The sequence below is a fragment of the Zootermopsis nevadensis genome, unplaced genomic scaffold (assembly GCF_977971745.1).
Source record: "Zootermopsis nevadensis isolate Lab colony 2312 unplaced genomic scaffold, Znev_1.0 Znev_ptg000009l, whole genome shotgun sequence".
NCBI classification, from domain to species: domain Eukaryota; kingdom Metazoa; phylum Arthropoda; class Insecta; order Blattodea; family Termopsidae; genus Zootermopsis; species Zootermopsis nevadensis.
The window spans coordinates 6,414,249-7,286,193 of NW_028259141.1; the positions used below are offsets into that span (position 1 = coordinate 6,414,249).

An 871,945-nucleotide genomic window follows, 5' to 3' on the forward strand; every position below is an offset into this window, starting at 1 on the left:
TTTAAGGGGGGGCAAGGAGGAAATTCACCTCAATGCAAATCAATATATGAAATATTTTGTGCTCAAGAATTAGAAATGACATAAAGCATGTTACGTATATTAATTTCATTGCAATCATAGAACAGAATTAAGAGTACACTATTTTATAAACATACAGCTTACCAGCTTCAGAATTTTTTCTCCTCTTTGTTCATATCTTAAGGAGGGCCCCACACTGTTGTAGGCATGGCCTTGGGTTTGTTAATAGATCTTAAAAAAATTATTATAATGATTATACAGTAGGGCCCTGCTTTTCGGCGATCCACTAATACAGCGCTTTTCAATTGCGTGCATATGCCCCATGCATTCAACAGCTGAGTCAGAGAAGTGTGTCTGGCGCCATTTTCTCGTCGCTGATAGTCTGTTTACAGCTACTACTGATATTCATTTTACTTTCATATCGTTTTCTTAGGCCTAGCGCTATTGTGCACTTACTATATGATAGTGTAAACATCTTATTAGGCTTTGATATGCATTTGCAATTGAAAAAAGGCAAAGATCCACTTTTCGGCGGGGGTCTGGTCCCTAACTTGCCGTATATGCAGTGCCCTACTGTATCCAGAATGAGAAGGTGGGGGAGATGAAAATTGCTTACATCTTGTATGGAAAGCTTAAAAGAGATCACTCAGAAGATTGAGGGGTAGATGGTAGGATATTAAAATGGATCTTGTGGAAATAAGGTTGAATGCTGTGTATTGAATTCAATATTTGACATTTAATTTGTAGGTTATGTCAAAGGAACGTTACAGTGATAGTGGTGACAAAATGTGGATTTAATGTTACAATTAGTGATTAAATTAAAACATTTTACAGTGTAAGAATCACACATCATGAGATCAGTATTTATATCTGCTGAATCATGTTTTCAGTTTTCTAAATGACCAGATATATACCAATAACTTTTCACATTTAAGGACAAATGCATTACAGTATTTCCTGCACTCCAAAAAAGAGAATTTATACACTATTTAATCAGTGTGAGATCTTGATTTTTCTTGGTTATGGACATACTCATTTCTCAAGAATTTACAGTCATCTATCAGGAATCTGAAACAAATTACATAGGAGTAAAAGCAAAAATTCAAGATAAAGTTATATAAAATATATTGCATCAGCTCAAAACCAGCTATTCTTTCAACATTTTTTGTTTCAGAAAGAGGTTAAACTGAAAATATTTTACAAATTGCTTTCTTTTAAACAGCCCTGTGTTATACATAACCTTGCATACCAACCAACAAACACTTTATGTGGTGCAAAAAATTATTCTCAAATGAAAGAATATTAACCATTCAACCAGAAAATACCTATCAGAACTACTTCATTGAATACACACATGCAAGTAGACCTCCAATTTCGCTTCAGTTAGAGTGAACTTACACTTGTGTTTTGCTTGGTCTAAAAATGTAGGTCACACACTACAATGTTTGGATATTCACTGGACTGTATTCAAGACTGTGTTACTGTAATACTGAAATAGTCAAGTTCTTACAGTTCTGAATCATATTATGAAAGAAAAAAATTATGGTGAATTAGATTATTTATGTTCAAATCAGATGAACTAAACATGAAAATCTGAAACAAGGGATAGAAGAAATATAAACGATGAATTAATATTTCTAAACCGTGATCAGTAATCCAGTGCTTGGTGGCGTAACTAAATGACGTGTGTTGTAATTCTGTGGATTTACTTCATTAGCATTTTGTGGAAGGATAATTTTCTCTAATACTTCCAGAAGACAAGTAAGTATTCTTATTTTTTGCTGTGTTATAACATTGTAAATAGAAAGTAAACTCTGTGTTGTCAATATATGTAGGCGTACATACCGATAAAAGAGGAAAGGCAGTCCCGCTGTTGCAAAGTGCCAGAGTGAATGAGCATCAATTATCCACATCAAGGGTGGGAAGTCCATCACTTCAAATATCATACATACTCCTACTAGTAACACAAAGAGAGCACATTGCCACACATAAAGCTGACTTTTCCAGTAGTAAAAACACCATATTAACCAGCCCATTGCATTTGCAATACCTGAAAGAATGGAAATATATATAAAACAGGGTTTAGTCAGTAACTTATATGGTCTGCTTATCTTATCTTTTATAGCTGAAATTTCATAGCATACCAACAACTATGTTTGCCTTCATATTGTACCCATAGTCAAAATTAATTAATGCCAGGTATGTGATGTGATGAACAAAAAACCCAACACACAGGAAACTCAAAATCACAGTCATGACTCGACTCTGTCCATTCAGTAATCTGGAAAGGAAATTACATTTTAGCATGTTAGAGGAAAATACAAGTATATAATAAACAGTATACATTTTAAAAAATTACATTATTAAAAATGAAAGTGTATAAAAATCACCTAACAACCATTGCATAGAAAGAAAATAATACAGTTGAGAATGCAGAAAAATAATCCATCATCTCAGTAAATGGGGTGTCTCTTATGTGGAACATACTTGACCAAAACCAGCAATTTAAACACACCTGCAAAAACAAAATATAACATTAGAATATATTTATGAATATTAATTTAATCTGCTTATGATATAGAATTGACAAATGGGTTTCATAAACGTACCATTGCATATGCATGCCACAACCAATACATGGGACTCGTCTTTCGAACTTCTCTCCGGAACTTTCTCAACATCATATAGTGGGCTATAAAGTTTAAAATTGAGAATATAACTGATGCAGGTTCCTGGATGCCAAGAATCCTAATAAAGGGCCACTGAAAGAAATTCAGACAGAGAATGGAAATTGATAAGGTTATGACTATGATCGTGGACATAAATGTAAGAATAAAATCTTTACACAATTATTAAAGAAGTGGACAGAGTTGATCAACAGAAGAGTACAAAATGGTTCAAAATTCTATAAAATTATACAATTAATAGTATGGAACAGACAGATCCTAAAGCAGGGCAAAAGAACATTTGACAAAATATATTTTAAACTGATTCTAGTATTTAATGCAGGAAGATGGACTGTTACAAAGATAAACAAAAGTGAAATTCCAGCAACGGATATGATATTTTTGGGAAGTACTGGGCAGAATACAAGAAAGAACAGAATTATAATTTTTTTTTTGGAAATGAAATTGGACTCAACATTTTTTAATCTTTATTAAAAGAAATGAATATAATGGTCAGCCATGTAAATGGAATGGATGGAAGATGGATACTGAGAAGGGCATTAAAATTCATATTTAAGAGAGACTCCTATGGGATGCACAGAACAAGTTGGGTGGTCATGATCTAGAAGATGTGAAGAAGATATAAACAAGCTGGCAAGAAATTGAAAAGGAAAGATTGTGGGAAGATTGAAATTAGAGACTTTTTGTCCACTGACCCATATTAAATGAAAACAATCCTAAAACAAGAATACATTTTTATAGAAGAAATGTCTAAGATGGCAGGTTGCCTGTTGAGTATGTGCATGCAGATGTTTTTAGTTTGTGTGTGTATGTGCATTATTGATGACTAAAATTCTCAGAAAAAATCTTGAATATTTGAAACTGAGAAATGAAATGTGACTTCAGACATTCATGATATAATGTCACATAATTACCTTGCCATGAAACTGGGGGATATCCCAGTTCCTGCTGATGAAAGCCTCAACTGTTTTCCACATACAGTTGTATTGACATTCATCTTGGCATGACCATTTAGTTAGTTGGAGGTACAAAGGCTGAGCCTGAGCACCAACTGATGAACGGAAATTTATACCACCTGAAAATATTTTTTAAATGTGGGGTTCTGTTTTCAGATAAATTTCTTAGTAGCTAAGCAGGCCTTTTATAGTCTAGTACATAATTACAACTAAAAATTAATGTAAATATTTTATTTAACAGTGGCACTGAGGCACATATATTTAACAAATTCATTTATAGCATGACAGTTTTCAAGAAGCACAAAGTAAACTTCAGACACATGGAGCAAGACACACACACCTTCTGTACAGTTGGCGTTTGAACACTTTTCAAGGCATGATCGATAATATGGAGACCTGTCACCAACAGATGCACTTGTGTTTCTTACTATGTTCCCTACAATAAGAAAACATCCCAATACAAGATGTTTATGTAACATTGTTTTAGTTTCTTCAGCTGGCTGATAATAAATTAGGTTATGTTAACTCAGTCCGTGATTAACATATTAAGATCTTGTTTTTAGACCATTTTCAGTTCTAGAACACAGAAAGACAACGAAATATAATATCAACAAATTCGAAGCCCTCCTCAAGTACACAAAAAGAAAATCTACTTTTTGCCATTGCAAAGTTTGGCGGCACTGGGCAGAAATAACACCAACTCTAATACAATAGTTGAATTGTATATATATTACAGTGTGCTCATAATATGAATTCTTACAGTGACACATTGCCCAGCACAGTTTGTTCCCGAGAAACGTATTAATAATTTTGTATGCATTTATGTATAGACGGTTTTAAGATATACTAATGAAAATTATAAGTAAGAAATTTAGATGACAATGTTAATATATCAAGTTGGTCACACGTATTGTGAAGTAATAGGAGTTATTCAATGGACAGTTTAATACATTAAGTTATCTCATAGTTTTTTTAAAGCGATGAGCGTATGATTACAAATTAATACTCTGTCCTTTTATACAGAAACATTAATTTAAATTTTATCGTATTTTGAGATCATACACGTTATTAAAGCACTTTGTGACGTTTATTCCAACAGTGGTAACACTGTACCTATGTTTTTGTCTAGTAGCGCGTGGTTGTGAAGTTTGTTGTGTTTGTCATTTGTGTTTCGTGATAACTTTGTTTAAATAGTCAGGGACAAGGCATGAAAAGCTGTAGTGTATGAAATTTACTACCCGGGAGCTGACAGTTTTACGCAGGTGAGTACTGTTTATTTCTAATTTTTGTGTGTAGTGTGGAATTTAATATATTCAATGTACTCACAGAACTGAAGTGCAGTCGTAACCCTCAAAATCTTATCATAGCTTTGTCACTCATTTGTATTTTCCCAAGCTGAGACAAAGAAATTAGGAGAACGTGAGTTTGACGTAAAATAATAATTTAATAAAATACTATTTTTTCTAGTTACATTGTGCTGGTTGTTACGTTCAGAAATTTTTAGTTCTTTAATTACTTTTATATACACTTTTTTTTGGTGTATATGTATTAAACAAAGATATACAAGAGCAGGTGACTTGCGACCTTTCTTACACTTCATATGCGTTTTATTTTCATTCTGACCATTGATTATGTATTTAGATTAACACTATGGGCATTACAATTTGTAAAAATTATACAGCAGTAATTAATACTGTATCAGGAAAGTTATATAACGAAACTATAGAGGATTGGTGATTATTTTAAAGGAGAGGGCCAGCTCATTTATTAACTTTGTTCTTTGATGGATATTCCCAAAACATTCCAAGTTGTAATTTTCAGTTCTTCCACAATTCCTGTTTGCTTTCCTAAATTCAGTAGAATTCTGTGTCTTATATTGTCAGTTTCCTGTGCAAGGCATTGCCATTTTCTCCCAGAGAAACGTGATAGAGCGACTATCTTCTGATTTCTCATTGAACCTAAATAATATCTGCAAGAGGGGTTTGGCTCAAGTATGTTTTCAAATTAAGGTCTGTTGTTTAATTTTAAAATGATATCCCATAATTACAGTTTTTAAATGTATATGCAGTATGTTTCAATTGACAGCTCCTATATGAGATAAATTTTATATTACTTTTCCCAGTTGTTTTCATGTCAACACACTCCCTGTAAATTACTTATTTAACAATGTGAAGCAGTATAATTTCAATCGAATAGTCAGTAGAAATGAGTGTAGATGCTTGTCTGTTAAACATAGGTTTAGGAAGGTCGCTGTATTGTCAGTATGTTCACATGTACCTATTGATGAATTTAAGAATCATAATTCCTCACAATGATTTTTTATGCCATGCCATGTAATCCATAATGTAAAACCTAACTTAACTTTATCATAGGCTGTGACATAGCAAAGGCAGTTAGTCACTGGCTTCTCACCATGGAGACCCGGGTTTGATCCTATGGCAGTCTTGTGGGATTTTTATTGGGCACTGGGACAAGTTTTTCTGTGAATCTTTCAGGTTTCCTGTCAATAGCATTACATCATTGTTCCATATTCACTTAAGTTCACTTATGCCAAAGCTGATAACAATAAAGCATGTTTTGAAACTTGAATTTGAATACTGATATTGCCATTATATTACCTGTCTTGAACATGTGTGAGTGAAGAGAGTAGGTACAAAGCTTTCCAAGCTTATTTTTCACGTTTCTCAACTGAGTGCAGTTCATGTTAATTTATGGAATTCATGCCACAATCTGTATAGTTTAGTAGGGCACTAGTTCTATTTTTGAGGCATGTAAATCAAATGATATAACAAATTTCATTTTTAAATTTTCTCATTATTTTCTAAAGAGCAAAAATTGTTAACACTTTAAATGCATAATAAGTTTTTCAAACAGTTACTGCCTTATTTTTTCACAACCTTGTTAAATGGATTGAGCAAGTTTTAGATCTATTCTATTCAAATGAGTTTTCAGTTCATCACTGGTATATGAATCTCTATATGCTTGTAGAGCTTTTTTTCTGTTTATATCTTTTCAATGTTAAGCCATATCCCATTCTTAGCTTTGAGGAACATAGAAAATTTATTATATTTAAATGGAACTTCAGTCTTCATTGATGGCTTCAAGTAGAAATCTTTGATGAGATGGACCATTGCTATCTTGGTGCTCATGAGAGCAAAACGTGTACCTGAGAAGAAAAATGAGTTAGCATTTTAATATTAACACTCGACTTTATATCTTGATCTCTTTACTTAGATGTCGAGTGACAAATACCAGCAGGGATGTGTTTTGTCATCACTCTCTGAAGTTGATTCAGCATGACTTGTATTGACGCAAATGTAATATTTATCAACTGGTGTAACTAGTCAAACATTTGCCTATGTCTTACAATAGAAATTTAACTAACTCTCTGATAAAGAAAACCTCAGAGTTCATCACTGATAATACACTCTGATAATAATATGCTTAGAATTATGAACTGACAATACCAAAGCCTGCACAGACTTGATTCTGAGCCAGTTAAATCCATTTCACATCCTCACAACCAACTTTTGTAAGTTCCAGTTTAGTATTATTGTCATACTTCTTTGAATTTTCAAGTAGCTGCTTTCCAGTAGGTGTCACCACCAATATTCTGTGTGTATTTTTTACATTATCCTGAGCTGCATGTTCAATTCATTGTAAGCCCCTTTATTTTACTATCCTAGAAATATTAGCTGCTGAGCAGTATATATTTTGAATTTGCTCATTATGTAAGATCCTGTTTCCATAAATATCATCCTCCTTATTTCTAATTTTTTCCTCGGCACTTTGTTTCGGTATATTTAATTCAGTTTAAGTGAATGTTATCAAAATTTCAATTGTAAAAGTAGTAATTCTCAAGTTATTAGCAATTTCTTTAATAAATGAAACACAAGAAATTGTATGAGTTAACATGTATAACCAGCAGGTTCCGCATGAATGTTTGACTGTTTTGGCATATGCTTTCATCAGTAATCCATACATAAAGGTTCATGTACTGAGTTTCATGAATAATTAGTATGTTTGTGATTTCATCGACATTGCAGTCATCATCATATCAAAGAAACCTGAATTTTTATTCGTAAGTTACTTAATGCTCTCATGAATGAAAAGTATAGTATAACATTTTTGCAAATATTACCTATGCAGTTACGTGGTCCTGATCCAAATGCTAAAAATGCATATGGGGACCTGGTGGTCTTTTCTGTAGGCAAGAATCTGTTGGGGTCAAACACCTCAGGTTGAGGGTAGTATTGAGGATCATGATGTAGCCCCATGATTGGAATACATACAGTCGAATCCTGTTGTAACTGTATGTTTGTGCCAGGAATGGTGTATGACTGCGTACATAACCTGTCAACTCTTGCGAGAGGTGGATGCTTTCTTAGAGTTTCTGCAAACCAGTGACAAATAAATGAAGTGTTTTGTGAAAATGTTACATATAAAGATGAAGTTTAAATTACGTTGTTCAAAACCACAACACTGCATTTTAATTATGTTTGATTTATATAAAAATGTTGCAGTGTTTTCCACTTTCAGAGAATTAACTCTTATATGTAGAAATCTCTTTTTCAAATCACTTGCACTTTCCTTTAAGAACTATGCACTGACCCTAGAGAAGAGAAATAGATTTCAGTGAATTATTGGGTTCATTAGGCTTTCAGTATGAATACTAGAAATTCAACAAACCTAATAGAACCATCTCAAGATAGTTCATATCCAGTAATGCTTCATATGAACAGTAACCTCCAAATTTATCCAGTACCTCTTTTATCTGTTTACGTAAATTATGTTGTATTTCTTGATTAAGAGCCAGTTCATAGGCTGCATATGTCAGAAGTGTACTGGAAGTCTCAAATCCAGCCAATATGAACAACAGTGACTGGGCTATTATGGTTTCTTCGTTCAGAACTGAAACAGAGTTTGATGGAATGTGAGTGAGATATGAGATTTTCACATCAGTGAGGATGTGGCGATTGTGGTCTGCTGGATTGTGATGCTGTGTAGTCTTGTAGTAGGTTACCAGTGACTAAGGACATATATGAAGGTAGAGAAAATGCATTTCTCTAACCTGTTGGTAGCCACCTATAAGACTACGCGGTAGCACAACGAAGGAGACTAAAATCGACACTGAATAAGAGTGCTTTGTGAAATTGGTGAAGTAAATACAGAATGGTTTTTAATTATGTCTCAGATTTTCCTCTTTGTTTATACATCTGGTCATCTTTCATTTTGCATGTCACAATTATTTGAGTAATAATAATGGAACTATAAAATCCAAAAAGTGTAACATTAAGATTGGAAGACTGTATGTTTTATGTGGTTTGTGCCGTTTGATTGGAGGATTCTTTAATTGACACATGTACTTATGTATAAAGAGAGATGATACTGTTCTTGTGAATTTAAAATGGAATTAATTGTGATTACCTGTAGTAGATGTTTTCTTTGTGTTACTTTTTACACCGTCATCTTGTTTCTCGTCACCACCTTCTTCTTTCGCCTCTGCGGAAGCATCAAGCATCAGCTGTAAGAAATCATTCCATTTCTCTTCTTTATGTAGTCTGCGGTGCTCTTTGGTCTTCTTCACAACATCCACTAGAAAGGCCATTGCCTAGAAATCACATTAGGACAGTAAGAATGTTGCACCAAGAGTTGAGAAACTTACGCACACATGTCCACTGTTCTTCTTAATAGAAGGAATTCTGTTCAGAAATTATATATATGGACACTGTGTACTTCTAATACCACACATTACATCAGTATTAAGTAATGTGTATTGTTCAGAAAAGGGAAATGTCCAAGCCACAAGACAAAATATTTGCCCCAATCAAATACTTAGATATATACAGCTTTCTCAGATCAAGACCACTGAACTTTGTGGTCAGGTGGTCAACACTCCTGCTGTGTATTCAGGAGGTCCTGTGTTCAGATCTTGGCTTGGGGCCTTGCTATCCTGACAGATTTTTGTGGTATTCCTCAGTCCCTCTAGACAGATCCTGGGATAGTGTCTTTTTCTACTCAATCCTGATTTTTTTTTCTGCTAGAGCCATGTAGCAAAGAATCAGGAGAGATGTGGGTGAGAAATGGCTGCTGAATTTTGCTTATGACACATCTCGTTCATGCTCGTAAGGTCCTTTTACATGCCGTGAATCAATGACATGGGATCCAGCTTTACTTCCCACCATTGCTAACCACTAGTCCACCGAGGGTGACGACAGTGCCAGAATTAGTGTTTTTCATAAAAATGTTCACAAGTACACTTGACAGATTTTATCTTCATCCACAGATGGTCAAAACACGAGCTTTTAGTGGCTGTCATATTAACTCTGATTAATAATTGCTAGGATTAAAACACTTATTAACTTTAAAAAAATTGGGCTTAAATAAAATATGAACAGTTGTAAAAATTATGCATATTGAATCATGAAAATATTAAGAGCTCATTACAAAAACTCTAAAGCCTACTTGCATTGATTGATGTGGATAAAGAACTGAGTAAATTTATACAGGTACTTGAACATACAAGACATTTTCACTGAAAGTCTTTTAATCGCTTAGAATCATCTCAGTGACAGTCTGTGTACTTAAACTTGCCTGATAATGTTCTTCTTGGTTTTGGCGCTGTTTAAGCTCTACTGATAGATGCCAGCATTTTTTTTGGGAAACATTGACATCTACTGAGATGTCACATCAAAACCAAGCAGAACATCATCCTGACTGCCATGAAAACCTCAAATCTTACTTAAACTTGCCTGCTTATTGAAGAACCTGAGAGGGAAGAAACGAGAAAACTGGGGAACAAAGAAAAGAACAAAGAAAATTAGTATCCGGTTGAAAATAGAGATGTCGTTGAAGGCAGCTGCGATTTTAACAAACTCGGCCTCTGGATCTTTCAGAGAATCACACTGCACTCCAAAAGCACAAGTTGCAATCACGTCCAATGTGAAACGACCAAAGAATTCCTTCATCTCCAGTTCTATGCATTTCTCATTATTGGTGCCATTTTTGTTACCTGATGAACACAAAACAGAAAATTTTAAATTTATAGAGATTTTATAGACAATTGAATGTGCACTGCATACCTTCATGAATTCATTTAACATGTGTCATATGTAGAATGTTTAACAGTATCATTTAGGAAATAACATTCCAATTTCATGAAAATGTCATCCAGTCACTAATAAAATAGCCTGCCTTGTGAATCTTAAAGTATTCTAATAAGAGAAAAAGATGCATTATTTACATTCGTTTTGGAGAAATGTTTCCATTTGCTGTCCACACTGTTCCACCAAGTTCTCCATGGCTTTGAGTTTTCCTGAACTGAATGTGGGTGTCAACAAGGCTCTGACATTCTTCCACTGTTGTCCCTTCATGTTTATTAACATATTCTGGGTGTAAGGAGAGTTCCTCAATGCCACTGTTGGACGATCCACGAAGTGCTCAAAGTCACGTACCATTATAAATTTGATCAGTTCTGGATCACGTACCATTAAAGTTGGTCGACGGCCCTCAAAGAAACCTGTAACGGTATATTGAGGATGATGTATGAGAATCTAAAGTTTGAGATTATGGTGAAGATGTTGATTATGGTCTTACGGGTTATGATGTGTGTGTTTTATGGATATCTTCTCTAAAGATGTGATGCAATCTTCTGAAATTATAGTAACCACCTACAAGACTACACAGCATCGACTTTCCAGAAGACTACGACTGACAAACATGTGAGAATCTTATGTACGATTTGAGGTTTTCACGACGGTGAGTCTGAAGATTGCTGTCTTCTGGGTTCTTGCGTCATGTAGTCTGGTAGATGTTTACCGACGTTTCAGATGTCCTTGCTGCCCTGATGATGGATGCAGCAAGGACGTCTGAAACGTCAGTAAACATGTACCAGACTACAGGACGCAAGAACCCAGAAGACAGCAATCTTCATGTGAGAATCTTAATAAATCGGTTGTTTGTAATTTATATAATGAACTGTTTTTTTTTCTTGCTTCCTCTGTTACTTGGATGAAAGTTTACAAGACGTGTACTTAACTACGTAATCCTTTGTGTTTTCGTAAATGCCATGAAATTTAAATTGTAAATTTACAGCTAATATGTCTTTTCACTAACCTGCATATTTGTGTCCGTCGAAACTCCTGTAAAGGTCTCTATGAAATTCATGAAATGATTTCTGGAAAAGAACTCTCTCCTTTAAGTTACCAAAGAATATTATTGGCTCCTTATAATAAACTCCCTTTTTCTTCCAGTGGTTGAAAGTTCTAGTACTGAACCAGAAAACACCCCATAGAAGTAATGAGAGTATGATAAACAGTACTTCAAAACTGATTCCAAGTGCCATTTTGTATTCAGTTTTCTTTTACTGCTGTCTTGAAGAAAATTTCAAAATTCTGTTGGTCTTGGTGCTGCAAATTAGATTATAATACTGATTACTTATATATTTTGGAACACGTAATTGTTTATTATGACATCCCAAAGGCAAAAAGTCATGGCCCCCAGTAGGGCGAAGAAGCTAGCCTAATTATATATGTATAAATTACTATGAAAAGGTGGCATTAAAGTACAACCACGAAATTTAATATAAAAAGGGACTTAATAGATATCATTAAAGTTTGTAAGATTTGAGATTTTCACAGCAGTGAGTATGAAGATTTCTGTCTTCTGGGTTGTTGCGCTGTGTAGATGAATCGCCCTGATGACGGAGGCAGTAAGACCTCTGAAACGTTGGTTAACATCGACCAGTCTACACAGCGCAACAACCCAGAAGACAGAAATCTACATCATTAAAGTTTGTTTGTAATTATTTTTTAATTCTGTTAATCATATTTTAAGGATTTTTTATAGATTAAGGGACCTCAAAGTTCTTTATTCACATTAAAGGAGTCTCAAAGTGTAGGGGATTCAATATCATGTTCACAATAGCTGGACTAATAAATCCAGCACCCTTCCAACCTATTTCCCTAAAATCCATTTTAATATTGTCCCATAAACATTTAGGTCATGTGCATTCCAATAAAGGTAGGCACTATGGATCACTTTCATGATCTGATTTGACTGGATCAGATCTCAGTTGTGTTTGGGACTAAGACATATGTTCTTCTTAAACATCAAATCCTTTGTCAATTAATAATTTCTATCAAGAACTACGTACATAAAATAATGAGTACATTGAAAATCTAAAGGAAGTAACCTTGTTTTCAAGTGGCTTAAGGAATTACTAAATTATTTCTAAAAATATGAAAGGATGAAAAACTATTTGGAATTAAACAGGTAAAACAAATGAAATACAAGAATTCTGGATGAAATATTTGCTGGTGTTTGAGACACAGTCATGTTTGTGATTCATATCTAATGGATTTCGAAAGTGACACTGGCCATCTCTAAGAAAGCCAATGTGTTGGTATCGACAAACAAGCATGTGGGGTGAAATTCCAATTCTAAGACATTGATGGACATCCTACTGAAAACGCATTTCACTACGGAGTCGACTGCACGATATGAACTGTCCAGATCTGAATCCTGACAACAATGTTTTCAACACGGAATAGCCAAGACATCCACGGCAACCGTTACGAGCCGCTCGTAGCGGTTAAACAATTGTGAGATTGATGTGTGGTAAAGAAATGTTCCCTCCTACGTCCAGGGAATGTTACGATTGAACAAGTAGCGCAATTGGGCGAAACAAGAAATTCATACAGAATTTTGGTGTTGGAATGTGAACCCTTTGAAAGACCGAGGTGACAGGAAGATAATATCTGTGTAAAATACATCTTAGGGACTTTGATGCTACTGGCAGAAGATCGTGGTCATTTATGGGGCTTCTTTTAAACGATGCTGAATCATTAGCAAACAACTAATTAGGCTCAATGTTGGCATGAATCTGTTGCTTCAAATTACAGTGTCAGTACGATACGAACCAGCCTACTTTCTTACAAATGTATAAAATAAAATCTAAGCATATTAAAACTATCACGTATTTAAATATGAGATGTGAGGTTTTTACGGCAGTAAAGTTTACTCTGTCATCATAACGGAAAAAAAAATATTTTTTTAATTGTCAGAAGTTCTACTGGAATGTGTCTAAGAGTCGTTTTTCTCCCCATTTGTAACAGGTGCACCACTCGTAAATAAGTGAAGTACCTAATTTAACATTCTAGTGTTTTTCGACCACAGTAGTGCAGTATTTCCTACTTACCTGGTAGACGGTTATTATCGGTATGAAAACAGCACATTCACAAGAAAGATGAAAATATTAGTGAGTAACTTCACACTCGACTTCGGCCGGTGATACGCGTTTTATAGTTCTCAAGTAATCTTACGACATGTGAGCGAATCCAAGGTCAGTTTCGGAAGAAATAAAAGTTCACTTCATAAAACAATACCGCGTATGTGCGTCACACAGTACTGTAAAGAAACATGATTTGGTACTTAGTGCTTACCGTGTGTAACACGTAGATGTAACACAAAGAGAACTTAAACCTGGTCACGTGATACAGTGGTAGTTTATTTGATCATAAAAAGCGAGTACGTTTGCGCTTGCGCGTTGCAGTGCTATGTTGTACAAAAAAACATGGAGCTGGTTTTTTTTTGCATGATTGTGAAATTTGTTCTCTAAAATTAGGTTAGAATGTGAACAATGAAATCACGGAGTTTGTTGTGACAGCTCGATGAGAAATGTAAGTAGATGGGGAAACAATGACGTAGGCCACCACTCTGTCTTTATTATAGTGGTTCCCGGAAAAATAAGGTGTTGTGCAACAGTTTTGTGAGAAGGCACATTTGGCTACTATCCCGACATACTGAGGAAAACCACCAAAAACGCCAGGAAGGCTGTTCTCCGGGTTGATATTAGGATTATTAACAACTATATTGTGACGTTCGGTGACGTGTTAGCTGTTTGGATTATTAACATAGCTTTGAAATCATGATTGATGCTGCTTCAAGCCGTGAGAACCTGAAATCTCACCAAAGAATGAAAAGGAAGAAGTTGTAAATGACTTGATAAAGTATGAGAACACAGACTTCTTCACACTGTTATTCGAGAAGAGTGACAGAGGACTTGGAATAACATCTTCACATTCTCTCCGCAAAAGGATATAGACCTAGTAGGTCTGCATATGGCAGAGATCTTCAAATAAATTAGAAACCTGAACTCATCATGGCTTTGCTGACGAGTTGGATGTGACAGAGTGCTCAGACGACAAGATGAAAACAGACTTATTCATATCTTTGTCTACAAGAAGTTACAAGGAAGAGGTTTAGGAAGAATACGAGATTTGTTCACAAACTCCCAGCGGGCCGGGTCTCAGTCTCTGGGCTGCGTGATGGAAGGGCCGTGTGGGAGTCCCAAGGCCAAGTAGAACAGATGATGTGTCGTCAGTATGCTTGATATAGCAGTGGAGTTGCAATGACGTTGCTTTTCCCGTGTCTCTGACTTGCATCGAATCCAATCGTGCCCTTGAACTTGTGCAAAATTTTCAGGTGAGAATGAGGGGTGTATTTAGGAACCTTAATGAAACGATAGGAATCCAAACCTTGTAGTAGAGGTGATGAAGATCATCGTCATTTTAAGCTCCTACTTCATTGTACCACATTAAGAGAAAAATTCATTACGACTTGTGTCCCGTACCGCAAAGAAAACACAGCACTTCGACATGACAAAGATCACTTTGTTAACGCTGTCTGCATCGAGATTCGTAGGAGACTCGCAAATAGAAATACAGAATTGTCGATTGATTTATTAAATATTATTTAGACGAGTTTAGTCTTTAGAGGGTTAAACCCCTCTATGACGTGTTACATCCTTGACTCACGTTTGATCAGCTGATCATCTGGGTTGGTTTGGGGGCGGGATTTGTATGTGCAGCCCCGTCTCTGAAGGTCTTTTGTTCATGCAGTGACCCAGTATCGAGAGAAACGCGTTGGCTGATGTCGTACTATCGATTTTCCAATATTATGTGCTATATACATTCGACTTGCTTGCATTTTCCGTTGTGACTGCGCGTATGCGGGGCGCCAGCTGTATCAGACAGATATTTTTTTTGTTTGGAAGAATATTCATTCACCAGATGCACCGAATATCATCTCTTCAATGCGAAGTTTGAAAATAAACTTAAATATTAATATTGTTAGTTGGCTGGTTGTCTCTGTGTGGTGAGAGGCTGAGTTGTGGAAGGTCTTGGGTGATTTGTAAATTAAATCAAACGATATTATGTTTGATATTATTATTGAACAGTCAGAGGATTAAGTTTTGGATTTTTCGTGGTTCTCTGATTTTTAATGTTTCGTGACAATTATTTGCTGAAGGTGTAACTTTAAAAGTGAGAATTGTGAAATTGCTGATTTTCAGAATTATTCGAATTTATATATTAAAGTGCTAACTTCATGATTCGACATTGAACTAACGTTTTATAACTGAACTGTGCAACCCTTATGAGAAAGGGTTTTGAAACTGTCAAATATCTAAATGAGTTGCTGTTCATACCTGTAAGTATTGTGTCGTGTGATTTCTTTGTGTTATCTTTTTGTTATTATTTATTATGTCGAAAGAAACAGAACGGTAGTAGCATTTTGATTTTGGTAGGCCTGTATCTTTAAAATGCAGTGACCAAATTATGCCCATGGCTTCTGCGGTCATATAAATTTTGACGTAGGTGATACTTTCTGTTGATATACTAGCAATTTAAAACTTTTTGGGGCACATGTTTATATTTTGTTTTTATTTAATAAACCCGAATTTGAATATTACTGTGTTTTTGGGATGTTGCACCGTGTAGTCTGGTAGAATTTTTCCGACGTTTCAGAAGTGCTTGTTGCCTCCATCATCGCCCTGATGATGGAGGCTGCGTACTGAAAGATTTTACACAAGTAAACGTAGTGACAAATATCACACTAATGGCTGATTTTGTTTTTAAAAAAAGCTGAATAATATGTGTGCACGTCTTGGTAATAATAAGTTGATCTCAGCAAATTTTTGTAAGGTGTAACGTTGAGGCTCTCGAATGTTGTTCTAATTTAAAATTCCTTTTTAAATCGTCTGTATTGACAGCGATGTTTAAATGCAAGGTGAGACATCTGTTGGTTATTAAATTATCTGAGGTTATGCTGATGACGTGGATTTTCTCGATAAATAGCCGGGGTCAGAGTTCAAATACAACAGCACTTTGTTATAATGATCAGACTTAGCATTGACCGTCTGACGTACAACTGACATGTCGTGTCACAGGGTCTGGTTCGAAATTTGCTAAAAATGTGGTGATATTTAAAACTCTTTGCGAAGCAGTGTTTCCGAACGTTCTGGTTGTTTTTAATCTTCGCTAAATACAGTCTGTTCCATGTGAAAAACTGACCCCTAACTGCCAGACATTGGTCTTCTTGAATATATGTGCCAGTGATTTTTTTAAACCCTAATATTGTATAGAGTCGTCCATTTATAAACTTCTTTATATTTGAGACACACCACAGTAATGACAACTATTACAGAAAAATACTGTTTCCGTCCGTTATCTACTGTCTGAACTCAAAGAAAATTTTATATGATTTGCCATCCGAGAGTCACACTCTGTACCGTCTTACATTATGGCCGACTCACACACGTGCACTACGTGAGATTTCAAGTGTTGCGTCTGTCTCGTCTCTTAAGTGTCACATGATATAATGTGTTAAAATTGAAGGCATGTTTTAATTAGTACATTATTTGTTTTCACAGAAATGATCACGGCAATTTCTTTTATCTGGCTGTTCCCTTGGAACGAACCGTGTATATGTGAACTCGATCACACCGACTTGCACGGACTTTGAAAATTAAGACAAATTTATATTCAGCGCGTTTACTTTTAATTAGATTACCTTAGTGCTTTTTTTGTTGTTGCAAGGTTGCGTTTGTTATCCGGCTTTTTGTTCTGATATACCGTATTTTTCGATTCCAATATGCTATAGATTGTAAGACGCTCACTTGGTTTAGTAATAGGTTTTCTGGAAAAAGAAAGGAGTTATGCTATATCGATTCTTAAACGCCATAAAATGTAAAACGCACCCCGATTTCATGAATTTTAAAATGTGAAAAAAGCGCATCTTAAAATCGAGGAAATATGGTAGTACTTTAATTTTTATTAGGTTAGATTAGTACTTTGCCTACGATTTTAGAATGGTACGGCAATATGCTGTTTATCTGCAACACATTAAGGAACTATAATAAGTATTTCCAACATGCCAATGAAACTCGTATATCGCTTGCAGAACTATCAGTAATCATTGAAATTGTATCATTACCTTTATTTTCCAACGGGCCAGTGAAAACCAATACTCGTGTGACTTGGAGCAGGTTTACATGTAGCCGACGAAAAACTGGTGAAAGGTGTCATAGTTGACACTACAGCAGGCAAGTTAGTAGGAAAAATGACAGTAGGTGGCAACCATGTAAACCAGCTACTTCAGACCTGGTAGTTTTATGAAAGATTATCGGGTTACAAGCCGCGCCCGAGAAAAGCTTCATCTAATACTGGTAGTTTTATGTTGTTATTGGTTTAGTGTAATTCGTTGTTGTTAAGTTTGCTATTCTGGCAAGCAGCGCGGTTGGTGGTCAGCTGTTTGCTAGTAGACAGACGGTCTGTGTGGTTTGCCTACAGAGCATCTCGTATCGAGAACAAGTGATAAAATAGAACGGAACGCACGAATTTTTATTTAATTGTTCGTGAAGGTGTTTAAATGTCGCATTTCTAGCGTATCAGGAGTGTGGATTACCTCTTAATGTTTACAAAGTAATATATATTGAATACAGAAATAGTCCGATTGACGAATCGACATGTGTTTGTTCTGATCTGCTTGCCACAACGTGGCTTCGCCAACTGAGTTTGTGCTTAACGTTAAGTTCGTGATTAACGTTGGACATTTCTCGTTAGTGGCATTGTATTCCTTGTGTTTTAATTTCGCTTAGGAAGAATGGAAGGACTTCGTCTGGCAATCCAGTGAGTACATCTGATGCAAATGGTTGTATGTACTGTAGAGTAATCTTTTGTCGTGTTTTGGAGTTGTTAATTTTCTGCTGAGACGTGTGAATTAATCCTCAGAAATTTAGTTGCCGTAATTAAAACGCAACACTTCGCCATGACAAAATCAGTTGGTCAACACTGATTAGTCAGATAGTAGTTATTTATTCTGAGAATCATTCAAAAAATAAAATAAACTGTGCGCATAGTACAGTGTTACTGATCGTAAAGCTGGTGGTACGTATAGTTACCACAGAGTTTCAGAGGTTTAATCGCTTGCTGTAAAAGCACGCCTGTAGAATTGATTCCTGCGATAAACCAAATAGAAAACATGCAAGTAGCTATGACAACTATATTTAAATTTGTTGTGGATAATGTGACACTGTGACAGGTTTTTCCCCCAAGTTCTTTGCTTTTACCCTGTCACCAGCCCTCCAGCGCTGTCCGTTGTCACTCCTGTATCATCTAGGGGTGAACAAAGGTCTCGTTATAGACCCAGTTCCACAAAGACATATCTCACCCCATTAGAACAGTAACAGTAATTTTAAAATTAAAGGAAATTCCGAACAAGGGTCCCAAAATAATATCGCTAAATTAACGAAAAATGTATGATTTTATTTATAAACAAATTGTTTGCTAAACATTGTGGTATTTTGTAAACAAAGAAAATTGGCACGTGAACTTGCGATGAGGGCATTTATCTTCCTCTACACTTTTGGCAGTGGTACGGATTTAAACGGATTATTATTAGAAGTACAAGCCTCTTTCTAATTCAGATAGCGATGTTGTGGCAAAATTCCATATCGGCTTTTATTTCTCTTCCTGGACACGCGAGAGGAGGTATTTTCGTGCGTGTTTGGATCTGCTCTGTGGACAATTGACGTGGAATTCGATCAGCTGATTGTTATAATGGTATAAGGCGCCTTTTACATCGTTTACTTAACACGTGCTGAATTTTCAGATTGTTAATACTTCGAAATTCAAACGATTGGACTTCGGCCATGTTCCATATTTTTTTTATGAATGTACAAGATGGTGTGACTTGAATGCTTTGCCCGTCTTTTAAGAGTGTAAAGTAAAGCAACTATTTGCTAGTCATTAAATTAATTGCGTACGAGATTCAATAGTCATTTAACGTGTTTTGTACATGAAGTAAGACATTTACAGGAATGCGGAGGTTTGAAGTTGTTTTTGTTTTTTACGCAACGTCACAGAACAGAGAACATCTTCATACTCGACGGCCGTAAGAACCTGAAATCTCAACGAGTTACGTTAATAAGGTGTGCATGCTTCCGTTTCTTGGAAAGAGTATACTCGGGGCAGGATGGGGTACGCAGTTTTGCCCCGAAGAGGATCAAGGTGACGGACGAGTGCCTGTAATGTGGCGATGTCTATTGAAGGGTGGATCCGGTATTCGTCTTGCTTGAAATGGGCCCATAACTCATGTGCAGGTGTTGGTAGTCACGGTGATGAACAGGTGCACGTGTGTGCCGTCTGTGTTAGGCCTAACTAGTTTTCTAATGTGTAAAGTTTCGACATTTTACATCGTGTACTTTATAATTTTTATATCCTGCGTTATAATTGTTATATAATCTGTGTATTCTTACAATTTTTTCAAACATATATCAACCATACCCTGTCAAAATGAGACAAGTTACATTTTTGTAAAGAAATTAATATTTAAAGAAACTGTAACTCTTACAACTAAACTAATAACTCATTATAAATTTCAAATAGACAATAAATCCACACAAGGTCCCCGTTCTGTCCTGGGTTCCCCTACATAATAGTTAATTAGCATTGCGAAAATTTGCTTTCTTACCTGTGACTACGTCTAGGTAATTAACAGTAACATGATGGGTTCATTCAACCCAGTCCTGTTTAACATCTGTTAATGAGACTAATTTATCGACCTGTAAGGCGTTATAACTGTTAAGTTATACCATTTAAAGATAAGTTGTAAAGGTGGATTGTGTTAAAGTGGCTGTAACGTACGGATTCATATGGTACGTTTTAAGAACAGCAGCTTTTTCACTAGCAATTTAGCATGAGGTCGTTTCCACAATGACTCACCTCACAAACTTGAAGGTAAGGTTTGAACGGGGGTTTCTCAATCCGCTGGTCGATAGGTTTTGTGTCGTCCGCGTACGTAAGTTCCCCATTACACTTTTCTTCAAACTTCCCTCCTCATAGGTTAAAATATTCTCTTCAACACCTTGTTCTCAAAACACCCTTAAACCTTTTGAATAGAAGCTCGTCTAAGTAGGCCGTACCTCAAAGAAAACAAGACTTCTACATCACAAAGATCGACTTGTTGAAGCAGTTAAATGAAATAATCGCTGTTTATTCTGGGAACCATACGAATCCATGAATAAAAAATACAGAATTATTTCATGTTAAAGAAGGTGGTACATATAGTTGCCACTTTTTATGTTCTTCAATTATAGGCGGGAACACAATAGATTCTAAATTGAATTGTGGCATAAGTGTGTAATTGTATTCTCGAAAAACTTGCAGACCCCCAGCGGACACACGGCTGGCTAATATAGGATTACTAACTCTGTCCAAGGCCGTTTAAAAATATTCGCAGAGAAATAAATGTTCTCCAGCCAACCCTATGCGTCGTTTCCGTGAAAGTTTGTGGGCCGTGACTGAAATCTTTCTCTTCGCCACGGCGGCAAAATGTGCTCTTTGACCTATCCCTTATGTCCGATGGTAAAGCGGCCAGAGCGTGAAGCTGACTACTAACTTATATGTAGTGTCCAAGTTTAAGAATGCGATGAGCTCTCACTGCATTCACCACACGTCTTTATGGCGTGGTGCCTAAAAAAAGAGTTTTTGGGCGTGATGTTGAAAGGAATCGGTTATTTTAAAATCCACATAAGTCAGTTTTTTTAGAGATTTAGAATTAGATAATTCCGAAACATAAGATCCTTTTAAAATATATAGTAAAACTCCTTTAGTGAGGTATCATTCCACCCTTCCTGCCTAGACAGGAAAATACTGAACAACTTGGCTATATATCGATTATTCGAGATTGGCTATAGATCGATTATTCGAGATGGTTTATAACCTGCGATTCGAGCGGTCGAAATCCGTCTGGGGCATAGCGCGACCAGTATGATCGACTCGTTTTACATTGTTCCACTCGGTTTTATGACATTTACACTGAATCCCTGTGAAACCTATAACATTCAGAGGTTAATGTAAACCGGTAGTGCTAAGACTGTTTATAGTGCAACTTCCTTTGCGTTAATCAGAGTACATTGAGAAACTGTAATGACGAAACAGGAAGAAACACATTGCATGTGTTACCAGTTTTAAAAGTACACTGATTTCACTTACTAACTACGTAAGTGGAAACGTGACCTCAGTGCGTTGTGCGCAAACTCATATTTATGTAATGAAATAGATACTTGACTTATCCTCTGTCGAAGGCTAATTGTTCAAAGACGCTAATTTATTAGGTACATACTATAAATACTTTTAGGATTACATGAGCTGTTTTATTTAATCAGAAGACAGTTCTTCAGTCGTAGAATGGCAACATTATAGTTTTATGATACTATATTTCAGGTAATAATCACGTAACACGAAAATATTTGAGAAGTTTGGTGGAAAACCCTCTTAAAATGTCGGCATTTGGAATACCGAGAAAATGAGAATATTAAAAATGATCTTGGAATAGGCTGTGATGATTAGAAGATGGATGCGACTAGCTTAGAATAGTCTCCATCGATAAGGTTTGATGTCAGTTTCCGTGGACCTGCTACCAGAGATTGTCAGCATTTTGCCGTGCAGACAAAGTTGTGGGATTAGCTCACCGTCACTTTGAACATTGAGATTTAGCTTCGTTCCTCGTTTGAGGAAATGGTTCTGGTATCCATTGGATAAGAGACTGGGTGGGCCCTGGAGCCTGTCTGGACTTTGTGACGAAGAGACAAAGGTTTTTGACGAAGGCGTGTCGTGAAACTGGCACGTATTTGTGGACATTTTATTTCTGTTTTGGAAACTGGTTCCGCTTCGGTCATTCGGTGAAATTAACCAGTTGTGTGTCCACTGGGGAAAAAAAAATTGATGGACCCAACTGATCAAGAAGAATGTTCAATAATATGCGTCTTAAACAGATTAGGCATGAATCAATCTGCGAAAGATTGTGTGACCTCTGAAACGTTGGTTAACATCTACCATACTGCACGGCGCAACAACCCAGAAGACAGAAATCTTCATAATACGAACCACATTTCTTAACGTTTGTTTGGAATTGCAGTAACTAATTTTATATCTACGCATGCGTGGTCACACCGTCTCCCCCTTCCCTTCCCGCACTCTGACTTGCGCAGCTTAATGTGGTCGATGCCCTTTTCGTAAATGCTTGTTCTGTGTCTGGTACAAATGCAGACTTGAAGTTCTGACCGACTGGATGTAGATTTGTCTTTATGTTCGTTGGCTGCAATACGAAGGGAGACGAAAGCAGCTGACGCAAGAAACACGATCCGGGTTCACACGAGTACAGACTGAAAACCACTTTTCGTCTTGTCTTCATAATTAATTCTTCTTTACAGATTTGAAACTTAGGTTAAGAGTATTCTTTGTGCGTGGGCAACGTGGGAGATTATGATGTGAATCGTTTAACTATAACAATAAATGACCTTGAAACGTAAAGTCTCATTCCGTTTTCGTACTTCGTAGAGAGCTAAGCTGTTCATTTGTAGTGTTTTTAAACATGTCTGCGGCTATAACCCTTTTTGAAGTAAACATTCCGCGGTCAGAATACCAGAATCGAGACCACGGCGGCGTCTGAAGTCCAAGACGTGATGCGATTTGTTAATGGGACGATGTTTTATAGTCTTCCTCAAAAAGAGGTCAAGTCGTTAACCGAATCCTCCAGAAACATTGCATTGTCACGTACATTGTTGTTTCGTAATGGTAACTACAATGTATTTTATTAGTGGTTCACTTAATCACGCTGTCAGGAACCCGAATGACAGGATGATTAATTATTGATGAATTGGAGAAGGTAATGGAGGAAAGCGATCGTGGCCTAATTTAAGATATCCTCGCCTTTGCCGAGAGAGAGATTGAGGAAACTACAGAAACTTGTCAGGATACCCGGTCTTCGGATCAAGATTCGAAGTGTGGCCTCCTGAATATGAAGCATGTGTACTAACCACTTCCTTTTGAAGCAAGTCGTCTAAATATTGTGCAAATACGCAGTCCTTACCACAAAGAAAACACCGCGCTTCGAAGAACAGCTGGTGGATGCTGTTCAAGGAAATAAGTAAATAATTCCTGTTTACAGTGAGAATCATGCGAAACCCATAAATATAAAATGAAGAGTCATTTATTGTTGACGCTGGTGGGGAATATACGAGGTGCGATCGGAAAGTTTCTAGACTGCGCCTATAAAAACCCGTACACTTATCTCAGGTATTAAATTCATCCATCACCCTCGAAGTAGTTCCCCTGGGAGTGAACACAACGATCCCAGCGCCGCTGCCAAGCCTGGAAGCATCCCTAGAAATCTTTCTTTGTGAGCCTGTCAAGCACCATCTGCGATTCTGCCTGAATCTCTTCTATCGTCTCAAATCTCCTTCCCTTTAGCTGAATTTTCATCTTTGGGAAGAGGAAGAAGTCACACGGCGAATGAGGAGGGTGCGGGATGACGGCCATGGTGTTTGAGGTCAAAAACTGCCGAACTTTGAGGGCGGTGTGCGCTGGCGCGTTGTCATGATGCGTCGCATGTGGAGTTCTTCCTTTAGAATCAGCTGACAGGTCCCATAGCCTATCCCAACAATGTCGCACAAGTCGTTGATGGTACGACGTCGATCTTCGTGAATGGCCTGCCGAATCTTCGTAACATTTTCGGGCGTTGTGCTCGAAGATGGTCGACCAGAGGTTCGGCCATTTTTAAAACGTGAATGCCACACAAAAGTTTGTGCACGACCCATTGCGGACTCCCCAAATGCTTGCTTTAGCATTTCATAGGTTTCCGTAGCCGTTTTGGCGAGTCTTTGGCAAAATTTGATTTGTTCATGAAAATTCCGAAATCGCAGGAGGGTCGGTGTAATGCACTACCAAAACGCCCGTAACTAAGAAACAAATGCTAATTCGATGATGCCGGCTGGCACACTGATTCACTATGAATGTAGGCCGCATCCCCTAGCGGCAGAAGCTCGTACTACATCCGGTTCGCCCTCTATTGACACAGTCTTGAAACTTTCTGATCGCACCTCGTAGTTACCACTAGGCCTTCAAGGGCCAGTGTGTGGTCATAGGCGTTTGTTCTGTTCTGTTATTTCAGTTTCATAGTTTTCTGTGTGCGTCGCCTAGGAGGTAGGGTGTTTGATTCCCACTCTCGTGGCAAAGGGCACCGGTAATAAACTCTTAGGTGATGTCTGCGTCAAAACGTCTGGAAACATGGTTGCCGTCTCTTAACGGATGACTGTGTTTTTTTTACAAGTGTGAATGACCAACCAGTCTGTAGCGTCACTCGATACCGTGGCTTTCGGTTGGTCACGTATTTTGGTTGTTTGTACTATAATCAGCTTTCTCTGTAGTCTACTGCTCGTTTAGTATTTCGGGAAAGTGTACCACGCTACCAGTAGTGTACAGGCAGAATCTCGTATTCCTCAGGGCAACTAGAGGTGGAACACTGTTAAAACACAAAATTAAAAGTAGTATTCTGTTAAATGAACAGTTCTGGTTCTTAGGGTTTAATATTACAGTCCTTCAGGTGTGTGGACATGGAGACATCTCTTGAATTTCTTCTTGAAAAAGGTAAGAAAGTTAGGTTTTGAGATTTTCACGACGGCGAGTATGAAGATGGCTGTCGTCTGGGTGTAACGCCCTCGAGAACGGAAACCAAAGAACGATTTATAACCTGCGCGGGCGTTAAATATATCAACTAGGTGAAGTGTGAAGTTACCGAACATTCTTCCGCGTTATAAATGACGTTGTTAAGGTTTTTCTCGTCTCTTACTCCGCAGACAAACCTTTCACCGGCTTCAGTGTGCAGCGGATTGCCTCCGTACCACTCTTAATGACCACCCCTGTACTTCTTAGAGCCGTTTCCAGCTGGGCGTGTTTCGATTTTGGTACACGCCTGTCATCCCACATTCTGTCATAAAACGAAGTTGTTTTTGATGGACGATATATCAAGACCGAAATCATGTATCGTAGCTTTAACACGGTTTGAGCGTGCTGCTTATGGTGTTCTGTAAGTTCATTGTTCCGTGTTACTGGGGGATGAGCAGTTCTGCGTGAAATGATTTATTTACACGCTGTGAGGATGAGTTCCTACTGACGTGTGATATAATTTCAACTGCCGCACCTTTTAGTTAGCGTGTTATGGAAAATATGTGCGACAAAATGTGTGTAAACAACGTGGCAGATAAAAGTTTTGTTAAAAACATTAGGAGGAGCTTCAAAATTTGTGATCTTTTCCGTGCTGAATATTGTTAGTGTCATCAAATCAACTCGTGGGAGAGATAATATATTCATAGGACAACATACATTTTCGTCGACAAATCTGAAGGGAAGAAGCCACTTAGGACACCTATACAGAAGAGTGTGGCACTGTAGAACCTCATTCAATGGAGCAGAGTCCTAATTGAGAAGCTGATAGTCACTGAGCTGGTCAAGAAACTCACCGGCTGTTATGAAATTCGAAGAAAGTGCATTGCCGCTATGTCTCATGCGAATCCATCCTGTAGCATCATACTCCATTTTAATATTATCCTCTAGTTTATGATTTCGTCTCTCAAGTGGTCTTTTCCGTTTTCAAGCCATGACAATGCATGCATTTACCATTATCCTTGATATGATTACTCTTTACCGAAATTTAATCAAGTTTCTCGTTATGTAATATTATCTGGTCGTGATACCGTAAGGATTTGTTTATAAGAAGCAGAAATTGAGGCATATTTTAAATTTTATCCCTGAGCTATTTACATTTCTTCTGTTCAGAATCTTTATTAGGCCTATGCATGTACAAACATTCTTGTCTCATCTGTCATGCGTTTTCAGCGCAGTTGTAAATTGAGTTACGTATCAACAGCTGTGCTGTTTCGTAAGCCACTTTTTTATGATTTCTTCGTATTTAATGGCGTTGTAAATTTTCAGAGAGTATGAATAAGATAAATAATATGTAAGTAAAGCAGTCCCGCTACACGCCGTCTAGCGCTTGAGGGGAGAGTTAATATAGCTCCTACTCATTCTTAATTTCAGCACTAGATGGGGTGAGTGGTCAGAGTCACGCCCTGGCCGCGCTTAACACCCGGGAAAGGATCCCGGTACTCAATGGATAGGATGGGCCTCAGAGCTTGTCTGGACTCAGAGGTTAGAGGAAAATCCTCTTTCAGGGATCGAACCCCGGTTAAGTCAGCTGTCAATCACGAACCATCTAAGCTACCTCAGCTCTGACATAATATGAAATTGTCTGTTAATGACTCATTTCAAGAACTATTTGTTAAGTGCGTCATTGGAAATGTCTTTGTGTGCTTGCGTAACCATACAACGTTAACATTTCAATTTATAATTTCGTAACCAGCAAGTTTATAAATATTTGTTCTGTAATTAAAGTAGCATCGTTTATGTCATGATTGTTCAAAGTCTAGTTTATGGCTCACGCTTTGCCTCAGGGTCATATTACTGTCTTGAACTGCATAAAAGTGCTTAGTAGCGAAGTTTAAAAACCATACGCCAGATTTTGATCAATTTTATGCTTTTCTAACCTGCGTAAAAAAATTTATATGGCCAATTTCATGTTCGTCGATTATGTCTTCCGGGATCACTTTTGCACGAAACTTCGAATTTTATCATACTATTTCTCGGAAGTACCTCTGGCATCGTACATAAGTAGGCTTATCTGCAACGTAAATGAAGATTTTGGTAATTTAAATGTGTTTATTAAAAGTATAATTAAGACTGGCGTGATTCATTGCCCGTTTTATATTTGTTGAAGATAAATATTAGGCCTACTTAAGTGTGAATTGTTAATGGTTGATTAATGCTTTACTTGAACCCAGTTCTTTTGCAACACCACAGATAGATAGATTTGTTGGTAATCTCATGAGGACGTGTGGTGGTTATTTCCCCAATTAAAGCCCCCCCCCCCCCACCGATAGTAGTTCAATGAACGCCGTTTCTTTGTACACCCCAACTTGACACACTCTCCGTGTTTTGATTATGTCCCATATCCTGTGTTGTATGAGCCATAACATTCTTGGCGTGTATATTCGGCGCAATAGTTTTTGGCCGGTGGAATTTTCAAGGGGAAGGCTAGGAGCGAGTCACTTGTGCGATAGTATAATGCTGACTGCACCGAGGAGCTTATCGGACCGAACGCCCAAACAAAAGAAATACACTGACCGTGCCACCTCAGGTACAGAGACTAGGCCCGTCCGCCAGCTTCTCCACCGGCCAAAGACTAGTGCGCCGACTATACACGCCATTTAACAGGAAGTCCACATACGTACACGCGCAGTGCTGTTGTTTGTCATAATCTTGTAATATTATGCACGGTTTTACCATAACATAGTAACACGCAACCTTCAATGGTATAGTTTAACGTGAGAATAAATTTACTACCAGAGAAATTGAGTGTAAATGCGCAGTTTCTTAGCCTTTGTTTACTGTTTTATTTATTTGTATTTACTTAGTTTTCAGATGCTTGTATTAAATATCGCGTCGATTCGAAGGATGATTAATGAGTAATTAAATGGTAATTGTGTGGAACGGAGTGCGCTTAACCTAATTTAAAGTACTGTTTGAGTTTTGGCGTCGTGTAGACTCGCCAACGTTTCGGAGAAAACTACTGTCTCCGTCTTAATTTCGTAAATAACGTAATTTTTTGTTAATAGAATTTATAGGTGTATTTAGGTATGCATACATTCGTGTTTAATAGCCGTTATGGCAAGTATTCGCTTCTCATTCGAGCAATTTTTAGTTGAAACTATCGTTAAATAGTCTTCATGTATCAGTTTGGATGTATTAATATCACAGACATGGAAATGTGGGTCTTATTATCCAGTGGTGACTTTGGGTAGGTTTAGCTTCTTGAGTGCATTATTCTCGTTTTACGGTTACTCGTACAAAAGTTTCATGTCGCCCTCGGCCCTGACAATCATTTCCCTCCTTTGTTTCATAGTCCGTAGCTTAAAAGCCAGAGCGGGGATAGATGGATGGATTCTTAGCTATAAACGTGTTCAAAATGTTTATACATGATTACATGAAGTCACGTATAGCCAATGGGCATCGTCTTCTCCCACAACTTGTACATTTGGAGGTCACCGACGTGGGTACGTTATCCTGAATCTGTGCTTTATGGAGGGTAGTCCTTGAAAATCGGTCTTTGTGAGTTTCTCGTTGACCTCGTACACTGGCTCTTTCTTACCTTACGTTCTCCAAGATTCTTTTTTTATTATTATTTCTATAACGACGTATGCATTTTACGAAAACAAAAGGAAGGAATTGACTTGTCTAGGAATGAAAATAGGACTTAGAACAGAGGATAAGAAATCCATGAACTCGAAACTCTTATCTTTTAACACCTTCGATATTGGATTGTGTTTAAATAAGGTTTATTTCTGTGAGATTCCAGGTTCTAATGGTGGCGAGTGTGAAGATGACTGTACTCCTGGGATGTTGCGTCGCGTAGTCTGGTAGAAACGTTTACCGACGTTTCAGAAGTGATTGCTGCCTCCATCATCAGGACGATTATCGCCCTGATGATGGACAAGATTTCGAAGTACGTTCCTTGGGGTCCTGGGTACATCACTGGCCTGTCATGCTTTATCTACTAAATCTGGTTTTGGAAAGTTGGTAACACTACAGATATCACACTAAGTCAAACTTCCTTTTGGATTTCGTTAGAATAGTCACGTAAACAATAATAAAATGATTATAATGGTTCAGATCTTTGGCCTGCTGTAAAATGATTGGCCATTTTCAAACAAGCCGAAAAAATTGGATTTGAGCTTCGTGTAAAATAGAAGTTATATTCACTGATAATAAAGAGATAAAATTATAATTAAATTCGCCAATAAAAATAGGTATTTATGCATTTTTAAGGTAATACACATTTCTAGATGCAGAATCAGAATTTCATACCGTCGCCATGTTTGTGATTTCTGATTTATATAAAAAAAAGTGTGTGTTTGTTTCATTCTTGTACCGCATTCTTGGGGTCTCGGGTTCGATTCCCGGCGGTGCCCGAATTTATAACTTGTGTTGGGCAAGGCCGTGGTCTAGGCAACACGGAGTTTTCCTCCGGGGGCTTCCCCGGTTTCTCCGTGGCATCCCAACAATTACTCCATTCACACACAGAAGAAGGCAATGGCAAACCACTTCTGGATCATCTTCCAAGAACGTATATGAACAGGTCCCAGTCCGAGAAAAGGATGGAAGGATCCTGTTCATATGGACCTGTCGTCAGACAGAACACTAAATAATAAGTAAGCCTATGTGGCTTATTGTTGGGTTGCATTTGAAACGACACGCTCTGTACCTACAGTAATTTAACATCAAGTCCAATTACGTGTGAAAAATAGCAGAGGATGTTCTTGGTGACTGTATCCGTTGGAATACGCCTTCTCACTTTTGTTTGTTTCTACATTATCTAACCTCCATGAACTTGTTGAGACTTACGTACATACAAAGGACAAGGTAACGAAAGTGGATTGCAAGCAGGAAGTCACAGTGTGTGTGTTTTCTGTGCGTGTTAGTTATAGTTAGCAGTTCTGGCTGCTGAAACACGAACAGGACATCGGATAACGGACAAAGGATTAATCATGTTTTTGAGGTTTTTTAACTTATACCCGTTAATCGGTTTCTTGTTCTCAGAGGTTAAGACACTCCGAAGTCGACCAAAAACGTGTCCTGTTTTGAAGGTAAGATGAGAAGTTTTATCAGCTTTCATGCACTTGAAAGAAAGCTGTGATGTTTTACAATCTAATGATCTTTGTGACCCTTCTACATTCCACGCCATTCGACAAGAAATGCAGTCTCGTGAAAGTCACACCAGTATACCCCGATTGTGTATTTACACTTACTTTCCAAAGCGAGCGTGAATTGAAGGTGTGATCTGGAGGTTTGTGTACGTCTGTCAGCTTGCATATTTCATATCCGGAATTACAGAACCGATTCTGCGCAGTGGTTAGCACTTTTTGAGAAATGTTCTCACGGCGACGATTGTGAAATCGCGTGTAGAATTATTTCTTTGCAGTCTTGGTTAGTCTTTTACTGTCGGTTAGTTGGTATAGTCGACGCAGTAGTCTTTGGCCGGTGGAGAAGTTGGCGGAACTGGCGGACGGGCCTAGTCTCTGTACCTGAGGTGGCACGGTCAGTGTATTTCTTTTGTTTGGGCGTTCAGTCCGATAAGCTCCTCGGTGCAGTCAGCATTATACTATCGCACAAGTGACTCGCTCCTAGCCTTCCCCTTGAAAATTCCACCGGCCAAAAACTATTGCGCCGACTATAGTGTGTGTGGAGTATGAGCATTGTTTGGTTTAATTACATTCTCATGGGTTGGAGAGGAAGGGAGGGTGGACATATCTAGCATAATCCCTCCCATAATAGAATGACATCGTACGAAACGCAAGTGGGTGGATTGGTAAGAACTGTCATTTCATTTGAAGCGACTCTACGCAGCGCAGAGTGTCAGTAATATTTTCGTGATTAATGCAGTCTGCATACTATGCGTGTGTTTATCGAAAGATTTTTGGAGATATTTTTCTTTGACATTTATTGACCTGCTACTGTGTTTGGTCGAAATTAATTAATTCATATATTGTCTAGATGAAATCGTATGCCATGTTATGAGTTGTTTGTGAATGAAACTATTATTTCTGTCAAATTTCGCACTGTCCCGTTCAGGCGATAAGACACGGGCGTCCCACCGCGAAGACCCAGTGTGCTGTCAACGGGACACTGTATATTTATGTTGTAGAAAATGGCACCGGATCAGAAGTCCTGACAGGATTTTAAATCGGTCTTGACGCCACTGCTAATCGTTTATGCTCATACCTTATCACATACCGTCTATACCACATTTAATCATAGTTTCTGACAGCTCGACAAACGTATTTAAAGAAAAGTGGCGTTTTTTTCATCGCATTAAAAAATTCTTTGCGTGTTTGTGGAGTAAGTGCCCGAGCTCTTACCCTTTGAGAGGATTAGCTTTCTTGTAGATTAAAGACCTGCATCCGAGGAGCACCAAGGCGCTATACGCGCAGGCTATGTTCAGAGTTGCCATTCGGTCTAACCGGCCGCGTCAGGGTCTCGTTAGCAGGCGTTCTACGGATTGTTAAGAAAACATCGGTACAGTACAACATTATTATTATCTCCCTGTTACTGTGAATTACTTTGTTAAACGTTATTTTACTGGTGTTAGCCATCTCTGACGTGTGTCACTGCACGCAATGCAGTGAACAAATGGACGAAGGATCGGAGCAGAGCAAATGTTTCCTGCCAGACTAGTACTGAAACGCTCCGTTTCTACCCTCCCCCCATTATCCATCATTTGGCTACCATGGTAACCTACCTGTACAGTACTATGACAGCATCTAGGTTGTGCGAGAGGATATTTAAGATAAAATTATTGGGGAGAAAATCAAGACTTTGTGTTAAGATGTCGGTGGTGGAAAGGAGTGATATTGTAGTTATAAAATAGCTGCAAACATTGACTGTAAATTTGTCATGAAATATATTGATGTTGCATGAGCGGGATTTGTACTACCAGTGGACTTTTACAGTGTCTGGGATTTGACTGTGTTTTTCGTCTACATAACTAATTTGCGGGTAGAAGTAAAAGCATGTACTATGCAAACCAAAGACATTATCTACACATGAACTAACATAGCTAGGTACAAAGTACTGCCGTTGGGAAAAAGTGTTTGTGGTATGGACAATAGTATTTGCTTCCTTATGTCTAATGTCCTTGCCCGTTACTTCTTGCGGACATGTAACGCAAATATTCGCCCCGGTTACTTCGATCAATCGATAAGGAACATGAATGATATTTTATTATCTTAATTATAAGAAATTTTAAATAAAATTATATTGTGATCAGACGGATTAAAAATAAATAATTGATATAATATTCACAATATGACGCAATTACACTATCTTATTTAACTTGTAGTTTAATTAGTTCGCATGATCCATATCCCCCCCTTCCACTGATAATGTACATGTTACATGTGCAGCCACGATGCAGTGGCCACCATAATGTAACACGACTGTACATGCATTGAATACTTAATCTTTAAATACAACACATACACGGAAAAATTCGTCACAGACAGCACGAGACCTCACACCCCGCAGAATTCTATTTTGGAATGAACGGATGTTCTTCACCATGACCGTTGAATAAAGGCACACGTGTACACACAGCGATCACAGGGATAAGATCGCTTGCCTGTATCGTATTTGGAGGTTCCTAAGATGGAAGCGTGGATTCTGGTTGCCAACAGCGGTTTTGTGTGTGGTTTCAAACACCCACGTTTCAACATTGTGCCATGAAACCTTTACATACTTTTAAGACTTAAGACGCATTATAGGAGTGTTCATTGGCAGTTTATGGAGGTAAGGCACCACATATGGAATGTAGTGCTGCGTGTGGGGAAAATGAAATGTGACAATGTCCCGTTCATCTTAACGTCCATGATTAAGTAACTGCAATTTTTCGGTGTCTAGTTCATTGCCATAAAGATTATTTTCATGTGTTGTTCTCCATTATGTTGTTTCATATACCTCATATTCAAACTTTTCCTGAACCAAGATAACGTTCTTTAATATCCCAACTTTTCTACATGTGAACATCAAAATTTGTTACTAAATGAAGCTATCCTTTCAACGAAATAATTCATTAAGCATCAACCTACTTTTTCTTGACCGATAGTTTCCTTTGTTTTTATCGGCTGTTGGAACGAAATGTCGTTTATTAAAAGGTCACAATTGCGTTTGTCTACGCCCGTTTCATATCCATCTCTCACGGTCAACTTTATCTCATTCGACGCTAAATAACCAGTCCTATTGATTCGGTGTAGATGTAGCACTGAAGACTTCTCCCAGATATATCGAACACAAGCAGTCATTACCGATAATCGACTTAAGTACCGGTATCTTATCGCAGACAGCTGCTGATAGCAGGCGCAAACATTGTGATGTTTGTTGTGGCCCTCATATGGAAAGAGTAGTCAGTCCATGCTGGCTGGAAGTGACCGTCCTCTGACATAGTGAATACCACTCTTAAGATTGAGTGCTGTCTGCACTTGTTTCATCTTCTTCCAATCCAGTATCACAGTATTTATCGATAGTCGCAACTTTCAGCGTTTGAACATTTATGTGAAAGTTGGATTCTTATGTGTTCTTTGAATAAAATTAACTGTAGGGGACGTGGTGTGTCATTGAAACTAAGGAACTGGTTTCCAGTACGTTATATTTTTTTGTTTTTTATCTTGAAAGCAGTTGCTTTCAAAGAGCCTTCCCCATCAAAATTCTGTCCACATATTCTATTTCCCCATCTTAGCTGACTAAAAACTTGTATTATTGTAGCAATCTGGGGTTATTTGTTTATGAAGTCAGTATATTAAGGTCATTCAGATAAGCAACAATACCATGTACATAGGACATCTCGTAACCTAAGACTGAACATTTAATCCATGCAGTTATCAGAAATGGTGAAACTAGTTGTATGTCAGCAGTAATATTTTCCAATGTATTTTAGAAGAATATCTCTTCAACTGTGTTCCAAGAAAGATTTTGGTTTGCTGATATGGTTCATATACTGAAAAATGTCCTTGCTTCTGGAATGGAGTGTCAATTCCGACACGTAACATTAGCTTACCATGATGTTTGTATCTGAATTAAGTCTTCTCAGGCAACAAGATGCGTCAGATTCTGTGAAATCATCAAGCCTTGCATGTTCGTATCTGTTTTACACAAGTCCCCCATACGTTTTTGTGTTATGGACCTCGGTAAGGCGCCAAAGACGGGTTTACCTGTAGCTGCATTAACTCTTATCTGCATTTTTAAAGATTCAAGTGTTATATTTTCTTTATTTTTTTCCCAGGACACGTCTCGGGGAGAGGATGGTGAGCATGAGCTCCACATTGGTGGAGACTGTTTCCATCAACTACGAAGACTTCAACGAGAGCTTTTTGACCTGTGGCACATGTCTCTGTGAGTATTTATTATAAATTTCTGTACCTTTGATACCTGTTGTGCACGAATGTCATCTCCATTTTATAAATTGGAATTACTTTTTCACCAGTTCTTAAATATATTGTTTTTTTCCACGTTTATCATAAGTTATTTGTCATGTTCATTCATATCTTATAATTATATTAAATTAAAAACAGTAGGCAGTGTTAATTAGTTTAAGCAGAAGTGTTTGTGTTTCTTAATTATTCACATTTCTCTATGCAGGTATGTATGATGGGAGTGAGCACACACCAAAATTACTCCCGTGCTCACATACGGTGTGTTTGCATTGCCTGTCGAGGATCGCAGCCTCTCAGACACGGGAAACTGGATCATTTCGTTGCCCCATCTGTCGGGAGTTGATCACGATCCCGCGGGGAGGAGTGAGTGCCCTTCCACCTTCATTTCTTGTCAATCAGCTGTTGGATCTGATGTCACGACAGCGGAGGGAAGTCATTCCGAAGTGTTCTGTACACATAAATCAGGTAGGGGCTACTGACATGCAGACACGTGCATTTGTATGTGTACAAAACTCAAAGTGTGTAAGAATGATAGAAAAACTCCTAACACACTTATAAGCAGGCCCGCACAAATCAAAAGTGTGAGATAACCATGGCGTCTGGAATGTATGCATGCTGTTTGGGTTAAAAATATTCTCTTCATGTGTAAGCGTGTGTGTGTAAACATGTATAAATCTCACTATTTATTGTAGAACCCCGAATGAACAAAAATAATCTAATTGAATTTTAACTTTGTTAATTTGTTATCTGTACTTTCTGCTACAGAACATTGCCATAAGTTAAAAAAATAAGTTTTACAATCCTTTTTTAAATTTCACTCTTTATATTCCAGATCTCTTAATAAACAAAAGATATGTAACAGTGCATATTAATTTGCCTAAAGTTACTGTTTCTAAAGCGGCCCATCCACGCACGAGTCTGGCTCGGCGAGCTTGACTCGTGAGCCGGGCTCGGATATATTTCACCACACATGCATAGCAGACTCGGCTCGCGACACCCCACCCACAAACAAGTTTGGCTCAATGGAATCCGAGCCGAGCCGGACTTGTACGTGGATGGACCGCTTTAAGTATTTCTTACCAGTGTTTTGTCTACACAGCTCCAAATGTTTTCAGGTATAATTTTCATTCTGCTTGACAATTCTAGGCACTTTGGTAATGTCTTGAACAGACCACGAAGAACAGCGTGACATTTCTTCCTAACATTATATCAGGCAATGTTAGCACAGAATACTAAAATATAAATTAGTAGGTACCAAACACACAGCTTTCTTCTTCAGCTGGTTATTCTTGCAATGGAGATGTAATGTGAGGTTATACACGCATGACAATGCACTTCATTGATCCATGAGGTCAGTAGTCTCCTTTTGCGTCCACAGCCCATTTCTTTAAGGTTAACCAGCAGATAAAATCAGGGTGATCAGTGCTGGAAAATTGAAACCAAGACTTATCATCCTTTTAGTCAGCCTTACTGCACCAGTCAGGATCTGCATAAAGAAATTGTCCCATGATTAATAGCGGCCAATCTGCATTTCTACTGCTGAAACACCCACTTCAAGAAACTCCACACAGATGTAAGCAACGTGATATTTCAGGTTGTAGATTAGTGAACATTTGGATTGTGGTATTCTGAGTTATGACTGTTATCACCAAAGATTCATTTCTTAAACGCTACAGGAACTGCTGTTCTGTGAGACTTGTGACACTGTGTTCTGTACAATCTGCACTGGTGGGAGTCACAGCACAAGCGGAACGAGCTGTGAACACACTATCATTCCTTTCTCCATCGCAATCAAACGCATGTCCGAGATCCTCCTCTACAAGGCTAATGAGTGCATATCTAAGGTATGTATCAATTGTAATGGGAGATTTTTTTGTGGCTGTGCTAGGGTACAACCTTTTCACTACATACTGCGTTGGTTACCATTTTCCTAATCGGTCAGCTGCAGTGATATTGTTTTCAAATTGTTTCTTCATTAAAATTAGGGGCATGTACTCTATTAATATTTGTAGGCTTAAAAAGTACATACAGAGTGTGTGTGTGTGTGTGTGTGTGTGTGTGTGTGTGTGTGTGCGGGCGCATGTGTATATATAGCCCATAAATTTAATGCAGAAATGTGACACAGATTAGTTGTATCAGAAATCTTATAATTAGTGCATTTGTTGGCTCAGAATTCATGGGTATTCAGTGCCACCAGCCATTTACACTTTACATGTATTTTCATGACTTTCGTGGAGTTTTCATGCCTTATAACAATAAAACACTGAAATGATCTGTCTCAACTTCACTGAGGTCCAGTGCTCCCAGAATGCCTCCATGATAGTAACAGTGGACTACAAAAAACCTTTTTCTTTTAAATTTTTGTTTTGAATGTTGTAAATTGTATAATTTAAAAAATAAACTTTACTAAATGTGAGTCTCTGGAGAGATGCTGACACAAGAAGACACAACACTTTTCATCTGTGCTGTATTCTGTACTTGGGAGTTTAGATTTATTAATATACTGAAAACTCACAAATACAACGTGTCATCTTATTATTTCGGAAGCTGAAAGTACATTTTGTGGTTTTCCGACTGTCTGTACTATATTGCATAGTAACTGCTCTTCACATAACAGTAGACCATGTTTTACTTTGAAAAAATGCCCACTTATATGTAACAACTGAATAGGTTTGTCTGTATTTGAATTTGTGACTTGTAAGTGTATATATGGACCGCCACGGTGGTCTTGCGGTTAGAACGCTGGCCTTGTAATCGAGTTCGATTCCCGGCGGTGCCCGAATTTATAACTTGTGTTGGGCAAGGCTGTGATCTAGGCAACACGGAGTTTTCCTCCGGGGCTTCTCCGTGGCATCCCAACGATTACTCCATACTCCATACACACAGACGAAAGCAATGGCAAACCAATTCTGTATCACCCGCCTAAAAAACATATATGAACAGGTCCGAGTCCGAGAAAAGAATGGAAGGATCCTGTTCGTAATATGTCGCCAACCTCCTGTAAAGGAGACGGCGTAATAAAGAAGAAGTGTATATATATGTTTTTCATGGACAGCTATCACAAGCGCAGGATGCTGTGACGCAGGAACTGCACAGGTTGAACTTGGCTACAGAACATTGCTTGGATCAAGTGAACAGAACATTTCAAGATGTTTCTGCACTCCTGGAGCATAGGCAACAAGAAATGGTGGCTGCTGTAGGTACAGCATGCGAGGAAAAGAGAAAAATTCTGGAAGAACAACTAGCTCTTATAGAGGGTGAAAAAAATAAGGTGAGAAAATAAACACGTTAACCATCTGCAAATCAGCGTAGTTTCATGCCACTATTTTATCTTTGTTTTTAGGAAGTAATGTGCATTTTTCAGAACACTAATTTTTAAGCATTGCTTACAAGGCCTTTCTTATCATGTACTGGCACACTGAATTGGGCTTGCATTAATGAAATGCCTCAATTTAATTGGGCCATGAATTCCTTTCGGGGAGATTGAAGCCTTGTATGATAATAATTTGTGCTGCAGAAGAACTGTGATGAGCATTTCTTTATGTGATGTGACATATTTATCATGGTTATAAAAATTTGTTCAAAAGTGTGCATTGAAACTTCTGAATCTGAAGATGCTCATAGCCTAACCTTGAATGACAGAAGAAGAAGATAAATTTGTTATCTACAAGCACAGAAAATTGATGTATTATAGCAGTTTTATAATTCAGATTTACTATTAACTTAAGATTCTGATTGTTTAGGCACAAATTTTACTAATTATAATGTAGATTGTGAGTGATTTTTCACTTCCCTAATATTTAGTCCCGTATTCTGAGGATTTTTTTTAAACTTTCACTTGCCATATACAGGCATACTTCGGAGATATTGCGGGTTCGGTTCCAGACCACCAAAATAAAGCGAGTCACATGAATTTTTTGGTTTCCCGGTGCATATAAAAGTTATGTTTACACTATACTGTAGTCTGTTAAATGTGCATTATGTCTAAAGGAACATTGCGAGAATTACCAAAACGTGACATAGAGACACGAACTGAGCACATGCTGTTGGGAAAATGGCGCTGATAGACTTGCTCGACGCAGGGTTGCCACAAACCTTGAATTTATAAAAAACGCAATATCTGCGAAGTGCAATAAAACGAGGTATGCCTGTATATGGATCTCCAGTGACATTATTATATTGATTAAAACATAACTTACCTGTGTTCAGGTGGAGAGAGAATGTGAAGGTTTGCAGTATCAGGTGGAGGTGCGCAACATCACGCAACGTATTGGAAGCCTAAGTGAAAAGTTAGATGCTGCTGGGACCCTTGGAGAACCTCGAGAAAACGCATTTCTCACATGTGATTTCACTCACAATGATAGCTATGCAACCCTTGAAACTGCTCTTTCTCAGTTGGGTCGTGTTCGTACAAGCACTACGTTTCCCAGCTTGTGCACAGCGCAATTAAACGGTCCAGTTATAGCCCAACTGGAGACCACAGCTTTTCTTCACACAGTAAGTGTCGTGATACAAATATTGTGTTTGGTGTCTTTCTTTTACTGGTTAGGTGTAGAACTATGCAATTATGAGAATCCTTAACCCATTGGATCTGGGGTTTTTTGCCTCCAGGTCACAATGATATTTATTTCTATAAAGCTTGCATGTAAAGCATGTTATTATTTATGTATAAATGGGAACGACTATCATGTACACTGTCTGGGCAAGGCACCTATGTGTTGAAAAATTTCTACATGTTTAACATGTTTAAGACTTTTTCTTGAAATAGTATTAATGAATTCAGACTTTACCACAAAGGAAACAGCACTTCACCATTATACAGATCAATTTGTTAATGCTGTTTAAGGAAATAGTCATTGTTTACACTAATATTCGTGCAAGACTCATATATACAAAATGCACAGTTACTATTTTTTAAATTTGATATATGTAGATCCCACTTGGCTTTAAAAGCTTAATAAAGACTTTGAACTGAACATGAATTTAGTAATTCAATATTTGCACATTTTGAGCGCACACATCCCATGTAAAATTGAATTGTCAACAGAGGCTGAATTTAGTCATTGGGTAAGACATAAAAAGGTTCTACCCTGCAACATTTTCCTGGTGAGGCTCATTTCCATTTGGTTGCAATTGTAAAGAAGCAGCAAGCTCATTTTTGAGCAAATAAACATCAACATCATATTCATGACAGAGACAGTTAGTGTCAAAATATTGCATGTGTGTTAACATATTAAGCCTGAGAATAATAAGGCAGTGTTCTTTGATGACTCAATAAGGCTTGAGTTGTTATGCCACCTAAATTTCAGCCACAGTAGTCCTGCATTATCATACTTCTTTGTCTTCATAACCTTTGGTTAATTTGGTTGCTTTGTGTATAGTTGAATTGCTGCTAAAGGTTCACTGCTGTATCATTAGATTGTTTTCCACAGGTAGATTACCATGGAGATCCTCGTACATCAGGAGGTGATCCTGTAACAGTAGAAGTTCTGCCATTGGATGTCTCTGGCAGTGAATCAGCAGCACTAGATTCTCAGATCGAGGATATCGAAGACGGAACATACAGGATCAAGTTCCGACCTCCTGCCGCAGGACGATATGTGTTAAAATTGTCTGTGTTTGAACGTCCAATTAAAGACTGTCCTCTGTTTTTTGATGTGACTGAACACAATAATCCAACATCAGTGTATGGGTCTCGTGGCTCAGGAAAAGACGAGTTTCTTCAGCCTGTCGCAGTCGCTATTGACGAGGCTGATGGAGGAACCATATATGTTGTGGATACAGGCAATTCCAGAATAAAGGTCAGAAGTTACAGAAATATTTGAAATGTGCTTCTCTTTTACAAAACTTATGTTTCTTGAAGTAATTCAATCTCTTTTATGAAATTTGATAGTGTAAAATAAATGTCTAGTGATAATTATTCTGTGTTTCCAAGCTGTCAGACACTGCATTATAGTATCAGAACATTAGGTAACTATGCAAAAAAGAAGTTTATGCATATTTTTGCAATAAATCTAGTAATCTTCTGCTTGCACTTGCCCCTGTCTGGAGAAATACCACGTCGTATCATCAGTCTTAAGTTGAGGTACAACCAGTATTAATTACTTATCCGTAGTTCCTGTAATGTTTTATTCTTTTTCTGCAGTAGAGTTTCTTTCCCTTTCCAAACAGGCAGAGTTACTGCAGATTTCTATGCATTATCTTGCATGTGTATAATTATAACTATTGCTATTACTTTTACTACAACCTTGTGTGTGTTAGCGGCTGATGTTAACATACAATACAGCAGATTTTTTAGAAATGAAGATGGCTGTGTAGTCTGGTAGAAGTTTACTAACATGTCAGAGGTACCTATTCTTCATATCCGTAATCTTGGAGGTAGCAAGTACCTCTTAAACGTCGGTAAATATCTACCAGACTGCATGGCATTACAACTCAGAAGACAGCCATCTTCATACTCACTGCTATGAGAACCTCAAATCCTTTTCTATTATGCTCTTCTTTCAAATTGTGAAAGTTCACAGGTAAAATAAAGAGCCCTCAGTATCTTCGTACATGAGAGAGTACATTAAAGTAGGCTGTGTCTTAAATCTCTGAGGGCTGCGTTATTGTCATTCTGGTTTACTCTGAATGCTAATGCAATATGTGTGTTTCAGGTGCTAACACCAGACCTGGAGTTTGTTCGTCACATAGAAAATGAGGGTCTGGCAGGGAGGAGTTGCACTGGTATTGCTGTTTCAAACAATGGGCTAGTTATAGTTAACTGGCGTACAAAAACTGTTACCGAGTTGTCTCCTCTCCACGGTGACACACTTTCTAACTTTTCACACAATGCTTTCCAGGTAAAGGCCATAAATTTTAATGTTAACTTAGTATCTTGTTTCAGTAACACACTCCTGACCCAAATAGTTGAATCTTCTCTTCTCTTCTTCTCTTGCACTACAGCCCGTGGTGGGCTCTGGCATCCCGAACAATATGTCCCCATCTCTTCCTATCTTGAGCTACCTTCTTCCAGTTGCACACTTTCATCTTTCTCATATCTTCCTCTATCGCATCAATCCACCTCCCCCTTGGTCTTCCTTTAGGTCTTGTTCCCCACAATTTCTGGTTTAATACCAAATGTGGCAGTCTGTCCTCTCCCATTCTGACCACATATCCCGCCCATCTTAACCATCGTGATTTAATATATCTCACAACGTGCTCATGATGGATCAATTCTTCTAACTCCGCATTATATCTAATTCTATACAATCCATCATTATTCTTTAGGGGGCCAAAGATTTTTCATAGAATTTTCCTTTCAGAGTACAAATAGTTGAATCATCCTAAGTAAATTGTCATTCTCAGCCTTGGCCCTAAAAGTAGTAATGTTTTTGTTTGTTTCCTAGTGGCATCTATTGATGCTTTGTACGTATTGACTCAGTTTCCCAAGTTTTTAGACTTTCTGCATAAAGTAATGTAACATAACTGTCTCAAGTGAAATGCTGTTTTTAGTAGCAAGCAGATGTTAAATCAACATATGATACTCATATGTTCATAAGAACTATTTAAAGGAAGGCTTACTTTAAACTGATGCTGTTTAGACTTTGATACGTATTTGATTATTGTACTTATTCATATATTTTATTTTCTAGGAACCAATAGATGTAGCGGTGGACAGAGGATATGGTCATGTTCTTGTAGCAGACAATGGCCTCAGTTGTGTCTTTGTATTTGATTCTGATGGAAAGATTCTTTTCCAGGTATGTTTCCTGTTTTATTGTTTAGAAATGACAAATGTACTTTATTATTGATTGTCTCGAGAATTTTATGATTTTGGAGTGACAAATTCTTGGGCCCTTATAAAGTCATGGAACTTGGTGTAAATGTGACAGGGATAGTGGATAAAATGCTTAATCGAATGTATCTAAAGCAGAGGACACATCTTTGGTCTGAGCTTAGTATATCCAACAGTTCCGCATCCCCAGAACTACTGTTGCGGAATTGTTTCGGTTATTAGTTTGCATTTGAATGAGTATGAGATTTCAGGTCTTCATGACAGTGAGTTTGAAGATGGCTGTTTTCTACCAGACTACATGGTGCTACAACCCACAAAACAGCCGTCATCATTTGGATAATATTTAGAATGTCCTGAAGCTCCTTCCCTCTTTGCATAGGAACACAGAATTGTATGTTCATATCTGCTGGTGAATGCAGTATCTGAAGGACCAATGGAGTGTGTGCCAGATCAGATGTTCTCACAGAAATTCCTGCATTTGACAGTTCGGTTATGTGATGTCATAGCCATAAAGATGACTTCTGCTTTCATGAAACTGTGGCTGTTAAATCACTTCCCTGCACATTATTTTTACTGTTGTACTAAATGAATATAATTTTTAAGTAAAAATCTGAACTCATTATGGAAGTTAGTGTGTATGTACTGATCTGAACAAGTTATCTTCTTGCCTCGTTATCAAATACTGGATCAGAATCATTTGTCACGTGCTATAGGTTTCGGATTCCTCCATCATGTCGCAAATGTTGCAGTGTGACACAAATGCCCGAGATTATTGGAGTTGCTGGAAAACAAATCACAACCACAGAGGTTCAGCAATTTTTAAAATGAACTGCTTCTAAATATCTGCAATTTTTATTTGCAAATGCAACACCCAAACAAGTCGGTGTATCTCAGTACTGAGACAAGAAGCAGGGGTGAATTTTCTTGTCAGATATCAAATCTTGTTTGTTTCTACAGTGCAAGTTATTTTAATTTTTTTTATTACTAATTTCACAGGTTGGGAAGAAAGGCAGTCAGAGAGGGTACTTCAACTTGATCTCATCAGTAACAGTTGGGCCAAGTGGTGAGATTATTGTTGCTGACTCCCGCATCCAAGTATTCTCTGCAAAAGGGGACTTCCTTGAAGAACTTTATCCAGAAGGAAAAGGTTAAAAAAATTTCATTTAGCTAATTTCTTATTGTTAGGTAACAAATAAGGAAAATCTTAAAACTTTGCATGCCGTGTAGTGTATTAGAATATAGAGTGAACAAACCAACAACTATTAACACTATAATGGACACTATTGCCATATGCGTTTCGACCTCAAGAGGTCATCATCAGTGGCATCAGGGAAATTAATACATACCGTCAAATGGTTCGAGCAAATTTAATAATTAAAATAAAAGGTAATTGACAAGATGACTGCACTAGCTAACATCTAAGTGCGAATTTTACTCCTGTGAATAACAGCATCTAGTGCAGCCATCTTGTCAATTACCTTTTATTTTAATTATGAAATTTGCTCGAACCATTTGACGGTATGTATTAATTTCCCTGATGCCACTGATGATGACCTCTTGAGGTCGAAACACGTATGGCAACAGAGTCCATTACAGTGTTAATAGTTGTTGGTTTGTTCACTCTAAATAAGGAAAATGTTTTAAATGAGTCTTTGAAATATCCCTAACCTTTCCGCTATTGATGAATAGAAATGAATAAATTTGCCTGTGTGTTGACCACTGCTTACCAAAGTGAGCATAATATTCCATTTCTATGACCACCAAGCTCATTTCCTGTACCACCAGGTCACTTTATTAATGAATGCAGCCATTATTTATAAATACATTTCCATACCTTTTGTTCCTTGTGCCATTTTAAAGTTCTGTGATCTAAACTAATAGGTAGTTTGTGCTAATGAGTATTGCCCATTTGCCTGTTCTACTGCCCGATGCCATCTTGACACGATATAGTGTTTTTGAATGAGAAATATTATACTAAGTGCCTTGCACAGATGAAATAGGTGGATAGACTTTACAACCATAACTTGGTGGTTGTGTTAAAATTAAATTTGTATTTTAAGTTATCAATTTTGGGGTCCGCAGTGGCCGCGCGGTCTGAGGCATGGGTCTTGTGCCGCTTGGTCGCGGGAACCGTGGGTTCGAATCCCACTCAAGTCATGGATGTTTTTCTGTGTTGTGTTGTCCTGTGTACAGGTAGAGGCCTTGCGACGGGCCGATCCCTCGTCCAAGGAGTCCTACCGAATGTCCATAGATCAAGCCAACTGAAAAGTTTGGGACCCGTAAACTGTTCCGGAAAATTTACAAACATTGTTAAACCGGAAAAAGAAGAAGAAGAAGAAGTTATCAATTTCTTATATTTCTTCATTCATCATAGAATTTCTCAAAATTAAAAATGTTGTTATAGCACTTTGTATATTTATCCTCTTCTGTAGTAGGCCTTCTATAAATCTAAGCATTTTTGTTCTTTTATGACTTTGTTCTCTGACTTACCAGTTACGAAATAAGTTTCTGATGTGCATGTTTTTGAAGTACTGTGTGACTGATGCTGTAAATTGATCCTTTTTCCATATGTTTTTGGAGCATGCTACTGAAAGTAAACATCCCTCCTGACTTAGCATTTTAGACATGTTTCTCTTCTGCATATATGTTATTTCAAGCAGCCGATGAAAAACGGGAATTGGACAGTTTTCTAGTATTGCCTCCTCTCCCAAACATGTTTGTTCTTTTCCACTTATGTCTTGGATTTAATTTTGAAGATAGACAGTTGAAATTATTCTAAGAATTGTTTCTGATTTTAAACCAAATATACCGTTTAGCAATACATTTTTGTCGTGCATGACGACACAGTGTTAATCTTTAAAATAAATGGCCATCCTTTAAATCAAAGCATGTTTGTGTAAGCTTCTGTCACATATTTGAAATAAAAAGATTACTCTCTTTTACAGTGAAATACAATTACATTTTCCAAAGAGAAAATGTGTGTCTTAAACATGCTCAAATTCTGTCACATAGGTCGAGGGAGGTATGGAGGCGTGGTGGTAGATGGAGAGGATCTCATCATTGCCACCCGCTCAGAGAAGAATCGTAATTATGTTCAAGTCCTTAGGTTTACTGAAGGAACGCTTATCTCAACCATTGACTCTTATGATTCTCGACTCAAACGGCCTAGCGGTATGGCTGTCACTAGTGATCATCATATAATCGTTGTTGACCTTGGAAATGATTGTGTCAAGAAGTATAGGTACTGGTAAAATAATCAATTTGTTGCTGTAGTTCAGTAGGATAGGGGCCACAAGATCATGCTGACCTCTTACCACACCAGTCAAATCTACAGTTTCAAGCTCTGTTGCATGTACCTGCTTCACAAGGCTATATTCTGATGTTGAGAGAGCCGCTAGAAATGAAGGTTTTGTTTTAATTGGTTGTCGTGGGAGTTGAATTTGAATGTCATGCAGTGCAAGGGCATAGGATGATAGGATAAGAGGAGGCATGGATCGTTCTCATTACCCCATTCCTTTGCCAGCATGTAATATGAAGTTTATCTTAGCTAGAACTTGGAGTGTGCACGTTGTTAGTACAAATGAATAACTTAAGCAGATTTTGACATCAGTACATAAAATGAATGTATCTTTATTATTACATTTTTAGAAGATAAACACAACTTTTTTTTCATACGTAATTTATGTGATGTACATTAATTTACAATAGCCATTATATGTAGTTGAGTTGGATTTTTGTAGACAAGTGAGTGATAAAACATCAGTGTAGCCATTTAAATACCAGATGTGAAACCATGGTTCTTTACTATTTTCTAAATGCCCTGATGTTTTTGCTACAACATAGTTAAACCCAAGTATGTCATCAACTATTGAACATAAGTGTGTGACTTTTTAAGTAAGGTATTTGTGGAACGTCATATTTAATTTGACCTCATTTTTGTTCCAAATCCTCTTTCTCCACACCCATTTTTGGTATTTACTTTGAAATTTAGTTTCGTGTGGTAGATTCTGAAACATTCTTCCAGACAGAACCATGCCTGACAGTCTGAGCATCAATATGTTGATTCTTTTAGCTTTTTTTGCCTAGCGCACGCAACACACCACTTTTGATGTTTGGCCTACACAAAATACATGTTACAGCTTATAATTTTATTATATGCATTTTCAGCTCGGCAAATGTAGGAACAATCTTCTTCAGATCAGTATTTTGTCTGTCAGGAAATATGCTGACTGATCACATTATTGACATCACTATGCCACATCCACCGTTTGTATGTGATTCCAAGTGTTGGCAGCATAATACAAAGCCCTGAACATGAACATATATTTATTCTTTCCTTCTGTTTCTTCTATTTTTAGATGCTTATTATCTTTTATTTTATGCTGTTTCTCTTTTCTTTTTTATTCATTTGGTTGCTTGCTGCTGTAGGTGACCACATAGTTTACCTAGTGGTTAAACTGGCTGTGCAACCAACTAAGTTATTTTTATTGAACAATATTTTATTCAAATAATAGCCCTGCATGGTGTTATCAACCAGGGAATGATCAAAGACTGATATTATTACTTATGTTAGGCCTATATGGTTGAATTTGTGTCAGAACATTATTTTATACAGAACAAATTCACATTTAATAAAAATATATCGTAGTAACAATATGTATGCTCATATCATAATACCAACAATGAACAAGTTATAGGTGGAACATGTAAAGCATACTTCCATAGTGCACAGATTTCTAGTCATGCATACCTAATAATAATCTGTTTTTGTATTGAGCAAATGCTAGTTTAAAATGTTGTAGTGAAATGCTGTATAACTCATCAGCATTTTTGGCTAGTTACATGACGGAATACCACTCGGGCCGCATTTTCTTTATTATTGCTTGCAGTTGTAAATATTTTAAGTTAAAGTCTGTCCCGCTATGTGCCATGTAGGCGCTTGGGGTGAGAGGAAGTATAGCTCCTCTCTTTCTTGACCTCGGCACTAGATGGGGGGTGAGTGGTCAGCATCACGCCTCGGCCGGCTTTACCCCCGGGAATGGACCCCGGTACCCATTGTAGAGGAGGCTGGGTGGGCCCCAGAGCCGGTCTGGATGCAGAGGATAGAGGAAAAATCCTCTGCCCCTGTCGGGGATCGAACCCCGGTCGTCCAGCCCGTAGCTAGTCACTATGCTGACTGAGCTATCCCGGCTCATAAATATTTTATGTTACAGAATGTTATTACCATAATTAGGGTCTTTTATTACAGATTCTTTGTTGAATGTGTCCACTATAATTCTTTCAGTTGGCTGCAAAGCAATCATTTCATATGCTAGTCTCTTAGGCAAGTGAGAGCTTGGTGTGAGTCGCTGAAGGACATTTCTCACCCTATTCACGAGGTAAATCTAATTCATTCTTTGTATTTGTTCGAGACTCTCGTGGGCAAGGAGGGATGTGTGTGCTACATCATTCACAGGCAAAACGATGTTCTGACTGAAGAAGACTGAGTCACTCACGGCTGTCATGAATGGCCCATCTCTAGTGCACTAGCAATAAAATTGTCTTCTATGGTATGTTGATGTGCCATGTTGTTTGTGAATTTACCCTTTCATATTTTTATGCATTTCTTGATCACCATTCTTGAATTAACCACCCTAAAATGTAAAACTATGGAACTTCTGGAAGAATGAAGGGGGTTGGGGGCATTTCTGAAATATATAAAATTAATTTGCTTGAAGCAATCAATAAGAACACAAAAATTAAGACTTCTGTTGTGTCTCTGAATGACTCTACAGTCCTTGCAGAACCCTGGTCTTCTCACATATGGGAGGTTTCTTAATCTATTTTAGACATTTGGTAGGACTCCTTGGACAAGTAATCAGCCTGTCACAAGGCCTCTACCTATACAGGACAGCACAAGACAGAAAGACACGGACAAACATCCATGCCTTGATTGGGATTTGAACCCATGGTCCCAGTGTCCGAGCAGTCGAGGCCCACACTTCAGACCATGCACCATTCAGCCACTGTAACCAGCTATTAGACTTTTGCAGAATCATAAATAAATATAGAGAAGGGCTACCAATTCTTGATGGGATTGAACACTGGCTTGTGTGTTTTGAACCATGTGATGTAGCTCAGTCTGGTTTGTCATTGCTGCGATCATTACCACAGATTAATATCAGTGGCAAATCCTGATCTGGACATCAGGTCATACAGAAATGCATTGTCATTAAACCCCTCAATATTTGCATCACAATGCTAAAATATTTTATTATAATAATGATAATAATAGTATGGCACTTACGTTATATAATAGCCAATGTCTGTTATGCGTATCTGGAAGAGTGCATTGTTTGTGGGATGTGAAAAAAGTAGTAAATTAATTTCTAGATATAGATGTAAGTGAATAATTTACTCATTTAAAGATCTCCTATTTCTTTATACTGTACACTGCATTTTAACATGAGAAAGCATACTTATGGCTGTAATGGATGATTTTAGTTCACTATAGTATAATTATTGCTGATATTTAATATGCATGATAACAGAAATCTATAACCAGATATTTATAGCATTTACTTTCCATGTAAGGCAAGTTGACTCAGCATGGTTTACTCATTTACATTTGAAATTCAGGCTTATATTACCGTTTTTTCCAGTGTCTAAGACACACTTTTTTATTGTTAAAATAAGCCTCAAAATTACTGTGCTTCTTATTTGGCAAAGGTTGCCACTCTTGCCAGTGCACATGCTCTCTGAATCGGCCACAGTCGGTTAATTTTGTTTCATATCCTTTTCTTGTAACTTCCCCCCCCGAAGAAGTAATGTTTAATTGTCATCATAATTTTCGTATGGTAACTATTGTTACAGTTGAATGATCTGTTTTTGTAAGGTTAGATATATCAGTTTGTTCGATTTTTAGTTTTGTACCTTAAAATTTTTTTGATTTCGGATGTGCATCTTATACACTGGAAAATATGGTGTGTTAAGCAGTTCATGCTTTGGATACTTTACATTGTACTTAAAATAAATACTTCATCCTAAAGAATTAACTTGTTTTGTGCTCTTCATGTGCACTTTGTTTAATGGCGTGGGACTTTGACACCTATACAGCTTCCCATTATTGCTGAAATGTTTCAAGTTAAGACAGTTCTAATCATGTAAAGTCTTTATTATTGAATATATTCAGATGTTAATTTTTAATGGATATAAGGTATGTCATGGTTTTTCCACACTTTTTTATGGAACTGTAAGGTTCGTTACTGTGTTCACAGACACTTGTAGAAGTGGTAATAATGTTTGAAGTGTCAACCATCGACTTTGAACAATGCTGCCTAACCACTCTTCTCAGTCTAGATTTGATTATCTGATCTCACTGAATATTTTCTAATCTAGACAGGCTGTTTATATAATTAGTTTTATCATCGTGCACACTTGGGGGCCTGCCGGTTTGTAAATGGTTCTGAAATAATACACAGCTTTGAATTGAACTGCTAATACAACAGTTAACAGTCAACAGTCAGTTAACAGTGTCAAAACTTGAATTTAAATTGTGTATAATATATGTATACATAATGTAAGTATCTCTTGTAACAAGAAATTATTTGGGGATTAGTGCGTATTTCTGCTATACCACTGATGGATCTTTCTCTAGTTTCTGTTTGAGACAATTTTAATTGATGTGTAAAAAGCTAATTTATGTTGTTGATAATGACCTTCCCCCTGCTATATAACAAGAAAATCCCTGTTTATATACAAGTAATTGTGTAGGCATACATCTCTGTAATTAACAGCATGCATGTGTTTCAAATGACTGTATTTAATGGTGAACATACTTTAGTGTCTGCCAAGATTTTATATATATAAAGATGGCTTTAGTTACACTTAAGATTAATTTGTATTTAATTTTGTAATGGGTATAATTAACTAAGATAGTGTAAGACATGAATGGGTTATGTATTTAGTTTTAAATTCAAATTTATATTTTATATCTAATAATTAAATTGTTATTGCTTTTTTAATTATTTGTTTTATTAACTTAATAATATACACATTATCTTTGTATTCAATGTCAAAATCATTTTAGACTGTAATTTTCAAACAGTTAATATTCGTTGACAGAACATTTTACCTGGTCGTTAGGAGCAGCTAGTATGATGGTAATGCATTTATCTTAACCACAGGAATGTACAGACGTTCTCTGTTAGGAGAAGTAGGTTTATTCATGAAAAATAGGTTTCCAGTAATATTTTATAGAAAAGAACTGAATGAATTTGAACAACATTCTTCTGTGTATGGAAGTTTCAGTTAACATATTCAGTTGATATGATGAACTAATTATTAATGCTGTGGTGGAGCATCTAGTTCATTTCACTATTCTCGTACAGCCTTGTGTTATAATTTTGTTTTCCGCAATTAAAACTAAGCTATAAATGTGGAAATTAATGCAGTGCAGGGTGCTTGTAATTGCTTTATTTAACATGCAAGAAATTTTCTTTTGGTTGTCCAGAGTTTCCTCCACTTTTTGATAAAGCTAAACTTTAATTTATTGTAGATATGTGGTGAATTACAGAGCGGTTCATTTCTTTTTATGCAGCCATGTTGCCACCTGTTTGTGGGTTAATTTTCTCAGATGATACACTACCACAGCATAATTGGTGGTTTCATCTGCACTCGAAATGTTGCAGCAAAATCACATAACTTACCTGATATCACATAGTTCCTGAAGGTTGTGTTCTCCAATATGCGAGAAGATTTCACATCAATCTAATAAAGTTTGTGTCACACATTGAAGTTTACCGTCCATGATTTATACAATAACATTGATTCTGATCTGTAACACTTGCAAAGTACATGAATAATCATTTTGTGCGCATTCTGTTTCAAGTTTGCCCACAGATATTTAGATTTGGAAACATGAAACTGTAACCCACTACTAATTATTCATTTATTTAAAACAGTCCATAGAGTCTGTACTGAATTTTCTGTGTTGTATTCTGATGAATTATTCTTCTGAAAATATGCATAACTCTTTTGTCTTTTCGCTTCAGTTAATTCTTCAAAAGTCATCAAAATATTGTTTACAAAATCACTGAATTAAGTGTGATAAAGTGACTTTCTGGACTCAGTTTGAGTCATGTTTACTTTTCTTTGGGAGTTTCTAGTATCGTCAAGTGCTTTAGTCGATTCTACTCCATATCAATAAAGGCTTCAGTTAAGTGCCACCTTTTGTACAAGGTACAGTTTGTTGGATAAAGGATATTCTGGATACTGGAGACAAAATTTATAAACATATTTGTCATAAGTGAGATTTCAGGTTCCCATGGCAGTGAGTATGTTGATGGATGTCTTCTGGGTTGTTGGGCTGTTTAGTGTGGAAGAAGTTCATCAGGACTCTGATGATGGAGGCAGCAAGCATCTCTGAAACCTTGGTAAACTTCTGCCAGACTACGGAGCATAGCAACACAGAAAACAGCCGTCTGTATTTGTTATAAAATTTGTTTCTGCTAACGTGGTTGAGTGGTTAGCAGTGTTGCTTTAAATTGGAGAGGCACAGGGTTCAAATCTCAGTTAAATATGAGTGACTTCCATTTTCAGATCTTTACATTGTGTAATTATGCCTCAGGACCAGAAGCAAATAGATTCACTGTCACACAAATGTTATTGCATTATGCGCATTGCATCTCTAACTACCTTTGATTTTAAACCTAAGGTTAAATACTCTTGATATTAAATTGTAATTGCAATTGATAAATGGCAAATGGTGATCAGGTAAAGAACAAAAAGGTTAGACTGATAATCACACTAAATGTATAAAACTTAATTATAGATTTATCTATAAACATATTTGTAGAATTGTTTATTTATAACTGAGTACTTTGGGGGCAAAAAAGTTATGCTTTGATTAAACTCAGCCATTTTTTTAAGTATTGAACTTTTTTTGTCAAAAGAAAAGAATCTTATAAAGCAAAAGCAGAATAGTGTTGCAAAGAAAATATAATTTTGCAGGAATGTGTTACAAGACAATTATTATTCTAGTAAAATGCAAAGTTTCCTCATTTCATAGTATATTATTATGAATACTAATTTCCTTTTTTGAAGCTTATTAATTCAGTTATTTTATCTGAAGGACTCTAGTATAATTTGTAAATTGAACTTCATATTCATTGTAGCGGTCTTGTAGTGTGTATAGCAGTATTGCAGTGTCTAGTCATAAAATGCATTACTGTTCTCTTATTGCATATTTTAGCATTGCTATTATATGTTATTTCTACCAGGCTATTGGGAAATGTATCATATATGTGGGGTCTCTTTATGCTGAGAATCTAAACAATATTTTGTGCTGCTATAATGTGAAGCATGAAAGTATTTTTTGTGGTGCTGCTATAATGTGAAGCATTAAAGAATACTTTGTGTGTGACAGACGTAATAATTCATTATTAGCAAGACTGGTCTTATTGTATAAGGTAACTATACCTCATCATATATGGTGACATGGTATTGAAAAAGCAAAGCTCATACAGTTTTCTCCAACCTCCCATTACTTTATTCTAGGTACAAACATTCTAAGCACCCTGTTCTGAAAGAAAAAAAGGGGTGTTAAAATTATAGTTCATATTTTATCTTATCAAATAGTGCAAAAGAAGGCAGAAGATTCTGAACTGCATGGTACCAAGCATTCCCCAAATTTAGTCTGCATATAATTTCCTTGTGAATTTAATTCTGATTTAACATCATTCCGATCTAACAAATTATCAGCATAGACAGCCAATCAGATCGTCTTGAAATTCATTCCAGACTTTACAGTATAGACCGGAAGCGTATATGCCCCAATTTATTTCCCATCTCTTCTTGACAATATTATAAAGCAAAGTTTGAAATGAATGGTTATAAAATAGTTTCTCCGTATTTATGAATATCATCCGTAGCAGATTCATAGATAATACCACACTATTAAAGGTACGTGCTAATATAGATGGCAGTTTACGACTCAACTGCTCGTGAGCATTAAAATCGAAAGCGGTATGTAATTATACCTATGTTGGTAATCCTTCACTATACCACAGATGAGTTAAATGTGGATGAACTAAATACGCCGACGATATTTCGCGTTATGAGTATTGTGAGTGGTGGTGGTAATGAGTGTTACGTGATACTTTTGTAGTCGTAAGACTGACCGAACTCTTCGTGGTCGGAATTACGCCGGCGTGAAAATAGAATAGGATTAACAACACATCGAAGCGATCGAGAAGGCCTAGTTTTACTGTTGTGTATGCACGTTCTACGTGTTCAGTGTAATACCGTGGAACATACTTTTAGAATATGCTTTGTGAAGGCTCTTAAGGTGTACTTTTATTTTTATTGGGAATTTGTGATGGACGTCAAGGTTGTACAAAAACGATAATTTCAAGTCTGATTATTTTTAACATCTTATAGTCGGGTTATCGTTTGTAGTATGAGAAAATGATTGTACATGCAGGAACTTCCGTCTCATTCAGTGACATGGTACGTGCGGTTATTCAAAAGCATTATCAATGTATTTCAGTCTCTTTCGTCGCTGTAGTACACGAAAATGGCCGACCTAACGGAATTGCGAATGAATGTAGCAGCGTTAAAGAGGGTTGATCCATATGTAAAAGACATTATTGAAACCGCAACTCATGTTGCATTATATACATTTAGTACAGATGATAACGAATGGGAGAAAACCGATGTGGAAGGTGCCTTGTTTGTTTATAGCAGAAATGGGGAGCCATATCACAGTATTCTTATTATGAACAGGCTTAATACAAACAATCTAGTTGAACCCGTTATTCAAGGACTAGATCTACAATTACAAGAGCCATTTCTTTTGTACCGGAATACAAGTTGCCGTATTTTTGGTGTTTGGTTTTACGATAAAGACGAGTGCATTCGTATTGCGTCAGTGCTTGATAAACTCGTTAAAGAGTCTGAAATGAGTAAGAAAATTACAGATAAATCTGCTCTGAACAAGTGTAGTAGTGGTGATGCTAATGTTGACATATTTACGATGCTCAGTAGAGCTCAGGAGGATTACAAATCAAACAAGAACCAAGCAATTAGCAGGCATGCTCCAACAGAAGAATCGAAACCAGAGATGCCACAGGGTGTCATGGATTTTTTTGCAAAAGCTAGCAGTGGTGCTTCTCATTTTTCATCTGATAAGGTATCACAGCCAGTAGGTATATTTGTTGGTCATCACCAGTCAAGAACTTTGGGTGTAGAGCTTCCAAGTGATAGAAGTGATGGTCAGTTGAAACCTCTACTGCAGCGCCTAATGTCAAACCCAGCACACACTGTGGAACACATTGAAAAACAACAGAGATCTGTTACTCCACAAACAGAAGCTACATCAGCTAAGAGAGATAAAGGGAAAATCCAATCTTGTGAAGATGGTAGCGAACAAAACAGCAGTGGAAACTTTAGAGCAAGACCAGTGTCCTCTGGCAGTATGACAGATGTTGTGAAAGCACAACATGCCAGTGTACCTAGTACATCAGCAGAGTTGGTGGAGAATGGAATTAGTTTCCTCCGCATCCCATCTCCTTCGACAACGTGCCCACAACTTGCACCATTTTTTGGGACTGGAGAACAGACAGTTCCATCAAGTGGAATGGTGGTGGATGTTGCAACACCTGATCAGCGGCCATTATCAGCACCGTTGTGCAGTGGAATGGAAACACCACAGAAACCAGCGTTAATGCCCCCTACTATGTTCACTTCGTCAGCTGCGAAAGATGTACCAAACAACATAGATGCCGGTACCACTACAGTTCTGATGCATAGTCCAAGTGTGGCAACAGTAAATCCAAAACCAGAACTTTCTGTGTCTACCCTGGCCACTTGTCCAAGTGGTGCAGTTTTGCTGGATGATAGTGTAACATCAGTGAGACCTGAACCATTAACCAGAAACCAGCTTCTTCAAGCATTCAATTATCTGGTGAAAAATGATCCTGAATTTGTTAACAAACTTCATGAAGCATATGTTAAATCATTTGCAGAAATGGTCATGTAGACAAATGGCAAATCTTTCTTTATGCAGAACAGTGGCATTACTTTTGTTATTATGTTGTGCTGATCAGCAGATGGTATGAATTATCTGACTTTGCAGAGTTTCAGATAGTGGCATAATCTTAAATGAGTCCTAATGAAGTACAATTTAGTTACTGTAAGAAAGACCTACTTGTTGTAGTGTGTGTACTGTCTTGGCATGGAATAATATTGTATGCTGTTACACATTTTGACTTGTGAAGAGTTTAATCAACAAATTGTAAACACTGGATTTAAATTCCTGTATCGAGGTGCTCATCATTACATCTATTTTAAATTACTTAGTGCTGTGTTGTGCATTTGATTCACTTTACAGTGAGCTTTGTTACAGCAAACAAAAAGTCTCCCAATAATTTGCACATAATATAAGAAAATAATATCATAACTTTTTACAATGTTACTTTATTGTGAACAATAGCGATGCATTTTCTTTTTAGGTCTGCATAATTTGAATTTGGTCTATTTTAATTTATAAGTCAAATATGAAAGTGTAATTTTTTCTGATTCTTTTTCATTAAGGATTTATTGTTAGTAATACTACTGCCCTGAAATAGAAATAAAAACAACTTTGGCATTAAACATGTCAGATATTTTTATTCCAGAAATTGGTAGAAATGAGGCCAAGGTGCAAATGTCATACCTCACTTCTTACAAACGGTAAGGAACTTGTAAATTAAGAGCAGTTCCCTGCAATTTCTTGCTATCATTGTATCTTGTTTAGGATTCCTAAGTACATGTTAACAAAATGCAGAGAGACAGATTTCCCAAATTATTAAAAAAGTAGATACAATGTGGACGAAGAACCTCTGGAAGCCTGCAAAAGAGACTTCTAGACTCCGAGGCCAGAACAGGTCAATATGACCTAACTCCTTGACTGTTTGATGTTGATGATGGTGGCGATGAAGTACACGTGAGTCAATTACATACTTCCTAAATGACATGTCAATTGAGTTTTGTTTTATGTTCATTTTATGGAACAAATGTGACTGTGTCTTTTTTAAGAATTGTGTCTGTTATAGTGAGGAGCCAGGACAGGTTAGTCAGTGTGGTGACAAGGTTATTAGCTGCACAATCAAGTTTGGTTAGACATTTTTCTGTTCTTCACGTCCAGACTTGCTTCAGGGCCAAACCAGCCTCCAGCATTTTTCATGATGGGGTATTTTAGGACTGCAGAATCTTTCTTCAGTTCTTTTCTTCATCAATAGATAACACAGTCACTAGATTCTTGTGTTATACTGATGACCATTCATTTAAAATATCATATACTGTTTGTGAGAAAGAAGGGGCCTACAAATAAGTTATTTATTTTCATGACTTTTTTTGATATACAGTAAACATTTGAAACTTTATACCTGATGTCAATCTTGCATATAAAATCCTTTCATTCAATGGTATCCATTATTTTGGGTTTCTAGCTTCTTGTTACATTGTGTTACATTCATCATTTCATAATATTTCACTTGTGTGACATTACATTCCTGAATGCATGGATATCAATAAAGTGTCACAACATTTTTTCAGATCTTCGCATGAAAAATTATATTTGTGGTGTAATTCCATTTTCAGAGTGAAGTTTTGTTTTATAAATGCAATGCAAAACTTATTTAAAGTGGAGAAAGTAAGTCCAGTGGCATTTCAGTTAATACGCAATTTGATTTTATAAAAGATCACTTAGCTGTAAACAAATTCACTTGTAAAGTTTCATAGTCATTCATCAACAAAGTTATATGTTAGGAAATTGCTATGGTTTGATAAGGTTTTTGACAAAACTAACTTCTGGTGCATTTGGAAATGTCAGCACCTATCATACAAGCAAAATATCGAGGGTTTCAATAAAATATTCAAGATAATATTTATTCTGATTGGAATAAATTAAAACATTTAAATCGTCAGGGCTTTATGTGTGGTTCACTTCCTTTGGTCATAGATTAAACAAGTGCAAAAAATATGGGATAGAACTATCAATTAAATCTTTATACCAGATGTTTGAATTTATAATTGGGAAAGAGATGACTACAATGGTTTGGCTATGTCAAGGGAGTGGATAAGACGAGGGTGCCCTTCAGAAGTAAAATTTAAAGGAAAGAATTTGTAGGTTGACTCAGAACAAGATCTTGCAGCCTGGTACCTTGGATCTGAAAAGAAATAAAAAAGGAGAGAGTGTGGGATAGCCTGAAGACTAGACACCTGGACTGGAAATGCCCTTTTTGTACGTGTTCTCTACCATGTAATTAAAATGATGAATTCAAATGTAATTGTAGATTGGAGATCTCGATATACGTAATTAATTTGCTTCGTCCGACTGGTATTATCGATTGCCGTTATACATCGTTCAGGGTAGCCAACATAATAAATACTTACTTGGGTATCTCAGAAAATTATTTTGTTGTAATTCTGTGTTGTTATGATCATTTTTCTAGATATTCTTTCATCGTTGCTAGAACTATAACAACTCGCTAGTGAATTTTTTACCTTTTTCAAAATAATGAATATGTAGAATGTATTGCCCGTCATGTTAATCGACTCGTAATGTTCCTATGTAATCGATATAAAAACGGTTGTAATAGTATATTTGGTGAAAATGGCGGCCGGCCCGATTGCTGAAAGGAATCAAGGTAAAAATGATACATTATATTCTGCACAGATTGTGAAGGGTTGTGAGACGTTAGAAAAAGTGTTTGGAGCTTTTGTAACTATAGTTCCCCATAATTACTAGTGGATGACATGAAACTAAACTGATCATGTTTGTCACTAACTTCTAACCTGCAATAGTGGCGGAAATTCGATTTGTAGCTTATAACATTTGATGATGTTAACTGCAGAAATTAAGAAGCGTCAAATATCATATGATGATTATAAGTATCGGGATAGAGAAGGAAGCTGCCAGTTTTTCGGTTCTCCCCAGCGTTTGCCTTGAAGAAATGAGAATATCGTCAAACATTTTTATTTAATGGAGTAAATGGAATTTAGTTACATTCCATAGATCCTTAATAGAATGTGGAACATGCCATAATACAATACCTGGTGCAGATGTGAGTGTTGTGTTGTTCATTATAGGACCCTCTTTAGAAGCAGTCTTTATTGGGGCCTCTTAGCCGGTTTTCTCTCCCTTTCCCCATTATTTCCATGTTTCCATTGACCATCCTACTATATAAATGCCAGCCTCACATCTTTATCCTTGAAACAAGGGACAAGTTGTCTTATGGTATAATCTGCCACCTCTAACAATATCCCCTCAAAAGGATCTGGCTCACTTCAATCCTGAAGAAGGAAACAGTACATTTCCCCACAATATTTTTAGCTACTAGTGAAACTACATGGCATCACTGCTGTGAGAACCGTAAAAGTGCCTATAAGTTAATGAAGTTGAGCTGTTCAGTCTTGATAAATATCTTGAAAAGAGTGAAGTGGGTGTTGCTTTACATATGTGATTGGAATGGTCTGAACTGATTAAAAAATTAGCACCAGTACTACCACCATCATTAATATTGATGATTAGTGAGTTGTGAAATGGATGTTAATGGTCAGACACAGTTAGAATGCCTTTCTTTGCTTTTCAAATGTAATTCGGATGTAAGGAAAACATGGTAAATTAATTAATTATTTCTTAATAGTCACACTCAACAATGCATGTTTGAAGTACATTTAAGCTGTGGGTGGAGAGGTCCTGTGTGTCTGGAACTAAAATGTGATTTTGGAAAGCAGTGTTCTGTAAAGAAGGTGCATGTGTCTTTCACTGGCACATAGATCCCCTAAAATTTATAGTATTTTTCATATTGTGTGATATACCGAGAAGATTGTTAGTCTGCAATGCCATTTTACTTTATGATCTGAGCAAAATTTCAGTCCATTATCAAGTAATTTAAAATTTATAATTGGACAAAGTAGTATAACATTCTTGTTGCCTTTCAGATGCCACAATTTATGTGGGTGGTTTGGATGAAAAAGTTACAGAAGCTTTGATGTGGGAACTATTTGTTCAGTCGGGTCCAGTTGGTAAGTATTGTTTCTCCATGGTGAATGTTTTGCAGTATGAAATCACTTTAACACTATACTTAATTACATTGCTACTCTGATCATCACTGAACTCCGATATTGGGTGTGTCTGATAGGGCTTTGCAGTTTTTGGAGTTGAAAGTGAGCTGCATAGGATTAAAAACATGCATGCATGGTTTAGTGGTTAAAAAGTACCATTTAATTGTAAATTGTCAGATTATATGTTGCAATTATTATTTGATATATGTATAGAATAATGGAATGTGTTCTTTGTTCTTACCAGTAAATGTCCACATGCCTAAAGATCGTGTAACACAGATGCATCAAGGCTATGGCTTTGTAGAGTTCATGGGGGAAGAAGATGCAGATTATTCGATTAAGATAATGAACATGATAAAATTGTATGGGAAACCGATACGCGTTAACAAGGTATGTGCTTTGATTTTTGTACATTTTATTTTATTTCCTATATTTAATTTAAAATTGAACTCATATTTTGAATGTGAGAAAGATAACCAGAGCAATTGATTGAGATAAACTTTGTTCAGTGTTACGTGGTTCCCTATTTGTATACATTTTGCTAACGTACCTTTTATGAATATGTCTGTGGTTTGGACAAAGGATAGTTGCAGTCATGAAGGAAGTCAGTTCAGGAAATGCTTGTTACAATGCAGTTGTTCAGAATCTTTCAGTTTTACCAAATGCTATAAAAAATGTAAAGATTAAAAATAGAAAACTATGACTTTACCTGTTTCTTTGTATGGGCATGAAACTTGGTTCCTCACATTAGAGGAAAACACAGGTTAAGGCAAACTTCAGTTGCAGCCTTCAAGTTCTGTGGGTATCCAACCTTGTTTGATCACAGTATAATGCAACAGGTGCTTCATCAGCTTATAATGATCTGTTGTTCCCTCTGGCAGTGCAGGTGGATTATTACAGTAATTACTTATAGCAGTGTAATTAGTCCAAGGATTATGCTTTTAACACACTTTAAAGGTCCTCGTTTACAACAAAACACATGCTTATGAGCCTTGACTTTGATACTATGGCACTATTTTTTATTGCTGCAATATGGCGAGACTGTCTCTGTGAGACCATGGCTGCTAATACAATTTATATGGTGAGGAGGTAGCACAGTGAGTTACAACACAGATGAACAAAATTTGTAACACAGCCTCTGATATTGTAACTTGTGATGTTGAACTGCTAGTGTACCCTCAGATTACAGTCACATGTTGGTATGAGCATCTGTTAACTCCATCACCCCCTTCTTGGTCACTTCTTTAAATTAACACACTGGTGCATCTATTTTAGGCATCAGCTCACCAGAAGAATCTGGACGTTGGTGCTAACATTTTTATTGGGAACCTGGATCCAGAGGTGGATGAGAAACTTCTTTATGACACATTTTCTGCATTTGGTGTTATTCTTCAGACACCTAAGGTAAGTGGTTTGATATGATGAGTATTCTTTATTTTTGTGCCCAGTTTGAGGAATTTTTATTGATCTTCCTTTCATATGTACCAGTCAAAAACACTTATGTTTTTATAGCTCTGCTGCAATGTATTCTCTGTCCCCATATTGCAGATCATGCGTGATCCTGAGACAGGGAACTCAAAAGGGTTTGCATTCATCAACTTTGCAAGCTTTGATGCTTCTGATGCCTCCATTGAAGCGATGAACGGACAGTATCTGTGTAACCGTCCCATCTCTGTATCATATGCGTTCAAAAAGGATGCCAGAGGCGAACGCCATGGTTCTGCTGCTGAGAGACTTCTAGCTGCACAGAATCCCCTGTCTCAAGCTGATCGTCCCCATCAGCTGTTTGCCGATGCCCCTCCCCCTGCACCATTACCACAGCCTCCAACATTAGTCCCCCCTCCACCACCTGTGGCCATGCTTGGTATGGTTCCTCCACCACCACCAACTCCTGGTATGCACCCTCCTCCACCTCCGCCAGTTCCACCACCATCCAGTATGCCACCTCCTCCAATGACGATGCCACCGGGCATTCCTCCGCCTCCATTACCTCCACAACCCATGCACCATCCAGGTCACCCACCCCTGCCTCCAGGACCACCAGGGATGCCACCACCACCACTCAACAGGGCTGGACCACCACCATTGCCTCCCATGCCTCCCACATCAACTCAACAGCAACTTTCGCAGCAGCAACCGCCTACACCGCAGCAGCAGCAAAACAGCATGGGACCAGGGATGGGCCAAATGGGGCACATGCCTCCAATGCCACCGCCACCTCAAGGAGGCCCTCCACCACCAAGAATGATGCCACCTCCATGGCAGGGAGGAGGGCAGTTTCCACCACCACCTCCACATCATCAGGGTCCCTATCAAGGCAACTATCCTCCCCCACCACCACCTCATGGTGAGTGTTTCCTACTTGAAGAGTTTTGCTGCATGTAAATTTTAGGCTTCTGCATGGATATTGTTGGTCTGTTTTTGAGTCGAATCAAGAACCTGGTGTATGTAATGGTTGACAATGATGTAAGATATACACAGATGTTCATCTCATTGCTCCAGTCGTCATCCAACGTAAATGTTCTTCATGGTAATGTGGCTGTAACTATATAATTGTGAGAAAAGTTGTCTAGAAGTTAATAAGTGTTGAAGGCAGTTTGACATTCAATGAATAAGTCTTATGTTGATCATCTATTTTAATTTTCTAGGTGGTCCACCACCTGGTTGGCGACCACCCCCACCAGGCCGACCTCCATTTGGACGGCCACCATTTCCGCCTCGTGGTCCCCCTCCACCGCCAAGAGGCATGAGACCACCACCTCCACGTGGCATGAGACCTGGTCAGCCGGGAAGCAGCGACGGTTCATACGACAATTATGACAACTCTTATGATAATAATAACTATGAGAACAACTATGATAATTCATATGATAATTATTAGGCAGAGTGTTTATAATTCAGTTGTAAGAATTATTCAGTGCGTATCCTAATTTGGAGAAAGTTTTTCCACAGATTTAGTAACTTTATTATCATGTTACATGTCGCCAGTGGATCACGTTGAGAATTATACAAATCTGTAGTGTGTATGAGACAAGTGAGATACCGTATATGATCATGGATGTCGCATGCTCATTTTTTCACGTCTCCATCACACTCCTCTCATTACTTTCTAATTTTTCATCGCCATCATAAATTATGAGCCCTCATTAAATTGAAGTTATGACACATTTTATGCCGTGCTGTAGAGATTCTGATATCCATTTTCCTATTGAAAATTAGAAGGTATGCAAAATGGCAGTGTTTTGTCAAATTCAGTTTTCTTTTTGTGTTCATCAGTCATGTTGGAGAATGTTGTGTCATTTTTTCCCATATTTTCCACAGAAAAATTAAGTCAGTCCTGACTGGAAAGCCTGATATTTGAAAAATATGTATTGAAGCTGAAGCCTCATGATGCGCTTGAAATGCAAGCTGCAGGCTGTTCTGTTTTGTAATCCTCGACATGGTATTTGTCATTTCAGAGCATTCAGTTTATTGCACAGAGTTGTAGATTATTTTTCTTGTATTTCACTGTGGAAATGTTTTGAATAAAAATTGTATATCTTAATGAGGTTTGTATTTCACTGGTATGTCATAACCAATTTTCTATTGAGTGAGCCATTTGAAAAGAGTTAAAATGTTGGTTTAAGTTTACTGTAAAGTAGGGGTTTCAATAGACCAGTATGGATTCACGTATCTGTGTGTAATTTTTCACAGTTACAGGGTTATGGATATTGAAATTAAATAGTAATATGAATACAATGTATGATCTGATGCTTTCTGAACCCTTTATATAATTATAAAAGTGGTTTGTTTTGTACGTACCTCGAAGCCAGTAAACACATTTAAGATCAGAATAAAAAAGTGGTTGTTTAATGTCTGATATCCTATTAACTGTACTTGGTTTCATGTTAAAAAATAATGTTTCTGCTGTTCAATATAATAGCATATATGTAAACTTCAAATCTAGCAAGCCCAGAATGTAATAGTACTAACCATGGTCATTAATACTCTTACCATCTCATCCATTTGCATTAATTTTGTCAAATACTGCTCTGAAGGATCAAATTATTTGTTGTTGTGACAGATGTGTGTGCCGTGGAATAGTGCTTTATCTGTTCTGTTCTTTATAAACATGTTCTGCACGTAAGTGCGTAACAGAAGTAACTGTGTAAGTGCTCATTGTTTTCACTGCTTTTCCAAACAAAATGGTTTCCATGGTATCAGTAATGGTTTACTTTTGTGGCCTAATCAAAATCAATAGGATTCAATTGATTACCTCTAGTTCATCATATCTTTCTAGGTGGAAGCACTATCAAATGAATATTTCAACTTATCTATGGAAGTGGTTCCTGTGTGTCTTGTTAAAGATTTCTTGAGCTTGAAACATTTTTCTTACTGTTCAGTTAAGTAAGTATTGTGTGTAACCAGTTTATTTTGTCATCCTTTATTGTTTCACTTGTGAGGCTACATAATGTGTATGCAAAAAACTTTCTATGAGTTGTCTGGATATATTACAGGTTCTTTAGAGAACTTATTTCTATTGAAACTTGAATTCTGAATGAAAAAGTGAAACCTTATATATCTCAATTAACTTAGCAAATCAGCTGTATTAATTTCAGTTCACAATTTTCATATATGGAGCATCTTTTATGAGATATAATCGGCAGAAAGTGTTCCTGGACACTTTTGATGTTTTAGTTGCTAATACCAGTGCTAATAATGATATATATTTTTTTATTAAAGTAATACATATGTGTTTGTTTCAGTAATAAAGCTGTTGGGACAAGGGAGTGAGATATTTGTGATTGATTTACGTATGGTGTTTGAGTTGGTATGACTATATGGACTCTCCTGAACTTGAGGACCTTCTAATCACTGGTAAGCATATACATGGAGGAAGTGACGTGGGATAACTCCATCAACAGAAACCAAAATCAAATACCTGACGATTTTCTTTGTACACCCCGTAATACGAAATTTTAACAGGATATGTTTATTATGAGATATGAAGCATGTATAGGCAAGACATGGTCTTCCTATTTTCTATTTATTTTATATATGTCATGTAAGACACATAACAAGTGAGTTGCATCTGTTTTCTGAGGTATTTGATTTATTGTTATCTGTAGGTTTAAGCGTTTGCACATGACAGATTACAGATGGAATGTAAAACATCATCGGAGACAAACACAAATCAAGTTCTGGAGATTATATTCGGTTTTGCTTCATTTATCAGTGAGTATTTTGTTGTGACTTATACTGGATGTAAATTGATTTAAATTTTAATAAAAAAAATGTTTATTTCAGGAAGTCATTACTACGTTGTAAGTTGGGTCTCATAAGGCTTTACAAAGGTGAAGCCAAAACATGTAAAAACAGAATGTTACATATGACACTTATAACTTACACGCCAGAAATTATTATTGTTCCGATGGGGTGATACTGTTTCTCAGGAACTACGGTCACTCATAGGCCCACCGTCCAGCCCCCAGATGATACATGCTGAGGCTAGTCTGCATGGAATTTGTAGTAGATAAAGTGGCACTTGGACGGGTTTTTCTTCAGGTTGTTTGATTTTCCCTTGTCAGTATCATTCTACCAATGCTCTATAATGACTCTTGAACCTGGGCCTCAACAGTGGGTTGCCAGTGACTAAATGCCTGAGCTGCGGCATGGCCACATCAAAGTGTATTTATATGGGGACTCTGGTCCACCATCTGGACCAATGATGAGCTGTCATTTATCCCACTATTCTATAGGACTCCTTGGACGAGGGATCGGCCTGTCGCAAGGCCTCTACCTGTACATAGGACAGCACAACACAGAAAAACGTGGACAAACATCCATGGCTCGAGTGGGATTCAAACCCACGGTCCCAGGGACCAAGCGTCACAAGGCCCACGCCTCAGAACGCGCGGCCACTGCGGACCCCGTATTCTGTATCGTACACAAGGATAAGGCAAAATTTGGGCAGAAATTCATTGATAAGGTTGGACTTGACATGACATAAGAGTTTCAGCATTCTTGTTTCCTCATTTCATCCGTAATAACTTTGGACCAATCGTAATTATTCATTGATACATCACAGAATTGTAGATTTATGTATTATTAACATATTGAGGAAGGAAATGTCTGCTGTTTCAGGGCTAATAGTGGGTGCTGATTGGTTATGGCCCAGACCATGTATGACTGTAGTAACTACTACTACAACCTCAGCATATCATTACAGTAAGCAATGTTGTGTTAACTTGTTTATATATTTGTAAGCACTGCTAAGTCTTCTAAATTGTTTGCATTATATTTTGATGTTTCAGCATTTCTTTCTCTATATTTTTTTTGTCCATTTAATATGCAGAATTATGTGTAGAATCTGTTCATGAGTGAGGTAACAAAGCAGTAGCATATCTGACTTTAATGCAAGGTTAGGTTAGGTGATCTACTGCACATTGACCATGAAGATGGCAACTGCAGTCATGAAAACATAAAGACAAGAAATTTGTTAAAGTTTATACGCTGTTTTTTGTATGAGTAATTCAGTCACGTTAATTTCGATGAAAATGGAAATACAACGTGATGGCTAGAAGAAGAGAGAGAGAGTGACTTAGCAGTGAGGAAAGAGATTTTTTCCCAAAAAAGCAGGTGTGGATTTGGAATCTTCACTTATAATTAATATATTTTCCAGGGTTTTATATTCATTGACTGTTTTGTTCATATTAAAACTGTTATACCAACTTGCTAATTATATGGGCTTCAGACCTAATCCTGAGTGAAGAAACCAGTGGAAAAGAAAGTTTTCTTTTTTTTCCACTGTGTATTGTGTCATATCCAGTTAGGCATTTGAGGAATTGTGCTCTCAGTTTATCCCATGTTACAGCTGTCTAAACATTTGTTTTAGTCTGTGCTAGAAAAAGTTAAACACGACAATTGAAAGCGTACAAGTTAGTAGTTACAAGCACTCCTGTGCATTGGCGTAGAATCATTTCCTACTGCGGATGAAATAATAGCACATATGATATTGAAGATGAAGATGACTGTCTTCTGGGATGGTGCACCGTGTAGTCTGGTAGAGGTTTACCGATGCTTCAGAGGTGCTTGTTGCGTCCATCATTGCCCTGATGGTGGAGGCACCAAGCGCCTTTGAAATGTTGGTAAACGTCTACCAAACAATATGGCTCAACATCTCAGAAGACATTAATTTCATACTCGCTGTTGTGATTGTCTGATATCTCACTTAGGATATTTATTGTTGGCTGTTCACAGATGCCCCCCAGAGTACGTGTATTGTTGTAATTTACATTGTTGTATCATCAATAGATACCATAAAGAACTTTGGGAGACCTGGTGTTTTTGGTAAGTACGTTTCGTAACATATGCTAAAAGAAAAACTTAGGTTTTCAACGGACATTATCAGGTATATGTTCAGGTAAGTTCTGTGCAGTTGATTTGAACTGCGTCATAGGTGTTTTGGTAACCATCTGTTAAATCTTGGTATAAACATTTCAGAATAAAAACAGAACATATATAATAAAAGCATAAATTCATTGTTAATTTTGTAATAATTGATATAATGTTGTATAATGAGTAATGTGTGCACATTCTTGTAATCAGTTCAAATGCTGTGCAGTTTTTATCATCATGCCTAGTGAAGCTGGCTGTCTTCTGGGTTGTTGTGCCATGTAGTCTGGTAGAAGTTCAGTGACGTTTCAGAGGTCCTTGCTGGTAACACAGAAATATGATGAATGGACTAAGTGCATTCTGAGCAAAATATGTTTTCTTCCCACAAAACTGACATAAGTGTTTTCTTTTTTTCAGGTTTGGAGTAATATTTTTTTTTTTACTTGTTCTTATATTGGCGTTTTCGTACGTCATCGCTTCCTGTAAGCATAAACAACATAATCTCATTCGTATCAGAAATATTTCATCTCCAGCAACAGTCACAGTAATTAGCACTATAAGTGGACCAGGAGGCATCATTCAACCGAAAATTAACTACACAAAGGAGCATCCCACTCCAGTGCAAGATACTGCAATCATTAGCAAGTGAGTGATGAAGTAAATTCAGATACCACTTGTTACATGTAGCAATTTGATAATCGGTATAGTGAGTACAGAATTTACGTTTTAATCACGTTTCTTTCGTGAATTACGTCCATTGCCCACATCAGCTACTTGAAGAGAGTTTGTATCAGTGGGATCCGTAGACATTCTTACAAGAATGGAAATATGTATTTTAATGGAATATGGCGTTCTTATTTTCACATGTATCCTTTGAAATTTTGTATGAAATTTTTTTCATTGTAAATACAATTTTTTTATTGCACATACATTTTGCACTGTTCAGAGTCCTTGAGCAATGAATAATATTCTTAGCTGGTCAAGAAATTCCATAACTGTTACAGAACATGAATGTTCATTACTGTGTTCACAAAAGCCTTTCATTAGCCATTATTTGAGATAAATTCAGTGAAATTTGAGGTTTTCATGGCAGCAAGTATAAAGATGGCTGTCTTCTGGGTTCTTATGCCACATAGTCTGGTAGAAGATTACTGACGTATTAGACATGGCATAACAATGCCAAGACAGCCGTCTTCTCAGTCTACATCTTCCCATTCTTCGTGTTTAAGAACCGTTTTAATATTATCCCCCTACATTTTCTAGCTCCTCCAAGTTGTCTCTTCTCTTCAGGATAACTGAAAAACGTTTTGTGTGCTCTTCTTATCTGCCATTTTTTACTTCAATGTAATATGAATGAAACTTCTAATTTTGTTTCAGCTCTGATTTACATGTGGAGGATTTTGCAGGTCCTCTGGATCCCCCTTATCCAGCAGTTCAACCAGTAACTATAGTAAGGGGGAGCGTCCCTCCGCAAGGATTTCGACAAACCACTAGCTATACCGAACTGGTACTACCTCCAGGATATGTCGACACAGAACATTACAAAAGACCAATTTAAGGTTCTTATTTCCTCAGAATACTATGCAGTACAGGTAGCCCTTGATTTACGCCAGGGACGCGTTCCTGGACGAAGCGGCGTAAACGGAATCGGCGTAAATTGAAACTCTTTTATAATGTAAATCTATGGGAAGTCAATGACATGCGTTCCCAGCACTGAAACGTTGACGAGTAATATAATGGCATTACATTTAAAGATCAGAAATAACACAAATAAAATAAAGTGAATTTAAAAAATATATTTTATACTCTTACAATCGGCGATTCGTTGGTCACTGTGATTCTTTCATGTGATTGATGTGTACAGTCATCTCTGCTGTTCTGCGATAGTTGCATTCATGAAAGACGCCGACCTATAGAAAATCACGTAGTAAAAATAACCCCGGTACCTCCGCAGAGATTAAATTAGTCTTTTGAAAGTTTAAAGCGTCAGGAATGAAATTGCATAAGAGCAAACTCGCATATGCAAAAGTTTGCATTTCAAAACATCTTTTACCGATTCATCGAACTCATTGGAGCAAATTCGTGTTAATGAAACACACGTAATTGCAGAGATGACTGTATTTATAATTTTTATTAAAAATCAGCGATGTAACAATTATGATTTAGTATAAGAAGCAGTACGAGAAACATTGTAAAACGTTATAAATAATAGTAAAATATATTTTTTTCACTTTTTGACTTGCTGGTTTCAAAATCGGCGCAAAAAGAGGGCTACTGGTATTGATATGAAGTCAAAGATCTTGTTTAATTGTTTTCTTACTGTAAATCTACTTAGAGAAAACTTAGTGTTACATAAAATGTTCCTTTAAGACAGGTCATGCATTTAAGTTTGTCTGTTATTGATATTAAATAGCCTTCTTTATGATGGGCTGTAACAAAAGTAATATGTTGACTTCTGAAAATCTTAATGATATAAAAGAAATAATCAAAATACAATAAAATTATCGAACATAACATACTTTTTTCAACAAAATATTGAAAGGGTCTACTCTTTAGAGTATACAAACATTTCAAAGTTGTTCTTTATGACACATCAAAAGTAACAATAGCAGCAATGGAATGAGTGATAAATGCAGCATTGATATAAAAGTCAACAATGTGATTCAAATTTATTATTACGCTGTTAAGTGTGTTGAAAGACGTGGATGGCCCATAAGGTGTTTTTTTTTACTTGCACTAAAGCATGAAGACCTTCTGAAAAGTGATAATATGTGAAGATTTCTGTCTTCTGGGTTGTTGCGCTGTGTAGTCTGGTCGATGTTAACCAACGTTTCAGAGGTCATGCTGCCTCCGTCATCAGGACGCCCTGATGACGGAGGCAGTATGACCTCTGAAACGTTGGTTAACATCGACCAGACTACACAGCGCAACAACCCAGAAGACAGAAATCTTCATACTAAAAATCGCCCTGATGATGGAGGCAGTATGACCTCTGAAACGTTGGTAAACATCGACCAGACTACACAGCGCAACAACCCAGAAGACAGAAATCTTCATACTAAAAATCGCCCTGATGATGGAGGCAGTATGACCTCTGAAACGTTGGTAAACATCGACCAGACTACACAGCGCAACAACCCAGAAGACAGAAATCTTCATACTAAGAATCGCTCTGATGATGGAGGCAGTATGACCTCTGAAACGTTGGTTAACATCGACCAGACTACACAGCACAACAACCCAGAAGACAGAAATCTTCATACTAAGAATCGCCCTGATGACGGAGGCAGTATGACCTCTGAAACGTTGGTTAACATCGACCAGACTACACAGCACAACAACCCAGAAGACAGAAATCTTCATACTCATCGCCCTGATGACGGAGGCAGTATGACCTCTGAAACGTTGGTTAACATCGACCAGACTACACAGCACAACAACCCAGAAGACAGAAATCTTCATACTAAGAATCGCCCTGATGACGGAGGCAGTATGACCTCTGAAACGTTGGTTAACATCGACCAGACTACACAGCACAACAACCCAGAAGACAGAAATCTTCATACTCAATCGCCCTGATGACGGAGGCAGTATGACCTCTGAAACGTTGGTTAACATCGACCAGACTACACAGCGCAACAACCCAGAAGACAGAAATCTTCATACTAAGAATCGCCCTGATGACGGAGGCAGTATGACCTCTGAAACGTTGGTTAACATCGACCAGACTACACAGCACAACAACCCAGAACACAGAAATCTTCATACTCATCGCCCTGATGACGGAGGCAGTATGACCTCTGAAACGTTGGTTAACATCGACCTGACTACACAGCGCAACAACCCAGAAGACAGAAATCTTCATACTCACCGCTGTGAAAACCTCAAATCTTACATAGTAAACCTCTATGGGGAGGCTACTCATCACTTCATCCGGAGATTCGAAGCTCTTCGGATCAAGAAAGCCAAACGTCTCTGCTCCCTCTCCTTCCTACTATGATGCAGGGACCAAGGGACGGTCCCGCATTTCCTGCAGTTTCATCACCATATCCATTCCGAGGCCGCCAAGAGAATCTATCGGAGGACGAGCTTCTGCCTACTACGGGAGCGTATACACCACACGCGGCGCGAGTTGGATGCGATCTCCCGGGACCTGTTGGACATGCACCTCCGCCTCGCTGCAGAGCTGTCCACCGCGGACTGGGCCCTCATCGACCGCATCACCTTTAAGAGGGCTTCACGTGTTGCAGCTGACGACAAAGTCAGGCAGTGCATCAAGTTACAACGACTGCATGGAGCTCAACATGCAGGCCCGCGGACCGACACCAAGAAAACTGTAGTTAACCTGAGCGGCAGGCCACTGGAGGATGCTGCCTACTCAGCCCTGGGCAAGGGCCTGAACTATGCAGTGTCCATCGAGGATTTCCTGAGCGGTGTTGAGAGAGCTGTTCGCTCCCTACCTGTGGAAGCGGCCGCGGAGGTCCGGCAAGAGACCGTTCGGATCCTGAGAGCCTCCAAGAAGCCAAAAGACAATCTGTCCGGAGAGGAGAGCTCTCTGAGCCCTCTCGTTCCACCCGACTGACTAGGGCAGCGCGACAGTTGTCCTTAGCACTGACGATTACAACGGGAAGATCCGAGCCCTTCTGGAAGCCCCGACGTACAGGTTACTGCCCAAGGACCCTACAGAAGCCGTTGAAAGGAAGACCACCCTACTTCTCAAGAAGTCATCATTTCCAGAGGAGGTCATCCAACAGCTACGGCCCCAGGGTTCGAGGCCCCCTAGACTGTATGGGCTACCTAAGATCCACAAGGTAGGAGCTCCTCTCAGGCCCATCGTAAGCACCATCGGCGCTCCAACCTACCGGCTCGCCCAATATCTCGCGGGACTACTCGGTGTATTGGTGGGGCACTCTCCACGTCACATGAAGAACTCCACCGAATTCATCAATACCATCAAGTCGCTCCGTGTGGGTCCTGGGGACATCATGGTCAGTTTCGATGTCGTGTCTCTCTACATCATGGTACCCGTTGGTCTACGTCTCCTGGAACGGCACTTCGATGGAGACGTCTTGAGGCTGTTCCATCTTGTACTAACATCATCCTACTTCAAGTTCGGCGGCCAGTTCTACGAACAGACCGACGGTGTGGCTATGGGTTCCCCACTATCACCTGTCATCGCCAATTTTTTCATGGAGCATTTTGAAGAAATGGACGGGGCGACCTTCAAGCCCCTCTGTTGGTTCCGTTACGTGGACGACATGTTTGTTATCTGGCCCCTCGGCCCTGGCAAGCTCGCGGAGTTCCTCAACCACCTCAACAGTATTCACGAGAGTATCCAGTTCACCATGGAGACAGAAAAGAACGGCCATCTCCCATTCCTCGACATAGATATCCACCGGAAACCTGATGGCTCATTAGTCCACAAGGTTTACCGAAAATCAACCCATACCGACTTTTACCTCAATTCCAATTCCCATCACCACCCGTCCAACAAACAGGCTTTCGACCCTGGTACACAGGGCTAAGGCCCTTTGCGACCACGAGAGCCTACAGGTTGAACTGGAGACACTCACCACCATCTTCAAGAAAAACGGATACAGCAACCGACAGATCCAGAGAGCTCTCAATCCGCCTGCGAGGCTGTCACCGCCTCCTGAAAAACCAACCTCGGTTGCCTTCCTGCCCTACGTCTGGACTACCTTCAACCGCATAAGCAGGCTGCTGGCCAGGCACAACATCAAGTCTGTTGGTCTTCCGCCAAAGAAAATTCCCAGTTTTCTCCGGCGGGTAAAGGACGACCTAGGACTGAAGATGCCTGGCATATACAGCGTTCCCTGTGAGTGCGGTAAAGTCTACATCGGCCAGACAGGCCTGATCCTGGGAGCACGAGCGCCACATCCGGTTCGGGCAGCCTGAAAAATCAGCGATCGCTGAACATCGCTTCAACATGGAACACCGCATACAGCTCGAGGACACTTCTATCCTCTCCTCAAAAACCGGCTACATGGATCGGATAATCAGGGAAGCCATCGAGATCGAATTACATGACGATAACTTCAACAGGGAAGATGGACTTCACCTGAGCCGGTCCTGGAAGCCTCTTATTCACACTCTTCGAGGACTCCGAGAGCGAGCAAGAGTGCACCGCTAGAACCAACCAGACAACTAACATGGCCCTTTTCAGGGCCATGATCCATTCAACCGAACTCACCCTTTCTCTCCCTCTCACACTCGCCTACGCGCTCCTATTGGTCCACTCCCACGCCTGCTCCCATTGGCTCTGGGCAGGCTACACCATTCACATTCCGGCACCTATAAACCTAGCCCCACACACCCTATTGGCACCCGAGAAGGCAGAAGCCCTGGCCGACAACCTTGAGGTCCAGTTCCAACCGGTAGACAACCCATCGGACCCGGCTGCGGACCCGGCGATGCGAGCATACGCGTATGCCCCCGCAAGTGAACCGAAATTAACCAGTCCCTCGGAGGTCATCCAGGCCATCAAGGGACTCAAGGTTGGCAAGGCTCCGGGCCCCAACGGTATACCTAACAGGGTCCTGAGACATCTCCCACGACGCGCGATAACTTTTCTCACGAAAGTGTTCAACGCGGTCCTCCGCAGGCAGCACGCGTGGTGTCCATACTGAAACCGGGGAAGGACCCCACGCTACCTTCTTCCTACAGACCCATCAGTCTTCTTGACACGGTCGGCAAGCTCTGCGAGAAGATCCTACTAACGAGGGTCCTACACGAGGTCAGCAAACGCGGGCTGCTGCGCGACGAGCAGTTTGGGTTTCGACCCAGACACAGCACGTCGATGCAGCTGGCTCGCCTCGTCGAAAGGGTCAACAGAAACCTTGATGAGAGGGCTAACCGGCGCGGTTTTCCTGGACGTGGCCAAAGCTTTCGACACAGTCTGGGTCCAAGGCCTCCTATACAAACTGACCGTCCTCAACTTCCCGTCGTACCTGGTGAAAACCATCTCCTCCTACCTCGCTGACCGGACATTCCAAACGTCCTTCCAGTCGGCCACGTCCACACGTCGTGCCATGCGGGCTGGAGTTGTGCAGGTCGGACTGCTCTTTAGTCAACGACATACCCACACCGTCCTGCCACGTCGAGTTAGCACAGTACGCGGACGACACGGCTCTAGTAGCCACGTCCCGTAGCTCAACGCCAGGTTGCAAGGCGAGGCAAGGTCCGGCGACGCAAAGCGCGGCTAGGCGAGGCCGGGCAAGGCGATGCATTTTGGAGGCTAGGCGACGCAACGCGAGACCAGGCAATGCGATGTAAGGCGAGGCCAGGTGAGACCAGGCGAGGCAAAGCAAGGTGAGGCAGGCCTGGCCGGGCGAGGCAAAGGAGGCATAGCGAGGCAAGGACAGGCGGGGCAAGTCGATGAAAGACGAGGCCAGACAAGGGCTGGTAAGTACAGGCAAAGCGAGGCGAGGGAAGGTGAGGTAAGGCGAAGTAATGCGAGGCAAGGCAGGACAAGTCGATGCAAGACAAGGCCAGGCAAGTGCAGGTGAGACCCGGCGAAGCCAGGCAAGAGAGGCATAGCGAGGCAAGGACAGACAAGGCGAGGCCAGGAAAAGCCAGGCAAGGGCTGGCAAGTGCAGGCGTGGTCCGGCGAGGCGTCGTATGGCGAGGACAGGCAAGGCCAGGAGAGTCCAGGCAATGAGATGTAAGGCGAGGCAAGGTGAAGAAGTGCCAGACAAAGCGAGGGCAGGCGAGGCAAGTAGAGTCAAGGCCAGGCGAAGTAAGCCGTGGCAAGGTGAGGTAAGGGTAGGCAAGGCGAGGTAAGCCGAGGCTAGGCGAGACAATGTAGGGAAAATTGATGGAAGGAGAGGCGAGGTCAGCCGAGGCTAAGCGAGCCAAGGCAAGGTGAGGCAAAGCAGGGCAAGTCGGGGCACGTCGACGCAAGGCGAGGTCTGACGACGCGAGGCCAGGCAAAGCAAGGCGATGCCAGGCGAGGAGAGGCAAGGAGATGCTAGGCGAGGCCGGGCAAGGACAGGCATTGGGAAGCAAGGCGACGCAAGGGCAGTTAAGGACAGGCAAGGCAAGGCAATGCGATGTAAGGCGAGGCAAGAGGAGTGAAGGTGAGGAAAAGCGAGGTAAGGTAAGGCAAAGTCAGGCGAGTCAAGAGGAGGCCAGGCAAGGGAGGCAAAGATAGGGAAGGCAAGGCGAGACAAAGCCAGGCATAGCGAGGCAAGGCCAGGCAAGAAAAGACGAGGCGAGGCAAAGCAAGGCGTGACAAGGCAAGGCGACACAAGGCGAGGCATTGAGAGGCAAGGCAATGCGATGTAAGGCGAGGCAAGAAATGTGAAGGTGAGGAAAAGCGAGGAAAGGCAAGGTAAGGCAGGGCCATGCGATGCAAGGCTAGGCCACGCGAGGCAAGGCCAGACAAGGCGAGGCAAGTAGAGGAAAAGGCGACGGAAGGCTAGGCAAGTCCAGGCAAGGCGATGCAACGCGAGGGAAAGTGAGGCAAGGCTAGGAAAGGCCAGGCCTGGCGAGGGAAGGCTATGCGAGGCGAGGTAACTTCTCGGGACTTGGAACATGTGACTTCTCAAGACTTGGGAAAAGTGACTTTTCAAGACTTGGGACAAGTGACTTCTCAAGACTTGGGACACGCACTTCTCAAGACTTGGGACAAGTGACTTCTCAAGACTTGGGACAAGTGACATCTCAAGACTTGGGACAAGTGATTTCTCAAGACTTGGGACACGCACTTCTCAAGACTTGGGACAAGTGACTTCTCAAGACTTGGGACAAGTGACTTTTCAAGACTTGTGACACGCACTTCTCAAGACTTGGGACAAGTGATTTCTCAGGACTTTGGACAAGTGAATTCTCAACACTTGGGACAAGTGACTTCTCAACATTTGTTACACGCACTACTCAGGACTTGGGACACGAACTTCTCACGACTTGGGACAAGTGACTTCTCAAGACTTGGGACAAGAGACTTCTCAAGACATGGGACAAGTGACTTCTCAAGACTTGGGACACGCACTTCTCAAGACTTGGGACAAGTAACTTCTCAGGACTTGGGACAAGTGACTTATGAATAATTGGGACAAGTGACTTCTCAAGACTTGGGACAAGTAACTTCTCAAGACTTGGGACAAGTGACGTCTCAAGACTTCGGACAAGGGTCTTCTTAAGACTTGGGACAAGTGACCTCTCAAAGACTTGGGACATGTGACTTCTCAAGACTTGGGACAAGTGACTTCTCAAGACTTGGGACAAGTGACTTCTCAACACTTGGGACAAGTGACTTCTGAAGTCTTGGTACAAGCACTTCTCAAGACTTGGAACAAGTGACTTCTCACGACTTGGGACACGCACTTCTCAAGACTTGGGACAAGTGAATTCTCAAGACTTGGGACAAGTGACTTCTCAAGACTTGGGACAAGTGACTTCTCAAGACTTGGTACAAGCACTTATAAAGTCTTGGGACAAGTGACTTCACACGACTTGGGACAAGTGACTTTTGAAGACTTGGGACAAGTGACTTCTCAAGACTTGGGACAAGTGACTCCTCAAGACTTGAAACAAGTGAATTCTCAAGACTTGGGTCAGGCACTTCTCAAGACTTGGGACAAGTGACTTCTCAAGACTTGGGACAAGTGACTTCTCAAGACTTGGGACAAGTGACTTCTCAAGGCTTGGGACAAGTGACTTCTCAAGACTTGGGACAAGTGACTTCTCAACATTTGTTACACGCACTTCTAAAGACTTGGGACAAGTGACTTCACACGACTTGGGACAAGTGACTTCTCAAGCCTTGGAACACGCACTCCTCAAGACTTGGAACAAGTTACTTTTCAAGACTTGGGATAAATGACTTCTCAAGACTTGGGACACGAACTTCTCAAGACTTCGGTCAAGTGACTTCCCAAGACTTGGGACACGCATATCTCAAGATTTGGGACAAGTGACTTCTCAAGACTTGGGACAAGTGTCTTCTCAAGATTTGGGACAAGTGACCTCTAAAAGACTTGGGACATGTGACTTCTCAAGACTTGGGAAAAGTGACTTCTCAAAACTTGGGACAAGTGACTTCTCAAGACTTGGGACAAGTGACTTGTCAAGACTTGGTAAAAGCACTTCTCAAGACCTGGGACAAGTGACTTCTCACCACTTGGGACAAGTGACTTCTCAAGACTTGGGACAAGTGACTTCTCAAGATTTGGGACAAGTGACTTCTCAAGACTTGGGACAAGCGACTTCTCAAGACTTGGAACAAGTGACTTCTCAAGACTTGGATCACGCACTTCTCAAGACCTGGGACAAATGACTTCTCAAGACTTGGGACAAGTGACTTCTCAAGACTTGGGACACGCACTTCTCAGGACTTGGGACAAGTGACTTCTCAAGACTTGGGACAAGTGACTTCTCAAGACTTGGGACACGCACTTCTCAAGACTTGGGACACGCACTTCTCAAGACTTGGGACAAGTGACTTCGCAAGTCTTGGGACACGCACTTCTCAAGACTTGGGACAAGTGACTTCTCAAGACTTGGGACAAGTGACTTCTCAAGACTTGGGACAAGTGAATTCTCAAGGCTTGGGACAAGTGACTTCTCAAAACTTGGGACACGCAATTCTCAAGGCTTGGGACACGAACTTCTCACGATTTGGGACAAGTGACTTCTCAAAACTTGGGACAAGAGACTTCTCAAGACTTGGGACAAGTGACTTCTCAAGACTTGAGACACGCACTTCTCAAGACTTGGGACAAGTGACTTCTCACGACTTGGGACAAGTGACTTCTCAAGACTTGGGACAAGTGACTTCTCAAGGCTTGGGACAAGTGACTTCTCAAGACTTGGGACACGCACTTCTCAAGACTTGGGACACGAACTTCTAACGACTTGGGACAAGTGACTTCTCAAGACTTGGGACAAGAGACTTCTGAAGACTTGGGACAAGTGACTTCTAAAGACTTGGGACACGCACTCCTCAAGACTTGGGACAAGTCACTTCTCAGGACTTGGGACAAGTGAATTCTCAAGACTTGGGACAAGTGACTTCTCAAGACTTGGGACAAGTGACTTCTCAAGACTTGGGACAAGTGACTTCTCAACATTTGTTACACGCACTTCTCAAGACTTGGGACACGAACTTCTCACGACTTGGGACAAGTGACTTGTCAAGACTTCGGACAAGAGACTTCTCAAGACTTGGGACAAGTGACTTCTCAAGACTTGGGACACGCACATCTAAAGACTTGGGACATGTGACTTCTCAAGACTTGGGACACGCACTTCTCAAGACTTAGGACAAGTGACTTCTCAAGACTTGGGAAAAGTGACTTCTCAAGACTTGGGACAAGTGACTTCTCAAGACTTGGGACAAGTGACTTGTCAAGACTTGGTAAAAGCACTTCTCAAGACCTGGGACAAGTGACTTCTCACGACTTGGGACAAGTGACTTCTCAAGACTTGGGACAAGTGACTTCTCAAGATTTGGGACAAGTGACTTCTCAAGACTTGGGACAAGTGACTTCTCAAGACTTGGAACAAGTGACTTCTCAAGACTTGGATCACGCACTTCTCAAGACCTGGGACAAATGACTTCTCAAGACTTGGGACAAGTGACTTCTCAAGACTTAGGACACGCACTTCTCAGGACTAGGGACAAGTGACTTCTCAAGACTTGGGACAAGTGACTTCTCAAGACTTGGGACACGCACTTCTCAAGACTTGGGACACGCACTTCTCAAGACTTGGGACAAGTGACTTCGCAAGTCTTGGGACACGCACTTCTCAAGACTTGGGACAAGTGACTTCTCAAGACTTGGGACAAGTGACTTCTCAAGACTTGGGACAAGTGAATTCTCAAGGCTTGGGACAAGTGACTTCTCAAAACTTGGGACACGCAATTCTGAAGGCTTGGGACACGAACTTCTCACGATTTGGGACAAGTGACTTCTCAAAACTTGGGACAAGAGACTTCTCAAGACTTGGGACAAGTGACTTCTCAATACTTGAGACACGCACTTCTCAAGACTTGGGACAAGTGACTTCTCACGACTTGGGACAAGTGACTTCTCAAGATTTGGGACAAGTGACTTCTCAAGGCTTGGGACAAGTGACTTCTCAAGACTTGGGACACGCACTTCTCAAGACTTGGGACACGAACTTCTCACGACTTGGGACAAGTGACTTCTCAAGACTTGGGACAAGAGACTTCTCAAGACTTGGGACAAGTGACTTCTCAAGACTTGGGACACGCACTTCTCAAGACTTGGGACAAGTGACTCCTCAACATTTGTTACACGCACTTCTCAAGACTTGGAACACGACCTTCTCACGACTTGGGACAAGTGAATTCTCAAGACTTCGGACAAGAGACTTCTCAAGACTTGGGACAAGTGACTTCTCAAGACTTGGGACACTCACTTCTGAAGACTTGCGACTAGTGACTTCTCAAGACTTTGGACAAGTGACTTCTCAAGACTTGGGACACGCACTTCTCAGGACTTGGGACAAGTGACTTCTCAAGACTTGGGACACGCACTTCTCAAGACTTGGAACACGACCTTCTCACGACTTGGGACAAGTGAATTCTCAAGACTTCGGACAAGACACTTCTCAAGACTTGGGACAAGTGACTTCTCAAGACTTGGGACACTCACTTCTGAAGACTTGCGACTAGTGACTTCTCAAGACTTTGGACAAGTGACTTCTCAAGACTTGGGACACGCACTTCTCAGGACTTGGGACAAGTGACTTCTCAAGACTTGGGACACGCACTTCTCAAGACTTGGGAAAAGTGACTTCTCACGACTTGGGACAAGTGACTTCTCAAGACTTGGGACAAGTGACTTCTCAAGGCTTGGGACAAGTGACTTCTCAAGACTTTGAACACGTGACTTCTCAAGAATTGGATCACGCACTTCTCAAGACTTGGGACAAATGACTACTCAAGACTTGGGACAAGTGAGATCTCAAGACTTGGGACACGCACTTCTCAGGACTTGGGACAAGTGACTTCTCAAGACTTGGGACAAGTGACTTCTCAAGGCTTGGGACACGCACTTCTCAAGATTTGGGACACGAACTTCACACGACTTGGGACAAGTGACTTCTCAAGACTTGGGACAAGAGACTTCTCAAGACTTGGGACAAGTGACTTCTCACGACTTGGGACACGCACTTCTCAAGACTTGGGACAAGTGACTTCTCAACATTTGTTACACGCACTACTCAAGACTTGTGACACGAACTTCTCACGACTTGGGACAAGTGACTTCTCAAGACTTCGGACAAGAGACTTTTCAAGACTTGGGACAAGTGACTTCTCAAGACTTGGGACACGCACTTCTCAAGACTTGTGACTAGTGACTTCTCAAGACTTGGGACAAGTGACTTCTCAAGACTTGGGACATGTACTTCTCAGGACTTGGGACAAGTGACTTTTCAAGACTTGGGACATGCACTTCTCAGGACTTGGGACAAGTGACTTTTCAAGACTTGGGACACGCACTTCTCAAGACTTGGGAAAAGTGACTTCTAACGACTTGGGACAAGTGACTTCTCAAGACTTGGGACAAGTGACTTCTCAAGGCTTGGGACAAGTGACTTCTCAAGACTTGGGACACGCACTTCTCAAGACTTGGGACACGCACTTCTCAAGACTTGGGACACGAACTTCTCACGACTTGGGACAAGTGACTTCTCAAGACTTGGGACAAGAGACTTCTCAAGACTTGGGACAAGTGACTTCTCAAGACTTGGGACACGCACTTCTCAAGACTTGGGACAAGTGACTCCTCAACATTTGTTACACGCACTTCTCAAGACTTGGAACACGATCTTCTGAAGACTTGCGACTAGTGACTTCTCAAGACTTTGGACAAGCGACTTCTCAAGACTTGCGACACGCACTTCTGAAGACTTGCGACTAGTGACTTCTCAAGACTTTGGACAAGTGACTTCTCAAGACTTGGGACACGCACTTCTCAAGACTTGGGAAAAGTGACTTCTCACGACTTGGGACAAGTGACTTCTCAAGACTTGGGACAAGTGACTTCTCAAGGCTTGGGACAAGTGCCTTCTCAAGACGTGGGACACGCACTTCTCAAGACTTGGGACACGAACTTCCCACGACTTGAGACAAATGACTTCTCAAGACTTGGGAAAAGTAACTTCTCATGACTTGGGACAAGTGACTTCTCAAGACTTGGGACACGCACTTCTCAAGACTTGGGACAAGTGACTTCTCAAGACTTGGGACAAGTGACTTCTCAAGACCTGGGACACGCACTACTCAAGACTTGGGACAAGTGACTTCTCAAGACTTGGGACAAGTGACTTCTCAGGACTTGGGACAAGTGACTTCTCAAGACTTGGGACAAGTGACTTCTCAACATTTGTTACATGCACTTCTCAAGAATTCGGACAAGAGTCTTCTCAAGACTTGGGACAAGTGACTTCTCAAGATTTGGGACACGCACTTCTCAAGACTTGGGACAAGTGACTTCTCAAGACTTGGGACAAGTGACTTCTCTAGACTTGTGACACGCACTTCTCGTGACTTGGGATAAGTGATTTCTCAGGACTTTGGACAAGTGACTTCTCAAGACTTGGGACAAGCGACTTCTCAACATTTGTTACACGCACTACTCAGGACTTGGGACAAAGACTTCTCATGACTTGGGACAAGTGACTTCTCAAGAATTGAGACACTCACTTCTCAAGACTTGGGAAAGTGACTTCTCACGACTTGGGACAAGTGTCTTCTCAAGACTTAGGACAAGTGACTTCTCAAGGCTTCGGACAAGTGACTTCTCAAGACTTGAGACACGCACTTCTCAAGACTTGGGACACGAACTTCCCAAGACTTGGAACAAGTGACTTCTCAATACTTGGGACAAGAGACTTCTCAAGAATTGGGACAAGTGACTTCTCAAGACTTGGGACAAGTGACTTCTAAAGACTTGGGACACGCACTCCTCAAGACTTGGGACAAGTGACTTCTCAGGACTTGGGACAAGTGACTTCTCAAGACTTGGGACAAGTGACTTCCCAACATTTGTTACACGCCCTTCTCAAGACTTGGGACACGAACTTCTCACGACTTGGGACAATGGACTTCTCAAGACTACGGACAAGAGACTTCTCAAGACTTGGGACAAGTGACTTCTCAAGACTTGGGACACGCACATCTAAAGACTTGGGACAAGTGACTTCTCAAGACTTGGGACACGCACTTCTCAAGACTTGGGACAAGTGACTTCTCAAGACTTCGGACAAGCGACTTCTCAAGACTTGGGACACGCACTTCTCAGGACTTGGGACAAGTGACTTCTCAAGACTTGGGACACGCACATCTAAAGACTTGGGACAAGTGACTTCTCAAGACTTGGGACACGCACTTCTCAAGACTTGGGACAAGTGACTTCTCAAGACTTGGGACAAGTGTCTTCTCAAGACTTGGTACAAGTGACTTCTCAAGACTTTGAACACGTGACTTCTCAAGAATTGGATCACGCACTTCTCAAGACTTGGGACAAATGACTACTCAAGACTTGGGACAAGTGACTTCTCAAGACTTCGGACAAGAGACTTCTCAAGACTTGGGACAAGTGACTTCTCAAGACTTGGGACACGCACTTCTCAAGACTTGGGACTAGTGACTTCTCAAGACTTGGGACAAGTGACTTCTCAAGACTTGGGACATGCACTTCTCAGGACTTGGGACAAGTGACTTTTCAAGACTTGGGACATGCACTTCTCAGGACTTGGGACAAGTGACTTTTCAAGACTTGGGACACGCACTTCTCAAGACTTGGGAAAAGTGACTTCTCAAGACTTGGGACAAGTGACTTCTCAAGGCTTGGGACAAGTGACTTCTCAAGACTTGGGACACGCACTTCTCAAGACTTGGGACACGCACTTCTCAAGACTTGGGACACGAACTTCTCACGACTTGGGACAAGTGACTTCTCAAGACTTGGGACAAGAGACTTCTCAAGACTTTGGACAAGTGACTTCTCAAGACTTGGGACACGCACTTCTCAAGACTTGGGACAAGTGACTCCTCAACATTTGTTACACGCACTTCTCAAGGCTTGGAACACGACCTTCTCACGACTTGGGACAGGTGAATTCTCAAGACTTCGGACAAGAGACTTCTCAAGACTTGGGACAAGTGACTTCTCAAGACTTGGGACACTCACTTCTGAAGACTTGCGACTAGTGACTTCTCAAGACTTTGGACAAGTGACTTCTCAAGACTTGGGACACGCACTTCTCAGGACTTGGGACAAGTGACTTCTCAAGACTTGGGACACGCACTTCTCAAGACTTGGGAAAAGTGACTTCTCACGACTTGGGACAAGTGACTTCTCAAGACTTGGGACAAGTGACTTCTCAAGGCTTGGGACAAGTGACTTCTCAAGACTTTGAACACGTGACTTCTCAAGAATTGGATCACGCACTTCTCAAGACTTGGGACAAATGACTACTCAAGACTTGGGACAAGTGAGATCTCAAGACTTGGGACACGCACTTCTCAGGACTTGGGACAAGTGACTTCTCAAGACTTGGGACAAGTGACTTCTCAAGGCTTGGGACACGCACTTCTCAAGATTTGGGACACGAACTTCACACGACTTGGGACAAGTGACTTCTCAAGACTTGGGACAAGAGACTTCTCAAGACTTGGGACAAGTGACTTCTCACGACTTGGGACACGCACTTCTCAAGACTTGGGACAAGTGACTTCTCAACATTTGTTACACGCACTACTCAAGACTTGTGACACGAACTTCTCACGACTTGGGACAAGTGACTTCTCAAGACTTCGGACAAGAGACTTCTCAAGACTTGGGACAAGTGACTTCTCAAGACTTGGGACACGCACTTCTCAAGACTTGTGACTAGTGACTTCTCAAGACTTGGGACAAGTGACTTCTCAGGACTTGGGACATGTACTTCTCAGGACTTGGGACAAGTGACTTTTCAAGACTTGGGACATGCACTTCTCAGGACTTGGGACAAGTGACTTTTCAAGACTTCGGACACGCACTTCTCAAGACTTGGGAAAAGTGACTTCTAACGACTTGGGACAAGTGACTTCTCAAGACTTGGGACAAGTGACTTCTCAAGGCTTGGGACAAGTGACTTCTCAAGACTTGGGACACGCACTTCTCAAGACTTGGGACACGCACTTCTCAAGACTTGGGACACGAACTTCTCACGACTTGGGACAAGTGACTTCTCAAGACTTGGGACAAGAGACTTCTCAAGACTTGGGACAAGTGACTTCTCAAGACTTGGGACACGCACTTCTCAAGACTTGGGACAAGTGACTCCTCAACATTTGTTACACGCACTTCTCAAGACTTGGAACACGATCTTCTGAAGACTTGCGACTAGTGACTTCTCAAGACTTTGGACAAGCGACTTCTCAAGACTTGCGACACGCACTTCTGAAGACTTGCGACTAGTGACTTCTCAAGACTTTGGACAAGTGACTTCTCAAGACTTGGGACACGCACTTCTCAAGACTTGGGAAAAGTGACTTCTCACGACTTGGGACAAGTGACTTCTCAAGACTTGGGACAAGTGACTTCTCAAGGCTTGGGACAAGTGCCTTCTCAAGACGTGGGACACGCACTTCTCAAGACTTGGGACACGAACTTCCCACGACTTGAGACAAATGACTTCTCAAGACTTGGGAAAAGTAACTTCTCATGACTTGGGACAAGTGACTTCTCAAGACTTGGGACACGCACTTCTCAAGACTTGGGACAAGTGACTTCTCAAGACTTGGGACAAGTGACTTCTCAAGACCTGGGACACGCACTACTCAAGACTTGGGACAAGTGACTTCTCAAGACTTGGGACAAGTGACTTCTCAGGACTTGGGACAAGTGACTTCTCAAGACTTGGGACAAGTGACTTCTCAACATTTGTTACATGCACTTCTCAAGAATTCGGACAAGAGTCTTCTCAAGACTTGGGACAAGTGACTTCTCAAGATTTGGGACACGCACTTCTCAAGACTTGGGACAAGTGACTTCTCAAGACTTGGGACAAGTGACTTCTCTAGACTTGTGACACGCACTTCTCGTGACTTGGGATAAGTGATTTCTCAGGACTTTGGACAAGTGACTTCTCAAGACTTGGGACAAGCGACTTCTCAACATTTGTTACACGCACTACTCAGGACTTGGGACACGAACTTCTCACGACTTCGGACAACTGACTTCTCAAGTCTTGGGACAAGAGACTTCTCAAGACTTGGGACAAGTGATTTCTCAAGACTTGGGACACGCACTTCTCAAGACTTGGGACAAGTGACTTCTCAACATTTGTTACACGCACTTCTCAAGACTTGGGACACGAACTTCTCTTGACTTGGGACAAGTGACTTCTCAAGACTTCGGACAAGAGACTTCTCAAGACTTGGGACAAGTGACATCTCAAGACTTGGGACACGCACTTCTCGAGACTTGGGACTAGTGAATTCTCAAGAATTCGGACAATTGACTTCTCAAGACTTGGGACAAGCACTTCTGAAGACTTGTGAAAAGTGACTTCTCACGACTTGGGACAAGTGACTTCTCAAGTCTTGGAACAAGTGACTTCTCCAGGCTTGGGACAAGTGACTTCTCAAGACTTGGGACACGCACTTCTCAAGACTTGGGACACGAACTTCTCAAGACTTGGGACAAGTGACTTCTCAAGACTTGGGACAAGTGACTTCTCAAGACTTAGGACAAATGACTTCTCAAGGCTTCGGACAAGTGACTTCTCAAGACTTGAGACACGCACTTCTCAAGACTTTGGACACGAACTTCTCACGACTTGGAACAAGTGACTTCTCAATACTTGGGACAAGAGACTTCTCAAGAATTGGGACAAGTGACTTCTCAAGACTTGGGACAAGTGACTTCTAAAGACTTGGGACACGCACTCCTCAAGACTTGGGACAAGTGACTTCTCAGGACTTGATACAAGTGACTTCTCAAGTCTTGGGACAAGTGACTTCCCAACATTTGTTACACGCCCTTCTCAAGACTTGGGACACGAACTTCTCAAGACTTGGGACAATGGACTTCTCAAGACTTCGGACAAGAGACTTCTCAAGACTTGGGACAAGTGACTTCTCAAGACTTGGGACACGCACATCTAAAGACTTGGGACAAGTGACTTCTCAAGGCTTGGGACACGTACTTCTCAAGACTTGGGACAAGTGACTTCTCAAGACTTCGGACAAGCGACTACTCAGGACTTGCTACACGCATATCTCAAGACTTGGGACAAGTGACTTCTCAAGACTTCGGACAAGAGACTTCTCAAGACTTGGGGCAAGTGACTTCTCAAGACTTGGGACACGCACTTCTGAAGACTTGGGACAAGTGACTTCTCAAGACTTGGGACACACACTTCTCAAGACTTGGGACAAGGACTTCTCAAGACTTCGGACAAGCGACTTCTCAAGACTTGGGACACGCATATCTCAAGACTTGGGACAAGTGACTTCTCAAGACTTGGGACAAGTGTCTTCTCAAGACTTGGTACAAGTGAATTCTCAAGACTTTGAACACGTGACTTCTCAAGAATTGGATCACGCACTTCTCAAGACTTGGGACAAATGACTACTCAAGACTTGGGACAAGTGAGATCTCAAGACTTGGGACACGCACTTCTCAGGACTTGGGACAAGTGACTTCTGAAGACTTGGGACACGCACTTCTCAAGACTTGGGAAAAGTGACTTCTCACGACTTGGGACAAGTGACTTCTCAAGACTTGGGACAAGTGACTTCTCAAGGCTTGGGACACGCACTTCTCAAGATTTGGGACACGAACTTCACACGACTTGGGACAAGTGACTTCTCAAGACTTGGGACAAGAGACTGCTCAAGACTTGGGACAAGTGACTTCTCACGACTTGGGACACGCACTTCTCAAGACTTGGGACAAGTGACTTCTCAACATTTGTTACACGCACTTCTCAAGACTTGTGACACGAACTTCTCACGACTTGGGACAAGTGACTTCTCAAGACTTCGGACAAGAGACTTCTCAAGACTTGGGACAAGTGACTTCTCAAGACTTGGGACACGCACTTCTCAAGACTTGGGACATGTACTTCTCAGGACTTGGGACAAGTGACTTTTCAAGACTTGGGACACGCACTTCTCAGGACTTGGGACAAGTGACTTTTGAAGACTTGGGACACGCACTTCTCAAGACTTGGGAAAAGTGACTTCTCACGACTTGGGACAAGTGACTTCTCAAGACTTGGGACAAGTGACTTCTCAAGGCTTGGGACAAGTGACTTCTCAAGACTTGGGACACGCACTTCTCAAGACTTGGGACACGCACTTCTCAAGACTTGGGACACGAACTTCTCACGACTTGGGACAAGTGACTTCTCAAGACTTCGGACAAGAGACTTCTCAAGACTTGGGACAAGTGACTTCTCAAGACTTGGGACACGCACTTCTCAAGACTTGGGACTAGTGACTTCTCAAGACTTGGCACAAGTGACTTCTCAAGACTTGGGACACACACTTCTCAGGACTTGGGACAAGTGACTTTTCAAGACTTGGGACACGCACTTCTCAAGACTTGGGAAAAGTGACTTCTCACGACTTGGGACAAGTGACTTCTCAAGACTTGGGACAGGTGACTTCTCAAGGCTTGGGACAAGTGACTTCTCAAGACTTGGGACACGCACTTCGCAAGACTTGGGACACGCACTTCTCAAGACTTGGGACACGAACTTCTCAAGACTTGGGACAAGTGACTTCTCAAGACTTGGGACAAGAGACTTCTCAAGACTTGGGACAAGTGACTTCTCAAGACTTGGGACACGCACTTCTCAAGACTTGGGACAAGTGACTCCTCAACATTTGTTACACGCACTTCTCAAGACTTGGAACACGAACTTCTCACGACTCGGGACAAGTGAATTCTCAAGACTTCGGACAAGAGACTTCTCAAGACTTGGGGCAAGTGACATCTCAAGACTTGGGACACGCACTTCTGAAGACTTGCGACTAGTGACTTCTCAAGACTTTGGACAAGTGACTTCTCAAGACTTGGGACACGCACATCTCAGGACTTGGGACAAGTGACTTCTCAAGACTTGGGACACGCACTTCTCAAGACTTGGGAAAAGTGACTTCTCACGACTTGGGACAAGTGACTTCTCAAGACTTGGGACAAGTGACTTCTCAAGGCTTGGGACAAGTGACTTCTCAAGACTTGGGACACGCACTTCTCAAGACTTGGGACACGAACTTCCCACGACTTGAGACAAGTGACTTCTCAAGACTTGGGAAAAGTGACTTCTCAAGACTTGGGACAAGTGACTTCTCAAGACTTGGGACACGCACTTCTCAAGACTTGGGACAAGTGACTTCTCAAGACTTGGGACAAGTGACTTCTCAAGACCTGGGACACGCACTTCTCAAGACTTGGGACAAGTGACTTCTCAGGACTTGGGACAAGTGACTTCTCAAGACTTGGGACAAGTGACTTCTCAAGACTTGGGACAAGTGACTTCTCAACATTTGTTACATGCACTTCTCAAGAATTCGGACACGAACTTCTCACGACTTGGGACAAGTGAATTCTCAAGACTTCGGACAAGAGACTTCTCAAGACTTGGGACAAGTGACTTCTCAAGACTTGGGACACGCACTTCTCAAGACTTGAAACAAGTGACTTCTCAAGACTTGGGACAAGTGACTTCTCTAGACTTGTGACACGCACTTCTCAAGACTTGGGACAAGTGATTTCTCAGGACTTTGGACAAGTGACTTCTCAAGACTTGGGACAAGCGACTTCTCAACATTTGTTACACGCACTACTCAGGAATTGGGACACGAACTTCTCACGACTTGAGACAAGTGACTTCTCAAGACTTGGGACAAGAGACTTCTCAAGATATGGGACAAGTGACTTCTCAATACTTGGGACACGCACTTCTCAAGACTTGGGACAATTAACTTCTCAGGACTTGGGACAAGTGACTTTTGAAGAATTGGGACAAGTGACTTCTGAAGACTTGGGACAAGTGACTTCTCACGACTTGGGACAAGTGACGTCTCAAGACTTCGGTCAAGGGTCTTCTTAAGACTTGGGACAAGTGACCTCTCAAAGACTTGGGACATGTGACTTCTCAAGAATTGGGAAAAGTGACTTCTCAAGACTTGGGACAAGTGAATTCTCAAGACTTGGGACAAGTGACTTCTCAAGACTTGGGACAAGTGACTTCTCAAGACAAGTGACTTCTCAAGTCTTGGTACAAGCACTTCTCAAGTCTTGGGACAAGTGACATCTCACGACTTGGGACAAGTGACTTCTCAAGACTTGGGACAAGTGACTTCTCAACACTTGTTACAAGTGACATCTCAAGACTTGGTACAAGTGAATTCTCAAGACTTGGGTCACGCACTTCTCAAGACTTGGGACAAGTGACTTCTCAATACTTGGGACAAGTGACTTCTCAATACTTGGGACACGCACTTCTCAAGACTTGGGACACGAACTTCTCACGACTTGGGACAAGTGACTTCTCAAGACTTGGGACAAGAGACTTCTCAAGACTTGGGACAAGTGACTTCTCAAGACTTGGGACAAGTGACTTCTCAAGACTTGGGACACGAACTTCTCAAGACTTGGGACAAGTGACTTCTCAAGACTTGGGACAAAGACTTCTCATGACTTGGGACAAGTGACTTCTCAAGAATTGAGACACTCACTTCTCAAGACTTGGGAAAGTGACTTCTCACGACTTGGGACAAGTGTCTTCTCAAGACTTAGGACAAGTGACTTCTCAAGGCTTCGGACAAGTGACTTCTCAAGACTTGAGACACGCACTTCTCAAGACTTGGGACACGAACTTCCCAAGACTTGGAACAAGTGACTTCTCAATACTTGGGACAAGAGACTTCTCAAGAATTGGGACAAGTGACTTCTCAAGACTTGGGACAAGTGACTTCTAAAGACTTGGGACACGCACTCCTCAAGACTTGGGACAAGTGACTTCTCAGGACTTGGGACAAGTGACTTCTCAAGACTTGGGACAAGTGACTTCCCAACATTTGTTACACGCCCTTCTCAAGACTTGGGACACGAACTTCTCACGACTTGGGACAATGGACTTCTCAAGACTACGGACAAGAGACTTCTCAAGACTTGGGACAAGTGACTTCTCAAGACTTGGGACACGCACATCTAAAGACTTGGGACAAGTGACTTCTCAAGACTTGGGACACGCACTTCTCAAGACTTGGGAAAAGTGACTTCTCAAGACTTCGGACAAGCGACTTCTCAAGACTTGGGACACGCATATCTCAAGACTTGGGACAAGTGACTTCTCAAGACTTGGGACAAGTGTCTTCTCAAGACTTGGTACAAGTGACTTCTCAAGACTTTGAACACGTGACTTCTCAAGAATTGGATCACGCACTTCTCAAGACTTGGGACAAATGACTACTCAAGACTTGGGACAAGTGACTTCTCAAGACTTCGGACAAGAGACTTCTCAAGACTTGGGACAAGTGACTTCTCAAGACTTGGGACACGCACTTCTCAAGACTTGGGACTAGTGACTTCTCAAGACTTGGGACAAGTGACTTCTCAAGACTTGGGACATGCACTTCTCAGGACTTGGGACAAGTGACTTTTCAAGACTTGGGACATGCACTTCTCAGGACTTGGGACAAGTGACTTTTCAAGACTTGGGACACGCACTTCTCAAGACTTGGGAAAAGTGACTTCTCACGACTTGGGACAAGTGCCTTCTCAAGACTTGGGACAAGTGACTTCTCAAGGCTTGGGACAAGTGACTTCTCAAGACTTGGGACACGCACTTCTCAAGACTTGGGACACGCACTTCTCAAGACTTGGGACACGAACTTCCCAAGACTTGGAACAAGTGACTTCTCAATACTTGGGACAAGAGACTTCTCAAGAATTGGGACAAGTGACTTCTCAAGACTTGGGACAAGTGACTTCTAAAGACTTGGGACACGCACTCCTCAAGACTTGGGACAAGTGACTTCTCAGGACTTGGGACAAGTGACTTCTCAAGACTTGGGACAAGTGACTTCCCAACATTTGTTACACGCCCTTCTCAAGACTTGGGACACGAACTTCTCACGACTTGGGACAATGGACTTCTCAAGACTTCGGACAAGAGACTTCTCAAGACTTGGGACAAGTGACTTCTCAAGACTTGGGACACTCACTTCTGAAGACTTGCGACTAGTGACTTCTCAAGACTTTGGACAAGTGACTTCTCAAGACTTGGGACACGCACTTCTCAGGACTTGGGACATGTGACTTCTCAAGACTTGGGACACGCACTTCTCAAGACTTGGGAAAAGTGACTTCTCACGACTTGGGACAAGTGACTTCTCAAGACTTGGGACAAGTGACTTCTCAAGGCTTGGGACAAGTGACTTCTCAAGACTTTGAACACGTGACTTCTCAAGAATTGGATCACGCACTTCTCAAGACTTGGGACAAATGACTACTCAAGACTTGGGACAAGTGAGATCTCAAGACTTGGGACACGCACTTCTCAGGACTTGGGACAAGTGACTTCTCAAGACTTGGGACAAGTGACTTCTCAAGACTTGGGACAAGTGACTTCTCAAGGCTTGGGGCACGCACTTCTCAAGATTTGGGACACGAACTTCACACGACTTGGGACAAGTGACTTCTCAAGACTTGGGACAAGAGACTTCTCAAGACTTGGGACAAGTGACTTCTCACGACTTGGGACACGCACTTCTCAAGACTTGGGACAAGTGACTTCTCAACATTTGTTACACGCACTACTCAAGACTTGTGACACGAACTTCTCACGACTTGGGACAAGTGACTTCTCAAGACTTCGGACAAGAGACTTCTCAAGACTTGGGACAAGTGACTTCTCAAGACTTGGGACACGCACTTCTCAAGACTTGTGACTAGTGACTTCTCAAGACTTGGGACAAGTGACTTCTCAAGACTTGGGACATGTACTTCTCAGGACTTGGGACAAGTGACTTTTCAAGACTTGGGACATGCACTTCTCAGGACTTGGGACAAGTGACTTTTCAAGACTTGGGACACGCACTTCTCAAGACTTGGGAAAAGTGACTTCTAACGACTTGGGACAAGTGACTTCTCAAGACTTGGGACAAGTGACTTCTCAAGGCTTGGGACAAGTGACTTCTCAAGACTTGGGACACGCACTTCTCAAGACTTGGGACACGCACTTCTCAAGACTTGGGACACGAACTTCTCACGACTTGGGACAAGTGACTTCTCAAGACTTGGGACAAGAGACTTCTCAAGACTTGGGACAAGTGACTTCTCAAGACTTGGGACACGCACTTCTCAAGACTTGGGACAAGTGACTCCTCAACATTTGTTACACGCACTTCTCAAGACTTGGAACACGATCTTCTGAAGACTTGCGACTAGTGACTTCTCAAGACTTTGGACAAGCGACTTCTCAAGACTTGCGACACGCACTTCTGAAGACTTTCGACTAGTGACTTCTCAAGACTTTGGACAAGTGACTTCTCAAGACTTGGGACACGCACTTCTCAAGACTTGGGAAAAGTGACTTCTCACGACTTGGGACAAGTGACTTCTCAAGACTTGGGACAAGTGACTTCTCAAGGCTTGGGACAAGTGCCTTCTCAAGACGTGGGACACGCACTTCTCAAGACTTGGGACACGAACTTCCAACGACTTGAGACAAATGACTTCTCAAGACTTGGGAAAAGTGACTTCTCATGACTTGGGACAAGTGACTTCTCAAGACTTGGGACACGCACTTCTCAAGACTTGGGACAAGTGACTTCTCAAGACTTGGGACAAGTGACTTCTCAAGACCTGGGACACGCACTACTCAAGACTTGGGACAAGTGACTTCTCAAGACTTGGGACAAGTGACTTCTCAGGACTTGGGACAAGTGACTTCTCAAGACTTGGGACAAGTGACTTCTCAACATTTGTTACATGCACTTCTCAAGAATTCGGACAAGAGTCTTCTCAAGACTTGGGACAAGTGACTTCTCAAGATTTGGGACACGCACTTCTCAAGACTTGGGACAAGTGACTTCTCAAGACTTGGGACAAGTGACTTCTCTAGACTTGTGACACGCACTTCTCGTGACTTGGGATAAGTGATTTCTCAGGACTTTGGACAAGTGACTTCTCAAGACTTGGGACAAGCGACTTCTCAACATTTGTTACACGCACTACTCAGGACTTGGGACACGAACTTCTCACGACTTCGGACAAGTGACTTCTCAAGTCTTGGGACAAGAGACTTCTCAAGACTTGGGACAAGTGATTTCTCAAGACTTGGGACACGCACTTCTCAAGACTTGGGACAAGTGACTTCTCAACATTTGTTACACGCACTTCTCAAGACTTGGGACACGAACTTCTCTTGACTTGGGACAAGTGACTTCTCAAGACTTCGGACAAGAGACTTCTCAACACTTGGGACAAGTGACATCTCAAGACTTGGGACACGCACTTCTCGAGACTTGGGACTAGTGAATTCTCAAGAATTCGGACAATTGACTTCTCAAGACTTGGGACAAGCACTTCTGAAGACTTGTGAAAAGTGACTTCTCACGACTTGGGACAAGTGACTTCTCAAGTCTTGGAACAAGTGACTTCTCCAGGCTTGGGACAAGTGACTTCTCAAGACTTGGGACACGCACTTCTCAAGACTTGGGACACGAACTTCTCAAAGACTTGGGACAAGTGACTTCTCAAGACTTGGGACAAGAGACTTCTCAAGACTTGGGACAAGTGACTTCTCAAGACTTGAGGCACTCACTTCTCAAGACTTGGGAAAGTGACTTCTGACGACTTGGGACAAGTGACTTCTCAAGACTTAGGACAAGTGACTTCTCAAGGCTTCGGACAAGTGACTTCTCAAGACTTGAGACACGCACTTCTCAAGACTTTGGACACGAACTTCTCACGACTTGGAACAAGTGACTTCTCAATACTTGGGACAAGAGACTTCTCAAGAATTGGGACAAGTGACTTCTCAAGACTTGGGACAAGTGACTTCTAAAGACTTGGGACACGCACTCCTCAAGACTTGGGACAAGTGACTTCTCAGGACTTGATACAAGTGACTTCTCAAGTCTTGGGACAAGTGACTTCCCAACATTTGTTACACGCCCTTCTCAAGACTTGGGACACGAACTTCTCAAGACTTGGGACAATGGACTTCTCAAGACTTCGGACAAGAGACTTCTCAAGACTTGGGACAAGTGACTTCTCAAGACTTGGGACACGCACATCTAAAGACTTGGGACAAGTGACTTCTCAAGGCTTGGGACACGTACTTCTCAAGACTTGGGACAAGTGACTTCTCAAGACTTCGGCCAAGCGACTATTCAGGACTTGCTACACGCATATCTCAAGACTTGGGACAAGTGACTTCTCAAGACTTCGGACAAGAGACTTCTCAAGACTTGGGGCAAGTGACTTCTCAAGACTTGGGACACGCACTTCTGAAGACTTGGGACAAGTGACTTCTCAAGACTTGGGACACACACTTCTCAAGACTTGGGACAAGGACTTCTCAAGACTTCGGACAAGCGACTTCTCAAGACTTGGGACACGCATATCTCAAGACTTGGGACAAGTGACTTCTCAAGACTTGGGACAAGTGTCTTCTCAAGACTTGGTACAAGTGAATTCTCAAGACTTTGAACACGTGACTTCTCAAGAATTGGATCACGCACTTCTCAAGACTTGGGACAAATGACTACTCAAGACTTGGGACAAGTGAAATCTCAAGACTTGGGACACGCACTTCTCAGGACTTGGGACAAGTGACTTCTGAAGACTTGGGACACGCACTTCTCAAGACTTGGGAAAAGTGACTTCTCACGACTTGGGACAAGTGACTTCTCAAGACTTGGGACAAGTGACTTCTCAAGGCTTGGGACACGCACTTCTCAAGATTTGGGACACGAACTTCACACGACTTGGGACAAGTGACTTCTCAAGACTTGGGACAAGAGACTGCTCAAGACTTGGGACAAGTGACTTCTCACGACTTGGGACACGCACTTCTCAAAACTTGGGACAAGTGACTTCTCAACATTTGTTACACGCACTTCTCAAGACTTGTGACACGAACTTCTCACGACTTGGGACAAGTGACTTCTCAAGACTTCGGACAAGAGACTTCTCAAGACTTGGGACAAGTGACTTCTCAAGACTTGGGACACGCACTTCTCAAGACTTGGGACTAGTGACTTCTCAAGACTTGGGACAAGTGACTTCTCAAGACTTGGGACACGCACTTCTCAGGACTTGGGACAAGTGACTTTTGAAGACTTGGGACACGCACTTCTCAAGACTTGGGAAAAGTGACTTCTCACGACTTGGGACAAGTGACTTCTCAAGACTTGGGACAAGTGACTTCTCAAGGCTTGGGACAAGTGACTTCTCAAGACTTGGGACACGCACTTCTCAAGACTTGGGACACGCACTTCTCAAGACTTGGGACACGAACTTCTCACGACTTGGGACAAGTGACTTCTCAAGACTTCGGACAAGAGACTTCTCAAGACTTGGGACAAGTGACTTCTCAAGACTTGGGACACGCACTTCTCAAGACTTGGGACTAGTGACTTCTCAAGACTTGGCACAAGTGACTTCTCAAGACTTGGGACACGCACTTCTCAGGACTTGGGACAAGTGACTTTTCAAGACTTGGGACACGCACTTCTCAAGACTTGGGAAAAGTGACTTCTCACGACTTGGGACAAGTGACTTCTCAAGACTTGGGACAAGTGACTTCTCAAGGCTTGGGACAAGTGACTTCTCAAGACTTGGGACACGCACTTCGCAAGACTTGGGACACGCACTTCTCAAGACTTGGGACACGAACTTCTCAAGACTTGGGACAAGTGACTTCTCAAGACTTGGGACACGCACTTCTCAGGACTTGGGACAAGTGACTTTTCAAGACTTGGGACACGCACTTCTCAAGACTTGGGAAAAGTGACTTCTCCCGACTTGGGACAAGTGACTTCTCAAGACTTGGGACAAGTGACTTCTCAAGGCTTGGGACAAGTGACTTCTCAAGACTTGGGACACGCACTTCGCAAGACTTGGGACACGCACTTCTCAAGACTTGGGACACGAACTTCTCAAGACTTGGGACAAGTGACTTCTCAAGACTTGGGACAAGAGACTTCTCAAGACTTGGGACAAGTGACTTCTCAAGACTTGGGACACGCACTTCTCAAGACTTGGGACAAGTGACTCCTCAACATTTGTTACACGCACTTCTCAAGACTTGGAACACGAACTTCTCACGACTTGGGACAAGTGAATTCTCAAGACTTCGGACAAGAGACTTCTCAAGACTTGGGGCAAGTGACTTCTCAAGACTTGGGACACGCACTTCTGAAGACTTGCGACTAGTGACTTCTCAAGACTTTAGACAAGTGACTTCTCAAGACTTGGGACACGCACTTCTCAGGACTTGGGACAAGTGACTTCTCAAGACTTGGGACACGCACTTCTCAAGACTTGGGAAAAGTGACTTCTCACGACTTGGGACAAGTGACTTCTCAAGACTTGGGACAAGTGACTTCTCAAGGCTTGGGACAAGTGACTTCTCAAGACTTGGGACACGCACTTCTCAAGACTTGGGACACGAACTTCCCACGACTTGAGACAAGTGACTTCTCAAGACTTGGGAAAAGTGACTTCTCAAGACTTGGGACAAGTGACTTCTCAAGACTTGGGACACGCACTTCTCAAGACTTGGGACAAGTGACTTCTCAAGACTTGGGACAAGTGACTTCTCAAGACCTGGGACACGCACTTCTCAAGACTTGGGACAAGTGACTTCTCAGGACTTGGGACAAGTGACTTCTCAAGACTTGGGACAAGTGACTTCTCAAGACTTGGGACAAGTGACTTCTCAACATTTGTTACATGCACTTCTCAAGAATTCGGACACGAACTTCTCACGACTTGGGACAAGTGAATTCTCAAGACTTCGGACAAGAGACTTCTCAAGACTTGGGACAAGTGACTTCTCAAGACTTGGGTCACGCACTTCTCAAGACTTGAAACAAGTGACTTCTCAAGACTTGGGACAAGTGACTTCTCTAGACTTGTGACACGCACTTCTCAAGACTTGGGACAAGTGATTTCTCAGGACTTTGGACAAGTGACTTCTCAAGACTTGGGACAAGCGACTTCTCAACATTTGTTACACGCACTAGTCAGGAATTGGGACACGAACTTCTCACGACTTGAGACAAGTGACTTCTCAAGACTTGGGACAAGAGACTTCTCAAGATATGGGACAAGTGACTTCTCAATACTTGGGACACGCACTTCTCAAGACTTGGGACAATTAACTTCTCAGGACTTGGGACAAGTGACTTTTGAAGAATTGGGACAAGTGACTTCTGAAGACTTGGGACAAGTGACTTCTCACGACTTGGGACAAGTGACGTCTCAAGACTTCGGTCAAGGGTCTTCTTAAGACTTGGGACAAGTGACCTCTCAAAGACTTGGGACATGTGACTTCTCAAGAATTGGGAAAAGTGACTTCTCAAGACTTGGGACAAGTGAATTCTCAAGACTTGGGACAAGTGACTTCTCAAGACTTGGGACAAGTGACTTCTCAAGACTTCGGACAAGTGACTTCTCAAGTCTTGGTACAAGCACTTCTCAAGTCTTGGGACAAGTGACATCTTACGACTTGGGACAAGTGACTTCTCAAGACTTGGGACAAGTGACTTCTCAACACTTGTTACAAGTGACATCTCAAGACTTGGTACAAGTGAATTCTCAAGACTTGGGTCACGCACTTCTCAAGACTTGGGACAAGTGACTTCTCAATACTTGGGACAAGTGACTTCTCAATACTTGGGACACGCACTTCTCAAGACTTGGGACACGAACTTCTCACGACTTGGGACAAGTGACTTCTCAAGACTTGGGACAAGAGACTTCTCAAGACTTGGGACAAGTGACTTCTCAAGACTTGGGACAAGTGACTTCTCAAGACTTGGGACACGCACTTCTCAAGACTTGGGACAAGTGATTTCTCAAGACTTGGGACACGCACATCTAAAGACTTGGGACAAGTGACTTCTCAAGACTTGGGACACGCATTTCTCAAGACTTGGGACAAGTGACTTCTCAAGACTTCGGAAAAGCGACTATTCAAGACTTGGGACACGCACTTCTCAAGACTTGGGACAAGTGACTTCTCAAGACTTGGGACACCCACATCTAAATACTTGGTACAAGTGACTTCTCAAGACTTGGGACAAGTGACTTCTCAAGACTTGGGACAAGTGACTTCTCAAGACTTGGGAAAAGTGACTTCTCAAGACTTGAGACAAGTGACTTCTCAAGACTTGGGACACGCACATCTAAAGACTTGGGACAAGTGACTTCTCAAGACTTGGGACACGCACTTCTCAAGACTTGGGACAAGTGACTTCTCAAGACTTCGGACAAGCGACTATTCAAGACTTGGGACACGCATATCTCAAGACTTGGGACAAGAGACTTCTCAAGACTTCGGACAAGAGACTTCTCAAGACTTGGGACAAGTGACTTCTCAAGACTTGGGACACGCACTTCTGAAGACTTGGGACAAGTGACTTTTCAAGACTTGGGTCACACACTTCTCAAGACTTGGGACAAGGACTTCTCAAGACTTCGGACAAGCGACTTCTCAAGACTTGGGACACGCATATCTCAAGACTTGGGACAAGCGACTTCTCAAGACTTGGGACAAGTGTCTTCTCAAGACTTTGTACAAGTGACTTCTCAAGACTGAACACGTGACTTCTCAAGAATTGGATCACGCACTTCTCAAGACTTGGGACAAATGACTACTCAAGACTTGGGACAAGTGAGAACTCAAGACTTGGGACACGCACTTCTCAGGACTTGGGAAAGTGACTTCTTAAGACTTGGGACAAGTGACTTCTGAAGACTTGGGACACGAACTTCGCAAGACTTGGGAAAAGTGACTTCTCACGACTTGGGACAAGTGACTTCTCAAGACTTGGGACAAGTGACTTCTCAAGGCTTGGGACAAGTGACTTGTCAAGACTTGGGACACGAACTTCTCAAGACTTTTGACACGAACTTCTCACGACTTGGGACAAGTGACTTCTCAAGACTTGGGACAAGAGACTTCTCAAGACTTGGGACAAGTGATTTCTCAAGACTTGGGACACGCACTTCTCAAGACTTGGGAAAAAGTGACTTCTCAACATTTGTTACACGCACTTCTCAAGACTTGGGACACGAACTTCTCACGACTTGGGACAAGTGACTTCTCAAGACTTCGGACAAGAGACTTCTCAAGACTTGGGACAAGTGACTTCTCAAGACTTGGGACACGCACTTCTCGAGACTTGGGACTAGTGACTTCTCAAGAATTGGGACAAGTGACTCCTCAACATTTGTTACACGCACTTCTCAAGACTTGGAACAAGTGACTTCTCACGACTTGGGACAAGTGAATTCTCAAGACTTCGGACAAGAGACTTCTCAAGACTTGGGACAAGTGACTTCTCAAGACTTGGGACACGCACTTCTCAAGACTTGGGACACGAACTTCTCAAGACTTGGGACAAGTGACTTCTCAAGACTTGGGAAAAGTGACTTCTCAAGACTTGGGACAAGTGACTTCTCAAGACTTGGCACACGCACTTCTCAAGACTTGGGACAAGTGACTTCTCACGACTTGGGACAAGTGACTACTCAAGACTTGGGACACGCAATTCTCAAGACTTGGGACAAGTGACTTCTCAAGACTTGGGACAAGTGACTTCTCAAGACTTGGGACAAGTGACTTCTCAAGACTAGGGACAAGTGACTTCTCAACATTTGTTACAAGCACTTCTAAAGGCTTCGGACACGAACTTTTCACGACTTGGGACAAGTGAATTCTCAAGACTTCGGACAAGAGACTTCTCAAGACTTGGGACAAGTGACTTCTCAAGACTTGGGACACGCACTTCTCAAGACTTGGGACAAGTGACTTCTCAAGACTTGGGACAAGTGACTTTTCAAGACTTGTGACACGCACTTCTCAAGACTTGGGACAAGTGATTTCTTAGGACTTTGGACAAGTGAATTCTCAAGACTTGGGACAAGTGACTTCTCAACATTTGTTACACGCACTACTCAGGACTTGGGACACGAACTTCTCACGACTTGGGACAAGTGACTTCTCAAGACTTGGGACAAGAGACTTCTCAAGACATGGGACAAGTGACTTCTCAAGACTTGGGACACGCACTTCTCAAGACTTGGGACAAGTAACTTCTCAGGACTTGGGACAAGTGACTTATGAATAATTGGGACAAGTGACTTCTCAAGACTTGGGACAAGTAACTTCTCAAGACTTGGGACAAGTGACGTCTCAAGACTTCGGACAAGGGTCTTCTTAAGACTTGGGACAAGTGACCTCTCAAAGACTTGGGACATGTGACTTCTCAAGACTTGGGACAAGTGACTTCTCAAGACTTGGGACAAGTGACTTCTCAACACTTGGGACAAGTGACTTCTGAAGTCTTGGTACAAGCACTTCTCAAGACTTGGAACAAGTGACTTCTCACGACTTGGGACACGCACTTCTCAAGACTTGGGACAAGTGAATTCTCAAGACTTGGGACAAGTGACTTCTCAAGACTTGGGACAAGTGACTTCTCAAGACTTGGTACAAGCACTTATAAAGTCTTGGGACAAGTGACTTCACACGACTTGGGACAAGTGACTTTTGAAGACTTGGGACAAGTGACTTCTCAAGACTTGGGACAAGTGACTCCTCAAGACTTGAAACAAGTGAATTCTCAAGACTTGGGTCAGGCACTTCTCAAGACTTGGGACAAGTGACTTCTCAAGACTTGGGACAAGTGACTTCTCAAGACTTGGGACAAGTGACTTCTCAAGGCTTGGGACAAGTGACTTCTCAAGACTTGGGACAAGTGACTTCTCAACATTTGTTACACGCACTTCTAAAGACTTGGGACAAGTGACTTCACACGACTTGGGACAAGTGACTTCTCAAGCCTTGGAACACGCACTCCTCAAGACTTGGAACAAGTTACTTTTCAAGACTTGGGATAAATGACTTCTCAAGACTTGGGACACGAACTTCTCAAGACTTCGGTCAAGTGACTTCCCAAGACTTGGGACACGCATATCTCAAGATTTGGGACAAGTGACTTCTCAAGACTTGGGACAAGTGTCTTCTCAAGATTTGGGACAAGTGACCTCTAAAAGACTTGGGACATGTGACTTCTCAAGACTTGGGAAAAGTGACTTCTCAAGACTTGGGACAAGTGACTTCTCAAGACTTGGGACAAGTGACTTGTCAAGACTTGGTAAAAGCACTTCTCAAGACCTGGGACAAGTGACTTCTCACCACTTGGGACAAGTGACTTCTCAAGACTTGGGACAAGTGACTTCTCAAGATTTGGGACAAGTGACTTCTCAAGACTTGGGACAAGCGACTTCTCAAGACTTGGAACAAGTGACTTCTCAAGACTTGGATCACGCACTTCTCAAGACCTGGGACAAATGACTTCTCAAGACTTGGGACAAGTGACTTCTCAAGACTTGGGACACGCACTTCTCAGGACTTGGGACAAGTGACTTCTCAAGACTTGGGACAAGTGACTTCTCAAGACTTGGGACACGCACTTCTCAAGACTTGGGACACGCACTTCTCAAGACTTGGGACAAGTGACTTCGCAAGTCTTGGGACACGCACTTCTCAAGACTTGGGACAAGTGACTTCTCAAGACTTGGGACAAGTGACTTCTCAAGACTTGGGACAAGTGAATTCTCAAGGCTTGGGACAAGTGACTTCTCAAAACTTGGGACACGCAATTCTCAAGGCTTGGGACACGAACTTCTCACGATTTGGGACAAGTGACTTCTCAAAACTTGGGACAAGAGACTTCTCAAGACTTGGGACAAGTGACTTCTCAAGACTTGAGACACGCACTTCTCAAGACTTGGGACAAGTGACTTCTCACGACTTGGGACAAGTGACTTCTCAAGACTTGGGACAAGTGACTTCTCAAGGCTTGGGACAAGTGACTTCTCAAGACTTGGGACACGCACTTCTCAAGACTTGGGACACGAACTTCTAACGACTTGGGACAAGTGACTTCTCAAGACTTGGGACAAGAGACTTCTGAAGACTTGGGACAAGTGACTTCTAAAGACTTGGGACACGCACTCCTCAAGACTTGGGACAAGTCACTTCTCAGGACTTGGGACAAGTGAATTCTCAAGACTTGGGACAAGTGACTTCTCAAGACTTGGGACAAGTGACTTCTCAAGACTTGGGACAAGTGACTTCTCAACATTTGTTAAACGCACTTCTCAAGACTTGGGACACGAACTTCTCACGACTTGGGACAAGTGACTTGTCAAGACTTCGGACAAGAGACTTCTCAAGACTTGGGACAAGTGACTTCTCAAGACTTGGGACACGCACATCTAAAGACTTGGGACATGTGACTTCTCAAGACTTGGGACACGCACTTCTCAAGACTTAGGACAAGTGACTTCTCAAGACTTGGGAAAAGTGACTTCTCAAGACTTGGGACAAGTGACTTCTCAAGACTTGGGACAAGTGACTTCTCAAGACTTGGGACAAGTGACTTGTCAAGACTTGGTAAAAGCACTTCTCAAGACCTGGGACAAGTGACTTCTCACGACTTGGGACAAGTGACTTCTCAAGACTTGGGACAAGTGACTTCTCAAGATTTGGGACAAGTGACTTCTCAAGACTTGGGACAAGTGACTTCTCAAGACTTGGAACAAGTGACTTCTCAAGACTTGGATCACGCACTTCTCAAGACCTGGGACAAATGACTTCTCAAGACTTGGGACAAGTGACTTCTCAAGACTTGGGACACGCACTTCTCAGGACTAGGGACAAGTGACTTCTCAAGACTTGGGACAAGTGACTTCTCAAGACTTGGGACACGCACTTCTCAAGACTTGGGACACGCACTTCTCAAGACTTGGGACAAGTGACTTCGCAAGTCTTGGGACACGCACTTCTCAAGACTTGGGACAAGTGACTTCTCAAGACTTGGGACAAGTGACTTCTCAAGACTTGGGACAAGTGAATTCTCAAGGCTTGGGACAAGTGACTTCTCAAAACTTGGGACACGCAATTCTGAAGGCTTGGGACACGAACTTCTCACGATTTGGGACAAGTGACTTCTCAAAACTTGGGACAAGAGACTTCTCAAGACTTGGGACAAGTGACTTCTCAATACTTGAGACACGCACTTCTCAAGACTTGGGACAAGTGACTTCTCACGACTTGGGACAAGTGACTTCTCAAGATTTGGGACAAGTGACTTCTCAAGGCTTGGGACAAGTGACTTCTCAAGACTTGGGACACGCTCTTCTCAAGACTTGGGACACGAACTTCTCACGACTTGGGACAAGTGACTTCTCAAGACTTGGGACAAGAGACTTCTCAAGACTTGGGACAAGTGACTTCTCATGACTTGGGACACGCACTTCTCAACACTTGGGACAAGTGACTTCTGAAGACTTGGGACAAGTGACTTCTAAAGACTTGGGACACGCACTCCTCAAGACTTTTGACAAGTGACTTCTCAGGACTTGGGACAAGTGACTTCTCAAGACTTGGGACAAGTGACTTCTCAAGACTTGGGACAAGTGACTTCTCAACATTTGTTACACGCACTTCTCAAGACTTGGGACACGAACTTCTCACGACTTGGGACAAGTGACTTGTCAAGACTTCGGACAAGAGACTTCTCAAGACTTGGGACAAGTGACTTCTCAAGACTTGGGACACGCACATCTAAAGACTTGGGACATGTGACTTCTCAAGACTTGGGACACGCACTTCTCAAGACTTAGGACAAGTGACTTCTCAAGACTTCGGACAAGCGACTATTCAAGACTTGGGACACGCATATCTCAAGACTTGGGACAAGTGACTTCTCAAGACTTCGGACAAGAAACTTCTCAAGACTTGGGATAAGTGACTTCTCAAGACTTGGGACACGCACTTCTCAAAACTTTTGACAAGTAACTTCTCAAGACTTGGGACACGCACTTCTCAAGACTTGGGATAAGTGACATCTCAAGACTTCGGACAAGCGACTTCTCAAGACTTGGGACAAGTGACTTCTCAAGACTTGGGACAAGTGTCTTCTCAAGACTTGTTACAAGTGACTTCTCAAGACTTTGAACACGTGACTTCTCAAGAATTGGATCACGCACTTCTCAAGACTTGGGACAAATGACTTCTCAACATTTGTTACACGCACTTCTCAAGACTTGGGACACAAACTTCTCACGACTTGGGACAAGTGACTTCTGAAGACTTCGGACAAGAGACTTCTCAATACTTGGGACAAGTGACTTCTCAAGACTTGGGACACGCACTTCTCAAGACTTGGGACAAGTGACTTCTCAACATTTGTTACACGCACTTCTCAAGACTTGGGACACAAACTTCTCACGACTTGGGACAAGTGACTTCTCAAGACTTCGGACAAGAGACTTCTCAAGACTTGGGACAAGTGACTTCTCAAGACTTGGGACACGCACTTCTCAAGACTTGGGACAAGTGACTTCTCAAGACTTGGGACAAGTGACTTCTCAAGACTTGGGACACGCACTTCTCAGGACTTGGGACAAGTGACTTCTCAAGACTTGGGACACGCACTTCTCAAGACTTGGGAAAAGTGACTTCACACGACTTGGGACAAGTGACTTCTCAAGACTTGGGACAAGTGACTTCTCAAGGCTTGGGACAAGTGACTTCTCAAGACTTGGGACACGCACTTCTCAAGACTTGGGACACGAACTTCTCACGACTTGGGACAAGTGACTTAACAAGACTTGGGACAAGAGACTTCTCAAGACTTGGGACAAGTGACTTCTCAAGACTTGGGACACGCACTTCTCAAGACTTGGGACAAGTGACTTCTCAAGTCTTGGGACAAGTGAATTCTCAAGACTTGGGACAAACTTTACTTTTTTATGCTAATACTTGCACATTATTTTATTTTATTTTTTAGGGGCCTGGTTGCTAGACCATTTTATTAGTTATAAAGGGACCATTATAATGACTATATAGGAGCCTTGAACGTAGACCATTATAAAGCCTGTATAGGGACCTCTTTCACAGATCGTTACAATGCTACGTATGGGCCTTTTTCCTACACCGTAACAATCACTTTCTCTGGGTCTCAATCCTTGACCATTATACTGGCTACAAGTAGGCCTCTGTCTCAGACCATTAAATTGGCTATATAGTGGCATGGATCCCAGATCATTATAGGGTCCTGGATTCCAGAAGAATTACAGTGTCTTCTTTGTGGTCGGTATTTACTTATTTATTTACAGTTTATTTAATGGGTCTTTTTCAGTAACTCGGACTACACAGCATAATGAGAGTATGATAATAAACAATAAATTGGAAATGACGTGGAACGAAGTGGCCATGTCCTAATTTAAGGTACTATCCCGGCATTTTCCTGGAGGGACTGAGGAAATCAATGAATAATCTGAGGAGAGCCGGTCTCCAGGTCAAGATATGAACCGAGGTGGGTTAGTCGAAAGAGTTCGACAACTTGCCTCGCCTACAAGGTCCTGTTTTCCGTAGCGTGCAAGAGCAAAGCCAACGAGTTGGACTCGAGCGGTTCGTTGGAACCCGCCACCAGGCGCCCGGGCCATTGTCCGCGCCTCTGCTCGCTCAAGGAACGGCCTGGGCCTCCACCTCCCTTCGCGGGAGGGTTTTTTGAGGGTGCCAATAGTTGGTACACGGGGGGCCCAAAGGTGGCCCCGCGGGGTGAATCAGAACGTGGAGAATGTACGAGGGTGGAATCTCTATGGGGGTGGAATCTGCACGTGGGGAATCCTTACGGTGGGGATCCTGTAGAGGGAATCCTTACGGGGAATCTTCGAATGACGTCGAGAAATTTAAATGCCGCTATTCGCAAAACCCACCGACTGATATTGTCGTGACTATGACATGACGGTGACCTGTACGTGGCCTCCAACTAACATAAATTTTGTCACTCAGATTCAATAACACCGGCAGAAAAATTACATTGAAAAATGACTTTAGAAATACCTTGAAAATTTTAAAGGGCTCTATTCGGAAAAACTTGGTACTTATTTTGACGTGACTATGACATGACGATGACCTTTCCGTGACCTCAAACTAACATGAGTATTGTCACTCAGATTCCTACAGATCGGCAGAAAAATGCGTTTGAAAAAAATGACTTTCGAAATAACTTCAAAAATTTGAAGGCCTCTACTCCGAAAACAGCACTCACTGCAGCCAAATCAACTCACAGCACCTTAAAGTACTCACCTTACGTTAATAAATTCCTGAGAGAAGAAAAATTACAATGCTTGCAATAATAATAAACACTCAAGTCAACCACCCAGACTGCAATGACAAGTCCAGAATGGATCAAACAACCCAAAGAACATTCAAAACAAACCTAATCCCTGAAGACAGGAGACTCCTAACACACATGCAATAATACGGATGGAATTTAAACCCCCCTCAACTATAAGACAAACCCCTGAAGAAAACAAACTGCTGGCACAAACAATCCCCCTCAAAACAATAACATCTCTGGAGTGACCCCACAGACCTGGGAAAAATCGGAACCTATAAATAAATAAGACCAGTCCTGATAATCAAGACTCCTAAAATTCTGAAAAGACCTAGTAACAGACAAAGGGAACAAGAACTTTAAAAATTAGAATGATAAGGTAAACCCTAGCATGATAACCCAGATCCTTATAAGTTCGGAAATTCCTAGATCCTGTACCTCCAGATGTAACTTGAAACTTGAAAACAAAACAACCCCAAGAATTTCGAAGAGAACATCAGGAGCCCATGCACCCCTCCGAGGTCTCAAAAAAACATTAACCCTACTGCCTTGAGAAGGATCCAGAGTCTCCAAAACACAATAAAAAACAAATTACCAACACCACATAATATACACAAAATCCCACTAATAACCCAATAGCTCTTAAAATATCCAAACACACCAAACAGAAAAAAATAAGTGTAAAAACTAATACTACAAATTATAAAAGTTTTAATAAATATTACTACCACTACAAAAGAGAAACTATGAAAAGCCCACAACATGAAGAAACCAATCCCTCTCAACATTGATGTTAAATAAGTACATAAACCCAATTAAAGTTTAAAGCACATCAGAGGAAACCCTATGAAATTTGGAAACACACCATTCCTCTCAAAAACAAATACAGCCCAGAAGACAACCCACCCCTCGAAGGGCATCCACCTTATATTCCAAACTCTCCAAGGTCTCCCTAAAATCTCAAAAGAATGAAAACCTAGAAGGAACCCCAGACCATCATACACCAATCAAAAACCTAGACCTAAAAAGGTCACGAGCCCACCGTAAACCTAAAATAGTGAAAACATGCCTGTAGCAGAAAATTTAAACAAACACCTAAGAAATTAAAACGATAAGGTACGGCGTAGAATGATAACCCCAAGACTTCTTCGGGTAACCAAAAATGCATCAAAAACCAAAGCAATCACAGCTGGTTAACAAACCACATGAGTTTGGATATTCATATACTGTCCCAATAACTCTGAAAGTAGCTTCATACCTGCAAGCATAAAAAACTCTAAAATTTGAAAAAATATCATTGGACTAGATACCCCTCTGAAGTCTCAAAAACTCATTAAACCTACTGCCTTGAGAAGGTTCGAGAGTCTCCAAAACACAATAGAAAACAAATTACCAACACCACATAATATACCCAAAATCCCACTAATAACCCAATAGCTCTTTAAATAACCAAACACACTAAACAGAAAAAAATAAGTGAAAGATCTACTATTACAAATTACAAAAGTTTTAATAAAGATTACTACAACTACAAAAGAGAAACTATGAAAACCCCACCACATATAGAAACCAACCCTTCCCAAGGCAATAACCACACTGAAGTTAAATAAGTATTTCATGGGACATAAACCCAATTAAAGGTTAAGGCACTTCAGAGGAAACCTTATTAGTTTGGAATGACACCATTTCTCTCAAAAACAAATAGATCCCAAAAGACAACCCACCCCTCCAAGGGTACTTGTATTCTAAACTGTATAAGAACCAGGCTTCATGGCATCCAACTAGCAGTGACTCTCACATTAAGCGATAATTAATATTAATGTCCCATTAGGGAGTCAACATACATGATGATTGAAGACGTCCGAGCTCAACACACACACATCAAAACTGAATTTGCACGAAGGTAGACACATTTTTTGATATCTACGAAGTTTCACGGCGCACGCCAGGATAGTCAAAGAAAAACACTCATCTGCAAGCGTGACGGCAGAGGTACTCTGGGACAGAGTCGACGTCTAAAAATATAATCTTAGCTTGGAAGGTGAAGCAGGCCATCCACCTCGCAAATCTGTGCACAATGCGTTGTGTTACTTCGAAATCAACCTGCGAGAACACACGTACCTTAACCTAAGATTCGGTGGCTAATAGCACACCTGACAAGCACTCACTGGCCGGAGTTGCTAAATGTCCTCCTAACCTCACTTTTTTCTGCATTGTATTCTATGGAGTAGCACTGAATCACAAATTTATTACGTCTTAAATGGTACACCCTGCAGATAACTTAGTCAAAGAAAATTTTACTTGGCCAGTGACAAACATCCTCTTTCAGTGTGTTGCACAAATATGTTTTAGACTTCTTAGTAGAAATAAAGATCGTAACGAAGACTGGAATGTATCGATAAATAAGTCCCCAGAGATCTAGTTTAGTAAACATTCATTAGTGTACTAGTGTACCAGCCTGGTGGTAGAATTATCTTTATGACTTCACATATAATATATTGCACATTACCATTTTTTACTATTTGACCAGCATATACACTCAACTTGTTTACAATATGCATTTAAACTGTCAATCCATTATAATGGCCTGGGATAGATGGCAATTTTACTGGTACAGGGATTGAACCCTGGTCATCCAGTCCATAGTCACATATTTCACTAAGCTACCCTGTTCAATAAATATCATATGTAATGATGTTACCCCTTTTCATGCAACTTTAGACTATGAAACTTCACTTATCCTTGTGTAATACTTAAAATAATTTGAATACCTTGGGCATACTTAAAAACTTTGCAATCCCAGTTCAGAAGTCAAAAAAATAATGGCTATTTCATTCCAAAGTACATACCTTATTTAGTAGTTGCTTCTTCAGTCATTCCAACATGACTGGCAATGGTCAGGAGATTCTAAGTTTGGCTGGAATACCAAATAATGTCAAAGTTTTCAACTTTCAAGGCACTTGTGGCATATTACTTTCACACAACCTGTGATCATCTTCTCTTGCCAATCAGTCATGAAACAACTACAGTTGAGAAAGCATAACTAAATAACCACATCAGTTATTAAGAATTTGTACTTACTCAGAGAGAACTAAAATAAAATTACAGTGATGCTTGTAGAAATGAGGACATTTTTTCTTTAACTGAACACAAAACAATCCAAGTAAAAGAACATAAATATTCGGGGATTAATATATCTTAAATTCACATATGTCTAAATGATTATGTGTTCTACGCTATTTCATATCTAAAAAACTTAAAAATATATTTCAATTGATTTTACTCATCAAGACAAGCTCACTAAATCTAGTGCACATACTTCAATAAACAGGAGCCAAGTCTTATAAACTCATTACAAAGTCTCCTGAAGAACCAAATGATAGACTACAATGTTAGGAGAAGTCCCTATGACAACAGGATGGTCAGTAGGAGTGGGGATGGAATAGTGTGCCCTGCAGAATGCAAAATTTTTCAAACAACAATTATGAATTTTAGGTGATATAAATTTGTTAGGTAAGAACCCGAGTACCACACACAAATCTGAAGATGGCTGTCTTCCAGGATGTTGCACCATGCAATCTGATGGATACTGACTGATATTTCATTGAAGCTTACTGCCTGCGTCTTCACGCTACGGCAGAAAATGCCTCTCAAATGTCGGCTAGATCTAGTTTGAGTGTTAAAGATGTGTATCATATATATTATTTGGATTATTTCATATAAAATTGAATAACATAAAAACAAAGATAAAATATAAAGCACTGTTCATATCACAAACATGTCATCAAAGTACTGTACATATATAAAATTAATTTCAATGTTCTAACAGTAAATGGCCCTCCAAATAAAAATAGACTTCTGCAAACAGTTAGTCCACTTACACATTCATCTGGATGCATTATACATGTCTTTGCTTAAACACCCTGTATACACGACACAGTGCTCTGATGAAACACAGCATGTTGTAAAAGAATACAAGTGTTAGGTCTGAATCATGCCTCAAGCACGAACTTGCACATTTTGGTAGAAAACGGTAAACCTGAAATTAATTTCGGTTCTCTGAAGACGTGTAACATGGCTATGGTGCCTCATACCTCGATAAACAGGAGCCAAGTCTTACAAATTCATTATAAAGTCTCTTGAAGAACCAGATGAGAGACCAAAATGTTAGGAGAAGTCTCTATGATAACAGAAAGGTCAGCAGGAGTAAGGATGGAGTGAAAAATTTACACATTTTTTTCCATTCATCTAGGAGAGAGTATAATATCTGACTGAATGCGACAATAATAAATGCTGAGATAGTGCACCTAAAAAAGTTAATGAGTAAAACCAGTTTTAAAATAATTCATTAATCAAAAATATGTAAAGAAACTGCAACACGGTATATATTGTTATAATTTATTATGACCCTTTGAAAGCTGCTGTTTATACATACTTGACCAATGGCTTCTGAACATGAGCGAGAAGAAACACAAGTCCAATTGTAAGAGAAGTGGCTCCAGAATATAATAATAATAATCACAAACCAGAGCTGGCACTATTTTCCCATCACTGTCAGTCAATTACTTGCAAAACTCTACACAACCAATTTAGTTACAAAACACAGAAAATGTCCTGTGGACACATCATCATAGAACTGAAACCAATCAAACATTAACAGAACGCACATTCACGAGTATGACATGCTTACATGAGTGCATACTTCAAAAAGGTTATCAATTTGAATTACCTTTCAACTACAAACAAAAACAAACGTAATGATTTAATCTGTGACATAACCCAAACAGTGGTCAAGGTGAAATTCCTGGCAGCACCAAAACAAAGAATGAGCGCGCCAACTAAAAGTGACAAAATTGTGTGAATGTGATGCAATACCACCAAAGTAAGCCCTTCGCCATTAACACTTGTCTTTTTCAGTATTTGTCAGTCATCTTACAGGCTTCATCATTCAAAACTGCAACCAAGGATTTTCAGTTCTCTCAAGACAGCCACATAAAATATAAGGGCAGCAAAATACAGTGAAAAACAGGATTTTCTTTGACAGCACAAGACAAAACCGCGGAATGTCAACTTTAGTTGTTGGAGTTCTACATGTTCTTCCAAGTATTTATACTATGATACCAAATTTTTGGATCTCACAAGAAGAGACCAGAACTTATAACCCTTTAAAAAAATCCAGCACCTACATTCTTCTAAATTTTAAATTTTCAAGTGAACTTTCTTCAACATATTAAACTGGAATTCATTTACAACATAGCTTTATTAATCCCCCCCCCACTAACCTTCAATAATTCTATTGGAAAATATCTCATCTGAAGAACTTCAGCAACCAAGACATCAGTCTTTCAACCATCGATATATCTATAGTATTTCCGTATTTATATCGTGTAACTGGACACAGAAAACATTAAGAAGAGAACAGATACGAAAATTAATCTTGGTTGATGTATTATAACTATATTATTAACCAGTTTCCACCCACGAAAAAGTCTTACAAGCACAGCTCATGAGAATTACAATAAATTCACCTTCCAGTCATCGTTCGATTAAACCAAGAATTTTCTCCGTTCTTCGATCTGTAAAAATTGCCAGGCATGTAGCTAGTAGAATGCAGCGCATTATATTGGTATTTTCTTCATTCCTTTTTAAAAGGGAGGGACTAAATTGTTGTTGGTCTTGCTTTCTGTTCCAAGTTCTGCTCGCAAACACATCCCACTTCCTTCTTCACCACCCACATAAGTAAACACCAAAGATGCTCACTTTCATAATTTCAAGTCCCATTAAAATGGTTAACAGGTCCAATGCCTTAAGGGGAGAATGCAACCAAATCAAAAACTGTAGTTAACTAATTATGAAACTGTTTTGCATGCACGCTCCATCTGGCAATATTACTGTCTACAGTTTCCCATACACACAAACACACACTAGGCCCCCATTCCAGGCTGTCCCATCAACACAAATGCCACAAAGAAGTATCACAATTCCTATGATCCACGGACAATTTTCATAGCTCGGCTCTTAAACTCTATGCTTTAAGATGAAAGCACCAAAAACACGTAATTAGACATATGTTGTAAAATTGAAACATGGTCTCTCATACCAACATTTAATAATTGTACAGCAAATTAAGATACACGTCCATGAAATTTTAGGAAATGTGGATGTTGTGATAATGATCCGTGGCAAACACGATCAATGTAGCCAGAACATCTTCAAGACCTCTAGCTATAAAATAAATATTCCCAACTCCTGAACGCGAGTTAACAGGAACTTTCTACGAAACCTCCGATCGCACTCTGTGCAGGAAAAGAAAAAGAAATACTTATTTTACCGCTAGAATCTACTTTCAAAACGAACATTTCCGATGTGATTGTGTGTCTCCAACTCTGAAATTTTCTTCCCAAGGCTGTTGCATCGGAGCAGTTGGCTGCTTCATACTCGTGGTGGCGAGACTTAACGATTGGCATTCTTCAGCTGGTTGGACAACCAGTCGAGTCCCTCGTATAAGCCGTCGCCGCTGGTGGCACACGTCGCTTGGATGTACCAATTGCGGTTTCGCAGTGAATGCAAGCCCAGCTTGTCTGTTATTTCTGCTGCATTCATGGCATTTGGCAGATCCTAGCAACACACAACGAACTCATTCCACACAAAACCAGCATACAGAAGTAAGGTGTCACCAGCACTACTTACATCTAAAAAAACTGTCTCAGTCCCGTCTTGAAACAAAGTTCACCATCACAGTAAAATTTATATGGGAACAAGATTATCATCATTAACAGCTCTTTTCAAAATTAAGTTCTTATAAATATCACACTGCCAATAAGACCTCTTCACAACCACACACCTTCATGGACGAGTAAAAAAACACCAAACAGCAAAGCCAACTTGAGAATTATTCATGTAACTCCACATGTACCCTCTGACAAACCATCTACCTTCAACAAAGATTCAAAACCCAACACATTTCTTCCCCCAACAGCTAGCTATCTACATAAGCAAAAAATAAACATGTTTTTATGTTTCAAATAATAGATTTCCTGAGACAAACTAGTTATTCAATACTGCCTTTATTCTTGAAACAACAAAAACTAAAAAAGTAAAATATTAAAAAAGACAAGTGACAAATAATGCCCATATTTATTGAAGTTCTCAAACAAACTGAAACAAGAATTAAACAACATCCAGTAAAATAATTAAATATTGGAAGAGAATACGATGTACAAAATTAAAATTAAGAAACTGTTGACAAAAGAATTAACTGACTGCTCCTGACACATTTACAATCAATTTAATTGCAATTATGATTACTTTATACAAGTGTCAAAAAATTATTTTCGAAAGTTGAAGGAACGTATCCACTGGAGATATTGCAGGTTTCTCACAACAATAACATAAAAGGCATTACTGTAAAACAATCTGGTAGTCAGGTCCAAGAAGACATCAAAAGGAGAAGAAACGGGGTGGCAAGGAATTAAAAATTAAAGCGTGTAATGACTTGTCTATCAACCTGTGTAAAACAATACTAGAATAGAAATAACAAAAGCAATGCAGACAAAGCACAAAATATTCTGTACCTATTCCAAATACAATATTCTATGCTCCGAGCCTTAAGTTTTTCCAAAATACAACACTGAGAATCAACACAGTAACATGTGTAAGAATCGCTGTCAACACTTTTGCTGCGTACTATAGCATGCAGATGAGCCGGGATAGCTCGGTCAGTATAGTGACTAGCTACGGGCTGGATGGCCGGGGTTCGAGCCCCGACAGGGGCAGAGGATTTTTCCTCTAGCCTCTGCGTCCAGACCAGCTCTGGGGCCCACCCAGCCTCCTCTACAATGGGTACCGGGGTCCTTTCCCGGGGGTAAAGCCGGCCGGAGCGTGATGCTGACCACTCACCCCCATCTAGTGCCAAGGTCAAGAAAGAGAGGAGCTATACCTCCTCTCACCCCAAGCGCCTACATGGCGCATAGTGGGACAAACTTAACTTTACTTTACTATAGCATATGGAAGGTTTAAAGAAACACTTCTACAAAATATATTAACTATCCATTGGTAATTAGTCAGAACTACACAACAGCAATAACATCTCCTGCATATCCAGCATTAAAATCATGAAAATCCCATCGCATCAGTAGCTCACAAGAGAGGATGCTTTGGTGATGGAACAAAATGAGCTATCGTTGAAATATTTCAGTACTGAGAAACTTACCTGCTTCTTTCCCTAGTAATGTCATGGGCAACTGATATTTCAGTCAACATACCTGTTTGTTTGCAAATATAAGCAGCACAGCATCTCGCAGTTCATCTTCTGCTAACATTCTCATGAGTTCTTCCCGCGCCTCCCCAATACGCTCCCTGTCGTTGCTGTCAACTACGAAGATCAAGCCCTGCAAGTAATTTTGAATACCATTAGGATGTACACTAAAGGAACTAGTTCACACGATGCAATTAACAAATCCTTGTCAGAAGTAACAGGTTCTCTTAAAACATTCTGGATATTTCACAAAGTAACTGTAAATGTAACCAAACCCATTTTACTCTAAATTCATAAGTAAAAAAGGAATATATAAGAGCAAGCAGTTCAAATTTGACCTGGAATTTTCACTTCATCAACTGTTTCATTGACCATGAACCAATCCCAAAATTCCGTGTTCTGGGATGGATCAACTTTGTACACGCAGAGAGAAATTACTAAAAGACCACCTAAAATGAAACAAGTATGATTTACTGACACACTAAAATCAAAATTTTAACCATCCTCATGCTGAATTCATTAAATAAATATGAAGTCTCAACTGTAAACTTTTACAATTTGGTACCATGTCTGGGTTGCTGACCTGTTCACAACCACATTCTTACTACCTTGTTTAGTTTCTTCTAAGCCAACTTTCTGAGGTAGAAGTCTGAACACATGGACACATTCAGTATCAAGACCAGTCTAGAAGACAGATCAAAAACAGTTTTTCAACAACTGCAACAGGATGTTGACTGCCAAGTATAAGCACGATAAAATACTATAACCTTTACTGCGAGGGAATTGCGGAATTGCAAACTTAAATCCCTATATGAGACTTTAGCTTCCGCGTCTAACAGTTTAGTGGCATGCTACCGAGACACATGACCAGCTAGACTGAGCCGATAAAAGTTCGACGGAATACGGCACTCGCCACATTTGTTACTAGAAATATTGTCATGCAACACCTCTATGCCAAACACTCTCAAACCTTGTACTGGAAGAACACTACACTCCTGAAACACACAATTTTACATGATCTTTCTATAGACACTGAGAGTAATATCCAAATATGTATTATCGAAAATTGTATATAACTGTATGAATGTCCATTACACTTATAAAATTATGTTACTAACTTGTGTGTTCTGGAAGTAATGTCGCCAGAGCGGTCGAATTTTATCCTGACCGCCCACGTCCCACACCGTAAAACTGATGTTCTTGTACTCCACTGTTTCAACATTAAACCCTACAACACAACATGCAACTACATGTAACTCTTCCAAACAATAAATTTCCTCATTACACAACTTCATGACATTATACACATTTCAAACTTATTCATTGAAACCTTTTTATTTCAGCATCTTGAGTGATGTCATCAATACCGAATACATAGTTGTTTCACATTAAACATATACATTAAATAATTTATTATGATTCCCAGATTTTCATATTTTAATACATATGTCATGCATCCACTTACCAATAGTTGGGATTGTAGTAACTATTTCACCTAACTTCAGTTTATATAAAATTGTAGTCTTTCCTGCTGCATCTAAACCCACCATCAATATCCTCATCTCTTTCTTGCCAAATAGGCCCTTGAAGAGATTTGCAAACACATTCCCCATGTTGGCAGTTTATTATATAATAGAATACCTAGAAAGACCGAAATGAATGGTTAAATATTAAGAAGAAAAACTCAATTGTATTGAATATAAGGTCAACAATGATCACGCTCCCTTAAATTGTACACTGTACATAAACTTCTGCATCTACAGGCATACGGTTAAACCCTATTGATTCAGCACTGGCATTGTCTGGAACAGAATCAACTGCCGGTTGACGTTCGTTCTTTGAATATAATAAAGCTTCTTCATACGCCAAACCAGGAAGTAATTCAGAATAATCTTTTCTCGTCAGCTGTAATAAAATCCAATTAAAAGTTCAATAAAACGTTCCCTTTAAACTAAAAATAATGGCAAGCCTTTCCGTTTGTCACCTTGGATCTCCTCCCAACGTAACGGAATGAGTCAAATCTAGGGCCTAAAACTCTAGAACATATTTCAATAAATCATGTAATAATCACTGACACTTATACACCATATATGCCTACTGGAACTTACGTTTCAAGATTAAAAAGGTAGATTTCTTCACAAAACACTAACACATTAACTACGTCCTCAGACTTAATACTACAAGTCAAAATGGCTGACGAGGAAGAGGATTCGTGCTTCATGCCACGTATAGGGGTCCAACAATTGATGCAATTGGTAGAGTAATCGACACGTGATCACGGCACTTCGAAATGGTTACGGCGTCAGTCATGTAAATCACATTGTGTTGTAATAATTAATGACATTAACTTAATAAGCAGTCGCATAGTGCAACTTTAAAACATTCTTCAAGTATATCTATACTGTAAAAATAGTTACTTTTGTCCGCTTTAAAGAGATTGTCATACGTATTTCACGACCAAAAAGATTTTCAATGTATTATGACAGGGCTACTTTAATGCCATCTGCTCGGCTTTGTACGAAACTCGTCACGCACCAACGTACCCTACACTGAGCGGGAATTTGAAGTTGATTTCAAACGTGTAGTGAAATCGTAAAGTTGAAGGTAAAGAGTGATTGATTGCCCTCCCACCTGCACTCATATTCTCACAAAATTCATGAAATTCATACTGTGTAGATTAAACTAAAGAACTGCCAGTAATAATTTCAACACAGCAACGCATCCGGACGTATCAGCTACCTCAATGTTCCTAAGATGACCATACCACAGAGGAAGTACCCTATGCACAACACAATAAATATGAAGTTTTGTATTTGTATCCTGTGAAAATGCCATAACCAATACTTGTTAAAAGTACTGAAGGTATTGTGTTCCTTAATTTGCATTTTTCATCAGATGGTTCATATGTAAAATGAATGGAAAAGAGAAAAATGTACACAGAATTTGTTTGGGAAGCCCAAAGGGTAGACACAAATTGGAAGGCAAAAATGGCAATGAGGTGATAACATTAAAATGGATCTTAAACAGAATATGAGTGTGTACATTGCATTCATCTGCAATACCAAGCTCTTCTGAACATGGTAACGAATCTTCGAGTTGAAAAAGTTAGGGAATTTCTTAATAAGCTGAACAAAGATTAGCTTCTCAAATGGTTAACTGTTTTAAATGTTAAAAAATTGACAGTGTAACCACGGTCCCGGAGAATCTGACGTAAATACGTCTCTGTAATGTAACGAAATGTAATAATTCTTATATAAGATAAGTACTTGTGATATTCTAAAACGTTTTTACCAGCACAAAATTACCTAGTCGACGACGCACTTCTTCTACAAGCGATTCACAGCTCAGCTCTCCGCAATAACGAAAGCGGATTGTTGACGGCAGTAATGTAACACAACAATGCAGAGTAAACAGATGATGCAACAATTAGTTTCTTAGGTAACTAAAGGTGAAAGTAGCCCTGTCTTGTGCTAGGATTACAAAGGTATGATGAAAACAGACATTAGTTGTAATATTCATAAATTTGTATTTAGCATTCAATAATAAATAAGTAATATAATGGAATATTTAATTACAACTGCAATAGTAAAAATATCATCTTACTCCCCAGTGTATGTTTCACAAAAGCTCTAGCAAACATTTCTACATTGACTATTTCTCTACGGTTTCATCACATTCATACAATTATATACAAGATTTCATCATAGAAAATACATAAGACTTCAGTTTGTCTACCTAATAGGAGACCAATATCAGATACATCACTTCTATGACAGATACTTGCAGGAAAACATATTTATTCATTCATTATACAAAAGGTAAGGTTTTGGTAATGTCTCTTATCCAGAAAATTGCAAGCTACATGCAATAAAAGGAAGTATTTTTTATATTTCTTGATATAATACAGGCTTTTCTAAATTAGTCGCAGTATCTGTCACAAGATTACAATTTGTTACTATTTTGGGGCATCGCTGACATATTCTCTTACACACTCAACACAGAAACAATACATAAAAAGGAAATAAACAGAATTGCAACTCAACCACTGCCCTCCTTTCCAGGATTAATTTGCATTAAAAAATTTATCATTCCATGTAAATGAGGTTAGGTGTATTTTATGTTCTAATAATGCTTTCTTTTTTGTTGTGATGTGATGAGGCTACGTCTCTGTGGAATTTATCCATTAACAGGCCAGTACAAGAAGCAACTTATTACTTTGTTTGACTGAAATGTGGGCTTCATCCTTGCCAGCTTTCCTGATCTGTAAGCCACAATGATGAGGAAGTGATATAATAAACCCCTGTAATATTTACGCATGAATTGGCATTCTGAAAGAACACCTTTGGTACGTGGTACAAATTAGTAGTTGCTGAAAAGAACCAAGTATTCCAACATTCATCCAAGTTTTCACCAACACTTGCAGACCTTACTTCGGAATAGTTCTGTCTACTGTACTCAGTAGTACTAGCAGTTCCTAGGTGATTTTTAGTAGGAACTTGTAATGAATTTCAGGGTTTACAATAACATACTTGAAGATTTCTGTTCTCTAGGTTGTTGCGCTGTGTAGTCTGGTCGATGCTAACCAACGTTTCAGAGGTCATACTGCCTCCGTCATCAGGGTGATGACGGAGGCAATATGACGTCTGAAATGTTGGTAAACATCTACCAGACTACACAGAGCATCAACCCAGAAGACAGAAAGCTTCATACTAAGAATCACCCTGATGACGGAGGCAATATGACCTCTGAAACGTTGGTAAACATCTACCAGACTACACAGCGCAACAACCCAGAAGACAGAAATCTTCATACTCACCGCTGTCAAAACCTCAAATCTTACACAGTAACATACTTATTAACACAAGGGCGAAGACACATTCTTCAAATTATAGTTTAATTTCAAAAGTTAAAATAATATGGTCTTTAACATCACATTAATAACCCGATTTATAATGCATACCATAATTTTCTAAATTTTCCAAAAAGTGGCTGATGGATTTTATAATATTCGCAATCAAGATCTATAAGAACTAAATATATAGTTAAGTTAAATTCTTTATGCCTATTAATGATCTGTTGTAAGGTAAAAGCTGCGTCTCTGTGTAACCTTTACGGAAACTAAACTGTTCTTCTATTACAATATATTTACACGCTGCATAATACTTCTATACATACTTCCAAAATCATCACATCCATTTTTTGATATTTAAAAGATAAAGTCAATTGAACCAATCAATAAAGAGAAAAAAGCATTTCAAAAACATTCATCTTGAAATATCCTTTGTATCCAGAGAACAACTATAGATTACGTAAGACAATCTGATTTGAAGGTGTGGGGAATGTGTCCAAAACATTTTCAGCATTTCCTGTAACAAGGCTTTCACTCTACTATATTACCGTAGTCCGACTACTACTGCAGCAGAGTGAATGGGAAAACTGGCAAGCAAAGCAATTATCACACAAAGGCCACGATGTAGCACAGCTGCAAAATAGCTTTTCTATTATTATGAACACACAGGGATAATGAATCACGTAAGCGATTAAAATAAGTAAGGCACACACTGCCTTTTAAATAAACTTTGTACAATGCTGTTACTGAAAGCAATAATTATCTTCAGCATTATTAAATAAAATAATCCTTTACTTTAAGGAAAAAAGAACTTCTGAAGAATAGTTGATAAAACCAACCATTTATAAAAAAACACTGAACAAGAATAAAAAGTTTATGAAGAAATGGAATTATCAATAAATCTACATAAGCAATGTAATTTTTCATTCAAATGTTCAATTATGTTATCTATTGCAGGCAACAGGGCTAAGAAATTTTAAACAGTTTATGAATTTGAACAGCAGAATTTGTACGTACATGTATGTAAAATGGACAGCGTACAAACAAATCCTGAAAATCACACACTCGTGTTTTAAAGCAAGCTATTACATCATCAATAGCATTCTTTCAAATTTGAGCAGTATCAGGAAGCAATCTTATAAATATATGACAGCATGGTTCAAGAAATGAAAATCCATCATAGTATTTTCATATTCCTTAAATCGCAACTGACCGTTGATTAAGTTAATGAAGAATCCACATAAAATAATTTTGTTACTTATTTATACAATATTGAGCAACACTAACATTGGTAGATGGATGTTTATAATAAGGAATAGAAAATCAATTTCAAATTCAATATTGCAATATATAAACTGTATAATTTTCTAAATAAATTACTGAAAATTTCTCAATTTTAATGGACAAATTCTAGAAAGGTATTAGTGTCAATTGTCTGGCAAGTTTCATAAATATAATGTGTTTGGAAGCCATTATCCAAATCAGTACACTATGATAATAATAGACTGACTCATTTGTACAAAAACACTTACGAAAATATTTGGTGTTCGTGCAGTTAAGATCGGCATATTATTTTCTAGAATAAGCTGATCAGGCAGTGTAACAGTCATATTATCACTTTTATTGTCACTGCCTAATATCCTCTTATTAACATGTTCACTGCCACTTGACAAAAGTGAATCACGCGGCTCAAGCCACAGGTGTCGATGACACACAAAGTCTTAGGGCCTTGCCTGCCTGAAATGGTTTGCAAAGTGGTTTAGTTCCTTCTTGCTACCTTGGCATAGATTCAGTTTCTGCGTCCAATAAATGTGCTCATCACTTGGTATAACCTTCAACTGCGTACCAAAAATGCAAATAAATGTCATAGACTGTCAAGTGGGAACAAAAAGTCTTTCTCAACTTAATCTCTACAAGTTACAGCATACATTTTACCCAAGCAATCTTAAAATGGTCCTGGTAATTTACTACGCTGGTAATTATGAAATCATTACCTTAATATTACAACCGACAATTTTGTCAAAGTTTTACTCGTAACACCTGTCTATTTCGAAGAACAAGAAATCAGTTTCCTGTACTTGCATATCTAAGGTCTAATGATTAGAACGGGACACAAACAATACAATATACAATTGTTAACTTTTCTGACAGTGTTACACAGGACTTCGTGCTTTCAAAAGCATTTTTAATAGAATATTTTAAATGTATGTCACATTATGCTGCTTCAGAATCCTCATTAAGTACCTTTTGTACCATAGAATTCAACTTTTTTTGATAACTGAAATTGTTAGAGACTGTACAAAATTCAATAATAGTATTAAATACTCAAGTAACCTGATTAAAATTTAAACTCTTTAAAGTCAAAGCCTTCCTAAATAATATTTAAGAATTCAGTCTGTATTCCAAATAAAACAATGATTTGCCTTTACAAAGACCAATTTCTTTATGCTGTTTACGGAAATAGTCCGTGTTTATGAAGAGAATCATACAAGACACAAAGTTAGAGATTATTAAAGGAGGTGGTATGTATAGTTCCCACTGGCCTCTAAAGTGTTAACATTCATTCTTATTTCATTATCAAGAATAACATTCTTTCAGTTGAGTGTGTAGATATTTTTAGGCATTTTGTATTGTCATAATATTAAGGCCAGTATCACTTATTTCCTGTCCATTCTTCAAATTTTTAATAATAATTACACTCCGGCTGAGCAGAATGTAGACACATAAAAAAGGCGTGTGACATGAGCACATTCAATTGTCTTGTTCGAACAGCTGTTAACATGTCTCTTAACAGTTAATAAATACCATTCATTTTTGTCCTCACGAATGACAAAACGTCATGCACAGGAAATAATGTGAAATGATTATTAAACTCCACATTTAAAAGCAATTGATTATTCTAAAAATAATTAGCTCAACATTATTTTAGAACACAAAGGAAATATAGAATGGTATAACAATGCTTTCATATTAAAGATGCTAAAATATTATCATTTGAAATTTAACGTTAAGAAAGTCCCTTCAATACGTGATATTTATCTACTGATGAAATATCATGCTGGAAATTTTACTATCCACACAAGAAAATATGTACTATAATAAATTTAAGGCAAATCTAAAAAGATTTTGTTATAAAACTTTGCTGAACTAACCATTTGGTATTATTTGTTTGTAAATATATAATTGCACCAGAATAATTTTCTCACTCGAAACAGTCAAATGAGACAAGTTAGAATCAAAGTACGGCACTTCCTGGGCAGTTATATTTGCAGTCTTTAAGTACATAATCCTCACAGGCTAGTCAATGCTACATTCTGGCATGTGAAGCAGACTGATTATGGGACGAGACATTCAATGCAACTCTTTATGTTTCTTTTCCAAAATACATTATAATACGTAATAAAAGTGAGGAACAATAGAACAGAGAATATCGTAACATAAACACCTTCATTCGCTATACGTGGCTCGCTGATCTGGCAGCGTCTCCCCACGTAACCACCGAAGCCAAATGCTGTTTATCATAAAGTTTCCCATTCACGGACAAAGGCGTGTGATTCGACAGGGTTCCTCCTAGTGCAAGATTTACATTCTGATACAGGTTACTATGTGCAGTGTTATTTCTTGGTTTGTGAAGAAGGCTAATGGGAGACGAGAGCAGATCTTGTCTCTGCCGAGATGACTGGACTAGTAACGTGTAATCATTTGGATGATTCTGCAAGCAAGGTTTACCTGCTAAGTTCAGTTTAGCATTCGCTTCATTCTTTTCATACTGCAGTCCCCCAACACATCCCATTTTAGTCTGAGTAAGTGCATTATCGGGGTGCATCAGCATAATACACCGAGACACTGGAGCCACAGTATTACAATTTGTTGACGTAGATTCATTGTGATGTTGCAGAAGAAGTGGCACTTTCTTGGAAGACATGTCATCAAGGTTATGAATATGGTACTGGCTAGGTTTCCTAGATGCTGGAAGAACTAAGGCATGACCAGTTGTTGGCGGGAAGATGCTGCCTCCATGTTTACCACCATGAATAAAGCCTTGCTCGATGCTATCTCTGCGAAGCATCTTAATGGCAAGGGCAATGAGAAAGAAAAGAATTAGAGCTCCGCAGATTGGAACAGCAATAGTAGCAGCTTTAAGCCACACTTCATTGTTATAGTAGCCTGCTGGTGTCTGCGCTGCTCCGCTGGCTCCGCTGAGGTACAGTCGATCCTCACTTGTATTGAGTATGGAACCTGCAACGATAAAAAAAACGGCAGTGAACACACAGGCGTACGCATGAAATGTACACCACTTTGCTCATGAACAGAAAGGCAGAGAAATACAATCTAAACGCATTCCAGACGTTTCATCTTTGAGCATATGATTCATGCCAGCCAAGTTTCCAAATCTGTCCACCTGAAGCACTACACTCACAGTTGTTAAAATGACATCAAGTATAGGAATTCCTAAAGCGTATTTTGAAACGAGAGGACCCCTATGATGTGATGTCCCAAAAATATTGAGCAACTCCATATTTCTACAAGGAAGTTAAATCACAAGTTGCCAGAGAAATGGATTAGCAGGGGGTGGGCCTATCACCCGGCCACCCTGTTCACCGAACCTCACTCCCCTTGGAATTTTTCTCCTGGGGGTACGCCAAATACGTTGTGTACATGCCACCATCGGCTACTACTTTACTAAAACTTACACGGAGGATAAGAGACGCAGTGATTACAGTTACCCTCGACTTCCTTACCAGCGTGCGGGCTGGAACTGTGCGCACGATATATTTGCCAGGACACTCACGCTGGGGTGAGACAGTCTTTATGAAACTGTGTCCATCCCCCAAATGTTACACAAATGAATACGGAGTAGCGGTTCAACGACAGTGTTAGCGGAAAACCTGTCTCATTACCATTTTGTCCATAAAAAAATCACACTTTAGATTACTCTGGGATAGAACCTGAGTCTCTTTTAATATATATAAGGCATTCTGTCTTTGAGAACGTGCGAACGTTTCAAGACTCAAATTCTCTCGGGACCTTTTAGCTGTGTTTTACATGTGTTAAGGTATGCCAGCCCATAATAGACCCCTAAAATTTAGTTGTTAGGTTATGAACAGAGTTGTATGGAGCAATGAAACAAAACACTGAGAATCAGTGATGCCCTAAGGGGCACTCAAAACTGGAACTACACCGTCCGCTTCGGCTACGACCATCAGCACCCGAGACTGCATCTACCGAGATTGGCACATGCAGTTTCCTATTGAAAGGAAACTGTCATATCATACTGTGTTCATTACGCAGATAAATGAGAAACTTCCTTCTTTGGATCATCACATTTACTGATACGGGTCTAACAGATAATCTGGGTTTAATGATTACGTATTTGTGAGAAAGAGTACTTGCAATGACAAACCAAAAAATACTAGGTTTTACTGTACGCACGGCTCTTCTTAAATAGCCATTCTGTTTCAAAGTCTGAACATTCAGACAGAAACGTACGAGTTTATGAAGAAAGCTTCTATTTTCTTTGCCTGATGCCTGTAATTTCAGAAGAGTGCTCTGCCCTGTAGCTGCTAAGGAAGTGTACGTAATGCTATTAAGTAGGAAGACAACGAACCTTTACATAGTGGAACAAGGAGACTCTCAAGAAGAACTTCAAATTCCGAGGAGTGGTTGCACAACTTAAAGATAGGTGATAATGATATCCACAAGCTAGAGCCCACAGAGAGCTCACTGTTAACTAGAATCATATGTAATGAGGTCTTTCTGTTAAGATAAAGACAGAGATTTTACAAAAACCAATGATTCTGTTCAGTTTACGTATTCAAGTTCAAAAAACATTATTTTACGAAAATTTTCTAAAATCTTGAGGGAAAAAAATCTAAAGTTCAAATTTTTCAATTTTTTTTTGTTTTGTGCACGTTTTGGACAATATGCAGCATTTCTTTTAATTTTCGAAAAATTTTATAAATATGAATTTTCTTTAAAAAAAATCTCACCTCTGTAGTAAATGTGAGGAACGTTCATGATATTAACAAACTGCGACTGCATCTAATAACGTTATACATAATTATTAAATCTCGGACCTGATTTTCATGAAGTTACTCTTGGACAAGCATCGTCAACCATTTAAGATAGTTTCTGAATAAAAATTTGCCTCGCCACGTTTGGGCAACAAAATTTAGTACTACATATTTTACGATGCGCTCGTGTCAAAAACAACGAAATGAAAATAGTAAGATGTTAATTAATATTTTTATCGACGTGTCATTACGTAGACCGAACCAGTCAAATAAACAAATTCTATTATTTTACCTATTAGGTCAGAATATATTCTCTGTTCACTATTAGTTTCCTCAAATACCTGGAAAACTGTCGTTGAATCTCAGCTTATTTTCCGGGCTGTCGATGTGATTGCACATGTCTTTGTGGCAGCACCACAACGTCTGGGGCGGACTGCGACTGGAACCTGGTTGAAGACACTGGTCTAGCCGAACCCTGCAATTTATACACCAAACAGTATATAGTCCACAAATTAAGAACTGCGCGCACAGCACAAGGCTACGGGATCTTCACTCTGTTATTGCCGACAGATTTTCAATTTGTGAATGCCTCTAGCATAAGTCAGCTATGGGAAGACTGACGCTGTACCAGAACCTTTGACCCAAGAGACGTCACACTTATCTGGTGTCAATGACCTTTGAATGGGCTGTCTGACTGGGATATGACGACAATATGGGGATTGACCCACTCATTGTGGGGATACCACCGTGTGATTCTGCCAAAAAACGCCGTCTCCTTCACAGGAGGTTGGCGACATATTATGAACAGGATCCTTCCATCCTTTTCTCGGACTGGGACCTGTTCATATACGTTCTTGGCAGATGATCCAGAAGTGGTTTGCCATTGCCTTCTTCTGTGTGTGAATGGAGTAACTGTTGGGATGCCACGGAGAAACCGGGGAAGCCCCGGAGGAAAACTCCGTGTTGCCTAGACCACGGCCTTGCCCAACACAAGTTATAAATTCGGTCACCGCCGGGAATCGAGCCCGGGACCCCAGGATTACAAGGCCAGCGTTCTAACCGCAGTCGTCATCATTTGGACAAAGACCAACATTGAACGTAAGGTCTAAAACATTCACGGCATCCTCTCAGGCTATCGGTCATGTCAAACGGTTAAAACTAACCAATATTTCAGAGACCATCTCTGCCCCATCATCAAGATGTCTAATGATGGGGACAGAGATGGGTCCTCAAACGTCAGCAAAGTTTTAACCATCTGACACAGCTGATAGCCTAAGAGGATTCAATTATATCAACACTGAATATTGACAGCTCGGTGTTTCTTTGTATCTGGTAAGAATTTTGCTGCATCCTACTGCCATCTAATAGAGAATATGACCTTCCAAGTCTTGTAGTATAACTGGTAGCAAATGTGCCAAATGATTTATACTGGTTTAGAACGTATTGTGCTTCGGTATACGATACGTAAATGTGCACCAATTTATAATTCTTCCTAACGGTATGAAAATGACATTAAAATGTCGCTTTCCTAACACAGTGAAGGGAATATCAATGTATGTTCTTACCCATCTAAGATTCCAAGACACCCATGTCTCGCCCTATAGACGTCTGGTAGATCCTCGAGATTAGAGAAACACCCTCCGCCTTCTGACTTGCACATGTATCCAGTGGTAACACACACTGCAAGATTACAGTAGCACCTGATTTCACCTGTAAAAAAATTGGACAGCCTCAATTAAACAACTTATATTTAAAACACACAAATTTCCAACTATAAAACTTGAACAGTCAGAATATAATCAAACGATCCAATAAATTAGACATAATATTGAATACTCATACGCAGACAGTACAGCAGAAACCTTGGTGCAACGTCACTCAGCTGTTCCCCACTGTAAAACGCGTGTATTCATCATTATTATTATTATTTAGTGTTCTATCTGACGACAGGTCCATATGAACAGGATCCTTCCATCCTTTTCTCGGACTGGGACCTGTTCATATACGTTCTTGGCAGATGATCCAGAAGTGGTTTGCCATTGCCTTCTTCTGTGTGTGAATGGAGTAATTGTTGGGATGCCACGGAGAAACCGGGGAAGCCCCCGGAGGAAAACTCCGTGTTGCCTAGACCAAGGCCTTGCCCAACACAAGTTATAAATTCGGGCACCGCCGGGAATCGAACCCGAGACCCCAGGATTACAAGGCCAGCGTTCTAACCGCTAGACCACCTCATCTTATTATTATTTAGTGTTCTGTCTGACGACAGGTCCATATGAACAGGATCCTTCCATCCTTTTCTCGGACTGGGACCTGTTCATATACGTTCTTGGCAGATGATCCAGAAGTGGTTTGCCATTGCCTTCTTCTGTGTGTGAATGGAGTAATTGTTGGGATGCCACGGAGGAAAACTCCGTGTTGCCTAGACCACGGCCTTGCCCAACACAAGTTATAAATTCGGGCACCGCCGGGAATCGAACCCGAGACCCCCAGGATTACAAGGCCAGCGTTCTAACCGCTAGACCACATTAACGGTGGTCAATTTGAACAGCTGTAATAGCTAAACGTATGGCACGACAAATATCGTCTTTCTCTTAATTGTGTAACGTAGAGTTTGCTTTACTAAAATGTGTATACATTTTTTTTTGTTTTTGGACATTCTGAATTATTAACAAGGGTCCACAAGACTACAAGACGTGTTTATTTTACACCTGAGCAAATCAGGAAGGAATTTCCTGACATACTACTGTATGCAGATATGACTTTACTAATTGCAGACGGGTTTTGTATGTTATTAACGTAGAAAACAGAATCAGGAGCTGGCGAACAGCTCTCTCTGCTGGTAAGCAGATGGCTTGGTTCCCCTGTTTCACAAAATGAAGGGTCCATTGTCCTATTCTACTCCCTAATCCATCAGGAAACTGCCAAAAAGTTTGCAACGGTACATTGACCTCAGTGGGAATCATTTCTGAATAACTCTCATATTTTTCATTAAACAATTTCTCTGTGGCCTTTTAATACGACAAGGAAATGGGTATAAGGACACAGGGATATTTTCCCTGGTAGCAAATGTCGTCCCACACTAAATAGAAGCATAAAAGAAATTATTAATATAACTTGTTTACTCTAAATCAGCCAGTTACTGGTCAGAGGTGAAGACCCGTCTGATGACTAGGGAAATGCTGACTAGTCAGGCTTATCACAAATCTCAGAAGTAGAAATCAATCAGAATGAAGCGCTGATGAAAAATTAAGATAAGAAAATTGAAATTAATTTTCTTGACGGACTCCCAAAGCTTTCTAAACCATCCATATACAATGTGATATAGCCACGGTGGTCTAGCGGTTAGAACGCTGGCCTTGTCACCCTGGGGTCCCGGGCTCGATTCCCGGCGGTGCCCGAATTTATAACTTGTGTTGGGCAAGGCCGTGGTCTAGGAACACGGAGTTTTCCTCCGGGGGCTTCCCCGGTTTCTCCGTGGCATCCCAACAATTACTCCATTCACACACAGAAGAAGGCAATGGCAAACCACTTCTGGATCATCTGCCAAGAACGTATATGAACAGGTCCCAGTCCGAGAAAAGGATGGAAGGATCCTGTTCATATGGACCTGTCGTCAGACAGAACACTAAATAATAATAATAATAAATACAATGTGAGTAGGATTCTTCTTTGTGACCGTATGTGTGCTACTACGCATGACTGTTCCATTTTACAAGTGCTTCTACCATTAAACAGCTTTTGGAAACACTTCTAAGGATCCACAAATTAAAGAAATTATTCGGCACTGAATTTTAACTGGACTTTTCCATCGCTATGACGTGCACATGAAAGAGAAAATCTAAAATGCTACGACTTCCTGGACAGCGCCCAACCAATTTTCTAATACAGTACAATTAGAAATATTATCCCAGGATCTGCCAACTGGGACCGAGTAAAACCATTAAAAGCTCAGTGCCCGGGCCGAGATTTGAACTACAGTCTCCCAAACACTATTCAGAAGTTCCAACCATTCGGGAGCGACACTCAGTGTGCAAATCTTAAAATAAAATATATCAGTATATAATTACCATCACATGAAGACGAGTGAAGGGCCAACTCCCGAAACGTCGTGTTTATTAATCATACCGACCAAGAGTGGAGTGTTCGCGTTAACCGTGTTAGCCCGGCTAACACTTTGAAAAATAATTTCTCGCTATTTTAATTACTGTCTTGTGATTTATTTCATACAATTACGATGTAATAAATCAACAAATCGCAAACCTTTTTGTGAATGACTTTCCCGCTCAAATATCTTCTTTAGCATAAATAAACACGCTACTACAGAACTTTGTAGCGTTGTTTATTAATTATGACTCCCCAGACGGGACATACATCTGACCTGCAGCTTATGTTGTTAATTCCTTTCAATTTCTGTCAGGCCTCCAAGGGTGACCTTGAGAAATAAAAAAAATATGAAACATCAGTCGTATGCCACTGACTTACCCGCTGCTCCTTTCATTTGAGACTAGAGTCTTGTGCTCACCTGATTTACGACATTTTGATACAGTCTACGGGTAAGAGGATCATCTGGAATTACGAGCTTCTCTAAACCCCAAGGAAGGAAAAGCCTTTTAGTGAACACAAAAGAGTGAGTTGATGATAATTAGCATTTAGAATGGTGTTAACACTGCCTGAATAAGACTTCTAGGATGAAAGGAATTTCTTAACCGTTTCTTTTAAGAATCCTCCCTCAAAATCCTGTGATACCACGTGCCACTACGTTCAAACGACTTGAAAGCGGTGTGTTTAGTGCAGAAGTGTACCGACGCAGAACATTTTATTTCTGTTGAATGTTCATTCTTAATTGAAGAAAGACGTTTAAAGCTGTGGTATTGAACCTGGGGTACGCGAAGACATCCTAGGGGGTACGTGAAATTTAAAAAAAATATATTATTTTATGATAAACGCTGAATAATCAGTAATGTAATTTATTTAATATATTTTAGATGTAGATTATATACAGTAAAACCCCTCTAGTTGGACACCCCTATATCCTGGACACCCCTTTATATTGGACACTTTTAATTGGAACCGGCGAATATCCTATAATTTTACATGTCCACAATACCCTATATCTTGGACACTCCTTTATCCTGGAACTTGAACACCTCTTTTGTTGTAAGTTGGACAGGTTCATGCACTTAACTTCGATGCTTTTCAGGGAAAGTTTTTCAGTTACATATTTTGTTATTTTGAATTTCTGACTGATGAATGCCTCCTCTCTAGAGGATTGTCTTATGGACATTGAACCCAGCATTGAAATGCATTGCAAGTGTTTAACCATTCTTTTGCTGAACCCTTAACTGGACTACAGTATCGCAGAAGACACAGTTTTAACTCCATCAGTACTGAGCTTGCATTTGAGTTCAGACTGTGTTAACAGAAATGGAATTTTTCTTTTTGTGATGGGGAGGCGAAAATTGGTGGAATTAACTTCAGAAAATGTTATTGAGGCTGGGGTGTAATGTGCAATGCATGGAAGTGGGCTTCAAAAGATTATTATTAATACTATTGTCATTAATTCTTAATTTAAGTAAGCCTACAGCAGTTAGTGTATGTAAGTAATTGTCATTAGACCACAATCTGATATTCTCTTTCCCTCTATCTTGGACACCTCTGTAAGTTGGACACATTTTCGTGGAACCACAAGTGTCCAACCTAGAGAGGTTTTACTGTACTATGTATAACTCGAAATATACACCAACAACTTTGGGGGTACAAAGTTGAAGAGAAATTATATCTGAGGGTACGCGAAGACATCCTAGGGGGTACGTGAAATTTAAAAAAATACATTATTTTATGATAAACACTGAATAATCAGTAATGTAATTTATTTAATATATTTTAGATGTAGATTATATAATATGTATAACTTGAATTATACACCAACAACTTTGGGGGTACAAAGTTGAAGAGAAATTATATCTGGGGGTACGCGAAGACATCCTAGGGGGTACGTGAAATTTAAAAAAAATATATTATTTTATGATAAACACTGAATAATCAGTAATGTAATTTATTTAATTTATTTTAGATGTAGTTATATACTATGTATAACTTGAATTATACACCAACAACTTTGGGGGTACAAAGTTGAAGAGAAATTATATCTGGGGGTACGCGAACAAAAAAAGGTTGTATACCACTGGTTTAAAGTACTGAGTTTATTGATAGTAAAAAAATTAAATCCCACGTTTATAAATGTTTCATTCGTTGTTTATTTAACCACACTGCCATAACTCGCACTATATATTGCCGAATTATAAGATTATAATGAAATAGAACAGAAATATATACATATCGGTTATGTCTTAGGAAACGACATATTTAGTCCGAATTACAGATCCAGTCCTTATCTACGGTGTTACAAAGAGAGAGTTACAACATTGAACATGGACAATTTTGATTACCACAGTTAAATTGGTTACGTGAGGAATCCTCATCTACGAAGGCAACTCTAACGACAGTGATGCCATTAGCAAAAATGAAAGGTCAAATTCTGATGGTCTCTTGCAAATTTGACTTAACCTCTCCCGTAAAATCACAGCCAGGTCGTAAATTTCACAGACGTAACTGTAATATAATCGCAAATTCATGAACGGCGTTTTGTAAAAATATAAATGCAAGAATGCTAGAGTCCAATTAGGGTATTGGCCTTTCTGGTTGGTAATCTTCCACCAGACTACACGGTGTATCAAATCAGATAAAAGCCATCTTCATTTACACACTTTTATATGAAGTACGAAAATAAAAATAAAGTTTGAGACCAGTAGCGGCTTATGAAATCGATATATGAAGTCGAAGAGATGACTTGTCCCTTCTCGTTCCATTAACAGCAGACTACCGCGGTAGTTCCTTCACTGTATGCAACCTCATACAGTCAATGGAAGCTCCTAGGTAGCGAAACCCAAACTGTCATTGTAGGGTCCCTGCAGGGGACCGCGTGGAAAGAGGATTTGGTTCATCTTACCAACAATTCTACCTCTCTACTCAATGCAGGCCCTAAACATACCGGTCGGCTGGTCTTTCTATACCATAACCATACATAATCTGATAGCATCATAACATCTTAATGTTGATAGAGAAACTGGACTCTAAATTATGTGCACATTTTCCATCCGGCCAACACAACAGAATACTGTAAGATAATTAACAACATAAATATTTTTTTAATGTTTCCATGTCTAAACGTAGAAGTGAGAAGCTTAAAATATGCGTGTAATATGAGATGTTGGTACCCGTGGTGGGAAAAGTAAAGTGAGGTTATGTGCGTACATACAGAGCGATCTTCCACCACATCGAGAATCGATAACCGAATTTTAAGTGAATGTAATATTGCAGTTATCGAAATACTGCACAATCGTTTCTGTTTCAATTTTGACAGGGCATTTTCAAAAACTACTAAACACAATATCAAAAAAAACAAGATCAGATTTTTTGTACCTTAACTCAAATACTGGCGAAAATTATTTAATAAACTTATTTTCAGATCTTACTTTATTACACAAGAAAAACAAGTTTCATAAATGAAATTTAACTTACTCTGAAAACAATTCACTTTAGTATCAATTAAGTGAAAGTGGTCATTCAGATCAAAGTTGACGTCATCCGCTGTTCAGTTCAACTTTCGTCTTCCATTTGATAAAATGTTATTTTCCCACAGTGCGTTATGAATCGAAAAGAGTTAATTCCTGTTACTACCGCACGCCGTATGGACTATACGGACCACTGCATCCGTTTTCAATCGCGTGGGCGACTAAAGACAGCTCAGCACTAACAGCGCAGCAACGACGTACCGGTCACGGCCAGTTCCTTCCATATCCTTTCCTATTCATGAATTACCTTCATCATACGCTACGTAACCTGCTTTACTAACGGCGTTGTTAAGTAATTACTAAAAACGTACGCGAATAAAGGGCATACGTCTTCGAAACTCGGTTATGTATGTATATTTCTCTGGAAGAGGAAACACTTGAAATATGAAGTGTCACATAAGTTTGGGGTCACAGGGGAACTCGGTTATTTAACAAAATTTGGAAAAATGTAAAGGGAGAAGAATTTATTGAAAATCATGTTACCTGTCTAAGGTATTTTTATTTATTTAGTGTTCTGTCTGACGACAGGTCCATATGAACAGGATCCTTCCATCCTTTTCTCGGACTGGGACCTGTTCATATACGTTCTTGGCAGATGATCCAGAAGTGGTTTGCCTTTGCCTTCTTCTGTGTGTGAATGGAGTAATTGTTGAGATGCCACGGAGAAACCGGGGAAGCCCCCGGAGGAAAACTCCGTGTTGCCTAGACCACGGCCCTGCCCAACACAAGTTATAAATTCGGGCACCGCCGGGAATCGAACCCGAGACCCCAGGTATTGGGACTTTCTTCCGCCTAGGGATAGCCATTACGTCGCTGCATTATTTACAATGTAATGTTGTAAAGTTTACACCTTCGATTGTAAGTAGGTAAGGCGATGTCGCAAAGCTGGCAGGATAATCATTTATACAAATTATATATTATAAGTTATCGAAACTTCTATTTTTAAATAGCATTTAGTATTAAAGAACAGCTTCGTATTTCTTCGATCTGTGAGAGGGGCTTAAGTCAAATGTAATTTCTATTGACTTAAGCCTTTATCAATATCGATGATTTAATATATCAAAAGAAGACATGTCAGCTTCTGACCCATAACTCCACTCAGCTGAACTACTCGGAAATGATATAAGTGGACAGTGCAAAAAATGTTTTATTTGCTGATGATAAGAATTATGAAATCATTACAGAGAAATAATTAAATTTAAATGAGCATAAACAGATTCATTACGTCGTAGTTTCTATGACTGACTAGCTGGTTCAGGTTTGAAATAAAATAAAACACTGCACAGAGTAAATAAAATTTCGCTGTGGTATATAGTTTCCCAACCAAATTTTTTTGTAGCATTTTTCATTTCCCGTATGTATATCACACGTCTCGATTAATCGGTAAACAACAGAATAAAACTCTCAACAGGAACAAAATCATAATAGATGTATCTGATGATGGAGGCAGCAAGTGCCTCTGAAACTTGGATAAACTTCTACCAGACTGCACGGCGTTACAACCCAGAAGACAGCCATCTTCTACATTTAATTAAATTATTTTAAATTATAATCTTATTCGGTATATACCTTAAAAATTAACAATTCCTGTTAAATATTTTTAAAAAGAGAGACACGTAGAATATTCAATTGTAATATTTCTTTCTTCGGGGGTATGGAAATAGATTTTGGAAATTTGCCTTGTGCGAAAACGTCCTTGTGTACGCTGTTTAGACCAACGAATGGACAGGAATCACACATCAAAAAAGCGTACATACAAAACAATTTCAAAATTAATTCGAACGCTTTAGAAACCCCCACATTGCATTCGTCCTTGATGCAATTTGTTGAAAAATGTGTCCGTATATTGTTCTAACACAATTCTTATGCAATATGCATTAACTAGAAAATTACTCGTCAACAACCAACCAATCAAAACAAAGTCCACACACATCGTAAGCCATACATTGCATTCATTGATCGTCTTGTAATTCCAAGTCATGACCCTCGGAATTTATGTTGTTCTGTCAACAGTTTTCGATAAACAATTGAACGAGTACAGAAAAAATGTATAAAACGCATTTTAATATATTTTGGTAACCACGTGAGAAAAGTTTCCATTACATTCCAATATACTCGATTACCGTGCCGTGGTGGTCTAGCGGTTAGAACGCTGGCCTTGTAATCCTGGGGTCTCGGGTTCGATTCCCGGCGGTACCCGAATTTATAACTTATGTTGGGCAAGGCCGTGGTCTAGGCAACACGGAGTTTTCCTCCGGGGGCTTCCCCGGTTTCTCCGTGGCATCCCAACAATTACTCCATTCACACACAGAAGAAGGCAATGGCAAACCACTTCTGGATCATCTGCCAAGAACGTATATGAACAGGTCCCAGTCCGAGAAAAGGATGAAGGATCCTGTTCATATGGACCTGTCGTCAGACAGAACACTACAAATAAAATAAATACTCGATTGTTTTGTTAAAAAAAATAGATTAATGTGACGTCATGTAGGTAACACTCAAATAAAAAAACCTTATGTTGAAAAGATAATCTTTTGTTTTTACGTTTCATACGATCTAACTGTGATTTTAAAAAAAATAATCACCAATCAACAATTTTCTATTTTCTAAATCAAGTTTGAGCCATTTAATTAAATGAATTGATTTCCCTGATGCCACTGATGATGATCTCTTGAGGTTGAAACGCGTATGACAATAGCGTCTATTTCTAGTTACGCGGTGTAAAATATTTTTATGCGCATAAATCATTTGTTTCTTTGTTACCGAACTGCCACAAGCTTAACATCGGTCGTACTATAGCGGAAGATTGCCATGAGACACGAACTATACCGCTCACGTCGGCCATTACAATTCTAACAGGAAAACGTAAGAGAAAGGCGTATTCAACAAAGCTATAGCCGTGCTTGTTAGTAAACCATCCGGAGCTACAGAGAGGGAAGGGATATAAATACTGGGTGTCTTCCGGAGAAATTCCTACGCACATCCACGACGATCTAGAATTAAAAAAAAAAAGACGGCATAGTTTAGTTGAAATCCTTTCCGTTGTGCTTGAATCAAGTCTCGTCTTGTACATTTTTCAAGAAATATATTCACGAAACAAATTTCTGTAAACCAACCCCCAGTCAATTATAATGTAAAATCCTTAACTCCCTGGTGTTAAACTAAAAAAGATATGTAAACCCTAAATGTTCCGGGAACAAAAAATAATTTAATAAAAATTACCACAGATCTGTAGGATTTGAAGTTCTCACGGTGTTGAGCACGAAGATGGCGTAATCTGGTAGAGGCTTACCGACGTTTCAGAAGTCATTGCTGTCTCCATCATCGCCCTCATCATGGAGGCAGCAACGACCTCTGAAACGTTAATAAACTTGACATTCGGTTAACCAAATCAAGAGTTTATCCTACGATGGAAGGATAATATTAAAATATATCACAAACATGATCCATACGCCTATGCTGGACACTTACAGGCCACAAACCATAAAATAATCCCAAAAACATTTGAGGAATTTCTTGACAGTTTGAGCGATAATTAATCAGAAAGGGCTCTTATCGATGGAGATAATTACTTAACTGAAGAAAACCATGAATATTTCAGAGTAGGATGCCAACCACAAGTTGGAAGGTATGGTACGCGTGTTTGGACGGTGATTGATTACACGTGTGTTTGGGGGTTGGGGGGGGGGGGGGATAAGGCACTGACGGCCTACAGTCTTCTTCCCTCTCGAGTTATTTTGTGGATAAACTTTTTGGAAAGTCTGGGGCTCAGTTAACAAGCGCAGCGCTGTTATTTTAAGGGAATGCGGCATAGTGAAGGGTCAGGGTAGGGCCGAACGCTCTGCCTTGCTATTAAAACTTGCTTCAGACTGCGTGCAAAACTAAACTATGTGACATCACGCCTATGCTATTAACTAAAATAACACGGAACACGGCCTTCAACTAACGACATTTATCTTCCTCAGATCCATCTTAATGTTATCCTCAATTTCATCGGTATTTTAAAAGATTTTTCTCTTTGCCACGCGCAGACAAACCCGGGCTCAGGGTACAGAGGATAAGGCGGCCGAAACGTAAGTCTGACCACTAAACCCCGCGGTCGTCATGGTCCAGTAACTTGGCCGCCAAGATCTCCGGACCCAAGCCTTTTATATTTCTTTTTGTGGTATCTAATAAATTAGATAAACCAGAGCACAATTTTTACGAGAGATGACATCCTGTATCGTATTTTGGACGCTGCTGCTCGCATACAAAACTTCGAAATGATCAAACGTGTAGTAAATTAGTTTCAAACGAGCAAGGTTACGTATTTAAAACCGCGGCGGAAAATTTGGAACAGTTTCAAGAAATACCTCATAAAAATGAAGCATCAATTCAAACGATAAATACCCTTGTTTATTTTCTGTTCCGCTCGTACCTTGAAACCGTTATAGCTCCACAGCGGCTGCAAACTGTACTAAAGTAGTGCAAATATTTTTTAACTCGAAATTACCTCCCGAATCGTCCCCATGACGACTTCACACTTTCGGTTACGACATATTCCTTTTAACGAATTCAAATTTCATTCGTACCTTGTTTTTTAAAGACCTGTAGCAATGTTTCGTAACTTTACACTTCGGTCGCCTACACAAAGCACAACAGGACAGGACATTAAACATATCCTGATTGTCTGTGTAGAGAATGTACACTTGAATCCCTCCCCCTTCCTTGTATTACGTAAGACAGGAGAAATGTTCGTATATAGACCGGCACACAACGAAGCTCGTTCTAAATCATGACTTGGCAAATATAATAATATATAGAAAATAAATCTATCAACAAACACATCGAAACGGCTTGTATTTAATACAGAATGTGGCTATGAACGAACTGCAAAAAAAGACCATCTACTTCTAACTCTGCTCTTACAAGCTTATCGCTATTACTAAACTGCCATATACGACATTAATGGCGTCTAATTGTTATAACGTCGGTCTGAAACTGATCGTAACTTCCGAACCAATGCACAGAAACTACAATTACTAATTGCACTTCTTGCTGGCCGACATATCATTTCATTCAGCTGTGATACAAAGCCATTCTATTTAGAACTGCAAGGGAACTAAATTACCGTTGTATTTCTTCGCGTGTATTCCAATAAGTAAATGATTCCTACTATTAAAACTAAGCTGTAGACTTACCAGGCTTCAGAATCCGTTTAAGAGATCCTACAGTGACACCAGTTTTATACGCGTTCTCAATTAAATTTATCAAAATTTGTTTCCAGATGTAAACGCAGTAAGTATATCTATCAGCATGAAAAGTGAGTGACAGAGGAAAACCCACGCACTGGGAATCCCAGCCGAGGAATCCCTTACCAGCGTCTCAGTCACGTCAGGGAATCCCCTGACTACGTAATCACCCAACCAGACGGACGCCAGGCACCCTCCACACGCAAGAGACGTTGACTTCAGACAAGTCTAACATTACCAGAGAAATTCGCGAAGATCAAAGGACTAATTATGAAGGGAAAAAAATAACTATTACGCTGTGCGTCTATTTCCTCCAGCTCCTCGACTTTCGATATAGGTCGGTGGTCAGCCTTACCATCTGGGATTCTACCTCAAGACTAAACACAGCAGAGCATAAGAGACAATGAAATCGTCGATCAGCTGACGAGAAAAAAAAATCGAGAAGCCTCGGAAAGATCAGATAAGTGGGACATCTGGTACTGGATGAACAGAAAACACCAACACATCTAAAACTGCACACCTGTACAAAAACAAATTACGGCTTAGTAACTTCAGATATGAACAAAAATGGCTGTCTTCTGGGTTGCAGATCCGTTTTAGTCTCGTAGTTTACCAACGTTTCAGAGATCCTTGCTACCTCCATCATCAGGGCGATCCCGATGTATCAGAAACCTCTAAAATGTTCTTCTATGTGACATAATTACAATTTTGCCAGCCGGGATCTCGATTTGTAAAACCAAGTGAGTGTATAATGCACACATTAAGGGATGCTGAACATCCTACATGGTCACAGCGACAGGGCCGTTAATCGTCCACTCCTTTTACATTCATTCTCCCTTTCTTACGTTCATCAATTCAATCTTCCCTTCATCCAGTATGAAAGACGTTAACCAATGCATTAGCTCACTTTAGTTTCATCTTCAGGTACAGGTAATCTTAGCAAAGCAAACAAGACGTTAGGCCGTTGTTACACTCAGGGTATGCGAGCGTCATGATGGTTGAGACCGACTAATGAAGGGGAAGCCAGCAAGAGTAAGGAACCTTCTAACCATCTCGCAGGAAAGCTTTAAAACCTCAGACCCAACCTCTTCCTTTTACGTTCAGAAAAGCCTTCCGGCCTTTCGAGACTCTAATTTTATCGCAAGAACGCTCAGGGCCTTTCGGAAGAATTTTATTTACAGCCTAGTCATCAGTGGATTATAATTCTTTCGTGATTATAGAACACAGGTGAGTCGGTATTAAGTGGACACAGAAGAAAAGTACAGCTCCAGACAAATGACTATCGAATAAGCATAAATTAGTACCAAAGAAGCACCTTGAACTTGTGCCAAGGAATGTGTCATATAACCCCGAACAAACAACAACACGAGTCTAAAATTTATGTCTTTATGGAAATTGTGCTAAACTGTTACAAATTAAGATGGCTGAAAGCTGAGACGTCGCACAGTGTAGTATGGTATATATAATAATCGACGTTTCAGAGGAGCCTGTTGCATCTACCATCTGGACGGCAGTGAAAATGTTGAAGCTCACCTATTACAAATTATTCTGGATGTCTTCGCCGGAGATTGGAATAGTTACATAAGACGTAAATTATAATACCGTTTTTAACAGGAGAGTATGACTTCTACACTGTGTTTCAAGCGGAACAGAACTGGGGGGGGGGGGGGGGTTTCCCTTGCTTCACGTAAATCGATGTGAAACGAAGCGCAAATACACACAGGATATTTCTAATAAATCGAAAATGGAGACTTTTATAAGTTATGTTCTTCTCGTTTTGTTGTTACAGTGGTAAAATTAAAGAGGTTACAAACAGCAGCATGCCGGGTGGAAAACATCCTTTAAAAGAATCCAATGCAACGTAAAAACTGGGGGGGGAAAATTATTAAAACGACCTTCGGGCAACATGTTACGGTAATGTGGATTTCATCAACTTGAGTCCAATGGTGGGCCCACGAAACAATTAAGTTAAGTGGTTAGCATCTTTGTTGACACACTTCCGTTCATTATTTCTTTCAACCTTAACTTGGTTCACGAACACTATATTACCATATTCCCAAAAACCATTTTACACATACAAAGAGTTTTACAATAATTAATAATCAATTAATCGCTTCATCTTTTTACTACATACTTATAATTTTCTATAATTGTAATGTCTTATTATCTAGATCAGTGGTATTCAACGTGGGGTACGCGAAGACATCTTAGGGGGTACGTGAAATTTAAAAAATGCATATATTATTTTATGATAAACGCTGAATAATCAGTAATGTAATTTATTTAATTTATTTTAGATGTAGATTATATACTATGTATAACTTGAATTATACACGAACAACTTTGGGGGTACAAAGTTGAAGAGAAATTATATTTGAGGGTACGCGAAGACATCCTAGGGGGTACGTGAAATTTAAAAAATGCATATATTATTTTATGATAAACACTGAATAATCAGTAATGTAATTTATTTAATTTATTTTACATGTAGATTATATACTATGTATAACTTGAATTATACACCAACAACTTTGGGGGTACAAAGTTGAAGAGAAATTATATTTGAGGGTACGCGAAGACATCCTAGGGGGTACGTGAAATTTAAAAAATGCATATATTATTTTATGATAAACACTGAATAATCAGTAATGTAATTTATTTAATTTATTTTACATGTAGATTATATACTATGTATAACTTGAATTATACACGAACAACTTTGGGGGTACAAAGTTGAAGAGAAATTATATCTGGGGGTACGCGAACAAAAAAGGTTGAATAACACTGGTCTAGAGAACACGTCGTCAAGTCCTGAAGAAAATGACATTCTTATTTAAATTGTAAAAAATTACTATAACAAACTATCAGTTACAAAACCTTTGTGCTCTTATTAATAACGTTCATTATACTAATTCCGGATTAGCTAAGCAACTATCATCTTCTTAGAAAGGAAATAATTCTTTAATAATCGGACATATTGCTTTCCTATTACTAATTTCCCATGAAATTTCAGTTTTGTGTCATTTCACGGCTCATATATGACATACGAGTGACGAGTTTTAGGGCTGAAGGAATTTTTTTTTCAGTCTAAATAAATCAAGGACGTATCAAGAAGACATCTCTTCGTTTATTGTATTTCAGTACCGTTTACATTATATTTCCTGTCAGTCTAAATGCCTGCCGTTTGTGTCTGCTACAGTCACTGTGACTGAAACAATAAAATTCGCTGACAACGACAACCAATTAAAGCACAAAAGCGAGTGGGCGGATTCTTCCGGGGACACGTCCCACTCCAGAGGTTTTTAACCTCACAAGGGCCGGATGAAACAGGAAAAGCACGTCAGCAGTAAATGGTTTCAACCCAACTCTCTCGTCATTCTACAAGAGAAATCACCACACAGGGTACAGACATGTTAGGTGTCTCATGGAGACTTCAATTCTATAGGGCACTAATCGCAGGAGATAATGGGAATATTTCTCCAAAAACAGAATCTAAAATAAGATAATTGCCTTATGAGCGATGAGCCATGAGGATGCAGACAACAGGTACGTCTGTAACGTTTGTAATTTCTACCATACTACACGGCGTAATAACTCAGAAGGCAGACATCTTCATAATCGCCACAGCGGGAATCAGAATTGTCACTCAGATATACAGAAATCTGCGCCCACATCTACAATCCCATATAATATGTAGCCTATCGGAAACTTCAATTCGCGAACAAGCGTGAAACTGGCCGACGTCCGATTCCATCACTCGGTCTCAAAACCAGTGACGGGGTTAAAACGCACGAAAACTTTCCTCGAAATTCCCTAAAAAAATTTCCTTCTTAACATCGCGTTTAATCATTTCAAACCCAGTGGTTCCACCTACTTCAACAACCATTAACTTCGCATTCTGCATTTATTGATTTCGTTGTTAAAACCACTGTACACGCAGATTACTTATTTAATCAGCATTAAGGGAAACAGCCTCTTGTATCCACTGACGACGTAACTGGGCAGATTCCAGAACTGATCTCCACGCAGTGGAAGAAAAATCCGGTTATAAAACATCTGCACAGCGAGACTATTCTGGCGCATTCACTCTGTTGTTGCTTCAACTTTTTTCGTTTGGTGACGAGAAGCGGAACTGCTGATGGGAGGTTTTCTATTCAATCAAAATACGATCTCCGTTCAACCTTTGCATATGGCGCCACTTCGGTTACAGTTGCATGGAAACTATGACCTCTGCGTGGGTGGGATCCATGGGTCCAGCTGGCTGGGGATTCCCCACGACAAAAAACAGACATAATGAGACAGCAATGCCCACCACCGAGAGAACATAAAGACCAACAATGACATCCGAGGTCACTGCGGCATCAATGTGATCAAAGAAGAAACGGAGATCCTTAAAGATTTAGGTAGTAAGCACCTCTGAAACGTCGGTGAAATTCTACATGACATGGTTCAATATCCCATGTAACTTTCTTTACAAGACTCTGAAATCCAAACTACGCGGGGGAAAAAATTTAAAAATCTCGAGCACCGCAACAATACATTGCTAAGTACATTCTTGTTCGCTCTTGAGTGACCTTTCATGCACAGAACGTTTAAAACTATACGACGAAGTGGCATTGACAATTAGCAAGTGCACTTCGATGTTTGTTAACACAAACTTAACAGTCTTAAGTAAATAGTTCAGAACAGGGGAGATATATGACGTAACTACGAAGAGCCATCACGAAATGCTACAGCGCGGATTCCAGAGATTTAGAACAAAGTCAAGGAATGAAAATAATCACAAACAGTTGGTAGCCTACATAAAACATGCCTACGCAAACAGAAGTCCCACACAAAACGAAAATATCCCTTCTTTGGTTCTGTGCATTGTAGATGACAGGAAAAATTCATACAAAGTTTAGTCCGAAAACCAGAAAACCACTTGGGAGAACCAGGGGTAGATGTGAGGATAATATTAAAATTGGTCATGAAACGAGGCGTGAGGATATAGACTGGATTCATCTGGCTCAGGATAAGGCCTAGGGGGCGGAACCTTGTAAACACGGTATGGAACCTTTACATTCCATAAAGGGAAATGATTTGACTACGTAAGCAGAAACCGGATTCTCAAGGACGCTGCTCTATGGAGTCAGATGTGTAAGGACCTCCGGTAGGATTAACCGTCACGGACGTTTTTAAGAGTTTCTGCAGATACGATACGTCATACGAAGAAACACTGACCGGACAGAACATGCAACTCCGACCCTCTCACTTCAACCCTGAAGATGCTCCAACAGTATATTCCTCCGAAGCGATAAGACGTCTCTATCTATAAATGAAGATTAAAAAACATGATGCAAACATGGGGTGCTGGTTGCTGCTCGCGATAAGCCATTAGCTTAAGTTGCATTATGAAGAAGTCATCTGACTGGCATCTTCGTGCGAACAACGGTACTTCAAGCGGTGGTCCATGCTGTTCTTGAGGCAGTGAGTCACAAATTAGGGCTCACTTTTGGCATTGTCATCTTATTCGCGTGTCTTATCGCGCAAGACAGACATGATTCTGTAGTCGTTGCCTTCACGGAGACGAGAAGATGTCAGGAAGTTAAAAAGATCCATCCTTTTCTTCGTATTATCCTTAAAGTCTCATAAGAGTTCCTTTCCACTCTGGTTTCCCGACTAAAACTGAGAACATATTTACTAACTCCCCTACGCGTGTTACATAACGCACACATCTCGTCACCCTTGATTTGATCATCTTAATATCTGATAACGAATACAAACCTATCATGCAATTTCTTCAGTCCCCCGTTCCTTCCTCTCTCTTGGGTCCAAGTATTCTGTTCATCATTCACTTTCTTAATCAGTTATTTCCCGTCTAGACTACGGGCTGGATAACGGGAGTTCGACTTCCGATAGGGACCAACATTTTAACTTTCGCCACCGCTTTTCCTGCGGATGTCAAGATTGGAGCGTGTAGCCGGCCAACACATCTCCATCTACATCCGAGTTAAAGAATGCGTTGGACTAATGGTCCACTCCATACGTCTTCATGGCTACACATAAAAATATTTAGCCTTTTCAAGACATGTTTGTTGGTTCCCAAGAGATTTCTGCAAGGCATAAATTTAGTTCCGTGACCCACCAGTGACCCTTATCCTTACTCTATGACCCGAGACTATCAGAAACCTCGTGTAGCTTTCGAGTCTTAGCTGTGTGTTAGAAATGCATCGTTTCACCCCACCAACAAACCATAAAACAGTGCGACCAACCTGTCTCTCTCACGGCACTGAAATCTGTTCTCAGGTGACAGAACAGTTAAACGAATGGCGGTTTTAGAACGCCAGTTGACAGTAATGTTCGTATGCAGCCTGCCACTTTACCGACTGAAACAGGAATCGCTAACCTTTTTTGACTGACGGGCAATTAGAAGGAATCAAATAACGAAGAATCATATTTTGGCGGGATCTGGCTGAATTTGAGCCCTGTACATTTTTCCTTGGAATGCTGAGGTAACCCAGTATCAGTATTAATCAATCTACGAACATTCACTAATACATGCCTAAAATAATACAAGAATGTTTACGGTTCTTTTGAAAAAAAATTAATCGCCGATAATCGCCAAGTCAGATCTAACCCCGTCCTAAACACGACTATTAGTTACCACTTTTATGCATGTAATTCGTCTTCATTCGTCAAACAAAAAAAAACCAGCACTGATGAGAAGAAATTGAGATGGTATTTTTAACGATTCAGTATCAACATCCCAGAGAAAAATGGGATGTCATATCCTTGGATCGAGAAGTTAAAAGTCCACGACAAACTACCCGGCCATCAGGATTGACTTCATTTGCATTTCAGAATACCTGGTGATCGCGGGCGCGTGGTCGAAGTTTCTCCTAGCGGCTCCAGCTGAGATGTCGATGCGGTACCAGCTACATGCAGGCCTTTAGATGTCTCAGTGATACCAAGACAAATGAGAAAAGAAAGCCACTGTGGGTAACCAACACGTTTGCAATCCAACTTCACCATTTTTACGTCCTTCAATTTTACCCTAGTTATTCACAGAATGTACAAACATCATAACGGTCGCCAACTCTTTTCGGAAGTAATTGTCTACAATAATCCTTCTTATCACTTGAATGTCAGTCTATTCCTTAACACATAATCAGCTGTGAATCGCATCGTATATTATTTTAAGCGTAATGAACACCCACGTATGTTTTAATGTTGAAATATTTCTGTAGGTGCCGCGCTGCGCCAACAAGCATTTCATTTCAGACCGTTTTATACTAAAACAAAAAGATTTTACATTATGTAATTCTATTTAACGAAAACCAAACAGTTTATCTTGCTACACACAGCAACATTTTTTCTTAAAAGAAAACATGAGATTCACAGTGCACACAATTCGATATCAAGTTATTCACAATGCTCGTTACGTTATGTTAACAATAACAGCATTCTCCTTCACAAAAACAAACGAGTATGTGTACAAAAATCAGTTAATAATGTTTTACGCTAAGGAACGTTAAACCGGATCAGAGAGAATTACAAGTCTGCGCACACACGACACTCACGCACAGCAAACACCTCCTATCGCTTCACCGTCCCACTCTCGACTAGTCGAGACAACAGACCGACCGATCGACCGCCCGCCAGCGAGGCAGACTATGTGTGTACAAGAAACAGAAGACTGCTACATAGCGTAAGGCTGGCATCCCTTCCACCCCTTGGCCTACGTGCCCTCAAGCCCCCCTCGTCCCGACACTGTCTCATGATTCAAGTAACCAACCTTTTGCCTTGATTCACATAGTGAACTAATATAACGGAGGCAAGTCCCCCCTTCTCCTAAAAGACTTAAACCCAAATGCTAGAACCGCGAAGGAACGCACATAAAATACAAACTACTCATCTTCAATACAAGCATAATCTTTCTTGTTGGTTTTTACGCTTTGTCTCTCTCATTCTTTCAGCCGCTTTCAGAACTAACGTACAGTCAGATTTTCTGTAAAAAAAAAACCCTACTACGATATCGTGTTTTACATTACTTTCATGTCTCAAAATGTTAAAATTATATTTGCACTACCTCACACCTGCTTTATACTGGACATTACTCACTCTTTTAAATCAGATTGTACACGACGTGTCGAAGTACGTTCTACTTCCATTTACCAGATGATTGGTTTGTTATCGTGGATTAATGACAACGGACTGGACCGAAAACAGGAACTTTTGAGCTCGTTCGATGCTGAGGTAGAATCAGTTCCCAAAACGTCATGTATACTACATACATCTCAGGCAATGGGTAATGTAATATATTGGTATAAAAGAGTAAGCATTATCACAGACCTTAAGATAACTAGTATACTCAACATTATGTTAGTGTCGGATGCAGTATAATTCGACATCCGTTGTTCTACATACATGAAACAAGAAAACTATTAAATTCAGATTTTAGAAAGATCCAAAACGAGTTTTTAGGTCATTATTTCCAGACGAACAGATCTTTCGTACTAAAAATATAATATATTTTTTAACCCATAATTGCCTAATTAATTTTTCACTGTTCAATCAGCAAATATAGCGAGAGTTTCATTTATGGAAATTGTTTCGAAAAAGACTTCCATATACGTTTCATTATTTTACACACATTCATAAATCAACTATATATATATTACTATAAAATAAAAATATAACAAACAATCATATCGCAAAATATAGGTTATTTATCTCTAAAACACAGAAAACGCTGTTTCACCATGTTGTTCGAGTGTCTGGTTGTTAGAGGGGACGGGATATTATACCAGCAAACTTCCCTTCTCTCTAACTACGACTGTGTCTTTTGTGTAGGGATATTATTGACAACTTTTCCCTATAGAACTGAAGGCGCCTACCAGTGACACTTCGCTGTTTACCGCACCAATACAAAAGTGGAAAGGTTCCAAATGCGTTATACGCGAGATTTTTCATCACTTATTGCCCTTGGGGTTAATCTACTGTTGCTAAAGTAATCATACCACGCATACCACAATGTACAGACGAAAAATGTTTCTCGTTGTGTTCCATAACACACAATACCGGCAACGCCAAAATGTATCCAACAAAGTTTTAGATATTAAGAATGAAAATCTGTATCCCTCGTACGTATTTGGCGATACGGATCACAAAATGTCAGAATACTGCATAATATAATTTTATCTAAAAATAACGAGTGTCCTTGTGTTGAACGCGAACCAATCGGAAAAGCAGAAACATGTTCAGATCATTTCGGGCTCCGGTGTAAGCACGTTTTACTGTAATCATTTATTCTTTCGCGATTTTAAACGCCTATAAAAGTTCCTTTCAATTCAACAAACCTTACTTTAGCCAGCTTGGGTATCTTCTCGCAACGAGAACACGTTCAGTGGCTGAACCACATGTGACTTTGTTAGCCAGCTGGTTGAGGCTTACACTCGTCGCTTGGCTCGCTGGTTGGAGTTGGCTAAGGACGCATTTTATCTGATCTGTTTCAACGTACAGTTTGCCACTAAATAAGGAAAGTAAGACAAGGCTATTTTTTTATTTTTTTTTCAAAAATGTTAGCCTAGATAACACGGTTAACATGAACAGGATCTCCACCCCTGCAGTAGACATAAACTCCTCCCAGAACTTCTGTTCATTCAAACACAGAAATTTCTGAAAATTACAAAATATACGCATAAACTTACGATATTCTGTTTATAAATTTTACATTCAATATTCTTGCATGTTACCAGGCTGGCTCTGGGGCCCATACAATGGGTACCGAGGGGCTCTTCCCCGGACGGAGGAACGACAGGGGTAGAAGCTCCATCTAGTACAGATTTTGTAAATGCGTTGAGGTATATTTCCACTCCCCCTACGTACTTTATAACTTTATATTACCTTAGCTTTTATTACTATTTAGATTTATGAGCTTTCTACCCATCTACCTGTCTGGTTCTTCAGGTCAACAAAGGTAACTGATGAGTCATAGCAGCCAGTCATGTAAAATTCGGTACGGTGACAGGTCGAACGCGTCTCGTTCGTTGACGTGCGTTCGACCTGTCACCACACCGAATTTTATATGATTCTATTCCCCTTATGCACGAATGATTACAATGAATATTACAACAAAGCTGAATAAAATACTTTTACGGCACACACATGTGCCAACATCTAATTCTTCTATGTAAATAACTCGATAATGCAGAGACCTTCTTGAAAAGCTAATTCTCTCTCCTATAAGCTGTCAACTGGTCATCAAATTTCCCATCTATTTTAGAAAACAAAAGTTCATTATCTTTATCGCAAAATTTCTCTTTATCCTGAGCGAAAATGTATCCAGTCCACACTTTTCAACCCTGTGTTATAAACCCTTTGAAGATCGAAACTCGTGTAAATAATATTTCAACATTCAGTCTAGTCCGTACCGCAAAGAAAACAGTCCATTTCCATTACAGATATCGGCTGGTCCATGCTGTTTAAAGAAATAGTCGCTGTTTATACTCGTCTCCAAAGGATTAAGAACCATCTTACACAAACGTCCCGTAATAATATTTTAAAAAATACCACCTTAATAACTTTTAACATTCTTAGCCCGACATCCATCTAAATAACATTAAAAATTCATCCCGTACCGCAAAGAAAACACATTGCGTCTTCAGGGCCGAAGATGTACACACTGTTAATAACCTCGGCTTTCGGGGGTTAGCCGCGTCGAAAGTTATTATCCAACTTTTCTGTAATCAATACGGTTGCCATCTTCAGGGAGAATGTGTAATGGTTAGACCAGGCAGCAGATGGAGAGTTGGATATGGTGATTGATGAAGCCCAGAAACTACTACGCATTTAACCTGAAGACACGATCTCCAGTTTTTGACTTAACTGTGGACACTCCTCAACTTCCGACTCGGCTCACCCCCGAAAGCCAAAGTTATACATTAAACACCAGCCGTGAAAATCTACGGGCAAGAATGTAAATGGGTGATATCTACCATCGAGTCCGTACGACGTCACAACGCAGAATGAACATCGACAAACATCGACTAATCTCAAAGCAAACATTCTAAATATATTTCGAGATCCGATTTGATACGAAATTTAGGTGGAAAGGTCATCAGAATTGTGGTTCAAGGTCTGTGTTACGTATCAAGATATTAGATTAAAGAAATAAAAGTATCTTTACCACCTCGAAAGAATGTTTTGATAGAATAACATATTTCCATCGCTGGTCACTATATTAATAGGTGTACACTTTATGCTAATAAAAGGCTAAGAATTTATTAAATAAAAAAAACATCAACTAATAACAAAAGTGACTTACCACCACTCGTTTTTTCCTACTTGGTTTTTTATTCTGGTCTATATTCTCCTTCAGCCTAACTAACAACTTTTCTTGATTGATATTATCTTTCTAAATAAAATAAAAGACGTTATACATATAACTTATAGACCTAAACTCGTGGAGTAGGGCTGCACAGAGTAATATTTGTCACATCAATACGGTCTATAAGTAAAATTCCTAAATGAGGTATCAGTCCATCTCAAAGCCTCTACTTTTCGTCACATTTGAAAACTGTTTTCCCAAACGAAATTGTTTATACGTGACTTTCAAACCGTTTTGAACAATTTCTGTAACCGAAACAAACTGCAAACCTAATTTATGTTATTCTTTATTTATTTAGTGTTCTGTCTGACGACAGGTTCATATGAACAGGATCCTTCCATCCTTTTCTCGGACTGGGACCTGTTCATATACGTTCTTGGCAGATGATCCAGAAGTGGTTTGCCATTGCCTTCTTCTGTGTGTGAATGGAGTAATTGTTGGGATGCCACGGAGAAACCGGGGAAGCCCCCGGAGGAAACCTCCGTGTTGCCTAGACCACGGCCTTGCCCAACACAAGTTATAAATTCGGGCACCGCCGGGAATCGAACCCGAAACCCCAGGATTACAAGGCCAGCGTTCTAACCGCTAGACCACCGTGGCGTCTCTAATTTTTTATCACCAATAAATAGCACCTGATGTTGCTAACGCAATTTCATAAACAAACAAACAAACAGGTACGTTTTAATATTTAAGTACCACGAGTATAAACTGATTTTGTAATTTTTCTAGAGAGACAAAAAGTTTTGAAAATACAGAGCAAACTAATGTAGCTGTACAAAAGCCCTTCTCATATTCTTATTGCCACACGAAGATAATCTGACCTTCAACTGTTCACATCAGAAACAAAACACATTAAGGGCCAAGTATGTCCATAAATATATAATGGCCATGTCCATCCCTAACCTAACCTCTAACCTGTCACGTGATAGGCCTATCCACTAAGTAAACAGGTCCCCTATTGGCTGCCGTGGAAGAGTATAAACTATAAGCATCCGACTGGAAGATTTTTTATTAAAAAAACAAAGAAATACACAAAGAGAAAGATATAGCAACAAAAAACAAAGAAGCATCTTCGACCATGGCCTGACTATGTTGAACGCACATATAAGATTAATTCCTTGTTGGTCCTGTGTTTTTATATTTTATTTACTTCCCGCAGCGCTGCGGGAGGTTCCAGTAAAGGTTTTGGGGGAGGGGGGGGGTTCGGTCGGTTTGAACCAACATCAGCAAGGGGGGGCCCGAGGGGTCTCTTGCTGCAGCCTGTCCATTAGTCTGTTTATTCCTTAGCTACTCAACAAGCCATTTACCCTGCGGCGCTACTCCTCAACTGCCTAATCCCACATCGATCCATTTTCTCCAGGATTCCGTCAAATCGCAATTAAAATACGACAGAAAAAATAATTTGTTTTGGACTACTTGTTTCAGGCTGTTCAATTTAGAATTTAGCCTTCAGGGATACAAACTAGGAGCGTTTCACATTATTTTATACCGATTGCTAACTTTTAGCTGCTCAGAAACCTTGCATACAAGAAGATTTCATAGCGGTGATATTACCAAACATGATATCATCGTCATATTTCATCTAGACAAACGAGATAAATCCAAAACAACACTTAATTTGGCTAACCTTAAACACAGCCAACCTGACAAGAAAGTGTTTTAAATAAAACATTCAATCCGATAATATGCGACAAGGTCTATTATGGCCTATTTAATCCAGTAACCCATTATAACCCTGACATTCGCCTTTTATTCGTGACCAGCTCATGGGATCCCAAAGCTGAATCTAAGAATAACAAGAAAGAGTACATACCTTAAACCGGTGTCCTACGTGAGCGATTAAATGCGAGCGGTGCGAGTTGCGTGGGTGAAGCGGAAATATCAAACTGGCTGTTTGTGTGGCGCTGTCCTATGTTACAGCGAAGCGGTCAGCGGCCAAAGCCCAGATCAAATATTTTGATATTTTCGCGCAGGTCGCTGCGCTGGCCAGTAAGGCGCATGCGCAGAAAGACCGTGTGTTTCTATTGCGGTCTCTCACGTAGGACACAACAAGCGATTCTCTTATGCAGCTCCCACAGCTCGCTTCTTATCGCTTACGTAGGACATTGCCTAAGGCCCTTGTTCTATCGTCCACACCCAGGAATTTCTTCTTACGAAAATCTACGAGCTGGAGTCAAATATCTCATAGGATGGCACTGAATCGCGGTATTATTCAATTATTTCTTCGAGTTAAAGTAACAGACTAGAACGCGGGTGACAGAGAGATGCAGATGGCGTCCGCTTCAAGCAAGCAACCAACAGGGCGGAGTCCTGCGCATGCGCAAGACATCGTCCCTTGCTAGGTAACACCATTTCTGAGTACGGAACGCATTGCTATAAATTGTAAACAGAGACTTACAACTAAATCGGGAATTTGATTACGGTAACGAGGGTTTTGTAGCGGTGAAAGCCTTGATTAGCGTGAAATAACCGAACACTTAACACGCCGACTCTCTGAACCTGATTGGCTGACGAGGGCACGTGACAGTAAACGCGCAGAAGCGCCCAGAATCCAGCCGCCATCGATAATGTCAATCACTTTAGTTGTCTATTATTTACGTCAGTGGCGATTTTCTTAAAATGACGAGACTTTATCTTAACAATGTAAGTAGGAATCAACTCGATTTTCGACTAAGTAACTCTGAGTTACTGTGTGAGACATCTATTCTCTTAGGCTAAATATATTCCCTGTCATTTAATAACACGCCAATGGAAGGAATCAAATGGAAATTCCGCATTTCATAGAAGCAATTACGCTCAGTGCTCCACATTACCAGAATGCTGAAGTATAATTAAACAAAACTCCACTTTCCAGACAATATATAAAATCCATTTCACCAAGCGAAATTATTAGTGTTCGAAAGATGTCGGGATTTGAATTTTCCCCAGTCTCTCAGATAAGTTTTGGAATAAAGTAAAGTAAAGTTTGTCCCGCTATACGCCATGACGGCGTGTGGGGGGAGAGGAGGTATAGCTCCTCTCTTCCTTGACCTCGGTACTAGATGGGGGTGAGTGGTCGGCATCACGCCCCGGCCGGCTTTACCCCCGGGAAAGGACCCCGGTACCCATTGTAGAGGAGGCTGGGTGGGCCCCAGAGCCGGTCTGGACGCAGAGGATAGAGGAAAATCCTCTGCCCCCGTCGGGGATCGAACCCCGGTCGTCCAGCCCGTAGCTAGTCACTACACTGACTGAGCTATCTTAAAATATGGCATGGCATCCAAGTCGGAGGACCACCCCTTGTCGACCGACCGCGATATATCCAACATATTCGCAGCTACCTTACACATTTTTAAGCTTCCCATCAAACTGGATTCCCCAAGAATGGCAATACCGCGGTAACAGGAGCCATTTTAATCTTAAAATAATTTACCTTTTCTTGCTTGGTGATTAGGCAGTTTTGGTGATCAATTCGTCTTCCATTTCTTCAGGTTTTTCGTATGCGCTCCCCGTGGGCCCAATGGAAACAGAAATAGATTCCTCTGTCTTCCCATACTTCACTTTTTTCTTAAGCTTCAATCCTTTTTTATTTGCCGTCTTTTATCTTGTTTGCTCTTTCATTTTTCTTCGTTCTTCCTGATGCAATGTCTCTATTATCCACTGAACGCGCCCTCGTTTTAACAGACCGCCCAATAGTGGAATTGGCTTAGGGTCCCGTTGAACTACTTTACTTCACAATTATTTGAATAACAATTTTGAAAATGAAAATCACTTCCTTTTGAGTCCTAAAGGAGGAAGTCGACTGTGTCAAATCGTACGAAATACATTGTCAAATTGCTCTCCTTTAAAGCCCAGATCTAACTACGCCACCTTCTGTAACAATCAGACAAGCTGCATTTCGTAATTATATCACGTACCTCTCATTGAAATACAAAAATTATTTCCACAAAGGAAAGCTTTGCGTTTTCTGTGAGGTACAGACTTAAATTTTAATATGTATATATTAAATCTTGTCCGTCTAATCACAATAATTCTTATTAAATATTAAAATATTACAATAATTAACATTTAAAATATTTAAAATATTAAATGATGTTCTTTATCGAAATATTCGATTTACATTAGACCATCATTTTTCATGTTTCACGACATGTTTCAGTTCCTAAAAGAACCATCCTCAGGTGTGTATAGGAACTGAAACATGTCGTGAAACATGAAAAATGATGGTCTAATGTAAATCGAATATTTCGATAAAGAACATCATTTAATATTTTAAATATTTTAAATGTTAATTATTGTAATATTTTAATATTTAATAAGAATTATTGTGATTAGACGGACAAGATTTAATATATACTTATTATATCACAATATGACGCAACTTTACCATCTTAAATTTTAATATTCAAACAAATATCGGCTTCAAAGGATTAATCCGTAATCGTGTAGCAGACCTGAAATGAAGTCACAACGGCACACGTCAGAGAAATATTTGGCATTCTTGTAGGGAAACAGTTTGCTGCTTTCGTAAAGATCCCAAAACACGATAATCATCAGAAATGTAGGCCAGTGTCAACAGAAACAGGATAAACACATCTCAGTCCTTGTGCACGATCGCGATACAAAGGAAATACATACACTTTGCGGACAAAACGCAGAATTGGTTAAATTTTAAAGCATTTGGGTACATATAGATACCACTAAACTATAAATTAACAATAAAATCTTCTTACATTTTACGAGCACTGTGGGTGTTGAACCAAAAAAAAAACATAATTTGTAAACAGTCCAGTTACTTGTAAATGGGTAATATATCTATTTAAACTTTTTTTCTGATCGTTTCTGCTGTGTTCCAGTGCATGGTGTACCACTTAACCACAAAAGCAAGGCAGAATATTACTTATTTTTTTATTTTTTTAAAGTGTTAGCCGGGGTAATATGGTTAACATGACGTATATTTTATTTTATTTATTTAGTGTTCTGTCTGAGGACGGGTCCATATGAACAGGATCCTTCCATCCTTTTCTCGGACTGGGACCTGTTCATATACGTTCTTGGCAGATGATCCAGAAGTGGTTTGCCATTGCCTTCTTCTGTGTGTGAATGGAGTAATTGTTGGGATGCCACGGATAAACCGGGGAAGCCCCCTGAGGAAAACTCCGTGTTGCCTAGACCACGGCCTTGCCCAACATAAGTTATAAATTCGGGTACCGCCGGGAATCGTACCCGAGACCCCAGGATTACAAGGCTAGCGTTCTAACCGCTAGACCACCATGGCTAACATGACGTACGAAAATCTAAAGGGAAGACAAGTCTACCATTTGAAAGGCCAACGCTTAGATGGGATGATAATATTAAAATTTATCTTTAAAAAAATCGTGTTTCAAGATGTCGATTTTATCGATCTGGCTATGGATACAGAAGGCGGTGGGCTCTTGTGGCACGGTAATAAAGACCGAAGGTTTCTTGACTACTGTGTATGATTGACTTATCTTCATAAGACCTCCAGTTGCTGGAAATGTATGAAAGATGATGCTGAGTCCCACAGTTTAAAGCTGGCTAGCTTCCACAACCATAAATTGTGTTTACCACTAATGTAAACTAGTGCTTTAATCTTTATCGCGTTTATTTCTGCATGCAGAACCATGATTTAAACCTTTATACTCTATTGGCTTACATTATACAGCTGTTTGTTCTAGCTCTGGAAATATCACAATGTAATGAGACGAGAAGACTTAAAAGCAAATTTCATCACACTGTTTCCCGTAAAACATTTTACTGCCATCGTTGTATCGATTAAAGTCGATTGTTATCACGTGTCAGAAACCAACCTTATGCCATATCATATACAGCGTGTTCAATGTTAGGTTCAATATACAAAATAACTTAATAGAAACGTATCGGGGGGAACGGGGGTAAAAATTTGTGTGCGACTATTTAGGTTTAAACCTGTATTTATCTATTTCAATAATATTATTTTTATATCTCAATGTATAATTGTTAACGTGTTCATTGCTAGAAAACTTTTATAACGCGTACAAGCATGTTTTTAATCAATTTACTTTGTCACACTTAACATCGTTTTGTAACACAATTTTGGTAGTATTCCATATTTTCCTTTTCTTTTTTCGATAAAATTCATGAAAAAATGTGGGAAATACAGAATATTAGACGTCAAGGCCTCTGAGGCGAACATATTCACAAAGTTACCTTATTCTCGCAACTGACTCAGAGTTAGATGTCAAAACGAAAATGGTATCCCATGTTTATCGGTACCCTCTCTTTCTCTATATATATATATATATCAAAGTGCATATGTATCATAATCTAAATAGGTCTATGTAAAGATGGAGAATAGTACTGTTTGAAAAAAAAGTCTACATTATTTTTAAAAATATAAACTGAGATTTAACTAATTTCTATAACCCTCCAACTGAACACGGAATATTTCTATTTTTGCTACTGGGATGAACAGCATATACACAGCTCCCAACATGTTTAATAAATGTAATGCAGCAGAAACCTTAAAGTTGTCTCCGTTCCATAACAGCTTACCACTCAAAGGAAACATTTCACTATATACGGGTTAACTACAGTAGGCGTCACCAAACTGTACGGTTCAAGGTCACGTAAGGACTTCACCCCTACCACCACCCTTTCCTCGTGGCTGCAAGTCAACAGCACAGCGTTGCCAGATTTCCTACCTTACTTTATCTCAGCTGTCTTTTTGCCTACGCTCTGCTGTTCGTGTTGCAACGTTTTAAAATTTTGCTATGACCTTCATGCACGCAATTTGATGAAGGCTAAAAGAATACGCACTACAATATATGGCTATCGAAAGCGATGTTGCTGTAAAAACAGACGTTTAAGATCTATGTGCCATGTTGTCTTGTAAAAAAGTTGTGAGTGGAACCACGGTTCCGGAGAATTAGACGTAAATACGTCTATATGGAAAGGAAGTTTATATATTGGCTTTATTCTAAATATTTCCTTTATACCCGCTTTACAATTGAGATAAGTTTGATTAAGACTTTGCTTATTTAACTTGAATTAGTTACGCTTAAGATGGGTCTGTGGTAGCTGAATGTAATGTAAAGTAATGTAATGAAATGTAATGTAATGTAAGGTAAGGTAAGGTAATGTAAGGTAATATAATGTAATGTAAGGTAAGGTAATGTAAGGTAAGGTAATGTAATGTAAGGTAAGGTAAGGTAATGTAATGTAATGTAAGGTAATGTAATGTAATGTAAGGTAAGGTAAGGTAATGTAATGTAATGTAATGTAAGGTAATGTAAGGTAATGTAATGTAAGGTAATGTAAGGTAATGTAATGTAAGGTAATGTAATGTAAGGTAAGGTAATGTAAGGTAAGGTAATGTAATGTAATGTAAGGTAATGTAAGGTAATGTAATGTAAGGTAAGGTAATGTAATGTAAGGTAATGTAATGTAAGGTAAGGTAAGGTAAGGTAAGGTAATATAATGTAATGTAAGCTAAGGTAATGTAATGTAATGTAATGTAATGTAAGGTAACAGATGACGTTTCCTAGGTAACATAACAATGAAGTTACAATTTTTCGTTTCCCATTTTCGTTTCCCTTCTTCGTAACACATTTTTGCCGAATGACCCTTCCTCATAGACGTATTTACGTCAAAAAGTGTGTGTTTATTGATTTTGTTAAGATGCAGGAAGACACTGTTCATTCCGTTAGCATATGTCCGCACATATAAAGCCATAATTACGTGTCTGAGAATAGCCACGAGAGGCTAGGCGCCTTTGTTGACTGTGTCACTGCAAAAGTACAATGCGACAAAGGACAGGTCATCAGATTATTATATTGCTGTAACATTGTGGCGCCAGAGTAGGCCCGGTGCCAGCGCCTTGAGCCAAAGACATTATTTTGTGCTGCCCACGTCAAATTGTGGTCAGTTCAAGACCCGTACCAGTCGACTAGAAAGTTAGAACACTTCCGCCTACTTCATCTTACAAAATTGAAGCGTGCAGTTTGGTGACGGACTCTTTTATGAGACGATAGCCGAGGGTCAATGGATAAACCTTGTATTTCCTTATCGCTGGGGAGACCTAGACGTAGATGGGAGGATAATCTCAGGCAGGAGGAAGCCTGAGGGGAAGAGACCTCTGGGGAGACCTAGACGTAGATGGGAGGATAATCTCAGGCGGGAGGAAGCCTGAGGGGAAGAGACCTCTGGGGAGACCTAGACGTAGATGGGAGGATAATGTCAGGCGGGATCTATGGGAGATAGGAGTTGAAGGAGACTGGTGGAGGGCTTTGGTTAATTCGGTGATGAACCTTCGTGTTCGGTAAGCCATCTAGTTAGTTAGTTAGATTGTATACATGTAACTGACTTATCCCTTCTGTGGCTTTGAGGCAAACAAGACCTTTGACGCTCGTAATTGACTAGGCTAAGGGATGACCGGAACTTGAAGCTAGCCACTCGTCCAGTACCGAGGTTACAAATGTGTGGATTTGTCTTTGTAACATGGAGTTTAATTAAACAAAGGGACATCTTTACCTTTTACCACCTACAATTCTATTTATACTGTTCTTACTAGCTTCGTGGCACGATTCTATGCTTTTCGCAAGATATCTTCGAGCTTTTGTGGCCTTGCCCTCGTGTCGTAGCCCGGGCTCGCAGATATTTTGCGTCCACTTATACGAAAGCTGGTATACAAACTGGATTGCTTCCCGCCTTCGGGGAGCCATTCATGTTGGAAACCACGTCTTTTGGGGCTAGGGGATAAATGGTTGTCTATTTTGTTACGTGAATGTTGAATTAGGATCAGGTAAGGACTGACAAAGGTACAGCATATTTCAACATAATTCCCGGCAGGAACACGTTCTACGTATTTATTACCTTGTTTGTGATCAAGACTAGTGACTACATAAAACTCAGCATGCCGTATGATTAGAAGGCTGTGGCCAGTAATAACATGAAATTCTAGGAAGAATGTGAATTTACGTACGAGTATACCTTCTTTCAAGTGTTCCAGTCTTCTTGGCGAGACTTGAAAAGAGCTACACAATTTGACGAGACATTTCCGCGAATACTTTTCACAAAAAACGGATATTAAATTTTATCTTACGTAATTTCAAAATTCCTTACTGTCGCCATATTTATAATTGTTGTCTCTACACTTAGAAAATTTAATGAACACAGAAAAATCTGTACAAGTTGGAAATCCGATGTAATATTTTGTTAACAGGCAAATATTCTTAACTACTCCATTAGTTGGAGGTAAGTGGTTAGCTTCACGCCCAGGCCGTTTCGGCCCCTAGGAAAGAGAACTGATATCCTTTAAATACGAAACTGGTTAAACCGCAGTGTTGGTGTGGACGTTGCCGCAAATCGAACCAAGAGTCTGGCTTCAAGAATATCGCCTTTATTTTACCCCGTAAATGAAAATATAAACACTGCATTTCCGCAGAGAAATCCCTTCCTCGCCAGGTTTTAATCCAGGGTCAGTTGATAAGACGTCGATAAAACAACTAGGATGGATAAAATAGTTCTGGCTACATTTCATACAGAGACAAATATTTTTGCTTCGAGGGTACTGGATATCCACAACTTCAAAGCCAGAATGAATAATTAGAATCAGCATTGCATTTTGTGTAGTCAAACAGACAAATACTCGATTGGCTAAGGACAGAGAGTTGGCAAATATCTTGTTACTTTGAGATTCCTTCAAACAACAAACATATCCATCAACAAGATACACATCAACGAAACGAAAGTCATGTTTTGTTAAGTAAAACGAACGTGACTGATTTATAGAGCGATTCGAGAATCGATTATCGTGCTTCAGAAATACGCAGGCCCACTAACCCAGTGATTACTTATTGTTATTTCTGTTATAAACAGGGCTTCTGAGAATTTGTAGTAATAAAATATTACCGACATGTCTAGATTAAGGATCGATGTATTTAAATAATATAAATTCAAAGCTTTCACTCTTTTGAAATCGTCTTTTCTTGCCCAATATCCAACGTCAAGTAAACATCATTCCACGCCTTGTATTTTACTAAATATTATTTTAAAAAAAACAGCGGTTAAGATAAACTACATTTTATGCCATTTAAGTATTAATTCATTTTGTATGGCAGGTCTTTTGAAGAAATTTCTTGAATATGGCTGTCTTCGGAGGTGCGTGCTGCTTCCACCATCAGAGCGACGAGTACGCAACAAGCACCTATGAAACCCAGACGACAGCCATCTTCTGACTCAAATCTCAAATTTATGTTAAGTTCGCTGTGAGCTTCAAAAAAACTATAAGTTATTTTAGACCGAATTAACATACAACTTTCATATTTGTTTAAATCTTGCCAGTCTAATCACAATAAAATTCCTATTAAATATTAAAATATTACTATAATTAACATTTAAATATTTAAAATGATGTTCTCTATCGAAATGTTCGATTTACATTAGATCATCACTTAATGTAAATCGAACATTTCGATAGAGAACATCATTTTAAATATTTAAATGTTAATTATAGTAATATTTTAATATTTAACAGGAATTTTATTGTGATTAGACTGACAAGATTTAAACAAATATATATTTATCACAATATGACGCAACTTTATCATCTCATACAACTTTCAGTCAGACTCAAAAACAAAATGTTATCTAAATATTTACAGTAGTTTGGGTGACGTAACTTTAGACCTGGTGATGGTACGTGTCGGCCTTCTAAGGGCGTGTTCAGTCTAAGAGACGACGAACGATTGTTACCTTATTATAGTCTCCCAGCACTGCTACACACCTCACGTGTAATTCTATGCCTTATTGTTCGGCAACGTCACACACAACAATACATTTGTCACGTGACTTCACGACATACATCGGTATTGGCGCCCGGGTGGCGCTTCGTGCTAGCGGAACCTAATAATGAGTGTTGAAGAAGGCATACATACGAGCTGATAATGCAGGTCTTGTGTTTTCTCTATTTGTACACTGAATTCTAAATGGCTGCCAGACTGGATCAAAATAATGTAAATATTCCATGGTGCACCACACATAGAATTCCTATTGGGTGTTTTCGTAAATCAGAACTCATTTGTTGTCACAGCTCGTGCGTAAGTCAAGGTACGTACTCCGTTGAAGCAATGATGGAGTCGGTAAATCATCGTCGTTGGCCTGAACATCTTTCTAATTACTGCGTATTGTCAACACACAAAGCGAAACCTAACTAAAGAAAGCAATGGATTTACTTAATGATATACCCAACGTACAAGAGTATTCAATTATAATGCTTTAAAGGAACTCATTTGCCTGTATTATTTAAGAAGTTCACACACGTATACATATCCACAAAAAAAGTACGAAACTAATAACCCTATACATAAAATACGAATAGATATAATTAAATCAAGAACTCATTTGTACCTATAAATAAATAATTTTCACAGAAAATCTCAATTATTTACATCAGAACACTCAATTAACGCTTCAAATCCAAGCTGATCGAAATAATATCTATGATTTCAGTCCGTACCGCAAAGAAACCATCACTATTCACCAATAGAAAGATGAAATTGTTTTGAAAATAATCGCTGTTTAGACTGAGAACCATACGAAGCCCATAACAGCACAGAGTTATAGATTATTTACCCAGGTGGTACATGTGGTTAAGCTAGGTTTAAAACAGTTAATGTGGCATCTGATTACAATCTAATCACTTAGAATTCGGCTCTGAACAGAGACTCAGCTCACATAACCGAAATCATCACATGATTCGCGATCATCAGCGACTAATCAATAAATTATTATGAATATTCTAAACATTTAAAACCAGTGACAACTTCGGGCTATGTAGAGACTGATTAAGCATTCAGCAACTGCATTCTTTTGTACACAGCTTCTTAATGGGTCTTGTATGGTTGCAAGAATAAACAGAGATTATTTGCTGAAACAGAATTAACAAACTGATCTTTGTAATGGAAAAAGCGTTCTTTTTCTCTGTTGTTATGATAAGAAATTTTTAAATATAAATTAGACAAATTTGATTTCAAAGAATTAAAACTAAATCCATCATCAACAATAACAGTTTCTTGGGATTTTGTAACTTGTACAGTTCATTATTAATCTATTATTTTAAGTGAGTAAGTAACTCAGACTAAATACTATTTATTTATATAATGACTAACAAATAATTAATTAGATAGAACGAAGAAGAAAATAACTGTGGCCTAATGAAACGTATACTCTCATCAATTGTTTAGAGCAGTGGTATTCAACCTTTTTTGTTCGCGTACCCCCAGATATAATTTCTCTTCAATTTTGTACCCCCAAAGTTGTTGGTGTATAATTCAAGTTATACATGGTATATAATCTACATCTAAAATATATTAAATAAATTACATCCAAAATAATGTATTAAATCTGGCACTGATTATTCAGTGCTTATCTTCTTTTTTTTTTTTTTTTTTTTTTTTTAAATTCACGTACCCCCTAGGATGTCTTCGCGTACCCCCAGATATAATTTCTCCTCAACTTTGTATCCCCAAAGTTGTTGGTGTATAATTCGTGTTATACATAGTATATAATCTACATCTAAAATAAATTAAATAAATTACATTACTGATTATTCAGTGTTTATCGTAAAATAATATATACATTTTTTTAAATTTCACGTACCCCCTAGGATGTCTTCGCGTACCCCAGGTTGATAACCACTGGTCTAGAGGATAAGAGAAAAGTCACGAAAACCGTAGTTCAGCTCAGCCTAGATTCGATCCAAGGGCCTCGCGACTACAATGCATCAGCGCTAACCATTAGGTAGAACGCGCAGAGTAGCGGACATTAGCACCTACAGCGACCGAATAACTGAAGAAAGAAGAAAGCAGAACGAAACCGAGTTCCTTAAAACTAACGACGCACTACAAAACACAATTTGTTGACAAGTCTTAAGAATACAAGAGCGTTAGAAAGCTTGTTTGTTGTTGTGGGGAAGTTATAACAAAGACCTTCAAGTATCCGACTAGACTAACACCATATTCATAAGAAAACAAACATTTCTCTTGTCTTCGTATTCTTTACATCAGCCTCTGTTTGAGCTTTCTTTAGCACGTGTTCGATTTCGTTGGGTAAATTTCTGATCAGCAAGTTCGCGAGTTCGGTTAACGAGCGAAGCTGACAGTTGCAATGAACTAAATTCGTCACTTTGAAAAACATCTAAAAACACGGAATTAACTATATTTAAAGTTCTCACGGCGGTCAGTATTAAGATAAATTCTGATACGTTGCGTCGTGATAGGATGTAGCAAACACTTCCAAAACGTCGGTAAACTTCTTACCAGACTACACGTCGAAACATTCCAGAAGACAGAAGATGGCTGTCTTCTGGGTTGTTGCCGTGTAGAAATTCTACTTATCCCAGAAGACCAAGGTCTTCAGAAAGCCTCAACGTCCATCACCACACCAAAACGTTCCTTAAGACTTTAACGTTAACCTCCATTTATGATTACTGCCTTCAAATTACGTTCATATGTATTTCTGGTACCTTAACAGTAACTTAACATTCCCGACAAAATCGAAAGATAAATTTATGGCAGTATATTTTTCAAAAAAGGCAAACTGCTTCTGTAGGACAAGGGATGGGTGCCCTTATCTACGGACATCTCTTCAGAACGGAAAACAACAGAAGACGCTCTAAGCGCGCCTTATCCACAAAGGAACCCAACGAATTCCAAAAAGTTCTTGTCGATTTCTATTGTTCCACGTCACCGAAAGCTTTTCGTTGTAACTTGTACGATTCTGTGCTCTTGTTGGAAGCAGCCGCCTCGAATTCACTGCACCCACTGGGACCAAAACGTTACAGACGCCCTAGAGATTCATCAACCTCTTCATCTTTTATAATGACATCAAGGAAGATGACAAAGGGCAAGGCATAGCGGAGATAAAATCCCTATAAAATTCTGCTTACAAATAAACAGCTATTGCATTCACAATGAAACTAAGATCACGGCGGTCTTCTGGGCTGTAGTCTGGTAGAAATTTATCAATGTTTCAGAGGTCACTGCTGCCTCCATTATCAAGGCGATGAGTAAAAACAGATTAAATTTGGGAAATGCTTGCTACAAAGCAGTTAGAAATGTTTTGTTTTCGCATTTTGTTATCTATAAAAATAAAGATTAAAATATGCAGAACTATAATTTTACCTGTTATTTGGTATGGGCGTGAAATGTGATCTCTTACATTAAGGGAAGAACACACTTTGAGGGTATTTCAGAACGTGGAGTGTAGGAAGAAAATATGTGAACCTAAGATGGATGAAGTGATTCAAAGGGGGAACAAAAAATCCATCAAGCTTCACAGAAATACATACAAAATTTTGGCTGGGAAACCTCAAGGAAGACAACATTCAGAAGACGAAGACTTCATGGGAGGAAAGTGTTGAAATAAATCTCGGGATTCATCTGGCATGAAATAGGGACCACTAGCTGCCTCCTGTGAAGACAGTAATAAACATTTGAGTTCTGTAAAAATTGGGGAATTTCTTGAGCAGCTGATCGTACTGTTAGCTTCTCAACAAAGGTTCGCCAGGGAATCTGATAGCCTGAAGGAAGGTGCCAAGCTAACCGTAAGCTAACCTAACCGGCTCTCCGCGATATCACCGCTATGAAGGTGGTCCACGGACCGGACACACCAGGACTGACTTGAATTCGGAAGGTGGCAGGTTCGAATACCAGCTGCGACACTCGCTATCCTGACAGTCTTCTGCAGATTTACTCAATCTGTTTGAAATGATTAATCATTTCCTACAGAAGTCAGGGCAAATTTGTGCGTTTCACGTCTGTTAGAATTAAGTCCCAAGGGGATCAGAGGGACGGAAGAGGTAGCAGATAAGATATCATTTTCTGTCCAAACTATAAACATAATTTCTGTCTCATCTTTTATGTCGATAAAGTCCTTGGTTTACATAGTACATGATTTCGAGACGTAGGCGAAACGCAAAATTTGATCCCAAAACTGTACAAGGATTTTCAATTATAAATAAACCCCCGCAGTTAATATAGCGTTGTTTAAGAGTCTGTAAACCATATATCCATGGGAGGATAATCTCAGGCGGGATCTATGGGAGATAGGAGTTGAAGGAGACTGGATTTTGTTGGCGCAGGACAGGGTCCGGTGGAGGGCTTTGGTTAATTCGGTGATGAACCTTCGGGTTCGGTAAGCCATCTAATTAGTTAGTTAGTTAGTGAACCACATATCCTAAATGAACCACGCCAAAATGTTCAGTTGCACGATAAGCATGCTGTTGGTTTTTGAAAAATTCAATCAGCATGATCATTCATGTGCATCAGGAAAAGTCCTCTTTGACAGAACATTTCTTATTGGTTTTATCTTCCGGTACAGTAAACAAAGAACTCTGCTACTGCCTGTTACTTTCCAGACACCCGGCATATGTATTGTTAGTGGGGTAGCCATGACCCCCCCCCCCCAACCCCTGCAACCCCATGGTAACTCCGACAGCCTCTTTCAGATGGCTCTGTGTCTGTCCACATGATATTATCGCTTACATTGATGGCGCCTACCCTTCATACAGTCTGAAGGAGGGTGAGTTTGGTGACGGACTGTCGGGGGACAGAAATGACTCAAACCATCCCCTACTCTGTAGTTTGTTTGGCTTCAGACAACCTTCTGTCGACAGACTCACCACTATATCTTACTCCGGTACAAAAATTACGTTTCGGATTAATGCCGTCACGAACTTCATAGGGTACAGTCCATCTTAAGAAGCAGTCTCTCCAAGATAACCGTCTTTCGGGACGTTGTGCAGTGTAGAAACACAGACATTTACCGACGTTTCAGAGATGGTTAGTGTTTCCATTATCAGTGTGATCTACACGGCGCAACATCACAGATGACAGACGTCATATTGGCCGCCGTGAGAACTTGAAATATCACCAAGCCATCAGCCACTCAGCTATTAAAAAAAATCTGCCGAATTTCATGGAATCCAAATACTCTTTATAATGGTAAAGAAATTTGCTTTCTCCGCTCTCGAAAAAATGTTTCATATTTAGACAAGCTTCGAGATTTAAAAGTTCTATTGTAATAATGCGGTGCGATCCTACATTTAATTTAACCACAAGGGCAATTAACTTCTTACTGCATTTTAGTTACATATCTGTAATTCGTGCCATGGTGGTCTAGCGGTTAGAAAGCTGGCCTTGTAATCCTGGGGTCTCGGGTTCGATTCCCGGCGGTACCCGAATTTATAACATGTGTTGGGCAAAGCCGTGGTCTAGGCTACACGAAGTTTTCCTCCGGGGGCTTCCCCGGTTTCTCCGTGGCATCCCAACAATTACTCCATTCACACACAGAAGAAGGCAATGGCAAACCACTTCTGGATCATCTGCCAAGAACGTATATGAACAGGTCCCAGTCCGAGAAAAGGATGGAAGGATCCTGTTCATATGGACCTGTCGTCAGACAGAACTCTAATATTAAAATAATAATAATCTGTAATTCAATCAAACATTGCAACAGTGAATTTGTACGAATATCCGAAATAACGAATGCGACTAACCAGATATAAAAATAGTAAAAAATAGACGCTGTAAGTTAATCGATTATACTGAGGATGAGGGAAGTTAGACCAGCAAGAAGTTATAAAAAAACATTTTTAAACAGCTCAGTCTACAGTAAATCCCACACAAAGGATCTGGTTTCGAGTCGGTAAAGTACGATGCAAATATAAACACTGGATGAGCCACGGGGGGTGGGGGGTGGGGGAAGAATGAATATATTAATTTGCGTCTCCAGCCCCCACACAGAATGGCTTCCTCCTACACCTGTCTGAACCAACCCATTCGCCCAGAAACACGTCTGCGGTCTGTCTATCTTTGGACATTAGATGCACAGACCAGCACTCAGCACGTTTCGCAATTTTAAAACAGTGACATTCACAGAGAACAAAGATAACTTAAGATGGCTGTCTCATGGGTTATAGAGTAGTGTAGACTGGTAGAATATTAAAATCGTCCTGAGGATGGAGACAGCAAGGACCTCTGAAACGTTGGTAAACTCTGCCAGATTGTATGGCGCTACAGTCCAGAAGACTGCCATCTTCAGAGTCACCGCCGTGAGAACTCGAAATCTTACATAAATAAAAATGTCATCATCATCATTATCACTGGGGAATTTCTCGACCAGCTGACTGTACTATTAGCTTCTCAACAAAGACTCGCTCGTCTAAATATTATTTAAGAATTCGGTCCTTACCGCTAATAAATCACAAAACGTTACCATAACAAAATGCATCGTTACTGATTCTTACAGCAGATGGTACACATAGTTACCGCTTGTCTTGAAAGCGTTAATGTAAATACTTTGAACGCCTTAATGGCACCAGACTATTACAAGATTCTTCCAGTTCAACCGTCCTGTTAGTTAAGGAATATGAGCAGTGTAGGCGAAAACAGGGCTTAATTATTTACTTCCTGAGTTTTTAATGTCGTGTTGTTTCTGTCTTGTGACCTTCGTTAGTGAACTAACTCCTACAAGAAATACAATTTCTTGTACCCCTCCTTCCCTAGAAATATGCAGCGCGATTTATTTTTAAGTTATTTCGTTTTAATATTATTACAAAGTAATTTTGCTGAAATAGCTTGATGCGCATCAATCTCTTTCACTTTTTTTCCGGAGTGGCGTCAGGGAAGTACAATTGGCGCAACATATCTGCGAGTCTGCGTGACGTCATAGCAGAAGACGTAATTTGGGACCGAGAGAGCAGTGAAAATTACTATAAAAACGCTGACGGTTCAACCGAAGCGAATTACTAAACGCAATTGTAATGCGATCCAACTTTATTTTCGTTCTGTGAACAAGACCTCAATGTCTTCAAATTACTCGTAACAGCCTTGCTATTTCTTGCAACGTTAGCGACTTCATTTAAACAATCTCTTTAACAGTCCTTGGCTGTTCTACCTGACTCAACAAGTCTATCAGGAATCTTATATCATTCGCTGTTGGCGTTATTTGAATAGTATTCGTAAGAGGCTATCGTGACATTTCCACGGTCTTTTGCCATAACCATGGGAAGTGTCTGGTGTTAATGATGTAGTTTGGCGCCTGTAATCCTGGTGTCTGCTTGCCACTCACAGCGTTTCCGGTTCCTGTTTTGCAGAGCGTTTCACTGCAGTGGCTTTCAGTGGCGTATCATTAAAACAAATTCATTATGGAAGAATTCACTTTGTATCTTTTTTCCAGCTTTTACAGACGAGGTCAATCCCAATTCAGAATCACTTCCAAGATTATTAATCCTCTGAAGTCGAAACTCTTCTAAAAAAAAAAATTACACAATTCATTTCGTACCGCAAAGAAAACACCACAGTTCACCTTCTCAAGGATAACTGAGGAAATTATCGTTGTTTACAGTGAGAATCAAACAAAACACATCAATAAAAAAGAGTTAGTGACTGTTAAAGCAGGTGATATGTATATTTCCCACCGAGACTTAAAGGGCCAATATTATTAATTCGATGGGACACTTGGATGGGTTACTGTTCTGTCGTAACCATCTACCTACATAGGGCAGTACAGCACAGAAAGAAACCGACGTAAGTCAATGCCTCGAGTGGTATTCGAACTCACGACTCGACCCCCAGCAACCAAGACCCACACTTTAGACCCACGGTCACAAAAATCCGGACATAATAACATTTTATAGATTCGTCTAATGGGCCACGCATAGTAGTTTCTTTCTTCCGAAATATGAAGACAAACGTTTTTAGGTCAACACATCTTATCTAGAAAGACGCGTGTCCAATGACAATTCCGCCATTAAAACACAGACCTCTGTCGCAAACAGAACCACAAGTATCTACCACGATTTTAACCAGTTTCTAATACCTCCAAAAATATTATAACGTTAACTTCATGAAATAATTTAAACGTCTCTGAAGAAAGATCATGGGTTCTAATCCCGCTCAAGGCGTGAATATTTGTCCTCGTGTTTGAGTCGAGCCGTCCTGTGCAGGCAGAGGCCTTGCGACGGGCTGATAACTCGTCCAAGTTGCCATATCAAATGTCTAAATAGCTTAAGAAACTTCCCATGCGTGAAGAGGCCAAGGTTCTTAAAGGACTGTAGACATTATCTTCACCTCCCATTTTACAAAGACCAGTCTCAAACCGTGATAATCCACTTCTCTCTCGACTTCACATGCGTTTATAGTCCTTCTTTTCCATCACTGGGAACTGAAGAATGCGGATATTTCCAGGTGTAAGGACACAGTTATGTTTCGTCAACGCAGACAGCTGTTACCTAACAGATCACAGAGAATCAATACTTTACAGTGGGGTTTACAATACAATCAAGTTTGAAAAACGTACTTCAGTCGCCAGACATAATCCTCTGCCCTTCGCGTACCAGTTTTGTGAAAGTTGTTCAAAGCGGAGAACCGCAGATGACCACGAACAACGGCACGTCGCGGCGTAGCGCGGCAGACATAATTTGAAGGTCCCAGGTACGAATCTTGGGATGAAGTCAAAAAAGAAAAAAAAAGAAAGAAAGAAAGGAAAGAAGAAGAAGGTTGTAACACAGCCATCTAGTCCAGTGGTATTCAAACTTTTTTGTTCGCGTACCCCCAGATATAATTTCTTTTCAACTTTGTACCCCCAAAGTTGTTGGTGTATAATTCAAGTTATACATAGTATATAATCTACATCTAAAATAAATTAAATAAATTACATTACTGATTATTCAGTGTTTATCATAAAATAATATATTTTTTTTAAAATTTCACGTACCCCCTAAGATGTCTTCGCGTACCCCCGGGGGTACGCGTACCCCAGGTTCAACACCACTGATCTAGTCAACCAGACTGTCAGCAAACCAGTTGTTCAGTAAATCTCAGCCCGAAAATCAGTCTCTAGCCCAGATGCTGCTTTACGGAGACTTTCAAACGCGTAGCAGTGAGAAACCATTTGACGGATGGGTGAAATTGTCACACGCATTCTGCACTTTTGAGAATCCTGCAGCCGCAGAAGAAACGTGTTATATATGACACGTGGCTGTTAATATTCAGTTCACGTTCGTTGGGGCCGTGACTCAGGGCTACGAACAAGAATCGAATTACCTGTAAGTATATAGGTAAACATATCGACCGTATCACTTCCAATCATGAATACCAATAAACTAGACTGACCATAATTATAGTTGAAACTTGTAATAATTCACAATATATTTTAATAATAATCAAAGTCACTGTGTACGAGTTACATTAGTATTTATGGGCTAATTTACATTTTTGGTTTGAAGATTAAGTTTTTTTTTGTCTCATTTTAATTCTCGTCTAGGAAGTTCTGCAACAAACCTAAAATTACTAACCTGTTATTGCAGGCAAGAGACCAGTTTCATAAAATGACATTGATTACAGAGGTCAGGTATTTATCGCCTGAAATTGTAAGACGCTTCAGGAATGCAGGTAAAAATTCCACAGAGACTAAAATAAATACAGGTAAGAGTGATCTATGTTAGAAATATTAGCAGCAATGCTACCAGTTTACAAAAGCTATACAAAATCATTGCAGCTTCTCTAAAAGAGTTTTAGCAGTAGTTGATTTATTATACGAATTTAGGCCCTGTGATGTACACTGAGTATTTTTAGATATGTACAACCTCATAAGAATAATTTTTATTCCGACAGATTTGTTATTATTACTGTTATAAATAACGTAAAATAGTCCGGGTGAGGCGAAGGAGGGCAAAATGCTCACAGAAAAGCTTCTACGTCTTCATTTAAAATGTTTGTTACTCTTGACCGATATTAACCAGAACTAAAACGTGTCGATAAATTTTAGTAGAAAGCTTTAGTATCAAATTTAATATAAATATTTTCAACGATTTTCGAGTTTTTATATACAAACAGACATGGCAAAGCTAATGAGCGCTTTTTTGTAAATTTATTTCGCGATTACACCTAAAATATAATAAAATATCTGTCAATATGTCAACAAAATAATTATAAAAAAGGTTTCAACACGACAGTAATACAGTGAAATTTTGAAAATAAACCTTTCATATACAGCGACCGCTCCACTGCGTAGAGTGACATCTGTCAATATTATTTACAAATCAACACTAAAACTGGTGTATCTTCACACATCCAATACATCATTGTATTGCGTTCAGGATTTTAGCCTTAGTATATTGACACTTTTTATGTCCCCAGACGTCTGTATACGGACCAAACAAAGGATAACCGAGGGCGGAGTCCTTAGCACGCGTAAGACATCGTCCCTTGCTACGAGCTGTATGCAGACATTCTTCCTTGTTACTTATACACACTCACTTTGAACATTTGTCTAGAGGCGACATTTAGCCGTAATAAAATACGTTTTACTCTTTCGGAATTTGGATATGCCGGCAAGAGAACTTTCCAGAGTAAAATATCTTCCGCTTATATTCTTCATAAATAACCTACAAACTGCTTGGACAAACTGATGATGTAATTCAGGTCGTGTACGGTAAAACAGAATCGACCATAATGATCGACACAGAAACATATCCTGTGAATTCGATGAACGAATCTCGGGCTACAAAGCATATATTCTGCCAAAGTTTCGAGAACAATCTCTGTTCTCATCCTCAGGGCTGCTGGGTAACAAATCTGGTCATTTATTGCGCGCTAGCTTATGTGAACTGGCGGTGGCCTGGTGTTGCTGGTAGCCCTTGTTGTGTTCCATAAAATATAGTTTCTGGCCAGGACATAAAAGACTATTAGCCATTAGTCACTTTTACTGTTAATGACGTAAAGGTTTTACCCTATGATAGTGAAATGAAGATAAAGCGGTAATCAGTAGACAAATGACATTAAGTTTCCATAGCAGAGACCCTTCTTCTAAAGCTAATAGTTGCTCAGGTAACCAAGAAATTCCCAAAGGTCGCCAGATGGATGCAGTCCATATCCTCATATCCTATTCCTTCAATATCCACTTTAATATTATCATTTCGTCTTCGTCTATATCTACCAACTGGCCCTTTAGTCTCAGATTTTCTAGCTAAATTTTAATACTCATTTCTCACGTGTTATGCGTTCTGCATGACCCTCCCATCTCATCCTCCTTGAATTCATAACCTTAAAATGTCATGAATATTAGAAGTAATTAAGTTCGTCATTGTGAATTTTTCTCCAACACCCTACGTGTATATCTGGCCTACAATATGGGAGACCATGTTTCATACCCATACAAAAAACAGACAATATTTATACTTTTATACAGGCCTGTTTCAATTTTAACGTTTTTAGATTAAAAACAAAGATAAAATATTATAAACTAAATGGTAGCAAGAATCCTTCAAATTTAATCTGCACTTAATTTCTTCGTGAATGCAATTTTTCCAAATATTTGAATTTTACAATATGCAATTTAAATAACAAAGGTCTCTGAATAAACAGACAATATGTAACATTATCTTCAACGAAAACTATGCAGACGCAAAGTTACTTCAGTTCAGAAAACCTAAAATTTAGTTACAAAAATTCTCTGAGTCATTACATGTGCCTCCAGTCACTATGAAAGTCATTATAAACACAGGCAACTGTAATGTGGGCAGCCATTATTATGAAGACCATGTTGAAACAAAGAACATCTCAGGGGTCGGAAGTTTCATCTTCAGAGACGCCAGCTAATAGTCAGCCCTCTGATCGTGAGAACATGTCTTTAATATCTGAATCACGCACTTAAGTTATGCGTTGAATATTAAATAAATTATTTCCCAATTTTTGAAAAAACAACTTTAAAAGAATAAATTAATGCAGGGGCAAAATAGAAACACGCACTTTCTCCACAAAACGCGAAAGAAATAACTTCTGTCCGTTTGAATATTATACTGCCTAACAACTGCAAACCTCAAAATATTCCCATTAAATTTAATATTTTTAACCTTAAAATACACAGAATAAATTAAATTACGATATTCTTAACGTTTTATGAAGCAAAGCTCATCTATAAATTATTTTAGCAATTTTTTAACTCATAGAAAACACATCAAATATCCTTATGAAAATCAACAGAATAATATTTTCTCTGAAATAATCCCTACTGTTATACATATATATTTATTTCGCTGGAAAGTCTAAGACCAGTTCAATCCCAAATACGTTCTTTGAAAATTCTTTCGACTGAAATAGCATCAGAAGCTGATAACATTTCCCTACGACAGCATATTATGGAATAAGTTAAATATGGCAGTCTTCTGGAATGTATCGCCGTGTATTGACCGACGCTTCGGAGGTGTTTACTGCCTCCATCACCATCATCGTATATGAAAGTTATATAAGCTTAAAAAAAGGCACTTGAGACCTGAAACATTTGAATATTTTTCAGACATAAAATAATATATAATCACAACTAAATACATGGGAAAATAACTCGTGATTCTGTGGTCCTTCTAGTTTTTCGCGAGACTACCAGAAATTAATAGCCCAGTAGTTTAGAACTCAACTGTTGACATTAACCTTAATACAGAAAAAAACAAACATGACAGTTTAATGACAAAACTTGGGATAGCAAGACACTTCGAGATACCAGGTTAAAGCAAAGAAGATGCCTGTTGAATTACGTAGTAGTAATGATTTATAAACACAGCAGATTTTAATATACAGGTCATTAACTGTATGCAACATATACCACGCTGCGAGCGAAATAAATTCGAGGCCAGACCTCTCGTGAGAGAATATTTAGCTACGTCATATTTATTACATGCAAGAAATCTTGTAGTGGACTTAATGTTCTAATTCTTCATAAACGTATTTGCACATTTACAAAATCCTAAATAATGTAGGTCTATTTTTTAAATCGGATATTTATTAAAAAGTGGCCACGGTGGTCTAGCGGTTAGAACGCTGGCCTTGTAATCATGGGGTCTCGGGTTTGATTCCCGGCGGTGCCCGAATTTATAACTTGTGTTGGGCAAGGCCGTGGTCTAGGCAACACGGAGTTTTCCTCCGGGGGCTTCCCCGGTTTCTCCGTGGCATCCCGACAATTACTCCATTCACACACAGAAGAAGGCAATGGCAAACCACTTTTGGATCATCTGCCAAGAACGTATATGAACAGGTCCCAGTCCGAGAAAAGGATGGAAGGATCCTGTTCATATGGACCTGTCGTCAGACAGAACACTAATAATAATAAATAATTTATTAAAACCACCTGTTCCATAAACAATATCGCAAAGACGTATTCTTTGGTGTACACTGAAATTACAAAGGTGTTCTTTACGCCCCGATGTAACAACAATAATACCAAAGACAACAATGGTATTACTAACAATATTATCCAATGTAATTGTTGTTACTGTGTGATAAAGGGTTTGACTGACAGACGGACAAACAACGTGATTTTCCTCATGCCAAAGCGTAACTAATACCTTAAAAGCTGCTTTATGTTTGCCTATTTTGATTTAAATTTGGTTGTTACAGAAGACTAGAAGTTCTCAGTAATGACGCTAGACGGCGAAGTGTTTCATTTTACAAGTGTTGCTACCATTAGGCAGCTTGAAGATGGGTCTTCATAATGGATGACGAAAACGTTGAAATAAACTAGCAGGCCTACACAACACAGTGGAATTTTTTAAATGTTTTTCTGACTTAAATAAACACGGGAGAAAGTGAGTAATGGACGAAGACATATAAATAATTTGCGGTCGCATTTGAACGGGCGTTTTCCATAATGCTATTCGTAATAATCATCAACTGCCTTCCTTGCCACCACGGCATGGCGTGTCCCCAGGGACACGGTCTTCGTATATGAAGGGTAACTGCCAGTATATTGAATAAACATTCCCGGACAGCCAAAAAGGGGAGATCCTCCAGCTTGGGAGTTCTGAGGGGGCTAATAATTCCTCGAAATCAATAAACTATAATTTTTTACAAAACATTACACATTGTTTCAGGCTTGTACACTCTTATAAAGACGTTATAAAACTTGGGATTTTTGGCTATCGGTGCGTGATATTAGCTTCTGTAGAGTTAGAAATTACTGAGTCAGAAAATCAGTGAGACCTCTCCTCGTTCTGAGCGACATGTTTCTAACTTTATCCAACCCTGGTTTTAATGAGAGCCGCGGGCAGGCAGTGAGGTTATAATCAAAGTGGGAATGAGCTACAGCAGACAATGGCAGTGCTGAAAATTGGTCGCCTGCTCGAGTCTGAGAGCAGGAATTACAGTAATTGTTTCTTTCTGACAGCTCTAGCCAATAGGAAAGCGGTGTACATCGTCCTGTTATTACCATCAAGACCCCGCTTAAGTCCCACGACATTATAAGGGAATTTTGTGAGAACATACTGAGTTACAAAGAATTCTGTTCATTTATAAGATTTTATATAAAAATACGTAAAAAAATAATTGTAGTATACACAAAAGCGATTTTTATATTTCAAAAGACATTTCAAATGCATGATTTCCGCTCTGTTTTCGTCAAAATGATATTGTCAAAAATGATTGAAAATTTTCTGGCATTGATTACCATCAGAAACTTTATAAACCCAGTCCACTCCCGAGATTTCAGGTTCTCATGGCAGCGAATATGAAGATGTGTATCTTCCGGGTTGTTGTGCCATATTTTCTGGCAGACGTTCACCGACGTTTCAGAGGTTTTTGTGCGGTATATGGAAGAAAGCTATTATGGACATTTTTTAAAATAATTTCATCCAATAATAACAAATCCAGCACGTCTAATTACTGATTGACATATTTCAATCACAAGGCATAAGTTCCTGCCTCAAAAAGGAAAAACCCTACATCTCCGTTAGAAAATCCATGTCAACTAATCATGTTTAGTGGGAAAAAAGTTTCCGTTTAACCTCTTAACAAAATGAAACCCAGAAAAACATCCTAAGGGCGGAATTTCGAGTTATTTATTAATGAAATGAATGGTGGGATGTTTACTTCCACTCTACCTTAGAAAGTGTTAGGTAAACGCGAAAACACTCGGTGTATGATTCTAGTGGATACAAGATGGACGAAGTTAAATTACGCTCCGCTGACGTCTGTTGACTCTTACGTCACTCTCTTCTGTAAAGAAAAGTTTATCCTTTAGGCTTTCCCTGCGGCCATGTTCGATGTTACTGTTAAATTTCACAGGAAAACAGAGAAAAAATTTACTAAAGACGTGTGTTCGTCTGATTATGAAATAGTCGCTTTCACAGAAAATGTTTGATAATTTTTGTATCTATGTAAGAAAGACCCAGATATTAACACACACGAGTGATAGATCAAGCTCAGAGCAACGATTACGATACGACGCCAGGAGACCTCAAACCGGAAGAACAGAAGACACGAACAATTACATTCATTTTATCTGAAATGCGTAAAGCGACAGACATTAATCTAGGAAATAGTTAATTGTAAAAGCGAAAAAAAAAATGCACATCTTAGTTTTTAAAACAAAGAATCCGATGTGTAATCACCGATTACGCTACGATATTTTATAAGCAAAAACAGGGCCCTGAGAATTAGACTTGAAACACGTGAACCATACACAGCTTTAACTTCGCCAGAATGAACGAGAAGTTCACGACTTACAAACACATTTAGATAAAGAACGGTTATGGGTACAAAAAGCAATGCACATTAAATAACAAAATGACGTCAGAACCGAACGTTACAGCTGAATGAATATCACTTACTCCTGCTCTGTACTGGAGAGATCCCTTCTTCAAATCTTGGCCCAAGAGACCGCCTGAAGTGACTGAGGTATTTGGTGGGTTTACTCAGTCCCTCCAGGTAAATGCCGGTATTTTACCTTAAAATAAGTTACTATTTCATCCGTATCCTTTTAAATTCATTAATCGTCTTATCATTGGATGCTATTATAGGCTGTAGTCTGATCTGATAACAGTGTCATTAAATAAACCACAAATAAATCTGGTATAAATAAAATTAAGTCAGAAAGACGTACATAAGTAACCTTAAATAAATGATTTTAAAGGATTCCGTGTCACGGAAATTCTATCAGGACAAGCCGACTCCGCGAAGTTCGATTGCTGTTTGGAAACCGACAAAACCTGGTACTGGAAAATAAGCCCTCTGGCGTTAATATGATGTAAGTCTGCATTTTGTATTTATGGGACCCTTATGATTCTCAAAATAAACAGTCATAATTTCCTTAAACAGCATTAACCAACTGATCTTTATAACGGATACGAAAAATATTATTACATTTAGATTAACCTCATTAACTTGATGGTACAGGCCATGTCTTAAAAGTTGTTAAATACTGAACTGGACAACAAGTCCTCGGCTGTTTTCAAACCCAAATGTTCACTGTGTCCACAAACGTCTTCTATATGACATTATCCTAACCCAGTTAAATCCTTTCTGTGTTCAAATCAACTTTAATTACATTTAAACGTGATCTTGTTTAGGAGACCCGCGAAAATCCTAGAATCATTCTGTGACGTTCGGTTTTTGGGGGTCGAGAAGCCTTTATAAAATCCCGCGGGTACCCTCACAATCCGGGATTTGCCTGACTGCCTGTATCAAACGTCTTTCTGTACACACCGTCATATTCGTCAGACCGGATCTTAAACTACGGAGTCGTATGAGATAATCCGACTATTACTGATGCTTCTCTGTGCTGTCTGCGATTCCATTATCTCATACTTAATTTTGGTCGCTTTAAGCCTCACAGCCGACGGCGTAAACAGTAAACAGTCAGAAAGACGCATACACGTTTCTATTTTGTTTCAAATTAACTTGCTTACTCAATGCTTACGTTCGCTTGGGTCTACTACGACTTTCGGATTGCGGTTATACTAACTTAAAAAGCCGGGCTGTTAACAGAGTTCTGTTTTATATGTTTGTTTGTTTGTCTGGTTACCTACTTTGGACGGTTATTTCAACGGTTTCGAACAAAAGGCTAAGAACTAAGGAAGGGCCTACGACATTTGTAGTCAAAAGGTGGCAAACAACAAGTTCTTGACGCAGCCTGCATAATAACAAGCCCATATTTCTACTCTTTAATATATCTTATTAAGAAAATGAGATTGGTGTAACGTGTAGAATGTATGGAGGATAGATACATGTATTTAAGTTATTATTGATTTGAATCTTTATATAATTATACACACCTGAGGATGGTTCTTTTAGGAACTGAAACATGTCGTAAAAAAAAATGATGGTCTAATGTAAATCGAATATTTCGATAAAGAACATCATTTAATATTTTAAATATTTTAAAATGTTAATTATTGTAATATTTTAATATTTGATAAGAATTTATTGTGATTAGACGGACAAGATTTAAATAATTATATGTATTCAAAAAAATCTTAAAGAAACAGAACATTGGGAAGACCTGAAATAAGATGAAAATATGAAATTAAATTAAATTTAAATATAAGAATCTGCTCAGTGGAGCCAATTAACGAGAAATCTTGAAAGACTGGCTTTGAAGAAATATGCATAACCAATATTGTTTACACCTAACAAATTTATTTCCTTCAGTATACTAATCCCTATTACAACACTGTTGTGTATACAAACAAACAAACAAACAAACTAAAGAGGAAAACAAGAGTGCAGAGATGTACTCTGCAACGTACACAAAGCTTCAAAGACATTATTTACGTCACAACAAATGGCAGTGGTGTCACATAGTAAACAAGGCTATTGATAGATGTCAGCATAAATAATCCAAGTGGTTAATGATAGAGACAGTATGATGTTCGTGGCTGTAAGACGTAAGACGTTCTTTGCTAACTCTAAAGCGTAAAAAAGCCTAAAACGTGTCTGGTAGAATTCTACCATCGTTTCAGAGGTTCCTGCTGCCTCCATCATCAAGGCGATAAACTCTTTGTACTCACCACCGTGAAAACTTCGTTTCCACAACCTCTGATTGCGACTACTAACCATACTGTACAATTTACCTGCAGCAAATGAACATAAATATCTCTGGATGATACAGAATCATAGTGGATGTATAATTCGGACTGTCTGTCACCACTTTACCTCACAGATAACTACTCTACCTGCTCTACCCTAATCCCGAGGTTGGTCGACGGTGAAGTAGCCTACATACTTGTGTAGCCAATGTGGTGGTTATTATTAAAGTTATCGGTCGGTCTCAACTGAACTAAACCATGTTATTACTTTGACCCTTGTGGGAGCCTCCCAAACAGTCCCTCGAGTTAAGTTCCGGTCAATAAAAAGAAGACACCGACAGTCTCCTGCCATTCCTGGGTATCTTGTTGCAATATTCCTCTAACTCCAAAGCTGTGTGCCATGGAACAGCTGACGGAGTTATAATTTAAACAGCACAGCAAACAGTGACTACAGACTGGACGACCAGGGTCGTATCCCAAGAAAAACGGAGACCGTTCTGTGAGGACGACCAGCCTGACAAATTTTTATTATTGTTTATTTAACGACGCTGTCAGTAACTCAGACGTTGCAGCACATAATACAGGGTGATTCTAAAATTACTTTACAACTTTGAAAGTGTATAGAAATTTAATCAGAAAGCTTACAGAATCGGTTGAGGTGTCAATTTGTAGCAAAACAATTCAAGTTTTGACTTACGTTGTGCTGTAGTACCTAATTCCGTCACCGCGAGCGCAAGCGGCAGTGCATTTCAAAATGGCTACTTTCACAGGTGCGGAGATCGCTCGCTGTGTGCTGTGGTTTGAAGAAACGAAATCTGCGACAATGGTTCAACGGAATTTTCGCACCAAGTATGGCAAGGATCCTCCCAGTAGACCTACAATTTACTCTTGGCACAAGAATTTTGTTGAGACTGGTTGTTCTGTTCGCCATGACAAATCTCCAGGTCTCCCGCGTGTTTCTATACACTTTCAAAGTTGTAAAGTCCTTTTAGAATCACCCTGTAGAATGATTAATTAACTACGAAAAGGAATGAATATAAAAGGAAATCACGAAAAATATACTCAGGATAGCCGAATATATATGAAACGTTTTCTAGTTTCTACGGTACTACACGGTTCTACATCCCAGAAGACAGACATCTCCAAATGAGTTCAGACGTAAGTTTAAAAATGCTGTTTTTTGTATGGCGGAATGCTAAGACTCGTTATTAGGCAATAAATAACATGTAGGAAAGAAGAATCCTCTTTAATAATCCTTCAAGAGGTAACTTATACATTGTTTGATAAAAGTCAACTTCATTCTCTTCTGAAACTTTGCGAGGTGAATCCAATTGTAATAACTCCACTCCCTTTGTCTCGCTAGCGGGAATATATACACCTATAATAACGAAAAATACTCCTACAAAGAAAAAGGAAAGAGCTATAAAATTACAGACTATAAATATATTTTCTTTCTTCAAGGATCTTTCTGCCGCTATGTATACACAATCTGCTATTTTTATACGCATGATTCCTCATCCCTCTTATGGTCCAGAAGACAAACATGCACAAGGACTGGTTTGAATAAACTCCGTGCTTTCTAATAATAATATAGAATCTGCCCCATATTAGGTCAAAAAATAAAATTATAATAATTACGTTCAGCTTTGCGTGAACGCTTCACCAAAGATAATCATCGTCTCTGGTGCATCTAAATGCGTCTTGAGGCTATCATATCGAGTCGCGAGGTCTCCGGTTCGAATCACGGTCGGCTTATCGGCTGTCTTGACTGAGATATTCTGTAGTTTTCCTCAGTTATTTTTTCAAGCAAATATATTGATTTATTTTCACAATGTTGACCACGTCAATTTAAATCGATGCGACTATCGGTCGATTAAAAATAATTAATCCTCCAAAGCAGAGTGGTAAGGAAGGATACCATCTAATTTCAAAATCATTAAGGTTGAATTTTGTGTTAAGAGTTCAATTTTATTCTCAATGTAGACAGGGATTATTTCCTAAAACAGCATTAACCAGTGAATCTTTATTTTTGTTAAGCGTTGTGTTTTCTTTGCGGTAGGGACTGAAATATTATTTAGACAAACCTCAGTTTCATAGGGTTAACATTAATTCAGTTATTTAGTAAGGCTTTACTTCCCCCGAAAACTTAGAAATAGGCCCATTCGAGCCCCGAATAACGACAAATGTCCACCCCTGGTGTAGACTGTCCACTGTCATGAAATGGGTTTGATGTATTTAGTACAGAAGACTATCGTTAACAAACAGTACAGCTACTCTTGTTGACAAACATCGGGACTAGACGGACATTAGCTTCACGCCACGGCCGCTTTAACACCAAGTAAGATCCACGGTACCCGTTTGACCTTGCAACTTTTTATGTATCGTTATCACTAACCTGACGAATCAAGTTGCATAACTGAAGATAAATACCGTACACAAACTGTGATAAAGATGAAGGATAAATCTGTACTTTTTGTGACCGAAAAGGTCAAAACATCTGGGAGGCATCGCACTTTAACGGGCAAACTCGCGGCCCTCGACCCTTCCTCAATGTTTTACGCGTCTCGACTCAATTTTCAAATTACACATGATATGTGTTCCAAAATTTCCCAATTTTAATAAACATATTGTCTCAAATGAACATCAAACAGCCTCTTATGTGCCACTGTCTCATATTTCAATTAAATAAAGTGAAAATATATTTAAATTCTTTTCTTCTTTATTACGCCGTCTGCTTCACAGGAGGTTGGCTACATATTACGAACAGGATCCTTCCATCCTTTTCTCGGACTGGGACCTGTTCATATACGTTCTTGGCAGATGATCCAGAAGTGGTTTGCCATTGCCTTCTTCTGTGTGTGAATGGAGTAATTGTTGGGATGCCACGGAGAAACCGGGGAAGCCCCCGGAGGAAAACTCCGTGTTGCCTAGATCACGGCCTTGCCCAACACAAGTTATAAATTCGGGCACCGCCGGGAATCGAACCCCAGGATTACAAGGCCAGCGTTCTAACCGCTAGACCACCGTGGCGGCTTATATTTAAATAAAATTCATATTTGTGATTAAATAGAGGAATGAAAATATATTCTGTGGTGGTCCACTCGACAGTCAATTCTTTTTCAATCGGCCCTTCGTAGGCAGTTGAAACTCCTCCTCTGGAACGTGACAGCATCTTTGCCTTTATGAGAAAAAGTACCCTCCGCTAAAACAACTTGCAAGATGACTCTTCAGATGTTCCCCTACCACATCAAACAAGAAGCTTTGTGGGGGGGGGGACCCACAACAGGTATTAAAGGGGAGAGGACTAATTATAAATCTCAAGATTGAGTAAGGTTACAAGCCATGTTGATGTAACTTGTTCAAACGTTGTGAGATGTTTAAACTCGTTAAATTTCTGCTGAGAGACCACAGCGACTTTAATCTTTGTCGCTACTTAATGAGAAATAAAATCGAAAAAAATTAACAAGACATGTTTTATCTCTCAGAATGGATATGACTAGTTGATGTATCATCCAGACACAGGACCACATGGAATGTACAGGCTGTGGTGTTTGAAGTTCTCACGGTAGTCAAGGATGATGATAATAATGTCTGGGTTTTAACGCCACGTCAACTCATACGCTGGTACAAATGTTTCGGAAAAATATATTGTCTCTTCTTCAGGGCTAAAAAAAACCCAACGAACACCAGGGTTTAATTTTTTTTTGGAGCGTTTACAACTAATTTGCAAAAAAATCTCACTATTAACTTCGCTATGACTTTGTCTATCCGTCTGATGATTTTTAAATAGGTCACTAAAATCTGTTGGCATTAAATTTATTGTTCAAATCATACAATAACAACAGATGTGACCTTCGGAAATCCAAGACAGGCACCACATGGGAAATCTCTTGGATACATCAGTCACACACCCCTCCCACTCCAAAATCATTCACCCCCAGAGATTTTTGACGTCACTGGCTCTATTCGTAAAGGTCAGAGTTCATGTCTTGACGGAACTAACTGTCCCGTCCCATAACTGCTTATGTTATTGACAGCATTAATGGATTAATACTGTGGTAATAACGGAGAGAAAGTGCCAAAAATGTTACGCGATGCATACACTTCCTAACTTGGTTTATATTATGGCTGATAACGTGTTTAGATTTAGAACACATTGAGGTTCTTTTGTGCAGACATACATGGTTGGACAGACTGACTTGTAGCAGATTAATTTCAAGGAAGAAATCCAATTACACATAACGCGGATGGAAAATTATTGTAAAGTTAAAAGAAACTGGTTCTGCGGTAGACAAGCCACTTTCAGATTATCGTAATAGGAAGAAATAGTTTAAGAAAATATCACAGCGAAAAGTTTGTGGTGAAGTCAACGACACGGTGTAGAAGCCTCCAACTCCATTAACGCAGATATGCTAAAAGTAACGCAGAGGGACACCGGAGATTCCAGGTTCTCACGAAAATGAGGACTGTGAACTTCTGAGTTGTTATGCTCTGAAGTCTTATTTTGGAGAAACATATCACCGTCCTCAATATGCTGAAGACCACTGGCAACCACGCACATTCAAGATAATTTTTTGTAGAACAATATCCCAAAAACTTTCTTCAGATGGTGGGAATATGGGGAAAATTATATATATAAAAAATTGACAGTCCCTAGTTCTATTCAACGACGCTGTAAATAGATGAAATAATTTTGCGTCGAATTATAGAAACGCGGGAACGGAAATGTTAGTTGTGTAATTAAAATGAACTCTGAGATTTTCCTGTACTCAGACAACCCACGAAAAACTTTCAGGATAGCCCATCTTCGTGTCGACATTCGAACCTGAGACTTCCAGAACACGAAGCAGCAGTCACCCTCAGAATTGGACCAAGGTCTGAGGCTAACTCAACCGCGGGGCCCACCAGACTTTCTGTACACTTCCCCCCCCCCCCCCCCCCCAACTTGAAGACGGAAGCAGAATCCAGCTTCCAGAAACGCAGTTTTATAATTTTAGAATTTAGAACATGGACGAAGTCCAAAAGAACAATTTTACGTATTGTAACACACCATCATCATAAATCATCAGGCTTCTACTATTTTAACATTGAAGAAAATCTGAGTTATTCCATCCGTTATATCAATTAGGGTCTTTTAAAAACAATAACCGCGCGATTCACAGCGACACTAACTTCGCACTGCCTGTAATAAACATGACGCAATACTTCGGGGAAGGCCTTAGATCACGTGATTACATTCCATCCTGTCAGCACTGCTGATAAGCAGATACTGAGTCTTATTTCCAAGTACAGCGCGTCGTATACTAATTCTTGCTTCTTAAAACAAGGGTCTCCACAAATTGTACGGAGCACAATCCTACAATTCCTCAGCTACTCCCAGCCATTCATATACAGAATGTTCATTACCGTGTTCACAAAATCCCGCTATCGGTCACACCCATCATTCCCATTTCTTTCAGGACAATATTAACGTTGTCCTCCCATGCACGTCCAGGTCTTTTGATATCTGGACTTATGTACTGTACTTACCCTCTTGCATCTTCAAGGAGGACAGTGTCTTTCTTCTAATCTCGTTGTTTGGCCCAGTTCCTTCACATGAAACAAGAAAGTGAATGAAGTTAGCGAATGCAGACAACGTCTTGGTGACAGAACCTGAAATTTCTACCCAGATTTGTCTGCACAGACGTCAACTCTACAAAAAGTCTGTATTCCGATCATAACTAATTATTATGTCCATTCTACGCAGATTCTAAAACATTTCTCTGTGCATTTTAATTATGGCATCGTAGCGATTTTCAAGACGACCTATGTTTACCAACGTTTCAGAGGTCCTTGCTGCTTCCATCAACAGGGCGATGAGTGACAGAAAATTCTTCTGAAACGATGGTTAAATTTCTACCAGACTACGCGGCGCTACATCCCAGAAGACAGACATCTTCGGACTTAGAGCCGTTAAAACTTTAACCCTGACCTAGAGGTAATCCTCCATCTTGGGAGTCCTGAAAGGTTATATAATCCCCTCATAACACAATAAATTAGATAAAATAACTCCTTGAGAAGTCAACAGTACGCTCAGCTGGTCAAAAGAAATCACCAGATTTTACGGAACCTGTAAGTTCATTACCGTGTTTACACGGGGTCACCACAGATCACCATCCAATCTTATTTGCTGTGATCCATTTTATAATGCCCCTCACCTTAACAAGAAACTAACACTTTACTAAATGTAACAGAAGACACGGGACATTGGCAGATTCTCTGTTGCAAAGTAACAAACAAACAAACAAGGACACGAGATCTGATCTCAGATATATACGAAATGAGGCTGTGGACTGGTTTCAAACAATTTTGCGTAAGGTCAAAGTGAGAATACTTTAATGAGATGATAAGGACGAAGGATTGCACTTAGGATATTACATTTGAGTTTATATGGATTATACACCTGAAGATGGTTCATTTAGAACTGAAACATGTAGTGTAAAAGGTGATGCTCTAATGTAAATCGAACATTTCGATAGAGAGCATCATTTTAATATATTTTAAATATTTAAATGTTGATTTGTAATAATATTTTAATATTTAATAATAATATTTTATTGTGATTAGACTGATAAAATTGGGCAAATAAATGCTTTAATATTGACCAAACACACAGGACCAGCCATAATCAAACTGCATGGCTCACAACAACGTTGCAACACAAACGTGCTATTGAAGAAAGACAGCTCGTAACCCGCACCTTAGCAATGCTATACCACTCACTTCGAGCATAAGTAGCCTTGAAGCATGCAATTTTGGTTTGGCTACATATAACTGACATCCACATGTTTGTCAGACCTCGTTTATGAAGTCAGGCGATAAGGAAGCAAGGCTTAAACGAATTTCGGACCACCTTGATGTACGAATCACCACTGTAAAATGCAGCCCCAGCAAGATTCCTGCCCCTAGGAACGTGTTATGAGCATTTGATGGCCGGCGTAATAAATTAAAACTAACCATACGTACATTTTAGCAGCTACTAGACAAACTAATGGCATGGAAACAGGAGACGCCAGGTAAGTGCTTTGAACGGGAAGTGGTGATTGGTGTTTTACGGATTCATTTTTATAATAAATACTTCCCTAAAGATATGGGACAGAGGATGTAGAGTTACTGTTGAAAAATACCTGCGGAAATTCAACAGTGACTTATCCCATGCCTTCATATCAAACTTTCTTTTTCATAAATGTGTTTGTCTCTCGTGTAACTCCCAGCTAATTCCTGTCTTTCTCAAGTATTCATTTCAAACGTCTTCCAACTCAGAACAATGTTGAATGCTTTTCAATGAAATAATCATTAGTTGTAAGTTGATATAATTGCGTCATATTGTGAATTAAAATTTAATTATTCGTGTTTTTTTTCCGTCTAATCACAATTGTATATAAATAAAATTATACGTAAGATATTAAAATATCATTTACATATTTGGTACCAAATATGTAAATGATATTTTAATATCTTACGTATAATTTTATTTATATACAATTGTGATTAGACGGAAAAAAAACACGAATAATTAAATTTTAACACGAAATGATCATTGTTTACTCTGAGAACCATACGAGACCAAAAAACGCACTTCAATAGAAAAATGTAGAGTTACCTATTGTTCAACCAAGTAGTACATGGGCTTCGAAGGGTTTATTTCAAATGCGTAAAAACAACACATGCAGATAAATATTTGCATCGAAGAACAATAAACTAACATAACATAGCAATTTGGGACAGGTTACCATACAACCCAAGACCTAGTGGCTTTTACAGGTAAACTAGTAATCTATTATCACGATAATGAAATGCAGAGGATGACTGATTTGGCACGTGGCGAGTATCAGGAATAAGAAACACTTATGTCACAATACCTCTTGTAAAATGAGAAAAATCTTGGAGAGTGATAAGAATACAGACGTTCGAAAAACTTGCTCAAAATAGTGTCCGTAACGAAATGTACTTCCGATGCTGAATCTTTGTTTTCTGCTACCAGAGTTGGTTAAAACCTGACTTTAAATATAAGTTTACTCCAAAGCATTCCACATTTGAATAAACCTTTCCGATCCTTCCCTTTCAATCCAACGTCCGATTATTTTAACGGTAAATAACACCTCAAATTTTCATGCGTATTTAAATAACTTTAAGTTCATCCAACTAAAACGTATATTCCTATGGAAAGCAGAACTCACACCGGAGCAAGAAACTATAGGCGATACGAGATATATCGATTGTGTATTCACTAAATAACTAAATATTTCACAATTACTGCCTATTACGTAAGATTATTAATTTGATGACACAATAATCATTTACGAAGAACTCTTATCCTTAGCCAAAGGCGATACATATCGATCGACGATTGCTTTCGACCCGCAGATGCCATTGAGTGATAATTATAAAATCGATATCGACGTCCAAGTGTAAATACTACACAACGTAATATCTGTCACAAAATCTTCACGATGTGTAAAGTCTTTACTGCCTGAAGATTTCACGTAACAAGATCCAACAAAAAACCAAATATCTCCGACTCACGTGTAAATTTACCTGTATTTTTCTGAGACAAAGGATGAATTAAAATAAATTCCGATGTTTCTCATACAAATATAGGCTGACAGATGGCGTGATTGACGCAACGTAGCCTGTGATTTCTAGATTGCTTTGGGGGCCATGAAGAAATTGTACAATCGTCCCATAAAAACGGCGCCATGCTATATAAAAATGAGTTCTCGCAATTAAACTGTGTGATTACAACTTTCCAGAAACAAAGAACAGCAACCGATTACCAACATTCGTTCACAAGACACGCCTACCGCCAAAACATTTAACATATTGTATTTAACCCTTTAAAGCCTAAGTTCGTCTAAATAATATTTATGAATTCCGTCCATGCCGTTATTAATATAAAATAGTCACTGCTATTTAAGGAAATAATCCCTGTTTACACTTAAAGCCATAAGAAAAACTAAAAATAAAAAGTTGGTGTCAAACACAGATACCAATGGTCATTCGGGGCTAAATGGTATATCAAATATACAGAAATCTCACAGTACGTCATTTAATTTCAAAGCTAATGCAAATATTTATTAAATATGTTTCTCCTTATTACGTTAACGTCAGTGCATCATTTCGTTATTTCTTTGGTGATTTACATAAAAATTCATCATGCAATTACTTGGTGTTATGCGGACAGATCTATGTATAGAACACGGCTATATAAAATTAAAATATCACGTCGTAAAACAAGTTGACATGACTCTTTTTTGCATTTTAATTTTCCATCAGATGAATGGTGCTTGTATATTATATTATATTTTATTTTATTTTATTTCTAACTTTGAATAAGTTTGAATCGGCGCAATAAATTTCAGTCTCTCTCCTAAAGTTGGAAAATGTCACGCTTCGGTGGAAACGCAAGCAATCAATTTCACAAATATTTCTGGAATAAATATATATATATATTACTTAGCACTCCTTCAATGCAGTGTCCATGTACTTATTTTCCTAGTCAGGGACTGTAATTCAAAGAAACTGCAATTCTCACGCATGGCTGAACACGAGAGCTACAGCAGTAATATATAAAAATTTAGTCCGTACCACAAAGAAAACAACACTTCTCTATTACAAAGCTCGCTTGATTAATTCTGTTTAAATAAATAATCACTGTTTACCCAGAGTCATACGAAACACATAAATACATTAAGTGGTTAAGATACAAAGTAACTGATTATTAAAGATGGTGGGAAATATAGTTACCACTGGGTTACAAAAGGTAAACTGGTGTGTAAAATCTCACAAAGATGATCTAATTTGTAGGTAATACATTACTGGCTTTAAGATGCCCACAAAAGTACCCATGTTATTAGAAAGAAAACCTTTTATCTTACATATTTACAAGGGTGGTGTATCAATTTTAGTAGTCGAATTATTGAACAATATAATATTTATTAAAAATAATTTTTTCATTCTTCCCTAAAATAAAACCCCATAAGTAGATGAAATTATTGGAAATAATCAGTGTAGATTCAGACATAGCAGACGAGTTAAACAAAACAATACACCAGTTACTTATAAATTTCCACATAACACGTGACTCACTAGAGAAGTGTTGAACATTATTATTGAACACGATACGCCTACTGATTTCGATAATTGGCATGCTTTAAAAAAAACCTACAGTAAAGTTTATAAAGGTAAATATTTGCGTTACTAATTTAATATTCAGAACTGTCTCGAACAAGATGTTTACCGCCATTACTTTTAACTTAATTTTAAAATGTTTTGGCATCTTGGATAGCCTTGAACTGAGTAAACATCAATGCTAAGGTTGCTAGTGGTTATAGAGGACGTACCATTTAAAACGCATCCCAATAACAATCATGTACTACGGTGGTGAAATTTTATCAAAAGCAGGTTCACCCTCGCCTAATAGACTCTCCCACGAGTCAAGGTCACCCTAACTGCTAGGCCACTGCTCACGTCAGATGCGCAAAAGCTGTGAAGGTGTTTATTCTCGAATATTACTTCGCATGGAAATCCTTTGATGTTCGTGGAGCATTTAGCATTTAGCATTTGGGCAAGGCCGTGGTCTAGGCAACACGGAGTTTTCCTCCGGGGGCTTCCCCGGTTTCTCCGTGGCATCCCAACAATTACTCCATTCACACACACAAGGAGGCAATGGCAAACCACTTCTGGATCATCTGCCAAGAACGTATATGAACAGGTCCCAGTCCGAGAAAAGGATGGAAGGATCCTGTTCATATGGACCTGTCGTCAGACAGAACACTAAATAAAAATAATAATAAATATCCTGACAAAGAAATATCAAATAAAATAATACACCGAACTGCTGCATTGATGAAGCAACACTTAACAGACAACCCGTTCATCTTGTAGCATCGATGTCGGCAAAAGTGTTGTGTAACTGCGGGGAAAACTGTTTGGCGCGTTGAGCCACGGTTACTAGATGGTCATGAGGACGTGGTGGAAACATTTATCTCGTGTTTCAGTTCACGTCGTGCAATCGAACACATAGTCAAATGCGTTTTGAATTATTAGAAGGACAACTATCAATGTCTTAGAAATACGATGCCATCCACACTCCGAGTCGTTTGCCGATTACATTACTTAGGTTTGCGTTTTAAGTGGAACATTCTGTATAAATCGGAGAATGAAAAAAAAACAGTCATTTATATTGTTGTTGAAAAAAAGATTGATGAAACATTCTTCAAGGGTGTTCATGTAGACCTATAGACCTACTTTCTCCTTTTGTCTACTGCCTTCATCAGGACGTACAGTTGCGCTAAAATTAAATAAACAATGGGATCCGATTATCGGTTTAAATGTTAAATGTGATTCTCAGTGCAAAAATGTACTTCCTTAAACAGCATTAACCAGTTTATCATTATAATAAGGAAATGTGTTTTCTTTGCGGTACAGACTGAATTTTTAAATATAATAAAGTCGAAATTGTGCCTCAAAGGATTCGTTCTGCTGTTTCTAGCCTACTTCCTGTTATAGCCTGCTCTTTAAAAGACAAAAAAATTGAAGAGATAAACAGCGAAAGGAAGAAACGATATGAGACGAAGATATAAAACGATACAGAGCTAAAGAGGAAATAATTTTTTTTACATCTGTTCTACCATTGATACTGTATTCTATATCTGTGTATTTTTGTTTTAAAGATTTTGTTTATTGACATCTATTCAAAATTTCCCATTAAACAATTTATCTTCCACCACGAGTAAAAATATTTAATTTACTACTCACACAAAGTCGACATAACATAACGTATCTGGAGTGAAAATTAAAATGAAGACATAGAATCCCCTCGACAGCCAAGCGATGTTGGAGACAGACGTCACAAAAACACCGCCGCCATCTTAAATATTATTAGTTATAACAGAACGCTAAGTGGATCATATGTGTACAAAGAGAACGAGGTTAAGAAGCGACTACATCCAGTTCTGTCTGAGTATGCACACTTTAACTGTGCTGGAGAGAGAGAGAGAGAGAAACTAGTACCAAGGCGCCAAAACGTCGAACATTCCAATCCTCCGCAAATACTTAAAAGCTGAAAGCTAGCCAGTGTTAAATTTGGCTCCATTTGATCTATAATTCTCTGAATTTTTTCCATCTTTTTACCACTAACCCGACAAACGTCAAATTCCACCACCATGAAAATTCGTACTTTTAACACGTCTTTAATGCCAGCCCAGGGTAAATTTAGAACGGATCTACACATCAAAATCTGCTTATCTCAACTACAGACCACACGATTCGCTATCACGAATGAACATCTACGTGCGTCTTTTGTTTTCCGACTGCAACTTTGTAAAAAAAAAAAATGGTAATAAGTTAGTAAAATTACAAATGTAGATTGTCATAGAAGCCTTTTTTCGACACTAGCTTTCGGTTTTTCATACGCAGACAAGAACAGACAATGAAAATAAAACGGACCTGAACTTATTCTTTCCTTATGTCTGCAGAGTTGTCTCAGAATGAGTAGCAATTACGGTCACACTAAGGGATGTTTCAGTACTGGCTGAGACAAGCAGACGAAAACAGATGGTCTGAGACCCGGACAATCACAAGGCTTCTGAAATCTCCAACCGGACGTGTCATATTTGAATGTAGCGGTATCCATATTAGGATGTGCTGATTACTGATGACAGACAACTTCTTCAGACAGCTGCCATCTTCCCAGTCGACTAACTGCGTTTGTGAATGGCAAATTCCATTGGTCGTCCCGCCTGAAATAATCAGCCCTACCAGAGCGCTCCTAAAGTGTTTTGAAAGTTGTCATGTCATTAAATAACTGTTTATTTTCAAGATGTTCTTGTACCTAAATACAGACATCTTACCATAACTGGAGCTACGATCGAGTATTTTTTTTAGATTATTTAATGACGTGTCAATTATAGGGTCCTGGCCTGTCCGACTGGAGGCTGTAACGTGATATTTAGAGTTGTTTCACAAAATTTCGCGAGGTTTTATTCAATCTCTCTAAGACGATCATGGACCAAGGCGCTGAAATTGATCAAGACGCTTTCCTTTATGATCTATAACTAACCACATTCATGGATGTGCTTACTTTTCCAGCACCTTCGACGGTGCAGTCTGCAATTTCTGTTTTACAAAGAGCGTCTTTAATGTGCCAACAGCTGGCATCCGAGAATTGAAAATCTCCGAGCAATAACACAATAACAGAGCAACAACGTTTTCACTTCCAAACGCATTACCATTAATGTACCTACTTTTATCAAAAGGACGGACGGGCACTGCCTGGGAACCTTCGTAGCCGTAAATTTAATGCATGTGTCTATCATTATCCCTGCTAGCGGTTATTAATATATTCGAAACTACCCTTCATATCTGCATTTCGTCCATTCTTAACTAAAGGACTTGCCTTGCCGCGGTAATAAAGAGAAAACTTAACATGTTTACCTGGTATTGATGATTAAACAAACAAATATTAAACGTATATAATGTGCAGGATCGAAAATAAAAGACACGCATAGAAAATACCGCTGGAAAACTCAATGGAAAATACCAGTTGGGATAACAATTTGATGTGAGGATAATATTAAAACGGATATTTAAAATAATGCGAACAATCAAAATTCTGCCGAATGTCAAGCTTTTGTAATGACGAGTGATAAAATCCTCAATAATTATTTCCTGTTGAGAAATACGAGGAGACAACAAATATGGCCGTCTTCTGGAATGTTGCGCCGCGTAGCCTCGTAGAAATTTACCGACGTTTCATTCGTGCTTACTGCCTCCATCATCAAGGCACAAGCCACGGCCCTGAAGATAGCAGCAGTAAGCAGCTACACAGCGCAAAATCACTCAAGACAGACATCTTCATTCTCGGCTCTACAGCGATCTGAATTCACACCGAAGAAACATCTTTGTCGGTGCTACACAGAGCGACAGTTAGCAGATATCAGCAGCTCTCGAATTGTTTTTCTTTTTATTATGTTGTATCTCTTTCCGTTAAATCGAAGGACAATATTCATCTCCAGAGAGGACATGGCGAGAAAGTGGAAAAACTCATCAACTTCCTGGAACCCACTTTTAGGACTGAGGTTAGAATATACATCTGCCAGGCAATAACTACCAAATAAAAGTAATAAACACATCGTAAGTGTAGTAAAACTGCCGGAATGACCTTATGATATAAAAATGGCAGAGTCGAATTGAGGTCAATGGTCAAATGATGGCGCCATGCCTGACCTATGTTGGCGATAAGCAGCTGAACTTCAGTCTATGAGATCAACAATTTTTTACTAACATCTATGGGTGTCCGATTCCAGCCTTAATGAGAGGTGCAGACAGCGAGTGGATCGGTAAAGTTATTCTGTAGGGATTTGTCACAATTACAATAAAACTACGTAGGTTTTAACAAGTCATTGACCCTCATGAATCGATAGAGTGAAAAAGAATCTGCTGTCCACACTGAAGTTTGTTTGTTTGTTTGTTTGTTTGGACAACAGTCCCACTCACAAGAAAGTATGTAACTTGTGTTTCATTTATTAAATAGGCAAAAGATGATTGGAGGTAAAAGGTAATGTTTAAGACGTCCGTCTTCTGGGATGTAGTACCGTGTAGTCTGATAGAAGCTGACCAACGTCTCAGAGGTACTTGCTGCCTCCATCATCAGGACAACAAGGCGCTAAAACCCAGAAGATAGACACGTTCATACCAACCGCCGTGAGAAACTCAAATCCTACAAAAGGTAAATTTTCAAATTAAGGTACCCAAGGAATCTTAAATTCATGTTTTGGCCGATTTAACCCCGGGAAACGAAACCCCGCCCCCCAGAAAAAATCATTGATCCCATTAGCGGTATGGAAGCGGTGGAGAACGAAATCCTAACCATGGTAAAAATCAGACCCTTGTCATACAATTCAAAAAAATTGTAGCTTAATAACTTCGCTCGTCTACGTGTTTATGACGAATGGAAAATAGATTATATTTTCAATTGAATAAAAATTTTCTTGGATATTATCCATCGTCTAGTAAATATAAAACGTAAAACGACGTTTCGGAGATGGGACTCTATCTCCGTATTCAGGTTCCTACACAGTTGGGCCCACTAGATAGACCTAATCCCTATCTCCGGAGATAGGGATTAGCTCTATCTAGTCCCATCTCCGAAACGTCGTTTTACGTTTTATATTTACTAGACGATGGATAATATCCAAGAAAATTTTTATTCAATTGACTCTTCTACATCGTCAAGAAGTTTTAGATTAGATTATATTTTCATTAATATTTTCTTAGATTTAGCTTCTTTTATTTTACAGAAAATATTCAACAGTAAATTTGTAACCGATGAAACACGACACTATTTGTCCAACTCTTTACATAATGGTAACTAAATATCCAATTTCTTTCAACGATCAGTAGTAACTCTTTATTTTATATTTATGGGTTTCTTATTATTCTCAGTGTAAACAGGGATTATTTCCTTAAACAGCGTTAACAAGTTGATTATTATAATGACAAAGTGTTGTTTTCTTTGCGGTACGAATTGAAGACAAATATTATTTAGATGAGTTTCGACTTCAGGGTCAACGTGTGAATGTAGGAAACAAATGACAGCAAAATATAGTTTATCCATTGTTTTTATTTATCAGTATCGCCTTGTTCCACTTCAACTGTTTCCGACACGTGGAAGATTCTAATCTCTGCCAATTGCATTGATTCGCTCCTTCAGTGTAAAGGTCAATTGCAGTCATTTGTTTGTCGACAACTGTTCATAACGGAGATGTGTCGCGAGTAGAATTTCTTGTGTGGCTGATAAACTGACTATAATTTTGTACTGTGATACTGTAAGAGGAAGAATTGGGGATGAACGATCACTACTTCGATGTATCTGAAACGAATCTCATATTGGTGTTATGAAATTATTAATGCAGTGAGAGAATCATTATATATTTGTCGTAAAACCCTTTGCAAAGAAAGCACAACTACAAAGATTAACTGTTTAATACTGTTTTAAGATATAATCCGTGTTTACAGCGACAATCTTATAAAACCCATAAAAACAGAATGAAGATTTGAGGACTGTTGAAGCAGGTGGGACATAGTTTACCAATGGGCTTTTAAGGGTTTAACTCCAGTTTTAATCTGGCGGCTGATTTATTTAATTACATTTTCCCTACATGATATATCAGGAATCAGATGTTTATATACGACTGAGTTATTAATAACTGAAGATGTATGGGGGAGTGGAGGAATATCTCCACTCTTTCTAGACTTCTGCACTAGTCACTTTCACGCAGACTGGAGTTGGGCCTAAAGAAAACTTCTGAGGAAAGGATGGATGTTTAATTTTAGTGGACAATCCGATGGAACACTACACTAGGTTAGAATGGGGATAAACCTATCTCTTAAACCCAGATGTGGAATAAGTTCGTGATAAAATATTCCCAAGAGGTTATTGACTTTGTAATTTTGGAAATAAAGCAAGAAGATTAAAATAATCGATAATGTAACAAACACTAAATATAATTCTTGTAAAAAGAGGTCTTTGTTGATTTGAGTCTACATATTTTATTACGCAAATGCAAAATTAAAAAAAAACAGAATATTTATTTACAAAACAAATTATAAAAAATTGTTTTCTTATGGAATACTCCGTAATAATCAATCTTTAAGATTCTGTTTATTAGTAAAGCATGACGTTAAATAACAGACATTTATAGAAATGACAGTTCTTGCAAACACACAAGGATTCAGCTGAAATGCTAATGTGCGATTAAAGTTTCGGTTACAACATTACATTCAACTCACATTCAGTTACTACAAAGCCTTACGAAACAGCGGAGTGTACAATACGTTTGCAGGGTAATCAAATCAGGATGGGCGGAAGATGTAGAATGAACGGGACTGAAGACAAATGGATACAAAATTTCAGTCGGAAAAGCCAGACGGTAAGAAGGAACTTTCTCTAAAAAAATTTATAAGTTGCCACAAAACGCAGGACGATAATCAAACCGAGATCATGACGTCATCTACGATTATAATTAATTTCATTAATTACTGCTGTAGTAAATGATAAATAAAGCAAGCTAAAATCAATTTATGCAACTTATTTTTCATGTCTATCCAAACAAGATAAAAAATTAGATTATGTAACAGTTTTGTCAAGTACTGGAGATAAGCTCTATTATGGCTCGACAATGTTCAGCAAAACTCTCAAATAGTGTTCTCTCTATTTTAAGATACCATCGATTGCAAGATGCAATTTTGAAATCGCTGTAGGTTTTCAGGGAAAACAGTCGAAATATCTATTCTTAGACGCCTTCAAATGAATAACGCAATCATTTTCAGAAGATTTAAAATGTGAAAAGTGCGTCTTTCTATCTCCGGAGATAGGGATTAGCTCTATCTAGTGGGCCCAACTGAGTAGGAACCTGAAGACGAAGATAGAGTCCCATCTCCGAAACGTCGTTTTTTACGTTTTATATTTACTAGACGATGTATAATATCCAAAAAAAAAAAATATATTCAATTGACTCTTCACCATCGTCAAGAAGTTTTAGATTTGATATACTCTTATCTAATTGTTTCATGCTTGTTTTGGAATATAAGAACGCTCTATGTCACATCAGATTCGCATTAACGCACATTACTTACTCCCACCAAAGCAGCAATGAACTAGACAAAACAGTGTTACAAGCCAGGAGACTATAATCCATAGAACCAGTCTGTAAGCTATACAAAACACGTTTTACACGGGTACAATACACAGAACCAATCTCCTTCAATCACGTGTTCTTTTTGGTAAGGGATTGTACAGAAGCTATAAGTAATAAAGAATGAATGAGAATGGTGATAGAATGTTGTCATTACTACTTTATTTGCGATTATAAAACAAGTTGGAACATAAAAAGAAAAAGTTAACAGTGACATTGTTCGGAAACATAACTCACTTAAGAGAGATGTAGTTATGGACAGATCGAGATGTCTTGATCGATATTTGTACTTAAACCTGTATCCATATGTCTGACTTCACGATATGTGAATTTGTTATCTACTGTCATGAGACCTCCACGTATAGCAATGACCACTGTTATAAATTTAAACAAGCGATTACTGGCCGAAATTCGCAATTCTATTCTCTTTCACATAACCACTTTCCAGTCACGCACATTTCGTATTGTTTACACTTCAGGGTTGTACTACGTGTAAGTTTCATCTACAAATCCTCTAAACGGATTTACATTAAATTTCGCACTAAATTATTTACACCATATTTCCCAGAAAATTTCATTTTGTGGTGTACTGATACGACATAACCTCACTTTACTAAAATTCAAATCGAATTTCATTGACGGTGGTCTAGCGGTTAGAACGCTGGCCTTGTAATCCTGGGGTCTCGGGTTCGATTCCCGGCGGTGCCCGAATTTATAACTTGTGTTGGGCAAGGCCGTGGTCTAGGCAACACGGAGTTTTCCTCCGGGGGCTTCCCCGGTTTCTCCGTGGCATCCCAACAATTACTCCACTCACACACAGAAGAAGGCAATGGCAAACCACTTCTGGATCATCTGCCAAGAACGTATATGAACAGGTCCCAGTCCGAGAAAAGGATGGAAGGATCCTGTTCATATGGACCTGTCGTCAGACAGAACATTTTTTAAAAAAAACAAAAACAGCATCACGTTGAAGTTTCAAATAATTCTACAGCTCTGAAAAACTTAAATTGTAATGGGGGTATTAATAACGCTTGGAAGGGGATATCAAAATTTCTATCGCAGAGATTATAGGTTAATGCGAGTTCAAAGTAGCATAAACCACGGTTAAATCAAGACTGCTCATAACTGTTAGATCAAATGAAAAACACTAATTTGCGTTGGTTCCAGACAGCAAGCGAAATGACAATAGAACAACGAAATACTTTTCAACAGCAAAAAAACACAGAAAGAATATTCGAAAGACAAAATTAACGAGTCTGAAACAACAAGAACAAAAATGTTGAGACGTGTATAGAGACATCAATGAATTTAAGAAGGGCTGCCAATCTACAACTTGGTAAAAAGAAATTAGAATGGTAACCACTGAACAATTACAAGAATACTTTTAACAGGTGTAAAATTTACTTCAATGAGCTATTGTGAACATAGTCTTTTAGACACATCAAAACGCATAGAATTGAGCTATTACTATATGCTACAAGTTCTATTGTTTTACGTTGAAATTGTTACTGAAAAAATAAACGGTATATATTGGCAGAAAGGATTACGAATCAAATCCCAGAAATTGACGAAAGCAGAAAGTAAAATATTACTTTCTGAGATTCATAAACATACCCATTCTATTTTGAATAAGGGCGATTTGGCACACCAGTGGATTGAATCTATTATGGCATCTAATTATAAACGGGTGATAAAGGATAACTAGTTAATTATCAAGAGATGACCCACTTAAATTGCACGATCTTCTGAAAAAGTCAAAGAAAAATTATACAAAATTATACCCAATATTCTCCAAATTTTAATTCAGTGATTTCACAAAATTATAGAGAATAATCGGTGTAAATTCTGACTTACAGAAAAACTTCTAAGATAGCCTTCTTCTGGGTTGTTGCGCCACGTAATCTGGTGGAGGTTTACCAACGTTTCAGAGGTCCTTGCTGCCTCCATCAACGGTACGAACACATCGCCCTGATGATGGATACAGTTGGCAAACGTCTAACAGACTACACGGCGCTAAAACCCATAAGACATATTCAGATATTCTGCATTCGTCACATACTACAGAAAACGTTGACTAACAGCCTGAGCAATGGAACAACAGACCTGGTATAGAAAATTACATAAAAAAAATCATAACGAACTATAAAATGCCTTTTTGGTTGTCGCTGTCATCAAATCGAAACCTAGCAATGCTCTACTGTTGCGGTAAGGGGAGGTAAGTTCTTCCGTGGCCTTGAAGCATTCAATTCGGTGACCGCTACTGTAGTTAACGTGTGCACGTATACATAAATACGCAAGCATCTTTGCAGTAACGCATTAATGTGTGCCTTACGACGCTGAAATGTATAAAAAAGATTCAGAACAAGACAGTTGCAATTTACGAAGGTCGTCTGTGTGTACGTTTAAGAGGGAGAAAAAGCTGTTCATGGGAACATGTAAACCGTCAGTTGGGGGGTGGGGTGGGGGTCAAAACCGCGCAAATGTACACCAGCATTCTAAAGACTAACAATTCACACACCACTTAGCTGATCTGTGTTACGTTTCTGTGTTGATCTTCGTAGCGTGGGAGACTCAGTTTGAGTTAGTGCCCTAACACTGTACTGCATTTTTGTGTAAAGGTTCGAACCATGACAAATCGATTATGATAATACACAATACCTTGGGGGTGAGTGATGTTAAAAGTCTCAGAAACTCTGCAAAACAAACTACATTCCACTATCTGTTAGAACAGTCACGCAAGCTAACAACGCTAAATACATTTACACGATTTGTCTTATTTCAAGCGCTGTCCTTATGACGTCACACGCTTAAGTGTAACAAAATGTAAAACTTATAAGGGATACTGCGAGGAATTTAGAATTTAGCTTAATTGTTTCATAGTTTACAAATATATAAATGAGAAACGCGGGGTTATTGGATGTTAAAGCAAGTGGGAAAAAAACAGTTATCACCAGGCTTCAAAGGGTTAAAAGTTGTTTGTCGAATCTAATCTGAATGTGTATTTCGGTTCACCGATCCAATACAACGAACTTCTCCCTTCCAGCAAGAAACGAGCATTTGCCTCGTCTAAACCTCGCATGTATTAGCCCTTGTTTCCTGACGAGTTATGACTCAACACAGCCCAACCTTTCGGGTTTAACCAACTCCACGAAGCAGAACATTACATTTTTTATTTTTACCTTTGTTTATTTACTATAGATGCCAGTGGCGCTCAGATAATCTGTCTGTGGACACTTACTGCTATTTGCCATGATGCATTGATAAAATAACACAATTTCTATACTGAAATATTTCGCTGATGTCTGTCTGGATGACACACATGCAAAAGAATATGTGAACTAAAGATGAGTCATGCTTTCAAATGCTTACTTACGCCATTTCAAATCCGCTTGCCTGACTATCGATTGATCGTTGCCAATATGCCAAGGGCAAAGCGTTCAATGGGTGTCATATCAGCTGCAGACATCTGTCTATACAAGATCTTTATTGGGACACATCGATCTTTTCCTCACGAGCAACGGACCAGCTGCTGACAGTCTCTAACGTCTGTTCGAATAAATCTTGGGACTTTGTGGCAGTAATTCGAAATGGCACCTGTTTTTAGCACAGGACAGTAGCATACGCTCGAATTGCAGCCGGGGCCAACACAAGAATTGTAAATAGTGGCATAACTCGACGAATTCTAGCCGGGGCTAACACAAGAACTGTAAATAGTGGCATAACTCGACGAATTCTAGCCTGGGCTAACACAAGAACTGTAAATAGTAGCATAACTCGACGAATTCTAGCCGGGGCTAACACAAGAACTGTAAATAGTAGCATAACTCGACGAATTCTAGCCGGGGTCAACACAAGAACTGTAAATAGTGGCATAACTCGACGAATTCTAGCCGGGGCCAACACAAGAACTGTAAATAGTGGCATAACTCGACGAATTCTAGCCGGGGTCAACACAAGAACTGTAAATAGTGGCATAACTCGACGAATTCTAGCCGGGGCCAACACAAGAACTGTAAATAGTGGCATAACTCGACGAATTCTAGCCGGGGCCAACACAAGAACTGTAAATAGTGGCATAACTCGACGAATTCTAGCCGGGGTCAACACAAGAACTGTAAATAGTGGCATAACTCGACGAATTCTAGCCGGGGTCAACACAAGAACTGTAAATAGTGGCATAACTCGACGAATTCTAGCCGGGGCCAACACAAGAACTGTAAATAGTGGCATAACTCGACGAATTCTAGCCGGGGTCAACACAAGAACTGTAAATAGTGGCATAACTCGACGAATTCTAGCCGGGGTCAACACAAGAACTGTAAATAGTGGCATAACTCGACGAATTCTAGCCGGGGTCAACACAAGAACTGTAAATAGTGGCATAACTCGACGAATTCTAGCCGGGGTCAACACAAGAACTGTAAATAGTGGCATAACTCGACGAATTCTAGCCGGGGTCAACACAAGAACTGTAAATAGTGGCATAACTCGACGAATTCTAGCCGGGGTCAACACAAGAACTGTAAATAGTGGCATAACTCGACGAATTCTAGCCGGGGTCAACACAAGAACTGTAAATAGTGGCATAACTCGACGAATTCTAGCCGGGGTCAACACAAGAACTGTAAATAGTGGCATAACTCGACGAATTCTAGCCGGGGCTAACACAAGAACTGTAACAAGGAACTGGCACAGAAATCGTACAGACCCATGATTATTCGAATACACACGACTCCTTCAGAGTAACCGAAATTTAACTGATTCCTGACTTACTTGACTCTTTGTTAATAACTTATGGACCGCCCTCTTCCTCTAACACACGTTCAGATTATATTGGAGCAAATATTGACTCCATCCATGGATCAAGAAACTTCTTTAGAATCTAATAGTAGCTCAGCTAGTTGAGAAATACCACGATGTTTAATAAACCCGAAAGATCATTAAGAAAATCTACTATTGGTTCCTATTCTGAGCCAAGTGAACCCACGACATTTATTTCAAGATAAATTCTAATATTATATTCGTATCTACACGTACGTTTTCCAAGTGGTCTCTCACATTCAAGTTTTTCAACCAATTCATCGCATTAATTTCTGTTCTTTCCCACGCGAGCTACATGCCCTACCTATCTCACCATCAATCATTTGATCGTCTTGAAATATCTGGTGAAGAATACAAATTATGAAGGTCTTCATCATGCAAGTTAACAATCTTCAAGTTAAGCGCAAAATTTTCTCGTTGTGTGTACGGCAATCGAGCGCGACATTCAGGCCCACACAACGCTCGAGACCCAGAGGACTCTAAATCTCTGACTTTAACCCTTCCAAGAGCTGAGATTAAGCAGCTCCTGTCCCTTCAGCTGACTACGAAACGCACAGGATGACACGAAAGAAAGTTAAAAAGAAGATGGCGTGAAACGTAACAGTTTGTACACTCGATGCTATTTCATACACTAGTCTCATCTTGTCTCACCCGGCGCCTTGCTGGCGGGACGTGAGACGCTTCGTCAAACAACAACTGCATATCTCTCTCTCGCAAATATCCCGAATCCCTCCCATCCTCTCTCACTGCACTCCAGGGGTGACCAAATGCGAGCAGGTACGCCACTTCATACGCGTGACACAGTCCACATTTTTAACCCTTCATTGAAAGCCATATTGCCAACACACTCACCATGTTAATTCGGCTTTCGTGGATCGGCCACGTCTAATATTGGGAAATATCCAACGTTTCGACAAAGAATGCAGTTGCTATCTTCAGGGTGAACCGCTACCTACTGCTTGCCAGCAAAAGGCTTCCAAGAACGCCCAACTACTATAAATTAACACTAAAGATGGTAACTGCAATGTTTGCCGAAACATTAGACCTCAGTCCCGTCAAATCTCATTGCTTACTGGCCAAGAAAGTATAACAATTACTTCTAGCAACAATAATACTGTACAAAGATAACAATAATGCAATTAAATATGGATTAAATGAATTTTGCCTTGCTACATAAGCAGGTTTGAGTTTGTTGGAAAGATCCATAATTAAACATGGAACAAGCAAGAACTTTGAAGCGTCAAATAGGGACATGGACACCCCTGCATATGGATGTTAGTGGTGGTATCGCATACACTTACATTACCATAAGACTACTTGCCACTTGCCAAGAAGCGACACCGATGTCTATGTATAGACGTGCATATTGCATTCTATTGCAACAACGACATAAGATCATTCTTGGAGGATTTTATCAGGGTCGGTCTCTATTATTGATGGGATAAGCCCCACGACATTTTGAATATTCTGTCATGTCTCAAAGCTATATCAAAACTCGATAGTAAGTAATCGATTTAAGTCGACAAATACATGTCTGAACTCTCTGCACTTGATTTATTCCAAACCTTCGATGACAGATACCAAAGACTAATAACCGTGTCCACAAGAAAATAGCTGTCTTCTGGGTTGTTGGACCATGAAGCGTGGCAGATACACTGATGATGGGGGCAGCAAGGACCTCTGAAACGTCGGTAAACTTCAACCAGATTACACGATGCAAAAACCCAGAAGACAGCCATCTTCATCTTCATCCTCATGTTCGCAAGAGATCACCATGGATGAATACAATCCTACTGCTTTAAGATCCATTTTAATATTATTCTCCCGTCTGTATAAATTAGTTCAGGAACAGAATTTTAAAGGCATCGGCCACCGGCTAATTTGCGTGTTAAGTTGGAAAATCCGACGTGTGACGTCACGAGGACACCAGAAGTAGAAAACACTAGAAGGAACTTCGTCTACAAACAGCTTTAGTGTCTGTGTCGAAAACTTCAATGTGTGTGATTAATTGTGTAAACAGAGTACACAAAGAACCTTCCATTATGGAACATCCCTTGAATAAGCCTTTCCTAAATTGTTAAAAATCACGGATAGATTCCCGACAGATCAGGTGTTTTGTCTTTGCCACAGCGTGCAGACCGGCACAAAATCCCACCCAACGTCTTACCCAGTTGGGCTATTTCTGCCTCACTACTGACCCACATCCAATGCCAATCTTCACGGCGTGTTTCTCAACTCGAAAATCATAATGGGCACTATACGTACCACCTGCTTCAGCATTCAACAACTCTCCAATTCGTATTTATGGGTTCCTTAATTATTCTCTCTGTTAACAGTAATTTTTTCTTTAAACAGCATTAACAAGTTGATCTTTGAAACGGTGAAGAGCTGTGTTTTCTTAGCGGTACGGACCGAATCCTTAAATATAATTTAGACTAACTACGGCTTCAAAGGGTTAATTAAGACACGGAAGAGTTTTATGTCAACATTCTTATAACAGGATCTGCAATTTTAGTAAACATACTCGTTTATGACCGTTTTATTTAGTTCTTTTTTAACAAATTTTGTTCTTTCCTGTGCATTTCCGTATCCGCTGTAGACTTATCACTACTTTGAAGTAAACGTCTGGTCTCAAATTAGTGACGTTTCGGATACCGTACATGAAACACTTCCAGCGACCCGCTTTCTTGTGGACAGTCGGCCGATGATTGACGGCTTTAAATCGTCCTTTGAACTGACAGAACGTGTACACACAGATTTAAAGTTTCCGACATAAGCGTAAATCTCCGATACTGGTCTTCAATAATCCGTCAATGTTTCTTCAACCTGTTTCTGACGGCATATAAACTGACTCTAACAAAACAAGTGGATATAGACTTGTGTAAATGTTGAGATTTATCTTACGGTCTACGAGGCGTTATCCTGTTAATTTCATCTGCTATCACCTGTCTATGAACTCAGGTCCACCGGGTCAACCCAAAGTAGTTTACAAAAAAATACATTTCGAAAAAAGGGAAATGTTCAAAATTGTATTAGCGTTGTACAGTATGAACAAACATTTGTTATACGCCTTAATATATTTGTTTTAGACTGGGGGTGGGGTTGAAAACCGAAGTACCATCGCCATGTTACAATATTCCTCATGAGAAGCCTGAACATAGACTTTATTTACGATAGGCGCCACGGTAATGAGAAAAGTTAATCTTTGTAATTGCAACTGACGCGTTCTTATACTAATATTTTCTACTGGTCTCACTTTAAGGCTCCCGATTTACGGTTATACTGAAAACTGTCAGTTCGCTCGCTCCTGTGTAAATGTCCTTCCTTCACAGCTACAAAAATACTTTTAAATGATTTTTGTATCCATATTTTCTGAACAGCAGTTATTTATTGAAGATTATGTAGGTATATTTACGCTGATGTTGGTCTTTTCGAGGCTGAAACGCAATGAATCTGTAGGCAGATATCAAACTTTCGGAGGAACGTACTACCTCCATCTTCAGAGCTGAAATGAGGACCTCAAATCTCATACAGGTATATAAGTACGCATGCGTGTCAGATTTATCAGATTATTTAATTATATGAACGTTTCTACATTGATGTAGACGCACATATAATGAAATTAGCACTTGGTACTGGATTAATTTTCTGAAGTATCCTCTGGAGAGATCTTGCGGCATGGTAACGAACTTTCGGGTTCCAAGAAAGCATAAATTTCTATACTACCTGAACGACTATAAGCTTCTCAGGAACTTTGATCCATGGAGTCAGGAGACATTAGCAACACTTAACACAATGTATACTAAAGTGAGATACGTATATGGAAATCCTAACAGACTTCATGGCGTCACAACCCAGAAGACGGCAATCTTCATAATCGCCGCCATGACAATCTAAAATCCAAACTCAGCGTTATCTGACCAAGCACGTTTGTAGAAATTAATACACCCAGCATAAAAGATTCAAGTTTAATAAGCTATATTTGCATTTGATTGACGACATAATTTTTAATGTATTTTATTTTCAGCACATTTGGACGTAAATAAACCCTTACGTTTAAATGACATTCAAAAATTGAGTCCGTACCTAAAGGAAAGAACAACACTTCATCATTACAGCGATCAACTGGTAAATATTACTATACAAACTGCACAGTTTCTCACTTAACGCATCCGGTACATATAGTTACCACTTGGTTTTAAAGGGTTCAGAAGAGATTTGTATTACCTTTAATACAGGATAATAATCAGACCTATTGCAGACCTAAGGCATTTTAACACAGCAGATTTAGCTGCAAGTATCCGCGTAACAAATTAATAAATGATTTTTATCACACTGGTGCTGAACATTATGAGAATTACGCGCCAACTTATAAAGACTCGTGTAATTTCTTATTTATTTTTTATTAGTGTTCTGTCTGACGACAGGTCCATATGAACAGGATCCTTCCATCCTTTTCTCGGACTGGGACCTGTTCATATACGTTCTTGGCAGATGATCCAGAAGTGGTTTGCCATTGCCTTCTTCTGTGTGTGAATGGAGTAATTGTTGGGATGCCACGGAGAAACCGGGGAAGCCCCCGGAGGAAAACTCCGTGTTGCCTAGACCACGGCCTTGCCCAACACAAGTTATAAATTCGGGCACCGCCGGGAATCGAACCCGAGACCCCAGGACCAGACCACCGTGGCGTGTAATTTCTTATTGGCTACCGATAAATGAACCTTCATGATGGCGACTGTCTTGACTGCTTCTTAAAAAACCCCAAATACATGGGGAAAAAACCGTTTAGGTAAACATTTCACTACTGAAAGCGCAGCGCTTTAAATTAAACTAGAAACTTAAAGGTCCTATCTCTCCACTTCACTGCGGTTTCTGATTCAAATCAGCTGTTTGTCTTTCGAGTTTTCAAAACATTACAGAGAGCCACTCTACAGCACGAAAGAATGTCGAAATCCATTTTAAGAACAACTTCTAAGCGAAAGGAAATGTAAGAGCCAATTGACGGTATCTGACAAGTAAATTGGGAAAATTATGCGATCTAAGTTTACGTTACATAAATCTATGTAAGACCTCTCTCTCTCTTCTCTTCGCAAGAGACTTCTCTATTTTGTGAGTCTCCTCAGATGAATAAATTTACGTTCCAGCAAACACGTCAGAAGAATTGGAACTGGCAAATAAAATCAGACGGAATTCCGACGTCACAAACTAAGTCTTAATCCTTAGTCATTATTAGAAATTATTGTCCAATGAAACATTCAAATTATTTTGTTTTTGACTTTGGCCTCTGGCAAGATCCATGAACTGTCTAGCAATACACAGTGACGTACAATTACGTCTGGATACAGTGTGTTTCGACAAAAACTCACTACGTCTCAACATGTCTTATCTACCTGTACTGTTATCTCCATGACTTAAGCTACTTTAACATGCAATTACTTCAAACTATTTTTTTTGTAGTGTTCTGTCTGACGACAGGTCCATATGAACAGATTCCTTCCATCCTTTTCTCGGACTGGGACCTGTTCATATACGTTCTTGGCAGATGATCCAGAAGTGGTTTGCCATTGCCTTCTTCTGTGTGTGAATGGAGTAATTGTTGGGATGCCACGGAGAAACCGGGGAAGCCCCCGGAGGAAAACTCCGTGTTGCCTAGACCACGGCCTTGCCCAAACACAAGTTATAAATTCGGGCACCGCCGGGAATCGAACCCGAGACCCCAGGATTACAAGGCCAGCGTTACTTCAAACTATGTGACTCTCTAAATAAATTTTGAAGAAACGTGCTAGAAGAGAAGTTCAAAATAATGCTACGGGTATAGAAATTGACACACACAATAAAACTCTATCATGTTTGTATGAAGTCAGATGCCATGAGGACACCATTTAGAGCTCATGTATAGATCAGAAACGCCTTCAAAACTTTGGCTGTAAACTCTGAAGTAAACAGACCACTTGGAAGACCTAGACTTAGATGGAAGAATAATATTAAAACAGGTCTTAGGGAAGAAGGGTTAGAGGGTGTGGATTGGTTTCATCTGGCTCAAAATATGAGTCGGTGGCAGAGTCTTTAGCACATGCTAAATGAACCTTCGAGTTTCACAAAGGGCAGGGAATTTCTTGATTAGCTGATAGTACCATTAATTTATCAAGGATAATTCTGACGTATTTAGTTAGTTACACCACTGTTGCTCTCTCTGCGCTGCCCCCGTTGAACTGCAGTCGAAGAGGGCCTGCCAGTTCATCTTACACACTAATTAAAGATTCTTCATTTCGCAAGAACTGTCACAGGGCGAGAATTCGTATCTCATTACATACCAAGGTCACACTAATTAAGGAGGACCATTCTTAATGTTTTTTATTTGTATTCAAAATATATTTATTTGCCCGTCCATCAACCTCCAGTTGACTGAAATCATTTGATATGAGTCAGTAGAAACACAACATATGTGATAATTTGGCTTACGTAACTATTTGGTTATTCGTCGTCCTCATTTCGAAGATACGTCAGAATATGTAAAGATATGTAAGAAATATTATTAATATAAACAATCAACTGTACTTTCAGATCCTCCAAACGGGGTCTTCCCTTCAGTTATTGATACTAAAACGTTGTATGTAATTTAAATTACACTGCGAGCATACATTAATTAGTTTATTATCCTTTATTTAATATTAATGACACGATGCCAGAAAATGTGTGTCAACAAAATGACTGAATAACAGGAAACTATTTTTTTTACGCTTTTAACATAATCCAAGATCAATTAGTATTAAAAAGCTATCGATTATGTCATATTAAGGGAAGAACACAGATATACGGTGTTTGAGGACAGGGTGTGAGTTCAATATTTGAGCCGAAAGGGGATAATGTAACAGAAAACTAAGTTAGAATTTTAAATATTGGCATTAAACTTAGTATGGCAGTATTTGGCGACATTTTGAACATATTTTAGGGGGAAATTTCGATGTTAATTTTGGGAATGGTGCAAGCTGTGCAAAGTGGAATTCGGGTATCAACTCAACATTTGCTCCAAGACCCAGAAAGACTAGAAACCTCGATCGGACCGCAAAGAGAACAACGCTTCATCATTACAAAGACAATTTGTTAACATCGTTTAAGGAACTAATAGCTATTTATTCTGATAATCATACAAAACTCACAAATTAACTCTGTGGAGAAAGTACAGAGTTACTTAATGTTAAAGTAGATGGTACATATAGTTACCATTCGGCTTTAAGGGGCTAATAAACACAGAGTTCTGATGTTACGTACAGGTGAAACGCTGTGTTGGCTAATGCGCTCACGATTAGGCTTTATGGAAATAACTCGATGAATCAGTCAGCTGTCCATGCCAATCTGTCTAAGTACCCATCCTTCTACTTGTTTATTCCGCTGTTTGGCAAGTCATTCAGATCTGGAGTAGCGTAGCTTTCTTTACCCCGCCTGCTACTGGAATTCCAGAACCTCTTCTGTCTCAGCTAACTGGAATGCACGCTACACAATACTGCTGGACCAGACACAAACCAGATGGGAGACATGAATGCGTGATCTTTGCTTTTCCACAGTCACAAAGTGCCGCGTCTCCGAAGCATGATGCCAGATCAACTACTGGTTATCGTTGCCTTACTACATTCATTAACAACATCGAGAAAGCCCTTCTTGAGAAACAAATAGCACGCTTAGCAAATCAAGAAATTCCCCGTCTTTTATGGAACCAAGATTCATTATTGTTTTTACAGAAGTCTACCATCAGACCACACACCCAAAACGTATTTCCATAAGAGTTGTTTTAGTATCCTCCAGAGTGGTCCTCAGGAGTAAAACACCCATAAAAACTATCTTCGTTGGAAAACTTCTCTTATCGCATTTTCATCGCCCTGATGATGGAGGCAGCGGTAAACTTCTACAGCACTACACAGCGCTACAACCATCTTTTGGCTCAGAATTTAGACTCGTTCTTTACAAGACTTGAAATTTATTTAGGAGGAGAGGTTGGGCAAGACATCTTAAGACGTATCTATCGCACGTATATCGAACATCGATTAAATTTTATACGAAATACCTTTATTAATACTCAGAGAAGAAATGTGCAATTCGGACTACAACCATTTGATCAACTTGTGTTAACATATTTATTTATATAAACATTATTTAAATTATAAAAGTGAGACGTGAATATACGACGAGAGGGAGATTATAACGGAATTATAAACCTGCAAAGCGAAAATTTTGAGGAAAAAAAAAATGGGTCTGTGGAAAGAGAATTTTGAGGCCGATGTAGGTTCTGGGTTTCGTAATATGCAAAATGGAGTACAGAAGACAAATATCTTGTTAGATCGAAATACGCTTCACAGAAAGTCACAGCTTCCAGCGAGGTCATCCACGACACTGAATGACTTCTTGGTGTCTTCGGGGTATAAGAATTTAAAACTTCTTTTAGGTTCTACACTGATACATCAGCTTCGAGGTTGGAGTTTTCTGACATATTTCTTAAATATCCTAGCTATTTATAGTTCGCGACTGTAATCTTGAGACTTACGGGGGTGCATTCCTTGCAAGTCTCAAGATTACAGTCGCGAACTATACTTTAACATTTTCAATATTGTGATTAAATTCTTTATTAATGGTGGACATTCTATCAGTGTTAGCACTCCGACTAAACTTTCAACTTCATAAGTATGGAATGCACAAAGCCACGATAGAGACAAATTGAGGAAGGTATCGATAAGGTGGTCGAGTTCGCTCATCAGCATTTCTCGAGACACTACGTGTGGGTTATCTGGCTCACAAGAAACTGGGCACGCTCAATGTTGTATGCGACAGTTATCGTTTGGCGGAGCCTTTAGGTTGAATTCTAACCGGCGGAGGGGTGGAGGAGGGGAGGGGAGGGGAGGGGAAGCGAACTAGTTCCAACAATACATTAGTGGAATTCTACTGCATCCAGCAAGTGGCACTGTCCATGTTGCCGAACTATTATCTACCCCATCCACTTCTATGCGCCAGAAATAAGAACGCTGAGATAACCAGTCTTCTTTCTTTATTTTCCATTCTAAATTCAAGTATAGAAGAATCAATTAAACGTGATTAATTTTCTTTTTTTGCAATAAAATATCTGAACAATGCAACTACAAGTACTGTTATACAGTAATCATGGAAGCGTCTACAATTTGTGGAACGACAATGGTCCAATTACTGTATTTAGTTTATTACTTTTTCCAGACTTTAACTTATTTCTCTTTATTTATAATAAAAGTTGGATCTACGGAAATCATCAAGTTCATACTCCAATTTACTGATTTCTATAAAAATCATTATGAACGTCGTGTCAACAAGAACCACTTCCCTACCATCAGAAATACTAACATGGCGGCCGTTCGAGCTTCAGAGTTACGAATATAACCAGAGTTTATTAAAATTTAAAATTATATCGTAATATATTCCTCGAAAACGAACATATTTTCAGGAAGTAATTTCTTTGTAGAATGTAAGAAAACATGGCTGCAGGTGAAATCTGTAACTAGCCTTATTAAACTACAAGGCAATCGAAAAGATGTCACGTATGCTTTACCATCAGTCCACGAAGACTGAGAAAACTGATTAACAAGTTTAAACCTGTTTAATTCAACCACTTGTCTTAAAATAACCAGAAGCTAAACTGGAAAATTAAACACACAAGATTCAGACCTGAAGATGGAGGCAGTTTATTTCTCCGAAACAGTGACATACAACCAGAGAAATATGTCACAACGAGCCAAAAGGCCACAATCTGAAATCATGAAGCCGTGGAAACTTCAAACATCACTTAGACGGGTTTCGGCTTCAAAAATTTAACAAGAATACAGGACCTTAGCGTAACTTTATGGCTCAAGGACATTGAATTTCGGCTTTACGCAATGAAAACACAGAAAATAGTTCTTTGTTGCTGTGGAAGACACATCTGAGAAGACATTATTTAAGCTGATCAACCGTGGGTTAAATCCTGCATTAGTTTACACTGCCATAGCACAGTTAAATGTTAACTGTGGGTTTGCATCCAATATTCCGCGATATTTCCACCAGACTTCGAAGCAATAACGTCGTAAGTACACTAATCGTCTTATTCTGAAGCTGATACGTAAAATATAACTATTATGAATGTCAACCCCCATTACCATAGTCGCATTTGACGGTGTTGAGGTTGTACACCCATCCATCGATTTACAAATGTAATTAGTTTGATTAAAACTATTCGTAAAGTGCAAATTCGTAAATCTAAAGTGAAAGTCCCACTAACTTCAACGTAAAATGATGATTTATACCCCATCAAAACACCCAGTATTTTTCCTGCATACTTTGGAATATTACACAATTATAAAAATAAGATTAGTATTTCTTTCTTACAACCCTTATTACCTATTTAACCCTACAAAGCACAAAACTTAAATCATATGTTCACATTATACAGCAGTTAGTGTGTAAACATCTTAAATTGTATCCCTCCGCGTTCTTTACAAACGAAGCCTCCGCCCTCGGACGAAAGGATGGTTTTTCTTTGTAACAAAAATGTCGTTCGTGAATTGAAAAAACAGGTTTTAATTTACACGGTTCATTATAGAGAAAATTTGTAAATCGAGGGATTGTTTGTAATCAGGTCAGTGACGAATTTCGACATGGCGTTTTCTCGTAGATTACGTGGAAACGCCATGTCTGTTACATTGGGTTTGTCATCTACTTTGTGTGTTACCTGCAGGAATCAACATGGAGACGGTAGTAACGGCGCAGAGGAATTCCAGCATTCGACCAACCTACCGGACGGAGCAAAGCCGCTACACTGCCTGCCCTACACACGCATGACTTCGCTCTACAGCAGCGGTTCTCAACCTCAGTCACATGACCCTTTCTTATTGGCTCGCGGGTCAGCGGGATTATAAAATGAGAAATGGGTAAAAGGGTACAAACTCAACTTGAAACCAAACACGATTATTGCTTCTGAGACTATATTTTATATCGTACAAGTCTTAGAGCAAAATAAGTACTTCAAACTTAATTTCATGCCTAAATTATGTAATCATATTGTGAGGTTAGAACGATGGCCTTGTAATCCTGGGGTCTCGGGTTCGATTCCCGGCGGTGCCCGAATTTATAACTTGTGTTGGGCAAGGCCGTGGTCTAGGCAACACGGAGTTTTCCTCCGGGGGCTTCCCCGGTTTCTCCGTGGCATCCCAACAATTACTCCATTCACACACAGAAGAAGGCAATGGCAAACCACTTCTGGATCATCTGCCAAGAACGTATATGAACAGGTCCCAGTCCGTGAAAAGGATGGAAGGATCCTGTTCATATGGACCTGTCGTCAGACAGAACACTAATAATAATAATTGTGAGGACTTTTCATTTGCAACAGGTGGTTTCAAAATCGCATGAGTGGGTTGTTTCGTGCTGTTGAGATTTTAAACCTAACTATACGATCCTTTCATTTAAATTAATTACAGGATTTCCACAAAATAGTCGAAATTTCAAATTTAAATACTTCTCGAATAAATTTAAATAAAATATGACGAGAGCCTTCTACTGGTCCACATCGTCACACGATATTTCTTTCTATGTCTAGGTTTTCTTAAAGGTTTTTTCCTTCCGATGTTTCGACGAAGATGTAAAATTCATTTCTCATTATTATCTTTCCGTTCGTGCTACGTGTTCAGCTCATAGTATTCTACTTGATAGATGAGCGAGATATATCTGTCTGTCATCCGGTGAACATGACTTCTACACTTAACAATATTCCTTAACGCCAAGAATTCAGGTTCTCAAGGCTACAAGTGTGAAGATGTCTGTCTCCTAGGCTGTTTACCTTTCGCAGCAATGCGTTTCGTACGCAGGAATGGTATAACCTAACAAGGGACGATGTCTTGCGCTTGCGCAGGACTACGCCCTTCAGTTGTATTACGCTTTGCACTATTTTTTTGTTTTGTTGGCCATCTTGTAATGAACCTGTTTTTGCATGCATAGCCTTCAGTGTATTAGTACATCTTTTGTGATCATATAAAGTACAGAAACAAGAAATAAAAATATAGAGTCTAGGGTGTGCAACAAAAGAAAGGCTATTTATTGTTGGTCCTGCGAAAGTACTACAATGCACATAAAATAATCTGTGTACGAAGAAAATGCAGAGAGACAAGTTTGAAAATGTTAACAAAGGGCAATATTTCTTGGTTTTTGAACTTTTCAAACATCAAATAAGGAGATCCCCCCAAGTGGCGGCTATCTGGGGATTCCCCAATCAATCACTTCACCAAGGAGATGATAGAAATATGAAACTGTAAACGGAAATAATAATTCTGATGTTAATTAAGCTTTTGTTTTAATACCGAAGCTGGACAAGATGGCTACCAAGTATCGAGAATACCTACGAATATACTGAACGCAGTGACGGACAACCGACAAGGGGTGGCTCTGTAGTCTGCTGTGTTGGACGTGTGGTTAAATCTGTCTCGTATTTTTAAATCTTTATTCTGTAACGGTGTACTTTTATTTAAAAACTTTTCTCCAATTCGTGTTTGTGACGTTATAGTTTGAGGCTCTTATCAAAATGATAATCTATTTCAAAACTAGCCCCCACGTAACAAGATTTCTTCGTTCAAGTACGCCTATGCGAAGCAAATGCCTGAAAATCAAAATTCCTGACATCCAGCCACGTTAATAAACGTGAAAGTGAAAGTAGTTTAGACTTGCTATTGGCAAATTACTGGGTCGTTTTTTCACCACATAGCACACAGTGGTCTTGTTATTATGAAGCACAAACAAGTTATGACTCAGTGCCACCTAGTGACCTTCGAAGAGCTAAAACAAATTCCTGGCTTCAATATCATTCCTGTAAAAGTAAAGTAAAGTTTGTCCCACTATACGCCAAATAGGCGTTTGGGGGGAGTGGAGGTATAGCTCCTCTCTTCCTTGACCTCGGCACTAGATGGGGGTGAGTGGTCAGCATCACGCCCTGGCCGGCTTTACCCCCGGTAAAGGACCCCGGTACCCATTGTAGAGGAGGCTGGGTGGGCCCCAGAGCCGGTCTGGACGCAGAGGCTAGAGGAAAATCCTCTGCCCCCGTCGGGGATCGAACCCCGGTCGTCCAGCCAGTAGCTAGTCACTATACTGACTGAGCTATCCCGGCTCATATATCATTCCTGTAGAAATGCTAAGTATTCTACCGATTTGATCTTGCTGAACGATTTTCGGGGGCGTTGGCGTCCTAACTAGGGATTGTTTTAAAATTAGTAAACTCTATGTGAATCTGCAGTACATAAAGCATTCGTCTCTCAGGCAATACCCGCCCGTCCTCTTGGTAAGGACAGACTGAGAATAAAGCCATTGGAGTGGTAAATATTATAAGCTTCAGACAGAAGAGAAAATTTGTTAAATGAATGACAACAACATATTTTGAAGTGACACCAAGCGTCAACATATTCTGTCTTGGTATGGTTTGAGTTTCTCACGGCGATCATTAGGAAGATGGCTGTCTTCTGGGTTGTAGCGCCGTGTAGTCTACATTTCGAGCATTTGCCTTGGCGATAACTCAAGATAGATTGAGGACGTACACGTCCATACTTGCAAACACTGTATCATACTTGAAAGTATTATTATATAAACTTTTAATAAATAACACAAGCACATGGCTCTGTTACATGGATTTGAACTCAAGTCCCCCACAACCGCAACCATCTCTCGCTTTTCTTGCAGAAGACACAAAGATATACGTAAGTCTGAAGCTACATCACCTGTGGCAAGTCGCGGTAGACATTGAACTGTTGAAACTATAGCTTAACATATGCATCGGCAGTGCAGCCAAAGCAGAGGACCGAGTGGAAGAGGAGAATCGAGGAGGCCATGGACCGAATACGGACCGGGAAGAAGAAGAAGAAGAAGAAGAAGAAGGAGGAGGAGGAGGAGGAGGAGGAGGAGGAGGAGGAGAAGGAGAAGAAGGAGGAGGAGGAGGAGAAGGAGGAGGAGGAGGAGGAGGAGGAGGAGGAGGAGGAGGAGGAGGAGAAGAAGGAGAAGAAGGAGGAGGAGGAGGAGAAGGAGGAGGAGGAGGAGGAGGAGGAGAAGGAGAAGAAGTTCTTCGGTGGAATTGATATTCATACATTTCAAACCGATCTCAGAAAATTTTGTGCAAAATTGAATACCTTTTTTATTGGCCGTGCTATTATTGTAAAACTTTCAATTTTTTCTGAAAACGTGGTACATGTAGGCAACCTTCCCTAAAATATTAGATGTGTGTTGGACCATTTTCGCACTGAGTGACTCAAATTGTCAGCGTCGGCACACATACACCATATTATTCATAATTAATACTTCCAACGGTTAAAACCTTTAGTAATACGCAATATAATTAACAGATACAAATGCGGGGTTAGAATATTTTTTCTATAACATACCAGTAACTATAATATTTGGACCGCAAAACGAAATCGATACTTCAGCCAGCTGGCTGGCTCGTTAGAAACATGGCGTGCAGTAGTTCGATTAACAGCCGCATTAGAACAATGGCGCCATGCGTGTCTTGCTGATAATGGTGGCAGCTGATGTAATTACCCACGCACCTGGCTCCCTTAAACAGAGCGTCTGAAATTATTTCAGTACTGCGCATATTTATTTTGTGAGGCTAATGACGTTGGCGACGGACAGCGTCTACAGATCCCACTCTCATTTACCAAAGCAAATGATTATCTTGTGACACAGATTTAGGTTATTCGATCGAAAAAAGACTTCTTGAGGTGAGGAAGTTATTGTTTTACTCAGACTCACCAGAAGAATTCTGGCCTTATAGTAAGAATATTGCTTTCTTCCACGTCTTTTCAAACTATTTAACGTATTCAATTGAGCTTACTAGCAAATTCCTTACAAAAATGATAATAAAAAGCCTCCTCAGGAAAACGAACACTTGGAAGATCTTGACGTAGATTCATTTCGCTCAGGATGGGTCCCCAACACAGTAATGAAACTTGGAGTTATAGAAAAGGGAATTTCTTCACTAATTAAGCGACTATTAGGTTTTCAAGCACAACTCTGCTTAATTTAGTTAATTAGTAAGTTGTGTTAATTTCAATAAACAATATATTTAAAATTAACAGTGCCAATTAAAATAAACGTGTTGTGCTGTCATGTAAAGGTAGGAGCCACGTGAAGGGCTAATCACTCGTCCAAGGATTTCTACAAAATATTAAAAAATATTAAGATACCTCCCACGTGTCAGTAGACCAAGGTCCTTCTTGATTGTAGAGCCACTGATAATAAAAATTACAATTAAAATAAAAAGTAGAATATTGTCAAAACAGAAGATATTATAGTTACCACAGAGCTTTAAAGTATTAAGAATGTATGACCCAAAGAGATAATTTTATTCTTATAATTTCTCGCGATATTTAAGTTGACATAAGATTACAGTAAAAAGACATTTCAAATGAATCTCGATTGTACCGTCTGAATATGAATTTTAATTGCAAATTAATCTTTTGCGACGTTTATATTAGAAAACTACTTCTTACTTTGTGTAATAAGCAATTTGTAGTCTGTCTCAGTGTTTTTTGGTCACACTGTACTCATAAGCAGATAATTTCAGCTCGCGTGTGAACTGTACTCACTCCACTTTTCCCCTCTTCCCCGCCCCCGGGCTGACTGTAAATAATAGAGCGGATGTCCGGTTTGTATCAAATTTAAATTTTTAGAACACGATCAAATCCCACGATAGAGTCAGCCCAACCAGACAGACACCTGTGTGAACGTCTATCTGTCTGTCTGTCTGTCTGTCTGGACTTACCAACCGGCGAAATAAATTTTTATGACTGTCTTTGTAGCGAAAAACTACAATTATACTGGCGCCAGCATGTAGAACACAAAACATTTACACTGCAGAAACTCCACTACGCAGTTAAATCACCTCCAGTACAATGCAGTTTACTTTAAACTGACTTCTCACAGAAAATGAACCAGTAATAGGAAAAACCTTGTATATTTGCTAAAACACTTTTATAAGCAAGTCGCGACTTCCGAGGTACCCAGTCATATCAGAAACCTGATGATGGGGACAGAGTTCGTTCCCGAAACGTCGGTTTACTACAGTAACCAGTTAACGCGGCTGATTTCCCGAGAAGATTTTATTCATCAAGTTTTGTCTCGTGTCATTTAAGTAGGAAAATGGCGCGGGGACTCGATCGACTGCTTTTAGAAGTTCTACTAAAATATATAAAGATACAAAAAGGAATACAGAAAAATACGAAAGATGCCACTCCCTGTCGGATTTTCAACAAACCTTTCCACTGATGATATTAAACGTTACGTTCTGTTTTCTTTTCTGGGTTACTATTTCGCCCAATAATTTTCTATTACTGAAATAACGCATTTGAAACTTATCGTGTGACAAGACACCGACGCTTGAATTTATTAATAAATACATTGTCTCGTAATATGTTACGAGTTCAGAAGAAGCAAACCGAACTCTTTCTGAATGAGTAGGCTATAACTTTAATCGACCTCTCATACTCTGAAACAGGACATATAAAATATCATCTGATTTTATGAAGGCACTTCTTAAAGATGTCCTTTATAAATGCCTTTAGAGTCTGATGTAAATCTAACACTTACAGTATCACGACTCTAGGTCCAGTGGTTACATGCAACGTGTTTCGTGAAGATTTACGAACCTGTTTGCTGAAGAAGTGTGTGGGTTCATAACACGAAACACACACATAGGTTACATTACGACAAAAAAGGAAAACAAAAGTTTTACCCGTGAGATGATAGTTTTTACCTAACAGGATTGCACTCTGCTCGCATCTGACGGCGCATTTCCTTATGCAGAATTTTTTTAAACTTTTCCACATTAAATATAACACAGCATCTCTGAAGAAGAAGAAAAAGTTATAATGTTTTGCATGTGTGTGTACAAGGAAGAAGGAAAATTAAAAAATACAAGAACAGTACAAGGAAAGATGCGACAAGACAACGTGATCTCTGTTTACTTCTAATATGAACACCATTTTAAGATCATTACTTTCTGACACGTGTCATTTTGTGATCAATAAACCTTAAATACGAACTTTACCATTCAACTTTTAAATAACCAGACATATCAGTCCACTGACTATTCCGTGAAAGTAATGACACTTATAAGAAAAAGCTTTCTAACAGAGTTACAGCTGCAAATAATTAATGTTTTATAGATGGGATGAACGTGATGAAATATTATTGTAAAAAATTCTGGATTTAACCCAGAACTAGAAGACGGAAGTGTATATTCAGAAGACACACGTTTCGATCCAAAATCAGGACCTACCTAACAATTCTAGATGAAATTATCAACGAATTCAACCAACTTCGTGAAATAACTAAAAATAATTTATCATAACAATTGTAGACGATAAACTTATTTTAAACATTTCCATATGATGGAAGTTTAACTCTTTAAATCTCAATGGTAACTATATGTACCATCTGCTTTAACAACCAGTAATTCTCCTTTTTTACCACTGAGTGTATATATGAGTTTCATATGATCTCATAATAAACAGCGATCATTTCAGCATTAACCATTTTATCTTTGAAATGGTGAAGCAAAGTGTTTTATTTGCGGTACGGACTGGGTGACTAAATATTATTTAGATTAACTTCTGACTTAAAGCGTTAATAAGTAGCAAGAAATACTTTAATTTGCGTCGGCCTATCTGCGCTGTTAACGGTTCATTAATTATTAACGTCAAAAAAAATTGTGCCTATGCTGAACATAATCTGCAAATTACCTTCAAAACGCCATGTTTGTGTTCGCAATAAGTGACCGTTAAAACATTGGGGTGAGGGGGAACACATTTGGAAAACACGTGTCATCAATATTAGATCGCAACTTCCCACTCCTATAATGAAACGAAGTTGACAGTCGAGGACAAGTACTGACTCCGTAGTGATAAATCATAAATCCGACACTAACATCTCATAAGCAACATTATCAAGATGAAAACCTGCGAATAAATTTCAATCTTATTTCCTGTCCCAACCTTTATTTAAAAGGAAAAGTCCGCGATTCTGACAAAGGCCACCTGACAATATATTCCATGCAAATCGATGGTAGCGATCGCGGCTTCCTACACTGCCGACATACGTACATTGATACCTACCAATGACGGGATTACACATCTGTCTGCTTCACGCCCACTTATTGCAAACATTTGAGAAACTTTTCTGCGTGCTATTCGAAAGGATCCAGCGGTTATGTTAAATGTGGGCCTAGGTAACGTCATAAGTTGAGAATTTCTACATATGTACCATATATGCATGTGTTTATGTATATACGCACGTATATTTATTTAACTATGTACGCGTATGTAAAAATGTGTAGGCCTATGTGTGTATGTGAATGAATAAATATGTATGTGTACGTTTTTGGAATCAATAGTAGTACATTAAAATAACATTTATGTCGAAATTATGATTAATTCAGTATATGCCAACAGTCACTCGATTCAGAATTTTGTTTTTCATTGACAGAGAGGTTAGAACTTAAAAATAAAATTTCCCCAATGAAATCTTGAGCAGAAACTTGTTCTGGTTCAGCGTTGTTAAACAATCACACATCAGTAGCCTGTCTGGAAATCCAGTAAGTGGTTCGAGATTTAAAATCGGAAAATGTCTGATACTTAGCAAAAATGTCAACCACTATACCACAACGTTAGGTTGGTAACACTGAGACAGACGACTAATCAGGAATGTAAATATCGGACTTCTCAGATAATTCTGGCTCCACAGAGACCCGTTGTGTAATATCGGTGCCGACTGACGCAAGAGCTGCCCTATATATCACTCGCGTGTCGCTCGCTGGTAAGAACAGGTTTGTCAACCTTGTTAATTTTCACAGAAACTTCATGCATGAACCATACGAAATAAACAGAAGGTCTAGTTGTTATACAGATGATATAATGCAATGAATTGGATGTAGAGTCTTTCAGAAAATATTTGTGACCACATCATGACTTGTTTTTCACATAGGTCAAAGAAATGTAGATGCAAAAATATACACATTTAACAAACTCTCTTGAGATAACTATGAAATGATGTTCAAGAATAACGTGTAGTAGGGAAATACGTTTTGTTCGTCAATTTTAACGCACAACTGGTACACAAAAAAAAATATATTACTGTTGATTAACCTCTCTTAACCAGCCAGGGGAGACTGGCCTAAAATGACATAGACTACTACTCTAAATATAAATCTGTTTAATATAATAGCTCTGACCTCTTAATTAAAAACTGCATGCTGTCTGTAATGTTTGGCCTGTGAACAAATGTTTGTTGCATATGCAACTAGACTTCCTATGGATATTTAAAAAAATATAAAAATACACAATTTGTTTTTCGTCAGTGCCTGGGTAAAATGGCAAACTCATGGTCTTCTTTTGAACTACTATTATGTTTACCAATACCAGATTGCCAGATTATTTTTTTCCTGATTAACAACATACTAGGCACAAAGCAGCTAAACAAAAACACAGAGCAGTTATTGTTATATCATTCCTTCCTATTAATAACAAATTATAAAACATTACAATAATCAAGTTAAAAATCTGAAAGCACCAAGTCGTCTGAGAAAGGAAAATATCCTGTGCGATTAGGTCTGTGTACAAAGACTAATGCAAACCTACTATGTTATTTCACTCGAAGTTGGCTGCAGTTAGTTTCCTACCATAACCTAAACACACAAGAAGCAGTGATGCAGATAAAAAGTATTAACTATGACTTACTTTCGAAGTCTTCATTCGGTACGTGTTTCAATAAACTGATCACAAATATTAGGCAGCCAAAGGCGATAAACTATGACTGTAAAACAGTAAGCGAAAAGACCTAAAACACACACTTTCACACACAAACCTTAAACACCGCGTTTTTACAACACGGCATTTTCACTAGAGTTGAGTACCAACATGACGAACCTAACGACGCGAAATTTAAAACTGTGGCATACATTTGACAGAAACACAGGTGTATAGTTCTACCCTGTTATGTAATTTAATACAAAAATCTCCTGACGCAATGGATTAAATCCGTTCTTTCAAAGCCATTCAGCTGGTAAATTCTCCTCCCTTTACGAAACTCAAAGGTTCATTACTGTGTTCGTAGGAACTGGCCACTGGATTCTATCCTGAGCCACATGAATGCTGTCTACAACAGCAAATCCTTTTTCTTTAGAATACATTTTAATATTATCCACCCATCTACTCAAGGTATCTCAAGTGCTGATGCAGGCAAAAGGGTCAGGACTATCTAAAGCGCGTAATTTCGCTTGGTGGTAGCGCTGTATAGAAACCTCACTGGACTAACACGTCTTTACATTACGCGGATTGTGTATAACGCGGTAGAGGATATGACAACTGGTTACAAAGAACTACAGAAGTGTGGGGTAGGGAGAAATAACTTAAATTGTCTTCATGACGCCGTCTTCGAAGAGTGGGATTATTAGAGGCGTAACTTTTCGTGTTATGACAGAAGCTGTTTCATGTCTGCGGCTTTATACCAGACGGGCAGTTGGTATAGCTGCTGCAGTGGAAATGGCTCCGTACGACATGCATGGGCTAGAAGGCAGGCAGGCGGCTGCGTGGAAAAGCAGGGTCATTGGGGAACATGGCGTGCAGCGAACAGATGTGCCCAAATTATATAGTCCCTTCCCCAGACAATGGTAAGTGCGCCTTCTCATTTCCCACAATATCCCTGCACCACACACGTCACTTACTCCTATCAGAAAATAAAAATTCCTTTGAATTTTCGACAACTGGCTTGCAGATAATTCAAAAGATCACGTAAAAAGGACACAAGAAACAACTGCACTATAAAATGACAAAAAATATTTTTTAATAACAGAAGTCCTGTTTATTTCTTGTCTGTCTATAGCAGTGGTATTCAATCTGGGGTACGCGTACCCCCGGGGGTAAGCCAAGACATCTTAGGGGGTACGTGAAATTTAAAAAAAAATATTATTTTATGATAAACACTGAATAATCAGTAATGTAATTTATTTAATTCATTTTACATGTAGATTATATACTATGTATAACCTGAATTATACACCAACAACTTTGGGGGTACAAAGTTGAAAAGAAATTATATCTGAGGGTACGAGAACAAAAAAGGTTGAATACCACTGGTCTATAGCATGAACAGGGAGAAGTGAGAAATACTTACAAACGTTTGGTTGGAATGGCTGAAGGGAAGAGGCGAAGTTTCACACCCATAAAAAGCAACAGATAAAGTATAGGTTTTTATATTTTAATCTTTAGATTTTTGTTCGAAGATAAAAGATACCTACTCAATAACAACTTGTGTGGTTCAAAGTCCTCTCCAGACGGCGGAAATATTACTTTCAAATCTTTCGCAAACCATATTTTACGGTCTGCTTGCCAGGCATGTATATTAATACAGGCATTTTTATGCAGACTGAAGCTGTCTCGCTGGCGACACGAACAAGTTTCGGATTCTGTGATAAAATCTCGAACAAAATCTGGCAATCAACACGGCAAGTATTAACCGGCAGTCTCAGGGCGAGTCGCAAACACGAATGTTGTATTTGAGAGGTGCTGGAATCGAATCTCGGTTCAGGTACCCAACAAACTTGACGTTTCGTGATTTTCCACAATTATTTGGAACTGATTACTTTTTCACACACATCGACCAATTCCTTTCAGATCCTTTCCAGGTTGCCGTGAAACTAATTATTATGCTTAGTGAGCTTTTAAATTTTGTGACGTCGTTAAATAGCTTAAGGAGCCTATTGACAGTCTCAGACGTTTCGGGGTTAATAGCATGGCACATTACATTTTACCTATGATTGCTAATCTGTGACTGTATGCAAAACAGTCATAGACTTTTAGCATAAATCTATAAATGCAGAATAAAATGTATTAAAGGAACGTATAGTATATAACTGGGTTTCAATATATTTATACTGTAGATAAACAAGAAATCTCAAATCGAATTAATATCTGATGTCTATTTTGAGCGCTGTAAAATACGATTTAAAAATAATGTCGAATTAAAAAAAATAACAAGTAATTCTCCGTATATCAAAACACCGGATTTAACCATTTAAAGCGCAGTGGTAAGTACCACCTGCTTCAAAAGTTAATAACTCTGCAAGTTGTATTCATGAGTTTCTTATCCTGGAATACAATACAAAATACTTTTTGCAATTTTAAATTTGTTATAATTTACATTCTGTATTTTCATTTACTATTTCAGATATCTTACATTAAAAAACAAGTACATCATGTCCAGTTGCTAAAATGTAAGACGACGGCAACAATAAAAATATAATAAATGTTAATATTTTACTTATTATTATTTCAAAAAATTAACCTCTGCCAACTTCTACAAAACTAAACAACGGAACGTCTCAGATGACATTCATACAAACATGTGGGTAATCATAACCTTAATTTCATTCGGTATTCCTGCTAATGATCGCATATTCCTGTCTTCATAATGTACACCACAGGCCGGTTTTCCATTAAAGTACGTGGTACAATAGCAACACACCATTAAGTCCCCAGGAAGTTATCTGCAAAGTCTCTTCGAAACATTGCTTAAGTACAAAGGCAGAGCTCATAGTGGAATACAATTTGGGGATCTGTCTTAAGGCATAAATTATTGTGATATCTGCATTTGTTACGCCTTTCGTGTAGTTTATGTTATTTTAAGGTTGTGCAACTGAACACAATAAGTTCACCAGGAAGACTTCGTAACAGTCGTAAAATAAATCTTAATAAATCATCCGTATTATTAATTTTCATCTAATTCTACTTAATATTTTTTGTCTTATTACAATACTTAATAAAGTAGTTTCTCATACTGTGTCCGATTTCATTGTCTCTACTGACTTCAGATTGTTGTTCTGTTCTGAGCTTGTCGATATTACGGTCTTGTGTAAGGAGGGTCCGACAGATGTCACCACTGACTCTCCTTCCGTTGCTCTGATGTAGCCTTTACGTAATTCTGACAGGTAGCTGCTACTAACAGAAGAAAATAATCAGTAACAAAAATTGTACGTTTCGATTGTCAGTCTGAATTCCGGCAATTTTAAAACCTTGGACTGTGTGGAAGACAGACAGGCAATCTGCTTAAGCAACTGCCTACAGCTAAGAGTCAGTTTTATTTTTAAGAGTGAAGAAACAAACCTTTGAGTTTTGAGAATATAGAATCCGAAAGCCAAAATGCTGATGAGAAGAAAGAGTCCCACGAACAGCACGGCAAGAACAGTTGGCTTACTTATCGGCCAGTGGTCCCTTCCTTGGCGCTCTGTGTTTCGTGCCCAGAAAGTGAGTAACTTGGAACCGGCGTCACTAGTGGACACGGGGACGTTTGTGGTGTTCACTGGAAGGGAACAACGAGTTGGTAAGTAGCTCCTACACCTATGTTCATTCCATTATATGATGAACCGGCTTGGATGTAAATATCCAGACAGAAAGTCCTCGACGCTAGATAAAATTGACAGTTCTTCTCGTTCGAACTAGTGATACAAAACATTCATCTTCCATATTAAAACAAGATTGGGCTTATATTATAACAAACTTCAAATTAACAGATTCACTATGTCTTTTTTTTATAATTTCTACGGAAAGGTGTAGGCATAAAATACCACAAAGTCTACTAATTAAGAATTTAAAATCTTACATTACGTATGAACACAACCGTCAGTCGTATTAGAATAACGACACGACCGATATATCGACTCCCTAATATCGATATGTAGAAGGCAAAATATTGATATATCGTGCGTTTCTCTAGCTCCAACTCGACTCTCTAATATCGATATGTAGAAGGCAAAATATTGATATATCGTGCGTTTCTCTAGCTCCAACTCGACTCTCTAATATCGATATGTAGAAGGCAAAATATTGATATATCGTGAGTTTCTCTATCTCCAACTCGACTCCCTAATATCGATATGTAGAAGGCAAAATATTGATATATCGTGCGTTTCTCTAGCTCCAACTCGACTCTCTAATATCGATATGTAGAAGGCAAAATATTGATATATCGTGCGTTTCTCTAGCTCCAACTCGACTCTCTAATATCGATATGTAGAAGGCAAAATATTGATATATCGTGAGTTTCTCTATCTCCAATTCGACTCTCTAATATCGATATGTAGAAGAAAAATATTGATATATCGTGCTCTCTAGCTCCAACTCTTCAATCCAAGGTGCACATACGATGGACCACAGAGCCGTATGGACGTTGTGACCAAGATAAAGACAATGTGTGCCCATGATGGGAATCGAATATCAGCCTTCCAGCTCGTAGTTAACAACTATACTGACTGAGCTCTTCTGGTTCATAACTTGGCATGTGTCATAGCCAAGAAGACGTGGCATAGGACATCACATGACAACACTTACGGTGATTCACTGCACTGTACTCGCTGCTAATGTTGCTGACCCAAGAAGGAGTGGTTAAATCAACGCTGTTGCAGAGGTCGCCGTTGTCGCAGCATTTCAGGTACGGCCATTTTAGCTTCTTTCTCACTTCCGGCCGTCGGTTCTCACACAGGATCGGCGTATTGCCCCTGATGGATTGAAAGATTTTTGTTACCATATTAAAATGTGCATCTGTACCACATGACTGAATTTTGGACGTGACTTCACATCCAGGGCATCACACTGCTGATATATTATATACTATATACACATACATAAACAGGATTATGAATATTCGTGTCATGCATGACAGACTAATTTATAAATAATGGCGCCAGATGGAAAAAAGGTCCATTTTACTTGTAATGCTACTATCAGGTACACATCCCCTACATCCCACTTCTTTTAAGATCCATTCCATCTACGTCTATGTCTTCCAAGTGGTTTCTCACTTTTATGTTTTCAGAGCAAAGCGTTATCTTATCCTGGTTTACACAGGCCTTTGGGCCAGACCACGAAAAGTTCTACTTCCATTCATTTTCTTTCGTTTGTGAAGGAGTTAATGTGTCTAGTTTGAGTTCCGTTTTAAATGAAACACCCTGTATAGCACTCACTGCACACAGCCCCTGGTGACTGGGTGGGAGCCATCTTTCTTGTCCAGGTATTGACTGTAACACTTGTATTGACTATGACACGTAGTTCTGTTGGTACTTTTACAGTGCGTTGTTGTACATTCGCACAGAAGTTGGCGATCTGTAACACACAGAAGACAAAGGCTAGGTACTTTACCACTTCAACACCACAAACGAGATAGCTTCCTTAGAAACACCGCCCCCTTCCCGAGTATTATCGATATTTTATTAAGTCAAACATTCTCCTGCCATCTATTGACATGGCACTCCAAGCTCACTATTTGTGGATTTCGTTAATAAAAATTATAATTATGTTGGTGAAGAAAACAAAACATTTTATTATTAAATTAAAACCGACACGAAAAACGTTCAGGTATTCCCGATAGAAAACAATGACTGAGGAGGATCCATCCAACAAAACCTTTTGATTTGTAAGACAGCTTTAAAAATCTCCTAGCATCAATGAATGAAATCCAAAATAAAGAAATTAAATACAAAGTCCTGAATAAAATACGTTACTTTTACAGGCATTGCTGCCCTGAGTAGATATTGCTGTTAGTCCGTACCGCAAAGAAAACACTTCACCATTACATAAATCAAATGGTTAAAGCTGTTTCAGGAAATAATTCCTGTTTACATTAAAAATCGTTCGATACCTTAAATACAAAACGCAGAGATAATGATTGTTAAAGCAGGTTGGACATTACAGCTAGTTACGAGTGGGCTTTTAAGGGTTAATAACATTAGATGTTTGAATAGACATTAACGCATTCAGCATCGGTTAGTAACATATCCTATTATTTCCAGATTCATTCACTTCTCCTGTTTCATTTTTCCTGTCCATTTCTCTCAGCCGTTTAGCTTTTTACTACCGTCTTGAGATACACTGGCGTCTGCCTTTGATGACATGACGCCTCTACCAACGGAGCCGGGTGACGCCGATACATACAGCTCCAGTCAGTGTGCGGATTATTAATGCCTTCTATTGTGGAGTCTGCCAGGGCGAGAAACCTAACTGTGCATCCTGCATGAGCGACTTAAGTTTCACTATTACGGGGAACCCCCACCTACAAGTTCGTGTGTTCCTATTACCATTCGGTCGCAGTGAAGGGTTCTGCGTGAAACAAGCAAAGCCTTCTTTGTTCGTCTGCCCTTGGAGCATGTGGGATGTGAAATAAAACATGATGTTCCAAGACTTTTAACACAGCGACACAATAATGCATTACAATTTTATGTTTCTTGGCTTTACATCTCAGGTAGGCTTTTGGCTTCTTCTACTCACAGATTTCTTATTTACTGATGATGTAGATCTATCAATTACATGAGAAATGTAGTAACAGGTTGTAATGTGCAACAAATCTAAAACTTATTGACGATGGTGAAGAGTCAATTGAATAAAAATTTCCTTGGATATTATCCATCGTCTAGTAAATATAAAACGTAAAACGACGTTTCGGAGATGGGACTAGATAGAGCTAATCCCTATCTCCGGAGATAGGGATTAGCTCTATCTAGTGGGCCCAACTATGTAGGAACCTGAAGACGGAGATAGAGTCCCATCTCCGAAACGTCGTTTTACGTTTTATATTTACTAGACGATAGATAGGGATTAGCTCTATCTAGTGGGCCCAACTGTGTAGGAACCTGAAGACGGAGATAGAGTCCCATCTCCGAAACGTCGTTTTACGTTTTATATTTACTAGACGATAGATAGGGATTAGCTCTATCTAGTGGGCCCAACTGTGTAGGAACCTGAAGACGGAGATAGAGTCCCATCTCCGAAAAGTCGTTTTACGTTTTATATTTACTAGACGATGGATAATATCCAAGGAAATTTTTATTCAATTGTAATGTGCAACTTTAAAAAACTCTGTACAGCTATTTGGAACATCAGTAGGTGTTCTGAGTATTAAAGCCGGGTGAACTTGTAGGTAGATATCAAAGTTTCGGGGGAACGTACTGTTTCCATCTTCTACCTTCCGAAATATTAGTATCATCGTACAATTTCACACGTTTTTATGGATCAGAGGACCATTATCGATATTTTCACTGTCGAGAGAAACTGATATCTCGTTAGGAAAATAAACGTAAAGGAATCACTGTGGACTGTATTTAAACGACATTCATATGGTGTGACCGAGCAAAACCACGTCCACACGTCATTGCAACCCAGAAGACCAATATCCACACATTTATTTTAAGATTTCTGAAAGTTATGAACAATATTATATTTTATTTCCCATTACTGTTTTTTTATCGAGGCGTGATGAAATTTTTTTTAAATAGTGATTTGCAATAAGCATGTTAATAATTTCCAGTTACTTTACCAAAGCTTTTTTAAACAGTATTCTTAAACAGGGATTATTTCCTTAAACAGCATCAACCAGTTGATCTTCGTAATGATGAAGCGTTGTCTTCTTTGCGGTACGGGCTGAATTCTTAAATATTATTTAGACGAGTTTATGTTTCAGAGGCTTGAAAACCAATTAATAAAACTGAAACAATGTAACAAAAAAAACGCCATATTCAAATGCATGTTGAGAGACTGTCCTACCTCCCTCACACTTGTTAACAGCCCTGTCTCTCTCTCTCTCTCTGGACACTGTTTTTCAGCCACGTGGCATTTCTACCCTGTCCACGCCCCCTTAGGATTAGTCACGTCATATTTCGGTCCCTTAAATGTAGTGTGTCACATATGGCATTCATACTTTGAAGTCTGGGAAGACTTTCGAGCCCGCTGTTGATAGAGGGGACGGACTGCAAGCCGCCTGCAGTGGCGTCCGGACGCCCGCCGTCCGGACGCTTCCAGATGCGGCACTCGGGCGTCCACCAAACGGAAGTAAACATCGCCAGACCGCCAAACATACTTGGCTGTGCTATTGTGCAGCCAGTAACAGAGAGAGATAAAAAGTCTGAAGGAAAGTTTGCCTGCTTGAACCTTGTAATGATTCATAAATGACTTCGGCTCCTGAATTATCGGGGCTTCCACAGTCTGGCGTACAGGACAACGAAGAATAATTTGTTTTCAGACTGAATTTTAATATTTATGCGTTCTTTGCACCAAGCACGTAAAGTTAACTCATAATGAAGATTGAGATTTGAAGTTTCTCACGGCAGTGGAGTTTTTTCTGGGTTGTGACTTCGCCCTCAAAAAGTGACGATTTTTAATATTAAGTAGCGTTAAAATTTATTTAAGATGTAATACAGAAGAAAATAGATTAGTGGATTGCAAGTTATACCCATGTATTATATACGGAATGTCCCATATGTCCGAAGCCATAGGAGAAACCGGGTTTTGTGAACACGGTAATGAACTTCTGTGTTCCATAAAAGACGGTACGTCATACTAGTCGAGAAACTAGTTCGTTTATACACGTTACAAGCCTTTCATAAATATTTAAAATATTTTTTCCACTATTTTTTGTAAGTTATAAGCTGTTTTAATATTTTTTTTTCAGATCCGAGATTCGTGTAAAATGCATGTAATATTGCGCCAAAAATTAATTTCGCCCGAAAACAGTGTAGGCAGTTGGTACAAAATGCAACAGTATCTAATACACTCTAACAGTTTTTGCAGATAAAGCAACATGCGAAACGTACAGACGGAAATATCATCTCTCCATTACGCGTTCACTTCATACAGTCCGCGTAATGAACTCGTAACAAAATCTGTAGACGAATGCCACGCGAGCCATCGGCTGAACGTCCACGGTTAGCATTCCTCTTGTTCTGTCTGAAGTACCAATTGCAGCATAGTTTTTAGGACGTAAATTGACTCAACTGTCAATAGTATGTGGGCTAGAGGAATCATTTTGTGTGTGGGAACTGCTCTCGATGCCACTGAAAATTGTAGTGATGCCCGACAGGCTGGCGACCTTTTCCGACAAGAAGTTAGCTATTTGAAGGGGAGACGTCTCGGTCTTTATACTAGGCGCATCATTTTTCTGTTCCAGGACGGTCGTCTGCGAAGGTCACGGTTGGTCTCATGCGAGTACAAATTCAAGACTTCAACACATGCCGCATAGCCCAAGTTAAATCTTTATACACCAGCGGTAAAACTATATATACCACGTGCTTTATACATTCGTTTTTCCCCCCCCTGAAATGTCACAGAATATTTCAGCCAAAGAGATATTACTGACTATCGGTGCTCTTATGAATGGCATGTTCTGTCATAATTCGAGAAGAGATGAATGGATTTTCGTGAAATTTGGTACGGAGAATATGCCCAGACAAAAATCTTAATTTCCTACAATCTTCAATAACGACGTGAGCTGGAAGGGTGATCATGTATCATAACGCCGTTACCCATAATCCCATAAATATTGTACTTTTAATGTGATGTCATCACTGTCCAATGCTAAAAATTATTGGTACTTGTGGGTTATCGGGACACATCGCTTTAAAAATAGGTTAGGTTAGGTTAGGCTAGGTTAGGTTAGTTTAGGTTAGGTTAGGTTAGGTTAGGTTAGTTTAGGTTTTTGGTTAGTTTAGGTTAGGTTACGTTAGGTTGACTGCCACGGTAATCTAGCGGTTAGAACGCTGGCCTTGTAATCCTGGGGTCTCGGGTTCGATTCCCGGCGGTGCCCGAATTTATAACTTGTGTTGGGGAAGGCCGTGGTCTAGGCAACACGGAGTTTTCCTCGGGGGGCTTCCCCGGTTTCTCCGTGGCATCCCAACAATTACTCCATTCACACACAGAAGAAGGCAATGGCAAACCACTTCTGGATCATCTGCCAAGAACGTATATGAACAGGTCCCAGTCCGAGAAAAGGATGGAAGGATCCTGTTCATATGGACCTGTCGTCAGACAGAACACTGAATAATATAAATAATAATAGGTTAGGTTAGTTTAGGTTAGGTTAGGTTAGTTTAGGTTAGGTTAGGTTAGGTTAGGTTAGTTTAGTTTAGGTTAATGTGTGTGGATAAATGACATATACTTGAAAGTTACTATATTTTATTTCAATAAATGACAAATTATTATATTCGAATCTCCCGTTTTGTGTCCCGATAACCAACAAGTACCAAATTATTATTCCCGTAAAATTCAAGCTGTCATACTGCGTTAGTTGATACGCGTTTCCGTGTAGGCTACATTTGTGCTGTGTCTCACTTGAAGCATTTGTATGGACTGCCACTTCAGCGTTGTTTTTGTCAGTGATTCTATTTTCTGAATCTCATTTTATAATGAGTGATGCCGTGTCATATGAACCAGCTCTGCTGCCATTTATGGAACAAACAGGAGGCTCCTTCATGTCAAACTTCACAACATAATCACTTCTAGTGGAAAGAATTATGCTTCCTTTTCAAATCTCAAGTGCACCATTAACATTCCTTTATGGCAGAAGCGAGAGAGCTATGAGTATACTGAAGCTTTTGAAGCAAAAGGAGGTAAGTTCGGTTGTATTAGTTGAGCAGAAAATGATATATGAGACACTGCTATCACTCTGGACATGTCATTTTGCTACCATGTACCAGGTAGCGTGGTTAGGGAATCAGCTGCCCCAACCGACATATTTTGTGGCTTAATTAGTATCTTTAGACGAATATTGGGTTGGTAACTTGAAATGGAACAATAACTTTTTCCCCACATTCCTCCTTATTTATCATGCGCACCATTTTATAATTTACATTTCAACTTTACAAAATGGCAGCAAATGATATAGTAAATGGAAATCACACTGGCGAACAGCGATTCTATTTGGACAGACATGGTAAATTATTAAGTACTGTTGTGTTTCTGGACCTGAGTCATCATTCAGTATCATAAAATGATACTGCCGAGTTTCGGGACTGACTTTTGCTCACGTCTTCAGGTAAACATGTCTATTCTGCTGGGTCCAATCTAAAAGGCTAATCCGAAACCCATTCGTTCTGAATATAACTGTCTTCTGGGAATGTTGTACCGTTTAGTCTCTAAAAAAACTGCCCGACGTTTCAACTATACTTACTGCCTCCATCATCAGGACACTGACTTCACAGACCAGATGAGAGTTATTCTCTGTCTTAAGTATCTGAAATCGCACACACCATTTTTTATCTTATTTTTTATTTCTTTATTCAGAGCATAAATATTGGACGGTCTCTGGACCCTATGACATCACATCAAACGTAAAACCTCAACAACGTAAACAGCACAGACTAAGAAGTAGGTTTGGTAAATTCTTCATGAAAAATTGTGTAGTCATGTTCTTTGTCCTGTATCATAAAATTTACTGAACTATGTGAAGTGAAATATTTGTGCGAAGGAAATTTGTGAAACACGAATTCCTGAGCAGCTGTTCAAATATTCAAAGTTGTTGACCACTTCAATAAAATTGCCTTAAGACGCGCGTTTATGCTTCTTAATGGTAAGACCAAGTTCTTAGCTCTTTCTGTTGTTCCTGTGTCTTGTGTAGGATTGCAAATTACGTTCGTTTTATTATTGATTTTGTAAGACGACGTCGCCCACACACCAAGGTCACATATTTAAATCCCAGCAAGGGGGGGGGAGAGAGAGAGAAGAAAACACGATTTCTACAAACAACCAGAGAAATTGAGAAGCTGTGAATTATCTACTGGTAAAAATCATAAAAAACACAGATAATATAAAAACTGAAACTGAGAGATACGTATTCGTCGAGACATCATCTCGTTGTGTGCGCCACTGTGGCGACTGCCATTTGTTTTCTCGTTCCCATAGTAACATAAAATGACTGCGTGATCGATTTATTGTATAATATTTCGTGGTCGTGATCTGTCATCCAATACAGTTTCATGTTATTTTTATTTTATTGTTCATTGGAGTTATAATTCGACTTATAAAACACAAAAGATTTATTTTAGATACTGTATATGCCTGTATCGCTTTATACTCAAGAGGAAAGAAACAATTTCTCTTTTGGAAACAGAATCCTGATTAAGATATTTCTACGCCAGCAAAATCCGTTGTTTCCAGAATGGTTGAACTACACTGTGGTACTTTTATTACCATGTCTAATTAAATATGATTCAAAACCTTTATGAAATTGAACAGAGAGATCTGAGGACATCGTACACCTGTTAAAACCGTTTTAAAATGTAAAATTGACCCAAGATATCTCCGAGAGTCACATAAATCCAATACATAAACTTCGAAATGACTTCTTCTGAATTTATTTTAATACTATCGATATTATCCTTACAAAACGCACAGATCTTCGAAGCGACCTCTTCCCTTCAGGTTTTCCATTACAAATTAATCTCACGCATGCTACATATCTCGTAAATCTCATAATCTATTTTATCATACTAATGATAATGGCCAAGAGTATAAATTATAAAGCTTCTCTACAATTTTTTTCAGTCTCCTGTCACTTCTACTTAGTCCAAATATTCTCCTCAGAACGCCGCTGTATCCAGCATTACCAGTTTCTCAAAATATAATGAAATAAAAAAAGATACACGGCATAAAGCAAATATATAATTAATTTACAGCAGGGGTTCTCTAAACTTTCCTAGCTGAATGTTACCCCAGGTCACCTGCGAACCCATTTGGACACACAACCACTGTTTAAAAATGGCCTGACACAATGGCAATTTATTGAAACGTCAAGGCAAGGTATTTACAATACTAAGGTAGTTTTACTAATGCAAATAGATTAACATATTACACATTAATTCTGTTTAACGTAATCAGTCATTAGTAAAATATTTGACACTGCCTTCGCTCGAAGACTTTGTCAATGTCAGGTTTACTTTGTGATTTTGCAACAACTATTCGCCAGTAGGACGTGTCCTAATCCTTGATTCGATGTTCGTTACTAAGCTAAGCAGGTGGTCAGTTGTAGGCACTGCTAGACACTTTCCGACATCAGGTTACAATTTTTCATCACACACAATGACACAGTTACAAATACACATCGGCGACCCACAGGTTGAGAACCCCCGATTTACAACTTTCATTTGAACCATATTTAAAGATAACGAATGTTTTATGAAGTACAAGGGAAAAGCTTTTATTAAGATGTGTTAGTCTTCTGGGTTGTAGCACCGTTTAGTCTGGTAGAAGTTCACAGATGTTTCACAGGTCCTTGCTGCCTTCATAATTAGGGCAATGAGTAGGCAGCAAACATCTCTGAAACGTCGGTAAACTTCTACCAGACTAAACTGCGTAATCATTTCATACTCGGCAAAGTGAGAATTTCAAATTAAGAAAGAAATCAATTTTTAATCTTACGCAGTTTATCTGCGGTATTTCGGCTTTAAACCTGCAATAACCGGAAATGAACGACAATGAAGTATTTGACGTAGGAAATAACGTGTTTGTAAAATGTGTACTCAACTGGACAGCATCTTACTATAGCGTTTTAAAAGAGAAACACACGATTCGTGAAAATATAAACTTTTAATTTTAATTACTCGGAAAACTCCCGTTAGCAAATATTCTTGTGTCTGAAAGGCAACTGTAAGGAGCATGTTCGTAGTAACGAATACTCCAAAAGAATTTTTCTCAGCTTTTGGTGGACCGTGGACCCCCTCCGAAATCCTCATACATTTTGATCAAATAGAACATAGATTAACTAAAACGTAGATAGAACGTATAGTTTTTACGTCATGTTTTCACTCCAATATGAAAGTAAAACTGTGATCAAAAAATCTTAAAACATAGCAACATATTATTACGAAAATAAAAAAAATAGAATCTACTTAAATCACTGAACCCGTGGGGAAAATTTGTGTACACTCAGGGGGTCGTGGACCTCCCGGTTGAGAAACTCTGCCCTAAACCGCACAAGGAAAACGTTTCAATAGCAGATTACTCCGCACGTCATAGAACTATCTTACGCTTCATCATACAGTCTTTATCTGTCTCTTTTTCAATCTGCGTGTGAAACTTTCTTTACCATTAAATTGTAAGTTCTCAATATCAGAGACAAGACATTAGTCTTTTGCTGAACAAGAAAAGTACATTAAGAGAAGGAACCTGACGCGAGCTACAGTACCGGGATACAACTGTGGCAGGTTAAGATGTGTTCATGAGCAGGTTGGCGGTAAACTTGTTTCGCGTACAGTCGTAATTTGTAAAACGTAATAGACAATTACATTTCACACACGATGTCTAAGGACAGGAAGAGACGCCGAGAGACAAAATCGATAAACTTTGTAAGCAAATGAGACGACACGTGCAGTAAATATATTTTTTAAAATTCAAAAACAAATATTTATCATAGTTAACCACCATTTATTGTTGATCAGAATAAAGAGTGTTGTATCGGGCATGTAGCACGAATGGAGAAATACATAGAAGATTTAAGTTGCAAAACTGCATAAAACCGTTTAAGATTTGAGGTTTTCTCAGCGGTGAGTATGAAGATTTCTGTCTTCTGGGTTCTTGCGCTGGTCGATGTTAACCAACGTTTCAGAGGTCATACTGCCTCCGTCATCAGAGTATGAAGATTTCTGTCTTCTGGGTTGTTGCGCTGTGTAGTCTGGTCGATGTTAACCAACGTTTCAGAGGTCATACTGCCTCCGTCATCAGGGCGATGAGTATGAAGATTTCTGTCTTCTGGGTTGTTGCGCTGTGTAGTCTGGTCGATGTTAACCAACGTTTCAGAGGTCATACTGCCTCCGTCATCAGAGTATGAAGATTTCTGTCTTCTGGGTTGTTGCGCTGTGTAGTCTGGTCGATGTTAACCAACGTTTCAGAGGTCATACTGCCTCCGTCATCAGGGCGATGAGTATGAAGATTTCTGTCTTCTGGGTTGTTGCGCTGTGTAGTCTGGTCGATGTTAACCAACGTTTCAGAGGTCATACTGCCTCCGTCATCAGAGTATGAAGATTTCTGTCTTCTGGGTTGTTGCGCTGTGTAGTCTGGTCGATGTTAACCAACGTTTCAGAGGTCATACTGCCTCCGTCATCAGAGTATGAAGATTTCTGTCTTCTGGGTTGTTGCGCTGTGTAGTCTGGTCGATGTTAACCAACGTTTCAGAGGTCATACTGCCTCCGTCATCAGAGTATGAAGATTTCTGTCTTCTGGGTTGTTGCGCTGTGTAGTCTGGTCGATGTTAACCAACGTTTCAGAGGTCATACTGCCTCCGTCATCAGGGCGATGAGTATGAAGATTTCTGTCTTCTGAGTTGTTGCGCTGTGTAGTCTGGTCGATGTTAACCAACGTTTCAGAGGTCATACTGCCTCCGTCATCAGAGTATGAAGATTTCTGTCTTCTGGGTTGTTGCGCTGTGTAGTCTGGTCGATGTTAACCAACGTTTCAGAGGTCATACTGCCTCCATCATCAGGGCGATGAGTATGAAGATTTCTGTCTTCTGGGTTGTTGCGCTGTGTAGTCTGGTCGATGTTAACCAACGTTTCAGAGATGTTTGCTGTCTACTCATTTCCCGATGATGGAGGCAGCAAGAGCCATGAGAACATCACATCCTACTTCCAGTACTTTTACCGCTGTGTTCCAGTTGCTATAGATAGAAGTTATGGCTTAGGTTGAATCAAGCTTACTGGTAGCTCTAGGGCATACACATTCCAGAGCCGGCGAAAACAACGAAACCGAATTTGGGAGACAGCTTGGACCCTCGTGTTCTCTCCTCTCCCCCCGTCCAGAGACCTTTTGCCTTGTTTTAAAAAGGCCATCCATTCTCCGACAAGTAGAGATAAAAGACATGACTCGGTCCATACCTGGCCGATTCTTCAACCTTGCTTGTCGGCAGAGTCAAGACATTCCTTAGCCACAAAGAAATATCTCCTTTAATTGATTTATTGGAGAAATACGTGTCCTTTAGTGCGCTGTTTTATTTACCAGATGAGCTTGCTGAATATAGTCCACATTCGTAATCAACTTCCTAACTCCTCGTTTTACGTAAGAAGATTTTTCGTTTAGACTCCACGGAAAAGCCACAGAGAACTTAGCAGTCACATGTGATCTGTTTATACTAAAGAAAGAAAGAAAGAAAGAAAAACTTGATCTTCCTCACGTACCTCTCAGACTTTCTCTCTTTCGTTTTATTTTACGTGCCTCTTGACGAATCTCAAGACGATTATACGTAAGTGGCACAGAACTGAGAGGTTAGGGGGAATTCGTACAAATGCATTAAGCTCCTTTAACCGAAACGAGCCGAAAGCAGGGGTTTCGTGATAACACGTTTTAAAAGGGAGCGTGGTGTTGGTTAAGTGGAACGCCTGGATGTCTGTTCTCCTTTCAAGTCGCCTTCTTATTTCAAAACCTCTTTCGCCAGCCACACTCCTTCACTCGAGCCACCCCCCAAACTTTATGGTCCATGTTAACCCCCCCAAGGGGTAAAAGCCAGGCCAAGCACACACAAAATCTCAGGGATATTAAAATCAAAGATGAAATTTTACATGCGTCTTCCTTCCACACGCACGAACGTCGTGGTCGAGTGGTTATCACTCCTTTATATTCCCGCATTGAAATCTCGGCCCAGAGACCGGATATCCTGACTGGGAGTTTTGTGGTTTTCCTCAGTCCCTCCAGGCAAATGTCTAATAGCCCACGACCGCTTCCTTCCACATCTTTTAATATTCATTATTCACTATTATCCTCTCATTCGATTGAGCTAATGAAAAAGCGTCGTTAAATAAACACACAGGACATAATTATTTCCGAGAAACTAGTTCTGTGGATGAAACGAAACTTAGAATACCATTAGCATTCGTCCATTGTCATGTCTAACAATTGCTGTAGACTTTTATAATGACGATTATTCCTAATAGATGTTCACCTCGGCATAAAATTATCGTGTAAAACAAGAATATCAAATAACTGTTGTCAAAATGTCGTGAAAAATTATATCGCAGTAATGGCTTAGAATGGATGCTCCTACCAGCCTAAACCTGAAATCACAACCATAATTTTGACTTCGAATTTTCTGTTTGTACCAGTTTTCGAGTTTTAATAAAAATAAAGAGGGATTTCAGGGATATTCACAAAAAAACATTAAAATAAATTTTGATTTTCACAAAACGCTAGAAATGTTATGGCATTGGAGACCCGCCATATTCCATAGAATTTCAGTATTTTCAACTGTTCCAATATCACTCGTGTGTGAATATACGAGTGGAAACGAAAAATTGTGGCAGTAACTGTTGGATTAAAGGAGTAAGATCATTTGAAAACACGAAGATAGTAGAAAAGTTAGTTTTGCATAAAATAAAAATACCATGAATATTTTAAATAAAAAGGGTCGACTTAATGCCAAGAACTTCAGAACCATAACACAAGATCACATCTAACCAAATTATTTTATATGCCTGTCTACAAAACTTGTTTTAAAGGAATATTAAGTTGTTGCTAGGAATTAGAAATATGGAAAAGAAAGAGTTCTAACTTAAACCAAACTGTCTTAAAGTAGTTAAATCAATAATACTTCTTAAATCATATTCAAAGTTAGCTAAACAAGAACTAAACGAATTAAAAAGTAAATATGATATCAATTTGTCTACGGAAACATACGAGCGGCTACTAATTCCACTTTTTAATTCTGTTTCTTAAGCATCCAACAAGAATAAAAATTATTTCACTTCGTTACGGTGAAATGACCACTGAAGAAAACGAATTAAATGCCTGGAACTAACAACGATGTTCCTTCACAAAGACTTTAAATTAAATCTGATTAACAATTACGTGTCTGTGTAATAAATATGTGTGCATTATAGAATTCATAATTGAATTACGAACTAAACATTCCGAGACATGCAATTTCCTTTTAAATATCAAGTTCACAGGCTGTAATTATTTCTATTCTCGCCCATTTCTATCTCTATGCAAATCAGATTGAATTTTTCTAGAGGTTAATACCACAATTCAAATGTGTAACTTAATTATCAAGATTATTCTAATGCTTTAAATAATTGTCCCGCGGGAATTTTTTAACCTGATTTTTCAAAGGCACATGACACACCACAAAATTTCGCCTCAAAGTGGGTAAAAAATTATACAGTCATAAATAAATAAATATATATATATAGATATATTACCCTACATATAAATCCCCATAAAAAACATGAGACATGTTGAGAATAAAATTTCCTATGATGATCCATTGTGTGTGTTACGAATTCTAATTACGAAAGAACTTACATAGTCAATTCCAAACTGCAACGTGTGAAAACAGAATTTATTTTAAAAATTCGCGACAAACCAGAAAACTCGCGGTAGCAGACCTGTTGAATGGCGGAACACTGCTTTAAATGGAATTTCTTAATTGGTTAATTTAACGATACTGCATCAATTCAAAACTATGATACCACAGCCTCTACTCAATCTTTGTGACTTATTTATCTTCCATAAACTTAAAAAATCTTCGAAATGCAAAAGATATAATAACGTGGAAACAAACACACGTACCGAACAGCTGTTGACGATTTCAAAATTGATTATGAGAGGTTCTTTGTTGTCAGAAAAGTGGAAACAAGTGTAAAGATGAAATTTCAGGTTCTCGCAGCGGCCAGTATGAAAAATACAACCAGGAACACTGCATCATATAGTATCACAGAAGTAAACCTACGTTTCAGAGGTGATTACTGTCTCCATCATCAGGGCGACGGAAGTAATATGCATCTCTGAAACGTCGGGAAAATTTCTACGAGACTACGTAGCTCAGAAGACTTTCGTATTCATGCGTGTAGATGACTTAGTTTCTGTATATTCCGTCTCGTTGTTTTATGACCGGTCCTCTCATGGTCTTACACGTTAAAAGCAGTGAACTGACACAACATTCGATACTGTCGTCTTTTGGCACTGTGATTTGTCCGTCCCTGAGTGTGAGAAGAGGCCAAATAACATGAACAGGCCTTTTACTCTGTTACGGTATCTGGTAGAGGCACATGTTCCCGGATCTAATACAGCCACCGGGGTGGAGCGAGTGTTGATCGTATTAGGTCCAGAACACACGACTTTACATTACACGGGTTTTTCAAATTTACGACTAAAGAAGACTGTGTTCTTACTTCAAACTATTTTTAGTAATAAAGTAGCTTATATATATATATAATGTTTTCCTATGGACTGTAAGATGCACAGTACATGCCATGACTGTGGAAAAATTTGGCCAATTTCAATTCATGCATAGTCTTAATTTGTCCCTATTTCAAATACAAATTAATGTTTCCCGTCTTTTGTTTTATCTGTATTGTGCTGCACTCTTATTGCAGAAATTACAACCAGATATTCTTTATTTAGAGCCAATTTCGAACAGATAGATGCATTATTTTGGGGGGGTTTCTTTTATTTGGCTAAATAAATTTCATAACCCTGTTCTAAAACGTATTTATAACGTGCCCACCCTGCGGTAGCTATGGGATAGGACGCTGGGTGGCATCGCTTCTCGTGTCGGGAATCGAATCCCGGTCATCTAGCCCATGGTCTAGTCACTATACTCAGCTATCCTAGCTCATACAAACAGGTTTAGGCGTCGATATGCCGTATAAAACATTTAAACGTGACATAATAATATAGATGTCGTTATGATATACAGCTTCTGTTTGAAACATTTATCGCTGTAACGCACAATTAACTAGATACAATGAAAAATGTTCCGATATAGTCATGTTTGTGATGTTAATTAGTTTTGCAACATTAGGTTTGTGACTATAATGTATTGACATCGAAGCCAATGAAGTACGCACCATTTAGCTTCTTAATGACTCAGATGCGACATTGCCCGCGTCAATATAGACATAAAGGGAACATGATACTCAGACATTCATCGCCAGTGTGGCGACAATGACGCACACCGGGGACAAATATGCCCCGTTTCAACACCAAGCAAGCCGTATATTTACAATAATTTTACATAATTCCTTCTTCTATTATGTTATTTTTAAGTATGTGCATTTGTTTCCTTTTGGAACAATTAAAATTAAAAAATAAAGTGAAAAAGTGACATTTAATTTTAACATATGATATTTATGTTTAGAGCTACTTATTATCTTCATACTTGATATTCTGATTACCGTTTCTAACAAAATCACGAGATATATCACGAATAGGAGAGATGAGAAATGCATACAAAATATTAATCGATAATCCTGAATGCAAGAGACAACTTCTTACACATAATCATAGAATGGGGGATAATATTAAAGTGGATGAAAAAGGAAAAACTTGTTGAAATTGTGGTCTAAACTCATCTAGGTCTGGTGATTAAGGAAATTAATTTTAAAACATAAAAAACAGTTCCTTTTGACTATCAACTATTAGTTTCTCAAAAAGAATTCTGCTACTTGAAGTCTGTTGAACAGCCGAAAATTTGTATGCTGGGGAAGAATCAACATTGGTAAGTTCACGTCGGTTTTCGTACTGAAATGTATTACAGGAGAAATTTATCCATGGAATTCCTGCAAATACCTTCCCAGTGGACCCGTGTGATTTCCGGTAAATGTTTGGAGCCCGTGTTATAGATTACGTTCCTTCACCGACGCCTGCAACCCTCCGTCTAGGCAACACGGAACAGTATAACGTCGGAGAAGTTGCCTGCACATCAGGCTCGCCATGCTCACTACCGCCCTCTGTTTGCAGTGACTGCCATTACAGCAAACGCACAGTCGGGTATGATGAGTGCTATATTATCAACGCTGAAAGTAGCTATAAATGTGTACTTCCATGGTGAAAAGTTTTCCAAATGCGATCTTTGAGATTTTGAAAACTTTGCTCACATTGGTACTAAATTTTGTAGATAACAGGTGTACCATTTAAAACGTAGCCCATCAACAAATACGCACTAAGGTACAGTCCGCAGACCAGGAGAAAATCCCTGCTAGGAATTCGATATACGCGCATGCGCAAGATTTCGCGGTGAGTGACGACCCATCCTAAAAGCATTCGCTCCACAACCACTGAACGAACAACAGACGACAGGCTTTCACGTGTTCTAATGGGTACAACTTTAAGATTACCTCACACCGGCACAGTGATTTAATCTAGAATATTATCGCAACACCCGTAGAACACATTAGAGGTGCTCTCACTACACGCTACTCTTTGCTTGATGTTTTCAGTCTGTGTAGTAGCGTAAGACTCTGACGTATCACACTTCCCACCAATAGCAGCCGTCTAGTCCAGCTGATAAGTAACATTCCCCCCGCACCGCACCACAAACGACTTCCCCCAGCAGGGTTTTTCTCGTGATCTGTGGACAGTACAAAGATGTACGTATTTACCAGGAACTAAGGAAAACCATGAAAATCCTCAAGATAAACGATATAAGGTCTAACCCTGAAAACGCAATGCATATCGGATTTGCAGTACCTCAGACAATTTAGTTCAATGGTAGGGCGTTAATTGTTCAAAAGTATTAGCCAAATCTCGATCCAGGGGTCGAGAAAATCCGGAAATCGAATATCGTATTTCATCTTACGTGAGGCACAATCTCAAGTCACAACATGGCAAGATCGAAAAACAAAGGTTACGTAATTAAATTCGCGATAAATCGTGTTTCAATGTGTTAGCCAGGCCAACACGGTTAACACGAATTACGCAAAATGTCTGAAGTGCTTTCACTTTACGTGGCAGAATAGAGTTCAAAACGGTTGACACACCATTTCTATGTGCTTAACCACAAAACTCCGGAGCTATTAAAAACTGGAAATCACTTCTATGTTCTGAGTACTTAATACATATTCTGGCACTGAGTTATAATGTATAATTAGTCACTAAATTAGACTTTAGTGTCTTGTGATAAAAGGGTTTAAAACGAGTAGGCCAACTAAGCACTTGCTAGAATACACGAAAATTTGTCTTGAAATAATGAGAAATTGCAATAAAGTTAATGTTCCTGAACAATTGTTCTATTTGCTAAGAAACAGTTTCAATCCTTACAAAAGAAAGTAGTTAAGACATCGAACTACATGGTTGCTGCCTTAGTAACATAAAAACGGATCATTAACGCTGCAGTGCTGAATGATCTTTTTGAGAACCTAATATTTGCTCTACCTGTCAAGAAATTGTCTTCCTTTTATTGAACCTAAATGTAGTTACTTACACATTTATATCTGACCACCAATAGATTATATCCTTAGCCATATGAATCCACTCAACATCCTTGTATCCTTTTCCCCTCAAGATACATTTTAATATTATCACCCCATGTACGCCCACGTCACCAAAGCTAAGTTTTCGACTAAAATGTTACATAAATTTGCATATATACTTTTCATATTTCACGTCCCAGATAGCTCTTCCTTCTTGATATAATCACCGGAATAATATTAGGTAAAGAGATTGATTGATCGATAATTGGGATTGTAACTCTCTCTATTCATGTCTCAGAAAAATTCCATCTAAACGTAACAGTAGATATCCCGTTCTGCTAGCGATGTAAGACATTCTGTTGTATCAAATCTAAAACTTCTTGACGATGGTGAAGAGTCAATTGAATAAAAATTTACTTGGATATTATCCATCGTCTAGTAATAAAACGTAAAAAACGTAAAACGACGTTTCGGAGATGGGGCTCTATCTCCGTCTTCAGGTTCCTACTCAGTTGGGCCCACTAGATAGAGCTAATCCCTATCTCCGGAGATAGGGATTAGCTCTATCTAGTCCCATCTCCGAAACGTCGTTTTACGTTTTATATTTACTAGACGATGGATAATATCCAAGAAAATTTTTATTCAATATTCTGTTGTGCTCATCCCAACATTTTCCTTGTGGCGTTCGTCGTGCGATGATTTCCATCGACTTCTTGGCGATGCTGTACGAGGACATGAAAAATAATGAGGAATGCAATTTGGAATACTGCCACATTCAACTAAGTGTTGGTCTGTTAGGTGATTATCGTTCATTTTTCGCAACGGCTGTGTGAAATGGCAATCGAGTGCGAACGTGGAGAGGAAATGGCGACGGAAGAAGTGTCCTGCGATCCAATAAAAATAGCGCGGCTCTCAGTGTCTCAGTGTCTCGTTGACACGACGTACGCATAATTCTCTCCCGTGTAAACAACGTGGCTAATGAATTATCAGACAAGAACAAGACGTTAGAAGCTGCCAAAACCGTGAATGAACTAACAGTGGCGTGCTTGGCTATTCTTGCTTGCTATTTTTTTCAGAATGTTGCTGTTTATTTCTGCAGTTTAACAACTCAAAACTTTAAAATTCTCAATGGTAACTATATGTCCCACTTGCTTCATTTTGTATTCATGGGTTTCGTACGATCCTCACTGTTAAAAGCGATTATTTCCTGAAACGGCATTTCCGAATTGATCTCTGTAATGGAGAAATTTGGTGTTTTCTTTGAGGTACGGAACGAATTCTTAAATATTATTTTGACGAGTTTCGGTTTCAACGGATTAGAGCCTAGTGGGGTAACTACGTCTATCACCCGCTGTAACAATAAATAAATCTGCGCTTTGTCAACAACGTCTATTTTATCGGCTTCACATGATTCTTAGAGTAAACTGTGATTATTTCCTTGAACAGAATTAACCTGATATTTGTAATGGATGTGGATTGTGTTTTCTTCGTTATAAGGACTGAATATTTAATATTAAGTAAAGCTTCAGCTTAGAAGGGTTAGTTAAAATCTTTACGACAAGCATATTTAAATTTATTTTCTACATTGCATTTCTTCTTAGTGATTTCTTCCTTCTTTATTTTAAAATCCTTGATGAATCTTCAATTTTTTAATAATAATTCTTTTGTTTCTCACATTTTTGTTATACCTGCTGCTTGTAATCACTCAGGAAATTCAAACTTGTTTCGTAATTAATAGATTTAGTTGATATTTCTTTTCAACAAAAACATTCTATAGAATCAAGGGGTACAAGTAGAAGGTTCTGTCAAATAGACCAGACATAATTAAAATCAAGAACGATAAATTTTCCTTACTGATAGATGTAGCAATAAAATCGACAGGAATGTAACACGGATGGAGACCTAAAATAAATTAAAATACACTAACCTAAGTATAGAAATTCAGCGAATATGAAATATAAAATGCTTTTTCGAAACGGTAATCGTTGGAGCCACGGGCATTTTAACTAAAAGACCAAAGAATTTGATAGATTTTCTATAAAAAAAACCCAGACATGCTAGGAACATCACACATTTTAAATAAAGTTCAAAACACCAGGAAAAGGAACGACCCATGGGAAGATAAATAATAATATTATTAATAATAATAATAATAATAATAATAACGGGGCGAACAAGACATCAGGGAACTTAAGAAAACTGCCATTTTAGGATCTTCATATACTTCTTCTTTCAAACTTAGTAAACAATTCCTCGCATCTTAAAATCTGCTGAAGACTTAAGCAGCAAAGTGTTCACGAAGGATCATTTAATGCTTCTGTGTTTGTTTTAGGATGAAAGAAAAACACTTTTAACAAAATATTTTGCAGTAGAGTTTTGCCATCGCAACGCTTGAGAGAATACTCGATCAGTACGCGTTGTGTAATTTGGATACTTTGTGCCACTTACGAATAACTGAGAGGCAACTGGCTGAAAAGGAATTTCTAAATACATTATTTAAATTACGTGGGGAAAAGTTTAAAACCACGGCATCTACTTTAGTTCAATAAGCTTTTGGAAATATAAGCAATGTCTTTGTTTATAAACTTCTACCACAAGCCCCAAGAAGAGTGAACTATCGAAATGGAAACTTTCACAGTTAACTAATTTACACATCGTACAGAGTTATTACAAATTAACTACACATTTTAAAAAAAAATCTGTTTAAGGAAATAATCCCTGCAAGATTTGAGGTTTTCACAGCGGTGAGTTAGAAGATTTCTGTCACGGAGGCAGTATGACCTCTGAAACGTTGGTAAACATCGACCAGACTACACAGCGCAACAACCCAGAAGACAGAAATCTTCATACTCATCGCCCTGATGACGGAGGCAGTATGACCTCTGAAACGTTGGTAAACATCGACCAGACTACACAGCGCAACAACCCAGAAGACAGAAATCTTCATACTCATCGCCCTGATGACGGAGGCAGTATGACCTCTGAAACGTTGGTTAACATCGACCAGACTACACAGCGCAACAACCCAGAAGACAGAAATCTTCATACTCATCGCCCTGATGACGGAGGCAGTATGACCTCTGAAACGTTGGTAACAACGACCAGACTACACAGCGCAACAACCCAGAAGACAGAAATCTTCATACTCATCGCCCTGATGACGGAGGCAGTATGACCTCTGAAACGTTGGTTAACATCGACCAGACTACACAGCACAACAACCCAGAAGACAGAAATCTTCATACTCAATCGCCCTGATGACGGAGGCAGTATGACCTCTGAAACGTTGGTTAACATCGACCAGACTACACAGCACAACAACCCAGAAGACAGAAATCTTCATACTCAATCGCCCTGATGACGGAGGCAGTATGACCTCTGAAACGTTGGTTAACATCGACCAGACTACACAGCACAACAACCCAGAAGACAGAAATCTTCATACTCAATCGCCCTGATGACGGAGGCAGTATGACCTCTGAAACGTTGGTAAACATCGACCAGACTACACAGCGCAACAACCCAGAAGACAGAAATCTTCATACTCATCGCCCTGATGACGGAGGCAGTATGACCTCTGAAACGTTGGTAAACATCGACCAGACTACACAGCGCAACAACCCAGAAGACAGAAATCTTCATACTCATCGCCCTGATGACGGAGGCAGTATGACCTCTGAAACGTTGGTAAACATCGACCAGACTACACAGCGCAACAACCCAGAAGACAGAAATCTTCATACTCATCGCCCTGATGACGGAGGCAGTATGACCTCTGAAACGTTGGTTAACATCGACCAGACTGCACAGCGCAACAACCCAGAAGACAGAAATCTTCATACTCATCGCCCTGATGACGGAGGCAGTATGACCTCTGAAACGTTGGTAACAACGACCAGACTACACAGCGCAACAACCCAGAAGACAGAAATCTTCATACTCATCGCCCTGATGACGGAGGCAGTATGACCTCTGAAACGTTGGTTAACATCGACCAGACTACACAGCGCAACGACCCAGAAGACAGATCCCTGATAATACGGCGAGAATCATACGAAACTCATAAATACAAAATAAAGAGTTGTTGATTGTTAATGCAGGACATTTAGTTACAAAAGGGATTTTAACTGGTTAAAAAGGTACCGAGTTTGACCCCAACCGCCGTCACTAATATTCAGAATAAAAATGCTAAAAACAATCAGTATGATAGCATACTGCAAAACCAAAGCCATATCGAATAAGCTTCATACCAAGGACGAAGTCCAACACGATATTTGCACGATGTTGTGAAAACTTTAAGACATTCATTAAGTATCACTGTACCTGCAGACAGATCCAGTAGAATCACAGCACTGATCAGATGCAGGAGAAGCAAACAGTGAAACCAAGTCCTCATCTTGTGACACTGTCGTCGGCTTCCTCCCTCCACTGCAATGAGTGCCCGATTTTAAAAATAATTCCCCTCTTAGCAACTATATATCCAGCTTACTTCACTTAACACAGCGAAAATACGTGAAAACGTCTATTCGAGGGTTAAAACTTAAACTTAATTATAACTTTTACTGACGAGATGTTACTATGTGTTAATTAATTATCATATTATAAGATTTTTAATCTGATAATTTTTTATATAAATTAAATTATTCATAAGGGAAGTACAACAGATGTAAGAGATTAATATATTTAGTTAATATTCGTGAGCTTAGCGATTATCAGTTTCAAAATAATGACTACTCTGTAAATTTAATTTCACTCACAACAACAATAATACGAACATTTTGAAAGTTTAGTGGAATCGTGTACCATCTAAAAGTGCCAGGTTCGACTTTCGACAGAGACACCGGAAATCCTGGATGCAAGTAATTGCAGTTTTCCTTAGTATCTCCCAAGGAAATTCGGATGAAGAAGGCATTGCGAAAGAGGTGAACACATCTAATTCCAAATATTTCCCCGCTTATCTTTCATGACCATCTTTTCATAACATTCGAAATTTTATAAATAAACTGAGTTCGACACAGCATCGTTAAATGCAAAATAATCAAACAGAACTTCGAAGCTCCAAATTAAATATCCCCTTCACCTAATTTACGTAATATCAGTTGCATTATTTACACTGGGGTGAATGTAACAAGTAAACACAGGGTGGCGTCATATACCTACTAATTATAGTTATATTGAACATTGTCAACTGATTAGGATATAGGCCCATTTAATACACACGACGTTTTAGGAGTCAATTCTACTCCAGTATTCTGTCAACATAGTAGCAGCGAATCACGAGAATACGGTGGTAGAATCAGGTTCAGAAAAGTCTTGTATATAAAATACATATCATGCAATGATGCCAACTTTGATGTTTGCATTAAACAGGTAAAATGACTCTAAATACTTCTTGTTTTTAAGTTGAGGTGAACTGACACGTAATACATTTGATATTTGTGAACAGGTATTTTGCTGAGTGACCTCACTCACGGACATGAATGTGGGTTGAACATCAACATCCTTTGCATATATGTGGCTGCACCGGTTCTGTACTGAACGAGGTTAAGAACTGGAGAAGAATTAGAACTGCAAGAATTGAGGTTATTATTGAAGATAACTATGAAAATCCCAGTGAGGTTAGGGTCCTCAGGTCGAGGTTTAAACCTGGGACCTCTCGGAAACGAATCACAAGTAACCACTCGACTGCCACGTTCGATGATAGTACTTTAAAAAAGATCGATCCCTTTTTTTGACTCACATTTGATGCTATAATTAGGTTATGTAAACGAGGACGCGTAGTTAAATAGGTTAAGAAACATTCAAAAACAAAAACAATACATTTTTGTCACTGTACCTTACAAATAACTCACGGTAGAATATGTTTAACTACGTAAATACAAGAATACTGTCTTACCTAAATGGATAACACAATTTCTTGATGATAATAAAGCAAAATTTCCACTGTCAGACAACACAAATTACTGCTTCTTACGAAATTAATCGCATGTTCTGCACACGCTAATGTCGATCAGGCCCCAACAGGTTGTGACTCTCGTTTGTCTCTCGACTTACATCGACGCCTTCTGTATCGATACTGATGTCCTGCTCCTTGTCAGGTCACCTGTTTTGTATAATTCAGACATCTTCGACTATAATACTAACAAATATTGCTGACGCCCCTGTCAAACGATATTGGTCGTACTGTACCCCTACAAACGATAATTCGTTTTTCAGAGTATACAATCACAAGCTCGATAAAATGCAATTATTCTTTCTTAATGATACAGACCTATTTGACGACGCCTGATAATTCAGATCAATAGTCATGGAATTTGCCTGACAATAATAAGACACATCACGAAAACGTCATTACAGATTATTTCCTGACCGAAATTCAAACAAGGGAACTTCTATATACCTCTCTTCTCTGTTTTGCCCTAGTTTATTTATTTAACAACGTTTTATCGATTGAATAGGTTATGACGTCTACTGGTGAGGTGGGATGGAAACGAGAGGATGCTGGCATAACATATTTTAAAATGTTATTTAGGGATTTTTAAAGGAAATACTGAGGAAAATTAAAAAAAAATTCAGTCATTTTCCAATACTAACACGTTGTATAATAAATTATTTTAAAAAATTTCTTATTTAATTCGGTCAATCGGTAATTTCCTTTTTTACAACCTTCAGAATTATTATGTTTACTTTGTGTATGTGCTGTCTTGTTTTTTGTCAGTTGTATTTATTTTATTTTTAGGCTGACTATAGCTACTGAGTTAGCACATTAATATAAAGAATTTATTATTGTTATTTATTCTTTAAGGATGGAAGGATCCTGTTCATAATGTCACCAACCTCCTGTACAGGAGACGGCGTGATAAAGAAGAATATTCATTCTTTTCATATCACCGACTTTTTCGTTTCTAAATACTTGTTTTGAACCAATGGTGAACACATCCTTCAGGCTTGCATTTTCCTTATTGTGTGTGATGCCTGCCTCTCTCCCTCTCTCTCTCTCTCTCTCTCTCTAAGATATAGCGTCAAATGGCAGGGTGATTAAAAATTATAATGGATGTAAAATGAACACATCTTGATCCAGTTGGTATTAGCCTTGAGGAATTAGAGATGTAAACACGAAATCCCAGTGTGGATAATCGATGTTCGGACCGAGACATGAAACCAGGAACTCTCGTATCTGAAAGACTGCAAACCACTCGGCCGCCATGTTGTGTGTACTTACATCACCACGTGTTACGATGTGCGATCGGAAAGTTTCAAGACTGTGTCAATAGAGGGCGAACCGGATGTAGTACGAGATTCTGCCTTTAGGGGGTGCGGCCTACATTCATAGTGAATCAGTGTGCCAGCCGGCATCATCGAATTAGCATTTGTTTCTTAGTTACGGGCGTTTTGGTAGTGCATTACACCGACCCTCCTGCGATTTCGGAATTTTCATGAACAAATCAAATTTTGCCAAATACTCGCCAAAACGGCTACGGAAACCTATGAAATGCTAAAGCAAGCATTAGGGGAGTCCGCAATGGGTCGTGCACAAACTTTTGTGTGGCATTCACGTTTTAAAAATGGCCGAACCTCTGTCGATGATGACGAGCGTTCTGGACGACCATCTTCGAGCACAACGCCCGAAAATGTTACGAAGATTCGGCAGGCCATTCACGAAGATCGACGTCGTACCATCAACGACTTGTGCGACATTGTTGGGATAGGCTATGGGACCTGTCAGCTGATTCTAAAGGAAGAACTCCACATGCGACGCATCATGACAACGCGCCAGCGCACACCGCCCTCAAAGTTCGGCAGTTGTTGGCCTCAAACACCATGGCCGTCATCCCGCACCCTCCTTATTCGCCGTGTGACTTCTTCCTCTTCCCAAAGATGAAAATTCAGCTAAAGGGAAGGAGATTTGAGACGATAGAAGAGATTCAGGCAGAATCGCAGATTTTGCTTGACAGGCTGACAAAGAAAGATTTCCAGGGATGCTTCCAGGCTTGGCAGCGGCGCTGGGATCGTTGTGTTCACTCCCAGGGGAACTACTTCGAGGGTGATGGATGAATTTAATACCTGAGATAAGTGTACGGGTTTTTATAGGCGCAGTCTTGAAACTTTCCGATCGCATCTCATATTTGCAGGAAGGTCGTCTGTGTGTCAGAATATTTTAGCTCCGAAACAACTAAAATATTTCGATGAAATTTGGTTATGGGGAATATACATTTGAATGTATAGTAACTTCAGTTTTAGTTTAAACTGTTTAATACAATCCATAATTTATATAATATTCAAATCTAACTTTCATCAGTTTTTTTAAGATCAAATATTTGGTCTCTGAATACCATTTATTTTGAGAAAAAAGATAGATTGTCACATTATTATGATTTGAATATTTAACATTATTAGAATAAATAATATATGACTGCATAATGTGACATCTGTACAGTACGCGACTGTAATCTTGAGACAGGAGATTTGTAACTTCAATAAATAAACATCAAGGACAATGAGATAAGCATAGAAACATGTATCGAGCTTCGACAACACGTGTCTTGTTTGCCTTTCCACTGGTTTTAAACTGGACTACAAGAATTCCGCAGTCAAAAAACTACAAACAATGACCGATGAAATAAATCCGCTCAAGTATAACTTGTTACCTTGACTAAATACAAAACGAAATGACCGTTAAACCATTGTTTATCTTCTAAAGTTACTTCAGAAGATTTCTGTCTTCTGGGTTGTAGCGTCATGTAGTCTGGTAGAGGTTTACCAACGTTTCTGACGTCCTTTCTGCCTCCATCATCAGGAAGATGAATTCTGCCAGACTACATGGCGCTACAACCCAGAAGACCGCCATGTTCGTATTCACCGTCATAAGAAACTCATATCTTAAAGTTATATTGCTCGTATTTACAGTTTTATTAAACGTACTGCTGTTGAATTATTGAGTAAACAATTACATATTCCAACAAATCATGCATGATAAGTTGTTAATTAATTACGTTGTTGGGCCAAGTTTTGGCGTCGTGTATAGTCGCTGGAAGATACCAATGATTCGGAGAAACATACTGTCTCCATCTTCGAGGCTGATAAGAAAACCCAAAGTATGGAAACCGATCTGCGGGTAGAGATTTGAAACCAGGATCTCACGAATATGTAAGAATGCTAACCACTCGGCTGTCATGTGCTGTTATTATTATTAGTGTTCTGTGTGACGACAGGTCCATATGAACAGGATCCTTCCATCCTTTTCTCGGGCTGGGACCTGTTCATACACGTTCTTGGCAGATGATCCAGAAGTGGTTTGCCATTGCCTTCTTCTGTGTGTGAATGGGGTAGTAGTTGTTGGGATGCCACGGAAAAACCGGGGAAGCCCCCGGAGGAAAACTCCGTGTTGCCTAGACCACGGCCTTGCCCAACACAAGTTAAAAATTCGGGCACCGCCTTGAATCGAACCCGAGACCCCAGGATTACAAGGCCAGCGTTCTAACCGCTAGACCACCGTGGCTGTCCATGTGCTGTGCACTTGGATAAATATATTATCACTTTTAATAGACTCTGTACAATACATTACTGAATAAAATACCAGTTTAGGACTATGAATATACCTGCAAAATTACAGAGTGACGTATCAGTATTTACGATAGGGTGCCAACCAAACTTTGCCAATCTCAACCAAAAGGCTGGGAACCTAAACATTATTCTGTCGCGGAGTGTCATATTCAACTATTGGTCAATCTGAAGGCAAGATGCAACTAGGTTGGACGCGGATAAAGTTGGCAGAAAATAGCTGACGGTGACCTGAATAATCAGCATTTCTCTTAGTCCGCGTAACTGGTAGCTAGCCTGAAAAAAACATGACTGTAATTCATGTATAATTTTGTACAGTCGCAGAAACAACATTTAACTTTAGGGCCAATGGTTTGCGGTAACCACGCAAACCACCATTTCTTTTTAACATAACTTATTTAATTTTTTTTTCAACTAGTAAATTACCTATCAAGAATGACGAGATTATTTCCACTGCGTCTAGACCGTTTATGTAGTCCATCATCTTCTTATACCGCAACAAAATAAGGCTTTTTATTTGTGGTAAAGCAGTTACAGCGTGAAGATGTTCATTGAATTCCACTCATAGTCGAGGTTGAGAATTTATCAGTTGCCAGAGTCAATTCGTTCATTTCGATTCGTGTCTACTCGAGTGCTGAACCGGACTTGAACACTCTGACTGAATAAACCAGCTGACTGCCTTCCGCCATGTTCTTGACTACGTCATAATCCAAGGTGACACAATTTCCTGACTCGTAGACGGCGTTAATATCTTCATACAAGCCTAAAGTGATGTTCCCCATCACTCTCACTTTCTGATCGCCGCTGCTAGAACAAAACTCGACTTCATACTTGTACTTGGAAGCGTCTTCTATGGGTCCAATGTACTGTACCACGACGTAGAACAGTTTTTTGATGGTATGAAGTCTCTGTCGGTAAAGGAACACTTCTCCGAAAGCGAAAATTGCCCTAAACGCAAATAAAATATAAAACAAATGTGAAAAATGAGGTCCTAACGGCGGTGAAGTTGGTATTCTGGGTTGTAACGGAGTTCAGTCCTGAAGATGGTAGTTGTACTTCTTCCGAAACGTTTATATCTATCAAACGTCCGGGCGGCGTTACAACCCATTAGACCAAGTTCGAAAAAGATTTGTTATTCTGTAAATTTCACTGGGCTTTATATTACTGAGGATTAACACCTGCTATAGAAACTTAAAATTACAGATCCTTGTATATTATTAGATACACACCATATCGAAATGTGGCACTATTTCAAATAAAGGTTGTACTTGTAACCGAACTCTAGGTCTGTATTTACCTAAGTGGTTCAAACATGTTCCGAAATATTTATCAAGACGTACCAATAAATCTGTTCTAGTATTGAAAATGTTCCGGGTTCGATTCCATCCGTCATAAAAATAAAATGCAAAACAAATACATTTGTATGACGATCAGTCAAGTGAAGCCAGATGTACATAGATGATGCATATCAAATTGAGGTTACATCAGACAGTGAAACTAATGAATGAATCGCTGTCACAATACTTAGAGAACCATATCATCATTTTCATCTCAGTTTCTTCCATACCTGGTGTCTTTAACAACGAGGGGAAGTTCCCAACGGCAATTATTTCCTCTTCCTTCCAGAATCTTTTCACGATGTGTCTGTGACACGTGCCTCCAGATTTCTCCCCGAAGTCCCGTCCACTGACATTCCAACGGGCAGCCATATCTAGTAAAAACGTAACGATATAATTAGACGGTCTGTGTGTAGAGGCGCAACATGCTAGTAGTAAAGAGTAGCGCTTTTAACGGATATAAACGCAACTACTACGTATTGCTTACTCTGGCTCTGTTGGCTGTGGCAGAGGGTGAGTCCCTGCAATACATAATGGCAGTTCCAGGGAACTAGCCAGGCTCTCGAGGGCGAAATTGCGGATCCCAAGCAGAGGCCTTCGACAGGTAGGACAACCGTGAAGTCGCGGCTTGCAAGCTTGACACACACTATGCCCGCTTGCACACATCGTTATGGGAGGTACCATGTACTCCAGGCAAACTGGGCACTCCAAAACGTTCTGCAAGCTCTCTGTCACTTGCGGTCCCTCGAAGGGAGATGTTTTGTCATCAGACATGAACCTAGTTGCAGACGTTCCGCTGGAAAATAAATATCAGGACATGCATACATGCATACATACATCTTTATTACATTCCATGGATCCATAAGTTAGTCAGATGACAATAGGATGTAGAATAAGTCATAATAATACAATACATGTTATACAAATACAAGTCATACTATTATATAAATGTCACAAAAATACAAACAAAGGGTTCACATGCAGTAGAGATAAGTTACAAATAAATCCACCCATTATATACAATAGATAAATTACGACTTACTTGTAAACATTTGGAATTCATCGACAGAGTAAAAGGAGTGTGTAATTAAGTATCTTTTCAATGCTGGTTTAAATTGTGCCTTTTTATTTACAAGACTTGTGAGATTAGATGGTAGACTGTTGAAAATTTTGATCCCTGCATAATATGCACTCTTCTGAAAACATGAGAGGTTGGCAATTGGTCTATGAAGCTGATTTTTATTGTCGTGCCTGCTGAAGAGGTTGACAAGTCCCACATTTGTGTTGGTAGTCCTCTTTGCAATGAAGTCGACATCCTTTTCTATTGAGTATTTTTATTCCTATCCAGGCTATTACCTGGCCCTCCCACTATAAGAATATGATCTTGCTTGGTAATGCCTTTACCAAGCTTCCCCAGGTCCTCAACGACATTTGCAAGAGGAGCATTTGGCTTAAAAATACTAACTATATCAAACTTATTGCCCAGATTTTCATTAAGCATGAGTCCAATATCCCTCCCATGACTGCTTCCAAGTATTATGATTTTCCTTTTACTTTCAAACTTTCTTGAAAATGATTCTGATTTTACTACCCTACCCTCATGCTTCAATGAAACTGGGCGTTGCTGACCAACGTCCAGTGTGTCTGTTTCCAGAACACTGAATCTGTTGCTCAGTTTAACCTGAGAGGCATCATTAGCAGAGAACCTGCAGCACCTAGATTTTGAGTTTTTTGGTTTAAACCAAGTCTCTAACTTACCCTGCTCCCTACTACTACTACTGCTGACATTTCCAGCTTTTAGTCTACTAATCTCTTCCCTAGCTGCTTTTAACTCCTGCTCGAGGTGCCTGATTATCCCCTCCTGATGCTTTGCATGCTTCTGGAATTTACATGACATACAATTCCAAGGCATGTTTCTGTCTGATAAATTTGGACTGGAGCTTGCACAGTTTATGTGGAAATAGCAGCCATAGTTGTTACAAATTAAACCATTCGTTACCAACCTACGACAGGCTCCACACTTTCCTGAAAGACTAACACTCATCATTATAATATGTATATTAACAATACTTTAACTACTTTTCTATAGCCTTATTTAGTTAAAAGTCAATCCACAAATAGAATTATGTCACTTAATGCCACTCACAGCACACAATACCCCAAATAACCAAAAGTAACCCCAATTCACTTGCACTTCACTCACGTATTTCCACAAAGAAAATGGAAAGGAGATGAATTCACTAAACTATTTAACTTAAAAATTATCACTTAATCAACAAACAGATCTATTTAGTTTAAGGCACAACTCACAATACACACTACTACACTAAAAATATTCAAAACTATAAAATAACCTCAATTTACACGTATTTGAAATTGCACAGCACTACATAAGCCTAAGGTGTTGTACTTATGTTCTATTAAAACACAGAAAGGTTAGCACCTATCTATCTATTTTTGAGAAAAACAAGTTAAACAAAATATTACATAAATTAGGAAATATATAATATAATAGTGTATCGGTCGGTAAGCAAGAAAAAAAATAGTCACGTCAAAATCAGTATGGCGGATTGTTAGGAGTTTAGAATATTAGTAATTATTATATATTGCGTACTTATAAAGTAAAAACAAATTATATAGGGATAAAACTGACTATTTATTTAGTGACACTGACAAATCTAATATTATATAAACTGCTGAAGATTTAAATACGAAGAAAACTACGGAGCTACTTCTACTTGCTTACGAACCCTTAGCCCTCAAGACATTGAATACATTCACATGGAAATATAATTCCATCAATGAGAAATGGAATCCAGGATAAGTTTGTAAGCAAAGTAATAATGCAAATTACACCACTGTAATTCGTAACATAATCACGTTTGAGTTTACAGAGGCAACAATCGGTCCACGATGTGACAAGGGACATACTTTAATGCGTCTTTTCTACGTTGTGCTACTACCACATGTCGTAAGAAGATGCTCAGAGTGGACTATGACGTCAGTGCACCAAACACCACGCTACAATCACAGGAAAGATTAAACAAGCTTACTCACCTTTCACTACTGCTGTAAAATACGTCCGATTCGCGCAGTCACTTTCGTGAAATATCTAATCTGTTTCCCCACTCACACAGTATTTATGTTTGCCGGAAATGAATCAGAGGCAGCGTAAAAATGTCCACGTAGCTTTCGATGTGGCTGGCCGATGTACTTGGCCTCAGAATCATTGCGTAACTTCGCGCAATGGTATCACGAACGTCCAGGAATTCCAACTTCGACATCCTCTTGCAACACGAGAATGCTCATTGGCTATAAGCCGAAACTTATTACTTCATTTAACACTAAATGTATTATTATAGCTGTGTTTAACATCATAGAATCACTTTGTAGTGTGTCATGGAAGTAGTACATATATATAAATAAAAAGTTGTTTTGGATGTTTTCCATCGTCTAATAAAATTATAAAATTGAACGAAGTTTCGGAGATGGGGAGATAGGGATTAGCTCTATCGATTGGTCCCAACAGAGTAGGTTTACCTGAAGATGGAGTCCCATCTCCGAAACGTCGTTCAATTTTATTAGACGATGGAAAACATCCAAAAAACTTATTATTTAAATAATGCATCATCGTCACAAACTTTTATATTTGAAGTACATATATATATATATATATATATATATATATATATATATGTGTGTGTGTGTGTGTGTGTGTGTGTGTGAAAGTCAAATGAAAAAATCATTCATTTTCAAAAGTGCTCAGGTAATCCGTTCTGATGGCATGAACATGCATACAATAATCGCTCTATAAAATACGTTCACTCCTGTGATGGGTCACTTCACTGTTTTACTGTTAAACCTAAATAATCATTCCACTTGATATAACACTGGTGAAAACTTTGTGTAAGCGGGCACGTAATTCGAAACTCGACGTATGGATGTGTTCTCTCATACTGAATTTTGGTTCGATAACATCACTGATTAAGGTCTTAGGTTGTTTCGATTGCAAGGATAAAAACTACCCATGTTTTTCTCGAATATCCGTGACATTCTTTTACTCTTACAATTATAACCGTAAACAAGCTTGGTAATTCGGTTTTCAGTACCCATCTGTAATGTCAAGAAATGCATCACTTATTATTAATATTTTGCAGAATTTAACTAACATAAGTGACGCCTTGAGCGGTAGGTTAGGTTCGTCTCAGGTCTTATATTCTTGTTTAATTTACGCCACAGAGCTGAACACTTTATATGCAGACTCTGTAATGGGTGTGTAAGGAATTGTATGAATTATAACAAACGGAAGAAATGATGACAGCAAAAACTGATCTTGAATTAATAAATCAATTTATACAGTTTAGATAACTTCGATGCTGCAGACGGGGCCAAATATGAGAGGCGCCAGTCTTCTAGACTCCCTAGTCATCAACTATTCATAAAAACACTTCATTCTTTATTCATCGGCTCCACTTTCCCTGTTTCCGGCCATCCCCTCCACGTGTCAAAGTTACTTTATACAATGACGAACTTCATGTTCGGAACAAATAACCGAGCTTGTGCTATATCAACTTTGTTGGGCATTTGTTGTACAGTCTGTACTGCTGACTAGGTCTACACGTGAATTATGCTGTTGTAACAAATTAACATCAAGCCCAATGTAGAATACAAAATACGTATACTCCAAAATGGAATACTATCCAATCTAGTTCTATTACAAACACATGAACAGAACTAAAGACAACTATTTGCAATTCACTTTTCTCATAACAGGGCATTTTGACCTTACAACGAGGAAGTAGAGTACAGAGGCTTAATAATTTGCACTCTTCAACATCAAATAGGATCACTACGCCAAAGACGAAAAATTAGTACAAATTTCTAAGACCTGTTCAATTGAGATAAATACGTATAGTTTGGAAGATAGTATTTATGGTTCATTTAATGACAATAGCTTGGACTATAAAGTGTTGAATGACAGATTAATTAATCAAAAAAGATACAGAAAGCCTGATTTAAGGTACTACCGAAGAATCTGCACAGAGGGACTTAAAAATCATAGAAAGCCTGTCAAGATAGTAGGTCTCTGGACCAAGAATGAATCTAGAACCTCCCGAATATGAAAGAGTGCTAGCATCCGTTTCCTGGAAACATATTACTAAATCTAGGGTGTGTTACAATTGATGGCATCTTAAAATCTGAAATATGGTGTAATTCATTAATAGCGTTAATGGTAACCGTGTTAGTCCAGCCAACTTTGAAAAACAAGAAATAAAAGTCTTCTGCCGTACAGTAGTATAGTCGGCGCAATAGTTTTTGGCCGGTGGAATTTTCAAGGGGAAGGCTAGGAGCGAGTCACTTGTGCGATAGTATAATGCTGACTGCACCGAGGAGCTTATCGGACTGAACGCCCAAACAAAAGAAATACACTGACCGTGCCACCTCAGGTACAGAGACTAGGCCCGTCCGCCAGTTCCGTAAGCTTCTGCACCGGCCAAAGACTACTGCGTCGACTATACTACGCATTCACTGATCAGACAAACTGCAACATCAGATAGATCCAGCTAGCCAAGCATTTTTAGCCCACCACAGATCAAAATGCGATCTAACAACTTTGAATATAGATCCCTAAAACCAAGTTTATTCAAAATCTGTTGTTCGGTTCTGGAGTTGAAACATCTGGACAGACGGACGGATTAACATAATAGCCATTCAATGTGTGCAAAATAGTCATAGAAATGTTCAGAAATATTGCAGCTAAAAGGAGGTTTGAGGTTAGGTGTGCCACATTTCTCTCTTGAGATGACAACACTATTTATCTTTAAATACTATCACTTTATATTTTATATAAAGAAGATAACATAATGCATTGTAATAAATTAATAGATACAACAGTTAAAGAAAATAGTGTACAGTCACAATTCACATAGATTACATTATACAACACTAAAAAAAAGGAGTTGTTCACATCAGCAAGAAGGATACAGACTTGCATTTCGTCTCATGCACACTTAGCTGATGGTTCGCCAACATGGATCTCACTGTAAGGTGGAAGTCAGGTCCACAAATCCACAGAGTTTTGTTTTAATGTTAATAATGGTACTATTTTTATGTAAGCTTATTTAATATCTTTAGTCTCATGTTCATTTAATAAAACATCAAGTGAGATGCTGATCACTGCCGTGCAATTAGATGGCATTAAGTCAGAAGATTCTGAAATGAAGTTTGCTTTTAATATAATCACAGCAATGGAAGATTGCAATCCTTAATGACTCCGTGACTTAAAATTACAATTATTTTTCCTTAAATTAATACAGCAAAGTCGCAACAACACAATGAATGCTCATCATAAGATTTTACGCCTGCATAAAATCTGTGTTTGCAGCAAAATGGTGTTACGATATTTTGGGATCTCACACGAGTGAGTATGCAGATGGCTGTCTTCTGCGATGTTGGACTGTGTAGCCCAGTAGAAGTTAACTGACATTTCAGAGATGATTGCTGCCTCCGTATCAGGGTAATCACCCTAATAATGGAGGCAGCAAGCACATCTGAAATGTCAGTTAACTTCTACCGGACTTCACAGTGCAACAACTCAGAAGACAGCCGTCTGTAAAATGCTATGTTATTCACCGCACACCTGTCAAACCAAACAAGTTTAAGAACTTAGTGTCCTGTAAATCAGCCATTTTGTTAACACTCATCTGCCATGATACTGGGATCAACCCGTTCTTCAAGTGCCCGAGCACTGCGGGTCCCAACTTTTCGTTGGCTCGATCTATAGACATTCGGTAAGACTCCTTGGACGAGGGATCGGCCCGTCGCAAGGCCTCTACCTGTACACAGAAAAGCGCGGACAAACATCCATGGCTTGAGTGGGATTCGAACCCACAGTCCCAGCGACCAAGAGGCACAATGCCCATGCCTCAGACCACGCTGCCACTGCAGACCCCCATCTGCCATGATGCCCTCAATAAAATGTGTTACACTGGTGTGAAATGTGTTCAGATGCTGGAAAATTTCCCTTTCAACATCTACTGTAATATGAGTACCACACTAAGTAAAGCATGCAGAATGTCCATTAGTTTGTCCAGTACCCTGTGTTAACCATATCAGTAATTGCCTACACACAAACACTATCAGAAAACACTCATATATAATACTGAGAAATGCTGGATGTATTGGTTCTCTACTTTGCAATGAGACTGACAGCAGAAAATATTAATAGCAAACTTCCATGCCTCAGTGAAAAACACTTAACCAATTCTTCGTTGATTTATCAAGTGAATTATATTCACTTTGCCGCAGGGATAAAAAAAAAAGATAAAACATGAGAGATGAAAACTTAATGTAAGAATTGAATTTTATACATTGGCAATAAGGAATTACCTTTCTCTGCTATTACTTTGAGCATATGTAAATATACTAGCTTCAAATTTCTATACATGATAATAACCAACAGGGCTTGAAAATTGTAGTCACCCAGTTGCCGGTGACAAACAAAAAATTCTGAATGGCACCTACCTTCCTACTTCGCCTTTCTCACCTAGTTACCAGATTAAAAAAAAAATTCAAGCCCTGATAATCAATATGGCACTGTAACTACAATTACTTTTCAGTATCTTCATATGCTAACATGGCCTTGCTGAAAACATTCACATCATCACAGATCCTTGTTCTAGTAAATAAATATTTTAAACCACAATACAGGATTATATGAACTTCAACGTTTATTTAACTCCTAAATATTAGAAAATTATTAATCTTTTAAAGCAGGGGTGAATATCATGTAATTCGAGACCCTTTACTGAATACTGATCCAGTGAAATCACTAATTTCTACAGTATTTTATATTGAATTAATATAAAATCAAGGAACATATAAAAAGGTTAATTTTGTTTGGTACTGACACAGAATAATTTTGGTGCTGAATGAAGAATTAACAATATGAGATAAAACACACCGAGCTCAAATTTAATACATCTTGAGAACAGCAACCAGGCAAGAAATTTTAATAATAAAGACTGAGAACAATACACCAGCATCAATATGCCTCATTCTCTAAATTAAATTAATTTCAGTCATCCAAAAAGTATAACACCACGAAGGCAGATAAGAGGACACGGAGGTAAAGTAGACAGTATCACATTCTCACAGATTATAATATGACCATTTTAATGAAGGGGACTAGAGTTTCTGAATTTCAATATCAAAGCACAGAAGCAAGCAAACTAAGAAAAGGCTGAGATGTTACAAAATGATTTGAAAACCTGACTTTGACACCATTTGCCTTTCAAAGATACAGCCATTTCAGAAAAGAAAAAAAAATCACTGTCATACCCAAAGCGAACACTGAAATGGCTTCATTTCAGCTATTGTAAACACACTATTGTGGACATGTCCAGTTTCATTACAATTTAGTAAAAAGTGATAAATACATTTTCTGAGAGAATAAAAATAGTTACACAAACAATTTGTCTTCTAACAAGTAAAGAAGGGGAAAATATTAACTCCATTTTAGATTGTGTTTTAAAATTTCACCCCTCCCTCCTTGTTCTGAGTCTCTTGCACAGATTATTATTACCACTGTAATAGAGTATCATTGAATTATATTGCTGCAGCACAGTCTGTTTTCTTAGAAACACATCCAGATTATTGCACTGGAATGCAAAGTAAAACACCTCAAAGTGTTAACATCAGATTGGTGAAATCCTTCAAATGAGTTCGCAACCTTTGTGGTTTTACTTATAGCTATCACCTCAAAGGGGTTAGAAATAAAGTATTATTAATATCTATAATTATTATTATTTGGCATGTACTTTATCAAGTTACAATTAAGTTAACAATCCTTAGAAATTTACTGCACAGTCTTTGGTTCTGTATTCTAAAGAAACCCACTTACAGCCGTATTTACACAGACCTTCAATGATGCACATATTCCACTACCCAGTTGTCCTATTCTATTACCCCGTTACTTTCATTGGGAAAAGTCAACAAAGGTTCACGTAAATTCTGTTCTTCTTAATGTGCCATATATAAAATTCAATAAATTGTGTATTCTCGATGGTTCAAGACTTACTTAAACACCATCACCAAATTTTCACTGTGTTATCCTTGAACAGAACAGATTAACACCTCATGAGACATCCAGTCTCCATGCGTGATATTCATGAGTACCAAACACATTCTGATCGGTCAAGGTGACACTCGAGACATATTCGGTCACATCAGCTGCTTCTCAGCATCACAGACACATTTATTTTGCTTAGCTGCACATCTAGATCTGTTTCTACAATTTGAACATACTGAAATAATTTAAGGCAATCATTAACACTTTAAAGCGCAGTAGTGACTACACATATCACCTGCTTTAATAATCAATAACTCTGCAGTTTGTTCATATGATTCTAAAGTAAACTGAAATTGTTTCCTTAAACAGCATTACCAATTATATTTGAAATCAAGAACTGTTGTGTTTTATTTGAGAAACATATTGAATTTTTAAATATTATTTAGATGGGCTTCAACTTCAAATGGTTAATATCCTATATAGACTGTAATCTTACTGTTTCTTACCACGCATATTTTCTATTTTAACACACATTTTGCAAAACAAGTTTTATATCATTTTCTGCTTTATTGTCTTTGCTAATATGAAACACTGCATATCTGATACCCAATCCTATCTCTGATAAAAACTGTTAGGGTTTCTCCACTCCCCTAAATTCCCCAACAATAAAAGGTACCCGTTACTACATCTACCATGCTAAAATAATTTGTGAGAAAACTACTTTGAGCTGCTTGAGTTCAAGGGCAACATAAGTGTTGTGTACCTAATCAAGATTCACATAAAACCCATTTATAATGTCCTGCCATATACATCAGTTTTACTGCATAAATTCTAATATCCTCAGCACTTCAAAAACCACAACCAAACGCGGGTTAAACATCAAGGACAAAAAATTAAATTCGAGCCACTAAAAAGAATCAATTCATGAGACATACATCCATGTTACGGACATATTCTTGTTTAATTTTCAAAGTTATTTTGCTTTAAAAATTGCAGGAGAAAGTAAATTACATGAAATTGAGCAGTTTAGCAACTGCAGATAATCTGATCGGATTCATTAACATTCTCAAATATTCCCATAAAGATCACAAAAAAAAAAAAAAAAAAAAAAAAAAAAAAAAAAAAAAAACCCTGACCAACACTTACAGAATTGTTGAAAAACTTTGCACTTAAGTTATATTTCTTTTACTAGCAAACTCGGTTTTATGAAGGACATTCAAGGAGCAAGGTTTAAATCTTAATGTCCTATTTATAGACATACATTAATTTTTCTCTGTGTCTAACATCACAAATGGGTCAAAAAGAAGATACGAACAGTTTTAGTCTTACCTCTCAGTCATATTAGTTATCTCCCATGTCTTGATATGCTGTAGCAAACCATGGCATTACAGCTGTTAACAGTGTTCATAAAATGTACGAAGCACTTACATGTACAGCATTCCCTTCTCCAGGGAAGGAAACTGTTACGATGTTATTACAACTTCAACTTTTGGAGTCATGAGTTACAGACAATCCAAGTGAATTTCATACACCTTCAGTGGCTGTTAAATTATTTTTTGATTAATTTTGTATCTTGGAACAACAAGAATCTGTCCATGACTTCTCATATTGTCAGTTAATTGCTGAATTATGCAGCTGGTTTCATACCAAAACAGACTATGCTGTATCTTGGTTGCTTGCAACACTTTTTACTTCCCCATAAGCAACAACTGAGAGTCATCCTTTCATCAGTTTATAGTATAACAAACTTTTGATGTTGGAAGCAAATCTTCAAACTTTCCAAAGCCGAGTACCTTCACAGTACAGGCATCCATACTTCTATACATTCCAGATTCCTTATTGGACAGGATTTATATAATTTATGTTATTGCACAGACTTTATTACAGTGCCTGATTTTTTAAAATTCTCAGTGATGAATGAACAAATTACATTTGTTATACCTTTCCAGAGATCTAACAGTTTATTCTTGTTCCTTCTCATAGAAACAAAAGGAAAACATGCGTGCTTAGCAAATTTGTGTGGCTAAACATCACTGTCTGGGTCTGTCTCACTTCTTGGCTGGCCAAAGTTCCTTGTAATACTCTCTGACATGGAGCGTATATTAGCCAAATTGATATCCGTATCAGTAGCGACAGCTGCAAAATAGTCAATTCTATCAAGATCAGATACACTGTCAGGTAACACATTGATATCATCATCAGTCCTGTAACAATTGTCATATTCAGAGTCATAGAGGGCACTAAGTGAATCTAAACTCATCATTGCATCTGAATCAAATATTCTTGATGACGCACGAGAAGACATGCTGGTGTTATCATCCATATCCCCCTCATGACCTGCGTCGTTGAACACCGAATTCACATCACTCAGAGCACCTAAACAACATCAGAGATTTGATCACTAAAATTAATAAAAATACTTATACTACCACATAAAATCAATACATTGGTAATAATAATGTGGTTCATAACATACCTTGCCATCTACCAGATTCTGTAGAAATTTTTACCACCTCTTTACAATTACACTGAATATAATGAAATATGGTCCAGAGTACCTGATTTATCAGATGATTCCAAATTTGTAAGAATATCAAAATTCTTCAGATGTAATATTCCTGTTCTTTCTTTGAGAAAACAGTATGGACAGGCTGCTATGTTTCGTTTATTTTATAACCATGCAATCCAAACAGCAAATAATCCTAAATGTTCCAACAAATTACTAAATGTAACAGCATATGATCATATACAAAACAAAGACTACTCAGTGTAAAGGTAAAGAATGTACACACAAATGTTCAACTCATTTTCATTTACATTTCATTCTCATCACTTGGATAAGGGGGAAAAGTTATCAACCAAGGGACTGCAGACCACCAAGTAAGAGGGACTGTAAAAATTATATTGATGGAATTTATATGCTGCAGCTTACATAATATACTGGGATACTGGGAATGACCTGTTCTTCAAGTGCCTGAGCACTGCGGGTCCCAACTTTTCGCTGGCTTGATCTATAGACATTCGGTAGGACTCCTTGGACGAGGGATCGGCCCGTTGCAAGGCCTCTACCTGTACACAGAAAAGCACGGACAAACATCCATGGCTAGAGTGGGATTCGAACCCACGGTCCCAGCAACCAAGCAACACAAGGCCCACATCTCAGACCGTGCGGCCACTGCGGACGTCCTTACATAATATGGACATGTATAAAGAAAGATTACACCCAAAAATTTATTAACTTGCTATCTGCAATGACAAAGACTGCAGAGTAATTAATAAAGAGGTACACAAGAAATAATAGAAGGTGATGTGGAAGCTAGATGCAGAGGAACACAGAAAGGCGGTAAGTTGAAATTAGAAGATGTTAACATAACCATATTCGTAGACAGTCCCAATGAATTCACATAGATATCTTAGAGGTGTTTTCAATATTAAAAAGATGATAATGTTAATCAAATATAAGTAATCATTAGCAATCTAATTTCCAGAAATGTAGCAACTGCAAAGGTTACTCAGATGACAGGATGGTTCTATGATGAACTAAAGAAACAGGGAAGGAAGATGCTATGGTTTACCAGTATTTTAAGACAGCCAACTCAAATAACTGAGGAAAAACTTTAAACCTCAGTGCCTTGGCCAAGATTAGAAAAGGATACTTTTAACAAATATCAGAAGCATTACTGCTTGGTCGATATGATATATAATGCTGGACCTACCCTCAGCATCTGTGAGTCCTGTCTCATTCAACATGGATATATTCTCTAGTGCAGGATCATCAGTCGTGTATCCAGTAGACTCACGGTCAGCAAGAAGAGGTTCGGATGCAGCACCTTCGTCGTCATCGTCATCATCCTCTTCGCTCCATTCTGACTGGCTTGTCTCACCACCGAACACATTTTCTTGCTGCTGTTGTTGTTGATCTAGATGTTCCTGTTGTAGCTGTTTTCTGGCTGTTTCCTCAAGAATTCGCTTTACCTCTGCCTCCTAATAAGGATGAAACAAGTTAGGAAATATATGCACAGTGTAACAATTCTGGTGTGTCTTGCTAGGATTTGATTTTTGACCTCTGTAAATACTGCCAGTGATGAATAAAAAAATCTTTAAGCATGATTCCTGCATATTTATGAAATTATTGAAGAAAATTTGTTTCATCTAATTACTAAAATAAAAGCAAAAATGTTATACTACTATGACTACTACTAATTACTTACTAGTTCTTCATCACCAGACTTTTGTTTGCATGAAAGAAAATAGAACATTCAGATAAATGAGATTTGATGTTCTCAGGTTTGTTAACATTATGAACATATCAACATTGGTCTTGTGTGTTGTGATGCTGTGTGGACTTGTAGGAAGATACCAATGTTTCAGAAAGCCAAAGATGAAGGCAGTATGTTCCTCCAAAATATATACCTATAAGTCCATACAGCATTACAACGTGTAAGAACAATACTGACACAGTAAAATAAATTTATTCAATAAACCAAGTCATACTTTTCAGTAGTAACAGTAAATACACATACACTCAGAATTCAGTTCCTTCTTACATCACCATATAAAACACAGTCTTTCAAAATTTAAGTATGTGTTTTAAGTTCATCCTATATTTCAAATTATCACAATGTTATTACCATTTATTAAAAATATTGACATAGATGGACTTAGCTTCAGAGAACAAGGCATATGGCATCCTTACTTGAGTAGATACAGCATAGGAACATTCTCACCTGTCTTTCCACTTCCTCGACTATCCTCTTCTCTTCACGTTCAAAGCTTTCAATTTCAGCATTCTCCTTCTTCACATCATCATCATCATCATCATCACCAATGGTCTCACTTTCCAGGGTCTCACATTCACTCGTTTCCTTCCCGGTGCTTCTGTGATCACACATACAAATGAGCATCTTTGCTGTAAGACTACATAATGTAGTTGGGAAGAATCTGTGCACCTGAGGACCATTAGAAGTACAAGGCAATCGGACAAGAGGGGCGGGAGGGGGAGCTGATAAAGAAGCATATACTGTCCATACTAAAAACACAAATTTCCAAGCAGCATTATTTGTAGCTTGCCATCTCATTTCTTATGTCAATAATGTCTCTGGTTAACGCAGTATGTGCATTTGTTTTTCTTCTACTTGCAAGCAAGTGAAATAGGCAAAGCAAGACACTTTGGTCCTGGGTGCAATACATTAGTGGACCAAATGATATTCCTGTTCCAAAAAATATCTCAAACTACCAAAATTTACAAGAGCCTTGTAGCATTAGGTACTGAATCTAATACTCTACAATACCCATTTATCATTACCATTTAGAATCACCAATGTTAGTGACTATGAATATCCAAAACAATCTACACAAGTGCCTATTCCTAGAACTAAATTCAGAGAATTCTTTCAAAGCAATTATGTTAAAATTAGTGTATTATTATTTTAAGGATTATGTTTTAAGCTTCATTAAGTTCTCGTACAGGAAATGTATCTTGAATCTAGTGACACTAAGCTGTTAAATACCACTGCTTTCAAAATATTTCTGGAAACTACCATATGGACGTTATTGCAACATAATCTACAAAATCAACATCCAGTGCATTCTTGAAATGACATCAATTTAGTTGGTCTTTCATCCAATGAAAGATGAAAACATCACATAACATGAGATCATCAGAAAGTGTCTGATAGGGAAGCAGTAAAATACTGTGCTTCTTACATTACTATTATATAAGCAGTGACACACAAAAAATTACGAATGAGCACTCACTCTCTGGCTGGCAAAATTTTGAGATACTCCAAGCAAGTTGCCTCCCATACAGAGCAAACATCTCCTTATACCTCTCCTTACTGATCATAGCACACTAAAAAATATGTAAAGATTCATGGTCCATGATATAATGAGAGTCAAAAATAACTTTAAAAATCAATTTCATTCGTGAGAAATTCTGCTGAAGCTTTGCGACTTCCAGCGGTAATAGCAACTTCCACATGTAAGGATTCATTTAGTTTGTAGATCACATAGAAAACAAAATATAGTCACCCGACTGTCTCTACCATCTGATGATCAGAGTGCAACCTCTGTCACATTGTTCTCATTTTGTGGTGTTGATAACTGTTCATTACACTGGTCATCTAATGATTCACAGCATCCTTGAACCAGTGATTCCTCCCCAAAACACACTGCTCTGACAGATCATTTGTTACCATCTGTCAGTCTTCCACATCAATGGCAACATTTTATGATAGATCACTGCTCAAGGCAATTAATTTCCCCACTCCGAAAGTTTCAGAGTCCTCCGAGTTCTATCGCTAATGTAACTGAACAATTCCACAAACTATGTGCAATGGATGCACATGTCAAGACATGCAAGAGTAAAAAAATTACTGAATTTCTGACCTGATCTCTTTGAAGCCATCATTATGTCCATTAATGTAAAAATATAGCTTAATACACATTTCAATCCACAAATTTGGTTATTTTCCTGTATGTTTTGACTGCAAATGCGATAACCTTTTGAGGTATTTTTGGTACATTCTAACCTCACATTATATCACAATTATTTTACACAGACATTTTCATCTTATATAACATTAACCTGATTAAAAGACATAATATTCCTCATTAAAAATCTGAAAAGATAACTAATTTAATATTTCTTTTCTTTAATCATTCTTTTTAAATTTTTTAACTTGTTATTGATTCTGTTTTGTTCTCTTTTTATACATCTGTACCATAGCTTTTCATATGCTGAGAATAAGTGTTCAAGCTTGGTAAAATTTTCATATTTTTCCTACTTTGCTGGAATATCAGGTTATCACAGTGGTAAGTATGAAGATGGCTGTGTTCTGGGTTGTTGCACCATGTAATCTGATAGAACTTTACCAATGTTGCAGAGGTGTATGCTTCCAATGAAATGTCGGTAAACTTCTACTAGATTACATGGCACAACATCTCAGTAGAGAGCCAGCTTCGTTTCTGATTATGTTTGGGTGGCGTACCAAAGCGGTGTTATCTATCAGCCCCAACATCGCGTACAAGTAAAGCTGACAGGTAAATGGAAGCAAGCATGAATACAGCAGACCATAATAAAGACTGTAATGAGTGATTAACATGTTTCAATAGAAAAAAGTTGGTTAAAATCATAATAGAAAAGAGCCCACCAATAAGCAGTTGTTAATAAAATGTATATAAGTGTACCTAAAATCATAAAAGAGAAAAAAATATGCCCCTTTTGTTTGATCCTGCTTAAATTATCCAACATTTCAATCAATCATCAAATCTGTAGAAATTCTACATATAGTATAGTTTTATACACTATATATAAACATCTGGTTTCTTCCTTTTATTAATATTATATTCTTTTTTAAAATCAAATTTTCAACAGTTATCGTAAAACAGTTGTCTGTACAGTGTAAAGAACTATACTGTGTGTAAAACACACATTACAGAATGCACCAAAAACAAAGCTGAAATTAGAAATTCGCACAAAGTTACAACCCATAAGACTGACAACGATGAACCTTAGTTAAGTACATTTTGAACAATGAGAGAAGAGGCAGCAAGAATCCAAACACTGGTAATGGTGCTGCATAACCATAAACACATAAAATAATTAATAATTAACAAAGAAGATCACTTTCAATAACCAATTAGGAAGACATCATGTTATACACAGGATGAAATTATCGTCCTGTGTGGCCAAAACATAAATTAAATAAACTATACTAAAACTAAGAAACGCACAAATGCCCAGCAAATAACAACACTGCAATCATACATTATGCTACATTTAGCAAGCTAATTTACCATGAAGGGGAGACAATCACATCTGATTCATTCATGTGTAATAAGATATATCAGCTGATCCACTAATGTACTCACTATTGACCAGATGTCCTCATATATTTCTGATAAAACAGATAAGCAGTATCACTGCATTCAACATCTCATAGGGTAAGTAAAATGGTATCTTCAGCATTCATCATGCAACAATTTTATGCATGTCATATTCATTATGCCCCTGCACATAATTTTTCTTTTTACTGTCAACATTTGTAAATACATACATAAAAAAACACAGAAAAAACGTAGCACAATGAAATTACACAAAGGCTGCCACCAAAAATATCCCAGCACATTCCCAAGAGCCTCAACAAGTACATTTAACACAACTGAATCCAAAATCTGTAATTATAAATGTGACAACTCAAAATTATGAACATCATGAGAATCAATGTGAGAAATGAAAATTTTATGAAGTTCAGACTATTTTTAATATGCCTGGCCTTTCAAAAGATGGGGTAGGTTAAATGCAGTGATGATAATTAAAACAGGACACATTTGCTGCACTGTAATTTTTGCTATTTGTAACTAAGCATGACCTTGTGACAAAGCAGTGGAACAGAAAATATTAAAACTAAGATTAATAAGCTGAGTATGGAATGCCTCATCTGAAGCACTCAATTGGAAGTTTCCTTTCCCAAAAGATTCTACCACCATTTTCTAAAAGTATTTCACCACACAGCAGACTGTCTTTAGTTCTGTCTGCTGTGTGGTGATGTTCACAAATGATTCTTCTTTGATTATAAATTTGAAGCTTAAACAAGACTGGAAAGTGTAATCCATACAGGAATACACATGTTCTTTGCAAATTATGAATTCTTAATAAAAAAATATGTCAGTGTAGGATTTGAGGTTTTCACGGCAGTGAGTTTGAAGATGGTTGTCTTCTGGGTTGTTGTGCATCAACCCAGAAGACAGCCATCCTCACGGATATGTCACTTATTAGTTTCCAACTACAAAAATCATGCTTAATGCCTTCTTCAATCTTTTAGTGATGACTATATAAATTTCACATTTAGCCTCACAGCCAGAGTATATAGGAAATTAAATGCTTAAGTAATGTAAATCAATATTGCTATGTTATACGGCACATTAACTCTGTGGTAGCAAACTGCTCTCATAAGCATGGGGTCACAGGATTGAATCCTCATCAAGTCTTTTTTTATGTAGCCATCACGTTGTTACTTTATTGCAAGTGATGTTAGTGTCGACCCCACCACACAAGTTTGTTTGCCTCCCATATTGGTAATATTGATTGTGGGAAATTCTGAAGCACAGTTTTAACATATTTCCCAATGGCATAATGTCCATACAAAATCTAATCCAAATCCAGCCAGTTGTTTTCGAGTTGAATCGTGCAGACGGACAGACACGACCAGCCCTACATGCATTCGTTCCACGCATTGTCCAAAGAACACAAAACTATATGAATGCTTCTTGTAGTGTTTGGGGTACCCTGTTTCAAGATAACAAAATACACTTACATTTATTAATGACCATATTTTATGGCAACATTATCATCATGAACATTATAAAATATTTTACTACTGATCATAACAAATAAATAAATATTAATTGAGGTATGAAAGCCTCTAAAATGGTTTAGCTGCAAGGCAGTGCTGCATTCCAAAGAATCAAAACATGCAATGAGCTTGCTCCTTGATTACAATAAAAAAAAGCAGTTCCAATAGATTCATTAATAGATAGATTAGAGCTGAAGTATTTTGCTGCAAATTCATAACGCAACTAGATTCTCAGATCCAACCTCCATTATGTTCCAGACTGGCCAATGTATATCAATTTTTTCTTGTAATAGTAAGTGAAGAACAGAGAGCAATACAAATTGTGAATTGCAAAGCAAACATACTGGACCTTGAAGATCTGGCAGCATATAATTGCAAAAAAGAGCAGTAGTTTACTACAACCACTAAAAGCCAGTACACATAATCACAAACAATGAATGAACAAAACAAATACTGACATGTTAAAAAGGGCTTCAAACACGAGCAAGCAATGGAAAGCAAAGGATAGGAAGACTGAAATACAGAATGTGAAGAAAATCCTATTAGAATATGTTTGGATAGAGAACAGCATTAACAAAACTTTCAACCTTAAGAATCTAGTGAATATTTACCACTAGTACAGTCTGATACATCATTTAAATTTATAATGGTCAAATAATGAAATAATGGAGTCTATTGACATGAATATGCTGTCATCAAATTTCCATTCTGTTTCCACAGAAGATTAGTATGTTATAAAATTATATTTGACATAATTACAAATTATTAAAAAAAACAATAATTTTGTATTAGAAACATTACTATATATTTTGATTCAGGCAGAAATGCACACTTTACCTATGGGAGCATTTAACAATAAAATATGTACCAGTTCTCCAGCAAAATTTACTCTTTCCAAACAGATTCAGAAAACACAAGGCAAATAAATACAAAATTAGCAGCAATTAAGATTCTAAGCCAGCAACATCACCTGCAGTCATGTTTAGAGAGAGGAGATATTACCAATTGGACAGGTCCTAATGAACCTCCGCTTCGGTATTCTTGAAGACAGAAGAAATCCACTCCTATCCCTACACATGGAGTCTGTCTCTGTGTGTGTTGTATACATAGTATATATGACTGTCTCACTGCATGTTTCAACAGCGTGATATAGGGAAAGCAGTATGAAAGTATCAGCCACAAACCAACAAGCCAAGGGGTCAATCAATTTATGTAATAATTAATATGCAAAGATTTTGCCAAGTCCCACAGTGAACCAACAAACCAAACCCAAAGTGGAGATAAATGGCTATCTCAACATAGAATACAATAAGTATGATTTAAGAGATGCAACATGATTCACAGAAAAAAGACAACTAAAATCACATCGAAAAGAAACTGAAAACCACAAGGCATAAGACAAAAGATGAAGGGAAAAGGCAAAGGAGGGCAGGCAAACCGTCTGCCCAGAGAGGACTAGCAACTGTATCACGCCATCTAATATGAGAATAAAATAAATTAAAATACAGCAGAAAGTACAATAATTTTGATGTCTGTGTGTATGATTCAAGATAATTTCAAGAAATATTTCATGAAACCACAGTTCACACATGATCAATATTTCCCTATATTAGAATTAAACATAAAGTAACTTATAAACTGGTTAAAACACTGCAGTGGTATTAAAAGCTATTCAATACACCATTTAAAGACTTGTAAAACATGCAGCCTGGCTAAATTAGGTCAGTTATCTAAACTATTCAGATGGACATTATTCAAATCAAAAAGTATATAAATAATTTTTAAAAAGAGCCCACAAAATTGTTTTGCACTTATCAAAACTATTTCATAAGATAAAGGAGGGGAGATAAAATTAAGAACAAACATTCACATTTTTTATAAGTTAAAAAATCTCTAAGCAATGCAGTGCTACAGAGTGACCTTATGCCCATCACAAATGCTTCAAACTCACTTCAGTGCAGCTTAACTAAAGAAGACGTAACCACATGCAAGTGCCATTCATTTGTCCTCCTAACCATCAAGCATTAACGATCTGGTCGCACGTGTAAATAAGCCTCTCTTCGTGAATTTAATTCCAGTTGTGATTTTGTGTACCTCATCCACTGATGAATCATGTTGCATGGATAACTCTGATATCTCAAGAAACAAAGAATATCTACACAGAAATGCAGAAAAAAGAGAGGAACCTTACCTAAGAAACTGTACAAAGTGTATGCCTTTGAGTTTCTAAATAACACGTTAAAGAAATCACAGTTTGTGTCATGTGTAATTTAAAAATACTTGTAAGATTTGAGGTTTTCACAGGGGTGAGTATGAAGATTTCTGTCTTCTGGGTTGTTGCGCTGTGTAGTCTGGTCGATGTTAACCAACGTTTCAGAGGTCACACTGCCTCCGTCATCGCCCTGATGACGGAGGCAGTATGACCTCTGAAACGTTGGTTAACATCGACCAGACTACACAGCGCAACAACCCAGAAATCTTAAAAATACTTCCTTTAACAATTAAGGAAGATACTGCACACTAGTCATAAAATGCCACAGAATTAATAATAAATTTGGCAACAGCAGCTGCAGCTTGCAAATAGTAATTTCACATGACATTTCATCAAGTATTCTATGTTTTTTAATATAAAGGCACATTTTTGCAGAATTTCTTTGGCACAATGTGTTTATTATATGTTTTATGGTACTTATATTGTGTCCCTTATCACATTACCCCTTCTACTATTTTGTTGACATCCAAATTTTCAGTCATGCCACATGTCTATAAGCCATTTTGTGTATGGTAAATGAACTGAATCTATGTGTTTTGTCACTGAAATTTAATTCCCATAATTTCCAATTTGATGCAACTTATGGCTCTAACCATCATTTCCTGTAACCATTATTGACTGTGGTGTTTTGGGTCATCATGCTGTGTAGTCTTGCAGGTAATTACAAAATTTTAAAAGGAACATATCTCCTCCATCTTCAGGGTTGAAATTAATCAGACTGGGGATGTGAAATGTTCATACAGGACAGAAATAAAAAGTAAGTGAGGGGCCCTGAAAAGGGTAGCTCTAATAGGTCTGATGAGGACCTACTTCTGAAGAAGGTCCTGTCAGGAACAAGGGAATCCAGTAACAGCAAGTGATGGAATGGAAAAAGATGTTCCACAGACATAGAAACAAGGGTAAGAGAAGAGTGGCTGACAGGAATGCAGATAAAGGACAATGAGGAAACAAACAGCGACCAATGGGAGTCAGGATAAAAGGAATAAGAAAAAGAGAAAGCGGTGGTCAACAGGTTTGTAGTTTATTTATTTTTGGTTCAACAGGCATCCTTTGTGCTCTAGTGGGAGTGAAGAACACCTTTATGGGTCCATCCAAGTCTCATGGTTTTTTCAATATACACAGTCCATGTCTGCCCACAGTCCTCATAAGGGACATCCTCAAAGACTATCCTTATTAGGGACTCCCAATCAGCCTTCATCCCCAATCCCATCATTGGTTAACACTTTCTCTCACCCTTCTTTTATCCCTATTTACATTTGCTGCCACTTTGCTTACCTTTCATCATGTATCCCAATTCTCATTCACCACTCTCCTGTCACTTTTCATCCTTTTGTCTCTCTAGACTGCGACATCTTCCTTTCCACCACATACTATTACTGGTTTCCATCAGGCCATGGTTCCTCACATGACCCTCTCGGAAGTAAGCCTCTATCAGGGTCTCCCTAAGGAGTTGTCCTTTTCAGAGTCTCTCAGTCACATCTCTCTTCTTGTGTCCATCCTCCTCTTATATAAATGCCTCATGTCCCCATTCTGACTTATTTCAAACCTCAGGATGGAGGAGTATGTTCCTTCAAATCTTTGGTAATTATCTACAAGACTACAAGGTATCAAAACCCAGATCATAATCATAATCTTCACCACTGTGAGAACCACAAACTTTAAATTTTATAACTACAAAATGAATACTTTATGCCATTATAGAGATGAATGGAGAATGATCTATCATAAAACAATTCCAACCTTGAGAAAATATCAACAGATGATGATGATGCTTACAAATTATGTGTGTCATGATGTGTTTTCAATACGAAGCAATTTGGTTCTATTACAATTCTAATATGATTTAAGTTACAGGCAGAAAGAACCGAAACTGTCATTTTCATTTTTGTTAACACTAGTGTACGCATATGCGCAGGCATACAGAAAGACGGGGAGGGCATTTGTTTCCAGTTAAGGAAATGTTACGCGTAAGTTAACTGATGACCTAAATATTTCCCATCGATGGATGAACTTCATAACAGAAATAAACAGATGAAACCAATCGGCTTGTTCTGTGAATTTTCATTGACTGCCTAGAGCATTTGTCCCTGATTTATAGGTGTCACTGTGCTACTGAAAGTATTAGCTGTTGGTACTTGCATCTTGGAAGAAATTTTCATGCGTGTTATGTGCAATGCTAAATGACATCAACTTCAAAATTCTTTCAACAAGATTAATTTGTAGAATCAGAAAGGCTTACAGTTCTTTAAGTTGCTAATTAAACAATGTAAAAACATTAACAAGCACAAATTCTCTCTCCAGACTTTATTCTGATAAACTGTATTCTATGTGAGACCCCATACTCATCAACCTGAAAGGGCCTACCTGAAACTTGGAAAGCGCTGTACCCCTTGGCAACTTCCCATAGTCTCAGTTGTTGCAGACAGGGGAGGAGAATTTGCATGAGGCAGAACATTTCCACCACTACATATGGTGTCCAGGGGAACGATGGCCGGCGTTTTTCTCCGCACTTTGAAAGCTCTGACTTCTTGTTTATCCCCACTGTGTTCCACTGTTGCTGTTGACAGCGTTCCATTTCTTCCCCTGTTCAGTGAACTTTCCCTACTGCTTTCCCTGTCATAGTGTTGCTGCATGCATGTTGTAGGAGGAACTTGCAGTTGGCTGAAACCAATCTTATTCTCTAGCATTGGGTTGAAGCAAAAGCCTGTTTGATTCCTATCAGCTGCAACTACGATGTTGTTCAGTTCATCTTGCTGGCGCCTTGCAAGTTCCTGAATGGCAGCCAAACCCACTTGCTGAGGGGGCAGAGGTGCTGGACAGTTATTGTTATTATTAATATTGTTGACCATATGGTCACTTTTGCTAAGTACATACCTTCCTAACATGCCCACAACAGGATCTCTTTCAAGCAGGTAACTCGAATGTCCCAATTCTGCCAGAACTTGATTAACGTTCTTCAGCTCCTCCAAAGATATGATCTCTTTATTTTGGTGTGTTTTCTCACATTTGGAGGGGATGTTCTTCAGAAGGTTTTGATCTTCAAGCAGTTTCTGAATCTCACGTTCAAAGTTAGGTATCTTTGCTATAACAGCTGCTGCACCTTGGTAGTGATATTTGGAACCCGTTTCAACAAGGGGAGATGGGAGTATGCCTCCCAGAGCTGAACCCATACCGTCTACACCAGCGGGTCGCAAATTTACTGATGACGCAAGTGGGGAGTGTGCTTCTACTTGTGTCCCCCCAGTACCTCCTGCACTACCTGCAGAAGAGTTACGTCGGCGATGACTTTTAGACATGTCCTTCCTATCTGTCTGACTAGAACCATCCTTTTTTGATGACCTCTCACTTGTAGAAGTTGCACGTGAGTTTTCTTCCTCAACATCGTCTCCATATCCAGGTGAATGATTCCTTTCACCTGCACTGTCACCACTGGAAAGATATTTCACTGCACCCCCACCCTTAGTCCCAATGTTATCATCAGGTGACACTAAAACTGACCCACTTGGCACAGTTCTAACACTTCCACCAACCCCACTGTGCTTCCTGTCCTGATTATGAAGCTGTTTCAGACTCCTACTGGGGGATCTGCCACTACCTGTGCTATGACCACGCTCACCATTTGCACTAGATGCCCTATGTATCCCGGAAGGCTTTTCAGTTGCATGTTTCAGTGCACTTCGATGCCCTATATACTCAAAGCTGCCACAGCTGTCACCTCTGTAAGCATCCTGCCCATCAAGAGAATGAGACAGTGGGCTGCAGCAAGAAGAGTCCAATGTGCTGCCAGCAGCAGCCAATGCTAACAGTGTAGCAGGAGGAAGAGTTTCTGTGTTGGTTGCCACTGTCGCTTTGGTACTTCTGCTGCGAGAGTTAGCAGTACTAGAACGTTCATCACTTCCATCTCCTGTGCGATGACGAGCTGAAGACAGACTCCAGTCATGTCTTGTGGTTGCTGAAGCATTACTACCTATAGCTGCACTTGATGCAGAGGAAGCATTGTTCCTACTTCCTCGACTAACAGGTGGGTGACTGGAAGGGGAGAAGCTCCGTGATGTTGAGAGGTTTGGTGGAGGCAGATCTTGAGATGGTGTTAAGTTGGAGATTTTCCCCCCACCAGACTGAACTCCACCGCTAGGGTTATTGTTAAAATTGGTTCCTACAGTGCCACCAGCACCAGGAAGGTAACAATGAGGTGGAATATAGTCAAGTGAAGCTCTGGGGGAGTTCTCTAGAGAGGATGAAGGGTCTACTTGGATGTCAGAAGGGTACAGCCATTGCTGTGTGGATGCATGATCACCAGCTGTGGCATGAAGAGGGGGGGAAGGAGATGGTGAAGCATCTGCATCTGTGGTTCTACTGTAACTTTCATCAGATGAACTTATACTGGGTGAATGATTCAAGGAGCTAATCTCATCTGCTGAAGAATGAATCCTTTGTTGAGCAGGGCTTGGGAAATAGAAGCCTGTTGCTCCTTGAAGGCTTTCATCTGAATAGTGGCGCTGAAGATGGAGGAGAGGGTTGCTGTGGTTGTTGCGAAGTTTGGTGCGAACTGATGCCTCCTCGGTGCGGATGTAACGGTGCTCTGAGGGTCTCATGGGTAAGGGTGGAAGCAATAGCTGTTGGTGGGGGGGTAATGGAGGTGCTGATGCATTATGTCCTCTTGTTTGATTTCGATGATGTCGTCCATGGCTTGGAGAAGCTGATTCTTTTCCTGGTAATTTAGGTAGTGGTTTCATATAAGGTTTCACAGCACCAGAATTCATGTCATTACCCGTATTGTTCTGATGGTGTGAAGATGTAATATTGTTAATGTTATTACTGTTATTATGACTCACATGATTGCCACTATTGCCACGATTATTACCTGCTTCAGACAGCCCTCCCCCTCCCCGGGGCCAAAGGGGTGTGTAACGTGTCGCATCTTGCGGTCTAGGAACACCTTTGGAAGATGCTGAGGAATGTCCTTGGAAGTTTGTAAATTGCTGACCACCTTTATGAGGAGGTAGAGGGGGTGGCGGTAAGTTTGCTAGGTCGTCCAAATCTCCTCCTTCCACTGACCTCTGCTGGTGCAGCTTCTTGCCTCCCCCAACACAGCCGCCGCTTCCACCACCACCAACACCACTACCACCACCACCACTGGAACTGTTGTTGGTGATGTAATTGGACCGTTGCTGTTGGCTGGGGAGGATCTTCATAACATTACCACTCAGAGGGAGCAAGGGCTCACACTCGCCATGCCTGATCCCACCGCCACCATTTTCTCTGCAACTGTTCTCACGGAGGGGGGGAAGTCTAGAAGTGTTCCGCAACAGCAAGCTGGGGTGCACCCCACTTGAGAAGCCACCATGATGAGAATGTGAAGAGGCACCATTTCCCTCATCTCGAGAGCATGATGGTCGCTGTGGCTTCCCGCGGCCATTTACCTCTGATGCACTTCCCTGCTGCATCTGATGTAGCAGAGCCAAAGGAGTGGCAACTCCACCATACATGTTCCCTGATGTGAGACAATTAACATATGTAATTAATATCATCCTTTGCAATTAACAAAATCACGTGCCAGAATTGTCATGCTATGTGTTTACTTCCTAACTTGTTCCCTTCACCACAACATCTAGACCAGTTATGAGACCCACACAGCCTCCTACCCAATAGGAACTGAAGGTCCTTTCCTCAGGGGCCAGAGGATTAAACTGACCAATGACTGTATGTCCAATGTAACTGTCAATCAATGGATTTATTATTATTTATTTATTTCTATCTTTCCAGCTAAAGATTCCTGCTTTACAATTTCTTTTACTGTTTCATCATAAAGGCAGAAGTATCAAGTAATAAAATGGTTCATCAACAGTCTAAAAATGTCAACATGCTATTGACAAAATATTCTTGAATGCATTCAACAAGTCTTCTAGGATAAAATTATTTGTTACAGGACTTACCGCCGCCAGTACTGGCTGCATTACGCATACCAGGAAGATCATCTACTCTGACAGTGCCTGGCTGTTTACGGTCAGTGAGGAAGTACGTAGTCATATCACCTTTTCCTTTCACTTTTACTTTACCACGACATTGGAACTCATACGGGAAATTCTTAAGCACCTGGTAAACCTCCTCAGTTACCTGCTCAAATCAACAACATATCATATTACAGAATACTATATTTTTAAATATATCCATCCATGTCAACAACCTAAACAGCTATTTTACTTGATATAATATACATTAGCAACATACCTAAGATCTTGTCACTTTTCACACATATATACAAATGTTCTGTATACTTATACCAGTATTTTGTAAGAATGTAAAAACCAAGACGGAGAGGGCCAAATTATAACCAAACTATTTCATACACAAATGCTTGTTATGATACTGTATCCTCATATATGGACTAGAAATAAGACAAAAACTACCTCTTTCACTCCAAGTATGTCAGCACTTAAGTATCTATGAAAATTAATTTCTCACATAAAAACCTAAGATTAAAATATAAAAAATCGTAATTATAAAACTCTTAAAATTATTGCTAGTTTACCTGTGTGTGGTTTGGTAACCCTGTAGAATCCATACGACTTGCTACATTCACCGTGTTCCCCCAGATGTCATATTGAGGTTTCCTTGCTCCTATAACGCCTGCCACTACGGGTCCTATGTTGATACCTGAAACAAGCAATTCTGGTTAATTTGTATGGCATTATATCTGAAAATGTGTGAGCTCCCATATCTCCAGATCAATTGTCACCCCACTTTTATCTTCACGTATTATTATGAGACATTATGTAAAAATAACTGTCACACATTGAAAGAAATGAGACAAAATACCGAGACGTGCATTTAAAAAAATACTCGAGCAATTCTTCACCGTGTCACAGCAAACATACAGGAAACAATAAATGCATGCATCACCAAAGATGGCGGTAATCTTCAACGTGTGCTATTATCATTAGTTTTTTGTTACAAATGACACTATTTATCAACAATAGCCTATAAGATGTTTTGAGTACTCTGTACAATGAATGTCTTTAGAGTTTATATATTCAATAGTGGTCAAATAAAGCAAATTAAACATAAAATGTACATAACACTACTATGATTAGAAGTTTTATATTTAAATATGTACTTTTAAAGTACAAAGCTAGTAAATATATGGATCTAGTAAAATAAACTTCATGTAACTATTTGGAACACAAAGTTTCTTTCCTGTATTAACAAATGAATATAATATTTCTAACAAAAGTAGATTCAGGCAATGTTTCAAACAATATACCTAAGGTGCCTCATTTTAAATTTATCATTTAACATCATAAAGAAAAAAAATAAGCTGTGAAGGAAACACTGCATAAGATATTCTGCCACCTGTTGGAATATTCTCCATGAAGACGCAGAATCTCTCTGTTACTCTTCAAGTGAAATATATCATTATCAAGTACACTCACCAACTCGTAGCATGAAGTTGTTGTATGAATTCTCATTAATATTGAGCAGTTTATCCCTCATTGCAAACACAAATTCGACTAGAGTACTTAGGTAAAACCCTGCTGTTGTTTCATCTTCGTCTAGTATACGAAGATCTGGCATGAGACCTATAGCAGCCATGTACGTTGAACCAACTGTCTTAATCTTGTCAATCGCTTTGAACCGTTCTTCACCCAGTAACTGTGAAACAGTGAAAGAAAAACTGTTAGAGGCAATTAAGTATCCAGGGTGTATCCATCATAACCATGTTCCACGTAATATCACCTGTCTACATAGACATTTCATCGATAACGTTAAATTTGAGACGTCATGTAGACCTGCTGCTAGCTGCCACTGTTTTGAGGACACATACCATCTCCATCTGAAGGTCTGAAATTCTACTCTACTTAACTATCTACTCTGTCTCCCCCCCCCCCCCCCCCTTGATGCCTACTTGGAGACTCCCTATTGGCCCAGAATTCTATCCCCCTCATTCCTCATTTAAGATTGACCAACTTCCTCAGCGTTCCCTTCCTCTAACCCTATATAAAGCTCTCCACTTCCCAGTATCACCACTTTAGCACTGAAGATTGAGACAGCATTTTTCTCCTAAATGTTGGCACCTACCATAAGCATATATGGTGCCAAAACCCAAAAGAATATCATCATAATTTTACTGATAATGTTAGTACAACACATCAAGAACTGCCCATACATGTGGCTCCTAGCCTGTGAGACACGAATCATGTATGAAGACAGTAAAGATGAAAGACCATGTAGGGTTTTACTGTATTTGACTGCAGTAGTTCTTTTTCACAAACTTTACAAACAATGTGTCAGTCTTAAAATAATGCTAAATATTTTCTTGTATAATAAAATTTAGAGGCTGTCTACCCTTCATAATAAAGGAAGAGGTACTCTGTAAGATTCTCTGCATAAAGCCAAGTGATAAGAACAAGACAGTATAGTATTGGCAGACTGATCAGCTCACTTCACAATGGATTTGCACTGAAATAAATAAAGATCAAGATTAATAAGCAAGGCAGATTAGTTGAAAAACTTTTTTTAACAAAACATAAACTATATACTTAAATCAGAACAGACATCAAATGAAAGAAAGTACATGGCTCACAAACCATGGCTGTAGCACAGTATCCTTTCTCCATAGAGAAATAAATTATTTATCCTGAACATAATTATCTAAAAAATTGAATAAGAACTAATAAAATTTTATCACAACTAATGTACAAAATACATTAGCTGTAAGTAGATTTTCTTTGGTGTTTGGTAAGAAAAACTGAAGACAATATAAATTTTAAGTGACTAAAGGTAATCTTACAAAGTACAAATAATATACATGGGTTTTCTTTCTAGCAACAGATAATGTTACACTGTACCACAAATCACAAATCTGTAATTAATTAATGTTAACCTTTTGAGTTCCAATGTAAGCAGCAAAAAATATGTTTGGTAAGTGCCAAGAAATTTTACTGAAAAGTCACAAAAATATGTTTGGTAAGTGCCAAGAAATTTTACTGAAAAGTCACAAAAATATAAATCTGAAACTACTGCAAATACAATACTGACATTTTACAGAAGCTGGCTAAAATCTTTGTTTGTCTGCTTACATAACAAAAGATACGTAACAAACACAGTCTGTGACACCTAATGGCTCTATACCAGACTGATTGCTGAATTACAGTCTCTCTGGGATATTAACAATTGTCACATATTTTTCATGCATCTCTCGGTGAGATGATGGCAATGTAAGTCAAATAAGGACTTTCTTTTATTAGTTTTCATTTGTTTGCAGTAGGTAATAAAGCTCTCGGTGATACACAAGTACTGGTACTTTTAAGAAAACAAATCATGTGTGTACTTGTGAAACGTCAATAAATTTCTACCATAATACATGGAAGAATAACCCAGAAGACAGCCATCTTCATCTTATTGTGTGTCCTGCTGTTATATTTTATATACATACCCGCACAACAGACACAAGTTATAAAAAAATTAAAATATAAGTGGCATTAACGACTTGTACTCACTTCATCAAAATCAGCGATGATCTCGTTAAGTAACCTAAGACATTCAACTCCTTGGTTGTTGCCATCCAGCTCAATGTAGAATTCATGGTAGTTGGTAATAGATGCAAACACAACGCCAACACGTGAGTAGCTCTGGTGGTAGAGGTCCTGTGACAAAGTGTTCTGTGTTGCGCACATGCAGAGGGTGGGAATTGCGCACGAACAAGAGGAGGTGAGGTATTTGGTGCACACGCACACAAAGGTGGGGAAGGAGAGAACAGGAACAGGGGGGAATATGGCATCAGTATAACAAGCTCATTACAACAAACAGAACAGCCAACATTGCATTGCATTGCAGTTCAAATATACAGGCAGATGTATTCAGAGACAAACACAATGTAACTAACAATATCAGATTTCTTTAATAATAAACCCTTTGGAAGACAAACTCAATTTTTAATTGCGAAGCTAATGGATCCCTATCAGAATAAACAATGGGTTAATAGTGCGTATGTCATGTTTACTTTACTTTTACCTAGCTAAGACATCACAAAAAAAAATTAAATAGCCCAATTTTTTTTACAGAAGAGCAAGTCAGCTTAAGCAGTTACATGGCTGGCTTATGTTTTGGAGTCGTTCAGTTCACATCTACCCTGAATGAGTTTTTCCTTGGCTTTCCTCAGCCTCTCAGTCTTCAGTCCTGAGATTTGAACCTGGGACCTCCCAAACACAAAGCAGGAGTGCTAACCACTCATCCATATTTGGTCACTTGCTTTTACCAGTGACTTTAGAAACAAGCAACTGCAGATGGAGGGCTCTCTTCTGTCACCCATAACATTCATTCTGAATGATGATGTAAAATACAGTCTGGGGACTGGTCACATAGTAGTACCTTACCGTAGTAACTGAAGTATTCATGTAAATTTCACATTCAATAATATGACAGAATACATAAAAACATTATAACCTTTCATTACAGAAATGCTTTCCTTGAAAGTAAAAATATCTGAGAAGTAAAGCCATGTAGTTCCATGCTCTGAGAATGCACGTCTTGGTGACACGGTACTTCAGCAACACGATATCGCTTTTTAAACCTTTCTCACCTCCTCTGCTCTGCATTAAGGAGTTCAAATAAAAACTAAAAAATAACAAACATCATGAAGATTAAAACAGATAAATATCACATACGACTGACATTTGTCTGTTATAAGCAGCAAACATTTCATCTCTCAAAGTCAGCATTTCTATTTCTTCAGATATGCAGTCTTCAGTTAAGACTTCCTATTTTGTGTTGGCTTTTTGTGATCGACACCAAAATTGTTTGTCTCTGAATAAGGGTTATTACAATTTTTATCTAAATGCAAACCCTTCAAGGAATTACTAATTGTTACAAGTCATTTAATGGAATAGTTATTTGCAGTCATGCAGTATGTCTAAATAAATATTTTAAATAATATGAGTAAAATGGTGAGATGGAACAAAGAACTGGACAGAGCATAGGTCTCATACCAAGTAACTACTGGATGTATTTTACCTCACCCACAAATATTGTTTGTTATCACATTTGTTTTTGACTGAATATATTCCACTTCACCAGTTATTTTCTTTGTTATTACATTTGTTTTTGGCAGGGCATATTCTACCTCACCCACAGATATTTTCTATTACCATATTTGTTTTTGTCCATGATACTTGAGAACATATTCTTCTACTAACATAGAAGATTATGTATATATTTTAGCCTGTCTATTAATGTAATTTTATAATATCGAAAAAATGCAAAACTTCTTCCACATTTTCTATAATAAATTGCTTACACCTCTCTGCCCTGTCTTACATTGTCTGCTACTACTAAAAGCAGTTCAATCAAAATAATAATCATGCAAAAAAGGTTTGCTACTGGAAGTCAATCACATGCCTTATCTTCTATAACCAAACTGATTACTGTTCTCTGTGAAACTCTGAAATGAGAGTGGTAAACAGAATGATTTACCGTTAAAATGCTAAACTTTGAACAACAGATGATCATAGTAATGGATGTTTTTTAAGATCATAAATTAAAAATAAAAATAAGTTTGACAAGAAAATATCAAAAGTAATTTCTAGATTCCCATACATGCGTAATCTGGTAACGAGGCAATATCTTCAAATTTTATATTAAAGAAGGCATATCTGCTCAAATTACAGATATTAAGTTTTGTGGTTTCATTATCCTAGTTTGTGAACTATTATATGAAATCAAATGATAGTTAAAATATGTTTATGAATAATGTGTAAATACGCTTTTACATACAGAAAAATACCAACATAGCAAATTAGTAAAATTTTACAGTTTACTCTACTGGAAATGAGACTACTCAATCATGACTGCCCTTCATGGATCATTTTACCTGGTTTGCATTTCAAAAATGCATGCAAGCAATTAATAATTATGGAACATTAAAAAGTGCCCAGTACAATATCAGATATTAATGTAAGGTACAAAAATGTCTTAAACAGGAAAACATATAGGCTTTTATGTGCATACCAAAGCAAATAAAAAATTAAAAAAGAAAAGAATAAAAATGTAATACAAAGAGCAAAACAGGAAGGAATTAAAAGAACACTGTTTGAAAGTATAAGTAATACACATGTATGAAAAACCATATAGGTGTCACGGTTCTTACAAAACACAAGTCATCCCCAACAAATTTTACCTGTCTGCTCATATATAAGTGGTTTTTGTGTTACAAACCTCATCCTCAATATTTCTTTCCTCACTGGATAGGGCAAGTAAAGTGTAACATGGAAATTGTCAATCATACTGATGTATAATTTCTTCAGACATTGCAAGAGTTTTTGACATTTTGCATCCCACAGTTCTGCACACTTAGAATTTTTCCCTCATTTTGAAATGCTGGAAACTTCTTACAGTATGCACACAATTAGCAAAGAGATAAGTGCATTCACCTAGCTGTAGCTACCTATTAATGACATACTTAAGTTCACAACTTAAACAGTGAGGCTACAGAATTAAATGCAGAAAAAACTAAACTGTGTATTACATTCCTTAGAGTATAATAAAATTATATGTTATTGTATGCAAAGCCAAGGTATCAACCCAATTCCATCCCTGAGTCACTACAGGTGGTTTCTTACCCGAGTACGTTTTATTTGTTAACGCAGAAATTGGCGTGTTTTTAAAACTGAATATTCGGGAAGTTATCTGTACAGCCAAAATAGCTTGGCACTATATCAGACATGATTATAATGCACAATGGTACATTTGTATTGCCGTAGATGTTGGCAGATGATGGAATTTTACTGGGAGAATCACTTTTAAATTCAATACGAAATTTCTGTTCCAATGCTTTCATGGGCGCAATATGAGGGTACTGTGACCTTTTTATGTGACATGCATTTTATTTAAAGTACAAGAACTGTAAGGAATTCAGACTGCTGCACTAATCAAGCAATGAAGAAAATGATAAATGGATAATAAGTAACATAATGCTCAAACAAGCAATACTGCAGTAACTGAAAATAATGACAACCTTTCACACTTTTGATAATTGTGAACTGTTATGTAACCACCATGAAATGTCAGCAAGTCTGCTGATTTCTCTTTCCTGAAGGCACCACATCACATTTAACACGTTCTGTTAATGTTAAAGGGAATATTTGAATTACTAATTATACAAGAATAACAATAATTTGAGTAAAACAGCACGTTGTTGAAGCAAAATGTTTTCTGGACATTATCCATCGTTGAAGATTAAAACAAATCAAATCAAATCAAATCAATAAACCACGACGTTTCGGAGATAGACTCCCATCTCCGAAACGTCATTGTTTTATTTATTTTATATTGGATGATGGACAATGTACATAAAACAGTTTGCTTCAAAGCTGTAATAGTCATCATGACATCTGGTGACTGTAGATAAAACTATAAAAAATTTCTCACAAAATTTACATTTTATGTATAGCAGAACCATGCAGCAATAGAACATTTTTAGTACAGCTATAATCCACACAACTCACAGTTGCTTGCTTGCCCCATCCTGTGGAGAACTCAATTAGAGCAACATATATGGTGTACATGACACATTTTTGATGAAGAAATGTCATGTCTCTCGAATCCATTAATCATGTTTGGTTTAAAAATAATTTCAAATGGACACACTATATGATTTAGTTGACATTTGCTATGAAATACCTTTGAGTTATCAGCCGTGTCAATGCTGAGTTAAAAACCATCATTTCACAGGCTCATTCCGTCTCCATCATCAGGGTTAATTTGAGCAACGATCAAAAGTCACTGACATACACCTGTCAGTCCTAGTGGTATTTTCCCTGTTGGTGCAGCCAGACTGTGTGGTCACCCCTCCTACTTCAGATTCGGTGTCCTGCCACTTAAACTGGAGGTTGAAGTGTCTGTTAACTAGTCTTTGCCTGCTACTGATTTTCCCCAACCGTTTAAGACAGACTCAAGCTCTAAGTTAAGTAACAGGACACTGAGCTTAAAGTGGGGAAGGGTGACTGCACGATTTCACTCGACTCTCTGGTTGCATAGTGACGGATAAGACCTAACTAGGACTGTTATTACCTATCAACAACTTTTGGTAATTCCTCACATTGACCTTGATAATGGAGACAGTGAGCCTCCAAAACATTTGTTCTTAACTCAGCAGACACAGCTGATCACCCAAGAGAATTTTATAGCATTTATTCACTGTGACCTGTTTAAAATCTTACATAGTTGATATCTGTTCCTTAGGGTTTGTATTTATGATAAATTATATATACATACTATGGCTCAACTTCCACTACTTCTAAACAAAAGTCAGCTCAACAAACTACACAGCATGAATAACATACTGCTTATAAATAATTAACAGGAAATATATCTTGCATACTAATAATATAAAAACAATGCAGCAAAATGTTAAAAACTGCAGTCTAAAGCTCATCTACTATTGTGGAAATAGAAATGTTAGTAACTAAAAATAAAATGTGTTAAAAATTCAAGGATAAATACTTGACTGTACCAACAATTTTACTAGGTAGGCAGGGTTTTGATATGGGAGTGGCAGGAATTCAGTCTCCACCATAATCAGTGTTTGAAATAGACAACAGTAAACACAAACTGTACTTCACAACTATGGAAAATAATTTCTTCTGGTATTTAAACCTGTAACAGGACAAGACTTCTGTAGATTATCTGGGATTTCGATCATACGAGAAAATATATTTCCCAGACAACCTGGATAATTGGAAGTCTATTGTAATTAGACTGTCTTCAAGTCACCATCTAACAAATTGGTCATTATCTTACTGACAATTACTTCACGTTCATCGAATGTGGGGTTAAAAGAAGTATGATTATTAAGTATGTGTAATTTTAGGTCATAATATGACGGTTTTTTTTAATAAAAAATGATAAAATAATGCAAATTTAACAATATTTGAGCTGCTGAAAATCAAATTTCTGTCAGTCTTTCAGGAATATGTAACTTCTATAATGTGGTAGATTACTGCAAGTGGAAGAAATTCATGAAGTTCTGGAATGTTTGATTTCCAGATAGAAAACTTTCATTTATAAATAAATTAACAATATGAATTTGATTATAGTTTATCTGCAAATCAATTTATCTTTATGTGAATAATAAAGGAATGAAGTATTTTTATAGCGTTAAGGACTATGCTACAGTGAAGTAACATTTCTCACTTAGGTAACATTTTATTTTTATGCACACCTGAAGTTTATGTGATAAGGGCAGGCACAAACACACATGAGAGGAGAAGCAGGGATTATTCTGGTTGTTGATTCTTACCATTTCAAACACTGATAATTATGGTACTGAATCTAATGCAGCAAAACCAAACACCTCCCCAATCAAATGATCAATCAATACTCAGGAATAAAGCAAACTATTCTCACTATATATGCTGCACCTTGAAGATTATGAAATTTTATGGAACTGAAAAACAGAATTTGAAGTCTATTACAGCAAAGTTTTAGTGTTCAGTTACTGAAAGAATGTTAATTTATATACATCAGTAACTTTTAATAGGAATATACTACACTACACAAAGAGACTATTTTGTTATTTCTATAAGCTGAACTACTCCAGCGATGTAATTTAATGCAAGAAAATGGCATCTATATATATATATAAATCAGCATACTCAAACTGCTTGAAAAATTCATTGACACTAATATTTATGAAATGCAAGTATTTAAAGCGACACATAATACAAATAACTGCGACTATTTTTTACAAACTAGACTGGAAGAAAACTTATTTTCAATCAAAATAAACTGCATTTATTAAGTTAATTATTTTATAAGCAAACCAATACTAAGAATTTATATATTTTGGAAGAACACAACAGGAAATGTCTTGCTTTCATATAAATAGTCCAATAGTATCTCTTTGTGTTACTAATACAGGGTGGATGAAGACGTGCTTGAAGTTTAAAAGCTACCTGTATTATATGTAACGAGGAAAAATAAAATTCAATAGCAATGCTATAAAGACACAAGTTAAACACGTGTCTGTTATAGTACTGCATATGCCAAGATGGTAACCCAGTTCTTGCTAGACAGTCAAATGTTTCTGGAATGACACATCTGACTGCCTGCCTGATTCTGAGTTTTATCTCTTCCAGATTGGTCACTGTTTCAAAAAGGTGTAATCCTTAACAAAATTCCAGCAATAAAAATCCAATGGGGTGAGGTTGAGAGACCTACGTAGCCAAGGTCCTGGTCTCCTAATCCATCATCTACACATTTTCACAAAACTGTAATCAAAACATGTAACTGGTTTCATTGCTATGTGCCAAATAGTTAAAAAGTAATTCATGTTTAAAATTCTGATTTTTTCATCCACCCTGTATACTGAATCAGTCTGGCCTTTCATAATTTACTTTTAAGAAGATAGGAGTTACGAAAAACCAATTATTTCCTTAGAAAAAATGAAGAACATGAGCAAAAAACATAATATCCTTGGAATTCAACAGCATGAGCAAAAAATTAATTAATTAATAACCCTGAAATTCAACAGCATGAGAAAAAATTGACTGTTCATACAGTTAATGTGTCAAATATTTCTGAAAAGGCCAATTAAGCAGAAAGATGTTGCTGAGCAAGTGTGCAGAAAATGTTACTTGTACTCCAAAGTTACCATGTTATTGCGAAACTGGTTGTCCAGAAAATGTGTGGCTACATGAGCTGGTAGCAGGTTGAACAGAATACGTTTGTTGCTATGCTGCAGGGCATCCATCTCACGTTTCTCCTCATTGGCCTGAAAGAAAACAAATCTATGTCCATTATAAAAGACCGATTATATATTTTACATAACTTGTTAAGCAAACAATCATATTACAGAAGTAAATGACAGTATCTGGACATAACAGCAAATGTGTGTGGTCCATTCAGTGACAACCAGGTAATCTGTATCACTCCTAATTTATTTCCATGCCACCGTATTTGAATTCGTTCATACCTGAATCTGCCACAGGAAGTCCAGTCGGGCTGTCCACTCCATTTGCCGACCATGAATCACAACAACCAATAGGAACATGAGAACATACACAACTCCAAGAATATGCTGTGGCACAACCGAGCTGGAAAAAAATGATAACAGTGTAACTGATGGTGTAACTCATATGCAGACAGCAGATGTTTGCATTGCTCAAAGAGGCTTTCACAAAGAGATTTCAGTGGGTGCAACATGTATTCTTAATTTATCAAACAGTAGATGTTTTATACTTTTAATTCTTGTATTTCACTTCCTAATCTTCAGCGTTTTTGTATGTAGACATGATGGTAACAGATTTTGAACAGAGTAACATAAGCACAGAATAATGATATTTGAGATTTCAGGTTCTCACAGTGGTGAGTATGAAGATGGTTGGCTGTCTTCTGGGTTGTTGCACCACGCAGGCTGGTAGAAGTTTACTGACAGGCAGCAAGCACCTCTGAAACATCAGTAAACTTCTACCAGACAACAACTCAGAAAACAGCCATGTTCTTAACATTTGATTTATTTTCAAACCTTTTTGACAAGACTAAACAAAGACTTTTTACCCTTCTGGAACAGTTTTAAACAAATGTAATATATTTTCTGTGCCCATTCACTTTATTATGTAATTTAATTTTATAATAGTTTTCCAGGTGTCTGTGTAAACAAAGCAGCCATAGCATACCATGAATATAAGACAAAAAGGCAGCCAAAAGAATAATTAAGGAATGCTAGTGGTAAAATCCAATGTATAAACATTGCTTGCCAATGAACACAATCGTAAGGCATGTTTTGAACTACTCCCAGAATTTTGACTTCTGATTCAATCATAAATACTGTATAAAATTACCATTATTGTTAACTTCTCAAATATTTTTAAAAATTTATGAGAAAAATATGGTAATTTTTTGCAGACTTTTTCAAATACTTAATTTCATCTGTACTTATTTCTAAAGAAACTTCTCTGCTAGTCCATAAAAATTGTTACATAAGAGACCAAAACAAGCAAGCATCTAATATACAAAAGTTGGAAGAAGCCTAATGGTGTAGCCCAGGATAGGATAAACAAAACATGCATACAGGATTTTAATGAGGAAACCACTTGAAAAGTTGCCACTTGGAAGACCAAGAAGAAGATGGGAATATAAAGTGAAAGTGGATCTTAGATATGGGTTGTAAAGATCTAACTGGCTAAGGAATGTGGATGTTGGCATTATCAGTGCTACATTTTCATGTTCTATTACTATGACAGTTAGTTACAAAGCAGACTTACCTGACACGATGGTCATAGCAATGAAACAGCGCTGAATGAGAGAGTTCAATGAGCAAAATATATATTGTTGCCATGACAATGAGAAGGACTCCCTTAACAAGGATAGGCAGCCGAAGGAACACAGCTATAGCCATGTACCCAAGTGTGCATGAGAGTATAATGTACTGGGGCAAGGGACAGGCACGATGATCATGGTAAGTTGATGTGTCGAGAGTCACGTTCGCTGTAGACTGCACAGGACATGGCACATCCCACCGACAAGTGAACTGGGAACACAATTGGATTAGAAATTGGTTCTCTGACATTAATGGACCCTGAACACACAACTGTTCAGATCATAATATTATTTCTCATCACACCATAACATCTATTTTATATAATTAAAACGACTGTCTTCATTTGAAAAATATATAATTCAGAACTATGCTAAGTGGGCCCTTGTCACTATGGAGTGGCACATTCTCAGACTGTAAATGGAGGAAATGGTCTCCAGATAAAGGGGAGTCCCAATTATCTGACCTAAATAGGACTGAAGGACAATCAAATAATCAAAAATGTTGGATAATATGGAAGACCAATGAAAAAGATGAGGGTAAATATCAACTCAATTTATAATTCAATTTACAATATTATTAAATTGTGAAGAATATACAATACAGCATCAAATGAAAAAAAAATCACAAACCAAAATAGTATGTAAATTTATATGTGAAAGAGTTTATTAAAAATGGGTATTTTCTTCTGAGCTTTGCCAGCATGTCAGATAACCGAAGGTCGGATAATTAGAACTCTACTGTAAGAAGGGTAGCTGTAATATACTGAATAAGTAGAATACCATTTTCCTGATTAACACTGACATGAAATAAAATGGCAGAATATTGGATAGACCAACCTGAATGTAACTCTATGTTATCCTTTGATGAATGCATTCATTTATTTAAACATTTTCTTCAGTTGCTCAAAAGGATACTCACAACATTGACCTGGGCTACAGTGTAGATTAACACAATAGTGAACACAGTGATGGCAAGACGTAACACAAAACTCTGCGAGATGTCCCACAGAATCCACCTAAGTCTCACAGCCAGCAAAAGCATCAGTACAACTGATACCCAGATGAAAGCAGTGAGAAACAGCAGTAACAGAATGATTGTACGTGGCAATATCACAGCTTGGAGTCCTCCTATGAGCAGCAGCAGTACTAATGAACATGCCAAGGAGCTGCTGAACCCAACATCTGTATCATTGTGGTACTGAAATCAGAGTGATAATGGAAAAATACATTATATTAAGAAAATACAGTTTCCTAAGAGGCTGGTATCAAACCCACAAGCATATCATAATATCTTAAATAGACTGATAAAGTACAACATTAGCTTGAATGTTGGCACTGAATTAAAATTAGATGATTATGTTAAACCAAGACTTTGAGTTGTCATATATGCAATTAATTTAGTAATCTTGCTTACATACACAATAAAGTAGCCTGAAATATAAGATTTGGAATGAAGCTATAATTACTTAACCAACACTTCAGAGTATTGTAACTACTTTCTTCAGTTGAAAGCATTTCCTATCTCAGCTCCACATGCAAAAATTAGTTACATTTACTTTCTGTAAATGAAACCTAGCTTAATACAGAATTTGTTTTTTTGCATGCTTAGCTTCCTTTGCCAAACTGGTATAAAACACGCTGCCTCAGATTAAGACCGACATACTCAAACAAACTCACAACTTCTGTATCAAACTAATGTCACTTTCCATCTTCAATATATGCTCTATAATAAACTACTTTTTCTTTATACAGCTCACACAGAAGCATTCTGCCCTTCACATCTGAGGTAGAAACCAGTACTTAACCCTGTGAAGCATTAAGAGAGTTAGGAAGGGCAGTAGTAGAAGCTCTTCTAAATAATACTTAAAAATTCAGTCTTCACTGCAAAAATCAATTGGTTAATGCTGTTTAGAGAAATAACCACTGTTTATTCCAAGAACCGTACAAAACTCATAAACACACCACTGTTCCTTAGACATTTAAGCATACACTTATAACTGTACATGTAGTTTTTCAAGTTGCCTCCTCCAAGTCTCACAAGGTATTGGCTTTGTATGATAACAGCTCTACAGAAAAACTTCAGTACAGCAACTAGGACAGGTTGACTTTTGGAAGCAGCGTATGTAGAAAAAATATAAGAGCCACCAACCTGATTTTCCTTCTCACGATCTTTGAAACACAGAGTTATTAGACTGACATGTGTGGACTTCTCCCTGTCTACACTTCGGGCATCAATAGCTTGAGCCAAATACTTGTTGACTCGATTGGATGGTTGATGGTACACACTTGAATGCCGCTTCTTGAATGGCCGCTTAAATTTTTCTGTTACCTTGTTCTGAAAATAATATTTTATAGAGATTTCTAACCAACATTAAAAAAGACCAGAGCAGTCATTAGTGAGGTGAACTACACAACATATTAAAGAGTTACAATCAACTTTATTTTTCAAACTGTATGGTCCTTTGTCCACATTTTTTTAATTGAAAACAAATTACCTTGTAATTAAGAATGGAGATTGGGGTTAACACAGGACATTAAGAAGACAAATTCTGCCATGCAGGCAGATATTTGATCTAATTCTAACTCTCAACATGATATTCGTTTTACAGAAGGTATAAAAAGTAAAGGCCATTGTATGAATATTTTTCATATAACTTTATTATAGCTTAAGAGAGGTTAGAACCTACATTCCAATCATCAAAAGAAAATAAACAATAAAGAGGAAAATAATAAAAGTTTAACTGTAGAAATCTGCTTCTACTATGGATAAGCTGGTTGGAACCATTATGAAGACCATTTGGCTTATTTTCTTATCTTTCCTTGTCAATAGCAAAATAAAACTACCTAAACTAGTAACAATATGAAGTTGATTTCCAATTTAAAAAATACATTTATTATAATCGTTTGTGATAATTTTTGTACGCAATGAAACAGAAAGACATTAATTTACTTGAACTGTTTCTGCTAGGATCTGTAAGTATTCTAAAAGAAACACTTTGATCCAGAATTTATATGAAAATAGTTCTGTAACTTCCGGATTGACTGAAACAAATGACTAAGGCATGTAGAGAAAAAATGTCCTGCCCTTGCTGAGAACTGAACAGTCATATAGCCTGCAGCCAGTCACCATACTGAGCAAGATCCTTATACTTTTTCATTTTGTCTAACCCCTATTATCTGTGCATCGAGGCTTAGGCACATTTCAACTTGACTTGTGCTGCAATGATATAATGTTAAACCATTAACCCAGAAATTTAAATGGCCTATTCCTATATGATGAAGGTTAAAACTGTTTTCTTTTGTTTACATTCAACTAGTAATCTTCAGTTTCAAAGGCAACATCCAAGCAGTTCCTCAAAGTACTCATTGGCTCACTTTTATAGGTTATGTAGCTGTGATGATGTTGCATACACATTTTCTGTTTTATTAATACTAAGCAAGGGAAATGTAACAGTACATACTATTATTTGTTCTTAAAGTACATGAAATATCAATGAAATGAAAAATCATTGTAAATATGTTTGTATGTAATGAAAGGTGTATATGCAAAGTAAATGTGGTACCACTGATCACTTAGTAATGTAAGGCCGTGCATAACTGTCCTGGTCCTAATGTCATGCAAATGTAAGAGAGAATATAACTTGCATTTTCCATGGTGCTAAACCAATAATGAGATTTATCTCTTTTTACAGATTAATTCTTTTGTGTGGTGTTACAAAATTCAAAGCACAGGAAAGTGCAAGTCTGAGAGTTAACATTTCCAAACATAAAAATTTGTTCTGGAGTTAGAAAACATTCAAAACATGATTCCAACTAGAAAGTTTTGTGAGTTTATATTTAAAAAATGTTAGATTCCAGACATGTACTATCTTCCTGTTCTACATTAAAACTACTAATAATTAAAATGTCCTGTTATGTGGATAATTCACAATCATAATTGTGGTTATGGAAAGACAGTACCTTTGTATTTCTCCAAGTACTTTCTAAAACCAACAAGTACCTCGCAGTCACATTATGAATACAAAGTATGAGATTATCATCTCAGAAATGTCTTGGAATGCATATTCCAGTGAGTTCATGCTAAAACATAGCTCTGAAGTAATTCGTTAACAATTATTTTAATAGCTTCAACACACCACCGTTTCAGTCTTCTAATCTAAACACAATTTGAGATCTTCACAATGGCACTAAAAATATGGGTAAGAGTTACGATACTATGTAGTCTTACAGGTGGTTATGAACATTGTGAGGAACCTTTCATTTCCATCTACAGGATCTTGAAGGCAGAGGTGATTCTTTTGAAACACTGGTAAACACCTACAAGACTACATGCCATCATAATACAGAAAACCATAATCCAAATTCTTCTTATTGACAATGTCTAAGACCTGGATATCAAAATTGTATGCACTATCAAATGCAGATGTGTGTGTAATGCAGATGCAAAATTTAGTGTAGTGTTAACACAGTGGCAAGGGAATATACAGCTGGCTTAAATTATATCACAAGTATCTGTCTAAATAAAGAATATCAAACAAGAATAAAACCTATATGGGAAATGGACAGACAGATTGACAGAGTCATGCCATACACTGCGAACCTAACCTTACCTTGCTGGCAATGTCATGAAGGTGAAGAGCCTCAGTTCCAGTGAAGGGTCTTCCTCCTGTAGTAGATGGATCAGCGTGGAGTGCTCGCTGAAGGTCTAGCACCTAACAACAGGCAGCATCACTACACTACTGCATCCGGAGGATTTACAAGCCAGCGGTTCACAGTATCAATAAATTCCACAGAGGTCTTGGTAATTAACAGGAGAAATTTGTTCAGTCCCCACAAATTATGTCAAAGTTAGAAGTACCTACCTATATGAGTGACCAGGGTTCCAAAAGCTTAGATTACAGAAACACTCATCCTTTGAAATAAATGGTAACAAAAATTGTGATAGTAACTGATGAAATACAATTCAGATACATTATCTAGGTAGGACTTGAGGTTCTCATGACAGCAACTTTGAAGATGGCTGTCTTCCGGGCTGTAGCGCCACGTAGTCTAGCTGGACTAGCTGGTTTGTCAATAAAAATTATTGTTGCTTTAAAGTATTCTTACAGAATACTTCTATTTCCTTTGCTTACAGTTCTGTGTCGGAGGAATTTAATTTGTTTAAACAAACAATACTCCAGTCACATATTAAAAAAAGAACTAAAATAATTTGTGTTAAATGAAGTTAGAATTTTAATATTCACAAAATTACTGATGTTTGTTAATTATTAATTCAATTAATTTTATAATAATGTAACACTGCATTGGGCATCAAATAGATAAGGCAGAATAACTATAAACGTGAAACATAAAAGATAAAGTCAGCACTTATGTTCTGCTTCAGGTACGCTATCACCACCAAGACATTTTGGCCAAAATACATGCTTACCAATTTATATCCAACACCGAATCCAACAACAGAGTATACATTCTGTTATAATAATGACTATCAGATGGGTAGCAATTTGTGGTGACTGAATAAAAATTCCTCCACTGTTAATCTCCATTTGTCATTTTTCAATAATATATTTCTGTTTAATTCATTTTCAACATGACAGGGTCTATAAGGCTGAAGTATGATATCTGCACCACATTCTCATGTGAATGATATGTGCTCTGAAGTACAAGGCGTGCACAAAGTACCAAACACCTGTGATGACAACAGGATTAAACAATTAAAATAATCTATAACAAAGAATGGATAACTAATTCTTTATAGACACATAGTTCGAATATTGACAAATACTCACCATAGTGAACCAATCAACATCCCAGAAGATTGCTGTCTTGAAAGAAAATACCTCACGAAACTTTGTATAAAGTGGACAGAACTTACTTCTTCATTAAATATAATGTCTAAAGAACAAAATGAATAGTGAACACATTCTTTAGGTAAGAGAATGTTTTGAGAGAAGACGTAGAAAAGAAAATTTCTTCTTGATTAAAACAAAAATCAATAAATTATTATTATTATTATTACAAGAACTAAAACAACCATCATTAAACAACATAATGCTGTGTCCATTTTCTAGCAAGAGAAACAGACTATTATTTCAGATTAGTTCCAACATATTCATTATTAATTCTTGAGAACTAAACAGATATTAGATTAAATGACATACAAGCAAATTTCATTAATATAATTACAGCTAAATATTAGTGGAATAATCTTAAGGACATGTTAACTGAAGATAATTCTAAAGACATTTCTTTGTTAGTGTTTGAGCTTTTACTGACAGATACGGGAAAGTATCCGTGCTTCAAATAATAACAACACTGTAAGCTTAGTGAGCAACTATTCTACGAGAAAGAAACTGAATAGTATAACTATGCAATACAAAATCATCTAAAATCATTAGTACTTGTAAGGAGTTTATGTACTAGAGTGTACAACAGAAAATTAGATGGCCAACGTAAATTTCATAGCTAGCACAGCGTTCCACAGAGGTGATAGATATGTAAGGATTGGTGATACCCCATCACCAAGGGCAAGTCTACATACATACATACATACGTACCAGAAGAGAGTGACTGATTTTGAAAGCAGTGCAGATGAAAAGGTTTTGAAGTCCATGTAGCAGATGGATACTTATCACCATCACCTCCACAGTCACCACATAATACCTCACTTACCTTCCTGGCAGCATTTGCTTTATGGTCACCCGGAGTGGCTATGTTGGAGAACGGCACCTCCATCGAGTATTTGATGGAGTGGAGCAGCTGGACCACGACACTAGACACATTCTTAAACGAGAGTTTGCGACGCTGTGCTGCCCCCAGCGCTGACCGAACCTGCAGTGTGTTGAATAACAACGGCTGCAATAGACGACGGGCCCAACATTGATTGTATTCCACTATATCTACAGAAAATATTTTAGACCCCAACTGATTTCTTCCTCTTGTGGCGACATGTTGGCTGCATGGCATTATTTCCTGCTGTTGCTGGTTTGTGCAATTGTGTTTATGTCATCCTTCATGATACAGGCATGTAAGAATCATTTTCTTTGCTATTGGCTGTTAAAACAAACACTGCTAGAATACCAATTAAACCTATTACTTATATGCATATACAACTACAAATTAACACAAGTACATTATTCCCTCGTGTAATTTTTTTATATGCTAACCTGAAGTGTTCATAAAGATATTAACTCTCCCTAATTGGAAATGTGACATAGAAAATGCACATATTCCTAACAGACTGGATACATAACAATAAAAAATAATAATATATTTAGTTGTGAGGACTCTGGAACTTATGAATAAATGCCATTCACTCTGTTATAAGTGTTATGTCCTGGTTATTAAATACTGAGAGTTCTAGCAGTTTCCACCTTAACCCTGCAGATACCACTTACAAACTGTGCTGTTCTATTACATTCAAATATTTAGTACCTCTCTACAAGTGGAGGAAACTCGCCTTAAAAAACAAAGTTTTATTTTAACTTCACATAAAGCAGGGATTATATTGAACAGAAGGTCAAGACAACTTTAAGTGCAGAACCATAAAACCAAATTTCATTGAAGTTTATCATATTGTTACAGAAATGAAATATGCAGATAAGCAGACAGACATACCCTTCCCATTGTGCATTCACTTTATGTACAGAATGCATAAAAACTGTATTACTGAACTTGGTATAATCTCACTTGCCAAAACAACTAAGTAAAACAAAATGAGCATTTGTGCTGTACAACTCAATGGAAAGCTAATGTTACACTGAAATGGTAACAGAAAGCTGAAGGCTGCCTATTCCCCACAACTGCCTTGGCAACTCCCAATATGCACATTAATTGATACCAGTTTTATCAGCATCTCCTTCAAATGATAATTTTGTAATCAGTCTGAAGGACCATGTGTCAAATATTTACTATTTGTATACAGAAAATATATAACATCCGTTACCTTCCTCCGTCGAGCTGGGGGCACAATGAAATACGTAGCAACACTATGGTCCCGTAAATACTGGTTTCTAGTTCCACCATGGCCTGCCTCAACCTCGTACTCTCCACCCAAGTAGTCTAGCGTGGCTTGTGTGATGTGAACACGCCTGGTAACATTGGATTTACCTCATAATACACTTCCACAAATACTGTCTCACAAGCGCACAAGATATTACTGCAGAGGAATAGATTGATATTCCAAATAAATTGAAAACAGTCAAAGGGATAATTTTCTGAAAAGCAGCAATAGCAACATAAATTATCTGAAGAACAGAAACAAACTATGTGCAATGCCTGAAAAAATATAAATAAATTATCAATATTAGAACAATCAACCAACAAAACATTAACAAAGTCTGGTAACCCTTCACAATCTCTATCACTAGGCTTAACAGATTGGACTGATACGTCATGTTAATATTCCTCATGGCACAGGGGAACACAAAAATCATACATTTATGTTTTCAGAGTCTTTTTTTTCCTTTCATAAAATCATAAATTATGCTTTAACCACAATTTACCATTATGAAGGCTTCCTGATAGTAACTTATAACATTTTCCAAAAACAGTTCGTCAGCACTGGTCTTGTGGCTTATAATGCTGTATGCACTTTAGGTAGATATTAACGTTTCACCAAATTGCTGATGTCTACTTACAATTCTACATGACATCACAACCTAGACAGACATAAAAACCTTAAAACTCATATTTAAATTACATCACAGTATTCCAGTTACTACATTCTTACCAATTAAACATGACGAAACAGTGACAACACGAGTGTCAATCATATAGAGTTCACTGCTTTATCCTTAGCTCATTAAGTTTTGTACCTTGAATATGAAACATTTTTAAAATTACTCATTACTGAATAATGCCTAGAATTACTGTCTTCAGGTTATGTATTTTTCCTGTTGGTTCATTATCTTGTACTTATGTTTTAACAAAAAAAATTAAACATAAAAAATTGGTATACTTAGAATGAACTTGATACATGCATACAAATGTAAAGAGAGAAACTTTGCTGGCGTGTTCACTTGTATAAAACACTAGACTTACATCACTGAGACCAAGGATAGTCATACCTAAATGACTGATTGTTGACACGTCAGATAAAACTAACAGAAGAAAGAAATAAGAAAATAAAGAATTGATACTATCCTTAAATAATATTAAATAACAAACTGGTTATATACGTACCAAAGTCACAATAAGTAAAATCTTGAGAAGAAGTCACTTTGCTGCAGTCTTCATAAATTTCTCTGATATTGAAAAAGCATTAAATTGTTCCTTCCTTTCGAAAATTCTACAACTTTCATAATTTATAGTTTCATACCACAATTAATCAATGTTACAAAAACCTATATTAAATTCATGATAAACATCTACAATGAAGTTGCTCCTGAAAAATATATTCTATAATAACAACATATTACATTACCTTAACTGATTTCAAATATCACAAGTTTTGCTCTGGCACATAAAGAACTATAAATCATGGAAACCTAAGAATATGTGTAAAGTCAAATCTCTTCCCAAAAATTAATTTAATAAATAAAAATTACAATTACAATCACTAAATGTATCTAAAGAAATCATCCTTTTGTATACATACATAAACACACACACACACACAGTCTTTCTAAAAAAATGCTCCACATATAATTGCATATAATACATAGCAATCCTCCGAGGTCAGTAATCGTGGGAGACTGAAAATCACACAAAAACATTTTTCATTATGTGCACCATCAGCAAACAAGGCCATCTGCAGCTGACAAAAATTCTGCATAAATAGAGCTGTTTTCTTTGCTGGAGCTGATCAGTGCTGCCAAAATTTCTCATTGCAGTTCTGAAAATGTTTTTTGTGACACGGCCACCAGGAGCAGCACATTTTCCCATGTCTACTGAACTCAAGATACATAAAGAAGTGAAGTTTCCTTAGTAGTTTGGTATTTATATGTAATTAAAAATGGAGCATGTTTTTGAAGACTCTATTTGTAAAAATACTGTGTTTTCAGTTTAACCCTGTCACACTTACCCTGCCTCTCCCCCTGCTTCCATATTATTGGCAAGAGTGACATCATTCGACCAGACATCATACTGCCACTTCCGTAACCCAAGAACACCACACAGAACACGTCCCGAGTGAATCCCCACTCGCATGTTCAACTGGACATCAGTTGCCTCAACAACTGATCTGCAACATTAATTAAATCCAAGCTACACTCCGGAAGTACACGTCTTCTACTTATGTGAGATATGTAACACTCATATAATACAAATAATGTGCGATGGAAAAGGTCTTTGTACTGTGAACCTAATCTGTGTGAACCCTGTTTTATTTCATTAACTTATCTGTAGTTTATTTAACAACACTTTCAGTAGCTCAGACTACACAGTGTTGAACAACATGATGGTCAACAAATAATGAATAATTCACAATTTAAATTATTGGGGAGGAAATATAAGAATGCAGCAACAGATTAATTTAAGGTGAAATCATAGCATGTACGGAGAGTCTGAGAGTCAGGATAGCTGGTCTCCAAGCTGGGATTTGAAACAGTGGCCTCCTGAACACAAAGCAGGAATGCTAACTCGACTGACGTTCAGTCAACCAAATTTAAAATAGTGAAAGAAAATAAAGAACTGCTAATTTAAATTGGTTCTTATTAACCTGCTTACAATAGAAGGCCGAATTTATCAACACTTTTAGTAAACTGCTGTCATGTTTCAATAAACTGTCCTCATTTGTAGCCTTGTGGTCCAGGTTTGGAAAAGGTAGAGAAACCCTGTCTTACCACATGTATAACCTATAAATAATATTAATAATAATAATGTGTACTTACGCTATAGATGAGCCAGGATAGCTCCGTCAGTATAGTGACTAGCTACGGGCTGGACGACCGGGGTTCGATCCCTGACAGGGGCAGAGGATTTTTCCTCTATCCTCTGTGTCCAGACCGGCTCTGGGGCCCACCCAGCCTCCTCTACAATGGGTACCGGGGTCCTTTCCCGGGAGTAAAGCCGGCCGGGGCGTGATGCTGACCACTCACCCCCATCTAGCGCCGAGGTCAAGGAAGAGAGGAGCTATACCTCCTCTCACCCCAAACGCCTACATGGCGTATAGTGGGACAAACTTTACTTTTACTTTTACTTTTTACTTACGCTATAGCATCTATCATATCCAGGCCCATTTCAACGGTACAATGGGCATGGTCTGAGCGAGGTTCAGGCAGGCCAGATACACAGTAGTAACAGTCACCCAGAATCTTGATCCGCAGACAATGGTTATCCTAAACAGTACGAACAATTCACAAGATTTTACAGATTATTCTAAACAAAATCACCTACTGAGGTTACACAGTGCTGAATGACGGATTCCAGGAGAATATATCAAATGTAATCACATTTCCCACGAAAACAATTGTTCCCAAAGTATAGTTTTTTAAAACAATTTAAGCGAATAAACATCTCAGAGCTAACAATATTTTTCACTGCCTCTTGCTATTCATGGCTGGAAAAGTAGTATGCAATTTGTAACACAAACATTCTTTCAAAAAAGTTAATTATAAACTTTTCTTTAACACAATAGCATAACAGCTCTTGGCGACATGTAAAAGGCCCCGTCATGAAGAGCCCTTGTGCAGTGTGCCGCCAACATCGTCTTCCATCCCCCTTTTTACCCCAGTGCTCAAGACTTCCACTTCCCCACGTACTTAACCTTCCCATTCTGAACCAATCTTCTACTCTTTCTTCCTTCACCCTCCCCAGCCATCATTTTCTTTTATTCTTCTTTTTCACATAGTGAAAAGGAGTCAAGCTGATAAATGACTCAATCTTCCTCTCTCCTTCCTTTCCTTATGCATGCAATTTATGAGATCCCTCACGGCGATTTCTGTAACTCCTGCCATGGTCCCAACCTGAATGCATTACTACTATTCTATCAAGTAATTCACCTACTGGCTTCACAAGATTCCATATGGAAGCAAAGAGAAAAAACTGGGAGAAGCCCAAAACCACTAAACCGGTATGAAAAATGAAGTTTTCAACAAACAAAACTTGCATTTCCAGTGATGTAAAAGGGATGGGGGAACTGCGAAGAAAGAAAATTAGATCTCTTAAAAAAGAAGTTACGAAAAGAAATAGCACTCCCAAGAGTCTTTCATCAAATAGCACTCCAGTCGAGGCAATGTTTGATGTGAACGATGTTGCACGTTTCACTAAAAAAATTTGAATGACTATCTTGGGTCCAGCGAGCACGCTAACCACTAATCCACCGAGGGCAACGAACACCTACATGTCATGAAGATTTCTGTCTTCTGGGTTGTTGCGCCGTGTAGTCTGGTCGATGTTAACCAACGTTTCAGAGGTCATACTACCTCCGTCGTCAGGGCGATGATGACATCGACCAGACTACGCAGCGTAACAACCCAGAAGACAGAAATCTTCATACTCATCGCCCTGATGATGGAGGCAGTATGACCTCTGAAACGTTGGTAAACATCGACCAGACTACACAGCGCAACAACCCAGAAGACAGAAATCTTCAAGACTAAGAATCGCCCTGATGACGGAGGCAGTATGACCTCTGAAACGTTGGTTAACATCGACCAGACTACACAGAGCAACAACCCAGAAGACAGAAATCTTCATACTCATCGCCCTGATGACGGAGGCAGTATGACCTCTGAAACGTTGGTTAACATCGACCAGACTACACAGAGCAACAACCCAGAAGACAGAAATCTTCATACTCACCGCTGTGAAAACCTCAAATCTTACCTACATGTCATATCTTTATTGAAGACGACTTGTCTTCTGGAATCTGGGGCCGCATAGCCTTATAGAAATTCACTAACATTTCAGAGGTGCTTACTACATGATGATGGAGGCAGTAAGCACCTCTGAAATGATGGCCTATTTCTACCAGACTACATGGCACTGCAATCTTCAAACTCACTGCTATGAAAATCTGATATCTTCACTGTCAAGGATTAATTTGTTACAAGAATTTTTATAGTGGATCTCTGAACTTCTTTCAGTTTCTCATTGTGACACCCCATTTTCACACCTCTAATTATATAAGAACTCAAATACAAATGCAAAGCCAAATGGATGAATGTAACAACTACACTTCATTAAACATAATTATCTAACCTTACTGCATTATATAATATATACATCCTGCGTGGAAAAATGTATGAAAATATACTTACATTAGCAAGTTGGTCGAAACGTCCAAAGAGCTCATTCAGAAGGCGTACCAATTCTTGTGCTGTACACTGTGATGCTAATACTGTGAAACCAACAATATCGGCAAACAGGATGCTGCAAATGAAATAAAACAGGGTGTGGATGTGTTGAACACCATCATCTTAGCAAGTTGAAGATTTCTGTCTTCTGGGTTGTTGCACCCAACCCAGAAGACAGCTATCTTCAAGATCATTAATTTGTTGTTGGAAAGAATATGGAATGAAGCTGTTGTGGGCTAATTTCAGGTAATGTCATTACATGCATACCTCAGAGATATTGCGGGTTCGGTTCCAGACTACCACAATAAAGCGAGTCACACAAATTGTTTTGGTTTCCCAGTGCATATACAAGTTATGTTTACACTATACCGTAGTCTATTAAGTGTGCAATAGCTTCATGTCTAAAAAAACAATGCGAGAACATTAAATTACAAAAATGTGACACAGACACACGAAGTGAGCATATGCTGTTCGAAAAATGGCGCCGATAGACTTGCTCGCCGCAGGGTTGCCACAAACCTTCAGTTTGTAAAAGAACGCAATAACGCGAAGCACAATAAAACGAGGTATGCCTGTACTTAGATGGGTTGAGGTAACCCACAAGATACCTTAGTCAGAACAGCCGTACAGTTTTCAGTCTTGAGGGGCCTTATGAGGCGAGTCACAGCATTAAAAAAAATCATTCCGCGCCGCACCACACTCTTACCCCTTACGTCTCCCACGTGGATGCTTGCGTACATCTGTACAGCTTCTTTAATAACACGTCTGTATGTTTTCAATTGTATCACGACGAAATTATATTTTCAAACAACAAAACACTATAATTGCTGGCCATCCACGTGGTTATGTCGGTAGGGGGGTAATAAGGCTTGGGAGGAGGGGAAGGAGCGTGGAACCTCTCGAGAGAGCGGCTGGAAACGGGTGGGGGAAAGCCTCCAGCCACATAACCACGCAGACGACCAGACCTTTTCGCGCAAGTCTATCCGGCCGCGTCAAGGTCACGTGAACAGGCGTTCCATTGACTTAAGAAAACATCGATAATATAAAAAGTTATTATCCACGATTTCCTCCTCCTTGCGTTTTGTGAAATACTTCGTTACACCTGGTTGTGCTGGCTTTAGGCATTGCTGACGTGTGTCACGACTGGAAAATAGTACAAATTATGAAGCCCCTCATTTCTTTCATCCCTTGTCACCTCATCGCACCCCTCCACAGTTTTAGAAAATATCTTCTTTGTAAATCGCTCAGCCAGTGGTGAATAACTCAACTTCCTAACGTCCCTAAATATTAGATCGTTTGAAAAATGTTTATCATGACCTCTGCTGTCTTACAAACGACAAAATCGATTTCGGATTATGACATTTGACACCTTCCCGAATAAAGGCATTGACGACCCAAGAACTCGTCTACCGTCAAAAGATCATCAATCAGTAGTATCGTTAACGACAAGTCTCAAGAATGTGGTTTTGAAACGACACCGCTCACGACCCCTCCCGCAAACCACGCGGGGGCATTACAGTGGGCGCAACATCGTAATAATTGACAGAATAATTACCAACAGACAGAAATAGCTCGCCATTAAGTAAGCAAATAAAACAGGATTTTAAAAATATATCAAGCTCCGATTTATAGATACACGATTTATTTATGTACTATGCTGTACTAGGTACAGAAAATTCGCGAAGTGAGCATATTTAAGTTAAAACAGCCGCGAGAAGTAATTATTACACTTATTAATTAATTACTTTTCCATATAAATGGCTTACGATAAACACACGTGGCTCAAAAGTATCTGGCATAGACATCATTTAGACGATAAAAACCTAAAACGTCTTACAATCCTAGTTTTTTTAATTACATATTTTGAGTAGTGCATTCATCCATTACTACCAAATCTTGAAAATTCCCAATAAAATTACTAAAATCAAATAAATTTACCCAGATGACAGAATAATCTTCACAAGTCCTAAACTGTTAATTGTGTTAATTTCTCGACTGTGTTGGTATGCAGTCAACAGCCAAGACGAGAAGTCTTTCTAATTGAAAACAAAAGAACACAGACGCTGAGCTAATGCCAGCAGCAACGAGGGCATTTAATTCGTTCTACAAGACGACATCACTATTACATGTACGCCATCTCCATAATCCTGTATTGATTAGCGTGTGTTCAAGGTAATGTTATGGACGCCTTAAGCGATGATCGCAAAACCAATTATGTAACAAATATTTATTATAATTATATTAGTTACATTATAATTATGTAATAAAAATAATTATGTATTATGCATTAACAAGTTTGAAATTAATAATTAAAATTTATAAGACATTTGACATTCCCACGAAGAAACAGCCCGGGAGAGATTCGAACAGAGAAATTCCTAAAGCACACGAACAGCGTTGCAGCTGCACCAACCTCCCCGGTGAAAATAACACCAAGACTCCGCTTTGGAAGTAAAAACATCCACGTGTAGATTTCTGCATAATTTTCATGAAACTGAAATTATATCAGACGTACAATTTTCACACGTGAGATTTCTGATTCTCACGGCGGTCAGTATGAAGATGACCGTCTACTGGGATGCTGCGATATGTAGTCTCGTAAAAATGGTCAGACGTTTCAGAGATTTTTACTGACCCCATCATCAGGACAATAACACTACAACAAACCACAACATCCCGGCAGACATCTAGAATTTTTCATACGAACCAAAGTTTGGCTGTATCGGTAATCAAGATATTTTACGGAAAGAATATTTTCAAAATGTTTGTGACATGTTCCAGTTTTATAATGCAAGAAGCGTAGTCGCTATAAATTCAATTTCTGCTCATGCCTCCAGCTTCAAAGCGTCCTTTCCCTTTTCAATTTATCTCATGATAAATTATTTCCTTTGGTACAGTTTCCAGAACAAGCCTTTTGTCTTTCATCACAGTTTCCAACCGCCATTCGGCTGGAATGAACACATTCAATATTTCACACGTAACCATATCACAGAAAAAAAAAATTATACGCGAATTACTTTCTATTGGAAATATTTCCAATAACTAAACTCATACTTACTCACTTTTATTAACTATACAGTGTTATAATGACGGTCTGAGATAAAATGTCGAAACCCATCCTCACTAACCGCAAACTATCCTTCTACTAATCACACAAGCTCTGTCTGTTATAAGCTAGCGGAGCTGGCGGACGGGCCTAGTCTGTGTACCTGAGGTGGCACGGTCAGCGTATTTCTTTTGTTTGGGCGTTCAGTCCGACAAGCTCCTCGGTGCAGTCAGTGACTCGCTCCTAGCCTTCCCCTTGAAAATTCCACCGGCCAAAAACTATTGCGCCGACTATACATATATTATGTACGCCGCCATATTTAATCAGTATTCTAATATCTTCAGTTCATGATGAAGTCCTTCGTATAAACTGAAGTTCTGAGCATCACATGAACATAAAACTACACAATGAGAAATGAATGACAACCTCCGAATAAAATATTGATGAAAAACTCCCTCATCAGTTTCACACTTTTTCATACGTGAAAGACGAGTCTGTAGACGAGTGATTATGGCGTGTGAATAAAAATGAAAAATCTGGTCTCTGAAAGAGGTCTCCAACATGAAAATGACTAGGAAACATCTACAGCATGTCTTCAGCAAACGCGTATCGTTCACTTGCATCAGAATAATTTCTTCTGGCAAGGTCTGCCAATATCTTCCGGGGTCAACAAAGCCGTATTCATCTAACCGTGACTGAACTCCCAAACTGGTTGGTACAGTCTACAGAAGATCATATAAACAATGCAACACAGCGAGAGTTAGTTCGGCTAACACTTTGAAGCACCAAAAAATAAGGCCTTCTGTCTTACTTTCCTGTTTCAGTGGAACTCCATACACCGGAAGTTAACAGATCAGATAACATGCATCGTTAGCTACAGACAGCCAGGCGCTCGAAGCGAGCGTTAGCCTCAACCAGCTGGCTAACAATACCTACACTAACGACACGTTTTATCTGATCGGTTCTGCTCTGTTCCAGTGTATGGAGTACCAATATACCATCAATGTAATATACAAAAAAAAAATTATCTTTAGTTTTTTAATGTGTTAGCCGGGATAACACGATTAACATGAATGCTCCGCCCTTAGTGGGACAACTTAGAGAACAGCCCATAAACTGAGGAAATTATGGCGACGAAAGGCGATCAGTGATGATTAAAAACACACATAACATACACGGTTTGAACCCAAAAAACCCAGCGTTAGCTCGGCCTAAATTTGCGACCGGGTTAAATCCAGAAATTCCAGTAAGAATTACCAAATCCAATTTTTCCCCCTAATGTACAGACTTTCAACGATGAACGTGGTAAGCGCCTCTGTAAACATCGGCCAATTCATACGAAACTACTAACACATTATTTAAAACTATCAATAATGCCAGAAAACAAAATGGACGCATTCTAAAAGGGAAAAGAAACAGGGCCTTCTCAAAACGGGAAACGAACGGAATTGGAGCAGAATTTAATTACTTCCGACTTATATTTTATCTTTCTCCCGTTTCTTCAAACCATTCGCAAAGTAAAGACAAAAGAACGACGCAGTTTGAAGCAGAAAAGATACGATAAAGGGGGCGCAGACGCTGTACGGGAACCAATTCAAAGATTGTTTTCGCAGTTCAAAGGTTCGAGTCATACAACGACAAAGGGATGACGAGTGGGGGGGGGGGGGGGGGGGGGGGCTTTTGATGTTCTCAATCTTAGAATTCTCCAGTCATTTCTACAGGCATTCACAATATTTAATTATACTCTTATACGTTTCCCCGATGTAAACACATATTCATTTGGAAACGAACGAAATGAACATCCACTTTAAAAAAAAACTGAACCGGTTTCCAGTTTAGAAGCGTATTTTGTGGGGGGGGGGGGGGGAAATACCACAGAAATTTTTAACCTGATACTTGTAAATATTTCGACAATTAGCTTAGTATATAAAGTAAGATTTTGTTCTACGTTTCTTAGTTGGTGATACAAAATGTAAAGTTATATATGTTTAATCAAGCATAACGCCAGGAACACGACGGCGAAGACTTCGATGTTTTTATTCTGGCTAGTAAACCCGCGTAGACTTGTACGTAAACACTATACATACCGCATCCATCACATCCACACGCCGTTACTATCCAGACGACAAACATCGACAAATATGTCAACCAAAACACAATTCTTATAGCAATGCTCCGAGTTCAGTCAGGCACAGACATCGCTTCAAGACCGTAATATCAAGACACACATGAATTGTCTTACCTCACATTCTCGTGCCTTTGGATGTAGATTTTGTGGAACTGTCCTTCAACCGGAGAGATGATGTCAGCTTTCATCTCCATGGCTACGTGCTGAGGTAAGACAGACAGTAGGAGTCTCTCCTATAAACAAAAATATAAGCTGCAACCTGTCTAACATTAGGATAGGTCGTTGACCTAACGACAACAGCGTTACAAATTACGCCTATAGCAAAATAATTACAGGCCTTTATTTGAACACTATAAAACAGAACAGCAGTGAAAATTAAAATTATTAACAGAGATTTTATTATAAATTGCACAGTAAAATACACACACATAAAGCATTCCCCATATTAACGTCAAACATATTCGCACTATATTAGAATCGGCGTTACGAAAAACTGTTGGATTGGTCGTGGGGGTCAGCATTTTTTACCACCCCGTTCGCCAGAAATAGCTGACACTACATAGACCAATACAGCGTATCACGAACGGTGCTGCTCTCTTGCCGAAGAATCACGAAAGCATTCCGAAACCACAGTCTTATCTGACGTCATCAAGAGTTTCATTCGTCATTACTCTTGTGCAGTGATCATGTTTCTTGTTTTGCACAAGAGACGAGGAATTTCGTTTTTGCAGAGACGTCTTTGACGGGACATTGTTCTCTAGAATCAGACAAGCAACGTACTACTCTGTGGTGACGTAGTGTTCCACGATAACATCTCGCTCGACTGTGGGATAGGCCTAAAGGCCCTTCGAAAAACTACTGCACGTGCGAGATACAGCTGACACTATCTGCACGTAAAACACGACTTACCTTCTCAGGCAAATCAATTTGAAAAAAGCAAGGGCATTTCAGTGGCCTATCAGAAAAGTAATCCTCTAGGATACCAAGGGTCACAACACGAAAACGCGACGATAGTACACTGAGATAAAATACTGTTTTCTACAGAGTAGCGTTTTAAGCGGATCGCTCAGCGTAGTTCTCGACAAAGAAAGTGAGTCATGGCCCTAACGGAATTACTCATAATGTAAACAGGCCTCGTTTCATCATACGATTGGATTCATACGAGGCATTCACCTCAGACATCAAGAGTATTATTTAACAATGCACTAGGGCAGTGTTCCTCAACTGTGGGTCCGCAACTTGTACCTAAGTGGTCCAGATTATGTCCACAGCGAGCTAAGAGACAAGCAATAATACTTGTTGAGTTACTTGTTTACTTGTGATCAAAGTTCTTCCTGGCTATAATTTTATTGAATTAATTCGTTTCATGCTCGAAAGTCCTCTGATGGATGGTTAATTTTAGATTGTAAGTTGAGTTTCTAAATGTACAAAGATACAGCTGCATGTTAAATCGATAAATCGTTAAATCGATAAATCGATCCGTTTCTTCTTATCGATTCTCATGGCGGTGAAGATATCGAATGTGGTGTTGTGGGTCGATATATTCTTCTATGACACTGTGAACCATCTACAAGACTACACAGCGTCACAAGCGACGTTTCTCCGTGGTTTTATGCAATTCCTAAGGGGAAATAACGAAACGATTCCACACACAGAGGGGTCGAATGGCTTACGAAGTATTTCCCTGGAGACGTCGACGCACAGGTGACAACGGACTATGTGAAGGATCTAGGAGTAATCAAGGGATTTTATTGCCTTACAGACCCAAAACGCACTGCGAACCACTGAAGAAACATGTCGATAAAGAAAGCTGACGGAGGACAAGAGGAAGATAAAACAAGACGAAGAGGAAACAGATACTAAGGGACATGAAGAAAAGAAAACGCCAATAAAGAAAGAGAAAACAGATATGGAAACGTCAGACAAAGACGACATATATAAAGAATATAATAAAATAACATTTATTACGAAATTTTCTCGATTTTTTCTCTCGATATTTTAAATTTTCTGAAATCGATGTGTCTTACAATCGATTACGCCTTAAAATCGAGGAAATACGGTATTTTGTCACTTCCATAACAGTGGTTAGTGGAAACCGTCACTAGAATAAGAAGTCTTCTCCCAGGAGCCTTCGGTCTGGGAGGGATAAGAGATTGGTAACGCAGCTCTGGGACACGGACGCGGGCTTGAGATCTGAAGCTGTGCGTAGAACTTTAACACATCAAACACATTTAAAATCCCTGGCTGAAACGAATCTCCAGGTTTCAACAGAACGAAATCCTATACAGCTCAGTCGACATATTATTTTAATTACTCTAATCAGGGGAATACGTTTTAAGAGCATCCGTTGTATAAAGAACTTAATCAATTCCTCTAGTATTGTTGAAACTTCGCATGTTACATATTAGTCATGATCTGAACAGGCCGTACATAGTACAAATTTCAATCGCACAATGTTCAAACCTATCTTAAAAAAAATTACCTACATATATTTTTTCTGGGCCCTAAAATTACCAATTCCAAAATAAATTAAAACCATTGGATAATGTAAACATGATTCAGCTACAAAAATTTTATCGTAAGATTTCCTCCCTATCACTTATTTCATAAATCAAAGATCATAAAAGAAAAAATAAGTGAAAAAATAAAGACGAAATTCTTCTGAGTTGCTGCCTTGATGATGGAGGCAGCAAGAACTTCCGAAACGTTAGCAAATGAGAACGTGAAATTTCACAGGTGAGAAAATTTACGCGTATGGAAATAATTATGTCGCACTCCTTCTGTCGAAAATCAAACTTTCAAGATTTATCATCCACTTTTTAACATTTTAACTTAAAACGTTCGGAAAATTTTTCGTTCTGGTAAATATTTAGCGAGTTACACTCGAGATGCGTAAGGAAACACTGAAGCGTCCATTACTTATGTCAGATTTTAAACGCAAAATGGAACATGTAAGCAATTTTTAGTAAACCTCCCAAAGATATAATTTTATAAAAATCCATTCACGGATTCTCAAGTTATTACATGCGGGCGGAAAACAATGTTAGGTATACAGGTGTTATTTCGCAAACGTTCCGTTCCGACAGCGCCAAAAACAGTAACCACTTGTTGAAGGTCGCAGACACTACAAAGAGAAAGCTAACAAAGACATCAAAGAGAATAGCTGTTTAACAGTCAAGTAGTATTATTATAAACTACAGGAACCCCCACCCCACCCCATCAATTTCCTCACAGACTTGCATCTTGAGGTAATAGCACATGAAAATATTTTATGAATGACGTCACACTGACGGGACAATCGCAAAAAGGAGACGCGTGGTGACGACTCGTAATTCGTGTCCACGTCTACGCACGCAGGTTTACACGTATGTGTGATAAGTAATACTTAAATATTTACTTATTTGTTTGTAATTTATTTAAAGGCGCTGTAAAAAGCTCGAGCAAAAAATGTCCAAATAAAAAAAATTAAGTGGAATACTGAGGATGAAAGTTGTCGTGGCCTAATTTAATGTAATACCCCAGCATTTACATTTATTAAATATCTCACTAATGACTGATTATTAAAGAAAATTATTGAGTAATACGTGAATATTTGCAATGGTACGCCTAACAATTTTAAGTCCGGTGAGAACTTTAATACCACCTTCTTCAACAAAAAACTTCATTTGGTATTTCGTATGGTTATAACTGGTAACAGCGATCACTTCCTTTAACAGCATCAACCAATTTTTTTCGTAACGGTGAAATGTTACGTTTTCTTTGCGGTACGTACTGAATTCTCAATTACATACACGTGCTTCAGCTTCGAAGGCTTAATTTAGCAGATTTTTAAACCATTGCCATTGCTTTCCAATCGTCCTCGAGTATAATGGTTAGGCCTGCGAGTGGGCAGAAGTTACGAGCGAGGCCTCACGTCTGGAAAAGTTCCAGAACACCTACATGATGAAGGCAGAAGCATCTACGAAACATCGGTCAATTTCACAAAACCCCAGAAGGCAGCCATCTTCATAGACGTTACCTTGGGAACCTAGATTCTTACAGTGATTAATGTTAAGTTTTTATAGAAGCCTGGGGTATTTTGACTTGCTTTGTTGGTAGGCCTGTTTCCTACTCACCAGTTTCTCATTCTCGTCCTCCATTTCGAGTCGAGCCGCTATGCAGTTGCGGGTGTCCAAGAACGCCTTCCTCTGCGCGTGTTCCATCAGGTTGTGCATGAACACGCCAACCACGTTCACGCACACGAACACAATCACGTTCGCAGTCACCTGTAACGTTCAGGGGTGTCCAATAACATTCAATACGAAATTAAAAGCACCCTAAATTCGGGGAATATACATACAGTTCAAAATCATCTATCTAAAAACGTCAAGATTAAAATACACATAACCAAACTTTTTACCTGTTGTTTTGTATGAAGTGAAACTCGGTGCTCAGAGTTTCTAAACCTAAGGCGGATGAATTTATACTCCTCATCAAACAATATTAAAACGCTCAAAATATGAACGGTAAGATGTAGCGAGCACGGGGAGATAAGAAATGCATACAAAAGTTGGCCGGGAAACCATTCGGAAGACCTAGGTATAGACGGAGAACAGTTTTTTCTTTTGTGCATCGTAGGTAAATCCGGGTATAGCGATGTGGACTGGAGACCGATGTCGGGCTCTTGTGAACACGAAAATATACCCAAGTATTCCATCTTCACGTTTTAGTGACTTCGCGGAAAGAAGACTTCAATAATGAAACGGAACAAGCCCATTAAGTTATTTTAAATTAGTGACTCGACCGATTTAAAATGTCACCGGCTGAAATGACGCTGGAATTAGAAACTGTTTCACACTAGGATGGGCTTCTAGGCGTAATATCGAACGGGAAACTATCACTGTCTTGTCTTCATACGGAAGGAAATCCATTATCCAACTTCCTGTGAGTAATAAATGTATTTTAACTTATAACAGCACAAACGAAGCAACCTACTAAACCTCGTTTGTTTCTTAACCCCTTGAAGCAAAAGCTCGTCTAAATAACATTTAAGAATTCAGTCCGTACCGTAAAGAAAACAACTATTCACCATTAAATGATGTCCTTAGGTAATTTTTTATGATTTATCAACTTCATAAATTACACTTCGTGTGTTTAAGAATCTGAAAGGACACGGTCACGACCTATTCTATTTCTGGAAGAAGTGGGAAAAACGACGAAAATCCACTTTCCCCCCCCCCCCCCCCCCCCTTTCCTTCATCGTACCGCGTGTTGCCGGCCAGACAAGTCTGAATTTCTCTCAGTCAATGATACATTACTTTTGATTTACTATTGTTAATTTCAAAATCTACTACGTAGTGTGAAACAGATACAGTACGTCTTGGTTAATTTGTCTTTATTACTGTAGATAAATGAAATTTAGTTTCTGTATGTTTCCACGGTGGTCTAGCGGTTAGAACGCTGGCCTTGTAATCCTGGGGTCTCGGGTTCGATTCCCGGCGGTGCCCGAATTTATAACTTGTGTTGGGCAAGGCCGTGGTCTAGGCAACACGGAGTTTTCCTCCGGGGGCTTCCCCGGTTTCTCCGTGGCATCCCATTCACACACAGAAGAAGGCAATGGCAAACCACTTCTGGATCATCTGCCAAGAACGTATATGAACAGGTCCCAGTCCGAGAAAAGGATGGAAGGATCCTGTTCATATGGACCTGTCGTCAGACAGAACACTACAAATAAAATGTTTCCACGTACATTTCATTGCGCGCAGTTGGGGACAACGTTGACAATGCTGCTACTATTAGGCATCTTTTGTAAGTAATACTAATATCAGTTACGAAAGCGTTGATATAACGTTACGGCTGTAAGTTTTCAATTTATTCAAAGTTCAAATAAATTGTAAAGAAGACGACAAAACAGGACGAGAGATAACTTTCCCAGTCCTGGAACTTGCGATCTACATTTCGAGAAATAAGCGACTGTAGAAATAACGATCATGCACTGAACACAGCTGAGCTGACAGTAAATTACAAGTTTGATTTCCTTCAAGTCACAGATACGTAACTTCTTTTTCCACCGATTCGTCTTGTAACTGTCTCATTAGCCATGGGCAGTACACAAGAGTGACGCTGAGGTTAGATAAATCGATCAACCGAGAACAATCGACTGGTTTATGAACGTTATATAAAACTCGACCTCAACACGTGGCGAATTATGTCAAAACAACTTTAAAATCTCGTCCCTCTAGATAACATCGTAAGCTGTAAAGTTATACTTCGTTCCTTGGACGTTTAACGACTCTGTATCAAGGTCTGAGACAGGGGCGTGTTGCCAATTTGTAAACAAGGGCCTCGCACCAACAAGGAGAGTAATGGCATACATATGGCATAAGACAAGCTACATCTTGTTCTTTACAGTGGTCGGATATTATTTCGGATCGATATGCATAGTCTATGGCAGTGGTATTCAACCTGGGGTACGCGAAGACATCCTAGGGAGTACGTGAAATTTTAAAAAAAATATATTATTTTATAATAAACACTGAATAATCAGTAATGTAATTTATTTAATTTATTTTAGATGTAGATTATATACTATGTATAACTTGAATTATACACCAACAACTTTGGGGGTACAAAATTGAAGAGAAATTATATCTGGGGGTACGCGAACAAAAAAAGGTTGAATACCACTGGTCTATGGCATTTACATCTAAATTTTATTCAACAATCACGTAACTGAACCCTTCTCTGTTACATACTAGTTATATCGTTCATGTAGATAGTTAATATGACATCTGAAAGAATTTGTGATATTTTATAAACTGAAATCACAAGCCAGCATCGATAAACGAAATAAATTCCTGCCAAATTTATTTGACTATTACGCATCGACTTCCTATCAAACGGCAGGAAAAATAGCAAATCAACTGTAAACAACGTAGAAGGAAGAGGTTGTGACAAATTCCTGGCATTGACTAGCAGAAACTGAGGAAAACTACGAAAATAGAGGCCGGTCTCCGGGCCGAGATTTTAACCCGAGACCTCAAGAATACGAAGTAAGAATGCTAACCACTTAACCGCGACGTTCAGTTTGATTCTTGTCGAAACAACAGGCATGTATGGTACAGTCCTATTATTTTATGATGACCGCTGGTATGCGCGGAGGAGAGGTAAGATAATAGTGGGGGGGGGGGGAGCAACAGTTTCGTTATAGGTATTTTCAATGTGCGGTATGACGACTTCGTATATGGAAGTCTGTTAGAAAACGTTAGGTTTAAAGACATGTTTCATGCTCGCTAGTATATCACCAAGATAAATTCTCTACAGTCGATCAAGGATATATTATCAAACCTATGCGCAGTTATATATTAAATAGATACTTTTATCATTTAAATATATAACATGGTACCGACACAATGGCATAATAGAATGGATGTATTAGTTGCGTACACAACATGAGCACGCATTAACTGCGCACTGGCACAAGTCTGTGAAGAAATAATTGCAAAGGTCAAACACTTTGTACACGAAACAAACGAGACTCTGTCACGTGACTAACGCCCGCAGTTATAGTGCATGTACGTGGGGTGGGGAATTATAAACACAAAAAAGCTGCGGGCATGACGGTAGTGGTGCACTTGACTTTATACACAGGTTTTAATATAATTTAAACCATAGCTACAGCAATTTTCTTGCAATTTGCAGGTTTTCCAACAGCGAACTTCAAGTATCCGCGGTTTTACATTTGTATCCCTATTTTGCCAACCGTTTGTACATTTAAAATCTGACTTTTCATTCCTGTACACGCAGAGGACATAGGCGGAGAAAAATTGCTAGTTAGCCAAACAAGTTTTTAAGAATTTTAAAGACTGTAACGAAAAAAATTATAAAATAAAGACCTAATGAAGACTTGAGCACAGTCGAAACACGTAGTCCAACAAAAATCGACATATCATAATAGCATAAAAACCTGAAAACTGGCGTTTCCGTGACGACGCCTACACCAAATTTTATCGAAATCTGTCCAGCGGACTCGAAACAAAACGTTCGTACAAACCAAGCCACATTATTTATTAAAACATACTAATATTATGCAAAGGATTAGTAAAAATATATACAAATAAACTTATAACAATTGAGTGACGTTAACATGGCTGCTTTTAGTTAAATTTCTCGCGTATGTAATCAAACTTTTCTACCCCTTCACTGCACCACCTCAGATCATCGTCAACTGTTCGCGTTTCAGTTATCCTATTAACGTCACTGCTGCAGCCAATGATTTTGTGAGACAGACATCGTCCTTGTTGAAGTGGTAACTAGAAGTCGTTCACGCGCGGAATGTTGGCACACAACACAACATCCGTCCGCACTTAGTACAAATCACTTACAAAAATATACCCACACCTTAAAATATTTCCTTGTCGTCTCTTTGAACAGCTGAGAAATCATAACCGATATTATGTGGCACTGCTTCGCTGAATTGTCTTGTACTTCTGAAAGACCTGGTTTTAACTAGCCTATCAAACCACACAAGACAAGAGGAAATTAAAGCTATAAACTGATAATTCTGACGCTGGTACGACATCATACCTGAGAGATGCTAACAACAGACCAGCATGTAAAACTACCAACTTCTGCTTTCGATATATTAACTTATATCGACATTCCTGAGTCGATACATCGACTATATCGACATTCTGTTACAACATGGTCCGTAACCGAAATTTTAAATCTCACTGTACTCCAAATATTACGTCTTTCCAACCTGGTTTTATAAATTATTTTCCAGTAAAAGTTTCCCTCATTCCCTGCATTTTTGGTGAAAAATGATGTCGACACTGATACAATATCGATATATTTTGTCTACGAGTACGATATAATCGATTCATCGATAAACGATGTATTATACTACTACACATGCCTGCTGCCAAGTAAGAGATGGAAATTCCTTTGCAAAGATGGCCGCCACTATGATGTGTACCACTGGAAGGAATATTCCGAATACAGCAGCGACCCACGTCTTGAGAGGCATCATGGCGTACGCCAGAAACACGACGAATACCACCTGCCACACGCCTTCTGCCAGCACGCGTCGCGTTTCGACTCGCAACCCCCCTCCGCCCGCGGTAGGATCATCAGGACCTGGAAACAAACAAAGGATCCTTAAGTTCGTCCCCTCATTATAAAAATTCTTCAAATTTAATTTTAGTCAAACTAGGTTACAACGTCATCCAAGGTACCGGAGATATTACGTCGTTATTAACGAGTGTCATATTTCAAGATGAAATATACAAAATCATTTTGTACAGCACCAAAATTCACTTTAAATAAAAACCAGATCTTATTTTCCATTTGGTTTGAACTGTGGAATTATGTAAACTACGTTACCGGCACATCAGCTTTCTTCTTTAAACTCAATTTTATTTTATCACATTAACTTTACCATCTACACTTAACACTTTTCTTTGCAACGTCAGTCATTCTGTCTGTTTTCAAAACCTGTTTGTTCCTAAAGCTACTGTACTTTTTCAATACATTTTCCGCGGGTACTGAGAAATTATAACACTCAAGGTCACTCGGTATTGTTTAAAAAGAGTCGTTTACACAAAAAGTTACGAAAATATTTGAAGTTTTACACTATAAGGCAAGAATGCTTATAGAATTGGTACCTCAACCCTCATATGAATGACACTGATGGTAAAGTTTACGTAATATATGATATGTTATGCATTTATTTCAGCTACGAGTATTCAGAATCTGAAAAGAACGCATATGTGAATTTCGTTACGTATTATAATTCTCAAGTCTTGTTTTCTCAACACTAATTTCCTTGAAACTGCCACATATTTCTATTTTACGAAGAACGATTCCGCAAGACGTCCTTCGATTACACCACTGGGGGAGTCGCGACCCATCCATTTATAACCACAAAACAAAAGACGGAAGAACTTACCAAGGGGCATGGCGACGGCGCAGAATGTGGTGCAGAAAAACAGGATGGCGTAGCAGACCCAAAGGAGGTAGGCGTCCTGCATCAATCGAGTGTTGAGAAAGGCGAGGAGCAGAGCGAACAGGAGACAGTGGAGGCTGTGGTAGATGTTCTGCGCAGTGGGCGCCTGCGCATATGCGAGGCTCAGATTGGCGAGGATACCCGTTAAGATCACAAACAGTGCCACCACACTTGCCACGGAGGAGTGCTGCAGTTTGAAGATGTAGCGCTGGTACAAACCCTCCAGCTCGTCGTTCTCAAACCGGTGGCGATTCAGAAGGCGGGAGAATGCCAGTTTTCGGTGAGAGTTCATGGCTTTGACGCTGTGATCCATGGTTATTGTTATGAGAGAGGTCTTCGGTCGGAGTAGGGAATAAGGAAAGGGGAGTTGGTGAAGGGATGTGGAGGAATTCTTCCTCGTCTCTTCTGGGAGGAAGAGTTGAGGGGTTGTACTACCGCTGGCGTGCCATCAATCTGGAAAAAATAAATAAACATTGGTCAGAAACGTTCAAACTGAAGAACATCCTTTCATTCTGCACTATGAACCCGTATAATTCTCTGTCCTTCAAACCAAGTTCGAAGTTTTGCATATCCATTTTTTTCCCTTCACTACGCCATTGGGACGGCGCGCTAACTAAATATTGAAAATCTCGAAACTCCGACTGCAACCGCCAAAACTAACATAATTTACAGCATGTCAGAATAATGACAACCAATATCCTGAGGAGTAAATCCAACGTCCCGAAACGTCGCATGTGAAACTCCGACTGCAATCGCCAAAACTAACATAATTTACAGCATGTCAGAATAATGACATCCAATATCCTGAGGAGTAAATCCAACTTCCCGAAACGTCGTGTGTACCAAATAACATATGCCTACCGTAGACAATATACAGCGACCTTAATATTTGCATATGTTAACCGCTGTCACAAACCTCCTGAGAAACAATGCTTCAAGTGTTACGTTAAGTGCTATGTTGAACACAGCTTCGGAATCAAGATAAAAGCCAGATGATGTATAAAGAGATGCAGAAAGAACACACTCAAAAGAGAATACAAAAACAGGCTATAAGACAAAGGGCTTTGGAAATCTCCTCAGACGTGTTGTAAAAGACGACTGAGAAAACGAGGCAAGTCTCTAGCCATACTGGCTATTTTCAGATAAAGATCTTTGATCTTTCTTCAAAAAGAATAGAATATACATACCAAGTTAGACAATAACAATGTGATGCTATAGCGTACAGACATTTCCACAAAATACAAGTGTGCCAATACACGTAGAGCACCCAAATCACATCGTAGCAGAGGCTAAAACTTCATATCTCTACAGCTGATGACGGCGGCGAAAGACACCTACGAAACGTCGGTAACTTCTACTAGACTACAGGCGACGACGAACGTACGTAATTCTTGTTCTTTGCTGCGACTTGTAAGGAGACATAAGATTTTTATTTTTGGCGGGGGGGGGGGGGACATACTTAGCGTCACAGCCCAAACAGCAACAGTCCTTCCATCAACAGTGTTTCTCCGCGCACTCGATACAACCACCAAGCCGATATTCTCAAATGGTGTAATCGATTCCTTTGAAATAAAGAGGAGTCAAAATGTCTGCCTCGCTTGCTTGTTTTTGGTCCAGCAATCTACAAAAATTCAGAAACCCCCTTACCATTTCTTTACTTTTTTAAACCGGAAACCATCGTTTAATCAAATTGCTTAAAATATATCGATTCTATCTCGCCATTTTAAAAAGTCGCTTATCCGAAATGTTTCGACTTCTCCTTCGTGGAATTATTAGATAAGCAGCCCAAAATCCAATAAATTGTTCTGAATAGTCTGAATGCCAGGCGCACCTGTCTCACTCACACACATGCAGGTCAGATTTCTCTTCAAGTTGCGTCACTTAGTGTGACGACTAGCCCCACCTCGCCATTATGCATGGGCGTGGATCCATTCCTTCTGATCATACGCATATACAGCCATCACACTGCAATGTAACAAATTCTAACGCGTTCTGTACTTCAATTTATTAATTGCAAATTACATTGAAACATTCAGCGCTGTTCAGTTGACAACGGAAATTACATGTCTGTGTTCATTTCGTGCTCTTTACGACATGTTGATCGTCAGGTCCGAACCGGTCACCAACAGAAGTGAAATAAATATTAATCCCTTGAGACCGAAGGTCGTCTAAATAAGAGATAAGTCCGTACCGGAAAGAAAACACAACTCGTTAACGCTGTTTACGGAAGTAATACCTGTTTACACTAATAATCACACGGGACATACAAATAAAAAGCATATTTATTAATTATTAAACCAGGTTGGACATATAACTATTTACCACTACGTTCTAAAGTTCAAATGAGACGTGCAGCATTGTTTTGGTATTATCTGTTACTAAAATAGTAAACTGTAACGTATAGCCTTCATATGAATCATGTAGACAAGCGTTAAGTTAGGTTAGGTTAGGTTAGTGTTAGGTTAGGTTAGGTTAGGTTAGGTTAGTGTTAGGTTAGTGTTAGGTTTAGGTTAGTGTTAGGTTAGGTTAATGTTAGGTTAGGTTTAGGTTAGGTTGGGTTAGGTTAGTGTTAGGTTAGGTTACGTTAGGTTGGGTTAGGTTAGGTTAGGTTTAGGTTTAGGTTAGTGTTAGGTTTAGGTTTAGGTTAGGTTAGTGTTAGGTTAGGTTTAGGTTAGGTTGGGTTAGGTTAGTGTTAGGTTATGTTAGGTTTAGGTTAGGTTAGTGTTAGGTTTAGGTTTAGGTTAGGTTAGTGTTAGGTTAGGTTTAGGTTAGGTTGGGTTAGGTTAGTGTTAGGTTATGTTAGGTTTAGGTTAGGTTAGTGTTAGGTTAGGTTACGTTAGGTTGGGTTAGATTATGTTGGGTTGGGCCAAAAATTATTTTTTTTAAACAAAACAAACAAACAAATCTCCAAAATTAGCCGAGAAGTCAATAAAACTAAACATTTTCAAAAACGTTTCATACATCTTTTATAAGAAATCACACACACCCGTTTTCCATCCAATCTCGAAGACAAAAAACATGCAACTCCATATCATTCCTACTAGCGCCTGAAAGCATTTCTAAAATAATTTTGTCTGCGAAGCGGAAACAAGACCGCATTCAATGTCCTTAAAACGGAAGTAGAACACACAGGACAGAAAACTTATAAGAAAGCAACATAAATGCAATGGACACCACTAGCAAACGGAGAGGTTCTAGAAGAAAATACACAGAGCTTCGAAGATAACATAAACTTGAGATAGCTCAGTTTTCCCTCTTTAGTTACTTTTGTTCCGTTATCTACATCTGCAATTGGCAACCACAGAACGCCATACAGATTCCTATCTTCTCGTGAAACTTCTTTACTATATTCTTTAAAAAAAACAATTCCCTCAAACAATTTACAAAGCAGAGTAAAAGAGAAAAGTTCCTTGTTGGTTCATACAAAAGTTAGCAACGTTATAAGAACTGCTGATGCGAATTAAATGAGCGGAATCACATTAGCCTTAGAAACATATTTTAAATTGTAAAGATTACAGACTTTTCAGAGAAATAGCGACGGGGGATTTATACTTACATCTTATGATTTACGGCGTCAAAACTCCTCTGTCTGCTATCGTGACTAACTGGCCTATTTTCCAGCTTTTTCCAGAATCGTTACACAGCAGAAAAACATTACTTCACCATTTCCGCCACGTCGTTTTTCCTTTCCGTTCCCAAAACAGTTTCAGTTTGTTAGAAGTGACTTTCCATACAGGCGGCTGTACTCTTGAGTAGCTTGATAGACGTTACCGACGTTTCAGAGGACCCTGCTTCCTCCATCATCAGAGTTATCACCATTCATCTGCCTGGTAATTAAGACAGCCAGCACCTCTAAAACGTCGGTAAACTTCCACGAGTTTACACGACCAAGAAGACAGCCATTTTCATACTCGCCGCTCTAAGAATTTTAAATCTCACCTATGAGTTTATATCGGCCGTCGGTCTTATCAACTGGCTCAGTACACTTTCCGACAAACAAAGGTTTCCGTTGAATAAAGGTTCAAGATTCGATTTTCGGAGCACCCACATGCAAGTTCGAAAGACACGTCTCTCGCGAAGTTGAAAATACATTTAAAACGTATTAGTTATTTATACTGTACCTACATTACAAGATCTCGGACTTTTCTAGGCGATTCTAAAGCGACTGGAACTGAGATGTAAATAAATTTTTAATTTGCAAAGAGTACGAAGTAAATAAATCGAAAATCGAAGTTTTCATCTGATGGAACTCACGAATAAAGCCGGTCTCGACAGATGTTCAAGCAAGAACCATATCTGCAGCGCAACACATTCACCGTTCAGAAAGGAAAGTTCTATAAGATTTTTTCTACAAATTCCCACAGTCCAAGACATATTTAATATATTTCTAATATTTTCTCCACTATCGTGTTGACACCAATTATATATTTACAATAATAGGTTATATCGGACACTGTTCATGGTCTCTGAACTAAATCTGAAACAGAAAACGTTTCGAAAATATAACCAAATCCCAATGAACTGTGTATATAAAACACAGGCCTGCCTCAGGCAATGGGTACTGTCGCACAAACAATCATTGTCATAAACCTGTAGATAATCATTAAATTTCCTGTAACTATGACAGACCTACGGTTATATACGTAGCACGTCCAACAGAGTTACAAGTTATTCTCTATTCATCACGCTCATATAAAAACATGAAATTTAGAGGCAAAGTAATTTCTTATTTGCTTATTTATTTGTATTTTAACGACACTAACAGTAGTGTCGAAATATAAAAAAAAAAATTTAAAGGGTGCAGTAATGACCTAATTTCAGGCACTATCCACGAAATAAATCAGCCCTTCTCCTTCCAAATCTCTCGCTATTCATCATTCACGATTACATTCCCATATCACTCGACGACAACGCAACATGGGCTATTACAACTGAAATCACCATGTATCGGAGTGCATTATAGAATAATCTATTACATTAAAATCTTTTTCAAGTTATTTAACGACGTTGTTTCACATGCAGAGGTTATACCCTACAGCATAAAATGAAGCTGCGAAGAAGGTATGACAGACGAGTTATTAGGTTAAGTATTTCTTCATGACGACCGTGAAACAAGACGCTAATTTATGTAACCTCTCAAACACACTGAAGAAATCCTCATCACGATGGCAGGCATCGGCAGAGATTCAAACCACACACCTCTACAAGTCCACAGCGTCGCCTTTAACACCAACCCCTTCTGTTTTAACTCCTCCTCGATGCCTCGCGCCTTGTAAGCAGTTTAGGGGCAGTCAGTAAGTGACAGATCAGTACCACTGGATCCACTGCCCACGCACGAGGGTCTCAAGTACGGCACTACTCGAGAAGAAGCAATTTGGCCCAAGAGCGAATAGAAATTTGTTTCAAAGTACGGATGAAACTTCAAGTTCTCAAAGCTCCACTCAACCGGATCTCCCGCCATTACGATGAAGTGGCTGACGTGAAGCTGTACCTACTCCTGGCCGTTGGCCTGCGAGAAACGGGAAGGAAATGAGAGGCAGAGAGTGGCCGATGACTGGGGGAGGGGGAGGCAAAGGCAAGTATCATATATCTACCGGTAAAAAGTACCAAAAGTAAAGTAAAACTGTCCCGGTATACGCCATGTAGGCGCTTGGAGGGAGAGGATGTATAACTCGTACTTATTCTTGACCTCGGCACTAGATAGGGGTGAGTGGTCAGCGTCACGCCCCGGCCGCTTTAACCCCGGTATCCATCGGACAGGAGGCTGGGCAGGGCCCCAGAACAGGTATGGACGTAGAGGTTCGAGGAAAAATCCTCTGCCCCCGTCGGAGTTCAAACACCGGTCGTCTAGTCCAGTGGTATTCAACCTTTTTTGTTCGCGTACCCTCAGATATAATTTCTCTTCAACTTTGTACCCCCAAAGTTATTGGTGTATAATTCAAGTTATATATAGTATATAATCTACATCTAAAATAAATTAAATAAATTACATTACTGATTATTCAGTGTTTATAATTAAATAATATATTTTTTTAAATTTCACGTACCCCCTAGGATGTCTTCGCGTACTCCGAGATATAATTTCTCTTCAACTTTGTACCCCCAAAGTTGTTGGTGTATATTTCAAATTATACATAGTATATAATCTACATCTAAAATAAATTAAACAAATTACATTACTGATTATTCAGTGATCATAAAATAATTTTTTTTTTAAATTTCACGTGCCCCCTAAGATGTATTTGCGTACCCCAGGTTGAATACCACTGGTCTAGTCCACAGCCAGTCATTAAATTGACTGAGCTAAAACGCGCAAATTATCTTAAGAGTCGCCTTCCTAGTTGTCACTTGTCTGCCAGGACGCGTGAAAGTCGCACGTGCAGTTCTGCTGACTTAAGAAAACATGGACAGACTACAGTTATTATTAATGATCTCTCTCCCTTCTTACTTGCTGTGAATTACTTTGTTAAACCTGCTTGTGCTTCAGCTAGCAATCCAATTTAAGCGACTCTGTCCTTCCCGTTTAGAACCATTTGTGGGTTGCCGCATAACAACGTGACCCTTATAAAATCTATCCTCTGATATAATTAAGAACATAAAAAACATACGACTACCGTACCGAGTCACAGCAGTGAAATGTCTTCTGCATGGCTAGTACACCAATATCCGTCCCCCATGAATACAGTCTGTTCTGTCACGATGCAGTACCGATCCCTTGGCTAATTAAATTCACACTTTCCGGAGCCTTCACCCCCTTCGGAGAACTTCATCAACACCGCGGGCTCCACTTCATACCCTCACGGGGAGGTGAAAATTATTACACGGATGAAGGACCAGAATATTCTTCAGCGATATACATATGCATACACAACATCAAACAACACACTTCTTACCAAACGCCTAAGGACTCAAAAGACGAAAATTATAAATCAGAGTAGGGTGAGATTCTATCACGCGAAATCTGAAGGAATAAACAGGCAGTCCACGGTCTTACCAACTTACGTTCCTGGAAAGAGTTCGCAAAGAGAGTCACTATTTCCTGCAAAAGCAATGTTATAATTCGGGGGTTACATTCCTAAACGACTACAAACATTTCTATTGCTAGAAACGAAACACAGTTGCAACGGAAACACGCCAAATTATTACGTATACCACAAGAATAAAACTGAAATCATGGTAAATATGTCCTCTAAACCAGTGGTATTCAACCTGGGGTACGCGAAGACATCTTAGGGGGTACGTGAAATTTAAAAAAAATATTGTTTTATGATAAACACTGAATAATCAGTAATGTAATTTATTTAATTTATTTTAGATGTAGATTATATACTATGTATAACTTGAATTATACACCAACAACTTTGGGGGTACAAAATTGAAGAGAAATTATATCTGGGGGCCCGCGAACAAAAAAGGTTGAATACCACTGCTCTAAACAATATTGCGAAAATAAACATTTTCTTGAATTCATATTCTGAAAGACGTTTCGGCCTTGTTTCTTCTTTCGTTAGCATGTGTTCGATCTGGGATGACAAGACAAGCTGAGAATGTGTGCTTCATTATAAAAGTTCGTATGAGCGAAATATCAAAACGCGAACCTTCTTAACGCAAAGACTGAATAACTACAGACTACTAATGATTAGCTGTGTTAAAACATGTCCCTATAACAAAGTAACATAAAACAAACGACAGATGCAAAATGGCAAAGAACACATTTGGAAAATGTTTACTGCAAATTAGACTACACCTTTCTGCAAACACAATGAATATAAAATCCATAAATGTCGCTGTAGAAGCCGATCAGGTAAAAATAAGAAAACTGGGGATTACTGCTATTCACACACAGCAGACTTCATCTACCTTTTAACACACATTCAACCCTGTAAAGACTCCTCTAATAACAGGAAGAAACATTTTTTAATCAAAATAAAAGCACGAGAATTACATTAGCTTCTTAAGGACGACTCTGTTCCACAGAATAAATCTTAATATCAACATTATCTCACGCTATGAACTGATAGACAGTCTTCTGGTCGAGAATCGAACCCTAGACCTCTCGAATACGAAGCTCTAGTGCTTCCATGTTACTCATCAGTTCATTAATTAGATTTCTTCGTGCGTTGGTCCATTGTTTTCAAATCACTCGCGCTAGCGAGGGCCAGAGCATTAACCTGGCTTGAGGAGCGCTGTACCCCAACCTGACTGGCGATCAATAAGGACTCCGTCGACCGAAGGGGTTCCTCTACCAGCCTGTCCAATCACGTGACCACTCCTTATCCAAACTCCACAGCCTGTACCAGCCACGAGATAAAGGACCTGTCTAATCACGTGGTCAATCATTATAATCTTACCGATGGCCAAAGTCTGTACAACCTAACCTAACCTAACCTAACCTAACCTAACCTAACCTAAGTATCAGAAACATATTTTGATCCTCTGAAACCGACGTTCGTCTAAATAATATTTAAAAATCTAGTCCTTACCGATAACAAAACACTACAAATATCAACTGGCCAATGCTGTTCAGCGACTGCTGTTTAAGAAACACATGATTGCACTGTGGGAAAATTGCAGTGTTATTGACTGTTAAAGAAGGTGGTACGCTTAGTTACCACTGGAATTTAGAGTTTTAATAACACTAAAAACAAACCAGATGTCCTCATTCTTGTTGTCTTCGATGCTGACATGACTTTCATATTCCGAGTTAGACAGCCTTCCGTTTAAAGAACTCAAAAAAGTAAATGACAGATTCTTTCTCACCCCCGTCAACTCAAAATAACAATCAAAAAATATCCTATACTTTTTCAACGTTTCCGCAGACATTATTAGAACAAATCAAACATGGCTTGGCATAAATACAATTCAAATCACAAACTACAATAGTTACATAATAATAAATAACATTACCAATACCAAAACAACGTTAAACAGTCATCATAATACAGAATAACCTACGTTACAGAACGTCGCAGACGAGTGGTTAGCATCTCTGCCTCGTATTAAATCAGTCCACGACAACTTCCTTCCATATAATTTAAAATTCATTATCTAACCCGTCATTCGCTGGCATAAAATCTCCACCGACCAAGCCTTTAAATAAATCATAAATAAAACAACTGTTATAATATTAAATATAATATTTATCTAGCGGCCACAGCTGCTCGGTAGCTAAGCATAATTTTAAGGTTCAATACATTAATGTATGACTAATACAAAGAATACAAACTGCTTAATCCTTTACAACATTAATGTTACAAATGTTACAAAACTGTATCCAGAAACGAGAAAATGTCACGGACAAAAGCCGTGAACTGACACAAATACTACCAATCACACAGAGGCTATAACAAGCATCACTGTACAGATAATTTAAATTTATTCCACCAAGCAATGGGATAGCATCCAATTCAATTTATCGGACATCACGATCAGCATTATGTACCATGACCACTAAGGCTACATTTACGATAGATCCACATTTTTTTGGACATATCAATTACAAAGACCCATACTTCCTGTTTCGTGGTTCGTAACTTAATGGACAACTTTTATCAATTTTCCCTGGTACTAAGAACCATAGCCACGCTGGCCTTGTAATCCTAGGGTCTCGGGATCGATTCCCGGCAGTGCCCGAATTTATAACTTGTGTTGGGCAAGGCCGTGGTCTAGGCAACACGGAGTTTTCCTCCGGGGGCTTCCCCGGTTTCTCCGTGGCATCCCAACGATTACTCCGTTCACACACAGAAGAAGGCAATGGCAAACCACTTCTGGATCATCTGCCAAGAACGTATATGAACAGGTCCCAGTCCGAGAAAAGGATCGAAGGATCCTGTTCATATGGACCTGTCGTCAGACAGAACACTAAATAATAATAATAATAAGAACCACGGCATGCAGACGTGGAGGTATAACTCCAGACATTCTTAACCCCCCGGAAAGAACTCCTCTACCCACTGGACAGGATAATGGGTGGGCCCCAAAGCCTGCCTGGACCTTGTGGCAAAGAGAAAAATCTTATCCTGTCGGGTATCGAACCCCAGTCTTCCAGCCCGTAGTGTAATGATAAATCAGATGAGGACAGTAAACGGAAATAACAAGTAGGCGTATTAAACATTCCTCATGCAATTGGCTATGTCGTGTTTTGCGTTTATTAGAGGACAAAAATGATGTTGGTGTTTCCTAGAGTGCTATCAAGTTAACAACGCACAGATTCCCATTGTTCGACCCAGAGGAGAGGAGGAGGACAGGTTAAAATAGGTCACAAACAGGACTGGAAGAGGCTATTTACATCACAAATAAAACAATGCCCGGATTCTGTCAGCGACATGCAAGGGCAATTCAGACTTAAACAATGTACGTGAATAAAAAATATCTCGAAACAACCAAAACATAACAAATAAAACCCATAAGAGATTTAATTTTTAATAAATACTGTTCTGTTCCTTCTACATTATCGTGTAAACAGCATGTGTTGACAAAAGATCCATCATACGAATGTTTACTCGTGAATCCTAAGTACTTGATTCAAATCAGTTTTAAGTGAAGATTGTAAAATAATATTCCGCGGACGGGGGGGGGGGGGGAAGCTGACAACTCACCTCCATCTAGTTAAGAGATCAAGAACGAGTGGAGCTACACCTTCACTTCCTCAAACGTCTTCGTGTGACCATAATGGATTATTCCATCAATTTGAATTACAGTTGTAACTCATTCGTAACTAATAAAAATAGGAAGATTAATGAACAGTCTGTTCTGCTAACGCAGTATTTATAGGCGTACTAAAATTAATGATTTTGTTGACAGATGATGCGAGAAAATGGCTACTTCTTCGGTAGGACATCATTTAATCATATTCAACGGATGGCATGGAAAATGACGACACAGCAGAATCACGCCGGGCCCTTATTCAGAACCGCGGTCCAATGACAAAACTACATTTTTCTTTCATTCCGTCTTTGCGAATTCAGGGTTAAAGTTTTTTTGCGAATTATAATTCGCCCTATTGACAGTGATTACATCCCCAAACAAACAATGAGGAGAACGGTAACATGGACGATCCCTACTGAATAGGATAACGCGGAGAGATACAGACATGGACGCCGGAGCGTGAAAAGAGGGGAAAATAGTACCTGGGAACCCAAGCACGAATTTTTTTCTACATCTCGAAATCATTTATTGGATAATGCCCAACATGATTACTATAATTAACGAGCCACTGCCTAAAACATTTATAAAATCACGAGCCGTCAGGATATCTATGAACCTCACCCCTTTCTCCAATCGCTCTGCCCATCCTCTACACCAGGCTGTCAAACTCAGCGTCTACCAAGGGCCACTTATGAAGAGATGAATGCACTGGAGGCTGTCACATGTGTGGGAAAAATCATAACCACCTGTTTTCACCAACACTATTAACTACTAACACCAAACTCAAGCTTAAGATACAATATTATTTCCTCTATTTTCCTTGAATTTCATCTGAAACACAAAAAAAAAAAAAAAAAAAAAAAAAATCTGAATATTTCGGACCTCACATCGCGTGCACTTCGAAATCTGAATCAGGCAGTTTAAAATATCAAATTCGCCCTTACGTTTGATGCGCCATCTTTCAACAAGGTACAAATAGAATGATATTTTTATGTTTGCAGAGTTAATCAGTTCTTTTGGTCTAAACTGAAGATAAAAACAGACCACCACAGCGGTACACGCAGTACTCGGTCTACGAACGTAATCAATCACAGTGTCCCAGAACACGCCACACGTTGGCTTTCACAGGAAATAGGCAATAAAATGGCTGTGGGTTGAAACCGAACTGCGCGATAAGTTGGTCAATAGATCATAAAAATCAGTAATCCGAATTGAACCACGTTTATGTTCGTCATATCACAGGGTGTTGTCAAGTCCACACATACACATTTTCACACGCGACTAAATACAGGGCTATTCAAAAAGGTTGTTGGGGTTTTGTGAATTTTTGTGGGGCAATGCATTAAACATACGACTATTATCATTACACTGGTGGATAGAGAAACTCTCAAAGTTTTGTTCTGTACCGCCCGCCATCCAGTAGTTACGCGTTTGGCCGCCAGGTGTCAGATTTTGCAATATGGCGGCTAACGGTAAGGAGAAGGCTTTTTGTACTCTCGAATATCATCAAAGTCGATCCGTTACCATTGTCCAGCGGCACTTCCACACGAAATTTGGGCAGGATCAAGTCTTTGTCCTCCCTCTACCTGCGACTATCCTGGATCTGAAGGTACGTATCAGAGCCGCCATTCTAAACATCACCGCTGACACGCTGGGGCATGTGTGGGAAGAAATGGACTATCGTGTAGATGTCTGCAGATTGACAGAAGGCGCACATATTGAGCATTTATAATGCATGTAAACAAACTTTGAGAGTTTTGCTACACAATAAAACAAGATTCGTATTCCTACCTCAATTGTACTACGTGTAGTGATTTTTTAAAACCCCGACAATCTTTTTGAATAGCCCTGTACATAAAGATGGAGCCGGTATGTTCCTCCGAAACGCTGTCCACACAGCGTTAACACCCAGAAGACAGCAATCTTCATATATTGTTACATCATTATTGAAATCAGCACCATGAATCACGGCCTGGAGAAAGGATTGTAGCCGTGTTTCAGGGACACAGTGACGTAGTGCATGTAACAAGACACCTAGGATGAGGCTTGCAGACCTACTCGGAAGAACGCGACAGTTAACTTCTTTACGTTCAGGAACCAGATATGTACACGATGAGCATAACATAACTTTAAATTTTCAAAACGATATATACAACAAATGCGACGTACTTGGAACTTCACACCTGTGAAAATCTCTCGACACACCAACTCCTCTAATTTGGGGGTAGCCATTTTCAAAATAAGAGTTATTTTGTCAACAGGGTATGAAGTTGTAAGTAAGCCGGATTTATTTTCTCTATCATTTTGAAAGTGTAATGTTTTTTGTGCAAACTTTGTATTACACCGAGTACAAATAATACTGGGCATCAATGACGTCACATCTTCATCAGATTTCTTTATAATGCTATGATACTTTCTTAATATATGTTACACCTTATCAAACTACCAGCACACAGCGTAGATGAATAACTACAGAAGTTGTCCGCCAGTAAAACAATGTAACCAAGAAACAAACTGAATCCTGAGTGAAACATGATTGTTCAAATGTGTAATAATCTGATCCTAGAACATAACTGCCAGCTGATGAACAAAAATCATATCCAGAAAATTTAAACGCCAAACCTCTTAGCTTAGTCCGTTACGTCCCACATCGAACCACGAGAGTCTGAATCAACTATACACACAACCCTCCCTAGAATTACGTCACATGTACATTGAGACGCTTGTCCCATAAGATCAAACAATAACAGAGCTTAACACACATTTCAGAAACGGGGGGGGGGGGGGGGGGGAGAATCACTTCTGCCTACACGAAAACTACATGCCAAGGAAAACGTCCATCAGGAAGACTAATGCGATTAAATAACGATTGACAACAAATTCTACTCTTCAATTAACTCAAAAACGAGAATGTGACACTGTCAAATCGCATTAAATGGGGCCACAAACGAGACTTAGCAGTTCAATGGGAGAAAACGAAGTTTTCGTAACATCTCTGGCGTCAGAGTTGTCTGTGGTCAGTTAACTTTGCGTTGTTGATGAGCGTGGGGACCTTCTGGCTGGGCAATGACGTCATATCGGAGGATTCCCACAAGATGTTCCGCGGTTTACTGGGTAATGCCGAGGTAAAGTAAATGTTAGAGAAACTTATTCATATTAATTTTCGTGAAAACATGTTCAAGGGTTCTCGAAACTGTTGCCCGCGGACAGGCAGAAACGGTTAAGGTAAATTGCATATTTAACTCTCAGTTCTGAGCGCGCCAAAAAAAAACTGGCCTTAACACTTTCCATTGTCAATTATATGAAATATAAGAACTGGGAAGCACGAAGAAGCTGTAAGATAATTCCCAATAATTAGATGGAAATACTAAGGAAAATAACATATTTTTGCCTCATACTGTGAACTTCAAACTCGCGTACAGAAAACACAGGAACTTTAAGCGTGCCAGCAATGGGGTGTGTATCCAGCGAATGCTGGTAGAAAGTTTTATTTTTACCCATTTGTTAATGTTCGTAGCACATGCTGAGAGGGGGCTTCTCCCTTTACCTTCCGGAATTAAGGGTCACATTAAAAGCTTGATTCAATTTTAAGCTACTAACAACGATACGTTGCCTTCAGGACTTATTTAGAACCACGCGAGTGCAGTTCTAAAATTATGAACAGCCGTGGAGGCAAGGAGAGCCGCTGTTAACAAAGAATCAGGACCCAGCTGTCAAAGATCATTAACCAGCTAACGCCACGCAGCAGTTTTTTTTTTCAAGAGCCGATAGTCACTCAGCTAATAAAACATTTTTTCCCCAAGTTCTCTGTACCCCAAAGTTCATAGCCCTGTTGACAAGAAGCCATCAATGGGCCCAGTTCTAAGCCAGATGAAGAGAGTACACAAAATGTTTCTTTAAGTAACCACTTAACCGTTTAAAGGCCAATGGTAACTACAAACACCACTAGCTTTAATAAATATAAAGTAACTCTTCATTATTGCATTCATGGATTACCTACGATTATACCACAATAAACATCTATAATTTCCTTCAACAGTATTAACGAGTTTATATTTGTTATGGTGATATGTTGTTTCCTCTGCGGTAGGGACTGAATTTTTCAATATTAGACGAAATTTATTTTGATAAATACGCATCTGTGTCTATAAAAAACAATTTAGGTATATTAAAATAAATAATTACAAGAGTCAGTTTACAAGTATATTACTCTTAAACGGCGATAGATACAGAAAGTCCATAACTGCATGTGTACCAAACTTCATAACTAGAATTTATTTGTTCTAAACGTAATATGACTAAATTAAAATTACATTCCTTTGAAGTCTTCGTGATTCATTTTTTGTTTTATTGTCGTACGTTACCAACATATTTGAGCAATGTTATATTGTATTATAACTGTTCTTCATTCTAGGTTCGAGACACAGAAATGTACTTAAGATTTCTCTGCGTTTATTTCAATTGAGGGACTGACAAACTATTTCGCAAATTTAAGAATCACGCCTGAAACACTAAAAAAAAAAAATCGGTGAAAAAACCGGTCCGAACCGAGGTTATGAGACGGGTGACGTCAGACTTACGATGGCCGCGCGAACCAGAAAAAACACCTGGTTGCGTGATCGTATTACTTAGGCTAAGAGATCCAGATCCACTCATTGCAAGGGCCTTGGGCCTACGTTTCCTGCATGGATGGCACCTGCTGGAGCGTTCCAGCAGGTACAAAGGGCAGTAGGCATATTAGATTCACGTGAAAGCATATTTTGATCACGACTCAATGATTCTAGGCGTATGCAATGAAAATGTTCTTGTTTTCTGATCAACTTTTATCCCTTTTTCGTACATAGCCGCGTTAACACCGTGGCCGCATGGTATAAACGAGTTGACTATATGCGATCTCTTTGTTGATTATCAACACGCGTGGAAAATATATTTGATGTTACTAAAACTTCGCTTTTATAACCCAATTCTCTCTCTCCTATTTTTCATAACGCGTTTATGTGTGTGGTTATGTCCGACCGTCCGTAACAGAACTGGAGACCGTGATATCACCTGCATTATGCACGTCAACTCACTTTATACATCGCAAAAGTTAACGCCTGGTGTATACTAATGATGTTAATGAGCGAAAATGTGGATACCATTAAGAAATAAAAAAGAAAACTCCAAGTTCTATTGGGTATTACGTAAATGTAGACAAAATTAGATACATGTTCAATGTCATGTTGCCAAAGTTCAGGATATAATCGTAATTAGTTAATGAAACATTTGAAAATGTGACAAAATAATATATATGGGAACTAGAGAAAAGAAATCAAAAATGATGTTGAAGAAATGACGAACAGGTTAAATTCTAGGAATTCATGCTACCGCTAAGTTCAGCATCATTCCTTACCATACAATTTAATGAAACAGAATTAAAGATGATGAGATGGGCGGAGCATGTAGCACGTAAGGGGAATGAAACCTGAAGAAAAGATGTCATTTGCGAGACCTACGCGTAGATGAGAGTATTTAGATAAGTTATATTTTTTTAGAAACTGTAGACTGTATTTCTCTAGCTTCAGTTAAAGGCCTGTGGCGCGGTCCTGTGAACAAAGTAACACACCATCCACAAAAGATGGGGGCATTTCAACACGACTTAAGTAACAGCTTCTCTAAACTGTAATTACAAAAACACCTAACTATTCAAAACTGAAACAGAACATTACTACAGACTACTTGTAAGATTTGAGGTTATCACAGCCTTGAGTATGAAGATTTCTGTCTTCTGGGTTGTTGCGCTGTGCAGTCTGGTCGATGTTAACCAACGTTTCAGAGGTCATACTGCCTCCGTCATCAGGGCGATGAGTATGAAGATATCCGTCTTCTGGGTTATTGCGCTGTGTAGTCTGGTCGATGTTAACCAACGTTTCGGAGGTCATACTGCCTCCGTCATCAGGGCGATGAGTATGAAGATTTCTGTCTTCTGGGTTGTTGCGCTGTGTGGTCTGGTCGATGTTAACCAACGTTTCAGAGGTCATACTGCCTCCGTCATCAGGGCGATGAGTATGAAGATATCCGTCTTCTGGGTTATTGCGCTGTGTAGTCTGGTCGATGTCCACCAACGTTTCAGAGGTCATACTGCCTCCGTCATCAGGGCGATGAGTATGAAGATTTCTGTCTTCTGGGTTGTTGCGCTGTGTAGTCTGGTCGATGTTAACCAACGTTTCAGAGGTCATACTGCCTCCGTCATCAGGGCGATGAGTATGAAGATTTCTGTCTTCTGGGTTGTTGCGCTGTGTAGTCTGGTCGATGTTTACCAACGTTTCAGAGGTCAAACAGAATACTTGTTCCGCCTGTAGTCATGCTTCCTGCCATACACCGCTGAAAGAGAAGTTGCCGCTAGTTCACGGCGAACTGGAACGGACTGAAGACGGGTGAAGACAGCTTCTTCCCAGCACACATCAGCATTCGTTCTCTCCTGTCATGTCACTCTTCCTTCTAGTCGCTCAAAAGGCTCTTCCTTCAGGGTCTCCCATGCGGTTTAATATTCAAAGCAACCAGCAGGAAGAACACTGAGACGAAGACAAAGCGACAAGCCGAAGTCCATCAAGGACCGAACCTCCATTAACCAATTAGCACGACACTGCGCCATCTAGACACCAGTCAGAATGTTCAAATGTTCACGAAATAGCTACTGGTTGTTCCGTAACTTCAGAGACATTCAGATTCTCTCTACCTACATTCATTTCTATTCATGAAACCAGTTCAGACTTCATGAGTAGCGCGCACTGCCAGTTGATTCGGTTTACAAAATACAGTAGTGTAAGAGTCTGTTTCAGAAAGCCACCAACTGTGTCGAAATTAAAATGATGAAAATATTTTCAGTTGCACTATACATGCCCAGACACACTCATTGCCGTCTTGCTCCCACTTCCCCCTCTTACCATGACTTAGCTCTAGCTCGGAGATATTTTGCGTCAACGTACTTTTTCATTCAAGAACAGCTAACAACGCATTGTTCGGAATATAATCACAAACTTCTTTGTTTCGCAGTTCGTAAGGAAGCCAGATAAGTCTTGTGGAGATTCAAGTAAGGTTAGACAGTAGTAATTCAGTGGCAACCCCCTCCCTCTCGCCCCCCCCCCTCCGGGTCATGTTTTGTGTCTGTTCCGGTTCAATACTACTGGATTCATTTCCGCAAGTCAGTACAAAGCAGGAGACGAAGGGAATAATACAGAAAGATTAAAAACCAAAGCAAAACAAACTTATTGATTACCTCTCTGTCAAGAATGACGCAAAAATCCAAAGCATCGCTTAAAAACAAAAATTTTAATTAAAAAGTGTTAACAATTATTATAAATCATTACTTATATTTGCTTAAGGAACCTATTAAAAACCACAAATATTATAAATGACACACGAAATCATTCCAACTGAAAACATGTTCATTGGATGACAGAAAGAATTCCTTAAGGAGTTACTTACATACAAACTAATATGAACGAGGGATATAAGACAATAAGGAAGTCGATGGTAGGACCAATTTTAATCTTCCAAACTCGGAACGGGCTACACTACACCAAAACCATGTGATTAAATACAAAATCTGCGAAGTGTTAATACGTAAACGTGTTTCGCCGCGCCGTATAGAAGTGCATTTAAACAGAACGTAATGAATTATGCTCAGACGTAAGTACTGTTAGCATCAACCGAATTTCCAACCTTTCACAGATTGTCTTTGCCAACAGATCCTAATGCCAAGTCAATTACTCTTCACGATGGAAGTAAAAACAGATTGTTAGGGGCGTATTTAACAATAGAAATATCACCCACATTATCGATAATTACGAAAAACGAGAAAGGGAATCTGTAAAAATGAAATTACGATCAAGATGACGACGAGGTAGAAAAGATGATAGTGGGTTATTGCAAGTAACAAAAATGTCGGTTCTGTTTCTGCAAAGACACATCACACTTGTAAACAAGAGATTACCAAATTAAAATTAATTTCTGACGAAGATATCAAAGCACTCCTGTGTGAGCTTGTGCCATAAATAAACCAAGTGATGTGTGTATCGGACAAAAAAAGTAGTATATTTTCTTACAAGCTGCAGCGGTATATATAAATGACGTCAAGACGAGCAGACCTTCAGTTCATCCCATTCGCTTCCTCTGTACTCTTTCCAAAGTCCAGATGCCAAACAAAATCATGACTCACTGAACTCAAGAATGACCACACACCCACCTGGCCATGATGTCACTCACTACCTGCACAAATACAGGATTGTCCTATGCCCTGGAGCAATTTCAAAGTTTTCTGCTGACAAATGCGGGCCTCCATCTAGACTCACTGTTTTCCTGATTCTTCCGGAAAGGAACGCACAACGAGGAAGATTGTTACTTCGAATAACGGCAGGGAATATGAAGATGACTTGTCTTCTGTGGATGTTACGCTTTGCAGTCATGTAGAAGTTTACCGACGTCTCAGACGTACTTATTGTCTACATTCACAACAGTTGTACCTTGAGGACTGGAAGAGAGAAAAAGGCATTTGTATACTCTGTCAAAGTAGATAGAAAAAAAAATACACGAGATCTGACGCTGCATGCAGCTTGTGAAACAAGCATGAAACACAACAAGGAAGTATATGGCGTAGTAACACGGATGGATGATCACTTCCGAGAAAATTCCCTTTCAATCAACAGGCTACCTACCACACAGCACTCATTTTAAGTAACATTTTCGTCCTGTCAATATCACTAAAAAGGTATAAATTATATAAACACATTCTACGTCATTCCCCTGCGATTTTAAATATCTCACTGATCTGCGTGTTATTTCAAGTACAAACGCATCGTAATAAATATTAAACAGTACAACATTTACCATAATGCATAGATAAATTATTTTTCTTGTTTCATTAGATGTATACAGAATTAAACTGCTCCCATTAAAATTTCATATCTTATAAACATGTTTTTTTTTTAAAAAAATGCAGTTCTATATAAGATTTATGTGAAGCAGGTGTTGTACACTGAAGACATTTGGCGGCTGTGCCGGGCGGCGTGGAGTTTCCACTACGTGCGATCACTGACGCAGTGCCGAATTTCATAGTTTTAGCGGCACAGTCGCCAAATATCTTCAGTTTTAGACAGGCAGAGTCGAAACTAATTCACCTGGTGGCTTTTAGTGTTCACCTCCACCAAGACCTAAAACTGGATTAAAATACGTACAGATGACAGGATAGATCTGTCCAAGAGTTAGGTCAGATTTAGACACTGTGCAATGAACGTGCAAAAACTGTACAATTGACAACTAATAAATAAATTCATTCACCGGACCTGTATCACTTGCTCAGAGTGCTCAGAGGAACGATCTCGTTTTACTGCGTCCTGGATGTTTGGACAGTAAGCCCTCGGGAATCCAATCAACACTTGTCACAATCTCGTCCAGTACTTGACAAGAGAGTTGGACACTGGACTGAGGTAAGATTTCTCTCTACTCCTCTCCATTTACTCCTTTATCCATTCACTAATTCGATCTCATTGGTTTACTTTTCTATCGTGCGTAAAACCGATATGATATTAACCTAAACTGGAAAATGTGATACGATACTTCTGGAAACCATCACAGTATTTAATAAACTCCATGAGGCATGATTATTCTTCTCTTAAGAAATTCCCGGCGTGTATATTCTGAATGTACAGATTACTGTGTAAACTAACGTAATTCTGAAATTATTTTTTTCCCTTTTAGGTAAGCCCACTCCATTTTATGTCTAACTTTCTAAAACGCATATGCTAGGTTTTTGTTGGACATTTAAATTATTTCTCATTCTTCTTGTTGAGGACTGCTCAGATCGCCACATGGTTCAGCACGAGGCAAGTCGCGCTACGCTTCTCTGTAATTAGGATCTCCTGCGGCAGGCTAGACGGCCAGAGGTTTAATTTTGCATGGTGTATGGAAATTTCCTCCGACGTAAAGGAACTTCTGCTCAGACTTGTAAAATACGAGGGGGAAGACATTCATTAAAAAGAAACTCCACCATCTCTGATCAAAGTGACTGCGTAGTCCAAGACACGTTGACCTTGAATAATGGACACCTCGAATATCATGTTCGCGGGTTCGACTACAAGCTCGGTTCGCAACAATTGTTTTTATCTTCCTGTGTGCTGCCTTGTTCATCCAGAGACCATACGCTAGGTTGACCTTCAATCCAAGGAGGTATACCATGGAAGAGTGCTTCTTCAGAAGCTGATAGTCGATCAGCTATTCAAACAATTCCCAACCTTTTATGTACCAAAGTCAATTGCTGTATTCATAACTCTTCCCACTCTGTTTCTACAAGATCCATTTTAATATTATCCCATCTACATTCAGGTCTTCCGAGTACTCTTTTCATTTCCGTTTTTCAACAAAAATTCTTCACATGAATATCTGGTAAAGAATAAAAATTATGGAGCTCAATAGGATTTGAGGTTTTTGACGACGGTGAGTCCGAAGATGGCTGTCTTCTGGTTTGTAACGCCGTGCAGTCTCGTATATGTTCACCAACGTTTAAGGGTCCTTGCTACCACCGTCAACAGGATTTCAAAATCGCATGATGGTGTCGGTGTTTGTCTTGGGGGTAGGGACGAAGCGTGGGCTTTGTACGTAATGATTTTGTTGTGGATATCGAAATTTCCATTCTATATAAGGATCTAATTTTAAAGAGATTATGAGAGGTTCTCTGCAGTTCCTCCTCTAAGTTGATCAAAATAACCTGAAAAACTTCGTCTAAAATTATCATTCTTTCTACACCCACTCATTTAATTATATTACTTTAATATTATAAATTTTAATTAAAATCGGATAAATCATTGTCGTACTCTTTTTCAACAGATTAATTTTATCTGCAAATTTAAAATAAATTACTATCACATCTCTGTACTCTTCACATCTCTTATTAATTTAAAATGTATGACACAACATTTTTCAGAAAAGTGGCTGTCGAGTTCTGCTGCATGCTTCAATGGGTCTCGAAACCAGAACTCTTTTTCGGAGTTTTGACCTGTATAAAATCTCTTCCTAGTTTCAAGGAATAACCATGCGAAGTTTGGTGCAAATCGATAAATTCATTCTCGAACTATAGGCCAACATAGACGTACAATTTCAATTTCATACGTACTTTAGACTCCTCCAAGTTTTTAATTACGACAACTAACTAGATGGCTTACCGAACCCGGTTCATCACCGAATTAACCAAAGCCCTCTACCGGACCCTGTCTTGAGCCAACAAAATCCAGTTTCCTTAATTACGACAACTCTAGTTTAAAATTCATTTAAAGAAACTAGCTCCGCTGGTGATCCTTCACCGGAAATTTTCCTTCAAACCGGAAAAGTCTTTAAGGTATCCACATAAAATATCATAGTCTAACGACGATAATTATCCAACCACTGTGTCTTGACGTATAAAATGTATGTATATGGCGACATGTGAACATATTTATTACACAGTCGTACTCGCAGCGTGAAAACCAATCAAGTCAAACATCCGAGCCCTCGTAAGTACTACATCCAGCCTGTTCACTTCACAGATAAGTTACAGCAGGTTTAGCTATCACCGTGCTTAATTATTTCAGTACTTTCACCTGCATATTATACCACAATTTCTCTCTACTCCCAGCAGCAAAGCTCCCTGCTGCTATGTTCACCGAATATAATTAATTCTCATCGGACTCATCAGCTCCCATAATTACAGGTCGTGCACAGATATAATGCAATTACCGACTCATAATCCAACTCAAACAGAACAGCATTTGGAAAGCAGATTATCTATTGTGACTACTGTAATGAGACGTAATAACCACGGAGCAATTTAAATTCGTGGTAAATCATTCGACTGAACCTTAGAATTGGTGTCCTCTGATGATGTTAATAATTCAGAGAGCAGTTTCTGGCACAGATGAAAACATTCAAAAACCTTTTAACATTTTAGTCGAGAAACCTTAAGTGAAGAACTTGGTGGACTAAGAATAGTTAAGATGATATGTTAAAATGCATCTTAAGTATGTTCAAAGGACGTGAAGCATAGTTTTTTGAGAAGCCATTCACGCTTCATGGTCAGTCCATCTCAGATCTGATTACACTAATTAATATACGGTGAAGAGTTTAAATTACTGAGAACGTTAGGTGACATTTTAAAACCTTGCCAAACAAGTATGAGACTAATTATGTACGTTATATAGGCCGACACGGCGCGGTATGACGACTACGAATAAGCTGAGGAGGGAGGTCATGTGTGACTTTTTAGGCACTGTCTTTGTATTTGTCTAAAATGAGTTAGAAAAACCACTGGAACATATATCACTAAAACCAGTCTGAGCAAGAGATTCGAGCCCAGAACCCATGAACAAGATAACTAATTCTGAAAAGTAAACATCTACTTACAAAAAGTAATAACTGGTGATGAAGAGACTAACCTGTAAAGAAAAGAAAAATCATTAGTCAATTTTTATGAATATCAGAGAAACCCTCAATACACAAACACTGATAAGGCATCAACAAGTGGAAATCCTACTGAACAACGACTAGCTTCACGTAGTAGGGTCCTTAAGGGCTAATACTCGCTGTGCTAGTCTAGAATTTCCCGCTTATAGAAACTTGAGCTAGACGAATCAATTGTAAGGCGTATACATATTTAAGATTAGCTTTAATATTATCTTCCCACATAAACCTCGATGAGTCCTCTTACCTACAAGCTACAACTATATATGGAATCTCACACGTTTTCCATGCTACATACCCCGTCCACCTTTTATTTTATGATATTCAAATTTGGCGATTCGATACAGTATCATGAATCAAAGGGGAATTAATCGATGCAAAGATATCGACGAAATAAGTACGTAGACATACAAGTTTCAGTTCTGAAGAAGGAGCATAGTTGGAAGTGTTTCATCAGTGAGTCTGCTAGAGCAGTGGTATTCAACCTGGGGTACGCGTACCCCCGGGGGTACGCGAAGACATTTTAGTGGGTACGTGAAATTTAAAAAAAATATATTATTTTATGATAAACACTGAATAATCAGTAATGTAATTTATTTAATTTATTTTAGATGTAGATTATATACTATGTATAATTTGAAATATACACCAACAACTTTGGGGGTACAAAGTTGAAGAGAAATTATATCTGGGGGTACGCGAAGACATCCTAGGGGGTACGCGAAATTTTAAAAAAAAAAAAAATTATGATAAACACTGAATAATCAGTAACGTAATTTATTTAATTTATTTTAGATGTAGATTATATACTATGTATAACTTGAATTATACACCAAAAACTTTGGGGGTACAAAGTTGAAGAGAAATTATATCTGGGGATACGCGAACAAAAAATGGTTGAATACCACTGTGCTAGAGCCCTAACAAATCTCCCGCAGTTTCTCCATGTTTTAACGAGCTTTCATTGGAGGAAAACGTGAGGCAGTGTGAGTAACTAACTGATGAGACGTGTACATACAAGGTACACACTAAGTAAATTAAACCACTACACCGCACACTATTCATCCCGTACAACGCTAACTTGAAGACAACGTTTGTGATTCCATCTCGACTCGCGGCAATTAGAGTCCTTTACAACTCAAAGGACCTGGCTGCTTGGTTTGTCTCCCGAATGTGCCGAGAAGTAATGGTTCGTCAAGGACTGTGAAATGACAAGACACAAGCTGCATCCAATGTTCTGACATACGCATTCACCTCTAGTTGGGCAACTCTTTATTTTTGTACAAACTTATGTCATTTCTAGATTTTTTCTAATACCTATCACCATTTCGTTCATGATCCGTTTTACTGCAGCACGCGACTGCTCTAAAGAAATCCATTTCTGCCATCTTCATTTTCAATTTGTCATTTTCTTAACGTCCAAAATTCGGATTTATACAACAGCACATAGACGTGTGCGCAAATTAATTTATAGAAGATTTCTGTCTTCTGGGTTGTTGCGCTGTGTAGTCTGGTCGATGTTAACCAACGTTTCGGAGGTCATACTGCCTCCGTCATCAGGGCGATGAAGACAGAAATCTTCATACTCACCGCTGTAAAAACCTCAAATCATATATACTTTATAGAACTTTAATTAGATTTTCCTATTGGGTCTTCCATATCAGTGTTCTTATCCGAATACCACAAAACCGTTGGAAAGTTTTATATTAACCTCACAGAATCTCTCAGCCAATTCTGTATCATAAATACGGATGGAAAGAGACTTGAAAAGGAGAAATTCTATGTTAAAAGTAAAGCGATAGACGGGCATGTAGCAATCATTAGAGAGATTATAAATGCATACAAGATTTGAGTCGAAACGCCCAAAGGGATGAGATCACTTAGACGACCTAGGGGGAGGTCTAGATCAGTGGTATTCAACCTGGGGTACGCGTACCCCCGGGGGTATGCGAAGACATCTTAGGAGGTACGTGAAATTTAAAAAAGTATATTATTTTATGATAAGCACTGAATAATCAGTAATGTAATTTATTTAATTTATTTTAGATGTAGATTATATACTATGTATGACTTGAATTATACACCAACAACTTTGGGGATACAAAGTTGAAGAGAAAGTATATCTGGGGGTACGCTAACAAAAAAGGTTAAATATCACTGGTCTAGACAGCAGGATAATATTAAAATATACCCTAAAACAGCGTATGAGGATGTGAACTGTATTCATCTGGCAGACCGTTGTAAACACGGTAATAAAAACTTCTAATTCCATAAAAGTGGTCCAATTTGTTGATCAGCTGAGATTTATTAGTTTCTTATAATAAGACGAATAAACTTCACGCTAAGAGAAGTGTATCCACACTCCACAGCCAAGACTTGACGTCAGTAATGAAACAGATGACAAGCTTCAATAGTGTACAAGGAAGGAAAGTGTCAGACTTTAGTAGAAAGATAAATGCATTTACTTGAGAAACACCGTGACATGCGATGTTATATTATCACTTTAACAGTAAATCCACGAAGTTTCATATCAAGAACCCAAGATCAAGATCGAGAGTGACTGCCAAGCAAACTCTCGGCAAAGTTCCTACCAACTAAGCAGACAATGAACGCACATTAACGGATGTTGCAGGGTGACATACGAAGCAGCAAGTGCACGGCTAGCAACTTAGCGAACCAAAAATTCCCCCGGAATCGATGAATTCAAATGTTCATCAACACGTTCACAAAAACCCGCCACGTACCTCACCCCGAACCAAATATAACCAGTCCAAACCATCGTACCATATGCAAGACCTATTATTATTCTACCATCTACACCCACATCTTCCAAGTCGCTCCTTTCTTTAAAAGTCATCTGTTTACAATTTTGTATACACTTCTCATCTACTCCATGCTTTACACATTCTTCACACGTTATACAATTTTCTCCGATATTTTAACACGGAAAATTATTACAATGTTTAAAGGTAGTATATTTGCGTCATATTGTGAATTAGGTTAATATTTTAATGTTTTCCGTCAAATCACAATTTTAATAAGATAATAAAATATAAAATATTTAAAATATATAAAAAAAACAATACCTTCGTTCTAATATATAAGAGTAATCTGATAAGAACATTTCAATAAACTGCATAACATTGTAAATGGTTGTAATTCGAGTTTTAAATTTACCAATTTAATTTATACCTGAGGACGGTTAAATATAACCGAAACATGTCGTAAGAGACGTTCCAATTTGTAAATCGATCATTCGATGCGGAACGTGAAATGATATTTTAAATATTTTATTATCTTATTAAAATTGTGATTTGACGGAAAATATTAAAATATTACAATGTTTAAATTCACCAGAACAAATCCGTACATAAATAGCAAGAAATCTGTATCAAACTGACACAGGCCTGCCAGTTATTCTTCGAATCGCACAAACGCGCCGACAGAATACAACAGCTACGCGACTGAACAGTCAGCTGGGTCTTGAAAAGATTAAGATTCCTTGCATTCAGTGTACCAGACATGCACAGGCCTTACATTATTTAATCCTCCTTAAAAAGGCAATTGTTCAAGGTCGCCACAAGATTTGGGAAAAAAGAAAAGAACGGAAGACAAAAAGGTGTAAAACGAACGAAATAAAGTAAAAATTAACGAAATAAGAACGAAAGGTTAGGTACAAAGAAGCATGATGATCACACCCAAGTTAATATTTCTCAAAAGTAGTCTGTTTCTTTGCTTCAGATTGCAGAAATTACTTAGCGAGCAAATATAGACACTTCGTAATGACGTCACCAGAAGCCTGTTTGTTGTCAGGACGCACGACAAGCCGTGCTTTGTTTCCTGCTGACGAGTTACAGACCGGACAGACGACATAAATGCACACTGCAATTTTTACAATTCCAGTCAGACGTCATACTATTGTTCAGACGTACCCAAAAGGTTCCTCCAGAGTGAGGAGCATCTCATAAAGAGAAAACTCAAAGACGTTTAGACTGCTATTAAATAACGGTCTTCTCAGGTTGTACATCCAGCGAAATACCCCTCCATTAACACGCAGCTTCAAGAATAACTGCATTTTACCTACTTGTCAATGGTTAACAGTAATCCGAATGCTTGACCTTGAGCTCGCAGAGATGCAGAACTGGGCTATATATTCTCTAAGCTAAAAATATCATGTCTGTACCCAGACACCAGCATTCAGATCTTTTGTTACAAACCTATTATTTTTACTTTGTAACTAATGTCCCTGAATAAAAACATACGAAATTGATACTGATAGACTTTCATTTTTGCAAGGACCAAACGTTTTTGAAACAGTAGTAGAATTCGACCTTATCACCTGCCGATCCAAGGTCGATCATTCAAGGACAAACTTCCAGTTTCATGCCACAGACTGCAGACCGGTTGGTTTCGTATGTTTCACGGAAAAAATAACAATTGCTTCCCTAAACAACATCGACAAAACCAATTCGTACTCGCTATACCAACCTAGCTCACAATTCCTCTCTCTCAGATCCAGACATCAACCTGCAGCAGTGGTATTCAAACTGGGGTACGCGTACCCCCGGGGGTACGCGAAGACATCTTAGGGGGTACGTGAAATTTAAAACAAATTATATTATTTTATGATAAACACTGAATAATCAGTAATGTAATTTATTTAATTTATTTTAGATGTAGATTATATACTATGTATAACTCGAAATATACACCAACAACTTTGGGGGTATAAAGTTGAAGAGAAATTATATCTGGGGGTACGCGAAGACATCCTAGGGGGTACGTGAAATTTAAAAAAAAAATATTATTTTATGATAAACACTGAATAATCAGTAATGTAATTTATTTAATTTATTTTAGATGTAATTTATTTAATATATTTTAGATGTAGATTATATATCATGTATAACTTGAATTATACACCAACAACTTTGGGGGTACAAAATTGAAGAGAAATTATATCTGGGGGTACGCGAACAAAAAAAGGTTGTATACCACTGGTCTAGAAAGCATATATCGTTATGAGTAAACCACAAAGTGGGAAAGAATGCCCTCTACCATACCGGCAAAAGTATACCAAAATATGAGTTTTTGAAAATAAGGACGTTAAAAAAAACATTTGTGCGTCGTAAAATGACTCAATACAACAACATTAATTTAATAGCCTCCTTGCCAGACCCCGCCTAAACCTTCTGTCAGTTCACAAAAGAAAATGTGTAGACGGAAGGAAGCCCCCAAGATTTTTATGACATTTGAAGAGCGGCAGATGGTAACGTTTTATTAGTTTTGTTACTTCAAGACGGGAAACGCACTGGTGATTGTGTTATGAGTAAGGCGCCCACAGTCTGTTTTCCTTCGTGTTAGGGGTTTATACAAGCCCAGCGTCCCGCAACAAGGAACACTGCGTGGTATCTTGAATCACGCAGGGTCCAGCCACAAAACATTTAAGTCTCTTGGCTTCGTTCTGCTCAGTCTTCGAGAATACCAAAAGGGGTAAAGCAGAGCAACACCCATGTTTTGAAGAAATCCCCAATTTTGCTATATTTCGACTACTTTCTTTCCAGTATTAATTGCACGAAGCAGCGTTTGTTTTGAGAAGGAAACAGTCGCTGCTCCAATAAAGAAATTCCCCTAACGTTACTTATGACCTTTTGTGGTTATATGTAGTGAGACTGCTCTCATTTATAGCCAATCACAACACGTTATAACATAAAATATCTATGTTGAAAGTTAAATGTTTCAAAATCCATTTCATCAAAACATCAGACATTTATACGTAATAAATATAATATATATATATAACTGAAATGTTTAAAAGATTTAGAATTAAGCGTTAAAATTAATATTATTTTTGTAACTGTACTAATGTCATTTCTGTCGACAATATGATTTTCAAACAGAAGACCTAGACTTTGATTTCTTAATCGTCTTGAAATTGGCCTCATAGTTCTGTGCAATTCGTATTCTGAAATGAAAAAGCGTAAACCTGGTCCAATGTTATCTAGGACAGTGGTATTCAACCTTTTTTGTTCGCGTACCCCCAGATATAATTTCTCTTCAACTTTGTACCCTCAAATTTGTTGGTGTATATTTCAAGTTATACATATTATATAATCTACATATAAAATAAATTAAGTAAATTACGTTACTGATTATTCAGTGTTTATCATAAAATAATATTTTTTTTTAAATTTCACGTACCCCCTAGGATGTCTTCGCGTACCCCAGGTTGAATACCACTGATGTAGGGCAATCCAAAATAATCTCCACTTTCATATCTCCCAAGCGAGGTCTGAATTTACGTCCAACACGAAATACAGTACTCTTCCGATGGTTCTAAATTGTAGCCCGTGTCAGCTCAGTGCAGGTAGCGATAACTCACTTCTATTGATCTATTTTGCTTCGCTGTGAACGTCTTGGGCATGTTAGTGCCTTATATTTATACTGAGAAACGTCTGCACTCCATTTTAGCTCGTGTATCAGCAATTTTATTGCATGGGGTGACTACAACCTAAATGTTTACAGAAAATATACCTAGCGGGAAGCATCTAATAAAAATAAATGCTATTCTAATGCTGACCTTAGGGTATGTGCTATTTTGACAGACTCTTTTAGATGCTTGACAGGGTTCAGCTTGGAAATCAAAAGAGCCCACTTTTCTTTTGGCTGGTGCAGCACGCGGTCTAACTATAAAATTGGAAGAATGTTTGTGACGCTATTTGAGAACAAACTCTGGAAACAATTTGGACCCAGAGAGATGAAGTCTGAAGGGTATGCAGAAAATTACACAATACTATATATGGCACTGTCCAGTGTCTGAAGTACATTTTATAGAGGCCTACGTGACCCAAGTTAGTTTATCTGTCTGTCTGTCTGTCTGTACGTATAAAACAACAAGAACAGATAAACCATTTCTGTATTAAATTCCATACTGGACAATTTTACGAAAACACTACTGTTCCATTTAAATTACCATTAAGATCCGATAATTTTACACCTAAGTATAAATATTTTTTTAAGTTAATCGAAGTTTGACTAAACTTGGTCACCAGGATTCATGGACAGGCTGCTGGAAAGCTTTCGTGACCATCACGGCGAGACATCCCATCCGAACAAAGGTCACAGACCCCCAGACACCACTGACATCACTGGCACCATCCACAACGACAAGGGACAAATTCTGGTAAACGCGCTGGAAATGTTGCAGTTCCTAACTTGTTTATTATCTTAGGGGTGTTAACATCCTTGCAGAGCCTTTATAAAATAGCTGCGTTCGTCCAACGGCTTGCACAAAACGACTTGCGAACGCATTTAATTAAATGTTATATTTACTGTGACGTAGTTCAAGCTCGGAGTTAATTCGCGTCCACTGCAGAAAATGACTTTCAAGCATAGATCAGCTTCGTTTTGGCCAATGAACCATCAAATATTGTTTATTAATTTAGGATGTAAGTTTTGATTTCCATCCAAGTCAAGTATCAACTAACAGCGAACATTTGTATGTGAATTTAATGGCTTTTTATTATAAAGAAAGGGTTCACTGTAGTCATAAACATTCGGTTCACTGAATGACTTTAGTTCCATGGACGATTTCTAATTGAACACAATTTTAATGTCAGTTTACTTTTGTTTATCTATGTCACTTATAATTCCTTCTGTTGATCGCTGTTTATTTTCACAACATTGTTTTCTTTAAACTCAGTGTGGGTTTCTGTGCAAACAGCAGCTGGTGGATGCAGAATTAACCTTGCACTCAAAAGTCCAGCAGCAATTACAGTTACTTAAATGAAACAGAATACGAAGGCTCATAAGCTTCGAGTGTTAGGTTGCAGGTTTCCCGGCTAAAACTTCGTACGCACTTTATACTGCCACCATAAGCACGAAATTTTATCCACCCTGCCCTTAATTTCCCTTCCTTGGGTCCAAATACTGTCCTCAGAAACCTCTTTTCACACCCATATAAAAAAATTGCAGTTATTATATTTTAATCTTTAAACTGCTATTCAGGGGACAGGAAAAAATCCTCAACTGCATGTGTCAAGAATGTAAACAAACTCCACGGAACAGAGTCACTGAGAAGCTGATAGTAAGCTACATGGTTAAGAGAATTGAGAATTGAATACAACTCAATGAATCAGGCAGGAATGTCGTAGAATCAATTGAACTTTCTTAAGATAGAGATTCAAGGCGGTTGACACAGAGCCCTAGGCCATAGACTCTCGCGCTCAAAATTCCAAGTAATCCTGATAAAAGTGACGTAAAGTGTTACTGTTTACAGACACTAGGATGACGTAAGCAGAAGTAATATTATGAAAAACTTATCGGTGTAGCTCTAAGAGGCTTTATTATTGAATGAAATGGATTCCGCATGATACATGAACGACGCCATGACCAAAGTTGTTTGTTACAGTTAAATATGAGAACACTCTATTCCAGACGACGACATCTCGATGCGTTATTTCTTGTTAATGTCTTTAAGGGCAAAATAAATTGCCATTCCATTATGGACGCTGTTGGTTTACGTGTGCCGGCGAGGCAAATAAGAGAATTTTCTACTTTTAATGTGAGCAGTGCGCTAAGACATAGTCCTTAAGCCAGGTGCGTCATCGCTGCAAATGACGTATGTAAATCTTTGGACGTATTTAGCATAAACATTGTCTCCCTTGAGGACACGTTCTCAATAAGGGAAATGATCTAGATAGGTGTCTTATAGATGATCTAGCTTCGTTATCTGTTTTTTATATTTGTTTAACGTTTTACAATTATATTAGTGTTCCCTAGGTGGATTATTTGTTTTTATTTATATTTCTTCATTTATTTTGCTTTGTGTTAATATTGTTTCTATTTTGGGTTTGCCTGTACTTGGCAGTTATATTTAAAACTGTACATGTATAAGTTTAGTTAATCTGTTTGTGTACTATTTTTCATTATTATTGTATGTATTATTGGCTTCTTGCTGTTGGCAAACATTTAAATAAATGAATTGAATATATCAAAAAATTGCATTCGGTACAAATGTGATTCACAAAAATAACATGTACACAAGATACCAATTAAGAGTACTTTATGCGCTGTCTTACGTATTCGGAAGTCTTGAGATTGACATAACGCAGACCGGACTCGTGCGTAATCAGGGGTCCTACACGCGTGCGTGTATAAACTACACGATACGAACAACATTCCACCTCGTAACGCTTTCATATCCGCAGTAGCACTTTCAGCTACGATTTATTGTAAATGTCGCCAAGTTAACATGCCCAACTTCTTGTTCTTATTCATTTATAACTTTCCATTTTTATAAGTACATATATATATATATATATATATATATATATAAATATTTCCCAGCATGGAAAGTGTTATAATAATAATAATTTGTAAGCATTTCTCTCCATCTCCAGACCAAACCATGTATTATTAGGGAGCATTAGGGAGACACAGAGACTTCCTCGGGGCTAGAACTTCTATTTCTGGAAGGTGTTTATAAGAATTAAGGAAAACAACGCATATTGATACTAGGGTACAACATTAAACAATTTTATTTTCTCCAAACTCATAGTATCAATGTCAGTAATAACAAGAATTATTTCCATAAACAGCATCAACTATATAATCTTTTAAAAGATACGTGTTTTCTTTAAGGTACGGCCTATAATCTTAAATAACAGACGAAATTCGGCATCAAATGGTTAACCTCTCAATTCTACGGACGAACGAATTTTCTGTAACTTACACTCCTGATGAATCCACTGAAAATACTTTTTACCTCTGACAAAAAAAGAAAATTATTACTCGTGTGTGGCAGGTAGTGGAAACTTAAAAGAAACTTAATTCGGGGAATGAGGCACGAATTTTGATGCAAGGGCCTCTTCAAAACAGACTCCCAACTTCTAAACACACACGCCATGAGCGAACAAGTTATTTTTAACATGTCGAGTGTGGATGTCCTGTAACAGCAGGTTCATTCCATAGTTTTTTCTTTTATCCGACCTTAACGTTCCACACGCACACGCGGGACACTTATCGCATACGACGTAACCACGAAATAGCATGACACATCCTTCTCAAAGAACAAACCACTCATTTCTTGTCAAGAAGAACTAAGAAAATTAAATACGGGGGGGGGGGGGGGGGGGGGGGCAAGGATATTATTAAAGCCGTGGTTTATTTTATCTATCAGGTAAATGAAGTCAGTCCTCACGTTACATTTACGATCATTTATAGCCAAGTGCACACGCTTCTTGGCTCGTCATCCGAAAGAAAACTCCCCTTATCCGAAAGAGTTCGAATAAAACCCCCTCTTAAAAGCCCTTCCAAATCCCCGTCAGACATAACCCTCCGATATGATAATGATTCAGATGATTCCCACACCATGCGATCACCATAATCACTACTTCAGTCCCCATAAAACGCGTGTCAGTCCCTAGAATCACTTAAACCAAAAGTGAATATAAATGCAAGAGAAATTTATATTTCCCCAATTTTTCATACAGACGTATTTGTATTTAAAAATATATTTTATGACATGTGTAACAATCTGTTTCCGTTACTTTGGTCACTTTCGGTCTTTGAGAAACAGATTCGTTTTTAAAAAAAAAATCCCTCGTAACAACGGGGGTACCTAAATCCAGAAGAATCCGATGGGCTGAGCATGTAGCTCAGTTGACGATCGAGTGTAACAGAATTAAGCTTCTGAGCGGTTCAAAGTGTCTCGGGGTAGACAAGATGGCGGGCTTTCGTGAGCACGGTGATACACACCATCAGGGTTCATAGCAGCAACGAATTTCATGATCGTCTAAGCAGCAGACATTTTACAGAAGGGCGTGGAGTTTGTTCGCTACTATCGGCATATTTGATAGAGTATCGTGACGAAGAACCGACCAGGAAGGGGCGAGGCCCAGTTGTGATCACTTATTTAGCAAGGGAGTAACACGGGCAATGCCACGATGTGACCCTGCACTTTCAAACAGTGTTGCCACAACAGAAGGTACAATTTTTGTATATCTATCCGATGGCTGGATGGATAAACGAATCTTTCACACCTACAAACATAATATCCTCCAACATCGTTAAATGGTACAACTAATAATTAATATTTCGATCCAATAATACGTTAAGAAAAGTATCTTTATAAATTCATTTGCCCACGTATCTTTTTGCAAGGTCGTTATACGAATTTAAGAACTGGAATATTTCTGAGAACGTCCTCCGTGATCTGCTAGCCCTAATAATGCAAGGAGAAGAGTTCAAATAATGGAGTTTTCGCATTATGATGCATTTTCCCCCATCCTCTTCAAATACTCTACTAAGCACCCTGTTTTCAAACACCCCTCACTCTGTGTTCCTCCCTTAACGTAAGATACCAGGTTTCTCACCCACATAAATCAAATTCAATCCATACCTCAAGTGTCAAATGTTAAGATACGAGAAAAAAGTGACAGACGCATTCCGTATTCTAAAAACCATCTTCATGCCGACTACGTTACATCGTGCACTGAAAGGAATTCTCATACGTATCTTACGTCTGTCATCCATTAAGGTTGGATGGATGTACCGATGACCCTAACTTCGCTTTTATAAGGTTTATTTAACCATAGTAAAAGTACAGTTCGGTCAGAAATTGAAACCTGACTCAAGCGAAAACCAAAGTGAGAAACCACTTCACAGAACTTGGAGCCGAAGTGCTGATATCAAACCGGATATTACAAAAAAAAAAATACGGAGTGAGCGTGTAAATTGGAATTAACAGGATAGAGACAAATGAGGGACATACGACAACACGACGATAAACCTTCTAGTACTTGGAATCTGCAAGGAAGAGGCTACAGAACACGCCATTTCCTGCCCACTCCCGTATTTATACGTTTCCTTCTGGGTTAATATCATAAATTGTTCTGCGATTCTGGCTGCATAATCAAAGAAAAAAAAAATCGACAGACAACGATACTGAAAACTTAATTACGTATTACACCTCATCAAAATGCGATCCATGTTATCTGTGAACTTATCATCGGCCTACAAGTACACTCTTCACAATAGAAAATTAAATCTTGTTTCCGCAAATTCTCTGACTTCAGAGTGTCCGATGTCCATCGCTCGCTTCTGATTATCCTCACTAACGACAATCGAAATCATCTTAAAACAGACGACTATACATTTTACCACCCGTGGTAACCATCCAGTCTTCTGCAACGAAGCATCCGTGGCTAATTTTAACCCACATCGACGGCAAGTGCATCAACCAACCATGTTGCCCTCATCTGTCGATGACCCGGGGATGGTAGGAGAAACCGAGGCTGCACACACCAGCCTACTTCGTAGGGGCTTGCTGCTACTGCGCGATCCTAAACACGTTGGGAGGTCCGGGGTGAAGTGTAGATCCACAGACACGCTATATTAATCGGGACTTTTCGTAGTTTTCCTCAGTCCCTCCAGGTAAATGATGGGAGGGAGCCTTAAACTAGGCTACAACAGCTTCCTTCCACGTCCTTACCAATTCATTAAGTCACAACACTAAATTATACATAAATCTGAACTACGTACAACGCCATTAAATAAACCACAAGCGAAGTATACACATTTCACGCGTTCTTTACACAAAGTTCAAAAAGTGAAAGCATAATAGGGGAGGCAGAATCAATTTTTATTATCTCAATTACTGAACGAATTTAGATTAAACTTGGTACTTTGAGGAACTACATTAGAACTCACTAAGCTATTTTTATTCTGATTCGCATCGGTTTAATATAACCAACAATTTAGGCCAGCATGAAATTCAAACCTAGCATAATCGATTTTCTCAACACGACCGTATCGTACAAAAATGTCCAGTTATCTGTAGACTCTACTATGAAAGGCCAGTTTTATGCTTCCCATCAGTGAGTGAAAGAGAAGAGATGAGATGAGAAGAGAAGAGAAGAGAAGATAAGAGAAGAGAAGAGAAGAGATGAGATGAGATGAGATGAGATGAGAAGAGATGAGATGAGAAGAGATGAGAAGAGAAGAGATGAGAAGAGATGAGATGAGAAGAGAAGAGATGAGAAGAGAAGAGATGAGAAGAGAAGAGAAGAGAAGAGAAAAATTGAGGGGTAGTGAGAAAACAAAGGGAAGTGGTAAATGTTTTTGCTTGGCATCAGCTTTGAAATTATAATTTATTAATTTAAGTTCCAGACAAAAGTATCGGGAGGGTACTTACTGCAATCATGGGGGAGGGGAGGGGGAGAAAGAGGCTGTATTAGAAACATACAGGAGCATACATTTCCTCGAAATGATGAAGTTTCATTCACGGTACGGACCGAATTCTTAAATATTTCGACGAGCTTTAAAATGTTAAGTAACGAAACATTCGCATTCTTGTACCAAGGTGTGCTGGCATTAAGCAACCTGAGATAATACGGTCTGGTTCCGTAACAATGTTTACCTAGATAACAACTATCTTAGGCAAACAAGTGACTTATGTACAGGTTTCGTAGCCAAATCAGTGATGGTTATTTTTTGGGGCCTTATCTTGCAGGAGTGGAGATTTCTTTTTAAATATCGTGTGCCTAACTTCAGAAGAAGACAAACTTCTGCTTCGCTTTTTAATGCCCACAACACAAACCTATTATTCTATTCCTATGACGTTTATTGTATTTCACATACATTATTACCTCATCTCATCTCTGGCTCTACAACCTAGTGTGGGTGTGATTTCAAACAATTCGCTGCTAAAAATAAATGCTGAAATGTGTATCAGATAAAAATGTTAACAACGCCTCTACAACTTTCCTTACAGAGTACAAAATGTTGGCAATGCGTTCCAGTGTTTAATATCTCTGCCTTAAATTTCAGTATTTGTTTCAATTTCAGGCGGTTCTAAACGTTTACACTCCTACATATCCAAGCATCTGTAAGTATTTCGTTAGTAAGTCAACTCAGTTTCTATGTTTATCAATATATTTCTTTGAAACAAAATTATATGTCACGCAATTCCTTTGAGGTGCCAGTTTCAACAAGCCAACGGTTCCTCAAAGCTATCAAAACTCTGAGGAGTCCTGATTTCACTAACCACTCACCACGTTTTTCAAAACTTTCATTTGCAGATCGGCGCTCATTTCCCGATAAGGGCAGTCTCCTACCCAGTTAAAGTGGCCTCAACATGAAGCCGACCACTCACATTCATCGAGTACAGAACGCGCGGATCTTAACTTCCACTTTCCATATACACTTTCACGGTGTACTGTAGACACAGAACTAAATTCTGTGTCCTAATAAAACTTAAAAACCTCCAGCGTTCACCAGACACGGCTCTAAAACATCGTTCCGTACTGTTCATAACACATTGAAATGGAGAATTGGAGTCGATCGATGTTTTTCGATAGATTATTAGAATGACGCTGTACATGCGCACCGAGAACTTGTGTCTCAAGGTCAAGTCCAGCGCCTTAACTTTCTTCGATCAAGCGTTGATAAAACGGGATTATATTTCATGTTGTATCACGAATAAGCATGAACACGGTTGTCACCCCTTTAGCATTACTTATGTAAATTAAATTATAAAATAAAACTCGACATTCTTTTCTCTTGTTCGTCTGGTCTTACTGAATCTTTACATAGGAAAGCATGAAATATGCTGACAATGAAGATAAACTGTAATGCCAGACTTGACTTTCCCCTCTCAGGAGACAGCCTTGTGGCACAAATCCAATTTTGTCGACGCAGATCCCATGTTAAAAAGGATCATTCCTAGTGATTCTTACCTCCCAGTTTCACTGTTGATAATCCCGACACTGTATTTGAGTTCTGGTCATTTTATACTTGTCTATCAACTGACTAATGTCATAACAAATGAAACCTGCGTGTGCCGGCTAATTTAAAACATGCCAGATATTTTTAACGTCCGGACATCGAAACAGAGTTGCAAGTTACATAATTTAAATAACTACATTTTGAACATGCCCTGCCATTAATTGATTTCTTGTCGTCTCGATTTCATCGCAAATGTAAAATAGAAAATACTGTCCATTGTAACAATAACCATAGGTCGCATGATGCATTTCGGATCGTAAACTTTATCCAGGAGGGAACCCGGATTAAAACAGGAGCCTACATTTATCTGGAAATTCATCCTGTCCCTCGAATTTAAATCAAAAACCAAATTACAATCACGTATAATGAACTAAAATGACTTATAACGCAGGAATGGAAAGTAAAACCACAAATAAGCTTATAATAGCAAGAAGTCTGCAACTTCTGTTTCAATATTCCCCGTTCGAATGAATAACGGAGCCCTATGCCGCCAAGAATCCCTGGTGCCCTGAATAACTCCAAGCATGTATCGTATTGTTTCAGTCGCTTGAATCAGACGCCAAAGCCCGTCCTTTGTGGTAACTTTCAGATGTCTCCACAAGTATACATCGACATGCGTGAGATCGGGTGATCGTGGTGGCCAAAATACGTCGAGTATTCGGAGTCTTAAAAACTGCTTTACGTCGCAGGTAAAATGAGCAGGAACTCCACCACTCACTCTGACGCTTCGCCATTGGTACATCTTAAAGTAGATGAGGTAATTATTCCGTTAAAAATGCGAATACGAGACCCCAGTGAGTTTATAGACTTGATGAGGTAACTCAAAAGGTCATATTTGATAATAGCCCAATTGTTCTCGCCCAAACATTAATTGTAAACTGATGCTGGAAACGTACTGAATCGATGCCTCATCTCCTTAACAAAGCGGCTATCATTTGTTTACAGGATACTTTTTGCTTGATTTTATCAATAGGGCATGATCACTGCATTTAATTCCTGTACTTAAGGATCATCCTGTATATTACATAATAACAATCAGCTACTGCATATTATACATCCATAATAGTCTTGAAAGTGCGGACTGTAGCGAAACACTCAGACCCTCCCACGGTCAAGCCCGGCCAACTCTTAATTCACTTCACGGCTGCGCTGTCTAGAAAACCCTGACTACATTACAAGGCCAACTAGAATTTATGCATTGGTATAAATTAAAGCTCAGACCACCCGTTGACAAAGAAACGAACATACGAGACAAACCATCGGAATCACTTTGTTATTGGCCATAACGATAACCCCGATGTTTACTCTCGATTAACACAATCGTGACTGTGGGTTTGCAGTCAGACACAACGTAATCGACTTAAAAATAAGTCGATTATGTTAGAAATGTCAGACTGATTGCCAGCATAAGAAATTATATTTCACTGACCTCAGCAAAGTCCAGCAAGCAAATGAGATTACAGTTGAGTTGTGAAATTAAAAATATGAAATCCCCCCCCCCCCCCAAAATTGAAATCCTTGTCTCGAAAAACTGCGAGTATAGTCATGTTCAAAAACGTTTACCATGAGGCAATCCACAACACCTGTAAAAAGAAGCTGTGCAAAATGATTTCCCTTACGACACGGTGGTAACTATATGTACCACCTGCTTACACAGTTAAAAACATTGCATTTCGTATTTATGAGTATCGTAAAATTCTCAGTAAGAACAGCGATAATTTCCTTAAACATCACGAACCAACTAATATTTGTAATGGTCAGGTGTTGTTTTCTTTGCGATGCGGGCTTAATTCTTAAACATTATTCCCTCAATTTTAACATCAAAATTTCACCAAATGTCGTCTTCCCAAGGTTAGTAACATTTAAAACTGTGTACGGACACATTAAGACCTGACCAACTCCTGCAGAAAATGATAAGATATACACGGCAGGTAACGCTAAATGTGGACAACGGAATAAGATAGCGCGCTATACAGATTCAAAACGGCGGGTCGTTGACAACAACCGTATCACCAGGTGATAAATGTCACAACGCACACAAGGGACAAAGGTATAATCACAATGACAGTACGCGATAATAATTTACACACCAGCTTGGTTCTCTCTACAAGACCCTTCTGTTAGTAACCAACTTGGTGGACCACACACGGTGAAAAACGCAAAACCCAACAGAACCTCCAAAAATTAAAACGTCCTGAACGATTATTATTATTATTATTTAGTGTTCTGTCTGACGACAGGTCCATATGAACAGGATCCTTCCATCCTTTCCTCGGACTGGGACCTGTTCATATACGTTCTTGGCCGATGAACCAGAAGTGGTTTGCCATTGCCTTCTTCTGTGTGTGAATGGAGTAATTGTTGGGATGCCACGGAGAAACCGGGGAAGCCCCCGGAGGAAAACTCCGTGTTGCCTAAACCACGGCCTTGCCCAACACAAGTTATAAATTCGGGCACCGCCGGGAATCGAACCCGAGACCCCGAAAATAAAATACTTTGAAAGTCATCTACATTAACGTTAAGACTCAATTGACAGACTTTAAAGTGACAATATTAAAAACAGAGAGAGCAGCAGTAATACTGCGGTTATAATTTTTTGGTCTTTAGTCCCCCCCCCCCCCCCCCATCTTACCCAGTCACCGACGAGACGCAGGGACAGGCATGCTGTCTCTTCCCCCCCATACAAGTTACAGACGCCTGACAAGGTGTATTTATATTAGGATGCTTCACATTGCCCCACACAGACGTTGCTGGAGCTAGCCCGTTAACTAGAGACAGCGCCTTTCGATTTCATTAACAAGCAGAAGTCATACACCACACTTCCCTTCTGAAGAGACCTCCAGTTCCACAAATTTTGTGATCTTAACCATTCAAAGCCCAATGGTAACTTTTCATTTTGTATTTATTGGTACCGCATGATTATCAAAGTGATCACTTAAACAGGATTAACCAGTTGATCCTTGTAATGGTGAACTGTAGTGTTTTCTTTTAGGTACGGACTGAATCCTTTAATATTAGAAGCGCATCGTCTTCATAGGATTAATGTTAATAACGCTATCAGAAGACAAAAAAGGACATCGAATGATACCAAGATCAGTAAATAATAAATTTGTCAGAATGTGTTCGACTTCGTTCGGAATATTTCGGTTGTTGAGCGTGTTCGCGTTCGGATGACGAGCCAAGATGGCGGCACGCGCTTCGCTATAGAAGTTCGTAAGAGCGAAATATCGTAATAAGTATCATTAAAAAACGCGAGGATTCATTGTACTTAAATTATTCTTAATTTAACGTTAAATTTTGTCCGTAGAGAAACGGACAAGCGGATAAATAATGCAATTTGAACAACTGCTCGTGTAGCTAAGAAATTACAAGACATTCCGACCTGTCTCCTCAATCTGTCTCTCTCTCAACAATGTCCTTTGTTGTCTCTCAGGCAATCCTGTTACCCCTCTTGAAGTGGATTTAAGATCACAAGTGACATTTAGAAGGGAAAGGAGAAATGTCAGCCAACCAGAAAAATGTCTGCAGTGTGTCCATAGACTTCTTACGTATTACAATGCTATTGTGTACTAACTTTTAGCAAGAGATGGATACAATTACGTCAACTATGATTGATGCTTTTCAGAGAAGACCCGCGGAGTATTTGACTCCGTTAACCCAAAGCAACACGTGACCACCCAGTTAAATCAATAAAGCAAGAGTGGCCCATGTTTCAGGAGGTAGAAAGTAACAATGTAGTACAATGATTAAACCCCGGATTCATATTCGCACGACCCCCGGGTCGAATCTCAGCCAGAATACCCCGCAATTTTCACTGAAATATTTCGTACTTTTCTCCAGTTCGTTCAGGCCACTGCAGTAACAATTCTTAAAATAGGCCAAGACCGATAATGTTGAAATCTTTCGCAGGTAAGAATAAAACTTTTAATTTTCCTTTAACGATATTTAAATCAAGATAAAACTGTTAAATAATCAACGACACTTGGCTGTGACAACATTCAATCATGTAGCATTCAACTGACGATTTGGAGGAACAAGCAGTCTCCATCTTCTGCCTCGAACTTCAGACCTGTCGTCAGACATAACACAAAAAAAAAATTACCTTTGAACCGGGTCGTCATTTTACGTTCTCCTACGTCGGCCGTGATGCGCTGTTGGAAATCTGAAAGAAAGAAAAAAGTATCATTTAGACAGAAATAATTCACAACAGAATTATGGACAACAATAAGTGAAAAATATCCATCTAAGCGAACTGAACGTAAACGTCTACTGTACAACGCAGGCAGCATTATGTAAAACAAAACGTAAACAGGGAGACCATAGGCAGAACACGTAGCACGAATAAAAACTCTAAGGACAGTTAAACGTTGGGATAAATACCTTAAAATCCATTTAAATAACTTAACGAAAACTATGTCTGTACGTATTTTCATTGTTAGTTTATTAATTTATTTTTAAATATTTATTTGTTATTTATATTTGTTCATTATTTATTTAATTACCCCGCTTCGACATTGGACCTACAAAACTTTAGTCGGGGAACCTCGTAAAAACACTTGACAAAGTGTGAAGACAACATCCTTCTGAAATATTGCATCGATTACTTTTGTAGAAGTTAACCGAGGCAATGCTCCGGTTATCAGAGAGATCCAGTCAGCCTCTACCAGACGACACTTTGCAAAATCCCATAAGGTCATCTTCACACTAGCCACCATAAAAAACCCGAAACCTTATGTGGAAGTAATATTTTTTGTTTAAAAAACAATATTAAAATACACATTAAATAAACTAGCTGTGATACAAACAAAGAATATTTTAAATTTAAGTACGACCAATTCGAAACCCTTAGTTCATATCCAAGATTCCGGTCCTCTGTAACTCCCGCCCGCGGTATCGTTCTAACGCACGAAACTGTCCACTACGTGACGAAGCAGTTCCATTGCATCAAACAATGCGATTCGTTCGCCTTAAAGTGCGTGAAATCATGAAAGTATCTCCAAGCTTCATGCACGCTGGACGTCTTGTCCGATTCACGGACCAGCAGACCATCGTCTCGACTCACAATGTACAGGTCAACAGTCCACAAATGTTCCTGGCGCATCTGAATGTTTATTAACAGTGTACTGCACGAGTAGGTTATCTTGGCTTGTGAATGAGGGGTCGAGCGGGGAGGAGGGTCGGAACGAAAGTCTTCTGTACTAGTCTGGTAGAAAACATCTGCTCCGCTACAATCCTCCAACCACTCAAAGCGCTGTACGCGGTGACACGTGTCAGCAATTGCTAGTACCAACATGTGCGGGCTTAACAAAGTAATTCACAGTAAGCAGGGACAGACAGACAGAGAGAGAGAGAGAGAGGGAGGAGGGAAGATAATTAATAATAACGGTATAGTCTACCGATGTTTTCTTAACAGTCAAGATAACTTGCGCCTACATTAAAGTGAACATAATTTTCATGTATCACTGAAGTCGAGGAGAATATTCAATACAAAAATGTGTGCACGAAATAATGTCAACCCCCCCCCCCCTTTCGAAAGATCTACGGTTTGTAACACGGCTTCTGATTTTTTCCAAGGAATGAAGTGACAGGCGGGTGACACGTGTCCTTTGTTAACTCCACCCGGCCAACTATAATATTAAACGCTTCAAAGAGGAGAGGTAGAAAGAGACAGCAATATTTGACACAAAACGTAAACCGGGGATCCTGACATTTTTTCTATACCTGGGGGCCACATTCACCCTAGTTATCGCAGGGCGCAAAATTTATAAATTCAATGAAATATGGGATGATTTCGTGAAGATGATGAAAAGGCGTTCAATGGCTTCAAAAGGTGTTCTTCAAATAGGTCAATGATGTACTATGTGATTCGAAAAACTTATCCCAATTCTTGCACCAACGTAGACCAACGTTACTGTTGCCTCTCATGTTATTCTTGAACTTACGTGATCCCAACTAACTTGTACAACAATTACTTCAAACAATGGAAAATCTGTGATTCCGCAGTTGATCAACACTGGGTTCCAATGATATAGTCTAATGCCTAACCTTGCTAATGACACGTCAGAAATTTCTAATTGTAAAACATCAGATTAATCAAAATTCTCATCGTTTCCCCTTAGCCCACACCTAGAAATACAAGATTAGACAAAAATCAGCTCTTCAGTACGCCAAAGTAATGGTAAGAATGTAGGATCTGAGGTTTTCACAGCGATGAGTATGAAGATTTCTGTCTTCTGGGTTGTTGCGCTGTGTAGTCTGGTAAATTTCCACGGTTTCAGGGGTCATACAACCTCCAACATCAGGGCGATGAATGTGAATATCATACCAAATTTCTAAGAAATCCATCATTTATAAGAATAAATAACGACATTAAATCATTGACACGCTCAGAAATATACGCACATCGTGCTGTATCTGTCCTTCAACTGATGTGTAAAACACAGCCCTGAGTATGCAATTTTTGAATCATAAATGCGGGATATTATTAAGATCTGCGTGTGCTAAGACGAAAGGGCGAATTTTGGCGTCTTGCAACAGACTGCTATAATTAACCCAAAGCGTTTCTCTCCCCCCCCCCCCTTCTTTTACAATCATAAACTGCTGGCAACGTTCCCGTCTGTTTAAGGCCGTTCCTCGCCGAAATCTTATTGCTGCCCATGGTATGTCAACCTGAGCAAATAACGTTTTCCTATGCAGTTGTACTCTTTAACGTTTCAAAAACTGGCTTAGCCTCCGTCTTCAGGTCACCAACACAGTTTGTTCGGTTCACTGGAAGAACTAAACGTCAATCCTCAACCACTGGAGAGATAGTATTCGTTATAGTCGGCGCACTAGTCTTTGGCCGGTGGAGAAGTTGGCGGAGCTGGCGGACGGGCCTAGTCTGTGTACCTGAGGTGGCGCGGTCAGTGTACTTCTTTTGTTTGGGCGTCCAGTCCGATAAGCTCCTCGGTGCAGTCAGCATTACACTATCGCACAAGTGACTCGCTCCTAGCCTTCCCCTTGAAAATTCCACCGGCCAAAAACTATTGCGCCGACTATACAAATTACTACATAAGAGTGCGAAAATGTAATTATCATAATAAATAGAAACTTAGCTTATAACTGTATAATAAGCTATTAGCACTGCCTTACGCAGCAGTTAAGCTAAGTACTTTCTGTGTTAAGAAACCTGGTCTTGAAATCTCGATTTAGTGTTCCTTTGCGTTGTTTAAATTAAATGATATTACTAAAATTTAACTGTAAACAAGCACAGTACGTATAATAAATAATTAGGTATTTCTACGAATTTTCAACTGGAGCTACCTTAGTCTTTAACACGTATGACACGCTTTGGAATATGTGAGACTCAACGTAAGTAACATCTGTCTTAAAAAGTGCAAATTGAGTGAAACGTTTAGAAAGTGTGTTTGGTTTACTGGTTAAGAGCACGAAGCCAAATGTGGTTTGTGTATACATAACCTGATTCCCGTACTCACTCGTTCTTTCTGTTTACAAAATTATACTAATAATAACAACCAATCGGGTTATGCATGAGGTATGAAACGCCAAGCATTATTTTTAAATTTGCACATCTCTGTGGCTAATTTTGAGAAGTCGCGTGTTCCCTCGAAATAAACACGGCCTCCTTTATTATTAACCCTCTTTCGGCACAGTAATCGTAAGTTACAACTGCACTTTCGTTGATCAGACTGAGTTTTGTGCATGAATAAATGTTCCGCTACAGAACCACTTACGATACAGATCAGTATCAGCATAAAATTGTGTAAAGACGGTTAAGTATTTAAACCTCGACGATAAATAAGATGAGGGCTTTGTTCCTTTTAACACGGAGCATGAAATGCAAGCAAATAGGTGAATAAAAGCCTAAATTTGGAGGCAAGTCACCCTCAAATTTAAAGTGCACTATTAATTTCATAGTAAAACTCTATTCATTTTAATGTCAAATAGCATGTCATGATACAAATTCGAGTAACTTAATTTAAAAAAATCTTCTCGGGCAATCAGCCGCGTCAACTGGTTACCGTAGTAAACCGACGTTTCGGGTACCAACACAGGTTACTTCCGAGGTATCCAGTCACACCAGAACCCTGACGATGGGGACAGAGTTGGCGGCTGATTGCCCGAGAAGATTTTATTGATTGTACTCGCCGCGAAAGTCTCAAATCCTATAACTTAATTTAGTTGTTAAAGATTCCTATTGTGTGATGAGGTTTTGTTAGAAATGATTACGTTATATTCAATAAGGATCAAGCCACTTTGGGAGTAAATATTTGTGGGACTTGAAAGTTACAAGAAGAGACTTAACACCGTCGTCACACCCTTCTTATCACAAAGGTCGAGTGGGCTTTAGCTAGGAACCTTTTACAACAAAAAAGTGGTCACACTTCACCACTTCTCCACAATATTTCTGTTTCCTTCTACTGTTCTCGTATCTTTCTCATCTCTCTCTTCTGCTTAGACGGGTTAATGCACTGTAGATTTTCACGCAATTATAAATGTACGTACGATGAGAGAGTAAAAAAAGTTATCCATTCCTTACCATAATATAACATACAAAAATTTCTTTATAAAATGTTATACAAGTCTGGACTCTGTCGATACGTACAATCAGCTTATACTTTAAAAAAATAAATAAATCTTACGATCAATAAAAGATTGAATAACGTCACAGCAGTTACAGTTCACCATCATCTTTAGCCTCCTGGTCTCTTCAGCTGATAATTCTGAACCTATGGATGTTTCAAACACTCTGCAGACTCCTTTGGTGAAAGATCGTCCCATTCCAAGGACTGATAACACAGGAGAAGCCAACTCATAAAAACTCTTACAAACATCCACACCTCAAATGGGATTCGAACCCACAATCCAAGTAACAATGCACAAGCCCATTGCAGTCTGAGATTCTGATCTTGCAGGCCAAAAATGAGGACTCGTCTTTTAAAGCAACAAAAAACAAATTTTCGTGCATCTGACCTCCAACATACACGTGGTCATGAAACTGTGGGCAAGTTTTCTGGGGAACCTCCCCCCCCCCCCTCCAAGCCTTTCTTTCCTTCCACCAATTAATCATACTTCGTATCAGCACTTTCTGAGTTGTGACGCCATGCAAGTTAAAAAAATAAACTGCTTACTTATCTACACAGTGGTTGTACAGTCTTTGAAGGACCTTGGAACCCTCACACATGACAGGTTACTTAAGCTATTCAGACATTTGGTACGCCTCCTTGGTCGAGTGACCAGCCCGTACACAGAAAGAGGACAAACATCTATGCCTTGGAAGGGATTCGAACCCAAGATCCCAGTGTCCCAGCGTTCAAACCAAACGCCCCAGACAGGGCGGCCACTGCGACGGCTTAAAATTGTTAGTTTAGCACGGAAATGCGTAATCTATCCCCTGTCGCTTATCGCCTGTTGATTCTTGCAAGTTCCTTTGATGTGAATCTTGTCTTAACCTTTTGGAGCAGTGGTATTCAACCTGAGATATGCGTACCCCCGGGGGTACGCGAAGACATCTTAGGGGGTACGTAAATTTTTAAAAAATATATATATTATTTTATGATAAACACTGAATAATCAGTAATGTAATTTATTTAATTTATTTCAGATGTAGATTATATACTATGTATAATTTTAAATATACACCAACTTTGGGGGTACAAAGTTGAGGAGAAATTATATCTGGCGGTACGCGAACAAAAACGGTTGAATACCACTGCTTCAGAGTCCAGCGGTAACTATACCACCAGCTTTAACATTCAACAACACTGAATTTTTCCAACAGTGTATTTATGTGATTCTTACATATTTTTTTTTAGAATAAACAGATTATTTCGTACCAACTGATGTTTGTTTCTTCTTTTGCAGTAGGGCTTAAAACGACTTCTACCTTCATTCTAATCCACGCAACATCCGCTTATGATATAACGTCGTTAAATATCACCAAAAAGTAGTTTTATGTTTTAATACGGATAAAATAAACATGTTTCAAGAAACATGTATTATACCTGCAGACAGATCGTACGATAATGTACTGACAAATACATTTGGGGAGGGACTCAGCAGCTTCAAGCAAATCAACAAACCTTTCCTGGCTTCTATCCCATCCTGGGAGGGCGACTTCATCAGCTTCCATGGTACAGGCGGTTCAGTAAGTTTCTACTGAAATACCAGGATAGAAATTCACCCCACATTTGCAATATTACTGTTATACGTAAAACAACACTGAATAGGCGTGTTCCTGCAACGCGGAAATCATTTTTTTTCAAATACGTTTCTTCCAGATTCGGAAATCACTGTGGTCTTCACAATCGTTTGCTGCTGATATAAATCTGTCATGGTTCCTTTGTTGTTGCTAAGCGCTCTAATAACCGAACTGAATTATTTCATGTTTGGAAATAACTTATTTGAACCCTTTAAAAAGCCCAATTCACCACCTTCTCCAACAATAAGAAACTCTTCATTTTGTGTTTATGGAATTCGTATAATTCTCAAAATTAGCAGCGATTATTTCCTTAAACAACATTAAACCAGTTAATCCATGTAATCGTAAAGTGACGTGTTTTCTTCGCGGTACGGACCAAATCCTTAAATATTAATTTGACGAGCTTCCACTTCAAAGCATTTACAGATTTTATATTCAATTTTTTGTATATAAGCTTACCGTCCCCACATTCGTAAATTTTAAATATTTACACGGAAAAGAGTCCTTGACAGCTATTATTACGCTGTCAAGAAATTCCTCACCTTTCACTGAAACAGAAGGTTCATTACAGTGTTAAAAACATCCCGCCACATTCCCTATCTTGATCAGGATAAATCCAATCTATACTATCCAACCTTATTTTCCTGTAATCCATTTTAATATTATCATCCCATACACGACTAGGTCTTCCAAATGGTCTGATAAGTGTTCCGTGCTAAATTTCTACGACTATTTCACTGCCAAACTGTAAACTAAAGAAGACTTTTGTATAGCCATCATGATGTTTCACGTTTTACAAAGTACAATTATAGATTTCGTTTGGATCTCAGAATAAACAGCGCGTCTTCTCCTGAAGATGTTTCCCTGGAGGTAAAAACTAGATTTTCAAATATTTAAATTACCATCACGTATTTCACTATCATCCTATTATATTCTATTTATTCTATCCAAAACTGCTCTCACGTCTCTATTTTCAACTCATGCCAACATACAAATAACTCTGACGTGTAATACGTATATATATATTTTTTTTAATTTGTAGTGTTCTGTCTGACGACAGGTCCATATGAACAAGATCCTTCCATCCTTCTCTCGGACTGGGACCTGTTCATATACGTTCTTGGCAGATGATCCAGAAGTAGTTTGCCATTGCCTTCTTCTGTGTGTGAATGGAGTAATTGTTGGGATGCCACGGAGAAACCGGGGAAGTCCCCGGAGGAAAACTCCGTGTTGCCTAGACCACGGCCTTGCCCAACACAAGTTACAAATTCGGGCACCGCCGGGAATCGAACCCGAGACCCCAGGATTACAAGGCCAGCGTTCTAACCGCTAGACTACCGTGGCTTAATCCGTATATCCCAACAAAATATACCTTTAACTTGCGATGATCGACCTGATGACGGAGGCAGCATGACCTCTGAAACGTCGGCGCAACATACTAACCGCTGTAAAAACCTCAAATCCTACGAAGACGATGCTGAAATTTCATAAACATTTGTAAATCTGCACGTACCATTTCGAACAACGGCTTTTCGACGACGAAATAACAATTTCCTTCATCTTCACTTTTATATTCACTCACAGAAAAATCCCCACGTGCATAATGCTGATTCTTGAAAATACACACAAAACAAGTTATTGAAAATGATGGCGTCAGGCGAATAAGCTTTTCGATACATTTTTAACCCGCTGTTCTGTGTAAAGGCCATGATGTATAATTTATTTCGCTGCGATATCTACACCAAAGACGCGGCACACATTGTCACGTCCTTAACATTACTTACTTAAAGGTCAGGGGTGATTCTTGCATTTCCTTCCTACCTTCTCTGCCTCTCAGTACTAAACGGGCTTGAACCCATTCAAACGTTTCCATCAAACTTTTTCGTGGGTGTTCGGACGACAAACATTCCCGTCGACCGAAAATTTATAAACGTAAGCAACGAATGTAATTAAATTTATTCGACTAAATTAATTACAATTTAATTTAGATATTAGTATTTTTTTAACTATTTTAGCGTTTCCTCTACTACGTTCCAGTCAAATTTTAATTCCTATGCATTTCTTCGACTTAAAAACAGCTTTGAAGATGACACTTCTGGAACACTGCGCAGTGTAGTCTGATAGTTTATCGACGTTTCAGGCGTGCATGTTGCGATGATAATGATCGCCCCTTATGGCGAAAGTATCAAAGACCTCTAAAACATCGGAAAACTTCATATGGATCAATGTCCTAAGCCAAGGGTTCTCACCCTTTTTCGCTGGGGCATCACTAATTCTAATTCAACACATTAAATGTACCACTAACCAAATGCGTTCACGTTACTTGTGTTAATACTATCTTTTCATTTTCTTACTTATTTCGCGTACCATAGGTTGAGAAACGCTGTCCTAAGTGACTTATTCATAGTTATCGCCGTGAGAACCTAAAATCTAAAAGAATACCTTCGTTCGTCGAAAAAATTTACCGGTACATGATAAATCAGCATTGTATCAATAAAATTCATTCAGTCAGGAAATATACATCTAGTGCACAGCTCACAGAAAACAAATCGAGGTACTATAGGGTCCCGTTTTACGTAGATTCTGCACATAGAAAGAACACAGCAAAGCGTAACGTTTTTACGGTATTAAGGGTTCGTACTAGAGCTCAATCAATATGCAGGAGAAAGTTAAGGAATTAGACAACAGATATACATTACTGAATACAGTGAAGTTGGGACGAAGAATTTCCCCACCCCAGACAGTGTAAACACTCACACCAGACCAGACCACCTCAGTTTACCTCCGTCCTATCCAGTTCTTTGTCACCCTAGAGCACGGTTTCACAGAAGCGTGTTTCTTGATAACCATCCGGCATTTTTACGTGTTCTTAAGCTCTAGCCTGTATAACAATGGAAACAGTGGTCACTGTTGGAAAACTAGCGCAACAATAACCTCGGATAACAGTGCAATAATGACGTGTGGCGCGTAAAGAACGCCTTTGGAATGTCAGTGTACAGGAAAGAGTACAGAAAACAAAACAAAACTTTAACGAAATGCACTTAATGTTTTCTAAAATGGTAGTAGAAATGAAGTCTACACTCCATCTTATAGCAGTACACACGTTTTCGAAAGGCATTCTTTGTTATCTTGAATCTCTCAATGGTTTTGATATTTATTCGTCGTGCACAAACGCATATCAACTGTTCACAGCCCAATCATGTACAGAAGCAACTTGAATTAAAATAACCTACACGACAGACTGCTTATCAGCATAAATAATGATTACTGTCTTCTGGAATGTTGCGTCGTGTTTTTGGTAACAATTTACAGACACTTCAGGAGCGATTTCAAGTGTTATAGTTTCATAAAACTGCTGGGGTATTCTACATTACAACCATCTGCAGTTTTTATATTACAATATTATTATTATTATTATAATTATATTACTTAGGTATCGTATTTAGCCCATTTACTTGTGAAATATTGTTCAATATGGCACATTTATATATTTAGTTTCATTTGTTTCTTTGTTTTTGTATTGATAATGTTTTACTTTTATTTATATTGAAATGAATTTAATTATTTTTTATATTTCATCCTGTACTGTTGTTCAGTGCTTGGCTGTTATTGGCCTTACCTGGCTGTTGTCAAGCACCTAAATAAATGAATTTAATTCAATTATTATTATTATTATTACGCCGTTGTTAATTTGTATTGCACAAAAATTTTAACGATTTATATAGATTTTTAAAACGTAACGAGAAACAGCTAACGTAAGGTATTTATGACAAAATTCTAGAATCAATACGCTGTTTCGCACAGTAGAAAGACAATTCCAAAACCACGCACGCCTACGGCTAAGAAGTTCGCGTAGAAATCTCCTTTAGAACAGACTATATACAGAAGTGCTAGCTGTTACTGAAATCAATAAGCGACAGGCGAGAAGCAGAGACTGTTTGCTTGCAATGAATAGCGGAAAGTTACTGAACGCAAATACACATTTGGTTGGTTATTATATTAGTAATTCAAGCTCCTGAAATCGTACGCTGCAATGTCTCGCTCGGGATGGCGAAACTTCTCTCAAGACTCAGGAAGATTTGTCAGGCAGCCATTGTAAGAGACTTTATCTTAACCCTTTGAAAACCGATAGAAAAATGTGGAGGAAAAGTGACCCCCGGGGGGAGAGACATTACATTTACGGCTATGAAGGTTCCCATGCAATGCTAGCTCGTCCTTCTGGTAAAAGGTTAATTGAAGAGGATATAAGACTTCCGGAGGTGGAAGATAGATGAAAGATGTAACTAAAGTAAGGTCTTCATGCACTCTGTCAGAACAAAGAATTCAGACATTAAATCAGAAGCTTGTCTAAATAATATTGAAGACTTCAGTCCGTGACTCGAAGAAATTGACACAATGCCATTACAAAGATCACCTGTTCACAATGAGAATCATATGAAACCCATAAATGCAAAACACAGAACTGCCGACTGTTAAAGTATGTGGTATATATAGTTACCAATGTGTTATATAGGTTTAACATCTGGACCCGCAAGAAATTTAACAGTTCACAAACAGGCTACATACAATTTCTTGTTTCCAACTAAACGTAATACAGATTACGAGTTACAGCAACCATGGTTCTGACGACAAGTGTTCAAAATTGCCTGCCGACATGCAGTAGCTGTAGATTTGAACAAAGGGATACAAGTTGAATCTGAACGCTGAAATGAAGTCTTCTCGGTCGATCAGTCCTATTAGGTATAAAGTTATATATAACCAAAACGTTTCGTCGACTGTACCTGCTTCTTTCGTCAGGAAGACAGACACAGAATTGAAAATTTTACACTGTTATCACCTTACTTTCACGGCTGATCGCCCGAGAAGATAATTGCATTCAGTCACCGTGAAATCTTCAAATCTGGTTTAGGCATAATCTGAACACTAAGCCATAATCTGAAGAACTGACACTACTCGGGTGACAACCTTAAGTGGAGGGATAATATTAAAATGTATCTTAAATGACCTAATAAACTAGACTGACAGAATAGGGATAATCATACTATAATCTCCTCAAGAACTGTTCCCCATGGAATTACGTATCATTAGTGAAATAATTCAAAATTGTAGTTGATGGAATGTCTTTAAATATCTTGCCGTAACCTTTAACCGCGAAGAAAATACAATTATCTAACATCATTGTAAATGAAATGTTTCATTCAACAACAACAAACTTACTATCACATTACAGGGCGTATGTCTGTATGTCTACACACAGCGGCAACTCTTAATCTGATTTCCCCATCGACAGACAACTTTCACGATCGTTAAAGTTTAACCCACGCTGTGAGCCCCGCTCCACATTTTGGAAGGTGTGACGCAAACTGTCCTAGATGCTGCACTTCTGATAAACGACAATGTCCACCCTGATAAAAGGTACAAGGAACGGTATCGAAAGACATTCTGGATCAAAGATATGACGTTGCTTGTTTAATTCAACATTTATTTTTAGCGATAACAAACTTTCATGAGCAGTCATGGATTTGTCACCGTAATAATTTCTGAAGCAACCTAATATCACACATCAACCGCGTCCTCAAAATTTTCCAGACATGAGGCCATAATGATCCATTCTTATCGACTCAAGCTGCGAGGTTATAAATGAGGACAGACTACTGACATTTTATGGCAGTTTATTAACGACATTACTAACTTGGAAACAAGACGGTCCTTAAGCGGCCAATACATGACACCAGCTTGCATGAGCAAACAAGTGATTAGTTGCAGCCTAGACACTAACACAAGCGGCTCGTAGAATATTCATTTGTTACAAGGCGATAATCGCCCTGATGACGGAGGCAGTATGACCTCTGAAACGTTGGTGGACATCGACCAGACTACACAGCGCAACAACCCAGAAGACAGAAATCTTCATACTCATCGCCCTGATGACGGAGGCAGTATACCTCTGAAACGTTGGTGGACATCGACCAGACTACACAGCGCAACAACCCAGAAGACAGAAATCTTCATACGCATCGCCCTGATGACGGAGGCAGTATGACCTCTGAAACGTTGGTTAACATCGACCAGACTACACAGCGCAAAAACCCAGAAGACAGAAATCTTCATACTCATCGCCCTGATGAAGGAGGCAGTATGACCTCTGAAACGTTGGTTAACATCGACCAGACTACACAGCGCAACAACCCAGAAGACAGAAATCTTCATACTCATCGCCCTGATGACGGAGGCAGTATGACCTCTGAAACGTTGGTTAACATCGACCAGAGTACACAGCGCAACAACCCAGAAGACAGAAATCTTCATACTCACCGCTGGGAAAACTTCAAATCATACAAATATTTCGTGTACAGTGACACTTTAAGCGCCCAAGACGTATAAATTTAACGAAAAGCAAATTAAACTGTATTTATGCCACTGTAATCACAGAACTAATACAACAGTACAATCTTTTAATAAATTCGCAGTTTTGCGCCATTTTCCTTGACAAAATCAGTCGGCAGTGATATATTTCTCACTGCTTCTTCTTCGTTAATATTTCAATACGATGTTAAATTTGTTCTCTGTAGATAACACGCATCTCTCCAAGTGTTAATATGTAAGACACGCCCTAGTTCATGATTTCAAGTTCTTCATTAAGCTGGACAGTTTCTAGATAGTTGCTGACAGATACTGCTGACATTAATAAGACGTGTTTTATAATACACGGTAATTTTTTTTATCATACACAATGACACAATTTTTGTAACAAAGCTATGCGGGTTGTACAAAATGCATGAAATGGCCGCATGCGGCCTGTGGGTCCTCGTGTAAGAACCCCTATTTAACGGGATATCTGAGTCCTTTTTCGTGCAAAATTTCGGTGGATACACTCAATTGTTTACCATGGCTATTATGTTACATATACTTTTTTTTTTAATTTTTAATAAGATAAATTCAAAATCTGTAAACGTCCAGTACAGCAAAATGATATCACTGCACCTTTCTAAATCATGTACGTCCCTCAGATGCCTCTAGTAATTTCACGTCTATAACTTAAATAAACTTAAAGTATTCGATCGTTATGAGAATACATTAGCAGTTAATATAATGTATTGATATGGTAAATACATTTTCAGTCGTCTTTCTGCTGCTATGAATAAATCATAAGGCTCGCAGAGGGAAGTCAAACTTAAAGATAAACCATGCGGAAACTGACATCAGTTCCAGGGTATCTTGTTCACATCCACACGCTGCAAGAAGTATTAAGTCGGAACACTACTTGTAAAGTCACTTCAGACATACATGACAAACTCTCATTTTTCAAATATAATACATGAACAATGTCATTCTGCTCTCGCTGGCACTTGTCATACATAAAACTGTCTCCAACACATAACTTCGTCTTTCGTCTTGTTCTTCTATAAAATTCTCTAGAGATCATCGGCATAGTTTGACGGCTTCCAGACGTCAGCCTGTTCACTTACTGGAAAACATACACCAAGAGAACGTTTGCGATAATTTTGGGGCACTTATTTTGAAACTACGAAATTCGTTTGTAACGGTTAATTTATAAATGTGTGTTGTTGTGTTTAATTTGTGGTAAAGACTGAATTCTTAAATATTATTCAGACGAGCTTAAAGATTAAAATGGTTAACAGATTATGGCCATACTCAATACCAATTCGTGCGTATTTGAATTGGAATCTGCGTTCGTGCCATTTCGGACGTTGTGACAATTTCCGACTACCATCTTGGGCGAAGTACCAATCAGAGTCTTACATGAATGTAGAAAATAAATCCCTTCTAAGATAAAGGACCAATAACTTACCGTAAATAACGTTTAACAGCGGGCAAGAAATTGTTTCAGCAAAGAGATCACGTTCCAAGTAAAGTTTTAGCGTAAGATAAAGATTTCTTAACAGAAGACTCTTTAAAAAAACATCCTTACTTAACTGTGTACGTTTTAAAGAAAGACGCAAATCGCTACAGAATTTTAAGAACCCAGGCCGATCTCAATATTTCACGTGAATATACGGGCAAATCTGTATAAAATTGTTGAAGACAGTCAGCGAGAAGATAACTGTGAAACAGTGTTCGAATAACCTTTCCAACATGGCAAGTCCAGTGGGGGAACAAAAGAATGCAAACACATTACAGTTAAAGAAAAAAAATCAAAAAATATGACTGAATGCTTTACGACTCCTGGGTCTGCAAAATACGGGAAGGGGAGTTCGTTGTTTTTTGTACCGCGTATTATATTTTCAGCATTTCCTCGATTTTAATACGCCATCGACTACAATACATTTTCAAGAAGAAAAAAGACGCTACATCGATTCTCAGACGCAATCATAGGTAAGACGCACCTTGTAATCCTCGGGTCTAGGGTTCGATTCCCGGCGGTGCCCGAATTTATAACTTGTGTTGGGCAAGGCCGTGGTCTAGGCAACACGGAGTTTTCCTCCGGGGGCTCCCCCGGTTTCTCCGTGGCATCCCAACAATTACTCCATTCACACACAGAAGAAGGCAATGGCAAACCACTTCTGGATCATCTGCCAAGAACGTATATGAACAGGTCCCAGTCCGAGAAAAGGATGGAAGGATCCTGTTCATATGGACCTGTCGTCAGACAGAACACTAAATAAATAAATAAATTGGCTATTTAAAAAATTCCTTTATATAAATTTAAATCGGGTACAACGGAACAAAGATGTAGTCTCAAGAAGGAAGAACATCGAACTAAGGTTGGAATCGGTATCTTAATCCGGAGCACGTAGAGAACTCTCGTAAAGGCAGAACCCCTTTGTACCGGTCTCCAAATTCTTTACAGCAACTCCTTGGTAATCCTGTAACACTTGCCATGCAGCTCTTTAATTCCCTGCTATCCTCCGCCATCAATCTCATTCTTCCTACACACTCTCACACAGGAACGATTCTGATGTAGGCAATTCGCTTGTAGCCACGGCACGTGGCCTGCAGAGAGGATTCTGCACGTGGTTAACCTTTACATGGTGTACTACGGTTTCCGTAACACCGCTTTGCGTCATCGACAGTTGATAAACACGTGTTTTGTCCAAGACGCTTTAAATTAATTCACGGGAGGAATTTAATAAACTCATTAAGAGTATAGTAAACGCAATGTAATGATATATACAATTTCCTGATCAACATACGACAAACAAGTGATTAATAAATAATGGGAGTCTTGTAAATGCGCGCGCATCAGGCTGGGATATGCGCACCGGCCCCTCTCCAACTGTGTGGTGGGTGGAAGGAAATTCCCCTCCTCTTTGTTCATTCTTGGGTGACACGAGATATGCAGAAATATCTCGACCTACGCTTATTATCGACTTCAAGCTTCCCACGTATTTCAGTATTTATTTTTATATAATCGTTTAGCCTGTAAGCACCAATTTGTGTTTATTATTCAATTTGTCTTACATCACCCATCACGTGTTCTTCTGGGCTGTAACGCTGTTTAAGCTTGCAGGTTAATTATCAACGTTTCAAAAGAAAATACCCTGACAATAAATATTACATATTCCTCGGAAACGATGGTAGCCACCAACAAATTGTACTCCACGGAACTATTTTTTATCAAAACGCGTATGAAATATTTCATTCATACATATAAATGATTGCCTTTTATTTTCAAAATTTCCCTCGCAGTTTCAGGTCATTAAATTTCCTACATATTTAAATGTTCGTACCTCCTGAACTGATTTATTACCTGACACAGACAAGTTCTGGATTGCCAGCGAATTAAACTGTGGTAATGAAACCTCTGCGTTAACAACAACGTGATGAGTCTATTTGAAGTAGACCTATAAATCTGATGAGAATGTTCTGCATCTGTTATCAGAATTACGATGAGTACAACGATGCACTTACTCCTACAATCGAATACGTAAATTTGTTATATACTCACGTACACAGATAGACCAGTCTCGGCAAACATCTGCTGTTCAAGACCTACTGGGAACTGATCCAAGTGCATCTGTAGATAAACATGGCACTTATTCGACCGTAAAACCATAAAAATGAACACGTCACAGACATAATAAATGCAACAAACTAGTTCGACTGTACCCAAACTACCTCACGAAATAAAAAAGGGCATCTCCTGCAGTGGCGTGTTTAGATAAACCCGCATTACATTTGCGCCGTCTGCTACACATTTCAGGATCAAAAAGAGACAGCAGGTGATTGCTACTCGAATGTTAGCTATCGCTGTCGTGTGGTGACCGAACAGAAAGGCCTTCTTCAATATTGTACCACCCACTCTTGCGATTTTCACAATTTAATATTAATATACTTTTGTAAGTAATAATAAAGTGTCTCAGGTAGCTGTTTTACTTAAGTAGTCTTTCAATACGTCTTTAAAAATGAGAGACCAAATAACTCAGGCGTCAAGACTGTGCACAGATTTCGTTCTTAACCCAACGAAGCCAAACCTCGTCCAAATATTTTATAAGAATTCAGTCCGTACCGCAGAGAAAACACAATTTTTCGTTACAAAGATCAACTTCTTGATGCGGTTTAAGAAAATAATCCCTATTTACAGTGAGAATCATACGAAACCCGAAAATACAAACTAAACAGTTACTGACTGTTGAAGCAGTGAGACGTATTAGTTGATATGGACTTTAAAGGGTTAAAACCTAAAATGGACGAAAGCCATCGTCACCGTCTAAATCACTGCTTCTGACAGAATACATAAAATTTATCAAAATAACGTCGATGATAATATTCACTGTGAAATATATACAACTGCATGAAATGTATCTTCTGGAGAAAGGACAATACGCCTGTTAACGGCCACAGTTTCACAGAGACACATAATCATAACTAAATAAGATAACTGAGTACTTATTAATTAAACAAGATTTAACTCTATTATTAAAATAATGTAAATTAATTAAAATTTATTACTGAGCCCGTTCCTAAAATGAGTCGCGTGAATAAAGATCTTCAGGTTCATCAAAGTAAGCCAAGCGTTTAACTGCAAATACAAATAAGGTCATATTTACTGTCAACAAGGCTTAACCTGAGATCACCAAAGATGAATATTTTTAAAGACCAAATTTCCAACTTCCATATATACAGACTGTCTCAAAAATATGCGTACGTACATTCAATAAAGGAAATACATACATTTTAACAAAGCTAATTACAAACGTTGGCATTGCGACTTAGTGAATTAGCGAATCGAGTGTAGTAATTCAAAATGTCCACCGTTAACTTCGTTTCACAGTTGACAGCGATGAGCAAATGACTGACAAGCGACTGCCGTATTGAAATATGTATATATCTTGTTGGGACAACCTGTACTTCGTCTTTTTCTAGGCAAATAAATAACCTGTCTCGACATCAATATTGTATCCATAGCTCTGTTTATGTTCTTTATTGGATTCATGGCGAATTCTTATAAAATACCTTCACTTTTTAACTTGTTTAATATACTGTATCCTGCTGTGTCTCGTGGATTTCATCCTTTTGTTTGAACGTCTAGATTTCAGAGCCAACAAAACAAAACTATATTAAGTTCACAGAAACTCACATGCAACGGAAAGGAGTATCTTGAATATTTATAACTTCTATGGTAATATCCGTTAACCACAAGTGCCTTCTGCCCACATTAAACTGATCCCCCCCTACTTGTTTAACGATATCCTTCCCCTTACCTGTATTGGCCTTACTATAAAATGATAATGATGTGGTATACCAACACAATGAGTGTAGTTCGCTGTCAGAAGCCCTGCTTACAGCGTCTAGAATATAATATCGCTCGTATAAAAACGCGAGTACCGGGAGCCAGACGCGAAAAGAATTCAGTACGATGCACATCGACATTCACTTGTTAACCCTTTAAAGCCAAATGGTAGCTATATGTACCACCCATCTGGATATACTAGCAACGCTGAATTTTGGATTTGTGTGTTCCTGAGATTCTCAATGCAAATAACAATTATTTCGTGTGATTTGAGGTTTTAACAGTGATGAGTATGAAGATTTCTGTCTTCCGGGTTGTTGCGCTGTGTAGTCTAGTCGATGTTAACCAACGTTTCAGAGGTCATACTGCCTCCGTCATCAGGGCGATGAATATGAAGATTTCTGTCTTCTGGGTTGTTGCGCTGTGTAGTCTGGTCGATGTCCACCAACGTTTCAGAGGTCATACTGCCTCCAACATCAGGGCGGTGAGTATGAAGATTTCTGTCTTCTGGGTTGTTGCGCTGTGTAGTCTGGTCGATGTTAACCAACGTTTCGGAGATCATACTGCCTCCGTCATCAGGACGATGAATCCATCGCCCTGATTACCATCTTCTATGATGTTGCGCCGTTTAGTCTGTTTACCGACGTTTCAGAAACGCTTACAGCCCCCATCATCAGAGCACAGATATACCATTTTCAGCCCTGAAGATGGAGACAGTAGTTTCTCCGCAATGTTAATATCTACCTCCATGTTTACATGACGTCACAACCCAGAACAGCCTCGTTTCTTTCAGTACCTAAATAATCCTGTAGACGGCGTGTATAAATCACGAAGTTTGTCGTTTGTAATTTCTAACACTTACTTAACCCCTCTTAGGTCCAGACATTTTCCTAGGCACTATTCTCAAACAATTGTAATGTATGTTATTCTCTTAAGGTAACAAACCCACACACACACAAAGAGGTTTCTATTTTAATATTTAAAGACCGGGGGAGAAAAAGACTCTTTCGTTAACTTGAAAGGCACGTGTTACTCATATCACTTGAGCGAGCGGAAATACGCAATTTCAAGACACAGAAAATCACATAAATTTTGTTCCTTTACATCTGACTTCAGAACTACTGAAACATGCTAGGTGAGTCAACGCTAAAATTACTGCATTCTATTTTCTCCAGCAACCTGCTGATTTTTAAAAATACCACCGTTGCTCATTTCCTCGTAAAACGAAACTCAAACATAAGAAGAAAGTGCTTCGTGTTTCGATCTCGTTTATAAGTTTGAACGTGCTTCAAAGAAACGTGAAATCACAACTATCTCATAACAGAGTATTACAAGCAACTTCATGCTTCTTTATAAACTAATAATTGATTACAGTGATCAATTCAAGCAGAATGAGGACAGGTGTACAAAATTCTGGTTGGAAAACCAGAAGGTAAAACACCATTCGAAAGACCTAGACGTAGATGGGAGTATAATATTAAAATAGATGTTAGAGAAACAGGTTTTGAGAATGTGAACTGGTTCAGGACAGGTGCCGGTGGCAAGCTCTTGTGAGCAAGGTAATTAACTTTTGGGCTCCACAAATGAAGAGGAGTTTCTTTACTAGCTAAGCGTGCTATTGGATTCTAGAGAAGGATTCACGAAGTTGCAGAAATACTGGAAGGTGTGATTGATTGCTAGTTTAGCGTGAAGTTCTGTAACGAAAAGACAGCTATAACATAACGAAAATGCGATACCGGGTTAGACACGGCCTCTGATGTACGTATCCACTTATATTTTAACCTTTTAAAGCCGAAGCACGTCTACATAGCATTTGATAAATCAGTCCGTACCGCAAAGGAAACACAACTCTTCGACATTACAAAGATCATCTGGTTAATGCTCGTTAAGAAAATAATCGATGTTTACTTCGCGAATCATATGAAACCCATAAATACACTTTGTGGGTAAAACGCACACGTACCGTCTATTACCGGGTCTACAATTTATAAAACTGATTCGCCGGTGACCCACCGGAAGAACGCGCACAATTCCCGCCCACATCAACAGAGCGCCGGCCGACCACGCAATGCAAGCACGACCGGAGCCTCATAAATTGTAGACACGGTAAAACAGATGGTACTTACAGTTACCATTGGGCTTTATCCGGTTAAACAACAGACATATATTCAGAGAACATGCGGCCTGTATTCCCAAGCGTAACATCGCGTTCGTAACATAAAAAGGATATATAGTCCGATATCTACGCAAGTTCAATTACCGATTAAAACAAAAATTGATTCGATGCTATGTAAAAGAAAAATTTATCCTTCTCAACTTTTACGTGTTGAAATTTCATGTTCTCACGAAGACGATTAGAACTGATAGCCCTGATGACAGAGGCAGCAAACAGCTCTGAAACGTCGGCCAATTTCTATCAGACTAAACGGAGGACAGTTATCTCCATTTATTACCACGCACAGGTTACTGCCATGAAGCTCAATGTATACATAAATGTCTGTCCAAGTCCGTCACAGACCGGACTGAAGTAACCAAAGTCTTCTACGTTCTAGTACGAGAATGCTCGCGGGATTCAATTGTCAGTGACCAGACTTCTGCGCGGACAAGTCATTTTATAGTTTGGATCTTGATCTACAGAGAAACCACTTGTTATTGAAAATCCGAGGCACTAACTTAATATTAAAACAGATATTGTTAAATTCCAAAAATATATGAGGCGAAAAAGTTCCAAAATAATTCATTGGGACAGCTTTAAGAGAAATCGAACTCATAAAACCAGAGATTACAGAAACTGGTCGCCGTGTAGCTTTGTTCCGGCACGACCCGGAATACATAATCAATACCTTCACCACGTCGATAATCTCAAATCTTAAAATCTTACTATGCGACATATGAAAATAAAACACTGCACATGTTGGATAAAACTATCGATGACGAAAGACAATAACTGCCTTCAGTAACAAAAACTTGAAAACATTCGCGACACATCTTAAACCTTCTGGCGGAACACAGGTCTAATTTGAAGACGGCAAAACACGGAATTGACGATGAAGATAACTTGGATATGAACAGAGTTTCGGATCTGGTTCGCTTTCAACAGTCTTTGTAACATGCTGATTGCATACTACAGGCCTGTGAGATGCATAACCTTCGAACTATGGGTGGAGTAGTTGGGGCAAACCTCTTACTACCATCCCACGCTGACAAGTCTTTCGCACTGGGATATAAGAATTCAAGAAATCAAAACAAAAAGAAACTAAGACACAAGTTGCCAAGTTCTCTCAGTGCAGAACAGGCCTTTGCAATAAGACGAACCACAGGCCCTAACAAATGTAAAGTAACCAGTCAGCAACCAAGAGACAACATAGCTTACAGCCCTCTCCTCCGTAATATTCCGGGTACAGACGAATATACGAACGTAAATATCAACGGTCTCGAGTGACGAGATTGAACGCCATTTTTATTATGGCATTGCGCTTGAACATACAAGAGTCTTGAGAGACGAGAATGAACACCATTTTTATTATCGCACTGGGTCTCGAATGGCGTGACACACTGGCCTCTAACACCAGCTGTTTAAGCATTAGAATAAATACTGGAACACTGATGTAACACCGCCATCTTTGTTCCCTGTGTAACGTGGAAGTTAACGGAGATCGGGTTTTTTTTTTCGTATCCAGTACGCACCATTCAGCACGGTGTGCATTGGTGGTTAGCAGGATTCACGACCCATCAGTACATGGGTTCGATCGGGACCCCCTTTTTTGCGAGATGATGATGAAATTGGAGTAATTGTTGGGATGCCACGGAGAAACCGGAGTAACCCCGGAGGAAAACTCCGTGATGCCTAGACCACGGCCTTGCCCAACACAAGTTGTAAATCTGAGCACAGCCGGGAATCGAACCCGGGACCCCAATATTACAAGCGTTCTAACCGCTAGACCACGGTGCAACGGAGATCGGTCAAGGATTTAGTATTTCTTTATGACAAGGTAAATTAATACAGATTTATGTCGGTTATGGATGCTTCGCCATGTACGCGCGCGCTTAATAAATGTTTAATTGAACGTACAGTCTCTATTAAAGTTCGAAAATAATACGTTTCTTCGTTCTGGGTGCGGATAAGGAGTTTCTATGGCCTTCTCAGGGAGAAGCCATCCTACATGCTGCAGCGGTGTACATCGTCTATCACTTCCCTGATAATCCGGTCTGTTGGATTGGATATTTCTTTGGGAGGCAGGATACGGTGACGTGTAGCTGATGAGATGACCCAGGATTCTGTGCTATGCCGCGTGTGACTTTTCTGGATGACAGAGGAGGTCATGATCAATGTCAGGGCCCTTCGGCCAAGGGACTTAAAAAACGCTCAATAATGTTGCTAAAGTATGTGTACTTTCCCGACGAGTTATATCAGCCATGAAATTACTTTCTCGGTTCGAAACTCTGTCTAGCGTTTCGTAACAGAACACTGGCAACCTATTCGTCCAGAATAATGTATTTTAAGGCAGAGACGGCCAAGAAACGATTCGGTTCCGACAGTGTCGATAGTTTGGAGCGTTTCTTTCAGTTCTCACGGCGTCTTCAGATGTGGAGATCGAGAATGTATCATTGGTTTGTGGCAGCACAGCTTAAAATTTGAAAGCCTACACCACTAAAAATGAAAGCATTTCGTACCTTGAATTCATGATGTGATTTCCGTTACATAATATACAGCCATTCGTAGAATGCAGTCCATTCTTTATATACGCTGTTAAAATTCCACGTCTGGGCCTAATGGCTGGCGAAGTCAACGTCTGAAGACAACAAATTAAACAGTGACCCTAGCCGTAAGATTGTTTTATCACTCTCAGGGGTCAGAGATGATGATACACGTTATCTTGCGCAGGTTTTGATTTATTTCTGTTATTACTATTGGTTCTTCTGAAAGTAAACACCCCCTTTAAGTGCAAAATCTAAAATTACAGCCTCACGAAATCTCAAAGGTCAGAAATAACACCACAGACGATAATTCATGTTTACCAACATGTTTTCTTTTCGGTACGGGCTGAATTCTTAAATATTATTTAAACGATATTCGGCTTCAAAGGTTTTAATTATACTCAATTTAATAACTCCTTATAATTCATTCGCAATATCAAAAATTCAAAAGCTAATGAGGTAAGAGTGAAACATCTTTTTTCGGGGGGGGGGGGGATATCACACCGATGAGGGTGCAGTCTTTCACAACAACTATGATGTAAACATAAACGTGTTGTCAGACAGGTAGAGATGAAATGGTGGCCTCCTGCCAGTTATTCGGAAGAGTAATCCTAACTTTACAAGTTGGACCACTCTGCTACTAGCAGCAGAATAACATACGAGAATAATATGTGGTTGTGATAAGCCGCAAGACATCAAACGGAATCAGAGTGTTCCGTCAGTCTCTTCCGACAAAGACAAATTCTCGAGAGAACGAATTTTATACCGCGGAAAAAAAAATCTATTTCGATGTGAACTGTGGCATTATTCGCGCGTAGTGTAAACAAACAGTGGTTTCTAATTTGCCAAAAAGTACACAAACCCACGAATGAGTTTAAATCGTACAGCAAAGAAACAACAAATATTATAAACAGAAACGACAAGCTAGTTAAAATCGCTTCAAGCGGGCTGTAAGAGACAGGATATTGATCCAGCAGAGAATAAACATTAGATGCTCACTGCTGGAAATAACCATGCTCAATGTTTCATTCGAACACCTTCCCAAACACAACTAGAAAACTATTACTATTAACACTTCGGATAAACTCGTCTAAATATTATTCAAATATTCGGGCCGTACCGCGAAGAAAACAACACTTCAACATTACAAAGACCAAGTAGTTTACGCTGTTCCAAAAAAAATAATCCCTGTTTACAGAGAGAATCATACAAAACACAGAACGTCACAACAAGTGATACATATAATTACCATCAGGCCTTAAAAGGTTTAAATACGATTCAGTTTTACCAAATATTACTACGACAGGACACTCAGTCACAGAGGCACTTGTTAGAACCGGGAGCCAACATTCTTACCAGCAGCAGGTAACAGAATACGAAGCTAACAACTTTACAAACAGGAAACCATTGGGGAACTATTTGCCCAAGAGAGACTGTCAATGACCAGAATAATAAAACTATAGTAGCCGTTACCAAATTGCATGTTTCAAGGTCACATCAAAATCGCACACTTCTATACGACGAACAGCGTATTTAGGTCCTAAGCTGTAGCTTATTTAGCTCTCAATCCGACAATGTTCATTCAAATAAAAATCAACCAACAACATTACTATACACAAAGTTAGAGGCAAATACGTTATTAACAACCTAAGCATTGACGTAAGTCAGAAAACAACTTCAATCTGATCCAGTTCCAGAAACAAAACACAAAAGCATTTCATCAGTTTTAATTTACGTGACTTTAAAATGCAGATATCCACACAGCTGACCTCACAACCGAAGCCATTGGGTTCTTTACTCGGGTACAGAACCACAACACGCGAATCTCTGGTCATTTGTCATCAATAAACATCCACCAATCACCCATAGACGCCGTGATAGTGCAAGTTCTGTTCCTAGTTTAAACTTTCCATTAACGTGCCACTTCTATAACCTAAACTTAGAAATTTCACGTCCAATAACATACAAAGAGCGACTGGGTTATCTCTTAGTATGTGCCATCGCAATCCTGCCACGTGTGTGCCTGTAACATTCAACGAAGTTAGCAATTATTTTCCGTCCGCTAAACATTTTGTCCGATGGTCCAACTTCGTAACCGCGTGTGATGACAATGACGGCAAATATTTTACAAAGTTTGTGACCCTGAATGTTTCATCACACTGCCGAGTACACTGTGCATATTCCATTGTCTGACGTGTGGGCTATTTATATACAGTTCCATACCCGTCTCTACGTGAATGTCATACTCAGAGACAGTTCTTCCTGTATTACGTCAATGGTCGCGCCCGAGGTCTGACATTTGATCTACAGGTTCACAATTCAGAAGTTCCACGTTCGATCTCCACCGCTGTGAATAAAGCTGAAAATCTAAAATAAAAGTATGACGGCAAGTAACTGCTTGATGGCTACCTGAAAGAGTGTCATTAAACAAACCAATAAAGAACATACTACACTTCATCTCAAATAATCCTTTTACCTACTTTTATATTTAACTCACCCTGAACTCCATTGGGATTCACGTTATACGAACAAGAATAAAAGATATTAAGACATACATTTGAGGTTACTATGGCCCAACTTCGTTTGAAAATCAAAAAGAATAAAATACAGAACTTAGATCTATTAACATCTACAACTATTACGTGCCCAGAAAATTGTCAGTGGAACCACGGTTCCGGAGAATTAGACGGAAAGGAAGTTTATATATTGGCTTTATTCTAAATATTTCCTTTATACGCGCTTTACAATTGAGATAAGTTTGATTAAGACTTTGCTTATTTAACTTGAATTAGTTACGCTTAAGATGGGTCTGTGGTAGCTGAGTGTAATGTAAAGTAATGTAATGTAAGGCAAGGTAATGTGATGTTTCCTAAGTAACCAGGTTACACTTTTTCGTTCCACTTTTTTGCCGAATGACCCTTCCTTATAGACGTATTTACGTCAAAAAGCGTCGATATAATCAATATTTAACTAAATATTTATAACAACGGCCTCAGAAATTTCAGGACGTGTAGAAAATCCGGCTATTTTACTTATTTTACTATTTTTATAATCCACTGCAAAAAGAAAAAAATAAATAAAAACCACGCCAAATTTGGATGGATAATCTAATTACACTTTCAACTTTGTTCTATTATTGGTAAACCGCACGAATATACAGTTTAGTTCAGACACGCTCCGCGCCTACTCGTTTAACGATTTTTTTTAAAAAAAATTTTCACGATGATGAACCTTACCAAACTGAACTAAACTTCAGAGTCCTTGAGAACCTAATAGTAGCCTACTCTCATTTAATCAGTAAATTCTCCGTACTTCACGAAATCGGATATTTCATTATCGTGACCACTGTCACCGGTCCGTAATCTGAGCCATCTGAATCCAATTCTCACCCCCAAACCCAAATTTCCCTAAAATCGGTTTTAATATGCATCGTCTCTTCAGACATTTCAACCATAATTCGGGACTCATTTCTAATGTCCCCCATGCATGCTACATGTCCCTCCCACCTCATTCTCATTGATTTAATCACCCTAATCATGTTAGGTGAAAAGAACGAATTATTAATTATATTATCATTACAAAAAAGAACTACAAGCAACCATATCGAACACTTAAAAAATTTAGACTAAATTGTAAAAAAGCAAATTTTAAATTTTCCCCAATATGATAAGCTTCGAAGTCTGAGGGGAAGAGCCCTCTGGGGAGACCTAGACGTAGATGGGAGGATAATCTCAGGCGGGATCTATGGGAGATAAGAGTTGAAGGAGACTGGATTTTGTTTGCCCAGGACAGGGTCCGGTGGAGGGCTTTGGTTAATTCCGTGATGAACCTTCGGGTTCGGTAAGCCATCTATAGTTAGTTAGTTATGATATGCTTCGCATTAAAACTGCAGCTTTCTTCATTTCCGTCATAATTTCTTTAAATTGGGAACCTAACTATGACTCAGCCTGTACTTTCCATATCAGGTAAGCAACTGCCTTGAAATTGAACAAACAATTATCCTTTTGTTTAAGGAATATTCGCGGAAGAAACTATATTCAAGACCCTCACACACTTCGTAAAACGAGTAATTCGTCTATCCTACCATAGTTTGCTTCTGACGCCACTGGAAAAAAAAATTCGGCTGACGTCGAATGCAAAACGTCCATTACAGTTTTCGGAGAGAAAGATTAATAACAAGTAGAGACGGTTATAAATGAACCACGTAAGAAGTTGCAGCCTCCACCCATCGAACTTCTTTCACTCTCCGGTGGACCACACCAACTTGCCCGGGGGTGGGGGGTGGAGGGTGGGGGGAATTAGCCACACTGTCGTGAGCGTCCGGTTTTCAACATCTTGATAGCCATCATCACGGATATGGAGGCACGCAAAAGAAGTCACTGACTGGAAGTGGGCTACAATTTTCGTAAAGCATGTTCAGGTAATTGGATGATACTGCGTTATTTAATTTACTATAACCATACCGTGACCGTAGTTTGTACAGTGGTGATGAAATGATGACCTCCTATTGGCTACCAGCTGTAGCAGTCTCATTCAAAGCCCGGTTTCCGCAGTTTGTGGCAACGGAATAGACGCTCAAAAATCTATTTAGGATAGTAATTGGTGTCCAGTCTTAGATCAGGGGTTCTCAGTCTGCGATGTCTGAGCTGTCCGAGGGCATTATTTTAATAGCGTGTCAATGTGCCATCCTATATTACGAAAAGTAGGCATTATATCCTAATATATTGGCCCTTTGAAGCCAGGCTCATAAAGAACAACAACAAAAACTCGTCAACATTACAAAGATAGACTAGTCAAAACTGTTGAAGGAGATAATCCCTGTTTACAGTGAAAATCATACGAAACACATACGCTAAATACAACGTGAAGAGTTATTGATTGCTGAAATACGAGGGACATACACTTCAGGGCTTTAAAGGATTAAATTCTTCAGTATCTGACAGTAAATATCGGTGTGAGCAACACTGCAGCTTAACTCTAACAAGAAAAAACCGTATCAAATACATCATTAATGACTGATTCTGTTATAGAAAAATATCATAATCACCAACAGGCGACGCAAACCTGTTATTTTAATAAATTGTCATTAAGGTAGTATATTTGCGTCATATTGCGAATTAGGTTAATATTTTAATATTTTCCGTCAAATCACAATTTTAATAATTTGTAAATCGATCATTCGATGCGGAACGTGAAATGATATTTTAAATATTTTATATTTTATTATCTTATTAAAATTGTGATTTGACGGAAAATATTAAAACATTAAATTGTCATTAAGTTTCAACAAACTGCGTACCGCGAGTAGATATGAATTAATTCGGTTCGAAGCATGTAAGAGGCTGATAAACCATGTTTTAAATGGTGAAAAAATTATATGACTTTTTCTCGAACGAGTTTAAAATTACAGGTGAAAACAAATAAAATAAATGTAATTTACGAGTTAGTTAAAATAACAGGAGAAAATGGTTAATTCCTATTAAAACAATATCGTCATATCAAATAACTAGCAATTATTTTAGGTAAAGAATGTTCCATTTACGACGCGACCCGAACACCATATTTGTAAGCTTTGGTGACGTCAATAGAAACAAGACGAACGAGTTGATCTTCTGTTGCTATTTGTTAGGCACTAGATGGGGGTGCCCACTGGATACGAGGCTGGGTGGGCCCCACAGTCAGTCTGGACACAGAGGTCAGAGTAAAAATCCTCCAACCCCGTCGGGGACCGAACCCCGGTCGTCCAGCCCGAAGCCAGTCACTATCCAGAAAACCAAGGTGTGGGATAGGAGGTACTGACGAGGTCTTACGTAATTCATTGACGGTCTATCCGCACACCAAGAAGATGGCCACATTACCTGATGAGTCACGCTGTGCTGCATAAAACCAGACAGGGAGGGGCACATGATGCATCTGGTATCTCTGACGTAATCAATAATAACAACAAAACAAAAGACGCTCGTGTTACCGCCAGTTGTCGCAAACTTCAAGCAGTATGAAACGGAGTCTGTGTAACATCGAAGAAAAATATAGTTTTAATCAATCGAAAATGTATCAAGAAATAAGATCACACATCACTTGAGGAACTTCACCGTAAAAAAGCTTAAATCAACAAACACTGGTTCTGTTACGTAATACTTCGACTTTCGGTAATATGACGCTACCCAACATTTCGGTGAAAACTTCATCTACCATCTTCAGGGTATGCTTTCCTGGATGTAAGCCGTTATTTTTTTGTCATCATGGATATGATACATAATTTATGTTACCTTTCATCTGACCTATTTCCATGGATGTGTCTCGTTATTTTATGTTTCCAATTTTGTGACTGTGATCCATTATGGCCCAATATTTCCATGGATCTGACCTGTGGAACATGGTATATCAGATTCCGCCTGCCTACCACCACACTGCAAACATTCTAAATCCAAAAACCCACAATTTCGTCTACTGTATTATTTCGCAGGACGGACAGCAAAAATCAATTCATGGAAAACGTTTCCGTTCTCTGACCTATGCATTAGTCAACACGTGAAATCACTTTGACACCCATTTTGATATTTGACCTCTCTTTTTAAATGACATCTCGTCTTTATGAAGTTCTAAACAAGATAAAAATTATGTCACAGGAAACCGTCAGCCATTTACATAACACAGAGACTCATTGCAATTCGAATCAACTCAATATGGATATTAAATGGCACGCGGCCTTTTCATCTCAGATCCATCGATGAAGTTTCACTTCACGTACTCCCTGTGTGTAAAAGTACTTCAGGTCCAAAACAACTGATCTGATACTTAACGTTAGTCATTAAACATCTCACTCGCCTTTGCTGTCTCTGCAATTCATTGGCCAAGTGAACATCTACGCTTTTAAAATGCGTTCTTTGGACACTCGAACTATCACTGGTCAAGATTTTCATCGGGACAAATTCCACTTGACAATTCTAAGCAACGGAACTATTACATTGCACACAGACACAAATTATGTTCTCCTATAATTAAGATATAGCCACGGTGGTCTAGCGGTTAGAACGCTGGCCTTGTAATCCTGGGGTCTCGGGTTCGATTCCCGGCGGTGCCCGAATTTATAACTTGTGTTGGGCAAGGCCGTGGGTCTAGGCAACACGGAGTTTTCCTCCGGGGGCTTCCCCGGTTTCTCCGTGGCATCCCAACAATTACTCCATTCACACACAGAAGAAGGCAATGGCAAACCACTTCTGGATCATCTGCCAAGAACGTATATGAACAGGTCCCAGTCCGAGAAAAGGATGAAGGATCCTGTTCATATGGGCCTGTCGTCAGACAGAACACTAAAAAAATAATTAAGATACAGGAGAATATTTGGACTTATAAATGAGAAGTAACAAGAGTCTGGAGAAAATTTCGTAACACGGAGCTTCGTTATTTGCAAGCCTACAGTTCATTGATATGATAAAACAGATGAGAATCGCACACAAAATTTTCATTTCAAAACCACGTTGAAAGCTGAGGCGGAAATTGAAAAAAAAAACATTAAAACAAATGGATATGAGAGTATGGAATGAATTTATATACTACCGGAGGGCGAAAACATAAAATAACCTAACACACAGCCACTCCAATTCGTATTTAAAAACTACATTCCTCCTGTAACAATGCACTTCTCAGAATTATTAGACAAGGAGACTTGTTTCTAAGAACGGCTGAATTTTCGCCTGCGAGGTGTAGATCACCAGCTGTGCACCATCAGCGGGTGCACCGACCAGAACGTGTTCACATCGGAATGTAACTGAATGGCAGTACATATACAAAGTGATTCAAAAGTCCTACGGCCAAACTTTGCTGGAGAGATCATTTGGAGCAGAAAATAAACATTATTATTCGATTCATCTCCTTTGTCAAGCTATGACGTTTTATCGCTGTTTTAAGAAAATAAAATATTCTTTCCATTCATGTGCATCGTTATTTACACTTATCTTCAGTTATTACTTTTAACTACAGTGACTGAAAAGCAAAAATAATGATCCAATTTTATAATTTTACATTACGTTGAACAGAAATGTATTATCGTGTAGTGGAGACTCGCTGTTATCAGTACTTTGACGTCAAACGTCATGTGATCCACGTGCATGGTTCAAGAAAGCCAAAGCTTGGCTATTATAGTGAACAGAAACTGACAATTCGATTAGGCCTGTTAATCATCAAAAACAGATCTGAAATAACTCACTCAGTACAGTCACTATCTACGGAACGGAGTTCGACTTACGGCAGGGACAAATACTGTTCCGTCACTGCATCCAGACTGGCTCCGGGTCGAACCCAACCTCCTAATCAATGGGTACGGGGGCACTCTGCCCAGGGGTGATGCTACCGGAGCGCGAATCTGACCACTCAAGGACTACACGGAGCTAAGCTTGTATTAAAAACATCGTATTATGTACTGAAAGTCAGGCATAATTATGATAGCACTACAGGCCTACCGTGGTTCATTAAACAAATCCATTTGTGTTTATTGTAAGACGCACTATTGAATTATGATGGAGTCACTCCTTCAATAAGATATTTCAACTATCAGTAGTGCCATGTTCATTCTTTATAAACGTACTTACGCAAGACGAAGCACTTTACTGATGTAAAAAGTGCCTGTGCCTCGGTCTTGTCTTCATTTCTGTGTTGTACACACAAACACTAAGCCAGGACATCGTTTCGAAAACGACCTTTAAGGTGACCCTGGACAAGAAAAAGCTCAACAAGTGGCTTACCTCCTTTAACTGCTAGATGACGACAAAGATAATGATTGGGGGGGGGGGGGAGATGTCTGCCAGGATGACATTCGAACCCACGACTATTCGAGTAAGAAGCAAGAGTGCCACCACCGCACAGCTATCAAACAAATATAAGTTACAGCCGAACTAATATTCTCGATACAAGCTTCCCGTACAAATGCATTATTATCAGGTTTTCGATAACTTTAATAGAAACAGAAGGGGGGGGGGTGAGTTATAAGTAATTAACGAAGTCGGTTACGAATATAACGCAACATCTCTGGAAAGGTCTTTTTTTATGGCACTGTAATAAAATTTACGTCGATTCTTAACCACAGACTCGTTACAAAATTATTCTCGCACTATGCTGTTTTACTAGCAAGAACTGGTAGTAACGGGTTTTGGGTTTTTACTGTAACTGTTTAACAGCGTCAGTTTAAAATCGGTATAATTTAATTTTTTTCACAATTTAATAGAAGCAGAATTTTTAAATCAGTAAATACTGCACAGATTCAAGTAATTTTACAAATTCGTAAACGCTAAAAACATTTATACACAGCAAAAAGGGCCGAACTGTGTAGCCTTAAAATTACTAATGTTATACCACAACTTACAAACTGTAACAGATAAGTCAGTCTCAAAAAGAAATTATGTGATCTTCTGAATGAAAATGGGTGGATTTAACTGACCGTAAATGAAGGAACGAATTCACGTTGTAAGGTCAATAGCACTTAGCTGTAAACTTCTAAAGCCGATTTCCGTTTAAATTCAGGAGTGTATCATTAACAGACTAGCCAAGTCTGTGAGATAAACTGTCCAAGCACTAACACATCCTATTAACAACCAATGCTTGTTTGTACTGTTCCACGTGCTAAGTTCAATCAAATCAAGTCCATCTTTCCACAGACTGACAATCACTTCACAATAATTACAACCAATGACGCATTTTTATCCAAGCAGAACGGTCTGCAAATAAATGCGGTGAAATTTCAAAATCTCAGTCAGTGCTGACGGTAATTTTAAATGATGTACGACACAATATCATTAGGTACAGTACAAACTTATTCGCCGTTTTCTTTTTCCTTCATAGAATGTCTGACACGCACCTCGAACGCCGAAGTCGACTACACGTGTTTCTATCGCGATTCTCTTCAGCCACGCCGGATCAAAAACAGCCACTTTACGAAAACTACTAGTTGCCGACGTTAATAACCAATACACGGATGATTAAATACGAATTTCATGAAGTGCTATATCTTGCACATCAAATCTAACATCGTAAGTAACATTTCCCTGAAGATATGTTGTTCTTGACAACGAAAATGGAATGATTAGCAGTTCCGTACTTGCATGAATGGGTTAATAAACGCCTCACTTATTACGATAACATTAAAACATTTGATTTTTTTTTTAACTTCAAGAACATTTCAAAAGTGTGATCTATCTTACTGAATAATTTTGGATTTAAGAGGTCGTCTTGCACCAGTTTTCAACGCACAGACAAGAAAGTACTGCTCGTCTATATCTGAACGAAACTGGTTCTGAGAGACACAAAAACAAGAAACTGCCATGTCTTAAGTGCATCCTAGCGAACAAAGCCCTAAAAAATCAACCCACACTCACGCACAGTATCCAAGGCCCCTTCATTGATCCACGCTGCTACGCGATTATTTTACTGCTTTGAAAGGAAAACAAGTTTCTTGACTATAGTATGGTCGCAATACATTCGAACTGACCGGAATCAAAAGTCCCCCGTCACAAGGCAAAGTACTCTCTCTTCGTGACACAACTTATACTCCTAGATCTTTCTTTACTCACCTATTTTGCAAGAGACTTTACAGCTATTCTTCATCCGCTCCTTCCCACAGTTTCATTCAACCGGAACTTTTATCTGTTCATCAGGTTCACATAGCCCTTCGATTAAAAAACACCATAAAAAACTGCAATAAAATTCGCCCCAATATAATATAGCACACCACAAACACAAAACACTTCCGACAAACCCCTCTTGGTAATGTGTTGGTTGCACTTCACAGAATTATTGCATGTTAATAAACACAAAATGGCTGATAACGCAAGTAAATCAAATACTCTAATAAAAAGAATTGGAAGATATCAAGAACTGTTCTTTCAAGGAATATAAGATTTCCTAAAATCGTTCATATCCTTAACACCGTACACGTTACCAGAAGCCCACCCCGCCTACTACCACACAGGAGAAACGACTGACAGCACACAAGCGTCTGGCTTGCGGGAGACCGACTGCAGCGCCTCATGGCGGTTCTTCTGAGAACCAGAAACTTGATCTCCAGCCCGTAACACAAATCAATGGCACTCCTAATAAGCAGGCTAATTGAACAAAAATACAACGTCGATTTCGTAGTAATTCCTAACCCAGTAAGATCTGTAACAAAAGTGGTGGGGGCCCTTTGGCCTATGTAATGGGTGAATTATTAGGAAGAGGACAGTAAAATACTTATACCTTGAAACTGCCATAATCTGCACAAAGATATCCGAGCATGGTAAATAATGACAGATAATGGTTACAAAAGAGTCTACTTTTGTGCAGATACAATATTTATATGTGACAGTACAGTTTCCAGCACTTGATATACATATTAATGAGGATTAATATTAACACTTTTATGATAAATGAACATATGCGGTGCACTCACATTAAAAAAATGTATTTCCTGAAATACTTTTATACCATGTGGCAGACTCATGTTGATCAAACCTTGGAAAACAAAACAAAATATGATTATCAATTTACTTTATATTTTGCAAATTTCAGTAATTAATAAGGCACACTGGAGTGGGATAATAACCCTTCAAAATAGGTTAAGTAAATTGCAAGAGACTTGTTCCAATATTTTTTTTTTGTTTATTTGTACAGGGATACAAAAAATTATATAGCACAGAGTTGTGAACTAATCCTCACTTAAAATAACCCCATGTAATAAAAATGAAAGCTGAACAAGCATAAAATGCCATTACGCAGGGGTCAGCTCAATTCTCTCTTATTGTAAGTGGCTTGTCCACAACATAACAAAATTAGTAATATTGATTGATATATTGTCATTCACTCTTTGTTAAGATTTTCAAATATTAATTTATACCACAAAAAAATTGATTTATTCATTGCCCTATTCATATTTTTGTTTCATCTGTCAAACTTCTTTGTCAGTGCTTTTTTAATGTCTACTAATATAATACCAAGAATAACTTCTAGTGCTACACCATTTCTTATTTGACTTTATCTGTGACACCACGATGCTCTTTCTTTCTTTCATACACACACACACACCATATGATGTACACATGCACATACACTTGTTAATATGTTGAGAGATCATCTTCTTCCTAGTATTTACACATTTTTATCTCCACCTAAACACCTGCATTCAAATATTCAAATGTACTCAGACTGCTATTGCACCTTGTAATAGTTCTTCTGCAGCATAAGCCTTGATTATTGAATATATTTTTCATCAGAGTATGTAAAAATGAGTATCAGCACGAACCATCTGTTTCCATATGTAAATCAGTCATTTCTTTTTGATTATGATCCAGTCTCAATATGAGGTATAACAATCACTTTTTGAACACAGCAGCTCTCTAAAAATTTCCTCTAATTTGAGCTTTGGGGATAAAACAGTATTTCAGAGCATATTTAAGCAAACATACATTTTTAAAAACCAGTTCATATTTCAATTACCACTCATTTGAACTGGATGATAATCTGATTGTTAAGTGGCAGATATGGATGGTGAAACTTCCTTCAAATAACTAGTACAAGTAATATTTTGTGTTGATAAGAACACATTTACCTGAGTACATTACAACTGATGGCATCAATTCAAGAAGCTTGTGACATTTTTACCTTTCCTTAAATACCAAGATCATACTTGGCAAATATAAACCACTAAGCCAGAAAACTACGCAGCATAACAGCTACAGTCAACATTCCAATTATCTTAAAACTTTGCATACCGTGTAGTGTATTAGAATATAAAAATAAGCAAACAAACTGTTAACACTATAAATGACACTAGTGCCAAACACGTTTAGACCTCAAGAGGTCATCATCAGTGGCAAAAGAGGGAATTAATTCATATAAAATGATCAAAATAAATAAGGTTTTAAAACACCTTCAGGATTTGCAGTTGCATAATGAAAGTCATTGGAATGTATGATTGCAGGTGTCATGCATTCGTGTTTTCTCATTCACGTCTCAAGAGAACCAAACTGAACTGATCACAAGGTATCAAGAAATTAATGCTGTCCTCCTCCTTTCACCTTCATGCAATGAACAAACTGGGAAAACAGTACATATAAACCTATAATCCAGTGACCATTACAGCCACAGATTCATCATGTACCTGAACACCACACATTAAATTTCAAACCTTCACAATGAATCTCCTGATATATGTTACTACTTTCATCAACCTACTATCTGTTGCTATCACACATCCTATAATAGTAGTAAAAGCAATTTTACTTCTCAAATATAATATCATATTACAAGAAGTATGGTATATGGCCAGGAATATCAACAAATGTCTTCACTAAGATGACAACTTTGCACCTTGTCGTGGTGGTAGGGTTCGAGTACCTCAGTGACCCCAAGAGCAATGCTGGCGGTCGCATAGCTACTGGTAGGGTCTCCCTAGCCAGATTGGTCAAGGGGGAGACAGGTACCCTGGTCCTCCAAGTTGGGGGTTGGTCGCAAGGCTAACAACCTCGCACCGTAAGAAGGAAGATGTTTCGAAACCTCGATCAAAGCCTCGGACAGACGGACCTAACAGAGGACCGAATGGAAGAGGAGAATTGAGGAGGCCATGGACCAAATACGGACCGGAGAGCCATAGAAGAAGATGAAGATGACAATTTATAACAAACATGAAAATAGAAAGCCTAACAGTCTTCATATAAATGAGCTTGGCCAATAAATGTTACTTCATATTTGACAAATGCACTGAAACACAGGCACATAAAATTTAAATGCTGTATCATGTTTCTGCATACCTGTTTTATAATTTCACATTTTACACTTTATGCTCCATGTGTTTTTCAATGTTTTCTTCCACTTGAAAAATTCATTAAATGTTATAAAAACAATATATGAAACAAAATAAGGAAAAACAAGGATAAATATCTGTTGGTGACAGTAAGCTCATGCTATTTTAACACATTTAAATTTTGATTATACCAAATTTTGTTAACTCTGCATGTTGGTTCTCATGATTTTTGAACAGGTATAAGAGTATGTTGAATTATGAATCTGAACCCCAAAGCATGGCATATATTACTGCTCTCCTACAGTTGTTCATTGCTGAAGCTGTCTTTCTTTTCATTTTTGTTCACCTTTCAGACCCTTCCTACAAAATAACATTTTACAATGTAGTACTTTCCTTTATTAACATAAAGTTAAATCCTGCAAAGATTAAGAGTAAAAATCAAAGGATTTTTGTTTTACGCTTGCTCTAAGTGTTATCAAGGGATTCCTTTTTCTCTTTCTTGTACATTTTTTAAATTTACATTTATATAATTGATCGGATAAGGGACGGAAAAGGGAAACTATATTCTTTGTGAGGGCCCACTACTTTTAAGTTTCTTATTGTTTAGTTGACAACTTCAAGCATTATAATTAACAGAGCTGCAAAATTTCAACAGCAATGACTAATGTTTTATTTCCAAAGAAGAAATAACTTAAGGCTTGGAGTAATTTTTTACTTCAGTATTTACTATGAACAATAACTGATAAATGCCTTCCCAGATGATTAAAAAATCATGTTATTCCAACGAAGAAGCAAGGGCAGTTAAGAGCTGAGTCCGAGTCAAGAGGAATTATACTGTTCTTTAATGTACTCATGTAAAACGCCTATGAAACACAAAGGCTATTGTTATTATGATAGGGAAATCCCCCTTATTGAGTCTTAAACCCATGAGGTGTGAGTTAATTTCCAAACCAACTACATTTGAAGTGCCATATACATTTCCAAAGCTTTGTCCCGTTATTTTAAATTTTTCCTTATAAAAATGGCTATATATGATCACGGCCATTTGCCACTCTATACATCTTATTTCCTACAAGAAACAAACGGTTTTGTACTGACAGGTAATTTTACTGGCTTTATGATTTTCATTACAGGCAAGAGCCATATGAAGAATCTGTGAATAAAAAAACATTCTTTTCTATAAAAGTGAAGAATGCAAGTTGCAAGTTTAAGATACAGGCTACAAACAGAAATAACTGCAAATAGAATTTCATACTTTACCTATTGCAAGACATGACTAAGTGGCTTATCCACACTACACATAAATCATGAATAATGAGGTCTAAACAATTTTCTTGCAACTCACAGCTCATGAAATCAGACAAGAGTGTTTCGATACTGTACCCAAATATCCAAGCTTGAGAACAGTTCTCAAAATTTCATTTCCAACCTAAAAACAGAAAAGCCACAAAGTACTGAATTTACAGCCTTTCTCTTTGTTTACATACAACATTTGGGGGGGGGGGGGGGGGAGCAAATGGCAATCACAACAAACACACCAACCATGGTCTATGGATGATAAAATACATATTAACAAACACCCTGACAGCATCTTCAGGTTCTAAAAGAATCCATATTCTTGGGTTCAGTAATCATTTACTTTACACATGTACTGTACTGCCATACAAATGCAAACAATCAGCCTTATAAGAACTTTTGTACTTGATCCATTTCCATCCTGATTCTGTTACAGGTAAATAAAGAAAACTGAGCTACACAAAAACATGTGGCAAATGTTGAGGATTGTGTATCTGGGAAATTGAGTTACCAGTATCATACAAGAAATAGAAAGTGAAATATTCAGAGTCTGTTCTTTGTTCAGGTACCAAAATATGTGCTGCAAACTGCATTTTCCTCGACCTGAAATGACTGCGTACAATTCCTAAACTTCACTCCACGCCTTTTGACCAGTTACAGAGTTACCCTCCATTTGAAGTTAAATCCTAACTGCTGTTAAAACACTAGCAATAACAAATTAACACATAAACTTATTCTATTAAGCAATTACCATACTGGTTATTTTTACTTTCAATTTCAAGTAATGACTGCTAACTCATAACCCAGCTCCTTGTCGCCTCCCTTTCCAGTCATCACTATTTATATATTATATGCTTCTAAACCATTCAGTATACAGTAGACTCCTGATTATCTACATTGATTGGAACATATATTTTCCTGGATAATCAGAACCTCAGATAATCCACAAAAATAAAAGCAAAACAAGCTAATGTAACAGATACGTAAGTTTATTTACAGATATACACTACTTGCATTTTTAAAGATTTACTAATAACAGAAAGGATTTTATATAAAATTTAATACAGAACATACCAACCATCAAAAAGGATTTCAACAAATAGCAATAATGTTCTGTCATAAAATTCAGGTTTTAACAACTGATTTATGTTAATATGTTAAATAAAATCACTTTATTATTTTCTTTTTAAAAGTTCTAACTTTTACAACAGATTTCCTAAATTAATTTTTTTTAATTCAGTTTAAACTAGGCAGACTCCAGTAAATCTGCAACCAAGTTAATCTGCCACTGACGATCAGGAGTCTGCTGTACTTTATATTTTGTAAAATACTTTGCTTATAATATCCCAGCTCAGCCAACAGCTAGGCTCTCCTTAAAAAACACCCCTCACCTAGCTGCACCAATAGTGGTCACAAAACAGGAAGGAAAAGACCTGTGTATTACTGGAATATAAAATTAAGGGAAACAGGAGAATCTGGAACCTGGCAGCACAAGAAATCCACCAGTAAATTAATCCTATTTATTACAATACTGGTTGCTGACCTCAGGAAAATCTAGCAAACTTGTTAGTAAATAAAATAATCAATACTAAATAAAATATATTTTATATATATTCTGTTTTGGCTTTGAATTTATGGCTGAGTTACCATTTTATATTATATGGCATCTAATGCCAAATTATCCCGTAAGTCTTTTTTATCACCGATGTACAAAGAAGAATAACTTTCACTGTCTACAACAAATGCATTAATATGACATTCAATATGTAAACTGTTAAGGATAATACACTTAAAACATACTGAAACAAAGCTGACACAAAACAAGTTTGAGAGGAAGAAGAACTGTAATGTTATGCAGCGCGTTTCGCAACATTCACAGAGCATACTGTGTCTGGAAATGAGAATAATCAGCTTGTGTCATGTGAGGGTTAAGCACAATGACGTTATCTGTAAACATGAATGCATCTGGACTACTGTTTTGTCAATTCTGTAATCAGAAATGAAATAAACAATTTAGTATTTATAACTGCTGAAAGTCTCTTTACATTCTAGCTTTCGTGTTCTCACACTTTTCTGTTATTTCTCCAGTATGTGCTAATTTCTACGAACACGGCCATCAGATCTAGTATTACACATTATGAAAAGTGACACGGAGGTGAAGGTACGGAAGTCTACAGAATACCACGTGAACTGTGCAAAATCAGATTGCTAAGGTGGTCTTGGTGCATTTCATTTGAACAGTAAAAACAATTTTAAAAGGGAAACTATGTTGCCTTTGTAACACACTAAGACATAATTTCATATCAAGAAGCGAACGAAGCTAGAATAGGAAAGACACATCCAGCAATAGAACAGTACTTTATGATAATTGGTTATAAATGATTACTATTATATCCCTGCATGGTCATTATTGTGGTCAGTGCTGCAGTGGGTGGGTGTGTGGGTGGCAGAATTGTTGACGCCCGTTCCCTGAAGTTGTGGCACTAACGGTGGTATCAGTTGTACATTATTACTACTGGGAGTGTCAACAGCTGCAGAGGTGCAACTCACCCCTCCATTAGTCGTCCCACTGGCTTCGTCCATCATCATCCGGGTTGTTTGCTGAAGTGGGAGGAATGCTGACCCAAGACTTGGTTTTAACTGAAATGCCACACAAGGCTTCAAAGGGCAGTAGTCCAATTTGCTCAAGTCTATCATTGGTCTCCTGAAATCCAAAACATACCTTCAGAATATGTAAAGAAACTTACTGACCTCAAACAGAAAGACCACTGCTTAAAATTATGCGAACACCATCCAATAATTAGAATTACCTGGTGTCCTCCACAAACTTTAAATTAACCTTTTCACATCCATCAGGTGGCTCCCTGGCAAGGAACTTGTTAATGTGCGGTGAAGTCCCCAGTTTGCCAGTCTCTTGGTCAGGAGAAGACCCCCTGCTGCCACCTATATACATAAAACATTTTAGGGAGTGGCAAGAAAACACACTAAGTATATGTTAAATCTAATAAATTTGTGTCATGGTTTCAGATGTTAATGAGGCAATTCTCACAGGCTACTCATCAATCTTGTGTTTTGCCATTACTGTAGTCATTTTTTATAAAGAGAAAATGTCAAGTTTCAACAGAACAATTAACAAGGTAAGATTTGAGGATCTCACAGCAGTGAGTATGATGATGGCTCTCTTCTGGGTTCAATTCCCGGCGGTGCCCAAATTTATAACTTGTGTTGGGCAAGGCCGTGGTCTAGGCAACACGGAGTTTTCCTCTGGTGCATCCCCGGTTTCTCCGTGGCATCCCGACAATTACTCCATACACACAGAAGAAGGCAATGGCAAACCACTTCTGTATCACCTACCTAAAAAACATATATGAACAGGTCCCAGTCCGAGAAAAGGATGGAAGGATCCTGTTCATAATATGTTACCAACCTCCTGTAAAGGATACAGCATAATAAAGAAGTCTTTTAGAAGTTTACTGACATTTCAGAGGTACTTGCTGCCTCAATTGCCCTGATCCTGCCCTCATCGCCCTGATGGAGGCAGCAAGCATCTCTGAAACGTCAGTAAACTTCTACCAGACTACACAATGCTACAACTCAGAAGACAGCCATCTTCGGTTAATACAGCGACTTTTATGCTGGCAAATATATACGTAGACCAAGAGAATCACAGTTGTAGGCATAGCATAGGGAAGTAACAAACCTCACGAAAGCTTGCTCATTATCATTTACAATAACCTGATGTTTAAAATTGGAAATACAGCAGTTCATTTGATACTCCTAAATTACTCCTATTGTATCATTCGTACTCTGAACTGAACATAGGCACAGCTTGGAAAATTATTGTATACGTACCCTGTAGATCACTTGGAGGTCTAGAAATATCCATTACACCAGGAATGAGAGGGGAAACTGATTCACGAGATGGAGGTCCTAAGGGAAAGAGAAATAAAGTTAAAACAACAATTTTGGTATCACTCTGACAATACCGTACAGCAACCAAATTAGTACATACTAAATTACTCTGAATTTCATATATCTACCAACCATAAGGATTTAATTACAATCCTTAACCTAAGGTAAAAACAAACATTTCTATTTGACGAAACACTGCTTCACTGATCGGCCGGGGCGTGATGCCGACCACTCACCTCCATCTAGTGCTGAGGTCAAGAAAGAGAGGAGCTATACCTCCACTCACCCCAAGCGCCTACACGGCACGTAGCGGGACAAACTTTACTTTACTGCTTCACTGATGTCTGTCAAAGCACACTAAAAATGCACCATCTCCTTACAAAATTCCATTCAGATAGTCTTGTTACATGTGCTTGCTGCCTCCATCATCAGGGCGATGAGTAAACTCACATCAGGAAACTTCTACCAGAAGTGTGTCTACATATTTAAAGTTATAACACTTCACCTGAAGACTGTGAGCTTCCAGTGAAATCTCCTCCAGCTGGTGTCTGAGTATTGACTGAGCGAGTGGACCTAAGAAGATCAGCCAGAGGTGCACGGTGGCCCTCAGGTGTAGCCTGGTATGTCTGGAACTATAACAGGATTATGGATTAGCAGTTCTTAAACGTAGTTACAGGAAGATATAATCTTCTAAACTACAAAGCATCCCTTCACACTTTGGTTTCAGAATATCTCAGAATAACAGAGGTGATCTCATAAACTGGAAACTCTTACCTTTATTGCCCTGAAGATTATATTCCTTAGTCTATTTACTGCTCTTGAAATATAATATAGTATATGGGAACTCAAAAGCTTTTACATTTCAGATCGATATTTCTAGATAAAACAGATAAATTGCAGGAAACTACAACAGACAACTAACAGTATAACATTAAGATTAATCTTACAGATACAAGTTATAAGGAAAGTAGATTGGACTGAACTAGCTTATGGTTTCAATGGGTTAGCAGTCATCCTACAACATTATAAAACCAATTTAACAAGAAATGTATATTCTCACCTTCTCTTCTTCTCTTTCAGTGTCTTGAGCTCCACCTGCTTTGAGCACCAGCCTCTCTATCTCCTGGTTAAGTCCTTCTATCGAGTTCCTCATGGGAGGTCGAGGCACCAATGGCTTCACTGGAATGTTCACTGGGACTGCTTTACAGTGAGGTGTCCCAGCACCTGAAATAACAATTACAAAGAATACAAGGGAGGAATACAACATTCAGTAAAAGTGGCTCAGCTGTAGGAAAAATGCAGACAGCACTTCTGCTTCATATCGGGGGTGTCCCAGGTTAAAACCTCAGCCAAAAAACTGGTTATCTTGACTGAGGTCTTTCATGATTTCCCTCAGTCCCCCCAGACAACTGTTGGCATAATACCATTAAATGGGCCACAATCCCTTCTTTCCACATCATTCCAATTCATTACTCATTAACCATCCTAGTGTCATATGCTACATAATCTAGACACGGAAAGCCCTGTTGAATAAACCAGAAACAAATAATAAAAAACGATTGACGCAAGTCAGGAAATATTTAGAAGAAAGCTGACAGCCTAGTTCAAGGTATTATCCCAGGACATGACAGAAGAATATCATGTCAGGAAAATTGGTATCCTTAACAGAAATTCAAACTGGACACCTCAGGACAAATCTGGTGTACTGATTTGTTATTAATTTACAAAATATGACGAAACAATATACACATGTCCTAAAGGCTATAAAGCAATAATTTTCTTACACTGCAGGTAATATGATACATAAAGCAGCAATTACATTTTGGCTGTAACTCTTTTAACTTATACCCCTTTATCCTGGCACCAGAAAAATAACCTCAAAAACAATTTATGATATCCTGTTAAAAAATACTTGACATAGCTGTAAGAATAATGCACTCAAGCAAAAATTAAAATAATATTCAGAACGTAGCACCATGTAGTCTGGTAGATACTGACATTCACAAGAAGTTTACTACCACCATCATCAGGGTGATAAATCCTGATAATTGAGAGAGTAAATTATTCTGAAGCATCAGTCAATATCTATGAGACTACACACTGCCACCCCCCAGAGGACAGCCATCTTCACATTCGTTGCTATGAAAACCTCAAATCTCACAAACCTGGTTTTTAACCGCTGGATTTCAAACTCATAAGACTACTGCAATTCTGTGAGAACAGTAACCCACCTATGGCAGTGGCTGAAGAACTAGATGAAGAAGGGGTGTTTGTGCCAGTGCTTGGCAAGAACACTGCACTGTGTTGCGATTCACCTCCAGTTTGAACAATCAGAGCAGATGGAGGTATGGACGTAGACGTCGGTGTCGTGGCAATGGACTGAAGAATCAGACCAAATGCAGCTGTTCGCTCTCGGCTACTGGGACTTTCCTTGTTTGATCTCTGCAACCTGTACATGTATAAAGAACACTGTTAAAAGACAAACACATGAAATTCCTTCCAGAAGTTGCTAATTTTTATGACAATGTCAAACAACAAACATATAATAAAATCAGTGATAAAACAGAGTATTGGTTGGGAAACCTGAAGGAAGGAGACTGCTGGCAAGACCTAGGCATAGGTGGAATGATAACATTAAGATGAACCTTAGGAAGAGAGGAAGTGATGGAGCAAAATGGATGCAGCCTGCTCGGGACAGTCAGCTGGCAGGCTTTTGTGAACACGATAATAAACCTTCAGGTTCCATAAAGAAAGTGGGCTATTCCTTGACAAACCATCCTTTTAAATGATACCCAAACAATACGCACCTCACATTCGGAGAAACATGATGAAATCTGTACTCTTGTTCCGCCCACTCCACATACCACAGAACAGATCATGGATACTACAGCGAATAATACATATAAATTAGATGGATAATGCAAGACTTCCTAAGACAGCCTATTCTTGCAAAATCCAAGACAGCAGGTTTAAAGATTTGTGAAAAGATTGCATGACCAACTCTGGTTCTCAGAAACAACTCTGATGACCTCAGAAAGAACTTCTATTCCTCTTATTTACCAGTTACAGTTCCTTGTATAAGTCACAGAAAGAAACAACATCTGTAAGAATCTTTGTACTTTACAGATTTTCTATGAAGTTGACTTTCATCTTGAATTAGTGACAAACATATGGTCAGAAATTAAAATTATCACTTCACACAGTAAAAGTGGTAAGGCGATGGGTTAAGGGAAGCTAGTAAATGCTGTAACATTTTTTACACATGTAATTACAGATTTCCTGTGTCTACTGACTTCTCATAGTAACATACTTGCAAACAAATCTATACAATTTTTTAAAAAAATTGATAAAAATTTATGACTTGTGTTAGAGGTGTCAGCATGTTGTAAAATAAAACACAAAACATTATCAACACAGATTTCAGATGTCTGTCTGTACATCACATCCATTATCTTTTAAACCAGCTGTTTTTATTAAGTTTTTTATGGTACTGGAGGATATCCAACAAACATTTTGAATTCCAAACATCAGCAATACCAAAAGACTTTCTATAGGATCAACCTTAGCACTAGATGTACGTCTTGAAATTCTGTGTGGGGACTTGTCCTTGAAAATTGTGGAATCTTTGTATAGACAATATATTTCCAAAATCAGATACATCACTACATGAAATATATACTTTTCACACGCAGAAATAGACTTAGAGATTTTCCATTGTGAAAGGAAGCTGTTAAAAGCTTGTGGATACAGTATGAAATATAAAAAGTTGTCAGTGGAACCACGGTTCCGGAGAATTTGACGTAAATACGTTTATACGGAAAGGAAGTTTATATTTTGGCTTTATTCTAAATATTTCCTTTAAACATGTTTTACAATTGAGATAAGTTTGTTTAAGACATTGCTTATTCAACTTGAATTAATTACGCTTAAGCTGGGTCTGTGGTAGCTGAATGTAATGTAAAGTAATGTAATGAAATGTAAGGTAATGTAAGGTAAGGTAATGTAAGGTAAGGTAATGTAATGTAAGGTAATGTAATGTAATGTTTTATAGATAACAACAATGCCAAGTAAACAGATGACGTTTCCTAATGCCGAGTAATGAAACGTTTCCTAGGTAACAACAGTGCTGAGTAAACAGATGACGTTTCCTAGGTAACAACAATACCGAGTAAACAGATGACGTTTCCTAGGTAACAATAATGCCGAGTAAACACGACGTTTCCTAGGTAACCAGGTTACACTTTTTCGTTTCCCTTTTTTGCCGAATCACCCTTCAATATAGACGTATTTACGTCAAAAACAGCATAGGTTAGATAAAAAGGAATAGCTGACAGGGAGAAGCATGGTCAGGAATACATCCCAGCTGATTTGCCCCCAGAGAAAGAGCTACTGGTATTAGATTGGAGGCTGGGTGACCCTGTAAACCTCAAAGCTGGTCTGGATGCAGTGGAGATGAGAAAAATTCCCACTCCTGCTTGAAACGGAACCCTGGCCATTCAACGCAAAGACTAGTCGGTATATTGAGGCAGGTAGCATTAAAATTAATAATGGCAATCAACAGTGAAGTAGTTATGTCTATTTTATGGTAATACATTAGCATTTGACTGAAGGAAGCACCAGTAAACAGTCAGTCTCAAGACCAGACCCATGACCTCTAGAAAAAGAGACAGGAATGTGTTCACATCAGGCACTATCCAAAATCAACTACGTAATATCCATCACTATAAGCAATCAGCTATATGTAAACAAATTGTTTCCTAGTATGTTACACGAGTAAATATAACAAAAAATAAACAATGCAGTGCTTATCTTCTGAATTCTCTGTGGATATTTAAAAAGATACATCTGGGTTGACAAAGTCCATGGCATCATTAGGACGTGGGGTTAAACATTGGGTATAGTGTATCTTTAGTGTTGTTCATTTTGAGCACCAATAATACAAGTTTAACAGTAATGTGTATCTTAACATGTTAACATAGGATCAATTATCAAATGACAAGAAAGCAAAGAATTACTTAATGTTTAATTTTGTCACTGGTTTGATAGATGACCATATTCAAAACCAAATGGAGTGGATACAGCATAAATTATAATGGGAGAAACCAATGCAATGTGTTAACATAACTTTGTATTGTGAAAATTTCGCAATAATAAACAGATCTAATGAAGTTTAGCATCTTCACTGAGGTTTCTTATAATTTTTTTATGGGCAGATTTATTTGTTTTACTGTGAGACAACAAGGTTTACAAAAGCCTTTTTTAGGACTAAACCAGAAAAGAAATGATAAAATGAGTTAACTGTTCAAATATTTTATAGGTTTACTCCTCTTAAAGAAATAAAAATTCTTAAAGGAAGGATGTGAGGTTCTAACAATGGTGTGTATGAAGACAGCCATGTCTAGTTCCATGAAAGTAAAACCATGCGGTTCAAAATAGCTAATACTGAAATACATCATTAGCCAAGACCCTAAATAATCTCCAACCACCACTCATAAGAAATTAACAGAAATAATATACATACTATACTGATCACTGTCTCATATATTACAGAGTAAGAAAGAGATTTTAAAAGTTGCAAAAGGCTTTATTCTTTTATCTTCTGTTCCTCAGTGAGGGCTGCTAAACACAGCAGCCAACCTTGAAGTCTTCTAAAGGTGTAAAATTTACTTTTGTTTCACAGAAATAATAACTTTGGGGGAGGGGGGCATAGTGCTCTGTGAGAGTTGTTCTGCATCCTGAAGGCATGACACCACAACCTCAAAGTTAACTGAAATTAGTGTGAAATCAGGGTGATGAAGGAGGCAAGGACCTCTGAAAATTCAGGGAAAATTCTACCAAACTACACAGTGCTACAACCTAGAAGACAGCCATCTTCTTATTACTAATTATAGTGTTTTTTATGGCACAAGGTTGGTCTGCCCCAATACTAACACCTAATTTGGTAATGTCATGCTAGGTTAGTTCATTATGGCTATAACCTCATTTCAGTTTCATTTGTTTTTAGTTTTTTTTAAAAGTTTTATTAGTTTTCTGTCTTAATTTGGCTTTTGTTATACTTGGCTTGGCTAGACTTCTCATGTCTTAGGACCAATGATACGTTAAACAGTGCTTGGTGTGCAATGAAGCATGGAAAGCATCTACTTCTGGCTGTATAATTTAAACTACTGTCAAAATTATTCTGGCCCTTTACTTCTGCAAGCACCTCAATCTACTTTCGAGAATCAATACAACATGCACAGCTATCACAAGCCTGTCAATATGAAAAGCTATAGAAATGCACGATAACCATGTCAGACTGCATTCACTACTATGAGACAAGACAGATCAACTGATACCTTCTGTAAGCTGTGTTTCAGAGTTAACATTGACCTATCAGGACAACATATGTTTCCAGGTCCAGACAACAATCTTCATTCTGATAATATGAGCAGTTAATATATCCCAGTATAAAATAATAATAAAAAAAATTCAAAAGAAACAGTGATGCCAAGAGAGTAATATTCATCATGTGCTGTTTGTGAAGGGTCTAAATCAGCTGTTCACACTATGCAAGCAAATGTCATAACACAGTGCAATTTAATAAATAGTGTAAATAATCTACTGAAAGATATAACACACCTATGTCGAATATACTTTTCCAATTTATCTTCATTTCCACTAGAGTCTTGATACCGATGTGACTTCCTTTGTTCACTTGTCCATTCCTCTGTCTGGAAATAAAAGTATATCTTTTCAACACTAGTTGGAATTCTTAACTTTTCACAAAAAAGAAAAAAAATGTGAATCAACCTCACTGGATATTTCTGTACAAATACTATCTTCACACAGTGTTAATGCAGACCTGAAAAAACAATGCTCTCAACTAACCTGTGTTGATTTGTCAACCAGTAAACGCCCACAGTACATAGGAATCTTCTCTCTTGGCCACTGTCCCTTCAGATAAATTGTATCCAAGGAGGCTGTACGACGGATCACATTGCTACAACTGAAACTGTTACTAGATCGAGCGTTTAGTGTTTTTGATTTTGCTGAAATAATCAAAGCAAGGCAAATAGCACATTTCAAAATCCCATACTAATCATTTTCTGCCTGTACAATGTGCAGCATGCATGCATGTTTAGGATACTGTACAGACTGTCATTTACGTTTTACTGTAATTCACCTTAAAGTACGGGCTAAAAAAACTGCACAGGAATGGTTTCTAGAAACAAAGGAATATTGTCTAAGCAAATTAAATAATCGGTTCCATACGCCTTCTTTGTTTCGGTCATGAGCGACAACACGAATTAACTAATACTTATTAAATAATCAGCGTAAAAATACGGACAAATGATTAATTTCTATAATACATTGTCTAAAATGCAACGGGAGTACTATAATTATGAAACTGTATTATTTCGACAGTCGAATAAAGTTCCGCTACCTTTGTAACTCAACGATCCTGGGCTTCTCTGACCCGATAATGAACCGTCCGGTGAAATCACAGTTTTCCAAGCAGACGTTGGAGACAGAGTAGGGCTGTTACTTTTACTTTTTCTTAAATTACTGCCCTGTCGTAACAACGAAGACATTGGTAATGTTGCTCGCATTGGACCCTGCTTTGATGATGAGCTGGGTGAAGATTTTCGGACTCGTTGCGTTCCTTGTCCCGACATTTTGTCATGTAGACAAATGCAACCGTTTTATAGCTTACAAAGTTAATGATATGTCGTAATTAAAATGACAGCTGCACATGCAAACACAGGCACACATCCATTCAACGTAAGCTACTTAGTGATTCCCTTCTTGTACAACTACTCTACTCTCTGAAACACTTTCACAACTTGTCACTTGCGATCTTCTGCTGTCCTCGACTATTGAATCACGTAACAACAATTTGGAGATCTGATTGGTTCACATACACGCTAAAATAGCGCCATACTCAGTGATAGTGAATAATGAAATTCCAGTACCAACATATGATGGAAGTTACTAATCTGTCAAAATTGCCTTGTCTTAACTAACACTGAATGAAACGTGGGCATCATCATGTGCTTATCATTTGAAATGCTGACCTCTGAATCGTAGAAACATACCTCTAGATGTGTCTACAGGACACACTATCAATGTTAATAAGTGATCCGTGGCACAGTTTATGTAACATGATTTCCGTAGTGTCCAATGCTACCGTAGCTTCCTAGCATGCTTTAGATGATCCGTGCCACAGAAGCACGCAGTCATAATGTAAATACTGCTGAAGAACTTTATAGTTCAGGTTTAAAATTCTCACGGTTTCGACGTCTGAGAAGTTGCGCGGTGTAGTTTAGTAAATATTGGCAAGCGTTCCAAGGGTTCTGCAATCCTCCAGGCACCCTGATGATGGTGGAAGTAAGCGCCCCTGAAACGTCGGTCATTTTCCTTTGGACTTTGCATACAAGATGATAGTCATCTGCTTCTAACGTTAAGGTACTGTTCTCGATTCGTCGTTCTGGTCTTTTGGGTTTATGAATTCATCCGGGTGGTTGTTACCTATCACGGGGGAACATCGAAACTACTGTATATTTCTAAAGTTCTGTGATATTATTAATCTGTGATTGGTATTGTTTACTGGCAGCCATTGTATTGCCCATACTGAGTTTTCCATCGCAATTCTAGCCTCGACGTCAAGATTCAAAGTACCCTGAAATTTTATCTACAGTTGTAACTAACCTATCCTGTTGCAACACGTCATAATATATGACATTGTATTCGCCAAACCATACTAACCCGAGAATCACCGACAGAAACTGCAAACTTGAGAGTACGTTACCGACTGACTTGCAGCGTATTTGAATACGATAGAAATGCTCATGAATTTGCAGTACATTGTAGTGGTGGTTTTGTACCTAATCATATCAATAGACGCCATTAATTGCAAAGGTTGTGTACCTTTGGATGTATTTACTTTTGACAAGGTAGGCTTTCGCCCTGCTTACCAGTCATTAACTAACTTATTGCGGTGATACTATCAAATAAATACATTAATGATGGTTGTTCATGTAGGATAAATTACATCTTATTAGGCTTTGTTGCAACATTTTTGTGTACTGTATGACTTATCTCAGTGGTTATATTTGCCTTATTGCATGTCAGATCAAACCTATTTGACTCCTTGGTTTTTAAGCTATTGTTTTAAGTACCACATATATAATTCTTCAATTTTTGTGACATCCTGTTGTGTTGATCTGTATTATGAATAAATAACCAAACGGTGTGTTGGATTTTAAGTTGTTTTATATCATTTCAGGTAATATCAAAGTTCAAAGCAGCCATTATTAAGTTTGATGTGGCATACCCGTATGGCACCAAGCATGATGAGTTTGCAAAAGTCGCAGAAGCTGCATATACTGTTCCAGACTTGCTGGTGGGGGAGGTTGGGGTGAAGGATTATGGTGAAAAAGAAAATGCTGATCTTGCAGAACGTTATAAAGTCAACAAAGATGACTTTCCTGTACTGAAACTTTTTGTAGCTGGTTTATCTGAACCATACACATTCTCAGATCCTGAATTCACAGCTGACAATATTAAAAAGTTCATTCGAACTAAATCAAATGTTCATATTGGTTTGCCAGGTTGTCTAGAAGCATTTGATAAGATTGCAACAAAATTTTCACAAGTCCATGACCCAGAGATTAAAAAGGCACTGCTACGTGAGGCAGAAGATCTGTGGGACAAGACGACCGGAAGAGCAGACCAGAAAACTGCAGAAGTTTATGTGAAGACAATGCGAAAGGCACTGGAGAAAGGAGATGATTTTGTAGATAATGAATTGAAGAGAGTTCAAAGTCTAGCCAAGGGGAAAATGAGCAAAGAGAAGAAGGAAGAGATGCAACAGCGTATTAACATTCTACAGTCCTTTCATCATGAGGAACTGTAGCTTAGAAATTTTAAGTACTGCAGTACAGTATTGACTGGTAACAGAATTTGGACTGACATATAAATACATTCTGCGCAATGCTCACTGTATTTCAACAATGCATAGTTAGACATTCCATTTTCATGGGTAGTCAGATTCACAAATATTGGAAGAAATTAAAGTAGGAATTATTCCTATACTGTAATATGTACTGCAATATTATTACATATTTACAGAAGTGTCACTTCTAATTCTAAGTATTCCCGAACGATTCAACAAAATTTATTTATAAAATTTAAATTCCCAAGATTACTTCCTTTCTCATACATTTAAAAAATATGTAATCTATATGCAGTGGATACTTACCAGCACAGGGTGATGCAAGTAGGTGGTGGATCTCGTGTGTTTACTTCCAAGTACATTTTCTGTAAGAACAGTCTGGATTACTAGTTATTTGCACAATGCATTTAAATCAAACATATATAATATTGAGTGTGAAATGTGTTTTAGCAATAAACTCTTTTAAATATCACTATCATTTATTAGTCTTTAAGTGCACTTAAGTTTAAAGTTCTCTCTCTCATGTTTTCTAGCAATATGATCTGATGTTTAGATACCACAGCTTAACATTGACATCATGATCCTGAGTTTGATCTAGTGCATGTCCTTGCAATTATTTTCCTCTAAGATTAATATTATTAGTAACCACCCATGTACTGTTTAATGTTCCAAGCGGTCTCTGTCTCAAAAAAATATATGCATTCATTTTCCCTTCTTGAGCTACATGTTTGTCCCAATGCACCTCTTCATTTGAATATAGGAACCTGAGTATTAGTACTTTCATCATAAGTTTAGTTGAGAGTTCCCAAATCTAATATTTAGATGAATCAATATGATTATACCAAACAGTTACATTAACTTCATATTTATTCCATTCAGTGAAAGTATAAAATACAAATGCATATCTTAAGAAGACAACTTTAGGGTTTTTCACTCTTTAATCACGGTTTCAAAGCAAATGTAAAAAGAAAATTATTCCTGCACAGATTTAACATACTATTCAAACCTGCCTTGGTGCTCTGGCACCTTGAATGATTAATACACCATTCCAAGTCAGCCAGTCCAGTTTTCACCTTTTCCTCATGTACAGCACATAAACTAATATTTTATTCATATACACGATGATTCATATAATTAGTATAGTAATTTTAAAGGCATGATAAGCAAGGAAAATGAGCCTTAAATACTCTCCAATGCATGCTTTTGGTACAATCCATAGCAGAAGAATCTGATAATCCTGAAAACAGCAGATATTCCATAATAAGATGTGGTACTTTATGAACTTTACCTTTACAATACAGTGGAAATTTTGTACAATACCTGCTGATGTTTTACACACAAATTTAACTGCAGGCTTTCATCAGTACCTTTTTACTTGACACTATGAACCAAACTTTTAAATATTATGTAGAAGAGTTTTGTGCTATAAGGAGTAAAAAATTAGATTACCAGCAACATAATAATGCAGTTCTACATTTAAATGTGAGATTTATGACCTTTAATTTTAATAACACTCGACTCTATTCACAATGTAATGTTCAATAAGAATTCTGCAGTTACTGTTGAAACTAAATGGGTAAACAAATTTACTTCAGTACATTTTACTGAGAATACTTGTCCATAGGACATAACTGTAAATTTTAAACAAATTTGACTAACCAAATTCTTAGCATACAGCATTATTTAAATATATAGACATTTAAAATTTCTTAAAATCCCATAAGTACCTTCCTGGCCTCTGCCCATCTGGTAAAGATGTACGATCCATTTCTGAGGTGAAAGCACCCAGAGTGGATTACTGTCATTGAAAGATGATGAGAACAACAGACAGCAGAAAGGATCCACAGTTAATGTGGACTATGAAGCACAATGGTAGCCCAGTATTCTTCACATTCCCAAAGGTCAATCACTGGCAGAGATGAAGGATTACTGAATTTACAGAAATTCCACATGCCACCACATTATGAGTTGTAGCTCCACTTCTGGGACACATATTGCCCTCTGAAGCTTATATTTTAAAGTTATACTGGGTAATTGGGGGGGGGGGGGGGGGGGAGAGAGAGAGAGAGAGAGAGAGAGAAATACTATAAACAGATTGAAATATTTTAGCTGATCCTTTACTAAAACCAACAGCAAGCTATGATGCTTATAAACATCCACACAAACAAAATATTAAACTACATCTTGAAAAGAAACAGGCTACTGTATTGTCTTGCTTATATTCACTCATACATAAAAATGTGGTAAAATGTCACTTTTGCCAATTATATTACTGCATGATAGATAATTAAAAATGTCTTTGAGTTGTCACTTTGAATCTGGTTTTAAACTGCAAAAGGAAACATGTAAATTCCCAATAAGGAAATATGTGTGGAAAGAAATTACCCACAAATCTGTGTCAACTATATAAATGGACTCTAAGCTAGTAGCAACAGAAGTAGAAAATTATAACACACCAACCTTAAATGAATATTACATAAATAATGCATGCAATTCAAAATAGTAATTATTACTTACATTTTTCATTACAAGCGGTGATCAACCGGAAGAAGTTTAACAAAGTTTAATAATTATGGTATGTTTAAAATATGTAGGATTGTGATGTTGAAGGTATTTTAGACCAAGAGAAATTTGTAATGTTGTGCATGTGAAGAAACGTTACAGAACGCAGAAAAAATTAGACATACTTGTATAGTGGCCTTATTTTGGTTTCTTGCTCTGAAACCTGTGAAAAATGTCAGTAATAATTCTTCATAAAATTACAAGTTTTGAAACAGTTCACATAATTAGCTTATATAAAATGCTTGATATGAATTGCACACAGTACTTTTGTAATACTGTACTTGAGGTTGGTATGTAATTTTACTTTAATTGGTCACATTCTAGTTCTGTTGTGACTAGCTACAGTCAATTTTTTAAATTATCAAGTTGGTTTCACCAATGAATCATGCGTCAGTACCAAACTTAGTCTGCTGCAGTAGGCTCTGTCTGATTACCAACTTCACTGGTGTCAGATTTTCCTGCTACATTATCACTGTCTGATGTCCCCTTTTCATCCACTGTCAACTTCTCCAGATCACTTGTCAGCTTGTCTGCCTCTGTCTGAGTATTGTCACCTGACTTTGGTTCGATCTCTTCGACTGATCCAGATTCATCAGCGTCATCATCATCATCATCCTCATCGTCATCTGTATCTTTTGACACTGAAAGTGACAAATTTCTAATGTAGCAAACTCCAAATAAACTGTTTCTTCAACATACTGATATGCAAGCCTCACAAGCTGATACATTTCAAACACACTACAATATGCTTCATGAACTGCATGTCAGACAATTTATCATTTCACTTTGCCATGCGTTCTGGACCTCAAACATCAGAACAGTGATTTATCCAGTCACCAACAGATGTGTCACATGTTAAGCGGCCCATCCACGTACAAGTCTGAATTGCGAGTCTGGCTCGGCGAGCTTGACTCGTGAGCTGGAGTCGGATATATTTCACCACACATGCATAGCAGACTCCCAAACTTAAGCGGCCCATCCACGTACAAGTTTGACTCAATGGAACCCGAGCCGAGCCGGACTCGCAAGCCAGACTCGTACGTGGATGGGCCACTTTAGAAACTGAAGGCAGCAAGCACACAACTAATGTGAGCAAACACATGTACAGTGGATCAAAAATAACTCTGAGCTTGAGCCATATCATAATAAGAAGAGAAGGAAAGGGCAAGAAGGAGAAAGAAGGCAGAAAGTCAGAGCACATTTAATGCAACTGGAAAAATATTTTCCCTTTCAACTTCGACACAATCAGTGGCCTTTTAACGCACTGACTTTTAAACTACATTATATCACATGAACAAAAGAAACAGTAAAGCACTAGCAATGCAAGAAACATGGTTGTATTTGTAATAATTAACAAAGCTTGGAGTTATTTTGCATCCATTGTACAGAACAAGTATGTTACCATTTCAAACAACACCGGATTGAATTAATAATATAATGGCTTAAAGACACATCTGCTGTTGGCTCATATTATCCAACATTGTTTTATTACCTTATCTGTACTCTCACTTAAAAATACTATAGCAGTATAAAGTCCCGCGCCATAGCCGCGCGGTCTGAGGCATCACGCTTCGGACCGGCGATACGGAATGTGCGCTGGTTCGAGTCTCGGGGGAGAAGAAATTTTCTCATGAGCTTTCGACCAGTGTATGGGACCGGTTCCAACCCAGCATCGTGAGAAAATTGGGCAGCTACAATAAGTAGCGTAATCCGGTCAGGAAAGCTAGCAATGGCTGGGGGTTCGTCGTGCTGACCACAAGTCACCCTGTATCTGGTTGGATGATCGTTCACCTCTGCTTAGGCATGTGAACGTGAGGCCAGCAGTCAAGCTAGTCGGCTTTGGCTCTCTGGAGCTGTTACGCCACGGATTTATTTTTATTTATTTATTTATAGCAGTATAATTTTCACTATAAATGAGTTAAATTTATCCTGGAGAAAGGCATTAAAAAGGGCTGGCTGACAAACTTCCTACAAGACTTCTCATACTTTTTTTATGGCCAATTGAAACAAAGATACTTCAAGAGAATGAAAATAAAGCAAGCTCCAACTTAAAAAAGAAGACATATGAAAAAAGTGACAGTGGAACCACGGTTCCGGAGAATTTGACGTAAATACGTCTATACGGAAAGGAAGTATATATATTGGCTTTATTCTAAATATTTCCTTTATACATGCTTTACAATTGCGTAAAGTTTGATTAAGACATTGCTTATTTAACTTGAATTAGTTACGCTTAAGATGGGTATGTGGTAGATGAATGTAATGTAAAGTAATGTATTGTATTGTAATGTAATGTAACGTTTCCTAGGTAACAACAATGCTGAGTAAACAGATGACGTTTCCTAGGTAACAATAATGTCGAGTAAACACGACGTTCCCTAGGTAACCATTATTATCGGATCTTACAGATTTATCTGTAACTTTTTCGTTACACCTTTTTGTTTCCCTTTTTTGCCGAATGGCCCTTCCTTATAGACGTATTTATGTCAAAAACGACAGCGATTGCCACAGATTAGCACCAGCCAAGGAATTTTTGTGAGGCTTGTATATGGCCTTCGCATTTACAGGTGGTAATTGTCGAAGATTTCCACAAAATATTACATTCATTCCCCCAAATGGTTTATCATATTTATTACATATTGTCTGTAATCTCGCATTTATAGTGTGTAAAATATTAGCACCAATCATGCTTACTTCGTCCACGAACAACATTTCAACGTTATGAAATGCTGATCTGTACATTTGCAACGTCTCCCTACTAAGTCCCCCTTGCTTTCTTGACGGAAATTCTAAACGCAGAGTGAACTGTAGTACCACCTACGTTTTGTAGGTAACACAACAATGCCAAGTAAATTGATGACGTTTCTTAGGTAACAATAATGTTGAGTAAAGAGATGACGTTTCGTAGGTAGCAATAATGCCGAGTAAACAGACGACGTTCCCTAGGTAACCATTGTTACACTTTTTTGCTGAATGACCCTTCCTTATAGACGTATTTACGTCAAAAAAATGCAATCACATTACTTACATTCCTTAGCATAAATTTCACACTGTGTTTCCACTATCATCTTGGCCTCTTCAAATTTATCCTTCCACTTCTTGGCATCTAGAAATTAAAAAAACTTTTAATGTAACTTACTTCAAACTATGAGCAAAAAATTAAGGCAAATACCTGGTCTTCATACATCTGTAAATTTACCATAGGAAAAGAACTATCACAGAAAACAAGATGCTCAATTTATCAACATATTTAAAAAGTAAATACTTTTCTAAAAAAACAAATAAATACATGGTAATACCAGATAAGCTTATAATTTCCCCATTTAACCTTTTCACATATTTATTAAATTCTGTCATATTCAGTGATTTGCAAAGAAGTTTTAAAGAAATTAAAACAACAATCATCAACTCCACAGCTAAATCCCTTAACCTATCTTAATCCTAAGGTCACACCAATTTTCATTTTGGTAACGTTCACTCTAACCTGTCTCGAATGATGTGAAATTTACAATATGCTAAAGAATAATTCTTACCAAATTGTAATGAATGCCATGTCTTTCTGCATGCTGATATTCCAGTTTTGGTGATGTTCTATTGATATTGACTTTTGTATGAAATACATACAATTTCTTTTCCTTAATTTCACAATACACGATAACATTATTTTAATTACAAAACTGCATAATACGGCATAGGTCATCTCTCTGTGACAAGAATTAACTTTACCAGAATTTATGCCACAACTGTGTTTATCATGTCACAACAAGTATCACTAAACAATGAAATCATAAGCCTCAAGAACACATCTTTCGAGAAAAATGGAAATGAAGCAAAATATCCAATTTTACCTGCCTTTTCCATAACATAAGCAATATGCTGAACTTACAATTTCAGCAAAAATATGTTTCAAAGAAATTTATCTTGTAAACTGACGGGTCTCAAAATATGGAGAAAAGATCTGCTTATATTCACTGGTATGTTCTGAGAAGGATGTACTACTGAACTGTAACATGGACTCACATAGTACCCAATTAACTCAAGTAATATTAAAACATACATACTCTCTGGATTTGTAAATTTGATGGCTAAGAGTTCAGGTCGAATCTCTTCATCTGCATAATCAGCAGGAACACTATAAACCCACGCACGATCACTACCACAGTTTGGTTTTAGTTCCATCCAAGGTGTCACTGAAGCAAAATGAAAAACCAAGACACAACATATTCAGTATAGTGTTTACCTTACAAGTGATGTTTAAAAGGCTTAGGCAGTCAGTTCCTCTGAAACAGTGGTCAATATCGACCAGTCTACACCATGCTACATCCCAGAAGATAACCATCTTCAAATCTCTGTAGTCCTTTGTCAAAAGTTACTGGACAAGCAAACATCTGTATATTTAACAATGCAATGACCAGCTGCACTAAAAAAAATTATAACTGTTTCTGTTGAGATTAATAAATACACATATTTAATTTATTAACAGATTATTATGATTAAGTCAGGTTAAACTACAATGTTTTATGCTCAGTCCACATCGATTAAACTCAATTCAGAGACATGGGACTGTAGCCACCACATTGCTACAGAAAAAGGAATGACATACCATAATGGTTGGCACATATCTTAAGAGTCTTGTCTCTACGCATTACAACACGGACACAGTTCTTCTCTGAATGTCGGAGAAGTTTCACATCTCCAGTTCCTCTTTCCTTCCACTCTGGTGGTGATTCAGTTGTATCATAACGGAACAACTTTGCTCGCCTACCAACACAGAAATTCAAAAGGATGTTAAATGAAGTATGCCACAGTACAATGGTTACATTTCTTACAAGGTAAAAAACAGTCCGAATAGTTCGGAAAAGACTAATATGACAGGAAAATACTAACAATTTAATCATTTCAATTTCATCCTCTTCCATTGTTGATACTGTAACCTCAGGCAAAGTAATAACTGGCTCAAAATGAGGATCGTTTTCGGATGTTGTGGAATTATCAAGGTTTACAGCTACTCCAGTTACACCCTGAAAATAAATGTCATATTAAAAAAATGCACTGTAAATTTGAACTCTACATGATTCATAACAAACTGCGGTGGCCGGTCATGCCTACAAAAAAATCTGTACTACTTTTAAAAAATCAAATGCCTTGTTATCTTTCTCTCTTAGTATCATCCATCATAAAGAATAAATAATTTTTGATGTTTACCTTATCATCTGCCATTTTTACACAACCGCTCAAAACAATACCACCAAACACAACAAAAATACACACGCGTTTCTATTTCTACGAACAGCTTCATTAACTGCCTTCTTCGTTGCTGCCTTATCTCTGACTCTTCTTCACGGATTACCTGCATAATAGTAGTTCACCATCCGAAACATAGATAACCTAATTGAACACGGATCATGTACAAACGTCAGGATTGATCTACAAGAAGAATATCAATATTTTTCAGCTTTGATGTGCTACGTTGCAGAAATACTTCACAGCAATGTAAATGTGTATTGTGGGTTGTGATATCACGTACAATAATGGCTAGAAGACCACATATCACATCCCAATAACCGAACAATACACATTCCAACGTTGCATAGCCTGATAGTGCGAGTTTGTTCAATATTCAATTCGCCAGCACTTCGCTGCCGATCAAAATACAGGTTAGCAATTTATACCTGTTATGGCTTCAGTCATTTTCAGGTTGACTTTGATCAAACTGCCTTGAGCGCAAAGGCTAATTTGTCACTGTCTCGAAGTAAAAAGAGAAACTACTAATAATGGGACGTACCCGCAATGATATATACTATATGTACACTTCTATACATTGTATGTAACAATCACAACTTCAATACGGTTAACATACACAGGAGCCTATTTAGCGCGCGCGTCTACTACCAAAATGTTTCAGAATTGGTGTTCTTACGATTTTATTTATGCTTACTAGCACTTCATATCAACATAAATACATGCATAAACGTTACTTACGTTGTACATCGCTTGATAGCCACTGGGTTGGGCGCAAAGTGGTGAGCTCTTTGTTTAGCAGTGTTCAACCCCTGGGCATTGTTGTGACTGCAAGTATCACTACAAGTGGAACAAAAAATTCAGTGGAACCACGGTTCCGGAGAATATACGTCTCTGTATTTAAATTATATTTAAGCAATAAATACAGTGAAAGGAAGGTAGCTGAATGGAATGAAGCGTAATGTCAAAATTATCTAGTCTAAGATGCACTTCTTCTACATGCGATTCACAGCTCAGCTCTTTCCGCAATAACGAATGCGGATTGTTGGTGGCAGTAATGTAACACAACATGTAACGCAAGCTGACCAATGTTGTCCATCCATATTTACATTGTTGATATGGATCTTACATGTTTTTCTAGGTAACAATGCCGAGTAAACACGACGTTCCATAGGTAACCATTGTTGTCGATTTGTTGATACGGATCTTACACTTTTTTTGCCAAATGACCCTTCTGTCTAGACATATTTACGTCAAAAAGTATCCCATGTTAAAAAGGCAGGTCAGCAGTGTCATGTACAGTGGTGTTCTGCCCCTTAGCTCTCTAGTGGTAGAAAGTACAGAAACAATGAGAAGCATGAATTAAGTAGACAATACAAAACACTTTTACATCTTTCATGATTTTCATAATGAAAGGTCCTATAATGTTATCCTTTCATGTATCTAATGCAAAAAACATGAAAATCATTAAGGTAGGTTATACACGTGATATTAGATCAGCATTTGTCTAACTTCTGTGGCAGAGTGTGCACATGACATTACTCAAGCACTAGGTGAGTAATGTCCTTATCCAATGTACATAAGCACAAATTTAATGAAAGTCAGTAAGATGGTTTCAAAGAGATAGAGGACATACAGCAATCTCATAAGCCAAAGAAAGGAGTAGGTTAAAAGTTTGAATAGTATGTGCATGTATCCACTCCCATGCCCATCTTCAGTAGTTCTTTCAACCAGCAGAGTCAACAAAACATAAAAGCCATGCTGGTGAAGGTAAGAAGCATTCATCAGAAAGCAATGTGAAAAGTAACACAACAAATAGCAGATTGTGTTTTATGTAATTTGTACTGTTCTTCTCCCCTACTATACAGAGTTGACTGATTCAGCATAAACAATTTCCACAAAACAATAGTTTTTTTCCCCCAAAGAATTCTTTTAACTTTGCTCATTTTTGGGAGTCACTTCCCATGATTCCTAAGCCATGTTTTATATGCATGGGAAGACAGCTCCTGATTGAACCCCATGTATCTGTGAGGATTGTAATGGCAGTGACAAACAATGCAAAAAACATGAGTGTCCTAGGCAGGACTTGATCCCTTGACTAGGATTATATATATTTCTTTAATTGTGAGCAAGTGGGATTCGCTGAAAAGAAATTATATGAAACATTTATGAAGAACACAGTATGTAAAAAAGAAGTGACTTAGTGGCATATCATGTCTCACAAATGCATATAAGGCTCCAAAAATGTAAGACACTTGCACAAAAATTTCACCATAATGTTTCTACACTACTTTCTTATCACATATTCAAAACATCTTGGCTTTTATTTTTCTTCCCTTCCCTAGTCATACATTTCTATAATGAACACATGGTCATGTACTCTGTTGTGGCACATCTCTCTCTATGTCCTGATTTAAAGGTGGCAGTCAGAATTTATGGAGATTATTTTTAGTTAAAAAATCCTTTACTACTGTACACAAGTTTTCATTACAGTAATATATCTGAGAAATGTCCACTATTAATGATGGGTCAATTTAACATTTCAGAGTTTGTATTACATGCTAAGTACTGTGCCTTCAATCTATCTAAACCAGGAGCTCTCAACCTTTCAAGACTTCGGGGCTGCATTCCCTGTTTCATATCAACTCATGGGCCACCGAATTATAAATTAGAACAAGCTTACTATTGCAAACATGTTCACATATTACTCAACAATCTTCGTTAAAAAAATGGTTGATCTGTTTTTATTAATTATTCACATAAAATATTTAATTTTGGTAGTTAATATTTTTCATTACACAAGTGATACAGTATTATGAAAAGGCACTTGGGTTGCAGAAAAGACATTGGCAGGTCCCATGAGGCCTTTAGGTTGAGAACCGCAGAATTAACAATTTCAACATATACTACTATATGTTACCTATGGCTTTAAAAACCTCTTTTGATGATTATGATACACACTGATGCTACTCAATATTTGCGCTACAGTTTAATACAAATACTGGGCCCTAAGGTAAAGCTATGAAATGTATCTTGTAAGTTTACAAGACGTTACAATAGTTTGGTGGATGTAGGTTAGTGTATGTACATTAAACCAGTCTGATACAAAGTCAGTGTTTTTCTGTCACTGCCACTAAATTGTAGCTCAGCTTTCAATGTCTGCTTATTTTATAACAGTTGAAGATACGAGTTACCTGACAAGATGTGAAACTAATTTAAGTCATTTAATTTCAAGCACTGTTTAATAGGCAGTGAAAGAGTTGATCATTATCAGTGGAAACAAACTCCAAGATCAATATGTCTTCCAGTTCAAGGAAAAATTAAAATCTAAGGACATTTCCAGCTGTCCTTCACCAGAGTTTAAAAAAGTAGCACTTCAGTTACACTTCGTGTGACATACTGGGGTTTTCAGTTCTCGTCAGCAGGTGCTGGAAGATCAGCATTTCCAATGCTGGCAGCACGACTTCTTTTCCCTTGTCCTCCAGACACTTGACAGCGATGTAACATGGCCTCCTGATATGCCTTCCGTACTGCCTTACGATCTGTTGGTTTACGAGACTCTGTCAGTTTGGCCTGATCAACCTCTGTTGCTACTCCAAGTGGCTCAAGTTTGTTGCGTGGTAGCCACTGCCTGTAAAACCAACATTCATTGAGATTAGAAACGTGTGTGGATTTTGAGAATATCCTGAGTCACGTCTATATGTAAATACAAAGAACAGCTTGTCATCAATGTTAACCCATTCACTGCTCCTTGAAGTTCATATGTTTAATGACATATTAACCCTTCATTATTGACTCAGTGCTCCAGGTTATGAATGAGGGTAATTTGATGGAACATGGCAATTTATTAAAAATGCTACTAACATATACTTTTACTAATAGATTCATGTATTATTCAACTTATTTTTTAATAAAATCAGTCATTAGTGACATATCTGAAAGTGCTTTCATTTGAGTAATTTTTGAGTACCAGGTTTAATGTCTGTTGCTGCAATTCACATACATCCCTCCAAATATCTATAAGAAAGACACATTCTAAAGTAGTACAAAAAATATATGTGGGTTGCACAAACCACAATGGTAAGCTGCAGGCTGAGAAACCCTGACCCAACATGTCCATAGTATTTCAACATATGAAGTTTCTGGTGAGCCATGTTCAGAATCTTACAGATGTATGCTGAGTCATGATAAAGTAACAAGTTCATGATAACTCAACATGTCTCACTTGCACAAATCAGAATCAGGGTCATGCTCTGTTCCCATATTATTAAAATTGGTCAAGAATTTACTTTAACTTGCATAACACATAAAAGTTCTTGGCTTTAACTTTACCTGTGGTAATACTTTCTGAGCTAAGTAGGTTTTTAGGTATGGATATTAAAGTAGTTTTAATTTCATAAATAATATTAAGTCTTATTCACTTCCAAATACACTACTATAAAGGTAGCTCCTGCTCAGGACTGATAAAAATCAAATTTTATCAATTTATGGTTACCTAAATTACACACACACAAATTACTTCTGATTCCTCAGTTAGAGATTCAGTTTCCATTTATTTTGAAATATGACTCATGAATGCTATTTCTAATAGTTGCAAATAATAATTAACAATCTTAAGATTCAAAACTGTTACCTTACCATGTGCGCTTTGTATCAAAGAAGAGTACAAGATATACAGGCTCCTCATAGTTCAATGCAAGTGCCAGTACATCAGCTGGAGGTGCTGGTATTGGGACTCCCTTATGTAAATACCCAGCACGAGGCATTTTTGGGTTGATTATCTAAAATAATAAGAAATTTATAATAATGATAACAATAATAATGACATAGAAGCAAGTGGCATTTGGCCATACATTCCTGTCGACAGTTTAGTGCCCAATATTAACATCCGTACGACAATACCACATATCAGTTTGCAAGAAACGAGCACTGAACACTGACAACTTACAACAAATACAATGTTCAGTGTACTGTTACTTACCAGCGCAGGGTACCAAGGGTATCCTCGACATTTAGCCCACACTAGGTCTAGAGGTTCCAGTGAACCACTACTTGCGCCTTCTTCTTCCCCCGAAGAATCACCTCCTGAAGCACCCCTCTGTTGCAGGTCAATACTTGAGCTACCACCATCCTCACTACTACCTGTGCTGCCTTCTGACGTCGAGCAACTTGAACATGTTGAGTCTGATTGTGTCTCTTCATCTGTCTCAGCAGGAATATCTGGAAATTTTCCAAGATAACTTTTCTTTATACATGACAGTATGTGGTTTCTAAATGTCTCTCAAACCCACCTAGCAAATTCAGACTTTCTACTTCATTTGCTGGAAGTTTTCAGTTTCATGTAGAGGCGACCCTCGTTACACAAATTTTCGCTATCTGTGTCTTTGTTTATCCATGGTTTTAGTTCAGTACAGTAGAGTCCTGATTATCCAACCAAAATGGGACAGAAGGATGACTGGATAATAAAACAGTTTGATAATACAGAAGACAAAAATTACGGTAAATATCAACTCAATTTTTATACAGTTTACAATAGTATTAAATTACAAAGAAAAGAAAATACAATACAATACAATATAATACAGCATCAAATGAAAAATAGTAAAAACAAAAATATGATTTAACATAATGTAAATTTGTAAGTCAAGGAGTTTCAAGAAATTAGTATTTGCTTCTGATGAGCCTCCTTCCTTTTCTTTGCAGTAAGTTCATGCCAGTGCCTGAACAGTAGATCCATAATGGCCGCCTCCCTTTGTTGTTAAACTTAAACAAATTCAATAGAATTAATTCCTTCACTATGATTCACAGCACATTGGATAAAATGCAGTCAGATAAATTAAGGTTGGATAATTGGGACTCTATCCTATCTGCAGCCAAATTCTACCAGGGAATCTGATGCAGATGATAAGCTTTACATCTAAGAATTCTTGTGCCAGTTTGACATAAAATGGGTATTGTTGTATGCTTCCCATTTGATATGTTTCTGTTATACGGTGAAATTTGCAGGATTACCAACCCTGTATACAATAAGTCACCCACACTGAAAGAAAGCTGACAAAAGGGAAAAATTTAAATAATTTACCAATAACTTGACCTTCCAATTCAATGGAATGAGGAACAATATAAACTTGTCCTGGGATCCACAATGTGTCTACAGTTGATAAGTGAGAATTTGCATATGGTGGCCTTGATTTACCATATTACCCTCTTGTGACCAGTGTTTGCTTATATGCTGTTTTCACAGGCACCATTGAACAACCTCAAATGGGTTAGCTCCACCAAGTCATTTTCTGCAAGTCCTCTTCTGTTTCCCAGATAACTATCCCCTCTAACATTAGAGTGTGAAATATCTTAGATTGTCCTTCCATCAATATTACTGTGATGGACCCTTGCACAAATACAATCTATAAACCACTAACCTCCTCCGCCCCGTCTGTAGACTGTGAAGCTCTCTGAACATGGCAAGGGTGGGGCAGGCATCAACATGCTTGCATGATCACTATCCCCTGTTCCTGCTAATAGAAGGTTTGGCTCAACATGAGAACTGGAACTTGAGCACTGATTCATTACAGCATCCAAGTTTTTACGGGGTCGACCAACACGCCGTCGGCTAGATATTAGTGATGAACCACTGCACCTGAAACAATAAGTTTTAACTAAAATCAGTCAAAAGATTTTGTCTTGAAAAGCTGATGATTTCAGAACATTCTGAAAACAGACAACTGTTTATTTGGGTAGATGGAGCATTAAATGCTGTAAGAGCATTGACCAGACATTTTGTAAATACTGTGAATGTTCTCATAAGAAATGTATATAATTTTACATTATTATATATTCTAATACAAATTAAAAGATATATATTTTCTTTCACTGAAAGCCACAAAATGACAAAAGGAAGTGTTCAAAGAGAGTGTCACACACTATTATATAAATAACTACAAAACTATTACCTATATCAATTAGATCAACAAGAAAGGGGCAGGGAATATTTAGGAAGAAGAGCCACAGATTTATAGATGTAGGGATAAGTGGAAACCTTAGTTACACTGACATGTTTTCAATTAAGAGACAATAACTATTAGAAAACCATTTGGAATAAATTATTATTTTTTGGAATAAGAGTGCTGGAGAATATGTGTTATGAGTTTAAGGATAAGACAATATTTGTGTACTGTGTGAGTCCATTACTGTGACAGTTGATTTCTCTTTAGATCACAAAACTTGCATGACAGACAAAACAGAAATAAAAAATGTGTCACATACAGTTCTTTCCTCCTCATAAAGACGATATATTTTATTTTATTTTATTTATAGTTTTCTTTAACAATGCTTTTATAATCTCAGACTGTATAGCATCAAATGAGATGACAGTGAATTATGCTCCTGTAACTTTCCACATGTTGTTGAGTAATGTAAGTGATCTATTTTTAACTACGTTTCCTACATATATACAGTGGTTAAGATAAAAGTATGCATTCCACATCTTTCAGAAGTAGATTGCAAGGGGATCAGAAGAGGGAAGGGGTAGAATCTGCTTATAAATAACTGTATGAAGACAACACTAAAACAATTTTACTTTAAAGAATGAAGGATAGAAGATAATTTATTTTTAAAATAGTGAAGAAGGAAGAACATCTAGTTTAATATTATCATTAGTGATTTTTAACATAAACTCACATGCTGACTGAACTGTTAGCCCCACCATGTGTACCACTGTGCGTGTCTGGCTTTTTAATTGCTGAAGCAGCAGCAGCAGCCTTACGAGTGAACAGCACAGCTGTACGACGATTTACACCAGATGGAGATACAGATGTAAGTTGTGACACTGTGCTTGGCTGTGTCTGTTCAGAAGACACAGTTAATTTGACTGGGGTTGTTGGAGCACCTAGCCCTCCAGACAAATCTGTGAAAACACAACAAATGTAGAAAATAAACTTACTTTAATAGCATGTATATTCTAAATGGGTATTTTTTTTATAATTTTCTACACTCAGAATGCAGTGTGTCCAATAACTTGTGTGTATGAATTTATTCACCCAGTAACATAGTATTTATAGAGTATCACATTCAATGACAGTTAACTCAAGCAACAGTTTAGAAATGCACTGTAAGGTTACATTACTTAATGGAATTACTACAATGTATGTACAGATGGTACCATGGAATCACACCAAAAGTTGGCCAGACATGATACGTATATAAACAGTGACACAAAGTAGCTCAAACGTTCATGTACCAACAGTCAGGAGATGAATGAAACAAGTGTTACAAACATGTAACAGAAGTAAAAATTGTAAATTCCAGAATATAGTACATCATGTTTGGGATCAAAAAACACAAACTTCAAATTAAAATAAATGTTAATTTTGTGGCGTTTGTTACATACCTACCTCCAGGGAAAATAAATTTATATCAGTGGCATACAAAACACCTGGCTTTGAGCTAAAAATTTCATAATTTTCAGACAAGGACTTAATTGCACTGACACTACATGAGCTTGAATTATGGAAAAGATATTTCATTGATTTCAAAATCTAAATTATCTATTGCTAGAAATACTCTAATGCCACTAACCTTTCAAGCACTTACATTATTCATGTTCAAATGAACTGCTTCTGTCTTCTAGAAAACAACATCTCACGAAGAACAAAATGTGAAGCTAAATGAGATGGCAGCACAGTATTATAAGAATCTGAACAATGATGAGTACCCAAGCTTCACAATATATCCATGGGAAAATAATTTCCAAATTTCATTGCCACAAAAGAGAATATGGATGCTGTATCTGTTACAAGAACCTCAACACCATCATTTATTACATTCTTCTCTTCTTATGTTTATATAAATATCATCCAGGTTTCTTTTATGTTAAATCTCAAAACTCTTTTTTCTGAGGGTTAGCCCTTCTTATAAAATTTTCTGTTGAAACACAAAAGTTGAAAAATGACCAAAAGTATGTTTTTAATAGTGACAGCGTGATTCAGTTCAGTCTTGTTACCTTGTGCACTGGAGTCTAACACTGACTGAGACCCACTGCCACTAACTGCACTGTTTGAAATGAGAGGAGTAGATGCAGTAGTAGTTGCTGCTTCTGAACTTGTGATTGAGTCAGCACCTTCATCTGATTGTCGTTTGCCTCCCATTTTCTTGCGTCCACGCCCACTTTTCTGTTTGCCACTGCTCTGCACAGCATTAGTTGGGGATGCTACTATATAAAAACAATACTTCTAAAAAAATGAATCTTTTATCATTTATGCCTAAAACAAAGGAGGATTACCTGTAACCTGTTCATAAGTTCTGGTAACTTAATATGAAATGCAAACTTTAACTATGCTGTCCTGCAGCAAAATCATGAAGTTCCTCTGAGCGTGGAATACTTAATTCAACGACTCATTTACCCTGGTCTATAAATGTATCTGACTGTTATACTTATTATAGTAATTTACTCTTTTTATAACTTATTCTTCATTTATTATAAAAACACAAAGTATGATGTATCTGTGTGTATGTCTTCTGATAATATTTCAACCAAATTACTCTATTTCATCAAACTTGGTCTAAATATCATATCACTGTATACCAGCCATATACTTTTAATTACCTAACAAATAACATCAAGATAATGTCTGCATGAACTTCTGTCACAGGAAGACTAGTACATTCAATGCATGAACCAAATATTTTGTGTGATGATAGACTTTCAACAAAATATGCAAAATTTGTTGGGGTAATGTTTTTAAAATGCAAAATAACCTAGTGATCATACAATGTCTAAAGACATGTATGCAGTTATAACTCATGAATTACTGTACACAAAGTCCAGCCATTGCTGTATATGGAACTCAATATATTTACATATCATAAACATACCTACAAAATGCATAAAACTATAGAGTTCAAAGTGCCCATGCACATTTTTCTAAGATCTCACCAAGTATCACAATAACAGACTTCTTGTAATTTTATAAATGAAGAGCATTCATGGACAAATTAGACAGAAACACCATTTACTAAACATGTTTGACCTTTTGTACTTCCATGAAAGCTAGATCAAAATCTACATTGACAAACTGTTAAAATCAAGACGGTGATTGCGGTTTTCTGGGCTATGATGACATGGTTACAAAAGTTTCAGAAGAAAGACCAACTCTGAAGATGCATAACACATTTGTCCAAAATTTTGATAACCATATACAAGACAATATGGTGTCATAACCTAGAAGACAATAAACAATGTATATGCCACTGTAATAACCTCAAATCTCTGGAATAAAATGATGGAACCATAATGAGAGAAAGTGAAATGTTCTAGCTTTAACATAAACAGAAAAATAAAAACTAAGAGAGGGCCTTTTTGGTTTCAAGGTAGAAAAAGTTAGTACAAGACCACAAGGAATATACATGACTATAAGATGAACTTGGAATAATGTGGATTACCGTTAGGATCAGCGGTTTCAGCTAATGTTTCATGCTCCTTGGCTCCTGAAACTGTGACAGAACTCTTGCCAGAAGTACCTGTAATATGTAGACATCAGTCAGCACTGACATCATGCTGGGTGTTTTGAGCATGAAGTTGCCATATAACCAAGCAAATTCACATTTGTCTTCTTTTCTTCTTCTTCTTATAGCATGGTTTCCATTTTATTCATGTCAGTGGAGCTTTGTAAATGTGTATATTGCATACACTTATTCCCTGGTATTGATAATGTTACAATCCTAGGAAAGTAACGGAGTCCAGACTTCATATTTTCAAAGGAAGATCAAATTTTGTTGGTTATGCTGGTTCAGATCAAAGTTTGAATATTTAAGTATTCAGACATCTTAATATTTGAATAAGTATAGTATCATGTATAACAATAAATTTATGTTTCTGTAATAAGTGACTACCTTTATTTTCACTCATTTGTTGCTGCTGAGAGGAACGCCGTGTGGAATGCCGTGAGATTGGTTTTGCTGTGCGTTGCTGTTGTTTTAGATTCTCCTCATCATCTTCATCCTCACTGGATTCCTCTCTTTCTGAATCAGATTCAAAACCATCTCCAGCATCTGCAATTTCCATACACTTGATGCTAAACAACCCATTACCAATAATTAATTCCCATCCTGAAATATCTGCAGGTATTAACACTTTTACTACAGGGCAAATTTCCAAGCATAATTCATACCAACCTTTTATTTTGTTAGTTTATTTTGAGACAGAAGACATATGCTGTTGTTTCTTATGTCTCCTGTTCTGGTCTTCTGACACCCTCAGACTCATATCACCTAAGAAGTGTAAAGGAATCCACATTTGATTCCATTTACTCTAAAGAACAGGACAAGGATGAAGATTACGCTTTTCAAAGTGAACGTACAGTTTAATATGGGCTGTGTACCACATTCACAATTTTTTAACCTTTTGAGGACTGGGGAACAAACATAAAAAGTGATACTGGATCCAGCTGTCTTCAAACTTGAGACCACTTGCACAGGTATCCACCTCATTCTTATACCACAAGGAACCCAGTGAAATACATAGTATGTTTTCTTACTTCCCAGACTTCCATTTTTTGACTCTAAGAATGTTTCTAATTCAGTGGACAAACGCATTAGTACATATTAAACTCCCGTGTATGAAAGGTGTGAAAACAACAAACTTCAAGCACAGTACGGGAAATCCGACTTGTCAAGAAATGGACCCTGGTCTGTCTAGAAACAATAACTATTGATTACCATGAAATTTATTACCAAAGTATTATGTAGAACATTATTATTGTGGCACCAGATATCTGACTAGTCACAATCTCCTCTCTGGCTGCAGAGAACTAAGCAATTGGCCTATTAAGAACGCTTTTCATTCTTGCTACTAGTGCCATGCCAAACTCTTTACACTCGACCTGTCTTTTTTAGTCAGCTGCATACTGACTCATACGTTACCTAAGAGAAACACACGTGAAATTGGACCAGAACCAAGATCCTAGCACAAACAAAGTAGACTCCATATTTCCCTAGGCTTAGCGATAAAAGAAGTCAAGTTTCAAGGAATGAATCATGTTCAAGACAAATGTTCAGGTTAAAAAAATGTGTATTCACATGTCTAATTACAATTTACTTCATTAATACCTGACTGAGAGTGACGTAACTGTGGACCATTTCCTCCAAGAGCCATCTTACGACGGAGTTTTGTAATTTCTGTTTTAATGAGTCGGACTCTCTTAGCACGTGCCAGACCATGACGAAGTCCTTGGCTTCGATCTTGTAACTCTAGCAACTTTGAAAGTCGATCAACATTAGCCTGTTAAAAAATGGCATTCTGTACATATATGTCAATCACAATTCACTGTAAGTCAGCATATGCACAATATATACATTTTAGAATTCCAAACTGATTAATGGCTTAGTGCTTCGGACATGACCATATTATAATGCTGGCCCACTCATTAGCTTTAGAATACAGATGAAACATGATGCATTGGAGTTCCAGAATATACAAAAACACTAAGTAAATAAGAGACCAAGTGGAAATTATAATACTATTTACATACTAAACCAACTTCAAGGAACAGAAGTGTCTGTAAACTTACGACTGAACGACTCTTATCCATAACAGCTTCTAATTCACGGTCAATTTCTCCAGCCAAACCTTCCTCAGGTTGTTGACGGTGCTGCTGCTGAGATGGCTGTTGAAGCAAACCTGACTGTGAAGTTTGTGGTAATGGCTGTTGCAAATGAGGTGTTGAAATATGCGACAACTTGGCATCTATACCGTAAGATGAACTGGAACTTTGGGAAGATGATGTTACACCATCAGGCAACAACATTCCTGTTGTCAGATCAAATCCATTAGCCTCAAGATCACGCTTGGCTTGTCGAATTAGAGCTCCTCCCTGGAAGATAATAAAATATGTTAAAACATTACTTATCACTTCTGATAGATTATTAACCAAAAATGTTGTAAAGAGAGTGAAATTCTCACTGTAAAGTGTATTTCTACATTACAAAATTTTACTCATAATTTAAAATAAATTAGTTAAAGTGTTGCAAAACAAAAAACTTTCATTTTTCTTTTTTGACATGTTCCAAGCAATGGAATAGGAACACTAAATTTATAACTTGTTAAGTCTCTTAACAATATGGTCACCAAAATCAGAAGTAAAATAAAACAAAATACAAGAGCACGTCAGACTTCACAGAAGTACTGGAAGTCAGATGGGTCATGTCACTTGACAAGTAAATATTACTCTGTGGAATCACCATTTAAGGATGGGTCTTTTGATACATAAGCGAATCAGATATGCAATTAAAATGGCAGACATGATTAATGATAGGATATCATACATAACACAAAGTACTTTATCCCATTACAGTGTTCTAATGAGCATATCCAAATTAAGTCTGATGCACAGACGGGATGATAATACTGGGGGAAAGGGGAAGACATATGAGGCGCAAAGCTTCGGAATGGACTGAACTGGATGAGGATATATTCCAGTCTATGGTTATTGGAAACACAATTATGAACTTCACCTTTCAAAAAATTGAGGAATTTCTTGACCAACTGAATACCTCTCAAGTGGCCAATTTGTATTTATTTATTATGGTTTATTTAATAATTCTATCAGTAACTCAGACAACAAAGGACTGAATAATAGGATAATTAATGAACTGGAAATGATATGGAAAGAAGCAAATGTGACATTTTCTAAGGCACTACCTACAATCTGCCTCAAGGGACTGAGTAAAACCACAAAAAACGTTTTCAAGATAGCTGATCTCTAGGCCTAGACTTGATCCTGGGACCTACTGAATATAAAACAGGAATACTAACAACTAAACCATGGCATTTGGTGCACTTGGTTTAATGCATTCCTATGCACAAAGTGCACAATATCGACACTCATAATGAAAGCATAATCAAACCCTTATAGTCTGATAAATTTATCATGATTACATTCAGTGAGCTTCGTCACTGAAATAAAAATTAATTCCAGTTACATTTAGTGAATCACCATACTTTTACAGAATGTTGACTTTAGCTTTTGTTATTTCTAAATACTGGGAAATAAAAAAAAAACACAGATTCTATATAGAATATGAAAATAGTAATCCCCCCACACTCCATCATGTTTGCATTCTTAAAACTTAAAAAAATTCAAATTAAACAGGTCATAAAACTTTGACTTACCTGATCTCTCATTTTTATTGCAGCACGGTAAAAAATAGTGTCACGAGAATTATATGCCATGCAATTATTGATCATTAAATTGAAATCTTTCTCAAATGCATCAAGATTTGAGTACTGGAAATTCTCAAGTTTAGTTCGCATGGTTGAAATGTCCATGGGCTGTGTAACTACATCGCTATAATCAGGTACTTCTGACAGATCAACTGGTTCTGAGAAGATATCTCCTGTGTCTCGAGACTGGATAAGGTCAAGAAGGTGACGCAAAAAACAGACCAAAGGCTGGAGGTGAACTTCCATCCACATTTCTTTGCTGGAAAAATGAAATAAAATCTATTATATTTTTTAGGCTTGTATTTCTCATTACATACTTATTTATATGAGGATGGCTGTTTTCTGGGTTCTTGTGCCATGTTGTCTGGTAAAGTTTACCAGACTACATGGTGCAACAACCCAGAAAACAGCCATCTTCAGACTCACCACCGTGAAAACCTCAAATCCTACATACTTATTTATATCATTACTGGCACTGGTCAGTATTGTTAGTTGTGTCTAGGTAAAATAGAAGTACATGGTTGCAACTGCATAAACCTTCTATGTAAGTTAACAGCCTGTTACTTTGTGTACATTGCTCATATTTTATTTAACACAAACACATTTTGTTCCATTGCATCTGTGTTTACTGGAGGAAATAATGGGTAGCTGAATTGCTCCCCACACCTCACATTTGAATGTTGTTAAATATAATTATAGTGATCTACTTTTAGGCTGCAATTTTTTCACAAAATGTAGTATTTAAAAGACCAAAATTGGTAAAGAAGAACAGTTTTAGAATGTAATACACTACTTCCCACAAACATTTTTTTTGCACTAGGCAATAAATAATTCCAGCCTGTTAAACAGGTATTAGTTACCACTTTAAACATTCAGGGACATGGGTTGTCAAAGTAATTAGGTAGTAATTACATACCACTGGTCACTTAATCAGATTGACTGCATAGACAGTTTTAATGTGTCTGTATCATATGTGAATCATCTCTACATCCCCGCCACTATCACATTCGTTAGCACAAAACTTGTATTCGTGAGGAACCCAATTCTAATTCTTGATGATAACAAGATGGAGGTTTGCCCAGTTTATCTCAGTCCCTCCAAAGCATAAGACACACCCATATTTTATGGTAAAAAAATGTTTATTAAATCCAGAAACACTGAGATCATGGAGAATTTCTCTTATAACCATAAAAAAATAACACACAGAGCATTTATATTGCACTGTATGTGTACTTCTTACCCTGATCTGCTATGAATATCCTGACTAATATCCTTTGTGATCTTCACTTTCTCTACCTGCCTTCAAATATGTTATAACTGCCTTTTTTCATACATACATCATGCTCCTATCTCATTTAATGTGACCTACACAGTTGAAATAGCATAAATAACCCAAGAATGTTTTAATTCACTGGTTATAAAACAAGCTCATTTCTAAATGCATACTGGCATCATCGTGTAAAAAATAATTTATATATAGTTCCCACACAGCAAATTAACAGGTAACTTACACCTTGCATAGCTCCTTTTTTAATTTCTCTCGTTTACGGACTAACTCGCAAAGAAGCCGAGCTCGTTCCAAGTCCTGACGTAGACACTGCCAATATTTCAGCTGTCTGTATAGTTCACCCTGAAAATGCAATTGGCCCACATGGTAATTAGTGTAAGTGCTTAAGTTATACAAGTGTCCTTAAACATTAATGCTGGTGCAGTATGAAAATTAAGTAAGCAAGCAGTAAACAAATAAACAAAATCTGCAAAAATGAATTCTGGTTAACTACAATCTTGATTAAACAATTAATAAAAATTGGGGGGAAAAAACTGTCATTACTTTCACATAAAATACTTTCAGTAATCTTTCTCAAGCACTTTTCTTCACTATTTTGTACTAATAACAAACACAAATTAAAACAGAGCAACTACACTACAAATAGCTATTATGATGTAGCAAAGTGAAACTAACACTTGCTAACTATTCAGATTTTCCAACTACACTATGAGATACTGTGATCTCACAGTAAGTAGTAAAACTGCATTACCTACAAGAACCACATTTGTTCAACTGAAGGTGTAACATTATGCTCAAACTGTATGGGGCGCAGAAAGAGAATGAGAATTACAAACTGTGATGTTGCCACTCTGACAAGACCTGAACAAAAGTGAGTAGCACACAGTAACAGAATCTCGTGAGACAAATTTAGATTCTGTAAAAGATGGGGAAGTTCTTGAGTAGCTGAGAAACAATTAGCTTCTCAAGGATTCTGCTCAAGGGACTTTGTTAAAGATAATTTATAAAAATAAATTTTAATTTAAAATTTCATTTAAAAATATGTTTAGAAGAATATTATCCTCTTATATGGAGTCCAAATATAACATCATAAGATTTACAAAATACTTCCCGTAACGAAAGTTCCAAGTTTCTGAAGAGGTATGCCCTCTTTGCATGGTCATCTCTTTACCTTATAAGCAGAATATATATTTAAAAAAAATAAAACATCACTAAACAGGACCTTCTTTGTGTCTGTGTGCATGAAGCAACTTACAGTATCACTCACCACCTCCTGTAATGGCAAAGGGTCATCACGACGAGCTAAATGAGAACTCTGTAGTCGTCTCAGAAGAGGAACACCATTCCTGAACTGCCTCTTTAGAGTCCAGTATGCGATCAGTCTTTGAATCAACTGGCTCTTCTTTGGTACATTCACTAATGATGCTATTTCTTGAATTCTGTATAAAGAAGTTACAAATATAAAAAGCATGGTTCCATAAAAAAAGGACAGGTAAATCCTGTTATACACAATTATACAATCTGTGATTTCACATAACTGTGGTTTTATTTCAATATTATGAGCATCAATATCCTATTCACAGCCAAATTTTTAAGCACTGAACCTTCATACCTGTCAGGTGGAATGGTTGGTATAGATATGACAGGAACTGAGGACCTTTTCTTAGCAAGTAACCTTCGAGCCTTCTTCATTTTTTGGCGGGATTCTTCACGTGCGGCTTCACCTGTACCCCCAATACCACTTGGAGTTGTTGCTTGCTTGCTAGAAGAAAGCGTACTTCCTCTGGGTCTTGAATCAGAATCTACCAGTCCACCGGGTGTATGGGCATCACAATACGCTGTCTTTTGGACTAGTACTGGTCCTGGGTCAAGACCAGTGCCTAAAAAACACACTCAAGATAAACATTATGTCCATTTCAGAAAAAAGGCAACTTCAACAAGTACACAGATAAAGATTGGAATGAACAAATTCATCAAAACTTTATGTAGGAACCATTTAAAACATTTAGAGGTTAAGTATTTTACAGACAATGGACTTCTCATCTAGCCTCTATGTCCAGAGCCCACCCAGTCTCTTAACCAATCAGTACTAGGAGTCTTTCCCCACGGTAAAAAGCAGCGTAGGTGTGACGCTGACCACTCACCCCATCTACTACAAAGGTCAAGAATCAGTAGAAGCTATACCTCTTCTCCCCACAAGAGCCTGCATGGTATGTAGTGGAACAACTTTACTTTTTTTCATAAAATCACAAACCTGTATGTGAGTCTCGAACAGTGTCCATCTTCATAAAGAGACCAGCCTGCTGTGCACAAGTTACGTGAAATGCAGCGTAACAATTTGTTTTATGACACTGAATGCATGCTCCTACTCCTCTCTGCTTACAGATGTAGCACGTTAACTTCCATCTTGCTGGAGGTATTGTTTCTATACTGTCTATTGGTTCAAGAAATACCTGTAAAACACACACATTACTTCAATATTAAACCAGCACCAAAGTTCAAGAACTCAGTAAGACAGGAACGAGAAGACACTACAAGGGAGAACAAAAACCTCTGCAACATTTTGAAATAAGCACTGTTAATAACACCCTCTGCTGAACATCTCCATAAACTCTGCCATTTACCAAATTTCTAACAAGTTATAATCTGGTGTGAATCTACTGGGTGACACCATTATTGGCCTCCCATGCTAAAGATCTTAGGATCCAGAACAGTTTTCTTTAAACATTTCACATCAAAACACGTGAGTGAAGAGAGCATATTCGTGTCACCATGGTTCATATCCCCTCTTCTGCTCATCACCTTATCATTGGAAGAAAATGGAATCTCACTCAATGGGTGCTCTGATCTCAGAAATATTCCTTTAACTGTGACAGATGTGTACTGGCCAAAAATGATCAAAGCAATAATTCTTACAGACACCACAAAGAACAGTTTTGAAAATGTCTGGTAAATTAAATTGAAAAAGTAATATATACTTACCAGAAGAAAATCTACAAACACTTACTAGATGAAAGAAGAAACAACAACACAATAATTCACTTACAGTATTTGCAAATCTGACTTCTGGAATCCACAGTGCGCAAACAACATGTGCCCAGTGTCCACGATCTGTTTGTTTGAAAGCTCCCCCATTGTTGGGGCAAAGTACACAATCAACAGCACGCGAAGGAGACTGCAAACAACGACGACAAAGCCACTGGCCTTCTGGAATGTATGGTACACCATAACAATCCTGTAAACACACACAAAACTAGAAACTGTAGTAAATTTACTCGACATTCGGTTTCCAAAAGTGCCAAGAGAATGCAGTTTCAGACTCATGTATTTTGTGTGGCCCATGTGCATTTTTGTAATACTGTATCCCTCTGTATAATCAGAAAATAATTGCAGCCTTATTTAAATGTTTTATTTTAATATAATAATTAACAAATAAATGATTGGCAAATTTCTCAAAGAAAACTGAGTAACATAATAACCCTATTTGTGAGAATATGGGCGTAGCATTATTAATAAACTGCCATAAACTTTCAATAAAATATCATCATAATAAATAAATCAGAATGAGTGAATATGACCGCACGTCTTTCCGACAAATCACCAGTTATGAGCACGCTGCATACTTCTGAAGACCTGACTATACCTATAAATTCATCAGTCAATGTTTTAATCAAGATGGCTAATATCTTTACCAAACAACGTCTCAGAAAATACCTGGTGAACAGCCAAATTACACATGTCGCAGAAGAGGATTACATTGGAGTTCTGACATTCTCCATCCATACATATACAACAAACAGCATCATCATCAATTACAGTTGGTGCCACTCCATCTCCTCCTTTGCCACAACTCTGAAACAATGAAAGTAACCACATAATCACTGTCTCTCTGTTCCATTGCTAAACATTTCAACATTACTGCATACAATAAATTGTCTTAAAAATTAACCAGTAACAGTTCCATTAATATTACTATGCAACAATATTTTAGTTACCCACTCAGTTAAAATATTTATTATTCAATGATACCAACATGCAGGAAAGACAAGTATGTGTGATGCTACTACAAGACATTGCAAAAGAAATACACTATATTCCACGTAAAAACAGGAGTCTTATTTCAACTGTATACATTTGTCTCTATTAATGTTGTAGAAAAAATCTGGCAGTAAACTTCAAAATAATAGATTACCTGAAAGTATGATTCCTTCTCTAGTCGATCCATAAGCAGTTCAAACGTATCTACAGGTACATCGGGGAGACCAGCAGCTGCACGTTGCTCATTTATAATACTCAGCCAAGCGCAGTCTTCCTCATCCATATCATATTCCACTTCACCATCAAGTTCCTCAGCAGACCTCTCAATGAATCTGTATTTCAAAAATTAATTGCTATTATAGCTAACATCATAAGTTAGGGCAGCTTAATCAGTATGGTGTCCGACTATGAACTAGACAACCATGATTCAACACTCATCAGGGGCAAGGGATTTTTCTTCTGGCTTCAACATCCTGATCAGTTCTGGGGCTACCCAGGCTCCTATCCAATGGGCACTGGGCATCTTTTACACACAGATATATCACAGCCAGAACATGATGCTGACACTCATCAAGTGCTGAGCTATTGCTGATAACGTAAGTTAATTTAAAATTTAAAAATGAACAACATAAGAAAAACAGCTTTTTTTCCACACTCATGGATAAAAATTTCAGTAAACAGAACTGAAAGCAGTCTTTACAATTTAGATTGTCATTACACTAAAATATATTCACCGACCACCAGAGATCCACATACCACAGGCTAGGAATCATTGAACAAAACAACAATGCCAATAATGATACTTCGACACCAATTACACTCACTTTAAAGCCAAATTTATTAAAACAAGACATACCTAATATATGCGTTGGGTCGTGGTGGTGCATCACTTATGTTATATGAATCTAAGATGGTGTAACTTGGCTCTGGAAGACGAATTTTCTCATCACTGGACAGCATACTTTGACAAAGGTCTGCAGATAACTGGATCCCCTCTTGCTGCATATAACAATTGAAATTTCACATTTCATAAATTAAAATAGTTGTAAAAGGATACTTATGAATGTCATCTAAACAAACTGATACAAAATCAACAGCAGAGAATATCAGTACAGTATTTATGTAAATTTAGTAGCTCTCTTAACTGTCTTCTAGGTTGTAGTGCTGTGTAATGAGGTAAACATCTACTAGACTACACAACACTGCAACCCAGAAGACTGCCATCTTTGTATTCAAAGCCATGAGAACTTCAAATCCTACTACAATAGCTTTAATCTTACATATCATACTGCAGAATTTTGAAATTTTGGTTAAGGTTAGTTGATGTTACAAAGTTTGGTATCATATGAAATTTATAACAAAAAAAGACAATAATGTAAATGATAAGTCACCTGGTGGGCCACTATTGCAATTTATCATGAATTCTTATTATGGCAGTGACCAATTCATTATTATGTCTTGCATTTCAATGAATATAAACCACTCACACTGTCATTACTGCTTCCATATGTAGCTTCAAATTCCTCCTTTGATATGAGTGGTAGAGGATCAAAAATGCTGACTCTAGTTATTCGTCCATCAACCTCAAATTCTACTATCTTCTGAGCTTCAGCATATGTCAAACCCTCTCGTGTTGACAAAGTTAGTACATCAGCGGCAGATGAAGGTGGTCGTGAATGATGTGAGCCACGTCCTTTCTTCCGCCCTACAATTATACATCCAAAGAATTAGCAGTGATAGAATATTCATTCCTATTAACACATCAATCCTTCTCGAAGGTATCACCACCTTGTCGAAGGCAATCTGCCGGGTGAGGAGGCTTGCGTGCTCAAATGACCCTTAGGGCTATGCCGGCCTGAGCTTCGGCTCATGGTAGGGTCACCCAAGCCGGACAGGTCTAAGGAGATGCGCTAGACTAAGAGTGATACCCTGGTCCTCCAGGTTGGGGGTTGGGTGTAGGGCTAACAACCTTTCACCTTTAAAAAAAATATGTGTTACGAACAAATCAACCAAGCCTCGGATCAGGACGGACTCTTTGGCACGACCACGGCAATTGAAAAAGGACATGAGATTTGGTACCTGGAACATTAGGAGCCTCTATAGGGCTGGGGCACTGAAATCAGTGTGTAGGGAATTAGGGAATTATAAGTTAGACTTAGTGGCAGTGCAGGAAGTGCGATGGGAGGGGGAGGGCACGATCCCAGTGGACAATTTTACATTTTTCTATGGAAAGGGGAATGACAATCATCAGCTAGGGACGGGTTTTTTTGTTCATAGCAGAATTAGGGCAGCAGTTAAGAGAGTAGAATTTGTTAGTGACAGGTTGTCTTACGTAATTTTGGAAGGACGTTGGTGCGACATCATTGTCCTTAATGTTCATGCCCCAACTGAAGACAAAAGCGATGATATCAAGGATAGCTTTTATGAAGAATTGGAATCAGTATTTGATACATTTGGCAAGTATCACATGAAAATTCTGCTAGGAGATTTCAATGCAAAAATTGGGAGGGAGGATGTCTTCAAACCCACAATAGGCAGCGAGAGTCTCCATGCACTTAGTAATGATAATGGCGTCAGAGCAGTGACCTTCGCTACGTCAAAAGATTTAATTGTAAAAAGTACAAAATTTCCACACCGTGATGTTCATAAATACACTTGGACTTCCCCAGATGGCAGAACACACAATCAAATAGATCATGTTTTAGTAGATAAGAGAAGGCAGACAAATGTAATTGATGTGAGATCATTCAGAGGAGCAGATTGCGACACTGATCATTATCTGGTGGTAGCAAAAGTGAGGGAGCGGCTTTCAGTAAGTAGACGAACTAAACAAAATTTTGACACAGAAAGATTTGATTTGAAAAAATTAAGTGAGGGAGAGGCAAAGGAACAATATCAAGTTGAAATTTCGAATAGGTTTCAAATTTTAGAGACAAATGAGGATAATGAAAGTGTGGACATCAACAGGGAGTGGGAAAATGTCAGAAACTGCATCAAAATTTCAGCAAAAGAGAAACTAGGATACTACAGGAGAAAGCAAAATAAACCGTGGTTTGATGAAGAATGTTCAAAATTAATAGATCGAAGGAAGCAAACAAAATTTCAATGGTTGCAGAACCCAAACAAAACAAATGCGGATAATCTATGTAACGTGAGACGTGAGGCTAGTAGAACCTTTAGGACTAAGAAAAGGGAATACCTGAAGGGCAAAATTGCTGAACTTGAGACAAATAATAAGGAAAAAAACATCAGAGACCTGTACAGAGGCATTAATAACTTTAAGAAAGGATATCAACCCCAGACTAATTTGGTAAAGGATGATAGTGGCAATTTGCTTGCAGATCCAATAAAAATTGTGAATAGGTGGAAAAATTTCTTTAGCGAGCTCTTAAATGTTCATAATACTGGTGATATTAGACAGATTAAAATGCATACAGCTGAACTGTTGGTGCCAGAACCTAGCTTAGATGAAGTGGAACTAGCCATTGGGAAGTTGAAAAGTTATAAATCTCCAGGAATTGATCAGATTCCGGCCGAATTAATTAAAGCAGGTGGCAAAGGGTTGCATATGAGGATCCATAAGCTTATTCAGTTAATTTGGGATAAGGAAGAGATGCCACATCAATGGAAGGAATCCATAATTATTCCTATTTATAAGAAGGGGGACAAGACTGAGTGTGGTAATTACCGAGGAATATCGCTGCTATCAACCTCATACAAAATTCTATCCAACATTCTTTTGGCAAGATTAACCCCATATGCGAATGAAACTATTGGGGATCATCAGTGTGGGTTCAGACGAAACAGATCAACGATTGATCAGATCTTTTGCATTCGTCAGATACTAGAGAAAAAATGGGAGTTCGGTGGGACTGTACATCAGTTATTTATAGATTTCAAAAAAGCCTATGACTCTGTGAAGAGAGAAGTGCTATATAATATTCTTATTGAATTTGGTATACCAAAGAAGCTAGTGGGTCTAATAAAAATGTGCTTAAATGAAACCTGCAGCAAAATTCGAGTAGGTAAATATGTATCTGAGACATTCCTCATCAAGAACGGTCTAAAACAAGGAGATGCTTTGTCTCCCTTGCTCTTTAACTTTGCGCTAGAATACGCCATCAGGAAGGTCCAAGGTAGGCAGGAGGGTTTGCAATTGAACGGGACACATCAGCTATTGGCATATGCTGATGATGTTAATTTATTGGGGGACGATATAAATACAATAAAGAGGAACGCAGAAGTTTTACTAGAGGCTGGTAGACAAGTGGGGCTGGAAGTAAATTCAGAAAAAACTAAGTACATGTTAGTATCTCGTCATCAGAAGACAGGCGGGCAAAATTATCTTAGGGTAGCTAATAAATCCTTTGAAAGGGTTACAAAGTTCAAATATTTGGGAACAACAATAACAAATCAAAATGATACTTGTGAGGAAGTTAGGAGGAGACTAAATTCCGGAAATGCTTGCTACTTCTCAGTCCAAAATATTTTGTCTTCCCGTCTGATTTCTAAGAACCTGAAAATTAAAGTATACAAAACAATAATCTTGCCTGTTGTTTTGTATGGGTGCGAAACATGGTCTCTCACTCAGAGGGAGGAACACAGATTGCAGGTGTTTGAGAATCGGGTGTTGAGGAGGATATTTGGGCCTAAGAGGGAAGACGATGGGGCGTGGAGAAAACTGCACAATGACGAGCTTAAAAATCTGTACTGCTCCCCCAGTATTGTGAGGGTGATTAAGTCGAGAAGAGTGAGATGGGCGGGACATGTAGCGCGCATGGATGGGACAAGAGGTGTGCACCGGGTACTGGTTGGGAAACCTGAAGGGAAGAGACCGCTGGGGAGACCTAGACGTAGATGGGAGGATAATCTCAGGCGGGATCTATCCGAGATAGGAGTTGAAGGAAACTGGATTTTGTTGGCCCAGGACAGGGTCCGGTGGAGGGCTTTGGTTAATTCGGTGATGAACCTTCGGGTTCGGTAAGCCATCTAGTTAGTTAGTTAGTTATTAACACATCAATTAATACCCGATAAAAGTATAATAAATGAAACTTTCTTCCTTTTAAAAACACTGTTTAATGCTTTTATATCATATTCCTTAGACTATGATTTTGCAGTTACATTGGCTTCCCCATCCAATACCACAGCTGATATGCAATCAAACAAATAGGTTTTATTTGTAGTGAATAAGCAGTTTACCACTGGTGATGAATTCATTACTTGCTTATTTAACCAGTGTATCAACTACATGACGAAAAACAATATACAATGGCACAATTATGATTCACTGATAAATATGCAAGAAAAGGCAGTTGTGGTCATTTAATGGGCTGATGATATTTCTTAATAAACTGAAAAAATCACGAAAATTCTCAGTACTGTTGAGACTCCAACTAGGACTCTCCCACATATGAAGCAAGAGTGCTTACCTGGTACTGGTAGAGCATTTACAGATGTAGGGGCATTATGATCAAAGTTAACCAAGTGATACTGTAAACCACAAAGGCTCTTATACACTTTTCCACATTGTGCAACTGGACATTCGTAAGGAGGTTGCTTAGAATTACGGAGTTTTCTGCAAAATTCCAAAACGTCGAAATCTAACCCCATTTTGTCGTTCGTAAACAAACTCCAAACTGAACTATACTATAACTGTCATCACCTCACGCAGCATATTTTTAATATCGGTATCACAACTTCACAACCGATTAACCAAAGGCTTTAAGCTGAAGCTCGTCTAAATAATATTTTGAAAATCATGGAAACGACAAGGAAAAAAACACCGTACTGTAACTATCTCACGCTTACAACTTCCAAACTAGCAGTTGAAACAGAAAAGACACTTTCCTACCCTCGGACCTAAGACCACAGCAACACCAACATAAGACTACAATATTTAACACAGATACCAACTTATTTAACAGCCTTCCATTATCACCACCGGTAATATTCATTTCCAGAAAAACACATATTGGCACGGCGGCAAAGTTGAAACGAGCCAGACGATCGTCTGCATAGATAATAAGAGAGACAGTTGACTTTGCGTACCGATAGTAATTGCATAACTAATTGCAAGTCAATAACGCCAAAAGTACTCAGAAAAATTAACTAAATTATGAACATAGTAAGCATTTTACCAAAGACAATCAAACATAGTAGACGTGCGATCTTATAGCGGAGCGGATGCCACTGGCCATTATTTAGTGATAGCAAAATTGAGAGCAAGCGTCTCGGTTCGACGGTATCCACAGAATTCCATTGGAACTAATCCATGCAGGTGGTAGGACACTGCACTCAGAGATACATAACCTTATAGTCTCGATTTGTTTTTAGATCCAAAGCTACAATTACACCCTGTGTGAAAATTCAGTTGTTAGAAACAGTGACATTATTAGTTACCACTGGGTACTAAAGGATTGAACTTTCAGGCAAACAATCAACAAATTCCAGTTTAGAGTTTGTTTAATTGGAATTAATACTATTATAGATACAATGTAGACAGCGCTTTCTCACATAGCTGCTGACAAAACAACTAAATATACCATATAAATTTCAATTCGTTACAACAAATAATGCCAATTTATTTTTTCCATCGTAAATTTCCGTTAAATTACGAACACATTTCCTAAAAAAATAGTATAATCAGAGTTCATTATATACTGTAGAATTTGAAGTTCTCATGGCAGCAAGTATAAAGATGGCAGGAATCTGGATTGTAGCATCTTGGTCTGGCTACATTTCACCATGATAATGGAGGCAGGAAATAACTGTAAAATATAATGAATTATTCTTGGGTTATCAGCCTTGTCATAACTGGTAGCCCAAGAATAATTCATTATACTCAGACTCTGTAAAAGCTTCAGATGAAAAGTTGGTAATCTCCTACTAAACTACATAACACTACAAAAAATATGGCCAATTTCTCCATAAGCTATTAACATACTACACCAGTTTAATTCCAAATGTGTGCATTTAAATTGGTTTTAGATTGAAGTAACGGAACCTTTTGGACAGGCATTACTTCTGAATACATCCACGGTACTGATGGAAATGGTCACTTCTCACAGTACTTAATGGGATCTGCTACACAACGCTCCTCATCATGTCCCCTGGACAACATTCCTTACCAACATGTGAAAAACACATGAATATCAATGTTATTTCTTGACACTGCTGCTCAGTGGTTGGAAAATGGGAATTGTGCTCACAATCACCAACAAAGGAAAACACATATACAAAAGGAAACTGGTTTATGCATTTCACTTAGACCCCAATAATGTTAACATAACTGAGCACATAATTCATGCCTTGTACAATAAATTATCAATGTAGATTTAACAGGAACTTTATACAAATACCTACATAGCTATAAGCACTATTTACAATTATTTACAAATGTGATATTTATAATAAAAATAAAGTGTATTAAGTTACATACCAGATCATTAATAATATCAGTCATTACAATCATAACTCACTTCCTCAAAAGTCTCTCAGTAACATGAGAATATTTTCAGTCTCTCTTTGAAAAGGACGTTTAAGTTGTGCATTTGGAATAATAAAAAAATGACCATATCTTGCCTTGCTCATGACAAAAAAGTAGAACATATTTTATTGGTATCAGATTGTATCCAGAAAATGAGGTTAGCTTAGCTCTGAATATAAATTAGGCCAACTCAAAATGTACTGTTAAGAATGATGTTGCTGCAACAGAGTGAGAATGCTATCACATAGCAAACCTCAAATCTTTAGAATTAACCAGTGCCAAAAAATATAAACTTTATAGCAAGAAAAATACAGAAACAATCAGTTGAAGAGTGGAAGATGATAGAAATCATAACCACGTTTGCCTTTCACTGCCCAGTAAATATAGACCACATGATATGCTCCGGGAATGAAGCAGATGAAGCCAGCAATGAAGAACACAAATGCCTGTATGCCTGGCATAGGCAAGCATATAACCACAGCACCAGTAACTAAAAGACCTGAAAAAAGTGTAAATATATCATTATAAATGAAACATACACAAAATTATGATTCAGAATATACATGGATTACAGCCCTCTCATCAATTGGTTTAAGGTCTCACATTAAATTCATAATATGGGCTTTAACCAGTCCATTCACATACAGACACATCTGCAGATATGTCAGTGGACATGAACCGCAATAAGTAATTTGAGTGTGTGTGAAGTGGTTCATGGTTGGTCCACCTGTGTATGCTGAAAATGCACACCAAGCCTTTACTGCTGGAAACCTTATCTTCTGCTACAAATGACCAATTACTAAAACAACAAATCAATAAGAATAAAATTTAATGACAAACGTTATTGGGTAATTTATTGAAGAGTACTGAAACCTGGATTGTCAATGGGGGTTAGTACACTATAATTCTTATAATAAATTCATATGACTGTCTTTTGTGGTTTAAGAACCACTGCTGTGTTTTACTTCTTTGCTGATATTATCATTACAAATAACACTAAATACAATGAAGTATATACGATCCATTCAGATCAAGATTGTTCATTTGTGGATGGGTGATGACGAAACTATTTGCAGACAAACATCATATGTTCGTGTGCGAACACACCACTTTAAATTGTAGCCAAATAAAAATTACAAATATCCAGAAGCTACATTACTTCTTCCTGGATGTATACAAGGCAAGAAATACATTAAATATAACAAATAACATCAAGTAGTAATGTTTATTATTAAGAGCTACATACCAATTCCAACAATTAACAACACAACTGCCGCCAAGACCATTTTCCAATTCTCCCTGATCTTTGGGTGCCTCCAACCTGACTGTGTTGGATCAAACATTCCTGTATAAAATCCACCATCCTGGATCAAGGAGTCACTATCTCTTGATGTAGCCTAGTTCAGAAAAAGGCCATTCATAAACTATGTACACATTGTTTTCGCAAATGCAAGAAATGAAATAATAACAAACTTACGTCGTCTGATGTCTTAAACCTTGGGGCTGTACTTGTAATTGTACTGGCAGTTCTAATCGGATCCTCTATACGCACTATTATACTGTCCTCTGATATCATATTCCTGCTTTTTGGCTTCAAGGGAGATCTTTCTGTTGTAGAACCATAAACACGGATAGCTTCGTCATTCTCTTCTTCAAATGCATCATCAATTGTGAATCTCCTTTCACGAGACCCAAAAACACCCGCCATTTTGTAAATTAAGTATTGCCGGTATACAATAGTATATTCCTTTCTTTTAGTTGTTTACGGATGTATTCATGTTTGAAATAGCAAAATGAATATGACTGTGCTGAAATTATCTTTAAAAATGTGCTACACTAAATCGACGTAAAACTATTCACGGCCAAACAGATCGATGTAATTCCATTTCTTCTATTTTCCAACAATCCAAGTAGCAGATATATGTGAAGTTGATTAGCTTTGCTGTGTAACACGTGTTAATTTTATATGCGTTTTGTGTAAGTCGAGGAGAGAATATATTAACTTTTATTAGAATTAATAATCGAAAATTATATTGTTTTAAGGCAGCAAATCAGAATTGCCTATAATTATCTGTTGATTAACGAACTCTCAGGTTAAAGGCAAAGGCCTCAGCATAAATGTTGGTCCATGGCACTCCTCGTTACAACTATTCATTTACTCCCCCCATGCTATCAAGTACATTCTAGTATAATAGGAAAAATGAAGTGTAACTTTCAACACTAAAGTTTACAAAAAACATGCTTAAGGTTCAGAATACACAACTAGATGTACCAACCCCTTCAATCTTACTGGCTTTATATTAAGCACCATTTATGCCAAAGAAGAGAACCTGGTAAAGTAGGGAGAATTTTACAGATGCTGTAATGTACCAATACTGGGTCCTCAAATTACATATCACTCAAAATATGTTTAGAAGCATGTTACACTCTTCAAATCAGACATGTACATACAGAGGCATGCTGCAGCTTCAACAGTCACATGGAAGTCAGTGCAAATTGGTAGGTAGCAGAGATGGTAATTAGAGAAGAAGCAGTGCATGTGTGAACAACTGTAAGAATAGAATGATTTAATAACAGTGAGAGCTATTTATAATAGTGTGTTTACATAAAAAGTTATATTTGTTCACTTTTGCTATTCCTTAGAGATTTAATCAGACATGAAAACACTGAACAAAGTTCAGAATTATAATTGTTGCAACTGATGGAATAGGTATTAATTAAGTGTAATGTAGGATACTTAGGGCTACAGAATAAAATTCCAATACACTATGAAGTAATATTTTATTCCAGAGACTGTAACAAAAGATCCCTTTCTGAAGTTAAAAATTTTATTATCAGATTGTCAAGAGGTTCTACGCTTCTAGCTACTTGTCTCTTCATGGCCAGTTTGAAGTCTTCTTTCACTCCCTTGTCTGTTCCACGTGTTGAAATTCTGCGTTGGCTGTAATAAAACATTTTTTATATTACCTAATATTCTGGAAAATGTGTCATCACTAGATATAAGAAACGACACAATTTTTCACATTAGAAATGTTTCTTCTTCAGAATTTGATTGACAAAGCCATCTGATGTCCATCATCTCATTCAGCTACAGGTTTCAGTATTATAGACAACATGTAAAAATAATTCTGTCTCTGTGCCTAAGTACAGGCACATAAAGGGAATGGAGAGGTAAAGGCCCATGAATTTTTAACCTCAGTATAACATCAAAGTGAGCTTTATGCTCTGATCATTTCAACCCTGGGAAAGAATGCAATTTATATGGCAAAGTCAGAAGATGACAAGAAAGTCATCATAATGATACATACAAAAATGCACAAAATATGTATCTTGTCAGCATACATTTTCCATACAGAAAATCGGGAATTTTGAAATGCAAGAAAAAGTAGACGGAGACAGTTGGAGTCTCCTATGCAAAAGTCAAGACACAAGTGTGGAAATCAACTAAAGAAAAAGAAGAAAAGGCAAGTAGTGTTTACATATCACAGTGAATTTTATAACATTTTTTATACATCTACACAAATTTCTGTTTTAGCAAATATATGTCTTAATGAATCACTTTGATAAGTACACCAAATTTTACTGTGATGATTCTTATTTATATTACCTTGTGATTTGCACCGAGGGCATGACATCTAGACTGATGCCTCCACCTTGCTCTGTTGAGAGATACATGAATTCTTCTAAGACATCCACATTCACTACATAATTCTGAAAGAGGCTGTATGAAAAAGATCCCCGTTGACGGATACGTTCCATCAGTTGCGTCATTAACTCTTCCTCCAGAGGCCAATCAAACTGCAGGAGTGTAATAATGTGGCCAATTGCCAAATCACTGTCTGGTTGCAACTTTGACAGACACTGGTGCTAAGAAGAAAGAAACCACAGAATAGAACAAGAACATCGTACATCATAGTACAAATTTTGGTACAGAACACAGAATGAGTTCTGAGACTGTCATGTATATAGTTTTCACAGTAATGCTATGTGAAAGCACAGAATGTACTTAGTAGCATTGTACATGTATCCCATAATTATTCAACCAAAAAGGAAAAGTTATTGTGGACACACCACTGGAGTGAGATGATACAGGGAAATGCAAAATATGGCAGTAATGCTCCAAGAGCAGTCAAAGCGTGTGATTTTGAAGACAATGTGTGTTTGGGTCCTTATACACGTCAGGAGTGTATGCAGAGACACAAATTCAGGATGCAGGGTTGCCACTGCTGTTTTCCAATATACTGAATCCCCTCACCACTGGGCATGATGTGCTCAACTTCCTAAATGTAACATCTGGCAGTAACCGGTATGGCTGGGGAGGTCCAACATTATGACCCCACCCCCCATTTCTCTTTACCTAATCCAAATAGCTTCTTTCTCCAGGTTAATGCTAAAGACACTGTTTACATCCAGCAACAACACTTACTCCCTGAACACTGCCAACTCACTGAGGCTGTATTTTCCTCGGTTGCTTGGACACACATGGCTTGTGAATCTAGAAAGTGAATCTGGTACTGCTACTGCCAGTTGAAAGAAGACTAAAATATAGTAATCTCTTCTATAGCAAGATGGTTTCCACCCTTTACAATTATGCTTTTGTTTTATGTCAGTGAAAAATACAGAGTTAAAAGTAAGTTGCCTTCAAAGGTCGGTGCAGAACAAGTTCTAGAAAAAAATGCTGAAAATTTGTGAATCCAAATGTAATGTATAAGTACACTTCTTACAAATATATGACTGTCTTGCTCTTGTTTTTCACTCACTTTAAGTGCTGCAACCAGGAGTTTGATGCAGTACTGCAAAACCTGCAGTCTTGTTAAAGGCAGGAAATGAAGATGTCTGTTTGACTGACTAGGCTGGAGCAATACATTTGTCAACTGATGTGTAGAAGGAAGTGATGTCAGCATACTGGATGAAGGCAATAATGTAATTACCTGAAGGATATGCTCCAATGACCTCTAAAATAATACAAACAATTTGAATACAATGTCTTTCCACTCATGAAGATGGCTGTCTTCTGGGTTCTAGCATCGTGTAGTATGGTGAAAGTTTACCAACATTTCTGAAGCACTTGCTGTCTCAAACATCAGACTATAAAGTCCTCCAAAAGACAGCCATCTTCACACTCATCACCATGAGAACTTTAAATCTTTTCACTCAATATGAATTTTATACCTGCTGCTATCTCTTTCAATCTAAAGCAATAAAGTTTTGTACTGTCTTTCATAATCAAAAGTGGTAAGGATGGAATACATATGGATTTATTTTCTTCCTCATTTCATAAAACATATGAGTGTGTGAAATGCACAATGGTAAAAATTATGTGATGAAATATAATACAAAAAAGTGCTGATTATCTGGAGCTCAAACTGTCTCTAATGTATAATTATATTTTTCTTAATTACTCACAACACTGTCTTATATTCAGTGTTTCGTATTTTTGGTATATGTTTTGCAATGTTAACACACATATTTCTATCTATAAATAACTAACTAACTAACTAACTAGATGGCTTACCGAACCCGAAGGTTCATCACCGAATTAACCAAAGCCCTCCACCGGACCCTGTCCTGGGCCAACAAAATCCAGTTTCCTTCAACTCCTATCTCCCATAGATCCCGCCTGAGATTATCCTCCCATCTACGTCTAGGTCTCCCCAGCGGTCTCTTCCCTTCAGGTTTCCCAACCAGTACCCGGTGCACACCTCTTGTCCCATCCATGCGCGCTACATGTCCCGCCCATCTCACTCTTCTCGACTTAATCACCCTCACAATACTGGGGGAGCAGTACAGATTTTTAAGCTCGTCATTGTGCAGTTTTCTCCACGCCCCATCGTCTTCCCTCTTAGGCCCAAATATCCTCCTCAACACCCGATTCTCAAACACCTGCAATCTGTGTTCCTCCCTCTGAGTGAGAGACCATGTTTCGCACCCATACAAAACAACAGGCAATATTATTGTTTTGTATACTTTAATTTTCAGGTTCTTAGAAATCAGACGGGAAGACAAAATATTTTGGACTGAGAAGTAGCAAGCATTTCCGGAATTTAGTCTCCTCCTAACTTCCTCCCAAGTATCATTTTGATTTGTTATTGTTGTTCCCAAATATTTGAACTTTGTAACCCTTTCAAAGGATTTATTAGCCACCCTAAGATAATTTTGCCCGCCTGTCTTCTGATGACGAGATACTAACATGTACTTAGTTTTTTCTGAATTTACTTCCAGCCCCACTTGTCTACCAGCCTCTAGTAAAACTTCTGCGTTCCTCTTTATTGTATTTATATCGTCCCCCAATAAATTAACATCATCAGCATATGCCAATAGCTGATGTGTCCCATTCAATTGCAAACCCTCCTGCCTACCTTGGACCTTCCTGATGGCGTATTCTAGCGCAAAGTTAAAGAGCAAGGGAGACAAAGCATCTCCTTGTTTTAGACCGTTCTTGATGAGGAATGTCTCAGATACATATTTACCTACTCGAATTTTGCTGCAGGTTTCATTTAGGCACATTTTTATTAGACCCACTAGCTTCTTTGGTATACCAAATTCAATAAGAATATTATATAGCACTTCTCTCTTCACAGAGTCATAGGCTTTTTTGAAATCTATAAATAACTGATGTACAGTCCCACCGAACTCCCATTTTTTCTCTAGTATCTGACGAATGCAAAAGATCTGATCAATCGTTGATCTGTTTCGTCTGAACCCACACTGATGATCCCCAATAGTTTCATTCGCATATGGGGTTAATCTTGCCAAAAGAATGTTGGATAGAATTTTGTATGAGGTTGATAGCAGCGATATTCCTCGGTAATTACCACACTCAGTCTTGTCCCCCTTCTTATAAATAGGAATAATTATGGATTCCTTCCATTGATGTGGCATCTCTTCCTTATCCCAAATTAACTGAATAAGCTTATGGATCCTCATATGCAACCCTTTGCCACCTGCTTTAATTAATTCGGCCGGAATCTGATCAATTCCTGGAGATTTATAACTTTTCAACTTCCCAATGGCTAGTTCCACTTCATCTAAGCTAGGTTCTGGCACCAACAGTTCAGCTGTATGCATTTTAATCTGTCTAATATCACCAGTATTATGAACATTTAAGAGCTCGCTAAAGAAATTTTTCCACCTATTCACAATTTTTATTGGATCTGCAAGCAAATTGCCACTATCATCCTTTACCAAATTGGTCTGGGGTTGATATCCTTTCTTAAAGTTATTAATGCCTCTGTACAGGTCTCTGATGTTTTTTTCCTTATTATTTGTCTCAAGTTCAGCAATTTTGCCCTTCAGGTATTCCCTTTTCTTAGTCCTAAAGGTTCTATTAGCCTCACGTCTCACGTTACATAGATTATCCGCATTTGTTTTGTTTGGGTTCTGCAACCATTGAAATTTTGTTTGCTTCCTTCGATCTATTAATTTTGAACATACTTCATCAAACCACGGTTTATTTTGCTTTCTCCTGTAGTATCCTAGTTTCTCTTTTGCTGAAATTTTGATGCAGTTTCTGACATTTTCCCACTCCCTGTTGATGTCCACACTTTCATTATCCTCATTTGTCTCTAAAATTTGAAACCTATTCGAAATTTCAACTTGATATTGTTCCTTTGCCTCTCCCTCACTTAATTTTTTCAAATCAAATCTTTCTGTGTCAAAATTTTGTTTAGTTCGTCTACTTACTGAAAGCCGCTCCCTCACTTTTGCTACCACCAGATAATGATCAGTGTCGCAATCTGCTCCTCTGAATGATCTCACATCAATTACATTTGTCTGCCTTCTCTTATCTACTAAAACATGATCTATTTGATTGTGTGTTCTGCCATCTGGGGAAGTCCAAGTGTATTTATGAACCTCACGGTGTGGAAATTTTGTACTTTTTACAATTAAATCTTTTGACGTAGCAAAGGTCACTGCTCTGACGCCATTATCATTACTAAGTGCATGGAGACTCTCGCTGCCTATTGTGGGTTTGAAGACATCCTCCCTCCCAATTTTTGCATTGAAATCTCCTAGCAGAATTTTCATGTGATACTTGCCAAATGTATCAAATACTGATTCCAATTCTTCATAAAAGCTATCCTTGATATCATCGCTTTTGTCTTCAGTTGGGGCATGAACATTAAGGACAATGATGTCGCACCAACGTCCTTCCAAAATTACGTAAGACAACCTGTCACTAACAAATTCTACTCTCTTAACTGCTGCCCTAATTCTGCTATGAACAAAAAAACCCGTCCCTAGCTGATGATTGTCATTCCCCTTTCCATAGAAAAATGTAAAATTGTCCACTGGGATCGTGCCCTCCCCCTCCCATCGCACTTCCTGCACTGCCACTAAGTCTAACTTATAATTCCCTAATTCCCTACACACTGATTTCAGTGCCCCAGCCCTATAGAGGCTCCTAATGTTCCAGGTACCAAATCTCATGTCCTTTTTCAATTGCTGTGGTCGTGCCAAAGAGTCCGTCCTGATCCGAGGCTTGGTTGATTTTTTCGTAACACATATTTTTTTAAAGGTGAAAGGTTGTTAGCCCTACACCCAACCCCCAACCTGGAGGACCAGGGTATCACTCTTAGTCTAGCGCATCTCCTTAGACCTGTCCGGCTTGGGTGACCCTACCATGAGCCGAAGCTCAGGCCGGCATAGCACTAAGGGTCATTTGAGCACGCAAGCCTCCTCACCCGGCAGATTGCCTTCGACAAGGTGGTGATACCTTCGAGAAGGTCTATCTATAAATATAAGTTAATATTTTGCTTATGTGGATGACAATAAAATAAAATTTGCATTAACTGTGTTTCTTGATTATCTGGGCTCCTGCTTCCCCCAATTGCCACAGACAATCAGCACTGCAATGTATAAGCAGAACTCACAGCAAATAGACCCTGACAGTAGAATGTGCTGGCTAGTCGGAGATGCCTGCGCAGGTTTCCATTGATCCCTGTATCCAGTGCAGTAATATTCCCTATTTTGTTCTGTGCCTCATCAAACCTTCCTTTGTAGAGTGCAGCATCAATTAAGAATCCATTTAACCAACTATCAAGCTTCAAGTGCTGACTCAACTTTGTAAACTCTGAAAAAAAGTAAAGTGTGTTGAATTACGACCTCCAATTACCAACATATTCTTCCGCCCAAACAGTGAATATTATATTTGTTTAATCTACTGTCTACAATAACTTTTCTGCCTCTGCCCATCTAGGCAGTGGTCCAGAATCCATTTCTGAAATGGGAGCACGTATGACAGATTTTGTTACTGCCAAGAGTAGGGTATCATGATAAAATGGTCGTCACAAATGACATACAGCTTGACATGGAATCTAAACCAAGGAGATGGCCTGGTATTTACTGTTTACATTCCTGAAATCTGCACAGAAATCCACTGCATTGAATAGTGAGATTTTTTTATGTATGATGATGAACCTTTAAAATTAAATCTGAAGGTTTGTGATGACATAAAAATAACAAACTTCCTGGGCATTATTCAACATCTTAATATAACTGAAACAGAATATTTCAAAGTATGAAGTCTGTCTCCATCCTCAGGCAAAAACCCACTCTGTTGGGCCGAATCAACAGAACTAGTCCACAGACAGGGACCATTAAGCAATTATTCTTCCCTTTGGTATTAATTACCTCTCTCCAAGCTCTCAGAACTGTGAAGCAGATCCCGGCATCGTACAGCCATAAGGAAATTGTGAACTACTACCATATTTGCAGGCCTCGCAACAGTAAGCAATGGTGTTGATGCTGAGGACTCATCAGTAATTTCCGCCTTTCGGCGTTTAACCTTAGATTCACCAGCACCAGAAGTGCTTGCAGACACAGATGCACTCACTACCTCTGACTCGCCACAGAATGCCTCGACTAAGACTAGAGGTACCTCACCACCACCTAAAAGAAAGTTACAAGGAATAAAAAGACTAGAATAAATAATAAAATTCCATGTTTACCCAATATGAGACACTTTTGGGCATTTATATTTTCATGAAAAAATTGTCAGCCATCTTAAATTTACCAGAGAGACCAATAGTTTATACGAATGCAAACATGGCAACTGCGGCATACTACAAAAACCACACAACCACAGAATATCAATATATTCCCAAAACAATAATTATTAAATTTGCATTACCATTACTACCATACACCAAATTTATCCAGTTCTGTATCCTTTGACCATTGTGATTATAATCAGCAACTCTGCTTTTGAATTTTTATTTTCCATTTTAATTTCTGAGCATACTTTTCCAAATATGAATAACTACAAGTAAATACACAGAAACTATAAATATGTCTATAGAACCTCATACTATATGTATATTTCTTTTTATTTCATCTGTGGGACTGTTATTGCTAATTGGACTTGCCTACCTCTGACCGCTTGAAGCATGAATGCTACTACGAATTTTAATTTCTAATGACATACCTGAATCCAGTGTTGTTACATATTCATGCAGACAATACAGAAAGAATGTTGTAATACAATAGAGCAGTTGCTTATGGTTTGGATGGTCATCTCCAACAGAAGCACATGCCTGATGAAACTGCGTGATCTTTTGCCAGTATAAATCTTTGTTCCTGAAAGCAGTGACACAATCACAGAACACATAACAAAACATGTTTTTTTACAAAGGAGGAAACTATGAATGAAAACATTATATTGACTAACTCCATGGAGCGGAGTCCTTGAGAAGCCAACAGCACACAGCAAGTCAACAAACTCCCAACCTTTTATGGACTATAGGTTTATTAACACGTTCACAAAGCTTGCCACTGATCACTAACTTGAGGCAGATTAATTCAATCCTCACCAAATAAACGTTTCAACCAATATCCAGTTTAATATTGTCCTCCCATATATTTCTAGTCAATAACTTCTTCTATCAAGTAGTGTTTGACAGAAAAAAACAACTTAAGCAATGAATTACCATGAGTGTCCAAACATTGCACTAAGTTCCCATCCAAGCTTCCTCCCTGTTGCTTCTTGAATTACAAACAAGTTCTTCCACGGATCTTCTATTCTGCTTTCTAGCTCTGGCAAATCCTGAGACAATTATTTACACATAAATTAACAAATATAAATTGGTTTACATTGCTTCACATCACTCTGAGAAAAAAGTATGATTATTTCATCCACATCTCCCTCATTAAATGCATACCTGTATTGCCTTACTGGGTGACATGAGATAGCACAGGTAAAATTCTATAGATTTGTGTAGTAATCGGAATAGTTGCTTTGATGGTAGATCAACTGAATTTGACCCTAGAAGTGGTAGTAGATCACACACTGGAACAATAAAACAAGAAGCTAATACCTCTGAAAGAGCCTACTTTTACAGTGACACAACAGTAACATCAATTATTTTATTCACACAATGAAATAAAAATATTTTAAATTTATCAGGGAAATTATTTTTCTAAAAGTTTTACCATCTGTGAAGGGCAGATAGCAAAATGAGGAAACAGAATAAAATTATTTATACCTGTATATAATTTCCACCAATTCTGATTCTCACTACTTTAAGTTGTTCAATATAACCTTAAAGTTACATATCAACTTCATACTTATAACACAAAACATGTTCTACTCATTTGCAAAATTTTATGATGTACTTCTATAACAAACGTCATATATATAATTATAATTACCATTAATACATTACTATTAAACAGAAACAGTCACCATGTTCATTTATATTGCATACAAACATCACCTTGACAAAAGTTCACAAATTTTTAAACATCTACACCACAGACAATATCAAGGCCTGCATTAAACAGTACTGTGTATCATTAATCAAATAAATTAAAAATCACAAAGATGGGATAACCTCAAATGGCATGATGTTCAAAAGTTGTAAATCACTGGAATCCTGTCATGTCCAATCTTGTTCATGAAATTCTACATAAGCATGAATTATAACAAGGCTGCAAAACTTACCAAGCAATTTTCGGAAGCAGTTTACTGAATTTTGATAATGACTATGTTTCTCGGCCGTCATGAGGGTGTCTACAAGTCTTGGCTGAAAAAAAAATATTCACAGGCATGGATACATATAACAGAAATAGAGTAATTATTGTCAAAATGCTTGTGCCAATGGTTGTTTCATACAATGAATATGATCTTGATTCATTTTCTGAGTCATACTTGATTCAGGAATAGTCTGCAAAACTTTGTGGGTTTTACTACCATGGACGCAACATAGTAAGAATAAGAAGACACGCTAGTTTGGAAGTATGATAAAGACATACCAAAATAAGTGATTTTAATTAAAAATTACACAATAGCTTCTATATAAAAAATGAAATAAAATGTTATTCAACAATGAAACACATTACAAAAACTGTTCAAAGTTTCTACCTGTGACTTAAATGCATATCTGAATACAATGCATTACTATGCAGTACATTACAGTGTTCTACTGAAGTGGATGGAAACACCGTGTGTTGTGTTTGCACACTTGTTCATATTTGCTCAGTAACATGAACACATTTTCTGACAAATTTCCCACTTAGAACTCTTTCATGATGTATTCTGTAACTACAAAAGGTATTTCCACATTAATTGACTCACCCCATGTTGAGGGACAGTCTGAGGAAACCGTCGAAGCAGGAGAAGAAGCAAACGACAATGTTCCATTGTGTCCTCACTGTGTTCTGCTGTCATAAGAAGCAGTTGGTGCTGCACTTCTACAACAGCACAAATGCAAACAAATTTCACATATCCTGATTTCATGTAAGGAAAATCATCGGGTACAATACTAATGCTATCAAACTCTACCCATACAAATTGAATTAAAAATCATGATGCACTGTAAAATGCATTACAAAACAGATTAAAGAAAGTTTGTGACATCTGAAAACAATTACTCACAAAGTTTTGACTGCCAAAGCAAAATTTACAGTATGTTAGGTAATACTTAAATAACTCTGTTTAATAATTCACTCCATAACTCATATGAGAGTACCTGGCTGTCACAAACTTACTAATTCTAACTCTAATTTAAAAATCAAATATTCTATTCCTGTATAATTTTCAACTCACAGTACACAACAATTTTACTGTCTTTTCTAAACAATAAATTTTCTGTTACAATTAATTTTTGTCAATGCTGTTCTGGGTTGGGACATTGCATGGACTCATAGGAAGATATAAATGTTTTTGGAGAAACATAATATCTCCATCTTCAGCCTTGAAAATAGAGTAAGTATGTTTTACTGGGATGTTGGTATCTACCTATGTGTCCATATGGTGTCCCAACCCACAAAAACAAAATCAACATCTTCACTGCAGTGAAAACCTCAAATCTCACATGATTAGCTTTTGTTTTTCATTCTACATTTCTGCAATATTACTTAAAGAAATGAAGATTAAGGATGAAGTGGAACGAACTATATTCTACTTTAAGAAACTTCCCCACATGGATAGGAAAATAAAATGGTAACCTAAAATAGACAATTCTCCTTACCCAGGATCAAATATCGCAGTTTATGGTGAAGAAACTGGGAAGTGGTCACCTGACAGACCAGTAAAGCGACTGGAGAACAATATTAAAGTCGATATTAAGGAAATACATAGTGACATTGCAAAGAGGATAATGTCAAATGGTAGGTCTTTATATTAACAGCAATAAATCTTCAGATTTATTTATCAAAGAGTCAGTTAATACAAAGCAATTATCTAATTAAAAAATATTCTCTAACCTTACAAGACAACACCCCTGATCACAAGGAAGAAGTGTCTAGGAAATGTGGCCATTTGAAAGCCAGCCAACACATCATCACTCACCCAAAGGAATCTGAGAAAACATGTCTCGCAGGAAATCAGCATCAGGTTCTGCCATATCAGATCTGAGAGATGTCGTCAGAGCTTGTACTTCTTGCCACATCTCTGCTTCCTCCTGGAACTTTTGAAATCTACAAGAAGATTTTGTCTGAGCAAGAGAAATGCAAATACAGATCTTTGTATACAGCGATAATGTAATACTCACATTGCACTGAAACATTTTGCAGCTTCCTTAACATTTTTTGCTGCTTTCTCAATCTGATAAGCTTCAAACTGAAATAAAATAAGCTCATTGAGAATCAATATCTTATCTGCCACATAAATGGTAAGCCAATGTGAGGCTGGCATAGGACTGGACCTGGCATTCTTGTAACACATTTTATGTGCAAATAGGGTACAAGAAGTGTAGGCCACTGCAGATTAAATCAGGCTTACAAATACGGCCAGTAATTGTATATAAAGTAAAACAAAGCCTAGAATTCAATATAGATTCAATGTAGAAATACATTATTATGCGCTGTTAATGATGTGTGCCACACAAATTCTGAAATATTTCTGCACTTGTGTACAATGTTCCGTCAAAAATTGCACCCGTGCAAGAAAATGCTTAACAATGGAATATCAGTATGTTTGTGCAATTGTGGAAAATTTATAAATAGTATGTTCTTGTGGTATGCCAATCTTCGAATTATGTGCACACAGCTTCGACCACTTTAATACATTATCTGTGTATGATAAACCGCCTTAATACAAAGGCAGAAAAGACAATCCTAACCTGTACGGCAAAGTTATCTGGGAACAGTGTTTTAGCCGTTATCATCCATGCCTTCGCCTCAAACGGATCACTTTTAAGAGAGTTTTTTGCTCGTAAAACGAGATAATCCTCATCTGAAATTGTATTCGAATCTTCTGTAACTGGTACCATTATAGGACTTGAAATCAAAACACGAGCTCTTTTCTCACAGACGACCAATTACTATAATTTTCATTTATTAAAATTTCAACCACGGATAACTCTTTCCACTAATTGTTAGTATCAGTCTGTGACAAACGATTATTAACAGATGTATGATCAGAAGGAATTGCATACACAGATGAAAATATTATTGTCTAAAAAGATAAAAATAATATGTCGACAACGAATATTACGGCGATGATAGTCTAAGAATGACGGAAACTCAGCTGGAAATAGTGATTCAACATGAATTAAAGCTTTGTTGCACGAATGCCTATTTCTCAGACCCATGCATTAAAGCTAATAAGGATAGTTATAAATACATTCAGAAGAAACTGAGCACAGGTTCACCTCTCATGCACAGACTACAGCACAAAGTCAAAAGCATAATCAAAACCAAAATTACATTCCAGATAAAATTTAATTCGATTAAATTTTAAAACACTTCTATGCATGCAAAATTTTGGTAATAAAACCTTCATTTAAAATATTTCTTGGGGTACATGCAAGACAATATTAATCTTAACAAACATGAGTATGTCATGTGCCCTCATCAGCCAGTCAACATCAGTCACATGCTTGTCAGAATAATTGCCACAGAAAATATGCAGTTACTTCTACCAAGAAGCAAACGCTGGCATGCCATTCCATGTTGTTGTCAAAATGTAGGAATATCCAGCAAAAGCTGTGATACAAGCATTACTAATGAAGCCAATGTCACAATTGGTATTTCATTCTCTCCCCTTTTGTGCCTACCACAGTAATTATAAGCCAACAAATTATTACCTATCAGACTTGTGCCTTAACTTTATGGATAATGACACCACATTGTAGCAAGCTAATCTGCCAGTGTTTTGGAGAAATTGCATTTTCAGGATGTAGTGAGAAAAAGCCAACTTGCCTCTCATATTTATATTATGTGCCTTGGGACTGTATAAAACATGTTATGTTTGGTAGATCTAGCAGTATGTATAGACCAATGGGACCCAGGCAATAGCTACTGTCTTTGTCCTGGAGACTGGTGTGTAGGATGATACAGACTATGGTTCCTTCTAATACCTACATCTCTGTAGAAAAGATGAGTCAGAGCATAGCTTGATCTTCCAGTCAGGTAACATATATTGCTGTATACATTGAAGTTATAGTTAAGATGTTAAGTTTTCAGTGATTTCTTGATATATCTGTATTATGGATGCAATAATATCTTAAATAATTTCTAATGTCTGAAATAAACATAAAATTCTGAATCAGTGCCACAGTTGAGACAAAAGGCATGAAATTTCCCTCCAGCCCTCCTTAAACAATGAACTAAATACATTATACTTCACGTATAGGTGCTTATAATTTCAGTATGGGATGCACAAGTGTCACAAACTTAATCAAAGTACACAACATGATCAAAATACTCATGGATATGTTTTATTTGTGTTGAGTTACAAGATGATAAGTATACAATGGTGGCTGAAGTAACAAAGAAAAATTAATGAAGTGAACAGAGAACATTAAATAGAATTGCATCAATGGATTACCAAGACCATAATCATTACTTATAATGTCAGTCACTCAGATACTTAATTTCACTGGTTTGTTAGGGAAGAAAAGGTGGAGTAAGCAATATGGGTTAGAAATAATATATACAGCTTAGTACAATAAAAAATGTTAAAAATTAATGTATGCATTACTGAGGATTGTGGATGTACATACTCAGTTCTTGAATGCAAAAATGAAGATACTGAAGGTGAGTAAAGAAAGTTTTTTTTTAAAAAAAAAGATATGTAAATTACCCTTAGAAAGTTAAATATGAATACAATATATCTTATTTTAATCAGTTATGAACTGATATTATTACCTAGTTTTCATCAAATGAAGGAAAATGCAATACTGAACGTTTATCATGAAATACCAACATGAATGCTACAGATTATAAATCAATTCTCACGTATTTCACAAATGGTATCCTTAATGATCTCCTTAACTGAGCCTTTGAAAATGTAAACATTTATACTCTCAGGGTCAAGACTTTTATACATGAAGATTGGCAAACGATCAGTCAGCACCCACAAGTTGCTTTCACGATCCACCTTAAGATCATTAGGGAAAATAAAGGTCTCATTATCAGAAGCCACAAGATGTTGATATTCAGGACTGTACTCTTTCTTCTTGGAATTCCAGCATCCCACACCATCAAGGTTTACTTGTGTGTAGAACACAACACCACTTGGTTCATCCAAGAATGAGGCACTTGCCTGTGTATTGGGACCTCTTGAACCCAATAACTTGAACTCTTCAAAGTTGTGAGGGTCAGTTGCAAGGGTTTTATTCTGAAGAATTTTAGTGGACACAGAGAATTCATTTGTGCTAGAAAAAGGATGGAAGTAAGCAGTTCTGAACCCATCTTCCTGTGGAGCAGAAAGTGCCAGAGAAAACACTCCATCTGTCCACTGGAAATTTATTCCTCCAACGCTGAAATTAACATTCAAAGGATCAATGTGGAAGTAAGGGTGTTTGACCCTCCAAGACTCATCATCTCGAAGACTATAAACTACGATACTGAAACTACCAACATCAGGGATGTAAGCAAAAGCTCCATCACAGTTATTTGGATCAACATCAACAATGATATTAGCAAAGAATGAGTTTTCCTTTACATGAGATTGATTTATTACATAACTATGAATCAAAGTATCAGTGTGCAAATCATAGATATGGAACTGAGGACCTGTCAGCTGCTGGGCTTCTTCCAAAATATCGGACAGGCCAGTGTCCATCACCCACAAGCGGTCACAAGCATCTACTCTCACACGAAAAACTGAGATTAAATGTGTTGTATTCTTAGCGTAGCTTCCTTTTTCAATTTTACTTGCAGGCAACTTGTTAGTGTTCCAGTCAGGATATGGCACCAGTTTAGGAGATCTGTTATTATCTGCAACAAACCATTGATATGTTATGAAAGATAATAATATACACAATTTTTTTTTATCTGTACAGGTTCACAATGTAAGTATGCCAAATTGAAGAGTAAAGATGATGCTTCCCTATGAAGAAGTTACTTTGCTAATATTTTTACCTTCATAATACATCAGTAACTATTTCTAAAATAATAAGAGAAATATTTCTGTCATGAGATAGCTCAGTTGGTACAGTGACTAGGCTCTGATCTCCTCATCCATGGTTCTATTAACAGCAGGGCAAGATTTTTTCTCTTTCTACAATGCCCAGATTGGCTATGGAGCCCACCCAGCCACATATCCAGTGGGTACTAGGGTTCACTCTTTATGGACAAAGCAATTAGGGCATGAACCTAATCACTCATCCCATTTTCTGTCACAGATAAGAATGTGCATCTACTCAATCCTGACTGTGGTTCTCCCCAGTCTCTCCAGGGAAATGTCAGAAAAGGATCTTCAAATAGGTCAGAATTGCTTCTTCTACTTTTAATTATAAATACAGTTATATGAGGTACACATATCAAAGTTTACACATTACAGAAAAGGAATCAAGCATCATACATCTCTTCCCTTTCACTGCTATTAATAGAATTTTACATTTTTGAGCTGACTGATCCAAGTAGCAAGATATGTCAACTCAGAAACTTAACTCACCTTTCAGAGAAATATAATTAAGTGTTGAGGAAACTCCTGCCTTCCAGCGGGGTACTGTAACAAACAGTTTGTCTTTCCAAACATCAAGGCCTAATGGTACATTGTTCTCTGGAATAAAATTTTTGGACTCAATGGCGTTATTCCGTGAAGTGTCATCAGGATAATCATAGTCCACTAGGTTCCAATGGTACACTTCCTCTAGTTTTGTGTTTCTTGCTTCAATGAACAAGGTAGGCAACACTACATACACCAGAAATGGCCAACAAGGTGACAGGTGAACCATATTTCTGAATCTGTGGATACACATAAATATATTTATTATCTTTGTATATCAATAAATAAAACATGAACTGCTTGAACAAACTACATTACTCAGTTTCCTTCTGCATTACATTTATAAGTAGAAAACTGCAATAAAGCCAATAAAAATAAATGTGATACAAATATATTCCCATTCACTTATATCTTGATCACTTTTACAGGTTATAAATATGTAATTACAACAATCCATGTATGTTGTAATACTTTTAAAGAAGCTAAAAAACATTTACATGTAACAAGGAATACTTACAGTATAAATATAACTGCTTGTTAACTGCAGCTGCAAATATCAACTGAAGCTCTCTCTCTCCACAGTTTCACTTATGATATTGAGAAACATTCATCTCATATGTACACGGAAACCATGTTCCACTTTTCCCCTTTTTTCATTGGTCCTCTCAGCTACAAATATGTTAATCACTGGTCAGCCAAATCCTGTTTTCATATCCTCAGGCTATAAACAACAAAAGACACCCCCCCCAAACACACACACACACTACCTTGATTGTTATTCAAATTTAACCTTCAATTTAACTTTTTTATGGTACATTTGGTGCAATCTAACACCCAAGGTTATAACTGTCACTTTCACTTCCTGCTTAAATGCAAATCTGTTTGATGGATAATTCATTTCCTGTCAATCACACCTTTGTGTAGCCTCTATAAAGACAGGAGAATGTGGAAGCAAGTTTTAGCTATGGCTGCATGAAAAAAAAGGCCAAATGGGTAAAAGTGAAGCATGACATACTTACAATGTTATTTTTCTTCATGGTTGTTAGGCTACAATATACCACCATGTTTTCAATATTACAGCAGTATAATTATCTGCATAGCTCCCTAAGACAAAAATCGAGAATTGATTATGAAATTACATCAGCCACATGCCAGAATAATATTTTTAATCAGGCCACAACCACTTCCTTCCACATCCGTTCTAATGCATTATTCATTGATTATCCTCTCATTTCATGGTATATAATTTGAACTACTGAAAGTGGCATTAAATAAACCATAAATAGATAAGTACTAATGCCCAGTTAAAGATTAACTCACATCAATTCCTCAAGACAATTCAATTCAAATTAAAGTTTTATGTTAAAACTAAAGTCTTAAAATACAGGTATTTAAATTTCCATTGCATTTTATCAATCAGTAAACATACTTACATAAACAGAACCCGGATGTTTTTCTCAGCATGACGTTGCACAGCCACATATCCACAACAAGGTCACAATATTCTTAAACAGTTTCCTGATCATAAGATCAGCCAAGGCGGGCCCATTTCCAGGCTGCAACACTCTCCAGATCTAACCCTCCTCAAATTCTTTTGTGAATACATCAAGAATCAAGTTTATGTTCCAATACAGCTAGTAACGTTAGAAAATTTAAAGAACATAAGAAATGTTATTGGGAATGTTCATTGTGAAATGCTAGAAAGTATCTGGCAGAAAACAAGACTACCATTTTGATGTGTGCAAAGTCACAAACATAAAACACACTGAACTCTACTGGTACTCACCTCATGTTCAGCTTTATTCCCGAAAATGTTGATGGCACAGGAGACATCTCCTCTTCCACATCTGTGAACACTTAAACTTTCATACTGATAATCTGATTTCTATCATGACATATATCAGCATATGAACCAGTACTCTCTTGTAACATGAAACATGATCCCCTGTCATTACAACAGATATGCACTGGATCAAACTGACAACATTTTATACAAATTTCCAACTTTATACCTTTCAAAGTCATTACTAAAAAAATTTCTGAAATATCAATCTTGTTTTTCCACTTTCCCTGTAACATTTAATTAATCATATCAATAACACTAGGTTTTAGGGATGTGTTTGAATAGCTGAAAGAAATGTTCACAAATTAATACATGGTATAATTATAACCAAAATATGCACAGGACATTCAAGCAGTCTCTTAAAAGTATTTTTTTACCTGCATTCTCAAAAAACACCTACTTCCATGGAAAACAGTGCCATGCCTCTATTCATGACATGAATTTTCTGATGACTAAACAGTTTGTGACACACACCGAACGTGTGTTCATGTGTCTTAAAACCACCACTCTTAATGAATGATTTCTTACACACATAACACACATGGACTGTCCCCAATTTGTATATACTGATGTATCACCAGAGTACTCCTGTCACTGAATGACTTGTTACACACATCACAAACTTGTGGAATGTGTATGCATTAATGATGAGACCACTTCAGAAGGCAGCAACAGCAGCTTTGAAGCACAACTATAAAGGTGGTACCTAATTTTTTTATTAATTTTTCACAGCACTACAGTTTTGTAAGATACGAAAATTTCATGACAACTAAGTATAATGAATTCTTCTCAGGCTACCAGCCATGTCAGGTGGTTAAATGGTGAAAACAACATTTGAGAAACAATCTTCATCAAAGATGGTTATCAAAATGTTGGTGTTTTCTCAATTAAATTAACTGACACGGCTGATAGCCCAAAAAGGATTAATTACAATGCAGTTTTATCAGCTATCACACATATACGCAGAGAGTTCTACACAGGGACTAGCCTATTAATGTACTTTATTATAAGTTTTTGATTCTTTCTTAAAAAACAATAAAGCTTTTGGGTACATGCCTTATTCAGGGATGCATGGTATGTGAATAAACACGGTAATGCTGACACAAAAAAGTCAACACATTTTTGACACATGTCCACAGAGTTTTGGGAACCACTGTTGTAATGCAATATTAGCAGATCAGCTACTGTCAAATTCACATGTGTAGGTAACAAAGATTTACTGCTTACAAATATGTCTTTTTATATGAGCGAAGTAAAACACAACCCTCTCATTATAGCCTTGTTGATCCAGATCCACAACAGGTTGAATTGTTCCTTACAACTGCCACAATCATGAAGCACTAAGGTGGTCATACCACTGACAAATGGATGTACAATACAGATCCTTCATACAAGATGGTTATCTTCTGGGTTGTTGAGCTGTGTAGTGTGATAGAAGGTAGAATTTGAGGTTGTCACAGCGGTGAGTCTGAAGATGGCTGTCTTCTGGGTTGTTGCGCCACCGAGTAGTCTGGTAGTAGTTTACCGACGTTTCAGAGGTCCTTGCTGCCTCCATCAACAAGGTTATGATGATGGAGGCAGCAAGGACCTCTGAAATAATGGTAAAATTCTACCAGACTACATGGCACAACCTAGAAGACAGCCGACTTCAGTCTGATGGAAGTTTCACCTCATCACGAAAATTAGGCTTACTCACTGCCCTCTTGATGGAGGCAGGAAGCACCTCTGAAATGCCAGTAAACTTCTACTAGACTACACAGTGTAACAACCAAGAAGATGGACATCTTCAAACTCACTGCTGCGAGAACATCAAATGTCGATGATTCAAATACTCCACTACAGCTCCAAACTGAATTTCATAATTATTTAACATCTCTGTAGGATCGCCACTTTAATCAATTACTGTGTTACTTACCTAGTAATAGTTTTATCACTTAGTGCAAAAAGTAACACATCGCTGAGCTAAATCACAATATTTGAATAACACTTTCTGATGCACTACTGTTCACATTCACCAGCTACTTTTCTTCTGACAGCATGGCCAACTGATCACTGTATTCAGTGTAAATCCTTTGAAGATGCAAATTGGAGCCAATCAAAGGCAGAATCTCCCGCAAAAGTGCATGCTTTGAGAAACCCTATAAAATAAATAAATAAATAAATAATATATAAGTGAATGGATTCCTTGTTCAATATAGCATATGTTTCCTGAAAGAATATTTTAAATGTGCAGATGAGGAAGACAGTGAATGAAATATATTATTTTATGATTCATAAAATTCTGTTTACTTAGATACAAGAGTGGAAGGATGAAAACTTATAATACCTTCACAGGCATTCTTTAATCTCAACCTACATATTACAGAATTTAAAAAAATCTCATTCAGCTCACTTCACGGTACAGAGTATTTCTCGAATAGATGATAATTATTACACAGATGATCAAAACATCCCATATTTATCACACAACTGAAAGGATCACCACTATCATCATGAAGGCCTGTCAAAGTATGTTACAGTACAAAACCTTTTCCTACTTGAATTGCCATCACCACGTTCCAATGAACATTATACAACATCTGAAAATAGAAACACTAAAAAGTTTGTAAAATAAAAGTGCAGTAATATGGATATGTGGAAACAAGACAAGTGAGAGAAGACAGCAGATGTAAGAGTGCATATTAGAAGGCAAAGTCTATCTAGCATGACTCACCCTGGAGGAATTGTCAAGGGAGAATGGTCATGATTACAATTATAATTCCAACATGTGTGTACCCAAATGCAAACACTGTAATACAGTATATGTGTAGTATGTAAATATTTGTTGATTATACCATCACAGAAGTATCCCATGACTTGCTATGTTTTGCATGGCTATGAGTTGGCCCCAAGAGGTCATCACAGATTAATCGCAATCGGGTCTCCAAGCCTGTAACACATAAACAATAATTAACAGCTTATTTCCAGACAATTTTACGAAGAGACTGTGTGGGCTGCCAATGCAATAAATGGTTATTTTATTGTTTGGGATCTCTATAAATGTGGTCTTCAGATCTTTGTAACCTCTGCCTCACTTCTTACACAGTAGCAAACACAGCAAAGAATTGTTTACACTCAATGTCAGGGCAGTATTACAGATGATCAACAGTTTAATACGGATTTCAAACCTAGGTGGTGGCCTGGCATTCCAGAGACTCATTAAGTTCTGACTTTGCAAGAGGAGAAAACACAGGGACACATCTACACTCAACTCATCCTCTCTTGGTACATGATCCTATTTTAAACATCCAATTTCCATATAAATATTTACCTGACCTGTGTCTTTCAACAACATTAAGTAAAAATAATACACATTGTAACAGCATCAGAATGAATATGATTTACAAGAATTTCATTACAGAGAGAAAGATCTCTGGCACCATTAGTCTGTTATGGTACATATGTGGAAAATGCTGCATAAGATGAGTTTTTTTTTCTGCCACCTTTGCAATAATCAGTTATTCCTAACTACCTGTGAATATTTCTGTAACTTTTTTGCATTCACTGTACTTTCATTGTTGCTACCAAAGCTCTTTTCTGAAAATTTGAAGGTATAAACTCACCTTCTTGAGTAAGAAAGCGTGCAAGTGCCAGAAGCCAACTGTGAAACTCTTGCTTTGAGTTCAGAGCACGACACGCAGCGAGCTGCTGCTCCATGAAAGTGACTGTGCACAGAGCATTGGCTGAGGATCCCTGTCCCAGTAAACTCACACCACTGCAAGTAGAACAGAGTTCACATAGCTGCTAATCAAGTGGCCCTCATACACATTGATATATATATATATATATTATAACCAACAAGTTATACACACATGAATTTATTCTCCTTAATATTATTATAGATTCATTACTCCTACAATTACCTGATTATATGAGATTGCAGGCATGCTAATGGTAACCCTCCTGTGTTCTGACTGGCAGAAAGTGTAGAAACAAAGGCACGATGAGCTGAGGAACGCTGTACTGGATCACTGCTGTTTGCCAACACCAACCTAGCAAGTAAATACACATCCAGCTTTCACTAAATGTCACAATTTCTTTTACAATAAAGTCATTAATTAAACTAAGCAATCAGCTTCCACCTCAGAATATCAAGATACAAATATCACAAGAAAATGGAGACACCTTCAACTGGAACACAAATAAGGAAGTGCAGAGTACTTAGGGTGTACAAATGTTGAGCTTAAAAACACAGACTTCTAGGAGGAAATTACAATGCCTAATTTCCTTTAAACATTTAAATCTGTCAGTATACAATAAGGTGCATAAGAACTACAAATAAAACAATGACATTATTTAATGATCTATTTCTGAACACAAATTTCACTCAGACTACATTAAGTTTGTCATATATAAATCTTTAAAAAATGTTGTACAATTTTGTGCAACTTACCAGCTGGAAAGTTCTGCTGAAAACATGTATGCTTTCCCTGTGGACAGAGAAACAAGAGGGTGGCCTTCTTCTGTAAGGGAGCAACTGAGTATAGTCACTACAGAACCTAAAACATACCAGAGGCATTAAAATAATACACAATGCATACGAACATTCATGGCGTCAAATTTCTGAGCTATTGTTGTTGAGTGGAAGAACATTTGTTTGATTATGAGTAGATACTATAACATCCAAATAGTTTTAACTTTGACTAGTATGTATAAATATATGTATATATCAATCATATCAGGCAATCAGACATGTCAATTTGGAGCAGAAGTCAAATGTTCTGGAAACCTATGTGTGTTCATTCTCGGGGAATGATGTGATGGGTGAGCATCAATGGTTGGTATATTTATATAGTACCCCCCAAAATGTATACACATTATAATATGGAACTTCACCTTGTTATTGATCTCCGTGTTTTGTGTTTATGGAACACATGGCCAGTGGTAATTTTGAACACCCATAACACATTTGCTATTTCACCAAGTGCCAATGCTGATGCATGTAATGGTTTAGTTTAGATGTCTTTATTCCATTCATTGAACATGTGTACATCTTTCTGGTAAATCCTGTATATATTTACAGATTTATTAAGGCCCCACCTTCATATATGCAGGAACAGTGGGTTTCTTAATGATAAGACACATTTACACTTATCTCTGCCCATGATCCTTTATAGATCAATTATTCTTACAGGTGGGGTCTCAATTCCGTAAATGTACACACAAGATCAATAATAATTAACATGCCACATCATTCTCAGATGGAGACAGAATGTTCCTGAAACACTGGATTTCTGCTCTAAATAGATGGTGCTGATTACCCAAGAAAGCTTCAAGTCATATATATATCCCCCTACACATTACAGTTTACCTGGCTCAGCCTGCATGATTGGCAGCAAACTCTCATTTCGGACCAAAGCCTTGCCCTTTAATACGTCCCATACAGAAAGATTACCACGACATGTGACAGCCATTACTTGTTGTGAAGCATTAAGGGCCAATCTTGAAGCTGGGGATGACAAAACCAGTGGTGGAAGAGGTCGCTGACCTGAACAGGAGTAAAATACACATTTCTTTGAAGTGAAAGGACAAAATCAACAAAGTGACCAGTCTTAGAGTTGTTAACAAAACTCTACACACAAGACAGGATCACCAATTGAGAAAAGGGCTACTTGAATGAATAATGGTTTTCTTTGACAAGGAATGAGATTTCATACAAAAAACATGCACTTCATGACTGATGAAAACAAATGAGACTAGAGGTTCTAATTATCAAGAAGATGTCTATAGCAGTCTTCTGGATTCTGAAACTATGAAGTTATGTTGACAACCATACGACTGAGACATACAAGTCTCCATTATTTTAGTAACCACCTACAAAACTACATGGCATCACATCCCAGAAGAATGCCACTGACAAATATACAGGACTCAGTGGCTTAGCACAATACCATAGATAAAGTTAAAACAAGGTAAGTTCCTACTTAAAGTCACACGTTAAAATGAAATATTCTTTAAAATAATATATTTTTTTAAATATGTCACATTTATGCTATAACATAATACACACACACTTTACTAGGTGAGAAATAAAGTTGCACAAAATGTAAGCATAGCCACAAAAACAATACACACATAACATACCTGTGTCAGTCTGAAGTAGGTGAAGTGTAGCATCTTCACAAGCAATGACCACAAGCTGACTATTAGCCACAGAACCGCTGACTGGGTAGCCCAGAACAGCTTCCCACTGGGGCATGTCCCCTGAGCTGCAGCCATCAGAAAATACTCTAACCTTTGTAAGTGGGCCAAATGAACTACCACATGCCCGATTTTCAACTTCTAAACGTCTACTTTTGACCAATCCATTTCCGCCACTGATACGAACTACAAGTCCTTTACCATTCTGGAGTCTCAGGGGAGGCAACTTCAGCCCTGGCCCTGAATCAACGTCTCCTACTCCTGGCGGATAACAAACAACATAAAATTAAAACCAAGCATATGACAGAACCATATTTTCAATTTGGACAAAATAAAAAAATAATTGTACAATAAAGCTAACAAAACAGTAACAGTCAAACCTCAAAATAGCAAAACTCACTGGACTGAGATAAGATACAATTCAGGAACATGAAGATGTTAAACAAATAAGATTAGTTCAGCACAGGGGCCAATGATGGAATTCTGAAGGAAAGGTGAAGGGGTATAATTAAACAAAATAGTCAGATAATATGGCTCTTTTAAAACTGTGTCATGTTATGGCAATAAGGATATATGCAAAACCAGCTCAAGGCCATATGCTGGATAACTCAGTCAAAGAATTATCCCGAACAATCACTGAGTCACCAAGAATGGAAAGCCTTCCCCATAGAATTGTGTAAAATGCTTCTACACTTCAAAATCTGAATGAAATTGGTGTCCCTTGAATGCTATCTGTCTTTGACTACTGCCCAGAATGCTAATACTGTACTAGTATACTTTGAACCACATCAAGAACTATGTCTGAGACTGTGACTCACAGGCATGTTGTATGTGTAGCACGGTCTTGCCGATCATCTTCATTTCTGCATTCACACACATTCACTGTGGCTTATTACAATTGTGTGTGTCGTTATTTCTATGACAGTGACTGACTATCCTTTGTACTTGTGTCGTAATGGAACATATGCGTAGTGGGGATAGTAGATCAAATGGGTTGCAATGCATGTTCCAATTGCAATAGCAGAAGAAAGAGGAAGTTCTCCCTTTCACTTTAATTGTGTCAACCCAGAAAACTATAAACATTTTCACCACTACAACCTAAGCCTCAGATGGAAACTAGGGATGTTTCCAATGCTTGCTGGAAAATCAACTGAATTTTAATAATTTCCTTTACACATACTTCTACTGGCTATTGTACTTTTACATTCTCCAGAATTACCTGATAAACCTTCATCACCGGAGGATTGCGGCAAGCTAGTTGGTTGTAGCTGTTTATCAGAACCTGATGTCACTGGTGGTCTGGAACGTTTCACTACAGGTAACTTGGTTCCAACACTGACAGCAGTGTCTATTCGGCGTTTGGTAGTTACTGAAGGTGGCACACTACGACTCACCTTTTGCACTTCTAATCTCCTGCAGAAAATGGTACAGTGTAATTTATGAAGAGAAAACATTACTAAACCTACAAAAACAGTTAGTTGTATGAGTGTATGTTTAAACCCCAAAACCTACAATAAACTGTACATGAAATTCATTACATAAATAAATATGGCAACATGAAAAACAGGCACTGTCAGTTAGCCTCATTATTTGCATCTCATTATATCCTTAACGTTTGGTATGAAGGTATTAATACAAATGTAATTCCTACTGACCTCTTTTATTGAACACCAAGTATTTAAGTTGATGTTGGTCTTCTGAGCAGTAACACTGTGTGGTCTTGTAAGGTATATATCAACATTTTGGAGAAACATACCCTATCCATTCTCACAACTTCTCTGAAATGTCTGTTATCTGCCTACAAATCTACATGACACTACTACCCAGAAAACCAAGATAAACAACTTCATTGTCATGAGAACCTCACATATAAAAGATACATTCTACTCTACTGAAAGTAAAAATGTTTCATTTAATCTCAAATCATTCTATGCTAAACAGCAACAGTCAATATAGCATAATTAAATAATCTATGAACCAACCAAACAGACATATCTTGAATTCAAATAAATAAACTACTCATTACCCATCAGAGATGTTTGGGGTTATCCTTTGACCTAAAACTTGATTATTTAATGTTGGTGGACAGGATGTACTGTTTACAACAGGTGTAGCGGATACAGCAGATGTTGTATCACAAGGTCTGCTGTTGCTACCGCCACTTACATTCGGTGTCACAATATCATCTCTCTTTTCAATGACAATGCGACTCTTTGTCTCTGAAGAACTACTAAATGTAGGTTGCTGTGAACCACTTGCCCCAAATGGCTGAGGTACATCTCTGTAAAAACAAAAACACTGTTCAGTTTGAAACAGGACAACCTCAACCGATCTACAGTGAGATTTTTATGGACTTTGTCCAATCAACAACTAATATTACCACTGTTGACTCATAAAAAAACACACATTATTATTCACAGGAATTAACCTAAATCTTGATTAACCTAAATACGGTCAATGGAAGTTTTTATACTCCGAAAGTAATGGTTATACCACTAAGACTCAGCTGCCAAAGAACAGGATACCATGAGATCAGCATTTAACTATGAAACTTTAAGACAAGCATCCTATCTGTCACACAGCTCTTCTAAAGTTGATGCAGCATCTTGAAAATAATCTATAAATCAATCAATCAACCCATCAAAGATTTTCAATTCATAATACATGCTAACATAAATGCTGATTTAATTATCACAACATTTTTATGCTAACTAGTTTTAAAAACAGTATTTATCATCACATTTAATATCTAAACTTGCTTTCTTATATTTAATATCCACCTCAAATTTCTCAGCCACAAAGGTCCATAACTTAGTATACGTGAAAATAGTGAAAAAACAATCATACAACGAAATATTACCAAGGAAATATCAGTTACAGAAGTTGCAAAATCTGCAAAAAGATGGAAGTGTCATCAATCAGTACTCTACAGAAAACAGACATCTGCCACCTGTCTTAATAAACCACAATGGAAACCTAATTCCAGTAATTCTGTATGTTAAATTTATATCTGATACTCTCTTTGAGTTCTTACCCAGAATCTGGTGCTGGTGGAATGAACATGGGTGTTATGCGTCGCTTGCCATCTGATGTTCGAGTTTCTATTTGTTTGTTGATTGGTCCCTTCATTGGTGTTCGTTGTGTAACTGGCTGCTCAGTGGCAGGTTCAGTTTGGTTTGCTGGTACTACTGGATCCTTCATTTCAGCTTGTTTCTCTCGAACTTCAAGCAACTCAGGAGTCTCCACCACACAAGTCTGGCGAGCAGATGGTGACAGGAATTTCCCATACATCCGCTCATGTAATGTACTCTACATGAAAGAATCTCAGATCAAAGTTGTGTGGATATAAAACACATAAAGGGCAGGCCAATCTACTTAAATACTTTTTCAAGAACTTTGCACAGTCATTCATACAAAAGAATGAAAAGCACACAGAATCTTGAAATATAATGCCAGTGAAGAAAAATAGTCATTTTACAACTGCATTACCTAATCTAAAATCATTTAACTGACAAACTACAAGCACTAAATGCCTGCAAGACATTTTCCTGTAAGGAAAATTCAAGAAAACTCTTACTTCATTAAATAATAAAGCAGGGATAATAAGTCTCATTTTGAATTCAGATACATGCAAATAAAATATTAATACAAAATATCTTGTGATAGATTTTCACTAATTTCCATCTTATAGAATTTTTGTTTTACAAATTAAAGTTTTAAAGTAATCTGCAGTTTGTTATAACAATATCTCAAGGAAGATTTCAGACTTTCACAATGGTTTTATGCTAATATGGAGCCTGTTTCTAACTGACAGTACTGTGTAAATGTAGTCTGTATTGTAGATGTTTCAGGTATCATTCCTGTCTCCATCTTTAAGGTGAAGTGACTACACAGTAGCCCTGCTGATCATAGTGCACAAATGGAGTGGAAAAAGTGAAAGAAAGAAAACATGATTTTAGATGGAAGTTCAAGAACTCTGATTTTCAAAAAGGGCGGTAATGTTAAGAACAAATGCCCAACACTGCAAATTCATAAGCTTCAATGGTAACAAATGCAGAACAGTTGTTATCAAATATTGTACCTTTTCATCCAAGGTGAGTGGTTTGCCTAATTCTTCCTCTGAGAACTCAACAAAAGCCACAGATCCATCCCATGAACATGCCATAAGTTGAAGGCCAGAACCAGACCATGACAAGTCAAGCACAGAGTTGCTGAACAGTTCATGGATGACTACGAGGGGACGCTTCAGAGCTGTAAGCCAGACAGATAAAGATCGGTCGCGAGAACCGATTGCACAACAGCAATACTGCTGTGGCTTGCACCATGATTTGTACGATTTCTGGAGAATGTTAGAGTTGAAACGCTGTTAACAGAGAAAAAGATAATATAAATATACTTATCCATAAAATGTACAGTGTTATCTGACATAAGTACTTTCTTTCCACAGAACAGAAGAGGATTGTCAGACTGAGTCAAAAAGTGATGATGCTGATGTTCTTCTTGGTTTTGATGCCACGCACACTTGTTGAAAGATGCCAATGTTGACATCTACTTTAGAGTCTATATGGCACCAAAACCCTGATCATCATCACCTTTTGCAAAAAGCTCAAATCACTGAGTCAAAAAGTCTTGATCTGTAAATGTCCTTGTTACGCACAGTCCTTAAAAAAGTAAGACAGATTAAAAATGGTTATTACATGTTTTAAATGTTTTTATAACTGTCTCCTCTACAAAGCAACACACAGTGGAACAGTCAAGGTTCAAAACCCTGTTGATCTGGCCTTCAAAATCACCAAATTACATCTCAATTAATTTATATATATATATATATATATATATATATATATATATATATATATATATATATAATCACATAAAGAAGTATGTCTACACCAAAAGACCTGAAGCATCTCTTATAGCAAGATGCAGCAGACAACATTTATCACACTTATGCCATATTCATGCTTTCAAGAACTCACAGCACCAAGCAAGAGATCATCACATAGCAACAACTTCCCATCCCTCCATCGGAAACTAAAATGGGTTCTGCTCCATAATAAAGAATTTCTGAATGTTGTATGTTTATATTTAATAACTTCAGGTATGACATATGATGACCTCCTTTTCCTCTGCTCATATAGGCAAGGGTGCAGAATTCATTTCTGATGTGGGAACATCTTCATGGAAGATTCCATTACTGCTGTGATATCACGATCATGACAATAATGATTAGAATGGAAGACCAACAGCTTAACAAACATCCCAACCAACAGCAGGGAACTGGTATTCTTTACAGTGACATAGTTTTATCATTGGCAGAGTTGAATCTATGAGAATAATTCACTGAGGATCAAACTGAGAAGTCTCCGAATGACACTCCAGAGTCTTACGACTACCACGTCCCTATGTAAATAATCTAACACTTGAATTCAATATGGCATCCTCATGCCTCTCCTTGAAAAATGGTACATATTTCAGTAATAGCATTTTTAAATATGTGTGATAACTAAAATTAATTAGGATATAATAAATTTATGCCACCATAAAGAATAATTAAATTAACCAGTTAATATAATCCTTCAATTTATTTGTGTAAATAGAAAGTTTACTGCCACTTTTAATATAAACAGGAAAAGAACAGCTTAAAGCTCATGTACATACCACACACGTGACAGCTTTGCGGTGACCTACAAAATCTTTGTCTTGACGCCACCCTTCACGCTCTACAATTTGGGCTGTAGGACCACCTCCATTCATAGCATGTGCAGAAACAAGATACTGACCATCTGGAGACCAACTCAATCGAAGGACGTGAGTTGTCCCGCCACACTGAAAGCAATTACTGTACACGCTTGATTACCTAAGCTAATGGGATGTAATGAAAGCACAAAGAGCGAAAAAACAACAAGAAAATCAATATCTTATTTTCAAATCACATACAAATTATAACATGAAATGCTTGCATTTATGTTACAATCAAAATGTTAGCAATTAAGAGTACACAAAAAAAATCATGAAAGAACAAAAAAAATCATGAAAGAACAAACCAATTTTTATTAAAACTGATACCAGAGAATTAATGTATTTCCTTGGTTTAAGATGCACTTTTTTCACATTTTAAAATTTCTGAAATCAAAGCACAAATTTATATTTGAAGGCACCTAAGAATCAATACAGCATCCCTTCTCCTAAAAATCTATTACCAAACCAAAGATGCGTCTTAAAAAATAAATGTATTCACTGAATGCATTAATAATAATAAACTTTTCTGTAACACAACACATAAATATGTCACATAAAAGGAGAAATAAGCTTCTGTGCATTCAAGTAAACAATTCATGGCATACAAGCAATTACAACTACAGATCACTTTCACTTTGTCAGTAGCGATTTAAGCATGCATTTGACTGATATGGCACCAGTTACTTCAACCTGAAATATATACCTTGTAATCTGAAGAGTGACATCACATAATATGCAAATTTATTTCAAATATTCTGCTCCAATTAAATCACTGGCTATAGCACATAAAATTACTTTGACATTTAGGTAACTTCAGTGTACCAACATTAAAAAAATTCAAGGAGCAGTTCAACAATGCATTTAAGAAGTTTTAGGGAAATAACGCATGTGGTACATGACATACCTCCTCAAATGGCTCACTTATGACAGCATCTTGCTGCCAGTCTGCTGTCCGCCATATCCTGAGTGTCTTGTCATCAGACTGTGATGCTACATATTTTCCCACAGGATCCCATGCCACCCCTTTCACTAGACCTGAATGACCTTTCAAAACCGCAACCATTTCTGAAATTAAATTTTTCATTTTGACAAAATATCTAATGTCAGTAAGAACAATATGAAGCATATATGAGACATCTCACCCATTAAATGTTTCATGTCAATACTCAACATGCCCAATAATGTTCCTATACTTCACACTGTTTGGTCTAGTGTGGAAAATTCAGAAACATCTTAGATGAACACCTCTTATTATGCATATTTGAAAACGTTTCAGTTACTACCGATTATAGTTTAAGACAAAAATGTCTTCCCTACCACCTTCATATTATTCATAAATGTAAGATGCCTAAGTGGTTCAGATAGTTTTTGGAGTACTCACCTGGCATTTTCAAAGCATTCCAAACTATTACAGTGTTGTCGACTGAACAAGTAGCTAACCAGGCATCATGAGGTGACCAAGCCATATCAAGAACGTCTCCATTATGACCCCTCAATGTTGTAGCACAGCGCCATGTTTCAACATTAACCTTCCCACTACCAAACACGGTGTTTCCACCTGCTGACAATAAAAAATATTTAAATACATATAAAATCAAATTGTAATAAAGACAAAAACTGGCATAGTATTCCATAAAACTGAACTAAGTGGTCTGATACAGAAGTATCACTTCACTTTGGTTTAGAAGTGTTCAATTTTAATCCTGGTCAGGAATTTGATATTCTGAATGGGAGTTGCATGATTTTCTTTAATCCATACAGATCAATAAAATACAATGCCTTAAAACAGGTCACAAGTTTTACATTTGTCAAGGGTAGTGTCATTACCTTGCTTCCAACAAAATTCAGAGAACTCTTTTATAGATACGCCATAATTTACATGTTAATTTCAATCAGTAGTTTTTGAGATAATGGTTGTGAACATACAAAATGGCTAAAACAAACTTTTTAGATTACTTTTATGCAGTAGGTCACAACCACTTGTGCCTGCTGACCAAATGACAGGCTACTTAAATTCTTTGGTAGCACTATTTCTGATCATGGAAGTCTGTTCATATCATTTATATCTCTTGAGGAAACAGTATAATAGTGACAAATTATTCTCTTCCAGTCATTTAGTTTAACTTTAAACATGACACCCATCATACAACTAGGTAAACCACCACTATATAATCTGCCATGAGAAGTAAAACAAAAAATCTGAAACTAATTTATCTGACATTCACTGTTCATGTTTCCTTGCTCAAATTAATTTGGATACAATTTCAGATCCCAGACAACTCCTGAAACAGTACATTTAATGCTCTCACCTGATGCATATTTACTTATTTTCCAGATCATAACCAGTTTGTCATCTCCACCAGAAGCAAGAAACCTGCCAGAAAAGCTCCACCGTACACAATTCACACAAGCTAAAATGATAAAATATTCAATTAATTTATAATATTCTGTAATGAATACACAATAATTAGCCCAGTGAATCATTATACATGTTGATGGAGCTACATTATTGAACCAAAAGAAGAGAAGCATGAAATATTTCTGACCTATTACATGGTAATCCTACATTTCAGTGACACAAATGACCCCAAAAGCAATTACCAAAGTCTATAATAATCATACAGTACTGTCTATAGTTATGCATGTGTCATACATGACTAACCAAGTTGATAGATGACAGAATGTTCAACAGTACAAATGCTGCTGCCATTAAGTAGCTTTTAGAAGCATTTCTATAGGAGATACAGGTATGAAAGCAATAATGAAAAGGATGAAAGAGGGTAAGGGACAAAGACATTAATTGAATCATTCCTCATTAAATTTCAATGGGCCTTTTCCAATAGTTAGTTACTATACAATATTAAAATTCTATAAATCATTTCTATCATACAAAATACTGCCTAATTCAAAATTATACATCCATTCTGCAAATCTGTCAGGAAAATAATTGTTTCTGAAAAAAGTTACCTGTAAAAACCAAATAACTAGAATAATCTGTAACATTACAGGCTGGCTAAGACGTAAGAATACATGTAATCACTTAGCTCTCTTTGAATGTTGCTCAAGGAGGGTTTAAGTGGTAGGAATTGCTTAAAATGAGATGTACAAAACTGCATAAAAAGAACTTCATAACTAGTACTCTTCACCAAATTTTTAAAATCAAGAATGATTAGCATACAGAAACAAAGGAAAGAAGAGAAATGCAAACAAAATTTTAGGTTTAAGAAAGTGAATGCAGTACACCACTTTAAAGACTGAATCATGGTTGGGAGAATAATACCAAAATATGTCTTAAAGAAATTTGGTTAAAGAATGGACTGGATTCACCTGGATAAGGACAAAGTCTAGTGGCAGGTTCCTTTGACATGATAATTACCTACAGGTTCTGTGAAAAGCAAGAAATTTCTTTACTAGCTGAATGACTATTCTTTTCTCAAGGACACTGCTCTATGGAATGATTTAGTAAAATAAAAGGATCAGAGAGAATGCTAAGGAACAGTGCTAAAAACTGAGCCAATTACACCAAGACCACATATCTACCACTGTCTCTTAGCAGTGATGACTACACATTGGTTTAATCTCTCAGAATTCCATGATAAACATTGACTGGGAAACCTTTTAATATGCAAGTTCAAAATATTGAGTGATGTTCTGTTGTCAGAAGTCAACTTTGTGTCATGATATAGTAATTATCTTCAGTTTTTTCCCAACTTACCTAAATGATTGTCCATCTGACACAGCATTTTTGGTATATTTTCATCATTCTCTATCTTCTCACTAACGACTGGTGCCATGTTCCAAATAACAATTCTCCCTGAGTCTTCCCCTTTCATAGATAAAGAAGCAAAACCAATATTCCATAAGCCACCATTATATTTGTTAATCCAATTGGTTTATTTCACATACTGTTCAAATAATAAAAGAGGGATCATTTATCAAAACAGATTTTGAGAAAATATTGTAACCTTACCTTGACCACCAGTTGCAAATCTTGAACCATCAGGATGAATATCAATAGAAAATATGGGCAAATCTAAAAAGTAGAAAAATTAAATGTTCATATTTTGAAAACCAAACTATGATACACTCAGTAAATAAAAAAGCATCATGCAACACAAATAGGTTAAGTTATCCCTGCATACACTGTAAACAACACCATTTTGCCTAAAAATACACTGTAATATTAGACCATTACCATCGTGAGACACCCAATTTGGTTTCAATAATTTCATGGCTATACAATTATAAGATTACTCAACTAAAAGTCACTTTATTAAAATTGACGTTCACTACACATAGCACTTGCCCATTTCATGTGTACTACCGCCATTATCGTAGCGCCATCTTTTAGTACCATTCTGAATCAATACCGCATCTTCAATTAATTCCATTTACTATAAATCTAATTACAGTAAAACCTCTCTAACTTGGACACTTGCGGTTCCATGATAATGTGTCCAACTTACAGGGGTGTCCAGGATAGAGGGAAAGGGGAAAATCATCCTTTCAAATTGTCGTGTAATAACAATATGGTAATTGTAAATTATTACGGAGCCCTTCACAAAAAAGGAAATTATTGATAAGAAAAATCAAAAGGGTAAATTAAATTTTTACAAATTTTGTTTTCAGTAAATTAAACTTGCATGGATAAGCTCAAAGGGAAGGGCACCAATACTTTACGTTTACCGACAATGTAATCTATTTACTTACATAATCTAACTACTGTAGGCTTGCTTGAATTAAGAATAATTTAATTATTAATTATAATAATCTTTTGAAACCCACTCTCGTGGTTGCACATTATACCCCAGCCTCAATGAAATTTTAAATGTTCAGAATGTATTCTTTTTAATTATACTTAAGGCATTAGCTCAACATATGATGTCACTTATTTCTTGTAAAAAAGTCCATCACAAGACACTGCTTTTTTGCTTTTATCTTTGAATTTGTCCATTCTCTTTCTAATTTTTGACGCAATCCCAATAAGGTTTCAACCATTCCTTGTTGGTTATGAGCGAAAGCATACCATTCCAATTTCTGTTAACACTGTTTAACTCAGTTGCAAGCACAGTACTGACAAAGTTAAAACTGTACCAGTAATACGTACTGTAGTCCAGTGAAGGGTTCAACAAAATAATTCCATTGATGTGTTCAAAGTCTCACACCTTCAACCATAAGCTAATCCTCAGGTAGAAGGCATTCATAAGTCATAAATTCAAAGCAACAAAATACTAACTGTAAATGTTTCCCATAAAAGCATTGAAGCTAAGTGCATGAACCTGTCCAACTTACAACAAAAGGGGTGTTCAAGTTCCAGGATAAAGGGGTGTCCAAGATATAGGGTGTTGTGGACATGTAAAATTATAGGATATTCGCCGGTTCCAATTAAAAGTGTCCAATATAGAGGGGTGTCCAACTAGAGGGGTTTTACTGTATAAGCCACTGCGGGTCTTCATATTTTGTACATGATACATTTGGAAATGATTGCGTCACCATATACATAAGAGAGCCTTAAAATGAATAAACAACATTCACTCTGACAAATACGATCCTTCACGATGTCCCATCATTTTTGTAGGTTTTTATTCCTTTGAAGTCTGCGCTTTAACAATAACTCTGCACTTTGTATCTGGGCTTTACTGCACAGATGGCCTTAGTTTGACACTGCGAATGATTATGGTTCATAAAATGAAAAGTAAGAAGCAGTTTTGGGGTTCTCCAAGATCCTAAACTAGCTTTTGCCAGAAAAGACCAAGGCAAGATTTGAATTGAAGATATCCTTAGCCCTTCACTGTACCACTTACATCTAATGCACCATAACACCATCATGGCAGTTAAACTAACATATTCTTACATACCAAACTATTCTGCATTAACTTATTTATTTAGAGTTCTGTCTGACAACAGGTCCATATGAACAGGATCCTTCCATCCTTTTCTCGGACTGGGACCTTTTCATATACGTTCTTGGCAGATGATCCAGAAGTGGTTTGCCATTGCCTCCTTGTGTGTGTGAATGGAGTAATTGTTGGGATGCCACGGAGAAACCGGGGAAGCCCCCGGAGGAAAACTCCGTGTTGCCTGGACCACGGCCTTTCCCAACACAAGTTATAAATTCGGGCACCGCCGGGAATCGAACCCGAGACCCCAGGATTACTATGGAAGATAAATACATTTCCACTGTGTTACACTGCATAGATAGAGCAAATAATTAATGCAACATAAACTTTCCCAAGAAAGTAATCTGTCTGGCATGCAGTCAACTTACCAAAATATGTGCAAGTGCACTGATGACAGCACCAGATGTCCCATCCCTAGTGTGAACTTCAATAACTATCAATCAGCCAAAGTGGTTAGCTATTGTTGTTTCTCATCAAATTCATAAACAAATTTTGGACTCCAGTTTCTTCTCTGAATATTTCATTCTCAATCCAATCCTTTCTTATTCTTCTCCAAATACTTCTAAGAAATTTCATATCCACTGCTTTTATATTTGTACAGGTCCATGATTCAGTGTTAAATTTACTTCATAGCTTTCAGTTCCGTATTATTCCTCTTATAAATCGACAGACTAATTTGCATTTTTCTATTGGTCTTCTTTCCCCTCTGAAATTCACTTCACAAATATATAAATTTGTCCACATCTTTAACTGACATGTCAAGAACTCTTGTAGGAAAATGTGTCTAGGTTTCTTGATATCCGCAATGACAGTCATATCCTTATTCCTTTACAGAAAGTTCCACCAATTTAGGTTCTCTTCAGTTTACTTTCAATCTTTAAGACACCATGTGCAACCAGTTAACATTGTGATCACACATTACTACTATGAATATGGTATATGTGCCAACATTGAGAAAACTGCCAGACATGTCTATAGAGTGCACAAGAATCACAATATAGTCCTCATTGTTTTATACAGCTTTTCACGTTCATAATTTCCATGATCATTCATCACCTCTAATACAATACTGTGCACTAGAAATTCCTGTTATGTACCCATTTATGAAGCAATGTAGCATCAAGTCAACCTTATGCTATTCAAGGTCAGGATGAGCCTGTTCTGGCTTGAATAACATAATACAAAAAGCCACTTGCACCCCACTTCGCTATAACTGACAATAATTGCAGTTACAGCGGGTCATTAATACTTGTTTGTAAATATACTTACCTAAAAGTACTGCTAGGCCATATGAAATCAGAAATTGACTTATAGATAAGGGCAGTGCTTTACATATCAAGAGTTACTATTACAATTGGTCTTTTCTTAAAGAGAAAAAATACTAATTTTGGAGACAAAAATTCTAAAAATTCAATTTTGTCCTTAGAAATAATATTATTAATGGTCTGGGAAGACTGAGATAGACAGAGGAGTTTAGCTGCCAGACAAACCACTTAAGTTAAGAAATAGAAGAAAGGGATTTATGCCTGTACTGTAGGTCTCCTGGCCACATTTTAATGGTACCAGCATGCTGCTACAACATACAACCAACTGGACTGAAAATAAGCCATAAAGCATGGCTGATGAAAGTCAAGTTGATTTTCATTTTGACAGATCCAACAACATGCACATTAGTTTTTATATTTTGAACAGCAAATTATAACTGTTATAAAAGTAGACGAACCCTTCAAAACTGATTTTAAAAGCGTATTCATTGAGAAATGTACATGAACAGTTTTTAATTAAAGCATACAGATAAACACAAAACCACAAGACTACACAACACAACAACCCAGAAGACAATCTTCATACTCACCACTGTGAAAACCTCAAATCTTACAACACATTCATAGCTTTAAAACCACTGGCAATTTCAAAACCAACTCATTTTATACCTGACATACTCTACTTTTTTCTTTCATCAAATGTCAACAGCAATAAATCTGCACTGGTAAAGAAAGCACAAATTCTGTATTATCACATAACTTACAACATGAATGGGGAAGAAATTGAATATTCTCTAATGAAAGAAATATGACAAATACACAATTCTGAATATTACACTACCTGCTACATTATAAAGTCCACTCCATGAATCACCATAAACAGGAATAAAATGGGTGCTACTTTCTACACTTCTTGCACAAATTTCATTGCTGAGCTGAGATTCACACTGCTCCACTTGGTAGTCATTCTTTTCAAGTCTTAAGATATAGATGAACAAATTTACAGTAACATTTGCAACATTAACCATAATGTTCCTGGAATAATATATTATAAAATTGGTCCTTTGATTGTATCTGAGGAATTACTCTTTGGAATGTGTTAATGGGGAAATACCAATGAAAAATGAGCAAACACTAACACTTGCATCATTTCTAAAATATTTTATTAGGCTAAAACATGAAAGGAGAAAAATAAACTATGACTCTACCCTAGAGATGTATCAGATGCTGAATTATTTACAAGAATTCATATTTACCCTAATTTTATGTATAAAGTAACATAAATGTCCCAAGGGTAGAGATGGAATTAATGGAAGGATTGGCATTAACAAAGTTTCACCCACCCACCCTCCTCAAAATCATGTTTTCAGCAGTTTCACCTGGCAAGATGCAATGAATAATGTCAAACAACTTTTTTACATCTTTCTTATATCCTATGTGGGAGACGTGACTGAATGAATGGACATTAATAAGGGGCATACTACAACAGTAATAACTTACAAACACATTTACGATACTTCCATGGACGAAAGATAAAGCAGATTAATGTACTACCATTCATGAATTATACACCCCTGCAATGATAGTATTAAGTAAATCACATGACTAACTTAGGTGCAGTGTTCAAATGCTGGTGGGCAGGACAAGGTCATGGGTAAAGAGGCAGCCACTTTTCAGAGCCTGACCACTGAAACACTATTACCATATTTTCTCACAACATTCACTGTTATTGAATAACCAAAATTCCATCATTATACTGTTGTTCTTAACAACTGTGTGATATTTAAAGTTATTTTTTGAAGTCCGTAGATCTAACTATCATATGGTCAACAGAATATCTTTTACATACCTGAAACACAAACCACACAACAGGCTTCTAATTGGACCAAAGGATGATGATTTGAGAAAATATGGTATTCTCATTGCTTAATACACTAAGATCAATCACACTATAGTATTATATTTCTCAGGTGCAGATTCACGTAATTTGTCCCACAGGTCTGCAGGCATCAACTGGCCACTGCAGTCAAGTGCACAACACAAAAAGGAAAGGACAACACAATAAAAATACAAAGCTCAATGATCAAATAGCCACATAATTAAAAAAGAACAAAGAATATGTCCCCCCCCCCCTCAAAGAAACATCACAGTCAAAGAAAACAAATTTTGGCATCTCGTCACTGATATTTCACTCAATTACTCATACACAGCTTAAAAGAAAGTATCTTTTTCCTCTCAGAGTTATGACAATCGAAACTTAGTGAAGTAATGTTATTAAGTTATGCTGCTATGTACGAACTGCTGACCCAATGAGCAGAGGTCAGCGCTATTTGCTTGATGTTGCTGTGGCAGCGTGTCATCTTGACTGTTACACAGAGGAGTGGAGCTTGGTACGCAACCAACAAATGAAGCCCACACCTATGCAATAGCTCACTTCTTCTTGTTCTTGTTAGTGGCACCACGAGGGGGTGTCACTGGACGTCCAGCATTGAGGCCACCATATGCAAACTTGCGCTTATCAGCCGGCTAACAACAAAATAAAGATTCTTGAAAACTCTTGATGTGCATCAGAAGATAGATGAATATTAACAGATTAAAACATTATCCATTACCTAATGGCAGATGTTAGCACGAGAGAACTTACCTCCACTTTCACAAAATCAATTCAGAAAATACTCTTACCATATGCCTCAGCCTTGGTGACATCTGATACAGAATCTTCATGTGATTCAGTAAGCCTTTCTCATCACAAGCATATGTTGAGGTAGTCACTAAATCATTTTATTTATATACATTAATCTGATTCATTTAAATAAAAATAATGTTAGTTAATAAATGTACATTTTTTTAAACAAATGTAGATGATTGTCCTCTATGAACAAAAATAAACAGATATTGAGGATGCAGTATCTGTCCATCTGCATCTTTGAAACAACACATCAGATTTGGTATAGACCCCAAATAGTAGATTTGTCACATACAAAAAAACTCAGACAAACCTCAGTGTGTACATCAGCACTCATGCCTGTAAAGTAAGTCAAGATCACTGTTAACATTACCTTAAGTATCTGGAAGGAGCACATAAGTGTTTCATCCACAGACATCATGGCACCAGCATTGTCGAACTCACCACAATAGTTGGGTGCTGAGAAAAGTGTGACCAACTGCCGTTTGGCAAAGAATTCGTAACCATCTTCCACAACCTGAAATATTAACAAATATTTTAAATGTCTTAGCCAGTAAGCAGTCTTGCTAGAAACAGTAATATGAATTACTATAAAAATTAAATGAATGACAGGATCACTTCTGTATTTATATATCCTATCGCACGGTCAATTTACTTTTAAGTTATTTACTTACACAATTTCAACTACAAAGGTCATTGTGTCAAATGAGATGAAATGACGATATTGGAATGTGGCAAGATTTTAAAAGAGATACTTTCATGGCATCTGCCAGAAGAGAACAAGGAAAACTACAATCAGCCAGTATACCAACTGTGTTTTAACTTTACAAAGATAAATATAAAAATTACAACATGGCAGACAAACCTTTTCCAAAACCATTCAGTATTATGTTCTATGGAGTGTTATAAGCCAACATAATATCATTCCACGAGCCTATAAATGCTTGACCCCACACAATTTTCTATTAGCAAAAATAATTTGGCAATATAAAATGTACCATACGTCCAATTCATCTTACCTGATGTGCTCTGCAAATCAAATCAAAGTCATGTTTATGCAAAAACTTGGCAACAACCTCTGCACCAAATGTGAAAGACACGCCTCGGTCATTTTCGCCCCAACCCATTGTATCCTGCCAAGTAAAAAAAGTGAAGATATTCATTTGTAAGCAAAATTACGTGAAACAGACAGAATCAGAAGACATGAATGAAAGAATAACTAATAGGACACCCATCTAGAATAAAGATGACAGCTGGACATCAATGCAGAAGTACCCTTGATGTAAAAAATGCAAAGTATGTAAAAACACAATTTTGGGATAACAGAGATATTACAGCTATTTCATTTATACTAAAAATTTCTTCATAGCACAAACAAAAAATATTTACTTCTATAAACGAATTATATGTCATATTTTTATTTGGAAAGTACTCAATAAATCCATATACACAAAAAACTGAGATTTTTGGAACCATGGGTGAAAGAAAACATCTATGGGGTGTACAACCACCAATTCAAAAGTTAATGTTAGCCTGAGTTTAGCTAAGATAAAACACTTGAAATCAGACTTATGAAAGCTGCAAAATTATGCTACTTTGGGTTACCATTCTCATTAATATGTATGACTCTGGTATTTTGTGTTGTATAAAGGTACAAAGAAGGACAAGAAAGATCAGAGTCTTTTGTTCAAAGTACTGTTTCAACTCTCTGAATGTTAATACTATTAAGATGTGTGGATAAACTTAAAGAGAAAAGGTAGCATACAGTACTTTAAGATATTAACAGATTACTGATTGTGTCAATCTACTAAAGCCATGTCAAAAACCCATCAAGGAAATATCTTACCATGATATAAACATCTACCATAGAATGTAATGTTCGCGACTGTAATCTTGAGACTTGTGGGGTGAGGAAGTGTGGTGAAGGAGGAAAGATTGCATATGCTATGCATTAGCTTTTAACGCTTTGATTTCCTGCATTCCTTGCAAGTCTCAAGACTACAGTAGCGAACAATACCGTAAGTAGATTAATGGAAAAAGAGGATGCAGAACCAGTAGTCAGGTTGTACCACTATATTTTCAATAATGATTTCATCCACCCAAGAGTGAAATGTAATTATTAGGACAATGTAAAAGCAGAATTATGATTAAATGCTAAAAAAGACAAATTCATTAAAGTAATTCACAGAAATAAACTAGTGCATGAAAATAACTCAACAACTCCTCAAGTCATATAAAACCAATGCCAACCCCACAGATGCAATTGGCTTCAATCTGTAGCAATGCCAATTCCTTGGCTCACATGTCCAGTAGCATAAAAGAAAGCAGTGGGCAGTTTGGTAAACATATCATAAAAACATGAAGAACTTCTTTGTTCATCTGGAATAAGAGGGCAAGTATCTTTCTGTTGAAAATACAACATGTGGTAACCACAACATATGCAACATCAGCAGGGATGACATATGGGACATTACATGGGCGAGGAAAACTGTAACTGCCTATTTATACTAATTCCAGGCTTAAGCAGAATACATACTTTTCATTTCTCCATTTTCCCACAAGCACATTCACTCACCCTATACTTTCAAAAGCTTAATCAAAGAATAGCCTACTATCTTTATGGAACCTGTTGGTTCATCACCGTGTTCATAAAAGCCTGTTACTGTCCCACAAGTACACACAATTATGAAATTCACAGAAACACATTTCCACTTATTTAACCAAAGAATAAAACCATGACAAAAGTGCCATGCATATGGAACTTAAGTTGGGATGACATTATAAATCCATAAATCCAATGTCTCTGCAGCCCATATCGGGCCTTGGCCTCCACCCATGTGGCAGGTTTCTTCGTATCAAAGTGTGAATCTGTGAGTAGTGAGTGACCAGCCCACTGACTCTGCACAATTTCTACTCAAACCTGATTTGACTGCCAGAGTCATCTAGCAGTCAGAAAACTATTTGGGTGAGAAATGGCCGCTGTTGAATTTTGCTTACGAAACATCTCATATCATGCTTGTAAGGTCTTTTCTACGACATGGGACCGCCAGCTTTACTTCCCCTCCGAAGAAAGTTATGCTACCGATTTTTATCACCCTTAAAAATCCATCGACCTCAGCCAAGATTGAACCCACAAACCTTGGGTCTAGTGGCGAGAACGCTAACCACTAGTCCACCAAGGGTGACGACATTATGAATTTCCATACACAATACTAATAACTTAACAACAATGGTTACTTGCAAATACAGTACAATAATCAGGTATTTATTCCTACCACATTAGTTACTTTTTATTCAAAGCAACTGTAAAACACATTTCTAAGATGTTTCATGAACCCTCATTCATCATTGCAATGACACAAAAACAAAAAGCATTCCTTTTGGTACATTAATATTACAATACCTTGTCAGGATCTGACCACAACAGATCACACAAAAGTCCCTGATCTGGAACATCGGTTGGCCTCATAATTCGTCGAATCTGTTCCATACTTTGTAGGTCCGGACTTAGGCCACCATGACAACAAAAGATCTTTTCATCAACAATTGCTGCTACTGGGAGGCAGTTAAAACAATCTGTAAATGTTTTCCAGAGCTTGATATTATACCGCCGCTTGCCTGCAAACAAATACCAATAAAATGTATTATTTACATATAAAGATCACTGTTCAGTAGTCACTGCACCAAAGAATAGAGTTACAGGCAGGTAACCCCAGGCTTTTACAAATAACCTTACTATGCACTATTACCTTTCCCACTGTCAAAAGCCTATTCCTTTTCTATTTAGGGTGAACACAAGTTTGCTTCAAGTAGCAAACAAAACTACAAGCCTTTAATGCAATGCAAATTAATGTACACTGATTGTCATAATTCCTTAATTGGTTTGTTATTTCTATAGTTTTGGATATTATTAATAAGCTGTGCTAAAAATGGTAGGTCACTCAATTAACTAAGGCTGGAACTGCATTTACCCTCCAAGCACAAATTATTTTATCAAGATTTGTTAATTGAAATATTCAGAACTGTTTATTGTTCTGAATCACATTTAAATTTTAGGGAAAAACTGTACTGAATTTGTATTTTTACAAGCAGCTGTAAAAAAAAGGAGGAATAGTATAAAAAGAGGAAAATTTTCAGAAGCCCAAACGCATTAGAAAGTAACAATTTCATGTTGCCAGAAGCAACATGATTCTATATTATGTTATAGAACTAACTCTAGGCACCCAAAGTTTATTAAATACACCAACAATACAAGTGATGAACAAGTAAATAACAAGGTGAAGGTAGTAAGAATGTCAATGTTCTGTTGACATCAATGTCTGCCAGATCTCTCGAGGGATATTGGGGAAACAAGAAATTGATCATAACAGAGTATTGAAAATACATAGTAACTGACCATAAAACGTTTAGGATATCTACAATGATTGTTTTGCACACAAAACAGCAGTAAAGAAATCATATCTTGTCTCATATCTAAATCAATGTCCACAGTGTACATTCAGTAATTGGATCCGTTGGTTTAATCACAGACAAAACATGCTTACTTAATTGTAACATTAAACAAGGCAAATTAATCATACAAAGACTTACATTCATCATAGAAGCCATATATCCTATTTATGCTTGCACATTCATGGTTACCCCTTAGCAAAAAGAAATTCTCTGGATATTTGATCTTGTATGCAAGCAGAAGACAAATTGTCTCAAGTGACTGCTTTCCTCTGTCCACATAGTCTCCAAGAAACAAGTAGTTGGACTCAGGAGGAAATCCTCCATATTCAAATAGCCGGAGTAAGTCATAATACTGGCCATGAATGTCACCTGAAACATTTGTAAAGAACTGATAGCCTCATATATACAAACAGACTTACAAAAAGAAAGTAACAGAACCCTGTGGTACAAAAATTCACACAATTATGGGTTTATTTACATACCACATATTTTCAGAGGAGCTTCTAATTCCAGAAGAATCGGTTGGGAAAGAAATATTTCACGAGACTTCAAGCACAAACCTCGGATCTCACTTTCCGTTAACTGGACATTTTTCCCGGGCCTTGCACCACGGACTGAAGATAGAAAAGCATTGCATGCCTCAAGTGATAAAATACAGAGTGGCCTATGTAGCCATTTATTTACAAAACAATAAACAAAATGTATACTTTCAAAAACAGAAATTATAAAACAAGAATTACTATGGAAAAAACAATACTCAGTCAAGATGTTCTAATATCATTTTCATGCCCACCAAGGCCAAAATGTACACATTTTTACTGGGACGCATTTACAAATAACGGGTGGAAGTTGAGTTGTCACCAAATCCGAATGTAAACCAACAAATTGAACTATATTTTTACCTTCTAATAACCGTGCTATAATACTATCAATATTCAATTTATCTGTTTCAGCCATCAGATCTTTAAATATTAAACTGAATAAATTTATTTGTTTGCACTAATACTTTACGATGCTACAGTTACAGTACGATTGAAAATTCCCAGTAAACCAATTGATTCAGCACTATAAATGGAGGCCCTTTTCCAGTTGGACTGTAAAGTGACGTCAGACTGCGTACTTTCCATTGCTACTGTTGGGGGCTACAAACGTTGGCTCATGGTCATGACAATCCGTGATTACAAGCGTTCCTCACCGAAATTAATTTTGTCCTAAAGAAAATCAGCTTTCATGGCGTGTTTATTTAGATTAACATGTATATCTTGTTAATAAGTAATTTAATAGGCTGTGAATATAATGATTCTCATGAATAACTGTACAGACCGACAGCTGGCTTCCAGTAAAACAGATTACGACTACCTGATAGCTGTCAAATATGGAAACGGTAAACATGTGGAACAAAATGAATGTGCTCTCTGTTGGTATGTTTATGATATACACATACACACATTACTAATTGAACATCCCTCGTTGATTCATTATGCACAGCTTTCAAATTAATGCTAAATACAAATTTTAAATTCAGCAAAAGAAGTGACCAAAACAAAAGAAGCATAAACCCTTACTTACACTGTGCTATGTTGCTGCCATCCCTTAATTAAAAAAAACAGGACTTTACCATACATCTATTTTAGCATATTAAATACATTAATGAGGCTAAAAAGACTGCATATATTTCTTACAATACAGTACAGATAAACCCTGGTAAATTAAAGAAATGAGTGTCTGAAATTATCCACACATTTAATTTAAAATGGTACATGCTGCATTAGCAGTAAAAATAAGAATAAATTGCTAGGTTATTAATATGATAAAAAAATATATTATTCTCACTATTGATATAAAAATTACTTTCTTTATATAATAGTCATGCAGAGTTCAAAAGCTTGTACACACTTAAAAGTACATATAAAGTCTTACATGGAATAGGTGTCTTTGTATTTAACTATTAAATACATAATTAAAATAATATGGCTGCTTCTTGTCTACAATTTGTAATGGGATGTTCTTAATGGCACTACCAAACAATATTAAACCTATTATATAACAGCATAGTAAATAAAACAGAAGAAATATTTCTTCTGCCATACAACAGTTGATAAAAAATAGTAATACATACCAGTATTTAGTATTTAAAAATAGATGCCACATTAAAGAATATAGTAATATATGTCTAAATGCTTACATTTTAAATAATGCGAAACTGTGTAATTGTATATATATAAAAAATCTAAAAATACAATTCATTTCTTATATACATTAAAAAAATTGTTAAGTTACATTTTTTAAGGTCAAATCTATATAGCAGCTTGGGCACACTCCTTGCTGCAGAAAGGCTGCTCATTTCTTACAAGGAACTTGCCACCTAGCAATGATTTGTAGCACTGAGAGCAGCAAAAACATTCAGGCAACACATGCCAGCTCAAATCCTTCCATCCCACACGCTGATCTCCAGCTGCTATTTTCAACTTACAAGTGTGACAACTCTGAAATAAGAAAATGCTATGAGTACAAAATGTATATATGTTCATACATACAGAAAATAAAACATTTTTGGCAACTCAATGATAAACCTCGTCTCTCAACGTGATATCACTGGAAAAAATAAGCCGGTAACAGCAAAAGAAAAAAACACAAATTCTTGTCCTTATTAAGATTCATACCTGTGTTTGAAGATTTCCAGCACCAATATTTTTTATAAACACCAGCTACTAAAGGCAGCATGAAATAAGAAAGAGTGCAGTCAATTTTAATACCTTCCATTCCAAATTCCTTTCATAATATTCAATTTTACTGCTTTATTAGCATTCTTGGAACAATATACACTATCAACTACATCCCCGAACATTCCTTTTCAATGCAAAGAATGTACCAACATTAATGTGAGTCTCCAAACACATATACATAAAGTCATAAAGGTTTTTGTTGAATTTGCAAGTGCACAACAAATAATTATTATGACTGCTATGTAACATTGGCAGAGTGTATTACTTTTATAACCAGAACCTGGTTGCATGGGCCAATCCAATATGCAGTTAAGTCATGTTAGTCTCACAAGTCTTATGAATAAAAAGACACAATTTAAAGTAGCATTAAAAAGGTACTTAAATACACACTTGTTTTACTCTGCTGATGTATTTCTAATGTTTGAAAATTACTCAAAAAATGTTTTTTAAGGTTTTCCTGCCTTAGTATAGTACAAATAGGTAGTATAATTTATTTGCTGTAAATGTGTGGATTTATATAAAACAGTTCATTAGTTTATGTGAAAAATTTATAATAGCTTGAATTGCACTTGTACACAGGTACTGTAATTTTTATGACTTATTCCACATCATCATATTGTCACCTGATCAACTTGTGGATCCAAGGAATGCAATAATATGTATGTATTAGGTATGTCATATGCTGAAGAAAGTGTTTCATGCAAAAGGCTTCTTGCTCATTAACACACAGTAAAAAACTACCTTGGTTCATTCTCCATCATGTTATCAGACAAAGAGAATACTTTGTTTCTTTAGTGAAACTCATGTTAACACTGAATTTAGTATGCATTGCACTAATACTGCTAATGAATTTAATAAGTACACATAAAGTTTTAAGTCTTTCTATGGGAAGAGTACACAAGACACAACAGATGATGTAAGGGAAGAGACATAACATTTTGAAGACCAATGATGATATGACTTTGACTTCTAATCAAATATGTTGCTCTGTGATGGAAATAAATTTACAAAAACTCATATATTAACAAATGGACTCAAAGACATAAGTTACGAAAATCAGTGAATATCAGACACTTTATCATGCTGATAAACACTGTTGTAACAACAATCTCTTACCTTGCCATATTTCTTCTGGAAACACTCCAGACACACAGGCTGGTTATCCTTCGGAATGTATTGCTTCCCACCGAGAGGTGTATCACATTCATAGCAACAGAAATGCTTTACATGAAATGCATTACCTTCTGCACATGTATACTCTTTTACAAAGATCAACTGTGAATAAAAAACACAATGAATAACCTTAAATAGATTAAAGTTTCATCTTAGCTGGATGCCAGTTCTAATGAACATCAAAGAAAAAAAAGGTCAACCTGTCAATCACTTCGAGGATTAAAAAATTAAATCCGTGGCGTAACAGCTCCAGAGAGCCAAAGCCAACTAGCTTGACTGCTGGCCTCACGTTCACATGCCTAAGCAGAGGTGAACGATCATTCAACCAGATATAGGGTGACGTGTGGTCAGCACGACGAACCCCCAGCCAGTGCTAGTTTTCCTGACCGGATTACGCTACTTATTGTAGCTCCCCAATTTCCTCACGATGTTGGGCTGGCATCGGTCCCATACACTAGCCAAAAGCTCATGAGAAAATGTCTTTTCCCCCCAGACTCGAACCAGCACGCATTCCGTATCGCTGGTCCGAAGCATGACGCCTCAGACCGCGCGGCTACGGCGCAGGACTATCATTTCGAGGACACAAATTGAATATATGACGTGGCCTTCTTAGCAGACAGTTCTGGTACCTAAATAAATCAAATAACAAACGTGAGAACTTGTAAGTGAATTCCTTATTGGCTGCTCTGTGTACAAGATTAACATTCTATTTACAGTTTTGAATACCAACACTTGTCACTTTGCAAACTAACAGAAAAATACTCCACTGATACAAGAGAAACAGTAAGCAGTATGCCAGTCACCTAAATTCATCTTTTTTTTATACTTCTACTGCACAAAAATGTACTATTACATTTATTATCTTAAGATATGTATAATCACTTTATTTACCCAAGTTATATTCAAAATCCCATAGTTACCTCTCAGTTTGATTGGTATAATAAAATAAATCGTACATACTTCATCACAAGCAAAGCACCGAGGAATGTTCAGCAGTTCTGCATAATGACGGCCACAATAAACATCACCTTTATGGTAGAAGTAGATTAAATCCACCAGCAATTCCTATGTAACAAACAATATACAACATCAGGGAAGAGTTTTGAGAATAAAATGAACAGAAAACACCTGAAGAAGCAACCACTAAAAACATTCTTTTGCTGGGACAATTTCTTGGAAAAATCAACGACTGCTTCCTCCAATATCATAGTCAGCAAACCTTTCACAATCATCTTTACATCTTAACACTAAATATCTGCAGATGATCTTAAATAAGCCAGAAAATAAATGTGCATGACAATCATCACACACAGCTGTTTCCATTTATATCACTCTGTGAAGTTATTTCCACTCTTGGTTATTCATCTTCCTCTCCAACTGCAAAAATCTAGGCATATTACATCTTATATTTCTGCACCCTGTTCTATCCTTCAAATAGCATGTCTTCATTTTATAACTGGGTTAAAAGTTAACCTTAATATTAGCATTTTTTATTTTTAAAATATATTCTAACTGTATTACCATTAGCTGACAAATGCACTCACCTCACATGTACAGCACACAAAACATTGTGGATGCCAAGCTGCTTGTTTGCCCGCTCGTTCTGCCAACACCGCAACTTCACCTGCTATTATTGTTCTATTACATTTATGACAATTCAAATGGTACTCTTCAAGTTGAGATGATCCATTTCCTAGCCCTGTCATAATAATGAGAAACATCCATAACATCATAAATATCATGAGAAAATAACAACATAAAAGTAATTTTGGATACCAAAATATTAGTATAAACTGAAGACATACAGCACACTAAAGGTTAAAAGATGTGCCAGACTTCTTACTGGGCTCAGATGACATTACACTTTTCTTTTTATGAACATGAAGCTGCCCCACCACTTATCTATACCAGTGGCTGCCAAATTTATTCACTCCAGAAATACCTACCTTAAAAAGGTTAGATAGAATATGTGAAAACTTCTAAAATATTTTTCTTCAAATTCTGTCCCTTAGAAGAGTCTGTCTCCTTAAAGACACCCAATTGGCTTTTCCCAAACCCAGACAGCTAATCCTTTACTCATTTTTTCACATATAATTTCCCTTAGAAAAGTAAAGAAAGCTGCTTTGATTTTTGCCTTTCAAACTGTACTGGGATACTGGGAACGACCCATTCTTCAAGTGCCTGAGCACTGCGGGTCACAACTTTTTTTAGTTGGCTCGATCTGTAGACATTCGGTAGAACTCCTTGGACGAGGGATTGGCCCATTGCAAGGCCTCTACCTGTACACAGGACAGCATAACACAGAAAAGTACAGACAAACATCCATGGCTTGATTGGGATTTGAACCCATGGTCGCAGCGACCAAGCAGCACAAGGCCCGCGCCTCAGACCACGCGGCCACTGTAGCATAATAAAAAAAGGTAATTTGTCTATACAAGAAAGAAAAGCCATCAGTGTTGTTTCTGGAGGATTTATCTTGTTTGTCATTTTGTTGTTGGAAAGATTCCTGATTGATGAGACCAAGAAACATTGCAAATGTATTATATTAAAATTTATATGAAAAAAATGCTTATACCTGTCAGCTGCTGAAGTTTTCCTGTAAGTTCTTGTTCTATACATTCAGGTTCAGGTCCTTCCTGGTTTACCAGATGACCCTGCTGCATCACAAGAGCAGACTTGGGCAAGGAATCTCCAGCAATAGGTACAGAATGTGCTACTTGTTCCAAAATGTTTGTTGAGTAAGGCAAAAACTTTGCATCTTGAGGAATACTTAAATCCCCTACCTGTGGAAAACTAGGAACATTATTTGGACACTGAGGAAGAGAACTGACTTTTGGTACATTATGAATGCCACTGTTTATGGGGCTAGAATGTAAAGAAGACTTCTGCCCCGAACATGCTGAAGAATATGCAACATTGTATGGATACTGTTCTGCAGACATGCCCCTGTCTTGCTGGAAATTACCACCGACATCAGCTTGCTGTAGATGCGTAAGTTTTGCATTATCACTGGGCACTTGAAAAATATCAGTACCATCACCATGACTTTGAATTGTGGTAATGCATTCATCCTGAATAAAGTTACCATTTCCATGTAACAGATTTGAAAGTGATTCAGTGCTCTGTGGATTCTTTGTTTTTGTATTTGCTGAAAATAATACACCTGCTGGGTGTCTGGAAGCTGTAATAACTCCATCTCTTGCAACATGTTTATTTTCCCCAGGAACATTATTTTCTGTGATTGAGCCAAATGGGGACATTTGTTCACTTGGTGTGGCTTGATCAGATACTTCCCTTGCATTGTCCAATGCTTTTGAATGCTGACTAACAAGTCCAACAGGTATTTGTGTGGAAAAGGCAATCTCATGAGCCTGTTGTTCTGATACAAATGTCCCATCCCTAGCATGTGTATGGCTAGGCTGTCCAACAGACACGTGAGTGGGAAAAGGCACGTTTATATATTGCTTTCCATCTTCAGCAGCCACTGCAGCAATGACGTCTCCAAATGTTTGAGCAACATGTCTACCAGGTAGTTCTGTGGAATACTGTACACCTTGGTTGGAATGATCTGCTGTTGAAGAAGCCAAATAATGAGCCTGTTGATCAGCAACAACTGGGGCATCAAAATAACCAACATGGCGGGGATGAGGAAAGAATGCGCTTGGCGTCTTTAAACCCAAGTTTGTGACATTTGAAGGAAGGGAATCAGAAAGAGGGGGTGGGGGAAAGCTATCTGAATAATTTTTGTCATAATTTTGTGGAGCAAAAGGACGTGGGAGTGGAAGTGAAGACAAGGACCTGAGGGACTGAGCAGACTGTGAAGTTGCTATTTTAATGGGTTTACTCTCTCCTGTCACAGATGACTGAGCTACTGTAAGGGACTGATGTTGAGTCGGTCCTGAATAAGGCACTCGTTGTTCAGTGTAAAGAACAGGAACCTGTGTAAGAGAAAGTTAAAACACTGAATTTACTGTTATACATCAGTTACACATGAAAATGAGTTTACAACAATCACATAAACATCTAGTTATGTACTCTCCACTATGAAAGTTTAAACCACCTCTCTTTCTGCTAATATAAGGAGATGGTTGAATTAAAACAATTCTGACGAGGAATTATCTTTGTGGACCTTAAAATTAAAAACCTTTATGTAACTATAAGGCAAATTAAATATTGCTGTAAATTTTAAATACCTTCGTCACTCGACCTTGTCCAACAACATTGTTCTTCAAATTTTCCAAATATTGCTGAAGCCTGAAACATAACATACACATCAAAACTGAATTTTACTTTCGAAAATAAAATAGCAAATCAGAGTTCTTAAGCAAAAAGTTCCAAAATTGCTCTCAAATATTCAGACATGATTCTACTGTTATATTGAAAAATTTTCAACTTCTCTTCAGGTTGCAGCAAAATTACATCAATATTACTTCCTATAAGCAAGCTTCTCAAGCTGAGAGAAACTATCCATCCACAGACATTGAGCACACACTCAAAGCAGTGCGCTTTGAAAGTCTACATGGTTTGAACAAAATAGGCTGCAAATGCAAAACAAACTTTCTAAGGTAGAAAAGATCTGGAGGGGAAACAAATGACACTCATGGTCTTGCTACTCAATGGGGAAGAAGGGAAGAAATACTAATGTAATTAAGGAAGACACTGTCCAACAGACAAGATGGAAAGTAGTAGTGATATATTTTACACGTCTTGCTGTCTGGCAACAGGAAAGAACAGTGCAATTTAAGGAGTCTCACAGACTTATTTACTGGTGGCAGAAATGGGATTTACCCCAGAGTGGATGGGGAAGCCTTCATCATGTGAACTGAAGTTCTGTCCAAAGAACATCTACTCAGACCATGAAGGAGAAAATCATATGTTCTCATAGCAGTGAAGAAGTGTACTTGTAGCTAGTAACAACAATTTGGATGAGCATGCTGCCTCCCTCTTCATAGCTGAAGAAGGCAGCATGCACAATTCACAAATTTCATACCTTTAATTCACTTACATACTAACCCTTTAATCTCATCTGGAGTAAGACCATGGCACTTGGAAGCATCTATATCATGTAAAGGTACTTGTTTCTCTAACTGTTGGCGTCGATATAGTGCACCGTCACTCCCTGATATTGGAAGCTTAGAAGAAGGTAATTGGAGCATATATTGTGCTGCCTGCAGATGGAAAGCAACACTATCAGTACACTTCAATGTCAAGACTAGGTATACTGGAATAACAAAAATACATTCGTATTCACATCAGTGATCTCCAATTTCCTACTAGCAATTTTCCTTGCATTGAAATTACTAATTTGAAGATTAATTAAGACCATGACAAAGATTTTTCTTTCAAAAGTTCATGGTTATTCAGCTGATCAAGAAACACCCTACTTTACAGAACCTGAAAGTTTATTAACATTTTCAGAACAATGCACTGCTGGACTTTATCCTCAGCCAGTTAGCTTCATAGACTTCAAATTTTCATGGTGCTGAAAATGTGGACACACACACAAAACTGGCACAGGTTTTTCTGCAAGCCCTTCAGTTTTCCCCTGTCAATAGCATTCAACAGCCATTCCATATTCACTCACGTATCATATAGAAGCTAGACAATAGGCATGCTAGTAGGTGCAGTTCCATACAGACCTATTCTCCCCTCTCTACAATAATAACAATAACAATAACAAACACAAAATTGTCCTTAATCATTAAGGAGCAAAAAAAATCTTACCACACACACTCAGTCAGGAAAAACTGTATACATAATTTTCACATGTTTTTAAAATGACTGCAACTTACCACATCCTCAGAAACATCAGGTGGAACCCAATCAAATGCAATGCTTTTACTTCCAGTAGAATTAGAATTTCTGCTGGAAATGCCTGAATTCGGAACACTTACTGATGTTTCGGGCACCTTGATGTTTAGAACTAAGAGAAAAAGAATGAAGGCATTTACAGCTATTCCAGGCTTTGCATCTGTCACTGTTTCTGAACTACAAACAATGAAGACAACTGTCTTCTGGGTTGTTGCACTGTAAAGTCTGAAAGAAGTTAAACAGTTTTTAAATGCTTGCTGTCTCCATCATCATGGCAGCAAACACCACTGAAACATCAGTAAACTGTTTACAACTAAATTGTTTAACTTCACATTCTACAAACATCTTATCCATTTAAAATAAATTTTCAGTTAAAATTTCCTTTATTCCTGTCTTTTTACCTTAGACTGCTTATGGCTGTTTTATTGCAAATATCTGATAGACAGTACAAATGACGGAATATGCAAACACAAATTAAATATACTTGGAGTATAATTACAGAAATATTTCAATTCTTTAAAACAAACCATTACAATATTTGGAGGAATGCAAGAGAGACAGATTAATTCATGCCAGGTGCAGCATCTGGTACTTTGTTTGTGGATTGTTTGCTATCAGATAACTTAATTTATAGAATTAAACACTTTTAACTTACATGCACCTATGTGTTTCTTCTTTCCAGTGCCACTATTGGCAAAGAGGATTTCAAATTGTTCATAACCCTCATCATCTCTCACATCATGTTCTTCCTTCTTGCATTTGCAGTTGCGGCACAGTTTTCTGCAAAGTCACAACACTCATAACAAAGACAGTGCAGTAGGATAAGCCTGAATCTTCTAACCTCAGTCAAACTTCATCCAATACAGAAAACCAAACAGTTACTGTGTAAGTCTAATTAAAAGCAAAATATATTTATATAAAGAAAATTTGAAGTATAAAATACATACTGTCAGAAGCACGTGAATTTAAAATGAATTTCAAAGTTCCAGTAATTCTATACAAATAAATCTTTATTTTGTTACTACCATTTATTAAAAATTTATTCTCTTGAACTCCTTTCTTACAGAAAGACTAGAAATATACATTATGGCAGAACATTCATACAAATATTTTCCTGCAGTACAACAGAATAATTGAACTATTTAAACATATAAAATATGACCACAGGGTGGCTAATATGTAAACCTCTATTTCAGATTTTATTATGTGTATTCATGTCAGTAGATTCTGAATGTCATGTGCATCAATCCATGTGTCTATTGTCAAACACATCCTGTAATACAATAAGGGTGCTTGTTCAAAATTTCCGAAAAGTTTCTTTGCCCAAGTATTCACTTCTACACCCCCAGAAAATGACATGATATTACTAACATACCTTTAAGAATGAACTAATGATGCATAAAAGCATTGGAGCCACAATTCATGCACCATGAACAATAAAATTTGAAACCCACTTTAACCAACAGAGGCAGCAGAACAATAACACCTATTGCATACATTCAGTAAGTACCCAGTTACAATACCTGAGACTAGCTATTCTGATTGATGATTCTCACAAACATCTTTCCCTCCAGGCAAATACCTTAAAACCTCATACTTTACAAGAGTACAACAGCATCTGAACTGAGTTGTCAATTGTGAATTGACTGATTCCTAGTAAATTTATTAAAACTGCCAAGAATCACAAACAATTCACACTGTACAACCCTAAGAGACAAACCCATACATATTTTAGAAATGGCATGCCCATTAGGTCCATCACTCAACTTCTAAGATGAATACATTCTACTAATCTCCAGAAATTTACCTCCAAAAATGTAGATCTAAACCTGGACAAGCATCTCCACAGCTCAGACAAGGTGCACCTGCTCCAATTTCATGTGCCAAACGATGAGGCTGCAGATATAGAACGTAGGTCTTCATATTTCTGATCATATAAATTACTGCATATATTGAAAATTTCACTCTCGCTCGGATCTCATGGTTAGAATGCTGAATTATAACCCACAAGAAGGGATATAAATACGGATATGATAAACTACTATTATGATTCCCATTCACCTGATCGGAGTGGAATGCATTTTAAAACAACATGTATATGTTCTACATCTCAAACCACTGAAAGTGTCCAACAAAATCACGCACTACCAATTAAATATACTATTCATGCAGTTAGCCTTGCAATGAATATCAAATCCACATGTAAAATAAGAAGTTATGGAAAGATTAATTTATGATGCTACTTCCTTCAAATGCACTAATTTATACAGTAAGACAACAACAAATTAAGAATTATGAGCCATTATTAGTCATACATTTGATGCTTGGTAAGATCGGTTTAAATTGATATAGGATTTGTGACTTTCGCGGCGAGTACAATCAAAATCTTCTCGGGCAATCAGCCGCACCGACGTTTCGGGAACCAACTCTGTCCCCATCATCAGGGTTCTGATGTGACTCACATCAGAACGTCGGTTTACTACGGTAACCGGCTGATAGCCCAAGAAGATATAATTGATTGGTTTAAATTGATACCTAATACCTTACCCAAATACTGATTCTAAATGTTGGAACAATTAATTATACTCACTCTCTTTTTCTTACTTTCCAACAATAACATCCATTCTGGGGTTTTTGGTGTTTCCTCCGAAGTGTTCATTTTTTTGTTGAGCAAAAGCAATTGTAATACAATTTTATTTAGTCTGCATAACAGTGTGTCTTATGTGACATTACTGATTTCCTCAACCAACTGTATGCATGGACATTATTTAAAACCACTATGTGGCAATATAAATTCTTCTCTCCGTCCTACGGACGAAAGAAACTACTAACCAGCAAAACCCAAATAACCACAAATCAGAACTACGTATAACTAAAAGTAACAGTATAAAGTCTGTCTATTCCATAGATAACACATCAACGCCCATCTACACAAACCTCACTCCCGACACCATCTCCTCGTAGTACAGTTAGTGACGTTAATAGTCACGTCCACACTAAATGGTACTTCTACGATCTATGTATTGTCTGTGCTTACAGTGTTCATAAGCAACTTGCAAATTCAAAGAGAGTTTATTCTGCTCACACCAGATAGTAATATCCATGACACAAACATCTCATAATGGCATGATACTTTTGTTGCAAATTAAACGAGAGACCAAATCAGGCTATGTCCTAATCCATGAAAAAAGACTAAGAAGAATTAAATTATCCTGTTGCCTTGACATTATTCATATTATATGTGGAAGGCATAAAATGATGAATTTGACCAAATATGGAGTTATATCTTTCAGCTATTCTCTTCTATGTGCTGACATACGTTTATCACCAGTGATAAGTTTAAGGTTGGGTTCGGTTGGTGATGCGCTTGGCAGAGAAACGCAATAGAATGATCCTCCTGCTTCACAGATTTCATAAATCGTTGCGTTAGTATTACCGAAGAAGCGGAAGTTTATGGTATAAGTTCGTATGACAATATGGAAAAGAAATTTCTTGAAAACATGTCTAGCCATTCTCTACGTTCTAAATACACGTAATGTCGACGATGAAAATTTGTAGTTTGGTTAATTGAGGTTAGAACTTTGGTTCAACACATATTCTCTTCTCATAAGTTACTGGTTCACTTGTTAATTCCTTGAAAGTGTCGTCTGAATTCTATTTGGTTGAACACTTCTTACCAGAAATGAACCATTAAACGGCTTAGCGACTATTTCCTCTTTGTTGAAGATTCAAGGCTTCTGACCATGGCTAAATATTCTTACTAACTTGTTCCATCGCCTAAATTATAAAATTCCACATACGCTATTGACGAAACAAAGAAAAGAAATTGCAACTTTTATCAATTATAAAATTTGCTTACCTATGCTGAGTTTTCCTTTACATGTATGGTATATTTGCATTTAATAAATGAGATACAGTGAACACAAAATAACTCCAAGCTTGATCTACGTCATAGTAAGAGGGGGAAGGAAGATTGAAAGGGCAAGGGGGAGTAAGACAACACAATGCCTGAGCATGTATATTGTAACTGAAAAGATGTACTTTTACTTTCAACACAATCAGCATTTTGATACGACTTTTACACTACACTGTACAAAAGTACTCTAAATTACTAGCAATAGCACATACCTTAGCCCACATGTAATAATTCCATGTCCTATAATGTACATGGAAGGACTGGGTTATTTTGTACGTGCTATGACTCTGTAGTATTCCCCTCAGTTCTACATGAGTATTTGCAACGATCAACAAACCTAAGTTATTTTGCATCCACTGTAAATAGATCTTTAAAATGGTATATATGTATTTATATTCTCATCAATTTGTACAGTATACAAACTTTTTTTAATAAAATTCAAAAAGTTTTCTTTATACAATACACACATAATACAATTATAATTCTTGTCTGAACTGTGTACTCATAGATAATGTTGGACATATTATTAAAGCATTGTAATGTATGAAGATCAAGCACCAAAAAACCCAAAAACTTCAACTTCTGATGAAAAGTGGAGCATTACTAGCTCCTTCGGTACAAACACTTCATTCTGAACACAAGGAATCTGGTGCTACTTCAGCCTTTAGTGTGTATCTGCACAACCACGGCTCATTCCTGAAAGCAATGACAACTGGAAACTAACTGAGACACTAACCAGAACACAGAACAGAGCTAACCTAGGAATTGTACAAGTCTTACAGTTGGACCTATAATTTGAAATTAACATTTGTTAACAATGCTGCTCAAAAGACAAAGTATCACCATAGTTACCAATCTAAAGCATTTACTACACTTGCCTAGAAAGAAATCAAAACCGCAGTTTTTCTGAACATGACCCTCTGCACATCTGAAACTATTTTAAACAATACTTGAAACAAAAGAATTACATAATCACATGAAAACTTATGTGGAATTCAGAGCTCAGTCCTAGAAGTTGTAACATCACTGAAATCATTAGGTTACTTTGCTAATCATGCAGTTATCCCTTAATGTCATTAGTAAACCTATACTGTATTCAATACTGAACGAAAAGCCATGCAGCCTAATAATGATACAGTTTAATTAGTATGGAAATTACAACTATGCTAATACAGTTTCAGATATATAAACAAATTCCAGTTATCATGTGCTGATTCATGTATTTACTGTTTTCTGCACTTTCGATGTTACTGAACAAGGAATTTCTTGAATCACATTTTAAGTGTGTCTCAATTCTTCTATTGAATCAGGTTATTTTTATACACAGTATCATTCAAGAATCATCAAAGATAAGTCAGGTAATAAAAGGTCTGGAAATCTGGGAGGTCATACAGTTTAAGAAATAATTTGATTAACAAAGAATTCTTGCAACCTTTCCAATATGACATTTTTGGTATGAGGTAACAGGTATAATAACATAAAAAAGTCACGAGGATGTGACCTTGAATCATCTGCCCAGGATTAGGTCTAGTGGTGAGTTATTATAAATATGGTAATGAATTTTTTACTTAAAAAGTATGAGATTTTTTTAAAATAGCTGAGTGGTTTAATTTCTGAAGAAGAGCTCTGCTCCATGTAGGTGGGAAACATTTTGAGTTTGCACAGTAAAGTTCAGTAATGCATTACCTGTGCATGGTACTTTTTGTGTAACTAAAGACACCAAGGTTAGGTTTAAAGACTAACCTATGGATGGAAAGATGTTGAAACAGACCAGCAGCACAGTCTGCTCCTTTGTACATTCAATCATCAAGCTCCAGATCCAGTTCTAGATCCAAAATCTCTATCTCCTTGAATGTATTTATAACCGCATACCGTGAGAAATTCATATAAAGTTTCCGAAACCACACGTACTGTGAATGGTGTGCAGCCATTGCTGTCTGTAACAAGACATGATTAATTCTTATACAAAATATAATGCAAATCAAAATTCTGCATTCATTATAATGGTTGAAGAACTCTTTAGTATATTCCTCTAGCAATGTATGAAATAATGTAGTCATATTCCATGTAAACACATTTTTAGTTGCACAAATTATTTTAATTCCTAAAATAATTTCTAATGTAAATAAATATAAATTCACATCATTGACAGACAAAAAATTGCTATAAATTCTCAATATAATGACCACATTACAAAATGTGGGCATAACATAATTCTAGAACATAGCAACAGAAACAAAAAACTATTCACATCAGATTACATCATCATACAGACGTTTCAGTAAACTGGGTTTAAACCCGATTCGTTTCAAAAACACTACAATACATGCAAACTTGTACACATGTCAGGTGCGACCACTTTCAGCACCTGATGCAATGGGATGCAGTTTTGCTGGGTGTGAAGCATGTACTTACAATATTTGATCACCACCAGTGCATAAATAGTGCTTTTATTGACAACTGTCAGGGACATCTGGCTAGAAGATCACCTGTAACTATGTACATTTTAAGTAATAGCCTTGTATTCTTACCTTCAGAATATTGCGTTCCGTAAGTGAAATAATGTACCAATATGATGAAAGGAGGTAGCTAATTGGAATATCCAGCATGGCTGAGTACTTCCTCAATATATTGATCGACTCCAGTGCATACGCCTTGCAGTCTATTTTCAACAGAGAACAATGACATAAGTACAGTATACCACAGATAGATACATTTTATATGCATATACTTATGACATCCACTTTAGGATTTAATTGTCATTATCTCCAAAATAAATGTGTAAAGAAAATGTAGCTACTAATATTTGACTGCAATTAGATTCTCAGAGGGTGGGTTATTTGATTCATGAATGAAAAACTTTATTTGTATATGGATAGACACACGCTAGATCATAATATATGTACAGAGTATTTGTAAAACTTACATGGTGGGAGTTTCCGTTCCATACAGAGGTATGCCATAGCATAAAATATAGATACATGATTCTGATGCCGACTAATTCCAACTTTATCAAAGGTCATTACCTGAAACAGAGTAGGGTTGCAATGCCAACATCTAAGGAACTTTTACACACAAACAGAGGCACTCACAAAATCAGATATTTACAATGTATTATTTGAAAGCAAAATTTTGTAAAAACATAAAAGCGTTTGAGAACATTACGTAAACCACAATAGAACATTTACAATTATGCATCTTCAAATTCATCATATGGTCCCCATGCAAATTCATATATATGGCAGATTTTAGACATGAATTTAAGGCTGAAATATTAGTTTTGCCTAATTACAGGTAATATGAAATACAGACCCTGAAGCAGCAATCATATTATTTCAGCTGTATTTTTTGACACACCCTCCTACGCTGGAACATCACATTATTCTTTATTCTTTACATCATTACCTCCATGAGGGTGAAAACCTATTTCTGGGAATGACAGTTTCCTACCACAAAATTAGTAACAATAGGAGATGTTTAGTGCATCTTTTAACCAATACAGGCAAAGCGATTCTGCTATGTCACAAATAAAGCTATGTAGAATGGACAGAACTATTCTACAAAACAAAAATTACGGTAAGACCATGTTGGATGAAAAAACTAAGAAATTTTTCAACTGATATAAAATTTATAAACATCACTTACAGTGTCTATGGACAAAGCTTCAATATGATTCAATAAAAGGTTTGCCACTATATCTTCACGCCATCTCACCGCAGGATCATCAGGAAGATATGAATTCCTTGGATAAAGGAAGCAAATGATGTCAAACAATTAACATAATTTATACATTACTAGATGTAATGTATGTACATTTTGTGTAGAGTGAAGATGTAGGCCATTATATACATGAACTGAATACATATATATCATACAATGCATCAGGCAATGACAGCAGTTAGGGCCAGTTGAGCAAACAATGACTTCAGTTCCCATTATTGCAACATTCTGTTCAAACAGTGACCTTATTTCTCAGTGTTACATGTTCTATCAATGATGACAGGTCACGTGGGTTGCCTAGATCCCATGAAAACATTGCCTAAAAACAGACAGACTGACATATATATATATATATAGAAGGTAGCATAAAGTGTTCCTCACTCACAGTAGAGTGTCAAGGACTGTTTAAATTTAAATATAAATATTGGTTTGAGTCCCTCTGGATCAAAATACTTGCCTGAAAAACAAAGGAGAAAAAATAAATAAATAACTTCTGTGGCGACTAAAGCAATGAGTATTTACAAGAATAAGGTATAAATATGACAGCAGATGGCATGCATGCATTATCTTGCTTATATTTAACACTGACAAAAAAAAACACAACCTTGGAAATACTTTTTATCTATGAACTATAGCAAAAAATTGAAAGATTTGAAATTATGATTTCCTAATGTGTGGTAACAGCAGACATAATTCTTAAACAAAAGTCTTATCTACCTATTCATTTATATAGACTTATATGCCACAACTTCTACTTCTCTTTATTAACGAACAATACAGCCGGCCCTTACTTGCATAACGTGATATTGTAGTCAGGAATGCCAAGGATCCTACAGCTGTCCCACAGTTCCTTTTTCCTTACCAATCCCTCTTGTTTATAATTTCCTGTGGGTAGAAATATCACAGACATTAAAAATGCTTTAAAAGAACATTATCCCATAAACAATCCTAAAAATATTAGCACTAACCTTCTGAAAGGCACAACAGAAATATTTCACAGTCACTCCGTTGAGCTAGTTTAAGTATAACGGGTCCAAAAAACATACATTCGTCGTCTGGATGGGCTATCACGAAAAGCACTCTTTTTACAGTTCTCAAATATCCATTATCTGGAAAGATCTTCAGGTACACAGCTGCGTAATAAAACACAATGCAAAGGCAAATGTATGCCAAAACTGCTACGGTAAGATGTTCCATAGTTTCTCTGGCATATTTAAATGTCTCCTGTACAACTACATCACTAAGATTCCTCAAACCTTCCAGTTTACCTTCACGCAGAAATACTTCAAGCATAACCGACATAATCAGGAACTTTTGCTTGAATATGCTTATCTCTCTTTCCAAAAAGAGGGAAATACATAGCTTTGGGTCATACCTTCAATTTTCCTTCTGCTTATAACAAGCCCAACATCACACATTACTCAGATTTTCAAACACCTTAAACGCACTCCATTTTCAAAAACAAATGATTAATAATAAAGTTCTAAATTCTCCCGTATAGGCGGTAGTGTAAATGACAATCACATATAGCCTACATTAGAACATGGAAGCAAAATATTCATGGATCAGTATCCTCTACCATTTCTTCGACCGCAAATTATCAGTACGAGTCTGCGACATTGCGTGTCACTATGGTTGAGGTCTATGCACTACATGTCGTGTCAAATATTGAAAATATTACCTTACCTAGACACATTTGGCCAGACATACCTGTTGACTACTTACAGCATCGTCGGTTATGTTTGCAGGCCTAACAGAACGGGAATTGCATCTGTGATACCAACATCATAATAACCACAGCTAATACACATGCTAAAGTTATCCTTCTGATCCTTTGAATTAAATCATAAACAGCCACTTGCCAAGATATTTCATGGCCGTCAATTTTAGTTGACTGTAATTAACATTTTCAGTTTACAACACGGTGGTTCACCGATTACTACGTATAGCCACGTGTGAAATGGTTGCCTCTCAAATTTGTATAGATGAGTATCCTTCGTGTTGAATAATTTGTTGTGCTTTTAGACTTCAGAATAACCATGAGTAATGAAGGTAAATGAGTAATGTATTTGGAGAGTTCGTACTTTGTAAACAGTAACACTGTGTTACCATCAAACAAATATTGGTTGCTTTAAAGTGACATCCCTAAACTGCATATTAGGAAATATATATATATAAACACATTCATTATATCTCTGGAACGGTGTGGTATATCATAAATTTATTTTGGTTGTTTATGAATTGGTAGAAATATATTCCTATGGCAGGATATTAATTCCATACAAGTTCAAAGGTAGGGAACATACCTGCTATTTTTTCACTTTCAGATTTGTGTTCCAAATTGCCCAAGGAAATTCAACAAATAACTGGCGTTAAGGAATTGCAATCAGATAATGAATTTATTAAAGAAATGGTAACTGCATCTTTACCACAATCCAAACATTCTACAGTGGATAGTGAACTGAAAAGGGTATGTAGATCTGATGTACAGAGAAATAAATTCATGTTGTGAGCATATATTAACATTGTACAGTTTAAGAAATCATGTATCATGATAGAAATTGATATGAAAGCCTTTGTATTTTCTGTATGGTTGCCAATTACTTACACATTGTTTACATGCAAGATATTTAGATGTAGTGATAGTATTTTCATACTGTTATAGCACAGTTATTTTTTTTTTTTTAAAATTTGGTAGTAACAGGCAATGTTAAGTATGTGAGTCTAATAAGTTCAATAAAATCTGTAAGGGTGTGTCAGCCATGATATACGTGAGCTAACGACAAGTACATGATTGCCATATTATATAACTGTTTCATGTTATTAGGGACAATTACAACAGGACCAGTTCTGAAAATGTTCTGAGTTTAAATCTTGGTTACTATCTTCACTAATGTTTTATTTGATTCTACTCAGTTATTCTAGGCAAAATCTGGGATAGAACCTTGAGATAGGCCTTGATCATTTTCTCTGAATGTTCCTGTCAGCCATTTGAAGCTACATACTCTTGCAGATGATACTGCCTAATAAAAGCCAAGGTGCAGTCTTTCACTCTGGCCAACAAAATGAGTAACAAACTGGCAAGATTTCACCGCAGGGATATTTTGGTTCAGAATTTCATCCGGTTTCTTAATTGTTTCAGAAATTTATACTTCTAAAATTCAGGACTGCAGATAAAAAAAACAGTCAGTTTAAGAAGAAGAAATTGTTGTCATTGAAACAGAGGCGTGAACTTGGGCTCTATAAGATAAACAGGAAGGGAATGAAATATAAGGATTTCCAAGAACTTCATCACATCTGGAAAGAATACATGAGAAGCTGCTTGAATTTGGAAGAGCTGAAAAAGAGAGGGTATAAAAGGTTTTTTCTTTAGAAATAAAAATTTGCATATTGTTTTATTGTGAACTGTAAGTGGTTACCTTCCAGATTTACAGGTGAGCCTGGAAGTAAATATTGGAACCACTTCTCTCAGCTACTTCTTAAAGCTGACTACCATGGAGCACATCTGAAGGTTGTTCGATCTACTTGTAGCAGTCTTGTGGGTCAGTCTGGAATAGTAGTATTTGATACAAAAAACACTTTCAAGATTATTGGTACAGACAATATTGTGAGGAGTAAGTATTAACAGATCTAAAATGAGAGCTTAGATATGCTGTGGTGACCACCTTCATCACTAATTTGTTTAACTTTTATTTCAGCCATTCCAAAACAGCCCAGTGTATTTACCATGGTTCTGGATGACTATACGTACACCCTACATGGAAAGTACTTTTGTATCCGGCCACAAGACAGGAGTGTGAAGAAGATAAAGACTTTTATGATAGCAGATTTGTGAAGTCAGAAAATGTAAATCTGTTTTGAACAATAAAATCCTGTACAACGTTTACAGAGTACAACTTTGGTAACCATGTATGACATACTGCCTGTTTTAATAGCTCATCACTGCACATAACTACAGCTCTCTTTTCAGGAAACTAAGGTGAACAAGTGCTCACACATTATTAACCTTTATTGTATTGGGTTAGGTGATTTAAAACCCTTTATATGAGGCTGATAGCTGTACTTTGACTCCAGGGTCACCAGCTTGCTAGTGGAACATAAGGCCAGCTGGACCGAACATAAATTACACAGCAAGGATGAAGGTTGATTGTAATAGTACATGACACTACAAATGTTTCTATATAAAAAACATGACTTTGGCAAGTAACCTGGTAACATTCACTGCCACTTGACCCACACGTAGTGTCAGCAGAATTTTTTCCTGTCTCTTATTTCATGATTTTACTCTAGACTATATATATATATATATATATATATATACACACACACACCATAAGCCCTGCTCCTTTTCTGGACCTTCCCATTTATAAGTGTAAATTAAAGCTTTATAGCATATTTCAAAGTGCAACATTAAAATTTTATATTATCTTAGCTATTCCCCTTAATTATAGTATCAACTGACACTATGCCACATTAATTTTTAATTGTAAATAAAATTTTAAATACATAACCTCCAACACTTACAAAATTTGACATCACTAAAAAAATCACATCCTTGGTTCTAGAACTGGATGTTAACAGTCTGTAGATATATGTTAGCCCAGCTAACTACAGTAATACACCCACTGTAAGATGAAGTTCTCATGGTGACTGAATGCAGTTAAGTTGCATGTGATCAGCCATCTTATGTATGGTATTACAATCCACCATTTCAGACTGTCTCTGCTCTCATCATAAACCCTGACAGCAACAGTCTCTTAAATGTTGGATTTACTTACACTACTCATCACCCCAGGACTTCATTGAGTTATACCTTCTGCATTATATTTGTTGCTTGAAAATTGATTTTGTACCCATACTTGTATACTCAAGGCAAGAGAAAATTTATAAAATTCATTAACTGATTTCTTAAATTCATATAACATTGCAGTGGCCATTTGGGGGGGGGGGGGGGGGGGAATTCATCTGTCAAAGATTCATATCCCTCAGCAAGCTGTATTACAAATTATCTCCAAAATAATCCTCTTGAATACACTTTCCAAATACGGGTGTCCACATGCTGAATTACCCATCCAAAGCACAGATAACTCAAATTTTGAACACTGGCACTAACCAGAGAGCAGCAATGTAGGGCAATGTATCATATTTATGAAAATGATGTGCCCTAAAACTTCACAATAAAGTGCCAGACTGATACATTTCCAGCTACAGGCACTATGAAGCAGATAAATGCTGTGAAGGAGATAGTTGACTGTTCATGCATGAAGCTTTCAACACAGTCCATGTATTTTGATTCCATTCAGGCAGTGTCACAGGAACCCACCATACCAAACAGCACTGTATGTTAAGATATTTCATAAATGCCTGCATAGATATGCATATGAACTGCAGCTTGTACAGGTACTGCACACAAATGACCATCCAATGTTCCCTGTAGGGATCTTAACTGTATTGATAGAGATGAACAACTACGAGAAGTGCTGTTTAGAGAAAAGTACTGTCCATATTAATGGCCAAGTTAATCAGCACAATAACACAATCAGAGAATGGAAAAGGAACCTCTAAAGGTAAACATTAGGTTATGGGAGGAAGACAGGTTTTAATTTTTTTTCATCATAAATGTACTGGCACTTTTTGTAACAGGTCATGTAAAAAATAATATGAAAGGAATTAGTGAAAAATAAAGATTACAAATTTGGTTTTAACAAGAAAAGGTAAGATGGGTGAGAATTACACATTTTAATGATACATCTGTTTTCTGACCACAATACACTGGATTGCTTTCATGATTCTAATGAATTACAGTTGAAATAAAGTTAACTAAAACTTTTTGGAACTGTTAATTTGTCCAAAAATAATTTCAAATTTTCTTTAAATGTTATTTTAGAACCACAAAAAGCCACATTTCTTCAGCTTGAATCTACTATTAAATTATTTCTGTTTCCATTTTATTGAACTCTTTACAAGGAATTAAAGTATTCACTGCTATAAATACAAAGTTAGTGTTTGTAAATAACAGCTTAATAAATGTAAACATAATATTGACAGCATAACAATGCCTAAAAGAAAATAAATATACTAAACAAATGCCTATTGGATTTGCAACAACACCCAGTTCATGATTGGTCAATTTATGTTAATGTATTGGTCAGAGTAACAATAAATTATCATATACATATATTTTTATAGTATCATAAAATGGAAAGCAGATAGTTTACCAAATTAACAGGATATAATTGCAAATCCTTAATTTTTACCACCATATTGTAATGGAGGTGCAATACTTTTTCATTCCCTCTAACATACTACCAGTGAATATTCATTTCCCCTCCAAAATGTTGCTTCATATTTTGGAATGGATTTACATCTGATGTACTAGTAACAAAACAGGACAGAGATGGTAACATCATATATTGATCTAATAAGTCAAAATGCCCAGGCATGTAGGTTGCGAACACTCATGCTGTGACAGATTCATCGTGCAAGAAACAGAAATTCACTTCTAAAAAAAGGTGTAAAAGAAACTGCTGCAAGGACAGAATATTGTCATTTAGTTGTCTGCCTCAGTATTTTATCATTCATTCTAGGTATTTCCTGAAATCCATAAATATACAATATATGTATGTACTATATTATTTCAAGGTAGAAGGAGACTGGGTGGGAGATGTACTGCTTTGAAGTAGATTTCATATTTAGTATACCATTTTTTGTAGTTTCCTATCAATCATCGATGATAGTCAGTTTAGTAACAAGCTTCCATTCATATTAAATTTGTGTTCCACTTCATCAAAGTTAATATGTAAATACTTAATCTACCCTCATCATTCAACCATCTACAATTTCTTCCAATTTTTCCCTTCCTCAACAGAAATTATATATTCAACAAGAAGGGGGGAAGCATCAAAATGATTCAATATAATTAACAACATCCCCCCCTCATATGATCTAAAACAAAAGAAATTGAACCACAACAAAAATCATACCAATATCTGTGACTTAATGGTAAACTCTAGACCACGTATTTCTTCTCTGTATAACAATCACTGCACTCATACACCATACTTTGAATCCACTTTTAAATCAACAAACAGTAGCCCAGTGCACAAATATATAAGTATCTTTCATGAATGCACTGTATTTAATTCCTTAAAGGTTTGCACTTCAGACTGAAAACCATTATAGCTGAAATTCATCACCTTCTTCTCTCTTCTTGGACTCTACAGTAGTACTGAAGACAATTCAAGTTCAGGCTTACCTACATACTGTAGCCTTGGTATGGCATGCCTGGAGCATATGCATTTGGGTATCCTGGGGTGTAACCAGGGCCAATCATTCCTGGACCTGCAGTTAACATTAACTGAGGCTCAGCTGCAGGAGATAAAGCAAACAAATCAGAACAGTGTAAATAGTGAACGTTTCTAGTTCCTATGAATTTCTTGACCTAGTTCACTGCATTATAGTAGTGTGGAACTGGAATTCCTGCAGTTTACTTTTATTTTAGTTTCAAATAGAGTAACAGACCTTATATGAGATCAAAATTATCTGCTCTCATACAAATTACATATTCAGATGTCTGTCTTCTGAAGACAGCCACCTTCAGACTCACCACTGTGAAAACTCGAATCCTACACATGAAATTCTACTTATTAAATATTCATCCAAAGTGACTTACATTTTACACTTGTAATTCACATATTTCTTAATCCCAATTAAAAAGGTAAAGAGTCAGTCGTGTAGAAATATACATCTACAAAATAAAACAAATCCAGACTTCCTTTGAAACTCATGAGCCTGGCATTTTGCCAAAACTCCATATGTACATGCTTCATGTACCTTTTGACATACTACTAATAAATAACAGATGTGAGAGTTTTTTGTAACACACAACCTAAATCATTCTTTTAACCACTGTTCAAACTGTCTGAACTAATATTTAACTTCAAAACATACCTCTAAATATAAGCACTTTTACTTTTAAAGACAGGCCATTAACAGTTACTTTTGTTTCATCTTAAAATTGCAAAGCTGAATTACATTATGTTTAGAAAGTCACAAAATAAATTTTAAATTATAAAGTCACTTCTTAATCATGCACAATGTTAATACTACTGTTTAATCTACAAGTCTTCATGTAATGTGTGTATGAAACTTACGCATTATCATAGGCTTGTGGTCTTGTTGTGCAGTCTCTTCCAGCCTCTGGGATTCAGACTCTTCAAGCTTATCAACCTGAAAAATATAATTAATGAGCATCACAGAATAATCACAGAAGGTTTCATGGCAGTGAAAATGTAGAATGTGTCTAGATTATGAAGACGTGTAATCTTGTAGATTATAGACGTGGAAAAACTACTTGAGTAACTGTTACAGGCAACTTGTAACAGCAGTGGCCATGCCTTGCTGAAAACATTTATCTTGGGTATCAGCTCTGGATAGATGTTCAAGATGTGTAGTCAAGCCCACAGTCAAATGTGTTTTCAATGACTAATCAAATCACTTTAAGTTTCCCAGAACTCTGATGTCACCCACATAACAAGTTGTTTGCAGATAGCTATACCACTGTTTCAAAGGAATGTGACAACTCCACTTCAACAGTCCCCTGAAATGTCAGAAGCCACCTACAAGACTATGTTTCAACCCAGAAGACCAAAATCCCTAACCCAAGATCACTTACACATACAATTGTTTAAAGTACTATAATCCTAACGGCAGCAGTCACAGCTTCCACACACTGAGTTCAAACACCCAAAATTTGTAAATCAAACAAGAACAAATTTTCCCTTAAGAGGGGCTTTAAAATTTCAATGAAACTTAGAAATATTTCACTAATATCAATCTCCTACTTTAGCAAAGAACCCTTACACTATGAAATAAAAATTTTATCAATCATACCAGTATGACAATCTCATAATGGCAGCTTTTCTCTCAAAACATTCATCATATCCAAGCTCTACAAATGCCTATTTTTGTTATTTTGTTAACATAATATACAATAATCATTAAAAATTAATTTTCAGCTTCAAGCAATGAGGTAGCCCTGACTGGATGGACATGGTTAAAGAATAATTTTTTAATGAATTCAAATCAATGAAATGAAATGGAAATTACGTTACTTATCTTATTAGTGTAAAGATATACTGCCCAGATAATCCACAAAAGTGATTTCAACTTAGAAAGAAGGCATTACTGATGAAAATACTGTTTTCGTAACCACTGTACTATCATTTAATAAAATGAAGTAACAAGCCAACATTTGAAACAAATAAGACTGCACAGAAACTATTTGAAGCACTATCATGCACAAGTAACATACCTTACTTATGTATTCTCTGGTGACCTGGATAAGATATGGCATGGCGAAGTCCATAATGTTGTGTCTCCAAGCCAATTCCAAGATAACATCAGGGTGCAACAGATCATAACATTGAAACAAACAAGCAGCAAAACAATCATGGCTCCCCTTTTCTAGGAACCATGCCAACAATTCCTCTGCTACCTCTGCATTCTTTGATTCAGCTGCATACTCCATAGCATCCTACAAAAACAAATAGGATGTAATTTAACCACACAACGGAAATTACATTGCAAGTCACACTGATCGCTACTGTTTATTTAATGATGCTTGTCCAGTGCATTAGTCATAAAACATTAAATAAAGCGACGATTGTAAATTATGGATTGAAAGGACATGGAAGAAAGCAAACAAAGCATGTCTCAAGATACAATTCCATGATCAATGAAGACTAGAAGAGATGTGGGTCTGTGAATTACATTACATATTCACACCACACTGCAAAATGCGTATCTCATATATCACATTACTAAGTTTAGTATCATCCCAAGAGCTATGCTGGCGGTAGCAAAGCTACTGGTAGGGCCTCCCTAGCCAGATTGGTTGAGGGGGAGAGGTCAGACTAAGACAGTTACCCTGGTCCTCCAGGTTGGGGGTTGGTTGCAAGGCTAACAACCTTGCACCGTAAAAAGGAAGATGTTTCAAAACCTCAATAAAAGCCTCGGACAGAATGGACCTGACAATAGGACCTAATGGAAGAGGAGAATTGAGGAGGCCATGGACCGAATACGGACCGGAGAGCCATAGAAGAAGAAGTTTAGTATCACAGAACAGTTTCATTTGTATACATGAAATTTAAAAGACCAGCATATGGTTAGCAAGAGCTGTAATGATTAAAATATGAGTTCATACTTTTGATAATAACTATATTAAATGACAGTATTATTACTGGTAGTAAATTGAAAATTTGTAACTAAAGGGAAACAGAGCCATCACAAACAAAGGAATAACAAATTTTCTATCATAGACTAAAAAATAAATTACATCAGTACAAGCATCACTGTTGTCAATAGTTCCAAGAATCTTCACAACTGTAATATAATTGTATTAAATAATAAAATTAACATACAGGATTACAATCGACAGATATGCTAGCTTCTCTGTTTTATATGTGACTGATGACTTGATCACAGTGACATACAAGCATAATGTTGGTAACTTTCACATGCCAACAAAGATTACAAATTAATCAAAGAATGCTGCATTACAAAATAGACTAATCATTCAATCCCACTGCATGCTGTACTGTTATTCGTGGTCCTGGGTATATGTCCACCAGGAATATCTTAGCAGTGGAACTCGTTGATTCGACATAGCAATCATTCAGCAAGCACTTCAAAGTAAAACTCTGGAAACATACCTTGAATAACCGATCCTTCTTGCAGAGCTCGACCGATTGTTTCCAACGGTTGTTGCCCTTATAAAGATAAGCAGCAATGCGTCGAAACTCAATCAGTTCATGCTTCTCCAGTTTCTGAGCCAGTGCGATGTTGTCAAAGTTATCAAAGGCGTCAATTGAGGTACGAAGCCCTTGGTAATCTTCTTCTTCAATTAACAAATTGTTGAGTGCCTCATTAATTGCTTTATTGTTCAGACTCTGAACTGAGCGAAGGTATGGTTTCACTAGTTGCAGATGATTTACCTGTGTGTGAACAAATTCAATGCTTTTGTATTTATGTGTTTCGTATGATTTTCAGTGTAAACAATGATTATTTCTTTAAACATTAACCAGATTTTTGTAATGGTGAAGAGAATTGTTTTCTTTGTGATACAGGCCGAACTCTTAAACATTACACAGATAAGCTTCAGCTTTAAAAAGTTAAACACACCTTTTACAGAAACTAACGTTTCTATCATCTATGAGAAGTGAATTAAACGTAAAGAGTGAGGAAAACTCAAAACAGCTTTCTTTCATGCAAGTTATTTACTGTACTTCAAAATACTGTCACTGTCACCCAATATATGTTTTATATCATAATTTCCAAATATCAAAATCATTAAAGACCTATGTATGACAATCTAAACAATTACAACATTGAGGCAACTGCAATGCCAAAAATGACAACTTTTATTTTGTAAAAATCTATGAAGAGAAAAATGCAAGCAAGTAGATTTGTATGTGGCTGTACCATTATGCCGAGTGTTGTCAAATCTGAATATGAAGGAAATAAATGATGTACATACAAAACCTGCATTATTTGATAACCATACATGAAATAAAAATGAGTCTACCATTACCTTACAGCAACAATTAAAAATACTGTGACCAAGGCACAGATTTTTTATATAAGTAAATTAAGGAAAATACACAGTGTATGTATGTGTGTGTGTGTGTGTGTATATATATATATATATATATATATATATATTTATAATGGTAATTAACTTTTATTGTGGGTAAAAATTTATTAAACAAACTGAAGATGGGATAGCATTCAAATGCATCAATGTAAAAATTAATCCAACATTCATAAAAAGTAGTTCATATAGTAACATATATATGGGGTGTTCCAAAGAATGTGTGCAATGTACAAGTATTTTAACTCAGATTTGCAATGAAGATGTTGATTGTGATCTGGACTGTAATTCAGTATAATCTTATAGGCATTCTATCTTGGCATATTTTCCGTTTAATGGCCAGTTAGATATTTAATTTCCGAGATGTTTGTTGTATTTCCTACCTTTGTAAAGAAATTGACAGCTCTTGTGTGATCCATGCGAGGTGCCAAAACCAGCAATACATCATTCAGAAGCAATGGTTTATAATCCAAGTAGAACTGGATTGCCTTGTAGTAGAGCTCAATGTTAGCAACCTGAAACAAGACAATCATATATAATAGTAACAACAAAGACAAACCATTGGTTAATGGTCACACTGTGGGAATCAAAGATTGTTTTCAAGGGTAAAATACCTTCAACTGGGTAAAGTGATTGAAACTGTGAGTGAACGGGAGTACCTATGGTTGTGTGCAAACACTCATTCAAAAGCTAATGTTACCCTGATATCTGGAAAAACAGAACCTCACTTATAAAAGCTGCAAAATTATGCTATATTGTGCTACCACTATTAAGCATTAACACAAGAATTTGTATTTCTACATTATATTCTAGCATACAGTTCGCCATGAATGAGCAAACAGTCTTTTAAGTTTTGTTAACGTTGATAATACAGGGTGATTCAAAGAGGACTTTACAACTTTCAAAGCGTATAGAAATTTATTCAGAAGGCTTACAGAATCGGTTGAGGTGTCATTTTGTAGCAAAATAAATCAAGTTTTACCACAAACAGTCATTTTGGTTCGATGTGATTGCCATTGGTGATACTGCAGACATCCCACCTGAAATCAATTTCTTGCCAAACACAATCCAGCATATCCGATGTCACTTCTGCAACTGCGGTGGTGATTCAAGCTTTGAGCTCAGTGAGATTGGCAGGTAAGGGTGGAACATACACACGATCTTTAATGAAACCCCATAAGAAAAAATCGAGAGGTGTCAAAGCTGGAGAACGAGGTGGCCATGCTAACGACCCTGTTCGACCAATCCACCGACCTGGGAAATGGTTACTGAGGAAATCCCGGACTTCTGTGAGGTGGTGCACCGACTTGCTGGAAGTGAATGCGTCCTTTTCGGTCATCTTCATCTAACTGTGGTATGAGAAAATTTTCGAGCCATTTTCAAATGCACTGCCGCTTGCGCTCGCGGTGACGGAATTCGGTACTACAGCACAACGTGAGTCAACCTTTATTTGTTTTGCTACAAAATGACACCTCAACCGATTCTGTAAGCCTTATGAATAAATTTCTATACACTTTCAAAGTTGTAAAGTCCTTTTTGAATCACCTGGTATAGTTAATGGTGAAATGTAAAGCTACTGCTTATTGTGGAATGTGATTAGTCTAAATATAAGATTTATTTTTAAAAACAGAACTCAAACTGCATGTCATTAAAAACTTGTAAATGTATCAGAAAAGCATCAACTCTAACTTGAATGAGAATCTTTTTTTCATATTTCCACATTACATAACATAGGAATTAGTTTTTTCTTGACTATGTGTAGCATCCAGTATTTTTTAATGTACGCAGACACCCTGGCAATATCAGTCAAATTTGAAAACAGTCACTAATTTATTCCTTTGATTCCTGAGGCCCACTACTGAAGTCTGTGGAAAATAAGAGTTAAAAGTATATTTTAACCCCTTAAATGTTTACATAGTTGTAACAGATATATCACTATGTAAGTAATGCCCATCTTCATAATCTTACAAAATCTTCAATACCTTTGTGATGATGTCCTTGAAATGTCCTTCCCTCCATGCTTCACTTGGATGGTTCATCATGGCAATCACAGCATTGTCATACTCTTCATATTTATCATACAGGAACACCAACTCTGCCCACAAGTGTGCCTGTTCTGCTGCTCGTAATACCTGAAATAAGACGTAAGTTTACTGGAGAATTCAATTTCCATTCCATTTAAGTCTTAATACACTGGTCCCCAAACTTTCTGTGGACCACCTGAGCACTGCTGAGCAACTTGACAGGCCACTTAATGATCTGTCTGTTGTTTAACAAAGGTAATACATTATGCTATAGTGGCTAAAGATGAGAATAAAGAAGCCGATAATGAACTAATTCAACACATTTCCTTGGCATTTCTGAATTGCTTGTTATTTTAGTTGTTGCTGTCGTCTTCTGGGTTGTAGTGCTGTGTAGTCTGGCAGAAGTTTACTAACATTTCACAGGCAGAAAGTATCTCTGAAACATTGGTAAATTTCTACCAGACTACATGGAACCACAACCCAAAAGAAGGCAATTTTCTGTTTCTATGTTATCATAAGCAGTTATGTTTTGTCTTGAACACTGTGTAGTCAGGTCCTTTCAATGAAACCCAACATGTAGACAAAGTCAGATATATGCACAATGGACAACTATGTTAAAAACTAACCTTGGGAATGTTGACTCGAGACCAAAAAAGTTCCAGATGCTCTTTCATCTTTGCAGGTTTGTACTTGGAGTACAGGATGGCTAGTTCTGTAAACATGCCCATATGTGCCCTCTCCAAACCAAGTGCTGCCTCCAGTAAGTTTATCAATTCTTCAAAATAGCCCCGATCCTAGCAACAAGAAATCACCAGTCAGACACGTAATCGATTACATTATAATCTCTCCCAGACCATGCCAAAGTTAAATTTATGAATATAAATGCATCACAGTTTAGAATTGATTCATCTTATACAAAATTCATTACAATATAAGAAAAGGTTAAATATTTCCTAAACACTACGAATAAAATATTCTAAAACACTTTTTCAGTTTTATTGTACATTTACTGAAAAATATAACAAATATCACAGTCTAATGTCACCATACACAGCAGTCTTAAATTTTACTCAAAATTCAGTGTTCTTGAATGAATATCAGCAAGGTAAAATCTTGTTTGATAAAAACACAGACTGTTGTGTTGTGTATGTCATCTTAGGCTGGGGTCACACGACCGTACAAAGTATGTCCGTTGTAACGCACATCGTGACGTCCGTTATAGAATTATGATTTGTAAGTACAGACAATACTACTACCTTTTTTTCTAAATACTTTCAAGCTGCCATGGTAATTGGCACTTGTGTGGTGTCCTCACCTACGTCCATACAAAAGTACGTCGGTTGCAACAGACGTACTTTGTACGGTCGTGGGGCCCCAACTTTATTCAGAATTGCTTCATGATGTTACAATTAGGAAGCCACATATATCTTTATTGCTGTGACCAGAGACATCACATAAAATGACATTCAAGACAATTTTGTTATGGCACTATTAAAAGCTAAACTATACCTGATAATAATTAATTAGGTCTTCTAATTCATCTGCATGTACTACAATGTGAAGGCCACACATCTGGGCCAAGCGGAACTCTTCACTATCTACACAAGCAAAGCACACCTCCTTCCACGTCCGTGTGCTGTAATAAAACACCAGTCAGTTATTAAAATCAATGTTTTAATGAAATAACAAAACATTGTTATTAGTTTAACTCTGTTCCACTCTGCTCATATAGGAATGGGACTGGTTCATAACTTCAAATGGGCATCAAACTTGGACCACCTATCCTTCAATCAATTGGCCTAACATTGACATATAAAGCTTCTTGAAGGTTCACACTAAAACACAGTGAAACACCAGCTTGTTGAAAAATAATTGGCTTTCAAGTTAAATAGACTTATGTTTAAACATACTACCCACCTGTTTGCCTTCCTAGCACCATCCACAGCTCCTTGAAATTCTTTGAGATGGACAAGAGTAATAGCAAGACGGGCAAAATTTGACACATTGTTATACAAAAGCTTGGCTGCATCATACATTCCATCTTCAAAACATCTATCACCAATCTGAAGGAAAAAAAACCCAAAAATTACTGTTTGTGTTTACTAGAAAACATACTCATATTAGAATATACCTAATATAACTTATATTTAAGAATTGTTATCAAGAGTTGACATTCTGATATTTGTAGTCAAATGGATCATAACCTGCCTGATCCTCTGAATATGAAATTAAACACCTACATCATCATACAGTGCCAGGATTAGACTCGCTGGTCTCTAGCTTCCAATAGCATCAATGGCCTTGGTCCATCTTGTTGTAGGTCAACTCAGACTACCACGTCTTCATGATACTGCAGAGATTTTTTTGTTATATTCCTATCTGGTTGTCATTCTAAATGTTCTTCCATTAGGTGTATTATATTCTGCTCTATTATATTATCCTTTCCTTCAGACTAAATATATTTTATTCCCTTCTAAAATCACCATTCCTCTTATAATCCATTAATGTGTATTCTGCAATGGATGAAACATTTCATTCATTTTTGCTGTTCTTTCTAACAAATAAATTTCTGTTAATGTCCAAACCTTACAACCATATAACAGAGATGGTAAAACTATTACTGCTAATAAACATCACACCCCAAAACATACAATGAATGACAAATATATACCACATGACTAAGGTGTTCACAGCCTAAAATGCAAGCATACTAATTATAGAAATGCACTTTTCATCAATCCTAAAATAAGAGCAAATATAGCATTCCACTGCATCTTGTACTTGAAGAATTCTGTAATTTAAAAGTGATTCAACCATGCCTAGAACACAACAGGACACAAACAGTAGGAAATTTTAAGTATGATACCTTCTGGATATCAGCATGATTAGGGCCAGAGATGAATTCTTCAAGGTCAGCCAAGCGGTTAGTTCTTGCATATGCGTAAATCAGTTCAGATTCAATATATGACTCGCGTGCCTTCTTCCGTGCCATCTGAAGGTATCGTACCAAGTCCTCCCAACTTTCTGCAATATAAAGGTGCATATAATTATTACCTTGCAACAAAATTGAATTCTCTCACCTCTGACTTGTAAACACACAAAGTCAGACCCACATCCATCAATGTTAGCCAGCCACTAAGTACAATTATACTGCACACTGAGCCAAAAATTCCACTGTGCGAACACACAGAATGCTGTCAGTAGAATACAACAGAACAGACACTAATACATTGTGTGCGTAATCATAATTCTTACACAAAGGGTTTCAATATCAAAGTATTAAATATAATGAATTAACATCAAAGATCATTTACGAACATCTCCGAAGGCATACGGTGAAAGCAGTAGATGGAAGGGTCTACTGCTGATATATTTGCCTCTACTTCAATAAGCTGTACCTGTTTTGTGAGCAGTTTCCACAACATCAATGTAAGCTGATGGGTCATCTGCCTTAATGAAAGAATCAATTGCTTCCTTGACAAGACCCTGCTGCAGCTGAGCTTTGGCCAGCTGGCTCCACACAGCGGGCTCATTACATCTTTCGGCAAATTCATATGCTCGATCCAAGTTGTTGACATTATCAATCAGAACCTAAAATTTATGTACCTTATCAAATAAACGATTACTACAATTCACAAAAACCTAGTAAAATTATTCATTTTAAATAACCCCAAATACAGTTTCTTCAGTTGCATTAAAACTAAAGCACAGAATTGAGGCATACAGAAAACAACAGAATGTATGGTGACTTTCATTCAGAAAGTGTAAAGATTGTAATAAACAAAACTATGCTGTGACAATATCAAGATTCTCAAAACTTTAATATGGACAAAATGAACACTAAGCTCATAAGTAAACTGAAATTAAAACTCCTCACAATCATCAAGTTAACAGTTATTTTCTATTCTTGGCAAAGAACTATAAGTCAGTGGTTGTAGGGATTGAACTGCAGTCATCATAAGAATTACCTGAATTGCAGATGTGTTTACATCAAACTTCTTGAATATAGCAAATGCTTCCTCATATAACTGATTGTTTATTGCAATGTTGGCAATATCAGGAGCATCATAATTATCCAACCTGTTGATATATTCCATGACACGTGTTCTATCTGCTTTGATTGCCGTCAAGATGAGCAGGTTCTGTAAGTTCCTATATTAAGAAAACAAAATTAACCAAATCGCATCACGTAATATGATGCATTTCAATGAAGAATGAACTCAAGTTTTTAAGTATCAAGTATGAGACAAGTATTAAAACCAGTTTCATGCAACTTCTTAAATGTAAGGAAGAAGCAAAATTCAACAAGACAGCGCCACCTGGTTTATGCATAATGTCTTAAACGTAGTAACCAGTGGGAACAACCATGAATGGGTATTTGTAAGAATTTTTCATCACTGATATAATCTTAATTATTTCCATAATTCTCGCATGGGCTAAAAACTATACAGAAGACTTACAACTTGTGAAAACCCAGGGGACAAAGATGTGATGTATGTATCTGAACTGCTATGAACACAACTATGCTTACTACTTTCCATTCAATTCAATTTAAAATTTGAAGCAAGTTCGGTTGATTTGCTTTTGGGAGGTGCTGACATATGAGAATTGTGAATTGCAGACTATCAATAACATTTGTGAACGCGTTTATCCAAGATTTATACAGTGATGATCATTAAATAAAGCAAAATATCCACAATCTTCTTGAAAGCAAGTGAATAAAATATTAATCCAACATACAATGTTTATGATCAAGTCCAAAGACCTCATGCCCAACATCAGAAAGGTTCACTGAACATAATCGGTTCTAACACTACAACAAAAAGAGGACTACGTATCAGTAATTCAGTACCGCAAACAATTTTATCTTTTTGAGGAATGCCTTCTTTGTGCAGGGTATCCTTTTTGTCATTTCAGTGTATAGTGCTTTCAATACAAGTATACATCACACACAGTATTAATATTTCATTATAAATATTTGTTCTGTATTGACCTTACCAATTACCTCACGAAGGAAAATCACTTTATAAGACCAACAGGTAACCTCTGTTTGAGAACTGATTCTGCTGAATATACAAAACAAAGTACAGTTACCTGTGATCACTAAATACAGAGTTGTCAAGAACAATCTTTTCTAGAAGTTCAATTAGTTCATTGGGCAGATCTGCTGTCATGAAGGCTTTTACTGTTACAGAAATATCTTCTGGATCTTGCGTTTCTGAGAGTGCTGTTTGAACCACCTGTGAAGATGAATTAAAGATAAACTACAATACAGACAAAAGGTATAGTTTTTTCCCCATCCAATATAATGTAGAACAGTTTAGAACTGACAGCATTAATAAACAGAAAAATCTATTAAACTTTCAGACCCCCAGTAAACCCTGATGTATTATACTGTTTCATGAACTTCTGAAATATTTAATTTCTTTTAAAACTGCCCTTCCTTTGAACACACAAAATTAATCAGGTTGCACAAACTTACCACATGATTAAAACTTACTTGGTCTATTAAAGGTCTCTTAAAGGGATTGCTCTCATTTAGGACTTCAGTCCAAAGTTCAGGATTACGCCTTCGCACCAAATACCTGTGACAAACAAATTGTTGAGCTACAAAGCAATCGAGCCTTTAATTTAAAAACAGAAAAGTTTTAACTTATATGTTCAAAGTACAATAATGCAGGATACAATTTTCCATTTATGATGTTTTTAATGACTTTGCTTCCATCCACAGGTGAAGTAATAAACCTAATCTGTTTGGTCCTTAAAATAATACTAATTTCAATCCCCTGGAACATTTTATCAATCATCCCTATAAAACAGAAATTTTTGTCGATAATGATGATTCTATACACTGGTGTAGAATTTGTTATTCCAAACAGAAACTGCAAGTGTATGTATTTCTGAATGCAATGCTCTGCTGTCTGCATGGATTTTGTCAGCTGAAATAACATGAAAACAATAAAAAAAATACATTTTATCAAAGAATTACCTTGCTTCTGACTTGAAGAGGGAGTTCTCATTGCACACATTTATCAGTTCCCGATCACACTGCCCTCTTTCATATGCTACACATGCTAAATGAGGATCCCGTTTTTCACAATACTTGCCAACTACTCGACTGTCATAAAACTGATTTTCTCTGCAAACACAAGAAGACAGATCATATACTGTAACAACACTAGCAAAGTTGAGCAAATTTATGAAAACAAATATATTTATGGACCACAAATATGTTAAAAAATACATGAGCCTTCCTCGCTCAATACGAATACCCACTTCAGAAATCTCTCAGGATTGTTGTTACTGTCAATGTAGATTTTGGCAAGTGCATTATGGGTAGCAGGTTCAACACAACCCTCATGAACTCTAGACTCAAGCCATGGTAATAGCAGCTTTAAGCGGTTTCTCTTCTCCACTTCCTCTACCAATTCATCAGTGGAAAACTGACCTCTGACCACTAATATCAAGTTCTTAATTATGTCCTCAGAGCAGTCAACATCCAAAAGGCCACCAATTACAACTGGTAGTCGTGATGGATTAACCTAAAAATGAAAGACATTTCCTACAATGTATGTCTAAGAAAGCATAATAATCAGCAAATCTCCAACATACAAAATTAAATTTTTTTTGTTAGTGACTATAATATTAATTATGGTAATGTGGATCCTGTTTCTGCTTGACTTCACTGTCTACACAGGCTCAGTTGCTGATGTTCTACAGATCCTTACTGTGTCAACTCCACAAATAGAACACACATTGCCAGTGAACTGCCATAAATGCCTTAAGTCTTTAATTTGCAAGGATGACAAAATTAATGAGAATAAACTCACCTTCTGGACATAAATCTCAATGTATTTCTGTAAACTGTTGCGATACAAATAGAGGACAAGGTCGTGTACAAAGTCAAAACGATCACACACTATAATGAGAGGAAGCTGATCTGTGAGTTTGGCTTCCTTTAGAAAATTTTTAACTCTTTCCGGACTGTAGCAATTAGACTCCCGGCATATCCTCTCCACTTCTTTGATTTGCCCAGTCTTGCATGCTGCCTGTAATCACAGCAATGATCATAAAATGTAAGTTTCATACCTCAGGAGCAAAACATTTTAGCTTTTCTCAATTCACGTACATGTATCATATGTTTAGAGTACATAAAAGACCATGCTCAGACATATATCAATTATAAATCATATACAGCAATAAAAAATTAACACTTTTGAAACCTTATTTTATTTTATAGCCAGTCACATTATATGCATACAACACATTTTAGAAACATGAGATGTTGATGTGAAAACTAAAGAAACTGTCACTGCAATGTATTAAAAATGCTTCTAAACTGGGCATACCATTATAAAGTTTCACGTACTGTTCAATAATTTCCTTTAATCAAATTAGCCTTTCGTGACATATTCAACATTGTTTCACCTGAGTAATATTTTACACGGTTTTAAATTTTGTTGCTGCAATTTGCATGCACCCCTCCAAGTGTTTGTAAGTAACATGCATCCCAGTTATTTACATAGCTACATTCATTAATCTAAACGAGATGCTCACAGCAACAGTTAATGCAAGATACTGATGACGTTACCAAAACATGCTTATAATGTATCAACTGTTTCTGATCATACAGTGTAACAAAGTACGCAATAAGGTATGCAGCCCGCACAAAACACATGTAGGCAGTGGGGTGAGAACCCCTAGTTTAGAGTATGACTAAGTAACAGCGCTGTTCTGCAGAAGAAGTCTGGCTTAATAACAGATGTCAAAGAAGAATGGTTGAAGAAATTAGTAACAGATGTAAAAGTCTTACAAAAATTAAAGCGACACAAGCTGAATATCAGCTCTAATGTTAGTATCCAGCCTTAGTATGACCTCATATCTGGTTAATAGATACTTTTCATTCATGTTAGTCAAATCAGTTTCTAATCATAGGTCAGGCCCAATACTATGATGCTCAAACTCTTTAACAATTACTACCACAACCTTACCATTCAAATTACATACACACTCAACATGCATACATCAACACCCTAAAAGCAAAGCACATTAAAACAGCATTATTTATACATTGCAGAAAACAAATGATACATTAACAGCTACCAAATATACAAAATACCACGTTCCTCAAACGACGTAACTTTGAAAAGGGGGAAAAACATTTCAATATAAAATCTCAATTCATTGACAGATACTAGACAATCTCACTACAAAACATGAAATATTACACCATGTATCTCTACAATTGCTGCTGTATTTCAGAAATATCTTGCAGCAGAAAGTAAGCACAACAAACCCAAGTCCATATATTTGAAGTACCTACCATTTCAGAAAGTTCCAAAATTCCACATTAGAAGAAATATTGCTTGTGGTTCCTATACACAAATTTCATAAAAATACAGTCTTGGTATTAATATGAAGTGACAGTTGGTAACCCAAACTATTTAACCCACAAACTGATTTCAGAGTTCCACTGAAAAGTCAGGTCCACCTTCACTCTGTTGAAATCAGGGTGAAAACTTGTCAGACGTTTTCAGTATTTGTGGTATACATTTCTTGTACTGAAGATGTATCACATGCCCAATTTTAAAACATATACAGGGCTATTCAAAAATATTGTCGGGGTTTTAAAAAATCACTACACATAGTACAACTGAGGTAGGAATACCAATCTTGTTTTATTGTGTAGCAAAACTCTCAAAGTTTTTTTACATGCATTATAAATGCTCAATATGTGCGCCTTCTGTCAATCTGCAGACATCTACACGATAGTCCATTTCTTCCCACACATGCCCCAGCGTGTCAGCGGTGATGTTTAGAATGGCGGCTCTGATACGTACCTTCAGATCCAGGATAGTCGCAGGTAGAGGGAGGACAAAGACTTGATCCTTCCCAAATTTCGTGTGGAAGTGCCGCTGGACAATGGTAACGGATCGACTTTGATGATATTCAAGAGTACAAAAAGCCTTCTCCTTACCGTTAGCCGCCATATTGCAAAATCTGGCACCTGGCGGCCAAACGCGTAACTACTGGATGGCGGGCGGTACAGAACAAAACTTTGAGAGTTTCTCTATCCACCAGTGTAATGATAATAGTCGTATGTTTAATGCATTGCCCCACAAAAATTCACAAAACCCTGACAACCTTTTTGAATAGCCCTGTATACAAAATAACCCATTAGTATACAATAAAAGGTGTCCAAATTTATAACTTGTGTTAGGCAAGGCCGTGATATAGGCAACACAAGAGTTTTCCTCCGGGGCTTCCCCGGTTTCTCCGTGGAATCCCAACAATTACTCCATACTCCATACAAACAGAAGAAGGCAATGGCAAACCACTTCTGTATCACCTGCCTAAAAAACATATATGAACAGGTCCTATTCCGAGAAAAGGATGGAAGGATCCTGTTCATAATATGTCGCCAACCTCCTGTAAAGGAGACGGCGTAATAAAGAAGATACAATAAAAATACACACCGAAAAAGCAAAACTCAAAACTGATGATGGACAAAAATTCCAAATACAGAAAACTTTAAATATTGTTTTTAGTTATTTATCATCAGTTTGCATACCTGAATGTACTTGAAATGAACTTCTTGATCTTGGCTGAAATTCACAATAGAACCTAGGAAGTAGAACAGGCCTTCATAGCTCTTGAATGACTCAAAAAGATCAATAAGAGCTTTAGTTGTCAGCTGCTCATGGTATTTTGTTGCAATCTGGAACAAAGTATCAAATTTCTCATGAATCTGTTCTGAAATACAAATACAGTGGGAATCATGACAGGCACAATAACAGAACAGGATTTGTGTACTAGTCCTGACATACAAAAAGGCAGTTTAACAGGTCCAGGTGCTAACAGTATACATAAATTATATCGTTCACACGTAAAACCAACAGCATCCATTTTAATTACATTGTTAGTGACTTTTTAATCTTGCGTACTAATTGTATAAAAGATCTTGGTGTTTTGTTAGACAGTAAACTATATTTTCACTGTCATGTAAATTGTGTTCATTCCCAGGCACTAAGGACCTTAGGGCTTATTCATTTTATTACTTATAATTTTTCCTCCTTAGACAGCCTTGTTGTTTTATATAATGCTTTAATTAGGTCAAAGCTTGAGTATGCCTCGGTCGTTTGGAATAATCTTACACAGACAGATTCTAATAAATTAGAAAATATTCAAAGACAATTTTTGCCAGTTTGTGCAATTACCGATTTTTTCAGTTTAATATCCCACGCAAATATGAATTGATCCTATCTACTTTAAATTTTAGAACACTTTATTCCAGACGACGACATCTCGATGCGTTATTTCTTGTTAATGTCTTAAAGGGCAAAATAAATTGCCATTCATTATGGACGCTGTTGGTTTACGTGTGCTGGCGAGGCAAATAAGAAAATTTTCTACTTTTAATGTGAGCAGTGCGCTAAGACATAGTCCTTCAGTCAGGTGCGTCATCGCTGCAAATGACGTATGTAAATCTTTGGACGTATTTAGCATAAACATTGTCTCCCTTGAGGACACGTTCTCAATAAGGGAAATGATCTAGATAGGTGTCTTATAGATGATCTAGCTTCGTTATCTGTTTTTTATATTTGTTTAACGTTTTACAATTATATTAGTGTTCCCTAGGTGGATTATTTGTTTTTATTTATATTTCTTCATTTATTTTGCTTTGTGTTAATATTGTTTCTATTTTGGGTTTGCCTGTACTTGGCAGTTATATTTAAAACTGTACATGTATAAGTTTAGTTAATCTGCTTGTGTACTATTTTTCATTATTATTTCATTATTATTGTATGTATTATCAGTGTTTGCCTGTTATTGACTTCTTGCTGTTCGCAAACACGTAAATAAATTAATTGAATTGAATAAGTTCCTCAAAAGTGAGGGTTTTATTAGAAGAATGGTTACCGTTTCTTCTAAATAACATGCAGGAAAATTAAGTAGCAAAACAGAAATGGAATACAGGGATCACAGCAGAAATAAATACATATTCAAATATATAGACTAATGTGATCTAATTAAAATATATGAAAATATAAAAGACCTAATTATGTGGAAAAGGTTTTATTGAAATAACAGTAGTAGTTCCATAAAGCAGTGGTATTCAACCTGGGGTACGTGTACCCCTGGGGGTACGCGAAGACATCTTAGGGGGTACATGAAATTAAAAAAAATATATATTATTTTATGATAAACACTGAATAATCAGTAATGTAATTTATTTAATTTATTTTAGATGTAGATTATATACTATGTATAACTTGAATTATACACCAACAACTTTGGGGGTAAAAAGTTGAAAAGAAATTATATCTGGGGGTACGCGAACAAAAAAGGTTGAATACCACTTCCACAAAGAACACAACTGAATTCACTGATAATTTTTCAACTTTAAACAAGCATATGACAATTCAATAAACAATTTTACAGGAAACTAACATTTTATAAAGTACCTATTAAATTTATCTTACCAATCAAAGTGTTAAGTAACAACACCGATGCAGTAGTAAAATGATCTTAAATTTCACAATATAACAAATAATAACACTGATGACCATATAAGAGAAATATGTACAAATGCAGCAATGCAACATTACCTGGACACATATCTGAAGGTTTTGCCTAATGTTTGCTGTCAGCATGGCTTTCAGACACTCGAGTGAGTCCTCCACTGACAGAGTTCCAAAATAACCAACCAACCATTCAGGATTCAGTAGGTGAGTATGAACTACAGCACGCTTGATGTCATACAGATCTGCAAAATGTCACAAATAAATTAACATGTACTACATTTAGGAGCACTGTACCAACACAAACCACTATTAACAAAGGTTCTCTTGAGTAAGGGGAAAAAGAAGGAATTTTCAAGCAAAGAGTGATCAGAAGGGGATTGGAAAAAGGAATGTACACCCCCATGAATGGGAAACAAAGAATTAACCATATACTGCTGTGCTGCCCAGAAACCAAAAGAATTCAGTAAAAAAAGGTGGATATGTATAAATGAGGAATTATCTTATATGAAAATAAAATGCACAAATAAAACATTTATGGGAAAAGCAGCGTGAGAAAATGCAATAGATAATATTTGCCTCTTACTAAATGTGAAATAATAGTGTGCATATGGAAGAGTCAGTACAATGAAAAACCAGGAGTTAAATGGTGTTTTGTCTCGCAATACCTTGTATCTGTGAACAAACTTAACTCAAAATAAACTGACAAAAGAAATATTCTTTACACTACTCCTTGTGCACAAAATGTACACCACTGATCTTCCTCCTATTGATTTATTTTGACAGTACTTAGGCATGTATCTTCCACCCCTGTCGTACCTGTGTAGTGTTCCAAAGCTCTCTGCAGAAGTCCTGCCTTCTCACACAGCTGAGCAACATGGGCACGGTCATAATGAGTGAACATCTGATTTCCAAGTATGGCATCTGCTACCTGAGGTGCTGACATCAAATTCATTTCAAGAAGTCTTGTCTGGAGCGGACCTTCTGATGGACGGTTATTCTTTAAGGCATCCAGCAAGAATGCTGTGCACTGCTGGACCATGTTCTGCTCCATGAAGATGTCAACAATCTGTAACATGCACAAGACGCATCACACAACAGTATTTGCAGTATCACACTTGACACTTTGTTTTGTCTGTTATCTCGATCTGAAACCTTAAAGTAGTGTATCCTTTAATACCATAATAATGTAAGGGGAATTCTGAATGCACTATATGACTGAAAACTTTACTCGGCATATTAATCTTTAGCTGCTGGAAGCAAAATCTTTCTGGCAGTATGAAACTGTCTTCTGGAATGTTGTAACTAATAATTTTTTTTAACATAAAAAACATTTTTTAACCTGCACTTTCCTGCCATCTACTATTTATTTTTATCATCTCATTACACCAACTTTCTGTACATATGATGGGTCAAAACACATCTCTTGCCTATATACCATGTATTTACTTCATTATTACCATTAGATAAATACAAAGGAGTGCAAAAAAAAAAAAACTTCTGCAACTGTTCCAATAAACAATTTAATGTCACATTAAACAGGGGAAACAGTCTGGGTATAACAAAAATTTTAACATCCAGATAGTTCTCTAATACTGGAAGCTTTTCACCCATGGCATTATGGCTGATATTCTGATATAAGCAATATTATGCAGCTATCTACTCTGAATAAAAAAAAATCAAGCTTGTCTGTGTGCTTTCAAGTGATCTCATACTACAGGAATCATCACAGTCCGTCAGTGTGTGAACAGCCGTAAGTATATGATATAATCATAGATCCTTGAGCAGGTTCTTAAGTGATTTAACATAAAATAATTTCACTTGCTTCGGGTTGTAAGAGTTGAAAATATTTACTCAGACAGAGATTAATCAATTCATCTTGTATTAACTATACTATCAGCAAAGAACGATGTTGCCAAGCATATGCAAACAGCAATAAAACTGACAAAGCAGAAATTTGTTGTATTTCTGTCACTTCATTTATTCAAACATATTTTCATTATGTAACTTATGACTAGCCTCTGACCTGGTTGATATCAGCAAGAGGCTCGTCATCCTGAACCAACATCTGAGCAAATGCAACGCCTTGGTCAGGATTCACTCGCATCACATTACGTAGAAGGAAGACATAATCTGGTGTGTACCCCACTTTCTTAGCATATAAAACAATCTTCTGGAACTGACCTGTCTCTGCAAAACATTGAATAACCTGAAAAAAGAGACAGAACAAGAGTAGAGCTAAAATTTACAATCATTTGCAAGGTATTATTTCGGAAAACTCGTCAAAGCTGTACAAAATTTGAGGTTCTCCCAGCAAAGACATCAAAGCTTATCTTCTGGCTGTTACTGCTGTATGCACTTGTAGGTAGTTAAAGACATTTCATAGGAACATACCACAACCATCCTTTTCCTACTGGTCTGTAAAACATCACAATCCAGAAGACCAACATTGAAACACGTAAAAGTTTATCGAAAGAAAAGTACATAAATTTACCTTGTTTGGTACATTGGCTCGAAGATATACAGACAGCGCTAACGTTGGATCAGCTTGTTTTACTAGATCTCCCAATTCTTCTGAACATTCTAATTTATCTTCTTTGAGCCATTTTTCAAGCAACTGTTTCCGACCCTGCTGCAAAACTGGTCGGCATAGTTCCAGGGATTCATACTTATTCAACTGACCCTGTAAACACAATTTATAAAATAAATATTATCCAAACACATAACTGAGAAGATATGTATCTACTTCATTTCAGAACATATGGTAGCTATGAGCATCTAGCATTTCAAAATAAATTTGTGTTGCCTTAGGGGTTGTTACTTCCACCTGCATGAAACCAAATTTCCTGTCAGTTTTCCCACACTGGACTGTTAGGCAATTACATTTCTTTCATACAATGGTAGAGAAATCAATTCAACAGTTCAAATGTTCAGATAAAAATTAAAATTTGCTTCTATAACTTATACACATAGTTTTACAGTTATCGAACTAACAGCGAAAAACATCATGGAGACACACTACTACTCATTCAAGTCACCTTGATGTCTCGATAAATAAATGTTTTATGATCAGACATACAAAAACTATAAAATTAAGTAATAGATTCCAGCTTACAACCAAGGATTTTAGAAAATTATACTGGAGATTTTGTATCCTTCGGAGGCATGTCACCAGAAACTAATATTAAACAATGACTCCTTTGCTACTACAGTTTGCTATTAGACAAGCAGATAAGAATGATTAAGGTTCACTGGTACCTGATCCAACAATATTCCAAAATACTGCAACAGAGGTGATGTTTGTCCCTGAGGTGTCGGAACTTGTTGGAACCTCTGAATTGTCTGGGGGGTACGCAGGATACCTTTTGGTGCATTTGCTGCTACCTGAAACAAAATAATGAACATTTAAAATAACATACACAGATACAAACAACTACAGGATTTATTAGTTTTACATCTAAATATTTAAAAATTCTTTAATATACATTTCATAATACAACTTTGGTACATCTCATACCTTTGCTGCTTCAGCATATTGGCCATTCTGGAAAAGCAAGTTGAACTTCCGCACAAACAAATCTTCGGCACCTGCCAAGTTGTTCCTCACAGCCATACGAAGTGCCAGATCAGGGTTCTGAAGAACACTATTAACATAGGGGATGATGTTATCTTCCTCCACACTCACTGATAAAACCTGTCCCTTCCGGTTGACACCAATAATCCCTCCTGATGCCTCATGTGGTGCAGTTACAAAGATGGTGTCTCCACTGATACGGTTCATATAGATGCACGTAGCAGATTCTATGTCATACAGGTGAATGTAGCCATACTTTGTGATGAGATAAATCACATCATATTTGGCGCTCACCTGATTGAGAGTAAGAAAAAATGGATAAAATTATCACAGAAATGTATTAACAAAATTATTTTTGCGAATACAATGTATGTCAGCCAATATATGTATTTTATGTCAATGTTTCCCACATTTAAAGTGTGCCAAAACAAAAGTTGCAAGTAAGATCACAAGTCAGCTCTGAAAGAAAACAGAAGACAAGGCAAGACAATACGGAAAACAGCAGACATGGTAGTATTGTGGGAAATGTTTTCTTCCTGCAAATTATCTGAATACCACGAGTAATTCTACAAATGTTGTTGCTCACTGTACACCACGTTCAACATCCCTTTCTTTTACCAATGCTTCATTGGTGGTCTGAAGAGATAAAGCCTGAGGGTGCAAGGTCCGGCCTGTATGGCTGATGGGCAAGACATTCCCAACAAAACTGTTCCAGGTCTTACTATATGACATGGGAATGGCCACTGTTGTAAATAAATATCTTTATAAATATGCAGTATGCTGGAAAAATTATGGCATTCTTGGGCATGCAAAGCATCTTCTCCTTCAGACCACACCACTACCGTACAGCTATCTGGATGAAACACCCTAACGTGCTTACATAGACAGTGGTTCTTTTGCCATGATAGCGCCCAATCTGATACACCCTGTATTCCGACTCCCAAGGCAGTTATACATTTACACTGCTCTTTTAAGCTTCACTAACCTGCATAGCCACAGGAAAATCATTCTGTGCCTCAGGTGGAAAGAAAACATCAACAGCTTTCTTGGCAAAAGGTTGATTTCCAGCTGGAGGCTGTCCCACTTCAATGATGTGAAGCTGTGACAATAACAAAAAATGGATGTATAAATAATGTAGATAACATTATACTAATGCAGAACTTGAATCAAACAGGCCACTAATACCAATAAAAAACTTATATTATCCATGTCAAAGAACATGTTTTGATCTTGCAAGATAAATACTGTTTTACTCTGGAAAACTTTCTTTGTTTTACGCTTAATATGTACAATGTATTTTTCTTTCCTAAGGATCAAAAATCTTAAAACCTTAAAAATCACTACAACAGTCTATCAGAACAACAGAACATTGATCTCCTCCTTCTTATCACTGAAGATAAAGAAAGGCCCATCTTTTTGTTTTAGTTACCTAAGTACTGTCAAATTCAACTGAAGTGTAACAAGTACAGACGTCACTTCCAACATGTTACACCTGAATCTGAGAACTGACAGTGTCCCTGGGCAGTAGTACAAGCAATTAAAATTACAAATACAACTAATTAAAATTATGAAATTCAAATAAGAAATCAAATTAGAACATATGTATGCATTCAACACAGTTTCACACATTTTTCAGAATTCACATGTAAACCATAGATTACCTTTCCACCCTGTACTGTTCGAACTGCGAAGCAGAAAAGAGTAGATTGTTCTGCATTTCCTTCCATTTTGAACTGTGCAAATGATGCTGCATGACCTTCTATGGGTTGCGAGCATTTCCGCTCAACCGAGTACAGTTGCATTGCTCCCACCACACGATTTTGCTGAACAAAAGTTTTAGTAAATCAGGCAAACAAAGTATAATGAAATTTAATTCTTTCCACATATCCACCTTTCATTCTACAATATTTTTACAATACATCTAATAGATACTAGTATTACTACATATGTATTAACCTTCACATTGCTTTAAGGAGCAAATACCTGAGCTGATATTCCAATGAGAAGCAACCACGTCTGTTTTGGATCAGTTCGGTAGTTGATTATTTGACAGCCATTAAGGCTGGAATGACGATCAAACATTTTCTGTGGGACTGAATCGCCTGTGGATGACAAAATGGTTTCATGTCAAACAAGTAATGCATTCCTAACCATGGACAAAAACAACCAGAATGCGTAACAATTCTACCACAATCTATTCATGAATAACAGTCAACACATTTTGTAAAAATCAACAGTTTGTTAAACATGGAATGGATGATAACATGTGCATGTTTCTGCCTGGTCAGTAAATTTGCATTCCAAGGTTCTTACCTTCCATACTCCAGTGAAAAACTGAGGATTCTGTAACCAAGGCAAGAGTGTTCAGGGAAATCCACTTCCAAAAAATAACATCTTCTGCCATTGTATGAGCTTTCATCTTGCTCTTCATTTCAATGTTGAATATTTGTAATGTTTTCTGGGCTGTTAAAATACAAAAAAAAATTAGCAACTGTAAATAATGTGTTGAAACACAACCATGAAAACAAGAGAAACAATATGGGCTCACAGTTCATTTCAAGAACTTGGCTAAATGTGTCTTGTTGTCTACCAACTTTCTCTGCTAGAAACTTTTATATGGTACAAATCTGCAACTTAAAAAGCAACCTCAAGAATTAAGCCAGTGTCTTTATTTAATGTGTAGGTGTTTTTGTATAAATTCTTACATAATACTTTATAACAGTGCATCAAACATCACTACTAACATGTCATAAAACCAGTGTTACAAGTTGAAACCTGAGTATGGTAACAAAAAAAAATCATTATTTTGATGCTAATTGTACTGACATTTCATAGTAATAATTCCATGACGTCTCCAATGTATCTTACAAATTATTATAACAGGTTACCACCCTGAAATAAATAGTGACATGATATATATGGCAATAAATTACCAATATGATCACAAAAGTTTCATGCAAAAATCCTCATCAGACACCAAATCGGATCACAAGAACTGTCAATACCATCACAATGACATGATCAACTAAGTTGGCTTAACTGTTCATTAACTACAGATGAAACTTTATAAGTGGTATGATGTTTACTTTTACACGGGTACCAATAATTATAAAAAAATCCCAACAGCGAGTATGGTTACATATGATTTGTTTGAACAATGGTAATAGGCAATAGTTTCCAACATTTCATTTCTGCGCATCACAGGGACAACTTGGTAACACAAATAAACCGTATCCAGTCCTAAGTGTAATCCACCATTGTCAGAACCTTTAGAGTTGAATTGTATCCAGTCCTGTTAAGCAAAGCACTCATTAACACATACTCTACACTGACAGAGTGACAATAACTTCAATTAACAATAAATATAGAAGCTTTATAAGCTGAACATCAGTTTACCACAGACAATTACCACACACACACTGAAAAAAATTAAAAATTACTATAATATTGAAATACCCCATATACATATATCACATGTCGAGTTGGGAACCATTAGGATCACCTTAAACTATAGCTACCTTCAACTCCTGCCTTGCCCTTGAGGGCAATGACCTTGCTGGCTGGATTCATAATGGCAGAATCTGCAGAAATAGGTCGTCGAATGGGGTTAGTTGGGTCAGCCATGTCAATGATTACCACTTGTGATGTATCTCCCACCTTCTCTTTTACACATATGAATTTGTCCGACTCCATTGTAAGCGTGTTGAAGCTCACACTTGCTTGGTTGATACCTACATTTGTGAGCTAAAATCACAAAAAGAAAAATGTGATGAGACACTTGTGAAGAACTGGGGGAGGGGGTGATCTAAGGTGAAAAGCTCAGAAAGGTAACAGTGAGATGACAATAATTCAAAGTAATTTTGAAATTGTTAAAATTCACAAGAAAGCTCGCACTATAATATCAGAACCTTGAAGTTAAAGATGGGTTACAAATGTCACCATGCGGATGACCTGCGTTATATACGTAACCAATGATTTCTCTATATGGAATCTTACAATTCACATTTGTCATGAAGAATCTTTAATACTTTTGATTAAAATTTTTTAATCGTCTCACTTAGAGACTTGATGTTCCCTTGCCCATGATGAATTTTAGTTGGTGTTCTACCACAGGCACTCAAGATGTTAAGACATGGGGCTACCTACATGGAAATATATGCCTGACAGCATCAACACACGGACAAGGGAACATCCATATCTATTGTTGCATGCAGACTTGCACTCTACTCCTAACCAGTGTTACAATGTACCACTTTCTTGCTGAAAATATCAACTTCCGTCACATATGGACATCCCTCAACATCAAAAAGTCACACAAGATCCAAACATGCAGGAGGTATGCCCCCCGTCTATTGCTTTATTGCAACCTTATTAACAGCAACCTGTCAATCAAAACTACATAAAATGCGTTCTACCAAAAGTCGTTAAAAGTTACCTCGTCTCTGTTGTATGAATACAAACACCTTCTAAATATTCATTTAAGAGACAAACAAGATGGAATCATGGGAAAAATCAGGCGCTGATCTATCAGGGTAAAGATCAGTCTAAAAATCAAGGATTTCAACTGAAACCAATGACTACATACATAAATCATTGATAAAAGTGAAGATGATCATCACAACAGGCACTAAAACGTTATTCTATCACTGATTTCTGGGGAATTTGTAAACAATGTTATATAAAACTGATGATTTAACCCCTCAAATTCTAAAATAGAATACGTTCACACAAAAGCCGGTATCAAGGTCTAGGGACGAAGATCACGCTCCAGGTACATCAGCGCAATGACCTCTTGAAGCACGGTTCTGCCATACGCAGTGATCTGACGAAACAGGAACCCGTGAAGAAGAAATGATTATCACCCCCCACCCACCCAAATCCTTAGATCACGGCCTGTGAACCTCATATCAGTCAGTTTTATATCCAGTTCAAGTTTGAAACAATCTTTATTTGGAATATATCATTTCCTAGAGAGAAATGTGCTGAAATTAAAAACTGATTACCGCGGTAGCGGAATGAATACCCGCAAATACACTGCGGAGACCACGTAGATACTCAACGCAGGCACTCCGGAGGTAGGCACTTCACGCGTGCCCGCGATGTCTTAACATTCTTATTAACCATTTTTTTCGTACTAAATAATAACAAAAACTTTAAAAAATCGCAAATGATACAAATACCAATAAATGAGCCTGAAGTATGCAATCTTACTTTCTTATGCCACAATTTTGTTCCATTTAACAGAATACGATCCAAAAACGATGAAAAACGCTGGCCCGGAAAATAGTAATTTACCCAACTCACTTTGTAATACGAAAACTGCCTAAACTTGCACACATTAATAAAAAAACTGGACATGACAGTGCAACCCGCGAACACAAAATTTAGTGACGAAGTGGTCCACTTGTGATAAAGTTAGGAGACCCATGTTCTGGTGCACTACCCTGGCTGGACGATAATTCTCAGACATCGAAGAACTACTCATAGACAGCAACTGTATTTGCTGGTTTCTGTTTCTTTGGCGTTTCGAACGGGAGGTTGGTTGTTAATGGTATTAAGGGAGGGAGAACGGAACCAAAGGGAAAAAAACCTATCTCTGGGACAAAAGTCCAAACCGTGACCTTACAAATACGAAGGTTTACTAACGAGCTGAACGTTCGAGGCTATTTTCCTATGTTACAATTAACGTCTTAAAAAGACACAGAAATATGTCTCCCCCTCTCTTTTCACTTTAAAACAAAATGTAGTGATTTTTGGTGGGTCATAAGATTCTTAATACTTAAAATAACACAATTTATAAGCCAAAAACAAATAACGACGTAACATCGTACCATCGTCAAAGACATTAAAAGAACCATACGTTAGTACGAACATATTCGCGACATTACGATACGTGACTCTCGACATCAATAGCCAACGAAAGTTCAACGTTTCTACATTCTTACCTCAGCCCAATGCAAAGGCGGAGGTTAGGTGATACTGTAGACGCTTTGCCCCACATAGCAACGACGAGGTCAAAATCGATACCCCACCCTTTGAACACACTGTACCAAGTAGTGGGTCCTCTACAGAACGAACTCAACATAACCCTGGCATCGATTCAGGCTTATAAAGTGAAAGCACCATCTTGAACTTCCGCAAAAACAGAAAAATCTGTACGGGTTTTCCTCGCCAGGACATAACGTGTTACCTATTTCGCCGACATGACACCAGAGAGCACAGCAAATAGCTTTCTTCTCATTCACAACACAATCTAATTCAGTGATTCACGATAACAAGTTAAATTGTATTACCTACGCAAAATGGCGTTAACTGGAACCGTTCCAAATAAAATCCCAACAGCATTATTTAAACTTACTTTAATACCAAAGCTCAAGTACTCTCGGCTATTCGTCCATGACAAGTAGAAAACTGTGGTTACATCTTTCAGAACTTATAAGCACTGTCTCGCTAAACAAGTATTTGGGGGAGTATAATTAATTACGCACATTAACAGAAGAGCCCGAGAAATTAAGTTCACCGTAAGATTAAAGGAGTTATAAGACTTTTAATGAAGAGGATGAAATTGCCAAAGTGGATTCTACAAACCATGGATTTGGAGGAATGAAATACTTAGTGGAATTTACAATCCTAAAACGACTTACAATCACCTTTAATACATATACATACATGCCACTGAGCAGTACAAAAACGGGGACACTTAATTCAAAATATAGTAACAAGTCTTCTGAAGTCATAAAAATATCGGATGTAAGTAATTTTGTTCTATTCAAAACTACAAATACGAAAGTTCTGGAGACTAGACATAATTATACACACGACAGATAGGATTTGAGGTTTTCAAGGCGATGAGTCAGAAGATTGCTGTCTTCTGGGTTGTAGTGCAGTGTAGTCTGGTAGAAATTTACAGATGTTCGAGAGGTGCTTACTTTCTACCTCTTACCATCGGGGTAATCTCACTGAAAGATCGGTCACTGTCTACCAGACTACACAATGCAAAGGCCATGAAGACAGTCATCTTCGTTACGATCATGACCCCTCCCCCATTCCCTACACGGACAGACTTAGAAAATGACTTCTCTCGCTTCCCGCATACAGAATATAATAATCCGCGTCCATTTGTACCGAGTGTACACTGTGCGTGACGTGTATATCAGATACAATCCTTATCAACATCTGGGGGCGTCGATACTATGAAATAAGCAACCCAATACGAAATATGTAATATTAAACGGCATTATTTGCAATTATCATTGTGATTTTTAATGTTCCGTGAAGTCGATGCATGATTACCGGAAGTCAAACAATGAAGATGTAACCATAGTTTATGAACATGAGAAAAAAGAGACGGCAATGGAGCTTTCATACCGACTTCCAAATGGCAACAGTACATATTCAGTAGCTCAATGACAGTGAAACACAAATAGCTCATTCACTCCGAACCAGGTGCCAAGGAACACCCCCCCCCCCCCCACGAAAGCACCGACCTATTCCACTCTTTCATTGAAAACTGTAGTGCATAATCTTCTCTTTACTTTTCACAATGGATTGTACCTGGACATTTACATACCCCATCAATTAAAAAGGTGAAGCCATCCCTTGTGATTATGCACTATGCCATGAAAACACGGGGGGGGGGGGGAGCATTGCACACACCCCAGCCATTTTATCCCCAAGAAAAGAACCCCTGTACCCACTGGGCTCCAAAGCCTGTCTGGAAGTTGCAGCTAAGATAGAAATCCTGCCCTAGGAGAAATCAAAACCCTATTCTCCAGCCTATATGCCACTCACTCATCACTGTCATTGCCTGAGAAAAATAGCTTCACAATGATTTCTTCCACGTTGAGATCCATGCCTAACAGTGGGACAGATGCTTGAACATCTGTGATGTGCACCAGAAAACAGGCCTCATAGTTGCTTCTTGTCTGCCTGTCACATGACAATCAGATAACTACCTACTGAACTGGTGTTAGCAAAGAACTAATGAGGATTTCAGTCAATTAGCTACTTACCATTAATTAATAAAGCACTTACCACATTTCAATTATTAGAACAACCAGCTTGGTCAGGCTACCCCAGCCACACAAGTTTAAGGAAAATCAAAAAGTCCTTGGTCATTAGGTTTCAAATTAGCAATAGGATGATAACCTCCCCTTGTAAAAAAAATACTTTCCATGCCAAAAGTGTACATATGTAGTATAAACTTCTCACTCATGATCTGAGTAATAACTGCATGCAGTATGGAATATTTTCTTAACTTAAAAGTACCTCTACTGAAACACAAAAATATTTAAGTTACTTGCGATTCTATTATAAACAGATTTGTAATGTGTAACTGAAAACTTATATGAAAGGTCAGAGGATTAGCATAAATGAGAAATAAAACAATCTATTATCAGATATTTGATTAGCGCTAGACAATTAATATAGATATTATGAATTTACAAAAAAAAACCAGTGAGATGTAAATTGGTTGAATGAACAAAGGGCTTCAAACAGTAGACAAAAACTTTTATATAAATTAATAAGATAATTAATAAATTAGTAGCATTTTCAATTAACTAACATGAAGTTCCAATAAAGTGTTGCAGCCTTGAAGTTGATAAAGGGTGAAAGTGGCCCTAGGTCTGGAAAATGTTGAGAACCCCTTCTCAAAACAATGTATACCCACTTCATTGAATACATGGTCTAAACTACAGCACAAAATAATTTTATAAACACAATATGGTATGATATAATAGAATGTTGTTACTCAGCTACCATTCTGGGTTAATATGAATACGCAAAAGTTCTAAACAGTGGCTGACATAGATAAAAATTACTACCAGAACTTACACATTACAAAATTGTGATAAAAGAAAAATGAGGACTTATGGAAAACAGCTCAGGTTAACAGAGAAATATTTTGGAAGTGTAAAGAACTCACTGAATGCCTAAAAGTAACTAGATGACCATACCAAAACTGTGAGATACCGATTAACTGGTATCACTCCATCTGTATAACCCATGTATACATAATTTGACAGCATGGACAGATGGATTTATATTATTTATGTAATAAATTTATAACAGAGTGGTTCATTCCTATAAGGCATCATAACTGACTATTCACAGTGGCAGTCTATATTAACATGACTTGCTACACATCAGCTAATTACTGCATTATGCATATGCTTAAGTGTTGAAAAACTACTCCTCTGTACATCATACAACTTCTGTAATTTATAAGGTAGAATTATGAACAAATTAAATTTGAAAGTTTCATCAAACCTAACATCCCAAAAGTTTATAAATATGCAGGAACCTGTATGTTCAAGAGAGTTCAGAATTAAAATTTTTACATCAGGAATTATTTTCTGGGAATACATTTTCATATACAAATAGTAACAACAGAATAAAAATTAATTATTAAAAACCTAGGCTGTAAAGTAATGGCAGAATTTTGCTTCAAACATGTCCAATTCAAACCCTTCCCATCTGGTATTTCCAACCTTGTGTGGTGACTCAGTGTTACAGTGGGCTGGTTTGCCATTGTTTCATAGAAGCTCTCGGTCTCCATCTCCTACATGAAGTGACTACAAAGCAACTTAGTACTGAAATTTATATTTCCAGTTCAAAGGTGATGGGGAATGTGGCCAACTTGAGGGATGTCATAAAATAGACAAGATAGAGAAACTATCATTTTATTAAAAGTGAGAAGGGTCTGCTGATTCAGTATTTTCATGGTATTCCCTCACAGTATTGTGTTCCAGGCAGGATTATGCTGATAACATCCTTCCCAACTGAAATCACAGTGAGGAACAATCCTGAAAACCTTTCAAATGATTTTGCTGAAGCAGTGGTCGTATCATCATGTGTACAGTGACCCTGATTGATCACATGCTCAGCCACAGCTCGATGCTCTGGATGTTTCTAACAAAAGTGTCTATCCAACACAGACAGCTTCACATTAACATGAAATCCTACGCACTTCTGGAAGTTCCAACCACTAATTATCCTTGCCAAGTCAAAAATTCTGTTTGAGGAAGAGTGGTAAAACTGTATTGATGGGGCTTTAAAAGCCTCATATGTAAAGCAAATAATACAAATAGATAAAAAAAAGCTAGGAATTTCTTTACTAGGGATTACTAGCTTCCAAAGACTGGTTAGTACAATAGCAGTACAGTACCAAAATCATGTACACAGCAATAACATGTATAATCTCCAAAATACATATTCTTTAATGAAGTTCCAAACCATAATTAGTGGCAAAGTGTTATTTATTTACTTGAATCCTAACTTTCCATATTAACATGACCTGCATATGCAATCAATTATGTATCTACATTTACATCAAAGTGTGCACTGCTTCTATTACATTTATGACATGTCCTACATCCTTGGCATATATAATTTATATGCTTAGAGTCATAAGTAGTTGGACTGAACAAGTTGGGTTGAATCAATATTTTAAAGGGTGTTGGAGACAGGAAGCATCTGCTCGTTGGGCAGACTCTCTTGTCGTTGAGTACAACATCAGTAATTTACGTGGCCATACCACCATACACTGGACAACCCAAGCACAAAACAGAGAGGAATTGAGGAGATGCTGGAGCCTGTGTGCGAGCTGAAGTATGGGTCATTTAAGTGCTAAGTTGGACATCTGTCCATCCATGTTGCATTATCCAGTTTTATGAATATGGAATGTTTCCAGATGACAATGAAACGTTTCTGCCAAGCTAAAATACAAAATAAATTTAGCCTGCACGGACCAGGATGTATCTTGTGCATGTCACAGGTCTAATGGTCACAAAAATGGCTATCAAGAAATCTTCCAAGAAATTTTACATTACCACATCAAAAATCTGGGTCAAGCCGATTAGCCTACACAAATAAATTTATTTTTCCAGCAAAAGATATCCAATGGTAGGAAGTTTCTGTATAATTATTCATAAATAACTATCGAATTGACTGGAGAAACGGGTTTATATGTCTTATGCCGTACACATCAATACATTACAAGCAGAATTACAACGTCTAACAAATTTACAAACGCCAATTATACTTTTTTATTTTAGAAATAGATATTATACTCCGTACATATTTCCGGACTGTTGACGAAACAGGAGTGGCTGCAATAAACGTGAAAAGAAAATCTGTAAGCGACACTCGCAGTATTTTTATAAAAAAACAATAAAACACACGGAATAAATACTAAAGGAAGTACGTATACGTAAGACTTGAGGTTCTCACAGCGGTGAATATGAAGATTTCTGTCTTCTGGGTTATTGCGCTGTGTAGTCTGGTCGATGTTAACCAACGTTTCAGAGGTCATACTGCCTCCGTCATCGCCCTGATGACGGAGGCAGTATGACCTCTGAAACGTTGGTTAACATCGACCAGACTACACAGCGCAATAACCCAGAAGACAGAAATCTTCAAGTACGTATACCTCAATTTGGAAATATCAAAAAGAATGGTCATTCCTATCCGGTTATACGCAAGTGCTGATGGCAAGAAAACCATGTCTGTTGCCAACTGTCACGTACCTACATATCCTATAAATAAGTATAAATTATTTCGTAAAATATGTTTTCAAACTTCTTACAAAAATTATCGCACTAAATGTTCAGAAATGATACCGTTCACACCCCACATAGAAAACATCTAAATACATTCCCATATAAAAAAATTTCGATTGCGGTATTCATACAACGTCAAGGGGCGTCTGACCGACTTTCATTTACCTGTAGATGCTCTTGAAAACGTATAGGTAACATCTGAGACATGTTGGTTAATGTTGCACTAACTTCAACATGAAATGTTTCTCTGCACCGACTTCAGATAAATCAAAACGTTTCTAATACACCACTCAACTTCACATTTGCAACTGAGAATACCATTCACTGCCTACAAACATGGCTTCCCACCACCTACTTAATGTAGTTCTTGAAATGTATTCCTACGCACAACCACTTCACTTTCATACAATATTATAAAAATAGTTTTTACGTAATTACAGAATACAAACATAGAATAACTCCGTGCTGTTATCTTTGTTACATTCAGTCCTGATAATATTAAAGTGCGAAATCTACATTTCTACAGCGGAAGGATATTGATGACGTCACCTGCCACATGAACAACCTGCGCATCATGATAGGCATTTATTGACGTTCGGGTTGACTTTGATTTGTTCTCTGAACCCAGCAGTTATTTGTAAAATTTACCCCCACATTTTAAAACCAGTAGTTCGATTTACTTAATTCAAAATATGGAGTTTACTGTGCGTGCAACTGAACTGAAAATATTATGAGACGAGGTCTGCTTGGCAATTTTAATGCAATCTTACATCATATTTTCCAATGGTGAAAACCACCTAATTAAGTGAAAAAATAATACTCACAAACTGTTGTGGGTACGTAACTATACCGATCATGCATCATAGTTTAAACACAGCCCAATAGCTTAGATCACAGTAGTGACACCAATAAATCCTTACCTCAGACATCAATTCTCTACAATTCATGTTTGATATAATCCCAACCACATACTTCCAAGAAAGGAAACAAAGGAAAAAAGTCACAGATCAAAACTTATTATTTATTGGTAATGTTACATTGTGATTTCATTATGAACAGCTCATATACAATTCACAGACAGTCTTCTCATGATGAAACACTGCAGTCAACTGGAAAATAAACCATCAGATACTTAAAACATGCAAGTATTATACACACTGCACAAAACAATATCTAAAAACTGTGTTGTCAGCTTCAAAAATTCATCAGTTTGTATCAGTCGAAAGATGGTGATAATGTATTAACTCATCATTTCAACACAGAAAACAACTTACACTCCAAACAAACTTTGTTTGAATATAAACTATACTCCAACATCCACCTTGTCTTAGGTGACCATAATAAGAGCCACTGAAGCCAGTATATCATCACTATTAAATAACGAGAATGTTCTGTAATGATTTTATGATGAACTTATAATAAAAGTGAATGTAATAACAAACTGCATTAATCTTGTCGGTTTCGATTTTTTACTTCCAAATCTCCCCACCCTTACGTGCCAAAACCATCATATAACTGTACCTACATTAACTTCTAAGCATTAAAAATATGGGACATAAATGCACCCAAAAAATAAAATTAGATATGTAACTTAAGACAGATATAGCATAAACATACAAATAAAAATATGCTGTACTTTAATCGAAGAGACCAAAGCCCATGTCATCATCTTCAGATTCGGATTCTTCCTTCTTTTCAGCTTTCTTCTCCTCTGGAAAGGAAACAATTTAGCGATCAGAATACAAGTTAAAGTAGGCATGTGGCAATTTTACAATATGAATCGTACAATCAGAAAAAGAAGTATCATCAACACGTCAGTCGAAAGATGGTGATCTGAGAATTCATCACATTGCACGGATTTAACAATGTTATAACTAAATACCCATGTACTCTCTTATTTAAAACTTTGTTTGGCAAATCTTGTGGGACAAGACCAATTGGAGACCAGGATGTATACATCTCTGGGTACTAACCCTTTTCAGGAGCCGCAGTAACTGCTGCAGCAGGAGCAGCAGCCCCACCTCCAGCAGCGGGAGCTGCAGCACCTCCCCCTGCAGGCACAGTTGCCAGTTTATCACGACCTGAATTGAAACAGAGACTTTGTTTCTTGAATGTTATAACAAATATGACACATACACATCATCCTAATCAATTACGGTATACACTGTTACACTCACATCTGTAGATGGCCAACATCTGAGATGCAGCACCATAATCACTCACGAAGACAGCACTAAGCTTCTCTGAAATGTTAGTTAATATCTACCAAACTACATGGTGCAACATTCCAGAAGATACCCATTTTAACACTCTTCAACACAAAAACCTAAAATCTCACTTCAACATTTTTAGTGGATTATGAAAACATCAAATATAATCACATCAGCATGCGGCAACCTAAATAAATAGCTGACATCTGTACCTTACAACTAATGATGACATAAAAATGTTAACCTAGATCAAGAAAAGTACTTGTCACATAACTATCAATCAGTGTTGGATCACAAAATATAAATAATACATAATAATGAATGTACATAAATTATAACACAACAGGGGCCATAATAAAAAAAAAAATCAGGGACAGCAACTGCAACTATAAACCTTTTAATAAACAAACAAAAACATGGCCTTTAACAGAATCTTGTTAAACACAATATCATGTAGGTTTGTATGTTTGAGGCCAAATAAACATCAGCAGAATCTATATTCAACATCAGCAGTCACTTGCCTACTTTGGAACATTTGATTCATTCTGAGTCTCCTTAATCCCTAAAAATTCTGCTGAAATAGTTAATTTCATTATCTCGTCAACTACTAAAGAGCCGGGATAGCTCAATCTGGAAGACCGAGGTTCAATCCCCGACAGGGGTAATTTTCCCTCTAGCCTCTCTGTCCAGACCGGCTCTGGAGCCCACCCAACCTCCTATCCAGTGGGTACCAGGGTCCTTTCCCAGGGGTAAAGCATGGCTGGGGCATGATGCTGACCACTCACCCCCATCTAGTGCCGAGGTCAAGCAAGAGTAGGAGCTATACCTCCACTCCCCCTGAAGGACCTACATGGTGTGTAGCAGGATTGCTTTAGTTACTCATCAAATACTAGTGCTTCCAGCTGTAGAACTGTACAAGACAAACTACATATTATGGAGTTTTGATTTGTCTGGATTAAAATAACTTTGCAGCGGAAAATATTTAAATTATATTATTAAACTATAAAAATTATACTATCAGAGGTGTGTTCTTTGTACTAACATAACACTAGCTTTTGAAAATGTAATTACCAGCAGCAATTAGTTCTTCAATGTTCTTTCCATTCAGTTCACCGATGACTTTTTTCAATTTCTCTCCATCTGCTTCAATGCCAACAGAACTAAGAATCTTCTCGATATCTGCAGAATTTGGTGATTCTTTGCCGCCAATGGTGGCAAGCAAGTAAGCGGCCACGTAACGCATTCTGCAAACAAAGGGTTTATGAAATATATTAATCATCACAATTGGACAAACTCATTACATATTCGGTCGGATACTCCGAACGCTTATCATTAAAAAAGTCGTACGCGTTCACGATTTATGGAACACTTCGAAGCTAAGAACATAAAACTGTGTGCTGAAATGTACGGAGGTCACACATAAACCACCCACATTGTGAAGAAAACATTAATAACGGTCGATACCCCATGATGAAGCTACATTTTAAGCTTTTTACATACTACATTTTACGAATATAAAAATTAATAGACGTTAAAAAATGAAGAAAGTTACCTTTAAGTCCAAACGACACGAAACGTGTTTACACACTTGCTTTCTTACTCTGGAAGGAAGCGGAAGTTGAAAATGAATACGGGGTATACCGGGGTACATTGACGAACACGCAAATCAAATACAGGTTTAAACTGAACATTCATGAAAGAGAGTTTTCCCTAAAATGAGAAATTTTTAAGAATTCATAAAAAATGTGGGAAATTTATATCTAGTTTCAGAGCCTAAGAATAGGCATACAAAAACAGGAGTTAATTAAACAAAAAATGAAATTAACCCCACAATTTCTAAAGACAACTCCCCCTGCTACTAAATGTTACAGAACCTGTTCATGCTTCAGAGATGTCATATTGAGCTATACATGTGCACTATAGTTTAAGTGTTATATTTACAGAAACGACGACACTGTACATGATACCAATAATCATTGTTCAGACTATCAAATGAGATGACCACAGGTCTTTGTTATAGAGACAATTGATTTCAATCTGAATTTTTCGTCATGTGAATGAAGTCCACGATTCTACAAGCTATTTGTAATGTTGTTTAGTAATTTAAACATTTTGTTAATATTAAACCATCAAGAGAAGTAAATTACTACCAAGTTGGCAAACGTGAGCAATACATATCTTGTGCTATATCCACAGGTGTTAAATCCGAAAGTAAAGGCAAGACCTGACCTACATAAAATTTAGGAAATGAAAATTTTTTGACACGAGGTGAATTCAATGACGATGTTATAGGAGATTGTGACTCATCACTATTGGCGTAGATTGCACGTTGATACGAAATGCAAATTAAGAGATGGCGGATAGGTTAACCCAATTACAAGATACAATTAATCAGGTAGATACAATTATTATTTTGTTCACTTTCTTTCTTGAAAGAAAATTTAGATTTTTGGAAACTGTGACCACATCTTTTGCCAATTATGCTTTACTTACGAAGCTGTGTTTACGCAACGTAATTTTAAGGTTAAGTTTGTTATTTTCGTATTTTCCAGCAAGCTGACCACTTTTGTAATAGTATAGGTATTTTGCAACAGTATTCAGCACCAGCTAAATTATCAGGACCTGATCGTAATGTCCCACTAACTCCACAGCAGCAACAGCAAGAAGGTTTGTTATTTCCGTGTTTAGTGTTGTTTTGCTTCAACTTAAGAGTCAAGAACTGCCGATGTGATAATTTCTTATTAATTTCAGAGTATGCTCTCCTGTTTGCAACGCTAATTGTAAGATGTGCAAAAGATATTGATGTACTAATTGAATCTCTACCCAGTGAAGACTCTTCCACTGAACTTCAGGTATGGGTATAAATATTTCAGATACACCTTGGATTTCCCAATGTTAAGTTTACCAAAGTAGACATTAAGGATTACTGTGGCATAAAAAACTAGCTTGTAGTGTGGTGTAGTACTTGAACACTATCATGCACTTTAACTTTATTTATTACATAGAAGGGTATTGTGAATATGTAAAAACAGTCATGGACAGTGTTAGTGAAAAGTGTATGCTGTAAGGCTGCTGTGAAACATTTACTAAGAACTCTCATGAGGTTGATGCACAATTACCATTCTATTTTGTACCTTGATTTATGCACTAGAGTAAAGGTAATTATTTTGAAACATGCATAGAATTCTTGGCCATTTTTCTCATATCAGTGTCCTGCCAAACTATTAACTCTCACTCTACATCCATACTTTTGGCAGATGATAATATTACTGTTTCACATCCCAAAACTCACTATTTCCAGATTTTCATGAACAAGTGGATTAAAGCCAATAACTCCCATTAAATTTTGTACGGCCAACAAAAATTATGTTAATGTAGGTATAGTGTATGAGGATAAAAAAATTGAAGTAGAAACAACTTAATTTCTTGGCCTACAAACTGACAATAACTTAAATTTTAAAAAATTTAATACATTATCCCTAAATGAAGCTCAGCATAAAATCCATGGGGGAGGGGAGTAAATTTTAATGTGGATTCTATTTTTGGGTGCTGTAATTGTGTACATGTATGCTATTAATATGTTGATGGCATTTTGGAGTTCCTTCTTGCCCCAGAATTCAAGGTGAAGTGACTGCCAGGTGCACTGAATGGTAACACACAAAGTACTTTTGATAGGCCAGGGGTTCTGTACTGGCAGGGACCAATGCACAGTCAAGATTTCTCTGAAGTGCCAGCAGTATGACATATACACATAGTCATCACCCAGAAACAGGATCCATAATAGCAACTCAACTGCTGCAGAAGTCTTTGTTGAAAATTCTGTTAACGTAAATTTGGGTGTTCACTGTATTTATTTATGTAGTTATGTGGGATGTACAATAGATAGGATATGAGGTTCTCAAAGTGGTGAGTACAAAATGGCTGTCTTCTGGGTTGTAGTTTCATGTAGTCTGATGATCACCCAGATGATGGAGGCAGTGAGGACCTCTGCAATACAGGTAAACGTCTACCAGACTACACAGTGCTAGAACTCAGAAGACAGCCATCTTGGTATATAATGTTTGTCAAAAACGATAGGAACTTGAACCTGAATAAAAGGGCTTAATATATAATTACCACTGAAAGGAGTTAATATGGAATGCTTTTTACCAGGTGGCAAGTCTCAGAAGATTGGAGCAAGACAACAAAGACGCAGGAGAACAATTGGAAGAAGTTGTAAGACGAGGAGAAGCTCTCTTGGAACAAATTCAAGCAGCACTTGCTGATATTGCTCAGAGCCAACTTGACATGCAGCATCTTCAAACTGAAAATACTAACAAACAAACTAATGCAAACATCCCTGCATGAATGTCATTGCTCTGTGGACCAAATTTTCAAGTATCATTCCAGGTTACTGGGATCGGTTAAAATGTTATCGCACAACAGTATGATAAAACCTACAGCCTGTAAACGTAATAAAGTTAATGTTTAATCTGAGATACTTATTCTGAAACCACTCTACTACCAACTGGGATGTGTACAAATATTATGATGTGTAATTTGGTTTTTGTTCTTGAACATTAGATTTGAGATGCAATTCAGTGGTATCAAAGTTGTGTAGTTATAGTACCTCATAGGGCTGAGCTGTCAGTATTATCTTTTAAGATTATAATACTTCTGGGAAGAGCTGGTTTATAAAGCTGCAGTAATTAGAATCAAAACATGAAAACTATATATTGATTTTCAGCATTGTTTGAGAATAAAAACATGCCATATTATGTGTTAATTTGATTAGAAAATATTCTTTCATCCACATGGCTATGTTTATATGTTATATATACTACAAATATTTATTAAAAAACATTTATCTGATATACTTCCCAGTATGTTGAGACCACAAACGAAACTGTTTGTGATCTTGTTGATACAAACAATTGACAAGATTCACGTAAGTCATCCAACTTGTGATGCCTATAAAAATATTAAACTAGGACACAGAAAAACAAAATAATATGTGCAAAAATTACTATCATTTGGAAAAAAGAGACTGGGCATTTTACTCTTTGCATTCTTAACTGTACATTGGGACATTCTATGTACTGCAATAATGTACCAAGCGTTAGCTAGCAGGTTTAAAATCCATACTGTACTTCAGTGCGCTAAGTAAAGTGTCCATCCTTCAGCTAGACTGATGATGTTACCTAGCACATGTTGGTTTTTACACTCACACATCCTCTCACTGTACACATGACACAAGTACATTAAGTATTGGCTAGGTAGCAGTAATGTCAGTTCAACCTAGTTAAAAAATTAGACCACAATAATATTAGTAGACTCTGTCTTTATACTCACACTGTAAATGTTTGCTAAATCTGTCTGAACACAAAGCATCAATACCAGGATCACGGGAATGCACATTCAGAATCTATGTAATGTACCACTGATCCAAAATTGACACACTCAACAGCACATTTATACTCAATTTGTATACACCATGTCTAAATCAAGCAGAACTTTTTTTTTCTTCCAAAAATTATAAATCTCCTATACCATTATTTCTAGTTAAGCGTTCCTCGGCACTGTGCATTACCACACAAGCACGGAATCTTCTCATCCTCAATGGGAAACTTGTAGTCATATGTTATCTCTTCATTAACACTTATTTGCTGCTTGGAGTAAATCACTATTTTCTTCTGACCTTCAATTGTGATAATTTTGGCATAACAATTGGGCTGAAAAGTAAATAAAAATATTTCAGTGTACAAAATTAATTCAAATGTTACGTGCACTGACTGGAAGGTATGAGTGTAGACTCAGCATTACTGTGGTGTCTCACACTACTAAGTTAATGTTGAAGATTTCAATAACAAGAATACCCATAGCACGAACTCCAACAATTAAAGAATGGCTGGTAGCAAATGAACGAGAAATAGGGAAATATGCCTATTAAAGAGACTCTTCTGTTTGTAATTTTCACCTCCTAAAACTAGAGCACAGTTTAAACTGGAATATTTTTTTGTGTGTCTATCATGGTTAATTATGGAGTGTTGCATTATGGTTCTTCAACACAGAAAAACAATGCAAATATTTCAGTAACAATAAATATATAAGGAATTGTTTTAAAGAAGAATAGATGAATGAAACATCATGAAATGTCATCATCAGTGTCTTGGCAGTGGAGTTGGTTGCTGCTGGAATAGGTAGCAGCAGAGGGCATGTATAGGTAAGTTTTTAATGACTTAGCTTTAGTAGTAGCCAGTGAGAGCAGGCAATGATCAATGCAGGAAAAGTAACTCTCCACCAGAAAAGAGTTAGGGATGTGCTAAAGATAATCAACATTCACACTCTGCATTCTGAAAAAAATCTCTCAGCTGAATGAATGTGAGAGGTAGTCCAGGGGTTTGTCACAGATGATGATAATGTTATTTCTAATGCAATTCAATCGCTTTACATATGATAAGGCAACCTCTTTTTAATGCAATTTTGAATATCAAATTATTTTAAACAGAAAAGCTGGATCACATTTTAATGAATTCAGGTAGGTAGTTATTGGCAAGGGGGCAGAATGATTCTCAAACTTGGAACTCTCTTAAGACATTATTACATATTTATTATGACTATATATAATTTTGTCTTGCAGGGAAATTAGTTTTAAAAAAATCATTCACAAAGACTTCTATTACACCCTCTCTCCATGCAATCAGAATTATCTTTTTCACTTAAGATTTATAAAGAATTTATGAACAGCTACAATGGTGTCATCCAATGATTTGTATCCACTCAGATAAAAAATAAACATTGGTTAAGAATGAAATACAAAGATCATACTGATAATCCATACTTATTGGGAACATTACGAATTCCTAGTAATGAGTGGTAAATGGTTTTACTTACATTGCAGCTGTGATTGATGAATCGAGCAAGGTTGCCACACTTTGTTGCATCAATGATAGTGTCTACGTCAATTCGAAATAGGTATGAGCTGCCTATGCCTGTTGCCTCATAATGCCTTTCTCGCAAGTCAGCAACCACTGGACGAACCATTTGTCCCACGTACTCTATCACCATCTCATCAGCTGCTATTGGTTCCATTGCAAACAGGCCCCAATCATGAATTGCAGACTTGGCAAACTTCAGTTGTTTCTTACGGAACTGTAAGTAGACAAAACTTGTTACAGTAGCTGCCACCAAATTCCATGATCTCAAGGTCACAGCAAAGTTGTACAATATAGCAATAAGAACAATGAAGCACAAGTTATTATTTTTGAACAGATATATCAGTTAGAGAAATAAGATTTGTTAATGACAGGAAATAATAACAGTACAGGTCAGTGATGTGTTACTGTTGCAAATATCCATATCTGAAAGGAAAATCAAAGTAATGACATGAACAGTAATTTTATGAGCAACTGGAATATGCATCTCATCAGTCTCATATAAATATTTGGTTAGATTTCAACACAAAAGTATGTAGGGTGGATAGCTTGAAAGTGACAATTTAGAATGTGACTTCGTAAGAATGGTGTTGAGCAGTACTTAAAGAGAACATTCATAAACTGAAAATATAAAGGCAATGACTGAGTAAAAGCACTAGAACTGTGCACATGTTTATTACCGTGTTGTACTTGTTTTTCATATCTCACCCTATTGGTGCACTGTTATTGCTGATAAATTGGAGAAAATGTCACAAGGAAGCATCTATGATTTAAGAATTCAAATCTGGAAACCTCATGTCCCAAATCAACAATGCAAAGAAATAAAAAAAAGTGTAAACTAAAGAGTAATTTATAAACGGGTCTAACCTTCAACTGGTTAAACTTCAGAAGATCACTATCAGTATCAGTTCCAAAGGCTGTAAGGAGGCGCCGCTGGTTACTACGTGCTTCACGAGATAAGGCCTGCATCTTGCCTGATACAGATTTTGGTAAATCTGCCATTCCTCCAACACCAACTTCAACATTCCCACCTGCCTGTTGAATAATTTGTCCATAATGGTGCTGCAAATAAGAATAAACTTTTAATACATACAATTTACTATATTTTCACCTTTGCATACTCTTTTAGTATGTCCACTGCACTGCTGAAAATAAACAAACTTTAATACAATAAATATATGTTAAATTGAAACATAAGAAATAGGCTGCAGATGTGAGAAATCAGAAAATAAGACAGTTGAAAAGAACAAATAACTAAAACTGTTACAATTTCTAGATGAACTTTTCATACTCAGTATAGCATACATAATAAAAGTACGCACCTTGTGCTTTGCCTTTTCTCTAACATCAATTTTATAAAATCCTTCTGTCCGGGCACATCCAGTTGCATGAATTCGACTGTCATCACGTTTCCTTTTCTTGGCTGGTGAAGCAAGGTCAGTCAGTGGACTGGAGTTAAGGTTAATGTGATTGCAGTACAGAATACAATCAGACATAATCACATAAGTTTTATAAAGGCATATATGAAGCAGAAAGAAATTAATTGGCATGCTCTTATCCCACAATGATTAGGAAGAACAAATATGCATATTTCCATTACAATTTAACATTATACATAAGAAGTTCTAGAAAGACACAATGACTACTTCCTTTAAAAATGCTTCCCATAAGCCACATAAACAACTGTTAGAATGAAGGTAAGTTAACTTTACTGTTTTCATGAAGTGATACTTCAAAACCTTGTAGCACTTGGCATGAAGTATGTAATTCAACCAAGAGTCTGACAGTTGCATTCAACTTTATCTATTACAGCTCAGCTATATTTGTGCAAAATTTCTACTGCTAATCATTTGCAATACCTGAAATTTGACAGCAAGGAACTAAACATGACAGTTCACTGACTGGCACTCCTGCTTCATGTGGGAGGTTAAAATCTTGATCCAAAGACTGGCTATCCTGAGCGGATTTCCATGGTTTTCATAGCCCCCTCCAAACAACTGCTGGGACTGAAGTTAGCTGTTTCTATTGGACCCAACCGAGTAAGTGCCCCCCCTCCCCCAACCTGAGGACAGAAGCAGATCCAGCTTCTGAAATGTAGCGTTCTTTTTAAAAATAAAGATGATGCACGTAGTCCAAGAGTTTAGTGATTCCGATTGTAACACGGCATCGTCAGTACTCTTTAAAAATAACTGTACTTCTTTACAATGTTTTTACAAAGGCTGTTTAGAATCAAACCAGCAACTGGTGATGCTCTTCTGGATCTTGGCCCTGAGCAGATGTGTTGGCAGATGCCAACTGACAAGTCTATACAATGCCAAAACCCAGAACATCATCTGTCAGCACTATGAAAACCTCAAATCTCACAAACCAGCAACTGGCTTTCAGCCCATTGTACAGCATACATTGCAGTAGTGATGATTTTAATATTAAATGCTTTACAGAAGACCAGCATAAGACACTTTACCCAGTTGTGTAGGACTGTATAACATGAAAAAGATTTAAAGGCACTGAACATTCATCCTGTATTTTAATGATACAGAACTTTACATCCTGAATTAAAGAATATCAACATTCTTTGTATGAAAATCACCTCTACTAACAACTCTTTTAACACAAAGGAGAATGGCTACAATGCAGAATATAAAACAAAACTGCTTATCCCATGCAACCACTCCTGGCTCAAAAAGCAGTCTTCCTGATAGCATAAACTGACAATATGGACATGTGGAATGTTTTATAGTGGATGTTCGGTGTAATACCCAATATGCCTATTATGTTTATCTTGATTCTCTGACAACAGAAAACTTCTTGCTTTATAAAAATATGCAGCCATATACACAAACATGCACACAAAGATATGAAACAACAGGATAATATATGGAATATATATGGAATATATAAATAATGTTGAATTATGCAAATTGGTACATTCATGGCAATATAATGGAAAATGTAAGTCAGACAGTGAAGATTGAAGTCAATCTAGCCAAGCAGTCAACAAGTTCCTGTGTAAACTTGCAGCAAATGATGGAAACAATTAATGCATAAATTTCTGGTTGCTGCAGCAAGAATAGTGAACATCTGCAATAAATTTCCTGGTTCTTCAAAAGTCAACAAATGATTCCAAGGGACAGATATAGCTTTTGTGCATCTGGAAAACTGGAACACGCAACAGCATGTAAAATATGAATATTCACATTGTAAGGATGCTAAAATTAAAAAAAGGAGTATCATTACTTTTTTTTTTAAATATTCACTTTCAATTTTAGTTTCCAACCATCTCTTGTATTGTTAACATAGTTTTAAGTAGAATTACGAGATATGAACGCAACAGGACAAAATTCCTTATTAACAGAATATGCTATACTACTGTCAAATGACAAGCAACAGCACACAAAATTAGAATTTTAGAGATGTCTGTAAAGTCTTCAGCACATGGCACAACCAAACAAATGTTAAATTAGTGCAAATAAGTACTTCGTGCACCCAAACTGAATTCTCAAATCTGACAAATATCCAGTTTTCTCATGCAAACATTGTACAAAAAAGGTACTGGTGATAGTTGGATAAAAAGCAGCATATATTCAAACCCTTTACTGAACATCTGTATGAATAAACGAATACAGAACAAACACAACATGCAATTAGCATATGAAAGGATATCAGGATGATCAACCCAATGAGTGTCATTGAGCCAGTAGCCTTGAGTATCATCTGCCAACATTGCTTCATAACTTCTCCTCAAGTAACTTATGTCTTCTGCATCAATGCCACGGGTTAAGAACTCATACAACACTGTCATTTCAGCCATCATATCTCTCTTACCAAAAATCATGGAGTGTGTTGGTTTAGAAACTTTAGAAATAGATTTCTTTGGTGTCATTAAAGCACCTTCAAACTTTAATGACTTCCTAGGTTTCTTCGACTTTGGTGTTACCATAGTTTCATTATCCTCCATGATGGTTGCTAGAGGTTGTGGTGGTGTCTTGGGTTGTGGCATCATGTAGCCATGATCATGATTAATTGCAGCTTCTTCAGGAGACTGTTGAGACTTTTGATACTGGGGCAATTTCCTCTTGGCAGAACTGTCACTTCCAGCCACACTTGCTGGTGATGACGCTGGATCCTTCTGAGGAGGTAGACTATAAGAATGTTCCATCGCAATTTGTGGTGCGGGAGACCCCTCTTCCTCCACTTCATTCTCTACTGATGTTTCCATACTGTCCAGGGTACTTTGCTTTCCAATCACTTCACCATTAATGACTGAGCCATGGGTTTTATTAGGAACTTTATTTAATATTGTCCAATCACCAATTTCCATTCTGCTCTCGAGTACATGAGAGGATTCATGCTGCTTCTTGAGCCTTCTAACTGCTAATGCTTCATCATCTGAACTAGCAGGAGACTGTTGTGATGTCTCAGCTGTATCATCTGTTTCTAGTTTCATTTCTTCTTTATCAACAGTTTTATGGCCAAGGGATTCACCCGCAAGAGCCATCAATGCCTCTACTGCTGAAACTTCTATTCTTGATTCCTCCCTTCTTCCTACGTGCTCAGCACCATCCACATTTGTGTCAGATGAAGCAGATGGAAATAATTCACTATGTTCAGTTCTACTTTTAAGAGTTTCACTGTCATCATCATTTTCCTCAAAGTCACTTAATATCTCTTCTGCTGGGATTGGAGTTACACTGCGCTCAGATGTCTGCTCCCTGTAGGACAAATACAATCTGTTACTCCTGTCTGTGAACACACATACATACAACAAACACACACACAAAATTTTATCAAAACAGCAGGACTTCACAGAATGAAAATATCAATATTTATTCACATTTTTCATAAAAAACAATTTACTACAGACTTCTCCATTACATGCAGTAACATGGTTGGTGATATGACATTAATTTCTTCAGAAATTCTCAGTTTCAGATTATTTAAGTCTGCCAGACGTATCTCAAACACTTTGATTTTCAACAAGATGAAGTGACAGCACATACAGCTTGACAACTGTGAACACTTCAAGGGCTGTGTTTGAACATTAAATAATTTCCCACTATGGCAAAATTCCTTGGCCAGCCAGCCTGCCTTATCAGTCGACTTATGATTTCTTTTTATGGGGCTGACTTGGAGCTATGGGGTCTGGCTGACTTAAATAATCTCAAATGTAGAATTTCTGAAGAAAATAATGTCTTATCGCCAGCCATGTTACTAAGCATAAAAGAGAGTGTTATAAAAGAGTTCATCAATGCATCAGTCTTGATGGACAACATATGATGGGTGTTATTTTTAAGAAGCAACTTTGTTATAATGTTCCTCAATAATGGCAGACACTTGTCTTTCAATTCACATTACTTTTAATAAATTTGAATAAACTGTGTATGACTAGTGTAGCTTCCAAAAATTATGAATGAATGATGCCCAACCCTATACGTACTACTAGGCAAAACATCAAAACATAAGCACTGAAAAAGATGTGCATCTCATTACAAGAGTCCTAATGAGTATCAAATGGAGTTCCACCATATTAAATTAAATTAAAAGCAAAGCTATAAACCTGTGAATTTCAAAAGTGTCATTGGTACTGTAACAGAAACGTGATTACACATTCAATGACATTTCCACCTAGTTCTGCTGCATGGCTGAAATGAACTCTGCACTTTGAGCACAATAATGACAGAACTTGTACCTGAGTTTATGCAATGCTTCAAGATCTTCCATATCAACCAGGTCCAAGAGCCTACTTTTCCTTCTGTTTTCATCCTCTGTTCCATCTTCTCCTTCATTCCCTGCCTCACTATCTGAACTGCTTTCACTTTCTGAGCTTCCTGATTCAGAAGAAGAAGAAGAAGAAGAAGAAGATGATGATGATGATGATGAAGATGATTCTGATGAACTTGAATCCGAAGATTTGCTGCTCTCTGTCCTTGATGAAATGGGAGAAAGCTTTGATGACTCATCATCAGATTCACCACGCCGCTGGAAATGTGATCGTGAAACTTCAATCTATAAACAACACACAGTCTCTCTTAAGTTACAAAATGTCATATTTGACTATACTAAAATCAAAATAACAATTATTATACTTACTTTGATTCACATACTGCAAAAACAATTTTTGCAGATTACAGTCAATATCTAATACACCAATTAAAATGAGTTGCCACTAGTCATTCTGTTTTTGCGCAACAAAAGCATGCACTGCATTCCAGGGTAGATACTTTAAAAATAAACAAGATGATCTGGACAATTAAATATATTACACTGCAGTACGTATACTCATGTAATTACATTCTGAACAGGCTTTAAGAAGTTTTATTTTATTATATTAACATCAAGATAGACAAGTCAGAAATTTTAAATGTGTATTTTACCTGCATTTCTGAATCTGATGCTTGTACCATTTCTTCCTGATCGCTTTCCACCAGCTCCCGTCGAGAGTCATCTTCATCCAATGGAGGTGGTGATGGTGCTTTGAGCTTTCGCTGCAAAAGAAAATCAAGTATTGAAGCTATGTAAATAAGACAAAAGTTCTAAAAAGAACTACTGACACCAAGTCTCCTCTGAATGTTTCTATATGTGTAAAGAGACTAAAACAAGTTACAAATTACACAACATGGCTGACACATTTCTGTACACAACCCAACCAATATAAGTCTCCAGTACTTCAAATCTTTTCACTGTGCCCATGTTTGTAATTGAGTAAAAGTTTAATAAAAAATCTGTACACATATCTACTGCCATACCAAATTTCATATGCCAGGCTTGTCAGTCTTATAATACAGAATAATTAATGCATATTTGTTGTCAGTACTGTTATTATTTTACATCCCAAACAGAAATTACATCTAACAACTTTTTAAATAAGTATTACCACACAAAATTTTGAGACCCTACATTAAATGGCACTAGTGCTGCCACATTATCATTATTCGGTCAGTACACACCAATATGCACACAGGCAAACTTGTCAAAATTATGAAGCATGAGCAAGAATACTACTTACTGTCTTATGGGATGTTGCACTGTGTAGTCTCATAGAAGCTTACTGATGTTTCAGAGGTGCTTGGTGCCTTCATCATTAGGGCAGCAGCAAGCACCTCAGAATCATTGATAAACTTCTACCAAATTATACAGCGCAACAACCCAGAAGACAGCCATCTTCAAGTCTATGTACAGTAAAAAATACTTACCCTGAAGGAAGGCAATTTTGGCAAAGCTGCTCTGAAGCCAAGACCAAATCCTCCGAGGCCAACAGAATCCAAACTGAAAGTCTCTCTACCCGTATCTAAAATTGAGTTCAGAAGGTTCTCCTGCTTGCTGCCCGGTGGAACAGATGACAGTTTCTCAAGTGGCACTGACTCTATGTCAAATGAACTATTCTGCAACTGTTTTAATAACAGAAGTTTTAAATCCGAAGAAACATAATGTAAGCAACACCAGAACATGAACAGAAAAATAATTGTGAGAAGCAATCATATATAGAAGTATGTACCAAGGAAAACGGGATGTATAGGATGGCAAAAATTAAGTATCCGAATATTAATATCTTCAAATGTCATTTCACTTCAACTATCATCATAACTGAAAAAAATCCTTTTTAATTCTGCGACAACTGGTGGCATTCCCACTGCACTGCATTTTGTGGACCAAGGAACACGTTACTTCTACAGCCTAAATGTAACAATTTCGTGTTCGATAGTATACATGGAAGTGCTGGGTTATCTCTATGTCTTCCCCTCCCTCTCACATGTATATTTATAATACACATCGAGACACAGAGTTATGTTGCATCCACTGTAAAATAATGAAGTTTGAACAGGCCACTTCTGAGCTTTCATAAAATGAAAAGTACTAACCTTAGATTTCCTCTCTTGTTCATCCCACCAGTTTTCAAATGATTTAAATGCAGTATTCTCAATCATCTTCTTATTGAAATCCCGTTTCAATATTTGCTTCAGTTCAGTGATTATCCTCTCTATGACACCACTGCAAAAACATGAAACACGTGATAATTTACCAAACATTTTATGGTTGTGGAAATTTGTGAAAAAGCATGACTAAAAACCTATAAAACATCCAACTATCATGCAAATATTCTAATTATTCACACAAATTTATTACACTGCCCTGGAAACAGAAACAGATAAATAATTAGTATGAAACATAACAGAATGAATACCAGTTACTATCACACAAATGGTTAGACAGCGTGTGTACCTGTGACGTCAGGAATGTTCGGCCTTCACCTTCTCATAGTGCTTTATTGAAGTCACTAACAGCTGATGTACTTTATCATTGTCCTCCACTTGTCTTCAATATTTGATGAATGCAGACTATTTAAACAGCTGCTGATCTGTTATGTCTGAATCCACACTGACAACCCCTAATAATTGTCTATAGAGCTTACTTTCTTAAAAGAACATTCGATAAAGTTGACAACAGTAACATTCCTCAACACTTCCTACAACCAATTTTAATATGGGTCTTCTTTCTTAGTAATGACACTGCATAATTTTTGCATTAATCACCCAGAAACAGTACTCACATTAGCATTAGACTATTATGAAAGCCAGTAATTGAAACATTACTTTATGACAGTACTTACTTAATAGTTGGAGCTTGTGGATCAGTACTCTCAAATGAAATTTGTCCTTGTGCTTGTGGAAATCTTGGGTGAAAGTTTGCATATCCATAGTGCATTGTTGTCCCCAATGGTGCTATACCTGGAGGATACTGAGTATTTGGTGGGTAACCCGGTGGTGGTGGAAAATGAAATATTGTTGGTGGATAAGGGTAGTTAGATCCTGGTGCAGGAGGTCGGGCCCATGCATACATCTCGGGTGCACCGGGATATAAGGGCATTGGTGGTGGGTGGTAGTATGGAGGTGGGGGGTATCCGTGCGATGGATAAGCTGTGTATGGTGGTGGAGGTGGATACATTGTGACGGGCGGTTGAGATGCCACCTCTATCTTCTCGCCTCCAGAACTGAGACTAGAAAGTGACATGCGATCATCATCTCTATGTTCATCTTGCAAGGGAGTTGACTTTCGGCTTCCAGCACCTTCTGGTTCAACCCCTGGTGGCAGATCCGATGATGCCGATGGTTGTGGCGCTTGATCAGAATCCTCAGCACTACTGTCTAGTTGCCTTTGTTGCTGCTGTGGACTAAAATATTCTGGCTGAGTCTTCCCACTTGCTTCAATGTGTGTTGCAGTCAGAGTCTCATCCTCACTGCTGCTAATAATGCTGCCTAGGTCATCATTGTCAGTAGCAGGTTTACTTAGATTCACACTCTCCAACAGACCAGTAGTCTCTTCTTGTTCTTTCTCCCGAGCTTTACGAGCTTGTTCAATCCCAATCTCATGCCACTTCAAATAAATCTCGGCCGAAAGGAATGGTGAAGGTGGTGTAGACAGAGGTTCATCATGGTCATCTTTATCAGGTGGGGGAAGTGGAGGCAATGGTTCATCACCTGGTGGGGGAGGGAGACTAAGTATAAGTGGAAGAGGAGGAGGAGGAGGAGGTATTGACGGTCCATCTGTATCAGAGCCACTAGAAGACCGAGATGGCTGCTGAGATCTGTCTAAATGACGGCGTGAAGAATGACGATGTCTCGCAGATCCATGCTTTAATGAACTCCCTGATGAACGCCTTGAAGATATTTTACCAACAGACTTTACATGGGTATCGTCATCTGAATCACTACTGATTCCTAACTGAAGAAATGGAGGAGCCATACCACCAGCTCCTTTCCCTTTGAGAAGCATTTCAATTCTTGTATCCAAATCTAAAACTTTTGGTGTCTCTGGACTTACACTTTCACTAGACTTTTGTGATGCATTCCCTTTCCCACTAGGTTTCACATCCTTCTTCCCACTACCTCTTTCTGGTGAGAAAACAATGTTACGTCCATCACCAGCAATGGGAGTCCATGTTGGCGTAGCATTGGCTGGAGGAAGCGTGGTTACTGTACCACTATGGATTGGGATATGACGCAGCGCTGACTGCTGAATGGGCCGTGCTGACTGTTCCCAATGTGGCAGCATCTGCTGTGACTCACCCCATGACTGTTGCCACTGATGAGAGCTTGAGTGTATGGGTGGAGCTAAAGGATGAGAGGGGTGGATTGGTGGAGGAGGCAAGTGAGCCTGTATTGTGTGAGGTGGATGTATCTGATGACCATAAGGTGGTGGTGGTGGTGGTGGTGGAGGTGGTGCAATGGGAGGTCGGGGATGATGTTGGCTAGCTTGTGGGTGATATGGGGGATAGTGAGTAGAATGAGGAGGAGGAGGTGCAGAAGGATAGTGATTGTGGTAATCATAGCTAACAGGAGTGCTGTGTGCTGAATGGTTGGATGGTGTAGAGCCATGGTAGCCATAGTCTTTGTTGCTACTATAACTTCTTTCTGAGTAGCTTCCAGCTTCACTTGGGGCTGTGCCATAGTCACTTGTACTAGAACTTGGGGTAGGATAATCACGATGTCTTGAAATGGGGAACGTTCGGTGATCTGTTGATGTGCCATACTCCCTGTTATCATGAAGAGGAAATGGCACAAGCTCCTTATTGTGATTAACACCACGAGACAAAAGATCTTCCTTATCTGTCCATGTATGATCCAGATCATCTGAAACTGGATCTGGAGGAGCTATTCCAACTTTCTTTGGCAACTGTTTTTTCACAAGTACGTCTTCTTTGTCTGTGGCACCTGATACTGAATCATCTGCTACCACATCAGGTGCGGCTTCTTTTTCCAATTTCTTGTCTTGAGTCTTCTCCTGGAAAATCTTTCGACACTCCTCACCTTCAAAAGGGAAGATAAAGTAACAAATACAGTAATGTCAATAACAGTACGCACATGATAAAACTTCCAGAAATGGTAATACATTACCAAATGCATCAAGGAAGACTTGAAGAACTTTCCCCATGACAGATGTGTTGCTGAGTTTTTCAACACAAGCCTTGGCTGACTTCACTGTCTCAAAAACAACTCTGGCTAAGCCCAAGTGCTTATTGGAAACAGGATGATAATAGATAAATAATTCCTCTACAAGACCAAATTTTTGCACCTGGAAACAAGAAATGTCCCAAAACAAGAGCAGATTAAGTATACATAGTCAATAAAAGTCATAGGGTTCAGTCACAGTTGAATACGTTATATGCATATATACATCTCCTTACCATATCTGAGAGAAAAGCTTTGTCAATATTGTCATTCAAGTTACAAATTGTTACTTCTAGTGGTGGTGGATCCCCTACATAATTTGCATCGATCTGTAACAAAGATACATTATAAAGAACATAATGTCAACGTAAATTTAATATAGCAACATGTGACATATCTTCTTCCTGCATTACGTACAGCCAAAACATTGTGAACCTAACCTTAAATCTAGGTACAGGAATATCAAGTGGTTCAAGTCTTGTCCATATCCTTGTAAGTTGTGACCTTGGATCCCGAAGTTGTACTGGAGGGTATGTTGGGTCATTTGGTACATTGCCATCATATCTGTACAGCTTTGATGCACCTTTAACCAAAAAGGGGTCAACTACAAGCTTGTAGTTTCTAGGCTTATGATGGTGGTGATGATGTGATCCAGAGCGGCTGCCTGAGTGAGAGGACTCCATCATACCATTCATAGCTGAAAGTAAACCAAAACATTTATTGAAAACAATAAGTTGGGTCAAGCACAAATTCTTGTGAAGAAAAATATTTATGGGCCCAGAAATTAGGAACACAATAATCAATGACTTTTCGTGAGTTACGAATTATTTAAATGTAAATATGTGAAAACTATATGACATATTAATGTTCTATGTGTTCTATGGTTAACATCTGATATCGACATAAGGTCTGTCACATCGTAAAATTATTAGTAAACAACAATTTTATACCCGCGATGCTCACTTTTTTTGAACACGACAAGCGGTGGGTAGACTATCGAAAAGGTTTTAGAAACAAATACACTAACCCTTTACTCAGATACATGTCACTAGAACAAATAATAAGATATCAGTTTTCATCCAAATCACTCTACAGAATTCACACACATCTTCAGTAGATTCATTCAACATTGTTACGAAGAGCAAGATACCCTCCTAAACACCATAGTTTCGTAGTCCTAACCTCTGTCAATTCCACACCCAATTTCAGTTTCATACCATCGTTATATAAATATTATATATTTAGGCAAAGTAAACATTTCCTTCATAAGATTTTTAAAAAACGCGTTACAGAGAATTTATGCAGTTTGTAGTAGAAGTAAATTATTTATGCTTATTTAGAGGTGTTTGAGGTGACTTCTATTGTAGTTCATTTAAAACACACTCATTCATTGGTAGAAATATTAAAGGGAACTACTGCTTGACCAATTAGAATATGAAATACATTCTATGTTAGGCACGCGTGAAAATCTTCGTAAATCTGAGGAAGGTGGCGAAAGAAACAGGCAATGGTATTTCTCGAATTTTTTCTTTATTATGGACAGCTTTTCATGTCGATATTTGTCTAATACATTCTTGATGTACCGTTTTAAATTCCACTTTCTTAATTTTAGGGGAACAAAGTGTCCATGAAACCAGTCATCCCCAGTGTAAAGGCACAGGATGAAGAAGATTTAGTGGATCCCCAACAAACTCTTAGGGTATTACAAAATAATATTTTTCATAATAATTCATTTGATTAATTACACAAAGGACATTGATAATGTTGTCGAACATATTTGCTTTCTTGGCCCTTCCTAATGGAGAAATTTCCACAAACATCCCAATTTGTCATTTGCAAATTGAGTTAAATTGCTTTCCATAAGCACAAGTGTCACAACTCATGTAGGTTATCAGAATCCATACAGCAGATTGAATTAACATTTTTAAACTGTATTTTTCTTACTTAGGAAGAGTGTCATAAGTTGACAAAATGTACAGAACTTCAGGAAAAGTATACCGCATGCAATGACCGAGTCAACTCAAGAAAGAAAACATCAGAAATATGCAGTGAAGAACTTTTTGACTACCTTCATTGTGTGGATGCCTGTGTTAGCAAAACTTTATTTTCACATCTGAAATAGAAGTGCTGAATTTAATCATTAGTCATGTTCAGTTTAAGAATTTGTATATTATAGATTTCATTTTCTTTCAATCCTGTATATTATTTTCACTTATATTAAATAAAAGGAAAACAAAGAACTGAAACATGAATAGTTCTTGGAACCCAGTTAAGTCTTTAACACAAAGATACTGCTGTAAGATGTTGATGTGTTGGATATTCTGAACATTTTAAGTATGTTAAACTTCTAGAATGCATTATTAGAAAGGCACACAAACCCCCTAAATTTTTAACTTCGTCTTTAGCGTAATTGTACCTTAAAACGACTTTATAATGTTCAGTAATTCTTCTCTAGCAGCTAAATGTATTCTCACTGAAGATAGGCGTCTTCTGGGTTATTGCACCATGTAGTCTGGTAGATTTCCAACATTTCAGAGGTCATACAGCCTCCGTCATCAGGGCAATGAATGTGGCAGTCTAGTGGAAAGGGCCAGGTTTATAGGGACCGGACAGTAACTGGAGTAGCCTGATCCTAGCCAAGCCTGTGTCATTGGCTAAGATCAGGCCTACAGAATTCAGGTTACTATAACAAAGATCATCACTTCATATAATTCTGAGTCACTTTAATCCTTTTCATAACCTCATTTCCTTCTTAGCATTTCAAATATGCTTCCCAGGTCTTTTCTTCACATAATTCCCCCAATATGTAATCCATCTCCCGCTCAAATTAATAACATTTTTAATTTGCCAGTCACAAAATACCTTATCATGTAAGGTCCTCAATCCTGTATTTACCTTGTCTTGATAAGTAGCACAGAAAATACCTTTGTTACATTTTATATCAACATATCATACAGCAAGTCAAATATGGGATTATTTTTCATTCCAGCAGTTACTTCTCAGGACAATCAAAGTAATTATGTAAATATATGAAAAATCTGGCTAACCAAGTCTGGGTTTCAACAGTAACTTTCTAATACATAAAGATAATATTTCACATTACTGTATATCTATACACTGTATTAGGGAAACAAATGGAAATAATATTATTTTACAAACAATTTATTGCGTTACAAAGATATCCACAGGACAAAGATTAAAGGCATATTTATGTAACACCTTTCATACACATCCAATATTTGAATGTCATTTGGTCCCTAATAAGGTATCATCAGGATTTATTATTTGGGTTTTTAAGAAAGTACTCATATTTCTTTTCTAATTCATAATATCTTATATTACTATATGCATGTTTCCTAAGAATTCATCATATTAGCAAATAACGTGCATTTTAGTTGTAACAACTGAAAATTCCTTTCCTGAACATACATGTGATAATTCACATTAATAATTACGGTTACATGTCTGCAATATCAATAACGTGAAGAGACACATGTCCTTCACACTGAAATAGGAATATTTTGTCCGATTTCTTGTATAAGTTAATCCATTTTGAAATCCAGTTGTAGTTGCTAGAATCACTTTTTTATAAATTCAAGTTACCCAGTTATTTCTTTCCTGTAAACTAATAAATTACCACAATTTGTTCTAAATATTCTGACTTACACAGTAGGTTTGGTACCTTATACTGAAAAGTGCATTTTTATTCATGGCTTTATTTTATAACACTGCCAGTAGCTCAGACTATATATACTGCTGAATTATAGGATGATTAATGGACAGATGAAAAAGAAAGATCATACAAGGAAACAGTTATAGTCTAATGTAAGGTACTATCCAATTTCCAACCTCTCATGTTTCCAGAAGAGTGCATATTATGCAGGCATCAAAATTTTCAGTCTACCATCAAATCTCCAAGTCTTATAAATACAAGGGCACAGTTTAAAGTGGCATTAATAATATACTTAATTACATACTCCTTTTACTCTGTTGATGAAGTTCTAATGTTTATAAACAAATCACAATGATCATTAAGGTTTTCTTGTCTTCATATAATATAAATGGGTAATATAATTTATCTACCATATGTAATGGCTGGATTTATTTGTAACGTATCACTTTATGTGAATGCTTTGTAATATGTGAAATTTTTATAATAGTAAGAATTGTACTTGTATGACTTATTCCACATCTTATTGTCATCTAACTTACAGATTCACAGAATGTAATGAAGATGTATGCATGTAGGTATCCTGGCATTTTCATGGAGGGACAGGAAAACCACGACAGATCTCACTCAGGATAGCAGGACTCTAAACTATGCACATTATTAAGTGCTGCTTCTTTTCTTTACTGCCCAATTTAAACAACATTTACATATCTGACATAAGAACATACAGAAACACCTGCAAAACAAAATAAAGAGAAATCAAGCCATAAAGTTTCTCATTCTGAGAAAAAATCAAAACTATTGTTACAGATGACATAAATTTTCTGATTCTTGATTTATTGGTGTAGGCTCTTCAGGATAGACAGCTGCTAATATGAAAATAAAATTAATTTTAGGAGAATGCTGATAGGTCTTCTCAATTTCTTAACACAGTTCACAAGAACAGAGGTTGTTGCCATACATTGTGAATACTACAGCTCTACCAGAAGGCACTAAGCCCATGCTACCTTAAGAGATGATATAAAGGATATGACAAGCAACCTGTTCATATAATAAGACAGCACTCAAATAAACAGAAAACCTGAATTCCAAATTTTCAATTTATGTACAGCTTATAAATCCTGAAGATTGCAGTCTGGCAGGGAAAACCAGAACTACAGAGGTGGTAGGAAATGACCAATCTCAGCCTCAACACAGAGAACGGCCAGCCAGGTGACTTAGGAGGCAGCCCCTCCAAACCTGGCAACCAGCTGTTGGGCCAGTCACCCACACTTGGTTTCTAATATGATTCAGACAAATAAAGATTGTTCGGCCAGACAGCTTCCATGGAGACAAGAAGGAATGGAGGAGGTGGACCGAGCAATCAACCTCGACACTATAAAGGCAAAAAGGGAGATGAGAAAGAGGAAGAAGGGTTATTGCGCTGTGTAGTCTGGTAGATTTCCACCAACATTTCAGAGGGCAAACTGCCTCCATCATTGCCCTGATGACGGGCAGTATGACCTCTGAAACGGTGGTGGAAATCTACCACACTACACATCGCAATAACCCAGAAGACAGCAATCTTCAGACTCACCATTGTGAAAACCTCAAATCCTACATATAAATCCTGTATGTAATGCAGTCTGTTTAAATACATTTCCACAGCACAGCATATCATTATGTCACTGGCCTATATATATATATATATATTTTATTTTATACGATCCATTCTTCAGTGCCTGAGCATCTGCGGGTCCCAACTTTTCGTTGGCTCTGATCTAGACAATTGGTAGAACTCCTTGGACTTGTGATCGGCCCGTCGCAAGGCCTCTACCTATACACAGGACAGCACAACACAGAAAGACGCGACAAACATCCATGCCTTAAGTGGGATTTGAACCCACGATCCCAGTGACCAAGCGGCACAAGGCCCACGCCTCAGACCGAGCGGCCACTGTGATGGTGCCTACATATATAAAAAAAGGAATGATTAAATATCAGTCTTCATGTTATATTCAAATTTGATATGTATATACAAATATGATATAATAAAGTACCAATTATTTCTTTAGCAGAAATTCGATGTAGAATCTAAATATTTATAAGCTGATATTTCAGGTTCTCATGGCAGCCGTCTTCTGGGTTGTTGTAGTGTGTAATCTGGTAGAAGTTTACTAACATTTCTGAGGTGCTTGCTGCCTCCAACACCAGAGTGGTGTCTGATAGCCCTAATGATGGAGACATCAAGCACCTCTGAAATGTTGGTAAACTTCTACCAAACCACATGGCATAACAACCCAGAAGACAGCCATCTTCATTTCTAAAGATGAACAAAATCTGAAAAGGTGGATATGATATTTGAAGTGTACATGTGATAGAACATCTAGCAAACCAATAACTATTCTGAACTGCAGAGTCACTTCCATAACTTGTCTGACAAAGGAATGCTTGTGGTGGCTTCATGAACTTATGATTTGTTGCTAGGTGACTTAAGCTGATAAGCCATACATACAGCCTTCTCCTCCCCACAAAAGCAACTGAGCATTTATGAAAACAAACACTGGTAACCTGAAAGATAAATGCACTTTCTGGTCAGACTGGTAGAGAGCAAAAGAAAGTTAAAATTCAGTTTATACTGAATAATGCTAAACTTTCATAACTAGCTACATCATGGCAGTAAGAAGATAATTCGTGAATGATCACTGTTTTACTAAATAAATTTTTCATTTAAGAACAATAGTCTTTCAAGTAAATATGGAGCCTTTTCTTGTATAAAAATGCCCACAGATCATCAAGATTTACCTAATATTTGCCCTGAGTATGGCCAGCAAATTCTAGTGATGAGACCAGAAAAACAATGGTTCCCAATCAAAAGGACAACAATTCACAGTCTGATGACCAACACCACACAGAACTGTCACATAATGCATCAGACCCTGGGAAAATTAACTCATGCTATTACAACATGAGACACTTGTCATGATATGAACTGTGATATTGCTGTTAATTTTCAACAGCTGAAATTACATTTATAATTCTCTATCCTGCAGTAGTAATTAATTTGGTTTTAGCAGCAAACAGTTTATTAATATGATGAATTTCTAGTAACATTAGCTCCTCTGCAAAATAAACACTGACAATGATCTGTATCACATGCAATTTATACTACATTATAAATGTTCCACAGATCTGAATTTCAAACATACTTTAAAATTTCAAATAAATTAATCATATATAACATTTTCAAGAAAAACATCCCTTTAACAAATAATAATGTAATTTCCTCCTGTAATATTGCCATATGCAGTTACCTAGGAATATTAAACAATTCCCTATGTTCTATTTTCATACATGTATAATATCATGTAGTTTGCCTCCAATATAATCATCCAAAATGGAAAAGTACAGGACAATTATCAACTGTTGTTATTCTTATTAGCATAGCAATGAAGGTTCTTAAAATTGATATTTCTCATAGAACCTCATTATAAATTAACAAGATACCTTCTTACTTATGCTCAGTTTCTATGGGAATAATCTTCATTGTGCTCTGGTATTCACAACTTCACATTCCTTTTTTCCATTCATACCTGCTGTTCTTAATATTATTTATTTTACTTCACTGTTGTTGGTCCACTATTTTTCATCCTAGAGTTCCAGAAAGGAAATTAATATTCCCCAGGAGACAGACACCATGACGAGTGTTAGGCACTTCCAACTTGCAAGACATCAAAACAAACCCAACAAACTCTAACAGGTTTATTTAATCCAAACTTTAGGATTGGAACGTCTCGATCTGAACACTTGCTGCATAAAATTCGACCACAATGCCGGCTGCAACAATAAATTGTTTGTTAGTACACGGCAGTTATATACAGGTACATTATAGGTCCTCACTCTGACTTTTGTAAAACTTCAGACATAGGAAGTATACAAAATGTTACCATGTAATGAATAAAATATGAAAAACATGTGAAAATAAAATTAATATACTTGGGAACATGAAGAATAAAATATTATGATATATGTCATTAAATAATGTAAAAGCTATATACATAAACTTTTCACTCACAAAATTGGTTCTAAATCACATACGTACTAAAGAACATTTCTTAATCCTTGTAAAAATTATTTAACAGAATTTTTTGTTGCCTGTCAGCTGATAAAAATACAGAGAAAACATTCTAAACATTGTAATGAATTAATGACAGGAGGCCAGAAGAACTAAATATGTACATTTTTTTATTTTTATCCAATAAAACTGGACAAGTTAGAACTCTTTATACTAAAGACACTTTTCTTCTCAGTAAATTTATCACACATTACATAAAAAGAAACCCCTGTAGTAAGTAACAAATTCCATCTGTATGTCTACCTACCCAACCAACCCACCTACACCATTATTTCCACAAATATTTGTTACTTATTTCATGAACCTGACTGTCCTTCTCGAAGGTATCACCACCTTGTCGAAGGCAATCTGCCGGGTGAGGAGGCTTGCGTGCTCAAATGACCCTTAGGGCTATGCCGGCCTGAGCTTCGGCTCATGGTAGGGTCACCCAAGCCGGACAGGTCTAAGGAGATGCGCTAGACTAAGAGTGATACCCTGGTCCTCCAGGTTGGGGGTTGGGTGTAGGGCTAACAACCTTTCACCTTTAAAAAAAATATGTGTTACGAAAAAATCAACCAAGCCTCGGATCAGGACGGACTCTTTGGCACGACCACGGCAATTGAAAAAGGACATGAGATTTGGTACCTGGAACATTAGGAGCCTCTATAGGGCTGGGGCACTGAAATCAGTGTGTAGGGAATTAGGGAATTATAAGGTAGACTTAGTGGCAGTGCAGGAAGTGCGATGGGAGGGGGAGGGCACGATCCCAGTGGACAATTTTACATTTTTCTATGGAAAGGGGAATGACAATCATCAGCTAGGGACGGGTTTTTTTGTTCATAGCAGAATTAGGGCAGCAGTTAAGAGAGTAGAATTTGTTAGTGACAGGTTGTCTTACGTAATTTTGGAAGGACGTTGGTGCGACATCATTGTCCTTAATGTTCATGCCCCAACTGAAGACAAAAGCGATGATATCAAGGATAGCTTTTATGAAGAATTGGAATCAGTATTTGATACATTTGGCAAGTATCACATGAAAATTCTGCTAGGAGATTTCAATGCAAAAATTGGGAGGGAGGATGTCTTCAAACCCACAATAGGCAGCGAGAGTCTCCATGCACTTAGTAATGATAATGGCGTCAGAGCAGTGACCTTCGCTACGTCAAAAGATTTAATTGTAAAAAGTACAAAATTTCCACACCGTGATGTTCATAAATACACTTGGACTTCCCCAGATGGCAGAACACACAATCAAATAGATCATGTTTTAGTAGATAAGAGAAGGCAGACAAATGTAATTGATGTGAGATCATTCAGAGGAGCAGATTGCGACACTGATCATTATCTGGTGGTAGCAAAAGTGAGGGAGCGGCTTTCAGTAAGTAGACGAACTAAACAAAATTTTGACACAGAAAGATTTGATTTGAAAAAATTAAGTGAGGGAGAGGCAAAGGAACAATATCAAGTTGAAATTTCGAATAGGTTTCAAATTTTAGAGACAAATGAGGATAATGAAAGTGTGGACATCAACAGGGAGTGGGAAAATGTCAGAAACTGCATCAAAATTTCAGCAAAAGAGAAACTAGGATACTACAGGAGAAAGCAAAATAAACCGTGGTTTGATGAAGAATGTTCAAAATTAATAGATCGAAGGAAGCAAACAAAATTTCAATGGTTGCAGAACCCAAACAAAACAAATGCGGATAATCTATGTAACGTGAGACGTGAGGCTAGTAGAACCTTTAGGACTAAGAAAAGGGAATACCTGAAGGGCAAAATTGCTGAACTTGAGACAAATAATAAGGAAAAAAACATCAGAGACCTGTACAGAGGCATTAATAACTTTAAGAAAGGATATCAACCCCAGACTAATTTGGTAAAGGATGATAGTGGCAATTTGCTTGCAGATCCAATAAAAATTGTGAATAGGTGGAAAAATTTCTTTAGCGAGCTCTTAAATGTTCATAATACTGGTGATATTAGACAGATTAAAATGCATACAGCTGAACTGTTGGTGCCAGAACCTAGCTTAGATGAAGTGGAACTAGCCATTGGGAAGTTGAAAAGTTATAAATCTCCAGGAATTGATCAGATTCCGGCCGAATTAATTAAAGCAGGTGGCAAAGGGTTGCATATGAGGATCCATAAGCTTATTCAGTTAATTTGGGATAAGGAAGAGATGCCACATCAATGGAAGGAATCCATAATTATTCCTATTTATAAGAAGGGGGACAAGACTGAGTGTGGTAATTACCGAGGAATATCGCTGCTATCAACCTCATACAAAATTCTATCCAACATTCTTTTGGCAAGATTAACCCCATATGCGAATGAAACTATTGGGGATCATCAGTGTGGGTTCAGACGAAACAGATCAACGATTGATCAGATCTTTTGCATTCGTCAGATACTAGAGAAAAAATGGGAGTTCGGTGGGACTGTACATCAGTTATTTATAGATTTCAAAAAAGCCTATGACTCTGTGAAGAGAGAAGTGCTATATAATATTCTTATTGAATTTGGTATACCAAAGAAGCTAGTGGGTCTAATAAAAATGTGCTTAAATGAAACCTGCAGCAAAATTCGAGTAGGTAAATATGTATCTGAGACATTCCTCATCAAGAACGGTCTAAAACAAGGAGATGCTTTGTCTCCCTTGCTCTTTAACTTTGCGCTAGAATACGCCATCAGGAAGGTCCAAGGTAGGCAGGAGGGTTTGCAATTGAACGGGACACATCAGCTATTGGCATATGCTGATGATGTTAATTTATTGGGGGACGATATAAATACAATAAAGAGGAACGCAGAAGTTTTACTAGAGGCTGGTAGACAAGTGGGGCTGGAAGTAAATTCAGAAAAAACTAAGTACATGTTAGTATCTCGTCATCAGAAGACAGGCGGGCAAAATTATCTTAGGGTAGCTAATAAATCCTTTGAAAGGGTTACAAAGTTCAAATATTTGGGAACAACAATAACAAATCAAAATGATACTTGTGAGGAAGTTAGGAGGAGACTAAATTCCGGAAATGCTTGCTACTTCTCAGTCCAAAATATTTTGTCTTCCCGTCTGATTTCTAAGAACCTGAAAATTAAAGTATACAAAACAATAATCTTGCCTGTTGTTTTGTATGGGTGCGAAACATGGTCTCTCACTCAGAGGGAGGAACACAGATTGCAGGTGTTTGAGAATCGGGTGTTGAGGAGGATATTTGGGCCTAAGAGGGAAGACGATGGGGCGTGGAGAAAACTGCACAATGACGAGCTTAAAAATCTGTACTGCTCCCCCAGTATTGTGAGGGTGATTAAGTCGAGAAGAGTGAGATGGGCGGGACATGTAGCGCGCATGGATGGGACAAGAGGTGTGCACCGGGTACTGGTTGGGAAACCTGAAGGGAAGAGACCGCTGGGGAGACCTAGACGTAGATGGGAGGATAATCTCAGGCGGGATCTATGGGAGATAGGAGTTGAAGGAAACTGGATTTTGTTGGCCCAGGACAGGGTCCGGTGGAGGGCTTTGGTTAATTCGGTGATGAACCTTCGGGTTCGGTAAGCCATCTAGTTAGTTAGTTAGTTAGTTAGACTGTCCTACAGCACATCTACTAGCAGAGGCATGTGATTACTCAAATTTTATGTTTGATAACTTACAAGGGTGTGTTACACTCATGTTTATTACTTCTACAATAACAACTAAAAGAACAGGTTATAACAGACAAACCCTCAATTTTTCCAAGTAATCGTCAAGAGTAAATGAGGCATTTGGCCCAGTATAAATTATGTAAATATCAATTTAACTCAGTTCTTGTTTCATTCTCAGCATTATCATTTATTAAAATCCATGTCCCCATAATTTTGATTTAAGACTTATATTAAATGAGTGATGACAAAACAACTGGATCCACGGCTACTGCTAGTGATACCAATACACATGGCAAACTTGAGGGCCAGATGGAGATCACAGACTGCCAGACTGTCAACTCAGAATTCTTTTTATCATGATGAGAGTCCTACTCATGCTGGGTCAAAGGAAAATATTGGTTATTTTCTCACCAGTGATGCTTCCTCATTGTTAGGCCAAACTTGACACCACACTCCAAGCAAATGTCTCCCTCTGCCCAAGGGGGCTCCTGACACAAATTATCCAGAAGTCTAAGAAACAGAAAATATGGTTTTAAAGTACAAAGAATTCTGAGTATTTAATATAAATAGATCTATATTAACAGTACAATAAGATTTATTTTATGTTGCTATTCCCTGGAAATATTTGATCAAAGGCATTTAACACTTCATAGCAAAAAGTTAATCTAAATTACATTAAAATGTTAAGTTTCCACTTCAAAGAAAGTAAAATGTGTCTCCATTACAAAGATAAATTGGTTAATGCTGTTAAGAAATATAATCAGTTTATTCTGAGGGCCTCCCTGGCCAGATTGGTCGAGGGGGAGAGGTCAGACTAAGACAGGTACCCTGGTCCTCCAGGTTGGGGGTTGGTCGCAAGGCTAACTACCTTGCACCGTAAAAAGGAAGATGTTTCGAAACCTCGATCAAAGCCTCGGACAGATTGACCTAACAGAGGACCGAATGGAAGAGGAAAATTGAGGAGGCCATGGACCGAATACGGACCGGAGAGCCATAGAAGAAGTTTATTCTGAGAATTATATGAAACCCATAAATACAATCAATGGGAAAACTGCAGTTTTACTGAATGGTATAGCAGACAGTACAATAAGTACCACTGTGTTTAAAAGGGCTAACAGGAAAAAGTTATGTGTTAACAGGACAGCATAACTGACAGTCTAAGAAAAACTTTGCATCAGTTGTTGTACCTGGAAAGAAGTTGTTTTGTTGCCACCTGATAGTTGAAAATTGTTACTCCATCTTTGTTCATTGCACCAAGACATGCACCGGCTTTCACCAAGGTGCGGCACAAATTTCCATTCCCCTTCATATATGCCAGCAACAGAGCTGAAAGAGGCATGGAGTATTAAAGAAATAATACAGTTCAACATCTATTTTATCACCAACAGATATTACAAAATACTAAGCATTATATTTTTTATGTTAATACTTTCTCTGAATTAGTATCATTTGAAAGTTCACTGTAAAATACAATACTTGACATAAAGAGAACAATTTTTGAAAACTGGTGTGTTTTATTTATTTCATAATCCAACAGAAGTAGAGTAATGAATGACTCATCATCCTGATAACAGAAAAAAGTAATCTGGTAGAATTTACCAACATATCAGAGGTCCTTGCTGCTTCCATCATCAGGGCAATGATGGAGGCACTCACCACAGCACTACAACCCAGAAGACAGGAATCTTAGAAAAAAATACTTGCTACTGTACCTGTGTTCCCTTCAAGATCTGGCTTATCCAGTGGATACTCAGGCATGCACTCAAGAAAGAGGTCGCAAATGGCAGCTGCATTGTCACGCGAGTACCAAGCAAGGACATGTAATGGATTGCGACCTTTGATATTCATGGCTTCCGCATCAAGACGTGATTCAGTAAGTAAAGCACGTGCCACAGAAAGGTGTCCCTCACGGGTTGCAATGTGAAGTGCATTGTCACGTTCTGAGTCTATTGCATCAAAATCAGAACCATTCTGAATCAGAGCTGATACGACAGCGGCATGTCCCGCGGCAGTTGCTACATGCAAAGCTGTACGGCGGTGAGCATCACGATCGTCAGCCTGTACCCAAAGAAACCACTCATACAATGCTACTTCCAGTGACACATTAGTAATATCAGGTCCCATACAACCTCAGAGAAGTTTCACACAATAACCAAATATAGCACTGCATTCTTATAGAAAGGAACACATATTAATGCAGTTGGCCTCTTATTACCAAAAGTAAACGCCAGTTCGTCTAACTCACTCTAGCTCCAGCTAAGAGCAGACTCCGCACAAGCATCTCTGATCCTGAGGCTGCAGCCAGATGAAGTGGTGGAGTCTGTGATGCATCCTGGACTCTTGAATTAACATCCACATGGATTGATAGCAGAAACAGCACGCTCTCCATATCTTTATTCTGAATAGCCATGTGTAGGAAGTTGCGACCTTTGTTGTCATACTGCCAAACACAAACAGCAAACAGAAATACCATTAACCCTCCAAGTATTCCAAATTTATTCTTGACAACTTCTATTCTTCTGTCTCAGTGGAGTAGGAATTGTGAAGGTTTAGGAGCTATTAATTTAGATAACTCAACTGTATGTTATGACTCAGGAAATAAACATAATCTTCACATCCTCTGAGGTACATTCTGAAACACAATGGAAGTAGTGCAATGAACACTGTTGCAAGTACACCCAAGGGCTTATAATTCTCTCTGACAGCCAGCTGACTGTGTGTTACTTCCTTGGATAACATTCTGACCTTTACTGGCTTGTGGTAGAAAAATCAAGATGCATTTTGAATCATCTACGTGACTCTCAAACAGTTATGGGACCTATAAAGTGAGATGTCATGTGCCGGCAAGTTAGTTACGACTGAGTACACAAGTAAGCTGGTTGTAGAAACAATATAATTACGGTTATTTTCAAGTGTTAGCAGCAGTGAAGGATTCCCTTCATTGATTTTTATATCCTGAAGAAATCACAGATGCACAGAAACATGAATTTGCAGCAGTACTACAAAATGAGTGGTGCTACTGCATCAGAAGACAGGCTATTGCATAAAATGAGACACAAATGCTCCAAAGAAATATGAATTGTTAAAATAAAGCTGTCGCTGTTATATACTTGTATACTGAAACTTCTGTACTGACCTATGTATTATCCTAGTGCTACAAATCTGAGATACCTGTTCAGCTGCTGTGGGTAGCTTGTCAAGAATAGCTTGAGCTGCTTTGTTGTTCCTATAGGTAAGAGCTGTGGCAAAAGGAGTTAATCCACTCTTGTCCCGGATGGAGAGGTGAATTCCTGGATGGCATAATAACAAAGTGATAATGGCTGGATGTTGGTTCTGGATAGCAACATGAAGTGGAGTTTTTCCTTCGGCATCCTACAACAGCAACAGATGTCACTAAACTTTCACAAACATTCTGTCCTGTTAAAGGAAAATGTTGTTTAAAATATATGACTTCAGTCTATTTTTCATGTACTGAGACTTAAAACTGACTATGTCTTTTGGACTAACACATTAAAACCCAGTGGTAATATATGTACTACCTGCTTTAACAGTTAATAACAGCATGTTTTGCCCACACAGTGCATTACAGGTTTCATATGCTTCTCACAGTAATTACCATCCTTAAATCCATTAATCAATTGTCCTTTATAACGGAGATAAATTGTTTTCTTTGAGGTAAGAACTGAATTTTTAAATAATATTTAGATAAGCTTCAGTTTCAAAACGTTAGTAGCACTGCAAATGACAGAGAAGCCTCTGAAAGTAATAAATAAATGTATATTCAAATGAATAAACCAATATATAAATCAATGCTAACAAATTTGAATGACCTTTGTCCTGGTAATAAACATCTTACCCTGCTGTTGATGGCAGCACCATGCTCCACTAATGTTTGCACTACTGTTTCTAGACCCCACTGACAACAAAGATGTAATGGACTGGCCTGGTCACGAGCCTCATCACCGCCTCGACCTCCAGGGCCAGGTCTTCTGGCTTCATTCAGGTCACAGCCACTAGCATTTAAGAGCATGTTTAAGGTTAGGTTAGCAAAAGAATAATCTGTTATTTATGAATTTGTAGCTAAGAAGTCTTTTGAAAGTGTGGCAAAATTCAAATGTTTGGGAATGACATTAACAAATCCAAATTGCATTAAGGAAGAAATTACATGCAGGCTAAATTCAGGGAATGCTAGTTACCACACAGTTCAGAATCTTTTGTCTTCCTGTCTGCTATCTAAAAATATAAAGATTAAAATATACAGAATTAAAATTGTACCTATCATTTTGTATGGGTGCAAAAAACAGTCAGTCACATTAATGGAAGAACACAGACTGAGGTGTCTGAGAACAGAATGCTTAGAAGAATATTTGGAACCAAGATAGATGAAGTGACAGAAGGGTGGATAAAACTGCATGACAAGGAGCTCAACACACATTATTTTGAAGATGAAATCATGGAGGATGAGACGGGTAGGGCATGTATCAAGCTCGGGGGAGAAAAGATATGAATGCAAAGTCTGGGTATGAGGTCCGAAGGGAAGACAACATAGATGAGAGGAAAACATTAAAATGTATCTTACAGAAAAAGGGCTGGAGGGTGTGGACTGAATTCGTCAGAAGATAGGGACTGGTGGCAGGATCTTCTGAACACAGTAATGAACCTTAGGGGTTCCATACAAGGTGGGAAATATCTTGACTGCTGAGCATACTATTAGCCTGCCAAGGACTTTGTTCCATGGAGTTAGTTAGTTTGTTAGTTGTCCTGCAAATATTCCAAACATATCTTGCCTCTGAATTAAAAAGCGTGCAATTTGCTCCTTGTTTTCATCTATAGATTTATGAAGTAACGTCTGGTAACAACCTTCAGGACCATGTCCCCAACAGTCTGTGTCAACCCCATTCCTGCAAAAAAAAAAACACCATATTAGTGACTTAATAGAGCCATAAGTATGACTCTTTCATAACAGCATTATGCTTTATGGTATTTTACTCTGTAACTTTCCATCGCAGTATCAGAATCTGTCATTTTTACAACACATGATACCGGATTTTAGCTGTGTTTAATCCATTCGAAACAAACATAAAAATACAAACTCAAGTATAAAATGACAAGTGCCAGATAAAAATGAAAGAAACTGGGACTAAGGTCACTTGTAGCTGGTAACAAACATTTTGAAGACACTTTCTACCTCCATCTTGAGGGCAGACACCTAACTTGAAGATGACTCATCACCCTGATGATTGAGGCAGCAAACTTCTAAGAGGTTACACAGCGCAACAACCCAGAAGACATCCATCTATAGTCTGGCTGTGTTAATGAAATAGTTTGAGAGCCATAGCTCCACCAATCCGTGTGATGTTAGCATGATTCTGTAACTCACTTACCAGGGTCTTATCAGTTTAAACAAGGTGCACTATGAGAAACCTGAAGAAGGCATTTCTAAACCATGGTGAGACTCTGTTCCATAATACCTATAAAAAATAATCTTGGTCCAAGATAAGAACAAATGGGATCATTGATGGTGATGATGCAAGAAAGAGCATTCAATTATTAACAAAATCAAAATTATTATGTTTTATGCAAGAACTGTGCTCACCGGACAAGTATTGCTGCAATGTCCTCTTGACCACTCTCCAGTGCCATCCAAAGAGGACAATTATTATTAGCATCTAGGACAGACATATCAACACCTCTTTTACAAAGGGAATCAACCACATCTGGCAACTGACACTTGATACTAAGTTGGAGAGGAGTCTCATTATCTGTCGTTCTAGAATCAAGAAGACATAAAAGATTCATTAAATTACATGAACACTTCACTGGTGTAAGAAAAAGAAGTAATATCATAAAAACTTGGGGGATCGGTAATAAAGGATCAGATTTAATCACTTAATTAAATTAAATCCGTGGAGTAACAGCTCCAGAGAGCCAAAGCCGACTAGCTTGACTGCTGACCTCACGTTCACATGCCTAAGCAGAGGTGAACGATCATCCAACCAGATATAGGGTGACGTGTGGTCAGCACAACGAACCCCCAGTCATTGCTAGTTTTCCTGACCGGATTACGCTACTCATTGTAGCTCCCCAATTTCCTCACGATGCTGGGTTGGCACCGGCCCCATACACTGGTTGAAAGCTCATGAGAAAATTTCTTCTCCCCCGAGACTCGAACCAGCGCGCATTCCGTATCGCCGGTCCAAAGCATGATGCCTCAGACCGCGTGGCTACGGCGCGGGACTGATTTAATCACTTTAGAAATAAATTATACAATTTACACATGAACTTAAGGTAAAGTGCCAGTTTTACCAAGTTACAAGTAATATGAAATATAGGCCTGAAGTAGAAATCATACTTTCCACTGTACATTTTCTGGGCTAAGTACAGTCAGTTCAAAAACAAAATTTCATAACAATATAATGACTGGTACAATAAGGAGTTATGTTTTCTTCCAATTAATATAAAATAAAATAATACAGAAATAATAACAAGAGAGCAAAAAGCCCAAATTCCTTCAAACTTATCATCCTTGCATCACATCTTATACACAGGCCAACATTAGGAGAATCACACTAATATACTGTTAAACTGTTAACCATGGATGTATGGAACACAATAAAAAGGTTCAATTGTATATTGTCATGGGTCAGGTCAAGTGCTCGTTTGGAAGGAGAGAAGAGAAGTAATGAAGAAAGTCTCAGAATAAATAACTTAACTTCAGGGATTCATACAGCTTGTGAAATGATACGTATGAGAACCATAGTATATGGTGTTTATCTGAAAAATAGCCAACTAAACAAAACAGCACTCAGCAGCAAATAAGGATGCGATATGATTAAGTAAAACGATATAACACGACAGCAGTTCAGGAAAAAAATATCTGTTTCAGTAGAGCAAAACATAATCAAAATTAAAATTCTATCCCCATCATACCATAATAAATCATACACAAATATTCTTATTTTTATAAATACACTTGGAAGAAATCATAAAATGGATTTCCATCAGACTGAACAACAAAATATTTCTCAGTTTCTAACATTTATTTTCTTATTTCCAACTGAAACTCACAGCCCCTAACAAACTTGCAGGGAAATTTAATGAAGATAAAAAGTAAAACATACAGACAGTAAAAATTTTAAAATATTGTCAGTATCCTTACAACCTGAACTTGGATTCCCTGTTAATTTTTTAAACTCTTAAACACTAATAAGGCCAGAAGTCTTAAAGTGCTCAGAATTTGTTTAAGTGTTCTGATCGCATAACATGGTGTAACTACACTCACTGTCACATGACACAGGCTTGGCAATGATTAAAAGCAAAATACTATATAGTAATTTTTACATTTCTTACAACCTTCTCGGGTCACCAGTCCTGTGAAATTGGCGCAAACATCCAACATTACAGAGCTACTCTGTCTCCATCATGAGGAAATGATGACACATCTCAAACATTGGGCTTCTGCTCTATTATGATGCAGTTGGTCACCTGAGAAGACTTTATCACAGTCAGTCACCAAGAAAGCTTTGAGTCATAAATTTTACACTAGTTTATAAAGTAATTCATTAATGAAAATGTTATATTTCGATTTTACACTAAACTTGGTGTGTTTTACTCTGGTTCCTGGCTTCACACAAGATAACACACACAAAACAGCCACACTTACATTGCATTAATATCAGCACCTTGATCTAACAGGAAAATTGCTGTTTCAGAGTCTTCCTTCAGGATAGCCTGATGCAGGAGTGTTAGACCCTTTCCATTCCGGACATTTATATCAGCACCACCTACACCACACATCATTCATTATTCTCACAACAAATTATCATACCGCAACAATATCCTGAAAAGCGTACGGAAATATCTTTTCATCTGTATACATTACTGCACAGTAGATGCAAAATAACTCCAAGCTTAAGCTACATCACTGTAAACAGGAAGAGAAGATTGAAAGGGCAAGGAAGAGCAAGACAGCAAAAAGTCTGTCTGCAAATGTATAGTATAACTGAAAACATTTTGTCCCTTATAATTTCGACACAATCAGTGGCATTTTGATACAAAGACTTCTGAACTGCAATGTATTCTGTAAACAAAAAGGAACTATAAAACACCAGTAATGCAGACATGTGTCATAACCTGCATGTGGTACTTTTACAGCCTGAACAGTAATAATTTCACATCTGATAGTAAACAAAGAAGGACTAGGTTATCTCTCTGTATGTGTTATTGCTCCACTTTACATTGTTTCTGTAACTTTATCTCAGTAATGTTTGGTTCCGTTTATGTATTAACTTGAAAGTGATAAAGAAATCTGCACCACGTGGTTGCTAGCAAATGACTGTCAAATCCAGTAGTAGGGATGGTGTACCTTTTCAGACTCTAGATGGACTTTGTGTCAACAGTAAAATCTCTGAAAACAAATTGGGAAATGTGGAAGAAAGCAATCACAGCGTATTTTAAAGCACTATCCCAACATCTAACAGAAGAAACTTGAGAACAAACACAAGTTGAGAGACAAGGTCATTGTCATCTTTAGTACAGCAGCAATGAACTTTACTAATATCACTCACCTTGAATCAATATGGCTACCATGTACTTCATCCCAGATGTCAGAGCCACCGACAATGGAGTATTTCCAGAGGAATCTGTCAAGTTGAAATTCACAGGAAGTGATTTTGGTTCGTTTGAATCTGAAACAAAATAAGAGCATATGTATTCAAACTCACAAGAATTCTTCATGCCATACGTAACATAAGAAGTTTATTAAAAATAAAAGTTAGAGTGATGTAACAATTTCAAGAATATAATGATGCAACAAAACTGTTTGTGTGTAAGTAATCATCCATCACAATCATTGACAAATGGCTGACATGTTAATGAGACTATTACTGTTATTTATTTCATAATTTTCACCATTTATGGACAAATGTTTCAATGAAATTTCACAGATGATCAGTACACAGAACAAGCAACTGTAGAAGGAAAATAGACACTGCCATCTCCTTCATCTGCCTTGGTACTGTCAAATGCAGGTTCATACAGATTTAATTTACTGTCAACACTTCTACAGAGAGATGTTTTGTCACTATATCCGAAGGAAAGGTCCACCAGTGGCAAGAAAAATTAAGGGTTTAAACATGCTAATGTCTCAACTTCCTTTCCACTTCTTGCAAAGTACGCAATCCTTGAGGGTCAAACATTTAACTCAATGAAGGAACTTTAGTAAACTGCTCAAGATGTTCATGGGTAAGAACCACAGGACTGCTTTTATTAAAAGTGTGCAAGACAACAAGAGAAGTACCTAGGGAAATAATGTGTGTTGTGTAAAACACCGTTCTGTTGTTTAATACAAATAAATGCATGTAACGTTTGGACATCTCTTATTACATAATGCAACTATAAGTAACATGCTTGAATTGTAAAAGGCATCTTTGTTTCTTGTATAACCATTTCACATACTTTCATGATCAACAATGGCTCTCATGGCTCCCTCCTGTTTCTGAACAATGGCAACGTGTAGTGGAGTCTGTCTAAATGTAGTAGCATCACTTCTGCCAATGATATTATAACCATCATCATCAACCTGAAGTGTTTGTAGGTTAGGGTTGGCACCAACTCTAAGTAGCTCTCCAACTAACTTGCGCAAGCCTTTGGAACACGCCACATGAAGTGGACTCTCCCCCTACAGAAGAAAACATTTTTTCTACATGCAGCGATTGAAGTATAGTAGAAACATTAAATTACAATGTCCTGGTTGATTGTTTTCCTCCAATTCAGATCCTGTTTTGCAGTATTGCAGTGGACCCTCCTCTGACTACCTGGCCAAAATATTATGTGTCAAAACTTCATGATACATAGTTTTATTTTCTTATTCACACGTCTCAAAAAAGGAGCATTCCTTGAGCTCTCCGCAACAGCTCAGTTAGTAGCGTACTTGCATTGGTGACCCAAGTTTGATTCCTAGGTATGTTCTTTTTTCCCCCTTAATCACCATGTCTGTAATGGTTTTGGAGGCTGTAACATGTCATATTTTTTTTAAGTCTTTGCATGTATTTATTATCTTTCACCCTTTCTACACATTCAAGAATGAAAGGAGTAAAGTTGATTTCTTCAAATGGAGAGACACACAGCAAAGTGTTATACATTTGTGGTATGCTGCTGAATTATGACAAATTAACAATGTCCACATGATATCTCTCCATGACTATCTAGTCTATGGTGGGATCATGGCTGTGCTGTTAATATTTTGTACAAACAGCAAAGTATAATACTCACCTATGTTCCATTCTTCAAACAAGAGATACGAGTATTTGTTTCTAAATTTAAGGGCCACAATTCTGCTATACTGTTTATGGAGATCACAAAACTAAAACTCAAATCTGAAGGACTGAATACACAATTTTTCTAATACATGGCTCTGCATATGAGATGGTATGATCTACGTCTCTATCACTGGGAGTAGCACAATTTCTTCTCATTATAAGCTATAAATGTAAATTAACCCTCTGACTGATGTATATATCTTAGATAACAAACTCCTGTATGTTGAAAGAAATGTACAAATACTTCTAAATATGTCTTAAGGCAGAATATGTACAATCTGTGACTGGTTATATATGTATCATCAGAAAGAAAATTTCATAGGTTCCAGACCAGGATATTCCAAGTGAAGCTACGCACTTGACCAGGATATCCTGCATGTAAAAGTAATCAAAGTATTACATCAATACTTGGTTTATGAAGAATGGATTAGATACCTTCTTATTCACATGATTAGGGTTTGCTCCATGTAAACATAATAATAGCCCTGCTTCTTCCAAACCTTCTCTGCAGACAAGATGGAGAAGGGAGTCAGCTGACGATGAATAGATCTGGGGAAAAATACAAGACCAATGTTATACCACTACAGCATGGATTTACAACCTGTAACATTCCAGGATTATCAATGTGTGTGAGAGAGAGGGGCACGTGTAGAAGCATGTATTTGGGGCAATATACTGTTTAAGTTAATACTATCATACTGCAACGGAGGATGACAACCAATAAAGTTAGTATGAACAAATGATAATAATGGTTTATCACCTTTGTGTCTGTGTTTCACTAAAACTTCCAGAAAAGTATGTCATTAAACAGCAAAGAAGTTTGATATAGTACCATAAAATAACCAAGTAACCAATTAACTTGGTTTAAAGCTGAATATACAGATAAAGAGATCTGCAAAGCCATGACATTTGATGCAACTTTCTTGAAACGTAAAATATCAAATAAACATAACTGACCTACATTCTACCAGGACACACAATAGGAAGATACAAGACAAATGGAAAGACGGAACAGGGCAAAGGGCATAATCCTTAAAGATAAACACCTGACCTACATGCTGAACAAGATAATCTATCACTACTCATTCTTTCATATTAAAAATTCTATTTAATATAAATTATGCAGCACAACCTTCTTGCATTCTAATATGTTCTCAATTAACATTTTAAACACAACTGTTATAAACAATAACACTCGACACTCACAGGATTGGGGGAAGCTCCTTTCTTCAACAGTTGTGAAGCAAAACTTTCTTCCCCATACTCTGGAGATGTGAGAAAGGCAAACCAAAGGGCTGTGTGACCCTCATGTGTGCGAATATTTAAATCTACAGGCTGTGAGGTGCGGCTCAGGAGAAGAGAGAAAACCACATCATTGCATGCCATCACTGACAGGTGAAGAGGAGTACTGTCAATACAGGACACAAAAACACAATATAATCAGGTTTCTCAAGCAAGGCAAGTACGTTACCTTAACAGTCATTGGCAATATCCCTGAAAAATAAATTAATGTATACCATTCATTATAAGTTTTTTCCATTAAGTGAGCAAAATACTGTTCACAGGGAATATGATACGAGGTTGAAAGAAATTTATTCCGTTAGACTAGAACATTAATAATAAATCTGCGAGACACACGAACCCTTCAAGAGCAGTGATAAGGAGTGCATGCCATATTGAAACCTTAACATACCATCACAAGAAATATCACCTTGGTGCAAGGCTGGAAACCAATAAACAGTTAAATGGGTCCCTTGGCATGTCCTCACGTTGCAAACAGAAAAGAGGAACTCCAGAAATGGAGGGTAGCTATGTATTGAGAATGCAGTCAAGAGAGCTGATGAAGCATAGTGTAGTCTTTGACCTTGGGGGTCAAGCAGAGAACTATCAAATACTCACCACAAAAAAGTAACACATTATACAAGACCTCAGACTCTGGCAGACTTTCATGAACACGACAATAAACGTCCAGGTTCCGTAAAAGGCAGGAAACTTCTTGGTTAGCTGATTACATATCAGTTTCTCAAGGTCTCTGCGCCAAGCACTAGTCATACCAGAATGTGGTAGGCCAAGAAGAATCTGAACCATCAGGATCTTCTATTGTTAAGATATGCATTAAACATCACTATGCTTACAAGCCTTGTTTGTTCTGAAGGTTAGGATCGAGTCCCTTTTCAAGCATCTGTTTCGCAACATCGGCCATGGCGGTAATGATATCGGTCTCCGAGGTATTGGGCGAATAAGTAGCAATCATGTGCAAAGGAGTGTTACCAAGTTCTGGAGTTTCAGTGGCCACAGATGCACCATGGTCTATTAGAAAACTTGCAGAGTACTGGTCGCCTGCAACAATTAACATCAGCGAGTGTTACTAGCACATACCAGCTTTCTATACTGATGTTTCAATATCACAAGAAAAAATGAAGTGGCATCAACTAACTGACATGTTAAGAATGAGGTCTCAACTACAAATCACCATATTTTGCCTTGAATATTTTGATTGTGCAATACTGAAAAAAAAAGCTTCTACCATCTCCTGACAGTTCATATCAAGTGAGAAACAATGTTAACAACTAAAATTAATGTAATATAAAATTGTATCCATTATCTTATTATTAAAATAGTTCCTGGTGACTTGATAACATCTTAAACATGAAACTGGTAGTGTAAGAATCTATAATTACAATAATGCGAAGAATTATCATCATTATTATATAGGTCAACCGCCACAAGTTTGGACATAGTGTTGTTCAGCTTTGAACACACAGCTGCAGCATCTGACATAGATCACAACAAATTTTCAACTTGTGAGCACCCAAGGTCATGTGTTTTCTTAAAGTGATATCGCTCCAGTTATCAATATCATCGTCTTCATTATCATTCTTTCTATTCCCAATATTACAATTAGTTAGCCAGATACAAATATCACAAAACTGAGTATTTCATTTTCATATTATTTTTCTTCAATTCTAAATGTATCTCACTTTTCATACATTCTGTGAAATATTATTAACACATTAAAAATTGTCAACAGTATTTGAAATCAAAACTGATGTCCAATAACTTCCAAGTGGAGTGGAGACCGTCCATTGAAACACAATAAATTGTAATCGAGGTTTGTTTACACTCCTCTTGTGTAGGGTTCCTTCCAAACATACATTCTATTACGTGTGTTTCCTTTATTGATAATTTCATACATACAGGGTTACCACACACATACATCTTTGAAGAAATAACTGATGTGGTTGAATGCTTGATTATCAGTGAATAACCACCAGACTGGAAAGCGAATCCGTGCATTTTCTCTGACCACGCAAGTATCCATGCTTCTTGCAATCTAAATCTTGCTGGGCACATACCTCTTTCAATAGCTCGATGAAGCAGTGTATAACCACGGGTATCTCTAGCATTGAGATCTGCTTGGTGCTCCACCAAAGTAACAGCTATGCCAGTATGCTGAGCACACAATGCTATATCTAGTGCCAATTCCCCACGCCCATCCAGCTGATTCACTAGTGTTGTCAGCTAGACACAGAACAACACAGAATATGTACTATAAGACGGCAAAAAGTGGACAATGTCACAAATGTAATGATAAAATTGTTACTTTATTACAATGTGTACAGCTATATGAAACCATGACATTCATACATACAGATAAATAACAACTTAACCTGTGTCTTAAAATAATAATCTGGCCATAGCTCATAAACAAATAACATGGAAAAAACAAGCAATATAATCATAAAATTGAATAAAATCATGGGTAATGGCGTCGTCATCATCCCAACTCGCGAATTCAAGAAACCGTCAAGGTGGTATTATCGATTGTGGAAAGTTGCACAGTATGTGACTGCAGTCGTAACATATGGCATGGTGTCCATTCAAAATTTTGTAAAAATCCTTAAGGATATTATCTAGTTATTAAATGCGCTCAGACGGATATTACAGGTAAAATTTAACTTTGGTTAGGTTTGTGATGCGCAAGCGCACATTGTCATGTGTAATGATATGACCGGGCATAGTTCGTTACAAAGTATGGTTTTTGAGAAATCACCTATGGCATAAGGGTCTATTTATATAGGAACGTAAAGATAACGACACGAGCCCTTGCCGATTTTTCAGAAAATATTATTCAACGTTTATCAATGGATCTGTTTAGGAAAAATATCGTTGGAGACGTAAGTTGGGCGAGACTCGTTCGTGGAACGGACGAGCTCGGAGTCAATATAAACAGTTCCATTGAAAAACGTTGAATAATATTTTCTGAAAAAATCGGCAAGGGCTCGTGTCGTTATCTTTACGTTCCTATATAAACAGACCCTTAGTCCACACTAAATAACACGAAAATTCATACAGAAATTACCCAGTTATTAAATGAGCACAGCCGAAGCTTACGTTATATTGGGGTGGGTTCGGTTAGGTTTGTGATGTGTATGCGCAGAGGAACATGATTAATGGCGTCCTCGTCGTCTCAACGTTTATCAATGGATCTGTTTAGGAAAAATATCGTTGGAGACGTAAGTTGGGCGAGACTCGTTCGTGGAACGGACGAGCTCGGAGTCAATATAAACAGTTCCATTGAAAAACGTTGAATAATATTTTCTGAAAAAATCGGCAAGGGCTCGTGTCGTTATCTTTACGTTCCTATATAAACAGACCCTTAGTCCACACTAAATAACACGAAAATTCATACAGAAATTACCCAGTTATTAAATGAGCACAGCCGAAGCTTACGTTATATTGGGGTGGGTTCGGTTAGGTTTGTGATGTGTATGCGCAGAGGAACATGATTAATGGCGTCCTCGTCGTCTCACCGAAGGCGATCTTCGGTTATTCTAAATCGTAAGAATAACCCAAGTCAACTTACAGATCTGTGGAAACGTTAAGAAAGATTTGTATGCCCTAATTTTCAAGAGTAACACTGCAGTGCATAATATCGAAACATTATTTTAATGTCCGTCTCCTACGTCTGTTATTCTTAACAGTTACATTTATTCAAAATATATAAACGAATTTAATTAAAATTAATGATAACCGCTAAGGTTTTCAATACATGATTAAATTTCCAATCTCATATTCTACTAGAAATATCTCTTTCCGATCATAAAACGCAAGGGACAACGTAAAATTATAAAAGTAGTCACCACACACTCCCCCCTCCCCTTGTTTGTTTATTACACCCGTATCTCTTCCTGGACCTTATCTTGTGGTCAGCAGCTACTACGCATGCGGTCATATTAATAAACAGTTTCCTTTTTAAAACAGTTTTATATGCTCCTGCTCATTTGAAAACAAAGCTGCTCGCCATTTTCATAGTTATTTTTTATCAATTCAGAAAACAATAACGCGCATTAATCTAAATAAATACCAGTTTCTTTGCTGTCTACTGGTGTTATCACGTTGTCATTTCTCATTTTAAGGTAAATAACCTCATATTTTAAGTCAACGCCATTAAAGAAACGAACAATATAATTCGATGCAAAAAAATTCTACCCTCCCACAAATCACCACAGCACAGAATAACTAAATCACACTGCCAGTCGACATTTGCAGGCCTCATGCAACGCAATATGGCTGCTCTGTTTTAATTAAACTATTCAGGAATGTTACGTTAACTCACTATTTTCAGCAACAGAATAAAAAACTTCCACTGTTACAAATTAACTTCTTCATAGCATTTAGTACTAATACGTGTAATTTATATTAATCGGGGATTGTGTAATTGGAAATCAGTAGGGCTATCGAAAAAAAAGTGTCTTTGCCATTCCAAGGCAACTCTTTTATCTTAAAAAGTAACACCATAACCCATATCGAACCAATCATAAACAGATATTTTCCCCCGTTATGTCCGTGCTCCCATTATACATATTTTTAAATCGTGGTATGGGTACAATAGCAGTGAGTGGTAACTACGGCAGGTAGGAGGGGGAGTAGGCCTCCGGTGAAAGAAATTTTAGCACTCAGCCAATGCAAGCAATGACTGACAAATGCACTGGCACTTCGCTCGATAAAATTACCGAACGTCGCGACCAAGTGGTTAGCATTCTTCTTAGTATTTAAAATGTACCATCTTCGAAACTCAAACCGAAGACCGGCTACCTTGACTGAGGTTCTTCCTGGTTTATTTTCACCACTTTACATGTTCGCAAACTTTGTATCAAAACAAGACCTCGAGCTCTCCTTGCCATGTCCTTCCCAACTCATAATTCATAAACATCTTAACATTCGATACTGCACCGTCCGAGCTAAAAACGCGTAGTTAAAAACAAACATCGATGGAAGTATCAAAGTTCCTCGAATCTTATTTTATTCACCACAGCAAGACAGAAATTAACTTGCATGACAGTCTTAAAATAATAAATTCATTATACTGTGGTCTAATTCAAATACAAATTAAAACAAACTATTACGTCAACAGAGTAACTGGATGTGTCTGAAAACACAGTGTCAATGAGCTAAACACACGAACCGGTTTAAAACTGACCTAAAGCAGAGTTTTTAATATCTCGATTCGGTGTAGCCACTTAAATTATGTCAAGAAACAGACGGAAAACCTTGAACTAATTGGAAGAAACAAACGCATAGCAATATTTTATGAGAAGTTTCCAAAGCTTCTACTGTTCGGCTGCCTGAAGACGCTGTAATGCTAAAAAGAAGTGATTATGTCAGTCACTATATGCAGGACGTGGGCTTACAAAAGTATCCCATTATCAGATGTGGTAACTTTGGTAGCAACGGAAACAAACAAGGGCTGACGGTAAGGAATTACATCCAGTTTAAAAGGCAGATACAGCATGGACTAATTCATGTTGAAACAGCCACAACGTTCATCAGACGGACTGTCGTAACAACGCTCTGAACGTAAACGGTTCTAAACTCGATCGGGTTATCAGCTGTCCCAACTGATAATTTCTTAACTCCTGAAGAGTTCATGCTGAACAACATGGTCAGACAGAGGCAGATATACTTCTTCCTGCACTTCAGAAGAATGCTAGGGTAGTATCTTCAAACAGGCCAAATCCTCACCTAATCACCGTCTATAATCATCCTCCACGGTCAACTTGCCGCGACATCTGCAGTTTGAACACGGTGTTCAAACAACCCTACAAAATGAACAGTAAATGTTCAATAACGGCCCGAGATACCGTTACAACTTCTATGGCGGGCTCTGGTGAACTCATAAAGAACGTTCGAGTTCCATAAAAGACATTCTATTAAACTCCCATCTACTCCAAGATCTTCCTAGTACTCTTTCTCATGCGTACCCCATGCCCAACCAATCCATGATATTTGGTGAAAGGTACAAATTATGGAGCTCCTCATTACACAATTTTCTCCAGATTCTCGTAACAGATCAATCCTTTGTCTCGGCATCCTATTCAAAAAACATTTAATCTGTGTTCTTATGCAAGGATGAGAGACCAAAATTTCACATTCATTCTAAAGAATGTGTAAAATTGGAGGATGTTTTGAAATTTTTCAACTTTTCATTGGTGTAACTAACATTTAATAATTTAAAATGAAGATATTTGAAACTCTCTGACCTAACCATTCTGTATCACGAAAAAAAGAGTCTCGTGTTGCACAATTTCCGCCACGAAGATTGTGATTTCCGGTGTGTTCCACGTTAAAGTTTGTGTGCAACCAAAGGGGGGCATCGCGGATATCCTACGGGACTACAGTCTACTGAACTCTGCTCTACTTTCTAGTATCGCTCCGCTCCTAGCAGCTGAGTCCATCGAGAGACAGAAAAACGAGACATTACTTAAGCTTCTCTCGTGTTACGGTCAATGAGCGAATCAACATCGGGAGGGACACCAGTGGAGGTTCTACGAGGTTGCCCAAATTTAAAAATAAACTATATAAAATAATATCGATTAAATCAGGCAGTCAAAACTTTTTCTTCTCTCCAGCCGAAAAACTTCTAACACTATTTTTGAAAACTAGCAGCCAATTTTCGTTATATTTAATAATATAAACTGCACTGAAATGTGCACAAGTTAATTCCAGCTACATATTATTATAAACTTTCTCCTGCAACAGCTTGTGTCTCTCACACTTTTTACCTGGATATATTGATTTTACGGCAGGGTTTTAAAGGCACATGTGCGTAAAACATCAAACAAGATAAGAATCACGATTTTCTAAATCCCAATAAACGAGCTTCTAGTAACTAGTTACAAATTAACAAATAATTTCGTGTGTCTGATTACATGCTGTCTCGGGCCGGATTTGGCCCGCGGGCCGCCAACCCATCCAGGATTAAATCAACGAGAATGAGATTTCTGGGGCATGTAGCATGACAGACAAGAAATACATGCGATATTTTTGTCGGAAAACCTCAAAAGAGCTCTTGGAAGACCTAGAAGTTGATGGGATATTAAAATAGACCTTCAAGAAACACGGCATGAGGTGTGGACCGTGGGACCAATGGCGGGGGATATGAACAACTAAACTACATTATTATTCTCCTTTCCCCATGGAGCTGGCTACAGAATAACACACCGAATTCCCCATAAATTAGAAGCGGTAGGAGAATTCGTTTGGTAAAATAAGGAAAACTGTAAAAAAGGGAAAAGCTGTTGGAAATCACGTGTTTCTAATCTTAAATACTGGATTTCTTTACTTAGGGCGAGCCATTACGGTGCTACACTCTTTACATCGTCAGTAGTAAAGGTTAAGTCGATTCTGCTATTCTGACATGACATGACACGTGTTGACTGAGTCACGTCGTAGTGATAATAAAACTACTTACTAAGACACTAGTGCGTGAAATAAACTCTAGAACCCTCACGAGTTGAAACATTTCATGTTTCGGGTTGTTTACATAAAACCACAATTCGTGCGGGTGAGAAATATGAAATAAATATATTTTAATCTCCAAAATCAATTCATAAGTGTTCGTAACACAAACCGAGTGTGAAGTAGGTTGTGTTCCGTCTGTCAGCAGCACTACGCGCTGTTCTGGCCGCCAGCTCAGTTGCCATTAGCACGTAGTGCAGGAAGGATGGCGCGCCGAATGTAACTAACTAACAAACAGTCTCGTCAGTGGCAATAGCGAACACTATGGTGACGGTGTGCCGTGTATCGAATGTGAATACGTAACAGTTCCGACAAGTGCTGTGGAATAACGCTACAACGAAGATATCTTCCCAAAACATTCGTCTGCAATTTAATTTTCCTGTTTCTTAGCGAATAATTAGCTAAAAATGACTCCAAAAAAGGAATATGCACACCTCATAATATCCACAGCTGTACTGCTTCATCTAGGTATGTATCACAGTTACATTCAATTTTTCCCAGAAACGTGATCGTGGTTAATTCATGGTTCACAGGTTTACAACTGCTCGGATTATATAGCACAGAATGAAATATAATTAATTAATAATGAATTGGAAAAGATATGAAAGGAAATGAATGTGGTTTAATTTTTAAGTAGTGTACAGGTATTTACTTTGAAGGACTGGAGAAAACCACGAAACAACTTAGCCTGTCTCCAGACCCAGATCCAAACCCGAAACCTCCTTAATACGATGAAGCCTTAACCCCTCATCCCAAAAAGTTCATTCGTTTATCTGTGCTCTATTCAACGACGCACTCAGCAGCTCGGTCTGCTGAATGTCCTACAAACAATGAATTAAAATGTACGTTTCGAGGTTTTCACAGCGGTGAGTCTGAATATGGCTGTCTTCTGGGTTTTTGGTAGATTGGTCTAATTTAAGGTACTATATCAGAAATCTGGAGGGACTGAGGAAAACCACGAAAGACCTCACGATAGCCGATCCCTGGGCCTAGATGTGAACCCGAGAACTCCCGAATACGAAGCACCGGACATCGGTAGCTGTTATGAAATGCTCCTTACGCTGGCTAAGGAACACAAATTGGATAGATATTTGTGTCATCAAAAACTTTGTTTCTATACGGACAAATTAAGAGGTTGCCTAATACTTGAGGAGACACTGAATAAAAAAAAATGCACCAAACTTGACATACGAGTACTTATTCCCTGAGACCAGGAAAATAATATAATAAGGTCAAAATTCCGTAGTTCGAGTTCCGGTGAAAATTACGCAAGAAACAATTACAAACTACGTCCCAAATGAAATGTACAAACATAAACCTGTTCCATATCACCGACAAGAGTCCTGTATTGTAACGAAACTGGAATTGTGCTATCAGGAATCCTTTTATAGGCAGGAGCATGATGAATCAGTCTGCGAAATAGCCACTATCCTCCCACCCCTTCCGCCAATCCTGTTACGACGACCAAATGAACGCACATAATGACTTCGACTGTGAAGTTAATCAGATATGCAATGAATACAAATACAATTGTCTTCTATCATTCAATTCTTAACAACAGGATGTTTAATGCCAGTGTAGCTATTCTTATATTACATATCTCAAGGACACTCCCCCCTTTCCAGAGGCTGCACAACTTGTCTGGTAAATAGGGAGGAAACTGTGACCCTGACAATGACCGACGTTTCAGACGACTCTATACTGACACGTCGGTCAAAGGTTCAACATTCCAAATAAAGTTGACAAGCTGTACACCTGCAATTGGTCAGATGGTTGGCCGGGTAGCCTACTTTTCCTAATATAAGGGACAGATCTGGCTAGAGAACATAATCTCGTTGAGAAGCTGATGCTGTGAGTTTGCCAGTATCGAACGAGTAGGTCAATCGATCAACACTTCTCTCCCGCGTCATTGGTACCTTAAACACATACTTAATCCATTAAAGCCCGCTTACTTCAACAATTATCAACTCTTCACTTTGCATTTATGTGTTTAATACGATTCTCAGTGTGAACAGACATCGTTAACTTGAAGTACATCAATCAGTTGATCTTCGAAACGGAAACGCGTTGCGGTGTTATTTATTTTAATCTGTTTCAAGTGGCGACGCTGCTGAACTGGAATAATACAATTCTGGATAGGGTCAACAAACCGTCTGGTACCATGACGAAATTTCTCGCTTAGTTGAACACTTAAGGCATCAACTGCACCGTGAAGTAAGATGCAAACATTTTATGGAAGACTGCCATCGCGAGCCTGTTACAGTGATTAGGTACAGAGTTATGTCTGTCTTACACAGTTTCAACATCTCGTTGCATAAAATGTAATGCCCCCAAACAACAGCCACATATTAATATACCAGAATGTCATTATCATTAGTCGGTAGGAACAGTAAATAAGGAAGGATACACTGTCCAAACCATAAACATGATTTCGCTGCGATAATACCACATAGTTCGTTGTCTTAGGCAATGTTTTTGGTTTACGTACAAAATACGTTTTCCACATGTTCCCAAATTACTGATGTAGGAGAAACGCAAAGTTTGGTCCTGACTACTTCGAAATAGGACTTCTATGAAAAAAGTACAATATTTTTAGTAATATAAAATGTAATTGTTTATTTTAACCGTCTAATCACAATAAAATATTTTATTAAATATTAAAATATTATTACTATAATTAACATTTAATATTTAAAATGATGCTCTTTCTATCGAAATGTGTTCGATTTACTAATTGTAAATCGAACATTTCGATAGAAAGAGCATCATTTTAATATATATTTTAAATATTAAATGTTAATTATAGTAATAATATTTTAATATTTAATAAAATATTTTATTGTGATTAGACGGTTAAAATAAACAATTATAATCATCACAATATGACGCAACAATATCACCTCTAAAATGTAATATCACACGCTGTGCACAAAATTCCCACTGGTTAATGCATAAACACGAGGAATAAATATATTGCACGTATTACAGTTTTGATATATAGTGTTTTAATTTTTAACACATAAAACGATAAAAACTCGCAAATACAGAACTTTTGTGTGAGAACCACTAGTGAGGGAAATATATAAATAATCCGTACTTCTGAGTCACACTCATTCATCTACCTAGGTCATTTATTTTAATTCTCACAATACAGACATAATACCGGTACGAATACATGCAGAAAAAAAAATTCTATACCGGTTTTTAAATGGAGATACAATTATTTAATTCTAAGTTCTGTGGCACAAATTCGGCCTTGGCCATGTAGAAAACTTAGTCAATTTCACAATCACCACGCAATTATTCAAAAGGGAACTTGAAAAGAATAGTGAAACTGCATTACCATCAGCATTAAAGCCTTTACTTTGTAAGGTCACGTTTGCTGGTATGGCAGAACTCGCATGGCAAGTCGCCAGTAAGTAGGCTTCTAGAACATTCAACACGCGAAGCTGCTAAAGAAATCGATTGAAAGTGGGGCATTTAATATCACGGACTTAGCTTCCTACGGAAAGAACGTCCAGAGAAAGGTTGCAGTACTAAAATATATACGTCATACGACACGCGGCAATGAATTTCAACTGTTTAATTTAAGACAATCGCTTTTTACGATTTAATTCTGCTTCATAAATTATATTTCATCGCCCTCATGGTGGACGCTGTAAGCATCTCTCAAACGCCGGACAAGTTCTACGAGACCACTCGCTGCAACATCCCAAAAGACACTCATCTTCATAATTCTGTTTAATAATCTGTCACGACCCATGTGATACAAAGAACGTCGTTTATGAAGTTCACTGATAAATCTGAAAGCAAATGTTCCAGCCTGGAACTACATGACTCACCGCCAAGAGCTACAAGGTTTTACTCGTGAGTCAAGTACGTAGTATCGCTTCGTAAAAGCAATATAATCAAGTTATGTGGTAAGAAAGTGGTTTGGGGGCTTAGACTTAAAGGCATAGAGTATCTTGCTGTTCACACAAGGTTCCGAAGAAGCTGCCGAGGTGCCACATTGAGGCCTAAATAAGGAATGGGGGACTTCAAATGATGTTACCGTTATCCCAGACAAAAAAGTAATTCTGCGTTGGTACTCATACTGTACTAATATTAATTACTACTATAACTTTCGCGAAGGGAGGCTCCACGGGGTGATTCGCGACACGCCCACCCGCAATGAATGACATCCCGCACGAAAGTGCATGTTTTAAGCAAATTAGGACGCACGCCTGGCAGAAAACACAACGCTTTACAGACAGACAATATACAAGCGCCTTGTTTTACATTTCCATATATTCAATATGTTTGTTATGTTTTCGATATTAACAGCGAATATTTATTTAGACCTGCTAAATTGGACATCTGACTTAAAAATTTAAATTGTAGTGCCCATTTCAATCAGAACTTAGGGATTCCCTCATTCACTGAAAATGTCAGAAGAAATAAAACCACAACAATGCATCTTACAGCTCCGATGCGTTCGTCTGTGATGAAATTCGACATTGAAATTGTTAAGCAGATCAGGTTTTGAGCCAAGCCAATCAATCGTACTGTAGTACTTAAATATCTGGTACGGGTCTCTGGCCACAAATCGTTAATCAGCCAATAAGTGACTCTCCATCCCACATCACGTAGGTCATTGTTGCACTATAGCAACCAAGTTCCAACAATGAGTCCTCCAGTCCCACTGCTGCATAACAATGCCCCCTGATTATACAAGCTACCTATCCCCGTACGAAAAACTCGACAGACAGACAGACAATGGACAGGCCCATAAATTTTTCTTCGATAAAGCGTTAAGAACACACCACGAAAGCCAACATCAAACACAAATTCTGATAACAATTTCCCTTGGAGCATTCTGTATGAAATTTTTTGCTGAAATAATCGACAAAATGGCTGCTAACAAAATAACTGCACTACAAATTTAAAATTGTATCATAATGAATGCACATTACGTACTGAGACTCAAAGCTGTTTCTCTCTTACGAGTACAACAAATGTACAATTGAGATATCAGTGAGACTTCCATTTAATGACGTCATTAAATACTTCCATCAGCGGTTAGACTGACGTTATTTCACAGTGATATCACAATCAAAAGGTCAACTATCGGAAGTGCACGAATAACGAGCTAATTATTTCCGACGTGCTGGGCGTAAATTGACAAAATTACTGATTTACAAGAGACTAAATTCTCTTACTTATTTGGCTTCACAAATGTGCACTGTTAGTGTTCACACGCCGAAATATACCTCTCTGGGCAGAGCAGCATCTAAATCACGTCCTCATAACATCCAACTGTTTTATGTTGTTAGTCGAAATATCTCCGATAATGCAAATATGCTGATACGCCCTTCTGGCATGATAACCTCGATACACTACCGAGAAAAAGTCAATTTCCTGTAACACGGGAACAAATATTCCGACTAATTTCTGCGGTTTTTAACCTCAAAATTTATCATCAAATACCTCAGCGTGTTGATAAAGTAACTGCAATGAAATTGTAGTGTACGGGTGATTTATTAATACAGAATCAGAACGAGAGTTACGCACCTATACTGAATATTCTCTAGTCAACAAGGTAAGAATTAACATACTGGAAGAGCCACCTCATTTTCCAACAGTCCTTAGTACACACAGAGTTTTACAAGCCTTACGTTTATAAGTATGTATTTATTATTCCAGTCTATACACAAACTTAATTTAAAATGATGTTGTTAAAATTATAGCGCTTTTCATCGTATTACGATGTTACGTTTCGGCGCTTATTATTAACGACATGTTTCAATGCTATTATTGCATCATCTTCAGGTTTTATCGTTATTTATATCTTTAAAACTATTATATATTTTAATGCAACCATTTATTGATTTATTGATTTGTTTTGTAGATTTATGTAATTTTAACAACAACATTTTAAATTAAGTTTGTGTATAGACTGGAATAATAAATACATACTTAGTTCAACACAAACATGACGCATCTAAGCTACAAAAAAAAAAGCCTTACGTTTGTTTGGAAATTTTAAAACTCCGTAGCACCTTCAAACACGATCCAATGTTGAAAAAAAAAACGCTAAGATAATTACGAATGGTAAGTGTGTTGCAAATTTTCAAAACTAGCTTAACTAAATGAACTACGAAAATCTCAGAACATCACAACGTCTCCAGGTGCTAAAAACTGCAACGTATTTAACAGTAACTTCGTCTTTTTCCACTGTCAGAGAAAAGGCAGACATTCTCCAGCACTGGCGATCAAAAGATCTTCGTGGAATGCCGTAAGATTATAAACATGGGGTTCACCTGTTTGTTTTGCTTGAGAAGAAATGTACCCAGTTGAGTGCTTTCCCAGAATAGCTAATTTCACTACGCAGTGAATTCGGCTATCCTGTTCATTTTGTATTCCGCAACCATAACACTGACCAGACGTTATGGATCTCATTTACGAAACGAACTACGCCACACAATCAAATGTCTGTTCAAAAACTTGGGACGACAGTAACAAACTAAAAGTACATTCACGAACAAATTATCATCAGATTAAAATCGGAAAATACTTATTATTTTTATTTAGTGTTCTGTCTGACGACAGGTCCATATGAACAGGATCCTTCCATCCTTTTCTCGGACTGGGACCTGTTCATATACGTTCTTGGCAGATGATCCAGAAGTGGTTTGCCATTGCCTTCTTCTGTGTGTGAATGGAGTAATTGTTGGGATGCCACGGAGAAACCGGGGAAGCCCCCGGAGGAAAACTCCGTGTTCCTAGACCACGGCCTTGCCCAACACAAGTTATAAATTCGGGCACCGCCGGGAATCGAACCCGAGATCCCAGGATTACAAGGCCAGCGTTCTAACCGCTAGACCACCGTGGCGGTGGAAAATACTTACTGCCAATCAATTCAGAATCATTCGTCTTCTCGTAAAGATCGAAAAACTGAAATTTCGTATCGCCTCGAGGGATGAACAGAGACTGATGAGGGTTTTTGGAGAGAGCTAAGGAGAATGTTTGGGCTTACGATGGCGGGAGTTATAGAAAACTGGATAAAATATCACAATGAGGGGTTTTTACAATCTGTACTCTTCGCCAAATGTTTGCAGGGCGATCAAATTGATAAGAAAGGTCGGGTATGTACCACGCGATGGGAGATGGGAGATATTTTAATCGTAAAAACTCAAGACCATCTGTGAGATCTAGCGTAAAAAGTATAAATACTATTAAAATTAATTTTACGGAAACACAAAGTTGAGGTGTAAACTGACTCAAGAACCAGTATCCGCGGTAATTAACCACGGAGACACTATATACCTTCTCGAGAAGAAGACAGTTCCATACAATTGCGAATAATACACAGCGATTCAATCAAAAGCTCCTCTGCAAGAACTCACCGTCCATCCTGTACATTAATGGACGATGAAACTGCTGAATGTTAAAAACGTTCGTACATAAGTATGCTTTATCAGGTTTATGTCACATAGCAGCTAAAACGAATGTGTTTACGAGTTTTTATAAAGTCTGTGCTGATAGCAACGTCACATTTGTCCACGATCCGCTCGCACGTTTGGTCTGCTGGAACAAGTTTCATTTTTGTCTACACTAATCCACTACAACATTCACTTTACATGAAACTGTAGGATGAGACTCAATTTCTCAAATAAAACATGGATACACGATATAAACTACTGATCAGGTAGTGCTCAGCTCAGCAACTGGGGGCGACATCCCTCCTTATCGACACACGGGAAATTTATTAAAAATGCTACCAACTTACTACGCCAAACACGTTTTTATATAGTACTAATAACTTTCTTTTAACAATATCAGTTACTGGTGGTACATATGTCACTGCTTTTCTTTCGAAATATTTCATTATCAGATTTAATTTCTATAGTTGCAATTCGCATGGCTGGCTTCGATACCAGAGGCATCGTATCGTCGATTTCTATCACCATTAGTCAATGTCAGGTATTATCCTTTTTTACTCATGATACGCCTACCGGTATACTAAATTATAGTAAATTTGCTTTGAGAAGTTTAAAACGTCCAGCAAATATCCCGGGTTCGTAAGAGTGGAGTTGAATACACTCACAATGAAACATAACGACACGAATCGACAGCTGTGTAAAGGAAAGTCTTTCTCTCATATACTGCAGACCCCTGATTACCTGACGACGATAACAGATCAAACTTCCGAAACGTTTTGTTTGGAAAATATTATGACGATGGACAACGTACAAAATAATCATGTTCATGACAACAAACCACTGTCGAAACATTTATACTTCGTTTAAGTTTCATTTACTGATGATGACTGTACTCCACGACACCCCCGTTTAGTCAGGCACACTTCTTCACATATGGCAACGAATAGAACACTACAACGCTGTTACTTCCACCAAGAAGAGACTTCGTCAATTAAGACTTGCTATAAAAAGAAGTGCAGCGGGAGGACTTACAAGAAATGAGCAACTGGGCTATAAAGAACGCTCTTGGACAGGGGCCTAAATTCTCAGAAGATTTTTTGTCATATGCCACACGTGCAGGCTTCCAGACGCATGCGGATTATAAACTCAGAAAGAATAAAATGCTGTCCTAGCTAGGAACGCCTTATGGATATGTCTCCATCTTCAGGGCTGAAACACGAACATCGGCCAACTAATGTCTACAGTAAAGATTCCCATAGATGGACTAGAAGGCACAAGCAATTCGTTATTTTGTAGAGTTACAAGGAACTCCCCACGTTCGAATTCAATTTGAGAATAATATAAAACATTTCGAGAAAAAGATTACGTTTGCAAAAGGAAAAGTCGCGGATGGTCGGCTACCAGCGAGTTAGGTTAAATAAGACGGCTACTTTCAGGACCTGGGCTGTTGTGCCATGTACTATGGTCGACGTTTCAGATGTGCTTGCTGCATCCATAATCAATGCGATATTTACATTGGTATTAAACTAAAATGAAATGAACACTAGAGCGGTCAGCAATCTCGAAATACGTCTCCATCGTCTTGTAGGTCTATGACTTCTCGTTATTTGCTGTGCATGTCATTACACAGTACTCATTGACGTCATGGCTCAGTTATGTGAAGATTTCAAGTTCTAAACTTGATGATGCATCTTACCAATGCATAAACTACGCTGGCATTTCTTTAACCTCCCACGATTCTTTACATATGGAGTCATTCACGCAAGATAGATCAGAAACGGCTAAGGGATGACATATCTTGGGTTCGCTCTCTGGCAGCCTTGCGATGGCACGTTCAGTGCTAAATAAATTAGTACCGACGCCTTAACAGAAGTTCCCTTAGAACTGGGTTAATAATGATTAAGTTGCAGTTGTGTTATTCATAGCGACGGCAGAGACCACGTGTTAGTGGTTAAGGACGAAAATATCGGAGTTTGGTGCCCAGCAACATTCCACTGTAAGAGACGGCATATCTTATCAAAATACAGATATGGGAAGTCAATTAATATTTAAACTAGGGAGAGAAAGAATACAAACATCAATCATTACAATGTTTTGATTTGTATACCCAACCGACTGGTGCAGTAAAATATTAAAATGTTTAAATAAGTAACTTCGGACATTCGAAGCACTCGGCCGCGATGTTTCTAACCTAACTTCAAAAAAATGAAAAAAAACAAACAGTTGTAAGCCTGTTGTTTGTTTTATGTCACATCATCGTGACACGCCAACAGGATACATGTCTTGCCTGCAAACTGCTTAGATCAGCGCCTATCGATCTATATCTAGGGCGGACTGCACAGCGACTCATGACTCGTGCTTTAGAACATACGACAACAGAAACAATCGACACGACTGACTCTGTAGCGATTCTCGCACTTAGAATCGAAAACTGTAGCGATTCTCGCACTTAGAATCGAATATTTATCAACCTATTAATAAATACACAATGTAAAGATTTGCCTTACGACCACGGTAAATATCTTTGATCAATGTCATTAAACCATTCATTAATTTTGATATTCCGAGAGGAAAAGAATCTTACACGGTGAAATTTTATGTTCTCACGGCGTCGAGTATGAAAATGTCTTCTGCGAAAAAAAAACGCGCGGATTATTCATCGTCCTGATAATGGAGGCAGTAAGCACATCTGAAAAGTCGATCAATTTTTACGGGATTGCACGGATCACCATACCCGAAGATAGCCATCATTTAACGTTACAAGGTGATCATGCTGGTTATGTAATACCTATACTTTGTTCATTCTTACATGAGTCCCAGCATAAATCAGTTTGTATAATACCATTTTACGTTACAGCGATGGTTCTCGTCCAGCACAGAAGGGTATGTTTACTTTCTATCAGAGAACAAACCTTTTTCCTGGTGATTATTATTATATGTCCAGTCATACAGTCATTTATTTGTGTCAACAATAATTCAGTTGCTGTCGGGTAGGGGATTGATAGCTTCCATGTTTGAATCAGTGTCAAAACACGAGAGGCTCTTCGTCGTTGAAAGCAAGGCGATCGATTGTTATCGACGGTCCCATCGAACTCTAGCATCCCTACTTCCTCCTTCACAAAGGTGGTTAAAAGCAATAACGCGTGACAGGGACGAACTTTCTGTCTGTCCCATTGTAACCATTTACCTGTCTCTACAACAAATCTGTCAGTTCAATTTGCGGTGACCACAACCGGCTTTGTTGGCAACATAAAATGCATTATTCGCCTTTAAGACCGGCAAATCAACGGCTTGACATAATGAACAGACTGTAATAGAAATTGTCTGCTTTATTCCACAAGAACAAACCAGGGCATGGGACAGTATATTTAAGTTTTACGTCTGGGTATAACGACACGAACAAATATTATTTAACCACCTAGCATTGCTCGAGCCTTGACCTCTTTTAATTGCATATATTTTATAAGTAAATATGTACTCCACACATGATTTATTTAAGACGCTGTTAATAGCTCGAACTACACAGCGTCGAACAATATGACGATGGTTAATTGTAAAAGATGCGAAAAGCTGTCGTGACCTGATTTAAGCTACTTCCCCGGCATGTCTGCGTTATTTGTGATTTAATTAACGATGTTGTCAAGAGATCAGATTCTAGGGCTATCCGGACACACTATTCCCCCCAGATGATACACGAGTAAAATACAGAGTAGATGTGGAATGATACTAATACGAAAAAACCGAAGGACTCTGAAAAAACCTATTCCACTGCCACTCAGTTCGCCATAACAGCCTCCTTCCAACAAAACAAATGTTCGCATTATTTTGCTGTGCGCGTGGTAAGAGGAACTTTGAAGTGTCCTTGTCGGGCAGATAAAAGTCAGGCCACTAAACGACCACGCGAATCGAAGGCCAGTCATGATACACGCATTATCAATACTGGAGGTTATACTCATTGGCATAATAAATTCCTGTGATAATTCACACAATGATGAATTCATGTTGTTAACTGACAAAGCATGGGTTAAAAATTATATTTAATTGCTTGTACACTATAAAATACAAAAATTTGTAAATGACTTGAACAGTACTGTCATCACAGCATAACACAGATTAAGAATTAATTTCTTAGACGAAGCGGTCCGCAGGTTATTTAACGGCGATATCAACTGAGAAGGTTTTTCACAGTCAAATGTGATCAGAGGACGGTCATGTGAGGTGAAGTGGAAATAAATATGGAGCAAGTAGTCGTCAGCTGTTTTAAGATTCTAACTAGGAATTCGTTTGGAAAATATAAAAACCCTGTCAGTACAATTAGGGATTATGCCGAGACCTGAACTTGGTAACTTCGTCGCGATAAAGCAAAACATAAAAATTAACGCTCCCCCATCCAGCACCGTGGTCAAAAATTCGTGGAGCTATACCTCCGCCGTCCATACGTCTTCATGATGTGGTGCTTAACCCTCCGTTTAAAAACCCACAAAAATACAGCGTTACATATTTATCATTGCATTTCAGAGGGTGAATTTAAGCACAGGGACTTCATGAACACCTGGCCACACCTCTCATCTAACTTAACTTAATGGTATAACTGTGACTGGTTCATAACTGTAAAGCCAATGATTATCCGTGTAACGGTTTATCACTTCAAATCCACTTCAAGGTAACGGCAATTTACCGAGACGCGACCCAAAAAAAAAACTCACCTGGCCTAGTACCTCGGTTAAACCACCTTTTTGACGACTAAACTGACCTACTACAAGTCAACGAACTCATCTTCGTATTGAAAATGTTTTCTGTCCTTGCAATCGCCCCACTTACGTGCAACTGGCAAATTCAATGTACGACAGTTCGGATTTTCGCCTTCTTTTACTTTACCAGATCACTGATATTTCATTGAAGGTCTGTCATGTGCCAAAACGGCCTTGAGTTTCCTTGGTACATGCTGGAAGTGGGATTTGCGGCTTTCACGGCGATGAGTCCAAAAATGGCTGCCTTCTGGAATGTAGTGCCGTGTAGGCAGTTTACCAAAGTTTCGATGATGGAGGCAGCGTTGGTAAACTTCTACCGGACAACCGAGACGACAGCCATCTTTGTACTCACCGCCGTGACACGGCATCTTTCATGGTCAACACACACTTCCCGCAGCCAAGGTTTATTAATTTTTCAGTACCAGTAAACAAACAAACAAAAAAACATATATAACACACAAAGTTACTAACATTTAATGACTAATATCTTCCACGAAGTAGAGAGTAAATACAACAAACAAAACATGTTACATGATCTCCAAAGAAGGAAACAAGGCCATAAATTAGTTCAGCAACTGTAAACTTCTGTATCAAAGTGAAATTTTACAGGGCTGTAACGCATCTATCATAAATTACAACGGCTGTGAATAAAATCAGATGATGTTAATTCAGGTTAATTAAAACATATACCGTATGAAACAGCACAAAATTTAAGGCCAGATTATATGGAAGAGCCAGTATACCTCAGAATCACTGGCAGAGGCAAGAGATGTCCCTAAATAATTCAAGATCAGACAACTGACAACATCCAATATAATCTTTCTATTGTGATAATGCTCGTATTTAAAATAAGATGTATAAGTTTTATCTTTTACTGGTTTCAGTGTCAGGTGCGATGGCTCTCAGGTGTTATCGGTGCTTCATTCACCCGCAATCGCCCAAAATTAACGAGAGTGCTCAGCTGTGTTCTCACTTCAATGCTTCATCTCTCTACGAAACTGAATGCAACTACTCCACATTTTGCATGAAGAGAACATTTGAATTACCTCTACAAAAAGGAAGTAAGTATTGTATGAAATTCAGAAGGTAAAATACATAAATCCCAGCTGCCTTCGCAGTTTCTGATTTTGACCATGGCTTGGCTGAGACTTCTGATGCTTTCTCCAGTTCCTACAGGCAAATGTGGGGATAGTTCCTTAACCCAATGCAGTTTAACATTAAGCTTTACTTACTCACGGTCAGTCACAATGTCAACAGATCTACACCCTGACCAGACATCATATTCCCTCGTGCTACCTGCGACCTGCTCTATTTAAACCGATATTCCAGGCCAAGGAAGACTGCAATGTGTTAAAACAGGTCCAAAAACATTTGCATCCTAACTTTCCATTCAGAATTATTCTGTCACTGAATACTATATACAACCTAAGCGACATCAACAAACAACTCAACTTCCAAACTCACTATTCTAATCACGCCATAATTTCTAAATTAATATTTTAAAAATCAAACTTTTATATTTGCCACGTCTCTGTCAATAATGAATCGTTCACTGGGAGGAAGCCGCTGATTCCTTAACTGGATCACTGTTCATAACCGTAACAACAATTCTGAATCTTTCATCCAAACTGCAGACGCAAGAAAGGATTTTCAAGAACTAACTTGTGGCGTAAAACGTGTTAAAGTTGCACGAGGTATATAATACGGTCGTGGGCTTTTGTTGTAGCGATGGTAAAACTTAAAAAGAGGTGTTAGTTTTCCGCATTTATGTAATGAGTACGTAAGCGACAAATTTCAGATTATATTTTCAAGGTCTCGTGACTAGAAATATGAAATTCCTACATTATGATTTTTGTTAATACATTTATATTCAAGATTATTACTTCCATTTGCGTAAGTCACATGTTATATGGTCTCTCCTTTCTTATTTCATATACGAGGGGCGTATACAAATGATTTAAACTAACCTGAATTAAGTGATCCTTGGTGGTGGCTCCCAGGTTACACTTCGGCTAGAGATGTGGCAACGGTGCATCGACCTCCAGGGAGAATATGTGGAACAGGCCACAGTGTAACCTGGGAGCCATCAAGGATCACATAATTCAGGTTAGTCTAAATCATTTGTATACGCCCCTCGTACATTCCACTTGCATACACACGCATGTCTTGTGAAGAGTCATGCAGCGGAGTCTAAAGCGTGAGTTACTTCAGTCTTTTCCTAAATGATTTTCAGAAACCGTGCGAGGAGTTCTTCGTGACTGCGCTCCACAACAAAATAGCTACCAGTCATACGACGGAACACAATGGAAAATGAAGACTGTAATTGAAGAAACAGTTTACGCTGAAGGGTGTCACCCCAGTGAACCCCAGGGCGTCAAGACACCATCAACCGAGTACTGTTACTGTAGTGGGAATCTGTGTAACGGAGCCAAACCTTCCCACGAAACCTCCTACCACCACACAGACGCCATGGCAGTCATATTTGTATTTAATGCTATGAAATATATACGGAGTCTAAGATAGTTAAAGCAATCTACGAAAATTTGGACAATAATGTGAAGTACCGAACCACGAGAAAGGGAATTACGTGCTTCGAAATATACCCAAAGCAGATATACAGGAGAAAATTAAAGAACATGCAGGCAGGCCTATGTGCTGCATCCACAGATAAGACAATCAACAAAAGAAAGATAATTATTTCAATGGAAAAAGATGCAGTCCTTGTGCAATTACCACTGCTTTAAACTTTTCGTGTATTACAGAACACACAGGCTGTAAATGCGGATCAGGTCGTATCAAGTCACACATAGTTAAAGTAGCCATCATGAAATTTGATATTTCAAGGGTACAGAAGAGTAAGTTCTGAAGGTTTCATTAGATTTGAACAATTTGGAGACTCCTCACTTCAACCTGCTGTAACATTTTCATTTGTAACGGGTTCAATAAGATATTACCACTACGTTTCTTGGTTCTTTATCACTACAATGCAGCACCGTAAAGAAATGATAAAGAGGGTGCATGACCTTGAAACATCAAACTTTGTGATGGCCACTATGATTGCCTTCTACTTAAAAATAACTAAACATATTGAACTTTCTTGCTCTAACTCTGGCGAAATTACATATTATAGGTCGGGGCCTCAACCAAAGTACTGTGATACTCTCCTCAATCCCTTTAAAAGCAGAATGCACAACTGATATTCAGAAGAAGAAGAAAAAAAAAAGCTGACACACTATTTCAACATTTTGGTAAAAAAATTATAAAACTGGTTCTTTGCTTCTCACAGTGGATACAAAAAATAAATGGCCTGAATTTTTTAAAGTGCCTTTAATGTTAACAAGATTCCTGAAAAACTGTTCAGACTTTCTCTTTTCTCCTATGACTTCAGGAAATTCCAGTAATGTGGAAACAAATATCTGACAAACATTTTTTCACATTCCTGAAAATTATGTATATTATGACCTGTATTCACATATGAACGCATTTGTAACGGTATAAACTTTGAGTTCTTCAAAATGCAAAAGAACAACATGATCAACAGCAATTTAAAGACAATCAACAGATGCAACATCTGACAAATACATTGCCACTACGCTTAGTTCATCCCTTAAGTACTGCCATTTGAATTTATAGACACATTCCAGCATTTCTGCCATTGCCGAAATTTGTTTACCAAATGTACTTTTCGTTGAATTGCTCTAAATGCCTTCAAGAAATTCAAAATGACAACATCTGATTACATTTTTAGTTTCATGAATATGAAAAGTCAGAAAAAGACAAATTGGGTGAACTTAGTGGATGTCCCAACAACAGAATTTATATCTTCATCAAAAATCAATTCACTGATATATATCCTCTCTCTCTCTCTCTTTTTTTTGCCCCCTGTCGTCCACTTTGCCAAAGGCCTGCACGGGAGAGGGCATTATCATTCTGGAATATCCACTTATCCAGCTAAAGATTTGGTGTATTTCTTGCACATCTATCACTACACACATTCCAGAATCTATAATTAGGAACAACTCTGTTTACTTTGAATGATGTCAAATAAAGAAATCCTGCAGCTTAATGTGGACTTCAAATTACGTTCAGAGCCCATGTTCTTAAAGTTATGGTTTTATCAATAGGAGATTAAGATGACATGCAGAAAAACCTGTATTAATTAAGTTTGGCTACTTTAAACAGGAGACCCAATACCTTCTTGAGTTTCTTCCAAATATTGTCCCTGGGGCTTAATTAAGCATCACTCAAGAAGATGAACGGGACATTAAAAGTATAGCTCCACGCATTCTTAACCTCAGCAGCAGACGAAGGTGAGCGATCAGCTTCGCACCCAAGCTGCTTTATCTCTGGGGGAAAGGGTCTGGTACCCACCGAATACAAGGCTAGATGAGCCGAAGAGCAAAGAGAAAATCCCTGCCCTGCCAGGAATTGAACCCTGGTCACCCAGTCTATAAACTAGTCACTATGCTGACTGAGCTAATCCAAAATTATTTGTTTAAACAATTTTTTTCCCAATTTAAATGAGAATGCATGAGAAATTAACTACTGTATAATCAAAATGTCTACATGTTTTTATTTCAACAGCATAGAAATTGTATTTGGTCAGCAATACCGAACCAAAGCATAAATAAAATGCAATACCACATTAATGCTCTACACTGACCATAAAATGATATACAGTGTGTCCACAAAGTCCCTTTGGGGTTTTGAAAAATTGTGGCACACAAACAAATTGAGCTAGCCACAAGCGGTTTGCGGCAGATTACAGTGAAACTCTTCAAGTTTTTTACTGACCTCAGTAGACCTCAATGTGGGCTCCCTTGGTAGCGCGGAGAACGTTCAGATGATATTCGAGCTCTTGCCATGTTCTGTGGAGCATGTCCGCTGGAATAGCCGAGATCGCATTCCTGATACGGGTCTTCAGGTCATCAAGTCCGTTAACTGGTGTTCGGAACACATTGCTCTTGACAAAACCCCACAGGAAAAAATCCAGTGGTGTTATGTCTGGTGAACGTGGAGGCCAAGGCATTGGACCATCTCTGCCGATCCATCTTCCTGGAAATGTCCTGTATAGGTATGCGCATACCTGTAGTCCCCAATGAGGTGGAGCACCATTTTCCAGAGTTTCACTGTAATCTGCTGCAAACCGCATGTGGCTAGCTCTATTTGATTGCGTGCCACAATTTTTCAAAACCCCGAAGGGACTTTGTGGACATACTGTATAAGTTTTCCCCCAAAATCTAAGCCCAGTTTGATGGATACCATATTCAATTCAGTAACCTGGTAATTTACATTTGTTTTTAAGGCACTATATATTAGTAATTTGTCATGTTGTGTAACTAAAAGCAAAGCTGTCCAGCTACACACCATGTAGGCACTTGGGGGGGGGGGGGGGGGGAGCATGGCTGCTACTCATTCTTAACCTCAGCACTAGATGGGATGAGTGGTCAACATAACATCCCAGCTGTGCTTTACTCCCAGAAAGGATTCTGGCACTCTTTGGACAATTGGCTGGATAGGCCCCAGAGCCGGTCTAGACGCAGAGGCTAGAGGAACAATTCTCTGCCTTGTCGGCGAACAAACCCCAATCGCCCAGTCTATAGTCAGTCGTGTTGTGTACTTAAGATATTTAATTTTACTGGTATAAAGCTTAAAAACCATGGTGCTGAACACCTATCGTGCGTCCCAAATGCATTGTGATTAATGAAATTAAGTGGTGCATCTAAGGAAAGTTCTTTGCAAAATAATTGTTCAGAATAAAATGTGCCTTCTATCTTCTCTCTACCGACTTTAGAAAACTATTTTATGAATATTTATTCTGCTTGTTGTTTTCCCTACAGAAATCATTCTATGAACTGTGATGTAATAAGCAAATGTTATTTGTATGAAAGCTGTATCTATACACTAGTCAAGATCATGAAATTTAAATGAGTACATTTAGTATGCAAATGAAGAGTGGATCCTACCTGTAAACATTTTGTACCATTACTGATCATGCTTTTTGTTATGCATATTTATTTTATATTATGGGTCAGAGGTTCTATTAAAATAATACAGAAACAACAGTTGCTCTGTGAATAAGACAAATTACCAACAAATTCAAGCAGAAAATGGTAGATCAAACAAAAAGCTGAGGGGGGGAAACAGGATTAATGACATACAATATTCAAGGAATGATCTGAAAGTAAGGTAAACAAGGCATTTATTATCACAGCGACACAACTGCTTGCCCACATCATAACATTTTCCTACATAATCACCACTCTCTTGTGGTACTTGACCCAGTGAGAAACCAGTGCATGCACACTTTTCTCACTGTTCAAACGAGTATTCACACCAACTCACGTCATGTCCTTAAACTAGTAAAATGCTTCCACTCCTGAATATTTACTGCATGTTACGCTGGTTTGTACCTTACTTTCAGAACAACTTTAGTAAACAGCTCTTGTTCTTCGTTGCCTGTTTCTCCCTGTTTCACAGCCGACACATTCTGGGACTTGAAGTTGTCAAAGAAGTTAATGTCACTGTGGCCTCCTGGTTGTGATGCTGCATACACTTGTAGATAATTACTAAAAATTTGGAGGACCGTATCAAATTTATCTTCAGGACTGAAGAAATTCAACCCTAAAAACAGAGGGGAGACATTCCTCCAAAAGGCCGGTCACCACCTACAAGACTTCACAGCATCAGAACCCTAATCACCACAATCAAGCCAACAACTCCATTTGTGGAACCTCCACAAGACTTTTAATTTCTTTTGACAATTTCAAACCAATGCCAAAAGAATCGTCTGTAGTTTAAGAATAAACAAACAAAACATTCTGGACTGCTGTGGAAGGCATGATCACTCTTGAGCGTTCCATGTTTAACAGACCGAGTTGATTATAAGGTGCCCAAAAAGTTCAACTATGTTAAACACACACTGGTGTTATTAGGCCACAACCACTTCCTTCAATATCTCTTCCAATTCATTATTTCATAATCATCCCATCATTCAACACGAACAGCTACTGACATCATCAGTAAATAAACCAAAAAATGCTATTCTCAAATGATTGCTACAGTACACAAGATATAACGAAGTCAGACAACAAAACCTGAGACGTTCATACAAATTATGAATTTCTGCATCAGAATGTAGGCATAGTGTTCATTAAAAACAGGTAAAAGAAACGGAATACATCCATTAATACTCACATTAGCGCTGTTTTCCACGAGGTACAGGAATACAACATCTTCTCTCTGCAGTCTTGCAGCCGCATGCAAGGGGAAGCCCGTTTTTGATTTGAAGATTTGGAACAGTAGAGGTGCACTCATATGTGCAAAGTCTTCACTTGTGAAGTCATCCTATGAAACAAAGAAAAATATTCCAAAACACTGGTAAGTGGACCAGTACCCTCTCTGAATCATTGCACAGCACAAAAATGTTACAGGCATGTCTAAACACATTTATTTATATTACAAAAATCATCGCCTTCAACAAATAATATCAGGGTATTCTAATCAAGAACGATGAGATAGCCAGAACTCGCAGAATGAATATAGGCAATGAGAACCCTCGATTGACTTCGGCATAGACGAGATGCATTATAAAACTAATCTGAGAGAATGAGGGTGTGAAGGTCAGGACTAGAATAAACTAGTGCAGGGAGCAGACCTTAATCAACACGACGTATGGAAGCGGCAAACTTTGTGATCAGATGAACGGCTGTCATCAGGTCATTAAGTTCCTGTACTGTGCATTGAAGTCCTTTTTATTAGCACAGCTGGTTAAAGTAGCAGCGTCACAACACTGTCAGAGATATACAAGCACCCCTTTTTACACGCAGAGGTTGCGTTCCTGCAAATCACTACGTATAACCAAAATGTGTAAAATTGGAAATGCATAACGATCACAATTTTGATGTTAAACTGATGCCAGAATTCTTTGATGCTAAGTTTATCATCTGCATCATATTCCCTGTTAAGAACAGAAAAGGTATGACACAAGCAACTGTAATTGTCTAGTCAGGAGATCGAGCTCAGACTATGACCACCTATCAAGGATGAAGTAATGTTTCCGTTTTCAATACATTCACGCCCGCACATGTCGCAAAGGGTCAGCGGAACATGGACCTACATTTGTCACTGTCAGCTGTCCTTTCGAAATATCCACATTCAAGAAGTTCAAAACTTCTTGTAACTGGATACTTTGACAGGCCATTGCAGTATTCCACCCCTAGGAGGTTGGACCCCTATTATTGGGTTTATGCAAAAGTATGCATAAGTGACCTAGCGTCACCACACGATGTAAACTGTCACAGTTGGATTCGGGTATTGAACCGACCAATCAGAGAAAGGTTATTTTGAATTAAATTTAAATTATTCCACTAATCACAAAACTAAGCGGGATGTCGAACTAATGACGTTACAAAATTCCAGATTTCGGAATGAGCGGGAGAAATTAATATATTTGAGAGACAAACTTCTTTGAGTCGAGTCGTCAGTTGCAGTTGTATGTTGTTAGTTGTCAGTCAGTTGGCAGTTGTTGCAAGTTGAAACGGTATCACGTACGCATCGGCGTATTACATTAACTTTGACCAATATCCCGAGATTTAAATCAGCAATCACCTGAAAATAAATACCTAAAGCCACAGCTGAGGCGATCTTTAATTAAACCCTGCAAACCCAGCATAAGAATCGCATAAATCCCTTCATCAAACCCGATCCCACCTTGGCAACACGCTGCAAAGAAGAAAGGGAACGGTTACACAACAGGCTTTAAAATTTGGCCACGGATAGGACGTCGATGATTCTCGTAATACCGAAATAAAAACGTGAATATGCAAAATGAGGATAGCAAAAGCAAATATTAACAAAAGTCTCTTGTATGTCAATAAAAATAATTCCAACTTACCCAGTGTGCTGATATAAGTCCAGAACAGTGTTCTTTCAGCGTTTCAGCTCCTATCTCATCAGCTGTTGTGTAGAACCTCACACAGTTGCGAACATTAACAGATGCCATCAGAGCCTTTTCGCACCTATAACACAAGAGAAAAAACACAACCAATGTTACAAACATTAACTACCGATGAATACAAGGTTGTGTGTTCATTCAGGCAACAAACATTATAAATTGGATACTGCTAATAAATAAGAAAACAACAAAACTTCTCCAGGATTACAAATACATTTTATACTTTCCGAAAAATGGATACCTATTCCTTGTTTCATAAACTTCAATTTATAAATTTTTGACGTAAATACGTCTATATTTTCGAGTCAGTGTCATTCGGCAAAAAGTGAAACGAAAAAGTGTAACTGCATTGTTATGTTACCTTGGAAACTTCAATTGTTTACTCGGCATTATTGGTACCAAGGAAACGTCATCTGTTTACTTAGCATTTTTGTTACATATAAAACATTTCATTACCTTACCTTACATTATTTTACATTACATTAGCTACCACAGACCCATCTTAAGCGTAAGTAATTCAAGTTAAATAAGCAATGTCTTAGTCACACTTTACGCAATTGTAAAGCATGTATAAAGGAAATATTTAGAATAAAGCCAATATATAAACTTCCTTTCCATATAGACGTATTTACGTCTAATTCTCCGGAACCGTGGTTCCACTATCACTTTTGTTACAATAAACCATGTAAATGTATATTTATTTTTAAAATTACATACATTATTTTCGTTACAACAGAAAACCAATTATTTTATCGTTGATTCTTTATTTTTATTTTTATTTTCATGTCCAGTACACACCATTCAGCATGGTGTGCATTGGTGGTTAGCAGGATTCACGACCCATCAGTACATGGGTTTGATCGGGACTGCGACATTTAACGCTCCTGCTGTGACCCCCTTTTTGCGAGATGATGATGAAAGTGGAGTAATTGTTGGGATGCCATGGAGAAACCAGGGAAACCCCGGAGGAAAACTCCGTGATGCCTGGACCACGGCCTTGCCCAACACAAGTTGTAAATCTGAGCACCGCCGGGAATACAACCCGGGACCCCAGTATTACAAGTCCAGCATTCTAACCGCTAGACCACCGTGATTATTATACATACAGTAATTAATAATTTCATTTTTGATTTAAGAACTTTCATCTTACAAACAAATTATGTTCATGGTCCACATGAAGGTTTTGAACTAAGTTTAACGGAGAAAGGACAGGAGAGGCTGCTGCATGTGTTTATCTGTGTTTATCTGCTACGGTTATTATGATTATCTGAAAACAGCTCCTTGTGTATATCTTTCATTTTCTTAATTTCTGAAAATACATATTTCTGGAACTGTTGAGCAATCATGTTATACCATTACTATTAAGATGTTCAGTCATCTTAAAATACAGAAATTATACTGCTACTAAGATCAAAGGGTCCATAAATTTGTCAAAAAGCTATGAATTTTTCACATGAATCAATACTACCTGGCAACAAGATCTTCTAGCTTGTATATGTTCGCAGTTCGCATGAGGTCAAGAGTAAAACTATCACCGCGAGAGAAATCCACCTGATCCGTATAGACCCACTTAAGCATTGCAGTTCCAACTTCAGGAATAAGGTCACTCCAATCTGAAAAATAAAATTAACTCGCTATTGTAACTGGCAAGCAACTTCGTGTATGGATGACATCACAATTCTAGTAAATTAACAGCAGTTCTAGTAGTAACTGAAAATTCATCAAAGGACACAACTGCATGACTTCAATTGCTATCTATAACTGAAACATGAGATAAACGTTTTCATCATCATGTGCCCAAGACTTCCACTGCAACCATTATGAGCAACCCATAGTCATCGCTCACTTGTCAAACAGTTTGACCGTAGTTAAACATCACAACGGTATTTGGTATCACAGACACTAAAAAGTTGCATGTGTAATATTTTTTAACTCCCTGCTTTATTATATTCCTACAAAGCTGATGGTAGAATATAAAATTTTTACAAGAATAGGCTGCTCAAGATAACATAATAATAAGAGTAAAATAATTATACTTTTACATATATAGTGTAACTTTAAAGTCTGAGGAATGTTATGATTTTTATAATTTGACAGTAACTGGATGGAACTCTAGGTGAACAAGAGTGTAAAACATTCATCCATAACTAAAATAAAAATAAAAAAGACACAGTGAACCATTAATGCACGTCTGCAAATATTAGGATTGTGATACAGATGTAAATATATATGCCATTGACAACCCTGTCAAACAAATAATTTTTTTTTTAAACTTTTCTTTATAATTATCAGTGTCAGATTTCACCTTCATATTTATTTCTAAAAAATTACCATAGTTATGATGTCTTGCATACCTATTTAAACCATCTGACAGGATAACAGGATACTTTAATGGACCTAGGTACAAGGTATAGATATATATTTAGCATTAAATTAAAGCAAACACAACACATATATTACCAAGACAGTCAACATTTCCCAACGAAGGGACACCCCAGTGTTCACTTCTAGCTGCTAACACAAACCGATGGGCAGGAATGAGCCGTCCATTTAATTTCACCTTCATATCGCTGAAAAAAGGACATCACAAATAAAATAACTATAAAAAACTCAAGAAAGCAGAAAGGCACATTAATAAATACTTTGACACTGTGTGGTATTTTCTTCTCTAACATTAAATCAGAAATTGTTAGCAAAGAGGTAAGTGTATGATATACAGTGCTCTATTTCAAATGAAAACCCCAACCACTGCACATGCAGCACTTCAATGCACAAAACAACAAAACCAATGGCAATACTGAAATCTTGCAGCCACACATTCTCACTTTCCAGTTACTTATTACTTCTCTCTCTCTCAGACCATTTTTCTTGGCACCTTGTTCTCAAACACCTCATACTATATTCTGCATTCTGAGGGACAAAGTTCCCTACCAAACCAAAATTACAAATAAACTATGCTTTTACATATTTTAATCTAAGCCACATGCAGAAATTACCTCTCGTTCAATGACTTGATTTTTCTGTTATTCTCCCAACACTTCAAAAGAGTCAAAATATTTTACTGATATAACTACATATCTCTTATGATAATCTTATACATGCCAAAGTATAGTAATAGTTAATATTAGAACATAAAATACATAATACAACTTAACATAACCTTATCTTTCAGTGTTGTAAGCAGGGAATAAAATTTTTTTCAAAGAATGACAGTTCAATTTCTTTTATTCTTCCTACAGTTTTGAAGTCAGCTTCAACTTCTCTTTCAAATCACATTTTAAGTCACCATTTGATTTGAATTCTGATAAACAGCGTAGTCTATGCATTAAACACTGTAACTAAGGTATGTATAACGTGTGTTCTACATTCGAAATTAAATTGTATTTACTATTACTGTAACAAAGAAACAACCTTACCTGTAAAGTTGCTGATCAAACAATCCTGCTACAGTCTGCAGAAGTTTTGCTACAAAGCTATTTTCATTTACTTCCCCCACAGCTGCTGCAGCAAGTGCATACTTCCTTTCTAATTCATTACAGTGCGCTTGCAATTTTACGTATTCCTCCTTTAACAGCGACAAATGCTGCTGTAGTTTCGTAATTTCACCTATAACAATTACTGTATAAGTGATATACTCTAACAAAATGTTACCTTGCCAGTTTAAACAAATTAATAGTCTTACCCTTTTCTACAATAGACATTGTTTTCACCGGATACTATTAATTCATAATTTACGAACTTCACGTGACAAAACCGAGTAAACTTATCTTCACAGATGCTTTAGCTTGGGCCACTACTTACATGCGGAGCCTCCCACTCTACGAGAATTGGCAACATAAATACGCAAGCAAATAGCGACACCAACATGGAACGTAAGAATCGAGGACTACTAGAAGAAAGGAGGACGTATACATTTCCCATTATCCAACAGATGTCGCAAATATGAATAAAATACGTGATTCACGGTCACATATCACACACGAAACCCGTGATATTAAAGTAACACGTTTAGTAGTCCAAAGTTTCTACCGCCAAGTATAACTGAACTATGTAAGATTTGAGGTTTTCACAGCGGTGAGTATGAAGATTTCTATCTTCTGGGTTGTTGCGCTGTGTAGATGAATCGCCCTGATGACGGAGGCAGTATGACCTCTGAAACGTTGGTTAACATCTACCAGACTACACAGCGCAACAACCCAGAAGACAGAAATCTTCATAACTGAACTAACTAGATAGCTTACAGAACACGAAGGTTCATCACCGAATTAACCAAAGCCCTCCACCGGACCCTGTCTTGGGCCAATAAAATCCAGTCTCCTTCAACTCTTATCTCCCATAGATCCCACCTGACATTATCCTCCCATCTACGTCTAGGTCTCCCCAGCGGTCTCTTCCCCTCAGGCTTCCCAACCAATACAACTGACAAGACAAAGATCTACAAAGAGCATGCAGGTACCAACAACAATTACACCTCTAATTCATGTTGTACAATAGTCCGAAGATCATGATTTGTAGATTATGGAGTGAAGAGGCTGTGTCATAGTGTGTTGAAGGAGGTAGCAAATAGTAAAAGTAGTTACTGCATCATCCTAAAAGGCAGTGAAACTAACAATAAGTAGTGGATTGAGAATTGTGACAGTAAACAAAACAGACCAGGCTCAATCTCCCAACTCAAGAGATTATTTGGTGTTTGCCAAGAATCTTACATTCATAATTGTTGCTGTCAGAACATAAAATCTCACCTTAAAGTTAGTTGGTTTATTATTGTAGCATACCACAACATAATTACTTTCCACTGTAATGAAACAGTTGACCATTAGCCTGAATAATGAAAATTAAAAAAAAGAATATTAAGACTTTCTGTACTGCAACAGTGAGGTAGTCAGTAGCAGGTCCCATTTAATTTGGTCATTTTTTTTCTCAAGCAAACTTCGACCAACCTCACACAGTATTTCATTATCTAGTGCAGTAATCTAATGTATTTCATTTAGCAATTTTTATTTAATGTTTCAAATAGCTTTTGCTGATCTCAACTTCATATGAAATAGAGCAAGAGAAACATAACAGTATATTCCAGACAGGGTGATTCTTAGTTATGTATAGTGAATACAAGGTTCATGTTCAACTCCTAAATCCAAGCAACATAGTTCTTACATATTCATGACCTAAGTATTAGATTATAAGCAATGTTTAAACAGAGTAATTGGTGATGTCCTCATAGGACTACAAGCTGTTGTCTCAGCTCACAGGAGCATCCTACCTATATTTTTTAATGGATTAATTATTTCAGCCACTGGAACATGTACTGCTAGCAACATGACAAACCGTGATGGAGTTCCTGCTAATTGTACCTGCGACATAAAGCAGTTTTGTGATTCTCACTACCAAGATTGATGGACAGAACAAAATTGACCCGTTTTGTGGCCTCGATGATTGCCTGATATCATACCTGCTTATTTCTACAAGTCATCTGAAAGCCATACTATATGAGAAAGGATAGGCTTTGGCATTTAATTCAAGCACCTGTGACATGTTTAGAGCATTTTTGCCTAACTTTATGAAAGGAACACAGTCCTTATATTTAATTATATGTAATTAAGAGTAACTCTGTATATGGTTTTCAGAATTAATACTTGTTATATAGGATGGTTTTGGTACAAGAGGTCAAGGTGATAAAATATTCTGGAACGCAAAAATGGTCCCTCGTCTGGAAGTGATGCCACAATTTTTAACGGACACTTGTGATTTTTATTTTCAACAAAAATAACAATTTGTTTTAATACATCAAAGTTACTACAGTATAATTCCTACAATCTAAGATTGTGTTTCTTGTGTATATTTCTTTTCTGTCAATGAGGTGGAGGAGAGCCTGGAATCTCCCTTACACAGATCACTTGGTGATCACAGGGAACTCGAAATGGTAAGGGGTAGGCTTTAATGGGTAAAGCCCCAACAAGAAACAGTAAATAGAGCAACCAACCCGAAGATGGTATGCTTCCAGATCATTCCAAAGTGCTTGAAGTTTTCCTACCACTGGTCCTGGAAGCATTTAAAAATTAAAGATGGAAAAACCTGCAGGCATTGTTTTAAGCCTGGCACATATTTTGTCATTCATCACTTAAAACAATTTAAAAGTGGAGTAGATAATTAAAGGGAAGAAAGTTTGTACCATGAGCAATAGAAGGTACTGATCGCAAGTCTAAATTTTGTGTGTCCAACTTTTTCTTTCTTTTTTTTTTCCTCATTTTTTCAAATTTACATTACAATCAAATAGTTATCATAGCATAGACCTGAGTATTTTGTCAAGACCCAAGTTATTTCTGTTTTCTTACAATTTTTTACACGTCTCTTCCACCTTCGGCTGTCTTTCCATAGTTTTAAATTTCACTGTAATGTCTTAACTTAAGAACTAAAGTAACATTCACTTGCTTTCAAAAAAAAATTCTTCCATATGGATAAAAAGAATGGTGATGCAAATTCTACAAAACATGAACTAAAGAAAATCACCATTCAGACAAATTGTAATAAAAAAGAACACAGCTTGTTTGGATCCTTCTAGTTCAAGCTCACCCGTCAAACCCATCTCTTTGCAAAAAAGAAAAGAAAGAAAATCATTTGCAAAACCCATACAAAGAACTGTTCGTGAACAAGTTCAGAGTCGCTATTTTATATAAAAAAATTCGAGTTTAGGTCTCTTAAAACCGTGAATAAAAGCAGTACACTTCCGAGGTCATATTACTTAGCAGCACGCCATACATTAAAAAAGTAATTTACAGTATTAATAATATTAAGCTTCCGTCACTTTCGTGTTTTAGGAGAATACAAGGAAAGAAGAGAATTGTTACCAACCAAGAATGAATTATGTACAACTGATTTTTCAATCAAGTGTAGTGACATTTCTAAGGGAACTTTCCCATGAATTATCACTTATGAACAGAAAACATTAATGATACTCCTATATCCACCGCAATTCTTCAAAGTTTTATTATCCACCAACAAAACAGTTGGTTAAGAGACAATTTTTAGGGCCTCTGTATGGCCCGGGCGGTTTTATGTGGAGTCATGTGTTATCACATTACATTTTCTTCTTTTAAATAGAAAAAGTATATCCACCCCTACAGAAATCACAACACTTGTTAAGAGTTTTTCTTCCAGTATCCTGGTAAATAGTCCATAATGCCAGGACTTATTCATTATCCACTCTTAAGTCATTCTCATTAGCTAAAAGTTTATAAGCCTTATGTGCTAGAAATTGCACCTTGTTTAAAAGAAATATCTACCTCTCGAAGATACAAAGCACAGCTGTTACTGACAGCTGGCTATTTAACGCAAAGCTGAAAACGGTAGTTTTACTTTGTCTGGGATAATGATGCACCCATTTCACTGTTGTCCGTAACATCTCCAAACGTCTTCACTTCATTCAGTCCTCATCAGAAAGGGGCTCATATTGAGATGAAAGTAGAGGGGCTGGCTCAGCTGACCGAGATGTTGGGGTGTCTGCTGGGGAACTTGGTGGTGGTACAGTTGTCTGAGCTTGACCAGAACCACTATTAGATGGTTGTTTGTTCTGCTGAACCATCCCAGTGGAACCACTCACTGATGCAACCGGTTGGCTTGTCTGGGCTTGGGTTGGCGTCTGACCAGAATTTGGAGATCGTGCAGCAGATAGAACACCGAGTGCTGAGAAAGGGTACGTTGGGACAAATGCAGCAGCTACAGATGAAGGCGCAGTTGTTACTGGTGCAGTCACTGAAAATGTTGGAGCAGATGAATTATTTGCTGGTGAAGGAGATGACTGAGGAAAACCACTCACTACCCTTCCATCTACACTAGCTGGAGAGGGAACCTTAGAAGAACTGGTCGTTATGGGATCTAGTTTACTCGAGCCCTCTCCAGTACCTGAACTTTGTGGGGTCACAGGCGTACCCTCATCTATCACCATTTCTCCTGGGCTGTCACACCTCCCTCTACCCTCATCCCTCCCCTTGTCACTGTCTGTTCGACGCTCCACAACCTTCACTGCACCTTCACTCCTTAGGTGCACTTCACCATCTTGGCGCTGATTCTGGTGCCTAGATTCATCGTCATTCATTCGAAGTTGATGTTCTGTTCCTTCAGTAACAGGAAATTGTGATCCAGATTTTTCCTCAGAATTGCTCCCATTAGCATCTGCTGTACCAGAACGTGGTTGCTGTTTACCAACAGCAAAATGCTGTTGCTGATGATGCCTTTGTTGTTGCTGTTGTGGTGGTTGTGAAGCTTGGTCTGGCTTGTCATCCTCCGACGTTCGCATCACCTCCACTATTCGGTTCTTGACATAATCGAGCGGGGAGAGGTGCGATTTTCCAGTCGCACCAGGATCAGGCGGATAAAATCGACGAGGAGCCAGAAATGCCACTGGATCACTTCCTACAGCACTGCCACTGCCACCTGGTAACCAGTGATGACCACCAGCAGCACCACTGGCACCCCCACCGCCAGACTCGGGAGGTGAAACCGGCTCAACATGATACTGTGCACTTTTACCCCCAGAAGAAGCATTGCTGCCTCTTGGAGAAGCTGGCTGAGCTATCCTGATGATCTGGCGTTCATCAGCCTGCATGGACGGTGTGCTAGACCTGAATGCACACAAAATTTAATATATTAAAAATTATTCAATACAAAGTCTGATTATACTTTACGTTGGTATAAACTATCTCCGTGTTCACAGTTCTTGTAAAGTGGTTCACTATACCGCCAAACCCCAGGCATATCGCTTATAGATGGTGCAGCAACAAACACGGTGAGATGACTTTTGTTCATAGTTCCTTAACTCCACCCTAATGATGGAGGCAGTAAGCACCTCTAGAACATCGGTAAACTTCTACCAGGCTACAAAGAACAACAACCCAGAAGACAGCAATCTTCATACTAGCTTCTCCATGGACTTTCTGTTGTTTCAAAGTGAATAAAACAAATGCTTAATGGTTAGATTGCATCTACTTCTGTATTTAACTTACTAAAGAAATGAAAGATTTTCAGTTAAATTTTGTACAGAGGATCTATACTAAAAGTTGTAGCACAAATTTAATTTTTGTTCAAGCCAGCACACTATAGCTCCTCGTTCACATGGATCGAGCTCCAGACTTCATAAATTAGTTCTCACATTTATACATTTTAGGTCCACTTTAGACCAGATATTTAAGTACAGACGTGGAAAATATGGAGACCTGACTGATCCCACAGTACTAACATAAATCTCAATTAACATGAAGGGAGATAAATCAGATGAAATGTAAAAAACTCGTCCATTACCTCGACGAAGCTGCAGACTTCTCACGCTCCCTTACAGCTTCCATTTCCTTATGTTGCAATGCCCTACGCAGTTTCCAGCTATGGTGTTCTGCTATCATGTCTACTGCTTGTGTAGGTGCAGGTAGGTGATACGGATGGTGTGGTCCGGAAGCGTACACACCACGATGATGATGCTGCTGACCATAACCACTACCTGCACTTCCTGGAGAGGGGCTACTCCCACTGAAGTCCTTTGTTATAATTGAGTCAATGTGCTCGCCTAAAGTAATGGCTTTACTAGACCCATCAGAAGCCTGACTGCTTGGAGGGCCATCTTGATCCAAATGAACTACACTGGGGCTATGAGATGATTTTAGTGGTGACACTTTTCCATTTGATTCAGGGACATGAAGAGATGACGGAGGCTGCGGCGTCGGCTGCTGCTGATGAGATAAAGGTGGTTGCTGGTCACGATGAAAGCTCTGAAATATAATTAAAGCGGATAACATTTTACAGGAGAGATAATCAATATGAAAACTTTCAAGCACTAAAGGGAAGAACAAGATGTTTCTAAAATATACAGTACCACTAACACACCACAATGGGCATTTTTGGACCAAAGTGGCTGACACTAATGAAGATGGGTGGCAGAGAAAAAGACAGATACACAAACAAATTACATTTGCTTCATACCTGAAGTAAATGAATACTTTATACACCATCTCTCTGAAGCTGACTGGAAAAACTCAGTTATTGTTCTTCATGTCGGTCAGTTTAGTAGAGAAAACTGTACCTGAAACAGCCTATCTCCTGGCCTTGTAGGTGCAGGACTGTTAGATGTGCCCCCTTGGCTGCCACTCCCTGAACCATCTGTTGAACTCTGGTTAATTTGATGTGTAATAATGGCATCAATTAGGCTGGCTGCAGTAAGAGTTGATGAATCCCCACTACCACCACTCGAACTTCTCCCACTACCTCCACCCCGAGTTACACCTTCACGGTCACGAGTTCCTTCACTTCCTGCAAAAGGTAAAAGGTCATATATTGTTATTCGACTATGCTCAGTATTAGAAAATTCACTGTCATTTAACCCATGTAAGAACAATGAATGGACTCTTCCTCTTACCCAGAACTTTGACATAATTGATTATTTTTTTTAAACTTTCCTTTTCAAGGAAAGGATGGCTTACGCCTTCATCAAATGCGTGTATATGCAACCACTAAAATCAACTGACAGACCGTAATTAAACTTTTGTATATATGCCATGCCATTAGACTACTACTACACCTTCATGCTTCTGAATTCCTTAAAATCTATAATACCAACATGGTGGTAATATGTATTGGGATCTGAGTGACAGTAAGAACACTAAATTTTGTCTTATACAATACAAAAATGGCAATGAAATAAACATACTTGCATGACATATTTCATCGAAATTAAATCAGTTCCTTTGGAAATTACTCACAGAAACAGATCGCAGAGTTGTATAACTAATCTCTACTCCAGCTAATCATCTATCAAGATAAATAAATTCAAGGTACCGTAATTTTTCGTTAGTATACTAATAACTATCACAATATCTGGATACACTCACAGAATCTGAGAGGTTAGAAAACAAAGACTGTCATAAATAGCAGGACACACCTGAAATATTCAAGGTATTATGAACCAATTATAGGCATTGTGTGGACACAGAAAAAAGTTCACGTACCATGCTGCACCTGTTGCGATGCAGCGTGAAGCCTCGAAGGTAGCGGTGGCTGTACAGCAGATGGTCCATCCCTCTGAAAACCCATCAACATTCTTGTGGTTTCTCGCTCAAAGTCTGAGGCACGTGGATGTTCACGATATGCAGCAGCACGATACGCCATCTGCTGCTGATGGTGCCTCTGTTGTCGCTGGTCAAACTCTACAGCAGATAACCTTGCTTGCTGCTGCTGCTGCTGCTGCTGTTGTTGTTGTTGGTGTTGTATCTGCTGTTGCAAATGAACTTGCTGCTGCTGCTGCAACTCCCTGTGTTGTTGGATCTGATGAGTTTCTCGATCTCTTGATGTGGCCACAAGGCGCTGCTGTTGCTCTTGTTCCCTCTCCCTTGTAGACTGACTGTAGCGTTCCGGATGGTGGCTCTCTCTTGCGGCTGCGGCAAACCTCTGTTGTTCGGCGTGACTTTCTCTTGCCGCTGCAAACCGTTGCTGCTCGCCGGCATGATGGGCATCGCGCTCACGTTGTTCCCGAGTGACAGAGAATCTTTCTCGGTCTTGCATCTGGTGATGATCGGTCAACATGCGAGTACTGTTTAGGGAATCAGCCATAGTCTTCCCAAGACCTTCATGATGGTGTGGGTGATGAGGAAGAAGATGCTGTTGCTGAGGTTGCTGACGCTTGTCTGAATCCTTATGAGGGACAGGCAAACTGGGCTGCTGGACAGCCATCTCCACTAGAGAGGAAAATGCCTCGTGCCCTGGTGGCGGATGACCAGGTGGAGGATAGTGGTGAGAATGATGCTGAAGATGAGTTGTTAGGTGATGAAGTCGTTGATGTGGAGATGCAGCTGGAGATGGAGGTTTGGGGTTTCCATTTCCACTGCTTGGAGGCCTAGATGGAGCTGCATTGTGCCTGGGTGTGGAGTGTATAACACCCTGGCGTGTTTGTGGGGGAGGTGTGTGATGTGGAGGAGTTTGTGGTTGTTCCATTCCAACAGCATTTGCGGGTGATGATCGTGGCAACCTACCATCAGCTGCCAGGTACACTGAGGATGGATTTGCTGTGGAATAATAGTGAGGAGATGATGAGATACCACGGGGTGATGGTGAATCCTGTTGGGATTTCTCTGAGGAAGGTGGATTTGATCCTGGAGGCACTCTCCGAGTACCATGCATCTGCTGCGATGTAATATAATCGTTCATAATGATCTGACGCTGCTGATCAATAACATATGATGCAGCTGACCTAGTGGACTGATGTGGGTATGGTGAAGTAAAACCTCCAGCAGAGGTGGTTTGTGGGGCTTGAACCTCTCGTTGGTAGGGCGAATATCCTGGTTGTCCACCACTACCTGCAGGTCCTGTGGAATTGCTTCCAGCATTCTGAGCTACAGCAGCAGGTGAAAGTCTTTTATAATAATCATACACAGCTCCCTGTCCTTGTGATACTAATGGCAATCCACCCCTATCTGCACGTTTGTCTGGTGCCAGGTGGTGTGGAGAATGATGAACAGGGGTGCCTTGGGTGATAGAACCACTTAAAGCAGCCCCTTCTTTTCCTTGTTGCTGAGGAGGCGTCATTTGACGAAGCAAGCCCTCATACCGAGGCTGCTGATGTAATGACGCTGGTCCACCCACCATAAGAGATGCAGATGAAGACACTGGTGTCCCATGAGTAATTGAGCCAGTCTTTGTACCAACTGGGGGCAATTTTTGAGATGGTTTCGGAGGCAATGAAGGTACCTGTTTACAAACGAGTAATTTCAGGATATTAAGATGAGTACAGTTTGTTGGAAAACTATGTAAACAAACAATGAGCTTCTCATTCCAGTTACAGGATCAATTTTATTTTATTTGTATTTATTCTGCAGCCACACGTAATCCTAATCTTGAATAGCACACAATCTAGAAATGAATTCAAAACTAAAGCAAAGTTTATGTCTAATAAACACATTCTTATGATTATTTATGCTACCAAGTATTATATCTATGAGTGATGTAATTTTCAAATTTTTAAACAAAACTGGAAAGTATTAGTCGTATCTCCCTGTGCTTCTGGAAGTACCATGTAACATGTTAACATCTGAGAGTTTCAAAGCTTTGTTCTATAGACCACACTGATAGGAATCTGTCTGATTTACAGTGTTTGGGATCTTGTAAAAGAATATCACCTTGCAAGTTCAAGTCTGACCTTGGTTGGTTTGGTGATGGGACCCTGAGGCCCAGGTCTGGAGGCAGGTTGTTGCTGGTTCATAACCAGATGAGGAGTTGGGCCACCACAAACAGAACTGCCACCACCACGACTATCCGAATGTGGCAGGACAGTAGACACAAACACAGATGGAGATTTGGAAACACTCCGAAGCTGCTCAGTGGATACTACCACCTGAGAGTTAAAAACGGATATTAATAAACACAGAATATGATAAAACCATAGCAAGAGTTGGGAATTTTAATAACTTCACTATACCTAAATATTAATACGCAATATATTAATTCAATGTGCACAAATTTATAGGCATCAGTGCTCATCTGCTTTGCTGCAATTGCCAAATATGGATGTCTGCTGCAAACTCCCAGGTGGGGCAGGTACATAAGTCATTAGTGACTTAATTAGTGCTTTACGGGTGGTTAGTTTGCACTTAGTGCTTAATCGCTCACTTCTGAATATGGGGTGGACTCTAATAAATGTTCTGAAGGCTTTAGCTTTAATCCCTTGTTCATTGTGAAAAAAGCCCCAAAGTGAATAAACTGTAACAATGAGAAAGATGACTTGTGGTGCTAAGAAATCCACATAAACATTCACGCCCTGGGAAAAATTAAAACTCACAATCCAACATTCACTAGGGAAGACAACAAGCTTAAAGCATCACTATTAACATTTGAAATCTGATCAGGAAAAATAGTACCACTGTTGCAATGTCTAAAAAAAAAATTAATGTTCCAATACCTGATGTGGATAGTAGCCAGTATCGGTGCGAAATACAGTAACTGACGGGAGTGAAGGATGGTGTGGGCCAGATTTATGGGCAGGAGGAGGGGGGATGATGCTGTGTAGTGTAGTGTGGGCGGGTAATGTGGGAGAGTCCCGATGCTGAGAATGGTGGTGGTATGGCGAATCACCCCGTGGCCCCATTGGGCTAGAATCGCGCACCATGGAGGCCATCGGACTAGGACTGCACTCACGAGGCTTCTTGATGCTCAGGTCAAGGGTCACCCCTTCTGGCTCTGTCCTCTCATTCCTCTCACTTCGCTCTCTTTGCACTTGCTGGACCTGGTATATAAAAAATTAAAGCCACACATGAGATAATAGGAAGTCATTAACTGCTTCTTCTTTCATGTTTCCTTTACAAAATAATATAGTTCAATTTGACTGCCAAATCTTTCATGGGATCAAAATTAAAAACTGTTTAATGGAAACGTAAGCTGTGTTTATAGCAAGTGTACAGACACTATAATGGACAAACTTCAGTCATGACAACATAAATAAATTTTGGTTTAAAGAAGTTTTCTCCCCCCTCCTTTTGTTTCAATTTCTTAATTTGTCAAATTACTTTTTAAAGTAATCGTTCTTTCATGGTAATGTCCCATCCATCTTTGAAGTCATTATAATTATATCTAACATATGTAAGACTTGACATAACATAATTTGAATTCAATAATGGTCTACACAATTCTATTACCTATTTGTTTATTTTATAACAGTCATTGTTAATTTCCTTAAGAGACACAAAATGAATGTTTCTTAAACTAAATCTGTTACTTTTCCATTTCACTGTCTTATTTTTGTAAAAGTAAACTACTTTCATAAGTTGCAACAAGTGTAAATAAAAATGGTGAGAAATTTTACTCATTCAGATGATAGAAAAATTTTTCTTTGTCCTAGAGAGCTGAATTTTGGACATTTACAGTTTCCCCATAAAACCCCCATAACTGTCATCCAACCTCCACACATCAATATAGGTCCTAAGACAAACTTCTAAGAATGAAATTACATATCAATGTTTTATATCCATTCAGCAATGGGCCCCTTTACCTATCAGAAATGCTTGTATCCGTCTCCTCTCTCCGACCACAAATGTCTGATTCGTATTTATATGCCTGGCACCGAATAAATAAATCAGTAGTACCTGCACTACGACAAGTCCTTCCCGAGGCATGTCATTAGCAGTTGTAGAGCAAGGTGTAATGGTAGCTTGCATCTGAGGAACATGTTGAAGAATGGCTGTCCCAGAAGTCCCACTATTGGAAATTGCCAGATGCTGCTGCTGTAAAGAACTGCTCCCTGGCACACTGCCACCATGATGATGTGAATTCATGACGGACAAAGTTGCTAAGGATGTTTCCTGAGGTAGCTGCACTCTCAAAGCCTGCTGCTGCTTTGTGTCTGCACGGTATTCATGGACAAAAGTGATGTCTATTGTGCAAAAAAAAATAAAAAAGTCTATAAATTTACAGTCCACATAACTCTGCATTATGGTTTCTGTACGGCACTTCTGTAGACATTAATGTACGAACTGCTGTTATGTTTTCACACTAAAAGCATTTTGTAGTTAATGTGTATTGTAAAATCTCAGATTCTGATTCCTGTGATACTTCAAGGTCAAATTATATAGTACTACAAACACACAATAAGAGACTGGTTCCTAAAGCATAGCTTCGGTTTGAAATTCAGAAAGGTACTAGCACAGGAATTAGAACTAGGGGCCAGATGGATGAAATCGGCTCCACAACTAAAGGAGATAATCGTCTCAGATGATCAGCCATGTCAAAGACTATCTCTATTACCAGAAGCCAGAGATGGTTATCAGAGAAGACTATGAGATGATGACAGTGACTGTTCGTATAATGTTTATGAAGGGGGCCAGTATTTAACTTCCCAGAACAATTTTTTAAACCAGTAATTTAATAAAAGCAATGGTCTCATAAATAAAACAAAAAATAAAAATTCTTAAACCTGCACAGGAAAAGAAACTGTAATGCCTAAACTTTCAAGAAATGTATTATAAAGCTGTTGATTCAACAATCCATAAAAATATAAACATAAATTGTAAGTAACAGCCTAAGCTAATATGCAAAAGTTTATGGTATTTAATCATGACCACATACAATTTATTTTTTGTGTTTGAGAAATTTGTGATCAGTATTACTGTGAACACAAAGCAACATACCCCTGGAATTATCTGAGGAAGGTCGTAGCATATCTGTCCGATGATCCGTCTTGAGAATCGATGAGATTGTGGGTGTCCCTTCACTGGTCACCACATTCACAGCTGTGTTAACACCCTGACCACATGGATTCTTTTTGATCTGCATCTCTATCACGCCAAGCATCAAATCCTTTACAGATCGGACATTTAATGGTGACGAGGGTCCGTTCACCTGTTACAGAAAGAATATGTATTTACTGATTAAGCTTCACAAATTCTGTAGCAGATTAAAAAGATTATATTTGAGTAAAGAGCTAAATCAGTTGAGCTTATTACATGCTAGACATTTTAACATCAACAGTGATAGTAACTTAACCCATCTCTCAGAACCATACATGAAAAATATTATTTATGTAACTCTGGTCCTATGAACGACTAATCCACTTAACTCACTCTATGCCATCATCATATTTCAATTACACTGTATAAAGGGGAAACCATATTATTGTACATAACACATCAGAAATAATCCACATAGTGTTAAAATTATTAAATGTAGTTGTGATTTATTTCCAGTTTAATTATTTACATTGCTGAGTTTCATTCAACTTTCACTAAATAAACCATTTTACTGTATGTGAGAGTTAAAGTCCCTGTTACATATGCAACCAGAGAAGTCATGTGCTTCACTACTTCTCCTTCTTCTTCTTTCTCATCTCCCATTTTTGCCTTTATAGCGTCGGGGGTCGATTGCTCGGTCCACCTCCTCCATTCCTTCTTATCCCTTGCTAAGAATTTCATCTGCGTTAAACTTTTCCCCTTTGCCTGTCCTATTTCTATAATAGTATCCAAGTAGCTCTTTGAAGGTCTTCCTCTGGTACCCTCAACTCTAGCTGTGCTTCACTACTAGCAGACCAAAAGTATCACGCTTGTACGGGTAATACTTTATAAAATAAAATAATGATGATAAAACAAATAAAGAAATATCAACACTATGGACAGCGCAGCAAAGGAAAGCAATAAAGACTATGAGAAATATATTTGTACTAAATATCAATGTTCTCCATTCAGGACTATGAAGTTACACGTGTGTACACAACTTGCCTACCAGGCCACCTACATCACGAATATTTATTTAAATCCTGCATACAGTAGTTTCGAAGTCCTCACCTCCCCTTGGTGCGATGATGTCTGTGGTTGACTAATGGTGACTGAGGCAGATGAATGAGGAAAGGTAACACCGCTGCTTATATTTTTGGGGGACTGTCTAGAGTCTCCTTCAGCTCCACCCTGACCTTCATCTGCAGTTTCCTGCAACACAACAAAAGTAAAAAATTCTATTACAGACAAATTTTGTACTTTGTTTTATTCAAATCACAGTATTCTTCTATACACATATGAGTAAGAGGATAAAAAATTCACACATTCCTGTATCTGTAGTAGATGAAACCTTTTACTCAATGGAGCTACATATTCTAACTCTGAAGGACATGCATTCATCAATATGCAAAACCAAATTTTGAGTCAGTATATAAAAGTAAACTCACCGTGGCTGAACTATCATAATCCTCCTTTACAGGAACATTGACCTGTGAAGGCTGCCCTTGTCCTTGAGTTCTTCCATCACCATCAACAACTCTTAAAGCAGCCACAGAACCAGATCCATTGCTACTACCATTGCCACTGTTTGGCAAGTCTGGTTCGCCGAGTTTGCCATCCACCGCAACGCCACTTGCACCTCCTTTGTCATCTTCAGAATAAGAAAAACACATAACCATTACTCACACTGCATTCACAAACTTTTTCAATTATCCATAAATAAAATAAACAAACAATTAGGGGGTTCAGTGAGTAAGAAAATTATTCCAATTTCAGATTAAAATGAACTAGTCTTGTTGGAATAAATATTGCAGAAATATATCTTACATTAATACATCAATCAATTCATCTTCAATGTTACCATCTAACCTTTACCTAAATTCAATGGACACACATGATCAGACAGACCCAATACAGCATCTACTAGCAAAAGCCATACTAAAACTATTCCATTGTAACAAACTCCACACAGCACAGTCCTTAAAATACTCAAGCAATTTCCCATTTCATGAAATCCAAAGGCTCTTTACCATGTTCACAAGAGCCCACACATCACCATTCTAAGCCAGATTAATCCATAAAGGACAAGTATTAATATGTAGATACATATTTATGGCCATGTAAGGTTTTGTGTCCTCTTCTCATGAGGCATCATCTTGTGACGTACGATCAAGTGTCTTTGACCAACTAGGCTGTGCTGCCAGTGGAAGAAGGTTGCAGAACATTGCCACAGATCGCACTTTAAAATTCATCATACATTTTGCATTTCCTTACCTGGCTGTTCTCGACTTCCCGGTGATGCAGCACTATCTGTATCACTGTTATCGCGAGGAATGCCACCAGGTGTTAGCTCATCACATGAAGATGTACTTGACCCAGACTCTTCCTCATCTGTCACTGTAGGCTTCCTCTCCTCACCCAAATGGTTCTACAAACCGTATACCAGAAAAAAGTATTATTACATATTGAAAGACACTACCTAACAAACAAATTACGAACACATTCACAAATTCCAAGAAAATAATGTTTTCTTACAAATAATCAAGCTGTTCTAATATAGGTATACTGCTTAGTTACATTCTTATATTAGTAAATAAGAAGTAATCTGTAAGATATGAGGTTTACACAGCGGTGAGTATGAAGCTTTCTGTCTTCTGGGTTGTTGCGCTGTGTAGTATGGTGGATGTTTACCAACGTTTCAGAGGTCATACAGCCTCCATCATCAGGGGATTGATGACAGAGGCAGTATGACCTCAGAAGCGTTGGTAAACATCGACCATACTACACAGTGCAACCCAGAAGACAGACATCTTCAAGAAGTAATCTGCAAGCTATATAGTTAATGATATAAATAAATGTTAAATTTTAAAAAGTACAAGACAACAGGATACCTAAAATAACATACACATATAATGCATGAGTAAAATATGAACAGTTAGGACTAAGGTTAAGTTTTAAATTCATGCAATTAGTGAACACTGGCATATATGAAATTCTTTTACACAATAATTATCTTTATATAATACTGGGATACAGGGAACGACCCGTTCTTCAAGTGTCTGAGCACTGCGGGTCCCAACTTTCCATTGGCTTGACCTATGGACATTCGGTAGGACTCCTTGGACGAGGGATCGGCCCGTCGCAAGGCCTCTACCTGTACACAGGACAGCACAACACAGAAAAACGCGGACAAACATCCATGCCTTGAGTGGGATTCGAACCCACGGTATCAGTGACCAAGCGGCACAAGGCCCACGCCTCAGACCATGTGGCCACTGTGGACCCCCCTTTATATAATACTAATAAAATTTTAATTTCGAATGTAACCAAAACATACCTTGTTGTATTCTTGCACCAAGTTATCCAATCCGAGCTTCTTTCGATAGTTGAAGAAGAAATTCTTGCATTGGTGCTGAGTCTTATTAGAGCCGACCTTTTCTGCGACTTTAGCCCAGTTGGTCCCGTGCTCACGTATAGCGCATTTTGCAGCCTCCATCTCTTCCTCGGTCCAACGCAGCTGCTGAGAGCTGCTATGATCACCATCTTCACCTTGTGTGCTGGCACAGTCCTGAAGATGTGGGGCCAACCGCCGTGAGATACGATTGAAACACGCAGAGCAGCATTTGCTCACCTGTGCTGGTATTTCTGCACACACAGAACACATCTCACATTAATTTAAGAGCCAAAAGTGGAGAGAGAAGGAAGGGTTCAAAAGAAACCAGCCAATGACTGGTGAAATATATTCCTCCTGCAAAGAACAAACCAGCAATGTTTCATATTACTCTCAGAAAACGATACAAGATCCAACACTAAAGCTCCACATCTAGACTTCTTCAAACTGCGTATAACACTGCAAATCCCCACTTAATGGTACCTGCACCTTGTCGTGGTGGTGGGGCTTGAGTATCTCAGTGACCCCAAGAGCTATGCTGGCAGTAGCAAAGCTACTGGTAGGGCCTCCCTAGCCAGATTGGTCGAGGGGGAGAGGTCAGACTAAGACAGTTACCCTGGTCCTCCAGGTTGGGGGTTGGTTGCAAGGCTAACAACCTTGCACCGTAAAAAGGAAGATGTTTCGAGACCTCGATCAAAGCCTTGGACAGATGGACCTAACAGAGGACCGAATGGAAGAGGAGAATTGAGGAGGCCATGGACTGAATATGGACCAGAGAGCCATAGAAGAAGAAGAAGATGACACTGCAAATTGTCAGCCATGCTGGAACATATCAATGACTCGGAGTTCCCAAAAAAAAATCTAAGATGTTACAGTCAAGACTGTAAAAGGGTTAAATGTAAAAACACTGAGACAGATAACTTGAAAGTGAACTGAAATGCACAGCTGTTGTTTGACAATAAAAAAACAAGGATTTAATGCATAAATAAAGTCTAACAAACAGCGGGTGGAAGGGGGGAATTGTCCTGTGAGGACTTCATTTGATCATTTCCTTTGTTCACAATGCATTAAAAATCACATCCTAAATTGGAAACTTGGGCTACTTTTAGCCACTACATAAAATAGGTGGCATAACTGCTCACTTTCTAAAGCTGCTGACAGACGTTAAGTGTAAACTTACGAAATTCTGTAATGACTGGGTCCTTGACCTCGGGTGGGAGTTCCGTCCATTTGCCGGGCAGAGGCCTCAGTCGCTTGATCCTGCCCTTGGCATTCGGACAAGTAGGCAGTGGACACTGTGTGTAACGGCTGCGCACAGACTTGCAACGGCACGTGTTGCATACCCGTGCTCCCGGAGTAACTTCTTCTTCCTTCAACCCATACTGTGGAGCATGTGATCGAGGCAAGGGGCGTGACTGCAGAAACTTGTCTAGCTGTGCTTTGCACACTATGCATGGATGTGCACCACCCTTCTCTGCAACATAAAAGGTACAATGAGCGATACAATTTAAACCTTATAATATTACTGTATTTCAAAACAAAGCCCTATTATTTATTAATTTCCAATACAGAAATGTAACAAATCACTAAGACTTTGATTGCTCTGCTCCAAAATATGACAACTCAAAGGGTGAAGAGTTCGGTCTTCTGGGTTGTTGCGCTGTGTACACTGGTCGATGTTAACCAACGTTTCAGAGGTCATACTGCCCTGAAGACGGAGTCTGAAACGTTGGTAAACATCGACCATACTACATGGTGCAACACCCCAGAAGACAGAAATCTTCATACTCAACGCTGTGAAAACCTCAAATCTAACTCAAAGGGTTCTCTACAAATTGTATTTAAGAAGAAACTCCTTTAAATTATTCACAAACACTGTCACGTAGATCATAACATTTATGCTTTATATATGCCCTAAGACTGTCTATACTGAGGTTTTGCAATTTTCTTCAGTTCCTCCACGCAAAAGCTAGGCAAAGACCTTAAACTAAACCATTACTGCAACCTTGACAATTCATCACTTACAAAACTGAACTCGCTAATCAATAAGAAAAACTGAACATTAAACTCACTAATCAATTAACTATTTTATGTTAATTTGTTCATTTATGTTAATTCGTGTTCACTTGCAATCCCACTGCAACATTTGGAAATTTGAAAGAAATAAAAAATGCTCTTTATTCTTTTCCATTATTTGTGTACTCATATCTGTGAAGTCACAACACATTTATCACTGACATTCTGTGACAGAATCACATACATAAACTTGTGTCTAGTTAGTCTCGATATGTCCTGTCTCCTGAATTGCGCGGGGACAGAAATTGATGATGTCCGCATGAATATACAGACATTTCTACCAGTAACACCACTGCATGTACATGTGTGTATGTACTTTTACATAATTACACAGAAGCAGACTTTGCTTTCTACTGCATACATGATCACAATACCAGCCAAATACCACCTGCCACTTTTTCACCTTTACATACCAAATTTCCAACAATAAAAAACATCCAGAACAAAACTGCTGTTTTATTTTTTAATGTGTGTTGCTCTTTCTCTCTCTCTCCCCTCCCCTACATCTCCCATCTAATTTGTCATCACACTCTCATTTCAGAGGAACCCACATATGGTTTCCTAAACCTCAAGTAAACATTGGCATCTGATTAATGACACAATTGGCAGAAATGCACGTCATCTTCCCCAACTTCCAGAGCAGTTCATTTTAAAATTTCAATACAACATTTCAAACATCTGTTGCAGATATTATTTAAAAAATAATGTTCCTACATTTTCAGAAAAAGGAAATGAACGTAACATAATCGTGAAAATAAAAAAAACAGCAAGTACAGGTAGCCCTCGATTTACGCCGGGGATGTGTTCCTGGACGAACCGGCGTAAACGGAATCGGCGTAAATTGAAACTCTTTTATAATGTAAACAATAGGAAGTCAATGACATGCGTTCCCAGCACCCAAACATTGACGAGTAGTATAATGACATTACATTTAAAGCTCTGAAATAACACAAATAAAATAAAGGGAATTTAAAAAATATATTTTGTACACTTACAATCGGCAATTCGTTGGTCATCTCTGCTGTTATGCGATAGTTGCATTCATGTAAGACGCCGACCTATAGAAAATCGCGTAGTAAAAATAACCCCGGTACCTCCGCAGAGATTAAATTAGTCCTTTGAAAGTTTAAAGCGCCAGGAATTAAATTGCATAAGAGCAAACTCGCATACCCAAAAGTTTGCATTTCACAAACAGCTTTTACCGATTCATCGATCTCACTGGAGTAAATTCGCGTTAACGAAACATACGTAATTGCAGAGATGACCGTATTTATAATTTTTATTCAAAATCAGCGATGTAAGAATTACGATTTAGTATAAGAAGCAGTGCCAGAAACATTGTAAAACGTTACAAATAATAATACAATATATTTCTTTCACTTTCTGACTTTCTGGTTTCAAAATCGGCGTTATTCTGAATCGGCGCAAATTGGACCGGCGCAAATCGAGGGCCACCTGTATATCGCAATATAATTACATGTGATAAACCACTTCAAATGTTTCAGATGTATCTGTCGATGAAAATATCAAATAGATAAGCATAAATAGGGTTCATTACAAAATTAAATGATTGGCTTGTTATTATTGCTTTCAAAACCCATAATCTGCATTTGTATCTGCAGAGTACTCACGATCAACACACATACATAAATTATCCATTTTACTTTAGATTTCATGTTTTCGTCACTAATTTACAAGAACAGGCATTGTAGCTCCTTTCTAACATTTCTGCCACCACGACCACCATCGTCTGTTGTAGTAATATAGTCAATCCTGTGAAGTCGTAATTCTCTGGAATGTGAACAAGTATTTTTTCATACTTTGTTTTGGTAGCATAAAGACTGCTGAAGAAGAGATTGCCGAACGCTGTTAAAAGATGCGAAAAAAATAAACAATGCACTCAATGAAAATCACAAACCATAGTTTGTGAACCAAAAGCTGCTTTTGCATATTCAAGTAGCATTTGTTCTTCTGAATTCCTGTGATTGATGCCTCCTAAAAGTATGGTTTGTTCACTGTTCAGCCACCTGACGTGGCTTGTAGCCCGAGAGCATCTCGTCAACCTCCTACAAGTATATTACAGTCTAAACTATTAAGGCATTACCTTCAGCCCTTTTTTTGTCAGTGAGCACATTGGAGGAACATTCTGGCAGGCCTGCATAACCCACGGCCCATGTTCAAGAATTGGTTTCATATTTAATTTAATTCATTTGTACGTTAATAAATGGCACAGACATGCAGAATATTTGATTTACAACGCATTCTGCTTGTCTTGGGTTCAGAAATCTCTGTGCTATTCATCATTTATGAAACAGCATAGTAATTCGTAAAAAGATTGCAGAACGAGGAACAGTCAGTAAAAGGGTTAAGCTTCAAATACTTAAAATGTTCTCAAGAAAATTAAATTTTCAAACTATGCACTGGTGTTTTCTTGCCAGGGTTTCAGTAACTTAAGCAGAGTGTACATACGTAAATGTCATAGTCATGGCAGTTTATATCTGACATATTATGAAAATGGTAAGAGAATGTGGATTGATGGGTGGCAGATTGTAGCGACGAGAATGTTTGATTGACTTGACACATATGCATCAGTTGGCAACAAATAGTTTGTCAGCCACCCAACTGGGGAATCTAATTCGCAGGTTTGTCATATTAAAGTGCCCCCTTCCCCCACCATCTGACAGACAATGGGGGATATCAGCGTGCAGTCACTCTGCCCTCCTACATGAATTACTGCATCATCCCACCACCAACACAACTGAACGGCTCATTACAATTTGCACACACAATAATTCTGAACGCACAAAAACACGACACTGAATTAAGAAAGGGAGCTCAAATTCTTCAAGTTCCTGATTTTCTTTCATGATGTCATCACTGATACTGAACAAAAAAAACCGACTCATTATTTGATTATCAATGCATAGGCCAACCATTTTAAATTATTATTATTATTATTATTATTATTATTGGCTTCTTGCTGTTGGCAAACACGTAAATAAATTAATTGAATTGAAACATCAACCTATAGTAATACGAGCATTTCAGCCCTCATCTTCAGGGTTAATTTTCAATGTTTCTACATTTGCTTCAACACCACTCAATTCCACTACAACACTTTCTAGATAGAAATTGCGTTACTTACAAAAAAGCATTCGTCGGGACAGTAAGATCCATAATTCTGTAAATGGGGCCAACACGTTTAAGAACTCGTAAATTTTGTCTCTCGTGACCCACTAATAACGAAAAAATAACTCTAATTTTTTATTGTATCACCAAATTCTGACAACAATCCTACTCGTGTAACACTGTGATTGTACACTTTACTTCCCAACAGTAAGCACATTCCTGGAACCTCTTTTAAAAAACTGTTTTGTTCACGTAATTGTCAAACTGCCAATCCACCCTTAGTTAGAAAGCTTTGCTAACACTCCAGACTAACCACGATCCTAATAAAAGTATACTGCATTGAAATAAAGCCATGCAGATATCCAATCGCTAATGTAACCACCGCCTCTTGGGAATCTATACATCCAGCCAACGAACTGACAATGCAAACTTTTACCCCTCTTCACTGTGCCCAAAAGTCACCCTTATTAACAAAATATATATGTAATGCACTGCGTCATTGAACACACAACCTCATTCCCACAAGCATTAATATCATTGGAAAGGCAAATTCAAAGGTAACCCATATAAAAAAGATATACGTACGGCAAGGGAACTGAAAATACAGCTTTAGCTTGCAAAAGCTTAAAAACTTTATGGATGAGGGAACAGAAGGGGGTTGGTATGGGAGCTGTTACGTAGTAGATGCAAACCCAACCAATTTATCCCAATTGTATGTGAATAATTGATATTTTCATCACATTCACAAACAATTAAGACCACCCTGCAATGCCAAAGAGCATACACTACCGACCACTGAGTGGGTTGGAAGGTAGAAACGTAACATTCTGGGTAGAGAGCGAAGCAGGATACGCTTACACAATTAAAATGTAGTAAAGAACAAAGAATTAGGCAGAGAGAAAGGGGGATACCAGAGGCATGTTTCGCCTCTATTTAACTGAAATATACATCGTACAAAGATACGGCTTTCACTATATATGAAAAGTTACTTGTATCTAAAGTTAAGTAAATAGTAATTATACTATAAACCGGAGTTTCTGCGTACAATAACACGTTTCTCAGTACTAAAAGTCAAAACTGTTCACAAAAAAAACAGCATTTAATTTTACCAGCAACAACCTCCATCTTTCTCAGAATATATCGGTAAATTCATCGAGTGAATGAGGCAGGATTCGATAGGTCTCCCTCGATGTTTACAGACTGATTTTTGTTGTGGGCATCATTCTTATACGCTAGAGAACATCTGTCGAAATCAACATCACATTAAAATACATCGATATTTGTCTCATTCCAGAGAAAGTCGACCCCAATTCCAAAACTCTAAACGCAACTAAGAAAATAAATCAAAATTTTGGGACTTTATGAGCCTATAACCTATGTATATTATGTGTGCCCTGCAGAAATTTTTGTGACATTATACCACCTTGTATGATGAAAAATAGTTCCTTCACTAAATATTTAATTTCATATGAACATGTACAGAAATAACAAATTAATATACATTTGCTAATGATAATAATATAGAACCACTTTGCCTAGCCAGCCAGCTTAAAATAAACAGGAGGAATGCTGTAAACATAAAATAAACGTTAAACAGTCCAATACAGTCCAAAGTGTGACATAATACAATTTCACAATAAATGTACCTACAAATTTAATCATCGGTGCATAAACGATGGTTTGTTGCTGAAAGTCTACGTCACTTCAAGAGGTGGTCACTCTGTTAAAATCACAACTACGCCGAAACAAAGGGGAAAAAAAGCATCAGTTGAAAATATTTCGCCTACCATTCTCTTCTAACCTGAACCAATACGATCCAACAAGCAGGTTGCAATGCATGAACGGGGCAGTAACCAGCTAATAGTATGGACAACGAAGACTGCGAAAAACGCTATCACAGTTTATAAACAAATAGGAGATGAAGCAGACCAATTTAAATTAGCATCGCTAAGCTAATCAATGTACTGGCTTCGTCCCGGCTTACATTCCGTTTTGGTCAGCACAAACAGTCACCCTACACGATTAAATAATGCATGCGTAAATTTGTATGATCACTCCACAGCAAAAAAAAAGGGGGCATGAAATTACTCATATCATCTCCCCTCCCTCCCTCCAGCACAGCACAGAGCATAATATACATGTATGAACTGAGTTCTATAAAAGCGACCCAATATACGATTATTTATTCACAATTGTGCACTATCGGTAAATTAACCTGTTTAGGTTTACGTGTCACAACTGATATGACGCCAAGCAAAGCCATGGCAGGGGACGGGGTAGGGGTAGAAACAGGTAGGGCTTCACGGCAAACATAGGGGAATTAACGCAAGTGAAATTCAATGAAGATCATATGCAATGTATACAAGTAATGCAACACACAATTGCACCAAATACAACATCATAACCTAAATTGTATACAAGATTAAATCTTTAAAGCACAGCGGTAATTATAAGTACCAGCTACTCTTAACTTCCAATGACTCTGCAATTTTCCCACAGGGATCATTCACTGGTTTCGTATGATTTAAACAAAACGCTGAGAAACCATTGTGTTTGCCATTACTGAGACACGTTTCCGCCGCATTCTCCCAAAGTCTACGGCTACTTCAGCTATTGGTGGTTATACTGCTTGTATCACTATGGATATTAACCTATAAAATAAACACTATTACGTCGAAAAATCTTCCATTATTGGTCAATAATAACATTATGTTACGAACAACTAACTAGATGGCTTACCGAACCCGAAGGTTCATCACCGAATTAACCAAAGCCCTCCACCGGACCCTGTCCTGGGCCAACAAAATCCAGTCTCCTTCAACTCCTATCTCCCATAGATCCCGCCTGACATTATCCTCCCATCTACGTCTAGGTCTCCCCAGCGGTCTCTTCCCCTCAGGCTTCCCAACCAATACCCGGTGCACACCTCTTGTCCCATTCATGCGCGCTACATGCCCAGCCCATCTCATTCTTCTCGACTTAATCACCCTGACAATACTGGGGGGAGGAGTACAGATTTTTAAGCTCATCATTATGCACTTTTCTCCACGCCCCATCGTCTTCCTCCTTAGGCCCAAATATCCTCCTCAACACCCTGTTCTCAAACACCTGCAATCTGTGTTCCTCCCTCTGAGTGAGAGACCATGTTTCGCACCCATACAAAACAACAGGCAAAATTATTGTTTTGTACACTTTAATTTTCAGGTTCTTAGAAATCAGACGGGAAGACAAAATATTTTGAACTGAGAAGTAGCAAGCATTTCCGGAATTTAGTCTCCTCCTAACTTCCTCATGAGTATCATTTTACGACACTGATCATTTCTTGCCAAAGACATGAATTCGAATCCACTGCAATTATCATCACAAAACAGCATAGTTTCATTTTAAATATGGAAAGCTGTGCGTTGCTAAGTGTGCATTTTATGCTCTACAACATTCCGTCAGCTCCATTGTTTTATACTGTGAGTTCATCGATAAAGTCAACACAACTGTCACTTCTCAGCTCCCAGTTGGAACTGCATGACTCACCACCAAGGTTTTTCCCCATACGAGCCACGCATCGCTCGAAAATCATCACACCTTCATTACAGTAGTTCCTACCGGAAACCGGGAAGTGGTCTTTGCGTTCAACTTTATCAGTGGACGCAGTGTAGCAGACTTCATCAGCGATTTAGAGCTTCTTAACATTAAAGTCGATAAACTCATTTTGCAATTTAGGGGCTTACACTTCCAGTCATAAAACGTTTACGTCGTAGAAGTCAAACAAAGACATAAAAAAGTGGGTAACATGAAAAACCGGGATTAAAATCTTAAACAAACGACACAGAACGAAAGCAAGTCGGTCACTACAAATAATTACATTTTGATTTGCAAACCTATTTACGTAGCCATTCAAACACGTGTGCAAGAACATCGAAAGTTTCTACGTGAGAGCGCAGAGAACTTACAAACACGACCAAATTAGTACCGTCGTGGGAAAATGTCCCTTATAAACTGCAAACACAATCATTCCACCTCAGCCAACCTACTCACTGACTTGCTTACTCTTGTTCGTTGCGTCAATCGTAAGGAAATGAAAGCAATTACGAATATTGTACCACGAACCCAGTTACAAGCACAATTCTAACAAGAATCAACTGCAGATAATCAAAAGGTGAGCCCAGCTGACATTCCGTTTCCCTTACAATACACGTATAAAAACTACGCAATGCGGGCAGCGGTATTCATTTGTTTCCTACTGCGTGTCTTGGTCAACAAAAACAACACTTTTATGTAAATTCGAGGGACGACAGCCCCTTGGCGACAGTGAAACCATTATTATTTGAAACGTGTCTTCATTGTGTAGTTAAATTTAACGAAATAAACTGTAAAATTTCTCACTTCCCGATTATCTTGTGACAACAGTCTAAACAAACGCACTCCAATTTTATCCCGAGTGGAGATTATGTTTGACCAAGATTAAATTCGAAGACGTCTGTCTTGTGGCCTGGCAGCGGTCCATGACGGCGATGCGATTAATCATCGCCCTGATGATGGAGGCAGCAAGGACGCCTGAAACAGTGGTAAACTTCTACCAGGCTACACGACGCCACAATCAATAAGACAGCCATCTTCGTATTCACCGCCGTGAAAACTTCAAATCCTGCTAAGATTAAATTCACCCGACTTTTGGTGCAGGAACCAATACTAAATTTAATCGAAATCCGATCGGTAGTTTCGAGCGTGCATATGTACAGTCATGGTCTCACCATTACGCACCCATTCTATTCGTTTCGTTCCGTGCCATAATATCAATTTTGGCAAGGGGAGTCACATTAGAGGAAAGCACGTGACATCAAATTTCTCACTTTTCATAAAAATTTCGGCTGCTACAGTAAAATATTTGCGTTGTTCCAGTCTACATAGTCACTTAAAATACATTTTTCTGCATTTAGTGGGGCAAACAAAAACGCCTTCCAGCATATCGCCATGTCGGTTGGGTCACACAACAGGCTTCTAACGGCAGTTCTCAAATAAAATTTAATCAAAATTCATTGGGTATACAGCTGACGTCACAAGAGGAGGGGAAATGCATCAGTCCACAAAGAAGTAATGAAAACTCTTCATTGGGTCTACTCTGTAAACAAATCAGACAATAAGTCAGTCCGAAGTCGACTCCACTGTCCGTCACGTCGCTACCAAAAACAAGACTTCATTAAGAATCCGCGTGCTGTGTTTATCAGAATATCTCTTACGAGTTATTCTGGTTTAATCAATGAATGCGACTCCTTACCTCCCACTTCAGAGCACGCAATCTAGTACGACACATGACACAAGCTTATTACATCCCCACTCGTGGGCGATTTATAATTGATTGCTAAGTTTACCGGCAACATTCTGCCCTACTTTGCAGCACTCCACAAATTATGAACTGAACATCATTTATTAAAAACTGAAAAATACCAACTACGATATTCCATATTAAATCACAATAAAACTATTAACATTCATGCTTCGTGTCTGGGACGTACCGCGTTCAACCCTCAGCCCGGAGACCGGACAATCCTGACTTAGGATATCCGTAGTTTTCCTCAGTCATTCTAACAAATTCCGGAATAGTGCCTTAAATTAGGTCATTACGGTTTCTACGGAATATCACATTTATTTTTAACTAATCGCATTATAAATCAAAGGTGTACAATCTAAGTACCTGAAAGCGTCGCGTAAGTAAACGAAAGAGAAAATCAATCAATACTTCTAGCGTTCACGTTTCCTAGGGAAACTGAGGAAAACCAAGGAAAACCTAAGGAATAAACTGTCTCATGTCAGAGGTTTGTGAGCCGGTACCTTACGGACACGAAGCAGACGTGACGTTCAGTATTTCGACATATAATCTCCGTAGATGTTATTTAACGACACTGAATCGACTACTGAGATAATATTAAACATGTCATCTCTGTTGCTGTTTTCCTGTCATTAAATAGCCTACGAACAGTTAATATGTGGCGTCTTTAGTCAATGTTCACTGACGAAGTTGAGCTACTTCACGGTTACGGCTTAAAATCCCAGTTTGTAAATGGCATCGTTGAAATTGCATCGCTGAGCTTAATTTTCTTTATATCAACTTCGATACGATACTCATTTCTCAGAAAGAGTTACTTAATATTTGGTACACATTAGTTTTTTATGGGTTGAGTGCACCATTAAACAAATCAATTAGCTTGAACACGAAGTCAGTAGCGGTAACTCTCATTGCATGTCATTAACAACGTCGACTATCTTCAGATTAGATCCCTTGGCGCTTGTGTTGAAATTCATTATTCACACACACACACACAGACAAGCAACAATTTCAATTCATCGTACTAGGAAAGCAATACACACTTCAGGGACCATAATATCTGTACTTTCCACAGGCAATATCTTTAACGTTTGGTCATGTTGGTTCCAAAGTGTATTACAGACCCTTCGAAGTGGATAGAAAATATAACGATAATGTTGTTTCCTTGGTATAAACAGTTACTGTTATAATAGACCCGTTTCAAACTAAGCTGAAAACATTAAGGGCCTTCCTTAAATAACCACTTCTCTCCATAGCAGTTCTATAATAAACTCAGTGCCGAGTACAGAGGTCGTTTAAAGCGTTAAAAATCGTCCTCATCAAATGGCAAATGATGATGATAATAATAATACATCATTCGAAAGACGCTGTTGTAAAATATATAGTCATCCCTCACAAGAAAACTATATAATACATGTAACACATTAAAAACAAAATGTATTTCGGAAATTGCTACTGCACGATGTACCTCAGGGGCAAGGTTTGTCTCAGGTACATGGAAATAAATACCCTATAAAATGGTGAATAGATGGAATAATAATAATTAAATTAAATTCATTTATTTAAGTGCTTGACAACAGCCAAATAAGGCCAATAACAGCCCAGCACTGAACAACAGCACAGGATGAAATATAATAAATAATTAAATTAATTTCAATATAAATAAAAGTAAAACATTACCAATACAAAAACAAACAAACAAATGAAACTAAATATATAAATGTACCATATTATTAATAATAATAATAATTCAATCCATTTATTGAATATTTCACAAGTAAATGGGCTAAATACGATACCTAAGTAGTAGTAATAATAATAAGTAACTTAAGACTATTCTGTTCGATCTGAGGCCCCCCGATCAGTCCTTGCATTATCATAATTATCATTTCCTTCCCAAACGTGTCTTACAATTATCCAGTAAAAAAAAACTTTAAACACGACAATAAACAGTATCCATTTTTGTCTACGTGTGTGTACACTTAGTTTCACGAAACGAAATTCCATATAGCATATTACTGTTTCACGAAGAGAGATAGAGCGATCTCATACATTTTTCACGGCGATGTTTATCAATATGTGACCGGGCTGTTTGCTCTGAAACAACCGGCCGATTGAGATGGCGAGGCACAGATAAGCCTCATAGCCACTAAGTAAAGTACTTCCATTAAATTACCCGTCCTCACACACATTACAGCAATCGTACGCCGCCAGCACTCGATGCATGGACTGGACGGATTATTCCGTTCTGCGACGCACAAGGATGACTACCTTACATCCCACTGACGGACGAATCTGGGAAACTTTCATGTCAGCTCACCCGTAACTCAAGAGATCATATTGCTATAAACCCCATGGCCGATCTCATGATCAAACGAGTTACGATGATGATGATGATTATGACGACGATCTGGGTCTTGGCGCCGTGTACACTCGTCAGTAGATGGTAACGTACTGTCTCTACATTCACGGTTGGGTTACGATAAACTCAGACAGGACCTCCTTCTCCAACTTTCCACCGACTTCCGATAACTCGCACATACCAACAACGATCATGATAGTACAGTAGCAATAAATATATGCCTCAAAGTGGTCCAGTGTACAAAAGTAACACAGGACTACTCATACGAATTGGCTATTTATCTTTGACATTGTCCACAGCCAGGTACAGATGTTACGCAAGACATTTCGGGAACTGCCCCTACCACAGTCTTCATGTGAATAGATATCATTACACAGACACATTTCTAATACTTTATTTTTATATTAGCGATGGTTGGGCTCAAACCCATGGCTTTCTAAATACTATGCTAGTACGTACCATATCATAAGCATTGTCCAAAAAAAATTTCTGAAAAAATGTCAAATAGAAAATTCACACGGAAGCCGATCTCTATAGCAACGAGACAATTCTCAATAACAAACCAGGTAGATTCATAATAAATAAAACGTACAAAAGGTAAAATTATTTCCAGCACATTAGAAAAAAATTGGATGAAAAATGAGGGTAAAAATGTACGAGAAATCGATCAGATAATATCGACTTAGCTCTTGAAACAAAAACTGCAGGAAATTAAAAGTGACTCGATTGTTAATTAACAGACCGAATTACAGTAGACTCCCGATTATCCGGGGGCAGATTAACCGGGGTCTATCTGGTTTACAAGAAAATCAAAAATAAATTGATGACGTCGTCATAACCACTGCCATCAACTCCAGACTTTCAGACCACCTCATCGAGTTTCAAGGGCTCTGTGTACAGCTGAAGAGCGTCAGATTCAAACGTTTATAACTTGTGGCTGTTGCTGCCTGCCCTATTTAAGGCTTACAAAAACGTCCAACCAACATGTTCATCCTGAAGATGGGAAATGAAATGTTTACCGAAACGTCGAATAACATTTGACAATCGACGCGGCTCATCCCAAAAGCTGCGAAAACCAAAGGACAAGAAATACCATCAGCTGAAGATGGCCGCCTTCTGGGTTGCTGTGCTCCCTACCTCTATTACCTCTGAAACGTCGATAAACATCTACCAGACTACAAGTCGCAACAACCCAGAGATGGACATCTTAATCGCTGCTGTGATAACAAAAATCTTACTCAGCTGCTCAGTGATTCATCAGCCTTTTGAATGTCGAAGTTCGCCACTCGCTTACGCAAAGAGAGCGGAATACCAACCCGGCCGACCGACCACCCTTGACTCCATAAACCCAAAATGAGTCAGAAATGGAAGCAGACACGAAGAATGAGATAAAACGTATGAAAAGACAGAAGTGGGGTATCGTACATACATCATCATCAGCAGCAGCAGCAGCAGGTTTGCTTACTAGTAACGGAAACTGGATTTAATCATCCTCTCACCGCTAATTAGCACGGGGCCCGCAAAGTCAACAGCATGGAACCCAGATCCGTTACTAGTGATGTTTACATTCCACTGTTCCTCCTAACAAGGACCCGCTATCTCGCTCTGATATATAAACTAACTAGAAATCTGCTAGATTAGCGTTTACCACTCTTTGTACATAAAAAAATCTTCTCTGGAACATCTCAACGGACACAAAACCGGGAATACTGGCTGATTACTGTTTAGTTCTCTATTAGTGAAATTCAGATTAATTACTCGCTTACAAATATCATGAACACGATTGTTAACTGGTTCAGATCCCCTTCCTTCTTTGTAAACTTGCAGACTGAAGCCGAAGACGTTTTCATGGCGATTTGAACTTTCCCATTAAATTCTTGGATCGCTTTCCGAGATTCTTAAATCCCAATTACGTCTTATCACTCTGTGTCAGATTCTTCAAACAGGGCACATCATGACCGTAAAGCGACTCGACCTAATGAAAAACATGAACATCCATGCACTCCCGATTCTTACACAGAAAATCAGTTCCACGTAAACAGTTTCTTGCTGATAAAAACACAGTTCAGTCTCAGAGACAAGCAGAATAGTTTTTCCTGTTATGACGGTGACGTTGACATTACAGCTGACTTCTTTTATCACAAAAAAACGATCCAGTCTAAGAGGCGATAGACAATGCAAAAAGTTTGTCTAATTTAAAACATTACTGGCCAAGATTCAATACGCCGTGTTTCATAAAAAGAAACCGTTTTGAAACCCAAAACTCGTCCAAACGCTACTTAAAACTCAGCTCCTGCCTCAAAGAAAACGATGTATATCTCCATTACAAGGATCAATCTGTTAACTGTGTTACCATCGAACCTTTGCCCCATCCCTTCTACCACTTCACCGTTAAGTTTCTCAGCTAACCAGACGCTAAATGACATTTGCAGCTGACAACGTTACTTAACGTCATAAGAAGCAATCAATATCTGAAGAATAAGACAGCTTTTCAGGGCCCGGGAAGACTGCCTTGACTTTGTGTGCAGGCAGCTAGCTGTTCGAACTACCAGTCCGTCGAGACAGAGCATAAGCAAACAGCCTGACGCGTTCTCGTCTTTAATTTGCTTAATCCCAATTAACTCAAGCGACAATAATCCACTCACTCAAATCGTTAATTAGGCACGAGATGTTATAAAAGTACGAAACGGCAACATTTACATCAGCAGGATTTTCAAACTCCTACGAAATGTTTCTTCGCTTAAGTCAACAGATCTCAATTCGCAACAATCAAAGCCTCCATTAACATCAGCTGTACCAAAATCACGCGCCTTATATAAAACGCCGTCATGTAACCGAACATTCATTTGTTCCTCGAGCCATAAAATAAGCACAGGTTATGATAAACTGAACTTAACCCTGTCCTGCGAAATGGCGTACTGCCCTCCTCGTAAGCGGGTTTCCGAATCGCGGTTTTGATTACTGCCGTCATAATGATTGTGATAAAATTTGTGCATCGCGGCATGGGTCCCTCGCTCTCTCGCGGTCGCTCTTACGCAAGCGCACAGAGTAATGGTTCGAAACCAATTCTAAAAAAAGGGACATTTCTAAGTAAGGAGTAAAAAAAGATTTGTCTTCTGGGTTGTTGCGCCGTGTATGATGACGAAGGTAGTATGACCTCTGAAACGTTGGTGGACATCGACCAGACTACACAGCGCAACAACCCAGAAGACAGAAATCTTCATACTCATCGCCCTGATGATGGAGGCAGTATGACCTCTGAAACGTTGGTGGACATCGACCAGACTACACAGCGCAACAACCCAGAAGACAGAAATCTTCATACTCATCGCCCTGATGATGGAGGCAGTATGACCTCTGAAACGTTGGTTAACATCGACCAGACTACACAGCGCAACAACCCAGAAGACAGAAATCTTCATACTAACCCCTGTAAAAATCTCAAATCATACAAGGAGTAAAAACTTTAACTGTCTACCAGAACTTTTTTCTCTGTCCTCCTGTAGTATTCGCTGTATTTAATTTCCCAGCCTTCCTCTACTTCCATCTCATAACTCGTTCCACAGTTCTTTACTCGTATATGAACGTGTGGTGGTTCTATTTCAGTAATTATCATGTCCTTCCGCTAACCCCCTTCATTACACCCACCCTCAAAACCCCTCTTCGCATAATTACCCCGCGATGTCCAGCAAACAGAAAACCTACAGCAGTCCTAAATAACACTACACTGTCTAATCAAACACTCCTACATCATTAACCTCAAGACATAAAATTCCTCTAACCTACGTCGATAAACAGACCTTAATTTCGTAAAACATACAGACTATTCCTGTACATCTAATGAACGACTATCTGGAAGAAAGAACACTGCTTACCAAGTCGACAAACCATCGATTCATCTTCCCACCTCCTTCCACCCGCCGTAGTCAATTCATATTCCACCGAGATATTCCGTACAATTACATAAATCTAGTAACGCAGTTATTTTTTTCCCATAATTCGTGGACTTCAATAAAAACATTTCTTGGATAAATGCGTGACATGCCAATGTACACAGAAGACGAATTTGCACATTTACCCACCGAAGCATTTATTACACAATCACACAAATAAAATTACACCTCTGTTCGGAAACACTCACTCCCGCAATGGTCTCTAATAAAAACAGAGAACAGGACGAGAGTTTTAGTAAAACAACCAAACACTTCAAATGTCACGTGACACGCACGAATGACAGAACAAGCATTGTCGTCCATTCAATAATGAAATCAAACTCTGTTACAGCTACTCATTGACACTGGGTGTTTCTTGACACAAATAGATTTTGCAAAAAACCAACGTTTCTATGATAGAAATAAAATAACAGCCTACTGGTAAAAAATACAAACAAGAAACAATTTATATCCAAAACAAACCTGGAAGAATGCACCCAAATTTTAAGTACACATACTTTGTAAATAAGGATTTGAACATATAATCAGCCTTATATTCATTCACTGCAGATACAAATCTAAGCTAATCAACATTACACAGAACAACACAATCTTAAATTCTACACGCGACAAAAGTAAACAACAGATTTATCACAACCCGCGTTTTTCTTGTTATTATGTTAACCTACGTCAGATAAAATACATCTTCAGAATGTTGATAAAATCTGGTTCTAAAATAAAGGTACAGACCGAAGTCGACAGCCGTTCGCAGCTTAAAATATGCAATTAATTATTGCGAGATTAGACAGTCAGAGTTAAGTCCGCCCTCCACTGCACGTAGCCGTGGTACAGATATCCCCCAATTGGCCAAGTACGCGAACCTACAGCATAAACGCCTGTGTATCTGCTGCATAATAGATCGCCACTCATTGCAAAATGCTCATATCATATTCCGTTAACAATGTGTGTGGTGTTCTGTGCATGTGCGCGCTTATTTCGGCCCGGGTGCTCCGATATGGAGACTAGATGTGGCTTCCAGCTACGTCCCAAGCAAGTGGTAATTACACAAATGGGTACGAAAGGTCGCTAAATGACTTCGTTGCCATAGCTCAGCCATTTCGCAGTCTTACTTACCATCGTCTGGTACCAGTGCCTTGGTAAACGGAAGGAAATTTTTCGGTTTAAACCCTCACGAAATGTCCGTAACAAAACAGTAATACTTTCTTACAATAATTTGACTACACTTAGTTTGAAACAAGTAATATTTCAATGCAGAATTACGTCTCAGTTTTAAAAAATTAACTGCACACATGTGAATTCTTAAATTTCCGTCTTCTGGGTTGTTGCGCTGTGTAGTCTGGTCGATGTTAACCAACGTTTCAGAGGTCATACTGCCTCCGTCATCAGGGCGATGAGTATGAAGATTTCTGTCTTCTGGGTTGTTGCGCTGTGTAGTCTGGTCGATGTTAACCAACGTTTCAGAGGTCATACTGCCTCCGTCATCAGGGCGATGAGTATTAAGATTTCCGTCTTCTGGGTTGTTGCGCTGTGTAGTCTGGTCGATGTTAACCAACGTTTCAGAGGTCATACTGCCTCCGTCATCAGGGCGATGAGTATTAAGATTTCTGTCTTCTGGGTTGTTGCGCTGTGTAGTCTGGTCGATGTTAACCAACGTTTCAGAGGTCATACTCCTCCGTCTTCAGGGCGATGAAGACAGAAATCTTCATACTCATCACTGTGAAAACCTCAAATCTTACATGTGAATTCTTGTCTCCCGGATTTTATCGCAGTGTAGACGTTTCAATTCGACCGTTCATGTGACAACAATTACAAAATCGAATGCGTGATACGCCCTTATGTTACGTACGAGTGACAGTGGAAGTGAATAACATGTTCAAGCGAGTTTCGCTGTGTTCAGTATGATCATTTATTTCACCCGCTGCATAACCCCCCACCCCCACCCCTCTTAAGAGCGCTTCGCGAAAGTGCATAATCCCTGCACTGCAGTCTGTCAGCATTTACAAATCCTCAAGCTGAACTGATTTCAAATTTACTATTAAAGTCTTCTTCAGAAGTTAAATTAAAGTATGCTTTAGGAACAAAGGCAAGCTCTGATTCTACACTTCAAAATGTATCTGGCAGAAATGTTTCAATTTTATAACAAAAAACGATGGTGCTCTTTTCGGTCGTGACTGGCCAACACAATGGATATCGGAGCTATTTCCTCGGGGATAAAGCGGCCGGGGCTTTAAGCTCATCACTCACTCATATCCTGCGGAGGTTAAGATTCCCTGGAGCAATCTCTACTCCCCCATACGTCTTCATGGCACGATGCTTAATCAAGCGTGTGGACACAAAACCTTTACGTTCTTATCGGGATTAAACGAAGTTGTTCTGAATCTCTCGTGTCGACATCCTATAACCGAATTTAATTTTACTTGGATTTGCTAATTCTCGGGTAAAAATATCAACTCTCGAAGTGTGATAACCAATTCGTTACGTCTAAAAGGAGCCTCTTGAGTTTTCTGCGACTGAGAACCAAGACACATCTTACGCATTATTTCAATTATGCTAGTCTGAATATCAATTCGTACTGCTTGCTTGAACTTATAACTTTATGCAGAGAAATAAGAGGACTGTCGTCTTCAAAACTGCTATATTAATTTCATATGCATACAACAGCCATATTGCTCATTAGAAGAAAAGCAATATCACTTAACGAATTCCAAAACAAACGGTAGGGTAGGGAGTAAGTCTTTTTCTCAAATTAACTGAACAGAATAAGGTAAGCCCTCCCCCCCCCCCCCCCCCCCACTTTCCACAGTTATCGTCATGATAGGACTTCTTTCAAAATGTACAAACACTCCCCAGCCCACTCTTTCATTCAACCAACCACAAGTGCTTCCCGCGGCCCCAAGGGACTTAGAGGCACACTAAAAAAAACGACCCATCTTTCGGTTAAAGCTGTACAATCGTTACTCAAACGAAACCACTCGTTCCTCGTTCCGTATTGTTCTTTCAGTACCAACAATGAAGACAAACGAAGAGCGATATAAAAAGCGAACTAAGGGGAAAAAAAGCACTCTGCACAAGATTTCCTCCACCAACACAAACAACAAAAGAAGAAGAAGGTTCTATTCGTAAGGACCGAAATCAAAAGCCAATTTAATAACTTAGCTTTTCGCTCAGTTTAAAATTCCTTTCTATTTAGGAATTTTAAATCCAAATAAACAGACTTCTGTTATGTTGGCGTAATGATTTGAATTCTAAAGAATCATTATCACATCTGTAACACGCTGCCAAGTACAAAATTTGAGGCAACCTACCCAAGAAGACGTACATTACACGTACGTATTCACATAATTACTACCAAAATGACAAGTCTGCGTCACAAATGTCTAATAGCCCTATAAAACAAACTTACTGACGTATGGTGTAACTTTTTGACACGGTCTACCTTCTTCGGGTGTTTTATTTTCAGTGTCCTGGAAATGAAGTTTGCATCTGAAATTATAGGCAAAACAAGACTTCATTTTACCATCTTTACCTTCATACTGTTCTTACTACTGGTACAGCATCACGCGAATTCTAAGATTTCAAGTAAGAAAGATTCCTACCCGACGACAGTCCGTAAATATTTATGAAATCAACAAATTACACTCTGTGGTTTATTTCATACAAATCAAAACAAAATTGTGAAATATGTCATGGGGATAAAGGTAAGACATGGGATCCCACAATTAATATTAACTCCCATACATCCATCCATTTTTGAAAATATATTATCTTACCGAGTTACTCAGTACGGCTAACAAAGTTTATAAATCCCGAACGCACGTTCTGCCACTTTCTGAAACAGCTCGACGTACGCAAATTTACATTCCGACTTCCGAAGCGTCTATCGATTCGACGAGTTAGCCAGTTGAATAGATTTTCGGTTATAATTTGAATACGTTCTATCAAATTATGAAGTACCTATAACATACATATTTATGAAGTAATCTCAAATCTAAGTCAGTGACAAATGACATTTCGTTTCTGTATCCTTCCGTGCGGAAGTTCAGCTCGTACATCTGGTGCGAAAGACATAACAAATAATAATAAAAAGCTCCCCAGTTTCGAAGAAATTACAGCTTCAATCATCTAAAATGTTTGACATGCCTCTGTCCCTTCGCCGAGAGGAACAAATAAGCTACATATCAATTATTCATACGCCACATGAACAGAGCGTATCATTTATTTGCTCTAAAATCAGTTCCCTCAAATTGCACTGCTTCTTTCAAATCCTCTGAAAATGAGCTGTGTTAAGATGAGTTACGGTGGCCTAATTAAATGGCTTTAATCATGCGTTTTAATCGACAATAAACATGACTCATGGCGTATTTCGTAATGAAATATAAAGTTTGCCCTCTTTCCATTACTCTATTCCTTCTGCGTTCCCCTTTCCCCACTTTTGGTCCCGTTTTCACTCAACTTCATTCGCCTGTTTCATTCAGGCTCCCTCTTTGAGTAGCATAAACGTAATTATAGGGCAACTCATCTTTTTGACTTCAGGGCACTCCTTCCTGCTCAAACAGACGCGGTCAAAAGAAAACTCATGACCACAAGAACAAAAAGTAGATCTACGTCAATGGAGAACAATGTAACAGCTAAAAAACCTCCCACTAACCAATGTCAAAATACTCGTGAATTCCTCTGGCACACACAAAAAAATGCACATTCTACACAGCGACTGACGTTACAACTCAATGACATTAAGCGACGTGTTCAGTAAGAAAGTTTGTATTACACAATTAAATGTAACTAATGCCATGACCACACTGTTTTACTTTAATATTTACTGAGTATGCACTAAAACGTTCTTGTGGGAAGTAAACTGTCTCGTAAGGCGTATTCCATTTCAATTCCAACGTCAGCTTCATATGACGCGCTCTAACTTCGCAAACGAGGCTCTGGTTACCAAGCCACTGCGACACGCAATCACAGAGGTGAAGAAAATTCCTCCGCCAAAATTGAGGTTAGCGTATCAGATTTCAGGCTGTCATGGCGGTCAGGGTCCACGCTGCGGTTTTCTGAGTCTTACAAGGAATTACCAACGTATCGGAAAAAACATACTTCTTCCACCATCACGATCAAGAACAAAGCGTTCATGTTTTGTTAACCTTATTAGCCCGGCTAACACTTTGAAAAAAAAAGTGATAGTGGAACCACGGTTCCGGAGAATTAGACGGAAAGGAAGTTTATATATTGGCTTTATTCTAAATATTTCCTTTATACATGTTTTACAATTGAGATAAGTTTGATTAAGACTTTGCTTATTTAACTTGAATTAGTTACGCTTAAGATGTGTCTGTGGTAGCTGAATGTAATGTAAAGTAATGTAATGAAATGAAATGTTTTATAGGTAACAACAATGCCGAGTAATGTAACGTTTCCTAGGTAACAACAATGCCGAGTTAACAATTGACGTTTCCTTGGTAACATAACAATGCAGTTACACTTTTTCGTTTCACTTTTTGCCGAATGACACTGACCCGAAAATATAGACGTATTTACGTCAAAAATGTCTTCCGTGTTACTATTGTGGTTCAGCGTTGTCAGCCACGTACTTGAGGGACTTGCAGCGAGTGACCTGTCTGCAGATGGCAAACGACGCAGTGTACTCAGTATCAATGAACCACGAAGAGCAGAAGACTTCTTCCAGGTTCTCACCGCTGCGCGTATGATGGCTGTCTTCTGGGTCGTTACGCCGTGTAGTCTGGTAGAAGTCTACCGACGTTTCAGACATGCTTGGTGCATGGCGCAACAGTTCAGAATCCAGCCATCTTCAGAGAATATAACGTAACTGTCAAAAGTTACGTGTTTGGATACGGAGGTATACGTACCAAGCACAAAGCGAGAACACTTGCATGATCTAACGCTAACTTTTTCAGTCTTGAGTGGATTCACGTTAAGCACACAATCCACGCAATTCATACTTCAGCTACAGAGCCACAGATGGGTTCACACAGCACGACTACGTGCCCCCAGACACATGTGGAAACCTTTTATTTAAATTGCATCTATTCTTAAGTAAACTTCGCCAAACCAGAAACCTCTTTTATTATATATATATATATATATATATATATATATATATATATATATATATGTGTGTGTGTGTGTGTGTATATATATATATACACACACACACGTTTTTCGGTCTCCCGTTACCTACCTACCCTTCCGACCGTCTGCATTTTCCCTTCTAGCCGCAAACCTCCTTCACTCATCCCCTTATGCACATCAGACTTTCTCCCCCTTCTATGCAAAACATGGACACACACAAAATCCTCTTACACAGTCAGTAATTGCGATTTATATTTTATGCCGTTTTGTTTTCAACACGATGATACCCCCTGGCGGCTTAATTGGCCAGAAAGAGACTACCAAAGGCTTTCCTGCCCTAAAGCTGTAGCGGCTAGCTCAGCGAGTCAACCTTTCTCGTGAATATATAGCACACACTCGGATCAACTTCACTTTGACTACAGAAATGTTACGTCACATGCTTATTTTTAATTTATATAGTTCATAATCCCATACTGCGTTGCTGTGAACACTAAGAAATTTGCTGTTTAACTTAACAAACTCCTCCTCATGCATATGAAAACTGACTAGTTGATTCAAAACGTATTCAGGTGGGAACGTAATATTCATAAGAGTACAAAGCTTTTTTCTCTTTCTTCCTAAGGAAAGAAGTCTAAAAAAGATTTCGTAACATCTATCGTCTCTTCATCTTCATAACCCGGTAATAAACACACTACATATTTATTTGTTTAAATCGTCAGTCTAATCACAATAAAATTCCTTTTAAATATTACCATAATTAACATTTAAGTATTTAAAATATATTAAATGATTTAATTTTAATATTTAAATGTTAATTATGGTAATATTTTAATATTTAATAGGAATTTTATTGTGATTAGACTGGCGATTTAAACAAACAAATATATATTTATCACAATATGACGCAATTTTATCATCACACTATATATTTTAAAACTGCGTTACAATAGCGAAGAACACCCGATTAAAAAGCCTATTCTTTTATAAAAACATAAAACAATGTTCTTCAACTTCACTACTAATTATGGACGTGCTAAAATACGATTTAAAAGAGAGAGTGAATTGTTCAAATTGGTCCGATTGTCCTTTCGATCCATAATAAGCGGAATGATTTTAAGCTCCTTTATATTAATCCAGGTCCAAATTTTTTCTTCCCCGGGGCTGAGAATTGTCTTCCCGTTAGACACCAAGAGCCAAAAAACAGCTACTGACACGATTTTTAAAAACTAAAAGACAATTTTCGTTATCTTTAACAACACTCATCCAAAAACTTCAAATTACCACATTATACGCTCAAATATACATTTTACTAAAACGTACACAAATTACTATACACTTTACTATTCAAATTTGTTCCTGCATGAACTTTCACCTAGAAATTTTTTCCTTGAAAACTTTCATTTAACTCTAGGGTTTTAAAGTCAACGGGATGTGTGGTACTTGGACGTGAACCGACAGACGAGATAGGAAACAAGACATTTTTAAAAAAAAATACCTCGGAGTATACAAGATAAATAAACTTCCAGTAACTAGTAACAAATTAACAAAAATATCTCCGCCCTCGTTATAGGTCATCTCGGGCCGGATGTGGCCCGCAGGCCGCCACTTTGACCTCGCTTTACTAGCTTCTGTTCACAAATATTACTGTTTTCCAAATCAAGATGTCAGGTTACATTTTCAATAAGGCCTTAGACTGATATTCATTTACAGTGGGCATAGACGGGGGTGGTTTTGTCCAATCGCTTGGTAACAGAATCGTCACATAAGCAACCGAATAATTACGAAGGCAAAAAAAAGGGGGGACAACATTTTCAACTTGTACGCACAAACGGATAGAAAACGAAACGAAACACAGTCCAAATTTAGTCAATGCACAAAAAACTCAAGTGCTTTTATTCTGTAATTCACCGGGGGACCACAGACACGCATAAACCAAGTCAGAACAGCCCAGACTAATCTTCCGTCAGATCTATTTCGCCAGTTCGCCCCGAGCCTGCCTCTAAATGCGACGGAAAGAAGCAGACACTGCAGACATTTTCCAAGACTGGTCCCATGAGGTTTATGCCAGTTCCGCTCGACGCCTGTCTGTTTCTCCTTTCTCCCAGCGCAATCATCTTCGTGAATGCATCCCCATAATACCCATAATGCATTGTTCCGTATATATCGCTCCATAATTGTTATGCCCAACAAAACAACAGCAAAACGTTTACAGTGCTGACAACCGTTCCACTACATAAATCGCCGCCTAAGCTGGTTCTGTTTTAAAGAAGTCTTCCACAGAGTTGTGGGATTCAAAAGACACCATCTCCTATTTTCAGGAGCACTCAAATTCAGATCTATTTTGAACATGGTAAGATTTCAGGTTCTCACGGAAGCGAATATAAATATGGCTATCCTCCGATATGTTACGCCGTGTAGTATTAGAAGTATACCGACGTTTCAGACATGTTGCTTCCCTGATGATAAAGGCAACAAGCAACTCTGAAACGTCGGTAAACTTTACCAGACTACACCGCGCAACGTCCCAGTAGACAGTCACCTCTTTTTAAAATGAACGTCACGAACAAAAAGACGCGAAATCCAGCATCTATTCTGAACACATTATTACAACGCCCACTCAATTCTATTAATAACAACTTAAACTTTCAACTTTACCGTCTAAGTCTCTTGTGAAACGCCTGGAAAATAAAAACTTTGACTGCCTTTCCTTGAAGGATTCTAGTAGAATTTTTCCCATGGCAATTATTCAGAGAAAACGCGAAGCCTCTCGGTTGGAGTGGGCCGTCTATGTACATCAGAAGCAAAGCCCTGCATTCCGTTTACTCTACGGTTCATTTAATTAAATCACAGAGTTCTTCTACTTATTTTTCGTTGCAGAAAACGAAACAGCAAAAACTTGAAGCATACTACAGGTTCATTCGTAGCATATTTTAATTTCATTACTACAGACGAAACCTCGTTTTCCGTCGCTAATGTTTATTTAATATTTCATATGTTTTATATTTTAAAAGTTAAAGTAAAATACACTGTTACAGAGGTTTTAATACAGCAAATAGCTTGCTCTTGACGAAACAAATTAATAAGGAATAGAGAAGCCTCCAAGACACCTCCGCAAATACGACGTTCGGAGTCAGCGCTGAGAAACCCTCCACACGCGTTCAAACTATGACCCCACAAAAATTATCAAGACAGAAAATCCTGTCCATAATTCTCCCTGTGTGGCTCAGCTGAAACCGCTTCGTGTGGACTTCATCTACAGCCACAACAAAGTGGACCGATATCACTTCCCCCAACAATACCAATCACCTGATAATACATTATCGTCGACCTACATCTCCCAGTAAATAGTTTGCGTTATTATAATACCTACATCAGTCCGTGTGAGACGCTATCTTTAAAGCAATATCGTAACATCTTCGACATATTTACATAAATTTTTGTTTAAAAATAATGAAATACACAACCTTCATCCAACAAAAACATTGTACCAAAAATGGAATATACTACTAAAAGCAAAACTCTACTTTCCGTCTAAGAAATTTATTGACACTTTAAACTGAGTAAACGTATTGATATTTTTAATATGCGAACATGCGTTATTTTTTTGCATCTTAACATTCTGCATGCATCCCAAGAAAGCGTTCTGTGTATTTTAGTTCCATTCCACAAAACCTGTGACCACTCTTCAACGGGGTTTTCGGAGAAAGTTCACAAAAAACATTCCATGCACAAATTCAATTCGCTTTCTCGAGTTGAGTCGCCATTTTGCCGTCATGTCAACAACTGCGCTAGTAGCAGCCTTCGTTTTAATTACGTCACTTCTCCCGGATGTCAAAAACATTTTGAATTTCGACTTGCATTGGAAGACGTTTCATTTCTGTCAGGCTACGCGTTTAATCTTTTTAAATAAATATCTTAAACGTCCCGAATCATTTGTGATCACCCTGTATATAAAATACAATATGCTTCTTACCTCAAAGTCTCCATCTTCAAAGCAGGCAAAGGCCAATATTACGAAATACATATCAGATTAATGGAGATTATTTCTTGATTATTGATTATAAACTGTGAAGAGGCGCTCAGAACAAGCTACGTCCAGTAAATCACTTATTATCAGTGGTAACTGGGGAAAGCAGAGGCGCGGATTATATTTTATTAGAATTATTACCATCTATGAAATCAGAATAGGAAATAATAATGCTTATTCACATACTCTACTAGAGACAATTTCAGACCACGAATAATTAAGCCCCGGTAATCGGCGATCTACTGTATTCGCCTGCAGTTAACGCAGAATTGTTAATTTTACATCCAGAACGACTGAAACTCAACAAGCCCAATCAACATTTGTCTTCCACCATAAATGGGCAAAGTGATTAGCAAATTAATTGAACACCTAAGACCTGACGTAAGATTGGGGACTAGATTCAAATGGTTCAGGATCGAGACCTGTGTCGGGCCTTGCAAATACTATAATGAATGACCTTTGGATTCCAGTAAGAAGGAGAGAATTTCTTGAACAGCTGACCGACTGCTGGCTTCACAAGGACTCTGCCTAACATAGTTAGAAGAAAATGTTATCTGGACACTTCCACGCTTGTGATTTTAGTTTGCTTCGAATTCAACTCGTCGTAAGTTAAGAAATCGCGCCAAATTTACACGAACGAAAGAAGACAAAACTAAGGGGAACTCACTGCACTCAATTTCTTACACAAAGGAGAATAATATGCAGACTAGCTCAACAGTATTTAGATTAATGTACTAAGCCAATCTAATCTACGTGACCTACATTAAAATCCTTCCTACAAGTCGCTCAGTTTTCAATAATAACGAATATAAATGTTTACCTTTCATGTCTATACAGTTTAGCTAATTCAATCATTACCATAAGAAACTGCTCTACATTCAATCACGTTCTATCACCGGACTTAAATAACGGTTATTTACGATGGCCTAATATTTACACTGCAGTGTAGCCATTTTGTTCACAGTAACCTAAAGATGGTAGACCGTGTGATACAAATTTACGTCTTAGACTGAACTTTACAGTGTTTATTATTAAAAGAAAATGGTAGTGCGTAGATAACTAAGAAATGGGTGGGAACTGAAAAAAATACGTCACAAATTACCAAAAAAAAACAGAAACTGAATCCAGAACGTTGAAAATACAAAATCCCATTCCGCATTGTTTCAAAACAGAAACAAATTTCTAAAACTGTTAAGGAGGGCCTACTCATACCTTTCATCCGGGACTCCGTTGAGATTTTATAAATCTGAATTTTTTCCCTATTTTTATCCCTTTCCACTAAAATTCTGCTTGTCAAACCTAAAGATCGTTATGAGTGGTTGAGAAGTTCCAATGTTTGTACTGGGTGCGTATCAAGCCCCTCCTCCTAACGCCAATCAAAATCATCGCTTTCTAGCACGTGATAAAGTGAATAACCAATGTGGCTGCGCGGCGGGCGTCGGTTAACAAGTTCATCATAACTATCTTCATTTCCCTTCCGCCCCTTCAGTACCCTTCCAGAACACTCCCACAACCCTGAAACAAATGTCATGTATATGTTGCATTGCCCAGTACAACGTGGATGTACATTCGAACACTTGTGATTCAGTACGTCATCAGACATCACGCAACCTGCATGGGTCATTATCGTAATTTGAAATTCTGAGACGGACAATTCCGCTCATAGAATTAGTACCAGTTAATAAATCAGTTACGATGTAAAGCACGTGTGAAAGCAAACAGACCTCACACGATGTGATTCATTAATCCCTGCAGTTCAATCTTCGTACATACGTAGAGTTTACCATGTACATATCGAGCATTCGTGTGGCTGTGTTCAAATTAATTGCCGCTGCAACGGTCAGACCTTTAAACTGAGGATTATAAATACCAGACGATAACCTTTAAAAAGAAATAATAAGTCACGTAATCATGTCGTAAATTCGTGAGAGAGAATTAAAAAGAATTTTAGTATCAAAGTGTGAACTTGGTTATACGTGATCTTGTGCGCAACCTAGGATGTATTCCTTGTACCGCGCTTGGCTGATGAGAGACGCAGTGGCTGCCGCCACCCTAGCCGCGCCACCGGATGTCATCATCAACGTCGGCGGTAACAGTGGCGCTGTCCGTCCTACTTCACCGCCGAGACCTGCTTCTACCCATCAGTTCGCGGCCCATCGTGTCGTCTTGGCGTCTCACAGCGGCTACCTCAAGGCCCTTCTTACTGCAGCAACTTCCGGAAGCTCCAATACCATAACCATTGCTGTCCCTAACGTCAGTCCTGAAGCCTTCGCTCCACTCCTTACCTTCATGTACACAGGTTATCTAGACGTAACGCACGATAACATCTACGGTGTTCTGCTAGCAACGCATCTGCTTCATATGCCAAGAGCTCTGGACCTCTGCAGAGCCTTCCTTGTTCAAAATCAACAACCACAAACACAATCCTCGCTTTCAAGACATCCCCCATCCCCCACTTCCCTGCCCACGTTGGTGAAACCTATCCCTAGTCGGAAAATGTTACCAATTCTGCTCGGTCTTGGTAACTTACCACCTCCCCCGCCCCCACCAGCACCCTTCTGGCCACCTCCGACGTATCACCATACATTGCCAACGCCTCAACCACCTCAACTAATGCTCCCATCGGCAGACAACTCTCCTTTCAGGTCAGTCCTCCCAACATCAATGTCTCTAAATATAGTAGGAAGCCAAGAGAATCACGAGCCATTAAAATTATTACAACCTCCTCCATCTGACTTCTGTGCCCAACCTCCATCGCCACAACCCACTGGAAACAACACGAGACAACGCCCAAGATCACCGCTAGCTATACCATCCACATCGACTAGTCGAAGGACCATCTTCTTTCACGATGCATCTCCATCGACGCCATCCAGCGTATCGCCGTGTCTTTCCGGAACTTCATTTTCTTCAGACGATCATAACGTGAACGACCCTCCAGCAGACAAACACAAATCGAGAAAAGAACGAAGTCAACATCAACAACTACCTCAGAAGAAATATCAACAGTCTTCTAAAATAACAGCATGCAAGAAACAGCAATCCAATGACTCCGGTGCCCATGGAACCACAAACAGCAGCAACAGTAAAGTCATCATTGATGTGGCATGCTGCGATGGTCCCGTGCGCTTTCATCGAGTACTCAACGACAACTATGGACTTACTCTCGATGACATCCTTGCTGGTGATTCTCCAGAAGGAAATTCCTCAAGGCATAATCCACCCCTTGAACCACCTCTACAAAATAATCAGGAACTGGGGACTGTTTCACACATTCACAAACCTACAGCTTCAAACACAAGTCTTTCACATCCACAAACAGAACTCAAAGAAGAAACTAAAATAAACGGGAACGCAGATCAACGATTAATGTCAACCGAAGTCAGTAATGAACACACAAAAAGTGAAACACAGCAAAACACAATACCAAAGCAACAATCAGTAATGAATCTTAGTGAATGTGATGATGGGGAAGCAGAAGGAACAGCGACAAATTCAGAAGACAAAAATATAATTAGTAACACGTCTGAACTTCAAGCCACCGACAGAAATAACTCCATCAAAGAAGCAAGTTCTGCAGCAAACCTCAGTGATGGAAACACGTCTTCTTCATCGGCTTCGGTCACGAGCGAGAGAGTTGGTGGTAGCCTAGAGACTGTTTACACTTGCCTGTACTGCAACCACACATTCAAAAGCCATTACTGCTATCAGAAACATGCTCGACGCCACATCAATCCGGTGACGATTGACGTTTCACGACTAGCAGAAAGACTTGGGACCAATAAAGGTGTAGATGTGTGTAAGGTTGTTGGTTCTGAGAAGGATAAGGCAAATGGAAGTGGGGCTGTGCGTCGTGAAGTGCGTCTTCTTGACATGAACGTGCAGTATTACCCGTGCAAAACATGTGGCTCCAAATTCCCAAGTTACTATTTTGTTCACAAGCATCGGAAAATGTGTCACGCTAACGAAGAAAGTGAATCCGTTGTCGGAAGTGAAGAATCGTGTTCACAATCTCAGACAGCGACGTCTGTGTGAAGTCGGCTGATGGGTAAATGAAACGACTGTGAATCGCAGAACAACATATATTTTGATTTTCCAAATTGCATTTCTATTCCGTCAAGTTCCTGTGACAGGAATTCTCTACAACAACAATTCATTCCTTCGTCCATGAAACCTTCCACGTGAACAAATAATGTTAGCTAGACTATGGCTGACAGAACTGTAACCACTCACCAGAAAATATTATTTGACTTCAATAAAGTGATGATCAGAAATCTTTAATTTCTATTTGCTCAACAATATTGTATTAAATATCGTACGCTTATGTGCAGCAAACTTGTGAATATGTGAAAGCGATATGGTCAACAGAATCCTGTAGCTCAGAAATAAAAATCTAAACCTAAAATTCTGCGATACAAAGTTACCTATCATTCTGTAAACCCCTCAATGAGAATTCCAATTTGTTAAACTTCCATTGTGATTCCTAACGTAATGTTATTGGCAGTCAATCCGTTACGTCTATAACAGACTTCCTGCAACTTTTAGTGTTCGTTGAATGTAATCAAACATAAAATCAAATCCAAAATTAATGGTCATTGCTTAACAGTATTAGGTAAATTACACAAAATTTAATATTCATGTTTATACAAATCTCCCCATCCAATTAGATGATGACAACTGGAAGATTTGTATTAGTCATTTCTTTACTCGGCATTGTTGTCTTGGTATACCAACATAACAAGGTTAAGTGTAACTCAAAGCAAACATAACTGCAGTGCACTAAATGTTGTGCAAATGGTGGTCATACTCGGATGACCGACATAAACAATGAAATTTCTTTTCTTCATTCGCATTTGTCCCGCATTTGCAGGGTCTGCGTTTTACCTCTCTTGGAGGTTTATGATTGATCTTTTTTTTTACATTGGTAGAACTCCTTTGCATGAGTGATCAGCCCTATCTGCAAACATCCATGCCTTGAGTGGGAGTCGAACCCGCGGTCGCAGCGGCCAGGCGCACGAGGTCCGTGCCTCAGACCGCGTGGCCACTGCGCTGGCAACAGAAACAATGAAATTAAATCTCAAAAATTATTGATTTCAGTAGCACATTTTTAGCTGAAATTGTAGGATACTGCAAAAATAAAAAACAAAAAACAAAAATATTCTCCGAAGGGCCAATATTGTGCTTCTCATTTATTTCAATCGAAATATATTCTTCCAGAGGTTTCGTGCAATTTATATAGTTACCACTGTAAACTACATTTTCCTAATTAAAAATTATTTCAGGTTTAATAAATCTATGGGCTTGCCTCATCAATACCATAATCTCTAGATTTCCCACCTGATAATCCTATACTTCTGCTTAAAACAAAATTTGAAATCAGGTTTTCAAAAATTGCATCATAAGCAGGTCCCCCCCCCATACAAAATTACCTTAATATGAATACATGTTCACAATTATTTCCATACATACCAAACAATGCTTTGAATGATCAATCAGGCTGCTAAACAGTCAAAATATAATATTCCAGAGTTTGTCTAGGAACTTCAATAAAGTTGCCAGAAAACTTCTAGTTTGTCTAGCTACTTGCATGGCAATTAAACCTGATATGAAGGAAAGGGCAAACAAATTTAATTATCTCAAAATCCCACTTAACTCCTATTACTACTACTACTACTACTACTAGTCATACTGCTATGACTGCCGCCAACGCCAGCTCCACCAAGACCAACGAAGTCTACACCCACCATAGCATACCACACGTATTGCCACTCACAAAGAAACAAAACACCATCTAAAATTGAAATTTCTCTATGTCTCTGATAAACTTAGATTTAGCAGATTTTTAATGCATAATTATTTTTTAGTCATTATCACATCCTGTAATTTCAGTAAAACAACAGACAAATTTAAATCCAACATAAAACTAATTAGATGGCTTACTGAACCCGAAGGTTCATCACCGAATTAACCAAAGCCCTCCACCGGACCGTGTCCTGGGCCAACAAAATCCAGTCTTCTTCAACTCCTATCTCAACGACATAAAACACTGCTAATATATTCCAGTTAAACAACAAGAATGTGAAGTGAAGCTAAAAGACACCAAGTCATAAACTACAGCAACATATCAAAATATATTTCCCACAGAACAAACACAATGCACAGGTAAATTTGACTAAATAACTTACAATTAAAAACATTCATAACCTCTTCAAGAGTCAGGGTAGCTCAATCAGTACAGTGACTGACAATGAACTGCACAAGGGTTTGATCCCAGAAAGGGCAGAGGATTCTTCTTCAGACCTCTGTGCCCAGACTGGCTCTGAGGCCAATTATGGTGTGACACCCCCCCCCCCCCCCCCAACCGGTAACGAGGTCAAGAACGAGTAGGATCTACACCTCCTCTACTCACCCAAAAGCCTTCACGGATATTTACGCCATTCCTAAGAACAACTGCCAAATTCCCTGTGGAGAAATCTTACAAACCAGTCCGTCATTCTAATATCAGATTAAATTTCTCTATGTTTAATTGTAAAAGGGGCTTACCTTGTGTGTCAGCACATTCTTCATCACTTGTCTCCACTTCCTCTTTTTTCTTCTTTTCCTCTTTTCTGCGCTCCTTCTTCTTGTTCTCAATTTTTCCTTCACTGTAAACCAAAATATCATCATCACCAAACTGAATCAAAATTAATTTCTCCATTACAACCAGCTTTGACAAATAGGGTAGCTGCATCAAGTGTCTTACAATAAATATTTACAAACTGAACACACACAGATACATCTTATAAACGCTCCTATCCTATTTGGGAAGTACGGTATTATCGGTGCACTGAGGATGTACCAGTCCCACTTATTGGTACCTGCACCTTGTCGTGGCGGTGGGGCTTGAGTACCTCAGTGACCCCAAGAGCTACTGGTAGGGCCTCCCTAGCCACATTGATCGAGGGGGAGAGGTCAGACTAAGACAGTTACCCTGGTCCTCCAGGTTGGGGGTTGGTTGCAAGGCTAACAACCTTGCACCGTAAAAAGGAAGATGTTTCCAAACCTCAATCAAAGTCTCGGACAGACGGACCTAACAGAGGATCGAATGGAAGAGGAGAATTGCAGAGGCCATGGACCAAATACGGACCAGACAGCCATAGAAGAAGAAGAAGATGTACCAGTATTGTACCCATAAGACATGGCATTAATATCCAGAACATCTAAAATAATATCTGGGAAGCGGTAAGTCTTGTCAATGCATAATCATGCACGCTGGGTCTGTTACAAAGTTGTGTACCTAAATAAGAATAGATCGAGTTGAACTGTTGTTTTTCTTTAAATGCCGGACGTTAAGAAATGACAGTTCACCGATTCCAGAACATCCATGGCAACTCAGTTTTATTATAACTTAAAACTGAGAATTCTGTAGCATAAAAGCATACTTTAAACTGAATAAAACAAATCTTTTCCTACGTAGCAATTAATTTGTCAGACGGGCACTATTGTATTCCACTTCACTGACCAAAACCTTCCAATCATGAACCCAAAGAAAAAGCAATCTGCAGAAAATAGGTTACCTTGGTTTGGATTTCATACTACGAGTTCACCGAACAGTAATTCACATATGAAAAGTTGCTGGTTAAAAGAGATTGCATTATAATGCTTAAATAAATCAAATCTATTTGTAAATGAAAATCACCATCTTCCATCTAATTTGTACTGGGTAACAACATTTCAAATTAAAAATACATACATAAAGTTTAATTTTATCCAAAACTAATTATAATCTTTAAAAAAATTATTCTGTAGTGTCAGACATAAAAATCTTACTCCTTTTAAAAGTTCCCATTTTGATTTTGTCGTATAATTCGGCTGCTTAGCTCTGATTCCAAGCCAGCCGTTACTCAATGCTTCTTCCATAAAGTATAATTGAATGACTGAAATCTGTTAGTATTAATTAGCAAATATCCTGCCAGATTCTCCGAATGAGCTCAATGGAAGTTGCAGGGCAACAGTAATCATTAAATTGAAAATCCCGCAGACAAACATTTCCACTACAATAATTAATTGGTTCCAATACTGCTGTTACCATACGAAAAAAAATAATTCACATTAAAGTGATCAAGAAATCCACTATGGAATATTGAATTAATTCCATCTATTCACAGCAAATCCATTAGTAAGATCATCTTTATGTCAAAAATGTAATACTTTTTTACATTCATTAAAGCAATTCATAAAATACAGAATGTGAAGCAGAGATTCACCAGCAGGGGGAAACCAGGATAACATGATTTGCATAACAATTTACTTAATGTCTTCCCAACCGAACAACAATGTTTGATCATTCAAATGCAAACTTTAACCAATAAATGGATTGCTCTTTCCGCTGACATCGCACTGCATTTCAGACTAATCATTTTCAAACTACGAAAACCACATTACAATGTACGATGCACCACTCAGCACTGTGAGCCATTTATACTGATGTGCCGTCACGAACTTGCTGCATGACAAAAAATAAAAATGTAAACAGCTGATTCTCACATAATCACCATCATAATCACTACCACTACCACCAGACTGTTGGTTATCCTAGACCAAAAAAATTCTTAAAAGAACAGCCTCTACATAGGTTTATTTGGTCCACTTCATTCTAACACAATTACAAGTGCTCTAATATCAAGTAATTAGAAGTACGCTGACATGGGAAAGACACACTTCATCGCCCTGATGAAGGAGGCAGTATAACCGCTGAAACGTTGGTAAACATCGACCAGACTACACAGCGCAAGAACACAGAAGACAGAAATCTTCACACCATAACTAGTTGCGTAACCTCCACCTTTGTATTATGCACCTACAGAACAGTACTCACGCTAGTGTAAGAGCACAACGCAGTATTCTTCTGGCTACAAAATTATTGCTTTTTATCAATTAAAAAATTGCTAGCTATTCATTGCTTCATCACCTAAGGTAGTGTTTAGCTGATATTTATATATTTGGTATAATAGGCAAATTTAAACAAGTTTTCAGATCATTCAGGCAGAAAGTACTTCATATTCCAAAATGACAGGAAGAAGCTCCAGTTTACACATTTCCAGCAAAAACATTTGTAAAGATGCTTCAGACTACAGTTAAGTAAAGGAAAAAGATGGGTCGTGATGTTTTGATGTCCTCTTGCAGGCGTTAATCGCGAAGAACTGATAGGAAGAAAACTGTCAGGGTTTCGCCCAAGAACTAAACTGGGAACCCCCTGAACAAAAGTCAGGGGCAACACCACTTCAAATTTTACATTCAAATAATGTCATACGAATATAACCGGAAATGTTCCTTCATTGCTTCTTGTTTCTCATTATACATTTAGTTGTACGCCTAGGTAAAATTGTTTAGCAGATGCGTAGTAATGAACAAAGAAGTGAAAATTAGAAACATGTACAGTAGGGCACCGCTTATACGGCGGGTTAGGGACCAGACCCCCGCCGTAAAGCGAAAATCGCCGAAAAGCGGATCTTTGCCTTATTTCACTTGCAAATGCATATCAAAGCCTAATAAGATGTTACACTATCATATAGTAAGTGCACAATAGCGCTAGGCCTAAGAAAATGATATGAAAGTTAAATGAATATCAGTAATACACACATTGTCCTCAGCTTATAGTGATTGGTGAATATAAATTTGAAAATTGATATGCTTATAGTAGGAAGGATGAAGGAGATGGCGCATCTTCATCATGTGACTCTTCAACGAATCCTATTCGTTTTGGTGATGGTTCGGAAGCCATAGACATGCCTTGTTCACGAAGTTTAATCATCTCTAACTTGGCATTTAAAGTAAGAGGCTTACGACTCCTCTTTTTATCGCTACTACCCTTAGACGTCTTTGTAATTACACTGTAGTAACACAAAAATATTATATAAATATACAGTTTGTAATAACTGAAAAATTGCCAGAAATACAGAGAGACGCGGAGCGCACAAAAGCTGTAAACAGACTGAATCAGCGACGAGAAAATGGCGCCGGACGCACTTCTCTGACTCAGCTGTTGAGCGCCGTATTAGCGGATCGCCATAAAGCGGAGCACCGAAAAGCGGGGCCCTACTGTACTTAAACAGCATCCATGCACAAATAAATTTTTAAAAATTTTCTCAAAACATGTTCAGAACACTTGTAACTTCTCTAAAATACCTCCCTTGGTGTTCACTTCAGGCTATTCACATAATTTTAAATGGTTGTAACTGACCAGGGGAGTGCCTGGGAAAATCCAAAAAGCTTTATAATCACAAACACATCTCATCCCAAATCTAACCACTAGTGTTAAAACGCATATACTTTACTTTAATCCACATGCCCAGTCCAGGGCTCTGTGTGTGTGGGGGGGGATATTAATTTCTACATCCAATACATAAACACTATTTAGGATCATTTAAAATTACTTGAATACCCAGTCATTAAACTATGCAACCAATACACCATTAAATAACCCAAGAACCACGCAGATACACCAAACATGCCTCCATTAACCCTCTCCTTCCTGCAACACACCAAACTTTTTCTCTTAAGAACTTTAGAAACGTATCGCTCACTGTCCCCAAAACCTCTCCCTTGACCCCACCCTGTCTGTTTCCAGCATTAGGGTCAATTCTGAATGCCACAACCAAAAATCATCAAGTCATTGGAATAAATCCAAATCAATGTGAAAAATACCACATATTTTTAAAAGAAGTTAATACACTACTTATCTTGCGCAAAGATAGGTTTCAAAATATAATTTTAACTTGCGACATCATACAATATATTAGTAGTGTCTGGGAATCATGTAACAAAAATGTCCGTACGTTACTTAGCAATTCGCCTACATTATTTGCAGAGCATTCCAATGAGGCACTAAGGTGAAGATAATAATAAGCTTAGGACTTCAGCATTTCCTGCAAATTACACTTTCTTAAAATGCATACCCTTTCTCAGCATTCCCAAGAAAAATGTAAATATAGTGTATTCCACTGTTCATGTGACTCTAAAGAACATCACAAATAACATTCCATTAACCCAAATAATTGGGTGTACACTGAACGTAAAATTATTACTCCTGACAGTTCTGTAACATTTCTCTGTCACACATAATACCAACATGCTTGTGATAATGAAGATGTACCACAACAGATAATTGTGACAAATTGAACAGACTGGCTGTTCAAATTCTAATTTCATTAAGCACGTGGAAAACTTTGTTAAAGCAAGCACCAACATATGGCAAGACAATTCTACTTACATTAAAATTAATCAGCGTGACAGTGAGTACATTATGTCTTATAATGTGCTAATTAAATTTACAATTACATCACAGCTCATGAACAAGTAAATAACATATAGTAAGACTTTAATTTTATAATAAAGCTAAATTTGTATGAAACTGGACTGATTTTGAAGTTATGGTAATGTCGTAAGTTTATAATAATCCGTGGGGTAACAGCCCTCTGAGAGCCAAAGCCGACTAGCTGGCTGCTGGCCTCACGTTTACATGCCTAAGCAGAGGTGAACGATCATCCAACCAGATATAGGGTGACGTGTGGTCAGCACGGCGAACCCCCAGCCATTGCTAGTTTCCGTGACCGGAATGTCGTAAGTTTAAACTGGTCAAAAATCCACTATATACGTTTACAGACATCAGTAATGCGTCTGACTCGCCATCGAGAGATACACTATTCAAATCTGGCCGCAGATAATTAATAAGCCCTACGAAAAACAAGCGTAGTACTTCAGAATACGTAATAACTGCTTCTTCCTTGCATGATCACCTTCCATCCATTACGCTTAATAATTCTGTGATTAACTCATTCAACACTGCTTTAACTCAGCGATACAGAACTACAGAATAACAAAAATAAACAAGAAACAACTACAAAATTTACCATATGCACACATGCAACATAACACAAAGTTATTTCCTTACCTGTTATTCTTATTCTCTTTATCGACACCATCCTTGTCATTGAGTAGATGCTGATCCTTAGAAGGTGTGAGGTTGTTGTTATTGTTATTGTTGTTGTTGTTGTTATTGTTGTTGTTGCCGTTACTAACAGAACTACTGGACACAACATTCACACTGGCAGTTGCTGACACGGAGATAACAGGACTTGATGACGTCACAGAAACAGTTAATATCGATGCTACTATTGTCGAAGAAGCGACTGTCGTCACGGTGACCGAAGATGCCGAGTTTGTGGTAGTCGCTGTCGTTGACGTTGTGGCTGTTATTGTCGCTGACAGTTGGGACTGTTCTGAGGCTGTGGTAATTGCAGATACTGAAGTGGTTGTGGAAGTAGATGAATTTGAGGTGACGGCATTGGATGGCGGCGTTGTAGAGTTGGTAGTGATGGTGGAACTGGACGTCGACACTGTTGCTGCTGTTGTCAGAGCTGTACTGGCAGAAGTAGCACTAGCACTGTTATTAGTGTTTGAAGCACTACTATTAGGCTGCTCCTGTTTTTGTTGCTGTTCTCTTTGTAACCGAGTAGTAACACCTGTTGGACCACTAAGAACATCCGCAAGATTATTCTGAGATGCATTTGATGGTTTCCCATGAGGATTGTTGCGACTCGCCCGCGTTCTCTGCCGTGACTTTCGAAGCAACTGCTTATAGCTCTCAGTCTTCTTACTTAAATAATAATGTTGGACACAATCACACACACTTTTCCGTTCCAGGTACGTTTTTATCACACCAAAATTTTTTGGATGCTGAAGATACTTTTCTTTAAATACATCATGTTCTGTCGCTGTCCAAACATTCAACAGCTGGCGCTCTTTGTACTCTGTAGTGAAGTCCTCAATGCGCCCATTGTTGTTAACGTATGTCACCCTCCTCTGTCGAGCATCCAGAAGAATTGGTGGAATCACCGCATATGAACGCATCTTTTTATCCTCCATCTGAAAGATATTAACAATCACAATGTTTTAAAACAATTAGGTATTGGTCTTAACAATGCAATAATATGAGCACTGTAATATTACTGCAGCCACCAATTTCAGAACAGTCTTGTATGCAATAACATTAGTGACCATACTGCACAAGTGTTAAAATTTTACTGTAAATCAAATAATAGTAAAACAAATATCAAACTAAAGCACATAAAATATAATCAGATTTTAGGTTGTCCTACACGTCCTACTTTTATCCCCGACTCCTTTCTTGAAGTTTTGTAATTTTTAAAACATCTGCAAACATTTAATAGAACTTAAAGAAAAAAATTAGAACCTGCAAAGAACACTATATACATATCATTTAATAAGTTACATAGTAGTATTTTTATTAACTGCAACCACTTTGTCTGAATCTGCTGTACCAGTAATAACAGCATTTAACAGCAGCACAATACAAAATGCCTCGTAGCTGAATGGCAAGAAATTATGATGGTATTTTCTTACAAAGAAAAAGGTTTTCTAGCAAATCCATGTTCTTGCCCCCTTTACAAGGTGCTGAAAATGTCAAACTCAGAATGAAAGTTAGGCCATTGAGGGATATCTGAATTCAATACTTTTAAAACTCTTTACATCTCTTCTTCCAATAAAATTTGCAGGGTGAACATGTAGATTTGAATCAATGTTCCATCAATTACTTCCAGAACTCTTATTCACTTACAATAATTGGAATCTCTTTACAGCGAAACCTAAAAACATCAACAGAACGTACATCAGTCTTTCAAAATTCGTGTTCAATGGGTATCCACATACATCATCTAAATCAAAACAAGAAGTTCTGGAAACAATTTACAATGCTCACTTCCCTTAAATGGGTTTCTCTTTTAAGGATACCAGAAGAACTCAACTAATAATTTTACAACTTAATGGTATACATCTGTGCATGTCTACCAATACAAATTCCTTCAACCTGAAAAGACATAACCTAAAAATTTCATATTCTTAGTTGCAGTTGTCACTTATTACTATCACCAAATGGATATAACTACAGATTTTGCACTGCCACCATGTTATGTTACAATCTAAAAACTGTGACCTTTGAAAAGTCATTTTTCGCTTAAAATGTGTCACTAATGCTGCACCCACCTCAGAAGTTCACACTGATGATGTTACTGACGATAGGAAATAAAAATCCAGTGGCATGCCTCCACACCAAGTTTCATGTAAATCTGTGTGTCTAACCCTCACTGCATTAGCTTAAGAACTGGTCAACAAAGTTCATAAGTTACTGGAATGAGGGCTGGATCCACACTTGATACTATAAACCTACCTTTCTTTACAGAGGAGAGTGCCAGTATAAAAAAATGCAACCGCACATATCAATGCTTAAACCAATATGTTGAAGTGGCACCAAGATCTTGTAACACATTTTTCAGGGGATGATTAGTTCATCTTTTACTCCAGTTATTTTAAAGCACCTGCCGGAACTGCTAACTTAGGATTTACTCAAAACTGGTTTTTGGATTCAAGCACAATTTTACTTCCTCTGATGACACACATATCTGTTATAATCAACAAACACAACTGTTGTTATGTGTCACTATTAACCAGTAACTCAGCCATCGTCCTAAACTCATTTAAACGTGTTACAGGCTATGCAAGAACCATCATGCTATGTCATCTTGCGAAATTATAATAAAATAAGAGAGATTTCTGTCTGTGGCAAGATAGAGGTATTCAAAATACATATTTTGCGATAGTAGTGCAATCTTGTAACATGCACATGAAAATCAGCTCCTAAGCATCAGCCAGATTACGACAACCTAATTTAAGAGCTTGGGCTTTCAAGCTCTGTGGTTCCTGCATAATTTACTGGTTAATGAAAACACAAAATCCTGATTTCTGTGAAATAGAGATGATGATGACAATGACAATCCAGCAAAATATAATTAATTTGTGCTTAGTAAATATTTCAAACTTGATGACACCTCAAGAAATTAAATGCAATTCTATAAAAAAAACCTCTCTTTGTAACAAACAGTGACCCAGAGTTCATTCATATCCTCAGGATTATCATTCTACAGAAAATGCCAATACAGCGACACTGATCGACAAACAGCGTACCCTACGCACTCTCAAAACACAATTCATCCAAAAAATAACCACTTCTTCGATGGAGGGCATGCAAACTGAGCTCTGCCACAGGACTAGGAACTGATAGGTCAAAAACTTGGACACTATAAAACGGTCAGCCAAATCAACATTAGAAAAAAAACAGGTCATCCTGCATTCTGGAGACTCATACATGGTACGAGATTCCCTATGGCAGCGAGATATGAAGTAGAAAAGAACCGAATAATTAACAGTGCCTTCCACAAAGGACACCTAGTACAGTCCATTCCAACTGCAGACAAATGGGTTACAAATTGCTGTATCCAAGAACAATGAATAATTTGCAGCTTAAAGAAACAAGAACTTAATAGAACAGATAAAGTCTGCTTGCTTATCTTATAGGCTTTATGTCATTTCTTTCCATCTTCCATATTTACAATCTACATTGTAAACTCAGTACCTCTTGCTCCTGAAGCCCATCCATTATTTCTTCCAGATCTGCCTCACTCTTGATGCGTGCGCCGACACGATTGAACCTTTCTCGATCTTCCCGTTGCTTTCTCAGCTCGGGGAACACCTTTTCAAAAAATTCTCGATTCTTGGCTTCCTTCACTTTGCGTTTCTGCGATGCTTCCACTTTCTCAACTTTTCTAAGCCATTCTTGCATAAGTTTTGAGTATGTGGCAGTCAGGTACTTCTCCCGGCTCTCGCGGTCCGAGTGTTTCCGCTTGAAATACTCCATCAACCTTCTCTTGAATGTTAAATTCCTGCGCACAAGACCAATTAACAATTTTGTATCTTACTAAAATGACATAGGACAAAACTGGTGACCGAAAAATACATAAAATTAGAAGTGGAACATTGAGACCACAACCCACAAGGCGCGTGTTGGTGTACATGTAAAATAGCGATATCGCAACAGGCTTCCCTTTAGTTTCAACTTTAAAAACTGTAGGTATTATTTCACAGTTTATTTAGCAATACCGTCAACAGGTCAGATAATACTGCATCAATGAAAAGATGATTAATGAATAATAAATTGGAAAGGATGCGGAAGGAACCATTTATGGCCCAATTTAAGGCGCCATCCTGGAATTACATGCCCAAAGAGACGGAGGAATACTACGGGAAATCTTAGCAAGGCTAGCCAGTCCTACCCGGAATATGAAACAAGGGTGCTAAAAAGGATCAGTAATAAATTCTCTATATACTGGACATTGGGAACGACCCATTCTTCAAGTGCCTGAGCACTGCGGGTCCCAACTTTTCATTCGCTTGATCTGTAGACATTCAGTAGGACTCCTTGGACGAGGGATCAGCCCGTCTCAAGGCCTCCACCTGTACACAGAAAAATGCAGATAAACGTCCATGGCTTGAGTGAGATTCGAACCCATGGTCCCAGCGACCAAGCGGCACAAGGCCCACGCCTCAGAATGCGCGGCCACTGCGGACCCCTCTCTATATACAGTGCATTCAAAAAGTCACTGTGCAGTTGCAGTTATGAGCAATGGTCAGTTGCAAAGATGTCTGCCATCGTTAAGCTGGAATAGGTTGGGTAGTAATGTACAACTTGGCAACACTGGTACAGGCTCGAGCAGTATGAAGCTGCAGCAATGGCAATACTGACAGATTGTAGTTAATTGCACAGTGAATATTTGAATAGCCTGTAGTTCATGTTACTTGTCCATTTCCAAGTCATGCTGCCTCCGACTGTCCTTGCTTATCATTTCCTCCATCATTATTATTATTGCTTGTTGGTCTGAGGTAAAGTAGATATTTTAGAAACCTTGAATTCTTGTTATCCCTACAATAAAATCATTGAATCTTAAAGAGTTCCTTCAAATTTGGATGCATGTAAATTATGCACAAATCTCTCAATCGCCTGAAACCTGAATTACAACTTACGATTTCGTAACTGTCCAGTGCAATGGCTACTTCAAAACAAATGTTTACAGCAATATTGAATTCAACATACCTTCTTTTATTTTCATGATAGACTGCTGTATCTGAAGGCTGATTGTAAAGAGGCTGAAAAAAGCAGTATAAGCTGAATTAAACACACAAAAAACAGAAATAACATCATCTAAAATTTTCATCACTACTTTGAAATTATACACTCCAATATTACATGCTACCAGTTATACAAGTAACCTTCAACAAAAGAATGAAAATTTAGTGTGGACCATCAACAATTGCTCTCTTAAAAACAATGTGTGTATGACTCACCAGATCAACTTTAGGTCCCAATTTCTCTAACAATGAATGTGCTTCTTGGGCCTTTTTCTGAAACAAAATAAAATCACATTAACATAATTAATTTCTTCTTCTTTTTCCGGCATAACGATGTTTGTACATTTCCCGGTACCCTTTACTGATCCCCAACCTTTTTCAGTTGGCTTGATCTATGGACGTTCGGTAGGACTCCTTGGACGAGGGATTGGCCCGTCGCAAGGCCTCTACCTGTACACAGGACAGCACAACACAGAACAACATCCATGGCTTGAATGGGATTTGAACCCAAGGTCCTTGAGACCAAGCAGCACAAGACCTGTGCGGCCAATGCGGACCCCACATAATTCATTTGTAAATTACATTTCTTAAATAACTCTTCAATCAACTGCAGATTATGGTCAGGATATAGCCAAAAAAAAAAGTTGTCAGTGGAACCACGGTTCCGGAGAATTTGACATAAATACGTCTATACGGAAAGGAAGTTTATATATTGGCTTTATTCTAAATATTTCCTTTATACATGCTTTACAATTGAGATAAGTTTGATTAAAACATTGCTTATTCAACTTCAATTAGTTACGCTTAAGATGGGTCTGTGGTAGCTGAATATAATGTAAGGTAAGGTAATGTAATGTAATGTAAAGTAAGGTAATGTAATTCAATTCAATTCAATTCAATTCAATTCAATTCAATGTAAGGTAAGATAAGGTAAGGTAATGTAATGTAACGTAATGTAAGGTGGTTACCTAGGAAATGTCATCTGTTTATCAACAAATAAACAACAATGGTTACCTAACAAACTTCATCTGTTTATTTGTTGACAAATAAACAACAATGGTTAATTAGGAAACGTCATCTGTTTATCAATAAACAGATGATGTTTCCTAGGTAACCATCTTACATTTTTTCGTTCCCCTTTTTCGTTACACTTTTTTGCCGAATGACCCTTCCTCATAGACGTATTTACATCAAAAAAATATGTCTGACCTGGAATTTTCATTCCACTCCATTTAGTTTCATTTTTTATAAAAAATTAAACAGGCCAGTGCCATTTTTACATTTTGTAACATGGCATGGTCAATATTCTGGATTAATTTTAAACCAGCTACACAACACCTTATGTTAAAAGCATTCACAACACTCCATCTTCTCCTGATTGTGTTCTGATTTAAATGATAACAATTTAGGGTCTCAGTAACATATATAAGTGAGATCCGAGGGCCTCGCGACAAAATTCATTCCTTGTCTTAGTACTTACCCTATTATCAGCATAGATCTTCTGAGCAGGGCTCTGGTGTTTTGGCTGCGCTATCTCTTCTTCTTCCTTTTTTATTGATGGTTTGCTTGCAGCTTCCTCCAACTCCTGCTGTTTCTTCTTCAGTTTTGAGATCTGTGATTCGGCTTTTGCGATCTCACGGTCCACCTTCCCGATCTGCTGTAGCAGCTCATCCTTGGTAGCTCGAAAGTCAGCGTCTGCCTGCATCGAGTCAGGTGGCAATGTTGGCGAGATGGCTTCCACTTGTGGGTTGTATGCAGGCTGCTCCTGCGACCAAATATAAACATATTTCACTTGGGAACTACATGGTCGAACTGGTACAAATAAACTGATATAATCACCTTCTTAAAAAAGTTTTACAGCAGCAAGTATGAAGATGACCGTCTGCTGGGTTATTGTGCCGTGTGGTTTGGAAGAAGTTTACTGGCATTTCAGAGGTGATGCTACCTTCATCAGGGAAACTGTCAGACTATATAACGCAACAACCCAGAAGACAGCCACCTCCTGAAAACAAGTTTGCATCTTGTAGTCAAATTTTAAATCAGACACAAATGCAACCCAGTTCTAGCCAATGCCATATACAGTCATCTTAATAAGAACAGCATATATTCCAACCTAACCTGTACTTCAAAACATTTAAATATTGTGGAGCCCAATAGGGCAAAGTGTAGAGTCATTTTTGTCTCAAACAGAAAAAACACAAGAAAATTTCAATAGTACGCCCTTCCTATTAATGTCAAACAGCAGTAAAAATAAGATTGTTTTTACTTTACTTAAAAACCAAGCAATTTCTTGCATAAAAATAATCAATCTCTACTTTTTAAACTGTTCGTAAACAACAAAACAAACTCGTAACTTTCAACCAACAGCAGTGTTTGACAGTCTAGTTCAAATCTTAGCCTAGCGACCAGCTAACCTGACTGCGAATATCTGCGGTATTCCTTGGTTCCTCCATGCAAATGCTGCAACTTGGCAATCTCATTTTACTTTTAAATAAATATTGTTCTTAAATATACTTTCACCACAGATGGAACTGTCTGAGAAACAATTCTTCACAGATGAAACTGTTGAAAAATAACTATTCGGGCCACAAAGCTACATAATTACAAAGAAATACTTTCTTCCTAGGTCAACAGAAAACAAATGCAATGTTGCCAAAGCTTACATATAATATCTGCTGAAAAGGCCCCATTCTAATGTAAATAAAAATTATACTGTATCATGCCTCAGTGTTTTCTGCTGTGTTGCATGATTTATGAATGCTAACCAACACAGTCTGCTGCAGAATAGAGGAGGGGGGGAGTGAATAGGAATCCTTGGTAGAAGGGAAAATGCTACTACTGACCTTCAGAGAAGAGAAAAAAAGAGAGGCTGTATAAACAAAAAAGAGTGGGAAGTCACTGCCAAGAGAAGGGAAATGTTCATCTGTTGTGGGAGACATGCAATGGTCCCACAGATTCCAAAACCAATCAGCAAAATTAAAAAAATAGGAGGGCCCTGCAACCTTCCACAGAGACCACCAAAGTGTTCTGAATTTGGCAGGGGCTTCCCATACTCAGAAGTGTAAGCCTGTTTGCTTATTATGTGGAGGCCAGCAAATGTTAAGGGGTGCCCAACTTGCCAACCGCCCCTGCTATGGGGAAACAGCAGACCCATATTCAAAAACAATCTGTACACCAGTGGTCCCCAACGCGGTGCCCGCGGGTGTCATGGCGTCCGCCAAGGCCTTTTTGGGTGCCCGCGTTGTTACGGAAAGAGGTTATACTGAATAATGAAGGCCATTCAACCATGAACATTATAAAATCAAAGCACAGATCTCAACTTGACGATTGATTGCGAGCAGCAACATCATCCTACACTCCCAAATTTGAAAAACTGGCCGATGAAATGCAGAGTCAAACATCACACTAACTCCCCGCTTGAGTAATAATAATTGTACTTAAACGTCGTGTTGTTTTTTGTATTATTTGGTGTCCATATCTTATTTGTCCAGAGAAAAGAAAATTTGGCTTTGTTAATTGGTCGGTGCCCGCCATGATCTCATAAACTCTCAAATGTGCCCATAGGCACAAAAAGGTTGGGGACCACTGCGCCATACAATTCTAACTAAACCATTTGGCCTTCTTGGTTCTCACAAGAGGATCAACACATTCGATATCAATCCTTTCAATCCTGCATTTATCTGGCTTTGAAATCATAAGGGCACCTTCGCCCTTCTATTTTTTTATGACTGCAGAGTTAGCAGAAAGCTACTTGAGAACTCATATGGACAATAAACTTTGAGCTTCAGCTAAAATAACTGCAACAAAATGTGATGTTTCAATTAAAATATGAATGATGAGGTCATGCCCAAAGCCTTGTTCATGGATTGGGGGTAAACAAAGTTCACTCCTTCCAACCTACTGAGAAAACTATCGGCTCCAAACAGTTCTACCATGCACGTAAGAAGCATTACTTTTGTGTAGTGTCAAAGTAAAGTGGTAAAGCTGGTGGACATTTCGGCCAAGTCAAGGGCACTGCAGGGTAGACAGGGTAGACTGGTTCAAGTAATGTTTGTTAAGCGGCCCATCCACGTACGAGTCTGACTTGCGAGTCTGGCTCGGCGAGCTTGACTCGTGAGCCAGGCTCGGATATATTTCACCACACATGCATAGCAGACTCGGCTCGTGACACCCCACACATAAACGAGTTTGGCTCAATGGAACCCGAGCCGAGCCGGACTCGCAAGCCAGACTCGTACGTGGATGGGCCTCTTTACACTGGTCATCTAAAAAAGACAATATGGACTGTACTCATCACCGACATGGTACATATTATTAGATCTGAAGGTATTTTAATTCCGACATGAAATATTTAATTACTAAAAGAGTGAGCTGGGAATCAAAAGAAAAACAATATCCGATTATCTGATACAAAGACAAAAATTACAGACACCAAAACATGAAAAACCAAACAGTAACTCCTGTGTGTCTCGCTTTGAACTTAAGTAACAAAAAGTGATAGTGGAACCACGGTTCCGGAGAATTTGACGTAAATACGTCTTTACGGAAAGGAAGTTTATATATTGGCTTTATTCTAAATAGTTCCTTTATACATGCTTTACAACTGAGATAAGTTTGATTAAGATATTGCTTAATCAACTTGAATTAGTTACGCTTAAAATGGGTCTGTGGTAGCTGAATTTAATGTAATGAAATGTAATGAAATGTAATGTAAGGTAATGTAAGGTAAGGTAATGTAATGTTTTATAGGTAAACAGAAGACGTTTCCTAGGTAACAACAATGCTGAGTAAACAGATGAGGTTTCCTAGGTAACATAACAAAGAAGTTACACTTTTTCGTTTCCCTTTTTTGCCGAATGACCCTTCCTTATAGACGTATTTACGTCAAAAATATATTATAACATTATGCCATTCCCTTAGAATTATATAACTACTGTTTTCAACTTGAATGTATTGATTACTCCATCTTAACATCCTCAATAACTATTACACTTCTCTGAATGTCACTAGCATTGCTCGCCCATCTACGTATCGTCCATCTGTGATCATGAACGGCCAATCTAACGTTCTTTTGAGATGTGTGGATCGAAAAGAATGTATAATAATAATAATAATATAATAATGTAATAATGGTGGCATCATGTATAAATAAGTAAGTGGAAAATGGAAGATGGTGACGAGGCGACGTAATTAATGCAGACGCAATTAAGTTCTGCCTCAGGATATTACAAGGGAGTACTATTAGCATTAATGATAATACGGAGTTAGAATATACCAAGATGCATTGTTCCTTAATGGCATGTTCTTAATATGGCTCAGAGTTTCACTAGTAAGTATCTAAAATATCAGTCTACATTTTAAAAGGGAGGCTGAGGGGCTAGAAGATTGACAGATTGACTCATGCACCTCCCTGAATGGGTTCTCAAGAAGAAACCATGATGGTTCAACTGAAACCAATTTTTAAGTCTATATCAGTAACCACATATTCTTAAAATAATATATCGAACCCCTATCTTTCATTACGTAAATAATCAGACAATAATAAACAGAGCAAAAATTCCTTCCGCCTCTTTTATTTTGCATAGGGTATATGTTCCACAATAATTTAAAAATATGAGGAATGGAAAATTCATACCAATATTATTATGAAAATGATGATAATGAAACACAAACATTACAGATAACAACTATGACCTTAAATACAGACAGATAAGATGATAACGAGACGCAAGGGCAGAATGCAAGTTGTAAGTTTCCTCACAAAGCCAAATGTTAAAACAAGGAACACAGCAGTCTTTTTATAGAGTCGCATGATAATGCTTCTGTACAGACAGGAGCTGCTTCAGCTGATCCAAAATCCAGACGTAATAAGGACAGACACCATTAACATCATTTGAAAATAGCAGGTAGTTAAGCAGCCACCAAATTTCAGCTAAATTAAACACTCTGCATCCAACATTTGAGGTTTACATGATTGTGAAAACATACGTATCGAACTTTTGCACCATGACGCTACAGGCAATTACCAAGATTTCAGAGGAACACAATGCGTATCTTTAGGACAGAAGCAACATCCTACAAGAGTATGTGAAATCTTAACCTAGAAGACCACAGTCCACAAGCAAAAGTTTAATCACGAAAACAAATGTTTATAACCAGACTCTCGCTGTCCATTTTGTACTTCTGTGGTGGCATTTTTTTAGTTTTACTTTTTGCCATAATCGATCACTCAGTTCCGTGGTTTCTATGAATACTAGTTTTGTATCTTACTAATATGTACGTCTACTGTTAACTTTTAACTGCAATGCTTACTCTTGTATCGATTCTGAGCGGTTGCTGAACTTCGGGCTTTGGCTCACCAAAACGAATCTTTTTGATCGGTGGTCCCAAATCCAGCTGAACAGCTGCACCACCAGCAGGTACCAACGCAGGCACCATGCCATCCCGATATTGTTCCGTCCTGCAAGGCACACAAGATATTGTTCGTTGACACAGTCTGCAGACTTACATGTATATTACAAATGGGAGAGACAAATCTATAAGGTAATTTGTAGCAAAATGTAGTTCCTACTTCGGCTATCAGTATGACGAGGACAAAGTCGCTTGTCAGCTTCGGTTCATGCACAGTTTATCACACTCTAATACATGAGCCTTGAACTCTAAACCATAGTAATGGAAAACCATTTCTTTCAGAAACAACAGTTAATTTAAATAAAATAAACAAAACATACTTTACACAGTCTACAGTTAAACAAATCTACAAACATAAATTAATACCATAATAATAAATTCAACACAGTAACACAAAAATACATATAGATGTCTCAAATGTTATATACCACAAGGAAAATAATTTTTATGGTAAATTCTTATCAAAGTCTGTTAATTCCTGATGACAGAACTAATGTTAAAATGGCACAGGAATGACAGTGATATTTTAATTTATTTGTTTTCCTTAATTTATGAGTAGGAATTCTAAAATGCCTTCAAACTTAATTTTTATAGGAACAACTCCCTTAATTTTCTACACAGGGAACCAACCACAACATACAGATGTTATAAATAAATTTAATTCACTACACTCAGAAAGGTCATGTACCAAACTGTAAAAGAAATATTGAAGAACCAAAACAGAATATCAAATCAGAATGTGCCAAGTTCACTAAAGACATGGGATCCGGGTATCACGCATACTTACAATCATGGATGTAAATGAAGGTGTATTTGAAACTCAAATGTAACCGAGCATACAAACAGAGGCATAAAATGTAATTTATCATGACATGTAACTTGGGGCACTGTACATGCTCACCACTGTGACAAAGAAGGTTATCTAAATGGTCTACACTTAATTCCACTTAAGTCATGAAAAATCAAGTAACAAACAGACAATCACGGAAAGATAATATACCAAAATAATTACTTTGATAGACAAAACTTTCAAAATATCTCTGACCTTTATCTATATAATGAACACCTTCAACAAAATAAATATGCCAAGATAATATCACTTACTTTCTTACATATAAAACAGACTAAGAATTTCATAGCATGGTGAACACTGAATATTAACTGCTTAAGTAGACATGAATCCCTCTCAGCAAAACACCACATCACTTGTCCCATTATCCTATTAAAATCTCATTAAAACATAATCAAGAACCATGAAGGCTACACACCAAGCATATGATTCTGTGCTAATGCCTCAGCCACAGGAAACAAACCTCCTTCTTAAAAAGGAAGAAAAACAATGTAAAGGAATCACTGTGCGGATAATTTACAAAATTCTGCTTGCACCTGAATTTCACTGTAGGTCAAGTCTGTGATCTCTAAACAATATCAAATGTGCAAAGCTCGGAATCACGAAACTGACAAGGTAACAGATTACTGAAGTTGATTTAATTCGCAACGTAGGTTGATGTAAACAACAGCAGGTTCGCACAGTTAAAGAGCCATGGTAGCCCAGTCAGTATGGCGACTGCCAATAGGCCTGATGACCAGGGTTCAATTCCCAACACAGTAGAACTTTTCTCTTTGTCACAATGTCTGCTATGTGGCCGATTCCGAATCAAATCCGATGGGTACTCAGTTCTTTCCTTGAGGTTAAAGTGGTTGGGTGTTGAAGCTAACTACTCACATTAATATACGCAATGGCTTGGTGCTTAGTTACACACCACTATTGAGTAAACTGTAAAATGACGCACTACAAGTCTGTTTCATTCTGTGGTGGACTCTCATCATGAACACAGGCAGCAAGTTTCCAATATTTATTCTGGGTATCAGAACTACCCTTACATGAGAATTCAAGTTCCCATAACAGCAAGTATGAAGATGGCTGTCTTCCGAGTTGTTGCGCCATGCAGCCTAGTAGATGTTAACCTATGTTTCAGAGGTGTCCGCTGCCTCCATCATCGATGTGATCGCACTGACGACAGAGGCAGCAAACACCAGAGAAACATCGGTTAACTTCTACCAGACTGCATGGCGGAACGACTCGGAAGACAGCCACCTTAAACTCTTCTTACTGCTTCTGTAATCGTATTCAGAAACTACTCACTGCTGTATCCTAGTACGAGGAAGAGCCAAGTACTCGGTGGTATGCGGTGGAAGCAGTGAGATGCGAGGTCTCAACTGGGGTGGAGGTCCTTCAGGTCGTCCATATTCTACCTGTGGTTGTTGTTGCTGCTGTTGATGTTGTTGCTGCTGCTGCTGCTGTTGTTGGCGTTCAACCACCTGCTTAAGAAGTCACAGAGTAATAAACTGTTTGTACAGACAAGCTAACTTACTTGCTTACTTTTCTTCTCAAGTAATGAAAGTCAGTTGCTTCGCATCATGTCCAACTGTCTGTACATGATAACGTTTGAACTTAAACTAGTTTATTTTCATGAACTTGGTATGACACGTCACTAAAGCGCACCATACAGTTGTATATTCCAATTAATTACCATCGATAATGCCAAAAAAATGGGTGTACAAATATTTGAAGTCTTCGCTTAATGGTACCTGCACCTTGTCGTGGTGGTGGGGCTTGAGTACCTCAGTGACCCCAAGAGCTACTGGTAGGGCCTCTCTAGCTAGATTGGTCGAAGGGGAGAGGTCAGACTAAGACAGGTACCCTGGTCCTCCAGGTTGGGGGTTGGTCGCAAGGCTAACAACCTTGCACCGTAAAATGGAAGATGTTTCGAAACCTCGATCAAAGCCTCGGACAGACGGACCTAACAGAGGATCGAATGGAAGAGGAGAATTGAGGAGGCCATGGACCGAATACGGACCGGAGAGTCAGAGAAGAAATAATTGAAGTGGCAGCAACATTAGTTCCACTTAATATGTGGACCAGAAAATAAGTGTATTAACAGATCTTCAAAAATACACACCTTCTGGTGAGGTCAAACTATTACAGAACAGGAAAAAACGTGATTGCAAAGCAAAATCTAATTTGTCTCCATACGATGACAAAATTTATGCAACATGGAAGTTACACATATGAAATGTTATATGTAGGGTCAGATCATAAACATACGTAAAGATTCTACGTAAAACATTTTTCACGCGTGAATGTTAAAAACACGGTGACCAAGTGAACATTTAAATAAATTAAAATCCTTACTAGCTAAAACTGTGTACAGAAATCAATGTTAAAACGTCAAACTACACACATCAAATTACAGTATGATAAGGATGAAATGGAAAATACGTGGAAACATTCCACTTGACACAGTAGTTCCAGATGAAGATATAAATCTACTCGAACATATCAGGAAGTTAATTATTTGTCACATTCATTTCTAATTTTTTGTGTCTGTTCTATTTTCACATCATAAAAGGCTGGAAGGTGAAAATCTTCTAAACTCGGGCAACAATATCAGTACATGCTCTAACGACACAGAGCTTCATGGGCGCTTCTGAGAGGTTAGTAAAAGGTCTGGTGATTAGTGACCAGCTTCTCACAACAGAGGCCTTGCTTCCCTCCCAGGGCAGTCCACGTGAGTGTTTGTGATGAACTAAGTGGCACTAGGACAGGTTTTTTTTCTGGGTTACTTGATTTTCCCGTCAATATCATGAGACCGCTTTCACCTCATCACAAGAGATAATTTAAAAAAAATGGTTTTGTCACGTGGCTTACCGGATTACGGGGCACGGTGTAAGGATTATCCCTGTAGGGCACGGCACCACCATATGGAGACTGTTGTACATAGCGCATTGCAGCAGCAGTGGCTTCGCGGGCTGCGGCACCCGTATATCCAGGGTAACCGGTAGCCCCTGCACGCCCTGAACCAGGTGACAGAGGTGAAGCACCACTGGGAGCAGCTGACTGGCGCTGTGGTTTGTATGGTGAACCATCGCCTGGTTGTGATGCCCTGCAGGAACGTATTAAAAACAACTTAGGCAAATCAAAATCTTAAAACTGTGGGTTATATGCGTACGTTCACATAATATTCACAGACAAGCAAATTAAAAGTTGCCACCATGATCTGCAACTTAACTAAGACTGACTTCTAACTAGGTAGTATGTTGACTGATAAAGCTAATCAGATAAATCACAGCAGAGGTTGGTGTACTATTCTCAATGCAGCTTTGTATTCAAGAGGTATCCCATTCAAAACACATCCAAGTTACCAACTATCTTTACTAAGAATTTTCAGTTTCAAGGCAAATATCATAACAGTGTCTGAAAATTCGCATCATTCTCCTTCCAGATGAACACCCATAATCACATTCAAATCTGTATGGTGCCATATAATATCTGCCATAAACCAAGAATCGGTCATTGCCCTGATTATGGAGGCAGCAAGGACTTCTGAAACGTCGGTAAACTTCTACCAGACTACACAGCGCAAAACCCATAAGACAACCATCTTCAAACTCAACGCCATTAAAACCTCGAATCCTACAAGAATCAGTCAGTCTCTGGATTTTATTAATTAAATGCTTCAAACTCAAAAAAAATAACCAAACTGGTAGGATTCTTCACATTCTTGAATGATAATCATGATAATAACAGCAGTAGTATTAATAATATTTGCCTTCACAGTCTTTGGCAACTCATTGCCCCTAGTGGCCTAATAACCTCTTTTCAGAGTCTCTTCATTTTCCCTCTTATAATCTGCCCCATGCTTTTATAATTCTACCTTTGGCCTTGAGTCTTTACCCATCTTATAGGTTTATGGACATTCGTGACGATAAAAATATTATCATAATGACGACGGCAACAGCAACAATAATAACACCACCATTAAAGTATCAGTAACACAGAGCGAAATTTTAATAACTAGAGCAGGGCGCTCCTTTCGGAGCTCCTAGGGGGGATTGGTCAAGTTTGTAAAACGCAACCAACCTTGGTTAGTCCCAAAGGGGAGTTAGTTTAGTGTCTCATCCAAGTGTTTTAACCCCTGAGTAAGAAACTAAACTACCCCCCCCCCCCGAATGGGGGGTTTAAACACTTGACCAACCCCCCGAAGGGGGTTGGTTGCGTTTTAAAATCTTGAGTAAGACACTAAACTAACCCCCGTGTATAAACAAATATAAGGTGATATTTTTGATGACGTCATTTTTTTGACGACAACGATGGCTAATCCTTTCTGAGCGCTTCCTGTAATCTGTTATTTTACTTCTTTACGTCGCTGATCAGAGGCCAACAGTTCTTGGTTGGTCAACTATCTACGTCCAACCCCAACATTGCAAGTCTTCTTTTTTCCTCTTCTATTTTTTGTTAAGTATGTCTGATGTTTTAGTTCTTTACGTCGCTGTTCCGAGCCCAAGTGTTCTTGGTTAGTCAACTATCTACTTCCAGTCCCACCCTTGCAAATCTTCGTCTGTTTTTCTACATGTGTCGTTAATATGGTCTCGTTTATCAATGTAAGTCTCCCTTCGCTTTTCTTTATTTCTTAAATATGTCTGATGTTTTAGTTCTTTACGTCGCTGTTCAGATGTCAACAGTTCTTGGTCAGTCAACTTTCTACGTACAGCCCCACCCCTGCAAATCTTCGTCTTAAAATCGATCATAAAGTCAGTTTTCATAATAGTTTTCGTAATCGTAATATATCGAATGCGTATCAGTTTACCTTGTTGAAGTTGTTGGAGTTGGTACTTCAAATACTTGATAACGTCTTCTTTCACTTTCCTGATGTTTTAGGACAACTGTTAGTCAATTTTTAAGAATGCGACATGCTGCTTCTGGAGCAGTGATAATGCGACTGACTTGATATTCTTTGATTTCCTTGCTGTGAAGCGTTATTTGTTTACTCGGCATTGTTGTGTCGACTTCAACAATGCCAACAGATATTTGTTTACACGGCATTGTTGTGTTCCACAACAATGCCGAGTAAACAAATATCTGTTGGCATTGTTGATGACGTCATTTTTTGACGACAAATTGGTTGAAGACAACGAGGAATCACAAATTTTTATAGTAAAAAAAAGATGTCACAGGAGACAAATGACGACAGTTTTTAGGTTATTACCCCTGCTTCTTATTTGGAAAATCCCATGTTCAAATCTGGGACTACAGAATATATATATGAATGTAGAGGGTTTGAGAAAGATCTCAACTAACTACGTCAGAGTGACTTACCTTTTCCACTCCATAACCTAAGAACCAGTCTGCTGTTTCACACTATAATATTATGCAGCTGACAAAGCGCCATTCAGTAGAAAGAGAAACAACTGCTAATCAGTTCAAAGATTTCCACATTTCTTAACAATGGCTGTGTGTAACTCAATTATACCTCTATCTTATCTGAGAAAGGTATGTGATCACGATGCTCGCAATAACATTGAAGCTGGATAAATAAATGCTTATGGGCCAAATTTGTTTCCAGTTTCAACGAACATAATTTTAGAAATTAAAAGAAAATACACATTAATACTAACTGTTGTACATAACCCACTAGCGAAATGTACATTACGATTCAATAAGAAAACCATGAGAAATTAATTTAAATAATTGTATTCTTTACACCTTTTGTCTCACATTACAAAAGATCAGTTTCTTGCGAATGTCAATGTGTTCCTTTAATGTGACAGGCCAAGTTTCACAGCCACACAATACGACAGGTAAAATTACTGCTTTGAACATTTTGATCTTTGTTTTCACACGGACTCATATACAAAAGTTTCCAAAACTGTGCGGTAACAAGCATTCTCTGAATTTAATTTGCTCTTATTGTCTTCGTGAATGCAATTTTGATCTGCTAGAAGCAATTCCCATGTATATAAACCACTGCCATGTTTTCGAAGGAGTTATTATCAATATTTATTACACGATGCTGTCCTGCAGTCTGGTGACAACGCACGAAAATACAGCAGAACTGACTCGACCTTGAAGCCGTGACGTCATACTGAAAGCTGTCCTAAAAACATGCCCCTTACCAACAATGATACCACTGATGAAGCATTCTGCATGATACTAGTGGTGTGTTTCCAGTGACCAGTGCACTAAATTCTTTATAAACAATTAAAAACCAAAGATACAATAATGATACAAACACTAGGAAGATAGAAAATTAGAAACTGAAGTCGCCAGATGTGTCTATGCCCCGTATTAGAATATCTGTGCGTTTGAATGTCGAGCCAACTCTCCACTCAGACAGTATTCGGTGTTTTCTCCGTTTGCCTCCACGCCTAATTCCGCACTAACATGTAATAGATCTTGGTGCATTTTCCTTTATGGCAATATCCTAGCAATCCGTTTTGTAGCGCCCAGAATACCGCTCCTTCAGCTGTAAGTCTCAAGAAATTTGCCGTACAATGTAAGCAGGATTTCTAAACGTCTGATCCAAGAGCAATATTTCTCACATAAATACTTTCCAGATGAAGAAAAGGAAGTTTATTTCTTCTCTTCCTTTTTTCTTTCCTTGATTCTCCTTTACTTCCTGTCTCCCTCCTTCAAGAAATAAATACTTATATATAATAATCACTGATGCATTTTATCGTCAAATATGAAAACTCAAGTTACGTTCGGTTCAAGCGCACTACAAATTAAAATCCTATTCCTTGTCTACCGAATCGTATTTCATTCTGCTGAGGCCAATTGGGCTGTTTCACATCACCATGCAAATAACTAACCGAAAGCTATTGAGATCCGAGGTTCTCATGCGACGGGTCGCCGTGTGCAGGTAAACTTCTACACCCAAAAGACGGTCATCTTCTGTGTTTGAATTATGAGCTCTTTCGTTTCTTCGCACTGCTTGAGCAGTTTTAGCTTCGTCCAGGTAACAGTCCCACGTGACACGTAATAATAACGCAGACACTAGGTTTATTAAGAAATGTTCATAATGCGCCTGTCAACTAAGCCGGAACTCGACAACCACTGCAGCATAATACTAACTGTTCATATAGGCTGAAACTCTAACGACGCTGGATCAATTTCGGCGATTTTAGCGTCAGATTACCGATATTATGTGTGGTGATTCTGAAAGGATGAAAGCGGTCAAGATAAACCCCTACGTTTCCAGACGAGGTTAATGAAACCATGAAAATATTAGTGATAACCAGACATCGCCCGATTGCAAATGGGTAGCGTTTTCTCTTCACTTAACACGGTCGCTGACAACTCAACCAATGCGTTCTCTATCGACTGGAAGCTATTTCTTTCGACTGATTCCTGGGTTGCTTAACGATGCTATATATCTCAACTGCGTCCATCGAAACACAAAACTAACTAACTAACTAACTAACTAGATGGCTTACCGAACCCGAAGGTTCATCACCGAATTAACCAAAGCCCTCCACCGGACCCTGTCCTGGGCCAACAAAATCCAGTCTCCTTCAACTCCTATCTCCCATAGATCCCGCCTGAGATTATCCTCCCATCTACGTCTAGGTCTCCCCAGCGATCTCTTCCCCTCAGGCTTCCCAACCAATACCCGGTGCACACTCTTGCCCCATCCATGCGCGCTACATGCCCAGCCCATCTCATTCTTCTCGACTTAATCACCCTGACAATACTGGGGGAGGAGTACAGATTTATGAATTGTGAATAAATGTAAATTCCAAACGGAACGACCGAAGCCTATTTTAAGGTGCTATCCCGTAATAGCTGTGAAAAATATGCCCACCATGACGTCCAGTAACGTCGCCAAGATTTGAAAACGGATATATCCAGAATACAAGTCTAGTGTTACCGTTACACTAACCTGCTAGGTCTTTTCCCTCGAAAACTGCTCGTAACCTTCCCGTGTGCACACGTCTTAGAGGTCAAACACTGTAAACACTGCATATTTTACGTGTAGATAATTACGTCCATTTTAGGTAGACGTTTATATACCGCAACTTTCCATCACTTCGTTTTAATTGTTCAGGAAGAACGCCAACGTGGGCAAAGTAGCTGTTTTGGGTTCGTATACTGGATTGGGCGTTGCCTCAACTACAAAACTGGCAACACATAAGTAACTGACGTCATCGTAATGAATGACAAGTCGTTCCCACGCAACCATCACCAAGGCTACTCAGGGACAAGCTGAGATCTCCAATATTTCTTCCACGTGGAACTGCTTATTATTCATCTCTCGCGTGCCGGCTGAGGGGAAGTCTGAACTTCCAGGCATCCGTCTCTAGGAGCACGTCTAAATGTTGAAGGGAATACCAGTATTAATATCAACTTCGTAGCACACAAGAGTTTGAAAGTTCAATACAGATTAAAATGTGACAGATGTCAATATAACAGCAAAGCATTTTTAACATCCAGAAACTCAGCAATTTGCCCACGTGATGTATTTATAGATTTCGTGCGTTGTGTTCGTTGAGGTGAACAGCTGCTCACAGTGACAGGCACTACCAAATAAAGACATCGTTAACAAACTTTTCTCTTTCCAGGATGACACACTTTTACGACAAACAGCCTGCACGCGGGTCGCTCGAAACACATCGGCAGGCAGAGGGTTCAGAACCCCTGGTCTAATTCTTCTGAACCAAGCCACGTGAACAGCAAGAGATCGCATGCCTGAAGTCTTCTGTTTCGACAAAATGTTACCAGCGGAGGAATTTTACTGTAACAATTCTGCGTCACGTGATGACTTTCACCCATGTAGCTTCCATTTACTTTCACGCGTCGTGATCTTATTTTTTACGTAAAACGAAGTGGCCTTCAATACTACAACCAGAAAAACGCAAACAATATTTATTTTACGATTCGTGAGACAAAGCTGGAAGTTGAAATCAAAATGTGATAACGAATTTGTTTAAAAATCTAGTTTTTCTCCTCAAAAAACCAATAACCTCGACCTCAGTTCCTCAAGAAAGAATCAATTTAATTCTGAATGGTTCTGACAATCTGGATTCTTGGGTTTTTGATCGTGTTCATCATTTGACGTTATAAAATACACAACGTTTCGAGGACTGTATCAGTCTTCGTCTTAAGGTGCATTAACGTTGTGTATTTTATTACAACATGCACTGACAAGGTCCAAAAACCCAAGAGTCCAGAAAGAATAAATTTGTCTTACAAAATCCGTTAGGATGAACATGAATGTTGCAGGACTTCCACATGCAAGAACTATGGAATGAAAAAAATAATCTCAACCGCCTTCCGCTAATTCATTTTCTTGGTCAACGGCTCCCCCCCCCCCCCCCCCAATGTGAACAAGACCGTGGCGACAAACCCTTGGTACGCAAAACCGCGGGCCACTTTTACGAAACGAAATCTAAAAGTACAACTCAGACTCTTCCATAAAATAAATAAAAACATCATTTATTTAATACATATCTCTTATACAAATATTAATATTTTTCTTGAATGAAGACATAATAATTTCTTACTGTTGTTAAAATGTGGTTCGTGGCAGGATTCTGACGTTTTCAATTAGTACCAGAGCAATAAACATTTCTCGCCACTGACGTCAGCTAATGCCGGCGCTAAAACCGAGCAGCAATAACATTCTTGTATTCTGGAGACCTTCATCAAAGCATATTCTTCGCGAATATCCTAGGTCTCTCTCCGGGTTAACCGCGGAATTGACTCTTCAGACCGTCCACAATCGCCTCTTTCTAAATCCATGCCTATTCTAGGATCAAAATCATCACACCACAAGCTACAACTTCGGCAGTTGAGAAACAGCGTCGTTAAGCAATACCAACAAATTCCGAACTTACTATTTATTTGTTGAGAAATGCAATGCCCACAAAACGGTCTCCATCAGTAACAGGGCATTTAGAATCCTTGCCATTACGAGAATAAGCTGCTTCCTAGTGACCTTAATTTGTATCCCAGTGGTCAATCTCGCATGGACCATGGCAATCCTCCACACACAGAGAACACAACGGAGGTCAGGCAAGGTCATTTACTTGTGACGAACTGACAAACCTCGGCCATGTCCGCTGCATGCAACAAGTGAATAAGAAACGTTTGGACGTGGCCTACTCATGTGGAGACGCGTTCAATTAAAACTTCGTCGATTTCAACTAAGCATCTGAACTACGTCACACTATCTCGATTTCAAGATGCAAGTCATCCACTACAATGAAATTAAAATTGTCGAAAGACAAGGAAACTGTTTTAAACTGAATTACTTTACAGAGGAAGCAATTAGCAGGCGACTAAGCAACCTTGTTACCGAATACCATGACGTGTATAACAGTTTTGAATCGCTTTCCCCAAAGACTGCGGGGAAAGAACTTTGAGGTGGCTTCCAGCTGCTTCATTCCAAACAACCAACCCCATCTCATTCAACAGTGTAACCTCTGCAGTTGAAACAGAATCGTAAAATAACGCGAGAATCAATCACCTCGTTCATATTGTGTGAAATAAGAGACACGTCAAATCTGGTTGTTTTCTGTTCAAAGCTCGTGGTTCTTAGAATAAGAAGAAATGTTAGTTTCTAGGACAGTAACTATTTTCAGGACTATTTTCAGTGGTATTCAACCTGGGGTACGCGAACACATCCTAGGGGGTACGTGAAATTTTAAAATATATATATTATTTTATGATAAACACTGAATAATCAGTAACGGTAATTTATTTAATTTATTTTAGATGTAGATTATATACTATGTATAATTTGAATTATACACCAACAACTTTGGGGGTACAAAGTTGAAGAGAAATTATATCTGGGGGTACGCGAACAAAAGAGGTTGAATACCACTGATCTATAACAACAGTTCGGATTTTAAGACCATAATTTTATTGTGTAAAGTGCGTTCAGGCGTGTTCAAACCTTGCATTTACAACCTATAAAACGTGGCCCAACATCGGCCCACAAAATTATTTGTTCATTTTTTACTAGTTACAACAAGCTCCTTTAGTTTATTTACTCCGAAATATTTTTTTTTAAATTGTGGTTCTTACCTCGACTGCTGTTGCTTTACGCCACAAACGCTACTACTGACCTTAAAGCCCTGCCGCAAAATAAGCAAAAATTGTCAGCTACAAACTGTTGCAGGAACGAATCTTAAAACTATGTAAGAATAATAATTTTTGTGAATTTCAAAAACATTTATATATGCGCATGTTATGTCGTTATTTGTCGTTTCTGAATAAATATTGTTTGAGGCAATGAAAAAATATAAGATTTCTATAAAAATGAGTGACTTCTGTGTGTATGGTAGACATTTAACGACGTTCCAGAGGCATCTGTTGCCTCCATCATCACGGCGATCGCCTTTATGATGGAGGCATCGAGTACCACCAGATTACACGGCGTATGCAATCTTCACAACAAAAATTTGCTACTACTTTTCAAAAGTAGTGCCAGGAAGGGTTTCTTGGCCCTCGACTCCAATGAGAAACCAATCTTTCCCCGATGGAAGAAATAATTTGGATCGCTCTGGTCAATTATCATCTGTATGCATCCTAAAAAGATTTAAATTTAGAAAACTGAATAAATTTCAAAAGCATTTTAGAGCGAATTTCAATGGAACGAAAACAATCCAAGTAGGTGTTAATTGTCTGTGCGACGTTCACTTGTTAAATGATGCACGCACAGTCATGTTAATCCATACGTAAAAGATTACAGAGTTCACGTGCCAAGTGGATCGGAACGGTAAGGGCTTCAAACCTAGTTTTAAAGTCATTACGAATTCAATGAGTACGGCCTCCAGTAATCATTACTAAAAGTTCTTCCATCGCATGGTATTTGCTTCCGTCTGCAAAGTTACTATACGCAAAACAACTAACTTTTATCCGCATCTGCACACAAATATTTCGCAAGATGTTAGTACTCATTACGAATAACAATTGAAATGTCTGCGGTGTAGTTAATATCAAAGCCGGCAATTCTGGCAGACAATACAAATAACGACGACAAATAACAATACTAACCCTTATGTTTGCTGTGAGCTGTTATTAACTCCAAAGAAGACGTTCACTACACAAGTGAGGCAAATACATTTTGCCGGGACGAGCTATTTTCTCGTTTTGTTCTCGGAAACCGATCATGGGCTGCGTTATCTGACGTCACATTTCAAACGTCCCCATGGTAACGCATTCGCGGACACTAACACAGGTAGAAAGATGACAAAAACGCAGCCTGTGGACAAAAATATCAGCAGCATCATAATCATTTGTTCGAAAACCCCGAGTGGGCTCTAGCCTTCTTCAAAATCTTCCTCCGGTCTTCCCTATTCATTGACACTCCGTCTTAAATAGGCCAGTCCGTATGTCGCTTTGATTTCATAACAATATTTTACGAGATGGGAGTGTTATCCCCACGCCCAACCCCCGCTCTCGAGCACCAGGCCTCCGAATTTATGGCCCCTGAAGACAGCAGGCCCAGCTCTACTCCCAGACACTAGATTTTCCTTTTAGCCACCTCTTACGACACGCAGGGGTGCGGAGGGTTATTTATTTCCGCCCCCACGCGGAGAACACGAACTTACCGATAGGTTATATTTACGCATAAATAAGGTCTCCAGGTAAAAAACACTGTACAATAGGCAATTAATTTTACAAACTTTACGGAAATTAATAAACCATATACAACACATTAAAGCGCGTTATGCTTTTATAAAACATTTCGGTAACATTGTGGTACAACGTATGTAGTCCTAAATATTGTTGTATTTTTCAATTTGCTCACCCACTCCCGTGCGAAAGCACTAGGCAGATACTACATAAAAACTTAACTACAGATAACTGACTTCGTTTTCTCGCCAGTGTCTGCGTTTCCCACCCTCTAACCTATAAAAGAAAGGCAACGGTGGTCTAGCGGTTAGAACGCTGGCCTTGTATTCCTGGGATCTCGGGTTCGATTCCCGGCGGTGCCCGAATTTATAACTTGTGTTGGGCAAGGCCGTGGTCTAGGCAACAAGGAGTTTTCCTCCGGGGGCTTCCCCGGTTTCTCCGTGGCATCCCAACAATTACTCCATTCACACACAGAAGAAGGCAATGGCAAACCACTTCTGGATCATCTGCCAAGAACGTATATGAACAGGTCCCAGTCCGAGAAAAGGATCGAAGGATCCTGTTCATATGGACCTGTCGTCAGACAGAACACTAAATAAATAAAACACCCAGATATAATTTCTCTTCAACTTTGTACCCCCAAAGTTGTTTGTGTATAATTCAAGTCATACATAGTATATAATCTAAAATAAATTAAATTACTGATTATTCAGTTTTTATTATAAAATAATATACATATATATTTTTACATTTCACGTACCCACGGAGGTACGCGTACCTCAGGTTGACTACCACTGCTTTTAAAGTACACTCTCCGGCAGAAAAGAAAATATCAAAGAATTACTCTCTGTTCTTTGGAAATAGCTAGGTCTGCGTGTTTTTTGAAGAAATGGCTCGAAACTGTAAATCATCTACATTTTTCCTATAAGGAAAGCAGACGCCAGAGCTTTAGCGCGTTTAAGCCAAGCAAACAATGGCATCGTGGTAGTCCATTTTTCGTCACTGCCAATCACACTGCTAAAAGCCGACCATAATCTCCCTTTCTGAGGATTCATCCATGGAGTAGAAGAACAAGTAAGTAAATCGCTTACAATTCAAGACGCCTAGAAAATTACTCTCTTTCCAGGAATCAGCAATCCTCAGAAATCCGGAAGTAAAGATTACACTGAGAAAGAAATAGGGCTCTGAGAACTGTCTATTTTCCTCCTAAAACAGAAAAACCAGAAAAAATAATTCTAATTTTTTTTAACTATGTACATGTCTTATCCTATGCAAATTAATTACTAATAAAAGTATGAATTTCTCATCCAACCAACTAAATTTAACTCATGGGGCAGGGACCTTGGAGGAGTCGCTCAGTTTGTCAAAAAATACGCGGCCTTTTACGGAGCCAGAAAGCTGACTACCAGGTTCACAAGAGACCGCCATTGGTCCCTGCCCTGGGTCACACGGATCGCGGTTCTCGTCATTTGCTTAATAACGAATTTTAATATGCTTATAACGACTCCGCTGCGTAGAAATAACATACTTCGTTTCGAATTTCCCAGGGTAGTTATCTGATAGAGATGACGGTACCATAACCTGCAAATATCTTTTATAATCTACGCTTAATTTCAATTAAACTTCATGACACACTATAAAGCCCAGAGAAGACTACGTCTCTGAGCGCCAGGCGGTCTGCAGAGAAAGCATGCCGCTGCCGTGGTTTATCCAGTGTCCTCCGCCTTGCTACATAAATGCATCAGGTAAAACTGTTAAAGGCTATACAGGTTACAAGAAGCTTTGCACGAGGTGTTTTCATGCGCGTCACTTCCTTTAAAAAAATCAGCACAAACTCAGGTACAATCAAACTTCGGAAATGTGCTCTAACTCTCTTACCTTCTCGTCAACTTTCAGGGAAAAAGATTATAACTGAAGTTTTATTGGTACTTGTGGGTTATCGGGACACATCGCTTTAAAAATAGGTTAGGTTGTTTGTTTGTTTGTTTGTTTGTTTGTTTGTTAGTTAGTTAGTTACGTTAGGTTAGGTTAGGTTAATGTGTGTGGATAAATGACATATACTTGAAAGTTAATATATTTTATTTCAATAAATGACATCTGACCTAACCTAACCTATTTTTAAAGCGATCTGTCCCGATAACCCAAAAGTACGTTTTTCTAACCTGCTGCAACGTGCGACCTATAGTCCGCGACTGTAATCTTGAGACTTGCAAGGAATGCTGGAAGTCCGAAACGTCACCTCCTTCACCCCGCAAGTCTCAAGATTACAGTCGCGAGCTGTAGTTCGAAGAGAAAACAAGAGATGGCGTTGGACAAATGCCCAAGCAGAAAAACCGAGCCTAAAAGAGACGAGGTGTCGGTTCGCGAGATCGCGAGTTGTTCAACGATGTGTACGCAATTTCAAATTTCTGAAATCAGGGTGAATCTTATATTTAACGGCGTCCAAAAAACGATGCCAAAAAAATATATTGTATGACAAACGCAAGGAAAACCTTCATGTCTTTAACACTAGTAATGGGACTGAACAAAGATATCAAACAATAAAATTCTGAAAATATCGATACAAAGAAGATTTATGTTTGAATATTGACAATTCCAGCCGTAATATACGTTGTATCCCCATCCCCTGAAAACCCATTACTTCATCAAGGGAGCGTCTTACAATCGATTGCGTCTTAAGATCGAGAAAATGCGATATCTGGCGTCGAACGATAGGCCTGATATGAAAACGCAAGATGAACTGAAAACCAGACCGAAATCGGGAGTGGCGTGTTTCTAGGTACAACCTCGACAGACTATTCATCTCAAACGACAGAAATAAAACTAACAAAAATAAAACCTCAGTTCCCATATCTTGAGTATAAGTCAGATGTGCAAACGCCACGCTAACCTGCCTGATACGAACTTCCAAGCACTGCGTTGTATTCATCAGCGGAAGTAAACAGAGACCAGAACAAGGACGGGCAAGTGGCATGCGTAGTTCACAGTCACACGACGGACCACAACACCGCGGCAGAGGATTTTCATCCGTGGCGGAAGAAAAGAATTCGTGATTATGATTGGCACTAAACACGGCCAATGACCAACAACTGAAAAAAATGTCGTACTTAAAACATAACTTTGTCACTTTTCGCGTCTGATATTTGGCTTCATCACTGGTCTATTGACGGATCATAGCGTGAACCGCGCTGAAAAGACTCTCGTACAAATGACATCACTCCAGCGTCTGTTGATGACTGCTCCAATTTTATCCTGAACAGACTATAGTAATCAAGCGTTACGGTAATTAGGTAACAATTAAAAGAGATAAAATCACCTTAACATTCTGTAGATAGACGGATAGAAGAATGTCACACAAAAATTCGACATAAAGTGACACCTGGAAGGCACAAACAGACGTCGATAACTCGAACTACGTGTGCCCAAGAGCTCAGAAGAACCGAGTGCTGTAACAAAATCTCGCCGAGGTGCGCATATTAATATTTTTGACTCTTTATGTATTTTGATTAATCTATTTACTGGAAGCTAGAAACCCGATCTTCCAGTATCACGCGTACACATAAACGCAGGGACGACTCAGAGGCAGCAGACGGAGTTTTTAAATAAACCTTTCGAAGTCTGCCGCGCGCGGCTTTACAGCTCAAACTAATTAGTAATTAGTATGAAGTGTATGCACAACGGAGAAACCACAAATTTCTATTAAACTCGCGTGAAAGAATCTTAACCAAACGTAATTTTCATGTTGGTCCGTGTCGCTCCATCAACGCAGGCCTGTATCCGCCATTTCGTTTGGGACGGAGATACGTTGATGGCATTCGAAAGATGTTATCAAAAGAAACAAACTTTTCCACATCACAAACTTTTCGACAGGCGGGGTGGGAGTTTTAATACGCCACCTTTCATTCCAACGCCCTCTGATATAGGGTGTGTACGCTTCACGTGGGGGGGGGGCGCAACAGGGTGTCCGCCAAACAATTGTTTTCGATACTTGTTGCATGCCTACATTTCCTTCTCCCGAGGAATCAATGAAGTTTTTAAACAAAACGAAAAAAATAAAGGCTTTCTGACGCGATATAATTCCTGAGGCTGCATTATACAGCACAGTCTCACACAAATGATGGATACGGGCAGGAGCAGCTGGTGAGATAAAAAGTGACTTGGGAAGAAACGGTCCGATGCGTTGAATAATCATGTGCATTGCTTCACCGGGGCAAAAGATCACCGAGAACACCCCCCCCCCCCCCCCGAGACACACACACGCTTCGACGGTCATTTCGCCAACTGCCGACAGATGGTCGGTTTCCAACTGCAATAACCTCAATTTCAAATTCCTTATTAGCGCATAATTCAGTTCTATGTTACAAACCTGTTGTGATACGATACAAGACCCGTGTTACAGTAACCTGACAAAAGACATCAAACGATGAGCTTATATTAAAAAGAACCAAGTCTGCGTAACGTCTCGCCCTAACTGTAATTACAATTGCATTTGGCTAATACAACAGAAATTGCTTTCAGCAACTGGAGTAGACCTAATCGACAAAGAAGCAGATCTTTAAAACACAACGCATTTCTTTCGAAGCCAGCGAATTTCATTGAGATAAGATGATAGTTTCGTTTTACGTCTTCCCAGCTTCTTTAAGCTCACAGATCTACAATTCAAGTTACACGCGGCCTACTTCGTCTACGTACTGGTGACATTAACGCTTATACTCACGTCACCATAAACATTTTTCCTAAGAAAAACACACGAACGTACAATCCATATGTGTTTGGCGTTATCGTCTGTTTTGACATTGACAAGTTCCTTACGAGTTCAAAGAGCTAAGAACGGCTTGAACCCAGTTCATTTTCTTCACCTTGACTGACGCTACATATAAATTCAGACCATGACCTCAAATGATCACACAGGTTTTCTGACAAGCAGGATATAAGACTGTGCGACTCCTACATTCCCCAAGACAATGCAGAAAACACGGGGATATTAACCGCGCGAAGAAGGAAACCCCGGAGTACATACTGACCTGCGTTTCTCGGTCACCGGCGTCAATGACTTCAGTCGCGTAGGAGACGTCGGTCGCACTTCTTCAAAACTCGCGTCGCTTAATATAAACAAATGGCACTTCGTTACAGTGCAACTTAGAAACAAAGTTCCTGTTACAGCAAAATCCAATCGCTAAGCCTGCGTGTGAGTGTATTACAATAAAACTGAAACGCACATATTTGTATCTTCTGTAAAAGAAAACGCTTCCGTTAAAGCTATAATCGAGGCAATGAAACAGATGGAAAGCATCGCTTATTCTCGGGAACATTGGATAAATGGCATGAATCGCCGTCAAACTCGCTAATACATTAAAATTTCGCGTTTTTGGTTTACACTCTATACGAGTTACGTAATCAAAATTGCGCGATTTTTCTAAGACCTATTACCATTCATCGCTTTCGATTGTTTCGTGTGTGTGTGTGTGTTCGGTGGGCCGGGGGGGGGGGGGGACAGCGAGAGAGAGAGAGAGTAAACACACAACGCTCATCTCCTCACTCTCACCAGCAAACAGGAGCTAGAACTGTGGGTCCTGCAGTTACCGTCACTAAATTGGATGCTTCAAGGCCACAGAAGGACTTCAAACCCACCCCACCCCCCACCCCGTGCAGAAAAGCTTTCTCCACTCGCCTGGGCTCCGATATGCGTGTTGCAACGTTGTAAAAAATTTCTATGACCTTGAAGCACGCAATTTGATGGAGGTAACAAAAGTGCTTTACACTTTTAAGGGTTTGGCACGAAACAGAATACTTGATATTTTTTTCCTTACGTCAGAAACACGTAGCTACCTTCTTAGATTAAATATCCTTCAATGCTACAATGAAAGTTACATGCCTCACAATACACGTACCTCCGATAAATTTCTACTTGTTTCATAATGAAGTTTATTGACATAAGAGACGCGTTTACAAATCTACGAGGGTCGCTCATTAAGTAATGCCCCACATTTTTTTCCTCAGAATATATTTATTCAAGATGGCTGAAATTTAGTGACAATATAAATCAATGTTTCCTTTACACATACTATTTTTCCACATAGTCCCCATGAACTTGTACGGTTTTACGCCAGCGTGGAACAAGTGCATGCATGCCCTGCCGGTACCAGCTCTTGTCCTGTGCACGTAGCCATGTCCTCACTGCTTGAATAACGCTCTCGTCATCTTCAAACCTTGTTCCGCGGATAGCATCTTTAAGTGGCCCAAAGAGATGGAGTCGGAGGGTGGATGGGGCAGCACCGTTCAACCAAATTTGGTGATTTCTTTCCGGGTTCTCGGACTTCTGTAAGGGCGTGCATTGTCATGCAGGAGCAAAATTTCTGCTGGATGCTTGTGAGGCCGAACTCGTCGGAAACGCTTCTTGAGGGTTTCCAGGGTCATAATGTACGCGTCTGAATTGATGGTCGCACCTCTTGGCATCACATCCACAAGAATGACCCCATCACTGTCCCAAAAGACAGTCATCATGACTTTTCCGGCGGAGGGAGTTGACTTGAATTTCTTCTTTCTCGGTGATAGAGGATGATGCCACTCCATTGACTGCCTTTTTGTCTCCGGCTCAAAGTGGTGTATCCAGGTTTCGTCACCTGTAATGATCCGGGACAGAAAGATCTCTCCCTCAGCATCAAAACGCTCCAACAATTCAGAAGAAATCATTTTCCTTTGAATCCTGTGGTCTGCTGTGAGACTTCGTGGAACCCATCTTGCGCACACCTTCGAATATGCAAGAGCCCGGATAATTGCAATTACACTTCCATTACTGACTGAAAGCTGTTGGGCCAATTGTCGAGTTGTGATGCGCCGATCCTCACGAATAATGGCATCCGCGCGGTTCAACATGTCTGGAGTGGTGGCTGTGGCAGGACGCCCAGAGCGCGGCAGATCACTGAGCTCGGTTTCTTCACTTCCTGAAGCTTTAACTCTCTTAGCCCAGCGACCAACGGTGCTCCTATCGACTGCACAGCTTCCATACACAGCACACAAACGTTTATGAATGTTCACCACAGTTTCTTTTTCAGCAAAAAAGAATTCAATTACAGCTCGTTGCTTGTAACAAGAGTCGTTCACAGACGCCATTTTAACAGTTCACTACAGCTCCGCTATCGGTTGGAATCATTTGAAACTCCGTACACGAACGCGGGAAACATCAAATCTCAAGCATGTAAAAGTGCACTTTTCTATCTTCATTATTGGCTGAGAAAAAAAATGTGGGGCATTACTTATTGAGCGACCCTCGTAATTTACAGAATATACTCACTCAATCCATGGCGCTCGTGTTCCCATAATATGCAAGCAAAATACCTTCGATATGTTATTCTTTCAAAATTTGTAACACTGTCATAATAGTGGTAAGAATTTATTGGAAAATACTGGAAAATGTTAAATAAGTAGGCGCGCGTGTGTGTGAAATAATTAGCGTCTCATTTCTCCTACGATCTATAAATACTGCCAAGTGAGGATATTATTAAAAATTCTTCCGGGAGAAACACTACAGCCACCTGGGGGCAAGTACAGTCCGTCCCCCTGTCTTCTATAGTACGGGTTACCTAGAACATGGAATTATTCCTATGTATTTTGGAGTCAATAAAAGCATAAAATGAGGACAACTGTGCAAAGGCAGTCTCCAAACAAGCGTAACAGAATTCAATGTAAAATAATTTCAATGTTACGTCCGCCTAATCTAGTTTGTGCGGGATCTGGTTTCGCCCTTGAGCTTTTGTGCAAGCCACAACCTGGTACAGCCGCTTGAAAGAGTAAACACGAACTAGCAAACAGGGTCCAACACCAGGCTAACCAACGCAGGCGACTGCAGCAACACAGTCTCGTGCTACAGAATGCGAAAATTCAAAATGCCCCCCCCCCCCCCCAAAAAAAAAAAATTAAAATACCTTCAGATTCAAACTGGTTCCGGGGCAATTCGCCACAAAAACAGAAGTTTTCAGTCCAATACTAGGATAACAGGGAATAAACTACACTTTTTAACGTTTTGGTAAGATCATTCAAAACTGCGACGAAGAGAAGTTAGCAAAGTTAGCCGCTCGAAGCGCACGAAAACGTGGTGTGACTTGGGGAACAGCACGGACGATTTGCAATTAAAACCAACGAACCCCATAAAAGATATTGCTTCAGGAGCCATGTTTAACAGTCACTCTGCTGGGCCACAAATTTCTTGTCTGGAACTCGAGGGTTCATTACAGTGTTCACATCAGTCAGCCACTTGTCCCTGAGTCACGTGTATCCAGTCGACAACCTTCCACACTTCATTCGGGACCAAGCTTAATACTTTTCACAATTCCCATCACATTATCCATAACTTGGTTTCCTTAATGACATTCGATGCTGTTTTCTTCACTTATTAAGCCTTATTATTTACATAAATAATCGTGTATATCGATTCCATAACAACCGGAGTGTTTAGAAGATATTACGGACTCAAAGTCCAAACCCCACAAATTACGTAACTTAACCGTTTTAGTTCCTTCTCTAAATGCAATTTATATTTGCTCTTATGTGGAACAAGCAATGCGGCACAAACAGATGTCCCTAAATAGAACCTACGTCACCCAACGCTAACTGCGTGCGTGTGTTACTGCTTATTGGTACGATGTCAGAGGTCACTGGCAGGCAGCGGTGTTCCATGACAGTCGGTTTAGCCAAGAAGTTCTTTAGGCAGAGTTATTACAAAAATCTACTTGAAACACATTGACAGTCTTTTTTTTTTGGCTTAACTGATACGCTACTGACTACTTAAACACCGATTCAATAATCTCAATTTTAGTAAACGAAGTTACGATCAGCCACAAGAGATTCATAGAGCGGGAAATGAGACTACAGATCAACTCTCGGAGCAATGAAACAGCCAAAGTACCATGGATAAGACGGGCACCTGACGTCAACAAGATTATTTACAATATTCCCCTTTTACAGAAAGCGAAAAAATCACATCGCACGGGATATTACGTGCAGGAACAGATCGCTGCGAAGACTTGAAAGATACTTCAACAACGCAGTCAAATCTTCCACGGCTGTGCGCCTTCAACTTCAACGTATTCAGGCCTTACTCCTTTCGGGTTGATAATGATCATCAATGTCGGAAAAATTTAATGAAGACTTTGGGAAACAAAAATTGAGTGAGATATATCAGGTTCTCACAGCGGCGAGTATGACGACTGCCAGCAACTCTGATAGAAGTTCACCGAGTTCTAGAAGACGTATTTGGGCTTTTCACGTCAGAGAAATCCAATGAGACAATTTCGTAAGAACGGTGTTCCATAAAAATTAGTATCTTCTTGAATACCCGAGCGACTATCAGTTTCTAACGCACGCATAACAAGAGAGACGAATATCACCAGGTTCATCTTCGCAGCTTTCGATCCCAAGACGACTGAACTGTCATCTGTATGTCAGGAACAAGTTAAACAGCCTGTAACGATCCCACTGCTTCTCCGCTCAAGAACACTTCCCTTATGTCCACCGATTATTACTAAACCTTGGCTCGACAATCATTAAAACTTAACTCACAGTACGCTTGAAGGTCGTCATCAACATCTTCCGACAATTTCTGATCCGCGCCGACTTACCTACTTTATACAACAGCAGCCAAACCATGAATATTTATAGCGGGCGGAAATGTCTTCACGAAAATTTAAGTATTGCATATATATGTTACGATATCCTGTCCAGAATGTCTATAGAAATAGGGAGAGCGTAACAAAAAACCGTAACTGTACGTCGTGGCCGATGATCTTGTCCCACGTTTTAGAACCAAACTGGCTTTAGGCCAGCGAGAAATTTCCCCGGTCCCTCCCATGATTATACTGTGGTCTAAAAATCGGGTCTGGGTATTTATATCCCCTATTACAGTCAGCGATACAGCGTTCGATTTTCTCTGGGTTCACGTGGTAGCATTTGAGAGTTGTGCGCCGTGTCAGACAGAAGTGTTGTAATTAATCAGAACGAGCAGGTCGGGTAAACTGACAAGATTCATTATTCGATAAACCCTGAAACCGGATTCACTATTACTTTCGAGTATTAATCCCCTGAAGTTACACACTTCACAATAGGAAATACATTTGCAATCAAAATCATCTACAAATATAAATAAATGCTCTACCCCCGGGGGTACGCGAAGACATCTTAGGGTGTACGTGAAATTTAAAAAAAAAATTATGATAAGCACTGAATAATCAGGGCCAGATTTAATACATTATTTTGGATGTAATTTATTTAATTTATTTTAGATGTAGATTATATACTATGTATAACTTGAATTATACACCAACAACTTTGGGGGTACAAAGTTGAAGAGAAATTATATCTGGGGGTACGCGAACAAAAAAGGTTGACTAGCCCAAGACCAGCAGAAATTATTACAAATTAACCAACCTGGTTACTAAAAGTTCTTGTCGAACATCCTTAATTTATGCAATATTCGGCTTTCAGGAGTGAATGTTAGGTATTAACCAAAGTTTCGACAAACATTGCAGCTATCAAGGTGAATGTGTAGTGGGGCAACCGTGCTGTTTGCCAAAACGTTGGTTAGCACTCAACATTCGACGCGGTCCACACCCGAAAAGCAAACCTTCACACTAAACTCGAGCCGCGAAAACCTGAAGCCAAGAATTCTCAATTTGTCTTCGTTAAACAATTTCATTTTACTATGTTCCTTTTGCCCGCCTCGCAGAAATACGTCCGCTTTGCTCGTTAACTGGTAGATGACTCTGGGGTTTTCAAAACCATGGCGGACCACTCCTTCCCGCTCGCTTGTTTGATGTGAATTCGTAACAGATGACTGGCTAATTCCAATCAAGCTCTTCTGATTATGAAGCCTCGTCCATTACATTTCATCCATAGCGGATGCCGACTCTGATTTAAACCCCTGGTCAATTTAGCAGGCACGCAATGAACTTGTCTCACACCCATTCGTCCTCTAACTTGAGTTAAGCCAACTATCAAGACCCACTTAGCCTCTTCTCCCAAGCTCGGAGAGAAAAAATAATGAAAAAGTTCTTCGACTTCGAAACCAGTAGCATCAAAAATTACTACACCTGCCCGCCGCGAGTGTTTGAAAGTTGAAGCTGCCATTCCTCTCCGTAAGTTGTTTACGACCACTTAGTGCCCGAAACGTGGATACTAAGTTAATAAAACTTTGATATTGTCGCACCTGGATTGGAGCCCAGGACCTTGATCTTGGTAGAAGACCCCTACATCGATCAATTACAACGCAAATACATAAAGCATTAAAATACAGGCTGTATAAACATTTACCTGAACAGCACAGGTAAAAAGACAAGCCAATTACGACGTATCTGGGTGCTGATGACGTTACATTTCTCAGATACTGTACTTAAAATGTACGTAGACTACAGATCAACAACTGCAGACGACAGTAATCAACCATAATACAAATTTATTTCATTTACAGGAATTATTGATACAGGGACCTTACACAATCGACGCGAAAGAGGGGGTAGAATTTTTTCAACCTTGCGTCATTCTAAGCATATCAATACGTCCAACCTAACCTGGCACCGCCTCGACGCGGTCTGCGTGTGGCATCATTATCAGACCTCCGAGCGCAAAACTACGGCCAGCAGTTGACTGTAACTGCTATCCAAGTTCAACACATGTGGTCGATGACTCATGATACAGAACCGCCTCCAACCAATCGTTCAGCAGTCCCTACCACCGTCGACCAATCACGAGTAAAGAACTGCGCATGCGCATTATGACAAGTAGTGATTGGTTGCGTTCCATTAGAAAAAGAAAGATAATAGGATTGGCTCGCAAAAATATACGTATTATTATCCCACCATGTTTGTATGTGCCTTTCGGCTATTAAAAAGGAATGGACTGAAATAGCAGCTCTGCGCAAGCCCAAATGGACACTGCGTAAAGCAGAATGCGCGTTGGATGTGCGTAACCACACAAGCAGAAACGCTTCAGTGTATTTCGCGAAAGCATACAGGAAGTATGAATAACTTCCGTCATATTCCCCCTCCAAATCGTCATCAGTATCGAATGAAAAATAAATACGGCAATATATCAATTAAAATCTTCAACAGTAAAAAATTAGGGACAAATGAAACCAGTCCCTACATAAAAATCAAATATACGCACATAATTTTTGATTTATAAGATACAACAGACTCAGGAGCTCCTTATTAAGAAGCTGTTGGTAGCTCTGCTAATAAATAAATTCACGGCCTTCTACGGAACATTTTTCACAAAATAATGCCTGACAAATACCATGTCCAATGGCATAAGTTATACTTACGTCACAATAACATAGCTCTTTAAAACTGAAAGAATGCAATTAGTAGACAAAGTTTAAAATAATACAAAAATTGGGACTGGCTCTATCGATAGGTCCCAACGGAGTAGGTTTTTTACCTCAGGGCGGCGACAGTTTCCAGTCTCCGAAACGATCTTTAACAAACAAACAAAAATCAAGACGATGGATAATGTCCATAAAGCCCGCTGTCGTAACAATAGACCATCGTCACAAACCTTCATATTCAGTATTTTATTAAACAAAGTTCATAGAAAAATTTTATCTCTGATATGACTGCGCCTGTAATTACGTACGTCTGTACGTCCATCCATCAATGACACCCACCAGTTTGCAAACTGAAAAACTTGTAAAAATACCAAGCGTGTCGAAAGTTTTCTCAAATCATATAATCAAAATTAAATCACCTATAAAAATAGCAAAGTAAGCAAAAGCTGTTTATCAAAAGACGAATGCATTCAAAATGGTCTAGCAAAAGGGATATTAACACTCCGGTCAACAAAAATATTAAGAAGATTCGATTTCCCATGCAACCACAAAACCGAACAACCATTTGGAACTATTTTGTGGTTCGGTTCTGTTGTTCCACAGCAACATCGTGATACGAAACAATACTTGGCAACGCTGCACTCCTTTCGAACACACAAGGCATGTTACGAGAGGAAGAACTAGAAGCAGGACAGAACATACATTAGAAAGAGACAAAATACGTAACCTCACGCTGCGTTGCCACATATTGATGGAGACATTTCTGGTGACGGCAACGTCGCTCTCAATGGCAGCCAAAGTCTGTGGCCTTGGGGGGGGCCTCTTCCCCCGACGCCGCGCTACAACCTCTCGCACTATGAACGTTGCTGTGGCGGGAGTTTAGGATGGGAAGATAAGGGAACAAACTTTAAGCAACCCCCCCCCCTCAACGCAGCAGTCATGGGGACCTTCACCAAAGTCTCACGGTTCCCCCACTCTCTGACCGCCCGCACGAACCAACATGGCCGCCAAGAGGAGGCTAGCGGCCCGAGACGGAGCGAGACAGCACTACGGACAGAAATAACTCCTTACAGCATTCTTCTAACGAGCACTTGTGCTATTCTTGCAGCTGATAAACGTGTGTTTGTGCTAGAACAAATGACGTCATTTCACTATTTTTGCATATTGACAATGATCATGTTGTTTGCCGGGGGCGGAGGAGGGGGGGCATGCCTACAGCTGTTCGTTAACAACACTGTGACAGCAGTGAACTTCGTTGAAAGCATCTACTGAAACCAAAATAGTAACAAATGAACCCCATCAAAAATTACTTCTCCCTGCACAAATTCGTGTACTCCATCAAAACGTTTCCTAAAATGCCAGCAGTGCTGCATGACGCAACCTCAAGATGTGGTGGATAGTGACAGGCATCGGAGATGCGCTTTTTTTTGGGGGGGGGGGGGCCTCCCCCCCTGAAAATCCAGCATGTTACGAAATGTCACCAAGGCCTCGCGCTTGGCGGATTCATTGACACTGCCAAAGACCCTGGTCCATGCTTTTAAGGAAAGAACATACATTGAGGTTGTTTGAGAACGGAACCACAACTCAGGATATTTGAACCCTACAGAAGAAACAATGGAAGAATAACAAATTACTTGATAAGAATCTTCATGATTTGCATCTTTTACCATACATTAAAAATAAGAAATTAAGGAGGGCGAAGAGTTGAATTCTGTGATGGTAAAGTGTTGTTCTCTTTGCGGTACTGACTGACTTATTACAAATTATTAAGACGGGCTTCGGCCCCAAACGGGTTAAAGGTGAGGCTGTTTCTCTCCACAGCCTTCGTTACCCACTTTCCCGTCCTTACCTGTCAGGACATCCCAGGCTTTCAAACTGTGCGTTCCGCTGCCGTGGCTTTGCAAATCGAACCAGGGAGAGTTTGGGCGTTTCCCACATCAGTTTTCAAGCTTGGGCGCGGCGCTCTGTTTCGCTTTTCTCAAAACCATTACTTCTAATTTCTTACTAACAGATACATACAACAGGCAAGCCATAATGGCCAGATTTCATGCCATTAACACGTGAACTTCGATAGCTCAAAATCCCGAAGGTATAAAAATGTATGTTCAACCATTAACTTCTGTCAAGTTATATCACGACAGTGGGGGAATTTTGATTTGTGCAGGTAATTTTTACGTTTATCTCCTTGTGTGTCCAGTTTTGAAAAGAATACATGTTCTTAAACTTCGTTACAAAAATGGACAAGTATTTCCAATCGTGATTATTTAAAACAATCAACTCTGATGATCGGATTGTAGATTACGTTTTTTATATCCTTAAATATTCGTAAATAATTTATATCAATCAAGGTGACGATAATGGAAAATCAAGTGGTTCGAGGAGACACGTTACGTAAAATAAAGTTGGCTTCCGTTGATAACGAAAAAGTGTTGGTAAAAATAACAACCCAAATAAATTCGGAAAACAGGTAACATAAGACATGAAGAAATATGCCTAATAGAAACAATTACTGGTGGATAGTTCGTTCATGCTGTAAGAAATGGCAACAAGTTAGCGTTTTAGCTCTGTCATTGCCTCTAGATTTTAAAATCGTGACTCCTAAGTAACTTATTATGCTCTCCTAAACACAGCACAAAGCAAGAAAGGGCATTGAAAATATACAAAATGTGGAAAAGACTCACGATTCTCCAGGTACGAGACGACGACATACAAATCTCATTCGTTCAATCGTCTATAAAACCAACTTGCATTTGGCATACAACGCGTTTTAATTTTTCTTCAAGATTTCTGTTCCAATCATATTTTGTTCTGATAAATACCAAAGCCAGTATGAGAACATGAAGATATTGCAGTACTTTGAAATTAAGGGGTACAAACAGATAGATTGAATGTAACAAAGAATGAGACAGAAAATATATTGAAATACACAAGCCTGAGTATAGAAATTCAGCGAATATGGAATATGAAATGCCTTGCAGTACCAGTAAACACTGGGGTTACAGGAAGGGCTAGGAAAGTATTTGAACGCAACACCTAAAAGCATCAATATATTCTCTACCAAAAACAGCGTCACACAGGTGCTACAGTCAAAAACTTGAAGCCGAAGTGACGGAGAAGTATCAGGAAAACAAAAAAGTTGTCAGTGGAACCACGGTTCCGGAGAATTAGACGTAAAGGAAGTTATATATTGGCTTTATTCTAAATATTTCCTTTATACATGCTTTACAATTGAGTAAAGTTTGAATAAGACTTTGCTTATTTAACTTGAATTAGTTACGCTTAAGATGTGTCTGTGGTAGCTGAATGTAATGTAAAGTAATGTAATGAAATGTAATGTAAGGTAATGTAAGGTAAGATAAGGTAATGAAATGTTTTATAGGTAACAACAATACCGAGTAAACAGATGACGTTTCCTAGGTAACCAGGTTACACTTTTTCGTTTCCCTTTTTTTCCGAATGACCCTTCAATATAGACGTATTTACGTCAAAAAACCTGTAATAAGAGACATACTAACAACTGATACGTCGAGATTATTCCATGCTGCCCACGAAAATAACGACTTCAGTCAAATTTGTGGGAACAGACACACATAAAACAGTGCAGAAGTGTCAAGGTACATCCAACTCTGTTCAATATATAAGCTTATTTAAACATACAATGTTCCATTTAAAACGCAACCCCGTCTGTAACAGTAGGCCTGTGCGTAAACTCTGACATCAACATAACACGACAAACGAGTTATTTCTTATGAGGATGAACTTGCAGAACAGCTCTTCGGCAGAAAATGGCCATCTCTTCAGTGGGCACCGAAAACTCTTATCCCGAGGGTGTAGCTGTGCCGATGTTAAGAATGCCTTCACTTCCACATACGCATTCATGGAAAGGTGCTTGCTTCTCTTTTTACCAAGATCACGGACAGAAAACGTGGCTTGCGAGAGAGAGAGAGAGGTCTGCCAGTATTGATTACAACAGCATCAATGTTGTCGTGTCGGCCGGGGAGGGGATGCGACCTGGCTGCCCGACACGCAAGCAGATCGGCTGGCTGGCTTGTTCCTTGGTCTCTGTTGGTTGTCATAGAAACATTCCCCTGCTGGACTTCCAACTGAATACAGCATGCTTTCATCTTAGCTGACGGCATGCACTTAGAACCCAATTCCCACCAGAGATCGTATTTTACATCTCAAAAGAATTTTAGGCCACGTTTTCGTGCTTGGTATCTTGTTAAAATCTGTAAGTAATATGCAAAACATCTGTTCTAAACTCAATGGGAAATCACTTCTTCAGTAAGCTACGTAACGCGTTTGTGCCTGCATAATTACTTGGTTTTAGCACGCATGAGTTTCTGTGGTCCTCAAAGAAGTCACAGAAATAGACAACCGTTCGCTCAAACAGAAGAAACGCGAATTATGACCGTGTCATGATTTAATTACCACTCGCACCAGCACTTAGGCTCTGTCCACCTCAAAACAGCAATGGCCGACATTACGTGGCGCGCGTTCACTTCCTCCGTTTGCAAATGAATCACCTCAAGACATACACACCCTGACCGTTACAAGCTAGCGACTACACGTGTAGACGTTTGAAGTTCAGATGCATAGATAAAACAGCGCCACATCCTTACGCCCGAAACTGGACGCTGAAGATCATTAAATAACACACGATGTGCTTCCAAATAAATGCGTCTACCAGAGGAAAATCTATGTCCCACTTAAAATATGCGTTAAAAATAGGTAACACGATTTGAATTTCGATACAATCGATTTATTTCAACACTACTACTAACATCAACTAAGACAGGTCCTTTATTAAACCAATCGACACTCTTAATTACTTACGAGACAATGCAACTAAAACGCGCTGAATAATTCCTTGGATGGAAGATCAGCCAACACAGTATAATACAAACGCAAACAATTTCTCCGAGCTGTTTTGTACTTATACACATCACAACAAAACAACATAATATAAAAATAACTTCACTATGCCACGACATTATTTACGGCGGTACTATGAAATGGGCATAAATTACCCAATCCACACCTCGCGAACTACAATTTCCTTAATAGACGCAAGTCGTCGATTCGTTCCAACACCGACCGCAGCGCCACGCCTACAAATAACACTACAGCACGCACCGAACAATTCATCACATCAACAATTATTTTAAAACCGGAAGTCAACTTACATTGTGAACTATGACACTCGCTTGCCTTTGAAACAAGTGCGCAACACGGAGGAGATGCATCTGCAATTAGATCTGAGACGTTGAAGGCGTTTAAACTTCGGCATTTTACAGGTCTCTCAGCAAATGACACACTGAAAAACTAGATTATTATTATTATTATCTCATCTATTCACCACTTTATGGGGTATGTACTTCCATGTACCCGAGACAGACCTTGTCCCTAAGGTACATAGGGCAGCAGCTATTTCCGGGATCCATATTGTTTTCAGCAAGTGCCACATGTATTATAAAATATTTTACAATAATTATTATTATTATTATTTTACTAATTTCTTCGGTGGCTTACTTAGTTACGATTTACTTAACGATGCTTTCAACTGTTGTCATATTATTTGGAGTTGACTGGCAGAATGCTTCCTCTGAAACGTCGGTTTCTCTACCGTGAGATCCCAGAAACCGCGCTCACCAACTTGTTTTATTGGAATCGAACTTAAAAATTAAAGGTTATACAACTTAAAACCCGAACTAGAAACAAAATTCTGCGTAGACATCTAAATAACAAAATATTCTACAGAGCTCTGATTTCTTGAGAGACCTTTTCCCACACCAACGGACACGAGGCCTCACAAATAATTCAGCAATCAAACCGAATTTCCTTAATAAAGAGAAAGTGGGATATGGTGGTTACTTTCACAGCTGTCACCAATCGGCGATTTCGCTTCGAGACAAGCCGAAACGCGACTCTCGAAACTTCAAAGGTGAAGGGCAAAACCCATACATTTCAACCACCTGTGTCTCGCTTTAGCGTAGTACACGCAAATCTCATTACCTTCTTTATTCTTAGATACTGTGGTTTTCTAAAAGTTTCAAACCCGATATCGATACATGAGGATGACTGGAAAATCAGAGAACGTTATAAATCTAATTAGATCAAGGTCTTGGGTGAAATAATTTCATAATTATAAAACAATTAGGCCTGTCACAAAGGGGAAATCTAAAACATTGGGAAAGTGTAATTTCTTTAAAAAGAGGGTTGTACATGGTTCAATAATATTAATACAAATACAAGACACAAAGGCACGAGGCTCCCAGTTAATTACATTGTGTCCAGATTTGAATAAAATATCCCAAGTTTTATTGTACGTCACTTCGATTTTCATGCTCCGATGGATTGAAACTTTCAATGCTCCTTGTTTCCAGAAGTGCATTCACAAGTCTGCACATCTACAGAGTGCAACAACGCAGAACACGCTTTGCCTCACACAAGAAAGATCCTGATGTTTAGAGAGGGGTAAGGAATTCGCCTCCGACCCCACATCATCGGTAGTGAGGAACTTGGAAGTGCATAACGTTTTAAGGTGTACGTTGAGTTTCTCTTTTTAACATTTCGATGCGTCATCATAAACTAAAGACACGTTTTGTAATGGATGTTTAAAATAATTCACGGTAGAGATTTATAAACTTATAAAGAGTAATGTACATCAAACGCAACGTCCTGTATAATCCCGTAGCCAATAAACGACTGAGAAATTTTCCTATTTCTCGTGAATGAGCACCAGGTTTGACATTTGCGCATCGGTCACCCTCCAGTCGTGTGGCGAGCGGAGACTAATTCTCCGTCCTCTTTGTTGACAACAGGATCATTGAGACAAAGAATGGTAGGCGGGTTCCGAGCTACGTGGGACTTCCGGGCTTCCTGTATATAAGATGTACGACTAAAAACAGACCTGGGCAACTCGTTATACACGTAACTCTTATTACGCGAACTGGCGTGTAGCATCGCACCACTTTATGTGCGTCCAGAGTACGTACACTCATCGCCCTCGTGATCAACCGGAGACGGGCTCCAGAGGTTCGCAGGGCACCTGTCTGTACATACCGGAAACAGTCAACACCAGCAGTGCAGTTGGTCGAACAGGGCGAGACAGTAGTGCTAATTTGATTCTGTTGGCTGAACCCAGTGCAGACGAGGAAGATTCTCAGACATATGGTGTGCAAAATAATGGAACAGTACCCGGGCCCAAACTGTGCGTTTTGCCCACGTCACTAGCTTGCGGGTATGGGGACAAAACCCGCTGTCATGTATGGGTGTAAGCCTTGCGTAGAGCTAAGAACCCGTCCAAGGACTCCTACCAAATGTCTAAAATATGTTGAGAAATCACTCATATCTGAGGCGGTCAAGGTCCTTCAAGGACTGTAGAGCTATTGGATCATATGAGCACTGTATTTGCCACTGACTAATGTGGACAGTTAATTCTCCCTTATCTGCAACCCCTCCCCCCTCTGATCCTCTTACCCATGACTTCTAAGGATGTCCAATGCACAGATTTATCCCGACTACTTTTATCTGTTATATACGAGCGATTATATAGAACTACGTCACAGACGCATTCAAAAAGTATTTAAGTTAACACTCATTTTATTACGTAATGCTTCCTGAACAGATAACATATCTCTGAAAGCAACGGCAGATAATAAGACTTCGTACAAGTTTGGTCCCTGCTGTGCACTGAATGTGGGGAATACATGGTTCAAATATATATATTATTCGCGAACGTAAACTGGGTCTCACATGCAAGACATTTGCGAGTTCTGCTAGAAAAGTGTTACGTATAAGTTGTAGCATCCACGGTGAGATTCAAAAATATTGTAAATGACGTAATTTCTAACCAAGTACAAACTCTAGCAGAATTTCATTAACATCCCCTGCCCATCAAACAAATCTCTGTGACGATAATGGAGTGCATGAGCTACAATCTTGCGAGATTTTGCGTTCTCAAGGCGACGAGTATATTGCGCCCCGTAGTCTGGTAGACTTCTACAGACGTTTCAGAGGTGCGATCATCGCCGTGATGATAAAAGCAGCAAGCACCTCTATCTAGAACGTTGGTAAAATTCTACCAGACTACGTGGCGCAACAATCCAGAAAGCTGTCATCATCCGTTACAATTACATCACCGCCTCAAAAGATGAATTAGGCTGAATCTTGGCATTACCGACCGTGACGACAGTGGCTCACAAGTCGTCCCATAGTTTTGAATACGCTGACCTGTCAATACCTTTTCAGACGTTGCTTGCTGGAAATTAGCACATAATATTACGACAGAACTGAACATGGCTGCACTATGATGGTCTGAACAGACGCTGTTTTAAAATGCAACTCAAAAGTGTCTCTGAAGTAGCTGTCTAAAATGTCCCGCACTAGCCTTTACAGCGCTGTTATTAGATTTCATTTACATCGAGTTTACTTGGCGAATTCCGAGTCGAGATAGCCGAACGAGAGCGGGCTTCGACCTGACAAACGTAAAAATAGAACATTTCCAGCTATGTGGGAGCCATTGTAATTCCTAGTTATGCTCCAGTGATGTATCGAAGGGGGAGAAGTCTAACGATCACCGTCATAACCGCCCCAAGAGGTCAGATCCATCAAGAGGACAGTATCACCGGAACTGAATGCTCCGAGAATAAGCACAGAGCCAATGACATCATCTTGTGGCTCCAGTTTCGTTTCCACAGAAACAAGGAGTGGCTTCAATTCACAGAGATTCCAAGAAAATAATTGTATTAAAATAATTATGCCAACACAAATTCACGTTCTGGTCTGTCTCATACTCGTCTTCCATCATGGCACGAACCGACATTCAACAAATGAATTTTGAAACGCCGTAACAAGATCTGCGTTTTATGCTATCGAAGCAGATAACACAGTTATGCAGTAACATCAGGTTAGAAATTCCTTGGAAATTATAACCCTTTAAGGCTGGAACCGTTACATTTCAGTAGAGTGACGTCGGAGGATTTTCGGTTGGTATTCTGAGTGGTGGTGGTAGTTACATCATCACTGCCTTGATGATGGAGGCAGCAAGGACCTCTGAAACGACGGTAAACTTCTACCAGACCACACGGTGCTACAACCCAGAAGGCAGCCATCTTCGTACTCACAGCCATGAGAACGCCAAATCCTACCTAAATATATAAAAGTTTCTGTGTGGTTTTAAGACAGAAGACGTAGGAGAAGACTTAAAATCCAACGGGAAAAAACCTGAAACATTGGCTTCCGTATCCAACGGATCAATGCACAAGAGACATGCTCTTGACGTAGTGAGTAGCAGACGACCCGACATCGAATCCCGAACTACCTAGTCCGTGACCCAAGCTACTACGGTAGTGCTTGTTACGTCTGCTGTGACGGCGATAACGCCAAATTAATTCGTAAGCAAATAACTCTGCAACTTACCGTCAACTGTGGTTGAGTAATGTCCAACGAGACGTCATACTTGTTATCTATACGAATTTTATAATGGAATGAAGTAGCAACTGACGGTGGCTTCTGCTTCGAGGACTGAGGAAATCTGGATTCGAACCAGGAACTTCATAATATAAGAGTGGTACTGATGATTTTAATTTCATTAACTGACTAATGTTGTTTACGGAAATAATCAGTTTTACAATGAGAATTACAAGAAATACACGAACACAAAACGTTATTTCCTGATTAAAACAGCTGGTACTTGAGGTACCTTCGGCCTTTAAGGGGTTAACGTATGTTTTGTTACGCGCACAAACATGACATTCAAAGGGTCCCACAACTCAGGTAAGATGTTCAAATAACGTACATAACTGTTGTTATTTGGCATTGTTGTTCTGTATTGGTGTATTTCGTAATGAAAGACAGACAGATACGAAAATGACAGTGGAAAATAAGAGCGAAATGAGAACAGGAAGGGCAGGTGACAAGTTAAGCTATGACAGGGGCTTGTGACATGCAGAGGTTCAAATGTGCTTTATCAGCGAAGTTTAACGGAGCCACCGTTAACAGTTAACACAGACAACGTAAACAATGAAGGTTTAGCACTACTGAAGTAATCCTATACGAAGCCCACTCAACATTAAAAGCAAAGAAAAAGGCTCTGTACAAACAGTACGAGAAAAATGAGTTTGAAGTGCAGCACACAGCAGCCTAACCTGCAATTACGTACACTGCCAATACCTCGCGTTCCACAAGAATCAATAGCACTGTAAAACAGACGGGGTCAAATCTGGCCAAAGAAACTGACTCCACGGAGCCCTTGCGAAGCTAACGCTCAGCTAGGTAAATTACATGGAACGCGAAGGTTCATTGCAATGTTTATATGAGGTCCCTATTGGTCCCTAACCCGAGTCAGATGAATCCAATCCACACTTTCATACCCCACTTCCTTCATATTTATAACCATCTTCGCCTTGGTTTTCCGAGTGATCTCTTCCCTTCAGGTTTACAAACCAAAATTTTGTACGCATGTCTCATATCACCATCCTCGTTTTGATCATTCTAATAATATTAAGTGTTGGATCCAAACAATCAAACACCTCATTACGCAATTATCTCAAGCCACCACGTCACTGTATCCCTCTTGAGTTCAAATATTTTCCCCAGCAAACAGTTATGAAAACAGCGAGACCAGGTTTCACACGCACACAAACCAACAGGCAAAGTTATAGTTTTGTACATTTAACCTTAAGGTTTGTAGATAGCACACGGACAAACAGAACAGTGCTTCAACACATTTTTTTTAAAAAGCGTAAAAAACAACATAAAAATGTAAATAATTACTTATCTCAACTTAATTACGAAATCTGCGAAGCGTTAACACGTAAAGCATCTGTTCTGCTGCGTTGTATGAGAGTACATGTACATAGTAGGCCGTGGACGAGGTAAGTCTTTTGTCTCTGTGCACTGTTTCCACAAGATTAAAAACAAGTAACGTTACGTAACAAAAACTAATATCATTACTTATCTTTGCTTAATTAAGGAATAAAATACAATTTAATGTAACGCAATCTCGAATATGATCTTACATCGAGGTTATAACAAGCTAGCAACATTTAACCCGCTTCTGAATACACATAATATCCTCATGCGGTCATTGCAACCTGCAATTAGTCGTATTTAATCAGCCTTGTCCGATATTTCCCACCAGATCGCAGCACCTCACCAATGTACATATCCATCATTATGTTATCTCCGCCCGTAGGATATTCAAAGGCACGATTCTGAGGTCGTACAGAAGAGCACAAACCTCCTCATCAAATTTAATCTAAATCCGTCCGCTAGTTCTCGAGCTGAATCGACTGGACTGGCGGACAGACAGGCACAAACAGTCCATAATGCGTTCTCACTATGCACTTCCCGCAAATGTGTTCTTTGAAGGAAGTGCTACTCGTCAGTAACAAATACATTGAAAAAGTTCTTACGTAAAATGAATTAACGTCTTTGAAGGGATCAATTACACAAGATAAAAATTTGGCGGTACAATATTATCTTAAACAACGTCGTACAATCATTTTTGGCCCGTTAACACGTAACTGGATGCGAATGTCAAGAAATATTCGCACCAACTCATCTGTGGTTTGTTGCAAACAACTTATTTTAGTTTTAAATACGATAAAATTACGTTTTTGCAGTAATGACCTAATGCTTAATACAGTTGCTATCTTGAATGCTCTTTTGTTTAATACATATTACTTTTTGAATAACATAACCCCCCAATTTGATATGGAGATATACTCCAGTTTATTTTACACTATGAGCAAATTAATTTACTGACCTTAAAAGAAACGTATCTCTAAATACACTTGGAGATGAAATACTCTATTGACAAACATGAAACCTGCAAAGAGGAACTTTTCTTTTGAAAACACAGTTCGCAGTTTTTCCGCGTTCTTACTTCGTTATACAACCCTACCTAACTTTACCACGATCAGCAAAATTTCTAGAAAGAGATGGTCCACAGCAACCAGCAAATTATCGTACCGTCGGCCTTCATCTGGTGATACAGACGAACTAATGACAGAACACCTAGAAGCGGGAAACGGAACAGTGAACTCCGCGAGGAGAAAATTACCCACACCTCGTGGAAATAAATAACAAATAAATAAAAATTGTGGAAGATGCCTCAAGGGGCTGCAATATTTGGCGGAATGAGAATGTCAAATAAAATGATAATACACGAAATTCTTCTGCTGTCGTTAGAAATACTTGTCAAATGAGAAATATTCATGTCAACACACAGATGACAGATTCCCTTATTACTAAAATCATCACTCATCATACATCCACTGGCGACGTTCCAGAATAACATTGCCTCTCCCCTACTGCACATTTGATAGCACAGTCATTTGTTCTTTGGCAAAAGCATGAAATTTCAGTACCAATTCTGACTGCACGCTAAATATTTCAAGAGCAATTATTCTGTACTTTACTCACAGGCAACAAACATGTCACTTGAAAGCGGAAAGAGTCAGCCACGTACCTGAAATAAAAACATTATGTAAGAAAACTTTCCAGAATGAGTTTCTACATATTTGTGATAAATGATTCATTATACCTGTACTACAGTGGACAGTGTCCATTATCTAAGTTATAAATGATACACGCGTTTCGATGACTGGCTGTCATTCATAAAACTTTTTCAAGATTGGCGACGGCTGAGATAAAACTCGGGGAAATACGAATACCGAGCTAGTACGCCAACGGCTTGAACACCGGTCAACTCAAACCGGGAGTAAAGCCAGCCTCCGAAACGTCGTGCACAGCTTAACAAATATTTATTTTGTCTTGCTTGTAAAATAAAAATAATCGAACAGACAAACTTCTCAGAGCTGAAGCAAAATTCTTCCATGTTGTATAAAATGGAATTTATGTATGGTAATGTGGTGTGCCTTAAAGAAAAAAATATTAGTTGCAGTTCAAATGCATTTCCAATCACAGTGCATAAATTCCAAACCCACACTTTGAACACTCAACAAAGGTACAGAGCAATCTCTATACCTTTGTCGACTTATACCACTTCAGCTCTCATCGACTCATATATCACGATGTGCAATTTTAATAAATACTTTTATTCCCGATAAGTTATAAGGTTTGAAACGATGTGGGCGCTCCTTCCTTCGGTGCCATAATGATGAAAATCGACAGGTAATGGACAGGCGACAGATATAAAGAAAATCATATACATTATCCTGCACGTCAAGTCGTATCTTTCTGATAAGCAAACTCCTGAAATCAAGATTAGTCAAACAGTTTATCCCCACTGGCGATCGCTCGGCAAGGCACAGGTTCAGCTTTTGTGTTGACGGTGATGATTTGCGTCCCTGTTCTAAGGTATCGCCCTCACAGAAGTAACTTACAGCCTAGTGACGGAAGTCTTGTACCAAAGGATAACTTAAGATACTCGAAAGGCTATCAAACATAACTCGGGGGACTGTAAATTCCAATCATACAAAAAGCAACGATATGATAATTAATTGGAAAGCATATTAAAGGAAGCGACCCTGGAGAAGTTAAGATTAATAAATATCGCAGCATTTGCCTAGAGAGACAGAAGATAATCGCGAAAAAGTTCAGGATAACATGGATCCGGGCCGAGAGTTGAACCTGAGGCTTCCGGGATACAAGCTTATGTGCCTCGTTGCATTCTATCGGATCCCTACATCTGTAGGCTCAAGTTTATTAATCTGGTTTTCGAACACAAACATCCACTCAAGTCCTGTTTCTTTCTTGCAGTGACGACACTCGCCGATCACAGTATTTCCATTCCAACGTTTAACTTCCAAACTTTTTTCTGAAATCGGGTGAAGGCACGATTCATTCTGTTAAATAAACTGCAAATCCTACGTTATGAAATACAGCCAATTGTTCAGACTCAAACACAGAGAAAATCCGTGTTGTTACACGACCCGAGTTGTCTACTTTAACTTCGATTCTTCTGAGGTTCGTGGTCTGAATCTTGTACGACGTTGCGTCACACATTCAATGCGTTTTTCCTCAAATTCCCAATTTCTCTGAAACGATACGCATCGGCGAGATTACACTAATTCTCGTCGAACCGAAACTTGTCGCCTCCAATACTACATAGGGCACAGGTAAAAACAATGCCTATTAAATAAATCCAAAGACCCACTGTCTTCCAGTTAAACAAACTGGAACAGAACAGGGCCCCCTTGTTACGTGAGAAGTCATAAAAATGTCGCACTGTCAATTAACACAACAGCTGGCAAGGGGGAAAGGGAAGGGAACGGGTCTTTGTTTGCATGTGAAGAAGGATACAGGTAGGTACTGCATAAACCATACACGGAAAACGCTACGAAGCCACAGAAATTCAACCACGGTTCAAGGAGCTCCCTGAACATGCTTATGTAGAGACTTCAGTGTCACAGAACAGAATCGACTGTTTATTGATTCATGATGCATTCATTCACTTCCGTTGCAGCATTTCATTTACTTTTATTCGAGTTTTCCGATCCAAACAATCGATTGCATTAATTGAAGCAGGAAAACAGATTGTCCAGCTCTCTTCCGCGACAAGACTGAAAACTTTGGTGCAAAAGGATTTGACCGCAGGTTTTATAAATTTGTAAAAGGCAAGTAGAACACGTTCTACGAGAATCTGTGCTCAAAATACGCTCACATATGCTGAAAATGATTAAATTTAGGTTATTTGCCTATAATTCTTATACGGTGCGTGCGTCCCGTAATCCTGAAGCTATAGAACTCGGTTATATGACAAAATACGAAAAACTGTAAGGAGGAAAAGGTTGCTGCAAATCATGTATTTCCAATCCCAAGTGTTGGAATTTTTTACCTAGGGCGAGCCGTTATGGGGCTCCAGTCCTGTAACTGTTGGCAGCAAAAAATATGGCTGCGTTGCCACGTTGACATGACAGCGTAAGAGAGATGTGTTTTCACAGTTTCCTGTAATACCTGTCTCCTTCACTAACGTTTCCCCTACTCCGGAAACATGACGTCATGGTGTTATTTAGGAACAAACTTCTATTCTAGTCTGTCCTTGAATTGGTGGTTGAATGATCCTATTAATCAGCCAAATACTTCATTTAGCGTATTAATCGGATATGATATAATCAGTTCCACGTCCATGACTTTTAAAAATGGAAACATTTTACTTAAAATTAAAACATGAACAGTCGAACTCAGCGCCTGGGGCAATAAGGCCTGCCACAACGTAGAGCCCCGGTCAGTCTGTCATCTAAATGGGAAAAATCTACAATGACCCTGTCTGAAACGACCGAAAATGGGCTTCCTTCTGACATTCTGCAGAAAAAAATATATGTTGACGAAAAACCGGTAGATGCACTGAAAACCTTTGGACTCGACTAACTTGTCAGACCTCGCTGAAACAAAATCCACGATAGGTTTGCGTCCTAAACTGTTATTTATTCACATTTTGAATAACAAAGTCACAAGCTCAAGATGGCCGCGCTGACCAGGCCGCTAAGACACTGGGATGGGCGGTTCGAATCCCGCTCAAGGCACAGATGTCTGACCACGTCTTTCTGTGGGGTGTTGGCGGCCTGTGTGGGCAGAGGCCTTGCGACGTGCTTATCACTCGTCCAAGGAGTCCTATAAAACGTCTGAAAAGTTTAAGAAACCCCCAGTATGTAAGCCAGCCAAGGTCCTTCAAGGCCTGTACAGCCACGCAGTCAAGTAAAAGAAAGGATCCCCCAGGAATTACCAATCACCGCTAGCGACGACAATGTAGGAAGTGATAATTTTTCATCTCGTAACATTCACAGGAGGGGACAAAGGAGAAAGCTAGTCGCTGCTGACCTTCTGAACGCTGTTCACTCTTTCGTGCCAAACACCTATACCACCATAATGGCGGGATCGCAAGACAAAAGCAGAAGACAACTTGAGAAACACAAAATAATCAGCGATGGCGCAACGGTCAACGACCCATTCCAGTTGTCTTTATCTGTTCCTCCGTTCTGACCGCTGTCAAGGATGACGTCGCAGTCATCCTCGGTTGCAACGTAAACAAAAGGAAGACGGCGCATGGGAATAATAGAGCCTGACAATCGTCAACAAAAGCGACCAACGCGAAGCAGCCCGCCAAAATGACAAAGTCAATAAGCCCAAGGCTCCTCTAATTGCTTCTTCACACCAACATCCACCCACAGTCCAAAGTTTTCACGGAGAAGACAGCACCAACAATAGACGAACAAAACCCGCGGCTAAGTGTTCTCTGCTCCCATGCCTGGGTTTAGCTCAACTGTTAATATGACGGACTTTTGGTTCGAATCTCGACTTCAACACCAGCTATCCGGACTGAGAAGTTCGAGGTTTTCCTCAGTTCACCCACTGTTTCTTAAACTACAACTGTTTGCTGGTGGAACTTCCCAGTTTACAGCATATGATTAAACTAAATTAGGCTTTATGACTTTGCGTCTCATGTAGCGTACTAAAACAACTTATGAGCCAACTAACATACGACGTAGTTGGTTAGTGCTGGCTTTGTATATACCAATCACCATTCATTTATATCATCATCATCTCTTGAGACGAACTTATACACGTACGTAGTAACAGTCTGTTTTACGGACGAAACCGTACCAAAGAGTCGAATGCTTTTGTTCCCTTATCTATTACATGACTAGCATGCAGTCTCCTGCGTGACTAATATCCTTACAATACAGGGTTAAAAGTAACAATCTTCACGTTTCATCTACTTTGCATTCACATCCTGCAGTTAGTAAACAAATAGCTTCCAGGATTTTTTAATATAAGTTCGATTCGTTATGTTCTTATTGCACTGAACTTAAAATAGGATGAACACAAATTGTCTGTGCGATTTCAAATATTGGTTTAAAAAAACTAAAATAAATACAGAAATGGAACACCACTGGAGGACGTTCAAAAAAAACTGTAGCACGCATAAGTGACGCAACTCCAAAAAATGATCACTAGCATTCAACTGTTAACATCGCATACAACATATCGATTGTTATACCTCGATACAAAATACGGGCTAGGACACGCGACTAAATTTTGCTGTGCTGGTACTCCTAATTAGACTTAGAAACAGGTGAATCAACACTGCCACTAATGACGACAACCCACACATTTCAAAATGGCCGGTGCTGAATACAACACGTGGGACTCCCACACGAACTAGCAGGTGGTTTACCCCTCAATTTTAATTGTTTTTGTCTGTGCACTCATACCCCTTTTTGAGTTGTCGGATTAGTTCACTGCTTTTGAAATTGTAGAACGAACCGTGAAACAGAGAAACGCCTGGCGAAGTCACGTTTTTTAACCACGATAGTACATAAGAGAGAGTTGGGGGGAGGGGGGAGGGGAAGAAAGTTAAAAAAACTTACCGCGTCGTTTCTTTATGCTATATTCAACATAATTGCAAAAAATGCCAAGTCACCACCATCCAACGATGGGTCAACAAGGGATGGCCCTCCTAACCACACAATTTAACGACCGATTGTCTCTAAGTAAATACGAGCGTCTACACAGATCCTTCACAACGAACAAGCAACTACTGAAGACAAATTCTGTTACATACGGTGATTACACTTATCTTCTTGTTACAAACTTTTTGACTGTAAGTCAAATATACTCGCATACTACATAAAGCAAAATTATAAATCCATAAAAGAGATCGCTATAAAGAGAATGGTATTCCCCAACTATAAATTTATCACCGAATGTAACGGAATTCTTTATCACAAGAGAATGGGATTAGCCTCAAGACTCGGGCAGGGTCGGGGCTTCATTTACTAAACACAGAATGACGAGTTTTGATCAGAAGAGAAACAATATTGAATAGAACAGCTGTCTAAAATTTTCCTGTACAAGGAACGTCAGGACCTACATGTATCAGACCCTCGTCAAAAGAAGAATCAAATTATCACAAAAAGTGCTCAGTAGCGTGGAACAAACAGCTCCGACCAACACAAAAATACAGGCTTTTTCATTATTCAATATTCAAAACACGTGTTTACTTAATTTTGTACTATAAGACGCATGTGAATGAACAGACCCGATATATAAAAACCGAGCCGTAGGTGAAGTGTCTGTTGGCTTCTTACCGCGGAGACAGGGGTTCAATCCCCGGGATTCCAAATGAGATTCGTGGTGAACAAAGTAGAAGTGAGCAGTTTCTCTCAAGAGTTCTTTAGTTTCGTCATTCCACCACAACTCCACAGTCATTCATCGCCGTCCCTCAAGTTGACAGCACATTACCATACCATCACTGTTCTCCGGCCTGGCACCTGCTGGCAGTAAAGGTGCTTCATACAGACAACGTTCCGTGCCTTCAATTATTTCGTTGTGCAGTCCCGCACAGCCCATTAAAGTCTCTTATGCCGTTCTTCTTTCAAGCGCTTGGTGTAAAAATTCAGCGCTACCGCAACATATGCCGTGCATCAACCGACTAAGAGCCAATCGCTATTTCCATTGTACAGAACGCTGAAATGTCGTACAGTCACGTTAATATAATCAGGTGTGGAATAGGTCCATTCACAAAAAAGAAACACCTTCTGCAGAACACAATAGAAATTGGCGCTTTCAAGAAAAGTATGCAATAGTTACTGTAAGGGGCTACGTGGTACTGAAAATTCTCATCCTATGTAGGATTTGACGTTCTCACGGCGTAGAGTCCGAAGATGACTGTCCTCTGACTTGTAGCGACGTGTAGTCTGGTAGAAATTTAACCGACGTTTCAGAGATCACTGCCGCCTCCATCATTCTTATATAAGGTACTGCCCCTTTATCTGCTTAGAGAGACTGAGGAAAACAAATACCCTCTATCAGAATAGATTGTCTGCGGGGGCCGAGATCTGAACCAGATACCCCAGACTGGCAACGACCCTACCGCGAAGTTCTGTTCTTCATATACAAATTCTACCACGTCGCTTGAATATAAATCGGCGTAATATCCAAATATACACAGAATGAGGCGTGCTGTGAATAGCAATTCTCGCCTGAAACTTCTGCAAAAGGTGAAGCACTCGTGGTACCGCGTAGCAAAAGCCAATGAAGTGTAAGAACACGAGCCTTTAAACAGGCATACGTTGACTTCCTCGACCAAAGGAGGGTATAAATGAGGCAGAAAGAATACCAGTAATGAATGCGAGCGATATTGCGCTTTTATAACACCCAGCTTCCAAACAAGCAACTATTTTCATTAAAATCCTACGAGTTTCGTTACAACGAAACACACAGCAGTCTCACAAAATATTATCCAATCACACAGTACGTTACGCGCGCGGTGTTATAACAAGAACCTAGTATTTTAGGGGGTAAAGAGTTGAGAATAAGATACGAACCAACTTTTTCGTTTAAAACTATCAGTTTTAAATACCACAACTTCGGGACTGACGATGGGGGCAGCATGTTCCTCCGAAACGTCAGTATCTACCCACAAGCCCACACGGCAGGCCGTAATATTATAAACTAAGACAATTTACTAAAACATCATAGCAATTTACTAAGAATACTACTGACTTACTATTGTAAACAATTTCTTTAACAAAGTCGGCCATTAGTGATATATGACACTGCCTTTTCTTCAGTAATCTTTCAGTATCGGCTTTAATTTCTGATCCTGCAAATTGCACGGATCCCTCCAAGTGTTTAACAGTGAACAGAATCCTACTTCTTTGTCTGACGTTCTTCAGTAACATGAATAATTTCCTAGAGAGACATTTACCGCCAAATACCATACACATAAATACAGGGATTACACACAGATCACAGAGTAGTGCAATAAATATAAACGAGCCGCAGAAGAATCATAATAAGGCGGGCACATGCGGGCCGGTGCTTGATAACACCAACAAATTCTGGAATAATAAAAAGAGTGTACGTTGACCTCCCAGTAACACGGCGCGCCTTAACCAGGAGAAAACCGCTGATAAGGTTATCATATCAACAACACACAACCTCAAACACACGTGGGAAGGCGACAGACCACCACCTGATCAAACACTGCGGACTGGCACTTGAACGAAACGAAAACTGAATTTCCTCTGGAAGTCGGATGATCTAGAATTACATACAAGACGTGAATGTGTTTTAAAAAATTCACTAATCTCGAACAGAAAACATCTTTAAAAAGACGCAAGATTCTGTCTGTCACGTTCTTTCAGCTATATGACAACCAAACCAAAACGCATCCTCTGTTTCGCCGTCATGTAGATGGATGAGTGTGGCGTGTTTGGGAGTTCAGTACGTCCGCCTATATATTTTTTATTTCCTCCAAGACCAACAACGCACGCATTCTTGTAACGAAGCCAGTAAGTCAATCACATGGGAATGTTTCTTCTACCAATCGCCCAATATAACTCTCTCGGTAAGTAAAGTAATCCTAGTGCTTAATTAAGCACACCACGCCATGAAGGCGTGTAGGGACACAATCCCAAATCAAACCTTCACATAAATGAATTAACAGACGCCCGAGCACAAATTTAGTAATTCACGTATTGGCGACGCGTTGTGTTTTCTTTGAGGTATGGGCTAACTAACTAAACTAACTACGAGGGTCGCTCATTAAGTAATGCCCCACATTTTTTTCCTCAGAACATATTTATTCAAGATGGCTCAAATTTAGTGACAATATAAATCAATGTTTCCTTTACACATACTATTTTTCCACATAGTCCCCATCAACTTGTACGGTTTTACGCCAGCGTGGAACAAGTGCATGCATGCCTTGCCGGTACCAGCTCTTGTCCTGTGCACGTAGCCATGTCCTCACTGCTTGAATCACGCTCTCGTCATCTTCAAATCTTGTTCCGCGGATAGCATCTTTAAGTGGCCCAAAGAGATGGAAGTCGGAGGGTGCCAGATCTGGACTGTAGGGTGGATGGGGTAGCACCGTCCAACCCAATTTGGTGATTTCTTCCCGGGTTCTCAGACTTGTGTGAGGGCGTGCATTGTCGTGCAGGAGCAAAATTTCTGCTGGATGCTTGTGAGGCCGAACTCGTCGAAAACGCTTCTTGAGGGTTTTCAGGGTCCTGATGTACGCGTCTGAATTGATGGTCGCACCTCTTGGCATCACATCCACAAGAATGACCCCATCACTGTTCCAAAACACAGTCATCATGACTTTTCCGGCGGAGGGAGTTGTCTTGAATTTCTTCTTTCTCGGTGATTGAGGATGATGCCACTCCATTGACTGCCTTTTTGTCTCTGGCTCAAAGTGGTGTATCCAGGTTTCGTCACCTGTAATGATCCGGGACAGAAAGACCTCTCCCTCAGCATCAAAACGCTCCAACAATTCAGAAGAAATCGTTTTCCTTTGAATCCTGTGGTCTGCTGTGAGACTTCGTGGAACCCATCTTGCGCACACCTTCGAATATGCGAGAGCCTGGATAATTGCAATCACACTTCCATTGCTGACTGAAAGCTGTTGGGCCAATTGTCGAGTTGTGATGCGCCGATCCTCACGAATAATGGCATCCGCGCGGTTCAACATGTCTGGAGTGGTGGCTGTGGCAGGACGCCCAGAGCGCGGCAGTTCACGGAGCTCGGTTTCTTCACTTCCTGAAGCTTTAACTCTCTTAGCCCAGCGACCAACGGTGCTCCTATCGACTGCACAGCTTCCATACACAGCACACAAACGTTTATGAATGTTCACCACCGTTTCTTTTTCAGCAACAAGGAATTCAATTACAGCTCGTTGCTTGTAACGAGAGTCGTTCACAGACGCCAATTTAACAGTTCACTACAGCTCCGCTATCGGTTGGAATCATTTGAAACTCCGTACACGAACGCGGGAAACATCAAATCTCAAGCATGTAAAAGTACACTTTTCTATCTTCATTATTGGCTGAGAAAAAAAATGTGGGGCATTACTTAATGAGCGACCCTCGTAGATGGCTTACCGGACCCTGTCCTGGGCCAACAAAATCCAGTTTCCTTCAATTCCTATCTCCCATAGATCCCGCCTGACATTATCCTCCCATCTACGTCTAGGTCTCCCCAGCGGTCTCTTCCCCTCAGGCTTCCCAACCAATTCCTGGTGCACACCTCTTGTCCCATTCATGCGCGCTACATGCCCCGCCCATCTCATTATTCTCGACTTAATCACCCTGACAAGTTCGTTATTATGTAGTTTTCTCCATGCCCCATCGTCTTCTCTCCTAGGCGCAAATATCCTCCTCAAACACCTGCAATCTGTGTTCCTCCCTCTGAGTGAGAGTCCATGTTTCGCACCCATACAAAATAACAGGCAAGATTATTGTTTTGTACACTTTAAATTTCAGGTTCTTAGAAATCAGACGGGAAGACAAAATATTTTGAACTGAGAAGTGACGAGCATTTCCGGAATTTAGTCTCCTCCTAACTCCCTGAATTCTTAAATATATCTAGCGTCACGGATTAAAATAACAGAATTATTTTGAGAGAAATTATCTGCTTGACACTTCGAAAACGACCTCGTACGATCTGAAAAACACATGATCAATGAAATTAGAAGTATCCATGTAAACTGTAGAAACAAGCTTTCACAAGACAAAACGTGCGATAAAGTTAACTTGCTACCACGAAGTAATTCCAAAACGTGGTGCGAAAAATGCGGAACAAAACTTTCATGACATCAGTTGGCATATTATTAAAGAGAGGCAGTGCACACTTTTGGAAAAATCTGCTAATTTTAATCTGTAGGACTCGGTTACAACAGATCAAACCACTGCTGATAGCAAAATCTGGGGAGTTCGGACAGATTCAGCATTTAGCTAGGACTGGGGGCAGGAAAGGCGTGCAGAATACTGGAGGGTAGTCAAGTCTCTTAAGAAACTCCAATCGAAAGACCCGAGAAGGGGAGAAGACAACTCGAAGACTGGAATAGGTTGTGGGGCTTCGGTATTAGGGATTTTGAACCTTCTGGTTCTGTTACCACAGTGTCAGCATTTCGGAGTTCAGTATTGCAAGATATTTTTCCACCCATCAAACAAACTTGCGCAAACGGTTACCAGGCATGACCTTTCACACGTTACACGCACTTTGATTTATTGAATGCAGCACCAATTCAGAGATCATCCCGAATCTAACCCACAAACATACAAAACAAAAGCGACCGACCATTTTAAACTGAACTGATACTGAAAAATGACACTAAGATTTTTTCGTGTGTTGGCTAAAGCTTACGAGGTTGGGCATAATTCTCTGGTCTTACGTCTACTTCTAAATATCCTGACAATAGTTCCACCATTTTACAGTCTCGTCTTTCATTTTAAACTATACTAATATTTCTCATCTTTTATGATTCTTTCCTCCTCAAATTTAATCACTGATCTTATCCAATTCACTTTATACCCAAACATGCATAGCCCAACTTTTTTAAGTTTGTCGTCATCTTTCTGATCCCAACTTCGGGCTCAATATTTGCGAATCTTTTGTCTACAAGCTCATTCTTTTTCAACTTACTGTTTCCTCGCATCCAGCCTTCTTTATAACATCCTTCAATCCCCATACGCCCATTTTCCGCCATTCATTACCTCTTCTAGCTTCCTGGGTACATATTTGTGTGCATAATTTATTTTCCCAGCTATCCTTCAATTCACAGTAAAATACCAGTTACCTTTCCTCTTTCATATTTACTTCCACATTGTCTCAATATCCACGTACCACCGACACCAACGATAATTCCACGTCATCCTAGGACCTATGAAGTGCGTGGCCTACATTCCACTTCGTACTAAATTTCGTCCGAAACTAATTTCCCCAAAACTAAAAGCTCCTGATACTTTTGTGTACATGGTGTCATATACGAGACTACGCGGTTCGCGAACAAAGGTGTGGGGACTTCACACATTTCATCTCATCAATGGTGCTGAAAACAGGAATGCGGGGGGAGAAAGATGGGTATGCGAAGGGGGAGAGCATGAACTATGGAGCAGATAAAGCCTTCTTCGAGATCGGCTGAAACTCTGGACTAGGGGAGGGCAGACAAGCGAGCTGCCGGATGTACTATTATGAGGTTATACTCTCCCTCTGCCACTGCTACGTCTGGCAACACTGCTTCCCCCCACCCATACCAAAAGATACCGCACGTCGAGTAGAAATCCGACAACATCGTCCTTCGAGAGATCCTGTCCAAAGTTAAAGAGGCACAAAGCATGCCAGGCCACTGAGACTAAAACGGGAACTTGAAATAAGGGATATAGGGAGATACATGAACGAACAAAATCAAATATAGTTGACTGCTGTGTACTGCCCTGATGATGGAGGCAGCAAGAACCTCTACCTGGATACACCGCGCTATAACCCAGAAGGCAGCCATCTTCATTCTCACCACCGTGAAAACATCAAATCCTACTTAATATCTCGGATCCTAACGAACAACTGTCCACTCTGGGTATGAAAGACATTTTACAGCATTCCTGTCTTTGCCTTCAGCGACGGTGGTGCAATTTCAAAAAAAGACTACCACTTCACTCCACACAGAGTAGTAAAACTTCAACGCGAGGTAGCTCATCTATTCAATACTTCGAATCCGTGACGAAATTATCCAGGTACTTCTCAAGAACTCCATTCTCAATACTCGGTTACCAACCAAACGAAGATCTTTGGAGATGTCCCAAAGACCAGAGGCCTCAGACGTGGAAGACTTGAAAAGATTACATGAAACAAAACGTCCTAGTTCTATTTTAGGATCGAGGCCGAAAGAAATCACGAACAAAACCTATCAGTCTGTCTCCTGAACGCTTGCGTGTGAAACCAATACACTCGACTGGTTTGAATATACGATAGACCGTGATCGCTTCGGCCCCCAGTCTACCACCGAACGTCTTCGTCGCCGTCACCAACAACGAACAGAACACAAACAGAAGAGGGGACACAGGGCGCGCTTCCGGCAACAAATGGTCAGCGTCCAAGGCCCCAACGCGAGTTTCTACCGATCGTCCGTCCGTGTGTGAAAGAGCGGGAGGAAATTCATTGTCATTCGTTGATAATAATAGTCCCCATGTTCGGAAACAAGAGGGGCATTAACATTTTTTACCTTAAAACAAATTCTGGCATAAAACGTCGAGTAAAACAAAAACACTCAGCGCTGTTCGCGCCCTAAACTTCAATCTCCATAAAAGTACTGTGGAAATAATATGACAGCGCCACTAAAACGAAAACATGGGCCACACACCACATCCAAACGTCTGTTCAACACCCTCGGAACATCAAACGCGGAAATATGTCGCTCACATACAGAATGTCCCTCCCGTTCCCATGATTTGCAGCACAACTCGACCGACGTTTCAGACTCATCGTTTGATAACGGAGGCAGTAAGTACCTCTGAAACGCCAGCCAATATTTACGAGTGCCAACATCCCAGAAGACTTCACTGAGCGTTACCAATGAATATAACGTATTTATTAATTTATTTATAGTTCAATTAACATCGAATGAGAGGATAGTAAATAATGAACTGGAAAGGATGTGAAAGCAGTTGTGGCTTTCTTTTAAGGAACAACCCAGCCACGAAAAACTAGTAAGGATAGCCAGCCTCCGGGTCGAGATATGAACCCGGGACCTGCAGAATACGAAGCAGAAGTGCCAACTCCCGTTATACTGACGGGTTTCCTTCGGTACAAACCAGAGAAACAGCCGATGCTATTTGCACATTTACCCAAGCTTTCGCAATTCGTCAGTTTTATATTTCTTGGCATAAATGAATATTTTGCCTACAATAAAATAATTACCGTACTAAAATAGTGTACGTAAATAATACTGGGGAAGAATAGAAGAATTAGGCTTACAGACATTAAAAAAAAGTTTGTAAAGCTAGAAGGAGCTCAAAGGGAAACTAATATATCACAGCTGTAGACCCCAAGATAACAGACATTTGTAAAGCGATCACAACTGAAATATTTCTATTTGTGCTGCATATATGGCACAAAATATTAATTAAATGTATCTGGGAATTATTCTGGAAATGGTCACAAAAACAATCAAAAGTAGCGATTTCAAAGATACTGCCACGTTAATTAATTTTTAAATTCGTACCGACTTTTGTATAAATGACAAGCCTGATATTTCGTACATTTTACAGAACGCACCCATCACACAATTACTTTAAGCTGCTTACGCGTTGCAGCACCCTACACAAAACGAGGCTTGCATTGCAATCAAAAAGATCTCAGCCTAACCGTTACCAAAGACCAATGCGAACTCTGGATGGAATTTTGTTCACACGTCCTCCATCCTCACTTATTTAGATACATTTTAATATTTTCCTCCCACCGACGACTATATCTTTCATTGGTGGTCTCCTCCAAGTTTTGCTACAAATATTTTGTATGCATTTCTCATCTCTCAAATCGCTCAGCTCATCCTCCTTGATTTCATCATCCTAACTGCGAAAATCTCGAATTATAAGCTTCTCATTGCACAATTTTCCTTCGCCTTCCAGTCCCTCAATCCATCTTAGGTCAAAATATTCTCCTCTCCTAAGTATCCTGTTCTCAAATGCCGACAACCGTCTGAGAGGCCAAGTTCCACATCGATACAAGACAAAGGCAAAATTATCCTTCAAAAGCTGAAGTTTCTAACTAGTTCACATTGTGTGTGCATAAAACACGGCACTTCAATTTTATATTCAAATGTTACCCGCATCCGATGACTTTGAAGCATCGTTTGTAGGGGGGGGGGGGGCGATGCGGGTTTGATAAGAACCGCGCGTTCACTTTCAATGAACCAACGTGGCTTCAGGGTCTTTAATCGGAAAGAAAAAACTCTTCTCAAAATAAAAATTAAAAACAATTCCTTGCCAAAATCACTGTTATGAGTCAGGTGCCAAATTTCTTTTTTTAAAAAAACCCTCAGTTGGTAAGAAAGGCTGAGCAGTACACAATACTAACCCAGAGTGTTGTGCTATTTGTGGACTCTCTCGTCGCTATTTCAAGACTACGTTGGCTCTCGTCACCAACTCCAAAACAACGTTGAAAACATGCGATCACCGACTTGTTCCTATCTAGTTCGTATTCAAATACCGCCAGATATTTGGGACAGACCTGCAAAATAGTACCAAAATAGCACCTAAACTGCACCTACAGTAAGTACCTTGAATACGTTCATATTAAAGTGGCATTTCTTACGGCCTGCTCAATGTTTTCTTCTGTTCTACAAGACCTTCGGAAACTATGTACAGGGACAATCAATCGGCTTTGCCAGTTCAAAACATCTAATACATTTACGAAACTGCATTCGTTCCCAAGAAATAATGGAAATTCCTATTAAATGAACAAGTTTCCATTTTCAGACGGTGACATCACTTCTTTGCCAACCTGGACTCTTTCAAATCACTTCTCTACGAAAATACTAAATGACAACTGGCATTTCAATGAACCAAACGTAGTCAGTTCGCTTAACACTTGCATAACAGAACAGTGTTCATATTCTAACGCCGGTGAATTCTGGGTTACACGGCGCTACAACCCAGAAGACAGTTATCTTCTGTATAAACGTGGTACCATCTTTTATTTGTCAACTCGAATATTCAACTACTGGGGTTAAGCAGCATCTGAAGCACTACAGTTTACAGGTTATCCCAACTAAATGTCAACGACCTGAACATGATAAGTAGTGGAATATGTGTCATTCTGATAACGGCAGTCGGCATTTCAGTTGCCTTGAACACTTATGTTCCTCTATTACATAAGTGAAACAAACATCAAACAATACATCGACTGATATAGTGGTAGGTACAGTAAAGTCAATCTTTAGTTCAAATCTCGACAAATATTACTGTACTACAGTAAATTACCCGTCAAATTGACGGGAAAACTTGAAAATATCGTAAATAGTCATAAATGTCCCATACGGCCCAAAAGCACTTTACAGCATTACCGTGGCAATGGTATGGAACACAAACCTCATAAATATTATCCAATTAGGTCTAAAATCCCTTTACAGCAAATAATCACCAACCAACTCACAGACGGAAAGCCTGAGGCCGAAAAGACCGTTAACATCATTACCATGGCAACGGTTATAACAATTCACACGAAACCCTAAGTTCATCCACGTGTTCACAGAACAACGCTATTTTAAGCCGGTTGAACCCAGTTCTCATCCTCACACATATTCCTAATGGTTCTCAGCGAAATTTATATTTCCAAACCAAAATTTCCTCCACTTTTCCACCTCACTTCATCGTTTAGATAATCCAGCAATTTCGTAAAGGAGTACAAACTTTGAAGCGCCTCATGTGCGCAATCTTTGTTTCACTCTCTTAACACTTCTCTCCGAGAAACGCGTTCATACAAAAAAATAACACAAATTCCATTACCGCCCCTTCAGATTACATACACCACTTTGCAAGATCTGAGATTCTAACAGCGGTGAATCCAAAGATGGTCGCCTTCTGGGTTATAGCATCCGCCCTGATGACTGAGGCAGAAGGTAGCCATTTCCATACATCACTCAATTCGCATCACCAAATTTACTACACACCTGATCAATCAGTACAACATAAAATTCGCAATTTATAATTTAGGAGACAAAACCTTAATGACACTTTAAAATATTCTCTGCGATGGAAATGGAGATTTCAATCTTATGGATTTTGATGACGTGTAGACTAAAACGTATTCACTAATGTTTCGGAAGAACATGTTGCTTTTACTTCGCTTGTACCCTGAAGATGGACACGGCGTCATGAACGAGAAAGCCACGATCCACAAAACCTTTATGATCAGTCAGTCACGTAAACAATGAACTTACTTACAATTCACCGATCAGCATGCATACAACACTGCAGAGATTTAATGTGCAATCAATAAAATGCTGTGACTAGAAACAAGAAAAGTAATGAGTAGAATTCTCTGTTCTTACGCAATGATTCAATTTAGTAATGAAACAGATTAATGTTATCTTACGAGTGAACACTTCAATTTCAAACGAACTACAGCAGAATGTTCTCATAATATAAACTCTTTAAAGCCGAAGCTCGTCTAAATATTTAAAAATTCAGCCCGTACCTATAAGAAAACACTTCTCCATTACAATTTTTAATACGCTAATGCTACAGGCTACTTCTTGTACTCATAAGCAGTGCCTAAATTCATCGCTGAATTGGTAAAGAGCACAGGAAAACACTGTCGATGTTTGCATATTGATTAGATTAGAAAAATGCGTTTACAAATTACCCCTTCAATTTCCTTTGACTTACAAACACAGAAAAATTAGTAATCGTTTACATAAAGATTAGATTAGAAAAAAATAATTAAATTACCTGTTCGATTTCCTTGAATATGCACACACATATGGAAAAAAAAATAGCGCATCAAACTTGTAAAAGAGACATAAAAGATATATTATAAAAATGCGTACTTCGTTTCCCGTGTCATCATTCACAATAAACCTTTATAAAAGGAGGGGGTGCCGCACTTAAACTTCAAATTTCAGCACGAGTGAAATGAGTTTTCTGTACGCTGAGGGGTCATTGACACAGCAGTTGTTCAGAAGTGAATTAGACTGGAACCTCTCTACGTCTACACCAAGCAAGCACCAGAGGTCCATATCATACAAGTTAAGGGATTTTTACCAGTACCACTTTCCTGTAAGAAGGAAGCGAAGTAACACAGTAGCAAGAAAAGAAAGTCCTCTCACAATTTCTGAACTCAAGCAAAGCAAGCCAAGAACAAAACGCTGTGACCAATGTAAGAGAGTTTCACATCCCACAGAACAACAATGAAACCTATAACAAACACGACAAATTACGCCCACTTAGGACTCGCTTTTCATCTTTTTTAATGACGCACAGAGTCACATCCTTCTTACGAAAACAAATTTAAAACATGTATAGAAATAACACACACAATCGACTAGTCACGGGATAAAATTTCTGTGATTTTATGTGGTTCCTAGATTTGTCAAATTTAATCCTAATCCACTAACTGCATTCCTTTACACAGACTTTACAAACCTGAGCACGTCGTACCTATTCTGTGGCAAGGACAGCACTTGGCGACTGTGATGGACCCCTAGTTATTAAATACGTATAACAAAAGCTGTTATTTTCCTCTGCAACATCGCTTACAGCGGCCAAGTTTCTGCTACTGGTGAACAGTCGATAACCCCAATGAGGAAATAGGATGATTACACAGGACTGAACAAGAAACACAATTCTACTCGATATGTTATCAGGATTCCTCAACGCAAACTAGTATCGACAATGCATAACAGAAATCACAATCAAAAATATTCTAGACCGCTGCTCAACAAAAAAAATCACCAAAGTTCACATTCGAGCGATGACTCATTCAGTACGTTTGTGTTAATACTCCTGGTTTGTTTGTTAATTTGTTTGCGTCTGTGTTGTGACAACCAGCAGACTCGTGGATACTTACATTTCGGGGAAACAGCGTCACAGCCTAGAAAAAACAAAGCCATCCTCATCGCCGTGAGAACCTCAAATCTCACAATTTATTTTTAGTCTATTTCGAGGTGTCTTCAACAGTTTTTTTTTCGTTGAATGATAGTATTGTCAGTAAACAATTTAATTACTATGCGGAAGAAAATCTTCATCGACCTAATTCAAGGTAGAATTTCAGAATCAGTAAGTCCACAGTCAGCTATCAGGTCTCGGGACACAGATTTCAACCCGGTACCACCAGAATGCGAATTAGGAGTTTCAATTCCTGATTTGATTATTCGTTTATTTAACTCTGTGTCAGCCGCATACTGTGTGGTTTAGTAAGACGGGAAGGAAATATTCTTGAAGTAAGCACGTCAAACGCGAGAACCTTTGAATGATTTATACAGCCGAATCAGTCCTCGATTTCGATGTGACGCCCAAAATATCCCAATCTGAAAATTGTCAAAGTTTCAAATCCATGTCAAATGTTACCTGAACATCGCTGTTTTATATTTTAATTAAATAAAGCGGAAATGGTTTCAAATTAAATTGACATTTGTGTGTGCTTATGATAAAATTTAGGAACGAAAAATACATCTTAAGCTTAAGTCTGGTACTGGTAAAACACGTTATGGATGACATTAACCTCAGTCTTAAATGAACAGGGTTTGAGAATGTTCACGGAACTCGAGACCAGTGGCGGGCTCACCGGTTCTCAGGAAGAAGTTTGTTCCATGGAAATAAAGTTATCCAATAAACCAGTGGTATTCAACCTGGGGTACGCGAAGACATCTTAGGGGGTACGTGAAATTTAAAAAAATATATATTATTTTATGATTAATCAGTAATATAATTAATTTAATTTATTTTATATGTAGATAATATACTATAATATAATATACTTGAATTATACACCAACATCTTTGGGGGTACAAAGTTGAAGAGAAATTATATCTGGGGGCCCACGAACAAAAAAGGTTGAATACCACTGCAATAAACTGACGCGTTTAGAATGTCCTTCAAGACACCCAGATCTTTAAAAATAAAGCAAAAAAAAAAGGCGTTAAAGCTCAAACACAACGAAATCGACGAAGTTCCTCATGCCTACTGCAATCAATTTGTTTCATAGGAACTACACAACATCTTCTATTCTGAAATCGAGCAAGACCATCGCCAAATAACGCTTGAATCGTACAATTTCCACAGACCCGGAGACCCAATGGGAGGTAAAGCAAACAACGCTGAATCATCAGCGGAATTCTACCAGCAAACTGAAGGTTGAGAGATGAGTCAGGTATTTTGGAAGTTTGTGTTGCTAATACTAACAGCAAAATGTTGCCTGGAATAGCAGCGGACAGCGAAAAAGTTTCGGAGGGCTCCAATCGGGGAAAGAGTTCCACCTCCTCTATTATGACGAGGGTCAGAGCCCCTCTGAAAGTGGCTATGAAAAGAACTTCTGTGACGTTTACTTTCTTTCGAACAGGACTACGTCCATGTGCAGAGGAAGGCCGTCAAGGCATCAATCAATAACTGCATGTCCAGAAGACGCAAAAAGTCTTCTAGGTTAAAGACATAATTTTCCAGCTTTGTGCCGAATTTTACAACCCTGGCTACCTGAGTTGTAGCTGTAAAACGGAATACTAAATGCAGATTTTGAGTGACTGCAATTTTACTTTACATTATACGTAAAAGAATACAAAATAAAGTTACATCACAACACAAAATGCCATCAAAAATCGCGGATTAATGTTTAGACCTGCTTCGTATTCGGGAGATCTCTAGTTAAAACCTCGACCCGGAAACTGGCTATCTCGATGGAGGTTTCCGTGGTTTTCCTCAATCTGTCCAGGCAAAACTCTGAGCTATTACCTTGAATTATGCCTTACCCGTTATTTTACGTCATTTTTCATCCCCACATCATCTGACCCTACAGTGTGAGTTACTGACAGTGTCATTAAATAAACCACAAATAAATAATGATACTAGTGTTGCAGGACTTCACATTGTTACAAGTTGATGTCACATGATCATAATAAGTGGGAACGAGGAGTGACCTCTAGTGGCATGACGTCCATGCGAAGTCCTCCTCTTTTAATGCAAAAACTGTTTCAAGCAAAACACACAAACACGAACACTTACGTACACGCTCTCTCTCTCTCACACACACACACACAAACATGGTGACATGGTGACCTTGCAAAACAAATATCGTGTTTACAAAATAAGAAATGTGAGACAAAAATGTCATTGCACCATAATATATTCTGTCGCCATGTTCATGCACACATATCGTGTTTCTCGCCCGCAACATAGAACGAAACGAGTCTATGAGTGGCTTAGTTTTCGCTAGCTATTCACAGAAACTGAACGTTGGACATATTTTAAAAAGCAGTTCCAGTCTACTGGGATCAGAGACAAACTGCAACTCGCTTTCCGACAATCGGTAAGATCCATACGGGGTCGGGTCGTATGCGGTAGTTGATGGATTGGATCAGACTTTTTAAAAGAATAGTCTGATATTCTGAAGACTATCAAAAACATCTGCGGTCTTATCTTCATCATAACAAACACATTTTCAGGAAGTCCACGGAGCTCGTCGTAGACAATGACCGTTTCCTAGGTGAGAGAGGTCTTCATTCTTACAGCTGTTGGCAGTAATTCGTATAAAATGATTAACCACACTTTGGATTTCCGTCGCTGGGCAAGCGGTTGGGGGAACTCAAACCTACAGAATACAACAAAAACAATCCCAGACGCCAAAAATAATAATACAAATAAAACGAAGTAAAATGACAAACAGCAAGGCTAGAAAGCATCCAGAGAACATCTGAAGTTGAATCACACATGCAACCAACCTTAAAAAAATCATACAGTATCCACAAATTTAGACAATATCAGCGTTGCCACCTCTACACTCCATACTCGCGAAGAAAACCAATGTATTAAAAATATGCTTCATTCTGCATTTATAATTACAAGCTCAAAAAACATTTTTAAGGTTTAGTTAAAAAAGCGTACAATGTTATTTGACGTTAAAGATTTATATCTTAAAGATATCACATTTTTTAAATGATGATTTTGAACAATCGTCATTTTAAGTTGGAGAGAGTGATTAACCTTCATCTTCTCCTTCACAAACTAATCGGATTTCAGGCATATAAAGCCTGATCCACAAACTCTTACCCAAAAATTATTTTCCCTCTCTTTCTAATCACTACTTCAACACCCAGCATCCATTTGTCTACATGAAACGCATATATGTTGCTTCATATTCTTCTTCATAATCACGTATCTTCTCCACCAACTTGCAATATTTCATCAACATCAATACTCCATTTTTGGTACTTTTAAAATCCCAGCAGTGGTCTTACCACTTCCAAACACTGATGTCTATTTTATTCAAAACCCATGTCCTGAGTCATTTTCCATTAGGAGAGTCACGACTTCGAGTACTTACAAAAGTAGACGTAGTTAAAAGCCTAAATCCGATGACACAAAACGGTACGGCCTAAGAGACCTCGTGAAATCGGCCTAATATCGTTCGTCTAGCCAAGCACCAATCACATGCAACATACTTATACACGTCACTTCGTTGTATAATTAAACACTTACTGTTTATTTCCGCAACATACAATTATCACTTGCCAACAGGATACTTTCTTCCTAAAGGTCATTCACTGACCTTCAGCATGAATTACAGCCTTATCAACTCTTAATTGTCTGTGCTGTTTCACTATGCGTTATTCAGCACTGCTACGAGTCAACGTACAGAAGTTTAATACAGAATTTATAATTAAGATTCATTTAAACTTGAGATTCATTCAACATTCAACCTTACATGTCAACTCGCGGGTCTCAAGGTTAGAAGGACAATTTATTAAAACGGAGTAACATTACTTTTTTATGAGTTAAATCGGCAAACTACTGAAAACAGGTTCATACATTAATTAGTAGTTGCGTAATAAAACAATAGTTACTACCATATCTGACAGTACTTTTGCTTGAAAAAGTCACTTTTAATAATTGTATCCGCGATTTGCACGAAGATCACCCAGTGTCCGAGTTCTTGATGTTACATTCTTTATCACGCTAAACAATTCCTCACGGCGACACATCCTGCCAAATACTGACATTAACAACGTCACACATATTTCAACAACAAAAAATGTACACGTGCCGCATGCTACCCACGGATTGAAATCCCGCTTTAAAATATTCGCATCAAATACCTACTACACCAAAATATATAAATGTAAAATTAAATCAATTATTGGACCAGGTGGAAAACATCAATCAAGCCGATCTCAAACACAAAATCTATTCCAATATTAGCAACTCGTTGGGGCGATGAGAAATGGCAAATTACTTCGTTAATTAACAGAATGTTGACGTAAGACTGCATCTGAAGCAAAATGTCCAAACTACCCGACGTCGATGCGGACAAGGAAGTTCGATTACATAACATAATCCACTCACAGAAGTAATTATTTGTCATCTGTGAACATATTTCTCATTCTGTCTTTAATTTTAATTTTATAAGACGTATTTTGCGAAACATGCAGTGTCACGGTCCCTCAAGACTGGTCGAGTTGCCGTTTCATTACAAACTGTTGAAGTCGTCTCAACGAAAGATAAAATTCACGCACGCCACACGTGGAGATCAGAACCTGCCTATCCTATTCCGTGTAAGAATTCTAATTCAGGCATATCACTAACGCGCAACATGAGAACACTCCAAACGTTTGCCTTGTACGGAGAACGAAACATTTTACTGGCTGCACACGTCTATATGACGCCAACTGAAAACTGTACTTCTTTCAATAAACGCTATAAAGCCGTACGGTAACTTCGCAAATAAAAACCATTCTGGTACACTGTTGCACATAATCAGTATCTCCAAAACAATAACAAACTTACGCACACAAATTTTCCAGCAAATATTCTCTCGTCCTTTTAGCGTACAATGAAATACAGCATAACTAAATATAAGTTTCAGTGCCCTTGCAAGGTGTCGGTAATGTATGTAGCCAGATCTGGTTACCCAATTTGATTTAGCACTCAAAAAGATCCAATAAGCCTACTCGTTACATACAAATGGACAGGTAAGCCGAGGTAACGAACTTAGTACGATACAGTCATCATTCACGTGTACGCATAAAAATTTTATTTTAAATATTAATTTGAAAATTCGTACCCTTCTCACTCACCCAATGGCTACTTACTTACAGACGACGATGATGATGATGATAATTATTATGATAATGATGAGAGTCTTCGAGAAGGTAAGGCACACCAGACGAAGACGGTAACAAATAATAAATACGGAGGCGCATAGCAACGGCATGATCAAGCTTTTATATCCCTTCAGCCCTGAAGATTGAGACGGTGTATTTCTCCGAAACGCTGGTATGTACCTACTAATCCACATGACGTCACAACCCAGAAAAAAACACCCGACATCTGCATCGCTGTGAGAACCTCAATTTCGCATGTTTACAGATGCATGTCACGTGACTACTGTTATCACCCACCTGCCCTCTGCACACACGACAATCTGGTCTCTATTCACACAGAACAGACTCGTAATAACAAAATAATGCAAACACAACGATGACCGTCCCATGCCATTCTAAATTTTAGCGATTCCGCAAAGTTTCCGCTGCGTAGAAACCTGGGCCAAGCCCACTCTCAAAACATTACCAATCAAGTGATGAGTTTGCTGACGTAGCATTTGTCGATCAGTAACTAGAAATAAAGAAACAAATTGTAACACCACCTATACCTAGGTAATTTCAAAGTAAAACTAAGCAGAGTGCAGACACAAATTTAGTGGTGTAATAGCACGAATTCTGAGTGAGGCATTAATACATCTTTGGGAGTAATTAATAGGCAATACCACCGCTTCCTACATCTGAGCTCACCACGGTAATGGTTTCCTCCGCTAACATCCGAATTTCATCTGCGCAGGTCGCAGGTCACCATAATGTGAAAGGACTGTCGCATGAACCTCAGCGCAAGATGTTTTTCCCTAATCCTCCTGGGTGCGAAATCCTCGGAGTACATGCGTACGGGAGAAATTTTACAGGAAAAAAGTGAGAAAACTCAACTGACGCATTAAATGCAGAATAAGACTCCCGAGAAGAAGAAACACGTTTTTATGGAAGTGAAGTTATGCACGTCTAAATCCTGATAACTATTTGAAAGGACAACACACGACCGGCCGGGTGACGCATTCATATTCACCTTCAGTGGAAAGTGGACGGACGGACAGACAGAGAAAGTTTTTGCAGCTTTAAGTTGCGACCGAACCTAAGAACCGGTGCAATTCGTTGAAACGACAAGCTGGCTTGCTAAAAACGATGAATACTCGTTACAGTACAGTCCCGACTCTCCGACCTAACCGCGAAAGATTTGTCGGATAGGGGTCTATTTATATAGGAACGTAAAGATAACGACACGAGCCCTTGCCGATTTTTCAGAAAATATTATTCAACCTTTGTCAATGGAACTGTTTATATTGACTCCGAGCTCGTCCGTTCCACGAACGAGTCTCGCCCAACTTACGTCTCCAACGATATTTTTCCTAAACAGTTCCATTGATAAACGTTGAATAATATTTTCTGAAAAATCGGCAAGGGCTCGTGTCGTTATCTTTAGGTTCCTATATAAATAGAACCTTATGCGGTGTATTAATGAAAAAGACGACGGTAAATATCAACTCGATTTATAACACAATTTACTGAATTACTAAATTACGAACGAAATATAATATGACATTATATGAAAAAAATTTCACAAATAAGAATAATATTAACTTGATGTATAAATCTGTAAACGAATGAGTTTACTTTAAAGAAATTAGTAATAGGTAATTACTTCTGGTCCTCCTTCCTTTTCTTTGCAAGGCCACGCCAGTGCCTGAACAGAACAGTAGTACGTTTGTAGCGGTAGTCTCGTTTGTAAGCAAATGCGAACTTTACTGAATTCAATGTCTCATCATGAATCACGGTAGGTCGGATAAAACGATACGTCAGATCTTACAAACGTTCTATAATCCAAAAATAAAACTGTCACAGCAAAATTTGTGTCCTGAAACTCACGAACTTGATTAGCCCTATCCACGGCGCATGCGCTGTTGGGCTCGACATATTAAAGTTATCTGTAACTTTCCAGTTTGGACCCTGACATTATTATAATCAGTGACGCGCTTATGATTATACTAAGTACGATGCCCTATGAAACATACCTCCAAAGTTCTGCTACTAACTTTTATACTGCACGTGGAACACGTTCGATTAAAGATAGCTGAAATAGCGACTGTACTCGAGGCAAGAATCGATACGTACTGCGTTCGAATGTGTGATCTGCAACCGTTACAACTAAGATCCCGGTTTGCGGGACATGAAATTAATTCCAATGAAAACGATAACAGTAATGCCAATAAACTAAAAAGTCAAACTCTTCTATAGTAAATCCTGGACTAAATGAAAAACTGCCAAATTCACATCTCCTTCCCGAGTGTGTACAGGAACTCCGGTCTAGACCTTCATACAATAAACGGAAACTGCATTACGTGGAAACGGGAATCTAATATCAAGAATGCAAAATGAAAATTGCGCTAAAAGAGAAATGAGAAACAAGAATTCCACGTAAAACAAACTACTTCGATATTTATTGTTCTTTCCTCGTAATTCTGTTCATTATCAAAGAAGTCACAAGTGGGAAATAATTAAGTCTGACTGCCGACAAACACATGCAGAATGATTTCATCGATAACTGCAAAATATAAAATAGAAAGAAAACACAAACTACATGAAAACAGCAGCGCATACCCTACATATTCTGCAATAGATAACATAGGCTTCAATCAATCAGTCATACTGGCTTAAATCCTTCTTACCAGGAATTAATTTTCTGTTTGGAACTGGTGTCTTAAAATGCATTGGGTAAGCACCTTGCAATACGTGTCTACAAGCCTAGTCTGGAACGGGAAACTGACCAGGTTTTTTAAAAAAAATGGGAGTGAAACTTCTGGGCTTTATAATTTCACGCTTCGACATGACACTGTACAGAATACACTTAAAAGATAAATTTCAGTGTTAGTAATCGACCACAGACTATCGTTAGGCACGAACTTAGGTGGACCTGTATAAGAACATTAGGATATTAAACCGCCTTGATTATCGAGGCAGGAAACATCTCTGATACGTCGGTAAAATTCTACCAGACTAGATGGAGCGAAGACCGCAGAAAACAGCCATCTTCACACTTCCGCCGTGAGAACCCGACATCTCACCTAGTCTAAGATCCATCTGTTAACAGATTTTCTTCGTAAAAACCAAAAGAAACGATGCCCATATTCAGCCAGAAATTCGACGTCTGTTAATGGCCTAAAAGCGATTTCCAACTTTAGATTCATCTCTTGGAAAAACTGTTTGGGGAAAAAAAAGTTGCAAGTATCCATTAAAAAATACTTTGTGTCTTACATTATATCTGCGTTAGGCCCAGATTCCGAGAAAGTTCCAGTTTCTAACAACACCTGATCGGTATGAGAAACACAGGAAGAAGCCGTGTTCTAGCTCGTACGAACTTCCTGCCATCTGGCTAATGTCCGATCGATTCAGAACGCACTGCATTATCGCGATAGCAAACACATTTTAACGGCACCCCAACTGGTCACTTGTTCATTATTATTTTACATAGTAAACGCTGTGTTACCAATCAATACAATCTACTTGTTCCCTGGTAAAACATTCAAAATTAGTCTTCGTTACGTAAGTACAAATGACCTTAGGCGGAATGCAGACTTCGCTTGTGGCCTATGCAACTATTGCCAGGGACAACCATGAAAATCTGCAGATATCTGATATCAAGGCCACACAGCTGGCTCCCTGCGAGCCTACAAACACGCATGCGCAACTCGCAAAACGTACGCCCCTTACCTCAGCTTCTCGCAGCAAAAACATGCGTCTTAATAACAACAAAATATTATCGTTACAAAAACGAGCACTAAATGTTCCCTTTTCCCCATGCATGCTACATAACCGATCCATCTCATCCTCTTGCATTTCATCACAATAATCCATAAAGCGTTCAAATTATGAAACTTCTTGTTGAGCAATCTGTTTCACGACCATGTTCTTGTTATGTCTGACATCTTTCGAGGCATAAAATATTCCTTCAGCGGGGCTAGTTTTTAATGTGACTGTGTTAGCCTACGTCTTGAGGCACACAGCACGCAGGAAGACAAAAGTATTCTAAACCGAGTGGTACGTTCTTCAATTCTTCGTGAATATAATTCTGATGTTACTTAAGAAACACAATGAGTTTCAGTCTAATCACCTAGAGACGTAAAAATATTTTCTATAAAAAGAGAGTTCTTCTAACAGCCTTAAACACGTGGCTCCAGCAATACTGACATCGCTTTATAAGAATCTTCCAGCAGCCCTGGGTTTGACTTCATATTTAGAAAATCTATCTGATTCTGTTGAGTTACAACACATTTCAAACTGTTATAGACGGAGTACTTACGTCGTGAAAATCAATGCAGATTAAAATAACACAAGGAAAGGTCAAAACAACCCGCAACGCCAAAATTTAATTTCCCATAAAACGTAATACGGACAACAAACGAGCTTAATAAACATCTGTCGACACCTAACTGCCGGGTCACTCGCTGAAAACGTAATACTAAATTTAATACTTAACATTAAAATTAAAAACAGTTTAAAGTTGCAAATTTACCTGCCCAATGGGCTAACTAAACAGCAGAAGCTCGATCAATAATTTGGGGGTAACACGCCGTGGTTCTTCGCGTTTGCGCCGACCCAACACTGGTAACACTAGACCGACTTATTTTGGGACCAGAGTTATGGATGCAAAGACGAAAACCACTCAAAACACGGTTACTCAATACGACGAATCTGGTGATTAGTCGTACAAACAAACGTCCATTTACAAAAATAATAATCTAAAGAAAGAATAGGTACATTCATCAGAGTTATCTACGAAATAAAAGCATAAACATGATACGAGCCAATAGCATTAATATATGGTTTGTGTTATGCATGACTAACGTCTTATCAGCAATAAGGGCAGGTGGCATGATGCTTTATCCTGCAAGTGCTACCGCCATTAGGCAGCTTTTAGAATTACCTCACATATGGGCGAAGTGAAGGTCTAAATAACGTCACTGTTTTTATAATTGTTGTGAAATATGACATTTTTTCTCCCTAAATTGAAAGGGATGGTAAAGGAATACGGACAAAAGAGGTACTGAAAGTTCAATGGGCCTTTTCCAATGGAAATTATTATTTAAAATCTAATGAGTCTTACTTATATGATTAAATTATGACTTAATAAACTACATTTGAAGTGAAATGGGGGAAAATACCTTTCAGAAACGTCGTACATACGCAGCCTCGTACCGATAGACCTACCTGAAATAAAAACAAAAGACAGCTTAAAATGCGAACACACAATCAAACGGCAACTTATTTTAAAAATGACTTTTCCGAGTTAGCATCCTGATCATACATTTGAAAACACGAACACAGTAAATAGATAAAGATATATAATTCATGTCTGTGCGTGTCGGGGGGGGGGGGGGGGGCGTTAAGGGAGGCATGAGAAAAAGAGAGAAATCGCAGCCCAAATGATCTCATCAGGAACTTAAGAACCAAAATAATGACAGTGATATTAAGGAATGCTTAGAAAATCAGACAGTTCCTATTTAGAAAGTAAGAGTCACATGAAAATTATATTCTCGCTAAGTATGTAAGGCTATTTAAATTAAAATACCACTGCGAGTGACAGCTTGTCTTTCTTGTCCACTTCGGATGGCAAAATAGTCTAGGTTTTCCTTAGTCACAAATATCTACACAATAATAGGAAGTGACCAGTTCATGAGTCGATTATTATTAAAAATATGCGTTATCACACATTAATTTCGAATTAAAAAATCCAAAAACATGTCAAAATATCACAAAGAAAGAAATAACTGTCACAGTTCAGTAAATAGTGTATTATGCTTTAGGGCGAAATTCTACCTCGAACGACGAACTACATTAGACTAGTCATATTTCGGACTCTCCAATACAGTAGGCTTCAGCTTCGTATTTTACGCGCTAATGATGAGGTTAGAGACAATTTCGGCAAGAAATTCTTCATAAAACATATCCTGTATCATTCAGCATCATTACTCCTGTCCAAAACGGATTTACTGTTTCCAGAACTCTGAAACCGACGATGGCGCCATTACCAACAATGCAATCAATAGACACTCCCCTCCCAGGAGCCGCCAGCAGCCCTGCCATCATCTAGATGCCATCTTTCCCGGAAATTCTAGTTCAGACCAGCTCAGCTCATTCCAGGGACAATGGAACAGTTACGAAATAAACCCTTCCCTTGATTTCTTAATCAGTGCCATCCACAGACCAACGTGGATCCTTAGGTAAATATATCATGCCGCTTAATTACCAACTCGTCTAAATAATATTTAAGAATACAGTCGGTACCGCAAAGAAAACACCACACTTCATCATTACAAAGACCCAACATGATAACGCTGTTTAAGGAAATAACAGCTGTTTACAGTGAGAATACGAAGCCCACAAATACAAAACGCAGATTTATTGATTCTTAAAACAAGTGGTGGTGCACATAGTTACCACTCGGTTTTAGATGATTAATGACAGCTAAAGAAACAAACCTTTAACATATTCTGTTATAATGTGTGATTTACCCCAACCCATTTAGCAATTATTCATAGTATAAAACAATAAGGCAGTGATAATGGATGAAATATAAATTACATTACTCCTAAAGCATCTTAATACCTTCCACTACATCTTTCAGTCTGTCGTCCAGAACGTGGCAGAGCGATTTATAACACAATTATGCTAAGAATTTACTAAATGTTTGCTGTACACAGTAATTACACGTCAGTATTTATTTCCTTGATTACTCTGCTGCATAAATTTCCACTTCTATTACTGAAAAAAAATAATATAATTTAATCGGAGATGTACTAGTATAAAAATATACCGCTTTCGAACTTCGCTAAGTGATAAAGAGATCGGTAATACATTTCCTTCGTCACGGAGCACACTAGTACTGGAATATATTTCTGTGTAATGACAGTACGAAGTTATTAATACAACTGCCTTACAACAATTACAAGACGGAATGGGCCTACAGAACATGAATGGAAATAAATTAATTGTGGAAATAAATATTTCTGTGTAGTAAGTAATATATGCAGACAAGCCTACTGTGCCTGCCTAAAAAAATTCTGACGATGGTTCGTTATAATCTGTGAAATTGCTTCCTTGGACTTTGTCCTCACTCTGAATAATAATAAAATAACACAAAGTTTTGGAAGTTGCATTCTACTTCCAACTTAATATAAAAAAAATGGGAAGAGGGTTTCTGTCCCTTTGCCCCCTTCTTACCTGTACACGTAAGCAGAATCCATGATTTACACGGAGTACAGAGACCAAGGAAGCAATTTCAGAAATCAACAAAATGATTATTAATTTCAGAATTCTAAACAAATTTCCGGACTCAGTGAGAATTGCTACTGGGTTCAAACCGTATGAAACAACACTCCCTCTATCTTCAGGCCACCAACGTGTTCCCACGTTTCGACATAACTGGGGCAAATATTTTCTGCACTCTAATTGATAACTCTGAGAAATTAATTTACAAATAATTTTGCATGATATAAAGGGAAATGTATTGTGGATGCTGAAGATGGTCCATTTTCTATCTCCGCATCTAGAGAACATACGACCCTATTGCCTGGGAGTCCGCAGACAGACTTAGCTCGCCAGATGTACAATGTACAGGTCGATAATACGTCACAGCAATATTGACTGAATATTAGGCGTACGTAACTCGGTCGACGTGCTGAGGTAAATCCGGGGAGGCTGCGCGTGTCTCTAAGTGGCTTATTTCATTACAAATGATACGTTTGTCAGAATGCTTATTTCTGCACGAATGTGGGGTAAAAGGTACTCGAGGTGGAATGAAAATACTCAGTACCTTTACGGTAATATAAAATCCCTGTACTTGATTAAGCACCTCATCGTGAAGACGTATGTGGGCGCGGAGGTACAGATCCACATATTCCTTACATTGGCATTTTTATGAAGGTGAGTGGTAAGATTCACCCCAAAGGGAAAAGCCAATGTTACCCACTGGAGGGAACATTGGGTCGGTCTGTTAGCTGTGGCGAAAAGAATCTTCATTGGGATTCGAACCCCCGGCTGTTTAGTTACATTGATGAATGAACTATTTCAACTTTTCTTCTTGACGTATAATTCTGGTGGAGGACCTTAAATTCCGTTATATATTAAAAATTCATACACAGTTTATGACGGCATGTAATAATGATCAGTGTTAATTAATGCCAATGACACGGCTTAAACTGCCTCTGGCAAATCAGAACACAAGATATGGTTTCGTATTTGAATTTACCGAAACATCACAACCAGTCAAACTCAGCCGATAAAACTCTTCCCTTCACTACAGTAAGCACAGAAATCGCAAACAAATTCCAAATTCAATAACATCGACCCATTCTCAAACGAATCCAAAAGAAAGGAAAACCCTCCATCATGCATTGTGCGGCTGATTATCAGATGCTCAAGAAATATCCAACTCGTCCTCACCATGTTCATACAGATCCGTCACTGAACACGAACAAAAAAGTCAACTCTACATAGTGCAACTCTCTCACTTCTGTATAATTTAAGGTTTTCACAGCGGTGAGTAAGAAGATTTCTGATGTCCAAATATTATTCTTAACATTAATTTCCAAATAGCCACTGAATTTTCTTCCCCTGGTGTCAGAGGCCACGGGTCACGTTCTTACTCATACAAGTCTAAAACTATAAACTGATATTTTTATTTATTCGAATCCTAGACTGCAAACAAAAGACATGTGATTCTGAAACGAGCAGTAGAATGCATTTCAATAATTAAATCTATTCCACATGAATATCATTCTGTAGTACAATTCCAAAGTAATCAAACAATGTCACGTTTAAGATGGTTTATTACGTATAATTGCTACAAATCAGCAAGAAAATAGTGAAAAGGTGACTTCCCTATACCGAGCAATTTCCCACTTTTAAATACCCTAAAGCAGTGGTATCAACCTGGGGTACGCGAACACATCCTACGGGGTACGTGAAATTTAAAAAATATATATTATTTTATGATAAACACTGAATAATCAGTAATGTAATTTATTTACTTTATTTTAGATGTAGCTTATATACTATGTATAACACGAATTATACACCAACAACTTTGGGGGTACAAAATTGAAGAGAAATTATATCTGGGGGTACGCGAACCAAAAAGGTTGAATACCACTGCCCTAAAGGATAACCGAACACAGACAAATCTATAAAAACACACAACCTTCATACCTATACACGTGTGTAAGTACAAAAAACTTCATGTTGCCACAAGACAATGATTAAGTACTTTCCAAACACTGGACAGAACAAGCACTTTCAAAACAGTAGGTATGCTGCTCGGTAGGGAACTGAGTGTAAGCATACAGCCTGCTTAAAGCATTCGGTGGTGCAGGTCAAGTTCTGTTCATTCGTTAATAGGTGCGTGGTCTTAAAATTAAGGCTGAAAAAGGTAGGAGGCTTTCGGAGCAACCAAGCATACTGCCATGTTTACTTCACCCTCCAAACTATTCAACCGTTCCTCCAAAACCTAGGGCAGGAAGGTAAAGATCTACAAAGAAAAAGCAGACGACTCCCTGCCCATGGGTAGCCTCTATAGTCTTTCGCTGTGCCTTTCAAGCAGTTCTAAAGGTCTTGGGTAAAATACACCAGGACCGTAAACACGTCCCTAATCCTTCCTCCGAACAGACAAGTGTCTAGTCTCAAGGTCACCCGTAATACGTACGTACAAGCCAGCGGTGGATCCTACGGAACATACCCTGAGGGCATGCGCCCACCCAGTTTCCCAGTAACACACAAACACACGGGACAACAACGAAACAGAAAAAGACGTGTCCGCCTTCTGGTTTGTCGCACCGACAGTCAGCTCCATGAAGCAGAGTCCTTCCTAAGAAGCTAACAGTCGCTCAGTTATTCAAGAAGTTCCCCACATTTTATGGGGCAGCAGGTCCAGATGAACACAGTCCACACCCCCAAACCCTCTTTCCTGAAGAACCATTTTAATATTATCTTTCCACATACGCCCGTCGAGTAGTTTCTCTTCCTTACAGGCTGTCCAACCATCATTTTATTCGCATCCGCGCTATATGCCCGGCCAATCTCACATCGCCCTGATAATGGATGGAGGCAACGAGCACCTATATCAGACAACAGAGCGCAACGTCCCAGAAGGCAGCCATTTCTTTAGTTCTCTTCATTCCCGTCGCAGCCAGACAACGACGCTGCTGCTGCGACCCAAACCAAGAGAGTTTATGGCGATGCAGAAGCCCTTGAACTGGTGGCTATGAATTGATTAAAACAAACCCACCAGTGTTTGCATAACTGGAATGTCAATCATCCTGTTTACCGGCTAATGCACTCAGTATTGAATCAGTTCAATCCACTTCGCACATACACAATGAACCCGAGATCCATTCTCCCCATCTTCACCCAGGTCTCACAAGTTGTCTTTTCCTTCGGGTTTTCCAACCAAGATGTACGATTTCACGCATTTTACAAGTGAGACCAACCCATACGAACTACATGAAGTTCCTCAAAACTTCTCATCATATAATTTGTTTCACTCACGTTTATATTCACCATGTTCTTACCCCATTATAAATATAATTCGTTTTTATTAAGGACAAACTAAGATGAAAACATTAAATACATCGTAACTCCGAATTCAATCTTCTAGTTCCATCATAAATATCTCTGCAAATTTATATTGACCTTCCAGGGATATAGAGGCCCCTATTAGCCAACAATGAATTATGATTTTTGGCATACATTCGTAACATGAATTAAAAATATGTTGAACAATAAACTAGTCGGTAGAATGTCAATCGGTTCAATTAAATGATCGAGCTTGGTCAATTACACGAATGGATTACTTTCGCCGCCTGACATTACTGCCAGGCAAAAACAACCAATCATAAACTCTGCTTCCTTACTACCTCACCAAGTGGTCCCTTCCCGCAACCCCAAAATGGCTGAGAAACACCTGCATGCTATGACTGTAAAACTCAGTGAACGAATAACGTCGACAGCAAGAGATTCTACGACTCTTAGCGTCACGTCTTTTCACCATCCTTCAAAAGCAGTGGTAATCATATACACCACCTGCTTTAATAATCAACAACTCTGCATTTTGCTTACATAACGTATTTATGAGTTTCGCATGATTCTCAGGGAAACACCAATTATCTTGTAAACGGAATTCACCACCTAGTCTTTGTGATGGATAAGTGCTGTTTCCTTTCAGGTACGGACCGAATTCTTAAATAACATTTACATAACGTAAACAAAATGTTGGCACCTTCTGATGCATTTAATTCCACTACACCTCCATCCTGTGCCGAGGTTAAGAATCTCCTTAATAAGTTTGCACAGCATGATGTTTAGTTAAATGCCAGGGGCAATTTTACCTTTATCTTTACGAACACATCAGATATTAGCACTTGAGATGAACCATGTGCGAAATATAACAGTGAGAATAAGTAACTAAATATCACGAGTATGGTAGAAAAAAAATTAGAAACCCACACACGGGAAGAATTATAAATCGAAGGAGAGCTCTCTTTCCAGCGTCGAAATAAACTGGAATTCCAAAGAGGCCTTAGTTTATGAAATATCTGTAGTAAAGACAGGCGACTGGATTTTGCCCAGGACAGGGACCGGTGGAGGGCTTTTGTTAATTCGTTTGTGAACCTTCGGGTTCCCTAAGCCACCTAGTTAGTTAGATAGTAGTAAAGACGTGTACACACGCCGAATAAATGACAAGGTCTTCATGACACACAAAATGGAGACGCGACAAGCTGCCCCAAAATGCAAAACAATTTCCCAGCGGTGTAATTAATATGAAAAGAAAATCCATCTCAATACAGGTGTTTCCTCGCGTCTTTGTAATGCATGTTTAAAGTAGACACATGCCATACTACATAAAAAGTGAAGAAAAGAGCTAGGACACTAGTCTTTTCTATGGTATAATAGTCTATTGCATATTTATATTTATTCATATCGAGGACATGAAGCCAAGAAGTCGCATTAATAAAATGACTGATTTACAGGAAACTAAATTCTTACGCTTATTTAATGTTTATACGCCCAAATGTCTTGTGTCTGTGTGTAAAACAGCATCATCACTTACGCCCTTCTGGCGTGATGTTCTCGATAATATTAAGTCTTTAAACCACAGTCGCCACGTTTCATTTTTCTGAAAAACGTAATAAAAGTGGCGTGATTTTCAAATACAGTGGCTGCACCATAGAAGAATCGACACCAATAAACTGGACACAAATTATCATGGCCACCAACACTGGAGTTACAAAGTAGGACATAAGATGGCTGCCAAAAAATTACACTGAAGACCATAAAATAAATACTGCAAGAAAAAAATCAGATTTGCAGAAGAATTTTTGGACAATAACATTCAAATCTCGAGAGTAACTTAATTAGAGTTATCCTGTAACTGCAACAACACAATTCATTTTATGAATGATTTGTGAAACATTAGTCTACAACTGCTCTACCTTGTTCGTGTCTATCCAACAAAGTTAAAATATCGATCAGAATTAAAAATAAATGTTATGTCTGCGACTAGGTTAAACTTGTCAGAAGAGAAATTCTTTAGCTTTGATCGTGATCCCGTCTTGATTCACTTCAATGACATTTAAACGTTCGAATGAGACAAGGAACTAATGAATTAATAACACACGAACGTCTCAGAATAACTATGCCTGCATCTATACAATTTCCATGACATTACAGGGACCAGCCAACATTATGAACTACGAGAAACACATTTTATTTTTATACAAATTGATACAGTGCTTAAAGTTTTCTTCCACATAGTTTACAACGCATTAATCATTATCACGTAACGCACACCGTCTGAGATACTGATAACGGATAAACAAATGTAGAATTTGCATACGAAATATGTCTCTCAGTGTGACATTTAACATCTTGGGGAATAAACAAAACCAGTTATATAGGTACTTCTTTGTACCCACTCAGTCTGTACCATTCAATCGTAAACATCGTAGTTGGAATGGCTTCAAAACCAATACTCCGTCGTACTGATGAACGGTCTATCACTCTCAAGTTAAAAGTCAACAGAACAATGCTTAATCCCCCCACAAACATTTCACAGCTCGGTCGCTCAGCCTACGAGCAAAACAGCTGGAGATAAGATTATAAGGTCAGTCAGCTGACAGACATTTACAAATAATCGCCTGACGAAGTCATTACTTTCATATGACGGTCAGGTCGGGAAAAGAATTCGGGAACATCATTATCTCGCAAGACTAATCAGTGAACAACCCAGAAGACAGATATCTTCCTAAACAGAGGTGAATAACCTGATCAGCAGTAAAAGAAAACATTTACTTCCAATGTCAACGTATGTTTTGGTTTCTGACTTTACCATGCGACCAAACGAAAAGTAGTTCCGGTATATTCAACTATTCGTAAGATACCGGCCATAATTTTTTTTTCGAAATGTTGGTAACCACCTATAAGACTATACGACCCCACAATCTTCATCGCCATGAAATTTTAAAAATTTAAAAAGACTTTCAGAGACTAATATTCAAATAGGCACCCAGACGTCATTTCAAGATACATTTCCAGCAAATGTTCTAGTGCTGGTTCAAAAGTTCATTTTCTTCAAATTCTTGCGTGTCCAGACCCGAAACAGACGAATCCATGGCGACCCTGCGTGTAACCAGTCGATCTACATGTAACGTTAGAAATTTTATTTTCGAGACAAAATTACAATGGTTACAGATGTAAAAATTTCAAGTCTACAAACTCTTACAGATATACGCTGCCAATGTATAGTGTGACATACAAACATTTAGCTATGTTTCGGCACGTCCTGGTGCTCATCTAAATACCACGCAACGCAGACGTGTTGGGGGAGGGGGGAGTACAACTCCATGCATTTTAACCTCAGTACGAGGAGGATACGAGTGGTTAGCGTCACGCCACGGCCGTCTGACCCCCAGTAAAGAACGCCGGTAAAAATTGGACAGGAGGCTTGTTGGGTACAACAGCCGACATGGACGTTGTGACAAAGACAGAAAACATTCCTGCAGGATTAAAACCACGGTCGTCCAGCCCATAGACTAGTCACCTCACTGACCGAGTTATCCCAACTCGTGATAAACTCTGTTAACTTTTTAATACATTACGACTGTGTCACATTCATTTTGTTGCTATACTCTGATGTTTCTAGAAAACAAGCAGACGAAACTTACTTCATTTCAATGGAAGTAGAGTGGGGAGAGTGAACACATGTTTAAGACTAAGTACCAAAGTTTAGTACTAAATACGCATAACAGTTGAACTCGGCAAAGATTCAGACTTCTTCATCTGACCTTTGATAAGCCAGTTCAATTAAATAACTTCAGTATTAGATAATCCATTGTCGTAATTAACAAAACAACAACATTTTTATTTCGAAAACTACACAAAGTTTGGGACGCCTCGAGTAAAGTGACTAAAGAGTCAATCTAATACTCACCTCCATATATTGTAGAAACTAAAAATGTGTACAGCTATACCTCCACTCCTCCATACATCTTTGCAGTGTGATGCTTAGGCCCAAGAACGTTACTCTTTTCCATGCAGTTCCTACCGCAAGGGAAACGCAGTGCGCCTCCATTACAAAAATCAATTAGTTAATGCCGTTTAAGGAAATAACCCTTGTTAACTCTGAACATCACATGAAACCCATATATATACTCTGAGCAAAACGCAAAATTGGCATATGAAGTTCCCACTGGGCCTGAAAGGAACACCGAAGATCACATGCTCAATTGCAACTAAACACATCAGTCACAATCATCAAACCATGCGGTCAGAATATTTTGCTTTGAACACAAATCAAACGACCTCAGGAAAAACTACACATATTTCAAAATGTTAAATGACACTAATGTTTCTACCGTCTGACATTCACATAGCTGCAATGTGAGTCACGTTTACTATAAGGAATCAAAACGTACGGTGACATCCAGTGCCACGATATTCATGCCGAGTTTAATTAAATCTTGAATAGAAAGTAACCGGCTACGGCCACACGCGGCTATGACACCAGAACCTTAAGACATTCTCTTTAAAAGAATGGATTATTTTAAATAAACTGCGTATTAGCGTGCCTGTCTTCAAAGATGGAAAATGAAACGCAAATTCTCTCTCCCACCCCGAGTCCTGCAACAACATCGCCTTATTTAGCTGCAAGGTTGCAAAAGTCGTAATATCCATTTCCTTATCCCTATAAAGACCTCTGACTTATACCACACGAGACGACAAAATGGTTTCCAGGATTCCCTGAGGAAAGTCACAAAGACAAGCAGATTAACATAAAAGATACATCACGAAATACGCCATAAATTACGCAAACCATAATTGGCATTTATCACTCACAACACTTACCAACCGTAGAGACACATACAAAACTTCCAACGTGGTTCGTTCGGGAATCCACAAGCTACATAACCTATAATAAATTCAATTAAATATCAATAATTATTTTCACGTCACACACAATCACCAATTATTTTCAAGTCCCACTTACGGTGTAAGAAGCTGAGGACAACCATAATTGGTGTGTGATAATGACTGTGATTGACGTGAAAATAATTACTTACCGCACCAGAATGCTATGGAGAACTAAATAATATAATCCCGCAATAAAACCTGCTAAAAGGCTAACGTAATCCCAAGAGACTTGGCCGGCTTTCCGTTTCAGACCTGTTTACTTGTATCACAGGTACTTCCATATAAAAAAATATATTATGCACAGCACGTACGTGTGTACGTATATTACATAAATACACGACCCTAAGCATTTTATAATCCAAAATGGATGTCTTCTCCCCTGGTGCACTAGTCTCTTTTAAACATAAGTTTCATTTGTGTCATTCGAGCGTTTCTTCTCAAGTAAATTTCAAGATGGGAAGTAGAGAGAAAATTATATGAACATAAACACTAGGATACTTCGTCTCCTGGCCGTTTCGAACTGAAGATGTGAAGACTGTAGACCGTAAAATTGTTCTTTTTCCTCTCCATCGTCTAAATTAGATATAAAACCACAACCTAGGCTGGAACTTCTCTGTTTTTCAGGTAAAAAGAAGATGACAGAAATCTTAGCTGTTCGGCCCCCCTGGCTGAGCTGGCCAATTTGTAATTTAGAAGATGGGCAAAGTCCAAAAAAAATCAATTTTATAGGTTAAGATTGCAGGCCTTCAGCACATTACTAACCACTGCACCCCTAACGTTCTGCACCAGAACATAATATCGAGTCTATCGTAACGACATTCAACATTTTAAGCCTCATTTCGAACATTAAAGTGCAAAATACAAGAATAAAATAAGAACTTAAAATATCTTGATTAGACATTTGCTGATTGCATCGTGCCTTAAGTGTTATTTTTACAGCTGAAAAATCAAAAATGTAAAATGGCATAGGCCTATAATTATACTTATGCAGACTGTGCTGTGGTCCGGGATTCTGACGCCGTGTGACCATGTAGGTCGTTACAAACGATTTGGATGAACGTTTGTACCCGCATACAAGTCTACACGACTTCATAACCCAGAAAACCAAATTCCGTATTTTCACCGCCGTGAAAACCTCGAATCTCACATCTTCCAGTAATACGCAAAAAAGGGCTGTGTTCCAACAATAACATATGACGATATCCTTCCGTCTAAAAACAGACAAGACATGTGGACTCACGAGGACGTAAAACAACATTCAGACTCCTTAACATACGGGTAGCCAGCAGTATGTCGTTTCCAGCTGCGTTATTTCTATGCAAACTCGTTACCTAATAAGAGAATATTTTTAGCATCCATCTCAGTAATAATTAGTGATTTCCCATTTATGTAGTTTCGATATACGTCGGAGTTTCTACGGAAACGTCCCAGACATAAACAGGAGAATCCCTGTGTATAATCAAACACAAGACACTAAAAGGTGTGCCGGTCAACAAATTCAATACTGGTTCAATAAAATGTTTAAAAAAACACCATGAAGATGGAAGCGATACGTTCTTCAAAACCACACGTCACAACCCCAAAGACCACAAGCGACATATTCGCGGCCTTCAGAAACTGATTTTAAAACAAATTAAACACGAGAAACCGACACACCTCCAATCTCAGAAGAAATGGAGTCCAAAAGACACCAAGCAAACGCAAAGGAGCGTAAAAACAGGTGACAATTCCAATTGAACTAGTTTTCAGACAGCAAAGCATCTGCTCTTTCACGACACACATAAATGATCCCAACCACAAGCAAAAAATTTACCCGCACATTCCAATATATATTTTCTATTAAACCTGCCTCTGTTCCATCATCAAATATATAGAGGATCCGATGAATTTTGACTTAATTTAATAAAGATCTTATGCCTGAGACCATTCCCTGTCAGAAATGTCGTAGATCATGGATCCGATTCTGAAGGGTTGCGGTTCAATGGATTTTAAATTCAACATGATTTGAACCTTACGTAGAACATCAGGGTCATTCATGTCTTTCAACATCTAAAACTCTTCGAAGTTATTCCTCTCTTCTGCTTAATTTGTTTTCATACGCCACGTGTTTTATGTAGCGCCATACATCGAAATCTACAGGAGTGAAGTCCGGTGACGGTAGCGGCCAATCCATCTGCCAGGGAATTTGTTCATTCAAGTACTCCGTCACATGTCCAATTAAATGTGGAGATGACGTTATGCTAGAAGTGCATATGTAACCGAGTTTTATGTCATGTTCAAACCACCTTGAATTTCTATCCATCGCTCCATAAATCTTAAGAATCGGGCCCATGTTCATACGACATTTTTGAAGTCACTGGACACAACGCAAGTTAAACTCGGAAGTAATTGCACTAATGGCTGGTTCTTGCATTGTGAAAGCGTATTATCAATGCTACTGCTGTTTTGTCACTTCTGAAATACAGCAGCAATGGAAAACAACATTATCTTAAGCCTACCGCTGCAATGCGATGTCAAACGATACGAACTGGGCCAATCAGGTTATCAGTCTATACAAATCTTCAGATAAATGTTCCACAATGGAGACTACTTATGAAATGGTCCTTCAATGAAATGAAAGTGCCAACTTGCTTCACCAACACCATTTCCTTATCAAGCTAAGCGACATTCGCAACATCCCGAGTTGCAGAACGAATCACGGATTACCATAACGCTCAGATAGAAGTTACAAATATATATATCCTACTAATGCCTTGACATTAGAATACAGAACACAGTATTTCAAAGGAACTATTTAATAATTTCAAAATGTGACAAACGTGAAAGACAAGAAACTGATAAAATTAAAAACAAGAAAAACTGGTAAAAGCTATCGTTCAATTATGAATGTTTGGTTTCCTGTATTGTATCCATAAAACCTGAGATTAGATTAACTTATTGAATTATACTGTATATAGCGTTACTAACCTTGTTTCATAAAAATATCAAGATTTAAATTATTGTACGTGCATGTGATGGCCGCCAGTCCATCAGGGTGTTATTCTCCCATAATAACACTTGAGTTAAAAGAAGAATTTTCATAAAACTGGTATGAATATAATTCCAGTAGAGGCCACTCAACTTTTGTATGTTTTTAACTTGCTGTTAACAGCAAGATAAGAATGGCGGTCATGCGAACTTCACAACAACCATTTAATAATGAGGATCTTGTACTTATCTTCCACCTTTCGAGGACTGAAGAGGAATATATAATGTATATTCTTCGCCTGGCATTAACGTAATCAAAAAGTGATAGTGGAACCACGGTTCCGGAGAATTAGATGTAAATACGTCTATACGGAAAGGAAGTTTATATATTGGCTTTATTCTAAATATTTATTTTATACATTCTTTATAACTGAGATAAGTAATATTGTGTTGCATTGTCATACCTTGGTTGTGCGATTCTTGTAGGAACGCTTGTACTTGCTAATGTTGTGGAAGCATTAACTTGCACTAATGGCTTCTTGCGATTTCTATATCCCCTTTTACGTTCAGCATTAGTTTTTGGTAACTTCAGGTTCATTATCTAATACTTCTATATTTTTACGTTTTCTGTACTGTCTCATATATTCTGCTTTATGGAGTCTTTTAGCATCAATGTCATCTAAGTTGTACACAGTATGACGCAACAAACTAACACAACAATAGATTTCTTAATAATTCTTATATAAGACTCTACTCTACGACGCACTTCTTCTACAAGCGATTCACAGCTCAGCTCTTTCCACACTAACAAAAGCCCATTGTTGACGGCAATATATACTAATTCAACAATGTCAAGTAAACAGATGACGTTTCCTAGGTAACATAACAATGAAGTTACACTTTTTCGTTCCACTTTTTTGCCAAATGACCCTTCATTTACGTCAAAAAAAATGAGTGAGGATGAACACGAAGCACGCATGGGAGAAAACAATTACATATAATACTTCCGTCACAAAAACATCGTGAAGAGAGACCTCTTGTGAAATTCTGGCGAGACAGCACAGTATAAGATGGGTCTTGGAGAAACATTGTGGACAGAATTTAAAATACTCGGGACATGGGACAGTAACAGATATTTGCGAAAATACATAATATATTTCGGACTCCACAGAAGCAGAGAATTTCTTGATAATGTGAATGTTAACTGTTCAAGAAATAACTTCCTGTACCATAGACAGTTACTCCTCTTAGGTACAAGTACTTCTGAATTACACATCAGCAGCATTTTGTATGCCATACAACCGGGTGCACATAAAATACTTCCTGGTCTCTTGAAGGTTCGGATTTCTAACTGCTGACATCACCAGTCATGAACTGCTTGGCAACTAGATAGCTATTCTGTCCTCTTCACATGTCTAACATAGCCTACAGCAAGCCTGGCGAAGAATACACATTCCCGTTGCGACGTTTCGGAAGATCGGGACTGATAAGTTACCCGCCAAACGGCAAAATTCCATTTATCACATCAGAGTATGCAGAGATATGATCCTGAACAAAACCAATGCGGACCCAAATATGTGCAGGTGATCTGAAATATAAACGGGTATTCATTGTTTCCATGATCTAATATTCAAACTACCATAGATTTCTTTTCCAAAGAGCCACGTGTCACGAAAAATTTCCATCAGATGAAAAATATCGAAAGACTTATATATTTTCCAATCGAAGACTCATACTTTATGAGAATTGTTGAATTTAAAGTAACGGCAAGAAATATGTATTCATTGCACCACCTTGAAAGTCCCGTGGGGAAAATCCTTGAATTTTGGAGAAGGAGCTTATCTTTATAAAACTCTGTCTTGGGTTAAAGCTGGAGGGTAAGGATTAAAAAGATTCTTCCTTTCTTCTTAATTACCAAAACAATGCATGTGAAATTACACACAATTTTGCCAATCATTTCTGTCGTTTCAGAACGTGGTCTCTTATTTCCGGGAAGAACAAATTACGGTATCAGTATCTGAATAAAATGCTTAAGAAAACACAGTAAATGGCGGGGTGAAGGATACAACCCAACAGAGAGCTTCGTTGACTTTTTCAAGTCACCTGGAATTGCGAAATTTCAGACAGCGGTGAGTATGAACATGACTTTTTTGGGATGTTGCGCCGTGTAGTCTGGTGGAAATTGAGGGACGATTCAGAGGTGCTTACTGCCCTGATGAAGGAGGTAGTAAGTACCTCTGAAACGTTACCAATTCCTACAAGACTACACGGCGCGACACCCAACGACAATATCTCCATCCACCTGAAATTGACGAGTGTTGAAACCACGGCAGTTTGGATGACGACGAAACGAATCAATGGAGGAGAGAGAGAAATTTCTTGGAAACCGGGCTCTTAAAAACAGCGGAATTGGGAGAATCGTATGAGACTAGACTTTTGGAAACAGGTTGTAATGACACAAAAACGAAGGTGAGTGGAATTGGCTTAAGACCGTGTCATGGCGAACTCTGGCATTAAATGTGTTGAACCTCCAACTTCTATTACCAGAGTCAGTTTGTTGGTTAATTATTGCCGTTGTTTACTGAGCAGTTAGCTAGTTTAGATTAAACATGTAGTGTATGTATATACCGAGGTGAACGGACGTCAAAAAATGTACGGCTACTACATTCTGGTTAAAGTAAGTTAACACGCACGAGGCAGAATGCATAGCCAGATTCCATTTTCGGAAGTTTAAAAATTATTCTGGAGTTGTTTTCAGAGCATGCAGAAACAAAAACAAAAGCAAAAGCGGTCAGAACGCTAGCCTTGTAATCCTGGGGTCCCGGGTTCGATTCCCGGTGGTGCCCGAATTTACAACTTGTGTTGGGCAAGGACGTGGTCTAGGCAACACGGAGTTTTCCTCCGGGGGCTTCCCCGGTTTTTCCGTGGCATCAAAACAATTACTCCATTCTCATCATCATTTACACACAGAAGAAGGCAAAGGCAAACCACTTCTGGATCATCTGCCGAGGAAACATATGAACAGGTCCCTAACAGAGGGAACTTGTTCATAATGTCACCAGGGGTCGGCTCCGACCCGATGGTACTAAAAAAAAAGCTAGACAACAAAACTTGGCAAATGCTTTAACCATTAACAGCAGAGTGGTTAACTATGTGTACCACCCAATGAAACTGTCAATAATTCTCCATTCTGTCCAATGCAATGAGTTTCGTTATAAAGTTCAGAATACCAAACGGTGCCTCGAACATGTTTTAAGGCAGGGACTACATTTTTAAGTGGTGTAAACAAACGTCGTTCAAGTGGTTAAATCAGGCGAAACGTTAATACTTTTCTGCTTGTGGCTGTGTCGCTGGAACACGGTATGACTGGGTCTGTTCCACAGGAAGGGAATCCATAAACGGCCCACCAACTTTTTAGCTTTGTAACTGTGCCCAAAGCAGGCACTGTGAATGGTATAATTTCTGTAACCAGATGTGTTCTGTGGTCTGTGAAACGATCAATGTCCAAGACGCAAGCTACAGGATGAAACAGCAAGAATGCCATTTATTTTGAAATTAAACTGGAAAAAAAAAATCTCTCACAAAGCAGTTCATCTTACATTTTGTGCAAATTAATAACAAGTTTATGAAGCAACGAAAATAAAACTCCATGGAGAAGAGTCCTTCAAAAGAAGCCAATATTTGCTCAGCCAGTAGAAGAAATTAACCGCTGTTTATGCAACCACGTTCGCAAGAGCCCAGCACCGGACGCCACACTCAACCAGATGAATCCAATCCACAAATCCTTATGCCACTTATTTAAGATAGTTAAGAATTCAGTCCTTACCGCATAGAAAACTATTGCACCATTACAAAAATCAACTGGTTAGTGCTGTTTAAGGAATTAATCGCAGTTATCTCTGAGAAATATAAAATGTACTATTAAAGTGGCTGGTACATATAATTACCACTAATCTTAAAAGGGATAACAAGGCTACTACGGGATAAAAACTATAGTCTTGATGGCACAGTGGCCCCCAGAGACAGTTACAAGAAAAAAATTGTAATTATGTTGCAGAAAAACGAAAAATGCATTCTTTTCTATGCAGAGCCACAGAATGTTACGGAAGAAATGTCGAGTTTCTGTTTTACTTGGTAACTGGTAAAATTCTTTTAACACGAAGCGAATGTATGCAGGCATATTCGTGACCTACATAATGAAACGAACCTAGTATACAGACTAGTCACAAAATGAAATTCTACTGCGTACAAGAATTAATTTAACGAAACATTTTTAAATGTACGTGGCAAACAATTTATACCAAGATAACATTTCACATGAAATACGTAAGTGAAAAAGACGGGGAAAGTAACCAAATGAAACTCAGTAACTCTAAAACATAATTCAAAACACAAGCCGCTACAAATTGCAAAATGAAAAGGTCAAATTCCTCTGTGACAATCGGTATATTTCCATTCCTCGCAAAAGAAGAAAAACAACTCCTGTATTATATCACGAAAATTATGACGCCCTTGAAAATCTATGCCGTTGTTGCCAAATTAACTTTCTCTTGTTTCAGACCCACATGACTGGCAGGATTTCTCTCCTCCGGTGACCAAGCCAGCATCAACCACGCACTGGTTATAAACGTGTACGAACAGTACAAAGAAATAAAGCAAGACCTAATCAACAATAGACCACATATCTTTGCATTCCCCCTCCCTAGTACGTGCATCGTGAACTTAACCTCACCCCCCACTCATCGTCAGTCCTCCCCTACATGTCTACCCTTCCTCGAGGTGGAGTACGTAATTCTTTACTGCCTAATCTTAAAAATGTAACATATGGAAACTACCAACGTCGTCTTCCTAAGTAGAATTTTAGGTTCTCACGGCGATGAGTAAGAAGATGGTTGTCTTCTGGGTTGTAGCACCGTGTAGTCTCGTAGAAGTTTACCGACGTTTCAGACGTACTAGCTACCTGCATCAGGGCATCATCACCTAGTAAATAATAACCGACATTTGTAACGTCACATTCCTCTGAAACGTTAGTCAATACGTCACATAATTGCGTGCTTTAAAGACGACGGCAAAATCTTACATTTCAACACGAACGGCGGAGCACAGGCAAATGAAGACAGCTCGCACTCGCAGCGTGGCAAAACAAGCAACACGATACCGCAGACTCAGAGCCGCGCGGTGAGGGGGTGAAGTCTATCCGTTTCCTTCAAGCATATAATTTACTGAAGACAACGAAAGCAGCGAGAGTTTCGTTTCAAAACATTATCAAAACACTGCAATGATATCCCGGCAAATTCCTTCGTACTCATTTAAAGAAAAAGGAATCCAATTATTCAAGAAATGATAATTATGCACACCAGGGAGTTTCTCTGTCTGCGAAAACATAAGATTTAAATTTACTAGTCAAAAAACTCCCCGTACTTATTAAACACAAAATAAAATCACTGAAATATGAACACAAGTTGGTCTTGATCATAATAAATCGGGGCAAGTATTTAAATGCCACTGAGATCTGATGCTTTCACATTTAATATCACATTACTGAAGGCAGGTGCCGTCATGTATTTAATCACCCAGTTCACTCAAGGTCGGGAATTTTAACGAAACAAAATTACAACAAAGCAGTGTTCGCTATTTCCGCACCTGACGATATATTAAAGAACGGAAGGTAATTTTCACAATAAGATACCTTTCAAGTTGTGAGTACATGAGAATCGTCGAGATTCGCACGAAGTCTGCTGTAACATTAGTACCCAAGCCTTGTTCTTTTCGACTTCAAATTTAGTTGGAATCTAAATCTTGCGAGAAGTATTACGTATCCATAAATTATTTTTTTCTATCACAACCTGTAACCTAACAGAAAACAAAAATTCTCAATTTCTCTTCAGGAGGTTACAAATTATTACTAATGAAATAGCGACGTTACAGGTACCTTTTATACAAATACGCCATGTACTTTAAAATAACAGACATGTTTTAGAAAATTTTGCGACCCATACGACGGCAAGACAAGACAAAAGATAGTAAACTTACTTTAGCTGACCGACAATTACGTAGTCAATCATCCAACCCACGGAGGAGGGCGTACATGAAATATGGAAACCCGCTACAAACAAGGCAGAAATAAAAAAAGTAAAAAAATCTTAGTATTCCCCTCTGTTCTACGTTCATATTTTAGTTCTGTTTTCGGATTCCATCAATATCGATTCAGACCAAGATATCTGGACAGGACAAAGAACTATAGGCCGAATTCCAGGGAAACGCAGAAAAAAGTTACTAACAACCGCACTAGTTCACAGAAGTTTTATACTATCTACCACATTCAAACAGCTGGTAGCTTCCATGTCTTGTACGGATAAAACAGTTAACAACTAATATATATAGCATTATCGACCGCCTTTACAAAACTTTAAAAACTCACGTCTTATATCTGATTTACGAAACAAAAAAAATACGACTGAAAACTAATCCTGCAAAAGTTCGGAAAAGCTTAAAAACAACTCAACTGTCTTCATTTATTCATAAATCCCAGCGCGCTTGAGATATCACGAGATGAAAAACAGTTCCGTATTTAACAGATCGTCGCAATGACATCAACGGTTTGAATATGCTCAAGCATTGATGATAGAATAAGTACAGATTTAACGCAATTCCCTACACGTATGATTTTATGTTTTCACAGCGGTGAGTATGAAGATTTCTGTCTTCATCGCCCTGATGACGGAGGCAGTATGACCTCCGAAACGTTGGTAAACATCTACCAGAACCCAGAAGACAGAAATCTTCAATTCCTTACACGTCTGATTTCAGTAAAGTTTATACAACTTTTAACGTCATAAAATAATGATCAGAGCAATGGCGAAGCGCCTTATGATTTGCAGCTCGCAAAATATGCGTACTAATGACAGGAAAAGGATGACGATATCGGAATCGAATTTAAACTTTGACATTCCAGAAAGCACCAGTCTTTCAATTCGTACAGAAAATCGTCTGCAACAAAACAGCTATACGCTGCATATTCAATATAAATTTGCTATCCTGCGTTATCTGCCTTACTTAAGACGCACAAATAACGTGGGTTGGCCAACATAAAGTGGATCGAATAGAATACTGCATTGCAAACAAATAAAGAAAGTTAAGTACAAAACACTCGCTCTCAAACTTCTGCCAACTCACAATCCAGAAAAGAACTTAATCAAAGCTACTGTGTCCCACAGATTATTAAGAAGTTCATTTGTTTCGGTTCCCTGGTGAGGATACGATTTAATGGACATCTCCTTACCCTATCATCACAGCAACATTTAAATCCACTAAGCCTTCCTAAAGTTTAAACCTATCCGACATGAAGTACAAGCAAATCTTTCTTTCGCTAACACATTTAAAACTCATAGCCCTGAAGATGGAGACAGCAAGGACTTCTGAAACGTTGGCAAAATTCCACCATACTACAACCCAGAAGACAACCACCTTTGCAATTAAAAACATCAAATGACAATTAGTAATGACCGCGCAGTTACCACAGACGTTTTGTTTTTACGCGTTTTACGTAAAGTTACATATGAATAAAAAAAAAGGGGCCTCATAATAATTCGGCATGTCATACCTACACGTGTTTTCGTCCCAAATCATTTTGTCACCATCGACTACACAGTCAAAATTATACGCCTCCGTTCATCTCATTCTATTGAGACTGCACTGGGAAAACCAATGACGTTCTCAGTTACTAAGTACGAACTGGGAACCTTCAGCTATCCCGATTACGAGGCCAACCACTAATGAAGTTTCAGTATATGTACTGGTTTAATAACAAGATTAGGCACTAGTGCATGACACTTCTGCACCATCTCTTGGTGTTGGGATACTTTCACATTTCCAAGCTTTGTCTCTCTCAAGGTCTCCTGCTATAGCCTTCCTTTCCCTCTGGGCAGATATTCGATAAAAATAAGAGCCCGCTCCTCTTGGTACAAGCATGAGTCGACATTACGTAATTCACAACGCTTGACTGTCTGACCCCTGAACGAAGTATAATGAGTAACAGCGAAAAAGAGATAAGGGGAGGGGGGAAACAGATATCGTGATATCTGATAATACAAAACAGATGAGGGGTGGGGGGAGAGGAGAAACAGTGTCCGAGTCTGCATCATCTGTACGCTGCTTCTCTCCGAACCACATGGCGAGGCACACACCGCCTGCAACGCGTCAACAAGATGGCGGTGTGCACAACTCGACGGAGAATAAAGAGGGGAGGAGAGGGTGGGGGGGAAGGATGCAGCTACAAAAATTCCGAACTCCATGGGTGTACAAGTTTTTGTTTATATTTGAACATGAAGATCAGTTGGAAATCGTAGGATAATAATTACGATTCTTGGGTCATGATTTAATGATGCTCTTACAAGTGCAGTCATATGACGTTTAGTAGTACAATGATTTAAAATCATTAACCGGGAAGGATGTGGGAAAAAAAAGGAGTTGTCGCTTATTTTATGGAAGTATCAGAGGACTTGAACAAATGTAATAAGCGAAAACCGCTCAACGAAACGCAAGCCAGAATCCGGGTTGATATTTAAAGCCAACATACGACGGTAAAATGAGTCAAAAATTACCAACTGCGTCCCTATAAAACGATTCTTAAGCAGAATTCTGAAGGCGATTTTCTCATTCATAAAATTATGGTATGAATTATAAATCATTTAAAATTTGTGGCCTATGATGTACAATTATTACTACTACAGGCTAGATTCTGAACAAACTTTATTTTAACGGGTTTCTGAGATTCCTAAAACTGTTCTATAAATGTTACAGCTCAGTTTTAGTGGGTAGGAGCCATCATTAACTGGCCCGATTAATGGGTTTGTATAATCACAAAGCATTTTTTCACATAATAATACTAATTGTATCTTGTATGTTTATACGATGCCCAAAGTTAAGACCCATATTTTCATTTTTTACTATACTAAATTCTAACTAACTATAGATGGCTTACCGAACCCGAAGGTTCATCACCGAATTAACCAAAGCCCTCCACCAGACCCTGTCCTGGGCCAACAAAATCCAGTCTCCTTCAACTCCTATCTCCCATAGATCCCGCCTGACATTATCCTCCCATCTACGTCTAGGTCTCCCCAGCGGTCTCTTCCCCTCAGGTTTCTACAGAATTTAAGTCGACAATCTTATCCATTGATACCGATTCACGTTATTTGGAAATATCCTGAACCGAGCCCCTTTTTAGCTTCATATTTTCCAGAATGTCATCATATTAATTCTCATGCCTTTGTAAGTTTCCAACAGCCGATAATTTGCCGATTTCGTACTTCTGAAGTCAGCTCGTGAATCAGCGATATTACAAGTCCTTCTAAACTTTTATACATTATCATATCGCCTTGTAATGGAGAGAACTTTTCACAGCAAACAATATCACCAATGTATATTACTGGCACTTAAAGTAACGTCATTGCCTAAGCATGCTTGTACACAAGAAGGGTTATTAATTCAAACAGGTCCAATTAAGACGATAAATTTATAAACAGAAACCCAAAATTAATAGGTCTCATTTGAAATCAGCAAGAAGTAGACCATTTTTCCGCGACTTCCAAAAAATGTTAGGCCTACGTTAAATTAATTACATCAGCTAGACACATTAATACGAGAGAAATTTCAAACAAATTCCAGTGCTGCAGTTTGCTTTCCTCCCCTCCCAAATCACAGACGCCAGTTTTACTTCTGAAAATGAAGGCCCCCCCTTTCATTTTATTGGTAGCAATGAAAGTTTTCAAGGTATCATTATACATGTTAGTCGTTGCTTAAAATGATTAAGAATCAGATCAACCCGAAAAGATTTCGAAGTTAAAAACACCAAAGCCTCATCAAATAATCCAAACAATTTCGAAGCCATCTTAAGGAAATAAACGTAAACGTGTTGGGAAATTTTATCAACATTACCTTTAAAGCCAAATGGTAACCATATGCCCCCACCTGTTTCAAAAATCAATAACTAAATCTTTATTTTGTACTTATGAGTTTCGTGTAAACAAGAATTATTTCCAACATTAACCAGTTACATCTGCATTTTCTTTGTGGTACGGAATGAATTCTTAAATACTATTTACATAAACTTCGAATTCAAAGGGTATATGTGAGTTTACCTACAAAATTAACAATACTGACAGACAAACGTACAAAAAATCAGCAAAGTCCAGTGACTACAATTTCAAAATAAGTAACAGTGATTACGCGATGGTGGGTGAAAATAATTCCAAAACTGTTCCTGACATTTGATAACTCAGGAATTCTTTTTTGAGCGTGGTTCGTACATACCTGATCAAGTCTTCCCAGTACTGAATATGAAACTTGCTATTACAAAAAGCCTAATGTAAACAAGCTTAGATATAAATAAACGCTGTTGCGTCAGTTTGGTCCTTGAACTTTAAACCAAACTACGCAAAACGTATGACTAAATAAATCTAATACAAATTAGGCATAACTCCACGAAGCAGAATCCTTCAATGGTTAACCAAGAACATATAATAAAAACGAAATACAATTTCCTGAGTATCAACAACAAACTAGGTACTACGAAAATCAATGTATAAAACATCCGGAAGCTATTCGGTTCAACAAGCTCATAACTAACGATCTGTAAGCCTCGTGTGTCTCTGAAACTTGCATTCAATGACATTGGGTCCGCGGCTGCAACCGGCCAGCCGAGAATTGTCCTAAACAAAAGGTTAGTTACAAAGTGCAGGCCAGTTGCATTTTCCAACGCCGAGGTTCAAAAATGCGTAAACCTTACCCCTACTCCCTCACACGTTTCCATGGCGTGTTTTGCTGAAGCACGTTATCTATTACTTCATACATTTGAAGAAGCAGGCGAACAGACGAGCTGACTGGAACATTGTTGTCGTTTAAGAAAAGCACTTAAAAACTGTAATTTGTGCTCTCAGTTAAGGATCGAGCACTTACAATGGAAAATTACCTGCCACGGTATCTCTTTCTGACTTAATGGGTTGGGTCAGAATATGGTCCACCATTAAAAAGATCTGGAGGTTTCGGAAGAAATGTTCTCGTCTTATATACGTCCCTAAACCCTTCTCCAACATTTCTAAGGATTTAAATTTATCCCAGCAATATTTTAAAAGACATTCGTAATCCTTAATAAGCATCATAACAACACCTGTGTCTACATTTGTGTGAATACAATGAGACACATTATCGTGTTTCGTATTCGGGAGTTTCCGAGTTCAAATCTCAGCTGTCATACAGGATCTTTAAAAGAGGTCACAACCGCCTCCTTTCATTTTTTTCCCAGTTCATCGTTCATAATTAATCTGTCATTCGACGTAATACAACTCACACATAATCATACGAACTAAAAAATCAACGTGTGGCACGGCAAAATATATCAGCGTCAGCTGAATTCCACGGCTTAGTTTCCTGAATTAACTCCAAATCTGCGAAGAATTACTCCTATTACGGCAATGTGACAATGACTTTGGAAACTCCGATACAAAGGCCAGTCAGTCGGCTTGTATCCTACGACTCCACACACGCAAGCACCAGGCTCCTATATACCAGAAGTTGGTGCTACTTTCAAACACGAACGAGAATGAAATCGATTGTCTCGAATTCGGCACATACAGTCAGCAGGCGAGCTTTAAATTAATCATATGGGCATTTTTCAGCTCGAGGAGAATGCTGCCAAGGAAGAAAGAATGGTAAGACACGACTCATGTTCTCTCCCACTCTACTGGACATATCGAGCCAACAGCAATACCCGTTGTCTGGATGCAGCGCAAATTTCTGCGAACATCTGTCGTATTTATGTCGTATATTTAGCACACTCAGCTCAGTTCTTGCTAACAATTTCAAGAGATACTCAAAAGAAGACCAATAACAACACACAGGGCATGCAGAACGTGAATGTCATACCGATAATTAATTATTTACGTAACTGTGAGCTTATCACGATAAGTTTAGAATCAATTCGAAGGCTTCCCTGATAAACATTCCTGCGAACAGGATAAATCTTGAGGAAGACATTACACATCATTTCTTTAATTTCAAATGGACTGTCCTGACGTTTGGGCCCTTGTAGTTTTCCTGTGCCATGGTGCAAAAATATTTAAATTACTTTATTAACGTAAACAAAACTAAACACAATCAATCCAAAAGTCTCTCGCACACAGAAAGTGTCCGTAAAAGAGATTTTCTTGCTGAAATTATCGAAAAAATCTGCATGTCATTTGCAGAAATGACGCAAGTAGCTGAAGAACTGTCTTGGCCACTGCTCACGCTAAAAGTAGAAAACCCTTTTATTTTCCTTATAGGCATATAAAACCTCAATTTATTATGCCCTTGAAAAGATTAATAAGAATAACTCATCGTCGTCTGGAAGTGTTCTAAAATTTAAACCATTCAGAATTAAATCATAATCACGTAAAATATCAAACCAAAAAAACTGTAATACCCAAAAATTTGCAAATTCAATTTGTACATTCAATAATATGTGATTACTTGGGTAAATTCTTTTTAATACTTAGAATTATGAGGGGGAAAAAACTTGCATAAAATAACAGCAATAATGAAAAAGTCACAATTTGCTTCTACTACTGACAAGAAACAAAACCAAAATTCGACAACGAACACGAAGCCACTATAAGGGCCATGGTTTAAAACCTGCGCTTTCTGTGAAACAAAATATTGTTTCCCGGCACGAAATTTGTCAGGTGGGGAAAGAGGAATTGGAACGTATTTAAAAAGAAGGTTTTAAAAGCACTACTTTACCCATTTTTTTGGGTTTGGGCTCGGTTATCTCGCAATGCACCTGATTTTATCAACAAAAGTTATAAAACAACGTAGATCGGTCACCGGGAACATACTCGAGCCAGCGCGGTCTGGGGCGACGTCCTGAAACTCATTTTGAAGACCGATAACAAACATGGACGGCGCAGCCTAGGGGTGGGGGTGGGGGGTTATATCGTCCCTTAAAACAGATACGCAGCATACCCCTCTGGAACCTAGAATTATGTAATTTTAGAGTCGGACAGAAATGACAGCTTGTCTCAGATAAGATTATATTTCTTGACAAATTAACTGGCTTGGAAAATTTATCAGAGAAGCATCTTCGCAGTTTTGGAGTATCTACAAAAAAATACAAGAAGTGCCATGAAAGTGTTGTACAACTGGCGGCCCGCGGGCCGCATCCACCCCGAAAATATCTGCTAAACAGAACCACGAATTTACTTGATTTGATTCATTTGTTTTATTTCCTCCAAAGGGTTTAAAAAGTCGCGGATCTTATTTCGTCGTCATACACACTAGTGACATTAATCGCCATAGCACTGCTAAAAATTTTCCTCCGCTCCAAAGCAAAATCGGCTTCTCTTAATCCTGCCAACAGCTGATTACACCATCTGTAGCTTCTTCATACAAACAATTATGGTGGCTGTCATGGTTGAAACAACTGGGATTGGCACTACACTTAGGCAGAACTAAGGGAGATAAATCTCACGAAATTAAAATTCTGAAAGACGCTGAAGCTACTGTAATGGCCATTTTAAAATTCAGAATACAATAATTATTTACACTTAAAAACATCTTCTACTAGAAATGAGCCTTTCAGCCAAAGTAGTTTTAAGTCTCGTGCACTGAGATCCTGAAACTTTGACAGATGATTCAACTCAAGTGGCTTAAGAAAGCATTTCTTGAATGATGTACTTGCTATTAATTTATAATTTGTAAATCTATTTCAGGAACTGGGACAAAAACTGTCGCCTAACTTTGGGCACAAAATAAAGCATAAAAGTTACTTATTCTCAAATGGGTTATTCATTTGAAGATGACTGTCTTCTGGGTTCTTACGCCGTGTCGTGTAACAGATGGTTAACAGACGTTTCACTGCTTGCTGCCTCCATCAACGGAGCGATCTTACACATCACGTTAATAGTGGAGGTAGCAATAACCTCTGAAACGTCGCAACCCAAAAAACAGCCATCTTCATCCACGCCGCCATAATAGACACCCTGAAACCTCAATGTTATTCATTTATTTAAACAGATTTGAGAAGCTACAGGTCAATTGGTATCTAATTTTAGATACTAGAGCAGGGCGCTCCTTTCGGAGCTCCTAGTTTGTTAAACGCAACCAACCTTGGTTAGTCCCGAAGAGGAGTTAGTTTAGTGTCTCATTCAAGTGTTTTAACCCCTGAGTAAGAAACTAAACTAACCCCCCGGAATGGGGGGTTTAAACACTTGACCAACCCCCCGAAGGGGGTTGGTTGCGTTTTAAAATCTTGAGTAAGACACTAAACTAACCCCCGTGTATAAACAAATGTAAGGTGATATTGGTGATAACGTCATTTTTTGACGACAACGATGGCTAATCCTTTCGGAGCGCTTCCTGTAATCTGATGTTTTAGTTCTTTACGTCGCTTTTCAGAGGCCAACTGTTCTTGGTTAGTCAACTATCTACTGCCAACCCCACCCTTGCAAATCTTCGTCTGTTTATCTACGTGTGTTGTTAATATGGTCTAGTTTAACAATGTAAGTCTTCTTTCGCTTATCCTTATTTGTTAAATAGATCTGATGTCTTAGTTGTTTACATCGATGTTCAAAGGCCAACTATTTTTGGTCAGACAACTTTCTACGTCCAATCCCACCCTTTCAAGTCTTCGTTTGTTTTCTTCTGCTCTTCTGTTCTTGTTTAATACGTTTTTCTACGTTTATCAATGTAAGTCTTCCTTCGCTTTTCTTTATTTGTTAAATATGTCTGATGGATTCGTTCTTTACATCGCTTTTCAAAGGCCAACTGTTCGTGGTTAGTCAACTATCTACTGCCAACCCCACCCTTGCAAATCTTCGTCTGTTTATCTACGTGTGTTGTTAATATGGTCTAGTTTAACAATGTAAGTCTTCTTTCGCTTATCCTTATTTGTTAAATAGATCTGATGTCTTAGTTGTTTACATCGATGTTCAGAGGCCAACTGTTTTTGGCCAGACAACTTTCTACGTCCAATCCCACCCTTTCAAGTCTTCGTTTGTTTTCTTCGGCTCTTCTGTTCTTGTTTAATACGTTTTTCTACGTTTATCAATGTAAGTCTTCCTTCGCTTTTCTTTATTTGTTAAATATGTCTGATGTATGAGTTTTTACGTCGTTATTCAGAGGCCAATTGTCCTTAGTCATTCAATTTTCTACGTCCAACCCCACCCTTACAAATTTTCGTCTGCCTTTTTCCCCTTCTGTTTTTGTTGAATACGTTTTTTCTACTTTTATCAATGTAAGTCTTACTTCGCTTTCCTTTATTTCTTAAATAGGTCTCATGTTGTAGTTCTTTACGTCGCTGTTCAGAGGCCAACTGTTCTTGTTCAGTCAACTTTTTACGTCCAGCCCCACCCTTGCAAATCTTCGTCTCAAAATCGATCATAATCATAATATATCGAATGAGTATCACTTTACCTTGTTGGAGATGGTACTTCAAATACTTGATAACGTCTTCTTTCACTTTCCTGATGTTTTAGGACAACTGTTAGGCAATTCTTAAGAATGCGACGTGCTGTTTCTGGAGCAGTGATAATGCGACTGACTTGATATTCTTTGATTTCTTTTGTTGTGAAGCGTTATTTGTTTACTCGGCATTGTTGTGTCAACTTCAACAATGCCAACAGATATTTGTTTACACGGCATTGTTGTGTTCCACAACAATGCCGAGTAAACAAATATCTGTTGGCATTGTTGATGACGTCATTTTCTGACGACAAATTGGTTGAAGACAACGACTAATCACAAATTTTTATAGTATAAAGACAAACTGAATTAACAGAAGTGACTGATATGAAACATCTGTACTGCAAAAAGTGTATTTGCTGTCGCATTAAACAGCATGACCATTGTGATAAAAATTAACATGAATTCCTTCCTGGTAAAACCTGTTCGTTCCCCATATAAATAATGTAAATTTACAAATACGTTTTTAATGTGTACAACGGCGTAATTTCCCAGACCAACTTCAGTTACATGAATCTTGTCTTAAGAAATAAATAGGGGTGAGCGATTTATGACCCTAGGACCGCAACCATCAACGATCTTAGCCGATCATTGTTTTGTTTTCAATGACTTGAACTGCATAAAATAATGTTAACGTTTTTCACTCAAGTAAATCACAATCTGTTATTTACGCAAACACAATTTGTCTCTAGTTTCTTTCGTTCAGGCATAAGGGCATCAAACGAATATAATTACATATTAGCATCCATAAATTAACTACTTAATCTAAATCAAGTTTATGGGTAAAATATAGATCGCTGTAAACCTAAAATCTGTGTCAAACAGACCTTTAGAAAAAACAATAAAATGGTGTCACGGCTTACCACAGTAAAGACTTATTGGTAACGTTGCGCCTAACAGACCACACATCCCATGATCACAAAACGAAAGGTCTTAAATCATGTCCTTTATCACGAACGTGAATTCGGGTAAATGCGTGATTGAAAACAGGGTGCTGCCTAACTGTCTTATATCTTCTTTCATTTCACTACAGCGTCGAAAATGGTCTACGTTAAACAACGCATCATGAGACTTTATAGCGATTAATATACGGCTCCACAATAGACAATGTACAGCAGCCTTGAGAATACCATTTCCGAGCTTCCACCATTATAACAATAGAAAAACAGATACAATCTATGGGAAAGCGTAAAAAGAACATGTTTAATTATTTTGTTGAACAATGCGGGGTGAACACCTCAAGAAATATGCCTAATTCAAAATTTGTGATACACAATGAAAAGATTACCACACGAAATTTTTTTTCAACATCTAACACAAAGTAAAAGACAAATGCAGAATAGTGCAACTGATTGATATGAGGATGCCTTAATTGCAATGATGCCATATCATACGAGACGGAGCAAACTGGCACCAATGTAATCCACTCGTGCACTCACTCAACCGGTGTTGCCACACCTCACGGGCTCCACAAGATTCCACGTCAACAGGAACTAAAACCCAAATTCCATAGGAATTGATTTTTTAATAGCACGTGTGATCGATCAATCGCTACGCAAAAATATATTAATACAAGTTTCTATTAAGATTCGACATATGTTTTATTGCTCACGAAAATGTTACGAAAACATCAGTTATGAAAATCGAAACCGAATTTCAAAATAGAAATGGCGATACAAATGGTATTTGCAAACCTCTGTAACGACCCCAACTCGGTACGCACATAAAACCGATCCAAATATGTAATACCACTTAGCGTATTACAAATTTCGTAAAACTAGTCCACGTTTATAAACTAAAATAACGTTAACAATGTTTTACTTATGCCAATCCCGTACAAAACATTAGCTCACACGTTACGCCTACACAATAGCCTATTTTAACGGTACTTTGCATAATTAAATTCTATATGCACTTAAAATATATTTCTATGGTGAAGTTTCTCACCTGTGAAGAGCTGGGGACCTTTGTGCGTATGCCATCGGAGCCTGAGGTGGCATTCCACCATGTTCAAGATGTACAACTGATTGTTGAACAGTTTCCATAATAATGAATGCGGGGGAGGCCCGGGGGCTTCTTGGATCTTCTTCGACTTCGCCGCCACTGTCTAAGCACAAGTAAAATACACGAAACTTATTATTTTTTCTACTCTTGCACAGAATTCATTACACACGTATCAAACTTCTTGTTTCTTCTCAATTTTGGGGGGATGGGTGGGTTTCAGGAAATGGGGAAGGTGATTAAGTTTTCACTTCACCATCATGATTCAGCTTCTGTAAAGTGCAACGTAGCAGATTTTAGTTGACTCTTCATCTCTCGCACGCCTTTAATTTTACATAAACAGATGGACCGAAGCTGCATCCAACGCACTGGATTCTGAATTACGAATTACAAAAATCTTGATGATGAAAAAATACACACATATATCTTCTTCGAGCGCGGGAAAACGATAATAAAAAAAATTAAAAAGTCTTACGTAAAAACAACTCACCGTAGTCGATATATTTGCATCAAACTTCTTGTGACGCTCACGTTTCAAAATACAGTACCAGCTTGTTAATAACGGCTGAAAAATGCCATACACCTGCTACCCCCTCATATCGTAGTTCTTTTTATTTTCTTCCCTAGTTTTCACAATACGGGGCGATGCAAACAAGGAAGCGATGGTGACGAGAACTCTGATCGCGTTGCAGCAACTACATTGTTGTTCGGTATTTTGCTAGCGGCCATACTAGGCACAAAATGCTAGCTGTTCCTCGTTGCGTTGTTCGTCTTGAGAAGAGTTGTGGTAGAAGCTGCCTGACTTAGTGGTTTGTTCTGCAGTAGTAGCCTTCTTGCATCGTCGACGACCATCGCTACCATTTGTGCTTACCTGTTGGAACAACGCACTTGAATCGTATTGCTTGCAACGGCAGCTGTGACCACTCCGATAACAATAATACTGTAACTTGTATGGAATAAACATGTGGAGCTTGTTACTTCTACTGACGAGTCTCTGTCGGAAATTGCACACTTTTGCCCGCTGAAAATATGACATAGGAAAAGATCACTAGTAAAATAGCAACTCACTGTATCTTGCCGCCATTTCTGTTGCACGTGAATATCAAATATTTGTCTTCTTGTTACATATAATTCTTGTTTTGCATTTTATATAGGCCTATGGCTATCCAAAATTTGGTTAGAAGTCCAACGGCGCTCAATATTTAGTGTAATCAAATACTCTGTTCACTGTTCTAAAATATGACCAGAATGTTATCACAATGTAATAATTATGCAGGAAACAAAAAAATAATAATACGTCGATGTATAGTAGAATCACAAACAATACACTTGACACTGTCGGTCGGCCATGTTAACAGTGTGGTCCTGAATAACGTGTGCCACACGAATGCTGACCACACATGTAAATGGAGGTGGAGTGAGGTACTTACAACCAACAGCCGTCCGTCAGACCTTGGTATTCAGTCATCACACCATAGCAGTTCACTGCGCGTTCCAAATATTGACTCCCTCCGAAAAAAAGTTATGTACACTCGTGGACACGTAATTTCTTACCAATTTTATTTTAACCTCGTGAGGTACAATGTCTTACGATTGTCTTTTACCATACCTCTCCCTTAAATGTTTTAAAGTCATTGAACTAGCCCTAGAAAACCATCACACTCACACACATACAGAAAACCAGCACCAGCAGTAGAGGGCCAGGGTAGGCAGCAGGCTCGTAGGCTTGCAAACAGGTTTTGGACGAGTCCATGTTCCGAAAAGGGAAGAGGGGTGTTTCGAAGCTCTATCAATGGGACCGGGTGAGTTGAGAAAACATGTTGAAGGGGAGGTAAGAGGGGAATGGGATGACGTGCAGAGGAGAGAGAGAGAAACGTGAAGAGGGAATGATGGCTCGTTGGAGGGGGAGGGACTTTAGGAGAAGCGTGGAGGGCATGGGGAGGTGCAGTTGTAAAGGTTGAACAGGGGGCATCTCATTCCACCCACTGGGGGGGCAACGTAAAAAAATCTATGCAAACAAAACACCGCGGCACTTTTTGGAATATTATTGTTTTGCAACGAGATTGCAGTGTCCTCCTTTCAGACCCCTGCTCTATATTTTAATAGAATTTGCTATTTTCTCAAGGTTAAAGTCTACGTACTGCCAAACACGCATACGTATCTTTTCCGTGAGAACATCAGCATGCATAATTTGAATATATTGCGCTTGAATGTATTTACGTCCGATGGTAGCTGATGCTACATCTGTATTATCAGAAGTAAGAAGAGCATCACAGATAACATAGCACACATTCGATAATAAATAATTCTTTGAAATGTGTCATATCTAATTAGGATAGGGAAGTAAAAACCGTTCAGCAAAGGTGGGGGGGCACATAAACTTAAATATTTTTTCCATCAAAAAGAACATGACTTTCTCCCTCTCTCTCTTTTTTGTTTGTGGAACAGGAAAATCGGGTCCACTGGTTTATGATCCTGAGAGCAGCCTTTCTGTAGCACAGCGAAGCTGCCAGCCCACTCTCAGGCAACAGCGATTCCAAAATGGCTGCTGTGTTTCCTTCCTTGTTCGACGCAGAACGAGTGAGATGGTTGCCATGGTAACGGGAATCTCTCCGGTTCAACACAATATATATATCCCCAAAAATAAAGCCGTTGATGCGCAATTGTAGTACGGAGTGGAGTACTTTGAATTTGTTGTGTGTTATTTTGAATTTTAATAACATCCGCAGAATACAATGTTGTGTAAGGTATCTACATCGCCGTTTATCCTCGTTTAATTTATATATAATGAATTTAACCATTCTTCGTGATTGTTCCCATTACATATCTTGGAATAACAAATGACATCCACCGCCAATACAAGTTAAAAATTCGTAAGCCTTATTAGCACTTTTCTGTCTGAGAGGTTACCCGGTTTTGATTTTTGCCTGGCTACGGTTTAGCTTCAAACCTTTTAGTGGTTTTCCTCAGACTTTCCACGCCACGACTACCTCCTTCCAAAAATGAGGTATTAAACTGACAATATGAAAATAGTAGAAATTCGTTACCTTATATGTTACCTGTCCACATGACGAATTCTGGACGGCATTGATAACAACTATAGTCTGTTAACAGATCTTGATACATGTAATTTAAAATAATTTCAAACAAGCGACTGTCTTAAATACGTAAGTATTACTTCTATCATCATGGCATAATGTGTTCAGTTCTGTGGAGTGAACATTCTAACATTTTAATTTCTCGTAGGCTTAAATAATAATTTCTTTTGCTGCATAATTCACAGATATATACTTGAAACATTTGTTTTGAACTGTGTGAAAACACGATCATAATTTGTACTTCCTGTCTGCCGTAAAACCAGTTATGTTATTTAAATTAAAAACTGTCGTGACAACTGTAGAACTGTAGCACTGTTAAGTTCTTCAGTGCTAAATCATGGCACAGTCAGGGTTCCACGTATAAGGAAGAGCTATACAATTATGTAATACACCAGCAGTTCCTACAAGCTCATCGCCAATCCAAGGATTCATACCGAATATTTAACACTGGCCTATAAAATGAAACAGAAACTTCTAAGCTGAGAAAGCACACGACAGGTTAGGTTAGGTTAGCACAAGACACTTATCAGAATATGAGAAACCATTTCACAAGTAACTCCATTATTTGGTTCCTCATTTTGCATGAACTGGGTTGATTAATTTAACTTTATATAAGGTAAAGTTGCAACGAATGAGTTAAAAAAAATTAATTCTATAAACACTACGTTAGACATCGTCCATTTGCAGAGGTATATTTTGATTCTGTCTACTGTATTGTTGGCAACATCGGTCGAACCCGGTACCTTTAGAATGCTGGCCTAGTATGTTAACCACTACCCCACCGGGGTGACAGAAATTTTTGTTCTCCTACTCCAAAATAAAGGGAACGTCTGGGCTTGGTTGACTGATGACCTGTTCAGTTCCACTGATGAATACAGACGCTTTCAACTTCCTTATTATTCTATTTTCTTCTTTGTGTATGTTTTCCGCCTTATTCCATTGTATTCCACGGTCCTCGTCCCACGAATCTTCTGCTGTTGGACTTTGACATTTCTCAATTATTGTATTGCATTTATGTTCGGTGATTTCTGCTTTTCCTTTAAATTTCTCCCACATTCGCATTCGACGCTGTATACATACTCATTTGTTTCCTAGGTTTCATTTTCGTGTTTAGTAATTGTGAGTACGATCCGCAGTGCAGTTCGTGATCAAAATTCTGCTGAGTATTCCAAATTTTGTCCCGATTCTCACATCCCTTGGATTCCAGTTTGGTAGAGCTCTTTGTCTGGCTACATTTTAGGCCTCAAGTCACTCTGATCTAATGTAACCTGTTCGAAGTTTTCCATGCTTACTTATTGCTGGTCGCAATAGGAATTATGCCATCTTTAAGGCGCATACAACATTTAAGTATGATCGTTCAAATAATTTATCATGTCTTCAGGGCATTTCAGACCACATACAAATGTCTCATACATTGGTGCATTTGAGAACGGGATTACAATGTCAAAATTCCCCAGTCATTTCGTCCTAATTTTAATTTCTTAATCTTACTGATGGAGTGTTCAAAAATTTTCACGAATGAATCTGTTGTCTCTGCTACAGGGAGAGGATGCTGAGAAGGTGTTTCGCTAGTGTTTCAGAATAATATTTTCACGATGGGAATACAGAATGACTCAGAACATCAGCATACAGGTATAATTTAAATAAAGGCAGTAGCTGATCTTGCTGCTAGATCAATGAGCATAATGAACTGACAAAACAAAGCAAGTATAAATCCTTACATCATATGGAAAGCAAAAGAAACAAACTAATCCATTATCTTCTGCTGACTAATTCGCATTAATTAAATAATTAATATATTAAAGAACTCCGAAGTTCGTACGTAAATTTCTGCTGAACAAAACAGTAGACTTAAACAAATTACAAAATGAACTGTGGTGCACAATTAGTAATTGCAACATAAATAAGAATAAAAATAACTTTTGACATTTTTAACGCCGAAGCTCGTCGAAATATTATTTCAGTGTCAGTCCGCACCTCAAAGAGAAAACAATTTCTCCATTATAAAAATCAACTGGCCAAAGTTGTTTCAGAAAATAATCGCTGTTTACAGTGAGAATCACACACGACCTATAAGTACAATACGCACAGACACTGATTTTTAAAGCAGGTGGTACATATAGTTACCACCAGGCTTTAAACGGTTAATAAGCTTGTGAAAATAATAAAAAATTAGAGATACGTAAAGAAAGAGTGGAGCATAAGACACATAAAAAGAAAATAGGATACTGTAAAAGACAACAAATATAGAAGTGAGTAGAATAAAACAACAAAACTAGCGACAGGTTTTCAATGATGATGAAATGCCTCCTCACCTCTAACAATATACAGTGATGTCCTTGATTAAATTTTAAGGTTATGTATCGAAGTTAAAATGGCTCGATTAGATTTTCATTGTAACAGAATGTAAATACAATGTTCTGTTATATTTAATAAGGTACTACCCAAGATATCATATGCACATACAACTTAGTTTTGTAATTAAATACAGGTGTATCACACATATGAATTAAGAATATTTTACTTAAAGGAATGTTTACATGTAATATTCAATATAGGCCTAATTGTCTCCAGTTTCCACCATTACGAATAATCCATAGGTGGAAGCAATAGTTTCCGTAATTAACATGCTTTCGTTATACATAAATTATAAAATACTATGTTTGATATGGCCAAAGAAACAAATTAATTTTTTTGTATAATATTGTTAGTTGCACGCAAAATCATATAAAATTTATTAAAGTACAAAAATTCAAAACTGCCCTCCCTCCACGTCACACAGCTACGTGAATTCTTTAATTGGGAATCATAGCCATTATCGGTAAAAGAGAAAATCTAAAGTTTTAAACAAGTATTCCGTCGTGGACATATTGAATTAGTACGATTAAAATGAGTAGGTAAACCGTCTCTTCTCTTACATATTTGAAGTCATGAAACTTCGTAATTAAGAAAAGCATTCCAACCTAATTGCATGTAATATAAAACCCTGCACAAATACCTTAGAAATTGTCTGCGAAAAATAGTACATAATAATGGATTCCAACCAACTAATTGACGATACACCTAGCAAGGAGGCCACAGTGAAAATCAGACAGCTGTTAAACAGAATATTCTAAGATCTACAAAAACGGTATATCAGTATAGAATCCAACTGTAATTTCCAGGACTTTGGTAAGGGAAGAGAAACTTGTGTGTATCCTGGTAGATATGAGTAAACATGAAATATTTATCAAAAGCTATATAATAATTATTTGCAGTTTCAGTTAAATCTGTCTAAAACAGAACCTGGATCAAACAGAAACCTGTCCTTATCAGATGATGATGGTTAGCATCCCTAGAATACGCCTAATAGCTTGAAGCTGTCCACATAATTTTGTTGTAAATTGTATACTTCCTGAAATTCGTCTGAGAAGGAACATTGCTGGTATAAATTGGGATCAACTACTTTAATGAACTGCTGGGATATTAAAATTACGAGAAAAACTAAAAATCAGTACTAGTGAACGTTTGCTTTTACATAAAAGCTAGTTGTACGTACACTTGCAATATTATTTACTCATCAGTAGTACATGAATTAAATAACATTTCTGAGACAGATTAGTATTAAAATCCCTTGTGGTAATACAAAAAAAATATCTTCGACTTTGATATGAATACAAAAATTCTTACCTTACCTGCCATTGAACTGAATTTTGAAGGACATATTAGGGCTATTAAGAAATTATTAGTCTTGTGAGATTTCAGGTTCTCAAGGTGACAAGTATGAAGATGGTTGTCTTTTGAGCGCAACGTAATCCGGTAGAAGTTTACCGACGTTTCAGAGGTACCTGATATATTCATCATCAGGGCAACAAATGATGAACGCTAAATTTCTACCAGACTAGTGGTGCAAAAACCCAGAAGACGGGCATCTTCAAAACAAATCTTGTTTTATTTGCGCAGTACATTTTTAAGCATTACGAAACTTCAATTATCCTGAGACCAGGTAAAGTCCCTAACTTAGTACCACGAGTATGACATGTGCTGGTTTGCCTTGGCGATCACACACCTCGTGGGACGGTATGGAGAAATGTGGAATGATTATTAGAAGAGGAAAATGAAAAGAATTCTAAGAAGAGACGTTACAGTGTGACTTTATCCATCACAAATTAAACTTAAGTAACACAGAGTATTAACAATTATGATCACATCCAAAAGGGATTCTGAAAGTTTGGTAAGTGCGTATTTTTAACTTTTATTCGTACTTGTGGGTTATCGGGACACATCGCTTTAAAAATAGGTTAGGTTATGTTAGGTTAGGTTAGGTTACGTTAATGTGTGGACAGAAATAAATAACTGAACGAACTAACAGATAACAACAACCCTAACCTAACGTAACCTAACCTATTTTTAAAGCGAAGTGTCCCGATAACCCACAACTACCCTTTTATTTTCCAAATAAGAAAATTTAGTATTCATTAACTACTGATGGTCTAGAAGAAAGAATTAAAAGCGGGGGGGGGGGGGGGGGGAAATATGACAGCAAATGATGAATGCTTATTATCTGATGGCTATTAAATAAATACGGTATAGATACAAATAATATAATTGTGTTATTGAAGACAAGAAATCAAATGCAAATAATTATGGGGACAGACAACATAAAGTCATGTCATGTTAAATCTTCTAAAACTTTTTTAACAAAATGCAGCTTAAGTTGTCTTTTATTGGGGAGGATGGAGGTTATAGGCCTAAAAAGATTAACATATTCCAATTTATATTTAGGGGAAATAATTCGGAATTATGCGACTATTTAAAAATATTTTACTATTGTGAGCAAAAATTATTGTTAATTAAAAATGTTAATGCATTTTCATCACAAATCTTAAATATAATAATTTGAACAATGTATTTCTTTAAAATAGTAGCATACTGATCATGCCAGTGTAAATAATTATAATCGACATAAAAATTTGCGTTACATGGATAACTTTTCTTAAATGATCTCACTGTGATGTCCAAAATGTTCTTGGCTACAAACTTAGATTAGTCACAACAACCGCATAAGGCACTGGCTAGGAACAGAAGTTGAAGGATAAATCAATTATCCTCCAGCACGAGATAGACTGGAAACTGCCTCAGCAGACACGAAATAAATAAAAATAAGGTGAACTAGCTGAGAAATAGCAGAAGAAGCTGAAATCACTGTCTGTGCTATTAAGAAGGCAAGGAAACTGACAAAGCAGCACAATTCTATGTCATGTCCAGCCCAGTCCGTAATAAAATAATCTGTGTCTACACATCCTGCATCCTTTACTTAATCCTATGATGGATCTACGAAAAGCAAATAAAAACTAACTCCGAATCTAATTCTTACTACGCTGAACAATTATTGTAATAATATTTGTTTGACACAATTATTTTTTAAATAGCTATTAACTACGTATTTGTATAATGTTATTAATTATTATAAGTGTTTTAAGAATTGTGTTCATATTATTATATGTTTTACTTCCTTGACTTTGTACTATGAACGATCTAACTAACTAACTACGCCCATCTCATTCTTCTCGACTTAATCACCCTGACAAAATTAGGGGAGGAGTGCAGATTTTTAAGCTCATCATTATGCAGTTTTCTCCAGACCCCAGCCTCTTCTCTCCTAGGTCCAAATATCCTCCTCTACACCCTGTTCTCAAACACCTGCAATCTGTGTTCCTCCCTCAGAGTGAGAGCCCATGTTTCGCACCCATACAAAACGACAGGCAAAATTATTGTTTTATTTTTTCTGAGGATTAATCTATGGAATGTAAATCAATTATATTCTGTTCTGTTCTTTCTATGCAGATTTGTTTTCATGTACTTACGAAATAGGGGGTTCACCATTCAGAAATGTCTGATTCTGGCAATTAATATACGGAATATTTAAGGCTAATTTAAAATTCGGTTTCACAGTCCTCCATTAATAAATAGAAAATTAAAATCCCTTCAATTAAAGAGCAGTTTCACTGAAACATTTAGAATACACTTAGTGCCATTTGTATTGTGACTTTGGATATGTATTGTTTATATTTATTTCTTGTATTTAATTTATTTACCATATTCAAGAAACATTTTAAATAGGTAGAAGATATGAATATTCTCTTTGCCTGTGTTTGTTCATAAACATCATTAATTGAAGTATCTTAAATACGAATTTACGAAGGTCTGTAATTAAGGAGACTATTTTCTTTGGGAAACATTTAATTTAAAGTGGTAGAAAGTGAAAGTGAAAGTATTGAATGTGCTCTGTGAATAAGAAATTCGTAAAGAGAAGGAATAAAATCATGGTTATAAATATTGTGGAGGGGTTATGAAAGAACTGAACGTGAACCTTGAGGGATGGGTGTTATTTATGCTGTATCGTTTTCAGAGTATTACTTGTACTTCTTCCATTATTTTCATCATTATTTATCGTCGTCATCGTCATAATCAGTAATTTCATTTTCAGCTTCTGCCTGATAGAATTTCTCACAAAAAGCATACGAAAAACTGTTACGGTTACATGCGATAGATTCTCATTATTTCGAGCAAAATCCTCTGTTGCAAAACTACTGTGCTTGTAGCTTTTTATTTGTGGAGGGTGCAGGGAAAAGTCGAGTTGTTGCTGTTATCATCATCATCATCCACTTCCCATTACCAATGAGATTGAATGACGAATTCGGACTGTACCAAGCGTGTTACAACAGATATTTGCAACTTCAAAAATAAATGAATCGAGTTTAATCGATTCTTATGTAAACAAAATCATCACCATTTTTGTGGAACAATTGTACTTTAAAAATTTGTGGGTTGCGGAGATCATTTGTGATGATTTCGAAGTTAGAGAAATTATTATTATAAAAATATATAAGATAATGATACTAATTGTTGAAAACTCTGTATAAGTTCGTTTTGAATGAGAAGGAAGTCAGTATTCGTTCACAGTTTGGCAGCAAATTACCAACTTTAAATGATGAAGTCATTACACCTACATGTGAATATTATGTTCCCTTTCACCAGAAACTACTCCGTATTACGTCATGCCAAGGTACATCCAAACAGCTGCCGAATAACTCAACAAGACGCCATCACTAAATTCGTCAGCAGAGTGGGGATAAGAAAGCAAGTCATTTCGTCACACATCTAACTCTCTACACATAAATAATTACGGATGGATTTAGTACCATATTTGAAATTTGCAGTAGCCATGTATACACGGGAAATTATATACGAAGGAATTGTAAATATGCAGCGCAGAGGTTGCATGCCATATTTCGTACATCGTAGTCCTCAATTTGATAAGCTACAGATAGAAATATATTTACTTTATTAAGAATATAACTCGGACTTACATGCAGAAGGCCTCAAATTTCAGGGACTGCAGTACAAGGATCACTTCTTCAGTCTTGTCATTATTCACAATTCGTTGCACAGTCTCAACGATACGACCAAACGAGACAGTTATAAAGTAAATAATAATGTTAACAAAACGTTTCACTGAACATATTTAGCTGTCCGTACGTGCACAACTACATACCATGCTAGTGTACAAACATTTCGTGCGTTTAGCTTAATACTAATACTTTAATCGGAAGTACATGGGATCTGATTGCAGTCGTAGGCTAGATCAGTCTCCTGACGCGGGGTGTTGTGGCTTTCAACTGGCGGCTACCGCACCTTCGAGCTGCGGGCGTTAGAAGAGCGGAGATACGGTGAACTTGAACGCCATAAATGGCCTACACTCACGAACGTACCGTAATACTCCATTTCTCATCATTGTGCACAGCAACAGTGGTATGCATATAATGGAACTTCTTAATCAAGAAGATTCACAAAATTTTCAAAACTGTAATTGGAATATAAATTACATTTTCGTATCGCATGTGGCAGTATGAGACCAAGCAACTTTTATGTAGTAAATTCTGATAGATAATAATCAATTTAAGTTGCACATATTTATTTAAATACTCATATAGAGTCATTTATTTACTTGTATTTTATTTATCGACGATATTAGTAGCCCTGTATTTATAGCATCGAATAATAGGATGCATAATGAATGATGAATTGGCAAGGTTTGGAAGGAAGCAGTCGCGGCATAATTCAACTTATCCTCCGGGCATTTGACTGGAAGGACTAAGGAAAACCACAGTGCTTTCATATCTCTCAGGCCGTTTTTCTCGGGTATGAGGAAGTCGGTTGATAAGAAATTACAACCTCACAACAAGCTTATGACGTAATTGTAACCACAGTGTAGGTCAGCAATATCAAACGTTATATAGGACATTCTTGAAACAGAATAAGTACAGGCATATGAATGAATGAAATTAAAAGTGTTCGAACTTTCTGAAGTGTTTTAAATCTTTTGAAAGCGCTGAACTATTGTTAACCTTTTTCGCCATTGCATTCTTATTTTTATTCCTGTGTCTTAAACGTATTCTGCCTACATAAATGGTATTTTTCGTTGTCAATGATGGCTCTTCGTATTTCTTTTGCCCTTTCCGTTATTTTGAAAGTCTTCTGACGGTATGCATGATAAGGAAATAAACACTCAGAAGACACTGAAGATAAAATCATCTGCCTCTTCATGGCTGATGAAGATAGTAGTGTGGGTTCTTCCAAAACTTTGGTATCTACCTACAAGTCCACGTGGCGTTTAAACTCGGAAGACCAACATCGGCCAGCTTTCTTTTATGATCAGTCGATGGTGTCGTATTAGACGTGGAACCCGCCACGACAGCATGCCATAGCAACAGCTTTAGTACTACCGGGAAATGAGTTAGTGATGACGCAGAACACAAGATGTGTTCCGAATTACGTGGGACTCTTTGATACTCTTCATCGCCAAATAAAAAATCTCTTTTCGACACATGTATATTTTGTTAATGAATATAAACTTACATATTTAAGGTGAGGTAAAGTGGTATAACGACAGAGTATTTGAAGCGCACAACACACTCGAACCTATATGTTATTCTGGTTTCGCGCGAAGTGCCTGATAATTATTAAAAATTAAATTATAACAATGTAAGTGTAAATTAAAATAGTGACATGTACACATCCCACGTAAAACATAACCTCACTATATTTAATGTACAAAGAAGTTGTATAAAATAGACGATGATGATTATTTAATTAAACAGCATTAACCACTTGATCTTTGTGAAGGCGAATGCTGACGAGAGCAGCTGCATTTCTGAAGATAGATGCAATATGTTCCTCCGAAACGTTCGTGTCCACAAGACCAACATCGACAGCTACATATCGATGTCTTTTGAAGTAACGAGAGTTGAATAGATTCTCGAGAAAGAAAATGTCGAGACCTTCAGAGTAAGAAAAGCACATTTAGGTGTGTGAATGCAAAAAAAAAAATACAAGGTAATTCTAACCACGCGGGAAATAAGTACACAACTATTCTCTTACTATTGTTATCAAGGACAATTCTCGAACGTTGTATTAGCCATCTCTTTCACAAAACGTTGGAACCTGCCTACAATTTCACACGGCGTCTAAAGATGGAGGCAGAAGGTTTCGCCGAAACATTGTTTTCTACACGTACACACAGCGTTAAGACCCAGAAGACGAACATCGACGTCATCACCACTGTGACAACCTCAAACGTCCATCTCTTAGCATGAAAACAGAACAAGGGAAAACTGGTGGTCTGTGGCCTTCCGGGTCAAGGGCTTACAGATGGAATAACAATATTAAAATCCATATTTTAGAAACAGCGTGTCTATGTACGGATTGGATTTATCTGGCTCAGGATTGCAAACACGAAAATCAGCCTCCGGGTTCAATGAGAGACGAGGAGTTTCTTGACAAACTGAGCGACTATTAGCTTCTCAAGAAGTTCTCTGCTCCGTATAGTTAAGTTTCTTTCGTTAGAAGAATCACTGGAAAAGAGGTTATTTATTTTCATCTCTCCCCGCCCATTTCCCCCCCCGACTGCTACTTCACAGCGAAGCTTCCAACGCCAGTAACTTATACACAAAGAAACTGCAGCGTTGTAGTGAGTCAGTTCGTTTCAGTTTCTGTGGGATGGCGCCAAAAGCTTCTACGTGTATACCGAAAGTCGGGCCACTGAAAACGAAAATATGAAGACAGGCAGATCGGGCGAGACTCGAATTAGTTGGCACTGGTTGGGTCTCCAAATAAAACTTTCGCAATCTTAATATTTTCCATGAGAAGTAAAAGTACTGTTACTCATTGTACCTAAGAACCACTTCTGGAAGGAGGATTAAGGGTTTGGGCGAGTGTGTGGTAAATCTCCACAGGTGGTATACCGAAGTGAATTGTCATATTCACGCTTCGGCCGTTTTACCTCCGGTTACATTACCGTCTGCAGCCTAACGGCCTAAAACCAGTATCAGAAATAAGTCACTAGACACCTCGACTACGCACAGGTACACTCCTGCGACTGCGCGCTTCGGATTTTGTTATTCAAATGTTTCGCCGACAACAGCGCTACATTTTACGCGATAACTGGGGCTTCCTACGTCACATGCAGGCAGGGTTAAGGATTATTAAATCGCGGCGCCAGCGTAAGGAGTCTGGGGCACAGCCGTAATGATACTGACTTGTGTTTGGGAGGTATCTGCTTCGAATCTCGACAGACGCACCATCGCGGCGTAAAAGTGTGACGTCGATCGTACGTGGCGGCAACTGAAATGTCCTAGTTGTCGTCGGAGAATATTGTTACTTTACAGGTCATTCGATCAAAGTGTTTGGAGAACGGTCTTGGAACAGGTCCATCATTTTATATAATAGAGACAGCATAATCACTAAAGTCATAGACTACGAGCTGAACGGCGGGGTTTCGATTCCCGACAGGGATTTATCTCTCCCACACCGCGTGCAGTTCGATTCTGGGGCCCGCCCAGCCACAAGGGATGACCACAACCGACATTTTCACAGCCGCAAAAGCTTAAACTCTTTCGTTATACCACTTTACCTCGCCTTAAATATGTAAGTTTATATTCATTAACAAAACATACATGTGTCGAAAAGAGATTTTTTTATTTGGCGATGAAGTAGGCCTATACCAATACTGGTTCAGAACTGCTTATCAACTTTATTTGCAGAGACCAACACAGATTAGCTTGACGTACACTTGGCTCAGGGCGATGTCTATGACTAAGCAATATGGCGCTGTGTCATGGTGTGACTGAAGGAGGACTCTATCAAGCCATCTTTTTCCTCACATCATAATAAAGTTTTTATGAGACACTGTGTGAGAAGTATACATTGTATGAATAATGGAAATGTCGTGTTCGTTGCGGTCTGTCCATTTGTCTCCAAAGGTTTTAACGAATTTCGTCAAAATTTGACATTGGGGAGTGTATACTTATGAGTTTTGTGAATTTCATTCTTGTATGTTGTATTCTAACATAATTCCTATTTTATACGTAGCTCAAATCAAACTGAATAATTTAATATTTTTTTTATAAAAAAAATGGTACAATAAATGGGCTTGTTTTATAAAATGCGTAGGGCTATATATTAAATTAAGATTGACGCAAGTTGTTTTAAATATTTTATGGTATACATTAAAAATCGAATATTGAAGGGCAGTTCTCTAATATTTATGGTTTCCTTCGTAAAGAAAACAATTTATCGTTATGTGAAGATCGTATTCTTCATTACCTCTGCCAACAATAAATGAACATCAAAACAAGCAAGGCGTGTAATTCACAAAAGAAATAATTAAAATTACGTATATTTTAAATTTAAGTAGGTCTTTAACTTTCCACTATTCTAACGCATGTAGCTCGACGCCCTTGAGACCTTGGACTCTACTTATCGCCGCATAACAAACAATTTCAGAAACACAACAGACAACACGGAAATTGTGTGGGAAAATGTTTCAATGTCACGTTCCACAGAAATCAATACCTATTAGCTATAAGGACTAGAATGTAACATTAAAATGTTAAGATACTGAAAGAAAGTAGTTTATCTGGTGTGGACCGTTAACCAGTAAATGAGATCAGAGCGAATGCAGCGCCACTGAACTGTTACGCACTGTACGTGAATCATCCACTCCGCTACTTCTGGAACTGAAACGAAGTGAGATATCGTACGATGTCTGTGATCTTTTATTAGCGGTTCCTAAGTCAAGGGTAATGGTTCGAACAGTGCAATACTGGTACAAAGGACTGTCAACAGCAAATGGAGTGCCTGCTACTTTATGTGATCCCGAATATATTTCGACCATTGAAATTTGACGACGAAACCCACATAACTTACAACAGACAAAGCACGATGATGGAATGTAAGACTTAAAAAGGCCCGCTTTCCAAGAATATCGGCTTCCAAAACTATATAACTTGTCTTTTTTGAGTGTTCTTACGCTTAAGCGTTGGGGTTCTCAATCTTTTTAAGACCTGCACCCACATAAAGTCGCAGACTATTGAGTTTTAAATGACTACAATTAATGAAAGTTCATGGTAAATTATTAAAAACGTATTACTAATTTACCATTGGAAACAGGAATAAAATAAATATTACTAGTCAATTTCCTTTGACAAGGTTTATAATTTGCTACTTGTATTTATTATTTACTCAAAATTAAATATGATGTGTAATTAATTTAGTAACTTCGATTTTTTTTTACAGTGACACTACGATATTATTATAAAATTTATGCGGGCGCACAAAACATAGGCGAGCCGTGTCGGAGAACCTCTGCTTTAGTGTGTAAGTCCTGTCGTATAACAACTCGAAAACGTAAGAACGGATTTTCATCAAATTTGGAATGGAGAAAGATCAGGAAAAATGTTTACTTTTTTGTTCAATCAACTGTATTTTCCAGTTACCTCTTGGCACATTACGATTTTGGAATCTTGAGTGTTTATTGGAAGTCAAGAGAACCGAACACGCTCTTATGATGCCAAATACAATTATTTCAGGAGACTTAGTTGGCAACCTGTACAAGACGATTTGCAGATAAAGTATGGTGTATGAATATTTAATGTATTCGAATTATTATGTAATTCGGCAGAACTTGTTAAAATCCCTTGTGCCGGTCTTGTTTTAAGCTCTTCGTATTGAAATACAGTGCTACCGCTACACATACTGTGCATTAACGGACTAAGAGCCAGTTGATAATTTAACTGTATACAACCTTTACGAAAACTTTGTAGTCGATTCCATTCACGTTTAGAAATGAAGGTTTGGTGCAACGCAAGGGCAAAATAAAGCTGGCAAAGTCACCAGTTGAAACTCTGCTGTAATACGAAATAAAGACTTGTTTTCAAGTGAGAATGAATAACGATGCATGAATGTAAAATGTAAAATATTCGCAGGCGTTAAACATTCATTCTGCATATCTTTATGGCTATTTCACTTGCCAACTCAGGATAGCAGCGAGGCGAAGGCTCCTGGCAGGTCTACGAAAGGACTACGATTACTTGGGAACGGAAACCACTTTCCTCGAACCACAGCTTTAACAGAAAATTGTTTCCAGTTCAATGGCCGTAATGAGCGGGCTTACTGAGGGCGCAAGATTAGTTAGAACTGTATTATTCAACTTCTGAATTATTTGTTAGTACCATATAAATGGAATTTTTGTTTTTCAGATACTAATTACTTTTTGACATTCTCGACTACATGTTTCGACAAAAACTATATAATCTTTATAATGTAGTACTGCAGCTTCTAATACACATAAAATATTTCTAATTTACTTATAGATAATAAAGTAGAGTAAAACATAACTGAAGTGCAACAGTACAATTCTGTATTATTCAAATTGAAAATTACTTGAAAAATGCTAAGGTAAAGATGATTGAAAAATGTCATTTCTTTTTCTCCAAAATATCTTTCCGAATCCCGGAAGACTTGGAGACCCGAACAAGGATTCCCGGGGAAAAATAAAACCTACTTCAGTTTTTCAATCCCACTAATAATGTGTTATTAGGGAGAGTCATGGAAGTTTGAAACGAAACAATAAAATAAAACTTGGTTGCCAAGTTAACATGCTAAGCAAATGTGCTTATATGGTCATAGGATCGATCTCCGCTTGAGTTAATATGTATACTGCTTGCAATTTTAAACATGCTACAGAGTATCATCATCAGTAATTATTATTTAACTGTGAGGAAGAACTTATTAGTTCAGTACAAATTCTAACTACATTAAATTTGTGATATATAACATAAAAAGTTTCGCATCGTAGCCATATTTGTAATAGTTTACATATAATAAATATCTCATACATAATTTACAGGCATGTTTAGAATATAATTTATCTCCATAATAATTTTAATATTCATATCTCTGAAGGTCCATTAGTTATCGCTGCCAAAGTGAAAGCTGAATGCAAGAATCACACGACCGAAGTGTTATTTTATATTGTACGAAATTATCTTATCAATAATTGTGTATTTTTCGAAGATAATTTAACAGAGGCTTCGTAATTCGGAATCTATATGAAGTGACACTAGGTTTTCTCCCACCCGATGGCTGGCTGTCTGTCAATAAAATAACCTCCATAGCAATTTCGTAAATACAAGGTAAATTGGTTCAAAAGTTGCAAGTAGTCGCACATCCTGGCGATCTTATAACATCACTTTCATTCCTAAGGGAAGTAAGATAACAAGTTAGGAAAACAATAGAATCTTCTCGGGCAACAAGCCGTGTCCCCTTATAATGGAGACAGAGATGGTCTCCGAAATGTTGAGCTTTTGTCAAAAACCGACACGGCTTGTTGCACGAGAAGATTTTGTTGAGTTCAGTCGCCATAAAATCAAGTCTTATAAATTAAGAAAAGTAAGCATTGCGTAACAATCTCGGTTCGTTTACGCTGTCATTCCTTCTAGTTTAAAATTCGTGAATGCCCTGTCTTTTAAGTAGAGCAAATAGTTATGGAAACGATTCTGTATCAACTGATTTTACTATGTAGTGTGGAATCATATGTTATATTATGACGATTTTCGAAGAATATGTAAAGAAGCGGTCCTGCCCGTGGCTGAGGAAAACACAAGAACTCTCAGTCAGGACAGCCTGTTTACTAACACAGATTCGAAGCAGTAGCTCCCAGAACAGAAAACGGGAGAACTAAATACTAAACTGGATTTCAGGGAGACTTCATATTTTTGTCTAAAAACGAACGACTGTGGTTACATAAAAACAATAATTATCTCTTAAAATTCTGGAAACCTGTTTCAGTTCTAGACTGCTGAAGTACGTGGGCATTTACAACGGAACACTAAAATCCTAACTTAAAATGTTATCTTTAAACATAGCCATTTCGATTATAATCTCGATGGTAAAGTTGTAGAAACTGGTAAACGTATCGGTATGAGTAATTAAATACGTTAAATGAGAGCATGTAATTTTATCCGTAGAATCACAATTTTAATTTGCGCTGCACTTATTTTCTTTGCAATTATTATCACCAATTCGAGATAATCTCAATTTTGCACAAGAGCGATTTTCAACAGCGCACGCGTAGTGTTTTCAAGGAATATGCCTCACTCCTACGAGTTATTTTTAAATTTTGTACTTGTCTATTTGTAAGACCAATTGTTCTTCTGGACAGCAATTTATAACTTTAAGTGTAAGGCTCATTAGAAACTATTCAAACGGGCATATTAAAAAAAAGGTTTATGTAAAGAGTTTCATAGAAATCAGTACTTCTTTATGTTCAAACAATACTTAATTAAGTGAAATGAAGCCTCACTAATTGAAAATAGCTCAGTAATAAGTCATTCTTCCTTTCGGTTTTACAAAACAGACCTTATAGCCTGTTGCTATTCAGAATTAGCTTTTGAATTTACAACTCTTTAAGACATTCGGTACGACACCTTGGATGAGAGATCGAACCCTCTCATGGCAGCACAACAGAAAAAACTCCGAGAAACATTCATGCCTCAAATGGGATTCGAACCCACGACCAAAGCATTCGAGCGATCTAACACGATGCACGTGTCAGACTGTACGGCCATTGTAATAAAACCAACAACACGTCATAGTACAAAATTTAGGTTTTTGTCATTGGGGTAAAGCCCCAAAAACCATAATGACATATTTTGGACTTTTGGTTTTCTTGCAATAGATATAAATACGCATTTTAAAGTTTTTAGGTTCAACTACTGCGAAATAAAACTTTTTTTCCTTAAGTTTACAATAACAAACAGCACGCAAGTTTCAAAAAGTTCAGACTTTATATTTTGCAGATATCTAAAATTCTGACATAGCACAACTGACCGTGGAAGCTCAGTCGATTAAGGCACTTCGCTTCGGATGGTGCGGGTGAGGCTCCTTTATCGATTGGGACGATGTTATTTCTCCGTCTTCCAATCTGCGGTCGACTACAAGAAGTCTGCTGCCTATTTTTTTACAACGGGCAATGAAAGAAGTGAACTTGTATCGCTGGCCATTCGGTACTTTCAGCAGGCTACTGAAGCCTTGGACATGCGTGGAATCATAACCTTCCGGCTAAACCACGTTTAGTGTTGCGAGATTTTAATTTAAAAATAAGGACACACCATTTGCGGTGTGTTCGGTTACAGAACACAAATATTCAATACCGCCAACACCAACGTCTTCATATTAAAAATTGTCGATCGATGTTTCATTTTATTTTATATATCTGAGATGAATCTTGAGGGAACAAATATGGACGTACATTTTTGTTAAAACATTTTTTATCAAGTATATTATTGTCGTACACATATACAAGACGATTTTTAAATACAGCATGAAAAATATGGATTGTGTTCGACTTCTAAAATCAAGCCACAAAGTTCCTATTATGTGGTCACAATCGATATGTTAGCGAGATATGGCAACAATGCAAGGTGAAAGATTGCATTTAGCGATTGAACGATGATAATTGGCGATCTCCTCACAGATCCTCAAGCAGCTACGGTCTCGACTATCGGGCAACTACTTTTACATGTTCTAACGGAAGAATTACTCAACTAATGGAGGATTTATTATGCATGATGTACTTCCTGATCATTTTACCCGCGACGTAGAGAAATTAAACTACTCAGATAGATAGATATGACGAAACGGACCGGTTCTGTGGCCTCCACGATCTCCCGATCTTGCACCTGCCGACTTCTACCTGCGAAAAGGCTTGTTCTTGCTTTCCCCATCCTCATCCGACGATACCAGGAAACAACATGCCACCAGGCAACGTCCTCCAATCGCCACTTTGATCTCGTTTGAGTTTATAAGAAATATGCTAACGACAATTTGTATTTGAAGATTAATATAGTAATATTTCGTCGAGTAGGTACGTGTAGTGATAACTTACGAGTATGTAAACAGAAGTTCTCGGGTCAAATCTCAGCACTAATAGCTTCCACTTTGTTGCAGCGTTAACAAATTAGAAATAGAGGGAACAAATAAATACAGGCTGTCCCAAAAAAGATAAACACACACTTTTAATAAATGGAATAATGTCATTTTAATAAACTAAACCATTACATATGTCAGCATTGACACTTAGTGGATTATCGAGTCTAGTGTAGTCTTTAAAACTGGCCACGGTTATTTTAGTGGCACAGTTGGCAGCGTTGAAAATCGACCACCATATTATGTTTATACATCTTTTTGGGACACCGTGTAGTATCCACCTTATGTTTGATTAAAAACAACGAAAGTTGCAGATACGATTCCTTTTTCTGCATTTGCAAAGCAAAACTTTGCACCCAAATATAAAGAAGAAAGTAAGCAATATTATGTTGTAAAGTGAAAGCGGCTTACCCCTGTTCCACGATGATGGCTGTCCAGAAAGTTGTCAGCATCATCCTCATCTTTAAGACAGTCTTAACACGCCAAGTTCGAGGCCAGTTTGTGCGTTGTGTTTTCAATCTCGTTTGCTCTTCCAAAATATTTATTTTCCCCGTAAATTTCTTCAAAATATTCTAGAATAAAAAAATAAAAAATGTCAGGGAAAAGTCGAAACATTTTTCGCAAGTGCAAAGAAATACTCGTATATTAATCACAGACTGAAAACTACCTGTTGAGAAAAATATCGAGAAAACGAACGGAGGATATTACATAATAACTTCTTAATTTATGCTCTCCATTTATTAAGGTGGGCCGAGTGACCAAGTCCAAAACTAATTAGAAAGGTGCGACATGCAACAAGGTCATTAAAAACATGGTTACGTACTGGACGATCTGGGTTCGATTCCCACTAGATATACTAGTAATTTATTTCTGTTCACATCTGTATCTGATCCAGGGCGCAAATAACTTCATATCTATTCGGTACGTAGCTTTATTCCTTGGGGATAAAGACGTACATAACGTAAAGCTGACTGCAAACCTCCATTTAGTTTCAAGGTCGAAAAAGCGTGGAATTTTTATTGTTCATACCATGTATACCGGTTTTCCTCATTCTTTTTACTACCCTCAGGTCTTGTTTCCACCTTAGCTCAACTTATTCACTCCAGATCATTAAATTTCTTTAGTTAATACTAACTATTAAAAATGTTTTCAAAAGTTAAAACACTTTTAAGGAAAACTGGTTACAAAAATCCACATTGTCTTCACTTCATATCTCGGAAACTATTTGATTCATACAGACGTGTTATTACTTAAATTCAATCAATTTAATAATAATAACATATCGATCACGACGTACTGTAAGGAACTTGCGATAATTATATTAAACAAGTAAAAACATGTACGCAGAACGTAATATTTATGGTACTTTCTGTCAATTAATGCATCTGGATTTTTAGATTATGAATGTTAACTTTCTGGTTCCGTTTTGAAAATAACGTTAAACAGGTGGGACCTCCAATACGAAATTTGATCAAAAACAGTCTCGGATTAAGATATGACAGAGTATAAAATTTTTAATTTTATCGAAAATTGTAAGAGTTACGCAGAAAAGATTAATTTCTCTGAAATTTCTTCCTCCCATACATATTTAACGAATTATATTTGAGATGTATGCTGAAAAGCAAGTAGGCCTTCATGTTAAAAGTCTTATATCTGTCAGAGTATAATCAAGATTGGGAAATGTCGATACATTTTAGCACAACATAATTCTATAAAAATCCATTCAGAGCTTCTCGATTTGTTTAATACGAACAGGCATATGGCGAAGCTAATAAGCGCATTTTTTTGCAACTTCTCAATTCGAAGGCACCAAAAATAGCAGGATGAAGCCTTCCTGGCAGCACTTCAGATAAGACTGTCATCTTTTCCTGCCTCTTTCCAAAGGACTGAGTGCTTTAGAATTTCATGCAAGCTTTGGAAGTTGTTGTCTTGCCAGATTTTCGATTTTTCAAATAAAACTCAAACATATTTTATAAAACATCACTGTATTTTAATTCTGCATGTGTAAATCTAAGGTAAGGGAACAGACTTGGTTGATAAATGTGTAAATGAAAGAATGGTTTCAAAGTGCCTTAAAGTAAGTGAGCTCAACTCAAATGCTTCAAGTCAGGGGCCAATGGCGGACTCGTTCCAAAATGGTAATAAACCGCCCAGCTTGTCCAAAACACACCACGTAAATAAATATTTAAAATACACGTTTTAGATCTTGTTTATTTATTGTTTATGTAATGACCTTTTCAGTAGCTCAGTCAGACTATATATCGTCGAATAAAATGATTAGTAAATACGGAACTGGAAAGATGTGAAAGAAAACAGCCATGGTCTAATTTAAGGTCGAGGCATTTGCCTGGATGGACTGGGAGGCACTTCAAACAGAATACACGGTCTCTGGGCCGAGATTCGACCCCGTGACTGCCCCAATGCGAAGAACTCGACCATGACTTTCTGTTTGTAGGTATTGTTTAGATGTAATGTGGGCCTACCTGATTTTTGTACGATGAGCTATTTTATTAAGATGATACAAGTACGATTTGAGATTCACACAAAGTAAGAATTATATTTTAACGGTAAAGTAAATATGTTCTTGTACTTAATTAAGCACCATGCTACGAAGAGTTGTGTGAGAGTGGATGTATATACCCACACATTCATCGCATCGCGACTACACAAAAAAAACAACAACGTAGATTTCAGGTTTTCACGGCGACGAGCATGAAGATAAGCCTTCTGAAACGCTGTTTCGTTCTGACACTAATTCTCCTCTGCCTCAAGCTCGCAGATTGGTTAAGCATGCCCGCAGTTTTCTGAACACAGGCTATGAAACTTTTCTGTGGTGTTCGTTTATGGAAGAACCGGAGTTTTACCGACTTATCTTATCAGCAACGCAGACATTGGAATGCGTAGACTACAGCTCTAAGACATATGTAGACTTACAGGCCTAAATTAAATTGTTGGCACAGGAAATCAAGAGCAGTGCCTAGCATTATATTTTATTTGCATATTTAATTAAATAAGCAAAAACATCATACTGATCTATTCAAAGAAATTAATTCTTAATGATACAAGCAAATATATATATATATATATATATATATATATATATATATATATATATATTAAAGTAAAACTAAGATTTAAAATTCTCGATACGGTGTTTATGAATATTGCTGTCTTCTGGGTTGTTGCGCCGTGTAGTCTGTTAGAAGTTTACTAACGTTTCAGAGATACTTGTTCCCTCCATCATCAGGGCGATGAGTTCTCATGACACAGATGATGAATTCCTACCAGATGATAGCCATCTTAAAATAATAATCTGTCCCGCTGCACGCCATGGTGGCGCTTGTGGGGAGCTCTAGGGCTAGATGCAGGGACTGAAAGAAAAATTCCTTGCCTCTGTCGGGGATAAAACCCTAGTCGTCCAATCCGTAATCAGAAACTATCTGACTGAGCTATATATATATGATAGGCATGACATGACCAGAAACAGCATGCTCAGATGTGTGGCTGGTGCAAGGCTGGCTGACCAGGGTCGATTTTCATCACAGGAAGCTAATTAATGATTTTGTAACTACAGAATTTCCCTCTAGAGGCTATCTGTCCAGCGGTCACTTTGAATATTGTCACTGAAACCCTTTGCTCACCCCTGTCCTAGTTAGCAGAGGATCTCTGGCTAAGATGATACCATTCACACCCATTTTCAGACGTTTTCATACAGTTAAGCCTGTACGCTATATAAGAATTAATAAAATACGAAATTCGTAAGAAAATGGTTGTAGAGTAGCTTTGGTCCCAAAGGATAAAGAAGGGTAGGCCTAACATTGATTTATTTCTGCCAGTGGTACAGCTGATGGCCCGTGGGCCACATCTTGCCCGAGAACACTTGTATTTAACCAGACCCACGAAATGATTTGTTAATTTGTTACGAGGAATACAAGATCATATACAAACTCGTCTTTGATCCGATTTGGAAAAAATTCACAATCCTTATGTTGTCTCCTGTTTTACGTACAAGTGTCACGTGTGCTATCGACTTTAAAACACTGCCGTAAAATGTAAGTTTTCTACGTAAAAATCGTGTCAAGAGATATGCTTTTGTAGAAGCGAATAAAATAACACGTAACTTTAAAGTTAGTTTATCGGAATTTTAATAACTCGTATATTTGGGTATATACTATGGTCATTTGTTAAATATAATGAAAAGTGACTATTAATTTTAGCAATAATGCCAGGAGGGTTTTCTTAGCCCTTGGATCCAACTATTCTTACTTCGAGAGTAGAAAAAGTTTGGACCACCCTGTTTTATCCAGTCACTGAGGCAAAATATAGGCACGCTATAGTACAATGAACACAGGAAGAAAACATGTCTATGCTTTCTTGCCCAAGTAAAAGTCTATATGATATTTTACTGTTTTGTTTGGGCGAGATTTCAAAGAGTCAGACAGAATGCCAAGAGCTAATACAGGTCTACATGGCTGGAACACACACGAGAAACGAACTCAAAACCAGGAGTAACCAGTTTTATAATGGCTGCTCGTTGTAACAGGTCAGACAAGATTACCACTATGCAAGTCTTTTTATGTGGAAGAATTTTTTTCATTTGAAATCACGTTGCTTGATATTTAACCGTTAGCCTGCTCTAAAACCTGAAACCTGCTGAGTGCCTACCAAAGTCACGCAAAGATTGAACTTTCCACGACTACAGTGAGTTTAGAAATTTGTATGTGATAGCCAAACAAACGCTCGATTAACGCTCGATAGTTTTCCATCGCAGGAAAACGAAGTTTTTATTCATATTAGACAGGTATATTGCTTTACTTCAGTTTTTGGAAAACTAAATTTGATAATATTCTGTAATCTGTAGACACTGATAATACGGAGGCCTGCACTGGCCGAAATTTTAGAATTTTACCCGGCCAGAAGACAATTCGGTCCGTCCCAGCCCGAGCCCAAAATGTATCTTCAAATATTTACCCCACACCACCTATGTCCGACTTCATTTTACGCCATCCTAAATAAAGCCCGATTTATTTTCAATCTACCCCAACTACAATATGATTAATACATGTAAATTTCTGGCCTTTGAAGAACGGTACAAAGATATCGGACGACGAGTTTGTAAGGCGTTAGTTAATCTCGAATCATTTCTGGAAGGGGACAGCTACGAAGATACCCGTGAAAATAATATCGATGGAATTTGTTTCTTGAGCCGGACTGTATCACGAGCATAATATAAGAACAACTACGAAAAACTCTTCTTTGCAAAATAAAAACGGCTCGAGAAGGCCTGAAATGTTATATATAAAGCATGGTTCTTATCATTTGAACCCGGCTTGTACCCAAACATTATTTTCCTACCAACCCCAGGCCTGGTCCAGTGCATATATCTACATGCAGGTACTGAAGATGATGATATCACAACGATAATGAAAATATTAGATTCGTCCTAAAACTTTTATTTTAAATTTTATTTCAGAATTACAAAACTACGTTCTAGTCTCGTTTAACACTTTATGGCGACCGGATTCGATTTTTTAGAGACGAGAAATTCTCAACTGAGAGTTCAAAATTCACTAGTGTAAAGTGATACAATTGACCCCTTGGCAGCTATTGAAATCAATGGGTTCATAAGCCCTGTGTACTAAGTCGTACGTAACGTGGCTCTACATCAGTAATAGGTTTAGAAACCAGTCACCTGTATCTAGCCACCGCAGTATAGCTACATATCTACGTAACAAGCCCTTGATGTCTTCTTTATTATGTTGTTACTATGTCAGAGGGGTAAGGGGATTGTTTTACTTCCCGCCACAATATTGATTTTTATTAAGTGAGACTTTAGAATCTCTCGGCGGCCAGCATAAAGATAACTGTCTTCTGGGTTGTTGCGCTGTGCAGCCTGGTAAAATATTACCGACGTTTCATAGGTCATTGCTGTCTCCATCTTCAAGGCGATGTATTTATACCAGACTATAAGCCAAGTGATCGCCATCTTCAGTGCATTTTATTGTTCGCGTCTGTAAAAAGAAATTGTCGGGCAGAACTCGTAAAGTCTCAATTCCTACTGCAAAGAATTCCAGCCCAGAATATAATTAGTGTGCTGATAAAATTATATTTGGGTAATCTAAGTTTACAGCCCTCCCCCCCCCCCCAACACTAAACTGCAATGTAGTTTAAGGTTGGGGTGCTGGGCTGTTGGACAGAATATTAAGTTAGCACAGTCGCCATCTTTGTAACCGTTTTATGTACAAAAGCCATTTGCAGAACCATTTTCGAACATTTCATATTCCCACCTCTGTTGGCCAATTAGTTACCGCTGTTAAACTGAAATATAGTGTCCATGAATTAGCGGACGATTTGAAAAACTTTACGAAAAAACACAAAAACTTTAATATTGTGTGAGTGTTTTACATAAACAATTTTTTCGTACGTGTTATAAATCGTTTGCTAATTTTTAGACATTCTGTACAAAATGGAAACAAAGAATGTCTGGAATATAGGCAATTTCACATCTGCTGTTTAGGGAAACTGAAAAGTTGTCATGTACTCACTTAAGAATTATTTTTCAAGCGCAAATGTGTCCTAAACAAAGTAACTTTTTCAAATATGGCTTACGAGTCATTTAAAAACACAAGGCCACAACTGAACCCTATTTTTCGCTAATTTAACCAGCTGATTACCTTGCGATATACTTCTGCAAGATAAGCTCAATTTAGCATATATGATCAGAGTTAAAGTGGCATACGTCAACAAAGGTAAACAAATTAGTGTTCTATCTCATTCTCCTTGTTTTGGTCATTTTAATAATATTTCTGACAAGAGCATAAATCATGGAGATCATTTCTCATTTCAATTATGGATATAGTTTTGACACTTGGATCGATGTTCGTAAAATTTGGTATAAACGTCACATGGCATCTAGGTAAATTTCAATTCCGTGGTACCAGTAGCACCAAGGCAATGACCATGAAGGCTCATTGATGTGTAAACAAGAGTAACGTCTGTGTGACTTGAGGTTTTCACAGCGGTGAGTATGAAGATTTCTGTCTTCTGGGTTGTTGCGCTATGTAGTCTGGTTGATGTTAGCCAGTTAGCAGTATGACCTCTGAAACGTTGGTTAACATCGACCAGACTACACAGCACAACAACCCAGAAGACAGAAATCTTCATACTCATCGCCCTGATGACGGAGGCAGTATGACCTCTGAAACGTTGGTTAACATCGACCAGACTACACAGCACAACAACCCAGAAGACAGAAATCTTCATACTCATCGCCCTGATGACGGAGGCAGTATGACCTCTGAAACGTTGGTGGACATCGACCAGACTGCACAGCGCAACAACCCAGAAGACAGAAATCTTCATACTCATCGCCCTGATGACGGAGGCAGTATGACCTCTGAAACGTTGGTGGACATCGACCAAACTACACAGCGCAACAACCCAGAAGACAGAAATCTTCATACTCATCGCCCTGATGACGGAGGCAGTATGACTTATGAAACGTTGGTTAACATCGGCCAGACTATACAGCGCAACAACCCAGAAGACAGAAATCTTCATACTCATCGCCCTGATGACGGAGGCAGTATGACCTCTGAAACGTTGGTTAACATCGGCCAGACTATACAGCGCAACAACCCAGAAGACAGAAATTTTCATACTCATCGCCCTGATGACGGAGGCAGTATGACCTCTGAAACGTTGGTGGACATCGACCAGACTACACAGCGCAACAACCCAGAAGACAGAAATTTTCATACTCATAGCCCTGATGACGGAGGCAGTATGACCTCTGAAACGTTGGTTAACATCGACCAGGCTACACATCGCAACAACCCAGAAGACAGAAATCTTCATACTCATCGCCCTGATGACGGAGGCAGTATGACCTCTGAAACGTTGGTAAACATCGGCCAGACTGCACAGCACAACAACTCAGAAGACAGAAATCTTCAAGACTAACGTCATTCAGTGTGAAGCCTCGATATTGCGTTTGAAATGTTTATTTGAGAAGTATGCACGTTTTATTAAAGTAATATTTTAAGAAAATGGTGACAACACGAAATATTTTCATTCGTTGCTAATGAGTGACAAGTAAGTGTAATGTAAACATGTTGATTTTATATGACTACCACGTAGGCGGTTCAAAAACCTAAAATGTAGCTTGCCAATAACAGGAACTCTTAATGTCTTTATTTAGTTAACACAATAGTGAAAGTTGAAGAAAGGTTTTAGAAAGTGAGGGGAGGAATAGGATGAGGGTGACGCTGTGTCGCCGGTAAGGTTGTCATCGGTTGGTCAGAATCGATGAGACGAGTGACCCGGGGGCTAGAGCAGTTGTGCAAGATCTGAGCAAAGTAAGAACTGGACTGAATGTTTTCTTTTGTGTGGGCAAAAACAATAAGGGGCCTATTTATTGTTATGTTCGGGTAATGAACGTAATAGACCATGACAATACACCGTCCGAGATATTATCCACAGCCAATCTAGTTACCGCCTGCATGAAAACACAGGATTTTGACATTTATATACTCAAAATGCATCCATGCCTCGAACACGATTGGAAGCCGTGATTCTAGAATTCGAACCGTCCAAAACATTATGAGCTTTAGGCCTGCGAGAGACATATTATAAGACACATTTATAAACGTATTTTGCCATTACAGGTCTCCCTCTGTCAGTTCCACTCAAGATCCATTTTCACTGCCGTACATAGGCAAAATTGTGATTTACGATAAATTATGAAAATTACCAGTTAAGAATAACGAGGGAAATTTAAAATTTGTTTTCTTCTAAGCTACACATGTTTCACTTTTACATGTCTAGCTGACAGATAAGTTTCGACTGGGGGTTCCAGTACACAGTTATGCATTTTTATCCGAGAAATAAAGAAATTAACTATGGACAGGAAAACAAGTTGGAATACAGTAGGATATGTGTAAGAAAGTAAGTGTACAATGCTTTTAATTCAAGAGAAAGTAGAAAGAAAATGTCTCTGAAACTAGAACAAAAATGGGTTGGATGATTTGGAGCGGGGAAGAACGCCCGGGGTCAAAGGGGGGGTAAGCAGGGGAGAAACGGGGCAGATTAGACGCGGTTGCGTCGATGGGGAGGGGGAGGGGGGGTCTATGATGGAGTTTGCGCAGAATTGCAGCAATGCAACCCTCTGGCCCCCAGACGCTACTCGGTATTGCAGGGTCTCGACGTTTCTTCAAACCTTCCATCCCCGCTCACCACCGCCACCCGCACTGCACACGCGAAGAAAAAAGAAGATTTGGCGCGTAAGAGACTGCCCTAAACGTTAAGCCAACTTATACGAGAGATAAACTTCTAAATCCATCTCCAATTGAATGGACAGGACTTCAGTTCAGCGACAGAAGAGGTGCTTAGGCAACGGAAAACAAGTTTTTTATTGATCGCTTCGTGTGTGTTAGACCAGATAAATTTATTTAAAAGAATGTGCCAAAAGTATAATTTAGACTGTTTATTCTGAGAATAATACAAATTTTCAAAAATGCAGTTATGTAATATAAAACTGACTAGCCACAGTACATTAAAAGGTTAATAGTTCTATTTAGATTGTCCTTCGTAGCTTAAAATGTCTTTTATTGTTACGGAACCTTGGAAGCTTAACATAGAATGGGGCCCCAGCACGTCTATATATGGCTTTGGTTATAGTAAAAATTATAATAAATTATTAATTATGCTAGTTCAAGATATTAATTTAAAATCTGTTGGTTAACGGCCATAATTCCAGCCCACGTTTAGCTTTTACGGTATTTCACATTAAATTGTTGCTAGCTAGATGGTCATCTACGTTAACACTGGCTAGAACTCAAGAAAATTACTATCTAACCGTATGCTAGATTTATGTTGAATCTACAACCTGAAAGGTCTGAGAAAATGTTGCATCCTCTGACCACAGGTGGCGGATCTCCGAAACCCGTTCCTTGGATATTTCTCTTTTTTTGCGAGACAAGTCGAAACCTTGACTCGTGATTTCAAACCGCATCAAAGCCGGTTCTACCGTACGCGGCACATTCCAACCTGTGTACACATGTTGTTTTATTTTCGAAACCACAGTCTGTCAATCAATCAATCATGCTAGATAAGATGAACGACACTACTCTTAATTCGAGGGGTTATGGGTTCATTGTAATACGTAGTAAAAATACCATGCTGGCTGCAGCTGGCTAACGATGCATCTGATAGGTTCTGCTGTGTTCCATTCTGTGTAGTACCACTGAACCACGAAAGAAAGAAAACTTTTTAGTTTCCGTTTATACAAGTGTTAGCCGGGGTAACAAGGTTAACACGGTTGAGAAGATACGTGATATTTGTGTGAAGATAAATGTCGTATTGGGGGAACAGCGCAAGTAGGAATCATCTTCTGGCCGTCTTAATTTTGTCATACAATTTATGAGAGAATTACGGAACAGACCGAACTATATTTCTTGGAATCGCCTTTTATTTCGCCTTTATAATTTCAAAATTCCAATGTCATTCAGAAAGAAGTAAGTGGATCTATACGAACACTCGTGACGCTGATTCGACTTTCTGTTGTACTTTAAACGAGGTTGTACATTCCATTAGTGCATTTAAAACTCTGACTACAGACGTGACATTTTACACGTTAGGATCAAACAGTCCAACTTGCCGAGGACAGACAAACAACGATATTGAATGTAACACACCATCATTAAAGCCCTTCAGATGTCTTATATAATTGGTGTGTCATTCCACTTCGCTTTCTGTTAACGATATGAAAACTCAAGTTAATCCTTTAAAGCCCAGTTATACCTACACGTGTGTATGTTCCACGTGCTTAAATATTCAAAAATTCTAAATTTTTATCAAATAGTAACTCGTATTTGTAAAAATGAAAGTAAAGCTGTCCCGCTACACGCCATGTAGGCGCTTGAGGGGAGAGGAGTATAGCTCCTACTCATTCTTAACCTCGACACTAGTTAGGGTGATTGATCAGCGTCACTCCAGGAAACGACCTCGGTACCCACTGGATACGAGGCTGGGTGGGCCCCAGAACCGGTCTGGACGCAGAGGCTACAGGAAAAATCTTCCACTCCTGCTGTAAATCGAACCCCGCTCGTCCAGCTCCAGGAATGTATGAATCAATGACATCCCTCCAGACGCAAAACAAAAGTTCATACGTAGCACGGATGGGAAAATGGAAAAAAAATCATAGTTTCGTTGAGAAGAGCTCTTGATAAGCAGTATCTTCGAAAAAGTGAAAGCTAGATGGAAAATAAGTAGGAAGAATGTCTGAAGATGCAAATGTCGATAAGGAAAATACAAATTATATTCTGGAGTAATTATAGACAAAAATTGTGCTTGGACGTTTGTTGAGTAATGAGAAACGATGAGGAAACTTGCTTTGGTGCGACTGCACTCAGACAATGTAGGCGTTCAGCTACCACACCCAGCGTGATACACATACGAGTTATGTGATTACGTTATATAATGCTTACTATTGAATTTACGAACACAGCGACCAATGGTTCACGAAATTAAGCCTCCAGAAAGGCTCCTGGACTGTCTGTGACGTCATGCTACAAGTATGCCAGTCGTGCAGGTGGGTAAATTTGACTCGGGAGTTTATATTTCACGCACAGGAGCTGTTGGACGTTGTAGAGGAATCCTGAACGATTAATATCAACACAGAATTTGTGAAAATAAATAAAAAAAACTTTTAATTATGGCTGATTGATTATTAGGTTATTATGCGATGCTGTATCAGTTGTTAGTATTGTGTTTAATCAGATATGAAATGAGTAATGAGAATGGTATACACAAAAAATTGGAAAGAAGTGTTCATAGCCTGTTTAAAGCACAATTTTGAACTTTTAATGAGGAGATTTAGAAGAATCACAGAATCCTTAAAGTTGTATCAACATGCTTGATAGTGAATAAAAAGTGCAATTATATAACAGAAAATTGAGAATGTATGGATGTTAAAGAAGAGAAATTATCTTTAACAGACGAACTACAGACCTATTATATAATATTTAAAATCATGATCCTCAGATGAATTGCAATATATTCCATCACATTGCCTAATATAGACGTGTATACGAATGAACTGCACCGCTGACAAGCGTTAACATTAGCAGCAAGAGAATTTTAAATCCGAATTCAAGGCAACGGTTCCACATCCTCTCCAGTGCAACTGTTACGACTGCTACATGATATATTTAGCAGTTCAGTAACACCCTCCCAATTTCATAAGTTCCATCTGTAAAGCAGAAACAAACGCCAGCTCTGTTAAAATAATCACTTGAGAGCATTGATCTCGTGGGTACATCGTGTTCAACAAGTCCGGGGTTCGAAGGCCAACGACCTAAAGCTCAAATAATAAAGACTAGTGTTATTCAAATCTGAAGAAATATAATTAATTTATTCTTTTTAGTTTACTGTTTTTTCGCAGTTTCTATATGTGAAATTTGTAAATCTGTAATTATTTTACTTCGTGGTAACCCAAGAAGTGCATTTCACCTCATATTAATTTTCTATAATTATGATACGTAATTCGCAGCTATATCAGAGTGTCGTGGTTCTTAAACTACGGCCCGCGTACACTTTTTGAAAAACTGTGTCACCCTACTTGACGAAAAATATTTACCTGTTATCAGAAAACTGATATTAATGTCGTCAGTATTTAGTATAAACCATCGCTGTCAGCGAATGTTCATATTAATGACGAGCACAAAAATAAAAAAAAACTATGACGCGTCACATGGACGAATATTTAGTCATTCGTGCGAAATGCGACAAAATAAATTTTAAACCTGAAGTTGAAAGATCACTCAAGTAAAACCAGTGTTACGTCGAATTCAATATATTTAATAAATTGTCATGGAGTTAAATAAAGAGCAATACGCAGCCTTGCGGCCGGCTCAGGCCTGGAATAGGTTGAGAACCTCTGTCATAACGTAAATGTGTAGAAATAATTTGTTTTTTTAGTAGGCGACAGTCGTTTAATATTTGATACTAGTGAATCAAAACACGAAACATGTTAGCCTATCAAAATGAACAGAACTATTTATATTAGCAGGATGTGGAAAACGTAAATTACCAACTAGGGGTTATTTATTAATAGTTGCAAGAAATTTAAGGAAAAAACAAAAAAAGTGTAAGGAACATGCAATTAAGATGCAACCTTTACGATATTCACGTCAAGGTTAATTTTATAAACGTGGCGGGAAACAATACCTTCTTCGCCCACGCAAAAGATGGAGGGATCAAATAATTTATTCTCGTCGTCAGCCCAAACTCTGATGAAAGGAAAGAGGAAGGAGAAGTTTGCAGGTAGCAAACGGGAACACACGGCAGTTCAAGAATAAACTTGAATGAGATTTCCAGTGCAATGCAAATGCTACAGCTGCATATCTCTTCAGTTTCTCATCTACTTATGCGTCGTGTTTGTTCCACGCTTACTCTTATCTTCTGTTGATTCAACATCTCTGTGAAGAATCATATTCCACGTTTCTGAAGTGGTTTTACCTATTCTGACATGTTTGCATTCGGAGTGTATGCATCCACTACACGTCACATTCGTGTCTCAATGGACGTTACTTTTTCAGAGTTTTTCTGCTTCTTGAATCTTCGTCCCACGCTATCACATGCATTGAGGATAAGAGGGGAGGTCTCATGTTGATGATGAAACAGAAACTTCTTAGAGACATGTCATAAGTTTTCCTTGCACCATTACTCCTTTATTCTAAGAAGTAGAAGTAACTGTAAAACTGCGTAGATCTACATTAGACCATCACACATTTCCTTTATCGGTCCTTTTTCCTTGAGTAGACTTCATAAAGGAAAACGTAGAAGTGTTGTCTAGATCAGTGGTATTTAACCTGGGGTACGCGAAGACATCTTAGGGGGTACGTGAAATTTAAAAAAAATATATTATTTTATGATAAACACTGAATAATCAGTAATGTAATTTATTTAATTTATTTTAGATGTAGATTATATACTATGTATAACTCGAAATATACACCAACAACTTTGGGGGTACAAAGTTGAAGAGAAATTATATCTGAGGGTACGCGAAGACATCCTTGTGGGTACGTGAAATTTAAAAAAATATATTATTTTATGATAAACACTGAATAATCAGTAATGTACTTTATTTAATTTATTTTCTATATTATATACTATGTATAATTTGAAATATACACCAACAACTTTGGGGGTACAAAGTTGAAAATAAATTATATCTGGGGGTACGTGAACAAAAAAGGTTGAATACCACTGGTCTAGATGTCTGTCTCCTGGGATGCTGCACCATGTAGCCTCATAGAAATAAACCGACGTTTCAGAGGTGCATACTATTGATGGATACAGCAAACACTTCTGAAGCGTCGGTTAATTTCGACAAGACTACAAGGCGAAACATGCCAGAAAAGTCAGCATCATACTCGTCGCCGTCAGAACCTCAAATCTCACGTAATTATCTCTATTTTATCTCTTACGAATTAAATTCTGTGAAAGATTAATTTACGTTTCATTTGGAAGGAAATTAAAGGGCGTAATAAAAATAATTATTAGCTCTACTCACGCGCCGAGTCAAAGTTGAATCCACAACCTGCCGTCGTTGTCATCTGCTGGCAGGTCGGGCCTAACGCATTCCTCTGGGACTATGATGGGCGGAGTAAGGTGAGATGATGATTAGTAGGATGAAATCAAAGCAGTCGGTGATAAACCCCGCAGTAATACCAACTGTCGGCCATAAATCGGAACCTGAAATTGGGTAATAACGTGTTCAATACTGATGTATCTGCAAGTCATGGACAATTAAAATCAATGCACAAAACAATATTCCCACGCATATATAACAAAGTACCAGTTTCGGCCTTTGAGGAAATAAGGACATCGTGACATAGTTATTCACGCAAGACAACACAGCGTTGGTCGAAACCCACAAGACTCCAATATAAATTCTTAAATACAAGACATTTTTGTTCTGTCAAATAAAGTAACTGCTGTTTCGCACACTTCGTATGATTTCTAGCGAAACGGTCAATTCAAGCGTTGTTTGAGCTCATACATCTATGGACCAAGTCTGAAGGTTTCTTTTGGACTTTGTCCATCGTCTAAATAATAAAATAATAAAACTACAAAGTTTCGGCAGCTAAATTCTACTTCTGTCTTTATGTAAAAAAGAGGGGAGAGGACGGAAAATGTGTTGGACCACCTCGAGGTAGGCATATTCGTGAGCTTCCACGTCTGAGTGTAGCTCAACCAGGGAATCCAAAATGTTTTCTGTCGGTGGACAAAGTCCATAAGAATAATTTCACATACATGGCCGGAAACCTACAACACGCCCAGTGTGTGTAACGCTACATTCGTCCCTGGCAATAAGATCAGCTGAGTGCGATAAATTACTTTCTTTCTTGTTTCTTTTTTCTTTAAACTTACAAATGTTTAAGAAATACGCGAACAGTCAAGCGTCCTATATATAGACCCCTCCCCCCCAACAGAAAGCCGTAGCAGTCACGTACGGAACCACCAGGTTTAAAGTAGGCGTGAAGTCTCCGCTTCTGCTTTGCAGTAACCTTGACAAACAATCAATATTAAGGTCGCGCATTGTTTTACCACGCAACAGTGTTTGTCCGAAGCATGAATCTGCTTCCACACATCCAGACGAAAAACGTTTCCAAAAATACAATTTCAAAAATCAGAAAACCGAAACGTACAACCTTTCACGTCTTTTACACTGTTGCGAAATGTCCATTTTTAGACTACACATTTAGACTGTAATCAGATACCACCGGGTCTGTAAAATTATTACATACAAATTCTTGAGCGTTTACATTATAAATTTTTTGCTAAAATCTGTAAAATCCTGAAGTATCGATATTTCGTGCTGGTGGTATATCTCACCAAAACATCTCGTATAGAAATGATTTTATATGCACGTTTCAGGAGTTTAAAAATTTTAGCAAAACATTTAAAATGTAACCGTCCAGTGTTTTTCTGTCGCTCCTTTAGGGCAGTAAAATTTGGACAACGAGACGAGAGAGAGAGAGAGGGGGGGGGACTACGAGCTTCGGAGATGACATTTTTATGACAAACAGCAAAATACTCTTCTTGGCAACAAAAGAAATTAATGAATTGTAGAACTCAAAATGAATTCCTTGGATGAAAAGCTTTATGCATATAAAAATAAGCGGCTTCAACACGGTCCACGGAATGGAAGGCCACAGACGGTCTGTTGCCAATTCCGGTGGCTGCAGGCCGAAGGCAGTTAGAGAGAAGCAGGCCATGGCTGGAACTGGGCCGTAGCGCTGACGAGGAAACACCTGTACGCGCTATAAGACGTGTTCCTCCAAGCTCTGGCCTACATTTGACAATGATTTCAAGTATAAGCCTCGCGTCATGAATTTTACTTTCAGTAAAGTTTAAACTTGAGGTATTAGGTAAAATAGTTATTGCGTATGAACTTCTGAACTAAATCCTTTGTTTACACGGAACAAGGAAGGTCACTGAGGACTGTCAGCTCTCTATTCCTTAATTAAAAGTAGGTCTAGGTCCATATTTCTTTTTTCTGTTTCATTCGTAGTTGTTCCATTATATTTTAAAGCGAAATTCCGTCTCAAGGTGCTTAGATATTTCTTCAGAATGCCTCTCAGTCGTGGTGCAACGAACGTGTGTGGGTTATTTCCAAACCGGCACAAAAGAGTGGAATCGTATAGGTACACCTGTCTGGCATTCTTCGAGATTTTTTATCCTTCCTTGGCCTTGATGCTCATTTAGTACAGGAAATCCTCGCTTACGATCCACCATTTTCATTCAGGAATAATATTATATATAGGCAAAAACGTGTATTAGAATAACAAGTTGAAACATAGGCCTAATTCATAAACTCTTAAGTACTTATGTATTTTATATACGAATAAATTATCGAGGGCATATCTTTCTGTCCGTCCGTGTTTTCGGCTCCCAAACTACGGATTTCGAAAACGTGGGTGTAAGGATTCAGCAATAGAAGTTTCCGGGCGAGTTTTATGTTAGTCCTAAATCTCTTTGATACTTTTTGGTGGCGGTGATAATAATTTATGTTGCTGGAACTTCATGATCACTTTTAATGGTCACGTAACAGTATTCATTAGTTGATAGACCTCAGTACTACGTCTAAGCCTACTTATTTTACAGTTTAATATTTGAAGTCAAAATACGTTCTCTGCAATTAACAGCTTTCCACTGTAGAGTAATTTTATCAGTAATAGATTTGGAACTATTAATAAGTCAACTAATGGCCTAATCTTTGCACTCAACAGATATTGGTAGGCAAATGGTAGGCCTAATGGATGGGTATACCACATCAGATACCTACAGATTTAGAATCAAATTATGATTCTGCTAGGAGAAAAGTCTGTAGTGTAATGAGCTATGACATTAGCTTTATAACAATATATTCGAACCTGCAATAAATATATATTAAGGCCAATGACGTACGCAAAATCGTATTTATAAAATAGGTACTCTACTCTTGAAGCTTACAGCATTGCTTGTGAGAAACTTGATGCTAATTTCTTAGGTATGCCAGTGCAGACAACCCCTGTAACATTTTCATGCCAAATTTAAACGCATCGTAAAATAAAAATAAAATCATTAATCATCAAACCTTGTCTGCCACTTCACAAGACCTGTTAGAACCTATTTATGGATTTCTTGTTGGCTTTTGGTGCTGGGGGTCTCTTATGACATGGTTTATTCTTGAAGATGGCTCTCTTCTGGAATGTTCCACCGTTTATTCTGACATGTATTGGCCGACATTTCAGAAGTGCTTACTGCCTCCATCATCATGTCGATCGCCCTGACGTTCATTATAACATGTTACCGAAGTTACAATGCTCCATCAGTCATCATTACATCAAAATACTTCGCGTGGTCGCCATGATGTCATTTCTAACGACCAACAATTATATAATTTATCTCGTAATTGCCATAAACCTAATTATGACTATACTTGTATAGTTCTGTCAGCACCCATTACTGTGCCAAATGCAAATGGGATCAAATATTATTTTAGTTTTAAAATAATAGGCATACACAAAGTCATGTTGGTTTAATGTAGTTACAAGCATTTATTTACGAAGATCATTATAAGTAAAAGTAGGCCGTTAAGACCGTATTTGAATGTCATTACTTTCTTCTCTATTACATTCACAGTGATACTCAACCCTCTGAAGATCAACAATAAATATACGCTCCACCTTGTTCAATAATTAATAACTCTTAATTTTGTATTTATGTGTTTCATGTTATTCTCACTGTAAACAACGATTATCTCCTTAAACCGCATTAATAAGTTGATTTTTGTAATGGTGAACAGTTGGGTTTTCTTTATACGAATCTTTGGCTTCAGATGATACGTACTGAAAACTGGAGGTTACCATATCAAAAATGAAAGCAAATAAAACATGCTAGTGTTAATCGCTGTATTTCTGTAACCAAGTCGAGGACATTAATATAAAATTCTAACTATTATTCAATTCAATTCATTTTTTATTATTATTATGCCATTAATAATAATACTGTTTAAAGCATTCAATGATAATTTATATTCCTGCTTTGTTATTTACATTTCCCAACTACAACAATAAAAAGTTAAATTATAAAATTTCACTTAAACATTTTATTGTCTGATATTACGACGCCGTGTTAATCCCCCAGATTGCCTAGTATCGAAAGGAGAAGGCCTATTGAAAATTATGGTCCCGAAGGAAAGTGAAAAGAGGTCATGGCCTGTTTTAAATGCTATTCTGTCAATCGCCTGTAGGGACTGAGGCCTCAATCAGAATAGACAGTTCTCAGTTGGGATTCGAACAGGGTAACCACGGAATACGAGTCAGATGGGGTACCCCTGTATGATAACAGCACGCTTAGTGTCACACACGCTCCAGAGATTTGCGAGAAAGTTCGGAACTCAGCTGGTCACGTCAATGTAAAATTACTGGCATAAATTTGTTGCGGTGCAGAAGACCTTGGATTTTCTGCAGAAGGAGTTCATGGGTGGTCAATGCTTTATGGAATGGCGTAGCCTTAAGGTTCTCTACATTCTTTGGCGTCTGTAATTTCGTGCTGTAAGTTACATAAAAAATATTCATTGAAAGACACAGACCTAGATCTAAAAAAACCGAGAAACAAATAAAGTTTCATTACTTATAATACAAAACAAGGTAAACTATCTCAGATATTAAGCTGATTCATAAATAGAATTAATCTTTGTATGCCAATGTTTAATAATCTTTGCACAAATCATTTTGCATGCTTTCTAAATACATTCGAATGGATCGGATCCAATTAAGTAAATCCATGGAGCAGATTCCTTAAGAAGCTAACAGGCGCTCAGTTAGTCAAAGAAATTCCTAGCTGATGAAAGACTCTCGGGTTACAAGCCGCGTCAGGTGGCTGAATGGTGAATAAACCATATCTTCTGCCAAAATCCCAGATCTGAGGACCAGATCTGTTACGCAGCAGCCCTGAGGAAGAGAGCAGAGATGGCTCTCGAAACGTTGACAGAAGATAAGGTTTATTCACCATTCACACACCTGACGCGGCTTGTAACGGGAGGTTCTTTCATCAACTTCAGTCATTATCTATCACCAGATCCTATCTGAGCCACATATGAATCCAGGCCACAACCTCCAACCCCATTTCCTTGAAATCTGTTTTAATATTATCCTTCTATCTACGCCTGGGTTTACAAGTGGTATTTTCCGTAAAGGTTTTGCGACCAAAATTTTGCAACAAATTTCTTATATCCTTCATGAATCGCCAATCTCTTTCTCCTTCATTTGATCACGCCGATACTGTTTGGTGAACACGACAAATTTCGAAGTTCTCATTAAGCAATTTTCTTTAGTTTCCCGTCACTTCATTGCGAAAAAGAGAAAGTCTTGAGGACTTGCAAAGTACCCAACAGAAAGTTTGTATTTGTGTCCATGTGTGACTGATTCTGCTTCAGACACAGCGAAGTGTCATCGCAGTCAAAGCTTCAGCGAGGCTGGGAAATTTGATTTGACTTGGAGGTGGTGTCCGAGAAGTCGATGGTGCGTAAAAGCCTTTGTACTGATCGACCGTCTAGACACTGAACTCACATTTCCAGCGGTTTGCTATTACATTATATTCAAGTTCTAATTTTACCCCATCTTTTATTTATTTATTTAATCAGGTAACATGAATGTAGAGCCGAATTACTCAGTACAGCGTCTGACTACTGACATGATGAGACTGGGATTCGATCCACGGCAAAGCAAAGAACTTCTCTTCTAGCCTTTGCTTTCAGAGTAAAATACGGCCGGGGCGTGATACTGACCACTCACCCCCGTTTAGCGCCGAGTTCAAAAACGAGTAGAAGCTCTACCTACTCTTACCCTCAAGCGCCGTTATGACCGTGTATCGGGACACATTTACTTAAACATGTTTTTGCATTAATTATTCGGTTTTGTCCGTCTAATCACAATTATATTTAAAATTTACAAATAAGATAATTAAAATATCATTTTATGTTCCACATCGAATAATCGATTTACATTTGGAACATTTTTACAACATGTTTCGGTTTCATCGAACCATCTTCAGGTGTAAAATTATATCAACAAACTTAAAACTCAATTACAATTTCTGTTGTGTAGCTGAGTTTTAAGTTTGTTGATATAATTTTACACCTGAAGATGGTTCGATGAAACCGAAACATGTTGTAAAAATGTTCCAAATGTAAATCGATTATTCGATGTGGAACATAAAATGATATTTTAATTATCTTATTTGTAAATTTTAAATATAATTGTGATTAGACGGACAAAGCCGAATAATTAATTTAATATTTGATTCACAATATGACGCAATTATACTATCTTATGTTTTTGCATGTATCTCGGGCTATGTATTTGTCTATGTACACACATAGCGCTTTTGTTATGTGTAAGTCCTATATAACTGACAGGTGTGAGCAGTTTTATAACAAGCCGCCACCCTGCGTGATGAAAATTGTTACCTGATATCACAAAATACGTTTCGTTAATGTCGTCAGTAATTGGTAATAACTATTAATGTAAGCAACTGTTCAGCTGAATTAAGAAAGTCAAATCATAAACCAATCGGCGTCGTACTGAACAGCACGTGGATAGTAACAAGATGAATCAAAGCGGATATTGAAAGATTGCTGAAGCAAAGCAGTTTCACCTTTCATATTAATTGTCGATTTCGTTAAAATAAAACGCTGAGTAATATGTGTAGTAGCAGGATTAATTTAGTACACGTTTCAATAAATTGTCATAATTTTTAACCTTTTGACTTGCGAGCAAATAACAAAGAGTGAATATGGTCTCAGGATTATAAAAAGGCGACGACCCACGTATTAAGCAACAGCCCATGGTAGAAAGAAAGTACTATTAATAATAAACAAGACTGGGAGACGAAACCGCGGTCTCTTAGTTACCATGGAATCTTTTAAAGTCTTTTGCTCCAGGGCCAAAATACATGACGAACTGCGTGTGGCAGACTTACGGACATCAAACATACCAAGAGTGATCAAACCGCTATTCGGTGGTTGTGTGCCTCTCTCTGGCTGAACCAATGCGATAAGAACAGACGCGTAACAGTCAAGGCTATTGACCTATAATGTTTCCAGACAAACGGTTCCAGCGAATCGATTATTTCCAACTAGATTTTAAGCTTTCACGGCGACTGAACGCAATGAAATTCTTCTCGAGCTATCAGCAGTGTGAGAATGATTTTGCAATTTAACGTTTCGGAGACTGTCCCTGCTTCCATCATCACAGCTCAACTTGAAGCAAATATAAAGTTCAAAATAAATTATACTTCTTCCTTAGATTTTTATTTACCATAATCAAACAGCGGATATCGAAAGCGCGTGTAACGAGAGCCAATTATACCTCGAATCAGGTCACAACTGCTACGTTCTACAGCCTTCCCCATTTAACGTGCATAACCACGATACATTCTTACAAGGTAAGCCTATATCACAATAGTCCGAGTCTAACAGGGACACAGTGTAATACAATACGAACAGAAAATTAGTTCGCTGCAAAGGCATGGATACTGCATATTCTGGAAAGTTGGTCACTTCTAAATCAGACAGACTACAGCGGAATCACGCAACTGAGGCATCTCTTAAAAACAGACCAAGAACACAGCAGCGGTTGGGTTTGCTTAGTGACGCAATGCTTTCTGTGATCCGTTTCAGTGAACAGTTATTGTGAACCAACGCCCATCTGCTAAACGACCATGATAAATCGTCAGAAAGCAAAGTCTTTTGAAAAAGAATGAATTAATGGGTTAGGGAGAAGAGAAATTGGTGGGAAAACAGTGAGAGACACTACATTTAATGAGGGGGGGGGTTAGAGATAAATTTTCAGCTATGAAGGTTCCCTGGCAGGGCCCGCTCGTCCTTCTGGCAGGCTAAAGATATCGTGAGTGTGAAGACTTTAGGATGATTAAAAGAAAATGTTTGACGTAGAGACAGCGGAATTCTAATTTTATTAAGCTCGTACTATAATACTTAAAATGTAGTGTTTCATTAAGACAACAACAACCCGTCACCATTACAAAGATCAGTTTGTTAATGATCTTTGAGGAAATAATCACTGGTTTTGCTGAAAATCATATGACACTCACAAATACATTTTACAGGCAAAATGCAGAGTTAGTGACTGTTAGAAGTATGTGGTATATATATTTACCACTAGATTTTGACGGGCTCAGATATACGGCCTCCTAATAAGATAAGATTAATTATTTTGTGCAGCAACAAGTTCGAAATATCGCATGTTCAAGGGAAGACCTTGCATCTGTAATCGATTGAACGTAAAAGCATTTCAGCTTATAAATATATCGTGGGGAATTAGAAAAAACAACGAATGTCAACTCTGGTAGCAATCTAAAAGTGCTAAAATGAAGTTTATATCACCTTTTATGAAGACTTTCTGCTCGTTTTCATTGGTGTATGAATCCTGTTGTAATCATAGCATAAACACATCGTATGTGACCTTCACGTCAGCACATGTTAACTGAATGACTTGCTGAGGAGGACACATATGGAACCAAGGTACTCTATTTCTTTGCATCATGTGTATAAATACAAGCCCCACATGTCACAAAAAGTCCTTAAAATTGATATATCAAAGTAAATCAACCGTCAGAATCTTACAATATCGGCCGTTGCAGGCCTGTAACGAAAAAAACAGCATTCATATAAGAATACTCTTACAAATATATACGAAAAAACGTTTATTTCATTATCTACACGTGAGCTCGAGTACATATATATGTTGATTTTAGAAATATGAGCAGGATTATCCAACTAGGAACCAGGCTCTATAATTAATGGTACATGACTATCACTCGAAGCTTTACATATTGCATACCTTTGGTATTTTTGCAGGTTATATATGGATTTAGCAACTGTTATGGAACGTTATTAACAGAATAAAATATAATTAAGAAACGTTGGCGACACGTATTATTGCGACATATTTAATTTTAATCAGTAATATCCTCCAAGAAACCCTCTTTACGTTTTTAAAGGTAATGACTTGCGATAAACTTGCCAGTAATTCTTCATCTCGTTTGTTGCACACAGATTCTGTTAGGTCCTTTTATTAGCTTATTTTATTCGTCAATTTTTTTAAATAAACGACTTCTTATCTTGGTATATTAAATGACAAAATAAGGCATATTCGTTGGAGCAGGTGTTGCCAGTAAATGTTATATCCCCTTTAAAATAGACGGCCATTTTGTAGGGACCATAGTACTGCTCTCCAGCGTGAAAACTACGAACTATAGTCAGTCAGCTGGCTGAGGTCACCTCAAGAGGATCGCGTGTTGGTTGTGTGTGAGACACATTGCATAAGATCGAACCATCTGCTAGGCACTCGTACTGAGTAACATTCTAAATTATGAGTAATGTTGAAACTGATAAGGTACACTGGATCTGGTATTGCGTGGCTACAGTTTCGAACAAGAATGCAAGTTTTTCGCCTATTTTGAAAGCCAAACTGAGCTTCCCCGTCACACTTCCGTTTAAATGTTTACGTGTTTAGTAACACAACTTCTGCAATAAGTAAGCTGAACTATACAAAACTCGAAATTTTAAACGATACACCAGTTTCTCTTGGCTGGTTATGGACTTTGTTCAGTAAGGAAGGCAGCTCTCAGTTGCCTCTATAACGTAATTGTAAATTAACATACATGGTTCATTACTCTTTTCCGCTCATTGTAATTTCAGACAGTAGTAACGATGCAATACGATATTAAAACTGCATGGGCCCTGCTTCGAAATAAATTAAATTCTCATGTGACATTTTATAACAGACATAGATAATTTATTTCAAAAAGTATGGCGAGACCTTACGTATTGATACATTCACAGTTGTCTTAGGTACGAGTAATTACAACAGAATTTCCCAAGGCCTAAATAAAACGACTGACACACAAGCAGACAGTACGGCATTTAAATAATATCACACATTAAAAATGCAGTCATAAATACGTAAGTTGTAACTTCTCAATAGTTGTGAAACTACACTTTTATTGCCAGTACATGAACTAATTTCGCCACGTTTACTCATGGTGCGAATGATTAATAAAACATTACATCCTACACATTTTCAATCGATCAATATCAGGTTGCCATGCGCAATTTCTCCTTCCGAAAAAAATTAACCACACTGCTTAACTAGATATCACCAGTTCCAATATTATAATTTATCTTTTGTTCTCTGCAATAGTAAGTCCTTGTGTCACAGTCATTGCACCCTAAATATGATACGAGAGTCTACGTTACGTACGTACTGAAAAGTAATTCTGCAAACTTAACAATTCTTTTCGAGCTAAAGTTCGTGTCATCACGGATATTTCAAGGAGGGCCAGTACTCATACGCCCTCCTACGACCATGACAAGGACAAAAAAAATGAAAATGTCAAACCTTGTAGCTCAGTTGGTTAAGGTAGCCTATCTGACTACTAACTAGATTGCAGAGACGTAATCTTTTAAAGTATCCATACACAACAAGATGTGATGCTTATGGCTGACAGATTCTTAGTTATTTAACGATGACTTTCAAATGCATGTCAGCGTTGAATCAGACCAGAAGATTATTATGAGTGGTAAGCAAGAATCTGAATTGGTTAATTTACATATATTATCCTGACATTCGCATGGAGAGACTGAAACGTGGTTTTCCCCAAATGTAAGTGCCCGTAGTATCATCTTTTGGCATTGAAACGCATGTTCCTATTTCTGGAGCCCTGGTGAAAGCAATAGACTCAGACGATGATGAAGTTACAGGCATTAAGTCGACCAACCGACCGACTAAGACGGGGGTGTGCTTACGATAACGGAGGTTTTGTCGTGGCGGAAAGCCTTGACTATTCAAACTTGGGTCTGTTGCTGCTGATGAGAGGTTATCCTGTCAGGCAACTTGTTCTTCGTGAAAACGATTTTGGTTGGATGGTTCTCTGGGATTGGAATACAGGAGGGGCGGAATCGCTTTGCCTGAAGGTCTCTGCGACTTGGAGGGGGGGAATCACTTCAGCTGAAGGGCTCCATGATTAGGGAAGAAGGGCCGTGGCCCTTTTGAATTATACCTTGAAATTTCCCTTACAACTGAGGAAAAACACAGAAAACCTCATGTATAAAGTGAAGCTTTCGCGGCGACTGAAGTTGACTCTCGGGTTACAAGCTACGTCAGGTGGCAGGTGGAACTGGCGGCGGACGGCAGGTAGAAGCAGCATGGTGTTGCTGGTTGCCGGTCCGTTGCTTTGTTTCGCGCTAACCAACGGCGAGCCTGCTTAAAAGGACCAAATTTGTTACGCCGCAGCCCTGAGGATGAGAGCAGAGATTGTTCTCGAAACGTTGGCAGAAGATATGGTTTATTCACCATTCAGACACCTGACGCGGCTTGCAACGGGAGAGTCTTTCTTCAACGCAGAAAACCTCAATCAGGACAGCCTCGGCTGGTCTGCTGAACATCGGGCCCCTAGTTTCTCGGTGGGTGATCTCAGTGAGCCCTTGGTTGGCACAAGCGCCTTCCAAGTTGTGGAACTAAGGGATTCCCCACATCAGCTAACTTTGAGTTAAAGCTCTGTCAGTACTCTGACGACTTTTTAACCTTTTCTCTCTCTCTCCTCCCAAACCAGTTCAGGACCACACTACAAGACCTCCTCTTCCCCGCATCGACCAGACGCGATATCATTCCGGTCCCACCCCCCCGGGCCCCGTCACTACGCCACGGTCACGATCCTAGAACATGTAGAGATGGCATTTTTTAGTTCTATCGATTCAGAACCTGCGGGTATTTTGAAATATCGGGTATGGTTGCTTGTAACACTTCCTAGAGCGTTGATCGGAAGATGAATATGACGATGAAGAGAAGATGTTACAAGAAGACTTGAAAACCAACATTTGTTAATTACGTTGATATTATTATAGGCACCGAATGAACACTTAATGAACACGTGATAAAGCAAAACATATGTCTTCGTGAAAGCTACGAAGCAAAATTATTCTCAGCTAGACAACAGGCATACAATTTTATCACAGAATTTAAAGAAACGGATGAAGATTATCTGATCTGATTTTGGGAAACTTCTGTTCAGCGTCAATGTACAAGAGTGACATCAGATTCCAATCTTCCTCAATATAAATATTTATGGTTTTCTTCAGTCTTTTCTGACTTGGTTATTACGTTCATTAAGCACAATCAGGGTGACCAGTATGGATTTGGCGGCTGCAAGTACGTCTGAAACGTCGGTAAACGTCTACCAGACTACCCGGCGTTTCAACCCAGAAGACAGCCATCTTCGGGGTCAAAGCCGTGTATCCTCAAATCCTAATGATGTTTCATGATGTGCTTATATGGCATGACGAGAAAAGAGAATTTGATGCGTGATATTAGGAGAAAACTGGGGGTAGTTGTGGAAGAAATTGAAGAAAAGAACAACAAAGAGTGGAAGGAACACGTAATTAAGATTTCACCTTTTCGATATTCACGTCAAGCTGTATTTCATAAACATGGTGGAAAACAAGACCTTGGTCCTCCCAAGAAAAGGATGGAGGGACCAAGTAATTTAACCTCAAAACGGGTTGTTGGCCCAAGTCTTGATGGGAAGAACTTTCATTTGAAACGTTTCTAGACATACATACTTAATGAAGTGCAAGGGAATATAGTTCATGTATCTATGTAGTTGAACATTTATTGTCTGTTAGCTTGATTAATAACAGAATTTTCATCTATGTGCAATGTGGTATCTGTGATTTTAATTATCTCTGTTAACACTAGGTCTGTATTTGCAATAAATAGATACACATCATGACAAGTGACAGATGCGACAGAATTCTTCTGAAAAAATGTATTTGTACCTCAAATTCGAATTCACATTTCCATTAATTAAAATAAATGATTCATTTTAATTTGACCAGTTCTCAAAACTTACTGATACCCGAGTATTAACCTACGGGTTGATATGTTTCACATGCTTCTCTGGGTATACAGGCTGGACACTTTACAGAGGACGTCTAATGACCGAGTCACTTTATAACTGGTCACTTCACATATGACATCTAATGACCCAGTCACTTCGTAAATGTTATTAACTTCGTTTTATAACGTATCAGAAAATAATGTTTTCTGCATTCCAAGATGAGATTAAAATTGTTTAAATTTATTTTCAGATTATACATCACTGACATTGAACATCTTATCTAGTGCATTTAACCGATTTAATCTTGACAGATAAAATCGATATACACTAACGTTCTGCAAACATGTGCCTTATTTAAAGTAACTTCATCGACTTTTAAATTTCTTTCAGAAGCATTGCTCTTGGCAGTGCATGCGTTCTAGGAAACAGTAAACGAACAGGGGGAAAGATAAATGAGTGTATTTTTAACCGCACTGTTTTAGTTACCCAGTGCTCATCCTCTATACACGTGGTCATACAAATACGGCAACGTGTCACATACAAAAGCAGTGGAAGACGACTGTATCTCGAGTTGTTATTATTAATAACAATTTACAGTGTCAGCAAAATGTAAGACTTGCATTTTATACCAAAAATCCTGACGTTATATAATCTGCGCTACGGACAGCTTCGTTAATTAAACGACAAATACACAACAGCAATCAAGTTTCAATACGAATTAGTCTCCAGACGATTACATAGAACACACTTGGCATAGCATTATGATCACTAAGATATATATTTTTATTTCTGACAGGAATATTATCTAAAGTGGGTATTAAGAATGAAGACGTAATGAGAAATTAAGGTTAAGCTCCACGCATTCTTATCCTAGGCCTCCCGATATCCATTGCGAGGGAGGCTAGGTGGAAAAAGGAAATATCCTACCCTGCCCTATTGTCTGTCATTATTACTTAACCATACCCATACACAATTAATCTATTGATTTATAAAATAAATGACCGTGAATTATAAAAAGAACTTCGATATGAGAAAAATAAATAAATTTATTAGACATGCTAAGAATAACAAGAATTTCACTTAAATTCTTTAACATCAAAAAGTGTGTTGCATGTGAATTTCGGCAGGTGGGAAGAAACCCAGATCACTTAATGTCGTTGGTATGTAAGTTCGCTTGGTAATCGATATAACGTAAAGTATCGATGCGTCATCTTCTGGCTGAAGCTGCAACTAATGCGTAAACATTTACGAGCGGGCGACACATCTCGTACGTACACATTTGACGATAATAATTTAAAAATGTTTACAAAATAACGAGGCAAGTATTACATTTATTAGCTAAAATCCTGCAATATTTCGGTCACAAAACCTATATTTCGTTACAATAATCATAAGTCGAGCATGGAAGCTTTTACGCAGGTCTAGTGATGTTAAAAGCAATTAGAACTTAATAACCATTATGTTTCGCTCTCAGGAATTTATTTTCAACAATAAACTATTAGACTACTTATTTTCGAGCTTATTACAGACAATTATCTAATATTTCCGAAAATCGTCTTGTATCGTTAGGTTATGATAGATTTTTATATTTGTGGGCGTGGCTTGCGCCGGCCTCGGATTTCCACCTCGTGTGTTATTTATCAATGATCGGTAAACGCGTATGAAGGAAATGGAGTATCAAAGACAGAAATTCTCATTTCACTACCGCTATTACTGAGACGGAGTAAGTTAAAGCATTGCTGGTAACTATGTAACTCCACGGAAAAAAACCCTTCTTTAAAAGCTAACAGTCGCTCATCTGTCAAGAAATCCCTTGCGTTTAATAAAATCCTAAGGGTCATAAGAGACCTGCAATGGGCTTTATCTTTGAAGATTTCTGTCTTCTGGGTTGTTGCGCTGTGTAGTCTGGTCGATGTTTACCAACGTTTCAGAGGTCATACTGCCTCCGTCATCAGGGCGATGAGTATGAAGATTTCTGTCTTCTGGGTTGTTGCGCTGTGTAGTCTGGTCGATGTTAACCAACGTTTCAGAGGTCATACTGCCTCCTTCATCAGGGCGATGAATATATATATATATATATATATATATATATATATATATATATACTCACCGCTGTGAAAACCTCAAATCTTACATGGCTTTATCCTTATCTACAAGAATGAATTTTACATTCTCACGCTTGTACCTTTAAGACACGATTCAACATTCAGAATACTCACGGAGCTCGTCTTATTTTAAAACAGGGTCTACAAGTCTTTCACAAACCTACAATGCACCAAGCAGACCCTGAGTTACCATGCCGTTAATGGGCTACGATGTAATGAGTTTCCGGAAAACACAGAGGGAGGTCTGAGCTGGTGGTGAAATTCTGCTCTCTTCGGAACACGCACGTAATGAATCCTTTGTTATGGGTCAGAGTTTACGTCTACCGTCTCCCATATTCAAATGGACCGTTAAGAATGTAGGAGCGGGAGGTGTAAAGTTGATTCATCTGGCTTAGGATAGGGTCCAATGGCGTGCACTTGTGAACACGGTAATAATATTTCTGGTTCCATAAAAGGTGTGTGTGGGGGGGGGAACATTCTTGTCTCAGCGGTTGTTAACTCCGAAAATAACACTCTGCTCTCTGTAGGCGCTTGTGCGGTTTTGCAGTAATTCTAGGTCAAAGTGTTCCAGGGTTGGTAGAGTTTAGTAACCATGTACTGTGAGGCACAAATAGTTTCGGCAATAAAAGCCCCCCCCCCCCCCCTCTTTTCTTAATTTGCTGGGTACATAAAGAATTATTGCATCAGACCTTCCATTATTGTTACATTCAAAGTCTACAGAATTACGGACATGATATCACCTAAGAGCCACGAGGCAGTCATAAAGTGAGTCAGTAAGTCATTAAAAGTCAACCCATCCCAGAAAGGTATGCAAATATCATAATTAAATGTTACCATTTATGACCTTTTACCCATTGTATATTGTTACAAAATTTTATCACCGTAATTTATGTTGTAGCTTTCTGTTATGAGCACTTTCTCACTCCAAATTACAAAATACTCGCTGATAAACTATTCAAACGGAAAATGCAGATAGCTGCTATGTTCTATACACTTAATGAACTATAATTTCACATAATTATAGACCGCATATAAACTGGGAGAGCTCAGTCTGTAAAGGGACTGGGTAGAGTTTCGAAGACCGGGGTTCAGTTCTTGGCAGGGTAAAGCTACGACGTCCAAGACCGCTTCTGGGGTCTTCTCTGCTTCTTATCTAATGGGTGAAACGGCTGAACGTGAGGGTTCTCGTCCAGCACCGAAGCTAAGATGCATCTGGCTGTACCTACACTGTGTTCATGACGTAGTATGTAGAAAAGTTTCATGCAAATTCCAAGATTAACCAGGAAGTAAATATAAAGTGTACAAGAATACGCACACGGACAGAATACGTTGAAATAAAAAAGAACAACAGGTAACTGTCGACAACGATGGAAGGTTGGCAAGCGAGCAGCATGCCTAGGCTTGGTTACTGCGTTACAGGTGTGGGTTTTTCACTACGATGGGGACAGTGGCGGATCTAGGGTTCTGGGTCAAGCCGTTATCTCTTGAGATATATGTCAAAGTTGAATGTTCTTCTTTACCTCTTCTCGGTTTATTTCACAACGCCTCGACGGTGACAAAAAGCTTATTTAGCGCCGAAAAAGAACTACAAGATGATCGAGTTACGAATCGATAAAGATGTGGATGCAGTCGTGACATAACTGAAAGCACTGGGAGGGGCTGAAGAAAACCGTGAAATTCATTGTAAAAAAAATAACCTGTTCCCGGAAATATATTTCTTACCGATGGAAGAAAAGAATTAAGGTAAACTAACAGAAAACTGAAGGTTTCTGACGATAATCCGTAAAATTGTGTTTTTGAACTTCGTCTAGCATCTACAAAATAAAATCCAATCACAACGTTTCGGAAGCTAAATTCTGCTTCCGTCCAGGTCTGAGGTTAACTCAACCATCAGGGGGCCCAACAAATAGGCTTTCTGCCCCCTTCTTCTACATGAAGACGGAAACACAATCCAGCTTCTTGTGGTTTTAATGTCTTATAATTTAGACCGTGGGAAAAAAAACATAACACAAAATGTTCTGATAATTTCAATTCTTAAACCTGTTGTTTCTGATTTTGGAGCAGGTTATTTGACGTACATTAGTAAACAGGTTTCCACATCGATTGCCTTGAATCTTTCACATTTTCATATCGATTACATGCTTCCATTACCTGTTGTTATGTTAGTTTACTGTTACAGAGGAACCCATGAAATCAGTCAGTAGAACGAGGCAGCAAATTTTAGTTCGTATCGGTCCACTAATTCACATAAAATTTCTCAGAATCTTATAAAAAATGGGTAAAACATATTACGATATTTATCAGTTTTTAGTGACAGAATGTTTGATTTAAAACGCATCCAAGCTACAACAGTATTTGTAACTTATGGTTACATCAGTAAAGGGCACAATCACACTGTTTGTAAGGACAGAGGAAAACCACGACCAACCTGCAGGAATCAAAAGACTCGTCCCAGGAACTTTCCGATTGTGACGTAGGAAAGACAGTCTTACCAACTGAGTTCACGATGCTTTTGTCCTGAAGTTCTGAGACAGTAAAAACAGGTTTTAAAAGGACGGGTCGTGAGTTCGTGTTACTTTCTTTTCAGGCGTCGTAGAAGCGGGATTTGTTAGGATGTAAAAGAAACATCACAGCAGCAGGAAGTCAGCCTTGGAGATGACCAAGCAGCTATCTGAATGATTTATAGGACGCACAGAGGAAAGGTTGGGTGCATCATGAAGATCCTTATATTCGTAACCCAAAGGAATTCGTGACGAACGCTTAGGTGTGGTAAAAATCCTGGGCAGATCTCTAAAAAATGTCTGTTGAAAAGGGTATCGCTCAGAAATTAATTCTGGGAGCCAAGGCGATGAACACCTTTGTCCACATTATTTAATTGTATTTAAAACAAATACTCGTAATTTTACTGGTGAGGACATTTTGTATGCTACGGACGGACAGATATCTACATACGTATGTTGTAATAAACACTGACCATTTGAAGCCGAAGCTCATCCAGACTGTACTTCTAAGACAACTAATAAATACAGAATGTATAAATCAGGGCTGTGGAGTCGGACACGAAAGCAATTTTAGGTGTTGTCGGAGTCGATAAAAACGTACCGACTCCGACTCCGACTCCGACCTCGTAATAAAATCTTAAGAACAATTTCTATACCGTGTGAGCCGCCGGCGGCCTCACGCTTATGGATATTCAACGACGCTTTGAGACACGTGGTGTGGGAATAATGCTTTGTAACTTTGGCTCCGGTACTTTAAAAATACAAACTGTCTAAAAATCAACCAATTTCTGCAATAACCATTAGACGTATGTTTAAGTATATGTTATAAGTCTAAAAGGTAGGCTGATGATTCACGTGGGGCCATTTAAAATCTTAGTAGGTTTACCCTTATTAATATATATTGAGCTTTTATGAAAGAGTCGGTATCGGAGTCGGAGTCGAACCCGGAGTCGGAGATTTTAGTACCGACTCCAAAGCCCTGGTATAAATTGACACTGGGCTTTGGATGGTTAAATAAGATATATGCATAGCTATTTTTCTACCAAGTAGTTTTACAACACACAACAAATAATAGTGTATTAGGTATGGAAATTCGGACGATTTAAGCAATCACGTAACTGTAACAGATTTGAGGAAAGAAACGATTTCAGCTCAGGGCTACTGTGCTCAAACATGTTGGCGTCATTAAAAGTTAAAGAATTCTGTGCAACGGAAGCATGTTCAAGTTCAGATCTGGTAAGGAAAATATAACACCAGAAGGCTGTCAACAGACGAAAAGGAAATGGCTATAGCACAAATACGACCAAACGACTTCAAAGCTTGCGAATGTATATAATGCACATGTTGGTGAACATAACAAATTAAATGAAGGCCTACAAATGATAAATAAAATAATGTTTAAAAATTAGAATTTTATAACATATATTCTATTTATTCCGCACAAAAATTACGTAAGTTTTAAAGCAATTTTTTTTATAATATATCAACTCATCCTTCTGAAGTAGTGAATTTAAAAATTATAAAGCATGTATGTGGCGTGGCAAAGGAATAATGCTCATACATACTTAAATGTGACAGCAAAGAAATGCACTAGCTCGATGTCTCTTTTTTTCATTCTCATGAGAAAGTATGAGTCTTGCACATAAGGGCAAAGAAAGGCCACCGGTCTGCTGTTTAATATGCACTGTTAAGGTTGTACGTACCATGGTCCTTACATTGGGATCGAATCTGCTATGTCAGGGTTCGGAAAAATTTTCATTACCGCGAGCCGCATTGGCTATTAATTTCAGAAAAAAATACTATCATCGAGAGTAGCGAAACTGTTTTTCTGTACAAAGCTCACAGTGCGTATGTAAGATCGATACAAACTGAAGGAATGAGTCTGGTGATGGAAGTAACAATTTTATATTTTTCTTCAAACCAATGCAAAAGACCATATGATCGTATCCAACCAACCAAGCTGCTGATAATTATCACTTTCTAGAGAATACGGCATGGTAAGGACGCAGGCCTTGATCGCTCGGGTATGGGTTCGAATCCTACTCAAAGCATGGATGTTTGTCCGCGTCTTTCTGCGATGTGCTGTCCTTGTGACGGCTGATCGCTCGTCTTGTGTCCAACCGAATGCCTAAATAGATTAAGAAACCTCCCATATGTGAGGAGGCCAAGGTCCTTCAAGGACTATAGAGCCACGGAGTAAGAAGGAACAGGAGAATATGACTTCATTTTGCTAAACAGAATGACTTATGATTCTAACAGGAAATACCCACTGAAAATGTGTTTGTTCATTTACAGATGTTCTGTTTATATTTGATTTTGCTGCTTTATCCAATACAAACAAGATTCGGAATTTGGAAACTAAATGTGACTTGCTATTTCTACGAACATTCTAAGCTACTGGAATCGTTCCAATTATTTCAAAGATAAAACTGTGGTTTGTATTTCCAGCAGTGTAGTTTATTGTCAAATGATTCCAATTCCAGAAATTATCAAAATGTAACAAAACTGGAAATAATATAAAATCTTTCAAATCTATAACTACATGGTCTGAAACAATGTAAGTGATCCTGTTATTAATTAATAATTATATAATAATAATTAATAATTATATGATTATAATCAGGGAAGATTGGTCGTCAGAGTTTTTTACTTAATAGGATTTCACGCAGATGCCAGGAAGTAGTTTTAGTTTGTCGACGCGTAGGACGATACCTTGCGACATCCAGCGATTCACGTCAGTTTTTAAACACTGCCTTGTCTCACTTCTTAGTACCAGTCAGGCCAAAGTCTACCGCTAATGCTTAGTACGCAAGTTTTACCGACACGGGGCTAAATTCAGCATTCGTAACGTTGAGAACTGAATGCGGTTGCAAGTATCCTGACGTATTGTAACTCGAGAACGTTTTTGTATCTCGTTATTTCACGAAAGAACAATGGGCAAAAACAGACTACGAAAAACTATCAATTTTTATAGATGCTTACAACCAAAAGTAACGAAACAAGGTGTCAACAAGTTATCCTTGGATTCGTCGTATTATGCCAACGTCAAATTGTTTTTTATATGAAAGGAAGGACGATGGAAAGTTTTTCAAAAGTAATATTTAAATTTAGGGCTCAAGTCTGAGACTGGTGTAAAAACTGTAAGGTTGTATTCTAAATAAGAATAGCAAGTTAAATACCGGGTGTCCATAATTAACGGTTGTTTACAACAAATACGAACGTGTGAACTGCCATGATCACATGTGAAAAAAAAACTTCAATAGTATTTTTTGTACGTCTAGAAATTAATAACTACACGCCCTTCAAATTGTCCGCTAATTTATGGATGTCTTATATAAGCCTGTTACATTTCAGGTTCTCATGGCGACGAGCATAATGGTGGCTGTCTTCTGCGTTGTTGCGCCGTGTAGTCTGGTAGACGTTTACCAACGTTTCAGAGGTTCGTGCTGTCTCCATCATCAGGGTGTCTTGATGATGGAGTCACTAAGCACCTCTGTAACATCGGTAAACTTCTACCAGACTACACAGCGAAACAACCCAGAAGACAAACGTATTTAATTGTATTTAAATCCATCCTCCAAATCAGGCACTTTCATAAAATATATACACCACTTCGTGCAAGCGTGCATTAAGTGAAAGAACGTCTAAGGCTCCCTTGAAGATATGTCCATAACATAACCGCTACAGCGAACATTTACAGTCTTAATAACAGATTTTACAGATAGTACTGTATGCTTTCAACAGAAATGTAAATTTTTCACTTGAAGTTGCGTAAAGCAATTGCTTATTGATAAATGAAAAGCGATATTAATGTCCTTTCACTTGTCTGCAAGCATACTACTGACCTTGTTACTTTATTATTCATCTAGTAAATACAAAGTTGCGGTCATAAAAGTCTGGAACTTTAAGAAACATTCCAGTTATATACATAATTAATTCATATAAAATATTAAGCGAGTGACCCAATTCTTTCATTGTTCTATTGAGTGTTTAATTTATCAGCTTTCGTGAATACTTTTCAACCATTCTTTAGACCTACTTTTTAATAATGATTTCTCAACTTTGATACTTATAAATGCAAGTAAGAATATTATTCATTAAAACCTGAGGTGAACTGTGTATGGAAGTATAGACTGAAACAACGGAAGGAGATAAATCAAAGGCAGAATATATTAAACTTAGCACGTGTGTTTATATATGCATATATACACCTATATGTGGCATATTTTTCCATACACAAGTTTTCAAAATCAATTTAGAAGAATCCTAATATATTCACGAAACTGTAACTAGTCACAAATAATGTATCGCATGATTTGGAGTTATTTTCAAGGACAGTGGTGAGATTACGTTAGCCGTGTTTTCTTAACTGTAGACCCTATTCATGTGGGTGGATAAATGGACAGGGTAGTCGGAAATATTTCAAATTTAAACGAAAATGGCGATGGTTGTAATTGTGATGTGTAACTCTGGATTCCTACTTCTTTCTCTTGGGACTTTCTCATTTTCACAGATTCCTCGTTCTGATGGGTTGGTACTACTGGTAACCATTCTTGTTCCCAGAATCAAAATTTCTTTCTACTGCAGTTTCAGAAATATTTGTGGTAATCACTGTGTTTTTGATCTATTCCTTTCGTTTTCCGAAAACAATGAAGTGAATCAGCCCTAGGTGCTTTGACCTTTTATGCTCTGCAGCTCTGTTCATACGCAATCTACAAGCCATTGTATTTTATTTTATCCTATATTTTCTGTAGATCTAAATTAGTTACTTTATTTCTAACGCTTTCATATCCACGTTCGACTCAACACCAGCTAATGCCAAATTCTACAACATTTGATGCTGTACTCCTGCATTCTGTACACCCCTTCATAGCTTGGTGTGGACGCAAAAGCAAATTTGCTTTTTTACTTATGAAATACGTGTGAAAGTTCGCATTCTGAACTGCCACTAGCTTCTTACTGATTTATACAATGATGGTAAAGCTAATCCAAAATTTAGTCGCATGTGAACAAACGGCAAATCACAAATATCTGATGATTTTCGCTCTTGTGTAAATTGAAGAAAGAGTGAAGGAATAGGTTTTATTCCCAAAAGCTTGTAAATTATGTCCGATATACATTTCCTTTGCCTGTAAGATACCACCCATCGCTAGCAACGCGATAATTTCAAATCCATTCATTATACATACTTTCATCTTATTGACAATTCAATAATCTAGGCTGAACACTAATTTCACAGGATAAATTAATTTTTATGTGTTACTTGTACCGAATGCAGAATGAGAAGTTCATACATATGAGTAAAACTTTCTTTAGGTCGGCAGGTTTAATATTAACACAGATTTACATTAAATTTAAATTCGGATGGGAGTCTTCAATCAGAAGTGAAGAGTAAATTTCATTTCGCTCAGTGTCGGTCCATTAATAACCTCTACGTTCGATAACTGTTAACTACTCTGAAGCGACTTAACTTCAAACAAGTTTTAAGTGGTATAAAGGTCTCATCAAGGTCCACAAAATAATAAAAAGTCGGCTAAAGCCAATGACAGACATAAGCCTTAAGGTTTATTTGTTGTTAATGTTTTACCAGTCTGTTGAGAACTGACTGGAGAATAAAAAGTGTTATTTGAATTTTTTGGCACGTAATAAAATCCATCTTCTGTCCGTATTTGCAAGTATAAGACAACTACACAAATGCCTAACGAATTTTAAAGAAGTCTGGTATTTTAGGAGTTTAAATAAAGTTAAAATCGGAAAATAATAACAAGTATTTTACATCAAGGCCTACATGAATTTCTGAGTGCCAAAGTGACTGTCAGGGAAATATCCAGGCTACCTTGGCTACCATGATCATTATAGTTATCTTAGTTCAAGGTCAAACGTAAAATTCTGGTTAACCTTCCAGAACTGGTATGCAATGCGTACATTTACATACACGAGTCTTGCAGTTCAGTCTGTTCATTTCGAAACCGAAAGAATCAGCTGACAAAGGAATCTCAAGTTCATAGGCGTCACTAATATTTGCTTGTGTAAATGTTTCCTGATGAGGACAATCTGCTTCTATACGCTAATCCAATTTAAAGTCTACAGCTACTCACGTATTAATTTGACCGCCGAAATGGTGTGAAATTTGGCACTTCTGACAGCCTATAATTTGCCTTTTTTTAGTTCTAGAGAGAAAATAATTCGCTTCAGTTCAGTCACTCTGTCGATCAAACATCACTTTATGCAGTAGTTCGGGTATTGATTTAAAACGTAATGTTCTAACAGCGGCTGTATTATGACAATACCAGGATGAATATCAGCGACATTAAACAATGAATTGTGTAATTTTATAGGAAAGTTTACTATGTAAATTGTTTTAAAAAGATGCCACTTTATTAAAGTTATTTTATCAGAAATAAAAGTAACGTAAGTGTGAAAGGACTTTTTGATTTAATGACAATAATTTGTAAGATTTGAGGTGAATATGAAGAAATCTTCACAATAATTTGTGCCTATCCTAACCTAAGTAAAATCTAAAGTGCGTTTTTTATAATAGAGGTTCAGTTTGTATTCATCAACTTACCAACATTTTCAATAGCAGACTTTAGTTCATGCACAAATTTAGTTTACTTTCAACAATGGCTTTATAACCTCAATCAGTATTCTGAGTTCGGTAACCTCTCTAAACCAACATATCTTCCGAATTTTTACTACGAAAAGCAACGCATAATCAGAAAACAAATCATGTTTCACATCCAAAGCAACATCCCAGTATTGAAAGAATTTACAAGGAAAGAAACAACAAATATTTACAATTAATACTGTCAGAAATACGAAATTCACTGTTGGTGTGACACCATTTAGTCCTGCCTCTGATGGCTAAATATGGAATTCGTGTTATCCGACATGTTTAACAATATTATGCGATAGTACAATGGGAGAAAATCTGACGCAATAAAATGGAGGAGTTCAATACGATTTTTTCGTGGATAGACTCAAAAATAAAAATTTACAATAAACTCCTTTCGGGACAAATGTAGGGCTATGGTATTAGAGAAATATTTTAAGTGTATAGTATTTGCTACTTGGTGATAATTGGATGTATAAATAACAAATTTATTTAGGGATATATAAATGTAATATAACTAAACAATAATACAATTGTAAAATATTAATTTATATATAATTATAGTTTAATTTTGTAGCAAAGACCATAGGGTTAAGGTACGGTATAGAAAGATTCTTTTACTCACTTCATCCTTGAGTGATGGACCCTATTTCCACAAGGAAACTCTGACAACCAAGTTACAGCGGTAAATATATACTGCAGTGGAGACATATGGTAACAGTATGTACCAGTGTCTAAACACAACGCAATGAAAGCTTTTATGGAGCATAGAGTTAATGCTGAACGAATTATACTTAACTTCGCACTAGACGGAGGAAATGCTACGTTGTATTTCCAGAAAAAACCGAGTCTTGGCCTAATTATCATATGCGGTGCGGACGAAATGTAATTAGGTAAAGTTAGTATTAAGTTTACTCTCAAGCTTGGATAGATGATTGATGTGTTGACAATTACGTAGACTATAATCAGTGAAAATTGAGTCAACTTCAAACTTATCCTGCATCGGTTTAACCTAATATTTTTGGATAATTAAATCAGTGGTTACAGTACGTTTACTGATAAAGTTGAATGCAACTGTCACTTCCTAGCTCCCCGATGGAAATGCATGACTCACCGCCAAACGCCAATACATTTTATAAACGTCTGTGGTTTATTTAACGATGCTATCAGTAGCTCAGATTATAAGGCGTCGAATAATACGGTGACTAATAAATAATGAATTGGAAACAACCTGGAAGGAAGCGATTGTGGTTTAATTTAAAGTAATATCCCGGTGTTTGCCTCGAGTGACTGCGGTAAACCACGAAAAATTTCAGGTAAGGATAGACGGTCTCTGGGCCGCTGTTTGAATCGGGTTCTCCAGAATGCGATACAGGTGTGCTGTAATTCGGCTACGTATGTTTTAAATAGGCCTAAAAAGCGAAATGTTATGAATTGGATCTAATTTTTATTTGTTTTTCTGTCATGTAAGATGAATTTTTTTTAAATTATGTCGTGTTTAATCTTAGCTTTGGGAATGCGTGGCAATACTGGGCCAATACAGACTAAAAAATTAAATTTGTTCTGCAACATTTGCCAGAGGGGCCCCATGTTCCAAAGTTCACAGAAACCCATAAATAGTCTCGAATGACAGACGCATTCACTAACACGCTTTGCGCAAAGAAGCCCAAAAGAGGTTATCCATTGCTGTCACTGGTAATCTGAACCCAGCAAACCCACTGCTTCGACCCACAGACCTGAATGGGCGTGCATGCCGTATCCAGTTTTTTTCTCAAGAAGAAGAAGAAGAAGAGGAAGGAAGAGGAAGACAGAGACAAGGAAGCAGCAACACCACAAATCAAGGTGACGTGCTATACTGACGTCACAACAATGTGTGCGCATAAAGTTCCAGCTTGGATTAAATTATTCAGGGTCGTGATTTCACTGCTGTAAGCGTAGGCATACCGGTCATATATCTAGTGACCCAGAAATCCCGCGTTTCAGTAAAGTGACTGGCTACGGACTGGACGACCTGGGTTCGATCCCCGACGGGGGCAGAGCATTTCTTTTTTCCTCTATCCTCTGTGTCCAAACCGGCTCTGGGGCCCACCCAGCTTCCTTTCCAATGGATACCGGGGTCCTTTCCCGGGGGTTAAGCGCGGCCGGGGCGTGATGCTAGTGCCGAGGTCAAGAATGAGTAGGAGCTATACCTCCTCTCCCCCCAAGCGCCTACATGGCTCATAGTTGGACAGCTTTACTTTACTTTTTCACCACACACTTCTGCAAGGAGAACTTTGTAATCGCTATTTTGAAAGCTCAATCACTTTCAGACAGGTTTTACGTCCTTAATAAATCAGTGTAAATAAGGGGTATATTCCACTGTATCAACCTGCCAGTATTTTCTTTATGTATCCGTGTTTCTTTCCTCCTCTTGTGTTTCTTCCTAGAAAAAATGGCTTTCCTTAGTTGCATCCCTGGACACGGTTCCCGATCAGGGACCTTCACTGGCCCCAATTTCAACTCAACTCAGATTAAACGCGGGCTGCAGTTTCAGGTTAGGGAACCGAAAGTCTTTCTACGTTTCTTGAGCTGTCTTTTGAACGGACGTAGAGGCAATGCGCATACCGAAAGTAAAATAATGTCAGTATTTGGAAATTAATTATGAATTGGAATACATCAAAATGTCTACTAAGTGAAAGTAAAATGAAAAAGGCAGATATTTCTAAAAGTTTATTTATTTATGTCAAATGGCAGGTGCAGAGAATTTCATCTTTGACTCCTAACACATCTTGCTTCCCAGTAGCGATCATAAAGTTTGCTGCTCTTCAAAGCTGGGCAGTGTTGTAGGTGGTCGTCCATTTCCTTCTCCTTGGTTACAAATAACACAGAATGGTTCGGTGTAGATGCCAATCCGATGGAGGTGCTTGGCCTGTACTTAAGCGAAATGTTGCCAATCTGGTATGTTCAGTATTGACTCCTTCCATTGTTTCTCTGAAATTTGTGCTGACAACTGTTGAAAGTGTTTATTCCTCAAAGGGCTGTCGTATGAATAATTAAATGGAGTGGAAAGATGATGCTTTGTTATCTATTTGCAGTAACTTAAACCCTTCCTTGGCTAGTTGGTCAGCTCGTTCGTTTCCAAGTATCTGGCAATGGGCTGGTATCCACTGTAATATTATAGTTTTTCCTCTACAGTTGGTGAAGAATTTTGGGACACTCTTGAATTTCTATAGATTTGGGGGCGCTTGTAGATCCGACTGACCGGACTGCAGACTTAGAATCTGATAGTAATACAGCTGTTACAAGGCGTTCTGAGAAGTAGCATAACTGATTTACTGCTATGAGAATGGCTTCAATTTCCCCGTCAAAAGCTGTTCTATGACGGCCAGCAGGACTGTAGCGAGGAAAAAGATCACAATATATTCCTGGGGTGCAAAGTAGACCTACCTCCTTGTGGTGCACCCTGGGCAACGTCTCTGACGGCAAAGTGGTCTACAAACTTGGCAAACGAATCTTGCATCTTTGCGTTATATTTCTAAAAGTTGAGATCGACGTTTCATCTTAAAGGAAAAGGAGCATACACTATGTTATAACACGACGGTTCGCTTTTTTGTTTACACACCCTGTATTATTGAGTGGGATATGGGACGATGACGTCAAGGGGAGGGGTACGGGGAAAGATACAAGAAATTACCCAAGCATTCGCTTGGGGCGACACGATAAAAGCAACGCGAGAAATATTAATATCTTTGGCTGGAATTCAGATTCCCAAATGCAAGAACTGTTATCTTTGAATTTTCCGGCTAGGTTACAAATCGTAACAATAAATTAGTTAGGCCCAATTCACGTCGTTGCGGTCTTTACAAAAAAAAAATATATTTCAAATTTACCGGTTGCGTAAAGAATACTGGCGTAACGATAACTTGCCAGACCTGGATTCGAAATACACTCAGGCCGAATACCAGTAGGGTATCTGTATTCTGAGACTTAGTTTTGCCACGGTATAGTCGGCGCAGTAGTTTTTGGCCGGTGGAATTTTCAAGGGGAAGGCTAGGAGCGAGTTTCTTTTGCTGACTGCACCGAGCAGCTTATCGGACCGAACGCCCAAACAAAAGAAATACACTGACCGTGCCACCTCAGGTACACAGACTAGGCCCGTCCGCCAGCTCCGTTAGCTTCTCCACCGGCCAAAAATACTGCGCCGACTATACTCGAAATTAAGTGGGCTTGCCTGATTAAGGAAAACAGCAGAGTTCACTTAAAAGATATAAGCGTAGATGGGAGGAAAATGTTAAATGGATCTCAGCGAAATGGGCTAGATACATCTGGCTTAGAGCAGGGGTAACTGACGGTCTGTTATAAGCACGAAAATTAATCAGCAAGTTTCACAAAATTCCAGTGATTTTCGCTCTAACGAAAGACCCTAAACCGTTGAGTTAATTTGATAGTTATTAGAAAATTACCTTTAAAATAAAGAACGCGTTTCCACTGATAGAATCATGATGTTCTTGGTAAGGTTATTTATAGACGTGTTGGCATATTCATAGCTTAGGAGAGGACGGGGGAATGGCAAGAACGTTAAATAATATAATACAAAACTAGTTTTCATACTTCGCTCAAAGACGCGAATCCATACTTTATCCAGCATACAGAAGTGTCTTCTTGTCTGACTGTATGCTTATATTTGGAATGTACAAAACTTTGTCACGTGACTTGCGTATTCGCAGGGGTCAAACGTTCAGAAAGTTTTCATAATGTGAGTGGCAACTCATGACGGATGCAGCATAAGACCCTAACGTCACAGCTCTCTCGTTCAATAGTCTGCATTGCTTTCCCATATTACAATACAATCAGATTACATTTGGTGTCTGCTTAAGTTCTTCGGTAACAGGACCCAAAGTTTCGACAACTTTAATATTTTGTCTGGGCGTTGGAACCGGTCTTGAACCACTTCAATCCAGTTACAACCTTATAAGAACAACGTAAGATCTCTCTAACCTTATTATGAACCTGAAATTCGCGTGGCGCGCCTCATTTACAACAACGTAGCCATGAACATAGTCATGAAAGCTAATAATAAACAAGTTCATTACCAATGCGCCATACACTGTGCATCGCAAAACAGCAATGTACTATCAGACATAATTTGATTGTCTTTAAAACGTGGAAAATGACAAGCTAAAGGTAAGAACTTCCTGCAGACGGTGGCGCGCGCCTGCAAACTGCCGTTTAGCCTACCTGTAACACAATGGAAGCAGCGAGGTTCCATTTTATCCCCCGTCTCCTCGCAACGCCCTTGTGCACACGATCGATAAGGAAAATAATTACGGGCAGTTTTAATTTCCGCTGCTGACAAAAGAAACAAAGTCAAAAGGTCGCTATCCAGTACATCATTGGCGCTGCTTGTTGGCGTATTCCAGAGACAAACATCTGTTGTTGTTGTTTTTTTTTGTTTCCCCCCTTTCAAAATGATGGTATGTGTTGATTCAGATATAAATGCTGCCGAAACATTCAAAGTACTGAATAAGTAACAGCCTGATGCTTTGTCTTCGGTTGCCTCCTGCCTGCATAAGATCAGTAGACAGTCGACAATCTTATGACATCTGCAAGTTCTGAATTACTTGGCCTTCATGATGTGTCAGAACTCAAGCACTGACTCCAAACAGGACTCCTTCTCCAGGAGCCAATATTCGTTGAGCTAGTCAATAAATTCCCATTCGTGTAAAAGTAAGTTAAGCAAAACTGTCTCACTATACGCCATGTAGGCGCTGGGGGGGGGGGAGGAGGCGTATAGCTCAAACTCATTCTTAACCTCGACACTAGATGGGGTACGCGGTCAGAGTCACGCGATTTACCCCCGGGAAAGTACCCCGGTACTCATCAGATAGGAGGCTGGGTGGGTATATTTCAAGCAAAGCAATCATTCTCCAGATTTACTTTGGATTGTTTCCCAGGTGGTAATCGGATGGAACTTGAAGTTGAAGTTAGGAATGTGTGAAGCTTCATATCTGCTTCCTCTATAATCCTTCACGGCATATATTTTTAATGGAATTAATTTCTAGAGAATAATGCTGAATTTGTCAGAAACTAATGCTGGTTAATTTTCTCAATCAGAACACATCGACTATTACCAAGTGAGATTATGTTGTTGCTTACGAACTTTTATTCCAGTCTAATTAAATAGTTGATCCAAAACTTTCAGACCTGCTGTATCTTGCTTCCAGCTGGAAGTAGGAAAAAGTCTATGTTAGCACGGAACTTCGTGTCTCTCTTACAGTCTTCCATCTCATTAAATCTGACTAGTAGTTAGTTTGGCTGCGGAGTGCCTTAGGGGGCATATTTGGCCGTCGAGGGCTTGTCTGAATGCTCATGAGGGCCCCAGCTTTCAACTGCTGTGGGTCAATAACACTATGTACAGTCACAAATTCTCGCAACGTGATCCCGACGAAGATAATTTTTGTTTCCTAATACCTGACCACCCGTTTTATTATATATCCATACCTCGATTGACGAACGTAATTCGTTAGAGTAAAACTGTTCGAAGGTGAAAAAAAGTCGAAAATTAAATTCCCATTAATTTCTGTGTAAAAATTCTTGGCTGCCCCCCCCCCCCCAAAAAAAAAAAAAATTCTCCACGTATATCAAAATACTGTACAAGAACTACGTTTTATGATAATTGTTACCAATTAACCCTCTAAAGCACCAATGAAGTGTTAAATCCTACATTTACAATTTAAAGCACTTTCTGGAGTTACAGTATAAACACCATAATTTACGAAAACGAAAAGTAAACAAATGTCTTTATTAAAACCTTAATTACTGTTATTATAAGAATCATAAAAAATCAACGATAAGATTTTAATGCAGCTGCCTTTCATATTTAATGCTAAAACTAAGGTTATAATCAAGAAAGTGGAGGTGGTGTACGAAGAAGAGGTTGGTTCTTCTTTGTGGCGAAAATTCGTAAATCGAAGGATAAGTGTACTATGTATCTTGCAACAGCCGCGTACTGTAAAGCGCATGCAGTCTGTCCTCCTCCCAAGGACTTCAGTCTGGCACGTAAAGAACAATAAATGCTTGAGGGCATAATCGTAACAGCTGAAGCACAAGAACGCACATGAAGAAACCAGTCCAACGCGTATGTTTCATCTCTGAAACCACTGGATTTCGATTAAATTTGGCATGGAGGTTAACAATAAACGCGTCTGGTAAAGCTGACCTTAGTCTGTAATGTTCCATCGTGATCCATACTTTACACAAGGCTCAGATGGAAGTGTCTGAACAATTTACTCAGATGCAATTCCACTAACCATTCACCCCTGTTCTTTATTTATAGCAAGTTTCCCATTCATAATGAGAAAGTTTAAAAATTGAGAACCATATTTTTTCTCGAAACGACATATCTGCCTCAAAACAAAAGTTTTTGGCATGATTTTATTCAAGTACTTTCTATGATAGTATATGGAAAGAAGCTGTTATAACATATTTTGTGGTACTGTCACTGTAATATTAAAAATCACAAACATTCTGTCAAGGGCCTTCAAGCCAAGAATCGAAGTCAGGTAGTCCTGGATACGAAATAAAATACTAATTAATCAACCGCGACATTCTATAATAATGATTCATCATTATCAGAACAATCTTAAATGCTGTAATACGTCAACGTATTCAACATAAAACATAGGTCGAATGGATCTGTGGACTTCTAGAGGCAGACATGTTGAATCACAGTTCGAGACTCTCTGTATTCTGCAGTAGGCCTGTATCCACGTGATCAAGTTCGTTCCACTACAATTCTTTCTTTAAATATACCCCTCTCCCCTTGCACGTGATCGGCTAGACTTGATGGTAATGGTAATAAAGGTTACAAATCACAATCCAACATGGTAATACGGTATGTACTCAAAGTTCATCTAAATAATATTTAACAATTCAGTCCCTAGCTCAGATAAAACACAACGCGTCTCCATTACAAAGATCACTCGTTTAATGCTGTTTTAAAAAAAATAGTCGCTGTTAGTTCTGCAAATCATGTGAAACCCTCGAATACACCCTGGGGACAAAATAGAGAGTTATTGCATGTTAAAGTAGGCGGTAGGCTTATAAATAACGAACACTGCGCCCTAAATGGTTAAAAGGGAAACAGTCCTACAATTTTCGGAGACTTGGATGTTCGAAATTGATTTTTATGTTGCTTAACAACGCTACTTCAAATACAGAAGTTACAAGAATTAAAGAGATGATAAGACGATTATTAATGTAGAGTACTTCGAAAGAATGACAAAATATCAGAGAAAATAATTAGTAGTAGTCTACACTCTGTAGCTAGGGTAAGATTTGTACCGACCACCTTCCAAATACAGCTTCGGTTTCGTTTGTCACCTGAAAAGCTTTGTTACACTTAATCAATGGACAAGTACATAATTAATAAGCATCACAGCGATGATCATGATGATGAAAGTAGCAAGAACCTCTGAAACGTCGGACTTCTACCAGACTACAGGGGGTAACAACTCCATAATACAGCCATCTTCATACAAGCCGTAGCGAGAACCTCAAATGTCACGACACATAATTAACACATTTTAATCCCGACTCACTATAACCTATGTAGGTGACAAAGCGCGGATAAATAAGTCACTCAATCTAGCAACAGAACAAAGGGTTTTTGAATTCAGTAGGCTGTCCACTCACCAGCATAAATTTAGGCTGTACATAACCTAAACCTCTCCCTTTCTGAAATTTCACACTCCCCAGAGAGTGATAGATTATTTAGCCTGAATTATGTTTGTGTCCACGATGATGCAATTTGAGGGTGAGAAACAGAATAGTCTCGAGGGAATTTTCCCCAATACAACATCCACCACAGAACCCACATAAACTAAATGGGTATCAAACTCAGATTTGTGCCATAGAAAACCATGTCTTAGTCCGTAGACACTTTCAAACACGAACGGTAGGTATATCAAGTGTTGTTTTCCCTCCAGGTTATCCGAATAAAACTTTGTATGCAATTTCTTATTTTTTATCATTGCAGGTACATGCCATCTAATCCTCCTCTTTCATTCAATAATAATAATAATAATATTATTAATTCAATATTTCAGACCCAAGACATCAGTAACACGTGAGCAGAAACGGCTTCTTAATTTTATAAGGTCACAATGACCTCGCGTGCTTCGATGTTCGAATCCTACTCAAGGCACGGATGTTTGTCGGCGTATTTCTGTGTTGAGCTGTCCTGTGTATAGTTAGAGGCCTAGCGACGGGCTTATCACAAACAAATGTCTGAATAGATCAAGTAACCTCCGAAAGAGGTGGCCAAGACCCACACTGGGTCGCAGCTTCACAGATGATGATGTGACGTACGTATCTATTTAAACGAATTTATTCACCTTTTATGCACATTTGTGGCATAAACGAGAGTTGCAATTGTCTGTGTGTCTATTGTTGAGTGGCTATTCTATAATCGCATTTCGTTAAGAATTCACCAAACCGAAAAAAAACCCACTTTAAATAAAATTTGTGGATATTATATGATGAGAGGGCGTTATTTTCTGGCAAATGCCAGTAATTACCGAGGTAGGTGGAAGCATGTTGTGTACTTCCCCACACCACGTCCAGATTCAGTGGCATAGGTCAGTTCTCCGCAATAATTATAATGGAACGAACCACGCGCGCATGAGCGTCCATGGCGAGAAGAACAAAGCGGCTCTGCATCAATACGATCCCATGAAAGTACAGTACGTTCCATAAGTTTCGCGATCAAAGGCGTCTACGGTCGTAGACCATATTATACACTGAAGTCAGGGCTTATAATCTTGCTAATCAAATAGGTAGTGCCCGCGTTATTTTGCATTGTCGTGTGAAAGCAGGAGACTTGAGACCGTGGGATTTGAGTTTCTCAAGGCACTTACTATGAAGATGGTTGTCTTCTGGGTTGTAGCGCCGTGTAGTCTGATAGAAGTGTACCAAAGTTTCAGAGGTCCTTTCTGCCTCCATCATCAGGGTAACGAGTAGACTGTGTGGTTTCCCAACTATTTATGTCTGGTATGATGAATACACGCGATGAAAAACCTCACGCAACCCATTTTAATCGATCCAGTATCTCCTACCCACACACGTAAAATTAAATTTTACAATATTTTTATCTGTGTTTTTGTATGGTTGTAGAACTTATTTTCTTACCCTGAGCGATGAACATAGACGGTGGATGTTTATATGCAACACGCTATATGGGAATTTTTTCTTCACTAGATACTGTTAGGTTCAACAAATCAAGGAGAACGAAGCGTCTTACGCATGGAATATATAGATATTAACACAAAATTTTAGTCGAAACACCTCAACAAGACAAAGCATTTTGCAGACTCAGCAGTAGATGGGAGGATAATGTTGGCATCTGCACTGTGGGCTTTGTTACTTTCATTGGAATGCACATCAAAAACTGTGTCAGGCAACATGTTTCGTGGTTCTCAAGTTTGCTTCGTCATTCCAGTCAGGCAGACCACGGACTCTTGTTTTTTAGTGACGAATGAGTTTGTTCGATGACTGCAGAAAACAGAGATGGGTAGGTTATGCGTTCAAAGAGCCTTTACTACTCTTTACGGACGATACATGAACGGAATCTATAATTGTCCGAAGAACAACTTGTGGGCCACGTCTATGTCTGTCTGTCGCGGTTTTCCTAGGATGTAGGCAACTCACGTTACACAGGGCCATTGTTGCAACACAGTATTATTTTCTGAAGTCGATTTATTCTTCTCCAAACTTCACCACGAACCTATTTATATTGTGTTCACAGACAGAAATACAAAAACCTTTAAAGATATTCATGTAATTTATAGTTTATGACACACACAGCGCGTTCACAGATGAATCGGAACGCAACTGTCACTTCCCGGCAGTAACTGCATGACTGACCACTAAGCGCTGCAAGTTTTTCCTTATACAAGTCAAGTATCATTCCATAAAATGAGTAAAATCAAGTAACTTGTTTAGTAACAGTTCCTGCCGGGAGCCGGGAAATTGCAGCTGCGATTAACTTTATCAGCGGACACAATTTTGTTATATTATTATTGTAGTTTAAATGTCGAAAGTATCTGTTACCGAGTTTTCTCATGCGGAGAGACAGACGGATGGAGCTGTTTAAGTATGAGCTCCTCAGGGTTGCGATTGCACCTAAAACTTGGGTGAACGGAACCTTTAATCATGTAAAAATGGAGAACAATACTGCTCAAGGAATACTGTATTTCCCGAGGAATATTTTTTCGATTATTACTGTATTTTCAACACACTTTAATGTGGAATAAATATAAATACATATCCTAACGGAAAGGAAATAGACAAGGAGAATGTACTTAAATTTCGTGCAAAAATGTTTTTCTGGGTCGTGTTATCCTTAAGAGATTACGAAATAAGAAATTGTTGTCACAGTAGTCAACATTCCTTTCACCTTCTGTTGGTTTTCGTTTCGATATTAACTTGCAATAGCTGGCTTCTTTAATTAAACATGCCTTTCACCGTCTACGGAGTCAAACTGGCACTCATCGGACAAGGATGAGGTAGGGAAGAGATATTGGAGCCATGACACTGTTTGAATCAGAGAAAGTACCACCGCATTGCATTGAATTTTTTTTCCGAATTTTCGCGAGCAGAAACGTATGTAGGAATTTCCTTAAAGTGTACATAATACTTTTTCAACTTTAACCAAAACTGAAATATGTCGAAAAAGTTCTACCAAACCTACCCGGGTATTTTAATATTAGGCTCTGGAACTTACGTGACAACAAAACGAACGAGTATGAACCTGATGGAAAACTAATTTAAAAATTAGCAATCGTGGTAACAACCTCACATTTGCTTGGAGGGACTGAGGAAAACCATAAAAATCTAGTCATTACATTCTTCTGAATGCGAAGACATCACGGTTTTGATTGGCCAACCTCACTCGACAACTGTAAGAAATGAAGATAGATTACTGCTAAAATGTTGTGCTGTGTAGTCTCGTATACGTTTACCGACATTTCAGGGGATCTTCCTGCCTTCATCATCAGGGCAGTGGGTCCCTCGTTCTAATGTTGAAGGCAGCAAGGACCTCTGAAACATCAGTGAACTTCTACGAGACTACACGGCACACATTTCAGAAGACAGGCATCTTCATATGCGTCATCGCAAGAAACTGAATCTTACCAATTGCAAGAAATGTTTCAAGTACGGTCTGCGTGAAAGGTCAGCAAAAGACACAAATGTTGTTAAAAAGGAAGTTTTACTATCGGCAAGTACCAAAGTCAGTTTGGCGCCCACTTCAACATGCCCCCTCACCCTACGGCAGGCCCTGGATTGCTGTAATAAAGAACAGCTGTTCGGGTTGAAACACATGCCTCTGAAATAAAGGGCTAAAATTAAACCTGCTGGTTGAAAATGGTTTTACTGCCCCCCCCCCCAAAAAAAAACAAACAAATTATGATCGCTTCACAAACACGTCATATTTAACTTCTATACTTAGATTAATCGATAAGTCTCGTATTCCAACTCCAGTTCAAGTAAAGCCGACCTTAAAATAATTTTAAGAAAACTCTCACCTAGCAGGTCTGATTTATAAATACTTGAGCTAGAAGACACCAGTGATTTCGCAAATATGACGCAGAAGGAAGGAACAATCCAGTACTGAAACGCAAACCGGTTGGTTTCTTATCCTACTCTTCCCACACATGACCTCGAATCTAAAAACACTCAACACCAGACCAGAAAATTAAATAACTTGTAAATGCCATGAACTAACATTGCCGAAAGCATGCTTCTTCTTCTTCTTCTAATATCATTTTACGGAAATCTTGTGGCCTGTTCTAATTGCGAATTACTTCTGAAAACATAATTTTTTTAGACATCTGGTAGGACTCTTGGTCGAGAGACCATCCTTTCGAAAGGCCTTGACCTATATAGGACAACACAACACACAAATCCATGCCTGGAATGGGTTTCGAACCCACGATCCGTGTTCGTGCGGCAGAACCTTCGACTGCTCGGTTTTTTGGCATCGTTACATGATGCAGGGAAATATTTATTTGCTTTATTGAATAAGTCTTTATTTATACTACAAAGTCTCGTTAAACACACATTTCCGTACACCATAATTAAAGACATTATGCTAATTAACTCCTAAGTCTTCCTTATGTAAACCTTACTTATTCGCCCGGTTTACAAATTCCGGTTTTCTTAAAAAAAAACTGAAGGTTCATTATCCTCTTTATGAAAGCAGCTCATTGTACGTTTTCTGGACCGATTTAGAACTTCCTGAAGATCGATTTTACTATTATCTTCCACTTAGCGGCAAGGGGCAGTGTGACGTGTGTATTACAATACACCGGAAAACAATACTTTCAGACAACCACTGTTGTCGAGCGGTTAATGGCGTAAGTCAGAGACACAAATTTACATTCGCGTGTTCCTTGCTTTGTGCTTTCGTGCGTAGGCTGAGGACGTGCCCGTTGAAGGAGATTGCAATCGTCGTGCGACCGTTTGAAAAGCTGGAAATTCTCCAGCAGGCTATATTGTTATTACTATTGTTGCCATGGGCCCTTTGTCCATCCCCAGATGATACGAGAGTGGATATGTGGTAGCAGCGAAATGATACTGACAGGGGAAAACCTATCCCAGTGTCCCTTTTTCAACCACAAATCCTACATGGACCGTACTGGGCACGAAGCCAGGCCTCCACGATGAGAGGTCGGCGATAACCGTCTGAGCTATGACAAATCCTCTAGGAGCAAAGCCGTTTGAAGAAGAAGACGATATTCTGTAGAGTTACAGCTTTCGGTCTCTGCAGTGTCGAAACGTACTCTTATAATGCAGATATTTTGTTATTATGATTCTTTAGATTGAGCAAATTAGTGTTGAGAAACCGACGTCCAGTCACTTTTCACACAATTTTTACAAGAATTTATATATTAGCACGTTACAGGTGCACGAAGACAATATATTATCTTTTGTAATATACACACACAGGTTCATCCTGGATAGTTTTATGATGGCTGTCTTCTGGTTTGTAGCGCTGTGTAGTCTGGTAGAAGTTTACCATCATCGCCCTGGTAATGGAGGCAACAAGGACCCCTGAACGTTGGTTATCTACCAGACTACACTGCGCTACAACCTAGAAGATAGCCATCTTGGGACTCACCGCCATGAAAGCCTCAAATCTCACTATCAATAGTTTTATTCGACATGTGTTATGCACACTTATAGGGAATGGATTTTTCGATACATATTTATGGTAATTTATAGTTTCGTACCACCTTTTGGTGATTCGACATTTTACGGTGTGCCATCATGTGTTTTTTTTAACAAATTAAGGTGTGCCGCGGGTTAAAAAATGTTGCGGGACTCTGGATTAGATAATCGAAATGCCATTATTTTCATGGATGGCCAAGTAAAATACGACTTGCAGACATCCAAGCCGCGAATGATATTAAATTCTACGAGTCCACCAGACATTTGTGGCAGCAGAACCCGAGTGTTTACCAAATATGACTTCTGAATACGATCCTAAACCAGTTTCATCCACGTTCCATTCTAACAAGATCCATCGTAATTTCATTCTCCTACCAGTCTTCCAATTGGACATTTTCCAAGCGATTTTCCCATCAAAATCCTATATGTAATATCAAATTCTAATATTCTTTGGACCCTCGGTTTTGCAAAAATTACGTACATTGTAGTATTTTCGGTCATAATTAACAAACATGAAGATTGTTAAGATTGTTGACTGCCAAAAAGACGCATAATCGGATGTAGGAGGGGTCTTAAAGGTCCCGCTTATTTGGCAACGTCGCTTCGTACTGTGTAATCCATGAAGAAGTAGTTTTCATGAGATCGATAGCTTCGTTGCAGTTATTTCAGCGTTGCCAGACTGTCACGTATAAACGTGGCAACGCCGCTGCCTTGCCTGCAGTTAGTTCAATGACTCTAATAGATCTTGCATGTGGTCGGTAATATCACTGAAGTATAGGAGAGAGGGGGTGGGGGAAGTTTCAAGTGGAGAGGGAAGATGTTTTGGTTTAAAAGATAATTTTCATGGCTGAAGAAAGAAATTTCCTGCAGAATTTAGTTTTTCGATGTAATTAATAACGTGAACGAGAAATTGTTAACAACGTGATCTCCCTTGCTGTGTACACATGAAGCCCCTTACAGCACGAAATATAAAGGCCATTTGAGAAACGAAAGAGCTACGTTTCACCTAAGGTAAATTTAAAGCCGAATATAACGTTTTCCCTGTCATGATATACACTTGAATGGCTGTAAATGTTATCTGTGTTGTTTTTAATGTTAATGGGCTGTTCCCCCTTCCGAGAAAATACTGAATATGTAATAACTAATTCTAAGGCTGCTCAATCTGATAAGTGAAACAATACGAACGAAAAAAACTGTCAATATCTTGTACGGTAACGGCTGGTTCTGAGAGTTAGAACTGGGGTTCATCATCTGACTGCTCACACCGACGTCGCGACGGAGTGGTTCGCATTCCTGCTTCGAAAATGTAGGTCCTGGGTTAAAATATCGGACCTGAGACCGGCTATCCTAACTGAGATTTCCGTGGGTTTTCTTAGTCTCTCCAAGCAAATGAAGAGATAATAGCCGACTACAAATCAAGGGATGACCGCTTCCTTTCACATCCTTTCAAATTCCCAATGTTCTCTTAACCTCCTACCACTCCGCGTTACCTAATTTGAACTGTTGGCAGTGTCAATAAATAAATAAATAAATAAATACAGCCCAGGACAGCGTGTATTCGCTTGTTTCATAATCACTTGTCTGTTTCACAGACGTCACAGTTGTAGCAAATAACAGGATTGGAAAGGATTAGTGTTTGAATTACAATGATTTTCCCGACTTGTTCTCCACTCCACAACACGGATGATGAAGTCAGCAGGTTGCTGCGTTGATAACCACAGCTCAAAGGAAATGTAGACTTACATCACTCTTATTCGAAAGGAAAGAAAACGGTATCCAAGGTCACTGTTGCGTTAATGACATCTGAGGTCATTGTGAGCCAACAATGCCCCGCAATGACATGTTCTCACTGTTCCAACAATGCTTCTCAACAATAATCTAGGTTTCAATTGTTACAACAATGCTCCAACAGTGTCTTCTGTTACCGTTTCTGCAAGAATATATTCCAACAACTGATGTGTATTCGCAGACATTTCATTTTTAATTTAAAGTCTACATTTTTTAAAAAAATATACGACGTTTCGAAAGCTGACTGTTCTTCCATCATGAGGCAAAATCATACAACCCAGACAGTTCGGTCCATTAGAAAGAGTTGATCTCATTCCACTGACCCAAAAGACTAGGCTGTGTCTTTTACCTGATGATAGAAGCAAAAACAGTTCCCGAAACAGTGTTTTTTACAAATGTTCAAATTTGAAATTAATTGACGAAAGAAAGAGTCCAAGGACTCTCATCCGTTTTTTGACATGTCTTCAAAAACATTTAGAATTAACTTGTTTATTACAGTAACTTTGTGATATTGTTAATATACATTCCAGTGAAGTTTCAATACATCGTCCTCATTTATAAAAAAACTGATGACCTCTGCTCTATAGCCTATTTGCTCGACACAGTGTCATTAGGCGGCCCAAGAAACAACGGACGTTAAGTGATTCTGTACGAACAAATTGCATGGCGCTCCGGCTTACTTCCGGCATCCAATGTCCACTTTAGTTGAATGCCTAGCTTTTTGTTTACTGCGGTGAGTTGTCATTTGTTTTGTTTTTCTTCTCATGAGAGAACACAACCCCCAGACCGGTTAAACCAGCGACTGCAAACATTCATTCGGTCACGGACAAGCAACAGAAACTTAACGTGTATAGCGGCCTCAGTATAATCTACCAAGAAATGTAATGAAATAGTCAAAACCTTTATTTTTATATCTTACGTTCTCATATCAAGGCATTTTCCAAAATTCTGTTTTGGCATACAGCATTTCAAAAACATAGCGCGCGTAAGGAATTTGTAATAAGTCGAAGATGACTGTCTTTTTTGGATGCTGCGCCGTGCAGTCCCATAGAGATTAAATGACGTTTCAGATGTGCTTATTACCTCCATCATCAGGGCGATGATGGAGGTAATAAACGCCAGTAGATTTCTACGATACCGCATGTAGCAACACCTCAGAAGGCAGTCATATTTATACCAGCCGCCGTGATAAATCTCACTTGGTAATAAATAATGAATTTTTTTTTGGAAAAGTCGACATTATTTACGCCCGAATCTACCAATTAATGTGACATCGATCGGATTTCTGGGCATTGGACACAGATTCGGTTAATAGAGCGGATAATCAGTGACGAGTAAATACATTATATTTTCAGATTCTAAAGCACTTACATGAGCTTATGATTGGGAACATGCCTACAGGAACGCGTTAAAGATCTGAAACCATGAGAACGTTATCGCATTTCATGTCCCGAAGACTTACGGGCGGATGTGGTTGAAATTCAAGGTGTGGATTGTGGTTTGTGATAGCTGATTAATTCCCAGGCTACCTATTAAGAAAATGTTCCCTAAAATAAGGGCGAGTAGGGCGGCTGTGGCAATGAGAAAAATTCTGCCCTTCTGGGATCTGAACCCTGAACTTTGAATAAAATGAGCTGTAAAATTCTGAATTGCTGAAAATAATATTAAGGGACCGTTTCCAGTTGTTGAGCATACACAGACGCGAAGATGAACCGAATTGAAACGGTAACACACCCACGCCCATCCCATTCTATTCTGTTCCAACAGTCATATATGGCATTATCAAGTCATGATTTTCCTCACTACCTCACTCATCGCCTGTCGTATAACAATAGCATAAAGAATACACAAATTTTAGCCCATAACCAGATTCATCTGTGTTCATAACAGAAAAATCCAGATAAAAATTGTATAACTTATAAATAGAGCGCTCTCGTGATGTAGGCAGCCAGCACCTCTGAAACGTCGGTAAACTTCTACCACACTTCACGGTTCTACAACCCAGAAGACAGCCATCTCCGTATTGACCGCTGTGAGAACCTCAGATTCTGTGTATAATTTACGCTTATTACCGGACACGTTACCTTAACGAACCCAAACCATCAATAGAATTTTTAAATTACCGTGGGAAATTAAAACCAGAAATACTGGTAGCTATTCGTTTTCTAGACAAATTTAAAACAGCAAACTCTAAGAAAGGTTTCTTCCAAGTGTCCTCAGCGAATTTACTGAACATTACTTTTATAGAATTTCCTACCAAAATTGTTTTACATTTGCTTGCAGTTTCATTAATCTTTAAAATAGAAGCTCGCTTGAGTAATCGTTACGAATTCATTCCGTACCGCAAAGAAAACAGCACGTGCCCATTACAAAGATAAGTACGTTAATGCTGTTTGTAAGGACATTATCCTTGTTTTCGTGACAACCATACAAAATGACTAAATCCTAAATGGCAAGCTTATTGGTTATTAGAGCAGGTGGGACATATAAATACCACTGGGTTTCAAAGGGTTAAATTACATAGACCTATTTCGCCGGTGGAACTGTGATAGAGATTGTGGACGTGTCATAGTGCACTCTGTTAGTCGCCGTTTCCTTGCGGCGGAGTTCAGGGTTCGTGCCCAAATCAATCCACGTGGGATTTGTGTTGAACAAAGTGACACTGGGACAGGATTTTGTCCTGTCAATATTATCCGCCCGATGCTACAAATTCATTCATGTATCACGTGGGGGGACGAACAATTGGACCGTTAGCGACCTAGTTCCGCAGAGACATAGTGCCACCCCATCGCAACAACAAAATAGCATGAAGTGGTGATTGGCAATTATCCAAACTCATATTTCTCTCGCCAAGGGTGAAAATATGTATACGTCACCCGCGCTAGGGTAAAGGGGTAATAATTCTGTATGTCCAAAAATTGCCACGAAGTACGTCAAGGCCGAGTGATCAGGAGAACCAAGGTTCATATATCAGCTCGGAAACCGGCTATCCTGAGGTTTTACGGGATTTCCTCAGTCCCTCCAGGCAGATGAAGCAACGACCGATATCTTCCACATCCTTTTCAAATATGTTTAATAATTTATCCTGTCATCTGATGTTGTATGTAATCTTCACGATAAACCGCCTTTACCCCAGGGAGAATGACCAAAATAGACCAACTCAATCAATCGGGACCCCTACCAGGAACCGAAAAACTCCTCACTTCATCGACTCAAAGATTACAGGACCCTGTTTTACAAAAACACAACTGAGAGAAAATTTTTTTATACCTTTCAGTACAGTGTACAATAATTTGAAGAAATTCAAGGACAACAGCTGAAAGAGCAAATGCCTGGCTTACGGTTGGGGTTCAAACCAACCCCAACTTAGCAGATGGCTGCAGTTCGGGGCGCTAGTAGAAGCAAGCGACAGCACGGAACTGGCTGGTACAGCCATCCAGCGGCAAAAACGTAGCACGGATTACGTAAATAGTCACAAGTTTACTGTACAGTGTGAGGAAAGCCTTGTAAACAGCATCACCATAAACCAACACAGAATTTTTCAACCTCGTTTGACAGCGAAATCTTTCTGGCATCAATAAATACAGATGGAATTTTTTTTAGTTCCCCAATCGTGAGCGCGCATCCACCCACACCCACACACTACACGTTATACAAAACATTAGCACTGTGCACCTTTGGGTTCCGAAGGATTATACATTTTATTTTATCCTAAATTCTGTACTACACTGGTTTCTTTCACCATAAAATTTCAAGTTTCAGGTTACCATTATTGATTACTCCAATATCTACCAAAATCTATACATAATTGAATAGTATTGCTCACTGAATGGCCTAGTGTTCTTCTGACTTTACGAGTTCGCGTAGACGCCATATTGGTGTTG

At 38.2% G+C, this 871,945-nt stretch overlaps 32 protein-coding genes and 2 long non-coding RNA genes across 83 annotated transcripts; 11 read left to right on the plus strand and 23 right to left on the minus strand.

The window, feature by feature from the left end:
- Positions 1-734: 734 nt before the first annotated feature.
- PGAP3 (Per1-like protein PGAP3) lies at positions 735-4,575 on the minus strand. 2 transcript variants are annotated; one of them, XM_087345906.1, is made up of 8 exons: positions 4,422-4,575; positions 4,002-4,237; positions 3,620-3,780; positions 2,628-2,780; positions 2,409-2,533; positions 2,163-2,299; positions 1,864-2,068; positions 735-1,086 (listed from the first exon to the last, which is right to left on the minus strand). In XM_087345906.1, exons 2-8 carry the CDS (start codon positions 4,138-4,140, stop codon positions 1,008-1,010), a joined length of 999 nt encoding a protein of 332 aa, XP_087202032.1. In that variant the 5' UTR covers positions 4,141-4,237; positions 4,422-4,575; the 3' UTR covers positions 735-1,007. The 2 variants fall into 2 exon arrangements, with proteins under 2 accessions (XP_087202032.1, XP_087202031.1); XM_087345905.1 differs by lacking the exon at positions 4,422-4,575 and having other exon boundaries at positions 4,002-4,364.
- Positions 4,576-4,742: 167 nt separating this feature from the next.
- Positions 4,743-51,432, plus strand: LOC110829317 (tripartite motif-containing protein 2). Of its 10 annotated transcripts, none has more exons than XR_015534362.1 (12): positions 4,743-4,923; positions 34,730-34,839; positions 35,086-35,345; positions 36,557-36,724; positions 37,936-38,151; positions 39,090-39,377; positions 40,313-40,681; positions 41,537-41,722; positions 42,515-42,622; positions 43,654-43,804; positions 45,670-48,206; positions 48,486-51,432. XR_015534362.1 is itself a non-coding variant. In XM_087345901.1 (12 exons), exons 3-12 carry the CDS (start codon positions 34,749-34,751, stop codon positions 45,906-45,908), a joined length of 2,076 nt encoding a protein of 691 aa, XP_087202027.1. In that variant the 5' UTR covers positions 4,745-4,923; positions 29,255-29,471; positions 34,730-34,748; the 3' UTR covers positions 45,909-51,432. The 10 variants fall into 10 exon arrangements, 9 of the variants coding, with proteins under 9 accessions (XP_021918616.1, XP_087202027.1, XP_021918620.1 ...); XM_087345901.1 differs by adding an exon at positions 29,255-29,471 and having other exon boundaries at positions 4,745-4,923; positions 45,670-51,432; XM_087345900.1 differs by lacking the exon at positions 4,743-4,923 and adding exons at positions 18,255-18,630; positions 29,248-29,401 and having other exon boundaries at positions 45,670-51,432.
- LOC110829318 (cytochrome P450 6k1) lies at positions 6,455-14,139 on the minus strand. Its single transcript, XM_022062933.2, has 8 exons — positions 13,860-14,139; positions 11,777-12,069; positions 10,905-11,180; positions 10,414-10,673; positions 9,089-9,272; positions 8,351-8,572; positions 7,803-8,054; positions 6,455-6,827 (listed from the first exon to the last, which is right to left on the minus strand). The coding sequence occupies exons 2-8, from the start codon at positions 12,003-12,005 to the stop codon at positions 6,664-6,666; spliced, it is 1,587 nt and encodes a 528-aa protein (XP_021918625.1). The 5' UTR covers positions 12,006-12,069; positions 13,860-14,139; the 3' UTR covers positions 6,455-6,663.
- Positions 51,433-53,694: 2,262 nt separating the features above from the next.
- DCP1 (decapping mRNA 1) lies at positions 53,695-56,289 on the plus strand. Its single transcript, XM_022062934.2, has one exon. It carries the CDS (start codon positions 54,212-54,214, stop codon positions 55,673-55,675), a length of 1,464 nt encoding a protein of 487 aa, XP_021918626.1. The 5' UTR covers positions 53,695-54,211; the 3' UTR covers positions 55,676-56,289.
- A 1,799-nt stretch (positions 56,290-58,088) lies between these two features.
- LOC110829320 (Spliceosomal protein on the X) lies at positions 58,089-63,289 on the plus strand. The gene is made up of 6 exons (XM_022062935.2): positions 58,089-58,325; positions 59,623-59,706; positions 59,990-60,135; positions 61,021-61,149; positions 61,294-62,092; positions 62,394-63,289. Exons 1-6 carry the CDS (start codon positions 58,292-58,294, stop codon positions 62,624-62,626), a joined length of 1,425 nt encoding a protein of 474 aa, XP_021918627.1. The 5' UTR covers positions 58,089-58,291; the 3' UTR covers positions 62,627-63,289.
- A 145-nt stretch (positions 63,290-63,434) lies between these two features.
- On the plus strand, positions 63,435-69,633 carry LOC110829322 (uncharacterized). Of its 3 annotated transcripts, XM_022062938.2 has the most exons (7): positions 64,491-64,602; positions 64,854-64,959; positions 65,484-65,713; positions 65,869-65,952; positions 66,985-67,074; positions 67,537-67,764; positions 68,497-69,633. In XM_022062938.2, the coding sequence occupies exons 4-7, from the start codon at positions 65,894-65,896 to the stop codon at positions 68,675-68,677; spliced, it is 558 nt and encodes a 185-aa protein (XP_021918630.1). In that variant the 5' UTR covers positions 64,491-64,602; positions 64,854-64,959; positions 65,484-65,713; positions 65,869-65,893; the 3' UTR covers positions 68,678-69,633. The 3 variants fall into 3 exon arrangements, with proteins under 3 accessions (XP_087202034.1, XP_087202033.1, XP_021918630.1); XM_087345908.1 differs by lacking the exon at positions 65,484-65,713 and having other exon boundaries at positions 63,435-64,959; XM_087345907.1 differs by lacking the exons at positions 64,854-64,959; positions 65,484-65,713 and having other exon boundaries at positions 63,435-64,602.
- Positions 69,634-110,942: 41,309 nt separating this feature from the next.
- Positions 110,943-117,078, minus strand: Arf1 (ADP-ribosylation factor 1). Its single transcript, XM_022057935.2, has 5 exons — positions 116,924-117,078; positions 116,281-116,456; positions 115,934-116,043; positions 114,823-114,948; positions 110,943-113,176 (listed from the first exon to the last, which is right to left on the minus strand). The coding sequence occupies exons 2-5, from the start codon at positions 116,426-116,428 to the stop codon at positions 113,012-113,014; spliced, it is 549 nt and encodes a 182-aa protein (XP_021913627.1). The 5' UTR covers positions 116,429-116,456; positions 116,924-117,078; the 3' UTR covers positions 110,943-113,011.
- Positions 117,079-118,317: 1,239 nt separating this feature from the next.
- Positions 118,318-221,221, minus strand: LOC110826856 (uncharacterized). Of its 3 annotated transcripts, none has more exons than XM_022057918.2 (5): positions 221,068-221,221; positions 184,278-184,337; positions 127,244-127,388; positions 126,020-126,153; positions 118,318-123,903 (listed from the first exon to the last, which is right to left on the minus strand). In XM_022057918.2, the coding sequence occupies exons 2-5, from the start codon at positions 184,285-184,287 to the stop codon at positions 123,119-123,121; spliced, it is 1,074 nt and encodes a 357-aa protein (XP_021913610.2). In that variant the 5' UTR covers positions 184,288-184,337; positions 221,068-221,221; the 3' UTR covers positions 118,318-123,118. The 3 variants fall into 3 exon arrangements, with proteins under 3 accessions (XP_021913610.2, XP_021913609.2, XP_021913608.2); XM_022057917.2 differs by lacking the exon at positions 221,068-221,221 and adding an exon at positions 212,031-212,138; XM_022057916.2 differs by lacking the exons at positions 184,278-184,337; positions 221,068-221,221 and adding an exon at positions 145,392-146,207.
- Positions 220,073-223,647, plus strand: LOC110826859 (uncharacterized). The gene is made up of 3 exons (XR_002542166.2): positions 220,073-220,147; positions 221,810-221,999; positions 223,556-223,647. It is a non-coding gene; the product is annotated as an uncharacterized LOC110826859 (long non-coding RNA).
- On the minus strand, positions 222,566-253,439 carry LOC110826858 (BMP and activin membrane-bound inhibitor homolog). 4 transcript variants are annotated; one of them, XM_022057922.2, is made up of 6 exons: positions 253,308-253,439; positions 247,644-247,748; positions 226,347-226,485; positions 225,715-225,881; positions 224,491-224,686; positions 222,566-224,322 (listed from the first exon to the last, which is right to left on the minus strand). In XM_022057922.2, exons 1-6 carry the CDS (start codon positions 253,363-253,365, stop codon positions 224,160-224,162), a joined length of 828 nt encoding a protein of 275 aa, XP_021913614.1. In that variant the 5' UTR covers positions 253,366-253,439; the 3' UTR covers positions 222,566-224,159. The 4 variants fall into 4 exon arrangements, with proteins under 4 accessions (XP_021913614.1, XP_021913612.1, XP_021913615.1 ...); XM_022057920.2 differs by having other exon boundaries at positions 222,566-224,325; XM_022057923.2 differs by lacking the exon at positions 253,308-253,439 and adding an exon at positions 249,217-249,589 and having other exon boundaries at positions 222,566-224,325.
- On the minus strand, positions 252,201-257,477 carry LOC110826904 (E3 ubiquitin-protein ligase sina-like). Of its 3 annotated transcripts, XM_087345911.1 has the most exons (5): positions 257,276-257,477; positions 255,261-255,414; positions 254,706-255,014; positions 254,449-254,592; positions 252,201-253,829 (listed from the first exon to the last, which is right to left on the minus strand). In XM_087345911.1, the coding sequence occupies exons 3-5, from the start codon at positions 254,990-254,992 to the stop codon at positions 253,505-253,507; spliced, it is 756 nt and encodes a 251-aa protein (XP_087202037.1). In that variant the 5' UTR covers positions 254,993-255,014; positions 255,261-255,414; positions 257,276-257,477; the 3' UTR covers positions 252,201-253,504. The 3 variants fall into 3 exon arrangements, with proteins under 3 accessions (XP_087202037.1, XP_087202035.1, XP_087202036.1); XM_087345909.1 differs by lacking the exon at positions 255,261-255,414 and having other exon boundaries at positions 257,276-257,474; XM_087345910.1 differs by lacking the exon at positions 257,276-257,477 and having other exon boundaries at positions 255,261-255,538.
- Positions 257,478-260,032: 2,555 nt separating this feature from the next.
- Positions 260,033-397,111, minus strand: rut (adenylate cyclase rutabaga). 13 transcript variants are annotated; one of them, XM_087345664.1, is made up of 27 exons: positions 396,690-397,111; positions 363,633-363,692; positions 344,687-344,718; positions 321,572-322,081; positions 320,540-320,760; positions 315,759-315,908; positions 311,758-311,876; positions 306,434-306,545; positions 304,383-304,510; positions 303,256-303,414; positions 301,177-301,321; positions 299,904-300,086; positions 297,842-297,943; positions 295,381-295,566; positions 294,151-294,429; positions 293,177-293,442; positions 291,886-292,006; positions 291,565-291,684; positions 284,417-284,578; positions 282,350-282,569; positions 281,449-281,573; positions 280,853-281,033; positions 277,281-280,410; positions 268,016-268,166; positions 267,500-267,517; positions 267,005-267,272; positions 260,033-265,664 (listed from the first exon to the last, which is right to left on the minus strand). In XM_087345664.1, exons 4-27 carry the CDS (start codon positions 321,939-321,941, stop codon positions 265,312-265,314), a joined length of 7,269 nt encoding a protein of 2,422 aa, XP_087201790.1. In that variant the 5' UTR covers positions 321,942-322,081; positions 344,687-344,718; positions 363,633-363,692; positions 396,690-397,111; the 3' UTR covers positions 260,033-265,311. The 13 variants fall into 13 exon arrangements, with proteins under 13 accessions (XP_087201790.1, XP_087201793.1, XP_087201796.1 ...); XM_087345667.1 differs by lacking the exon at positions 396,690-397,111 and adding an exon at positions 379,646-379,725; XM_087345670.1 differs by lacking the exon at positions 344,687-344,718 and having other exon boundaries at positions 299,904-300,062.
- A 1,840-nt stretch (positions 397,112-398,951) lies between these two features.
- LOC110826897 (protein FAM117B) lies at positions 398,952-413,170 on the minus strand. Its single transcript, XM_087345686.1, has 9 exons — positions 412,527-413,170; positions 411,971-412,131; positions 411,722-411,813; positions 407,335-407,552; positions 406,164-406,327; positions 405,609-405,735; positions 405,044-405,121; positions 404,002-404,134; positions 398,952-403,895 (listed from the first exon to the last, which is right to left on the minus strand). The coding sequence occupies exons 1-9, from the start codon at positions 412,756-412,758 to the stop codon at positions 403,580-403,582; spliced, it is 1,521 nt and encodes a 506-aa protein (XP_087201812.1). The 5' UTR covers positions 412,759-413,170; the 3' UTR covers positions 398,952-403,579.
- A 506-nt stretch (positions 413,171-413,676) lies between these two features.
- wbl (endoplasmic reticulum protein 29-like protein wbl) lies at positions 413,677-415,751 on the plus strand. The gene is made up of 2 exons (XM_022057998.2): positions 413,677-414,036; positions 414,369-415,751. Exons 1-2 carry the CDS (start codon positions 413,926-413,928, stop codon positions 414,996-414,998), a joined length of 741 nt encoding a protein of 246 aa, XP_021913690.1. The 5' UTR covers positions 413,677-413,925; the 3' UTR covers positions 414,999-415,751.
- A 1,381-nt stretch (positions 415,752-417,132) lies between these two features.
- On the minus strand, positions 417,133-423,864 carry LOC110826895 (ran-specific GTPase-activating protein-like). Of its 2 annotated transcripts, none has more exons than XM_087345694.1 (6): positions 423,582-423,864; positions 422,487-422,620; positions 422,203-422,360; positions 421,661-421,789; positions 420,628-420,705; positions 417,133-418,240 (listed from the first exon to the last, which is right to left on the minus strand). In XM_087345694.1, the coding sequence occupies exons 1-6, from the start codon at positions 423,588-423,590 to the stop codon at positions 418,002-418,004; spliced, it is 747 nt and encodes a 248-aa protein (XP_087201820.1). In that variant the 5' UTR covers positions 423,591-423,864; the 3' UTR covers positions 417,133-418,001. The 2 variants fall into 2 exon arrangements, with proteins under 2 accessions (XP_087201820.1, XP_021913691.2); XM_022057999.2 differs by lacking the exon at positions 423,582-423,864 and adding an exon at positions 422,805-422,952.
- A 792-nt stretch (positions 423,865-424,656) lies between these two features.
- On the minus strand, positions 424,657-448,503 carry Br140 (bromodomain-containing protein 140). Of its 7 annotated transcripts, none has more exons than XM_087345681.1 (21): positions 447,811-448,281; positions 443,869-444,086; positions 443,238-443,380; positions 442,536-442,713; positions 442,058-442,195; positions 441,390-441,578; positions 440,598-440,796; positions 439,956-440,223; positions 439,599-439,782; positions 438,567-438,685; positions 437,005-437,314; positions 435,404-435,706; positions 434,943-435,114; positions 433,728-433,856; positions 433,278-433,355; positions 431,839-432,048; positions 430,518-430,743; positions 429,260-429,477; positions 427,822-428,060; positions 427,479-427,621; positions 424,657-426,471 (listed from the first exon to the last, which is right to left on the minus strand). In XM_087345681.1, the coding sequence occupies exons 1-21, from the start codon at positions 447,989-447,991 to the stop codon at positions 426,249-426,251; spliced, it is 4,068 nt and encodes a 1,355-aa protein (XP_087201807.1). In that variant the 5' UTR covers positions 447,992-448,281; the 3' UTR covers positions 424,657-426,248. The 7 variants fall into 7 exon arrangements, with proteins under 7 accessions (XP_087201807.1, XP_087201805.1, XP_087201804.1 ...); XM_087345679.1 differs by having other exon boundaries at positions 431,839-432,045; positions 433,728-433,886; positions 447,811-448,276; XM_087345678.1 differs by having other exon boundaries at positions 433,728-433,886; positions 447,811-448,276.
- Positions 448,504-449,614: 1,111 nt separating this feature from the next.
- LOC110826896 (uncharacterized) lies at positions 449,615-452,374 on the minus strand. The gene is made up of 3 exons (XM_022058000.2): positions 451,345-452,374; positions 451,114-451,264; positions 449,615-450,366 (listed from the first exon to the last, which is right to left on the minus strand). Exons 1-3 carry the CDS (start codon positions 451,573-451,575, stop codon positions 450,188-450,190), a joined length of 561 nt encoding a protein of 186 aa, XP_021913692.1. The 5' UTR covers positions 451,576-452,374; the 3' UTR covers positions 449,615-450,187.
- Positions 452,375-452,631: 257 nt separating this feature from the next.
- IntS10 (integrator complex subunit 10) lies at positions 452,632-464,690 on the minus strand. 2 transcript variants are annotated; one of them, XM_022057995.2, is made up of 13 exons: positions 464,429-464,690; positions 463,859-463,926; positions 463,657-463,784; positions 462,442-462,557; positions 461,809-461,890; positions 461,027-461,154; positions 460,796-460,911; positions 460,294-460,445; positions 459,501-459,758; positions 458,741-458,940; positions 454,628-454,822; positions 453,475-453,734; positions 452,632-452,808 (listed from the first exon to the last, which is right to left on the minus strand). In XM_022057995.2, exons 1-13 carry the CDS (start codon positions 464,576-464,578, stop codon positions 452,649-452,651), a joined length of 2,013 nt encoding a protein of 670 aa, XP_021913687.1. In that variant the 5' UTR covers positions 464,579-464,690; the 3' UTR covers positions 452,632-452,648. The 2 variants fall into 2 exon arrangements, with proteins under 2 accessions (XP_021913687.1, XP_021913688.1); XM_022057996.2 differs by having other exon boundaries at positions 463,657-463,774; positions 464,429-464,570.
- A 1,312-nt stretch (positions 464,691-466,002) lies between these two features.
- Positions 466,003-470,408, minus strand: yellow-c (L-dopachrome tautomerase yellow-c). The gene is made up of 3 exons (XM_022057997.2): positions 468,782-470,408; positions 468,211-468,503; positions 466,003-467,531 (listed from the first exon to the last, which is right to left on the minus strand). Exons 2-3 carry the CDS (start codon positions 468,491-468,493, stop codon positions 466,537-466,539), a joined length of 1,278 nt encoding a protein of 425 aa, XP_021913689.1. The 5' UTR covers positions 468,494-468,503; positions 468,782-470,408; the 3' UTR covers positions 466,003-466,536.
- A 395-nt stretch (positions 470,409-470,803) lies between these two features.
- On the minus strand, positions 470,804-486,512 carry Hira (histone cell cycle regulator-like protein). 2 transcript variants are annotated; one of them, XM_022057978.2, is made up of 18 exons: positions 486,225-486,512; positions 486,000-486,062; positions 485,745-485,855; positions 484,339-484,440; positions 483,411-483,587; positions 482,934-483,094; positions 481,949-482,116; positions 480,369-480,650; positions 479,322-479,596; positions 478,314-478,568; positions 477,507-477,700; positions 476,231-476,548; positions 475,458-475,634; positions 474,540-474,645; positions 474,010-474,138; positions 473,710-473,861; positions 472,942-473,036; positions 470,804-472,245 (listed from the first exon to the last, which is right to left on the minus strand). In XM_022057978.2, the coding sequence occupies exons 1-18, from the start codon at positions 486,259-486,261 to the stop codon at positions 472,126-472,128; spliced, it is 2,922 nt and encodes a 973-aa protein (XP_021913670.1). In that variant the 5' UTR covers positions 486,262-486,512; the 3' UTR covers positions 470,804-472,125. The 2 variants fall into 2 exon arrangements, with proteins under 2 accessions (XP_021913670.1, XP_021913668.1); XM_022057976.2 differs by having other exon boundaries at positions 483,411-483,590.
- A 3,828-nt stretch (positions 486,513-490,340) lies between these two features.
- Positions 490,341-497,443, minus strand: LOC110826901 (serine/threonine-protein phosphatase PP1-gamma catalytic subunit B). Its single transcript, XM_022058007.2, has 7 exons — positions 497,235-497,443; positions 496,815-496,946; positions 496,471-496,701; positions 495,284-495,498; positions 492,900-493,013; positions 492,254-492,397; positions 490,341-491,720 (listed from the first exon to the last, which is right to left on the minus strand). Exons 1-7 carry the CDS (start codon positions 497,287-497,289, stop codon positions 491,625-491,627), a joined length of 987 nt encoding a protein of 328 aa, XP_021913699.1. The 5' UTR covers positions 497,290-497,443; the 3' UTR covers positions 490,341-491,624.
- Positions 497,444-497,983: 540 nt separating this feature from the next.
- Tes (testin LIM domain protein) lies at positions 497,984-508,973 on the minus strand. Of its 2 annotated transcripts, XM_022058006.2 has the most exons (12): positions 508,633-508,973; positions 507,850-507,938; positions 506,698-506,822; positions 506,024-506,154; positions 505,245-505,399; positions 504,425-504,485; positions 502,807-504,169; positions 501,776-501,930; positions 501,192-501,296; positions 500,175-500,333; positions 498,996-499,043; positions 498,685-498,818 (listed from the first exon to the last, which is right to left on the minus strand). In XM_022058006.2, exons 1-11 carry the CDS (start codon positions 508,699-508,701, stop codon positions 499,041-499,043), a joined length of 2,415 nt encoding a protein of 804 aa, XP_021913698.2. In that variant the 5' UTR covers positions 508,702-508,973; the 3' UTR covers positions 498,685-498,818; positions 498,996-499,040. The 2 variants fall into 2 exon arrangements, with proteins under 2 accessions (XP_021913697.2, XP_021913698.2); XM_022058005.2 differs by lacking the exon at positions 498,996-499,043 and having other exon boundaries at positions 497,984-498,818.
- Positions 508,974-510,327: 1,354 nt separating this feature from the next.
- PIG-L (phosphatidylinositol glycan anchor biosynthesis class L) lies at positions 510,328-515,270 on the minus strand. Of its 2 annotated transcripts, XM_087345693.1 has the most exons (8): positions 515,054-515,270; positions 514,647-514,811; positions 514,470-514,563; positions 513,604-513,700; positions 512,885-512,984; positions 512,490-512,620; positions 511,702-511,895; positions 510,328-510,654 (listed from the first exon to the last, which is right to left on the minus strand). In XM_087345693.1, the coding sequence occupies exons 1-7, from the start codon at positions 515,094-515,096 to the stop codon at positions 511,758-511,760; spliced, it is 768 nt and encodes a 255-aa protein (XP_087201819.1). In that variant the 5' UTR covers positions 515,097-515,270; the 3' UTR covers positions 510,328-510,654; positions 511,702-511,757. The 2 variants fall into 2 exon arrangements, with proteins under 2 accessions (XP_087201819.1, XP_087201817.1); XM_087345691.1 differs by having other exon boundaries at positions 514,647-515,200.
- A 70-nt stretch (positions 515,271-515,340) lies between these two features.
- On the plus strand, positions 515,341-517,562 carry Pop4 (ribonuclease P/MRP subunit POP4). The gene is made up of 5 exons (XM_022058008.2): positions 515,341-515,730; positions 516,006-516,148; positions 516,821-517,029; positions 517,105-517,292; positions 517,377-517,562. The coding sequence occupies exons 1-5, from the start codon at positions 515,718-515,720 to the stop codon at positions 517,511-517,513; spliced, it is 690 nt and encodes a 229-aa protein (XP_021913700.1). The 5' UTR covers positions 515,341-515,717; the 3' UTR covers positions 517,514-517,562.
- Positions 517,055-554,375, minus strand: Chc (clathrin heavy chain). 2 transcript variants are annotated; one of them, XM_022058003.2, is made up of 31 exons: positions 554,175-554,375; positions 545,967-546,192; positions 544,762-544,911; positions 544,432-544,550; positions 544,110-544,271; positions 543,434-543,547; positions 542,392-542,742; positions 542,133-542,258; positions 541,369-541,557; positions 540,901-541,083; positions 539,694-539,943; positions 538,962-539,119; positions 536,924-537,070; positions 534,183-534,401; positions 533,629-533,894; positions 533,342-533,491; positions 532,853-532,937; positions 532,447-532,592; positions 531,321-531,504; positions 530,751-530,943; positions 530,219-530,376; positions 529,270-529,415; positions 528,862-528,988; positions 527,979-528,146; positions 527,311-527,460; positions 525,712-525,843; positions 524,391-524,672; positions 522,992-523,213; positions 521,832-521,907; positions 520,934-521,046; positions 517,055-517,226 (listed from the first exon to the last, which is right to left on the minus strand). In XM_022058003.2, exons 1-30 carry the CDS (start codon positions 554,214-554,216, stop codon positions 520,934-520,936), a joined length of 5,034 nt encoding a protein of 1,677 aa, XP_021913695.1. In that variant the 5' UTR covers positions 554,217-554,375; the 3' UTR covers positions 517,055-517,226. The 2 variants fall into 2 exon arrangements, with proteins under 2 accessions (XP_021913695.1, XP_021913696.1); XM_022058004.2 differs by lacking the exons at positions 517,055-517,226; positions 520,934-521,046 and having other exon boundaries at positions 522,997-523,213.
- Positions 553,395-554,165, minus strand: LOC110826903 (uncharacterized). The gene is made up of 2 exons (XR_002542172.2): positions 553,880-554,165; positions 553,395-553,559 (listed from the first exon to the last, which is right to left on the minus strand). It is a non-coding gene; the product is annotated as an uncharacterized LOC110826903 (long non-coding RNA).
- Positions 554,376-555,016: 641 nt separating the features above from the next.
- RpLP2 (ribosomal protein LP2) lies at positions 555,017-557,930 on the minus strand. Of its 2 annotated transcripts, none has more exons than XM_022057993.2 (5): positions 557,772-557,930; positions 557,291-557,463; positions 555,983-556,090; positions 555,646-555,720; positions 555,017-555,118 (listed from the first exon to the last, which is right to left on the minus strand). In XM_022057993.2, the coding sequence occupies exons 2-4, from the start codon at positions 557,460-557,462 to the stop codon at positions 555,647-555,649; spliced, it is 354 nt and encodes a 117-aa protein (XP_021913685.1). In that variant the 5' UTR covers position 557,463; positions 557,772-557,930; the 3' UTR covers positions 555,017-555,118; position 555,646. The 2 variants fall into 2 exon arrangements, with proteins under 2 accessions (XP_021913685.1, XP_021913684.1); XM_022057992.2 differs by having other exon boundaries at positions 555,627-555,720.
- Positions 557,931-558,163: 233 nt separating this feature from the next.
- Positions 558,164-560,695, plus strand: MED21 (mediator complex subunit 21). Its single transcript, XM_022057991.2, has 4 exons — positions 558,164-558,614; positions 558,772-558,886; positions 558,971-559,071; positions 560,372-560,695. The coding sequence occupies exons 1-4, from the start codon at positions 558,573-558,575 to the stop codon at positions 560,564-560,566; spliced, it is 453 nt and encodes a 150-aa protein (XP_021913683.1). The 5' UTR covers positions 558,164-558,572; the 3' UTR covers positions 560,567-560,695.
- A 535-nt stretch (positions 560,696-561,230) lies between these two features.
- On the minus strand, positions 561,231-575,288 carry Set1 (SET domain containing 1). 3 transcript variants are annotated; one of them, XM_022057981.2, is made up of 14 exons: positions 575,107-575,288; positions 574,520-574,776; positions 574,316-574,408; positions 574,026-574,203; positions 571,742-573,938; positions 570,993-571,122; positions 570,327-570,521; positions 569,508-569,618; positions 568,823-569,139; positions 566,797-567,845; positions 564,456-564,577; positions 564,001-564,195; positions 563,093-563,350; positions 561,231-561,930 (listed from the first exon to the last, which is right to left on the minus strand). In XM_022057981.2, the coding sequence occupies exons 2-14, from the start codon at positions 574,772-574,774 to the stop codon at positions 561,757-561,759; spliced, it is 5,274 nt and encodes a 1,757-aa protein (XP_021913673.2). In that variant the 5' UTR covers positions 574,775-574,776; positions 575,107-575,288; the 3' UTR covers positions 561,231-561,756. The 3 variants fall into 3 exon arrangements, with proteins under 3 accessions (XP_021913673.2, XP_087201802.1, XP_087201803.1); XM_087345676.1 differs by having other exon boundaries at positions 575,043-575,288; XM_087345677.1 differs by having other exon boundaries at positions 575,186-575,279.
- A 176-nt stretch (positions 575,289-575,464) lies between these two features.
- On the plus strand, positions 575,465-576,325 carry UQCR-11 (Ubiquinol-cytochrome c reductase 11 kDa subunit). Its single transcript, XM_022057994.2, has 3 exons — positions 575,465-575,589; positions 575,692-575,778; positions 576,028-576,325. Exons 1-3 carry the CDS (start codon positions 575,587-575,589, stop codon positions 576,199-576,201), a joined length of 264 nt encoding a protein of 87 aa, XP_021913686.1. The 5' UTR covers positions 575,465-575,586; the 3' UTR covers positions 576,202-576,325.
- A 462-nt stretch (positions 576,326-576,787) lies between these two features.
- LOC110826886 (ankyrin repeat and FYVE domain-containing protein 1) lies at positions 576,788-629,556 on the minus strand. Of its 2 annotated transcripts, XM_022057986.2 has the most exons (22): positions 629,410-629,556; positions 629,144-629,333; positions 628,188-628,297; positions 627,196-627,340; positions 625,668-625,791; positions 623,969-624,118; positions 599,154-599,319; positions 597,933-598,137; positions 597,004-597,205; positions 596,233-596,346; positions 594,935-595,157; positions 594,046-594,165; positions 593,142-593,262; positions 591,075-591,248; positions 590,266-590,379; positions 589,335-589,491; positions 588,650-588,850; positions 587,724-587,918; positions 587,191-587,536; positions 586,666-586,804; positions 585,890-585,988; positions 576,788-581,565 (listed from the first exon to the last, which is right to left on the minus strand). In XM_022057986.2, the coding sequence occupies exons 1-22, from the start codon at positions 629,426-629,428 to the stop codon at positions 581,436-581,438; spliced, it is 3,444 nt and encodes a 1,147-aa protein (XP_021913678.1). In that variant the 5' UTR covers positions 629,429-629,556; the 3' UTR covers positions 576,788-581,435. The 2 variants fall into 2 exon arrangements, with proteins under 2 accessions (XP_021913678.1, XP_021913680.1); XM_022057988.2 differs by lacking the exons at positions 627,196-627,340; positions 628,188-628,297; positions 629,144-629,333; positions 629,410-629,556 and adding an exon at positions 625,969-626,146.
- On the plus strand, positions 604,647-622,836 carry LOC110826887 (uncharacterized). The gene is made up of 3 exons (XM_022057989.2): positions 604,647-605,067; positions 617,656-617,832; positions 619,005-622,836. Exons 1-3 carry the CDS (start codon positions 605,007-605,009, stop codon positions 619,292-619,294), a joined length of 528 nt encoding a protein of 175 aa, XP_021913681.1. The 5' UTR covers positions 604,647-605,006; the 3' UTR covers positions 619,295-622,836.
- A 1,896-nt stretch (positions 629,557-631,452) lies between the features above and the next one.
- Smr (nuclear receptor corepressor smrter) lies at positions 631,453-813,888 on the minus strand. Of its 3 annotated transcripts, XM_087345662.1 has the most exons (24): positions 813,784-813,888; positions 762,199-762,244; positions 699,444-699,678; positions 697,878-698,056; positions 695,633-695,780; positions 690,801-691,085; positions 689,537-689,593; positions 689,286-689,338; positions 687,771-688,077; positions 684,234-685,207; positions 678,845-678,945; positions 646,528-646,821; positions 645,294-645,601; positions 644,231-644,384; positions 643,405-643,607; positions 643,028-643,168; positions 641,879-642,089; positions 640,838-641,124; positions 639,658-639,981; positions 638,899-639,093; positions 636,716-638,450; positions 635,794-636,020; positions 635,022-635,482; positions 631,453-634,345 (listed from the first exon to the last, which is right to left on the minus strand). In XM_087345662.1, exons 2-24 carry the CDS (start codon positions 762,216-762,218, stop codon positions 633,148-633,150), a joined length of 8,097 nt encoding a protein of 2,698 aa, XP_087201788.1. In that variant the 5' UTR covers positions 762,219-762,244; positions 813,784-813,888; the 3' UTR covers positions 631,453-633,147. The 3 variants fall into 3 exon arrangements, with proteins under 3 accessions (XP_087201788.1, XP_087201787.1, XP_021913621.2); XM_087345661.1 differs by lacking the exons at positions 762,199-762,244; positions 813,784-813,888 and adding an exon at positions 792,911-794,698; XM_022057929.2 differs by lacking the exon at positions 813,784-813,888 and having other exon boundaries at positions 697,878-698,053; positions 762,199-762,219.
- On the plus strand, positions 673,686-676,700 carry LOC110826881 (uncharacterized). Its single transcript, XM_022057965.2, has one exon. The coding sequence runs from the start codon at positions 674,300-674,302 to the stop codon at positions 676,334-676,336; it is 2,037 nt and encodes a 678-aa protein (XP_021913657.2). The 5' UTR covers positions 673,686-674,299; the 3' UTR covers positions 676,337-676,700.
- Positions 813,889-871,945: the final 58,057 nt, after the last annotated feature.

What these genes read in the sequence shown, in the direction of transcription:
- LOC110829320 (XM_022062935.2), top strand. Translation starts at nt 58,292, where the DNA reads ATGGCGGCCGGCCCGATTGCTGAAAGGAATCAAG. An exon ending in GATTGCTGAAAGGAATCAAG is followed by an intron (nt 58,326 to 59,622) that starts GTAAAAATGATA and finishes GTTGCCTTTCAG; the next exon opens with ATGCCACAATTTATGTGGGT. An exon ending in AACCGATACGCGTTAACAAG is followed by an intron (nt 60,136 to 61,020) that starts GTATGTGCTTTG and finishes CATCTATTTTAG; the next exon opens with GCATCAGCTCACCAGAAGAA.
- Pop4 (XM_022058008.2), top strand. An exon ending in GAAGAGCTGAAAAAGAGAGG is followed by an intron (nt 517,030 to 517,104) that starts GTATAAAAGGTT and finishes GTTACCTTCCAG; the next exon opens with ATTTACAGGTGAGCCTGGAA. An exon ending in TACAGACAATATTGTGAGGA is followed by an intron (nt 517,293 to 517,376) that starts GTAAGTATTAAC and finishes CTTTTATTTCAG; the next exon opens with CCATTCCAAAACAGCCCAGT.
- PIG-L (XM_087345691.1), bottom strand. Translation starts at nt 514,980, where the DNA reads ATGTCGGTTATGCTTGAAGTATTTCTGCGTGAAGGTAAACTGGAAGGT. An exon ending in TACAATATCACGTTATGCAA is followed by an intron (nt 513,701 to 514,469) that starts GTAAGGGCCGGC and finishes CCTTTATCCAAG; the next exon opens with GAATTCATATCTTCCTGATG. An exon ending in GGAACGGAAACTCCCACCAT is followed by an intron (nt 512,621 to 512,884) that starts GTAAGTTTTACA and finishes TGTTGAAAATAG; the next exon opens with ACTGCAAGGCGTATGCACTG.
- Chc (XM_022058003.2), bottom strand. Translation starts at nt 554,216, where the DNA reads ATGTCTCAGATGTTACCTATACGTTTTCAAGAGCATCTACAG. An exon ending in AGCTTTGGAACACTACACAG is followed by an intron (nt 539,120 to 539,693) that starts GTACGACAGGGG and finishes GACATTTTGCAG; the next exon opens with ATCTGTATGACATCAAGCGT. An exon ending in TTCATTTCAAGTACATTCAG is followed by an intron (nt 534,402 to 536,923) that starts GTATGCAAACTG and finishes CTGTGATTACAG; the next exon opens with GCAGCATGCAAGACTGGGCA.
- Set1 (XM_022057981.2), bottom strand. Translation starts at nt 574,774, where the DNA reads ATGAATGGTATGATGGAGTCCTCTCACTCAGGCAGCCGCTCTGGATCA. An exon ending in CCACAAGCTCCAACTATTAA is followed by an intron (nt 571,123 to 571,741) that starts GTAAGTACTGTC and finishes ATGTTTTTGCAG; the next exon opens with TGGTGTCATAGAGAGGATAA. An exon ending in GAAGCATTGCATAAACTCAG is followed by an intron (nt 567,846 to 568,822) that starts GTACAAGTTCTG and finishes TTTGTCCTACAG; the next exon opens with GGAGCAGACATCTGAGCGCA.
- UQCR-11 (XM_022057994.2), top strand. An exon ending in ATCCCCAACAAACTCTTAGG is followed by an intron (nt 575,779 to 576,027) that starts GTATTACAAAAT and finishes TTTCTTACTTAG; the next exon opens with GAAGAGTGTCATAAGTTGAC.
- Arf1 (XM_022057935.2), bottom strand. Translation starts at nt 116,428, where the DNA reads ATGGGGAATGTGTTTGCAAATCTCTTCAAGGGCCTATTTGGCAAGAAA. An exon ending in TACTACAATCCCAACTATTG is followed by an intron (nt 116,044 to 116,280) that starts GTAAGTGGATGC and finishes GTTGTGTTGTAG; the next exon opens with GGTTTAATGTTGAAACAGTG. An exon ending in TTATATTTGCAAACAAACAG is followed by an intron (nt 113,177 to 114,822) that starts GTATGTTGACTG and finishes GTGTGTTGCTAG; the next exon opens with GATCTGCCAAATGCCATGAA.
- rut (XM_087345663.1), bottom strand. Translation starts at nt 321,941, where the DNA reads ATGGATCACAGCGTCAAAGCCATGAACTCTCACCGAAAACTGGCATTC. An exon ending in TGCTATGACCATCGTGTCAG is followed by an intron (nt 292,007 to 293,176) that starts GTAAGTCTGCTT and finishes ATTTTTTTCCAG; the next exon opens with CTCGGTTGTGCCACAGCATA. An exon ending in CAGCGCTTTCCAAGTTTCAG is followed by an intron (nt 268,167 to 277,280) that starts GTAGGCCCTTTC and finishes GTGTGATCACAG; the next exon opens with AAGCACCGGGAAGGAAACGA.
- IntS10 (XM_022057995.2), bottom strand. Translation starts at nt 464,578, where the DNA reads ATGGTACCAGTTACAGAAGATTCGAATACAATTTCAGATGAGGATTAT. An exon ending in AGACTGTCCCTCAACATGGG is followed by an intron (nt 461,891 to 462,441) that starts GTGAGTCAATTA and finishes TTTTTTTTTCAG; the next exon opens with CCAAGACTTGTAGACACCCT. An exon ending in TTCTGAGAGCTTGGAGAGAG is followed by an intron (nt 458,941 to 459,500) that starts GTAATTAATACC and finishes ACTTTTTTTCAG; the next exon opens with AGTTTACAAAGTTGAGTCAG.
- LOC110826897 (XM_087345686.1), bottom strand. Translation starts at nt 412,758, where the DNA reads ATGTCGGGACAAGGAACGCAACGAGTCCGAAAATCTTCACCCAGCTCA. An exon ending in GAAAAGTATATTCGACATAG is followed by an intron (nt 407,553 to 411,721) that starts GTGTGTTATATC and finishes ATACATGTACAG; the next exon opens with GTTGCAGAGATCAAACAAGG. An exon ending in CTGAAAGAGAAGAAGAGAAG is followed by an intron (nt 405,736 to 406,163) that starts GTGAGAATATAC and finishes ATCCTGTTATAG; the next exon opens with TTCCAGACATACCAGGCTAC.
- Smr (XM_087345661.1), bottom strand. Translation starts at nt 793,008, where the DNA reads ATGGAAACTGTTCAACAATCAGTTGTACATCTTGAACATGGTGGAATG. An exon ending in ACACCGTGCCCCGTAATCCG is followed by an intron (nt 698,057 to 699,443) that starts GTAAGCCACGTG and finishes TGACTTCTTAAG; the next exon opens with CAGGTGGTTGAACGCCAACA. An exon ending in AGAATGTGCTGACACACAAG is followed by an intron (nt 646,822 to 678,844) that starts GTAAGCCCCTTT and finishes TTTATGTTGCAG; the next exon opens with AGAAGGGTGGTGCACATCCA.
- LOC110826901 (XM_022058007.2), bottom strand. Translation starts at nt 497,289, where the DNA reads ATGGCTGAAACAGATAAATTGAATATTGATAGTATTATAGCACGGTTA. An exon ending in AGCTCCTCTGAAAATATGTG is followed by an intron (nt 496,702 to 496,814) that starts GTATGTAAATAA and finishes CAAATGTTTCAG; the next exon opens with GTGACATTCATGGCCAGTAT. An exon ending in GCTCCTTCCAGATACTTAAG is followed by an intron (nt 491,721 to 492,253) that starts GTAATGTTAACA and finishes TTTTGTTGTTAG; the next exon opens with CCGGCTGATAAGCGCAAGTT.
- LOC110826895 (XM_022057999.2), bottom strand. An exon ending in GATATGTGCCAACCATTATG is followed by an intron (nt 421,790 to 422,202) that starts GTATGTCATTCC and finishes ATTTTGCTTCAG; the next exon opens with TGACACCTTGGATGGAACTA. An exon ending in TGAAATTTATGCTAAGGAAT is followed by an intron (nt 418,241 to 420,627) that starts GTAAGTAATGTG and finishes TGTCACTTTCAG; the next exon opens with TGTCAAAAGATACAGATGAC.
- LOC110826856 (XM_022057916.2), bottom strand. Translation starts at nt 145,557, where the DNA reads ATGGTGAAGTTGGATTGCAAACGTGTTGGTTACCCACAGTGGCTTTCT. An exon ending in TGTCTTGGAATCTTAGATGG is followed by an intron (nt 126,154 to 127,243) that starts GTAAGAACATAC and finishes TATAAATTGCAG; the next exon opens with GGTTCGGCTAGACCAGTGTC. An exon ending in ATTCAACGACAGTTTTCCAG is followed by an intron (nt 123,904 to 126,019) that starts GTATTTGAGGAA and finishes TTATCGTTGCAG; the next exon opens with GTTCCATACTCAATACAAGT.
- RpLP2 (XM_022057993.2), bottom strand. Translation starts at nt 557,462, where the DNA reads ATGCGTTACGTGGCCGCTTACTTGCTTGCCACCATTGGCGGCAAAGAA. An exon ending in TGAAGAACTAATTGCTGCTG is followed by an intron (nt 556,091 to 557,290) that starts GTAATTACATTT and finishes GTTTCAATTCAG; the next exon opens with GTCGTGATAAACTGGCAACT. An exon ending in TACTGCGGCTCCTGAAAAGG is followed by an intron (nt 555,721 to 555,982) that starts GTTAGTACCCAG and finishes TTTCCTTTCCAG; the next exon opens with AGGAGAAGAAAGCTGAAAAG.
- wbl (XM_022057998.2), top strand. Translation starts at nt 413,926, where the DNA reads ATGCTCATGAATTTGCAGTACATTGTAGTGGTGGTTTTGTACCTAATC. An exon ending in ATGTATTTACTTTTGACAAG is followed by an intron (nt 414,037 to 414,368) that starts GTAGGCTTTCGC and finishes ATATCATTTCAG; the next exon opens with GTAATATCAAAGTTCAAAGC.
- LOC110826887 (XM_022057989.2), top strand. Translation starts at nt 605,007, where the DNA reads ATGACTCCAAAAAAGGAATATGCACACCTCATAATATCCACAGCTGTA. An exon ending in AGCTGTACTGCTTCATCTAG is followed by an intron (nt 605,068 to 617,655) that starts GTATGTATCACA and finishes TACTGGTTTCAG; the next exon opens with TGTCAGGTGCGATGGCTCTC. An exon ending in ATTACCTCTACAAAAAGGAA is followed by an intron (nt 617,833 to 619,004) that starts GTAAGTATTGTA and finishes AATGATTTTCAG; the next exon opens with AAACCGTGCGAGGAGTTCTT.
- LOC110826881 (XM_022057965.2), top strand. Translation starts at nt 674,300, where the DNA reads ATGTATTCCTTGTACCGCGCTTGGCTGATGAGAGACGCAGTGGCTGCC.
- Tes (XM_022058005.2), bottom strand. Translation starts at nt 508,701, where the DNA reads ATGAACACTTCGGAGGAAACACCAAAAACCCCAGAATGGATGTTATTG. An exon ending in GAAGAAACACATAGGTGCAT is followed by an intron (nt 506,155 to 506,697) that starts GTAAGTTAAAAG and finishes TTTTTCTCTTAG; the next exon opens with TTCTAAACATCAAGGTGCCC. An exon ending in ACTCCAGATGAGATTAAAGG is followed by an intron (nt 504,486 to 505,244) that starts GTTAGTATGTAA and finishes GTTATGTTTCAG; the next exon opens with GCTTCAGCAATATTTGGAAA.
- PGAP3 (XM_087345906.1), bottom strand. Translation starts at nt 4,140, where the DNA reads ATGTTACATAAACATCTTGTATTGGGATGTTTTCTTATTGTAGGGAAC. An exon ending in TGTGGCATGCATATGCAATG is followed by an intron (nt 2,534 to 2,627) that starts GTACGTTTATGA and finishes TTGTTTTTGCAG; the next exon opens with GTGTGTTTAAATTGCTGGTT. An exon ending in CTGCCTTTCCTCTTTTATCG is followed by an intron (nt 1,087 to 1,863) that starts GTATGTACGCCT and finishes AATTTGTTTCAG; the next exon opens with ATTCCTGATAGATGACTGTA.
- LOC110829322 (XM_087345908.1), top strand. Translation starts at nt 65,894, where the DNA reads ATGGCCCAGACCATGTATGACTGTAGTAACTACTACTACAACCTCAGC. An exon ending in AACCTCAGCATATCATTACA is followed by an intron (nt 65,953 to 66,984) that starts GTAAGCAATGTT and finishes GGCTGTTCACAG; the next exon opens with ATGCCCCCCAGAGTACGTGT. An exon ending in TGGGAGACCTGGTGTTTTTG is followed by an intron (nt 67,075 to 67,536) that starts GTAAGTACGTTT and finishes TCTTTTTTTCAG; the next exon opens with GTTTGGAGTAATATTTTTTT.
- DCP1 (XM_022062934.2), top strand. Translation starts at nt 54,212, where the DNA reads ATGGCCGACCTAACGGAATTGCGAATGAATGTAGCAGCGTTAAAGAGG.
- LOC110829318 (XM_022062933.2), bottom strand. Translation starts at nt 12,005, where the DNA reads ATGGCACTTGGAATCAGTTTTGAAGTACTGTTTATCATACTCTCATTA. An exon ending in CGACGGACACAAATATGCAG is followed by an intron (nt 11,181 to 11,776) that starts GTTAGTGAAAAG and finishes ATACCGTTACAG; the next exon opens with GTTTCTTTGAGGGCCGTCGA. An exon ending in AGGACCACGTAACTGCATAG is followed by an intron (nt 6,828 to 7,802) that starts GTAATATTTGCA and finishes TTTTCTTCTCAG; the next exon opens with GTACACGTTTTGCTCTCATG.
- LOC110826858 (XM_022057920.2), bottom strand. Translation starts at nt 253,365, where the DNA reads ATGATGGACTACATAAACGGTCTAGACGCAGTGGAAATAATCTCGTCA. An exon ending in AATCTCGTCATTCTTGATAG is followed by an intron (nt 247,749 to 253,307) that starts GTAATTTACTAG and finishes CACTCATTGCAG; the next exon opens with TGGAGGGAGGAAGCCGACGA. An exon ending in GTACAGTGCAGTGAATCACC is followed by an intron (nt 224,687 to 225,714) that starts GTAAGTGTTGTC and finishes GTTCCCTTCCAG; the next exon opens with TGAACACCACAAACGTCCCC.
- LOC110826896 (XM_022058000.2), bottom strand. Translation starts at nt 451,575, where the DNA reads ATGGCGGGTGTTTTTGGGTCTCGTGAAAGGAGATTCACAATTGATGAT. An exon ending in GGTTTAAGACATCAGACGAC is followed by an intron (nt 451,265 to 451,344) that starts GTAAGTTTGTTA and finishes TTTCTGAACTAG; the next exon opens with GCTACATCAAGAGATAGTGA. An exon ending in GTTGTTAATTGTTGGAATTG is followed by an intron (nt 450,367 to 451,113) that starts GTATGTAGCTCT and finishes CACTTTTTTCAG; the next exon opens with GTCTTTTAGTTACTGGTGCT.
- LOC110829317 (XM_022062924.2), top strand. Translation starts at nt 4,886, where the DNA reads ATGAAATTTACTACCCGGGAGCTGACAGTTTTACGCAG. An exon ending in CTAATGAGTGCATATCTAAG is followed by an intron (nt 36,725 to 37,935) that starts GTATGTATCAAT and finishes TTTCATGGACAG; the next exon opens with CTATCACAAGCGCAGGATGC. An exon ending in TTTCACACAATGCTTTCCAG is followed by an intron (nt 41,723 to 42,514) that starts GTAAAGGCCATA and finishes TTTATTTTCTAG; the next exon opens with GAACCAATAGATGTAGCGGT.
- yellow-c (XM_022057997.2), bottom strand. Translation starts at nt 468,493, where the DNA reads ATGGTTCACCTGTCACCTTGTTGGCCATTTCTGGTGTATGTAGTGTTG. An exon ending in TAATTATATTTCTCTGAAAG is followed by an intron (nt 467,532 to 468,210) that starts GTGAGTTAAGTT and finishes GGTTTGTTGCAG; the next exon opens with ATAATAACAGATCTCCTAAA.
- MED21 (XM_022057991.2), top strand. Translation starts at nt 558,573, where the DNA reads ATGGCGGATAGGTTAACCCAATTACAAGATACAATTAATCAG. An exon ending in TACAAGATACAATTAATCAG is followed by an intron (nt 558,615 to 558,771) that starts GTAGATACAATT and finishes CGTATTTTCCAG; the next exon opens with CAAGCTGACCACTTTTGTAA. An exon ending in ACTCTTCCACTGAACTTCAG is followed by an intron (nt 559,072 to 560,371) that starts GTATGGGTATAA and finishes GCTTTTTACCAG; the next exon opens with GTGGCAAGTCTCAGAAGATT.
- LOC110826904 (XM_087345911.1), bottom strand. Translation starts at nt 254,992, where the DNA reads ATGTCTGATGACAAAACATCTCCCTTCGAGGGACCGCAAGTGACAGAG. An exon ending in CCACAGCCAACAGAGCCAGA is followed by an intron (nt 254,593 to 254,705) that starts GTAAGCAATACG and finishes CGTTTTTACTAG; the next exon opens with ATATGGCTGCCCGTTGGAAT. An exon ending in CTCGTTGTTAAAGACACCAG is followed by an intron (nt 253,830 to 254,448) that starts GTATGGAAGAAA and finishes ATTTGCGTTTAG; the next exon opens with GGCAATTTTCGCTTTCGGAG.
- Br140 (XM_087345678.1), bottom strand. Translation starts at nt 447,991, where the DNA reads ATGGGGTTAGATTTCGACGTTTTGGAATTTTGCAGAAAACTCCGTAAT. An exon ending in GCTAACAGTTCAGTCAGCAT is followed by an intron (nt 429,478 to 430,517) that starts GTGAGTTTATGT and finishes TTATTGTTTCAG; the next exon opens with GTGCAGTGGTTCATCACTAA. An exon ending in ACCCTTGGTACCCTGCGCTG is followed by an intron (nt 427,622 to 427,821) that starts GTAAGTAACAGT and finishes TTATTATTTTAG; the next exon opens with ATAATCAACCCAAAAATGCC.
- LOC110826886 (XM_022057986.2), bottom strand. An exon ending in TCATCGAGCTATTGAAAGAG is followed by an intron (nt 598,138 to 599,153) that starts GTATGTGCCCAG and finishes TAATTGTTGCAG; the next exon opens with GCGACCAGTACTCTGCAAGT. An exon ending in GGTAGCCATATTGATTCAAG is followed by an intron (nt 593,263 to 594,045) that starts GTGAGTGATATT and finishes TGTGTGGTGTAG; the next exon opens with GTGGTGCTGATATAAATGTC.
- Hira (XM_022057976.2), bottom strand. Translation starts at nt 486,261, where the DNA reads ATGAAATTATTGAAACCAAATTGGGTGTCTCACGATG. An exon ending in GCAAAGCTGTCACGTGTGTG is followed by an intron (nt 480,651 to 481,948) that starts GTATGTACATGA and finishes CTCTGTTAACAG; the next exon opens with CGTTTCAACTCTAACATTCT. An exon ending in CTGCAATCTCATATAATCAG is followed by an intron (nt 473,862 to 474,009) that starts GTAATTGTAGGA and finishes TTCTACTTGCAG; the next exon opens with TGGTGTGAGTTTACTGGGAC.